Raw genomic sequence first — 892,395 nt, forward strand, 5'->3', positions numbered from 1 at the left:
AATAGACCAAATGAAAAGCCCCAGCTAGTCTCGGGCTGAGATGACCAGGAGTTGGATATAGCGACTTGTGGTACTGAGCCTAGAGGACTTGAAGAAAGGGGACACAGAGGGTGGGAGGCAGGGCCCAGCACACTCCCCACACCACCTTCCTAGGATACCCACAGCTGCTGGCCCAGGCAGCAAGATCCCAGAGGCTGAGCCCAGAGCAGTCCCACTCCTGGGCCCCGTGGCTGTGCCGGATCATCCTTTTAGGCAATTACTCCAAGAGTAGCTGTGAAAAGAGCACTTAACTCCCAGACTTCTTTGTTCAATCTTCTGAATAAGTCACATTTGAATGGCACACTTATTAACGGTGACATAATAGAGGCTATCCAAGTTAGATACTGGCATAATCAAAAACTGCTCCAAGGACGTCCACTCGTCCTGTAAATGTGGAACAAAGTAAAGATGGTCTGATCCCATAGCTTCCCCCTGTGGCTCTAAGCAGTTGCATTTTGCTTTGGGTGTTTCAGGGGAAGGTTTTGTTTTTGTTTTTTGTTTGTTTGTTTTGTTTTGTTTTGTTTTGTTTCAGACAGAGTCTCGCTCTGTCACCCAGGCTGGAGTGCAATGGCGCAATCTCGGGTCACTGCAACCTCCGCCTCCTGGGTTCAAGCGATTCTCCTGCCTCAGCCTTATGAGTAGTTGGGATTACAGGCACCCACCACCATACCCAGCTAATTTTTGTATTTTTAGTAGAGATGGTGTTTCACCATGTTGGTCAGGCTGGTCTCAAACTCCTGACCTCAGGTGATCCACCCACCTCGGCCTCCCAAAGTGCTGGGATTACAGGCATGAGCCACTGCCCCCGGCCCCAGGGGAAGGTTTTTAAAGCCACTCAGGAAGCACTTGGGTGAACCTGAGGGCTGGGATGTTAAGGCGGCAGTGTCTGCCTTCTGTGGCCCTGTGGTCCCCCACCCATCTGTGTACTCCAGCATCTTTAACACCCTTGTGATGCCCACACCTCCAGACATAGTCTGGGGCAGAATTGCTGTGAACTTGACCTTCCTAACCTTTCTGTCTGGAGCCTTTATTCCTCTATAGCCCCTCCCTCAAGCTTCTGCCCAGTGGGACCCTGATAGACCAGCAGGAATGCCTGGGTGGCATAATTTCAGGACAACATGTTCAGAACTTTTTTTTCTTTTCTTTTTCTTTTCTTTTTTTAGAGACAAGGTCTCGCACTGTCCCCCAAGCTGGAGTCCAGTGGCACAATCATAGCTCACTGCAGCCTTGACCTCCTGGGCTCAAGAAATCCTCCCATCTCGGCCTCTCAAGTAGCTGGGATTACAGGCATGCATCACCCCACCCAGCTAATTTTTTTTAAAGTTTTTCATAGAAATAGAGGTCTCCCTATGCTTCCCAGGCTGATCTGCAACTCCTGACCTCAAGCAATTCTCTCGCCTCCTCCTCCCAAAGTGCTGAGGCTACAGGTGTGAGCCCCTGTGCTTGAGCCTGTGGTTAAAATTTAATGAGGGCTTTCACTCTGAAGGTGACCACCTTCTGACTCCCTCCCCAGGCAGGAGGCAGACATCAAGTCTCCTTTCCCGCTGGGAGCTTAGTGGCACTCCCAGCACAGTGTGGCACCTTTGTTAGGAAATGGCTGAGTTTCATCTTTCCCAGCTCCACCTGCGTATGGAACTTTTCCAAGTGAAAGCTCCTGCCATGGAGCTGATTAGATTGAGTTGATTTAGAACGGCAAACCGGATTAGGCTGCTCATGGCTCCCCCTGGCTCTGGGATGGACACTTGTTAAGTGGGCCCCGGCTGCTTTCCGTCAGCTGCTTTTTAAAAAGTCAATCTGATGTTGCTTTCTGTTCAGCCACGTGTCCTGAATTAGAGAACGCTTGGCGTGGCTCTCCAGCTGCCAGGCTGTCCCTCTACTCACTCATCAAAGCTCCCCTGCTTCCCAAACCCACTCCTTCTGTGCAAGGAGTCCTGTCACCCAACTGGAATCCTTCTAAACTGCTTCCCAAAATGCCATGGGTGCAAACAGTGGCAGAATCAGAGCTCCTGTAATCAGGCAGCTCCCAGCAGAAGGAATTGGTGCTTCACGGACATCGCTAGCTTAATTAATGGACTCTATGTTGTAATTTATTATCAAACAGCAATTAAACAGATAAAATAGGCACTGAGGAGGGTAATTTCCTGTCTTGCAGCATGTGTTTGTCAACAAGATGTTCCCGGCCACTCAGAGAGCCTTGCTTGCTCGGAAATGTCTTGTCGCCTCAGTTTTGGCTGGTTACTAATTAGAATTAGACAAACATCCGCTTCTTTTTGGAAGCCTGAGTTTTATTTAAAAATAGAATGTCAAAGCCAGGCGCATTGGCTCACGCCTGTAATCCCAGCACTTTGGGAGGCCAAGGCGGATGGATCACTTCCGGTCAGGAGTTTGAGACTAGCCTGGCCAACATGGTGAAACCTCGTCTCTACTAAAAATACGAAAATTAGCCAGGCGTGGTGGCGGGCACCTGTAATCCCAGCTACTCCGGGAGGCTGAGGCAGGAGAATCACTTGAACTCAGGAGGCGGAGGTTGCAGTGAGCCGAGACCATGCCACTGCACTCCAGCCTGGGCAACAGAGCAAGACTCCGTCTCAGAAAAAAAAAAAAAAAAGCCATCAAGGATGCAGTAGCAGCCTTAGTGTTGGCTTGAACACATTTGGAGCAGAAGTTCTTGTCTAAGGAGACCCACAGACCCCCGGTTCTACCAGGCTGTTGCCCTTCTGCGCCCAGGCCTAGGGTGGGTCCCCAAGCTGGAGCAACCACAATGAAACCAGGACACTTTGGCTGCCGTGCACGGAGTGCACCCTTCTCTGCCAGGCCCTTCTTTTTGTGCCTCTCCAGACAGCTGGTCAACCTTCTCCAGTCACAGCTGCTGATTTCTCCAGAAGGGCAAAGGAGCTATCAGGAAGAAAGAGGGGGCTAGGGGTAGTGCTGACCCCAGGGACCCACTGTGGCATCTTTCTTAGCCCTAAACTCCCTCGATGGCTCTGCATCTGCTCTCTCGGGTCACTGCAGCTAACCCGCAGCCCAGGGTTTGACAGTGCGGCATACAATGGACTGTGGCCCCAGAGCCGCGTGTTCCAGCCCCTGCCTAGGGACAGCTCTGAACACTCTGGGCCAGGGCTGGGCTGGCGTTAAAGAACAAAAATGCTGGCAATAAGACCCATATCTGTTTCTGGTGACATGTTTAATCCTTCCAACTACTCTGTCTGGTAAATAGTAACCTCCTCCCATCCCCCCTACTTTATTTTTTATTTGAGATAGGGTCTTGTTCTGTCACCCAGGCTGGAGTACAGTGGTGCAATCATAGCTCATTGCAGCCTCAAACTCCTGGGTTCAAGCGATCCTCCTGCTTCAGCTTCCAGAGTAACTGGGACTACTGGTATGAACCACCATGCCCAGCTAATTTTTCAATTTTTTTGTAAAGATGGGTCTCACTATGTTGCCCAAGCTGGTCTCAAACTCCTGACCTCAAGCTATCCTCCCACCTCGGCCTCCCAGAGTGCTAGGATTATGGATGTGAGCCACCTTGCCTGGCACCACCTGCTTTTTTTTTTTTTTTTAAATTAATGAGAACATGGAGATTCAGATAGGGCAAAGCCAACTGTCAAACGAATGTCCCACATCTTTTGGTCTTGGGTACTCTGCTCTGCATCTGGTGAATTCTGGAGAGCACCTCATATCCTTGAACCCTTCAGTGTTCTCCAGGCCACAGCAAAAGACAGTGGAAAGACTCAAAGGAAGCAGAGAGGAATGGAAGTGAAAGCCCAGGTGCAGAGGCTGGAATCACGAGGCACATTTCAGGAAAGAATCACACAGTTGGCAGAAGCAGGTGGTTCAGGGCGGCCCAAAAGGGACAGAGTATGGAGATCCTCCAGTGCTGGGATCAAGGGCTGGGGCTTCTACTCAGCATCTCAGGTGCGGTCCACTGACGCAGTGAACCCTCTGGTGACTTATTGTTACTGCCTCTTCCAAAGTCCAACCCCCGACCTAGTGGAGATGGGGCCTAGGATTCCACATGGTAACAAGCATTGACAGGTGCTTTTCTTTTTCAGTCCACAACTATTTATTGAGCATCTATTTTGAGAGCTTGTTTGGAGGTTCTAGCAGGGGAGCGCAGATACTCGTATACCCTTGACCAAAGACTGGTCTTCCTCTACTGGGGATGATCATCCTCTTCAACCAAGCATGCAGTTTCAGGAGGGATGCACGTGGAGGGGTGAGGGAAAAGGGACACCCACCTAGCCAGCCAGATTAGCTGAATCAACCCTGGCGATCAACGGGGTGACAGATGTTGCAGCCAGATCACCCTCACATCCGACTGAGCATCTATTTTGGATAAGGCTATGTGTTAGGCCACATAGGTGGTGATCATATGTCCCTGTCTGCCCAGGACGGGCCCTGTTTAGGCCTAGTGTCCCAGTTTACTTTTTTTTTAATTTATAACACTATCTTAGTTTTTATATAATTGAGGTTCTTGGGGTTTTTTTGGGGTTTTTTTTTGTTTTTTTTGTTTTTCATTTTTAAGGCAATATTTACTCTTTCTTTTTTTTTTGTTTTTGTGTTTGTTTTTTTTTTCAGACGGAGTCTCGCTCTGTCACCCAGGCTGGAGTGCAGTGGCGCAATCTTGGCTCACTGCAACCTCCGCCTCCTGCATTCAAGCGATTCTCCTGCCTCAGCCTCCCGAGTAGCTGAGATTACAGGCACCTGCCACCACACCTGGTTAATTGTTATATTTTTAGTAGAGATGGGGTTTCACCATGTTAGCCAGGCTGGTCTTCAACTCCTGACCTCAGGTGATCCACCTGCCTCGGCCTCCCAAAGTTCTGGGATTACAGGCGTAAGCCACTGTGCCCGGCCTATTTACTCTTTATAATGTATAATTTTGCAGGTTTTAGCAAGCACATATGATCAAGTAATCACACCATAATCAAGATACAGAGCAGTTCAATATTCCCCTGAACCTCTTGTGTAGTTCACTCCTCCCTCTGCCCACATATACTTTTTAAAAAGATTTATTTTGTTTAGAGACAGGATCTCACTCTGTCACCCAGGCTGGAGCACAATGGTGCCAACAGAGCTCACTGTGGCCTTGAACTCCTGGGCTCAAGCAATCTTGCTGCCTTAGCCTCCTGAGTAGCTGGGATTACAGTCACACACCACCATACCAGGCTATTTTTTTTTTAACTTTAGTAGAGATAGGGATCTCACTGTGTTGCCCTGGCTGGTCCCAAACTCCTGGGCTCAAGTGATCCGCCCACCGCTGCCTCCCAAAGTGCTGGGATTATAGGTATAAGCCAGTGCACCCAGCCATCCACATACTTTTATACACATCACAATCACTTTTGAGGACCATAGTTGAGGGAGTGTTCATAGAAGTTGCCCGTGCACCTGCACGTGTTCAAACCTAACACGTTCCTGCAGATTCTGATGCAGCTTTGTCCCCGAGCTGAGACTCACTGCCCCTCCACAGCCCATACCATGGACAAGGTGTGACTAGCAGGGTCCGCAAAAATGGCCCTGGAGACTTCAGCAGGCACTCTTTGAAACAGCTACTGGCTGTAATGAGATGTTCGTAAGGCGAGGTGTGCACTATGGGAAGGAATTGAGGGTGGGAGTCACTGTTGGAAGGTGTCAAGCTCTGTTCCCAGGACCTTTCTGATTCAGTAGACTCAGGGGAGGGCATTAGCGACCTCTCCTCTGTGTGTCCTCCCTGTCAATACATTTTCCTCCTTTCTCCGTCCTTTTCCGAGAGACTCACATTTCTTCTCTCAGTTAATTCATCACCAAAATGACAGATGAGATTCTTTTATCCTGTAATTAAATTCAATCTGATCTTGGACTCATTCTCTGATGGCTTCATCTTTTAAGCGATACATCATCCAAACACCTTGTCATTATGATGCATTGTGCCAATAAGGCACCCGTGCCCTGCTGGCGTGACAGGGCTCTGGCGAGCTATTAGCATGTAGGAGGCACCCCTGGTCGTCGTCGGAAAACACAGAAGTGAGTGACACCCAGCAGCCTCTTGGCTTCCAGATGCTATCATGTAAGTGTCGGAGCTCAGGCAATGCAGCCTTTGAGAACACATTGAAGTTTCGCCCAAGAAAAGATGGCTTTGGTCCAGAAAACAGGCCTGAGATTCTGGGAATATGCCCCTCCCATTTGATAAGAAGCAAACTTGGTCATCCCTTTCCATCTGCGAGAACCCAATTCCTAGAAATCACCATGGGGTTCAAATCAGGGGATCCGTAGACCTTCTGGAAAACAGAGTTGGGGGACTGAAGGCAGATACTTTTTTAAAATTTTTTATTAATTAATTATATATTTCATGACAGGGTCTTGCTCTGTGACCCAGGCTGCAGCGCGGTGGTGCAATCATAGCTCACTGCAACCTCAGTCTCCCAGACTACAGGTGCACACCACCATGCCTAGCTAATTTTTTTGTATTATTTGTACAGATGGGGTCTTGCTATGTTGCCCAAGCTGGTCTCAAATTCCTAGGCTCGAGTGATTCTCCCCCCTCAGCCTCCCAAAGTGCTGGGATTACAAGTGTCAGCCACTGCACCAGACCCAGATACTTTTGATGCTGAGAAAACCTGCTGCACGCCCAAATGGGAGATGAAACAGAAACAGGAGAGGAAATGCTGATGGTGTTCTGTGTATCTGAAATTCGACACCACAGAGGTTCTGAACCACTTATTTTCATTTTCCATTTTCAATCTCTTATGCCATATTTTTTAAAACCTCTCCTTTTGCATTCCAATGCAACACATAAATTCGTCTTACCTCGTTGCATGCAGATAGTGAGAATATTAACAGCCTTTTTTGTTGTTGTTGCTCTTCTGACTCATCTTCTCTCAAAATATTCAAAATGTTTCTGATTTTATTACTTCAGGTTGTTAGTTGCTGCCTCCCGGGCCCTGCCTCCATCAGCCTGTGTGTACACCCCTTGCAGCCACCCTCTTTGCAGACCTCCATGCAATGCAGTTTTACATGCTTTCTGCTTGCTGAGATTTTCCCCAAGGCTTTGGGGGACCCAAGCCTCTTTCTCTGCCATCTGCTTTGCTTCTCTTTTCTATTTCCAACCCCCGATTCCGTTTTTCTAATTATCCCTGAGAAGTGACTCTCGTAGTCCACATACAGAGCACAGGAAGGCTTGAGTTCCTAAATATTTCCTGCTGATATATCACCTAAGTTTATGAAATATTCTAAATATTCTGTTGTGTCCTTTCAACAATATTCACAACATCTTCATCAGGAGTAGATTCTTTCTCAAGAGACCATTATCTTTGCTTATCCATTAAGAAACAACTCTATATCTGTTCCTGTTTGATCACAAGATTGCAGCAATCCCATCCCATCAGTTGCAGAAGTAAAGGCACATGTACAGGCATACCTTGTCTCATCGCGTTTCAGTTTATGGTACTTTGTAGATATTGCATTTTTTCACTGATTGAAGGGTTGTGGCAACATGATACCAAGCAAGTCTATGGGTGCCATTTTTCTAACAGCACCTGCTCTCTTCCTGTCGCTGTGTCACATTTTGGTAATTCTTGCAATATTTCAAACTTTTTCATTAGTATTATATCTGTTATGGTGGTTTGTGATCAGTATCTTTGATGTTACTATTGTAATTATTCGGGGCACTATGAGCTGCACCCAGACAGGACCGCAAACATAAACCATAAATGTTGTGTGTCTTTGACGGCTCCACCGTCGGGCCATTCTCCTACCTCTCTCCCAATTCTTGGGCCTCTCTATTCCCTGAGACACAGAAATGTTGAAATTCAGCCAATTAACAGCCCTATAATGGCCTCTAAAAGCTTTAGTGAGGAAGACAAGTCACAAGCCAAATAAGGCTAAAAGCTAGGCCTCTTATGCCAAATAATTTGCCAAGTTATGAATGCAAAGGAAAAGTTATTGAAGGAAATTGAACATGCTACTCCAGTGAACACATGAATGCTAAGAAAGCAAAACAGCCTCATTGCTCATAGGGAGTCAGTTTTAGTGGTTAGAAGACCAATCCAGCCACAACATTCCCTTAAGCCAAAAGCCTAATGCAGAACAAGGGCCTAGCTCTCTTCAGTTCTATGAAGGCTGAAAGAAGTGAGGAAGCTGCAGAAGAAAAGTTTGAAGGTAGCAGAGGTTGACTTGAGGTTTAAGGAAAGAAGCCGTCTCTGTAACATAAAGGTGCAAGGCGAAGCGGCAAGTGCTGATGGAGAAGCTGCAGCAAGTTCTCCAGAAGATCTAGCTGAACTCATTGCTGAAGGTGTCTACACTCAACAACAGATTTTCAACATAGACAGAACAGCCTTCTATTAGAAGAAGGTGCCATCTAGGACTTTCCCACCTAGAGAGGAGAAGTCCATGCCTGGCTTCAAAGCCTCAAAGGACAGCCTGACTCTCTTGTGAGAGGCGAATGCAGCTGGTGAATTTAAGTTGAAGTTAAAGCTCATTTACCATTTTGAACATCCTAGGGCCCTTAAGAATGATGCTAAATCTACTCTGCATGTGCCCTAGAAATGGAACAACAAAGCTTGGATATCAGTGCATCTGTTTACAGCATGGTTTACTGAATATCTTTTTTTTTTTCTTTTTTTTTGAGACAGAGTCTCACTCTGTCGCTAGGCTGGAGTGCAGTGGCGCAGTCTCAGCTCACTGCAACCTCCGACTCCTAGGTTCAAGCGATTCTTCTGCCTCAGCCGCCCGAGTAGCTGGGACTACAGGTGGGCGCCACCATGCCCAGCTAATTTTTGTATTTTTAGTAGAGATGGGGTTTCACCGTGTTGGCCAGGATGGTCTCAATCTCTTGACTTCATGATCCACCCTCCTTGGCCTCCCAAAGTGCTGGGATTACAGGCATGAGCCACCGTGCCTGGCCGGTTTGCTGATTATCTTAAGCCCACTGTCCAGACCCACTTCTCAGAAAAAAAAATGATTCCTTTCACAATATCACTGCTCATTGATAATGGTCACCCAGGAGCTCTGATGGATATGTACCAAAAGATGAATGTTGTTCTCATGCCTGATAACACAACATCCATTCTGCAGCCCATGGATGAAGGAGTAATTTTGACCTTCAAGTCTTATTTAAGAAATTCATTTTGTAAGGCTGTAGCTGCCATAGATAGTGATTCCTCTGATGGGTCTTGGCAAAGTCCATGGAAAGCTTTTGGGGAAGAATTTACCATTTTAGATACCAGTAAGCATGTTTGTGATTCATGGCAGACCAAAATAGCAACATGAACAGGAGTGGGGAAGAAGTGGATTCCAACCCTCGTGGATGACTTTGAGGGTTTCAAGGCTTCAGTGGAGGAAGGGACTGCAGATGTGGTGGAAACAGCAAGGGAACTAGAACCAAAAGGGAGCCCGTAGACGGGACTGAATTGCTACAATCTCATGATCAAACATGAACAGACAAAGAGTTGTTTCTTCACGGATAAGCAAAGACAGCGGTCTCTTGAGATGGAATCTACTCCTGATGAGGATGTTGTGAATACTGTTGAAATGACACAAGAGAATATTTAGAATATTCCATAAACCTAGGTGATATATCAGCAGCAGGGTTTGAGAAGATTGGCTCCAATTTTGAAAGAAATTCTACTGTGGGTAAAATGCTATTAACCAGCATTGGATGCTACAGCAAAATATTTCATGGAAGGGAGAGAGTCAATTAATGCAGCAAACTTTGATATTGTCTTATTTTAAGAAATTGCCACAGTCACCTCAACATTCAGCAGCCACCACCCCGCCACCCTGATCAGTCAGCAGCCATAACATCAAGCCGTGACCCTCCATTAGCAAAAAGATTACAGCTTACTGAAGGCTCAGATGAGCACTAGTATTTTTAGCAATGAAGTATTTTTAAATTAAGCTATGCACATTTTTAAAAGTCATGCTCTTGCACACTTAATAGTCTACAGTATAGTGTAAACATAACTTTTTATGCACTGGGAAACCAATATATTTGTGTGACTTGCCTTTTTATTGCAATATTCGCTATATTACAGTGGTCTGCAACTGAACCTGCAATATCTCAAGATATGCCTGTATTTGATTTTGCCTGAGGAAGACTCAGGGTTAAGCAGGAATTACTGTACTATTTCTTTCCTGCCAGAATGGATTGATGAGCTATTCTTTCCAGGAAATCACGATGACAGACATAAATTGTTTTCCAGTGGAGATTGTGAGTTGAGACTTTTGTGTCTTCCGAGAAGTTTAGCTGACTTTTCTCCAGGCACAAAAAGTCATTCAGGCAGGTTTTGTGTTCATGTTAGGGCTTGGAATAAGGAACTCAGATTGAACAATAGAGTGGCAGCCATGTCACCAACTGAGCCTTTCTTCCTTGCCCAGGGATATTAAATTCCACAGCCAAATGAGTGAAAGTCACTTCTGCTCCTCTTTTTTTTATTCTTTTCTTTCTTTCTTTCCTTTCTTTCTTTCCTTCCTTCCTTCCTTCCTTCCTTCCTTCCTTCCTTCCTTCCTCCCTTCCTCCCTTCCTCTCTTTCTCTCTTTCTTTCTTTTTTTGAAACAGAGTCTCTCTCTGTCACCCAGGCTGGAGTGCAGTGCCACAGTCAGAGCTCACTGTAGCCTCGACCTCCTGGATTCAAGCAATCCTCCCACCTCTGTCTCCCAAGTAGCTGGACCACAGCCGCACACCACCATGCTTGGCTAATTTTTAAATTTTTTATAGAGATGGGGTCTCGCTATGTTGCCTCGCTGTGTTGACCAAGCTGGTCTCAAACTCCTGGCCTCCCGCAATCCTCCTGCCTCAGCCTCCCAAAGTGCTGGGATTTATAGGTGTGAGTCTGTGTGCCTGGCCCTTCTTTTTTACCAAAGGCACAACAGCATTTCACAGAGTTTGAAAAACACAAATTTAAATCATCCATGGTCCTGCCACCCTACAACAACTATTATTATTACTGAAGGTTACTTTTGGCTTTTCTTTTTTTCAAAGAAATATATTGATTTGTTAGGCTGTCTTTATATCACTGAATTAAAAAGGAAACAACGTCACTGTTTCTGAAGGACAAAGAGGGAGACGTAAAGCCTCCTGGTGGAATGTATTTAGTGCCTTACTCTTTATGCTAGGAGGCTCAGCAGAGCAATGCAGAACTTCACAGTAGCCTCATCCCTGACTGCTTGATTCACAGAGCTTTGATTTCTCCTTGGAACAGTAGTATCTGTTGAATGATTATTTTCAGTAAGTTCATAGTGAGATATATACACACACATACACATACACATAAAACTAGCTACATAATTTTATTATACACACACAGCGTATGTATATAAGTACTTTTTAATTCTTTTATTTTTATTCTATTTTTTTTTTCTTTTTGAGATGGAGTCTCACTCTGGCACCCAAGCTGGAGTGCAGTGGAGTGATCTCAGCTCACTGCAACCTCCACCTCCCAGGTTCAAGTGATTCTTCTGCCTCAGCCTCCAGAGTAACTGGGATTATGGGTGCCTGCCACCACACCCAGCTAATTTTTGTATTTTTGGTAGAGATGGGGTTTCATCATGTTGGCCAGGCTGGTCTCGAACTCCTGACCTCAAGTGATCCGCCCACCTCGGCCTCCCAAAGTGCATGAGCCACCGCACCCAGCCATAAGTACATATTTGTTATAGTACATACTTAGAAAGATACCTATATACTAGTGTTAGTATTCAGTGGAAGTGGATCATCATAAAGTTCTTCATCCTTGTTGTCTTCACATACTATAAGTATATAGGTATATATTTAAGTATATACTATAATATAAATAGTGTGTATATATAGTGTGTGTGTATATAGATCTGTATATACATATATGTGTATATAGATCTATATACACATATATGTACATATATGTGTATACACACACACACACACACACACACACACACACACACACACACACATATATATATGGAGACAGGACCAAAACAATGCAATGTGGGATCCCAGGTTGGATTCTGGGAAGAAAATCCATGTTTGTGGTTTTGATTTGCATGTCCCTTCAATGATAGACTGGATTAAAAAAATGTGGTACATATACATCATGGAATACTTTACAGACATAAAAAAGAATGGAATCTTGTCCTTTGCAGGGACATGGATGGAGCTTGAGGCCATTATCCTTAGCAAAGTAACACAGAAACAGAAAACCAAATAACTTCTCTCTTATAAGTAGGATCTGAATTATGAGAACACATGGACACATAGAGGGGAATAACACACACTGGGGCCTATTGGGTGATGAAATAAGCTGTACAACAAACCCCCATCACACAAGTTTACCTACATAACAAACCTGCATATGTACCCCTGCACTTTAAAAAAAGTTAAAAAAAAAAAAAAAGAATCTATAGGAAAGAAAATAAGTTCTTGGTAAAGCTGGAGCAAGACCCCAGTTATTCAATTGGGTGAGGTTGGGGAAGCTAATATCCACATTTGCTTCTCATTATTTTATTTAATCTCTATATTAGTCCATTTTCATGCTGCTGATAAAGTCATACCTAAGACTGGGCAATTTACAAAACAAGGAGGTTTAATGGAATCACAGTTCCACGTGGCTGGGGAGGCCTCACAATCATGGTGGAAGGTGAGAGTGACGTCTTACATGGTGGCAGACAAGAGAAGAGAACTTGTGCAGGGAAACTCCCGTTTATAAAACCATCAGATCTTGTGAGACTTATTCACTATCTTGAGAATAGCACAGGAAAGACCCACCTCCATGTTTCAATTACCTCCCATTTGGTCCCTCCCACAAAACATTAGAATTGTGGGAGCTACAATTCCAGATGAGATTTGGGTGGGGACAGAGCCAAACTGTATCAATCTCCATAAATGCCCTATGATGTAATCTATAATTATCCCAATTTTCAATTTTTTTTTTTTGAGATGGAGTCTCACTCTGTCACTCAGGCTGCAGTGCAGCTGCACAATCTCGGCTCACTGCAGCCTCTGCCACCCAGGTTCAGCCTCCCAAGTAGCTCTGATTACAGATGTGCACCACCGTGTTCAGTTAATGTTTGTATTTTTAGTAGAGACGGGGTTTCACCATGTTGGCCAGGCTGGTCTCAAACTTCCGACCTCAAGTGATTCGCCCGCCTCGGCCTCCCAAAGTGCTGGGATTACAGGCATGAGCCACGGTGCCTGGCCATTATCCCCATTTTAAAAAATGAGGAAACAGAGTCCCATAGGGCTAAAGTAATTGGCCCAGGGCCATAAAATCATTAAGTAGCAGAGCCTGGATTTCTTAAGCAGGCCCCAGAGTCCAAGTCCTTAACCATTATACTCTCCTGTCTCTCTAATGACACGGCAAGGTCAGAAATGCTGCTCTAGTTGGCAAGTGAAGAAAGTGAGCTTGTTGAGCCATGGTACAGAAAGCCAGTGCTTGCTAGCATGTCCACACTGAAACAGGATACAGCCCTCCCTTCCCATTTCACCTATAGAGACAAAAAAGAAATTCATGTTATCAGCGGTCTGTCCTGTTGAGAAATAAAGTCTTTGCTTCCTTAACCAATTCAGCAGTCAAAGGTGTGCTCTGAAGATGTGCTTAGGAATATTCTCCTGATCCCCTAGAAGTTGGAGTGGACTATGCATTTCCTCTCTCACCCAGCTCTTCCAGCTCTCATCCTGGTGCCCCACACCAAGAGAGGCCCCGGGTCTCTCCACAGGTCATGTGGGCCAGACCCTGCCTCCATCAGAACAGCTCTGATCTATCCACTCCTAGAACTGTCTCTGCGGAAAAATCAGCCTGAGGTTTTTGTGGCACAAAGATGTATCTCCATTCATTCCAAGTAGCAAATGCATTTTCTGGAAACATAATGCTTGAATCCAGCATGATGAGTCATATGGCAGAAGAAGCCAGCGGAGGAAGGGCCTTTGGGCCTTTGGGACCATCCCAGCCCCCAGGAGCTGGCCCTCTCTGTAGGAACCATCTGGTTCCATAGCATGCTTTCTAAGCTCCTGTATATATTTTTAAATCAACTATATGGAAGCGTAAGGTAAATAAATACACTGCATCTATTTAAAGTGTGCAGTCTGATGAGTTTTGCCAGGTGTGTGCACCTGTGAAGCTGCCCTTGAAATCAAGATTCAGAACATTGCCATCTCCCTCAACGATTTCTCGTGCTCCTTTTCTAACCCCAGCTCTCAGGCAGCCACCACTTGCCCACTGTGAGACATTTATTTTCTATATTCAGTTTGGGATTGGGCATTTGGAATTTTCCAAAGGCAGCATCCTCTGTAGATGTCTACAGGCCCATAGAGACAGACCATCTTCTCAGGCCTGTATCCTCTATGCCTGGGACTGGGTCCTTGCTCTCAGGACAGCCTAGAGGGGCTCCTATCCACTGCTGGGCTGCCTCTTTCTTTGCTTGGCCCAGCTTCCCAAACACCCAGGATAATAAAGGAGAAACTGTCAACTTCAAGAATATGCACATGTACTTGCAGTCATAAGAAACCATTCTTCTGGGCTTTACCAAGCAATAAATAAATTTACTCCAAAGCAGATCTGAATTAATGGAATATATCTCTCTGTCTCTTGAGTAGAAGCTGGGAAACCTGAAATTTTCTTTTTGGTGTTTTTTTGTTTTAGAGATAGGATCTTGCTCTGTCACCTAGGCTGGAATGCAGTGGTGCAGTCATAGTTCACTGCAGCCTTAAGTTCCTGGGCTCAAGGGATCCTCCTGCCTCAGCCTCCCGAGTAGCTGGGACTACAAGCATGTGCCACCATGCCCAGCTAGTTTATTTTATTTTATTTTTATAGAGACAGTGTTTCACTATGTTACCCAGGCTGGTCTTGAACTCCTAGCCTCAAGTGATCCTCCTGCCTCACCCTCCCAAAGTGCTGGGATTACAGGTGTGAGCCCCTGTGCCCAGCCAAGAAACCTACATTTTACATTTAGCCATTGTTTTCTACACTGACTGCCGGATTTTAAAATCAAGAGAAAGTCCTTTAATAGGAAAGCAATTGCAAGCCATGTTTTTATTGATAATCTGATGGATTTTGCTGTGTTCTGGAGTCATTCTGCAATTATTTATCTGGTTTTTGTTTATCTGGCTATAACCTGCGTATTCTAGTTTCCCTTCAAGGCTGTTAAATTTGGGTTAATAGTTGTATGTGTCTCTTAGATCATCTCAAATGGAAAATTCTTTTCCCCTAAATGAGAATTAATTGTATTTGAGCTCAGAGGGTTTTTTCCTAATGCATTAGGGTGTGGATAATGACGTTCATTTCTCCTCATGAGCCCAGGAGCCAGATAGAGTAATCCCATTCACTTCCAAAGACATTTATAGAGCATTTTATTTTTGCAAGATACTTTTGTTGGTCCTTATGCTGGATAAAAATGGGTAGAATGCTGCTAAAAATAACAATAAAAAAAACCTATAGCAAAGAAATACACATTTATAAAATACGAGATTATGTAAGTTGGAAGAATCATATCTGGGTGGGGCCTATATGGAGCCAGTGGAGACAGGGTGGGGCTAGGGAGAGAATATCCTGCATATACAAGGAAGGCAGGCTGGACGGTTGGCTGTTGTTGAGAAACCTCATATAATCTATCAGACTAAGCCAGAAAAGCAAGAGTTATGCCTGAAAAGGTAAGTTGGACCATAGAGTAAAAAGTCATGGTGGAAAGTTTATTCTTAAATTGGTGGACCATGGGAGCAATGGAAGATTGAGGCAAGGAATGGTATGATTATAACCTGCAGGACTGGGTAGGGTAGATGGGAACTGCGAGGGTCTGGAGGCAAGAGAACCAGTGATAAAGATCTGTCTTTATCTGCATCTGTCTCAGAATAGTAAGAATATTCGGGTCTCAGAATAGTCTGGAATTTTGGGAGGAAATATTTAGAGGCAGGAATCAGAGGACGTGCAAATTTGTGGATGAAAAGGATGAGGGAGGGGAAGGGCGCAAAGTTGATTCAAGTGAGCAAGTTTAGAACTAGGGGACTCTGGGTGCATAACAGGGAGCTAATTGTCTATTGGCCCCACACTGCAGGAATGAGAGTCACAAGTTTCAGGCAGTCGTAAACTCAGAGAAGAATGCATTACCCATCCTTCTCCTCCCACTAGCAGGATTACCTTGGCAACAGTGAGCATCATCATACCAAGATGATAAGAGTTCACAGATAGTGGCTTGGCCATAATTTGGTGAATGAGCATCACAGTAATGAAATAGCTTTCAGTAGTAGAGTACATTAGATACTTTGAAGGGTCTCCCTGCTGTCATATAGACAGATTCTAGATAAACTATAACAAACATTATTTAGATTTTTTTTCTAGGCTCATAAGAAAGTGGTTGTATCAGCCGGGAGTGGTGGCTCATGCCTATAATCCCAGCACTTTGGGAGGCCTAGTCAGGCAGATCACCTGAGGTCAGGAGTTCAAGACCAGCCTGGCCAACGTGGTAAAACCCTGTCTCTACTAAAAGTACAAACATTAGCCAGGCGTGGTGGTGGGTGCTTGTAATCCCAGCTACTCAGGAGGCTGAGGCAGGAGAATTGCTTGAATCTGGGAGGCAGAGGTTACAGTGAGCCATGATCATGCCACTGCACTCCAGCATGCGCAAGAAGAGGGAGACTCTGTCTCAAAAAAAAAAAAAGAAAGAAAGAAAGTGGTTATTATCAGTGAGGTTTTGCTGCATAACAAATTATCCCAAGACATTTTCAGATAAACTAAATCTGACAGTGTGTCTGTCCTATGACAGACAATCACCAAAGGAACTTCTAAATAATGTACTTTAGGAAAAAGGAAAATGACTGCAGAAGGATGTCTTGAGGCAAGAATGAATTATAAGCAAAGAAATTTATAAACACATAAATCTATGCAAACATTTATTGCACAAAATCATAAGAATAATGTCTAATTTGGGGAACAAGGGAGATATAACCAAAATACTGAACCGTTAGAAGGAAGTGATCGGATTTGGTATCCTAATGTCTTTGAATTTTATTGAGGGGAAGCAGATGTTAAGATATTTTATAAAATTAGATTTTGCAAAGTGGTCCATGGTTAAATTTCAAGAGTAAACAATAAAATAATAGAAATGGAGTGTGATTTTTAAATCTGTAGAGGGGAACAATGAAATCTGATAACATTTCAACAAATCAACCAAACGCAACTAATCCAAGCAAAGGCAAGTAGAGGAGAAAGAAGGAAACAGAGGAACCTGGACAAACAGAAAGTACAAAGAGAGATGGTAGAAATAAGTACAAATATGTCATTAATTACAATGAATGTGAATGGATTTAACTCTCCAGTTAAAAGACAGAGATTGCCACCTTAAATTTTTAAAACTCCAGCTGTATTCCATTTTCAAGAGACACATAAAAACCTGAGGATAGCACCGGGCACAGTGGCTCACACCTGTAATCCCAGCACTTCGGGAGGCCAAGGGGGGCAGATTGCCAGACCTCAGTTCAAGACCAGCCTGGGCAACACGGTGAAATCCCGTCTCTACTAAAATACAAAAAATTAGCTGGGCGTGGCAGCATGCACCTGTAATCCCAGCTACATGGAAGGCTGAGGCAGGAGAATTGCTTGAACCTGGGAGGTGGAGGTTGTAGTGAGCCAAGATCATGCCACTGCACGCCAGCCTAGGCAACAGAGCAAGACTCCATCTCAAAAAAAAAAAAAATGGCCAGGCTCAGTGGCTCACCCCTGTAATCCTAGCACTTCTAGAGGCCAAGGCGGGTGGATCACGAGGTCAAGAGATCGAGACCATCTGGCCAACATGGTGAAACCCCGTCTCTACTACAAGTACAAAAATTAGCCTGGCATGGTGGCGCGCCTGTAGTCCCAGCTACTCCGGAGTCTGAGGCAGGAGAATTGCTTGAACCTGGGAGGCAGAGGTTGCAGTGAGCCGAGATTGCGCCACTGCACTCCAGCCTGGGTGACAGAGCCAGACTCCGTCTCAAAAAAACAAAAAAAAAAACAAAGACAACAACAACAACAAAAACCCTCAGGAGAGTGAAATGTTGAATTTAAAAGATGGAAAGGGTTATGTCAGGCAAATTCTAAAGAGCAGAAAGCTGGGGTAACCTCGTTAATATCAAACAAACTAGCCTGTAAAACAAAATGCGTTATTAAAGATGAATGCGGCCTGGACACAGTGGCTTGTGCCTGTAATCCCAACACTTTGAGAGGCAGAAATGGGAGAATCATTTGAGCCTAGGAGTTTGAGGCCAGCCTGGGAAAAATAGTGAGACCCTGTCTCTATGATTTTTTTTTTTTTAAATAACCAGGTGTTGTGCATGCATCTGTAGTCCCAGCTACTTGGGAGGCTGAGGCAGGAGGATCATGTGTGTGCAGGAGTTGGAGGCTGCAATGAACTATGATCACTTTACTGCACTGCAGCCTGAGTGACAGAGTGAGACCCCTGTCTCAGAAAAAAAATAATAAGGTGAAGTGTGTCAGCGTATGATGATAAAAGATTCTGTTTTCCAGTAAGATAGAATAATTATTGGCCAGGCACAGTGGCTCACGCCTGTAATCCCAGCAGTTTGGGAGGCCAAGGCAGGCAGATCACTTGAGGCTAGGAGTTCAAGACCAGCATGGCCAACATAGCGAAAACCCATGTCTACTAAAAATACACACACACATACTCACAAAAAAACTAGCCAGGCACAGTGGTGCACACCTGTAGTCCCAGATACTCAGGAGGCTAAGGCCCAAGAATCACTTGAGCCCAGGTGGCAGAGGTTGCAGTGAGCCGAGATCGCACCACTGCACTACAGTTGGGGCGACATAGTGAGACTCTTTCTCAAAAAAAAAAAGAAGAATTCTTAACTACTTAACTTGTATGAATTCTCAAATCTGTCTTCTTCTAACCTTCACTGTCACACTTGAGTTCAGACCTTCATCCACCCCTCTACTTCCATCCTCATTGCAGTTCATTCTCCACTCAACAGTGTGGTCAGCCTAAAATTCAGATGGCTCTTGATGAGAAAGCCTTGATTCCTGAGCTTGATGGACTCCATCTAGTGGAGTCTCACCTGCACTAGACCCAGCTCCCCAACCTCTGTACTCCATCATGGTGAAAGCTATGCTTGGGTTCTCCAAAACACCGCATTTCCTCTGGTCTCCAGGCCTTTAAACAGCTGCTCCCTATTCCTGGTCTGATCTGTTTTTCTCTTACTTGCCTAGTTGGCTGACTCCATCAGGGCTTGACTTCAATGCCTTCTCCTCTGGGAAGCCTTCTTTGACCTTCCTCTTTTGGATGGGGACCCATCCTATTCTGCTTTTATGAATCCACCATGTATTTCCTACCAATATTTCACATTTTATCATTGCCTTTTTACTTGCCTGCCTCCAATGAGTAAGCTGTGAACACCTCGAAAGCAAGCACTGTGTCATTCATTCATGATGTCAACAAATATTTATCAAGCACCTACTATATGCCAGGCATTCTTCTAAGAGCTAGAGATAGAGCAGTGAAAAAAAGTTAAGCAAACACACCCCTGCCTTCATGCCACTCTCCTTCTAGCCAAGGGAGCCAAACAACAAACTGGGTAGGTAAGGAAAATAGATGGCTTAATAGAAGATAATAGAAGTTGCAGAGAAGTAAAGCAAGGAGAAAGATAGGGAGTAAGGGGTGGACGTGAAATTTTAAATAAGATGATCAAGGGAAAGTCTCAGCAAGAATATGACATTGCATATTGGCCAGTCACAGTGGCTCACGCCTGTAATCCCAGCACTTTGGGAGGCCGAGGTGGGCAGATCACCTGAGGTCAGAAGTTCGAGACCAGCCTGGCCAACCTGGTGAAAACTCGTCTCTACTAAAAATACAAAAATTAGCTGGGCATGGTGGCAGGCGCCTGTAATCCCAGCTACTGTGGAGGCTAAGGCAGGAGAATCACTTGAACCCGGGAGGCGGAGGTTGCAGTGAGCCAAGATTGCACCATTGTACTCCAGCCTGGACAACAGAGTGAGACTCCATCTCAAAAAAAGAGAAAAAAAAGAATATGACATTTAAGCAGAAACTTGAAAGAGGTGAGAGAGTGAGCCATTCAGACGTCTGGAGGAGGCACTCTTGGGTGTCTACCCAAAGGAAAAGGAGTCATCCTATCAAAAAGATGCCTGCACTTGTATGTTCATCACAGCACTATCCATGATAAAAAGTCATGGAATTAACCTAAGTGCCCATCAAGAGTGGATGGGATAAAGAAAATATGGTATATATATATATATATATATATATATATATATATATATATGTCATGGAACACTATGCAACCATAAAAAAGAATGAAATCATATCCTTTACGGCAACATAGATGTAGCTGGAGGCCATTATCCTAAGTGAATTAACAAAGGAACAGAAAACCTAATACCACATGTTCTCACTTATAAGTGGGAGCTAAACATTGGACATAGAAATGGAAACAATAGACACTGTGGACTACCAGAGTAAAGAGAGAGGGAGGAGGGTAAGGGTTGAAAAGTGGCTACTGGGCACTATGTTTACTATTTGGGTGGTGGGTTCAGAAGAAGCCCAAACCTCAGCATTATGCAATATATCCATGTAACAAATATTTACACGTACCCCCCTGAATCTAAAATTTTTAAAAATATAAAAAGAAAGATAGCTAAAGGAAGAGTATTCAAGAGAGAAGGAACAGCCAGTGCAAAGGCTCTGAGCAGGAGCAGGCATGGACGGTTCACAGATCAGCAGACAGGCCCATGCGGCTGGATTAAATAAGATGATCAAGGAAAAGTCTCAGCAAAAAAATACGACATTTGGCTGGAAGTTCTGGAAGCTCAGAAAGCTATTATTGTATTGCAAGACCCATCGCAAGGATCTTGGACTTTTATTTTGGGTGAAATAGGAAGCCTCCAGAAGATTTTCAGCAGAGAGATGGCACACCCTGACTCCAATGTAAAGTAACATGATTTTAAATAATATAGTATTTTTAAAGCAGTTACTCTGGATGGTGTGTTGATAAAAAAAAAAAACTGAGGGAGGCAAGGAGGGGGAACTGAGGAACCAGTTAGGAGGCCATCACACTAACCTTACCAAGAAAGGAAGGTGGCTTAGAACAGGGAGGTAGCTGTGGAGGTGAAATCTGGGTATGATTTGCTAATGGATTGAATATGGTGGATCAGAGAAAGGAGTAAGTAAGGTGTTTGGCCTAAGCAACTGTAAGGATGGAGTTATCATTACCAAGAAGGAACAGATGCTGGATGAGTGTATGGGTGATGGTGGTTACACAAGAGAATGAGTTCAGTTGGGTCATCTAAATTTAAAATGCTTATTAGACATCCAAGTGGTATGTCAAGTAGGGAGCTGGATATACAAAGTTGGAATTGAGGGAAATTTTTGGTTTGGAGATAGAAGTTTCAAACAGCCAAATTAGCATGTAGATTCTATTGAAAGTGCTGAGGATGGAAAACTCTCCAAGAAAGTGACTACATGTAGGAGAAGTTATATCAACTGTACTCAGCACAGCACCTGGGGGCAATTGAAGAAAAAGCAATTGAAGTTTATAATTTATAGATCCTGGTTTATTAAGCTGTTCTTGCCTTGTTTTAAAGAGATACCTGAGACTGGGTAATTTATAAAGAAAAGAGGTTTATTTGTCTTATGACTGTACAACATCTGCTCAGCTTCTGGTGAGGCCTCAGGGAGCTTTTGCCCATGGCGAAAGGTGAAGCAGGAGCACGCACATCAATGGGCAAGAGTGGGAAAAAGAGAGTGAGGTGAGAAGGTCCTAGACTTCTAAACAACCAGATCTTGCATTAACTAACTAAGCAAGAACTCATTTATCACCAAGGGGATGGTGCCTAAACCATTCATAAGGAATATGGCCCCAAGATACAGTTACCTCCCATCAGACCCCATCTCCAACACCACCAATCACATTTCAACATGATATTTGGAGGAGACAAACATTCAAACCACATCACCTGATCACCTTTAAAAGAGCAATTTCAATAAAGTAACGATGGCAGAAGTTAGGTTGCAAGGCATTAAAGGTATAAGAGAGAGGAAATTCAAATTAAGAGATAAGTAGAGCTGTGGCTAGAGACATACAGATCTGGTTGTATTTGTAGCTTGATTGAAGAAATGAAAGAAAGGAGTGAATAATGGCTTAGGGTACCTACAGAGTGGGGAGAGGGTCAGAGACCGAAGGAAATGAGAGTGAAGGAAGACAGGTTTTTGAAAAGTAAGGGAGACAACTTTTCAACAAAATGGAAAGTAATATTCTCTGAAGGCAGTAAGGGCCCAGGACACCAGGATAGGAGATTGAGGAGGAAGAACACATTTTTAAAAATCCAGACTCTGGCAGGGATTGGAGGGGTGTTGGCTGACAGAGAGTCACATGAGGCAAATGAAAAGATGAGAAGGGCCCAGGCAAAGTTGGAACACACGTCTCCAGTGGGTGTGGTCAGTTGGCACCTGTCCCTGGCTCTGTGAAAGCAAAGACCAAGGAGACTCATAAACCTGCAGTTCAGAGTGACCACAAGGTACCTGGATGGTTGGTGTGATCACAGAGGTGTATTAAACACACTACTTGCACTGGCAATGAACATTCTGAAAAGGGAATTAAGAGAACAAAACCATTTACAATAGCATCAAAAAGGATTAAATGCTTAGGAATAAATTTAGCCAAAAAAATGCAAGACATGTACACTGAAAATGAGAAAACATTATTGAAAGAAATTAAAGATCTAAGTAAAAAAGATATCCTCTGTTCATGGATTAGAGGACTTAAGAGTGTTAAGATGGCAATTCTTCCTAAATTGATCTAGAGATTCAATGCAATCCCTATCAAAATGCCAACTGCCTTTTTTTTTTTTTGCAGAAATGGAAAAGCTAATCCTAAAATACATATGAAATTCAAGGGACACAAAATAGCCAGAACAGTATTGAAAAAGAACAAAGTTGCAAGACTCACACTTCCCAGTTCTAAGACTTACTACACAGCTATAATAATCAAAGCAGTATAATATGGCACAAAGGTAGACATGGAGATCAAAGGAATCACATTTAGAGTCTAGAAACAAACCCTCACATTTATAGTCCATTGATTTTTGACAAGAGTGACAAGACAATTCAATAGGGAAAGAATAGTCTTTTCAGCAATGGTGCCAGGACACAGATATTCACATGAAAAAGAGTGAATTTGGACCCCGACCTTGTACTATATAGAAAAAAAATTCAAAGGGCATCAAAGACCTAAATATAAGAGATGAAACTATAAAATTCTTAGAAAACATAGGGGTAAATCTTCATGGCCTTGGATTTCGCAATGGTTTCTTAGAGATGACTTCAAAAACACAAATAACCAAAGAAAAAAACAGCTTCTTTGTATTTTACCAAAAATGAAAACTTTCATGCTTCAAAGGACATTATCAAGCATATGAAAAACAACCCACAGAATGGGAGAAAATATTTGTAAATCATATGTCAGAAAAATGTCTTGGTATCCAGAATATGTAAAGAGCTCTTATAACTCAAAAATAAGAAGACAACCCTTTTTTTAATGGTCAGAAGATTTGAATAGACTTCTTTTTCAAAGAAGATATAAAATGGTCAATAAGCAAATGAAAATATGCTCAACATCTTTAGTCATTAGAGAAATGCAAATTAAAACCACAGTGGCCACTTCACACTCCTACTAGGATGACTAGAATCAAAAAAAGCAGACAATAACATGAGTTGGCCAGGATGTGGAGAAATTGAAACCCTGGTTCATTGCTGGTGGGAGTGTAAAATGCTACAGCTGCTTTGGAAAATAATTTGGCAGTTCCTTAGAAAGTTAAACATAGAGTTACCATATGGCCTAAGGATGAGTAATTCTACTCCTAGGTGTATACCTCAGAGAATTGAAAACATATGTTCATATGAAAATTGTACATGAATATCCATAGCAGCATTGTTCATAATAGCCAAAAAATGGAAGCAACCCAAATGTCCATCAGCTTGAAAATGAATAAACAAAATGGTCAAAATGAGGAGACCACACCTTGAAGAGACACATTAAAGCAGCACGTACATCCAGTTGCTCCAAAGACCTGAAAGGAGAGGTCGGGGGCTGGAAGACATTGTGCAGGACAGAGAATCACACTGAAGCCTAGGAAAGTTGAAGCCAGAACATTCTAGAGGAAGGCCAATCAGTAGCATCTCCAGGCAGAGAAACACACCTAGACAAAGACTTAGAGGCAGGAAAGCCTATTGAATGTGCAGAGGACAGGAAGAAGAGACCCTCAAGGAAGGAGCATGAGGGATGAGGAGTCATAGTAGGTAGACAACACCACAAAAGCTCCTGGTTCAGGACTGGGGCAAACTTTGGACATTTGGTTGACAGCAGATCCAGGGGTTCACTACCCGCCTGCCTCATGGTAGAAAAGCAGGTGTGAGATCTGTTTGCCTAACCCTAGCCCCATCATCCTTCAGACCACAGTACTGGCTTCTAACTTGCTCAGAAAAGGATGCAAGTATTGGTCCCTTGGCCAGACCAGCAGAACCTATGCACATGACCCAGTATTTTCAGTGAGATAAACACCTTCCCCTGGAAAGGAAATCCCACTCGGACCCTCCTCGTCTGCCCCAGCCTGCCCTGCATGCCTGCATGGCTTAGGACTGCCATGTGGCCTCTGTAGGTCCTGGCATTCTAGGTCTCATTGTTTCACTCCCTAACAGACCTCAGAAAGGAGAACGTCTAACTCCCAGTGGCATTTAGCTTCCCTCTTTAAATATCTGGGTCACAGATATGCTCAGTTAATTAATGTTCTTAGTGCTGCTCATCTGCCTGCTGGATAATAGATTGATTCATAATTTCAGTAAGCAGCTGTGTATATCTTTCCCTGAACATAAAGGCAGCTTGCTGTCATTCATCACTTTGCATTTGGAGAATTTAAATATATTCAGGCAGACATTGTTTAGGGAGGGGGAGGGAGGGCTTCTGATTTTCTTACCATTTTGCCTCTAACAATTACTTTGATTTGGAACTAATTGGGGTTTAAAGCACACGTTAACCACATCTCTCTCAAGGGCACTTAATAAACTCCCTGTCCCTTGTTCTAGGAGAGCAGCCAGGCCCTCCTTTTGGGATCAGAGCCAAGAGCTTCTGAGTACCTTTCACCAAGAAATGAGAACCCCATGCAGAGAATCTTATCTGCCAGAAAAGAGCCACTCCTGTCGCTGAGCAGAGCGACTTATTTCATTCCTGGGCAGAATATGCTCAAGCTTTCTGGAGGAGGTGGGGTTCTCCTGGCAATCTGGGAGGGGGCTCTTCTGCTGCTCAGCTGCTGGGCCATGGCAGCCAACCATCAGGTATTCGGTGACCAAAAGAAAGCAGCCAGCACCCAGCCAGGTGACCAGATGTCTTCATGCCTCAGTTTCCTCATCTATAAAATGCAAAGAAGTGAAAATTGCATTACTTATTCTCTTTACAATGGTTAGAAATGATGCAGAGTGTTGTTGTTTTTTTTAATTTATTAGGCAACAGCTGTGTAGATGTGGCTGCCTTTTTAAATGATGCCATTCACCACAGTTATGTGCTCAACCCCAAACACGTTTTGAGCACTTTGTCTGTGATTTGCTCCTAGTAAGGAAGGAAATTAATTAGGCACAGCCCCTCCCTCTCAGGAGTGTGAAAGATGGGTGAATGCATTTTTTTTATTTTGGAATATGATTCTTAATATAATTTTCCTTCCCCAGGAGAGTGAAGGCAGCAGAGGTGAGGCTACTAGCCTAGTACAGGCCCTGTTGTGGGAAGGTTGCCAGGCAACACCTTCCCTGTATCAGTCAGGAATTGCTGCATAACAACTACCCCAAAACGTAGTGGCTTAAATCAGTATGCATTTTTTATTGCTCACGAGTCTACAGGTCAGCTGGATGGTTCTCTGATCTGGACTAGGCTTGGCTGATCTAGGCTGGATTCATTCCTGCATCTCCTATCAGCAGCTCCCTATCCAGGTTGGCCTCATCCATTTGGTTAACTGGTGGTTAACTAGCAATTGGTTGGGCCACATGACTCATCCTCAAACAGACCAGCCTGGGCTTACTGTTCCAAGAGACTGAAAGGATTCATACAAGGCTAAAAGTCTAGTCTAGGAACAGGCACAGCCTCACTTCTGCTGCATTCCATTGGCCAAAGCAAGTCACAGGGCCAACCAATATTCAAGGGATGAGGGAACAGACTTCATTTCTTGATGGAAATTGCTTCAAAGCCATCTTGTCATGGGTATATAGAAGGAATAGTGGAGGATGTGGTCAGTTTTGCAACCTACCACAATCATCCAGCATTTGTTGTTGTATGTAGAGCATAAAGCAAGTACTAGGATTATGTTGCCCACTTAACGATATTTTTGCTCTGCTCTTTCGTTATTATAAATTCTGTTGCAATAAATACCCTACCCATGAATTTTTGTTTGCAATTCTGATTATTTCCTTCTGATAGAGTGTATTAGTCCAGTCTCATGCTGTTAATAAAGACATACCCAAGACTGGGTAGTTTATAAAGAAAAAGAGGTTTTAATGGACTCATAGTTCTACATGGCTGAGGAGGCCTCGCAATCATGTTGGAAGGTGAGGGAGGAGCAAAGGGATGCCTTATGTGGCGGCAGGCAAGAGAGCATGTGCAGGGGAACTGTCCTTTATAAAACCAGCAGATCTCATGAGACTTATTATCATGAGAACAGCATGGGAAAAACCTCCCTTCATGAATCAATTACCTCCCACCGGGTCCCTCCCACAACACATGAGGATTATGGGAACTACAATCCAAGATGAGATTTGGGTGGGGACACAGCCAAACCATATCATGGAGTTCTACAAATGGATTCTTTTTAATTTCTATTTTGATTCAGGGGAGTACATATATAGGTTTTTAACAAGGGTATATTGCATGATGCTGAGGTTTGGGGTATGCTTGAAATCATCACCCAGGTAGTAAGCATAATACCCAATAGGTAGTTTTTCAGCTCTTGCCTTCCTTTCTCCCTCCTTTTGGCATTCCCAGTGTCTGTAGTTTCCGTCTTTATGTCCATGAATACCCAATATTTAGCTCCCATTCACAAGCGAGAACATACAGTATTTGGTCTTCTGATTCTGCGTTAATTCTCTTAGGATAATGGCCTCCAGCTGCATCCATGTTGCTACAAAAGACATGATGCTGTTCTTTTTCATGGCTGTATTGTATTCCATGGTGTATAGGTACCACATTTTCTTCATCCAATTCACCATTTATGGGCACGTGGGTTGATTGCATACCTTTGCTATTGTGAATAGTGCTGCAATGAACATGTAAGTGCATGTGTCTTTTTGGTAGAATTATGTCTTTTCCTTTGGGTAGATACCCAGTAATAGGATTGCAGGTCAAACAGTAGTTCTACTTTTAGTTCTTTGATAAGTCCCCAAACTTCTTTCCACAACAGATGAACTAATTTACATTCCCACCGACAGTGTATAAGTATGCCTTCTTCTCTGCAGCCTCATCAACCTCTGTTATTTTTTGACTTTTTAATAATAGCCATTCTTGCTGGTGAGAGATAGTATCTCATTGTGGTTTTGATTTGCATGTGTCTGATGATTAATGATGATGAGCATTTTTTCACATGTTTGTTGACCACTTGTATGTCTTCTTATGAGAAGTGTCTGTTCATGTCTTTTGTGCATAAAAGTGGATTAATTGAATCAAAGGCCATGAACATTTTAAAAGCACAAAGTATATATTTAGAAATCTCCTTTTTGAAAGGTTGTAGTAATCTACCCTCCCTCCAGCCCAATAGTGAGAGGGCCCATCTTAGACTTAAGTCACCAAAATGTGGTGAATAATCGGTTGCCCAGGCTGGAGTGCAGTGGCACGATCTCTGCTCACTGCAACCTGCACACCCCCAGGTTCAAGCAATTCTCCTGCCTCAGCCTCCTGAATAGCTTGGATTATAGTTGCTCACCACCACACCTGGCTGATTTTTGTAGTTTTAGAAGAGACGGAGTTTGGCCATGTTGGTCAGGCTGGTCTCGAACTCCTGGCTTCAAGTGATCTGCCTGCCTCAGCCTCCCAAAGTGCTGGGATCACCGGCATGAGCCACTGAGCCTGGCCTAATCTCTTTTGTAAAACGTGGTATCTCATTATTTTAGATTTTTGTTTCTTTTCCTACCTATGAGATTGAGTACTGTTTAATGTCTGTTTCTTCTTCAGTGAATGGCTTCTTTGAGCCTTTTGCAGCAGGGTAGATTTCGTCAATCCCCCTTTGTAAGTGGGGAGGAAATGGAGACTCAGGTTACTTGTTCAAGGTGGCCCAGCCAGCTGAAAGTAGAGCCATTTAGAAACTAGACATCCAGCTTCTTCATCTATTCCTTCTCCCCGACGTTGCTGAACAGAAGACTGGGTCCTAAAACATTGACTGACGATATGCTTAGATAAAAGATCAGGGCCGGGCACGGTGGCTCATGCCTGTAATCCTAGCACTTTCAGAAGCCGAGGCGGGCAGATCACGAGGTCAGGAGTTCGAGACCAGCCTGACCAACATGGTGAAACTCCACCTCTACTAAAAATACAAAAATTAGCCGAGCGTAGTGGTGCGCGCCTGTAATCCCACGTACTCAGGAGGCTGAGGCAGGAGAATTGCTTGTACCTGGGAAGCGGAGGTTGCAGTGGGCTGAGATCGTGCCATTGCCCTCCAGGCAGGGCAATAGAGTGAGACTCCGTCTCAAAAAAAGGAAAAAAGATCAGAGAGTCACCCTGGGGACTCTGTACCCAGGCTCAGAAGCCCGGAGCAGGGCTGTCCTGTGAGGTGAGCATATGGTCTGAGTGACAGGCTGGGATGGTGGCCAGGACTGCAGTATTGACAAACAGCAGGAGTGAAGCCGGGAGACCTGAGCCCCGCTTCCTCCCATGTCTCACTCCTGCCTCCCGCTTCCATTCCCCTGCTGCTCTGGTCTCTCGACAGCTTGCCCGCTACACCAAGGAAGGCTTCCTGCACTTGGGTGCCCTGGGGACCACCACGCTCCTCCCTGACACCCGCTGCCTGGTGGACAACTCCAAGAGTCGGCTGCCCCAGCTCCTGGACTGCGACAAGGTCAAGAGCAGCCTGTACAAGCGCTGGAACTTCATCCAGGTGAGTGCTGTATGGACAGGGCCAGCGCCCAGAGTAGCTGCAAGAGGCTGCAGACCACAGAGGGGAATCCTGCTTCCCCAGGGGTCCCCAGCAAAGAGCGACCCCGAACCCAGGTCTCCCTGCCCCGGGCCGGGCTTGTGTACCCAAAGCACTTCTGGGGGCAGCTGTGGAGTTTCTGCATGGAGTAGCATTTCTGATTCCTACATCAGTGGCAGGCTGGTTGAGCTCTGATCAATCCTGAGATAGGAGTGAGGGGGGACATCCTTGAAATCTACTAAGTACCCACAGCCAGTGGGGTTGAGACCATCAGACCAAGAATATCCCAGGAAACTCAACATCCTGACCCCATCCCCCACTAATCCTCCTCACCTGATTCAGATACTCCAACTGGGTGAAGCTTATTTAGTTTCTGACTTCAGGGTCCCCAGAGGAGGTCCTCATGCTTCCCTGCCCCAGTCCCATGCAAAGATTTTGGTGGAATTGATTCTCTGCAAGAAGCTATGTGCCAGGCGCCATGATAGTTGAGCCTCTCTCTCTTTCTCTCTCCTATTGCGCTCTCTCTCTCTCTCCCTCTCCCTCTCTCTCCCTCTCTCTCCCTCTCTCTCCCTCTCTCCCTCTCTCCCTCTCTCTGCCTCTCTCTCCCTTTCTCTCTTTTTCTTCTCTGTCTTGTCTCTCCTCTATCTCCTGTCTTCTCTCTGTTCCTCTCCTCTCTTCTTTTTTCTCTCTCTCCCCTTTGTCTTTCTCTTTTTCTCTCTCCTCTCTCTGTTTCTCTCTTCTCTCCTCTCTCTCTTCCCTCTTTTTCTACCCTTCCTCCCTTTCTTTGTCTTCTCTTTGTCTCTTTCTCCTTCCTGTCTCTTTCTCTTCTGTCTCTCTCTATCTTCTCTGTTTCTCCTCTCTTCCCTCTTTCTTTCTCTCGTCTTTCTCTGTCTTCTCTTTGCCTCTTTCTCTGTCTCTCTCGTTCTCTTCTCTCTTTTTCTTTTTCTCTTTGTCATTTTCTCTCTCCTGTCTCTCTTTCTCCTCTCTATATCTCTCGCTCTCTCTCTCTCCTCTCTCTCTTCTTCTGTCTTCTCGATTTTGCCCCCTCCCAGAACGGAGCCATCATGAACAAGGGCACGGGACGCTGCCTGGAGGTGGAGAACCGGGGCCTGGCTGGCATCGACCTCATCCTCCGCAGCTGCACAGGTCAGAGGTGGACCATCAAGAACTCCATCAAGTAGAGGGAGGGAGCTGGGGCACTGGAGCCTGGCCCCCAGGACATGGATGCTCCCTCCAACATCTGGACAAGCCGCCCTGGCGGAGAGACAGCAACGGGCCGGCAGGTGCTCGATGGGCCCCCCAGGGCTTCTCCAGGGCAGCACAGGGACCCCGGATGAAAACTCTGTCCCCTCTTAGGCATTCAGCTGCCCACAAGTTTCCTGCACCCTGGAAAAGCCCCACACCCTTTCTCTGGGAAACCGAGAGCTGTCTTCTGCAGCCTCTGATGTGGACCTGGTACTGAGGAGCAAGACTGTCCAGTTCTCCTCCACATCTCCCATCCCAGAATCAGGATCTGAGACTGGCAGGGTCCCCTCCTGTGTCTCATCTCTTGCAGCAGCAGCTGCTGAACTCCAGCCATCAACACAGTGGGAGGCAGCGGGGGCTTCAGCCATGTCCTAGCTCCCCACCCTAAAAGGAGGCAGCAAGGACCGGGCACTATTTCCTCCGAGGTTACTTCTACCCAGATGACACCTGCCTGTTCACGCCCAAAGGCAGCCACTGCCCCTAACCCTTCCCACCAGGGTAGCTTTGGGCACTGCAGCTCTGGACTTTTCTGGCCCCTCCTGAGATGACCTGATGGAGCTGATGCTTTCTCTCCTAATCACCTGGGCACTAGGCTCTTATCAGTGTACTTGGGCCAGCTCTGCTGCCTGTGTCTAGAGGAAGCCAGAGACAGAAATAGGCTAAGCCTGCAGTAGGAGCTCAGCTGCAAGGGCCCCGCAGGATGGAGCTGGGTCAAGGACCAGGGAGCCCGGAGGCTGCCACCGGGGAGCAGCAGCGGTCCTCCATCCAGAACCTAAGGGCTGAAGCAAAGGCTGCCAGGACCCTCGAAGATGCTTTTGGCTCACCTCATTTCACCCCACGCTCTGCTGGCTGGCAGAGGAGAAGGCAGTCGTTTCCTCTCTGAAGAGTATTAATTTTTTTTCGATTGCCCTCTGGTTAGGGTGCACATATAAATCAGAGTTAATATATGAACGCGTGTGCATGCATGAGCGTGTGTGTGCCTGCGTGCTGTGCGTGGCAGGGTGTGTGTGTGTGTGTGTCCGGCTGTGCGTTCTCGAGTGTGTGACGATGCTGACCTAGCTGTGTGGCCTTGGGCTTGCTGCTTCATTACTCACCTGGATGGGGACGAGGGATGAGAAGGGTGTGGGTTTGGCCCCATGTCACTGGCCGGAAGGATGTGTTTCAGCCCTGCCCTGTGGGGTGCCCCCGATGGGAGGGTGTCCCATCTCCCAGTCCCCATCTCTTTTTCCCCACACTGTCCCTGGCCAAGCCCTGCCCAGAGCTGAACCCTGTAGCTGCCCCCTTGCCCTGTGTGGGATTCACAGTGTCTCATTTGGTGACATCTTACTGGTGATATCTCCTCACCCCATCTCCGACCTTGTGGAATAAATACATGTTAGCACTTCCCAGAGCGGCCTCCTTTGTGTCTTGATTTCTCCAGAACTGTGGGGAGGGGAGTGATGGAGACATAGGGGTGAGCTTCTTTGACTTTGAGGGTTTAGTGTTATTTATTTATCTATTTATTTGAGATGGAGTCTTGCTCTGTGGCCCAGGCTGGAGTGCAGTGGTGTAGTCATGACCCACTGCAGCTTCAAACTCCTGGGCTCAAATGATCCTCCCACCTCAGCCTCCTGAGTAACTGAGACTACAGGTACACATCACCGTGCCTGGCTAATTTTTTAAAAAAGATTTTTGTAGAGATGGAATCTTGCTATGTTGCCCAGGCTGGGCCTGAACTCCTTGCCTCAAGAGATCTTCCCACCTTCACCTCTCAAACTGCTGGGATTTCAGGTGTGAGCCACTGCATCCAGCTAATTTTTTAAAAAATTGTAGAGAGGGATCTTGCCCAGATTCGTTTCAAACTCCTGGCCTCAGGCAATCCTTTCACCTCAGCCTTCTGAGTAACTGGAACCACAGGCACAGGCCACTAGACCTGGCTGATTTTTGAGAAACAGGTTATTGCTATGTTCCCCACGCTGGTCTTGAATTCCTGGCCTCAAGTGATCCTCCTAGTGCAGAGGATCTGCACTAGTGCAGTTCAAGACTAGCCCCTCAAAGTGCAGAGATTACAGGTGTGAGTCAGTGCACCAGGTCTGGGTTTGCTCTTAGTAAAGGCAAAAGGCCCCCGCACACTGGGGCTGACTAAGACAATGCCGGTCTACCCTCGCACTTGCCTTTTCCCCCTCACAGCAGGACAGAACTGGACACCTGACCCTCGCTTACTAACCCTTTTGTGTCCCAGGTTAGGAACATCAAGTTGGCACAGAAAGCTGTAAGGAAGGGGAGACTTACCATGGGACTTGGCCCTTCCTGCCACCGTCCAGAAAATTCCACCTTTTTTTTTTTTCGCTCTTCTCATCCAGGCTGGAGTACAGTGGCGCAATCTCCGCTCACTGCAACCTCTGCCTCCCAGGTTCAAGTGATTCTCCTGCCCCAGCCTCCTGAGTAGGTGGGATTACAGGCGTCTGCCACCACACCTATTTTTTTTTTTATTTTTATTTTTTTTAAGAGACGGGGTTTCACCATGTTGGCCAGGCTGGTCTGGAACTCCTGACCTCAAGTGATCCTCCGCCTCGGCCTCCCGAAGTGCTGAAGTTACAGGCATGAGCTACCACATCTGGCACCCCCCCTTTTTTAGGGCCACACAGTGGCAGGACAAGATGGCTCACTTTGCTTATGTGGCGTGGGGGATGCTGGCTCAGGACCCCTGGGAGACTCTGGTACCAGCACATGTGCTCTGAGCTCTGAACCTTGGTTACAAGGTCCAGTAGCCTGGAGGTGCTGTTCACATCAGCACCATGTGTCAGCAGCTTCCCCCTATGGGATCAGGATACCTGGGGAGACTGCTCAGATCATGAGGTCAGCATCCCAGGGCAACACCCTCTTGACCCCATGGGGTCCCATCTGGGCCTGATGGCACTGGGAGTGGCCATGGACCAAGGGAGTGAAGAAGAATTAACGAAGCAAGAGAGAGAAGCAGGACCCTGGTGGGAGGAAAGGATCTGTCCTAAGTCCTTTGGGAGAATTTAAAAGCTCTGGATGGCCCGGCATGGTGGCTCACGCCTGTAATCCTAGCACTTTGGGAGGCTGAGGCGGGTGAATCACTTGAGGTCAGGAGTTCAAGACCAGCCTGGCCAACATGGTGAAACCCCATCTTTACTAAAAATACAAAAATTAGCCAGGCGTGGTAGCGTGACCCTGTAATCCCAGCTACTCGGGAGGTTGAGGCAGGAGAATTGCTTGAACCCAGGAGGCGAAGGTTGCAATGAGCCGAGATGGTGCCACTGCACTCCAGCCTGGGCAACGGGGCAAGATTCCATCTCGAAAAAAATAAATTAAATAAAATAAAAGTTCTGGAGATCCGTAGGAGTTCGAGACCAGCCTGGACAACATGGAGAAACCCCATCTCTGCTAAAATATACAAAAATCAGCTGGGTGTGGTGGCAGGCACCTATAATCCCAGCTACTCAGGAGGCTGAGGCAGGAGAATCTCTTGAGCCCAGGAGGCGGAGGTTGCAGTGAGCTGAGATTGCACCACTGCTCTCCAGCCTGGACGACAGAGCGAGACTCTGTCTCAAAAACAAAAACAAGGCCGGGCGCCATGGCTTATGCCTGTAATCCCAGCACTTTGGGAGGCCAAGGCGGATCAGGAGGTCAAGAGATAGAGATCATCCTGGCCAACATGGTGAAACCCCGTCTGTACTAAAAAAAATACAAAAATTAGCTGGGCATGGTGGCATGTGCCTTTTGTCCCAGCTACTTGGGAGGCTGAGGCAGGAGAATCGCTTGAACCAGAGAGGCAGATGTTGCAGTGAGCTGAGATCACGTCACTGTGCTCCAGCCTGGGTGACAGAGTGAGGCTCCATCTCAAAAACAAAACAAAACAAAACAAAACAAAACAGAAGAAAACAAAAAGGTTCTGGAGACCCCATATCTCTGCACAGGGATGGCCAGGGCAGCAAACTCCAAGCCTTGGGCTGAAGGGAAATCTCACACTCCTTCATTATGTCAGCCATTGGTGTCATCTATAGTTTGAGAAGGGACAGATCCGTTTCCTGATCTGAGCACCCTCCATGGTCCCCTCTGCCGTGGGGGAGAATGCAGGACAGGACAGGAGGCTGGGCTCTGGCTATGTCACCCTCCTGCCCTGCCCAGCCCCTTCCCCTCACACCAGGGCTCCTGCCCTCCCCTAGCTGTGACCATTTCTTTCTCTTTCCTCTAATTTTTTTTTCCACTCAATGTATATGGCAAAAAACAAAAAAACAAAAAAAAAAATGTTGCAGATGGTAGTCCTGGTAAATGCTCAAGCTGTCAAAGCCAATGCTTTTGAATCTCTGTTATTTCAGGCATCTCACATGTTTTCTTTCTGGTTAGATGGATGCTGGGGGCTAGAGAAGGAGAAGAATTGGAAAAGATAGAACCAGCACACTGGGGGCCAGACGCTGCCCTTATAAGCCACTCCAAGCCTTTTTATGTGAGTTTCTGAAGCCATTTTTTTCATCTGATATTTTTTCTACCATCCTTGAAAAACAACCCGGTTTCATAAAGTGAGGGAGGCCCCTGGGCAGAGCAGGTCACTCGCCCAGGGCTGCAGTGAGTAGGTTATCATTGACTGACGTGCTATTTCTCCTCCTTCCTCTTTGCCAGTGCTTTTCTGGGAAGGGCGGGGGTCACAGCCAGCCAGGAAAAGGCTTGCAAAGGGCTTGGAGCCTGTGTAGGGAACTAGGCAGTTCATGAAGCCTTCCCAGGCTTCAACAAGCCCAGTGGCTGAAGCCAGGAGCCCAGTCCCTGCTGAGTGTCAGGGTGTCAGCCTCATGTTTCCATCTGAGCTCCCTGTACCTGCCGATGATCAGTTCCTGATGTCCCACAATCATGAATCTCTGAGTGTCTTGGCTTCCCTGTTTTTTCACTTCTCAGATAAGTCTCATTAGACCCAAGTTTGGGGATCACTGCTCAACCCCAAAGTGCAGAGGTGCATTTCAGTTCTGTTCAACAAATATATTTGGACACCTCTGTGGTTTGCTCCTTTTGATTTCTTTTTTTTCTTTCTTTCTTTTTTCTTTTTTTTTTTTTTTTGAGACGAAGTCTTGCTCCGTCCAGCCCAGGCTGGAGTGCAGTGGCACGATCTTGGCACACGGAGACCTCCACCTCCCGGGCTCAAGCGATTCTCCTGCCTCAGCCTCCCAAGTAGCTGGGATTACAGGCACCTGACACCACGCCAGTCTAATTTTTGTATTTTTGGTAGAGACGGGGTTTCACCACATTGGCTGGTCTCAAAACTCCTGACCTCAAGTGATCCGCCTGACTCAGCCTCCCAAATGCTGAGATTCCAGGCATGAGCCACTGCACCTGGCCCTTATGATTTCTTGGAAAAGGAAAGGAGAGAGAGAGGAAAGGAGGAAGGGAGGAGACTGAGCTAAAATGCATTAAGTGCAAGGCACTGTGATGAAGAGAGAAGTAGCATGGCTTTTGCCCTTGGAAGCTCCTATTTAAGAGAAGAAAACAGATACAATATATTGGGCTTCCACCCTGTAGCCCAAGCAATCATGAAATGGGGTCTATGCCTATTGGCATGAATAGGGCTCCAGGCATACTAGAAAATTCCAGTGTTCTTTCCCCCAAAGAGGCCCCAGCCGATGGATGGACCTCACACATGTGGCTTCCAGCTTGCCCTCCTCTGCTGGGTATTGATACAGCCTCCCAATACTGATTAGCCAAAAACAAGGAACCAAGAACGGAAACAAGTAGAGCCGGACAGGGATCAATCGATGATGCTGTGGATGGTTCCAGAAGACAGGATACTGTCCAGCCTCACCAGAGATTATTATCATCCTTAATACATGGTTGATGGGCTCATATTCCTCCAGGAACACAATCGCATCTTACCCACTCCCCTAGTGGATGCCCGCCTACCTGTCCAAGTAATCAGTCAGTATCTGCTTGATAAACTCTAGAGACAGGTTGTTCTAAGGCAGGAAAACTCTTTCTAACAGTGAGCGAAGCATGATCTGAATCTCAAGAACGTCTTCCCACTGCCCCTCCCTCTGGAGGCTGAAGACAAGACTAATCTTTGTCACCAGATGAGATTTAAACCTACAGTGAGGGCTGGACATGGCAGCTCACACCTGTAATCCCAGTGCTTCCGGAGGACAAGGCGGGAGGATGCTTGAGGCCACGACTTTGAGACCAGACTAGGCAAAATAGACCTCTGGCCGGGTGTGGTGGTCATGCCTATAATCCCAGCTCCTTGGGAGGCCAAGGAGGCTTGATCACCTGACGTCAGGAGTTCGAGATCAGTCTGGGCAACATGGTGAAACCCCGTCTCTACTAAAAATACAAAAAAATTAGCTGGGCATGGTGGCACACGCCTATAATTCCAGTTACTCAGAGGCTGAGGCAGAAGAATCTCTTGAACCTGGGAGGTGGAGTGTTGCAGTGAGCCGAGATTGCACCACTGCACTCCAGCCTGGGTGACAATGGGAGACAGAGCAAGACTGTCTCAAGAAAAAAACAAAACAACACAATACTAACAACAACAAAACCCGAATAATGAGATCTTGTCTCTACAAAACAAAAAATTTAAAAACTACCCGGGTTGCAGTGAGCTGTGATTACATCACCACACTCCAGCCTGGGCATCAGAATGAGACCCCTGTCTCTAAAACACAAAAAAAATTTAAGCTACAGGATGCCCCAAAGTCAATGGGCCCCTTTAAGCTTGCACACGGCTGCCATAACTATAAGGAAAACAGCCTCTATTCCGTGGGCAGCACCTTGATCAGCGGATAGAATTCATTTCTGCCATCTGGAGAAATGGTTAACTTTCTTGGCTAGAGAAGCCATATGCCATTTCCTGCAGGATGGGGTGTATAATGTTGACAATTTTAATCCAGTGTGTCCTTTTCTTCTTCTTTTTTTCTTTTTCTTTTTTTTAGAAGCAGTGTCTTGTTCTGTCACCCAGACTGTAGTGCAGTGGTACAATCATAGCTCACTGCAGACTTGAACTCCAAGGCTCAAACGATCCTTCTACCTCAGCCTCCCAGGTAGCTGAGGCTACAGGTGCACATACTGATACAGGAGTTAAGAAGAAATTACTTAGGCAGATAGTAAGGGCAAAGAAGTCCTTGGTAATGTTTTCCTTTTAATAAAAAGCAACCCGCAAATGATTTTCCTTTCTAACAAAGAGCAGCCTGTGAAATCAAGCTTCAGACAGAGAAAAGCAAGCTGGAAGCTTGCGCTGGTGAATGCTGGCAGCTGTGCTAATAGGATAAGGCTACCTGGGAGTCAGCATGTCCAACACGGTGGCTCCATCTTCCCTTCTCTTTGTCAAATCATGTGGACAGTAAGAGGAAGACAATATGGCACCAGCCAGGCAAAGACCCCATTTGCATAATAAGGTTAGAATGGGGTGACCAGCCTCTCCCGCGCACTATGTAAGCATCACACCTGGCTGAACCAATCTATGGGCCTTATGGAAATCAGACACCATCTCCTCAAGCCTGCCTATAAAATCAGGTGCAGTCCAAGGGCCGGATTTTCTTTTTCAGGAACCCCTCTCTCTCACAAGGGAGAGACCTGTTCTCCTTTCTCTTTCTTTTGCCTATTAACCCTCTGCTCCTAAACTCACTCCTCCTGTGTGTCTGGTCTGTGTCCTTAATCTTCTTGGTGTGAGACAATGAACCCTGGGTATTCACCCCAGACAACGACGCCACTTCAATACTGCCATACCCGGCTATTTTTTTTTCTTTTGTAGAGATGAGATCTCACTATGTCACCCAGGCTGGTAGTATTTCTTAAGTAGAGTAATAAGTGGCATCCTTCTAAAGAAAAAAACTCTCACAGACCCTCAGGGCTGACCTAATTTATTTTTTACTATAGTGTTTCTCAAATATGTGTAAACATAAAATGGCTTCTACTCATAGGTCTATTGCAGCTATAAAATAAGAATAAATTTACAAGTCGATATGAACAAACCAACAAATTAGATAAAATTTCAGTTAACAGTATTCATTTAACCTGGTGGCACTGTCACTTACTGAAATGGAATCATTGCTGCTTCAGATGTGAATGTGGCACCAACTGAGCCAGCAGAGGTTCTTCTGTGCCTCGTGATAACCTGATTCTCCCACTAGTTTCCTGTATTCTGAAGTATTTTGGAAATGTTTACTCACACTTCATTCATTCACCCCCTATTTATTGAGCACGTACTTTCTCTCTAGGGTGTAGTAAATTAGTAAGCAAAGAGGATAGAAATCCTGCTCTCTGGGAATTTATATTCTAGCAGCTTTCCTGAGCAACAAACACATTTCTATTAAAATCTCCACCCTCAGCCAGGCACAGTGGCTCACGTTTGTAATCCCAGCACTTTGGGAGGCCAAGGTGAGTGGATCACCTGAGGTCAGGAGTTCAAGACCAGCCTGGCCAACATGGTGAAACCCCATTTCTACTAAAAATAGAAAAGTTAGCTAGGCGTGATGGTGAGGACCTGTAATCCCAGCTATTTGGAAGGCTGAGGTGGAGGTTGCAATGAGCTGAGACTGTGCCACTGCACTCCAGCCTGGGCAACAAGAGTGAAACTCCGTCTCGACAAAAAAACAAAAACAACAACAAAAAGAAAACCACCACTCTCTTCTTCTTTTACACCACTCTCTTCTCTTTTTTATGACAATTCCCGTAGAACAGCTTAGCCCCAGGGCTGTTGGCACACAAACACATGAACTAAAGCCACATTCAGTACTCACCTGGGCCATCCAGGTAATGCAGAAGATGCTCATATTAATTTTTTTTTTTTTTGAGACAGGGTCTCACTCTGCCATCCAGGCTGGAGGACAGTGGCATGATCTAAGCTCACTGCAACCTCTGCCTCCCGGGTTCAAGCGATTCTCCTGCCTCAGTCTCCTGAGTAGCTGGGGCTACAGGCGTGTGCCACCACAGCTGGCTAATTTTTGTATTTTTAATAGAGATGGCGTTTCACCATGTTGGCCAGGCTGGTCTTAAACTCCTGACCGCAAGTGAATGGCCCATCTCGGCCTCCCAAAGTGCTGGGATTACAGGGGTGAGCTACTGCACCTGACCTAATTTTCTGATAATCACCAAAATAAAGACAAAAAAGCTTTGAAAATCTTACAGACATCTTGTACATGCAAAAGTCAGAGGCTGCCTAGATGCCTGCAAATCCCTAGTTGGAGAAGCACAGCTTGAGTCACTTTCCATTACACACACGTCCTTTTATCTTGTTGAGGAGTTTGCTAAGGAGGTGCTACCAACAAACCAACTGCAGCTCTTATCTCTAAGAGAAAAAAATACCCGCAGAGTGGGTGTTTCTACCTCTTGCTTTTCTTCCTATCTTACCTTGTGGGGAAAAGAACTGTCTTAGTCCATTTGAGTTGCTACTATGGAAAACCTGAGGCTGGGTGCTTTTATAAAGAAGTGAGGTTTATTTGGCTTATGGTTCTGCTGGCTGCACAAGAAGCATGGTGCCAGCATCTGGTCTGGTTAAGGCTGTGGGCTGCTTCCACTCATGGGGGAAGGTGAAAGGGAGCTGATGCGTGCAGAGATCACCTTGTGAGAGAGAGAGAAGGCAAGAGAGAGAGGAGGAGGTTCTAGGCTCTTTTAAACCACCACAGGAGTACATACAGCAAGAACTCACTCATTACCCAAGCCAGGACCAAAACACCTCCCAACCGGGCTCCACTTCCAACACTGGGGATCACATTTCAACACGAGATTTGGAGGAGGCAAATATCCAGACTGTATCAAGAACAAAATCTCACAGTTTGCTGGGTAGGACATTGGAAAGCATGGTCAGAGTGAGGTATAGGGATACTTGGTGGACTTCATCAATATCGATTGTACTAATCTTTTTCCTGAATACATAGTTCATTGGTAGCTAATATTATACCTGCTCCTCCAGTCCTGAGAGTCTGGGCTCTCCTTCACTGTGCCACTTGGAAAGGCAGAAAAAGTAAAGCTTTTGGTGGGACTGTTGCAATAGGCCCTGGGCAACAGCATGAGCTTTGGGTATTGAGATTTCTACAGAGGCCTGTGGCACAGCCTCTGGTTAGTTATGAAGCAGAGCACTTGTAATCCCACCATGCAGATAACAAAAAAAGGAAGATATAGGCTGCTCAGTTTTTCAATTATTCCCCAGATATTTTGCCCTTGAAAATACACAAAGAATGAAATCTCCAGTCCTAGGAGACCAAGGCACCAAACCAAACTTCTGGTGCCAGAGGCTACACCCCTTGATTTCTTTTCCTCGATACAAGCTGCAACCTCTTTGATTCAGAATTTGTGATACTTGAGTTTAAAATATGCCATACATTTGCTCATATGAATAAGGCTCAGAAAATGAAAAATTTAAACAAAAAGCTATTTACCTGTGTGTCTTCTCAGTGCTTCAGAGGCCCCCGTTAGGATGGATCCTACCTGTCTGCTATTTGTACCCACTTCATTGAAGAGTGCCCTCTGCCTGGGGCTCACGTGGGAACTAGAGGAAAGTTCTGATTCAGGTGTACCCTGAGACTGCACTGATACTACCACTGTTTTATAATTCAGATTCCCTTTGCCCCCAAAATCTCAGACCCAACCTACTATAAACGTGCCCAAATTAATGGGGTTCTAAATACTTATCAAAGCCATTACCATAATTTTATTTTATTTTATTTTATTTTTCAGAGATGGGGTCTTGCTCTGTTGCCCAGGCTAGAGTGCAATGGTGCAATCATAGCTCACTGCAGCCTTAAACTGCTGGGATCAAGCAATCCTCCTGCCTTAGCCTTTGGAGCAGCTGGGACTACAGGCACACACCACCGTGCCTCAATAATTTTTAAATTTTTCATGGAGACAGGGTCTTACCATGCTGTCCAGATTGATCTTGAACTCCTGGCTTCAAGCGATCCTCCTGTCTCAGCCTCCCAAAGTGTTGGGATTACAGGCCTGAGCCACCATGCCCAACCTCACAATTCATTTAGAGGGTAGAATCAGGCACTGGCCCCTGGAAAGAAGCTGTTTTTCTTTCTGGAGAGTTTGCATGAGGTTCTAATCAGTAACCAGGTGAAGGCACAGTGACAAAGCAAAGGAAACTTGCAAGAGGCTGGGAAGAAAGAAAACCAGAGACTCCCGATCCTCATCCGCCCTGCCAGCCTCCAGAGACTGAGGCAGGAGGATCGCTTGAGCCCAGGAGGTCAAGGCTGCAGTGAGCTATGGTCACACCACTGTACTCCAGCCTGGGCCACAGAGCAACACCCTGTGGATTAGTCTGTTCTCACACTGCTATGAAGAACCTGTATGCAGCCATCCATGACGACCTTCCATGCTCCAGTGCATGTGACAATATCCCAGAGGTGTCATCCGAACTCGTGCCTCACTCTTGACTGCTGTGAGATAAGTATGAGTGATGACAGCTTCTTGGAAGAAAGCCCCTCGATCTCCACGGAGGACATAGCCACTGCTTTCCACTGGTGTCCTGGGAAGAACTTGCTGTAGTGTGTTATTGTTTTGCTTCATTTTAAGATGTCTGCTTTTTAAAAGAATTTCCCAGAGGGGTGAAGAGGTTGAGCACCAGAGGCCAGATGTGGGGGAAGGTGACTATTTCTCTCAAATACAGGGAAGGCTTTTGGTTTTGTTTGGGATTGTTTTGTTCGTTTTGTTTTGTTTTTATTGCTTTGCCTGGATTTATCTTGTGGGTACGCTGGTTTGTTTATCAGGCTGCTGTTAACTGCATTGCCAGGGATATTTTCTGATAGGGTAGATTCAAGCATGCTGCCCAGTGAGGAGGGCAGAAAAGGATCATTGTCACTGTTAACCATAAGTACCACAATGATTTGAGCACTTCCTATGTGCCAGGCACTGTGCAAAGGTTTTTTTTTTTTTTTTGAAACAGAGTTTTGCTCTGTCACCCAGGCTGGAGTGCAATGGTGTGATCTCGGCTCACTGCAACCTCTGCCTCCTGGGTTCAAGCGATTCTCCTGCCTCAGCCTCCCGAGTACCTGGGACTACAGGCGCTTACCACCACACTCGGCTAATTTTTTTTTTTTTTTTTTTTTGTATTTTTAGTAGAGACGGGGTTTCACCATGTTGGCCAGGATGGTTTCCATCTCTTGACCTTGTGATCCGCCTGCCTCGGCCTCCCAAAGTGCTGGGATTACAGGCGTGAGCCACCGCGCCCAGCCTGCAGAGTTTTTTATAGGCACCTTCTTTTCATCCTCCCAGCAGGCTTATGGGCAGGTGCTATCATTTTCTCTTTATAGATGGTGACACTGAAACTCAGGGAGATTAATAACCAGTCTCGATATCACATGGTCTGTACCTGGCAGGTTTGGGTTTCAGACCTCCGTCTGTCTCACTCAGATCTCTTGTTCTGGGCTGGGCATGGTGGCTCATGCCTGTTATCCCAGCACTTTGGGAGGCCAAGGCAAAAAGGTCACTTGAGGCCAGGAGTTCAAAAACAGACTGGGCAACATAGCAAGACCCTGTCTTTACCGTAAAGAAAAATCTCTTGTTCGGTACCACTAGGCTATACTGCCTGCCATGTGGCTTTGCTCTGCTCTCCCTGTTCTAACATGAAAACCTTAGATGAGAGAGGAGGAGGGCAGGGAGGATCTGCAGGAATATGTCTAGATACATTGGTGTGGAACCTTAAATGCTAAAGGAGCAGAGATTCATTGTGTGTGTGTGTGTGTGTGTGTGTGTGTACGTGCGCACGCATGCACACATGCACTCAGGCCCTGGGAGGAGCTTCATTCCAAAGAAAAAAACAACTGCTTTACAACAGCCAAGTGCTGCCTCAACCTCCAACCTCCTGTCACACTTCTGCGTCTGTCTTTCACCTTAAAGGGCCAAAAACTGTGCACTTTAAGGATTCTCAAAGAGTGACGAGTTCTCCCTGAAATAGCTCAGAGAGTCCTCAGCAGGCTGAGAAAATAGTCTGACTTACGTGAGATTCGAAAGTTTTTTGGTAAATTGCAAAATAATGAAAAAGTTCATTCAAGAAAAAATGATAGTTCAGGTAAGTAATAATGGAAATAAAATAGCATCAATAATCCTACCACGCAGAGAGATTTCAACTACGGTTTCACGTCATTCTGAACCTCCTTTCCCACTAAGACTTGCATGTAGATGCATACAACCTCATATACATATATGATACGCAACAGGGTCAGGACACAATTACATTTAATGGAATAACTTTAAGTTCCTGCATTTTCATTGTAAAAGCCAGCTGTATTAGTCCAGGCACGGTGGCTCACGCCTGTAATCCCAGCACTTTGGGAGGCCGAGGCGGGCAGATCACGAGGTCAGGAGATGGAAACTATCCTGGCAAACACAGTGAAACCCCATCTCTACTAAAAATACAAAAAATTAGCCAGGCGTGGTGGCGGGGGCCTGTAGTCCCAGCAACTCGGGAGGCTGAGGCAGGAGAATGGGGTGAACCCAGGAGGTGGAGCTTGCAGTGAGCCGAAATCACGCCACTGCACTCCAGCCTGGGCGACAGAGCAAGACTCCGTCTCAAAAAAAAAAAAAAAAAAAAAAAACCAGCTGTACTAATGCAAACTAGAGGATCTGGGGCTGAGCGAGCATCTGATATAAAATGAGATGGGCTTTATTTAAGTTGCATCAATGAGTCAGCAGTTTCCATAAGAAGCCTATGGGGTCTTAGGGTAGAAAATCCAGGATGAAGTCCTGGTGTGTGGCTCATGTGTGTAGTTCTAGCACCTCTAGAGGCCAAGGTGGGAGGATCACTTGAGGCCAGGAGTTTGAGGCAACATAGCGAGACCCTGTCTCTACAAAAAATTTAAAAATTAACCAGGCATGGTGGCACATGCCATATAGTCCCAGGTACTGCAGAGACTGAGGCAGGAGGATTGCTTGAGCCCAGGAGTTCAAGGCTACAATGAGCTATGATCACACCACCGCACTCCAGCCTGGGCAACAGAGCAAGACCCTGTGAATTAGTCCGTTCTCACACTGCTATAAAGAACTACCCGAGACTGGGTAATTTATGAAGCAAAGATATTGACTCACAGATCCACAGGCTGTACAGGAAGCATGGTTGGGAGGCCTCAGGAAACTTACAATCACGGTGGAAGGTGAAGGAAAAGCAGGCACGTCTTTCCACGACTGGAGCAGGAAAGAGAGAGAGAGAGTGAAGGCGGAAGTGCCACACACTTTTAAACAACTAGATCTTGTGAGAACTCACTCAGTATCATGAGAACAGCAAGGGGGAAATCTGCCCCCGTGATCCAATCACCTCCCACCAGCTTCTTCCCCCAACATTGAGAATTACAATTCAACATGAGATTTGGGTGGGGACACAGAGCCAAACCATATCACCCTGTCTCAAAAATAAGAAGAAGAAGAAAAGAAAAGAAAATCCAGGAGGCACCTCAAAGTCTACTCAAAGGGGAACAGCTGGGGTGTTAATGAGCCTGGAAGTCACATCTTAACAATGAAGAAATCAAGAACCAAGTGCGTTGGGCTGGGGGGAATCTGACTTGGGCAGATCATCATCAATGCTTTGAACAATCAGTGGGCCATGGTAAGGGTGTGTGTGCAGATGAGAACATCATTGGGAAATGATATGAATTTGTTCTTTATGACCTAGAGAATGGGAATGGGACCAAATGGATGGAAGCCAGGCGAAGGTTTTGACTCAATGAAAGAACCTGCTTTCTAACAGAGCCATGCTCCCAAAGCTGGGATGGAGGTTTCAGGAGGGAGGGAGCCCTGTGTGCCTGGAGAGGTTCAAGCCTTGACTGTTACTGCTAGTCCCATGCCTACATGACCCCACTGTTCTTAGGTGACCCTTCTGATGGCTCCCTGTCCCAGCATCCAAGTGCTGATAACAATGTGAGCTGTGTGCTCAGGTGACAGAAATGGGTGTCCAAGAGCCGCCTTTTCATGGGAGCAGCAGCTCGGAGATGAAAGCTGTATTTGCTACATGTCACTTGTAGAGAGGAGAACCAGACTTGACAGTTCAAAGTTTATTTAACTGGATGACTCTCAAAGGGGAAAAGAAAACACACTATTTATTTTAAAAAAATACTTAATATTTAATCATGGGCAAAGTCAAATGTGCCTTCCTAAATTTTTTGTTTCAAGAAAATGCAACAGGCATATTTTAGGTCTAGCAGATGGAGAAGAAATGATCATAGACTCTTGGCTGTTTCAAAATTTCTTATTGAGAAGAAGCAAATCTCATATATAGAAGATTTCCAAATAAATTATGTAGTTACTTTATGTAAAGGAGGGGGAACACAGCTCTTCACTCCTTAAGTGTGGGCTGCGCATAGTGACTTTCTTCCTAAGAATGCCCTATGGAAAGGTAGAAAAAAAGGTTTACCACAGAGAAAGCTGACAAACGCTGTGTTAGCCAGGTGATCAAAGTCAACATCAGCTGTCAAAAATCTTGTCCATAACGTCCCCTTGATGTGATGTGATGAAAATTGTACTTCCCCTCTGCAATCTTCCTCCCAAAAAAACCATAACTACAGTTTAATCATGAGAGAAACATCAGACAAATTACAATACAGGGGCACCCTACAAGATATCTGACCAGTACTCCTTAAAACATCAAGGTCATTAAAAACAAGAAAAGCTTGAGAAAATGTCGCCTCTTAACCAAGAGGCACCTACGGAGACATGACAAATAAATGTCATATAGTATCCTGAATGGGATTTGGAACTGAAGAAAAGGATATAAGGATAAAAGTCACGGAAATCTGAATAAACAACAGGCTTCAGTTAATAACGATGTATCATTCAGCCTGGCAACATGGTGAAACCCTGTCTCTACTAAAAATGCAAAAATTAGCTGGGCGTGGTGGCTTGTGCCTGTAATTCCAGCTACTTGGGAGGCTGAGGCAGGAGAATCGCTTGAACCCGGGAGGTGGAGGTTGCAGTGAGCTGAGATTGCACCACTGCACTCTAGCCTGGATGACAGAGTGAGACTCGGTCTCAAAAAAAAAACAAAAGGATTTATCAATATTGGTTTATTAATTCTAACAAATATATCTAACTCGTGTAAGATTTTTATGATAGGGGAAGGTTGTGTGTGTGGTGGCGGGGGGTAAATTATGAGAACTCTTTGTACGATCTCACTCAATTTTTCTGTAAATCTAAAACTGTTCTAAAATAAAGTCTAATACTAATTTTAAAAAACATTCCATGGGCATTGTCTCATGCAATCATCTCAGGCAGCCTTGGCGAATTCTGGATGCCTGGATCTGAGAAGTGGTCATCCATTTGCCCAAGAGATATCACTGCCATTTTCTAACACTGGGCCATTATTAGCTATAACAAGGGAGCCGGTGGCCTTGGGGTGTTCTTCTCAGCAGAGCCATAAAAGTGCAGTGATACAGACACTTTAGTCAATACCATTAATAGCTATTACAGAAAAGCCAATTGGGACTTGGATCTGTGGGAATCCATCTTTCTGCTCCCTTAGAGAATAAGAGGATGTGTCAGAGACTGCTGGCTGCCTACCCAAGTTCCCCTTCTTCTTGGGTTAGATAACTCTACCCCATATTGCTGTGTTCCGCAATGCATGCAGCTGGAAAACCACAGTTCCTGGCCTCCCTTGCAGACAGGGGTGGCCAATGAGAGGTAAGTGGATGTCATTGGGTTGAATTATGGGAATGCTTTTTAAAGAGGATAATTCAGCTGGGTGATACACCCTTTGGCCCTTGCCTTCTCTTTTTACTGCTGCCTGGAAGACAGACATAATGGCTGGAGCTGAAGCAACCATCTTGCAAACTATTTTACAAAGATAAAAGTGGCTTTGAAACAGTGCAGTAGAAATATCAAGGCTGGGCCTGGCACAGTGGCTTATGCCTGTAATCCCAGCACTTTGGCAGGCCGAGGCGGGAGGATCACAAGGTCAGGAGATCAAGACCATCCTGGCTAACATGGTGAAACCCCGTCTCTACTAAAAATACAAAAAATTAGCCAGGTGTGGTGGTGGGCGCCTGTAGTCCCAGCTACTTGGGAGGCTGAGGCAGGAGAATGGCATGAACCCAGGAGGCGGAGCTTGCAGTGAGCCGAGATCACACCACTGCACTCCAGCCTGGGCGACAGAGCAAGACTCCATCTCAACAAAAAGAAAAAAACAAAAGAAATATCAAGGCTCCTGATGAAGCTACCATACTAACTCTGGCGTGCCTACTTAAGAGTTTCTTTACAAGAGAGAAAAACAAAGTGGAAAATGAACCTTTGATTTATGCCACAGTCATCTGGATTTCTTCATATGCCATTGAACATCATCTTTACTGCTCCAGGAGCAGATTTCTGCTGATTCAGAAACAGTGTAGTCTAAAATTCGGGTACAATGGTTTGACCTGAAGATGAAGATGTAGTGTTGGGTGGGAACATTCCAGAGTGCAGAATTTTGTAGGTGAGTTAGAAATAAATCAACCACTGCCCCACACAAAAGCCACTCACTGAAGCAGACCAAACACTCTGTCGAATCTACAGCCTGAGTAGAAGCAGGCCAGAGGAGAGAAGATTCTCCCAGGCTGTGGTTAGGCAGCATGAGGACACATGGGCCAGGTATGAGATGAAAAAAGGATTGGGAGGCTGAGGTAGGTGGATCACAAAGTTGGGAGTTTGAGAACAGCCTGGCCAACATGGTGAAACCCCGTCTTTACTAAAAAAAATATGAAAAATTAGCCGGACATGGTGGCAGGTGCCTGTAATCCCAGCTACTTGGGAGGCTGAGGCAGGAGAATCGCTTGAACCCAGGAGGCGGAGGTTGCAGTGAGCCAAGATCGTGCCATTGCACTCCAGCCCAGGCAACAGTGCAAGACTCCATCTCAAAAAAAAAAAAAAAAAAAGAAAAGAAAAGTAAAAAGGAAAGAACTTCTCAGTAGACTTCTCAGTAGACAAGTCCCTGACAATTTCAGAAGTGACATGGAGACAAAGAGCCCAGGTAGGGCCAGACTCCCTAGGGCCAATATATAGAGTAGTTTGAGGCTAGGCGTATACTATGCATTCTAAGATTGGAGCCACCATCAGTAGATATAGCTCTCAATCTCCTTAGAAAGTAAGTGGAAACGTGATATAATTTTCCCCAAGAGAGGCCAGGCACAGTGGCTCATGCTTGTAATCTCAGCACTTTGGGAGGTCTAGGTGGGCAGATCACTTGAGGTCAGGAGTTTGAGACCAGCCTGGCCAACATGGTGAAACCTTATTGCTACTAAAAATACAAAAAAATTAGCCGGTGATGTGTGCCTATTATCTCAGCTACTTGGGAGACTGAGGCAGGAGAATCACTTCAACCTGGGAGGTGAAGGTTGCAGTGAGCTGAGATCTCACCACTGCACTCCAGCCTGGATGACAGAGCAAGACTCCATCCCTAAAAAGTATATAATAATAATAATAACTTTCCCCAAAAGACTGTGAGTAGATATCATAGGTAGCTCTTTGGGGCTGCGCTTTTGTGGGAGTGAGTTTGCCTTGACCACGCTCCCTTTCCCCTTCTGGGCTGGATGCAGAAAACAACAGGGCCTTAGGGGATGGTAGAGCCATAAGGGGGAAGGAATGTAAGTCCCTAAATATCTGCAGGAAAGAGACCCTCCTCATTGACCTGAATACCGAACCAGGATTGTTTTGTTGAGCCATTTCATGTCTGGGGTTATTTGTTGCTGCACTTTAGCCTGCTCTAGCTATAACACAACATCTTTTACATATTGTGTTAGCTATCTATTTCTGCATAATAAATTCTCCCAAAATCCAATGACTTAAAACAACAGCACTTATCACCTCATAGTCTCTGGGGGTCGTCTCCTCAAGGCAGCTTTGGGGAGCCCTTTGTTTCAAGGGCTCTCCCAGGCTGCAATTAAGATGTCGGGTACAGCTAGAGACATTTCAAAACTCAGCTGGGGGAAGATTCCTTTCCAAGATTCACGATTGTTGGGATGATTCAGTTGGCCTGAGAGCCTCTGTTCTTTACTGGCTGTTGGCCAGAGGCCAGAGGCCTGAGTTCCTCACCATGTGGGCCTCTTTGTAGGGCAGCTCATGACAGTACAGTTTCATCAAAGCACGCGAGCAAGGAGCACCCGTGAGAAGAGCTGGCCTAATAGAAATCAATTTTGTGTATCCAAATATGAGAAGTGAAATCCCATACTTTTGCCATAATCTTTCTGCTAGAAGTGAGTCTCTCAGTTTGGCCCATCACAAAGGGAGGGGATTATAGAGGGGTGTGAATAGCAAGAGGCAGCAATCGCTGGGAGCCATTTCAAAAGCTGTCTACAGGCAGGGCAGGATGACTCACGCCTGGATGACTCACGCCTGTAATCCCAGCACTTTGGGAGGCCAAGGTGGGCAGATTGTTTGAACTCAGTAGTTTGAGACCAGCCTGGACAACATAGTGAGACCTTGTCTCTACAAAAAATGCAAAAAATTAGCCAGGTGTGGTGGTGTATGCCTGTGGTCCCAGCTACTTGGGAGGCTGAGGTTGGAGGACTGCTTGAGTCCAGGGAGTCCAGGCTGCAGTGAACCATGATAGCACCACTGCAGTCCAGCCTGGGTGACAGAGCAAGACCATCTCAAAAAACAAACAAACTAAAACAAACCAAAAACCCCACACTGTCTTCCACACAAGTCTCACAAGACCCCTGTTTAGATACAAGATTTAATCTAATTTGGAGAGACCCATTTAAACAAGGAAGCAGACCCAGAGAGGTTCGGTACCTTATCCCAGGTGACTCGGGTCATTGGTGGTAGATGGAGAATGTTCTGTGAGATGCTAGCACCTGTGGATTTGCACACCACCACCCACAATGCAGGCTGCACTGTGCCCTGTGGCGAGGCTGCCTGGAGGAGGAGTCGCAAAAGGGCCTGCAGTATTCGAATACGGAAGCAATGATAAAAGAGGCTGCCCACCCACTGCAATCCCTGCGGATTCCCGGGTTTTATGAGCTGCAGAGCTGGCCTCCAGCCTCAGAGAGCTGCAGGCTTAGGAGAAAATCATGAGAGAGAGAGAGAGAGAGAGAGAGAGAGAGAGAGAGAGTGTGTGTGTGTGTGTGTGTAACAGAGAGAGGGAGAGGGAAAAGGAGTAAGAGAGAGGCAGAAAGGGACAGGAGAGATGAAAAGAGATAAAGAGACACAGAAAAACAAGTACAGAGTGACAAGAAGAAATAAACAGGGAATTCGACAGAAAAATAGAGACGAGAGAAATATTTAGAGAGAAAGCCAAAGAGAGAGGAAAGAAGGGAAGAAGGAAGGAAAGATAAAAGAGGAGGGAAAGAAGGATAAAAAGCAAGAAAAGGGAGAAGGAGAAAGAAAAGAAAGGAGGGAGGGAGGGAGGAAAGTAGGAAGGAAAGAGGGAAGAAAAATGAAGGAGGGAAGGAGGGAGGGAGACGAGGAAGGAGGGAGGGAAGGAAGGAGGAAAGGAGGGAGGGAAGGAAGGGAGGAAGGAGGGAGGGAAGGAAGGGAGGAAGGGAGGGAGGGAAGGAAGGGAGGAAGGGAGGGAGGGAAGGGAGGGAGGGAAGGAAGGGAGGAAGGGAGGAAGGGAGGGAGGGAGAGGGAGACGCAGGGAGTGCCAGTCTCGCAAGGGAGGCGTGCGGGCTGGCTCTCTCTGCACCTGCAGGCGCACCGCCCCCGCTGGAAATCTGAAGGGCATTCTGGTCGTGGCTTCCCCCTAATGTCCTACCACCTGTTGAAGGGAATGCAAATTTTAAGGTATACAGCGACAGCAAGCTGTGCAGCGGCATGGGCTGCCCGAGGCCAGGTCTGGCCGGGGTAAGCCGTGTGTTTGGAGCACCCCAGGCCCACCTGAGGAGCGAGGCGCCCTGAGCAGGCGTCTGCGGGGAGCGGCCGCAGGCTCCTTGGACGTCCCGCGCGGGAGCTCAGCCGGGGAAGCCGGGCTCTGAAGACCGATGCTCTGGCGCCCCCTGCTTGCGCCTGGCCTTGATTCCGCTGCTTCCTTTCCTCTGAAATGAAGGCGAGCAGGAGGGTTGTGAGGCTTCAGTGATTTCTTCCCGGGCGGAGCAGTGATGCGGGTGGGGATGAGGGGTGGTCAGAGGAGACCAGAGCTGGCGAACACGTTCCCTTCTATGCCCTGGCCTGTGCTGCGACGCATGGTACCAGCCCTGGGTTGGCCTTGTACCTCCAGGCATTTGGGGGCCTTCCAGAGGCAGGAGGATAGCTTGAAACCAGGAGTTCCAGATCAGCCTGGGCAAAATAGCGAGACCCCATCTCTAAAAAAAAAAAAGAATTATCTGGACATGTTGGCCCACCTGTAGTCCCAGCTACCTGGGAGGCCAAAGTGAAAAAATGCATCACTATAAAAAAAAATCTAGGGTTTAACACTGTAAAATTTTATTAGTCCGTTCTCACACTGCTATAAAGATACTACCCAAGAGGCAGGAGGATCGCTTGAGCCCAGGAGTTCGAGGCTGCTGTGAGCTATGATGGCGCCACTGCACTCCAGCCTGTGAGACAAAGTGAGAACTTGTATCTTTTCAAAAAAAGAAAGAAAGAAAGAATATAAATAAATAAATAATGTATACTTTATTAGGACTATGTGTACTTTTGATTAATGCATTAAATAGACTATAAGTGATGGGTCTAATCGCTATAATTTCAAAGTTGTATGAGCATCAATGTTATTACAAGATTTCTGCAGCACCTGTAATTTGACAAAAAAATCTGTGATTTCTGTTGGTGACAAAAGGTCAGGTTCTTTTTTGTCTACAGTGGTTTGTTGTTTACATTCATAATTAAAGGAAATGTTATCTTTCATTTAGAGGTAAAGGAAACAAAGGGAATCATTTTCCCATCCAAGCTTACAGATTCCCTGAATCCTACACATGAGGCCCTGATGAGTCTATGAGCTTGTTAAGAAGCTGCAGAGGGCTGGGCACCATGGCTCATGCCTATAATCCCAGAGCTTTGGGAGACCAAGGTGGGAGGATCACATGAGGCCAGGAGTTTGAGACCAGCCTGGGCAACACAGTGAGACCTCATCTCTATTTTTATTTTTATTTTTTGTGATGGAGTCTTGCTCTGTCGCCCAGGCTGGAGTGCAGTCGTGTGACCTTGGCTCACTGCAGCCTCCGCCTCCTGGGTTCAAGCGATTCTCCTACCTCAGCCTCCTGAGTAGCTGGGATTACAAGTGTGCGCCACCATGCCTGGCTAACTTTTGAATTTTTAGTAGAGATGGGGTTTCACCATGTTGGTCAGGCTGGTCTCGAACTCCTGACCTTGGGATCCGCCCGCCTTGGCCTCCCAAAGTGCTGGGATTATAGGTGTGAGCCACCGTGCCCGGCCTTTATTTTTAAAAAATAAATAAAATTTTAAAAATAAAAAAAGAAGCCACCAAGGAAGCGTTCTTGCTCAGATCTTACCTTGCTAGGGCACAGCAAGATGTCAGACACCATCCTCAGAGGTGAAACCCCCAAAAGTATTAAAGGCGGGTAGCAGTTCAAAGTATGGATCCCCTGGTCACTAAGAATAGTAACAGTAATGCATTTTTAAAGAATAGCAACCAAAATGTCTTGCGTGCTGGATACCATGCAAGGGACTCCATCTCATTCCATCTGTCCACCCCAGACCTCTTAACCAGCCCAGGTAACCTGACAATATCCCAGGCTAATTTCCTGGGTTATCACAGCCAGCTTTCATACCTGGGTCCCTGGAGGGGGCTCAGGTCAGAAGAGGTTATGAGAGCCTGTTTGTCACCTCTGATGTGCTCCAGAGTGATTCAGCCATGCCCTGGGGAAACCTCTGCAGAGGGCTTTCTAGACTCTGTCCTGATAACAGACCCCCCCCCCCCCCATTTTGTCTTTGCTTTCAGCTTTCTTGATTCTAAGCTTCAAATTTTGCCATATACTGGGTCAAAGATACCTGCCTGGGCCAGGCACAGTGCCTCCTGCCTGTAATCCTGACACTTTGGGAGGCAGAGGTGGGAGGATCACTTGAGGCCAGGCATTCAAGACCAGCTTGGGCAACATAGCAAGATTCCATCTCTACAAAAATAAAAAAATTAGCTGGGCATAGTGGCATACACTTGTAGTCCCAGCTACTCCGGAGGCTGCGGCGGGAGGAGTTCGAGGCTGCAGTGAGCTAGGATTGTACCAACGCACTGTAACCTGGGCAACAGAGTGATATTCTGTCTCAGTAAGTAAATAAATAAAATAAAATAAATGCCCACCTCTATGGTCATATCCTTCAGATACAACAGATCAAGTCTTTGGGTTGCAGAGCAAGGATCAACTCTTGTGGTTATAACAAGAGCGCTGAGGTCATGAGCCATCCAGGAGCTAGTTAACTCTGCCCATCAAGACACTCAAGCAAAGGCCAATCCTGGTGGCCCACATCCCAAAGGCAAGCGTGAGCAGGGAAACCCTAATCTGCATACAATTGCTCTTATGACAGGGCTGTGTGCTTCAGCAAAACTCTAAGTTTAAATATGGCATTCAAGGCCCCATGGACACCATAGAGAGGAATCCAGAGACAAGCCACCGAGTAGAAGAGATTTGTGCATTAAAATCTTCTTGCCAATAAAGTCCTGCCTGGGTCTATGACAGTTTCCCATCGCCTAGGTTTCTGAAGCGAGCACTGCAGCAGTGCCATCTAGTGGGCAAAAGGCAAAGTGTCACAATTGAGAGGATCCTCTAAGAGGAAACAGAAGTTGTGGAATTCAGGGGCAAGGACACGGTTGACCTAGACTCAGCTTGACTGGACTTTAGACGGGCTTCTTGACTCTCACCCCGACCTCCCTTCTCTTCTACCATTAACTTGAAAAAACACTGCCAGGCATGGGGGGTGCGTACCTGGAGTCCCAGCTATTCAGGTAGCTGAGGCGATGAGACAGGAGGATCGCTTGAGCCCAGCAACCACAGATGACCCAATCACAGAAAAAAAATTTGCAAACTCAGGAACAACTCAATGTACTTGGCACATCCCACCGAGCAACCTTACCCCCAACATCCTCCACGACTTTTGCACTAGGGCACCCCAGTGCTTATGCTTAGAAACCCTCCAGCCCATGGTGTCAGCAGAGTCAGGGTTAGCTTCCGCTATCATCTTGAATAACATCTTCCTTACTGGCGTAACTCTGACTGATGCAAATTTTCTTCGACATAGCTTTTCTGAAGACCCACCCTAGAGCTTGAGGTCCACTCCCACACCCCTAGGATGCTTCAGAAGCAACAGAGTTCCCCTTCTCCTATCCATAAGACAGACCTTCTGCCTACACCCCCTGCTCTCCCAGGCTACCCCTGCCTCCCCCCACTCCCCTACTGCCCCAACTCAGGCCCATGGTACAGAAGTTAGAAGTTTACAAAGTCAGGAACACAGCTGCCCTGGGAGAAGGTTTCATTGCCTGGGTTCTCACTGATTTTTTTTTTTTCCTTTTTCTTTTTAAAGTTTTCTTCTGGCCAGGCGCGGTGGTTCATGCCTGTAATCCCAGCACTTAGGGAGGCTGAGGCGGGTGGATCACCTGAGGTCAGGAGTTTGAGATCAGCCTGACCAACATAGTGAAACCCCGTCTCTACTAAAAATACAAAAATTAGCTGGGTGTGGTGGTGGGCACCTGTAATCCCAGCTACTCGGGAGGCTGAGGCAGGAGAATTGCTTGAACCCAAAAGGCGGAGGTTGCAGTGAGCCGAGATGGTGCCATTGCACTCTAGCCTGGATGACTCAGTTGCAATCTAAAAAAAACAAAAACAAAAACAAAACAAAACAAAACAAACAAACAAAAAAACCCTATCTTCTCTGTTATTCATGGGATTCCCGGTAAAAGGAGGGTAGTCAAGTGTTGAGGCCATTCCCACATCAATGACTATAAAGGTTTCTCAATACACTCAGAGGTTGCTATTCTGAAATGCAGGCAGTAGGGCCAAAGACTTTCTGTGTCCTAGGACCACCACCCACCAGCTCACTTAAAAAACATCTAAGCGACATCAGGTTTCATGGTCCCCGGTCTCACTTGTCAATCCGAAAACTTCTGAAGTTTAGGTAGCTGGAAGTTGTATTAAGAGCCATCTCTAGAGGTCAAGTACAGTGGCTCATGCCTGTAATCCCAGTGCTTTGGGAGGCCAAGGCAGGAGGATCACTTGAGCTCAGGAGTTTGAGGCTGCAGTGAGCTATGATTGCACCACTGCACTCCAGCTTAGGCAACAGAGGGAAACCCTGCCTCTAAAAAAGAATTTAAAATGTTTAAACATAAAATAAATTTTTAAAAAAGCAAATTTGGGGCCGGGCGCACTGGCTCACGCCCTGTAATCCCAGCACTTTGGGAGGCTGAGGCAGGTGGATCACGAGGTCAGGAGATTGAGACCATCCTGGCTAACACGGTGAAACCCCGTCTCTACTAAAAATACAAAAAAAATTAGCCGGGCATGGTGGTGGGCGCCTATAGTCCCAGTTACTCGGGAGACTGAAGCAGGAGAATGGCATGAACCCGGGAGGTGGAGCTTGCAGTAAGCTGAGATCGCGCCACTGCACTCCAGCCTGGGTGACAGAGTGAAGACTCCATCTCAAAAAAAAAAAATAAAAATAAAAAATAAAGCAAATTTGGTTAGTTAATTCAAAGTTCAAACTTCTCTCTCAACTTTTCAAACATAACCATATATAGTCTCTTGACAGCAGGAGGCAGTGTCTCTGGCATGTCTGTTATCCTCAGGGTCACTGCTGGCCTCTCTTAAGATGTCCATCATCCTGTGCCCTGTGGATGGTCTCAGAGAGCAATTGTGAGTTGTGCTGGCATCAACCTTTGTTAACGAGGGGCACCCATAGTGGATGGCCACCTTGTCCTGTCCCCAGGTTTTTTCTATGTCATTGTTCCCTTCGCTGATTCCAGGTCCTTACAGTGGTGCTGGCAGAAACTTCCAGGCCCTGCACAGGCCATGAGGAACTGAAAGCCTCACTTGCCCCCCGGGGCCGGGCCTCTATTTCCACAGTCCTCTGGCTGCCACACATCTGCATAGGACATTCTGCAAGGAACCTATTTTCCCACTAAATTCCAAAGCCCTCTCTCTGTTTCAGCTTCCACTTCTATCTTTCCACCTTTCTTCTTTCCCGCCTTCTCCAAATCTCTCCTCCACAATTCCCTAGTTGAAAGGTGAAAGGGAGCTGTCATTTCTCTGGGGAGAACAGGACCTCTTTGATATCAAAACCTCCCAACACCAGCAGCCACAGTGAATGTCTATATTCAGACCACCCAGCAGGGCTCTTGCTGTTGTAAAGAGAGGCAACTGGAATTCAGAAACTCTTTGCTCTGCCAACAAAAGCCTACAACAGTGAGTTTCCTATCGGCTCAGAAAAGTATTGTTTGAAACACAGAACTAAATGAGAATGCTTTATCCTGGGCTACATACACCCCCTCTTGGAAGCAGTGAGTCCTGTCGTTGAATAGGTGAGGGACAGACTTGGCCCAGCTGAGAATTAGGGATAACTGATGTTAAAGTGAACTAAATATGGCCTGAAAAGGACTCTGTGCTTCTATATTTGAGTCTTTGTGGTTGAACCATAACCTAACTTAATAGGCAGACAAGATTGAAAACCTAACAGGAATATGCACCTGTAACAACAGCTGAGTCTCGGCCAATTCCAGTGGCCATACTTCAACCAGTCATGAGCTGCTGAGTGTCCAAACTCTGTTCAAATAAGGCAAATGCCGAGCTGGATGTAACCAATTTAGCTGTTTCTGAACCTCACTTCCGATTTCTGTATGTCACTTTTCTTTTTTAGTCTATAAATTTCTTGTGACCATGAGGCATCCCTGGAGTCTCTCTGACTCTGCTGTGATTCTGGGGGCTGCCTGATTCACAAATCATTTTCTTTCTTTTTTTTTTTTTTCTCAATTAAACTTTCTTAAATTTAATTTGTCTGGAGTTTTCTTTTAACACTGGGAATGAAAATACATTGGTTTATTATTTAAGAAAATGTGATCCTTTGTTAAAATTTTGCACGTATGTCCATTTTAGGAAAAGAGAAAGTACATAGCTTTCATCAAATTTGCAGAATATCGCATTATGGAAATGTTAAGACCAGCTGTTTGTAGACCTCTATCTGGCTAGTCTTGGACAGTATAATTTGCCTTATGCTATTTTAGGAAGCACATTACTGTTTCAATACATAAAAATTAATTGTGATTACTTTGTTGCATGTTGGCATCTCCCAGCATCTTTCTGTGACAGACAGGGCTGTATTATTGCCTGGATTGTACAGAAGAGAAAGTCAAAACACAAATTTTCTCATTTTGATCCAGCAGCTAGTGCTGTTGGCCAACTTTAAGGAAGCCCTAGGCAGGGTGTGGTGGCTCACGCTTGTAATCCCAGCACTTTGGGAGGCCGAGGTGGGTGGACTACTGGAGGTCAGGAGTTCAAGACCAGCCTGGCCAACATGGTGAAACCCCATCTCTACTAAAAATACAAAATTAGACAGGTGTGGTGGTGTACACCTGTAATCCCAGCTACCCTGGAGGCTGAGGCAGCAGACTCGCTTGAACCTGGGAGGCAGAGATTGCAGTGAGCCGAGATCGCACCATTGAGCTCCAGCTTGGTAACAAGAGTGAAACTCTGCCTAAAAAGAAAAAAAGAAAAAAAAAGCCCTCACAATTTAGATGGCAAAAGGGCCTTGGAGATTATCTATCTTTGCCAAGCCTGTTGGTTTTCAGGGGAGGAAGTTAAGCTAAAACAACAACAACAACAAAAACCAAGAAAGGTCTCATCTCCTCCATCCCCATCAGTATTGGTACAGAAACAAAATTAAACGGTCTGGTAGTCGAGGAAATGGAACAGCAACAATTTTGAAGATGGGGACAGAGAAATCAATGATGTCCCATCTTAGAAACTGAAAAACCTCTCGCCAGTTCCTTCATCTGAAACTGTTATTGTTAGCAAAACCATCGCTGTCAAGATCAGGGGTTGAGAGGAAACATCAGATTGGGAGCTGGAGGTGGTTAAAAGTAACATTAAGTATATATTTTAAAACACAGCTAATAAAAATTCTATAAAGCATCTCTTCTCAAAACAATTCAAATTCCTCAGTAATAAAAACTTCCCCTTGTAGATAATGATTTTCCTGAATCACTATCTTAAATTGTTCAGGAAATGCCAACAGGCGTCATGATTCTCCATGTTTGGTTAAGGCAGAGTAAAACAGTGTTTTCTTGTTTGTTTGTCTTTAAATATTTGTAACAGTCCCTGCCAGCTTGAAAGTTAATATCTTTTCAATTACATTCTCCTTTTTTCCTCCCTCCCCTCCCTCCCTCCCTCCCTCCCTCCCTCCCTCCCTTCCTTCCTTCCTTCCTTCCTTCCTTCCTTCTTTTCCACACCTCCTTTCTCTTCTTCCCCATGACTCTCTCCTAAATGCTATGAATGAAAATGTGGCCTATTTATCATTCACTGCAGTATGTAAATTCATATCGCTGGGTTTGGTCTTGTAACCACAGATTCAGAGATTGTCATAGAGTAAAGCTCTCTCCATGCCCATTCCTAGTCTTTCCAGAAAGCTTTTTTCTTGAATGTTTTTCTTTATGGGCACTCAACTGAACTGTCTACAGCTTTTTTTAAAAATCAAAATTTAAAAAATAATTTTTAGCTTTTATTTTAGATTCAGGGGGTACATGTACAGGTTTGTTACTAAGGCATATTACATGATGCTGAGGTTTGGGGTACAAATGATATCACCACCCAGATACTGAGCATAGTACCCAATAGTTGGTTTTTCAACCCTTGTTTCCCTCCCTCCCTCCCCCTCTAGTAGTCCCCAGTGTCTATTGTTGCCATTGTTACATCCATAAGTACCCAACATTTAACTCCCACTTACAAGAGAACATACAGTTTAGCTCCCACTTGTAAGAGAACTTATAAGAGTAGCTCCCACTTATAAGGGAACATGCAGTATTTGGTTTTCTCTTCCTGCATTAATTCACTTAGGATAATGGCCTCCAGCTGCATCCACGTGACTGCAAAAGATATTAATTTGTTCTTCTTTATGGCTGTGTAGTATTCCATTATGGTGTATATGTACCACATTTTTTTAATCCAATCCATCACTGATGAGCAACTAGGTAGATTCCGTGTCTTTGCTATTGTGAATAGTGCTGTGGTAAACATACCAGTGCAGGTGTCTTTTTGGTAGAATGATTTATTTTCTTTTGACTATATACACAGTAATGGGATTGCTGAGTCAAACGGTGGTTCAGTTTCAAGTTCTTTGAGAAATGCCCAAACTGCTTTCCACAGTGGCTGAACTAATTTACATTCCCATCAGCAGTGTAGAAGCATACGTTTTTCTTTGAAGCCTCGCTAGCGTCTGTGATTTTCTGACTTTTTAATAATGGCCATTTTGACTGGTGTGAGATGGTATTTCATGGTAGTTTTGATTTCCATTTCTCTGATGATTAGTGATGTTGAGCATCTTTTCATGTGTTTTTTAGCCACTTGTATGTCTTCTTTTGGGAAGTATCTGTTCATGTATTTTACCTTTTTTTTTTTTTTTTTTTTTTTTTTTTTTTTTTTTTTCAGAATCTCGCTCTGTCTCCCAGGCTAGAGTGCAGTGGCGTGATCTTGGCTCACTGCAACCTCTGTCTCCCGGGTTCAAGCAATTCTCCTGCCTCGGCCTCCTGAGTAGCTGGGACTAAACGCATGTGCCACCATGCCCAGCTAATTTTTTTGTATTTTTAGTGGAGCCGGGGTTTCACCATGTTGGTCAGACTCATCTTGAACTCCTGACCTCAAATGATCTGCCTGCCTTGGCCTCCCAAAGTGCTGGGATTATAGGTGTGAGCCACTGTTCCCCACCACGTTTACATCTTTGATCCGCCTTGAGTTAATTTTTATATATGGTAAAAGGTAGGGGTCCAGTTTCATTTTTCTGTATATGGCTATCCAGCTATCCAGCACAATTTATTGAATAGGGAGTCCTTTTCCTATTGCTTATTTCTGTTGACTCTGTCAAAAATCAGATGGCTGTAGGTGTGTGGCTTTATTTCTGAGTTCTCTATTCTGTTCCATTGGTCTATGTGTCTGTTTCTGTACTAGTACCATGCTGTTTTGGTTACTGTAGCCTCATAGTTAAGTTTGAAGTCAGGTAATGTGATTTTTCTGGCTTTGTTCTTTTTTCTTAGGATTGCTTTGGCTATTAGGGCTCTTTTTTTGGTTCCATATGAATTATTTTACAATTGTTTTTTCTAGTTCTGTGAAAAATGATGTTGGTACTTTGATAGGAACAGTGCTGAATCTATAAAATGCTTTGAACAGTATGACTATTTTAATGATTTTGATTCTCCTAATCCATGAGCGTGGAATGTTTTTCCTTTGTTTGTGTCATCTATGATCTATTTCAGCAGTGTTTATAATTCACCTTTCACCTCCTTGGTTAGATGTACTCTTAGGTATTTGTGTGTGTGGGTGTGGCTATTGTAAATGAGATTCTGTTCTCCATTTGGCTCTCAGCTAGAATGCTACTGGGGTATAAAAATACTACTGAATTTTGTACATTGATTTTATATCATGAAACTTTACTGAAGTCGTTTATTTGTTCTAGGAGTCTTTTGGCTTTCAAAGAGTCTTTAGAGTTTTCTAGGTATAGAATCATATTATCGGCAAAGAGAGATAACTTGGCTTCTTCTTTTCCTATGTGGATGACTTTTATTTCTTTCTCTTGCCTGACTGCTCTGGCTAGGACTTGCAAAAATGAAATAATAATAATAACAAAATTAGTTTGAGCATAAAACCAAGTTGTTTCAAAACTCCGGGTGGGCATTTATACACATACCATGTGCCCACAAAAATTAAGGATTAAAAACAGAAGAAAAAGAATAAAATTTAACAGTGGTGTGGTGTGGGGGCTGGGGGGAACTCCCGGTGGGGAAGGCTTGCCAGTGTCTCTTACTTGGCTTGTAACCTAGGCAGTCATTCCCTTGCTAGAAGTAAACAGTCATTCTTTCCTTTATAATGTGGTATGGTTTGGCTGTGTCCCCACCCAAATCTCATCTTGAATTTTAGCTCCCATAATTCCCACGTGTTGTGGGAGGGACCCGGTGGGAGATCACTGAATCATGGGGGTGGTTTCCCCCACACTGTTCTCCTGATAGTGAATGAATCTCATGAGATCTGATGGTTTTATAAAGAGTTTCCCCTTTTCCTTGGCTCTCTCATTCTATCTCCTGCCTGCCGCCATGTAAGACATGCCCTTCATCTTCTGCCATGATTATGAGGCCTCCCCAGCCATGAGGAACTGTGAGACCATTAAATCTCTGTTTCCTTATAAATTACCCAGCCTCGGATATGCCTTTATCAGCATCGTGAAAACGGACAAGTACGTAATGCCTAACTGTGTGCTTGCTTAGGGTTTTGAAAACTCCAAGAACTAGCCTCAAAATAAAACCCAGGCTGTGAAAGGTCCACCCCTAGAAAAATGCTGAGGAGTTCATCTTCAATCTTGCTGCAGTCTAGCTGATACCAGCTGGGCCACCAGATGGCCCATTACTCAAGATAATCACTGGAAAAAGACATGCTGACTCGCATGTAGGCAACTTCTATGCAAAGTTTGCCTAACTGTCTCCTTTTAAAACCTCTTCAGCCAGCCCAAGAAAGGGGAGACGGCCTTTGCAATGCAAGTCTGCCATCCCCTTAGGTTATCGGCTCCCGAATAAACCTGCTTTTCCTCCCAACACTTGCCTCTCAAGTTTTGGCTTTGAAGCAGTTAGTAGCTGAATCTGAATCAGTTACAGGCTCATGGAGTCACCAGCAGATTTCGTTGTTGAACCTGGGGAGCTCTTAAAAATTTAGATTCCTGGAGACTCACTCCAGCCCTATTAAACCAGAACCTTCCAAGCCTGGGCACCTTTGCTTTCTTCAAGTTCTGCTGGTAACACCTATGCAACTATCCTAGCATAAGCTAATAAGAACCAGGCCTGATGTGGCGGCTCACACCTTTCGTCCCAGCACTTTGGGAGGCTGAGGCAGGTGGACCTGAGATAAGGAGTTTGGGATTAGCCTGGCCAACATGGAGAAACCCTGTCCCTAATAAAAATACAAAAATTAGCCAGGCATGGAGGCACACGACTGTAATTCCAGCTACTCAGGAGGCTGAAGTGGGAGAATAGCTTGAACCTGGGAGGCAGAGGTTGCAGTAAGCTGAGATGGCACCAGGCACTCCAGCCTGGGCAACAGGGAAAAAAAAAAGAACCAATGAGAAGTAATACTATTTTGGGTGGAGATAGTTCTAGGAGTGTGTAAATTGTGTGGGCATAAGTGCTGTGCAAGGTAGGGGTGGGACAAGAGCAAGTGCATTTTCCTTTGTCCTCCAACTTGGCTACTTAGGCAATCTCCCTGCTTGCAATGATTTTGGTCTGGCTTTGGTGGCATACATAACAGGGCATGTCCTTGACCCTCGAAGCCTTAATCTCTAGTCAGCATGAAGCACAGCATCTTGACAGCAGATGTATTAGTTTAGCTTTCCAGTGAAACAGAACAAATGAAATGGATGGATGGATGGATGGATATGTCTGTGAAAGGATTGTATATACAAAGCAGCCCACAAATGCCAAAAAAGCAAGGAAACCAAAAAATGAGGCAGACAAATTCAGTTTGTTGGTATTGCGTGATTTATTAAGAGAGCTTACAAACAGGCCAGGTGTAGTGGGTCACACCTGTAATCCCAGCACTTTGGGAGGCCAAGGTGGGCAGATCACCTGAGGTCAGGAGTTTGAGACCAGCTTGAGCAACATGGTGAAACCTGTCTCTACTAAAAATGCAAAAATTAGCCTGGCATGGTGATGCGAGCCTGTAATCCCAGCTACTCAGGAGGCTGAGGCAGGAGAATTGCTTGAGCTTGGGAGATGGAGGTTGCAGTGAGCCAAGATTGTGCCACTGCACTCCAGCCTGGGTGATAAAGCGAGACTCTGTCTCAAAAAAAAAAAAAAAAAAGAGAGAGAGAGCGAGCTTACAAACAGAAGCATAGCCTTGAGTGGCTGCAAGACAGGTAGGTCTCTGCACTGCAATCTCCTAGACCCAGGACTTATATTTTGGGAAAAAAAGCATATGTGCTCTGGAAGGAATGTTCAAATGGCTATGGGCATCACAGCCTATAATTTCTGCAACAACAAGGGTTGCCTTGGAGGAAACTTACAATGAATAGGTGTTCCTAAATAAAAAGCTATACATTACTTAGACATTTTGGAGTCATTCCAACTTGGGGTTAGTCAGAAGTTACATGACAGACTAACATTTAAGATAAAGTGATTCTTGTCCCAATAGATAGATAGATACATAGACTTACTATAATAAATTGGAGGCTCATGTGAGTATGGAGGCTGAGAAGTCCAAGATCTGCCATTAGCAAGCTGGAGACCCAGGAGGGCCAATGATGTAGCCTCAGTCCAAATTCAAAGGCCTGAGAATCAGGAGGGTCAATGATGTAACTTTCAGTCCAGATCTGACCCTGGAGGCAAGAGAAGACTGATGTCCCAACTCAAAGGCAGTCAGGAAGAAAGAGAGAATCATTTCTTACTTATCCTTTTATTCTATTCATTCCTTCAATGAATTGGATAACGTCCACCCCACTGGGGAGAGCCATCTATTTTTCTGAGTCTAGTGATTAAAATGTTAAGTGATATGGTTTGGCTGTGTCCCCACCCAAATCTCATCTTGAACTGTAGTTCCTATAATCCTCACGTGTCATGGGAGGGACCTGGTGGGAAGTAATTGAATCATGGGAGCGGTTACCTTCATGCTCTTCTCACAATAGTGAAAAAGTCTCATGAGATCTGCTGGTTTTATAAAGGGGAGTTCCCCTGCACAGGCTCTCTTGCCTGCCACCATGTAAGACATGCATTTGTTCCTCCTTTGCCTTCCGCTATGATTGTGAGGCCTCCCCAGCCATGTGGAACTGTGAGCCCATTCAACGTCTTTCCTTTATCAATTACCCAGTCTAGGATATGTCTTTATTAGAGCATGAAAATGGACTAATACATTAAGCTTATCAAAAAAACACCTTTACAGACACACCTGGAAATAATGTTTAACCAACTATCTGGGCACCCCATGGCCCAGTCGAGTTGACACCTAACATTAATCATCATATCAGGTATAGATTCCTACATTTATAGCTTATTGGAGGCCAATTACTCCAATGCTGTTCTTACCACCTGGTCCATACTTCTTTGATGACAATGAGAAAGCCCTTCTCTTTTCAAGTGCTTTGTAAAACTATTAGGCATACTATAGAGTGAGAAGGATCATCAGTTTTATTAACCTCATAAAGCAGTGTTTTGGTGGTCCCCAAGATTACCCTTGGGCTCAATGATGGACTCCTAAGATGCAGAAAAATGGTTACACTCACAGTTATGGCTTATTCAATGAAATGTTACAGACTAGAATCAGCAAAGGGAAAAGGTGGAGAAGACAGAGCCCAAGAGAAACCAGGCACACACTTCCGGTTTTCTTCTCCCCATGTAGTCACATGGACAATGCTGATTTTCCCAGCAATGATGTATGATGACATGTATGAAGTATTGCCAACCCAGGAAGCTCACCTGAACCTTGAGACCCCAAATTTCTATTACAGATTACACAGGCACAAAACACCCACCTGACCGACCTTAGCTGTTCTGCTTCCACCACCCCACCCACCAGAAATCAAGTGGATACTGCATGGTCTAGGGCCCCAGGCAAACAAAAACTGGCATTCATCGCAAATCATGTTGTTTGCATAAACTAAACAGCATGGCCCATGTTCTCAGGTTGACAAAGACACTCTTATCAGACAGGAGATCCAAAGACTCAAAGGTTATCACCCAGGAACCGGTCAAAAGCCAGTCCTGAAGACCTTTGGAAAGTTCAAGGTTTGGGGCAACTCAAACATGGTGACAGGCAGGCAGGCAGGGCAAGAATTACTATCAACATCCAGCACAAAGGGAGACAGATTGAAATACGCATGTTGTCACAAGGGAAGACAATTGCAGCAATGAGACAAGAAGTGGGGTTTCCTACTGCCAGATCAATACTCTTGCATGCCAGAGGGGTACAATTTAAGACAGAAAAAGTGTGTGAGGAAGGGATTGAGTGAGATGAGCAGTTCCAGCCCCCTCCCTGGGGTGGCATGGGGATCTTGCTGACAGAAGAATTGAACAATAGGCAGCATCCTGGCTGTTAGAGATGTCCTGGGTGGTGATTAGCAGAGCCAGGGAACAGAGAGCTCCAACCTGCAGCCTGGGAAAAGAGGATTATTTATTTGGTTAATGGGACTTTGACTTCTAAGCTTGGGAAGCTCATGGGCATTAGAAGTTTCATCATTTAAGTTAAGACTGAGATGACCTTAAGGGTTTGGTTTCTAGTTCTAGGAAAACCAAGGCACAGGGAGGCTTCCCCCTATGGCAGCTGCCCAACAAGGCTGGATGGGAAGGGGAGATTTACTAGAGTGGTCCAGGCATGGTGGTGGAATTGCATGGCCCAGAGGTTGGCAGAGGTCATAAAGCCCCCTGCACTGTTGGCCAATATGCCTTGAAGTGCTTCTGCGAGGAAGAGCATGACTCTAGCATTGAAGTGAGGAAAAATGCTAAAGGAACATATCTATGCTGAGAGCCTCTGGTTGGCAACCACCCACACCAGCCACCTTCACCTATCATATTCCATCCTTGGGTGCTTTGCTGGAGCTTTTGGTGCTGTGCTCAGAAATGTACCTGGTGTTGCTGGGTGCAGTGGCTCATGCCTGTAATCCCAGCACTTTGGGAGGCTGAGGCGGGCGGATCACCTGAGGTCAGGAGTTCGAGACCAGCCTGACCAATATGGTGAAACCCCGTCTCTACTAAAAATACAAAAATTAGCCGGGCATGGTGGCAGGCGCCTGTAGTTCCAGCTACTGGGGAGGCTGAGACAGGAGAATTGCTTGAACCCGGGAGGTGGAGGTTGCAGTGAGCCGAGATCGTGCCACTGCACTCCAGCCCGGGCGACAGAGCAAGACTCCATCTCAAAAAAAAAAAAAAGAAAGAAAGAAATGTACCTGGTGTCTTAGTGCTGGCACTTTCCTGCAGGCAGATCTGCATCCATTCCTTGGGAGCAAAGATCCAGAGGTGCTAACGGAGTCTCTGCCTCTCACAGCCAGCCTCCCAGGGCACCTGGCATTGCACAACTCATGTTTATTCCCTTATGTGATTTAATCACTTAGTCCTTGTCTATTAGGGTTTCCAGCGTCTGTAGGCTTCACTAGTGCTTTCGTGGAAGTTGAGGGAGGGTGGTATGGAAAGTGCTTGAGGGAGATCCACCCTCTCAAGGTTCTTCAGAATCTAGCTTTGAGTGGCTTATATTGTTCTCATTTGATTCCCTGTGCTACCGGACAATGAAATGTGGCTGGTGCAAAGGTATTTAAAAGATTAAGGAAAGTCGTTCTAATTTTTTTCATCATTTAGGTACCGCTGGTACTCAAAATCCCACAGATAACTTGGAAGTTTTCCAAGTGTGGTCCCAGGAGCTGCAACATCAGAACTGCTACAAGACTACTAGTGGCACAGGCCCACTGCACAGTAACAGACCAATTACATGGAGACAGCAGAGTTTGCAGCAGAGAAAGAGTTTAATGAGTGCAGAGCAGCCAAGTGAGGAGACAGGAAGAACCCTCAAATTCATCTCCCCAAGGAGTTCTGGGCTTGGGATTTTAAGGGAACCATGGAAGGCAAGGGGCTGGAGAATTGGGGTTGTTGACTGGCCAAGGAAAGGGGGAATATTATCATCAGGATGTGGGAACTTCATTCTTTGGTGAGTCGGCTCCTTGTGGAGTCCTTCAGACCAGCTGATATCAGTAGTTTTACTGGTATGCAGGACCTGAAAGAGTATCTCAGAGGGAAAACTTAACATTTCACAAAGCTTAAGTTGTTATCTGTAGAGCAGTTAGGGGGAACTATAATCTTATGACAGGAAACAGCTATGAAGAAGCAGGTCAGAGAGCAAGCTGCCCTAGTGATGAACACTGAATGTGCTGCAACCTTGGTTTATCTTCATTTCTTCCCTGACTAATTTTACAAAGTTTATAGGGAGGGTTTCAGAGTAACCTGGAAACATGTTAGAAATGCAAATTCTCAGACTCCACCTTAGACCCACTGAATCTGAGACACTGGAGTGAGCTCAGCCATCTGTGTTTTTGCTTGTTTTTGTTTTGTTTTTTAGTGACAAGTTTTCATCCTACCACCCAGGCTAGAGTGCAGTGGTACAATCATACTTCACTGCAGCCTCCAAATCCTAGGCTTAAGTGATCCTCCAGCCTCAGCTTCCCAAGTAGTTGGGAATACAGGTACACATCACCACACCTGAATAATTTCTTATTTTTGTAGAGGTGAGTTTTCGCTGTGTTACTCAGGCTGGTCTCAAATCCTGGCCTCAAGGAGTCCTCCTGCCTCGGCCTCCCAAAGCACTGGGATTACAGGTGTGAGCCACCACACCTGGCCTCAATCTGTTTTAACAAGCCTTGTAGGTGATGAGGATGCACTCAGCTTTGAAAACCACTGAGGTTGCAATTTAGCCTTTTTGAGGAAGCATCCCCCTAGGGCTTTCTTTGAGTGTCCAAATCCCTTAGATGAAGGCAGAGATCAAATCAGTAGGGGACTGAGTGTTCATTAAGAGAGAGAGTGATATCGGGAGCCTGGAAGCAGGCAACAACCACAGTTTCTTACATACCCTAACAGGTAACAAGCTCATTCACATGCTGTCACTGAGTCTTCATAATGTGGCACTTTAATGATGTAAGCAAGCCAGGAGCTTTGAGCTTCCTCTACCAGGTAAGGACGCTAAGACCAGACAGAAAGACAGGCTAAGGCTAGGGTTTGGGGACAGGCAGAACCTGGGTTCACCTCAGCCATGGAGGTTTGCTTGGAGAAGAAATAGGCAGGATTCAGTCAGAATGGCGATCATTAAAAAGTCAAGGCCAGGTGCGGTGGCTCACGCCGGTAATCCCATCGCTTTGGGAGGCCGAGGCAGGCAGATCATGAGGCCAGGAGTTTGAGACTAGTCTGGCCAACATAGTGAAACCCCATCTCTACTAAAAACACAAATAATTAGCCGGGTGTGGTGGTGTGCACCTGTAATCTCAGCTACTTGGGAGGCTGAGGCAGGAGAATCGTGTGAGCCGGAGAGGAGGAGGTTGCAGTCAGCTGAGATCACGCCATTTTACTCCAGCCCAGGCAACAGTACCAGTACCAGGTTCCATTTCAAAAAAAAAAAAAAGTCAAACAACAGATGCTGGGGAGGCTGTGGAGAAATAGAAACACTTATCACTGTTGGTGGGAGTGTAAATTAGTTCAACCATTGTGGAAGGCAGTGTAGCAATTCCTCAAGGATCTAGAGCCAGAAATACCATTTGATCCAGCAATCCCATTACTGAGCATACACCCAAAGGAATATAAATCATTCTATTATAAAGATACATGCACACATATGTTTATTGCAGCACAATTCACAATAGCAAAGACATGGAACCAACCCAAATGCCCATCAATGATAGACTGGATAAAGAAAACGTGGTACATATACACACCACGGAATACTACAGAGCCATAAAAAGGAACAAGATCATGTCATTTGCAGGGACATGGATGAAGCTAGATGCCATCATCCTCAGCAAAGTAACGCAGAAACAGAAAAGCAAACGCTGCATGTTCTCACTCATAAGTGGGAGCTGAACAATGAGAACACATGGACACAGGGAGGGGAACACCACACACTGGGCCCTGTCAGGGGTGGGGGCGAGGGAGGGGAGAACATCAGAACAAATAGCTAATACATGCTGGGCTTATTACCTAGGTGATGGGTTGGTAGGTGCAGCAAACCACCATGGCGTACTATGTAACAAACCTGCACGTTTTGCACAAGTATCCCGGAATTTAAAGCAAAATAAAATTAAAAAAAAAGAAATAGGAAGAATGGTATTTCTAGGGCAGTTACAGTGGGCAGTGTTGGATGGCGGAGGGCGTGGCCCTGTCCTTGGTACACACGGGTGTGAGGGCACAAGGGTACATTCTACGATGCTGGCTGTAGCAGAGGCTAGTCAAGGTCACCTTTCTCTTTTTAAATTTTGTTTTATTTTATTTTAGACTCAGGGGCAACATGTGCAGGTTCGTTACTTGGATATATTGTATCGTAGTGAGATGCAAAGGTTACCTTTCTTTGCTTTTGGCTGCAAAATTATTAAAGCAGTTCCCTGTAGTCATACCTGTTGCCTCAGCCGACCTCACTCTACCTGGAATTCTGATTTTTTTTTTTTCCAAAAGGAAAAATGTTCAATGTTATTTTATTAAATGCAAAATATAAAACGTTTCGCAGCACAGGGTCCAAGGAAGTGCAATACAACAGCAAAATGCAATGGCCGCAGCAGCTCAGTGATGGGCCGAGACTCGTCCCGTGTGGCGGAGATGCTGGCATCCCCCCTGTGGCTCTAAGCGCTGAGCTTGGCGGCGGGGACCTGGCGGCCCCGGCTCGGGACAGGCACGTGTGGGGAGCCGGCGAGTTGGAGAGCATTTTGACGCTAGAGGGCGCTCGGTGCCCGGCGAGGGAGGTGGTCCAGGCCGGCGGGGGAGCGCGCGCCTCTGCACTTGCACCCAGCTCTCAGCTGCCTCCTGCCCTGTCTGCTCCCCAGCTCAGGACACTGTGGTCAAAGCAATAGGAGTGGCGGTGCCTGGGCCGCTCCGAACCTAGGTCACCTGCTGGAGGAGGGAGAGGTCGCCTGCTGCTCTGCAGGAGGGCTTCGGGCAGCAAGGTGAGCTGGGCTGGCTCCAGCGCCTCCTCCTCCTTGTAGCCCTCCCTGTTACACCCCGGGCATTTCTTGCAGGCTCTCTGCCAACGCATAAGACACCTGGGAGAACTGGGAGTTCATCCGCGGGGCCTGATGTGTCCAGGCTGTTGGTGTGGAAAGGAGTCTGTGCCAACAGACACCCAGGGTCACTGCCACCCCGGAAGCTGCTCTCACCCTTCCGAGGACCGGGAAAGCAAGTGTCCAGCAATGGGGAGCCTCTCCATTAGCCCGGCGGCCTCCTTGACTGCCAATAAGCAAGCCTGAGAGGTAGTGCCAGCAGAGGAACCGTTCAGGGGGCGGGGGGTGCACCTCAAGCTAGGCCAGTCCTGAGAACGGGCAGCTGTGTTAGCCAGGGCAAGTCACCCATCTTTCTGCAGTTCAGACCTCACATGCAAAGTCTTAATTTTAGGATAGGATTTTCTAGATTGCTAGGGAAAAATATCTATGAAAATAAAGCCGATCTAGGGAGACAAGGGAAAGAAGAAATAAAAAAAGCAAGGGAGAAGTGGGAGGGGAGGAAGGGGGGAGAAATGGAGGATGTCTCTGTCAAAAATCTAACTTTTGTCAAGATCATCATCCCTGGACCCTCTCCTTAGTGCCAACCACTGGCATTTTAAATTTTGTTTATGTTAGAAATGGGGTCTTGCCGTGTTGCCCAGGCCGGACTTGAACTCCCAGGCTCAAGCAATCCCGGTACCTTAGCCTCCCTAGTAGCTGGGACTACAGGTGCACACCACCATCCCCAGCTTCTTTCTTTCTCTTTTCCTTCCTTCCTTCCTTCCTTCCTTCCTTTCCTTTCCTTTCCTTCTCTTTCTTTTTCTTTTCTTCTCTTTCCTTCTCTTTTCTTTCTATTCTTTCTTTATTTTCATTTTCTTTTCTTTCTTTCCTTTCTCTTTTTCTTTCTCTCCCTTTCTTTTTCTGTCCCTTTCTCCCCCTTTCCTCTCTCTCTCTCTCACTGTCTTCTTTCTTCTCTTTCTTTTCTTTCTTTCTTTCTTTTTCCTTCTTTCTTCTTTCTTTCTCTTTCTTTCTTCTTTCTTTCATTTTCTTTCCTTTCTCTCTTTCTTTCTTGATGGGGTCTTGCCATGTTACCCACTGCCCAGACAGGATTCAAACTCCTGGACTGAAGGAATCACCCTGCCTTAGCCAGCAGAGTAGCTGAGATTCAGACGCACATCACCACAGCAGACAACTACTGGCCTTTGAATGCCTGGTCTTGCCCCCACATGCCTCACGCCTGCCCCTCTCCTCTACTTAATTCCTCTCTATTCTCCTTCTTCTACACCGTTCTCGGAGCTTCTAGAGGAAGCCTTGATGGAAGAAGCAGCAGCCTTCCAGCTTGGCCTCTGCCACAGATGCCCCAGGGTGCATCTGTCTCCAGGCCTCAGTTTCCTCATCTGCTAAAAAGCCTTCTGTGACTTCTAAGTCCTTTTCTGCTCTGACATTTCAAATAGCCAAACAGTCCAGGCTCTCAAATTTCCCTAGCTCAAACATTGAAACTGCCTGGGGAGCCTTAAAATATTATGGCCTGGGCACTTTCCTCCCCCTCCTCATTGAGAGGTAATCGGTTTGCGGTGGAGCATTGCAGCAGTATTTTTAAAAAGTTCCCCAGATGATTCAAATGTGCTGCCAGGGTTAGGAACCTCTGGCATCAAATTCCTGCTCTGAACGATTTGCATGTTCCTAGGAGACCCCTGGAAACCGTGAATTTCCCCACTCAGCTCATCTGTGATGATGGAATAGCAGGCAGGGACAAAGATTTGGGGTGGTATTTTCGGACAGCCCCCTCAAAGGCTTGTGGGTCCCTTGAAACCCTCTGCAGCCCTAGGTAGACAATAGGCATTAGAAGGAGAGGAGGGGGCTTCTCTCTCTTTCCCTGTCTCTATGCCCCTTACTTCGACCACTTCCTGCCGGCTTCTCCCCTCCCCTCCTCTCCCTCCTCCCAATCTGGCAGCTTCCACCATCTGGAATAGCTTTCCTGCCTCAGCCTTTCTCCCTAGATTCTGTGTTCTCTTTCATTCTCCTCTCTCTCTCTCTTTCTGAGACAGGGTCTCACTCTGTCACCCAGGCTGAAGTTCAGTGGTGCAGTCTCGGCTCACTGCAACCTCTGCCTCCTGGGATCAAGCGATCCTCCCATTTCAGCCTCCCGAGTGGCTGGAACTACAGGCATGCACCACCACGCCCAGATAATTTCTTGTATTTTTAGTAGAGGCCGGGTTTCACCATGTTGCCAAGGCTGGTCTTGAACTCCTGAGCTCAAGTGATCTGCCTGTCTTGACCTCCCAAAGTGCTGGGATTACAGGCATGAGCCACTGTGCCCAGCAACTTCCACATTCTCTTGAGACCCTTCCTTCTCCAGGATACGTTCCTTCTCCTTCTCTCAGTCCTCAGCCTGAAGTGGCAACCAGAACCCCACAGCTAAGCCCTGTGGGGTGATGGGTCCCACAAAGGGGAAAATCCCTCACGAGGACATTCCAGGGCCCATGCATGGAGCAAACACATCAGCATCTTCATTGCCTGGGCTGAAGCCGGACTCAGACTCATTCTGGGAACTGTGAGATTCTGCAGCTGTCTGGAGGCTGGGAGGGGAAATTGTACACTGTGGGTAAGAGGCAGGGCCAGGGCTTGGGGACCTGGTTCCTGTCCTAGTTCTGCCATTAACTACTTGGTGCATAACCTTGAGCTCAGTACTTCTCTCTGGGTGATATGGTTTGGCTGTGTCCCCACCCAAATCTCATCTTGAATTGTAGCTCCCATAATCCCCATGTGATGCAGGAGGGACCTGGTGAGAGGTAATTAAATCATGCTCTTCTTGTGATAGTAAATAAATCTCACAGGATCTGATGGTTTCATAAAGGGGAGTTCTCCTGCACATGCTCTTTTTGCCTACCACCATGTAAGACATGCCTTTGCTCCTCCTTCATCTTCCTCCATGATTGTGATTTTTTTACTGGGTAAAAATCTAGGTGGATACTTTGTTCTCAGTCTTTTAAAGAAATTGTGCCACTATTTTCTCGACTGATTCCTGATGTCTTTAGTCATTCTTTTCTCTGGTTCTTTGTGTATAACGTCTTTTTATTTTATTTTATTTTTTTGAGACAGAGTCTTGCTCTGTCACCCAGGCTGGAGTGCAGTGGTGCGATCTCAGCTCACTGCAGCCTCCACCTCCTGGGTTCAAGCAATTCTCTTGCCTCAGCCTCTTGAGTAGCTGGGACTACAGGCGCATGCCACCATGCCCAGCTAGTTTTTGTATTTTTAGTAGAGATGAGGTTTTGCCACATTGGCCAGGCTGGTCTTGAACTACTGACCTCAGGTGATCTGCCCACCTCGGCCTCCCAAAGTGCTGAGATTACAGGCGTGAGCCACCACACCTGGCCTATAATGTCTTTTTCCCCCCTGGATCTTGAATTTTTTTTATCTTTATTGCTTGATTTAAGCTACTTAGTGCAAAATCCTTCATGTTTCTTGTGTTTAGGATTCGCTGAGCTTCTTGAATCTATGGTTTATAGTTTTCATCAAATTTGGAAAAGTTTCAGCAACTGTTTCTCCCCAGATTTACTTAGGTACAATTGACAAATAAAAATTGTACACATTGAAGTATACAATGTGATGTTTGATATATGTAGATATTGTAAAATGATCACCACAATCAAGCTAATAGACATATTCATCACCTCATATAGTTTTTGTGTGTGTGTGTGAGAACACTTAAGACTTATTTACTCTTTCAGCAAACTTCCAGTGTACAATCCAGTGTTATTAACTAGAGTCAACATGCTAACCACTAGTTCTCCAGAATCTGTTCATCCTGCATAGTGAAACTTTGTACCCTTTGACCTATATCTCCCTATTTCCCCTGACACACAGCCCCTGGCAACCACCATTCTACTCTCTGCTTTTATCAGTTTGACTCTTTTAGATTCCACATATAAGTGAGATCATATAGCATTTTTCTTTCTGTGTCTGGCTTATTTCACTTAATATAATGTTTTCCAGGTTCATTCATGTTATCACTAATGCCAGGCTTCCATTCTTTTGTAAGGCAGAGCAATATTTCATTGTGTATGTACTGCACATTTTATCCATTCATCCATCAGTGGACACTCATTTTGTTTCCATATTTTGGATATTGTTAATAATGCTGCAGTGAACATAGGAGTGAAGATATCTCTGTGAGACACTGATTTCATTTCCTCTGGATATATACCCAGAAGTGCTGGATCATATGGTTACTATGTTTTTAGTTTTTTGAGGCGTCTCCATACTGTTTTCCATAATGGCTGGACTAATTTACATTCTCACCAACATTGTGCAAGGGTACCTTTTTCCCCACATACTTGCCAACACTTGTTGTTTTGCTTTTGAAAATAACCAGTCTAACAGGTATGAGGTCATATCTTGATATGATTTGGCCACGTCCCCACACAAATCTCATCTTGAACTGTAGCTCCCATAATTCCCACGTATTGTGGGAGGGATCCAGTGCGAGGTAATCGAATCATGGGGGTGGTTTCCCCCATGCTGTTCTCGAGGTAGTGAATAAGTCTCATGAGATCTGACGACTTTATAAAGGGTTTCCCCTTTCACTTGGCTCTCATTCTCTCTCCTGCCTACTACCATGTAAGACGTGCCTTTTGCCCTCCACCATGATTGTGAGGCCTCCCCAGCCACCTGGAACTGTAAGTCTATTAAACCTCTTTTTCTTTATACATTACCCAGTCTTGGGAATGTCTTTATCAGCAGTGTGAAAATGGACTAATACATATCTCATTGTAGTTTTTATTTATATTTATCTGATGATTAGTGATATTGAGCACATTTACATATACCTGTTGGCCATTTGTATGTCTTCTTTGGAGAAATGTTTATTTAGGTCTTTGTCCTTTAAAAAACGAGGTTATTTTGGATTTTTCTTTGGTTTGGTGAGGTTTTCTGTCTTTGGCTATTGAATTATTTGAGTTCCTTATATATTTTGGATATTAACCCATAAACAGGGGTATGTTATGCAAATATTTTGTCCCAATCCACAGGTTGTCTCTTCCCTCTGTTGATTGTTTCCTTTGCTGTGCAGAAGCTTTTTAGTTTGATGTAGTCCCATTTGTCTATTTTTGCTTTTGTTGCCTGTGCTTTGAGGGTCATATCCAAAAATCATTGCCCAGGCCAGTGTCATGGAGCTATTTGTTTATGTTTTTCTTCAAGTAGTTTTAAAGTTTTAGGTCTCATATTCAAGTCTTTAATTGATTTAATCGATTTTGAGTTGATTTTCATATGTATTGTGATATGAGGGTCTAATTTCATTCTGCATGTGAAAATTCCATTTTCTCAATGCCACGTATTGAAAACTGTCCTTTACTCACTGTGTGTTTTGGGCACCTTTGTTGAAAATTAATTGATTATAAATGTATAGGCTTATATCTGGGCTCTCTGTTTTGTTTCATTGGTTATTGCATCTATTTTTATGGCAGTGCCATGCTATTTTGATTAGTAAAGCTTTGTAATATATTTTGAAATCAGGTAGTATGATGCTTTCAGCTTTTTTTCCCTCAAGATTGTTTTAGTTTATTTGGGTCTTTTGTAGTTCTAAACAAATTTTAGAATTAATTTTTTATTTCTGCAAAATATTTCATTGGAATTTTGATGGGGATTACATGGACTCTGTAGAGCACCTTGGGTAGTATGGACATTTTCACAATATTAATTCTTCCAGTGCATGTACAAAGGATGGCTTTCCATTTATTTCTGCCTTCTTCAATTTCTTTCATAAATGTCATACATAGTTTCTGGTGCATAGATCTTTCACTTCATTGGTTAAATTTATTCCTTAATATTGTATTGTTTTTGATACTATTGTAAATGGAAAGTTTAACATTTCTTTTTCTAGGTAGTTTGTTCTTAGTGTATGGAAACACAACTGATTTTTGCATGTAAATTTTGAATCCTGCAACTTTACTAAATTTGCTTATTTGTTCTAAGAGGTTTGTGGTGGCGTATCTAGGTTTTCTATATGTGAGATTATGTCGTCTGCAAAAATACCATTTTACTTTTCTCTCCATGATTCAGATACCTTTTATATCTTTTCTTACTTAATTGCTCAGGCTAGAACTTACAATACCATGTTGAACAAAAGTGGTAAGGTGGGAATCCTTGTCTTGTTACTGATGTTAGAGGGAAAGCCTTCAATATTCACCATTGAGGATGATATTATCTGTGGGTTCATCATATATGGGCTTTACTACATTGAGGTACATTCCTTCTGTACCTAATTTATAGAGAAGTTTTTTTTTTACCATTAAAAAATGTCAAATTTTGTCAATTTTTTTTTTTGCCAGTATTGAGATAATGATCTGATTTTTTTTTTTTTTTTTTGACAGAGTCTTGCTCTGTCACCCAGGCTGGAGTGCAGTGGTGCGATCTTGGCTCACTGCAACCTCTGCCTCCCAGGTTCAAGCAATTCTCCTGCCCCAGCCTCCCAAGTAGCTGGGACTACAGGCACGACCCACCATGCCAGGCTAATTTTTTGTATTTTTAGTAAAGATGGGGTTTCACAGTGTTAGCCAGGATGGTCTTGATCTCCTGACCTCATGATCCACCTGCCTCGGCCTCCCAAAGTGCTGGGATTACAGGCGTGGGGTGATCTGATTTTTATTCTTCATTCTGTTAATGGGCATATCTTAGTACTGATTTATATATGTTGAATCACCCTTGCATGCCAGGAATATATCCCATTTCATTGTGGTGTATGATCTTTTTGATGTGTTATTGAGTTCAGATGGCTAGTATTTTGTTGAGGATTTTGACTGTAATTTTCTTTTCTTATAGTGTTCTTTCTGGTTTTGGTATCAGGGTAATACTGGCCTTATAAAATGAATTTATAAGTGTCGCCTCATCTTCAATTTGTTGAAAGAATTTGAAAAGGGTTGACATTAATTCTGTTTTAAATGTTTGGTAGAATTCACAAGTGAATCCATCTGACTGTGCTTTTCTTTTTTGAGATATTCTGATGACTGATTCAATCTCCTTATTCATTATTGGTCTGCCTTCTATTTCTTTATGATTCAGTCTTTGTAGGTTGTATGTTTTTAAGAGTTTATCTATTTCTTCTAGGTTATGCAATTTGTTGGTGTATAATTATTTATAGTAGTCTCTTATAATCCTTTGTATTACTGTGGCATAAGTTGTAGTGTCTCTTCTCTCAATTATAATTTTCTTTTTTTTGAGCTGGAGTCTTGCTCTGTCATCCAGGCTGGAGTGGAGTGGTGTGACCTCAGCTCACTGCAACCTCTGCTTCCTGGGTTCAAACAACCTCTGCCTCCTGGGTTCAAGCAATTCTCCTTCTCTTGCCTCAGCCTCCTGAGTACCTGGGATTACAAGTGCCTGGCACCATGCCTAGCTATTTTTTTTTTTTGTATCTTTTAGTAGAGACGGGATTTCATCATGTTGGCCAGGCTGGCTTCGAACTCCTGACCTCGAGTGATCCACCCACCTTGGCCTCCCAAAGTGCTAGGATTATAGGCGTGAACCACGGTGCCTGGCCTCATTTCTAATTGTTAAATTTGTGTTTTCTCTCTTTTTCTTTGATAATTCTAATTAAAATTTGCCAGTTTTGTTTTACCTTTTGTTTTTTAAAAAAATGACTTTTTATTTTTATTAAACTTTTGTTCTTCTAGTCTCTGTTTCATTTATTGCTGCTTTAATTTTTATTTCCTTCCTTCTGCTGACTTCGGGCTTACTATGTTCTTAGTTTTCTAATTACTTGAGATTTAAATTTGTGTATTTTAGAGCTTTCTTTTTCTCACATAGGTGTTTATCACGATAAACTCCCCTCTTCAAACTTATTTTGCTACATCCCATAAGTTGGCATGTTGTGTTTCAATTTTCATTTGTCTAAAAGTATTCTTTGATTTACCCTTTGCTTTCTTCTTTAACCTATTTGTTGTCCTGGAACATATTTGTGAAAATTCAAACTTTTCTCTTGACATTGACTTTTAGTTTCATATCAAAAAAGATAGTTGATATCAGCTTTTATTCTAGAGTTTAAAGTGATTTACACACCGCCATTAAAGTAGTAGAGTATTCTGAATTAACTATAGACTTACCTTTACCAGTGGGTTTTATATTTTCTTATGTTTTCATGTTACTAGTTAGCTTTTTTTAGTTTCAACTTGAAGAACTCCCTTTAACATTATTTTGTAAGGCAGATACAGTGGCAATTAACTTCCTCACCTTTGATTTGTCTGGGAAAGTATCTCTCTTTCATTTCTGAAGTAAAACGTTGTTGGGTATAGTATTCTTAGTTGACAGGTTTTTTTTTTTTTTTTCTTTTCAGCACTTTAAAATGTTATCCCACTCTCTCCAAGCCTGCAATATTTCTGCTGAGAAATTCACTAATAGCCTTATGGAGGTTCTCCTTCTATGTGATCAGTTCCTTTTCTCTTGCTGGCTACTTTCAAAATTCTGTCTTTAACTTTTGATCATTTAATTATAATGTGCCTCAGTAAATATTATTTGTGTTGATATAGTTTGGCAGCTTTGAACTTCATGAACCTAAATGTCTATATCCCTCTCAAGATTTGGGAAGTGTTCAGTCACTATTTCTTTAAATAAGTTTTCTGCCCCTACCTCTTCTTCTTAGGTTTCTGCAATATATATATATATATTATAAAAAATATATATAATATAAAATATATATATTATATAGGTTTGCTTGATGGTGTCTCATAAATCTCATAGGCTCACAGGCTTTCCCCATCCTTTTTTTTTTTTTTGAGATGGAGTCTCACTCTGTTGCCCAGGCTGGAGTGCAGTGGCACAATCTTGGCTCACAGCAAGCTCTGCCTCCCGGGTTCACGCCATTCTCCTGCCTCAGCCTCCCGAGTAGCTGGGACTACAGGTGCCCACCACGCCCAGCTAATTTTTTGTATTTTTTTAAGTAGAGAAGGGGTTTCATCGTGGTCTCAATCTTCTGACCTCGTGATCCACCTGCCTCAGCCTCCCAAAGTGCGGGATTACAGGTGTGAGCCACTGCGCCTGGCCTCCCCATTCTTTTTTATTCTTTTTTTCTTTTGTCATCTCTGACCGAATAATCTCAAATGATCTGGCTTTGAATTCATGATTTCTTTCTTTTACTTGGTGGAATCTGCTGTCGAAGCTCTCTATTGCATTTTTCATTTCTCCTATTGTATTCTTCCCCTCCAGATTTTGTGTTTGGTTCTCTTTAATAATTTCTATCTTTTGTTGAACTTCTTATTTTGTTTATGTATTGATTTCCTGATTTCATTGAGTTGTTTTTTTGTAGCTCACTGAGCCCTTTGAAACAATTATTTTCAATTCTTTGTCAAACTGTTTTGAGATATCCATTTCTATAGGGTCAGTTAATGGAGTATTATTGAGTTTCTTTGGTGATGTTTTCGTTCACTGATTTTTCACGTTTCTTGAAGTCTTGCATTGCTGTATTCACATGTGAAGAAGCAGTGACCTCATCCAGTCTTTACTGACTGGTTTTAGAAGAGAAAGACCTTCACCAGTCAGCCCAACTAGCAATTCGGGGGTCTCTCAGACATTTTCATTGATACACTCTAGTTCTCTTGTTCTCTCTTGAGGAGAAGGTCTTAGGATTTTATGCCTTCTTTTGATTATGCAAAGGCAGGCTGGGTGCTGAGAGTGTCCTGTTTATTTTTCCCAGGGCAGTTCTCTAAAGTATGCAAGGTTAAATGCCTTTTCCCAATCTAGCAGGGCTGAGACAGCTGTCTGTCTGTGCTTGTGCATGACCTGCAGATGCTTGAGTGTGCTATCAGTGGGAATGCACTCAGGGTATCAGCTGTGGGAAAAGAGGGGCACGCAGAATACTGGGTGAGTGCATAAGTTAGTTGGGGAAATCTCCAGGTGCCATGTCCTAACTACATTCATGGGTAGGCCTCTTTCTGGAGAAGAATGTGAGGTAGTTAGTAGAAACAACAGCCTTTTGTTGAGTTCTGTGTCCCAGATGGTTTGAGCCCCTGTCTCTTATTGTTGCTTTTATCTGGTCCCAGATTATTCAGCTGTGCCAATCCGCTTCGTGTTCTGGATGAGAAAAAAAGAAGTGGACCTCTTGGACAGCATCCCACATGGTTGGGGAAAACAGGCACTCACTATGCTTTCACTTTCCCCTGTGGGAGAAACTACAGGCCAAGGAGTTCTCTTGGCACTGAGTTGTGCTGCTTTGGGGGTGTGGTGACATGAGTAAAGTGAAATTGTTCTTCTTACCCTTTTCAGTGCATCTATTTTCAGATTTTTTGCTCCAGTGAGGTGCTGGGACCTCTCTGCTGGACTCCCAGGCTCTCACAAATGGACTCTTATCTGTGGGTGGTTGTCAAAATCAGTGTTCCTGTGGGTGAATGAGTGCTGAAAACTCCTAGTCTGCCATCATGCTTGTGTCACTCCCCCTCACCTTTTTTTTTTTTTAAAGACATTACTTTAGAGCAGTTTTAAGTTCACAGCAAAATTGACTGAAAGGTACGAAGATTTTCTATTTATCCCCTGCCCTCACACATGCACAGACTTTCCCATTATCAGCATCCCTAACAGAGTGACATATTTCTTTTTTTTTTTTTTTTTTTTGAGACGGAGTCTCTCTCTGTCGCCCAGGCTGGAGTGCAGTGGCGCGATCTTGGCTCACTGCAAGCTCTGCCTCCTGGGTTCACACCATTCTCCTGCCTCAGCCTCTCCAAGTAGCTGGGACTACAGGCACCCACCACCACGCCCGGCTAATTTTTTTGTGTGTATTTTTAGTAGAGACGGGGTTTCACCGTGGTCTCGATCTCCTGACCTCGTGATCCGTCCGCCTCGGCCTCCCAAAGTGCAGAGTGACATATTTCTTATACCTGATGAACTTACATGGACACATCGTTATCACCCAAAGTCCACAGCATATATGAGGCTTCATTCTTTGTGTTGTATAATCTATGGTTTTGGATATTTGCCCTAAAAACCCTCTATGCCTTCCCTATTCATTGCTATCTTCCCTTTAACTCATGGCAACTACTGATCTTTTTATGGTTTCCATAGTTTTGCCTTTTTTAGAATGTCATATAATTGGAATAATACAGTAAATAGTCTTTCCAGTTTTGCTTCTTTCATTTACTGTAGTAATATGCACTTGAGGTTTCTTCATATCTTTTTATGGCTGCTAACTCATTCTTTTTAATACTGAATAATATTCCATTGCCTAGATGTACCACAGTTTATTTATTCGCTCACCTATTGAAGGAGATCTTGGCTGCTTCCATGTCTTTCCAACTATGAATGAAGCTGCTATAAACCCCCATATGCAGGTTTTTGGGTGGACATAAGTTTACACCTCCTTTGGTTAAATTCCAAGGAACAAGATTCCTGAATCATATGGCAAGAAAATGTTTAGTTTGTAAAAAACTGCCTAACTGTCTTCCAAAGTGGTTGTACCATTTTACATTCCTACCAGCAATGAATGAAAATTTCTTTGCTTCACATTCTTGATGTTGTCAATATTCTGGATTGGAGCTGTTCTTATAGGTTAGTGGTATCTCATTATTTTAATTTGCATTTCCATGATGAAATATGATGTGAACATCTTTTCATATCCTTATTTTCCATCTGTATATTTGCTTTGGGGAGGTATCTTTTAAGGTATTTGTCTCTTTTTTAATTGGGTTGTTTGTTTTTTTATTGTTGCATTTAAGAATTCTTTGTATGCTTTGAATGATAGTCCTTTATTAAATATGTCTTTTGCAAATATTTTCTTCCAGTCTGTGACTTTTTTCATTCTTTTGACAGCGCCTTTCACAGAGTATAAATTTTAATTTTAATGAAGTTCAGCTTATCACTTCTTTCTTTTATGGATTGTGCCTTTGATATTGTATGTAAAAAGTCACTGCTAAACCCAAGGTCATCTAGATTTTCTCATACGCTATCTCCTAGGAATTTTATAGTTTTGTCTTTCACATTTAGGCCTGTGATCCATTTGGAGTTAGTTTTTGTGAATGGTACAAAGTCTGTGACTAGATTCTTTTTTGTTGTTGTTTTTGCATGTAGGCATCCTGTTGTTCTAGCACCACTTGCTGAAAGACTATTTTTTCCTCCATGTTATTGTTTTTGCTCCTTTTTAAAAGAAAAGTTGACTATATTTATGAGTCTATTTATGAGCTCTCTATTCTGTTCTACGGATCTATTTGTCTTTTCTTTAATTAATACCATACAATCTTGATCACTGTAGTGAGGTACTACCAGTCCCCTAATTTTTCTCAATTCATAATGTGGTGGCCACTATGAGTCTTTTGCTTCTTCATAATAAATTGTAAAACCAGTTTGTCAATATCACAACATAATTTGCTGTGATTTTGATTGGAATTGCACTGATGCTATAGATCAAGTTGGGAAGAACCGACATCTTGACAGTATTTAATCTTTATCTATGAACATGGAATGGCTCTCCATTTATTTAGCTATTATTTGATTTCTTTCATTAGAGTGTTGTAGTTTTCCTCACATTGATCCTGTACATACTTTGCTATATGTATTCCTAAGTATATTATTTTGCGGGTAAAAATGAAAGTGGCATTGTGTTTTTAATTCCAGTTTCCACTTGTTTATTGCTAGTATATAGGAAAGTGATTGATTTTTGTATATTAATCTTGTATCCTGCAACCTTGCTATAATCATTTATTAGCTCCAAGAGTTGTTTTTGTCAGTTATTTCATATTTTCTTCTCAGACTATCATGTCATCTGTGAATAAAGACAGTTTCATTTCTTTCTTACCAATCAGTGTACCTTTTCTTTTATTTCCTTTTTATGTTTTATTGCATTAGGTAGGACTTGTAGTATGATGTTGAAAAGCAGTGGTGGGAAGGGGTATCCTTGCCTTGTTCTTGATCTTAGTGGGAAAGCCTCATATGTCTCACTAGTAAGTATGATGTTAGATGTAGGTGTTTTGTAGGTAGTATTTATCACATTGAGGAAATTCCTTTTTATTTCTAGTTTACTGAGAGTTTTTATCATGAATAGGTATTGGATTTTGTCAAATGCTTTCTCTGCATCTACTGATACAAATGTAATTTTCTTTTTTTTAATATTTAAAATGTAGTTTATTTAAACACTATAAATAGAGCCTATAGTAAAAATATTTTATTTAATAATAATAAACTAACTATGGATTTTATTGCTATCTATGAAACTAGAACTAATAGTTATTGTAATCCTCCCTCCCCCACCCAAAAACCCCATATACTTTTCTCTCAAAAATAAGTCCTGTTGTGAGGCTGAGGATCTGGTGGATGTTGAGAAATTAGAAATGCTTTGACCACACTGGGTCTCCTAATAGCTGGCCATGTACAGGAACAGGTCTTCAGCTATAGGTGAAAGGTAATTTATTCTCCTGGTTTGATTTACTTTGGTTTATTGTTATTGTTTTATAATTTAAACTTTCATTTTAGGTTCAGGAGGTACACGTGCCGGTTTGTTACATGGGTATATCTCATGAACCTAATGTCTGGGGTATGAACGAATCTATCACCCAGGTAGTGAGCATAGTACCCAATAGGTAGATTTTCAGCCCTGTTCCCCTCCGGTAGTCCCCAGTATCTACCCAATGTGTGGCTCCTACTTATAATTGAGAACAAGTGGTGTTTGGTTTTCTGTTCCTGCATTAATTCACTTAGGATGATGGCCTCCAGCTGCATCCATGTGGCTACAAAGGACATAATTTCATTCTTTAATGCAGCATAGTATTCCATGATGTGTGTGTGTATTTATATATATATATATATATATATGTGTGTGTATATATATATATATGTGTGTATATATATATATATATCACATTTTCTTTATCCAATCCACCACTGATGGGCACCTAGGTTCATTCTATGTCTTTGCTATCGTGAATAGTGCTGTGATGAACATATGGATGCAGATGTCTTTTTGGTAGAATGATTTATTTTCCTTTAGGTATACACCCAGTAATGGGATTGCTGGGTTGAATGGTAGTTCATTTTAAAATATTTGAGAAATCTACAAAGTGCTTTCCACAGTGGCTGAAGCAATTTACCTTCCCACCAATAAAAATTAGCTTTTCTCTGCAACCTTGCCAACATCTGTTATATTTTAACTTTTCCTTCTTTAGAAAGTGATGTGATGGATTACATTAGTTGATTTTTCAAATACTGAGCCAGCCTTGTGTAACTTGGATAAATTCCACTTGATTGTGGTACATAATTATGTTTACACATTGGTGGATTACATTGGCTAATTCTTTAGAGAATTTCTGCATCTATATTTATGAAAGTTATGAGTTGGTCATTTTTTTCTTGTAATATCTTTGTTTTGCTTTGATATTAGGGTGATGCTGGCCTCATAGAATGAGTTAGGAAGTATTCCCTCTGCTTCAGCCTTCTGAAAGAGATTGCAGAGAATTGTTATAATTTTTGCCTTAAATATTGGTAGAACTAACCAGTAAACAAACCCATCTCAGTCTTGTCCATTTCCTCTATGCTGTTATTTTCACAAATTACATCTTTATATTTTATATGCCCATTTAACATAGATTTATAATTCTTGCTTCTTTGAGTTGTCTTTTTGGTCAGACAGAAAAAAGAGTTACAAACAAAACATCCATTTATATTGACTTTAGTTTTGCTCGATGTAAAATTTTGGTTCACAGTGTTTTATTTCCTTTCAGCATGTTGAATATGTCATCCTAACAGCTTTTGACCTTCTTGGTTTCTGATGAGAAATTAGCTGTTAGGCCCAAGCCTGTGTTTCTCAGATGAGGTAAAGGAGAGAACAGTGGATATCTCTAGGATAGAGAGCCTCTGATTCCCCCAAAACCACAGACATGGGTAGTAAAGGAAAGAAAAGGGCACTTATTATGTGAGAAAGGAAAGATGTAGGCTGTTCTATTTTAAGCTGGCTGTGGACTCCCCATTGGTTGTAGCTTGGCAGAATTACTATGGTTCAAAAGGTAGCATGTAAGTTAATCATCCGTTGAATTTCTTCAGTTTTTTCAGTCTTTCTGGTTCTGTGGTTATCAGAAATTTTTTTCTCAACTTTTATCTTTGGTTTCCAGTGTCAAATTTTGTCCCTCTATTTGTACATATTCATGATTATTTTAATGGAAACATAGGAAAGAAAAATAATACATAATAAGAGTATAATGAAGCATTTTCATATATATATATATATTTTTTTTTTTTTTTTTTTTTTTTTTTTGAGACGGAGTCTCATTCTGTCACCCAGGCTGGAGTGCAGTGGTGCCATCTCGGCTCACTGCAAGTTCCACCTCCCAGGTTCGTGCCATTCTCCTGCCTCAGCCTCCTGAGTAGCTGGGACTACAGGTGCCTGCCACCACACCCGGATAATTTTTTGTATTTTTAGTAGACACGGGGTTTCACTGTGTCAGCCAGGATGGTCTCGATCTCCTGACCTCATGCTCTGCCTGCCTCGGCCTCCCAAAGTGCTGGGATTATAGGCGTGAGCCACCATGCCTGGCCTGAAGCATTATATTTTAACTTCATTTATTTATTTACAGACAGGGTTTTGCTCTGTCACTCAGGCTGGCGTGCAGTGGTACAATCACAGCTCATTACAGGCCTTAACACCTGGGCTCAAGCAAACCTCCTGCCCAGCCTCCCAAATAAATGGAACTACAGGTGCACACCACCATGCCCAGCTAATTATAAAGAACTTGTTTTGCAGAGATGGTGCCTTGCTATGTTGCGCAGGCTGGTCTTGAATTCCTAGCCTCAAGCAATCCTCTCACCTTGGCTTTCCATAGCACTGGTATCACAGGTATAAGCCACCATGCCAAACCTGCTTATGTCTTCTTGAATGGCTTTTACACTACAAATACATGATAAAGTAAGGAAAAGCATAGAGAAAATTACTACTGATGGAAAAATAGAAGATGGTTCCTGAGAATAGTTGTCCCTCTTTGCTTCATGGAGTGGCAGACAAGAATGGGCCAGGTTCTAATCCCTTTGGGTATATACATCTCTGTGGTTCTGCTAAAATATATTTGGAAACTAATCAAGTTGTGTTGTAAGGGTCTCTCCTATTTCACATCAGTTTTTACACTAAAGGTTTCTGTCCTGACAAGTGAGTATAAACTGATTCTCAGGTCTTTCAATATGGTGACAGGTGTTAATATGCAGTTACACTTGGAAAATGGCTCAATGCTAAGACACTTTCATAAAAATTCTGAAGCCTCCAAGCTTGCTGAGAGAAGGCAGGGGCAGTGGTTTTGCCAAAGTGATTCAACTGAAGACATTTTGCTTTTATTTTTAATTTTTTAAATTTCCTCCAGTAAAGGAGTTCAAAGCATATTTTATTCAGAAAGCCAAGCAAAGAAAATTCCCTCCAATGACATGGATATTCGATTTTATACTTCTCAGGCAAGATAAACTATTCTTTGGTGGGGGCTGATGCTAAAACTCTTGCCAACATTCTATTTGGGTTTAATAGGATAGATTACCTTAAAGCTTCCTAGAGTCAAAATAAGCAACCAGCAGAGATTGCTGAAGACAGAGATATAAGGTCTCCCAGAAATCTTAGAGGAAACTCAAGTTAAGGAGCAAAACCACATGAGTTCAACTTGATTTCAACTCTCACATTTCCTGGAAATCGTGCATGAAAACCCAGGTTTGGCAATAAATCTGTTAAATAATTGAGCTGAGGTCAAGATGAGCAATGTGTGTGGTGGGGCAGAGGAGGTTGTGGCTGAGAGTGCAAGTGACCACATCGCTTGGGTGTGCACATTATTAAAGGGCCTTACAGGAGTTCAAGGCCAGCCTGGGCAACATAGCAAGACCCTACCTCTTAAAAAAAAAAAAAGAGTGTGATTTTTGTTTTTCTTTTCTTTTTTTTTTTTGAGACGGAGTCTCGCTCTGTCACCCAGGCTGGAGTGCAGTGGCGCGATCTCGGCTCACTGCAAACTCCGCCTCCCGGGTTCACGCCATTCTCCTGCCTCAGCCTCTCCGAGTAGCTGGGACTACAGGTGCCCGCCACGGCGCCCAGCTAATTTTTTTTTTTTTTGTATTTTTAGTAGAGATGGGGTTTCACCGTGGTCTTGATGTCCTGACCTCGTGATCTACCCGCCTCGGCCTCCCAAAGTGCTGGGGTTACAAGCGTGAGCCACCGCGCCCAGCCTTGTTTTTCTTTTCTTTCTTTCTTTCTTTTTTTTTTTTTTTTTGAGACGGAGTCTTGCTCTATCGCCAGGCTGGACTGCAGTGGCAATCTTGGTCACTGCAACCTCCGACTCCCAGGTTCAAGTGATTCTCTTGCCTCAGCCTCCCGAGTAGCTGGGATTACAGGCGTGTGCCACCACACCCAGCTAATTTTTGTATTTTTAGTAGAGACGGGGTTTCACCATGTTGGCCAAGATGGTCTCAATCTCCTGACCTTGTGATCCACCCGCTTTGGCCTCCCAAAGTGCTGGGATGTTTTTCTTTTTTTAATTAGCCAGGGGTGATGGCATGTGTCTGTACTCCCAGAGCTCTGGGAGGGTAAGGCAGGAGGACCGCTTGAGGTCAAGAGCTGAAGGCCAGCCTGAGCAGTACAGTGAGACCTCATCTGTACAAAAATAAAATAAACGTAAATTAGCCAGGCATGCTGGTGGGTCTTAAAGTCTCTAGTTTTAGCTACTTGGGAGGCTGATGCAGGAAGATCACTTGAGCCCAAGAGTTCCAGGCTGCAGTGAGCTATGATTATGCCACTGCACTCCAGCCTGGGGGACTGAGTGAGACCCCAACTCTGAAAATGAAATAAATGTATAGAAAGAAAAAGTGGCCTTGAAAGGAATCATACTGAACTGAGTGGAGCAATGTTCTTGGAATGGAGTTTTGATCCCACGGCCACTACTGCTGTTTATTTGAACCTTGGAAACTGCTACAGAGTTTCTCCTTAAATTCTTTGGGAAATCAGTGGATACAAAGGAAACGATGGCAAAATCAGCAGTGGGATTTCTTTTAATACGGGCAATTGAGGCACTGTGATTTTTCTTTCTTTTCTTTTCTTTTTTTCTGAGACAGAGTTTCACTCCGTTGCCCAGGCTGGAGTGCAGTGGCTATAATCTCTGCTCACTGCAACCTCTGCCTTCTGGGCTCAAGCGATTCTCCCACCTCAGCTTCCCGAGTAGCTGGGATTACAGGTGCACACCACCACACCTGGCTAATTTTTGTATTTTTAGTAGAGATGGAGTTTTGCTGTGTTACCCAGGCTGGTCTTGAACTCCTGACCTCAGGTGATGTGCCCGCTTTGGCCTCTTAAAGTGCTTGGGATTACAGGCGTGAGCCACTGTGCCCAGTCGGCTGTGATTTTTCTCCATGGCACTAGCTAGTTTACCCTCTCAGGGACGGCTTTGATTTTATTCCCGCCTTCCAGCCTGCCATTGGCATGAAACTCCCTCACGTGCCCAGTTCCTGTAGAGCCAGGCTGATGCTGGGTCTAAATGATATCAGAGAGTGTGAAGGAAACTGAGCAATTTTCTTGAACACTGGGTGAGTCTAAGGTTTGAACAGTGGCAAATACCCAAGACAGGCTGTAGTTTTCTCTTTGGTCAGGAGGTAGAGAGGGAAGGAAGAAGTGGATGAGAGGTTTGAATACAGACTTCTCTGTATGGGTGCCTTATTCTCCAGTTTATAGAAGGGCAGACAGACTTATGGCTTGCTTTTCTGCAGCAAAAGCCATACAGCCCAGATCTCTCTAGTTGCCCATCTGATATTACCAGGGTGCCCTAAAGGCATGACTGAAACCAAATGCAATATCCTCCACCTCTCCTGAAATCAGAAGCCTGGAAGCCTGCCAATAGCCCCAAGTAGCCTGGATGTTATACCTGAGTCGCTGTCTCCTTCAAGACAGGAGAATCACCAGGGCCCAGGGGATCTCCTTCCTCAATTTCTCTTGGGTCCGCCCTGTTCTGTATAACTCACCCTCACTTTCTGTGTTTAGGCCACCCACATATTCCCCCTGGATCAATGCAAAGTCCTCATAACTAGTCTCAGCCAAGTGTGCCAAGCCTTTGGGCCTTTGCACACACCGATCCCTCTGTCTCGAATACACTGTCCCCACAGTTCCTGATTAACTTTTTTTTTTTTTTTGAGACGGAGTCTCGCTCTTTCGCCCAGGCTAGAGTATAGTGGCCAGATCTCTGCTCACTGCAAGCTCCGCCTCCCGGGTTTACGCCATTCTCCTGCCTCAGCCTCCCGAGTAGCTGGGACTACAGGCGCCCACCACCACACCTGGCTAATTTTTTGTGTTTTTAGTAGAGACAGGGTTTCACTGTGTTGGCCAGGATGGTCTTGATCTCCTGACCTCGTGATCCACCCGCCTCAGCCTCCCAAAGTGCTGGGATTACAGGCGTGAGCCACCGTGCCCGGCCTCAGTGTTTTTGTTTTTGAGACAGAGTTTTGTTCTTGTCCCCTAGGCTGGAGTGCAGTGGTGTAATCTCGGCTCACTGCAACCTCCGCCTCCCAGGTTCGAGCAGTTATCCTGCCTCAGCCTCCCCGGTAGCTGGGATTAGAGGCCCCCACCACCATGCCTGGATAATTTTGTATTTTCAGTAGAGATGTGGTTTCGCCATGTTGTCCAGGCTGGTCTCAAACTCCTGACCTCAGGGGATCCACCAGCCTCGGCCTCCCAAAGTGCTGGGATTACAGACTTGAGCCACCGCATCTGGCTCCTGATTAACTTCTTTTCCTGGAAGCTTTCCTGCCCCTCCAAGAATCCTCATACAAAAAGTACAGATGGGATCTGTCTGTGAAGGTGAATTTTATGCATCAACCTGACCACGCCACAGGATGCTGAGATTAAACATGTTTTCTGGATATAAGGGTACTTCCAGATGACACCAACATTTCAATTGGTGGACTGAGTAAGGCAGATTACCCTTCCTAATGTAAGTGGGCATCATCCAATTCATTGAGAGTCTGAACAGAACCTAAAGGTGGAAAAGGAGGAATTTGCCCTTTTTCTTCCTGCCTGCTGAGCTGGGATGTCTCATCTCATCTTCCCCTGCCCTTGGACTGAGATTTACACCATCAGCTCTCCTGGTTCTCAGCCCTTCAGACTCAGAATGGAATTGATACCACGGGCTTTCCTGGATCTCCAGCTTGCAGGGAGCAGATCATGGGATTTCTCAGCTTCCTAAATTGCGTGAGCCAATTTCTCATGATCACTCTCCTTTCTCTGGGGAACCCTGACTACTATAGCATCAATTTCAGGAATAGAGTTACATTCAGAGAGGGAGAGGAAGTGAGAAAGCTAGACTAAGCTGGGGCATTAGCAGCTTCTCTAAGGTTTTCTTTCTTTTCTTTTTTTTTTTTTTGATGGAGTCTCACTCTGTCACCCAGGCTGGAGTGCAGTGGCGCGATCTTGGCTCACCGCAACCTCCGCCTCCCAGGTTCAAGCAATTCTCATGCCTCCGCCTCTGGAGTAGCTAGGATTACAGGTGCATGCCACCACGCCCAGCTAATATTTTATATTTTTGGTAGAGACAGGGTTTCGCCATTTTTCCCAGGCTGGTCTCCAACTCCTGGCCTCAAGTGATCTGCCTGCCTGAGCCTCCCAAAGTGCTGGAGTTACAGGCATGAGCCACCATGCCCGGCCTTTAAAGAAGTTTTATTTCTTGAAAAAGAAATAGAGCCTGGTGCGGTGGCTCTTGCTTGTAATCCCAGCACTTTGGGAGGCTGGGGCGGAAAGATGGCTTGAGGCCAGGAGTTGAGGACATGCCTGGGCAATATAGCAAGACTCTGTTCCTACAAAAAAAACCAAAATATTAGCTGAACATGGTGGAGCATGCCTGTAGTCCAAACTACTTGGGCGGCTGAGATGGGAGAATTGCTTGAGCCTGGGAGGTAGGGGCTGCAGTGAGCTATGATTATGCCATTGCACTCCAGCCTGGACAATAGAGTAAGTCCCTGTCTCTTAAAAACAAAAGAAGAAAGAAAAGAAAGAGATAGGGATAAAAATTCAGAAGGAGAGAATGAGAGAGAGAGAGAGATCTCTGTTAAATGTGGGTGATAAGAATGCTGCTGTTATTTTATGTGTGTTTGAAATATTTCATAATTAAAAATAAAACTTTTAAAATGAGCAATGCTCCCTCTCTTTTACTGCTCTAATCTTGTGTGATGAATCCTTCCATAGGGACTTCTGAACCTGGGCTATTACTTTAGGTTTTCTTGAGTGTTCTTTCTACGAAAATGTAAACTGCCTGTGGGTTGTTTGTGTACCTCCCACATCCTATCAGTGCCTGGCAGACGCTTGCTGGTGACTCTAATGAATCTCTGTCTGCTGTGTGGTGAAGGCTGGGGCTACTGGGTGGTGTTGGCAGTTGGCAGATGCGTGTGGAAACCTGCAGAGGGGAGAGAGGAGGAAGTTCTGTAGGGAATTTGGCAGAATCCATCTGGATTAGTCCATTTTCACACTGGTGATAGAGACATACCTGAGACTGGGTAATTTATAAAGAAAAATAGGTTTAATCGAATCATAGTTCCACGTGGCTGGGGAGGCCTCACAATCATGGCAGAAGGTGAAAGTCACGTCTTATATGGTGGCAGACAAGAGAGAATGAGAACCAAGCAAAAAGGGAAACCCTTTATAAATCCATCAGATCTTGTGAGACTTACTCACTACCATGAGAACAGTATGGGGGAAACCCATGATTCATTTATCTCCCACTGGGTCCCTCCCACAACACAAAGGAATTATGGGAGCTGCAATTCAAGATGAGATTTGGCTGGGGACACAGTTAAACCCTATCACTGTCTATCCCAGCCCAGGGGGGTGATGTATTGAGGCTGTGAAGACCTTGGATCCAGCCAGGGGGACTGATGCTGTGGTTCTCAGGGAAGGTGACTGGCTTGTCTCTTGGCCAGAGGAGAGCCCAACTCCATAGCACCAGATGCTGGCTGAAAGTGCCCTCCGGAACTAGATGAAGAGGCTGAAGATCACCTCCCAAACCAGCTTATCAGAGAGGATAAGGAATTCCTGGACAGGCCAGAGAAACTAAAACAAACATATAAACACAGAGCATCCCTGATTTTGACAAAGGCATGAGACGCAGGGGAAGGAGGATGGGAGGTGGGGGAATTTTTATATTTTAAAAATAAAATATAAAATACACTTTTATATTTATAAAGCACCGTTCCAGAGAGGAGAGATGGGAAAGCACAAGAATTCTGCACCCCCAGACAATTTGTATATCTGAGCCATGCGATGTCATTTGGTTTGTTCAATTACTTCTTTAGCAAATGTTTTCTGAGCACCTACTATGTGCTGGGCACAGTGTTAGATGCTGGGAATAAAGTGATGTGCAAAATAAGCTGTCGTGTGGCTAAGGAAGATTACTTCAGCCACAGAGCTGAGGCCATTTGTCCATCCAAGGTCACAGATGAAATGGAGTCTGTGCACAACCTCTCTCCACCCCACACAGCATGACCCCATGTCCTCCCTTATGTGACAGCACAATAGACACCTCCGGTGCCCCCTAATCCTTAAACATTCTGTATTTTTTTTTTGAGATGGAGTCTCACTGTGTCACCCAGGCTGGAGTGCAATAGTGCGATGTCAGCTCACTACAACCTCTGCTGCCTGGGTTCAAGCGATTCTCCTGCCTCAGCCTCCCAAGTAGCTGGGATTACAGGCGCCCGCCACCATGCCCGGCTAATTTTTGTATTTTTAGTAGAGACAGGGTTTCACCATGTTGGCCAGGCTGGTCTCGAACTCCTGACCCAGTGATCCACCTGCCTCGGCCTCCCAAAGTGCTGGAATTACAGGCATGAGCCATCGCACCTGGCCCCACATTCTGTTTCCTGGACTGGACACTTCATCCTCAGAGGAGAAGGCTAGTGGAGGGACCAGAGGCTGGCACTGAAGAGACGCCAACCAAGAAGAAGCTATTCCATGGGGTTATCGGTGCATAGAGCCTTGTACAGAGGGAGGATCAAATGCGCAAACCATTCCATGTGGTTCCTGTACGTCAGAGGTTCAAATACATGGAGGGTCAGGTTGGGTTCTCTATTCCAGAAGGCTGGGAAGAGTAGAGGCTGAAGGAGACACATACTGAGCCCTTCTCTGGGATGGTGCACTCATGCCTTGCCTGACACTGCCTTCTGGAATGCAGGACTTCCTGCCCAAGACACCCGGGGAATAGCAGGGCTCTGCCAGCTGCCCCATCACAACTCGAGGTTCACATATGCACAGGAAGCTCAGCATCTCCATCCCTCCACCTCCTGGGGAATCTTGCTGCTTTTCCTTTCCTTATCGAAGCTGCTGTTTGGGACTTTTTTTTTTTCCCGATGGGGCCTTTGTCTATCACCCAAGCTGGAGGGCAGTGGTGTGATCATAGCTCATTACAGCCTCAAACTCCTGGGCTCAAGCAATTCTCTTGCCTCAGCTTCTCAAGTAGCTGGGACTATAGGGGTGTACCACTACAACTCTATTTATTTATTATTTATTTATTTATTTATTTATTATTTAGATGGAGTTTGCTCTGTCACCCAGGCTGGAGTAGAGTGGCGCGATCTTGGCTCACTGTAACCTCTACCTCCCAGGTTCAACTGATTCTCCTGCCTCAACCTCCCGAGTAGCTGGGACTACAGGCGTAAGCCACCACCCCTATTTTTTATTTTTTGAAGACAGGGTCTCACTATGTTGGCCAGGCTGGTCTGGAACTCCTGACCTCAAGCAATCGTCCCACCTCGGCCTCCTAAAATGTTGGGGTTACAGGCATATGCCACCACGCCAGGCTATGCCTCCTTTCTGATGATCCTTCACGGCTTTCTCAAAAGATCCCCACCAGGCAGGCTTTCCTCTGACATTCATATTCAGTAGGTTTGAGGTGAGCTCTAGGCATCTTTACATGTATAAGGTACCTGGTGATTCTTATAATAATTGCAATTATGTATTGATCTCAATGTCCATCACTGTGAAAAAGTGTTACTGAGACAATGGTCCTTAAACCGGAGGGGGCATCAGAATTATCAGGGGCTTGTGGTTTTCGGCATCTCCAGAGTTTCTGAGTGCATAGGCTGTGATGTGGCCTGAGAAGATTAATTTCTAACACATTCCAGGTTCTGCTTCCCTGGAAAGCACACGAGTCAGAAAGAGTAGGAGGAACTAACTGCCCTAGTTCTTCACTCTGTGCAGTTAGAATCACCAGGTGAGCATCTAAAATCCCTGAGGTCAAGGCTGCATCCCAGAACAATGAAGTTACCCAGAACAATGGAATATTTGGGGGCGGGGCCAAGACAGTGTCAGATTTTATTTATTTATTTTATTTTATTATTTTAGAGAAAGAGTCTCATTCCATTATCCAGGCTGAAGTGTGGTGCTGCCATCACAGCTCACTACAGCCTGGAACTCCTGGGCTCAGAGATCCTCCTGCCTCAGCCTCCTGAGTAGCTGGGACTACAGATGCCCGCCACCACGCCTGGTTAATTTTTGTATTTTTAGTAGAGACAGGGTTTCACCATGTCGGCCAGGATGGTCACGATCTCTTGACCTCATGATCTGCCCGCCTTGGCCTCCCAAAATGCTGGGATTACAGGCGTGAGCCACCGCACCCGGCCTACTATTTTTAAAACATTTTTGGAGGAGGGCGGAGGTCTTGCTGTATTGTGCAGGCTGATCTTGAACTCCTGGGCTCAAGTGATCTTTCTGCCTCAGCATCCCAGAGTGCTACGATTACAGGCATGAGAAACTGCACCTGGCCAACAGTGATATTTTTTAAAAGCTTCCCAGGCAACTGTCATGTGTAAGCATGGTTGAGAACCACTGCCTGGGAGAGGTCTTTGAAGCTCAGCTAACTTCGAGCTACCCTGAAAGCAGAGAAGAAAGATGGGGAAAGAGTGAGAAGCTGAGGTCCCAAGAGCCAAAGCTGGGCTATGAACCCCAGAGAATCTGAGACAGCATGTCATCTTAATATGGCTCTGGAGATTCCTGGTGGTTGGTACCTGCGTCTGTCTTCTTGGTCTTAGGAAACTCAGAAATGAGAGCAGGGTTCTTGCCTGGTGCAGGCAGCTGGGTCCGAGCACAGCTGCAGGATGGATTACCAAAGACCACTGAAACCAAAGGAGCCCTCTGGCCACACACTGACCTATGCTTGGGATGTGGAGCATTGCCCCAGGTGCAGAGAACCAGGAGCTACAGATGTGTACCTGGGAGGCTAGAACATAGCTGTTTCCTCTGCTCAGGGTATGGCCTGGTGATTGAAACCTGGGTGTCCTGGGCCGGGTACGGTGGCTCATGCCTGTAATCCCAGCACTTTGGGAGGCCGAGGTGGGTGGATCACCTGAGGTCAGGAGTTCGAGACCAGCCTGGGCAACGTGGTGAAACCCCTGTCTCTACGAAAAATACAAAAAAATTAGCCAGGCAGTGGTGGTGTGCGCCTGTAATCCCAGCTACTGGGGAGGCTGAGGCACAAGAATCACTTGAACCCAGGAAGCGGAGATTGCAGTGAGCTGAGATCACGCCACTGCACTCTAGCCTGGGAGACAGAGCAAGACTCCGTCTTAAAAAAAAAAAAAAAAAAGAAAGAAAGAAAAGGAAAAGAAACCCAGATGTTCTGTGTCCTAAAACCAGGGAGTACAGGACGGAACTTGGCCTCAGGTCTGCGGCAGCCAAGGCACCAATCCTTTATCACTCAAACCAAAGCTCCTTGCTACAGGTAGACCTTCTGGATTCAGCAGAGAATCCACGGGCACAGCTTTCTAACTGCGAATGTGGCTGAACCACAAACCTTTATGTGAAAGAAAAGCCTTTGAATTTCATTTCGCTACGAAATCATGGAAAAATTTTGGCCAGGCGTGGTGGCTCACATCTGTAATCCCAGCACTTTGGGAGGCTGAGGCAGATGGATCACCTGAGGTCGGGAGTTCCAGACCAGCCTGCCCGACATGGAGAAACCCTGTCTCTACTAAAAATACAAAATTAGCCGGGCGTGGTGGTGCGTGCCTGTAATCCCAGCTAGTCGGGAGGCTGAGGCAGGAGAATAGCTTGAACCCGGGAGGCGGAGGTTGCAGTGAGCTGAGATCGTGCCATTGCACTCCAGCCTGGGCAACAAGACTGAAACTCCATCTAAAATAAAATAAAATAAAAATTTCAATGGGACTGAAAGTTAGGTTCACATCTTAAGGGAGAATTTTGTCTTTCTTTGGACATTATCCAGTTTGGGCCCACATTGGACAATGAGTCTTTGGGGTTCATTGTCCTCATCTCAGTGTGTCAGGGCTCAGAGACTGAGTTCTGTGGTCAGTGCTCTGGTGAGCAGTTTGTTACACAGGAAAACTCCTGGGTTGAGTTGCCCGGAAAAAAGAATATTCTTAACTAGGTGCTAGATTATAACAACAAAAATGAAAAACGGCAGATCAGAGAGGATAACCTCTAAGTCATCATCTCGCTGGAATTTTCCAGAGGCCCCTTTAATGGAGTGAAAAGCATAAAGGGTGCTTTATGCCTGAAACATTCTATTTTTAGGATTTTTAAAACAATAACAGATGCTCAGTGAATTCACCTCATAAGCGACCCCTGAGAAGGTATATAAAATGGAATATTTAAAACAGGGTGCCCGAGAGGACCCTGGAAGATCCAACCCAATTGGAAATTCAGTTTTTTGGCTAAAAACAAGGCATCTGGAAAAATGTGAGATAACATTTTTGAGAAGTGAAAAAAATATGAGATGCTTCATGGTTCTTGGAAACAGGAGGCCGAGTTCTGGTCCAAATTTGGGCAGTGAACCCATAGTCACAGCTAGTCGGGAGGCTGAGGTGGGAAGATCACTGGAACCCAGGAGTTTGACACCAGTCTGGGCAATAAGAGTGAGACCCTGTCTCTGCCAAAAATTAAAAATAAAAATAAGCTGGGTGCTATGGGACAAGCCTGGAGTCCCAGCTATTCAGAAGGCCAAGGCAGGAGGATCACTTGAGCCCAGGAGCTCAATACCAGCCTGGGCAACATACTGAGACCCCATCTCTAAAAAAAATTTTTTAAATTAGCCATTCATAATGGTGCCCACCTGTAGTTTCAGCTACCTAGGAAGCTGAGGTGGGAGGATCACTTTAACCCAGGTGTTCGAGGCTGCAGTGAGCTATGATTACACCACTGTACTCCAGCCTGGGTGACAGAGGGAGACCCTGTCTCTAAAAAAAGGAAAGAAAAGAAATTTTGGGCATGATCTCAGCTAGTGCCCTTAATCAAGTCACTTAACTTTGTCATACCCTGCGTTTCCTTATTTAAGGAAATAGGTGTCTTTTTCTATTTCCAAGAAGCTCAGATAACATTAAAAATTCCAAAAGCTTAAGTAAAAGCTATGCAATGCCTTAACGTAACGTCGAGAAGAATTTGGCAAACAGAATCCCAAAAGGATGACACCATTAGCTTGGGTGTCTGCAAAGTTTTAAAAATTATAATGTCTGCTCCCTAGCCAGAAGACACTTCATAATTCTCACCATATGTTCCACAGTCCACTTGCTTGCCCTAACGCCAGTCATCTCTCTTTAGAATCCCAGCAGACAGCAAGATCCCAAGGCCGCTTTCTCACCTGTGGCTTCTTGGTGATGCCAGGCTGTCATTGAACAGACCTGGTTGCCCTTTGGGGTCCCAGGGATGAGTCTCCTGACCCATTTGTAAATCAAACCACACATAATGAATGGAATCTCTCGTCAAAAGAAAAAAAAACTTTTATTTTTTCTATTGCATAAATAATGGTAAATTAGACTCTTTTTATACAGATTATATATTTACAGACAAGTTCGGTTAAAGAAAACATCTGGTAAATATGGCAGTTTTCCTTTATACACTAAGATAACATATTAATAATATATACTTCATTTGATCGGTAAGTTGCATGCTAAGTTAATTTATATTAATATGTACATTTTATATAAAGATTCTTTTTTGACTAGTCTGCTGACTTTCTCATCACTTAATAGCAGAAATCATCAACTAATACTGAATGAGAGAAAATAGGATGCTAATGAGGTAAATGGGAAGATGGTGGTTGATGAGTTCCGTCTTAGTGGCTTATTCTGGATATGAGAGCTGCCAAGCTCCAGTCGTCCTGGCCATGATCAATCCCCAGCTGTGCTTCTATTTACACCCAACATATTGGGGGCAATATACAAAATACAGTCATTTACTACTGTGCTTTGAGAGACAACTCATGTCCCAAGTCTAATGACCGCTATGATCACAGCGACCCCTCCTCCCCACCCAACAGTTGACAGTTCACCAACCCAATGCCTGGACAGACTTTCTGAGTCTAATTTTTTTCCAAAGTCATTGTTTTTGGTTAGTCCTTGGAGAAATAGCTTCTTCCTGGATTCAGAACTGGGGAAGAAAATCAGACCCCACTAAGAAGCCGCTCGAGGACCCCTGAAAGCTGATTTTGAGCTAAGAAAGAGAAAATATGCTTTAATTTTCCTTGGAGAGAGTTGAGAGCCACTGGCTTGTGCAACTCTCCACCAGGAGCTGAGAGGATCCTTTCTTGGCCAATCTAGGTCTTTCCCAGGGAGAACAACAGGGCTTGTTAGAAAAACAATTACTGGGATGTCAGTCTACTTTAGGAAGAGGAAAAAGAACAAGAATTTAGGGTTTTATGTTGCCTGGGGCAGAAGGGCTAGAGACTTGTGGATCCTGCAGCTGCTCTCTTCCTGCCCTCTCTCCCTGGTCATGGGTGGGTCACATCAAAAGCAGGCACCGCTCAGCACTCAGCATCCCTCATTAGCCATTTAAAGGGCTATCGCAGGTAGCCGGTCCCCCGGGACTGTTAATCTAATTCCTCACAATCACCAGAGATCAAGACTCTCTTCTTTCTGCGGTATTAGGAATAATTACAAGCTACTATCAACATATACTGGAAGTGCTGTTATAGTGGCCAGGAAAAAAAAAAAAAGCAAAGAAAGAAATAACTAGAAATTGTGCTCTTTATTCAGTAGCTTTCAGTAAGGCTTTCTCAAATGGAGAAATAAGCATCTCTTCTTGGAATCTGCCACTGTTTCCTCCAACTTTCTTCTGAATTCTGATTCACGTGACTTTTGGGGAGGTGACTGACTCCCTTTATTTTTACACTTGCCAAGACAAAGACAGAAAGCTCATCTTTGATGTTCCCTCGAGTCAGCAAGTCCTTAGGGAATAAACAAAACCTCTTGCCTGCAAGCTGTGACACATTTGACATACACCAATTTGCATTGTTTCATTTACAGACAGCGGACACCAAAAGAGAGACTTTATCACAACTGCCTCTTGGGACTTATGTTCAAAAAGGAGCTCCCAGTTCCTAGTGCAATTCATGGGTGAAATCCAGACCCTCTCAGTAGGGAGCATTCACTCCATCTTGGTTCAGACAAAACAGATGGGAGGGCTTGTCTGGTTTACTTTCCCTCTGGCTTTAGAGAAACCTGAAGCCAGGGAGGAATGTCACTCAACATAACCTAGATAGTGGGTGGAAGAGTCCTAGCTCCTGGGCTTTCTCCAACTGGTAGTACCGACCACACTTTGAGTTCTTTCTTCTGCCCTCCTGGCCTCAGTTTAACAGGTCTGAGCGCCCTGAGAGAGGCATTCTGGGCTTGACAGATGTCAGCATCCTTCCAGGAATGGCGAGCTACCAGCCTGCTCTTGAAATTCACAGAGCCTTTCGTGTGGATCAGACTGATGGGCAGCCCCATGACAATGCCCTGCATGTTTCCAAAGTAGGCCAGCGATCCGGAGAAGACCTTCAGAGGACAGCATCTGCAGCCCTTTAAGAACTTTGTCTCCCTCAGGTCCAGGGATGGAGCAATATCACAGTTGCACCTTGCATTCCCTGGAATATTCCTTCCTAATTAGCCTGCTCTTCTATCCCACTGGAAAATTCCAGCCTCTGCATCCTTTCCACTTGCACAATAACTTCTAACAGTGCGAGAAACTAGTTTGAAAGCCAACCCATCACACCTGAGGAAAAGAGATGGGTGAGTCTATGCCCGGCACGGGGGGTGTGCTCAACTGATGAACTACCCTAAGGTCAGGGTAGGGGCAGGTGGCCAGGCAAGCTTTTCCACTTTCAGAGGACTGTCTTGTGGGTGGGACTGGAAAAAACCTCATTCTTTGTGATATATTTCCAGTCAACAGAATAAAATTAATTTTGCCTTGGAGACATTTTCAACAGTATTGTCATGTCTCTTGAGACCCTATGAAGAGTCCCAAATGAATATGAAGGAGAAACCACAGCTGTCAAAATGACCATATGCATTAGCAATGACCATAGGATACTAAGAGGAATGCTTGGCTTGTTGGTGTAATTGATCTCATTCCTCCAAACCAATCACAGAGGTTGGATATTTGTTTCCTCCAAATTTCATGTTGATCTCCAATGTTGGAGGTGGGGCCTGCTGGGAGATATTTGGGTCATAGGGACAGATTCCTCATGAATGACTTGGTGCCCTCCCTGTAGTAATGAGCGAATTCTTACTTTATTAGTTCATGCAATTGCTGGTTGTTAAGAAAAGGAGACTGGCACCTCTTCTCCTCTCTCTTGCTCCTGTTCTTGCTGTGTGACGTGCCTGCTCCCCCTTCACCTTCCACCATGAGTCAAAGCTTTCTGAGGTCTCACCAGAAGCCAAGCAGATGTTGATACCTTGCTCAAACAGCCTGCAGAACTTCGAGCCAAATAAACCTCTTTTCTTTATAAATTACCCAGTGTTAAGGTATTCCTTTATAGCAATGCAAAACGGACTAACATACATCTGTTTATGGCAGGGCCAAAAAATTGAGGACAGTCCCCTGTATGAAGTGAAGCTGAACAGTTGTGACACTGAAATTATTATGGAGACCGGGTCGGTAAGAGGCAGCCCAAATTCTCCTCTATGTTGCCGTCACTTTAAATAATTTAAATTGAAAAGTCTTAGCTGGTGAATAATGCTTCTTTTTTAAAATTATTTTTTGAGATGAAGTTTTGCTCTGTTGCCCAGGCTGGAGTGCAGTGGCACGATCTCAGCTCCCTGCAGCCTCTGCCTCCAGGGTTCAAGTGATTCTCCCACCTCAGCCTCCACAGTAGCTAGGATTACAGGTGCCCAACACCATGCTCAGCTAATTTTTGTATTTTTTTTTAGTAGAGATGGGGTTTCACCATGTTGGCCAGGCTGGTCTTGAACTCCTGATCTCAAATGATCCACCTGCCTTGGCCTCCCAAAGTGCTGGGATTATAGGTGTGAGCCACCGCACCTGGTCCCTAATGCTTCTTTCCTATTTCAGATAGATTCTCCCCTTCTGGGGCAGTTGAGCAATCAGGTTGTGGAGGGAAGATGGCTATGGTAAGGCCTTTAGGTTACAGACTCTTAGCTCCATGGGGATCACTGAAGAGGCCAATAAGAATGTTCTGATTTGAGGTCTTTTAAGACAGATGTTCTTCAGGAGTTGCAGCTCTGCAGACCTCCTGGTTATACAACCGGGATGTGCGACGTGCTGAAGTCTAAAAGTTTAATCTCAGTTCACCTGTATCATCACGGTGATATAGGAAAAGGGGCCCTTCCTAGCAGGGGAATTCCAGACCCTCCCTGTATCTTGGTGAAATGGTGAAAAATGTAATGACTATGGGCCTTTGGAGAAATAGTGTTGCAAAACGACCCAGTAGGGTTTGAGACCTGCAGTTAGGAGGAGCAGAGCTTAGCAGCTTCTGCCAGGAAGGAGAGCAAGGACACAGTAAACACGGATCCCAGGACATGTGACCACACGTGGCCAGGCCAGCCCAGACCAGGGAGCTGTCCTGGGTGGTTGCATCCTGCATTTTCTGTCCATGCCCTCACAGGGCCTCAGGGAAACTGCTAGATTTAGGTGAAGAGCAACGTGCAAAACTGTCTTTGATTCGTGACCTGAGTCTGGACTTAAGCCGAGTAGGAGGCATTTGGAATAAAAGGTAAACTTTTCTCTCTCAGTTCTGAAACATATCGCTTTATGATTCTACGAATGGGATGTTGGGAGGGGCACTATTGTCAAAAGCAGCTGTCCATTTTTCATAGGCTCTTTTGGATAACTGCAAGATCGTAGACCATTTGTCAAGTGAAATTTGAGACAGGGCAGGTATCGAGAAAGGAGACTCATAAGACACATCTTGTTCTCTGCAAATAAAACACCCAGACATTTCTGAAACCACTGGGTTTGCCTAAGACCACATGTAAACCTCAGTTCACCAAAGTTCACACGTCTGGCTTGCGGGAGTGTGTTCGACAGGCAAACTGATACTTTTAAAGATTGGAGGCTTAAAATCTTGTTTGCCTTCCAAGATGATATTTCTGCCTATTTACCTAGATTAAGGGGTCCTGGCTCTGGACCCTGGGAGAAGGGGCTGGGAGTAGGGATGGGGAGATAGCAGGGCTTATAGGTAGCTCCTGTTCTCCTGAGTAAATAGAAGGACAAGTTCAAATGCAAGACAAAAAGGCAGAGAAACCACCCAGATTCTTTAAGGGTAACTGCCTCTCCCGGCAGGATACAGATGCAGAGAGTCAGGTTGCACTCAGGCTGAATTGGAGTGTTCTTTAAGAAAATGTTCCCTATTTTTGTGTGCCTTGGCAAACTCAGGGTGGAATGCAAGGGTTGCCATGGTAATATCCCTTTTTTTTTTTTTTTGTCGGATCAGTCACGTGGGACCCATGCACATTCTGGAAGCCACTGCTAATAGTCCCAATGCTAGATTCTGTCTCGGGGCTTTGTGGGTATCTGGAAAGGTGGGGCACAGCTTCCTTGGGGATCAAGGGGGTCAGGGTCCATTTCCCCTTCTCTCCCAAGGAAAATGCCTTCTTGCTCATCACTTGTGTTTCCGGTGGGGGCGGCGGGGGGTACCTGCTCTTGCAGCAAGAATGAGCCAACCTGTGTTTGTCAATCACTCAGCCTCTGCACAGTTGGGCAGCCAAGGTCACTGGTTCCTAAGTCTGGAGGACAGAGTGAGGGGTGGGCTCTTCCCTCTCAATTCCTGCGGATGTCACCTCCAGCTGGGGCTACATGGCATCCCTTGGGCATGGGAGACCAGGACCTTCTGGAACCTTCAGCCATGAGCTTCATAGCCATCATGATGGGGACACTGACTGGCATGGGGCCCTGGCACAAAATTTGTGTGAACAGGGCTGGGAGTTGGCTGCCTGACAAGGAAGCCTTCCCTATGCCCAAGACAAACTGTCCAAGCAAAGCAGCCAGGGTGCAAGTCACCGGGACAAATTCTGAGCTCTGGAAGTCTAAGGAATGCCGCTAGCTCAGGGCCATCTCCACACACTGTGCCCTTCAGTCCCTGGGTGCCTCGTTGGGGGTTACCACAGTGGGAAGTTAACTCCTAGGCTGTCAGAAAGAATTCTGGGTCTTCCTTCTTGCCATCTCTCTCTAGCAGTCTGCAGAGGAATGCATTCTCCTAGATTTTCCCCTGGGGAGGGTGGGCTTGCTTCCAGGTCACTGGGAGCAAGAAGGTCACCATCAAGAAAGGAATCCTACAGCCTTTGTGGAAAACAGAATGATGGTGCCTCTCCAGAACTCCTTTTCCTCCCTATTCCTGCACAGTGGCTAATCTCTCTGCCAATGAAATCGAACCCTCACCTCTTGAAGGGTCTCTGTTCTCCAGCAGGAGGCAGAAGAACTCGCAGAAAAGCCGCCTTCAAAGAAGTACTCATTTTCTGCCCTGAAGACCAGCCTCAGCTGCAGCATTTCAGTCCCCTCTCATGGGGGAGGGGGCTTTGAAGAATCATCCCTGGGGTTTCTACCCAGTCTACTTAGGGTCCTGCACACCTATGGATGTGGTTTGGTGGTTCGGGGGTCAGAGAAAGACAGGAAAGCATATCTCTTCAAAATCTGCTATGCCCTACCATCCAAGTCCAGTTGGGAGAGGGCAAACTGCCCCGGGCAGAGATTAAGGATGAAGTTGTTCGATGTGTTTATATTCTGCATTTGGACCTGTTCTAGTTGAGAATTCCAATCCTAAGGGGACAGTGGTGAGTCAGCCAACGGGAGCGGCAGAAGGGGCAGGCATGCAGTGTGCAGGCAGCAAGGCAGGTAAGGGGGAAAGGCAGGTTGCTGCCTCCTTGGTCTGGCCTTGCTGGGCTGAACTCCAGGAAGTTTTGAGAGGGACCTGCGATCCCCCAGGCTCTTGGGAGCTTACATCTGCTCCCTCCTCCATATTATGGCTGAAACCTTAGTTTTACTTGTGCTCATCAGAATATTCACACTCTCCCACCGAGGGAAAGTGTCTACAGCTGCCCCCAGGCTGTTGCCAGTAGCACTTGCAGAGGTGAATGAGAAAACTCTCATCGGAGACCTTGGGTGCTCCAAGTCTGAGAAGGCAGTAGGGAGATAGCTGAGCGGGAAGACAGGGAGGGAGATCAGGCACACACAACGCACCAAAAAAACCTACCCACTGCATTGAGACAAGAAAGCTTCTGGTGGCTCGCTACTAGAAGAAAGGGGGGAAGCATGTAGTTTTAGGATGTAATCAAAAGAAGTAGGAGCAAGGTAATTCCATTACAAAATAAAGACCTGAGCTTGGAAAAGTACAAAGGGAACTATTACATCTAGAGATTACTGGCTAATCTGACTACACAAGCTTGAATTCATAGTAGTGGCTGACATCTAGGAAAAGTCAGGAAATTACAGACTTGGAATGGTGTTGAAAACAGATCCTTGGATTCAATTCCCTTCCCCAACGAAAGTATTCTGCAGGCAGGAGTAAATTACCTGTTCTGTTGGCTAAACTCATAAACATCTTTTCCCCCTACCTCCTGAAAATGAGTCAGTTGCAGAATCTGAAGGCCAGAAGATCTTATGTAAAATACAGTCATTTGATCTCTCCATCTTTCCATTTTGGATTGCATTTCTCTTTTTATCTGGGGAAGACTAACAGCAAACTCCAAGGTAAGGGAAAGGTAAGATGCACAAGGACCTTAACTTACAAAGGTCATCCGGCATAGAGACGTGGTGGGTCTCCATGACTCCAGATGGCTGGGTGTGGGTGTCAAAACCTCACCGCCAGTCTCAGTCCCCTCCCCCCTCAACCTGCCTCACCCCTGCCCCAAAGAAGCAGGGATGAGTGTGGGAGGGAGGACAAGCTTATATTAGGTGTAAGCGATTAGGGAAGAATGACATCACACACGAAGAAGCCAAATATATATATCTGTCTATGTTATAGAGATGCCCACGATTATGCTTCTTTTTTTCTCTAATGGCAGCACAGGTGGCAAAGCTGGGAGAAAGGCTCTCTGCAGGTTCCAAAATGCTGGTGCGGGATGGGCTCTAGGAACAGAAAGCCAAGTGCCGACGGAAACTGAGAGCACCCCAGCTCTACCAATGGCAGTCCTCTAGAAAAGGCAGTAAGAACGGAAGCGGTGAGGGGTGCAGCTGAAGACCACCAGGGGCTGCACCCCACTTAATGGCTTTCCCCTCATGCCTTGGGGGGGTCTCCACTGGGTGGAGGAAGGAAGCCAGGGTGGGATGGAAAGCCCCCTCTTCTGTGGCAACCCTGAAGTCAGCCTCTTGGAACTGAGGGTTGACCTCAGCAGAGAGTCTCCTGTTGACCCTTGGGTTGAAAGAATGGGGAGTGGAGGTGACTGTGTGTTCATGCCTCTCTCTTGCTCTCACCATTATACCTGGATGGCCGCTGGAATTCCGAGATGAAGATGAAGTTTTTCTCTAGAGTTATGACTGATGGTTGAAGCAATAATTCGGAAATCCTGGCTATTTATTGCATTAGAAAACAAAACCATTAAAGCACTGAAGACAGCCCTTTAGTGTCCCTGCCAAGGAGATGAAGCTGAAGTGCAACCCCAGTTGCACTCAACCTTGGGTTCTTTACTGAATGGTTCCATTGTCCGCATCCATCCATAGTCCATAGGTCCATGTCTGCTGTGTGGAGGAAGAGTCTGCCTGCACGGCATGCACATGCGCGGTGAGCTGCAACACAGTGTGGCTGGCGGGAGGCTGCTACTCCATGCCGCTCCGGAGTATCTGGTTGGCTGCAATCAGCATGACACTGATGATGAAGGCCATAGCAAAGGCGCATATGAGGCTCTTCCGGACGCAGGTCTGTCTGTTCTGCTTCTGGGAATGCACTGGTGGTGGGAGGAGCAGGTGTGGGAGGAGGGAAGAGGGGTTGGGAGAAGACAGAAGAGAAAAATAACACAGTGAGATATGTTGCAACTCTTCCTCAACAGGCCAGCAGTGAGTCCTATAGGATGAGACTGGTCAAATCAAGTTGACAGGCACTTATGGGACCACTGCCATGGAGACTGCATAATACAAAATGCCTTCTGATGTAAGATATGAAATGAGAAAACTTCTATAACAAGAACCATGATGGATGTGATGATCAGAGTAAGGCCTAAATTTTCTGATAGAATAGAGCCAGAGTGACTTTCAGAGCCAGGAAATATGAGACATTCCAGGGTGAGTTTCATAAAAGACATCATCCAGTGACTGCTGTATCCATTTCTGCAGCTGATACGAACAGAGCAGAAGTTCAGATGCGTCCCTACACCTCTGTGATCAGCTGGGTGCAAGTTACCTTTCCTGGACGTTTTCTTGGGTTTTGCTAGTTAAATCACCGTAAGTGACTTCTTGCATTATTTCAGACATACACATAGTGGTTCTACACTGGGGTTGTTGGACAAGCAGCATCCCCATTACCGAGAGCTTTTTTTTTTTTCTTTTTTTTTTTTAGAGACAGTGTCTTGCTCTGTCTCCCAGGCTAGAGTGCAGTGGTACTATTGTAGCTCACTGCAGCCTTAACCTCCTGGGCTCAAGCTGTCCTCCCACTTCAGCCTCCTGAGTAGCTGGAACTACAAGTATGTGCCACCGTGCCTATTTTTTTTTTGTTTTTTTGATAAGGAGTCTCTCTCTGTCTTCCAGGCTGGAGTGCAGTGGCAGGATCTTGGCTCACTGCAAGCTCTGCCTCCCAGGTTCACGCCATTCTCCTGTCTCAGCCTCCCGAGTAGCTGGGACTAGGCTAATTTTTTGTATTTTTAGTAGAGATGGGGTTTCACCATGTTAGCCAGGATGATCTCGATCTCCTGACCTCGTGATCTGCCTGCCTTGGCCTCCCAAAGTGCTGGGATTACAGGCGTGAGCCACCGTGCCCAGCTGACTAATTTTTTTAATTTTCATTTTTGTAGAGATGGGGTCTTGCTATGTTGCCCAGTATAATCTCGAACTCCTGAGCTCAAGCCACCCTCCTGCCTCTGCCTCCCAAAGTGTTGGGATTACAGGCATGAGCCACTGTGCTTGGCCACTGGGAGGTTTTTGAAAATGCAGATTCTTGGCTGGGTTTGGTGGCTCTCACACCTGTAATTCCAGCATTTTGGCAGGCTGGGGTGGGTGGATCACCTGAGGTCAGGAGTTTGAGACCAGCCTGGCCAACACAGTGAAACCCCATCTCTACTAAAAACACAAAAATTAGCCGGGCGTGGTGGTGCGTGCCTGTAATTCCAGCTGCTCAGGAGGCTGAGGCAGGAGAATTGCTTGAACCCAGGTGATGGAGGTTGCAGTGAGCTGAGATCGCACCACTGCACTCCAGCCTGGGTGACAGAGCAAGACTCTGTCTCAAAAAAACATGCAGATGCTTGTCCAGCCCCCACCCCAGATCTGCTGAATCAGAGGCTTTGGGAGTGGGGGTCCCCATCTGTGTTTAACAAGCCCTCTGTGAGGTCATGGATGCTGCTGAAGTTGGGGAAGTGGGGACTGCTTGCTCTGGGCAGCTCCAATGTGAAGACGGGGAGGCACCAAACTCTCTTAGACATGCCAGAGGCAGGGTGTCCTGCCTCCAGATACCATGGCCCCATGGGGTTGACTTTGGGTCTAGGGGTTTCGTTCTCTTAATCGTTCTGTTGTGCCAGGTCTTGCACTTTCATTTTTATAATGCCCGTGAGAAACCATGTATAAGTCTCAATCAAAAGGCATGAATTAGCAGATATTGATATGGGCCAGAAACAGATAAATGGAAATAATAAGAAAAAGCATTAGCCTGTAATTGTAGCACTTTGGGAGGTCAAGGCAGGAGGATTGCTTGAAGCCAGGAGTTTGAGACCAGCCTGGGTAACATAGGAAGACCCCGTCCCTACAAAAAATAATAAAAAAAAATTTAGCTGGGTGTCGTGGTGCATGCCTATGGCCTCAGCTAGTTGGGAGGCTGAGGCAGAAGGATCACTTGAGCCCAAGAGCTCCGGGCTGTGGTGAGCTATGGTCACATCACTGTATTCCAGCCTGAGCCACAGAGGAGTGAGACCCTGCAGGAGAGAAAGAGAGAGAGAGAAAGAAGAAAGAAAGAAAGAAGAAAGAGAAAGAAAAAGAAAGAATCAAAGAAAGAGAAAAAAAGAAAGAAAGAAAGGAAGGAGAAAGAAAGAAAGGAAGGAGCAAGAAAGCAAGCAAGCAACAAAGAAATGAAGGAAGGAAGGAGAAAGAAAGAGAAAGAAAGAAAGAGAAAGAAAGAAAGGAAGGAAGAAAGAAAGAAAGGAAGGAAGAAAGGAAGAAAGAAAGAAAGAAAGAAAGAAAGACAAAAGCAAGCAAGCGGGCTTTGATGAAGTGCATCAAGGATCCCAGGCACTGCATTACCTAAGGGAAACTGGGTGGATGTCGGAATGTCTTTCCCATCTCCTCCTCCTTTTCCTCTACACTTTCTCTCTTGCCCTCTGTCCTGCAGTGGTGCGCGGTTCCCCAGTTAGCTTAGAGGAGACATCTGTGCCCTGGTGGTAGGCAGGAAGCCACCTACTCCAGAGCAACTGGCTGAAACAGCAGCACGGGCGCCAGCTGCGAGTTTGATACAAATGAGATTCTCGGCCCTATTCCAGAATTACTGAATCAGACCTCTGGGTTGGAGGTTGAGAATTTGTGTTTTAATAAGCTCTCCAGGCAATTAAGCAATTGCTAGACACCCACTCCGGAGTTTCTGATTCAGTAGGCCTGGAGTAGGATGGAGCTGCTGGGGCAGGAGGGGTGTGTGTGTGTGTGTGTGTGTATGTGTTGTTGGGGATGTTAAATCAGGGGTGTTGAAGAAGATGGCTCTTTACATTCAGCTGTTAAAGAAGACTGCGTAGCAAAAGAAAAAGGTCAAGGTGGTGTCCACACGCCTTTAAAGAATATAAAAATCACTCAAGCTCAACTACCTCTCTCCTTTGATGTTAAGTGGCTCATCCAAATTCCTGGTAATATTAATAACAGGGAAGAAGTAGGAAGCTGGCCATATTTCCAAAGGCAAACAGAACTTTCTCCAAGAGAAAGGGTCCCAAGGGCTTGTCAAAGGATCTCTAAAAATGGCATTGATCTTTTTTATGGCTGTGTAGTATTCCATGGTGTTTATGTACCACATTTTCTTGATCCAATCTACCACTGATCGCCATTTAGGTTGATTCCATGTCTTTGCTATTGTGAATAGTGCAATGAACATACACATGCATGTGTCTTTATGGTAGAACAATTTATGTTCCTTTGGATAGATACCCAATAATGGGATTGCTGGATCGAATGGTAGTTCTGTTTCTAGCTCTTTGAGGAATTGCCACACTGCTTTCTACATCCTTTACAGGAATATTAATGGTGCTAGAGGCCATGATCCTTGGCAAACTAACACAGGAAGAGAAAATCAAATACTGCATGTTCTCACTTATAAGTGGGAGCTGAATGATCAGAACACATGGATGCAAAGAGGGGAAACACAGACACTGGAGGCCTACTTGAGGATGGAGGGTGGGAGGAGGGAGAGGAGCAGAAAAAAATCACTATTGGGTTCTAGGCTTAGTGCCTGGGTGATGAAATAATCAGTACAACAAACGCCCATGACACGAGTTTACCTACAGAACAAACCTGCACATGTATCCCTGAACCGAAACTAAAAGTTAAAAAAATGGCATTGAGGCTGGGCGCGGTGGCTCATGCCCGTAATCCCAGCACTTTGGGAGGCCGAGGCGGGAGGATCACGAGGTCAGGAGATAGAGACCATCCTGGCTAACACGGTGAAACTCTGTCTCTACTAAAAAATAGAAAAAATTAGCCGAGTGTGTTGGCAGGCGCCTGCAGTCCCAGCTACTGGGGAGGCTGAGGCAGGAGAATGGCGTGAACCCAGGAGGCAGAGCTTGCAGTGAGCCAAGATTGTGCCACTGCACTCCAGCCTGGGCGACAGCGAGACTCCGTCTCAAAAAAAAGAAAAAAAAAATGGCATTGAGCAGGAAGGTTTCTCCAGAAAGCCAGGCTTCAAGAAAATGCACTTCAAACGCTGGGTGTGGTGGACAGAGCTGCGACCTGGCACTAATTCACGCGTTTCCTGATAATTATTGAAGATTATCATGCATTTGCATTGTACTATATGTTTGTATATTTATTTACTCTTGCCTCTTGCTGTCTATTATTTAGAAGTCTGTAATAGAAGACTATATATAGGTCAGCCTGGGATAAACGGTAAGTCTAAGATCTGACTTACAGTGACCCCAGTGAGCCAGCCGCAGCCCCCAGCGCCCTCACCAGTATGATACTTGTGAATTATTTCGCCATTGTCTCTTAGGTCTCATCTTGTTATCTTTATTCCTTCTGAATCCACTGATTTCTGCTTCCCTGGGGTGATTTAAAGTATCTGCGGCTCAGCTTTCTTCTTGCCGATTCAAGCTTCCACCTTTTGGCTGCTACGAATAATGCTGTTTAGGTGTGGGTCTCAGAATCTTACAAGTTCTCACCAAGAGGAAGGCAATATCCTTAGGGTAGAGATGGGCTTTATCCCATCAGTAGGCAAATGTACAAAGATACCAAGTCCCAGGAAGGAAAAAGGAGGTGGCATTTAAGAAGGAAAGGGCCGAAGAAGAAAATAAGACGAGAATGTGGAAGTAGCATATCCTAACGCTTTCTGGCTAATTTATTCTGAGCAGCTTCTTCGCCTGGAAATGTTTCCGAAGGCAGCCCTTTTCCATTCCATCTTGAGGGCCCACGAAAGCTTCAGGAAGAGAAACATTGCATGACTGGGCTGAGGCAGAAGGTTTTTGCTGAAGCCCTTCTTTGTGAAGGTCAACCAGGAAACAAGGTTACCAGCAACAGGATTATCCCCGAGGAGAGTGGGGCCGCAACTTTGATCTAAAAATCTGTCCAAGCAGTAGGAAGGGAGAGATAAGGACTGAGCAATCGCCTGGAGAATTCACCAATGTCTTATAAGCGGAGAGTAGCAGAGCCGGGTGCGGTGGCTCATGCCTGTAATCCCAGACTTTGGGAGGCTGAGGCGGGTGGATCACCTGAGGTCAGGAGTTCGAGACCAGCTTGGCCAACGTAGTGAAACCCTGTCTCTACTAAAAATACAAAAAGTTAGCTGGGCATGGTGGTGGGCACCTGTAATACCAGCTACTAGGGAGGCTGAGGCAGGAGAATTGCTTGAACCCAAGAGGCGGAGGTTGCAGTGAGCTGAAATTGTGCCACTGCACTGCAGCCTGGGCAACAAGAGCGAAACTCCATCTCAAAAAAAAAAAAAAAGCGGAGAGGAGTTTCTAGATCATTAATGGATCGTAGCACCTCTGAAACAGACCTTAATCTGAGTCAGTACCCTGTGCTTTGATGAGAATCATTTTACACCACATTCTGACATCATCATAAATTGTGTGGCTAAGCAAAGAGGAATGACTTCGGAGCCAGACCAAAATCTGGATCATGATTCTCTGTGTGACCTTGAGCAAGCAAATTTCCCTAGGCCTCAATTTTCTCATCTATAAAATGGGATAATAAGATCTATCTTTGTTGGGCTGGGTGTGGTGGCTCACACCTGTAATCCCAGCACTTTGGGAGGTTGAGGTGGGTGGATCACCTGAGGTTAGGAGTTTGAGACCAGCCTGGCCAACATGGCGAAACCCCATCTCTACTAAAAATACACAAAAATATTAACTGAGCATGGTGTTGTGTGCCTGTAATCCCAGCTACTCGGGAGGCTGAGGCAGGAGAATCACTTGAACCCAGGAGGCAGAGGTTGATCACGCTATTGCACTCTAGCCTGGGCCACAGAGCAAGATTCTGTCTAAAAAAAACCAAAAAACCAAAAAAAAGATCTACCTCCTTGCGGAAATTATGCATATAGGAAGGAACTGGAAAATTGTTTGTGCCCAATGAATGCAAGCTCCCTTGTACAAACCTTTTAAATGCTCCTATTTCCTTATTGAACACCAGCCTCAGTGGGCTGGGTACTGTGTTAACTGCTTTTTTTGTTTTATGTGCAGAGGTTGCATAGTGGCAGATATCACGTGTGATGGGTGTGTCATCTTCATTTATTGCGTGAGGAGCCTGAATTCCAATAAGTGAAGTTCAAGGTCATTTGGGAAATGGCAGAGGTGGGATTTCAGCTGAGGGCTTACTGTAATGCCCAGGTTCAAAACTTGTGTACAAATTCTTCTTGGTCTCCTGCATAGCAATAAACAGGTCCAAAGAAAATGCACTTCAAACATCAGGTGTGGTGGACAGAACTGCAACCTGGCACTAATTTATGCATTTACTGGTAATTATTGAAGGTTATCATACATTTGCATTGTGCTATATTTTTGCATATTTATTTACTCTTGCTGTCTATTATTTAGAAGTCTATAATAGAAGACTATAGGTCAGTCTGGGAAAAACTGTGAGTCCAAGATCTGACTTCTTCCCCTAATTGCCACTCAGGAGCCCTGGACAAGTGAAGGAACTTCTTCGAGCATCAGTTTCTCTCTCTGTAAAAAGGAGCTAATAATTGCTCTGCTCATCTCAAGAATTATTTCAAAGATCAAAGAGCTAATCAAAGTGAAAGCTACATCCAACTGTAAATTGCCAGCGAAATACAAAATTTCATTCTTGCATCCCCTGAGGACAGGAGGAAACTCCTGCTGGTTTTTCATCCTATTCCCTGCAGCCTACAGCACGAGGCTGAGACTACCTCAGATGCTCCCAAATCTTTGTTTTCATCTCTTCCTTCATCAAGTCATTCAGAACTGCAGCTAGACTCACCTTTCCCTGCACGGTTCCTGCAAAGGCCCCCGCTGATGGGAGAAGCCTGTTCCAGCCCCTAAGCTTAGCACATAAGACCATAGCTCACTCTCCCCCACTTCCTGGCTCTGTTCCAGCCTTGGCCACCTCTGTTCCAGCCAAGCAGGTCTCCTCATTTTCTTCAGTGTAGATCAGTGGTGGCTTTGATCTTGCCTCTTTTTCTTTTCTTTTCTTTTTTTCTTTTTTGTGATGGAGTCTCACTCTTGCCAGGCTGGAGTGCAATGGCACCATACTGGCTCACTGCAACCTCCAACTCCCTAGCGATTCTCCTGCTTCAGCCTCCCGAGTAGTGGGGAGGGGATTACAGGCACACACCACCACACTCAGCTAATTTTTGTATTTTTAGTAGAGACGGGGTTTCACCATTTTGGCCAGGATGGTCTCGATCTCTCGACCTTGTGGTCCATCCACCTTGGCCTCCCAAAGTGCTGGGATTACAGACGTGAGCCACCATGCATGCCCGGCCATCTTCCCCCTTTGGGGCCTAGCCCAAACTTTTCTTTCCTCTGAGGTTTCTTCTGAACACCCTGCTCTATAAAAAGGGCCTGCTCCTTGTATTTATTTGTTGTAATGATCTAGCTTTCAATATTCATTTTTAATTAAGATATAGTTCACATACCATAAATTGGCCCTTGTTCTAAAATTATGTCCAATTCAGCAGCGTTTAACACATTCGCAAAAGTGTGCAACCATCCCACTACCTAATTCCAGAGCATTTTATCACCCTAAAAAGAAATCTCAGGCACATTAACAGTCACTGCTCATTCCGCTCACTCTACAGCCCCAGGCAAACACTAATCTACTGTCTGTCTCTAAGGATTTGCCTACTCTGAATCTTTCAAATAAATACGATCACACAGTAGGTGACCTTTCGTGTCTGGCTTCTTTTAGCATGATTTTTCAAGGTTCCTCCAGCTGTATGTAGCATTTACCAGTACTTCATTCTTTTTTTTCTTTTTTTTTTTTTTTGAGACAGAGTCTTGCTCTGTCACCCAGGCTGGAGTGCAGTGGCACCATCTCGGCTCACTGCAAGCTCCGCCTCCCGGGTTCACGCCATTCTCCTGCCTCAGCCTCCCGAGTAGCTGGGACTACAGGCGCCCGCCACCACACCCAGCTAATTTTTTGCATTTTTTTTTAGTAGAGATGAGATTTCACCATGTTAGCCAGGGTGGTCTCGATCTCTTGACCTCGTGATCCACCTGCCTTGGCCTCCCAAAGTGCTGGGATTACAGGTGTGAGCCACCGCACCTGGCCATTTCATTCCTTTTTATGACTGGATAATATTTTATTGTATGAATATATCACACTTTGTTTATCCATTCTTAAGCTATAAACATTTGGGTTCCTCCTGCCTTTTGGGTACTATGAGTCATGCCGCTATGAACATCCATGCACATGTTTACATGTCAACATATGTCTTAAATTCTCTTGGGTGCAAACCTAGAAGTTGAATTACTGGGTTATATAGTAACTCTTTCTTTCTTTCTTTCTTTCTTTCTTTCTTTCTTTCTTTCTTTCTTTCTTTCTTTCCTTTCTTTCTTTTTTCTTTCTTTCTTCTTTCTTTTTCTTTCTTTCTTCTTTCTCTCTCTCTCTCTCTCTTTCTTTCATTTTTGAGATGGAGTCTCACACTGTCGCCAGGGCTGGTGTGCAGTGGCATGTTCTCGGCTCACTGCAACCTCTGCCTCCCAAATTCAAGTGATTCTCCTGCCTCAGCCTCCCGAGTAGCTAAGATTACAGGTTCCCGCCACCACGCCCGGCTAATTTTTTGTATTTTTAGTAGAGATGGGTTCCACTATGTTGGCCAGCCTGATCTCAAACTCCTGACCTCATGATCCACCTGCCTCTGCCTCCCAAAGTGCTGAGATTACAGGCATGAGCCACCGCATCCAGCCTATGTTTCATTTTTTCAAGGAACTGACCTTTTGGGGTCTTACTGAATATGTCATGCTGCTGGTAATTCTTATCTATCTTCCCATTAAACCTTGGGCTCTTTTTCAGCACAGTCCTTGGCACAGTGGAAGCTCAGAAAGTATTTGGGAATGAAACGTGAGTTGAGGAGGCTGCGGCGGGAGGACACAAAGGCAGTTTCCTGTTTTCCTGCAAGCTTGTTCACAGGCTCCATGCATGACAGACTGGTGGCTGCCTCAGTGAGACCTGGGTGTGCAAGCTCTAGCAACAGACTGACTGTTTCTTTCCCTCTCTTATTTTAACAGCCATTCACACTGCTCCACTCGGCAAATGACAGGCAGTGGTTCTTGGCTTCTCTCCTGGAGACGGTCATCTGCAGAGATTCTGCCACTCATCAGCCTGTGGCCCTGGAGACAACAGGTTCATAATCCCTCTGCCTTCAATCTCCACATTTGGGAGCTGGGCTGCACGTTTTCAGAGACACTGTCTTCCAAATGAGGCAAATCAGAGCCATGAAAATTCTGATTCCTTGCTCCGCGACAGACCAACAGAAGTCATATTATTTCTGGCAGGGAGCTGGGGGTGCAGGGATGCTAAAAAACAAAACAGTAGCAATCTCAACTCAGGTGATTCTTAGAATAACCAGAGCCACCAGGCCTGGGAGCTATTTTTGCTCTGTGATCCTTCCAGTTCTGATATTTTATGATTCTATGAAATTGGCTATTTATGCATCCTAAAATGGAACTAATTAAGAGCTTTTCAAAGAGAATTTTGTATACACCAATGATATCAGAAATGCCCAGGCACCCAAAACTCAAAGGAAGAGCTGGAGGATGCGGCTTCTATGGAATAAGAGTGAGGCTGGTATGTTTCATGATGCTTTTAAGAGGAAGATACGTCATGCTGACTTGTGAGGCTGGGAGCTGCTCCCTTCTCCCCTACAAAATCTCATGCCCCGCATCTCAGGTTTGCTAGACCCCAGACAGCTCTGTTTTGCTTTGAGGGTCTTACAATGGACCCTCGTGCAGTAGCCAGGCATTGTTTTTGTCTCTCTGAAAGCCCTACCCCCTGTTCTAATAACAAAATTCATCTTTTGTGCTTTGGACCTGCACCACTCCATCTAGTGGAACTTAGTCCCTGACTTCACCTTTTCCACCATTGCAAAGCAGGTTGGCCAGGTGTCATACCCAAAGACTGTTCTGCAGTAGGCACCTGAGTTAAACAGGTTGGATTGGAGCTCCTTTTTGGATGAAGACAGATACTGAGAGAGAAAATCTTGAGACCTTGTGAAGAGAGAGTCTGCCCAAGAACGGAGCTAACAGGGAGTTAAAAAGGACAGAGAGAGGGAGAGGCAGAGAGCAGGCAAGAGAGAGAGAGAGAGAGAGAGAGAGAGATGTTGCTTGAGCTCTTTGAGTCCAGGCCACCCAAAGTTCATGCACTTGACTTCCCGCATTATTTGAGCCAGTGCTTTTTAGTTTAAAAGAATCTTGGTTGGCTTTCTTTTATTTGCAACCCACACTATATTTTATTTATTTATTTATTTATTTTTTAGAAACTGGGTTTCACTATGTCTCCCGGGGAGAGCAGTGGCATGATCATAGCTCACTGCAGCCTTGATCTCTTGGGCTCAAGCAATCCTCCTGTCTCAGTCTCCTGAATAGCTGGGACTGCACCATGCTTGGCTAATTTTTTAAAAAACTTTTTGTAAACATGGGTCTCACTATGCTGCCCAGGCTGGTCTCGAACTCCTGGGCTCAAGTGATCCTCCCACCTTTGCCTCCCAAAGTGTTTGGATTACAGGTGTGAGCCACCATGCCTGGCTGGTAAGAGTCTTTTTTTTTTTTTTCTCAGATGGGGTTTTGCTCTGTCACCCAGGCTTGAGTGCAGTGGTGTGATCTCAGCACTGCAACCTCTGCCTCCAGGGTTCAAGCAATTCTCCTGCCTCAGCCCTCCAAGTAGCTGGGATTACAGGCATGCACCACCATGACTGACTAGCTTTTTTTTGTATTTTTAGTAGAGATGGGGTTTCACCACGTTGGCCAGCCTGGTCTCAAACTCCTGACGTCGTGATCCACCCGCCTTGGCCTCCCAAAGTATTGGGATTACAGGCATGAGCCACCACGCGCGGCTGAGAGTCTTGATGAATATCCTTGATACCCCCAATGTGGGCAGTGATTCGACTCTGGGAATGAATGTATCAACAGCAAGGCTCCCACCCCCTGCATTTGGTTCCCGCTCCATGAAGACATGGGGCTCCAGCAGCAGCACATACTCAGCAATGTCTCCAGGTAAAAAAAATAACTAGAAGAAGATAACTGGGGCTAGGGACTGGTTAGCCTTGCCTTTCATTCATTCACTTCCAGTGCTTACTAATATGTTGAGTTTTGTACTGAATATTGTCATGGATGACGTTGTTTAATCCTCAAAACAACTGTATGAGGAAGATTGTATCACGATTCCCCGTTCACAGATGGAGAAAATGAGGCCCTCAATATTTACTCAAGTGCCTCACTCAAGTGAGCACATGCTGGGGAAGGATTTTAAGCCAGGCTCGTCCTGGGTGCAGACCTGGAGCTCTTAACCAGTTCTGTTTTAGTGTATTTGTACAAAACAGCTCTCTGGGTCTTTATTTATTTATTTATTTAGTTTTTGAGACAGAGTCTCACTCTGTTGCCCAGGCTGGAGTGCAATGGTGCGATCTCAGCTCACTGCAACCTCCGCCTCTTGGGTTCAAGCAATTCTCCTGCCTCAGCCTCCCAAGTAGCCGTGATTACAGGTGCCCGCCACCACACCCAGCTAATTTTTGTTGTTTTTTTTTTTGTATTTTTAGTAGAGACGGGGTTTCACCATGTTGGTCAGGCTGGTCTCAAACTCCTGACCTCAAGTGATCCACCGGCCTCAACCTCCCAAAGTGCTGGGACTATAGGCATGAGCCGCCGTGTCCAGCTGGGTCTCTATTTTCTGTTTCAGAATCTCATTGCTTCCTACAGGTTTGCTGTGAAGGGTCCCCAAACAGAAGAAAAATTCCTTTTTGTCTGAAGTCCCAAATCTCTTTGAAAACTGTCCTCTGTCTCACCACTGGCTACCGACCTCAGCTCCTTAACCTCATATGTCTACCCAAGGAGAAAGGTTTTATTTCAGGAAATTCACAGCACAGGAGAACTGCGAACAGATGGTGTTGATGACATATTGTGCCCTTTTCATTTAGATGGGCATGAGAGAACCATCGTGCATGGCCAGGTGATGGGGCAGGTCTCCCCATCCAGGTGTGAACTTGATGGCCCGACAGGAACGCTGTGACTTCAGCCGGGAAGACTGAGCTGGGAAGCTTGGATTTGGCTGCAAAATTCCTTCTGACCTTCCACTGAGCCCAGAAGTTTCTGTATCTAAATATGACCATCATCATCCAGCCTTTACCAGCATTCCCAGGGTCACACAGCTAGTTGGCACAGAATCCACACCTCTTCCCCAGGGGGCTTCCTGGGGCTGCCTGGCCTGTGTCACCATCCTCAGCACTTGTTTCTTTTGTCCATCATATGGAAGCGCTGAGTGATTCAGAGCAGCTCTGTCTTGTCTTTCACAGAAACTATTTATTCCCCAGTTGGTGATTTCGCTTTACTTGCCTCTCCCGTGCCTGTTGTCAGAATGTCTAGAAAAATCTGACAGCTGGTATTCCATTTAGGGACAACACTTGGGGGATGTGTCTTGAGAGGGCGTGCACACAGATCTTGCTGCGCTTCTACTCAACTTCCAAATATATATAATATGCTTTCGTCGGCGATGAAATGGAAAATGACTATGGGTGATGAAGCACCGTTTCGTATGAAGACTTAGAAATCCCTAAGCCCAGGTAAATTACCCAGGGTGACCAATGAAGAGGCCAGGGCCGGGCATTGACAGGTAGACCCGTTAAAATTATTTTTCTTTTGTTTTGACTCAGCAATTTTTTTAAAAAATTTAAGTTCCATGATACATGTGCAGAATGTGCAGGTTTGTTACATAGGTAAACGTGTGCCATGGTGGTTTGCTGTACCTATCAACCCATTACCTAGGTATTCAGCCCCGTATGCATTAGCTATTTATCCTGATGCTCTCCCTCCCATTGCCCCCTGACAGGCCCTGGTGTGTGTTGTTCCCCTCCCTGTGTCCATGTGTTCTCATTGTTCAACTCCCACTTATGAGTGAGAACATGCGGTGTTTGGTTTCCTGTTCCTGTGTTAGTTTGCTGAGGATGGTGGCTTCCAGCTTCATCCATGCCCCTGCAAAAGACATGATCTCATTCCTTTTTATGGCTGCATAGTATTCCATGGTGTATATGTACCACATTTTCTTTATCCAGTTAAAATTCTTTTTATAAAAACATTGAGACAGGGTTTCGCTCTGTCACCCAGGCTGGAGTGAAGTGGCACGATTGTGGCTTACTGCAGCCTCAACCTCCCAGGCTCAAGTGATCCTCCCACCTCAGCCTCCTGAGTAGCTGGGACTACAGGTGCCTGCCACCATGCCTGGTTAAGTATGTATGTATGTATGTATGTATGTATGTATGTATGTGTCTGTCTGTCTGTCCGTCTATCTATCTATCTATCTATCTATCTATCTATCTATCTATCTATCTAATCTATCTATCTATCTATCTATCATCTATCATCTATCTATCTATCGAGACAGGGTTTTGCCATGTTGCCCAGGTTGCAGGTTAAAATTCTTAGCCACTATTTGACTTGGGAAAAATGACTTCACTTTGTGGAGCCTCAGTTTCCTCATCTGCACAAAAATGGTAACAGAACTTGTCTTTCAGGGCCATGCAGAGGGGTCAGTGCAATGCGTTCATATTAGGTTGGTGCAAAAGTAATTGCAATTTTTGCCGTTAAAACACTTGCCACTGCTGGGCACAGTGGCTCACATCTATAATCCCAGCACTTTGGGAGGCCGAGGTGAGTGGATCACCTGAGGTCAGGAGTTTGAGACCAGCTTGGCCAACATGGTGAAACCCCATCCCTACTAAAAATACAAAAATTAGCTGGGCGTGGTGGTGCGTGCCTATAATCCCAGCTACTCAGGAGGCTGAGGCATGAGAATTGCTTGAACCCAGGAGGTGGAGGTTGCAGGGAGTTGAGATCATATCACTTCACTCCAGCCCAGGCGACAGAGCAAGACTGTGTCCAAACAAAAAAAAATTGCCATTCCTTTTAATGGCAAAAACCGCAATTACTTGTGCACTAACCTAATAAATGACCAGCACTTGGCAGGCATGTGTGACAGTTCCCTTCCACCCTCTTCCTCCTGGACTGCATCCATATGGATTAAACAGTAAACATCCTGGAAGCAAGCACTATCAACCTTAATAGATAGTATGATGTGTCATGGGAGCATTTAATAAGAATCTGGTGACGAGCAAATAGATGATTCAACCACAAAGACCACTAAATTCCATAGATGCCAGCAACTGGAACCAAATAATAAGATATAAATTCGTCTCAGTGTCATTGAGCTTATGATCTCTAAAACCAAGAATGTCTGGTGCCTAAAATGGGTGGAACTGAGGCAAAATATCTTTAAGAACTCCTTTATTCAGCATGAATGGTGAATGGGCACTATCAGTAGACACATACTTAAGTGTCCAACCTGTTATGGGGACATGGGCTTGGTAAGTTCTTTATTCAGAGTTGGGGTCTTGCTCTGTTGCCCAGGCTGAAGTGCACTGGTGCAATCATAGCTCACTGCAGCCTTGAACCCCTGGGCTCAAGTGATCCCTCCACCTCAGCCTCCCAAATAGCTGAGACTACAGGCATGTGCCACCATGCTCAGCTAATTTAAACATTTTTCTTTTTGTAAGGAAGAGGTCTTGCTATGTTGCCAGGCTATGGTAATTTTTCCAAAAAATTAGGACGCAAAGATTGACAAGTAACAAAAAAGTATATCAAGCTGGGCATGGGGGCTCACGCCTGTAATCCCAGCACTTTCGGAGGCCAAGGATGGGGAATCACTTGAGGTCAGGAGTTTGAGACCAGCCTGGCCAACATGGTGAAACCTCGTCTCTACTAAAAATACAAAAATTAGCTGGGCATGGTGGCACATGCCTGTAATTCCAGTAGCTCAGGAGGCTGAGGCAGGAGAATTGCTTTAACCCAGGAGGCAGAGGTTGCAGTGAGCCAAGACCGTGCCATTGCACTGGGCAACAAGAGCGAAACTCCGTATCAAAAAACATATATAAATAGAATAAAAAATAAAAAATATATAAATAGAATAAAAAATAAAAGGATGCTAATGGCATCCTCAAGTCTTCCCATTAATTTCTAATCGAGTCCTTGTCCCTCGTGCTGCCCACAGCAGCATTTTGAAATCTTTTCCACACTCCAGATCTCAGTCCTACCTCCAACTCTGCTAAGCTCCCAGCCCTCTGATGTGGGATTTTTAAAATTCCATCTCTGCCACAAATGTGTTTCTTTGCCTGTCTCCTAGTTTCTGGTGAAGAGGCAGATGTGCTGTTCCACCTTCTGATGACAAAGACCTTCCTAATTGGTGTGATTACCTGTTTGATCTAATGAGAGCAGCAGGAAACAACTTCCTAGGGATGAGGGGTGGGTTAGCAAGAGTAGAGAAGACCTGAGTGGGGGCTCTGGGGCTGAGGGAAGAGGCCCAGCCCATTCCTTTCCCTCTCATTGGTCATGTGGGGTTGTGAGGAGGATTCAGTTTAATGAGAAAAGAATTTCATCACTTGGAAGAAATAAAGGAAACCACCTTGGCCCTTCACAGTTAGGTGCTAGATTGATCAAGACTTGGGATGGAGGGAGCAGACAGAGTGAGTCAGGGATCTGAGATTGAACTGTTCTGCCCCTGTGAACCTTAGCAAATTAATCAAGGAAGAAGGGCAGGAGAGAAACAAAAATAAACCAAATTTGCCACACACTCAGTATTGATCGTGAGGCCAGCTTGTTTTCCAACTTGCTTCCTCATAGGCGTTTGCAGCCTATTGCCCCAGAATCACATAGACCCTATTATAAGATTATAGTTCTTTATAATATAATGATTTATATTCCTTTGGGAATATACCTAGTAATGGGATTTCTGGGTCAAATGATATTTCTGCTCCTAGATCTTTGAGGAATTGCCACACCGTCTTCTGACAGACTGGATAAAGAAAATGTGGTATATACACACCATGGAATACTATGCAGCCATAAAAAGGAACAAGATCATGTCCTTGCAGGGACATGGATGGAGCTAGAAGCCAATCATCCTCAGCAAAGTAATACGGGAACAGAAAACCAAACGCTGCATGTTCTCACTCATAAGTGGGAGCTGAACAATGAGAACACATGTTGGGGAGAGGGGGATGGGGAGGAGAGCATCAGGAAAAATAGCTAATGCATGCTGGCTTAATGCCTAGGTAATGGGTTGATAGGTGCTGCAAATCACCATGGCACACATTTAAATGTAACAAACCTGCATGTCCTCCACATGTACCCCAGAACTTAAAAATTAAAATTAAAATTAATGAAAAAGAAAGCCAGGCACGGCCAGGCATGGTGACTCACACCTGTAATCCCAGCACTTTGGGAGGCTGAGATGGGCGGATCACAAGGTCAGGAGATCAAGACCATCCTGGCTAACATGGTGAAACCCTGTCTCTACTAAAAACACAAAAAATTAGTCAGGCGTGGTGGCAGGTGCCTGTAGTCCCAGCTACTTGGGAGGCTGAGGCAGGAGAATGGTGTGAACCCGGGAGCGGGGCTTGCAGTGAGCCAAGATTGCGCCACTGCACTCCAGCCTGGGTGACAGAGCGAGACTCCGTCTCAAAAAAAAAAAAGAAAGCCAGGTGCACATGCACACATACACACACACACACACACACACACACGATTATAGATCCCCCTTTTTTTTTTTGAGATGGAGTTTTCACTCTTGTTGCCCAGGCTGGAGTGCAATGGCGCGGTCTTGGCATAGTGCAACCTCCGCCTCCTGGGCTCAAGCAATTCTCCTGTCTCAGCCTCCCAAGCAGCTGGGATTCCAGGCGCATGCCACCACCCCAGGCTAATTTTTGTATTTTTAGTAGAGACGGGGTTTCATCATATTGGTCAGGCTGGTCTCGAACTCCTGACCTCAGTTTATCCACCCACCTTGGCCTCCCAAAGGGCTGGGATTACAGGCGTGAGCCACTATAATTCCTTTTAATTGCCCTATTGATAACAAGTTGAACAGTATAAAACATTAAGTTTTCCCTTTGAGATATTCTTTAGGTTCTGCATATCAATGAGACTACTGATGCCAGCTGGTCTGAAGGACCCCACAGGGAGCTGACTTACCAAAGAATGCAGTTTCCCCATCCTGATGGCTTCATCAAATCAACAACCCCAATTTTTCAATCTCTTGCCCTCCACAATCCCCTTAAAAACCCTAGCTCAACACTCCTCAGGGAATGGATTTGAGATTTCTTCCTGTCTCCTTGCTCAGCTACCCTACTGTCATTAAACTGTTTCTCTGCTGCAAACCCTGCTGTCTCAGTGTATTGGTCTATTACTGAACAGCGGGCATAAGAACCTGGTGGTCCTGTAACAGGACGTCAGCAAGGGCATGGTTGGCGTGGCTGGACAAGGCATGCAGCTTAGGCTAAGGGCAAAAGAGGATAGGGAGGAGCTGACAGTTTGGGAGAGATGGGGAGGCCCCAAAGGGCTCAAGGCTGGGAGGAGGAGAGGGAGATTTAGGAGGTGGAAGCAATGTAACTGTGCGATCAGGTCTTGATAGAAGAAGGGAAAGGTTCAAAATGCCAACAGGCCCCCGTTTGTGGATATGGGAGCAACACGGAAGCGAAGGGTCTAAGGTGAGCCACAGGGTCTCAGACAAACTCCTCTAGTCCTAGGAGGCTGAGCAGGTAGACTCAGGAACTCAGTATTCTCTTCCTAGACACCTCTGCCCAAAATGCAACCAGAGAGGCTCTTTCTTGCATGTGGAAAGGCCTGTGAGCATTAAATATATTCAGCCATGACTTTGATCACGCTTGAAAAATTCTTAAACCTAAACACAAATCAATGAGCTTGTGTCTGGGGGACAAACAACCCTGACATAATGTTTTTACAAAGTTTCTCTGAGATAAAAATATGCAAAAGGGATTATGTAATGAAGGTCCCAGAGGTCATACAAGAATGCAACGTGCAAATTACAAAATAACAGCTTTTTAAAATGAAATAAGACAATGAATTTTAAATCACTTAGTGCAGTGCCTGGACTAACAGGCTCACACCTGTAATCCCAGCACTTTGGGAGGCTGAGGAGGGGGAATCACTTGAGGTCAGGAATTCAAGACCAGCCTGGCTAACACGGTAAAACCCCACCTCTACTAAAAATACAAAAATTAGGCCGAGCGTGATGGCTCACGCCTGTAATCTCAGCATTTTGGGAGGCCGTGGCGGGCGGATCACGAGGTCAGGAGATTGAGACCATCCTTGCTAACACAGTGAAACCCCATCTCTACTAAAAATACGAAAATTAGCCGGGCATGGGGGCGGGCACCTGTAGTCCCAGCTACTGGGGAGGCTGAGGCAGGAAGATTGCTTGAACCCGGGAAGCAGAGGTTGCAGTGAGCCGAGATTGCGCCACTGCACTCCAGCCTGGGTGACACCGTGAGACTCTGTCTCAAAAACAAACAAAACAAAACAAAACAAAAATATTACTATAGTTATTAGTTAGGTAATGGTTAGGTACCTAAACATGGTTAGATAATACCATAATTATTACCATAATTATTAGTTATGATATTAATTATTATGGTAATAATTATTACCATAATGGTTAATTAATGTTAAGCCACTTAGTGCAGTGCCTGGGCTAATAGTTATTAATGGCAATTAACAATGGTAATAATTATTAGTCCAGGCACTGCACTGACTTAAAATTATTAATTAACCATTATGGTAATAATCATTAATAAACATTAATAATTATTTTATAACAACAAGCATTAATAATTATTAATAAACATAATTATTAATACTTGCATTATGGTTATTAATAAATATTATAATTGCTATTAATGATCATTCATTATATATTAATCATATTACATTAATTAAAATAAGCTATTGACAAATCATTAAAGCAAATCCAGCAAGGCTTCTACTTGGTAGCCCCTTTGTCAGGCATTTATTTTATTAATGTATAAGGCTTTGAGAAATAAAAAGGCCTTACTTCGAATTTAGATTATTTCCCAGTATAGCCTGACCTTTCCCAAATTACTAAGATCTATGACATTTCCCTGAACAAAACACTGATCCACCAACAAAGGCTGTTGTGGAAAATGAGATGATACCCAAAAATACCCTTCTCCACCCATCTCAAGAGTGCTCACTAGCAGTAGAGGGCTTGAGCCCCACACGCTTTCATTGTGTGGGGCTCACATTGTCTGTCAGCCCCGAGCGAGATGGATTGGGAAGGCCAGGTCTGCTGTTTTCCCAAGTTTCAGTTCCCAATCCCTTCGCTCCTCACCCCTCCTCACCCTCGCATGTCCTGCTGGAAATGGCCTCGGCTGTGACCACCCCATCCTGCCCTTATAAGATCAGTGTGACTCACACTCCGAATACAGTCATTGATGCCATCACCCCATTGTCACAGCAAGGAGACCAAGGCAGCTTCAGGACCACAGGTGGGTTTTGTTTGATGCACATGGCTGTTTTGCAGTGTTTAAATTTGAGTGACTTCAGAAGAGATCATCGCTCTCTGCTTTGCAACAGTCTCCACTACTCCCTCTCTCCCACTGTTTGCAACCTTGGAGTATAGGCCATCTCCTGTTCCCTCCTGTCCTGGCCTTTAATGCTGGCTCCATGATGCAGCAATTCAGCCAAGACAGGGCTGATGGGAGCCTGGGTTTGCATGGACAGTTCTGGTGCCTGGGACCAGCTCAGCTCCAAGCACACTAGCCTCCCTCCATAGCACTCACTGGCTCTAAGGGAGACAGCTACGAGACCAGGCAAGCAAGCATATCCTTCTGGTGTCTATGTGACAGCTTCCCAACTATGTATACTGACTTATTTAAATGTTCAAAAAAAAGAAAAGAAAAGAAAAAAAAATTTGACCTCCTTAAGAAATGTCAGAATTGAACAGAAAAGTCGCTGATAGCCTGCTATATGATGTTTTAATGTAATTAAAAATTTTTTTTCTATACATCAGGGCTATTAAAGCCACTCTGATTTTCAAAGTTGGAAAGAAGGATTAAATCCTTTAGCTTCTCAGAATTCTCTACTGATTAGGAGATTCAGTAGGCTCTCTTTTTTCTTTAAATTTGTTTTCATGAATAAAAAAAAAAACCTCTCATGGGTCTCTTTTTTGGCCTCCAGAGAACTTTATTTCTTCTGTAACTACTTGGTTAAGTTCATCAAAGGACTCTGTCCCTTTTTTTTTTCTTTTTTTTGGCCAGTGCATTTGGGAACATAGAGGTCATCCATTCCTAAGAATTCTGCGAAGTAGGTGTAATTATCCTGATGTTTATAGGTGAGGAAACACAGAGAAGGTCCATCCTTTGCCCAAGGCCACACAACGGACTCGACCCAAGTTTGCCGGACAGCCAAAATAGGCTCTTTGCACTGCTCCGTGCAGCCACAACAAGAAAAAGCAAACAGCACAAAACCACACATCCAATCACACGCAGACCTCAGAGAGCCTTGAAAGAAAGGACAGGGTCAATGGAGATTCTGCAAAAAATGCAGAATCTGGAGGAAAAAGATGGGGAAAATGAAACCCACCGCATCTTAGCAAAAAAGATCTTTAACCTCAGTCCTGGATTTTTGGCTTCAGTACAAGGCCACATCAGCCCAGGAGCCTGTGTGTAAACACATTTTTCATATAGAGAGCGTGGTGCATTGGCATGTCCCGGACCGGGGAGGGGACAGCAGCAGGGGCACCTACCTCCTTCGAACTCTGTTTGGCAGTTCCCCGAGGTCTCGTTCAGGCTTTCTTCCTCATTGATAATGATGTTCTCAATGTCCTTCATCGTTAGGTGGTCTCGGAAGGCATGATAGAGAATGTGCTTCAACTCTTCCAGAGTTATTCTTTGCATGTCAAACTGTGGAGATAAAGAGTAGTGAGATGGTCAGAAACATGTGGAGATGGGAAGTCGGCTTGGGCCATGACAGGCAAGACCCACAGCTGCTCTGCAGAAACTTGTCTCAGCGTTTCAGGATATCAGGTGAACAGTGTTCCATCCTGTTCAGCTCCAAGTATACTCGCGACCTTGCAGGGACTTACTGGGATGATAGAGAGTGGAACATATTCCCTTCACTTTAGATTCTTGGAGGAAAAAAAATGCCACCCGCCAGTCTGGTTTCCTATTCACCTAGCCATCTGCTGTCAACCCTACGTACCTTGTGTATTTTAAAATGGTGAAACCCCTTATATAATGCATACGTCTCTAAAAATTTTATAATTTACCAACACTCTGGCAATTCCCATATTGGTTTAAGTATGTATCTTTTTTTTTTGTTTGTTTGTTTGTTTTTTTTGAGATGGAAACTTGCTCTTTCGTCCAGGCTGGAGTGCAGCTGCGAGATCTCAGTTCCATGCAACCTCTGCCTCCCGGGTTCAAGTGATTCTCCTGCCTCAGCCTCCGTAGTAGCTGGAATTACAGGCGCCCACCACCACGCCTGGCTAATTTTTTTGTATTCTTAGTAGAGACAGGGTTTCACCATGTTGGCCATGCTGGTTTTGAACTCCTGACCTCAAGTGATCCGCCCACCTCAGCCTCCCAAAGTGCTAGGATTACAGGCCTGAGCCACCGCGCCTGGCCTAATTATGTATCGTTTAAAAAAAATTTAGAGACAGGGTCTTGCCCTGTCACCCAGGCTGGAGTCCAGTGGTGTGATCATAGCTCCCTGCAGCCTTGAACTCCTGGGCTGAAGCCATCCTCCTGCCTCAGCCTCCCAAGTAGCTGGGATTACAGGCATGAGCCACTGCGCCCATCTAACATTTATAATTTTTTGTAGGGACAAGGTCTTGCTATGTTTCCCAGGCTGGTCTCGAACTCCTGGCCTCAAGTACTCCTCCTGCCTTGGCCTCCTGAAAGTGCTGGGATTACAGGTGTAAGCCACTGTGGCTGGCCATGAATCTTGTTCTAACAAGACAAAAACACAAGGTCAAAGTCATGCTCATGAAGAAAAGCTGCTGAAGGAGAGGTGCAGAATTCCTGATTACACCCTGCTGCTCCCCGAGAGAGGATTGTACTTTTCCACTCCATTTATATTAGCTTTGGTAGCGTCACCTTCTTTTTTCTTTTTCCCGAGATGGAGTCTCGCTCCCATCTTGCAGGCTGGAGTGCAGTGGCGCGATCTCGGCTCACTGCAATCTCTACCTCCCGGGTTCAAGCAATTCTCCTTCCTCAGCCTCCCGAGTAGCTGGGATTACAGGTGTGCACCACCACGCCCAGATAATTTTTGTATTTTTAGTAGAGATGGGGTTTCGTCATGTTGGCCAAGCTGGTCTCGATCTCCTGACCTCAGGTGATCCACCCGCCTCGGCCTCCCACAGTGCTGGGATTATAGGCGTGAGCCACTGTGCCTGGCCGGTAGTGTCACTTTCCTGCCAATGCAATGTGAGTAGAAGTCACATCTACCACATCTAATTCACAGCTTTACGAATCATTGTGTGGTTCTAACATTTGTTCTTTCCCTCTGCTATGAGAATTACATGCCCCAGATAGAGACTGTTCCTTCGGGCTGGGTCTCAGAATGAGGATAAAGTGGGAAACACCTACAGCTGAATGACAATGGACAGCTCACGTCAGGAATACCGTGTGTTGTTATGAACCATTGAGATTTGGGGCTTGTTTGCTACTGCACTGTAACTTAGACCATTGTTGGTCTATGTCACAAATAGAGAAATTGGTACATAAAACTAAGAGGCTACCATAACCAAAATTCTAAAATACAATGTACTGGTTCCAGAGCCAGGCAGTGAAAAATGAGAAAACCATGACTGGAGGCTGGAAAGGCACAGATCCCTGTTATACCATAGCAAAACATTTGGTGAAACTGTTGCCTGTGATACCTTGGAGGACAGGTAGATACTGAATCCGAGTCCTGTGGCTTTAGGTAAAAAGTCTGTGAAACAGAATGCCGTGATTCACAATTGAAATTAGTTGCATCCAACAGAGCACTATAAGAAAGAGATGAGCTCAGGAAAGAACTGGTTGATTTGCAAGCCAAAATTAAAAACAACTCAGAAATTCCTGGTGTTGCAGCATTGAAAGAAGCAATTGTTTCTTTTTTTTCTCGTAATGATGTGTTATCTTCCTATCCCCACATTTCTCAAAGCCCCCTTTCTATTTCTAGTTCTATTTTTTTAGAGACAAGGTCTTGCTCTGTGGTCCAGGCTGATTTGCTGTGGTGTGATCATAGCTCACTGCAACTTCAAACTTCTGGGCTCAAGTGATCCTCCTGCCTCATCCTCCTGAGTAGTTAGGATGACAGACATGCACCACCATGTCCAGCTATTTTATTCATTATTATTATTATTATTATTATTTGAGATGGAGTCTCGCTCTGTCACCCAGGCTGTAGTACAGTGGTGCAATCTTGGCTCACTGCAACCTCCACCTCCCGAGTTCAAATGATCCTCCTGTCTCATCCTCCCAAGAAGCTGGGATTACAGGCACACACCACCACACCCAGCTAATTTTTGTATTTTTTGTAGAGACAGGGTCTCGCTATGTTGCCCGCCTCAGACTCCCAAGAAGCTGGGATTATAGGCGTGTGCCACCACACCTGGCTAATTTTTGTATTTTTAGTGGAGACAGGGTTTCACCATGTTGGCCAGGCTGGTCTCGAACTCCTGGCCTCAAGCAATACTCTGGCTTCAGCCTCCCAAAGTGCTGAGATTATAGGCACTGCACCAGGAGCAATTGTTTCTCATCTCCAACTAGTAAGAGATAAATAAATGCTTTAAGTAATAATACAGCCCTATTAAAACAAATCAATGCCTCTTTAAAAAATCTCTGAATGTGTTAAGTGACTCTCCTAGGAAGCCTGTTATTAAGTTTAGAGAGAGGTATGTCTCAAAAATAATTGTGGATGTGTTTATTAGCATAAACTGATTGGAGCCAGATAAAAATATAACTAAGTCCTTGAGAGCTATACTGGCCAAGAGCCAACAATCTTGGATTAAAAGACACTATAACTGTTCCAAACTTTAAAAGATCTTTGGGGCCAGGCGCGGTGGCTCACGCCTGTAATCCCAGCACTTTGGGAGGCCAAGGCGGGTGGATCATGAGGTGGGGAGGTCGAGACCATCCTGACTAACTCGGTGAAACCCCGTCTCTACTAAAAATACAAAAAATTAGCCGGGCGTGGTGGCGGGTGCCTGTAGTCCCAGCCACTTGGGAGGCTGAGGCAGGAGAATGGTGTGAACACGGGAGGCGGAGCTTGCAGTGAGCCGAGATCACGCCACTGCACTCCATCTGGGCAACAGAGCGAGACTCCGTCTCAAAAAAAAAAAAAAAAAAAAAATTTGAGCTTCCCAACCTATGGGCCCAAGCAATTATGAGGATAAGCTACACAGGTCCCAGGAAGGGTGTATTGCCCAATGCCCTCATAGAATAAGTACAAGAATAGTGGAAAAGGACAGCTCTCCTGGGAATCTTGGAGAACAATGTCATCCAGGGTCACTTCTAGGAAGCAGAAGCATCTAATTGAAGGAAAATTCCTCACCCCAAGGTTTTTGTCCAACAGAGTTTCAGAACTGCTCTGAGTCTCTGACCGCTATGGGTATCCCATGTTTTGCTTTCCAGATGGGAATGTTTTTGGTGGTTGGCCTGACCCTGGCCCACCACCATATGTCAAGTGTGTGTTTGTGTCGGGCGAGGGTGAGAGGTAATTTGTCTTTTTAGTTTTTATGTTTCCAGACCAAGAAGAGCCACAACCAGATTTTATAAGCATCATGAGATTCTAGAGCTTGAGTCTGGTGTTATAACTGGATGGGACTTTTGGGGAGTCTCCCTTGGGGAGGGGAGGAGTATATTTTGCAGCTGAAGAGAGGGAAATGAATATCGATGAGCAAGAGTGTGGACTGTAACAGGGTCTATAATTGAGCCTTGAAAAATATGGGTTTGAACTGTGTGGGTCCACTCATATGTGGATTTCCTTCTCCCTCTGCCACTCCTGAGACAGCAAGACCAATCCCTCCTCTTCCTCCTCCTCCTCCACCTACTCAAGGTGAAGACCATGAGGATGAAGACCTTTATGATGATCCATTTCCAGTTAATGAACTGACTTCCTCCTCTTTATGATTTTCATAATAGTATTTTCTTCTCCCTAGCTTACTTTATTGTAAGAACGCAGTGTACAATACATATAACATACAACATATGAGTTAATCAACTTTTTTTTTTTTTTGAGAGGGAGTCTCGCTCTGTCCCCCACGCTGGAGTGCAGTGACGCAATCTTGGCTCACTGCAATCCCCGCCTCCCAGGTTCACGCCATTCTCCTGCCTCAGCCTCCCGAGTGGCTGGGACTACAGGTGCCTGCCACCACACCCAGCTGTGCCCCCTCATCTCTGCTTTGCCTAAGGGTCTACTGTATTTGTTTCCCCTTGTAGGAGAGGATGATATCTCTGTGCCTGTTGATGTCAAGCTTTGGCCAATCAACTGAGAGCGAAAGTGATAGCAGAAAAGTATGAAAGTCCAAGGAGAAGCTTCAAAGCCATTGTGTTTTCTGCCATTTCCCTTTCTCTTCTTTCACATAACATTTACCAAAGAGGGGCTGCTGCTTCATTCTAGGTTCTGGAATGACCTAGGAATTCAACCTGAGCAGATCCTCAACCACCCCACAAAGGATGCGGGATCTGAGTGAGAAATAAATGCTTGCTGCTAACTGCTAAGACTCTGTGGTTTCTGCAGTGTAACTTAAGGATGAACACAAAACTCAGTGTTTTCAGTTACTCTGCACCATGAGGAAGGAAAGTTTTAGACTCTTTTTTCCCTCCCTCCCCCCCTTCCTTCCTTCCTTTCCTTCCTTCCTTCCTTCCTTCCATTCCCTTCCTGCTTCTTTCCCTCCTTCCATTCCCTCCCTCCTTCTTTCCCTCCCTCTCTCTCCCCCTCCCCCTTTCCTCCCCTCCTGCCTTCCCTTCCTTTCTTCCTCCCTCCCTCCCTCCCTCCCTCCCTCCTTCCTTCCTTCCCTACTTCCTCTCTCTTTTACTTTCTTGTTTCTTGATTTGTCACCCAGGCTGGAGTGCAGTAGCAGGATCATAGCTTACCGCAGCCTCAAACTCCTGGGCTCAAGCAATCTTCTAGCTGGAACTACAGGTGCGTAACACCAGACATGGCTAACTTTTTTTTTTTTTGAATTTTCTTTTTCTTTAGAGAGAAAGTCTTGCTATGCTGCCCAAGCTGGTCTCAAACTCCTGGCCTCAAGCCATCCTCCTGCCTTGCTTGCTTGTTAAACAATTCGTACCTTGCTTTAACTGTGCACCTCTGTTCTAACAAATTAAATTAGGATATTGAATCTTGCTGTAAAATCTAAATGATTCAAGTTCAAAGCCATTTATACACTTCAGAGCAACTGAAGGGGAGGTGTAAAATGAACTTGTTTTCTGCATTAGAGTTTAACGATCCTAGACAGGAATTTTGACATACACTCAGGGAAAACTCATGGGACCCTGTCTCTTTATATTGGGTAAGGGAGCAAGGCATTGTTCATTTGGCTTTGGGGAGAAGCCTGGCAGAATGCATGAAGAGGATGATTTACAGATGAGAACACCAAGACCCCCTGCCATGATCAGAGATGAAGAGTGGCAAGATCAAGGTCAAAAAGACTCAGAAAATGAGTAACCACTTCCTAACACTTGAAGAGTGTGGTGCCTGGAAAACCTCTAACCTGTTGAGAGGTTGCTGTCATTCAGAAATCAGGCCAAAAGATTGGTCAGGAGCAATGAGAAGAGAAGGAAAGATACAGACTCTAAAATCTATAGTTTTGGGCCAGGTGTGGTGGCTCACGCCTGTAATCCCAGCACTTTGGGAGGCTGAGGTGGGCGGATCACAAGGTCAGGAGTTCGAGACTAGCCTGACCAACATGGTGAAACCCCGTCTCTACTAAAAATACAAAAATTAGCCAGGCGTGGTGACACCCGCCTGTAATCCCAGCTACTCAGGAGGCTGAGGCAGGAGAATCACGTGAACCTGGGAGGCGGAGACTGCAGTGTGCCAAGATTGCACCACTGTACTCTAGCCTGGGCGACAGAGTGAGACTCTGTCTCAAAAAAAAAAAAAAAATCTATAGTTTTGGAGATCTGGGTCATGTTTTAGTATTAGGGTATATATTTAGTATTAGGACATCTAAACAAAATAAGTTGAGTAGCATTCCATATGTCTCCTATATTGTCAATATCTTTCAAAAGTTTGAAAAAAATCACTGTAAAACAATGTGGACCCCATGCCAACAAGCCTTTCTTCCGTGATTGTCGATCCATTTTACTTTTCAATTTTTCTTTAGTCAATTTTGGAATGTTGTAGTTTTTAGGAAAACCAGACAGAAAATTTTCATTATTATTAGTATGCAACTATGGACCCCAGTCCTGCAATTTTAAATTCCTCCCAATCATTATTACATCCCATTTCTCCTTTTATTGGTTTCTCTCTTCTAGTTGGTTTTCGTCACCTTTTTCTGTTTTTAATGGATCATAGAGAAGAGAATGTGGCCCATACAGCTATTTTTGGAAACCTAAGGAATTTTCCACCATAGTAGAATCTCTGTAAGGTCAGTTATACAAATATATTTACATTTATTTATATTTATTTATTTATTTATTTTGAGATGGAGTCTCGCTCTGCAGCCCAGGCTGGAGTGCAGTGGCACAATCTTGGCTCACTACAACCTCCACCCCCCAGGTTCAAGTGATTCTTCTGCCTCAGCCTTCCAAGTAGCTGGGATTACAGGCACCCACCACCACGCCCAGCTAATTTTTGTATTTTTAGTAGAGATGGGGTTTCACCATATTGGCCAGGATGGTCTCGATCTCCTGACCTTGTGATCCACCCGCCTTGGCCTCCCAAAGTGCTAGGATCACAGGTGTGAGCCACCGCACCCGGCCATATTTATATTTATTAATTACATTACGTAACCTTATAGTTATAATCTTTTTCTATAAACTTACTTTTTTTTTTTTGGACTATTGGAGTCAAGGACCCTGAGTAGCATATTGAAATCTGTGAAGAAAACTTGTTCTCCATAAATTATTCTTACAGTTCAAATATTTGTTAAATGAGGCTATTCTTTAGTGCAAAAAGATTTATATACTAATCCAACAAATGGTTATTAGGAATGACTCTGCCAGATACTGTGACGGGAATACAAAAGTGAACAAGACATAAATCCTGTTCTTGAAACCAAGCAAATGAGTCATTTGAATTCAATGTGGTACGTGCTGTGGGAGGGAAGCCAGGATGTCTTGGCAGCACCTGGTGGGGGGTGAAGGGTGGGTCAGAGAGGGCTTTCTGGAGAACATGCCTACTATCAAAGACCTAAAGGAAAAAGAGGCTGACTTTGCCAGGTGAGTGAGGGGAGGGTGGGAAAAGGATAAGGAGGGAAGAGGAGAAGGTCAGGTAGGGCAGGGGGGCAGCCGTACCAAGGCACAGAGTTGCAAAAGCTTGACACATTCATTGACTGACAATATGTTGAGTTCTTCTGAGCCTTCGAGTAGCCAGGAGAAGGTGGGAAGGAATGAGGTGGGGGATACGGGTGGGGCACTAGTCAGTAAAGGCCTTGTATGATATGGTGAAAAGCTTAATTGTTTTTTGTTTGTTTTCATTTTTTAATTCTTATTCATTTTGTAGAGATGGGGGTCTCACTATATTGCCCAGGCTGGACTTGAATTCCTGTGCTCAAGTGATCCTACTGCCTCAACTTCCCCAAATGCTGAGATTACAGGCACTTGCCACCATGACCAGTTTATTTTATTTATTTATTAATTTTTTTGAGCTGGAGTCTTACTCTGTCACCCAGGCTGGAGTGCAGTGGTGCAGTCTGAGCTCACTGCAACCTCCACCTCCTGGGTTCAAGTGATTCTCCTGCCTCAGCCTCCCGAGTAGCTGGTATTACAGGTGTGCGCCACCATGTCTTGCTAATTTTTGTATTTTCAGTAGAGACGGGGTTCCACCATATTGACCAGGCTGGTCTCGAACTCCTAACCTCATGATTCACACCTGCCTCAGCCTCCCAAAGTGCTGGGATTACAGGCATGAGCCACAGCACCCAGCCAACCAGTTTATTTTTAAAAAATATTTTCGTAAAGACAGGGTCTTGCTATGTTGCCCAGGCTGGTCTCAAACTCCCAGGCTCAAGCAATCCTACCACTTCAGCCTCCTGAGTAGCTGGGACTACAGAGATGCACCACCACTTGTTTTTATTTATTTATTTTTATTGTGGTAAAATATAATAACTAAAAGTTTACTATTTTATTCTTTTTTTTTTTTTTGAGACAGGATTTCACTCTTGCTCCCCAGGCTGGAGTGCAGTGGCATGATCTTGGCTCACTGCAACCTCCACCTTCTGGTTTCAAGCGATTCTCCTGCCTCAGCCTCCTGAGTAGTTGAGATTACAGGCACCTGCCACCAAGCCCAGCTAATTCTTGTATTTTTAGTAGAGACAGGGTTTCACCATGTTGGCCAGGCTGGTCTCGAACTCCCGACCTCAAGTGATCTGCCCGCCTTGGCCTCCCAAAGTGTTGGGATTGCAGGTGTGAGCTACCGTGCCCGGCCTATTTTATTCATTTTAAGTGTACAGTTCTGTGGCATTAAGTACTTTCACATTTTCATACAACCACCACCATTATTTCTCTCCAGAAGTCCTTCGTCTTCCCAGACTGAAACTTTGTACACTATTAATTATTAATTATCATTAATTATCATTAAACACTATCTCCCCATTCCTCCCTCACTGCAAACCCAACAACCACCATTCTATTTTATTTTCTCTGTGTCTTTGACTTTTTTAGGTACCTTATATAAGTGGAATCATATGATATTCGTCTTTTTGTGATTGGTTTATTTCACTTAGATAACGCCCTCAAGGTTCATCCATGTTGTGTCATGTGTCAGAATTCCCTTCCTTTTTAAGGCTGGATCATTTTCTGTAAACCCAAAATAGAATTCTAAGCCCCACAACCATCTGAATGGACCCCGCTTCTCAGCCAAGGGCATTCCAAAGTTAACCTGAAAAATGACTGTAGGCTATGATGGGAAGGAAGAATTGAACATGACTCATTATACCCTCCTCCCTTTTGGAATTCAGGCCCAAATATTAAAGTTAATTAATGTTTCAATTAACTAACATTAAAACAGAGTAAGACTGATAGAACAAGGAACACTTACAATCTATTCTCTCTGCAGCCGGCAACCTGGAGGCTTCATTTGCACAATAAAACCTTGGTCTCTACAACTCCTTATCATAAGCCAGACATTCCTTTCTACTGATTCCAAGTCTTTAGATAATACCTCAACCAACTGCCAATCAGAACCCACCAATGACTGATCCACCTATAACCTGGAAGCTCCCCACCCACTAACCTCCAGATGCCTTTTTGGACTGAACCAATATACATCTTACATGTATTAATTTACATCTTACATCTCCCTAGAATGTATAAAACTCAGGTGTAGCCTGACCACCTTGAGCACATATTCTCATATTCTATGACCTCCTGAAGGCTGTGTCATAGGCCATTGGTCATTCGTATTTGGCTTAGAATGAATATCTTCACATATTGTTCAGAGCCTGAGTCTTTTCATTGGCCATTCCATCGTATGGACATACCACATTCACAATAGACACAAAGTAGAAGCAGCCCAAGTGTCTGCTACGGATGCATGCAGAAGTACAAATATCTGTTCCAGTCACTGCTTTCAGGGTATATACCTAGAAGCAGAATTGTTGAATTATATGGTAATTCTATGTTTTTTTCAGGAACAGAGCTTGGTTTTATCTGTTGGGTATCTTTGAGTTGTATTTTTATCCACTAAAACATTTTCATCAGAGAAATTACTTGATCAGGTTTGAGCTTGAGAAAAATTACCCTTTGCTGATACAATGGTCCCAACAACCAGAGAGGAGGCTATTGAAGTGACAGATTCTGAGACTGAAGTAGGCTATGGAGATAGAGAAAATTTAAGAGCTGTGTAAACGAGCGGTTGATAAGACTTGATGGATCACCGTGTGTGGCGTGTGATGGAGAATGGGCCATCCAGGAAGACACCTGGGTTTTACGTTCAGCTGAATGGATAGGCTTAGAAAGAAAGGCTACACGTTAAATTCTGGATGCATTCTTTGAATATTCCTGAGGGACAGCCGGGTAGAACAGCCTAGGATGCAGTAGAATGTATAGATACAGATTTAGCATTCATTTGCATACAGATGATGATAAAGTCATCAGAAAGGATGACACCACCGGAGAAGAGTGTGTGGGGTATGAAAACCCCGAGGGATGCATTCAGAAGACATCAAGATGAACAGGTGGGTGGCCCTCGTTACTGAATGCATAGTGTGACTTTTATCATTGTATTAGTCCGTTTTCATATTCTTCTAATGAAGACATACCCGAGACTGGGTAATTTATGAAGAAGAGGTTTAATGGACTCACCATTCCACATGGCTGGGGAGGGCTCACAATCATGGTGGAAGATGAAAGGCATGTCTTACATGGCAGTGGGCAAAAAAGAATGAGAATCAAGCAAAAGGGGGAAACGCTTCATAAAATCATTAGATCTCATGAGACTTACTCACTACCACCAGAACAGTATGGGGGAAACTGCCTCCATGATTCAATTATCTCCCACTCACTAGGTCCCTCCTACAACACGCGGGAACTATGGGAGCCACAATTCAAGATGAGATTTGTGTGGGGACACAGCCAAACCATACCAATCATATATACAATCATTATACACAATATGAATATTTTAATATTAAAAAATATTTCAGTGCTCTGCTAATGTCTTTTGGAAAAAATCTATTTTTATATAAGTACAGCTGTGCTTATTTCCTTGGGTGTGAATTCTGCTAAATGTTTCTCTTTTTTTTTTTTGAGTCAGGGTCTCGCTGTGTCACCCAGGCTGGAGTGGTGCAGTGGTGTGAATGTGGCTTACTGCAGCCTTGACCTCCTGGGCTCAAGAAATTCTCCCACCTCAGCCTCCTGAATAGCTGGGACTACAGCTAATTTTTGTATTTTTTGTAGAGACATGGTCTGGCCATGTTGGCCCAGGCTGGTCTTGAACTCCTGAGCTCAACTGATCTGCCTGCCTCAGCCTCCCAAAGTTCTGTGACCACAGGTGTGAGCTACCACACCTGGCCTTTCTTTTGGTTTTTAAACTTTTTAACGTTATATTTTAGAGGTCTGTCTCTTACAAGGAGGCTAGAATTGGATTCTAAAGACATCTAATTTGAGATTCTTTGCTTTCCAATGGTAGAGTCTAATTCCATTTTTACATATTGTTATAAACATATTTGGCTGTACTTTTGTTATTTTATTTCCTGCTTCTGGTTGAGACGGCATTTCGCTCTTGTTGCCCAGGCTGGAGTGCAATGGCGCGATCTCGGCTCACCACAACCTCCACCTCCCGGGTTCAAGTGATTCTCCAGCCTCAGCCTCCCAAGTAGCTGGGATTACAGGCATGCGCCATCATGCCCGGCTAATTTTGTATTTTTAGTAGAGACGGGATTTCTCCATGTTGGTCAGGCTGGTCTCGAACTCCCGACCTCAGGTGATCTGCCCACCTCGGCCTCCCAAAGTGCTGGGATTGCAGGTGTGGGTCACTGTGCCCGGCCCGCTTCTGGTTCTTATGGTTTGTTTTCTCTTTTACATAAGAAACCTGTGGACATTTTAGTTTTGGTTATACTGCTGGACGTTTTTCCATTTGTGGAATGCATGACTTAAGCCACCATTTCTTAAATTATCAAATTCAAGAAACTAAATTGCATCCTGTCATTTTTTCTTGTATGTAATAAGAAGATTCATAGACCTTTTATTTTCCTACCTCTTGCCTCACGCTTTTCAGTCTTTGTAAGTTGAATCTGAGATTTACGATGACACATTTTCTACTATTTGCATCTTTTTCTAGAATAGTATTTGGAGTCTGCATTTAATTTTGTAACAAACTTTATAACAGCTCCTGCTACTTCATTATATTTAATTGACTCCAATGCTTACTTCCATTTTTTAATAACTGTCCCTACCCTAAGTGCCTAATTGTCATCCAAATATCTGCTAGAGAACATTTAAAACTATTTGACAGTGAAACATTTGTGAATATTACATTTTCTGCATTCTTAGAATTCTGATACCTTTCTCCCCTTCTCTCATGACAGACAATTTATTTTGACATAAAATTCTAGAATCATACAAATCTCCCCCTCAAAGTTGTTGAAGCTTCTTCAGTTTCTTCTCTCTCTGTCCCTCTGTTTGTTTTTTTTTTTTTTTTTTTTTTTTTTTAGAGACATGGTCTCACTCTGTGGCCCAGGCTGGAGTGCAGTAGTAAGATCAGAGCTCACTGTAGCCTTGACCTCCTGGGATAAAGCGATCCTCCTGTGTAGCTGGGATTACAGGTGCATGTCAACAGGCCTGGATAAATTTTTATATTTTTTGTAGAGACGGGATGTGTCTGTTCTCACGCTGCAAATAAAGACATACCCAACCTTGGGTAATTTATAAAGAAACAGATGCTTGGACCAGGAGCAGTGGCTCACACCTGTAATCCCAGCACTTTGGGTGGCCGAGGCAGGCGGATCACAAGGTCAGGAGTTCGAGACCAGCCTGGTCAATATGGTGAAACCCCGTCTCTACTAAAAATACAAAAATTATCTGGGCGTGGTGGCGGGTGCCTGTAGTCCCACCTACTTGGGAGACTGAGGCAGAAGAATCGCTTGAACCCGGGAGGCGGAGGTTGCAGTGAGCCGAGATTGCACCACTGCACTCCAGCCTGGATGACAGAGTGAGATTCCATCTCAAAAAATAAAAATAAAAAAAAAGAAAAAAAAAGAAAAGAAAAAGAGAAAAGAAAAGGAAAAAGAGGCTTAATGGACTCACAGTTCCACATGGCTGGGGAGGCCTCACAATCGTGGCAGAAGACGAAGGAAGAACAAAGGGACTTCTTATATGGTGGCAGGTAAGAGAGAGAACTTGTGCAAAGGGACTCATCTTTATAAATCCATCAGATTGTGTGAGACTTATCCACCAGCATGAGAACAATACAGGAAAGACCCACCTTCATGATCCAATAACCTCCCATCAGCTCCCTCCCATGACACGTGGGAATTGTGGGAGCTACAATTCAAGATGAGATTTGGGTGGGGACACAGCCACACTATATCATGGGTGTCTCATTATGTTACCCAGGCTGATCTCAAACTCCTGGACTCAAGCAATCCTCCTGCCCAGGTGCCAGGCCCCTCTGTTTAGTGTGGGGAAAGAGCCAAGAGGTTGGATAATGTATGCAGAATACATGTTTTCTGAATGAATCTTCTATTTGCTCCACAGCCCAGTCTTTCCTGCCTGTTTCCCCTTCCTCAATCATTGTCCCCCCAAAATCCAGGAGAAGGCCAGGAGGAGCACTCTCTGCAGGTGGACTTCTCATGTTCAGCTTCTCTATCGTGTCGCATGGAAAGAGCAGACGAACTGAACTTGTTTTCCTGCTGTGATAGGAACCTCAGGGGTGCCTGAGTCCCCAGTGAAATCTGAATTCCCGATAAGATGAAATGCCAGGCTGCCAAAAGGCCAGAGCTCGCTGCTGACTGCCAGCTGCCTTGTGAGGCCTTTGCTGCATTTTTCGTCCCTGACTCATACTGGGACCTGCCCAGCTGGGGGCCAACATCTTTCCTGCCCAGATTTGTGAGCGAGTCCAATCTCATGTCAACTTTCACTGAATGTCTGGAATGAATTTGATGACACAGTTCTTTCTCCTCTGAAGAAAAAGACAGGCAGAATAAACTCCAAAATATTTCACACCTCTATTCCTTTCTCTGCCCATCTGCAAAAGGCATTTTCCTGCCGAGAGAGAGCTGCCTGGACGATCAATGGGTCAGAACTTCTTGACCACGGAGGAGAATTCATTGCAGTTCACCACAATAGTAACTCCTGTTGTCTGGGGTATCCTGATGGGATCTTGCCCAGCTGGAGTCCTACCTACACAGTTGAGTGATCTCACCCATTTATCTTGGTACACAGTATAAAAATACAGTCATGTTTTAAGCCTGCCTTGAGCGCCAACGTGACCAGGCCAAGCGAGGTCAGTAGATCTGCATAACTTCCTTCCAGAGCCTTCTCCTTCCTCCTTGGTCCCCACACTGCAAACAATGCAGCCTCTTCTATCAAATAAGCAGACCCCCTTCCTAAAGGGTGGGTCCAACCATCAACCTCCCAGGGGGGTCCAGATGTGAAGGGCAGGAGACACCAATGTAACCAGAAAGACGTCTAGAGTCTGATTGGTATGGTTTGGCTGTGTCCCCACCCAAATCTCATCTTGAATTGTAGTTCCCATAATTCCCGTGTGTTGTGGGAGGGACCCGGTGGGAGATAACTGAATCATGGGGGTGGTTTCCCTCATACTGTTCTCATGGTAGTGAATAAGTCTCAAGAGATCTGATAGTTTTATAACGGGTTTCCCCCTTTTGCTTGTCTCTCATTTTTTTTTGCCTGAATGCAGAGTGTGGCTTTTATCATCATATTAGTCCGTTTTCATGTTCTTCTAATGAAGACATACCTGAGACTGGGTAATTTACAAAGAAGAGGTTTAATGGACTCACAGTTCCACATGGCTGAGGAGGCCTCTGAGATTTTTCCCTATATGTGGAATTAAACAGCAGGACTGAAATGAGAGATATCCTGAGACAGACTCCTCCCTGCCAAGAACAAAGAGACAGATGTACCTTGGACAAGACCACGTGGGAAGATGAGTAGTTTGGGCAAAGAAATGGAAGACTGGTAAAGGTAAATTGAGAAAATGCAACATTCAAAGCAGAAAACAGGCCTGGGCATGGTGGCTCACGTTTGTAATCCCATCACTTTGGGAGGCCGAGGCAGGCTGATCTCTTGAGATCAGGAGTTCGAGACCAGCCTGGCCAACACAGTGAAACCCTGTTTCTACTAAAAATACAAAAATTAGCAAGGCGTGGTGGCAGGCTCCTGTGATCCCAGCTACTTGGGAGGCTGAGGCAAGAGAATCACTTGAACGTGGATGGTGGAGGTTGCAGTGAGCCAAGACTGTACCACTGCACTCCAGCCTGGGGGACAGAGCGAGACTCTGTCTCAAAAAAAAAAAAAAAAAAAAAAAAAAACCTGCAGAAAACAAACAAACAACAAAAAACCCCAAACAGTAGGTGCCAGACTATGGATAAATCCATTCGGACTCCTGCATATCTTGCCTCATTGGTATAGAGAGACAGGAGGACAGAGAGAAAAGTGACTCCCGGCCTTCTTTGGCCCCGCAAGGAATCAGCTCAAGGGAGCAAGGGGATGGGGCCAGGGCACGTGACTAAGCCTCTGCAGTTGACTCCCAGAATGCACTGGTGGCTTAGAAAAAGATGAAAATGCCCAGTAACACCCAAACGAAGATTGAGCACCTATTGACTCCCACAGTCTAGAAGAAATTTTCCACTAACAGCAAGATCTATGGAGCAGACATGTGACGCAGACATCGTGGCTGACTTTGAAAAGCTTTGCTCTCCGAAAAAGAGCACAAGATCACTCTGAGTGAAGCCAGGACGGTGCTCTGACCTGCCCTTGAATACCTCGGGCTGGGGTGTCCCCAGTCTTTGCTCCTGAAGCAGCTCCGACCCCAACCCTAGCCTCTTGTACCAGCAGTCCTCTCTTCGCTCCTCTTCAAAGGCAATCAACCACAGACCAGGTTGGAGGGGACCTTGATGTGGCCTTGCTGCGTGCCTGCCCAGCATCGGATGAAGTGAGGTGTGAATCTGTTGTTCCCACCTCTGATCTCATTTCCTACAGGTGTCGCCCAATGTGGGGTCTCATCATTGCAACCTCTGCCTCCCAGGCTCCAGCATGCAACCTCTGCCTCCCAGGCTCCAGCAATCCCCAGTCTCAGCCTCCACAGTAGCTGGGACTACAGGTGCATGCCACCATGTCCACGCAATTTTTGTATTTTTTATAGAGATGGGTGGTCTTGCTATGTTGCCCAGGCTGGTCTCCAACTAGGTTGCTATGGTGCCTAGAGATGTCTATTTCTTATAAAGCACAGCCCTGAACACAAGTCAACATCAATAAGGGCTCAGATGAAGAAATTCATCTCTTGCAGTCCGGAGGAAATGCTGGCCGGATGCACGTAGGGATAGGGTGCAGCTGGAGTCCAGGTCACGTAGACCATCTGTGGCTTTTGCCTTGTCACAGAGCCTGGGCTCTGTGGAAGATGGTATTCCCCTACATCATGAGTGAGAGGAGGCTGCATTTCAACTTGGTGTGTCACTTAAATGAAGACCTGTGAATACAGACAAGTTGTCTGGGAGCTGAGCCTGTTGGTGGGTCCTCTGGTGGCAAATCTGAGAAGGGATGGCCACAGGATTGGGCTATCTGGATGCCAAGTGTCTGGTCCCCACCTAGGCTGTCTGATGGCAGGTCAGACAGGCTAGATGCAGGGAGAGCTTCCTCTGAGCCAGGAGCACAGCAGACGTGGCCTCATTTAAGTCTCATGGAGGAAGCAAAGGCTACATGATGCCTATTTTACAGATAAATGCAGTGGAGTTCAAAGAGGTTAAATAACATAGTCAAAGATAAGAAACAAAAGAGTGAGGCCGGGTGTTGTGGGAAGTCAGGGACCCCAAACAGAGGGACTGGATGAAGCCATGGCAGAAGAACGTGGATTGTGAAGATTTCATGGACATTTATTAGTTCCCCAAATTAATACTTTTGTAATTTCTTATGCCTGTCTTTATTGCAATCTCTAAACATAAATTGTAAAGATTTCATGGACACTTATCACTTCCCCAACAATACCCTTGTGATTTCCTATGCCTGTCTTTACTTTAATCTCTTAATCCTGTAAGCTGAGGAGGATGTATATTGCCTCAGGACCCTGTAATAATTGCATTAACTGCACAAATTGTACAGCATGTGTGTTTGAGCAATATTAAATGTGGGCACCTTGAAAAAAGAACAGGATAACAGCAATTGTTCAGGGAATAAGAGAGATAACCTTAAACTCTGACTGCTGGTGAGCCGGGTGGAACAGAGCCATATTTCTCTTCTTTCAAAAGCAAATGGGAGAAACATCGCTGAATTCTTTTTCTCAGCATGGAACATCCCTGAGAAAGAGAATGCACACCTGGGGGTGGGTCTCCGAACCGGCCACCCCTGGGCGTGGCCTGTCTCTTATGGTCGAGGCTGCAGGGGTGAAATAGACCCCAGTCTCCCATAGCGCTCCCAGGCTTATTAGGAAGAGGAAATTCCCACCTAATAAATTTTGGTCAGACTGGTTGGTCTCAAAACCCTGTCTCCTGACAAGATATTATCAATGACAATGGTGCCCGAAACTTCATTAGCAATTTTTTTTTTTTTTTTTTTTTTTTTGAGACAGAGTCTCGCTCTGTCGCCCAGGCTGGAGTGCAGTGGCGCAATCTCGGCTCACTGCAAGCTGCGCCTCCCAGGTTCACGCCATTCTCCTGCCTCAGCCTCTCCGAGTAGCTGGGACTACAGGCGCCCGCCACCACGCCCGGCTAATTTTTTGTATTTTTTTTAATAGAGACGGGGTTTCACCGTGGTCTCGATCTCCTGACCTCATGATCCGCCTGCCTCGGCCTCCCAAAGTGCTGGGATTACAAGGGTGAGCCACCGCATTGCCTCGGTCCTGTGATCTCGCCCTGCCTCCACTTGCCTTGTGATATTCTACTACCCTGTTAAGTACTTGATGTCTGTCACCCACACCTGTTCGCACACTCCCTCCCCTTTTGAAAATCTCCAATAAAAACTTGCTGGTTTTTGCTGCTTTTGGGGCATCACAGAACCTACCGACATGGGATGTCTCCCCTGGATGCCCAGCTTTAAAATGTCTCTCTTTTGTACTCTGTCCCTTTATTTCTCAAGCAGGCCGAAGCTTAGGAAAAATAGAAAAGAACCTATGTGAATATCCGGGCAGATTCCCCGATAGCCGGGCATGGTGGCTCATGCCTGTAATTCCAGCACTTGGGGAGGCTGAGGTGGGCAGATCACTTGAGGTCGGGAGTTTGAGACCAGCCTGGCCAACATGGTGAAACCCCATCTCTACTAAAAATACAAAAAATTAGCTGGGCATGGTGGGGGGTGCCTGTAGTCCCAGCTACTCAGGAGGCTGAGGCAGGAGAATCACTTGAACCTGGGAGGTGGAGGCTGCAGTGAGCCGAGATTGCACCACTGCACTCCAGCCTGGGTGACAGAGTGAGACTCCATCTTAAAAAATAAAAATAAATAAATAAATAAATAAATAAATAAGGACTCCATGGAAAGTCACATTGAGAAGGTGACATTTGAGGAGGAACATAGAGGAGGCAAGGGTGGATCCATGTGGATATTTGGGGGAAGGACATTCCAGGTACAGGGACCAGCAAGAGCAAAGACCATGAGGCTAGAACCTGCTCTGTGTGCTGGGGCTGGAAGGGAGACGAGGGCACGTGTTTCCACAATGAATATGCATCACTGGAAGAGCCAGATAAATGTTTCTCCTTTTAAAATGGAGATAATCACCATGCTGAAGTGCATTTCCTCAGGTAAAATTATAGGTATGGTTTTGGAGGACAGGTCAAAGGAGAAGCCCATTAGTAACTGTCTTCTCCCGATTTCCACCACTATCCTGACGGGAGCCTTGGCCCCAAATAATAATTCACTGGTGTCTCAGCCCTTCACGCCGGCTTGATCTGACCTGCTGGAGTGCAGAATGTGTGAGAACTCCATGGAATAGAGTTCATTCTGCCCTCAAAGAAATGGTTTTGTGATAACCCAGTTGGTGGCCCCAAAGATATCCATATCTTAATCCCGAGAACCTATAAATGGGTTACCTTACATGGTAAAAGGGCCTTACAGGTGCAAAGATTCACCTGGATTATGCAGATAGACCCTGTGAAAGGAAAATACCTTGGGACCCCAAAATTACCGAGCTAAAGGGAAAATTCAAGCTTGGAACTGGTCAGGGCAAATCTGCCTCCTGTTCTATTTTGGAAAGACTTATCAGAAAAAAGAATGCAACCATCTGTCTCTCATCTTCCGGTGACCTGGAAGCCCCCTCCCTGTTTTGAGTTGTCCCTGCCTTTCTGAACAGAACCAATGAACTTCTTACACATATATATATATATATGTAAGATATATATATATATATATATATGTAAGATATATATATATATATATGTAAGATATATATATATATGTAAGATATATATATATGTAAGATATATATATATATATGTAAGATATATATATATATATGTAAGATATATATATGTGTGTGTGTGTGTGTAATTTGGGGTTTTGTGTGTTTTTTTTAGATGGAATCTCGCTCTGTTGCCCAGGCTGGTGTGCAGTGGCGTGATCTCGACTCACGGCAACCTCCGCCTTCCAGGTTCAGGTGATTCTCCTGCCTCAGCCTCCCAGGTAGCTGGGATTATAGGCACACACCACCACATCCAGCTAATTTTTGTATTTTTAGTAGAGACGGGGTTTCCCCATGTTGGCCAGGCTGGTCTTGAACTCCTGACCTCAGGTGATCCTCCCATCTCGGCCTCCCAAAGTGCTGGGATTATAGGTGTGAGCCACCGCGCCCAGCCACATATATTGATTGATATCTCACCTCCTTAAAGTGTATAAAACCAAGCTGGGCCCCAACCACCTTGGGCACATGTCAGGACTTCCGGAAGCTGTGTCACAGGTGCGCGTCCTTAATCTCGGCAAAATAAACTTTCTAAATTAACTGAGACCTGTCTCAAATCAGGGTTCACAACCCTAAATGTAATCATGTAAGACTGGGGGAGAAAGAGATTTCACTAAAGAGGAAAAGGCCCTGTGGGGAAGGAAGAAGGCCCTGTGGGGAGAGAAGATGGGGCAAGCGGCCACCCACTTTGTCACCAAACGCCACCAAAGGGCAAAGAAATGAATTCTTCCCTTGGGGCCTCCAGGAAGACACCTTGGTGTCAGCCCAAGGGAATTGATTACAGACTTCTGACTTCCAGAAACGTAGAATACATTCGTGTTGCTTTAAGCCACAAAGTGTATGATAATTTGTTATAAGAGCAACAGAGAATGAATAGAGATTTATTTTGGTTGTTGTCTGTAAAGTAAAGGGCTTTTATGTCAAGAGCTCAGTCTGTCTGGAAGTAACTCATCATCAGAAATCTGGACACAGGGTAGGCTGTGGTTTGCTAGTAGTGGCCGCACAGCTATTGGACTGCCTGGTTCGGGCCCTGAGGGTAAGCTGTGAATAGCCTCTAGAGTGAAGTGGAATGCAGATGGAGTTCTCAACAGGGAGCCCGCTCTATTCAATACCTGAGAGCTGTTTGCAGTCTGCACTGTCTGGGGATGATGAAATGGGAAATAAACAGGGCAAAGGAAAAATATTCATATCCTCACAGCACTCCTGAGAATAAACAACAGAGAAAATCCCCCATTGCACATCGAAGAGGATGTGCCAGTGTTCTCAAGTGGTTCATTTTATGTGAGACAAACAAGCATGTATTACAGATGTAATTACATGTATTACAGATCTGAGTGAAGATGAAGACTTACTGAAAAAGCCATTGTCTGTCTGTCTCTCTCTCGCTCTCTGTCTTTTTCTATGTGTGTATGTGTGCACGAGTAAGTTCCTTTTTTTTTTTCTTTTTTGGAGATGGAGTTTCGCTCTTGTTGCCCAGGCTGGGGTGCAATGGCACAATCCTGGCTCACTGCAACCTCTGCCTCCCAGGTTCAAGCGATTCTCCTGCCTCAGCCTCCTGAATGGCTGGAATTACAGGTGCCCACCACCATGTCTGGCTAATTTTTGTATTTTTAGTAAAGATGGGGTTTCACTATGTTGTCCAGGCTGGTCTTGAACTCCTGACCTCAAGTGATCCACCTGCCTCAGCCTCCCAAAGTGTTGGGATTACAAGTGTGAGCTGCCATGCCCGGCCATTGAATAAGTTCTTAGTAGGAATAAACTGAGAAAAAGTCTGTGAACTTGGTTCTTGCTCAGATACCATCACATAGGGGCTGTGTGACTCACTGAAAGTTACTAAACTTCTCTGTTCCTTAGCTTCTCTGTGAAAAATAGAGATGAAGTTATTTATAACATGTGGTTGTTATGTGGATAGAACTCTTTTTATTCCCAAATCACACATCTTCATTTTGCTGTGGCCCACACATAAAAAGTTAAGGAGAAACAAAGTCATTCAGTTATCGCAGAGGTAAGAACTCATTGACGCCCTGATTCCCCATCCAAAGCTCCTTCGTGTCACTTTTATTGGCAGCTGCAGCTGTTCCAGAAAATAAAATGAATCAGCTAAATTCTCTGCCTCCTCATGCACATAATCGTTTTTGAGCCAGGGTCTTGCTCTGTCACCCAGGCTGCAGTGCAGTGGCACAATCTTGGCTCACTGCAGTGTCTGCCTTGTGGGTTCAAGCGATTCTCCTGCCTCAGCCTCCTGAGTAGCTGTGATTACAGGCGCGCGCCACTGCACCAGGCAAATTTTTTGTATTTTTAGTAGAGATGGGGTTTCACCATCTCGGCCAGGCTGATCTTGAACTCCTGACCTCATGATCCACCTGCCTCGGCCTTCCAAAGTGCTGGGATTACAGGCCTGGGCCACCGCGCCTGGTCCTATTCTCTTTATCATTAGGATTATCTATTAAATGAATGAGGAAACAGATTCCAAGTCATTAAATGACCTGCTTCAGGGTATGCAACCCTGGCTCAAAATAATTAATTAATTAAAAGAATAATATGAATAGCAATAATATCATAAGAATAACCATAATAATGAAACTCCCTTATCCACCTTATAGAGGTTTTCGTGAGGATCAAATAAAGTAAGAGGCTGGGTGTTGTGGTTCACATCTGTAAGCCCAGCACTTTGGTAGGAGGAGGTGGGCGGATCACTTGAGCTCAGGAGTTCGAGACTAGCCTGGGCAACATGGCAAAACCCTGTCTCCACAAAAAAATACAAAAACGAGCCGGTGCAGTGTGGCGGCACGCGCCTGTAGTCGCAGCTACCCGGGAAGCTGAGTCAGAAGAATCGCATGAGCCCGGGAGGTGGAGCTTGCAGTGAGCCGAGATCGCTCCATTGCACTCCAGTGTGGGTGAAGGGAGTGAAACTCTGCCTCAAAAAAAAAAACTAAATAAATAAGTAAATAAGAAATGTAAATTTTCTTCCATAAAAAATGCAAAGTAATACAAATATAAGACATACTGTTGATAGGCCCGTTAATGATGTGATGCCAATTTCATCTCTGTATTTAGGCTCAGAATGTCCATCTCTGCTCCAGGCGGGAGGCTGATGTTGCCCAATTCATAATTCTCCCTGAGAATGGTGAAATTTAAGTTCCTCGTGGCTAAAACACTCCTGCTTTTTTTTGTTCTCATTTAAAGAATGTCATGCAGGCTTTTAGGCTTCCCTCGACAGCTTGCATCTGGCATTCAGCAAAGCAAGAGGATGAGATGTCACTGCTATGATTTGTCTCGTTCTGGACAGTTCCTTTTACCACACTAATGACTCCAGGCAAGTAATTCTTACTGAATATCTTCAGATAGAGAAGAAAGCCATTTCTGATGGGGTTTTGAAGGGGAGGGAAAAAGAGTCAAACAGCAACAAATTGCAATCTAAATAAGGAAATGCATTTTTGCTTGTGCTGAGCAAATGAATGAAGTGTGGATTTACCTTGATTCTGTATGCAGGGACTGTGACTTTTGTAGATATGGGCACTTATTCAGAAACAAGGTCCCAGAAGCCAAGGTGACTACTGAAAACCCTTCAATGACTCTTAGTTCTTTCATCATCGAGTCCAAGTTCTGAAACCCTGCTCCTAAGTGGTTCCTTTTTTGTTTTTTGAGACAGTCTTGCTCTGTCGCCCAGGCTGGAGTGCAGTGGCACAATCTCAGCTCACTGCAACCTCCGCCTCCCAGGCTTAGGCGATCCTCCCACCTCAGCCACCTGAGTAGCTGAGACTACAGGCCTGCACTATCATGCCAGGCTAATTTTTTTTTTTTTTTGGTAAAGAAGGGGTTTTGCCATTTTGGCCAGGCTGGTCTCGAACTCCTGAGCTCAGGTGATCCACCCGCATTGGCCTCCCAAAGTGCTGGGATTACGGGCATGAGCCGCCATGCTCGCCCACTTGCAAGCGTTTCTATAATATCATCCAGCCTTGTCATTGTGTCCTGCCCGCGACGTCTTGATCCTCCGTATGCCAACTGTTCTACTTAGTGGCTGCTCTATGCAACAGGCTTTCTTTCATCCATGGGTTTTTGCCTAGTCTTTCTGTCTGGAACACCATTCTCTGACATGTCCTCCTCCAAACTGATTCCTCCTTTAGGCCTCAACTTCTCTGACATTTTCTGGCAAGCCTTCTAGAGTTCTGGGGGTTGGATGTGTTTTCTCTTACATGTGATCCATGTTATTCTATACAACCTTAATAGAGCACTTGCAACAGTGTGTGAGAATCACCTGCTGACATTTTTCTTCTGTCCATTAGACTGTGAATTCCTATGGGATAGCGACCATGCCCTGTTGGTGGTTTTATCTCCATACTACTTAGCACACGTGAGCCCTAGATCAATATTTGTTGAATACAAGGATGAGTGCACATTGTCCTAAGAAACGGGTAAAACAACCAATGCTTGGAGGAAAATCCTCACTTATGAAGAAAAATATGTGGCAAATGGAGACGCTCAACAAAATAAGCCATGATTCCATAGAAGCATTAAAGCAAGGAGAGGGGTGGAATAAAATCTAGTGACAGCCATGAGACTTAAGGAATGGAAAATGCAGGATATAACATGGATAAAGAAGAATAAAGACCAAATAGAGGATGAAGAATCAGAAGACCAGGCGAGGCACAGTGGTGAATGCCTGGAATCCCAGCACTTTGGGAAGCCAAAGCAGGAGGACTGCTTGAAGCCAGACATTTGGGAACAGACTGAGTACCATAGCAAGATCCTATTTCTACACCCCTGTGCCCCTCTAAAAAGAATTAGCTGGGTTTAGTGGTACAGACCTGTCATACCAGCTACTTGGGAAGCTGAGGTGGGAGGATCACTTGAGCCCAGGATTTCAAGGCTGAGCTATGATTGTGCTACTGTACTCCAGCCTGGGCAGCAAAGTGAGATCCTGTCTCTTAAAAAACAAAAAAAATCTTAAAAGTTAAATTGGCCCGGTGCAGTGGTTCATGCCTGTAATCCCAACACTTTGGGAGGCCGAGGCAGGTGGATCACAAGGTCAAGAGATTGAGACCATCCTGGTCAACACGGTGAAATCTCATCTCTACTAAAAATACAAAAATTAGCTGGGCGTGGTAGTGCGTGCCTATAGTCCCAGCTACTCGGGAGGCCGAGGCAGGAGAGTCGCCTGAACCTGGGAGGCAAAGGTTGCAGTGAGCCGAGATCACGCCACTGCACTCCAGTCTGGTGACAGAGCAAGACTCCATCTCAGAAAACAAAAACAAAAACAAAAACAAAAAACAAACCAGTTAAATTAAATTACATAAATGACACAGAGGAAAAAGGAAGTGGCCACCTGTTATCTCAGTCTCCATTTTAAAGGTAATTACGATCCACCCTAAAAAAAAAAAAAAAAATCAGAAGACTTAAGTCAAATTGAGCCCAGGCTGAGTGGAGAGTAGAAAAGAAATACGTATATAGAAGTGGTTGAGAGGAACAGCAAGGTAAGGAATGTATCCCTTTCATGCCGTACAAATATTAGCATCAATTGTTAAAAACACTGGGAAAACTAAGCTATTATGTTCTGAGATGGAAAAGTGAAACTAAGGGGGTTATTATGATTTTTTCTTAGAAGCCCAAAATACTTAGAATATCCTTGCACCAACTTTAGTTCCCAGGGGAAGCCCTGTGCAATTTGGAGACCTCCTCTTTCTTCCAGGAAACAACCAGACAGGATTCCAAGGTTAGGCCCGGGGCCCTCTGTTCATTAACCAGATGACAAATGCAGACTGCGTTTAAGCCGTAGTCACTGGGGCACATATACGGTATATGGGAATGTGGTACAGGACTCTGTTTTAGCTTTTTCATTTCTTTGAGACAGTGTCTTACTCTGTCACCCAGGCTGCAGTACAGTGGCTTGTTCACAGCTCACTGCAGCCTCAAACTCCTGGGCTCAGGCAATCCTCCCACCTCAGCCTTTCGAGTAGCTGGGACTACGGGTGCACATCACCATGCCCAGGTAATTTTAAAAAAAATTTTCATAGGGATGAGGTCTCACTATGTTGTCTAGGCTGGTCTCAAACTCCTGGCTTCAAGGGATCCTCCTGCCTTGGTCTCCCAATGTGCTGGGATTACAGGAATGAGCCACTGTGCCCAGCCAAGACTTTGTTTTCATAACCAGCTCACAAACAGGGCACTTGCCTAAGCCGCTGGCCTTTTGTTTTGGTAACTGATCACAAAGGTAACATGGCTGAGCTTATAATCCTCCGGTAACCAGAACACTAATATGGCACTTGGATAAGTCACATTTCCTTCTGTTTGTCTTACCAAATCATACATAAGGCATGCGGTTAGGAATTACAACCCTCTGTTTTAGTAACCACAGGGAAACATGGCGGCACAGGGGTAAGTGGTAGAAATATCTATTACATTTAGGAACCATATCACAAACTTAGCCTGTGTTTAAGCCGTAGCCTCTCCCTTTTAATAAACAGATCACAAATATGGCAAGTGGCATTGCCTCTCAGATCACAAATTGAGCACACAGCTAAGCTGTGCAATGTGACATTTGTTAGATTCAATTATACTTCCTGGCCTCATCTTTTTAAATTTATTTGTTGCTTATGAAATTTTAATTAGCTAAAGAAAAACAAACACTTTATAGAAACAAGGTAACAGAGGCCATAAAGCACATAAACCACCGGCCCTGTAGAAGCACTTAAAAACAGAGGTAGAGATCACATCCAGGAAGTCAGGGAGTCAAGGCAGAGAAAACCGTAGAAGAAACACACTGACCCCACTAGAGCTGGCACTGTGAGGGCATCTGAGCAGCCACGGGGTAGACCAAGGACCTTTCCTTGTGAAGCTCTTTTGTCATCGTGAATCATCATATTTGGGGACAGCTGGGAGTTATAATTTGGAATACTGCAAAGCAAATATGTACTTCTCTCACTTTGGGGTGTATTCCTGCCCGTCGGTGTTAGACTCGGCCAGATGACTTGCCTTGGGCAATGAGGTGTTAGCAGCTGTGGAATGAGCAGAGGCAATCGGTCACGACCTCTTGCACCAAAGACATCTCAATGAGAAAAACTTGCCTTGAGTTTCTGCTGCCTGGACCCAGAATGAATACATGAGACAGACCTGACCCAACTTCCTCTAGAAGCAGAGCCTCCCAGCTGAGCCCAGCCTAGATCAACCGGGTCTCCGCCCCCCTGCAGATCCCGGAACATCAGGGTCAGTGCTTCTTGTGATATGTCACTGAATTTGGGGGTGGCTGCAACCTCATTGTGCAACATTAACTGTTACCCTTGCAATTTCCAAGGGCAAGAGTAACAACATGATGGGGGCAGGGAGCAGCTGCAGGGAAAAGGCTGCACAGGTGGACCTGGATCTGGAGTGGAGGTCAGGTCCAATGAGTAAAAGGGAGGAAAAGACCTCGCATCTCTGCAGTGGTGTTGACTCCAGGTTCAGTAGCTTTCACCTTCACAGAGAAATAGCCACGCAGAAATGAACCGCCCTTAAGGGACTTATCTGTATTCCATGCTCTCTGCACATTCAGGGAACTGTTTCTGGCTCACTGAGACTCATTCTATTTTATGGCAAATCCTGTCCCATTATTTCTCTTTCTCTTTTTTTTTTTTTTTTCCTGAGACAGAGTTCTGTCACCCAGGCTGGAGTGCAGTGGCGGATCTCGGCTCACTGCGACCTCCGCCTCCCAGGTTCAAGTGATTCTTGTGCCTCAGCCTCCTGATTAGCTGGGATTACAGGTGCCCACCACTACGTCCAGCTAATTTTTGTATTTTTAGTAGAGATGGGCTTTCACTGTGTTGGCCAGGTTGGTCTCAAACTCCCAACCTCAAGTAATCTGCCCACCTTGGCCTCCTAAAATGCTGGGGTTACAGGCATGAGCCACCAGTGCCCAGCCAGAAAATTGTTATTTCTAAACAAGAGCCACTGGCCAGGCAAGGTGGCTCATGCCTGTAATCCCAGCACTTTGGGAGGCCGAGGCTGACGAATCATTTAACGTCAGGAGTTCGAGTTCCGCCTGGCCAACATGGCGAAACCCTGTCTCTACTAAAATTACAAAAGTTAGCCGGGCATGGTAGCATGGGCCTGTAATCCCAGCTACTCAGGAGGCTGAGGCACGAGAATCGCTTGAATCCAGAAGGCAGAGGTTGCAGTGAGCTGAGATCACGCCACTGCACTCCAGCCCGGATGACAGAGCGAAACTCCATCTCAAAAAAAAAGCCAAAAAAAAAAAAAAAAAAAAAAAAGCCACAAAGTTAGCTCTCTAGATCTGTTGGGCTTATTGTTAACTAGGTAACACAATTTAATAGATATCTAGCCTTAGACGTACCTTGATGGCTGATGTGTCTGAAATGCAAGAATAAAGAAAACATTGTGCAAACATCTTGGCATAAAACGTGAATTAACTATAAGGGAAGAAAACCCTTCTGGGACAATCCTTGGATACAACAGAGAGAGTCCAGGACACAATGCAGAGATATCACTGAGTTTTTAGGGCAAAGGGCTTTTACTTAAGAATTTGACACCTAGGAAGGTTATGATCCATCTACAAGGCAACAGAATATAAATCATTTATCTGAGAGCTCAAAAAGCATAAAATCTATCACCCTTCCTAAAGAAATACTGAAAGTGCACATCGGCCCACTGAGACATGAATCAAAATAAGGGGCTCAAGAATGGGGGTAAAACAGGGTCTTAAGGTTCTGTTTCTGAGAACTGAAACCATCCACGTCTAAAATTTAATTTAAAATAAAGGCCTTAAACACAGCTATAGAACAAAATGGAAATGATGTGGTGATGGGTTGAAAGGGAAGATGTAGTATGAAAAACCAATAATTTTACCACAATAAATTGGATCTAAATCCCATATTACATAAGCAAAGATCAAAACGCCAGAACAGGAGGGATGAAAAGGAGGGGGGTGGGGGAAGTACTAATTCTATTATTTAAATGGGGGCAGAGTTCTTATTTAATTACACTGATTAGTAAATGTTAAGTGGTAGTTGTGGTAACAGGCATATTTATCATGTTTCATATTTTAATGGACATGGCTTTAGAGGCTGTATAAAATTGCCATGTATTTTTCCAGATTTTATTCTGTGGAAAAGAGTTCCAGGAAGTAAAACGCTCTTCAAAAAAAGGAAAAACTCTTCCACGGTTAATATGAATGGAAATGCAGCATATGATTTCCCCAACCGGAAATGAAAAAATGAAAAATGCCTGTTAGTATAAATCTTTTTAAGCAGGCTCATAGTTAAGAGATCATTTTTAAAGTCTAGTGTTTGCCAGTAATTAAAGCAGGAAAATCTTTTCTCATGGACTATTGTGGTAAACATTTGGCATTGTCCTCTAACATCCATTCTGTCCCAGATGAGCATGTGACCCAATTTTGACCAAAGAGATACTCTTTGATGCCTGCTTTATAGAGACAGGGTCTCAGTCTATCCCCCGGGCTGGAGTGCAGTGGCACAATCATAGCTTGAGCCCAGTCTTGAACTCCTGGGCTCAAGAGATCCTTTTGTCTCAGCCTCCTGAGTAGCTGGGGCTACAGGCATGTACCACCACACCTGTGATATGGTTTGGCTGTGTCCCCACCCAATTCTCATCTTGAATTGTAGTTCCCATAATCCCTACGTGTTGTGGAAGGAGCCCAGTGGGAGGTAATTGAATCATGGGGGAGGTTACCCCCATTCTGTGGTTCTGGTGATAGTGAGTGAGTTCTCAGGGCATCTGATGGTTTTATAAGGTGCTTTTCCCTCTTTTGCTTGCCACTTCTCTTTGCTGTAGCCATGTGAAGAAGGACATGTTTTCTTCTCCTTCTGCCATGATTGTATGTTTCCTGGGGCCTCCCCCGCCATACTGAACTGTGAGTCAATTAAACCTCTTTCCTTTATAAATTACCCAGTCTTGGGTATGTCTTTACCAGCAGCATGAGAACTGACTAATACAACCTGCCTGATTTTTAAAATTTTCTTTAGAGATAGGGTCTCACCATGTTGCTCAGGCTGGTCTCAAACTCCTGGCATCAAGCAATCTTCCCCCCTTGACCTTCTAAAGTGCTGGGATTGCAGACATGAGTCACTGAACCTGGCCCATTTTATCATTCTTGAGAGAGAGAGAAAGGGAGACCCATAAAAGAGATACTCCCTCTTTAAACTCTAGGTACCTTCATGTCTAGATGTGATGTCTGGAACTGCTGTAACCATCTGGTAACCATCATGAAAATGACACTTTTGGGCCAGGTGCTCATGCCTGTAATTCCAGCACTTTGGGAGTTGAGGCAGGCACATCACTTGAGGTCAGGAGTTCAAGACCAGCCAGGCCAACATGGTGAAACCCCGGCTCTACTATAAATACAAAAAGCAGCTCGGCATGGTGGCACACACCTGTAATCCAAGCTAGTCAGGAGGCTGAGGCAGGAGATTCGCTTGAACCCAGGAGGTGGCAGTTATAGTGAGCCGAGATCGCACCACTGCACTCCAGCCTGGGTGACAGAGTGAAGCTAAGAAAATGATACTTTTCTGGTTATCACTGCCGTATAACAGCTTAACCATTTTATGGATTCTGTGGGTCAGGGAAGACTCAAATGCTGGATTGGATTATCTGCATGAAGCCTTGTTCACGGTGCCAGAGCTGGAAGGAGTCTGAGACCAGGAGTGCCAACTCAGCCCCTCTCCATGGCCTCTCTAAATGGCTCAGCTTCTTCCTAGCATGGAAGCCTCAGGCTGGCTGGACTTCTTATGGTGGCATCTCAAGGCTCTAATTACAAATTATCCGGGAAACAAGACAGATACTGCATTCCCTTCCCTGACCTAGCATCACTCTTGTTGCATTCTCTGGGTTACAAAAATGTCACGTGCCCACCCAGATTCAAAGGGTGGGAAGGTGGACCCCTCTCTCTATGGAGGGCTGCCCAGGTCGCATGCAGTGCCACGGCTGTCTTTGGAGAATGCAATCTGCATGGAAGTCAGCACTAAGGCAGGGAGAGGGGGCTCAAAGAATCTGGGTTACTGTTGGGCCACAGATTCAACCAACCCTGAAGTTTTCCCTGACTCTGTTTTTCTGTTTTCTGAGATATTTTCCTATCCTTTAAGCCATTTAGAATTGGTGTGTTTTGTTTTTGTTTTTGTTTTTGACTTGTTGCAAAAGCGTTCTAACAGAAGCAAACAGGCCACGGGCAGTGGCTCACACCTGTAATCCCAACACTTTGGGAGGCTGAAGTGGGAGGACTGCTTGAGCACAGGAGTTCAATGCTGCAATGAACTACGGCTGCATCATGGCACCCCAGCCTGGGTGACATCACAAGACTCCTGTCTCCACAAAAAATTTAAAAATTAGCCGAGCATGGTGGTGTGCACCCGTAGTCCCAGCTACTTGGGAAGCTGAGTCGGGAGGATCGTTTGAGCCCAGGAGTTTAAAGCTGCAATGAGCTATGATTGCACCATGGCACTCCAGCATGGGTGACAGAGTAAGATGCTCTCTCTCTTGAAAAAAAAAAAAAAAAAAAGAAAGAAAGAAAGAAAAAGAAACAAACCCCTTCTTAACATCCTGCAGGGCCAAGTGTATGGAGGAAATTGTCCAGACAGTGCCTCTCTTTAGACATTAAAGTCAGAGAGACCTGTGACTGCATGGCTGGGCTCTCTTAGGCATTGATTGAACCGCTCAGAGCAAAACCTCAGTTTCTTTATATATAAAATGGGGATAATAATACTAATGAATAGGACAGTTGTGAAGCTGAAATGAAGCAACACTTATAAAATTTTTATTGTTGGCACAGAGGAAACAGTCAATAAATGGTAGCCTTCGTTAGCACTGCTTGACCGTGACTATTTCATGGTAATATATGATAGCATTTTGGAGGGAAAACCACATTTTGGATATATCCTTTCTATATTTTACTAAGATATGTGTGTGTGTGTTTTAAGAAGGTATTGAAGTCATTTTCCCTTCTTTTTTGAAAAAAAAAAAATACCCTTTTAAAGGTGAAGAGTCAGGGAAGCATCTGTTATGGAATGATAGCCTAGAGCTCTTCATTATCTTAGTGGAGACGTTTTGCAAACAACCAGAAATCCTTCCAAATTGAGTTAGGCAACAAACAGAGGCTACGTTGGAAGGACAAAAAGAAGTGCCATAGAATCCTAGGAGAGGAGATGAAGGATGCAACGATGGTTCTCCAAGGGTAACAAGGGTAGCTGTGTTCCATAGGATCATTGAAAGTAGAATGCATGACCCTCCCCAGACTCTCACCCCGGGAAGGCAGGCTGCTGCCTCTCTGCCCTCCCTCTCTCTGGGACTGTAAGACCCTCAGCTCTTTCTTCTTCTCTGTTCATGTGGCAGGAAGAAGCCTGCATGACTGTATGATGGTTCCGTCCGTTCATGCCTGCAAAGACTGGATGGAATCATCATGGGCCAATTCCAACAAGATCAACAAATCTCAAAGCAGTATGGAGATTTCCCAGAGCATTCAAAACAGAACTACCACTCAGCCCAGCAATCTTATTTTTACTGGATATCTACACAAAGGAAAATAAATCATTCTACCAAAGACACCCACACTTGTATGTTCATTGCAGCACTATTCACAACAGCAAAGACATGGAATCAATCTAGGTGCCCATCAATGGTGGACTGGATAAAGAAAATGTGGTAGATATACACTGTGGAATACTATGCAGCCATAAAAAGAGTGCAGTCATGGCTTCTGCAGCCACATGGATGCAGCTGGAGGTCATTATTTTAAGTGAATTAACCCAGAAACAGAAAACCAAACGTTGCATGTTCTCAATTAAGTGGGAGCTAAACATTGGGTCCATATGGACATAAAAATGCCAGCAACAAACACTAGGGACTACTAGGTTAGGGACAGAGGGAGGGGGACAAGGGATTAAAGACTACCTATTGAGTATTATGTTCACCATTTGGGTGTTGGGTTCAATAGATACCCAAACCCCAGCATTGTACAATATATCCATGTAACAAACCTGTACATGTACTTCCTGAATCTAAAAAAGAAAAAAAAAAGACAAAAACAAATCTCTAGCCCTTCTTGGTCAAGTGTCTGTGCCAGTTTGCTACTGATTAGGAGAGAGAGATGTATGGCTCATATCTCACATAGGGAGGCTGGAGATAGCTAGATACTAGGCAGCAACTCACATGTCTGCCTCTGTCCTAAAAACAGTCTAGTCCCGAGCAAACTCTTTGACAAGCAGGATTCACCCAATGTGACAATGGAGAATTGCAGCTTGAGTGTGTGTCCTCGAATGACTGAAGCAAGCAATACCATCCCGCCTTGCAGGAGCATAAAAGTGAGGACCCTGCTGTGTCCCAAAAGCTTACTCCGATTCACTGGATGCTCCTCCCAAATTTCTCCCTGATGTTGATCACTGCCATTTTGTCTGGTTCTTAGAGACAGAATCCATTCTCACCTAAGATCAAGGGATGAGTCTGAGCTGTTGGGATTTTGCCCCTGTGGCTTAGCTGATTTCTTCCCGGGATTCTGGCAGCAGGGTTGGTGGCACAAGAGCAAGACATCCACGTTTACAGTCAATTCTGAATTAAGAAAACCTCAGCGCAGCCTGGAATCCAGCCAGAGAAATACACCGGTACATTAGCTTCTCTGCTTCCATTTGCAACGTTCACCGATGCCTGCAAGCTGTGCTTGTTAGAGCACTTTGATAACATGCTAATGCACTTAGTAAGGCAAAAATAAATAACAGGGCCTCTTTGAGCTTGCCTGGCTTTGAACCCCGTAACTATTGGTACTTCCGTAAGTAATTATTCCCAAAAACTTACAGGTCCGTTCCTGTACCCTCAGCACTGCCTAACTTCGGGGTTATACCTCCTGTAACTACATTTAGACTGTAACATAACTACATTAGACTATCATATTGCATTTTATCCTAACAATACTCTAAATACTTTACATGACTGTAAATCTGATTTACAAGGATTCTTGGAAAATCAGTGAAGGAAAATCCTAGACCTCCAGCATTCCAGGGTAGTGAGAGGTTATTTCATTTTTTCTCTGCTAGGCATTAACTAATAAAGGAAGAGATGTGAGGATGGGTATTGGATGGCCTCCAAATAAGAAATGTAGGTGAAACACATAATTGATAGAAGCTGGATCCACCATAATTTCTATATCTTCTCATTCTCCCTAAGACGACGCTTCTCCTTTCCCCTCTTTAAATGTCTTTCCCATGGTTCCTGAAGACCTCTTAGAAGCTGGGTTGGCCCATGAATGCAATGGAGCACCACCCTGAATTCACAAACAAAGAACGAACCAGCCAACTACATCAATGCACTCATTGCAACTAAGAGTAAAAAATTTTAGGCCAGGCATGGGGCCTCATGTCTGTAATCCTAGCACCTTGGGAGGCTGAAGGGGCTGAACTGCTTGAGCTCAGGACTTCAAGACTAGCCTAGGCAACATAGTGAGACTCTATTTCTAAAAAAAAAATTTAGAAAAATAGCCAGGCATGGTAGTGTGCAACTGGAGTCGCAGCTACTTGAAAGGCTGTAGCAGGAAGATTGCTTGAGCCCAGGAAACTGAGGCTGCAGTGAGCTATGATTGTACCACTGCACCCCAGCCTGGGTGACAGAGCAAGCCCCTGTCTCTAACAAACAAACAAACAAAACCAGAGAGCTAAGCTAAGTTCCTCAGGGCAAAGCTAACCCTCAGTTTCCTCACTTGTAAAATGGGACTAGAATGGATCTAATACATTATACTTATACCATACTTATTATGCTCATGGGCACGCATGAGGTATGCTAAATGCCAGAAGCCACGAGCCCTCTATAAATGTTAATTTCCTCCCCTGTGTCCTCTTTCTTCTCTGACAGTGACTGAAATCTGCACACAGATGGCGTTAGAGATTCTACATAGTGTGCTTGATTTTCTGGGAGAGGAAGTGGAGCAACAGCATCAGAGAAGCAGCTAAATGCACGTTACTCAGGAATTGATCTCGGCGACTTTTTGGTTGATTTGATGCACTGGGCATTCTGGCATTTATAGAGATGGACCCTGGAGTTGGGACAGTCATGTCACTTGCACAAGGAGCACACTGCAATATGATTTTCCTTTCTCCATAGAGCAGGCTACAAAGACAGGAGGGCTGATTGTCACAGGGTGGCAAAGCTATCTTTGTGAAGCCTGATTCTTGGGAATTCCTTTTATGATGGTTATCTGTACCATCCCATCAGATGCCCCTGCCATCACCCCAGCTGATATCTGCTCCTCCTAGAAATAGCTTTGAGCAAGGCCCAATTTTTTCTGATTTAATCTTACCTGCCTCCTTTTAATGACTCAAAAATGTGTTGCTACAGGATAAAACCAAAGTTCTAAGTTTATGTGACACTCACCCTGGAAAAACAACAGCTTTATGCATAGCCAGTTTCTTGAGCACAAATTTGGTATCAAGCATTACAATATCCTTAAGCAGATAAATAACAAATGGGGAAATAATTTAGTCATTTCAATTGGAACAAATTCCCAAAATATCTTCTTGTTATCACTTTCATGAATCAGACTCCAGAGTTCTTAGGGAACATATCACAATAACTAATTAAAGCTTTTAAGATGATGGAAAGGAATTAACATTAAATGGGTTGGACCAAAAGAGGGAACTGTAACACTTAGTGGAAAGGGCAGAAGAGAAAAGGAAGAAATCCTGGCTAAACTAAGAAATGACTGTGAAATGGACTCACCCCTGAGGCAAATGTCCAAAGCAGGGAAGAAATCACATCTTCTACTGAATTCCGCCTTAACCTAAGGATCTGTAATTTATTGGAAACATCATGTGTTTTAAATGGAAACAACATACTCCTCCATCTGAGTTCTTTAATGTCTTATTTTTTAAAATTTTTTACATTTTTTGAGACAGAACCTTGCTCTGTTGCCCAGGCTGGAGTACAGTGGCACGATCTTGGCTCACTGCAACCTCTGCCACCCAGGTTCAAGCAGTACCTCAGCCTGCCAACTAGCTGGGATTACAGGCATGTGCCACCACACCAGGCTAATTTTTCTATTTTTAGTACAGACAGGGTTTCACCATATTGGCCAGGCTGGTCTCGAACTCCTGACCTCAAGTGATCCTCCTGCCTCGGCCTCCCAAAGTGCTGGAATTACAGGTGTGAGCCACTGCACCTGGCAGAATGTGTCTTACTTGTTCAATTTCACCTGGTTCCTGTCTCTTGATAAAACAAGCTAAGTCCGAAAAACCATGTCAGGTGAGAATTTCATATGGAACATCAACACTGACGAATTCCATTCATCTTTCCAATTTGGCAAACACTCTGCCAGAAAGCAGGAACTGAGGAGGAGGCCTAGGCAGGATTTCCTTCATGCCTGTGTTTAGTTTAGGTGTGGTCTGTGTGTTTCAATAACTCACCCACCTCCACTTCTAGAGGCTGGCTCTAAGGCCAACAGCTCCTGGCAGCTCGGCTTTGTTCATGGCCCAAGCCCTGGTCTCTCCTCTTCCACTTTGCCCTCTGCTGTTCGGCCTCATTGCAAGGGTCCTGACTTCCTGCTTTATGATTTTCTGCCTCTAGCCCTTTCCCCATAGCCCTGAACCCTAATACAGAAGTTCATCAGCATGGCTGGGGAACTTGTTAGAAATAGATACACTCAGGCCCCGTCCAGAGACTCTGGGGTGGCACCCGGCACCCAGAATCCAGGTGATTCTGGTCATCACTTATAGGGCTGACCTGGGATTTCCTGCTGGGTTAAGATTAACACTCTCAGCTGGGCGTAGTGGCTCATGCCTGTATCCCAGCACTTTGGGAGGCTGAGGCAGGTGGATCACTTGAGGTCAGGAGTTTGAGACCAGCTTGGCCAACATGGTGAAACCCCATCTTTACTAAAAATACAAAAATTAGCTGGGCATGGGATGCACACCTGTAATCCCAACTAGTCGGGAGGCTGAGGCAGGAGAATCACTTGAACCTGGGAGGTGGAGGTTGCAGTGAGCCGAGATTCCACTACTGCACTCCAGCCTGGGGGACAGAGTGAAACTCAGTGTCAAAAAAAAAAAAAAAAAAAAGATTAACACTCTCCTCCTGGATTTCATCTTCTTCTGCCCACTTTGCATAACAAAACCACACCAAAGGAGGGTTGAACATCCAACACCTGACTGACTGCAGCATTTAGGATACACCAACAAAGAATCGCCCTGTGAGGCGAAAGACATTTCTCATTGAATATATATTGATGCCAAGGTTTGGGAAAGCTGAAACCCCTTAAGTGATGTAATTTTTGCCATTCTGATTCTCTTATTTTACAGAGATCAACAGAGACTTGGGAGATGCCAGGCAGAGGTTATAGCCAGGCTAAGGTGCTGTCCATGGTCATGAAATAATGACACAGATTCTTCAGGAGGAAGAAAGGAGCCCGCAGTTTTCTGCTGAGCAGGAAATGCACCAAACACTGCTCTTGGGAAGCTGTACTAGTTGGGTTCCCCAGAGAAACAGAACTAATAGGATAAAAATATGTGTGTGTGTATGTGTGCATGTGTGTGTGTATAGACAGATATAGATATGCATATATATTAATATATATATATTAAGCTTTTTGTTTCCCCCCATTTACAGTGCTATTCTTTACTTCTACAGAGTATTCCTCCTTCTATTGTGCAGAAATTTTCTGTGCAATATTCTGTGGGGTTTTATTTATCTACCTGTCTACTTGGAGGATATATATATAGCCTACTAGGGATAGTAGTAAACAAAATCCATGCATATATGTATATATATGTATACAAATGTATATATGTGTATATATATATGAGCAATATATACATAAATATGTGTATATACTTATATTGTGTGTATATATAATATATACATATATATTACATATACACATTATATATATATACACACATATATAATATTGCTTATGTGATTATGGAGGCTGATAAGCCCCAGGATCTGAAGGGTGAGGTGACAAGCTAGAGACCCAGGAGAGCTGATGGTGTAGTTCCAGCCCAAAGGGTGGCAGGCTCAAGATCAGGAAGAGCCCATGTTTCAGTCTCTTCTCTTAGTGAATTCCCTTTAAAGGGAGAGGAAGCCTGAAGGCAGGTGATATGGTTTGGCTGTGTCCCCCACTCAAATCTCATCTTGAATTGTAGCTCCCATAACTCCCATGTATTGTGGGAGGGACCTGGTGGGAGATAATTGAATCATGGGGGTGGTTTCCCCACACTATTCTCGTGGTAGTAAATAAGTCTCATGAGACCTGATGGTTATATAAAGGGTTTCCCAGCTGGGTGCAGTGATGGTTATATAAAGGGTTTCCTAGCTGGGTGCAGTGGCTCACGCTTGTAATCCTAGCAGTTTGGGAGGCCAAGGTGGGTGTATCACCTGAGGTCAGGAGTTCAAGACCAGCCTGGCCAACATAGTGAAACTCCATGTCTACTAAAAAAAAAAAATTAGCCAGGTGTGGTGGTGCATGCCTGTCATCCCAGCTACTCAGGAGGCTGAGGCAGAAGAATCTCTTGAACCCAGGTGGCGGAGGTTGCAGTGAGCTGAGATTGCACCACTGCAAACCAGCCTGGGCAACAGAGTGAGACTCTGTTGAAAAAAAGAAAAAAAAGGAAGAAGAAGAAGAAAGAAGAAGAAGAAGACGAAGACGACAAAGACGACGACGACGAAGATGAAGACAAAGACGAAGATGAAGAAGAAGAAGAAGAAGGAGTTTCCCTTTTTGCTTGGCTCTCTCATTCTGTCTTGCCACCACCATGTAAGAAGTGCCTTTTTTCTTCTGCCATGATTGTGAGGCCTCCCCAGCCACCTGGAACTGTGAGTCCATTAAATCTCTTTTTCTTTATAAATTACCCAGTCTTAGGTATGTCTTTATCAGCAGCATGAAAAGGGACTAATACAGTCAGAAAACACTGATGTCCCAGTTGGAAGGCAGTCAGGCAAGGGGAGTTCTCTCTTGCCCAGGGAAGGGCCAGTCAGTCTTTTTGTTCTATTCAGGCCTTCCGGTGACTGCATGAGGCCCACCCAGATTAGAAAGGACAAGCTGTGTTACTCAGTCTATTGATGTAAATATTAATCTCATCCAAAAACACCCTCACAGCAATACCCACAATAGTATTAGACCAAATGTCTGGGCACCCTGTGGTCTAGTCAAGGTGACACATAAAATTCACCATTGCAGAAGTGAAACTGGTTTTAAGAAAGCACCATAGGAGAATGGTACTTCGGGAATGCCAATTTTAAAGAATTGTAAAGAACTGTTCAGACTGTGTCAGATTAGCCAGATGTGAGCAACACTCCCACAGTCAGAAGATGGGATGATAAAGTATCCCCCTCAGAAGTGCATCACATCTGTGCTTGCTAATCAAATTTGATGCTCACACCCATATTTATACTGAATGGCCCCTTCTGTTCAAGAACCAAGTTTGGAATTCTGTTGACATCCAGAACACCAAAGAGGAAGACCAAGAAGCACTAGCCATTCTGTGTCCTGGTATTTGTAAACTAGGGTAGACCTTTCTTCTCTGAAGGATAAACAGGAAAATAAAACCCCGTAGAATATTGCAAAGAAAATGTCTGTACTGTAAAAGGAGGGATACTCTGTAGACGTACAGAATAACACTAAAAAGGGGTTACTACAGAAAAAAAGCTTAAAAGCCATCTGTTTTGTATTCACAATGAAACACACACACACACACGCATACACACAAACATTATTATCTATGAAACAAGAGCTATGATAATTGAAGACTGGGATAGAATTTTTTTAAGTTGAGAAAAAAAGGGAATTCAAGAAAAGAAAAAATTTAATAATATTAAAACATAATAGAAAAAATGACATTGCAAGTTATAAAGTCCAATATTGATGATGCTAAAACTCTAACTCAGGTTACAGAAAACAAACTTGGAAAGCTCATCAATCAACTATTCGGTTTACCCTTGGGTTGTCCACCTTTTCTTTTTAAATTTTTACTCCTTTTATATATTTTGCATGCTAATCTTTTGTTTATTGTGAATGCTGCAGACATTTTCTCCTGGTCTGTAGTTTCTTTTTTAATTTTTTATGGTGGCTTTCCCCATGCGGGGGTTTTTAAATTTGCATTTAGTCAAAGCTGTTTGTTTTTTCCTTCTGGCTACGGGTGTCTTAAGGTGTTTAACTCAATGGTATAAATATAGTCCACTCTTTTTACATCTAACCATTTTAGAATTCTTACGTGTGTTTAATCTATGTGTAGCTTATTTTTAAAAGTGCTGCCGGGTGAGCATATAGCTTTTTTACATCTCCAATAGATAGGCAGTTGCCCCAATTGTATTGAATATCCCATCCTTAGCCCAAGTGATTTAGCACAAGTTTCACGCTAAATTCCCATGTAGACCTGGGCATATATATGGACTCCCAGTCTATTCCATTGATCTAGACTCTATTCTATTTATGGCTAGTACTGCATAGGTGTATGTGTGTATTGATATTTGGTAATTCTTTGTTCTTTTTCAATCTTGGATCTTCCTACCTATTTTTTTTTTTTGCCACATGTATTTTAGGATCAATTTAGCGATTCCGTGAGAATCTTGTTAGGATTTGTTTAACTTTATTTGTAATCAGGGAAATGCAACTTAAAACTACGGGATGCTATTTTAAATCTATCTAGTTGGCAAAACATTCACATTTGATGGTATTGAGGGTTGGAGAGAATTTAGTAAGAAAAGGTCTTCTATATTGTTATAGTAACTTTTTTTTTTAAAGACAGGATGTTATTCAGTTGCCCAGGCTGGAATACAGTGGTGCAATCATAGCTTACTGCATCCTCGAACTCCTAGGCTCAATGGATCCTCCCACCTCAGCCTCCTAAGTGATTGGGGCTATAGGCGCACACCACCACACCTCTGTCATTGTTTTGTAGAGATGGGGTCTATGATGCTCACGTTAGTCTCAGACTCCTAGCCTCAAGCAATCCTCCCGCCCAGGCCTTCCAAAGCGCTGGGATTACAGAATCAAGCCACTGCACTCAGCCCGTACTAGCAACTTTTAAAAGTGACAGGACAATGTCTATTAAAGCTGAAAATGTGCATGGCCTACAACTTGGCAATTCTGCTTCCTGGAATCTCTCCTAGAAAAATCCTCACACCTGTGTGCATGGAGATAAGAACACATATGTTGCCTGAAGGATTCTTGTGAAAGGAAAAAGTACTGGAATCAAGTGTCCATCATAAGAAAAACTAAGGAAAATATCCTTACATGGAATCTATGCCATATATCAAGAGATCTGAGTGCTTAATATACTGACATACTGTTTTTGTTGTTGGTTTTTCTTGGAGATGGAGTCTTGCTCTGTCACCCAGGCTGGAGTGCAGTGGCGCATTCTCGGCTCGCTGCAACCTCCGCCTCCCGGGTTCAAGAGGTTCTCCTGCCTCAGCCTCAAGAGTAGCTGGGATTACACGCGCATACTACCACACCCAGCTCATTTTTGTATTTTTTTTAGTAGAGATGGGATTTTGCCATGTTGTCCATGCTAGTCTCCAACTCCTGACCTCAGATGATTCACCTGCCTTGGCCTCCCAAAGCGCTGGGATTACAGGCATGGGCCACTGCGCCGGCCTGACATTCTCTTGAGTGAAATGAAAAGCAAGAATGCTAAATGTCTATGATATTATTTGTGGAAAAAGAAAAAATCACACAACAAAATAGTGTATTTTTTGTAGGGGGGAGGTTATAGATTCTGGAAGGATCTATACTAAAGTAATAACAGTGGCTAGTTAGCTCTGCAGAGTTGAATATTTGGCAGGCAGATAGTGGTAATGAGGTGAATGCACACAGAACAATACAATTAGCTCTTAAAAGCATAGATTAGTGAATAAAATAAAGAACAGAATAAAATATATGTTACAAATATTGTTTATTACTATCCCTAGGCAGAAAGTAGTGGTTGATACATAGTGAGTACTCAATACATATTTGAAAAATGAATGAAAAAACAGAATACCATTTATGTACATTAAGTACGCATGCAATATTGGCCTGGTGCAGTCACTCATGCTCTAATCCCAAAGAATTGGGAGACTAAGGTGGGAGGATTGCTTGAAGTCAGGAGGTCAAGACCAGCCTGGGCAACATAGCCAGACCTCTTTTCTATAAAAGTTAAAAAATGGATTAGCTAAGCATGGTGGTGCACACCTGTAGTCCTAGCTACTTGGGAGGCTAAGGTGTGAAGGTTGCGTGAACCCAAGTTACAGTGAGCTGTGACTGCATCAATGCACTCCAGCCTGGGTGACACAGAGAGACCTTGTCTCAAACACACACACACACACACACACACACACGCACACACAGACGCATGCACACACATCACACATATACAGCTGGGTGCAGTAGGAGGCCGAGATGACCACTTGAGGTAAGGAGTTCCAGATCAATCTGGTCAACATGCCAAAACCCCATCACTACTAAAAAAAAACCCACAAAAATTAGCCAGGCATGGTGGTGGGTGCTTGTGATCCCAGCTATTTGGGAGGCTGAGGCACCAGAATTGCTTGAATCTAGGAGGCAGAGGTTGCAGTGAGCTTTGATCATGTCACTGCACTCCAGCCTAGGTAACAGGCAAGGCCGTGTCTCAAAAAAAGAAAAAAAAAGCATACAGATATACATATATATGAATATATACACACGCATATATATATTCACTGAAAGCAAAAATGCAAATTTTGCACCAACAGCCACACATTAAAATCCTCTGGATAATTGCCCATAGGAATAGAGGTGGAATAGGAGTGGGAAACAGAGAGAAAAGGAAATAAACAAATGAGCAAACAAGTAAGTAAGAGAGAGGCTTTGCATGGATCTAAGATGGTGTCCTACCCTAAATGGAGAAATATAATAGATGCAACTCTCTGCCCCGATACAGAAAAGTGCACAAACAAATGTGTCTGTGAACTGACAAGAAAGGAAGAAAACTCCAGAGGGCAGACATTAAGAACAAGCAGTTAATCAAGGGAGAGCTCAGAGCTGGCTTTTTTCCTGAGAGGATCTGCCCAAGCCTGGTGCCTGGAAGCTGTGGTTTAATGACCCTGCAGAACCCGAAGACAGGAGGCAGAGTCTATGGACCACACAAGAGGAGGATCTAAAAGAGGTTCTGCAAGAAGGCGCAATCCTCAGAGCCAGGTGGAATGGTTTCGATATTTATCCATGTCATTAGAACATGATTAGTTCATTCCATTTTGTCATCGAACAGCATTTCATTGCACACGTTCACCACAATTTTACCTGTTCTCTGGTTGGTTGACATTTGGTTGTGTCTAGTTTGTGGCTATTACGATCAAGACTCCATGAACAATCTTGTACACATTATTTTACGGACATATGTTTTCACTTCTCTTGGGAAAATACCTAGGAGAAGAATGTTTGGGTTGAAGAACAAGTATGTATTTAGCTTTATAAGAAACTGCTGACTGGGCACAGTGACTCACACCTATAATCCTAGCACTTCCGGGAGCTCAGTGGGGAAGACAGATTGAGCTCAAGAGTTTGAGACCAGCCTGGGCATTATAGTGAGACTCTGTCTCTACAAAAAAAAAAAAAAAAAATTAAATCTTAGCTGGGTATGGTAGCATGTGCCTGTGGTTCCAGCCACTCAGTAGGCTGAAGTGGGAGAATCCCTTGAGCTCAGGAGTTTGAGGCTGCAGTGAACCATGATCGCACCACTGCACTTCAGCCTGGGTGACAGAGCAAGAGACTCTGCCTCAAAAAAAAAAAAAAAAAAAAAAAATACAGAAACTGCCAAACAGTTTTCCAAAGTGATCGTAACATTTTACACTCCTCTCAGTAATGTCTGAGAATCTCATTTACTCCACATCCTTGCCAACGTTTGGTATTTTCAGTCTTTTCGGCTTAACTTTTTTTCTGGGCAAGAAGTGGGTAACTCACGGCTGTTTTAATTTGTAATTTATCTAAGAGAAATGATGTTGTACATCTTTATATTGATTGTGCTTATTAGCCATTTGTATATTTTCTCTTGTGAAATAACTAGATGTTGAGCACAACCTTTACAAGATTGTTTGTCTTTTATAGTATTGAGTTGTGAGACTTTTAAAATATATTTAATATATTCTGCTTACGACTCTTTTCTCAGATAGATACGTTGAAAATATTTTTTTCCTAATCTGTGCCTTGCCTTTTCCTATTCTTAGTGGTTCCTGTTAGAGAGCTGAAGTTTAAACACTTATTATTATTATTTGCTTTTTTTTTTGAGATGGCATCTAACTCTGTCACCCAGGCTGGAGTGCAGTGGTGCAGTCATAGCTCACTGCAGCTTCTAATTTCTGGGCTCAAGCAATCCTCCTGCCTGGGCCTCCCAAAGTGCTGGGATTACAGGCATGAGCCACTGCACTCAGTCTAAAAAGTTATTTTTAAAATTGGATTTAAAAATTTGAAAATATTTTCTAAAATTTTATTTATATAATTGGCAATTAAAAATTGTATATATTATTATTTATGGCATCTAATGTGATGTTTTGATATATGTATATATGTATACATTATGCAATGGCTAAATCAATCTATTTAACATATACATTATCTCATATGCTTATCAGTTTTTGTGATGAGAACATTTAAAATCTCTCAGCAATTTTAAAGTATACAATATATCTTTATTGAGAGTCTTCACAATGTATGATAGATCTTTTGAAATTATTTTTCCTGTTTAACTGAAATCTTCTGTCATTCTGAAATTTCAATTTTTTTTTTTAATTTGAGACAGGGTCTCGCTCTGTCAGCCAGGCTGGAGTGCAGTGGCACGATCTCAGCTCACTGCAACCTCTGCCTCCCAGGCTCAAGCAATTCTCCTGCCTCAGCCTCCCGAGTAGCTGGGATTACAGGCGTGTGCAACCACACCCGGCTAGTTTTTGTATTTTTAGTAGAGACGGGGTTTCACCATGTTGGCCAGGCTGGTCTCGAACTCCTGACCTCAGGTAATCCACCAGCCTCGGCCTCCCAAAGTGCTGGGATTACAGGTGTGAGCAACAGCGCCCAGCCTGAAGTTTTAAATTTTGATTAAGTCCATGAGTCCATTTTTTAATGGTTTGTGATTTTCATGTTCTGTCCAGGAAAATTTGTCTACCTCCAATTGTGAAGATACTCTGTTTTCTTCCACAATCCACATATTTCTATGCTCTTTGGACTATGATCAGCCTAAACTAATTTGTGTGTGTGTGTGTGTAGGGTTTGAGGTAGAGGCCAAACAGACGGTAGAATTTTAACTTAAATTTGTATCCTTGATATTTGCTTTAAAAAGTCTTTACACAACATGGGCTAGAAGAAAACACCCCAAACCATTGACAGTGTGTGTTTCTGAAAATGAATGGAGAGAAAGAAACAGGCTGGGCGCGGTGGCTCATGCTTGTAATCCTAGCACTTTGGGAGGCCAAGGCGGGTGGATCACCTGAGGTCGGGAGTTCCAGACCAGTCTGGCCAACATGGTGAAACCCTGTCTTTACTAAAAATACAAAAATTAGCCGGGCATGGTGGCAGGTGCCTGTAATCCCAGTTACTCAGGAGGCTGAGGCAGGAGAATCTCTTGAACCTGAGAGGCAGAGGTTGCAGTGAGCTAAGAGCATGCCACTGCACTCTGGCCTCAGTGACAGAGCAAGACTCCGTCTCAAAAAACAACAGGAAAAGAAAGACAGACAGACAGACAGAAAGAGAGAGAGAGAGAGAGAGAAAGAAAGAAAGAAAGAAAGAGAAAGAAAGAAAAGAAAAGAAACTGAAACGGCACATAAAAGAGGTATCAATGAAATCAGGAATGTGCTATTTATTTTAAGAGGAAAGAAAAGGTCAGAAGCAATTATAGCAAGTTGGTGATGTTTGTTCATTCTGCATTGTGGTTACATCCATGTTTGTTGTAAGGACCCTGTTCTTTTTCCTATTTCAAATAATTTTCCTAAGTAAAACCAAGAAAAAGTGTACACTACAAAGTAGCAATAAAAAGTTACTTTGAAGATTGGCAGTTTCATGCTAGACAGTGCAATTAGATGCAGTTGAAGTTGCCAAACTCTCTCGAAAGATCACAGAAATTTTCAGATTTGGAGAAGCCACATAGCTGATTCATTCACCGTGAATGTCTGTCACTCAGTGGGTTATAACTGTCAGAAGCTTCGGGCTCATTTCCCAAGAAAAGCTATATAATGTGAAGCCAAGCTTAATTCAATTAAACAAAGAAAATAAATCACGGCTTCCCTTAAACATTAAGAAGCAGAAAATCTCACAGTTCTTTGATATATCTCAAAATTATGCTGCAATTCAAAACGACGCTAACACTGTCCGGACAAGGGCTATGAATTGTGAAAAGCTCTGTGCTATTCTGAGGTTCTGTGTAAAGAACTGCCGATGGCTGAAAGCGATTTAGAACATGCTTCATACTAACTGTGAACACAGCTTAAACTCAAACTTTGAGCTAATAAAGAAGAAAGGGATATGGAATTGTACGCATCAATGCATGCTAAGGTGAATTGAAAATAAATATGCATCCTAGGGTGGTTCTCCAAGTGTGGTCTATGGGCTGGCAGCATCACCCGATTGCTGATTATAGATGCAAACTTGCAGGTCTCAAGCCTGACTTACTAAACCAAGGGGAGTAGCTCAGGAGTCCGTGTTTTGTGAAGCTTCCCAGGGGATGCTTTGGCTGATGCTGGACAATGACTGCTTTAGTGGAAATGTGACATTCAGTTTTAGACATACAGCACCCAAATTTCCTTTCTATATTGGGCAGCTTCATCTTAGGAGCCTTGGTAAGTATCCCCCACCTGAACTGAGAAGCCCAAAAGGCCATAAATGTCACCATCCCCCATGCAACTGAGATTTGGGCATGTGACCCAGGCTTGGCCATTCAAATGCAGCACCCCAGCCTTTCAATCTGGAGCTACGGCTGCAAAGAAGTTTTTTTGGAGGTTCCATCTGACCTTAGGCAGCACCAAAAGTGTTGTGGTCCCTAGTGGGCACTCTCAGTCCCCCAGTGGCAGCGAGGATCTTGCTGTAGCTGTTGGTGATGGCGTTTGGACTGTGGTGCTGGCTACCCTATACCTCACTTATTTCCTGCGCCTTCTCCAAGCCTGACCCACCAGCCTTCCTAGCAACTCTGTGAGCTACCCAGTGCTTTAGAATACAGTTCTTTTCAGCTTAAATTGGCCAGAGTTGATTTCTGTAGTGAGCATTAAGAGTCCTGACTACATGTGCATTGAATGCAGTGCTTTTTCATTTATTTTATTTTGGTTTTGCTCCAAAGGCACTTTTTCAACTGACATTATGTGTGTGTGCGTGCACATTATACACACACACACACATATATATATACACATTGAGACAGGGTCTCCATGTATGTATGTATTTTGTATATGTAGATATGTACATATTTGAGAGTTTCAAATATATATTTGAATATATTAAAGATATGCATGTATATATGAGAGTTTTCATATATATATATTTCGAACTCTCAAATATATACATGCATATATACATATACACAGCCCTTGCCTAGGGTGATACATATGTAAATATACATATATATTTATAAATATACACATAAATATATTTAAACTCCTGAGCTGTTCAATCTGCAATCCTTCATTAATTTTAATGTAAATATTTTGTATGTATATATTTTGAGACAGGGTCTTACTCTGTGGCCCAGGCTGGAGTGCAGTGGTACAATCACAGCTCACTGGAGTCTTGACCTCCAGAGCTCAAGCAATCCTTCTGCCACAGCCTCTCCAGTAGCTGAGACTACAGGTGTGCACCACCACATCTGGTTAATATCTTTGATGATATATTTTAAAGTCAAAGATATTTTTAGAATTTAAAGACATTACTTATTACATGTATGTATATATATGAACATATACATCTGAATGTGGAGGTCAAATATCTGGAAAAAAATAGGTCATACTGTTTAATTGCTTCATTTTCCATTGTTCTGTATTTTTATATTTGTTTTCCCAAGAATATACATGTATGCCCAAATAAAAAATAGTAACTGTGGATGGGTGTGGTGGCTTATGCCTATAATCCCAGCACTTTGGGAAGCTGAGGTGGGCAGATCACTTGAGGTCAGGAGTTCAAGACCAGGCTGGCCAATGTGGTGAAACCCCATCTCTACTAAAAATACAAAAATTAGCTGGGTTTGGTGGCACATGCCTATAATCCCAGCTACTCAGGAGGCTGAGGTGGAAGGGTTGCTTGAACCTGGGAGGCAGAGGTTGCAGTGAGCCGAGATCGTGCCATTGCACTCCAGCCTGGGTGACAGAGTGAGACTTTGTCTCAAAAATAAAATAAAATGAAATAATAACTGTAGACAACCTCATGGTGTGTATGTGTATGTGTGTGTGTGTGTGTGTGTGTGTGGTGCAAACTAAATTTGTCCAGGCCTAAGTGTAGAAACTACGTGTTATTCAAATGGACCATGCTTCTTTTAAAAAAGAATCAGAAATGCAAACAAAGATGTAGGTCAAAAATATCTATCACAATTATTTGTAATTAATACAAAGGACATGAGTTAAATAATCTCACAAATGGGTTAAGTGGATTTTGGTGTCTCCATATTCTGGAATCTTATATGGCTATTAAATATTAGATTTTTGAAGAAAGGTTCATTCTGCATCTTCCCGCCTCTGGCACTGTCATATTGCTCAGAGTTAAGAATTCAATATAGGGAATGTGTCAGACCCTTGTGAAGTGGGAATTAACCCTGTGAGTCAAAGGAGTTTAAATGGAGGGGCTGAAAGTGCTGTCAGGGCTCTCACCCATTTTGGCTGAGAACTGCTGCCTTGGGCATCTCAAAGGATTGCTGCTTTAGAAAATCATCAGGGGGAGGTTTACCCACATCCATCCTTCATCCTGTCTCCAGCCAACTGGCTGTCTCACCGACTCCTCTTCCCTCTCCTCCCCCTGTTCTCTTGGTGGAGTTGCCCACACTCACTTAATCAGGCCAGCACTGAGGCTGCAGAGTTTGGCACTGGCCAATCGCCCCAGGCAAGGGCTCTGTGATCCTTCATTAATTTTAGTGTAAATTGTTTCATTTACTCCTTCCATGGGAGAGGGGCCAAGGACCAAGGTATCTTAAACCAAGATGTCTGATGAAGATATAAAACAATAATTAGAAAAGGAAAAAGGCATAATGAGAAATAGCTGAGTTCCTCATAGTTCAGAGACTCCAAAGAGCACATCACATTCCTGGGAACGCTGCATATTCTGTATTTCTATTATCCAGGAAATGGGCCAAAGAATTGCAGGATCCTGGCACTTAAGAAATCAGGTGATGATAAAAATGTTACAAAAGATGTGCAAAAGGCAAATAAATCTCAGGACCCCTGATATGGTTTGGCTGTGTCCCCACCCAAACGTTGCACTGTAGTTCCCATAATCCTCACGTGTCCTGGGAGGGACCCTGTGGGATGTAACTGAATCATGGAGGTGGTTACCTCTATGCTGTTCTCATGACAGTGAGTTCTCATGAAATAGGATGGTTTCGTAAGTGGCTTTCCCCCCACTTCACTCATTCTTCTCCTTCCTGTCGTCATGTGAAGAAGGACGTGTTTGCTTTATCTCCTGCCATGACTGTAAGTTTCCTGAGGCCTCCCCAGCCATGCTCAACTGTGAGTCAATTAAACCTCTTTCCTTTATAAATCACCCAATCTCGGGCATGTCTTTATTAGCAGTGTGAGAACAGACTAATGCAACCCCCACATCACTAAGTCAAAGGGAAGAGTTGAGCTGGGAACTGTGTCAGGCAAACCTGCCTCCCATTCTGTTCCTACACAAGATAGCTACAAAGATTAAAAAAAAAAAAAAAAAAGCTACAGACCTCCCTCATAATTTGCCCAGAAGGAAAATGGACAAAGGACAGACACAACTCAAATTCATCCTTCTGCTTATGTGAGACAAATATATATCTGATTGCTTCCCCTGCCCTATTATTTCACTAAGCCAGACCAAGAGATAAGTGACTCTCCTCTCACATGTAAATTGTGTATTCAGCAAAAGGCCAATCAGAGATTCAAAAGAATGAATCTACCTATGACCTGGAAGCCCCCTTCCCACCTCAAGTTGTCTTGCCTTTCCCTACCTAACCAATGTACATTTTACATATATTGATTGATGTCTCGTGTCTCCCTAAAATGTATAAAACCAAGCTGTGCCCTGACCACCTTGGGCACATGTCATCATCAGGACCTGCGGAGGCTGTGTCATGGGCACGTCCTTAACCTTGGCAAGATAAACTTTCTAAATTGACTGAGACCTGTCTCGGAATTTTGAGTTCACAGATGTAAACTGAGCAAGTTCAGAGTAGAAGAGTACCTCTGCTAGGTAATCATTTTTTTGTCTTTTTTCTTTTTTTGTGTTTTTTTGTTTGTTTGTTTTTAGAGACAGAGTTTTGCTCTATCCCCCAGGCTGGAGTGCAGTGGCATGATCTCGGCTCACTGCAACCTCTGCCTCCTGGGTTCAGGCAATTCTCAGGCCTCAGCCTCCCAAGTAGCTGGGATTACAGGCATGCACCACCACATCTGGCTAACTTTTGTATTTTCAGTAGAGACGGGGTTTCATCATCTTGGTCAGGCTGGTCTCGAACTCCTGACCTCAAGCAATCTGCCCGCCTCAGCCTCACAAAGTGCTGGGATTACAGCCACTGTGGGGCATCATTTTTTATTTGTCTGTTGACCTCCGGACACCAAGTCAGGCCATTCTTCATGTTGATGTGTTTCTATCACTCCATGCCGTCTTTGAAAGGACGAGTATGGGTTGTTCCCGACAGAGGCCTCTAGGAACTTCGATTTCTCCTTCAACCTCCAGTTGACATCATGACCCTTGGCTATATGAGTTTGAGACTGTAAGTGTGGACTCCTATATCCAGGTACACTCCAAATTCGTTTGATCTCCTGTCACCTCTGCTCATTCCAAACTTGAAAGAATCTACAGCAATGAAGGATATCAAACCATAAACTAAATAAAAAGTTGCCCTTCCTGGCAATGTGGCCCTGCTGCATGGTGTATATGATAAGCTGTAGGATGGAAAATCCATCATTGTTAGTTCTTTTTAACTGAGCCCATGTGGACATGGTGTCAGAGGCGTGTGAACCAGAGTGACTCCATCTTGAATAGGGGCTGGGTAAAATAAGGCTGAGACCTACTGGGCTGCATTCCCAGGAGATTAGGTATTCTTAGCCTCCAGATGTGTATGATTAAGGGAACAGACTGATAACATTTACTAAACAGAGCCGGACTCAGGAATGTCCTGAGAACCCCATAGCTTGAGAACAGGAGCATTCCTAGTCTTGCTTTAAAGATAATAATATCAATTCTTGCAAATATAGTAATTAAGAAAATGAACGCTTTATCACAAACCCTTGTAGTAGAGCATATCTCCCATGATATTTTTGTTACCCTGTATAAACAAGCATTGTACCTAGGGTGGGTGCATTCCTCCTTTTGGGAAAGCCCTGCTCTGCCTTTATTGAGCATTCTTTCTTTTCTTTTTTTGAGAAGAAGTCTCGCTCTGTCACCCAGGTTGGTGATCTCAGTTCACTGCAACCTCCGCCTCCTGGGTTTAAGCGATTCTCCTGCCTCAGCCTCCTGAGTAGCTGGGACTGCAGGCACGAGCCACTATGCCCAGCTAATTTTTGTATTTTTAGTAGAAATGGGGTTTCACCATGCTGGCCAGGCTGGTTTTGAACTGTTGACCTCGTGATCCCCCTGCCTTGGCCTCCCAAAGTGCTGGGATTACAAGCATGAGCCACCGCACCCAGCCTTGAGCATTCTTTTATTCCTTTACTTTCTTAATAAACTTTCTTTCACTTTACTCTATGGACTTGCCCTGAATTCTTTCTTGGGCAAGATCCAAGAACCCTCTCTTGAGGGCTGAATCAGGACCTTTTTTCGGTAATAACAACACTAATAGTTATGACATTCCCCATAAAAAATGACATGACGTTGTTACATAGCAAAGAAACACCAGGTCAACGTCACATTGCAAGCCTTTAAGGCCACCTACCACTGCCAGGAGAAGTTGAAAGTAAAACACAGAAAACAGGCAGCGAGGAAGAGTCTTCAGAGTAAACTTCCAGGGAGCACTCTGCCAAGAATGATTAATGCCTGAATCCTCCCTGGGTGGTGCTCCTCTCACCAAAGCTACAGAGAGCATTTGCTGAAGGGACATTTATAGGCAGAGGATGATCCCACGGAGAACCCTCTGTGATCAGGAGACCAACAATGACAAAGGGAACCATCTAGTTCAAAGTAGCCCACCTTATTAACTTAACACGTGTGGATCTTCAAAGAGGACCATTTAGGTCAGATACAGAGAGGCAGAACAAGGAATGAAGAGAAGACTCTCCTTCCTCATTTCTCCAAGAGATGCATGGAGACATGCATGCTTAACACTGACCCCTGAATGCCATTTTGCATGCATAAAGCAAACTTGTGTGGTGTGGTGTGGGGAGTGTGTGTGTTATGCTTATGCAAGTATAAGCTAACCGATAAACATTAATTGAGCATTTACTTGTTTTGGGCACCAAACTGAGTATGCAAAAAAGAGAGATACCTTCCCTGACTTCAAGAAATGTATTACTCTACCCCTCATTTCAAATTGGTCTCTTCACTTAATTTTCTTGTCCTTACAAAATCTCTTTTTTAATCCCTTCTGGTGTTATTTAATAGTGTCAGGGGAAACTCAGATCTGGATTCCACCCTCAGAAAGATCTCATAGGTTATCAAATCTGTGTTCAAGAGTAATGTCCAAGCAAGATGTGGCGGCTCACGCCTGTAATCCCAACACGTTGGGTGGCCGAGGCAAGGGGATCCGTTGAGACCAGGAATTCGAGACCAGGAATTCAAAGCCAGCATGGTAACATAGTGAGACCCTGTGTCTACAAAAAAAAAAAAAATTACAAAAATTAGCCAGGCTTTGTGGTGTGCACCTATATAGTCCCAGCTACTCGGGAGACTGAGATGGGAGGATTGCTGGACCCTGAGAGGTTGAAGCTGCAGTGAGCCCAGATCACACCACTGCACTCCAGCATGGGTGAAAGAGTGAAACTCTATCAAACAACAAAAACAAAAACAAAAAACAAAAACAAAAAAACAAAAACCAGAGAGAGAGAGAGTAATGTCCAAAACATGTTGATTGGGTTTCCTGCTTTAAGGACTTTAGCCTGGTGTAGACCTTTTCAGGTCCTTTTCAGTTTCCTTAGAGAATTCCAGGGCTGCCCATCTACTGAGATGAAAATCCTTGACCATCCAAGACAGGCAGAAGCAGGGAATGGGAAGCTTCACCTTAAGCTGCTAGCTTGTGAGCTGTGCCTGGTTCCTCAAAGGTTAGCAACTAACTTTCTCTAAGACGTGGCCATCTGATCTTTCCTTGACCTTTTTGGGCTGGACAGAGAATCCTGAGCCTAATTCTCAGGAACAACTAGCATCTCATAAATCTGCAAAGGTACCTGCTGTAAGCAGCTTGGGATTCAGGTTTACTCCACTTTGAAAAATCTAGGATGTGGCTGAAATAAGATCAGCACATGCTGGAGGTGCTTGCCTGTGCTGTTAAGGCCCAAGAATGCTGATAGGGTTTGGCTATGTCCCTACCCAAATCTCATCTTGAATTGTAGCTCCCATAATTCCCACGTGTCATAGGAGGGACCCAGTGGAAGGTAACTAATCATGGAGACAGGTCTTTCCTGTGCTGTTCTCGTGATAGTGAGTAAGTCTCACGAGATCTGATGGTTTTATAAAAGGGGCCCCTGCACACGCCCTCTTGCCTGCTGCCATGTAAGACGTGAGTTTGCTTCTCCTTTGCCTTCTGCCATAATCGTGAGGCCTCCCCAGTCATGTGGAACTGAGTCTATTACACCTCTTTCCTTTATGAATTACCCAGTCTCAGGTATGTCTTTATTAGCAGCATGAGAACAGTTTAATACACATGCTGAGTTAGAATGGAAAGACAAAACTACTCCTGTAATTGCTAGGAAGATTCAAGCAATCTTGATAAGCTCACATCTTTAGATACATTATCGTGACCAGGATTTAAATTCCCAGATTTTGTTCAGTGTTTCTTCTAAGTAAGGCACTATGGTTACTTACTATTCCAGTGGATCAGCTCAAGATGACAATCTACTAATGGGCAGAAATTCAGGAGACAGGGCACCCTCCAGTTCCAGCAAGTGGACAGAGAAGAGGAAATCCCATGTAATGACAAGATAATCCAAGTTAGTTGAATGTGGCATGAACGAACTTCAATAGGGGAACTATTATGAAACAACAATGGCTGGGCGTGGTGGCTCACGCCTATAATCCCAGCACTTTGGGAGGCCGAAATGAGTGTATCACTTGAGGCCAGGAGTTTGAGACCAGCCTGGGCAACATAGGGAGACCCCTGTATCTACAAAAATAAAAAACATTAGCCAGGCATAGTGGTGAACACCTGCGTCCCAGCTACTTGGGAGGCTGAGGTGGGGAGATTGCTTGGGCCTGGGAGATGGAGGCTGCAGTGAGCCATGATTGCACCACTGCATTCCAGCCTGGGCAACTGAGTGAGACCCTCTCTCTCTCAGAAAAAAAGGCCGGGCACAGTGGCTCACATCTGTAATCCCAGCACTTTGGGAGGCCAAGGCAGGCGGATCACCCGAGGTGAAGAGTTCGAGACCAGCCTGGACAATGTGGTGAAACCTCCTCTCTACTAAAAATACAAAAATTAGCAGGGAGTGGTCGCACACGCCTGTAGTCCCAGCTACTCCAGAGGCTGAGGCAGGAGAATTGCCTCAACCTGGGAGGCAGGGATTGTGGTGAGCCGAGTTCAGGCCACTGCACTCCAGCCTGGGCAACAGAACTAGACTCCATCTCAAAAAAAAAAAGAAGTAAGAAAGAAAGAAATAACAACACAACACCCATACAAGCAACTAGCTTGATGCCATAGAAAACACACTGCAAAACAACGGAATTACTATTGGGAGGGCTCCACGCAGGAGTCTGTCTACACAACTGACTGTAAGATTAAGAAGTATAAGGCCAGCAATCATGGCACCTGCAGCAATCCTCTAGCCTGTCTGCATCTCTTCCCCGTGTTCTCATGAAGACTGGGAAGTTGACATTCCATCCTGACTGATGATTCCTCAATCTGTTTCCAGCTCTCTCTCTTTCTTGAGCTCCATGCATGCATAACTAACTGTGAATTCTCCACTGGATGTCTGCATCGAGCAGGAATCTAAAAGTTAGCATGGCCCAAGTTGAGCTCTTTAATTCCACTTCTACTAATTACTAAAGTCAAAGTCCTATTCCCCTATTCTCTGCAAAGCATCCAGTTAGCTTTGTTCTTTACAGAATCTCTACTGAGGTTAGTGATTTTTAATGTTTAAATATGATCCTCCCTCCCTGATTACAATTCTTCAAATAGCTTCTTATTGCAAATAGAATATATATATATCTATATATTTCCTTCCCTCTGTGGTAGATAGAATTTTAAGATAATCTCCAATTATCCACAGTCTTCTATAACCTCCTTCACTTGAGGATGGGATATCACTCCTATGATTAGCTTAAAAATCAGTTGACTTTGAGTTGATGGAAATGGATAGTACACTGGGTGGGCCTGCCCTAATCAGGTGAGGTCTGTGAACCGGGCTCTGGTTGGCCTGGAAGAAAGCAAATGTGCACGCTGTGAAATACCTGTGTGGGCCACCCAGCAAGGATTCATAGGCAGCCTCTAATTGCTAAGAGTAGTTCCTGGCCCAAAGCTAGTACAAAACAGGGACTTCCATCCTGGAGCCACAAGGAACTGAATTCTGATCACAAATTAGAATGAACTTGGACTAGAATCCTGAGCTCCAAAAAAGCATCCCAGTGTTGCTGACACCTTGACTGCAGCCTTCAAATAGCTTCTCAGACAGAGAACCCACCTAAGCCTCCTGACCCATGGAGACTGAGAAATGATATATTTATGCTGTTTTAAATCACTAAGTTTGTGGCAATCTATTATACAACAATAGAAAATAAATGCACCGGCCAGGTGCAGTAGCTCATGCCTGTAATCCCAGAAATTTGGGAGGCCAAGGCAGGGGGATCACTTGAGGTCAGGAGTTTGAGACCAGCCTGGCCAACATGGTGAAATTCTGTCTCTACAAAAAATATATAAATTACCCAGGCATGGTGGAACACACCTGTAGTACTAGTTAATTGGGAAGCTGAGGTGGGAGAATCTCTTGAGCCTGGGCGGTGAATCGTTGTAAGCCGAGATCACACCACTGCACTCCAGCCTGGATGGCAGAGTGAGACCCTGTCTCAAAAAACGGGGGAAAAGAAAAGAAAAAAAAAGAAAGCAAGCAAGACAGAAAGCAAGAAATAAAGCAAGCAAGCAAGAAAATAAATGCACCAATAAAATCTGATTTTTGATATGGTTTGGCTCTGTGTCCCTGCCCAATTATCATGGTGAACTGTAATCCCTAGTGTTGAAGGTGGGGTCTGGAGGAGATGATTGGATCGTGGGGGTGGTTTCTCATGGTTTAACATCATCTCCTTGGTGCTGCCCTGGCAAGAGTGAGTTACTCCAAGATCTGATTGTTTAACAATGTGTGACACCTCCCTCCTCTCTCTCTTCCTCCTGCTCTGGCCATATAAGAAGCGCTTGCTTCCCCTTCGCCTTCCACCATGATTGTAAGTTTCCTGAGGGCTCCCCAGAAGTTGATGCTGCCCTGCTTCCCGTACAGCCTGCAGAACCATGAGCCAATGAAACCTCTTTTCTTTATAAATTACCCAGTCCCAGGTATTTCTTTATAGCAATGTTAGAACAGACTAATACAGTTCTCAAAGCCTTATCTGGTTCTTCCCTGCCTCCTTGGCTTTATTTGCTATTAATCTTCCCCTTCACTCATCATGGAGCATTAAAACATAGCTTTGTCACAACAGCTGACCTTGGAGGGGGTTGTTAATTGGGAGGACACATGGTGGCTTCGGGGGTATTGGCAATATTTCACATCTCATCTAGGTGCTGTTTAGTCAAGGGTATTGAGTTTATTTATAGTTAAAATTCATTTAACTATACATTTGGATTTGTGCATTTTTATTTATGTATTATACATTAGAGTCAATAAAAAGTTTAAAGTTAGTCTTGCAGAATAATATTTAATGATGTGACAAATGCTCCTAAGTTAATATTTATGTGAAAAAAGTCAAATAAAAATTACCAATTTTAGAAAGAGTAGCAAATAAAACACAAAAGTAAACGAATAGCAGCTTTCTGAGAAATGCAAAAATTGTTTAATACCAGGCAAATTTTTTTTCTTTTTTTGGAGACAAGAGTCTTGCTGTGTCACCCAGGCTGGAGTGCAGTGGCATGATCTCGGCTCACTGCAAGCTCTGCCTCCCGGGTTCACGCCATTCTCCTGCCTCAGCCTCCTGAGTAGCTGGGACTACAGGCATGTGCCACCACACCCGGCTATTTTTTTTTTGTATTTTTAGTGGAGACAGGGTTTCACCATGTTAGCCAGGATGGTCTAGATCTCCTCACCTTGTGATCTACCCACCTCAGCCTCCCAAAGTGCTCGGATTACAGGCATGAGCCACCGTGCCCAGCCAATACCAGGCAAATTTTTATGTTTATTATATATTATACATGCAATATTAATTATATATTTATTATCTGTTCCATATGCTATATTATGTATATTATGCAATATACATATTATATATGTAATAAATCTTATAGACGTTTCCCCATTTTTGCTGTTTGTTTTACACGGAACTGTAAAGTAGCATATGATCCATATGTTATTGGTAAAAAACATATGGATCATTGACAGATATTGGAAAGAGATGTTATAAAATGCAATATTTGGTTTTGAATTGTAAGCCTTTTAGCAAGCTAATAATGGAATGAATGGAGTACTCCACATGCTTGAGAATATTTAACTGAAACTACCAGTCAACATCCTACCGAACCCCCAAACCTAGAGGTGGTCCAGGTAAACTCAGGGGATGACACAGGATGCTTTTCAACTTCAAAATAATTTAGCATGATTCTAGAATTTCAAACCAATATAGTAGAGATGTGAAATAGGGGGGAAAAGGTCTGTTATTTGAAAAAGGAGAAAATTTGGCAGATAATTTGTCTACTAGAAAATCTAAGGGGGCAGGCTGAGTGTGGTGGCTTACACCTGTAATCCCGGCACTTTGGGTGGCCGAGGCGGGTGAATCACTTGAGGTCAGGAGTTCGAGATCAGTCTGGCCAACATAGCAAAACCCCCGTCTCTACTAAAAACACAAAAATTAGCCAGGGGTGGTGGTGCATGCCTGTAATCCCAGCTACTCAGGAGGCGGAGGTGGGGGAATTGCTTGAATCTGGGAGGCAGAGGTTGCAGTGAGCCAAGATTACACCACTGCACTCCAGCCTGGGTGACAGAGCGAGACTCTGTCTCAAAAAAAAAACAAAAAAAAAACTAAGGACACTGACAGTAGCATTACTCAAATTGATAGAGTATGATCTGGAATGGAAATAAACATAAAAATCAACAGCTATCTTATACACCATCTGTCAGGAAATATGAGGGAAAAAAGAGGCCAGTCACAATAGCATATAAACTATGAAATACATCAAAATGTCCTTAGGGGAATAACAGGAACATCAACCCACCTTAATCTGACCACATGTAGGTTTGAATGCATTTGGTGGTGTGTTGTGGGAGAGATGGGGACTGCCTTTTTACTTATTTATTTATTTTGAGACGGAGTCTAGCTCTGTCTCCAGGCTGGAGTGCAGTGGTGCAATCTCGGCTTATTGCAACCTCCACCTCCCGGATTCAAGTGATTCTCCTGTCTCAGCCTCCCAAGTAGCTGGGATTACAGGGACGCGCCACCATGCCCAGCTGATTTGGGTATTTTTAGTAGAGACGAGGTTTCACCATGTCAGCCAGGATGGTCTCGATCTTCTGACCTTGTGATGTGCCCACTTTGGCCTCCCAAAGTGCTGGGATCACAGGTGTGAGCTACTGTGCCCAACTGGGGACTGCCTTTTAGAATACTCCTTTTGTTCATTTGTTTGGTTTTCTTTTTAACCATCAAAGACCCATAGTATTTGTTGACAGCTGTGTCAGGGCTGTGAGAGTGAACAGAGCCATGCCAAAGGCAGGCTTGCTGGTTACCGGTAGCTGAAGGCTTCTCTGACTCAGCTCTTACTGATTTATGAGGACTATTTACATATTTACATATTAAAAACAGTCCACTTATGTTTTTAAACATCCATGATAGACATATCTCCTTTTTCATTATTTATTTTAATGTACAGTCTTTTCATGTATAAAAGTATTCTTTTTTTGTTTTCAAATCTATTACTATTTATTTTTTGCTTTATTTATGCTTTCACATATTTATGCTTACAAAGTCTATCCCCATCCTAGAATCAGTATAATTCGGAAGAGGGGCAATGTATTAGCCTGTTCTCGCATGGCTATAAAGAAGTACCTGAGACTGGGTAATTTATAAAGGGAAGAGGTTTCATTGGCTCACAGTTCCAAGGGCTATATAGGAAGCATGGAGGCTTCTGCTTCTGGAGAGGCTGCAGAAAGCTTCCAATCATGGCAGAAGGCAAAGGGCAAGTGAGACGTCTCACATGGCAGGAACAGCAAGAGGGGAGGAGGTGCTACACACTTTTTTTTTTTTTTTTTTTTTTGAGACAGAGTTTTGCTCTGTCACCCAGGCTGGAGTGCAGTGGCGCTATCTTGGCTCACTGCAATCTCCGCCTCCCGGGTTCAAGCAATTCTCCTGCCTCCGCCTCCTAAGTAGCTAGGATTACAGATGTCCACCACCACACCCGGCTAATTTTTGTAGTTTTAGTAGAGACAGGGTTTCGCCATGTTAGCCGGGTTGGTCTTGAACTCCTGACCTCAGGTTATCTACCTGCCTCAGCCTCCCAAAGTGCTGGGACTTATAAGAACTCACTCACTCACTATCTCAGGACTAGCACCAAGGAGATGGGGCTAAAGCATTCATGAAGGGCCACCCCCATGATCCAATCACCTCCCCCCAGGTCCTACCTCCAACATTGGGGATGATAATTCAACGTGAGATTTGCTCGAGGACACAGATTGAAACCATATCTGGGAAGGATCTGTTTGCCCTATTAATAGTAAAAGAGGATATAAAGTGATAAGAGTTCAATCACTGTGTTTGTAGCCTAAGAATAGAGGTTCCTGTTGAAATATACGCTGACTCCAGGAAGGAGACCAGGAGAGGCTGGCTCAGCTGACCAAACTGTCATCTGACTCATTTCCTCTTAGCTTCCACGGTCTCCTTTTTAAGAACAAGTTGGGTGAGGTAGCTATGTTCACTTTAACAACCTCAGTGAGTCACTACCACAATGGGGGCAGGGACATCTCCTAAAATGGGAGATGAGAAACTCTCCCGTAAGGGTCTATATATACAGCTGCTGGAGATCTGTATAGCACAGAATACATTCAACTTTTTCAAGACCTGGAAAAAACACTCTTTCTTTTTTTTTTGAGATGGAGTTTCACTCTTGTTGCCCAAGCTGGAGTGCAATGGCACGATATCAGCTCATTGCAATCTCCGCCTCCCAGGTTCCAGGGATTCTCCTGCCTCAGCCTCCCGAGTAGCTGGGATTACAAGCATGCACCACTATGCCTGGCTAATTTTTTGTATTTTTAGTAGAAATGGGGTTTCACCATATTAGCCAGGCTGGTCTCGAACTCCTGACCTCAGGTGATCTGCCTGCCTCGGCCTCCCAAAGTGTTGGGATTACAGGCTTGAGCCACTGCGCCTGGCCAAACACTCCTTTAAATACTGGCTTATGGTCAACTTTCAGCCTTGGTTTCTAATAATGTTAATTTGCCCTTTGTTCTTCATGTAAAACCTAACAGGTAATCAGTATTTTTTAATGTGAATTTGAAGTCTAGAGTGGGCAAACAGTACTACTCTGCCATCCTCTTAACCTGGGATTAATTTCATTCTTGGAACACAGTGTGTATATCTGAATATTCATGAAGTAGTACGTTTTGCACTCTACTCTTCGGGTTGATCAGGTTGTTTGAAGGAGAAAATGGAATCATGTAATACAGTTGGAAGATGCCCCAGAAAGGTGAGACTGCAGGTTGCTGCAGGATCACATTTTGGGAGTAGAGCAGAGGGGTCACCACCTCCTTGGGGTGGGCCTCAGCTTTGCAGACCAGATTCCTCAGGTTTCCTGGAATTACCAAAACCAAGACACCAACCCAGGTGGGCACTGATTAGCACATCGCAGGAAATCCCCAACGGCTGTAGTTACCTCTGGGGAGAAAAGGAACGATGAGGAGAGAGGATGGGCTTTACCTGCACCTATAATATTTTATTTGTTAAAAAACAAAGAGTACATGGCGCGGTGGCTGACGCCTGTAATCCCAGGACTTTGGGAGTCCGAGGTGGGCCGATCACCTGAGGTCAGGAGTTTGAGACCAACCTGGCCAACATGGTGAAACCCCGTCTCTACTAAGAATACAGAAATTAGCTAGGCATGGTGGCATGTGCCTGTAATCTCAGCTACTAGGGAGGCTGAGGCAGGAGAATTCCTTGAACCTGGGAGGTGGAGGTTGCAGTGAGCCAAGATGGCACCATTGCACTCCAGCTGGGCAACAACAGAGAAACTCCGTCTCAAAAAAAAAAAGAGTGCTCTAAAGCAAATATAGCAACATGTTAACACCTGTTCATTTGGGTTGTTTGTAAATTATTTTTTATACCTGTCTGTATGTTTGAAATGACTGATAATTGAATATTAATTTTTAAGAGAAAAGGCTAAAAAGAAATATATTACAATTAGTGGCTGTCTTTGAATAGTAGAATTTTTTTTCCCTCCTTCCAAGTTTTCAATATTTTCCAAAATTTTGATATTGAGTCTTTGCTACTTTTATAATTAGGAGAACAACAAGCTCCATTTGAAATAGGCATATAACCAATCAACTGAGATCAATAGAAACGTACTGAGGAGGAAAATGGATCAAGGATGATGCTGATAAAATGGCAAATGACGAAGCATAAAATGTGGTTAAGTCTCATTACTTTATATTTTACTTATTCTGAATTAATTAGTGGGCAGTTGGGTTGGCCTTGCATGATTGGTGGAGAGAAAAGACTGCTTAGCACTAGGTGGAATTCTATTTTTTAATGCTTATTCTATTCTGGAGTTCCACCATACACTTCCTATAGGCAAGGGACGTGTTTTCTACATATTCAGTTTCTCCTTCCGTTTTGGGGATTTCTGGGCCCTCAACTGTCTGACAACACGCACCTGTTGAAGGAATGATTAAACAAAAAAAAAGAAAAAGAAAAAAGGTAAGCAAAATTGCGGGGAGGCAGCGAGATTCTCAATCTACTTAAGAGAACAAACTCTTTTAATAGCTGTTAGCTCATTAAGTGTTGAAATGTAAATATAGTAGCTAATTAAGTACAGTTTTATTTATCCATTTTAGCAAGACCCAGCTGAACATAAATTATACAGGGTACATTTTTAATGAATAAAAGAGCTTTAAAAAAAACCTATGTTTTCGCTAACACTGGCTGACCTCTTTTTCCAATTAGCGTGAATTATCATCAAGCCTCATTTCCCTGGTATCTGTAGCCTGTAGGTCTTTCTCAAACAAAAACTGGACACAACCAGCCCTCTACCTACTCCAGACCTGCACCCACACAGCTGAATGTGACTGGGAAAAAGCATCAAGTTGCCACCTCCAGGCCAGGCACCATGGCTCATTCCTGTAATCCCAGTGCTTTGGGAGGCTGAGTCAGGAGGATCACTTGAGGCCAGGAAAGTTTGTGACCAGCTTGGATAACCGAGTGAGACCCCATCTCTACAAAAAATAAAAACTCCTTGCTGTTCCTGGACTGCCTCCTGCCTGTCCCCACTCCCACCGCCAGATGGCTCCTCCTCAGGACATCTGCACCTTCTGTTCCCACTCCCAGAATGCTCTTCCATCATTTACTCTTCCCTGGTTTCCCATGAATCGCTCTCCTCTGGTTTCCCATCACTCACTCTCCTATGTTTTTTTTTCAAATATCACCTTTTCAGAGACATTCTCAGATTTATGTAAATGTCAGCTCCCCTGTTCCCCACATGCCTGTTGTCCTTCCCAGATCTGCTTTTTACCATAGTATATTTCATCTTCTACCATAGTCTCGATCAGGACCATCCACAGAACTTTCTGCCATGATGGAAATGATCATTCTGTACTGTGCAACATGGTAGCCACTAGCTACATGTGTCTACTAGGCACTTGAAAATGGCTAACACAACAAGATAACTTAACTTTTAATGTTATTTAGTTTTAATGAATTCAAGTTCAGTTTAAATAATCATATGTAGCTCAGGGCTACTGTGTTGGACATAGTAGGTCTATCATTGATTTGTCCCCCTGATAGTTTATTCTGAGGTTGGTTGTTTGCACATTTGATCTTCCTGAAAATAATACCCATGATTGACTTATTCCCATCACTAGCATGCACCCTCCATGATGGCAGATGTTTTTCCTGCACCTGACACATAGGTGTTCAGTAACTGACTCAATGCCCTTTACCTCAAGTTTATCATTTTAAGAGCCAAAGTGTTTTCATTCTCTAAACATTTTCAGAAATTATTCTAAGCTCTGCAGAATCTGTCCTTATTTTAACTTAGTGCCAGAATGTATTGTTTCCTTGCAATTTCAATGTCGCTTTTCTGTACATAACTTGTTATGTTGTAATAAATTGTGTCCTCAGAGACGGTTAATGTCATTCCTTCAACAACTGCACAGATTGCTGGGTTTTTATTGTCTACTAAATGACTGTTTATCATTAACTTTTTCTTGTGTCTGTCTCTACTATATGTTTCATTTACTTTTCTTTCTTTCTTTTTTTTTTTTTTTTGAGATAGAGTCTCACTCTGTTGCCCAGGCTGGAGTGCAGGGGTGTGATCTCAGGTCACTGCAACCTCTGCCTCCCAGGTTCAAGTGATTCTCCTACCTCAGCCTCCTGAGGAGCTGGGACTACAGGCATGTGCCACCATGCCCAGCTAATTTTAGTATTTTTAGTAGAGACAGGGTTTCACCATGTTGGCCAGGTTGACCTCGAACTCCTGAGCTCAAGCGATCGATCCTCCCTCCTCAACCTCCCAAAGTGCTGAGATTACAGGCGTGAGCCACGGTGCCCGGCCATGCTTTATTTTTCCATGGAAATGACTGGCTAAGGTTTGAAGGTACTTCCATTCTCCCACATAGTTAAAGACATAAAGTTTGTGACAATTTTTTTTTTTTTTTTTTTTGAGATGGAGTCTCACCCTGTCACCCAGGCTGGAGTGCAGTGGCGCGATCTTGGCTCACTGCAGCCTTTGCCTCCCAGATTCAAGCGATTCTCCTGCCTCAGCCTCTTGACTAGCTAGGATTATAGGCACCCACCACCACGCCCAGCTAACTTTTGTATTTTTAGTAGAGACAGGGTTTCACCACGTTGGCCAGCCAGGCAGGTCTTGAACTACTGACCTCAGGTAATCTGCCTGTCTCAGCCTCCCAAAGTGGTGGGATTACAGGTGTGAGCCACCACGCCCAGATGACAATTTTTTTTTTGGACACATTCATGGTCTGTTCAGAGAGACTGGTTGCCTATACATACAGTCATCATGAAAATAATATCAGAGATAATAAAGAAGGCAGTTACTGCTATTTCCCTTTATAAACTGGACCACGAAAATAAAAGGTTTGAAACCTAAAGCCTCAAATTGAGCTAGACTTAAAACCCAGTGTTTTCCTCTGAGTCCGATGTTCTCATCTAACCCGGTTCTTCTCAAAAGTGTAGTCCATAAACCATTTATTAAAAATCATCTGCTTTCGACTCAAAGTTGCTCAAGAAAAAAATAAAAATAAAAACAAAAATATCACCTGCAGTGCTTGTTTAAAACAAGCATCCCTGGGCTACCCACCAGACCTACGTGGGCAGAATCTTGGGGCCAGGCCCCAAAAAGCTGTAGTTTTAATGCACTGCAGAGTTTGAGACCCACTGTGCTAAGTTTACTTTCTGAAGAGAAATATAATACTACTTGAGCTTTTATTCTATAGGGGAAAAATGACACTATTTTCACTGGCTCCCAAATCATAAACTTGTAACAACTATGCTGTGGCAAACCAAATGAGAATTCTAAGCCTTGATATATACATTCAACTAACCTGACCATTAAGTAGAGATATGATCAGTAAAAATGTATTTCAGTATAGATTATAGGTCAAAAAATACTTCTAGATTTGGCCAGGTGCAGTGGTTCATGCCTGTAATCCCAGCACTTTGGGAGGCTGAGGCAGGTGGATCACTTGAGGTCGGGAGTTTGAGAACAGCCCAGCCAACATGGTGACATCCCATCTCGACTAAAAATACAAAAATTAGCTGGGCGTGGTGGTGGGTGCCTGTAGTACCAGCTGTTTGGAAGGCTGAGATATGAGAATCGCTTGAACCTGGGAGGCAGAGGTTACAGTGAGCCAAGATCTTACCACTGCACTCCAGCCTGATTGACAGTGAGACTCCATCTCAAAAAAAAACCAACCAAAAAAACAAACAAAAAAAAACTAGATTCCTTCACTGTGTCTTAGGAACAGAAAGATTCATCCATCAAGTATTAAGACCTAAGAGGATACCATTGCTACAATGTAGGGCTAATCTCAGAAAATCTAAAAGGTGATTATTCTATCCAATAAAGAAGGTCATTTGCAGCAAGAGCAAATGCACGTGTCCTTTTGCTAGGTTCACATTCTTCATTCTCTAGTTTGGGTTCCAGAGCACGGAATGACTTTGTGATTTAAAGCCACAGTTGCTGCACGGACTGGGACTGGCTTTGAATATTAGTGTTGTGTATCCTCACCAGCCACTACAGTAATTGGGTCTAGAATACAAGAGAACAACTCTATTTTTCTGTGATTCCCTGGAGCTAGTTCTGGCAAGAAGAGATTCTGGCAGAGCTTTTGCTTCTGCAGTTATTTCAGAGACTTCGCGTGAGACAAGACAGGTCTAGGGCAAACAAGGGTACAAAGGGGAGGCCAACGAGAGAAACGGCCAGAGTGGGAACTCAGGAGCTGAGTCCGGCAGGGCCGAGCACATAGTTGGGAGGGCTTTGTGTGTCTTGGGGTGGGTAAAGGATCAGTAAAACGGCTGGGTACTGTGATTCATGCCTGTAATCCCAGCACTTTGGGAGGCCGAGGTGGGCGGATCACTTGAGGTCACGAGTTCAAGACGAGCCTGGCCAACATGGCAAAACCCCGTCTCTACTAAAAATACAAAAATTAGCTGGGTGTGGTGGTGCATGCCTGTAATCCTGGCTCCTCAGGGGGCTGAGGCACGAGAATCACTTGAGCCTGGGAGGCAGAGGTTGCAGTGAGCTGAGATCACACCACTGCACTCCAGCCTGGGTAAAGGAGATTCTGTCTCGAAAAAAAAAAAAAAAAAAAAAAGGAATCAGTAAGATGAGCTCCCTAGTGAATGGTGTCACCAGCTGTGTCAGCAGATGGGCAAATGCAAGGAGCCATGCAGGAGACCAGAGACCTGACAGAACTGGGACAAACCACCCTGAAGTGTGGGTCACATCCAAGTTTGCCACCGGATACCAGGGATCGGTTTACAGGGAAACCTGGATTTCTGGGCAGGAACTGCATTCCAGGAAAGCCCTGGGGTGAAGAGCAGTAAATCATTTTGCAGATTGGGAAAACATGGTAGAATGCCAACTTCTGATGGCACTGTGTGTGCTAAACTGTGATATAATGAAGCCAGTAATTGAGGGTCTGGGTCATGGGGCATAGTCATCAGTTATGAGTCTGTGGCAGGGGGTCATGGCAGGAAGCCAGACCCTAGGACCCTGATACTGGGGACTGTGGTAGAATAATATGCCCCAGATCCTCTGCTCAGCCATCATCTACCATCAGGAGCTATGTATCTGGAGAATAGGTAAGAAGCCACCTGTCACCATCTTTCTAAAGTGAAAAAGAGGTGGGGTAAGGGGGCCCAGCTAGGTTCTTATACTACACACTAGACAGACTCAAATTCCAGGAACTCCATATTGGTCTCTGTTATTAGGAGACTCCATGGGGAGAACGAGGTCTGTTGGCACTTTTGTTATTTCCTGCTCAGTCCACCATGGTGAGAAAAAGGTAGTGCTCACAGACCATGGTCAGTAGCAAAGTGTCCCTGACCATGAGCACAAGCTCAAGGGCAGTGGTCAGGAGGACACCTCACCCCAACCTCCATAGAAACCTATTTATCAGATGAGAAGTTTGGGGCATTTGGCCAAGAAACCACACAAGTGACTCCCTCTGCTTCATGGTAGGTTATGTTTTGACAGTTAACAGGGAAAGAAAAAAAAATAGCCTTGCTATGGTGTGAAAATGGTTTGTTTCCACCAAAAGTCATGTTAGAATTTGATTCCTAAAGTAATGGTGTTGAGAGGTAGTAGAACCTTTAAGAGACGTTTGGGTCATGAGGGCGCCATCATGAAGGGCATATGCCACTTTGGGACACTGGGTTAGTTCTTGTGGGAGTGAGTGAGTTCTTGCTCTTGCAGGACTGCATTAGTTGCCTTGAGAGTGGGTTGTTATAAAGCAAGGTCACTCCTCGTGTGTTGGCCCTTTCACATGCACTCACTTGCACTTTTCTACCATGTTACAAAACTTTGTGCCAGAAGCTGCCACCAAGCCTTTGGACTTCCCAGCCTCCAGAACCATGAGCCAAATAAACTTTTCTTGATAAATTATCCAGTCTCAGCTATTGTGTTACAGCAACAGAAAACAGACTAGGACAAGTCTTTTTATAAAAAATTCCATAAATGAGGGTATAGAACTGACTTTTATTAATTCTTTGTGATACATATTACAACAACCCTCTGTGCAAAGCATATACAATGATCTCTTACTTGGTAAGGGGGGAGAATGTGATTTAGAGAGGAAGAACCCTTGATGTCCTCCCCTTCACTCCAACTAACCTAAATGTATCTACGTAACATTTTTAGAAAAACACAGTAAAAGTTCAGTAAGTGTTAGCCATTTTTCTTACCCAAAGTTGCCAAGTTTGCAAGTGGCAGAATGAATATTGGGACCCAGACTTCTCTGAGACAGAAACTCAGGCTTTGACCTACCACATTATTACTGTTATCAATGATTACCTTTTATTTGTCATTTGGTTTAGTTGGGATGGTAAAAGATGAAAAGCTCCAACAATTAGGTGTGCAGGCATTTGTGTTTTAGCTTATCAGACTTATGTTGTGTTATACCCTAGCCCCACAGGTTTAGATAACTTACCTAAGCAATCAATTAGAACTCTTGTTTCTTTGTTTTTGTTTTTTAAAGAAAACTGATGAAACAGGAAAATTGATCATGACAGTAATTTCTGTTTCTTCTTGCTACAGAATAAGAGCAAAACATTAAAGAAAAAAATATAAACATCAATAGATGCTGGAAAGACATTTGGTAAAAATCAACAGCCATTTGTAATAAAAATCTTAATTAAAATAGGGCTAGAAGGAAACCACTTAAATGTATTAAAGACCACCAAGCCCAATAGTAAATGTTATTCTAAATGTTGAAAAAGTAAAGCTGTTTTGAATTGGGTCAGGAACTAGACCAGTGCATTTGCTTTTGCTATTATTTTTCCACATTGTTTGCAGGTTCTAGTGAATGCAGCAAAACAAAAGAGAGTATAAACATAGAAAAAAAGAAAATTATCTTCTTATTAAAAATGTCACTGCAAAAAATTACAAACCACTTGAATAAAGAAGATAATTTAATAAAGTGGCTACATATAAGATAAATATTTAGTTTATGTGATAGCTTTTTTCTCTAATCTGGTAATAAAAATCTAGAAATAGAATAGAAAAAGTACTTAGCTCAATATAATGAGACCTCAAACTATAAATTATTTATGAATACATTTGGCGAGAAAGTCAGAAGACCTTTATAAAAAAAAAAATCAAATTGATGGAGAAATAAAAAGACATTTTGTATTCTCAGATATAAACACTTAATGTCACAAAAATGCCAGTTATCCTAATGTTAATATATAATTTATTGCAATGCCCCACTGGAACCACAGACTGTTTTAATGGAATGGAATTTATGTTCATTTGAAAGAACAAATAAATGCCCATGAATAGACAAGAAAGTTTGAAATAAAACACTGATGAGGGGCATTGATTTTATGAGACAGTCAATATACAAGCATCTAATAGAAATCCATTTTGCCATAGTGGTTGTCAAGTGTCAGCATGCATCAGAATTTGCTGGGGGACTTGTTAAAACACGGAAGACCAGGCCTCACCCAGAATTTCTGTTTCAGTAGGTCTGGAGTGGAGCCCAAGATTTTGCATTTCTAACAAGTTCCCAGGTGACGCTGATGGTGGCTGCTGGCTAAGGAATACTCTCAAATCAATATAGTGTTGACCAAAAAGAAGACAAACCAGTAGACTAGACTAGAAAAGTCAGGAATTAGCCCAGTATAAGTAAGTATTTAAGAACTGACAAAGGATGTCCATGAGGTGCCACTGGGTAAGAAAAGTTAGATGTATAAAAGTTTGTATAATGTGGGCCAGGCACAGCGGTGCATGCCTGTAATCCCAGCTATTCGGGAGGTGGAGGCAGGAGAATTGCTTGAACCCAGGAGGCAGAGATTGCAGTGACCCGAGATCATGCCATTGCACTCCAGCCTGGGCAACAAAGTGAGACCCTGTCTCAAAAAAAAAAAAAAAAAAAAACAAACTGTACAATGTGGTTTCAAAGGAAATGCAAAATTAGTTTCTCATGGACCATCTGGGCCCTATGAGACAGCTGGTACAGGGCTGTCTGAAGGACGACTTAAGAGGGAACATCAGACCAGACCCCAGTGCAAAGGAGCTACAGGTATGACAGAATCCCTAGAAGCTGGAGGAGAAGGAAGTGAACAGCTGAACTGGAAGTGGATTTTACCTGACATGAACACCACAGGTGAGTGATATTGACCAATGTACAGTGTGGGATGTCCTTGAAAACACAAAAATGCCCACAAAATGTGAGAAAGAGGTGGCTTTAACCATCTGCCATGTCCAGACAGCTGAGACACTAGATCATCACAATAGTAATGATTACAACTGTGCCAGTCAAAAGGAATGGCCCCTGCTGTCCTTCCCTCCACGCCAAGCCTGAATTCCTGGTGACCCAGAGACCACAGCTGTGGAGCTCCAAGAGGAGCAGAAGAATCAGGTGAGAAGAGAGAACGAAATCAACCAAGCCCCTTCCCACAACCTGGGTCAGGGATGGGGTGCTGGGACAGTGACTTCCAATGGAACTTGCAGTTTCGACGATGGCATGTTAACGAGTGAACTGAGGACTTACGGGACCTCAAGTGACCATAGCACAGAACATTTTTATTGTCTAAGAGTGAGTAGAAAAATCTGCCTGTGTTTTTACCTGATGGCAGAGAAAGAATAAAACTAAGGGACATGGAGAGACAAAAACAGAGTTGCTTTACTCCAAGAGTGTATTTCTTCAATTTAAGAGTTACATAAGATCATAAAATATTTAAATGAATTGCCATTGAAAAACAACTGAGATGTGTTTCTTTCTCCCCATTAGAAGATGATTATCTCTGTCCTCTGAGTAGGGAACTCCAGATTTTGGGGGCTACTAAGAGCTGTAAAGTTTCAACACCCTAGATAGAATGATCTGGCACCCAGAAGATAAGCCTACTGACATCTCCCTCCAAAAGATTTTGTGCAAGAGGCGAAGGCTTGTTTAAAGGAGGGGAGATAAACTCTTGCTGAGAGTGGAAAGGCAGAAATGGTCTCCTGTGAGGTGGAGGCTTCCCTTCCAGAGGCTGAGAAAGAGCAGAGGTTGTGGGGTTTCTGAAAGTTGTAGAGGCCTGTTCCCTCCTGTTTTTACTTCCCCAGGTGGGCTGAATGCAGGATAGCTGTCTGGCAGACCAGTTTTTTCTCAGGCTTAGAGACTAAATGGAAAAGATACTCTGAAAAGCTCCAGGGTCCAAGGGATGGCAGAGAGGAAAACTACCAGCATCTTTCTACAGCAAAGGGCAAGAGGATAACCACGGCAACTTGCACAGAAGGACCAAAAGGACCCTCCTGGGCTCCAGGTACCACTCTGATGCTTACATGCCTCACAGAGATGGAAAGAGGCTCCTCAAACATGACTGAGAAGGAATTTCTCACCATTGTGGTGAGGGAGATTGTGAGCTAGATTAACTCTGAATTAATAAGCCACTCTGGAACACAAAATATTTGGAGTATATATCCATCTATGCTCTGGACAGACATCTAGGTACTGTAAGCCAAATCCTTGAAAAAACAGAGGTTAGGCTGGGCATGGTGGCTCATGCCTGTAATCCCAGCAACTTTTGGAGGCTGAGGCAGGAAGATCATTAAAGCCCGGGAGTTTGAGGCTATAGTGAGCTATGATTGTGCCACGACCCTCCAGCCTGGGTGATGGAGCAGGATACTGTCTCCAAGAAACAAAAACAAAAACAAAAATGGAGGTTAGAGATTTTCACATTCCGAAACAATTGCTCAAGGTTGATTAGTTTGATCCTTCAATTGAGCTATCAACCTAAAGTGAAAGAGGGAAAGAAATTAACTTGACACAGTGCTAATTTTCCATGTGATAGCATTCTCCTAGGATTGAAGCTATGTCCTCTTCCAGCTTGCATTTTGCTTCAGGAAGACTATAATTACAACATCACTACCTCTTGCATGAACTTTCCCTTGCTCTCTGTGGCTGTGTGTCTCAGGCTGCCCTCGAAATCCAAGAATTGCCCAAGGCTTAGCCCACCTCTACTGGCTTTCTTCCCTTCCCCGTCTTGCCTTTTCTTTCCCCCTTCTCTTTTCTTCTATGTTTAGGGGATCCTATCTGGTTCTACATTGATGACCTTTGCATTTATTTCTTTAATAAAATCTCTCCCCCAAATTCTAGACTTTTATATACAACTGCTTACAAAACATCTCCATTTGGGCATCTAAGGACCATTTCAAACTTAAGTTCAAAATGTAATTCTTAAGCCCTCTCCCTCTCTAAAAACAGAAAAATAAATAAATTAAATAACTAACAATAAAATCCCCAGACTCTTCCCTCCTTTCGTATTTCAGTAATGGGAATTCCACAGTTGCTCAAGTTACTTGCTATTTGCTAGGAGTTATCTTCCCTACCACTTTCCCTCACATTCCTTCCATCTAGTTGTGATGGTGAATATTGAGTGCCAACTTGATTGGATTGAAGGATACAAAGTATTATTCCTGGCTGTGTCTGTGAGGATGTTGCCAAAGGAGATTAACATCTGAGTCAGTGGACTGGGAGAGGCAGATCCACCCTCAATCTGGGTGGGCACCATCTAATCAGCTACCTGCACAGCTAGAATGAAGCAGGTAGAAGGACATGGAAAGACTTGACCTGCTGAGTCTTCCGGTCTTCATCTTTCTCCAGTGCTGGATGCTTCCTGCCCTTGAACATCAGACTCCCAAGTCTTCAGCTTTTGGACTCTTGGACTTACACCAGTGGTTTGCCAGGGGCTCTCGGGCCTTTTGGCCACAGACTGAAGGCTGCACTGTTGACTTCTCTACTTTTGAGGTTTTGGGACTGGGACTGGTTTCCTTGCTCTTCCACTTACAGATGGCCTATTGTGGGACTTCACCTTGTGATCGTCAATTCTCCTTAACAAGCTCCCCTTCATATATACTTCTATCCTATTAGTTCTGTCCCTCTAGAAAACCCCAGCACATACCCTAGTTTATCAGCAAGTTCTATGGTCTTCACCTTTGAAATAGCCCAGTCCTGACACCTTCTCACTGTCCCATCATCACTTCTCTCTAACTGGTCTCCATTCCCCAACTTCTCCCTCTCTGGGTTATCTTCTACCCAGGAGCCACAATGTTGATATAAACATGCAAATTGGATCACGGCTGTCCTTTGCTCCAAATGTTTCCAAGGCATTGATTCACGCTCCAATTAGAGCTCAACAGCCTTACCTAGGGTAAGGCTCTGCAAGGCTATCCCGGGCTCTCCATGATTTGACCTTTGTATCCCAGTGCTGCTATTCCAAATTACCACACACTTAGTGGCTCACAACACAAATTTATTCTTTTATAGTTTTGGAGGCTATAGCTGAGCACAGTGGCTCATGCCTGTAATCCCAGAACTTTGGGAGATGTAGGTGGGAGGATTGCTTGAGGCCAGGAGTTTGAGGTCAGCCTAAGCAATGTAGCAATATCCTATATTTACAAAAAAAGAAAAAAAATTAGCCACGCGTGATGGTGTATGCCTGTAGTCCCAGCTACTTGGGAGGCTAGGGTAGGAGGATCACTTGAGCCCAGGAGTTAGAGGCTACAGTGAACCGATTGTGCTACTGGACTCCAGCCTGACAGAGTGGGACCCTGTCTCTTAAAAAAAAAAAATTGGAGATTAGAGATATAAAATCAAGGCATCGGCAGGGTCATGTTCCTTCTGGAGGCTCTAAGGCAGAATCCATTTCTTTGCTTCCTTCAGCATCTTGAGGCTGCCTGCATCCCTTGACTCATGGGCCCATCCCTCTATCTTCAAAGCCAGCAGTGTTTCATCTCCTGTCCTCTCTGACCTCTGCTTTTGTCCTCATGTCTTCTCCCTATCTACCTGGCCCTCCTGCCTTCCTCTTATGAAGACCCTTGTGATTACACTGGGGCCACTTGGGTAATCCAGGAGAATCTCTCCTTCTCAAGGCCTTTAATCACATTGGCAAATTTCCTCTACTGTGTAAGACAGCATAGTCTCAGGTCCAGGGGTTAGGACATGGACATCTTTGAAGGGCCATGATTCAGCCCACCACACCTGCTTAAATTACCTCTAACCTTGTCTCTGAATACCTGCGTTAGCACTGTGGCTTTAGCCACACTGGCCATCTTGCAAATCCTGGATACATGAAGTTTGTTCTAGATAACTGCTGTCCTCTCAGAGAGGCCTTTCCCTTTGCATCCAATCTAGAATAGTCCTCCCCCAATACTTTGTTCCCTTGTCCTACTTAAAAAAAAAAACTTTTTAAGAGATGGGGTCTTGCTATGTTGCCCAGGCTGGAGTACAGTGGCACAATCATAGCTCACTTCAGCCTCCAACTCCTGGGCTCAAGTGATCCTCCTGCCTCAGCCTCCAGAGTAACTGGGACAATGGGCATGCCACCATGCCCTTCTAATTTGTGTGTGTGTGTGTGTGTGTGTGTGTGTGTTTTTGTTTTGTAAAGACAGTGTCTCACTATGTTGCCCAGGCTGGTCTCAAACTACTGGCTTCAAGCAATCCCTCCACCTCCACCTCCAAAGTTTCTGGGATTACAGGCATGAGCCACCACACCCAGCCTCATCTTACTTTACCTTTGATAGCACTTATTATTGACCTACTATATATTTATTTGTGCATTTTCCCTCTATCACATGAAATACTATGAGGATAGTGAGATATACATCTATAGCTATATATCTATACTAATCTATCCATCTATACACATATACACACATGCACACACACACATTTTGTTTGTTCACTGTCGTGTCATCAGTATCTAGAAGAGTTTGTGGTACAAAATAGGTACTCAGAAGTATTTGGTGCTGTATAAATAACTGAATGAACAATTATTCATTATTCTAGCTTTGGAAGGCCTAGGTGTGAGGATCGCTTGAGGCTAGGGGTTTGAGACCAGCCTAAACAACGTAACGAGATCCCATCTTTACAAAAACCAAAAATGGTGGGGGATGTCTTCAGAGCCTCAGAACTCAGTAGCATTTTAAGTTCCTAAGTTGTAAGTCACTCTGTTTCTCTTCTTCCCGCTTCTTGTTAGGAACGTAATGAGCAGGAAGTAATAATGAGCAGGAATAAGGAGTTAGGAACGTAATGAGCAGGAAGTGTGGAGGAGAAGGGCAACTCCAACTTGCATGCTAATCCACCATACTGACTCATGGTTAACCCTGTTCCTGGAATGCCTCTAAGACTTCCAGTGTATCTACTGTTCCTTGTGTAAGAGCAGGTGCTTACTGTAAATCCCGCTCTTAGGTCAAACAACCTTGATGTGATCATATTTCACTTACCTTAACCATCCCTTCTGAATTGTCCTTTCCCTGCGGTATATAATCCCTGGGTCTTGAGGGTGTTGGCATGAGATTTACCATCTTGTTTCACCGCTGCCCAAGACACACACATGGCTTCTATTTATATGTCTCCATTAAATGTTTCTTCCTGAGAAACTGGATACATCAGCCTCCTTCTTTCTTTCTTTTTTTTGAAATGCAGTCTCTCTGTCACCAGGCTGGAGTGAAGTGGCGTGATCTCGGCTCACTGCAATCTCCGCCTCCCAGGTTCAAGTGATTCTCCTGCCTCAGCCTCCCGAGTAGCTGGGACTACAGGTATGCGCCACCACATGCAGCTAATTTTTTGTATTTTTAATAAAGATGAGGTTTCACCATGTTGGCCAGGATGGTCTTGATCTCCTGACCTCATGATCTGTCCCCCTCGGCCTCCTAAAGTGCTGGGATTACAGGTGTGAGCCACTGCGCCTGGGCATATCAGCCTCTTTTGTTAGCCTCTCAGCTTCCTGGGACTTTTGGGGATGGGTTTGCATAGACCCGCCCACCTCGAAACATATGCCTTAAGCAACCTCCACATGCAGTTCTTGAGGAGGTCCAGAATCTTGTGGGGTGTAAGCTGCCTGCTTCCCTTCCCTCCATCAAAACACTGGACAGGGCGGACACATCATCCTATCTGAATACTATGAAAATCAATGGAATGCGAAACCTAACAGAAGCCACAGACCCTGAGGCTGGGGGCGATGATCACTGAACCATGAGGTCACCATGTTCCAGCTTGGGCCAGATCAATCTCTCGGTGGTGGTGACGGTTTACACTGGGAACAGTCACCTTTTAAAAATAATACTGAGGACTAAACTCTGATTCTTTTAAATCTTGCCCAAATTCCTAGTTAAGGGGTCTGGGGATTCATGCCCTACAAATCATAAATTCTAATCAGATGGGTTTTATTTAACCTTATATATCGTGATTTACTTTCCAACCCGACTCTGGCATAACATTACAAGACAAGGAATCAAAATATTTTACCCCGAAACCTGTTTCTTTGCCATATTTTGAAATGGTCCTGCAAAGTTGTTCTTTGTGGGGGAAAATCTGCATCTATAATAATCTCTATCAATGTAGCTAGATCTTTTTCTTCCAGACCCTCCCAATCCTAAAAAGACTAACTAAAATTTGAATAGGAAACCTTGTCATCTATTGTCTCTAAGGGCAGCCACTGTGAGACTTCAAAAGAACTTTGGTCTCCACAATCTTTATCTTAACCTGAACATTCCCTTTCTATCAATTCCCGGTCTTTAGACAAACTCAACCAATTGTCAACCAGAAAATGTTAAAATTTCACCTATAGCCTGGAAGCTCCCTGCCCCCTCTGCTTTGAGTTGTCCCGCCTTTCTGGACCAAACCAATGTTATTTCTTTTTTCTTTTTTTTGAGACGGAGTCTCGCTCTGTCGCCCAGGCTGGCGTGCAGTGGCGTGATCTCGGTTCACTGCAAGCTCCGCCTCCCTGGTTCACACCATTCTCCTGCCTCAGACTCCCGAGTAGCTGGGACTACAGGCGCCCGCTACCACGCCCAGCTAATTTTTTTGTATTTTTAGTAGAGACAGGGTTTCACCGTGTTAGCCAGGATGGTCGCGATTTCCTGACCTTGTGATCCACCTGCTTTGGCCTCCCAAAGTGCTGGGATTACAGGCATGAGTCACCGTGCCCAGCCATCAATGTTATTTCTTAAATGTATTTGATTGATGTCTCCTGCCCCTCTAAAATGTATAAAACAAAGCTGCACCTGGACCACCTTGGGCAGATGTTCTCAGGACCTCCTGAAGGCCGTGTTCACTCATACTTGGCTCAGAATAAATCTCTTAAAATATTTTACAGAGTTCAACTCTTTTCATCCACAATATTGTCTTTCTTTTGGGAGTGAGTTCTGTAGGGACAGAATGAGCAAACAGAGAAGTGCTGAGATTAGCACATAATTTACAAACCAAACAAACAAACAAGAGTGAGACGCACTGACCACGAGCAGACAGATTTGCCAAATGTTTCTGACTATTACACATCCCCGGCTCTCTCTTCCTGCGGTTCTATTTTCATCCTTTCCCCTCTTTGGGGAGAAATTCACAGGAGTCTTGCAAACCTTGCTGTACAGCCTGCAAATCAGGAAGGAACCACAAAAGTAACAAATTCATTTCCGTAGTAACAGGCTCAGGACCATCCCGGCTGCCAGAACGATGAGCCGATTTAATTCCTTCCCAGAAAACATGTCCACAATTTTAACATGTGAATGGCAGAAAAAAGTTAATCTGAGGGGTCTAGAGAAGATAGCTGGCTGAAAAATTCAGGGTGGGTTCCAAGACCCAGCAAAGAATCCAGCACACTGTTAACACAAATCCGCAAGTAAGTTGTAAGTTTTCTCTGCTTTGAAAGGAGTGATTCATCATTTCACAGTGACCTACAAAGCCCTTGCCCCACTGCCGCAAGGCAAACGTCTCCTTTGAAAACTTCATTGTTAAATCCAGCAGGGTCCTTAGGACAGCTCAAAGTCACAGCAGCCCCAGTTGGAATAGGCTGGCCTGAAGTGCCCTGGAAGGGATTTTTGGCAGATCCTGCCTTTCCCTTCAGCGTCCAAGGCTTCAGCCACTGCCACGCCCCCTTAGCATGTCACGTCTTTGTGTTGAAAGGAATCAGGATGAAGCTTCATGTGCTCTTTCATTCATGCAAGAAGTCTGCAGTCAATTATTGCAAGCCTTCTGGCTGGGTGCGGTGGCTCACGCCTGTAATCTCAGCACTTTGGGAGGCCAAGACGGGCAGATCACCTGAGGTCAGGAGTTTGAGACCAGCCTGGCTAACATGATGAAATCCTGTCTCTACTAGAAACACAAAAATTAGCCAGGCTTGGTGGTGGGCGCCTGTAATCCCAGCTACTCGAGAGGCTGAGGCACAAGAATCACTTGAATCTGGGAGGCGGAGGTTGTAGTGAGCAGAGATCGCACCACTGCACTCCAGCCTGGATGACAAAAGTGAGACTCCGTCTCAAAAACATAAAAAATAAAAAATAAAAAATAAATATTGCATGCCTTCTATGTTACGGGGTAGCATTCTGCAATGAGGATCCAAGCTGAGAAACGGTGTTTGCTACTGAAGAATTCACATTCTACTGGGGCACAGAGACATGCCCTGAAACCATAAAAATGGGGGCATAGCAAAACAGGATTAGGTACAAAGTGCCGTGAGAACTTAGGGGAGAGAGTGCCTACCTTAGTTGAAGGAACCATGAGCTGTATCGTAGAGAGTGAGTGAGATTTTGCTAAGGGAAAGTTCTGAACGGAGGAAATTCTAAACAATGTTGCAAATGTGTGAAGGTGTAAGAAGGATGGCACGGTTGGGGAGCATCAAGGGATTTTGTGCGGTAGGGGTGGGGGTGTCAGGAGGAGATTTGTGAGGCTGGCAAGACGGATACAGTTCTGCCCATCAGGATCTTGAAACTCTACTCAAGTGTTTGGGCTTGATCTGTAAAGCCAAGTGCACCAGACACACATCATGGATGGTTTTAGCTGGCAAGTCCATAATTACGTTTTTGTTTTTGAGATGGAGTTTCGCTCTTGTTGCCTAGGCTGGCGTGCAATGGTGCAATCTCAGCTCACTGCAACCTCCACTTCCTGGGTTCAAGCAATTCTCCTGCCTCAGCCTCCCAAGTAGCTGGATTTACAGGCATGCATCACCACACCCAGCTAATTTGGATTTTTAGTAGAGATGGGGTTTCTCCATGTTGCTCAGGCTGGTCTCGAACCCCCCACCTCAGGTGATCCACCTGCCTCGGCCTCCCAAAGTGCTGGGATTACAGGCATGAGCCACTGTGCCTGGCCCACGATTATGTTTATAGTTTTGGAAAAGAGCTCCGGTAGCAAGAGGGAGATTAGAGCGGGGGTCTCTGCAAAATTCAAAGCAAGAGGGAATCAAGGTATGAACTGAGGTAGCCACAGTGCAGGAGAGAGGAGGCAATGCGAGGAAAACGTGCTCAGGGATTTAGAGTTAGCAGAGTCTGGCGAAGGCTGGAGATGGAGGGTGAGAAGGAGGAGAGCAGGTGGACAAGGCTTACCTTGAATTACACAGTGAATGCTGCTACCGAGAATGTGTGTGCAACATGTGTTGCAATAAGTGATGGCAGAATGGGTGGTGCAGGCTTGGAGGGCGTGATTCCTTCAACGTGGGACCCGTGGAGTTTGATGTGTCTGTAGGGCAACCGGTGGATACGTGCATTAAACTTGGAACCACGGCACTGAAGTGTTGAATTGAGTCTGGGCGTAGAAACAGAGCTGTGAGGATCATAGGGAAGTCTGGGATAAAAGCATAGGCTGGAATAAGACCTCCCAGAGTTTGGGGGCAATGTAATGTAAGAAGAGGGCTAAGGAGTAGGGTCTGGGGAACAAAAATGCTTAAGATGCCGGAAGAAGAAGAGAAGGCTGAGAGAGAACGGTCAAACAATTTTGGCTAACTGGGAACAAAAAGCATCTGAAAAACCAACGGGCTGCTAATGGGCATGGGTTTATTTTGGGGGGAGACGAAAATGTTCTAAAATCGACTGTAGGGATGACTGCAGAACTCTATGAATATACTGAAAACCGCTGACTTGTGCACTAAAAATGGGGGATTGTATGGTTTGTGGATTGTATCTCAATGAAGCCATTATCGAGAGACAGAGTGAGAGAAAGAGAGAGAAAGGCATTTTTTCTAAAAAAAGCAAAAAAGCAAAAAAGCAAAAAACAAAAAACAAAAACAATGAATACCTATGTCCAATACAGCCAAAGGTCAGTAAAGAAAGGGCTAAAAAGTAGTCTTTGATGTTGCTAATTAGGACACTAGTGTTGATCTCAGGGAAGGAGGCATCAATAAAGTGAAAGGAACAGAAACCATATGGCAATAGGTTGGGTGAGAAGGGAGTTAGTTGTTTCTAGGGTAGGTCGATGGTTAACAAGTTCATAGGCAGAGTTCGGGGCTGGTAGTGAGGAAGTGGAAAGGAGGTGGTGGCAAGAGGGGTGATGTGATGGGGCCTATGCCTAGAGGAGAAAGGGGAGGAGGGCAGGGGACCCAGAGCTTGGGGTGGGGTGCATTGGGAAGAAGGAGACACCATGATGCCACTGAGTTCGGCAAATGAGGCAAAAGAATGAACAATGTTCACCTTCGCTGTTCCCTTTTGTTCATAATGTAGGAATCCAGGCCACTGCTGAGGAGGAGGGAAGCCGCAGTGTGGTCGGGAGATCAGGAAAGGTAGGAACAACTTGGGGGACCAGCTACACAGAATAGAGAAAGTACAGGCAGGGGACAGGTGCAGAAACTGCACCACAGTGCCCAGGACCCAGGTGTGATGTGAGATCAGGTGTCTTAGTTCCTTCTGGCTGCTACAACAAAATATCATAAACTGGGTAGATTCTAAACAACTGACATTTACTTCTCACAGCTCTGGAGGCTGGGAAGTCCATGATCAAGGCATCAGCAGATTTGGTGTCTGATGACCTGGTTCCTAGATGGCACCTTCTTCCTGCGTCCTCATGTGGTGGAAGGCGAGCTCCCTTGGGGCTCTTTTATTTATTTTGAGAAACATAACATTTTAATAGATGAAATAAATACTCCAGTACATGCAAGGTAAAAACTTGACATTGGGGGAAAAAAATCACTCTACAGTATAAATTAAAAAATAAAACACATGCTCACAGTAGCTTCCCTCCATTTGCAAATCACTGGGGCTGTTTTATAAAAACACCAGTCTCATTCATGAGGACTCCATGTTCACGACCTAACCACCTCCCAAAAGGCCCCGCCTCCAAATACCATGACCTTGAAGGAGGTTAGGGTCTCAACCTATGAATAAGGGGGGACACAGACATTCCGACCCCACACCATGGATTTGTGATTGTGTTGAAAAGAATTTGAGTCACTTGGCTGGGCACGGTGGCTCAAGCCTGTAATCCCAGCACTTTGGGAGGCTGAGGTGGGCAGATCACCTGAGGTCAGGAGTTTAAGACCAGCCTGGCCAACATGGCGAAACCCTGTCTCTACTAAAAATACAAAACTTAGCCATACGTGGTGGCGTGTGCCTGTAATCCTAGCTACTCTGGAGGCTGAGGCAGGAGAATCATTTGAACCTGGGAGGCAGAGGGTGCAGTGTGCCGAGATCACACCACTGCACTCCAGCCTGGGTGACAGATCTAGACTCAGTCTCAGAAAAGAAAAAAAAAAGAGTCACTTCAGAGTGTAAATTCTAAGAGAAACACAACAGTGGCTGATTTTGAGGTTATTTGAGTTGAATCCCATTCCATTCCCTGAATGAGAGGGATGAGAATGAGAACAGAGCTTTTATTTATTTATTTTTTTTGGAGACAGGGTCTATGTCACCCAGGCTGAAGTGCAGTGGCACAATCATAGCTCTCTGCAGCCTCAAACTCCTGGGCTCAGGCGATCCTCCAACCTCAGCCTCCCAAGTGGCTCAGACTACAGGTGTGCTACTGCACCCAGCTGAGAACAGAATTTTTAGGAACAGAACCCAAGATGGGCACATCAGCCATGACAAATGGTGCCTTGGAAGTTTCTATGCTCTGGAGCCACTACTTGTTTATAAGGGGTGGGAATGGTCCATGTTCTGCCTTCTCCAACCAGATTATGACATAGAACACTCATCTTCCCTTCCCTCCTTTCCACACAGTTCCTGGGCTTCTGATTCCCTCTCTCTCTCCATACTGTGTTCCTCCTTTGTTCTAGCAATACTTTGTTAAAGTCTTTAAAGACCTTTCATTACAGTAGCAACGCATGCTCATATAAAATAGAAAAAATTAAGAAGAAAAAAATTATCCATAATATTTTATCTAGACATAACTACAGATAGTATTTGGTGTATCTCTTTCCAACATCTTTCTGTGCACCTATAACTACATATATAGGTATATATTATATATATATATATATAAAACATGCACCTATGTTTTAACATTGTTAAGGTCAAATGTGCAATTTTGTTTTCTAGCTTTTTTTTTTTTTTTTGAGATGGTGTCTCACTCTGTTGCCCAGACTGGAGTGCAGTGGTGCAGTTATGGCTCACTGCAGCCTGAACCTCCCCAGGTTCAGATGATCCTCCCACTTCAGCCTCTTGAGTAGCTGAGACTACAGGCAGGCACCACCACACCTAGCTCATTTTTGTATGTTTGGTAGAGACAGGGCTTTGTTATTTTGCTCAGCCTAGTTGCGAACTCCTGGGCTCAAGCGATCCACCCACCTCAGCCTCCCAAAGTGCTGGGATTACAGGTGTGAGCTACCATGCCTGGCCTTGTTTCCTAACTTTCAACCTAAATGTCTACCCTTTAATAGCCTTCTCCTAGTTATTAAATCTAATTGTAAACACAATTTTCATGGCTGTATAGTATTCCACATACAGATATACTGTAACACAGGAACATTCTTGTGTTCTTAGTTTGTTTCGATTTTTATTTTATTAAAAATGCGACAAAAGCAAAGGAACTCTAATTTTTGTCCACAGCTCTTGCTTCCTAGTAATAGAATTATTAGTTCAAGTCACCATGGATATTTCAAAGATTCTTGATACCTGCTTCCCAATTGCTTTTCAGAAGGCTCATTATTCTTCTGGACTTACTTGATGCAAGTCATGTTTAAGGGAGCCCTGTTCCAACTTCCATGGTGCTTTCTCCAGAAGCTGCCTATCAAACTGGTTAAGAGCAGGGACTCTGGAGCAAAATTATTTATCCTAGACTCCCACCTCTGCCACAGCTGTTGTCTTTGGGGAAGCTACTTGGCTTCTTGGTGCCTCCATTTTCCCATCAATAAAATGAGAGGATAATGACAGTGCCTATTGCATAGGGTTCTTAAGAGAACTAAAAGTATCAGAATCTGTAAAGTGCTTTCCTAGCATATAAGAAGTGCTATATGCCGGGCGTGATGGCTCACGCCTGTAATCCCAGCACTTTGGGAAGCCAAAGTGGGCAGATCACTTGAAGTCAGGAGTTCGAGACCAGCCTGGCTAACATGGCGAAGCCCCGTCTCTACTAAAAATACAAAAATTAGCCAGGCATGGTGGTGCCCACCTGTAATCTCTGCTACTCAGGAGAATCGCTTGAGCCTGGGAGGCAGAGGTTTCAGTGAGCCAAGATCATGCTATTGCAATCCTGGATGACAGAGTGAAACTCCATTTCCCAAAAAGAAAAAAAAAATCCAAATTCTTTTTTATAATTATCATAGATATTTTTCCTGGTTTCTTGTGTGACTTTCAATTTCATGTATGCTGGGCTTTGACAGCAGAGTAAACAGAGGTGTTTACAAAGCCCTCCTCATTCACAGACTTGAGAAATATCTACTTCTGTCTCCTTTCACGTTTTGTATGCTCTGAGTTTTTTATGTTTCTAATAGAGAATTAAGAAAACAGCTAACTCTCTAACTATTAAATGACGTGAGAACCACGTCATTTTTTTTTTTTGGAGACAAATTTATTTTTGTTTGCAGGTCCTAGCTTTTAGGAAGCTTAAAATGATCATTGAGGTGTGATGTGTCCAAGTAAATTACAACTTGCAAGGCTTTGAAATTGACTCTGAAAAGCCAATAAAAAGGTTCTGTTTAATAACTCTTTTTTTTCATTTTCTTTTCCTGGTTCATTACGTTAGATACCACCGTTAACAGCCCACAATTTCTCAATAAGCTATCTTATCCTGGTGGTTCACCACTGGGAAGATCCTGCACCCTCAGGGGACATTTAGCAATGTCTGGAGATATTTTTGGTTGTTTACAACTTGGCTGGGCAAGGGGCGGGGGAGACTCTACTGGCATTTAGTGGGTAGAGGCCAGGGATGCTGCTAAACACCCTATGATGTACAAGAAGGCCTCCCACTACAAAGAATTGTCTGGCCCAAAATGTCAATGATGCTGAGGTGGAGAAACCCTGTTTTAAACTGAAGTGTACAATCTAGTTGAAATAAGGTGTTTCTGGCCAGGCGTGGTGGCTCATGCCTGTAATCCCAGCACTTTGGGGGGCCGAGGCGAGAGGAGCGGATCACTTGAGCCCAGGAATTGAGACCAGCCTGGCCAACATGGCAAAATCCTGTCTCTACTAAAAATACAAAAATTAGCTGGGTGTGGTGGTGCACACATGTAATCCCAGCTACTTGGGAGGCTGAGGATGGAGATTCACTTGAACCTGAGAGGTAGAGGTTGCAGTGAGCCGAGATTGCATCACTGCACTCTAGCCTGGGCAACAGAGCAAGACTCGGTCTTGAATACAAAGAAAAAAAAAAAAGATTAAGGTGCTTCTGCAAACTCTGAGGCTATTCTCGGGATGTCAAGAAGAAAATACCGTGAGATGAACCATTAAGGTTTCCTCCGAGCCTCTTTGGTTCTGCTCATTGCAAGATTTGGGCCTCTCTGGGAATACAGGAGCTGACATGAAGGCTAAGGAAGTAATAGTGGCCCAAAGATCATCTCTTAGGGATCTGTTTATGTTTTCTCTGTGAATCAGGCTTGTACTCCTTCCCATGATGCCGCCCACCTAGACATCACACAAGTTGATAAAATCTCCCAGGATTTAAAAAGCTTGGCTGAGACTAGTTTTTTATATTCTGTCAACGTTCTTCAGGACTCAAACTCCTATAAGCTACTGAAACTGGGTTCTGATGCCTCGTGCCTGATATCCTAGCATAGCCAGAGCCCTACTTGTGGAGTAACCCTTAGTGATTTTTAGTGCTTCCTTAGTCAGATCTGATGTCTTTATTTATAAACGGGTTTAATTCTGGACTTATTATACTGTTGATTTCACTGATTTAAATACGATAACTTTATACTATGTTTTAATATCCCATTGGCCAAATCTCACTTATTCCCTCTATCGCCACTCAACCAGAAAGACAGGATCTTGCTCTGTTGCCTAGGCTGGAGTGCAGTGGCATGATCATGCCAACCAGGCTCCCACCTCAGCCTTCTGAATTGCTGGGACTACAGGCACACACTGCTATGCCTAGCTAATTTTTAAATTTTTTTTTGTAAAGACGGAGTCTCGTTATGCTGCCCAGGTTGTTCTCAAACTCCTGGCCTCAAGTGATCCTCCCACCTCGACCTCCCAGAGTAGTGGGATTACAGGCATGAGCCACCGTGCCCAGCTCAATCAATTATTTTCTTCACGGTCTTCAGTTTGTATTCTGTATTCCAGATGAGATTAGAATATATCTGCCATTTCAATAAAAGTTCCATTGGAATTTTGATTCAGAGCACAATGATCTATGCATTAATCTGAAGGAAATAAAAGAAAAACCCGTATCTTTATTTATTTTGCTTTCTGAGAGCATGATATGTTTTTTCACTTAATCAACTCTTAGTTTAGTTTTCAGTAGTTTAATTTGTATCAATTCTGTATATTTCTTATTAAGGTTATTCCTGTGTGCTTTATATTTTTGTTGTTACTAGAAATGAAGTCTTTTTCCATGTTTCTGACTGGTTATTGGTAAGAAAAACAGACTCTGTAATGTTTGTGTTGCATTCAGCTATCTTGAATTTCATTTTCTTTTTTTGGAGACAGGGTCTTGCTCTACTGCCCAGTCTGGAGTGCAGTGGTGCGGTCTTGGCTCACTGCACCCTCTGCCCCCTGGGCTCAAGCGATCCTCTCATCTCAGCCTCCCCAGTAGCTGAGACCACAAGGGTACATTACCACGTCCAGCTAATATTTGTATTTTCTGTACACATGAGGTTTTCCTATGTTGCCCAGGCTGGTCTCAAACTCCTGGACTCAAGCAATCCACTTTCCTTGACCTCCCAAAATGTTGGGATTACAGACATGAACCATTGTGCCCAGCCTTGAATTTCATTTTCAATTTGTGTGTAATTTTGAGTGATTCTCTTGACAATTTTCTCTCTTTTCTTTTCTTTTTTCGAGACAGAGTCTCGCTCTGTTGCTCAGGCTGGAGTGCAGTGGCGTGATAACCTTATCTCATTTTAATTGTTCCTCTTGTTTTGATTTCATAGACTTGTCTACAACTTTCAGAAAATGTTAAATAAGATGATCATAGTTCTCATTCATTCGGCAAGAATGACATGACTCATTTTGTTTCTGCTTTTGGCAGAAGCACCTCTCATGTATCACCTTTGGCTGGGCTGACTTTCCCCACTCCCTGGTGAAATTTCCAATTCTCTATCATGGGGTCTAAATTCTGATATAAATATTACATTCATGCCAGGTGCCCAACAAAATTCTCTGTAAGAGTTATGATAGAATGACAAGGTAATATACAGAAGAACAAAAATGACCTTTTAAGGAAGAAATCTGAGAAGAAAAATGACACCTTCTAGAGATGTACCTACTGAGGCATGGATTCCTTCCAGTCATTCATTAGAGTTCGTGCTTGACTCTAGCTGAGAATGAAAGTAATGTGGAACTACCACTTTTAATGGCAAAAACCGCAGTGACTTTTACACCAATCTAATAGTTCCATCCCATCATTACCTTAGATTCTAAACTAATAGGAGGGATGCTCCAAATGTCAATTGTTAATAAATTTGGAACCACACTGGCCACAGAAGTATCTCAATGTGCTTATTTCCTGCAAATAATGATCTCAGTAGGCTCCCTAAAATAGGAGTGGGCTGCCCTGTATAGCACCTGCTGTGCCCAGAAACCAACTGAATTCTACAAAGGGCAGCAATTATTCTGAAAATGACACTCGCAATACCTTTCCATTTTAATGATATATGCTTTAATTTTTTTTAACGGTCTATTCATTTGCAGTTGTTGCCCAAATGTGAGGAGGGATGTGACTTGATTGGTAATGTCACATTTCTTTGCAGGGCACCAAGCCTCATACATAATACAAATATCTGACAATCCGTGACTACATAAACTCGACAATTGAGGGCTGATTTGTCACCAAATATCATCTCTCTTTACTAATTCAGTGTGTCTCTAGAGAACTTCTTTCTTTCTTACAAGCTCAGCACTTCCTCATGTTTAATAAAAGATTAGGTTTCCCAAAAAATAGCTGAGCAGGTTAAAATGGAATCATGCTTACAAGTCCTGATGCAACAGTTCCCAGTTTCTCACTAAAATACTTGCAAAAGAACAAAAAACAATAAACACCGAAATTAGACGAGAATCTTATAGGAATTCACAATGAAAGGCCTGTGATGCTGGATTCACAGATAGGATAGGAGGCCTTGTGTAGGTCCATCAAGCTTCCTGCTCTTGAGTATGAAAGGAAGGAGGACCAGGCTTTGAGAAACCCTCAGTGTGTGTCCGTCTCACATGGGCCCTGAGAGCCTCAGACTGAACCAACAGCAAAGCTGGGCACACGTCTTTGTTTGAGGCAGCCAGAGAGCTCTTAGCTCCTCTCCACCTCCACTCTCATTTTAACTTCTTTCCCTGTCCATATGGAGCTGCAGTTCCCTGATAGCATTCTGCTCCCAAACAGAAGAGAATGGTGAGTTTCCTGGGAGGAGGGTTCTCTCCTGCAGAGCACTGCATGTTTGCCAAGGAGGAAAAAGAAATGCGCTGTGGCAGAGGTTTTCCCTATATTCTAACATTTTTGTGTTTCAACGAGCCAGGAAACAAGGCTATGAGAAGACCCCCATCTCAGTCTAGCAGAACCTTATTGGAGGGTCATTTGCTAAAAACAAAGCAAAACAAAAATCCCTGGAAACTTGCAGGAAATGTGTTCATCCACCAACACAAAAGAAAGCTTAATGTACCTACACAAGGCCTCCTATAATATCTGTGAGTCCAGCATCACAGGCCTTTCGTCGTGAATTCCTGTAAGATTCTCATTTAATTTTGGTGTTCATTGTTTTTTGTTATTTCAAAAGTATTTTAGTGAGAATTTGGGAACTGTTGCACCAGGACTTGTAAGCATAATTTCATTTTAACCTGCTCAGCTATTTCTTGGAAATGTAATCTTTTATTAAACATTATTAAGTGCTGAGCTTGTAAGAGATAAAGAAGGGGGATTCTACGAAAGGGCCGGTTGGAAGAACCAAGCACTTGCTGTTCTGTTGGTAAACACCAGCTCAGCACACATTTCTTCCTGTCCAAGGATAAAAGAATAGAAAACAAAAATTTCACCTTGAGCCTCTGGAAACACAAGGTAAAGGGAAGATAACTGTGACTGCTCAGATTAAATATACCATCTTTGAAATTTATTTTCTAACGAAAAGGAAGGAAATTGAGCATTTCCTTCTTCTTATTAACAGGATGCAGAAAGATCCTGCAATTGGAAATGAAGAGAGGGGCTGGGGGAAGATAATATCATCCCAGGCCTCAAAATATTTCTGTTAGTGTTCAAATCTAGTATCCCACAAATAATAAAAAATAGTGTGGCCTATGAAGAGACAACACATTATGAACCCAAACCAGCAAAAACAGCAGAGAACAGAAACAGACTTGGAGGGACTTCCAATATTGAGGCTATCAGACACAGACTGTAAAGCAATGTGGTTTACAATGTTCATGGAAGAAAAAAACAAGCTTGAGAATGTTGCCAATCTAGCCAAGGAGTAGTGTTGGGGGAAAAAAAAAGAGAGAGAGAGACAGAGGGAGGGAGAGAGAGAGAGAATGTTGGCAATCAATTGGAAACCATCAGAAAGAACACAGACATTGCAAATAAAGAAAAATAGCAGTCGGATCATCTGAGGTCAGGAGTTCAAGACCAGCTTGGCCAACATGGTGAAACCCCGTCTCTACTAAAAATACAAAAATTAGTCGGGCATGGTGGCACTTGCCTGTAGTCCCAACTACTCAGGAGGCTGAGACAGGAGAATCGCTTGAACCCAGGAGGCGGAGGTTGCAGTGAGCCGAGATCACATTACTGCACTCCAGCTTGGGCGACAGAGTGAGACTCCATCCAAAAAACAAAAAAAAAAAAAAAAAAAAGAAAGAAAGAAAGAAAAGAAAATATCCCAAAATTTAAAACTCAATAGTTGGGTGTAACAGCAGATTGGACATGGCTGATAAAAGGATTTAGGAACTGAAATGTAGGTCAAAAGGAATATTCCTGAGTGATACCAGTAGAGGACAGAGAGTATAAGAGACATAAAGCACATTATGAGAAGATCTGACATAAGGCTTATTCCAGAGTTTCATAAGGAGAGGAGATAGAGAATGAGGCAGAAGCAGTGTGTGGGGGCTTAAAGGCTAAAATATGCAAGCCATGGTTTGAAGAAGCCCAACAAAGCCCAAAGAAGACACATAAAATGAAATCCACAACTGGACACGTCATAGAAAAACTGAAAAATGCAAAGACACAGCGAAAACCTCCAAAGAGGCCACAGAAAAAAATAAGAAGTTACCCTTAAAGAAGCAATAGAGAGACTGATGGCTGACAGATTGCCCTCAAGAAATAACAACAGATAGAGACGACTCATCTCAACAACAACGGATACAAGAAGACACTGGAATAATATCAGCTCATTTGAATGAGAAAGTGACTGCTTGCTTAGAAATTTATTCCAGAAATAAGGGGCATAGCTTAGAAATTAGAAGACAAAACTACAGTTATTGAACTGTATAGAATCATATATCCATAGAATCTAAGAGACTCAGGTTCAATAGCGTGAATAAAATTCGGCAAAACCCAATGGCTTCTGTAAGCCAAAATACTAAAATCTAAAGAAAAATTCCACTCACCATAAATACACAACTTCTTTCTCTCTCTCCCTCCCTCCCTCCCAGGCCCCTGCAGAGACATCTTCTTTTTTTTTTTCGAGACGGAGTTTCAGTCGTCGCCCAGGCTGGAGTGTAATGGCGCGATCTCGGCTCACTGCAACCTCTGCCTCCTAGGTTCAAGCGATTCTCCTGTCTCAGCCTCCCCAGCAGCTGGGATTACAGGCATGTGCCATCATGCCCGGTGAATTCTGTATTTTTAGTAGAGACGGAGTTTCTCCATGTTGGTCAGGCTGGTCTCGAACTGCCAACCCCAGGTGATACGCCCACCTCGGCCTCCCAAAGTGCTGGGATTACAGGCGTGAGCCACCGTGCCCGGCTGAGACACCTTCTATAAAATGCCAAGAAATAATACTAACAAGAAATTTATGGGATGCTTATGAAAAACACTGAGCATCACCACTGAAATTTATAAAGGAAAAATAAATATTTAGACAGCCATTTCATGTTCCTGAATGGCAACAGCCTATATCTTAAAGGTCCTTAAAGTAATTTAATAAACATCTCGATGATATTTATTTTGGAATTAGAAAAAAAATCACTCTAAAGTTCATAGGAATAAATAAACAGGAAAGAATAATGTGAGAGGGCCAGGTCTCCAGATATTAAAGCATATAACATACTTCAGAATAATTGATACCATGTCGTAACAACAAAATGTCACCATATGGATGCATGGCATAGAATATGTCCATACATATATTAGGCACATTAAGACACTTGATTCTCTGGAAAAAAATCAGGTGAAATTCTCATCACAAAAATAAATGTAAGCTCTAGAAGGACTGAAGAATTTAATGTTACTAAATCAACTATAAGCCATAAAATTTAGAAGAATAGGCAACTATTTAACTCATCACTGTAAGGGCAAAACCTTTTAAATCACAAAACCCATGGAGTAAATAAAATAAAAACTTGCTAGACTTGTCTACTTTAAATTTTTTAAACTTTATCATGTCAAAAATAGGAGAACGAAGGTGAAAATACAAAGGAAAACTTGCAAAACAGTTTCCATAATTGTGACAGACAAATTTTTAACATCCTGAATATTATGGCTTTTATGGATCAGTAAGAAAAGCAGTTAAGGTCACAGAAAAGAAAATGCAAATAACTATGGTTATTTTTTTAAATGGCTAATTTAAGACAAAGATGTACACTTTCAGCACTCCTATTCAACACGGTACTGGAAGTCTTAGCCCAGAGCAATCTAGCAAGAGAAAGAAAGACACTCAAACTGGAAAAGACAAAGTCAAATTATCTCTGTTTGCTGATGATATGATCTTATACCTAGAAAACTACCTAAAGACTCTGCCAAAAGACTCCTAGATTTGATAAATGAATTCCGTAAGGTTTCAGGATACAAAGTCAATGTAGAAGAATTAGTAGCATTTCTACACACCACTAACAATCAGGCTGAGAGCCAAATCAAGAAGTCATCCCATTAAGGCAGGTAGTTAGTGAAGGAATGGGGCACGATTACTTGCAGGTGGCTAAGGGCAAAACAAATGGTGCCAAAGAGGTTAGCACAAGGACCCCAGTCAGTAACAGATGTTCCAGAAAGGGGCTAGGGCAGATGTCTGTGGTCACCTGTGGTTGGCAACTTCCTTGCTGAAGGAGGAACGACTGTTGGAGGGAAAGTCCCAAAGGCTGAGCATGCATACTAGCAAAGGACTGTGTCTTTATGCTGCATTTTCCTCATCATAATAGTAAAAAACACACCCCTGGGTGGAGATTTAAAATGCTAATGAGACATCCGATGTAAGTACTAGCATGTGTAATAACTGTGCATGTGGGCCCAAGAGACCATCCATAACATGCTGAGCAACAATGTCCATTCCAGCCCTTTCATGAATAATCATGTAAGACTCCCATAAAAGGAGTTTCCCCAGTGCCAGTCAGCACTGTCTCATTCTTGAGCAGCCCACTCTGACCCAGCTATCAGAGTGTACTTTTGCTTTGCAATAAACTTCTTTGCCTACTCTTACTTTGGATTTGCTCTCAAATTCTTTTGGGTGGTGAAGTCAAGACCCTGAACCAGTCCTCTGATAACATTAAACTACAAAAATAATAAGAATAAAATACCTAGAAATGCATTTAACAAAGGAGATGGAAGATCCTTACAAGACAAACACTAATAAAAGAAATTTGAGATAACATGAACAAATAGAAAAATATTCCATGCTCATGGATCGAAAGAATCTGTATCATTAGAATGCTGCCCAAAGCAATCCAGATTCAATACAATCCCTATCAAAGTACTAATATCATTTTTCACAGAATTAAGAAAAAACAATCCTAAAATTCATATGGAACCAAAAAAAAAAAAAAAAAAAAAACAGAGCCAGAATAGCCAAAGCAATTCTAAGTAAAACGAACAAAGCTGGAGGCATCAACATTACCTAACTTCAAATTATACTACAAGGCTGCAGTAACCAAAACAGAATGGTACTGGTATAAAAATAGATACAGAGACCAATGGAACAGAATAGAGAACCCAGAAATAAAGTAACATACCTAATGCCAACTGATCTTTGACAAAGTCAACAAAAACATATACTGGGGAAGGGACACCCTATTCAATAAACGGTTCTGGAAAAACTGGAGAGCCATATGCAGAAGAATGAAATGACCCTCTCTCTCACCATATACAAAAATTAACTCAAGATAGATTAAAGACTTAAATATAAGACCCAAAACTATTTAAATACTAGAAGAGAACCTTCAAAAACCTCATCTGGACATTGGCTTTGGCAAAGAATTCATGACTAAGACCTCAAATGCAAATGCAACAAAAACAAAAACCAACAAACGGGACAATGGGACTTAATTATTACTAAAGAGCTTTTGCACAGCAAAAGAAATAATCAACAGAGTGAACAGGCAGCCTGAAGAATGGGAGAAAATATCTGCAAACTCTGCATCCAACAAAGGCCTAATATCCAGAATCTACAGGGAACTCAAACAACTCAACAAAAAGATAACAAGTAACCCCATTAAAAAGTGAGCAAAGGACATGAGCAGGCTAAGGCAGGAGAATGGTGTGAACCTGAGAGGCGGAGCTTGCAGTGAGCCGAGATCGCGCCACTGTACTCCAGCCTGGGTGACAGTGCAAGACTCCGTCTCAAAACAAACAAACAAACAAAAAAACATATAAATGGCCAAAACTCTTATGGAAAAAAATGTTCAACATCACTAATCATCAGAGAAATGCAAATTATAACTACAATGAGATACTATCGTACACCAGAGTAGCTATTATTAGTAATAAATAATAACAGTAAAAAATAACAGGTATTGGAGAGGATGTGAAGAAAAGCGAATAGGTGGATAGACCAATGGGACAGAATAGAGAACCCAAAAATAAAGCAACATACCTAAAGTCAACTGAGCTTTGACTGTTGGTGGGAATCTAAATTCATACAACTTTTATGGAAAACAGTATGGAGATTTATCAAATAACTAAAAATAGAACTACCATTCAATCCAGCAATCCTACTACTGGGTATCTACCCAAAGGAAAATAAATCATTATACCAAAAGATATGTATAAGTTACATTCTTGTATGTTTATTGCAGCACTATTCACAATAGCAAAGTAGAATTCATAAAGAAGTATTGCATAAGGAAAATGTGCTGTATATATACTATGGAATACTACTCAGCCATAAAAAAGAATCAAATAATGTCTTTTACAGCCATATGGGTGGAACTGGAGGCCATTATCCTAAGTGAAATAACTCAGAAAGTCAAATACTACATGTTCTAATTTATAAGTAAGAGCTAAATAATGTGTACACATGGATATAGAGAGTAGAATTGCAGACATTGGAAGCTTGGAAGGGTAGGAGGGTGAGAGGAAGGTGAGGGATGAAAAATTACTTAATGGGTATAATACACACTCTTCAGGTGCTTGCTACACTAAAAAGCTCAGACTTCACCACTATACAATAAAACTGCACTTTTACCCTCTAGATCTATAATAACATATTTAAAAAGGGCTAACTTAAATGAGAAACCATTTTTTGAAATCCAATTGGCAAGATTTAAAATAAATTCTAGTGTTTAAAGTTGCAGGCATCACATTACCTAACTTCAAAAAAATACTATGAAGCTATAGTAAACAAAGCAGTATGGTATTGGCATAAAAACAGACACACAGACCCAAGGAACAGAATAAAAAGCCCCGAAATAAATCCACATATTTACAGCAAACTGATTTTTGACAAGGGTGCCAAGAACACACAATGGGGAAAGAATAGTCTCTTCAATGAATGGTGTTGGGAAAACTGGATATCTAAATGCAGAACAAAATTAGAACTTTATCTCAAATCTTACACAAAAATCAACTCAGAACGGATTAGAGACTTCAGTGTAAGACCCAAAACTATGAAATTACTATATGAAAACCTAAGTGAAAATCTTCATGACATTGGGCTGGGCAAAGATTCTTTTGGGTAAGACTTCAAAAGCATAGGCAACAAAAGGAAAAATAGACAAATGGGATTATATCAAACTAAAAAGTTTTCTACAGGAAAGGAAACAACAGAGTGACGGGACAACCTACAGAATGGAGGAAAATATTTGCAAAGTATGCATCTGATAAGGGGTTAATATCCAAAATATATAAGGAATTTAACTCCATTGGAAGAAAACAAATAACTGGATTCAAAAATAGGCAAAAGACCTGAATAGATGATTTTTTCAAAACAAGACATTTTTTCAAAATAAGACAACAGGTATATGAAAAAATGCTCAACATCCCTTATCATCAGTGACATGCAAATCAAAACTGTAATGAGGTATCATCTCACCCCAGTGAGAATGGCTATGATCAAAAGGACGAAAGATAACCAATGTTGGGAAGATGGGGAAAAAAAGGAAATCCTTATAAACTGTTTGTGGGAATGTACATTAGTGCAGCCATTATGGCAAACATTATGGAGGTTCCTCAAAAAACTAAAAATACATCTGCCCTAAGATCCAGCAATCCCACTACTCGGTACATGTCTAGAGGAAATGAAATCAGTACATTGAAGAGAATCTGCACTCCCATGTTTGTTACAGCAGTATTCACAATTGCCAAAATATGGAATTAATCTGTCTATCAAAGGATGAATGGGTAAAGAAAATGTGGTATCCATTCCCAATGGAATACTATTCAGCCATGAAAAAGAATAAAATCTTGTTATTTGCAACAACATGGATGGAACTGGAGGACACTGTCAAGGGAAATAAGCCAGGCATAGAAAGACAAACACCAAATAATCTCACTTACATGTGAAATCTAAAAATGTTTATCTCATAGAAGTTGAGAATAGAATGGTGGTTATCAGAGACTGGAGTGGGTAGTGGGGAGAAGGAGATGGGGAGATACTGGTGAAAGAACACATAATTACAGTTTGAAAGGAGAAATGTATGTATACTTCAAAACATTACGTTGCACATGGTAAATACATACAATGTTACCTGTCACTTTTTTTTTAATGTAAAAATGAAAAGAGTTCACATTTCTGTGGAATGTGTAACAATATACATTTATGGTTTTGGCTTAGAATTATATTTTGTTGTTTTTGTTCTTAATTTCTTTCTTTCTTTGATTTATTTATTGAGACAGAGTCTTGCTTTTTCTCCCAGGCTGGAGTGCAGTGGTGCGATCTCAGCTCACTGCAACCTCTGCCTCCCCGGTTCAAGCAATTCTTCTGCCTCAGGCTCCTGAGTAGTTGGGATTACAGGTGTCTGTGACCATGCCCAGCTAATTTTTGTATTTTCAGTAGAGACGGGGTTTTAACATGTTGGCCAGGCTGGTCTCGGAACTCCTGAATTTGGGTGATCCGCCTGCCTCAGGCAGATTACAGGTGTGAGCCATCGTGCCTGGCCTATTTATTTATTTTTTAAAATTATATTTCAATAGCTTTTGGGGTACAAGTGGCTTTTTGTTATATGGATGAATTATACAGTGGTGAATTCTGAGACTTCAGTGTACCCATCACCTGAGTAGTGTACATTGTACCTAATGTGTAGTTTTTTTTTTTTTTTTTATATCTAGCCCCCCTCCTACCCTCTGAAGTCTCTACCGTCCATTATATCACTCGACTCAGGATTATATTAACTTTTTTGCCTTCTGTCATAATGTAGTCCAAAAAGATCAGGCTTTTTTGGACATTCTATGGAACATCTCATTGATCCTCTACGTCAGTAGCATGCTAAGCTTACTGAGCTGGATAAGCAAGAAATGGATTAGTCCCCTGGAGACCTTGGCAAGACATATGCACTCCACAGAGTGGGAGATAAACTCTCTAAAGATTCCAGGGCCTGATATGTCAGTAAAATGTTTAGGAATCCAGTCACCAGAGGTACCTGGAATATTTCCTCTAAAGTGAAAAATGCATCATTATAAAAAAAATCTAGAGTTTAACACTGTGAAATTGTATTAGTCTGTTCTCACACTGCTATAAAGACACTCCCGAAGACTGGGTAATTTATAAAGGAAAGAAGTTTAATTGACTCACAGTTCCACATGGCTGGGGAGGCCTCAGGAAACTTACAATTATGGCGGAGGTGAAGGAGAAGCAAGCACCTTTTTCATGTGGTGGCAAGAGAGAGAAGAGGAAGCAAAAGAGGAACTTGCCAAACACTTATAAAACCATCCGATCTCAAGAGAACGAACTCACTATCACAAGAACGGCATGTGGGAAATTGACCCCATGATTGAGTCACCTCCCACCAAGTTCCCCCCTCAGTATCTGGGGATTACAATTCAAGATGAGATGTGGGTATGGACACAAGCCTAACCATATAACAAATGGACACTCCCAATCATTGCTGGAAGCAGTGTGCTTGGTGCCATCTTTCTGGCATGCTCTGGTGATCACTCCTATAAATGTGAGATGTTGTGGAATCTGGCAGCAGCTGTGCGGAACTTTTCATTTTCCAGGCTTTGGGAAGTGCAATTTAGAGGTAGACCACGTATTTCCCGGGCCACGAGCCAGCAGGCAGTGAGGAGGAGCTTAGATATTGATCCAGAGACTCTGAATGGGTGGGGAGACGCAGGTGGAATTCAGAATTTAGGGAGGAATATAGGAGTCACTAGAGTTGCAAAGCCCAGGGCAATAGGGACAGGGAAAAGGTCAGAAACCTTGGTTAGAAGCCAGGCAGAAAGCTTGGACGGGCACATTCATTGACAAAAATGGAGCAGGCATGACAGACCAGGCACTGAGTATCACTGATGGTGGTACCACTTGTTACTGATGGTGACAAGCTTGATGTAGTCAAGCACCAACAAGCTTACACTGTAGCAGGGCAAATTGGACAACCAGATTTTAAAAACCAAGCAAATGAGCAAACTTCAAAATAATGCAAGTTTTCATGAGAATGATGAAGGAAATAGATCTGGCATCCAGACAGAGTTAGGGCAGGGACCCTCATTTCCAGAACAAAACAGAAAGCGAGGAGGTAAGACTGGCAGCAGCCAAGGGTTTTGCAGTTGGGTTGCCCAAGTGGCAAATAGGTTCACGATGTCTGTTTTTGCAAAATTAAAAACAAAAAGGCTGCATGTAATGTTCAGGTCTGCAGCTCTGTTTTACGCATCTGGGCATCTAGATGAGGAGGTTTCCCCACCCAGTTCAGGTGACAGAGGCAGGGGGCGGGGCCTGGTGCCATCCTGCCTTTTTGCAGCTTGCTTGCATCCACCCTGGGCCAGGCGCAGCTGACTGAACATGGGGGAGCCATTCTCTGGGTGTGGTTTGTGTGTGCTTCCTCTGGCCTTTTCAGCTTTGGATAATTGAACATTTAAGTGATTGTTCCACTTCATAAAGTATGGTCCAGGGAGGCACTGTGCAAATTGCTAAATCAATTTACTTTTAAACAGAAATGAGGTTTAAACACACACACACACACACACACACACACACACACAACAAAGGCTTGATGTGTGCCATTGCAAGGGTCTCCAGAATGCTGCACTGCTCTCCCTGTGAAGTCAATATTACGCATTCCTGGGCTGCAAACCAGAAGGACAAATTGGGGGCAATGTGCACAGCCACATTATTTTTCTCGTTTGCAAAGGTCAGTGATTCTCCATGCATCAACTATGAAGCACACCACACAGCACCTCAGCATCAGCAGAATAAAGCTGTGAGTCAGAACCGGGTTTGGAGCTAGAAAAAGACCTGGACTCCAATTTCAGTCCTTCCCCTCTGTGATTTTGGAGCAAACTATTTAACTTCTGGGCCCTCAAGTCTCTTCACGGTTTAAAAGCGATAATACCTACTTTGCTAGTTCTTGCTGAGAATTAAATGACTTCATAATAACAATAGTTGCCAACCTGTATGGAGCACTTATTATGTTCCAAGAACAATGCATAGGGCCCTATCTGTGAATTCTCAGATGTAGATATCCTTAGGAGATGAAAACAATTCAATTCCCATTATGCAGCTGGTATTTGTAATGTGCAGAACACACACTTCTAGTTCTTCCACCGGCCTATAAAATGACTTGTCATGCGCTTATTTTGTATTCAAACGTGTTAGATTTGATGATACCCTGTCTCCAGGGACAAAGGATTAACAAAAAATGTATATGCGTATGCCTGTGTGCGCGTGGACATGGGGGCAACGTTGAAACAACTGCTCTTTTGAATCAGAAATGCTTCCTATACCAGATTATTGTGGATTTTAGGTCTAGCTTTCAGGTTATTGCTCCCATCATTTTTACTTGGTTCTGTCACCCTTCAGACAAATGATTTTTTTCTAGGCTTCTCACTTCACACCTTCAGTGAGCTCAGATAAAATCCTGTTTTCTCTGTCTAACCTCCTGAACCCTTTGGTGGCCCCCTTTGTCTCAGGCCGCCACCCAAAATCATCCAATTTTTGGTCCTCGTCTCTCAAAAATCTGAACTCCGGGTATTGCAAAACTTGACTTTTCCCCTATGCTTATACCATATACTTCTTTTTAAAATCATGGGCTTTTAAAACAATTTTGGAATTATTTTTCTTCCAATTTAGGCTCAATTGCAAAACCTGGAGTTTGGTCAAGGAAAGCTACTTTCAATGCCAAGTGAAGACAGAACATAAATCACAAAGTTAACATCGAAAGGTTTCTGAGAAGCCTGGAGAAAGATCAAACCTAAAGGTGACCCTGGAAGTCTGGCTGGGAATAGAAGATAACAATTCTTTTCTTTCATTTCCAAAGTTTGCTGATCTATGAGAAAAGTAGGTATCTTTAAAGGACACGGAAATGCACCAAAAAAATAAACACAACAATGCATAACTAGCTGTTTTAATTCAAAACCCTCTCTCCTGTGCCTGACATGGTATCTCTACCATATCCTCCAAAAAGTAAGGACAGGCAAGGACGGAAGTGTCCTCCTTACTGTGAAAGGGAACTGAGGTAGAGCCTCCTACGGTGGTCAATTCACTAACAGCTTAAGCTGGACAAAGCCAAGTCAATGTGTCCACCCCCAGTTCCAGTGAGTCAACTTGGTCCGTTGATTCAGGGCATATCAGGGTGTGACCTTCTATCCAGGGATGTCCTTTCAGGGATCCAGCAATGTCTAATTGGGCACTTCGATGTTTGTTCATGTTTCATTTCTGGAAATATAACCTTAATGACTTCTCTGTGACATTTTATTGATTGACTGATTGATTGACAGGCAGACAAGGTCTTGCTCTGTTGCCCAGGCTGGAGTGCAGTGGTGCAGTCATAGCTGACTGCAGCCTTAACCTCCTAGGCTCAAGCGATCTTCCCACCTCAGTCTCCTGAGTAGCTGGGACAACAGGCAGGCACCAACACGCCCAGCTGATTTTTATTTTTTAGAGGTAGGGTCTTGCTGTGTTGCCCAGGTTGGCCTTGAACTTCTAGGCTCAACTGATCCTTTCACCTTGGCCTCCAGAAGTGCTGGTATTACAGGCATGAGCCACTGTGCCCAGTCTGTATGATGTTTAATTTTGAGTTTCTCATTGCGGCAAGTCATCTTTATTTGTCAAACGTAATTTCCTTGAGATAAAATCAGGTATGCAAGGATTCACATATGTTTCTCATGCAAGCACACCATTTATTCCTCCTTATACAAACACTTACTGGTTAAAAAAAAAGCAGACTGCTAATAAAGGCTTTCTGTACTTCACATGGATTCCAATGGATTGGAAGCCAATGAGCCTTGGAATATTAGATTATTATTACCCAATAATAATATCCTAAGTCTGGGCATCTCAGATTCAGAGAATGAAGTTAGGCAGACACTCATCTGAACAAGTCTGGTGTACAATGACAGGCTTCCATACCTTTTTGTCATATTTGTGGTGTTTCAAGTTGCATGGCAGATTTCTCCCCAAGTTAGGGGACATTTGGCATCACTTGGTTTCCATTCTCTGAATACTCTATAGAACATTGTACAAAGGGGATGCATTTGTCAGGACTGTTGAGTTATGCCATTGGTTCTAACTACCCCGAAGTCTCAGGTGATATAACCCCTTAGAGACCCAGTGTAGTAGTCAGTTCTCACATTGCTGCAAAGATACTACCTAAGACTGGGTAATTTATAAAGGAAAGAAGTTTAATGGACTCACAGTTCAGCATGGCTGGGGAGGCCTCCCAATCATGGTGTAAGGTAAAGGAGAAGCAAAGGCACATCTTACAAGGCAGCAGGCAAGAGAGCTTGTGCAAGGGAACTCCCATTTATAAAACCATCGGATCTCATGAGACTTAGTCACTATCACAAGAACAGTATGACTCAGTTATCTCCACCTGGCCCCACCCTTGACACATGGGAATTATTACAATTCAAGGTGAGATTTGGATGGGGACACAGCCAAACTGTATCACCCAGGAAGACAGAGATTTCATCATCTTATGATGCTGCCATGTCAACGCCAGACCTGAGAGTTTGCCATGGTGGGGAAAGATATGGAGAACCACACAGCAGCTCTTAAAGGCTTCCATCCCCAAACCAACCCACATCACTTCTGCCCAAGTTTCATTAGCCAAATCAAGCCATACATCTACATCTAACTTCCAAAGATTGGGGAGGACATTCCTCTTACATGCCAGAAGGCGAGGAGATCAGGAAATATTGGTGAACACCAGTAATGTCTATGCACTGAACGTTTGTTGGTTCTGGCTGTCCTGCATCAGCACCTAACAGACAGATGACCCAAGCTGGGCCAACTGCACCCTCTCTCCAGGGTGTCAAAGCCACTAAAGCCATGTTCATTTACCTGCAATACCAAGAAACTAACTGAGTCTAGAGATGAAAGTCTCTCTAGAGACTTTTTTTCTTGAGTAGAGTTATGTAAGAACAGAGAAAAAAAGGGCTCACTCATTCTAGCAGATTCTAGCAGCCTCATCTTGCTAATCCTGTCAGTTAATTTCCTCTTGTCCAGTCCTCCTGAAGCTACCCTTGTTTCCTGCACCCTTTTTTCTCAGCTTGTTTCTTGAACTGTCCTATGAACCTGAGCACTACCAGTACCCTCCCAATGTGTCGCTTTTGTGCTTAGTATAAGACTCAGTTTCTGTTATTTGTGCCAAACATTTTCCCAAACAGAAGGCAAAAGCCAAAAAGAAAATAAACGCCCAACAGAAGCAATTTGCGAGGTGCTCTGAGATATACACACAGGTATGAACTTGTAGGGGGAGGTAGGAAAATTGGGTTCCTGTCTCAGGTCTGTCACCTGTCTTGCTGTGTGAACTTCAACAGACCCCCAAATTCATCTGCAAAATGAAAGTCTGGGACTAGTTAATCTTCAAAGTCCTTACTGGCGCCAGCAGACAATGACTGTGCCATTTTGGGATTGCTGAAACAAGCACAAACCCTGTATTTTGGTAGCTGATTGAAACCCAAGCCAGGCCCCACACTTTGACAAATAACCTGTCAAGTCTCCACATTGGCTGAGAATCACATTAGCCTAGGAAATCACGGATTGCTTATATTTTACATTTCAAATGTGCAGAGATCTTGGCATCGATCTGAGGGTATGCCATCACCCTGGGGATTCGTTTCAGCAGCAGGGCTGGTATTCAGTGCAAGCAACCATGCTCAGTACTCATCGGATGCCTATTTACCGTGTAGTATGTCCTTTAGTTTGTTTGAGACCAGTTGGGGTCCTTTATTTGCCCATCAGCTTAGTACCCGAGAGGCAGAAGGACCTGACATTTCCAGAACATTGTGATATACTAATATCAATAAAAGTAAATTATTATTATAAAACCTCAGCTCTCCATCTCTGATTAGAACATCAGGAGCTGGGCAGAGAGAAAAGTCCTAAGTATGTCTGTGCAGGTGGGTGTACAGATGAAAAATGAGATGACTTTCCCTGTGAATAAGTTTCACCTCTGATTAAAATTCTGCCTAGAATGAAAGGGTGATGTGCTAAGATATGAATGACTCACTAAATCAGAAGGGCCTCTCTGTACACATTCTTCTTCCTGCCTTTAGCTGCAATAAACTCTCTCTCATTCTTACATTGATAAAAATGGAGGTTTTCAGGATATCCTGCCCTGATAAAGTAACGATGAAGATGAGTTTCCATCAGGAGCATGGGTGATCCTCGTCTTTCATACACATGAAGGGGCTTCACCAAATCCCAGAACACCACGGTCAGGGGAATTTCAGGGGTCATTGATTGCATAGGCTATGGTCAGGGGGCAGTCTCTGCTTGTGGATTATTTTTTCCTCTCTGCAAAGCTAACTGGGTGAAACGGGCTCAATCCTAAGATCTGGATCTCTTCACTCCAGGACTAAGTAGGACTGCACTTTAAAGCGGACCTCAGTGAACGTTAGTCTTCTGGGTGAGATGAGAAGAGAAAGGCTTAAGTGGCCGGCCAAACAGAAGGGAGGTCCAGCTGCCTAGTGATTTCAGAAGATCCTGACAAGCTATGTCTTATGGAACCTGAGACTTTCTGCTGCGCCAGAGCCCTTGTTCAGTTCCCTCAGCAAATTCTCAGTGGTCCCAGTTGATGATAACAGACACAGTGCCGTGCCAAACCAAAGTTCCTGGCAATTGGAAGATGTAGTTGCTCTAGGATGGATCTCAAGTGTTTCCAATGCAGTTTTCCTGTTGAACACAGTTGCAAATGTCATAACTTGCAGCAACTTAAAAACACAGAAACTGGCCACACACAATTCGTGCATGTTTGTGTTTAGTACCAGAAATGTGGCTTGGAACTTTTCCGTCTTTAATACAAGGTAGGGAATTTTTAAAACAATCCACTGCTTCCAGCTTTGGCTCTTTCTCAGGTAGGACTCACCCAGTAGATATAACTGAGTTCCCACTGAACTTGGCAGTAGAGAGCGAACCCAGGAATTTGGCAGGAAGTAAGTTATGTCCGCACAACCTGAGAAGCTACACGTCCGACTCAGGATGCCATGGGCTTGGGGGTTGGGATTATTCTCCAGATCCCAGGAATCCGTGTCCAATGATTCCGTTATGGCCTGAACTATTGGATCTGGCAGCCCTGAGTTTGGTTTTCAGTATTCGGTTCCAGGGCATTCACTTGTAAAAACAATCCACAAATGAGATTCTCAGACTCAGCAGTTTCTGCCGCTACCGACTTGACGGACTGAGCCAGGGCTGTGATTGAGCCAGAATTCCTTGGAGGGGAAGCTTGGGGTGCTAAGCTGATTGCGAAGCAGCGGAGGCTGAGAAGAGCATCCAGGATAAGCACTTGCAGGTGATGAGCTGCAAGTGTTTATCTACTTCGTCAACTTTAATAGGAAAAGAGCAAGACCAGGATGTGCATGATCCACTCAGGGTTACCTTGTCTCATCTGGTTGCAGCTGACGACTTTCACCAGAAAGAGGAAGAGTGAAAAGTAAAAAGAGAAATGAGGAGCTGGCCAGGCCAGGGCGTGGAAGGTGACTCTAGCAGTAAGTCACTTCCACTGTGCATTAGGTGAGTTCTCTGCACTTTGCCACAGAAAGCCTTATAGCCACTCTTAGGATGCTATGAGCTGGCTTCTGAAACCTCCTTTAGTGGCGAATTCTTCAAAAGATCAGAGGGGCAGCAACCCCCTGGGGATAATATTTCAGCCGAGGAGATGAACATTGTAGGTACTAACTACAGAATTCAGGGCCAGGCTTCTCTTTATGTATAAGAAAGAAGGATGTTGGTGGCAAAAGCCTTCCCACTCCCATAGTACGATACAAGTTGCAAAAGGTTTTATTGTTTTTTAAAATGTACTTAATGTTTTAGAGACAGGCTCTCCCTCTGTTGTCCAGGCTGGAATGCAGTGTTGCAATCGTAGCTCACTGCAGCCTCAGACTCCCGGGCTCAAGTGATCCTCCTGCCTCAGCCTCCTGAGTAGCTTGGACTACAGGCATGCACTATCACACCCAGCTAAGGCATACAGCACCTGGTATTCACAGGTGGTCTCCCATCCATGCACTAACCAGGTCTGACCCTGCTTAGCTTCTGAGATCAGAAAAGATCAGTCGTGTTCACAGTGGTACATCTGCAGATGCTACAAAAGGTTTTAATACACATTATCCATTCGAGCTTTATCACAAGCCTGTACAAGGTGTGAGTTAGGAATCATTGCCCCTGGTTTACGATGACAGAAATGAAGGACTGATGTTAAGTAGCCAGCCCAAGTTTCTGAGCTGGTAAGCAGCAGAACTGAAATTCTTTAATTGTTCACACCATTTCTCCAAAAAACCAAAGGTTTTGTTTTTTAACTCTTAAATTCAGGGGTAAAAGCACAGGTTTGTTACATAGGTAAGCTTGTGTCATGGGAGTTTGTTGTACAGATTATTTCATCACCCAGATATTAAACCTAGTACCCATTAGTTATTTTTCCTGATCCACTCCCTCCTCTTAACCTCCAGCCTCTGAAAGGCCCCAGTGTGTATTGTTCCCCACTATGTGTCCACGTGTTCTCATCATTTAGCTCCCACTTGTAAGTGAGAACATGCAGTATTTGGTTTTCTGTTCCTGTGTTAGTTTGTTAAGGATAATTGGCCTCCAGCTCCATCCTTGTCCTTGCAAAGGACATGATCTCGTCCTTTTCATGGCTGCATAGTATTCCATGGTGGATATGTACCACATTTTCTTAATCCAGTCTGTCATTGATGAACATTTAGATTGATTCTGTGTCTTGGCTATCATGAATAGTGCTGCAGTGAATAAATTCATGCATGTGTCTTTATAATAGAATGATTTATATTCTTTTGGGTATATATCCAGTAATAGGATTACTGGGTCAAATGCTATTTCTGTCTTTAGGTCTTTGGGGAATCACCACACTGTCTCCCACAATGATTGAACTAATTTATACTCCCACCAAGAGTATAAATATCCCTTTTACTACACAAACTTGCCAGCATCTTTTATTTTTTGACTTTTTAGTAATAGCCATTCTGACTGGTGTGAGATGGTGTCTCATTGTGGTTTTGATTTGCTTTTCTCTAATGATCAGTGATGTTGAGCTTTTTTTTCCTATGATTGTTGGCCGCATGTATGCCTTCTCTTGAAAAGCGTCTGTTCATGTCCTTTGCCCACTTTTTTATTACGCATCTGACAAAAGTCTAATAGCTAGTATCTATAAGGAACTTAAGTTTACAAGAAAAAACTTAGTTTACAAGAAAAAAAATAAAGTTTGCAAATTGCTTTTAACTCTTACTGAAGGATACATACCCTACAACTAAACAATGGTGGCAACAGGACGCTGGTACACAAACACTTCCTGTGTTTTGTTTAAGGCAACATCACAAAGGGATTAGTCTCTCCACTGCCCTGGGTCTCTCCAGGTCAACGTTCAAGAAGCCTAAATTTTCTCCTTTTGCAACCTTAATTCTCTATTATAGGCCTAATCTCACCCCCTTAGGGGGCCAAGGTCTTCAGTGCAACAAAAGCCCAAGAGAGGATTAACTCTCAACCACACTTGTAATGACTGCCTTAGAAATGAGAAAAGCAATGAGGCCATCTCAGTGGGACTTTCTTTTGAAGAGAGGTGAATCAATTAAGTTTCCGACAACCCCTTTCTTCTTTCTCACTTCTTCCTCTTGAAGCAATCACATCAGGCTCTGAAACCAAATGTCTAGGAATGAAGACATGGCCTGCTGATGTCAAGCAACTATGTATTAAAATACCAATCTAGACCGGGCACGGTGCCTCACACCTGTAATCCCAGCACTTTGGGAGGCCAAGGTGGGGAGATCACAACGTCAAGAGATGGAGACCATCCTGGCCAACATGGTGAAACCTCGCCTCTACTAAAAATACAAAAAAATTAGTTGGGCGTGGTGGTGCATGCCTGTAGTTCCTGCTACTCAGGAGGCTGAGGTAGGAGAATCACTTGAACAGGGGAGGCGGAGGTTGCAGTGAGCCAAGATTGCGGCATTGCACTCCAGCCTGGCAATAGAGCGAGACTCCGTCTCAAAACAAAAAACAAGCAAAAAAACAAAACCCAATCTGCCCGAAAGGTAGAGCAGGGCCCTGAGGATAAGGAACTACCTTTAGTGGACCCAGCTTGCAATTTCTTGAGAAAGAAAACCCATCCCTCCAACCCATTCTCCCAATTCCCAGGATTAGGGGGCACCACTGTCACTGCAAATCTGCAGCAACGTGTGTCTAGTAGCTAAAATGTCACAACCCAAGCCCCACCATTTCTGGAAATGAATTAGAGCAACAGGGCAATAAGACAATAGCATTCTTCCTCCCTGTCCTGTCCCTCCACTTCCACCTCCAGTCCAGCAAATCTTAAAATAGTGAATTTCCCTAGAAATCAATGGTAAGGATTATTTGTTTTTAATGTGGGATGCGACACTTGAGCGAAGATTGGAGGTGGCTTCTAGAAACACAAAGGGATGTTCCCATCAAGGTTGCCTAGGATAGTAGTATAAGAAAGAGGATCTTGAGTATATACTAGCGATTTAAACGTATCTGTTAGTCAATCAAACATTCTTAGTACAGGAAGAGAGAGAAGACTTGGGAGGTAAAATGTAGACTCCTTCCTCAGAGAAGATGGTGAATCAATCGCCTAAAACCAAGCAGAGGACAGGTTTGATACAAATGTGAATTTTTTTGAATGAAGGGAAGAGTCAGGCAAAGAGTGGGCAGAGGAGAAGAAAGGCATCAATGATTTTCTGGATAAAGAAAATGTGGTACATATACACCATAGAATACTATGCAACCATAAAAAGGAATGAGATCATGTCGTTGGCAGGAACTTGGATGGAGCTGGAGGCCATTATCCTCAGCAAACTAATGCAGGAACAGAAAACCAAATACCACATGTTCCCACTTATAAGTGGGAGCTGAATGATAAGAACACTTGGACACAGGGAGGGGAACAACACACACTGGGCACCTGTGCTGGGGGAGGAGGAAAAACATCAGGAAGAATAGCTAATGGATGCTGGGATGATCTGTGCAGCAAACCACCATGGCAGACGTTTACCTGTGTAACGAACTGCACATCCTGCACATATACCCTGGAACTTAAAATATAAGTTGAAGAAGCAAGAAAAAAAAAAGTCTTGGGATATAAGTAGCATAGGTTCTGAACATCCACTGAGTTTCTCTCCCTAGGCCACAGACAGTCCTCTGACGTGGTACCATCATGTTATCTCAGGACAGCTGGGGTTTTTATCAGACTGTGAGGGCTTTCCACAGGGAGTTAGGGACAAAAGGTCCCATTTTCCACCTTATAGCTCGCAGAGAAGACAAACACCAACATATTTCTTCTAAAGATAATGGATTTAACAGCCTAAGAAATGGTAATGAGCTAGTTGAGAAGGTGCTTTTCTGATATGTGGAAACCTTGAGCTCAGAGCAGCAAAAGCACAGTGCTGCTTCTTCCAGGAGATTTCACTGGAATTGTCTCATGGCCCATTGATACATTTGGAAGTGCCATCAAAGGCTGAGGAACTTTCAGAAACCCCAGGATGAGGCAGGTTGCCAGAGGTCAAAGGGTGGTAGAAATAGGGAGATAGATGTTGGTCAAAAGGTACAAATGTTCAGTCGCAAGACAAATATATTCTAGAGGTCTAATGTACAGAATGGCGATTATTGTTAATAACACTATTATATAATTGAAACTTGATGAGAGCAGATTGTTAAGTATCCTCGCCCTACATGCATACAAAATGGTAACTATAAATGGTGATGAATATGCTAATTAATTGATTACTGTATTAGTCCATTCTCACACTGCTATAAAGAAATACCTGAGACTGGGTAATTTCTAAATAAAAGAGGTTTAGTTGGCTCACAGTTCTGCATGGCTGGGGAGGCCTCAGGAAACTTTAAATCACGGTGGAAGGCACCTCTTCACAGGGCAGCAGAAGAGAGAATGAGTGCAAGTGGGGGGAGGAAATGCCAGATGCTTAAAAAACCAGCGGATCATGAGACTCATTCATTTTTATGAGAACAGCATGGGGACAATTCAATCACCTCCACCTGGTCCCACGTGCGGGACGTGTGGGGATTATTAAAATTCAAGGTAAGATTTAGGTGGGGGACACAGAGCCAAACCGTATCAATTGTGATTATTCTTACACAGAGTATGTGTATATCAAATCATCACGTTGTACACCTTGAATATGCACAATTTTTATTTGTTAACTATGTCTCAGTGAAACTGGAAAAAGAAACTTCAGATATGAAAATCCAGACTCAGGACCAAATGCGTTTAGGGTCGATGGCATGCATTATAAAATGATTCTCTTCAATTTTTTATTTTACTCCAATTTCCTCATCTATAAAATGTGGATAATAACCCCTGACTTGCCTAGAAGATAGGAATTGCATAAGGATCAAATTAAATCATGCACAAATGAGTGCTTTGTAAAACACACAGCCATACTTGCTTATCACCATTCTTATGAACATTAAAGCACTGTACACACATGTGTGCTGCCTGGCTGAATTACTTTCATGAGGACCTGAGAACAAAGTGTCTCTTGCCATCTTTATCCACCTGAAGACTTTCAAAAAGAGTCGTGAGGCGGGTTATTAACAAAATTGCTTCCTTTGAAACAATGCATCTGTGTGAATCAGGATTTCTCAATAATAAGCTGATCTAAGACTGAAATTCAGCAAATATGCTAATAGCTCTGGGCCTCAACTTATTCCAACTGTAAAATGGGAACAATAACTCAGCCCTTGTAGCGTTTCTGATGATTTAGGAGGTGGGGTACGTAGACTGCTTTCCTACTGGGAGAACTGAGGCATGCCAAGGTTTTTGCTTGTTTGTTTTTGCATACAAGCACAAGAATGAGAAAATCTGGAGGGAGAAATTGTTGGCACTAGGCCTGAAATTCTTGAAGACAGTGTGGGAAGCAAAGACCCCCTTCACCTTCTCAGGCACAAAATGCATGTTCCCAGAAGGAAGAAGGTCAACCTAAAGCAGCCTAGACCAAGGATATTTGCTGAGAGTCACTAGGGAAAGGTCATTCCTACTGTCCAAAAAATACTTAATCCAGCCCCCAGCTCCTTGGAATTCTATCCATCTCTTCAAACCACATTCAAGTCTTCCTTTGTGAGACACTCCCAGACCTCCTCATTTGGAATTTCCATTGTTTTCCTAGTTCTACTTTCTTTGGTTGCATTACATAACATGCTTATAGTTTGCCATATTTTATTATTCGTAGGCATCTTGAATTAATCTTTTTAAGAGACTTTGGAGAGCAAGGAGCATGTATTTTTCATCTTTATGTCCCTTATACTGCTCCATAATGATGTCTGTTTTTGAGTGAAATGTGTTTGAAACGCTCACCTCATCATTCATTTAAAGCCAATTCTATAAATAAGCAATGAGGGCTCTCTTTGCCATCACCACCTAATGCCCAATGCTGCCACGCTTCTTAACAGGCATCTTGTCTTCAGACTGGCCCCCCAGATTCATCATCTTTAAATGCCATTTTAAAATTCCTTATTCAAATTTCCCACTCAAAATCTTTTAAAGGCTTCACACTGCCTACATGATAAGGTACAAACGTCAAAGCCTTGAATGTAAGACTATCCACCCGCTGGCATCAATCCAGCTATTTAAACTCATTTAACCCACATATTCCCAAAGCAGTAGGCTGACTTCATTCATTCATTCATTCATTCGGTTGTGCATTCATTCAGCATGGATTGAATGTCCCAGTCATTTTCACAGTCATTGTGTTAGGTGGTAGGGATATCTATAGAAAAAGACACAATCCCTGATCTCAATGCAGTTATCATCCACTGAGTTGGCAAGAAGTAAAGAGAATATTACAATTGTAAGTGATAATAGCTATAGCAGAACAATGTACAAGAGACACTGTGAGTATGGAAAAGCTGGGGCCCAAACTGGCCTAAGGGAGTCAGGGGAGTGTTAGTAAAAGAAGAACCAAAGGAAGACTGGTTTTCCAGGAAGACACTATGGTGGAGTGAAGACAGTGCATTTGAAACAGAGAGAAAATAATATGCCCCCCACACATACACACACACACAAAACCCTACAATGATGCTACGAGAATCTGTTATAAAGCTACCAGTGGTTCGGGAGGACCTAGTTGAAGCTGACATCAAACTAAAAGAGATTTCTTGTGTCTGTAAGTGGTATTTATTATCTAATGCCAGTATTTCCCGACGTGTTCCTGAGCCTCATTCTGAGAGGCACAGTAAGTAGCTCACCATGATGGAAAGAAAAAAAATCATTCTGTGGTCATAAAATGTCTGCAGAGTAAACACATGCTTTTCTCCTTCTTGGGAAGGTACAATGTTCAAAAGCATATGAAAGCTTCTGCTAAGTCTTGCAATAAAACAAGCTGTTTAAAATGTTGCAGACATGTTTATCTAAAGAGTATCATGCCACTATGTACTTCCTGCAGAATGAGATCCAAGGAAGAGTTTTGGAAACACTGGTCTGTATCTGTACCCTGCTCTTTAGATGCACCTGTACTGGCCTGTAAATAGTTTATGAAGGCACAGGCTTCAAGGACAAACACACTTGGTTTTAAATCTTGTCTGCATCACTTAGTTACTGTTCGATCTTGGACAAATTAATTTTTTTTTTTGGGGGATGGAGTCTTGCTCTGTCACCTAGGCTGGAGTGTAGTGGCACGATCTCGGCTCACTGCAAGCTCTGCCTCCCAGATTCACACCATTCTCTCGCCTCAGCCTCCCGAGTAGCTGAGACTACAGGCGCCCACCACCACACCCAGCTAATTTTTTTGTATTTTTAGTAGAGATGGGGTTTTACCGTGTTAGCCAGGATGGTCTTGATCTCCTGACCTCATGATCCGACCGCCTCAGCCTCCCAAAGTACTGGGATTACAGGCGTGAGCCACAGCACCAGGCCGACAAATTAGTTTTTTGATGAACAGTTTCCTCATTTGTAAAATGGGCATAATATGTACTTTCTCCATGTGTAGTTTTATTGAGCACATATGCCTGACACATACCTGATTAAATATTTTCTTTTCATTATTAGTGGCAAACATATAAGCTGAACTAGGTATAAGAACCTTGCGGCAATTTCTCAAGGATCTAGAACTAGAAATACCATTTGACCCAGCAATCCCATTACCCAAAAGATTATAAATCATTCTACTATAAATACACATGCATACGTATGTTTATTGTGGCACTGTTCACAACAGCAAAGACTTGGAACCAACCCAAATGCCTATCAGTGATAGACTGGATAAAGAAAATGTGGCACATATACACCATGGAATGCTATGCAGCCATAAAAAAGGATGAGTTCGTGTCCTTTGCAGGGATATGGATGAAGCTGGAAACCATCATTCTAGCAAACCAACACAAGAACAGAAGACCAAACACCACATATCCTCACTCATAAATGGGAGTTGAACAATGAGAACACATGGACAGAGGGAGAGATACATCAGACACCAGGGCCTGTTGGGGAGTGGGGGTCTAGGGAAGGGAGAGCATTAGGAGAAATACCTAATGTAGATGACAGATTGATGGGTGCAGCAAACCACCATGGCACGTGTATACCTACGTAACAAACCTGCACGTTCTGCAACATGTACCCCAAGACTTAAAGTATAATAATAAAAAAAGAACCTTGTAAGTAAGTTATATGGATTTGCTCCTCTTTTAGCATTCTAGTAGAATTTCTTTCCAATGGCTCACCAGTGATTCTTACTTACTGATACTTAAACCTTGGCACAAAAGGATTCCCTGAACTATTGCAATTATATAAATGAGAAGAGAAAGAAGACAAAAAACCACCGTAATACATATATTATCAGGATGGACTGATTTTCCTAAGTGAGGTGCCATAATATTCAGAATAACCCCAATAACCCCAATGTCCCTTAGTGGTTGAAAAATAAACTATATAAAAAAGAAATATCTACCATATTAGGATTAAAATTATGGCATTTAGTGTGGAAGAAATCTTAATCTGCAGATTTTTAAAAGTAGGTGAGGAGGTGCTCTCTTCCATGTCTAGCCTGGGACACATAATCTGTCCTTGGTCCTTGGCTTTGAAAACCCTTTCTCACTGTGCCCCTGGAACCATCCCCCCCGCCACCATCCTACCCCCTTCCCAAACACATCCTGGCCAACTCAACTCAACCATTATTTTCTTCATAAAGTTGTCCTTGACTTCCCAGGTTGAGGCAGGTAACAACCTTTGGTTCCCATAGCCTCTTGCGCACACATTTCCATTAGGCAACAATGAGTGCGTTCTTACTGAGTGGACGTTATGGCCAGGGGCCTGGAGATGCAATTGTTGGCCAAACAGAGGTGGGCCTGCCCTCAGGGAGCTTACTGTCTGACGCAGGCAGCACACACCAAACAGATAAACAGGTGAGTCAGGTATGGTCACAAATGGAGACAAGCACTATGAGCAAATAAAGGAGATGTTATAATTGAAAGTAAAATGGATTCTCTTTTAACTATTTATCTTGTCTCTTCGGCAGGCTATGAAGGATTTGAGTGTTATGTCTGGCTCACATTTGCATAACTTGGCATGGCAATGTGCCTGTATACATTGAGCATGCATTAACTGCCTCATCAATAAATGAAAGAATGAATGAATTCGACGACAAAGCTGAGACACATAGGACTAGCCTACAGTGACAACTAGTTAGTGACAGTTTAAAGTCCTCTTCATTTAAAGTGAGTATATTTATTTATATTTATACATAAATATATTAATAAAATATATAAATACGCAACATATAATAGACATATTATCTATATATAATAGACATAATATATTGTCTATAAATATATAATAGACATAATATATTATCTATAAATATATAATAGACATACTGTATATAATATATAAACATATAATAAATATATTAATATAACTATATAAATATATAAATATATGTATGCATATATTTGTATATTCATATACAAGCATATACAATGTGTGCTTATAGATATATAAGATATATACATATATGTATCTATGTATCTATCATACTATACTATACATACTATACTATACTATACTATACTATACTATACTATACTATACTATACTATACTATACTATAGTATACTATTACTATACAGCCAGCACATCCAAACAACCTCTTAATATCCAGGCCTAAGAAATGGGTAATTTTGGGTACTCAACAAAATTTATTTTTGGCCCAGCCCTGGCTGCTATTCTCTGTTGGTAAACAAGTGAGTAGCTTCAAAGTGGACTTTACACCACGCAACGTAAAGAAGGCACCCTTTATGCTCATCTGTTCTTTCTGACAGAAAAAGCCTACAGCCAACCTCAGAACGATTACTTCTGTGCTCTGCTGATGCTGGCTTTCATTTGGCTGTTTGGTTCTGTCAGGCCCTATAAAAACACAGATATAAACAACGGCTTCAAAGGAGAACTAGCTAGCTTGAAGGAAGAATGCATTTTATTTGGGAAATGGTGGCTCCCCTATGCACTTGTGATTAAAGGGGGAAGAAAACATTTGTGATTCATCCAATTAACCTCAATAGTATGTCATTCAAGCAAGGTCCAGACAGGAGTCTCACTCTATTATTCCAAATCTTTCATTAAACCAGTTCCATCTGCAGCTGGCACTTTCCTGTTTTCCCGGTGCATTCTTGTGATTACCTAATTTAAATAAAGAGCTAGTTTATTGTTTTTCCTGGGTGCCAGGAAGATTTAGAGCAATGACCTGGATCAGGGATAACATTCTCATGTAATTTTCAGAATCTACAAAAAGTTAGAAAGTACACTTAAGGATGCTCATATCCTTCCTGGAGACAACTAGACACAGAGGCATATTTTTTTTTCTTTTAGAGCATCACAATAGACCACAGTGTCCCCTCCCTGTGGCCCCCACTAACATTTGATTTTTAAAACGTCACCCATGTTAGCATGGCCTTTGAAGGCTCTGCAACCAGAAGTTTGCAGTTCAAGATTAGGATTTCAGGGCTGGGCATGGTGGCTCACACTTGTAATCCCAGCACTTTGGGAGGCCAGTGTGGGTGGATCACTTGAGGTCAGGAGTTCAAGACCATCCTGGCCAACATGGTGAAACCCCGTCTGTACTAAAAATACAAAAATTAGCCAGGCATGGTGGCGGCCACCTGTAATCCCAGCTACTCGTGGGGCTGAGGCAGGAGAATCGCTTGAACCCAGGAGGCGAAGGTTGCAGTGAGCCGAGATCGTGCCATTTCACCCCAGCCTGGGCAACAAGAGTGAAACTCTGTCTCAAAAAAAAAAAAAAAAAAAAGATTAGGATTTCAGGTATTTTTGCAGTGGCTGGTAGAACCCGCCTCTGCACTTCAGACCAGCATTTTCCAGATATAGAATATAATTCCTTGGTAAGAGGTACAAAATTAACCTTTAAAATTTTAATATAATACTTAATATATACAAAAGAATGTTTATATATAATACTTTCAAGGCAATGATGCATAATAAATAAAACACCTATGAACTTCCTTATCCATCTTAAGAACCAGAACACACCCAATACTACTGAAGTTATAGATGGGGTCTTTCCAATCCATACTATCTCAGATAAAATAATATCTGAGCTTTGTGTTCCTAATTTCTTGTTTTTAAATAGCTCTACCTTAATCTGTTTTTCTCTGTGTTCTTTTTTTTTTTTTTTTTTACTCTATCTGCCTTCACGATATCTCTTTACCTTTGGTTTTCAATGGTTTGACTATGATGCTATCTTCAAAAAATACAATGCTCATTACACATAAGAGTCTGAAAACAGTATTCTCCTCATTTTTTTCTCTCCAATCTTTTGTTCTATTGTTGTCAATCATTTAACTTTGACATGTGCTACAAATACATTATGTCTTAAAACTATTAATTGCTTTAAGTAATTGCTTTAAAGGATCAATTATTTTTAGGGTGAATCAATAGAAATGGATTTAAAATGAAATCAACCTTTAGATTTACAATGAAATAAATTTGGCCGGGTGCAGTGGCTCATGCCTTTAATCCCAGCACTTTGGGAGGCCGAGGTGGGCAGACTACTTGAGGTCAGGAGTTTGAGACCAGCCTGACCAACATGGTGAAACCTTGTCTCTACTAAAAATACAAAAATTAGCTGGGCATGGTGGCACATGCTTGTAATCCTAGCTACTCGGGAAGCTGAAGAAGGAGGATCTCTTGAACCCAGAAGGTGGAGGTTGCGGTGAGCTGAGATTGTGCCACTGTACTCCAACCTGGGCAACAGAGTGAGACTCTGAGAGAGACAGAGCGAGAGAGAGAGAGAGAGAAAAGAAGAAAGAAAGATTGATTTATATTGACTTGCCTTTCAACTATTCCTAGAAATTCTCATTCTTTATGAAGATGTAAGTTTCTCCCATTATCGTAATTGTTTTAAGAATGTCCTTCACTAGTTTTTATAGTAAAGGTCTGCTGGTAATGTGTTATCAAAGCCCCCCTCCTCCTATTTTTTGGTTTTTTTGGTTGTTGTTTGGTCTGGAAAGTCATTATTTGTCTTTAGTTTTAAAAACTATTTTCCTTTAATTTAAAAAATAATTCCTTTTAAAAATATTTTCCTTTAATTTTAAAAATATAGACTTCTGGGTTGACAGATTGGGTTTGCATCAGTTATCCATTTATTGCCTCTCAGCTCTGAATGCACCTTCCAATACAGGCTGTGTGAGAAACAATGTAATCCCTTTGAGCATTTCTCCTTTAAAGTCAGCATGATATTGAGCTTTCTTGGTAGAGGGTGCTGAAGCCAAACTGGAGAAAGAGGCGTTCTGCAATTCCTGGTGTCATCCAAGAGGGGTCAGTGGTGTAGTTTGTTGTTGTTGTTTGAAATGGAGTCTCTCTGTGTCGCCCAGGCTGGAGTGCAATGGCGTGATCTCAGCTCACTGCAACCTCTGCCTCCCAGGTTTAAGTGATTCTCCTGCCTCAGCTTCCCAAGTAGCTGGGATTACAGGCACCTGCCGCCACGCCTGGCTAAGGTGGTGTAGTTTTGAGGACAACTGTCACAACTCAGATAGTGGTCCCTCTGTGGCCTTGAAGCCTCAGTTTGGCAATAATCTTTCTGCAGCCCTCTCAACACAGAAGCTAACTCCCCACATGCTCGGGCTCTCTAAGCAAGCTTCCTCCTCTCCCCAACCCCTCAATCGCCACAGCCTGCGCAAAGCTCTATGTGTCCCCGATGAGCAATTTGCAAGTCTCCAGATACCCAAGCTTGCCCCTTCAGCACTGAAAGCCTTTGGCCCCTGCCATCACCCAGATTCCCACTGTATGCTGCTTCACAGCCGGACTCCAGAAAGTTACCTATTGTTTGCCCAGCAACTCCAGACCAGATCTTTTCTGGTCAAACCAATGAGCTTCTCCACTACCCAGTCATCGGAACATACCATCTCCAATAGGCCTATTGGATAGCAAACCCTATCTATGCTTGTTCTGCCGATCAGACCCACTCTGTTACAGGGTTCTCTGAGCATCTTGGATCTGTGATTTGATGTCTTACATTATTTTTAGATAGTGCTCTGCTATTATCTCTTCAAGTAGATCGTCTGTCCCTATCTCTTTCTAATCCTTCTGGCATTCCAATTGTACAAATTTCAGACTATCTGGTATTAGCCTGTTGATCTTGGATGCTCTGTTTTTTAAAAAATTTATTCTTTTTACCTCTTTGTGTTTCATTTGGTCAATTTCTGTTGATTCACCTTTAAGTTCATAAATTTTTTCCTTGGCTGTGTTAAGTCCACTGATAAGTCCATCAAAGTCATTTTTCATCTCTGTTATTGTATTTCTTATTTCTAAGATTTTCATTAGACTCTTTCTTATAACTTCTCTCTGTGGAAATTCTCCACCATGCATATTGCCTACTTTTTCCATGAGAGCCTTTAATATGTTAATCATAGCTATTTTAAATTTCCCAAGAGTTCCAACGTCTTTGTCATCTTTGAGTCTGGTTCTGTTGATTACTTTGACTCTTGACAGTGAATTGTTCCGTCTTGCATTTTTATATGTCTTGTAACTTTTTATTGTACATGAACACTGTGAGGTATGATAGTAGAGAATAAAGTAAATAGTACTTTTGCTTGGTCTGCCAACATAAAGAAGAGTCTACTGGAATTGATCTGGGTTTAGTTTTTGTTGTTGTTATGCTTACCTTCAGTGTACCACCAGTCTCAAATTTTTTGTATGTGTTTTTTTTGAGACAGAGTCTCACTCTGTTGCCCAGGCTGGAGTGCAGTGGTGCCATCTTGGCTCACTGCAACCTCTGCCTCCTGGACTCAAGTGATTCTCCTGCCTCAGCCTCCTGAGTAGCTGAGACTACAGGTGTGCACCAGCACACCTGGCTAATTTTTATATTTTCAGTACAGATGAGGTTTCACCATGTTGGCCAGGCTGGTCTCGAACTACTGACCTCAGGTGATCCACCCGCCTCAGCCTCCCAAAGTGCTGAGATTACAAGCATGAGCCACTGTGCCCAGCCTCAAATGTTTTTAATGTAATCTAGTTCTTTGGATAGGGTATGTGTTGCATGAAAGCTGTTTCTAATATTCCTGTTTAACCCTTAGCTTTTGTCTTTCTCTGTGTGTCTGTACCTCAGAGAAGGTCCCTTTTTTATGCTCTTCCTCTTCTCTCAGTGATAGATTGCTACTGTTACTTGATGCCTGCTGGTCTAGTAGTGGTGTATAGGAGAAGACAGGTCTCTGTTTTCCTAGTCCATCCTTGGTCTTAGGAAGGCCCTGTGTCCCTAAGTCTTGCAGATCAGGCTTTCTCTGTAATTCTGATCTTCCTCCCTGTAGCAGCCAAATGATGTCTTGAATCTTTGGTGGCCCTGTTGAATGGGAGAGTTTCTTGCTCTTTCCCCAGTGGTAGGAGATCTTTAATGGCCTGGGTCCAACACCCAGGAATGGAAGACTTTTCCCTTTTCTTTCTGCTTCCTTGCTGCAATGGTCTTTACCTGTGTCCTAGTGACCACAAGGTTTGCTACCCTTCTCCAGCATCCTAAGGCTATTGATCCTTAGAGGAACAACCTTGGTGAGACCCTTGGTGAGAATCTGTGCTTTGCCACAGAAGTGACACTCATCTCCTCTCCGTCTTCAATATGGAGGAAGGCTTTCTCTCACCTCCTGCCCCATCACCAATCTTTCTTGTGAGTGCACAACAGAGGTCCCTGGAGAAGACCCTGTAAGTGGGTGTAAGCCTATGTTCTCATGCAAGTCCACCCCACAACTTCAGAAATGTGTTTAAAAACTTTACTGAATGATTCTCTCCCACTGTATGGCACCTGGCCTCTCGTCCTCCTTGGTCTCCCATAGATGACTCAATGGTTGTGTCCAATCTATCCTTGGGAATGCCTATCTTTCCACTGACTTCAGGCCACCTAATTGCCCTGGGGCTTCAATTCTCTGAGAGGTTTGCCATTACTTTTAATGGCAAAAAAAAAAAAAAAAAAAGGCTGTGCATGTTTTGTACAGACACAATTTTTCCCCCGAATATTTTTGATCCACGGTTATTTGAATCCATGGATGCAGAACCCGTGGATACAGAATGCCATTACTTTTAATGGCAAAAAACACAATTACTTTTGCACCAATGCAATAGTTCACATACCATATCTTTCACTTAAAGTATACAAGTCAATGGTTTTTTGTATAGTCACAGAGTTACGCCATCATCACAACAACGGATTCTACAACTGATCCTAGAACACTTTTATCGCCGCAAAAAGAAATATTCTAGGCCTGGCGCAGTGGCTCACGCCTATAATATCACCATTTTGGGAGGCTGAGGTGGGCAGATCACTTGAGGTCAGGAGCTCCAGACCAGCCAATATGGCGAAACCCTGTCTCTACTAAAAATTAAAAAAAAAAAAAAAAAAAAAAAAAAAAAATTCTTGATTTTCACCTACCCGCCCCCGACCCAAACTCGCCAGCAATCCCTGCTGCTCTCCCACCAGGGACCCACTTCCCTGCTTTCTGATTCAATGGATTCACTGATTTTGGATGTGTCATGTAAATGGAATTATATGATATGTGACCTTTTGTGTCTGGCTACTTCCACTTAGCATAATGGTTTATTCACATTGTAGCATGTAACAGAATTTCATTTTTTAAGATTTATTTTTCCAACTTCTAAGTTCAAGGGTACATGTGCAGGATGTGCAGGTTTGTTACATAGTTAAACATGTGCCATGGTGGTTTGCCTCACAGATCATCCCATCACCTATTCAGCCCAGAATCCATTAGCTATTCTTCCTGAAGCCCTCCCTCCTCCCACTCCCCACCCTCTAACAGGCCCCAGTGTGTGTTGCTCCTCCTGATGTATCCATGTGTTCTCATCATTCAGCTCCCACTTACAAGTGAGAACATGCAGTAGTTGTATTTGGTTTTCTGTTCTTGCGTTAGTTTGCTGAGGATAATGGCTTCCAGCTCCATCCATGCCTCTGCAAAGGACATGATCTCATTCCTTTTTATGGCTGCATTGTATTCCATGGTGTATATGTACCACATTTTCTTTATCCAGTCTATCACTGATGGGCATGTAGGTTGATTCCATGTCCTTGCTATTGTGAATCATTTCATTTCTTTTTATTGATAAATAATATTCCATTGTATGGATATGCCACTTTTGTTTATTCATCAGCTGAAGGACATTTGGATTATGTCCACTTTTTGGCTATTGTGAACAATGCAGCTATGAATATTCTTTTATATGGTTTTCGTGGATGTATGTTTTTATTTCTCAGTATTACCCAGGAGTGGAATTGATGGAGTATATGGTAATTGTTCAGCTGTTTGAGGGATGCCAGACTGTCTTCCAAATTGGCTGCACAATTTGCATTCACAGCAGCAATGGAAGAGGGTTCCAATTTTTTCCACATCCTTTTTAGTACAGTTGTCTTTCGGTATCTGTGGGGATTGGTTTCAGGACATCTCATGGACACCAAAATCCACGGATGCTCAAGTATCTTATATAAAATGATGTCGTATTTGCATATAACCGACGCACATGTTCCTGTACACTTTAAATCATCTCTAGATTACTTATAATACCTAATGCAATGTAAATGCTATGTAAATAGTTGTTGTATTGTTTAGGGAATAGTGACTAAAGAAAAAAATCTGTACATGTTCTGGACAGACACAATTTTTTTCCCAGAATATTTTTGATCTATAGTTATTTGAATCCACAGATGCAGAACCCACGGATACAGAGTGCCAACTGTACTTACTGGTATCTTTTTCAATATAGTCATCCTAGCAGGATGGTGTGGTGACTCATTATGGCTTTGATTTGCATTTCCTTAAAGACATAATGTCGAACACCTTTTCATGTGATTATTGGCCTTTTGTATATCTTCTTCAGAAACCTCTCTTTTTTAGATCGTTTGTCCATCCTTTCTGTGTGTTGTCTTTCTATCATTGAGTTGAAAGAGTTTATACATTCTAGACACAAGTCCTTTATAAAGCTATATGATTTGCAAATATATGCACCCCATGGTGTGAGTCGTCTTTTTAGTTTCTTGATGGTGTCTTTTTTTATTTTTAATACATTTTTTAATTTTGATGAAGTCCAATTTGCCTATTTTATCTTTGGTCCCTTGTGCTTTATGAATATTTGCTCCTATATTTACTTCTAAGAGTTTTAACGTTTCAGATCTGGAATTTAGGTCTTTGATCCATTTTGAGTTAATTGTTGTATTTGGTGGTGTAACGAAGCGGTCCAACTCCATTCTCTCGTGTGTGTATATTCTGGTGTCCCAGTTCCAGAAACTCTTCTGCGCTTCTCACATGCTGTTTTCTGGGTCTCGAAACTCCTTCCCTTCTCTTCTCCATCTTTAAAATGCTTAATTGCTTTTCAAGTTCAGCATAACTCATGCCAAAGTCTTCTCTGACTTCTTTGTCTAATTTAGATGTCCCTTTTGGTACTTTTATAACACTGTACATGCTTCTAGACAGAGGTCTGCAAACTTTTTTTCTGGCAAAGTGACAGATTACAAATATTTTAGGCTTTGTGTGCCAGAAGGATAAATCAAGGAAACTGTAGAGGTAGTTAATAAGAGAGAAAACAAATTTCCAAAAATACCTGTATTGATGAAATTAACAAATAACAACAGAGGTTTTTCTTTTTGAAATGTGGGTACACGAATGAGAAAAATTGAATTCTTTTTTTAGAGGGGATAACATTTTGCTTAATTGGGATTTAAAGTTAGTTCTTCCTATCATCAAATTGGTAGCATATGTTCATCTGTGAAAACCATTCTTCCTTTTTTTTGTTTGAGATGGAGTCTCACTCTGTCACCCAGGCTGGAGTGTAGTGGAGCGATCTCGGCTCACTGCAACCTCCGTGTCCCGGCTTCAAGTGATTCTCTTGCCTCAGCCTCTGGAGTAGCTGGGATTACAGTCATGTGCCACAACACCCGGTTAATTTTTGTATTTTTAATAGAGACGGTGTTTCACCATGTTGTCCAGGCTGTTCTTGAACTCCTGAGCTCAAGTGATCCGCCCACTTTGGCCTCCCAAAGTGCTGGAATTACAAGTGTGAGCCACTGCGCTCAGCTGAAAATCATGGTTTTCTTGGGCCCTACGAAAACAGGTGGTGAGTTAGATTTGGCTAATGGACTGTAATTTCCTGACATGGTAGTAGGTCAGCAGTTCTAACCCTTTTTTTCAAAGCCGTTGCTACTGAGGGATACAGTGCAATCCCAATCATAATTGTGGATGGTGAGACAGGGATTCTCTTTGAGGAGGGTGATGACAGGAGGCTTACGGTGGCAGGAATTATACATTAGCTTAATCAATAATCATTCTTCTGATTTGTCTTCCCAAAGCGTAGAGGAGCCCAAAACTCATTTCTTAGACTTCTTTGCAGCAAGGGGTCTGCCAGCCCAGCACACTTTACATCAAACCTTGATTTGGAAGTGAGACACGTGAGCAGAGAATCAGGGCACTTGGCATGCAGTTTGCCAGTGTGAATGATGACACTGCTGGTGTGATTCTGGATCTGGCAATTAAGGTGGTAGCTTCTGGATTCAGCAAATGGCTCACTGAATCACCAGCTTCTCTGTTGTGCCACCGGAGGTAGCCACCTTGGAGTCCCAGGTTGTCAGTGTGCTTTGGAGAGTGGTTCTGGGAAGCTAAGACTTTCCAACAATGCCGTGACCCAAGACCCCTAATACATGTTTTATTTATTTATTTCATTTCTCTGTCACCCAGGCTGGAGTACAGTGGCAAGATCATAGCTCACTGCAACCCCCAACTCTTGTGCTCAAACAATCTTCCCACCTCAGCCTCCTGAGTAGCTAGGACCACAGGCACACACCACCAAGCCTGGCTAATTTTTTTTGTATTTTTAGTAGAAACAGGGTTTCACTTTGTTAGCCAGGCTGGTCTTGAACTCCTGGTCTGAAGTGATCCCCCTGCCTTGGCCGCAAAGTGCTGCGGTTACAAGCATGAGCTATCGTGCCTGGTGATAAAATGTTTTAAACTACATTAACTTGAATCTTTTGTCTACAATCTGACTACAAGAAGTATATGTGCCGGGCGAGGTGGCTCATGCCTGTAATCCCAGCACTTTGGGAGGCCGAGGCGGGCGGATCACGACGTCAAGAGATTGAGACCATCCTGGCTAACAAGGTGAAACCCTGTCTCTACTAAAAATACAAAAAAAATTAGCCAGGCGTGGTGGTGGGAGCCTGTAGTCCCAGCTACTCGGGGGGCTGAAGCAGGAGAATGGCGTGAACCCGGGAGGCGGAGCTTACAGTGAGCCGAGATCACGCCACTGCACTCCAGCCTGGGCAACAGAGCAAGACTCCGTCTTAAAAAAAAAAAAAAAAAGAAGTATATGTTAGAATCTAGGGACATATGGGAAGATTTTTATTCTGATACACTTCTCCCCATTCATAATCACTACTTTTGACAATTCCAGATAGTGCGCATGTCACATTGATGTAGCAGTTAAGAAGAAACTACTTAGGCAGATAGTGAAGGTACAGGAGTCCTTGGTAAGGTTTCCCTTTTTAACGAAAAGCAGCCCCCAAATCATATTCTAATAAAGAGCAGCCTGCAAAATCGAGCTACAGACATAGACACGCAAGCTAGAAGCTTGCACGGGTGAATGCTGTCAAGAAAAAAGCTACCTGGGACTAGGCATGTCCAAAATGGTGGCCCCATCTTCCCTCCTCTTTGCCAGCCGTGTGTACAGTAAGAAGACAAGATGGCGCCAGTCAAGTGGGAAATCCATTTGCGTAATAAGATTAGGGTGAGGTGGCCAGGCTTCCCGGTGTGGTATGTAAATGTCACACCTGATGGAACCAATCTGTGGGTTCTAGGTAAATCAGACACTGCCTCCTCAAGCCTGCTTATAAAATCTGGTGAACTCTGCTGCCAGCTGGTCTTTCCTTTCAGAAGCCCCTCTCACTAGAGACGGAGCTATTCTCCTTTCTCTTTCTTTTGCCTATTAAACCTCCACTCCTAAACTCCTCATGTGTGTCCATGTCCTAAATTTTCTTGGTGCAAGATGATGAGCCCTGGGTATTTATCCTGGACAACCACACAACTGCAACATCATAAAAGAAATCGTTGCTTTGCTTAACAGCCATCAGGTCACAATTTTTTGTGAGCAGGCGCTTTGTCTTATTCACCTCTGAATCCTTGGTGCCAGGCAGTCAGTAGAAGCTTAACAAAATGGGCATTTCTAGGTTTTTATGTTCTAGAATTAATTCTCTATATAAATCTTAGTTTATCTCCCAGTGAGAATGTAAGTTATTTTATGCAGAGACACTTTAAAATAAGGTATTCTAAGTCACACAGTTCTGCTGTGCGAGGTTCAGAGCAGTATTGATAATTACTGGCCTTCAAAGGGTCAAGGGATTATCAACACCAGGACCAGGCAGGTGATGTGAGTGAGTGACATGGGATGATGCAACACAAAAGGGGTGGCAAGGATCAAGGAAACCCCAAATGTATGTATGTGCAAAGGAAGCAGCTTCAATTGGGGGCTGCCATATGGGAATGTAGGTTCACTCTTTACAGAACAGGCGATCTGAGTTTTTGCATTGAATTTCCCTTTTTGAAAATGCTGATATCAATTTTTTTTTTAAATGTGACTTGTATTTGCCAGACAAAAGAAGGCTGCAGGCTGGAACTGGCTCATGCAACTTCTAGCTAAAATAGTTCTCCCGACACCTCAAAAGATTGTGAATTCTCAAAGAAAGATAATATTCAATGAGAATTGTTCTTTCTTAGATCCTATATCTGAAGGTGTACTGTTAAGTGGAATAAAGAAAACTGTGGAAGATTGTTAGTACTTATGGGATGTGTGAAGTCACTGGTATAGTCACTGATTATCTTAGTCTATTTTGCATTGTATAAGGAATACCTGAGGCTGGGTAATTTATAAAGAAAAGAGGTTTGCTTGGCTCATGGTTCTGCAGGATGTACAAGCATGGTGCCAGCATCTGCTTGGCTTCTGGTGAGACCTCAGAAAGCTTTTACTCATGGTAGAAGGCAAAGGGGGAACAGGTGTGCCACGTGACAAGAGAGGGAGCAAGAGAGATGCCAGGCTCTTTTTAAACAACCAGCTCTTGCATGAACTAATAGAATGAGAACTCAGTCATTACTGCAGGAAGGGCACCAAGCCATTCATGAGGGATCTGCCCCCATGACCCAAACACTTCCCACCAGGCCCCACCTCCAACACTGAGGGTTGTATTAGTCTGTTCTCATGTTGCTAATAAAGACATACCCCAAACTGGGTAATTTATAAAGAAAAAGAGGTTTAATGGACTCCCACTTCCACATGGCTGGGGAGACCTCTCAATCACGGTGGAAGGCAAGGAGGAGCAAGTCACATCTTACATGGTGGCAGAGAAGAGAGAGAACTTGTGCAGGGGAACTCCTGTTTATAAAACCATCAGATCTTGTGGCACTTATTCACTAACACGAGAACAGCACAGGAAAGACCCACCCCCATGATTCAATTACCTCCCACCAGGTCCTTCCCACAACACATGGGAATTATGGGAGCTATAATTCAAGATGAGATTTGGGTGGGCAAACAACCAAACCATATCAGGGTCACTTTTCCACATGAGATTTGGAGGGGACACACATCCAAACTGTAGCACTGGTGTAGATGTTGTTGTCTCAGGATCCAGAGTAGATGAAAAATCTTGAGGGGTCCAGGCCAAGGCAATGATGAGGCTTTACTGAAGACGAACTAGATAGAAGGCTGCTAACATTGGTGTGAATCTGGCAAAGGAGTTGTTTCAGCTGTTCCCAGACCAGAGAGCAAGCAGGGTGCAGGATAGCAGTGGGTTAAACAAGTGAAAGAAGGAAAAAGTGCTTCTGGCCCTAGGAAGGAAAAAGTGGGAGGTCTTTCTGCCAGGAATGGGACTGTCTGCAGAGTGAATCAGCAGTGGTAGATGAATTCATTAAAAGGCATCCCTCTAGGCCACGTGCGGTGTTTCAATCCCAGCACTTTGGGAGGCCGAGGTGGGCGGATCACCTGAGGTCAGGAGTTCGAGACCAGCCTGGCCAACATGGTGAAACCCGATCTCTACTACAAACACCAAATTAGCCGGGCATGATGGCGCATGCCTGTAATCCCAGCTACTCTGGAGGCTGAGGCAAGAGAATTGCTTGAACCCGGGAGGCAGAAGTTGTGGTGAGCAGAGATCGCACCCCTGCACTCCAGCCTGGGCAACAAGAGCAAAACTCCATCTCAAAAAACAGAAACAAAAACCAAAAAACATCCCTCCTCCTCCTGTACTGCCAGGGCACTGCTTTTCATTTTTCATCTTTCAGCTGTGAGTGAAATGAAGACACCCATGTGCCCAATGGTAACTGAGGTTGTGGGATGCTTGACTACAAAATGCAATCTACAGGTTCCATGTACCTTCTGCAGCTTTTGCTTTTAGCTAAAGCTTTTTCTGTAACCTCATTTTGACAGTGCAGGCAAGGAGGGAGTGTTGACCTGTCAGTGTAGTAGAGACTCCCAGGTGTGCTGGGTGAAGTTGTGCAGCACATTTGGGATGTTCTTAAAATAATACCCTGGAAGTTCTTCTCAGCATGACCAGAAGCCATGTCAGAACTCTAATGGCATCACCTGCTGAGTTAGAAAAAAGTTTCCAGAAACCACAAGTTTAATTTCATAATAAACAGCTTCTCAGGGCCTCTTCGGCATGGCTACATAAATCTGACTGCTTAAAAATAGATGAGTGGACCGGGCATGGTGGCTCACGCCTGCAATCCCAGCACTTTGGGAGGCTGAGATGGGTGGATCACGAGGTCAGGAGATCGAGACCATCCTGGCTAACACGGTGAAACCCCATCTCTACTAAAAATACAAAAAATTAGCCGGGCGTAGTGGCAGGTGGCTGGGCGTCTGAGAGAGACACCGTCTCAAAAAAAAAAAAAAAAAAAAATAGATGAGCCCTATAGAGCCTTGCTTCACTCCTCTGGCATTGTACACCAAGCTGGAAGGACCACTGATGATACTGGAACCATCTTCTAGGCCCCTAGGAAATTCTGGGGGAGGTCAACATGGTCACTGAGCTCTAGGGCGTGAAGATTCCACGTGCCTGGTATGGGGCTGCGGCAAAGGCTGGAAGGTGGGTATTTGGGTCCCGTCTGCTGAACTGCCCTTGTTTCTAAGGTATTCTTCCTCAGCCCCTGTTATCTACCCTCCTGAAAGCTTTTTTCAATTTGATCCCCACTTCCAAACTCCATTAGTGATATGGTCTGGCTCTGTGTCCCCACCCAAACCTCATCTTGAATTGCAGCTCCCATAATTCCCATGTGTTATCAGAGAGCCTGGAGGGAGACAATTTGAACCACGGAGGCAGTTTCCCCCATGCTGTTCTCGTGGTAGTGAGTAAGTCTCACGAGATCTGATGGTTTTATCAGAGGTTTCTGCTTTTGTATCTCCCTCATTTTCTCTTGCTGCCGCCATATAAGAAGTGCCTTTCACCTCCAGCCATGATTCTGAGGCCTCCCCAGCCATGTGGAACTGTAAGTCCAATTAAACCTCTTTTTCTTCCCAGTCTCAGGTATGTCTGTATCCACAGCATGAAAATGGACTAATACAATTAGGCAGCTCTTTAAATATCTATCTTTCTAATCTATATATCACACATAGGAAACCTTGTCTCTACTAAAAATACAAAAGTAGATGGGCATGGTGGTGCATGCCTGTAATCCCAGCTACTTGAGAGGCTGAGACAGGAGACTTGCTTGAACCCGGGAGGCAGAGGTTGCAGTGAGCTGAGATCGTACCATTGCACTGCAGCCTGGGCAACAAGAGTGAAACTTTGTCTCAAAACAAAACAACAACAAAAAAACCCATACATATTTATATGTGTATGTATCTAGATATACACACACATATAAATATGTGTATATGTATTTACATATACAGACACACATATAAATATATATGTATAATATATGTATATGCATGTAATATATGTGTATAGATGTATAATTTCATGTGTATATATGCAGGTATATATGTATAAAACTTGCCCTGTGGACCACACAGGAGTCCAGTGGTGCAATCATAGCTTACTGAAGCCTCACATTCCTAGGCTCAAGGAATCCTCCCACCTCAGCCTCTTAAGCTGTTAGGGCTACAAGTGTGTACCATTACATCCAGCTAATTTTAAAATGCTTTTTGTAGAGACAGGGTCTCGCTGTGTTGCCAGGCTGATCTCAAACTCCTGGACTCAAGCAATCCTCCCACCTCAGCCTCCCAAACTGATGGGATTACAGGCATGAGCCACTGAGCCTGCCAACTCTTTAAATATTTGAAGGCTGTAGCCGTACCTTCTTCCTACCTGGCCTGCTTTAAGGAAAAAAAAAAAAAAAAAAGCAATCTGTGTTCCATCACCCAGCACCCAAGTGAAATGCAGCCTGTGCTTTCACCAATCTGACTGCCCTTTTTCAGAACCACATCATTTTTATCTCTGTCTCTATTTATTCAACACAGATTTATGCAGCACTCAGGGAGGTCCCTTGGGAAGGTTAGGGAAAGACTGACGTTTTAGGCAACATCTGGGTTGGGGCTTGTAGAAAGAGAAAGAGTTTACCAGACAAAGAATGGGTAATGTTCCCAAGAGTATCAGAGAGATTCGCACAGAGATAATCAGGAAATATCATATAGATGGGGGCTGCATTCTTCCCTGGGGTGGAACTTTCATTCCATAGCCATCATTTCCAGATAGGGACACATAGCTGTGCCTACCCTGCCCAGAAAGAGAGTGAGAAAGTTGTGACACAATGATGACAGAGACTTTTTTTTGCTTATTTGGTGCTCTATCCCCAGTGACTGAAATCATACCTGGAACACAGAAGGTGCTCAAAAAACATTGGGTAAATAAATCAACAAATGAATAACGTGAAGTCAGTAGGAAGATCAGGGAAAGGTCAGTTAATGGGGCTTCCAAGAGATTCCCATAAAGGACATTATAGCCATAATGTGTGTCTGAGAGTGGCGGGGGGTTGAAGAAGAACTGAGAGGAGCATTATAAAAATGTACACAGGGCCGGGTACGGTGGCTCACGCCTGTAATCCCAGCACTCTGGGAGGCCGAGGCGGGAAGATCACGAGGTCAAGAGTTTGAGACCAGCCTGGCCAACATGGTGAAACCCCGTTTCTACTAAAAATACAAAAATTAGTGGGGCGTGGTGGTGGGCACCTGTAATCCCAGCTACTCGGGAGCCTGAGGCAGGAGAATCGCTTGAAACCGGAAGGCAGAGGTTGCAGTGAGCCAAGATCGCGCCACTGCACTCCAGCCTGGGCGACAGAACGAAACTCTGTCTCAAAAAACAAACAAACGAACAAAAAAACCATAGACAGACCCCACAGACTCACTGAGAACCCAGAGCGCCATGGTGGGATAGCAGGAGGGGGCCGTGAGGCTTGCAAGAGCAGGAGACGGACAAACACCTGCACTAAATCAATGCTTGTCAATGCTTTCATCATCAATTCAATGCATTCAGTCATCAGGATGATTGAATGATTGAACGAATGAATGAATGAATCTAAAATGGAATGCTGGAAGAAAACAAGACACAAGGAAACCAAAGCTTTTCAGCAATGTTCTAATAAAAGAATAAGATGGCAGACTAAAGACAGCATGCATTTTAAGCTTCTTGCAACACAAATGGTAGGCAAGGGAAAATCAGGCCAGGAATTAGGAATATTAGCTTATATCTTTTGTGATACTGGATACTACTTATTCCGTGTTTAACATGTGCCAAAGTTGATGCTAGGTGTCAGGGATACAGCAGTGACCACAGTCTCAATACACTCAATGTGTATGGATGTAGCCGGGCGTGGTGGCTCATGCCTGTAATCCCAGCAGTTTGGGAGGCCGAGGTAGATGGGTCACTTGATCCTAGGAGTTCCAGACCAGCTGGGCAACATAGTGAAACCCCACCTCTACTAAAAATACAAAAAAAAAAAAAAGTTGGCCAGGCGTCGTGGCGGGCACCTGCAATCACAGCTACTCGGGAGGCTGAGGCAGGAGAACCACTTGAACCTGGGAGGCAGAGGTTCCAGCAAGCCGAGATCGTGCCATTGCACTTCAGCCTGGGTGACAGAGCAAGACGCTGTCTCAAAAAAAAAAAAAAAAGTTTATGGATGGTAGTTATGATAATCCTCTCCACCCCACATTCCCTAGACAGGAAAATGAGGCAAGAAACAAAGGTAATTTGCCCACATACACTGCTAGGAAGTGGTGGAGCTGGGCTTGGGATTCACACTGTGATCTGAGACATCTCCTTACATCAACTAAGACAGACCCTAACATTAAGGACACAAAGGATACCTAGGGGTAGAGGTCAGGGCCTGGCTGGCATGGCACATTTCTAAATTCCTCAGGCTACTAGGAAATCCATACTCTTGCCAAACTCCCTAACAATGGGAGCTACCAGGGAAGTTATCAGCTGATTTACAACCCAGACCATGTCAACTCCAATGGACAGAATTCTGATATGCCTTACAAACAACATAAGCAACTGTGGACCTTAAGCCAGTTTCAGCCAGCTTATGGAGCCTGCACAAAAACTGTGTGTCCTCCTAAACCTTTGTTGTTGTTGCTGTTGTTTTGCAGTTTTGCCTCTCTTCAAGGGTATATCCCTTCAAGGGTCTCAACTGGAAACCTGGATGTTCACCAGGGTTCTTCCTTTTTTCCAGGCTCTGATCTCCACTTTTTTTCTCCTCAGCACTGTGAGACTGACAAAAATCTCTGCTTAATTTTTTATCTTTTAAGCACCTAGAAACAAAGATGTATTGAACTTGTATTTTACAGTTTATGAGTTGGTGAATGCCTTGAGGTGAAATTTCATGCAATCCGTTCTTCTGGGATGGAGCCCTTCAAGTTCAGGCTGACTTACTAGCCACTAACTCCAAGCCTGTAGACTCATCCCAGTGAGTACCACGATCTCAATGCCACTGCTTTCTCTTCTACCTTTATACTTGTTACAGCAAATTTCCTGAGTAAAATGCTGTGGAAAACATCCGGCTTATATCAATGCACTCTTCTCTTCTCTCTGACTTTTTGGACCCTCAAGTCTTAGTTGTCTTGTTTACTTTCCAATACCATGAAATGAAACAGTTGTTTTGTTGTTTGCTATTCAGTTTTTATAGTTCTTCTTCTGTTTTTTTTTTTTTCAGAGTGGGCCTCAATCTGTCACCCAGGCTGGGGTGGTGTAGTGGCGTGATCTCAGCTCACTGCAACCCCCACCTCCAGGGCTCAAGCGATCCTCCCACCTCAGCCTCTCGAGTAGCTGAAACCACAGACACGGACCACCACACCCAGCTAATTTCTTGTAATTTTGGTAGAGACAGGATTTTGCCATGGTGCCCAGGCTGATCTCAAACTCCTGAGCTAGGCAATCCACTTGCCTCAGCCTCCCAAAGTGCTGAGATAACAGGCGTGAGCCACTGCACCCAGCCTACAGTTCTTCGTTATAGAAGTTTAGTTTTATACAAATTACTCCACTATATCCAGTCGATGTCCAAGGAAATTATTTTCCAAACAAGACTCCAAGGTTTAATAAAAGCCCCCCAAAATCAGTGGATATAATTATATCAATATTATGAATTTCTGGCCAGGCGTGATGGCTCACGACTGTAATCTCAGCACTTTGGGAGGCCAAGGTGGGCGCATCACCTGAGATCAAGAGTTCAAAACCTGCCTGGCCAACATGGTGAAAACCCGTCTCTACTAAAAAATACAAAAATTAGATGGGTGTGGTGGCAGGTGCCTGTAATCCCAGCTACTTGGGAGGTTGAGGCAGGGAAAATTGCTTGAACCTGGGAGGCAGAGGTTGCAGTGAGCCTAGATCACGCCACTCCACTCTAGCCTAGGTGACAGAGTGAGACTGCATCTTGAAAAAAAAAAAGAATTTCCATTCAACAAGGACACCATAAATGAAGTTAACTGATGGGGGGCAGACTGAGAGGCAATATTTGAAACCTCTAAAATTGATACTACCTAGATAACAAGACAGCAGACCCAGTGTAAAAAATGAACAAAAGATATGAATAAGAAATTCACAGAAAGGTAAACCCAACAGCCTCCAGGTTTATGAAGAGAGGTTCAGTTTCATTTGTGCTTAGAGAAATGCAAATGAAAAACACCAGTGGTATACACTCAACAGCCATCAAATTGGTAAAAATTATAAAGTCAGATAAATGTTGATGAGAAATTAGAGAAAAAATAATCTTTTGTGCTGCTGAGAAGAGGGTTAGTATCACCATGCCAGAAATCAATCTAACGGGCAGTGTGTACTTTATATGCCAGCAATCCCATTCCAAATGATATATTCTAGAGAAATTCACACAGGTATGTAAGGGGCCATGAGTGAGAATGTTTATTAGAATGTTTGGGGATTAGGGATTGGGAGACATTCTGACTGCCCCTTGTTAGGGACATAAAAGAGTCAACTGGGCCAGGCACGGTGGCTCACGCCTGTAATCCCAGCACTTTGGGAGGCCGAGGTGGGCAGATCATCTGAGGTCAGGAGTTCCAGACCAGCCTGGCCAACATGGTGAAATCCTGTCTCTACTAAATATACAAAAAGTAGCCGGGCGTGGTGGTGCACACCTGTAGTCCCAGCTACTCGGAGGCTGAGGCAGAAGAATTGCTTGAACCCAGGAGGCCAAGGTTGCAGTGAGCCCAGATCACATCATTGCACTCCAGCCTCGGAGACAGAGCAAGTCTCTGTCTCAAAAACAAAAAACAAAAAACAAAACAGTCAACTGACTCTGCCAGACCGCCACGCCGCCGTCATGGACACCCGCCATGTGCAGCCTATCAAGCTGGCCAGGGTCACCAAGGTCCTGGGCAGGACCGGCTCTCAGGGACACTGCACGCAGGTGCGCGTGGAATTTATGGACAACACAAGCCGCTCCAGCATCCGCAATGTAAAAGGCCCCATGTGTGAGGGGGACGTGTTCACCCTGTTGGAGTCAGAGCGAGAGGCCTGGAAGTTGCGCTGAGCTTGGCTGCTCGCTGGGTGTTGGATGTGGGGTTCGACCACTTCGCTGGTGGGAATGGTGTGCCACGATCTACTCCTTTAATTTATTTTTTGCCCACCACACGGGAATTGAGATGTGCCTTTAAAGCATTTGTGCTTCAAATTAAAAAGAAAGAGTAAGCTGAGATGGATGGATGTGATGGAATGCTCTGTGGCGATCCATCAACTAGTGATATCTTTAGCAGGTGATTAGATCTTAAAAGCATCATGTAGAATGAAGAAAGTATGATATAGAAGGATATCTGTAGTATGAAAGGAAAATATCTTGGGCCCCCAATATCACTAAGGAAAACTGCTTAGGGCAAACCTGCCTCCCATTTTATTCAAAGTCACCCCTCTGCCCACTGAGACAGACCCATATCTGATTTGCCTCCTTTGGAAGGGCTAATCAGAAACTCAAAAGAATGTAACCATTTGTGTATCACCTATCTGTGACCTGGAAGTCCCTTCCCCAGTTCCAATCTTCCGCCTTTGATTCAAGTTGTCCCACCTTTCCAGACAGAACCAATGTACTTCTTACATATATTGATTGATGTCTCATGTCTCCCTAAATGGATAAAAGCAAGCTATGCCCCAACCACCTTGGGCACATGTCGCCAGGACCTCCTGAGGCTGTGTCACGGGCACATCCTCAACCTTGGCAAAATAAACTTTCTAAATTAACTGAGACCCATCTCACATTTTCTGGTTTCACAGTAGTTGCACAATAACATTCAAATACATTTTAAAACACGCACACAAAACAACAGTATATTTTAAAATATAGAGTAGATACAGTACTGCAGAGTGATAGAGCTCAGGTTTTATGTAGCCTGGATTCGAGTCCTCACGCTGCCATATGCTAAATGGGTGATCTTGGGAAAATTACTTCACGTATCCATGCCTCTGTTTCCTCTTCTGTTAAATGGGAACAACAAAAGAATTTTTCTTTCTTTTTTTGAGACAGGATCTCGCTCTGTCACCCAGGCTGGAGCATAGTGGCACGATATCAGCTCACGGCAACCTCTGCCTCTGGGGTTCAAGTGATTCTTGTGCCTCAGCCTCCTGAGTAGCTGAGACTACAGGCATGTGTTATAATTTTTTTATTTTTAATAGAGACGGGGCTTCACCATGTTGTCCAGGCTGGTCTCAAACTCATGAACTCAGGTGATCCACCTACCTCAGACTCCCAAAGTGTTGGGATTACAGGAGTGAGCCACCATGCCAGGCCAAAACAATGTTTCTCATAGTGCTGTTGGGAGGATGAAAGAAGATAATGTGTATAAAAGTGCTTGGAACAGGACCTTGGAAAATTAAATCGGAGTTGGCAATAATATTTATTTTCAAAGACATCTATGTACAGGCAGGATGAAAATGGGGAGTGACCATGGAGATAAAGAAAAAATAATAAAATAACGCAACAGGGTGTCTTTCATGGGCTTATGGTAAGGGTGTGTCCTGAATTGACAGGAATAATGAACTCAAGTTTTGGAACCTGACATTCCCCAAATCTGCAAGAGTTAAGCCTGAAACAAACAGACCAAAGCCCCAGGTTATGAATCTAGTCACTGCTGAGCAGTGAGCTTTTGCCAGCTTCCTTCTGAGAAGGAGCTCAGTGGTTTATGATGTTTTTGTGGTGTTAAACAATGCTGCTAGGCCGGGTGCAGTGGCTCATGCCTGTAATCCGAGCACTTTGGGAGGCCGAGGCAGGCGGATCACTTGAGCCCAGGAGTTCAAGATCAACCTGGACAACATAGTGGGACCCCATCTCTATTTTAAAAAATAAAAAATAAGAAAACAATGGCTGGGTGCAGTGGCTCACACCTGTAATCCCAGCATTTTGGGAGGCCGAGGCGGGTGGATCATCTGAGGTCAGAGGTTTGAAACCAACCTGGCCAACATGGTGAAACCCTGTCTTTACTAAAAATGCAAAATTAGCCGGGCATGGTGGCACATGCCTGTAATCTCAGCTACTTGGGAGGCTGAGGCAGGAGAATCGCTTGAACCTGGGAGGCAGAGGTTGCAGTGAGCCGAAATCGTGCCATTGCACTCCAGCCTGGGCAACAAGAGTAAAACTCCATACCCCCCCCAACAAAAAAAAAAAAGAAAACATTTCTGATTGAATTTATGTAATAATTTACCTATTGTGTCTAAGCTGTTCTTTAAAAAACTAATTGCTATCAAAATGCTTAATGAGTCAATTACTAATTACAAATCAGTGAATTAATTAATATGTCCCAAGTCAAGAATCTGTTATGTTTACAAACAATTGCTACCCTCTGTCTAATCTTTGAATTTGTGCTCATGAAGAAATTGGCTACCAATGTGGTACCAGTCTCCCAGCATCCTTGAAAAAGAGTTAGGAGGTAGGGGAAAACACATGTACCTCTGTCCCTAGAGGTGACTACACTGAAATCTACCTAAGCGATATAGTTTCGATGTTTGTACCCTCCAAATCTCATATTGAAATGTGATCCCCAGTACTGGAGGTGGGGTCTGGTGGGAGGGGCATGGGTCATAGGGGCGGATCCCTCATGAATGTCTTGAGGCCCTCCCCACAGTAATAAGTAGGTTCTCCCCCTATTAGCTCAAAGGAGAGCTGGCTGTTTAAAAGAGCATGGCATCTCTTGCTTTCTCTCTCACCATGTGATGTACCTGTTCCCCCTTCCCTTCCACCACGAATAAAAGCTTCCCAAGGCCTTACCAGAAGCCAATCAGAAGTGGGTGCCATGATTCTTGTACAGCCTGCAGGAACCAGGAGCCAAGTAAACCTCTTTTCTTTCTAAATGACCTAGTTTTGGGTATTCCTTTATAATAACACAAAATGGACTAAGACATTAAGTCAACAAGATACACAAAATAACGCAGTTAAGTACCAACACAAGGCACAACCCAATGAGAATGAAATAGGCATTGCAGAGTGCCAGTGCTTGACAGCAGGGCTCCCCAACCCCCGGGCCATGGACCAGCACCAGTCTGTGGCCTGTTAGGAACCAGGCTACACAGCAGGAGGTGAGTGGCAGGTGAGCAAGCATTGCCGCCTGAACTCAACCTCCTGTCAGATCAGCAGCAGCGTTAGATTGTCATAGGTGCTCAAACCCTATTGTAAACTGCACACGCGAGGGATCTAGGTTATGCACTCCTTGTGAGAATCTAATGCCTGATCATCTGTCACAGTCTCCCATCACCCCCAAATGAGACCATCTAGCTGCAGGAAAACAGGCTCAGGGCTTCCACTGATTCTACATGATGGTGTGTTGTATAATTATTTCACTATATATTACAATGTAATAATAATAGAAATAAAGTACATAATAAATGTAATGTGGCTGCATTATCTGGAAACCATCCCTCCTCACCGGTCTGTGGAAAAACTGTCTTCCACAAAACTGGTCCCTGGTGCCAAAAAGGTTGGGGACCACTGCTCCAGAGTTCAGAGAAGTTAGAGCAGAGACGACTTGGGCAGGCTTCTGAAGGACTTCCCCATGAATGGAATTCTGCCCAGGAGAGGCATGGGGTGAGGGCCACTTTAGGGACTGTATTTGGTGGAAGCTCAAATGCAGACTTTGTGGATTAGCTAGGCAATTCAAGTTCCAAAAGGATTTTTTGAAATTGTGGATCTTAGGGAAATGGTAGATGTTGGGCTCATTTTGTTTTAATTAGCTGAAGAACACAACAAGAAAAAAAGTTTCTCCAAAGGAGGGAAATCAGAATATCTTCATACATTTCTATTTTTGTCTGTTTCCCAAGACCTTGAGTAAAAAAATCTAATTCTTATAAAAATAGTGACAATGATAATGGTAGCTTGAATTTATGTTGCCTTACATCTAGTGGGTTCCATTTTTTTTTTCTTTTTTCTTTTTTTTTTTTTTTTTTTTGAGACAGGGTCTTGCTCTGTCACCCAGGCTGGAGTGCAGTGGTGCAATCATAGCTCACCACAGCCTTGACCTCCTGGGCTCAAGTGATCCTCCTGCCTCAGCCTCTCGAGCGGCTAGGACGACAGGTGCACGCCAACAGACTCAGCTGATTTCTTTTTAATAGACAAAGTCTTGCTGTGTTGCCTAGGCCAGTCTTGAACTCCTGGGCTCAAGCAATCCTCCTGCGTTGGCCTCTGAAAATGCTCGGATTACAGGTGTGAGCCACCGTGCCTAGACAGCCAAGAATGTTACATACACATACATCATTTCCCCACATCTGTCATGAGGCAAGCATGACAAGGCCATTTTTCCTCGAGATGGAAAATAAACTGTAAGGCACTGGATGGTACCTGACATGGTCTAGAATCAGGATTTCCTGACTTTGAATTCGGTGCTGTGAGGGATGGCAAGGAAACTGCTGTTTTTCAGTCACCTGAAACCTTAGGTGAGTTGCTGTGTTGCCTAGGCTTGTCATGAACTCCAGGGCTCAAGCAATCTTCCTACCTTGACCCAAAGTGCTGGGATTATAGGCATGAACCACCATGCAGGAGCCACGTTTGGTGGGAGTTGTGTTTTTTTGTTTTAGTTTGTTTTTTTGAGACAGAGTCTCGCTCTGCCACCCAGGCTGGAGTGCAGTGGCACGATTTCGGCTCACTGTAACCTCTGACTCCCAGGTTCAAGCCATTCTCGTGGCACAGCCTCCTGAGTAGCTAGGATTACAGGCACCCACCACCACGCCTGGCTAATTTTTGTATTTTTAGTAGAGACAGGGTTTCACCATGTTGCCCAGGCTGGTCTCAAACTCCTGACCTCAGGCGATCTGCCCACCTCAGCCTCCCAAACTGCTGAGATTACAGGCTTGAGCCACCACGCCTGGCCAGTGGGAGTTTTACGTACATTATCTCAGGCAATGCAATCACATCATGAACTAAGGCAATTTTACAGAAATGGACAGAGAATCAGAGGGCATCTTTCAGTTTGAGTTAAAATCCAGTACAATGAAGGTATGATACTGATAGTGAGAATGAGATCAGACATGGAAGCTGGAGCCTCTCTTGACACACCCTTTTCCTATGCTATGGTATGTCTTGAATTTCTGAAAATATCACTGGGCTTAAAAGTGAAGAAAATTATACTGGAAATTTTTTCTTCTTCTAAAAATCTCCACATAAATGGGTCACCTTGAAATACTGTTCTCATAATGCAGTTACGATTTTTTAGAAATTGCTGCCGGGCATGGAGGCTCACACCTGTAATCCCAGCACTTTGGGAGCCCCAGGCAGGTGGATCACCTGAGGTCAGGAGTTCAAGACCAGCCTGGCCAACATGGTGAAACCCTATCTCTATTAAAAATACAAAATTAGACGGTTGTGGTGGTGGCTACCTGTAATCCCAGCTACTCGGGAGGCTGAGGCAGGAGCACTGCTTGAACCTAGGAGGCAGAGGCTGCAGTGAGCCAAGATTGGGCCACTGCACTCCAGCCTGGGCAAGAGAGAGAGGCCCCATCTCAAAAAATAAATAAATAAAATAAAATTAAAATTGCAAGATGTAAACCACTCCTAACCATTCCAATTTACCTCTTTTGTGACTTGTGATATTACCAATATCTTACTGTTGAGACAAAGTTAGCTTTTCCCAATGACCCTTGGCAGTTTCTAGAACCCACTACTGTAGCCACTTTTTTTTGTTTTTTAAGAGAGAGTCTTGCTCTGTCGCCCAGACTGTAGTGCAGTGGTGCAATCTCAGCTCACTGTAACCTCTGCCTCACGGGTTCAAGAGATTCTCCTGCCTCAGCTTCCCAAGTGGCTGGAATTACAGGCACACACCACCACACCCGGCTAATTTTTATATTTTTAGTAGAGACAGGGTTTCACCATATTGGCCAGGCTGGTCTTGAACTCCTGACCTCAAACCTCAAGTGATCTACCTGTCTTGGCCTCCCAAAGTGCTGAAATTACAAGCTAGAGCCACTGAGCCTGGCTGACACATCTTATACCTTATCTGCTCCCTAAATACCTCTGAATCTCCCCATCCTCAGGTTTGGGCTAAAGTAACCCCTCTTCCAAGGAAAGGTACCTGGTCACCCACAGGATTCTTGTCTTCCTCTCTAGGACTGGTTTATAAGGAAGAAAGAACGTGGTAGATAAGTGGATGAGTTTAAGAGATCTATTCCCAAAGCAAAAAGACACCTGAACCCATGAGAAGAAGGCCAAAGGAGTTACCAACAACAGAGACAAGAAACGCTGTATAAACAGCCACTTCTTAAGAAAGATGTGAGGGCCGGGCACAGTGGCTAACACCTGTAATCCAAGCACTTTGAGAGGCTGAGGCAGGCTGATCACTTGAGGTCAGGAGTTCGAGACCAGCCTGGCCAACATGGTAAAGCCCCATCTCTACTAAAAATAACAAAAATTAGCTGGGTGTGGTGGTGGGCACCTGTAATCCCAGCTACTCAGGAGGCTGAGAAGGAGAATTGCTTGAACCCAGGAGGCAGAGGTTGCAGTGAGCTGGTTGCACTGCACTCTAGCCTGGGCGACAGAGCAAGATGCCGTCTGAAAAAAAGAAAAAAAGAAAAAAGAAAAGATGTGGACGTGCTTTTTTCTTCTCTTTTCTGGGGAGGTAGGTATGTAGGAAGATCCACGGAGGGGCAGTGCATTTTTGGGGGACTGATGCCCAGATTTTGTTCAGGTGATAATTATGCTGCCAGACTTCTCATCGAAAGGGCGATGGTGCATGCAGGGAAAGGGTACCTTGAGCCAGCACCCCTGAGGAAGATGTTTGTATTATGAGGACTCAGCAATCGGTCCGGGGAAGGTGTGGATGTCAGCAGAGAAGGAGCTGCACTGCCACAAGGACTCTGTTCTGAGTGGGAGGAAGAGGACCACATAGTCTCTTCCCTTGCCCAGGCAGCAAAGGTCCCTTTTTGATCAGCAAATCAAATCAGCAAATAAAAGCTGATTTGATGGATCTTCTAAATGCTCAGTCTATTACTCCCATGACCCAAGGAAGCCATGGCTTTCTTTTTTTTTTTTTTTATCTTTTATTTATTTATTTATTTATTTTTTTGAGACGGAGTCTCGCTCTGTCACCCAGGCTGGAGTGCAGTGGCGCGATCTCGGCTCACTGCAAGCTCCGTCTCCCGGGTTCCCGCCATTCTCCTGCCTCAGCCTCTCCCAGTAGCTGGGACTACAGGCGCCCGCCACCGCGCCCGGCTAATTTTTTTTTTTTTTTTTTATTATACTTTAGGTTTTTAGGGTACAGGTGCACAATGTGCAGGTTTGTTACATATGTATCCATGTGCCATGTTGATTTCCTGCACCCATTAACTCTTCATTTAACATTAGGTATATCTCCTAATGCTGTCCCTCCCCCCTCCCCCCACCCCACAACAGTCCCTGGAATGTGATGTTCCCCTTCCTGTATCCATGAGTTCTCATTGTTCAATTCCCACCTATGAGTGAGAACATGCGGTGTTTGGTTTTTTGTCCTTGCGATAGTTTACTGAGAATGATGTTTTCCAGTTTCATCCATATCCCTACAAAGGACACGAACTCATCATTTTTTATGGCTGCATAGTATTCCATGGTGTATATGTGCCACATTTTCCTAAGAGAGAGTCATCATACATGTGACACTGAGCTCCATTAGAATTTGGTTTCAGGCCGGGCACTATTGGCTTATGCCTGTAATCCCAGGACTTTGGGAGGCTGAGGCGGGCGGATCACGAGGTCAGGAATTCCAGACCAGCCTGGCCAACATGGTGAGATCCCCGTCGCTACTAAAAATAAAAAATTACCCAGGCATGGTGGTGCATGCCTGTAATCCTAGCTACTTGGGAGGCTAAGGCAAGAGAATCTCTTGAACCCAGGAGGTAGAGGTTGCAGTGAGCCAAGATCATGCCACTGCACTCCAGCCTGGGTGACAGAGAGACTGTCTCAAAAAAAAAAAAAAAAAAGAATTTGTTTTCAGCCAGGTGCAATGGCTCATGCCTGCAATCCCAATGTTTTGGGAGGCCAAGATGGGATGACTGCTTGAACCCAGGAGTTCCACACCAGCCTGGGCAACATAGTGAGACCCTATCTCTACAAAAAAAAATTTAAAAAATAGCCAGGCATGGTGGCATGTACCTGTAGTCTCAGTTACTTGGGAGGCTGAGGTGGGAGCATCACTTGAGCCCAGGAGTTCCAGGCTGCAGTGAGCTGTGATGGCACCACTGCACGCCAGCCTGAGTAACACAGCAAGACTCTGTCTCTTAAAAGAAAAAAAAAGGCCGGGAGCAAAGAAGAAAACAGGCGGGGCGCGGTGGCTCAAGCCTGTAATCCCAGCACTTTGGGAGGCCGAGGCGGGCAGATCACGAGGTCAGGAGATCAAGATCATCCTGGCTAACACGGTGAAACCCCGTCTCTACTAAAAATACAAAAAATTAGCCGGGCGTGTTGGCGGGCACCTGTAGTCCCAGCTACTCGGGAGGCTGAGGCAGGAGAATGGTGTGAACCCGGGAGGCAGAGCTTGCAGTGAGGCGAGATCGCGCCACTGCACTCCAGCCTGGGGGACAGAGCAAGACTCCGTCTCAAAAAAAAAAAAAAAAAAAAAGAATTTGTTTTCCATGCTGTCAGTTTGTCATTATGACAGTGTGGTCTGGACTGAAGGACTGGCCATAAATATTGTGGACATTCAGAGGAAGGAAGTGAATCCCTGACAGGCTGTGAGGCAGGACAATAGGGTTTGGAGACAGAGAACATAAGGACTTCCTAGAGCTAAATCAAATGGAAACACTTCAGCTATGACAGGAAATATTCTTTCCATTTACACAGGATGTAAGTCAAGTAAATGACTGTAACTTTACTTCATCCTCTTCATTTACATAAGGCGTATACCAAGTAACCAATGGAAACCTCGAGAGGGTTTTTTGTTTGTTTGAGATGGAGTCTCGCTCTGTTGCCCAGCCTGGACTGCAGTGGTGTGATCTCAGCTCACTGCAACCTCTCCCTCTGAGGTTCAAGCGATTCTCCTGCCTCAGCCTCCTGAGTAGCTGGGATTACAGGCATGCATCACTGTGCCTGGCTAATTTTTGTTTGTAGTAGAGATGGGGTTTCACCACGTTGGCCAGGCTGGTCTCGAACTCCTGACCTCAAGTGATTCACCCACCCTGGCCTCCCGAAGTGGTGAGCTTACAGGTGTGAGCCACCAAACCCAGCCTTAGAGGCTATTTAAACCCCAAAAAATTCTGTAACAGGACTCTTGAGCCCCTATGCCTGGGCCTGCTCCCAATCTGTGGAGTGTACTTTCTTTCTTTCTTTTTTTTTTTTTTGAGATGGAGTCTCGCTTTGTCGCCCAGGCTGGAGTGCAGTGGCACGATCTCGGCTCACTGCAAGCTCCGTCTCCCGGGTTCACGCCATTCTCCTGCCTCAGCCTCCCGAGTAGCTGGGACTACAGGCACCTGCCACCACGCCTGGCTAATTTTTTTGTATTCTTAGTAGAGACGGGGTTTCACTGTGTTAGCAAGGATGGTCTCGATCTCCTGACCTCGTGATCTGCCCAGCTCAGCCTCCCAAAGTGTTGGGATTACAGGTATGAGCCATCGCACCCGGCCACTTTCATTTTTAATACATCTCTGCTTTTGTTGCTTCATTCTTTCCTTGCTTCATTTGTGCGTTTTGTCCAATTCCTTGTTCGAGATGCCAAGAACCTGGACACCCTCCCCCAGTAACACCTGGAGAGTGAGCCCGTTATGGGAGGAGAACTGCTCACAGTTGTTTTAGCCACAGCACAAGTGTGGGCAGGGAGGAAAGGGGTCTTTCATGTAATCTGTTCCAACTCCATCATTTTACAGGTGAGGACACTGAGACAGAGGGACTCATTCAAGGTCACCCATAGATACATGGAAGGGTTGAGAATAGGATCTAGGTCTCCGACAATCACTACCATGCATTTTGGGATATTGCAGAGTACTTGCCAAAAAACCCAGGCATCATCTTTGATTCTGCGTCTTCCTTCAACACCCCATCCCTACGACCAATCCATCACCACGGTCCTCTTAAAGACTTGCAAGCACAGCCTAAATTGATCCTCTCCCCACCACTCTGGCCCAAATCAGCTCATACTGGGTTACTCCCTGACCCAGAGGAGTCAAGTCCTTCTTTTGTCCCTAACACCCCCGATCCACAGAGCCACCCGAGTCAGACTTTGAAACTGTAAATCCAGTCGGAACATACCTGTTTAAACTTCAAGCTACTTCAGACCACATAGGAAATCACATCCAGACTCATACCTGACCAGCCCTGCCCACTGCACATCTGGCACCAGCCAGCCTCCCTCAGTCTGCTCCAGCCAGACTGGCCCTCTTAATGCTCTGGGAACATGCTAAGCTGCTCCCACCTTAGGACTTTGTATCTGCTGTTCCTTCTGCACAGAATGCCATTCCCAGAGTTCTTCATAAAGCCGGCTCCACCTTGTCATTCCTTTCCTAGCCATTTCACCCTCTCTGAGAAGCCTGCCCTAACCAGTCATTCCTGAGTAGGCCCCCGTCTATCCCCGTTTTATTTCTACCATAACACTTATTCATAAATGACATTTCCTTGTTTGTTTGTTCATGTATTGTCTGTCTCCCCCTCTGTCTCTCTCATTCACGGCCAGTGCCTGAAACCTGCTGGGCACATAGTAGGCTCTTAGTAAATATCAGTTTAACTACTCAGTCAAAAGATGACAGCATAGCTGCCTCTAGGGCACAACACCCTTTTCTTTTTATATGGCATAAGGGACTTTGATCAAAGAGCTCTCTAGCACCATGTAGTCTCCAGAAAACACTCTCAGTAAAGAAATGCTTTTACTTCCAGTAAAGAATAACAGAAACGGCCGGGTGCATGGCTCATGCCTGTAATCCCAGCACTTTGGGAGGCCAAAACAGCTGCATCACCTGTGGTCAGGAGTTCAAGACTAGCCTGGCCAACATGGTGAAACCCCGTCTCTACTAAAAATACAAAAATTAGCTGGGCATGATGGTGCGTGCCTATAATCCCAGCTACTTGGGAGGATGAGGTTGCAGTGAGTCGAAATCAAGCCACTGCACCCCAGCCTGGGCGACAGAGCAGTACTCCATCTCAAAAACAAACAAACAAACAAAAACAAAACAAAACAACAAAAAAACGAATAACAGAAACAAGTTTTTCCAGCTTCTGCAAGAACTCAGTGAGGAGTCTGGTCTGTTACAGCATCTCTAAATATACTTTTCGGATTGGCAGATGTCACATACCCTACTAAGACAAAACTGATCACAGCCAGAAACCTGGTATCTATGGCTCACTGGCTGGTTCTGATTGGCTCACCCTGAGCCAGGATTTGAAATCAAAGTCTTTGACTTTGAAATTAATGCAAGCGACTTGCAGAATGGTGCATCTTCTTATGTCTTGTGCTTTTTCTGTGCTCTAGTTTGTCAAACTGCTGCAGCCTTTTTTTTTTTTCTATATCCCTCCTGGGAGGCAGACCCAACCAATCCATCACTTGCCCAAACCAACAGATGCGGCTGCTGATGGTGGAGGGAGAACCAGGCAGGACCACCCCAGGACATGAGTGAGTCTGCTTTCTGGGACATCTTCAAGAGAAACAGTTGCTAGCTGAAGTATGAAAAACGAAGAGTCTGCCCAGCAGCTTCCTTCTTGCATCTCTATCAAATCACTGATCTGTTGAATTGGATATTCGACCTGCAACTGCTAAATTGAAGATACCACAGGTCACCTGGCAGGATCTTCCTAAATTATGAAACTTTCATGCTCAGGGTCCTCCCATTCCTGGCTCCACCCTGACGCCTCAACAGTGGCTCAGTGGCTCCCAGTCATTTCTTCCTTTGCCAAGTGCACCCCCCTCACCTCCTTGCCTGAGGAAGATGTTGGTATTAATATGATAATGACTCCACAGTTAGTCCAGGGAAGGCGTGCATGTCAGCAGAGAAGGAGCTGCTCCACCACAAGGACTTGGCTCTGGGTGAGGGGAAGAGGCCCACATAGGCTTGTCACTTGGCCAGGCGGCAATGCTTCCTTTTTGAGGCTAGTGGCAAATGAAAGCCGATTTGATGGGTCCTCCAAACGCTCAATCTCTGCATCACTTCCGTGACCCAAGGAAGCCAAGGCTGCATTACTTCCATGACCCAAGAAAGCTGGTGTAGATCACTAGTGATCTCAACTCATTCCTGGACTATTACAGGTACAGCCGTACCAATGCCCCAGGTGCTGGGCTGTCCCCCCTTGCACAGTCTGCTAGATTCTTCTTTCTAAAACCAAGTTCCACCATGCTCTCATCAGCTTGGCCACTGTAGGATCCCTGCATCCTTCCTGCCTTCACATTCAAAGCTCATCAAGACCTGTCCAGCTTCTTCTAATCCCCAGAAAGTCTTCTTTAATTCCTCTAGTGGGAGAAAGCGTCTTCATCTTTAGCTTGTCATAAATGCCTTTTGCATGGCTTTTGTGACTCAGTCCTCCATAATTTATTTACTTTTTGGAGATAAGGTCTTGCCCTGTCATCCAGTTTAGAGTGCAGTGGCGTGACCACAGCTCACTACAGCCTCAAACTCCTGGGCTCAAGCAATCTTCCTTCCTCAGCCTCTTGAGTAGCTGGGACTACAGGCACGCACCACTACACCTAGCTGATATTTTTAATTTTTTGCAGGAACAGGGTCTCGTTATGTTGCCCAGAGTGGTCTTGAACTCCTGGCCTCAAGCAAGCCTTCCACTTCGGCCTCCCAAGTAGCTGGGAATACAGGCATGAGCCACCACAGCTGCCTTAGTCCTCCACACTTTATCTTAATCTGTTGGTGCCCGTGACTTCTCTCCTCCATCCTGTTCTTCATCTTAGTACTTTCCACATGGCCTTGTTCCCTGAACTATTTAAGTAGATGCGATCAACACACACTTGTGGTAAAAGAATGGATTTATCATCTTAAATGACCACTCCAGGCCACTAAAATTGCTGTATCGTTGGCAGGAGAAAGATATAGTTACCTCTTTTTCTCCTTTATATATTGTCAAGGCTTTGGAGAAAAGCCAATTTCTTGCTTTGATATATATATTCTCTTTCTGGTGTTTTCCGCATTCTAAGGTGCTTTCACGCCTATTACGGCATTTTATCTTCACAATAGCTCTTTTGAGATGTGTGTAGAAGTGTTTTGAATAATTGTTGATAAAGTTTCCTGAGAAATAAATATTTACTGAGTGCCATTTATGTGTTAGGCACTGTGCTGGGAGTGGGGACCCAAGGGCCGGCAGGGCTTTGCAGAGACTGACAAGCAGAGGACCAATTTCCATCTCATGGGGCAGATGCCCTGATGGGGCTGGGCTGACGTTTCTACAGGGGAACATAGGAGGCACCTGTCTCCTGGGGAGTGAGGGAGGCAGCTAGGATATGTCTTCATAGACAGGGAGAGCTAGCCAGGCAAGGTGGGGCAGTGTGGACAAAAAAACACGATCTCGGTCTCTCAAAGGAAAGAGAACCTGAGAATCTGGCTTACTGGAACAACTGCAATGAATTCACTATTGCTAGAGAATCAGGGGTAAAAGCTGGGCACATTGGCCCACGCCTGTAATCCCAGCACTTTGGGAGGCTGAGGCGGGAGAACTGCTTGAGGCTAGGAATTTGAGGCCAACGTGGGCAACACAGCAAGACATCACCTCTATGAGAAATTTAAAAATGGGGCCAAGCACTGTGGCTCATGCCTGTAATTACAGCACTTTAGGAGGCTGAGGGGCCAATCATGTGAGGTCAGGTGTTCAAGACCAGCCTGGCTAACAGCTTGAAACCCCGTCTCTACTAAAAATACAAAAAAATTAGCTGGGCGTGTTGGCACACACCTGTATTCCCAGCTGCTAGGGAGGCTGAGGGAGGAGAAACATTTGAAACAGGGGGACGGAGGTTGCAGTGAGCCGAGATCGTGCCACTGCACTCCAGCCTGGGCAATAGAGCGGGACTCCATCTCAAAAACTTAAAATTTAAAAAAATTAAAAAATAAAAATAAAAATTAGCTGGGCATAGTGGTGTGCACCTGTAGTCCCAGCTTCTCAGGAGGCTGAGGCAGGAGGATCGCATGACCCTGGGAGGCCATGGCTGCAGTGAGCTGTGATCATGCCACTGTACTCCAGCTTGGGTGACAGAGTAAGACCCCATCTCAAACATTAAAAAGATACGGATTGAGAATTGACTGCTGGATTTAGCAACATGGTGGTCATCAGTGACCTCCACTAGAGCTGTTTTGTTTTATGGAATGGTAAGAATGAAAATCCAGACAGAGTAGATTCAGGAGTCAATGAGAGAAGAGAATTGGCAGCAGTGAGTATAGACTATTATTTGGGGGGTTGATTCAGAGCAGAGAAGAGGAGTGAGGTTTAACTCTTCTCTACAGGGGAACAAACAGTTTCATTTGACTATTATTATTTGTTTTACCCACATCTTACAAGGCGTGGAATGTTGTTTTTTAGGATGACGGTTGTCTAAGTATGTTTATATCTGTATTAGTCCCTTCTCATACTGCTAACAAAGATATACCCAAGTCTGGGTAATTTGTAATGGAAAGAGGTTTAATGGATTCACAGTCCCACATGGCTGGGGAGACCTCACAGTCATGGCAGAAGACGAAGGAAAAGCAAAGGGACATCCTACATGGCGGCAGGCAGGAGAGAGTGAGAGCCAAGCAAAACAGAAAACCCCTGATAAAACCACCAGATCTTGTGAGACTTATTCACTACCACGAGAACCGTATGGAGGAAACTGCCCCCATGGTTCAGTGATCTCCCACCAGGTCCCTCCCACAACACGTGGGAATTATGGGAGCTACAATTCAAGATGAGATTTGGGTGGGGACACAGCCAAACTGTATCAGTATTCTAATGGGAATGACACCGCGGAGAGGTTGAAAAGCTGATGAACTTTTTACACACGTTTCTTTATTTCAATCTCTAAATGCTCTTTGAGGTCAACATGACCCCTACTCCATAAGTGAGAACTGCAGGAATCAGTGAATTTAGAGATTCCACACTTAGTCAATGGCACAGCAGGGGTTCAAATCCAGGTCTGTTGAACCCCCAAATGAACGCTTTCTCCACTGGTCGAAGTGGAAAATATTACAGAACATACTGCATTGCTTTCCTTAGATTAAAAAACTAATCAACATGGAGGTAATATAGGGCACAGACCTTAAGTTTTGAGCGTGCCCTGGTTCAATAAGCCCCTGATGTTCTGGAACTCAGGAGATCCGTCCCGGAAGGAGTCAGATTCCAACATGACCTGACTATGATGCACTTATTTCAGACCAAGCAGACAGACAACCTCCTCTGGGAGGAAAGTCAGAAGTAGAATGTACTCTAAGAGGGCTTGAGGGCTGAAGATTGAAAAGCCGCTGTTCAGTCTGGCACCTGGGTGATACCTGGTGATCTCAGAGCCGGCAGTTTCACTGAAAGTCCCCAACCGAGATAGTATAGACTGGGCCATCTATGTTGTGGATTTTTTTTTTTTTTTTTTGAGATGGAGTCTCACTCTGTCACCCCAGGCTGGAGAGCAATGGTGCTACCTCAGCTCACTGCAACCTCTGCCTCCTGGGTTCAAGCAATTCTCCTGCCTCAGCCTCCCAAGTAGCTAGGATTACAGACATGTGCCACCATGTCCAGCTAATTTTTGTATTTTTAGTAGAGACAGAGTATCATCACGTTGGCCAGGCTGGTCTCGAACTCCTGACCTCAAGCGATCCTCACTCCTCAGCCTCCCAAAGTGCCGAGATTATAGGCTTGAGCCACTGTGCCCAGCCCGTTCTGGAATTTTAATAGCAGAAAGGAACTTTGTTTCCTTTTGTGATGAGGGGGATGATCGAGGGCACATACGTATGCTGTAGGGGAGGATTGGGAGCTACAGAAAGACTGCAGATATGAGTGCCCAGAAATTTTACTATTGGACATTACTTCAATTTAAAGTATTTTTTTAATTATTATTATTTTTGTTTAGATAACCTTTTTTTTTTTTTTTTACAGAGGTAGGGTCTTGCTATGTTGCCCAGGCTGATCTCAAACTCCTGGCCCCAAGTTACCCTCCAGACTCAGCCTCCCACAGTGCTGGGATTACAGGGGCTGACTGTGTCCAGTCCCAACTTAAAAGTTTTGATTGTATGTAGCAGTGTAGGCACACAGCAAGCCAGGAGCATTTACATTTTATTTTATTATTTTATTTTATTTTTTGAGACAGAGTCTCACTGTCACCCAAGTTGGAGTGCAGTGGCACAATCTCAGCTCGCTGCAATCTCTGCCTCCCAGGTTCAAGCGATTCTTCTGCCTCAGCCTCCTGAGAATCTGGAATTACAGGCACCCACCATCATGCCTGGCTAATTTATGTATTTTTAGTGGAGGTGAGGTTTCACCACGTCGGCCAGGCTGGTCTCAAAACTTGAGACCTCAGGTGATCCACCCACCTCGGCCTCCCAAAGTGCTGGAATTACAGGCGTGAGCCACCGTGCCCAGCCCTATACTTTATTTTTTTGATAGTCAATTCCTGCATCTCCCTTCACGGGAGCTTTATGAATTGGTGGGGAGGTGGTGAAAGTGAAATGAGACACCAAGAGAAGCTCTGAAATTAATCATCTTGTTTCTATCTCAGCCGAAGACATGGTCTGGATGCTGAAGTAATCAAGCAGCCACTCTCAGCTTTGATGGACAATTCACTTTCATTTTCTGTGAGAGAATTTTGATTTACTTCTTTCAGAAAGATTGACAGGAGGTAGGTGGGACTGTGACTTTTTAATTTTTGGTTAAATCTAATATTTTTCTTGACTGTAAGAATTTATCATTAATGATTCTGGAAAGACAAAAAAGTGATGAAATCTGATACAAAAGCCTAAAAGGGAAAATAAAAAGGTTTAAAAAAATAAAACAAAGACATTCTTTTTGTAGTAAGAAACTCAGAGATGAAATATTTCACTCCGCAAAAAATCAAACCCTAATAAAGACACCACTCTCAAACCTTGACACTCTTTCTCTACCCCATTACGATCTGTCGCCTGTACTGATCACTGCAAACCTAAAATACCTTCCTCAATGTACAAATGGCAAACCTCTTAAGTAACTTCAGTTCTCAGACAGATTAATGCAATTTTCCAGTGAGTTAGACAGAAATGAAGTGAGTTGATTCTCTGGATTTTTTGTTTTGTTTTTGAAGGAGGAGAAGAAACTAGGAATGTTCTTATTTTAAGACTGAAAAATTTAGGCTGGGTGCTGTGGCTCACACCTCGCACTAAGAAAGTGCAGGTTTCTGCTGGGCATGGTGGCTCACGCTTCTAATCCCAGCACTTTGGGAGGCCGAAGCAGGCAGATCACCTGGGGTCAGGAGTTCGAGACCAACCTGGCCAACATGATGAAACCCCGTCTCTATTAAAAATACAAAAATTAGCAGGGCGTGGTGGCACGCACCTGTAATCCCAGCCACTTGGGAGGCTGAGGCAGGAGAATCTCTTGAACCTGGGAGGCAGAAGTTGCAGTGAGCCCAGATTGTGCCATTGCACTCCAGCCTGGGCGACAAGAGTGAAACTCCATCTCAAAAACAAAAACAAAAAAAAAAAGAAAAAGAAAAAGAAAGTGCAGTAATTACCAATCTCTTACATGATATATTCCATCATGGTGAAGTCCGGGATTTTAATGAACCTATCATCTTAATAGCGTACATTGTACCCAACAGATAGTTTTTCAAATCTCACCTCCCTCCCAACCTCTCCCTTTATGGAGCCCCCAGTATCTCTTGTTCCCCTGTTTGTCAGGTTTCTTGCCCTGTTCTCATACCGGTCTTGTTAAAATGAGCTTATTATTAGTTTGATCCATTCTCTGTCTCATGCGACTCCTGGCTTCCTCCAGTTCCCTGTCTTCACTGTAACACACAACAGACAACTCAGGGAGGCCCCTTTGTGTAGTCTTCCTATCTGTCAAAGACCTTATTGGTCCTTGACAAAGCACCAACAGACTACCAAGTTTGCCCAGGCACATGTGGTATATACAGTTCCTGGGAGAAGGGGAAGCTCATTTTCCTTTCCTCAAAAGGACTTGCCTCTCCACCCATCTTAGGAAAGTTTTCCAAATATATAAAAACAACAAAGTCTGGATTCTCCAATCCTATGTTTGCGATCTCCAAGAAAGAACAGAACACACTTCTGGACAACTCGCCCAACCTTCAGAGCTGATCACAATGGTGCTAGCCATATTATGTAGTCTCTTCTGTTAGATTTCGTGTTAGCTTGTCGTTCAAAACCAGGCAGAAAGGCAGCTCCTCCTGCACCGTGAGATCTGACCCATCACTGCTACCTTAACAGACTGAGTCTCCCACCCAGCCTCACAACAGACATTGTCCAGAGTTCTTTCTTGACTGACAGATCAGACCCTCAGATCACTTTCCAACATGTTGCCTAACTTCTCCGAGTGGCTTTCCTTATGACAGGAGACCTGGAGTATCAGGCTTTCACATGCCGGTACTTTGGGTCACTTGTTAGTTATAAAAGATAGGCATAGGCTGCTCAATTAAAGCAAGAATGTTCTGGAAGCTGTGGCACTATCAAAGGCTAGAAGAGAAAGCAAACTGAATGGCGTGTCCCTCTCCTTTTCATCAGATTTAGTAGCAGCGAAGTACCTGTCAAGGTAGGCAGTGATGGGTCAGGTCTCATGGTTCAGGAGGAGCTTCCTTTCTGCCTGGTCTTAAATGACAAGCTAACATGAAATTTAATATCCACATAATGTGACTAGCACCATTGTGATCAGTTCTGAAGGTTGGACAAGTTGTCCAGAAGTGTGTTCTGTTCTTTCTTAGAGATCGCAAGCATAGGATTGGAGAATCCAGACTTTGTTGTTTTTATATATTCGGAAAACTTTCCTAAGATGGGTGGAAAGTCCTTTTGAGGAAAGGAAAGTTGGTTTCCCCTTCTCCCAGGAACATCTACCAAAACGACTATGTTCCTTTCCCAGAGCATAGAGCATAGGGGTATACCAGTTCTCCTGATGAGGTGAGATGATACAGATAGAAGAGACTTGGAGTTCAGGACATCTCTACATATTCCAGGGTTTTGACTTTTTACCCTTCCAGCTTTTTTTTTTTTTTTTAAGTGGGGGAAGGGTATGTGTGGTGAATACTTTCAGCAAAGGTGAGAGATGATGGTCACCCACTCCCAACTCCATCAGCACAAGAGGACAGTGGTCAGACTCCATGGTGCTCATAGGACCAGAATCTATTTCTAGTTCTATTCTCTTTCAATTCCTGGGCAAACCAAATGTGATGTCTCTTCACAGTTATATTCTTTTTTAAAAATGCATATTTAGGTGGGGCGCAGTGGCTCAGGCCTGTAATCCCAGCACTTTGGGAGGCTGAGGCAGGCAGATCATCTGAGGTCAGGAGTTCGAGATCAGTCTGGTCAACATGGTGAAATCCCGTCTCTACTAAAAATACAAAAATTAGCCAGGCGTGGTGGTGGGTGCCTGTAATCTCAGCTGCTCTAGAGGCTGAGGCAGGAGAATCACTTGAACCCAGGAGGCGGAGGTTGCAGTGAGCCAGGACGGCACCACTGCACTCCAGCCTGGGCAACTGAGAGAGACTCCGTCTCAAATAAAATAAAATAAAATAAAATAACTAATAAAATAAAAGCATATTTAGAGGATACAAATGCAGGTTTCTTACATGTATATATTGCATCATGAACCCATCATCTGGACAGTGTACACTGTACCCAATAGGGAATTTTTCAAATCTCACTTCCGTCCCAGCCTCTCCCTTTATGGAGTCCCCAGTATCTATCATTCCCTCTGTATGTCCATCCGTACCCATTTGTTTAGCTCTCATTTATAAGTAAGAACATGCGGTATTTGACTTTCTGTTTCTGAGCTATTTCACTGAGGACAGTAGCTTCCACTTCCATCCAAGTTGCTGCAAAAGATATGATTTCATTCTTTTTTATGGCTCAGTAGTATTCCATGGTGTCTATGTGCCACATTTTCTTTATCCATTCCTCCACTGATGGATATTTAGGTTGATTCCATATCTTTGCTATTGTGAATAGTGCTGCAACAAACATACCAGTGCAAGTATCTTTTTGATATAATGATTTCTTTCCTGGTATTGGGATTGCTGGATTGAATGGCAGTTCTAATTTTAGATCTTTGTTAATAGTTATATTCTTCCACTCAACCTCCATGCAGGTGCAAACTCCTACACCATTATCTGGTCGTGATATTAAGACTTTTTATTTTATTCTAATTTAATTTTTTTTTGAGACAGAGTCTCACTCTGTTGCCCAGGTGGAGTGCAGTGGCTCAATCTCAGCTCACTGCAACCTCCACCTCCCAGGTTCAAGCGATTCTCCTGCCTCAGCCTCCTGAGTAGCTGGGATCACAGGCTTGTGCCACCACACCCGGCTAATTTTTATACTTTTAGTAGAGATGGGGTTTCACCATGTTTCCCAGGCTGGTCTTGAACTCCTGACCTCAGGTGATCTGTTTGCCTTGGCCTCCCAAAGTGCTGGAATTACAGGCATGAGCCACTGCTCATAAGACTTATTATCTTAAATGAATTTCACATAATCAGCAAAGTTACTATCATTGTCAGTCCAATGAGTCCATACCTATAATACATAAGGTATCTGAAAGATTACTTCTCATTCATTTATTCACAATGCCAGGAACTGCGCCAGATACTGGGTATACAATAGCAAACAAGACACACAAGGAATCCAACTGAGCTTACATAACCCTCTTCTAAAGACAGATATTTACATCCTAATAGAAATTTCCCTACCAAATGTATTTATACATAGAACCCAGTTCTGTTTCAGTGTTAGCACATGAGATCTAGCTGATGAAAATGTTACCTGTATTTCTCCCTTGGGAGTCAGCCCCATAGACCAGTAATTACCAATCTCTTTTCTGCCATAAAACCCATAATAGATTACGTTCACATGTGTACTGTACTCCCATGGGTACTGTTACATGAAATTTGCAAACTTCTTTCTCTCATTACTAAAACAAACAAAAAGGAGTAAGAAAATGTGTGTGGGCAATTCTCCATTTGCCGTCTCCACAAGCCATTCCCTGCACCTCTCTGCCCTGGGCCCTTGGAAACTGATCTCTGTAGATTGCATCTCCTAGACAAACTTGCTGCTAGCTTCTGTTTGGGTGAGGCCAGTTCAGACAATGGCAAGAAATCCAAGGGCAGCAGAAGAGAGAGGGCAGGGTCCTCTTCCCCTGCATACTTTCTGACAAAACTCTGCTACTCTGGCAGTAGCTATGTCTCTTCATAAGCCCATTTCCCGCCACGTGGGAGGTTCCAGTAACCCTTTCCCTTCAGCCCTTGGAGTGGGAACATTTTCCAGCTATTGTAGCCTCAGGGAGCCTCATTATATCTTGTTTGTTCCTTTCACCTGCCTATCCTATGTCCATCATCTCTTCATTTGTATCTGTGTATTCCGTTTTCTCATAAAACAAGATGCAAGTGAAAGATAGGAAAGTTATTATAAGAATAACCTTGTGGCCAGGCACAATGGCTCACACCTGCAATCCCAGGATTTTGAGAGGCCAAGGCTGGAGGATCACTTGAGGCCAGCAGTTCGAGACCAGCCTGGGCAACATAGCAAGACCCTATCTCTAAAAAAAAAAAAGTTTAAAAAATCAGTCATGCCTGGTGGCATGCACCTGTTGTTCCAGCTACTTGAGAGGCTGAGGCAGGAGGATCACTTGAGCCCAGGAGTTTGAGGCTGCACTGAGCTGTGATGGCACCACTGCACTGCAGCCTGGGTGAAAGAGAGAGACCCAGCCTCCAAGAAATTAATTAATGTGAGTAGAAGCTAATTACCTGTAACAAATACCGATACTGAGTCCATGCTGGGAACTGCTGGCAAAAGCCATGCCATATTTGAGCCCTCTGCATTTGCTACCGTTTGAACGGACATTCTGGACTACATAGAGAGTGAATATTTCCCCTCATCTCAACCTTTCACACTGGTGAGCTCAGGAGGCTAGAAAGTGTGAGACTGACTAAGAAGATTTCAAATTCTCCTAGAAACCTTTCATCATCCAATACTTTTTAAAATTCCACTTTGGGTGCGGTAAGGAGATTTCTCTTCCACATCTTTTCTACAAATTGCTGAAAGCTTTAAATCAGTTTTATCTATAGTATGTCACAGCAAATGTGGGTCTTTTTTCCTTCTAGTGCCTGATCTGTCAGGAATTGCCAGGCAAAAAGAAAAAAGACAGTCCCTGGTGAGATGAACAAAGTAACAAGGAAAAATGAAATCAGAAGAGATCAGCGGGATCTCATCAATTCAATGCTTACTCAAATTCTAGTAACCTTGAAAGATTCAAGTATAATAAATTCTCACATAAGGATCTGAGTTTGGCCTTCAAATACTACAAAGAGGACAGGTTTAAACATAGGTATCCAAGATTTGAAACTGGTATTTAAGTTTTGGAATCTCAGTTACCAGGTAAACCTGGAAAGTTTACTCTTGCTAGTGTCACAAATTAGGGTCACCTGTACTAAACAGTAAGCTCTAAGAAACTTTATTATTATTATTATTATTATTATTACTTTTGAGACAGAGTCTCGCTCTGTCACCCAGTCTAGAGTGTGGTGGTGCGATCTCAGCTCACTGCAACCTCCGACTCCCTGGATCAAGCAATTCTCCTGCCTCGGCCTCCAGAGTAGCTGGGATTACAGGCGCGTGCCACCACACCCAGCTAATTTTTGTATTTTTAGTAGAGACAGGGTTTTACCATGTTGACCATGTTGGCCAGGATGGTCTTGATCTCCTGACCTCATGATCCACACACCTCGGCCTCCCAAAGTGCTGGGATTACAGGTGTGAGCCACCGTGCCCAGCCCACATGGCTAATGTTTGTATTTTTAGTAGAGACGGGGTTTTGCCATGTTGGCCAGCCTGGTCTCGAACTCCTGACCTCAAATGATCCGCCCACCTTGGCCTCCTAAAGTGCTGGGATTACAGGTGTGAGCCACCGTGCCCAGCCTAGGAAACTTTTTCTCTTCTTTTTTTCATATCCTCTCTCCTTCATCCCCAAATTCCACTTTTTTTTCCCCTTATCCCCTTGGTCACCACTTTACATGTTTTATATGTAATATTTACATATGTACTATAATAGTGGATTACATTTATGAGCACTTATTCTGTATTTTAAATGCTACACTTACATTAACTCATCAAACCTGGGTAGCAATGCAATGAGATTATTACCATTTTGCAAATGGGAAAACAGGAACAAAAATTAAGTAACTCACCTAACAAAAGAGGTAAATAGTGGAGCTGGGATTAGGACCTATGAAGTTTGGCTGAAGAATTCATATTCTTATCCCCTCTGATACACTGCCCCCAAAATATGTGTTGTTTTCAATGTCCATGTATTTTAACATAAATGTCTCCTGCTATGAATCACATTCTGTTTCTTTTTTGACTAAAGAGAACATTGTTAAGGTTTATCCACATTGCTATGTATGTACATCTGGATTGTTGCTAAGTATGTCATATGATACACTTTGGCTTACGCATTCCCCTAGGGATGGACACTGAAATGGGAGTGTCCCCTTATCCCCCCTCGCAGGAGGTGCGACAGGGTCACTGTGACTCACTTCTTTGCTGTCCTGCTGCTCAAACTCCTAAGGAAGCATGCAGACGGGCAGGTGCAGAGGTCGTGGGGAGCACTTTTGGGCTCCGACCTCACAGCAGTGTCTAAGGGTGTTTACAGCTCCTGAAGCCTAGGTGGGCGTGTGTTACAGTGTGCTCTTTCAGCTTTGCCGTCTGCAGACAGCTTGTGTTCATGAGCTCAATTAGACCCTCTGCTTATCGCAAGGACAGAGGGCTTTCTATATCCTGGGTTCTTGCCCTAGTGTACTAGAAAACTTGGATCACATGTGGGCTTGGAGAATGAGTGTAAGGTTTTATTGAGTGGTGGAGACAGCTCTCAGCAAGATCATTAATATCATTTTCAAAAGAACAACCGGCTGGGTGCAGTGGCTCACGCCGAGATCGCGCCACTGCACTCCAGCCTGGCAACAGAGCAAGACTCTGTCTCCAAAAAAAAAAAAAAGAACAACCCTTTATTTCATTCCAAAGTATAGATATATTTAACGTATTGAACACTTCATTAAAAATGCATGCCTGTTTCCCTCTGTATAAATGATAAGTCTGGGCTTTGCAAGAAATGTTGGGAATGAGATGGGCTTTGGGTATGAGTCTTCCAATACTGACCAATGTAATGTTCTATCAGTCCATGAAGAAATCTGTAAGAAATAGATGGTTTCACTGACTTGGGTTGAGCTCAGAATCAGCACCTTAAAAACACTGCCAGACTTTGAGTTAGTAGAGACTGTTTTTGAGGATTCAGGGGAAAATAAGAATGTTTTCTGGCTCACGTTTTATTTTTAACTTTTTAATTTTGGAGACATGGTCTCACTCTGTCGCCCAGGCTAGAGTGCAGTGGTACCATCGTAGCTCACTGCAGCCTCTACCTCTTGTGTTCAAGTCATCCTCCTGCCTCCACCTTCCAAGTAGCTGAGAATACAGGCACATGCCACCCCACCCAGCTAAACTTTTTATTATTCTTTATAGAAACAGAGTCTTGTTATGTTGCCCAGGCTGGTCTCAAACTCCCGGGCTCAGGTGATCTTCCCGCCTCAGCCTCCTAAAGTACTGGGATGACAGGTGTGAGCCACCATGCCCAGCCTCACTTTTTAAAAAGTATCCCTTTAATTGTTTAGATACTAAGATACTACTTTTGGAAAAGCACAGTCTTTAGTGTGAGTCCTAGAAAGAAGGTGCCAACCTTCTGTAAGGAAAACTAAAAGCTTCCTCTCACTTGCAGATGACGTAATTTTATACTCATGAGCCAGGAGTGACTTTAATAGGCATCTCATTCATTCTACAAAGAAGGGCTTCAGAACTGCTATTTGAAAAACAGTTAACAACAAACAAACATTAAAGGCACTTAAATGGTGTATAGCTAAATTCCTACATAGGGACTTACCTTATTCATTTAAAAGAAATCCATTTTTCAACTGATACGGTATATACACAACCAAAAGATATATTGTTGAAAGTTCAAAGTTAGGCATATGGTAGTGACCACTTAAAATATTTCACAATTTAAAATTATTGCAGCTATGTTCTGGGGCATAAAAAGATGCCCCAGTATCACTCAATTGAGTGATCCCTAAACAATTTACAAAGATAACTTAGTATTTAAAAGCCTACAGGATCTTTCTTGGTCTTCTTCCTGTAGAAAAGGACAGTAGCACTGCTTCTTAGAGCTTTTCACTGTTGAAATATGGAGTTCTGCAAAACCATCAACACCACACTTCTGCCCTCCAAGTACTACCAGGGAGTATAATCTTGCATTCAATCTACACAATACTCAATAAAAAAAAATCAGTTGAGACAATTTCTATTTTGCAGGTTAACCTGAAGGATATGCAGTCTGTCTATGCTCCTGTGCAAGACCAGATAACAAATAGTTCTGGTGCTCCTTGTAGCTTCTATCCCAACAATTCAACTCTACAGTCAACTCCATTGTCATAAAGCAAGCAGCCATGGACAATACAAATTAGTGTGGCTGTGTTGCAGTAAAACTTTACTTGCAAAATAGGTGGCAAGCTGGACATGGCCTGTGAACCTTGGTCTGTGGAATCCTGCCCTAGGTCAATGGTTGATATGGTTTGGATCTGTGTCCCCACCCAAGTCTCATGTTCAATTTTAATCCTCAATGATGGAGGTGGGGTGGTGGGAGGTGGTTGGATCATGTGGGTGGACTTCTTATGAATGATTTAGCACCATCCTTCTGGTACTGTCCTCTTGATAGTGAGTGAGTTCTCATGAGATCTGGTCATTTAAAAGTGTGTGGCACCTCCCTCCTCTCTCTCTCTCTCCTGCTCCTGGCTCCTGCCATGTACGATGCACCTGCTTCCTCTTCGCCTTCTGCCATTATTGTAAGTTTCCTGAGGCTTTTTCAGAAGCCCAGCAGTTCCAGCATCATGCTTCCCGTACAGCCTGCAGAATCATGAGCTAATTAAACCTCTCTTCTTTATACATTACCCAGTCTCAGGTATTTACAGCAATACAAGAACAGACAAATACCATGGTTCTTAACATTTCGGGGAGCAAGTGGTGGTCACTGCCCCCATTGAAAGCCTAAAGAAAATTATAGTTCTTCTCTTCCAAAAAATTTAAAGCTAGATTAATTTTACATGCAACTTTATAAGTTGTAAATCCCCCCAAATGAAGAGGCTTTCTCCAGACACTCTAAAATTTATCATTGAATTCTGTCAGAACAACAGAAAGATATGTCCTTGGTTCAGCTTCCCCAACAGAAGCTGTTTCTGGAATATTCTTTGCCATGATGTCATTGGTTTTTATTGAGAACTGTTTAGGAAACATATCTTTGAAACCCATTCACTTGTTTATTCCAATAATGTAGTAGATAAACAGTTCAAAATGGAAACAACTTAAATATTAAACCTAAAACTATAAAATGTATAGAAGAAAACAGAGAAAGCCTTTATCTAGGCAAAGATTTCTTAGATAAGATATATAAAGCATGAATAATGAAGAAGAAAAATAGCAAACTGAACTTCACAATAACTGAAAACTTCTATTTTCAAAAATCACTGTTAAGATAATGAACACACAAGATATAATATGGCAGAAAATATCGCAAAACAAATACCTGTTAAAGAAACTTGACTAGTTGTGATGACTCATGCCTGTAATCCTAGGGCCTTGGGAAACCAAGTCAGGATGGCTTGAACTCAGGAGTTCCAGACCAGCCTGGGCAACACAGTAAGACCTTGTCTCTACTAAAAATCAAACAAATTAACTGAGCTCAGTAGTGCATGCCTGTAGTCCCAGTTACTCAGGAGGCTGAGGTGGAAAAATCGCTTGAGCCTGAGTCAAGGCTGCAGTGACCCGTGATCGTGTCACTGCACTCCAGCCTGGGCGACAGAGTGAGACCCTGTCTCAAAAAAAAAAAAAAAAGAAAAGAAAAAGAAAAGTCTGTGCCCAGAAAATAAAGAATATAAAGAACGTTCAAACTCAATAATAAGAAAGCAATCAATACAATTTAAAAAGGGGAAGATTTGAGCACACATATTACTAAAGAATTTACCAAAGTAAATGAAAGCAAATAAAAACCACAATGAGACACTACTGTAGTAGTGTCTAAAGAGGCTAAAATTTAAAAGAGAACAAAAAACGCTAAGAATATCTATTGCTAGCAAAGATGTAAAGCAACTGGAACTCTCAATATTGCTGGTAGGAATTAAAAATGGTATCACCACTTTGGAAAACATTTTGGCATCTCTGTATAAAGTTAAACATACATTTCCCATTTTATTCAGTAATCCCACACCTAGGTATTTACTTGAGAGAAATGAAAATATATGCCCACACAAATGCCTGTACATGAATATTTATAGCGACTCTATTCATAGTTACTCCAAACTGGAAACAAGTCAAATGCCTACTAACTAGTAAGGGATAAATGCACAGAGTGTAAGCTCTGGTAGGACACTCCTGAACAAAAAAAAGAAATAGACTCGTAATACACACATCCACACTGATGAATCTTGAAAGCATTATACTGAATGAAAAGAAGCCAGGCCAAAAGGTTATATACTGTTTCATTCTATTTCTGTGGCATTTTGAAAAATGCAAAACTACAAGAAGTGAGATCAGACCAGCAGTTCCTAGGGGCTGGGACTAGGGCTACTGACTCCAAAGGTACATGAGGCCTTCTTTGGAGTGATAGAAATATTCTCTTTTATTTTTGAGATGAAGTCTTGCTCTGTCTCCCAGGCTGGAGTGCAATGGTGCAATGCTGGCTCACTGCAACCTCCGCCTCCCGGGTTCCAGCAATTCTCATGCCTCAGTCTCCCAAGAGGCTGGGATTACAGGTTTCACCATGCTGCCCAGGCTGGTATTGAACTCCTGACCTCAAGCGATCCGCCCATCTCCACCTCCTAAAGTGCTGGGATTACAGGTGTGAGCCACCGTGCTGGGACCCAGGGTGATGGAAATATTCTCTATCTTTAACATAGTGACAGTTACATGAGAGCATACATTTTATCAAAATTCATAGAACTGGCTGGCTGTGGTGGCTCACACCTGTAATCCCAGCACTTTGGGAGGCTGAGGTGAGAGGATCGCTTGAGTCCAGGAGTTCAAGACCAGCCTAGGCAACATAGCAAGACCACACCTCTACAATTTTTTTTTGTAATTGGCCAGTTACTGTGGCACTCGCCTGTAGTCCCAGCTACTTGGGAGGCTAAGGCAGGGGGATTGCTTGAGCCCAGGAGGTTGAGGCTGCAGTGAGCTATGATTGTACCAATACATTCCAGTCTGGGTGATAGAGCGAGGCTCTATCTCAAAAGCAAAAAAAAAATAAAAATAAAAATAAAAAAATAAATCATAGAACTTCACACCCAAAGGATGAATTTTGGAAATTATATCTCCAAATACTTATTCAGTCTCCCCTTCATGTGGAGTCAAAGAAGAACTGTTTCAGCACCAGAAATGGTTAAACAACACTTTCTTGAGTACTGGAGTTGTTTTTATCTTTTGCAGCCTGTGAACCCTGTTTAACTAATTAGTGTTACCCTTTACCCGGGCTCTTAGCAAGCAGGACACTGGGAGTCTGACATGCATTCTGGGTATTAACCTCCTCAGCATCATCTTACTTTCCTACTTTAATTTGCCTTTTGTCCTGATTTCTTTCTGACAAACTGTTTTATCTTAATGTGGTCTAGATACTTGTCAGAGACTAAGTATTTTTTTAATCAAGGTACATATCTGAATAAATACATAAATAAATCATGACGGTGTCTCCTCCTGAACATATTAATAAACGTTCAAGCCATAAAAACATAATTCATTAAGGCTTACTATCATGCAGAATCTACCATGCTTTATTCAATTTGGGATGTTTCTTTTTATGAGGAATAAGGATCTGAACATAGCATTATCAGGAAAAGGTAAACAGGATGGTACTTAGGGAACAGGGGAACAGGGAAGTTTATCCTGGAGAAGAGAAAGAGAAAGACAGTGAAAACACAAAATCTGTCTTTAAATATTTCATGAGTTGTCAGGTAGAAGGGAAGTAAATTAATTCTGACTTGTCCCACTGAATTAGGTGTGGGGCCAATGGGTGCAGGCTATTGTAGGACCATTTGGAGAAATCCTTTTTTTTTTTTGAGACAGGGTCTCACTCTGTCACCCAGGCTGGAGTGCAGTGGTACGATCTTGGCTCACTGCAACCTCTGTCTCCTGGGCTCAAGTGATCCTCCCACCTCAGCCTTCCAAGTAGCTGAGACAACAAGCTCATGCCACCACTCCCAGCTAATTTTTTGATTTTTGGTAGAGACAGGGTCTCACCACGTTGCCTAGACTGGTCTCGAACTCTTGGACTCAACTGATCCTCCTGCTTGGCCTCCGAAAGTGCTGGGATTACAGGCATGAACCACCACGCCCGGCCCAGGAACCCATTCCTAGTGGGGCACAGGACAGATGCAATGTACTGTCTGAGAAAAGACAGAGTTTCTAGGCAGTGGTTATCACACTATACACAGGTTGGATAGTCACTTGAGAAGGATCTCCTATAAAGACTGATTTAGATAAATGATTGCTTCCTTCCAATCCCAAGACTTAATAGTTACTTAATCCCGTGAGAAAACAGTACCCTTCCGATATGAAACTAACTTATTTTGACTAAGCAAACACCCTCATTTTCTTACTTATCAACTTATGTTATTATATTAAGTTATATCACAATCCCAGCATATTTGAACAAGTAGCAATGAAAAGGCTATACCAAGAAGATGTTCTTATACTCATTTTAGGCTTTGGCCGTTAAGAAATCCAATGCAAAATTGCAACTAGGCTTTTTGGGACTTGTATTTGCAAAATATACCTTTTTTTGTGCAGCCAGCTGCCCTTTTACGCCCTCCAGAAATAGAAAGGCAATACAACATTCTCTGAATGGAAGTTAAAAGTGATTTCCCACTTCGTCCCCGCGCTTTAACACTTAGGCAATAAAGCTCATGACATTTTCAATAAGGAGCAGAGAGGGGAAGTGCTCCTTATTCACAAAAGGGCTCAAGTCATCACCATCCCAGCATTTTCCTATTTGACAAGGCCCAGTTACTGCCAAATGGCAAGACCTACAATTTAAAAACCACTTCGATCAGCACCAGGGATCTGAGGCTGATAGGTTCAGCAAAATTGAGAGCCAATTTCAGGCTGGCTTGAACACCCAGATTCCAAGGCTGTGCGGGTTCACTCGGCATTCTCAGTGGAGGCAAGAAAGACCCTGAAGGCATCTTAGGTGTGATTATGACACTAGGAACTAGTAAAGGAAAGAGCAAAAGCAATACTGCAGTATGACTGAGAATTACAGGCACACAGCTACAAAAGAGGACTGGTAAATAGGGAGTAATGAGTGTGTCTGCTGGAAGGCATGCTACAAAAGAGGCCAAAGAAAGGAGATGAGGCCGGGTGCGGTGGCTCATGCCTCTAATCCCAGCACTTTGGGAGGCCAAGGCGGGCAAATCACCTGACGTCAGGAGTTCAAGACCAGCCTGGCCAACATGGTGAAACCCCGTCTCTACTAAAAATACAAAAAATTAGCTGGGCATGGTGGCAGGTGCCTGTAATCCCAGCTACTCGGGAGGCTGAGGCAGGAGAATCGCTTGAACCCGGGAGGTGGAAGTTGAAGTGAGCCGAGATTGTGCCACTGCACTCCAGCCTGGGCAACAAGAGCGAAATTCCGCCTCAAAAAAAAAAAAAAAAAAAAAAAAAAACAGCAACAAAAACAAAAAATCTGAATATTTACGGAGCCCCTTGTATGTGCTAAGTACAAAACTAAGTATTCTATATGCATTATCTCATTTGACTGTCACATCTGCAAGAAACAAGGTCATATTATTATTCTCATTATACAGGTGAAGAAATACAGGGCCGTGTATGATGGCTTACACCTGTAATCTCACCATTTTGAGGCCAAGGCATGTGGATCGCTTGAGCCCAGGACTTTGAGAACAGCCTGGGCAACATGGTAAAACCCTGTATCTACAAAAAAGTAAAAAATTAGCCAAGTATGATAGTGTACACCTCTGGTCCCAGCTACTCAGGAGGCTGAGATGGGAGGATCACCAGAGCCCAGGAGGTTGAGGCTGCATTGAGCTGTGATTGCTCACAGCTCCATTCATAGTCACTCCAAACTGGAACCCCTGAACTCCAGCCTGGGCAACAGAGTGAGACCCTGTCTCAAAAAAAAAAAAAAAAAAGAAAGAAAGAATGAAAGAAATACACACTCAGAGTTCACGCTATTTGCCCAAGTTCAACCCAACTAAAAAGAGGTGAATACGGATTTAGTACCCACAAATAGACCAGCAAATGAATACACAATACCCTCCAGACATCTGGACCCTGATAGGTTTAAATTTCCATCTCTCTCTGAAACCTTCAGTCTTCTAGGGGTCCACAGGCCCAAAGCTTAATGATGACATTCAATTCGTTCTGAACACCCCACAGGATTTTTCAATAGTGGGCGTTTGCATTTTGTTGCACGCTCAGAGAGAAGAAACATTATGTATATCTGACTCGAAAATTGCGTGGGCCAAAAGACTTCTGGTTATAGAATGGTGGCCTTTGTGAGAAATGATCCTTTGGAGGTCTGATCCATTTTTTGTTTTAGTTTATATCTGAAAGGAGAATATTTTTACCTTCTCTTTTATGTTCATCTGCTAAGAGAGAGTGCAATACTTCCACACACGCAGAAGGAACAGACCTAAAGTGGGATAATTTGGCCAAAGGTGTATCCTCTTTTCCTTTGGTATTTTGTCGCAAGTGATAAATGATGTCAGACAAAGCTGTCAGATGAGATTTAGATGGTGTGCAGAGAGACAGCAATCAATTTCCAACTTAGGAAATTTAATGGATTTTAATGAGCCACTCTCTGTTGATTACCATGCAGCTTTCAGCTTCGTGCGTGCTTCATTCACACGTGTGCTTGGCAGTGATTGATGGACCGTTAAACTCCCCTAATTTGATTCCTGTATAGCAATCAAGGCTGTCTCAGCTGTAACCAGGAGAAGCTGATGTTGAGACCTGCAAGGCGTGTGGGCAGAGTGTGATCTCTTGCCATCTTTTGTTTGTTTCCCATATTTTGCAGCTTGGAACAGTCACCTGATGTTCACTCATGAAAAGAGGGACAGTTCTGTCAACATTGAGTCCCAGGAATTGTCAGGCAGGTGAGAGAATTGTCCTCCAAAGCCCTCACACCATCCCCTAACTGGAGGGTGGGTTCTTTGAGGGTAAACGCTGATCTATTCCAGTTGATGGTCTCATAACAGCAACACAAGTAGGTGCTCTCTCACTATTTTTGAAAAAATAATCCTGCACTACTTAACAGGCACATTCCCTGAAAACTGAATTTTTTTTCCCCTTTTTTTAAGACACTGTCTCACTCTGTTGCCCTGGCTGGAGTGCAGTGGCACGATCTTGGCTCACTGCAACCTCTGCCTCCCAGGTTCAAGCTATTCTCCTGCCTCAGCCTCCCGAGTAGCTGGGATTACGTGTGTGCACCATCACGCCCAGCTAATTTTTTATTTTTAGTAGAGACAAGGTTTTGCCATGTTGGCCAGGCTGGTCTCGAACTCCTAACCTCAGGTGTTCCATCCGTCTCGGCCTCCCAAAGTGCTGGGATTAGAGGTGTGAGCCACCTCGCCCAGCCTGAATTCTGGTTTGAGTATTCCTTGCTCCTGATGTTCGCACCATAGAAATAATGGCTAAGCCAGAAGATATGTATCTGTGAGCCAATATACGGCTATCTCACTGCGTGGTGGGAGCAGAAATGCATCTTCTCCTTGCTTAAGATGAGGCTTTTAAAACCAGAGACATGTTTATGAACTGTAAACCCTCATCAAGAATTTTAGATTTGGCACATTTAAGATGTATGATAATGTGATGAGGGGAGGGCCTAAGTCTTCATCTCCATTATCACTGAAAATGAGCTCCCTGGGCAAACAAAGAGTAAATAAAATGACAGAGCTATGTTTAAGTGACTTAGGTAAAAAGAAAACTGCCAGAGACTTTGGCGTTTTAATTGAGGGTATAAAAGGATGCTCTAATTATCAATGCATCTCTGAGCTTCCATTTAAAAATACTTTTTAAAAGTAGCAGTTAGTTTCAATTACCTTCGATATACAAAAATGTGGCGATGTGCTGTAATAAAGCTGCATTTCTTCAAAATGTCTAAATAATGAGATATCTCTAAGTAGTCCAGGCTGGCCTTCCCTGCATAGTCTGAATTGATATAGTAAGCAAAATGATGATCTTTATTAACTTGGATCATCCTTGCAATAAAGACACGGCTTGGCCGGGCATGGTGGTTCACGCCTGTAATCCCAGCACTTTGGGAGGCCGAGGCAGGTGGATCATCTGAGGTCAGGAGTTCGAGACCAGCCTGGCCAACATGGCAAAACCCCGTGTTTACTAAAACTACAAAACTTAGCCAGGCGTGGTGGCGTGTGCCTGTGATCCCAGCTACTCAGGAGATTGAGGCAGGAGAATTGCTTGAACCCGGGAGGTGAGCTGAATCATGCCACTGCACTCCAGCTTGGGTGACAGAGCAAGACTCCATCTCAAAAAAAAAAAAAAAAAGGAAAAGAAAAGAAAAAGAAAAAAAAAACCACACAGCTTATACTGCTATCTAGTCTTTTTTAGAAAAGAATACACAGGCTAGGTGCCTGTTCCATCACCCCTTGAGGTGTTTTCTTCTGCTACGATGCTTACTGACCATTCTGCCCTTGAAGGTTCTGGGAAGAATACAGTGGATTATAGTGACAATCTGTGACCTGGATGAATTGACAAGCATAAGTGGGCAGGTACCGGCAAGTTCTAGGGAACAAACCATCCACAGAGACGTCTGTGACTTGGAAAGTGCAGCCACAGATGTTCTTTTCCCCTGGCCCTGCTGTCAGTTGGAACAAACTTTCTGGCACTCTGGGAAGGAAGATGGTCACCACCTGGCCCACGGCTCTGCAGCTCTGAGGTTGGACTGGTGCAATTCCGCTCGGATTCGCAATTAGGTTGGAAGCCAGCACAGGCTCCATTTGGGCAATCGTTGTGGGGGCTGAGATGAAGGCCCCTGAGATGTTTTCCTCTCTGTTCTCATTAACCTTCTGTCTGGGGAAAGAAGGTCCTGTCCTTATGCCAGGAACCGACAGCAGGGCGGCACATCAGTCACCAAATCCCACCCAGCCAGCTGGGGCTTTCACCAAATCCAATTAATCACTGGCTGCGTTTCTTCTCATCAGCAAGAAGGCTGCTGTGCAGGGACAGATACTCTTCTCTGGGCAAACCCATCCCAGCAAACAAGCCCAGAGACAGGTCCTGCAACAGAGGCACATTTAGGGAGGGATGTGACCCCGTGCTAGCCTCTCGTTCCACCAATTTGACATTCACTCCTCTGGTGGGTGGCATCTGTGTCCTCAGTCATAAAAAACAATAAAGTTTAAATCCAATGGCAGAATCAATATTTGTAGTCTCTATCCCATCCACTACCTCCCTTGTTAATTTTCCTGGCACAATCCATATCCAATATCTTCCATGTGCTTCATGGAACATACCTGTGCTCTTTTATTTTTATTTTTATAATTTTTAAAGAAGGGGGTCTTGTTCTGTTGCCCGGGCTAGGGTGTAGCAATGCAATCATAGCTCACTGCAGCCTCCAACTCCTGGGCTCAGGCAATCCTCCTGCCTCACCCTCCACAGTAGCTGGGACTACAGACATGCACCACCACAACCAGCTAATTTTTTATTTTTATTTTTCTAGAGATAAGATCTCACTTTGTGACCCAGGCTGGTCTTGATTTCTGGCCTCAAGCGATCCTCTTGCCTCAGCTTCCCTAAGTGCTGGGATGATAGGCGTGAGCCACCACATCCGGCCTCTTTATTTCGTTTTTTAATGAGATCATACCAATAATTATTTTTAACCATGAAGACCCATGCCCCTTAATCCTCCCTCTATGCACTAACTTTCACTCTCTTGCTCTTCCACCGTCTTTTCATGATACCAGTTTCAGTACAAAACACACTAGGTTAGGTTGGTGCCAAAGTAATGGCAGCTTTTGCCTAATGTTACTTTTGATGGCAAAAACTGCAATTACTTTTGCACCAACCTAATAGTATCACCAGCTATATTAAGACTTTTAAAATTTGAGATCTCAAGTACACTCTAATTATGCCAGACTCCGATCTCCACAAGAGACAATTTCTAACCATTCGCACCAGACTGAGAGGATTCTCAAGACAAACATTTATTTCCGGTCACTGGTCTTGGGTCCACCATTGACTTTATTTGAACAATGATTTTGGTCAAGAACCAAAGAGCTTCAGAGGGTAAAACACATGGGGGTAGATCACAAGGCTGGCCATCTGGTCATGGCAATGACTGAAAGGTGACGAATCTTGTAACATCCCCAAGCAGGGTGGACTGAGAACCACAGAGAAAGGCAAATATGGTAGCTGGACGTGACCTTCCAGGGACCCTTCCTTTGTGGAGCTAGGTCATGGGGATGGTCTTGGGCCACACATTCCCAGCACTGAGCTTGGGCTCCTTCTCCCAGAGATTCTCCCTCCCCAAATGCAGAAATGGGAGCAGCCTGTGTCCTGGAGCATAGATGGCCTCTACAGACTCCTGCAGGGAACCCTAGCCTAGGTTCTGTCCAGAGACAGGAGCGCTGGGCGTAGGGAGGGCTGAGATGTTCCCAGAGATGGGAAATGAACTAGGTCCTCCCTTTGATCCTTATCCTATTGAAAACGGATAGGCTGCGTGAGAGGCTGCGTGCAGTGACTCACGCTGAAACTGTGCCCCCAAAGAGTTAAAAGAAACCAAGGGCAAATGGAAATTGAGTCTGCAGGATGGCAGATAGATAAAGAAACAACCGGCTGAAACTCCCCCTGCTTATGATATAAAAGAACTGACTGAAATCGATCGGAACCAAGATGGCTGGCTGGAGTTTGCACAGAAGGAGCCTGCTGATGTCACAACCTGAATTTCCCCTGCCTGTTTCAGACTAACTCCCCCTGCAATTTGCACGTGCAACCCATGAGCTAACATGAAGAGATAACTGCACACGCCCAAGGACTTTCCAGACCACCTCTTTCTTTCCAGCAATCACCTAATCTCAAAATCCACCCCAAACCTTTTCTAATAAAAATACTGCCTTGAAGCCAACACACACAGACGAATTTGATCTTGACACTTCTGTCTGCTTATGAGTTGACTTTCCATATAAAGCTTTTCTTTTCTAAAAAACCTGATGTCATAGAATTGATTTCGGTCAAAAACTGAAATCAATTCTAGTGCATTGGGCACCAAGCCCCTTTTGCTTGATAACAATGTCTCTAATCTCAGTGCTTTGGGAGGCCAAGGGAGGAGTCTGAAACCAGCCTCAGCAACAGAGCAAGACCCTATCTCTACCAAGAAAAAGAAAAAAATCAGCTGGCATAGGGGCATGCACCTGTATAGTCCCAGGAACTTGGGAGGCTGAGGTGGGAGAATCACTTAAGCCAAGGAGTTCAAGGCTGCAGTGAGCTTTGATGGCACCACTGCACTCCAGTCTAGGCAACACAGCAAGACTCAGTTTCAAAAATTTTAAATAAATAAATAAAAATGAAAACGTGAGCTTGATGAGAGTTTAGACCAGACAGTGTTGCACCTGCTTCCTCTCATCAGATTTTACAATCAGGGGGGCTGGTACCTGGAGTTCAGCCAAATAGGTCTGTCTCATGGGCTATGGACACCTGCTGGGAGCTTACCTGAGACACGTATGTCTTCACAATGCTTGCAAAAAGCAATGCAAAGAGCCAGGTGTGGTGGCTCACACCTGTAATCCCAGCACTTTGAGAGACCGAGGCGGGTGGATCACCTGAGGTCAGGAGTTCAAGAACAGCCTGGCCAACATGGTGAAACCCGATCTCTACTAAATATATAAAAATTAACCGTGCATGGTGGCAGGCGCCTGTAATCCCAGCTACTCTGGAGGTTGAGGAAGGAGAATCACTTGAACCTGGGAAGCGGAGGTTGCAGTGAGCTGAGATTGTGCCACTGCACTCCAGCCTGGGAGACAGAGTGAGACTCTGTCTAAAAAAAAAAAAAGCAATGCAAAGAAAACCAAAATCATCCCTCTTCATGCCCACCAGCTCCTGAAGCAAAAGCAGACTAACACACATCTTAGCAGCTGCCAAAGACATGTGTCCAAGCAAAGTGTAGCCTCAAGATCTGCATTCCTTTCTTACGTCTGGAAGCTTCTCCACTAGAAGAGTCTTGGTGGGAATTTGAGCCACTTCTGAGAATAAACCCTCAAACAAGTCAGCTTCTATACCTAAGGATCGTCCAACCAGATGCATGCAATCAGGATGCTGAATCTTGAGCCAGTATTGCAAAAACTGAGGCACTCTAGAGAATTCTTTATGGTGCTGGCAGAAGAACAGTAGCAGCCTTAGCACTGAGGGCAGGGGCAGCGCCAGCTGTGGCTCCAGGTGTTGTCACAAGACCAATTGTTGACAGGCCTTTGCCTGGTCCTACTGCCTCCCATTGTGCATATAGAGAGAGACCAAACTTCCCTGAGTTGACTGCAGTTTATTCCCAGAGTCATAGGCAACACTAGAGATCCATCCTCCATCTCTGGTGACTATTATGCTTTCACTATATCCTATCACTGTAATACATTTATGCACATGATGGAACTGCAGAAGAGACTTATTGAGCAACTGTTTGTTGGGAGCCAGTTCTCTGTGGATCTCTTACATTTCTGCATGTCTTACAAGCACAGGCACCAAATGCTTTTGTTCAGTATTGTCTTTTCAAGGATGTTTGCACAGAGAACAGCCTTTGGAGATACAGTGTCTCCCTCCAGAGAAAGTGCAAATTTAATTACTGCCCAGTATGGTAGAGATGATGTGTCCCTCCAGGACTGAGGTCAGGCAAGCCTACTGCTGCTTAGCTAAGGGGTCCTCCCCTATAATTTTATGCAGATGACACTGTGTCCTCTGAGCATCACTCTATGGTAGTGGTCCCCAACCTTTTTGGCACCAGGGACTGGTTTCATGGAAGACAATTTTTCCAAGGACTGGGGAGAGGGGATGGTTTTGGGGATGATTCAAGCACATTACATTTATTGTGCACTTTACTTCTATTATTATTAGACTGTAGTATATAATGAAACAATTATATCTCATCATAATGTAAAATCAGTGGGAGCCCTGGGCTTGTTTTCCTGTAACTAGACAGTCTCATCTGGGGGTGATGGGAGACAGTGACAGATCATCAGGCATTAGATTCTCATAAGGACTGTGCAACCTAGATCCCTCGCATGTGCAGTTCACAATAGGGTTTATGTTTCTATGAGAATCTAATGCTGCCACTGATCTGACAGCTCCTGTGGAGCTCAGGCAGGAATGAGAGTGATAGGGAGCGGCTGTAAATATAGATGAATCTTCACTGGCTCAACCGCCTCTCACCTCTTGGTGGGCAGACTGCTTCCTAACAGGTCATGGACCATTACTGCTCCACAGCCCGGGGGTTGGGGACCCCTGCTCTATGGGAACTGGGGCTCAGGGGACCAACTGAAAATAACGATACTCTGCCTACTGCTAATGGCTTGAGGAATAAAGTTCTTTGTATAATTTAGGTGTCTCATGTCTTCTGCTAGCATCCAGAAAACCATGGCAGGTCACTGGTTAGCGTGCAAGTAGCATAAAGTCTCAGACACATCAGGATTCTTCTTCTTTTTTTTTTTTTTTTTTTTTTTTTTTTTGAGACAGAGTCTTACTCTGTTGCCCAGGCTGGAGTGCAGTGGTACGATCTCTGCTCACCGCAACCTTTACCTCCCAGGTTCAAGGGATTCTTCTGCCTCAGCCTCCTGCGTAGCGGGGATTACAGGTGTGCACCACCATGTCCAGTTAGTTTTTGTATTTTTAGGGGAGACAGGGTTTTACCATGTTGGCCAGGCTGGTCTCAAACTCCTGACCTCAGGTGATTCTCCTGTCTTGGACTCCCACAAGTGCTGGGATTACAGGTGTGAGCCACCGTGCCCAGCCAACACATCAGAATTCTTGACACCACTTTACAACGGCATAGTGTTCCTCAAGGGATATATAAATGAAATACTTTAAATGGTTCTTATCCTCAAGTAACTCAGGATCTAGCAGCAGTGCACCAGTCCAGTGGGCGACAGAAGGGCCTGCTCTGAGCACCACTTCCAAGCCCTCTGCAACATAAATAAGGGAAAGGAAAGACACTGTCCATCTAAAGAACAAAGTCATCATTTCTATAGGCCAAAAATGGAACCCAAATGTAATGCAGAAAATTGCCCTAAAACTGAAGGCCTGCTGACTTCGGGTACAGAAACAGAGAGAGGTAGCGGGGTGCTCCTCCCCTCCTGTGGAAAGATGTCTAAAATTGCCCCCTACAAAATGAGACACCTGGGCTCAGCTCACTCCTTGAAAGCAGGTGCTGAGAGCAGGCTCCTCGACCACAGGGTTCTTTCCAACCCTGGGGCTGACATGGAGCTGATCTTAAGAGGGCCACAAGAAGCAGAAAAACCACACACCAGGACGCCGGCCACACTGCCTCTGGCTCCCTGGCTAAGACTACAGGAGTCTACAGTGGGAATGTGGACGCCGGGAATCATTCACCGCGGTGCTATGATAGATATTAGTTTTTGTCCATGGTTCCTGGTTCATAACTCCCTTTGCCCTCATTACAATGTTTTGTTATAATATTTAGGGTGTTAGATATTAGGAACAAGTCTCAGGAGACAGAATCTCTGATTTTCCCCTGTCCTCCTTTCATCTGCCCAAAGGCAGGACTCTAATCTTCCCCCACCTTTCTGATTGTGGGTCTTAAGACCTTTTCCAGAGAGGGTCCTCCCCTATACCCTGGGGGACAAAATGCTGACATCATGAGGCTTCCATAAAAACCCAAGAGGGGCGGGGCACGGTGGTTCACGCCTGTAATCCCAGCACTTTGGGAGGCTGAGGTGGGAGGATCACCTGAGGTCAAGAGTTCGAGACCAGCATGGTGAAACCCCGCCTCTACTAAAAATACAAAAATTAGCCAGGCACACCTGTAGTCCCACCTACTCAGGAGGATGAGGCACAAGAATTACTTGAACCTGGGAGGCGGAGGAGGTTGCAGTGAGCAGAGATCACACCACTGCACTACAGCTTGAGTGACAGAGCGAGACCCTGTCTCAAACAAAAAAACAAAAAAAACCCAAGAGGACAGGGTTCAGTTTGGGGAGCTTCTGGATAGCTGAACACGTGGAAGTTCCTGGAGGGTGGAACTACCTACCTCTCTCTACGTAGATAGTGTCAGAATGGAATTGAAAGACTCCTGGCTTGTGTCTGCTGCTTGGTGTGGGAGGAAAAACCCTGCGCATCTGGTCACAGAAGTCTTCTTCCGTGTTGACAGTTGTGGTGGTGGTGGTATGAGAGTCAAAGAAAAACACAGTTGAAGAGTTTTTCTGAAACACTCACCCTTTTCCTGCAATAGGAAGCACTGCAGGCTCCCAGCTCATCCCAGCCAGGCAGGCTGCCTGCTTCCCTCGCCTTGCCTTTGGTGTTTTCTCACTTTTTAGTTGACTTCTAGCTTTCTTTCTTAGGTGATCTATTCAGTATGTGATTATTGACTGGCTGTTTTGGTTCTTCTTTGTGAAGGAGGTGAGTACCAGATGCCTCTGGTCAGCCAACTTCACGTGAAGCCCCTCTGTCTCCCTGCCTCTGTGATGTTATCAGGGTCACCCAAAAAAATCAAGAAAAAATGAAGGTGGCGGTGGCCACAGAGATGCTGAATAATTAATTTTGAATTTTATTAAAACATTTTAAAAGATATTAAAATGCAAGGGTCGGCCGGGCACAGTGGCTCACACCTGTAATCCCAGCAATTTGGGAGGCAGAGGTGGATGGATCACCTGAGTTCAGGAGTTCCAGACCAGCCTGGCCAACATGGTGAAACCCCATCTCTACTAAAAATACAAAATTAGCCAGGCATGGTGGCACGTGCCTGTAATCCCAGCTACTCCAGAGGCTGAGGCAGGAGAATCACTTGAACTGGGGAGGCAGAGGTTGCAGTGAGTCAAGATCACGCCATTGCACTCCAGCCTGGGCCACAGGAGTGAAACTCTGTCTCAAAACAAAACAAAAAACAAATGCAAGGGTAACCTCTAAATTAACAGAAATGCAATTTATAGCTTCCAAACCAAGGAAGTGAAATAGGAGTTAAGAAGAAATGATTTGGGCAGATAGTGAGGGTAAGGAAGTCCTCAGTAAAGTTTTCCTTTCAATGGAAAGCAGCCCCCAAATCATTTCCTTTTCTAACAAATAGCAGCCTATAAAATTGAGCTGCAGACATAGAAAGGCAGGCCAGAAGCTTACACGAGTGAATGCCGGCAGCTGTACCAGTAGGAAAGGGGCCACCTGGGACTAAGCATGTCCAACATGGCGGCTCCATCTTCCCTTCTCTTTCCCAACCATGTGCGCAGGAAGGAGCAGACAACCTGGTGCGGGCCAAGTGAAAGGCCATTTGCATAGTAAGATTAGGGTGGGGCAGCCAGCTTCCCCTCACACTATGTAAACATCACACCTGGTCCAACCAATCTGTGGGCCCTACGTAAATCAGGCACCACCTCCTCAAGCCTGTCTATAAAATCCAGTGCAGTCTGCTGCTGGCTGGGAGTCCCACTCAGGCACCCTCTCTCTTGAGAAGAGCAAGCTATTCTCCTTTCTCTTTCTTTTGCCTATTAAACCTCCACTCTTCAACTCACTTCTCGTGTGTGTCTGTGTCCTTGATTTCCTCGGCATGAGGCATGAACCTCAGATATTTACCTCAGACAATGATGCCAATTCAGAAGGAAACAAAATGAGAAGAGGGTTAATCTACTCAATAGGTAAAGAATGCAACCTATCCAATGATACAGAAAACACAAAATAAGGATAGTACAAATGAGTCCAACAGTGTCTCTATTCACACATACACACACCCACATATGTGCACATACATACACACAGAGGAAGTGGATTACACTTATCTCTTTAAAGACAAAGACTATCTGATTGGATGCTTTTTTTTTTCTTTTTTTGAGACGGAATTTTGCGAGTGTTGCCGAAGCAAGAGTGCAATGGTGTGATCTTGGCTCACTGCAGCCTCTGCCTCCTGGGTCCAAGCAATTCTCCTGCCTCAGCCTCCTGAGTAGCTGGGATTACAGGCGCCCACCACCATGCCTGGCTAATTTTTGTATTTTTAGTAGAGACAGCGTTTCGCCATGTTGGCCAGGCTGGTCTTGCACTCCCGACCTCAGGCCACCTCGGCCTCCCAAAGTGCTGGGATTACAGGCATGAGCCACCACACCCAGCTGATTGGATACTTTTAAATCCAGCTATATGCTACTTACAAAGACAAACCCAAGTAAAAACACACAGAAATGTTGAAAATAAATATAATCAAACTATATTAAAGGAGACATTAACAAATTATGATTAAAAAAAAGAGGAGATGATAACCACACCAAAAGATAATAGTTTGTAAAGACTAATAACATAGATGGACCTCTAGCTAATCTAAAAAAAAATTATATAAACTCTTAAGTGTAAATAATTAATCAAAAGAATACTCTCTTGCAAAAGAGGAAAGAAAACATGATGGCTATCTAGCTAGTGAGGTTAATTCAGGTGAAACAGCACAGATCAGCCAAATAAACACTCTTTCTCTTTGCATAGTGGAGGGTGGAAGAGAGAGAGTGGGAGGGGGAATAGGCAGAAGTGTCAAATGATTGGGACCCTTTGACCATTTAAATGAGAAGGCCAAGAAAGTAGTAGGAATCCAGCCAAGTAGAATTAAATGCTTGATCAAGGTCACAAGGTGTGTAAGCCACTTCTGGTTGCTTTAGAATCAGAATCTACTCATCTCATGAAATAAACGGTAATTTGAAAACAGATGTAGTGGATCATCCTTCAAAGTCACAATAACCAAAATAGCAAGAATGATGTTATCCAGGGGAAGAATTTGAGTGACGTATAGAGGGGTTAACTTGCCCCCAGGCACTGGAGAGAACATTTGGACCAGGCTGACTGGTTCCAGCCTCCAGTGACTCATGAACATGTGGAGGTGCTTATTCTCTCCCTCTTCAATCCTGCCCCACCATGTGAACATCACTGGAGGAGTATGGGAGACCCATGGCAGGGGCTGGTACCCTTTCGGAGAGATATGGGAGACCCATGGCAGGAGTTGGGTCTTGCCACCCAAGGCCATCCCAGACCAGCTGCAGAGTAAATGCAGCTGACAGCAGTAACTTTAGCATACCCTTAGAGTAACCCTGTATGGCAAACATATCTGAATGACTCTGGCTAAGCTTATGTAGGAAATGAACCATGGAGTTGCAGATTCATGCAATTACATAACCACACATGGTTGGCTGTTTTTCTCATTCATTACTGCCCAGATTCTTCTACTTGGCAAAAATGGAAGTTCTTTCTCTCTCCTGGGGACATGGCAAGTTGGCTTGAGTTTGGAGCCATCCAGGCAGACTGTAGCTTGAGTTATTTCTCTGCCTGCTACTGCCCAGGAGCACTGAGTTACTCCAAGTAAGAGTACAACAATGAATCAAAACAAAGAAGAAAAAGACACACCGCCAAATTGAAAAACTTGGCAAAGACGATCAACAGGCAAGCTACAAAAGAGAGAACCCAACTGGCCAATAAAGATGGGGAAATGTTCAGCCTCTCTGAGGTTAAAAGCAGAGCAAATTGAAATGACTATGAAATACCATTTCACACTCTGCAAATTGGCAAAGATTAAGTTACCAAGGATGCAGGTAAGTGGGAGTTTTTATAAAGTATTGGTGAGATTGTGCATTGAAACAAAGTTCTTTAGAAAGCAACGCAGCAGGCTGAGTGCAGTAGTTCATGCCTGTAATCCCATTAGTTTAGGAAGCCGAGGTGGAAGGATTGCATGAGCCCAGGAGTTGAAGACCAGCTTGGGCAACATAGCAAGACACCATCTCTACTTTAAAAACAAAGAGAGAGCAACTTACCAATTCTTAATGGAACTAAAGATATGTATTCCCAATAACACAGTCCTAAAGAAACTCATGCCGTACAGGTAGTTTTCTTTCTTTCTTTTTCTTTCTTTTTTTTTTTTTTTTTGAGATGGAGTATTGCTGTATTGCCCAGGCTGGAGTGCAATGGCTCAGTATCAGCTCACTGTAACCCCTGCCTCCCAGGTTCAAGTGATTCTCCTTCCTCAGCCTCCCGAGTAGCTGGGATTACAGGCACCTGCCACTATGCCCTGCTAATTTTTGTACTTTTGGTAGAGACGGAATTTCTCTATGTTGGCCAGGCTGGTCTCGAACTCCTGATCTCAGATGATCCGCCCACCTTGGCCTCCCAAAGTGCTGGGATTACAGGTGTGAGCCACTGTACCCGGCCAGTAGTTAAGATTTCAATAGCAGCATGACTTGTAATAATAAAAATTTGGAAGCAATCTAAATGATCCATGGTATGAGACTGGATGTATTGACGATGGTATAATGAAATATTCTGCAGCATTTAAAATAATCTATATTGACACACATCAACATGGATAAATCTTTCTTTTTTTTTTTTTGAGACAGAGTCTTGCTCTGCACCTAGGCTGGAGTGCAGTGGCACTATCTCAGCTCACTGCAACCTCCTCCTCCCTGGTTCAAGCGATTCTCCTGCCTCAGCCTCCTGAGCAGCTGGGACTACAGGCATGTGCCACCACGCCCAACTAATTTTTGTATTTTTAGTAGAGATGGGGTTTCACCATGTTGATCATGCTGGTCTCTAATTCCTGATCTCAGGTGATCCACCTACCTTGGCCTCCCAAAGTGTGAAGATTACAGGTGTGAGCCACTGCACCTGGCCAGATAAATCTTAAAAAGCATCTTGATGCTTAAAAATATAAACCCAGCTCATTGCAGTCTTACACCACTTAGATAAAATTATACAAGATATTCTCAACATGCACAGTGTGGGTGAACAGAAACTGGCTGAGCAGAATAAAGGTCTTGATCTTCAGCTGCAGACATCACCTTTCATTGATGCCTTTTATGTAAAGCACATTACTGTTTACACTACATACCTACATAGTAAAAACAGAAAAATGTGGTTAGAAAAGATAAAAGCCAATGTGGTCCAGTGGGAAAAAGAGAAGAACTTAAAACCGGGAAGAAAGCTAAGAGGACACAGATCTACAATATTTCACCTCTTTAGAAACTCTAAAGCAAATGCTGCATAGTTTAACATTTGTTCAGTACAGGTGATTTGTTATATAACACGGTGTTTCTTATATTTGCTCTGTACTTTGTTGTAGGAGTAAAATATTTAATTCTTAAAAGTCTTGTGGGGCCAGGCATGATGGCTCATGCCTGTAATCCCAGCACTTTGGGAGACCGAGGCGGGCAGATCACTTGAGACCAGGGGTTTGAGACAAGCCTGGCCAACATAACGAAAACCCGTCTCTATTGAAATTACAAAAATTAGCCGGGCAGTAGTACATGCCTGTAATCCCAGCTACTCGGGAGGTGGAGGCAGAAGAATCACCTGAATCTGGGAGGCAGAGGTTGCAGCGAGCCGAGATCCCTCTGCTGCACTTCAGCCTGGGTGACAGAGCGAAGCTTTGTGTCAAAAAAAAAAAAAGTATCCTCCACACACAAGTCACAGGCCTGCCAGAGTTTTCACCTAGCGACAGTGACATTCCTCTGATGGGATACATTTTAAAGGGGCAACAGAAGGGCAAAAGTAAAAGTTGTGCTTTGATTATGTCACGAGTTATGCTTATTCAGCGTCTGTGAACACTAGGAACCACTGGCTTCAGGACAGGGGCCCATGTGCTATTGCGTAAGTCCATGCAGGAGGCTGTGAGGACACAGGAGCAGGACCCCCAGGGGTGGGCCGGGCAGTCTGCTTCCCCAGCGAGCCCTGACTCCTAAGCAGCCTGTGAACGCATGATGGGGGCATTGGCTTCAGGGAAGAGAGCAGAAAGGGAGGAGCCCATGGGCACAGTTGGAAGAGCCACTGGGAAAGTGTGGAGGTGTGAGGAGATGTGTTGGGACCGGAGTAATTTGGGAGGTTTTCAGGGTAGGCTTGTGAAAGTGTTATGTAACCCCCATGAGAGGGGACTGGGCTTCGGAGGCAGATCATGCAGGGTTTCGGAATTTGGACTGTCCTGAGGGAGAAGTGGAGTCTTTGAAAGATTTTGAGCAGAGGCTTGACCTTGAAGGATCATCCAGTTCAGTCTCTTGCCTGCAGGCAGATAGATGTCTAAATCTTTCCGGATAGCAGGCTCGTCTCTTTTTTATTGTCTCTAAGGACAGGCTCTAGAGTCTCCATCCTTTATCTTTTTTAGTGTTGGGCACATATAGTTGGGAGTGGAGAAGGTGACTGCACAGGGCAGGACAGATGGGGAAGGGAATGAGACCTCACTCCTGGAATCCAGTGGGTCCAGGGACACAGGCTGGAGAGCAGTGGGGGAAGGGAGGCCACGTCAGGCAGCAGGGCACAGAGTGCCCAGGTATGACAACAGGCGTCAGCAAACAGTCTGCAGCAGGAGAAAATGTCTGATGACAACGTCTGATGACAACGACAAGGATGGCCATCTTCGTCATCATCATCATCACAGCAGACACTGATACAGTACTTGTCATGTGTCAGGAAGTGTTTAATGCTTTACACAGTTCCATCAACCCTAGGAGGTGCGTAAATCATATCCCCACTTTAAAGATGAAGGAAATGAAGCAAAAATAAGGAGAAGAAGTTGACTGTGCTTCCACAGCTTGTAAGGGGCAGATCTGGCACTCAGAAGCAGCCAGTTGGCTCCAGCATCTATGAGCCTAACCACAACACCATATTGTGTCTCCAAAGGTGTGTGCGCGCATCCTGCCAGGCACAGAAACTGTGGCAGAGGAGGCTCTCAGGAAGGCATAGCCAGTGCCCCAAGCCCCGAGTCACGTGGAATAGACTCAGAGAGCATACTCAGTGGTTTCTTTCTACATCCTTTCTCCGACACATGGCTGAATTAGTGGAAATTCCTCCCAGATACAAGCCTGTGGTCAACTTTTATCTTCAGTTCACAGTTGGCACTGACTATATTTCAAATTTATTTCTGTGTGTATTCTTCTGGGAAATTAGGAGAAGTCTCCACATACGAGGCGCTAAAAGCAGGGCCCTAGCTATGAGAATGAGATCCAGGCACAGACGCTGACCTGGGCCATCGATCAGAGCTGGTTCACAGGAAGTCTAATGCTTGCTGTTTCCATGTAGAGCATTGGGAATAGGAGGGAGGGGACTGGACACACAGTGAGTGACAGTGTGTCCAGCATCTCAGACGTGGTCTCCCACTGCATCCTCACAATGACCTTGTCATGCAGACATTCCTATGAGAGCTAAGGAAGCAGGCTCAGAGGGGCATAGTAACAGGCTCACAGTCCCACAGCAAACAAGAGGCACAGCTGGGACTAAGGTTATTTGCCTCAAACCCTGTGCTTTTTTCTATTACTCCTCACTGGGAATTTTGCAAGTATCACCCAACTGCATGCTGGCCCAGAGTCAAACCAGATTTCCTTGCTAATTTCCCAGAAGAATATACAAAGAAATAAAAAAGATAGTGCCGACTGTGAACTATAGATAAGAGATGACTGGCTGGGCACAGTGGCTCATACCTGTACTCCCAACACTTTGGGATGCTGAGGCGGGTGGATCACCTGAGGTCACGAGTTCGAGAGGAGCCTGGCCAACATGGTGAAACCCTGTCTCTACGAAAAACACAAAAATTAGCTGGGCGTGGTGGCATGTGCCTGTAGTCCCAGCTACTTGGGAGACTGAGGCAGGAGAATTGCCTGAAGCCAGGAGGCAGAGGTTTGCAGTGAGCAGAGGTCACATCACTGTACTCCAGCCTGGGTGACGGAGTGAGATTCCATCTATTGAAAAAAAAAAAAAAAGATGATCACAAGGCCAATATCTGGGAGGAATTTCCACTAATTCAGCTATGTGTCTAATTCAGCTGTGTGTCTGAGAAACGATGTAGAAAGAAACCACCAAGTACACTATCTGAGCCACAAGAAGACAAACAGCCCCAAAGAAATTGGGAAACCAGGATAGATAACCTTTCCACTTTGCGACAAATCCCAGGATACTGGGAAAATATGGATCCAGGGCGAGCGGGTAGAGGGGAGTTAGCATAATACTTTTGAAAAGGAAATGAAGGAAAATAAACATTATCCTGATTAGAGGAGAAAAACAACTCCAAAAATCACTGTTAGCAAACAAAGATGGTGCTTTCACACAGCTTAGTGTCTTAAAAAAAAATCCAGGCACACTATGGAACAGAAGCAGGAGGAGAAGAAATTGAAAAGGGGATGAAGCCAAAAGGGATTCAAGAAAGACAGAAGAGGATGTTAGGAAAATAAAAAACCAAGAGCAAAATGAAAATTACGTTGTAGGTTGTGTAGGCTTTGAAATCAGGGTGACTCCATCTTGAATAGGGGCTGGATAAAATGAGGCTGAGACCTACTGGGCTGCATTCCCAGGAGGTTAAGGCATTCTAAGTCACAGGATGAGATTGGAGTTTGGCACAAAATACAAGTCACAAAGATGTCGCTGATAAAGCAGGATGCCATGAAGAAGCTGGCCAAAACCCACTAAAACCAAAATGGCGATGAAAGTGACCCCTGGTCGTCCTCACTGCTCATCATATGCTAATTATAATAGATGAGCAGACTAAACGACACTCCCACCAGCACCATGACAGTTTACAAATGCCATAGCAATGTCATATGGCCTAAAAACGGGAGGAACCCTCGGTTCCAGGAATTGCCCACCCCTTTCCTGGAAAACTCTTGAATAATCCATCCCTCGTTTAGCATATAACCAACAAATAACTGTAAGAATACTCAGTGGAGCAGCCCATGCCACTGCTCTGCCTGTGGTGTAGCCATTCTTGTATTCATTTACTTTCTTTTTTTCTTCTTTCTGTTGCCCAGGCTGGAGTCCAGTGGCATAATCTCATCTCACTATAACCTCTGCCTCCCAGGTTCAAGCAATCCTCCTGCCTCAGCCTCCTGAGTAGCTGTGATTACAGGCATGCACCACCACACCCAGCTAAGTTTTGTATTTTTAGTAGAGATGGGGTTTCACCATGTTGGCCAGGCTGATCTCAAACTCCTGACCTCAAGTGATCCACCAGTCTTGGCCTCCCAAAGTGATGGGATTACAGGCGTGAGACACCATGCCCAGCCTATTCCTTTACTTTCTTAATAACATTCTTTTACTTTATTAATAAACTTGCTCTTACTTTACTCTAAGGACTTGCACCAAATTCTTTCTTGTGCGAGGTCCAAGAACCGTCTCTTTGGGGTCTGGATTGGGACCCGTTTCTGGTAACAGTTTCATACAGCACAACATACACTCCAGAAATCAAGGAGTACTAATGCACAGGACCAACATTAGAATCTCTCTGAATTCAGATGGAAAACGTATGAAACAGTGAGGGCGGGTGGACAAATATGAAGGAAGAGAACAGAAGTAAGAATTCGATGTGTTGCACAGGAGAAAACCATAAGGCTGAATAAGAACAAAATGAGAGCATAAGCAAGAATTAAAAAAGGAAATAATAGGCCGGGCAAGGTGGCTCACACCTGTAATCCCAGCAATTTGGGAGGCCAAGGCAGGCAGATCATCTGCAGTCTGGAGTTTGAGACCAGCTTGCCTAACATGGTGAAACCCCATCTCTACTAAAAATACAAAAATTAGCCAGGTGTGGTGGCGGGTTCCTGTAATCCCAGCTACTCGGGAGGCTGAGGCAGGAGGATCACTTGAACCCAGGAGACAGAGGTTTCGATGAGCTAAGATCATGCTACTGCACTGCAGTCTGGGCAACAGAGTGAGATTCCATCTCAAAAAAAAAAAAAAAAAAAAAAAAAAGAATAGCAGAAAACTGCACTAGATGGAAGGCCTGTGTCTACATTTAGAAGGATGTAGAGTGGAAGACGGAGGTGCAGAGGCCCAGGAAGACATCACCAGCATCTGTTGCCACCTTGACTGATCTCACCCTCTGAGATCCAGGCAAAGTAATAAAGATGAACCATTCTGACCAATCTATAACATGATTTTAAACAAATAAGAAAACAAAATCATAAGCACCAGCCAGGTTGTACAAAACAGATTCTCTACAAGGAATATAATCAAGCCAAGTTCAAACTTATTTTCTACAAAGAACAAGAAAACAAGGGACAGATACTTAAAAGTAGTTCCAGTGAGGCATTCTGCCTACAATTTTACTTAGAGGAAGGTTGTGGCTGGTGCCATTTGTGGTATGGCCAGAAGCCACTCACTTCCCCTCTTCCTTTCTTGAAAAAAAAAAAAAAAAAAAAAAAAAAAAAAAAAAACACACACACACACACACAAAAACACAAAAAACTGATTTGATTTGATAATAATGAGTTTCAAAAATAAGTGATTCAAAATCTAAGCTGTTGGAACTTTAAAATACTTTGACTCTTAAGGGCATGTGATTATGGGTAATCAGTCACATAAACAGGCAGCTGTAACCTAGGCAGCTATAACCTTTGTTTGTATGATTATAGATTATTCTTCTTCCTTACCTGTTAATACATTGTTTTAGAAATTGTAAATGATGAAAGCACACCAGGGAAGACCCCTTCTCTGTTCACTGTTTATCTTCATTAGATTAACTTCCCACTTACCTTTCTAACACAAAGACATTATGACTATCACATTGTCGAAGATGGAATGTTAAATACACTCTTTTAAATTGGAACGGAAATGAAAACAAGCTGCATAGAGAAGAAAATAAACTGTAACTAACTAAATTGCTGTAGCTCATAAATTAGCCTTGTATAAGAAAATGTTATAATTCTACTAAATTCCTTTGTTTACTGCCTATATAAGCAAGACTTTCATATTTTTTTTACTATTATTTTTCCTAGAGACAGAGCCTCATTGTTGCCCAGGCTGGGGTGCAGCGGTGCAATCATGGCTCACTGCAGCCTCAAACTCCTTGGCTTGAGCCATCCTCTCACCTCAGCCTCCTGAGTAGCTGGGACTACAGGTGCACATCACCATGCCCAGCTAAGTTTTAAACTTTGTTTGTAGAGATGGGGTCTCCCTACGTTGCCCAGGTTCGTCTCAAACTCCTGGCTTCAGGCAATCCTCCAGCCTTGACCTTCCAAAGCAATGGGATTATATGTGTAAGCCATCGCACCCGGCAAAGACCTTAACTTTTTTTTTTTTTTGAGATGGAGTCTCACTCTTTTGCCGAGGCAGGAGTGCAGTGTCGTGATCTTGGCTCACTGCAAGCTCCGCCTCCCGGGTTCAGGCCATTCTCCTGCCTCAGCCTCCCGAGTAGCTGGGACTACAGGCGCCCGCCACCACGCCTGGCTAATTTTTTGTATTTTTAGTAGAGACAGGGCTTCACTGTGTTAACCAGGATGGTCTCGATCTCCTGACCTCATGATCCGCCCACCTCGGCCTCCCAAAGTGCTGGGATTATAGGCGTGAGCTACCGCACCCATCCCAAAGACCTTAACTTTTAACTTGAGAGCACTGACCCCATTTCTCTGGAGTTTGTGTTTCCTGAATGGCTACTCTTAGCTTTGGGCTGCAATAAACTCTATACTTAATCATATTTTCTAAATCTCGTTACTTAAGGTTGACAGACTCCAGCCCCAAGAGTGGATCATAGAAGATCTAAGCCAATCACGATCACGGGCCTCTTTTCCCATTTTCTCAGCTTCTCTTGCTGCTAAGAGTAGGCATACCATTCTGATCTTGCTGATAAAACTTACAGGGAAAAGCTGCTAGGAGATTTCTGAGAAAGAGTTCCCTTCGCTCACAAGAAAGAGAACCATTGGAGAAAAAAGGCTTTTTTTGCTACCACCCCCACCCCATTCCAAATATAGTTCTGGTGTCTGAGGCTGTAGCAGCCCTTTTGTAGCCAGAAGGCCACATGGATGAGGATGTACTTCCTACAGGCTGAGGATGTAGAGTGGAAGATGGAGGTGCAGAGGCTCAGGAAGACATTACCAGCCTCTGTTGCCACCTTGACTGCCCATTTTTGTTAGGTCCGTGTCTTTAGTATTTAAGTAATTGTCAGGTTCTCTTTTAGATATAAGTAAGTGCTCACTTATATCTCTTAGTGGATGGTGTATGCCTGTAGTCCTAGCTACTTGGGAGGCTGAGGTGGGAGGATCACTCAAGCCAAGGAGTTTGAGGCTGCAGTGAGCTATGATTGCACTGCTGCACCCTAGCCTGGGCAACAATGAGGCTTTTGTTTTTTTTTTTTTTTTTGACATGGAGTCTCACTCTGTCGCCCAGTCTGGAGTGCAGTTGTGCAATCTCGGCTCACTGCAACCTCTGCCTCCCGGGTTCAAGCGATTCTCCTGCCTCAGCCTCCTGAGTAGCTGGGATTACAGGTGTGTGTCAACACACCCAGCTAATTTTTGTATTTTTAGTAGAGATGGGGTTTCATCATGTTGGACAGGCTGGTCTCGAACTCCTGGGCTCAAGTAATCCACCTGCCTTCGCCTCCCAAAGTGCTGGGATTACAGGGGTGAGCCACTGTGCCCAGCCTGAGGATATAAATGTTAACAGGAAAAGCACACCACACAAAAATTCCATCATCATCATTTTATCACTTGAGACATGATACGCTAAACAAAATTAAACAACCTTCTCAAATGAAGGCCTTAATTAAACTAATGTACATTATGAACCTGTAAGAGATGAACTGATATGAAGCATTTTTACTACAAAAAATGTTGAATTATAAGACTGAAATTTAAATGTTGTGACCCCAAACTCTATATTCAGTCCTATTTTAATTTTATTCATAAAGTTAATAGAATAATATTTTCGGATCTGCAAAGGCCTGGAAAAATATGTCTCTTGAGTAATACCCAACCCCTACTATGAAAATTTTTAAGAAATGTTTAAATTTTTAAAAATGTTATGAGAGATTTATTATAATTGACAATTCAGATATAAGAAATTTAAAGTACAAAGGAATGACAGTGTAAATAAAAACTGTTTACAGATAGTAAAATTGGGCCAGATACGGTGGCTTATGCCTATAATCCCAGCACTTTGGGAGACTGAAGCAGGCGGATCACCTGAGGTCAGGAGTTCAAAGCCAGCCTGGCCAACATGGCAAAACTCTGTCTCTACTAAAAATACAAAACTTAGCTGGGCATGGTGGTGGGCACCTGTAAGCCCAGCTACTTGGGAGGCTGAGGCAGGAGAATCGTTTGAACCTGGGAGGCAGAGGTTGCCGTGAGCCGAGATCGTGCCACTGCACTCCAGCCTGGGCGACAGAGTGAGACTTCATCTCAAAAAAAAAAAAAAAAAAAAATAGATAGTAAAATTGAAGTGGTGTTGTTTGTCTGGAGTAATACATGAGATTCGTTGCCTCATACTAAGGAAATTAAGGATACCAACACACCAGAGTGAGGTTAAGAGCAGAAGTTTAATAAGCGAAAGAAAGAGGAGAGCCCTCTGTGCAGAGAGGGGTCCTGGAGAAAGATGGGTTTCCCGTTCTGTGGTGAAATGCAGGTTTCATAGAGGAGTTGCGGAGGCGGTGTCTGATTTACATATGGGACAAAAGATTGGTTGGACCAGGTGTGCCGTCTGCATAGCTCACAAAGAACCTGGCTGCCCCTTCCTAATTTTTTTTTTTTTTTTTTTGAGATGGAGTCTGGCTCTGTCCCCCAGGCTGGAGTGCAGTGGCACGATCTCGGCTCACTACAAGCTCTGCCTCCTGGGTTCACGCCATTCTCCTGCCTCGGCCTCCTGAGTAGCTGGGACTACAGGTGCCCACCACCACGCCCGGCTAATTTTTTATATTTTTAGTAGAGACGGGGTTTCACGTGTTAGCCAGGATGGTCTCGATCTCCTGACCTCATGATCCGCCCACCTCGGCCTCCCAAAGTGCTGGGATTACAGGCGTGAACCACCGCGCCTGGCCACCCCTTCCTAATTTTTTATTACACACATGGGTTCTCTATCTGGCCGGGGCCATGTTGCCTGGTCCTTATTGTACACGTGATGAAGACAGAAGGGAAGACCGAGCCTCCGTGCTGAACACACCTGGCTTCCAGGTAGCCCTCCTTTATTAGCACAGCTGCCATCATTCACCCGTGCAAGCTTTAGCCTGCTTATTTATGTTTGCAGCTAGATGTTTTTAGGCTGCTCTTTGTTAGAAAAGAAATTATTTTGGGGCTGCTTTTTGTTAAAAGGGAAGCCTTGCTGAGAATTCCTTTAGCCTCACTATCTGCCTAAGTAATTTCTTTCTAGCTCCTGTACCAAAATTAACTGTTGTAAATATGATACAAAACTAAACACAAGGCCGGGTGCCATGGCTCACGCCTGTAATCCTAGCACTTTGAGAGGCCGAGGTGGGTGAATCACCTGAGGTCAGGAGTTTGAGACCAGCCTGGCCAACATGGTGAAACCCCGTTTCTACTAAAAATACAAAAATTAGCTGGGTGTGGTGGCACACACCTGCAATTCCAGCCACTCAGGAGGCTGAGGCAGGAGAATCACTTGAACTTAGGAGGCAGAGGTTGCAATGAGCTGAGATCGTGTTACTACACTCCAGCCTGGGTGACAAGAGCAAAACTCCATCTCAAAAAAACAAAAACAAAAACAAAAAGCCAAACACAAAGACCAAAATATGATGGAAAAAGAATATTTAATGGTTAAAACCCAGCTACTCGGGAGGCTGAGGCAGGAGAATCGTTTGAATCCAGGAGGTCGAGGTTGCAGTGAGCCGAGACTGCGCCACTGCACTCCAGCCTAGGTGACAGAGTGAGAGTCCATCTCAAAAACAAAAACAAAAACAAAAAAACGGTTTAATGATAATGGGACTTCTGGTCCAGAGAAGATGGAAGATGATGTGGACTCATTTCTCTCTGCTAAAGGCAATAATAAACCGGAAATAATGTAAGAGGTAATCAAAGGACAGCTCCCAATGGTGCTAAGAGGGAGGTAAACTAGGCAAACTAGGAAGAGGGAGTCTGAGGACCTGGCTCTGGAGGAACTAGACAGAAGCAGGATGTCTTATATTCCCCCACCCAACAAAAGAAGGCAATCAAGAGCTGATGTTTCCTGTCCCCCACATAGCAACAGAAGCGAGCCCAAGTAGGCTCGTTTTTCTCCAAGATTGAACTGAAGTCCCTCACACAGCCCCAGACAAACCCACATGATAGGCAAGGAGGATCTACTGGAACACCACTAACAGTAAAAAGCTAAGGGAGGTGCTTTCCTTCCCTGGCAGGCCTGAAATCTCCCTCTCCCACCAAAATGTAACATGGCAGCCCCAGCAAGGTGGATCTCCACCAAAACAAACAGCCTGATCCTGGTGGTTGAATCCACTATACTGTACTTGTGGTTGAATCCACCACACTGTTGCCCAGAGATTGGAGGCAACAGTATAGTGGATTCAACCACAAGTGCCTGGCCTGGGGAATGCTCTCTGTACCCCACAGCAGAGGAGAATCTCGTCATAAAAAACACTTGGCTTAGGAAGCTTCCTTGTTCCTGCCTGAGAATCTCCTCCCACAAAGAGACACACCTGCCATCTTGGCCTAAGAAAATCTTTTCTGCCCTGTCAAGCAGCACCAGGAGGAACCAGTGGGACCCCAGCAGCCCTGTATAAACCAGGCTGGCTAATATAGCACCATAAAGGCTCTGCAGACAAGTTCTCATTGCAACCACAGTCCGCAAAGTATACCAGAATCTAAACCTAAATAGGGTGACTAAACCTAAACATGACTAAATCTAAACAAGGTAACTGCCTACTAAAATAAAATATTTAAATAGAACCCAGAGTCCACTAAGCTACTAGATGAAGTATCTGTGATAATAATGGAAAATCACTCATCCCATCAAGAACCAAGAAACTCACAACTTGAATGAGAAAAGACACTTAACTGACATCAATACCGAGATGAGTCAGACATTGAAATCATCCACAAAGGATTTTAAAGAAACCATCATGCCCCAGTGAGTGTTGTTCCCCTCCCTTTGTCCATGTGTTCTAATTGTTCAGCTCCCACTTATAAGTAAGAACATGCGGTGTTTGGTTTTTTGTACCTTAGTTAGCTAGCTGAGGATAATGGCTTCCAGCTGCATCTATGTCCCTGCAAAGGACATGATCTCATTCCATTTTATGGCTGCATAGTATTCTATGGTGTATATGTACCACTTTTTCCAGTCTGTCAGTGGGGCAAGAGGGAGGGAGAGCATCAGGATAAATAGCTAATGCATGCAGGGCTTATTACCCTAGATGATGGGTTGATATAGCCACCATGGCACATGTTTACCTGTGTAACAAAGCTGCACTGTCCTGCACATGTATCCTTAAAATAAAATTAAATTAAATTTAAAAAAGAAGCCATCATGATGTTTCAAGAATCAACTAAAAGTCTGCTGAAACAAATGAAACATAAGAAAATCTCAAGAAGTAAATAAGAGTTATACAAAAGAACCAGCTAGGCTTGGTGGCTCACATCTATAACCCCAGCACTTTGGGGAGGCCAAGGTGGGAGGATTGCTTAAGGCCAAGAGTTCAAGACCAGCCTGGAAAACACAGTGAGACTCTATTTCTACAAAAACAAATTTAAATTAGCTGGTTGTGGTGGCACGCACTAATAGTCCCAGCTACTCATGCGAGTGACTGAGGCAGGAGGATGGCTTGAGCCCAGGATTTGGGGGTTGCAGTGTACTATGATTGCAACCACTGCTCTCCAGCCTGGGCTACAGAGCAAGATCCTGGCTCTAAAAAAAAAAAAGAAGAAGAAAGAAAGAATCAAATGGAACCAAATGGAAATTACAAAACTGAAAAAAATCAAAATGTACTGGATAGGAGAGTAGAGGACAGATGACAGATGTCAAAATCAGTGATTGTGAAGACAGATCAATAAAATTCACTCATTATGAACACCAGAAAGAAAATAGATGAAATGATATTAGCAGATCCTCAGGCGCAATTAAAAAATTCAACGTTCATGAGAGTCCCAGAAGGAGAGGAGACATGAAATGGTGCTAAAGAGTATTTAAAGAAGTAATAGCCAAAAATTTCCAAATTTAGTGAAAAGCACAAATCAAAGATGCAACAAGCTGATGAAACCTCATACAGAAAAAATCCAAATAAGTCTATGCAAAAACATGTTACAATTGAACTTCTGATAACTAAAAACTCAGAAAATTTCTAGAAAGCATCCAGAAAGAAATGATGCACTACTTATAGGCAAAAAATAATTCAAATGACAACAATGTCCCCATCTGAAATCATGGAGGCCAGAAGTAAGTGGCACAACATTCTTCAAGTTCTGAAAAATAAAAAGAATTTTTATTTATGAATTTAATTTTATTATTTATTTAGTTTTGAGATGGAGTTTCGCTCTTGTCCCCCTGGCTGGAGTGCAATGGCATGATCTCAGCTCACTGCAAACTCTGCCTCCAGGGTTCAAGTGACTCTTGTGCCTCAGCCTCCCAAGTAGCTGGAATTACAGGTGCGCACCACTGTGCTTGGCTTATTTTTGTATTTTTAGTAAAGATGGGGTTTCACCATCTTGGCCAGGCTGGTCTGAAACTCCTGACCTCCCCAGGTGCCTCCACCTGCCTCGGCCTCCCAAAGTGCTGGGATTATAGTCATGAGCCACAGTGCCTGGCCCATCTATGAATTTTACATCTGGCAAAATTATTCTCTAGAAATGAGGGGAAATAAAAACATTCTTGGATAAAGAAAAACCAAAAAATTTACCATGATCAGATTTACCCTTAAAAACTGCCCTAAAAGAAGTTCTTCAAACAGAAAAGAAATGGGAAGAGAATCAAGCTGGGGGCATCAAGGAGGAAGAAATAAGAGAAACAGTAGCAATCTGGGTAGATACAATAGACTATCCTTTTCTTTCTAAGTTGTGTAAATTATATTTAATGATTGAGACACAAATTATAACAACCTCTTATACTCGAGACAATGATATTTAAGAGCAGGGAAGGTAATGGTTCTAAAAGGAAATGCGGTTTTCATGTTCCACTTGAAGAGGCAAAATGTCGATACCAGTGAAGTGTGATGTCACAGAGCAACCACTACAAAAACTATACAAAGAGATATACTTTTTTTTTTTTTTTTTTTTTTGAAACAGTCACGCTCCGTTCCCCAGGCTGGAGTGCAGTGGCATGATCTTGGCTCACTGCAACCTCCACCTCCCCAGTTCAAGCAATTATCATGCCTCAGCCTCCCAAGTAGCGTACACCATCATACCCAGCTAATTTTTGTATTTTTAGTAGAGATGAGGTTTCACCATGTTGCCCAGGCTGATCTTGAACTCCTGGACTCAAGCAATTACCTGCCTTGGTCTCCCAAAGTGCTGGGATTACAGGTGTGAGCCCTGCACCCAGCCAAAGAGATATACTTTAAAATGCAATGAAAAAATCAAGATGGAATCTTAAAAGCTGTTCAAGTACCCTACATGAAAAGAAAAACAGAGGAACAAGAATCCAAGCAACCGAACAGAAAAAAATTAATAAAATGGTAGACTTACATAGATAATTAACTTAAATGTAAATGGTCTAAATACACCAATAAAAAAACAGATTGGCAAAGTGGACAGAGACACAATCCAATTTTATGCTGTTTACAAGAAACTGACTTCAAATTCAACAACATAGGCAGAATGGAAAATTATATAACCTGAAAATATTAATTTTAAGAAGCAGCAGTGGCTACATCAATACCAATAAAGTCAACTTCAGAGCAAAGAAAATTACTATTTAATAGAAGCAAAGAGGGACATTATATAATAGTCAAAGGATCAGTGCACCAGGATGATATGCAATCTTAAATATGGACACATCAAAAAGCTTCACAGTACATGAAGCAAAAACAGAGTTAACAGGAAAAACAGACAAATCCACAATTATAGTTGGAACAGCCTCCTCTCAGCAAAGGACAGAACAGCCTCCTCTCAGCAAAAAAACAGAACTACTAGGGAGAACAATCAGTATGTATACAGAGAACTACATAGCAGAATCAACCAGCAGGGTCTAACTGATATACACAGAACACTCCATCCAACAGCAGCATATGCATTTTTTTTCTTTTTTGAGTTGGAATCTCACTCTGTCACCCAGACTGGAGTGCAGTGGCACAATCTTGGCTCACTGCAACCTCTGCATTCTGGGTTCAAGTGACTCTCCTGCCTCAGCCTCCCAAGTAGCTGGGATTATAGGCATGCACCACCACACCCTGATAATTTTTCTATTTTTAGTAGAGACAGGTTTTGCCATGTTGGCCAGGCTGGTCTCAAACTTCTGACCTCAAGTGATCCACCAGCCTCAGCCTCCCAAAGTGCTGAGATTACAGGCATGAGACACCGTGCCCAGCCATATGCATTTTTTTAAATGACTATGGAACATTCACCAAGACAGATAATATAAAGGCTATAAAACAAACCACAAAGATATAAATAACTGAAATCACACAGAATTCAGTTATCTGGCCATAATGAAATCAAACTAGAAACTAGCAACAGAAAGACACCAGGAAAACCTCTAAATACCTGGAAAATTAACAACACGCTGCTAAACTCAAGGTTCAAAGAAGTCTCAAAGTAAATAAAAATACAGAGAACTGAAAGAAAGTGAGTGTGGAATGTCAATCAATAATCGAAGTTCCTATCTCAAGAAACTAAAAAAAGAACAATGCAAGATGAAAAACTACAAAGCAGGCAGAAAGAAGCAAATAGTACGCTAAGAGCAGAAAACAATGAAATTGGATATAGAAAAATAAGAGAAAAATCAATGAAACAAAAGCATATTTAAAAAAAGAATAAAACTGACACACCTCTAGCAAGAGTGACAGAAAATAGCTAGAGAAAACACAAATCACCAATATCAGAAATGAAACAGGGAATATTATTATATATCCTGCAACCATTAAAAAGAGAATAGGGGAATACTATGAATAACTTTACACTCATAAATTCAACAACTTAGAAGAACTGGACCAATTCCTGGAAAACCACAAACCCCTAAAACAGATGAAATAGATAATTTGAATGATGCTACAACCATTAAAGAAATTGATTTCATAATTTAAAAGCTTTTGAAAAAAAGAAAAAATCTCCGAGCCTAAATAGTTTCACTGGAAAATTCTACCATTTAAATATGAATTAAAAACCATTTTATACCATCTCTCCCATAAACAGTTTTACACAACTCCCCACAAAAATAAAAGAAATAGGAACACTTACTAACTCATTTTACAAGGCCTCATAACAAACCAGACAGCACAAAACAAACAAACAAACAAACAAAAACTGCAGACCATATCTCTCATGAACTTAGAGGTAAGAACCCTAACAAAATACTAGCAAACTGAATCCAGTAATGTATAAAAAGAATCATACACCATGACTGTTACAGTAGGTAGGCAGACATCAGCAGGGCAGGAGAGGGTTCCCCTCTCGACCAGGAATGTCAGACGACCATCAGGTGATGGGCAGGTAGTTGTTAAGTTGTCTCTCTAGAATAGTAATTGGTCATAGCCAGCACCAGGGAAAGGCAGTCTCCCAATAGGTAGAAAAACCTGAAGCAGGTGATCAACTTCTCAATAAGATCTTAGGAGCTGGGCGAATGGACTCACGTATATGCACTAAGTAACTGTAACTGGTTGTAGCCAGCATCAGGGAAAGGCAGTCTCTAAACAGGTAGAAAAACCTGAAACTGGTGATCAGCTTCTCAATAAGATCTCAGGAGTTGAGTGAATGGGCTGGCATATGTGCACTAAGTGGCAAAGTGGCAGACTTTAACAGGTACATGACCTTCTAGGAACATCCAACTCAAGAGAGCATGAGTGCAACTCCAGTACACACACTGCATACACATGTGGCCTCTCCTAGGTGCTGGCAGGCCACTGTGCATGTGGACAGCCCACCCCAAGGGGAGAATAAGAGGAGAAGGGACACAAGACCCCAGAAGTATGCCAACATATAAAACCGTAAGTCAAAAGTCAAACCATGCACTTGATAGCTCACACTGCCCACTTGGCCACCTTCCAAGTGTACTTTACTTCCTTTTGTTCCTGTTCTAAAGCTGTTTAATAAACTTTCACTCATGCCTTAAAATTTGCCTCAATCTCTCACTCTGCCTTATGCCCCTTGGTTGAATTCTTTCTTCTGAGAAGGCAAGAATTGTGGTTGCTGCAGACCCATCCAGATTGGCCACTGGTAACACGACAAAGTCAGATTCATATCAGGTAAGCATGCCTGGTTCAACAGCCAAAAATCAATCAATTTAGTCATATTTAACATTTTAAAAGTCAATCAACATAATCCACCATATCAACAAACTAAAGAAGAAAATCATATAACCGTATCAAGTGAAACGGAAAAAACATCTGACAAAATCCAACACCATTCGTAATAAAAAAACTTTCAGAAATTTAAGATGAGAAGAATTAACTGAACTTGGTAAAGAACAACTACAAAAATTCTACAGCTAATGTGAAGGACTGAAAAAATTGAGTGCTTTCCCTATAAGATTGGGAATGAGCCAAGAATATTTACTCCCACCACGGCTAGTTAACATCATACAGATGCTCCTTGAATTATGATGGGATTTGATCCTGATAAACCATTGTAAATTGCAAATAAGGTTAAGTGGAAAATGCATTTAATGCATTTAATATACTGAACATCCTAGTTTAGCCTAACCTACCTTAAACATACTCAGAACATTTATGATAGCATACAGTTGGGCAAAAATCATCTAACACAAGGCCTATTTTATAATAAAATGTTGACCATCTCACGTAATTTATTAAATACTATATTGAAAGCAAAAAAACAAAGTAGATATATGGGTAATTGAAGTACAGTTTCTAGTGAATACATATCACTTTTGCATCATCATAAAGTTGAAAAATTGTAAGTTGAACCACCATAAGTCAGGGAATGTTTGTACCAGAAATGCCATCCAGCTCAATAAGATAAGAAAAATAAAATAAAAGGTATACAGATTGGAAAAGAAGGAATTAAATTGTCTTTATTTGAAGATGACGTCAACTTTGATGTAGAAAATCCCAAGAAAGCTAGGCAAACGAATCCCTCCCTAGAACAACTAAGTGAGATCAGCAAGGTTACAAGACACTATTATATTCAGCCTTTAAAAAAAGGAAATCCTGTTATCTGTGACAATATGGATGAACTTGGAGGATATTATGCTAAATGAAAAATAAACCAGGCAAGCACTCCATGATCTCACTTATATGTAGAATCTAAAAAAGCTGAAATCACAGAAACAGAGAATAAAATTATGGTTATCAGGGACTGAGGAGTTGTGAGGTGGGAAGATATTGATGAAAGGATACACAATTTCAATTATGCAGTAGGAGAAAGTTCAGGAGATCTATTACATAATATGGTGGCTATAGCTAACAGTCTATTGTATACTTGAAATTCCTAAGAGATTAGATTTTAAATGATCTCAGTAAGTATGTGAAGTAATTGATATGTTAATTAGCTTGATTTAGCCATTCCACAATGTATACAGATATCAAAACATCACGTACACCATAAATCTATACAATTTTTATTTGCCTATTTGAAAAATTAATAAAATTTAAAAAGATTAACACAAAAAATCACATTTCTATTTACTAACAATAAACATGTTACATTCACTCCAAAGAAGATGAAATACTTAGGTATACCCTTGTCAAGACAAGCACAGGATCTTTATTCTTAAAATTACAAATGTGGGTGAAAGAAATCAGTGACTTAATGAAAGGAGAGACATATTGCTTTCATGGACTAGAACAGGTGTCTCCAACTCCCAGGCCATGGACCAGTACCAGATAGCAAGAGGTGAGCGGTGGTTAGGAACTGGACTGCACAGCAGAGGGTGAATGGCAGGCCAGCGAGAGAAGCTTCATCTGTGTTTACAGCTGCTTCCCATCGCTCGCATTACTCCCTGAGCTCTGCCTCCTGTCAGATCAGCAGTAACATTAGATTCTCACAGGAGTGTGAATGCTATTGTGAACTACACATGTGAGGGATCTAGGTTGTATGCTCCTTAGGAGAATCTAATACCTGATGATCTGTCACTGTCTCCCATCACCCTTAGATGGGACTGTCTAGTTGCAGGAAAACAAGCTCAGGGTTCCCACTGATTCCACATTATGGTGAGTTGTATAATTATTTCATTATACATTACAATGTAATAATAATAGAAATAAAGTGCATAATCAATGTGATGTGCTTGAATGATCCCAAAACCATCCCCCACCTTGGCCATGGAAAAATTGTCTTCCAGGAAACCAGTCTCTGGTGCCAGAAAGGTTGATGATGCTATTCCTAGACCACTGGACTAGAAGACTCAACATAATAAAGATGCCAATTCTCCCAAGTTGACTTATAGGTTTAAGGCAATTCTTATCAATATCCTGGTGAATTTTAGTAGGCACAGACAAGCTTATTCTATAATTTACATGGAAATACACAGATCTTAGAAGAGCTAAAACAATCTTGACAGGAAAGAATAAAGTACAAGAATTCACTTAACTGATATTAAGTCTTACTATATAGTTACAGTAATCAAAATAGTGTAGAATTGGCAGCAGAACAGACACATGGATCAACGAAACAGAACAGAGAACCCAGAAATAGACCCACATAAATATGCCCAATTGATTTTTAGCAAAGTCATCTAAGTAATTAAATGGAGAAAGGACAGCCCTTTCAACAAATGATGCCCGAGTAAGTGGATATTTATAGGTAAGAAAATGAATCTTGACTTAAAGGTGTGAACCTTATCCAAAAATTAACTAAATTCTGGATCATGGACTTAAATGTAAAACATAAAACTATAAAACTTTTAGAAGAAAAAAATAGGAGAAAATCTTGAGTATCTAGGGCTAGGCACAGTTCTTAGACTTGACACCAAAATCACAGTCCATAGTGGGAAAAATCGAAAAGCCAGACCACATCAAAATTAAAAGCTTTTGTTCTTCCAAAGGTTATAAGAAGAGAATAAAAAGATAAACACACTACACACTTGCAGAAGACATTTGCGAACAACATCTCTGACCAAGGAGTAGTATACAAAATATATAAAGAATTCTCAAAACTCAAGAGCAAAACAAAACAAAAACAAAAACAACTAACCAATTTGCAAACAACGTATCTGACCAAGGAGTAGTATACAAAATAGATAAAGACCTCAAAACTCAAGAGCAAAACAAAACAAAACAAAACAAAACAAAAAACAAAAACAACTAACCAATTAGAATATGGGCAAAAGACATCAACAGATATTTCACAGAAGAGGACACACAGATGGTAAATGATCACTGTTAAAGATTAGCCATCAGAGAAATGCAAAATCACAGTTGAGAGACCACTCCACACCTACCAGAATGGCTAAAATATAAAACAGTGACATACCAAAGCTGGTGAGAATTGGAAAAACTGAATCACCACTCATACATTGCTGGTGAGAATGTAAAATGTTACCATCACTGTGGAAAAAAAACAGCAGTTTCTTACAAAACAAAACATGCAGTTATGATACTACCCTGCAAGTGCATTTGAGCTCTTTTATCCTGGAGAAATGAAAACATGTTTACACAAAAACCTGCATACAAATGGTCGCAGCAGCTTTATTCATAAAAGCCAAAAACTTGAGACAGCCTAGGTGTCCATCAACATGTGAGTGGGTTAAATAAGTTTCATACCATGAAATAGTCATCCTGTAAAATACTACTCAGCAGTAAAAAGAAGCAAACTTTTTTTTCTTTTTTTTTCGTTTTTGAGACGGGGTCTCTCTCTTTCACCCAGGCTGGAGTTCAGAGGCGTGGTCACGGCTCACTACAGCCTGGAACTCCCAGGCTGAAGCCACCCTCCCATCTCAGCTTCCCAGGTAGCTGGGACTACAGGCACACGCCACCATGCCCAGCTAACTTACGCATTTTTTTTTTATAGAGATGGGGTTTCCACCATGTTGCCCAGGCTGTTCTCAAACTCCTGGGCTCAAGCAATCTTCCCACCTTAGCCTCCCAAGTGGTAGGCTTATGGGCATGAGCAACCCACGCCTGGCCCAGAGCAAATTATTGATACAACAATTTGAATGAATCTCAAGCATATTATGATGGAAGAAAAACGCCCACTCCAAAATTACATAGTATATGACTCCATTTTTATATACAATTTTTGCAATGGCAAAATTGTAGACTTTTTAGAAAACCAAGACCTAGTTGACAGAGTTAGGGGTGGGGGTGGGGATGTGGAGATGTTGTCATTAAAGGGCAACAGGGGTGATGGAATTGTTCAATAGCTTGATTGTGGTGGTAGACACAGAAACCTACACACGTGATAAAACTGTATAGAAGTCAACACACTTTCACATGTGAATACAAGCAAAACTGGGGAACTCTGAAGACTACTAGCAGTTTGTATCAATATTAAAATCTCAGTTATGATATTGTATTATGGTTTTGGAAAATGTTACCATTAGGAGAAAATTGGGTGGAGCGTACATGGGATCTTTCTGAATGATTTCCTACAACTGCATGTGAGTCTACAGCCATTTCAATAACTTAAAAAAAATCCAGCTTGCATAGTGCCAGATTAATTTAACAGACAGTGAGAAGTAAATGGGGAAAGTAAATATAAGCCAAATTTTCTTCCAGGAAAAGTAAGAGGTTAGTTTTTCCTTTGAACTTAATATTCAGACAAATATAATTTTAAATACATATTTCATGAAGGTAAAGAAAATCAGTAAAAGGCTTTTAACAAGAAGAGCTATTGTTCTATTCAATTTAGGAGACAAAATATACAAAACAATCAATAGAACAAAAGATGGAAAGTAAAATAGATTAAAAGCAAAAAGAATAATATGGGGCCACTGAACTGTGAACAAGCAATAGTTATAACAGGATTGCCAATGGATTAAACCACTCTATTAAAAGACAAATTCTCTCAGACCGGCTTATAAAAATGATTCTGACACCATCATTTTTATAAAGAGACAGACATCTAAAAAAGTAGACTTTTTTAAACAAAAAGGATGAATGAGGTTATACCCAGTCAGAACAAATAAAGAGACAATGAGATGAGGTTAGTATTAATATTAGAAAAGGAGGATTCAAGACAAAAATAATGGATGGACCACAAAGGCTATTTGTAGGTATAAATGGTAATCATGGATGCATAATGGAAATGCCATATATTAATTTAATGAACAGTGGTACTTCCAATATAAAGCTCATGTCTGTTCCTTACACACCATCTCGGCTCCTCCAACCCTAGTCTGAGCCATCCGCATGCCTCCAAGACTCCTAAAATAACTTCATAACTGGGTCCCCATTTCCATTCTAGCCCCTACACTCCTTCACACAGCAACCAATGATGTACTTTGCATACAAATTAAATCATTCCACTCAAGTTCTTAAAACACTCCAGTGAGAACTGCTTGTACATGAAATCATATCCAAACCCCACACCTTGATGAGATGAGAGCCAGTTCTTCCTCACGTGTCAATTCACCCTTTCTTAATGGCAACCAAAGCCTCAATTTTTAAAATTCTTGGACCAGGACTGTTCGGAATAAAGATGACATTTCCCAGCTTCCCTTGCTGCCACGTATGGCCACGTGACTGACTTCCACCAGCCACGTGACTGACATCTGGCCAGGGAACATAAGTAGAAGTGATGTTTGCAACTTCTTAAGGACTTGTGTCCAGGTGAAGTGGCTTGCGCCTGCAATCCCTGCACTTTGGTAGGCTGAAGCAGGCAGATCACCTGAGGTCAAGAGTTCAAGGCTAGCCTGGCAAACATGGAGAAACCCTGTCTCTACTAAACATACAAAAATTAGCTGGGTATGGTGGTAGGCACCTGTAGTCCCAGCTACTTGGGAGGCTGAAGCAGGAGAATCACTTGAACCCAGGAGGCAGAGATTGCAACGAGCCTGGATCGCATCACTGCACTCTAGCCTGGGCAAGAGAGCGAGACTCTGTCTCAAAACACAAAACAAAACGAACAAAACAACTTAATATTATCTGAAATTTCCTTATTCATTATCCATTTATTTAATGCCTATCTTTCTCCTACCTCTTATACTAAAATGTAAATTCCATGAGTGCGAGAACCTTGTTTATTGATCACCACAACATCTGTGCTCTATCCAAGAGAGTTTTTAAAAATTATTTTATTAAAAAACAAAAGAGATGGGGTTTTGCTATGTTACCCAGGCTAGTCTTGAGCTCCTGGCCTCAAGCGATCCTACTGCCTGGGCCTCCCAAAGTGCTGGGATTATAGCCATCTGTCACTGGGCCCAACCTCAAAAGACTTTCAATAAGCCTCTGTTGAATGAATGAATGAATCAATCACAGAATGGCTGGCAATATCAAATACACACAGACACACACAAAGAGAAAGTGTCAGAAACAGTATTGAGACAAATGTTAACACCATCAGTCTAAGCCAGTGAGTAGATAAAAAATAAATGAGGACATTCATGATTTTAATGTAATTTTTAGTGGAAAGGGGTCATGGATCAATAGCTCTATTTCTTATAAATTGTGCAAGCAATCTATTCAATTACCATATTACGTTTGCAGAAATCAAACACACATTGAGACACAATAAATGGATACAATAAGTAGTATGAAGATATTATATATCTGACATTCTATGATTATTATGCAAAAAAATGAGAAATCAGTAACAAGTATTTAAACAAGGTATTCAGTAATATTCTCCCAAATAACTACTGAGTGAATGAAAATATTATCTACAATTATAGACCATATAAATAACTGATCCCAATACATATAAAAATCTCCAGAATGGTGACAAAGCTATACGAAGAAGAAAATTTATATCTAAATTATTTCATTAATAAAAAGAAAAAACTAAATAAAATAATTTACACAAATTATTATTATAAATGATAATAAATGATCAGAACAAGAAGAAAGCAAGAGAAAGGAAATGAAGAGAAAAGCTGAAAATACTAGAATGAAAACAGAGAAAAAAGGATTATTCATTAAATAGAAGCATAGATTTTCCCCAAAATCACTAAAATAGACAATCATCTGGCATATCAAATTAACAAAAAATGAGAAAAACAAAAATTATAATTAAGAGAAGCTAAAACAATGGTATGAGAATACTTTAAAATTTTTTTTTTTTTTTTTTTGAGACAGAGTTTCACTCTTTTGCCCAGGCTGGGATGAAGCAGTGTGATCTCGGCTCACTGCAACCTCCACCTCCCGGGTTCAAGTGATTCTCCTGCCTCAGCCTCCTATGTAGCTAGGATTACAGATGCCTGCCACCACGCCCATCTAACTTTTGTATTTTTAGTGGAGACCGGGTTTCGCCATGTTGGCCAGGCTGGTCTCAAAATACTCACCTCAGGTGATGCACCCACCTCCGCCTCCCAATGTGCTAGGATTACAGGTGTGAGCCACTGCGCCAGCCTCAAATAAATTTTTAAACAATGTTATATGTAAGTAAATGCTATTAAACTAAGTAATTTTGAGGAATTGGTAACCTGAAGATAATATAAGTTTCCAAAATAGACTGAAGAACAATTAACTTCTAATGTTTATCAAATAATCATCTCCAAAAATGAAAACAAACAAAAAAGCAGTTTATGAACTAGCAAGCCTAAAGTCAAAGTCATAAATCAATTCCATACTGTATAGAATTTATTATAGATCACAGAAAATAACAGAAAGCAAACAAATGATTTCATCATGCTAGGTTAACTATGTTTCAAGAACTAACAATGACACTTGTAATTTTGTATAAACTATAGGGAACTTTTATTTATAAATATGAATGAAAAACTAAAAATTAATGGCAAATCAGGCCGGGCACGGTGGCTCACGCTTGTAATCCTAGCATTTTGGGAAGCTGAGGCGGGCGGATCACGAAGTCAGGAGATCGAGACCACGGTGAAACCCCGTCTCTACTAAAAATACAAAAAATTAGCCGGGTGTGGTGGCAGGCGCCTGTAGTCCCAGCTACTCGGAGAGGCTGAGGCAGGAGAATGGCGTGAACCCGGGAGGCGGAGCTTGCAGTGAGCCGAGATTGTGCCACTGCACTCCAGCCTGGGCGACAGAGCGAGACTCCGTCTCAAAAAAAAAAAAAAAAAATTAATGGCAAATCAAATTCAAAACTTACACTACAAATTCAAATTGCATTAAGAAAATGGCCTACCATGACAACTAATATTAACCCTAAGAATACAAAAATGATTTAATAATAGGAAATTTATTATCACATGGTATCCAAACAAGAATAATCACATGATTCTATTACTAGAGATTCAAAGGCCATTTGAGAAAAAGCTATCATATATTCATGGTTTTAAAAAACTGTTAGTAAGTTAGATATGGTTTGGCTTTGTCCCCACCCAAATCTCATCTTGAATTGAAGCTCCCATCATTCCCACGTGTCGTGGGAGGGACCATCCCTGGGGGAGATCATTGAATCATAGGGGTGGTTCCTCCATACTGTTCTCATGATAGTGAACAAGTCTCACAAGATCTGATGGTTTTATAACGGGTTTCCCTTTCATTTGGCTCCCATTCTTTCTTGTCTGCCACCATGTAAGACATGGCTTTCACCTTCCACCATGATTGTGAGGCCTCCCCAGCCACGTGGAACTGTAAGTCCATTAAACCTCTTTTACTTTATAAATTACCCAGTCTTGGGTATGTCTTTAGCAGCAGTGTGAAAACAAACTAATACAGTAAGTAAGAGGTTAATTTCATAAAATCAACTATCACCCTTACAGTTTATTAGTAATAACTAGGTTTCAGTCAATACAAATGGGATAAAATATACACTGCCAAAAAGAAGGTAACAAAATTACTGCAATTTGTAGACAAAGTCATTGCAGGGATAAATAGTCTAAGAAAATCACTGCAAAAATCCATGACTGCTGTTTGTGTTTTCCCAAAATTCATATACTGAAATCCTAACCCCCATTGTGATGGTATTAGGAATTGGGCCCTTTGGGAGATGATTAGATCATGAAGGTAGAGACTCATAAAAAGAATTAATCCCCTTATCCCAAGGGATGAAGGGATAAAAGGACCCAAGGAAATCAGTTGACACTGCAATCTGGGAGAGGGCCTTCACCAGAACCTTCTAGAACTGAAAGCAATGCATTTCTGTTGTTTATAAGCTACCTGGTCTGTAGTATTTAGTTACTGCAGCCTAAACCACCTAGACTTTTGCTAATGAGAGAATTCAGTAAGGCAGCCAGATGAAGCCCAAAATTGCAAAGTCATTTTCCACCATACTGGCAGAAAGGGGTTAGAAACATTTAATGAAAAATTAAAATCAGGCTCAGTGGCTCACATCTGTAATCTCAGCACTTTGGGAGGCCGAGGTGGGTGAATCACCTGCGTTCAGGAGTTCAAGACCAGCCTGACCAATATGGTGAAACTCCATCTCTACTAAAAATACAAAAATTAGCAAACATGTGGTGGCACGTGTCTGTAATCCCAGCTACTCAGGAAGCTGAGGTGGAAAAATCGTTTGAACCCGGGAGGCAGAGGTTGCAGTGAGCCAAGATCGCGTCACTGCACTCTAGCCACAAAGGAGACGCTGTCAAAAAAAAAAAAAAAAGAAAAAGGAAAAAGAAAAATTAGCCAGGCGCAGTGGCTAATGCCTGTAATCCCAGCACTTTGGGAGGCTGAGGTGGGCAGATCATGGGGTCAAGAGATCAAGACCATCCTGGCCAACACGGTGAAACCCTGTGTCTTCTAAAAATACAAAAATTAGCTGGGCATGGTGGCACGCACCTGTAGTCCCAGCTACTTGGGAGGCTGAGGCAGGAGAATTGCTTGAACCCGGGAGGCGGAGGCTGCAGTGAGCCGAGGCATGGCGCCAGTGCACTCCAGCCTGGCAACAGAGCGAGACTCCATCAAAAAAAAAAAAAAAAAGAAGAAAATTAAAATCCTATTCACCATGGCAAATACAGGAAAAAACATTAAAAACAAAAAAACAGACAGCAGTACCTCAACAAGACGTGTAAGGCCTGCTCCCCAGTGTCTGTCTGGGAGGGGGTCAGGAGTGTGGGGATCAGGGCCCGCTGATCAGAGAGTCAGGTGGCTGTAGCCACCTCCCTGGTCTCTTGGCTGCACCCTTGAACCTCAGAACTCTATCCTGTGAGTCAAGAGCATTGGAGCCGTGGTCAGAGGCTCCTCCAGGACACCATCCCTGAAGCACAGGAAGACCCTTGTTCCTTCTCCTGAACCTACCTTTGGTTACTTCTTGTTTGGGGTTTGAAGTGATTTACCTGACTGTCCCCAAGAAGCCCCCATCAGCTTCCACGCCTGTCTTGCTCCTTTCTCTGCTTCCTCTGAAATTTAACAAGTTCAGGGCCAAGATTCTACCTCTGATAGCATCCATCCTAATCATCTTTCCTTTCCCTCCTGTTTGCTTCATTGAGAGACAGTCTCACTCTGACACCCAGGCTAGAGTGCAGTGGCACTAGCTCACTGCAGCCTCGAACTCCTGAGCTCAAGTGATCCTCCCACCTCAGCCTCCCAAGTAGCTGGGACCACAGGTATGCACCACTAGACCCAGCTAATTTTTAGTGTTTTTTTTTTCTAGAGACAGGGTCTCTGTATGGTGCCCAGGCTGGTCTTGAACTCTTGAACTCAAGCAGTTCTCAGTCTCTGAAAGTGCTGGGATTACAGGCATGAGCCACCATACTCAGCCCATTTAGATAACTTTCAATGAAAATTCTGCACCTTCCTGGGCGTCTATAGTTCACATCATACCCTATGGGTTAAACACTTGAGGATAAGTAGATTGAATTAAAAAAATACTTTTAAATATAATTTGGGAAGGTTCTGTGGAATAGAGATATGAAACCACTGGTGCCAGGACTTTCCTCATAATGTGACCAGTGATTTTTCTCCTATCCCCACCTACAGCCACTGGTCAGCTCATCTCAGCTACAGACTGAAGTACCAGCCATGAGGTTATTTTGAAGGGATTTTTAAAAATTACTTTTAATCGGCCGGGCACAGTGGCTCGCATCTATAATCCCAGCACTTTGGGAGGCCGAGGCAGGCGGATCATGAGGTCAAGAGATCGAGACCATCCTGGCCAACATGGTGAAATACTATCTCTACTAAAAATGTAAAAATTAGCTGGGTGTGGTGGTGGGTATCTGTAGTCCCAGCTACTCAGGAGGCTGAGGCAGGAGAATCACTTGACCCAGGAGGCGGAGGTTGCAGTGAGCTGAGATCGTGCCACTGCACTCCAGCCTGGCAACAAAGCGAGACTCTGTCTCAAAAAACAAAACAAAACAAATTACATTTAATCAATTTATTTTTTGTGATCATAAAATCGTTTCAGACTTTTTCCCAAAATATGAGTTTTCAGCATATTAACTGGACCTAAGGCTGATACGTGGAGAGCAGCATCAGTGACAGTCCTGCCTTGGGCCTCCTGCAGCCTCTGCAGCAGAGGGTCATACAGCGGCTTTGGGTGACAGCTGCCACTCAGTGGTTGCCAGCGAGTTCCTTTCCTCCTGGCAGCTGGCAGCTGCATCACTTTTGATTTTAGGCTTTATTTGTTGATTGATTGATTTTGAGACAGAGTCCCGCTCCATCACCCAGGCTGGAGTGCAAGGGCGTGATCTCGGTTCACTGTAACCTCCGCCTCCTGGGTTCAGGCGATTCTCCTGTCTCAGCCTCCTGAGTTGCTGGGATTACAGGTGCACGCCACCAGGCCTGGCTAATTTTTTTTGTATTTTTAGTAGAGACGGGGTTTCACCATGTTAGTCAGGATGGTCTCTAACTCCTGACCTCAGGTGATCCACCTGCCTCGGCCTCCCAAAGTACTGGGATTACAGGCGTGAGCCACCATGCCCAGCCGGCTTTTATACTCTTATATCAACTTTGTGCTCCGTTTACCATAACTATGGGCATGTGAACTAGAAACGCTTTAAATTCCAATCACTTCTCCCCTTTTTGTTTTTGCCACTGAAAACAATTCTTGGATAACATAATTTTGCTAATTTGAAATTTTTTTTTTTTTTGAGACAGGATCTGGCTGTCACCCCAGCTGAAGTGCAGTGACTCGATCATGGCTCACTGTAGCCTCAACTTTCTGGGCTCAAGTGATCCTCCTGCCTCAACCTTCCCAGTAGTTGGGACCACAGATGCATGTCACCACACCCAGCTAATTTTTTTATTTTTGGTAGAGACCAAGTCTCACCATGTCGCCCAGGCTCCTGTGAAACTCCTGGGCTCAAGAGATCCTCCTGCCTCAGCCTCCCAAAGTGTTGGAATTACAGACATGAGCTACCACGCCCCGACTAATTTGAGATTTTGCTAACTTTACTGAATAATAACAGAATAGACCATATAGCCTAATACAAACAAGTATAAAGAAAAAACTACATTCACTTTTGTGCCAGTCAAAATAAGTACAATCAGAATTTTTTCCATTTTTTTCTCTCTGACTATAAATGGATGCATAATAGATGAATATAAATGGGCATATAATAGATGTAGATGGTAATGTAATTATACTGTAAATTCCATCTCTATCTTGGCTTTTCCATTTAGTATAAAGTGAAAATATTATTTCTAACAATTATATAATATTTTATCTTTATAATTGCATTTTCCGACATCTCTGACTGATTTTATGTGATAGATTACTAAATGTAGAATTATTTTAAATCACCGGGTTTGAACATATTTTAAATTATACGGCTTTAAAAATTATGGCTAAGTATCACCAAATAGTTTTCTGAAAAGTTGTACAATTTACAAATGTACATTTCTACAAAGAAATTGTAAATACATTTCTTTCTATTTACATTTCTATCAGTGTTATATGAGTTGGCCCCCCCCTTTTTTTTTTTTTTTTTTTTTTTAGATAGAGTTTCACTCTGTCACCTAGGCTGGAGTACAGTAGCTTGGTCTCGGCTCACTGCAGCCTCTGCCCCCGGGCTCCAGTGATTCCCCTGCCTCCGCCTCCCAAGTAGCTGGGACTACAGATGTGCGCCACCACGCCCAGCTGATTTTTGTATTTTTAGTAGAGACACGGTTCACCATGTTGGCCAGGCTGGTCTCAAACTCCTGACCTCAGGCGATCCGCCCACCTCAGCTTCCCAAAGTGCTGGAATTACAGGTGTGAGCCACTGCACCCAGCCGAGTTTGCCTATTTTATCTTGCTCTTGACAACTTTTGAGTACTACATGACTTATTTTCCATTCTGAGAAGACAACGGTTAACCAATCCCTGTTTTAATTAACATTTCTAAGATTTCTGGTGAGGTCAAGCTGTTTTAATGTTTATTTCAAATGTCTATCAGTTGTCTATTGCTCTTTATCCCATTTATTGTCAAGAGGTTTCACATAGCTTTAGAAATGTTCTGTACGTGTGCTTTATTCTATAAATTGCCATATTTTTGCCAGTTTGTTAGCTTTTTTGTTTGTTTGCTTTTTGAGACAGGGTCTCGCTCTGTTGTCTAGGCTGGAGTGCAGTGGCATGATCATGGCTCCCTGCAGCCTCGACCTCCCAGGCTAAATTGATCCTCCCACCTCAGCCTCCCTAGTACCTGGGACTACAGGCATGCACCACCATGTCTGGCTAATTTTTGTATTTGTTTGTAGAGTCAGGATCTTGCTTTGTTACCCAGGCTGGTCTCAAACTCCTGGGCTGAAGCGATCCTCTGCCTCAGTCTCCCAAAGTGCTGGGATTACAGGCGTGAGACACTGCGTCCAGCCTTTGTTAGCTTTTTAAATATTCTTATAATTTAATAGCATAAGTTAGCAGTATTATTTGATTGTTCCATTGCCTCCAATGCTTCGAAAATTATTTCCTACTTAGAAATTAGCTACATATTGATAGGTAATTTCTCCACCTTTTCAAAACAGTTTAAAACTATAGTGTTAAATAGACTAAAGATCAATTACACTTATGAATAAGGGTAACTAAAAGAAAAACCCAAATTACCAAGCCTGGAAGGAAGCCAGGTTCAGAACCAGATCAGTAAACGTAACTCGCTGCCTTGTCCCAAATGTCAGGCTCATTAAAATTCTGTGACTAAGTGACTCTCAAACTCAAGCCAGCGTCGACATCACCTGGAGGGCTTATAGAAACAGATTGCTGGGCCACAGGCCTGGAGTTTCTGATTCAACAGGTCAGTATTGAATATTCAATTCAATAGGTGGGGCCCAGGAGTTTGCATTTCTTTTTTTTTTTTTTTTTCTTTTTGAGACGGGGTCTCACTCTGTCGCCCAGGCTGGAATGAAGTGGTGCAATCACGGCTCACTGCAGCCTCAACTGCCTGGATTCCGGCGATGTCCTCACCTCAGCCTCCAGAATAACTGAGACTACAGGCATGTGCCAGCACGCCAGGCTAATTTTTTAAATTGTTATTTCTAGAGATGGGGTTTTGCTATGTTGCCCATACTGGTCTTGAACCCCTGTGCTCAAGAGAGCCTCCCACCTCTGCCTATTAAAGTGCTGGGATTATAGGTGTGAGTCACTTGCCGGGCCAGAATTCCCGTTTCTAACAAGTTCCAGGTATTACTAATGCTGCTGGTCCAGGAACCACACTTTGAGAACCACTGTTGACATGAATGCTTCCCATATTCCATTTTTCCACACTTGGTAAGATCCCTGTGGGGACTGAAGGCTTGCTGTCAGTCTAGCAGGCCTTGATATAGACATCACTGCTGAAAACTATTAAGGTTCCATTAGATGATTAAGAATGGAAGAGAGGCCGGGCACAGTGGCTCACGCCTGTAATCCCAGCACTTTGGGAGGCTGAGGCCAGCAGATCACCTGAGGTCAGGAGTTCCAGACCAGCCTGGCCAACACGGTGAAACCCCATCTCTAATAAAAACACAAAAATTAGCTGGGCATGGTGGTGGGCATCTGTAATCCCAGCTACTTGGGAGGCCGAGGCAGGAGAATTGCTTGAACCCGGGAGGTGGAGGTTGCAGTGAGCTGAGATTGCACCCCTGCACTTCAGCCTGGGCAACAGAGTGAGGCTCCATCTCGAAAAAAAAAAAAAAAAAAGTCACTGTCAATGGTTGAATATATTTCCTTCCAGTCTTTTTATGCATAACAGATTTGGAGTCACATTGTATTGTAGCTTTTTGTATGTAATATTTCCTTCACATGTCACAACCATGAAATGCAAATGCTCTCAACTGTCCATGGGTCAAGAATCTTAATTTTATTATTATTATTTTTTGAGACAATCTCCCTCTGTTGACCAGGCAGAAGTACAGTGGCATGATTATAGCTCACTGTAGCCTCAACCTCCTGGCCTCAGGCAATCCTGCCTCAGCCTCTCGAGTAGCTGGAACTGCAGGTATGTACCACCACGCCTGGCTAATTTTTAAATTTTTTGTACAGAAGGCATGTCACTCATTGCCTAGGCTGCTCTTAAACTCCTGCCTTGGCCTCCTAAAGTGCTGGGATTATAGGCATGAGCCACTGTGCCAGGCCTAAAGTCAATAATTTTAAAACCAAACCGCCTGCCTATCTCTGCCATCAACCTGGGACCAGCTTATAAAATGCCCCAGACAAAAGCCTGGGTCCTGGGCTGGGAAGAACTAAGTTTTGGATCAGAACCTGAGACAGAGATCAAGATTCCTGGACCAGGCTGGGCACGGTTGCTCATGCCTGTAATCCCAACACTTTGGGAAGCCAAGGTGACTACACGATCACTTGAGGCCAGGAGCTCAAGACCAGCCCGGCCAAAGTGGCAAAACCCCGTGTTTACTAAAAATACAAAAAAAAAAAAAAAAAGCTGGGTATGGTGGCACACACCTGTAGTCCCAGTTACTTGGGAGGCTGAAGTGTGAGAATCACTTGAACCCCGGAGGTGGAGGCTGCAGTGAGCCAAGATGGTGCCACTGCACTCCTGCCTAGGCAACAGAGAGAGATTCTGTCTCAAAAATTAAAAAAAAAAAAAAAAGAGTCCAGGACCAAAGCAGAAATGGAAAGCCACAGGAGACATGAGACCACAGCAAGAACTGGGATGGAGAGACAAGAGGTAAGCCTTTCCGGAAAGGTTTCCGGGGCAGGTATTTTACTCCACCTGCTGCATATTCTCCCACCAGATGAGTGAGGATTGGACAGCAGCAGACCTATGATTTATAACCAGGGAAAGGCAAAGCAAGTCAGAGTGGCAAACAGACTTTGATGCCTACCAAATTGGGGAACGAGTGCCCTATGCACTTTCAGGCTAGAGTAACTTACAGTGTCTTGCACATTGCACACAGCTGTGGGATAAACAAGCTGTTCTGAAGACCAGCTTGTGGAATGGCTCCCTGGACTTCGTATTTCCCAAAAGTCCTGAGCATGCAAAAAGACCAGGGAGCTATTACGGGCTTCTTGTCTCCCGAGCTTTAGCCCCGGACTTATTCCAACATGACCAGCACCATCCAATGAGCAGATCTATTGGCTCACAAACTATGAATGTTTCATTTCTTAAAACAGAAACTCTAAATTAGTGAAGTCTTCATGAATAAGGTTTGATTGTGAATAAGATAAAAATGTAAGCAAAGGAACCCAGTTCTACATGAGATGTTTTCGGCATCACTCTGGCTGAGGTGTTCTTGAACCTCACGGTGGCAAAAGTAAGACACACAAACAGCTCAGCTCTCCTCACCAAGTGCAGGACTCATTTCTCTGTTTCTTCAGAGGGAAAAGAGTTTAACAGAAGTGTTGGCTGGCCCCTGGGACCGGCAGACCTGTTTAATCTCCCATGATCCTTTCACGTATGCTCTCTATAGCTTGCTGTCTGCAAACTCACGGCAGAACACTGTTGCACGGGGCTTGAGGTCAAGCAGGAGAAAATGAAAAAGGCTGCTGGGGTGAATTCATGAAAACACCATGATAAAATAGCAGGGCTCTTTCCTCTGCCACTTGGGGACATCTACTGTATCATAAGCCTCTTATTCTTGGATACAAGTAGGCATATGATGTGTGGCGTAAATAAATGGTGGAAAAGCAGGGATCCTGAGGACCATGCTTGATGTCTCGACAGTTGCAATTAACCTGCAGCATTGAGCAGGAAGGCTACCCCCCAGTCCCTAGTCTCAGCCCCGCTCAGTCCCTTCCTTCCCTCCTCTCCTCTCTGCCATTCCTATATACCATATCCTAAGGCTGACTCCAAACACAGTTTCACATTTCCTCAGCAAATATACCACTGCAATAACAGCAAACACACAGAAGCTTGATGAACGAAGACTAAGAACACAATCAAAGCTTTACAAGTTATGCATAGGAAAGCGGTTCTGAACTGGCTGCCAAGAGTCTCACACCCAGAGGGCTGAGCGTATGCTGGGAGGACTAGAGACCCTGGGGTATGACTCTCAGACCATGGGAAGGAAGCTGCATTTGTAGCCAACTATATTCCCCCTTCACTGATAACCAATTTCCTGCAAAGAGCCAGGGGCTCATAACTTTTGCGACTAGTGCCAACCAATAAATAGTTGTTTTTGCTGAATCCCATTTGATTTTATTCTACCCTTGGCAGTATAGGCTAGAACACCAGTAAGGAAAGCACTGGAAAAAAATTATTTTATTTATTTGTTTGTTTATTTTTGAGACAGGGTCTTGCTCTGTCACCCAGGCTGGAGTGCAGTGGCTCGATCTCAGCTCACTGCAACCTCCACCTCCCAGGATCAGATGATTCTCATGCTTCAGCCTCCTGAGGAGCTGAGATTACAGGCGACTACCACCATATCCAATTCATTTTTTTTTTTTTTTTTTTATTTTTTCAGTAGAGATGAGGTTTCACCATGTTGGCCAGGCTGGTCTCAAACTCCCGGCCTCAAGTGATCTGCCCACCTTGGCCTCCCTAAGTGCTGGGTACAGGCATAAGCCACCCTGTCTGGCCTGGAAAAAAGGATTTTATTAGGAAAAGGCACCTAGTGCTTGATAGGATTGCTTCTCAGTGATACAGATAATAGCCTTGGTTATAGGTCTCCTCTAAGGTAGGAAGAAACCTAAGCCTGGGGAAAACGGAAGGCTTGGGGCAGCAATGTCAGATCAGAAGTTGAAGTCCAATGACAGGATCTTTACCCTTTATGGTAGCTAGCCTCCAAAGCAATCCACAATGGCTCCTGTCTCCTGGCATTCACCAGAAGGCTGTTCTCTCCCACACTGAATAGGGATGACTTGTGTAATCAAGAGAATATTGTAGAAATGATGGTGTCCAACTTGATAGCTAGGGCATAAAAGATATCATTGCTCTTGCCTAGCACTGTCCTGGATCACTGGCTTTGAGGGAAACTGGCTGCCATGTCAGGAGGACACTCAAGCAGCATTGTGGCGAGGTCCATGCAGTAGGGACCTGAGGGCTCCTGTCAACCACCAGCAGCACCTTGCCAGCCAGGTGAGTGAGCCACCAGGAAGCACATCTTCCAGTTCAGTCAAGCCCAAGGCTAGTCACAGCTCCAGCCAGCATCTTGGCTGCAACTGGGATTAGAGACCCTGAGCTAGAACCACCCAGCTTAGCTAGCTTTCAAATTCCCAACCCACAGAAACTAAGTGAGATAGAAAATATTTAGTGTTGTTTTCTGTCCCTAGATTTTGGTGTAATGTATTATGCAGCCACAGATCACAAATATATACCCTTCTAGAAGTGGTCTCAGGTCTGTTTCCATGGAAAACTGACTTTGTCACTGGTAGGAAGCCTTGCTAGAGTCTCTTAAGTAGGATGGTCTTCTTTCAAGAATATCAGTACCTCCTAAGATCAGTATCTTCTGCCTGGATATCTGGAGGTGAAAAGCTACCTTTCTTATTTTTTATTTTTATTTTTTTGAGACGGGGTCTCACTCTGTCACCCAGGATGGAGTGCAGTGGCACAATCACAGCTCTCTGCAGACTCAAACTCCTGGCTTCAAGCGATCCTCCTGCCTCAGCTCCAGAATAGCTAGGACTACAGTGGCACACCACCATGCCCAGCTAATTTTTCAATTTGCTTATAGAGACAGGGTCTCACTGTGTTGGGAAAGCAACCTTTCTGCTTCTTTTTTGTACATTATCTTCAACTACTTCAAGGAAGGAAACACACACATGTATATATATATATATATGTGCACACACACACATGCACACTCTCAGCTTTCTTCTAAACCTGAAAAACCACTCAAGCACTGGGAGCCTGAACTCTTTTCCAGAAACAAGCCAATGCTGTAGAAGTTTTAAGTACCACTTTTTCACGCTGTCTCTGAAGGGGCAGGCAGTCACAGGGGGAAGAGGGGGAGGCTGATTACTGAGAACTGATGGATGTTTTTGTTCTTGCTTGCTAGTCGTAAAATTCTGAGCTGGGTGAGCACTAGCAGGAGAGGAAAGCCACAGCCACTAAGTCTGTGCCTTCCAGCATTGATTTAAATATTTCAAGATGGAATTTTCCCCTTTTACTCTCCTTTCTCCAGCCTATCTTTTCACCCTGAGTGTGGAAGAAAATCTTGAGTAAGACAAAATCATGGAGACTTTGTGAGCATTAAAGCATGTCTGAATTATGCTACAGGCAGTCCATATATTGTAAGAGAAATATTTCCTTGCAGTGTACATGCTCTACTGTGATAAACCTGGAAGACAGGAGGAGTAGGAGTGTAGATTAAGTAGCCATAGCTCCTTCCCATCCAGATGAGGGCCAGAAAGAAGAATGCTTAGAGATTACAAGGCCCTGGAACATCCTCCTAGGCTGGAGTGGGCCCTAAGGATGGAGGTAAAGAGTAGAAAGCATTCAGGGGCTCAGGTGCCATGGCTCACTCCTGTAAACTCAGCACTTCAGGCAGGAAGATTGCTTGAGGCTAGGAGTTTGAGACCAGCCTGGGCAACATAGCAAGATACCATCTCTATCAAAAAACACACAAAAAAATAGCAGGGGATGGTGGCTTGCACCTGTGGTCCCAGCCACTTGGAAGGCTGAAGTGGGAGGATCACTTGAGCCCAGGAGTTCAAGGCTGCAGTGAGCTATGGTTGCATCACTACACTCCAGCCTGGGTGACGGAATGAAATCCTGTCTCTAAAATACACATAAAACAAACAAACAAAAAGGCATTCAGGAGAATAGATGGAGAATGAGAGAAAGAAGAAGGAGAAACACCCAGGGGAGAAGCAACTCACCAAGGCCCATCAGAGTGGACCTCCATGGGCCGAAAGATGGCCAGATGGGAAACAATGATCCTTCATCTTCTGAACTCTGGGGTCATTTCTTATTTCCACCAGGGGACTCTACCTATTGGTCCCTGCAAGTGTCAAGTCATAACTGAAGGTTCCATGAGCACTACAATTTTCTCCTTGCATGGTAAGTAGGGTCCTGGAGATCTTCCAGATTCTAACATCAGTTCAGGGAGATGGCATTTTCCTATCAGCAGTGGGGGGTTCATGAGCCCCGGTCTCACTCTCCCCTGACCCTGGATGTCCTCTGGGACCAGGTCCCATCTCTCTGCTCATCCTCATTTATGCACCTTCCCTCGGTGAGCTCATCCTTGCCTATAATTTTACCCACCAGCTCTCATGAATCTCAATCCGGTGTTCCAGCCCCAACTGATTTCAGCTGTGCATAGACTTTCTCCCTTTACTTGGCTGCTTGACCCTCACCTTCCACTCAGCATGTCCAATTGAGGATTCAACCCCACAAGACTTCTCTGTTGCTCCATGATCTGACCCCTGCCAATAACAGCAAGTTGGGAACTCTGGCGTCAGCCTCACCTCTTCTCTTTCTTCAGGCCCTAAATCCATTCTGCCAGTGGGTCTTGAGGTCTTGCCCTTCAAACGGTATCTTAGTCATGGTCAATGACTTCCCCATGCCAACCCCTTTTCAAACTCTCATCATGGCGCCTGAAATGCCCCCTTTTCTTTCTTTGCATTTAATTCTACCCATATTTCAAGGTTCAAAGCAAGTGTCACATTCCCTAAATTCTTTTCTGACCCTTCAAGACTGTATTTTCCTCCTTTCTTGCCCTTCCATTCATCTATTGAAACAAATAGTTATTGAGGGCTTGCTGTGTACAGCATGCACAGAGTGAGCTACAACTCTGAAGCCCTGTGCTTCAAGGAGTTACAGTCCAGTGACCATCACACTAATTAATCACTTGTTTGTTTTCTCTCTCTTAATTGTGTTTCCCTAGCCAAATTATTATTTTTGTTTGTTTGAGACAGGGTCTTGCTCTGTTGCCCACGCTAGAGTGCAGTGGTGTGATCATAGCTCACTGCAGCTTTGAACTCCTGGGCTCAAGCGATCTTCCTGCCTCAGCCTCAAGAGTAGCTGGGACTACAGGCATGTGCCATCACATTTGGCTAATTTTAAAAATTGTTTGCAGAGACGGGATCTCGCTATGTTACCCAAGCTGGTCTTGAACTCTTGGCCTTAAGCGATCCTCCTGTCTTGGCCTCCCAAAGCGCTGGAACTACAGGCATGAGCCACCAAATTTGACTTCCCCAGCCAAATTCTGAAATAGCTAGGTCTGAGTCTTAAATGCCTTTTGTAAAACCCACAAACACTGATAGATTATAGCGTACATAAGTTCTTACTAAATACTTGTTGGTTCTATGCAAGATGGGTACCTGAATAAGACTAGAAAGACACACCAACTGCAACCCTTATTTAGGTTAGAGAAATCTCTTGGTGAAGGGAAAAACCAGCATTAGGAAATTAAAAAAAAGAAAAATCATGCTGTGTCTGAATGGCGTTTTACGTGTCTAACCAGTAATTTAATTTAATTTGACAGACAACTTACGTGATTCAAATTTTTTAAAATAATGATTGATAACCGACTCCCTAAATTTTATAATCATAAAATAATTGTCACATTTTAAGAGTAGAGAACTAATATAAAAATGATTTCATTATACTTTAATAATTACAGTGTTAGATGTTTGGAATTTCCTAAGAGATTTTACAAGATAGAAACAGGAGCTAATTGAGAAGCACTGAATACACATTCTTAGACAAAACCATTCTCTCTCATTAAGTGCAAGGATGTCGACGGGATCCAAATGTACCAGGCAACCATGCCATTCTCTCAGCAAAGATATCCCGGAACTGGGGTCAAAGACAGAACCAGTTCAGATAATATCAGTGTGCCCCTTTGAAGCGTCCCCAGGAAAAAAACTTTTGTGAATGTGCAGTAGAATAATTTCATTTTTCCCAAATGCAAAAAGAAATTGCTATGAGAAAAAAATGGGGAGATATTTCACTCCTCCAAACCCTAAAAAAGGAGTAGTTTTGATTCTTTGTTCGGGAACATATGTCGCTCAGCCCAGAAGAGATCTTCATGTGCCAAAAAGAAGCTCAAGAATTCAGTCAAAAGTTAGTCTCAGACATATTTACTGTCAAACTTAGTCTGAAAAAAAATTCTTACTCACCTGCCAGAATATGCTGTCTATCGTGTTTCCAAGAAAACCATCACGACCTTCTGAAGACACCAGTTTGGGGCCAAGAATTGTCATGAATTCATCAAAATCCACCTGGCCATCCCCTGCAAGGAGAAGATGTAAATATGAGTTACAAACAAGCTGAACTTGACCTACCGTATCCGATGCAATAAACACCTCTATGCTTTTCTTCTTGGCATGACCTCCATCAATGAAGAAGAGCTGGTAACATCACTTAAAACTGTTCAATGTTCTTCAATGACTGAAAGTACCACAAGAAACTGGCAATCATTAGTACATCCAGCACCACATATTCCTAAACATTTGACAGTATTTCTAGCTAAATGTCCAACCATCACTTCCCACTTAACATGGCTATACCTCACCCCTGCTTCTCCTTTTACTCCAAATTGCCCAGTTGTACATGGAAGTGGCAGCTTCACCCCATCTCTTCCACCATCCTTGTCACCCACATATACATGTAGTCATCAAGCCTTCTTGATTTCACCTCTTAAGTATCTGTGGTTGCTGTATCTTCCTCATTACTCAATGGCTAGTTCTCTTTTCAACGACGAAGGTGAGAAAATCCTTCTAAGAATTAATGTTCCTAGCAACGATTCTGTTACGAGTAGCACGGCTTTTACACTTACCTTCACAGTCTCTTCTATGCAGTTCTGAGTTTAATTCCCGAAGACCAAATCTGATCATGCTTTCTATATTTGAACAGCACTTTTTTTTTGTTTTTGAGATGGTGTCTTGCTCTGTTGCCCAGGCTGGAGTGCAACGGCATGATCTCGGCTCACTGCAACCTCCGCCTCCTGGGTTCAAGTGATTCTCAGGCCTCAGCCTCCAGAGTAGCTGGGATTATAGGAGCAAGCCACCAAGCCCGGCTAATTTTTGTATTTTTAGTAGAGACGGGGTTTCACCATGTTGCCCAGGCTGGCCTCAAACTCCTGACCTCAAGTGATCCGCCTGCCTCGGCCTCCCAAAGTGCTGGGGTTACAGGAGTGAGCCACCACATCCGGCCTGAACAGCACCTTTGACTGAAAATAGGGATACCACCTCAGCATAGCGTTCGAGCCTCACTATCTCTTTTGCATCCATTTGTCCCCAACCTTTGCATAAAATACAAGCTCCTTCACACCTCTGTGTGCATGTGTATGCCTATCCCTCTGTTCGGGATCCCTTCCCTCACTTCTCTATCTGGTGAATTCTCTTTCTCTAAGACAGAGCTGAAATGTCATGTTCTCTTTTTGTTTTGTTCCTGATCTCATTAGGCAGAACTGGTCGAACGTTTTTTCTGTCTCTCCTACTAACTCCATGTGTACCTACTGTAGAATTTAAAACCATGTATCCCGGCCAGGCGTGGTGGCTCATGCCTGTAATCCCAGCACTTTGGAAGGCCGAGGTGGGTGGATCACCTGAGGTCAGGAGTTCGAGACCAGCCTGACCAACATGGTGAAACCCTGTCTCTACCAAAAGTACAAAATTAGCTGGGTGTGGTGGTCCACGCCTGTAATCCCAGCTACTTGGGAGCCTGAGGCAGGAGAATGGCTTGAATCTGGGAGGCGGAGGTTGCAGTGAGCCAAGATCGCACCACTGCACTCCGGCCTGGGCAGTAAGAGCAAGACTCCATCTCAAAAAAAAAAAAAAAAAAAAAACAATAAAATAAAATAAAATCTTATATCCCAGTCACTGATTTGCATGCCTATCTCACAAGCAAAAGATTGTGAGTTCTGCAAGGTCAAGGACTTGGTCTGAAACATCTTTGTATATTGAACACCAAAGCAGGCGTTCAGTATGTACTTGTACAATGAATGAATGATGTCTCTTGCTCGTTCGTTCTTTGTTCAGTTCAGCATCTGTTGGATCTTTCATGCTAGAGCTGACAGTAACCAGAAGGTGGATTTGAGCCAACTCAACAGACAAAAGCAAACCTTCAAGGCATTGCTGGATCCTCCAGGAGTCATCGGTGTAGCATTCTGCACCCTTTCAACTGCTCAAAAGGGCAACTCCATCAAAAGTTCACCACATCCCTATCTTGGCTGCAGCCAGCACAGACGGCCAGGTGTCTGCACACAAGAGTTTGTCCAAATGCCCACACATAAATCAATGCCCTCTCAGAGTGCATTCACCTTCAAAGAATATCCATTCAAAACCTATTTCACAACGCCAAGCAGATGTGAGCATCAAGATGCCAATAATTCAGAACAGATTGTCCAGGAACAGATTGTCCAGGAACAGATCCCAGCAGAGGGAAAACTTCCTAAAGGATTAGAGAGGCGTGGCAAGTCAACGAGAAAGGGAGGATTTAACCACCAAATGACGAGGGGCAGTCAGTGGCTTCTGGAGAAGAAATCAATTTATCTCATCATTCAACAAGATAAATCTAAAATTTCACTCTTGCTGGTAATCATAAGAAAGCTAATTCAAGCAACGAGTTACCATCTTGCCTTCAAAATTATCAAATACTTCCAAAAGCACACTAGCCGATGCTGCCAGAAATACACAGAGATCACCTCTATAATGCATTCCTGGTGTACTTGTCCCAGATATAGACAGGAAGTACCAATCAAGATTCTGTAAAGTGCTGTTTCCTTTGGATCTAACAATGCACTTAACAAAATAGAGGGGGGCTGGGTGAGGTGGCTCACACCTGTAATCCCAGCACTTTGGGAGGCCAAGGCGGGCGGATCACAAGGTCAGGAGTTTGCGACCAGCCTGGCCAACATGGTGAAACCCCATCTCTACTAAAAATACAAAAATCAGCTGGGCCTGGTGGCAGGCACCTGTAATCCCAGCTATTCGGGAGGCTGAGGCAGAAGAATTGCTGAACCCAGGAGGCAGAGGTTGCAGTGAGCCGAGGTAAGACCACTGCACTCCAGCCTGGGCGACAGAGCAAGACTTTGCCTGACAAAAGAAAAAAAAATAGAGAGGGGGTCTTGCTATGTTGCCCAGGCTGGTCTTAATCTCCTGGGCTCAAGTGATCCTCCTTCCTCAGCCTCCCAAAGTGCTGGGATTACAGGCATGAGCCACCATACCTGACCTTAATAACTTCATTTTTAAAGAAAAAACAAAACAACATTTATCTTGAATATAGAACAAGATATTTGCCTACAGATAGATACTGAACCAGTATTTGTAAAAGTGAAAAGTAGAAAGCTAGAGGGAAAGGAGAATGGCCCAGTCTACCTAGAATTTGACACCTCTGAAAGCTAACTCCATGTGGCTCCAACGTCTCAGATAGACATGCCTGTTACATGTGTGCAGTAACTCTCTGCTCACCCCAAATCACCTCCACTGGTCACAGGTGGGGCTGGATGGCCAAACAGTCTCGAACTAAACTATGCATTCTCAAGAGAGACAGTATCACCCACAATGGGGTGAAAATGGATTCTTAAGGAACAAAATAACATTAGCCAATGTCAGATATTACAATGGCTTGCAGCTCTTCTAGGGCTACAGTACATAATACACAGTGTATCTGTACAAAATTTCAAGGGGGTGGGAAAACTAGAAAAATGCATATCTGAAAAGGCTCTTGGGGGGTGCTTATTTAAAAAAAGAGGAGGAAGGTTGAGAAGCACTGGCCTAGCAGATGCCCCAAGTACTGTGGTTCTTTTTCCCAGGTACTCCCTCTGGAATGTTGGTCTATCAGCAGTGGGCATCATCTCACTATAGAGGCTTAGAAGCTCAAGGACATGGATCTATTTCTGCAAAGACGTCATGAGGGCCGGGTGCAGTGGCTTATGCCTGTAATCCTAGCACTTTGGGAGGCCGAGGAGGGTGAATAACTTAAGGCCAGGAGTTTGAGACCAGCTTGGGTAACATGGTGAAAACCCATCTCTACTAAAAATACAAAAATTAGCCAGGTGTGGTGGTGGGCACCTGTAGTCCCAGCTACGTGGGATGCAGAGGCAGGAAAACCACCTGAGCCTGGGAGGTGGAGGTTGCAGTGAGCCAAGATGGCACCACTGCACTCCAGCCTGGGTTGACAGAGTGAGACCCTGTCTCAAAACAAACAAACAAACAAAACACAAAAAACAAATAAACAAAAAAACACATGAGACCTGATCTAAGATATGCCCACCAGGTTGGGCCACTTACGCTCCTGACCGTGATATAATGGGCACCATTCTCTCCCACTTGGGAACCTCATAGTTTATGGGATGTGGCAAAACCCGTGCTTGCCAGCACCAGGAGAACGAGGCTGTCTTTGAACAGTGCACCTTCAAGGTAGCAAAAGGAGCAGGACCACCCACCTCTCTGAAACCTCGCCTCAGGGTGCAGGGAGCGCAGCAGTTTGGAACTGGTGCATTTCACAGGTCCACATGGAGCTCTGGGCCAAATCATCACAGTACCAGGCAGTGCTCACAGATGGTGCACTTGGACTACAGACCAAAAGCTGACAAGCAGAAACGATGCTTCTGAAACACATCTTGGTCCTGGCAAAGGGAGCAGCTCATTTGCTATTCCAAATTGTTGGCCAGAGAAGAAGCGATGGGGAAGGGCACTCAGGATCCTATGGGCAGGGCCAACTATGGCGTGGAGTACACGCGACTTGGCAGAAGAGGTCCAGATCATGGAAATATTTGCTTCTAGTCATTTCGGAGAGGACATTTGGAATCCCAGATTGGCCGATATATATTTTTTGCTTGTGATACTGTGATTTATAATAAGAAATGCATATTGGCCAGGCGCAGTGGCTCATGCCTATAATCCCAACACTTTGGGAGGCCAAGATGGGTGGGTCACTTGAGGTCAGGAGTTTGAGACCAGCCTGGCCAACATGGTGAAACCCCATGTCTACCAAAAATACAAAGATTAGCTGGGTGTGGTGGTGCACACCTGTAATCCCAGCTACTTGGTAGGCTGAGGCAGGAGAATCACTTAAGTCTGGGAGGTGGAGGTTGCAGTGAGCTGAGATCATGCCACTGGCCTCCAGCCTGGGTGAAAGAGCAAGACTCCCTCAAATATATACATACAGATAGATAGACAGATATAGATATAGAAATCTTTGTCTCTGTTTCCTGGTACACAGCTCATAAAACACTGATAATTCCCTAAGTAATAGGGGTACAAAGAGCATCTTTTGTTCTAATATTTGGACTTTTTTTTTTGAGACAGAGTCTCACTCTGCTGCCCAGGCTGGAGTGCAGTGGTGCGATCTCGGCTCACTGCAAGCTCCACCTCCTGGGTTCATGCCATTCTCCTGCCTCAGCCTCCCAAGTAGCTGGGACTACAGGCACCCGCCACCACGTCCAGCTGATTTTTTGTATTTTTGGTAGAGACGGGGTTTCACTGTATTAGCCAGGATGGTCTCGATCTTCTGACCTCATCGTCTGCCCGCCTCGGCCTCCCAAAGTGCTGGGATTACAGGCGTGAGCCACTGCACCCGGCCAATATTTGGTCTTTGACCCCAGTTCCTGGCCAGAACTCCTAAATCCTTTGGAATTTCCTGGGTGATAGGAATGTCTTTTGTTCTAATGAAGCACTCCTTGGTGGGCTTCCAGTGAGAGATGATCACCAGAAACACCAAACCATGATTAGAACCTTGGAAATTGCAGTGCCATCTCCCCAACCTCCAGAGAGGAAAGAGGAGCTGAAGATTGGGTTCATAATCAATCATGCATACATGATGAAACCTGGATAAAAATCCCTAATGTATGAGGTTCAGAGAGTTTTCAGGTTGGTGAACGCATGGAGATGCTGGGAGGATGGAGCTCTCAGAGAGGGCGTGGAAGCTGCATGTACCACTCCCATTACCTTACATCTCTCTGGCTTTCCCTGAGTTGTATTCTTTTCTAATAAATGGGTAATAATTAGTAAAGTGCTTTCCTGAGTTCTGTGAACTGCTCTAGTAAATGAATGAACCCAACGAGGGAACCTCTGATTTGTCATCAGAAGCACAGGTGGCCACGTGGACTTTGAAATGGTGTCGTAAGTGGGAGCAATCTTGTGGGACTGAGCCCTTCACCTGAGGGACCTAATGCAAATGGCAATTGTCTAAACAGGTGCTCCTCAAATAATGCTAACTCCAGGTAGATAGTAACAGATAGTAACAGAATTCAATTTAATTGTAGGACATCTAGTCCAGTGTTTGCAGATAATTGGGGAATTGCTTGGTGAGGGAGAAAAACCCACACTTTGGTATATTTGGTCTTGAGCATGAGAGTATCGGGAAAACAGTCTTCTTTTCTCTTACACTCTCTGTGTTACTCACTGAGCAAAGGGGGATGTCTCCAGGACCATGGTTGGAGGAATAATCAGGGCAGGTCCCCCATATGTCTAGCTGTCTCCTGGTATTTCTCAGCTCTGGTTCCTAAGTATGTAAGGACATAGCACATTTTATGCAGACCTTCAGTAAATGAAGACTCTTCCCACTAATCTACAATTCTATACCAACCCTACTGGTAACATAAAGGTTCTATTCAGATTCTGACTACAGAAATGACCTCTTTACCAGATTTTAATTTAACAGACAAACAGGGCTGGGAATACTCCCCCAAAAGTTATCAGCATTGTACCCAGAAGTCTGATCCATATGCCCCCACACCCTCAATCTTAGGGGAATGGAGACAAATAGAATCTCAGAGGTAGGTTTTACACTATGTCCCTAAAAACCATTCCCAAGCTGCAGGCTGAAGCAAGGTCCAGGAAACCTGATAATCATAATAATATCTAATATTTACTGGGCACACACAATGCGGTGGACATGGTTTTTTAAAATACCCACATGATTTATTTTTTTTTTTTCTTAGAAACAGGGTCTTGCTCTGTTACCTAGGCTGGAGTGCAGTGGTGCCATCATAGCTCACTGCAGCCCCAAACTCCTGGGCTAAAGTGATCCTCCCGCCTCAGCTTCTGGAGTACCTGGAACTACAGGAGCATGCCACCACACTTGGCCAATCTTTTAAAATTTTTTCAGAGACGAGGTCTTGCTATGTTGCCCAGGCTGGCCTCAAGCAATCTACCTGCCACAGCCTCCCAAAGTGCTGGGACATATACTAATTCATTTATGTCTTCCTGCTGCCCATTTGACAAATGAGAAAACTGAGGCTCAAAGAGGTTCAGTAGCTTGCAGAAGCTTATGCAGGGAGTAGAGCCGAGATTCCAGCCCCAGCACTCTGCCTGTGCCTTTTGTGACCTTTCAAAACATCACTCACTGACATGGTCTGTCTGCATCACTGTCTCCTGATCCCGGCCTTTCTTACTAAGGGAGTGCTATGGCGACCAGGTACACAGAGTCAAACTGAAATCTAAATGGCTCCCTGTGGTCTAGCTCTTGCATCTCAGGTCAGCCACCAGAGGCCATTCTTCATCATTTCAGAGAGTGATAATAAGTAATAGGAACTACTTATTTAACACTTGCTATGTGCCAGGCACTGAGCTCAGGGTTTTACATGTATTCCCTTGTTGAATTCCATGCCAACACTATAAATAGGTTCTCCCCTTCCACATTTTATCAATGAGAAAACTTAGAAAAAAAGAGGTTAAAAATAACTATATCAAGGCCATGCAGCTACCATGAGGCAGAGTGGGGGGCTCAGCTCAGAATCTTAGTTGTTTTGTTTTCTGTTTTTCTAGAGACAGGATCTCACTCTGTCACCCAGAAGTGCAGTGGTGCAATCATAGCTCACTGCAGCTTTGAACTCCTGGGTAGAGTGATCCTCCCACCTCGGCCTCACGAGTAGCTAGGACCACACTTATGTGTCACCACGCCTGGCTAATTCTTTTTTTTTTTTTTTTTTGAGACAGAGACTCGCTCTGTCATCCAGGCTGAAGCGCAATGGCACAATCTTGGCTGATCGCAACTTCTGCCTTCTGGGTTCAAGCAATTCTCCTGCCTCAGCCTCCCGAGTAGCTGTGATTACAGGCACCCACCACCATGACCGGCTCATTCTTGTATTTTTAGTAGAGACAGGGTTTCGCCATGTTGGCCAGGCTGGTCTCAAACTCCTGACTTCAGGTGATCCGTCCGCCCTCCTCGGCCTCCCAAAGTGCTGGGATTACAGGCGTGAGCTACCACACCTCGCTCCTGGCTTTTTTTTTTTTTGAGACAGAATCTCACTCTGTCACCCAGGCTGGAGTGCAGTGGCGCGATCTCAGCTCACTGCAAGCTCCGCCTCCAGGGTTCACGTCATTCTCCTGCCTCAGCCTCCCAAGTAGCTGGGACTACAGGCACCCACCATTGTGCCTGGCTAATTTTTTGTATTTTTAGTAGAGACGGGGTTTCACTGTGGTCTCGATCTCCTGACCTCGTGATCTGCCCACGTCAGCCTCCCAAAGTGCTGGGATTACAGGCATGAGCCACCGCGCCCAGCCGCTCCTGCCTAATTTTTAAATTTTTTGTAGATACAGGGTCTCAGTATGTTGCCCAGGCTAGTCTTGAACTCCTGGCCTCAAGTGATCCTCCCACCTCAGCCTCCCAAAGCACTGGGATTGCAAACATGATCCACTGCACCTGACCAGAACCCTGGTATTAACCCCCATATTGTACTGCCTTCCCTTGATATCAGAGACCCCAGCTCTTGGTCCTGGCATAGGATTACAGGATCTCAAACTCTTTTCAAAGCTTGAGAGTTATAGTGTGTTTTCCTATCTGGGCGTTTAGGAAGGAAGTTAGTGGGAAATTGGGAGAGATGGCTATCAGGAGCTTTAATGCAAATGGCAAAACAGATGCTCCTCAAATCGCCTCTTTGTCTGCAGTCAGCATCTTAGTAATTCTCTATGGGTGCTCCTTTCCCAGGGAGGGGATCCAGGTCATTCACACAGAACCCTGCACACATCTGAAGCCTCTTCCACCAGAAAAGAATTGGTCTGATGAACAAAACCTGCTCAGGCCCTGCAGGGTCCCATCAAACTGCCATTACGGAATCACATGCCCCCAAAAGACAGTGGTGACTCTCTTTCCAGATCCACAACCTTTCATGGAATGCAAGAGGTCCTAAAAGCAAAAGCTTTGATTAAATTCTTTTATGACTCTTGAATGAGCAAGTAGCTGCAGAAAGAAAGAATGTAATTCACTCTGACCAGGCCTCATTTTCCCTTCTCTAGCTTCCAAATATCATGATCCACTTAGCAAGAAGGACAGAAAGCTAACCTGCCAAGGACTGCGTCTCGTGGTTTCCCACTGCTATGTGAGTCAAAGTAATGAACTTGAACTAGGGCAGGAAGCTGCAGGAGTGCCAAGACTGTACAACATTCATTAAGACCAACCAGCCGAAATTCTCATAAGGAGGTAAAATAATCCTAAAAAAAATCACTGCAAAATAAAAGGGAGGAGAAGAATATATAGGAAAAGTGGGTGGGCTTCAAAGGGTAACAAGGAGACAAGAAAAAATGTCTATCTGAGACTCCATTCAAATTAGTTGACGAAATCTCCAAAGCATAAGGCGCAGCTTAGCTTCCAGGGGCTTGCAATCCATTACCCAAGGCAGAATGAAGGGAGTGCTGTAATTGACCTAAAAGCGTTGTGCTAAGGCAGGACAAAGTCAGGAACGCAGGGTCCAGACAGGCCATTCTCCATGATTTTGCAGTGAGCCTTTAAAAGAGGGAAGGATTCTACTGAATTGCAAAGGGAGATAAGCTGAGTGGCCTGAGCAATGGTGAGGATGCTAGGAAGGAGGGAAGGTGACCGACCACCCTTCATGCTGGATAGAGGATCCCCATAGGAAGAGAGTAGGACAAGCTGGGCCCAGGTCAAGGCAGGCTGAGGGGCTCATCTTCGATGCAGAGTCAGTAGAACCTGCCCAGGCTTGGGTATGTGAGTGCCAGAACTTTGCTCACCAAAGATCAATCTGGGGACAGTATGAAGGTTGGACTGGGTGGGGTACAGCTGACTGGGGAAGGGGTCTTAGTTAAGACAATATTAGCCAGTGTGGAGGATGGGGCTTGGAGAAGACTGGATACAAGAAAAGGGCATTTCAGATGGAACTGACGAGACATGGCAACTGACTGGAAGGGCAGGAAGGCTAAGAGGCAAGAGTGATGCTGAGGTGTCTGGTCTGCGACACCAAAGGGACCATGAAACTAATTAGGAACAACAAAGAAGTCAGGAGGAGGACGTACTGGGGAAATGCTGGTTTTGAGGTGCAGGCAAGATGGTGTCAGAGAGTGCCTGACAGCTAAGAAATGTGGATTTAAAAGTCTCCAGGATGTGCCCGGGAACGGTGGCTCACGCCTGTAATCTCAACACTTTGGGAGGCCGATCAGACAGATCACTTGTGGCTAGGAGTTTGAGACCAGCCTGGCCAAGACGGCAAACCCCATCTCTACTAAAACAGACAAATTAGCCAGGCGTGGTGGTTCATGGCTGTAATTCCAGCTATTCAGGAGGCTGAGGCATGAGAATCGCTTGAACCTGGGAGGCGGAGATTGTGGTGAGCTGTGATCATGCCACTGCACTTCAGCCTGGGTGACAGAATGACAGAGTGAGACTCTGTCTAAAAAAAAAAAGTCGGCCGGGCGTGGTGGCTCACGCTTGTAATCCCAGCACTTTGGGAGGCCGAGGCGGGCGGATCACGAGGTCAGGAGATCGAGACCACGGTGAAACCCCGTCTCTACTAAAAATACAAAAAATTAGCCGGGCGTGGTGGCGGGCGCCTGTAGTCCCAGCTACTCGGAGAGGCTGAGGCAGGAGAATGGCGTGAACCCGGGAGGCGGAGCTTGCAGTGAGCCGAGATTGCGCCACTGCACTCCAGCCTGGGCGACAGAGCGAGACTCCGTCTCAAAAAAAAAAAAAAAAAAAAAAAAAAAAAAGTCTCCAGGATCTATAGGAAGATCCCTAAGATCTTCAAGATAGCTTCTCAAGTTGAAGAAGCAAGGTATAGAACTGTATTTTAGTATGCTACAATTTGGTTAAAAAAATGGGGAGGTCAAGGAGAATATATAGTCTGATTTCTCTGCATAAGTATTTATATAAAAATATCCAGACATGTACCCACTCCCCAAAAACTAATAATAGCAATTTATTCATCAGCACGTCTGGCAGGTGGGGCATAGGAATAGTAGAGCATGTTCTCATGACAGCTCCTTTTTTTTTCTTTTAGTAAAATATACATAATATAAAATTTACCATCACAACCATTTTTAGGTGTGCAGGTCTAGTATTAAATGCATTCATAATGTTGTGTAACCATTACCACCACAATCCATCCTCTGAATTCTTTTCTTCTCGCAAAACTGAAACCCCCACCCATGAAACCATAGCTCCTCATTCCCCCTACCCTCCAGCCCCTGATGGCCACCATTCTACTTTCTCTCTCAGATTTTGACTACTCCAAGTATCTCATGCAAGTAGAATCAAGTCCTTTTTGTGTCTGGCTTATTTCATGCATAAAGTCCTCAAGGTTCATCCATGTCATAGCATATGCCAGCATTTCCTTCCTTTTTTAGACTAATAAGGAGGAACTTACTTCTGTCATTTTCCTATTTGTTTCCACATGCCTTAAGGCTTTTGGTCCCTCATTTCCTGCATTGCTGTCTTCTTTTGTGTGTAGTTGATCTTTTTGTAGTGAAATATTTAAATTCCTTTCTCACTTCCTTTTTGTGTATATTTTATATCTATTTTCTTTGTAGTTACCATGGGGATTACATTTAATATACTAAAGTTATACACTCTAATTTGGATTTATACCAGCTTAACTGCAATAACATACAAAAATACTACTCCTTTACATTTCCATTCCCACTCCTTTCAATTGTTGATGTCACAAAATTACCTCTTTATACATTACATGGCCAAAACCACAAACTAGTAATTTTTGAAAATGCATTAATGTCTTAAATTATGTAGAAAACAAAATATAGTTACAAACCAATGTTACAATAATATTAGCTTTTATAATTGCCCACACAATTGCACCTTTATTGTGATCTTTATTGCTTCATACAGCTTCAAGTTACTGTCTAGTGTCCATAAATTTCAGCCTGAAGGACTCCCCTTAGCATCTGTTGCAGGGCAAGTCTAGTCATAACAAACTCCCTCAGATTTTGTTTATCTAAGAATGTCTTAATTTCTCCCTCACCTTTGAAGGACAGTTTTGCTGGATATTGGATTCTTGATTGACAGGTATTTTTTTCTTTTATCATTTTCAATATATCAGCCCACTGCCTTCTGGCATCCAAAGTTTCTGGTGAGAAACATGCTGACAATCTTATTGATAATCTCATATGTGATGAGACACCCCTCTCTGACGGCTACAAAGATTCTCTCTGTCTTTGTCTTTTGAAAGTTGATAATGTGTCTTGCTGTGGGTCTCTTTGAGTTCACCTTACCTGGATATTATCAATCTCCTTGAATGTTTATATTAATATTTTTCATCAAATTTAGGAAGTTTTCAACAATTCTTTCTTCAAATATTCCCTCTGCTCCCTCCTCTATCTTCTCTTCCTCCGGGACTCCCACAATAGGTCAATTGGTCCACTTGATGGTGTCCCACAGATTCCTTAGGTTTTGTTCACGTTCCTTCAATCGTTTTTCTTTCATTTCCCCAGTCTTGGTAATTTCCTTTTCCTATCTTCAAGTTTACTGATTCTTCCTTCTGCCTGTTTGAACCCCTCTAGTGAATTTTTCATTTCCATTATTATACTTTTTGGCTTTAGAATTTCTCTTATGTTTTATTTTATGTTTTCTATCTCTTTACTGATATTTCAACTTACTTCAAAATTATTTTCTTGACTTTCTCAATGTCTTTCTTTATTCTTTGTGTATTAGATCTGCTATCAGGTCCTTTTCAGGAACAGCTTGTTTATTTTTTTTTCTTTGAATGGGCCATTCTTTCTTGTTTCTTTTATGCTTTGTGTTTTTTTTGCTGAAAACTGGACATGTTAATGTAATAAGTGGTATCTCTGGAAATCAGATTCTCCCCTCTCCCAAGGATTTATTTTTTGTTATTATTTTTGTCATTTTTTATTTGTTTTCATTTACTTGTATTGTTTTAATTTTTGTTTACTGTTTTGGTTGTCGCCCAGGCTGGAGTGCAGTGGTGTGATCACAGCTCACTGTACACTCAAACTCCTGGCCTCAAGCCATCCTCCCAAAGTGCTAGGAGCTAGGACTATAGGTGTGAGCCACCCTGCCTAGCCTTAAGTATCTTTTCATAATTTTTTTTTTTGAGGCTGAGTCTCACGCTGTCACCCAGGCTAGAGTGCAGTGGTGCAATCTCGGCTCACTGCAAGCTCCACCTCCTGGGTTCACGCCATTCTCCTGCCTCAGCCTCCCGAGTAGCTGGGACCACAGGTGCCCGCTACCACCCCAATTAATTTTTTTGTATTTTTAGTAGAGACAGGGTTTCACTGGGTTAGCCAGGATGGTCTCGATCTCCTGCCCTTGTGATCTACCTGCCTCGGCCTCCCAAAGTGCTGGGATTACAGGCCTGAGCCACTGCGCCCAGCCTCTTTTCATAATTTTTGATATTTGAACCATATCATTTATTACCTGTTTAAAAAATAAATAAAACGTAAAGACTAAACAATGAATTCAGTTGTTTGTATCCAGCCAGATGAACTCATCAAGGTACACAGGAAGGAAAACACTGCAATAATCAGTGACGAGAACACAGATCCCTGATATTTGGAGGACAGGATGTTTTTATTTAACCTAGTTCTTGGAAACTGTGTGCAAGCTACTCCTGGAATGCATACACAGCTTCCTGAAACACTAGTACAGGGTTGTGGGTGGGGAATGGGGAGCTGCCTTTACCCCACCCCCAAAGTTTCTCCTGGAAGTTTCAAGCCTCCATGGACTCCAGAATTGCATCAGCATGGCAAAAACTGCAATTACTTTTGCACCAACCTAGTATCTTATTTTTTTTTTCTTTTTTGAGATAGGGCCTTGTTCTGTCACCCAGGCTGGAGTGCAGTAGTGTGATCACAGCTCACTGTAACTTTGAACTCCTGACCTCAAGCCACCCTCCCACCTCAGCCTCCCAGAGTGCTAGTGTCAGAGGTGTTTGAACCAGAACAACTCCATCTTGAATAGGAGCTGGGTAAAATAGGCTGAACCCTCTGTGCTGCATTTCCATATGGTTAGGCATTCTAAGTCACAGGATGAAATAGGAGGTCGGCACAAGATACAGGTCATAAAGACCTTGCTGATAAAACAGACTGCAATAAAGAAACCAGCCAAAGCCCACCAAAACCAAGATGGCAATGAGAGTGACCTCTGGTCCTCCTCACTGCTACACTCCCACCAGCGCCATGACAGTTTACAAATGCCATGGCAACATCAAGAAGTTACCCTATGCGGTCTAAAAAGGGGAGGCATAAATAATCCACCCCTGGTTTAGTATATCATCAAGAAATAACCATAAAAATGGGCAACCAGCAGCCCTCATGGCTGCTCTGCTTATGGAGTAGCCGTTCTTTTATTCCTTTACTTTCCTAATAAACTTGCTTTCACTTTACTGTATGGACTCCCCCACAATCTTTCTTGCGTGAGATCCAAGAACCATCTCTTGGGGTCTGGATCAGGACCCCTCTCCTGTAACACTAGGAGCTAGAACTACAGGTGTAAGCCACCCTGCCTAGCCTTAAATATCTTTTCACAATTTTTGATATTTGAACCATATGACTTATTACCTGTTCAAAAAGTAAATAAAATTTAAAAATTAAATGGTGAATTCAGTTGTTTGTATCTAGCCAGACGAACTCATCAAGAGCAAAGGAAGGAAAGGAGCAAGGCAAGAAAGAGAAGAGGAATAAGCAAAGGGCTTGAGGAGCAGCTATGTAGGTGGCGTGTTGGATGGGCTAGGCTCCATAGGATGCAAGCAAAAACACTTTGCTCTTTCTCACAACTCCCTGTTCAAGCTTCCCTATCTCATATCTTTACCTGGAAAGAGCACTGGGCTGGTCCCATTGCTTTGTTATAGACTCTTAAGGAATCAAAGTCATCCAGTAACTTTTAGATAATAAAAGATCCCGTGCAGGCTACTAATCACATAACTACAGACTTCCCTCCTTTGAAAGAAAACATCTTCCCTCTTTTGACTTGGGCTTGACCCAGGCTAGTAAACCTAGAGTGGGGAAGAGGAATAGATCAGGGTCTCCCCCACCACCACCACTCTTATTGAGTCCACCTCCTTCCACACTGTGCAGCTGTGGTTTCTAGCCACCATAGGTGGATAGGCTTAGAAGGAGGAGTAAGGGAAAAGGGGCCCAGGCCTCTCCCCCTTTTGGCTACTGAAAATGTCCTCCCCAAACCTCTGGGCTTCTGAAGGTCTCTCCCTCCTCTGGGGCAACATTAGCACTCTAGGAGGTCCTCAAGACACCCCCAAGCAGGCTCCTCCATTGCCCCATGTGTCACTAAGATGGCAGCTCTTCCAAAGGCAGCCCTCTCCTGCTCTGCTTGGTTACTAAACTCTACAGCAGCTCCAGCCCCAGCCCAGGCCTTTACACTTTTTGCAGGTTGCTGAAACATAAGCTGCCTGTATGTTTTATACTGCAGCAATCACAAGTCAATCTCTACAAATGGCTCTTAGGAAACACCTTTAGCTCAGATTGAATGAGAAAACACCCCTTCCTCACCCTGAGAAAGTTAGGAAAAAATTCAACTATTTCCCAAGGAAATTCTTTTGCCTAATCCTTTAATGTCAACCTCTTAAAAAACGTTAATGAGGCTGGGCATGGGTGGTTCATGCTTGTAATCTCAGCACTTTCGGAGGCTGAGGCAGGAGGATCCCTTGAGCCCAGGAGTTTCAGATTTGCCTGGGCAACATAGTGAGAGCTCATCCCTACAAAAATTACAATAAAAAAAAAATAGCCAGCCGTGAAGGTGTGTGCTTTTAGTCCCAGCTACTCAGAAGGCTGAGACAGGAAGATCACTTGATCCTGGGAAGTCGTGGCTGTAGTGAGCTATGATCATGCCACTGCACCCAGGTCTGGGCAACAGAGCAAGACCCTGTCTCAAAAAATAAATTAATTAAATACAGTTGAATTAAATTTAAAAAGTGTTATGGACTGAATTGGGTCCCATCAAAGTTCATAGGTTAATTCCCAATATGGTTATATTTGGAGACAGGGCCTTTAAAGAAGAAATTAAGGTTAAATTGTCTCATAACTATGGAGCCCTAATCCATATGCACACATGCACAGAGAAAATGTCCAAGTGAGGACACTGAGAAAACGTGGCCATGTGCCAACCGAGGAGAGAGGCCTCAGTAGAAACCAACCCAACCAGCACCTTGAGGTTGGGCTTCCAGCCTTCAGAACTACAAAAAAATAAACAAATCTCTGCTGATGAAGCCACCAGGTCTGTGGTATCTTGGTGTAGCAGCCCAAGCACACTGATACATAAAGATAGGGAAGAACAATGGGATAATGGCAGCAGAGCTGATGCCATCTTAATTGGGGGTGGTCTAGCATGTACTTCTAGGAGGAAAACTTGGCATCTACTGTATTATTCTTCAGCTTTAGGGCCTAAAATTGAGGCAACAGAGTGCCCTTTTGATATCCTATTGCACTCTATGTAAGAGGCGGGAAACAAAGGACAATGGGAACAAAATAGTCTGAGAAGAGAACCGAGAGAGGCAGGTGCCTGAGAGATCAAGGGAGACCTCCAATCAAGGGCAGGTGGTTAGTCTCTAGTAATGTTCAATGCCACAGAGGGCCAAGTAGGATGAAGACTGAGCAAGGGACATTGTGGGGCTGATTACTGGAGTGAGGGGATGGGGGTGAGATATGTTTTGGCTGTGTCCCAACCCAATTTTTTTTTTTTCTTTTTGAGACAGCATCTGGCTCTGTTGCCCAGGCTAGAGTGCAGTGGTACAGTCTCGGCTCACTGCAACCTCTGCCTCCTGGGTTCAAGCAATTCTCCTGCCTCAGCCTCCCAAGTAGCTGAGATAACAGGTGCACACCACCACACTCAGCTAATTTTTGTATTTTTAGTAAAAACAGGATTTCATCATGTTGGCCAGGCTGGTCTCGAACTCCTGACCTCAGGCGATCTGCCCATCTCAGCCTCCCAAAGTGCTGGGATTACAGGTGTGAGCCACCACACCTGGCACAAATCTCATCTTGAATTGTAGCTCCTGTAATTCCCACATGTCATGGGAGGGACCCAGTGGGAGGTAATTGGATTATGGGGGTGGTCCCTTTCTTGTGCTGCTCTCAAGACAGTGAATAAGTCTCATGAGATCTGATGGTCTGATAAAGGGGAGTACCCCCACACATAGCCTCTCCTTCTTTGCCTGCCACCATGTAAGACGTGACTTTGCTCCTCCTTGCCTTCTGCCATGATTGTGAGGCCTCCCCAGCCATGTGGAACTATGAGTCCATTAAAGCTATTTCCTTTATAAATTATCTAGTCTCGGGTATGTCTTTATTAGCAGCATGAGAACAGACTAATACAGAGTAGCAAGGTGGCAAAAACCATGTTCTTGTCCTGACAGCAGCACCAGAATTTTTATAGAAGGGACTTAGGAGTAGCAACTTGGTTTGAGGGGGACTGCAGGCTTTCAGATGGGTTATGCATTGGAGGTATCTCACGTTAGGTGGGTGGGCCATGTGTTGGAGGGACTGCCAAGACCCCTTACCACGTTCAATAGTTTGGTACAAGTCCTCCCAAGACTGAGCATACAGCTGTATGTGTAGCTATAACTTATTATGGAGAAAGAATACAACACGCAATCTTCTAAAGGATCCAGAGTGTGGGGCAAAATCTGGAGGAAACCAGGCTCAAGATTTCAGAATCCTCTCCCAGTGGCATCCACAGGACATGCTTCACTCCCCTAACAACGAGTAGCAGCAATAGATGTGAAATGCTGCTCACCAGAAAAGTTCATTGGAGAATGAATGTCCAAGGTTTTCACTGGGAGCTGGTCATGCAGGCCCTCTCTGCCTGGCATGTACTCAAATTCAAGACTCTCAAACAGGGGCAGGAGCAGTGGATCACACGTATAATCCCAGTACTCTGGGAGGCTGTGGCTGCAGGATTGCTTGAGGCGAGCAGGTTGAGTTGAGGCTGCAGTGAACTCTGATTATGTCACTGCACTCCAGCCTGGGCAACAGAGTGAGACTTCAACTCTTAAAAATAAATAAATAAGACTCCCAAAAGGAAAATGGGTGCTTAGCATAAACCATATTGTTTGAACAAACAGTTTGGCCATGATGAACCACTCTTAAAAGTTTTAGGAATGGTGGGACCCCTCCAAAACTCCAATTTTCCAGAAATCAGCTAAGGGCCAACTTGCAAGTGTGCCATCCTAAGGATATCTTGCTAGGCCAACACTTCTGCACACACCCCCACTCTCACTCTCAGTTCCTGAGTCATTCAGCCAAGGCCACAAAAATTTATAGAAACAAACATTTCGACCTAGAGCAGGAATAGATGCATGGCTTCTCGTGGTTCAGAGGCCCTAATATAGATCTTGCAGCTGCTGGTGACACAAGGAAGGGTCCTTCCAGATCTGGGATGTTTAACTCTGTGCAGTGCAAGGGTGCTGCTGTTATTCTGAAAGAACTAGCACAGTCTCGTCATTCTCTTGCTTCTGTTCATGGAATTTTACATTCAGCAGGCTCTCCTAGTTCCTGAACTACCTTATCCTCACACAGCTGGTCAAAGTAAAACAAAGGTCGGGACAACCCAGAGAGGTTCATTGCCTTCAGCAGTCCAGAACCCCCAGGAAGCCCATTTCCCAGGGGAGCAGAACAACGAGCACAAAGTTTTTATATGTATTACATAATGCAGAACAATAAACATAGGAAAAAATGCTTTTATGCACACTTTACATTAGAATGAAAAATATCAGTTAACCATAGCAGAGTAGGAAAATCAAGCCAGGCATGGTGGCTCATGCCTATAATCCCAACACTTTGGGAGGCTGAGCTGGGAGGATCGCTTGAGGCCAGGAGTTTGAAACCAGCTTGGACAACACAGCCAAACCCCATCTTTACAAAAAATCAAAAAAACTCAGCCAGGCGTGATGGCATTATGCTTTGGTCCCAGCCACTCTGGAGGTCGAGGCAGAAGGATCGCTTGAGCTCAGGAGTTTGAGGCTGCAGTGAGCTATGATTGTGCCACTGCACTCCATCTGGACAACAGAGTGAGACACTGTCTCTTAAATAAAAAAGAGGTAATGGGGTTGTATTAGTTCGTTTCCATGCTGCTGATAAAGACACACATGAGACTGGGCAATTTACAAAAGAAAGAAGTTTAATTGGACTTACAGTTCCACATGGCTGGAGATGCCTCACAATCATGGCGGAAGGCAAAGGAGGAGCAAGTTACATGGATGCTGGCAGGCAAAGGAGAGAGCTTGTGCAGAGGAACACCTCTTTATAAAACCATCAGATCTCATGAGACTTATTCGCTATCACAAGAACAGCACAGGAAAGTCCCCCCACCCCCACCATGATTCAATTACCTCCCACCAGGTCCCTCCCACAACACGCGGGAGTTCAAGATGAGATTTGGGTGGGGACACAACAGAACCATATCGGGGTGAATATGAGAGTTGGGGTAGGCTGATGGCACTTCCTAGTGCTGCTATTGTCCCCTCTCTTCTCTCCTCCAAAGAGCAGAACAGCAGGAGCAAATCAGATTGGGTTGGCTCCCAGGATGTGCTATAAGTTTGTGCTCAGAGATGAAGCCCATTTCTGGTCATGTTTCTCATCTATGTGGTAGGTTCATCCAGAGCCGGCCTCCTCAGAGTAGGCCAAGCCACCTCACCCCTGTCTTCTTTTCTGCATGGGGAGATGGGGGGTGAGCAAGGCAGATATAAAGGGGGACTTTATTTCCCATTCCAACTTCTCCTATACACACACCTCCCTCAGGGATCCATATGGAAGAGAAATTATACATGCAAGACAGAAACAGGCCTCTCAATTGCATCAAACCTCACTTTCTATCTACTCCGATGGTTGCAGGGTATTTTTTAACCTTCAGAGAATAATTTCCGCTTAAAACTTTTTTTTTTTTTTTTTTGGCAGAGACTTGCTCTGTCACCCAGGCTAGAATGCAGTGGTACAATCACAGTTCATTGCAGGCTCAAACTCCTGGGTTCAAGCAAACCTCCTGCTTCAGGTTCCTGAGTAGCCAGGACCACAGGTGTGCACCACCATGCTTGGTAAATTATTTATTTATTTAATTATTTGGAGAGATGGGGTCTCGCTATGTTTCCTAGGCCAATCTCCAACTCCTGGCCTCAAGCAATCCTCCCACCTCAGCCTCCCAAAGCAACGCGATTAGAGGCGTGAGCCACTGCACCCAGCCACAGCCTAAAAACTTCTGATCTGAAATATGTTAGGCATTTTGAGAATATGGATGCAATGACTGCAGAATAATCTTGACTTCAGGATTAAGAGGCACGGAAATACCAATTTCTGATGTGTTTTTGCTCAACTTCTCATGGAAGTCTCCATGAAACTAGAAAAAGACACAAAGTGACACCGGTCCTAGAAGCTGAAGATAGTCATCCATTTGAACAAATCTGGGGAAACGTACACTCACCATGGCTCCAGTGAAGCGGATGGAGAAATACAGCTGGTGGTCTCTGCAGGCACTACTAGAAAGCACCTGACAGGAAAGGGTAGGAAGAGGCAGCATGTGCTGCCTGCTCCAAGCTGGGAGGAGACCCAGGTCTGCAAAATCCAGGCACCCAGACAACCAGCTCCTGACTATGTGTGCTTGGATTACTAGGAAGTCTGGCATCTTGTCCCGCTTCCCTTTTATCCATTTCCTCGCCCTTCCTGGTGCCTCTGTTTTGATCTTGAGTTGCAGGAACAACCCCAGCATATTACATGGGGAGAAGTTTCAGCACCTGCAAGTAATGCAGTGAGTGGGAGCCACAGGCGGCTCCCTCCACAGGCTCCAGTTTCTTCCTTTTCTTTTTTTGGAGACAGGGTCTCTCTCTGTTGCCCAGGCTGGAGTGCAGTGACACAATCATAGCTGACTGCAGCTTCCAATTCCAAGGCTAAGGCAATTCTCCTGCCTCAGCCTCCTAAGTAGCTGGGACTACAGGCACAAAACACCATGCCTGATTCATTTTTTAATTTTTTCGTAGAGAGACCGGGCGCGGTGGCTCACACCTGTAATCCCAACACTTTGGGAGGCAGAGGTGGGTGGATCACCTGAGGTCAGGACTTTGAGACCAGCCTGGCCAACATGGTGAAACCCTGTCTCTACTAAAAATACAAAAATTAGCTGGGTGTGGTGGCAGGTGGCTGTAATCCTAGCTACTCGGGAGGCTGAGGCAGAAGAATCACTCGAACCCCAGAGGCAGAGGTTGCAGTGAACTGAGATCGCACCATTGCACTCCAGCCTGGGCAACAGTGAGACTCCCTCTCAAAAAAAAAAAAGGATTGAAAACTAAGGCTAGGTACAGTAGCTCACCCCTATAATCCCAGCACTTTGGGAGGCTGAGGCAGGAGAATTGCTTCAGCCCAGGAGTTCGAGACCAGCCTGGACAACCTAGCAAAACCCTGTCTCTATAAGAAATACAAAAATTAGCTGGGCATGGTGGCATGTGCCGATAGTCACAGGTACTCAGCTGAGGTGGGAGCCTCAGGCTCCAGTTTCCTTCTTTTTTTGGAGACAAGGTCTCTCTCTGTTGCCCAGGCCGGAGGGCAGTGGCACAATCATAGCTCACTGCAGTTTCCAGTTCCGAGGCTAAGGCAATTCTCCTGCCTCAACCTCCTGAATAGCTGAGACTACAGGCACACACCACCATGCCTGATTCATTTTTTAATTTTTTTGTAGAGAGGCTGGGTGTGGTGGTTCATGCCTGTAATCTTAACACTTTGGGAGGCGGAGGCGGGTGGATCACCTGAGGTCAGGAGTTTGAGACCAGCCTGGCCAACATGGTGAAACCTCGTCTCTACTAAAAATACAAAAATTAGCTGGGTGTTGGCAGGTGCCTGTAATCCCAGCTACTCGGGAGGCTGAGGCAGAAGAATCACTTGAATCCGGGAGGTGGAGGCTGCAGTGAGCCGAGATTGTGCCATTGCACTCCAGCCTGGGCATCAGGGCAAGACTCCCTCTCAAAAAAAAAAAAAAAGAGGATTGAAAACTAAGGCCAGGTGCAGTAGCTCACGCCTATAATCCCAGCACTTTGGGAGGCTGAGAATTGCATGAGCTCAGGAGTTTGAGAACAGCCTGGGCAACCTAGCAAAACCCTATCTCTACAAGAAATACAAAAATCTAGCAAAACCCTGTCTCTACAAGAAATACAAAAATTAGCTGGGCACGGTGGCACGTACCTATAGTCACAGGTACTCAGAAAGCTGAGGTGAGAGAATCACCTGAGCCCACGGAAGTCAAGGCTACAGTGAGCCAAGATTGTGCCGTTACACTCTAGCCTGGACAACAGAGTGAAACTCTGTCTCAAAAAAATAAATAAATAAAAATGAAAACTAGCGGGAAAATGTAAGGTTTAATCCAGCAGAGAAGGGAAGCACTGCCCTTTAATGTACAAAAACAAAATTAACTCCTCCAAATTATTCACTATCAGAGAGAGAAGAAAGGTTAAGAAACACCTGCTTTGTGTTAGATATGGCCAATGAAAGCCTTCCACAAACAAGAGTTTGTCCACAAATAGACATACGAAGACGAAAAGACAAGAGGCTGAAACAAGAGTGGAAGGAGGCTGAGAGTCTTGGCTACCTGTAATTTCAGCACTTTGGGAGATCGAGGTGAGAGGTTGGGAGTTTGAGACCAGCCTGGACAACACAGCAAGACCCCATCTCTACAAAACAAATAAAAAATTAGCTGGGTGTGGTGGTGAGTGCCTGTAGTCCCAGCTACTTGGGAGGCTGAGGCAAGAGGATTGCTTGAGTCCAGGACTTAGAGACTGCACTGAGCTATGATCACACCACTGCACTGCAGTCAGTGTCTCAATAAGATGAAACAAACAAACAAACAAAAAAATAGAGCCTGGCTTCAGTGAGGAGAACAAACAAGAACAATGAAAATGCACCAGCAAAGTCAAAGCCTACCTGGGATGCGTTAGCAGGGAACTGCAACTTCTAACTCATGTCAATAAATATTTACCCAAACCCATGACGTGGCAGCCATTGTGCTCGGCCTTGGGGATACTGCAGTGAACAGGGGGCACGTGGGCACTGCCCTCTAGGAAATTAGAGTTCAGCTGGGAGCAGAGACAACCAAGGACTCACAAGGGTGTGAGTGTTAAAAAGAGGAAAGTGCTGCAGAAGGAAAATGCAGGGAAATTGGATATTGTCTGGGACACTGGTCTCCATGATGTGAGCAAAGTAAGAGATGCTCATAAGCATCTAACACAGTGTGGGCAGAGATATCGGAGGCTTCATTCATTCATATAGCTGCTGCTTCTTTTTTTTTTTTTTTTTTTTTTGAGACAGAGTCTTGCTCAGTCACCCAGGCTGGAGTGCAGTGGCATGATCTTGGCTCACTGCAACCTCCGCCTCCCAGGTTCAAGCGATTCCCCTGCCTCAACCTCCCAAGTAGCTGGGAGTACAGGTGTGTGCCACCACACCCGGCTAATTTTTGTATTTTAGTAGAGACTGGGTTTCACCCTGTTGGCCAGGTGGGACTTGAACTCTTGAGCTCAAGTGATCCACCCGCCTCAGCCTCCCAAAATGCTGGGATTATAGGCATGAGCCACCACACCCAGCCCATATCTCTTCTTAATCATCCTTTTCAATTTGTTTTTTGGGTATGCGTTATAAGGGCCGCCACGTATGAGTAGAGCAGCGCCTGCATGTGACATGATAAAGAAATAACAGCGAAGGGGTAGAAATAACAGGGAAGGGGTAGGACACAGGACTTGGGAAGGGAAGAAAGAGAAGCCATTGTGTAATGGAAAAGTTGAAATCTGCATGATATGAACTTTTTACTTATACACTTAGACTTCGTATACTCCTCTGTTATGTTACTTAAAATAGCATATTAGTATATTAATTTTATAGAGGGAAATAAAAGTGCATTTCGGAAAATGTAATTTCCTTCCTTTTCCTCCCCCCCTCCCTGCCTTCCCTCCTTGTCTGCCTCCCCTTCTTCCTCCTTCCCTTTCCTTCCTTTCTTCTCTGCCTCCCTCCTTCCTTTCCTCCCTTCCTTCCTTCTCTGCCTTTTTTCCTCCCTTCCTTCCTTCCTCCTTCCTTTTTTCCTTCCTTCCTTCTCTTTCTCGCTGTGTTGCCCAGGCTGGAGTGCAGTGCTGTGCCATGATTATGGCCCTCTGTAGCCGCCTCAACCTTCTGGGCCCAAGCAATCCTCCCACTTCAGCCTCCCAAGTAGCTAGAACTACAGGTGCACACCACCATGCCCAGCTACTTTTATTTTTTTGTAGAGACAGGGTCTATGTTGCTCAGGCTGCTCTAGAACTTCCAGGTTTAAGCAATCCTCCTGCCTTGGCCTCCCAAAGTGCTAGGATTATCGGTGTGAGCCACCATGCCCAGCCAGAAAATATGATATCATATTACCGTGGGGGGGGGGGGCGGCGGCAGGAGGAGAACAATTCCAAAAGCATAATAAATAGCAACAGCCACAGCACAGATAATCACATCAATAACCTACAGCCCCAACCTAGTCTAGACAGGGAAAATAAAAAAGAAGTAAAATGATGAGAGAGAAAGATAACATATGAAACACAGAAATTAGAAACTTGAACTTTACAAGAGAGAAAGACAAAAGGATCCGAGAATACTACAAGGTATAGTAATGAGACATTTTTTTCTGAGCTAAGAAAGGGAAGACTTTCATGTGCTATCAATCAATAGCAGATCAAATAAGCAAATATTAATAACATCACTCACTGTGATGAACTATAGGGCAGGCACATTGTTAAGCTATTTTACTTCTTATGATAGCAATGAAAAGTAGGATTTATTTATTTATTTAGAGATGAAATTTCACTCTTGTTGCCCAGTCTGGAGTGCAGTGGCACCATCTTGGCTCACTGCAACCCCTGCCTCCCAGGTTCAAGCGATTCTCCTGCCTCAGCCTCCTGAGTAGCTGGGATTACAGGCATGCGCCACCATGCCCGGCTATTTTTTGTGTTTTTAGTAGAGATGGGGTTTCACCCGTTGGTCGGGCTGGTCTCGAACTCCTGACCTCAGGTGAGCCACCTGCCTCGGTCTCCCAAAGTGCTGGGATTACAGGCGTGAGCACCCGCGCCAAGCCTATTATTATTTTTTTTTTTTGAGATGCAGTCTCACTCTGTCACCCAAGATAGAGTGCAGTGGTGCAATCTTGGCTCACTGCAACCTCTGCCTCCCAAGTTGAAGTGATTCTTCTGCCTCAGCGTCCTGAGTAGCTGGGACTAGAGGCTCGCACCACCACTCCTGGATATACTTTTTTTTTTTGTATGTTTAGTAGAGACGGGGTTTCACCATGTTGGTCAGGCTGGTCTTGAACTCCTGACCACAAATTATCCTCCTGCCTCAGTCTCCCAAAGTGCTGGGATTTCAGGCGTGAGCCCCCTCGCCCGGCCAAAGGGAGGCATTAAGTGATGTCCCGGTTTTAATAAGGCATAAGGGAGGTTCAGATATTAGGTGACCTCTATAAGATTATGCCACTAATTGTAATAAAATTCAGATTTGAACCCTGATTTACCTTCTGTCTAAAACATTCTTTTCTTTCCATTATGCCATGTTGTCTTTCAAGATGAGAATTTCAGCAGTACAACTGCAATTACTAGATTATTAGCCATACACACAGAAAATAAGAGGTAATATACAGAATGCTGTAGTAAAAAAAGACTACCTCTTAAAACATTCATGAAACATTTATAAAAACAGGATTATATGGTAGATCACAAAAAAATCAACTAATTTTTCAAAGCTGAAATAAGCAGACCTCATTCTCCTACTCAAACTCAAAGAAACTAGGATTTAATATTAATAGTATACATTCAAGCAGAGAGCCCTAGATCACTCTGAAATGGAAAACACCCTCCTGATCAATGAAGAATACAAAATGCAAGATATCTTTTAAAGAAAATGATAGTGAAAAAATTACATAACTGAAATATGGAGGTATTCATCAAAGTTGTTCTCAGAGGTAAATTCATAGCATTAAAATAATTTCATTATTTTGGGCGGGATTTGGTGGCTCATGCCTGTAATCCCAGCACTTTGGGAGGCCAAGGTGGGAGGTTAATTTGAGGTCAGGAGTTCGAGACCAGCCAGGCCAACATGGTGAAACCTCGTTTCAACTAAAAAAATACAAAAATTAGCCAAACATGGTGTAATCCCAGTTACTTGGGGGGCTGAGACAGGAGAATCGCGTGAACCCGGGAGGTGGAGGCTGCAGTGAGCCAAGGTTGTGCCACTGCATTCCAGCCTGGGTGACAGAGCAAGACTCCACCACAATAAATAAATAAATAAATAAATAAATAAATAAATAAATAAATAAATATTTTATTTGGAAAGGAAAAAATAACACATTTTTTAAAACTTTAGAAAAGTTAGACTTAAAGGAAATGGGGTAATGATATAATTAGGGTGATGGTAGAATTAGTTATTTGGGAAATTCACAAATAGATATGATATGCATTGTATCAAAAAAGAGAATTATTTGAGAAAACTATAAAATATATGAATGATTGACAAATCTAATCCAGAAACAAGAAAATATAATTACAACTGAGAAAAGCTATGCAGCCACAAATATAGAAGAGATAAAAATTCTGAAATACTGTACTTTGTATAACCAAAAGCTAATCCATTTTAAATTTTTTGTGAAACTAGTGACTTTATTTTAAAAAGATTCATTAGTATTGATTTAAGAAAATGCAGAAAAACAATGAAATCAGATTTCTAAAACTGATAAACTATTTTTTAAAAATACCTGAAAAGCTTCTCAAATTAGGAAAAATTATATCTGAGTTTTTTCCTGTTGTTGAGAAATAGACACTCCTCATGTTATATTAACTGTTCCAGGATGAAGAAAAAGTGGAAAAGTTAATATAACTCTCATACAAAAATACACAAAAGAAAACCAACCAACACATCTCACATGCAAAAACTCTAAAGCTGGAACTGGAAAATCTAATTTAAAATATGCTCCAAACATAGCTGACCATGGCCAAGTACAGATCATTCCAGAACTTGAGTACAATTTAATACTAGAAAAATCAATCCATATATGAAATCAAATCAATAGACACAATAAAAAGTGTGGTGATCTCTATGGAAGCTGCAAACAGTGCTGGGGAAAATACAAGATTCCTTCAGGACTTTTTAGAACAAAGACAAGAATAATCCTTTCTCGACAAAGTAAGAGTGATCTATCTCAAGGCAGAAGCATATTCTCCTACACCAGAGGAATTTCCATTAAAATAAGCAATGCCCCAGGGATGCTCGCTATCGCTTTTATTCAATGTTGTTCTCCGTGTTCTGGCCAATATTATGACTTGAGATACAAGTGAGAAAGACGACTAAAGGAATTCATGAGACAAGGTGATCACTATTCAGGGGATGGTATGATTGTCTATCCAGAAAAAAAGAAATGACTCCATTGTAATTCTGGGAATTTACTAACAGTGGCTGGGTCCTTGACAAACATTTAAAAAATCAATCGTTTCCTTGTGTGGCAGCAATAATCATTTAGAAAACAGAGCAAATGCGGAGTTAAGGGGCTGTGAGTATACAACTGCAAGAACTCCTGACCTGCTGTCCCGGCAAGTCGCCTCTGCAGTGGACACCGGCCAGGGCAGGCAGGTCTCTGGAGGGAAGGTAGAGAGAAGATACAGAGGATCTGCGCCTTCCCCAGGAAGCGCCCCGAGAAAGGGCCACACCTGTTTACTCCAGCAGGCTCTGGGGGGATTGGGGCTTGGGGGTGATGGTCTTGACCTCACTGACTACTGACCACCCAAAGAAAATCTACTCTATAGCCCGTGTCTCCTGCTCCTGGGTGAGATGTCCCCTAAAGAGAGGGGGCTTCCTCCTTGACCTCAGGAAGGAGGCACACTTGTTTCAGGTCAGGCGAACAAGAAAACCTCCGGGCTTCCCCTAACCTGTTGGTGTGCCTTTGCACTGACTTGGCAGAGAAGGCGGATGGAAATCTACAGCCAGGCAGAGAAATGACAACTCACTTCGGTCTCAGAAATGACAACTCACCCTGTCTCAGTGACCAGAGACAGGGTGACTCAATGAGTCTTTGAAGCACTTGGTTCCCACTGACTACAACTAAAGAAAGACGACATAGGTAAGAACTTAGAGGGTGGCCAGGTGCGGTGGCTCACGCCTGTAATCCCAGCACTTTGGGAGGCCAAGGCCAGGTACGGTGGCTCACGCCTGTAATCCCAGCACTTTGGGAGGCCAAGGCCAGGTACGGTGGCTCACGCCTGTAATCCCAGCACTTTGGGAGGCCAAGGCCAGGTACGGTGGCTCACACCTGTAATCCCAGCACTTTGGGAGGCCGAGGCAGGAGGATCACCTGAGGATAGGAGTTCAAGACCAGCTTGGCCAATATGGTGAAACCCAGTCTCTACTAAAAATACAAAAATTGGCCAGATGTGGTGGCGGGAGCCTGTAATCCCAGCTACTCAGGAGGCTGAGGCAGGCGAATCGCTTGAGCCTGGGAGGTGGGGTTTGCAGTGAGCCAAGATCTCACCACTGCACTCCAGCCTGGGTGACACAGCGAGACTCTGTCTCAAAAACAAACAAACAAACAAAAGGAATATGTGTTCCCAAAGAGTGGAATCAAAGTACACCAAAGACTCCCAGAAACTAAAAAGCATGATTTTCAAAATATGCAGATTCATAGACACTCTGAAATTACCGGCTGGTTATGTGTTAGGAACTGAGACAGTGGCCTGGAACCACTGCACAGAACAACCCAGAGTATATACCCAGTAATGGGAGTGCTGGGTTGAATGGCAGTTCTGTTTTTAGCTCTTTGAGGAATCACCGCACTGCCTTTCACAAGGGCTGAACTGATTTACACTCCCACCAACAGTATATGAGTGTTCCCTTTACTCCCCAACCTTACCAGCATGTGTCATTTTTTTTTAGATCTATGTAGCAACTTTGGTTTTCTTTTGCAACCTTTATCAAAGTTTATTTTTTTGATTTTATTTTTCCATAAGTTATTGGGGTACAGGTGGTGTTTGATTACATGAGTAAGCTTTTTAGAGATTTGTGAGATCATGGTGTACCCATCACCCGAGCAGTATATACTGCACCATATTTGTTGTCTTTTAACCCTCGCCCCCCTCCCACCCTTCCTCCCAGGTCCCCAAAGTCCATCATTCTTATGCCATTGCGTCCTCATAGCTTAGCTCTTACATACCAGGAAAACATACGATGTTTGGTTTTCCATTCCTGAGTTACTTCACTTAGAATAATAGTCTCTAATCTCATCTAGGTCATTGCAAATGCTGTTAATTCATTCCTTTTTATGGCTGAGTAGTATTCCATCGTATATATTGATATATATCACAGTTTCTTTATCCACTTATTGATTGATGGGCATTTGGGTCGGTGCCATGATTTTGCTATTGAGAATTGTGCTGCTATAAACACGCATGTGCAAGTATCTTTTTCGTATAATGACTTCTTTTCTTCTGGGTAGATACCCAGTAGTGGGACTGCTGGATCAAATGGTAGTTCTACTTTTAGTTCTTTGAGGAATCTCCACACTGTTTTCCATAGCGGCTATACTAGTTTACATTCCCACCCGCAGTGTAGTTATTTTTGACTTTTTCATAGTAGCCATTCTTACTGGTGTGAGATGATATCCCATTGTGGTTTTGATTTACATTTTTCTAACGGTCAGTGATACTGAGCTTTTTCTATATGCTCACTGGCTGCATGTATGTACATATATATATATGAATACTATGCAGCCATAAAAAAGAATGAGATCATGTCTTTTGCAGGAACATGAATGGAGCTGGAAGCTATTATCCTTAGCAAACTAATGCAGGAATAGAAAACGAAATACTGCATGTTCTTACTTATAAGTGGGAGCTAAATGATGAGAACACATGGATGCAAAGAGGGGAACAACAGATACTGGGGCCTACTTGAAGGTGAAGGAGGGACAGTACCCCAAATGACTATTGGGTACTAGGCTTAGTACATGGGTGACAAAATAATCTGCACGACAAACCCCTGTGATAGGAGTTTCCCTATTATAACAAACCCGCACATGTGCTCCGGAACCTAAAATAAAAATCAAACAAAACAAAACAAAACACACAGAGCTAGAGATTGGGAGGTAAAAGCTGAGAGACCTGGAGACTAAGATCCCTGAGGTCTAACCTGATGAGGACAGGAATTCTAAAGAAAGAACAAAAGAACAGATGGAAGAGAAATGCTGTTCATGATCGCTGACATCCACAGAGCATTTTTTATCTGCCAGGCATCACAGTACATGAGTTAACTCATTTAATCCTCACACCACACTAAGGAGGTAGATATTATTACTATTTCATGTCCTAAATCAGGAAGTCGAAATCAGAAGAGCTTATGCTCAATTTGCACGGGCCAGGCCTGGGGCTGGTTGGGGCAGGGTGAGGTGGGGGTTCTGAATTCAGCAGTCTAATTCCAGAGTCCATCATTTTAACCAAGCTGGTAAAGATTAACAGAGGCTGATTAAACAAATAATAGAAAAAGTAACCCCAATGCAAATAAAGACATATATAGCCAGGAAATTAAAACTTAGAAAAGTTAAACATAAATACGGTAATAGGGGTAATGACAGAATTAGGGGAATGGCAGAATTAGTTAACTGGGAAATACACAAATAGATATGGTAATCACCGTAGCAAAAACAGAGGATTCTTTGAGAAAACTATAAAACATATGAATAATTAACAAATCTAACCCAGAAAGATTCAAATAAAATTGCAATGGAGAAAAACTATGTAGCAACAAATACACAGGAGATAAAAATTATTAAATACTGTACTTTATATAACTGAAAGCAAATACATTTTAAAACTTTTGTGAAATGAGTAATTTTATTGAAAAATCACTAGTTTATGACATTTAGCACCAAGCTCAGCGTCTCACACCTGTAATACTAATGCTCTGGGGGGCCGAGGCGGGAGGATTACTTGAGGCTAGGAGTTTGAAACTGGCTTAGGCAACATAGTAAGACCTCATTTCCACAAAAAATAAAAAAATAAAAAAAAATTAGCCAGTCTTGGTGGCACACACCCATAGAGCCCACTACTCAGGAGGCTGAGGCAGGAGGATTCCTTGAGCTCAGCAGCTGAGGCTGCAGTGAGCTATGATCACACCACCGCAATCCAGCCTGGGCAACAGAGCAAGACCCTGTCTCAATTAAAAAAAAAAAAATGACATTTAGGACCCATATGAAGAAACCTATACAACTTCAGTGACATATTTTTAAAGCCTTTAAAAGAAAACATAAAAGAATACCATGTTTTCTGGTAGAAGGATTATACCTTCTACCAAGTATAATCTAACAATTTTTATTCTTCTTAAATTAATGGATATGTTTAATGCAATTTCAGGATAAATCCCTATGGAATTTTTTTGAAAATGTCCCAATGAATTGGTCATTTGGAAGAATGAGCAGGAAAGAAAACCTCTAAAAGTAATTAAGGACAGTAATGCTATATCTAGTAATAAAATCTATTATAAAACTACAATAAAAAAGTACTGATGAAGGCTAAGTAGGAGATAAACAAAACAGGGCAATTCAGAAATAAGCCCTAGTAAATAAAGATAATAAACAGAAATAATCGAATAGAAAAAAGGAGGCTTAGTTAACAAATGGTGCTGAAAAGACAGGTTAAGAATTTGAAAGGAAAAATCGATTTTATTCTTCACTTGGCATTTTACTCTAGAACATAAATTAGAGGATAAAAAATTAGAGAAATATATAGGTAAAATGAACAAAATCCTATCTAAACTTAAAATCAATAAAGGAATGACAAAAAAATAAAGATTCACAGACTTGCGAACATACTCTGCATGTTAAAAACATCAGGGACTAAATTAAATATTTAGCAATAATCTAGGAAAACTCTAAGCAATGAATATGGCAAAAGAATAGCATTCTTCAAATACGAAGAAATTCATTAAAAGATGAATACTAAAAGATAAAAACAGATAATCCACAAAAGACAAATACAAATATTAAACATGTAGAAAATGTTCAACTTCAATAATATGAAAATAAATGCAAATTAAAGCAATAGTGAGCTAGCATTTTCCACATCCCCAATATGCAATGTTATTTCATTTTTGTTGTTGTTTTGTTTTAAAAACAAGGTCTCACTCTGTCGCCTAGGCCGGAGTGCAGTGGTGTGATCATAGATCATTACAGCCTCAAATTTCTGGCCTCAAGCGCCCCTCCTGCCTCAGCCTCCCCAGTAGCTGGGATTACAAGCACATGCCACCAAGCCCAGCTGTTTTTAAAAAATTTTTGTGGAGATGGGATCTCACTATGTTGCCTAGACTGGTCTTGAACCCCTGGCCTGAAGTAATCCTCCCAGTTTGGCCTCCCAAAATGCTGGTATTACAAGCTTGAGCTGTGGAGCCTGGCCAGATTTTATTTTTAAGTGAAAATACTGAGAGTGCACAGTTTGCTGAGTCTTCTCACTAATACTGATGGTAACAGACATGGGTATGGACTTTCTGGATACTAATTTGGCAATGGTATTTAGATAAAAAGTTCCTTCTTAATGTTCTTTTTTTATTTTTTTTGATTCAGTAATTCCTTTTCTGGAATCTGTCCCAATGAGGTGTTCAGAAATTTGGACAAACATTTCTGCATCATGCTGTTTATCATAACATTATTTGTAACAGTGAAAAATGGAAAAGAATAAGGAATATAAATAGGAAATGAAAAATCAACCCACGGCCCAGAAATAACATACGTGTATTTTCTCTGCATTTTCTTCTAAGCAAATAAACAAAATAATTAAAATTATGTTTTCCAGTCCTTTTTACTTGATATTGTATTGTGAAGATTACAAGTTATTAAAACTCTTTACAATAATGAGTGTAAAAGGCTTATTGGGGAAAAGAAAAACCTCTTCATAATAAAATTAGTTGTATGACATCTTACAGAAAGCCATAGATTTCTCCATTGATCCCCTAATTTGGTGTGGTCTTATTGTTTCTGTATTGGCATGAAATATGTTTGTAATAGAACAGGAAGTTGTTTCTCTTTTTCATGCCTTCAAGGGTCTACATGAAAGCGTTCTTGAGGGGTAATGGTTCTGGCAAGCGAATACTGCAGCTGAATGCTGATAATTTCCTCTATGGAACACGTAGCATGGTTTTCTAAGTTGTGCAGAAGTTAAGATGTCACTTGGCACCAGCCCATATTATCCAGAATGTTATACAACCACCATCCGGATCATTTCACGCAAAATTAGAATTGTATAGAAAATTGCTCTTCTGGGGCCCCACCACTATATCACATATTGAATAATCAAGCCACGTTAAATACCTATATGTGCTACCAGTCTTACCAGATGAGACGTGGATGATCGTAAGTGCAATTGTTTCACCTTCAGAAATTAATTTGTTTGAGTAAAAAGTGGGAGTAAATATTTCTTAGTGGCTGCTGGGGGTTGCTAGAAGCTGCAACAAGCTGGAATCTTTTTTTTTTTTTTTTTTTTTTTTTTTTGAGACGGAGTCTTGCACTGTCGCCCAGGCTGAAGTGCAGTGGTGCCATCTCTCACTGCAATCTCCACCTCCCGAGTTCAAGAGATTCTCCTGCCTCAGCCTCCCAAGTAGCTGGGATTACAGGAGCCCACCACCGCATCCAGCTATTTTTTTGTGTTTTTAGTAGAGATGGGGTTTCACCATGTTGGTCAGGCTGATCTCGAACTCCTGACCTCAGGTGATCTGCCCGCCTCGGCCTCCCAAAGTGCTGGGATTACAGGCATAACCGACCACGCCCAGCCAACAAGCTAGAATCCTTAGGGAATACCCAAGAATGTCTGTCCACACCCTGGGCAGAGGGCCAAGGGGGCAGGACTTTGGAAGATGGTAAGCTCTGAACTGAAATAGTGGAGAAGAATAACTTCACAAAGCTCTCTATGAAAAATATTCCTTTGCCCCATATAGATCATAGACACTGGGGATGCTGAGTTGCAATGCAGTGCAAAAGGACAGTGATGTGCAAAAGAAGCCATGGTATTCTGCATTAAAAAAACAAAAGTCGCAAACGAAGAACGCTGTCTGGCTTTAAAACCCAGCTGTCAACAGGGGTAAGTGTAATCACTTTGACATGTTTCCATTTTGTTGAAGATTCAAGGTTTTAAACTTGGACTTAAACCTAAATGTTATGCTTCCTGGATTGTGAATATCCAATTTCATTTATATTTTTAAACTAAAACTTGAGAAATGGATTAAACAGTTGAAAACTTCTGGGATTCACAAGAGATGTACAGAATATATTCCTTTTAAATGGTCACTTTCAAAAACCTTTATCAAGGAAAATTAACAAACCACTCTTAGGAATGTCATTCCATCTATGGTCTTCAAAATCTTTCTCCATCTTTCCAAGATCTAGACCTCCTAAAAATAGGTCAGAGGGATTATTTTTTCCTGCCACTTACCTGGTCTTCATTAGCAATGGTATGACAGGGATGGTATATAAAGGAAATGCTCAAATGACAACAGTAGGGATGAAGATTTCTTCAATAACCCATGTCAAGAAAATATGGGCAGATTGAAGCAAACCCTGACAATCCCTAATACTTAGGAACTCCCAACCCTCATTCTTGCCTTGGCAAAAGTTTTCTGAAAAAAAAGCCAGTAAGTCCATACTTCAGGCTAAATTTAAAGGAAACTACTTGGAAATTACTTTGCTCTGAAATCTTGTTAGAAGCACAGTATTTCCAAAAAGAAATTGAACTATAATAGGTTTCAGAGCTTAGCTTTCAAGGTTGCAAATGACTGTCAATTGTGAACTCAGGGTACCCACAGCAAAAGACTCATGACAGCGGATATCCCTATTTCTGGTGAGTCCCTGCAGCATTCACTCAGTATTTTATAATCCCAGTCCTCCTGTAATTTCCCATAACTTAGTTATAGTGACCTCATTTATGATAAAACATTCAATTAACCACTTAGGTTGAAAAGAAACTGTGAAAAATTTCTGAGAGTTTCTGATGATGGGTAGAGGAAGCAACATTCTACCCTGCTTCTTTCCACTGCTGGCAGCTATGGAACATGCAGAGAACGGAGGGAACAGCTATTTGGGGATTCTGAGAAGTAAGTCGTAGTAGCAGGTGATTTGGAGAAGAAGACCTGAATTTAAAGTACCACCAAACCAGCAAAGAGTTTGCTACAGTTTTTCCTCGAGTACCCCCAGCTAGATGCAATGCTAAAGACCCCTGGCAGTGGGCATTGATGTGGATGGCGAGAGCTCCAGGAAGCCTCTAGTTCTGGCTTGAGGGGTAGGAAAAGGGTCTCTAACATTCAGAGAAAGTGAGGGAAATACTTCCTGCCTTTTCATTTCACCATTCCTTCATGCCTCAACCCATGGTAACCTGTAAGTGCTTACATGCGCTGAAGGAGAACCTTTCCTTCTAATCAGTGGAACCATCGTCTCGAGTAGGAACAAATGCCTGATGCCTTCTTCTCTTTCTGTTCTCTTGTAGCTTGGATTAGGAAGCTGGTACAGCCAAGGAAAGTATGCATAAGAGTAGGACAAATAAAGCCTCAGCTTGCTGGACATAGGAATGAAAAGGAGAGTCCTAAAGAAATGGTAGTACCAAGGAGGTCTTGGAGAGTGAAGAGGTTGGCAAAGCTACCCCGTCATTTTGTGTATGAAATCCTGGGCTCACCTGTTAAGTTGTTCATGCCTGTCTAACCCTAAACAGCATTCCCTAGACTCTGAAAACTAGAAAACATGTGAGATGGTTTGGATATTATTTGTCCCCTTCAAATCTCATGTTGGAATGTGAGCCCCAATGTTGAACTTGGGGCCTGTGGGAGATGTTGGACCATGGTGATAGATCCTTCATAAATGGCTTGGTGCCCTCCCCACTGTGATGCATGGTAGTGAGTCATGCAAGATCTGGCTGTTTAGAAGAGTCTGGGATCTCCCCCTCCTCTCTTGCTCCCTCTCTTGCTTTGTGACACACCAGCTGTCCTTCCCTTCCGCCATGACTGAAAGCTTCCTGAGGCCTCCCCAGAAGCTGAGCAGATGTGGGTGCCATGCTTCTTGTACAGCCTGCAGAACTGTGAGCCAAATAAACCTGTTTTCTTTATAAATTACTCAGTTTCAGGTATTTCTTGTTAGCAAGGCAAACTCCTCTATAGCAACAACTAACTCAACGGGACAAAGTACTACACAGCTCCCAGAACAGCCCATGGGTGGAGCACGAGCAGAACAGATCTGAAGAGCCTTGCAAAGCCTTGGAAAACTGAACAGACAACAATCCAAAGAAAGCTGGTCAGAATTTTCAGCCTACACCCAACCAACTCAATCTGCCTGCTCAAACAAAAATATCAACATTCTCTGGAGGATTTAAAGAAGAGCCAGGGTCTCATATCATAATATTCAAACTGTCCAGACTATAATACAAAATTAATCAGCACATGAAGCAGCAGGAAAATTTGACTTGTATAAGAAAACACAATCACCAGACGCTACTGACACAGTTGTTGGAATTATCTGAAAAAGATGTTAATGAAACCATTAACACTGTGTTCTTTTTATATCATTTATTTCTTTTTTGAGAGGTTTTTATCTTTTTCTATCTTTCCACTCCTCTCATTTGCAAATCCTCTTGAGAGGAATGGGAAAATAGAAAGTCTTGACAAAGAAATACATGATATAAACAAGACAACAATGAAAATTTCAGAACTAAAGAAATAAAAACAGTAACAGCTAAGAAGCTCTATAGAGGGGCTCAATGTAGAAATGGAGGTGAAAGAAGAGCTAGTGAATTTGAAGATAGATCAATAAAAAGTGTGAGTCTTTCTCCTCTTCTTCTGTGATTAATGTTCCTACTATCAGAGTCACAAAAGGAGATGAGAAAGGCTGTAGAGAAGAAAAAATATTTAAAGAAATAATAGCCAAAAACTGTCTAAATTTCTCAATAGAAATAAACCGGCTGGGCATGGTGGCTCACGCCTGTAATCCCAGCACTTTGGGAGGCTGAGACAGGCGGATCATGAGGTCAGGAGATCGAGACCATCCTGGCTAACACAGTGAAACCCCATCTCTACTAAAAATACAAAAAATTAGCCGGGCGTGGTGGCGGGCACCTGTAGTCCCAGCTGCTTGGGAGGCTGAGACAGGAGAATGGTGTGAACCCGGGAGGTGGAGCTTGCAGTGAGCCGAGATTGTGCCACTGCACTCCAGCCTGGGCAACAGAGAGAGACTCTGTCTCAAAAAAATAAATAAATAAAAATAAATAAATAAACCAACAGATTCACCAAGCTCCTAAAGCCCCAAATGGGATAAATCTAAAATAATACATCCTCAGACATATCATAATCAAATTGCTGAAGAAGACAAAGAAAAACATCCTGCAATCAGACAGAAAAAAATGATGCATTACCAACAGAAAGCAATGATTCCAATGACTATAGATTTCTCATTATAAAACATTGAGACCAGAAGGAAGTGGAACAACATTGTTAAAGAGGCAAGAGATAAAAACCATCAACCCAGAATTCTACATCCAGTGGAAACAAGAATGCAGTCAAAATGAGGACATTTTCCAATGAAGAAAAGTAAAGAAATTCATTGTCAGCACACCTGCTCTAAAAAAAATTTTAAAGGATGTTCTCTAAAAAGAAATAAAATGATATCAGGGCTGGGCACAGTGGCTCACGCCGGTAATCACAGCACTTTGGCCAAGGTGGGTGGATCACTTGAGGTCAGGAGTTTTAGACCAGCCTGGCCAACATGGTGAAACCTCATCTCTACTAAAAAACACAAAAATTAGCTGGGTGTGGTGGTGTATGCCTGTAGTCCCAGCTACTTGGGAACCTGAGGCAGGAGAAATCTCTTGAACCAGGGAGGTGGAGGTTGCAGTGAGCCAAGATCATGCCACTGCACTCAAGCCTGGGTGACAGAGTGAGACTCCATCTCAAAAAAAAAAGAAAAGAAAAAAGAAAAAGAAATAAAATGATACTAGAAAGGAACTTAGAACATAAGAAATGGCAAATATATGGGTAAATATGAGATTATTCTTACCCTGTTTGGTTCTTTAAAAATGTTCTATGGTTGAAAACAGAAATTTTAACATTGTCTGGTGTGGTTTTCAATGTAGGTTGATATAATATCTAAACCTTTAGCAAGAATGACAAAGGAAATGGATCGATTCTTCAGATAATACAAAACTTAACAACGAAGAAAGACACATCCTAAATAGTCCTATTAAACAAATTGCATTCATAGTTTAAAACTCTCCAAAAAAGAAATCTTGAGGCCCAGATGGCTTCCTTGGCAAATTCTACCAAAACATTTAAAGAATTTTTTTTCTTTATGGATAAATAATGCTAATTCTACACAATCCCTTCCAGAAAATAAAAGTGGAAGGAACACATCTCAGTTTATTTGATAAGGCTAACATTGTCCTAATACCAAAACCAAAGACATTACAAGAAAAAACAAACAAAAAAACACCTAGAGTCCAATATCTCTCATGAACTTAAGACACAAAGACATAACATAAGATTTTCTTTGGTGTCAAAACCTGATCAAGTAAAGGATCAAGCTGTTCTTGAGCTGTATCTTGAATGTGTTGACTTGTACATGTATATGAATCTACATGTGTTAAAATTCACAGAACAGTACACCCCCAAATGTCAATTGTATGTTAATTCAAAATTTAAATTTTAAATATAAAAATGTTTTAGGGCCATAACTCTCAGATTGCATTAAGAAGCCAGTTTCAACATCTGCAAAGCCATACAATAATCTTTCAAAATGGTATGACACGCAATGCCATAAGTCTCTTGGGAAAGTTTTCCTCTCTCTTAAAAGGGGACAGCCCTGGCTTTACATATTGTCCTGTGAAGATGCAATATGTAGCAGCCATCCTGTATCCACAGGGAGAAGCCAAGAGAACTGCAGAGTTACTGAGCTAGATAGAGGCCTGGCATCTTGAGTGGCTGCATTCACCAGCCAAGAGCTCATCTTATCTCCAGACTTGCCATGAGAGCCAACAAAACCAAATCATTCCATGTACTGGCAGCTGAAAAAAGCATAATTTGGATAGTATACCTGAAAATATATTTGAATTACTTTATACAGGTTGAGTATCCCTAATCCTAAAATCTGAAATCAGAAATGCTAAACATTCTGAAACATTTTGAGTGACAACCTGACGTGGAAAGGAAATGCTCATTGGGGCATTTCAGATTTTGGATTTTGGGATTGTGGATGCCCAATCAGTAAGTATAATACAAATATTCTCAAATCCACACCCCCACCCCCAAAATAAAATCCAAAATCCAAACACTTCTGGTCCCAGGAATTTCAGATAAAGAATACTCAACCTGAATAGCTTTTATGGATGAATTGGACATATGCCTTCTTGTAATAGCAAATTTAAAAACTTCTTTTTCTGACCAGGCACGGTGGCTCATGCCTGTAATCCCAGCACTTTGGGAGGCCAAGGCAGGCGGATCACCTGAGGTTAGGAGTTCGAGACCAGCCTGACCAACATGGTGAAACCCCGTCTCTACTAAAAATACAAAAATTAGCCAGGCATGGTGGTGTGCTCCTGTAATCCCATCTACTCAGGAGGCTGAGGCAGGAGAATCACTTGAACCCAGGGGGCAGAGGTTGCAGTGAGCCGAGATCGTGCCACTGCACTCCAGTCTGGGCGACAGAGTGAGACTCTATCTCAAAAATAATAATAATAATAATTAATTAAAAATAAGTAAAAATAAAAATGAAAACTTGTTTTTCTCTATGAAGATTCTATGACCCCTAAAGGTGCAATTGAACTTTCTGAGTAGAAAATTACTCAAAATCAATTAAGGTAATGCAAAACTAATCACTTTTGGCAGGTACTCTTAGTTAGCCAGATGGACAATTCTAAACAGCTCTGTTAGATTCGGTAGCTGATCCAGTTAGGTGGGGAAGGGTTTTGTAGCCAGCAAATCCTGACAAGCTATCCTGATATAACCCCAGTAAAAATCATGTATTTTGCAACAACTATTATTTTAACATAGATGGGGATGGTTGTTAAATCCTGACATAGAATCTTCTAAGTCAAGGTCATCTCTTTCATGATCCATGATGCAAGACTCCTAGCCTTCCAGATTTCTGATTTTGGATTTTTTGATTAGGGATGCATAACCAGTAAGTATAATACATAAATTCCAAAATCCATCCCCCCTCAAAAATCCAAAATACTTCTGGTCCCAGGCATTTCAGATAAGGGACACTCAACCTGCATAGCTTTTATGGATGTACTGGTGCTTGCTCAGGCATTTAAGCTGATCCTAGGCTGATCTTTTAAAAAAAAAAATCTGAGCTCTGTTATTATGTGGCTCTAGGACCACTTCTGTGCAGAAACACAGCTGCAGTGCACTTGGGCACAGACAGACATCAGGCTATTTGTAAAACATATTAATATTTTGAAATATTAATATATGTAAAATATATTTATATGTTAATATTAATATATGTAAAATATATTTATATGTTAAAATATTAATATTTTAATGACCTTTGTCACCTAGACATTTGAAATCTAACAAAATATGGGCTACCTTTAAATCAACAACGCATCATGGCCAGCAATCTCAACTATTAGTTTTACTGTTTGTTCATACTACAGCCCAATCTGTTGACTGCTGGAAGTTTTAGTAGCCACATAACTCTACTTTGCATCAAACTCTTGCCTTCACAGCAGTGGCTTCCCCGCCGCCCCGCCCCCCACCCCCGCCCCAGCTGGTCCTTGTTATAGTTTTGAGAGCCACCCCAGAAACAGATTCATTCTTCTTTTGCGTGACAACCCTTCAAGTATCAAGTGGCAACCTAAACTGTTTAAAGACAACTACCATATCTTCACCTATTCTTCTCTATAAAGCAAGCATTCCCAATCCCATCTCGGATTTATTACAGAACGTATTCTGGAGTCCCACTGAGATCCCCGTTCTTGCCTCCAAATGTCCTCTGTGGGATCTCAAGGTGAGGAAAGCAGGACTGAACCCCACGCTTCATCTGTGTGGAAGTCAGGAGTTCAAGACGAGCCTGGCCAATGTGGTGAAACCCCATCTCCACTAAAAATAAAAAAATTAGCCAGGCGTAGAGGCGGGTGCCTGTAATCCCAGCTACTCAGGAGGCTGAGGCAGGAGAATCGCTTGAACTTGGGAGGCAGAGGTTGCAGTGAGCCAAGATCACACCATTGCACTCCAGCCTGGGCAACAAGAGCGAAACTCCATCTCAAAAAAAAAAAAAAGAAAGAAAAAAACAGCAAGGATAGAAGGATAATTACTTATCTTGATATGATGCAATACCTCTAACAGTGCAGCCTCCAAGTAAAATTCGCATCATTGATAGTCCCATCATTCTGTGGATCCACATCCAAGCTCAAGTCTGTCACCTGCACCCGTGCTGGACACTGGTCCTGCTCTTGCCACACTTTTCTCCTCTTGTTTTTGTATAGTTGATTGTTTGGATGCAAATGCAGGATCTTTCAATTGTTTCTGCTAAATCTCATCGTGTTGGATTCAGCCTAATTGTCTCAGCCTGTCAAGACCTTTTTGGATCTTAATTCCATCAGGCACTGGCTTCAGGGAAGCACTGCTAAAATTTTTCAACACAATAAAGTGGGGGACAGAGCCCTGGGGCATGTTACTGGGAGTCTTCCTTTGGGCATAATTATTCATCCAGTCCTAATTCTACCTAATTGCAGTAGCATCCAGCTCATACTTTTCTATCTTAACCACACACATACTAAATTCGTCAATGTAAACTTGTCAAATGCTTTGGTGACATCCAGATTCACTCTGTCTAAGGCACTCATTTTCCTTTTTTTCAGTACTTTTTTTTTCAATAAAAGTGAATGTTTCCAGAAACCAACTGTCCCTTTCTGCTTACTGCTTTATAACCAAATGCAACCATACGTGCTTCGATCTGCCTTTGTAGACAGCTACTATATGTATGACTCTTTTTGAAGAGACAGGGTCTCTTTCTGTTAATCAGGCTGGAGTACAGTGGCGCCATCATGGCTCACTGCAGCCTTGAACTCCTTGACTCAAGTGATCCTCCTGCCTCAGCCTCTGAGTAGCTGAGACTGCAGGCGTGCTACTTTATTTATTTTTTTTTTTGAGACAGAGTCTCACTCTGTTGCCCAAGCTGGAATACAGTGGCACGACCTTGGCTCACTGCAACCTCTGCCTCCTGGGCTCCAGATATTCTCTCGCCTCAGCCTCCGCAGCAGCTGGGATTACAGGCACGTGCCACCATGTCCAACTAATTTTTTTTTTTTGTATTTTAGTAGAGATGGGGTTTTACCATGTTGCCCAGGGTGGTTTTGAACTCCTGAGCTCAGGCATTCCACCCACCTCGGCCTCTCAAAGTGGTGGGATTACAGGTGTGAGCCACCACATCTGGCTGGAACTATAATTCTTAAGTACTTACTCCCCAAGTAAGATGGGTCTGAAATCAAAGGAGAGGCTTCTTCCATGTTTTGGTCAAGTGACGCAGAGATGGGAAAATAGAGGCAGAAATTTAGGTAGAGCCTGACATCTACAGAGCCAAAATAGGTTTCTCCATACCTTTTCTTAGACACAAGGTCTCTCTCTGTCACCCAGGCTGGAGCGCAGTGGTGTGATCATGGCTCACTGCAGCCTCTACCTTCCAGGCTCAAGCCATCCTCCTGCATCAGCCTCCAGGGCAACTGGGACTACAGATGCTGTATTACCATGCCCAGCCAATTTTTTCTATTATTATTTTTAATACAGACGAGGTTTTGCTATGTTGCCCAGGCTGGTCTCAAACTCCTGGCCTCAAATGATCCTCCTGCCTCAGCCTCCGGAAGTGTTGGAATTACAGGCATGAGCCACCACTCTCGGCCACTCCATAATTTTTCTATGACTCTCTCAAGCCTCCAGAGCACTCTGGAAAGCAGTATCTTATAAAGAAAAATAAAAAAAAAATATCAGCTATCTCTCAATAAAAAGTTATAGGGGAATCTGTCAATAAGTTACAACCAATCGCTATGCTAAGGAGGAGTCCAGTGAGCTGACTGCTGATCCACCGAATGGCATGCCTCTGTCATGTACCTGGGCAGCGGCACTTAGTATGCTTGGGTCCCGGGTCCAGCAAGGGCTGACCTCAGACCACCTTCTGCTGTCCTCTTCATCTGCATTTGGTGGCAGATACAGACCAGGAAGGAGTCACAGGCAAGGAAAGTCAGCTAATTCTACACGGCCTTGCAACTTTGCAGAATGTTTTAATTTTTCAAAGTTATTCCCTCTGTATCTGCTTCTGTGTGCTTTGTATCTTAGTCATTATTTACAAGTCTGGCTTGGCTACCAGATAATGAGGTAAACTAAACTAATTCAGCAATCTCATTATCACCAACCAATTTGTGCCCACGTGTTCATTATAAATATCATCCTCAATTAAAGCTTAAATAATCAATCTTGGCTAAAACCAACAACGATGGGGCAGGGTGAGGGGAGAGCAATTTCCCTACTTTTTAAATGCAAGCACCTCCACCAGCAAAAGATTTTAAAATATACATGACATTCATTTATTCGCAAATTATATACATACACTATTTACTCATCAAATATTAACAGAGATCAATTCTTAATTTTAGATGAGAAATAGATATGAGAAGGTTCTAATATTTTCTTTTTATACCCCAATGGATTTTTCCCACAACCCTTTAACTACACGCACACCACTTTGAATCCCAGTGGTATCAACCATGATAAGTTAAACAAATCCTGGATTGTAATCACGGCTTATTGACCTAAACCAAGTCCTTCCTCCTCTTTGGGCCTCTTTTTTTGGGCCTCCTGTTTTGTTTGGTTGTTTGAGACAGAGTCTTACTCTGTTACCCAAGCTGAAGTGCAGTGGTGAGATCTCACTGCAACCTCCACTTCATGGGTTCAAGCAATTCTCCTGTCTCAGCCTCAGGTAGCTAGGATAACAGATGCCCGCCACCATGCCCAGCTAATTTTTAAATTATTTTTAGTAGACATGGGGTTTCACCACGTTAGCCAGGCTGGTCTTGAACTCCTGGCCTCCAGTGATCTGCCTGCCTTGGCCTCCCAAAGTGTTGGGATTACAGGCGTGAGCCACTGCACTGGGCCTGGGCCTCATTTTGCATATTTTTTTGTTGGATTAATAATACTCATTTAGCTACCTCACACAAGATGGTTAAGGAAAAAATCTCCCAAAAGGTTAAACCATCATATAGATGCAAAATAATGCTATTTTTATTATTGTGATTATCTTATTGATTGGGGACGGTGGAAAAGCTGGAGGAAATAGGTACACTGAAAATATTTGGAAGCAGATGCAGACTGATTCTAAGTTGCAGGAGAGTTCAGAACTGCTTTTGAGTATGCTGAACATCGCTTTCCCATCAAGAACAATTTGACTGGTCAACCAGAGGAGCAAATGCCAGTGCACACAGAGAGGGCAAGTGACACTGCGGAGTGGCTGGAGACGTCCGTGCGGAATCGCAGACTTCAGGAGAACCGCTGCAACTGTCAGAACTCTGACCTCAGGATGAGATGTCACAGCCAGGTAATGGGACCCTGCTGCTCAGGCAGACACCTGTCAGGGACCAACCTAATGGGACATTGGCCTTGGTGGATGAGTGTAATGAGGTGACATCTTGGATTAGTTTCCTGAGGCAGGTGCAGCCAAGTATCACCCACCTAGTGGCTTAAAAAAACAAAACATGACCTAAATGAATGATCTCACAGTTCTGGAGGCCAGAAGTCTGAAATCAGTATCACTGGGGCCAAATCTAAAGCACTCCTTCTGGAGGCTCTAGGGAGCATCCATTCCTTGCCTCTGCCGGCTTGTGGTGTCTCCAGTACCCTTTGGTTTGTGGCTACACCACTCCAATCTCTGCTCCATCTTCACAAGGCCTTCTTTTCTCTGTGTGTCAAATCTCCCTGTGCCTCCCTTGCAGAGGGATACATGTGATGGCAATTAGAACCCACCCAGATTATCCAGGATAATCTCTCCCCAAATCCTTAACTTACTAAGGACTGCAAAACCTCTTTTCCAAATAAAGTAACGTTTACAAGTTCAAAGAGGGAGAGCTTGATATCTTTGGGAGGCCATTTTTCAGCCTACCATACCCCTCCCCAATCTCCCTCTATCTTGAGATACTAGGATTCTATGGTTTATGCATAAGCAACAGTATTTTGTACAAATAAAGTGTTACATAAGTGGCATAATGAGTGCAAAAGCAGTCAGAAAAGGGAGGGAGAGCCCAACTATAACCTCTTGGGGATGTCCTGAGTTCCTCACCAGGAGTGTCCCTTCCCAAGAACAATATCTGTCCCCAACCTCTATGGGGCACAGAAGAGAGAGAGTCCCAGAGCCTGAGAGTCTCCAGGCAACTCCCTCTAGCCTTGATCCATCCTATTCTCTCTTCTACCTAATATTTTCTAACTGATTTAGGAAAAATCCTTGTCACTGCAAAGAAAACAGCCTCTCTGTCAAAACTAGTTTGGTCAGTCAACTATAACAACACATATGAAAAGGGAGGGCAGAGGAAGGTGAAATGCCTTTGGGAATGCAGAATCATTATGGCATTCTCATCTTTCTCTCTCCCAAAACGTAAAAACTTGCACTGGAAGAAAAGTTGCACCAAGTCCTCGCTTTTACATTGCTTCCTCAGGAGCACAAGGCAGAATATATGAGGTATGTCCTGAGTCAGAGAATTTGTCCAACTGCTGCAGGTCCATGAGGCTCTGTCTAGCCCAGCATTCTGTTGTTTACGGAAACCTCAGAGACTCAGCTAGGTTCTCCTTCCTGATGGCAACCTCAAATATTAAATGTATTCCACCTGCTCTTCATAATTATTGGTGATTCATGAATCTGCTTGGACCCTTTTGGAATTTATTTATTTCTCCCACTTCTTTCTTCTTCAAGGGATATGAAGAGTTCCCTGAGTTTATTGTGGCTCTATGAATTAGGATTTAATTTTGTATCCAAAACTTCTTATTGAAGGCAAAAGGGACCACAAGGTATCAATTTCCAAATCTGACATATGATTCTGGGCGAATGCCCTGTAGTCACAACATTGTAGATTTTAATCTCGTCCCCCTGTGAGACTTTGCCACTTCAGTCTGAAGGGACCAAACTTTGCAGTTTTTATAAGGTCTCCTCCCCTGTCTATAATTCAATTTCTTAAGTCCTATTGAACATTTGGTTCATGAGGCCTGCTGTGAAATAAAATAGAAGAGCTTCCAATGCAAAGGCTTAATTGAGTTCACCCAGAAAATCAAAACAAAACTGGATGGAGAAGATGGCAAAGCAGAGAGCACTAGGAATCTGTCTCCCCACCTGGGCAACGATCACGCTGGCAGAATTTGTCCTGTGTGATTATTTTGAAACTCCAGGCTATTGAAGGCTTGCAACTTCCAGAGGAAGGGTTGGTTGGTAAATTGCAGTTAATTTCCATCAATTTCAGCTCTTAGCACAGTAGCTGCTACCCATCCCCTACTCCCAATCCCACGGCAGGGAGCTGTGCACATGTTCCTGGAGCAGCTTGCATGCAGCCAGCAGGAATCAGGTTGGGCAAAAAAGCACCCTGTCCTCCAAATATAGGGGTTCTGTGCTCTGACCAGAGAGGTGTAGACAAAGAGGCAGGGGCCACTGTTGCTACACCTCCGCCCATTGTATAAACTCCACCCCACCCCCAACCCTGCCTTGCAGCTGAAATGATTTCCAGAGGATTTAGAGTCAGCACTATTTTCCCCCCTTTCATTTTTCTCTTTCCGTCTTTTGGAAGTCAGACATCAAAGACTAAGATATTCAAAAGCAATCACACATACAGGAGAAATAAGAAAAAAATAATCATGCATATCCATGAAAAGGTGCAGGCTCAGAAAAGACCTGAGAAGACCTTACATTTACACCTCAAACTGACCATTGGCCCAAAGACAGCCTATGACAATTAAAATACAAACAAACAACAAAAAAAACAAATGCTGGAGAATGGGGAGAATTGAATTTCCAGAGGTACTACATTATTAGCTTCAAATGTCCAGTTTTCTAACAAAAAGTCACAAGACATACAAAGAAACAGGAAAGTATGGTCCATTCAAAGGAAAAAATAATAAATCAACAAAAATTGTCTTTCAAAAAGACCTACTGGTGGAATTAATAGACAAATACTTTAAAACAACTGTTTTAAACATGCTCAAAGAAGGAAGACATAGAGAAAGTCAAGAAAACAATGCTATAAAGAAGATGGGTGATTTGAGCAGGCAGAAGGAAAAAAAGATCAGTGAACTTGAAGCTAGCTTAAAGAAAATTATCACTTCTTCAGAGCAGAAGGAAAAAAAGATTGAAGAAAAGCAAACAGAACATAAAGTACGTGTGGGACACCATCAAGTGGACCAACATACACATGGAAACATGAGAAAGAGAAAAGGGTAGGGGAATATCTGAAGATATAATGGCTGGAAACTCCCCCAATCTGATGAAAGATATTAGTATCAACATCCAAGAAGCTCAATGAACTTCATCTAAGATGAACTCAAAGAGACCCACATCAAGACATACTATAGTCAAACGTTCAAAAGACAAAGAGAAAATCTTGAAAGTGGTGAGACAGAAGCGTATTTCCACACAAATTCCCCAATATGAGTATGAGCAGATTTCTCACCAAAAACTTTAGAGGCCAGAAGGCAGTGGGCTGATAGAGCCAATGTGCTAAAAGAAAAAAAGCCTGTCAACCAAGAATCCAACATCCAGCAAAACTGTCCTTCAAAAGTGAGGGAGAAATTAAGACATTCCTAAACAAAAGCTGAGGCAGTTTGTTATCACTAGACTTGCCCTGCAACAGATACTAAAGGGAGTCCTTCAGGGTGAAATTTAAGGACACTAGACAGTAACTTGAAGCTATATGAAGAAATAAAGATCACAAAAAAAGATTCAATTATGTGGGCAATTATAAAATCTAGTATTATTGTAACATTGGTTTGTAACTCTACATTTTGTTTTCTACACAATTTAAGAGGTTAATAATTTTTTAAAAGAAATTATCAATTTATAGTTTTGCCCATATAAAGAGGTAATTTTGTGACATCAACAAGTAAAAGAAGTGGGGATGAAGTTATAAAGCAGCATTTTTTATATGCTATTGGAGTTAAGCTGGTATAAATCCAAATTAGAATGTATAACTTTAGTATATTAAATGTAATCCCCATGGTAACTACAAAGAAAATAGACATAAAATATATACAAAAGGGAAATGAGAAAGTAATTTAAATATTTCACTACAAAAAGATCACTACACACAAAAGAAGACAGCAATTCAGGAAATGATGGACAAAAAGCTTTAAGGCACATGGGAAACAAATAGGTGAATGACAGAAGTAATTACCTACTTATCAGTCAATCTAAAAAAGGAAGGAAATTCTGACATGTGCTACAATATGGGAGAAACTTGAGGATTTTATAAGTGAAATAAGCCAGTCATAAAAAGACAAATATTGCATGATTCCACTTATATGAGATACTTATAGAGTAGTCAAATGCATAGAGACAGAAAGTGTCTATGGTTGACAGGAACTGGGGGGAAGGGAGAATGGGGTTATTGCTTAATGAGTACAGTTTCAATTTTCCAAAAAGAAAAACGTTACGAAGATGGACAGTAGTGATGCTTATTAAACAATATTTACTTGCTTATTTCCACTGAACTATACACTTCAAAATGGTTACAATGATAAAATGTATATTATTTTACACAATAAAAAAATGGGAAACAAAAACAGATGTAGCGCCTCCAATAAGATCTGCTTTTCTTCTGCTTTTCTGTGGCTTCAAAAACCTATGATTTCAGACTACAAGTTTACTTATTAAACACCAGCCTGGAGAAAAAGGGGAGGGGAATAATAAAAGTGTTTATCTGTGTGGAATTAGGGCTGCATTTAGTCTGTCTTTCTTCCTCTCTCTTTCTTTCTCTTTCTTTCCTTTCTTTCTCTTTTTTTCTTTCTTTCTCTCTCTTCTTTCTTTCTTTCTTTGTCTCTCTCTCTCTCTTTCTTTCTCTCTCTTTCCTTCCTGTCCCTCCCCTCCCCTCCCCTCCCCTCCCGTCTCCTCTCTTTCCTTTCCTTTCCTTCCTTTTCGGGACAGGATCTCATTCTGTCACCCAGGCTGGAGTGCAGCGGCACAAACATGGCTCACTGCAGTTTCAACTTTCTGGACCCAAGTGATCCTCTCACCTCAACCTCCTGAGTAGCTGGGACTACCTGTGTATGCCACCATGCCTGGCTAATTTTTTAATTATTTTCTAGAAATGAGGTCTTGCCATGTTGTCCAGGTCAGTCTTGAATTCCCCAGCTCAAGCAATCCTCCTGCCTTGGCCTCACAAAGTGCTGGGATTACAGGGAAAAGCGACCGTGCCTGGCCTGGTCCTTCTTTCAATAAATATTTGATCAGCACCTACTAGGTGCAAGGAGTCGATTAAGAACTGGGGAGAATCAAGTGTCAGGTCCCTGCCCTGAAGAAACTAACCATCGCATAGCGGGTTAAAACATGAACACAACTACTGTATTGGTCTTTCTAGATCAGACAGTCAAAACCAGCCGTCGGTTGATTGAGGAAGTGAACCAGTGAGGAGATATAAAAGATCATGTTGTGGGTTCAGAGAAGAAAAATATCATATTGGACCCATGAGCGAAAATGTTCCCAGAGAGAAGATGCAGTGTGACGTAGGTCTCAGAGGAAACACAGTGCCCTAGTCTTAGGGGCAGGACCTCTCAGGGCCACCTCAATGACTCTTTGCGACCAGTTCCCCTCTGCCAATAACAGATGAGCAAATATACCTTTTTGTTTTTTGACACAGAGTCTCGCTCTGTCAACCAGGCTAGAGTGCAGTGGTGCAATCTTGGCTCACTGCAACCTCTGCCTCCCAGGTTCAAGCGATTCTCCTGCCTCAGCCTCCTGAGTAGCTGGGATTACAGGCCCCCACCACCACTCCAGGCTAATTTTTGTATTTTTAGTGGAGACGGGGTTTTGCCATGTTGGCCAGGCTGGTCTCGAACTCCTGACCTCAGAAGATCCGTCCACCTCGGCCTCCCAAAGTGTTGGGATTACAGGCTTGAGCCGCTGCACCTGGCCCCAAATTTACCCCTTTTACAAGAAACCTGGCGTCAGATTCAGTGCCCTGACAACCTACTTGCCACGCCCACAAACATTCACTTACTCCACTAATCAACAAATACTCATGAGATGTCTACCATGTGTAGGACATTAGGCTGGGAGCCTGGGGAGCCAAACATAAATCGGAGTAGATCATACTTGGAAGAAGTTAATAGTCTCATGAGATAAGATGTATAAATAAACAGAAGTCAAAAACTTATTAATTAAACGGTATGAAAATGAAGAATGGAAGCATTACTTCCAGCCACATTGGAGACCCAGGAGAGCTGATGGTGCCATTCCAGTCCAAAAGTCTCAGGAGGGTTGAGGCCCAAGAAAAGCCAAGATTTCAGCTTGCATCCAAAGTCAAGAAAAGACTGAGGTCCCAGCTCAAGCAGTCAGGCAGGAGGAGCTCTCTCTAAGTCAGGGGACGGTCAGCCCTTTGTTCGATTCAGATCTTCAACTGATAAGATGAGGCCCACCCACTAGTGGGAAGATAATCTGCTTTACACAATCTACCTATTTAACTGTTAATCTCATCCTAAAGCACCCTCACAGCAACATCTAGAATAATGCTTGACCAAACATCTGGGAACCCTGTGGCCCAGTCAAGTTGACACATAAGATTAATCGCCTCAAGCAGGAATAAAGAAAATCAGGCTGAAAGTTAAAATGCATAGGCTGGAACATCTCACCTTTTAGTTCAGCTGAAACAAAGCCTCTATCTTTAGACAATTTTGGAGCTTACCTAGTTTACTGTAGTTTTCTGTCTACTGGTTGAGCCTGTGCGTTACTCTACAGCCTACCCTGAAGGGTGACGGCTACAGAGAAAGTGCTCAGTAAACACTTGGTGGGAAATTAGCGCTCCTCTTCCAGCCTGTGTTGACGAGCTTTGTCCCTGTCTTGGCCTGGGTGACAATGCTCAAGCCCAACCCTGGCCCTGCTCAGCTCCATCCCTGCACCAATGTATTCAGATTCCCTGTGACACTGGTGGCTTCTCACTGTCAAGTTTGCTCCTTTTGTCTGATAGTTGCATCCAGACCCCTGCCCTATCTTCAAAGCCCTCAGGCCATGGGAGGTTAGGTTTCAACAAATAGAGACATCTGGGTGTCAGGGGAAGCTAAATAGCAGAGAGAACAAATGTGCTGGGGAGGAAGGGTAAAAGTTCTCAAGGATCTAAGAACAGATGTCTCTCTGGGGTACAGTGCATAGGCACTCACGGGCATGGGGGAGAGGGGGTGTCACGAGGAGAGGAAGGATGAAGCCCAGGACGGATGAGGCCAATTCATTTATTCCATAAATACTCCTTGAGCACCTATGAAATGCCCAGCTCTGTCCTAGACTAATAGAGAAGCAAGCTCAGTGAAAATCTTCAGGGGTGCAAAGCTCACAGTGGCCGAGGACTTCATTTCAAAATGTGAAACTGCAACAGCCAAAAAGAGCTAATGCATGCTGGCCTTAATACCTAGATGATGGGTTGCTAGGTGCAGCAAACCACCATGGCACATGTTTACCTAGGTAACAAACCTGCACATCCTGCACATGTACCCCTGAACTTAAAAAATTAAAAATTAAAAAAAAAAAAAAAAAGCAGGCCAGGTGCAGTGGCTCACTCCTGTAATCGCAGCACTTTGGGAGGCCCAGGCGAGCAGATCACTTGAGGTCAGGAGTTCGAGACCAGCCTGACCAACGTGGAGAAACCCCGTCTCTACTAAAAATACAAAATTAGCCAGGTGTGATGGCGCATGCCTGTAATCCCAGCTACTTGGGAGGCTGAGGCAGGAGAATTGCTTGAACCCGAGAGGCGAAGTTTGCGGTGAGCCGAGATTACGCCATTGCACTCTAGCCTGGGGAACAAGAGTGAAACTCCATCTAAAAAAAAAAAAAAAGAAAAGCGAACACATTTCTTCCTGCTGTCTGTCCAGTTGACACCCACTTCTCCAGAATGAAAACAGCAGTGGGTAGCCACTCCTCAGAGGCTATCTCCTATCCCTTGGAAAATTCTCATTTGCAAATCTGAAACCAATTCCAGATTGGGTGAAATGAAAGGAGCTTTGAGAAGGTTACTGGATTGGGCCAGGATACTAGGCCAGCAAGGAACAGAAACAAATTGAAAACATATCTTTCTAAGTGTCTCCAGTATCCTTTCTCTTTCTTTTACCTTTTTTTTTTTTTTTTTTTTTTACCTCTGCCTCCCAGGTTCAAGCCATTCTCCTGCCTCAGCCTTCTGAGTAGCTGGGATTACAGGCGCACGCCATCACGCCCAGCTAATTTTTTTATTTTTAGTAGAGACAGGGTTTCTCCATGTTGGCCAGGCTGGTCTTGAACTTCTGACCTCAAGTGATCTGCCCGCCTCGGCCTCCCAAAGTGCTAGGATTACAGGCGTGAGCCACTGTGCCCAGCTCTTTTCTCTCTTTTTTATTCTCTTCCTTTTTCCAACCCCTGTCTCTCTTCAAAGGAGTCTTGTTTTCCCTGGACAAAATCTATAGGGATGTGTGTATATGTGTTTGCAAACCAGGATCTCACACAGATAGGTGTGTGTCCAAGGGGACAAATGACACTGGTGAAATAAGACCACACCCATTGTGTTTGCATTTGATCATCGTGCTCCCAGGGACAAGAAAGGCAGTCAGCAAACCAAAGCCATCACTTTGCAGACTATTTTCCAGCAAGATGCTTTCCTTCCTTTCTATGCCAGGTACCTGATAATTGTCACTTACAGACTGTTGGAAACATCGAGGCTCCTCCTGCCCCCTGAAATTCTCCTCACCTGTCAAACGCTGAGAGAGGAGCACAAGGCTTCTAGACAGTTTCCAAAATGAAGTTGTGCTGGGCCCACAGGTCTATGTCTGGAAGGTACAGTTGCCATGGCAATCCCGGCTAATGACTAGGTATGTAAATGAGGGAAGAATCTATTCATCATTTGCCAGTTGCTCTAAGTGTTTGCCCTTTTGGGAGCTTAGGGGAGTGAGGAGTAGTGTGTTAGAAAAGCATATGTTTGGTAAAATTTTTGGATAAATGTTTGCTTTCAGAGCTCCCCATGAGAAATGATTATTTTGGGTGGTATCCTCATAGAGTGGTTTATTCTGCAGCTACCCCGAGAAGGGAATGAGGATTAAGCAAAAACACATGCGACAATCCCACCTGTACTCTGGGTCCCTCTGGGAAAACTGGAGCCATCACTTCTATCACAAGCAGTGGGTTTTTGGTCTTCTTGGGTAGTTGGGAGTCTTAAGTAAGGCCTCAGAGACTCGCAAGCTGTCCCTGACAGCAGATGAGCAGTATCTGACTTCTCCTCCCCTGATTCCTAATTAAAATGCCCATGAAAACCCATAAACAGACAAAAACTGGCAACAGTAACTGATACTGGAGACAACCAAACACTGAAGCCCAGATTGCCAGATTGTCGAGCAACTCTACTGCCCAGGAGAGGAACTGAGAAGAAGGGCCCCTCCGCCTTCTGAGTAAGAACACTGTCAGGGAGGGCCGGGCGCAGTGGCTTGTGCCTGTAATCTCCGCACTTTGGGAGGCCAAGGTGGGCAGACCACCTGAGGTTAGGAGATGGAGACCAGCCTGGCCAACATGATGAAACCCCACTCTACTAAAAATACAAAAATGAGCTGGGCCTGGTGGCAGGCGCCTGTAATCCCAGCTACTTGGGAGGCTGAGGCAGGAGAATTGCTTGAACCTGGGAGATGGAGGTTGCCAAGATCACGCCATTGAACTCCAGCCTGGGTGGTAAGAGACTCCGTCTCAAAAAACAAAACAAACAAACAAAAAACTGCCAGGGACACGAAGATGAGAAAGGAAGCTGACCGTCGGTACTCGAAGTCCGTCCTGTTGAGCGCTTGCTTTACTCAGCCGCTGCAGTTTCGCATTTTGAAATGAGGTCGTTAACGAAATGCCAGACTCTGTTCTAGGCTAATAGAGAACCAAGCTCAGTGAATTCTTCAAGGATGCAAAGCTCACAATGGCTGAGGACCTTCAAGAATGCAAAGCCGAGTAAAGCAAAGACATCATTGTTCAGATCATCCTGGAAGACCTCGGGCAATCGACTTAATTTCTGAGTGCTTCCGTGTTCTCATCTGGAAATGAGAACAATAAAAGAACCTACTTCCTAGGGTTACTGTGTGGATAACATCAAGTTAAGATATGTAAGAAGAGTCTATTGCCACTACAATATAAATTCCGTATAAAACCAAGGTGTTAATTTGACCAGATCTTCCTGACCTGCTTGCTTTTGGCCACTTGCTTTTTGTTATTTTTGTTACTTTTCCTTTTGCCACGTAGCTCATGGCCATGCAGCTATTAAGTTGGTGCAAGAGTAATTGGTGTTTGCCATTTTGTAAGTAATGGCAAAAACTGCAATTACTCTTGCACCAACCGAATAAATGCTGAAGCTTAATGAAGGTTAAGTGAAGACTGGCTACTGTATAGGTCATTCCTACATTTCTAGGTCACCATGGTCATAGTTGCTTCTATTGTTTTTTAGAAACTTGGGCCAGCTCCTGACCAGTTCAGACTCACTGAGACCACTGGCCCTTCAGCTAGGCCTGTACAAGTGCCCAAGAGGTTGCCTTTTGTCTTTTCTTTTTTTCTTTTCTTTTTTTTTTTTGAGACGAGGCCTCACTCCGTTGCCCAGGCTGGAGTGCTGTGGCGTGATCTCGGCTCACTGCAGCCTCTGCCTCCTGGGTTCAAATGATTCTCCTGCCTCAGCCTCTCGAGTAGCTGGGATTACAGGCAGGCACCACCATGCCCAGCTAATTTTTGTATTTTTAGTAGAGATGGGGTTTTGCCATGTTGGCCAGGCTGGTCTCGAACTCCTAACCTCAGGTGTTCTGCCCGCCTCGGTCTCCCAAAGTGCTGGGATTACAGGCGTAAGCCACCGCACCTGGCCCAAGAGGTTGCCTTTTGACATCAGTGGGTGAAAAACCCCACCCTCAGTTCATACTAATGCCACATTTACTGTACACGTCCTACGAAACGCCATGAACCCAACTACACCTGTGCAGAATGAACCTGTTACTTCATTTTTTTTCCCCACCACTAATCACTTTTCCCTATGCCTTAAACACCCCACTTCCTAACTCACAAATAATCCTTTAGCCTTATCTTTGGGGGAGTGGATTTGAGAGCTGGTCTCCTGCCTCCTTTCTCCGTGCCCTTGCAAATAAATCTTTTCTCTTTTGCAAAACCCGTGACACAGGGATTGATTTACTGCGTGCAGGCAAAACAGACCCGGACCTGGCAGGTAACACACAGAGGCAGGGATTTTGTTTGTTTCATTTGTGGATCTGTGCCAAGTGCCTGGAATGGCACATAGAGGGTGTTCAACTAATGCCTGTGGAATGAACAAGCTGGTTGTTAATTGTGAATGTGGGGTGTAGAGGGTGGAAGCAGGATAAGAGAGTCCCTAGTGTACTGTGCCCTGGGGTATTTGACAGAAAAGGAAAGCTGTCAGCACAAGAATGAGGAAGTGCCTGCTGAACAAGGTGTGCTAGGAGGGGTGGGTTTCCACATAGACTCCGGGCAGGGAGGCTCCACGCACCCTGTATGCTCTAATAGGTCAGAGAACTGGGCAGAGGTACCTGGAACGGGAAAGATGCCTGCTAAAATCAGCAAACCACTCTCTTACTAGCCCAGGGGGGAGCTGATGGCTGTTCTCAGCAGGTTTGAGATCGTATTAGTGTGTGTATTACAGAGAAAGGATACCGGAGACAATTAGGTGCATTTTCAACTTGTCCCTGTTTGTTGCTGGTCTAGTATCCTGGCCCAATCCAGTGACCTTCTCAAAGCCCCCTTCGCCTAATCGGGAATTGGTTTCAGATTTGTAAATGAGAACTTTCCGAGGGACAGCTGAGAACAATGCACCTACCCTCACTTTTGACAATTGATCAGGTCAGGCCTGGAAATTTGTTCCTCATTTAAGGACTGATGTAGAGCAGTGAGAGGGTCCTATCCGCAGCGTGTGTGAAGGATTTTGCTACGGAAAAAACCATCTTCAGAAACAGCATACTCTTGACACAAACTGTACCACAGAAATCAAAAGAAACACAGTAGAAAGGGTCTAGGTTATGTTAGCAGAAACTTCTAGGAAACATGAACTGTGAAAGACAAGCCTAAAGAAACTAGAGGAAATTCAATTACGGTTAGAATTGCAGAAAGTCACAAGACCCTATCTCCCTCACCCCAACAATGAGAACAGCTGGCATAAGACACAAAATCATAGTTTTGCTTTTTTGTTTTTGTTTTGTTTTGTTTTGGTGTGTGTGTTTTTTTTCTTTGAGACAGAATCTTGCTCTGTTGCCCAAATGCAATCATAGCTCACTACAGCCTCCAACTCCTGGGATCAAGCAATCCCTCCTTCCTCAACCTCCCGAGTAGCTGGGACTACAGGTGTGCACCACCATGCCCAGCTAGCTTTTTTATCTTTCTGTAGAGACGAGGTCTCACCAGGTTGTCCAGGCTGGTCTTGAATTCCTAGACTCAAGTGATCATCCTGCCTCAGCCTCCTAAAGTGCTGGGATTACAGGTGTGAGCCCTGCTAAGAAACCTACTGAGAACAGCCGTCAGCTCCTCCCTGGACTAGCCAGAACTCATCCAGATGGCTTCCTAATTGAAGCGGGCATCTCTTCTACCCCACATACCTCTGCCGAGCCAGCTTTATCTTTCTAATCCATCAAAGAGCTAAGAAATAAAGAAATCTGAAAGAGATAAATTCTGCAAAGTGATGAGTCCTTCCTAGGAGAGAAGAGGCTCCCAAAGGTTTTCATTCATGGTAGACATGGGCTTCAGGAGGAGGCTGCCTAACCTAGAACAAACTTTTTTTTTTTCTTTTGAGACAGAGTCTTGCTCTGTTGCCCAGGCTGGAGTGCAGTGGTACAATCTCGGCTCACTGCAACCTCTGCCTCCTGGATTCAAGTGATTCGCCAGCCTCAGCCTCCTGAGTAGCTGGGATTACAGGCATGTGCTACCAGGCTGGCTAATTTTTGGATTTTTAGTAGAGACAGGGTTTCACCACGTTGGCCAGGCTTGTCTCGAACTCCTGACCTCAGGTGATCTGCCCACCCCACCCTCCTAAAGTGCTGGGATTACAGGTGTGAGCCACCTCGCCCCGCCGGAACAAACTTTTAACAGCTGCTATGACAGATTGACATTCCAAAAAGCCCCAGCTGAAGAGCACGCTGTACCCACCACTACTTTAGTCCTTAGACCTTAACTGGGTGCAGGCAGTTAGTACGGTGAAGGTTGGATGGGGCAGGAGAGCTGAGGGAAATCCCTCTGAGACCCTCCCTCCATGACTGAGGTCCTTCCTGCACCTGCTCTTTGAGGACTAGAAACAGAATGGAAGGAGACCTCCTGAAAACCCAGAAAACCATGGTGGAACTGGACAGAAAAAGACAGTGAGCAAAAAGTCAGCATGGTTCAGAAAGCTTGGCAGCTCTACTATAAAGCATAAAGACGTCTGCGGAGTCTTCTCATTCCTCCCATCACAAGCTCTGCAAAACAGAAAGTCCTAATGCTACCCTCGAAATCTTTGAAGTTGCTGTGAACCAACTTCAACTAAACCTGTAACAGAACTCCTATCCAACTCAACTACAGATTACATTGCGTGAAAGCCTGACTCTAGTGCCTGGCAGGAGGGTCCTGCCATTCTTTGGTGTGTAGATTTTATTTATTTTAGACTTGCAGGGTTTTTTTACATGCAGTATCTGGCATTTGATCAGGAATTATTAGAAGATGCAAGAAAGCATGCCAGGTATGGTGGCTCATGCCTATAATCCCAGCACTTTGGGAGACTGAGGAGGGCAGTCACCTGAGGTCAGGAGTTCGAGACCAGCCTGGCCAAGTTGGCGAAACCCTGTCTCTACTAAAAATACAAAAATTAGCCAGGTGTGGTGGCGGGCGCATGTAATCCCAGCTACTTGGGAGACTGAGGTGGGAGAATCACTTGAGCCTGGGAGGTGGAGGTTGCAGTGAGCCGAGATCGCACCACTGCACTCCAGCCTGAGAAAGAGACATGGAGACATGTCCAAAAAAAGATGCAAGAAAGTGTGACTGATATGCAAGAGAAAATTTCACAGAAGCAGACTTAGAAGATGGTCCAGATGTTGTAATGATCAGAATTTAAAATAAGTATGATAAATGTGCCAAAGATCTCATGGTGAAATAGAAAATGTGAACAAATTGGGGGTTTGAGCAGAGATATGGAAATTATTTGAAAAGAAATAGTGAGACCCCCATCTCTACAAAAATTGTGTTTAAAAATCAGCCAGGTGAGGTGGCATGTGCCTGTAATCCTAGTGCTTTCTAAGGCCGAGACAGGAGGATCACTTGAGCCCAGGAGCTTGAGGCTGCATCGAGCTATGATCATGCCACTACACTTCAGCCTGGGTGGCTGAGCAAGACCTCATCTCTAAAAAAAATAAAAACAGGCCAGGCGCGGTGGCTCACGCTTGTAATCCCAGCACTTTGGGAGGCCGAGGCGGGAGGATCACAAGGTCAGGAGATCGAGACCACGGTGAAACTCTGTCTCTACTAAAAATACAACAAATTAGCTGGGCGTGGTGGCAGGCGCCTGTAGTCCCAGCTACTCGGAGAGGCTGAGGCAGGAGAATGGCGTGAACCCGGGAGGCGGAGCTTGCAGTGAGCCGAGATCGCGCCATTGCACTCCAGCCTGGGTGACAGAGCGAGACTCTGTCTCACAAAACAAAACAAAACAGATTACACTTAGAATAACTAAAACTTGTACAAGGCAAACCAAACCTCAACTTCTACCACACTCCACATATGAAAACTAATTTCTCATGGCTCACAGACCTAAAAGTAAAAGCTAAAACCATAAATCTTCCAGAAGAAAATGTAGTAAAATATTTTTTTCTTCTTTTATTTTTTTTCTGGAATGCAGTGGGCTGATCTTGGCTCACTGCAACCTCCGCCTCCCAGGTTCAAGCAATTCTCCTGCCTCAGCCTCCCAAGTAGCTGGGATTACAGGCACCCACCACCACACCTAGCTCATTTTTTTTGTATTTTTAGTAGAGATGGGGTTTCACCATGTTGGCCAGGCTGGTCTCAAACTTCTGACCTCAAGTGATCCACCTGCCTCGGCCTCCCAATGTGCTGGGATTACAATATTTTTATAACATTGATGCAGGCAGAGATTTTTTTTGACAGGAACCAAAGAGTACTGAACATGAAAGAAAAAAGTGATAAACTGGATTTAATCAAAGTTTCAAATGTCAGCTCATCAAAAGATACTACAGTAGTTCCCCCTCACCTGTGGTTTCACTTCTGCGGCTTCAGTTACCCCTTGGTTAACTGGTCAACTGCGGTTGGAAAATATTAAATGGAAAACTCCAGATATAAACAATTCGTAAGTCTTCAACTGCACACTGTTCTAAGAAGTGTGATAAAATCTCATGCCATCCCACTCCAACTTGCCAGAGACGTGAATCACTCCTTTGTCCAGCATATCCAAGCTGTCCATACTACCTGCCCGTTAGTCACTGCTGCCATCTACTTTTGACATTGTCATGGCTCCACGATGACTAGGATCACCTGAAGCACATGTTCTTCTTTCTGACTTATGGTCAGAAGGTCAATAGCAGCCAAACGCTATGTCATTATGCCCACGCCATTCACCTCCATCTCATCACACAGGCATGTTATCATCTGACATTATCACAAGAAGAACATGGCGGCTCGAGCTTGTGATCCCAGCACTTTGGGAGGCTGAAGTGCGAGGATTGCTTGAGACCAGGAGTTTGAGACCAACCTGGGCAACATGCAAGACCCCATCTCTACAAATTTTTAAAAAATATTTTACAAGGGGGAGTACTGTATGATAAGATATGTTGACAGAAAGGGAAATCACATTCACATACTTTTTTTAGAGTATATTGTTAAGATTTTATCATTAGTTATTGTAATCTCTTACTGCACCTAATTTATAAATTTAACTTTATTATGTATATTATAATTATGTATAGGAGAAAGCATAGTATATACAGGGTTTGGTACTAGTACAGTTTAAGGCATCTACTGAAGGTCATGGGGCATATGCCCCTTGGATAAGGAGGGTTATATATTAAGAAATGAAATGTAAGCCACAGAGTGGGAAAAAATTATTTGTCAAGGGATTACCTAGGGTAATAGAAATGTTTTATACTTTATATTGGAGTATGCATTTTACTGCTGTTTATAATTGTCAAAATTCATCAAACTGAACTCAAGAGCTTTACGTTTTATAGTATTTGAATTATGTCTCACTTAAAAAGTAAAAAATCAGGTGGTACAGGCTGAGATGAAAAGGAGGCTGAAGAAAACAAAGAAAAAATACAACAAACTAGAATAACTCCTAGCAGAATTAAAATCCACAATGTAAATCTTCCCTCCAAAAACTGACCTAATACCACTATTAATCAAGACAGTGATATAATTCTCTGGATAAAAATAGATGTATAAGGAAAATCATCTGAAAGTCAGGTTAAGAAAAAAGAGATAAAACAAAAATATATAGTTAGAAATCTCAAAGATGATATATTTACAGAATTAAAGGACATTAAAATATAAAAGAATGGCAAGTATACATTTATGTTAATACATATGAAATCCAAAAGGAATTAGTGATTTCTGAAATGAATAGATAATTGGATCCACTAAAGAAAATGATCACTTGTGTAAATTAATGAACATGACATAAACTAAATATCATTAAAGAACTGCCCTAAACTGTTTTAAGTTTTATGTGATTTCACAGAAATATGTGTTCAAATACTCAAAAATGGTTATTATGTAACCTTTTCCAGTGCAAAAAAGATGGAAAAGTCCCAAATATCCTATACATTTCACCTAACTCTGGTATTAAAAACCTGAAAATGGAAAGAAAATGAAATGGATCAATTATTATTATTATTAATACTATTATTTATTTTTTGAGAGGAGTCTCATTCTGTCGCCCAGGCTGGAGTACAATGGCACAACCTTGGCTCACTGCAACCTCTGCCTCTGGAGTTCAAGCGATTCTCCCACCTCTGCCTCCCAAGTAGCTGGGACTACTGGTCTGCGCCACCACGCCTGGCTATGTTGTATTTTTTGGTAGAGATGAGGTTTCAGCATGTTGGTCAGGCTGGTCTCAAACTCCTGACCTCAAGTGATCCGCCTGCCTCAGCCTCCCAAAGTGTTGGGATTACAGGCGTGAGCCACTGCACCCAGCCCAATTATTTTTATGGATATATTTGCAAAACCTAAATTAAAAAATAAAACAATAGTGAAACTTAACAGGATATATAGAGAGAAGCTCAGCTAAAGAGAAGTAATCCATAAACAGTAGCAGTTTTTTGATTATTGTAAATTCAATTAAATAAGGGTCAAATAATAAAAGTCATATAATAAAAAGACCTGATTTCATCATGAAGTCAAATAATAAAAACTACAGGATTATCTCAATAGATGTCAAAAAGTTACTCAAAGTTGTTACTGATTTAAAAAGATAAAAAAGGTAAGCCACAAGTAAGATATTACCCTAACCATAATAAATAATGTCCATCTCAGACAACAATTGATGTAATTTTCAAGTTTAAACTCAGAACTCTGGGGACCAGTACCATTAAAGTCAGAAACAAAAGAGTGTCTGAAATAACAATTATTACTATTGTTTTGATCTAAAAGTTCCACCCACTGAAATAAGGCAGAAATGAAAAATAAGAAGTACCTCTCATAGCACAGACCCAGAACCTCAGGGAGCACTTTGTTACTACAAGAAATGCCTCTGGGAGGCCGAGGGGGGTGGATCACGAGGTCAGGAGTTCGAGAGGAGCCTGGCCAACATGGTGAAACCCCGTCTCTACTAAAAGTACAAAAATTAGCCGGGCATGCTGGTGTGCTCCTATAATCCCAGCTACTCGGGAGGCTGAGGCAGCCACCACCAATCAATCGTCTGACTCAGCAACTGCCCAGCTCTAAAACAGATCCACTAGAGGGTGAGAAAAGTATCTAGTTTATGTCCTCGACAACACTGAAAAGACGTCACATCAACCAGATTAGAAAAGGGACAAGAGATAATTCCACAGAGAGGAGAAAGCATTGTTACAAAAATGAAATCCAGTCATCAGTAGACTAGTCACTGGAAAACCTCCAAGTAGTGAAGCAGAAAATATATGTATGAGAATATAAAAGGCTGAGGAAAAACACAGAGAAAGAACAGCTATGAGGGGTATTGGAAGGCCACAGCCCAGGATCTAAGCTGTGGATAAGGCTAGTAAGATCGAAATATACGAAGCAAAAGCAGAAAACAAAAAAGGGTTGAACAAATGTTTTCCAGAAAGAAAACTCGGTCTAAAAATTGAGAGTGTAAGCTGGGCGTGATGGTGCATGCCTGTAATCCCAGCACTTAGGGAGGCCCAGGCAGGCCGATCACCTGAGGTCAGGAGCTGGAGACCAGCCTGGCCAACATGTTGAAACCCCATCTCTACTAAGAATACAAAAATTAGCCAGGCATGGTGACGCACGCCTGTAATCCGAGCTACTCGGGAGGCTGAGGCACAAGAATCACTTGAACCCAGGAGGTGGAGTTTGCATTCAGCCAAGATCACACCACTGCATTCCAGCCTGGGAGACAGGGTGAGACTTCATCTCAAGAAAAAAAAAAAAAAGAAAGAAGGAAGGAAGGAAGGGAAGGAAGGAAAGGAAGGGGAGGAAGGAACAGAAGTCAGAGAGGTACGAGAAGGAAGGGAAGGAAGGAAGGAAGGTGGTTATAGCCCAAGAATTTTATATCTAACCCAGTTGTTTATGTGTGTTAAGATATTCTCAGATTTGTGTGAATATGTGTGAAAGATATTCTCAGATTTATAATACTAAGAGGATTAATGCTTGAAGTAAACTTCCTGGAAAAAAAAAAACAATGAAATTTGGGGAAGTTTATGCCAGAACAAATATGTATTAATTAAAAATAAGAAACAGAAAACGAGTTAAGTATGGCTGGGAGTAAGACAGTTAAATATACAGATAAGTGTTTCTAATATTATTATAAAACTGATATTTTTTAAATTGAAAATAATAAAAGTTGTAAAAAATGAGAGGAACATATTTACAACCACCATACATTAAAATTAACAAAGAACAGAAAAGAGAAAGAGATTAACATTTAATTTCTTACCGTCCATAAAAAAGGTATTATTCATTTGTAACTGATGTTAGCTGTTAGAGATAAGCTCACAAAAAACTTCACGGCCATCACTAAAGAGAGTAAAAGTAAGATATCTACCTTCCACACAGTTGAGTGGATAATATAAAAAAGAAAAACACAACCATAGTTACAAAAGTATAACTTTGTAGTAGGTACACAGGAGAACCCCCACAAAACAAAATGACAGAATTAAGACTCAGCCTTAATGTGAAATAAATATAAAAGGCTAAGTGTACCAATAAAAAGGCTCTCAGAATAATTAAAAATTACAACATAATCACATATATTGGGTAAAAGTTTCACCCCTAACAAAATCACAGAAAAAGGTAGGGCATCGTGTACCATATTCCCGGAAGGAGAAGAAACTGAATAATTGTGAACGGTCCCAGTGACCACTGCACATAACGATAAATGTTATAATCAAACACAAGCAAAAAGGTTATGTGGCAAAGATCAACAGGACTCAAAAACATAACTCAAAAGCATTTAAAGAACATTTGCACTGATAAAAGGTGAAATCCACTATGAGGGCAAAGCATTGAAAATTAAAATAAAAACTGTTTGAAGTAAATCCAGGAAGTAACATAACATCAATACATCACAATAATTTATCATGGACAAAATAACCAAAAATAGGGCTACAGGGCACATGGGTAATGTGAAGATAACTTCTTTGCACATACAAAAAGCCTTGTGGCATAGAGCCAATACCTTGATAAAAGTTCATCTTATTCTTGGTTACAGAGAAAAATCTTAGCAAATATCAGGATATACTTACTTTGCATAATACAATGAAAATAGAAAATCGGCTCACACCTGTAATCCCAGCACTTTGGGAGGCCAAGGTGGGCAGATCACTTGAGGTCAGGAGTTCGAGACTAGCCCGGCCAACACGGTGAAATCCCATGTCTACTTAAAAAAGTACAAAAATTAGCCAGACGTGGTGGTGTATGCCTGTAGTCCCAGCTACTTGGGAGGCTGAGGCAGGAGAATTGCTTGAACCTGGGAGGCGGAGGTTGTAGTGAGCTGAGATCGTGCCACTGCACTCCAGTTTGGGTGACAGAGCTCCATCCAAAAAAGAAGAAAAGTAAAATGTAAACTAGAAATTTAAAAATCCCAGTGACTCAGAAGTTAAATTGTAAGGTAGTTTTCTATAAAATTTATGAAGTAGCAGAGGGAATTTTAAAAATACAATAAAATATTATAATGAAAACATCAAAACCATCTATCAAAACTTGAGATATTACTGAGACTTTTCTCAGTGTCCAATTTCCCATCCTAGTTGCCTTAATAATATATTATAATTATTATTATTAAGTATATTATATATTATAATCAATATTATATTAATTATAATATAATATTGATTATAATATATAATATACTTAATAATAATTATTATTATAATCATAATTATTATATTTAGTTATAATTATAATTAAATGTATTATAATTATAATTAATAATATATTAATAAATAATGAAGAATTTAAATAAGTAATCTATTGAAGTAGCTAGAAATGGTAACAAATACACAACAACAACCCACAAAAACATCAATTCCCTTATCTGCACTTTCGTGTTTACAACAGCAATATTCACAATAGCTAAGATATGGAATCTATCCAAGTGTCCATCAATGGATGAATGGATTTTTAAAAATGTGGCACATTTACACAGTGGAATATTAGCCATAAAAGGAAGGAAATCCTTTTACTTGCAACAACATGGGTTGAACTGGAGGACACTATGTTAAGTGAAATAAGCCAAGTGCAGAAAGACAAATACCTCATGTTCTCGCTGATCTATGGTAGCTTAAAAAAAAATGAACTCATGGAGAAAGAGAGTAGAACGATGGTTATAGGGGCTGGGATGGGTAGTGGGTGTGGGGGATAAAAAGAGATAGCTAATGGGTATAAAAATACAGTTATTTAGAAGGAATGAGACCTAGTGTTCAGGAGCACAATACGGTGATTATTATTAACAGTAATTTATTGGCCGGGGTCGGTGGCTCATGCCTGTAATCCCAGCATTTTGGGAGGCAGAGGGTGGGCGGATCACCTGAGGTCCGGAATTTGAGACCAGACTGGCCAACATGGTGAGACTCTGTTTCTACTAAAAATACAAAAATTAGCCGGGCCTGGTGGTGCACACCTGTAATCCTAGCTACTTGGGAGGCTGAGGCAGGAGAATCGCTGGAACTGGTAGGCAGAGGTAGCAGTGAGTCAAGATCTCACCATTGCACTCCAGCCTAGGCGACACAGTGAGACTCCGTCTCAGACAGACAAATAAACACCCCAGTAATTTATTGTATATTTCAAAATAACTAAAAGAGTGCAACTGCTATGTTCCTAACATAAAGAAATCATGAACACTTTAGGCGACAGATACCTGAATTACCCTGATTTGATCATTACACATCGTATGCTTGTATCAAAATATCACATGTACCCCATAAATATGTATAACTAATGTATATCCATAATAAATAAAAATTAAAAACTAGAAAAATTAATTCTCTATAAGGGAACTGAGGAATGAAAATAGAATGGTAGAATATTCCCTTATTGCTGGTCTGTATAGGTAGGGTCGCAGACTCTAAAGCCTAGAGACCAAGCCAGTTCAGCAAAAGGGGAGTAGGCAGGCATAAAACACGAATGAATAGTGGAGACTGTGGCAGATGCCCTACCCAGAGGGGATGGCCACTCAACTCCACCAAATTACTGCAATGAAGGAATGCAGGTCTAGTCTTGCCAAATTCTCCAATATTTGAACAGGAGAAATGTATATTTTTAATGTGAGATTTTCTGCTTTATAAAATGGCGTACGGCCAAATATAACATGGCTATGAGCTGTACTTGGCTGGTAGTCTGTAAGTATGCAACTTCTGATTTAGACTATTGACTTCAGCTTGAACCAATTTCAATAATTTACATTTTTCCAGAAAGATCTCCATTTCATGTAGATATTCAAGTGCATTAATATGAAACTGTATCAAGTATTCTTTTTAAAAATCTCCCATATTTACCTTTCATATCTAGTTTATTTTAGTGGTAATGCTTTCCTTCTTAATTAAATATGCTATCTTTGTGAATTTGTTGCTTTTCTTTTCCAAAGAATCAGTGCTTGGATCTGTTCATGAGATTGAAAAGTTTTTGGTTTTTAATTTTTAAATTTCCAGGTGAGTGGGATTCTTATTCAAACTTTTGTTACTAATTTCTGGTTTATTGTACTGTAGTCAAAGAATGTGCCTATATTACTTGTTCTTTGCGATTTAATTAGGTTGTCTTTGTAGCCTAATACATAGTCATGTTTTAATGTTCCAGAATCACTTAAAAAGTAAGCTATTCTCTTTTTAAGGCTACAAAATTTATATCACATACACACACACACACGCACACACACTAATATACACACATTCCGTGTCATTCAAATTCTGTTACTTCGTTTTATTCATTTGATCAAAGGGAAAGGAATGTGTAAAGTCTCCCAAAATAATTGCGTTTCGCCCCTCTTCATGGTACTTCTAAGAACTTGCCCCGCAATAAAACTTTTGCAATGAATATGGGTATTCTAGTAAAAAAAAAAAAAAAAAAAAAAAAGGAGAAGCCTAAAATTCTAAAGTTATCATTAGTGTTGTTTTACCAAATATTCCCACTTCGTTCCCTTCTGGGCATATAGTTGGGTTGTACTCCTCAACACCCTTTGATAATAATCATGGTCACGTGACTTGCTTTAGCCAGTGAAATGTGAATAGAAGTGACAAAACCCTGAAGAATCACTGTGTGATTCCCCGGGTCTCTTTTCCCTGCCTTAGCTAACACGGAAGGAGAGATGGGCTGGAGTCACTTTCTGCCAGAACTCTTGAGTGAGGATGACATGGAGGAAAGACCCAACCAACTCACAGTGACACACAGTCTGAGTGACAGCTTTAATTTTGTGGTTTTAAGCCACTGCTATTTGGGGGTATATTTATTGCTGCAGCATAACTTAGCCTATCTTTACTGAAACAGCTCTGAAAACAAAGTAGGCAGCCTGCAAAGGGGAAAAAAAATGGGTAACCAATCAATATATTTAAAAAATTCTTCCTCTCACATACTAGTTAAAGCAAAATAAATTGCCACTTTTCACCATCATGTTACTAATGATTTTTAAAAATTATAATACTCAATATTGGTCAAAATGTTCTAAGACAGGCATTCTCATACATTCCTATTGGCAAACACTGACTAGGAAAATGTTACTTAGCATGAAGAATTTTAGCAACTTCCTATATTTCACATAATAATCTCACTTCTAGGAATCCAGCACGGTTTCTGCATTGAAGATGGCACCGTACATTTGTACCAGGGAGAAAACAAATTTCCAAAGTGGGATTCCGAGATTGGTTTGCTTGCCTCTAACCTTAAATGAAGTGCTGACCTCTTTGCCCACCAAAAAGGGGATACTAGTATCTACCGCATGCATTAGCACTATGATTAATCAATTGTCATCTGCGGTTTCTTGGGATACAATAATTATTGAAAGTAAGGCTTTGGAAGACCTAAGTGGCTCCAAGATTTGACCTTCATGGTAACGATGATGACTACCAGGACTGCCAGCTGGGATGGCTGCTTCTGAACACCCTTGCGAGAACAAACAAGCTCAGACCTTTAAACTCCCAGCTCAAGTCACAGAGAACTAGATTGCTTATATGGTGGTCCTAAAATAATCACTTATTTCTTATAACCTTGAAGGGAAGATGCCAAATTTAACTGTGTGCTCTGTAGAATTGTAAGTTGAAATCACAGTCTCATCAAATCTCTTATGTGAAATTTCGGGTCCTGATGGAAAAGGAGTGGGACCTGAGATTCAGAACAGGAATTTTTAGGTGGATTTAGAAAACTGATTCCCGAAGTCTCCCTTACGTCCTCTCTTACAGCTTAGACAAGATCAACTAGAAGACCATGAAGACCTGTAATAAACACAACTAAGGCAGCTGCCTTGATAGGGGATGCCTATTTCTTCAAAGTCTACCCCTACCAGGTTTGTCTCTAAGCCCATGGCTAGAATTAGATTGGCATATCCCAAGAGGAAACATTCTAGGTCTGATGTGAATGAACAGAGAATTGCAATCAGCTTACATCTGGGGAATAGGTGTAACAATGGACTCTAGGTGTTAAATCAAAGAAGATAGACTGTAATATTGGATGAGGCTGCTCTTATTGAAATAGGTGCACATATCAGAATGGCGCGATCTCAGCTCACTGCAACCTCTGCCTCCCAGGTTCAAGTGATTCTCCTGCCTCCGCTTCCCGAGTAGCTGGGATTACAGGCACACACCACAATGCCCAGCTAATTTTGTATTTTTAGTAGAGATGAGGTTTTTCCCTGTTGGTCAGGCTGGTCTCGAACTCCTGACCTCAGGTGATCTGCCTACCTCAGCCTCCCAAAGTACTGGGATTACAGGCGTGAGCCACCATGCCTGGCCCAGAATTTTTTTTTAATATATTGGCTTGAAGAGCTAGAAGGGACTCAAACAGTCTAGTTAGTCATTGGCTGAAACTTGAATTCAACATGGTCAGTGTTAATAAGATGGAGATGGCATACCTTCCTGGGCATGCTGTAGAAGACAGACTTGCTTAGGGAGATAGGAATGTTGGAGAGGAACAGTCATGATCATCCACTACCATTCCATGTCCCAAGCAAGTCTGAAGAATTCTCCCTTCACCAAACAATGAGAAACCTGAAGACTGTCTTCAATTCACATCCTCTGCTCTCATACAAGGATATTTTCGGGAGTGGCTACGGTCTTTCACCCAAAGGTAACCTCATGAGAACCCCATGTTTCTAGAGACTATTTTGGAAAGCAATTGGAAGCCAAAACATTCACATATAGGTTTGAAATACCAAGGTATTTATGACTCAGGGGAGTGTGCGTGTGTGTGTGTGTGTGTGTCACAGTTTCGATGTCCTGTTGTCACCCTCAGTGACCTATATCCACTAAAATTACAAAAAGAATACTGTATCTAAAAGCTATCTGGTTAAGATCTTAGAGTCATATGGCTCTTACTAGTGGCATGACCTGTGCAAGTTTCTAGAAATCTCAGTACTTCATTTTTCTCATCCACAAAATGAGAATCATAATAGTTAGCACCTATGGCCTTTCTGAGGACTAAGTAAGTTAATAAATAAAGTGCTTAGAACAGTCTTTGGCCCATGATGAAAACTCTGCATGCATTAGCTAGTATTATTGTTATCCCGGGTTACTATTGGGGTCCTGGTGAGCATTACATAAGTGTTATTTATCATTAATTACCCAGTTAAAACTTGCCACAGTAAGATCAAAAGCACACAAGCCATAATTCACTAACACAGAGTGAAATACAAAAGAGTTTAATGCTAATTATGCTTATTCACAAATGCAAGCATTTGCAGAGACATTTTTCTTTAGTTGTTTTTCACCAACACTAGTGGCTTTGTGAATTACGTCGTTTGTAAACTTACAAATCTCCAGGCACTGAGTTCCCTGCAGGAGACTAGGGAGGGGCTTCACTCCCTAGAGAGACCCTCAAAGAAGGAAACATAATTGGGTTTGCTTTCCATTTGTCAAAGTGTGCCTCAGACTAGGGTATCTCCAATTTCAATGTGTATATGAAACGTGGGAATCTTGGTAAAAGGAAAATTCTGGGCCAAGCCTGGTAGCTCACACCAGTAACCCAAGCACTTTGGGAGGCCAAGGTGGGAGACTGCTTGAGGCCAGGAGTTCTACACCAGGCTGGGCAACATAGCAAAACTTCATTGCTACAAATAACAAAAAACAAAAACTAGCCAGGCGTGGTGACGACGCATGCCTGTAGTCCCAGCGACTCGGGAGGCTGAGGCAGGAGGATGGCTTGAGCCCAGGAGGCAAGGCTGCAGTGAGCTATGATGACACCGCTGCATTCCAGCCTGGGCAACAGAGCGAGACCTTGTCTCTAAAAGATAGATAGATAGATAGATAGATGGAAAATTCTGATTCAGCAAGTCAGGGGTAGGGCCTGAGTTGGAGCATCTTAAACATGCTTCCAAGTGATGCTGACTCTGCCTGTCCCTGGACCACACATGGAGGAGAGAGGACACCAGGTCTCTGCACATGCAAGCACTTTGAGGGCCACCTGCATTCAGTCACCTTAGGGGTGACTGAACCCCTAAGGACAGACTTTACTTCCTTCATCAGGTTCCCAAAGGAAAAACTCCTCATCACCTCGCATTTATCTTCCACTCAGACCTTCTTGTTCCTGCAAATATCCACAAGCTCGATGACTTCTCTGTAGCCAAAGAGTTTTCTTTTAACAAGTGTGCCCCCTGCCCAATTGTGTCAGTGGACAGATTGCTGCACAATAACCTGATGTGACTGTTAAAGGATCAGGCTCATGGCCGGGCATGATGGCTAACACCTGTAATCCCAGCCCTTTGGGAGACCGAGGAGGGCCCTTGAGCTGCCGAGAACACTTCCTGGTTCGATTGTTTCAGGAAAACATTTGCAAAGCTAGCTGGATTCACCCCAGATGACCTAGTAGTGTGGTTGTGGAGAAACAGGAAAAGTTTTACACTGTTGGTGGGACTGTAAACTAGTTCAACCATTGTGGAAGACAGTGTGGCGATTCCGCAAGGATCTAGAACCAGAAATACCATTTGACCCAGCAATCCCATTACTGGGTATACACCCAAAGGATTATAAATCATGCTGCTATAAAGACACATACACACCTATGTTTATTGTGGCACTATTCACAATAGCAAAGACCTGGAACCAACCCAAATGTCCATCAATGATAGACTGGATTAAGAAAATGTGGCACACATACACCATGGAATACTATGCAGCCATAAAAAAGGATGAGTTCATGTCCTTCACAGGGACATGGATAAAGCTGGAAACCATCATTCTCAGCAAACTAACACAAGGACAGAAAATCAAACACCGCATGTTCTCACTCATAGGTGGGAACTGAACAATGAGAACACTTGCACACAGGAAGGGGAATATCACACACCGGGGCCTGTCGTGGGGTGGGGGGAGAGGGGAGGGATAGCATTAGGAGATATACCTCATGTAAATGATGAGTTAATAGGTGCAGCACACCAACATGGCACATGTACACATATGTAACAAACCTGCACGTTGTGTACATGTACCCTAGAACTTAAAGTGTAAAAAAAAAAACACACTGAAAATGCAGAAATCAGTCAAATATATCCCTTAGGTCTTGAGGATACCAAGCCTTTATTCCCCAGTGAATGATGCAGGAAGCTCTGAGATCACCCAAACAGCTGCTGTGGGGACCACAGAGCTAAGGGGAACACATAGGGTGTAGCACAGCCCACAGTGACATCAAGAAGCCATTCTTCTCAACCTGCTTCTATAATTCAGCTTTGGCTGGGTGTGGTGGCTCAAGCCTGTAATCCCAGCACTTTGGGAAGCGGAGGTGGGAGAATCACTTGAAGCCAGAAGTTCAAGACAGCCTGGGCAACAAAGTGAGACCCCCCGTGTCTATCAAAAAAAAAAAAAAACTTAAACAGAATATTTGGAGACAATTTTTTGAGTGAGTATTTTTTTTTCTTTTATATATATATTTTTGAGACAGAGTCTCGCTAGGACACCCAGGCTGGAGTGCAATGGCACAATCTCGGCTCACCACAACCTCTGACTCCCAGGTTCAAGCAATTCTCCTGCCTCAACCTGCTGAGCAGCTGGGATTACAGGTGCCTGCCACATGCCCAGCTAATTTTTGTATTTTTAGTAGAGATGGGGTTTCACCATATTGGCCAGACCGGTCTCAAACTCCTGACCTCAAGTGATCCACCCGCCTCGGCCTCACAAAGTGCTGGGATTACAGGCGTGAGCTGCCACGCCCGGCCTTTGAGTGACTGTTTTGTCAACCAATCCAAGGATGACACAGAACTAATACGATGCACATGAAGGAAGTCGATTCCTGACATGCAAAGGACACCTTGGGAATTGGGCTTAAAGATCTCAAGGAGCCTGGTGGAAAAGAGCTGCAGGCTTCCAGAATCAGGGCTGATGGAGAGATCCTGCCCCCCAAAAAAAGGCATCCAGGAAAGGTGAATCTTGGTCCCCAACTGGTGCTTGGTAAAAGTCACCTTAGCTGCAGAGGCTGATGAAAGAGAAATGGAACAGTGACCACAAGAGAACAAAGAACTGAGTTAAAGTTCCAAGAAATAACTTTTGCAGTGATGAGCCAAAGAGGAGACCCCAGGCACTGGGCAGAAGTTTGGGCTTTTTGTTTCTTTAACTCTGAATAGTTCAGGCTGTGCCCAGTGGCTCACATCTGTAATCCCACCACTTTGCGAGGCTAAGGCGGGAGGATCCCTTGAGGCCAGGAACTTGAGACCAACCTGGGCAACAGAGACTTTGTCTCTGCAAAGAGTAATAAAAAATTTAGCTGGGTGGGGTTGCACAAGCCTGTAGTCCCAGCCATTTGGGAGGCTGAGGTGGGAGGATAGCTTGAAACCAGGAGTTTGAGGCTGCACTGGGCAATGATTGCATACTACTGCACTCCAGCTTGGGTAACAGAGTAAGACCCTGTCTCTATAAAGAATAAAATAAAATCAAATAACTCTGAGCAGTTCAGCCCATTTGGCACACACATGTGCATGCAGGCATGCGCGCATGCACACACACACACACACACACACACACACACACACACACACAGCCGGTCCCACCACTGAGGGCAAACTGGCTCCAGGCCAGGTGAGCAATCCCAGACCTTCCTGCCTGCCTTCCATTCTGCCCCCTGGAAATGTCTGGTTGGATCCGTGTCCAGGAAATCCAGGCGAGATCCCTAATCCAGGGAGATGACTGTTTCATGTGCAGCCGGCAAGGCACCCCGCCTCCTAAGGAGCCACCTAATGAAAACCTCATGTGTCAACTTGAGTTGCACAGACAAACCCAGGCGAATTCCAGCTGGGCCTCTTGCTGAAGGTATGACCTCACTGTCGGGCAAAGCGGCAGGGACCCCAGAGAAAGAAGATTGGTGTGTGGGCCAGACCTGCTTCTAACCACAGCCAGATGGAGGCACCACTGCCATCCCACTTGCCCGATATGGACCAGGAAGTATGGTCATCCTACAGCGAAGAATCCTAAGCTTTGCCCCAAACACTCCTTTTTTTTTTTTCTTTTTTTTTTTTGGCATCATCCACATACTAGTTTGGTGTGATTACTTTTGCATCAACCTAATAAAAATCGCTGCCTTTCCACATGTTCCACACCAAAGAGAAACTTAATTAGTAGGCTCGAATCTCTGGAGGATTCCCAGTTACAGAAACGAGGAAGGAAGGATATAATTAGAACCTTTTTTTTTTTTTTTCTTAACAGAACAACTCAAAAGTCCCCACTAAGAGAAGGACAATTAAATGCAGTCATTCCATCCATAACCAGAACCTGGTACCTGAGAAGTTTCACTCATTGGCAAAGTGAAATTTGCAAAATACCTTCAAGACATGCACTTCAACCTCAGACCGGGCATTTTTCATTTAGCTCTTTTCACACTTAGGGACTGTACAAATTTTTGTGGCGGCAATACCTGTAATCTACACTGCTGCGTTATTTTCATGAATTTTGTACTAAATCTTTTGTAGGCAACAAAACAAAACTTCAAGGAAGCTGAGCTTCAAAAATAAATAAATGTGCTTTTACCTGATGGGTCACCGTGAAATAGTTGATGACTTGGGTTTTTGTTAAAGGAACAAACAGAAATTTGCTGCAAGATTTGCTCAGAAGTTCTGCTTTCAGTGTTGGTAGCTAAGTATGATGAGTTGCAAATAAATTGGTGAAACTTGTAGTCTCTTAAACCGCATTCCAGATGCCTGAGCCCTGATGAGCTCTTTGAACACTATCATCACATAAAGCCCCAAGGGACTCCAAGCTCTCATGAAATCAGGGAGGATTTGCAATAATCTAAAATTTCCCCACAAGCTGGGGTCCAATGAGAGAATATACAAACAAGCATGAACCTGGGGCCGAAGACGCTTAAATCTTTTTTAATTTTTTTGCTTTTTTTTTTTTTTTTTTTTTTTTTTTTAGAGATAAGGGTCTAGCTCTGTTACCCGGGCTGGAGTGCAGTGGTGCAATCATAGCTTACTGCAGTCTTGAACTCCTAGGCTCCAGCAATCCTCTTGCATCAGCCTCAACAATCCTCCTGCCTCAGCCTCCCAAGTAGCTGGGATTACAGACGTGTACCACTATGCCCAGCTAATTTTTTCTGTTTTTGCAGAGATGGGTTCTCACTATGTTGCCCAGACTGGTCTCAAATTCCTGGCCTTAAGCAGTCATCCTACCTTGGCCTCCCAAAGTGCTGGGATTACAAAATGTTGGCCACGGTACCCAGCAAGATCCTTAAATCTTATAGGAATAACTCTCCCACAATTATAAGAATAACTTCTGGGCCAGGAGCAGTGGCTCAAGCCTGTAATCCCAGCACTTTGAGAGGCCGAGACAGGCAGATCATGAGGTCAGGAGATCGAGACCATCCTGGCTAACACGGTGAAACCCCCATCTCTACTGAAAATACAAAGAAAACTAGCCGGGCGTGGTGGCGGGTGCCTGTAGTCCCAGCTACTTGGGAGGCTGAGGCAGGAGAATGGTGTGAACCTGGGAGGTGGAGCTTGCAGTGAGCCAAGATCACGCCACTGCACTCCAGCCTGGGCAACAGAGCGAGACTCCATCTCAAAAAAAAAAAAAAAAAAAAAAGAATAACTTCTGGACATAACTAGGAATAACACTCCACAAGAAAAATGAGCCCAGCCTATGTGTAAAGAAGTTGCTAATTCCATTCACATTTAGTCCATTTGACTAGGATTTTTGTTTGTTTGTTTTGTTTGTTTTTTGAGACGGGGTATTGCTTTGTCGCCCAGGCTGGAGTGCAGTGGCGCGATCTCAGCTCACTGCAACCTCCGCCTCCTGGGTTCAAGTGATTCTCGTGCCTTAGCCTCCCGAGTAGCTGAGATTACAGGCACGTGGTACCATGCCTGGCTAATTGTTTTGTATTTTTAGTAGAGACGGGATTTCACTATGTTGGTGAGGCTGGTCTCGAACTCCTGACCTCAGATGATCTGCCCGCCTCAGCCTCCGATAACAGGTGCAATTGACTAGGTTTTATTACAAGAGTTGTGTGAGCAGAATCAAAGACCCAAAGCCTTCTTAGTTCCAGAAACAGAGGTATAGATTAAGACTCTTCTTATTTCAAGGAGGAAACTTTTTTTCCTGCAAATGTATCTCTGAAATAATGATGGAAGTCACTGGAAGTGAGATCTTGCTGTAAAAGGTGTGCTTTGCTCCAGCTTTTCAGAATATCTCTAAAATATAAAGCAAGGTCAAATCAGGCCTACAAAGACATGGTGAGTCACCATCAATCAGAATTGGGAGAACAAGCCGAGAACCGCTCATACAACTGAATACCCTGGATAAAACATCTCTATCCTGAACCAGAAAATAAATGTCTACAGCTGCACTTGGCGGTTGTCCCTAGGGTCCATTCACCATATGGTCACCCTTATTATCATCCTCCCAACAAGTCCGGCAAGATAACAGGCTAGAACCACGCTCTTGCAACTGGCCTGCAGGCCAAGCAAACATCTCCTTATCATAACCTTGGTCTGTTCTTCTAAAGAGACTTCCTGCCCATCTCCTCTGTCCTTGCTTCTTGGTGTATATCTAATGCTCAACCTGGGCATGCCAAAAGCCCAGTCCTCTGGTGCCCAATGCCTAGAATTAAGCTGCTTTTCAGAGGGCAAGGGTGTGTGTTAACAAAACAAAACAAAACAAAGAGGCCTCCTTCCTGGACCTTATCTAAGGCAGGATCTAGCTGGTTTGGGATAAAACCTAGGGTTTTAGAGTAAGGAAGAAACTTAAAGATTATCAGATGCAGTCATTTTTCAAAGCTTATTTTATTTTATTTTTAAGACGGGAGTTTCGCTCTTTGTCACCCAGGCTGGAGTACAATGGCACGATCTTGGCTCACCGCAACCTCCGCCTCCTGTGCCTGGTCCATTTTTCAAAGCTTTTTAAACATTATGAGGGCTGGGTGCGGTGGCTCACGCCTGTAATCCCAGCACTTTGGGAGGCTGAGGCAGGCAGATCACTTGAGCTCAGGAGTTCCAGACCAGCCTGGCTAACATGGTGAAACCCTATCTCTACTAAAAATACAAAAATTAGCTGGGCATGGTGGCATACGTCTGTAACCCCACCTACTTGGGAGGCTGAGACAGGAGAATTGTTTCAATCTGGGAGATGGAGGTTGCAGTGAGCCAAGATCATGCCACTGCACTCCAGCCTGGGCGTAAGACAGAGTGAGACTCTGTTGCAAATTTAAAAAACACTACAAGGTTGTATTCTTTCCAGTGAGGTTGTATGCAGAAACTCAGTAAATAGAAAATAGACATAAAACAAGCTGGTATGTCCATACAGTGGAATAGGAATATGGCCCTCAAAAGAAATGAAGTCATGATAAATTCTACAACACAGGTGAACCTTGGAAACACTATAGTAAGTGCAAGAAGTTACTCACAAAGGAAGGTAAATTATATGATTCCATTAATAGAAAATGTCCAGCAGAAGCAACTATAGAGACAGAAAATAGAGAAGTGCTTGTGTAGGGCTTGGGGAAATATGGGGATTGAGAGGTTATGGCAAAGAGGTACAAGGTTTTGTCTGGGTGTGGTGGCTCACATCTGTAATTCCAGCATTTTGGGAGGCCGAGGCGGGCGGATCACAAGGTCAAGAGATCAAGACCATCCTGGCCACCATGGTGAAATACCATCTCTACTAAAAATGTAAAAATTAGCTGGGTGTGGTGGTGGGCACCTATAGTCCCAGCTACTCAGAAGGCTGAGGGAGGAGAATCACTTGACCCGGGAGGCGGAGGTTGCAATGAGCTGAGATCGTGCCACTGCACACTCCAGCCTGGTGACAGAGTGAGACTCCAACAAAAAAAAAAAAAAAAAGGAGGTGCAAGGTTTCTTTTTGGAGCAATGAAAATGTTCTAAAATCGACCGTGGTATGCACTGCACAAATCTCTGAATCTAGCCTGGCCTGGCTGACCTGGCAGAACCCCTATATACTCCTCTCCTGGATAAGCCCACCAATCACCTGGATATTGAGACCATCGACACCCTGGCAGACGCCATCATTGAGTTTGAGGGTGGTATGAAGCTAGTCAGCTATGACTCTGGACTCATTCAGCAAGTGAGGTCCCGGCTAGGTGTGAGGTACAGCAGGAGTGTCTAGGTGGTTGGGTGGAGCAGTCATGGCATATGAAGGGGCGTAGTACTTGCTTACTGAATTAAGACAAGAGACTCAGGGTGTAGACACAAGCGGCGAGGACCAGATCTTACGGCTCTACTTATGGGGCTACTTTGAAAGTCTTAAATGAAACATTTCATTTCTTCAGTAGCTACTTGGAGATGTTAACCAACTTAGGATTGCTGAGCCAAATGGGGCAGAGAGTTGGGTAGAAAACAGCGTACTTTTGCTACTGGTCCCAAGATTCTTCAATCCAAAAACAGGATTCTACTAAGAAGGGCGTGGACTCGACAGGGGGCTGCCACAGTCACTGGAGTATAAGCTGCAGGTCATTTCTCTGAAGCTTTGGAGAGGATGGAAGTTGGGGGAAAAAAAAAGGAGGCTGAGTGAAGCCTCTGAACAGATCTGGACAATGGGAACATCCAGACAGAAGGAATGACAATGGGAATGACACGGCAGCTCCATCTTAGAAGGCCCAAAGCCTGTGGGTTATGGTGTCCTTGGGATAGACTATCCCAAAGAACTTAGAGGCAGTGAGGCAGTGTGCAGGATACGGGCTTGCGGGGTAGGGCAGGAAGATAATGCCGTTTTCTTCCTTAGAATCCCCTTCCATCAGTCTGCTGGGCAAGAATGGGGACAGTGACTGGGCCAGGATTAAGTCTAGGATTTGTTTTCCAGGTTGCCTAGGAAATGTGTGTCTGTGGGAAGCAGAGAATCACTGAATGGCCTGGAGACACCCTGGCCAACAGGGAACACCTCAAGTCCAAGCTGGTGGATGAGAATCCCCAGCTCACCAGAAGGACGTACGACACATGAGCCCTCTAGTCTTGGGTTAGGACCTCCTTCTGGAGACCAACAGCTGCTACCCGTTGACCAGTCTCTCAGACAACGTAAAAAAGTGGTTGCCTAGGGCTTGCAGGGACAGGGGGATTGGGAGGTGATGGCTAAGAGACGTGGGATTCCTTTTTGGAGTGATGAAGATGTCCTTTTATTTTCCTTCAACTTTTATTTTAAGTTCTGGGGTCTGTGTGCAGGATGTGCAGGTTTGTTACACAGGTAAACGTGTGCCATGGTGGTTTGCTGCACAGATCAACCCATCACCTTGGTATTAAGCCCAGCACCCATTAGCTATTCTTCCCAATGCTCTCCCTCCCCACCCCCAACAGGCCCCAGTGTGTGTTGCTCCCCCCTGTGTTCATGTGTTCTCATCATTCAACTCCCACTTACAAGTGAGAAAAAGCACAGGTATCTTGGAACCTAAAATAATATACAATTTAGGCTGGGTGCACTGGCTCACACCTGTAATCCCAGCACTTTGGGAGGCCGAGGTGGGCAGATCTCGAGATCGGGAGATCGAGACCATTCTGACCAACCCGGTGAAACTCCACCTCTACTAAAAACACAAAAATTAGTCGGTTGTGGTGGTGTCTGCCTGTAGTCCCAGCTACTCTGGAGGCTGAGGCAGGAGAATCGCTTGAACCTGGGAGGCGGAGGTTGCAGTGAGTGGAGATCACGTCACTGCACTCCAGCCTGGGTGACAGAGTGAGACTCCATCTCTAAAATAAATAAATAAATAAATAAACTACAAATAAAAAATAAAAATTACATTAAAATAAGATAAAAATGTTAAAATAGACCTGTCATGAAAAAAAAAAAAAAGGTGAGAACATGTGGTGCTTGGCTTTCCGTTCCTGCATTAGTTTGCTGAGGATAATGGCTTCCAATTAAAATCCATTGTGTCATTGGTTTTACAAATCTGTGACTCTTGTCTGGCTACACTGGGGCTACACTTCAGCACTGCTGCAGCACTGCTCCCCTGGCCCCTCCTCTGCCCCTCCACCTGCCTTAGCTGCACTCTTAACTACATCGGGACAGTTACCTGTCTGTTTCATGTCCTCCTTCCAGTGACATTTGCCCATGTCTGGACTTGACTGGCTGTTCCCTGCAGCCTCTTGCTGGTGAGCTTTTCCTGAGAGTGATGCAGCCAGAGACACTGAGGGTTAGCCCAGGAGCCCAAGGCCAGGCTCCAGCCCATACAGGAGCTTAGGATTCTTGTTCGAGGGGTTTTGGTGATGTTGGAGGAACATTCTCCAACTCACTGCCCCCATTCCTTTTTGCTTCTAGCTTGGAGCTCTGGACCAAGACCCTGGTCTTGGTCAATTTTTAAATAATTTCTCAACAATGTAACTTGTAGATCTGTGTGACATCTACAAAGCATCCAACAAAGAAAGAGGAAACAAACAAACAAAACCCTGCGAATCCACTAAGCACCACTGAATTGTGCACTTTAAATGTGTGAATTTTAGAGTATGTGAATTCTATCTCAATAAAGCTGTTATTTAGAAGAAGAGGAGGAGGAAGTGGGGAGGGAGAAGACGAAGAGGAGGAAGAAGAAGAAGGGAGGGAGAGAGTGAGGGAGGGAGGAGGAGGAGGGGGGAGGGAGAGGGGGATAGGGATGCGGATGATGGAGGCGGGAGCGGGGAGGGAAAGAAAAAAGAAGATGCTGTAACTGCTCCACCAGCCAGGCCTCTTTCCTCACCCCATCCTATAGTGGCCCTGAAACCATCTCTACAGGGCCCTGGAACTCTATGGGAAGTTACTGAAAAAGCCTATTCTACTCCAAGTTTCTGCTTCTCAAATGTAAACCAAGTCTTTGGACTTAAAAGCGCAAGGCCCTGCATAAACCGAAGGTCTCACTGATGAGACCAGGGCATGTCTCGGGGGAGAAGCTGCTTGTCCGGGTCTTACCGTCCATGTCCAAGCGCTGCATGATGATGGCCAGCTCCACCTCGCTTGGCATGTACCCCAAAGAGCGCATGGCCATGCCCAGCTCCTGCTTGGAGATGAAGCCGTTCCCATCCCGGTCCAGAACCCGAAAGGCCTCTCGGATTTCTACAATGGGAAAGCAAAGAAAGTCCAGTGGTCACATGGCTGACTTTACTGCACTGCAGTTACTGGAGATTGTCTACTGAGAACTCCTAACTGCTTTACAAACAATGATTTGTTAAAACTCTTTAATCAGATAAAAGGGAGGACAGAAGAAGAACATAAGAAAAGAAATGAAGAAAAGAAAAAGGAAAGAGAAAAATGGAAATGGAAGGGAGGAGAGGAGAAGGGAAAATGAGAAAGGAAGAGAAAGAAAAGAAAAGGGAGAAAGGGAGAGAGAAAAAGAGGAAGGTGGAAGGGAGAGTGGAAGAGAGGAATGGAGGGAGGAAAAAAGAGAAAGAAAGAAGAGAGGAAGGGAGGGGGGGAAAAAGGGAAGGAGGAAGGGAGAAAGGAAGGAAGAAAGTGAGGGAGGGAGGAAGGAAGGGAGAGAGAGAGGAAGGGAGGGAGGGAGGAGCGAAGGAAGGAGGAAGGAAGGAAGGAAAAAAGGAAAGAAGAAAGAAAAAGGAAGGAAGGAGAGAAGAAAGAAACGCAGGCAGACAAAAGAAGGAAAAAAGAAAGAAAAAGAAAGGGAGAAAGAAAAAGAGACAGAAAAAAGAAAGGAAAGGAAGAAAGAAAGAAAGAAGAAAAAGAAAAAGAAAGAAAGGAAAGAAAGAAAGAAAGAAAGAAAGAAAGAAAGAAAGAAAGAAAGAAAGAAAGAAAGAAAGAGACAGAAAGAAAGAAAGAGAGAGGAAGGGAGGGATGGAGGGAGGAAGGAGGCAGCTCGACCTGAGCATCCTCCAACTCTGTAGGAGGCACACAATTAGATGTTGGTCCCAGCAGAGAATCATGTTAACCAAAGACACTTTCTGAGCAAAATAAGGATTTGGTTTCAGCTGTGAGGAGAAAGCTGCCTCTTAACTGTAGTCTTCAGGAGGAAAGGAGAATGCAGTTCCCCTCTGCAGGCATATTTCAGATCCCTGCTGCTGTAGGAGCTGTGCAGAAAGCTCTTTCAGCCTCATAGGAGGAGAAGAGTTAAGTATCTGGCTGTTTTTATCTCATTCTCCTAATTTACAGGTGTTTTGTAGATATAAACAACCTCAGGTCAATAAGAGCATCATGAAAACTCAAAAGATGCCTTTAATCACTTTGCCCCTGGGCTAGCAGAGAACTTGACTCTGCTGTCGGTAAGGGCTGTTTCACTTGGCAGGCAATCTCCCCTCCTCTTTCCCTAAACCAGAGTTGCTCTAAATTCCACCCAGAGTCCCCTTCTCCAGAGCCACTGCAGCTGTCAGTCCTGGATTGGATCTACAACACAAGGAAGTGGAGGTCACAGTGTGAAGATGAAAGGTTCATTAATTGTTTCTGAGTACACCAGACCTAGAGCAGCTTTGACTTTTCATCAATAAACCCAGTGCAAGCCCAGATATGTCAGTTGCCATTATTCACCATGCCACGCAACTAGTATTGACTTTCTATCACGTGAGAAGCACAGTATTAATAAACAACGGAAAAATAAAAATGATCCACCAGGCATTGGGGTTCTCCCACTCAGCTGGACTCTACTCAGGATGGTAAGATGCATGCAGAAACTTTCTATCACTCTTCAAATGCATACAAGCCCCTTGGCTCTGACTCATTTACTTACTACCTCACTGAATATCTGACCATGCCCTAGCATGATCATTACCACAAACTTGGTGATTTAAGACAATAGAAATCTATTCTCTCACAGTCTGGAGGCCAGAATTCCAAAATCAGCATCATTAGATCACAATCATGATGCCAGCAGAGCTATGCTCCCCGTGAAGGCTCTAAAGGAAAATCCATTTGTCTCTTCCAGCTGCCGGAGGCTGCCAGCATTCCTTGGCTTGCAGCCCCATCACTCCAATCTCCACCTTCTCCTCTTCTGTCTGTAAATCTCCCTCTGCCCTGCTCTTATAAGGACACCTGTGTTTGCATTTAGGGACCACTCAGATAATCCAAGATAATCTTCCCATCTCAAGATTCTTAACTTCATCACATCTTCAAAGACTTTTCTGTAAGGTAACATTTATAAATCTCAGAGATTAGGATTTGATATCTTTGGGGGCTGCTTTTCAGATTGCTACACTATTGCATCCAGTGCTTTTGCCTGAAACATCTTGCCTTCTTCTTTCCCTGCCCAAAATTATATCCATCCTTCAAGGTCAAGTGTGGATGCCAAAGTGACTCCATCTTGGATGCTAATCTGCCATGTTGACTTCTGACAAACTCTAATTCTGAGAATGCCTCCCAGATTTCTATTTTATCTACTGTTCCTTGTGTAAGACCTTGTTCTTACCATACATCCTGCCCTTAGGCAGACTCCTGCCTTTCCCTACAATTGTCCTGTACATTCCTTCCCTATGGTATATAAGTCCTGGGTCTGGTAGGTGATGGCCGGGAGGTTCCACCATCTTGTCTCGCCACCCCACAAGACACAGACATAGCCTAAGTCCCTATTAAATGTTTCTTTCTGAGAAGCTAGATATATCAGCCTCTTTTTTCAGCCTCTCAGCTTCCTTGGACTTTGGGAGTAAGTTTGCATGGACTTGCCCATTGCAAAACACCAAACCAGGGGTCATGGATTCCACAAAACTGTCTTTGCTCACCATAGCCAAGTTATCTCCCTTTCTGCTGACTGTTCACAGCAAGTCATTCATTCCTTTCTTGTGACATCCGGCATACTCCATCTAGAAATACTATGATTGGCTTCTTTCTGAGCGGTAAGCACCTCCTACCCTTCTTTCATCTTAGTGTGTTCCCCGCCCACACTGTAGGAGGCGCTAGACAGATAGCTGTTCATGATGAGTCTGAATGGATAAGGATCATATATTAGTAGTAAATTCATTATCAATACTAATCCAGCATGCCGAATTCTTTCTGGGACGAATTGTGGGCTCCAGCAGAGATAAGACCAGCCTGTGCACCAGGACCCTAGGCTCCTAGCCAGGCGTATTAGCTAATTAGGTCTGTGGCCAAACACTGGAGGCCTCAGTTTGTTCATGCGTAAAATGAGCTGTGCTGGCTGCAAGGATCCCTCAGGTCCTCCAGCCCTTCTTTATGTGGATCTGTGGACATCGTTAGTTTATGTGAAGAACAGGAAGCCTGTGTTCTCTTACATACCCTATTAATCTGCTGTTCAATGACCTCCTCCCCTTTCCATCAATGGTATAGAAACAAATTTTAGTCCAACCCAAATTCTGAATCAAGGCGTTTGTCTGCATTTTGAGCTTTTCCCATTGATGAAATATGCCCAAGGTTACCTAAAACAGCCATATGTTTTCCTACCAAGTCCCGACTGGCCTGGAAGGAGCTTGGAGCCACTACTCAGCTTGAGGTCATGGCGCACTGTGCTCAAGGACACTGGGGTGGAGGACATGGCCTCATGTGGCCTGAGCTCAGATCCCCAATTGCCAAGGATGGGAGGACGCAGAGGCCAGGCCTCCCAACGTGAGAGTCAGCCCATGAGGCAGCCAGCACGAAGCGCCAGCTCTGCCCTGCAAGCTGATGCAGGCTCCCCCTCAGCCTCAATTTCCCCATCTGAAAAAATGGGTTAGGTGTGATGTCCTTCCAGCCTCTATTGCAGGGTTTCACATTGGGGCCAGGACATACAATGCAACAGTAGGAAATGTGAGAGGATGACAAGGTCTGCAGCTGCAGTCACTGGATAGCCAGTTGTAAGCTAAGTTTTGCTTTTAGTTCTCCGGAAGGCTCCTTCCCAAGGCATCATCTCCACTTCCCATTCTTTCTGACTCAATCCTGAACTCTCTGGGTTACTGATATGGCTGGACAGGGTGGGTCCCTTCCATTGACAGGCCTTTGTTCCTATGGTCTTCCTGTATGCCCTAGACCTTACGGGTAAGCATCAACCTACATCCTTACACTGGATGACACCCCAGCGGGCCCTAGCTGGGGGTGTCTGAGAACATGGCCTGGAAATGAGGACCTGGACAGCCGAGCCTTTGGACCTCCGAGTTGCTCTACCTTTGGGGCTACTGGATTTAGCAAGTCAGATCATAGACGGAGGTCACTCCAGAGCTTCCCTCCTCTAAAGGGAACTGTTCCTTCAAAGCCTTGAATGCCTGTGGCTTACTCTGTAGTCTGTAGCAAGGCTGGCCTCCCCCAACCAAGCCCAGGACAGGGCAGGCTACACATCAGCTCAGGGTTCTATTTTCTGTGGCATGCAGGTAAGTAAGACAAAGCTGTCCTTCTTTATTCTCTATTTGCATAGGGAGCTCCTGGCTCCCATGTAGAGAATTCGTGTGTGTGTCTGTGTGAGTGTGTCTGTCTGTCTGCAGAAGCAGACAAACCTCACTAACTTCTTTTTTTTTTTTTTTTTTTTCAAAATAGCAGAAAGAGGAAAAAAAATACAAAACCAGAAATCCATAAATAGGCACCTCTGGAGATTTAATGTTTCTAGGGTAAGGAAAGCCCAGGCGAACCAGAGGCTTATTAGAAAGAAATGGGTCTTGCAGTCTGGGAGAGACATGTGATGTGTGCCTCATTTTATTTTTAATAGCAGAACAGAGTGTGAAAAATATGCCCGTAAAACCCACAGAGACATTGGAACAGGCAGGATCCCTCTGGCTCTAGGAGGACGGCTCCCAGCGTTGAGTGGGCTTTGGCCACTTTCCAATCCTTGGGAACTGGGGACCACAGACCAAGTTTTCAAGAACAGTCAGTAATGTTGTGTGCTTTTCACTGAAACGTACTCCTTCTTCGGCCTAAAGTCTCTGGTGCGTCAGGGCTACGTGAGCACGCTGTATCTTTGGTCTTTAATTAAACTTTACTCCTCCATCTCATGCAACACGTGCACGTTAGACACTAGTATGCCAATTTTAACCACCTCCAAGATGTCTTTGTGGGCCACAGAAATGCTGTCTGCAATGGTGATAGGAACCTGTCCAACTGTCATTGTGTGGTGTATGAAAGGACACGTGGCAAGACGCATCGTCTGAAAGGACTCCAGTCTCCGCGCGCATATGGAATCGCCCAAAATCAAAGTCGGCGTTCCCACAGGGATCTCAGCCCCTCCTCCTAAAGGGAAGCAGAGAGTCTTGAGCCAAGCAAGGACTTGGAAAGAAATCATCCTGTTATTCAGCCCAAGAGATTTACTTCTCATTATGCTGGTAACTTTTTTTTTTTTTTCCTGAGACAGTCTTGCTCTGTTGTCTAGGCTGAAGTGCAGTGGCACCATGATAGCTCACTGCAGCCTTAGCTACTGGGCTCAAGGGATCCTCCTGCCTTGGCCTCTTGAGTACACACCACCATGCTCGACTAATTTTTTATTTTTAATTTTTTGTAAAGACAAAAATTACTGTGTTGCCTAGACTGATCTCGAACTCCCAGCCTCAAGCAGTCCCTCTGCCTCAGCCTCCCAAAGTACTGGGATTACAGGCATGAGCTGGTAACTCTTTTTTCTTTTCTTTCTTTTTTTTTTTTGTTGTTGGAGATGGGGTCTCCCTCTGTCACCCAGGCTAGAGTGCAGTGGCATGAGCTTGGCTCACTGCAACCTCCACCTCCCCGGTTCAAGCGATTTTCCTGCCTCAGCCTCATGAGTAGCTGGGATTACAGGCGCCCACCACCACGATGGCTAATTTTTTGTATTTTTAGTAGAGACGGTGTTTCACTATGTCGGCTGGGCTGGTCTTGAACTCCTGACCTCAGGTGATCCACCAGCCTCAGCCTCCCAAAGTGCTGAGATAACAGGCATGAGCCACCGTGCCAGGCTCTCTTTTCTCTTAAAAAAATGTCTGCATTGGGACCTAGTGCCCTCTGACAATCAGGCCTCAGCTCCGTGATGCTTCCTAATAACACAGCCAATTCCAGGCAGGAACAACGGCAAAAGCACAGCTATCGCAGGGAGCAGACTCATTTCTCAGGCATCAGATAAAGTCCAGACACCAGCCAGCATCGATATTAGTTGGCTGATATTCTAGCTTTGAAGAATCAGGTGAAATTTACAGTACTAATTTGCCACCTCAAATTGGTAATGAAGAACAACAATTTACCCTACCTCAGTATGTGTACAATGCAAAATCTGCTTATTCTTCACAGAACTATATCTTCAGGAAGAATGTGGGTCTTCATTGCATAAAGTGATGGCTTTATTAACAAAGAAGATGCATTGTGAGGCTACATGGCATTGAGACATAGCAAAACTGGAGAAAGATGTGGTTCAGCGAGGCTAGGCAAGGCAGTTATTTAAAAGCAATGGAAATGCGCAGGAAAATGTAAGATACAAACTTAGAGTTATTTATGCAAAGCAAGAAATTGGGCAGGGACTGAGCCTATGACAAAGAGATTTAGAAAGGTTTTCACCTTCTCTAAGAAAGGCAAAAAATGAATATTTACGGATGATTAATAAGCCATTCATTCTGCAAAGAGTTGCTGTTTACTTATGTGTCAGGGGCTGTGCTAGGATAGGTAAGTAGCAAAAGAAACCTTCCAGGCTGCAAGAAATCTGTATTACAGTTGAAGAGACAGAGAGGTGACCAGATGTTCATAAGCAAGAATGACAAGTGCATATTCACAATAGCAAAGACTTGGAATCAACCCAAATGTCCAACAACGATAGACTGGATTAAGAAAATGTGGCACATATACACCATGGAATACTATGCAGCCATAAAAAATGATGAGTTCATGTCCTTTGTAGGGACATGGATGAAACTGGAAATCATCATTCTCAGTAAACTATCGCAAGGACAAAAAACCAAACACCGCATGTTCTCACTCATAGGTGGGAATTGAACAATGAGAACACATGGACACAGGAAGGGGAACATCACACTCGGGGACTGTTGTGGGGTGGGAGGAAGGGGGAGGGATAGCATTAGGAGATACACCTAATGCTAAATGATGAGTTAATGGGTGCAGCACACCAACATGGCACATGGATACATATGTAACAAACCTGCACATTGTGCACATGTACCCTAAAACTAAAAGTACAATTATAAAAAAATAGATTAAAAAATAAAATTAAAAAAAAATAAGAATGACAAGTGCTATAATACAAGTCTACACAAAATCCCACGAAGGTTGAGATGTTGAAGGGACAACTCTGAGGAAGGGCTGTTGGGGTTACGCTTGAATCTTTTAAATCTCAAGTCTATCAAGAGAAGGGTAAACAGGCAGGGGTGGGAAAATGTGGCAAGACACGGGCATGTCTACAATTCTGGCTGCCCGGTGGGTGGAGAAACAAGAAACACTGAGAGATGAGAGTGGAGAATTGCACTAGGGCAATGCTATAGTTTGGATGTTTTTTCCCCAAAATCTCATGTTGAAATTTGATTCCTTCCCTTATAATTTAGGACCATACGATCAGATGAAATCTTGATCTCCAATGTTGGAGGTGGAGCCTAATGGGAGGCCTGTGAGCCATGGGGGGCAGATCCTTCATGAACAGATCAATACTCTCTCTGGGAGGAGGGGGAGGGGTTGCGTGAGTCCTCAATTAGTTCCTGCAAGAGTTAGTTAAAAGAAAAGAACCTGGCACCTTCCTCTCTCTCTTGCTTCCTCTCTTACCGTGGGATCTTTGCACACACTGGCTCCCCTTTGCCTTTCTCCACGGGTGGAAGCATCCTGAGGTCCTCACCAGCAGCCAAGCAATTGCTGGTGCCATGCTTCTTATACAGTCTGCAAACCATGAGCCAAATATATATTTTCTATATAAATTATCTAGCTTCAGGTTTTCCTTTATAGCAACGCAAAACAGACTACGACAGGCAATATTGCAATGGGCCTTCAGAGCCATCTGGGCTGTACCCCGCAGGCCAGGGGTTGGCAAAGGGTGGCCTGTACCCAAGCCTAGCTCACCACCTTCTTTCACAAATAAAGTTTTATTGGAACACAACCACGCTCATTTGTTTCTATATGTCTCCACTGGTTGTCTATCGTCACCTGTTTTTGTGCTACACCAGCAGAATGGAATAATTGTGACAGGAACTGTGTGGCCCACAAAGACTAAAATGTTTATACTCCGGACTTTTCTTTTTAAAGTGTGTGACCCTTTCATGTAGGCCACAGGGAGCTCCCAGTGGTTTTAAAATATATTTTTTTAAGGGTGAGATTTTTAGACCGAGAGCTCAGGCATCAGGGTGGCTACGGCTGGAGTGACACGAGGTAAGAGGCTGTCACAGAGTCTAAGGGGAAGATGAGGAGCTCAGAGCTAAGCCAGCATGGTGGCAGAAGACACTGTGGAAAGAAGGTTTGAGAGACTTTTCAGAGATAGAGTGGATGGTGCTCAAGGAGAGCTCAGATGTCGGGAAGAGGGATGATTTGAAAGACAATGCTGGAGGGCCGGACACAGCGGCTCACGCCTGTAATCCCAGCATTTTGGGAGGCTGAGGTGGGTGGATCACTTGAGGTCAGGAGTTTGAGTCTAGCTTGGCCAACATGGTAAAACCCAAGAAAGAAGTAAAGTAAAAGTAAAAGTAAAAATAAAAGTTGAAGGGAAGGGAAGGCAACATTGTAGTTTACCTGATGGCATTAACAACAAACAATTCAGGAGGGACTGCAGGCTGTCTTGGAGGGAAGTGAGGTTTGGCCACACTGAGGACAGATGTCTGAGTGATACCCTGGTGATTGCTTCTAGCGAGCAGCTGCAAATATTTGGCAAGAGTTTGGAGACAGGTGATGCTGAAAATATGACAAGAATGGAAAATGGGGATAGAATGATGATCGCTGCATAGAAAATGCTGGTTTAATCCCAGTGAGGGCTTTAGTGCGAACGAGTTCTAATTTAATTATAACCTATCAGTCTGCAAATAACGACCAATTGACTTCAGAAATTAGGAAACATAGAGGTGAAAGGGACAGAGCTCTGAAGACGGAGGGAAGTGTGCTAGAAAAAGGAGGCTGGGGCCAGGCATGGCAGCTCATGCCTGTAATCCCCACACTTCGGGAGGCCAAGGTGGGCAGATCACCTGAGGTCAGGAGTTTGAGACCAGCCTAGCCAACATGACGAAACCCCGTCTCTACTAAAAATACAAAAATTTGCTGGGCGCAGTGGCACATGCCTGTAATCCCAGCTACTCGGGAGGCTGAGACAGGAGAATCACTTGAACCTGGGAGGCAGGGGCTGCAGTGAGCCAAGATCATACCATTGCACTCCAGCCTGGGCAACAAGAGAAAAAGGAGGCTGGGCATGCAACAGGAGCTCAGAAATGTTCCCATTTTTAGTAATGTGGGACATTATGGACATTACATTATATATGGACTTAATACTATATATATAGTATAATAATATAGTATAATACAAATATATAGTATAATGTCCATGTCCCACATTATATACTGTATAGTATATATTATACATAATATACAATTATATATATTAATAATGTATAGTATATAATATATACAATATATAATATAGAGTGTATAATAATAACATGGGCCACAGAAACAAGCCACTTAGATGGAGGGGTGGATACACTGCTGCTTTGTATAACTCACTTTTTTTTTAGCACCATCATCTCCACCTGGATTTTTTTTTTTTTACTTTTTCATGGAAAGATCTATTTTAATTTATTTTTTAATATTTTTAATTAAGGTCAAAAATATAATTTACCATCTTTGCCACTGCTAAGTGTTCAGTTCAGTAATGATAAATAGATTATACATATACATTCTTTTTTTTTTTTCTTTTTTTTAAGACAGAGTGACTGTCGCCCAGGCTGGAGCACAGTGGTGCGATCTCGACTCACTGCAACCTCCATCTCCTGGGTTCAAGCAATTCTCATGCCTCAGTCTCCTAAGTAGCTGGGATCACAGGTGTGCGCCACCACACCTGGCTAATTTTTGTATTTTTAGTAGAGCCGGGTTTCGCCATGTTGGCCAGGGTGGTCTCAAACTCCTGGCCTTGTGATCTGCATGCCTCGGCCTCCCAGAGTGCTAGGATTACAGGCGTGAGCCACCACGCCCGGCCATATACATTCTTTTTTATTTCCATCCCCCACCTTCTCTCCCCTCCTTCCTTACCTCTGGTAACCAGCAACCTACTCTCTAGTTTCATGAGATCCTCTTTTTTTAGCTCCCATATATGAATGAGAACATGCAAAATTTTTCTTTCTGTGCTTTACTTATTTCACTTAACATAACGACCTCCAGTTCCATCCACGGTGCTGCAAACGACAGGATCTCAACCTTTTTTATGGCTGAATAACAGTCCATTGTGTATATGGACTACAACCTAGTTTTTATTTTTTCTGGGCACATTTTTTAAAAGGGATTGTGACTCCTTAGGTGATTTGCTATTTGAGGTGTGACTGCATCTATTTCAATAAATACTCATTGAATGTGCGTCTACTGCAGGCTCAGACTTGAGAAGAAGGCTCAAGTGAGACATGGCAGAGGCACGCCTGAGCCGAGCCCAGTCCTGAAGGCACTTCCTGCTTTTGTTTGTTGAAATGGAATCTTATTTCACAGAGCATTTTAGGCAGTTTCAAGGACTTATAAATCAGACTAGCCTGGACAACATTGCAAGACTCTGTCCCTGTTTTTTTAAAAAAGGCTTAAAATATACCTAAGGGAAAAACATGCACAGGAGTTGGAGGACAGAAAGATGAAACAGAAATCTCTGAGGAAATATACAAGGAGGAGGTGAGATTTAGAGGCTGAGAGAGGCTGAGGCTTGGAGGAAGCACGGCAGAGAGGCCCTTCAAAGAGGGCACAACAGGGTAGGGAAGCAGGAGGGGACTGAGCTGGGGCTTTGGGCTTCTCCTGGGTGGCGCCATCCAAAAGGGCACAGCTAGCACTAGCAGCCAGCCATACCTTCAAGTTAGCTGCAAGTATTAACCTGGAACTAGTCACTGCATCTGTGCTGTAAGATGAGAAACCGATTTACAGGACTCCTGTAAATCGGTAAATTCCCCAGCCCAGATTCACCTTGGCCAGCTACCACCCAGCTGTTGACCAAAAGAGCCAAACTCTGTAAAATATTTAAAGAGGTTTATTTTGAGCCAGTATGAATGACCATGGCTCGGGTACAGTCTCAAGAGGCCCTGAGAAAGTGCCCAAGGTGGTCAAGTTATAGTTTAATTTTACACATTTTAGGGAGATAGGAATTATAAGCAAAGACATAAATTAATACATGGAAGGGGAGCATTAATTCAGCCAGATATCTTCAAGTGGGGGTGCTTACAGGTCATGGGGGATTAAAAGATTTTCTGAGGCTGAATGTAGTGGCTCATGCCTGTAATCCCAGCACTTTGGGAGGCCAAGACAGGAGGATCATTTGAGACCAGGAATTTAAGACTAACCTGGGCAACATAGTGAAGACCCCACTCCTACAAAAAATTAAAAACCAAATTAACCAGGTGTATTGGTGCACACCTGTAGTCCCAGCTACTAAGGAGGCTGAGATGGGAGAATTGCTTGAACCCAAGAGTTTGAAGCTAAAGTGAGCTATGATCATACCACACTTAAGAAGTCAGAAGAAAGGAATGCTTGAGTTAAAATAAGGGGACTGTCGAAGCCAAGGTTTTTGTCATGTAGATGAAGTCTCATAGATGGCAGCCCTCAGAGAGCATGTGATGCTATACTGGTCAGGCTGGATTTGGTATTTTATTACCTTAAGACACTGTTTGGTCAGTCTTACGATCTGCATTTTAATCTTAATGCTGGTCAGTTATGCCTAAACTCTGAAAAGGAAGGGATATAACAAGGTGTGTCTGACTTCCCTTCCCATCATGGCCAGAATTCAGTTTTTCAGGGTGCTCGGGGGTCCCCTTGGCCCAAACTGGGGTCTGTTCAGTTGGTTGGGGGCCTAGGATTTTATTTTTGGTTTACATTGCTTAAGAATGAGTCACTGTTGGCCAGACATGGTGGCTCCCACCTGTAATCTCAGCACTTTGGAGGGCCAAGCTGGGCAGATCACTTGAGGTCAGGAGTTTGAGACCAGCCTGGCCAACATGGTGAAACTCCATCTTTACTAAAAATACAAAAATTAGCCAGGCCTGGTGGTGGGTGCCTGTAATCCCAGATACTCAGGAGGCTAAAGCAGGAGAATTGCTTGAACCCAGGAGGTGGAGGTTTCAGTGAGCCAAGATCGCGCCACTGTACTCCAGCCTGGGCAACAGTGAGAGACACCATCTCAAAAAACAAAAAAAAAAAAGAATCACTGTTGACCCTGGAACCAGGCAGGAGGCAGTGTTGGGGAAAAAGATGCACAGGCCCAGTGCTCAGGGCTGGTGGGTCATTGATAGGATGAAGCTACTGTGCATCTCAGATGTCCCCACATGCCACACTCCTGGCCTTTCTCATTACCTTATGGCCAAAACCACGTTTTTAAAATTAAAACATGAATCTGACTCCTTCCCTAGCTATCATTCTGAAAGAAGGGCATTTTTGTAACTTATTAATTGGTGAAATTATACCAACAAAGACTATCTCAGGTTATGAAAAATAAGAATTTCTTTCATGGCCAAAATCACATCTTTAATGGAAAAATTAAGTCAACTCCTTCCCTAGCTAGCATTCTGAAAGCAGAGCATTTTGGTAACTTTATGAGGTGGTGAAATTCTACTGACTAACTAAAGAATCTCAGGTCATGAAAAGTAATTTCTTTCTTAAGCTAGAATGGCACAAGATAGTCAGAAAGCTAGAGGCATTTCTAAGGGTTTAAGAACTAGAGCATAAAGTTAATCTGTCCCCAAACGTTACACCTGGACAGATTAAGCTGAATCGATTTTAGCATGCCAGGTAGGTTAAAGCTAATGGAAAATTCTTCAACAGTGAAAGAACAAAGCAAATTAGAACAGAAACAAACAAGGAAAGCCCATCCCAGCCAGAGACACTGAATGCTCCAGGCAGGGCCAAAAGGAAAATGAGTGGATGAGATTTAAATATGTATGAGAGTGATAATCACTGGAGGGTTTCCATACAAAATGACAAATGACAAAATTCTTAGGGCTGACCCCTCTGGGAAGACGACGAGTCAAGTCAGAAGGAAGGGATCTCGCATTGCTGGAACACATCAGTTCCATTTGTCTGGAATGGTTCTAGACTCCCCTGCTAGGTCATCAATGGCTGCAACTCCAGAGGATCAACAAGGCAACTGCTCCTCCAAAAAAGCATGAAAAATTGTTCAGAATGGGTTTTAAAAATCAAAAGACAGATTTCAAGCAGTACCTATGTTGTGATCTTATTTTAGTAAAATAAAAATGATATATATTTTGGAAGACTGCAAGAATAGACATCAAAATATTAACAGTGAACTTTCTGTGTGGTGAGATTACAGCTGATGTTTATTTTCTTTGCTCATTGGTATTTTCAAAGTCTCTATTGTAAACTTGCTGTATTAGTCAATTTTCACACTGCTGATAAAGACATACCCAAGATTGAGCAATTTACAAAAGAAAGAGGTTTAATGGACTTACAGTTCCACATGGCTGGGGAGGCCTCACAATCATGGTAGAAGGTGAAAGCCATGTCTTACATGGTGGCAGAAAAGAGAAGAGAGAGGACTTGTGCAGGGAAACTCTCCATTTAAAAACTGTCAGATCTCATGAGGCACATTAACTATCACGAGAACAGCACAGGAAAGACCTGACCCCATATGATTCATTAACCTCCCACTTGGTCCCTCCCATAACACATCGGAATTCAAGATGAGATTTGAGTGAGGACAAAACCAAACCATATCACTTGCGTTATATGTTAAAAGAAAGGAAAAAAACAAAAAACAGAGCTAAGCTTACATAGGATATTGTATTAGTCTGTTTTTACACTGCTGATAAAGACATACCCAAGACTGGGTAATATATAAAGAAAAAGAGGTTTAATGGACTCACAGATCTACACGGCTGGGGAGGCCTTACAGTCACGGTGGAAGGTGAAAGGCGTGTCTTACATGGTGGCGGCAGACAAGAGAGAACTTGTGTAGGCAAACTCCCCTTTATAAAGCCATCAAATCTTGTGAGACTTGTTCACCACCATGAGAAGAGCATGGGAAAGACCCATCCTATGATTCAATTACTTCTCACCAGGTCCCTCCCATGACACGTGGGAATTGTTGGAGCTAAAATTCAAGATGAGATTTGGGTGAGGACACAGCCAAATCATATGAGATATGCTACATTTTCCAGATTACATGTAGTTTTTAAAAAGTAATTTCAACTTTTACTTTAGATTCAAGGGGTACATGTGCAGGTTCATTTCATGGGTATATTGTGTGATGCTGAGGCTTGGGGCAAGAATGACGCTGTCACCCAGGTAGTGAGCATAGAGTCTAACAGGTAATTTTCTAGCCCTTGCCCCCCAGTAGTCCCCAGTGTCTGTTGTTCCCATCTTTATGTCCAACACATATTTTTCAATGAAAAATGTCCCCAAAATGTATATAGAAAAAAAAATTATATTTCACTGGTCAGCAATAACCATTACTAACATATTAGCACATTTCATTCCATAATTTTTAATATGCAAATGTTCTTAATTCAACTAGGATCATGCTCTCTATAAAGCTTTGTATCATTTTTTTCACTTAACACACTCAATTTTCAATCTTCCATATTGGTAACTAGTCTGCAAAACAGCATTTTTGATGGTTGATTAGTATTCCATCCTATGGCCATAGCAAAATTGATTTCACCAAACTCCTACTGTGGGATATTTAGGTAATTCCCAATTTTACATAATGTTGCAATGGAAATCTTTGTACACAAATTGTCATGTATTTTCATGGCCATGTCCTCAAGATGACTTCCTAGGAATGGAATCACTGGGTCCAAGGGCAGGGACACTTTTCAGGCACTTAACACACATTGCCAAGTTGCCCTCAAAAAGGCAGTATCAATTACACCACCCTCTGCTTCCCATCAATTTCAGGCACAGAAATATAGTCCCCTTGGAAACACACCTTTCATCCAACTATCTCTTAGGTTTTAGTTCTTGACGTTCAAGATCCAGAGGATTACAAGGCTATGCTTCAAGGAAAAGGAGGCAATTCAGATTATGTCTGAAAAAGGCCTGCAGGGTGATCATGGGATAGTGAGTGAACCCCACATGCAGCACAGGGCCTGGCCCAAAGGAGGTCCCCAAGAAAGACACAACAGCATCCGAATCCAGGTGAGGGGGCCAGGACTCAGTGAGGGGAAAAGGGCTCCCCTGAAAAGGGAGAAGGAGAGGTTTGAGTGGGGAGAAAGCTACTCTCCTAACTCGAGGGCCAGGACTGTTTTGGGGGTGGAACACTTTATATTATATACATATTATCTATTATATATCTATATTATATATAATTATAGGTTATATATTATCTATTATATATCTATATTTTATATAATTATAGATTATAGATTATCTATTATATATCTATATTATAACATATATGAATTATGCATTATATATAAAATCTATATTATATATAATTTATATATGAATTAGATATTATATATAAAATCTATATTATAGATAATTATATATTATGTATTATATATAATTCTATATTATGTATTATATAGCTATATAATATGTTATTATAATACATATTATCTATTATATATCTGTATTATATAATTAATATATAAATTATATATTATATAATTTATAAATTAAATATATAATTATATATAAATTAAATATTATGTAATTAATATATACATTATATATTATACAATTATGTAATATGATATATAAATTATGTATTATATAATATGTTATATAATATGTACTATGTATAACATGATATATAAATTATGTTATATAATTATATATAGTATAGATATATAATATAGGTACATAATTATATGTTATTTATAATATATAAAAATCAAAAATCAACACGGACATGAGTCCTTCAGCTTCCTCCTGGACTCTGAGCCAGGTCACTGTCTCTTTAGAGGAAATATGATATGATTTGCGTGTGTGCACATGTGTTCTGGAATAGTTGGCTTGCTCTTGTGATTGGCTTAGGATTACATTTCTGGGTAGACAGCATTATCTATCTACCCAGAAACATGTTTGATTATTATAGACATCAAATGTGTATTATAATAAAAATGTTTTGATTATTATAAAGGTTTTATCATGACTATAAATAAGCATATTATAATGTGTTTTGATTATTGTAAACATGGTTGATTATTATAAACCTGTTTATCATTATATCTATTATATAATTATATAATATTAATTATCAATTATATATAACATATATTACATGTAATATATAATAGTTTGTTCTACAGAAAGATCGACCTTTTCCCATGTTCCAGCAAACTCCACAGCAGCAGGAGAGAAGCCTGGCACCCCCTCCACAAAATAGTCATTCGTCACACAGCCACAGGCATCTTCTCAGGGAAAATTAAACCAACTGCCTGCCAAAGACAGAAAGTAGGAACTGCATCATTTGGCCCATACGGCAATATTGGATGTGTCTGCAAGTGGCAAATTGAGTGGAATGTATCCGTGAACAACATGGTAATAATCAATACAGTTAATTTGTCATTAGATCACACTGTTCCTAAGCTGCAAACGTTAATATACGGAGATTAGAGACTCCTTGGCATCTGAGGAAACAAAATCATTTTGTGGATTTAGCATAGATATACAGGCCAGAAGAACAAAATCCAAGTTCCAGGAAGAAACTAGAGAAAAAGTGAATGGAGAGAAGGGAGCAGCTCTCTCAGGCATGGCACCACCTCCCCTGCCCCCAGGGTCTTGGGAATCCTTTCAAGAAGCTAAGTTTGGCTGGGCATGGTGACTCACACCTGTAATCCCAGTGCTTTGGGAGGCCAAGGTGCGAGGATGACTTGAGGCCAGGAGTTCAAGACTAGCCTGGGCAACATAGCCAGACCCCATCTCTATGAGAAATTTAAAAAATTACTCGGACATGGTGGCACATGCCTAAAGTCCAAGCTACTGGGGCGACTGAGGTGGGGGGATCACTTGAGCCCAGAAGTTTGAGGCTGCAGTGAACTGTGATCATGCCACTGCACTCAGCCTGGATGACAGAGCAAGACACCGCCTCTGAGAAACAAACAAACAAACAAACAAAGCTAAGTTTATCTTCGGATCATTCAATTCAACTCAATTCAACAAATATTTCTTAGGCACCTATTACATGTCAGGCAGCATTCTAGGTGCTCGGACCAGGTCCCAGGACACCAAGGTATAAATAGCAACAAGACATCTAAGCAGTGCTAAAGAAAATAATTGTTCAATGATACTTGTGAAAGCACAGTAAGAGAGCCTTTAATTACCACCACTGCAATAGCTATAAAGACCATGGCAATAGGATTTAGATATGGTCGAGAGAGATTGGGCTCAACTCTGAATACTGCATAGCCAAGGGGGAATTTAGAGCCAGGGAGCGGGCTAGGGGTCACAGCTATTTACCACTGTTGCAGTGACCCCAATAGAACAAGAGGACAGTGATGGTCACACATTCGCTTGACTTCTCACTCCTAATTCATCCATTTTGTAGTGTCTTAGACCAAGACAGCTCAGGTGCCTACAACAGGGTCCAAAGACTTCTAGCCGCTTGCTAGAAGTGAGCAGAAAGCTTTTTGCTTGTGTAGCTCAGCCCATGAAACAAAAAATTCTCCTAAAGCCATCTGTCAATTAACTCATGGCACTGAGGTGTGGAACAAAATGACAAATGGTGGGAGTTGGAGGAACTGGTTCTAATCTAGACAAGAACTCCTCTTCTGTTGTGTGATTTTCTTCCCATTTTAACTCACATCAACCTTGTCCTTCCTGTCATCACGTGCAAGGGCACACGTAAAAACCGAGCCATGTCTTGTTTCTAATTTGCTTGCAAATATGAGAGGCCCTGGAATCGCTATCTGTAAAAACGTGGCCAGAGAGAATGCGAGACGACTTGAGGGTAAACTGTGGAAAGGACTGAGACTGGCTCACGGAAGCCCAGGGGAAGCCCAGGGGACAGCTCCCCTCTGCAGCTCATCAAATGCCTGCACACCAGCACTCCCATTTGTTCTCTGCCACATTATTTCTCAGTCCATTTGGCCTTCCTGATAATTGATAAAGGGCTGACTATGAAGGAAATTGTTCTCCACTGCAGGATGCATAAATATCCCATTATCAATAGGAAGCAATTTACTTGCTTAAAATTGCCGACTCTCTCATTTTGTTTTAACACACAGTTTCTCTATTGAAGTAAGTCTACACCTTTGAAAAGGCTATCTCCAAAGCCTCGCACTGCCTCCGGCTTGAAAAATAAATCTGAAATCAGCTGAGGCAGAATGACCTCATCCCAGCCCTCTGATATTAAAAGGGCAGCTCAGAAAAGTGGAAAAATTGCTTTAGGAATTCTATCTACCAGAAATGTAATCCTAAGCAAGTTACAAGACAGTAGGCCAACTATTTCAGAACACACGTGCACACACACACACAAATCATTCCGTATTTCCCCTAAAGAGACAGCGACCTGGCTCAGAGTCCAGGAGGCAGCTGAGTGGCTCATGTCCGTGTGGATGTGGGGATTCTGAAGGTAAATAGTATGGTAAAGGTAACATTGCAATCTACTGGAGAAAACAGGAAGTACTCAATACATAGACTACAATGAACAGTTAAGAACTTGGAAAAAATTAAGTTACAACTGTGCATCACACCATAGACCCAAATTCACCTTTGGAAAATTAAAAAGTAGAGGGAATTAAAACAATAATAATTACATGACACTTCGGGAGGCCAACGCAGGAGAATCCCTTTGAGGCCAGGAGTTTGAGACCAGCTTGGGTAACACAGCCAGACCCCATTTCTAGAAACAATTTTAAAAATTAACTGGGCATACACCAGGCACGTAACTGTGTGCCTGTAGTCTCAGCTACTTGGGAGGCTGAGGTGGGAAGACTGCTTAAGCACAGAAGTTTGAGGTTGCAGTGAGGTATGACCCTACCACTGCACTCCAGCCTGGGAGACAGAGCAAGAACCTTTCTCTAAATAGTAGTAATAATATAATTAGATGACAAAAGATCTTCGTAAACAAGAATTGAAGGCAGATTGATATATCAAAAAAAAAAGACACAAAGAAAAAAAAAACCATGAAGACAAAAAGACAACCTGAAGAAAAAAAAACAAATGAACTGACCTACAGCAGACAATGAAATAGTCTTTGATATGTGAAAAGTTTTACCAGAATGTCCCACCAGAGCAATGCAAAAGACAAACAGCTTTTCCCCAAAAGGAAAAACACAGATATGCAAAAATTACATAAAAAAATTACAACTCATTATTAAGTTTTTTTAAATCATGGTATTTTTTTACTATTAATTTTCTAGTTCAAGTGAGTATCACCATAATATACCATGGTTTTTGTTTCGCTTTGTTATTTTGTTTTGAGTCAGAGTCTCACTTTGTCACCTGGGCTGGTGTGCAATGGTGCAACCTTGGCTCACTGCAACCTCTGCCTCCCAGGTTCAAGCGATTCCTGTGCCTCAGCCTCCTACATAGCTGGGACTACTCCCAGCTAATCTGTGTATTTTTTTGGTAGAGACAGGGTTTCATCATGTTGGCCAGGCTGTTCTCAAACTCTTGGCCTCAAGTGATCCGCCCGCCTCAGCCTCCCAAAATGCTGGGATTACAGGCGTGAGCCGCCATGCCCAGCCCACCATCTTTTATCTATCAGATGCATATGCAGCCAATAAATACTTGCTGATTGTCTCCTATGTGCCAGGCACTGTTCTAGGAGCAGGATATGGCAGTGAACAAAGCAAGGATCCCTGGCCTGCATGCTTGCCATCCACTTGGGGAAGACAGACGATGGGCACTTTGTAAAGTAAATAACATGGTGTATAGGAAAGTGATAAATGCTACAGAAATTTTTTTTTTAAAAATAGAAGAGTAAAGTAGACAGTGGTACAGAATTATAGGGTGGGCTAAGGAACAGGTTAGTGTTTTAAAATTTTATTTAAACAGTTTTTGGGGAACAGGTGCGTTTTTGTTACATGGATAAGTTATTTAGTGGTGATTTCTGAGATCTTTGGTGCACCTGTCACCCAAGCAGTGTACACTGTACTCAATATGTAGTCTTTTACCCCTCCTGCCCCCACCTTCCTGTCCTCCCCAAGTCCCAAGTCCACTGTATCATTCTTTGTTGTTTTTGAGACGGAGACTCACCCTGTCACCCAGGCTGGAGTGCAGTGGCGCGATCTCAGCTCCTCCGCCTCCTGGGTTCAAGTGATTCTCTTCCCTCAGCCTCCCAAGTAGGGATTATAGGCGCGCGCCACCACGCCCAGCTAATTTTTTGTATCTTTAGTAGAGATGAGGTTTCACCATGTTGGCCAGGCTGGCCTCAAACTCCTGACCTCGTGATCCGCCCACCTCGGCCTCCTGAAGTGCTGGGATTACAAGCCTGAGCCACCGCGCCCGGCTCACTGTATCATTCTTATGCCTCTGCATCCTCATAGCTTAGCTCCCACTTATAAGTGAGAACATATGATGTTTGGTTTTCCATCCCTGAGTTGCTTCACTTAGAATAATGGTCTCCAACTCCATCAAAGTTGCTGCAAAGGCCATTATTTCATTCCATTTTATGGCTGAGTATTATTCCATGGTGTATATATACCACATTTTCTTTATCCACTCATTGGTTGATTGGCATTTAGGTTGGTTCCATAATTTTGCAATTGTGACTTCTGCTGCTAAAATTTCTTCCAGTTCCTGACTCTAGCAACTGGAAGAAAGATCCACAAGGCTTGTTTGCTGCTATAAACATGTGTGCGCATGTGTCTTTCTCATACAATGACTTCTTTTCCTTTGGTAGGTACTTCTTTTCCTTTGGATAGATACCCAAAAGAAAAGTGGTGATTTCTGAGATTCTGGTGCACCCGTCAACTGAGCAATGTATACTGTACCCAGTTTGTAGTCTTTTACCCCTCACCCCTCCCACCCGCCTTTCTCCTGAATCCCCAAAGTCCATTATATCATGTTTATGCCTTTGCATCCTCATAGCTTAGCTCCCACTTAGAAGTGAGAACATATGATATTTGGTTTTCCATTCCTGAGTTGCTTTACTTAGAATAATGGTCTCCAGCTCCATCCAATTTGCTGCAAAGGCCATTATTTCATTCTCTTTTATGGCTGGGAGGGTGGGAGGGGTTGAGGGATGAAAGACTGTAATACATATTGGGTGCAATGTACACTGCTGGGGTGACAGGCGCACCAAAGTCTTAGAACTCACCCATAAAGAATTAAATCACCACTAAAGAATTTATCCATGTAACCCAAAACCACCTGTTCCGCAAGAACTATTGAAATAAATATATAAATAAAATTTTAAAAAATCGTAACCTGTTCCTTGGGCCTCCAAGGGTAAAAACCCAAAGGAAAGGAAGTAGTGTATTTAAGTGGTACCATTCCATCCAGCAATCATTCCATCCAGTAGATTGCTGGATGGAACGGTACCATTTAAATACAGAGGTTAGGGCATTGAGGGGACATTTGAGCAAAGACTTGAGGTAAGGGTGGTAGCCATGGGCTGTCTAGAGAAGAGTGTTCCAGACAGAGGAAACAGTCAGTGATAAATCCCTAGGTAGATGTGTGCCTGACGTATTGGAGGAACAGCAAGGATATGGAGTCACTGGGCTGGGGTGGAGTGAGTGAGGCAGGGAGAGAAAAATAGGTGAGAAGACCCAAGAAGGAATGGGTGGGAAGGCAGATTATGCACATTTTGTGTTTTTACTGTGAATGAGGTGGGAGCTCTGGCAGGTTACAGAGCAGAGGAGTCACGGGATCTGACTTGTGTATTAAAAAGATGCCTCTGGCTACTGGAATATCCTGAGAGCAGAGAGAGGCTGCTTCTGTGGTCCAGGGGACAGAGGATGACAGCAGCGGAGGAGGGAAAAGTGGTCCATGTATATACATGGGTTTTAAGGTACAGCCAGCAGTGCATTCTGTAAACTGGGGCGTGGGATGAAAGAAAAGGAGAGACATCAGGAGGGCTCCAAGGTTTCTGACTCCAGCAACTGGAAGAAAAATCCAGAAGGCTTGTTTGATGATGTGCCTGGTATGGTGTAAGGTGATGGCAACATTTGCACCGTGCTGGTGGGAGTGTAAATTGGTACAATTGAACAGTAAGTAGCAAGAGCCTTAAAAAATACAGAACTTGTTTGATGAGAGCAAATCTTAAATGGACATTTTTGAGATAACTAGAGAAATTTAATTATGAGAAATATGCTGATTTCAGCTAGAGAGACTGATGTGTTTATAAATGAAATGATATGATATATGGGTTTTGCTTCACAATATTCCGTGAAAAAAAATGGTGGGGGCAGGAGTGATCGATGAAATACAATCGGTAAAATGTTGAAAACTGTTGAAACTCAGTCTTTGGGTATGTTTGACAATATTGATAATAAAAATATTTCTTAAGTGTGCATGCCCTGGACCCAGCAAATCCATTGTAGGAATTTATCCTAAAAAATAAGAGATACATATTAAAAGATATTTATTACAGCCTCATTTGTAATACTGAAAATAGGAAACCACAAGCAATAGGCGATTAGCTAAATAAATAATATGAAGCCATTTAGCTGAAAAATAGTAGAAAGATTAGAGATTGGTCTGTATGCATGCAGAAATTAAGTATATAACAAGAGTGACACTTCAAATAATGGGGAAAGATGAATCCAAAAAATAATGGGAGGACAACTAAGTAGACATCTGGAAAAAAATAAGAATGAAACTGCACTCCACAGTTTATATCAAAATGCATCCCAAAATAATCAAAGATTAAGTATATTAAAACAAACTCATAATTGTTATTACAAAAACATGAGAATTTTAAAATAATTTTAAGAGTGAATAAGGGAGGAAACACAAACCAAAAGCCATAAAATAAAAGACCAGTAAGTTCTACATAAATCTTAAAACAGGCCAGGCGCAGTGGCTCACGCCTGTAATCCCAGCGCTTTGGAAGGCTGAGGTGGGCAGATCACCTGAGGTCAGGAGTTTGAGACCAGCCTGCCCAACATGGTGAAGCCCCATCTCTACTAAAAATACAAAAAGTTAGCCAGGTGTGGTAGCGGGCATCTATAATCCCAGCTACTCAGGAGGCTGAGGCAGGACAATCACTTGAACCCAGGATGCAGAGGTTGCAGTGAGCCGAGATCAGGCCACTGGGCTTCAGCCTGGGGAACAAGAGCGAAACTGTCTCAAAAAAGAAAAAAAAAAAGCTTAAAACGTTTATCAGGGCAAAAATCAAGATAAGCTAAGTGAAAAATCAGAAACAAAGTAAAAATATTTGCACTTTATGTTACAAAAGAGGAGCTAATCTCCCTCACATTAAAAAATTTATATATACAGGATCAATAAGAAAAAAGGCCAACAAGCCAAAATAAAAATGGTCAAAGAACAAGCAGACAGTTTCCAAGGCCAGGATTACATATGGCTTTTAAACATATAACACCAAGTTCAGCCCAACTCATAATCAGAGAAATGCAAATTAAAAGTACATTTATATACTTATATTTCACCTGGAAGGCAGATAAAGATCAAATGGTTTGATAATACACAGTGTGGATAAGACTGTGTGAAAACAGGCCCTCTCAAACATTAGTGATGGGAGTGTGTGTTACTATAAACTCTTTGATGTGCAATTTGGCAGTTTATACTTGTTATAAATGCATACTTTAACTCAATGATTCCACCTCTGGAAATGTATTATTCAGGCATACACACACATAGAATAATATATGAACCAGGCTAGTGGCTGTAATATTGTGTGGTGTGTGTGTATGTTATAGACAGATAGATAAATTTTAAAGATCATATTTAATGATACTAAGGAATTATTGTTACACCTGTTAGGAGTGATATTGGTTTTGTGGGGTTTCTTAAGTCCTCATATTTTTGGAGATATATGCTAAAATAATTACAGACGAAATGATATAATGTCTGGGATTTGCTTTTAAATAATATAGGAAGAAGGAGGGTTGGTAGATGGGAGTGTAAATAAAAATGCTTGGTTCAAGTTAAAGCTTAGTGATGGCCCCCTTAGCATTCATGACACTCAAATTTTCCATAATAAAACCTCAAATATTAAAAAGCTCAGAATCAACTCAAATAGCCATTAATAGAAAAGTTAAATAAACTATGATACACCCAAACAATGGAAGAGTATTGCTATGGTTTGGATATGGCTCATGTTTTGTCTCCTCCAAACCTCATGTTGAAATTTTATCCCCAGTGTGTCAATACTGGAAGATGGGGCCTGGTGGAAGGGGTCTGGATCATGAGGGCAGATCCCTCATGAATAGATTAATGCCCTCCCTCAGGGGTGAGTGAGTTCTTGCTTTATTAGTTCTCTCAACAGCTGGTTGTTAAACAGAACCTGGCACCAACACTCCCCCACCCCCCACCCCCCACCCCCCACCAGGCTTCCTCTCTCACCATGTGATCTCTTTGCACACGTCCACTCCCCTTCTGCTTCTTGCCCTGATTTGACACAGCCTGAGGCTCTCACCAGAGGTAGATGCCCAATTTTGAACTTTACAGCCACCAGAATCATGAGCCATATAAACCTGTTTTCTTTATAAGCTACCCAGTCTCAGGTATTTTGCTACAGCAACACAAAATGGACTAAGGCAAGTACACAGCTGTTAAAAAACTAAGCGTATTTTATATCCTGATGGGGAATGACCTGCAAGATGTATTGTTAAATGAAGAAGCCAGATGCAAACAGTGTGCATCAAATGTTTACCATTTACTTATGAAAAAAAAGAAGAAAGACTAGACCAACGTGCTTGTAAGATGTGTCAGTGGTACAGCGGAGAGCATAGCTGCCTTCCAATATGCTTGTAAATATTAGGTTGGTGCAAAAGTAATGGTGGTTTTTGCCATTAAAAGTATTGGCAAAACCGCAATTGCTTTTGCACCAACCTAACGTGTAGCGTACGTCTGGATAATACATAAGAAACAGATATTCCTGATTGCCTCTGCAGAGGGAAACCAGGTGATGGTGATAAGATGGAGGAGGGATAGGTGTTATGAGGGACACTTTCAGTATATGCTTTTCTACCTGTTGAAATTTGTACCATTAATGCATTATCTATCCAAACAAGTAAAATTTGTGATTGTAAAAATACACACTAAATCATTAACAGTGGTTATTGCTGAAGGATGGGACTGTGGGTGATTCTTATTATTTTCCCAATATTCTACAAAGCACATATTTTTCTTAGGTAATTTGAATAAACAGAAGGTTATTTTTGAAGAGGCAAAAATCAGGAAATGACTTAATCAAAGAGCTTGTCTCAATCATCAAACAGAAGGTAATCCACTAATTCCCAGTTACAGGACATTGCCACAGCCCTCTTCCTTTGAGAATCATACCTCTTGGTGTACTAAGTATCCATGGGTCATCAGAGACGGCATAGGTAAGGACATGATGCTGAGTGAGATCTGTTTCTGCCCTTAAAACACTCGTGAAGGGGCAGAGTGGAGAGAGGCAGAAAAGCCAGCAGGCCATTACAGCATGAGGAGATAAGTACTATAATATCCATAACTGAAGAAATCTGAAGAGGGAGGTGGGAGAGGGTCATGGGAGGAAACTGATTTTTCAGCAGGGATGTACAAGATCCTTAAAGATGAATGGTAATTGGATTCAAGATGCTATGGTGATGATTACGTTTAGTGTCAATGATAAAATGGTTGACTCCATTCATTAATTGACCTCCCCTGATGATTCAGCACTGAAACGCTGCCTAATAATTTGCATGGTCCTCCAGTGGGGAGCTGAGCTAAATTTACTTATTGCTGCTCCTCATGCTTTTAAACTTTTACCAGGTATCAGAACAAAAATCTTGCTCCATTCCCAGATTTCGGTTACTATTCTAAGTGAATTCAATACCCGAACTGCTTCTCTAACAGCTTTACCTCCACTCCATTCAAGAAACCCAACACATGGGCACATTCTGGATCTTGCCCTGACTTAACATTGTTCACACTGTAAAATTTTTAACTCTAAAATTTCACTCTCATCCCATGACCTCATATTTGCCCAACTCTGCCACTCCCACCATCTACTCATCAACAATCCAAGACTTTGACTCTTCAGCATTTCTCTGGATTGTCAGCCTTCATTGCCCCTTCCCACTCAACCCAACTACAGAAGTTAACTGGAACCACTCTCTTTCCAAAACCCTAACTCCATTACCTCCTAGCTCTCTGTTCTGTGCCTCTAAGGAGCCTTTCCACTGCTGTGGCCAGACACAATTGTTTCCCCATCCCACATGATTGTCATTCAAGATCTGCATTATCCTCTTCAAACCCTCAATCCCATTTCCCAAATCCATCCCCAAACTCTCAGTGAATAATGAAGTCCTCCAGTCACCCAAGGTACATGCAATATACATTTATCGATATACACAAATAACTCAACCTACACAAATACATATTGATCACTATAGCTCTATAGATGCCCCCTCAAGTTATGATAAGGTTATGTCTCAGTAAGCCCATTATAAGTTGAAAACATCACAAGTCCAAAATGCATTTAATACACTTAACCTACTGAACATCATCACTTAGTCTAGCCTCTCTTAAACATGCTTAGAACACTTCCATCAGCCTACCGTTGGGCAAAACCATCTAACATAAGGCCAATTTTATAATAAAGTGTTGAATATCTCATGTAATTTCTGCAATACTGTACTGAAAGTGAAAAACAGAATAGTTCTATGGGTACCCAAAGTATGGTTTCTACTGTGTGTGTGTCACTCTCACACCATCATGAAGTCAAAAATTCGTAAGTCAAGCCATTGGGGACCATTTGAAGTTAGTTTGTTTTCATTACTACAGAACATTCCATCTCCAGTTAATTGATATACAGGTTGCTGAAAAAAATTATATGAAGGATGCCACCACAATAAACATATGTTTGCATCTTGCACAGGCAGTGTTTCTCTCCAGCAGCTGCACAGCCAGTCTACCAGGTGAGGGCCCAGAAAAAATTATATCAACATATGCTGAATTTACACTTGTGTGCTATTGGAGTGTGTTAACTCCATTTCTGACAATATTGTATGTCCCCAGCTAATAAAATGAGGGTATTAGCATGCGAGAGGGCTCTCTCCAAGACAATGTAGCCCATCAGAAAAGTTAAAGTAGGCGTCCGCAACCCCTAGGCTACAGACCAATTTCGGTCTGTAGCCTGTTAGGAACTGGGCTGCAGAGCAGGAGGTGAGCAGTGGGCGATTGAGCATTACTGCCTGAGCTCCATCTCCTATCAGATCAGCAGCAGCATTAGATTCTTATAGGAGCAGGTACCCTATTGCGAACTGCACAAGCTAGGGATCTAGGTTGGGCACTCTTTATGAGAATCTAATGCCTGATGATCTGAGGTGGAACAGTTTCATCTTGAAACCATCCACCCCCAACTATCCATGGAAAAAATGGTCTTCCATGACACCGGACCCTGGTGCCAAAAAGGGTGGGGACCACTGAGTTCAAGCATTAAGTTCATTTGATGGACACTATGCAATGACTAAAAATAATGCTTAGACTCCTAATGACACGAGAAATGTGCATAATTTATTGTCAAGTGGAAATACAGAGTCATGTGACCATCACTTTGAATAATGAGATTATGCCAAAAGGATTTAAGAACCAGCTTGAAGAGGCTACTACTATATTAAAATAAACAATAACAGCAGTAGCTTATAATCTGTTGAATAAAATAGGAATTGAAGAGTCCATACTGATATGAATGAATGAATGAATGAATGAGGATAAGACAAGGCTCTTACTTACAGAATAATGCCAAAAAATGTTGCAAAGATGGTGGACTTAGAAAAACCATTGTATGATTATCATATGGTTACATATGGTAACCACCTTAGTAATAACTGATTCAGGCAAAAATCACTAATGGACACTAAACCTAGTGGGTAAAAGTTTGACGATTATGGATATTCACATAGTTTCAAAGTATTTTCCCACCGAATACTAATTACAAAGGGGGAAAGAGCCACTTTAGAGTGGAAAAGCCTAGCAGACTCCACCTGAATTCAATGATCAAAGTCAACATGACCAGTAATGGGTCAAATCACCCCTAATATCACCTGATTGGGTGCCAGAACAAGGACACATCATTATCACTTCTGTGATATTTCTGCAAAAGCTGCATAACTTAATATAACTATGAAGGAACATCAGACAAATCCAAAATGAGGAATATGTTACAAAATAACCGGCCTGTAACCTTAAAAAATATCCAAGTGGTGAAAGTGAAAAGCTAAATGCTACGGTTTGAGTATGTTCTCTTCAAAATTCTTCAAAATTCATGCTGAAACTTAATCCCCGTTGTGGTGGTATTAAAAGGCATTAAAAGGCCTTTGGGGAAGTGGTTAAGTGATGAGGGCTCTGCCCTCATGAATGGATTAGTGCCTTCTGAGAAGGCTGGAGGGACCTAGCTTAGGCCCTTTTTGCTCTTCTGTTCTTCTGCCATATGAGGACATGGCATTCCTTCCCTCCAGAGAATGCAGCAACAGTGCGCCATCTTAGAAGCAGAGAACAGCCCTTGCCAGACACCATTCCTGCTGGCACCTTGATCTTAGACTTCTCAGCTTCCAGAATTGTGGGAAATAAATTTCTGTTCTTTATAAATTACCCAGTAATCCAAGGTATTTTGTTATAGCAGCTCCAAAGGATTGAGACACTAAACAAAACACAAAACCTAAGGAACCTTTTCAGATTGGAGAAAACAGAAGAGACATCACAGATGGATGCTAAATTCAGACATACCTCAAAGATATTGCAGGTTTGGTTCTGGACTACCACCATAAGGCAAGTCACACCAATTTCTTGGTTTCCCAGTGCATATAAAAGTTAAGTTTACATTATACTTTTGTCTATTAAGTGTGCAGTAGCATTATATCTTTAAAAATGTACTTACTTTTATTTAAACATTTTATTGCTAAAATATATGAACAATCATCTGAGCATTCAGCAGTTCATAATCTTTCACTGGTAGAAGGTCTTGTCTAAATGCTGATGGCTGCTGACTGATCAAGGTGGTGGTTGCTGAAGGTTGAGGTGCCTGTGGCAATTTCTTAAAATAAGACAACAATGAATTTGGCTGCATAGATGGACTCATTTCATAAAAAATTAATCTGTAGCATGCAATGCTGTTTGACAGCATTCTACCCACAGTAGAACTTATTTCAGAATTGGAGTCAATCCTTTTAAGCCTTGCCGCTGTTTTATTATGTAAAGAATATGCTGACGGAATATTCTATAATGTTCACAATGCCATTTCAACAATGTTTACAAAGCATCTTTACCAGGAGTAGATTCTATTTCAAGAAACTACTTTCTTAGCTCATCCATAAGAAGCAACTCCGCATCCATTCAAGTTTGATCATGAGATTGCAGAAATTCAGTTCCATCTTTAGGATCCACTTTTAACTCTCCTTCTCTTGCTATTTCCACCACATCTGCAGTGACTTCCTCCACTGAAGTCTTGAACCCCTCAACATCATCCATGAGGGCTGGAACCTACTTCTTCCAAACTCCTGTTAAATGTTGATATTTTAGCTTCCTCCCATGAATCATAAATGTTCTTAATGGTATTGAGAACAGTGAATCCTTTCCAGAAGGCTTTAAATTTACTTTGCCCAGATCTATCAGAGGAATCATTATGTATGGCAGCTATAGCCTTACGAAATGCGTTTCTTAAATAATAAGACTTGAAAGTTTAAATTTTAACTCCTTGATGTATGGGCTGCAGAACAGATGTTGTGTTAGAAGGCATGAAAACAACATTCATCTCCTTGTACATCTCCATCAGAGCTCTTGCGTGACCGGGTGCATTGTCAATGAGCAGGAATATTTTGAAAGGAGTCTTTTCTTCTGAGCAGTATTTCTCAACAGTGAACTTAAAATATTCAATAAACCATGCTATAAACAGATGTGCTGTCATTCAGGCTTTGTTGTTTCATGTCTAGAGCATAGGCAGAATAGATTTACTATCATTCTGAAGGTTAAGATTTGGGGGATGGTAAATGAACACTGGCTTCAGTTTACAGTCACCAGCTGGATTGGCCCCTCACAAGGGTCAGCCTATCCTTTGCAGTTTTGAAGACAGGCATTGACTTCTCCTCCCCAGCTATGAAAGTCCTAGATGGCATCTTATTCCAATAGAAGGTTGTTTTAGGCTGGGTGCAGTGGCTCATGCCTGTAATCCCAGCACTTTGGGAGGCCGAGGTGGGTGGATCACCTGATGTCAGGAGTTCAAGACCAGCCTGGTCAACATGGTAAAACCCCATCTCTACTAAAACTACAAAAATAAGCTGGGCGTGGTGGTAGATGCCTGTAATCCCAGCTACTCAGGAGGCTAAGGCAGGAAGAATTGCTTGAATCCAGGAGGGCAGAGGTTGCAGTGAGCCAAGATTGTACCACTGCACTCCAGCCTGGGCAACAGAGCAAGACTCTGTCTCTTAAAAAACAAAAACAAAAAAAACAAAAAACAAACAAAAAAAAGACTGGCTTTTCTGCATTGAAAAATCTGTTGTTGAGTGTAGCCACCTTCATCAATTTTCTTAACTGCATCTTCTTGATAACTTGCTGCAGCTTCTACATGAGGACTTGTTGCTTCACCTTGTACTTTTATATTATGGAGATGACTTCTTAAACCTCATGAACCAACCTTTGCTAGTGTCAAACGTTTTTTCTGCAGCTTCCTTTCCCCTCTCAGCCTTCATAGAATTGAAAAGAGTTGGGGCCTTGCTCACTCTGGATTAGGTTTTGGCTTAAGGGAATGTTGTGGCTGGTTTAATCTTCTATCCAGACCTCTAAAACTTTCTCCATATGAGCAATAAGGCTGCTTTGCTTTCTTATCATTTGTATATCCACTAGAGTGGCACTTTTGATTTCCTTCAGGTACTTTTCCTTTGCATTCGCAACTTGGCTAACTCTCTGGCTCAGGAGGCTAGCTTTCAGCTTATCTCAGCTTTTGTCATGCCTTCCTCACTATGCTTAATCATTTCCAGTTTTTGATTTAAAGTGAGAGACATGAAACTCTTTCTTTCACTTGAACACTTAGAGGCCATTGTAGCATTACTAATGGCCTAATTTTGATGTTATTGTATCTCAGGGAATAGGGATCCCCAAGGAGAGGGAGACAAATAGGAAAGGGCTGGTCGGTGGAGCAGTCAGAACACACACAACATTTATTAAGTTCACCATTTTATATAGATGTAGTTTGTGGCCTCAAAATAATCACAATAGTAACATCAAAGATCACTGATCACAATGTAAGAATTAAAGAAAGAGGAAAGAAACATGAAATGTGGCTCAACAGTTAAGGACAGGTTTATTTTAGAGAAAACAAACCTGAGAGGGGCTTCTGGCCAAGTTAGGTCAGAGAGCCCTTCTCTCTTACAGACTAAGGATATTTAAGGGTTTTGGAAAGGGGGCTTGTCATAGGTTTGGAATGTTTCTATGTGAAGGAAAGTTTATTGCAGGGTTGGAATGTCTCTGGTCGGAGGGGAGGCTATCTCGGGGTTGGTATGTTTCTGGTCAGAGAGGGGTTTATCTTAGGGTTGGGGATGTTTCTAGTTATGCTGACATTAGCCATTAGGCTGATGTTTTGGTGCTGGATTTAGGTGGTTTTTAAAGAGAACTTACAACGGTGGTGTTTTGTTCAAGATGGCGATGCTCCTGCTCTGTCACACAGATCATCCTAACAGATATAATAATGAAAGCAAATAATGAAAAAGATTGAAATACTTGTGGGAATCACCAAAATGTGACCCAGAGGCACGAAGTGAGCACATGCTCTTGGAAAAATGATACTGACAGACTTGCCCAACCACGGGGTTACCACAAACCTTTAATTTGTAAAAAACAAACAAAACAAAGCCAAACAAAACAAAACAAAACAAACACAGTATCTGCAAGGTGAATAAAGTCAAGTATAAAATGTGGTATGCCAGTATGATCCTGGATTGAATGATTTAGCTGTAAAAGAAATTATTTGGATAACTGGGGAAATCTGAACAGTCTGTGGATTAGGTGGTGGTATATGATGTTAAGTTTTCTTATTCTGATGTTTATAGTATGCTTATGCTATAGCATCTTTGTGAAAAATATACTCTAGCATATTCAACAGTGGAGGACATCATGCCTGCTGCTTACTGTAAAAAAGTTTAGAAAAAAACAAATTTTAGTATAAATGATATAAATATAGCATATCTATTTGAGAGAGAGAGAATGATACGGAAATGTGCTCAAATGTCTACAATCAGGAAATCTGGGTGAAAGATATATAGGATTTCTTTGTACTGTTCATGCAACTTTCTGCTATTTTTGAAATTATTTAAAGTAAAATAGTAAAACAAAAATAGACTATGGGATGGCAACTTAATTATATCCGTGTGGTGAAATATTACACACATTCAAAAACCACATTTAGTAAGTGACATGAGCAAATACATTTTCTTAAGAAATCAGTATATAAAACTATATGTGTAATATGGCTTAACCTGTGAAAACATGTGCCTAAGGGAAAAAGACATAAAGGAAATATATGACATGTAAAGATGGAATTATCATCAAATGATGCTAATTCTAGATGATCATGGGAAGTTCTTGTATTTTTATTTTGGATTTTTTTTTTTAAATAAACGTCTCCAGGTGTCTGGCTCTTTTAAGAAGAATAAAATGTTATTCTACAAAATGAAACCAACAATGAGTAAACTGAAGGCTTGAATACAAGTGTTCTCTCCTTGCTGGGGAGTATTTTCCTGACGCCATCTGAAGCCTCAGGGTGGAAATCTTATTTCACAAAATTCAAAGCTTCTGTTCTTACACCTGATTCCTCAGGAAACTCTTTTCTCCTGCTTGTATTAACCAATTCAGCCGTGAGGAGCAAAGGAGACGGGGACTCTGCCCTTAGCTGGGCTCTGAAGGTGCGTATTTTAGCACCGGCTGAGAACTGAGTTAGCTAATCTTCAAAGAGGCTGCCTGCTATCCCATTCAACAACATAAAAAGCAATTTGTTTAGGGGGAGAAAAACCATTTCAACATGAAAATTGGTTTCACGACAATATCCCTGATAAAACGGCACATGAAAGAACCATTGGCTGGCCTCTCTCCCCGGGTCCCCCCACATCCCCCCACCCTTACCCTTTCTTTTGCAACTGTCACCATAATGGAAAAGGAAGTTATCTCGATGGAAAAACATGCTGGAACACATTTTACTTCTGGAGTAATGGACCAGGACTGCCCACGCATTCAATGAAAAACAAAATATTTGGTCATTCTGCTCCTTCTACCCAAATGCATTCTAAAGCTTGCAATGCCATCATCCAGCGTTCAACCTCAAAAATTCATCCTTGACTCCTTCCCTTCTTGTTGATGGTACCTCCAGCATCCAGAGTGGTGTGTCAAAGACATCACGTCTAATCACGCTTCACTTCAGCTTCAAATTTCTCACTGGTTCCCATTCACTCATTCATTCAACAAGCAGGTTGCTATTCCACACCAGGCCAGAGCCCATGGACATCAGGTAAGGTCAGATCCATCCCCTCTTTGATGTCCCAGGCGCTTCCAGAACTGGGCCATGTACACCTTCTAAGCACCTCAGCCCCATGCCTACCATCTTCTAAGCACCTCAGCCACGCCCACCCTCTTCTACCCACCTCAGCCACGCTCACCCTCTTCTGCCCACCTCCACCGTGCCCACCCTGGGTCTTCTACTCACCTCAGCCACGCCCACCCTCTTCTAAGCACCTCAGCCACGCCCACCCTCTTCTACCAACTTCAGCCACACCCACCCTCTTCTACCCACCTCAGCCATGCCCATCCTCTTCTAAGCACCTTGGCCATGCCCACCCCCTCAGCCATGCCCACCCTCCTCTACCCACATCAGCCATGCCCCTTTCTAAGCACCTCAGTCAAGTCCACCCTCTTCTAAGCCTCTCATCCATGCCCACCTTCTTCTAAGCACCTCGGCCACGTCCACCCTCTTCTAAGCTCCTCAGCCATGCCCATCCTCTTCTAAGCTCCTTGGTCACCTCCACCCTCTAGGCACCTCAGTGCTCTGCCCCTCCTTAACCCACCCTAGAGAGCTGATGGCTGTATTTGGAGCAGGCCTTCACTTTCAGGACTATATACTATGTTGCTACTTCTCTTATCTCTTTGCAAATGATAAATACCTATTTATTCTTTCAGATTTACTGAGTCAGGTCTCCTACTAAGCCCTCTTAGGAAGAGGGAGAAGAGGCCCCTCTCCTCTGTTATCTCGTTGGAATATTTCACCACTGTTGGGGGAGGTCAGGAAAGCATGCTCAGAAGTGTCCTGTAATCTCAGCAATTTGGGAGATTGAGATGGGAGGATTGCTTCAGGCCAGGAGTTTGAAACCAGCCTGGGCAACAAAGTAACACCCTGTCTCTGCAATAAATTTAAAAATTAGCTGGGAGTGGTGCTGAACACTTGTAGTCCCAGCTACTAGGGAGACTGAGGCAGGAGCATCACTTGAGCCCAGGAGTTCAAGGCTGCAGTGAGTCATGATTGCACCACCTCAGTCCAGCCTGGGTGACAGAGTGAGACCTTGTCTCAAAATAAGAGAGAGAGAGACAGAGAGAAGAGAGGAAGAGAGAAAGGGAGAAAGGGAGAAGGAAGGAAGGAAGGAAGGAAGGAAGGAAGGAAGGAAGGAAGGAAGGAAGGAAGGGAGAGAGGAAGGAAAGAAGGAAGGAAGGAAGGAAGGAAGGAAGGAAGGAAGGAAGGAAGGATCAAAGAAGGGAAGGAAGGAAGAAAGCAGCTGGAACCAGAGTCCCACCTCCTTCTGCTGCTCCTGTGGACCTGCCCAGACAATTTTAGCACACGCAGCTCTACAGCGAGACCCACTCAGAGGAAATCTTGCTGAAAGTATTTCCCTCTCCCTCCCATCAAAGGAAGACAAGAGCAGAGGCCCCCTCGGGAATTACACCCCAACCTTGGCAGGCAGGGTGTGGCCAGTCTGGGCCTATCTGGCCTATGTCTGTTGAATGGCAGAATAAATGAATGAACAGAGGCAACCCTGGTTGGCTCTTGAGTGGTGTCAGCTAGTCCTGTACCCAGATACTGGGGTGGCCTCGGCAGGGCCCTGGAACCAAATGGGTGTTTAAGACAACCTCCTATCGGAGCCCATCAACTTCCAGGACAGGAGAGAACATGTCACTGCCTCTCTCATGCACAGTCCTGGGGGAAGCTGGCAAGTACATCAGGGCTGTGCCTGCCTGCCCAGCCCAGGGCGCTGGGGCTTTGCTCTGCAGTCCTGTGGCAGCTGGTCCCCCACCTGGGAGGAGGAAGACAGCCCCATTCTGAATGTCTCTAAAAGAGAAGGTAGAAGATACTAGCCTCCCAGTGTGGACCATGGCAGACTCAGGCTATAGCAACTCCACGGGCTGAGCATGAACTGGTGCTGCGTCGCCCCTCAACCCAAGGCCAAAGTCACTGGCTCCAGCCTCTCTGCCTCCTGAGAAGAGTAGCAACAATTATCCAATAGAAAAATTAATCTCACTGGATGCAGTAGCTCATGCCTGTAATTCCAGCAATTTGGGAGGCTGAGGTGGGAGGATCGCTTGAGCCCAGGAGGTTGCAGTGAGCCATGATTGCACCACTGTACTCCAGCCTAAGTGAGAGGGCACGATCCTGTCTTAAAAAAAGAAAATAAAAAGAAAAAAAAGGCCAGGCGCAGTGGCTCATGCCTGCAATCCTAGCACTTTGGGAGGCTGAAGCAAGTGGATCACCTGAGGTCAGGAGTTCAAGACCAGCCCCGGCAACGTGGTGAAACCCAGTCTGTACAAAAATACAAAAACTACCTGGGCGTGGTGACACTTTGAAACCACTGACCCTTCGGCTGAGCCTATGCATGTGCCCCAAAACAACCTTTTGTGTCTGAGGGCTCAAAACTCCACTTTCAGATGATGCTAACATCACAATTTTTTTTTTTCAAGAAGAGTTTCGATCTTGTCACTCAGGTAAGAGAGCAATGGTGTGATCTCAGCTCACTGCAACCTCCGTCTCCTGGGTTCAAGCGATTCTCCTGCTTCAGCCTCCCAAGGAGCTACGATTACAGGCATGCATCACCACGCCTGGCTAATTTTTGTATTTTTACTAGAGACAGAGTTTTGCCATGTTGGTCAGGCTGGTCTCAAACTCCTGACCTCAGGTGATCCTCCCACCTCGGCCTCCCAAAGTGCTGGGATTACAGGTGTGAGTCACTGTGCTGGGCCAACATCACCATTTTCTACAGATGGGCCCTATGACAAAACATGAGGCTTGATTACACCTGCACAGTGATATGTTTTGGATGCTTGTCCCGTCCACATTTCAGATTGAAATATGATCCGCGGGGCAGTTCCAAGATGGCTGAATAGGAAGAGCTCCAGTCTACAGCTCCCAGCGTGAGCGACGCAGAAGACGGGTGATTTCTGCATTTCCAACTGAGGTACTGGTTCATCTCACTGGGGAGTGCCAAACAATGGGTGCAGGACAGTGGGTGCAGTGCACCGAGCATGAGCCAAAGCAGGGCAAGGCATTGCCTGACCCGGGAAGCGCAAGGGGTCAGGGAATTCCCTTTCCTAGCCAAGGGAACGGGGGACAAACGGCACCTGGAAAATCGGGTCACTCCCACCCTAATACTGTGCTTTTCTGACGGTCTTTGCAAACAGCACACCAGGAGATTATATTCCGTGCCTGGCTCAGAGGGTCCTACACCCATGGAGCCTCACTCATTGCTAGCACAGCAGTCTGAGATCTAACTACAATGCGGCAGCGAGGCTGGGGGAGACGCACTTGCCATTGCTGAGGCTTGAGTAGGTAAACAAAGTGGCCCGGAAGCTCGAACTGGGTGGATCCCACTGCAGCTCAAGGAGGCCTGCCTGCCTCTGTAGACTCCACCTCTGGGGGCAGGGCATAGCTGAACAAAAGGCAGCAGAAACTTCTTCAGACTTAAATGTTCCAGTCTGACATCTTGGAAGAGAGTAGTGGTTCTCCCAGCACGGAGCTTGAGATCTGAGAATGGACAGACTGCCTCCTCAAGTGGGTCTTTGACCCCCTAGTAGCCTAACTGGGAGGCACCCCCCAGTAGGGGCAGACTGACACCTCACACGGCCAGGTATCCCTCTGAGACAAAACTTACAGAGGATTGATCAGGCAGCAACATTTGCTTTCACCAATATTCGCTGTTCTGCAGCCTCCGCTGCTGATACCCAGGCAAACAAGGTCTGGAGGGGACCTCCAGCAAACACCAACTGACCTGCAGCTGAGGGTCCTGCCTGTTAGAAGGAAAACTAACAAACAGAAAGGACATGCACACCAAAACACCATCTGTACATCACCATCATCAAAGCCCAAAGGTAGATAAAGCCACAAAGATGGGGAAAAAACAGAGCAGAAAAACTGAAAATTCTAAAAATCAAAGTGCCTCTCCTCCTCCAAAGGAACGCAGCTCCTCACCAGCAACAGAACAAAGCTGGATGGAGAATGACTTTGACGAGTTGAGAGAAGAAGGCTACATACGATCAAACTTCTCCGAGCTAAAGGAGGAAGTTAGAACCCAACGCAAAGAAGTTAAAAACCTTGAAAAAAGATTAGACGAATAGCTAACTAGAATAACCAATGCAGAGAAGTCCTTAAAGGACCTGATGGAGCTGAAAACCATGGCACAAGAACCACATGATTAATGCACAAGCTTCGGTAGCTGATTCGATCAACTGGAAGAAAGGGTATCAGTGAAGGAAGATCAAATGAATGAAATGAAGAGAGAAGAGAAGTTTAGAGAAAAAAGAATAAAAAGAAATGAACAAAGCCTCCAAGAAATATGGGACTATGTGAAAAGACCAAATCTACATCTGATTGGTGTACCTGAAAGTGACGGGGAGAATGGAACCAAGTTGGAAAACACTCTGCAGGATATTATCCAGGAGAACTTCCCCAATCTAGCAAGGCAGGCCAACATTCAAATTCAGGAAATACAGAGAACACCACAAAGATACTCCTCCAGAAGAGCAACTCCAAGACACATAATTGTCAGATTCACCAAAGTTGAAATGAAGGAAAAAATGTTAAGGGCAGCCAGAGTGAAAGGTCGGGTTACCCACAAAGGGAAGCCCATCAGACTAACAGCTGATCTCTCGGCAGAAACTCTACAAGCCAGAAGAGAGCGGGGGCCAATATTCAACATTCTTAAAGAAAGAATTTTCAACCTGGAATTTCATATCCAGCCAAACTAAGACTCATAAGTGAAGAAGAAATAAAATACTTTACAGACAAGCAAATGCTGAGAGATTTTGTCACCACCAGGCCTGCCCTACAAGAGCTCCTGAAGGAAGCACTAAACATGGAAAGGAACAACTGGTACCAGCCACTACAAAAACATGCCAAATTGTAAAGACCATCGAGGCTAGGAAGAAACTGCATCAACTAACGAGCAAAATAACCAGCTAACATCATAATGACAGGATCAAATTCACACATAACAATATTAACCTTAAATGTAAATGGACTAAATGCTCCAATTAAAAGACACAGACGGGCAAATTGGATAAAGAGTCAAGACTCATCAGTGTGCTGTATTCAGGAAACCCATCTCATGTGCAGGGACACACACAGGCTCAAAATAAAGGGATGGAGGAAGATCTACCAAGCAAATGGAAAAGAAAAAAGGCAGGGGTTGCAATCCTAGTCTCTGATAAAACATACTTTAAACCAACAAAGATTAAAAGAGACAAAGAAGGCCATTACATAATGGCAAAGGGATCAATTCAACAAGAAGAGCTAACTATCTTAAATATATATGCACCCAATACAGGAGCACCCAGATTCATAAAGCAAGTCCTTAGAGACCTACAAAGAGACTTAGACTCCCACACAATAATAATGGGAGAATTTAACACCCACTGTCAACATTAGACAGATCAATGAGACAGAAAGTTAACAAGGATATCCAGGAATTGAACTCAGCTCTGCACCAAGCAGACCTAATAGACATCTACAGAATTCTCCACCCCAAATCAGCAGAATATACATTCTTCTCAGCACCACACTGCACTTACTCCAAAATTGACCACATAGTTGGAAGTAAAGCACTCCTCAGCAAATGTGAAAGAACAGAAATTATAACAAACTGTCTCTCAGACCACAGTGCAATCAAACTAGAACTCAGGATTAAGAAACTCACTCAAAACCACTCAACTACATGGAAACTGAACAACCTGCTCCTGAATGACTACTGGGTTCATAATGAAATGAAGGCAGAAATAAAGATGTTCTTTGAAACCAACAAGAACAAAGACACAACATACCAGAATCTCTGGGACACATTTAAAGCAGCGTGTAGAGAGAAATTTATAGCTAAATGCCCACAAGAGAAAGCAGGAAAGTTCTAGAAATGACACCCTAACATCACAATTAAAAGAACTAGAGAAGCAAGAGCAAACACATTCAAAAGCTAGCAGAAGGCAAGAAATAACTAAGATCAGAGCAGAACTGAAGGAGACAGAGACACAAAAAACCTTTCAAAAAATCAATGAATCCAGGAGCTGGTTTTTTGAAAAGATCAACAAAATTGATAGACCACTAGCAAGACTAATAAAGAAGAAAAGAGAGAAGAATCAAATAGATGCAATAAAAAATGATAAAGGGGATATCACCACCGATCCCACAGAAATATAAACTACCATCAGAGAATACTATAAACACCTCTACACAAATAAACTAGAAAATCTAGAAGAAATGGATAAATTCCTCAACACATACACTCTCCCAAGACTAAACCAGGAAGAAGTTGAATCTCTGAATAGACCAGTAACAGGCTCTGAAATTGAGGCAATAATTACTAGCTACCAACCAAAAAAAGTCCAGGACCAGACAGATTCACAGCCGAATTCTACCAGAGGTATAAGGAAGAGCTGGTACCATTCCTTCTGAAACTATTCCAATCGATAGAAAAAGAGGGAATCCTCCCCTAACTCATTTTATGAGGCCAGCATCATCCTGATACCAAAGCCTGGCAGAGACACAACAAAAAAAGAGAATTTTAGACCAATATCCTTGATGAACATCGATGCAAAAATCCTCAATAAAATACTGGCAAACCAAATCCAGCAGCATATCAAAAAACTTATCCACCATGATCAAGTGGGCTTCATCCCTGGGATGCAAGGCTGGTTCAACATACGCAAATCAATAAACGTAATCCAGCATATAAACAGAACCAACGACAAAAACCACATGATTATCTCAATAGATGCAGAAAAGGCCTTTGACAAAATTCAACAGCCCTTCATGCTAAAAACTCTTAATAAATTAGGTATTGATGGGACGTATCTCAAAATAATAAGAGCTATCTATGACAAACCAACAGCCAATATCATACTGAATGGGCAAAAACTGGAAGCATTCCCTTTGAAAACTGGCACAAGACAAGGATGCCCTCTCTCACCACTCCTATTCAACACAGTGTTGGAAGTTCCAGCCAGGGCAATCAGGCAGGAGAAAGAAATAAAGGGTATTCAATTAGGAAAAGAGGAAGTCAAATTGTGTCTCTTTGCAGATGACATGATTGTATATCTAGAAAATCCCATTGTCTCAGCCCAAAATCTCCTTAAGCTGATAAGCAACTTCAGCAAAGTCCCAGGATACAAAATCAATGTGCAAAAATCACAAGCATTCTTATACACCAGTAACAGACAAACAGAGAGCCAAATCATGAGTGAACTCCCATTCACAATTGCTTCAAAGAGAATAAAATACCTAGGAATCCAACTTACAAGGGATGTGAAGGACCTCTTCAAGGAGAACTACAAACCACTGCTCAATGAAATAAAAGAGGATACAAACACATGGAAGAACATTCCATGCTCATGGATAGGAAGAATCAATATCGTGAAAATGGCCATACTGCCCAAGGTAATTTATAGATTCAATGCCATCCCCATCAAGCTATCAATGACTTTCTTCACAGAATTGGAAAAAACTACTTTAAAGTTCATATGGCACCAAAAAAGAGCCCGCATTGCCAAGTCAAGCCTAAGCCAAAAGAACAAAGCTGGAGGCATCATGCTACCTGACTTCAAACTATACTACAAGGCTACAGTAACCAAAACAGTATGGTACTGGTACCAAAACAGAGATATAAACCAATGGAACAGAACAGAGCCCTCAGAAATAATAGCACACATCTACAACTATCTGATCTCTGACAAACCTGACAAAAACAAGAAACAGGGAAGGATTCCCTATTTAACAAATGGTGCTGGGAAAACTGGCTAGCCATATGTAGAAAGCTGAAACTGGATCCCTTCCTTACACCTTATACAAAAATTAATTCAAGATGGATTAAAGACTTATATGTTAGACCTAAAACCATAAAAACCCTAGAAGAAAACCTAGGCAATACCATTCAGGACATAGGCGTGGGCAAGGACTTCATGTCTAAAACACCAAAAGCAATGGCAACAAAAGCCAAAATTGACAAATGGGATCTAATTAAACTAAAGAGCTTCTGCACAGCAAAAGAAACTACCATCAGAGTGAACAGGCAACCTACAGAATGGGAGAATTTTTGCAATCTACTCATCTGACAAAGGGCTAATATCCAGAATCTACAAAGAACTCAAACAAATTTACAAGAAAAACACAACCCCATCAACAAGTGGGCAAAGGATATGAACAGACACTTCTCAAAAGAAGACATTTATGCAGCCAACAGACACATGAAAAAAATGCTCATCATCACTGGCCATCAGAGAAATGCAAATCAAAACCACAATGAGACAGCATCTCACACTAGTTAGAATGGCAATCATTAAAAAGTCAGGAAACAACAGGTGTTGGAAAGGATGTGGAGAAATAGGAACACTTTTTACACTGTTGGTGGGACTGTAAACTGGTTCAACCATTGTGGAAGACAGTGTGGCGATTCCTCAGGGATCTACAACTAGAAATACCATTTGACCCAGCCATCTCATTACTGGATATATACCCAAAGGACTATAAATCATGCTGCTATAAAGACACATGCACACGTATGTTTATTGCAGCACTATTCACAATAGCAAAGACCTGGAACCAACCCAAATGTCCAACAATGATAGACTGGATTAAGAAAATGTGGCACATATACACCATGGAATACTATGCAGCCATAGGAAATGATGAGTTCATGTCCTTTGTAGGGACATGGATGAAGCTGGAAACCATCATTCTCAGTAAACTATCGCAAGGACAAAAAACCAAACTCTGGATGTTCTCACTCATAGGTGGGAATTGAACAATGAGAACACATGGACACAGGAAGGGGAACATCACACTCTGGGGCCTGTTGTGGGGTGGGGGGAGGGGGGAGGGATAGCATTAGGAGATACACCTAATGTCAATGACGAGTTAATGGGTGCAGCACACCAACATGGCACATGTATACATAACAAACCTGCACGTTGTGCACATGTACCCTAGAACTTAAAGTATAATAATAAAAAAAAAATTTTAAAAAAAAACCAACCAACCAACCAACCAAACAACAGAAAAAAAAAAAAAAAGAAATATGATCCGCAGTGTTGGGGCTGGGGCTTGGTAGAAGATGTTTGGATCATGAATGGATTGGTGCCCATCCCACAGTAATGAGCTCACATCAAATCTGGTTGTTTAAAAAAAAAAAGTCTGGGCCAGGTGCAGTGGCTCACACTTGTAATCCCAACACTTTGGGAGGCCAAGGTGGGAGGATCACTTGAGCCCAGGAATTCAAGGCCAGCCTAGGCAACATAGCAAGACCCCACCTCTACAAAAAAGTAAAAAAAAAAGAAAGAAAGGAAGACAGCGAGAGAGAAAGAGAGAGAGAGAGAGAGAAAGAAAGAAAGAAAGAAAGAAAGAAAGAAAGAAAGAAAGAAAGAAAAGAAAGAAAAGAAAGAAAGAAAGAAAGAAAGAAAGAAAGAAAGAGAAAGAAAGAAAGAAAAATAGCCAGCTCTGGTGCCTATAGTCCCAGCTACTACTTGCAAGGTTGAGGTAGGAAGATTGCTTGAGCCCAGGAGTTTGGGTCTGCAGTGAGCCATCATTGTGCCACTGCACTCCTCCTTGCTGCCTGGATGACAATGTGAGGACCTGTCTTAAAGAAAAGAAAAAAGAGGCTGAGCATGGTGGCTCACACCTGTAATCCCAGCACTTTGGGAGGCTGAGGCAGGTGGATCACCTGAGGTCAGGTGTTCGAGACCAGCCACACCAACATGGCGAAACCCCATCTCTATTAAAAATACAAAAATTAGCCAGCAATGGTGACAGGCACCTGTAATCCCAGTCACTCAGGAGGCTGAGGCAGGAGAATCCCTGGAACCCAGAGACGGAGGTTGCAGTGAGCCAAGATCATACCACTGCACTCCAGGCTGGGCAACAGAGTGAGACTCCATGAAAAAAAAAAAAAGAAAAAAAGAAGGAAGGGAGGAAAGAAGGAAGGAAGGAAGGAAGGAAGGGAGGGAGGGAGGGAGGGAGGGAGGAAGGAAGGAAGGAAGGAAGGAAGGAAGGAAGGAAGGAAGGAAATAATAATTAAAATGAGCCTAGCATCTCCTGCTCTTTCTCTTGTTCCCTCTCTTGCTCTGTGATATGCTGGTTTCCCTTCACTTTCTGCCATAAGTATAAACTTCCTGAGGCCTCTCCAGAAGCAGATACTGACACTGTGCTTCCTGTACAGCCTGCAGAACCATGAGCCAAATAAACCTCTATTCTCAGCCAGGCACAGTGGCTCACATCTGTAATCCCAGCACTTTGGGTGGCCGAGGTGGGTGGATCACTTGAGAGGTCAGGAATACAAGACCAGCCCGGCCAACGTGGTAAAACCCCATCTCTACTAAAAATACTAAAATTAGCTGGGCGTGGTGGCAGTCACCTATAATCCCACCTACTAGAGAAGCTGAGGCAGGAGAATCACTTGAACCTAGAGGTGGAGGACGCAGTGAGCTAAGATCACGCCACTGCACTCCAGGCTGGGTGACAGAGTGAGACTGTGTCTCAAAAATAAGTAAATTAAAATTAAAATTAAAAAACCCCTCTGTTCTCTATAAATTACCCAGCCTCAGATATTTCTTTATAGCAACACAAAAACAGATTAACACACACAGAAACCCTGATTAGCTCACCTTTCCCACCCTCCCCTCACCCTTCCCCACACTGTAGACCATGCTGCCTTCTATCCCATAATATTCCCATTCCCTATTTTCAGGGAGGCAGATTTGAGATTTGTTCTCCTATCTCCTCACACAGCACTGCATTGTGAAATCTTTTCTCTTTTGCAAAAACTCATTACCACAGTGACTGGCTTCTTGCACATGGGCAGAAAGGACCTGGTCACTAACAGGCACTGCTATAGGAGTTACCAGGACGGGCTGGGCACGGTGGCTCATGCCTGTAATCCCAGCACTTTGAGACACGGAGGCGGGCAGATCACCTGAGGTCAGGAGTTCAAGACCAGCCTGGCCAACATGGTGAAACTCTGTCTCTACTAAAAATACACACACACACACACACACACAAAATTAGCCAGGCATGGTGGCAGGTGCCTATAATCCAAGCTACTCAGGAGGCTGAGGGCAGGAGAATCGGTTGAACCCAGGAGGCAAGAGGTTGCAATGAGCCGAGATCATGCCACACTACACTCCAGCCTGGGCAACAAAACTCCATCCCCCCGCCAAAAAAAAGATAAACGTTACCAGGACAGACAGTAGCCGCTTCGGTTGAGCAGAAGATCTTCGCGAATCTTTTACATATGCAAGATAGAGCCCAAGTTCCAATTTGCTTGAGGGGGCCTAAATTATTTGAATCAATAAATCAAGGAAACTGAATTATAAAATACTTTGTATGCTTTAGGAATGGATCCAGTGCCTGGGATAGAGGATTGAAGAAGCCAGGCAAGGTCCCTGTTCTCCCAAAACTTATGTTCTAGGAGGTTTACTCACAAGTAAACAAGAACAATGTTTCAGATGGCAGCAAGTGCTATAAAAAAAACATTGATAAAGCAGGCAGTGTGCTGAGATGACCGGGAGGGTAAGAGGCTCTCCCTTGAGATAAACATCAGGGCTGAGACTCATATAGAAAAGGGAGCCAGCCACGTGGAATGGAGTGGCAGAGCTGCCTAGGCAGGGAATGACCAATGCAAAGATCTTGAGAGGGTGAGCTTGATATCGACAGAGCAGAGAGAACACGAGAAGGGCTGAGAAAGGCTACATTGGGCCTCTCCACCTACCAGCCATATATACTCTTGGGCAAGTTTCTTCCTTCTGTGTGTCTCAGTTTTTTCATTTGTAAAATGGGAATGTTACTAACATCAACCGCGTTAACTTGTAAGGACTCAGTAATGTAAAACATGTAAAGTGTGCTTGTCCAGCATAGAGTAGATGCTCAATAACTATTTGCTGTGATGATATGATGATAATGATGATGATGATGATGACATTGTTGTCATGAGCCTGCACTGTGAGGCTGTTGTTCACAATGATAAAAGCCTTAGGCACTATCTGCCAGCTGGCCATATCATCACCCTTGGCCCTCACACTGCCTTCCCGTCCTTGCCATCTCCCTGGTTGGATTCTCACAAGCTCATCGTTGCCTGTAAGATGACCCTGTATCCATTTGTTAGGGCTGCCATAACAAAGGACCGCAGGCCAGGTGGCTTCAACAATAGAAGTCTATTGTCTCACTGTTCTGGGGGCTAGAATTTGTCATCAAGGTTATCTGTAGGGTTGGTGCCCTCCAAGGGCCTTGGGCAAGAATCTGTTTCATGCCTCTCTCCGCTCGCTTCTTGGAGTCTGCTGGCAATCTTTAGTGCTGCTTGGCTTGTAGACCTCTGCCTTCATCTTCACACAATCTTCTAATGTTCTTCCTGTGTGTGTCTCTGTCCCAATTTCCCCTTTTATAAGGACACTAGTATTAGACTAGAACCATCCTAATAGTCTCATTTTACCTCTATTATCTCAGTAGAGATCCTATCTCTAAATGAGGCCACATTCTGATGTACTTGAGGGTTGGGGTGCCAACATATTATTTTTTGGGAGGACACAATTCAACCCCATCATAGACCCACGCGTCACATTCAGGAGTCTATCATCAGTGCTGCCTCCCACTTGGGGGACCCTTTCCAATGCGTTACCTTCTCCCACATCCTGCTCTCAGCCAGGGAACATTCTGAACGTGCCTGCAAGACTAACCAGCTACCTTCCACCCATGTGCCTGCCCAGCAGGTATCATTTTTGTTGTTGTTGTTAGAGACAGGGTCTCACTCCGTGGTGTAGGCTGGAGTTCAGTAGCACAGTCATCGCTCACTGCAGCCTTGAACTCCTGAGCTCAAGAGATCCTTTCATCTCAGCCTCCCGGGCAGCTGGGACCACAGGTGCACATCACCACATCTGGCTATTTTTATTTTTTATTTTTATTCTTTTCTTTTTTTTTTTTTTTCGAGACAGAATCTCACTCTGTCACCCAGGCAGTGGCGTGATTTCGGCTCACTGTAACCTCCATCTCCTGAGTTCAAGTGATTCTCCTGCCTCAGCCTCCCGAGTAGCTTGGATTACAGGCACCCACTACCGCCCAACTAAGTTTTGTATTTTAGTAGAGATGGGGTTTCACCATGTTGGCCAGGCTGGTCTCGAATGCCTGACCTCAAGTGAGCCGCCTGCCTTGGCCTCCCGAAGTGCTGGGAATACAGATGTGAGCCACCATCCCTGGTCCATACATTCTTTCCAAACCCAAAGCTATGAGGAGATTTCCTAGGTCTCTGCCTCCCCTATGGGGAGACCAGGTTCTCTGTGAAAACAAAACAAAACAGGATGTTCTGTTTATGCCAAGATGACTGTGGCTTCAAGGCCTTCACTCTCACATCTGCGCCCATTTCTGTTGGTGTCTGATTTCCTGTGAGAGCCCTAGACAGCCACGATCTTCACACAGCTGGAGTTTGCATGGTGCGAGAGAGCAACACATGGAAGAGATGTTTCTAGGGCTTCTGCAGTCCATTAGCATCTGGTGACTAGTGACAAGGTTTGATACAACTGTCTATCTGCCAGGAACCACAGGTCTCAGCAGTCCAGAAGCCCAGCAATAGGAACAACACTGAGGAATCCACGGTTATGGTCCTAGAAGCACAAACTCGAGATGTTTCCCAGCCAAAGCTGTTGCACATTGCCCTCCAGGAAAATTCAGGTCCTCAGACTTCAACTCCCAGCTACCAGCTGAGAGAGAGGCACCATAGAGATTAGAGTTTTTCCTAGTTTTTCTTAGGTTCTAAACGTGACAGGAAGCATACCCCAGGCTACAGACTTGTTCCTCTAGGCTGTACAAAATCTGATTCAGGTCTTTCCAAGCTGGGAAAGGTTATCTGAGGTTACTCCATGGGGGAGAAGAATAAACAACTCCAAATAAGGCACTGTTTGTCCCCAGACTGTTCCTGGCCAGTTGGACAAACACACACCAATACACAGCTGTTTTGTCAGTATCTGAGCTATGTCCCTTTCATGGCTGGGTATCAATCAAAGCAACCACTAGAACAGGGTAGAACCTCAGTGTTCACACTGGGCTCCCCCGGCTACCAGAATCAAGCCACTTTTCCTATAAATCAGTCACAAATAGTGAATGTTAAGACTGGCACTTCTTGCTTAGAGACCCAAATTCTGTTCCAAGAAGAGTATTTAAGGATCTTCCTCTAGCACTCTTGAGCTGCAGCAATCTTACCTGCCAGGGGACATTATTACAGCGAGATCACACCTAAGCGTGGGCTGCTCCACCAAAAAATATGCCCACTGTTCCACTAGGAGAGATCCTGCCTCTCTCTGCCCTTGGGGAACCTCTAGGGCAGACGTGGTGGCAGGATCTTGGTCAGAAATTGTCTGCCTGCTGACAGTACTGGATTTCTAGAAAGTTGCCAGCCAGGTGCATTGGCTCACTCCCGTAATCCCAGCACTTTGGGAGGTCGAGGAGGGAGGACTGCTTGAGGCAAGGAGTTCAAGTCCAGCCTGGGTAATATAAAGAGATCTTGTCTCTACAAAATTTAAAAAAAAAAATAGCCAAGGATGGTGGTATGTGCCTACAGTCCCAGCTACTCAGGAGGCTGAAGCAGGAGGATCACTTGAGCCCAGGAGTTCAAGGCTGCAGTGAGCCATGATTCGTCACTGCACCCTAGTCTGGCCAAGAGAGTGAGAACCTGTCTCTAAAAAAATAAAAAGAAAAAAGAAAAAGAAAGTTGTTAGAAAAAGGCCCTCTCTGAGTAAGGGGAGATCTGTAGGGCTCCCTGGCCTTTCATCCCAGGACATCCACTGGGTAGTTTCCGCCACTGGGCACTTGAAGGATGCTTTGAAGCACTCTGCCTGGTATCAGCCTGGGAGCTGGTCCTGGCTAACCTGGGCTTTGGTGGTTACAATGATTTTTCAGTGTGCCCAGCGCTCTTGACATGAGACGTTCATGTTTCCAAGGCAGCCTGAACCACTAACAATTTGCATTCCGGTGCAGTGGAGTAGACATTGGCCCAGAGTAACTTCTCTGTGAATTGGACACTAGGAGGGAGGTCTCCAAGACTGGGTCCCATGATGAGATGTCCCTGCAATGGTGTTGGAAGCGTCCCTTTTACCAGGAAAGCCTCAGGCTAGATCACAGAAGGCTGGGGTTGGGAAAATAGAAATGGCTTCAACTCCTAGAAAGATGAAATAATGACCTAGGGCCAGACAAACTGCTTCTTTTACTAAGGAGGGTAGTACAATTAAAAAAGAAAAATAGGGGCATACTACGGGATTATTGACACCTTGTCCAGCGTCATGCAAAATGCCTTGGCCAAGCCAAACTTGAACTTGAACTTAACTCTCAAAGCTCGCCATCTACATGTCTGACGAGTGGCCCAGAATTCATTTGCCATCAGTGAAGGACTGGCCAAACATGCTTGATGAAAAATCCTCAAATATCCCGAAGTAGCCTCTGAAGCTCTGGATTATAGAAGCAGAAGGTAAACTCACACGGGTACCGTCTTGAGGATACTTACGTGTTAGCAATGTCTCTACACACCACTCTTATTTGCAAAGGGCACTGAACACCCCAGATGTAAATGGCCTGAGAAACATTTACCCCCCTTTTGCCCTGATATAACCATAGAGGGCCTCTGTGTCTCCCTCTATTAAAACTCAGATGTTGAAGTCCTGACCTCCAGTAGGGCTTTTAAGGAGGTTATGGGGTTAACTAAGGTCCTAGGGTAAGGCTTAATCCAATAAGGCTGGTGTCCTTATAAGAAGAGGAACAGAGCCAGGCCCAGTGTCTCCTGTCTGTAATCCCAATGCTTTGGGAGGCTGAAGAGAAAAGAGGATTACTTGAGCCCAGGAGTTGGAGACCAACTCAACATAATGAGAGCAATATAATGAGATCCTGTCTCTACAAATTTTTTTCTTTAAATTAGCTGGGCATGGTGGTGTGTGCTTTTAGTCCCAGCTACTCGGGAGGCTGAGGTGGGAAGATTGCTTGAGCCCAGGAGTTGGAGGTTGCAGTGAGCTATGTACCACTGCACTCCAGTTTGGACAACAGAGCATGATCACGTCTCTAAAGAAAATAATGATAATTAATTAATTTTAAAAAGAAAAGGAAGAGACACCAGGGATCTCACTCTCTCTGTCTGCATGCTCAGAGGGAAGGACATTTGAGGGCACTGTGAGAAACTGACCATCTGCAAGCCAGAAAGAGAGGCTTCACCAGAAACCAATCTTGCCAACACCTTGGACTTCCAGCCTCCAGAACAGTTAGAAAATATGTGTTGTTTAACAAGGTCAGGAGATTGAGACCATCCTGGCTAACATAGTGAAATCCTATCTCTACTAAAAATACAAAAAATTAGCCGAGCATGGTGGCAGGTGCCTGTAGTCCCAGCTACTTGGGAGGCTGAGGAAGGAGAATGGCGTGAACCCAGGAAGTGGAGGTTGCAGTGAGCTGAGACCGCGCCACTGCACTCCAGCCTGGGCAACAGAGTGAGACTCTGTCAAAAGAAAAGAAAAAAAAGAAAAAAGAAAAGAAAAGAAAAGAGAAAAAGAAAAAGTGTGTTAAGCCACCCATTCTGTGATACTTCGTTAAGGCAGCCTGAGCAGACGAATAGAACTTTATTTGGGTTTCAAAAAGCTCTATTCGTCTGCTCAGTCACTCAAAAAGTGAGTGATCCTATTTGGCCAGACAGAGACTCTTTGTACTAGGGAGGGCTGTAATGCCAACCTAGGGGCAATATATTAGTTTCCCATTTCTGCTGTAACAAATTACCCTAACTCTATGGCTTAAAACCACACAAATTTATTATCCTATAGCTCTGGATGTCAGAGGTCCAAAGTGAGTCTTATGGAGCTAAAATCAAGGTGGTAGCTGGGATGGTTTCCTCTGGAGGCTCAGCAAAGAATCTATTCCTTGCCTCTTCCAGCTCCCAGACCCCAACCATGGCTCCCTCCTCCACCTTCAATGCCAGCTGAATAGCATTTTCTCCTCTCTCTAACCTCCTGCCTCGCTCTTATAAGGACCCTTGCGGTTATGTTAAACCCACTCAGATACTCCAGGAGAATCTCTTAATCACATCTGCAAAAGTCCCTTTTGCCATATAAGGTAACATATTCAGAGGTTCCAAGGTTAGGACATGAACATCTTTGCAGGGGCCATCATTCAGCTAACACAGGTAACTAGTGGTCCAAAATCACCCAATGAGATTCTCTAGAACAGGACAAACCAAGGAGAACCTGGAAGGTCATCAGGGTCCAGCAATGGGCTTCCATGTTTAAGCAAAAAGAATGGCATGGGCCTAACAAATAATGGAAGATTGTTTTCCTAAGGAAACCAAGGAATAGAAGGATTATAGACAAAACTGCTTGCATAGGACAGGACCAGCTGCTCAGAGAGGAGTCCTGAACACAGAATGCTGGGAAGAGCCCCCTGTATCTTCAGACCATGGTGCAAAGAAGCACTCTCTAGCAGCATCTGCCCAAATGTGGGCAGCCTGATGGAGAGTAGGCAGTCAGGCCCACAACACTAGGACCCAAGCCACAAAGCTTGGCTAATGCTCATATTGACTGGCCTGGAGGCAAGACTCCATCACTGTCCCTGTGCGTGGAAGCCAGCACAGAGCCATCCCTCGGGGAAGGGCACCATGAGTCCCCATGTCACCACCGTAGCAACCTACAGGCAGAGCTTGGTGCAGTTCAAGCTGGGCATCCCAACACATTGGGCCATGCTCACCACCATCCAGACATAAGTGCCCTACTGGGGCAAAGTGTTCTGTTTGTATCATAATTTCCTCACTCTAAGGGATGCACCTCCCATGGTGGGAGTGCTCTGGGGGACAGAGATGCAGAAGCCACCAGTTCCTTCTAAAGCTGCTTCGGGATGATGGGGCTGAACATCACAACCCCACCTGCAAAAACCTCAGTCACAGACTTCAAATCACAAAGCACTTCATGCACTTGTAAGTCTCTGTGAGTGGTGATGCTGGGTGTTGAGAGGACGCCAGGATTATCACCAAGACATGACCTCTGTCTACAGAGAGCTGTAATCGCCATGTATGAGACAGATGTTCACGAGATGACATAAACACCAGTCAAATTGATGGAAGTATAAAACAATGTACTAATTTATTAACAAATACCAGCAGAATGTACAAACAAATCGGTTGAGCCCATCTGTCCTAGTGGGAGATCTTGACTGATGACATGGGAACTACTGGTCAGAGCTCATTCATTCATTCATTCATTTACCCATTTGGCAAATATTTGTTGAATGCGTTGCGTGCCAAGTACTGCACAAAACAAAGATATGCAAAGATGAATAGACATGGTCCGTGTCCTCAAAAACTCCTGATCTAGGAAGATAGACAACTATCTTAAAATACATTGGCTGGGTGCAGTGGCTCACACCTATAATCCCAACGCTTTAAGAGGCCATGACAGAAGGAGCACTTGAACCCAGGAGTTTCAGACCAACCTGTGCTATGGGAGGACTCAGGGGTTTCCAACAATGCCTAGTGAGAGAAAGGTCCAGAAAGTTTCCCAGTGAAGGTGACATTTCCACTGAAATGTGCTTCCAGAAAAGGACTTAATCACGTAAAGTGAGAAACGAAAAGAGTTTTAGGAAGACAGAGGGGAAAAAAAAAACGGTGTATTTTTGAAAAACTGAAGAAAGTTCCAGAAAACTGGAGAAGAGGAGGAAGGAGAAGTGGAAATGGAGGGACAGACCATTTCAATTGGCTTTCCAATTTCCAGAAGATACGAATTCACCTCAGGGGCAAAGGAAAGCCATTTGAAAGTTAGTTAGTTTGTTTGTTTGTTTGTTTTTGAAAGAGTTTCGCTCTTGTTGCCCAGGCAGGAGTGCAGTGGCACAATTTTGGCTCACTGCAACCTCTGCCTCCCCCGTTCAAGCGATTCTCCAGCCTCAGCCTCCAGAGCAGCTGGGATTACAGGCACCCGCCACCATGCCTGGCTAATATTTTGTATTTTTAGTAAAGACAGGGTTTCACAATGTTGGCCAGGCTGGTCTCGAACTCCTCACCCTCAGGTGATCCACCCATCTCGGCCTCCCAAAGTGCTGTGATTACAGGTGTGAGCCACTGCACCCAGCCCATTTGAAGGTTTTAAGAGAGAATTCACAGAATCAGATTTACCTTTCACTCATTCAGCCAGCCAAGACATATTTAGTAAGTACCTTTGACGTGAGAGGCCCTGCTCTAGGGGATAAAAGCAGGAACAGAACAGACAAGGTCTCTTCCCTCATGTAGTTTACATTATCATGAGGGATGCTGACAATAAATAACTAAGCACATAAATTAATATGATAATTAAACACTTTGGAAACATCCCCCTGGCAGCAGCAATGTGGGGAGAATGGATTGAAAGGAAGCAAGACCAGAAACAAAGAGAAAGAGTAGGAGGCCCTGGCCGTAGTCCAGACAGGAGATGAGTTTGCATGAGGCACATCATATTGAATGCCTCCCCCAAAATATTCCTTCCCCACTCCACCTCTCCAACCCAACCTTTATCCTGGCCAGCAGAACCTGCTTCCCACACCAACAGCTGAAAATGCCAGAAACTTACTTTCACAGACTTGTTATCTACAGCGTGGAGAAGTGACCCAATCATGGCCACTGAGACCTGAGAGTAAGGCTACAGAGGGGCCTCGTGGGTAGGCTTTCCTTCCCCGTAAAGAGTGACATGACACAGCAAGACACGTCCCTCTTCTTTGCTTGATGTGTTTGTATCTGCAAGTCGTGCTGAGAACTGTTGCTGGCATCTTGTGATGCTAAGGACTGAGGCATTAAGGGTAGTGGAATGAGTAGTTTGAAAGTACCCGAGTCTTGATACCATTTTTGACTCACTAAATCAGCCCTGTAGCTGCCCTATCTCTTACCCCTTATTATGTGAGATTTATTTGTTTGTTTATTTTTGAGACGGAGTCTCGCTCTGTCACCCAGACTCGAGTGCAGTGGTGCAATGCCGTGGTGCAATCTCGGCTCACTGCAACCTCTGCCTCCCAGGTTCAAGCAATTCTCCTGCCTCAGCCTCCTGAATAGCTGGGATTACAGGCATGAGCCACTATGCCCAGCTAATTTTTGTATTTTTAGTAGAGATGGGGTTTCTCCATGTTGGCCAGGCTGGTCTCAAACTCCTGACCTCAGATTTCCACCCGCCTCAACCTCTCAAAGTGCTGGGATTACAGGCCTGAGCCACTGAGCCTGGCTGTTATTATGTGAGATTTTTAAAGAAACAAACAAAAAGCCTCTCACTGATGAAGCCACTTTTGGTTGGGTATTCTGTTTATCACAATCAATAATGGCTTCAGTGATATGCTGTGCAATGCTAGGATACTTGCGGCAGAGATTTAAAGAACTAGAGCCTGGGCAATATAGCAAGACCCCATCTCAAAATCATTTTTTAAAAATTAGCCAGGCATGTGGTATGTCCCTGTAATCCAGCTACTTCGGAGGCTGAGGCAGGGAGGATCACTTGAACCCAAAAGGCTGAGGCTGCAGAGAACTATGACCACACCACTGTACTCCAGCCTGGGCAACAGAGCAAGACCCTGTCTCTAAAATAAAATAACACATCTAGGCATAGTGGCTTATGCCTGTAATCCCAGCACTTTGGGAGGCCAAGGCAGGTGGATCACCTGAGGTCAGGAGTTTGAGACCCACCTGGCCAAAATGGTAAAACCCCACCTCTACTAAAAAATACAAAAATTAGCCGGGTGTGATGGTGGGCGCCTGTGATCCCAGTTACTAGGGAGGCTGAGGCAGGAGGATGGCTTGAACCTGGGAGGCGAAGGTTGCAGTGAACCAAGATCACGCCACTGCACTCCAGCCTGGGTGGCAGAGTGAGACTTCATTTTAAAAAAATAAAATAAAATAAAAAGTGGGTAGGTGCAAAAAATATTTAGAAAGAAGAATTGACAGAGCTGGGTGATTATCACTGAAGGTGAAAGAAATAGATATCTCTGAAGTCTGTGACCAGCAGCCCAACGGATAGACCATTAATCACTGTGTCAGGCAACACAGAAAGAAGAGCAGATGTGGACAACTTGGAGGTTCCCTTGTGACTTCCAAAGTGAAGGCAGGTGCGAACAGACAGAAAGGCAAGGGCTGGTCTGGGCAACCAACCCAAACAAGTCCAACTGGTATTCCCCTATCCTGTAGGTCTGCACAATAAGTTACGTAGTAACACAGAGAATCACATGGTTATTCTACTGAGATGCTAGGGAGAGATTAGATCGCCATAAAATATGACTCCCTGATGAGTTCTCATGATGCCCACAGGAAAGAAGAGACATCCGTCATAATCATCAGCATTAAAGAACACTTTATTTGTTTTCTTTTTAGTTTTTCTTTTTTTTGTTTTAAACAGAGTCTCGCTCTGCCGCCCAGGCTGGAGTGCAGTAGTGCGATCTAGTGCCACTGCAACCTCCAGCTCCCAGGTTCAAGCGATTCTCCTGCCTCAGCCACCCGAGTAGCTGGGATTACAGGCATGCGCCACCATGCCCAGCTAACTTTTGCATTTTTGGTAGAGATGGGGTTTCACCATGTTGGCCAGGCTGGTCTCAAACTCTTGACCTCAAGTGATCTGCCCACCTCAATCCCTCAAAGTGCTGGGATTACAGGCATGAGCCACCATGCCCAGCCAGAACACTTTATTTTTATGCAACACTAAAGTAAGCCTCTAACACTTAGTATTTGCACAACATGGACATTTGTGGATCCATCGCCAACTCTGATAAATAACAGTGGGTTCATGAATTCAAAGCTCTGCTATAATAAGGAGCTACTCATTATCTCAGCTTATCTTAGAATCTCAGCTCCCTCCAGCCTGAGATTCTGAGGCCTGGGAGGGGCACTCTGCTGATGGCAAGCCCCTGCATGGAGAAAGGCTACCAGCACGATGGCTGCTGCAGCACTGTCCCCAAGCTAGCCCTGCAACCATTCCCAACATCTTCCTTCCATACTTGATGGAAAGCTAAGAGAAGTCAAATACTCACTTCCCAGCCTCCTTTGTTTGAAGGGATAACCACGGAACTCAATCTTGGTCAATGAAACCTAACCAAGTTAAACAGAAGCTGGCAGGGAGCTTCTGGGATACCTTGTGCTTTTCTGATGAAAAGGGCAGACAGAGCTGGTCCCTCCATGTCCCTTCTCCCTCCCCCTTCTACAGAGTCAGGTCACCATGGCAGGAGCTTCAACAGCCATTTTGTGACCATGAGGAGAAACGCAAACTAACTAACTCAATAAATAAAAGGATGACATAAGGAGGATTCCCTGCCTTCACTTGGGAAATCTCAAGGGAATCTCCAAATTGTCCACATCTTTCTGTATTCCCTGACACGGTGATTAATGGTCTACCTGTTGAGCTGGAGGTCACGGACTTCAGAAATATCTACCTCTTTCACTTTCAGTGATAATCACCCAGCCCTGTCAATTCTCCTTTCTAAAGAAGAATAAGGTGGAGAACGATGGAAAGAGGCCTAAATGGTGTCATGAATCAGTTGAATCCAAGGTAGTGACTTTCTGCCCCAGATTTCTCATATAAAAACAATGACAAAAAAATTCTATTTGCTTAAGGCACTTGATTTGTTTACTTACAGCTAAATATATCCTAAATTATCTAGAATTTGGTACCTAAAATGGTGGCTGGAGGCAATAGACCCTAAAATGTGGAACTCTCTGCCTGAAGGAGGTAGAATGCTGGGCAAAGAAGACTCAACTATTCTGAGCTAGAAAGTTGGCGATTCTTGTACCGCATGTTCTCACTTATAAGTGGGAGCTGAATGATGAGAAGACAGGGACACAGGGAGGGGAGCAACACACACGGAGGCCTGTAGGGGGCAGTGGCGGGTGGGAAGAGGGAGAGCATCCGGAAGAATAGCTGATGGATGCTGGGCTTAATATCTAGGTGCAGCAAACCACCATAACACATGCTCACCTATGTAACAAACCTGCATATCCTGCACATGTAGCCCTGAGCTTAAAACAAAACTTGAAGAAAAAAAGAAAAAAAGTTGGTGATTCTTGTTAACGTCATGGAGGCACATCTAGGAACTGAATGATATAATATTTTATATATATATATATATTAGGATTTTGGTATATGTCAGTTCCTTCTAGAAGTTTTCAACAACATTCTATAAGAGAGAGACAAACTCAGATTAGAGGTAACTGATGTTACAGCAGAGAAAGAATAAATTACATCTTTGCTACTAGAGGCTCTCTCTGCCTTCCACTTGGAAACAAAATTCACTGAGAGTCACAATCTATTACCTTGAGTCTTAAGAGCCAATTTCTGTGCCCTAAGGTAAATATATAAAAGCAGTTGGCAGAAAGTATTGGTTTCAGTAATGGCAGAGTAGCTTTTATCAGACTAACCTTCCTACAGATAACAGCAATAAATTCTAAACAAAATATGGAAAATAAATATGTGAAGGCATAGGATGGTGGCCAAAAGCAGATAGAAAGTGAAGGTGACCAGAATCTTCAGGGTTAAAAAAAAAAGAGGATATATGGGCCAGGCATGGTGGCTCATGGCTGTGGTCCTGGCACTTTGGGAGGCCAAGGTGGGCAGATCACTTGAGGACAGGAGTTCGAGATCAGCCTGGGCAACACGGTGAAACCCCATTTCTACTAAAAATACAAAAATAATTAGCCAGGCATGGTGGTGCATGCCTGTAATCCCAGCTACTCAGGAGACTGAGGCGAAAGAATCACTTGAGCCTGGGAGGCAGAGATTGCAGCGAGCCAAGATCACGCCACTATACTCCACCTTGGGAAACAGAACAAGACTCTGTCTCAAAACAAAAAAACAAAAACAAACAAAAGAGGATACATTCATGTTTATATGGCTTTTCTTCTGAAGGTACTCCTCTGTATGAGCCATGAGGTGGTTAGAACTTAAGGATAACTTAAAGTCTTAATGGATCGAGGTGTCAGATACAAAGTTTGGGGCTAACAGAAGAGTTAAAAATAGAAAGGAAATATTCCAGAAAGGAGAGAGCTGCACAGGGCAAAGCCTTTCAAATCCACAGCTGACCTCTGAACTTCTCAGGCACAGGAGCACAAGGGGACAGAATTGCCAGAATGCTGAAAGTGCTGAGCAGAGATTTCAGCTGCCGCCCTCCATAGAGGCTGGAGAGACAGAGTTTGGGGTTCAAATCTTGTCAAATTACAGAGATTGGTAAAACGTTTGGAATTTCAATTGAAACTAGAAGGGCTAGTCCCTTGAAATAAAAACTAAGTCTCAAAACTGAGGGGTTCGTCCTAGAATCAAGGACAAAATTGAAAAATGCCATAAAAGAGCATAAAAACAAACTTCTATAAAGTCAAGGTGATTGGAAGATAACTGCTTTTGAGAATAAAAACAACATTATTCAAGAAAAAGAGCATAATCAAGATTCTTTACAAGGCATTATCCACAATGTACTAAAACAAAAAAAATTATTGGAGATGAAAAAAAATAAACAGAAAAACATGTCACATAGTGGAAAACACAGTCAACAGAAACAGACCCCAAGATGACTCAATATTGAAATTGGCAGATAAGGACTTTAAAAGAGCAATTAAAATGAAGTTTAAAGACTCAGAGGAAAATATGTCCTAATAGGTGACTAGATGGAGAACCTCTGCAGAGAAACAAAAACTATTACAATGAACCGAATAAAAATTCTAGAACTAAACAGTACAATATCAGTAATAAAAAGTTCACTGCATGGGCTTAACAGAAGATTAGAGATGGCAGAAGAATCAATGAATTTGAAGACAGATCAATAGAAATCATCCAATCTGAAGAACAGAAAGAAAAAGATACAGAAAAATATTGATAGAGATTCAGTGACCTGTGAGACAACGAGAGATTTGACATACATTAATGAAAATCCAAAAGGGAAGACAACATAAAAGAAGAAATATTTGAATATATAACAAGTGAAGATTTCCCAGGCTTCCTGATGAATCCATGATCAGACTACCACAAACAAGATAAAGGCAAAAAGAAGAAAGAAAGAAAAAATGTAAAGAAAGGAGATAAAAGATCAAGAAAGAAGAAACCTATACACATCAAAGAGACAGAAAAAATGGAGTAGGATGGACTCTAATCCAACAACTGGTATCCTTTTAAGAAGATGGCCATATGGACCAGGTGCAGTGGCTCACGCCTGTAATCCCAGCACTTAGGGAGGCCAAGGTGGGCAGGCCACCTGAGGTGAGGAGTTCAAGACTAGCTTGGCCAACATGGCAAAACCTCATCTCTACTAAAAATACAAAAATTAGCCAGGCATGGTGGCACATGCTTATAATCCTAGCCACTCTGGAGGCTGAGGCAGAGGAATCACTTGAACCTGGAAGCCAAGATCACGCCATTGCACTCCAGCCTGCGTGACAAGAGCACAACTATGTCAAAAAAAAAAAAAGACGACGACGACAGAGACACATAGGAAGAATGCCATGTGATAATAAGGGCAGAAATTGGAATTATACTCTTATATGCCAATGAATGGCAAAGATTGCTGAAAACCACTAGAAGACAGAAAGAGGCAAGAAAATAGAACGTTCTCCCTACAGGTTTTAGAGGAACCACAGCCCAGCTGACATCTTCATTTCGAACATCCATCCTCTAGAACTGTGAGAAAATAAACTGACACTGTTTTAAGCCATTCAGTTCATAGTACACTTTGTGATGGCAGCCCAGAAACATGGTTACATGAGTATATACATTTTTTGTGTATTTGTTTCAGAGATAGGGTCTCCCTCTGTCACCCAGGCTGGAGGGCAGTGGCATGATCATGGTTCATTGTAACCTTGAATTTCTCCTCCCACCTCAGCCTCCTGAGTAGCTAGGAATACAGGTGCGTACCACCATGCCTGGCTAACTTTTTAATTTGGATTTTTTTTAGGGTTTTTGTTTGTTTTTTGTAGAGACAGGGTCTCGCTATGCTGCCCAAACTGACCTCAGACTCCTGGCCTCAAGGGATCCTCCTGGCTCAGTCTTCCAAAGTCCTGGGATTACAGGCATAAGCCACTGCACCCAGCCAAGTATATACTTTTAAGTGGTTGCATAGGCATATACATTTACCAAATCCATCAAATTGTGCACCAAAGGCCTATGCATTTCACTGCTTCTAAATTGTAAATTTTAAAGTGTAAACAACGAAGCAGATGTTTTACCAAGATATAAGATTAAAGACCCTGGTGGCAAAGAACAAGGTTCAGCATGGTATCTGCCCACCAGAACCCAGAACCTACTGTTTCAAATTTCTTCAAGGCAACTGCCCATACATTTAGGTGTAAGAAGGATGGTAGAAACTAGAAGTGGTGGCCAGGCATGGTGACTGGCTTCTGTAATCTCAGCACTTTGAGAGGCCGAGGCGGGCAGATCACTTGAGGTCATGAGTTTGAGAACAGCCTGGCCAACATGGTGAAACTGCATTCCTACTAAAAATACAATAAATTAACCAGGCATGGTGGTGCATGCCTCTAATCCCAGCACCCCAGCTACTCAAGAGGCTGAGACAGGAGAATCACTTAAACCCAGGAGGCAGAGGATGCAGCAAGTTGAGATCACACCACTGCACTCCAGCCTGGCCAATAAGGCCAAACTCTGTCTCCCACAACAACAAACAAACAAACAAACAAACAAAAGCGAAAATGGGAAGGGAAAAGAATTATCAAATTTTAAAAATGGAGCCTAAATAATATCTTTATCCATGATACTAGCATTTAAAATTGCCCAGAAATAAATAACACTTTAGCCATGAGGGCCATCTCCTTGTGGAAGGTTGAGTGTATACTAGATAAAATGCAGGGAAGAAGGAAATGAATTGTGTTTGTAATGCCAGGTAGCCAGGTTAAACAATTTATATGCATTGCATTGCATTTTATCAATTCAGATGGAAACCCCTGAACCATGATGTTGCCAAGAAACTGTACCAGTAGGCATGTTAGGATCAACGAAATATGTGGGGCTGCTACCCAAATTGTGTAATAGACCTTTTTAGGTGGCTGACCCAGCAATTTTCCGAACCTCCTTCTCCTTTCTCATGCTTTGCTACAGAGGCTAGAAAACTAAACATTTACTGTTCCAGCCTCACTTGCAGTGAGCACTAGCCATGTATTACAGTCCTGGCTAATAAAAACATTAGAAGAAAGGTTATATTTTCAAACAAAGAGTGTCTCAGGAGGTGAAGGTGTTTTGCCCTGGTTCAAGTTTCTGTTTTTGTTTGTTTGTTTGTTTTTGAGACAGGTTCTCGCTGTTACCCAAGCTGGAGTACAGTGGCATGATCATAGCTCACTGCAGCCTGTAACTCCTAGGCTCAAGCAATCCTCCTACTTCAGCCTCTGGAGTATCTGGGACTACAAGTATGAGCCATCATGCCTATCACGGTCTTGCCGTGTCTTGCAACGGTGTTGCCCAGGCTGGTCTTGAACTTCTGGTCTCAAGTGATCCTTCCACCTCAGCCCCCTCAAAGTGCTGGGATCACAGGCATGAGCCAACACACCAAGGTGAAACTTCTTATTAAGTGAGCAATCATTGTCTTTGTGACAAGCCACTGTTCAATATTTCTATTACTTGCTACAAAATGCATTCCTAATTGATAAAACTAACAACTGTCTCCCTCCTACCTAAGAGTCCTAACAAATAAGAGCAAAAGATGGGAAACAGAGTGGAGTGGCAAACGGATTATGTAAATATACCAAGCATTCTTCGAAGGCTATGAATAGATCAGAGTTTACTTGTTGGCTACCTCTAGCGTAAAAACACCAAGGTAGGCCAGGTGCGGTGGTGGCTTATGCCAGTAATCCCAGCACTTTGGGAGGCCGAGGTGGGTGGATCATTTGAGGCCAGGAGTTCAAGATCAGCTTGGGCAACATGGTGAAACCCCATCTCTACTACAAATACAAAAATTAGCCTGGCATGGTGGTGGCATGCACCTGTAGTCTCAGCTACTTTGGACGCTGAGGAATTAGAATTGCTTAAACTGGGAAGGTGAAGGTTGTAGTGAGCTGAGATCATGCCACTGCACTTCAGCCTTGGTGACACAGCAAGACCCTGTCTCAAGGGAAAAAAGAAAAAAAAAGAAAAGAAAATACCAAGGCAAAAATAAAGCAGTTAATAATAAAAGAAGGGGAAGAAGTAAAATAAGAATTGTTAACATTCATTGATGGCTTTCTAGGTTCTAAGTAATTTACATGCATTGTGTTATTAATTCAGATGGAAACCCTTGCACCGCGATGCTGCTGAGAAACAATACCAGTAGGCATGTTGGGTCAACCAAGTATGTGGGGCTGCTACCCAAACTGTGTAAAGAGAAAACAGTAGTAGACTGAGAATCAGTAGACTAACATTCTAGTTTCTTTTTTGTCGTTGGTTTTGTTTTTGTTTTTTTGAGACAGCGTCTTTCTCTATCGCCCAGCTTGGAATACAGTAGTGCGGTCTAGGCTCACTACAACCTCTGCCTCCCAGGTTCAAGCAATTCTGCTGCCTCAGCCTCCCCAGTAGCTGGGACTACAGGAGCCCACCACCATGCTCAGCTAATTTTTGTAATTTTAGTAGAGACGAGGTTTCACCATGTTGGCCAGGCTGGTCTTGAACTCCTGACCTCAAGTGATCCACCCTCCTCAGCCTCCCAAAGTGTTGGGATTACAGGCATGAGCCACCGTGCCCAGCTATGTTCTACTCTTCACACTGCTAGTCACATGCTCTGTGAATTTGAAGAATCACTTAATATCTCTGAGATGGTTTTTCTTCCCTTAAAGACAGATGTTGGAGAAAATTATTTGTAGGGTGCACTTGACATCAAACATCCTAATTTCCAACCTATTTAGTTTGGCTGAAGTAATTTGGCTGGATTTGTAACAATTCATGGAATATTTATGAAACATCACAGTCATGTCAAGAGAGCGACAGCAATTGATTATCCCAAGCTCCAAAGACTTGGCAGAAATAGTCAAAGCAGGATACAGAAGATAGAATTCTGCTAATAAAGATAACTTCCTAAGCACTCTCAACAAGCTTATACAATAGCTGTGAACTTAATAAAGGAATTATTGCCTGGGCAAGATGTGAATTTGTTGTCAAATGTATGCAATCTATGTTAATGGCCAGAAACTATGTTTAACTGACTCAGGGATAGAGTGATGGCTTGTTTTGGGTTGTCTCTTAATAGCAAAATTTCCCTTCAAAATTATTTCTCCCCTGAAGCTAGCATTAAAATTCATTTACATTTTCTCAACACATACTTAATTTTTGCAAACAGGCAAAAAAAAAAAAAAAGAAAATAAACAACTTGGGAAGAGGATCTTAGTTTGAAATATTCACATAGACAATCTAAAGATCTATAATCTGTAGGGTGGAGAATCAAAGGTTGATTATTTGTGAACTAGACTGTGAATAAATTTTTTTAAAAGTTATTCAGGATGCAGAAAATTGCATGGATACGTATTTATGTTTGGCATCAGTAGTAAAGTTACATTTTCTAATGAATCTACAGCTCAGGGCTTTAAAATGTGGATCTTTTAAAATGCACCAAGCAAAATTCCAAGCATTACAAGAAATGTTTTATTTATAATGTTTGTGTGAAGCTAGACATGGCACCCATCTGTCTCTTCCAATATATTTTCACAACTGGATTTATAGACTGTAACTAAAAAAGTAAAAGAGACAGTGTTCTGACTCCTGTGCAGTCTAATTCAGTCTATTATCATAATTTTATTTGTTATAAGCTGTCAATACAATTTGTCATACTACCCTTCCTCTGCCAGTTTCATGGCAGTTAAGTTTTGTGTCCCCTTTCTGAGAAATACTTCAAGGATGCCTGCTTATTCCTTTTTTTTTTGAGATGGAGTTTCACTCTTGTCAACCAGGCTGCAGTGCAGTGATGACATTGCGGCTCATTGCAACCTCCGCCTCCCAGGTTCAAGCGATTCTCCTGCCTCAGCCTCCCGAGTAGCTGGGATTACAGGTGCCCCCCAACACGCTCAGCTAATTTTTGTATTTTTAGTAGAGATGGGATTTTACCATGTTGACTAGGCTGGTCTCAAACTCCTGACCTCAGGTGATCCGCCCACCTTGGCCTCCCAAAGTGCTGGGACTTCAGGCACGAGCCACCACATCTAGCCCTATTTATTTCTTTATCACCTTCTTCCCTACATTTACGCATACTTGATGTGGCAGGAGATAAATAAGTATTGAATGAAGGACCAGAACTCTCACTGCACCATATAAAAAGAACTTAAAAGAGAAAAAAAAAGCTCCAAAAAAGTAAAATTTTTCATGCACTCTCCTTGGCCCTCACTTGCCTCTTGTTTTTATCTTTTTGCTTTGTTAGTTTTTATGGTTTTGTTTTTGGTTTGGAGACAGAGTCTCACTCTGTCACCCAGGTTGGAGTACAGCGGTGTGATCATACCTCACTGCAGCCTCGAGCTCCTGGGCTCAAGTGATTCTCCTGTCTCAGCTTCCCAAGTAGCTAGGACTACAGGTGCATGCCACCACACCCAGCTGATTTCTTTATTATTATTATTTTTTTTTTTCAGATACAGTCTTTCTGTGTTGCCCAGGCTGGTCCTGAATTCCTAGCCTCAGGTGATTTTTTTGCCTCAGCCTCTCAAAGTGCTGGGGTTACAGGCTTGAGCCACCGCGCAGCCTTGCCTCTTGCTTATACCCTCATTCTCCCTCTAAGGCTTTAATTTTTATTGTTATTCTCTTTTTCTTTTTTCTTTTTTTTTTTTTTCCCAAGACATAGTCTCACTGTGTCACCCAGGCTGGAGTACAATCGCACGATCTCGGCTCACTGCAACTTCCACCTCCCGGGTTCAAGCAATTCTCCCTGCCTCAGCCTCCCCAGTAGCTAGGATTACAGGTGCCTAGCACCACACCCGGCTAGTTTTTGTATTTTTTTAGTAGAGACAGGGTTTTGCCATGTTGGCCAGGCTGGTCTTGAACTCCTGACCTCAGGTGATCCACCTGCCTTGGCCTCCCAAAGTGCTGGGAATTACAGGCATGAGACACCTCACCCAGCCAATTTTTATTGTTATTTTTTTAGAGACAGGATCACACTCTGTCACCCAGGCTGGAGTGCAATGGTGTACAATCATAGCTCACTGCAGCCTGGAACTCCTAGGCTCAAGCAATCCTCCCTCCCAAGTAACTAGGACATGCCTCAGCTAATTATTTTTTCTTTTTACATTTTGTAGAGACAGGATCTTGCTATGTTGTCCAGGCTGATCTCAAGCTCCTAGCCTCATGTGATCCTGCTCAACCCTTCAAGTGGCTGGGACTACAGGTGTGTGCCATTGTGCCTGGCTACCTCTCTCTTTCTTTTGCTGGCATTTAGTTCTACTCTCTTGTCTATTTACGGCCTTAATGACTCTGATGCTACTTTAGAAAGCATTTCCTATTCATTTTTAGCAATCGCCATTCAGTCTTCGATTGTGACAAGGTCCTCTGTAAGCCAACCAGATGAGCAGCAGCTGCAACCACTTGCAAAACAATCTTCAAAAAGATAAAAAAGAAGTGAATGACCATTTTTACATAACTTGGTTAAAGTCGCAGGAATTTCAACCTGGATGTTAGGGCCAGTGGCATTGCCCCTACCTTCTTCCAGAGAACAGAGAACATCGGGCACACACATAAACAGAGTGCTACATCCTAAGCTCCAAGATGGGGTTCCTGAGTCATTCTCTGCCTAATTTAGGTCATCTGTCATTGTCATGTCTTTGTATCAAAGTTTCAAAACAACTAAGAAACCAGATTTTTTTAGCAAAGTCATTCAGAGAGACCAGCTAATTGCTATATTCCACCACAGATTTGAGATGAATTGAATTAAGCACTAGAAACTCATATTTGTGGGTACTTTTAAACAGGATGCTGAACAATGAATATGATTTCACAGAGTCAGACAGGCATGGTGGCTCACGCCTGTAATTCCAGCAATTTGGGAGGCCAAGGCAGGTGGATTGCGTGAGTCCAGGAGTTTTTAAGACCAGCGTGGGCAACATGGCAAGACTCTGTGTTACAAAATATACAAAAATTAGCTGGGCATGGTGGTGTATGCCTGTAATCCCAACTACTCGGGGGGCTGAGGTGGGAGGATAGCTTAAGCCCTTGAGAGTTCGAGGTTGCAGTGAGCCAGATTGCACTACTGCACTCCAGCCTGGGTGACAGAGTGAGATTCAGTCTCAAAACAAAACAAAAAAAAGATTTCACAGAGTCAAAATTAGGTATTGGCTGGTTTAAACTTTTCATCCCTAAAAGATAAGCTGACTTCCAGTCAAATCCAACTTGAAAGCCAAGGACTTGGGTATTAACTAGAGCTCTACACCTCCAAATAATCAGTCTTTTAAAATACATTCCTAAAATGTGTAGCCAGGCGTGGTGGTACACACCTATAATTCCAGCATCTTGACAGGCTCAGAGAGGAGGACTGTTGAGGCAGGAGTTTGAGACCAGCCTGGCCAACATAGTGAGACCCCATTTTTCTTAAAAAAATAAAAATTAAAAATTCCTAAAATGCATGGTGACTGATATAGAAATGATCTGTAATAAATGGCTGACAAATGAACAAATAAATCAATGAAGGAAAAACATCTGAAAACCTGTATTATTTAGCCTCATATGTTCTCAGTACAAACTTGTTCACCTGCAAAAAAAGAGGCCCACATCCAGGACTAAAACGTGAAGTAGGAGAGCAGAGAAAAAAAAGAGATTTTTGAACATCTTTGTACTAGGTCCTGTTCATTTATTTTTAGCTGGAAAACAATACTGTGGGATCCTCCTCATTTTACGTATTATTATATTTATTTTAGAGATCAGTAAACTAAGGATCACAGCATTTAAATATTGAAATAGTAATAATGTTTACCATTTACACACACACACAGATCCACACACACACCCATCTTTGAATCTTACAACCTTTCAAGTAATGTGTCACCATCCCATTTTAAAGGCAAAGAAACTGGGGTCCAGAAAGATCACAGGTCATGTAGCGATCAAGTAGCACAGCCAGAACCATGATGAGAACTGATGGGAGCAGGAAACATCCCAGCAACATCTCTATCTGCTGGTCCTTTTGCAATTATCTCTTTTTGCCATTGTCACAAACAGGCTCATCAACAAAAGAGTAATCCACCAGGGAACAGACCCATGGGGTCCAGCCTGATTGTGACTAAGCAAGAGCCATGGAACCTGTGGAAAAGTTGAACCAAACAGTCTGAGTTTTTAACAGCCATTGTTCAGACTCCCTGTCCACTCTTAGTTTTTCAAGGCTTTTCAAGAGTAAAAATGAAGTCATCCTTGCCTGAGAAGATGCCATAAAGATGCATGAGATGTCCACCAGGGAGTGCTTTGCTACCTTCTCAGTCACATTCAGACCATTTGTCCCTCCTTCACAGCAACCAGTGATGGAGAAGACTTAGAGCCAGAAGGCTCACTAGTCAGTCTTGCCTAGCCCTGATACTTTGTGTTCAAGAGTGAAATGGACCAAAAAGCAGACAAAGCAATGATAAGAAAAGAAAACTCCAGACCGATAACTAGTGAACAAAGATGCCGAAATCCTTATTACAGTATTAGCAAATTAAACCAGTAATCTACAGAAATATATCAAAAGGCATATAACACATCATGACTACGTAGGGTTTATTCCAGGAATGCAAGCCTGGTTCAACATTTTTTTAAAAAGAGATAATTCACTACCTCAACTGAGTAAGTTGAAAATACTTATGACTATTTCAATGACTGTAGAAAAAAGTACTTGACAAAATTTAACAACTATTCATGGTATAATCTCTCAGCAAATTAGAAATAGTGGGTAATTTCCTCAGTCTGATAAAATCCGTTATATATGAAAGACCTGTATCTCATATCATCCTTGACAGTGAAAGACTGAAGACTTCCCCCCTAAAATTCGGGACAAAGCACAAAGCAAAGATGTCCACTGTTACCATTTCTATTTACCACTGTACTGTAGGTCTTAGCCATTGCAATAAGGCAAGAAAAAAAAGAGATAAATATCTCTTTCTTTAAAAGATCTTAAAATAAGTAAAATGATCCCTTATTTGCAGATGAATGTTTGTATAGAAATTTACAAGATATCTACAAAAACAATTTCTAAAAGGAATAAATAAACTTAACAAGGTCATAGGATACAAGGTTTATATGAAAAAAATTGCTGTATTTCTATATAGGAGAACAAAAATGAAGCTATAAAAATCAATTCCATCTGCAGTAGTATTGAAAAAAGAAAAATAAAGTACATATGAATAAAACTAATCAAAAATTATACAAAATCTCAAAGATGAAAGTTATAATTTAACATTATTTGGGCCTTAAGGAAGACCTAAATGAATATATATATCATGTTTATGGGTTAAAATATTCCATATTGTTAAGAGATTAATTTCCCCAATTGATTACAGAGTTAATGCAATTACTATCAAAATTGAACCAGACTTATGCAGACATTGACAATTTGGATTCTAAAATTTACATACAAAGGTTAAATGCTATAAAAAGCCAAAGCAATGGTTTACAAGAACAAAGTTAAAGGACTTAACTGCAGCTGATCTCAAGACTTATTTTGAAGGCCCAGTCAAAAGGACAGACTTCTAGATAATGGAACAGAATACAGAGTCAAGAAATAGAGATACATATAAATGGATATTTTACAAAGGTGCTAAGGTAATTCAGTGGCAAAAGAAAGGTGGTTTTGTTTGTTTTTAATAAATGATGCTGGAATGCCTAAATATCCACATGAGAAAAAAATAAACAATCATTTTTTCATCTTGTATGTAAAAATGAACTCAAAATTGATAACAGATCTAAATAGAAAAACAAAAACTATAAAACATTGGGAACAAAAGACAAGAGAAATCTCTGTGACCATGAAATAAAGATTATCTAGATAGCACACAAAAAGTATGAATCATAACACAAAATACTGATACATCTAACTTTATAAAAAATAAAAATGTCTGGTCTTTAAAGGCTACTGTTGAGAAAATACAAAGGCAAACCACAGACTGCGAGAATATATTTGCAACATGCATGCAAACAAAGGACTTCTATCTAGTATATATAAAGAATTTATATAGCTAAAAAATACAAGAGGCTTCAAAAATGAAGAAATACAAATAGCCAATAAACACAGGAAAAGATACATATCATTAGTCATCTGGAAAACGCAAATAGAAACAACAATTATATACCACCACACTACAGCAGAATGGTTAAAATTAGACATAGTATCAGGATTGGCAAGGATGTGGAGCAACTGGAACTCTCATACACCAATGGTGGGAGTGCAAAACAGTACAACTACTTTGAAACACAGTTTGGCAATTTCTTAAAAAGTCAAATATCCATCTATCATGCAACCCACCCATTCCACTCTTAGCTATTTACCCAAGAGAAATGGAAACATATGTCCACAGAAAGATTTGTATAAAAACATTCAAAGAAGCTTTCTTACATTTTTGACTATTACTTATAATAGTCAAAAACTAGCTAAACAAAAAACACAAACGTCCATCAACAGGTGGATGGAGAAACAAATTGTGGAATAACCACACAATACGGTATCACCCAACAATAAAAAACAAACTACAGATACATAACAACACAGATGAATCTCAAAATAATATGCTAAGAGAAAGAAGCCAGACACAAGAGTATATACTGTCTTATCACATTTCTATAAAATTTCAGAAAACAAAAACTGAACTGAGTGATAGAATGCGCATAAGTTTGGGACAGGAAGGTGAGAGCATGGAGGAAGGAATGAATTGCAAGGACTATCATGGAATTTTGGGGTGTGATGGAAATCTTTGGTCTCTTTATTGGGTGGTAGTATTATAGGCATATACTTAGTCAAAATTCAACAAATTGCACACTTTAAATATGTGCAGTGTATTGTATGTAAGCTATACCTCAATATAATCATTTTTTTTTGAGACAGAGTCTCGCTCTGTCACCCAGGCTGGAGTGCAGTGGTGCAATCTTGGCTCACTGCAAGCTCTGCCTCCCAGGTTCACGCCATTCTCCTGCCTCAGCCTCCAGAGTAGCTGAGACTACAGGCGCCTGCCACCACACCCAGCTAATTTTTTGTATTTTTAGTAGAGACAGGGTTTCACTGTGTTAGTCAGGATGGTCTCAATCTCCTGACCTCATGATCTGCCCGCCTCGGCCTCCCAAAGTGCTGGGATTACAGGAGTGAGCCAAATCATGTTTTAAATAAGAATAAACCAGAGCAAAGTCAGAATACAGTAAGTGGGGTAAGAAAGCATGCAATCTGAGACACAAGTGAAGATTCTTGAGGAGCATCACGACTGTCCTCAGATGTCCATCAGATACAAGAGTCAGCTTCTGGACAACCTCACTGCAAGGACCAGAACACACTGGTGGAATTTGGAGATGGCAAACTTCATCTGAGGATAGAGAACAATTTCCTAACCAGAAGAATAATCCACAGCTAAAACTGGCTGCCACGCTGGAGAGGGTATTCCTTGGTAGTGGAGGTATTCATGGAGAAGTAGGCAGACCAGGGCTTTGGAGGAACTTCGTGAGAACAAACACCACCACTTTAAGTTCCAGCTCCCTTTCTAACCTCATGCGTTTCAAGGAAATTACTTCGCTTCTAACAACAAGCAGCCTGAAAGAACAGACAGTAAATCACAAATAAAACAGCTCAGGCACAGAGGAAGAGGGAAAGTCTCTTAGGTAACCACCAAATTTCACACTCATACAATGGGCCCCAGTAAAACAGTGGGCCCTAAGAAGCATATTCCTTTCCCCTTAAGTGCACTAAAAAAAAAAAAAAAAAAAAAAAAAAAAACCAACAACAAATGCAAACTCAGAGGGTATGCCTGCAACTGCAAAAAATGTATGGGAACAGACACAAAACTCTCCCTCCCAGATAAGCAAGACAAAGAGACACAGAAACATTCAGAGTCTGTGATAAGCTCTTCCACCCTGAACCCTTAAAAACTCTTAATCTGTAAGAGAGAGCACCTCTGACCTAGCTTGGCCAGAAGCTCCTCTCAGGTTTATTCTCCAAAATAAACCTGTCTTTGACCGTTAAGCTACTTTTCGTGTTTCTTTCCGCTTTCTTTAATTCTTACAGACAGACCAGGGCTTTGGAAGAACTTTGTGGGAAAGGTAAGGCCCCTCCAACCTGAAGGTGCTAGAATTCTGCAAGACTAGGCATTCCCTGCTGTTTGCTGTTGGCATATGATGGAGTTTGGATGTTTGTCCCCTCCAAATCTCTTGTTGAAATATGATTCCCAGTGTTGGAGGTGAGGCCTGCTTGGAGGTGTTTGGGTCATGGGGGCGGATCCCTCATGAATGTCTTAGTGCTGGCCTTGATAATGAGATCTGGTTATTAAAAAGTCTGTGGCACCTCCTCCCTCTCTCTCTTTCTCCCACTCACGCCATGTAACATGCTGGCTCCTCATCACCTTCCCACCATGATTGGAAGCTTTCTGAGGCCTCATCAGAAGCAGATGCAGGCATCGTGCTTCATCTACAGCCTGTAGAACCATAAGCCAATTAAACTTCTTTATAAATTACCAATCTTCAGGTCTTTCTTCCTAGTGATGCAGGAACAGCCTACTACAGCATAGGAAAGCCCAAAGTTCAATAGAGTCTCCCTTTCCCAGACAATTTTCTCTAAAGAAAATTAAAACGTCAGGATGGAAATGAAGAGGAATTTTCCACCCTGTCTATTTGGTGCCAGATCCCCTTCTTTCTGTTGGCCCAAGAACACTTACACTGAAGATGGATGAATTTTAGGCTTGCTCCCTTCCAAAACCTCATCCTGTAATGACTAATTAGTCTGAAGTTAGCACAAACAGTAGCGGCTGAGTGGAAACACCTATTTTAATTTCTGGTGTGCTGGCTCCCAAAGCCATCCTCGTATTACATCTAAGTCATAGCCTTCGTCTCCTGCTGAAACGGTGAGGAGGAGGCATGTGTGGGTGTAATCCTTAAACGTGATGACAAACCAGTTGAGCTACAAGAGCTCATTCACTCATTCATTTGTGCATTCATTCAATGAGCACATGAGCATTCTGATGCACCAGAACACTGTCTCCCCTGCTTGGACTGTGTAGCCCCTTCTTATTGTTATTTCAAGTGCTTACCCTGACTTAGAGAGGAGGACACTTGGAGGAGGAGGAGACAGATTTAAGGAAGGTAAACAGAAATAAGACATCCTGGGCTATGTCATGACTCTTAAGCAGGCCTGGCCAGAGGGTCTATGTGAGACTGATCAACAGCTCAGGGTTTTTGTTAATTAATTTTTGATTATTCTCAAAGAGCTCAGGGTTCTTATTTTCTACACCAAGCTTTATATTACAATAGGACATTTGGGCCGGGCAATGTGGTTCATGCCTGTAATCCCAGCACTTGGGGAGGCTGAGAAGGGCAGATCACATGAAGTCAGGAGTTCGAGACCAGCCTGGCCAACATGGTGAAACCTCATCTCTACTAAAAATACAAAAATTAGCCGGGCGTGGTGGTGCATGCCTGTAATCCCAGCTACTTGGGAGGCTGAGGCAGGAGGATCACTTGAACCTGGGAGGCAGAAGCTGCAGTGAGCTGAGATTGCACCACTTCACTCCAGCCTGGGCGACAGACAAAGACTCCATCTTAAAAAAAAAAAAAAAAAAAAAAAAAAAAGGACATTTGGTGGCGATTTGGCCCTTCTGAAGAGTCATTCCACAGGGCTCCAGGGACAATGGCAACGAAGCTATTTGCTCTTTCTTATTTCCCTTCTAGCATTCTCCTTTGTAACATGTTCGTGTCCCTTAGCACCTCCACCCAGTGCTGATCCAGGGCAACAAAAAAAGAACTCACTCTAGTCCAACCACCTGTTTTCCAGCCAAGTGCTCTTGCCCAAAGAGCCAAGGCAGAAGCTCATTTGGTAGAAGTTGAATCTGAGGCCTTTTATTACCATTAATCTAACCTGCCCCAATTTGAAAGGATGAGGAAGATGTGTTTGCATTCAGCTCAAATCACATCCTGAAAAATGGGGAAAAAAATTCGTAAGCAATTCAGAAGGAGAATAAGGCCCAATGTGTATTGCATAAAGGAATAAAACTCTGAACAATAGTGCTGTCAGAAACAGGAAGGAAGACCTCTTTCCACAAATCCAGATGAGACTAATTCAGCATGGAGAATTATTTCAGCTTCACATTAAAGGGAAATTCTGAGAAAGAAAAGGCAATGGGAAGTGTAACTGTTGAAAAAGGCTGCACTTGTGCAAGAGGTCGAAGGCAGTAACATCCAATACATAATCACTGTGATTGCTAACTTAAAAATGGGTTCTTTGGGCCAAGTGCAGTGGCTCACGCCTGTAATCCCAGCACTTTGGGAGGCCGAGGTAGGTGAATCACGAGGTCAGGAGCTCGAGACCAGCCTGACCAACATGGTGAAACCCTCTCTACTGAAAAGACAAAAATTAGCCAGGCGTGGTGGCGGGCACCTGTAATCCCAGCTACTCAGGAGACTGAGGCAGGAGAATCGCTTGAACTCGGAAGGCGGAGGTTGCAGTGAGCCGGGATCGCACTATTGCACTCCAGCCCAGGTGACAGAGAGAGACTCCAGGTCAAAAAAAGAAAGAAAGAAAGAAAAGGTTATTTGACAAACTCCCGCTTTATTTTTCACTTGGGTAACGTTTTTATGCATATCATAGATGTCTATTTCAATTAGGGACTATAAACGTCATTTTGTCAGATTTAGACTCCATTGAAAAACAGCAAATTTTGAAATGCTTTGTTCTTGTATTTTATATCAAGTTTATTTGAAAAAGTCTGAAGTCTGGGTTTTCCATGTTTTCAGTATTTTTGGTCTTTAGGCATCATGGCTTACTTTAAAAGGCTAACCCCCAGTAACATTTGGTTTCCTTTGTAACAAGCGAGATATTAAATGAAAACTGGTGATTTTTTTGGACTAAAATTAGCAAAAGTAAAACTTAGATATTTTCTCACATGCAAGCAACTTTTTGGTTGAACTCATATCTCACACTAATTGGGTGAAAAGTTGATCTGAATTAGAGATGCTTTAAATTCAGTATTATGCCTTCCAAGGGCATTCAGTAACAAAAGGAAGTAGATAAGAAAAACATTCTATTTATACATCTAACCAGGACAGCTCTAAGAGGCTAAATAAGTTTCACGGGTAATTAACATCATTTGCATGAGGACTAATATGCTTGAGATTAAAAGTTCTTTTTTAAATGTCAAACAATTTTTTTGACTGTTCCCATCTTGACTTAGAGTAATGGCTAGCGCTGGCAAATACATCTGCCCCCAAAGACCAAACAGGTTAAGGCAAGTGTCACTAAACACTTACGTCTGCACCGGAGTTTCCATCAGCCAAAACCAGCAAGTTTTCTCTAATGGAGAATCTTGTCTCATTATACACTGGCAGATTATTTAACTTATCATCATGAAAATTAAAACTGAAGAAGAAAATAATAAATATATATATGAATATATGCACGTGTGTACATATATAACTTCATATATCCACCTAATTTTCAAACTTGCTCAAAATGACAGATAATAACTAAATGAATCGCCATATAACCATAACTCAGATTCAACAATTAGCAATATTTTGCCACATTTGCTTCATCTTTTTCCCTTTCTTGCTAAAATATTTTAAAGCACTTCTCAGACGTCATGTCATTTCATCCCTATGCACTGCAATGCACATCTATTAAAAAAAAATTTTCCTATGTAAAAAAGTTATATACTGACTCATATTAACAAAAGACATATACTGTTCCCATATTAACAAAAGACTTGAGTCTATAATCCCATAATCACTGTTCTCAGGATGAAAAAAATCTCATCCATGATCCCACCTCCCTAATTGTCTCACAAAGGTCATTTTACATGATCTGTCCATATCCGGATACAAACAAGGCACACGTTGCTTGTCTCTAACGTGCCCCACCCTCCCCAGCTTCTCATTCTTTTCAAGTCATTGACTTGTCACAGAAACCATGTCAGCTGTCCTGAAGACTGTCCCACAATCCAGAAGCCCTTGGGGTATCATTTAGTTTGTTTCTCTGTCCCTCATATTTCTTGTAAATGGAAGCTGGCCCTAGAGCTTTGAATAGATTCATATTCAGCTTTTCATGAAGACAACTTCATATGGGATGCTGTGAGTTTCAGGTTGTACTAGGACCCCACCCTACCTAGATATGCAACTATAGTGACAACTAGCAGGTTCAGGGGGTGACAGCCCAAAATGTGCATTGTCAAGTTCTCCATAAACCTTTCATCTCATGGTTTCTTTCATCACAGAGCCTTGCTTGATGCAAACACCGTATTTCATTCTTGGCGGCAAACTGGTGATTTCCAAGTGCAATAATTTCTTCCACAATTATTCATTGACATTTTCATACGGAAGGTGTCCTTTTTTTTTTTTTAAATCAACTTGGGCTATCCGGTTACTGTTACTTGGGCTATCTGAAATACTGTTTATGCTTTTTTTCCTGTTTTTTTAGAGACAGGATCTCACAGTGTGGGTCATGCTAGAGTGCAGTGGTACCATCATAGCTCACTGCAATCTCAAACTCCCAGGCTCAAGTGAACCTCCAGCCTCAGCCTCCCACATAGCTGAAGGCTACCACCTACCACCTACCATGCCTGGCTTGTTTATGCTTTTTAAATGCCAATCTTTGGAGTAAAAATTTGGTACCTGGCCAAGCATGGTGGCTCACACCTATAATCCAAGCACTTTGGGAGGCCGAGGAGGGCGGATCACCTGAGGTCAGGCATTCAAGACCAGCCTGGCCAACATGGTGAAACCCCATCTCTTCTAAAAATACAAAAATTAGCTGGATGTGGTGCAGGTGCCTGTAATCCCAGCTACTTGGGAGGCTGGGGCAGGAGAATCACTTGAACCCGGGAGGCGGAAGTTGCAGTGAGCCGAGATCACGCCACTGCACTCCAGCCTGGGCAACAGAGCGAAACTCCATCTCAAAAAAAAAAAAGATTTGGTACCCCATAAGCTTTTACCCCTACCATGTTAAAGTACCATGGAAATAAGTCTATGTATGTATGTATTGTTAGAAACACATTAGAATATATATAACATATAAAATGTATATTATAAACATATAGTTTATAGTATATATTCCAAATATACAATATATAAAATATGTAAAATGTTTATGTACGTTATATGAATATATTTTTAATGTGTTGCTACCAATTGCATTTATTATTTCTTTTACTGCTTAAACCATTCCACTGAGTGGCCTCCAGTTCTTACATAACCTATTAGTCTTTGGACTTAGCACACACTGCCTAGCTCATAGTAAGAACTTCAATAACTTTTTTTTTTTTTTGAGGCAGAGTCTTACTCCGTCGCCCAGGCTGGAGTGCTATGGCATGGTCTCGGCTCACTGCAACCTCTGCCCCCAGGTTCAAGCGATTCTCCTCCTTCAGCCTCCTGAGTAGCTGGGATTACAGATGTGAGCCACCATGCGGGCCAATTTTTCTATTTTTAGTAGAGTCATGGTTTCACCATGTTGGCCAGGCTGGTCTCGAACTCCTGACCTCGTGATCCATCCATCTTGGCCTCCCAAAGTGCTGGGATTACCGGCATGATCCACCACACCCAGCCTACTTCGATAACTTTTCTCTATTACTATATGAAAGCGAAACTTACTTCCACATAACAATGACCATAAGAACACAAGTATTCAGCCTATTCAACATATCTCTATCATGAGCATTTACTGGGTCCATACTATGTACCAGCACTATCCAAAGTAACTGGATTACAAAGACAGGTATAGCATGTTCAGTGATTATGGGATTACAGACTCGAGCAGCTGTTTATAAACACAGCATTCTAGCGCACCTGCACTTCAGGGTTAGGTGAGAAGTTGGTTATGAATCATTTATAGCCTGCCTTAGAGAAGAGTAGGGATAATTGCAAATGACAGGCTTCTTAAAGAAATAAATAAGAAGAGATTCAAGGTGAGCCCTACAGTGTCGCTGGTCTCAGTATATCTCAATATTCAGAAAACCAGGGAGCAAACACAGCTGGATCGCTCAGCATTGCACACTGCAGAGTGTCCTGTATCTGTGCATCATTGATCAAGTGTGTCATGCTCTGAAAAAAAAAAAAAGCTGGTCTAGGAAGAGCAATGTGTTACCAGACAACTATAACACAGTGGGATGTGTTCTCACAATGCCATCAGAATAGCGATGAGCATGTGGTTGAAAAAAATCTGTAGGAAGGGAAATATCAGTTGGGCTTTTAAAAAATGACTGAAATTCATTTTTCCAGATGCAGTAGTTCAAACCTGTAATCCAACCACTTTAGGAGGCTGAGGAGGGCAGATTACTTGAGGCCAGGAGTTCGAGACCAGCCTCGGCAACATGGTGAAACCCTGTCTCTACAAAAAATACAAAAATTAGTTAGATGTCGTGGCGCACACCTGTAGTCCCAGCTACTTGGGAGGTTGAGGCGGGAGAATGGCTTGAACCTGGGAGGTGGAGGTTGCAGTGAACCGAGACCATGCCACTGCACTCTAGCCTGAATTACAGAGTGAACTCTGTCTCCAACAAAACAAAAAATGAAAAAAAAAAAAAGACTAAAATTATACCAACGTTGTAAAACAAACAAACAAAAAAACAGAAAAGACGTTCTAGATAGGGAGACTAGCTTCTGCAAAGGCACAAAGTTGTGACAATTATATGGACAACAGTGACAGGTTTTGTGTGGCTGGAAGACAGTATACTTGAGAGGTAGCAGAGGAAGGTTGAACAGGACCAGGTGGTAAAGGCATTGAATGCTACGAAAAGGAGTCTACGTGTTGTCATTACACCGAAAGGAACCATCCAGTTGTCAAGCAAGAGTAATATGGTCAGCTCTATGGGGCTTTTTTGTTTGTTTTTGGGGTGTTTGTTGTTTGTTTGTTTGTTTGTTTTTGAGACAGAGCCTCACTCTATCACCCAGGCTGGAATGCAGTGGCGATCTCGGCTCACTGCAACCTCCGCCTCCCTGGTTCAAGCGATTTTCATGCCTCAGTCTCCCAAGTAGCTGGAATTACAGGCGTGCGCCACCACGCCCAGCTAATTTTTTGTATTTTTAGTAGAGACGGGGTTTCATCACATTGGCCAGGCTGGAGATCTATGTTTTTTAAAAGATAACAGAAGAAGGCAAGGAGGGGGAGAGGGTAGATGGACCAAAAGAGAGAAAAAGTCAAAACAAAAAGATGAGTTAGAAATCTACAGTGGCCCAGATGAAAAATTATGAGAGTCTAGAAGTATCCCTTAAACCTGCCAGGTAGAAAAAAAGGAGGCAGAAATTCATTCGAAAAGCTTCACCTTTTCAAAAGGTGAAATTTACAGGACTTGGTGACTGCCAGAAGTCATGAAGAAGAGGAATGAAGGATGACTCTGAGGTTTCTGAGTGTAAACAGGAAGTCGCTGAAATGCAATTCCATTTGCTAACTAGCCAAATCACAGTGCAAATTGATTAAGAATTAATACATGACGGAATGTATTTGCAAAACAGGCAAGTTGCAAAAGACATCTCGGAGAAATAAACTCATCAGGATTTCCATTTTAAAAACACATGCAGGGCAACTCACATTTATAGCCTGTCCATTTTTAAATGTTAATGTTCTCTGGGAAGTAAATTATGAACGTCCAGTATGCCAGGATGCCGTCCTTAGCGTCAAAGATGAGTCCCAAATTTGAGGTATAGGTTGCCTAGCAACTAAAGTACCCTCGAACAGAGAAAAACTGACTTTTTTTTTTTCTAGTAAAGTCGCTTCATGGATCCAAAGCAGGAGGAGGGGGAAATGATCATTAAAAATTGACCATATGACGACAGTCCAGTTAAAGAAAATTGAATTTACTCAATCAGCAGGGGGCATCCCACCTTCTCCAAGACCTTTGCTAAAGTTCTCCGTACAGGTTATTTCCCATCCTTGACTAATCTCAGCAAATGATAATCTGTCCTTCCTCTAAACTCTTACTTCACTGGGATGACCCTGGAGGCACAGCCTGGCATGATGGTTAATTTTTCAATCATCGTCTTCAAATACATTGACATATCTGGAGCCATTATCTTTCACGTCATTTATTGACTGTGGACCTGGACAGCCTAAGTTTGAATCATGACTCCAGCCCTTACTACCTCTGTGGCCTTGAGCAATTGTGTAATGCCTCCATGCCTCAGTTTCCCCATCTTTAAATGCAGGCAGTAATACTACCCTCTCTCATGTTGTAAGCATTCTATATGCAATACACGAATTTATATTTTCATGAGTTTCTATTTTTATGTGTATAATTTATGTGAGCAGTATAGCAGTTAACATAGTTAAGGTGCTTGACACAGTTCTGGCACATAGGAAGCACTCAGTAGTGATTGGCTCTGATTAGTATTACATCATGTTACCTTGTATCCTCTGTCGTAGCTGGAAAGGTAAACATATAGCATTTATTGTAAAAGTGATAGGTGATTTTCTGGTTCTTTTTCCACTGCTTCCTACTTTAATGTTCCACTTTGCAGGAAAACACTAGAATTTATCTCAGAGCTCCGAAGGGGCCTCAGGAATTATCTGAGTATTCTGCAGGTACTTAGGGAGGAATCAGCCCAACCAAGACAGCCTTACTCTGTCACCCAGGCTGGAATGCAGTGGTGCAATCACAGCTCACTGCAGCCTTGAACCCCTGAGCTCAAGTGATCCCCCATCTCAGCCTCTTGAGTAGCTGGGACTACAGGTGCACATCACCAAGCCTGGCTAATTTTTATTTTATTTTGTTTTTGTAGAGAAGAAGGTCTCACTGTGTTGTCCAGGCTGGTCTCAAATTCCTGGGCTCAAACTATCATCCTGCCTTGGCCTCCCAAAGTGCTGGGATTACAGGCTTGAGCTACCACACCCAGCTGAGGCATCTCTGTTGAATTAGTGTGAGAAATTTGCAATTTGTGTGCAGTTGGCTTGAAGGTCCTTCCTCTGGGCCAATCAGCTCACCCAAAGAGTCCAAGCGTAGAGTTTTATCTCTGGAAAAACGTACATGGGAAAGAGATCCCATCTCTTTCCCATGTGCATCCCATAAAAGGGAGATGGGATCTCTTTCCCATGTGCATCCCATAAAAGGAAGGAGCATTTGCTGGGAGATGTTGAAGGCAGCCTCAAGAAGAAAGGAAAAGAAAAAGTGGAATGAGCTTGTAACAAACAGGTAGGTGGAGACAAACCAGAGACAGACCTGAAAACACAGATTGCTCAGGAAGCTTTCCTAGACAGGCCCTGGGATTCGCAGAGGAAGGCACAGAACTTCCCTTCTCAAGGCCAGCAAACCAGGTTGTGGTAAGCAGAGTAATGGCCCTCCAAAGATGTCCATGTCTATGAATACGTCACCTTATATGACAAATGGGACTTTGCAGGTGTGATCAAGTTAAGGATTTTGAGATAGAGGGTGATATGGTTTGGGTCTGTGTCCCCACCCAAATCTCACCTTGAATTGTACAACCATAATTCCCACGTGTTGTGGGAGGGACCCAGTGGGAACTAATTGAATCATGGGGGCGGTTTTCCTCACGCTGTTCTTGTGGTAGTGAGTAAGTCTCACAAGATCTGATGGTTTTATCAGGGGGTTCCACTTTTGCGTCTTCCTCGTTCTCTCTTTGCCTGCTGTCTAGCATGGAAGACACGATTTGCTCCTCTTTGCCTTCCCCCATGATTGTGAGGCTTTCCCAGCCATGTGGAACTGTAAGTTCAATTAAACCTCTTTCTCTTGTAAATTGCCCAGTCTCAGGTGTGTCTTTATCAGCAGCATGAAAACAAACTAATGCAGAGGGATTATCCTGAATTATGTGGGTGGGTACAATGTCATTACAAGAGTCCCTGCTAAGAGGAAGGCAGGAGGGTGAGAGAAGGAGAGGTGAGGGCAAAAGCATAGCCACAGTGAGGCATGGCCATGAGCCATGGAGTGCTGGTCACCTCCAAAAGCAGGAAAAGGCAAGGAAAGGATTCTCCACTACAGCTTCCAGAAGGAATGCAGCCTTGCTGCCCCACCCATCACTTCTGACTTTCAGAACTAGAAGATAATGAATTCCTGTTGTTTTAAGCCACTCAAATGGTGATTGTGGTTACAGCAGCAATAGGAACCGAATGGACAGGTGGGAAAAGGGAGGAGTCTGGGAGAAAATCCACGTGCCCTCCCTCAGATAGGCAAGGAGAAGACAGCAAGAGTGGAAGTGGCAAAGCAAACAAATTAGTGCCTATATCAGCATTTTCCTTTAAATTTTTTTAAACTGTAGATTCGGGGCCGGGTGCGGTGGCTCACGCTTGTAATCCCAGCACTTTGGGAGGCCGAGGCGGGCGGATCACGAGGTCAGGAGATCGAGACCACGGTGAAACCCCGTCTCTACTAAAAATACAAAAAAATTAGCTGGGCGTGGTGGCGGGCGCCTGTAGTCCCAGCTACTCGGAGAGGCTGAGGCAGGAGAATGGCGTGAACCCAGGAGGCGCAGCTTGCAGTGAGCCGAGATTGCGCCACTGCACTCCAGCCTGGGCGACAGAGCGAGACTCCGTCTCAAAAAAAAAAAAAAACCGTGGATTCGGGAGTACATGTGCAGGTTTGTTACCTGACGACATCGCATGATGCTGAGATTTGGTGAACTGAACCCCTTACACAAGCAGTGAACACAGGACCCAACAGGTAGTTTTTCAGCCCTTGCCTCCTTCCTCCTTCCCCACTCTGGTAGTCTCCAGAGTACCCAATGTTTAGCTCTCACTTACAAGTGAGAACATCCAGTATTTGGTTTTCTGTTTCTGTGTTACTTAGGATAATGGCCTCCAGGTGCATTTGTGTGGCTGCAAAGGACATGATTTTGTCTTTTTTATAGTTGTGTAGTATTCCATGGCGTACATGTACCACCTTTTCTTTATGCAGTCCACCATTGATGGACACCTGTGTTAATTCTCTGACTTTGCTATTGTGAATAGTGCTGCCATAAACATATGAGTGCAGAACTTTTTTTTTTTTTGATAGAATGATTTCTTTTCCTTTGTTATATCAGCATTTTCTAAACTGTTCTGTAGTATGATATTATGAGTCCCCAGAAACCGACAGGGCAAGTAGGGGAGTTCAGAAGAAGATGAAAGTGGAACCAATTTGACAATCTGAGACTGATGGGAATTTGGTAAAAGAATATGATTGCTTTAGCCAGTTAAAAGTTGCAAGAAAGGCATTATCATTATTATTATTGTAACCATTACTATTATTATGACTCTTCTGTTTTTTTGTGGGAAAAACAGGTGAGATTTGAAATGGATGAAAAAGATTGCTGGGTGTCTTGTCTGACACATTTTTCCAGGTTATCTCAGCCTTTCATCCTATTACATAATCTGTAAGTGGTAGAAAACTACTAAGAATGCAAGGAATTCTTGTCCATAGAGATGCAGATTAGTAGCATCTGGTGGAATGCAACCGTTGTCTAGGACCGATGATCTAAGACGGGTACAGGTCCATAGCCTGTTAGGAACCGGGCCACACAGCAGGAGGTGAGGGAACATTACCTCCTGAGCTCTGCCTCCTGTAAGATCAGTGGTGGCATTAGATTCTCATAGGAGCATAAGCCCTTTTGTGAACTGCACATGCGAGGGATCTAGGTTGCGTGCTCCTTATGAGAATCTAATCCCTAATGATCCAAGGTGGAATAGTTTTATCCCAAAACTATCCCCACCTCAAGTCCATGGAAAAATTGTCTTCCATGAAACTGGTCCCTGCTGCCAAAAGGGTTGGAGGCTGCTGGTCTAGGTGATAGACCCATTTTGCACTCACTTGTAAATCCATGTCAGCATTCGCTCTTTTCGTGTATACGTGTGATTCTTAGTCTTTTCCTTGGAACAAGTCATGTCACCTTACTGGCTCAGTGAATGCCCTATATAAAATTTGTGATATATGTTCATCCTATATCCGTATGGGAGTCACAATTTCTCATTTTCAAAAATTTATCCTGCAGGAAATGCAAATCAAAACCACAATGCAATACCACCTTACTCCCACAAGAATGGCCATTATCAGAAAATCAAAAAATAATAGATGTTGGTGTGGATGTGGTGAAAAGGAAACACTTCTACACTGCTGGTGGGAACGTAAACTAGTACGGCCACTATGGAAAACAGTGGGGAGATTTCTTAAAGAATTGAAAGTAGAACTACCATTTGATCCAGCAATCTCCCTGCTGGGCATCTGCTCAGAGGAAAAGAAATCATTATACAAAAAGGATACCGGCACACGCATGTTTATGGCAGCACGATTTGCAGTTACAAAAATGTGGAACCAGCCCAAATGCCCATCAATCAATGAATGGATAAAGAAACTGAAATATATATACATGTACATACATGTACATATATACACACACATATATGTACATGTATATATATCTGTTTATATATTTTTATATATATTCTTTATATACATATATATGTGATGGAATACCACTCAGCCATAAAAAGGAATAAATTAATAGCATTTGCAGCAACATGGATGGAATTGGACACTACTAGTCTAAGTGAAGTAACTCAGGAATGGAAAACCAAACATCGTATGTTCTCACTCATAAGTGGGAGCTAAGCTATGAGGATTCAAAGGCATAAGAATGATACAATGAACTCTGGGGACTTGGGGGAAAGGGTGGGAGGGGGGTGAGGAATAAAAGATTACAAATTGGGTTCAGTGTACACTGCTCAGGTGATGGGTGCACCAAAATCCCACAGATCACCACTAAAGAACTTACTCATGTAACCAAATACCATCCATTCCCCAAAAATGTATGGAAATAGAAAATTTAAAAATAATAATCATATAAATTAAAAAGAAAACCCATCCTGCAATATTTTATTAGGATACAGCAGTTGTGTAGCTAATATAGCCTGAAAGCGTGTGTGTCCGTCTTTCTCCCACCTTCTCGGGAGCTGACTCAGGTACCACAGTGATGCAGCAAGACCAGGTACCCGAGAGGTATCCCCAGACCCCCACTCCCTACACTGCACACACACAAAGCTCTCCCCATCTTGGTCTAAGAGAGACAACTAAGCATTCCTCCTACCAGGACTCTCCCTGCCTTCAGAACTGTGGCTCCTCCAGTGAGGAAAAAGAAAAGACAGAAGCAGAAAGAACTGCAAAGTGGACCTTTAGATGCTGCTACCCAAAATCAGAGCCAAAATTAAGAGAATCTTAACCCCCGCAAAATTATCCAGGTTAAAAATATACATGAGCTTCAGAAAGGGTGAACATAGTCATGGCTGAGAATCGTTGTGGATTATCATGATAGGAAATTGACATGCTTATGGGTGTTCTGTCCTTTGGGGTTGATGTCAGGGAGCCAAGTGGTTGCACTATTTCTGCTGTGTGTCAACATTTCTAAAGTAATATTCGTGTATTGTTTGGAGAGCGGACGTTTTTTGCTTCACTCCTACTTTTACAGAAAAGAATTTTGTTTCTCAAGCGACAAAACATTTGGTCTCTGGTATCAAAGAGGACTTAATTATATTAGAATTATAAAGCTTTAGTTAGGAATAAGTGTTGGACATTATTAAATCAAGTTACTGCAGGCTGGGCATGGTGGCTCACGCCTGTAATCCCAGTACTTTGGGAGGCCAAGACTAGTAGTCTCCAACTCCATTCCATCACTTGAGGCCATGAGTTTGAGACCAGTCTGGCTGTTATGGTGAAACTCCGTCTCTACTAAAGATATAAAAATTAGCATGGTGGCCTGCACCTATAATCCCAGCTACTCTGGAGGCTGAGGCAGGAGAATCACTTGAATCCGGGAGGCAGAGGGTGCCATGAGCCAAGATCCTGCCACTGTACTCCAGCCTAGGCGACAGCGCCAGACTTTGTCTCAAAAAAAAAAAAATTTATTATGTATGGAGATGATTTTTCATCTTTTCCTTAAACTAGTCATACAATGTACCATGCTAATGAATTCCTTCCCTAGCTTCTCTACTGGGGCGTGGGATACAATACTTTGAATGCATATAGCCGAATTCTGTCTGCTAGTAGATTATTTTAGACTTTTGTGCCTATATCAGCATTTTTTACTGTCCAGCAAGATGTTAGTGTGTACCAATGTTTAAAAAAGGGTTTATTCTCCAACTTGAGAAGTAAATGGTGGGTAAACAAACAAACAAAACAAAACAAAACAAATTGCCGGGTGCAGTGGCTCATGCCTGTAATCCCAGCCCTTTGGGAGGCCCAAGTGGGCAGATCACCTAAGGTCAGGAATTCGAGATCAGCCTGGCCCACATGGCGAAACCACATCTCTACTAAAAGCATAAAAATTAGCTGGGCACGGTGGCACATCCAGCTACTTAGGAGGCTAAGCCAGGAGAATCGCTTGAACCCAGGAGGGAGAGGTTGCAGTGAGCCAAGCCGAGATTGCACCACTGGACTCCAGCCTGGGTGACAGAGCAAGACTCCGTCTCAAATAACACCACGAAAAAGCTTCAGCAGGTCTCTGCTGCATGAGCACTGAGAAGCTGTAACCAGCTGATGTGCATTGTAAATTTCAAGATAAGGGAAGTGACAGCAGCATTTCCCAAACTTATTTGACTGTGGACCTTTCCCCCGGCACATCTATTCATATTTCCCAGCACACCATTCTGCAAATCACCAGTTTCCAAATGCTAGTTAATGAAAAAGTGAGTCTTGTTTATTTCTGAAATACCTTTATTGAGGTTTGAGTTCAAGATCATGATTGCCTAGAACAAATTTAATACATTAATGTGTGCATGTTTTAGAACAATTATCTTTTTAATACAAGAGTCCTTTGAGTCCTTTGTACCTTGAATATTTGAAAGACTTAGCTGTCATTTTATCAGATGCCTCCTGGGAGAGGTTAGCATCGGATACATTTTGTAAATTCTTTCTCAGTCCCAACTTGCTCTGCCCTATTCAAGTGCCTACATCTGTACATCAATTTTTTTTTTCAGTTAAAAAACGTGTTTATTTAAAGCTCAAAACCTGATTGGCATTCAATGGTATGTTTTCATGTTTACATTTCCTTCATAGCTATTGTCAAATACACATTCCCATTTCTAATTCTGTTATATCTTTGGCATTCATTCATTGACCAAGAAACTCAAAGCGACTATTGTACAGCAGGAACCAGGCATGAAAAATGGCCAAGACGTAGTTACTGCTTTTGTGCAAGTCATGGTCTAGTGTGAGAGACAGATGCGCCAACAAATAATTACAATGCACTGTAATGAAGGATGGAATAAAGTCATGCAAGCAGGCTGGGAAGACAAGAAGAATGCGATTGACAGCCTCGACGAATTGGCAACTTCAAAGCCTTTGGATCCTACAAGATGAATAGAGAACAACATAGCAATTTAGGCGGAAGCTACAGACTGTGTAAGAGGAAAGAGAAATGAAGAATGGCAGAGGAGGCCAGGCATGGTGGCTCACGACTGTAATTTCCACACTTCGGGAGGGCGAGGCAGGTGGATCACTTGAGGTCAGGGGTTTGAGACCAGCCTGGCCAACATAGTGAAACCCCATCTGTAGTAAAAATACAAAAATTAGCTGGGTGTGGTGGCACATGCCTATAATCTCAACTACATGGGAGGCTGAAGCAGGAGAATCACGGGTACCCAGGCGGCAGAGGCAAGACTCTGTCTCAAAAAAAAAAAAGAATGGCAGAGGAAGAAAGGAGGAAAAGTGTACAGAGAGAACATGGAATGGAGCAAAGCAGGACGTGAGGCTGGTCAAATCAGGTTGAACCACAGGTTTGAGTATGTGTTAGGTTCCCAGGGCTGCCATTACAAATTCCCACAGACCTAGTGGCTTAAAACGACACAAATTCATTATCTGACTGTTCTAGAAGTCAAAGTCTGAAATGGGTTTCATTATCTGGCTGTTCTAGAAGTTGAAGTCTGAAGTGGGTTTCGCTGAATGAAATCAAGGTGTCAGCAGAGCCGCAAGCTCCCCACTAGGAAAGCACCTGTTTCCTTGCCGTTTCTATTAGGTTGGTGCAAAAGTAACTGCATTTTTTGCCATTACCTTTAATGGCAAAAACCTTCAATGGCAATTACCTTTAATGGCAAAAACCACAGTTACTTTTGCACCAATCTGAGAGCTTCCAGAGTGCACCTGAATTTCTTGGTGTATGGCCCCTTCCTCCACATTCAAAGCCAGTCGTGTTGCATCTTCTCTTTCCTCTGACCTCTGCAGAAGGTCGAACATCACAGAGCATTATTTACATAAACCTAGATGGTCTAGCCCACCACACGCCTAGGCTAGACAGTATATGCTATTGCTCCTTAGGGTAAAACCTGTACAACATGTTACTGGACTGAATACTGTGGGCAACTGTAACGCAATGGTAAGCATCTGTGTCTCTCTGCTTCCATCATCACGTTTCCTTCTCTCACTCTGCTCCTCCTGCCTCGGTCTTAGAAGACTTGTCAAAACACAGTAATATACTCACAGGTTCTGTTCTGAGAATTAGGACGTGGGAATCTGTGGATGGGGCGGGCATTGTTCTGTCAATCTGCCTAGAGTCTGGATTTTATACCGCAGGCAATAAGGAGTAGTGAAAGATGTTTATGCAGGAAAGTTATCACGATGGATTGTGATAGGAACTCTGACAGGAATGCAAAGAACAGCCTGAAGCAGGGACAGACTGGTTTTAGGACCTGCTAAAATACCCTAGGCAACATTGGGAGATCTCATTTCTACCAAAAACTTTTAAAAAAATTTGCCAGGGCCAGGAACAGTGGCTCACGCCTGTAATCCCAGCACTCTGGGATGCTGAAGCAGGTGGGGAATCACTTGAGGTCAGGAGTTCGAGACCAGTCTGGCCAACATGGCAAAATCCCATCTCTGCTAAAAATACAAAAGTTAGCTGGGAGTGGTAGCAGCATATGCCTCTAGTCCCAGCTACTCAGGAGGCTGAAGCAGGAGAACTGCTTGAACACAGGAAGCAGAGGTTGCAGTGAAGCAAGATTGTGCCACTACACTCCAGCCTGGGCGACAGAGTGAGACTCCATCTCAAAAAAAAAAAAAAAAAAAAATAGCCAGGTGTGGTGGTGCACAACTGTGGTCCCAGCTACTTGGGAAGCTGAGGTAGGAGGATTGTTTAAGCCTGGGAGATCGAGCCCGCAGTGAGCCATGATTGTACCACTGTACTCCAGCCTGGGCAACAGAGAAGGGTAGAAGAAGACTCAGACATTTCTGTAGAAAATTAAGCCATTATCCAAGCTTGAAAATAATAAAGAATTCACTAGGGAACCCATCAGGTCCAGATGTCATTGTAGGAAGACACAGACGTGCATCACTTAACAATGGGGACACGTCCTGAGAAATGTGTCATTAGGGGATTTTGTGGTCATGCAAATATCATAGTCTACTTACAGAAACCTAGATGGCCTAGCCCACTGCACATCTAGGCTAGATGGTATATGCTATTGCTCCTAGGTTACAAACCTGTTCAACATGCTAATGGACTGAATACTGTAGGCAATTGTAGCACAGTGGTAAGCATCTATGTATCTCAATATATCTAAACATACAAAAGGTTCAGTAAAAATATTCTATCAGTCAATGGGTGGATAAAGAAATTGTCTATACTATTCAGCCATAAAAAGGAACAAAATAATGGCATTCGCAGCAACCTGGATGGAATTGAAGACCATTATTCTAAGTGAAGCGACACAGGGATGGAAAATGATACATTGTACGTTCTCACTCGTAAGTGAAAGCTAAGCTATGAGGATGCAAACGCATAAGAATAATACAATAGACTGAGGACTTGGGGGAAAGGGTGGGAGGGGGTGAGAGATAAGACTACACATTGGGTACACTGTACACTGCTCAGGTGATGGGTGCACCAAAATCTCAGAAATCACCACTCAAGAACGTACTCATCTAACCAAAACCCACCTGTTCCCCAAAAATCTATTGAAATAAATAAATAAAAAGTATTATAACCTTGCAGAACCACCATTGTTTATGCAGTCCATCCCTAACTAAAATGTCATTACGCAGTGTACAACAGCATCTCTTTGACTGGGTAGACGGTTATGCCATTAATCAAGGCTAAAACTCAGTGCAGTGTGGTAGCTCATGCCTGTAATCCCAGCACTTTGGGAGGCCGAGGCAGGTGGATCATCTGAGTTCAGGAGTTGGAGGTCAGCCTGGCCAACATGGTGAAACCCTGTGTCTTCTAAAAATACAAAAATTAAGCCAGGTGTGGTGGTGCATGCTTGTAATCCCAGCTACTCGGGAAGCTGAGGCAGGAGAATCACTTTAGCCTGCGAGAGGGAGGTTGCAGTGAGCCAGGATTTCACCACTGCACTTCAGCCTGGGTGACAGAGTAAGACCCTGTCTAAAACAAAAACAAAAACAAAAACAGGTTTTGGCAGAAGGGGATCTCCTAACTGGCCTCTTGCCTCTTTTTTTTTTTTTTTTTGACAGTCTTGCTGTGTCACCAGGCTGGAGGGCAGTGGCACAATCTCGGCTCACTGCAACCTCCGCCTCCTTGGTTCAAGCGATTCTCCTGCGCCTCGGCCTCCCAAGTAGCTGGGACTACAGGTGCCAGCCACCACGCCCAGCTGATTTTTGTATTTTTAGCAGAGACGGGGTTTCACCATGTTGGCCAGGCTGGTCTCAATCTCTTAACCTCATGATCCACCTGTCTTGGCCTCCCAAAGTACTGGGATTACAGGCATGAGCCTCTTGCCTTTTATTCCTCCCCTGTATTCTGTCCTCCACAATTCTTCCTCACTCTTCCATGGTCCCATATGGTTTAGGTTAAGATCAACTCCTCATTCTAATATACAAGACACTTTATGGTCTGACCCGTCCCCCTGTCTCCAGCTGTATTCCTTGCCTCTCATCCCATCCTCAATCCTCAACATCAGCAAGGTCAAGTCACTTTACAGTTCCTGTTGCATGAAGCAGCACATTGCCAAGTGCCTTCATGCATCAGCTCAGACTGACACCACTGCCTGAAGCGTCTGTTTTACAGACACTCTACTCCACTCACCTAATATCTGTGCAGACACATTCATCTTTTGAGCCCTTGCTCCTCTGTGCATTCTTTGATATCCCTGCCAGATGGAATAACCACTGTCTTCTCCTACCAGTGGACAGGTATGGGCTTCCATTATTTAAATTCAGGCACATTTGTAAGTGCCTAACTTTCCCACAGCTGGAAAATAAGTACTCTGAAGTCAAGAACAATCTCTCTCTTCTTTTAAACGACTAGATCTTGCTCTGCCATGCTGGCTGGAGTGCGGTGATGCAGTAATAGCTCACTGCAGCCTCCACTTCCTTTGCTCAAGCTATCCTCCTGCTTCAGCCTCCTGAGTAGCTGGGACTATAGGCAAGTGCTACCATTCCTGGCTAATTTTTAAAAAGTTTTTTTGTAGGGATGGGGTCTTACTATGTTGTCCAGGCTGCTCTCTGACTCCTGGCCTCAGGCGATCCTCCTAACTTAGCCTCCCAAAACACTGGGATTACAGGCATGAGCCATTGTGCCCGGCCAAGAACAATACCTTATTCATCAACCCATTCTTGGTGGCTAACACAGCACTTAACATTTTCTAGCTTCTAAATAAATGTTTGGTGAAGGAATTAATAAATCAGTGGAGAAAGATGAAAAATAAAATGAAGTCATTAGAAGTTACAAGATGTCATATTTAGTCCACGAATTGAAAAATGGATAAACAAAATATTGGTATATATATTCAATGGAATATGATTCAGCCATAAAAAGAAATGAAGTACTGATACATGCTACAACATGAAGGAAACTTGAAAACATTACACTCAATGAAAGAATATTTGATATTATTCCATTTATATGAAATGTCCAAAATAAGCAAACAGAGAGAGACAGAAAGTAGATTTGTGGCTGCCTAGGGTTGGGAGATACGGCGAGATTGGAGGAGTGAATGCTAAGGGGTATTAAGTTTCTTTTTCTTTTTCTTTTCTTTTTTTTTTTTTTAGGCAGGGTCTCGCTTTGTCACCCAGGCTCCAGTGGAGTGCAGTGTGAGATCTCGGCTCACTGTGACCTCTGCCTCCTGGGCTCAAGCGGTTCTCCTGCCTCAGCCCTCCAGGTAGCTGGGACTACAGGCACACACCACCATGCCTGGGTAATTTTTTGTATTTTTGATAGAGAAGTGGTTTCGCCACGTTGCCCAGGCTGGTCTCGAACTCCTGAGCTCAAGCAACCCACCCTCTTTGGCCTCCCAAAGTGCTAGAATTACAGGCATGAGCCACCGCTCCTGGACTTGAGTTTCTTTATGGAGTGACAAAAATGTTCTAAAAGTAATTACGCTGACACACAGCTACGCGATTGTACAAAAAGTCATGGAATTGCACACATTAAATGGGTGAATTGTATAGTATGTGAACAGCTCAATCAAGCTGTTACCAAAAAAGAAAAAGATGTCATATTTAGATTCAAATATAATTCTTTACTGAAGAAAAAGAAAGAACTAGAGAAACACACTGGGAGATAGGCCCAACTGATGGTGGCCATTTATCCAAGGCAGCAGGGAGAAACTGGAATGCAAATACACGTTCACATATATTAAATTCTTCCTATGTGCTTGCCACTATATCAAACACCTTACCTATGTAATTATTTCATCCCCATGAGTTAGACATTTTTATTCCTGTTTACAGATGAGAAAACTGGGTCATTTGCCCAGCAGCACACAGTTAGTATCATGAAACCAGGACTTGAACCCAAGACAACTAGCTCCAAAATCCACACTCTTGACTTCTTGGCTTTGCTTATGAACTTGGAGCGTATGTTAAGATTTTTCCTTTTTTGTTTCTTTAAATGAGGGATAGTCTTTGAAAAACTCTCTAGAGGAATGAGTTTATTTTCTTTAAGAATGGATGCACTTAAAACTATGAAATTTTACCTCTGGGTAATTTTGAGTGAATTTGGCCAGAAGTCATTTGCATTGCCCTAAATTTTTTTTTTTTTTTTTTTGAGACAGAGTCTCACTCTGTCACCCAGACTGGAGTGCAGTGGCATGATCACTGCAATCTCTAGCTCACTGCAACCTCTGCCTCCCAGGTTCAAGTGATTCTTCTGCCTCAGCCCCCTGAGTAGCTGGGATTACAGGCGCACACCACCACGCATGGCTAATTTTTGTATTTTTAGTAGAGACGGGGTTTTGCCATGTTGGTCAGGCTGGTCTCGAACTCCTGACCTCGTGATCCACCTGCCTTGGCTCCCCCAAAGTGCTGGGATTACAGGCATGAGCCACCACACCTGGCCGGTTTGCTTCTTCAGACTGGTGTTACATTATGGCCAAAGAATGTGGCCTGGCTGGACATAGTGGCTCATGCCTGTAATCGAGCACTTAGGGAGGCTGAGGTGGAAGGATGGCTTGAAGCCAGGAGTTCAAGACCAGCCTGGACAACAATGTGAGATCTTGCCTCTGCAAAAAAAATGAAAAAATAAAAATAAAAAATAAAGATAGAAAATTAGCCAGGCAAGATGGTGCACACCTGCAGTTTTGGCTACCTGGGAGGCTGAGGCTGGAGGATCACTTGAGCCCAGGAGTTCAACACTGCAGTGAGGTATGATCATGCCACTGCACTCTAGCCTGGACAATACAGAAAGATGCTGTCTCTGAAAAACAGATAAATACAAATTAAAAATAAATAAAAATAAATGTAAAAAAGAACGTGGCCTGCAGAGTTTCTGCATTGAGGGATTTAAGACACTTCTCTTTGTGGTCTAATCTGAATCAGGTTTTGTAAAACTGCAGAACTCCTGAAAAAAAAGGTTCATTCCCTCTTTGGAGGGGTAGTGCCTAGCGCTCCCTGATATATTAAATATAAGACTTTCATAAAAGGAAATTCCAATTTCTTCTTAAATTATTTTAAAAATAGAATGGCCCTCTCAATAGTTAAATGTTTAATGCAAGCAACATGCTTAGAAGGTAGAGGAGGAAGACTACGTCTGAGTAATTCAAAAAGCCAGAAAGAGCTCAGTCATTTGTAATCAGATATTTCAATACTTGCAAGGCTTTTTACTTTGGCGTGATGAATGGCCATAAAAAACTATACACCTCCATGTAAAAGACGTTGGCTTCCTCTGCTCTTTACACAATCAATTTGACATTTGAATTTTGGCAAAGGATGGCAGGTACCTTGCTTTATTTATTACCTGAGATTAGATAAAAACATCACTGTTATCAAGTCATACCAGGCTTCTTCCTAAAATCATGTGCAATTTTTCAAGTAAGGATCACTTTGTCCTGATATCGAAGTCTCCCAAACAGGATTTCCAAGTATGTTATACATAGAAGCCACATTCTCCTCCCTCCCTCCCTTCTCTTTCCCGTCTGCTATAACCACCCCCCACCCTTTAAAATAACCCACTCCCAGCAATTCTGCCTTCTACCAACTGTGACATTTATAGCATGGGACCAACCTCAAAAACAAAACGGGATTACTAAAGCATTCGTCATCAAAACCGGGCCAGAAAAGAGAAGCGCTCTCAGGCACCAACTCTGTCACTTTGCACACTATATGATCAATACTGAAAGGCAGATGGGTGCCCTAGGACCTCAGGCTTGCTTTCATTTGGGATGGGAAGATTTTTAACACTGGGGAAAGGCTAAGAGGGCTACAGCCAGAGAAAGGCACTTGAGGAGGTCATCAAGCTCTCACTAATCCCTGTAGTTATCTCTGTGCTCTCAAAGGCACCCTTAAGAAAGGATCTGTCCAGAACCATCTGAAGAATGAGTAGAGGTTTAAAATGGTAAATTCTGGCTGGGCGCAGTGGCTCATGCCTGTAATCCCAGCACGTTGCGGGGCAGAGGCAGGCAGATCACTTGAGGTCAGCAGTTCGAGATCAGATTGGCCAACATGGTGAAAGCCCATCTCTACTAAAAATACAAAAACTAGCTGGGCGTGGTGGTGGGCGCCTGTAATCCAAGCTACTCAGGAGGCGGAGGCAGGAGAATTGTTTGAACCTGAGAGGCGAAGGTTGCAGAGAGCTGAGACTGTGCCACTGCACTCCAGCCTGGATGACAGAGCAAGACCCTGTCTCAAACAACACAACAATCAACCAATCAATCAATAAATAAGTTCTAATGCCCACTCTCCCAGTTTCCCATGAAAGGCTAAAATCCAAAAATACAGAACCTCAGCTCTCTCTCCAAAACTAAGCCAATGGTCAAACCACAGCCTAAATCTAGAAGCAACTGGCCAAGCCCAGTGGCTCACACCTGTAATCCCAGTGCTTTGGCAGGCTGAGCTGGGGGGCATTGCTTGAGACCAGGAGTTCGAGACCAGGAGTTCAAGACCAGCTTGGGCAACATAGTGAGACCCCATCTCTACAAACAATTAAAAAGTTAGCCATAGTGGTGCCCCTCTGTAATCCCAGCTATTCAGGAGGCTGAGGCAGAAGAATCACTTGAGCCCAGGAGTTCGAGCCTGCGCAACATAGCAAGACGCTATCTCTACAAAATAATTTAAAACTTAGCCAGGCGTGGTGGTACAAACCTGTAGTCCTAGCTACTTGGGAGGATCTCTGGAGCCCAGGAGGTCAAGATCACAGCTGAAGTGAGCTGTGATTGCGCCACTGTACTCCAGCCTGGGAGACAGAATCCCAACAAACAAAACAACAACAACAACAACAAAATCCACAACTGAGCCAAAGGTCAAACTATAGCCTAACTCTAGATGGAATCCCTATACCACAGCCCAAACTATAAGGCTTGTCCTGGTTCTACCTCATGAAACAATGACAGGCAGCCTGCAAGGTTAGCAGAATTCTCAGGCGACCTCTACTATGCCCCCTTCAATCTTCAAATAAGAAATGGATTTTGCAGCTTCTATGGCACTCTGCAATTCCCCTTATCCTACCGCCTCTCCACTATATCTCACCTTTCCTCATAAATGTTGATGTCCTGACAAATCAACTCAAAAAAAGCCAAATTAATATGAAATTGGGGAGAGCGGAGGGAGTGGCAGTGACACATTTTTCAGACAGCATGTATGGTGACATGATGGTGAAGAGCCCAGTCTCTGAAGTCAGACAGCCAAGGGTGAATCCCAGCATTACCACCTGCTAGCTGTGCAACGATGGGCAAATACCTTAACCTCTCCAAGCCTCCTCCTCTCTGTGAACTAGAAATGTTAATAGTGCCTACCTTATATTCTAAAACATGTGAAGTCCTTGGAAGAATGCTTAACCATAGTGAGCACTCAGTTTATTATTTCTAGGTTTCAAGCACCTTACAAATAGCGGCTCATATTATTTCATTTAATCATCCCAAAGATGCTTTGAGCTCCACTGTGTGGATGAACAAACTGAGACTTAGAGTAGCTCCATAACTAGCTCAAGATAGTGGAGCTGGTGGGGTGGAGCTGGGGCTTCAGTTGAGATCTGCCATCAAAGCCCAAGTTCTACCCACGCACCACGCTATGCCCCTGGGGGATGCAGCCTCCGTGAAAAAAAAACTACACACGGAGAAAAAGAAAACACCAACCCTGGCAGCAGCAAACAATGATGATGGCTGTTTTTCAAGTGCTCTGTTGGTTTAAAGCAAGGAAGAACCAGACAGTGGGAAAAGAACAGGATGTCACATGTCAAAGCTGTAGCTATATTATACACTGGGTTTGTGAATTTGTTTCTCCCTGAGGAAAGCAACTTGGACATTTCTCAAAGAGCTAAAATTGGAATTATCATTCCATCCAGCAATCTCATTACTGGGATGTACCCAAAGGAAAATAAATCATTCTACCAAAAAGACACCTGTTACTCACATGTTTATTGCAGCACTATTCACAATAGCAAAGACATGGAATCAACCTAGGTGCCCATCAACAGTGGATTGGATAATGTAGTATATATACACCATGAAATACTATGCAGCTGTAAAAAAGAATGAAATCATGTCCTTTGCAGGCAACATGAGTGCAGCTGGAGGCCATTATCCTAAGTGAATTAACTCAGGAACAGAAAACCAAATGCTGCATAGGAACAGAAAACCAAATGCTGCATATTCTCACTTGTAAGTGAGAGCTAAATATTAGGTACTCACAGACACAAAGATGGGAACAAGAAATACTGGAGACTACTGGAGGAGTTGGGGGAAGGGTTGAAAAACTATTGTGTGGGGCATGGTGGCTCACGTCTGTAATCTCAGCACTTTGGGAGGCCGAGGCGGGTGGATCACGAGGTCAGACATTCAAGACCAGCCTGGCCAAAATAGTGAAACCCCGTCTCTATTTAAAATATACAAAACTTAGCCAGGCGTGGTGGTGCACACCTATAATCCCAGCTACTCGGGAGGCTGAGGCAGGAGGATCACTTGAACCTGGTAGGCAAAGCCTGCACTGAGCCGAGACTATGCCACTGCACTCCAGCCTGGGTGACCAAGTGAGACTCCATTTCAAAAAAAAAAAAAGAAAGAAAAAGAAAAACTATTTATTGGGTACTATGCTCACTACCTGGGTGACAGATCAATCGTACCTCAAACCTCAGCATCATGAATACATCCATGTAACAAACATACCCATGTACCCCCTTGAATCTGATTTTTTTTAAAAATGCAGTAACTGTAGTAAGTGAAAGCCAGCTAGAACCTGGAACCTAAATTTGGAACATCATACATCAAACTCCCCTCTAGCCTTAGAAGTGGAACTCACCATACATCACCCAAGAGGACAGAAGACGCAGCCTGGAGCAACCCACACTCCCTATCTGTTGGCAAGAACTACGTCTGGACAGACCTTGCTTTGAAATAAAGCGGGAAACTGACATGGAGATGTGTAAAACCCTTTCAGAACCATATCCCAAAGTCTCAGTGGGAGGCACAAGCCTCAAAACAATTCAAGGACACGCGGACTTCATGAAATGTGAGTAAAAGTCTATAGTGAGAGAACCTCCTAAAGGAAAAATGAAATGGAAGGAGATAAAAAGGGATACATGTAACATAAGATTTGCAAGAAATCAAAAAGCATTTAAATATCCACATGGAGATATTTATCAGCAAGACTGATACCACAGGAAAATCAAATCAGTGATATTAAGAATACACTTGAGAAGTTCTCCAAGAATGTAAAGGAAAAGGATAAAAGAATGAAAGTAATGAGAATGATAGCTCTGTGAAATCCAATTTTAAAACTCCAATATAAATATAATAAATTTTTCAGAATAGAGTAGAACAAAAACAACAAACTAATGAAAAAAAGAAATAGAAAACATCTTTTCTTGACCTTTAGAAAAATCATGTTCTATAAAAAGAGGTCCTCACATAGACATATCCTGGCAGAATATGTATTGAAATGCTGGAAAACTTTAAACCATTCCAGGATCTGAGAAACGTACTTAGAACTGAATGAAAATCAGACTGACCCTGGCTTTTCCTCTGTGATAGGAAGTTCAGGAAAACACCAGAATACCATCTACACAGTTGAGGGGAAGGGTTAGAAACCCAAGGAGTAACCAGAAACTTTGAAAACACACTTGTGTAGTCTGACATCTGTGAAAATAACATGCTTGGCTGTTTTTGCTTTGAGAGTACATATCACCAATAAGCAGCTTAAGAAAAATACCACCTTAGTTCCACCATTATAGAAGACAGCATGGCGATTCCTCAAGGATCTAGAACCAGAAATACTATTTGACCCAGCATACCCAAAGGATTATAAATCATTCTACTATAAAAACACGTGCACACATATGTTTACTGCAGCACTATTTACAATAGCAAAGACTTGGAACCAACCCAAATGCCCATTGATGATAAACTGGATAAAGAAAATGTGGCACACATACACAATGGAATACTATGCAGCCATAAAAAAGAATGAGTTCATGTCCTTTGCAGGGACATGGATAAAACTGGAAACCATCATTCTCAGCCAACTAACACAGGAACAGAAAACCAAACACCACATATTCTCACTCGTAAGTGGGAGTTGAACAATGAGAACACATGGACACAGGGAGGGGAACACCACACACCAGGGCCTGTCGGCAGGTGAGGGCAAGGGGAGGGAGAGCATCAGGACAAATACCTAATGCATGCGGGGCTTAAAACCTAGATCATGGGTTGATGGGTGCAGCAAACCACCATGGCATATGTATACCTATGTAACAAACCTGCACATTCTGCACATGTATCCCAGAACTTAAAGTAAAATAAATAAAAAAAAAACCTTAAATTTACATGAAACAATGAGTAGGTCACAGGTCATGCTATTTGTGGGTTTTCCTTAAAAAATTTAGTTCCCAAACTCTGGCAGGTTTGGGGTGGGTTAAGGACTGTCAGGATGTTTCTGGGGACCTGCAATACTTCCCCTGGTAACTCTCCTTCTCCCTGGTTTCTGCCAACTTCCAGAAACCAGGAACTGTGCTCCCTGGATCACGTCTTGACTACTACAGTCCACGCCAAGTTTTCCAACCAGTTAAAACAATCCCTGGTGCTTCTCTGTTTCACTCTAATTAGCAAGGGCTAAATTATGTACACTGCTGGATGCTGTATGAAAATTAATACAAAGAGCTTTATTCCTCCCTCCCAAACAGGGTAACATCATTTAAAAGGTGTCTTTGTTGCCAAGTAATTTGAGGTCTGATTTTTCTGTTTCTTTATTATTTAATAACTTTTTTTTTTCTAAGTGCAAAAGTCATACTAGCCCAATGCAGAAGATATAGAAAAGCCAAGGGGTAAAATATACCCATTATCCCAATTACTAAAGAAAAACATTGTTAACTTTCGTTATGTTCTTGCAGCATTTCCTATGCATAGCCTTCATATAAGAGGCCTTTTTTTTTGAGACGGAGTCTCACTCTGTCGCCCAGGCTGGAGTGCAGCGGCACCATCTCAGCTCACTGCAAGCTCCACATCCCAGGTCCATGACATTCTCCTGCCTTAGCCTCCCGAGTGGCTGGGATTACAGGCACCTGTCACCACGCCTGGCTAAATTTTTTTTTTTTTTTTTTTTTTTTTAGAGAGGGGGTTTCACCATATTAGCCAGGATGGTCTGCATCTCCTGACCTCGTGATCCACCCACCTCAGCCTCCCAAAGTGCTGGGATTACAGGCATGAGCCACCGCGCCCAGCCAAGGCCAAGAGGACTCTTTTTTAATGTTAATTGTATTCAACTATACACAGTTTGTTGTTGCCTTTGTTTATAATGTATCAAATTCCCATGTGAAAAAAAAAATCTCCAACAATATTATTTTCAATGGCCATATTGCATTCCAGTCCATGAATAATTGACTCATAATTAACACAACCAACCCCTGATCATTGAATTTTTTAACATTATAGAAATTATACTACACATTATACAATGTACTATGTAATGTGGCAATTAAAAATTTAGTTCATGAGGTAAAATTTCCTGAGATCAAATCACTTTTCCACCATTTATTAGTCATGCAATGTTGGGCAAATTAAACAATCTGTGCCTGTTTCTTCATGAGCATAATGGGAATTACAACAGTACTTAACTCACAGAGCTGTGTGGATTAAATGAATTATACATGTAAAGACTTTAGGACACTCCCTGCAACATGGTAAACAGCACATATTTAGCTTGTTTCCAGTTCTTTGCTACAGTGTGGAATGAGCATCCTTCTACATGTAGTTTTTTAAACTAATACAATTATTTTCAATATAAAATTCTTAAAAATGAAATTGCTGGGTCCCAAGGTAATTCACATTTTTAAACTGCTATACATGTTGTCTAAATTCCATACCAAAAAATTCTACAATTTTATAATCCCAACAATAAAGAATGAAAATGCTCATTTTCACACAGCATTGCCAACACTGGATATCTACTTTTTCTGTCCAACTCTGCTAAGATAGTGGATAGAAATTTACATTTTGTTGCTTTATTTTCCATTTCTATTACTAAAAGGTGGTGATTCTTCTCTGTAGGCTTATTGATCAATTTGATTTTTTTTTCCTTTTGTGCAAAACCTGTTCACATTCTTTCCCCAGTTTTTCTTTTTGTTTCTATTTTTGCTTTTCTTTTGTTTTGTTTTTGAGACAGAGTCTTGCTCTGTCACCCAGGTTGGAGTGCAGTGGTGTGATCTCAGCTCACTGCAACCTCCACCTCCCAGGCTCAAGTGTCTTCTGCCTCAGCCTCCCTAGTAGCTGGGATTACAGGCATGTACCAACACACATGGCTAATTTTTTGTATTTTTAGTAGAGACAGGGTTTCACCATGTTAACCAGGCTGGTCTCTAACTCCTGACCTCAAGTTGATCCACCCGCCTTGGCCTTTCAAACTGCTGAGATTACAGGCATGAGCCACCACACCCAGCCTTTCCCCAGTTTTTGTCAGAAGTATTTTTCTCCTGATTGCCAAAAGAAATATATATATATATATTCAGGATAAACATTTATAATATATATTGGAAATATTTTATCTCTATTTGTCAGGCTTGTTTATAATGTTTTGTTTTTTAATGCTTTAAATTTTATAACATCAAAGTTACCAATTTTTCCTTTATACCTTATGACTTTGGGGTTAAACTTGAAAAAGCATTCCCAAATTCAAGTTTATATGTATTTAACCTACAGTGCAATCTCTAACAGTTCTTTGTGATTTCATATTTTATATTTAACTCTTTAATCCAAATTCAATTAATTGTATGTTTTAGTATAAAGAAAGAACCCAACAATTATCTTCCCAAATATTAATACATTTTCCCAACCATGTTTACTGAATCCTTTTCTCACTGATTTTGGATTTTAGCCATATACTAGCCAAATAAACTCAAATATATCACCAGCTTCTCCACTGTGCTTTACCGGTCCCCCTGCTTTAATAGCAGCACCACTTTTCATTATTAGAGTATTTAAAGTGAATCCTCAATATCTGGAAGATCAAGGGCTCACTCACCATTTTGTTTTTGTTTTTTGAATAACTTAATGGGCTCTTCAGACGAAGACATTTATTCTTCAGACGAATTTTAGAATCATTTTGTCACATTTATTCTTCAGACGAATTTTAGAATCATTTTGTCACATTCCCCAAAAAATGTTCAGTAGGAATTTTGTTATTGTTATATTTGAAATGCAGCATCTGTCATTGGATTTGTTTTGGCCTCTTCTTCGAAAATATAAATGGTCCCTCTGTTGGATCTTTGCTGTCTGTTCTCTGTACTTATGACGTCTCAAATAACTTTTAGTTTCTTGTCCTCATCCTGTACATTCTAGAGCTTCTCTCAAACTCCTCTTCCTTATGACTGCATAAATTCACTGTAATATTACTTCTGCCTCTTACTGCTTCTAACACTATATGTGACTTGCAATTGCATGATTTGCTTCTTCTACTCTTTGAAATTTTGCCAAATTCATTTTCATCTTAGTCAGTGCCTTATCCTATAAGCTTATCTTTTTTTGTATTTTGCTCTTTTGTTTTAGAGTCTGTTTCCCTTTATTGTGTTTATTCTTTTATTTATTTCTTTTCTTGTTTCATTGCCTAAAATCCCTTAAGACTAGAACAGATGCAGGCTAAAATTTGTTTTTGTTTTCCAAGAAAAAAATCTTTTTTTAACTATGCCCTTTCTTTACTTCTTGAAGAATATGTTTATCTCCTTTCACATTGCAGATTTGTTTATATATCCCATATTGAAGATTTGGTTTTTCCTGCTTATTCAGCCTTTAATAAGAATGGATTTATCCCTTGATGAGATTCATCCCACCTGGCCACCTGGAAGCTGGGACAGCTGCAACATGGGAATCTCATTGAATGAGCTAGGTCCCTGTATTTTTATAAGAACCAAAGACTAGTAATCTTCCCAAATATAGACATTATCTGTCACTGAGCTCCTCTTTTTATCTTTGCTGTAAAGCTGTTGAAACAGTCTCTATATCATCTCTAACATAAATGATAAAATATCAACTATTACAATTTGCCAAAAAGAAAAAGATGCTAATGAACTACTCAAAATGTTGGTAAAATCTGCATTTCATGACATGACTAGCAAGGGCTCATTTGAGCTGGTCTTTCTATATTTATGCATCCTCCCACTCTCTCCCCGATTCACTAGGCTCCAACCACTCTGGCCCTCTGTCTCTTTGTCGGGGGGAGGGAAAAACTTATTCTTACCTTGAGTTTTGGGTTGAAGGGAATGCTCTGCCGCTGGATCTTCCCATGGCAAACAACTTTTTGTTTTTCAAGTCTCCTTTCAAATGTCCCTCCCTTGCACACCTTCATTGGCCAACTCCTATGTGGTTCCCAACCTGCCAGCCTGTTTTATTTTCTTGAGAGCACTTACAAGTAGCTAAATTCAGCCAGTTTGTTTATTTAGTAGTAGTAGTAGTAGTAGTAGTAGTAGTAGTAGTAGTAGTCGTAGTCGTAGTAGTAGTATTTGAGACAGAGTCTCGCTCTGTCACTCAGGCTGGAGTGCAGTGGCGCAATCTCGGCTCACTGCAAGATCCGCCTCCTGGTAGTGCTGGGATTACAGGCATGAGCCACCATACCCGTCCTGCTTACTTTCTTATATGAGTGTCTCCCCTGCCAAAAATATAAGCCTTGTAAGAAGGACATTCTCTGTTTTTACATTGCTATAACCCCATAATTGAGAACAGTTTCGTATAATTAACAGACACACAATGCATGTTTGTTAAGTGGATAATGGTTATTATATATGACAGGTGGAAGTCTGGGCGACTTTTATTTTTCTCTTCTTATTATTCTTTATTCTCATATTTTGCAATGCATATATATTACTTTTATAGTAAAAAAGTACATTTTAAGACAAAAAAATCTATACAAATTTATCTATAGTATTGGTTTTCAAAGTTTTTAACAGCAAATCTGTTTTACGAAATCTCTGTGAAACTCCAGTACAACAGACATAAAGGCAGTATTTTCTTATCAATGTATTGTTAAACTCAGATCATGACAGTTGCCTCTTATACAATCAACCAATAAAACAAAGAGGCTTTTTAAATGAAAAATTTACATTTTAAATTGAGAAATAGGGAGGAAAGTTTTTATTTAATAAAAGCCTCAGATGGCATTCACTTATTTTAATTTAGCTATTTAATATTGAGGAAAATCCTGATTCACATAGATGGGTAGCTGCAAATGTAGCAGTTTTAATAAGTCACCTGGTTTTATGATATTCTTACATTGAATAGGACTTACAAGAGAAAAGTTATTTTTAAGTTTACACAATCACAAGTCAATCAAGCTACACAAATTTTCACACCGGTGGTTTCTAATAAGTTTGGTTTCTAATACATTTGGGTATCATTTTTATCATAGCTCTAAATAGAGCAGAATGTATTTAAAATACTAAATATGAATAAAACACTTGCACAACCACTCAAGCATGCCCATGGAAGACTGCAGTTGCATGGATGATATTTTGAAAACCACAGGGATATGCCTGCTACTACAACAGTTTAACACTTCATAGGCAGAGAAAAAAAGAGTCAAAAAATACACCAATATGTTAACAGTGGTTCCACCTGGGTGGCAGAATGCCTGGAGACTTTTATTCCTTCTTCTTGCTTTTCCGTATTTTCCAGGGACTTTTTTTAATGGATGTATATTAATTTGTAATGGGAAAACAACTATTTTTTAAAAAGCCAGAAGCCATGCTTGATACGCAGGAATGTCACAAATGTAATGTTGAGCTAAAGAGGCCAGACACAATAGACCATTTTGTTACTTTTACCTAAAATGCAAAAGCAGGAGAAGTGAATACACAGTGTTAGAAGTAAAGGTAGTGGCTGCTCTCCAGGAAGGCTGGGGATTTGAAAGGCATCACATCACCACTTCCAGGGCTCAGAAATTCAGGTCACGTTCTGTTTTTCTTTCTTCCTCCCTCCCTCCCTCCCTTTCCTTCCTTCCCTCTCTCATTTCTCCTTCCCATCTTCCTTCCATCCTGTCCTCTCCTTCCCTCCTTTCTTGTGTCATTTCTCTCTTCCTTTTTTATTCCTTCTTTCTCTCCCTCTTTCATTCCTTTCCCCCTTCTCCCTTGACTTCTTCCTTCCCTCCTTCCCTCTTTCCTTCCCTCCTTCTCTCCTTCCTTCCTTCCATCCTTTCTTCCTCCCTTCCTCCCATCCCTTCTCCCTTCCTTCCTTCTCTGCTCCCTTGCTTTTTTCCCTTCCCTTTCTTCCTTACCTCCCTCTCTCCATCCTCCCTTCCTCCCTGTCTCCCTCCCTTTCTCTTTGCAAACAATCAGTGGTTTTTTAGTATATTCAGACACTTGCATCACCAGTCAATATTAGAACATTTTCACCACCTCAAAAAAAAAGAAAACAAAAAATCCTCTACACTTTGACTATCAGGCTCTTTATTCCCCAGCCCTAAGCAGCCATTACTCTACCAGCTGTCTCTATAGACTTGTCTATTCTGGGCATTTCATAGAAATGGAATCCTATATGGCCTTTTGTCTCTGGATTCTCTCTAAAGCAAGCATGTTTTCAAGGCTCAGGTTCTGTTCCTTGACCAAGGGGCTGGTCACCCCACTTGGCGAAAATTCTCTGAGCTGTACAAGATCCTTGATACATTTTTCTGTACCTATGGGATACTTCAATCAAAAGTTCTAGATAATAAAAATTAAAGTCAAAAGAGGGTGTTCCACCAGCATCCCCTGAAGCCCTCGTTTCTGAAGGTGGTCCTCCCCTCTCTACCTTTCCAGGCCCTTCCCAGGCTTCCCACCACCTATCCCCTTTCGTCCTATTGAGAAGGACAACTGCAGGGACACAGTTTGCTTTTCTCCTCATCTTCCATCTCCCCCTTCCAGCCGTCCACCTCCTGCCTCCTACCAGGCTGCTGGGGCTTCTCCAGAACGGCCTCCCCTTGGGGCATGCCTGCAGTTCCATTCTTGTTCTTCCCCACCCCAACCTAATCAAGCTTCTCTTTGGTGTACTCCATCCTTCGGGAATCTTGGTGAATGTGAAGAATGAATTATTTTGTGCTAAGATTTTGTGCTGTCAGAGTAATCTTTCTAAAGTGAACATTTAGGCTGGGTGTGGTGGCTCAAACCTGTAACCCCAGCACTTTGGGAGGCTGTATTGGTTCGTTTTCATACTGCTGTGAAGAACTGCCCAAGACTGGTAATTTATAAAGGAAAGAGGCTTCATTGCCTCACAGTTCAGCTTGGCTGGGGAGGCCTCGGGAAACTTACAATCATGGGGGAAGGTGGAGGGGGAGCAGGCACCTTATTCACAAAGAGGCAGGAAGGAGAATGACACAGGAGCAACTACCGAACACTTAAAAAACCAGCAGATCTCGTAAGAACTCACTATCACAAGAAAGGTATGGAGGAAACCACCCTCATGCTTCAATTATTTAATACCTCCACCTGGTCTCTCCCTTGACACGTGGTGATTATGGGGATTACAATGCAAGATGAGATTCTGGGTAGGGACACAGCCAAACCGTATCAGATGCTGAGGTGGGGGGGGGGGATCCCTTGAGCCCAGGAGTTCAAGACCAGCCTGGGCAAGATGATGAGCCCCTGTCTCTACAAAAAAATGTCAAAAAAATTAGCTGGGCATGGTGGTACAAGCTTGTGGTCCCAGCTACTTGGGAGGCTGAGGCAGGAGGATGCTTTAGCCCAGGAGTTCAAGGCTGTGGTGAGCTATGATTGTGCCACTGCACTCCAGCCTGGGTGACAGAGCAAGACCCTGTCTCTAAAAAAATAAATAAAATGAAGTGAAATGAAAATTTGATTGTGACACCCCCAATGAAATCATTCAAAGGGTTCGTATTGCCAACAAAATTAACTTAGGCTCCCTATAGCCTAATTCTCCAGGCTGGCCCCAACCTGACCCTTTCTCACCTCTCCAGACCTCAGTCTCTGCACCTCTTTTCCCTTCCTCTCCAGGCTCCAGAGAAGCTAGGCCAGGTAGAGTTCCTCAAACCCATTACTCTGTTGCACACACCACTGCTTTTGCTGTAACTCTTCCTTCTGCCTAAAACACCTTTCCCGCCCATTCCCTTCCTATTAACTATGTGTGACTCAGCTAAAATACATACTGCTGACTCTCAGGTGGAGCTCCATTTTGCCTTTTATTTCAGCAAGAAAGGAGAGACCATATGCAAAGCATCTGTCCTGTGTCTCCTGACTTTGGGCAAATGAACTTACTCCTATCGTAGTTCAGTGTACCCATCTGTAAAATGATGATGATCCAAGAAACGACTCGATAGGTCTGTAGCAAGAATTAAATTAGATAACACACCTACAGCATGAAAAACAAGGCCCAGTACATCACAAATGTTCGATGAATGTTAGCTATCGCTGCAAAATATCATTGCACGTGCTTGTTCCTATTGACGGTCCCTGCTGCTAAAACAGGAGTCCCTGAGCTCTGGCTTATTCATCTAACTTGCCAGCAGATGAGGTGACAGCCGGTGATGGGGTCAGGCCTGGGTTTGAATTAACGTTCTTCCACCTATTAGCTGGGCCAGTTTCTACATCTCTCAAATGGAAATATGATAGTGTTGTGCAGAGGATTAAAGGTGATGATGACAGAGAGCTCTTGGCACGTTTTCTGGCCCACATGAAAAGCACAATAAACTGTTTCATGTAAGACTTAAGACCTGACTCGTAATAGATACTTGATGAATAACCGTTTTTTATGGCTCCTAGATATCTGATTATTTTCCACTTCAAATCCGTGTTTCCTTTGCTCTTAAATACCAGAGAGGGGCCAGGTGTGGTGACTCATGCCTGTAATCCCAGCACTTTGGGAGGCCAAGGTGGGCAGATCACGAGGTCAGGAGATGGCAACCATCCTGGCTAACACAGTGAAACCCATCTCTACTAAAAATACAAAAAATTAGCCAGGTATGGTGGCAGGCACCTGTAATCCCAGCTACTCGGGAGGCTGAGGCAGAGGAATCGCCTGAACCCGCGAGGTGGAGGTTGCAGTGAGCCGAGATTGCGCCACTGCACTCCAGCCTGGGCAACAGAGCGAGACTCCGTCCCAAAAAAAAAAATACCAGAGAGGGGATGAATCTACCCAATAGATACGACATGGGAGAACTGAAGGACTATGACTAAGGAGAGCCGCAGCCCCCATTGAAACTATTCCAAAATATCTTCATCTTCAATCATGCATTGGGGGTACCACAGAAGAAGACCTATCTTAATATTCAGATATTTCTAGACCTGGCATAGTAGCTCACGCCTGCAATCCCAGTGCTTTAGGAGGCTGATAGGAGGATTGCTTGAGGCCAGGAACTCAAGACCAGTAGGGGCAGCAAAGCGAGACTCCATCACTACAAAGAATAGAAAATGAGCCAGGCCTGGTGGCACACACCTGTAGTCCCAGCTACTCAGGAAGCTGAGGCTGGAGGATCACTTGAACCCAAGAGTTGGAGGCCTCAATGAGTTATGATTATACCACTGCACTCCAGCCTGGGCAACACAGCAAGACTCTGACTCCTAAGAGAACATAAAAATTTAAAAAAAGATATTTCTAAATAACCAGTCTATCAACCAGTCAACAGTGATGACGCAAAATACCTTAACACAAAACTGCTTGTAGGCCACCTTCCACATGGAGAAAACTCTTAAGAGAAACTTTTTATTGTGGAGTCCACAAAACAAAAACACTCGAGAAAGCCTCGCTCTCAGGACCCTCCTTGCTGTGGACTCTGCCCTCATTTCACAGGGCTTGTGATCAACCTGCTGATGAATTTCTGCTCAGAATGAAAATCACTCTGAAGACGTGGGTCCGTTCTGGCAGTAACCCTGCTACCACTAAGACGCATTCCATCCTGCCTCTTATAATTGCTAATGCATCGCGTGTCCTAATTCAAAATAACTAAACATTTGTTCAGACATTGTCCTTGTTCTCCACTCTAGCAAGTTGTCCAGGACGGTCCACTCTGGCCTCAAAGTCAGAGAGAGCAAGTGGCAGTTCTTGGACATCAAGGAATTTTCTGAATTATTTGTTGTGTGTCTTAACCTGGGTTCCCTAAACAAAGAAGCCTCAGGCAAAACTTTATGGGTCAAAGAAGGCAAATCTACAGAAGCAGAAAATAAGATTAGTGGTTGCCTGGGGCTGGGAGTGAGAACGGGAAATGACTGCAAATGGGCTTGAGGAGTGTTTTTGGGGTGATGGAAATCTACTCAAATTGGATTTCGGTGAGGGATGCGCATTGCTGTAGATTTTATGGTATGTAAATGATACTTAATAAATTACACTTCAATAAAGCTGTTGGGGGAAGAAGAAAAGTGTATGAGCTAATGTTTATTTGGGGAATAGCATTGCAGAAAGGCAAGAGTGATGGTATAGGGTTGAGTTGGGGACGGGGGGATGGCAGCTCTGAGAAGTGTTGCCACAAGGCTCTGTGACCAGCTGTGTCTACTCAACAATGCACTCCACTCCAGCGCTGTGTGCTCCACACAGGGAGGGAGAAGGATGCACCCACCACCCTCAGGTCCCCCTGCATTATTGGGTTATGCTTGAGCCCAGAGAGCTCTGTAGCTTCTTGCATTTCAGGGGCAACCTTAAAGTGAGAGACCAGGGCTACGAGGCAAAGGTGCCGTTGTGGCATTTGCTCAGCAAGCTGAGGGTGGAGTAGAGACCCCTGCAGTGAGCCCTTGGTCTAGGCAGGGGGTACCCAACACGACAGCCACAGGAGGAGCACAGGCCTCGCTAGCTCCATCCCAGCAAGTGCACAAATCTGGGCAGATTCCCCAGCTCAACCCTGTCCACTATGCAATGAACAATGCACAAACAGTTTGGTGACAAGGTGTGTAGCACCATAACTATTGACTAGTTAATGTGCTACCTTCTTTATAAATATTTGCATATTAGGCTGGGTGCAGTGGCTCACGCCTGTAATCCCAGCACTTTGGGAGGCCTAGGCAGACAGATTGCCTGAGGCCAGGAGTTTGACACCAGCTTGGCTAACATGATGAAACCCCGTCTCTACTAAAAATACAAGAATTAGCTGGGTGTGGTGGCACATGCCTGTAGTCCCAGCTACTTGGGGGGCTGAGGCAGGAGAATCACTTCAACCGGGAGGTGGAGGTTGCAGTGAGCCAAGATCGCTCCACTGCACTCCAGCCTGGGCGACAGAGCGGGACTCCATCTCAAAAAAAAGAAAAGAAAGAAAGAAAAAAGAAATATTTGCATATTAAGATAGGTCTTTTGAGGACTTTGAGGCTGCAGTGTGCTATGATTGCACCACTGCACTCCAGCCTGGGTGACAGAGCGAAATCTTGTCTCAAGAAAAAGAAAAAAAAAATAGGTCTTCTACATCAGGGGTCCCCAACCACCAGGCAGTGGCCTATTAGGAGCCGAGCTGCACAGCAGGTGGTGAGTGAGTGGTGCAGAAGTGAAGCTTCGTATCTGTATTTACAGCCACTCCCTGTCGCTCGAATTCCTGCCTGAGCTCCACCTCCTGTCAGATCAGTGACAGCATTAGATTCTCATAGGAGCACAAACCCTATTGTGAACTGTGCATGCACGGGATCTAGGTTGCACGCTCCTTATGAGAATCTAATGCCTGATGATCTGTCACTGTCTCCCATCACCCCCAGATGGGACTATTTAGTTGCAGGAAAACAAGCTCAGGGCTCCCACTGATTCTACATGATGGTGAGTTGTATAATTATTTCACTATATATCAAAATGTAATCATAATAGAAATAAATTGCACAATAAATGCAATGCACATGAATCATCCTGAAACCATCCCGCATCTCCCACTGCTCCGTAGGAGAAAGTGTCTTCCATGAAACCAGTCCCTGGTGCCAAAAGGGCTGGGGACCACTGGTCTACGTGCTAACATCAATGCATGATTGAAGCTGAGGATTGCAGATGTGGCTACATCACCACACCATGTCACCTCTCCAGAAGCCTGACCCAGGCAGAAATGCAAACTTGCCTCACCACCTCTGTTGAACATTAAAGACAAAGGAGAGGCCAGAGGCAGTGGCTCACGCCTGTAATCCCAGCACTTTGGGAGGCTGAGGTGGGCAGATCACCTGAGGTCAGGAGTTCGAGACCAGCCTGGTCAACACGGTGAAACCCTGTCTCTACCAAAAATACAAAAATTAGCCGGGTGTGGTGGCGCACACCTGTAATCCCAGCTACTCAGGAGGCTGAGGCAGGAGAATCGCTTGAACCCAAAAGGCAGAGGTTGCAGTGAGCCGAGATCACGCCACTGCACTCTAGCCTGGGTGACAAGAGCGAAACTCCTGCTCAAAAAGAAAAGCAAAGGAGAAAAAAGGCAGTGAAGTCCCAATTTTAATCATTTCTATCCCATAATATGGCAAAAGATCTGAAATCAAGACAGCTCCACACGGAGCTACTTCCTTTGTACAGCAGCTGTGGATGGACCCAGCTAGGATCTCCCTGAGAAAAAGAATTCCCTGCTGCAAGAGGCCTTCCAGATTCACTCAGTGTTGAGCCACAGCCACGCCCTCCCCAGGCAGCCCCCAGCCAGTGACTGGGCTAGCCATGGGACTTGGTCCTGGCCATTTCTACCCAACACAAGATTCCTCTAATGGGCAGTCTTTGCTGCAGAGGTGAGCATGGGTCGGACCAAGGCTTTGTCAGATCTGCATGGGAGTCTGAGACTACTCCTGTTCAGTTCTACTTCCAGGCCGTTCACTTTCACAGCCATTATTATAATACTTCCTCCCTCCCCACCAATAAACCTTGCGCACTTGATCTCAACATCTGCCTCCAGAAAGACCCAACTAACAAACTTGTTGACCTTAAATATCACTGGGGCTGGGCGGAGTAGCTCACATCTATAATCTTAATGCATTAGGAGGCTGATGGGGGAAGATTGCTTGAGGCCAGGAGTTCGAGACCAGCTTGGGCAATACAGTGAGACTCTGACTCTACAAAAAAAAAAAAAAAATTAACATAACTGAGCGTGGTGGTGTGCACCTGTAGTCCCAGATACTCGGGAGGCCTAAGCAGGAGGATCACTGGAGCCCAGAAGTTTGAGCTATGATTGTACCACTGCACTCCAGCCTGGATGACACAAGACCCTATGTCTAAAAAAAAAACACTAAAGATAAATAAATACATATATCTTTCATAGGTCCGGGGATTAGGAGGTGGCATCTTTGGAGAAGCCATAATTCTGCGTATCATAGGGCGCATCCCAAGTGGAAAGTACCCTGACCCTAGGGGGGTGGAGAAGAGTCAGTGTGGGGCCAGTGGCTCTCTAAGCTCTTGTCACCTTCTGTCCCCTTCACCTGCCTCCTCACTCCTGAGGTCTAGACATAGTGAACAGTTACTGAACCAGATACACCTCTGATCCCAAAATAAAGCAGGGAACAGTGAAGCTGATTGGTCCCCTGAGCTCTTTCTCCAAAAGAGACAACTTCACAGCATTGTTTTTTGGTGGGGGAGACAGGGTCTTGCTCTGTCACCCAGGCTGGAGTGCAGTAGCACAATCACAGCTTATGGCAGACTCAACTTCTCCACCTAAAGTGATCCTCCTGCCTCAGCCTCCTGAGTAGCTGGGAGTACAGGCACATGCCACCACACCCACTGATTTTTTTAAGAGACGGGGTCTTGCTATGTTGCCCAGACTGGTCTCAAACTCCTGAGCTCAAGTGATCCTCCCACCTCCCAAAGTGCTGGGATTACAGGTGTGAACCATTACATCCGGCCTTCAGTATTTTTAAACCCATGTGTGAATGTGACAAGATGTTGGAGGCAATAGAGAGAATACAAGAAAGAATTAAGAAAAGTGCCTTTTTGAAGGTTTGCTTCCCCACGGACCAAGGTGCAGGTGTTGTCCCACCCCCAAACTCCCCCTAAGGGCTCTAGTCTCTGCTGTAGGACATGGCTAAATGGACAAGAGGGTTCCTGGAGACCAAGCATACCCCGGCCGCTCCCCTGTCCTAGGCAGCACAGCACTGTGCCCCAGTGAGTAACAGGACTCAGGAGCCTCCTCGGGTGGAGGCAGGTCTGGGCCTGGGCATCTTGCCTCCTGGAGTATGACTAACACCAGCCCCAAACATTATTATAGAAAACAACTCTATAAAGCCCTGGTCCACGCCAATAAAGCTCTCTCCCTGGCCCTGACATCACCGCTTCTATAGCAACCAGTTGCTCTTCAAAGAGCAAAGTGTGGGAGACTGCAAAATAGAGTCAAAACTGAAGACACCAAGTCACGCCCCAGATGAAGAAATGGGCCAGAAAGCTATATCAGAGTTCAGAGGTCGTCATCAGAGAAGGTCTAGGGGAAGGAGGAGGATTTCACAGGCATCTCTAGGGTCCAAACCAGAAAGACCCAACTGACAAACTTGGTGACCTTAAATATCACTGGGGCTGGGTGTGGTGGCTCACACCTATAATCCTAATGCTATGGGAGGCTTAGGTGGGAGGATTGCTTGAGGCCAGAAGTTCGAGATCAGCTTGGGCAATATAGCAAGATCCCCCACCTCTACAAAAAAAATTTTTTTTTTTTTTTTTTTTTTTTTTGAGACGGAGTCCCGCTCTTTCACCCAGGCTGGAGTGCAGTGGCACTATCTCGGCTCACTGCAAGCTCCGCCTCCCAGGTTCACACCATCCTCCTGCCTCAGCCTCCCGAGGAGCTGGGACTACAGGTGCCTGCCACCACACCCAGCTAGTTTTTTGTATTTTTAGTAGAGATGCGGTTTCACCATGTTAGCCAGGATGGTCTCAATCTCCTGACCTCGTGATCCGCCTGCCTTGGCCTCCCAAAGTGCTGGGATTACAGGCGTGAGCCACCGCGCTCGGCCAAAATTTCTTTTAAATAACTGTGCAGGCCAGGCGCAGTGGCTCATGCTTGCAATCCCAGCACTTTGAGAGGACGAGGCGGGTGGATCACAAGGTCAGGAGATCGAACCCATCCTGGCTAACATGGTGAAACCCCATCTCTATTAAAAATACAAAAAATTATCTGGGCATGGTGGCATGCATCTGTAGTCCTAGCTACTCAGGAAGCTAAGGCAGAAGAATCACTTGAACCCAGCAGGAGGAGGTTGCAGTGAGCTGAGATCGTGCCACTGCACTGCAGCCTGGGCAAAAGAGCAAGACTCCATCTCAAAAAATAAAATAAAATAACTGTGCGTTGTTGCTTTGGTGTCCCAAAGCAACAATGAAGTGCCCAGCTCAGTAGCCTGTTGTTATTGTGATTTGTTGGTTTTTCTGTTGTGTGGGGTGAGGAATTGAGTGAGAATCTCCAACCTGACCATGTAGAGGACGCCATGCTTGAAGAAGTTTCCAAAACCGAAACATCACTTCGCTTTAGTATACAATGTCTAGGTAAACATAATTGTCCTTCAAAGAAGAGAAACCCATTAATCCACTCAAGGGGAACCCTGGGAGAGTAGGAACTGGGTGGTCATTAAATCCTTCTTATGGACGTTAATGTATGTGACCCTATAAAACAATGACTGGTAAAGCACTATGTCCAACATCGATTTTCCTCTGAAGGAGAAGTGCCTCATTATCCATTCTATAGCACTTAGGCTATCTTCATCTAATCTGATCTGGCCCGCAGGTAAAAAGTCAGGAGTTCAGGAAGGGGCTGGGTAGGAGAGATGCAAATTGTGTAGTCCCAAGAGCGACAGAGTGCAGGGAACTGCAGATGCCATGAGAAGCACACCCCTGAAACAGGAAACTACACCCTACCTGAATTACCCCACTCTTGACTCTGACAACTAACAACATGCATTTTTTGGGAATATGTATTCATTAAATAAGCACTCAGCCATTCTATTTCTCAATTACCTCTGGTGACCCTAAGATCTGACCATGAGCATAGAAGAGGAAAAATTCTTCCCTAGTGACAGCCAGCTGTAACTGAGTCAAATGCCCTTCATTTTTTCTTCATTTTCTTAAGAGACAGGGTCTTGCTCTGTCGCCCAAGGCTGGAGTGCAGTGGCACGATCATATCTCACTGTAACCTTGAAATTCTGGGCTAAAGTGATCCTCCAACTTCACCCTAATGAACAGCTAGGACTACAGGTGCATTCCACCACAACTGGCTAATTTTTCTTTTTATTTTTTGTAGAGATGCAGTCTTGCTGTGTTGCCCAGGCTGATCTCAAACTCCTGGCTTCAAGTGATCCTCCTGCCCCAGCCTCTCAAAGTGCTGGGATTACAGGCATGAGCCACTGCACCTAGTAAGATGCTCTTCATTTAAGAGTCAACTGAATTTCAGAATCAATCAGAGGTGCAACATGTAGTACTCCTTGATACAATTTCCCATTAAAATCCACGAAGATACACATGCGCGCGCACACACACACGTGCACACACTCTTGCACACACATGCATACACATGCACACATGCAATGCATACACACACACACACAGAGGCAGCAGAATAGGAAACTGCATATAACAGAATTTCCTATGCAAATGGGAGACATTTCAACGGCTGAACTGTCAATAGGGTCAGTTCCTGGAACGAACAAGAGCTACCTTCTAAACCAGAACTGCATCGATGATATCAAAGGATGCAGAAAAACACATTGATTAGCCTCCTCATAAAAAAAAATTCAACCTCACTAGTAGTCAAAGTAAAACAAAACTCCAGTCTTATTTGAAGCTACCAAATTGGCAACAATTTCTTTTTTTTTTTTTTTTTTTTTTTTTTGAGACGGAGTCTTGCTCTGTCGCCCAGGCTGGAGTGCAGTGGCGCAATCTCGGCTCACTGCAAGCTCCGCCTCCCGGGTTCACGCCATTCTCCTGCCTCAGCCTCTCCGAGTAGCTGGGACTACAGGCGTCCGCCATCACGCCCGGCTAATTTTTTGTATTTTTTTTAGTAGAGACGGGGTTTCACCTTGGTCTCGATCTCCTGACCTCGTGATCCGCCCACCTCGGCCTCCCAAAGTGCTGGGATTACAAGCGTGAGCCACCGCGCCCGGCCGGCAACAATTTCTAAAAACATAAACATGATGTTGGCGAAAGGGTAGTGAAAGGGGAGTATTTTTCACACATGGTTAGTAGGAGTGGAAACAGAACTGACCTATCAGGGAAGTAACTGGACAATCTGTTATAAGAGCCCCGAAAACGTGGAGACACGATGCCCCAGTGTTTTCATTTGCACAAGTCTGGGCTTTTTTTTTTTTTTTTTGAGTCAGGGTATCTATCTGTTGCCCAGGCTGGAGTGCAGTGGCGTGATCTCGGCTCACCGCAAGCTCCGCCTCCCGGGTTCAAGCAACTCTCCTGCCTCAGCCTCCCAAGTAGTTGGGATTACAGGCGCCCACCATCATGCCTGGCTAATTTTTTTGTGTTAGGTTGCAGCTTTAAAAAACAATCACAAAGACAAGCAAACATTTGTTTTTCCATAGTTCACTACAGCACTACTTAGGACCGGGAAAAACTGGAAATAAAGCTCAGTGGCTGAGGCTGGACACAGTGGCTCATGCCTGTAATCGCAGTACTTTGGAAGGTGGGGAGGGCGGATCACCTGAGGTCAGGAGTTTGAGACCAGCCTGGCCAACATGGTGAAACCCCATCTCTACTAAAAATACAAAAAAATTAGCCTGGTGTGGTGGCGCATGGTGTCTGTAATCCCAGCTACTCAGGAGGCTGAGGCAGGAGAATCACTTGAACCCGTGAGGCGGAGGTTGCAGTGAACCAAGATCGCACCAGCATACTCCAGCCTGGGGAACAGAACGAGACTCTTATCTACAAAAAAAAAAGAAAAAAAAAAGCTGGGTGGCTGACAACAGGAGAAAGACTAAGTAAATGAAGGGGAAGGCGTTTCTCCAGTAGCTGGTGTTGTCAGAGTGAGTTCTCCTCCACTTAGACCTGCCATTAACCCGTGCCTGCCCCACTAAGCAGAACCTGACCCAAATCATCTTCCTGCGTCTCCTGCTCAGTCCTGCAGTGAATCCAACCAGGGCGAGGAGTTTATTTTCTGAATGTAATAAGAATTATGTAACCTGGAGCGAAATATCCAAGGAGAAATGAAGATAGGAAGCAACATGAGGAAGTAGGCTATTGAGTTGGCCCATACATTTTATTTACTTAAGATTTCTACCTTTACGTTCTTCTGAAAGCCTAGATTTCCCCCTGTAAAACTAAACTCACCCAAAGGCAGAAAAGAAAATAAGAATGGAGGTGGGGAAGGGAGAAAAGGGGAAGAAAAATAGTTGCCACCAGCCACCAGACAGGAATGTAATTATTATAACCGAGGACTGAATTCAGCAATACAATTCATGACAGCTTCAGCAACACAGGAAACGCTTGGGTAATAAAGTCCTTCTTGTCTAATTGTTAAAAAACAAAAGAATGGTTCTGTTGGAGAGATTGATTATTATCCAGTGTGGAAATAAAATAGGGATTTCATGCTTCTGTCATACATGGTTTTTTGTTTTGTTGAGACAGGGTCTTGCTCTGTTGCCCTGGCTGGAGTGCAGTGGTGCAATCATAGCTCACTGCAGCCTCAGATTCCTAGACTCAGGCAGTCTTCTGCCTCAGCCTCCTGAGAAGATGGGAATACAGGTGCACACCACTATGCCCAGCTAATTTTTTAAATTTTTTGTAGAGATGTGGTTTTGCTATGTTACCCATGCTAATTTCAAACTCCTGGCCTCAGGTGATCCTTCCACCTCAGAGACAGAAATGCAATGGGCCAAGCACTCTCTGAGCCTCCTCTGATGTGAGGACTCATGCCTTGCACCTTCTCAGTGCTCACGTATCTCTTCTATTAAACAGAAAGCCCTCAGAGGGCAGGAACTGTCTGAGTGCACTTCTCATCCCTGTGCCTTCTCTCTCTTTTTGCGAGGGGGATGCAGTCTCGCTCTGTTGCCCAGGATGGAGTGCAATGGTGTGATCTTGGCTCACTGCACCCTCCGCCTCCTGGGTTCAAGCGATTCTCCTGCCTCAGCCTCCCAAGTAGCTGGGATTACAGGCACACACCACCACACCCAGCTAATTTTTGTATTCCTTTGGAGTTCCTCAACTGTGCTTTTAGGCAGGAGGTGTAGGATGGGATTAAGAAGGCACAGGGAGCTGGGCGTGGTGGCTCACACCTGTAATCCCAGCACTTTGGGAGGCCAAGGCAGGCAGATCATTTGGGCTCCGGTGTTTGAGACCAGGCTGGCCAACATGGTGAAACCCCATCTCTACTAAAAATGCAGAAATTAGCCAGGTGTGGCGGCACAAGCCTGTAGTCCCAGCTACTTGGGAGGCTGAGGCAGGAGAATCACTTAAACCTGGGAGGCAGAGATTGCAGTTAGCCGAGACCGCGCCCCTGAGCTCCAGTCTGGGTAATAGAGCATCTCAAAAAAAGAAAGAAAGAAAAAAGGAAAGAAGGTTTAATTGGCTAGCAATTCTGGAGCCTATACTGGAAGTGCGGTGCTGGCATCTGCTTGGCTTCTGGCCAGGCCTCAGGAAACTTGCAATCATGGCAGAAGGCAAAGGGGAAAGCTGGTATGTCACACGGCAAAAGCAGGAGCAAGAGAGAGGGGGGATACCACACACTTTTAAACTACCAGATCTCATGAGAACTCACTCACTGTCATAAGGACAGTACCAAGGAGGATGGTGCTAAACCATCCACAAGAAGTTTGCCCCCATGATCCAATCACATCCTACCAGGCTCCCCTCCAACACTGGGGATTACAATTGAACATGAGATTTGGGTGGGGAGCACAGATCCAAACCGTATCAAGTGCCTCGTTTGGAGGAGTCAGTGCTGGTTTCTCACCCACCTCTCAGGATCTTGCTTGACACAATCAGAGACCCCCCATGGCCAGAAATCACAGGCTAAAAAGGGAGAAGGCCAAGCGTGGTGGCTCATACCTATAATCCCAGTGCTTTAGGAGGCCAAAGTGCAAGGATTGCTTAAGCCCAGGAGTTCAAGACCAGCCTGAGCAACATAGTGAGATCCTATCTTGATCAAAAAATGTACAGATTAATCAGGCACGGTGGTGGGCACCTATAGTCCCAGCTACTCAGGAGGTTGAGGCAGGAGGATCGCTTGAGCCCAGGAGTTAAGAGGCTGCAGTGAGCTATGATTGCACCACTGCAATCCAGTCTGGGCGACAAAGCAAGATCTTGTCTCTAAAAATCAATGAAAAAAGAAAAGGAGAGGGTAGCCCCTGCTTAGGGTTAGCTGCAGGCTCCCGGTAAAGGGGTTGGCACTGGGACCCAGGCAACGGGGTGGTGGCAACAAAACGTAATCAGAATCATGGGCTTTCCTTGCTGCTATTTAATGGGCAGTTGTCAGGCAGAGGAGAAGAGGGGTTCCCATTCTCCTGACAACAGAGCTGAGCTTAATCTGAAATTGAGGATGGAGCTGGGCACATGGGAGAAATAAAATCTCCCAGGAGAATTAAAGTCCGAAGGAATGACTTCCAAGTCACTGGATGAGGGAAAATACAAAGGAAACATCATCTCTAAACCAAAAACAGGGCCAAACCAGCATGAGGAAACCGCGCTCCTTCAGCTTCTAACTAGTATGGAAGGTGATTCATTTTCTGATGGATATTGCTTACAGGGTAAAAAAGGAACCAAGTGGCTTCTCTCAATACTAGTGAACTGGAGGAAGACCCAGCAGCCACTGCTTAAAAAGAGCAGCACATTCCCTGCACTTTCCCTGAACTTGGTCTCTCATAGGCCTAATGTGGTCCCTCACAGACCCCCACAAAAGGAAGTCATTACGAAAAGCAGAACTACCAAAAAAAATTGTTCTACCCAATTGTTCTACTGAAAAGTCACCCACACTAGCATGTTTATTGAAGCACTATTCACGGTAGCAAGGACATGAAATCCACACAGATGCCTATCAACAGTGGATTGGATAAAGAAAATGTGGTGCATAGAAACCATGGAATACCATGCAGCCATAAAAAAGAAGGAAATCGTGTCCTCCGCAGCAACATGGAAGCAGCCCAGGCTATCATCCTAAGCGAGTTAATGCAGAAACAGAAAACCAAATACTGCATGTTCTGACGTATATATGGAGCTTAAGTATTGGGTACACACAGACATAAAGATGGGAACAACAGACACTGGGGACTACTAGAGGGAGGATGCAGGGAGGAGGGCAAGGGTTAAAAAGCTACCTATTGGGTGCTATGCTCATTACCTGGGTGACAGGATCAATCGTACCCCAATATCACACAATATACCCTTGTAATATATACTCATTATCACACAATATACCCTTGTAACAAACCGGCATATGTACCCCCTTGAATCTAAAATAAAAGTTGAAATTATTTTTTAAATTAAAAAATAAAATCTTCTAGGAGAATTAAAATTGGAAGAAATTATTTTTTCATTCACTAGAGGAGGTAAAACGCAAAGGAAACATCATCTATATACCAAAGACAGGGCAAAGCCAGCACAAGGAAATAGCATTCCTTCAGTTCCTAAGTCATATGGAAGGCAAATTTTTCTTTGGATGGATATTACAGGGTCAAAAACGAAACAAGTGACGTCTTTTAATGCTGTTACTCACGTTCGGAATTAAAACCCGTGAACTAAAGGAAGACCCAGCATTGCTGTTTAAAAAGAGCAGGATATGGCTGGACATGGTGGCTCTCGTCTGTAATCTCAGCACTTTGGGAGGCCAAGGTGAGTGAATCACTTTAGATCAGGAGTTCGAGACCAGCCTCACCAACATGGTGTAACCTGTCTTTACTAAAAATACAAAATTAGTCAGGCGTGGTGGCCAGCACCTGTAATCCCAGCTACTTGGGAGGCTGAGACACGAGAATCGCTTGAACCTGGGAGGTGGAGGTTGCAGTGAGCCGAGATCGCACCACTGCACTCCAGCCTGGGCAATACCATGAGACCCTGTCAAAAAATAAACAAAAAAAAGAGCAGGATAAGGCCGGGCGCAGTGGCTCACGCCTGTAATCCCAGCACTTTGGGAGGTGGAGGAGGGTGGATCACGAGGTCAGGCGATCGAGGCCATCCTGGCTAACACGGTGAAACCCTGTCTCTACTAAATATACAAAAAAAAAAGTAGCCCAGCGTAGTGGCAGGTGCCTGGAGTCCCAGCTACTTGGGAGGCTGAGGCAGGAGAATGGCGTGAACCCAAGAGGCGGAGCTTGCAGTGAGCAGAGATCACGCCACTTCACTCCAGCCTGGGTGACACAGAGAGACTCCGTCTCAAAAAAAAGCAAAAAACAAAAAACACAAAAGAGGATATTGCAGCATTTTCCCTGCACTTGGTCTCTTATAGGCCCAATGTGGTGCCTCACAGGCCTCCAGGAACGAAGTCATTTTACCAAAAGAGGCCGGGCTTGGCTTTCACGTCTCTTCCTCAGGGAAGCTTCCTTCACTGAGCACCAGGTTCCTGTGAGACAGCAGGACAAACCTTAGCAGGGTGTCTTCCTGTGTGTCCCCAATTCTGTAAGCACCCTGTTTCGGTTCTTTTTCCAACTGACTCGATCCTTAAGTGCCAATTACCATTCCGCAGCACGGGGGTGGGGCAATGATACCCCAAAAAGGGCCACTTACAAAGAAGTGAGCAGGGCTTTCCGCCGTGTTGGTCAAGCTTCAAAAGGAGTGGCCGATCGGGAAAAGAGGTCATTTTCAGTTTTCTGTGCCAAAGACAAGCGGCTCGACGGGAAGATCACACAGAGCTCAGTCTCTGAAGACTGATAATTCCACGTGTATTCTATTTTAAAGTGAAGCCCTCGGCGCTACCTTGATGATTTTGTAGAATTTACACTGAAAGGGCATAAAATGTCACGCCATCTTGTGTGTTCCTCACTTCCATGTGCTCTTTGCAAGAAAATCAAACTCGGCTGTTTCTGAGCTCCTAGCGAGTACCCACAATGTCTGAGGCTTACAATTTGAACTGTGCATATCTTCTGCAAGGCAAAAGGGTGCAGGGAAAGAAATAGCAGTGGATCAGGCCTGTAATCCCAGCACTTTGGGAGGCCGAGGCGGGCACATCATGAGGTCAAGAGATCAAAACCATCCTGGTCAACATGGCGAAACTCCGTCTCTACTAAAAATACAAAAATTAGCCGGGTGTGGTGGTGCACGCCTGTAGTCCCAGCTACTTTGGAGGCTGAGGCAGGAGAATCACTTGAACCCGGGAGGCAGGGGTTGCAGTGAGCCGAGATTGCGCTACTACACTCCAGCCTGGCGACAGAGCAAGACTCCATCCAAAAAAAAAAAAATTAGCCGGTCGTGGTGGTGCATGCTACTAAGAAGGCTGAGGCAGGAGAATCGCTTGAACCTGGGAGATGGAGGTTGCAGTGAGCTAAGATCACAGTATTGCACTCCAACCTGGGTGACAAGAGTGAAAATCCGTCTCAAAATAATAATTAAAAAAAGAAAGAAAGAAATAGCAATGGAAAACTGTTCATGCCACCGAGATGCTTCTCTGAACCATGATTTCCCCAACTGCAAAATGAGGTTAACTCTGCCTACCTGGCAGGGGTGACATAATGACCCAATGCATAGTCTAGCCCATAGGAGTACTTGCTCTTCCCCTCTTTGGGCCTCAGTTTCCTCATCTATAAAGCTGCAAGGAAGGGTCAAGAAAGTAGGCAACTTCGTAAGATGACCCAGCTTCAACACCCTACATTGTTAGGACTTCCTCTAAGACATATGACTGAAGGTCAGCTTTCGCTATCCCAGTGCTTTCAAGGGTTACATGGACAGGATAAAAGTTATGATCCCCAAACACATCTTTCTACACTGTAGAGATAAGAAAGAGGGCTGACATTATCCTAGGCAAACTAATGCAGAAACAAAATCAAATACCGCACGTTCTCATTTACAGATGAGAGCATTGGGTTCACATGGACAGGAAAATGGGAACCGTAAGGCCAGCCACGGTGGCTCACACCTGTAATTCCAGCACTTTGGGAGGCCGAGGATATTCCAGCATTCCAGAGGTGGGCAGACGCCTTGAGGTCAGGAGTTCGAGACCAGCCTGGCCAACATGGTGACACCCATCTCTACTAAAAATAAAAAATAAAAAAAAAAAAAAAAACTTTTTAGCCTAGATAACAATTGAGTAAATAATGAATTTCAAAAAAAAATTAGCCAGGCATGGTGGTGCACGTCTATAGTTCCAGCTACCTGGGAGGTGAGGCAGGAGAATGACTTGAACCTGGAAGACAGAGACTGCAGTGAGCTGAGATTGCACCACTGCACTCCAGCCGGGGCCACAGAATGAGACTCCATCTCAAAAACAAGACAGAAAAGAAAAGATGGGAACAACAGACATTGGGGAAACAGGGATGGACGGCAAGGGTTGAAAAACTACCTGTTGGGTACTGTGCTCGCTACCTGGGTGACAGGTTCAATCATATCCCAAACTTCAGCATCATGCAATATACCTTTGTAACAAATCTGCACATATACCCTCTCAATCTAAAATTAAAAGCTAAAAAAAAAAAAAAAAAACAAGGGCAGCCAGGAGTGGTGGCCCACGTCTGTAATCTCAGAACTTTGAGAGGCCAAGGTAGGCAGATCACTAGAGGTCAGGAGTTCGAGACCAGCCTGGCCAATATGACAAAACCCTGTCTCTACTAAAAATACAAAAGTTAGCTGGACGTGGTGGCAGGTGCCTGTAATCCCAGCTACTCGGGAGGCTGAGGCAGGAGAATTGCTTGAACCCAGGAGGTAAAGACTGCAGTGAGCCGAGATGGCACCACTGCACTCCAGCCTGGGTGACAGAGAAAGACTCTGTCTCAAAAAAAAAAAAAAAAAAAAAAAAAGATGGTGGGAACAATAGACATTGGGTTGTGGGGGGTGGGCAAGGGTTGAAAAACTACCTGTTGGGTACTATGCTCACTACCTGAGTGACAGGTTCAATCACATCCCAAGCTTCAGCATCATGCAATATACCTTTGCAACAAATCTGCACAAGTACCCTCTGAATCTAAAATAAAAAGTTAAAAAAAAGGAGAATCACTCGAACCCGGGAGGCAGGGGTTGCAGTAAGCCGAGATTGTGCCACTGCACTCTGAATCATTATGAAGATGAGAAATGCAGAGGCACCAGAAACCCAGGAGAGCATTCCCCAGGCTATACTGTAGACACCATCCCGAAAGTCTTCCACCAGCTAGCAAGTACTCTGTCCCAGGACCCGTGCCTTCTCCAAGCGACTTCCAGCTCCACGATCCCTACTCTCATTTCTGCTAAGCTCCTCCAATGTCGGAGTTCAGGTTCACGGCAAAGCAGAACGGTTCTGAACAGGTATGGGAATATCGAACCAAGCCCTGCTGTCTGTGGCTATCAATGCAGCTCTTCTTTCTTTGTCGTGGGAACTTCCATCCACACACAGCTGCTTAATGGGGACTGGGCTTGTCAATGAGATGCCTGTGATCCCAATGTCTGTTTCTCTCATCTAAATAGGTTGGTCAAAGAGAGAATGTAGTGTTTCCAGGGACTAGAAGACTTACCTTAACCTTCCCTTCACCCAACATTCTGTCCTCTGCGTGCCTAGAATGCACGTAACTCCACTCCTGAGCTTAGCATATCACAAATGTCTGGCTTCCCCACTGGGCTGAGAGCTCCTCACCAGGTCTCTCTGGGGTGATAAAATGTGTTCTAAAACTGAATCACAGTGATGTGTGCACAGCTCTGTAAGATTATGAAAAATCATTGAACTGTACACTTAATGCAGGTAATTTGATGGTATATAAACTATTACTCAATAAAGTTATTTTTAAAAATAGTCCAGCATTCATTGGTGTGTGGCTGCGGGAAAATTACTCTCTGAGCCTCAGTGTCCTCATCTGTAAACTGGGACAACAATAACTGATGTTGTACAATAGTCGCGAGGTTTAAGTAAAGGTGACGATGGAAAGAAAGTGCTTAATGCCAATCAGACGTAGGTTTGGTCTTTTCACATAGTCCCAAATTTCTTGGAGGCTTTGTTCGTTTCTTTTTATTCTTTTTTCTCAAAAATGATGAGTTCATGTCCTTTGTAGGGACATGGATGAAACTGGAAAACATCATTCTCAGTAAACTATCGCAAGGACAAAAAACCAAACACCGCATGTTCTCACTCATAGGTGGGAATTGAACAATGAGAACTCATGGACACAGGAAGGGGAACATCACACTCCGGGGACTGTTGTGGGGTGGGGGGAGGGGGGAGGGACAGCATTAGGAGATATACCTAATGCTAAATGACGAGTTAATGGGTGCAGCAAAACAACCTGGCACATGGATACATATGTAACAAACCTGCACATTGTGCACATGTACCCTAAAACCTAAAGTATAATAAAAAAAAAAAAAAAAGAAAGTGCTTAATGCAGGGCCTGGAATATAGCAAGCACTCCACAAGTGTTGGCTTCCTTATTTATTTATTAATTTATTTATTTGAGACAGGGTCTTGCTCTGTAGTCCAGGCTGGAATGCACTGGTGTGATCATTGCTCACTGCAGCCTCAACCTCCTGGGTTTACATGATCCTCCCACCTCAGCCTCCTCAATAGCTGGGACTACAAGCACATGCCACCATGCCTGGCAATTTTTTTTTTATTTGTAGAGATGTTGCGGGTGGGCAGGGAATCTCGCTATGTTGTCCAGGCTGGTCTTGAACTCCTGGGCTCAAGTGATCCTCCTGAAGTGCTAGAATTATAAGTATGGGCCACCACATCCAGCCCATTTTTTTATTATTATTATTTGTCCAGCACTAAAGATACAATCAGGGAAAAAGGAAAAACTAACATGGAAGAAAGGCTGGGTGCTGTGGGAGGCAGAAAAAAGCCTCTCCAAAGATGACCATGTCCTGGTCCCCAGAACTTGTGAATCTGTTACCTCGGATGACAAAGGGACTTTGCAGATGTGATTAAAAAGAGATCTTGAGATGGTAATATTGTCCTGTTTTATCTGGGTGAGCCCAATGTAATCACAAAGGCTCTTAGAAAGATGGAAGAGGAAGGCCGAGCGTGGTGGCTCATGCCTGTAATCCCAGCACTTGGGAGGCTGAGGCAAGAGGATCGCTTACCATTTGACCCGGCAATCCCATTACTGGGTATATACCCAAAGGATTATAAATCATTCTACTATAAAGACACATGCACACGTGTTTATTACAGCACTATTTACAATGGGAAAGACTTGGAACCAACCCAAATGCCCATCAATGATAGACTGGATAAAGAAAATATGGTACATATACACCATGGAATACTATGCAGCCATAAAAAAGAATGAGTTCATATCCTTTGCAGGGATATGGATGAAGCTGGAAGCCATCATTCTCAGCAAACTAACACAGGAACAGAAAACCAAACACCGCACATTCTCACCCATAAGTGGGAGCTGAACAATGAGAACACATGGACACAGGGAAGGGAACATCACACACCGGGGCCTGTCGGGGGGTGGGGGGCAAGGGGAAGGAGAGCATTAGGACAAATACATAATGCATTTGCAGGGCTTAAAACCTAGATGACAGGGGCTGGGCACGGTGGCTCACTCCTGTAATCTCGGCACTTTGGGAGGCCGAGGCGGGCGGATCATGAGGTCAGGAGATCGAGACCATCCTAGCTAACAGGGTGAAACCCCGTCTCTACTAAAAATACAAAAAATTAGCCGGGTGTGGTGGCGGGCGCCTGTAGTCCCAGCTACTCAGGAGGCTGAGGCAGGGGAATGGTGTGAACCTGGGAGGCAGAGCTTGCAGTGAGCCAAGATTGCACCACTGCACTCCGGCCTGGGCAACAGAGCAAGACTCTGTCTCAAAAAGAAAAAAAAAACAAACAAAACCTAGATGACAGGTTGATACGTGCAGCAAACCACCATGGCACATGTATACCTAGGTAACAAACCTGCACGTTCTGCACATGTATCCCAGAACTTAAAGTAAAATTTAAAAAATATTTTTAAAAAAGATCAGCCTGGGCAACAGGGCAAAACTCTGTCTCTACAATAGATACTTAAAAAAAAAAAAAAAAAAATTAGCTGGGTGTGGTAGCACACACCTGTAGTTACACCTACTTGGGAGGCTGAAGTGGGAGGATCACCTGAGCCCAGGTAGGTCAAGGCTGCAGTGAGCCATGATCACGCCACTGCACCCCAGCAAAAGAGTGAGGCCCTGTCTTGAGAAAAAAAAAAAAAAGATGGAAGAGGACAGTAGGAGAGTCAGAGAGATCTGAAGATGCTCCACTGCTGCCTTTGAAGATGTAAGAGGGGATATGAGCTAAGGAATGCAGGCAGCCTCTACAGAAGTTGGACAAAGCAAGGAAACAGATTCTCCCCCAGCATCTCCAGAGGAATGTAGCCCTGATAATATCCCTATTTTATCCCAGTAAGACGCATTTCAAACTCCGACCTCCAGAACTGAAAGATAATAAATTGGTATTCTATTAAGCTGCTAAGTTAGCGGTAATTGGTTACAGCAACCACAGAAAACTAACATAGGCACAGTCGTTTCCCATCACCCACAGCGTCACTTTCTGAAGTTTCAGTTACCTGAGTTCAACTACACTCCAAAAATATCAGATGGAAAATTCCAGAAATAAAAAATTCATCAGTTTTCACGTGCATGCCATTCCAAGGGAGCGTGATGAAATCTTACACCATCCCAAACTGCCCCGCCTGGGGGCATGAATCGTGCCTTTGTGTAGCCTAGCCACACTGTCTACACTACCAGTCTGTCAGTCACTCAGTAGCTGACTCAGCTATCAGATCGACTGCTGCAGTACATGCTATTTTTTTAAATTTTTATTTTAAGTTCTGGTGTACATGCGCAGGATGTGCAGGTTTGTTACATCGGTAAATGTGCGCTATGGTGGTTTGCTGTGTCTATCAATCCGCCACCTAGGTATTAAGCCCAGCAGGCATTAGCTGTTTTTCCTAATGCTCTCCCTCCCCCAACGCCCCTGTCCAACAGGCCCCAGTGTATGCTGTTCCCTTTCCTGTGTCCATGTGTTCTCATTGTTCAGCTTCCACTTACAAGTGAGAACATGCAGTGTTTGGTTTTCTGTTCCTGCGTTAGACTGCTGAGGATAACGGCTTCCAGCTCCAACCATGTCTCTGCAAAGGACAGGATCTTATTCTTTTTTATGGCTTCATAGTATTCCACAGTATATGTACCACATTTTCTTTATCTAGTCTATCACTGATGGGCATTTGGGTTGATGCCATGTCTTTGCTGTTGTGAATAGTACTGCAATGAACATACACGTGCATGTATCTTTATAACAGAATGATATTTTGTTGTTATTGTTGTTAGTCTCTTACTGTGCATAATTTATAAATGAAACTTCCTCATAGGTAGGTACCTATAGGAAAAGAAGTACTAGGTACAGAGTTCAGTGCTATCCGTGATTTCAGGCATCCACTGGGGGTCTTGGAACTCCTCCCTTGCTGATAACCCCTCCCTTACTGTACCATGCCGTGGAACACCTGGGCTGTCAGGGTAACAGTAGACTTTAAGGAAATGAGTGATCAACTAGAGCTAAATTTTTTGTAAAATCAATTTGTTTAGCAGCATGTAAGATGCACTGGGGGGCAGGAAAGAGGCAGCAAGTATCAGAAAAGATGCTGTTGTCTTGGACAAGACAGTACATTGATAAGGAGACTGATAGGTGTGAAATATGTGTTGGGATATTGGATGCATAAAACATATGCGACTTGGAGATCCCCTGCAGGCTGGGGCCAAAGGAGAAGGGTCAGAGAAGACAAAAGGCTGGCTCTTGGGAATCACAGTGACACCATTCTAGGGGTCAGAAGAAACTGCCTCAGCAGGGGGAGCAGAGAGGAGGTAGGAGCACACATCAGCTCCGGCAAGGGGTTTAGATTTGGGGCCAAGAGCTTAGAATTGCAGTCAGAACTAAAGATCCCATTGCAGAACCCTAATCACAGAGGTGAAGGCCAAAAGTAATCCAGGTCCAGGAAGAGGACAACTAATGGAACAACTGCATTGTACATGATAATACTATTTACAATAGCCAAGCATTGGAGAGAAACAAAAATCCAAAAAATAAGAGATGGTTAAATAAGTTATTGTAACTTCATGCAACGGACTCATAGAAAGCTTTCAAAAAAAATTTTTTTAATTTATTTTTTGAGATGGAACCTCACTCTGTCGCCCAGGCTGTAGTGCAGTGGCACCATCTTGGCTCACTACAACCTCCGCTTCCCAGGTACAAGCGATTCTCCTGCCTCAGCCTCCCAAACAGCTGGGATTACAAGCACCTGCCACCAGGCCCAGATAATTATTATATTTTTAGTAGAGACAGGGTTTCGCCATGTTGGCCAGGCTGGTCTCAAACTCCTGGCCTTGGGTGATCTGCCCATCTCGGCCTCCCAAAGTGCTGCGATTACAGGCATGAGCCACCACACCTGGCTTAAAAAATATTTTTTAAAGAATAGTTAATGGTTTAGGAAACGTGATACATTGAAATTTTTTTAATATAACATAAAAAGCCAAATTTCTTTACAAGACTGGAAGGAAACAACAGACTTTAACACTATCTAAATTGGGTGTGATGATAGTGACACTTTCTTCTTCATAATTTGCTATATTTTAAATTTAGCATAAATTAGCATGTTTAGCATGTAACATGTTTAGCATGTTTCCATAACATGGAAACACGGTTTTCAATACTATATACGCATATAATTTTATCGTACCTGTTTAAAAGGCTTTGGCTTTATTAAGTTCTTTCTCTGTTGATGAAAAAGTTTAGTTCCTTTATTTTGGTCACAAGGGGCTGTTTTTCATCACTATTTTTACTGTTTGACTTCTTGATACAATAAAGATCATTCTGTAAAAAGGAAAACAAAAGAAGGCACTGTGGAGAAAGGCATGGAGGAGATCTTTTGAGTAATGGACCCATTGCAGGGTTGGAAGAAGGAAAAAAAGCAACCCCAAGGACAGAATAAGAGCCAAAGGAGAAGATGGCCTCGGGGAGTTGCCTGTGACCTTCAGTGGGATGGAGAGTTAACGGGCTAAGGAGAGAAGAGAAGGCAGTGTTCACAAAGAGGTGTTTCCTTCAAGAGATAGAAAAAGGCTGGGTGCAATGGCTCATGCCTGGAATCCCAATAACTCAGGAGGCCAAGGCAGGAGGATCACTTGAGGCCAGGAGTTTGAGACCAGCATGGGCAACATAGTGAGACCCCATTTCTACAAAAAAACAGAAACATTAGCCAGGAGCGGTGGTGAGCACCTAAAATGTCAGCTACTCGGGGGCTGAGGCAGGAGGATTGTTTGAGCCCAGGAGTTGCAGGGTGCGGTGAGCTATGGTCACACCACTGGGCAACAGAGCAAGGCCCTTTCTTTTAAAAACTGAATTCGGCCAGGCGTGGTGACTCACACCTGTAATCCCAGCACTTTGAAAGGTCGAGGCAGGCGGATCACCTGAGGTCAGGAGTTTGAGACCAGCCTGGGCAACACAGCAAAACCACATTTCTACTAAAAATATGAAAATTAACCAGGCACAGTGGCGCATACCTGTAGTCCCAGCTACTCAGGAGGCTGAGACAGGAGAATCGCTTGAGCCTGGGAGGTAGAGGTTGCAGTGAGTCGAAATCACGCCATTATACTCCAGCCTGGGCAACGGAGCAAGATGTTGTCTCAAAATAAATAAATAAATAACTAAACAAACAAACTAAATTAAATTAAGCTAGAAAGAGATAGAAAGAAAGAGGAAACATAACAATAGAAAGAGACGCTGATGTTTACAAGGGAACAGTAAGGTTGAGAAGAGTTTGCCATGGACAGCTTCAGTCTTTTACCACAAAGATAGAGGCATTTTTTGCAGGGAATTACACGGTAAAGCAGGATTAGAACCTTACAGAGCACAGAGAAAAGCTGCGATCTCTGCTTTGGATGTCAACAAGAGAAGACAAGAAACTTCCCCGGGAGCCCAGCCAAGATTAGACTCTGCCTAGATTCCTCCAGCCAGCAAAGTACCTCCCACAGTCTAGCACATATGAGGCCATTAGTCAGGGTGGCCTCTGACATCTCCTGAATGTTGTTGGCTTTGTTATTTGTTATTTGAAGTCTACTTGTCTCTTTTTCTTTTTTTTTTTTGAGACGGAGTCTCACTCTGTCACCCAGGTTGGATGGCACCAACTCTGCTCACTGCAACCTCCGCCTCCTAGGTTCAAGTCATTCTCCTGCCTCAGCCTCCCAAGTAGCTGGAATTACAAGTGTGCGCCACCACACCCAGCTAACTTTTGTATTTTAGTAGAGATGGGGTTTTACTATGTTAGCCAGGCTGGTCTCAAACTCCTGACCGCAAGTGATCCACCTGCCTTGGCCTCCCAAAGTGGTAGGATTACAGGCGTGAGCCACCGTGTCTAGACATGAAGCCCACTTGTCTTATCTTCCCAACTTCTGGAGAACAGAGGCTATCTCTAATTTAATTTTGCATATGCTCCAGATGCTGGATTTCAGTAGATATCCCCTAAGTACTTAATTATGGGTGAAAAGCAATGGAAGAGAAGGAATAATAGCAAATGCTTCTGGTCGCTATTGCTATAATTTCCCAACATATTGGTTAAAACTTGCTTTAAAGAAACACAACAGATAAAAACATAAAACAGGCCTGGTGCAGTGGCTCATGCCTGTAATCCCAGCACTTTGGGAGGCCAAGGTGAGAGAAATCACTTCTGGAAGTTCAGAAGTTTGAGACCACCCTGAGCAACATAGCAAGACCTTGTCTCTGCAAAAATAAAAATAAAAATTATCCAGTCATGGTAGCATGCTCCTGTAGTCCCACCTACTAGGGAGGCTGAGGTGGGAGGATCACTTGAGCCCAGGAGTTGGAGGCCACAGTGAGCTAGGATCACATCACCGCATTTCAGCCTGGGCGACACAGTGAAACTCTGTCTCAAAAATAAATACATAAATAAGTAAGAAAAGTAAATTAATAATTTTTCAAAAAGTTCAAGCAGATCAATTAAAGTGTGTCCACATCTTATAGAATTCCTTTAACTGCTGCGTTAGTATTGTCCTGGGTGCATTTTAAAAAGAATTTGCTACAGGGAAATCTACATTGAAGGCAACTCCTAAAGAAATAGCTCCACAGTGTAAAAATCATTTAACGCTAGCACAGACAGGCTTGCAAATGAAATCCTTCACAGCCCCAGCAGAAAGAGTCCCACACACTGTGCTGTGAAGCAGAGAAGGATGTCAAAGCAGCCCTTGTTGATAAGACTGTAAAGGGCTCAGAATTCCACTCCGGGGACCTGGCACATTTCTAAACGTGTGGGAAAACTCTCCAGCATCCCCCACCCCCGCGCCCCTAACCTTGGACTCCATGACATCTCTCCCTCTGCTGTCTTATGCTGTTATTAAGCCTGTCAATCAAATCTTTGCCCCATCACCCCTTGGCCATGTAACCCTGGAAGGCCAAGTTAAAATCACTGTCCCTTTGATTCTCACCCACCCAGTGCCCCATCCTTATACACCTCTACTTGCACCCTCTGCAAAGCAAATACCCCAAGCTCCAAGGTAACATAGAACTGCTACCTGACCAAGAACCAGCCCTGGAGTCCAAATAACCTGATTTCACATTCTGGGCCAGGCACAGTGGCTCACACCTGTAATCCCAGCTCTTAGGGAGGCAGAGGCGGGAGGATAGTTTGAGCCCAGGAGTTCGAGACCTGCTTGGACAATATAATGAGACCCCATTCTCCACAAAAAAAAAAGAAAAAAGAAAAAGAACCTGATTTCACATTCCAGTCCAATTTCTTACAAGTTGCAAACCCTCAGAAAAAATCACCTAATTATTGGGATAGTGACCATCCCAACCTTAAAGGGTTGTTAGGCACGCAACGTCTCTCACTTACGTAAAGGCTCATTAAGGTTGGGTATTATCATTAAGTGCTTAAAGAAGAGTTGATTTGGCTTGTAAGGCTGAAAGAAAACATATAAAATACTCAAAGTCAAAATTCTCACTGTTCAGAGCCACTCATCAAGCCCACCTGCCCTCCGAATCAACTGCAGAAGAAACCAATAAAATGGGATGGTCTCTCATCAAGGAAGTTCTACTGACAACAGTCAATATGGAGGCTCAAATATGTTCATTAAACCAGGAAATTAGTGAGAAAAACCTGCCCATAGAGATAGTAGCAAAGACACAAGGAGAAACTCAAGTCCTGCCATTCATCGGCATGCATGAAAAAGTTCAGGGTTGCAGAATTTTTTACCTCTTGCATCGTGGTGGAAAATGCCAGTCTCATCATAAAAATCAAATTATCCCTACAATATCTGATAATTAATGGTTGGATTATCTGAACCAAATGACATCCCAGAGCAAACTGTGCTAACTGTTGGGAGGAGGAAATAAATGTGTCATTGATTTTCAGCTTTAATGATATAGTACAGGTATTTGTGACTATCTGTCACGTGGAAAAGACTCAAGACATGTTCGTTATTATTTTATAACCAATGTTCATGGTCTTTGGCCAAGGGATAGATTTATGTCCTAGGACACCTCCCCATACTGGGAGTCTGCAGAATTTAATTGATGTGCTGAAGGAGCCTGCAGTGGAAGGTGAAGTCTGACCTAGTTGGGAAATTCTTTTTTTCTTTTTTTTTTTTTTTTTTGAGATGGAGTTTCCCTCTTGTTGCCCAAGTTGGAATGCAATGGTGCAATCTCGGCTCACTGCAACCTCTGCCTCCCGGGTTCAAGCAATTGTCCTGCTTCAGCCTCCCGAGTAGCTGAGATTACAGGCATGTGCCACCACAACTGGCTAATTTTCTATTTTTAGTAGAGACAGCATTTCACCATGTTGGCCAGGCTGGTCTCAAACTCCTGACCTCAGGTGATGTGCCCCGCTCGGCCTCCCAAAGTGCTAGGATTACAGGCATGAGCCACTAGACCCGGCCCTGGGGAATTCTTATTATACTGGTAAGAGAAGATCAAATGGATTTGAGGCATCACTAAACTGCAACATCACAAACATCTGCTGCTCTGAGTCCCACCTCCATGGCCAGAAGCTGAAATTGGGAGGTCCTTATTCCAGATAAGGGAGACAGGGAGAGAGGACAGGGCCAAAGAAGTAGACTGCACCTGTCACTGAGCAGAGGACTAGAGAGAGCAGCAGACCAGGAGAGGCAGAGACAGGCACAGAAGCCACAGCGAGGACCAGGAGACAGAAGCAGAAAAATGCATTAGACGAAGGAGAGTCTTCACTGCCTGTTAGAGCATTTCAGGTTGGCTTTTTTAGGTTCTTGGGGCTGAGTCCTGGAAGGGCTGGTTTCACTCACGAACCATCAGCCCTTAGCTGAGTCCTCTCTCTCTTAGGAGTTCCCCAAAATGACCAACACAAAAGCAAGACAGAGAGGAACGCTTCCTTCTTCTAGCCCCTTCACAAATCCAGAGTTTCTCTGGCTACTCACGAGGAAATCTATAAGGTAAGATTGCAGACATCAAGGGAATGAGGAATGTTTAACAAGGAGTGCCCCGGAAATGTTACCATGGAAAACGGAAGTGCCTGCAACATCATGGTTCTTTCTGCCTGGCACTGTTGGCAGCAAACGCATAAAGGACAAGGCTTTTGCCAAGTTGATGTATGTGTCAATCTAGCATCTTAAAGGACTCCAAAAACAAAGGTGGCGTTCAGAAGCTTGTGAAGGGAATGACCCACAAAACAAGGAAGCCCTACAGAAGACAGCCGGGTTCACCAAAGCTCCAGGTGAGAGCTAATTGTTGAGGGTCTGCAGGTGTTCACCTTGGGAAACATTGAAATTGTTGCTCAGGAATAATACTCTTAAATGAAAAATTCACAAAAGGAAATCAGTATTCTATGACAGTTATAAGAGCACATCAAAATTAAGTTTTAACATTTCCATTTTTTCTTTGATTTTTAAATTTTAACTGGAGTCTTCTCCATCCAGAGAAACAAATGTCTATGAGAATGAGTTGCAAAGAGACTGAGCTGCTGGCTTTATTCCCTAGAAATTCATGGTAAAATGAATTTATTTCCTAGAAATTTATTGAATGAATTATTTAATGAGTATAAATTATTTAATGAATTTTTTATTTAATGAATTTATTCCCTAGCAACACTTTATTCCCTAGAAATTCATGGTATAATGAGTGTCTGATATGGTTTGGCTGTGTCCCCACCCAAATCTCATCTTGAACTGTAGTTCCTGTAATCGCTACGTGTCATGGGAGGGACCCAGTGGGAGGTAATTGAATCACAGGGGTGGCTAGCTCCATGTTGTTCTCATGATAGTGAGTGAGTTCTCACAAGTTCTGATGGTTTTTTAAGGGGTTTTTCCCTTCTTTGCTCTGCACCTCTATTTGCTGCCGCCATGTGAAGAAGGGCATGTTTGCTTCCCCTTCCACCATGATTGTGTTTCCTGAGACCTCCTCAGCCCTGTAGAACTGTAAGTCAATTAAACCTCTTTCCTTTGTAAATTACCCAGTCTCAGGTATGTCTTTATTAGCAGCATGCAAACAGGCTAATACAATGTCATAGAAAAAAAAAAAGATTGTGACAAGACAGAGACCCAGACCTCTCATGATCAGACATCCCCCACTAATGTGGACAAGGCTAGGAAGCAGGAGAGAGGGCCCTCAGACTCTTGCCCCACACTGAACAGCCTGAGTCTTCACACTTATCTGTGCCTTTACAGCCAGTAAGATGTTGCACTCCGTGATTTCTAAAATACCTCCTGGTGCTTTCCATTCAAATATTCTGTGATGGCTGGGAAGAGTGGCTCATGCCTGTAATCCCAACAATTTGGGAGGCCAAGACAGGAGGATCACTAGAGGCCAGGAGCTTGAGACCAGCCTGGGAAGCACACCAAGACCCCACCTTTCCAAAAAAATAAATAAACTAGCCAGGAGTGGTGGCACATCCTTGTATTCTCAGCTACTCAGGAGGCTGAAGCAGGAGGATCTCTTAAGCTCAGGAGTGAGGCCTATAATAAGCTATGATCGCACCAGCGCACTACAGCCTGGACAACAGAACAAGACCTTGTCCCTAAAAATAAATAAATAAACCAAAGATTCTGTGACGCTCTGCTGTCTTAGCTTCTAAACCCTCCTGACGTGCAGAGATTTTTGTTTATTTCTATTGTATTCTGCAGATCTGACACAATAGAAATATCAACATATAATAAAAGTTTAGTATACTCCTGTATTTAAATGTAAACAGCAAAATCTTTCTAAATTCTCTGGGTATAACTTTTCTAAGGTGTTAATTTCCTAAATCCCCAAGGTGCATGGGTTTGTAGATCAAGTTAACTCAACAGAATAACATGGGATGCTACAGAAAAAAAAGATGCAGATTTTCTAAAGACACAGAATGCCCAGCCTCTGCCAGGCAGCTCCTACATGTGCCCTCGATCGCAACAGGGTTCAGAAGAGAGAATGTGCACCACTTAGTACACAAAGCACAGCTTCGACTGTGCATTCCCTTACTAAAACCAACAGAACCACTGTCAAAGTGCCTCTCCTCCTGAAAGTAGGATAGTCTTGTACATTGCAGGCCAGCAGAGACAACACAAGCCAAGGACGGAAGGGCCTGAGGATTTCTATTCGACCATGCTGAAACCAAGCTTTAAGTTTAAATATAAGTGACATTCTTACAACCAGCTCATTTTGCTGGGTAAATAACTAAACAATCCTGGAGAGAATCCTAGCCTCAAGTTCTATCTGTAATGACTTGAGACTAATGTTTTGAACACAGACTCCAGGAGTGTGGGGGCTACTTTGGGAAGTCTCATAGGATCTACCAGTCCTATAGTTCTCGAAATACTTGGGGAAATTTCTTTGTTTTTAAATAAAGATGGGGTCTTGCTTTGTAGCCCAAGCTGGAGCGCAGTAGAGTGATCATAGCTCACTGCACCCTTGAATTCCTGGGCTCAAGCTATCCTCCCACCTCAGCCTTCTGAGTATCTGGGACTATAAGGACGTGTCACCATGCCAGGCTAGTTTTTTAACTTTTTGTAGAGTTGGAGTCTTGCTCTGTTGTCCAGGCTGATCTTGAACTCCTGACCTCAAGCAATCCTCCAGCCTTGGCCTCCCAAAGTGCTGGTGTTACAGGTATGAGCTGCTGCGCCTGGGGAAGATTTGCTGAATAGCTTCCAAAGCCAGTGTCTAGGGAACACAGATCAACTTGTTACTGCGTGTTCATGTAAACATTATTGCCAGTTTGATCAATCAACTGCTCCACATGATTTGACTCTAAATTGTCATTCTCTGTTGCTAAAACTACCCTCATCTTCATTAGAGAGAGATTCGTTACTGCTAAGTTTATTCCTGAGGATGTCTCAAGGGCCTATAGTCAGCTAGCAAAGAAATCCAGTCATTCACTGAGTGTGGGCAGCGCTCTTGGAGAAAGAATCACTAATGTGTAGGGTCCATCACTTCCACTGGTCTGAACTATGTTTCCGAGTGACCTATACAAATCAGAGTGTATCATGCTTTCCTGCTGTTCTCTCTACCTGGAAGGCCAGTCCCATGCCTGTTTACACTGGACAAATATTTGGTTTTTAAAGGCATTATTGGGCCTTCTGGAACCTTCCTTGAGTGCTCCCGGCCACCTCCTCTAAAAGCATTACTTACTCCCTGCATTATCAGAGTCTATATCTGCCCCTCTCCATAGACTGGAGTGGAATCAAACTATCTTTGAACCATTTCAATTCCAATCTAGCATTTACTACATTCTCTGGCACATGGTAGATTCTTAGTTAATATTTGTTGAATTTGAATAGTTTTAGTTCAAGTAATTTGGCTTGAGATTCATTCATGTTAGAGTCTGCTTTGCACAATGAAAGTATTCACCATTCAACAGGCATTTATTGGTCACTAAACTTATGCTAGCCATGGACTAGGGGAAGGGAGAGTCGTTTCTTGGTGTCTTTTCTCAGACTTGTGCACTGCATTTTTTGGGTGTCTTTATTTTGTTCTGTTTTTAATAATTTTTAAAAGTCAAGAATGGTACGAGCACATTCTGTTTTCCCCACACACATTTACTTAAACAAAAAAGTTTCAGGCCAGGCACAGTGGCTCACACCTGTAATCCCAGCACTTTTGGAGGCCAAGGCGGGCAGATCATCTGAGGTCGAGAATTTGGGACCAGCCTGACCAACATAGAGAAACCCCATCTCCACAAAAAATACAAAATTAGCCGGGGGTGGTGGCGCATGCCTGTAATCCCAGCTACTTGGGAGGCTGAGGCAGGAGAATTGCTTGAATACAGGAGGCGGAGGTTGCAGTGAGCCGAGATCACACCATTGCACTCTAGCCTGGGCAACAAAAGCGAAACTCCGTCTCAAAAAAAAAAAAAAAAAAAAAGGTTCAAATATATCTGACGCAACACACTCATGTCTAAAACGACAGATACCCTAACTCAGCCATGCCTTTTTAGTTTGTCTCCAAACAAAAGCAGCCCATGCTATCTGAAAAGTATAGGCCACTAGGATGAAAGTTTATGCATTTAAAATCTCTCCCTCTTTTTAACCATTTAAGCTTTTGAGTATACAGTTCAGTGGCATTAAGTACATTTTCATTATTGGGCAACCACCACCATCCATCCTCAGGACTTTTTCATTATCCCAAAGTGAAACTCTACCTATTAAATAACTCTGCACTTGTTAAACAACCCTATTCCTCCTCTTCTCAGCCCTGGCAACCACCCTTCTACTTTCTATGAATTTAGCTATTCTAGGGACCTCATAGAAATGGAATCATACAGTAGTTGTCCTTCCGTGTCTGGCTTATTTCACTTACCATGCTATCTTCAAGGTGCACCCACGCTGTACTGTGTGTCAGTCACAGTGTGTCAGGAAGGAATTTCCTTCCTTTTTAAGGCTGAATAATATTCCATTCAATGGGTATACCACATTCTTTCCACCTTTTGGCTATTGTGAATAATGCTGCTATGAACATAGATGTGCATTTATCTGTTTCAGTCCCTGCTTTCCACCCTTTGGGGTATAAGCATGAAATTGATGGATAATATGGTAACTTTATGTTTGTGTTTAAAAATCTCAAATTATTTTTAACCTTTGGGAGTAAGAACGACTCATTATTTTTTGTACACGGTTGGGAAAATAAAATCCACTCCAGTGGAGGATCTGGAAATGTCAGGTTTTTACCTACTCATAAACAATTCAAAAAAAGTAGATGATCATACCTTCAGGGACTCCTAAAAGCATTGGCAAAATATGGTTGAAATACTAAAATTAAAGCCAGGTGCAGTGGCTCAAACATGTAATCCTAACACTTTAGGAGGCTGAGGTGGGCAGATCACTTGAGGTCAGGAGTTCGAGACCAGCCTGTCCAACATGGTGAAACCCCATTTCTGCTAAAAATACAAAAATTATACGGGCATGGTGGCATGCGCCAGTAATCCCAGCTACTCAGGAGGCTGAGGCAGGAGAATTGCTTCAACCTGGGAGGCAGAGGTTGCAGTAAGCCAATATCACACCACTGCACTTCAGCCTGGGTGACAGAGCAAGAATCCAACTCAAAAATAAAATTAAAATTAAAAAATAAAAATTAACTGGCTTTCAATTATTGCCAGAAAAATAATACTAAAGTTAGCAAAGACATTTGATATTATAGATATGGATGTAGATATTCCCAAAACCCAATTTCACTCAATGATCTGAACCTAACCAGTAATCCAGATAAAGGGAAGTGATGTGGAGTGAATGCTTGAAACCCTAATTCCCAATGGGATGATATTTGGAAGTGGGACCTTTGAGAGGTAATTAGGTTTAGATGAGGTCATGAGGGAGGAGCCCCCGTGATGGTATCAGTGCCCTTATTAGGAAAAGAAAGGACTGAGCTCTCTCTCCATGTGAGGACACAGCAAGAAGGCGGCCATCTGCAAACCAGGAAGAGCCTTCAAGAACTGAATCAGCCGCCATCTTTATTCTAGACTACCTAGCCCTTTAGAACTATGAGAAACAAACTTTTGTTATTTAAGCCACCCAATTTATGGCATTTCTATAGCAGCCCAAACTGACTATGATAAGAAGTAATCTTGATTATTTTCCTATTCCCAACTGTCTAACGTTTGTTCGTTTTTTAAATCAGTGAGCTTCTTTTGGTGCTAAGTGCTGACCTGGCAAACCTTAGCTGCATCCGGGGATGCAGTGTGGGGGACTCAGAGAAACAGCCCCAGGCACAAGAAGGTGGAAAGAGCACATGAACCAGCGCTCCCCACTCCTCTGCCCCTGCCCCCAGCACTCACTGTCAGGACTTAGTGGTTCTCCTGTCTGGAGTGAGTGACCTTAGACAAAACCTCTGGCCCTTCTGAGCCAATCAAGCTGCTAGAGTCATCTAATGAGATTCTGAATGTGGACAGCAAAGTGGGCCATAGAACTGTGAGTCCTCACTGGCCGGAAGTAAAGAACTCATTCTACCTAAGTGAATTTCTCTACCTAACTAAAGTCCAGAGACAAGGTCCACTTAGTAAGTTTGAATGGAAATAACTGCTGAAACATATGACATACTTCTGTTCCTTCTTTTTAGTCTTTATTTGCTAGCTCAAGGTCTCCATGAATGCCAACTGTTCTACCTCTATCTACTGTACAATGGTCTTTCCAGGAGCTACTGTCAAGTCTGTATATTGAATTCTCCCATCCTGTTGAATGGAATGAGGACTTTTCTGAAGGCTAAATCTCCTTGCTCAAGACCATACACATAGAAGGTACAATGCATGGGCTGACCCTGCAAGGAACTGCAGAAAAGAACCTAAAGTTATGTTTTTGAAGAAATCTCTGATTTTAGGCACAGAGACCTCAACTTTTTCATCACTGCAGTCCCAGTGCCTGGCATATAGTAGATGTTCAGGAAACCTTTACTATATTCCAATAAAACAATAGGGTAAAGATCCATCGAACTCTGATTATTTCAGAATTCTGGGTATTTGGTTTCTCTTATTTCAATGCAAAGCTATTCAACAAGTCCACAAACACCGTATTAAGTCCCTACAATGTACAAGACTGTTGTAAACAGGATTGAAAAATCAGCATGCTCCTGCTCTCTAGGATATAATCTAGTAGAGGAACTAAAATACAGAAACAAGAAAAATGAAAAGTTCTACAATTTATTATTGGGATATAAATGAGGAATAAACCAAGTTAAAGCACGGAGAATGAATTCCTTTTTTTTTTTAATCAGATTTCTCAGGTTGAAGAGAATGAATTTCATCTAGCTGTAGGGTGATTTTAGAAGGTTCCATAAAGAATGTGGCAATTAAAATGAGGGTTGAGTAGGAACTCAGCAGGTGAAGAACAAGCAGAAAGGGCTTCCCAGACAGAGAAAATATATTTATAAGTAGCTTGCAGGCAGAAAAATGTGGTTTTATGGCACTACCAATGGATAGAATGAATGACTATTCCCTTTCTCAACTCCAGAGTTAGCAATAACTTACATAACTTGGCGCTTAACTTCAGAGAGAGAGGAAAAGCAAATTCCAATTACCTAAATTGTACCAAATACTAAGATGGCGCTACCCTCTGACTCCCTCTGACTTTTATTCCAACTCCTCTAAATCGTGGTGTGGAGAGATGGATGAAATCACCAGGCATCCTACATCTCACATGAGGAAAACAGAACAGGACATTATTCAGCATCCTCATCACCTTGCTCCATCCCAAAACATCGTCGGTGATGAGTTCTCTTGGTGGAAAATACTCAAATGAGGTGATGTAGACAGAACAATCACCGCTTCAGGTGCTATGTGGGGTTTTCCCTCCTCCCTCTGAACTGTTCAAGCTTTCATGAATCATCTGCGCAGGCAGCCCAGCCCAGCCCTGGTAGGACAATACCATCTTAGCCACCGATTCCTAGGCACCAGCAACGTGCTGACTTCTTCTGCAACCCTATGTGCAGTACTGTGATGTGACTCATTTTAAAGCTGTGTAAAGCGGGGCCGGGCACAGTGGCTCATGCCTATAATCCCAGCACTTTGGGAGGCTGAGGTGGGCAGAGCACCTGAGGTCAGGAGTTCGAGACCAGCCTGACCAACGTGGTGAAACCCCCGTCTCTACTAAAAATACAAAATTAGCCCGGCATGGTGGTGGGCACCTGTAATCCCAGCTACTCAGGAGGCTGAAGCATGAGAATCACTTGACCTGGGAGGCAGAGGTTGCAGTGAGCCAAGATTGCACCACTGCACTCCAGCCTGGGCAACAAGAATGAAACTCCATCTCTAAATAAATAAATAAAGTTGAGTAAAGCAAGATCAGAGACAGAATTCACTTCCCAGACATCACACCATTGGCTAGAGGCAAAGCTGGGATTTTCATCCAGGTATCTGTGACTCCAAAGCCCGTGGTCTTTCTTGGCTAGGCTGATGCCTCAGCAAAACTCAAAAGACCAGTTCTTCTTTCAACAGCGACTGTGCACCAGTGTTCTGCTAGCCACCATTTCTAGATGTGCTTCCGTTCCACCAGCAAAGAAATGTAGCTGGCCACAAGGTCTCACTGCCCTGGCAGCAATGCTTACACTGCAAGGCATCCTCCACATTTTTGAATTGAAAAAAGGTCACTATGAAACAAAACTCAGACCTAAGATGTACCCAGCCTTCTTTCTTTTCTCCCTATGGGATTCCCTCTCTCTTCTCTAGTTCCAGAGTGCCCTCTTATCTGACAAAAGTAATTTCCAGACATTTTATTATGGTAACATCTTTCCAGTTCCACTTCCTGTCTGGGTCTTGGGATGAAGGAATCAACTCCTTATGCAATGGGACCTCTGGATCATCAAACCCTTACCTCAGAAACACCCCCTTTCCTCTTTCAGATAGACCTGAGGTTTCTTTCTTTGGCAGACGATAAAAGCTCTCATTTCAAAATTAGGGACTGGCCTTAAAATGCTGACACCATTGTGAGGGGTGAGGGCTCCTGCAGACAGCTCTGGACTGACTCCAACTCAGAAGACTCGGGCTCTGTGGTCTAAGGGACACACAGTGGCTTGGCGATGTCCCTTGGAGAGTGGTGTCCTCCCTGGGAAGCCCCAGGAGCTGCCCTGTCCTGCCCCCAGTGTCACTTGCCAGGCTAACTTTCAGTAACTCTATAATTCCATGATCAAAACTCATCCAAGGTATAAATTACTATTACCAGATTCTCTTTTGAGAGAATGTTTTGATAAGAAAGTGATGAAAAAAAGGAGAATAATACTAAATGCCTCAAAGTGGACAGGAGAAAAAAAGACATAGAATAAGGACACGGTCCTTTGACCATCTTCTTGTTTTGCCCAGGACTATCCCATGCCCCATCCTCACAGTTAGGGCAATGATCCTCATTCCCACCAGAACAATTTTTTTTTTTTTTGAGACAGAGTTTCGCTCTTCTTGCCCAGGCTGGAGTGCAATGGTGCAATCTCGGCTCATCGCAACCTCCCCCTCCCAGGTTCTCATGCCTCAGCCTCCCAAGTAGCTGGAATCACAGGCATGTGCCACCATGCCCGGCTAATTTCATGTTTTTAGTAGAGACAGGGTTTCTCCATGTTGGTCAAGCTAGTCTCGAACTCCCGACCTCAGGTGATCTGCCCGCCTCGGCCTCCCAAAGTGCTGGGATTACAGGCAAGAACCACCGCGCCCGGCTGGCCCTACCAGAACAATTTCTATATAATCATACACAGCCCAGTGGATGCCCTATGGCCATCTTCCTCTACTCACCCTATCCCCACCCAGATAGTCATGGAGAAAGCCACAAGGTATTTCATGAACTTCGTGGGTCCTTGGGCTGGCAAGCGTTTTCAACAGACCATTTTTTTTTGAGACGGAGTCTCGCTCTGTCACCCAGGTTGGAGTGCAGTGGTGCCATCTCGGCTCACTGCAACCTCCGCCTTCTGGTTCACACCATTCTCCTACCTCACCCTCCGGAATAGCTGGGACTACAGGCACCTGCCACCACGCCCAGCTAATTTTTTGTATTTTTAGTACAGACGAGGTTTCACTGTGTTAGCCAGGATGGTCTCAATCTCCTGACCTGGTGATCTGCCCGGCTCGGCCTCCCAAAGTGCTGGGATTACAGGCATGAGCCACCGTGCCCGGCCTCAATAGGCCATTTTCTTATTAAAGATGAATTATGATTATCATGCCCACTTTACAGAAGTGGTAACATAGTCCCCTGGTAGACATCTGTATTTGTTTCCTGTGGTTGCTGCAACCAATGATCACAAAGTTAGTGGCTTAGAACTATGCAAATGTGGCCAGGCATGGTGGCTCATGCCTGGAATCCCAACACTTTGAGAAGCCAAGGCAACAGGATCGCTTGAGGCCTGGAGTTGGAGATGACTAGCCTGGGCAATATAGCAAGACCCCATCTCTACAAAAAATTTAAAAATTAGCCAGGCATGGTAGGTGATGCATGCCTGTAGTCCCAGCTACTTGGAAGGCTGAGACAAGAGGATGGCTTGAGCAGGGAGTTCCAGGTTACAGTGAGCTACAATCACACTACTGCACTCCAGCCGGAGCAACAGAGTGAGGCTCTGTCTTTAAACAACAACAAAGAAAACACAAATGTATTATTTTATAGTTCTGGAAGTCAGAAGTCCTGAAGTCAAGATACTGGGAGGGCTGTATTCCTTCTGGAGGCTCTAGTGGATAATTTATTTGCCTTTTTTTTTTTTTTTTAGATGGAGTTTTGCTCTTGTCACCCAGGCTGGAGTGCAATGGCACGATCTTGGCTCACTGCAACTTCCACCTCCCGGGTTCAAACAATTGTCCTGCCTCAGCCTCCCAAGTAGCTGGGATTACAGTGCTCACCACCACACCCAGCTATTTTTGTATTTTTAGTAGCAATGGGGTTTCACCATGTTAGCCTGGCTGGTCTAGAACTCCACCCACCTTGGCCTCCCAAAGGGCTGGGATTACAGTCGTGAACCACCACGCCCAGCCTCTTTGCCTTTTCTCACTTCCAGAGGTTGCCTGCATTCCTTGGCTCATGGCCCCTTCCACCATCTTCAAAGTCAGCAATGCAGCAACTCCCAGCCAATCTCTCTCTGTTTCTCCTTCTTTCTCTCTTCCTTTCTCTGTCCTCTTCTATCATCACACGGCTTTCTGACTCTGAACCTCCAGCCTCCCTCTTATAAGGACACTTATCATTACATTACTATTCCCACCCAGATAACCCCAAATAATCTCTCTATCTCAACATCCTAATGTAGCCACATCTGCAATGTACTTTTTGCCATATAAAGTAACATATTCACAAGTGTCAGGAATTAGGACATGCACATCTTTAGGGGGATATCTTTGGGGGCACATCTTTCGAGGGACATTGTTCAGCCAACCACAATATCTATTAAATTTCAATCTAAATTTTTTTTTCAAAAATATAATCTCAATCCCATTTTGAGAATCAGGATAGTCTATAATCGATCATGTTTTGTTGCTATGGGAAACATTTCAAAAGGACATTTTAAGTTTTAGAATGTTCCAAGATAAAAGAAAAAGGCTTAAAAGAAGTATTTTTAATCAAGAAGACAAAAGGAAAGCGAGGCAAATTAATTTTAAGAATCACGTAAGCAGTGATGGATCATGAATTCCTTCATTAAAGAAACACTGAAAAATCACATGGGTTGTGCTAAAAAGCAACTAGACATCGCAGAGTTCCGACTGAGCTGATTAGACACAGACATGCAGATTCATCATTCTGCCCTGAGTGAGGACAAGCTCAGGCCACCCCTGCCTGGCTCAGTATCACTGATGAAAAAAATTAGATTCACCAGCCCCTCCACTCCAGCCATGAGCAACAGAGGTGTCATCTTCCTGTACAAAGCACCAGACACCTGCCCATACACAGCTCATGAAACCATCATCGCAACACCACCAGGAAGCCAGGCAAGCATTTCCACCCTCCTGTGTCAGGTCAAGAAATCAGGGCTCAAGGAAGTCAAGAGACTTGCCCAAGATCACATGTTTAATGGCTGGTGGAGGCAGGACTGGCCCAGGCAAGAAGGCACACTTTTCCCCCAGATTTATCCACAGGATCTTCAACAAGAAATAGACCTTCAGCAGGGCACGGTGGCTCATGCCTGTAATCCCAGCACTTTGGGAGGCTGAGGCAGGCAGATCACTTGAGGTCATGAGTTCGAGACCAGCCTTGCCAACATGGCTAAAGCCTGTCTCTACAAAAAATACAAAAATTAACTGGGTGTGGTGGCGGGCACCTGTAATCCCAGCTACTTGGGAGGCTGAGGCAGGAGAATCGCTTGAACCCAGGAAGTGGAGGTTGCAGTGAGCCAAGATCACACCACTGCACTCCAGCCTGGGTGACAGAGTGAGACCCTATCTCAAAACAAACCAAAAAGAGAGAGAGAGAGAGAGAGAGAGAAATAGACCCTCAGTGAACCATGCTGATCCTGCTAAGACCTCTCCTTCAACTCAGATGGGCTCTTTCACAATTCCACAATTCCCTGCAGTCTTCATTCCAAATCTTTACTATCCTTCTTCACCCAACACCACTCTTTCTCAGACAGTCCCTCCCCAAACTTATCTGAAAAATTCGATCTTAATGCAGTGTTCATCTTTTCTAGCCACTGGCTCCTCCCCTTAAAAATAAGACTGGGATCTAAATAAGATGATTAGGAGAGGCTGAACTGTGAGAGGTTCAAACAAGGAGCCTGGAAGTAAGACAGCCTGGGTCTGCCACCTGGCTTTGCCTTGCTAGCTGTGTGACCTTGAGGCAGTCACTTAACCTCTCTGTGCCTTAGCATTCTCATTTGGAAATCAGAATAATGACAGCATAGGACCTGGCAGAGCAGTTGCGAATACTGAATGTGAGTGACGTCAGGCACATGGATAGCCTGGCTCCTGCACCCGTACTCTTAACCACTCACATGTGGTACAGACTCATTTTGGGGGCCATCTGACATATAGTTCAGATGTTTGTCCCCTCCAAAACTCATGTTGAAATGTGATCCCCGGTGTTGGAGGTGGGGTCTGGTGGGAAGTGTTTGGGTCATGGGGCAGATCCCTCCTGAATGGTTTGGTGCCCTCCCTGCGGTAATGAGTTCTTGCTCTATTAGTTCATGTGGAGCTGGTTGTTTAAAAGAGGCTGGCGTCTCGCTTACTCCCCCTCTTGCAATGTGATGCCACTCCCTTTCCTCTTCCCACCATGAGTAAAAGCTCCCTGAGGCCTCACCAGAAGTCAAGCAGATGCAGGCCCCACGCTCGTACAGCCTGCAGAACCATGAGCCAAATAACCCTTTTCTTCGTAAATTACCCAGTCTCAGGTATCCCTATACAGCAATGCAAAACGATCTCATACACCATCCTTTTCCAACCTCTGTGAGGTTAAGGGCCTGGCTTTCCTTTATCCTTGGCTGTTGGGCAGGGTCTCTCTGGTCACCCCAATGTTCCCCCTGCTCCATCCCACTAAAGACATAGAGACCAGACCAATCATCTTGGAGCTGAGGCTGCATCATTTCAAGCTCAGAAAACTTCCAAGATCCCCCAGCTACCTCCCTACTACAAGTCCCACCTTTTGACCTGGTCCCCTAAGCCCCCAGACCTAACCAGCCCTTCAATCCTGCTTCTGATGTGCCCACCTCTCACCTTCCACTCTGGTCAAAGCCCGACAGCCTCCAAGGCCCAGCACACACCAAACTTCCACATCACAGGATTTTTTTCATTCTGCCCTTTATTATACTATCTATCCCAATTGTTCTCATCCTTCAGGGCCCATCTCAAGTGCCTCCCTCTGCTGGAAGCCTTGTCTGAGCAGTTACACCAGGACATTCTTTCTCTTTCCTCTGAACTACTTTTATTTTTCCTTTTTTCTTGAAATGGAGTTGCTCTGTTGCCCAGGCCAGAGTGCAGTGGTGTGATCACAGCTCACTGCAGCCTCAACCTCCCTGGACTTAAGCTATCCTCCCACCTCAGCCTTCCAAGTAGCTAAGATTGTAGGTACACATCACCATGCCCGGCTCATTTTGTTTATTTTTTGTAGAGACAAGGCCTCACTCCGTTGTCCAGGCTAGTCTCAAACTTCTGGGCTCAAGCAATCCTCCTGCCTCAGCCTCCAAAGTGCTAGGATTACAGGCATAAGCCACCATGCCACAGCTTATTTTCTGTAGTGTTTATGGCATCTAACAGATTACATGAATATGGGTGAGTTGTGGTGATGGAAAGGTTCTGTATATTAACTGTATCAATGTCAATATCCTAGTTGTAATATAGTGCCACAGATTTGCAAGACGTTACCCCGGGGGACACTGGAAAAGGGTGTAGGCACCTTCCTGCATTATTTCTTACAATTGCATGTGACTCTACACACATCTCACAATAGGAAGTTTAATTTTAAAAATATAGATTAAGAATTATTCATAATTAATTAATCAATAATTAAGGTTATTCAGCACCCAATTTTGCCACACACCACACAAGATATTTTACTTATATAAATCTTAATGCTTCCCCAAAGTCCAGACTGTTTTGTAATGGCCTATTCAGAATCTCCACCTGGATAGCTAATAAATATTGGACTCAACACGTTCAATACGGAGCTCCTGGACTTTCTTTCTCCCTTCTCAGTTAATCTCACCTCTATTCTTCTAGTTAATTGAGCCAACAATCTTGCTAGTCATCCCTCACTTCTCTCTTCCTCCTGCACTCCACACCTACCCCATCAGCAAATCTTGGTAAATCCACCTTTGAAATAGATCCAGAATCTGTCCAAGCATGGTGACTCATGCCTATATTCCCAGCACTTTAGGGAGGCCAAGGCAGGCAGATCAGTTGAGCTCAGGGGTTTGAAACCAACCTGGGCAACATGGCGAGACCTCTTCTCTACTAAAAATACAATAAAAAATTAGCCGTGTGTGGTGGTCCCAGCTACTACTCAGGAGGCTGAGGTGGGAGGACTGCTTGAGCCCAGGGTGGGTGGAGGTTGCAGTGAGCTGTGACCACACCACTGCACTCCAGCCTGAATGACAGAGCAAGACCCTGTCTTCAAAAAAAAAAAAAAAAAAAGAAAGAGAGAAAGAGGAAGGAAGGAACGAAGGGAGGGAGGGAGGGAGGCAGGGAGGGAGATCCAGAATCCCACTGCTCCTTCCAACCTCCAGGGTCACCTCCCTAGTCCTAGCCACCACTATATCTTGTCTGGATTATTACAAAGCCTCCACGCTACTCCTACTCCTGTTCCTGTTTATTTTATTTTCTATAATTCTTATAATATAATATACTATGCCTCCTGCCAGAAGAGCAGAAGCTCTATGGAAATTCTACTTTGCTTATTGCTGCATCCTGGAGCTTAAAACCATGCCTGAAACATTATAGGCACTCAATCAACATTTGTGAATGAATGAGCAAATCAATGAATATTATGCCTTCGGTATTTAAAAAACTTCACGAAGTTACTTATTGTCTCATTTTTGCAAGTAGGGAAACTGAGGTTTAGAGAAGGTCAAGGCTCTGGAAGGGATGAGAGTTGAAGTTCCCCTATCCTGGAACTGACATTCTATCCACCCTGTTCTACCTGGACTTAGTCTCTTGGCTGGGACCTCAGAGGCTGGACCTGTGTCTGATTGATCATTTTGGTTTTCAGCATCTGGGAATACTGCTTAGATATTGCAGAGATGCAATAAAAACTTGAAGAATGAATGCAAATGTTTGATCATTTTATGAAAATGTACCAAATTCAGTTATGAGTTTATTTCTCATTTATTTATTACCTCTATGGAACTGCTGCCTTCATCCTTACAACTTTCTTCTGTGAGTCAAGGTGTGATTCTAAGATAACAATTCCCATTTGTGTGAGTTTGTTTTAAGGACTGCTATAAAGACATACCTGAGACTGGGTAATTTATAAAGGAAAGTAGTTTAATTGACTCACAGTTCTGCATGGCTGAGGGGGCCTCAGGAAACTTACAATCATGGCTGAAGTTGAAAGGGAAACAAGCACATTTTACCATGGCGAAGCAGGAGAAACAGAGCATGTGCAGGACAAACTGTCATTTATAAAACCATCAGATCTCATGAGAATTCACTGTCATAAGAACAGCACGGGGGAACTGCCCCCATGATCCAATCATCTCCCACCAGGTCTCTCCCTGGACGTGTGGGGATTACAATTCAAGATGAGATTTGGGTGGGGACACAAAGCCAAACCATATCGCCTTTTTTTTTTAGACAAAGTCTCACTCTGTTGCCCAGGCTGGAGTGCAGTAGCCGGATCCCAGTCACTGCAACCTCCACCTCGCAGGTTCAAGCGATTCTCCTGCCTCCGCCTCCAGAGTAGCTGGGACTACAGGGGTCTGCCACCACACTTGGTTAATTTTTATATTTTTAATAGAGATGGGGTTTCACCATGTTGGCTAGGCTGGCCTCGAACTCCTGGCCTCAAGTGATCTGCCCGCCTCAGCCTACCAAAGTGCTGAGATCACAGGCATGAGCAACTGTGCCCAGCCTCATATCCCCACTTTACCAGGAGGCAAACTGAGGCTCCATTTCTGCTCTTCTTGGTGGCTCTGACCATTGGGTAGCACTGCCTGTCAGCAAACTAGACCAACTACTGCACAGAATACACAGGAACCTTTCTCAGTGCTGCGCTATCTCTCTTGTGTAGTGCACTATAGAATCTCGTGATGAAGTCTTTCCTGCTGGATTTCCTTAGGCTGGCAATGAACAATTTTATAGCTACCTTCTCTACAGATGCCCTCGTTTTGTTGCACAGAATTTGCTCAGGACTGCATCAAATTTGGGGAGAATGCAGAGAACATGATTGTTTGAGTGTACTTGATTTGTCTCTGCCTGGTAATTTGTTAAGGCCATGAAGGAACAACGTGATGCATGAGTCCTCTGCCTGGATCCATCGTCTGCTGTCCCCACTCATCAGCCTCCCAAGTGACTTGTAGCTATCTCGAGCACACACACACAGAGCCACTGTCTCTATGAAGACAAATGTGTTTTACCGTGAGAGGGCAATGCTTTAGGGCAAAAAACACATTATAATCAAAAACAGTGATCAGAGGCTCAGAGGGCACTTCCTCACTCCATTTTTTTGTTTTTTTGCTGAGGGGACAGAATCTGTTTATGAGCTCTTAGTCATAACATGCAGCATAAGTCAACCTGAAACCATTAGCACTTACCTTCACGTCTTAGCTCACTTACATAAATATTCTTCCCCACCCCCCCCCCACCCCCCCGGAGACAGAGTCTTGCTTGCCCTGTCGCCCTGACTGGAGTGCAGTGGTGCCATCTCGGCTCACTGCAACCTCTGCCTCCCAGGTTCAAGCAATTCTCCTGCCTCAGCCTCCCAAGAAGCTGGGATTACAAGCTTGCGCCACCACTCCTGGTTAATTATTTTTTATTTATTTATTTGTGTGTGTGTGTGTGTTTTTAGTAGAGATGGGGTTTCTCCATGTTGGTCAGGCTGGTCTTGAACTCTTGACCTCATGATCCACCCACCTTGGCCTCTCAAAGTGCTGGAATTACAGGCATAAGCCACCATGCCCAGCCTTTCTTTTCTTTTCTTTTCTTTTTTGAGGCGGAATCTCTCTCTGTCACCCAGCCTGGAGTGCAGTGGCACGATCTCAGCTCACTGCAACCTCTGCCTCCCGGGCTCAAGCGATTCTCATGCTTCAGCTTCCCCAGTAGGTGGGATTACAGGTGCCCACCACCACACCCGGCTAATTCTGTTTGTTTGTTTGCTTATATTTTTAGTAGAGACAGGGTTTCACCATGTTAGCCAGGCTGGTCTTGAACTCCTGATCTGGTGATCCACCTCAGCCTCCCAAAGTGCTGGGATTACAGGGGTGAGCCACCACACCCAGCCTTTTTTTTTCTTTATTATTATTATTATTATTATTATTATTATTATTATTATTTTGAGATGGAATCTCACTCTGTCACCCAGGCTGGAGTGCAGTGGCATGATCTCGGCTCACTGCAACCTCTGCTTCCTGGGTTCAAGCAATTCTCATGCTTCAGCTTCCCGAGTAGCTGGGACTACAGTGCCCCTATCAAGCTTGGCTAATATTTTTGTATTCTTAGTAGAAACAGGGTTTTGCCACGTAGGCCAGCCTGGTCTTGAACTCCTGACCTCAAGTGACCCACTGGCCTTAGCCTCCCAAAGTGCTGGGATTACAGCTGTGAGCCACCACGCCCAGCCTAGCTCACTTAAATAATTTTTTTTTTTTTGAGACAAAGTCTCGCCCTGTCGCCCAGGCTGGAGTGCAGTGGCACAATCTCAGCTCACTGCAACCTCTGTCTCCTGGGTTCAAGCCACTCTCCTGCCTCAGCCTCCTGAGTAGCTGGGATTACAGATGCACACCACCACACTGGCTAATTTTTGTATTTTTAGTAGAAATGGGGTTTCACCATGTTGGTCAGGCTGGTCTCAAACTCCTGACCTCGTGATCCACCCGCCTCAGCCTCCCAAGGTGCTGGGATTACAGGCGTGAGCCACCGTGCCCGGCCTAAATAAATATTCTTTAAGGAGAGATATACTGAAGCGATGGGCACTTTTCAAGATTTCACAACTTGTGGGGACATTATTAGTGTCCTATTAGATGGTGGGCTTTTTTGCCCCTCCACTTCAAGAAATTCCATCTCGAAGAATTCTTGCCTGGCCTGAGACAGTGGCTCACACCTATGATGCCAGCTCCTTAGGAGGCCTACGTGGGAGGGTCGCTTGAGGTCAGGAGTCTGAGACAAGCCTCAGCAATAGAGTTACACCTCATCTCTACAAAAAGTTTTAAAAATTAGCCGGGTGTGGTGGCATGTGCCTGTGGTCCCAGCTACTTGGGAGGCTGAGGTAGGAGGATCATTTGAGCCCAGGAGTTCAAGGCTGCTGTGAACTATGATCATGCCGCTGCACTCCAGCCTGGGTGAAGAGCAAGACCCCATCTCTAAAAAAGAAAAAAGAAGCACATGCACACACACATACACATACACACACTTCTAAAAAAGATGACCAAAATTCTGGATTCACAGATAAGACTTGGTTTTTCCCTTTCACATTAAAATATCCTTCACACTTTCCAGTGTTGTTCAATCAATTCTTTTTTTTTTTTTTTCAAATTTGAGACCGGGTTTTGCTCTGTCACCCAAGCTGGAACACAATGGCACCATCGTAGCTCACTGCAGCCTCAAACTCCTGGGCTCAAGCAATCCTCCTGCCTCAGCCTTCCAAAGTGCTTGGATTACAGGCATGCATGACCATGCCTGACCCTATTAACTCATTTTTAATTGGACAGACTGGGAAAAGATAAAGGAAATTCATTATTGCTCTATTCCCTTACTCCTTCCCCCTGACATGCCAAGCAATAGTACTAATAACTCAGCTATTGCCAAGTACCCTGCCATGTGCCAGGCATCATGCCACATCCTCCTCCCAGGAGGTGGGTGATTATATTCCCCACTGTATTAGCTCATTTTCACACTGCTATAAAGATACTACCCAAGACTGGGTAATTTATAAAGAAAATAGGTTTAATTGACTCACACTTCCACATGGCTGGGGAGGCCTCAAGAAACTTACAATCATGGCAGAAAGGGAAGCAAGGCATCTTACATGGCGGCAAGAGAGACAGCACGCGCAGGGGAAACAGCCACTTATAAAACCATCAAATCTCGTGAGAACTCACTATCATGAGAACAGCATGGGGGAATCCGCCCCCATGATCCAATCACCTCCCACCAGGTCCCTCGCTAGACACGTGCATATTGCAATTTGGATTACAATTGTTGAGGTTTGGGTGGGGATACAGCCAAACCATATCACCCCATTTGACAGATGAGGACACTGAGATGTGTGACTGTTTAAAACCTGCCCAAGGGAAATGAAAATTAAAACCACAATGAGATGCCACCTTACTCTTGTAAGAATGGCCACAATGTTAAAAATAAAAAAATAATAGATGTTGGCATGGTTGTGGTGAAAAGGGAACACTTCCACACTGTTGGTGAGAATGTAAACTAGTACAACCACTATGGAAAACCGTGTGGAGATTCCTTAAAGAACTAAAAGTAGATCTACCAATCGATCCAGCAATCTCACTATGGGGTTCCTACCCAAAGGAAAAGAAGTCATTCTATGAAAAAGACACATGCACACACGTTTATAGCAGCACAGTTCGCAATTGCAAAAATGTGGAGTCGACCTCAATGCCCATCAACCAACAAGTGGATAAAGAAAATGTAGTATATGTGCACCATGGAATACTACTCAGCCATAAAAAGGAATGGAACAATGGCCTTTGCAGTAGCTTAGATGGAGTTGGAGGCCATTATTTTAAGTGAAGTAACTCAGGAAGGGAAAATCAAATATTGTATTTTCTCATTTATAAGTGGGAGCTAAGCTACGAGGATGCAAATGCCTAAGAATGATATAATGAACTCTGGGGACTCAAGGGGGAAGAGTGGGAGGGGAGTGAGGGATAAAAGACTACATATTGAGAATGGTGCACTCTGCTTGGGTGATGGGTGCAACAAAATCTCAGATATCACCACTGAAGAACTTACCCATGTAACCAAAACCCACTTGTACCTCAAAAACTATTGAAATGAAATTTTTTTTAAAAACTTGCCCAAGAGCACAGAGATCATAAACAGAACATCCAGGATTTGAACCAAGTTCAGTGAGATTTCGCAATCCCTGGAATTTGCTCCTTCACTGGCAAGAAGTCAAGCTCCTTATCCATGGGGCAGCCCTAATTATAGGCAGGCAATCTTTGATTTCCTGCAGTCTCTTTACGGTTCCATTTAGCAGAGGGAACTACAGCATGTTTCTATGATACCCTGAAAAAGAGATTTGTGTGGCCAGGAGCCAGAGTGAACTTCCTTTAAAATCGGAGACAGCTACTGGGTTAAGACCAGTTTCTGATTCAAACAAGCAGTTTGAAAGAGAAGAACTCTACCAATCAATAACCCAAGGGCACTGTCAATCAATAAACCAGATTCACTGAACACAAACAGGTGACTTTTTGAACTCAATGTGTTCATCTTTCTGATAGGGGATCTTGGCTTTCAGAATACTATGGAAAACTAGGGGACTAAGCATGGCATGTTAAACACAGCCAAAAGATATGAAGAAGCCGGCCAGGCGCGGTGGCTCACGCCTGTCATCGCAGCACTTTGAGAGGCCGAGGTGGGCAGATCACCCAAGGTCAGGAGTTCGAGATGAGCCTGGCCAACATGGTGAAACCCTGTCTCTACTAAAAATACAAAAATTAGCTGGGTGCGGTGGTGGGCACCTGTAATCCCAGCACTTTGGGAGGCCGAGGTGGGCAGATCACCCAAGGTCAGGAGTTCCAGACCAGCCTGGCCAACATGGTGAAACCCTGTCTCCACTAAAAATTAAAAAAAAAAAAGAAAGAAAATTAGCCAGGCACGGTGGCACACACCTATAATTCCAGTTACTAGGAAGGCTGAGGCAGGAGAATTGCTTGAACCTGGGAGGCGGAGGTTGCAGTGAGCCAAGATCACATCACTGCACTCCAGCCTGGGCGACAGAGTGAGACTCCATTTCAATTAAAAAAATATATATATATATATCAAAAAAATATATGAAGAAACTTAGTTGGAGAAGCAGTGACTCCCAGTTCTCCAGCCACCACTGACTGCCTTGTGATCAAGCATGATTAAGACTGCTGGGCCTTGGGGATGGGTCTTTGGCCGTCTTCTCATTATCATCACTTTAGTATAATGAAGACTCCAAAATCTGTGTATCTGGGATAAACACTTTGAGTCCCAGAAGTCAATATGCAGGAACCCACTGGACATCTCCAGTAAGATGACCTTCAGTTCTCATCACCATCCCACCCTATCCCGACTCCCTGTCCCTGGTCTCAGCAGTTGTCACCACCTGTACCTCGTTACCTAGTTAAGCAGCCACACACCTCACTCCTCACCCCCACATCCATATCTCATCAAGATGAATTACAGTAGAGACAATTTAACATGGTAGTTAATTAAGAGCATGGGCTTTGGAGTCCGATTAAGCTGAGCGGGAATCCCACTCCCACCAATTATGAGTTGTGTGACTTGGGCAAGTGACTTAATCCCTTCCACATTAATTTCTCTCATCTGTATAATGGGGATACCAATGCCTCCCAGTTATTGCAAACATCAAATAGAATAACATAAACGCAACAAGGGTCTGTATTTTTAAATTCCCATGCCAACTTCTCCCCAACTCATTGCTCCTTCCTCAGTCTAAGCCCTTTCCTTTCTCCCTTAACTACGCAAAAGGGTTTCTGGTTGTTGCCCCAGCCTCAAGGCCCACTTCTCTCAAATCCATTCTGCAAACCACAACCAATGCAACCTTTTAAAATGCAAAAAGGATCTCATCAGCAAGCATCAATATACCTTGTCCAGTCTTCCCACCAAAACCAAAACACTCCAGTGCTTTGGGAGGCCAAGGTGGGAGGACAGCTTGAAGCCTTGGGTTTGAGACCAACCTGGACAACATAGTGAGATCCCATCTCTATAAAAAAATGTAAAAATTAGCCGAGTGTGATGGCACACACCTGTAGTTCTAGAGGCCAGGCGTTTGAGGCTGCAATGAGCTATGATTGCACCACTGCACTCCAGCCTGGGAGACACAGCAAGACTCTGTTTCCAGAAAAAATAAAATAAAAAACAAAGCAAAACAAAGTAAAAGCCTTGTGCAGTGATAAGAATAAGAGAAGTCCAGTTCATGAAGTGTGGATTAGCAATTGACATTACCCTTTTTGTTGAACTCCTTTGACAAACTCCTTTTGTTGAACTCCATATGACAAAACTTACAGATCTGTCTTCTCTCCAGAAAAAATCATCACTACTCATAAACACACACAATATTGTTAAGCTCCACAGGTGCACAGACCCCAGGTTAAAAACTTCAGACTTAGGCTGCTAGGCTGATCAGCCACAGTCGTGGAGATTCAAAATTTGAAACATTTTTCTTAACTTGCTTACTGAGGATCTTCAAAATCTGGCAAGAGACTTCAGCAGCAGCTCAGGGCACTTTTCCCAGAAAGAGTGGCACCTCTGAAGGGATCTTAAAGGGAGTAGCACAAAACCATGATCAATCACGCACCTGAAACCCTCAAGTTTTACACCCCCAGTGGGTGCTGGCTAAGCCATTGCACTTGGCTATCTGAGGAGCACCCCCCACAGATATAAGAAACACTAAGTTCTCAGATGTGTCTCCATGGCACCCTTTTTCCCACTTCCCCCCACCACAGCACCAGATGGCAGAGAAGCAAGCTCTCCAAAGTCCCTTACAAATGGCACAGGGGTACCAGACCAAAAATGTTATGATCTATCACAATGAGACACGGTGCTTCTAGGCTCAGAGATGTTAAATTGCCACGTAGATGGTTGAGGTCTGCAACATACCCTGAGGCTCATTCCACTGGATACGAGCAGAGTAACAGCAGCAAAGCCCACATCAACTGGCACCAGCTTAAAAACTATCAGTAGGCTGGGCGCGGTGGCTCTCGCCTGTAATCCCAGCACTTTGAGAGGCCGAGGAGGGTAGATCACCTGAGGTCAGGAGTTCGAGACCAGCTGGGCCAACATGGTGAAACCCATCTCTACTAAAAATACAAAAATTCGCCGGGCGTGGTGGCACGCACCTGTGATCTCAGCTACTCAGGAGGCTGAGGCAGGAGAATTGTTTGAACCTGGGAGGCAGAGGTTGCAGTGAGCCGAGATCACGCCACTGCACTCCAGCCTGGGTGACAGAGCAAGACTCTGTCTCAAAAAAACAAAAACAAGAACCAAAACACAAAAAATCTATCTGTACACATAAGCATGTAAATGGTGGCACACTCCTGAGGCCAGCATCACCTGCAGTCCTGAAACCATTTATTTCAGCAGCTTTTTTTTTTTCCTTAGGGTATCACTCTGTTGCCAAGGCTAGAGTGCAGTGGCTGGAGTGCGATCATAGCTCACTGCAGCCTCCAAGTCCTGGGCTTATGCTATCCTCCTGCCTCAGCATCACAAATAGCTGGGACTACAGGTGTGCACATCACGCTTGGGTAATTTTTTCAATGATTTTCTGTAGAGATGGGATCTTCCTATGTTGCCCAGGCAAGTCTCAAATTCCTGGGCTCAAGCAATCCTCCTGCCTCGGCCTCCAGAAGTGCTGGGATTATAGGCATGAATCACCACACGCAGCCTATTTTAGCAGCTTTACAGGAAAAAACAACACCACCACATACTTTTTTCACCATCACCATAACACTTCAGTGTAACAAACAAACTCTTAATATTGAAGTTGATGAGTAGAGTTTGGAAGCAAACATTGAAACAAAAATGGCCTTGAATTTTAACCAGATGAGGTTAGGGAAACCGCAAGAGGAGTGAGAATAATCAGGGAAAAGGAACACTCCTGAAAATAGGCATGCTAACACCCACCACCATCCAAATCAATGAGGATAGCCATTGCGATACAAAGTGCTGAGGTTGAGGTGGGGGAGTAGGAAAGTTATCCTTATGTGCTTAGAGCTAAGACACAAAGAATCACAATGGGTTGTCCAGATTCTTCCATTTATTGACAGGCCTCTCCAGTTAGAGGCATTCACATTGTGAAGTGGGCCTGTCCTGGCAGAACAATTGCATTGGACCCGGTCCAGTGTTTTGCTTCTCTAAAGAGCTACTGTTTGCCCCAGTGTTGGGGTGGTGGTCCTTTGTCTGGGTTTGTTCCATCATAATTAGAAGCATCATCATAACAATAACAACAATTACTATTCCTGCTATTGTTCCCATACTGTGTGTATTTGGCATGCAGTCAGTGCCCAACAGATAGGAACAATAATAGGAATAGTAATTCCTCACTTTGCATGTATTATCTCTTATTATCCACATGGTACAGGTGAGAAAATCAAAACTTGTGGGGTGGTGAAGTAAGTCAAACGCCATGCATCCTCAACCATGCTTTTTTATTTTATTTTATTTTTTTTTTTTTTTAAGCAGGGACTCACTCTGTCATCCAAGCTGGAGTTCAATGACATGATCGTGGCTCTCTGCAGCCTCAAATTCCTGGGCTCACACAATCCTTCTCCCTCAGCTTCCTGGGTAACTTGGACTATAGGTACCCACCACCATGCCTGGCTAACTTTTTAATTTTTTGTACAGGCTGCTTGCCCAGCCTGTGCTATGTTGCCCACTATGTTGCCCAGGCTGGTCTTGAACTCCTGGCCTCAAGCAATCCTCCCTCCTCCGCCTCCCACAGTGTTGGGATTACAGGCGCGAGCCACCATGCCCAGCCTAATGAGCTCATTTTTTGACAAAGTTCTCTTATCAGAGGAACTAGTGTTCATTTATTCAACAAGTATTTTTGAGCAGTCACTATGTGCCTATCATTTCACTGTGTTTGTTCCCAGGGATAAGCATGATATATTTAGGCACTGCCTCAAGGATGAAACAAATTCCCCCCAAATTAATGTCCTCCTGCAGGCTTCAAGGATCTAGGCCATCCAGCCTTCCTTGTTGACTCCCCTCCTTTTACACCTTGCTGAACTGCTTTGCATAAATATTAAGTGAAATTGATGGGAGGCCATTGGTTTAGACTGAGCTCCTGCACGCGGCCCAATAAACCAAACCAAAATGGAGTCCCTCATGCTAAAAGTTCCACACGACCGAGCCAAAACTAAGTGGTTTATATGACCTTCTGAGAAGTCAGGAGACTGAGAGCTGGTAGCCAAATCCCTAAGCAAGCCCGTTTTAGTCAGCATGAGAAGGAAGTCCCTCTGCTCTAACCTTTACAAGGAAAAGTCACTCTGAAACAATCAATCTGCTTTTTTTGTTTTCTGTTTCTGCTTTCCTCAGCCCTTTTCTGTCTATAAAACCAAACTTTTCTGCTCAGCTCATAAGAACACTCACTTTATAGAATGAGGTGTTGCCCAACTCCAGAATTGAATATAAAAGCCAGTTAAGATCTTTGAACAAAATATATCTTCAAAAAAGGACAAACCTCCAACACTTTAAAATTATAGATGTCTGTAGATCCTAATCTGCTACAACACTTCCTGCTCAAAAATAATAAGCAGAATTCTTTTTTTTGAGACAGGGTCTCACTCTGTTGCCCTGGCTGGAGTGCAGTGGTGTGATCATAGCTCACTGCATCCTGGAAGCTGGAACTCTTGGACTCAAGCAATTCTCCAGCCTCAGCCTCCTGAGTATCCAGGACCACAGGTATGCAGCACCACACCCAGCTAATTTTTTGTGGTTGTTGTTAACAACTTTTAAGTTTAGGGGTACATGTGCAGGTTTGTTCCATAGGTAAACTTGTGTCATAGTGGTTTGCTGTACAGGCTTATTTTGTCACCCAGGTATTAATCCTAGTACCCATTAGTTATTTTTTCCTGATCCTCTCCCTCCTCCTACCTGCCCTCCACCATCTGATAGGCCCCAGTGTGTGCTGTTCCCCTCTGTGTGACCATGTGTTCTCATCATTTAGCTCCGGATTACAAGTGAGAACATGCAGTATTTGGTTTCCTGTTCCTGCATTAGTTTGCTAAGGATAATGGCCTTCAGCTCCATCCATGTACCTGCTGGCTAATTTTTGTAGTATTTGTAGAGACAGGGTTTTGTCTTGAACTCCTAGCCTCCAGTTATCCTCCTGCCTCACCTCCCAAAGTGCTGGGACAACAGGCATGAGCCACCATGCCCAACCTAAACCAGGAAGTTTTTGAGTCATTTGTTACACAGTAATAGGGCAATACAGGTCTGGATGTAAATTCAACACTCTTCCTTCTTGAGAAGTAAATATTAATGACCATGTTGATAGAGCAAATTTGTATTTTAAATGGGTGTGTCCTAACTCATCACCTGCGATGAGTGGAGCAACGTTTAGATGCCCTGGATGCCACTGTGAAGAGAGAAGACCACTGGAGTCATTGCTGCTAGAACATGTTGCTAATATCACATTCTTGAGTAGTCCCAGGGAACAGCTGAACCTGCTGTTGGCCAATTACTGCAAGGAGAAATAACTCAGTGTCAGTGAAGCCAACATCGGAATGATGGGTTTTGGCAAACTCCCTTCAGCATCCAGATGGATAATATTCAACAACTCTACTCAACAGGTTAACTCATTTAGTTACCTGGGGAAGCATGATGGGGCTTAACTACCTTACTAGATCTATTACGATGTATTTCTGTTGAAAGTGAAAGGTTCCCCAGGAACAAGATAAAGGTGATTTTATGATTGAGATAAACACTTGGTTACTCCTGTTCCTCAAATAGCTCAAGTCAAAGCCATGCTTTAAGATGCAGCAGGTTCTTTCGCATAACAAGATACCACCCTCTGCTTGGTATCTCATGCAGGGTTCTTAGAAATAAGAACCCAGGAAACATTTTCTAAAACCAGTATTTAGACAACCTGTTGGGAAGGCTTTCTAAACTACAAAGGCTGGGCACAGTGGCTCATACCTCTAATCCCAGCATTTTGGGAGGCCAAGGAGGGAGGATCATTTGAGCCTAGGAGTTCCAGACCAGCCTCGGAAACATAGTGACGCCCTATCTCTCCAAAAATAAAAATCAAAACAAAATTAGCCAGGTGTAATGGCACGCACCTGTGCCATTGGGAGGCTGAGGTGGGAGGATCACTTGAACCTGAGACGTTAAAGCCACAGTGAGCAGTGAAGGCACCACCGCGCTCCAGCCTGGACAACAGACCAAGATCCTATCTCAGAAAAAAAAAACAAAAAAAAACTAAACTACAATGTACCCCCATCTCCTTGCATCTAGAAAGTCTAGTATGAGCACCTCTTTCCTCATTGAAAATCACCATCGTGATAGGTTACTATTACTAGAAGAAATATGTTTTGAAAAAGTCCACAGGAATTTGATAGTGAGGTAAGGTTGAAAGCCACCAATGTGTCTGAAATAATACAAAATACTTGTATATTAGATAATTTGAATATGGAGCAAAGAGTTTCTGTTTAAAATATAGTTGAGAAAACCATTCTTCCAATAGACACTTTAAGGCCATCATTGGAATCAGGTAACTGGTGTTTAACTTTTTGCCTCAACCAATTGGAAATTTGCAGCGAATGTCATGCACATTCCGAGCCAATGTGTTCCTTTAAGGAGCCGTCATATTTTTTTCCTTCCTCCCTGTGTGTGGATTTCTATTTTCTATTTCTATTCTGACAGCCTTTGCAGTTGTGTTTTTTCTTTTATCTTATGTCTTGATCACTTCTGGAAACAGGCAGAATATAAATTACAAATTAATAGCACGAAGCTGGAGGGGAAGGTAGGTACTCGGGTTTCTTTCTTGGCCACAGCTATCAAAATGCATTTTCAGAACAACATGCGGGAAACTACTAGAAGACTTAGCAAGTGCCCCTTTAAGGAATGGGCCCTTGGAAGCAGCTACCATCAGAGAAATCCCTGCTCTGCCCTGCTAACAAAGCCTCACAACTCTCCACAAAAGATCTCTCTCTCAAGGCTCAAAGGGCAGGTCAAGCCTCCAGGAGGAAGGTACCTAGGCAGATAAAAGACGTTAAGTTGTAAAGCTAATTCCCAGCTCAGGGCAGAGCTGTATATCTGACACTCCCCCTCTTATTGGGATGATGATGTGGCTCATTCATTGCGTAGGTTTTAGGCTTCCTCTGGAGGAGAGAACTTTAAGCCATCAGATAAGAGTTGTGAGCTTCTCTTCTTGTAACAAGAATGTTTCTGCCTCCTTCAAACCTCCTCTTAGAAAGCCTGTAGAGAGAAATGTCTCCAAAAAAGGCAAGCTGAGTTTGCCTCTGGGATCCTGAAATCAACCAGCAAAAGCAAGGGAGAAAACAGTAGGGGACGGGGGTACCTTCATTACAAGAAAACGTAGGATGGGCCAGACGGGTGGCAGGTGGAGAGGGCCCTCCAGAGCTTACTGCACAGAAACCAGCCCCCCTCCTGGCATAAAGTCATGCTCATGGCCAGCCTTTCCTGGGCTGCAGGACACCTCTCCTCTCAGTAAGGAGCACTCTGGGCTCACACAGAGCTTTAAAAAGATCTCTCCACCCACTGAAATTTGATTAATCAGCCAAGTGCTCACCCATGTGTCACAATGGTGGCAGAGATATATGTGATGGTGACATGACGGGTACAAGGGAAGCACACAGGATCTCATCTCACAAGGAGCAGGATTCAGTACATAAAAGTGAATGGCATGGGCTGTGCAGCCAGGTGGCAGTTTGAATCCCAGGTCCAACAGATGCTGGTTATGTGACCTTGGACAAGGTTATTTAACTTCTGGATTTTTCGCATTTGCAAAAATGTAGTTAGTAACAGTACCTAGGCCGGGTGTGTTGACTCACATCTGTAATCCCAGCACTTTGGCAGGCTGAGGAAGGTGGATTGCTTGAGACCAGGAGTTTGAGATCAGCCTGGGCAACATAGCAAGACCTTGTCTTTGCTAAAAATTTAAAAATTAGCTAGGCATGGTATTCTGCACTTGTAGCCTCACCTACTGAGGAGGCTGAGATGGGAGGATTGCTTGAGCCCAGAAGTTTGAGGCTGCAGTGAGCTATGATCGTGCCACTGCACTCCAGCCTGGGCAACAGAATGACAGCCTGTCTTTAAAATTTTAAAAATAAATAAATAAAAATTAAAATAATAGTACATGTATAATAGGATGATTGAAAGGGTTAAATGAGTTAATCCACATAAACCACTTTGAACAGTGCCTAGCACATAGTAAGCACTGAATAAGCTTTAGCTGTGATGACGATTATGATGATGACAACAGTGACAATATCGAAACTAAAAAGTCGAATGAATAGGTAGGGATTTCCCAGGCAGACAAAGAATATGTCTGGCCCAAGAAGCTTAAACCAAAGCGGAGAAGGAGGAGGGAGCTCAAGGCAGCAGGGGATCGTGTGGAGGGTAAGCAGGGAGTTGAAGCAGACAAAAAAAAGAAGGGATTCAGCCACACAGGACTTCATACGCTTTGTCACCAAGTCTAGATACCGGTAACATGGCTGTAGGCTGTAGAGAGCTATTCAAGAATGATAAGCAGAAGTGAAATGTTAAAAGGTAAAGTGCCATAATGGTTGACAATTTTAACTAATTCAGGTAAACAAAATAAAATTAAATTAATTGTAACAGGCTGAGCATGGTGGCTCATGCCTGTAATCCCAGCACTTTGGGAGGACGAGGCAGGCAGATCCCTCGAGCCCAGGCATTCAAGACCAACATGGGCAACATGGCAAACCCTGTCTCTACAAAAAACACAAAAATTATCCAGGCGTGGTGACGTGCACCTATAGTCCTAGCTACTTGAGAGGCTGAGGCAAGAGAATCACTTCAGCCCAGAAGGTGGAGGATAAAGTAAGCTGAGATCACACCACTGCACTCCAGCCTGGGCAACAGAGCAAGACCCTGCCCCCCCGCCCCCCCCCCCACCACACACACACAACTAATTGTAACAGACTTCTGGGTATGACAAAGAAACTTGTGCAAGAATAACCCTCCCACCATGTGCCATAAGCCAGGCACAATAAAACTGAACCAAATATATGAGGCAACTGTTTTCAGGCAAATGACAACAGGCAGCACAAGATTACAATTTCAAAGAGAAGGGAAATTCACATGGCAAGCCCCATGCTCAACCTGGCTCTCTGCCTGGGGACAATTTGCCAACCATAATTCATGTAGTAGCTGCAGGAACTAGAATCCGCAGGGTAGGACAGGAGAGAGAAGAACACTATGCAGAGGGAACATCAGAAGCCCGTGTGTGGGTTCCCCATGCACATATGGTTAAAGCCTATGTTATCCAGATGCAAGGTGAGATTTTATTTTATTTTATTATACTTTTAAGTTCTAGGGTACGTGTGCACAACATGTAGGTTTGTTACATATGTATACATGTGCCATGTTGGTGTGCTGCACCCATTAACTTGTCATTTAACATTAGGTATATCTCCTAACGCTATCCCTCCTCCCTCCCCGCACTCCACAACAGGCCCCAGTGAGTGATGTTCCTCTTCCTGTGTCCATGTGTTCTCATTGTTCAATTCCCACCTATGAGTGAGAACATGCAAGGTGAGATTTTAAATAAGACTTACGAGGAAGCAGCTGCTATGAGGTTGAGAACAGAAAACAAATACTATAACTGAAGCAGCAGATAGTGGAAAAACCTCATTAGTACTCCAGGCATCCAGCTAAGACACTAGAAAGACCACCTTTTAAGAGATGGTCAGTTTCCTCTGATTTGCCTTAACAAAGCATAAAAATAAACCTACACAAATTTAAGATGGTCAGCCAGTAATTGAATTACCTACTAGAACAAAAATCAGCACTCTTCAGAGAAAGATAACACATAATCACTCTAACATAGGATTCACAATGTTCAGTCTACAGTCAAATATTCACAGGCATGCAAAGAAAAAAGAAAATCTGACCACAGTCCTTTTAAAAAGTCCATAAAAACCAATCCCAGGATGGCCTAGAGCCTTGATGTTGGATTTAGCACATACAACTTTAAAGAGCTATTATAAACATGGGAAAGTGTATTCAGAGAATTAAAGAAAACTATTGTCTTAATGATTAAACAGATAGGGTATCTCACCAAAGAAATGGAAACTATAAAAAAGAACCAAATGAAAATTCTAGATATGAAAAAAAATTGTGTGTTTCCGTGTGTGTGTGTGTGTGTGTATGTGTATGTATGTGTGTGTGTGTTGAGAGAGAAAAAAAAACCCTAAATGCTGAAAAACGTTAAAAAGTAAGCCAGGCACAATGGATCATGCCTATAATCCCAACTACTTAGGAGGCTGAGGCAGGAGGATCACTTGAGCCCAGGAGATCAAGACTACAGTGAATTCTGATGGCACCACTACACTCACCAGGGTGACCATGCAAGACCCTGCCTCAAAAAACTAAATAAATAAATTCTAAATAAATGAAGGATATACAGATATTCACTTTTACTTTCCAAAAACCTCTGTGGATTTGAATTTTTTAAGACTAAAGAAATATTTTTTAAAATGTATTTTTATTTGTATATATACAAAAAAAGTAGATAAAAGTTTTAATAAGCCAAGGCTGGGTGTGGTGGCTCATGCCTGTAATCCCAGCACTTTGGGAGACTGAGGTGGGAGGACTACATGAGCCCTAGAGTTCACGACCAGCCTGGGCAACATAGTGAGACCCCATCTCTAAAAAAATTTTTTTTTAATTTAGCAGGTGTGGTGACACACACCTGTAGTCCCAGCACCTTGGGAGGCTGAGGCAGGAGGATGGCCTGAGATGAGGAGATCAATGCTACAGTGAGCCATGTTTGTGCCACTGCACTCCAGCCTGGGCAACAGAGCAAGACACTGTCTTAAAAACAAACAAGAAAAGAAGTTATAAGCCAAGGAATAAACTAACTAAGTGTGCATTTGAGTAGCATCCCTCCAATGGTATCGAACTGAACTGACACGTGGGTAGATCATAGATGAAATCCAGTAAGATCAGCTCCAGTGAATGCTGTTGTCTAGGAAGTGGAAACCTGACCCAAGGCAATACCAATGTGATCAGAGAGGAAAGAAGAGTTACAGAATATGAAGAGAGGTCAAGCTATATGGGACTAACGACTGTATGTAAGGACCAAGAGATAACAAGGATGATTCCTAGATGACTGCTGTGGCTGACTGGCAATATAATTTTCTGGGAAAAATCCCAGAGGAGGCGCAGTTTTCAAGAATAAAGAAAATCCATTTCGGCTTTAGATATTTGGAGTTTAAGGCACTTGTGAGACACCTGCACAGGACTACAGGTACTAGGTCTAAAATCCAAGAGGGAGGCAGGACTGCAGATATATATCTTGAGGTCATCAGAATGTAGATGCCTGGACAGATGGCAACAAAACCCAACCCCAGGAGTCAAGAGTGTGCCTCATATTTCTTTAATCTTTTTTAAAAATTTCAAATCTAGAGAGGTTTAGGAATGCATGGCGAATATCTTCCATTCTTTTTTATAATATTTCTTTTTGTTTTCTTTTTTCTGAGGGAGTGCCGTGGCATGATCATAGCTCACTGCAGCCTTGACTTCCTAGGCTCAAGCAATCCTCCCTCCTCAGCCTCATGAGTAGGTAGGATTGTAAGCATGAGCCACTGTGCCTGCCTTTAAAAAAAAACAAAACAAAACAAAACAAAAAAAACATTTTTCAGCAGGCAGGGGATGAGGGGTACACAATGAATGCAGAGATGACAAATACATAGAAAAGAGGAAGGAGGGGATCTAGGTAATGACATGGGTACCAAGGCAGTGATGGACTGCAAAAACTAAGGCATGAGCAACAGTGCCAGATGCTGCAGAAAGTCCTGAATAAACATTAAAAGTCATCTAGGCCAGTCATGGTGATTCACACCTATAATCCCAGCACTTTGGAGGCTGAGGCAGGCAGATCACCTGAGGTCAGGAATTCAAGACTAGCCTGGCCAACATGGTGAAACCCCATTTCTACTAAAAATACAAAATTTAGGCGGGCGTGACGGTGGGCACCTGTAATCCCAGCTACTCGGGAGGCTGAGGCAGAAGAATCGCTTGAACCCAGGAGGCAGAGGTTGCAGTGAGCTGAGATCGTGCCACCGCACTCCACCCTGGGTGACACATCGAGATTCTGGCGCAAAAAAAAAAAAAAAAAAAAAAAAAAAAAGCATCTACAGGAGGCAAATAGGGGCTCCTAGAGAAACTGAGCTGCAGGAGAGCAGTGACTCTGGAATAGTCAAAGTGACACTGGTCAACTACTAAAATGGAACCCCAGGTTCAAAGGATGGCAGTCTGGAATGTCTATTCCATACTCAAAATACCCCCTATGATATACAGAAGAGTATATCAGTATAAATATTAATTTTGAGGCCAGGTGTGTTGGCTCACGCCTGTAATTTCAGCACTTTGGGAGGCCGAGGCAAGTGGACCACCTGAGGTCAGGAGTTCGAGACCAACCTGACCAACATGGCAAAAACCCATCTCTACTAAAAATACAAAAATTAGCTGGGCGTGGTGGTGCACGCCTGTAGTCCCAGCTATTTGGGAGGCTAAAGCTGGAGGATTGCTTGAACCCAGGAGGTGGAGGCTGCAGTGAGCCAAAATCGCACCACTGCACTCCAGCCTAGGCGACAGAGCCAAACTCTGTCTCAAGAAAAAAAAAAAAGAAAAGAAAGAAAAAGAAATATTAATTTTGAAACATGCACACATGTGAGAGGCTGGGAATTTTTGCTAATTGCCCCACCAATGAAATTGGAGAGACACAATTTCCACCCACACTTGGAACTACAGTGGCACATAAGGAAGATTGACTCACCACAATACATTGACAGCACATCATGCAGTCACTCCCTACTTCACAGCAACTGTTTTCCATGGGAATCTATTCCTCAACCCAAACCCACTTCAGCAGCACCCTTTTTTAAGCTCATTCGGGGAACACAACTTAACTGCAGCCATGGGTTGGTATGTCCCATCCTCGGTTATCTATACAGCATAGGTGAAAGCCAAAATGTTCCTAGGGATGACCAAATGTACAAGAGTAGTTTGGGAATGGGAAGGAGAGAAGGAGAGGGGAAGAACAAACAACAGAGATGGAGAATTCTGTGGCATAGGGAGCAAAGACAGCAGGAACAACCATCGAGACCCCCGCCTCTGCCCAGAGCCATGGGCTACATGAATGTCTTCTGGAAACTGGAGATGGCATGCATATCAATCTCTCACCAGTCTAAGGATAAGAAGGGTTAGGCCGGGCACGGTGGCTCACACCTGTAATCCCAACACTTTGGGAGGCCAAGGTGGGCAGATCACAAGGTCAGGAGTTCGAGACCAGCCTGACTACCCCGTCTCTACTAAAAATACAAAAATTCACCAGTCGTGGTGGTGCACGCCTGTAATCCCAGCTACTCAGGAGGCTGAGGCAGGAGAATCGCTTGAACCCAGGAGGCAGAGGTTGCAGTGAGCCAAGATTGCACCACTGCACTCCAGTCTGGGCGACAGAGCAAGCTCCATCTCAAAAAAAAAAAAAGGGGGGGTGGGGGTGGGTGGGGAATATTATCTCAGGTTTGGGATAAAGTGAAGAAGGCAAGATTCTTTTTCTTTCTTTTTTTTCCCTAGAGACAAGGTCTTTCTTTGTCACCACAGCTCAAGTGCAAGTGCAGTGGTACAATCATAGCTTACAGTAGCCTTAAACTCCTGGGCTCAGGCGATCCTCCCACCTCAGCCTCCCAAGTGGCAGGGACTACAGGCATGCACCACCATGTCCCGCTAATTTTTTGTAGAAACAGGGTCTCCCTATGTTGCCCAGGCTGGTCTCCAACTCCTAGGCTCAAGTGATCTTCCTGCCTCAGCCTCCCAAAGTGCTGGGATTACAGGCATGAGCCATTGTGCCTGGCCAAAGGTAGACTCCTTACAAACCTTGTTTACTGACAAATACTGAGCCTACAAAAAAACTTCATAATGTTGAGTTACAAAGCATAATAGAAAAAAGCAATATAAATTATACAAAAAAAGGTGCATGCGAAAGAAAGGTACCATCATCTGGAAGACTTGGAGAAAAAGACTTTTATTATGAATACATATATAAATAACTTATGACCAGAAACAGAAGAGATTTTCACAAACTGGAAAATAGCTAATAGCTATTTCCTAATAGCTCCGAACTGGAAACAACCCAAATATCAATTGAAAATAAAATAGGAAAATAAATTAAGATACATTTATATACAATGGAACATTATATATTAAAGAAAACAGGTAAACTTCAGATGGAGGTGAATTTAGTTTAAGATTAAGATAGCATTACAAGGCCAAGCACAGGGTCTCACAGCTGTAATTCCAGCACTTTGGGAGGCCAAGGTGGGTAGATCACTTAAGGTCAGGAGTTCAGTACCAGCCTGGCCAACATGGTGAAACCCTGTCTCTACTAAAAACACAAAAATTAGTCAGGCGTGGCGGCACGTGCCTGTAATCCTAGCTACTTGGGAGGCTGAGGCAGGAGAATAGCTTGAACCTGGGAGGTGGAGGTTGTAGTGAGCAAAGATCACGCCATTGCACTCCAGCCTGGGTGACAGAGTGAGACTGTCTCAAAAAAAAAAAAAAAAAGTATCACGAGATTATTCCATAAATAACATTAAGAAAACTATTCTTCAACAATCATACTGCATATATCTAATAGAATTCCATATAATGCACTCTAAAAGTGTAAGATATTGCTAATAAATCTGGTATATGCATAAACTTCCTGGATAGATGTAAGCTCCTTGGAAAGAGGCAATGAATATTATGCTTATTTGATTTTCCTCTACTACCTAGAAGGCATTTCCTCCTCCACCTAGTAAACATCTGTTTAATGAATGAATAAAAATGGATGAATGAATGAATGTCTCCATCAATCCACCTTCACTGAGTTTGGCTGGGTGATTCCCAACTTTAATCTGATCATTTTGATGCAGCTTTGCATGTTTCCCTCCTGAGCTTTGTGTAAAGAGAAGAAATAGGGACTTCCCAGAAGGGAATTGCAGCTGAAAATGACCTGCATGGCAAGTGGTCCTTTTCATGCCTGTTTTCTGAGGATAACCATTCATGAAGTGCACACCTTTGGCCCTTACACTGGAGGAAAGGGATTTTCCATCATTGGTGATAAACACGAACAGGTGGGGAAACGTGTAGCCATTCACAAGCAGAAGGCTGCAGTTGCTACAGGGTGGGGAGCTAGACAGCAGATAAGAATAGCACCCAACTAATGCCTATGCTCAAGGCAGCCAGACCACAAAGGATGCTGCGATGTCCATCAGTGTCCAACACATCAACTCCCAGCGCAGCACCACCTGTCCTCTGAGGGTAAATGAGTGCCCCCAACCAGCAGAACTTTAGGGTCACCTTGCCGTGAAGCAGCCCGAGAGAACAGCAAGCAAACTATGCCCTGGAAACTGGCTTCCCCAAGACCAATCCATAGTCATCTGAATTGATTCAAGCCAGTTGGTTTCCAGACCCTGCATGCCTGCTCTAAACTCAGAACACATCTGCACTGTCCTGCCCGGAGCCCCGAGATGCTTGTAATAAACCAAGAGCAGTCATAACTCAGTGTTCACCTTGGCAAAAACTAAATAAATAAGTAGAGTGAATCTTCCGTCAGAAAATAAATGGCCCTTCCCCAGGCTGAGAACCTGGATTACCCTCCTGAAGGACAAACACAGCATCTTCACCAGCCAATCTCGGGCCTTTATAAAGCCCCCACTTCACTCAATAAACTACCCCAAGGCTGCCAATGTTCAGGCTGCCAGCCTGGGCTTGGAGGGCTCTTAGAATTACTCCCGCTAATCTACATACTGAAAAAGTGCATTTCAGTCCTTCTCAAGCTGCCTTTGCCTGATTAAAATAGCAAGTTTACATGCTTTTCTGTTTGTCCAAGAAAGTGGAGGGCATTTCAGCAGGGCACCCAAGTAGGGAGGGGAGGGTTGACATCCAGCCAGCAGCCCTCTTGAAAAGCCATGCACCCCCACAGTGGCCCTGAACAGTTGCCTTAGCAGAGCTTGAATTTAACAGTGAAAAAAGCCATTGCGCTGAGAAGTCACAGAGAAATCATCTCCTAATCATTCATGGCGAAGTTGGGAAGGAGGAAGAGGGGAGAATATGGAAAGCCACAGATGATTCCAAACTCCATTTGGTTAGTGATTTTTAACCTCTTAAAGAATTGCCCAAAACATATAGATAGTGTTGCCCAGTTCTCAGCCAGGGCCACTCAGTGGGTCCTGCATGCATGGGGGACTCCCAGTCCCTCCTGCTGATGACTGAGCCTGGAGTATCTACTCAAATAAACACAAGCAAGCGAACACCCACCCCACATTAATGCACCACCTGCCCTAATGTCCATTCACAGTGAAAACTCCCATAGGTAGGAAAAGCCTGGGCCTCACTTCACCTCCCAAACACACCTGATATGAGCTGAATGTTTGGGTCCCCCCAAAATGCATATGTGGAAACCTAACCACCAACGTGATGTCATTAAGAAGTGAGGTCTTTCAGGAGGTGATTAGGAGGGAACAGCCCTCATGAATGGGATTAGTGCCTGCTATGGTTTGAATGTCCCTTCCAAACCTCACATTGACATTTAATTGGCATTATGACAGTGCTAAGAGGTGGGATGGTTAAGACGTGATTGGACTATGAAAGATCTGCCCTCATGAATGGATTAATGTCATTATCTCAGGGGGGAGTTCATTATCCAGAGCGTGGACTATTATGAAAGTGAGTTTAGTCCTCTCTTGCTCTCGTTCTTACCCTCTGTCACCTTTCCACCTTCTGTCATGGGATGAAACAGCATGAAGGCCCTCACCAGATACCAGTGCTATGCACTGGGACTTCCCAGTCTTCAGAACCATCAGCCAAATATACTTCTTCTCTGTTATCAATTACCCAGAATGTACTATGTTGTTATAGCAACACAAAGCAGACTAAGACAGTGCCCTTATATACTCAAGGCCCAAAAGAACTTATTCACTCTCTCCACCATATGAGGACACAGCAAGAAAGTGACACCTATGAATCAGAAAGTGGCCTTCCCCAGACATCAAATCTGCTTGCACCTTGATCTTAGACTTCCAAGCCTCCCAAACTGTGGGAAATAAATTTCTGTTCTTTATGAGCCACCTAGTCTATGGTGTTTTGTTACAGCAGCCTGAACAGACCAAGACACCACCCAAGGGCAGCCTTAGCCTGATTTGTGGTCGCCTGTATGGGCTCACTTTGGAGGAGGTCAGAGCTCAATTTCCTGCTTCTGTGTCCTGCACCAGCACACCTTTTGCTCAACTGAAGACCAGAAGATGTAAGGGTTCCTGCTCTCCTCTCAGGCCACCAGTCTTTGTCCAGACCACAGTGAGCAGCCGCTATCCCTAGGAATCTTGACTCTGCCCCCATCACTCCACTTCTTCAAACATCCCCCAGACTCTCCTTGGACCCAGCCCACCGGGGCCACATCCTCTCCTGCCTCCCTGCTTATTCACGTAAATAAGCAAGCATTTAAATAAGCACACAAGCAAAATGGATGAGAGAAGGAGAAGCTATTCAATGGCCTCTCCTCTTCACCTCCCTCACCTCCTGCCTGTTGTGAAGCAAGTTTGGCTTCACTGTCTCAGAGCCAAATGTCCTCCCCATCTTCCTTCTGGGAGAAATGAGGCTCCCTAATGTGCACATACAAAGCACACTGATTTGAACCATTACACTTAAAAGCAAATATGTGGGCCATCTGGGGTAATTCTGACTTCTCTACTTGAGAAAGTAAATTTAAACTTTGTGCTTTAAAATGGTATTATTACAAACAACAAAGTATTCAAAAACACCAGGGAAAACTGATTCTGGTTTGACCTCAGCCAATGTAGTACCTAGGTAAAAACATCAGGCCAAATCAACCAAATTCTCTATTCCAGGGGGGAAAAAAAACAAAACTTGTTTTTCCTATTTTTAATTTTTTTTAATTAGAGGATTGGTTTATCCAAGATACAATGAGACACAGTCCTAGGATGAATTTAGTCATCATGTTCCCAGGTTTATGTCCACCCCTAACCCCTGCCTTGAGCACCCAGGGCTGTACTGTGTTACAAAGAAACAGAGGCAATTAAAATAATTGCTATCCACTGTCACCTAGACAGAGCTTCCAGATGATTCTGATCTGGGCAGGATTCAAAGCACCATGGCCAGAAGTCAAGAGACAGCCATTAACAGGGCTTAAACCTCCCCTGCAGATGGACTCCATTGTCAGTGACAACACAGAAACAAGACAATTTCATTGGTGATAAAGACTCCAGAAATTGGATAACACATTTTAAGTTCCAGTCAACATCCAAGGAAACCGAAATATCCACCATAGATTGTTCAGGCTATCAGGTCTGTCCCGCACACACACACACAAAAGTCACTTGGGCAAAATTTTGTCTCTGAACTCTTTCCCATCATGCCATGGTTACACTTGGCCGCAACTGCCAAGGAGTGGCCAAAGTCCAGGGCTTTCAGCTGAGCTTCACAATAGCCACAAACACCTCCCTGGGAGGGGGGGCCAACCCCCCAAACAGGGTAGGCTCCTTACCATCGAGCTCCTCCACGGAGATGTTAGCCAGCTGTTCGCTGTCACTGCCAGCAGAGAGCGATCGGTTGAGGTAATTCCCCTTGTACAACAAGCCGGCGGTCACATGGTGGAACGGCATCTTTTCCCTGCCCAAGAGAGAACAGGGGAGGGGAAAAGAAAGACATCATCATTCATCCTTCCTTTCCTTTTTTAAAGGACCATCTGATTTTCAGATGGCCAGTATCATTTTAAAAATAGCAATAATATTTCTAGTGGGAAAGTCAGGATATTTCCAGGGTCCCAATGACCTGAGCAATTTCCAAAAGAACTCAGGTTCTTCCCATTCCTTCACTGTACATCTTACTTCATTTTCCCCATTTAATTATGAATTTGAACGATGTTGTCCTTGTTAATCATGGCACACCACATCACCATCAAACTATCTCTTTATGCAAATGGCAATATCCTTGACTCCTTTCCTTGGCCCAATAAATTCTCACTTGATGCTTGTAAGGAAGGGCTGAGAATCCCAGAAGTGTCGGGATGCCCAAGGACTAAACGTCTAGATGTCTTGTCTGTGATCAAGCAGAGATCCAAATGTCTCACTTCTCCCAGATAATACAGGCGTTGCACTCACACGGCACTCGAAACAGGTAGGAAATGCCCAAGCTCTAAGTACATGCAATGCTCTGCATCTCAAGAAGCGGCTGCCAAATCTGGTTGAGATGCAGATGCTGCTTACATGAGTGGTGTGTGAGCACACACATTCTGAAATGCTAATCACACCTGCCCTGCTGGAAACAGGAGTGACGCCTTTAGGTGTCCCACAATGAAGCTACTTCCAGCACTCTCACACAAAGTTAAAGCATCCTTCTAGACCAACAGAAAAAAGCTCCTGAACCCAGATGGTCATCGATGGGGCTTAGAAGTTTCCACTAATGCAACGCTGACTGGAGGCTCCAGGCTAGGGAAAAAGAGATGTGAGATAAAAGGACAGCAAAAACAATGGAAGAGAATGGAAGAATGAGCAGACACGAAAGAGGAAAGGCAGATGGGAAGATTATCTTCTCCAAAGCAGAAAGAGCATAGCTCCTGGCCCAACTTGTCTAATGATGTTCTCCGTGACTTTGAACAAGACGCCGAATGCTTCACATTCTGCTTCCCCATCTAGCAAAGGGGACTAAGAGGATGGATAAACCTCTGAGCAGAATTAGGGCCAACAGGCAGGAAGCACAGGGAGTCAATCACAAGGAGTGGGTAGAGAACATCTTTGTATCAGAGCTTCTGGAAGGTGAACTGGGCAGCACTCAACCTGTGAAACCCCTGAAAATTAAAAGGTTTAACCAGGAACATAAAGCCAGTTAGTGACAGAAGTTGTTCTAGAACTCCAGCATCCTACATGCTATTTCCATTAAGCAGCCCCAGCTAAGTGCCAGACATTTCCACCCGGATGTCAAACCCTCATTTCAAACTCAAAATGTCTAAAAATGAATTAATTATCTTCCCACAAAGTAGGCTACACTTCCTGGTTTCTCTATTTCTATCAAAGGTGCTTTTCGCTCATCACAACTGGGACAACTCTCCCAAATGCTCGGGGCCCCAAAAAGTAAAACAGACACATGGCTGAGGCAAGAGCCAACTGTCAGCTTGCAACCCATCCCCTCGCCCTTAACTCTTTCCATATCTAACAGCATGTACATCCACAGGACAATTGCAAATAGCAGGGATGCTGATTACAAAGGGTATATGCATTTGCTAATTATAAGAGGTACATCTTCAGCTAGTTACAAGTCAGATGTTTCCACATCTATCCTTATATTTAAACAAAATACAAGAATCTTTCTCTAGAAGAACACTTCAATGACCACCTTCTTTTTTCTCCAAGTTAATTTTCAGACCAAAAAGCTTTAAAAGGGAGAATCGCATGTGTGAATTAGGACTACTCTATCTTTTCCTTAAGGCCAATCCTGATTTCTTGGGACTGCGTGTCACGGTCATTTGAGTACGGACTGATACCCACTGCCATAATGTAAATGTCTCCCCAAAATTTTGTGTGTCAGAAACTTAATCCCCAATGCAACAGTGTTGAGAGGTGGGACCTTTAAGAGGTGATTAGGTCATGAGGTCAGAATTAATGCTGTTATTGCAGACATAGGTTACCTATCACAAGAGTGAGTTCCTGATAAAAGGATGAGTTCAGTTGGGTGCGGCGGCTCACGCCTGTAATTCCAGCACTTTGGGAGACCTAGGCAGGTGGATCACCTGAGGTCAGGAGTTCGAGACCAGCCTGGCCAACATGGTGAAACCCCATCTCTACTAAAAATACAAAAAATTAGCTGGGCATGGTAGTGCACACCTGTAATCCCAGCTACTCAGGAGACTGAGGCAGGAGAATTGCTTGAACCCAGGAGGCAGAGGTTGCAGTGAGCTGAAACCATGCCATTGCTCTCCAGCCTGGGCAACAAGAGTGTCTTTAAAAAAAAAAAAGAAAAAACATGAATTCGGCCCCTTTCCCTTCTCTGTCTCTTTCATTCTCTCTCTAACACTCATGCTCTCTTCCTCTTCTGCTACAGGACGACACAGCAAGGCAGCCCCTGAAAGATGTAGGACCCTTGCCTTGGACTTCCCAGCCTACAGAGCTGTAAGAAACCAATCTTTGCTCTTTGTAAACAACTCAGTCTCAGGTATTCTGTTATAGCAGCACAAAACAGACTGAGACATCCATGGTCCAGAAAATGAGACGTCAACCCTGGCTAACACTTCTTATGTGATTTCAACTTCACCCTCAGCACCAGTCCCACACGCAGTGAGCCTCACCAGCTGTTATCTTAACATGTTTAAGTCTTCATAAACATGGGAAGACACCTGCTCTGATATTACCTAATTTGTTAGCTAAGCCTCACTAGATGAGCCTCACCAGCTGCTATCTTAACCAATGTTTAAGTCTTCACAAGCATGGAAAGACACCTGCTCTGTTCTTATCTAATTTGCTTCTTGGAACAAGACCCAATAAGGTCGGTACAAAAAGCATTCCTTCCATTCCACCATGCATCACTCTAGTTTCTCAGCATTTTATAAATATCTTCCTCTTGTCACCTTTTACCTGGTTGTCTGCAGCTTTGGATTCACTACACAAATTTTTACAGTCACAATAAGGATATTATACTCAAGCAAGCATCTCCAACCCACGCCCCAGTTCAGCCACAGAATAAATGTTGAGTACTTTGCAGAGAAAACTGGTCACAACTGAATCTCACTTGATATACCAACATAATTTGCTTCTGAAAAAAAAAAGGCAGCTTACAAAATTAGGTACACATTCAGTTCATTTAGTCTCTGCAATCCAAAAGCTCAAAGTCTAGCGGGGAAGAAACCATGTGCAATGGAACCATCCATATAGATATATACAGTCATGTTCAAGAAAGGGAAGAACATTATCCTAAGTAAGCTAAAAACAGCTGCTGCAATTAAGGACTAAATTTCACTCCAAGCTGCCTAGGGAAACCCAAGCTTTAAGATTCTCTCCTTGGCTAAGGGAAGAGAAATATCCAAGTTCAAGCAAAGATAAACCTTGTCCTGAAACTAAAACTTGAAGATGGATCCTTCTATAGAGGGCAACAAACAAAAATAAATAAATATTTTCAACAGCAGTTTCACTCACTGTGAAATATTTAAGCGACTGTCATGAAAACAATCTTTCTGGATTTTATGTAAGCCAGTGATATGGTCTAAATGAATGTGTCCCCCAATAATTCATACACCGGAATCTAAGACTCTAATGTGATAGTATTAAGAGATGGAGCCTTTAGAAGCTGATTAGGTCCATGAGGGCTCCTCCCTCACTGATGGGATTAATACCCTTATAAAAGGGCTGGAAGGAACTAGCAAGGCCCTTTTGTCTTTCTGCCTTCCACCATGTGAAAATGCAGCAATAAGGCAGCATCTTGGAAGCAGACAGCAGCCCTCACCAGACACAAAATCTATAGGTATCTCGATCTTGGACTTTCCAACACACAGAACTGTAGGCAATGAATGTCTGTTGTTTATAAATTAGCTAGTCTAAGGTATTTGTTACAGCAGTAGAAACTAAGGCAGAGTGGTTTCATGGTTAAGAATTGGCTGGGTGCGGTGGCTCATGCCTGTAAACTCAGCACTTTGGGAGGTTAAGGCAGGCAGATCACCCAAGGTCAGGAGTTGGAGACCAGCCTGGACAACATGGTGAAACCCCGTCTCTACTAAAAATACAAATATTAGCCAGGCGTAGTGGTGGGTGCCTATAATCCCAGCTCTACTTGGGAGGCTGAGGCACGAGGATCACTTGAACCCGGGAGTAGAGGTTGCAATGAGCCAAGATCGTGCCACTGCACTCCAGCCTGGGTGATAGAGGGAGACTCCATCTCAAAAAAAAAAAAAAAAAAAAAAAAGAATCAGCACTTTCTAGTCAAAAATAGTGTTAGACTTGAATCCTACCTCTGCCCTTATCAGCCAGGTAAATAAGTTGCTTGACCTCTGTAAGCCTGTCTCCTCTTCTGTAAAACTAGGGTTTTAATACATACTGAAGAGAATAGTACTGTTGTAAATATTAAAGAAGATAAACAGCCAGGCATGGTGGCTCATATCTGTAATCCCAGCACTTTGGGAGGCCAAGGCGGGATGATCACTTGATGTCAGGATTTCCAGACCAGCCTGGGCAACAGAGCAAGACCCTGTCTCTTCACACAGACCAAAAAAAAAAAAAATTAATTAGCTGGGCATGGTGGCACACACATGTAGTCATAGCTATTTGGGAAGCTGAAGTGGGAGGATCATTTGAGCACAGTAATTTGAGACTTCAGAGAGCTATGATCACACCACTGTACTCCAGCCTGAGTGACAGAGCAAGACTCTGACACTAAAAAGATATGGAAAGCACTGTACTTAGCACCAGGCATCTGCTCAGTATCACCAGTAATTATTTGCTAAGGATTATATGAAGCAGGATGCAGGGGCAATAAGAAGTCATGAATGAATTAGATTGATGCCTCGATTACATGCTGGATTACAAAGGAGGGTCAGTGAGACCTGACAAAGGGCAAGCTTCAGGCAGAGGCTGGCATGTAAACCACTGTGCTGAGGGATCAGGTGTGAGCAGCAAAGCACCAGCAGGTTCCAGTGCTGAATGGTGTCAGCATGCAGAAGGGGCTACTTGAACGGAAAGTGCCAGAGCCAAGCAAGAGTCCATTTCCTGGGTGCCAGGAAGGCTGGCTAAATGGTCATAGCAAAGAAAAGATCTTGAAAGGTTAAAACCAAAAGGGATGGTTCCTATTAATGGGGTCAAGGAACTGGTACATTTCTTGACAGAGTAATATACTGAATAGGACATGTATGGTGGCTAACACCTGTAATCTCAGCATTTTGGGAGGCTGATGCTGGAAGATCACTTGAGGCTAGGAGTTCAAGACCAGTCTGGGCAACATGGTGAGACTGTCTCCCCAGAGAAAAATTTTTAAAATTAGTCGGGCATGGTGGTACATGCCTGTAGACCCTGCTACTTAGGAGGCTGAGGTAGGAAGATCACTTGAGCCCAGGAGTTTGAGGCTGCAGTGAACTGTGATCTTGCCACTGCCATCCAGCCTGGGCAACAGAGGGAGACCTTATCTCTAAAAAAATTAATTAATTAAATAAACTAAAGAGCCTCATTCACATTCACTTGAAATGACTCCCTTTTGTGATGGTCAGTTTTATGTGTCAACTTGACTGGGCCGTGGGTTGCCCAGATATTTGGTTGAACATCATTCTGGATGTGTCTGTGAGGTTGTTGCTGGATTCGTTTAACTTTTGAATTGGTAGCCTGAGAGTAAAGCAGATTCTCCTCCCCAGTGTGGGTGGGTCTCATCCAATAGTGAATAGAATGAATAGGACTACATGGAATGAACACACTAAGAAAGAATTTGTTCTTCCAACTGTCTTCAAGCTGGAACATCAGTCTTATTCTGCCCTTGAACTCAGACTTGGACTGGAGCTTTTCATTATCTGATTCTCAGGTCTTGAAACCAGACTGGAACTATACTGTCAGCTCTCTTGGGTCTTCAGCTTGCTGACAACAGACTGTGGAATTTTCAGAGTCTGTAACTGCATGAGGTAATTCCTTATGATAAATCTCTTTAAAGTTATACAGATAGATAGATAGATAGATAGATAGATAGATAGATAGATAGATAGATAGATAGATAGATAATAGATAGATAATAGAAGATAGGTAGATACATAGATAGATGATAGATAGATAGATAGATAGATAGATAGATAGATAGATAGATAGATAGATAGATTGTTTCTTTGGAGAACCCACATTAATATACCTTTCTTTTTTTCCCTCTACAGTACCAAAGACCCAGGCACATTATAGTAGGGTAGTAGTAGTATTCTGAGCAAAGCCCTGAGTGTTCTGCAGGGCTTCTAAAGCAGTGCTACTCAAAGTGTGGTCTATAGACCCCTGCCAATTGCACACCATTTGTTGCTGGTCTGCAATGAGATAAGCACAAGAATTGAGAGAAAGCATTGAAATAGCAATTTAGAGCATTGCCCCAACTTCTAAGCACATGACCAGTGGACTTGATTTTTGTATATTTTTGCTTCTTTTATTTTTCCTGGTAATTCTTTCTTACTGTATTTTTTTAAAATATCAGTCTACAAATGACTGAAACTAAAAAAAAATTAACACTGGTCCTTCCTCACAAATAGTTTGAGAAGCACAGCTCTAAAGTATTTAATTTATGTTGTATAGATTTTTGGTAATGAATCACAGAGAGAGCAAGAAAAACATCTGGAGAAATGCATCTTAACTTGTCCCTGAAACTTTTTCAAAGAGCTTAAGATTTCTTAAAAGTCTTAGATGGACTTTTGAAAGAAGCTGAAAGACTTCAATTGATTCCTGAGCTCTCTACAGACTGCTGGAGAAGTACAAGGCATCTCTTGCAGACTTGACAGCAATCCGTGTCCTCCAATTACCAGACATATAAGGGGCGATATTGATCTTGCATGCTAAAGGTTAAAAAGCCTAACCAGCCCTGATACAGCCTTTGCCAAATTCCTGTAAAAATAACCACGAAAGCACACCAAAATAATGATATTCTCAACAACATCAATGCAAGGGTATGGAAGAAGCTTTCATAAAATCAGTACAGTTAGGATTAGAATGATGAATAATCGGTGGTGCAGCCTTGAAGTCAGAGACAGAATAGAGTCAGATAGTACAGGGATAAGAAGGGATTGTTACCTACCCAAATTCTCTTCTATTTCAGGGACTTGGGGATGACCAACCATAACAGCAGGCAATCACCCTTCTGACTGGAATTGCTTTATTAAAGCAGCCAAGGTCAAATCCCACCACCGACCCTTCCACCACTGTGAAGCAGCAACTTTTTTCCTCTAGCTATTCATGGATCATAACTCCCAGTATGCAATGTGGCTAGGAATGGAAGGTCTGAGACATGGACCCTGCACATGAAGATGAGAAATTAGCTGCAAGGCACAGGTGTTGGTGAGAAGGATCCCAGGAGTAACGACTTATGGGGATTATGATTTTTCATGCATTGCTTCTGATTAAGGAAAAACTGCAGAAGGCCTCAAATAACCCAGAAATATATATCTCTTCCTCTCAGTCCAACAGCTACCTGGTGGGGACAGGAAGATCTCATCTTACTCCAGCAAAGATGTTCTCAACAAAGGCCAGCTAGACCCCGGACATTTGGCTAAGCGCTTATAAAACAGTTTTGTTCCCTTGTTAAAATCCTGCAGGGGCATGCCAGTTGGCAAACACTTGGTTTGGACAGATCTCAAATCAGACAAGAATGAGTAAGCAAAAACACTAACGTAGTGGTCTGTGTAAAAGTTCTGCATCATTAGAGAAGGAAGAACTTTCAAGAAGTAGTAGAGCAAAAGCCTATTGCCAACAATGATATAATACGAGAAAGGACAATTTTACAAACTTTAACAAGGTGTCTATGACATAGGAATGCAAATTCATAAAGAAATATCAGAGTGAGAAGAAGAAATATCAAGACAAAAAGAAAAGGCAATAAGCTGAGAGGTAAGCCAGTTTGGAAAAGGTGCAAGCATTTGCAAACAAAGGAGAAATCCAAAAACAGTAGCAGAATGAAAATCTGCATTAAAGGCAATGAAGAATATTTCAAAGAAACAGAAATTTTGGCAAATAACAGAATGCACCCATGTACCCACCACCCAGATTTAGTATTTTGCCTTCTTTGCTTATTTTTTTAAAGAAATAACGTATTATACTGAAACCCTTACCACCTACTCTGTTCTTTCACTTCCCTCCCTCCACAGTGACAACTCTATTATCCTTCCTGTCCATGCTTTTAAATTTGTCCACATTTTGATGTAACTACATAGAATATATTGTATTATTGCTGTGTCTATCTTTAAATTTACTTAATATTACACCATCCATATGCTTTTGCAACCTGCATGGTTCACTCTATATTGGATTTCTGAGATCTAGCTAAATCCATACACATACAACTAGTTAATTATTATTTTTTTTTTTTGAGACTGAGTCTTGCTCTGTTGCCCAGGCTGGAGTGCAGTGGCGCGATCTTGGCTCACTGCAAGCTCCGACTCCCAGGTTCACGCCATTCTCCTGCCTCAGCCTCCCGAGTAGCTGGGACTACAGGTGCCCGCCACCACGCATGGCTAATTTTTTGTATTTTTAGTAGAGATGAGGTTTCACCATGTTAGCCAGGATGGTCTCGATCTCCTGACCTTGTGATCCACCCGCCTCGGCCTTCCAAAGTGCTGGGATTACAGGCGTGAGCCACCGCGCCCGGCCTAATTAATTTTTAACTGCTCAACAGTTTTCCATTGTATAAATACCCAAACATATAAATTACACAATTGATGGAAAAGTGTGCTGCAATAAATACCCCTATGTGTGTCTCTTCATATATATTTGCAGGAATTTCTCTGAACTGCATACCTAGATAAAATACTACCTGGTTGTTGAGTATGCAAATCTTTACCTTTATTGGATTTAGTGAAATTGCACTCCAAAGTGATTGGGTTATTTATTGGTATATAATAGTTATTTATTGGTATATAATAAATTACCCCTGAACTTTGTGGCTTAAAATAAATATTTATTATCTCAGGTTCTGTGGGTCAGAATCAGGAGCTGCTTAGCTGGGTGGTTCTGGCTCAAGGAGTCTCCTCTGATTGGGGTCAAGACACTGACTGGGGCCACCATCATCAGACGGCCTGACCGGGGCTGGAGGATCCATTTCCAAGATGGCGCACTCACATAGCTCTTTGTTAATATGAGTTGGGAGCACTCACATGGCTCCCAACATGATGCCACTAAACATGGATTTGGAAAGAGATGTTCATAAAAGGTCTCACGTTCTTGTGGGTCTCTCCATAGGGCTGCTCAAGTGTTCTTATGACATGGGAGCTGGATCACCCCAAACAAGTGATCGAAGACATGGGGGCAGGGGCTCTTATGACTTGGTCTTGGAAATCACACACCATCACTTCTGCCACACTGTTTTCATTATAACTGTGTCACTGAATACAGCCAACACTTAGGGGGAAAGTAATTAGACTCCACCTTTTGAAAAATGGAGTATCAGATAATTTTTAGATGTATTTTAAAACCACCTTAGTGATTGTGACAATTTACAGATTCACCATTAGTCTAGGAGTGTGTCAATTTCCCCGATAGCCTTGCCAAAACTTGGTATTAGCAGACTGTTTCATTTTTAATTGGATTTCCTTCACTGCTAGCTTAAGCATCTTTTTATACGGCTTTTGCTTATTCAATTTCTTCTACTACAAGTGTGCTTTTCATCTTACGTATTGGATTGTTTATAATTTTTGCACTGCTTTGTCCTTCTATGTTATTGTCCAGTGTCTAATTTCAATCTTATTTTTCACCCCTTCTCCCCAAAAATTAGTCAGAATTATTGTTTCTTACAACCGATGCTTATCTAAACTTTGCCACAAATTTGCCAATTTTCTGCTCATCATTGATTCTTCTGGGCTACTCTTTTGTTCCAGATTCAATTTATTTTTCAATGAAGTGTAAATGTAAGTAAGGGGCTATAAATGGCAAGCTTTCTAAGTCTTTGTCTTAAAAAGTCTTTAACTTCATTTGAATTATGAAGGTTAACCTAGTAGAGAATTATAAATTAATGATTTCCTTAGCACTTAGAAAACGTTTTGTTGCTGATGAGAAATCTATAGGTATACTTGCTGTTCACCTATTCATACTCATTCTGGACAATTCTAAGTCATTATGTTTTCAGATACAGGTGCCCTCAAAATCTCTTTATTCTCTTTTTGGTAAGCTCTTATTAGATGTACGTTGGACCTCTTTGTTCAAGCTGGATTCTCTTGATTGGTTAACCCAAAAGTTATTCATAGTTCACCCGACTGAGGAAGCTGGGAAGCCAATAACTATTTTCCAGACTTTCTTGCTACTAAGGCTCTGGATTAAAGTTAGTTCTAATATTCAAAAGCTCTCCCACAAAATTTGCAATAGAGACATGAGGTGAAGGCAGTGGTATACTGGTAAATGTTTAGCACTCAGTCTCAAAAAGAAACACTCTTGATGTGTAGTATTTTCCATTTTCATGGCGTAAATATTCCCACAAGGGCCAATTCCAAGCTCCCAACATGGTGCCACTAAACATGGATTTGGAAAGAGATGTGCAGCAGTATACCAGCATACCACCATGCAGTATCTCTGCCACACAGACACAATAGACTAAATTAACCACAAGATCACAAATAATAGTAAAATGTAGCAAAATGATTAGGAAGTGATGAATTTTAAATATTTATTACCTTGATTTTTTAATTTATTTCATTGTAAGTTTATATTCCATTTTTAAGAATGAATGCATAGGCTGAGTGTGGTGGCTGACACCTGTAATCCCAGCACTTTGGGATGCCAAGCTGGGAGCCAGGAGTTCAAGACCAGCCTGGGCAACACAGCAAGACCTCATCTCTACAAAAAATAAAACAATTAGCCAGGTATGGTGGTATGTGCCTGTAGTCCTAGCTACTCGGGAGGCTGAGGTTGGAGGATCGCTTGAGCCCAGAAGTTCAAGGCTGCAGTGAGCTATGATTAAACCCCTGTACTCCAGCCTGGGTAACAGAGAATGAGACCCTGTCTCAAAAAAAAAAAAAGGATACATTTAATAATCACATCACAAAATCCCTTAAAATTTAAAAGTGGGCTCTCACAAGCCAGTATGAGCTTATGAGCTAGCTCCAGCAGGTCACTGGCTGTTTCCTTGCCATGTTTTGACTTTCTACTGAAAAGAAGACATGAAAACATGACATTTTCCTGCAGCAACATTCCATTGTTCACTCTCCAGTTTCCTGGCTGTGACAAAGCAGTTATGATGGTGGCAGCAATGGCTTCTGAATCCCCAGATCACAGCTCTAGGGGACCATTCTCCAAAAGTGCGGAAGTCAAGAGAATGTTACAGGGACAACATACTGCAGTGGCAGCCTCCGTGGTAGCAACTCTCCTGAAGAGTTGACTTTGAATTATTCTGGAAGTCATTCTGGACAACCACCTAAAATCCACTCCTTCAACCCTTGAACAGTTATGTAAGCATCAAATCCCTTATATTAAATCCCCTCCTGCTTAAAATACCCAGAGTGGTTACTGGTTCTTGAATTAAGTCTTGACTGATACATCATAGTATTGTCCATGTTCCTTAAACTCTTTTTAATTGTTCACATTTTTACCTCTCTGTGTATCTTAGAAGTAATCTCCTCAAATTATTTGCAAATTTGTACTTTCTCTTTTCAGTTTTTACTGAATTGTGGTTGAACCTGTCTACTGAATTTTTCATTTAAATGACTATATTTTCCATTTCCAGTTTACCTTGATTCTTTTATAAACACACCTCTTATTTTTCACTGAGTATGAATCTTTCATTGATTCCTATACTTTCTTTCACCTTTTAACCATTTATTTTTTATTTTTTTGAGACAGAGGTCTCACTGCCGCCCAGGCTGTAGTGTAGTGATGCAATCTGGGTTCACTGCAACCTCTGCCTCCTGGGTTCAAGCAATTCTCCTGCCTCAGCATCCCAAGTAGCTGGGGTTACAGGTGTGCACCACCATGCCTGGATAATTTTTGTATTTTTAGTAGAGACGGTATTTCACCATGTTGGCCAGGCTGGTCTCGAACTCCTGCCTCAAGTGATCTGCCCACCTTAGCATCCCAAAATGCTGGGATTACAGGTGTGAGCCACCGTGCCTGGCCCTTTTAACCATTTCTAACGGACTTATTTCATATTTTTCTTCAGAATGTCATTTTATAATTTCCATTTCTGAAGGCACTAATCCTCTTTTTGTACTACTCTGATTTTCCCAGTGACGAACTGTTTCCCAGTATGGCCTGTCATTTGTTGACGGGAGGAACCCCAGCAGCCTTTGCAACAGGTGACACTTTTCCCACTGGAGTTCGAAGTTCACAGAGAACCCCGTCCATCACACAGGGCATCTCACCAGTTCAGAACCAGTCATTACATTAATTCCTTAACTTAGAAGCTTGCACCACACAGGTAGTGTACATTTGGACTGCACATCCCCTGGAACACTGGCTTAGAGTTTTGATTTGTCACTGTAGCCATTCTCTTTTGCAGCCATTGATCTCAGAAGAAAGCATCACTGCTACTTTGCTGGGCCAGTGGGGAGACTGAGTCTAGCTCCCACCTGTAAGTGAAAACTGTAACCTCCACCTCCAGGGTTCAAGTGATTCTCCTGCCTCAGCCTCCCAAGTAGCTGGGATGACAGGCATGCACCACCATGCCTGGCTAATTTTTGTATTTTTGGTAAAGACAACAGGATTTTCTCATGTTGGCCAGGCTGGTCTCAAACTCCTGACCTCAAGTGATCCACCTGCCTTGGCCTCCCAAAGTGCTGGGATTACAGGCATGAGCCACTGAGCCCGACCATATGTTGAAATTCTTATTGCCAATGTGATGGTATTAGCAGATAGGGCCACTGCACTCCAGCCTGGGTGACAGAGCAATACTCCATCTCAAAAAAAAAAAAGAATTTCAACATATGACTTTTGGGGAAACACAAACATTTAGTCCATGAATAGTAAGTTGCTACTAGGTTGTGCAAGAGTAATTGCAGTTATTGCCATTACTCTTGCACCAACGATTACTTTTTGCCATTACTTTTAATGGCAAAAACAGCAATTACTCTTGCACCAACCTAGTATAACAGAATATGTGGCTTAAACAACAAACATTTATTTCTCATGGTTCTCAAGCCTGGAAGGCCAAAATCAGGGTGCCAGCTTGATCAAATTCTTGATGAAGACCCTCTTCCTGGTCTACAGGTGGCCCTCTTCTCATTGTGTCCCCATGAGGTGGACAACAGAGAGAGCTCTGGTCTCTTTGTCCCCTTATAAGGGGACATTCATGAAGATTCCACCTCATTAGTGAATGAGGCCTCCACCTCCCACTCATTAGCAGATAGGGCCTTTGAGAGGTGATTGGGTCACTATATCATGACCCAATCACCTCTCAAAGGCCCTATCTGCTAATACCATCACATTGGCAATAAGAATTTCAACATATAGTCGGGTGCAGTGGCTCATGCCTGTAATCCCAGCACTTTGGGAGGCCAAGGCAGGTGGATCACTTGAGGTCAGGAATTCGAGACCAGCCTGGCCAACATGGTGATATCCTGTCTCTACCAAAAATACAAAAATTAGCCAGGCATGGTGGCGCATGCCTGTCATCCCAGTTACTTGGGAGGCTGAGGCAAGAGAATCACTTGAACCTGGGAAGTGGAGGTTACAGTGAGCCAAGATCGCATCACTGCACTCCAGCCTGGGTGACAGAGCAATACTCTGTCTCAAAAAAATAAAAAAGAATTTCAACATATGACTTTTGGAGAAACACAAACATTTAGTCCATGAATTCCAGGGGGCTGGGAAACCGGAGTCTCGTTTCCCACTTCCTGCCTGTGCCAGTCCAAGACCACATCTTTTGTCTCTGCATGAACATTAAAACCCCATCACCAGAGCTTTCTGGAGAGCAGGGAGGTTCCTGTTGTTCAGTAGCGCCCACTCCTATGCTTACCTCCCTGGGCTCTGAGTTTCCCCTTCCTTCCTTTCTTTCTAACTAACTGATTTTATTCGTCAGAGCTTAGCCAGGAAAACAGAGCCTGTATCAGTCAGTTCAACAGAGGATTTAAAACAGCTATCTACCAAGTTGTTGGAAGGGTGGAAAAGCCAAACAGAAATACTTAGCAGAGATTAGAGATGGCAGCAACGTATTCCCACCCCTAGTCTGGAAGGACGCAGGGAGAGGGTGGTACTATCAGAACCTCAAAGTTGAGTTTCCTAAAAGGATCTAGCACCGTGGTAGGGGCTGCCCAGTAGGAACTAAAAGGAGAGATGGAAAGGCTTTGCTCTGCCAAGATTCAAAGCAAGAACCACTAAAAAGAGACAGCCACTGCTGGAGACAATTATCAAAAGCAGATCGAGATGGGGAAAAATACCCCAGCCTCTCTTTCCCGCCTTTTCATTTCCTGCTGGTGTCTCCTTTTGGCCAAATCAGTCAGCAGCCTATTGCCAGGGAATATGGAAATGTAGTTTGCAAACATCAAGCCCTACCATGCAGGGTAGCAGGAGAAAAAGGCAGATAAATTCGTAAGAAAGCAGGCAGATGACCAGCAGAGCGACACATTTAATTTTTTTTTTTCTATTTTATTCTGCATTTCTATGTTGATAGCAGAAAAAGCACCCATGTTAGCTTAGGACACTGACAGAGATAGATCTCCAGGTGACGTTTTTGAACTTCAAAGATAAGGAAAAATGCTCTGAGCATTCAGGTAGAAAATACAGGTTACTGGCCAGGCGCGGTGGCTCACACCTGTAATCCCAGCACTTTGGGAGGCCAAGGCAGGCAGATCACTCAAGATCAGGAGTTTGAGACCAGCCAGGCCAAAAGGGCAAAACCCCGCCTCTCCTTAAAAATACAAAAATTAGCCAGGCATCATGGTGCGCACCTGTAATCCCAGCTACTCGGGAGGCTGAGGCAGGAGGATCACTTGAACCTGGGAGGCGGAGGCTGTGGTGAGCCAAGACCACACCACTGCACTCCAGCCTGGGCGACAGAGCATAACCACAAAAAAACAAAATTAGATTCAGTTTCCTTCAAAATAATAATGGCTTCTGAAGATTCCTCCAGAAGCAGCCACAAAAACAACACTATCTCCACCTCCTGCCACCTTGAATGGGTCACTTAAATTAAAGTAAGTAGAGGAGTTTATGAAGTAAATCATGAGGAAATATTTTAAGTCAAACGTAATAGAAAACAAAGTTCTCACTTCAAACAATTCAAACTAAAAAATACTGAAGTACAGTGAAGTCCAAGTGAAAGATGATGAAGGTCATTTTATGTTTGAGGGTAAAATTCAAAATGATAGCATATTAGTCATAAACTTCTATGTACCATATCATAGCACTGTAAAGTAAAAATAATTTAAATATAAAGAAAAACTGGCTGGGCACAGTGGCTCACACTCATAATCCCCACACTTTGGGAGGTTGAGGCAGGGGGATAACTTGAGGCCAGGAGTTCGAGACCAGCCTGGGCAACACAGCGCAACCTCATCTCTACGAAAAATTTAGAAACAGCCTGGTGTGGTGGTGCACACCTGTAGTCTCAGCTACTTGGGAGACTGAGGTGGGAGGATCGTTTAAGCCCAAGCAGTCAAGGCTGCAGTGAGCATGATGTTGCCACTGCACTCCAGCTGGGACGACAAAGCAAGACTGTCTCTAAAAAAGTAATTAATAAATAAATACAGATTTTTAAAAATTGTTGAAGTCTTTAAAGATACCCTCTAAGCCTCTGGTAAATTACCTGGACAAAAAATAAAAACAAAAAGGATATGACAAAAGTGGGTATTAGACTATGAAGGCTAATTTAATGTGTGCGTTTCTGTGTGTGTGTGTCCCCCAGAGATCCGTCAAATTATCAAATATAAGACCACAGAGCAAACTTCAGCATAGGTATTTAAAAAGTTGGTCTACCACAGTTGAATATAAGTAGAGACAATAATAAAAGTCAATACTTTCAGTGTATACTGCTCAAGTGATGGGTGCACCCAAATCTCACAAATCACCACTAAAGAATTTATGTAACCAAACACCACCTCTTCCCTAAAAACCTATGGAAATAAAATTTTTTTAAAATAAAATAGAAGCCAAAATTGAAAATTTTATTATATTCCCCTAAATATTTCCTAGGTCAATGTTTAAATTAAAGTTATAATTACGGGCTATCTTTAAAGTAATGAAAATGGAAACAACACTTATTTTTAAAAATAACAAAAACAATACTTGTTTTATAAAATCACAGAGTGTAGCAAAGGAACATTCAGAAAAAAAGTTTTGTTATTTAAGTGCTCTCTTTATCTTAAAGAGGAAAAAAAACTAAGTCCTCAATGCTAACTTCTTAGTTAAAAAATAACAACAAAATAAATAAAGAAAATAGAAAAAAAAGGAAATAATGAAAGCAGTGAATTAGAAAACAGGTAATTTGAAAGAGCTCCAAAACAAAAGCAATAAACAACAAATCTCTGACGAGTTTATTAAAACAAATATAGAAAGCATAAATAGATAACATCCTGAAATATGGGAATTCTACATGCAACTCCAGACTAATAAATTTTAAGACACTGGTTAAATAACTTTGCTCTCAAGATATAGATATTGAATTTTTTTAGTGAAAACAAGATGATTTAATATTATTCACACTTATTGAAAACCTTGACATAACACTTTGTCATACAGTAATTTGAAGATCTGGTTTTGGGTTGAGTTTATTTCCAGACTTTATTTTCATGTCTGCCATAACCAAAACTACACCTCCGTAAGAGACACAGATCCACATGGAAGAAAAATGTCATTGGCAGTATTTACGAAGTCATAATATTCATTCTTCAATTCCATCTGACAAGCATGCCAAGGTTTTTGCTGACATTTGGCTAGTAAAGTTTCATCTTCCCTAACGTCAACGGATGATTTTGCAAACTGAAAGCAGTTGCACTTTCATATTTTTAACAAATGAGTCTGAAACTCCCCTGATCTCTTCATTTGGAAGTTTCTCACACAGTTGACCAAGTTCTGTTTCCAGATTTTTGAACTTTACAGAGTAGAGTTTGTAGATAGTGCACTCACCATCTCTTTATTTTTTTAGCTACGAAATCACATAATAGTTGAAACATTTCCAAAAACATCTATTTTCAAAAATATTCTTTCCACAGCATAGGGTTCCTTTGAGAAGCAGTGATTTCCTCAATCTTTGTTAAAATGTCATCTTTACCTGTGTATGGCCAACAACATCCCGCCATCTCAGAAAAGACCAGAAAATGTGGATCATTTGACTGTTTATGACAGAAAGCGTGCAACTCTTATTTGTGTTTGACAATTCATTTAAGAACTTTGCCCCGAAATAAGCAGCACACTTTATTGTGGCACAAAAGCCACCTGCAGCCATCTTCCATCTCATTTCAAAGATGTAGGCCAGTGAGAGTCAATAGAGATCTACATTTTAAATTGTCTTTTGGAAGTTTGTTAATCGTTTTGGCCAACTTCTGTCCAATCTGATGAACTCCTCAGTGTTGTAACTCATAGAGTAACTAATGAAGGGCTCCTTTTGGGAGCAAAGGAAATGTCAGCTTCATCACTGTCTTGGGGCCCACTTGGGCCTGTTAGATCAGCAAGATCAAAAGCTGAGGTTTCTTGGTGGACGTTTTGTAAAGCCTCTTGCCTATTATCTATAAGTCTAGTTGAAGCAAATTAATATAATCTGTAAATCCCTGATATTGTTTGGCTGCATCCCCACCCAAATCTCATCTTGAATTCCCACGTTGTGGGAGGGGCCTGGTGAGAGGTGATTGAATTATGGGGGCCGATATTTCCCGCACTGTTCTTGTGATAGTGAATGAGTCTCAAGAGATCTGATGGTTTAAGAACAAAAGGGGGAGGGGAGTGAGCAGAGTTTCCCTGCACAAACTCTCTTTTTGTCTGCTGCCATCCACGTAAGACGTGACTTGCTCCTCCTTGCTTTCCTCCATGATTCTGAGGCCACCCCAGCCATGTACAACTGTAAGTCCAATTAAACCTCTTTCTTTTGTAAATTGCCCAGTCTCTGGTATGTCTTTATCAGCAGCTTGAAAACGGGCTAATACAATCCCCCTAACCAGGCACTTCTGTCACAAGTCACTGGAAAGTACCACAATACCTCCCAGTGTGAGATGTTCTCCTTTTCCAAAACAACACTTCACACCAGAACAGAGGGCATATGGGCAATTGAAGGCATCAGTGTCATTCTCTACTCTAGATAATTTCCTCCTTTTATTCTTACACTCCAAAAAAACACCTTACATGCCCTCCCCTTTGAAAATCAGGCAGAGACATTACCATGAAACAAGGAAAAAGACAAGAAGCCCATTATGTCCACTATTAAATAACACTATCCTAGAAATTCTCTTAATGCAGTAAGGCATGAACAAAATAAGAGACTATTTAAGAGGAGAAAACTAAAAAATAAAAATGAAAAGCCTAGAGTGAAATACATGTAAATATTTAACTTGTCTTTCATAGTTAAGAGACATTCTGAGTTTAAGTAAAACAAAAGAAATTACAAAGGAAAAGATGAATAGCCTTGCCAGTATAAAAATAAAAACTTCTAAACATTATAAACAGCATAAATAAAGGTAATAGGCAAACAGGGAACGCAAAGAGTATATGACCAGACAATTCACAAAACTGGAAAGACAAAGAACTAATAAAGTATGCAAAAACAATAGTCGATCTCACAAGTAACCAAACAAATACAATTTTTTAAGAGATGCTCTTATCTGCTTTTTTTAAAAAAAAAAAAAAAATAAAAAAAAAAAAAGACCTTGGGGTCTTGCTGTGTTGCCCAGAATGGTTTCACACTCCTGCGTTCAAGAGATCCTCCTGCCTCGACCTCCCAAAGTGCTAGAATTACAGGCCTGAGCCACCATGCCTGACCATGTTATCTGCTTTTTCAATGGGGGAGGGTTTTTGTTTCTAGCTTTTGTTTTGTTTTGTTTTGTTTGTTGTTTTCTGAGACAGAGTCTTGCTCTGTCACCCAGGCTGGAGTGCAGTGGACTCACTGCACGATCTCGGCTCACTGCAATCTCCACCTCCCGGGTTTAAGCATTCTCCTGCCTCAACCTCTGAAGTAACTGGGATTACAGGCGCACGCCACCATGCCCAGCTAATTTTTTGTATTTTTAGCAGAGATAGGGTTTCACCATGTTGGTCAGGCTGGTCTCGAACTCCTGACCTCATGATCCGCCCACCCCATCCTCACAAAGTGCTGGGATTACAGGCATGAGCCACCGTGCCCAGCCCTTTTTTAAGTTGTTTTTAACATACTGGTGAGAATGTAATGGGACTGATACTTCATAGCAACTGAAACAACAGTTCAGAGAAAGTAATTTGGCCATTTTGCATCACAAGTCTGAAAAAAATAGTTCTGGCCCTTTGACCCTGTAAATCTATCTTCTTTTTAAGTCTGTCCTGAGATGTAACCAAAGATTTGTGTATCAAGAAAAGGCATTGCGTTGTATTTTTAATGAACAACAACAACAAAAAAAGATGAAAACAAGAAAAAAGTTAAAAGTACAGAAATCAATTAGCAAAGTACATTCAATATCAGAGTATGCTGTGGATCAATGATGCTTACTAAAATTTTAATGACATCCAAAATCTTTATATCACTAACTCTAAAAAGTATTTCAACTGAGAAAACTGAACACACTTCTGTCTCCTAAAATTCTATTACAATCATGGTATGGGGAACAAAATGGAATAAATGCATAAATGCAGATGTATATATTTAAGCATAAATTGTATTTATTTAATTATATTTATAGCAGGTCACGGTGGCTAATGCCTGTAATCCCAGCACTTTGGGAGGCCAAGGGGGTCAGATCACTTGAGGTCAGGAGTTCGAGACCAGCCTGGCCAACATGGCGAAACCCCGTCTCTACCAAAAACACAAAAATTAGCTGGGCATGGTGGCATGCACCTGTAATCCCAGCTACTCTGGAGGCTGAGGCAGGAGAATCATTTGAACCCCCAAGGTTGGAGGTTGCAGTGAGCAGAGATCGCGCCAACACACTCCAGCCCGGGTGACAGAGTGAGACTCTGTCTCAAATAAATAAATAAATACGTAAATAAGCATAGAATATCGGGGAAAGACCGTCACTGGCCCAAAAACTTTGGCAGATCCCTGGAGGGCAGGATGAATTCATCCATCTTTACAGATGTAATTGGGCAGATGGAAGCCAAGCTGAAAGCATGCAAACTGGAAAGAAAGTGGTGGAGGGAGAAGCGCTGAGAGCACACAGAGTATAGTCCCAGTCCGCAGGTGCTAAGATCTGGACTGGAGACAAGGTGGACCAGGGGTGACTGATTTAAGTCCTTCACTTAGATCAGCTTGCTGAGTTTCCCACCCCTAGAAACAGATCCTCTTAAAAGCAAGCAGGCCGGGTGCAGTGGCTCACACCTGTAATCCCACCACTTTGGGAGGCCGAGGCAGGTGTATCACTTGAGGTCAGGAGTTCGAGACCAGCCTAGCCAACATGGTGAAACCCTGTCTCTACTAAAAATACAAAAATTAGCCTGGCCTGGTGGTGTGCGCCTGTAGTCCCAGCTACTCCGGAGGCTGAGACAGAAGAATCGCTCTAAACCTGGAGGCAGAGGTTGCAGTGTGCTGAGATCACGCCACTGTACTCCAGTCTGGGCGACAGAGCAAAGACTTTGTCTCAAAAAAAAGCAAGCAGTGATCTGCCTGAGAAGTAGATCTGAGGTTGATCCCCCAAAGTAAGGCCTTCGTCCCCCCGCATTTACATGGGGCATCCTGTTCACCCCTTCCCAGTCTTGAACTCTACGATGAAGCCTGCTGGTCAACATGCCCCACTGCTATAAAAGGGTTTGCAGCCATTGGTCTCATTCAGAGAGAAAGGCTGCTACTAAAACCTGCCTCTTATCACAGCCCATCACGTTCAGAAACGCCAGGAATGGCAATGACCAAACAAAGATTGCCAGACACTTCAAGAAAACCAGTGTCACCCACAAGCAGGACAGAAAAGGTGACCCCAGACGCAGCAAGGATGATTCTGGAAAAGAGAAGAGACCTTGGAAGAATTTTAATGTAATGCTTCAGGGAGAGCTGAGAGGCTGCTAAAAAAACAGTCTGAGATGAGGAATTTAAGAAAGTTTAAAAAACTGATGAAATAGGAGAGAAAATTCAAATTGTATACACAGTGAATTACTGCAGATGCATTTCAGAACAAGAGAACAGAGACCACGGAGAGGAAATAATACAAGAGAAATTCCCAGAGCGGATGAGATGAAGCTCGAGACTGAAAATGCCTGTCAGCTGCTATATGGGATAAATGAAAAGACCCACAAAGAGCCAAACCTCATAAAATTTCAGAACATCAGAATTAAAGAAAGCACCTAAAGCCCTAGAGGAAGGAACAGACAACGTTTTAATGAATGGCCATCATGCTGACATTAAACTGCACATCAGCATCATCAGACATGAGATGACACTGGAGCAAGTGGTCTGGACATCACAGGAAAAACTAATTTACACCCAGTCACAATCCAATTAAGACAGGGGCTTAGAAAGTTTACAATTTGGCTGGGCGTGGTGGCTCAGGCCTGTAATCCCAGTACTTTGGGAGGCCCAGGCATTCCAGAACAGCCAGCATATCAAGCCCCCATCTCTACAAAAAATACGAAAACAGTCTGAGCGCAGTGGCTCACACCTGTAATCCCAGCACTTTGGGAGGCCAAGGCGGGTGGATCAGTTGAGGTCAGGAGTTCATGACCAGCCTGGCCAACATGGTGAAACCTCATCTCTATAAAAAAACACAAAAAATTAGCCAGGCGTGATGGTGTGCACCTGTAGTCCCAGCTAATCCAGAGACTGAGGCACAAGAACTGCTTGAGCCCAGGAAGCGGCAGATGTTGCAGTGAGCCGAGATCGTGCCACTGCACTCCGGCCTTGGAGACAGTGTGAGACTCGGTCTCAAAAAAAAAAAGAAAAGAAAAAAGAAAAGAATATGGGCCTCGTGACATGCATCTGTAGTCCCAGTTACCAGAGAGACTGAGGCAGAAGGATCCCTTGGGCCCAGGTGTTCAGGAGTTCAAGGCTGCAGTGAGCTACGATTGTGCCATTGCATTCTAACCTGGTGACAGAGCAAGACACTGTCTCAAAAAAAAAGAAAAGGAAGTTTACAATTCATAGACATCACCTAAAAAGCATCGCTCAGTGAATTATTTCAGCAACATGCAAAAGGAATCCAAGAAATAAGAGAAAATGAGATCTAATTCATGAGATGGATTCTAACAATGAGGTGAGAGCCCAGAAGACCACAGTGGAGGCAGGTGTTGTAAATCAGTGCCAAGGAGGACAGGAAGAAGTAAACTTCCAGCATCAGTGCGTTAAAGAAACTGCATACCAGGTGGGCAGATCACCTGAGGTCGGGAGTTCAAGACCAACCTGACCAACATGGAGAAACCCTGTCTCTACTAAAAATACAGGCCAGGCGTAGTGAGGCATGCCTGTAATCCCAGCTACTTGGGAGGCTGAGACAGGACAATCGCTTGAACCCGGGGGGCAGAGGTTGCGGTGAGCCAAGATCACCCCATTGCACTGCAGCCTGGGCAACAAGAGCGAAACTCCGTCTCAAAAAAAAAGAAAAAGAAAAAGAAAAAAAAAGAAACTGCATACACTTAGTGAGAAGAAGCAGCCAGCATCAATATCAAATATTAAATAAATACATAGAAAGTAGACTCGCCCTCCCTCCTTCACTCTTTTTTCCAATTTATTTATCCTTTTCTCTTATAAATGTTACAGCACTAGGTGGGGTGTGCTGGCTCACATCTGTAATCCCAACACTTTGGGAGGCCAAGGCAGGAGGATCCCTTGAGCCCAGGAGATGAAGACTTAGTGAGCTATGATCACGCCACTGTACTCCCATCTGGGTGACACAGCAAGACTCTGTCTCGAGAAAATAAAAAGTAAATGTCAAGGGATTACCTATATCATATTTGTTTCTGCAGTGAGTAATTATTTACATAATCATAGTAATCATATTCACAAAATCTTTGGTTTTGAATTTGAAATTAATAGGAGAATCATGGAAATTTCAGATAGAGAACAAATGTAAGTGCTGCCACTCTAAGAGTCAGTAATACAGAAGACAAGTTGCAAAAAAGAAGAAATGAAGAGGTGCTAAGCCCTCCCCCCAAACCACCGTCTTTCAGACTGGGAGGTCCAAAGGTATGGTTTCAAGTTAATAAAGAAAGACTTAAGTTTATGAGCTAAAGCAATAAAGCTATTCAATTCAGATTGGAAAAATAAAAATGTGACTGGCAGAGACTGGGATGGGAAAGGGGAAAGACTCTATGTTCTTCCTGTCTTTCAAAGGAGAGGATGGAGAGATCCCATTTCAAGTGGATGCTCAAAACCACGTAAAGTTGGGCACAGTGGCTCATGCCTGTAATCCCAGCACTTCGGGAGGCCAAGGTGTTCGGGGGCCAGGAAGGGGGGATTGCTTGAGCCCAGGAGTTCCAGGCCAGCCTGGGCAAAAATAGCAAGACTCCATCTCTACAAAATTAAAATGAATTTTTTAAAAAATCAAGTAAGCACTTTACTTGGAGTGATTTCATCCACCAGAATCACTGAGACGAAAAATGGCTTAAAATGCTTGCCTCTGACATGGGGGGGTATAGCTGCCAGCGTCTTTTTTACGTCTATCTACTTATATTGTTTTTTTATTATCCTATGCTTACATTACTTTTATTAGGTCAGGCCATAAAATCCTATGTAGGGCATAATCACAACTATATAAATACAATTACCTGGCCTACCTAGCCACATACATATATATTTATATAGATATATAAAGTTCTTCAAAGGATATAAACCAAAATGTAAATACTAGTTATTGCTGAGTGATGAACTTACTGTCATTGTATACTTAGTTGTTTAACCTCTCCACACTTAGTGCCACGGGTCTATTTCATTTTTACAGCTAGAGAGAAATTTAAATGATTTTACAAATGAAAGAGCCTGGCTGGAATTTCCTTCACGTGGGAGTAAGGCCCCAGGAAGCCCTCAGACAGGACCAAGACTGTCCCATGGCCACGGCTAGAGTGACCTGCAGCCTCACATGTGACCTGCTGTCTGCAGCCCAGGCCTCCAAAGAGAGAAAGCCTGGGTCGGAGCCCTTTAAGGGCCCGTGTTAACAACTGGCTGTGTCAGCCAGGACAAACATGTGCCTCCCATCCCAATTTTGATTTTGATTGGGACTGGCCCCCAGAGAATTGCGGAGGATTGCAAACCTTCAGGTAATTAGATGAACACTCCTGCTGGAAGAAATTCTGTACCAGCTTCACAAGGATGCCGGTGCTGGCCTGCCGACAGTAATGCTTTTGGAAGATGATTTCGAGTTGTTCTTTCTGAAAGTAATTACAAAAAAAGTTCCATTGCTTGTTAAGGCTCCTTCTTAAGGCTGTTTTGATCTCTTTTAATTAATAAGTTGAATATGGAAGGATTTAATTGTGATGAATTTCTATGTAACTTCCTTCAAGATCCCCACGTAAAGTGGTCCTGCTAAGTCCACCATACACTTCTAGCTGCTCAGACACCTGTATCAAACTGAAAGCCTTAGACAGCTTTCTGCAAAGTTTGAGAGAATCCTGCTGGCTGAGTCCTCTCCCAAGACGGTGAGAGGTCAGGGATTATTTGATATATGGGAAATAACTGCACACTGTACCCAACATTGATTGTTGAGAGTTCTCTAGAACAGCACTTTTAAGACTTTAGTAGCTTAGTTTGCTCAGGTTACTGTAACAAAAGACTACAGACTGGGTGGCTTAAACAACAGAAATTAATTTTCTCATAGCCTGAAGGCTGGAAGTCTAAGATCAAGAGGTCAACATAGTCAGGTTCTGATAAGGGCTCTCTTCCTGGCTTACAAACAGCCACCTTCTTGCTCTGTCCTCACATGGTGGGAGGCAGACAGAGCAAGCTCTCTGGTATCTCTACTTAAAGGGCACTAAATTCCATCATGAGGGACCAACCCTCAAGACATCATGTAAACCTAATTACCTCCTGAAGACTAAAGTTATCTTGCCCAAATTCCTATCTAAGGGGTCTAGGGAGTCATGCCCTACAAACCATAATACTCATCAGATGGGTTTTATTTAACCTTGTATATCATGACTTACTTTCCAACCTGACGCTGGCATAACATGACAAGACAAGGAAGAAAATCAAAAAATTTTACCCCAAAACATGTTTCTTTGCCATATTTTGAAATGGTCCTGCAAAGCTGTTCTTTGTCGGGGAAAATGTGCATCTGTAAAGAATCTCTATTCACATAGCTAGATCTTTTTCTTTCAGGCCCTCCCAATCCTGAAGAGATTAAGTAAGAGTCTAGCAATTTTTTAAAGGTCTGAATAGAAAACATTTGTCATCTATCTATCTGTCTCTAAGGGCAGCCACTATAAGACTTCAGAAGAACCTTGGTCTCCACAGTCTTTTATCTTAACCTAAACATTTCCTTTCTATGGATCCCAGGTTTTTAGACAAACTCAGCTAATTGTCAATCAGAAGATGTTTAAATTTATGGTGTACTTGGTTTCTCCAGTCACCCACCTGGCCTTCCAATCTGTGCTTTCCTTCTTTTCTTTTCCTACTGTTCTAAAGCTTTTAAATAAACTCTCACTCCTGCTCTAAAAAAAAAAAAAAAAAAAAAAAAAAAAAAAAAAAAGAAAAAGAAAAAAGAAAATGTTTAAATTTACCTATAGCCTGGAAGCCCCCATTTTGAGTTATCCCCTCTTTCTGGACCAAACTATTATATTTCTTAAATGTATTTGATTGATGTCTCATCCCTCCCTAAAATGTCTAAAACTAAGCTGTGCCCCGACCACCGTGGGCACCTGTTCTCAGGACCTCTTGAGGGCTGTGTCTCGGGCCATGGTCACTCCTATTTGGCTCAGAATAAATCTTTTCAGATATTTTACAGTGTCTGACTCTTTTCGTTGACACTCCCAAAACCCCATCTCCAGATAGCATCACATGGAAGAGAGGAAGAGCCTCAACATGTGAATTTGGGGTTGGGGGACACAGTTCAGTCCACAGCACTAACCAGGTTGACAGCAAATATGATTGAAGACAGACAAAGTCAGGCAGGGGCCCTAGCCAGACTTCTGTTTTTGGTTTTTGCTTTTTGTAATTTTTTTTTAAACTCAAATTAGCCCTATCTCAGCAGAAGAGGCTTTTAAGAGATTCAAGCTGAAAGGTACAGGACCTCTGGAGATTAGCTTCATTTTGGCCAATTAACATAAAATGAATAGCATGTAAATTAGTTCATTCAATCCATCATTCAGATGGAAAGCCGTTTGAAACTTACGTGTTATTTTTGAGTTGACAGCGTGAGAATGTTCGGAAGTAAGACTACAGCACTGAGGACAAAGATTGCATTATTTTTTCCTGAGGTTTCTTCTCATTCTGCCATAAAACCGAGGGCATGCCCTACGAAGGCTGAAGCCCGTCTGGCCGCAAGAGAGGTCAGTTCATTCATTCGGTCGCTCGTGCAGTGGGCATTTAACACATCTAATGGGCTGTGATCCCTGGATGGTATCACAGCAAAAGTCACAGCCTGTGTCCTCGCAAAGCTTGCAGAATAGCTGTGATATGATATTATCTGGGCAATGCGACTGCCTGAGAGCTACGCATATTCAAAGACAGCAGAGTGGGGACTAGAAGCAACCTCCTGGCTGAGCCTCTGGTGCAGGTGCCATGGGGAGGTGACGCTGGTCACAGACTTCCCAATGCAGACCCAGACACTAGTGCCCTGCAGAGAGCAGCCGGCAACAGGGATGTCACCAGCAGGACACAAGATCATCCCAACAGCCGGGCAGAGGACAATGAATGAAAGACGGCTGTTGCCTCAGGACATCTGCTGGCAAGAGGAGGGTCCCAGATGACAAGAGAAGCGAAAGGCAGAGACAAAAAAAAAAAAATGAACACAACCTAACCCAAGAGGGTGAGTTCACCAGAAGGACATTTCGTGAGTCCTCTCACTCACTAACCTTCACAAAGACATGGTGATGGACAGAAATCTGCTACAAGAAATCAGAGCTTTTCTTTGCTCAAGATGTATAATAAACAAAACGACAGAAATCCACAAACTAGGGCTGGGTGCAGTGGCTCACACCTGTAATCCCAGGACTTTGGAAGGCCGAGGCAGGTGGACTGCTTGAGGTCAGGAGTTTGAGGCCATCCTGGCCAACATGGCAAAACCTCACCTCTACTAAAAGTACAAAAATTAGCCAGGCATGGTGGTACACACCTGTAATTTCAGCTACTTGGGAGGCCAAGGCACAAAGATCATTTGAACCAGGGAGAAGGAGGTTGCAGTGGGCTGAGGTCGCACCACTGCACTCCAGCCTGGGCCACAGAGTGAGACTCTGAGAGAGAGAGAGAGAGAAAGGGAAGGAAGGAAGGAAGGAAGGAAGGAAGGAAGGAAGGAAGGAAGGAAGGAAGGAAGGAAGGAGAAGAGAAGAGAAGAGAAGAGAAGAGAAGAGAAGAGAAGAGAAGAGAAGAGAAGAGAAGAGAAGAGATCCACAAAGTACCATCAAACCTTGAGCTGCTTGGATGCAATGCCCTCCCAGTGTCAAGCCCAATGTCAGATGTAGAAGGAATATTTGAAAATGTTTGCTGAATGCACGAATGAATAAATGAATGAATGATATGAGGGATCCAGTCCCCCTGGGAACTGCAATGAAAACATTGCAGATGACATAAAATGATCAGTCCCCCAGAGCTACCATCCTCCCATGTCCTTCTGATGAACTCACCCTCTTGGGTTAGGTTGTCTTCATTTTTTTTGGTCTCTGCCTTTTGCTTCTCCTGTCAGCTGGGACCCCCCTCTCAGTTCCTTCCCAGAACAAAACACAACCTCGAAGTCAGTGGGGGCAGAACAATAAAAACTTGGGTGAAGAACTTTCATGGAGTCAACGATTCTAGAAGCTTCCCTGGGGATCATTCCCATCTGGCACGTAAGCAAGTACCAAAGGAAAATTTTGCATGAAATTTCATGCAGCTAACTCATGCATGAAAATAGTAAACATTTTTAGAGGGCTCACCATGTGCTAGGCAATTCTAGGCAATGTTAAGTAATGCCTCAGTTATACCTTATCCTCATTTTATAGATGGGGAAATGGAGCACAGGCCAATTAAATAACTGGTTCAAAACTGCAGAGTTAGTAAGTGGTAGACCAGGCAGTTTAGCTCCAGAGGCAACAGCTTGCACAAGCTCTATAGCCTGCCTTTTCCATTTTCTCACCTATGCCAGGAACCCGGAGGGAGGCTCTACGGGAGGGAGACTATTCAGAACTCATCCTGAGCCAGATGGAGAAGACACAACTAAAGGCATTCATTTATCCTAGAAATCCATGCCGGTCCTGTTCATCTTTCTGAAGTCACATTCTGAACCAGGGCCTCCACTCTTTGAAACATACACATCACTCTGTGTGCAAATAAATCCACTGACACCCAAGAAGGGACTCAAAAGGGTCCCAAGGAACTCAGGAATGGACCCCTCTCTTCTGATGGAGCACACGTCCCATGCAAGGTCCTGTGGCCCAGAAACACAGCCGTAGCAGGTGTCAAATGTGCTACAGAAAAGAATAGGGGAGGGGGGCTCACATGGGTTACAAGGGACTCAAGGAACGGCAACGTGCATGACCAAGGGAGGGAAGCCACCTTCAAGAGCCCTTGGCGGAGGGCATGGGAGGGAAGCTGATGAATCAGAAGTGGCAAGCAGGGAAGGGCAGGGAGAGGCAAAACAAGCACAAGTGCAAGGTCCCCCGCTGTGCACTGTCGTCTCCTCTCCCACAGCCGGCCAAGAAAGACAGCGCTGGACAACTTCCCACACTCTGCTCCAAGCCAAAGAGGTCCAAAAGCCAACCTCATTTAGTCATCTTCTCTCTACTCTCTCCTGAAATGACCTTCCTTCATCACCAGGTCCAGGGAGATCTGCTGACTTTGAATGAGAAACTTTACCTGCGCTTCCCACTTCAAGGCTATCCAGGGCCAGGGGCAAGCCTGGACAAACTCCGATGCCCTCCAAGAGGCCCCTGCCAGCATTCTCTTCCCTGAGCACTGCGCCCTGTCACACTGGTCCGCCAGCATCCCCCAGGGATGCCCCCACACTGCCCTCCATGTCTTCATTGTCTGACTACTCATGGCTACTAGCTGACTGTTACAACGTCCTGCTCAAGGACTTGCTCAGGAAGGAGGATTTCTGCAACCCTTAAGTCTCTAGATATACAAAGAGAGGCGGCCTAGTAGATTGGTCTGGTTTTCAAGCCAAAAAGCCCCCTGACCCAGTCCTGGGTCTGAAAAACCCTAGACAGTGCAATGCTTCTCTGTCTTAGTATTGCCATGGATCAAATGGGAGTTGTAAGGTATCTACCTCATTGAGCCATTGTGAGGGTTAATCGATGTGATCCAGAAGATACTTATCACAGAGGCTGATATGTAGTCAGAAGATAATGCATCCAGCTCTTGGCATTCGAGACACTACCTAATAACAATGACTGCTTAATAACAATGGCAATGGCCTAGATGCAGCAGTGCTAGTATCAGTAGACAAGGAACAGAGGGCAGAACAAAAGGAATCTTGGCTTCTGTGGTTATAATATTGACATCACCCTAGTGCCGTTTAGACAATACCTTGGGTAGTGCCAGCTCTCAGCCATGTGCTGGCATGGTGTGGCGGTGGACACTTGATGCATCTGGTGACATCTACATCAAAACGTAAGAGCAGGACAGGCATAGTTGCTCATGCCTATAATCCCAGCACTTTGGGAGGCCGAGATAAGTGGATTACCTGAGGCCGGGAGTTCGAGACCAGCCTGGTCAACATGGTGAAACCCTATCTCTACTAAAAATACAAAAATAGCCGGGCGTGGTGGTGGGCACCTGTAACCCCAACAACTCAGAAGGCTGAGGCAGGAGAATCGCTTGAACCCGGGAGGTGGAGGCTGCAGTGAGCCAAGATCACACCACTGCACTCCAGCCTGGCGACAGAGCAAGACTCTGTCTCAAAAAAAAAAAAATGGAGAAAATATATATATACAGTGGATCCTTAAATAACATGACATTGAATGGCACAGGTCTGCTTACGCATGGATTTTTTTCAAAAGTTACAGCAAATGTGCCTTTCTCTCCTGCCTCCCTTCCCACCTCCTCCACCTCTTCCGACTCTGCCACCCCTTGGGGAACAAGACCAACCCCTCCTCCTCCTCTTCAGTCTACTCAATGCAAAGATGATGACGATGAAGACCTCTATAATGACCCACTTCCATTTAATGAATAGTAATAAATAGATTTTCTCTTCTATATGGTTTCCTTAATAACATTTTCTTTTACCAAAAACTTTTCATTTACTTTACTGTAAGAACACAATATATAATACATCAAATACACAAAATATGTGTTAATTACCTGTTTATATTATTGGTAAGGCTTCCAGTCAACAGTAAAAGCTATTAGTAGTTAAGTTTTGGGGGGTGTCAAAAGTTATGTGAATTTTTTACTGTGCAGAGGATCAACACCCCAACTTTGCACTGTGGAAGGATCAACTGTGTTTCTTTTTTTTCTTTTTTTTTTTTGAGACAAGGTCTCACTCTGTTGCCCAGGCTACAGTCCAGTGGCTCGATCTCGACTCACTGCAGCCTCGACCTCCCAGGCTCAAGCAATCCTCCCACCTCAGCCTCCCAAGTAGCTGGGACTACTGGCACATGCCACCACACCCGGCTAAATTTTTTTTTTTTTTTTTTTTTTTTTTTTGTAGAGATGAGGTTTTGCCATGTTGCCCAGGCTGGTCTCGAACTCCTGAGCTCAAGCGATCCACCTGCCTCAGCCTCCTGAAGTGCTGAGATTACAGGCATGAGCCACCACCACGCCTGGCCATCACCTGTATTTCAAGCAGAGTAAGGTGAAACCCTAAGTGAAGGGTTTGAATGCCACAGCAAGGCTCAGACTTTGAAGAAAAATAGGAATGATCCAAAGAAACAAGAAAGATCCAAGAAATGAGCATAGAAGAGTGATGGGAAAGACGGAAGAGGAAAACAACAGTGGCTTCCAAGACCCAGTGGCAGAAGCAACCTGCCACAGGCGCCATTTCCAGCTGAGTAAGATCCACATCCCCAAAGGATACTGTCAACATTTCTGGACATTGCTAAAAGCCACCTGCCCTAGACTACAAGAAGCATTCTGGTTTCAACAAGTCACTCCCAGGCTGGGCACAGTGGCTCACACCTGTAATCCCAGCACTTTGGGAGGCTGAGGCCAGAGTATCACTTGAGGTCAGGAGTTCGAGACCAGCCTAGCCAACACGGTGAAACCCCGTCTCTACTAAAAATACAAAAATCAGCAGGGTGTAGTGGTGCGTATCTTAATTCCAGCTACTTGGGAGGCTGAGGCAGGAGAATCACTTGAATCTAGCAGGCAGAGGTTGAAGTGAGCCATTGCAATCCAGCCTGGACAACAGAGTGAGACTTCATTTCAGAAAAAAAAAAAAAAAAAAAGCAAGTCACTTCCCTGTAATATTTTGGATTTTGTTGTTCACCTCATGTTATACCTATAAGCCGTGTGCCCCAGGACAGACAGCACTGGGCCACTTTGCAGTTGAGGCGGCAGCAAATTGGGTTGCAGGTGAGCCATGTATACCAAGAGATCCTCGTGCTAGATTTTTTTTCTTTTGCAAATTTAAAATGTTTAAATTTGGAAAAGATGCCTGAGGTTTAGAAAGGACAAGTAAGTCAAAGAAAGAAGGACAATGGCATCATTTAAAAGGAAAACAAACGGTTATGACAAGTTGGAAGATTTGGGACAACTGGAAAAATAGTGACCATAAAGATCATGAATATTTTCCTATTGAAAAAAATATGGATAATTTTAAAATAGAAGAGAATAAGGGAACATTTGCCCTAATATAATTTTTTTTTTGAGATACAGTCTCATTCTGTTGCCCAGACTGGAGCGCAGTGGTGCAATCTCAGCTCACTGCAACCTCCACCTCCCGGGTTCAAATGATTCTCTTGCCTCAGCCTCCCAAGTAGCTGGGACTACAGGCATGTGCCACCACACCCGCTAATTTTTGTGTTTTTAGTAGAGACAGGGTTTCACCATGTTGGCCAGGCTGGTCTTGAACTCCTGACCTCAGGTGATCCGCCCACGTCAGCCTCCCAAAGTGCTGGGATTACAGGCATGAGCCACTGCACCTGTCCAATCATAAACTTTAAAGTTACTAAAATTAAACCAGGGAGCACTGGAAAAAGAATGGATGGGAGAATGGATAAGAAACAAAAGATTTAGAGGTCAACCCAGATGAGTATGGTAATTCGGTACATAACAAAAACGACATTTCTAAATCAGTGAATGGATTATTTAGTAAGTATTATTGGGAAAACTGAAAAACATTTGGAAAAAAATAACAATAAAGTTATATCCCTATATCCTACCATAGCCAAATTAATACTGGTTGTATTAAGAAAAAAAAAATTCTTTGAGACAGAGTATCACTGTGTCACCCAGGGTGAAATGGAGTCATACAATCTCAGCTCACTGCAGCCTATGGCCCCAGGGCTCAAGCAACAGCTCCCAACTCAGCCTCTGGAGTAGCTGGGACTACAAGTGCGCACCACCATGCCTGGCTCATTTTTTTGTATTTTTTGTAGAGATAAGGTCTCACTGTGTTGCCCAGGCTGGTCTCAAACTCCTGCGCTCAAGCGATCCTCCCACCTTGGCCTCCTAAAGTGCTGGGATTACATGTGTGAGGCACCATGGCCAGCCTGGATTAAAAAATTTGATGATGGGACTATACATTAGACTTCTGGCTAATAACTGGCAAGCTGAACTCGTTCATTTTCCCTTCTTTACCTCAACACTGCTAAAATAGGAATAAAGAACAGAGAGGCAAGGGAGATACTCCCCTGTAAACCACAAGGAAACAGAGGAAGGGAAGGGAGAGATTTCAAAGGAGATGTGGAAGGCACAAAGAAGAGGGACTGGTAACCACAGGGTGGACAAATTCTGTGCCTATTGTGGGTCTACACCAGGAATGAGCCAGACAACAGGCTTCAGACCCTGAGAGCCACAGGGGACACTGGGGAGTAGCTGATGGCACAGGAGGCCAGGATCAAGGGCAGACACCCCGTCCCTCACCCATGGAGTCAGCACATTGCCCCATGCCTGTGTTCCTGGAAGCCTGCAGGCCAGCCTTGGCAGCAATGTGTAAGAGGACACACCAGGCCCAGCACAGGGCTGGAGTGAGGTGTCGGTCGACTGAGCGCAAGGAGGGGGAGCCAGTCTGTGCACAGAATCAGGGGGCCCTCTGCCACCATCCTCCGCCCTGATGGCAGAATTCCAGCAGCTGAGCCTATGCCTAATTCCTGCTTTCCAGCACACCTTCCTAGGGCAGCAAGGGACAGCCATTTTGTGTAAAGAGCCATTTAATACTATTTGATTTCTAAGCTGTGTGCAATACACTATGTTAACATATATACACATACTTTTTTTTTTTTTTTTGAGAAGGAGTCTCATTCTGTCACCCAGGCTGGAGTGCAGTGACACAATTTTGGCTCACTGCAATCTCTGCCTCCCAAGTTCAAGTGATTCTCCTACCTCAGCCTCCCGAGTAGCTGGAAATACAGGTGCCCACCACCACACCTGGCTAATTTTTGTATTTTTAGTAGAGACAGGGTTTCACCATGGCTCGAACTCCTGACCTCCAGTGATCTGCCCCCCTTGGCTGCCCAAAGTGCTGGGATTACAGGTGTGAGCCACCGTGCCCAGCCATATTTTTTAATTTTTAAAAGAATGCAGAGGTAAGTATTTGTGTAATCTCAGGGATGGGGAAGAATTTTCTAAACATGATTCCAAAACTTAAATATTTAAAAAGAAATAATAAAACATTTTGTTAAAAACAAAACAAAACAAAAAACTCTAGGCTGGGCACAGTGGCTCACACCTGTAATCCCAGCACTTTGGGAGGCCAAGGCTAGAGGATCACTTGAGGCCAGATTTCAAGACCAGCCTGGGCAACACAGTGAGACCCATCTCTACAAAAAAAAAAAAATTAATTAGCTGGACATGATGGCACATACCTGTGGTCCCAGCTACTTGGCAGGCTGAGGCAGGAGGATCACTTAAGCCCAGGGGTTCAAGGTAGCAGTGAGCTACGATCGCACCACTGCACCCCAGCCTCGGTGACAGAGTGAGACCTTGTAACTATAAAAATAATTTTTAATAATAAACACTAAGTTAAAAGTAATACTAAAGAAATAAAGGGATAAAGAGCAAACACAGAAAATTTAGCAACATGTAATAAAGGCTACTATTCTTTCCACTACAATTCTTTAAAAAACATTTTTTAAAAATCCTTGATTAATCAACAGACATAAAACATCAATGTGCAATTCACAAAAGGAAAAATCAAACAGCGAATAAGTATATGAAAACAAAACATATGCGCTCGCTTATAATCTCAGAAATCCAAGCTAAAACACCAACACAAAACCATTTTAGCTGTCAAATTTGGAAAAACAGAGGCCAAGGCGGGAAGATCACTTGAGTCCGGGCGTTCAGGACCAGCCTGGAAAACACAGCAAGATCCTGTCTCTACAAAAATAAAAAAAATTAGATCGTGTGGTGGTAGGTGCCTGTAGTCCCAGCTACTCAGGAGGCTGAGAAGGGAGGATTGCCTCAGCCCAGGAGTTCGAGGCTACAGTGAGCCATGACCACACCACTGTACTCCAGCCTGTGTGACACAGTGAGACCTTGTCTCTAAAAAAAAAAAAAAATTCAAAAAACAATGCCAATAGCAGACATTGGTGAGGATGTATAGAAGTAAGTCCTCTTTTCATTGCTGCTGGAAATGAAAATAGGGAAAAGCTTGAAGAAAGGTCTCCAAATTGTGGACCTGATAATTCCTCTTCTAAGAATTTGTCTGGCCGGGCATGAATCATGCCTGTAATCCCAGCACTTTGGGAGGCTGAGGCAGGAGGATCACTTGAGGTCAGGAGTTCAAGACCAGCCTGACCAACATGGTGAAACCCCATCTCTACTAAAAAAAAATACAAAACTAGCCAGGCATGGTGGCAGGCACCTGTAATTCCAGCTCCTCAGGAGGCTGAGGCAGGAGAATCGCTTGAACCCAGGAGGTGGAGTTTGCAGTGAGCTGAGATTGCACCACTGCACTCCAGCCTGGGTGACAGATTATGTCTTTAAAAAGAAAAAAAAGGAATTTGTCTTAAAAAAAACACTTACAGATGTGCAATATTTTTCAATAGTGAAATCGAAAACAACACGTGGCACACCCATTTGTGGACTATGATGAAGTCATTGAAAATGTTGAAGTGGGAGAATATGTAATATTAGGTTGGAGCAAAAGTAATTACGGTTTTTGCCATTGAAAGTAATGGCAAGAACCACAATTACTTTTGCACCAACTTAATAACATAGAAACATTCACAGGATATTAAGTGAAAAAACAGTTCATTTAGGAATGGACGCTGCAACCCCTTCAGATAATAAAGAGGGGAACACAGAGTAAAGACACACAGCATCCACACAAATGCAGACTCTGGGACATTTTAGCCTGAAACTGTCATCAATGATAACCTCTGGGGTCAGTGGGATTACAAGTAAATCTAATTTTCTTCTATTTGCTTATCTTTAAAAGTTTAACCACAAATCTTTTACTTATGCACTTAAAAGAATATTTTAGGCCGGGGGCAGTGGCTCATGCCTGAAACCCCAGCATTTTGGGAGGCCAAGGTGGGAGGACGGGAGGATTGCTTGAGTCCAGGAGTTCAAGACCAGCCTGTAACAGCATAGTGAGACTCTGTTTCTACAAAAAATTTAGAACTCAGCTGTGCATCGTGTCACATGCGTGTAGTCCCAGCTATTCTGGAGGCTGAGGCAGGAGGATCACTTGAGCTCAGGAGTTCAAGGCTGCAGTCAACTATGATGGCACCACTGCACTCCAGCCTGGGCGACACAGCAAGACTGCCTGCCTCTCAAAAGAAAAAGAAACAAATAAAGGAAAGGAAAGAAAAGGAAGAAGGAAGGAAAGGAGAGGAGGAGGGAAGAGAGAGAGAAAGAGACAAAGAGAGAAAGAAAGAAAAAGAAAAGAAGAAAGAAAGAAAGAAGGAAGGAAAGAAAGAAAGAAAGAAAGAAAGAAAGAAAGAAAGAAAGAAAAAAAGAAAAAAAGAAAGAAAGAAAGAGAGGGAGGGAGAATGGGAGGGAAGGAGGAAGAGAGAGAGAAAGAAAGGGAAGGAGAAGGCAGGGAAGAAGGGAGCAGGGGAGGGAGGGAAGGAGGGAGGGAGGGAGGAAGGGAGGAAGAAAGAGAAGAGAAGGAAGGAAGGAAGGAAGGACGGACGGAAGGGAGGGAGGGAGGGAAGGAAGGAAAGGAAGGAAAAGAAGGAAAAGAACGAAAGGAAGGAAAGTGTTTCCAAATGAGAAAGCAAAAACGAGACAGCAGCAGTTTTCTCCTAGGGAAATCCCTGTTAGGTTGGTGAGTCTTACAAGCCATCATCCCACAGGAGGATTTATTCCTAAACATTTCTACAATGAAGGATGAGAGGATCTAATGTTGCGTTTGGTACCACAGCTGTTCCCACAACTCTGTCTGCTCTGCCTGGCTGGCCCCACCAGAGAACTGATGACAGCCAGCATCTGGTAGGATGGGACGGCTGGGCTGCAAACACTGGAGACGGAACTGTGACCACAGGGCGAACTGGGCAGCTGCCATTCAGAGAAGACCCTGTGTGGCACCTGGACAGACCTGGCCTAGCAAGTCCCCCCCCGACTCAGAAAGGAGTGCTAGGCTGAGAGGAAAGAAAGGGCTGAGGTTAGGGATTTGAGGAGAGCATTACTTCTAGTCTTTCTAAGAAAAAGGACTCAATGCCTCCCTCCATGAGACACCAGCATACCAGCCCAGAATTGGAGGCTCCAGCGCTGGTAAACACAGGGAATCCAAAGAACATCCTCGCAACAGATGAAAAAGTAAAGACACGCGTGAACTGGAAATACAGAAAAAAAGAATGTCAAACCACCCCACCCTTTAGGAAAAATATTTTACTCTGTGCAATAGATCAAATTCTACTTCCCAGTGATTTGCAAAACAGTATGGGACCTGAGTGCTATTTCTGATTGAGCTTCTATGGCTGCTCACAGGGACCCTTTTTCTCTGGTCTCACCTCCCTCTGTCAATAACCTGATCTGGAAATTTCACTCAAATTCATAACGGGCATCCCTATTTCCAAGGACCCTACAACAGTGAATTATTTGGTTTCAATGCAAATGATACTCAAGTCTTTTACATCTGTTCAGATATTCTTAAAGGTTCCCATTAAGAAACACTTTGATTTTACGTTATCTTCTCTTCTGCTAATTCTGTGAAGAATTCAAGGGACTGAAAGAAGTCGCTCATTTAACACACTTTCATTCTTCTCCTACTACCAACCTCTCCAATAGTGTCTCAACTATTATCTCCCACTTACTCTGGAGCAAAAAATCACAGAGCAAGGGACAGAAGACCAGGATTCCTTGCAGGAAGAACCACCTTGCAAACAAATACAAGCTTATTCTTTCCACATTGGTGTCCAGGAGTTATGATAACAGAGGATCAAATGCACAGCTAGCTCTCCACAGTATAGTTAGTCCTCCAATTAAACTTCATTTTTCTTCTTTGTTGTTGTTTTTGTTTTTATGATTATACTTTAGGTTTTAGGGTACATGTGCACAATGTGCAGGTTTGTTACATATGTATCCACGTGCCCTGTTGGTTTGCTGCACCCATTAACTCGTCATTTAGCATTAGGTATATCTCCTAATGCTGTCCCTCCCCCCTCCCCCCAACCCACAACAGTCCCTGGAGTGTGATGTTTCCCTTCCTGTGTCCATGAGTTCTCATTGTTCAATTCCCACCTATGAGTGAGAACATGCGGTGTTTGGTTTTTTGTCCTTGCGATAGTTTACTGAGAATGATGTTTTCCAGTTTCATCCATGTCCCCCCAAAGGACATGAACTCATCATTTTTTATGGCTGCATAGTATTCCACGGTGTATATGTGCCACATTTTCTTAATCCAGTCTATCGTTGTTGGACATTTGAGTTGGTTCCAAGTCTTTGCTATTGTGAATAGTGCTGCAACAAACATATGTGTGCATGTGTCTTTATAGCAGACATGAACAGACACTTCTCAAAAGAAGACATTTATGCAGCCAAAAAACACATGAAAAAATGCTCATCATCACTGGCCATCAGAGAAATGCAAATCAAAACCACAATGAGATACCATCTCACACCACTTAGAATGGTGATCATTAAAAAGTCAGGAAACAACAGGTGCTGGAGAGGATGTGGAAAAATGAGAACACTTTTACACTGTTGGTGGGACTGTAAACTAGTTCAACCATTGTGGAAGTCAGTGTGGCGATTCCTCAGGGATCTAGAACTAGAAATACCATTTGACCCAGACATCCCATTACTGGGTATATACCCAAAGGACTATAAATCATGCTGCTATAAACTTCATTTTTCTTTTGAGACAGTGTCTTGCTCTATTACCCAAGCTGGAGTGCAGTGGTGTGATCATAGCTCACTGCAGCCTCGAACTCCTGGGTTCAAGCAATCCTCCTGCCTCAGTCTCCTGAGTAGCTAGAACTACAGGCATGCACCACCATGTGTAGCTAATTTTTTTTTTTTTTCTATAGAGACAGGGTCTTGCCATGCTGCCCAGACTAGTCTCAAACTCTTGGACTCAAGCGATCCTCCCACCTCAGCCTCTGGAGTAGCTGGGATTTCAGGCATGTGTCAGAATGGCTATTATTAAAAAGTCAAAAGAAAAAAAAAGATGCTGGCAAGGATGTGGAGAAAAAGAATGTTTATACACTGTTAGTCTATTAATGCGAATGCAAATGAGCACAACCTCTATGGAAAACAATATGAAGATTTCTCAAAGAACTGAAAAGAGAACTACATTTGATCCAACAATCCCACTATTGGGTATCTACCCAAAGGAAAAGAAATCATTTTATCAAAAAGAGATCTGCACTCATATGTTTATCCAAGCACTATTCACAACAGTAAAGATAAAGAATCAACTTAAGTGTCCATCAATCGAGGACTGGATAAAGAAAATGTGGTATAGACATATACATTCTATATTATTTCGTTTTCACACTGCTGATAAACACATATCTGAGACTGGACAATTTACAAAAGAAAGAGGTTCCACAGACTCACAGTTCCACATGGCTGGGGAGGCCTCACAATCATGGCTGAGGGCAAGGAGGAGCAAGTCACATCTTACGTAAACGTTGGCAGGCAAAGACAGAGAGCTTGTGCAGGGAAACTCCCTCTTTTAAAACCAAGAGATCTTGTGAGACTTATTCCTTATCATGAGAACAGCATGGAAAAGATTCAATTACCCCCATGATTCAGTTACCTCCCACTGGGTCCCTCCCACAACACGTGGGGATTCAAGATGAGATTTGGGTGGGGACACAGCCAAACCATATCATATACACATACACACAATGGAATACTACTTAGCTGTGAAAAAGAATGCAGCAGCACCATAGATGGAACAGGAGGCTGTTATCTTTAAGTGAAATAAGTCAGAGTACTATTTGGTTTCCAAGCTATGCGCAATATACTATGTTAACAAATACATACACTTTTTAATTTTTAAAAGAACACAGAGGTAAATCTGTGGTGAGGCGGGGGTGAGGTGTCCACTGAAGGCAAGCGGGGTGGGCCTTGGGAGCTAAATAATGTGTACACACGGACATAGAGAGTGGGAACATAGATACTGGAGACTCAGAAAGGTAGGAGGGTGGGAGGGGATGAGAGATGAGAAATTACTTAATGGATACAATGTACACTATTTGGGCGATGGTTACACTGACAGCCCAGACTTCACCACTAGACACAGCCTGGCCAACATGGTGAAATCCAGACTCTACTAAAAATACAAAAACAAATTAGCCGGGGGGCGTGAGACAGGAGAATCACTTGAACCCAGGAGGCAGAGGTTGCAGTGAGCTGAGATCGCACCATTGCACTCCAGCCTGGACGACAGATGGAGATGACACAGCGAGACTCCATTTCATAAAAAAACAAAGAGCAGACTGTGGTCCTCTAAAAATCAGGCTGTAATACCAGGCAAGCAAGCAGAGAGGGAGGGCCAAGATCAAGCCAAGCTGCTGACCAGGGCAGCGAGCAGGGGCTAGGACCCCAGCCTACGACCTTGCAAAACGGTAGAGCAATCCAGTACCATTCAGGCAAGGATAAGTCGCAGGAAATCCAGTCCAGTGAGTCGAGCCTGAAGTTCGGGAGGACTCGGGGAGCTCTATCTGTTCCCCAGGTGCACATGCTCCAGGAGTGGCTCTTATTGGGGAAGCAAGAATGAGGTAACAAGTTTCAGGATGGAAGCAGAAAAGAGCCACAGTCCTGGAACCTAGGACGACATAAGCAGAGAAGTACTCTGCAGACACTTGTACAAGTTGAGCAATTAGAATTACAGAGGCAGCTGGAAGTGGTGGCTCACGCCTGTAATCCCAACACTTTGGGAGGCCGAGGCGGCCGGATCAATTGAGGTCAGGAGTTCAAGACCAGCCTGGCCAACATGGCAAAACCCCATCTCTACTAAAAATACAAAAATTACCCAAGCGTGGTGGCATGCACCTATAATTCCAGCTACTCGGGAGCCTGAGGCAGGAGAATTGCTTGAGACAGGGAGGCGGAGGTTGCAGTGAGCTGAGATCACACCACTGCACTCTAGCCTGGGCAACAGAGCGAGATTCCATCTCAAAAAAAAAAAAAATCACAGAGGCAGCCTAACCTAGCAGGTTAAGAGCATGGCTTTTAAAGTCATGAGTCCAACCTCACTAGTCCATAGCTGTGTGACTTTCAACCAGGTATTTAACTTCTCTGGGTTTAGGTGCCCTCATCCATAAAAATGTTATTGAAAGGATTAAATGAGTTAACCTATGCCAAGTACTTAGAAAGCAGCACTTATATAACCATAAGCTATAATTATGCTGCCTCAATCTTTATGCTCACTTTCAGGTGCCCCCTAAGACTTCACCTATTCAATTTAAACACTTGATCTTCTAGGACATAATGCACACACTCTGAAAAAGCACTGTCTATTTGAGTCCTTGAGTTTCACATTTATTGTCTTCATCTCAAGGCAGCTCACAAAGGGCCGGGCAGGAAACCGTCCCTTTCAACACTGACATGCTGAGACAGGTGACTTGGGTTGAGAAAGAAGGAAAAAAGGATCCAATGAAATACAACTTATTAGTCATCACGCGCTGAGCACATCACGCCTGGGTGATAAATGCCAAGAGCATCAATTATGAACTATTCTCACAACAAGCTGAACATATTCACCACGACACCAAGAAATCTATAGGTTACAAGTGTTCTCTATGGGTTTCAACGACAGGAGACAGTATTTTGGGCGAAAATCGTAAATGTAATTGTTTTGCGTGAAGTGGGGCAGCCTACATCAGCGTCCCACCTGGAAACAAGCTGTTGAACATCTGTCAAGGTGTCAACTCCAACTGCAGAAGCAAAGAATTTCATTAAGCTTCTGTGTAGTTAACTAAAGTTGGTGAGATGCCTGGAGGGAGGGGACGGAAAATCACAGGTATAATTAACTGTGACATCGCTGGAGTCACAGGTGCCTTTAACGTGACTATACCCGCAGTCTTTCTGGATAGCTCTGTCTCCTGATTCTCCCGTACCAAGAACAGCACAAAGTGTCATCTCTCTTGGCATCTTCCTGCCACGTCTGTCCTCCTGAGCAGACCTCCTGTTCTAGCGGTCTGTGACTCTAAGCAAATCACCCTGGGTCCCAGCTTCCTCCACCACAAAACACAGTGGTTTAGACCAGCTATCCCCAACATTTTTGGCACCGAGGACCAGTTTCGTGGAAGACAATTTTTCCCATGGACCGGGGGCAGGAGGGGATGGTTTGGGGATGATTCAAGCACATTCCATTTATTGTGCACTTTATTTATATTATTATTAGACTGTAATATATAATGAAATGATTCTACAACTTACATGATTCTACTCATGTGGAATCAATGGGAGCCCTGAGCTTATTTTTCTGCAAGTAGATGGTCCCATCTGGGGGTGATGGGAGGCAGTGACAGATCATCAGGCATTAGACTCTCATAAGGAGCACGCAACCTAGATCCCTCGCATGCACAGTTCACAATAGGGTTCCTATGAGAATCTAACGCTGCCACTGATCTGACAGGAGGCGGAGCTCAGGTGGTAATGTGAGCAATGGGATGCAGCTGTAAATACAGAAGCAGCATCGCTCCCTTGCCCACCTCTCACCTCCTGCTGTGTAGCCTGGTTCCTAACAGGCCATGGACCAGTCAGTACCCATCCATGGCCAAGGGGTTGGGGATCCCTTGTTTAGACTAGATAATTCCTAAGTTCCTTTCCATTTCCCCAAGCCTCCAATTCTGACTCTATAAATTCTGACCAGGAGTAAATAAGCCAGGCACAGAAAGACAAACTTTGCATGTTCCCACCTATTTGTGGGAACTAAAAATTAAAACAATTGAACTCATGGAGATAGAGAGTAGAAGGATGGTTTGCAGAGGCTGGGAAGGGTAGTGGGGGAATGTGGGGGATGTGGGGATGGTTAATGGGTAGAAAGAATGAATAAGACCCTAGTACTTGCTAGCACAACAGGATAACTATTAGTCAAAAATAATTTAATTTTAAATTTAAAAATAACTAAAAGTATAATTGGATTGTTCATAACACAAGGGATAAATGTTTGAGGGGATGGATACCCCACTTACCCTGACATCATTATTATGCATTGCATGCCTGTATCAAAATATCTCATGTACCCTATAAATATGTACCCACAAAAATCAAAAAATTTTTTAAATAAATAAATAACCTGGTGGAGTGGGAACAGAAAAAGGAGAGGAGATGGGAAGGGAGGAGAGGGGAAAGGAGGGGAGGGGAGGGGAGGGGAGGGGAGGGGAGGGGAGGGGAAGGCAGGCAAAAAAAAATTTGTAATTCAAACCACAAAAAAAAAAAAAAAAAAAAAAAAATTCCTGACCAGGGACAGGAGAATGTGCTAAATCTTGAAGGATAAATAAGTTTCATCCTGACAACTGGTTCTGAGAGGGACCCTGTAGAGAGGACTTGGAGTGTGCTGTGAGCCTTTGCAGTGAGTCTGTCTTGTTCTGAGGGGTGGGAAAGGCAGGAACCCAGTCCTTTGTTCTCTTAACCCTGCTCTGGATGAACCCACGCTACCAGGCATCTCATGAAAAGGCAGTGATTCTGGAAGCCCTTCATGTAAAGCTAAGGATGTCAGGAAAATGCTTCTCTTAACTAGCATCTTGGTAGTCCCACTGTGGTCCACCCTATAGCAGTGGTGGCTGCAGCTTGTTAGAAATGCCTGGCTCCACGGGCGATTGCCTGAGACCAGCCTGGCCAACATGGTGAAATCCCGCCTCTACTAAAAATATTTTAAAAATCAGCCAGGCATGGTGGCACGCGCCTGTAATCCCAGCTACTCAGGAGGACAAGGCAGGGGAATAGCTTGAACCTGCGAGGCAGAGGTTGCAGTGAGCTGAGATCACACCACTGCACTCCAGCCTGGGAGACAGAACGAGACTCCATCTCAAAAAGAAAAGAAAAGAAAAAGAAAAAGAAAGAAAGAAAAGAGGGGCCAGGTGCGGTGGCTCACGCCTGTAATCCCAGCACTTTGGGAGGCCGAGGCGGGCAGATCACGAGGTCAGGAGATCAAGACCATCCTGGCTAACATGGTGAAACCCCGTCTATACTAAAAATACAAAAAAAAAAATTAGCCAGGCGAGTGGCAGGCGCCTGTAGTCCCAGCTACTCGGGAGACTGAGGCAGGAGAATGGCGTGAACCTGGAAGGCGGAGCTTGCAGTGAGCCGAGATTGCGCCACTGCACTCCAGCCTGGGTGACAGAGCCAGACTCCATCAAAAAAAAGAAAGGAAAGAAAGGAAAGAAAGGAAAGGAAGGAAGGAAGGAAGGAAGGAAGGAAGGAAGGAAGGAAGGAAGGAAGGAAGGAAGGAAGGAAGGAGATGCCTTCCCCAAACTCAACAATCATAATTTGCAGTTTTGGCTGAGCACGATGGCTCATGCCTGTAATCCCAGCACTTTGGGAGGCTGAGGTGGGCGGACCGCTTGAGTCCAAGACTTTGAGATCAGCCTGGGAAACATAGCGAAACCCCATCTCTACAAAAACACAAAAATTAGCCAGGTGCCATGGCACATGTCTATAGTCCCAGCTACTCGGGAGGCTGAGGCAGGAAGATCACTTAAGCCCAAGAGGTTGAGGCTGTGCTATTACACTCCAGCCTGGGTAACAGAGTGAGACTCTGGGTTTTTTGTTGTTGTTGTTGTTTTAAATTCAGTTCAACAAGATCCCCTGGTTGGCACATCCCTTGGAGAAATGGTGTCCAAGGGCCCTGGTTCGCAAAGTTGGCTGTACAGTGGAATCACCACCGCCTCCCAGGCCCCAGGAGACTCCTGGGATGTGATTAGAACATTGGAACTTGTTTAAGCCTCCCCAGAGAATTTTAATGTGCAAAGATGGCCGAATAGGAACAGCTCCGGTCTCCAGCTCCCAGCCCCAGCGACACAGAAGACGGGTGATTTCTGCATTTCTGCTTGAGGTACTGGTTTCATCTCACTAGGGAGTGCCTAACAGTGGGTGCAGGACAGTCGGTGAAGCGCACTGTGCGCGAGCCGAAGCAGGGCGAGGCATTGACTCACTCGGGAAGCGCAAGGGGTCAGGGAGTTCCCTTTCCTAGTCAAAGAAAGGGGAAGCAGACGGCACCTGGAATATCGGGTCAGTCCCACCCTAACTGCGCTTTTCCAACGGGCCTGGAAAACGGCACACTAGGAGATTGTGTCCCGCACCTGGCTCGGAGGGTCCTATGCCCACGGAGTCTCGCTAATTGCTAGCACAGCAGTCTGAGATCAAGCTGCGAGGCGGCAGCGAGGCTGGGGGAGGGGCGCCCGCCATTGCCCAGGCTTGCTTAGGTAAACAAAGCAGCCAGGAAGCTCGAACTGGGTGGAGCCCACCACAGCTCAAGGAGGCCTGCCTGCCTCTGTAGGCTCCACCTCTGGGGGCAGGGCACAGACAAACAAAAACTCTGCAAGAACTTCCACAGACTTAAATGTCCCTGTCTGACTGACAGCTTTGAAGAGAGTAGTGGTTCTCCCAGCACGCAGCTGGAGATCTGAGAACGGTCAGACTGCCTCCTAAAGTGGGTCCCTCACCCCTGAGCAGCCTAACTGGGAGGCACCCCCCCAGTAGGGACAGACTGACACCTCATTCAACCCGGTATTTCTCTGAGACAAAACTTTCAGAGGAACTATCAGACAGCTGAATTTGTGGTCTCACGAAAATCCGCTGTTCTGCAGCCACCGCTGCTGACACCCAGCCAAACAAGGTCTGGAGTGCACCTCTAGTAAACTCCAACAGACCTGCAGCTGAGGGTCCTGTCTGGTAGAAGGAAAACTAACAAACAGAAAGGACATCCACACCAAAAACCCATCTGTACATCACCATCATCAAAGACAAAAAGTAGATAAAACCACAAAGATGGGGAAAAAACAGACCAAAAAAACTGGAAACTCTAAAAAACAGAGCACCTCTCCTCCTCCAAAGGAACGCAGTTCCTCACCAGCAAGGGAACAAAGCTGGATGGAGGATGACTTTGATGAGTTGAGAGAAGAAGGCTTCAGACGATCAAACTACTCTGAGCTACGAGAGGAAATTCAAAACAACAGCAAAGAAGTTAAAAACTTTGAGAAAAAATTAGAAGAATGGATAACTAGAATAACCAATGGAGAGAAAGGCTTCAAGGAGCCGATGGAGCTGAAAGCCAAGTTTCGAGAACTACGCGAAGATTGCAGAAGCCTCAGTAGCAGATGTGATCAACTGGAAGAAAGGGTATCGCTGATGGAAGATGAAATGAATGAAATGAAGAGAGAAGGGAAGTTTAGAGAAAAAAGGATAAAAAGAAATGAACAAAGCCTCCAAGAAATTTGGGACTATGTGAAAAGACCAAACCTACATCTGATTGGTGTACCTGAAAATGATGGGGAGAATGGAACGAAGTTGGAAAACACTCTGCAAGATATTATCCAGGAGAACTTCCCCAATCTAGCAAGGCAGGCCAGCATTCAGATTCAGGAAATACAGAGAACCCACAAAGATACTCCTCGAGAAGGGCAACTCCAAGACACATTATTGTCAGATTCACCAAAGTTGAAATGAAAGAAAAAATGTTAAGGGCAGCCAGAGAGAAAGGTCGGGCTACCCACAAAGGGAAGCCCATCAGACTAACAGCTGATCTCTCAGCAGAAACTCTACAAGCCAGAAGAGAGTGGGGGCCGATATTCAACATTCTTAAAGAAAAGAATTTTCAACCCAGAATCTCCTATCCCGCCAAACTAAGCTTCATAAGTGAAGGAGAAATAAAACACTTTACAGACAAGCAAACGCTGAGTGATTTTGTCACCACCAGGCCTGCCCTAAAAGAGCTCCTGAAGGAAGCACTAAACATGGAAAGGAACAACCGGTACCAGCCACTGCAAAAACATGCCAAATTGTAAAGACCATCGAGACTAGGAAGAAACTATAGCAACTAACGAGCAAAATAACCAACTAACATCATAATGACAGGATCAGATTCACACATAACAATATTAACGTTAAATGTAAATGGGCTAAATGCTCCAATCAAAAGACACAGACTGGCAAACTGGATAAGGAGTCAGGACCCATCAGTGTGCTGTATTCAGGAAACCCATCTCACGTGCAGAGACACACATAGACTCAAAATAAAGGGATGGAGGAAGATCTATCAAGCAACTGGAAAACAAAAAAAGGCAGGGGTTGCAATCCTAGTCTCTGATAAAATAGACTTTAAACCAACAAAGATCAAAAGAGACAAAGAAGGCCATTACATAATGGTAAAGGGATCAATTCATCAAGAAGAGCTAACTATCCTAAATATATATGCACCCAACACAGGAGCACCCAGATTCATAAAGCAAGTCCTGAGTGACCTACAAAGGGACTTAAACTCCCACACAATAATAATGGGAGATTTTAACACCCCACTGTCAGCATTAGACAGATCAACGAGACAGAAAGTTAAAAGGATATCCAGGAATTGAACTCAGCTCTACATAAAGTGGACCTAATAGACATCTACAGAACTCTCCACCCCAAGTCAACAGAATATACATTTTTTTCAGCACCACACCACACCTATTCCAAAATTGACCACATAGTTGGAAGTAAAGCTCTCCTCAGCAAATGTAAAAGAACAGAAATTATAACAAACTGTCTCTCAGACCACAGTGCAATCAAACTAGAACTCAGGATTAAGAAACTCACTCAAAACCGCTCTACTACATGGAAACTGAACAACCTGCTCCTGAATGACTATTGGGTACATAATGAAATGAAGGCAGAAATAAAGATGTTCTTTGAAACCAACGAGAACAAAGACACAACATACCAGAATCTCTGGGACACATTTAAAGCAGTGTGTAGAGGGAAATTTATAGCACTAAATGCTCACAAGAGAAAGCAGGAAAGATCCAAAATTGACTCCCTAACATCACAATTAAAAGAACTAGAAAAGCAAGAGCAAACCATTCAAAAGCTAGCAGAAGGCTAGAAATAACTAAAATCAGAGCAGAACTGAAGGAAATAGAGACACAAAAAACCCTTCAAAAAATTAATGAATCCAGGAGCTGGTTTTTTGAAAAGATCAACAAAATTGATGGACCGCTAGCAAGACTAATAAAGAAGAAAAGAGAGAAGAATCAAATAGATGCAATAAAAAACGAAAAAGGGGATATCACCACCGATCCCACAGAAATACAATCTACCATCAGAGAATACTACAAACACCTCTATGCAAATAAACTAGAAAATCTAGAAGAAATGGATAAATTCCTCGACAAATACACCCTCCCAAGACTAAACCAGGAAGAAGTTGAATCTCTGAATAGACCAATAACAGGTTCTGAAATTGTGGCAATAATCAATAGCTTACCAACCAAAAAGAGTCCAGGACCTGATGGATTCACAGCCGAATTCTACCAGAGGTACAAGGAGGAACTGGTACCATTCCTTCTGAAACTATTCCAATCGATAGAAAAAGAGGGAATCCTCCCTAACACATTTTATGAAGCCAGCATCGTCCTGATACCAAAACCTGGCAGAGACATAACCAAAAAAGAGAATTTCAGACCAATATCCTTGATGAACATTGATGCAAAAATCCTCAATAAAATACTGGCAAACCAAATCCAGCAGCACATCAAAAAGCTTATCCACCATGATCAAGTGGGCTTCATCCCTGGGATGCAAGGCTGGTTCAACATACGCAAATCAATAAATGTAATCCAACATATAAACAGAACCAAAGACAAAAACCACATGATTATCTCAATAGATGCAGAAAAGGCCTTTGACAAAATTCAACAACCCTTCATGCTAAAAACTCTCATAAATTAGGTATTGATGGGACGTATCTCAAAATAATAAGAGCTATCTACGACAAACCCACAGCCAATATCATACTGAATGGGCAAAAACTGGAAGCATTCCCTCTGAAAACTGGCACAAGACAGGGATGCCCTCTCTCACCGCTCCTGTTCAACATAGTGCTGGAAGTTCTGGCCAGAGCAATCAGGCAGGAGAAGGAAATAAAAGGTATTCAATTAGGAAAAGAGGAAGTCAAATTGTCCCTGTTTGCAGATGACATGATTGTATATCTAGAAAACCCCATTGTCTCAGCCCAAAATCTCCTTAAGCTGATTAGCAACTTCAGCGAAGTCTCAGGATACAAAATTAATGTACAAAAATCACAAGCATTCTTGTACACCAATAACAGACAAACAGAGAGCCAAATCATGAGTGAACTCCCATTCACAATTGCTTCAAAGAGAATAAAATACCTAGGAATCCAACTTACAAGGGATGTGAAGGACCTCTTCAAGGAGAACTACAAACCACTGCTCAATGAAATAAAAGAGGATACAAACAAATGGAAGAACATTCCATGCTCATGGGTTGGAAGAATCAATATCGTGAAAATGGCCATACTGCCCAAGGTAATTTATAGATTCAATGCCATCCCCATCAAGCTACCAATGACTTTCTTCACAGAATTGGAAAAAACTACTTTAAAGTTCATATGGACCAAAAAAGAGCCCGCATCGCCAAGTCAATCCTAAGCCAAAAGAACAAAGCTGGAGGCATCACGCTACCTGACTTTAAACTATACTACAAGGCTACAGTAACCAAAACAGCATGGTACTGGTACCACAACAGAGACATAGATCAATGGAACAGAACAGAGCCCTCAGAAATGATGCCCATAGCTACAACTATCTGATCTTTGACAAACCTGACAAAAACAAGAAATGGGGAAAGGATTCCCTATTTAATAAATGGTGCTGGGAAAACTGGCTAGCCATATGTAGAAAGCTGCAACTGGATCCCTTCCTTACACCTTATACAAAAATTAATTCAAGATGGATTAAAGACTTATATGTTAGACCTAAAACCATTAAAATCCTACAAGAAAACCTAGGCAATACCATTCAGGACATAGGCATGGGCAAGGACTTCATGTCTAAAACACCAAAAGCAATGGCAACAAAAGCCAAAATCGACAAATGGGATCTCATTAAACTAAAGAGCTTCTGCACAGCAAAAGAAACTATCATCAGAATGAACAGGCCACCTACAGAATGGGAGAAAATTTTTGCAACCTACTCATCTGACAAAGGGCTAATATCCAGAATCTATAATGAACTCAAACAAATTTACAAGAAAAAAACAAACAACCCCATCAAAAAGTGGGCAGAGGACATGAACAGACACTTCTCAAAAGAAGACATTTATGCAGCCAGAAAACACATGAAGAAATGCTCATCATCACTGGCCATCAGAGAAATGCAAATCAAAACCACAGTGAGATACCATCTCACACCAGTTAGAATGGCCATCATTAAAAAATCAGGAAACAACAGGTGCTGGAGAGGATGTGGAGAAACAGGAACACTTTTACACTGTTGGTGGGACTGTAAACTAGTTCAACCATTGTGGAAGTCAGTGTGGCGATTCCTCAGGGATCTCGAACTAGAAATACCATTTGACCCAGCCATCCCATTACTGGGTATATACCCAAAGGACTATAAATCATGCTGCTATAAAGACACATGCACACGTATGTTTATTGCGGCACTATTCACAATAGCAAAGAGCTGGAACCAACCCAAATGTCCAACAACGATAGACTGGATTAAGAAAATGTGGCACATATACACCATGGAATACTATGCAGCCATAAAAAATGATGAGTTCGTGTCCTTTGTAGGGACATGGATGAAACTGGAAAACATCATTCTCAGTAAACTATCGCAAGGACGAAAAACCAAACACCGCATGTTCTCACTCATAGGTGGGAATTGAACAATGAGAACTCATGGACACAGGAAGGGGAACATCACACTCCGGGGACTGTTGTGGGGTGGGGGGAGGGGGGAGGGACAGCATTAGGAGATACACCTAATGCTAAATGACGAGTTAATGGGTGCAGGAAATCAACATGGCACATGGATACATATGTAACAAACCTGCACATTGTGCACATGTACCCTAAAACCCTAAAGTATAAAAAAAAAAAAAAAAAAATTTCTAAATAAAAAAAAAAAAAAAAAAAAAGAATTTTAATGTGCAACAAAGTTTGAGAACCACTGAATTAAAATCTCTGCTTCAGATTCTAGCACTCAAATCCAAGGTCTGGAGGGATTTCACCTCCTCCAGAAAGGTCTGTTTCCTGAAGAAGCATCACTGATAACCATCCTTTTCCAAGACCACTGCAGGGTGTCATCCCATCTCTGGAGTTATCATTTATGATGGGGTCACTGTCCCAATCATACCTGCCTCTTGCAGTTACTTTCCCTCCTAATATTATTCCCCAGTAACCTCCAAAATCTTTCCCTAGCAGTGGAAAGCTCATTTTCAGCTCCAGCTCTCTTTTTCTCTCCTTTTTAATGATGTGATTTTTTTTTTTTTTTAAGACAGAGTCTCACTCTGTTGCCTAGGCTGGAGTGCAATGGGACAGTCACAGCTAACTGCAACCTCTGCCTCCCAGGTTCAAGTGATTCTCCTGCCTCAGCCTCTCAAGTAGCTGGAACTACAGATGCGTACCACCATGCTCAGCTAACTTTTGTATTTTTTTGGTAGAGACAAGGTTTAAACCATGTTGGCCAGGCTGGTCTCGAACTCCTGACCTCAAGTGATCCACCCACTCCCAAAGAGTTGGGATTACAGGCATGAGCCACTGCTCCCAGTCTCAATGATGTGATTTTTCCCCGTTGCCTGCTACCCTCTGAGGGTTCCAGGGAGTTCTGTGCTGGGTTTTTGGAAGCTCAACAGAAGCATTTATCTCTTTGGGTGTCGAGAATTAGAGAATTTCAGTGTTTATTTAAAGATTGCTGGGTGCAGTGGCTCCTACCTGTAATCCCAGCACTTTGAGAGGCCAAGGCAGGAGGACTGCTTAAGGGCAAGAGTTCAAGACCAGCCTGGGCAACATGGTGAAACCCCGTCTCTACAAAAAATTTTAAAAAGTAACTGTGCTTGGTGGCTAACTTTGGTCCCAGCTACTCAGGAAGCTGAGGTGGGAGGATCATTTGAGCCCAGGAAGTTGAGGCTGCAGAGAGCCATGATTGTGAGACTGCACTCCAGTCTGGGTGACAGAGACTCTGTCTCTGAATAAATAAATGAAAATAATGCTTCCTGGGTGCAGTGGCTCATGCCTGTAATCCCAGCACTTTGGGAGGCCGAGGTGGGTGGATCACCTGAGGTCAAGAGTTCGAGACCAGCCTGGCCAACATAGGAAAACCCTGTCTCTACTAAAAATACAAAACTGAGCCGGGCGTGGTGGTGAGCACCAATAATCCCAGCTTGGGAGGCTGAGGCACAAGAATCACTTGAACCTGGGAGGCAGAGGTTACAGTGAGCCAAGAGTACACCATTGCACTCCAGCCTGGGCAACCAGGGCGAAATTCTGTCTCAAAAATAAATAAATAAAACAAGAGTGAAACTCTGCCTCAAAAATAAATAAATAAAACAAGAGTGAAACTGTCTCAAAAATAAATAAAATAAAATAAAAATAATGCAGGAACCAAGTCAGTTAGTTGCCTAGGTAACTAACTTGAGGCTTGGGTCTTGGCAGGAAAAGCAAACCACCCATCTTAGCTGAGGGCAGATGATCTATTGGTGACCTGCTCCCACCAAGTGACTCATGAAGGGAACGGATTGATGGCAACCCACAAAACAGGCTTGAAAATGCAGTAACGTCGCAGAGCCCTCTCTGCCGCTTGACATCTGCGCAAAAAATGTGATTTAACTGTTTTTTGGTGGGCTTTTGTAGAAGACAGGGTCTTGTTCTGTCACCCAGGCTGGAATGCAGTGGCACAATCTCGGCTCACTGCAACCTCTACCACTGCAACCTCCGCCTCCGGGTTCAAGCAATTCTCCTGCCTCAGCCTCCTGAGTGACCGGGATTACTGGTGCCCGCCACCACGCCTGGCTAAACTTTGTATTTTTTAGTAGAGACATGGTTTCGCCATGTTGGCCAGGCTGGTCTCAAACTCCTGGCCTCACGTGGTCCGCCTGCCTGGGCCTCCCAAAGTGCTGGGATTACAGGTGTGAGCCATCGTGCCTGGCCTTGATTTAACTATTGAAAGTGGTTTCACAAACTCAGATCCTGATCCGCCTTGCATAAAGGTTGCTTGTCTTGGATAGGCAGAGAGGATGAAGGCTTTATCTAGTGGGTTACATACCTCTGGGTTTCCAAGTACTAAACTGTGACCCTGTGCAACACCTTTGTGACCTGGCTACATCTCTGTTTCTTCATCTGTAGAATGGGAGAAATAAAGCAGATGACACCTACTAAGCATTAAGCTAGTTGCCTGCTGAGATGGAATATGTGTTTATGTGTATGCATATAAAATGAATCATCAACCACAGATCAGATTAAAAAGCAGAGCAACTGGTTTTCCGAACCAGCAGTAGGAATGCTGGAGGCTGAGACGCCACATCAGTGTTCAGTACAGATGTTTGAGGTTTTCTTACCAGGCTATAAAAATGTTTACACAGTAATTAGGCCTGTTATCAGTACACAAACAGATTACACTTTGCAGAATGAATGAACGGCTCAAAAACCCTCTCGGTTTTCATGAGGTTCGGAGCATTTTCCTGATTCTTGGGTTTACGAAAATAAATTCGGTTTCCAATAACACGGAGCCACGACTGAGTGTAGAGGAAAGGGCTCTGGGGTGTGAAATGAACTCTGTTTGACAGCGCACATGTCACTCAGTCTCTCTGATTGAGTCTCCCCATCTGTCAAATGAGCTAACCAAGGTTCCTCTCCTCCTTTAAATTCCATGGTTCTATTACTTTGCAGTCAATGTCTTCTAAACACATATTCATTCTTTTCACCACAAAAAGATATGTTTAATTAATGATTTTTAAGGCAGTAATTCTGCTGAATCACATAATGAGACTCCAATCCAACACTATTCAGTCATATTGGGACTGAATTTGTGGCAGTTAATTCCTGACACTGAAGCCCCCAAGCCCAGTCTGTAGGATGAGACCACAAGGTCGACTTGGGCTTTATGTGAACATCCAGCTCTTCCAGAACACATCAATGGTTCTGAGTAACACTTGATTGAGGCTGGGTGCAATGGGTCATGCCTGTAATCCCAGCACTTTGGGAAGCTGAGGCGGGAGAATCACTTGAGGTCAGGAGTTTGACACCAGCCTGGCCAGTATGGTGAAACCCGTCTCTACTAAAAATACGGAAATTAGGTGTGGTGACACGCGCCTTTAGTCCCAGCTACTCAGGAGGCTGAGGCAGGGGAATCGCTTGAATCCAGCAGGCGAAGGTTGCAGTGAGCTGAGATCACGGCACTGCACTCCAGCCTGGGCAACAGAGCAAGACTCTGTCTAATAAATAAATAAATAAATAAATATAAATAAACACTTCATTGAATTTTTTCTTTTCCTGTTTTCAAAGAATAATACTTAGTTGTAACAAATATGACACCAAAATAATTAGCCAAACTGTCGAATTTGCACTTCTAAAATTTTCCCATTGCCTAACTTTTGATAATGAAAAAGTGCAAGCGATTTGTAATCGTGATACAAACTTTTGGGATCCAATACAAAAGCAATAATGCTTAAATGTTCAGAAATAAGCTTTTAATGATTTAATTGCTGCATTCTTCATAAGTATAAATTATGCTTTCAGTAACACTCTGAATACTAAAAAGGCAAGGTTCAGTTCTTCCTAGTTATGTGTTCAAATTTCCTAGTAATTTGTTTCAAAGGGGAAAAAAAAGGTCATCTTGGTTTCAACCTCTATGAGAAGGAACTTGGAGAGTAATTTAGAAGCAAGGTAACTTCTTACAGCAATACCCCAAATTCAGCAAAATTTAGATGTATGTATTTGAAATGCATAGAAAAAATCTAACAATATATGTACTTGAGATGTTAATGGTATTGAGAATGAGAGTGAAGAAAGATGCCTTCCATGTTCTATGTAACATTTCTGTATAGCTTTTAATTTCTTTTTTAAAAAGATTGTTTACTTTCACCGCTAAAAAATGTCTTAAGCACAAAACAGAGCCACTCACTGGGCACCTTGTCAAAACATGTAATATTGTTTGGCTGTGTCCCCACCCAAATCTTACCTTGAATTGCAATAATCCCCATGTGTCAAGGGTGGGGACAGGTGGAGATAATTGAATCATGGAGGCGGTTTCCCCCATACTGTTCTCATGGTAGTGAATAAGTCTCATGAGATTTCATGGTTTTACAAATGGGAGCTCCCCTACACAAGCTCTTTCCTGCCATCATGGAAGACATCCTCTTGCTCTTCCTTCATCTTCTGCCGTGATTGTGAGGCCCCCCCAGGCACGTGGTACTACTGTGAGTGCATTAAACCTCTTTCCTTTATAAATTACCCAGTCTCAGGTATGTCTTTATTAGCAGTGTGAGAACAGACTAATACAATGAGCATCCTTTGTTTTCTCCCAACCAGAACGGTGGGTTTTTGAGATTAAAACTCCCAAAATAAGATGGTAGGGGAAAGTGTTTAGTACATATAGTCTCCCAACGTTCTATTCAAGGCATTGGTGATCATCGGTGTCTACATTTCATTTATTTACTTTCGTTGAGACAGAGTCTCACTCTGTCGCCCAGGCTGGAGTGCAGTGGCACAATCTCAGCTCACTGCAACCTCTGCCTCCTGGGTTCAAGCAATTCTCCTGCCTCGGCCTCCCAAGGAGCTGGTTTTACAGGCACCCACCACCATGCCCAGCTAGTTTTTTATATTTTTAGTAGAGACGGGGTTTCGCCAGGTTGGCCAGGCTGGTCTTGAACTCCTGACCTCAGCTGATCCAACCATCTCGGCCTCCCAAAGTGCTGGGATCACAGGTGTGAGCCAACGTGCCCAGCCTGGTGTCTACATTTTAAAACAAACATTTTTCCTATTATAAATGTGTGCTCATTTGCAAAACCATAAAATCATTCATAATGCCAACAACTTTGGACAAGCGTTGTTAACATTTTTGATCCATTTATTTCCATTGTTCTTCTGTACCACGTTTTTAAACAAAAACTGAAATCATACTATGATTGCAGTTTTATTTGTATCCACACTTAACTGGTACATTAGAAATCACCAAATTAAGGTCACCAAAGCATTTTCTCTCCATCTGTTACTCTTAAACACTACATTTTATTTTACACTCTGATGGATACTCACTTTATAGTACCACGGTAGTGCAAGCAGAATGGACAGCTGGAGACAGGATGATCTTTGGAAAATACAGACTAAGTCATATCATTCACCTGTTTAAAACCCCTCAGTGGCTTCTACTGAACTCAGTATCAAACCCAAACTCCACAGGGTGACCCTATATGAGCTAGCAAGCTAGCCCCCATCTCTCTGAACTCGTCTCCTGCCACACCAGTCTCCTTCCTTCTCCTCTGATGAGCCCAGTTAACTCCTGCTTTGAGACTTTTGCACTGGCTGTTCCCACACCCTGGAAGTTCTTCTGCAGATATCTCCCCACCTTATCCCTTCATGTCATTCTGGTGTCAGCCTAAATAGAGCTCATCAGTGAGACCTTTCTTGGTTGGGTGCGGTGGCTCACGCCTGTAATCCCAGCACTTTGGGAGACCGATGCAGATGGATCACTTGAGGTCAGGAGTTTGAGACCAGCCTGGCCAACATGGTGAGACCCCGTCTCTACTAAAAATACACAAATCAGCTGGGCGTGGTGCCGCGCACCTGTAATTCCAGCTATTCAGGAGACTGAGGCAGGAGAATCTCTCAAACCCGGGAGGCAGAGCTTACAGTGAGCCGAGATCGCACTACTGTACTCCAGCCTGGGCGACAGAGCGAGACTCCGTCTCAGAAAATAAATAAATATAAATAAGTAAATAAAAATAAAAATAAAAAAGTTAAAAAATTAGGTCGGGCGCAGTGGCTTATGCCCATAAACCCAGCACTTTGGGAGGCTGAGGCAGGCGGATAACCTGAGGTCAGGAGTTCAAGACCACCCTGGCCCAACATGGTGAAACCCATCTCTACTAGAAATACAAAATTTATCTGGATGTGGTGGCGGGCGCCTGTAATCCCAGCTACTCAGGACGCTGAGGCAGGAGAATTGCTTGAACCTGGGAGGCGGAGGTTGCAGTGAGTTGAGATCACGCCACTGCACTCCAGCCTGGGTGACACAGTGAGACTCCATCTCAAAAAATAATAATACAAAAATTAGCTGGGTGTGGTGGTACATGCCTGTAATCCTAGCTGCCCAGGAGGCTACAGCAGAAGAATCACTTGAATCCGGGAGGCAGAGGCTGCAGGGAGCCAAGATCGCACCACTGCACTCCAGCCTGGGCAACAGAGCAAGACTGTCTCAAAAAAAAAAAAGAGAGAGAGACCTTTGTTGGCCATCCAATCTGAAGTAGCCCTTGCATCTGTCTCAATTATATCCTCCAATTTTATTTCTGTATTTTTTATTGTGTCTTACACCACTAGACTATAAGGGTACCATCTCTGTCTGACGAATTCATCATTTTCCCCAGTACCTGAACCAGAGATGCTCAATACATTCTGGGTGGATGAATGAAAGCATTTTCAAAGAATCCAGATTTGTGGTGCATGAGATAAAGTAACTTACTTAAATAGGTCTTATTCACAGCAGCACAGTCCCTTAATGAGGCTTTTTAAAATAGATTGTCACCCTCTCTGATAGCCTGGTCATGGAGAGCAGCCCACAGCCCTGCCAGTGGGAAAGCCAACTAGTTATTTAGTCTTGCTCGGACTTCAATTTTGCTTCTCCACCCTGTTACCTAAACCAGAAACCCAATGGTGACACCTTCCCTTTCTCCCACTTCCCCACCAATTAATCCTGCCAATTTTCCCTCCTATGGAAGACAAGCTCAACATCGCTGTCACTGACTTTTAGCAGAATCATTCCAGTTTCCTTTCAGAAAACAATCTCTCCCGGCCGGGCACGGTGGCTCATACCTGTAATCTCAGCACTTTGGGAGGCCGAAGCAGGTACATTACCTGAAGTCAGGAGTTCGAGACCAGCCTGGCCAATTTGGTGAAACCCCATCTCTACTAAAAATACAAAAATTAGCCAGGCATGGTGGTGGGAGCCCATAATCCCAGCTACTCAAGAGGCTGGGGCAGAAGAATCGCCTGAACCCAGGAGGCAGAGGTTGCAGTGAGCCAAGATCACGCCACTGCACTCCAGCCTGGGCAACAGAGCGAGACTCCATCAAAAAAGAAAAGAAAAAGTAAAAGGAAAAGAAGAAAGAAAACAGTCTCTCCCAATCCCAGTGACTTTTCAGAAACCTACCCCTAGATACAGGGACCCAAAACTATGCCAATCAGATATGTCCTCTGAGCATCTTGAATGCAGCAGAATGATACAGTAACAATAATGGAGGACAGGTGAGCCCAAAATTGGGGCTTAGCCTGGGAGGTTCTTGGCTTTGCCCAGGAAAGAATTCAAGGGCAAGCCAGGGGTATGAGACAGCAGCTTTTTTTTTCTAACGGTCACAGACTATCTATTTATTTATTTACTTATTCATTTTATTGGTTTTTTTCCAACTGTTACCTTATTTTTTTTCCAACTTTTATCTTAAGTTCAGGGGTACATGTGCAGGATGTGCAGGTTTGTTACACAGGTAAATGTGTACCATGGTGGTACAGATCATCCTATCACCCAGGTATTAAGCCCAGAATCCATTAGCTATTCTTCCTGATGCTCTTCCTCCTCCCACCCTCCACCCTCTAACAGGCCCCAGTGTGTGTTTGTGTGTCCCCACGTGGCCGTATGTTCTCATCACTTAGGTTCCACTTATAAGTGAGAACATACGGTATTTTTCAGTTCCTGCATTTGCTAACGATAATGGCCTCCAGCTCCATCCATGTCCCTGCAAAGGACATGAACTCATCATTTTTTATGGCTGCATAGTATTCCATGGTGTATATGTACCACGTTTTCTTTATCCAGTCTATCACTGATGGGCATGTAAGATTGATTCCATGTCTTTGCTATTGTCAGTGGGAGACAGCAACTTTTATTGAAGCAGCAGTGTACAGCAGCAGCAGAGATACTCCTTGTAGAGCAGGGCTATTCCCTGGGCAATGTGTGCAAGGTAGCACCCCAGAAGCAGTGCTGCAGTCATATGTACACCCACTTTTAGTTACAGGCAAATTAAGGACAGTTTATGCAGAAATTTCTAGAAATAGGATGGTAACTTCTGGGTGGTTGGGTCATTGCCATGGAAAGGGGTGATAACATCTCGTTGTTGCCATGGCAATGGTAAACTGACATGGCACATGTGTGGGTGTGTCTTATGGAGAGCTGCTTCCACCCCAGCCCTGTTTTAGCTGGTCCTCAATTTGGTCCAGCTACTTGGACCAAATTGAGCCCCACCTCCAAAGTTGAGTCCCACCTCCTACCTCAATAATAATAGAAAAGGTTGGTGATTATTTACTTCCATAGCATCCCCTGGGAGAGACCACAAGTCAATTCCTGCCACTGAGATCCCCTGGACTGCCTAATGCCTGACTATTCCATGCCTGGTTCTTCAGGGATGCTCTTAATCCTGTGAGTTTCCATCAATATTCCTAATGCGATCTTTGTTGACGTTGTCAGCCAGACTCAGTTTCTGTTGCTTGCAACCCAAGGATCCTAACTGACAACTCTCCTGTTTGCCAAATCCATCCCATCTTCTCCATCCTCCCTACCATGGCCTCATCAGCCTTGCCTGGCTTTCAGAGCCAGCTTCCTCCCTGGTATCCATGTTTCTGGTCTTCTCAGTGCCAAATCCATTCACCATGAAGTCTCCAGCCAAATCTGACCATGCCACCCTAATGGAGAAAAGCTGAGTCCCTGGTCCCGACCGAAGCCCCGCATCTATCATTCTGGTCACTTCTTTTGCACCTCCCTGTCTCAACCTTTAAGCACCAATAACTCCAAACTACCAGCTGCTTCCTCATATTCTCCACATGTGTTCTAATTTCTCAGCCTTTCCCACCCTTTCCTCTGCACCAGAATACCCATGAAAAGCTAACCACGTCCTAATCATCCTTTAAACTAAGCTCAGACATCACCTCCACCATTGCCTAGCTACCATCCATCTCTGCTCACAAATGTTCAACCCTAACACATGGTCTGCCCTCCCCACTAATCTGTGAATTTTTTGATGACAGGCACTGTGTCATCTTCATCTATCTATCCGTACCACATAACAGGCACTGAATAAATGTTCATTGAATGTTAAATGATTAAAAACATAATTCACATTGAAAAACCCCAGGTTGGATGCAACAATGGTGTTTTCCTTTTCCTCCTTCCGAACCACATTTGGAATTAGCCTCGAATTGCGCGTTCTGAGAAATCTGCCAATGCTTTGCTAATCTTGAAGGACGGTTTCATAGCTTAAGAGTCAGAACTCACACTGTTTTAACAAGCATCAGAGGCTGTTGCTGGTTGCACTGCTTAATGGTTCTCAATCGTGAAAGGACATTTCAGACACTCTGACTACACCAGCTGAAGCCCCAAGTGAAGCCTATACCAATATGGGTACAGAAAGGAAATATGCAAAAAAAAAAAAAAAAAAATGCTTATCATCAATCATCAAACCAGTCTGGGCTCAAACCAGTACAGGCACACGTGACAAGGAAAGGGCTTTGCTATGGGATTCTCCTTCCACCCTAGACCAACCGCACAAGACACAGCTCCTCCTGTGCCTCAGTTTCCTCACCAGGAATGAGGAATGAGCTGCTGACCTAGATTCACTCAACGAACACAGGGCACCCACTCTGTGTCTGACTCTAAACAAATTACTGCAGGTCAAAGGTTCCCAAAATACTTTTCCTATCCTAAGGAAGCAGTGTGGAAAGTGCCCCACACATAGGATCGAAACCCAGCCTGTAGCCTCAAACCGTTACTCTGCTTCTGATCTGCAAGCTTCACAGCCCCAGGAAAAGTGATTTCACTTCCCTTTGCATCAGTTTCCAAACAGGAAAAATGAGGATGACATGAGCTCAAAGGTGTGAAAGGGTCTGGCACACAAGTAGGGTCTCAGAAATCTGAATTAAGAGGGTCTCCAAAGGCATTAAATGTCCAAAGTTATCAATTGGAATTTCTCTCGTAATGAGAACGAGTGCCCCCTTCTGACAACCAGCGAACACTGCATAGGTTGTCAGTACAAGAATGTGGTTAAAAGACACCACTGCACACACCACAACAGGAGGAACGACCAGCCACAGATATCCCACCCCGGCTGGTGACCCTCAAGAGACCAGCTGCTATGAAAAAAGAAATTTCTAAATGCGACCCCAGCCCTGCCCAGTATTTATGAAGGGATCAGAAGCTACCCACTGGAGAGAGAAATGTCAAACTCAACAATGAACAGTTGTCATCCACCCCTCAACCTGTACCCCGCCTCCCCTTACAGAGGAAAGGGCATCATGTGTGTCAGTCAAGTCTTGCCCATCGTTTCTCAACAGAAGCAGCTGAATTAAATTATTTTCTTTCTAAAAAGCCCTTATCCGGCACCCTAGCCGAAGGCCTGATTACTGGCAATAGTTGCTTTCAGAGTTCAGGGAAAGGTGACATCTTGGTGAACAATTCTAAGAGGATTTAGCTCTCCTCCAATAAAATATCGTGAGGATTGGATTTCCAAAGAGTTTTGTTTTCATTACTCCACTTGGATACACCCAGTAACCAACTTCACCATCGTAGAACAGCTTCTCAGTAAACAGCTCCGTGCAGCTATTGCCATGAAAAACCCACACTACTGCAGTGAACTCAACAAACAGAGCCACTCCACTGGTCTTCCACCAGGGCAGGCTACTCTGGAAACACAGCTCAGGGCATCCTTGGGGCTTTGGTAGAAGACCCCACCGATTGCCTGGGGAACTAGCAAAGTTATGCAGTTCCTGGAACCCCGGAACGGGCGTGGTGACAGAACCACAAGGCCGAGAGGTCTGAGGTGACACCTGGACATCAGTACAGGTAGCAGATAAAAATCAAGACTCAACATTCTTCTTCTTCCAACACCTCCTCCCACCCCACAAAAAATGAAAGAAAACCACGAACAAGCCAAGAAGGAGAGCTGGAATGGGGCTTCTATGAAAAACACGTCCTGTTCTAGCCTCAAAACAATTTCACACCAAATGGCTTTAAATTCCTTTCCAAAGCTCTGATGCCCGAATTGAAAAATAATTTCCCTTTTTGAGCAAAAGTCAGCAGTTAAAGAAGCAGAACCTGAAAACCCTAGGAGCTCATGAGTTCTCCTATGTGCACAAATGTTGCGTGTGTCTGAACACACGCAGCGCAGAAATCTACCCATTCTTTCTGGGAAGGTCATCCCAACTCTGTCACAGAGGCTACTGTGGGTCACTCTAGAATGTAGTTATTATCACCACTAAACAGACTTCCCAGCCACACACAGCCGGCGCTAAGCTGCTATTCCCTGAGCCCAAGTAAGTCTCCTTTTTTGCAGAAAACCGGCTCAGGGCCTGGGGATGGCTGGCGCCCCAGTCTTGGCACTCAGGGAACTGCAGGCACCGCTTTACCCAGAAGCTAAGGGCTTCGACCCAAATGGAAGAAAGGCGCCTTTCTCACACAAGCCTCATCCAAGAAAAAAGAGAACTGGGAAACGATGGTGGGCTGGTGGCCCGGGCGCACGTGGCCCAAGGCTAGGACGCAAGCCGATCCCCTCGGTGCACGCTCTGTACCCCCAGCCCGTCGGGATGGGGCGTCCCCCGCTCGCCCTCGCCCCCAGGGCGGCCCAGAACTACCTGCTGCTGCCTAGGCGCCCTCGGACCAAGTCTCGGGAAGTTCACTCCGCGTCGCGCTAGTCCGGGGAGACTAAGAACCCAGGTAAACCCAGACTGTCCGGGGAAGACGGAGCCCACCCCCGCCTGGGCGCCAGACCCATCCAGCTGCTTGGAGCTCAGAGACTAGGTCCCAGCCGGACTGCAGAGGCCTCTCTGGTTACCCCTTGCATCCTGGCGCCCCCGAACTCGGGGTGGGTGGCGGCGAGGAGCGTGCGCCCAGAAAGGCAAGCAGTCAGCGCTAAGGGCCGGAGGTGGAGAGAACCCTGCCTCCCGCCTCCCCCGATCGCCATGACTCTGGCTTCCCGAAGAGACCTGGTTGCCGCCGGGCGCTCCCACCTGGGCTGCGGTGCGGCTCCGGGTCCCCTGCCCTCCCTCCCCACCGCGCGGGCGCCTGCAGCCGGGGGCGCACAACCTGGTGTCCACTGGCGCCTGGGGGCTAAAAGAGCAGCTCCCAGCCTCCAGCCCGCACGGTGCCGGGACAGCCGAGTCCGCCGCGGCCCTTCCCTAGCCCCACGCCCCCAGGCAGGCCGCCAGGAGCCAGCTCCACCGAAGGCAAGGTGGCCGGCACGGCCCCCAGCCCGCGCGGTGGGTGCCCCAGTGCCGGAGCCAACAGGTACGGGAGGCGCTGTCTGCCAATCGTCTGCCCACTCCGAGCACGGGGGCCCGCGACAGCCCGGGGGTTTGGACACCCTAGAAAGGAGCGAGAACCGAGGAAAGAGGAAAAGAGAGGGAGCGCGCGGGTGAGCCGGGGAGCCGGTGGCGGCACTCACCTCTCGCTGGGCCGGGGCTCCGCAGCCCGGCAGCCGAGGCGCCTCCGCACCGCGCGGGGGGCTTCCTCCGAGGCCCGCAGGGAGGGGGCGGTGCGGAATGGAGGCGCCGAGCGGGCAGCGCTCAGCCTCTCGCTCACACCCCCAGCCGGCAGCCGCGTCCCCGTGCCGGCATCCTCGCTGCCGCCGGCTCCCTCGGCGCCCCCGGGCCGCTCCCCACGCGCGCGCCGGGACCTGCACGAGCCCCCTCGTCGACTCGGAGCGCGATCTAGGCGCGTGCCTCCCTGTCCTTGTCCTCTGCTCCCGTCTGGAGACGTGTGCCCCGCACCCCCTGCACCGCGCGCTCCTCTACCCCTCCCGCTCCCGCTGGCCGCGCGGGTTCAGCCCATGTGCGCGGCTGCCTCGCTGCGCCCCGGAGCCCAGTGGCCGAGGCCCCGCCGGAGTTGCGCGCCCTAGAAACTCCATGCAGCTCCGGCCTCCTCCCTAGCTCCTCCCCAGCGGATCCCCCGGGGCCTTGCGGCCGCCAGCACCACGGTCCTCGCTCTGCCGGCGCCCGCGTTCAGGAGCCGGGCTTCTGGGCTCGCCTCGGCCGCCTGCGCCCCGGCTCCTCCGAGGGTCGGGGAGCCCCCACCCCCAACCTCCGCCTCTCCAATGGCTCCCTCGGTTTCCAGGCAGCGCAACCTGAGGAACGCCTAGGCGCGCGCGCACTCACACTCGCGCGCACACACACACACACACACGCATGCACATGCACGGCACACACAGACAGACACGCGCGGGGCGAGCAGGCGCTTGGCAGACGGTGCTCCTTCCTTCCCAAAGAGGCTGCCCACGTTAACTCCGGCAAACTGCTGCTTCTCAGCACAGGACAACTCACCCTAGCGCCCGCCGCCTTCACTACTTCATCCCAGGTGCCCACACCCTAGATCCACGATTACACCTGAGCCCAAGGGGAAGGCGGGGCGCCGAGGTGGAGGGGCCGAGGGGACCAGCATTCTGCGTGACCGCCCCTGGAGACATCCAAGGAGGCACGGCTGCCGCGGGGCATCGCCCACCCACCAGGGATCCCACTCCTCCAGGGCCTGAGAACATGTGGTGTGGCCCCCACTTCTTCCAAGGTCATAGGATGGATCCAATGGGAGGGAGAGGGCGCTTGGGCACAGGTGTGAGTTACAAATTCGCAGACTGTCTGCAACCTGCCCATGCGCTGACCTCTACTGAGTCTACGCCCAGACAGACCCCTCTCTCCCCTGCCCCGGGTCTCAAGGGCAACGCATGTGCTTGGAGTCAGCAGTCACCTTTCCCAGTCCCCACCTGTCTGCCTCCCAAGAACTGACGGAATACACAGTGCAACCAAGGTTTGTCTTGGCAAGAAAAAGAAAGAAAGCAGCAAGGTGGGTCTCACTGTCCCGTAGACAGATTAGACGCTTGCCAGTTCCTTTCTGCTGCCCCCAAGGTTGTGCCAATAAAGTAACAACAAACCTGGCTGCAGCAGGCTAGTCCTTCCTTACAGCACCGTCTTCTCCCGGGTCCCCAGTTTCTTGTCCCCTCTTGGTGGCAGAAAGACTGCTCACCAGCTCAGATGTCTCCAATTCCCAGAACCAGAGAAAAGATACATGTGAAAATTTTCACACCAATCAGGAACAAAAGCAGGCAATGCTGCTCTAAGCCTCTCATCCAAACAACTCAGCAATCACCTCTCCACTGTTTGGTTCAACTGCCAGGGAAGTTTGGGCATTTTTTTTTTTTTTGTCAGCCAACAGCACAATCGTGTGTGTGTGTGTGTGTGTGTGTGTGTGTCTCACCTGGGTGTGGTTTCAGAGTCCCTGAAGCACTCATTGTGGGTGCCACGCTTTTGGCATTTAGCATTTCCTAACCTGTATTATTACTATCTTGTAGAGACCCTACTTCCCGAGTAATCTTTTTTAAATATGTTTTTGTTATTTTTATAGGTACATGGTAGGTGTACATATTTATGAGGTACATGAGATGTTTTGTTACAGGCATGCAATGTGAAATAAGCTCATCATGGAGAACAGGGTAGCATTCCCTCAAGCATTTATCCTTTGAGTTACAAACAATCCAATTACACTCTTTAAGTTGTTGTAAAATATATGAGTTATTGACTATAGTCAGCGTTGTGCTACCAAATAATAGGTCTTATTCATTCTTTCTAACTTTTTTTTTTTTTAACCTATTAACCATCCCTACTTACCCAACCTCCTCACCCCCTACCCAGCCCCCTTCACCCTTCCCAACCTCTGGTAACCACTGGTAGATTCTCTATGTCCATGAGTTCAATTGTTTTGATTTTTAGATCCCATAAATAAGTGAAAACATGTGATGTTTGTCTTTCTGTGCCTGGTTTATTTTACTTAACATAATGATCTCCACTTCCATCCATGTAGTTACAAATGACTGGATCTCATTCTTTTTTATGGCTGAATAGTGCTCCATTGTGTACGTGTCGCACATTTTCTTTATTCATTTGTTGATGGACACATGGGTTGCTTTCAAATCTTAACTATTATAAACAGTGCTGCAACAAACATCAGAATGCAGATACCTCTTCGATATACTAATTTCTTTTCTTTGGGGTATACACTCAGCAGTGGGATTGCTGGATCATACGCTCCCTAGCAATCTTATAACTAAGATGTAACAGGCACCACTCTTAAGGACTTGCTGGTTACCCCTCCCCTACCCCAGCATGAAAACACAGAAAAATCTTGAGTTCCTTCAAAGAAACTCCAGGTACCTAGCTAGCCCTGAGCAGTAAACCAGCAACTTGATAAGCCAGATGGTAATTTTAGCTTAAAACAATAGCCAAGGAAGTTAAGAGTCAGGAAATGTTTTTGTTCCCTGTATCAGTCTGTTCTCATGCTGCTAATAAAGACATACCCAAGACTGAGTAATTTACAAAGGAAAGAGGTTTAATGGACTCACAGTTCCACATGGCTGGGGAGGCCTCACAATCATGGCAGAAGGTAAAGGAGAAGCAAAAGCACATCTTACATGGCAGCAAGCAAGAGAGCTTGTGCAGGGGGAACTCCCATTGATAAAATCATCAGGTCTCGTGAGACTTATTCACTATCATGACAGCAGTATGGGGGAGACCTGTGCCCATGATTCAATTTCCTCCCAACAGATCCCTCTCACAACACATGGGAATTATGGGAGCTACAAGTCAAGATGAGATTTGGGTGGGGACACAGTCAAACCATATCATTCCCTATAGAATCTAAACATAACATCTTATGTGTATGTCCTTGAGTTGTTTTTCAGAAACGTGGACCCCCATTAAACTGATCGACTAGCACACAGACCTCAGATAAGAGGGAATTGAGGACTAAACTCTAACTGTGGTTCTTGTTCTAAATTTCTTCCTGAAGGGTCTGGAGGAAGCCACATCTACAGGCCGGAGTGAACATTCTGCAAACCCCGTATTTTTAGACAAAGCTTTACCTCCTTAACTAATCACAAATCAGAAAATCTTTGAACTCACCTATGACATTTGTAGAGATGGGATCTCCCTATGTTGCCCAGGCTGGTCTCAAACTTCTGGCCTCAAGTAATCCTCCCACCCCCACCTTCCAAAGTATTGGGATTACTAGTCCCAATGTGAGCCCATGTGGGCCTCTGCTCCCAGATGTCTGCTTTTTTAAGTCAAACCGAATGTAGAGCTTTCATGGATTGATTTATGGCTTTGCCTGTAGCCTCTGCCTCCCACCTTTAAAAATCCTTCCCTGTAAGCCAACTGGGTGGTTGGGACTTAAGCATGAGCTGCCTGATTCTTCTTGGTTGGTGCCTTGCAAATAAATGCCTTCCTTTCTCCTGCTGCAAAACCTTGATATGGATAGCTGGTCTTACTGCGCTGGGTGAGCAGCCCAGTTCCATTCAATAACATGACATGCTTGAGCCACTGGTTGAGTTTTATGTACCTAGTTCAGAGATGCACACAGAAGGTGATATGGTTTGGCTGTGTCCCCTCCCAAATCACATATTGAATTGTATTCCCATATTTCCCACATGTTGTGGGAGGGACCTGGTGGAAGATAATTGAACCATGGGGGCGGTTTCTCCCAATCTGTTTTCATGGTAGTGAATAAGTCTCACGAGATCTGATGGTTTTATAAGGGGAAACCCCTTTCACTTGACACTCTCGCTCTGTCTCGTCTGCTGCCATGTGAGATGTGTCTGTGCCTTTGGCCTTCCACCATGATTGTGAGGCCTCCCCAGCCATGTGGAACTGTGAGTCCATTAAATCTCTTTCTTTTGTAAATTACCCAGTCTCAGGTATGTCTTTATCACCAATGTGAAAACGAATTAATACAGAAGGTATTATATTTACAGGGGTTTCCACAATGGGTCACAGGCAGATGAATAGAGTTGACAGGATCTCCATAAGATCTTTCCCTTTGATCCCTTAGTTTGGATGAATGCTGCATCATCTAACAATCTGTTGCCTCTGTAAGCAATTATTCTGACACTTTCTAGATGGCAACCAGGTCACCAAAATGCCTTGGTAGGGCCAAGCACAGTGGCTGAAGCCTATAATCCCAGCACTTTGGGAGGCCGAGGAGGGTGGATCCCTTGAGGTCAGGGGTTCAAAACCAGCCTGGCCAACATGGTGAAACCCCACCTCCACTAAAAATACAAAAATTAGCTAGGCCTGGTGGCGGATGCCTGTAATCCCAGCTACTTTGGAGGCTGAGGCACGAGAATCGCTTGAACCTGGGAGGCAGAGGTTGCAGTCAGCCGAGATTGTGCCACTGCACTCCGGTCTGGGCAAGAGAGTGAGACTCAGTCTCAAAAAAACAAACAAAAAAAGAACAGACACACAAACAAATGCCTTGGTAAGTGTAGATACACACATGAAGTTCCTGGTAAAATGTGGGGGCCTCCCACATAACCAGAGTGGGAAACATTTGGCCAAAGCCATCATTCTGCCCTCCCTTCCTGCCTGCATAAATTTGGGCAAGTTGTTTATTCTCTCTAAATCTCATTGCCCTCATCTAAAAAATGGGGATAATTAAAGTATCTATTCCATAAGGTTGTTGAGAAAATTAAATGTGACCATGTGAAATAGCAGTTCACTCAGTTAACCTGGCTCCAGGCATAGAGTAAGCTTTCAATAAATGTTGGCTGTTGTTACAAGTGAATAGTCAACACAAACACATATCAAAGACCTTACTTTGGGAGGAAAAAAAAAAAATCAAGGCTCTCTTGCCTTAGGACACAGGTCAGTGAGCCTCAGAACTAGAGAAGGCTAGGCAGTGGCTCACACTTGTAATACCGATACTTCGGAAGGTCTAGGTGGGAGGATTACTAGAGGTTGGGAGTTTGAGACCAGGCTGGGCAACATAGGGAAACCTCATCTCTACAAAAAATGATTTGCAAAATTAGCCAGGTGTGGTGGCATGTGCCTGTAGTCTTAGCTACTCAGGAGGCTAAGGCAGAGGATCCTTTGAGCCCAGGAGTTCCAGATTACAGTGAACTATGGTCACACCACTGCACTCCAACTTGGGTGAAAGAGCAAGACTCTGTCTCAAAAAAAAAAAAAAATCAGAAACACAAATAACTAGAGAAGCTGGATGGCAGACTTCTGCAGCTTCTTGGTCTTCTCCAGCTATGACCATTTTGAGACCTCTATGTTAAGGTGGTTGCAGGTTTACAGGCCCTGGCACTTTTGCTCCAACTTTTATTCAATAGACGTGGTCAAAATGTGTCAGCTCCTTCTTATGAAAATACCAAAGAAAATCTTTTACCAATTACCGGGATGGAGGCTAAACTCAACATGGAACAAAATGAACAGGAAGGACTTCTCCTTATCGTGCATTTGTAGCTGGATTTAGCATAAGTTCTCTCTCCAACCTAGAATAGTACAGCCCTCCAGGAAATAGTGAGGAGTCTATTTCAACTTCCTTCTACCACCTGCCTCTAGCTTTGGGATTCAGAGTTACACAAATCAAGACACCGAGACAAGTGCTGCCTTACCAGTGATAATCCTCTGGTAAATATCCCCTTCCTTTATCTTCTTTTATTTTACCATCAGTAAATATATCTACTTCAAGTGCCCAAGACACCCAAGGGTAGAGGGTGATGAAAAGATTCATTCACTCTGAGTAGAAATAGGTAGAAGTAGAAAAAAAAAAATCATTCAAGAAATATATGTTGGAAGGTAAAATTTTTCATGTCTTCCATCAAAGTATGGAATCCAGGATTCACTAAATTCTTTACAACACACATTCTCTCCTGTGTGGCTAGGGGTTTGCCACAAACTTTGCAGTGGTTTGCTTTGCAGTAACCGATAGCCAGGACAAAATTTGGTATCTGGAAGGAGAGTGCTGCTGTAACAATAACTTAAAATATTGGCTTTGGGATTGAGCAATGGGAAAAAGCTATAACTGCCTCGAAAGACTATTAATGAGAGTTGCAAGGACCTTTGGAAAACTCTTGGAGGAAACATGAGGGGCACAGAAAGTGCTTATTGGAAGCTGGAGAAGAGAACACCTGAGTCACGTCCCAGCAGAACAGTTAGCAAAATTGCTGCCTGTCAATAGTCAGCTGGGTGCGGTAGCTCATGCCTGTAATCCCAGCACTTAGCAAGGCCGAGGTGGGTGGATCACTTGAAGTCAGGAGTTTGAGACTAGCCTGGTCAACATGGTGAAACTCCGTTTCTAGTGTAAATATAAAAAATTAGCCAGGCGTGGTGGCACATGCCTATAATCCCAGCTATTAGGAAGGCTGAGGCAGGAGAATTGCCTGAACCCAGGAGGCAGAGGTTGCAATGAGCTGAGATCAGCCACTGCACTCCAGCATGGGTGACAGAGCGAGACTGTCTCAAAAAAAAAAAAAAAAATCAATATAACCGATGGCAAGGATACTTAATGACCTCATGGATCTGACTAGGGTGATTTCCAAGTGGAAAAATAGAAAATGCCAGCTGGATTTTTCCAGATGCCTATGAGAAAAGGTAAGCAGAGACAGGTTAATTGAAGAAGAAGCTATTCCAGTTTTTTAGCAGAATTGAGACGGAATAGCAAGGAACCAGGGTTTGCTGAGTTAGAAAGGGTTACTGTTTCTCCTGCTGGGTTAGAAAGGACTACTGTTTCTCATTGTGGTGTCTCCAGGCAAAACCTTTCAAATCTAGGGCGGTAAAATCTGGTTTCTGGGAAAGATGGACTCAAGGATGGGGCTGTAAGATCCCTTGTTAAGGCCTCAGACATATTTAAGGGGATGCCCAAAAGGGCTTCTACATGTCTTAAAGACACTGTGCCTCACTCAGCAGCTTTGCAGGAGACTAAAGATAAAGAAAGGTCTATTTTTTTATTTTTTAATTTCATTTATTTACGCATTTATTTAGAGACAGAGTCTCACTCTGTTATCCAGGCTTGAGTGCAGTGGCGTGATTTCAGAGAGGAAAAGAGAGACAGGGAGAAAAAGAGAGGTTCCGGGCCTGTCTACTCAAGCCCCTGCTGTGAGCATCTTCCCAGAGGAGGCTACAGATTCTGCTGGAGAGAGACAAGCCACCCCCACCATGGGCTATCTGAATTCCCAATCCACAGAATCATAAGAGGCAGTCATAAATTTTTGTGTTAAGCAACTTCGTTTTGGGATGAATTTTTGTTATGCAGCAATAAATAACCAGAAAAATTTAATTTACTAAATTAGAAAGATGTCAAAAAATACGTTGTAAAGTGAAAAAAGTTAATGGCAAAATAACATGTATGGTGACACTTTTGAAAAAGAAAACTTTGCATATGGGATCCATGCACACATATGTGCACAGAATATAATTCCAATGCTTTCTGTTAACTAACTCTGGAGAACAAGTATTGAGGGGATAAATATATATGTATTTATTTATATATTATATTTATATGTAAATATGTATTTATGTATTTTATGTATAAATATATAAATTTAAATATATATTTATATTTATATATTTTTATTTATATAAATATATATTTTATTTATGTATATAAATATTTACATATTTTTATTTATATATGCTTACTATATAAATGGCTTTTTATAAATGGAATGTAAATGGCTTTTTGCTTTTTGAAAAAATTTTCAAAACGTATATTAACCAGCCAAAAAAATGAAATCTAGGTTAAATATTATACATTAAAAAATATAAGTATATATAATATAGCATATATTTATATCATATATAAATGTATATGTGAACATATATTTATTCATATATGAATTATTTTATGTGGTATTTATATTTATATATAAATATTTATAAAAATAATGATGTATAATACATTATATGATATAATTATAATATAATGGCATATGTTATATATTATATCATATGTACTGTTATATTCATGCATAGTATGTTATGTATAATTATATCATACATATTATATAATTATATATCATACATATTATGTAATTATAATTATGTTACACAAAATTACATAATATATGTATTAGATACTATTATATAATGCCAAAAGAAAACAACATCTTAGAGATCTTAAGAGCATCACAGGCATAGAAGGAAAAGGAAACCTTGGAAAGTGGAGGCATCACTGTGCTCCATTGTCCCCTTAAAGGCATTCATTCACCTGTGTTTGAAACTGCACATGGTGAATGGTTAAAAAAAAAAAATAGCAAGAGAAGGAAAGAAAGAGAGAAAGAAAGAAGAAAGTGGAAGGAGGGAAAGAGAAGGAAGGAAGGAAGGAAGGGAGAAAGAAAAAAGGAAAAGAAAAGAAGGAAGGAAGGAGAAATAAAAAAGGAAAAGAAAAGAAAAGGAAGGAAGGAAAGAAAGAAGGGAAAGAAAGGAAGGAGGGAAAGAGAGAAAGACAAAAGAAAGAGAGGGAAGGGAAGGGAGCGAGGGAGAGAGGAAGGGAGGAAGGAAGGGAGGAAGGGAGGGAAGGAGGAAGGAAGGAAGGAGGGAGGGAGGGAACGCAAGGAAAGGAAGAAAAAGCAACGACGAAGGAACCAAGCAGCAGGAAGGATAATTCTTGGGAAATTGGAGTCTATAACCTCCCCAGGAGGAGGGGCACTGATAAACACCCCAGGGTTTCAGTTGAGGCTTTTGAAATACTACATGCATTAAGATTAAGGGCAAACCAAAAGCCTTTGGAGAATCAAGTTCAGCCTTAAATTATCTCAATAATTGATTAGCCAAAAATGATCTTTATGTACCCTGAATGCCTGCCGGATGACAAGTTAAATCTCTCTGAGGAGAGAGAACAAATGTATAGCCACTATAATTTTTTAAAAATAACGTGGCATTTAATCAAAAATCAACAGGCATGTCCGGAAAAAGAACCGAATTAAGAAAAAATAAAGAGAAACAACAGACAATAGGAAAATCAAACATAGGAAATTCAGATACTGGATTTATATAAAACAGACATTAAAACAATTGTATAGATGTTTAAGAAAATGAATGACAAGATAAATTCACCAGTGAATAGCTAAAGTCTATTTATTTATTCTTAATTTCCTTCTGATTCAATAATTTAACTTTTACCTTTTATTAAAGTGATCCATAATTGTTAAAGGTCAAATGGTAATTTGTTATGCAGAAATAGAATTTAAAAATAAACATCAAACAGTTCTAAAAGGTCAATTGTGCAAAATGGTGTTCTCTCTTTCCTCCTCCTCTATTCCTTTTTCCCAAAGATAACCACTTTCAACTAGTCAGTTACCTCTTTGGATAATTATATCCATATTTCTAAATAAGTGATTTTTTAAAAATACTTATTTTCTTTTCCGATTAAAACACCTAACTGAAGGATGAAGATGTAATACTCTTACTTGTTTCTCCAATCCACACACATACATTCTGTCCTGATTCTCCCATATATAACTTTTAATTTGGTCTCTATTCAGTTAAAATTTATTTATTACTTATTTATTTATTTGAGACTAAATCTCAACTCTGTCACCCAGGCTGGAGTCCAGTGGCACGATCTCGGCTCACTGCAACCTCCACCTCCCAGGTTCAAGCGATTCTCCTGCCTCAGCCTCCCAAGTAGCTGGGGTTACAGGTGCCTGCCACCACGCCCGGTTAATTTTGTGTACTTTTAGTAGAGATTGGGCTTCACATATTGGACAGGCTGGTCTCGAACTCCTGACCTCAAGTGATCCACCCGCCTTGGCCTCCCAAAGTGTGGGATTATGGGTGTGAGCCACGGCGCCTGGCCAAAATTTGTTTATTTTTAACACAGAATAAAGTAGCAATTCTGGAACCCACCAAAAAATAAATAAAATGCACTCAGTAGATGTGGTTAAAGCAAATTGGACACAGTAGAAGAGATTAGTGAACTTTAAAGAGGTCAGTAAAAAATATCCTGCTAATGTGTGAGAAGGAAAGGTGGGAATAGAGAAAAGAGAGTAAGAGAGAATTAGAGCACAGTGAATCGTCAAACATGTAACTAAAGTCTGCAAAGGAAAGGGGAGAAAGAACAGGGTGGATACAATGCTGGCTGAGAATTTTCCAAAACCAATAAAGACATTAAGCCACAGATTCAGGAAGTCCTATAAACTCCAAATAGGATACGTGCAATGAAATCCACATGAAAGCAGTCATCATTACACTTCTAAAACCCAAAGACAATTTTTTTCTTTTTTTTTTTTTTTTTCAGACGGGGTTACGCTCTTTTTGCCCAGGCTGGAGTGCAATGCCGTGATCTCAGCTCACTGCAGCCTCTGCCTCCCGGGTTCAAGCGATTCTCCTACCTCAGCCTCCTGAGTAGCTGGGATTACAGGCATCCACCACCATGCCTGGCTAATTTTGTATTTTTAGTAGAGACAGGGTTTCTCCATGTTGGTCAGGCTGGTCTCGAACTCCCGACCTCAGGTGATCCGCCAGCCTCGGCCTCCCAAAGTGCTGGGATTACAAGCGTGAACCACCATGTCCGGCCAAGACAAAATAGTAAAAGCAGCCAGGCCCACTCTCCTTCACACACACATACACCTTTCAAAGAACAATTTGCCGGACAGACGACTTGTTAACAAATGTAATAAAAGCTAGTACAACTTACAATCATTGGTATCATCTTTGGTGCACTAAAAGAAAATAGCTATCCACTAAATTCTGAACGCAGTGAACATGCCCACTAAAAAGAAAAGGGAGCAATTTTTGCTTCTATGTTACTAGGTTGGTGCAAAAGTAATTGCAGTTTTTGCCATTGAAAGTAATGGCGGTAGGGCGAGGTGGCTCATGCCTATAATCCCAGCACTTTGAGAGGCCGAGGAGGGTGGATCACTTGAGAGGTCAGGAGATCAAGACCAGCTTGGCCAACATGGTGAGACCCTGTCTCTACTAAAAATGCAAAAATTATCTGGGCATGGTAGCAGGTGCCTGTAATCCCAGCTACTTGGGAGGCTGAGGCAAGAAAATTGCTTGAACCTAGGAGGTGAAGGTTGCAGTGAGCTGAGATCACTCCAGCCTGGACGACAGAGCGAGATTCTGCCTCAAAGAAAAAAAAGAAAGTAATGGCAAAAACCTCAATTATGTTTGCATCAACATAGTAAGTTAGCTTCCTTCCCACTATTAACAATCAGAAACTAAACAAACGTACAATTAAGTGTTTTCTGTAATTGGACAGCAGATACTACAGGGCTGTGATCCATGTGAGAAGAGGAACAAATTACATGTGTCCTGCAACTGCCCAGCTTTCTACCTGGAGATAGTTTCTGTATCACTGTAGAGGAAAAGAAAGCCAAACAGAACACAGGGGTCTCACTAAATTGAGGGATCAGAGTTCACGAAGGCTTAGGTAGCTAGATTTTGGGGGGCAGAGAACTGGACAGGAGAAGGCTACACAGATAAAAAGGTGGAAATTTTTCGTAAGGATTTAAGTTCCTAGCTGACAACTAAGATGTGCATAAAAAGACAAATCCCATGCCGCTAGCCAGAGAACAGTTAGTGGAGAGTTGTTAAGTCGAACAATTTCTAGATGTAAGAAAGAACTGGAAAATAGGCAAGTTCTGATGATCCTGAGTAAGAAAACTCATTGAACACCCGGCGGGTACAATACAGCCCATATGGATTGCCCCTTCCTGGTTGCAGGAATAAACTAGCTCTAGAATAACAGCTATTTAAGACTTGACCTAACAAAGCTTAAAAGCAAACATCAAATGGATCAAGGTGATTCCCAAGTTACTAATCCAATGCCTAGCAAAGAAACTTCAAAGCTCTTCAAAGGACAAAAACAAAATTCAGAAACTCAACAACATAACACCCACAGTGTCCATGGAAACAGAAGGAAAAATAACAATGGTGATGGAATCTGCAGAAAGGGGCTTTCGAGCAGCTATTAGAAATATGTTCAAGGATTTAAAGGAAATTGTGAACAATAAAGGAAGGCATGCAAACTAAAAAAAGAAGCAAATAAAATTGTAGTGCTGAAAAATGTATATTTAATGTGAAAAAGCTATTTGAGGGCTTAACATAACGTTAGGTATTGTAGAAAAATAAGTGAGTTTGAAAAAACAGAAACTGAAGCAGAGAAAGAATGCTGGCTAAAAAAATCTTAAAAATCCTTGATGGCAGGTGGGACAATATCAAGCTACCTAACTATATGTTCGATTTTAATACCTAAAGCAAGAGAAAAAGAGAGACTCTCTGTACACGTGCATGCTTGTGTGTGTGTGTGTGTGTCTGTGTGTGTGTGTGTGTGTGTGTGGAGACGGTTAAACAGAAAAAAGTATTTGAATAAATAGTGGCTAATATTTCCCAATTTGATAAAAGCCTAAATATACAGCCCCACATGACAGAATTTACTGCAAGAAAGATAAATACAAAAAATACACACCAAGGTACCTTATAATCAAATTGCTGAAAACCAATGATAAAGAGAAAAATCTTAAAGTATCCAGAAAAAAAAAAAACATTATATCAGGAGAACAAAGAGAAAATCTAATACTAACTTCTTTTAAGAAACAATACAAACCAAAAGACAATGGAACAACATTTTTAATGTGCTGAAATTGAAAACAAAAACAAAAATACTGAGAATTGTCATCATGGTTTCGACTTGCATGTCTCTAACAATTAGTGATGCTGAGCTTATTTTCAAATGCTTATTGGCCATGTATATGTCTTCTTTTGAAAACTGCCTGTTTGTGTCCTTTGCCCACTTTGTTATGGGGTTGTCTGCTTTTTGCTTGTTAATTTAAGCACCTTATAGATTCTGGATATTAGCCCTTTGACAGATGCATATTTTACAAATATTTTCTCCCATTCTGTTGGTTGTTGTTTACTTTGTTAGTTTCTTTTCCTTTGCAGATGCTGTTGAGTTGAATTAGGTCCCATTTGTCAATATTTGTTTTTGTTATTGCTTTTGGCATCTTTGTCATGAAATCTTTGTCAGGATCTACGTCCAGAACGGTATCTTCTAGGTTTCCTTAAAGGGTTTTTATAGGCCCATAAACCCTTTAGGTTTTATGTTTAAGCCTTCAATCCATCTAGAATTGATTTTTGCATATGTTGAAAGGAAGGGGTCTAGTTTCAATCTACTGCATTGGCTAGCCAGTTATGCCAGTAATATTTATTGAAAAGGGACTCCTTCCACTGTGGAAAGCAGTTTGGAGATTACTCAAAGAACTCAGAACAGAACAAGCACTTTACCCAGCAATCCACCGGCTATATACCCAAAGGAGTATGAATTGTTCTACCATAAAGTCCTTTGCACTCGTGTTCATCACAGCACTATTCACAATAGTAAAGATATGGAATGAACCTAAGTACCCAGCAATGCTAGACCGGATAAAGAAAACGTGGCACATACACAACATGGACTACTACTCAGCCACGAAAAAGAATGAGATCATGTCTTTCGGGCAACAAGGATAGCGCTGGAGGCCATTATCCTAAGCAATTTAATGCAGAACAGAAAACCAAATACTGCATGTTTTCACTTATAAGTGGGAGCTAAACATTGAATACACCTGGACACAAGGAAGAGAACAACAGACACCAGAGCCTATTTGAGGGTGGAGCAGGAGGAGGTTGAGTATCAGAAAACTACCTATCAGATACTATGCTTATTACCTGAGCAATGAAATAATCTGTACACTAAATCCCTGCAAGACTCAATTTACCTATATAACAAACTTGCACATGTACCCCTGAAACAAAAGTAAAAGTTAAAATAAATAAATAAATAAATAAAATACTGAGAATTTCCTAATCAGCAAAAATATTCTCGGAATTTAAAGGTGATGGCTGGGCGAGGTGGCTCACACCTGTAATCACGGCACTTTCAGAGGCCAAGGTGGGTGGATCACCTAAGGTCAGGAGTTCAAGACCAGCCTGACCAACATGGTGAAACCCCTGTCTCTACTAAAACCACAAAAATTAGCTGGGTGTGGTGGCAGGCGCCTGTAATCCCAGCTACTCGGGAGGCTGAAGCAGGAGAATCACTTAAACCTGGGAGGTGGAGGTTGCAGTGAGCCGAGATCATGCCATTGCACTGGGTGACAAAGTGAGACTCTGTCTCAAAAAAATAAACAAACAAATAAATAAATAACTAATAAATTTTTTAATTTTAAAAAATAAAGGTGAAATAAAGAGCTTTCCAGATAAACAAACAGTAAAATAATTTATAGGCCAGGCACAGTGGTTCATGCCTGTAATCCTAGCCCTTTGGGAGGCTGAGGCAGGAGGATCACTTGAGCCCAAGAGTTCAAGACCAGCCTTGACAACCCAGCAAGACCCTGTCACTATTCAAGAATTTATAGCCATCAGGCTGAAGTAAATGAAAACAGAAACTTAGGAATGATAAGTCCTGGGAATGGAAAATATGTGAATAAAAATAAAAAGTTTGTCATTATTTTTAACTTTCTTTAAAAGGTAGTTTACTGTTTAAGACAAAAATATTACCCAATGCATTTATGGGATTTATAAGACATGTATAAGTAAAACATATATGACAGCTACAGCACAAAGGGAGTAAGGAAATGGAAATATACTATTAAAAGGCAGTCAATTTATCCATGAAGTGGTATAATATCATTTGATATCAGACTGTTATATTTGAAGGTGCATTGTTAAACCCCAGAGCACGAAGAGATACAGCAAAGAAGCCGAGAGTAAATACAATATTTGAAAAATAATCAATACCAAAAAAGTCATGAAAAGGGAAAAATGAACAAAGAACAGATGAAACAGAAAAGAAATAGCAAGACGGTACATTTAAACCTAAATATATTGTGAATTGCATTTAAAGAGTGTGAACCATTACCAAATTTGGCCATATTAAATTTATACAGCACTATATTAACATAATCTTTTCAAGTGCCTTTGGAATGTTCATAAAAGATAGACTGTATCTTGTGCCACAAAATAATTCTCAGTACTTTGGTATTTTAAGCCAGGTGTGGTGGCTCATGCCTGTAATCCCAGCACTTTGGGAAGCCAAGGCAGGCAGATCACTTGAGGTCAGGCAGGAGAATTGCTTGAACCCAGGAGGTGGAGGTTGCAGTGAGCTGGGATTGCACCACTGCGCTTCAGCCTGGGTGACACAGCGAGACTCCGTCTCAAAAACTACAACAACAACAACAACAAAAAAAACACTTTGAGATTTTAAAGTTATCCCATCTCTACTAAAAATACCAAAATTAGCCAGGCGTGGTGGCGCATGCCTGTAGTCCCAGCTACTTGGGAGGCTGAGGCAGGAGAATGGCTTCAACCTGGGAGGCAGAGGTTGCAGCGAGCTACTATCGTGCCATTGCACTCCAGCCTGGGTGACAGGGTGAGACTCTGTCTCAATAAAAAAATAAATAAATAAAAAAAAAACTTTGAGATTTTAAAGTTATCAAAATCATACAGAAAACATTCTATAACCACAACGGAATTAAATTAGAAATCAGTAATAAGAAGACACCTTAAAAATTCCCCAAGATTTTACAAGTAAAAAACAGTTTTGCATAATGCATATGTCAAAGAATAATCACAAAGGAGGTTTAAAATTATTTTAACTAAATGAAACGAAAGCACAAGGTATTGAAATTGGTGAGATCAGCTAAAACAGTGCTTACAAGGAAAATTACAGCTTAAAATGTTTACTTTACAAAAAGATGAAAGGTTTAAAGCCAATGTTTTAAGATTCTAACTTAAAAAGCTAAAAAGAGAAGAGCAAATTAAATTGAAAGAAAATAGAAGAAAGGAAAAAGGATAGGGAAATCAAATTTAAAAATGGACAGAAAAATGAAATAAAATGTCATAAATTAATAAATCTGTAGCTAACTTGATTTGAAAATATGGCAAAAACACAAAGTACCAAGATCAGGAATCACTATAGATCCTAACAATATAAAAAAGAATAACAAGGGAATACTATAAAGCAACATTATAACAAAAAATTGACAATTTAAACAAAAGAGAAAAATTTTTTAAAAACACAAATTACCAAAATAGACCCAAGGAGATATAAAAAATCTGAATATTCCTATATCTTTTAAAGAAACTGAATTCATAATTAACCTCCTATGCCCTCAAATCATAAACAAATTCCTCTGTGCCCAGATGGTTTCTCTGGTGAATTCTAATGTTTAATGAAGAGCTAATACCAATTTCATAAAATGCTTTCTTAAAATAGAGAGCGGGAACACAGCTCAACTCATTTTATGAGGCTACTGTCTGTTATCAAAATCAAATACAGGCAATACCAAAACAGAAAATGAAAATAAATGCAAAAAAAAAGTCTTAACATATATTAGCAAACTAAATCCAGCAATATATAAAAAGGATAAGACATCTTGACAAGGTGGAGTTTTTTTAAGTCATACAAAATTAGTCTAAATCTTAAATTCTAAAAGATGAATCAATTTAATTTATCCTATTTATAGAAGAAAAAATTACAATCCTAATGCATTCATGAAGAGTATTTGACAAAATTCAACCCCTATTCTCCATGAAAACTTAGAAAATTAGGAATAAAAGGGAACTTTTTCATCCTGCTAAGAGATACTACAAAAAAACCTACAGCTAACATCACACAAAATGGTTAAAAACTGAATGCTTTCCCTGTGAAATCAGGAAAAGGGCTTCTATTGAACATTTGTTGGAGGCTCCAGCCAGTGAAATAAGTCAATAAAAAGACAGAAAATGCATCCCAATTGGTAAGTAAGAAGTAAAATTGTTTTTATTGAAAAGCAACATGATTGTGTACATTAAAAAATAAGGGTATTTGAATGAAAAAGTGACCTTAACAAGGTCACGGAATACAAGGTCAATGCCAACAATAAACAACTGAAAAATGAAATTTTAAAAATAGTTCCATTCAGTCTGGGTGTAGTGGCTCACACCTGTAATCCCAGCACTTTGGGAGGCCAAAGTGGGCGGACCACCTGAAGTCTGGAGTTCCAGACCAGCCTGGCCAACATGGTGAAACCCCATCTCTACTAAAAATACAAAAATTAGCCAGGCGTGGTAGTGGGCCCCTCTAATCCCAGCTACTTGGGAGGCTGAGGCAAGAGAATCACTTGAACCCAAGAGGTGGAGGTTGCAGTGAACCGAAATCGTGCCACTGCACTCCAGCCTGGGTGACAGAGTGAGACTCCATCTCAAAAAAAGTCCCATTCACAATAATATCAAAACCATGAAATATTATGGATAAGTTTAACAAAATAAGTGTAAGTTCTGTATACTAAAAACCTCAAAACATTGCTGAGAGAGATTAAAGAAGACCAAAAATAAATGGAGACCTATACCATGTTAATGGATTAGAGGTTTGATAATTTTAAGATGTCAATTCTCTCCAAATTGATCTACAGGTTCAGCCATCATCAATATCCTAACAAAATGTTTTGCAAAATTTGACAAGCTGGTTTAAAAATTTATATATGTATGCAAAGGACATAGAATAGCCAAAACAATTTTTTCAGAGAAGTTGGAAAGACTTTCTTTCCAACCGATTTCAAGACTTAACTATAAAGCTAATCAAGAGAGTGTGGTTTTGGCACAAGGATAGATGTATAGAGCAAAGGAACAGAACTGATTAGGAACAGACTCACACGTGTGTGACCAATGAGTTTTTCACAAAGGTGCCAAATTAATTCAAATTAATTAATTTAATGAGGATAGTCTTTTCATCCAGTTGTGCTGGAATAACTGGATATTCACATGGAAATAAATGAACTTTGATACTTTATTTACCCTATAGGCAAAGATTAACTCAGAATGGATCGTAGACCTAAATGTAAAAGGTAAAGCCACAAAACTTTTAAAGAAACCCAGGAGAAAATTTTTGAGAACTTGGGTAAGCAAAAATTTTTTTTCTCTCTTTTTTCTTTTAATTTCCCTTGAGACAGGGTCTCGCTTTGTCGCCAAAGCTGGAGTGCAGTGGCACAATCACAGCACACTGCATCCTCCACCTCCCGGGCTCAAGCCATCCTCTCAGCCCCAGAATAGCTGGGACTACAGGCTCGTGCCACCATGCCCGGCTAATTTTTGTATTTTTTATAGAGACAGAGTCTCACCATTTGCCCAGGCTGTTCTCAAACTTCCATGCTCAAGTGATCGGCCCACCTCGGCCTCCCAAAGTGCTGGGATTACAGGCGTGAGCCACCGTGCTCAGCCAAAAACTGCTTAACGAGGATACAAAAGGCACAAATTGGCCGGCCGCTGTGGCTCACGCCTATAATCTCAGCACTTTGAGGCCGAAGCAGGCAGATCACTTGAGGCCAGGAGTTCAAGACCAGCCTGGCCAACATGGTGAAAACCCATCTCTACTAAAAATACAAAAATTAGCTAGGCATGGTGGCGCATGCCTGTAATCCCAGCTACTCGGGAGGCTGAGACAGGAGAATCACTTCAACCCAGGAGACAGAGGTGGCAGTGAGCCAGGATTGCACCACTGCACTCCAGCCTGGGCAACAGAGTGAGATTATCTCAAAAACAAAATGGAACAAAAACAAAACAAAACAACAGAAAGCCCAAGTCATAAAAGAAAAATTTGATCATTTTGATTTCATCAAATTTTAAATCTTATGCTCCTGAAAAATTCATTTTTGAAAAAATGAATAGACAAGTCACAGGCAGGCAAAAATTATTCATAATACATATCCATTATTTCATTCTTATGAAATTCTAGAACAGAAAAAAACAATCTGTAGTGACAGAAATTAAATCGGTGGATTCCTGGGGCTGAGTGGTTGACTCCAACAGAGTACAAGGGAATAGTTTAGGTTGAAGGAAATGTTTATGTCTTAATTATGGTGATGGTTACAAAGGTTTATACGTTTTGTCAAAACTCATCAAAGTGTACATTTTAAATGGGTGCATTTTATTATATGTAAATTATCCTCAATAAAGTTGATTTGAAAAGAAAGAAGAAAGTGAAGCCTTAAAAAAAATTATGGTTGTACAAAAGGAAGATAAATGTTTGAGGTGACTGATTTGCTAGTTACTCTGATTTGATCATTACACATTGTATACATGTATCAAAATATTACACTGTACCCCATAAATATGCACAATTATTATGTGTTCATTTAAAATGATAATTTAAAAGTTAAAGATTGTGGTTAAAATTTTGTAAAAGGAAAGAATTGCTATAGTGAGCTATTCAGACAGAAAAAAATATGGTTTCAAATGGAGGAACAGAGATGAAAGAGTAAGGAGCACTGGAAACAGCAAATATGTAGATAAATCTGAATAACTATTGTATTTTAATCTAATAATAATAAATGTTAATAATGTTTGGTAGTTTCTTAAATCCACAAAGAAATAAAATACATGAAAACAACTGCACAAAATGTAGGAATGGGGTAGACAGAGTTAAAGTGTTCTAAGATCCTTGCAACTTTAGATACAACTTGTATTAAAGTAATAAATGTACTCATTTAGGATATATACCAGTGGGTCAAGGATACACACTGTGGTCTCTAGGGATATCACTAAAATAATAATAAAAGAATCTAAAACTAACAAGGAGGACTAAAGTTGTATAATAAGTGCCAATCTCCCTGGAAGATGTAACATTTCAAAAATTGGATACACCTAATAATATAAGCTCAAAATATATAAAGCAAAACTTACAGAATTAAAAGCAATTATTATTGTGTATTATTAGCTCAATCTGACTGACATAGTAAATAATCAAAGAACTAGAATGTAAATTACAACATAAGAGAAGACAATCAAAATATATTAGCTAAAAACTGTAAGTTAGGAAAATGAGTATATTATTTAGTCTGGGCATGTTGAAACAGATCTGATCAAACATAGCTGCTTCAGGGGGAGTGAGAAAGCTTAGAGCAATATATTAGTGCTTGTCAACATATGTCTTGCTCTAAAACCAACACTTCTAAGCTTTGGTTTTGCTTTTTTTTGTTTTGTTTAGTTTTTAATTCAGGGCAAGAAGTGGAGACCTCCAGGAAAGATGATGGTGTAAGTGGACATTTTTAAAACCTCCTCCCTGAAACCTACAAAAACCAACAAAGGAACTAATGATTAAAATGAAAACCAAACTGAAACTTAGAGACAGCCTTAACCTTGCCCTACAAATGCCAAAGAATACTTGCCAGATACAACACAACTTGAACCAAAATGAAATATGATGCTGCAGTTTGGCCACAATTCCTGCGCTTCGGAACCAACGCAGTGCTGTGGGCCCCAGAGCCTTGCTAATACATTCCCCCACCCCAAGCTGAGATCTGGCGATGTGGTTGGACTCAGAATGAGAAAGGTTCCTCCTGCACCACAGATCAGCTCCAGCGGAGAGGCCTCGTGGGACCAGGTACTGCCAGTGTTAATGAGTCCCAGCTTTTTTATGGTGAAACAAAGGGATTCAATTGGAAATAAAGCAAATTTCTTATCAAAGAAGAAAATTAAAGGTAGAGAAAAGTGTGTGCTGATACCACCCCCACCCCATCCCTAATCAAATCTCAGGGCTGCCTTGATCTCACCGTAAGCATCATGAATGAGGTTTTTGAATGCTTTTAAATACACAAATGAGACTCACGTCAAATCAACGGAATCAGAATATACAAAAGTGAGGCCCACACAGTAGTTGAAAAAACTCCCCATTATGAGATAACATGTTTAGCCTAATCAATAGGTAAAATTTAAAAATATTTATAACAACCCAATGTTGGCAGAGGTATAAAGAAATAAACATCTTTATAGGAATTCTGAAGAAAATGGTCATGGGGTAAAAAACTTTTTTCTTTTATTACATATATATGTATATATATATATACACACATATATACATATATGTACACACATATATACACATATATATATACATATATATACACACATATATATATATACACATATATATATATATATTTTTTTTTTTTTGAGATGGAGTCCCCAGCTCCCAGGCTCAAGGGATTCTCTTGCCTCAGCCTCCCGAGTAGCTAGGATTACTGGCACACACCGCCATGCCTGGCTAATTTTTTTGTATTTTTAGTAGAGACGGGGTTTTGTATTTAAGAGGCAGAATCTCACTGTCTCCCAGGCTGGAGTGCAATGATGCAATCATAACTCACTGCAGCCTCAAACTCCTGTGCTCAAGTGATCCTCCCACCTCAGCATCCCAATGTGCGGGGGTTGTAGGTGTGCACCACCATGCCCAGCTAATTTTTTAACCGTTTTCTAGAGACAGTGTCTCACTATGTTGCCCAGGCACTGGTCTCAAACGCCTGGCCTCATGTGATCCTTGAGCCTTGGCCTCCCAAAGTGCTGGGATTATAGGTGTGAGCCACTACCACGCCTAGCCTTGGATCACAAATTTTCACGTGGAGTGATATCCACTAGTGTAACACTCTGGATCTCTCTGTATTTCCTCACTCACTTCTCTGTTTAGTAAATGGAGACAGGAAAAGGACTGTTAGATACAATCCTCTTGTTCTCTCTCCTCGGCTCTCCCTTCCCGCACAGAGCACTGTCTGACTTTGACCTTGCACTTAGCCATCACTCCCTGTGGCTGACCAGGTGGTACATGTCCTAATTCTGGGTGCAATATACCAGAGCTGGCACTGTGATCCCCGTCAACCTGACCCCAACTTTGGAGAGAGAAGAAAAGTGCAATCTGTGAATTCCCCTCAAGCCCATCGGGGCAAAGTCAACAAAGATAGATGTAAAAATAACATTGGCAACCAGGCACGGCGGCTCACACCTGTAATTCCAGCACTTTGGGAGGCAGAGGCAAGCAGATCACGAGGTTAGGAGTTCGAGACCAGCCTGGCTAACATGGTGAAACCCCGTCTCTACTAAAAATACAAAAATTAGCTGGGCATGGTGGTGGGCACCGATAATCCCAGCTACTAGGGAGGCTGAGGCAGGAGAATCGTTTGAACCCAGGAGACGGAGGTTGCAGTGAGCTGCGATCATGTCACTGCACGCCAGCCTGGGTGACAAGGTGAGACTGTATCTCAAAAAAAAAAAAATTACATTGGCTGCTACCGACGCCACAAACCTGCCACCTCATCACAGTGCATCCTGTTTTTTTCTTCCCCATGAAGAGGCCCTGCACCTCTTCCTGCCAAAGGCCAGGCCCTCCGCTGTGCTTCCTAGGATCCTGTTCCTCTCCATTTTCTAGGAACCCTGCACTAGATCTCATACCTTTTATCTGTAGATTTTAGTTTGCTAATTAGCATAACCCTCTATTTTAGAAGCCAGACCATGTCAGAGTCATTCTTGGCACCTTCCTCCTCCCCGACCGCGTTCTCAATCCATCTCTGAGTCCCATCACATGGTTCAATATTCCAATGTGAAAAACAATACTCAATAACACATCTCCCTCCATTTCGTCTTCCAGATCCTCCGATCTCCTCCTACAGGGCAAGCATTGTAACTTTCTTGCGTTTCTTTTCCAGAGACATTTTACATATATCTACTGCTTCTTTATACAAATGCTAACACACTGTACACATTGTTCTCTTTCTTTTTCACTTGACAAGGTACTATTTTTAGGTCACATGTACATATAGTGAGTTATAGGATATGCGGGCACCACGTGCCTCCTGATATGACACAGTGAGAAGATAACAACACATGTACGTACTATTCCTGACAAAAACGAATAACCTGATTCCAATCATGAGAAAACCTCATACAAACTCAAGTGGAGGAACCTTGTGAAAGTTGACCTGGATTAGGGCCGGGCGAGGTGGCTCACGCCTGTAATCCCAGCACTTTGGGAGGCTGAGGCGAGCGGATCACAAGGTCAAGACCATCCTGCTGAACACGGTGAAACCCCGTCTCTAACAAAAATACAAAAAAATTAGCCGGACGTGGTGGCGGGCGCCTGTAATCCCAGCTACTCAGGAGGCTGAGACAGGAGAATGGCATGAACCCAGGAGGCGGAGCTTGCAGTGAGCCGAAATCACACCACTGCACTCCAGCTTGGGTGACAGAGTGAGAGTCCATCTCAAAAAAAAAAAAAAAGAAAGTTGACCTGGATTCTGCAAAAATGTGAATGTCCCAATACACATAAAAAGAAGCTAAGAAATTCTTACAGCTTAAAGACTTGGCGGCGAAATACAATGTCCAACTCATGGTCGAATCTTGGTTTTAAGACAAACTATAAAGGATATTACTGCAACAAACTAGGAAATTTGATTTTGGCCTGCATTTAACTTTATTAGTGTTAAGCTTCCTAGATACGATAAGTATATTGTGGTCACGTAGGAAAATGTAATTGTCTTTGGGAAATATGTGATAAATATTTAATGGTGAAGTCTGTTGTGATGTTTTCCGTTTATTTCTACCTAATATTCAAATGGTTCAAGAGAGAGTGGAGAAAGGAAAAGAAGAAACAAATGTGCAGGATATACGGCTGTTTTGGGTACTATTTTTACGATCTGTCTCTAGTTTTGAAATTTTTTTATTTAAAAAAATCAAAGAGAGAATGAAGACATCATGCATGTTTATAGACGCATAGAAAAAATGGGTTTCATAAAAGCCAAACTGGCAACATTGGAGGTCAATCACCTTGGAGGGGTGGAAAGAAACGATAGCCTTAGATAGAGAAATAACTCCTATAACACTTTTTCTTTTCTATTTTTTCTTTTTTAATGATACTTTAAGTTCTAGGGTACATGTGCACAACGTGCAGATTTGTTACATATGTATACATGGCACATGTATACATATGTAACATGTAACAAACCTGCACGTTGTGCACATGTACCCTAGAACTTAAAAGTATAATTTCGAGACAGAGTCTCCCTCTGTCACCCAGGCCGAAGTGCAATGGCATCATCTCAGCTCACTGCAACCATCGCCTCCCGGATTCAAGCAGTTCTCCTGCCTCAGCTTCCTAAGTAGCTGAGATTACAGGCGCACACCACCATGCCGGGTTAATTTCTGTATTTTTTATTAGAGGCAGGGTTTCATCATGTTGGCCAGGCTGGTCTCGAACTCCTGACCTCAAGTGATCTGCCTGCCTTGGGCTCCAAAAGTGCTGGGATTACAAGCGTGAGCCACCACGCCCGGCCTAACATTTCTTATTCTATTTCATTCTGCCTTGTTGGCATTTGTTGCAATGAGAATGTACTACTTTTCATTTTTTGTACCAAAAAAATAAGCTTACATTTTGTAATTTAAATTCTCCACAGGTTATTCATGCACAAATCAAGATGAAGCATCAAATATCTCCAAATATCCCCAACTCTCCAGGTCCATGCCTGGAGACCCCTGGATTTCCCCAGATCCAAAGGCCAAGCCTCCAGAGCCTTGGTCCCTAGGGCTGGATGCTAAGTATTTTGAATAAATACTATAAAATCCATTAATAAGTAAAATTGATGTTAAATAAAAATGAGTTCAGACCAGGCGTGATGATGTGCGCCTGTAGTCCCAGCTACTCAGGAGGCTGAGGCAGGAGGATCGCTTGAACCCAGGAGTTTGAGACTACAGTGAGCTATGATGGCACCACTGCACTCCAGCCTGGGTGTCAGAGCAAGTTCCTGTCTCTAAAAAACAAACGAAACAAAGAATTCATCTTTAACTCCAGAGATTAATTTGTACATGTAAATGTTTTATAAAAGTTTACCATAATATCATACACTGGACCAAATGATACCACATTTACATTCGCATGATCGCATCATTTACCAGAAGTTTACCAGGTTACCACACTCTGGACTAAGGAAATGCCAACTGAGTAGTGGGGGAGAATGAGGAGAAAGAAGTGAAAAGAATTGAAAGGAATAATCTGTTTCTTGATCTTTCAGAGCAAAGGTTCAATAGAAACTATTTGATTTCAAGGTAAGTTTAAGGGAAAAACATCAGCTTAAGCACGTAAAGTTATAAATTAGTGGACATTACACATGTAATATCCATTACAAATCACCAAAGAGAAAAAAGATTTTAAGATCATATGACATTTTTTTCTTATGCAGTTTTATTCATAAATTAATTATTTTAATGCGAGTTCTAGATATCTATACTCAGAACAGGATAAAACCAGGAGAGAAAATTTCTTCATTATCTTGATAAATAGCATGTATTGTGTAACCATAGTGCCATTTCTTCCTTGGACAGGTTTCTGTCATTAACAGAATACAATATGTAACAGTTTCTTAATTATGTTAATTTTGAGGTCCAAATGAATAAAATATTCATGTCCAGGGTTAGCACAATTAAACATGTTCACAGCTTCATTCGTTGCTAACTGTGGAAGCATTATGGATCTTATGTCTGGATCTTATGTCTACCAATTTGATGACTTTTGATAAGTGATACGCCCACATGGCCACCTCCCAGTGAAGACAGAGAAGATTTCCACCACGTACAGTCACAAGAGTTTTGTAGCTTACATATTTCTCAAGTCTGTTGACTTCTCTCCATAGCCAACAGAGCACTCTAACTCTCCGTCCTCTCTCTACCAGCTTCTCTGGTGGCTTACTAGGCATCGCCCTAGGAGGGTGATCTCAAAGCCTCATCTGGTCTGGGTACCACGCTATCTATAAAATACACTTCCTTCACTTCCTTTTGCTCTCCAGGTAAAGATGCAAATTCTTTCATGGATAATGATTCTCCATGGTGGCCTGGTTCCAGGGACCTCTCATCTCACACTCTTTTTAACCGTGAGTTCTCTCCACCCCTCCACACAGCTGGCTGTCCTTCCGTCCTGCCTGTGTGCCCAGTCCCTGCCACCCCCAGGATATTCCTCTGTGGCCCGTTGTCCTGGGGACTCTCCCCCTCCTGCAGCCTTTCTTCCTCTCTTCAGGGAAGAAATCGTACTCATCCTCTTGATCCCAGCCCAGCCATCACCTCCTCGGGCCAGCATCCATTTCTTGGTGTCTGCCCCGAGCAGCTCATATACATTTACCATGTTCTGGTAAATGAAGCAGACTTCAAATACGCAGAATCCTGGTTCTGTGTTTGCCCTGACACCTGTCCCGTCACAGGCCAGCAGCCTGGCCCAGATATTACTTCATTGCAGGCAATTATAGGCAAGGTAGAAGCACCTGGTTTTAAGGATGTTCTTTTTTTTAATTTAACTTTTAAGTTCAGAGGGTATATGTGAAGATTCGTTACACAGGCAAACTTATGTCACGGGGGTCTGTCGTACAGATTATTTCATCACCCAGGTATCAAGCCCAGTACCCATTAGTTATTTTTGCTGATCCTCTCTCCCTCCTCCCACCCTTCACCCTCTGATAGGCCCCAGTGTGTGTTGTTTCCTTCCGTGAGATTATATGACACATTATTTTATTTTATTTTTGAGACAAAGTCTCGCTCTGTCGCCCAGGCTGGAGTGCAGTGGCACAATCTCAGCTCACTGCAACCCCCGCCTCCTGGGTTCGAGTGATTCGCGATTCTCCTGCCTCAGCCTCCCTAGTAGCTGGGATTACAGGCAGGCACGAACATGCCCAGCTAATTTTTGTATTTTCAGTAGAGAAGGGTTTTCACCACGTTGGCCAGGCTGGTCTCAAACCCCTGACCTCAGGTGATCTGCCTGTCTCAGCCTCCCAAAGTGTTGGGATTACAGACATGAGCCACAGTGCCCGGCACAAAATGTTTTTTTTAATTCAAAATTGCAGTAAAAAAAAAAAAATACTTGATCTATAATGGAGAAAATTTGAAAATTCTTCTAAGAGACATGAAAGGACACCTGAATAGAAGAAAACTTCAGTACAGAAGCATACCTTATTACCAGATAAGAAAAGACTTTTGTAAAGATGTCAAATCTCTCTAAATTAATTTCAAAATTCTAGGCAATCACAACAGAAATCCCAGTGAGATTTAGATTAGAATTTGATCAAACAATTCTAAAACTTGTCTGTAAGATTCAATATTTACAGAGTCAAAATAATTAATGGGAAGAACTAGCTCTACCTGAGCTTAAATACACCATAAATCTATAGGAATTACAACTATAGATGTATCTATAATTGTCATACTAATTCTGGAGAATAAAAATAATGTTTATGATTTAGTATTTGTCTCTACACCTCCCTTTGAAATGTAAGCTTCATAAGGAAAGGAGTTTTGTCTCTCTTTTTTAACCAATATAGCACAAATTCTTAGAAAAGTGCCTGGCAAAGTATTTGTTGGGTAAATAGATGAACAAAACACAGAATTATATTCTCAGTACAGAAATAGACAAACATAGATCCTCAGGAATTCTGAATATTGATAACGTGTATTTCAAATTAGAAAAGAAACAACAGTAAGAGGTAAGTGAGGTATGGGTGTGTTAATTAGCTTGATTTAATCATCCCACGTTATATTCATATATCAAAACATCACACTGTGCCCCATAAATGTATAAAATTATGATTTGTTATTCAAAACTAGTATTAGTATTCGAGATCAGCCTTGCCAACATAGTGAAACCTCATCTCTACTAAAAATACAAAAATTAGCCGGGCGTGGTGGCACACACCTGCAATCCCAGCACTTTGGGAGGCCAAGGCAGGCGGATCACCTGAGGTCAGGAGTTTGAGATCAGCCTGGCCAACATGGTGAAACCCAGTCTCTACTAAAAATATAAAAATTAGCTGGGCGTGGTGGCACACACCTGCAATCCCAGCATTTTGGGAGGCCAAGGCAGGTGGATCACCTGAGGTCAGGAGTTCGAGATCAGCCTGGCCAACATGGTGAAACCCAGTCTCTACTAAAAATACAAAAATTAGCCAGGCCTGGTGGCACATGCCTGTAATCCCAGCTACTTGGGAGGCTGAGGCAGGAGAATCGCCTGAACCCAAGAGGGTTCAGCAAGACCCCATCTTTACAAAATTACATATATATGAGATAAAAAGTTGTGCCACTGCACTCCAGCCTGGGTGACAGATTGAGACCTTGTCTCAAAAGAAGAAAAAAATAATAATTATATCTTCAGTATATACAGAACTTATACATCAGTGGGAAAAAACAACAATAAATAACTAGCAAAGTACATAAAATGAGAAATACAGTTTCTAAACAATGTGTATTTATTTATTTTTTGAATAGGGTCTGGCTCTTGTCACCCAGGCTGGAGTGCAGTGGTGTAGCCTCAACCTCCTGGGCCCAAGCGATCCTCCTACCTTAGACTCCTATGTAGCTGGGACTATAGATGCATGCCACCACTCCCTGCAAATTTTTTAAATTTTTTTGTTGACACAGGGTCTTGCTATGTTGCCCAGGCTGGTCCCAACTTCTGAGCCCAAGGGATCATCCCACATCAGCCTCCCAAAGTGCTGGGATTACACGTGTGAGCCACTATGCCTGACCCAAAAGGTGAGTAAGATCACGAATAATCAAAGAAATATTATCTAATGCAAATATGTGAAATTATTCTACCATATTGGCAAAGCTTAAAAATATAGGGAAAATTCAGTGTGAGTGAGAGTGTATGAAAATGTACCCTCTCGCTCAGTTGGTAAAATTCTAAATTATACTTCATCATTTCAAGAAGAAAATTGGACAAGTATCAAAATTTTAAATGCACATGGGCATACCCTTGGATTCACTAAATCCAATTCTAAGTATTTATCCTAAAATGATAATCAGTCAATTGCATAAAGGCATGTTTATAAGGATGTGGAATAAAGCATTGCTCACATTATGAAAAATGAGAAGCACAGGAAATGTCTATTGATGAGTGACTAAAGTATGGTACATTCCTATAATGAATACTTGTTTTTTATCTTTTTTGTTTTATTTTTTAATATTTTATTTTATTTTATTTATTTTATTTATTTTTGAGACGGAGTCCCACTCTTTCACCCAGGCTGGAGTGCAGTGGCGCCATCTCGGCTCAATACAACCTCCACCTCCCAGGTTCATTGATTCTCCTGCCTCAGCCTCCCAAGTAGCCAGGATTACAGGTGCACACCACCATGACCAGCTAATTTTTATATTTTTAGTAGAGATGGGGTTTCACCATGTTGGCCAAGCTGGTCTCAAACTCCTGACCTCAGGTGATCCACCTGCCTCGGCCTCCCAAAGTGCTGGCATTACAGGCATGAGCTACAGTGCCTGATCTATTTTTTTTTCTTTTCAAAAATTTCAATAGCTATTGGGGTACAAGTGATTTTTGGCTGCATGGATGAATTCTGTACTGCTGAATTCTGAGATTTTAGTGCACCAGTCATCTGAGCAATGTACCTAATTGTACCTAATATGTAGTTTTTTAGCCCTGGCCCCCCTTCCATCCTCCCACTTCTGAGTCTCTAAAGTTCACATATAATGAATATTATTAATTGACATGAAAAAAGTCTCACTTGTTTAATGACTAAAGCAAGTTTCGAAATAGTTTGTCCATTATGATAAGCATTTATTCAAAGCTGCATCTAAATTGCATGTATATGACCCGGCAGTTTCTTTCTCAGGGATATAACCAACAAAAAAAAGGTGTTGACATGTTCACAAAATACATGCACTAGAATATTTATAGCAGCACTATCCAGAATAGCCCCAAGCTGGAAACCACACAAAAGCCCATCAACAATAAAATGGATAAATAAATTATGATATATTCACACAAAGGGAAAGAATATACCACAACAATAGTGAATAAATGACAACCTCCTACAACCATATGGATGAACCTCACAAATATAATGTTGAGTCAAAGACGACAGATAAGGCAGAAAGCATGCTTCATGATTATATTTTAATAAAAAAAAAAACAGGCAAAAGTAACCTATGTCATTAGAAGTCAGGATACCAGCTAACTTGGGTTGGTGGAAGCAGGTTGGGACTAGAAGCAGATACAATGATAGCATCTGGGGTCACATCTGTAATCTAAACACTTTGGGAGGCTGAGGCAGGAGGATTGCTTGAGGCCAGGAGTTCGAGAATAACCTGGGCAACACAGTGAAGCCCTGTCTCTACAAAAATAAAAAATTAGCTGGGCATGTTGGCATGTACCTGTACTCCCAGCTACTCACTCAGAAGGCTGAGGTAGGAGGATTGCTTCAGCCCCTGGGCAACAAAGTGAGCTCCTGTCTCTGCAAAAATAAATTAAAAAATTAACAGCGTGGTGGTGCATGCCTGTGATCCCAGCTACTTGGAAGGCTGAGACAGGAGGATGGCTTGGGCACAGTATTTCAAGGTTACAGAAGCCTATGATTGCACTGCTGCACTCCAGCCTGGGTGGGAGAGCGAGACCCTCTCTCTACAAATAAAAATAAAAATAAAAATTAGCCAGGTTTGGTGGCACACGCCTGTAGTCCAAGCTATTCAGGAGGCTGAGGCAAGAGGATCGCTTGAGCCCAGGAGTTCGAGGCTGGAAGAAGCTCCGACTGCACCATTGCGCTCCAGCCCAGGTGACAGAGCAAGACCTCGTCTCTTAAAAATACATATATAGGCCAGGTGCTGTGGCTCACACCTGTAATCACAACACTTTGGGAGGCTGAGGCGGGTGGATCACCAGGCCAGGAGATTGAGACCATCCTGGCTAACACAGTAAAACCCCGTCTCTACTAAAAATACAAAAAAATTAGCTGGGCATAGTGGCAGGCGCCTATAGTTCCAGCTACTTGGGAGGATGAGGCAGAAGAATGGCATGAACCTGGGAGGCAGAGCTTGCAGTGAGCCGAGATTGTGCCACTGCACTCCAGCATGGGCAACAAAGCGAGACTCTATCTCAAAAAAATATGTATCTATATCTGTATCTATGTGTGTTTCTATATATATGTGTATATATATGTATCTATGTGTATATATATATATGTGTGTGTATATATATCTGTGTGTATATATATATATCTAGGATGCTGGTAATGTTCTGTTAACTGTTAACTGATTGAGTGCTGGTAACGTAGACATACTCAGTTTGTGGAAAGCTGTACACTTGTGATTTGTGCACTTTTTACCTATATACATGAAGAGTATACATGCACAGAAAGCACATAAGATGGCAGGAAGGATGTCGGCAGAAATATTAATATTGGTGCCATATAGAAATGGGATTCTGCATGACTTTGGCTTCTTTTTGTGTGTTTATATCATTCAAATTTTACCAACTGAGTGTGTGATAATGGTAAGTTTATGTACAAGAAAATACAAAGGAGGAATGAAAGTAAGTCTACTGAACATTCCACTCAAGAAATTAGAAAAATCATCAAAAATGAAAATGGAAAATGAATAAAGTAATAAAGATATGAGCTATAAAACCATCAGATCATACGGAGGTCGTCTGAAAGTGACTGATACACTTTCTCCCAAATGACCATTAAAGAACTCATGAATTTATACAAGACGACAAAGTGAAAAATGACACTTCAACCATAAGCCAAAGCCAAAGTCCTAGGGAAATTTCTCCTGATTTCACCATCACGGAATGGTTTGAAACCTCCCTCCGTTTTTTTTTTTTTTTTTTTTTTTGAGACAGAATCTCACTCTGTTGCCCAGGCTGGAGTGCAGTGGCACTATCTCAGTTCACTGCAACCTCCACCTACTGGGTTCAAGCGATTCTCCTGCCTCAGCCTCCCCAATAGCTGGGATTACAGGCACCCGCCACCACGCCCAGCTAATTTTTGTATTTTTAGTAGAGATGGGGTTTCACCATGTTGGCCAAGCTGATCTCGAACTCATAACCTCAAGTGATCTGCCCACCTCTGCCTCCTAAAGTGCTGTAATTACAGGCATGAGCCACTGCGCCCAGCCTGAAAACTCATTTTAAAAACAGATGTATTGAAATCTTATTGACACACAATAAGGTTCATGTAAAGTGTACAATTTGTAAGTTGATAAGTGTAAAGTGTACAATTTGTAAGTTGGTAAGTTTTACACCTGTATACACCTGTGAAATCGTCACCACAATCAAGAAAGTAAACATGTACATTACCCAAAATGTTACATGTATTTGTTGTTGTTGTTTGTTTTTGAGGTGGAGTTTCACTCTGGTTGCCCAGGCTGGAGTGCAGTGGTAATCCCTGCTCACCTCAGCCTCCGCCTCCCAGGTTCAAGCAATTCTCCTGCCTCGGCCTCCCAAGTAGCTGGGATTACAGGCATGTGCCACCACACCTGGCTAATTTTGTGTTTTTAGTAGAGACGGGGTTTCTCCATGTTGGCCAGGCTGGTCTTGAACTCCTGACCTCAGGTGATCCGCCCACCTCGGCCTCCCAAAGTGCTGGGATTACAGGTGTAATCCCTCCCTTCCATTTCCTCGTTCTCTCCTTTCACTCATAGGAATTACCATAGTTTGCATTTTCTAGAACTTTATAGAAGTAGAACTGTGCTATATGTACTTTTGTTGCCTGGCTTCTTTATCTCATGCAGCATAACTTTTCTGAAATTCATCCATGCTGTGTCTAACAATGGTTTTCTGAATCATATTCCATTGTATGAATACACCACAATTTGTTAATCCACTAACCTACTGATAGACATTTAACATGCTTTCAGTTTCTGACTATCACAAATAAAGCTACAATTAGTAGTCATGTCTGAGTCTTTCTATGAATATATGCTTTTATTTATTTTGGTTAAATACCTAGAAGCGTAATGTACATCACACAAAAAAGTATGTGTGTTATTTTTAAAACTGCCAAACACTGTTAATACAAAATAGTTGTACCATTTTACATTCCCACCAGCCATGCATGAGAGTTCCAATGACTCCACGTTGTCACCAAAACTTAGTATAGTCATTTTAACTTCAGACATTTTAATAGGTATGTAATGACATCTCATTGTAGTTCTCATTTATTTCCCTAATGATCAATGATGTTGAGTATCTTCTCAGATGCTTATTTGCCATCTGTATATCTTTTTTGCTGTGTATATTTTACCTATTTTTTTGTCTTGTGCTCATATCTTTTACCCATCTTTAAATTGGTAGTCTGTTTCCTTATTATTAAATTTCAAAAGCTCTTCATATTTTTAGATATAAGTCCTTTATAAGACATGTGATTAACTTTGGGAGGCCGAGGCGGGCGGATCATGAGGTCAGGAGATGGAGACCGTCCTGGCTAACACGGTAAAACCCTGTCACTACTAAAAATACAAAAAATTAGCCGGGTGTGGTGGCACATGCCTGCAGTCCCAGCTACTTGGGAAGCTGAGGCAGGAGAATGGCGTGAACCCAGGAGGCAGAGGTTGCAGTGAGCCGAGATCACACCACTGCACTCCAGCTTGGGTGACAGAGCGAGACTCCGTCTCAGAAAAAAAAAGTAAAATTAATATATGCAATTGACAAATTTTTTTTTTCTGAGTTCATGGCTTGTCTTTTCATTCTCTTAACAGTATCTTTCAAAGAGAGAGCTCTTGGCTGGGCATGGGCTTATGCCTATAATCCCAGCACTTTGGGAGGCCAAGGCAGCGGATTACTTGAGGTCAGGAGTTTGAGACCAGCCAGGCCAACATGGTGAAACCCCATCGCTACTAAAAATACAAAAAAATTAGCTGGATATGGTGGCATGTGCCTGTAATTCCAGCCACTCGAGGGGCTGAGGCATAAGAATCACTTGAACCTGGGAGGTGGAGGTTGCAGTAAGCCAAGATCACCCCACAGAACTCCAGCCTCGGCGACAGACCAAAATTAAGTCTCAAACAACAACAACAACAACAACAAAAAACAAAACAAACAAAAAAAAAAAACAAAGAGAGGGCTCTTAATGTTGATAAAGTCTGGTATACTAATTTGTTCTCTTATTAATAATGCTTTTGGTGTCCTATTTTTAAAATATTTGCCTAACCTAGGGTTGCAAAGGTTTTCTTCTGTATTTCCTTCCAGAATTTTTATGATATCATGCTTTACATTTAAGTGTATGATCCATTTTGAATTAAGTTTTGTGAGATCTAAGGATTGAAGTATGTATGTTTGCATGTATGCATATGATATGGTCCGGCTGTGTCCCTACCCAAATCTCATCTTGAATTGTAGTTCCCGTAATCCCCTAAACATGTTGTGGAAGGGACCAGGTGGGAGATTATTAAATCATGGGAGCACTTACCCTCATGCTGTTCCCATGATAGTGAGTTCTCAAGAGATCTGATCGTTTTATAAAAGGATTTTCCCCCTTTTGCTTGGCACTTCTCCTTCCTGCCATCATGTGAAGAAGGACGTGTTTGCTTCCCCTCCCACAATGATTATGTTTCCTGAGGCCTCCCCAGCCATGTGGAACTGTGAGTCAGTTGACCTCTTTACTTTATAAATTACCCAGTCTTGGGCAGTTCTTTATAACAGCATAAGAAATAGACTAATGTAGCATGTATGCATGCATGTATGTGTATGTATTATGCATGCGTGTATTCCATATGGATAACTAGTAGTTTCACCAGGTTTCATTGATAAAACTATGCTTTCTCCACTGAATTGCCTTTGCATCTTAGTCCAGGAATCAATTCAGTAGTCTTCCATTTCTGGGTAAGATAAAGTAAGCATGTTCCACCCTTGCTCTCCCCATGAATGCAGCAATAAAATCAGGGCAGAATGCATGGAGCAGCTATTCAAGGACTCTGAACATATACACTAACAGGCAGATCGGGAAAGATGATGAAAATTCACTAAACAACCAAACTGGTAGTGAGTTTCCCATTTCCTCCTTCTGGCATTTCTGGGACTGAATTCAATATCGCCTGAAAGTTGAACGTAGGTATTAGCAAAACGGGGAATGCTCCAGGAGACACCTCTCATTCTGGCTTGATGAAAGGATACATGGTTTCCTAAGCAGTCATGGCAGTGGGGACAGTAGGAACCTCAAACTCTGAGGAAGGAGAGCCTTACTCTCCAATAAGATACTATGTGGTCCCAAAAGGATGGGAAAAATTTCTGTTGCTTTTTCTGTGTTTCTGCCCTCTGTTTGCTTGGCCCCAACACAACTGTAGTTGCAGAAAGCATGCAGCAGATTGGGGTTACTAAAGCTGCAACTTTCTAGCTGGAGGGCCAACAAAGGGAAATGGAAAGTACTGATAAGATCATGGATAGGGAAAAGTTCGCTAAAGTAACTGCTTTGTTTATAAATATTTGGGCTCAATTTCATATGAGAATATTGATTCAATCCTAATCAATCTATAAAGTTTGAGAACTGAACAATGGAGTAGACAATAGCTTTGGTGCCAAACTAGTCACTGGTGTCACACACACGGGACAGATCTGAATAGCAATGCAAAAGCTTTGGAAATTAACTGAAATTGGAACCATAACCAACATAAAATTGGTCAGAACTTGAGGCCTGGATCCAACCAGACTGATCGCCTACTAAAACCAAAAAAATTCTACATTATCCATGACCCTGAATCACATAACAAAATACTCAAAATGTCAAGGATACAACTCTAAATTCCCAAAATACAATGAACCAAGAAAATCCAAATGTTTGGGTGAAGGTAACCAACACATGGGGTGCCAAAATGACATGGATGTTGGAATTATCTGGCAAAAAGGTAGCTACCATAAAATGCTCCAAAAAGCAATGGAGAACACTTTTGAAAAGAACAGGAAAACAGAAAGTCTCAGCAAAAAAGTAGAATATACGAAGAATGACCATGTGGAAAGTTTAGAACTTAAAAATACAATAACCAAAACTTAAAAAACACACTTAACCAGCTTTGCATGACATAACCAAAGAGCCAGAGAATCTGAAGATAGACCTATAGAAATCATGCAATCTGAACAACACAGGAAAAAAAAGAAAGTTTGGGGAAAAAACGTGCACAGAGCCTCAGGGGCCTGTGGAAAAATTCCAGTACTATTTGTGTAATTAGAGTCCCAAAGGACAGAAAAAATATACAATGCAGAAAAATTACTTTAAGACATGATGGTTGAAAACTTTTCAAATTTTGCAAAATGCAGACAGTCTCCAAATTAAAATGGTCTGACTTAGGATTTTTTGACTTTACAATGATGCAAAATCAATACTCCGTCAACAGAAACCATACTTTCGGTACCCATACAACCATTCTGTTTTTCACTTTCAGGACAGTATTCAATAAACTACATGAGATATTCAACACTTTATTATAAAATAGGCTTGTGTTAGGTGATTTTTCCCAACTATAGGCTAATGTAAGTTTTCTGAAGATGTTTTAGGTAAACTAGGCTAAGTTATGATGTTTGGTAGGTTAGGTGTATTAAATGCATTTTCAACCTAAAGATCCTTTCAACTTACGGTTGGTTTATCAGGATGTAACTCCATCATAAGTCAAGGAGCATCTGTATGTAAATCTATGGATTCAGTAAGCTCATAGAATCAGAAACAGAGAAAGTCTCAAGAAACTCACATGAAGACACACCATAAACTGATGAGAACTAAGATAAAGAAAAACATCTTGAAGGTAAACAGAAAAATGATGCATTGCTTGTAGAAAAGCAATGATTCACAGAACTGTGGATTTCTCACGTGGAATCATGAAGGCCAGATGGAAGTGGAAAAATATTTTCAAAGTGCTGAAAGAAAAGAATGTTAAACCAAGAATTCTATATCCAGTGGAAATATCCTTTAGGAATGAAGGTGAAATAAAGACATTCTCACATGCAAGAAAACAAAGACAATTTCTTGCCAGTGGACCTGCTCTAAAACAATTGCTAAACGAGGTTTTTCAGACAGAAGGTGAATGATACAGAAAGGAAACCTGAAACCTTGGGGAATGAAGAAAAACAACATAAAAGGAAATATCTAGGTGAATGTAACAGACTATTCTTCTGTTGAAATGTTTAGCAAGCCGGGTACAGTGGCTCACGCCTATAATCCCAGCACTTTGGGAGGCCAAGGCAGACAGATCACCTGAGGTCAGGAGTTCAAGCCCAGCCTGGCCAACATGGCAAAACCCCGTCTCTACTAAAAATACAAAAGTTAACTGGGTTTGGTGGCAGACGCCTGTAATCTCAGCTACTCGGAAGGCTGAGGTAGGAGAATAGCTTGAACCTGGGAGGCAGAGGTTGCAGTGAGCCAAGATCGTGCCACAGCACTCCAGCCTGGGTGACAGAGAGACACTCTGTCTCCAAAAAAAAAAAAAAAAAAAAGAAAACTAGAAATACAAAGGCACATTCTCAACCTTATAAAGGACATCTGCACCAAACTTTAAACAAACTTAGAGCTAGCATAATTTTAATGATGAAAGATGAGTGCTTTACCCCTAAGATCAGGAACAAGGAAATGGTATCCCCTTTCCAATTATATCCAAAATTGTTCTGGAGATTCATGCCCGTGCAATAAATTTCTTCATGTATCACCTTCTCCTAAGCATGAGGTTATTTAATGTTTTGTTTGAAATTATTACCACATATTTTGTTCAAATGAAAACCTGTAAATAGCTCAACCTCTGAATTTCAATTTTACCTGAATACTACTGGGATCATCTGTAAACACTGTGATTTTTATACACTCAAGGGCTTTTTACATATAAATATGGATCTAATTTTCCCTGTGTGTTAAAAAATCTATCAATAAAAATTAGTTATTTATACTTACAAAAAAACTTGAAAAATATAAAAAAGGCATCCAGATTGGAAAAAAAGTAAGATTGTCTTTATTTACAGATGACATGGTAGTTGTATTAATTTGTTATTGCTGCATAAAAATTACCACCATCAGTGGCTTAAACACCCACTGTCTCATAGTTTCCTTAGGGCAAAAGTCTTGGTGTGGCCCAGCTGGGCTCTTTTCTCAGGGTCTCAAAAAGCTGAAATAAAAATGTTCAGTAAGCTCTATTCTCATCTGGAGCCTTGACCAGAAAAAAACAATCTGCTTTCAATGTGGTGGCTCACACCTGTAATCCCAGCACTTTGGGAGGCCAAGGCAGGAAGATTGCTTGAGCCCAGAAGTTTGAGAACAGCCTGGGCAACATAGTAAGACCCTGGCTCTGCAAAACAATAAAACAGATTAGTCGAGTGTGGTGGTGCACACCTGTAGTCCCAGCTACTCAGGAGGCTGAGGTGGGGAGAATTACTTGAGCTCTGGAGGTCAAGGCTGCAGTAAACTGTGACTCCGTCACTGTACTCCAGCCTGGCAAAATAGCAAAACCCTGCCTCCAAGAAAAAAAAAAAAATGGAAAAGGAAAAAATAAAAGAATCTGCTTTCAAAGCATAATATAAAATTAAGCATATATAAAAATATAGACTTTAAACATTTTGAGACAGGGTCTTGCTATATTGCCCAGGCTGGTCTTGAACTCCTGGCCTCAAGCAATCCTCCTGCCTTGACCTCCCAAAGCACTGGGATTACAGGCATGAGTCACTGTGCCTGGTCTAAAATATATAATTTTATTTATTTTAAAGTATATAATTCAGTGTTTGTTAGTGTATTTACCATATTGTCTAACTATTACAACTATCTGATACTAGAACATTTCCACCACCCCAAACAGAAACCTCATTCTTCCCATTTTCCCCTTCTCCCCATCCCAACCACTTATCTACATTTCATCTTGATGGGTTTGCCTATTCTGGATATATCTTATAATTAGAATCATACCATATACAGCCTTCTGTGTCCAGTTTCTTTGCCTAGCATAATGTTTTTAAGGTTTAGCCATGTATGTATTTTATTCCTTTAATTGGCTGGTTAATATCCACTTTATGGATATACCATCTTTTGTTTATCCATTCATCAGTTGATGGACATTTGGGTTGTATTCAATTTTTAACTACTGTCAATAATTCTGCTACAAGCATTTATATACAAGTTTTTGTGTGAACATGTGTTTTCAATTCTTTTGTGTATGTATCTAGGCGTGGAATTGCTGGATCCTATGGTAACTCCATGTTTACCCTTTGAGGAATGCCAAGTTGTTTTCCAAAGTGACATCATTTTACACTACAATGCAAAAGGTTTACAATGTCTCCACATCCTTTCTGAAACTTCTTGTTGCTGTTGTTATCACCAACCTACTGGGTTTTGATCTTATTGTGGTTTTGATTTGTATTTCTCTAATGACTGACGACTTTGAGCATCTTTCATGTGCTTACTGACTACTTGTGTATCTTCTTTGGAGAAATATCTACTCTAATTATCTGTCCTTTTTTAATTTAGCTGTTTGTCTTTTTTTGAATTGTGCAAGTTCTTTATATTCTCTACATTTGACCATTATAATGTACTTTACTTGCAAATATTTTATCCCATTCTGTGGGTTATCTTTTCACTTTCTTGATGGTGTCCTTTGATTCACATGTTTTAGATTTTGATGAAATCCAATTTATCTATTTCTTATTTTGTTGCTTGGACTTTCTGATTCACATTTACGAAATTGCTGCCTAACCCACGTCATGAGATTTACACCTGTTTCCCTCTAACAATTTTATAGCTTTAGCTCTGGCATTTGAAGTTAATTTTTGTATATGTTATGAGGTAGGTATCCAACTTTGTTTTTTTGCATGTGGACATTCAGTTGTCTCAACATTATTTGTTGAAAAGACTGTTCTTTCCTCCATTGAATGACCTTGGCACCCTTGTCAAAAATCAATTGACCAAAATGTATAGGTTTTCTTTTTGGATTCTCAATTCTACTCCATAGCATGTATTTTTATACTTATGCCAGTGCCACACTGCTTTGACTACTGTAGCCTTGTAGTAAGTTTTGAAATCAGAAAGTGAGTCCTCCAACATTTTTCTCCTTTTTAAGATTGTTTGTCTAGTCATGGTTCCCTGAATTTCCATATGAATATTAAGATTAGCTTATTTTTGCACAAAGGGCAGTTAGAATTTTGACAGCAGTTGCATTGAGTCTGCAGGTCAATTTGGGGAATCTTGTCTTTAGTTTTTTTAGACATATTTTCCTTTAGCTTTTTTTTTTTTTTTTTTTTTTTTTTTTTTTTTTGAGACGGAGTCTTGCTCTGTCGCCCAGGCTGGAGTGCAGTGGCGCAGTCTCGGCTCACTGCAAGCTCTGCCTCCCAGGTTCATGACATTCTCCTGCCTCAGCCTCTCCGAGTAGCTGGGACTACAGGCGCCCGCCACCACGCCCGGCTGATTTTTTGTATTTTTAGTAGAGACGGGGTTTCACTGTGGTCTCGATCTCCTGACCTCGTGATCCGCCCGCCTCGGCCTCCCAAAGTGCTGGGATTACAAGCGTGAGCCACCGCGCCCGGCCCCTTTAGCTTTTTAAACATTTTATACATAGCTGATTAAAGTCTTTGTCTAGTAAGTCCACATCTGGGCTTCCTCAAGGGTAATTTCTGTTGATCGCTTTTTTACTCTTTGGGTAATATGGGCCACATTTTCTTGTGTGTGTTTTCCTTTTTTGCATGTATTGTAATTTTTTATTGAATGCTGAACATTTTGACTATTATAAAGGAATAATTATGGAAATTAGATCTCCCTTGCCTAGGGGTTTGTTGCTGATGCTTATTTTAGTTATTGTTTAGCAACTTCTCTGAACTAATTTTGTAAAGTTTGTATTATTTGTCATATGTGGGCATTGACAACTTTGTTCAGTTAGCTTAGTGGTTAGCTAATGAGCAGACTGAAATTTCCTTAAACTTACGAAACCCCAAATTTCCCAGTCTTTCCCAGAAGAGCTCTGTAAGTTTCTCCAACACTCAGCCAAGAAGTTGACAAGTGTGACATAGTCTTCACTTTCAACCTGCCTAGAAGCTGAAGGTCAGCCAGAGGTGAGCACTTAGGGCCTCCTCAGGTCATTCCTGGGCATACTCACAGCTCTGGGAATGAGTGTTAACTTCTAAATTCCCAGGAATATATTGGAGCTTTTCAAAGCCTGCCCCTCCCCCTGCCCCCATTTCCCCCAAAGCATTTTATTTCCCAGCCATTCCTCCTAAACTTTTTGATTAGTCTGTTGTTTGCTTCAACCGTTATCCATTGGCTTAAGCAGCAGGAACTAAGTCATTTGCCTGCAAATGTTTTCATCTAACAACCACTGGTAGTGGTTTCAGCACTGGGTGATTTCCAAGTTAGATGAGAAAAAGTCAAGCGTTTTGAGCTATTTTTTTTCAAGGGAGCCATCAGACAAGCTAAAACAAATACTTACATTTTTTTGTGAATGAGGTTTATTCTGTTACCAGTACTGGACATGTGCGCTATCATTTCAAGGCTATCACTTATCTGGGGAGCAGAGAATAGGGAAAATTAACATTCCACAAAGCTTGTTGTTCTCACCAAAATTCAGCCATTTTTCTTGAATAAGTGCTTCCTGGGTTGCTGCAAGCTTTTGACTAGTTTCCAGAGTTCCAACAAGTTGATTCTGACGATTTTTTCAGGATTTTTTAATAGCTTTTATGGAAACAAAATTTTAGAGTTCCTGATCTGCCATTTTCACTGATGTCATCTCTAGTTAATCACTTCAAGTAGAATGTAAAAATCTTACCAGCACATAAGTCCTTTTATTCTCTTCTTTTATATTGTAGTTGTCTTATACATTACTTCCATATACCTTAGAATCTCCATTAGCTAATGTTATAATCTTTACTTCCATCTGTCAAACGTGTTTTTTTTTTTGAGACGGAATCTCAAAATACAAATATAAAATTTTTTTTGTATTTTTAGTAGAGACAGAGTCTCACCACGTTGGCCAGGCTGGTCTTGAACTCCTGACCCCAAGTGATCTGCCTGCCTCCACCTCCCAAAGTGCTGCGATTACAAGCATGAGCCACTGCACCCGGCATGTATTCCTAGTTTTCTGAAAGTTTTTCTTTTTCAGTCAGGAATGAATGTTGGATTTTGTTAAATGCTTTTTCGGCATCTAACAAGATGATCATGTGGGTTTCCTTAGTCTGTTATGGTGAAGTATGTTGTTTGATTTTAGAATGTTAAACCAACTTTCCATTTCTGAGATAAACTTACACTTGGTTGTGTCAGATTATCCTTTTTATATAATATTTTTTCATTTGTCAAAATTTTGTAAAGAATATTTGTGGCTGTGTTCATAAGTTTTTGTATGTTTTTTAGAGAAAGAGTCTTGCTCTGTCACACAAACTGGATTACAGTGGTGTGATCACAGCTCACTGCAACCTCTAACTCCTGGGCTCAAGCGATCCTCCCACCACAGCCTCCCAAAGTGCTGGGATTAGGGGTGTGAACCACCACACCCGGCCAGTTTATTCTCATTTTCTCTGATAATACAATAATTTTTAAAAGATACATTAAAGGGTTAAACCCTAAGTATATCCAATTAATGGCAATGGTAATAGCTAACAGTTACAGGGTGCATACCAGACACTAGACTAAATGCTCTTCATGAATTATCTCAATTAATACAACAGATATACCAAAAAAGTCACTCAACCTCTACAAGCAGCACTACACTATTCATTACATCGTTTCAAAATTCCAACTGACTATGGCTGGCAATTTGAAGCAATTAACAGCCATTCCCTGGTCTGGTCACAGTGTTCATGACCCAGGTCAAATTTCACCTTGAAAACTCTTGCAAACACGTTCACAAAAATGTCCAACAGAGACAGGACACTCTTAAAGAGGAGTTTTCTTCACACTACTTGAAAGCATCCCTTATTTATTGCATGTTTCTCATTTATTTCAGTCATATTTTAGCATTCTATCTGTGTAATCTATCCATCCATCCACCCCTAAGCAGCAGTGTAGCTGGTTCATCTCTTAATATGACTCTGATGTTAGGACTTAAAGCCTGCAGGGACCTGAAAATGACATGGCCACCTCCCAGGTGCATGAGAATATTTTTGGAGACTGATGGCATCACGTGCAACCTTCTCCCACTCACTCAACTTCACTCAACTTCTCTGTTTCAATTCACTACAACTCTTTACCATGCAAGAAACCAAGTATGCCTGTCGGTCTATGCTGTAGAAGGAGAAGTGTTATAAATAGGGTATTTGCTACTGAAACATAATATGTGAAGAGCAGTGTAGATAGTTACAAACAGTGCACGTTGTTTTTTATTCATTTGATGAATTCTCCAACAGTCAGGAAATCCAATAGTCAGACAAAGGAAGATCCCACTTAGGTTCCACAGCCCTATGCCAGCTGGATACCAGTCAAACCCCACAAATCAGCAAATGCCAAGCTTCAATGAAAATGAAAAAGTAAATATGGGGCCTACAAGAAGACACTGCAACATGTAGGAAGGAAAACATTGTCCCAAGTCTCAAAGAAAGAGCCTATTCCATCTGAAGAAACACAAGTAGGCTGGGTGCAGTGGCTCACACCTATAATCCCAACACTTTGGGAGGATCATTTGAAGCCAGGAGTTCCAGACCTGCCTGGCCAACATAGCAAGACCCCGTCTCTACAAAAAATATAAAAATTAGCCGGGCATGGTGGTGCGCATCTGTAGTTCCAGCTGCTTAGGAGGCTGAGGCAGGAGGATCGCTTGAGCCCATGACTTCTCATTTACCTGGGAGGTGACCGTGTTTGTTTTCAGTTCCCTGCAAGCTTCATGTCCTAGCATCAGAGTCATATTAAGAGACAAACCAGCTAGACGGCTGCTCAGTGGGTGAGTGGATGGATGGATGGATAGAATAGATAGATTAGATTAGATTAGATTAGATTAGATTAGATTAGATAGACAGACAGACAGACAGACAGATGATACAGCTAAAGTTCGCTTGAGCCCTGAGCCTCACCCAAGGCTGCAGTGAGCTATAAAGCCATGGCACTCCAGTCTCGGCAACAGAGCAAGACTCTATCTCAAAAAAAAAAAAAGAAACAAGTAAATTTTAGAAACCATGTCGATGGGGTCACCCTAAAAGGATGCAGGAAGACATGGCCTTTGTGAGACTGGGGCAGATCGCTGCAAAGACAGCACAGCATAGTGACAGGGAAGCCACAAACAAGAAAATAAGGAGAGAGGAATGAAACATCCAGCAGCTGAATAAAAATGCACATCAGAGGCAATAAAGACTAGATGTTTTCCTGAAAAATAAACCAAAGTTTTGATATAAGAGAGAAACTAGAAGAGCTCTCCCAGAATGCAGACGGAAAGCACAAAAATATAAACATGTTGATAAATGTGTATTAAATTATGCAGAGCAAAGAATGAAGACGCGACCTAAGAATTATAGGTGTTCCTTGCTTTTACACTGTTGGTGAGAGTGTAAATTAGTTCAACCATTGTGGAAGACAGTGTGGTGATTCCTCAAGGATCAAGAACCAGAAATACCATTTGACCCGGCAATCCTATTACTGGGTATGTACCCAAAGGATTATAAATCACTCTACTATAAAGATACATGCATACGTATGTTTATTGCAGCACTATTAACATTAGCAAAGAGTTGGAACCAACCCAAATGCCCATGAATGGTAGACTGGATAAAGAAAATGTGGCACATATATACCATGAATACTATGCAGCCATAAAAAAGAATGAGTTCACGTCCTTTGCAGGGGCATGGTTGAGCTGGAAGCCATCATTTTCAGCAAACTAACACAGGAACAGAAAACCAAACACCCTGTGTTCTCACTCATAAGTGGGAGCTGAATAATGAAAACACATGGAAACAGGGAGGGGAACATCACATACCAGGGCCTGTCAGGGGCATGGGGGCAAGGGGAGGGACAGCATTAGGACAAACACCTAATGCATGCAGGGCTTAAAACCTAGATGACGGGCTGATAGGTAGAGCAAACCACCATGGCACATGTATACCTATGTAACAAACTTGCACATTGTGCACATGTATCGTAGAACTTAAAAGTAAAATTTTCAAAAAAGAATTATAGATGCTCCAAGATATAAGCCAAACCCATAGAAGAGAGACAATCCTAAGAAAAATGCATAACTTTTTTTCTGAACTGATCAAATTAAGTATGTAGTTCAAAGTGGATCACAACTTGGTGAAATCAATGAGAGGAGACTCACAGGTAATAGTAACATTTTTGAAATGTATGGGTGAAGGGGATAAAATCACTGCAATGTACAAGCAAAACAAAACAAAAATGGAAGCCCCTTGGATGGACCCTAAGAGGAATCAAAGCTACAAGTGTTGGAAACAAGTCCTTCAGCTGATGGCAGCACTGTCCGTGGGCATTTCCAGCTGTGACCCAGCAATGGCTATATCCAGGGAGATCAGCAATAGGAATTTTTCTATCAGTGCAAGACGTTCATGGGAGAGGGCCGTCTTAATGATGAACGATGAGAAAGGGAGAAAAATGACAGCCATCCGGCAAGAAATAAAGAGAATCTGGGCGCGCAGACATGTGAGAAACACCTCTGCAGAGTCTGGGAGGCTTAAATTCCCAGAGTGAGTGACAGACTGTCAGAAAAAATGCTTCCTGGTGACTGTTATTAGAATTGCATTTTTTATTTCAATTTTTTTTAGATTTAAGGGTATATGTGCAGGTTTGTTACATGGGTATATTGTATAATGCTGAGGTTTGTGGTACAATTTTATCCATCACCCACATAGTGAGCATAGTACCCAATAGGTAGTTTCTCAACCCTTCCCCACCTCCCTCCCTTCCTCCTCTAGTAGTCCCCAGTGTCTGTGGTTTTAGTCTTTTATGTACATGTGTACCCAATGTTTAGCTCCCACTTACAAATGAGAACATGCAGTATTTGGATTTCTGTTTCTGCGTTAGTTCACTTAGGATGATAGTCTCCAGCTGCACCCATGTTGCTGCAAACGACAAGATTTCATTTTTTTTTTCTTTGAGATGGAGTCTCGCTCTGTTGCCAGGCAGAGTGCAGTGGGGCGATCTTGGCTCACTGCAACCTCCATCTCCTGGGTTCAAGCAATTCTGCTGCCTCAGCCTCCCAAATAGCTGGGACTACAGGTACACACCACTATGCCCAGCTAATTTTTGTATTTTTGTAGACACGGGGTTTTCATATTGGCCAGGATAGTCTCCATCTCTTGACCTCATGATCCACCCTCCTCGGCCTCCCAAAGTGCTGGGATTACAGGCATGAGCCACCATGCCCAGCCAGGATTTCGTCCTTTTTTATGGCTGCCTAGTATTCCATGGTGTATGTGTACCACATTTTCTTTATCCAAATCCACCGCTGATGAGCAGCTAGGTTGATTCCATGTCTTTGCTATTGTGAATAGTGCTGCAATGAACATAAGAGTGTATGTGTCTTCCTGGCAGAACAATTTATTTTCCCTTGGGTCTATATTCTGCAATGAGACTGCTGGGTGAAAGGACACTTCTGCTTTTAGTTCTTTGAGAAATCTCCAAACTGCTTTCCACAGTGGTTGAACTAATTTACATTCCCACCAACAGTATATGAGCGTTCCCTTTTCTCTGCAGCCTCATCAACATCTGTTATTTTTTGACTTTTTAACTAGTGTGAGGTGGTATCTCATTGTGGTTTTGATTTGCCTCTCTCTGGTGGTTAGTGATGTGGAGCATTTTTTCATGTTTGTTGGCTGCCTGCATGTCTAGGATGTGATCCCCAGAGAGCAGGCCCTATGGGATGCTGTCTTCACTTCTGTCCCTAGCAGCTGGCGCAGATGGTCCTTGCATAACTGCAAGTATAGGACCCCATCCTACCTCCAAGGAATTGTTCTGGGAAGGGACAGAGCAGGGAGTCTTTACAATGAGAAGAAAAGTCCTGTCTGAAAATTTTTTCCTGCCCAATAGAGAGAATAAGCAATGATTTCACAGCTTATTTTCCAATCCATAGTGCAGCTAAGGGTGGAGGCATACAGGAGTTGGCCCTGTTGTCCCATTAGCATCACAATAATCCCCCTTTTTAAAATTTTACTTTAAGTTCTGGGATACCTGTGCAGAACATGCAGGTTTGTTACATAGGGATACCTGTTGACCCAGCAATCCCATTACTGGGCATATACCCAAAGAATTATAAATCATTCTACGATAAAGACACATGCACCCGTATGTTTATTGTAGCACTATTTACAATAGCAAAGACTTGGAACCAACCCAAATGCCCATCAATAATAATCCCCATTTCTTATGCATAAATGCATTCCTGGATATGACTTGGAGGAAGAAGGCGGCCAAATGCTTTCTCCATTACGGGCAGGGGACATTTTTGCAGATTATGTTGCCTTTAATAAAACAGTTTTTTTCCATCGTGTGGACTTACATAAAACTGTCTCTGAGAAGTATAACTTTTCCTTGGGAGGTGAGTGAATGTCTGCAAGTGTGTGCATATTCTCTCCAAGATCTACTCCTGGGGGATCAGAAGAACACAGAATAAAAAAGGTTATGTTGATTTCAACAAATGCTGCTGGAACAACTGAATGATCATACACGAAGAAATGAACCTTAAAAAAATAAACAGAGGAAGAAAATGAACCTAAATATAGAACTTATACCTTTTTATTAATTTGGGTTAATGAAAACTAATTCAAAAATGGGGCTTGGTGTTGTGTGCCTGTAATCCCAGCTACTCAAGAGGCTGACGGGGAGGACTGCTTGAGCCTGGGAGTTCGACGCTGCAGTATGCTATGGTGCACCTGTCATCAACTACTGCACTCCAGCCTGGGCAACACAGTGAGACCCCATCTCAAGAAAAAAAAAAAGAAAAAGCAAAATGTATCATAGGCCTTAATGCAAAACACAAAACTATAAAATGTCTAGAAGAAAATATAGAAAGTAGAGATGACCTTGTGTTTGGTGGTGAGCTTTCAGATAAAACACCAAAAGCATGATCCATGAAAGAAAAAAAATTACTAGTTTGGACATTATTAATATTTAAAAATACACTTTTAAGAGAATGAAAAGATGAACCACAGATTGGGAGAAAAATATTTGAAGAACGCATATCTGATAAAGGACTTGTAGTCAAAATATACCAAGAAGTCTTAAAACTCAAAAATGAAAAAAACAAAGAATCTCATGGGAAAAGTGGTCAAAAGATTTGAACATACTCCTTAGTAAGAAAAAATATACAGATGGCAAGTAAACATACGAAAAGATGCTCAACATCGTTCGTCATAGAGAATTGAAAATTAAAACAAGATACCACTACACACGCATTAGAATGACTAGAACATGTTTTAAAAGACAACAGTAACTGCTAGCAAAAATGTGCAGCAACAAGAACTTTCTTCCATGATGATGGGAATACAAAATGGTACATATCACTTTGGGAGACAATTTAGAAGTTTCTTACAAGGCTAAACATAATCTTATCACATGATTCAGCAATCATGGTCTCAGGTATTTACTCAACTAATTTGAAAACATTATGTCCACACAAAAATCTACATGCAAATGTTTATAGCAGCTTTATTCAGAATCACAGAAAGGTGGAAGCAATTAAGGTGTCCTTTAATAAGTGAATGGATAATAAGCAAACTGTGGCGCATCTATGAAATGGAATATTATTCAGTTATAAAAAGAAATGCCATATTGATATGGTTTGGCTTAATGTCCCCACCCAAATCTCATCTCTAATTCTCATCCCCAGGTGTCAAAGGAAAATGGAATATTATTCAGTTATAAAAAAGAAATGCCGTATTGATACGGTTTGGCTCTGTGTCCCCATCCGAATCTCATCTGGAATTCTTATCCCCAGGTGTCAAGGGAGGAACCTGGTGGGGATGACTGGATCATGGGGGTGGTTTCCCCCATGCTGTTCTTCTGATAGTGACTGAGTTCTCACAAGACCCAATGGTTTAAAAGTGTGTGGCAGCTTCCCCATCACACGCTCTCTCTCCTGCTGCCATGTGAAGAAGGTCCTTGCTTCCCCTTCACCTTTCCACCATGACTGTAAGTTTCCTGAGGCCTCCCTGACCATGCAGAATTGTGAATCAATTTAACCTTTTTTATTTATACATTACCCAGTCTTGGGTAGTTCTTCATAGCAGTGTAAAAACAACTTATACAAATTATCAAACCACAAAGACATGGATTGATCTTAAATGCATATATGTAAGAGAAGGCAGTTTGAAAAGGCTACCTATTGTATGCTTCCAATCACACAACATTCTGGAAAAGGCAAAACTATCAGGGATAAAGGGAAAGGTTGCAGAGGTGAAGCAGACAGCATTTTTCAGGGCAGTGAAACTATTTTGCATGGAACTGTAATTGTGGATACATGACAATATGTATTTGTCAAAACCCACTGAACTTTGGCACAAAGAATGAATCTTAATGCATGCAAATTTTAAAAAATGATCTAGGAGGTCCATGGAATCCCAGGATGGAATACAGAATGTGACAAATCAATCTGTATTACAAATGGTATGACACAAACTCACTGAAGCGGTTAGGAGAAAAGTGCTGACTTAAGTAACATTGGAAATGGCTGAATTCTAGAAAACTCACTGCAAAGGAACTATACATAAGCGTTTTAGTTGATAAGGTTGTCTCCTATGAGTGAATTGGTTAACAATTCTGATATTACTGTACATGTAAACTAGACCTGAACAATTAAGCAAATAAATGGTGGATGGTGGGAGCCAGATTGCAGTATTGAAGTGGGGGTTTCCAATAAACAAGGGGAGAATTCTAGGATGACCATGTAATAATAGATTACAGTTGGAGACATCAGTGTAAACCTATGTGTTGTTAGTGTTTTTTAGAGATGGGGTATCACTCTTTCACCCAATCTGGAGTACAGTGCAGCTGTACTCAACTGCAACCTTGAACTCCTGGGGCTCAAGAGATCTTCCTACCTCAGCATTCTGAGTAGCTAGGGCTACAGGGGCATGCCACCACACCTAGCTAATTAAAAAAAAAATTAAGGGGTCTTGTCACCTTGCCCTGGCTGGCCTTAACCCCATGTTTAGTTCAATATAGATACAGATAGTTACATATAGAAGTAAGTATAGATATGTGTACATACATGGATTAGTATATATACATAAATTTCATTATTCTGTCAGCTGAGGGAACCTAGAAGTAACAATGCCCCAGTAGCAATACACAAGATGAGCCTGGAGCATCTTTTAGTGCCAGAAAGAAAGTTCTCAAAACACATGGGGCAACAGTTCCCAATGGTTAAGAGTGCAACAGTTTGAGCAATAAAAGAAAAAAAGTATTGGATCATAACCCAAAGTGTAAAATAAATATCCATAAGTCCATACTTATGAAAATACATGATCAAACTAAGGAAGGAAGGGAGGAAGGGAGGGAAGGAAGGAAGGAAGAAGGGAAGGAAGGAAGAAGGGAAGGGAAGGGAAGGGGGGAAGGGGGGAAGGGGGGAAGGGGGGAAGGGGGGGGGGAAGGGGGGAAGGGAGGAAGGGGGAAGGGAGGAATCTCCCATACAGAAGACTTCCAAGTAATTTATAGGTAATCTGCTCTCATGGAGCAGGAGCTTGACTCGTTTCTTAAGTGTAGTCTATGCAGTGACTTTCTCTCAAAGGATACAGTATGGAAAGAGGGAAAAGTTGTAACTTCACAGTAGAGAAACCTGACAAACACACTCCCTCCGCTGGGTGATCAAGGTCAACATCAACCGTGATAATCATGTTGCTAGTGAAAGCCTTTGATACGACGTGATGAAAATGGCCCTTCCCCTCTGTGATCTTCCTCCCCTAAACCCATCACCCCAGTCTAATCATGAAAAAACCGTCAGATGAATCCCAATTGAGAGACAGTCTACAATATACCTACCCAATACTTTTCAAAGCTGTCAGGGTCATCGAAAATAAGAAAAGTCTGAGAAACTGTCACAGCCAAGGGGAACTAAAGAGACAGGACAAGTAAATGGACCACTGCCAGGCACAGAAGGACAAACACCACATGATCTCACCCACATGTCATCTGAAAAGGTTGATCTCATAGAAGTTGAAAGTAGAACAGAAGTTACCAGGTGTTGGGGAGAATTGGGGGATGGGGGTAGGGAGAGGCTGGTCAGTCGGTATAGTCACAGTGAGATGAGAGGAATAAGTTCTGTGTTCTATTGCACGGTAGGGTGACTGTAATTAACAATAATATGTTGTATATTTCCAAAGAGTTATTAGAGGTTGGTGCAAAAGTAATTGTGGGTTTTGCCACTGACTTTTAATGGTGAAACGCACAATTGCTTTTGCACCAACCTAGTAAAGAAAGGACTTTTTAAAATGTTCTTCCAACAAAGAAATGATAAATGTTTGAAGTGATGAATATGCTAATTACCCTGATTTGATCAATACACAATCCACAAATGTGTAACATTACGCTGTAACCCATAAATATGACAGTTATTATGTCCATTAAAAAAATAAAATAAAATTTTTCAAGAAGGGGCACGTCCTTCCATCTTCCCACGAGGTACTTCCTACCTCTTGTCCTGCCTGGACACGGTCTCAGGAGTCTTGCAGAGCAAGAAAAATGAAAAAAAAGAAACAAACAAACAAACAAAGGTACCGTTATATCCTATAATGAGATCCAAGGACAGAAAAAGGACATTAAGTAAAAACCCAAGGAAATTTGCATAAATCATGAGCCTTAATGAATAATAATGTATCAAAGTGGTTCATTAACCGCAGCACACGTACCACACTTAAGTAAAATGCTAATGGGCAATACTGCGTGTTGGGGATATGGGCACTCTGTGCTATCTTTGCAATGTTTCTGCAAATCCAAAACTGTTCTAAAAAAAAAAGTTTATTTTTAAAAAATTTAGTCTCATATCGTCTCCCCCATCTGTGCCCTCTCCCTAAAAGATGGCCGAAAAATGTGTAGAGAAAGAAAATCACGGCTTAAGCATCCTGCGTGCTGATCCCACATACGTGACCACAGACACCTGTTGGTCTCCAGGGGGATGTGTCTTGTCACCCGGTCGCAGGTGTGCACTGGCTGGCCAACAATCCTGAAGTTCAGAACTGGTGCATTTGGGCTCCTCCTAGTTGGTGCAATGCTTTCAGGATTCCTGGCATCTGGGCTTCCTCTCAGCTGTGTGTGGCTGCAGATCACTGGGTCTCTATTTTGCCCTCTCTCTAGACCTGGCCCAGCAGGCTACATACATCCTCTGTTCTGGAAACACCCTGGCATCCAGCGCTTCCTTCAGTTACCACAAAGCTATTGAGTGAGACTCAGGAAAGCTACCTTGTTGCGCTCTCTACTCATTTAACTAGACTTGCAAGCAGCATTTTGAGCAAGTGCTCTGTCCGATAGGCTCCCAAGGTCTCCATGGAGGGGCAAGGCAGGAGCCCCTGTCCCTGGTATTCACATCAAACACCCCCTGGGGACCAATCCCAGAGAGAAGGATGCAGGAATTCTTCTAGTTCTCCTGCCTCTTTCTCATTTTGCCCTTGTCTTCTCCAACTTTTGATCAGAAAGTAGAAGTTTCCTTTACTTCTGTTTCATAGCCTCCTTCTTTCTGGCTCCATCCTCAAAATTAAGCCTTAAAAGTATCCGAGGCATCTTCTTTACATTAGGAAAAGAATTTTTAAGCCTTAAAAGTGTCAGAAGCATCTTCTTTACACTAGGAAAAGAATTCCAAAATCTGAGTCTTCCCTGTTAGGCTTTAATTTTGCAAGCTTTCGCTGCCCGTGAAGCATGGTTTTAAAGCATAATGTCTCCTTAAGAAGTCAAATGACTGTTGTTGTCTTGCCCTGGGGTAAAAAGTCTCTTGACTTAAGCTCAGTTGCAATCAAATACCAATGGGCCAGGCTTGGTGGCTTGTGCCTGTAAACCCAGCACTTTGGGAGGCTGAGGCAAGTGGATCACCTGAGGTCAGCAGTTCAAGACTAGCCTGGCCAACATGGTGAAACCCTGTCTCTACTAAAAATACAAAATTAGCTGGGCATGGTGGTGCATGCCTGTAATCCCAGCTACTCGGGAGGCTGAGGCAGGAGAATTCCTTGAACCCGGGAGGCAGAGGTTGCGGTGAGCCAAGATCACGCCACTGCAGCCATTGCACTCCAGCCTGCGCAACAAGAGCAAAACCCCACCTAAAAAAAAAAAAAAAAAAAAAAAAAAAAAAGAAGAAGAAAGAAAAAAAAAGAAAGGGGAGAATTAACAAGCACTAGTTTGGTATTTGCCAAAATATTATTCCCATGGCTTACTGCTGGGGTAGTATGATGAGTTCTATGGGCTGGCTGGGTGGGACACCAGGTTGGCTAAGGAGGGGTGGGACCTTTGCCCTGGGAAGACCTGAAAAAAGAAGCACTGGCTCTGAAAAATAAGAGGGATTGGGGCCAGGCACGGTGACTCACCCCTGTAATCCCAATCCCGGCACTTTGGGAGGCCGAGGCAGGTGAATCATGAGCTCAGGAGGAGTTCGAGACCAGCCTGGCCAACGTCGTGAAACACCACCTCTACTAAAAATACAAAAAAATTAGCGGGGCATGGTGACGGGCACCTGTAATCCCAGCTACTCAGGAGGCTGAGGCAGGAGAATCGCTTGAACCTGGGAGGCAGAGGTTGTAGTGAGCCGAGATCACGCCACTGCACTCTATCCTGCGTGACAGTGCGAGACTCCGTCTAAAAAAAAAATAAAAATAAAAATAAAAGAGAGATTGGCTGCCCTGAGACAGTGACACGTGGCTGAGAAACTCACCAGCCAGGGGGCCCAAGAATAGAATTCAAGAGGTCCACAAATTTGGACGGAAAAGAATACACCTTTATTTCCATTATCCTATAAATGAAATCTAGCATTTTCTTCAATTAGGAATGCAAGCCACAAGGCACTGTGGAATTAGCAATGCCTGTGATTATGCCACTAATATTTTACTATCATGTTCCCACTGTCCCAATTACTTTGAAATGTTGTTTATGCTTACCATAACAGCACTTCAAAATTATGATTATTATATCTACCAATAGCCCTTATTATTTAATGCATCAACAAAGAAGCACATGTGTTATTATATCAACACATTTGTTCTGTTTAGTATTTTTGATATCATATTTATAATACATTTCCCTTTGTTGTTACCTCAAGTATTCTGTTTTATGCATTTAGAAACATAATTCACAGGCTTCACCAGACTGCCAAAGGGATCCATGCACCAAAAGTACCCTTAAAATATATTTTTTTCTGACTCGAAGGTTTCTTTGTACATTGTAATTTTTCCTGACATTGAAATTCTCCAGTTACTCCCAAGCCTTCGGTAAAATCTGATTTATATACATCTGCTGTGTGTTAATGGGCTTGCGGAGAATTGAGAGAGGATGGAGTAAAACAAATTTCATCCTCCCTACCCACCTCCCAACCCCAGAGGCTGGTGACTTGGTAGCAGCCTCATATTGAAAGAAGGTGGTAGACCCAGAGTCCCAGATGCAGACCTAAAGTGAAGCTGCAGAGGGCTAAGATGGTACCAAGCCCAGTTAGGTTAGGAAAAATGTTAAGAGATAAACACTCTACAAACCTAATAATGATCAGAGGTATCCATAGGATCCTCAGATTGCTGGAAGACATCTTATCTTGACTTCCCCTAGAATCCTACTTTTCCATTTCACCCAGCAAGAAACCAGAAGATCCCAAAGAGGTGCACTGCTAGGACCAGGTAGCAAAAGAACCCAGCATGATGAAGAAGAAGTGTGGTAGTTTTAAAATATGGCCCCTGATATAGTTTGGCTGTGTCCCCACCCAAATCCCATCTTGAATTGTAGCTCCCATAATTCCCACATACTGTGGGAGAGACCCAGTGGGAGATAATTGAATCATGGAGGGGATTTCCCTCATACTGTTCTCATGGTAGTGAGTAAGTCTCAAGAGATCTGATGGTTTTATAAATGGGAGTTCCCCTGCACAAGTTTGTGGGGTTTTTTGTTTTTTGTTTTTGTTTTTGCCTGCCACCATGTAAGACATGCCTTTCACCTTCCACCATGATTGTGAGCCGTGCGCCCCCAGCCACATGGAACTGAGTCCATGAAACCTCTTTTGCTGTATAAATTACCCAGTCTCAGGTATGTCTTTATCAGCAGCATGAAAACAGACTAATACAGTCCCCAAATTCATTCAGCCTCCTTCTATTGAGATGTAGTGTCTACGCACGCCTCCACTCCCTGAATCTAAGAGGATTTGCACTGCTTTGACCCCTAGAGTATGGCAGAAGCAATAGCTTGCAAGGTTAAGTCCTAAAAGGCCAACCGGGTTCCATCTGTTTCTCTTGGAAGGCTCACTGAGATGCTCTTTTAGGATCCTCTTCTTACAACCCAGATACCAAGCTGTCAGAACACAAGCCACATGGCAAAGCCATATGTAGATGCTCCCAGCTGAGCTAGTCCTTCAGCCATCCCATCCAAGGCACCTGACATGGAAGTGATCAAATGATGTCAGGCCCCAGCCATCTGCGTTTTTCCAACAGAGGTACCAGACATCCCGGAGAAGAGACAAGCTGTCTCTACTGAATTCCTGACCTCGAGATTCCACAAGCGCAGGATGGTTGTTGGTTTATCCCCCCGAGTTTGGGGCGGTTTATTACAAACCAATAGTAACTGGATTAAGAGACAAGAAGTTCAGGAAGAGGCTCCTGTGACGGCCACATGGTTCATGGATGGAGAGCTGAACGGTGCTGATGGGAGAGACTGGGGAAGGGGCACATAGCGCAACAGGACTGAAGATCGACTTGTGTCTCTACAGTGCCCTTTGCACTGTGATGAGTAGAAATGACTAGTGCCCAGAGTAGCACTGTTTCATATGGTCTTCTGCTAACAGCAAGGCTATTTAGGGCATGAACTCTATTGACTAATCCTCTCCCCTACCCCAGTTTCTCAATAGGAGCAAAATCCTCAAATTAAAATTTGATACAGGTCAATGCAGTGGCACATGTCTGTAATCCCAGCAGTTTGGGAAGCCAAGGTGGCAGGATCGCTTGAGGCCAGGAGAGTTCAAGACCAGCCTGGGCAACATAGAAAGACCCTATTTAAATTAAAAAAGATCTTGTTTAATTTTTAAAAAATTAACTAGCCAGGCATGCTGGCATGTACCTGCTGTCCCAGCTACTTTGGAGGCTGAGGTGGGAGAACTGTTTGAGCCCAGAAGTTCAAGGCTGCAATGAGCTATGATCTCACCACTACACTCCAGCCTGGGCAATACAGCAAGACCCTGTTTCTTGAAAAAAAAATTAGTACAAACACCAGGAGTGTGTTAGATGAATTCAGTCTCTCAGTGATTCCAATTTTTTCCATGAAAGGGCTTCTAATGAAGGAGAATTACAGGGTCATAGCCCAAAACAGCCCAGCCACAAGCAAAAACCATCTTTAAAGTCCAATATTTTTGTCTTAAAAACTAACATTCTACACCATAACATATGAAGTATGTTTTTAATAGTACAATGTCTTAAATTACCTGTCATGAGGTAAGAAGGACATTGCATGAACATGTACTCTGTTTATCATCAAATGTCAGATGTACTCTGTCCCACAGCTGGGCCCCCCCAGGCAAATGCCAAAAGAATAGGTATACAGAATTCTGATGCACCAAAGCCCTTTTGAAGGAATCAGGTGCCTAGGGGTCGGCCATTTAGCTTATTGACCACAGAGTTTTTTTGTTTTTGTTTTTGTTTTTCTATTTTGAGACAGAGTCTCGCTCTGTCACCCAGGCTGCACTGCAGTGGCACAAGCTCAGCTCACTGCAATCTCCACTTCCTGGGCCCAAGCGATCCTTCTGCCTCAGCCTCCCGAGTAGCTGGGATTACAGGCATGGGCCACCGTGCCTGGCCTCGGAGCACTCTTAAATATTTATCAGCATTGATATTATTCATCAAGTTGTGGCATGTTTTATTAAAAGAATCACATAGGAAGTAAACGGATCCTGCATGAACAGAAGATTTCCAAGAGATGGGGTCAGCAAATCTCCAGGAAGGTGAAAAAATGATCAAAATTTCTTAGCTAAGATCACTGGGTAATATGTACAGTGGAGTGCAGAATTTACACTTTGTGCATATAGAATTTTTTTTATCATGACGACACTTCTCTTGATCCTGCACCCTCTCACTTCCTCAAGGACATGACTCCATTAATGGTCGCCCTCAAGCACTTCCTGTCGCCTCCTTCCCCTCCACTCTGGTGTCCTCGTCCTCAAAAGCCCTTCCCTTAGGTGAATTGGTATGGTAATTCTGGAGAGCAATTTGGCAAAACCTAGCAGAAGAAAAAATGTACATGTTTTGACCCAGATGTTTCACTTCTAGAAAATGTGTCTTTAGCTATGCTTGCACAAGTTCATAAGGATAAATGTTGCTCATACACAGATGCTCTTTGAAGCATTGCCTGTGAGAACAAAAACAGAGCATGACCTGAACAGACATCATTACGGGACTGGTCCAGTACATTGCAGTACAATAGAAAAGGATGCTGGTAATAAACTGTGGAGTGAAAAAAAAAGTTGCATAGCAATGTGATCACATTCATAATAATAAGCTGCACATTTTGATGTATATATGCTTATTTAATCGGAGTATATGGCGCAACTTCAGGAGTACTACTTTTTTTTTTTTTGAGACACAGTCTCACTATGTTGCCCAGGCTGAAGTGCAGTGGTGCAATCATAGCTCACTGCAGCCTTAAATTCCTGGGATCAAGCAATCCTGCCACCTCAGCCTGCTGCGTAGCTGAGACTACAAGGGTACCACCATGCCCGATTGTTTTATTTTATTTTATTTTTTGTAGAGATGGCAGTCTCACTAGATTACCTGGGCTGGTATCAAACTACTGGACTCAAGTGATCCTCCCATCTCAGCCTCCCAAGTGCTGGGATTACAGGCGTGAGCCACCGTGCCCAGCCTACATTCTATTCTTGTCTTATAAGTGAATGAATGGTACACACGGGAACTGCACATCTGCGTGAGTGCCCCTAGGAACACCCTGAGCTTGCATGTATCCTAACACAGACTCTATGGTAAGTACTAACCTGCCTCCGCAAGACCCTGTAAACTGCATGAGGAAAGGGATTATTATTCACCTTTTTATCTCCAACACGTAGCACAGTGCCTGGCACACCAATGGCACTTGAATAAATAAGGGTGTGAGCATTCATGGGCCCCAGAATATGTCAGTTATCTATTATTTGCATTGATCTAAGAACTAGGCATGTCTCCAGGAGAGAAAATAAACAGTAGGTGGTTTCCATACACACACACACACACACACACACACACACAGACACAGACACACACATATCCAGCGTTCCAAGCTCAAAATCTATTTGGGAAAACTGAGATAAACCATTTTCTTGGCTGCACAGCATCACTAAGATTTTAATTTGCATTGATATTCTCCAAGAGGCAGATATACTACGGAGTATCATCCGAATTTTACTGACCATTAAGCATCTTTAGAGGAATCTTTATTTACATTGATGTTCTGAGGATCATGCATCTGTAACAGGCTGCATTAGAAGAATCACAAAGGAAGTCAATGGATCCCAGGTGAAAGTCAGATTGCCAAGAGGTAGGGTCCAAGAATCTCCAGGAGGGTGAAAGAGTGATGAAAAGTTTCTTACGTAAGATCATTTGAAACTCCCACTGAATGGCGAAAACCGAGAAGGAAAAGATTTGGTCAATGGAACAAGAGTGAGCAAAGCATGCTTGTTGAGCTGACAGCAGGGTGGCAAAAATCCTCCCCTGGGGACTTCTGGGACCCTGGCAGGGATGTCAGGGAAGAAGCCCAGCGATCAGAATTCCAGGTGCTTCCTGAAAAGTTTCTGATTTAGGAGGTAGGGGCTCCAAATATATATATTTTAACTCACCAGATACATTTTGATGTTGAGCTAAATTTTGAACTGGCCATTGCTTGACATCGCTCCTTCTGCTCTGACACTAGCTCTTGTTCCCTCCAGAATCTGATCAGTAAACTGATGGGAGCAGAGGCTACATTACGTGAGGCGAGATTAAGAAGAAGTGAGGCTGGGCACAGTGGCTCAAGCCTGTAATCCCAGCACTTGGGAGGCCAAGGCATGCAGATCACTCGAGGTCAGGAGTTCGAGACCAGCCGGGTCAACATGGTGAAACTCTGTCTCTACTAAAAAAAAAAAAAAAAAAAAATAGCTGGGTTTGGTGGCGGGCCCCTGTAATCCCAGCTACTCGGGATGCTAAGGCAGGAGAATCGCTTGGACCTGGGAGACAGAAGTTGTGGTGAGCCAAGATCATGCCACTGCACTCTAGCTTGGGTGACAAAAGGAGACTTTGTCTCAAAAAAAAAAAAAAAAAGAAGGAAACCAAAAGTGGATAAGTAGAGCAATGTATACAATTTTTCTTGGGGGAAGAAAGAAGACATTGGTGAATAGGATGCAGGAGGTATAACTGATGGAATAAGGTCTCTAAAGACAGTGTGGCAGGGAAGAGATACCTGAGCACATGTGGCAGGTGGTCCTTGGACTTGAGAAAGGACCATCCTCTACTATAATGGGCAGGGAGGGGCAAAGACAGAGCTGAATATAGAAAAGGTGACAGGGTGGGCAGGGAGTTGAAGATGTTTCTGCCTGGGGTCTTAAATTGTGAGTGAGAAGGTGATACCATTCTTAAGACAAGTGAGTCGGGGTTGAAATAGTCATGGAGACCTGATCACTAGAACCATGACTCACACTGAGGACTTCGTTGAGGTTGAAGGTTAGAAGTATAAAGGATCATCCATCTGTGTCCCATATCCTTGTAGAATCTTTTAGTAGTAGTAGTAAAAGTAGTAGTAGGAGTAGTAAGACAGGATCTGTCTGTCTTGCCCAGGCTGGAGTGCTGTGGCATGATCATAATTCACTGCAGCCTCCAACTCCTGGGCTCAAGCAATCCTCCCCCCTCAGCCTCCCAAGTGGCTAGGACTACAGGCATGCACCACTGTGCCTGGTTAATTTTTTTTAGTTTTGCAGAGATGGGGTCTCAACTATGTTGCCCAGGCTGGTCTCGAGCTCCTGGCCTCAAGCAATTCTCCTGCCTCAGCCATCCAAAGTGCTTGGATTACAAGCATAAGCCATCATCCTCAACCCACGTAGGATTTTACCCTGGAGCACTCCACACACTGAAGCAGATTTAACAATGGAAAACAGCTGTCAAGGAGGATGCCACAGAGAGGCAGGTTGCAGTGTAAGCACCCAGAGGGTCCACATTCTAGAGAATGACGAGATCAAGATTAAGGCCACAGGAGTGAAAGTCAAGAGGATAGAAGGTCATAGGAGTTGAAGTTGAGGCAACAAGAGGTGAGAATGTTGCCTGGTCATCCCCATGCTCGTTCATCTCCCTGGTACGATCAGGACTTGCGGCAGATACAAGAATGAACAAGCTGCTAGGGAATTCCAGGAGTGGAGAGGTGACTAGAAGAAAAGCAGGTGATAGCAATGAAGGAGAGGGAGTCAAGGAATGTGTTCCTCAATGGAGCAGAGATTTTTACACAATGGTTAGGAACAAGCATATGAAGGTCTACCAGTAGCCTCTTCAAGTGAAGGATCTCACTGCTCCTCTTAGGGGGTCTTGGAGGGCAACCATTCTCCCAAATATGTACACACACACACACACCTTGCTCCAACCAAAGTGGGTCCTCTAAGTATTAGCATTCCCCTTAAGATTTATTTTAGAAAAGCTTTTATGAGCAAAACAAAAAAAAAAATTAAACACCATTGATCATGCCTAGCCCTTCCATTATAAGCCAAGGATGAGCTTGATGAAGGTACCTACTGCTGCATCCTGCTAGCGTGCCACATGAGGTACACTCTCCCCTAAGACACAGCTCCTGGATGATGCATCCTTTTAGGGCCGATGAGTTCGGCACCGCTAAGTCCAGAAGAGCCAAGCATTGTGGGGAAGAAGGACCACTGGCCAGAGAAGGACCATGATGGAAGCCCTTGGACACCTGTTAGGGACAGGGAAGAGAGGCAAGAAGAGGAGAAACAAAGATGGCAAGCAAAGAGGAGTCCAGCTGATGATTCCAATCTAGCAAGGAAGAGCAGCTCAGCATCCAGGCAACAAAGGCTGAGTTCCTTCAGCCTCTCACTGTGCAGGACCTTCCGTCACAAGGAAGTTTACGGGTCTTGTTTATGTGTAGACTTTTTATAAGCTATTCAGAGCAGGGGTGGGAGGGAAAACTAGAGAGAAAAGTTCCCTTTGAATTTCCATTGCTTTCAGAGTCAGCAATTTAATGAGTCATGCATTCTAAATCCTTGCTTTGTCTACACGTTTTCATTTCAAAATACGAGAAAACATTTTGTTTGGAACATGAGTTATTTTTAAATCATATATCAATAGTGCACATCCATTTCTCCCCACATGAATAAAAAAGCTTCCTTTGGATTGGGCTGGAGCCACACCATAGTGGTAGGGTTATTTAGCTGGCATTTGTTGAAGCTACCTAGGCATCACTCTAGTCCCTGGAGTCTGTCTTCTAGGTGGCATCACAGATGAGTCAGCTCTAGACCTGGTCCAAAGAGCTCCCGATCTCATAGTCTGGACAAAAAGTAAAGAAGTGAAGGATTTCACTGCTCCTCTTAGGGGTCCCCATTATCCCAAATACATACACACACACCTTGCTCCAACCAAAGTGGGTCCTCCTCCTGAGTATTAGCATTCCCCATATGACTTATTTAAGAAAAGTTTCTATAAACAAAACAAAAAAATTAAAACACCAATGATCACGCCCAACCCTTCCATTATAAGCCAAAGATGAGCTCAAGACCACACAGTGAATTGAGGGAGGTACCCACTGCTTCCTCCTGCTAGAGTCCTTTCAGACCTCCATGCCAAGGAGTCACCTTGACAGGCTAGAAAAAAGGTCAGGGCTTCCTTGCTTCACTCCCTTGTGAGCACTTTGAGAAAAACGAGTAGAAGAGAAAGAGGTCACCAACTACAGGTCACCTCCTGCAGATGCATTGAGAGAAGCATGTTGACACCTTAGCAAAGACAGGAGCAGACAATCTAGGATCTTCTTCTGCAGTGATGTAGACTGACAAACGGGAGGACAATGTGCTGCAGGGCTAGCTGGCTGTGGGAAGGGTGGTGTCCTACCCTCTCCAGTACCCAGCCGGTTTTGTCTAACCTATTCTTTTTTTTTTTTTTTTTTTTAGACAGAGTCTCACTCTGTCGCCAGGCTGGAGTACAGTGGCGTGATCTTGGCTCACTGCAACATCCGCCTCCCAGGTTCAAGCAATTCTCCTGCCTCAGCCTCCCAAGTAGCTGGGACTACAGGCACACACCACCACCCCCAGCTAATTTTTGTATTTTCAGTAGAGATAGGGCTTCACCATGTTGGCCAGGATGGTCTCCATCTCTTGACCTCGTGATCCACCCACCTCGGCCTCCCAAAGTGCTGGGATTACAGGCATGAGCCACCGTGCCTGGCCTAACCTATTGCTTTTGTTCCACAAGTCACCGTTCACTAATTTGGGTCTTATAGGGATCAACTTCTTAAAAAGCTTCAACTTAAAGCCTTAATAGCAAATACTTTCCCAGCACTTCATGGAGAGTCAACTAACTCCAAGAATAAGACATACATCTAATAGCTCAAAGAACTGGAGTGATATAGCTTGGCTATTTGTCCCCTCCAAATCTCATGTTGGAATGTGATCCCGTGTTGGAGATGGGGCCTAGTGGGAGGTGTCTGGGTCATGCGGCCGGATGCCTCATGAATGCCTTGGCGCCCTTCCTGTGATAATGAGTGAGTTCTCACTCTGTTAGTTCATGCAAGAGCTTGTTGTTTAAAAGAGCCTGGCATCTCTCTTGTTCCCTCTCTCTCCATGTGACATGCCTGCTCCGCCTTTGCCTTCCACTATGATTGGAACCTTCCTGAGGCCCTCAGCAGAAGCAAATTAGGCCACGCTTCTTGTACAGTCTGCAGAACCATGAGCCAAATAAATCTTTTTTTAATCAATTACCCAATCTCAGGTATTCCTTTATAGCAGCACAAAAAGGACTAATACATAGGAGTGAGGAGGCACCCCACTTCTCTAGTCATTCCCCTCCCCATCTTCTGTCCACCCATTTATAGTGGCAGCATCTGCGTTCATACATCTGACCCTCTTCTCTTGGGCACTACTGATTTGATCTGGAGTGGACAGCAATGAGCTTGTTTCCCAGGGGATTTGGAATTGAGACCACACTGATTCCTCCATTTGATCACTGTCAAATGGGTAGCTGTTTGACAGGGATCATCTTCATATGGACAGAGAAACCCAAGAGACTCAGCTGCCTCAGATTTTCCACATCCTTCTAGGTCCTTGATGATGAGCTAAATTTTGAACTGGCCATTGCTTGGCATCGCTCCTCTGCTCTGACACTAGCTCTTGTTCCCTCCAGAATCTGATCAGTAAACTGATGGGAGCAGAGGCTACATTACATGAGGCGAAATTAAGAAGGAATCAAGGCCAGGCATGGCGGTTCAAGCCTATAATCCCAGCACTTTGGGAGGCCAAGGCAAGTGTATCACTTGAGGTCAGGGATTTGAGACAAGCCTGGTCAACATGGTGAAACCCCGTCTCTACTAAAAATACAAAAATTAGCTGGGTTTGGTGGCGGCGACCTGTAATCCCAGAGCTGCACCTCTGGCCTTAGATTCCATGAGACCCACCCTCTGCCCACTCCCATGGAAATCTCCCTAACATGTTTCCCTTTTTACTTTTGAGAAATCTCCTGGACTTCTGTCCCTTGCAACCAGTACGGCTCCAGGAGGTGTGAAAGTGATCTGGAGACAGAAGACGACACATCAAGAAGACTCCTCTCTGCTTTCTAACTTTGCCTGCCCTGCCCACACTGTGCATAACCACTCAGGCCGCCACAGCTAGGAAATAGTGGTGGCTCTTTTTTGAGCATGCTTTGGGGTCAGAGGAGGCCCCTGGTGCCCCTGTTTTTGCTAAGGTGTCAACATGCTTCTTTCAATGCACCTGGAGAAGAAGACCTGTATATGGGGACCGCATTCTCTTCTACTCCTGTCTCTCAAGGGTCTCACAATACCCAGGCAGTGCTTTATCTGAAGGAGGTTCCCAACCAAAGAACTGAAGGGCAGGAGGCAATGCGCTCTGAGAAATGACATTACTGCTGAACCTAATGGGAGAACACGTTCCAGATGGGCTGTGTTCTCACTCCCCTCCACGTCCAACTCCCTGGAGCCAAGACCTTGACCTACGGCCCCACCTAATCCCCTGCTTTTTGGCTTTCTCTCTCTCAGCCCACTGCACAAAGAAATCTCTGAGGAATGTGTGGATCCGTCCCCAAGGAAGGAATAACAAAAACAAAAACATGTTCACTGCGTGTGTGTGCATGCACGCGCACAAATGTGTGATTGGAACAAGCCAGGAGGTGTAGAGACCCTTAGCCCCAGGGTCTAAAGGGAGTTCACGTTCAGCCCCAAAGGAGAAGCACACGCCTTGGGAGAAACTGACTCCTTGGGTCATCACTGTCCCCCAGAGACAGGTGACACTAAACTGCCTAATTCAGGCCGCTCGCAACTCTGGCCAAAAAATTCCAAATTCCCAAAATGCAGGAACAAAATGAGGAAACATTTTTAATGTGACAGTGTTGAGCAAAAAGATTTGTCTGTTTGCTGTGTGATATCCTCAGGATCTACAGAGGCAGGCAAATACCCCTTTCCTCCGTCACACCAGCTTTCTGTAAGGCAGCCCTCCTAGGACTTACCAAAATGTTTCTCTTACTCAATTCTTACCTCCTTTTCTCAACATGCCCCACCCCCTTTCCAGGGGAAGTGCTCAACATCCTTTCATTTATCCTAGGCTGGTGAAAGTCCAACCATGCCTGCCTTTAGTGGGAGGTCCTCTCCTGGAAGGGATGAGCTGGGATGGGGAGACCATCCCAAGATGATCTCTGACTCTAGCCAACCTTCCTTGCTCTGAGCCTGCCCTTCAGCATTTGTCATTTCCAGCTTTACATTGTCCTATTCCAGATGCTTCCTCAGAGGCTAAGACAGTGGCTTCCCCAGTAGGTGAGCGTTCCCTTGGCGAGGGGTCTCATCAGCTCCTGCCCTTGACTTCTCAAATGTCAAGTTGCGTTGGAGAAGGTTCTGAACAGTCTTGTAGCCTGTTCCTGGGTCCCACAGCCTAGCCCCCTGCTCATGGGAGAAACTGCTGAACATCAGGTGCTCTAGTCACCAAAAATACATCCACTTCCTTTCCTTCCTCACAAGCGTAACTCTAAACTCACTGTCCCTACCATATCCACTTTCAGCCGCCACTGGAAGCTGGTGGTTAGAGCTGGAGATCCCATTCTGAACAGCCTTAGGGAGACAATTTCAGGACGTAGCGGTTTATAGGACTCACCACAGACCAATTCCTTGATGCCAGCATCACACAGATCAAAATTGTGTTCTATCTCAAACCACACCCAGAGCTGAAATTCCTCTTGAGTTTGTATAGCCATGAGGGTCTCCGAGGAAAAGAAAAAGAGCAAGATCAAAAACCCAGGGAGGCCTGTGGCTTGGTAGCACAGAAAACTCCTCACCGTGAACTGACCGCATCAATGACCAGAGAGAGACAGGGTAATCTAGTGGTTAGGAACATAATTTTTTGGGGGGATGGGGTGAGATTCAGGGAGACTTGGGTAGGAATCCCAGGTTTGCCTTCGGCTGTGATCTCAGTCAAGCTGCCTAATGTTTGTGTTACTTTCCTCCTGTCAAAGTGAGATTAACAACACCCTTAGGAAATTACTTGAGAATTGATTGAAATTGTCTATGCAAAGCTCCCATTTTTATGCTAGTGCATAGTCCACACTCTGTAAGTTGTATTTGTCATTGTTCACCTGAAAACAGGCATGTCCCTCCCCAAGAGTCCGTCTGCAAACCCACCCCTTCATCCCATCCACACATCTCAAATAGGCTCAAGAAAGGGAATAGAATCTCTGTACCCAGCCGGGACAGCTTTCCCAGGTGTCCATTTCATAGATTCTCCTCTCCAGCCTAGACACGCAGCAGCAACAAAGGCTCCTGGACCCCGCGCCACCCCCTACCTGAGGGCTGCCAAACAATCTAGATCCTGGGGTTTGGGGGAAGAAGACTTGCCAGGTGGGGAAGTCGGGGGCCTGGCTTCTCGGCGGCTCCTCTCCCCCTCCGAGGGCTCCTCCGTCCCCCTTTTTCTCATTCTCGGGCTTCCCCTCTCCGGGTTGCTCTGGCAGCCGCATCGGGGGTCCAGGGCGATGTTCTCAGAGAGATTTAGGAGCACATCAAAGGAACGTCAGCGAAGGCACTGAGACTCTGAAAGGAGTTGACAGAAACTTACAGCCTGCACAGTGCTGGGCGATTATTTTTCTCAAAGCCGGCCGCCTAAATAATTCACACCCTCCCTTCCGTGTTTACACAGGACAATGGTAGAAACACAATCCTGGCACAAGAAATATAATTACAGTTGTGACAGATGTTTAGTTATTAATAAGGCCTCAAATGTCACCAGAGGGTATTGCACAACAAGCCAATAATGCGCTTTTGGAGCCAACCTTAATATTTACAGGTATTTTTCCATTCGTACCCCCATGGGCATTGCTGGAGTATGAGCAGTGTGGAGAGAGCTATAGCCGCGAACGTGATTGCAACTTGCAAGGAAGCAAAACACCTTGCCAGCATCATTTGTTTCCTTGCTGCTGACACCAGGAAAGCCACAGAAACAAAATGGGGGACTGAGCTGGAAATCGCCATCTAACAGTGAAGGACTCTGGCCAAGCCTCCCGAACTTAGTCATGCTGTCACAATCCCAGGGCAATACCCTCCTAACTTCCTCAAAGCAAACAGCATCCAAGATGGCATCCCATTACCAGCTCCAGGGCAGACTTGCAGCCCATGCATATGGAATCTCTAGGTCCACTTGATGTCACCAAGTGGCAACATCCTCTTTCTACCTCTCTCTGATATCTAGTTACCACCTACTTGTCCCTTACAACTCAGCTCAGGTGTCCACTCTTCTGAAAAGTTTCCCTTGACCTGGTCCTCTCCCTTGGTTGGGTTAAGGCACCCCTCGTCTCTGCCTACTTCTACTGACATTTGTCCACAATCTCCATCCCCTCCTCCCAACATTGTGTTGAGAAAAACCCCAGGCAGGGAAGAGCTCAGATGCTCACTGTGTGGCATTTAGGCCCAGGCAGGGACAACCTTAAAATAATTGGTGCTCAATGAATATGTATTGAGCACACATTTAATCAACGTCAGTTCTCTTTGGTTCCACTGAAGTTAAAAACAAACAGTAATAAACACAAACGAAGATTCTCTTGAGATGTGAAGTTCAGAGAGTGTAAATGGAAGACATTGGTGATGAAACCAACAAAGCCCCGGCCACCATGGATCAGGGCCCCATCTGAGAAAGCTGTGCCCATAAGGATGTCTGCACATTGCAGCAGGCAATGGCTTCTCGCAGCAACACACAGATGAGTCTCCATTTCTCACTGCTTGGCCCCTGAACGTTGTATCCTGGGAAGTCCCTCTGCCTTCTTTCTACTCTCTCGATTCTGGGGAGAGGTGCATGCCCATGCCTGGAAAGTGGTCTCCTGTCAAAGTCAGCTCTTAGGAGATCAGGCTCAGAAAATGACTGTAGAAAGCAGGAAGAAGGCTTGAAGAGCTGTATATGGATGGTGGACATTATTGTTGTAGGTTGTTGTAAATCTGCACACAAAGATTTACAGATTTTCACACCCAGTGAAAGTTAGCCTCATTCGGCTCAAATGAAACAGGCTCAGGCCCAAAGCCCTGTGCATAACTCATCAGCCACTGGGGTGAATGAATGAAGGACAGACACATAAACCAACTGGATGCTTTGTAATTTCCACCTGGACCAAAAACCGCCATGGTTTTAGCTCAGAGCTGGACCAGATGGTGTCTGGGTGCCCCTGACCTCTGAGATCTCTGGTTCCCCGACGGTTGTGGGAAGGAATTGAGCCCTCCATCCCACAGGAATGATGAGATAGGACAGGAAGGGTGTTTTGTCCTGTGATTACGCTGGAACTTTCCAAAGGCTGGGATCTCAAAGACACCTTAAAGAAAGTAAGTGTCTCAAAGCAAGAAGCCATGTCTCACCAAACAGCACATGTGCAATGCATCCATGCAACAGCACTTGGCCTCAAATACATACATGCACACACACGCACACACACACAACAGCACTGGTCTTCAGATGTGTGCTCACACACCAGCCTTATGATACTCATAGCCTAGGCATGATCTTAGACCCATCTAGCATGGCTTGGGAGGCCTCAGGAAACTTACAATTATGGCGGAAGGCAAAGGAAAAACAGGCATGTCTTCACACGCCTATTTCCTGAGACATATGCCCAGGAGCACTCACCCCCACACCCACATGGCTCCCACGCAACTTCACACAGCTGCACACTCTGTCCCCAGCAGCACACACCCGTACACCGCTCTTACACATGCCTATGACTCACATTCACACACACTACAACGCCCACTTCCCCACACACGCGGCACATGCCGAAACTCTTGGAGACTTCTCTAGTTAGCTCGTTAAGTTAAACAGGAGAAACAAGTGTGTCATTACAGTAGAAACGCAAAAAAAAAAAAAAAAAAAAAAAAGACTTTATTTTCAGATATGCTTTTAGTTGCCATGGCAGTCCCCAGCACCATGGAAGTTGTGATTGGTGGTAAGTGCATATTTCAAAAAGCAGTAATTAGCTCTCCATATGCAAAAACTTCTGAATATGGTGAGTCTCTTCTCTTGTCAGCTCCCCCCAGGCAGTGTGGACATCAGAGCAGGGCACCCAGATAAGAGCTGCCGGGAGCTCTCTGCAAGGATGTTCCAAGCTGATGGTCGCCAGGCTTCTAAGCCCAATACACTTAATGACTTGGAACCTGCCCACAGCTCAACAGGCGCACGGCACTGAAGGTGGCAGCTCCCCGTAAGGAACAATCGCTCTTGCTGCTCAGCCGGCCTCTGGTGCCCTCACTGCAGCACTCGGGATGTGCCAGAGAAACACAAAACCAGGGGACCCAAAATGGAGCTGAGCTGGCTCCCGTAGCCAGAAGCCATCTCTCCAGAATTCCCCTCTCCCAGTCACAGCTGCCTGCTGGCCTAACGGGGGAAGCCAAACTGCCCTGCACAAGCCGGACTGACCACCCTTGGCCAACTAATGAAGCACCCCACGTTGGCATCTGCACAGCAGACAGACCTCCATCTTCCCCCAATTTAACTGGAAGCTTCTCCAAGACACAGGCACCTCCTGAGTCCTCACAGCCTTATGCATCTTGGGACCCAAGGTGCATTTCCCAATGAGGTTCCTTGTCCCCAAATTAACCGGTTACCTCATTTCCTGATGCGATTCCTAAGGGCGATTAATTTCCAGAATTTGTCCTCTAAAGTCCATTTGCTAATTGCCTTTACAATCATCATCTGAAAGGTCAGCCGGAAGGAGCTGGATTTTTGAGCCCCAGTCTTGAAGTTAGAGCTTTGGGCTAATTCCTAGACCCACATGAGGGTCGTCGTCAGCTTTTTTTTTTTTTTTTTTAGACGGAGTCTTGTTCTGTCTCCCAGGCTGGAGTGCAGTGGCATGATCCCTGCTCACTGCAGTCTCTGCCTCCCAGGTTCAAGCCAGTCTCCTACCTCAGCCTCCCGAGTAACTGGGATTACAGGTGCACACCACCAGACCTGGCTAATTTTTATATTTTTAGTAGAGACGGGTTTCACCATGTTGGCCAGGCTGGTCTTGAACTTCTGACCTCAAGTGATCCTCCTGCCTCAGCTTCCCAAAGTGCTGGGATTACGGACATGAGCCACCACGCCCAGCCCCTTGACAGCTTTTCATTCCAATAGGTGACCTTCCTTTAGCACTGAAAATGTCCCTGGAACACAGGCCAGTCACTCTTTTAGGGCTCAGACCAGTAGGAGGCACTCTTAATCCACCCAAAAAGTGATGTAGCCCTGAGTCTACCCTTTGAGTGCTCTATCACCTGCATCACTTTTATCAACCCATAATATGCAGAGAATGGTGGAGTAATATTGTTAAGAACATCGCTAATCAAATTAGACCATGCAGTTCAAATCCTGGCTGTGCCACTTAGGAGCTGTGTGACCTTGGGTAAGTGACTTAACCTCTCTGGGCTTCGGTTTCCTCATCTGCAAAATGAACCTGATAATAACACCTACCTTTTAAAGTTATTGTAAAGTGTTAGGCACACAGCAGATGCTACATATGCTAGCCACTTGATATGGTTTAGATTTGTGTCCCCACCCAAATCTCATGTCAAATTATAATCCCCAATGTTGGAGGTGGGGCCTGGTAACAGATGACTGGATCACGGAGGAGTATTTTTACCACTTTCATGCTGTTCTTGTGATAAGAGTTCTCATGAGATCTGGTTGTTTGCAAGTGTGTGGTGCTTCCCTCCTCTCTTTTCCTCCTGCTCTGGCCATGTGAAGACATGCCTGTTTCCCCTTGGCCTTCCACCATAATTGTAAGTTTCCTGAGGCCTCCCCAGCCATGCTTCCTGTATAGCCTACAGAACCGTGAGCCCATTAAACCCCTTTTGTTTGTAAATTACCCAGTCTCAAGGATTTCTTTACAGCAGTGCAGTAACAGACTAATACACTATCACTCTCCATTTTTTTCTTTTTGCACTAATAGAGACTGAGCTCCTTCTTTGCACAGATGGGCGCTGGACTGGACACAGGTTCGGATGGAGGTGGGACATGTAGAAGTGAATCCACCACAGATATGGCCTCATGGAGCTCAGAGTCAAGCTGGGAACTCAGACGCAAACACACGGAACAGGGGAAAACTGAAACACACGGAACAGGGGAAAACTGTCTCTGCTCCTTCAGTCTGAAGGATCAGTTTGTTCCTAAGGGTATCCAAGAAGGGAGACTTTGATTCTCCCCCTCTGTGGCACTAGGTATGGAGTGTGTGGCATTTAGGACCAGGCAGGAGCAACCTTGAAATAATTGGTGTTCAATAAACATGTACTGAACACACATTTAATCAATGTTAGTTCCCTTTGGTTCCATACTGACGTTAAAAACAAACCGGTAGGCCTGGCATGGCAGCTCACATCTGTAATCCCAGCACTTTGGGAGGCCAAGGGCGGGTGGATCACCCAAGGTCAGGAGTTTGAGCCCAGCCTGGCCAACGTGGTGAAACCCCATCTCTATTTAAAAAAACAAAAATTAGCAGTGCGTGGTGGCTCACGCTTGTAGTCCCAGCTACTCAGGAGGGTGAGGCACGAGAGAGAATCACTTGAACCCGGGAGGTGGAGGTTGCAGTGAGCTGAGATCACGCCACTGCACTCCAGCCTGGGCAACAGACTCGGTCTCAGAAAAAAATTAAACACACACAAGCACACACACACAGAGATAATAAAGACAAAGACTCTCTAGAGATGTGAAGCTCAGAGAGTGTAACTGGAATATGTTGGTGACAAAACCAACAAGGCCCTGGTCATCATGGATAATTTTTTGTATAAATTTATGGGACACAAGCGCAATTTTGTTACATGCAAGGAATGCATAGTGGTCATCATGACCACTAATTATGATCTTTTCCTTTTTTTTTTTTTTTGAGACAGGGTTGCATTCTGTCACCCAGGTTGGAGTGCAGTGGTGCAATCATAGCTCCCTGCAGCCTCGACCTCCCAGGCTCAAGTGATCCTCCCACCTCCAGCCCCCTCAGTAGCTGGAACTACAGGCGGGCACCATCACTCCTGGCTAATTTTTGTATTTTTTGTAGAGATGCAGTTTCACCATGTTGCCCAGGTTGGTCTCAAACTCCTGGGCTCAAGTAATCTACCCACCTCAGCCTCCCAGAGTGCTGGGATTGCAGGTGTGAGCCAGCACACCTGGCCCCAAGTATACTTTTTTGGGGCGGGGGGCGTGGCGGTGGAACGGAGTCTTGCTCTGTGGCCCAAACTAGAGTGCAGTGGCATGATCTCAGCTTACTGCAACTTCTGCCTCCCAGGTTCAAGCGATTCTCCTGACTCAGCCTCCTAACTGGGATTACAGGCACCCGCCACCGCTCCTGGCTAATTTTTGCATTTTTAGTAGAGACAGCGTTTCATCATCTTGGCCAGGCTGGTCTCGAACTCCTGACCTCATAATCTGCCCGCCTCGGCCTCCCAAAGTGCTGGGATTACAGGCAGAAGCCACTACACCCGGCCCAGTGTACTCTTAAATGGACCTCTGTGCTTGGAACCCAGGCACCAGATTGGTTGCTGAAGGTCACAGAGGCTGAAATGATGAGGTTGGCCAGTCCTCTCAGACTGTATCCATATACCTCCCTTCCTCTGAGGCTGGCACAGAGTATACTCTTAAATCCATCTCTGTGCCAGCCTCTGAAGAAGGAAGCATATGGATACAGCCTGAGTGGACTGGCCAACCTCATTATTTCAGTGTCTGTGGCCTTGAGCAACCAATCTGGTACATGGGTTACAAGCAGACTCAGCACACCAAAGTCTTTCATGGATTTGATCCCTTTTGAAGTGTCTAAAATTCCAATCACTGGGAGCAAGATTGAGCTGAAAATCTAATGTTTGTGAATGGAGGGGGATGAGCCTGCATTGTTTATGGGAATAAATAATTCATAAGCATGGGTTAAATGATTTTATTTAGCCTCTGGGAGCCCCATGGAACAGTGGTTCCCAGGCTGTTACTCGAAGACCCAGTTCAAAGAATCACCAAGGAACGCTCCCTCCCTTTTAACCACGTTGGGCATCAAGTTAGTCTTTTGCATCTTGTGGTCTCTGCTAGATTTTACAATTCTTGAGAGCCACATTATAATCATAATTTTTTCCCTCTAATGCTCGATAATAGTTTTGCCCGTGGTCCTTTCCTCTAAAACCCTGCAAAGATGCACGATATTTAACCCACAACAAGAATTTATTTTTGTTATAACTGATTCTTTTTTGAAGATATCTTTTGGATAAAATGTTGCATAGTGCGTGTCATGCCATATGGTGTGTAATGGGGTATGAGTTGCTGACAAAAAAGAGGACGGGGCCGAGTGTGAGCTCCAGCCTGCCCCAAAACTAAGCCCTGCATTTGCTGGAACATGGGAGCCTGGAGCTCTTAAATACGAAACAGGTTGTCAGATCAACTCAGCTGCTTATGAGCAATGAAGTCTCATCATTGCACTTGTGTCTACTGACTCTGTAAAGGTGATTGTTGGCCATCATTTTTAATATCTTACTACTAAGATGTATTCAAAGGCACAAAAAAGAAATCTAAAACTGCTGATCTAGGACGTAGAAAATGTCCATGGAATTCCTTGAAAGATGCAAAAGCGAAATCCTTCTATGTGATGTAAAATCAAACTTGTTTTCTTCCTATCTCTGCACAAAACCAATTAGGTATCATCATGGAAATAAAATATATACACAGGCAAAGCCAAAATTCTAAGTCCACATCTGAAAACTGAAATTAGCTTTTCAAATCACCTCCATACAATTTTTCTGCAAGTGAGACTTCTCAGGAGCCCTAATGTCCCTTCATGTCCTGGCTTAGATTCGCATAAGCAAAACATCCTAAACCCTGGTTCTTCAAAATGAAAACCAAGACCCTATGAAAGGCTCACAACGATCAAATTAACATTGAAAATCAGAGTAAAATAGGGAACTATATATATTTCCTGAACATAAATACACACACCTCCATATCAGCTCACAAGCCAGCACCCTACTTCTTACTTTCCAGGAAGCACTAGAAACTTTATTGCTAAAATCAGAAAAAATACAAGGATGTTCACTATCTCTGCTACTATTAACACTGTATTGTAGGCATTAACCAACATAATTAGACAAACAATTAGAGGCGTAAGATGGGAAAAGAAATAAAATAAAGTTATTTGAAAGTGATATGATTATATGTCTAGAAAATCCCAAAGAATTCATGAAAAAAACTATTACAAATAATAGGTGAATTTAGTAAAGCATTAGAATAAGACCAACATACAGAACTTAACAGATGTGTAGAAACAGAAGATAATGTATGGGCAGAGCTTATTTATAAGAGCAAACAAAAGTCTTACAGATTTGAAAAAAAACTGTCAAAAGGAAAAAGCAAAGCAATTCCTTAAAATAGAAAATGAACTGAAACATGCAAACACAACTGTATTTCAAGTTAATGGCTTAACTACAGAGAAAATCGTTCTTTTCAAGTTACTTTAGAATATAATATTTTGACTGAGCTTTTTCCAAGTGAGACTAGTCTCAGGACAAAAAGAACCACAAAGAAATCATACCTAAGAGATTCATGTAACATCATTAGGAATCAAGATTTTCTATGTTAAAGAGCTGTAAATATAACAATTTTAAGGTTAAGTAAAAACTCTGAAATCTAGTTTGAATAAAAATATCACTGTGAACTCATAATTTATTTTTGTCTTTAAAAAAATGTGGACTTATCAGTTGCGTCACTGAAAAGACGTCAAGGTAATAAAACTCAGGCAATGAGCACTCAAATTGTAGTCTCGAAATACCATTTCCGGCTAAGTAATCAGTTCCCTGACAGGAAATACGAAGTCTTGTCAGGCCTAAAAGGGGATAAGCTCTCAATGATGCCAAATGACAGAGAAACCAACTGGAAGACACAGTCAATCACCAAATATGGTACAACTCATTATCCTGAAAATTCACATGAATGTAATTGCTAAGGCATAAAGTAATTACTCTTTTAAAGTAATAAATAAGAAAAGAACTAAAGAATTGTCCTGCCTTTTCTATACAGATTATATTACAAGATAACCAAATAGTTGATGAAGCAACTCTCTTTTACAGAGGAATCATAAACCGATAAAGAAAAAAATCAGATTAAAACACCACCATAATCTGGAGCTTGTCTCCAGACTATGAAAGTACCCAGATGGCTCCCAACCTAGCCCAGCCAGGACCCAGCCGTCACCTGTACGCAGCTGAGCCCACCACGCCCATTAGCTTCTGTGCCCACCTGTGTGCGCAATTTATTCCTTCTGCTGGGTTCTTGGTCTCGCTGACTTTTAAGTATAAAGCCGTAGACCTCGCGGTGAGTGTTACAGCTCTTAAAGGTGGCGCGTCCAGAATTGTTTGTTCCTCCCGGTGGGTTTGTGGTCTTGCTGACTTCAAGAATGAAGCTGCAGACCTTCGCGGTGAGTGTTAAAGGTTGCGCGGACCGAAAGAGTGAGCAGCGAAAGATTATGAATCGCAAAAGAACACAACGCCCACACGGCAGAACGGGACCCCAGCTGAGCTCCCCTGCTGGCGCGGGTGGCCAGCTTCTATTCCCTTATATGGCCCTGCCCGTGTCCTGCTGATTGGTCCATTTTACAGAGTGCTGACTGGTCCATTTTACAGAGTGCTGATTGGTCCATTTTACAGAGTGCTGATTGGTCCATTTTACGGAGTGCTGATTGCTCCATTTTACAGAGTGCTGATTGGTCCATTTTTACAGAATGCTGACTGGTGCATTTACAATCCTCTAGCTAGACACAGAGCACCAATTGGTGCATTTACAATCCTCCAGTTTGACAGAAAAGTTCTCCAAGTCCCCATTGACCCAGAAGCCCAGCTGGCTTCACCTGTCACACCCAGGGGCAGCTGCTGGAGGAGCAGCCCCAGCCCTTGTCCCCTCATCCTGCCCCCATGGAACCTGCTTTGGGAAAAACAAACTGGAACAATAAAAATGCCCCACATTCCAAATCAAGCCCTTGTCAAAGTCCCTTGCCTTCAGCCCAGGAAGTTTCTAGAAGCAGTCAAGCCACAGGACAGAGAAATATCTGGTGGCCCAGCTCTCCCTGGAGAATCCATCTCCCACCTCCACAAGGAAGCACCCAGACCATGGAGGCCACAGCCCCAGGCCTGGCTTTCATGGTAGGATAATATTTAGGGTCACCCTCTTACTCCTGGGGCAGCTGGTCTAGCTCCGAGAAGGTTCCCTGATGGCTGTGCTGGCTCACGCTAAGCCTACCTGGAGTAGGCCAGTGGCTGGTGGCCACCTTCAGACCTGGGCTCACCCCGGGGGTTTGCACTGATGGGCCCCCTGGCAGAGATCACAGAGGCAGGTTCTGTTAGACACATGCACACACATACACTCTTACATGTATGCTCACTTACACACTTACACATACACTCATATACACACTGACACTTGTGCCCACCCAGTCACACACTCATACACACATATACACTCACACACAGCACACATACACACATATACATTCACACACACCACACACACACTCATGCACACACACACCACATGTACACACACACATATTCATACACATACTATCATACACTCACATCCACACATACATTTACATACACTCATCCACACACATCCACACACACCCACGAATATACACACTCATACATGCACACCACACATGCACATTCTTACACACACGTACACTCACATAGACTCACATACCACACATGGACACACGTGCATACTCACACCACACGTGCTCACATAAGGACACAAACTCACACATACACACTCGCAGATACACTCATAAACACACGCACACTCACAAGCTCATACATGCATGCACTCATATGCATACCACACACTCACACTCATACATATACACACTAACACATGCACACACTCATACACATATACACTCACACTACACATGCATATAGACTCAGTTATGCACACACAGTGCATAAACATGCACACACACTCACACATATACATTCACACTCACACTACACATACACATATACACTACACTTATGCACATTCATGCACAGCACATATGCACACACATACACATAACAAACACACTACACATACACACACACCCCTCGCAAACATTCCCACTTATGCATTCACATGCATGGCACATACACACACAAACATGCACACACATCACACACACTCATGTATACACACATACATGCACACACACTCTCTTACATACATACACACGCACACCGCACTCTCACACACGCACCCTCACATATACTCCCCCTTCCTTCTGTTTCCATGATGTCTGCTGTCTCCAAGGCTTTCCGTTTTTGAGTCCACTGCTACAATTAAAATACTCCTGAGAGCAATTAAGCTTTGGCAGCTAATAACTTAATTACCCACTAACACCGTATCTTCCCATCACCCTCGCCAAGCAGGAGCAGTGAGGTATGAGGCGGATTCACTCATTGGTGGCAGACTGTGGGAAGATCCAGGATCCTGGAGTTTGGCGGGAAGCTCAAGAGACCCATGGGGGAGCCAGAGGCCCATGGGCCTCCTTGAGTCCTAGGGCCGAATCCTTCATTCTGTGCACCCACTACAGAGCAGTGTCCTTAACCAGGGCTTAAAATTGTCTACTAACATGAAGAGTGACCTACAAAAGAAACTGACCTAATCAACCCCTGGTTCACAATTGGGTAGAGTGAGACAGATAGGCTGAGTGGCTTCCCATGGTCACACAGCTTCTCTTGCAGGCCAGAGGCCTTCTCGATGCCAGACCAGGGGTCCTGGGTTGGGTGGTGGCAAGACCCTCACACCAGCCTCCCTGAACTCACTCCCCACTCCACCCTAACTAGCATGGCAGCACAGAACTTCCCAGAGACGTTACAGAACAGCAAAGACTGGAAGTCCAGTGTTGGCCCCCAATCTGGATAATTCAAGCAAATGTTTGAAGGAAGGATGTCCTGAATTTGCCATAAGCTATATTTCTCCTAGGACGACTGAGAAGCAGTATCTGTAGAAGTGGGAACATGAGCTCTGTACCCCTCTCTGTTGCCAAGTTCATCCATTTCATGGAAATGGTTTCTTTTCATTTTTGTGACATGCTTGGATGGCCCGAGACTCCACTGGTTATTTAATTTCCCTTCCCAGCACCCAAATATACGTCCTGAATTCCAGATATGCTATGGAGTGAATTGTGTCCCTCCTCCAAATCCTTACATTGAAGCCCTCAACCCCAATGTGACTATATCTGAAGACAGGGGTTTGGGGAAGTCATTTTAAATGAGGTTTTAAGGGTGAGACCCTAATCCAATTGGACTGTGGCTTTATAAGAAGAGGAAGAGAGGGATCTCTATCTCTGCCATGTGAGGACACAGCAAGAAGGCAGCTGTCTGCAAGCCAGGAAAGGAGTATTCCCTAGAACCTGACCATGCTGGCACTTTGATCTTGGACTTCCAGCCTCCAGAGCTGTGAGAAAATAACAGCTGTTAAGCTGTAGTTTAAGCTCCCCACTCGCCAGTCTATGGTATTTTGCTATGGCAGCCTGAGCAGACTACTACAAGGTACCTAGATCTTTCTCCCTGTGGGAGCACCAGGGTCTAATTCATACTATTGTGTCATCCACTCCAGATGCACCTGTGTTTTCTCCTTCTTGTAAAACGGGGCATGCCAGCTCCAATGCCTACAGGGACCGGCAGTCATGCCAAGAGGCAAAGACCACGAGGAAGTGGCTCCCTTTGCGCAAAGCGGTAGCCACGACTCATCACCCATCCATTGTTGCTATGAGTGAGTATGGCCCGGCATTGCCAGATGTCATGATTTAAAGAGGAGCTGGAAATCCCGATTGTTAATAAATCAGCTGATTTTTTAAATACTGGCAACGACTTCTAAGTTTCAAAACACTTTGGGAGAAAACCATAACAAAGACACAAGTAAACAAGAAGAAACAACAACAAACCTGTTTGTGGGCTGAACCGGGCCTGTGAGCCACCAACTCACAATCTCAGTTTAGTTGATCCTCCTGGGAAAATGCTGGAAGCCTGAGCGGTGACTAAGACAGCAGGGTCCCAGGCAGTGGGCAGAGGCCTGTGAGGGTACAGGGGGTGCGGAGGGCATAGAACTGCGCTACTGGACGGTGACTCCGCCTGCAGGTGCCACCAGGCTCCTTCACCTAGGGCTTCCTTTGGCCAGTGCCCACCCAGGTGCCTGAGTCTGATCTGTTCCCAGGGACCAGGATCTCACATCTAGAGGCAGCACAAAAACAACAGCCCCAGCCCTGGGCTCCATTTCTTTTGAGGTTGTGGGTCTGCTTCTGCAGCTGACCACCAATGCTTGTACCGTTCCCTTCGCCCTACCCTTGACATTTACCAATCTCCACCTGTGATGTTGAGGTAGGAGGCAGGACTTGACTCCAGACCAGACTGAAGACTGGCTAAAATAGGGAAGAGGCCCTGGAAGCACCTCTCCGTGAGACACGCCCACCAGTGCCATGACAGTTTACCATTGCCATGGCAACACCCAGAAGTTACCACCCCTCTTCTAAAAATTTCTGAATAGCCTGCCCCTTAATTTGCATATAATTAGAAGTGGGTGTAAATATGACTGCAGCACTGCGCCTGAGCTGCTGCTCTCCACACACTGCCTATGGGGTAGCCCTGCTCTGCAGGAGTAGTCACGGAGCTGTAATGCTGCTACCTCAATAAAGCTGTTTTCTTCTGCCACTGGCTCAGCCTTAAATTGTTTCCTGAGTGAAGCCGGGAACCCGGCTGGGCACGGTGTCTCATGCCTGTAATCCCAGCACTTTGCGAGGCTGAGGCAGGTGGATCACCTAAGGTCAGGAGTTCGAGACCAGCCTGGCCAACATGGTGAAACCCTGTCTCTACTAAAAATGCAAAACTTAGCTGAGCATGGTGGTGTGTGCCTGTAGTCCCAGCTACTCAAGAGACTGAGGCAAGAGAATCACTTGAACCCGGGAGGCAGAGGTTGCAGTGAGCCGAGATCACGTCACTGCACTCCAGCCTGGGTGGCCAAGTGAGACTCCGTCTCAAAAAAAAAAAAAAAAACAAATAACAAAAAGAATCTTCCCAGGCTTCATCCCAATTTGGGGACCCACCTCCCCTGCATCAATGTCAGCATCTGTCAGCTGAGGGTCGAGCTGCACTGGGCTGGGCTGGGCTAGGCCAGGAGGCAGAGAAGTGCAGGGCACAAAGAGGCCACAGAGAGCTGAGACCAAGTCTTTGGTCCAGGGCAAGTCAGTGGGGAAAGGCGTGCTTCGCCAAGGCACGCTTCAGGTCTCCAGGTCAGCTGCCAGATGGAGGCTCAGCTTCCCTGGGATTCCCACAGAGCCTGAGTCTTCATCCAGGCCCAGAAACCTGGAGATATGCTCAATGAGTACAGTCGGAGGGCAGTCCCAGCCATGATCTGGAGGCCAAGGATAATAAGACAACAAGGGTTTGAGAAGCACCACTGCTGTTTGGTGCCCTCGCCTCCTGAGGGAGGACATGAGTGAGATGCCCCGTGCAATGGGATTGGCAGAGACCTTGGGCAGACCCCTGACTGCTCAGAAGGTTGCGATCTCTGGCCATCAGCCTGCCAAAAACATCCTGCCTCCCCCACTCCGCCTTTCCATCCCAAATGACAAAAAGATTAAGCACCAGCCAACAAAATCAGGTTGCAGGAACCACAACCAGTTTGTGTGGATTTGCCTGAGCCAGGGTGGGAGGAAGTAAATTAGAACCTAAACCAAAGGAGACAAAGAAATCAGTTGCAAGCCTGGGGTGGCTTTCTACTTCTGTCCCCGCTACCGTGGGCTCTTGCCACATGGTTCTTGGTTACCAGCCAGCATGCTTTACCAGCACTGGTTCCTAAGTGACTGTTTAATCATGCATTGTGTGTTTGAATGTATTCATTATATTTTAATATGATTATGTTCAATCCAATAGACTGAAACTGATTTGTCCAGATGTAAAATTATTTTCTAAATGCTTATAATTCTTGGCGGCAGAGTTGGCAGAGGCTTTGAGAAAGAAGAGGAGTCCATTAGCTCTTCATGTTCATTAGTCATGGTTGTGGGAGCCTCATCGGTGGGTTCGAGGTAATCCCTGCAGTGCTACCCTGGGACACCCTGGCCTTAAACATGATCACAGGGACCTTGTGTTTTGAGCCCCACGCAGGGAATCACTGGGTCTCTAAGTTTCATCTGGAGCTCCTCCCTCTGCTGAGCTGTTTTTTCCTATTCCTCTTTTTGTTTGTTTGTTTTAAGGGTTTTAAAATGTCCAACTTTAATTTAGATTCAGAAGGTACATGTGCCGGTTGGTTAAATGGATATATTGTGTGATGCTGAGGTTTGGGGTAAAAACATTCCCATCACCCAGGTAGCAAGCATAGTACCCAATAGGTAGTGTTTCAACCTTTACCCCCCTCTCTCTCTTCCCTCTCTAGTAGCCCCCAGTGTCTGCTCTTCCCATCTTGATGTCCACATGTACCCAATGTTTCTCTCCCACTTATAAGTGAGAACATGCAGTATTTGGTTTTCTGTTCCTGCATTAATCTGCTTAGGATAATGGCCTCCAGCTGCATCTGTGTTGTTGCAAAGGACATGATCTCATTCTTTTTCATGACTGTGTAGTATTCCATGCTGTATATGGACCACATTTTCTTTATCCAATCCACCACTGATGGGCACCTACGTTGATTCCATGTCTTTGCTCTTGTGAATAATGCTGCAATGAACATACAAGTGCAGGTGTCTTTTTGGTAGAACAAATTATTTTCCTTTGGGTTTGGGAAGGGGCTCTGCCCAGGGTAACTGTCGCACTGCACCCTCCAGGGCTCTGGAAGACAGTAGTCCCCAGATTTACCACAGTATCCCCAGTACCTCAGCCATATATTCGCCACTTCTGGACAGTCGTCCTCTGTAGCTTCCCCTCCGGCTCACATAGGGCTCCTGGAGTTTACCAGAGCTTTCCACAGAGATTCTTAGTCTTTTGCTCGGCCCCATCTGGATGGGTCTCCCTGTAGTTCAAGCTCTTATGTCACTGGGTGATGTGGCGTACACCTATAACCCCAGCCCTTGAGAGGGCAAGGTGGGAGGATTGCTTGAGGCCAGGAGTTTGAGGCCAGCCTGAGCAACATGGTGAGACCCTGTCTCTACCAAAAAATCTTTTTAAAAATTAGCCAGGCATGGTGGTGCATGCCTGTTATCCCAGCTACTTGGGGCACTGCGGCGGGAGGATTGCTTGAGCCCAGGAGGTTGAGGCTGCAGTGAACTACGATCATGCCACTGCACTCCAGCCTGGGTGACAAAGCAAGACTCCAAGTAATCACTTCGTTTTTTGGTTTGGCGGACCTCTACCCATTGAAAAGCCTAGAAGTAGATTCCCAGAAACACCAAGCAGCCAAGAAGATGGATGCCCATCCCAGTGGGTGCAAAGTTGAGCTGGACAACACATGAATGCCATGCTGACAACACCCTGCCACTGCTCAAAGCATCACAGTTCTCACCCTACTGCTCCAAAATTCTGTGTTGCACATGATAATTGTGCAAATGGTCTAAAATGGATTGTGATCACCACAATCCATTTTAGACCATTTTCATCATTCCCAAAAGGAACCTCATATCCACTGGCAGAGTCACTCCCTAATCCTTCTTTGGGAAGGAAGATTCCTCAGGTCTTCCTTCTTTGATAACCCATGGAATCTTGGGGCGGGGCATTTGGCTGCCATATTTTCCTTAGGATTCATGTTTGGATTGGCTGAGGTAATCCCCTAAGGCTGGGTTTGGCAGGCACTGATTTGCCCTTCTTGGCTTTGACTGCATGAATACGGGTGTCCCAGAAACCCCACTTCTCCCAGTTGGCCTTAGAGTCATCCTGATATAGAATGGCTGGGCTCCTGGCTAAACCCCACCCTCAAGCCTGGAGCCTCGGCCCTAAGTGGAAACAGCTGGCCCAATTTTTCTGCCCAAATGATTGCATTATTGGCCTGCCACACCCCTATCCTGTGCTCATAAAGAGAAAAGAGCAACACAAGTGGCTGACTGGCAAGGATGCAAGTGGCTGAGCGGTGAGCAGAAGAGAAGCAACAACTGAGCATTGGAGACTACAGGTACATGCAGCTAAATTCAGACGTGTGGTTTTGGAGGGGAGCCCAGCCAGACATGGCTGAGCTTCAGGGAAAAGATCACCTTCTCCCCACACCATCCCCTTTCCAGCTCCCTCTCCACCAAGAGCCACTTCCGCTGTTCAATAAAGTCTTCTGCATTCATCGCCTTTCACACAGTTCATGTGACCTGATTCTTCCTGGACACTGAACAAGAACTCGGGTGTCAAAAAGGACAGGTGCAGAAGACTGTCACCCTGACCCTTCATGGAGCCGTTAACACTTAGCAATCCACAATCTGCAGGCTGAGTGAAATGAGCCACTTCAGTTCCTTCCCACGAAGGGGCAAGTTAGATGCTCAATTTAACCCTAACCCTAACTCCCACCCTAACACTCAACCTTGGGTTGTATGAAGACATGACTAGAAAGAAACTTGGAAAAAGAAGGACAGAGGTAGCCAGACTCATAAGATTGAGGCACTATCTAAAGTGGTCCATCCTGCCTTGGCTGGTGCCCAGCATGAAATAACTACATGACCTGGCTTTAAACCCCACAGGCAACGCTTCCTCTTACAACCCCAAACAGGTGCAGATTTTGCTGAGTAGATGCTGGCTGGGAGGTTTCACTCACTTCAGAGTGAAATCTGAATCCAGGGCTCCCCTTAAGGAGGGAAGCAGGGCTACACAGAGAGGGAGAGGAGCTGGCATTCACCTGGGCACCTGGTTCAGGTCATGAGAAATCACCTTTTTAAAAAATTCCCCCAAAGGCAACAGTGCCTCTGCAGAAGACAGGTTTACCAGGCCTGCTCCAGGCTGATCTGGATGCATCTTTTTTTTTTTTTTTTTTTTTTTTTTTGAGACGGAGCCTTGCTCTGTCGCCCAGGCTGGAATGCAGTGGTGAGATCTCAGCTCACTGCAAGCTCCGCCTCCCGGGTTCACGCCATTCTCCTCCCTCAACCTCCCGAGTAGCTGGGACTACAGGTGCCCACCACTATGCCCAGCTAATTTTTTGTGTTTTTAGTGGAGACAGGGTTTCACTGTGTTAGCCAGGATGGTCTCAATCTCCTGACCTCGTGATCTACCTGCCTCAGCCTCCCGAAGTGCTGGGATTACAGGCATGAGCCACCACTCCTGGCCTGGATGCATCTTAAACATGCATCTGCAAGGGTCTTATTCATATAATAACTTTTTTCCTTTTGGGTAAATACCCAAATTTCCCAATTTCCAGGGAGTTCTGGGTATAGAAACCCGGGCAGGTTCTTACTGCACTTTCCTTTGCGCTCAGAGTGAGCATTGTCTGGGAACTTTCCTAAGATCGGATTCCTTTTTTTAAAAAAATGGTAATGTATTTCAATAGTTTTTAGGGTACAGGTGGTTTTTGGTTATATGGATGAGTTCTTTAGTGGTGATTTTTGAGATTTAGTGCACCCGTCACACACTGTACCCAAGATGTCTTTTATCCGTCACTCCACTCCCAACCTCTCCCCACCCTGAGTCCCCACAGTCCATTAGATCACTCTGTATGTTTTTCTATCCTCGTAGCTTAGCTATGAGTGAAATAACTCAGGAATGGAAAACCAAAAGAATAACTCTTATTCTTCACCTTAACGTAAATCCTCACCTTTTCCGAATTGTTTTTCTCTCTCTTCATCAACCTTTCTGCTTTTAACATCTTATCTTCTTGGCTTTATCTTTTACATGAACTCTCATGGTGTCATTTTGTCTTTATTTTATCTTATAACATTCATCATATTTCAGATTATAATATTTCATTTTATCCCACTTTTTTTTTTTTTGAGACGAAGTCTTGCTCTGTCACCCAGGCTGGTGTGCAGTGGCACAATCTCAGCTCACTGCAACCTCCGCCTCACGGGTTCAAGCGATTCTCCCGCCTCAGCCTCCCAAGTAACTGGGACTGCAGGCACATGCCACCACACCCAGCTAATTTTTTTGTAATTTTTAGTAGAGACAGGGTTTCACCATGTTGGCCAGGCTGGTCTCGATCTCCTGACCTCATGATCTGCCAGCCTTGGTCTCCCAATATCCCATTTATTAATGAGAATATATGGCATTTGGTTTTCCATTCCTGAGTGACTTCACTTAGGATAATGGCCTCCAGTTCCAACCAACTTGCTGCAAAAGACATTATTTCATTCCTTTTCATGGCTGAGTAGTATTCCATGGTGTATATATATATATACCACATTTTCTTTACCCACTTGTGGATCGACCGGTACTTAGGCTGGTTCCACATCTTGCAATTGTGAATTGTGCTGCTATAAACATACATCTGCAAGTGTCTTTTTCATATAATGACTTCTTTTCTTTTGGGTAAATACCCAGTAGTGGGATTGCTGGATTGAATGGTAGTTCTACTTTTAGTTCTTTAAGGAATCTCCATACTGTTTTCCATAGTGGCTGTACTAGTTTACATTCCCACTAGCAGTGTAGAAGTGTTTCCTTTTCACCACATCAACGCCAACGTCTATTGTTTTTTGACTTTTTAATTATGACCATTCTTGCAGGAGTAAGGTGTTATCACATTGTGGTTTTGATTTGCATTTCCCCGATAATTAGTGATGTTGAGATTCTTGAGTAACCACAAGCCCCCCGGCTGTTTATTTTGATGAAATCTTTTCAAGGTAGCAGCAGCGGCTGATAAAGTTGCAGGGTCCCCAGCATCCTTTAATTCTTCTTGCTGAGTGACACCATCCTCTGCAGAGGGGAGGCTTAGTTTAGGATACTCTAAGAACCAGTTACAAAGCCACTTCCCTCGTCCTCCGCAAGTGCTTCCAGCTGACTTCTTAAAATATTCCCTCCCAGTGAGATTCCATTTATATAAATTATCATTTACCTGTTTCATTCTTATTCTTCATCCTTCATGTAAATCCTCACCTTTTCCTAATTGTTTCTCTCTCTTCGTCAACCTTTCTGTTTTAACATCTTATCTTCTTGGCTTTGTCTCTTACATGAACTCTCATGGTGTCAGTTTGTCTTTATCTTATCAGATTCATCTTATTTCAGATTAAAAGATTTCATTTTGGCTGGGCGCATCGGCTCATGCCTGTAATCCCAGCACTTTGGGAGGCCGAGGCAGGCAGATCACTTGAGGTCAGCAGTTTGATACCAGCCTGGCCAACATGGCGAAACCTCATCTCTAATAAAAATACAAAAATTAGCCAGGCGTGGTCCCAGCTACTCAGGAGCTAAGACACGAGAATCGTTTGAACCCAGGAGATGGAGGTTGCAGTGAGCCGAGATCATGCCACACTCTAGCCTGGGCAACAGAATGAGACTCCATCTCAAAAAAAAAGAAAAAAAAAGAAAAAGAAAATATTTCATTTTATCTTATCAGTTTCACCTAATCTTAATTTTTAGTGGATGGAATTATTCAGAACTTGTACTATTGTATTTTTCTTTTGTCTTTATTCCTTCTGATTTTTCCTTCAATTTCAAGTTTTAATTTTCCTACTTTATACAAGTCCTGTATCACTGGACAAATGCGCTTCTCTTAATTCCCTTCTTTCCTCTTTCCTTGTTTATCTTGCTTTTCTGAGTAGCACAGAAAGCCTAGCACCAGGGCAGGGACAAGCAGAGGGGCAGGGCAGGAGGTTTTCCTCCTTCACAGATGTCCTTAAAGATGTTTCTCCTCCAAACAGACCTCCAGACCATCCAAGGCTGGCTTTCCAGATGACCTCACCCCCAGGAGACCCAGAGATACCAGCCCTGGGACACTGCACTAATAATTACCTTGCTACATGTAACACACCTGCTCTAAGAAAAGGGCCTGGCATCTGATGCCCCACACCACCTGGGCATGTTCAAAGATGATAATCCAGTCTCTCTGGAAAATACTTGCATCTGGCCAGGCACAGTGGCTCACACCTGTAATCTCAGCCACTCGGGAGGCTGAGGATGGAGGATGGCTTGAGCCCAGGAGGTAGAGGCTGCAGTGAGCTGTGATCATGCCACCAAACTCCAGCCTGGGTGACAGAGCAAGACCTTGTCTCAAAAAAAAAAGAGAGGGAGAAAGAAATAAAGAAAAAAGAAAAGAAAGAAAGAAGGAAGGGAGGGAGGAAGGGGGAGAAGGAAGGGAGGGAGGGAGGGAGGGATGGAGGGAGGGAGGGAGGGAAAGAAAGAAAAGAAAGAAAAAGGAAGGAAGGAAGGAAGGGAATACTATGCAGCCATAAAAAATGATGAGTTCATGTCCTTTGTAGGGACATGGATGAAACTGGAAACCATCATTCTCAGTAAACTATCGCAAGGACAAAAAAACCAAACACCGCATGTTCTCACTCATAGGTGGGAATTGAACAATGAGAACTCATGGACACAGGAAGGGGAATATCTCACTGCGGGGACTGTTGTGGGGTGGGGGGAGGGGGGAGGGACAGCATTAGGAGATATACCTAATGCTAAATGACGAGTTAATGGGTGCAGCAAAACAACATGGCACATGGATACATATGTAACAAACCTGCACATTGTGCACATGTACCCTAAAACCTAAAGTATAATAATAAAAAAAAAAGAAGGAAGGAAGGAGGGAGGGAGGAATGGAAGGAAGGAAGGAAGGAAAAGAAAGAAAGAAAATACATGCACTTAAATTTGTACCTTACTGCCAGCTTGGGGCAGGGACCCAGGCTTCCTATCCCTTAGCAGGAGCCAGAGTGCCCTGAAGAGCCCCCTGGGAAAGGCAACAGAGAAAGGCCAACCCTGCCCTCCGTCTCAGGTGTCCAGTTCTCAATGGAGCCCCCTTGTTTTGTTGGGTAGGAAAATTCTTCCCCCAGGCAGCCCTCCAGGCTTCCTTCCTCCATCAGCAAGTTATGAGGCCTTCCAGTTACTTCCAATACAATCTTAAGGCAGAGGACCGGCTTGAGTTGAATCATAACATCTGGGGCTTTTACATTTTAAAATTTTAAAGTTTAAACTTTCTAGAACTGGGGACTAAAATGTGTAGTGCCCTAACATAATGGCACTTTTGGATTGTAAAAATGAATTTTAGGCACACTAAACCCACCCAGCATTTCAGGACCATCTCATCCCCCAAACCATGCACCTTGCAAAATATGAATCTGGTGTAAAAAAAGATTGTTTATTTCCATCCTTTTAATTTTCTTTCTTAATTTATTTTTATTTTTTTAGAGAACAAGTCTGACTGTATCACCCAAGCTGGAATGCAGTGGTGTGCTCATAGCTCACTGCAGCCTCAAACTTCTGAACTTGAGAGATCCTTCAACCTTAGCCTCCCCAGTAGCTGGGACTACAGATGCATGCCACCACTCCCGTATAATTTTTTTTATTTTTTGTAGGGATGGGATTTTGCTGTACTGACCAGACTGCTTTTAAACCCCTAGCCTCAAGAGATCCTCTTGCCTCAACCTCCTGAGTAGCTTCCTTTTTTATTCTCCGCCTTGATAAGTTGGGGCCCATCCTAGATGAATGGCAAGATTCACAGGACTCACTCAAGTGGGTGTAAGGCTGGGCCCATCTCTAAGGTTTCTCTCCTGAGCCTGAGGATGCTACACAGTGATATAATCAATCCACAAGCTCTAGGACTCGTTGGCACGATTTCCACCATTGGCATCCATGTTGCTAAAGGACCTAAGGACCTTAGAGAGGGGTAGGGTTTGTTTTTGCGGGGCGTGTGGGGTTGTTTTTTTGAGACAGAGTCTCACTCTGTTGCCCAGGCTGGAGTGCAATGGCACGATCTCGGCTCACTGCAACCTCCACCTTCCTGGTTCAAGTGATTCTCCTGCCTCAGCCTCCCAAGTACCTGGGATTACAGGCACGTGCAAACACACCCAGCTAATTTTTGTACTTTTAGTAGAGACAAGGTTTCACCATGTTGGCCAGGCTGATCTCGAACTCCTGACCTCAAGTGATCCACCCACCTCAGCCTCCCAAAGTGCAGGGATTACAGGCATGAGCCACCGTGCCCAGCCTCCTGCCCAGTTACTACCAGGAGCCCTCTAGTCCCACGTGCCCATGGCTGAGGCCACGCTCCCAATCAGTGCCATGCCTCATTACTCATGAGTTCCAGCACAGCTCCAGTCCATCCACGACTGTCTGAATTTATTCCCATCCTGATGGGTTGGCCATTCTTAATTATGGAAAGTAGTATACCTCATCGCTACTATTGCAGCTAATGTTGATTGACAGCTCCTTAGTGCCACATTCTGTTGAGCATGCAACAGGCCATTCACTCATTACCATCTCATCTGAGTCTCACAGCCATCCTGTGAAGTAGGAGGTGTTTGTATTCCTGCTAATAGATGATGTTAAGGGAGCTATAAAGCTTGCAGAATTTGACTTTGCAGATTCTTAAGATTGCAGATTTGAATCCAGGCCTCTCTGCACACAGAGTACCACGTCTAAGCTGCCACTCTGTCCCTTAGGGAGATGGCTACCTGTTGGCTTTGGGAAAGAGATTCCAATAATTACAACCGAACGCCTCCTCATCCCAGGGTGCCCTCGGAGGGAGCCAAAGACACAAGGAACCACAGCTAAGAGGAAGCAAAATGCCTCAGGGTGAAAGTGAGCTGCTGCCTCTGATTGAGGGGCATTTCTGATGGGGTGTGCTGGCACCTAGACTTAGGCCAGGAAACCAGGAGGGATTTCTGCCATTGTCTTCCAGAAAGTGAAGAATGCATTGTCTAGACTTGAGTCCACTTACCCCAGGGACTCTGTAGATGAGCCTCATCTGGATGAAGGACCAGAAGAAGGTGAGGGGCCCAGGCCCAGCCCAGCCCAAGGCAGCTGGCCCATCTAATGCCTGCAAGTGCTCTACTGATATGGTTTGGCTGTGTGTCTCCATCCAAATCTCATTTTAAATTGTAATCCCTAGGTGTTGAGGGAGAGACCTGGTAGGAGGTGACTGGATCATGGGGGCAGTTTCTCCCATGCTGTTCTCATGATCATGAGTGAGTTCTCACCAGATCTGATGGTTTTATAAGTATTTAGAAGTTCCTCCTTTGTTCACTCTTCTCCTTCCTGCTGCCATGTGAAAAAGGACATGTTTGCTTCCCCTTTCGCCATGATTGTAAGTTTCCTGAGGCCTCCTCAGCTATGTGGAACGTGAGTCAATTCAACCTCTTTCCTTTATAAATTACACAGTCTCAGGCATTATCTTTAAACCAGTGTGAAAATGAACTAATACATCTACTGTAGCTGAAAAATCATGAGCCTGAATATCCCAGGCCAGGCATCACGAAATTGATAGACAGGGCCAGGCAGGGCTGTTCTGCTGTAACCACTGGGCTGTATTTATCCCCCTGAGGAGTGGTCTCTTCCTAGAGTGGTCTCTAGGAAGCATTTCTATCAACCTCACTTGAGTCTTTGGTTCTGGGGACAGTGACCAGCTATGGCTTGCATTGACCACTGACGTTTGCTGTTCATATAGACTCAACAGCGTGTGGCGATGCTCATTGCCCATGGTGGGCCTGTCTGTGTGATGGCATTCTTACCCAAGCCCCTGTCTTCCCCCTCCCACAGGAGCCCCCCACTGGCCTTCTTGCCTATTCTCTGCAGAATCAGAGCAATCTTTATTTTTAAAGTGATGAGGTCTCACTCTGTCACCCAGGCTAGAGTGCAGTGGTGTGATCATGGCTCACTGCGGCCTCAACTTCCTGGGCTCAAGTGATCCTCCCACCTCAGCCTCCCAAGTAGCTGGGATGGTAGGCACACATCACCATGCCTGGCTAATTTTTAAAAATTATTTGTAGAGATGGGGCCTTGCCGGGCTGGTCTCAAACTCCTGGCCTCAAGCCATCCTCCCACCTTGGCCTCCCAAAGTGCTGGGATTATAGGTGTGAGCCATCTCACCCAGCAACTACCTTGCCCTTTGAGAACCAAAAGAAGAAACCAAATTTTCCTTAGCTCAACTAGGGCCATTTCTCCAATTGTTTCATCAGCAAGGAGCTGGTTATTGAGCTGTCCAGGCCTCTCAAGCAGCACAGAAATGAGATGAGGGCATTTTCCTGCTGCTCCACTCTGTGTGGAGTTGGAGGATGACTCCAACTCTTTGCAGAGAAAGATACTCTTTAGGCACCTTGGGATGAAGGGGACTTGATTCCAATGTCCTTTTGTTTTCTTCTTTAGAAACGGGGTCTTGCTCTGTCATCCAGGCTGGAGTACAGTGGCACAATCATCACTTCTGAGTAGCTGGGATTACAGGTGCGTGCCACCACACGTGGCAATTTTTTTTATTTTTATTTTTTTTTTTTGTAGAGACAGGGTCTTGAACTCCTGGCCTCAAGCAATCCTCCCACCTTGGCCTCCCAAAGTGCAGGGGTTACAGGCAGGAGCCACAGCGCTGGGCTGCAGAGTGATCTTTTAAATGAGCAAAACAGATCACATCACTGTCTTGCTTAAAGTTCTCTCAGTGATAGATCATTCTATGTAGAATAAAATCTCAATGACCGTCGCGTGGTCCAGCTGCTGCCTGCATCTCTGTCTTCCTTCTGTCTTGTCCCCACTGCCTAACCCCTGCCTCTCCAGCAGCCTAGCTCCTTCTTGCCTGAACATTTTTACACCTGATATTCCCTCTGGGGTGCTCCTGCCCCACCACACAAATGTGGCTTTCCCATGTCATCCCAGCCTCAGCTCAATGTCCCTTCTGCATTCATTTGAAGTGACCCTCCACAGACACACTCCAGACACTCCCTGCCATGCTGTTTTCCATTATAGCATTGATCACTATGGGGAATGATCATATCTGTTCGCTTACTTACTTGCTAAGTTTTAGAGTTCTTCTCATAATCACAGAGTAGCTCATATATGACCAGCTCTCCTACAAATAGTAATCATAAATTCTAGACCATATACAAAAGACAATGCTCAAAAGGCACTGGGAAGTGGCCCAAAGCAGGAAGAAACTGAAAGGGAGGCGATTTTTGGAAGTGAGGCACAGATTGATTTTGTTGTTGTTGTTTTTATTTTATTTTATTTTATTTGAGACAGTCTTGCTCTGTGGTCCAGGCTGGAGTGCAGTGGCCTGATCTCAGCTCACTGCAGCCTCAACCTCCTGGGCTCAAGTAATCCTCCTGCCTCAGCCTCCCAAGCTGCTGGAACTACAGACGCATGCCACCACGTCCAGCTAATTTTTGTATTTTTTGTAGAGACAGGGTATCACCATGTTGCCCAGGCTGGTCTCGAACTCCGGTATTCAAGTAATCCACCCACACTGGCTTCCCAAAGTGCTGGGATTACAGGTGTGAGCCGCCATGCCCAGCCCAAATTTTCGGTTTTTATTGCTTTCACCTGCAAATAGTCCCCAGTCAGCACTGCTGCTGGCGTGAGGCCAGAAACCTGAAGTCTTACTATCAAGAAATCAGAAGAGACTTTTCAGGATGACACCAGCAGCTAGAAAACTAGAAGGATGGCCTGGCACAGTGGCTCATGCCTGTAATACCAGCACTTCGAGAGGCCAAGGCGGGCAGATTGCTTGAGTCCAGGAGTTCAAGACTAGCCTGGCCAACATGGCGAAACCCCATCTGTTTGAAAAAAACAAATGCTAGAGGGACCTATCAGAAAAGAGAGAATCACAGAAGGGGAACCCACATTTTGAGAGTGGCTCTATCAAACCTCTGGTTGACTCCCTAACTACACATACACACAGGGCAGACTCCAAGCGACCCAGCTCAGCCTAAGAGAACCAAATAGACATTTCAGCTGCTGTCCAGCCGGGCTAACTTCCTACTAAAACAAAAACTGACAAATAAATCAATATTCTTCAGATGTGCCCAACAGAACCCAGAGTCTGCCCAACAGATCATTCACAAAGTCCAAGGTAGAATGCAAAATTACTACACATACCATAAACAGGAAAGTAGAATCCATCTTCAAGAGGAAAGTCAATCAATGGACACCAACCTCAAGTGGATTCAGATATTGACATTAGCTCAAGGTCCTAAAAGAAAATATTAGCTAAGTTTTCATTATTTGTGTTTCACCCCTAGACTATGAGTCCCGTCAGAGCAGGACCTTACTGGTTTTATTCCTTGCAATATCTCCAGCACCTAGAATAGCAAATGGCTCGTAGAAAATATCCCCCCAAAATGAATGTGGCATAATGTGGGATTTTCCCCTCATTTTCTACCTTTGGGACTTGAGGCCCCTCCTAGATGAACAGAATGCTGACAAAGAACAAAATCATCACCGTTCTCTTTTCAACGGAGGGCATGGTTTTATGGTCGTGAATTAGTAGCAGCTGTTGTAGACAAATGGCTTTGATCTAAGATTACTGCCACAAAGAAAGCACGTAGAATAGCTATTCTGAAACTCAATGTCATCATTTAAAAAAAAACCTCTCACATTCTTCATGATTTAACTCCCTTAGAATATCTCTCTATATATATTACATAAATATATATAACAATTATATGTAATTATATATGTCTGTGTGTGTATATATATACACATCTATATGTATATGTGTGTGTGTGTAAATATATATATATATATATATATTTGAGATGGAGTCTCGCTCTGTCACCCAGGCTGGAGTGCAATGGCGTGATCTCGGCTCACTGCAACCTCTGCCCCACCGGGTTCAAGTGATTCTCCTGCCTCTGCCTCTGGAGTAGCTGGGATTACAGGCACCTGCCACCATGCCCAGCTAATTCTTTGTCCTTTTAGTAGAGATGGGGTTTCACCTTGTTGGCCAGGCTGGTCTCGAACTCCTGATCTCAGGTGATCTGCCCACCTTGGTCTCCCAAAGTGCTGGGATTACAGGTGTGAGCCACCGCCCGGCCTGTAATTATATATTTTAACAAATATATGTAATTATTATAGATTTATATATAATCATATATCTATACATAGATAATGTATATTTATACATAATAATTATATATTTATGATTATATTTACATATAATTATAAATTTATAGAAAATATATATTTATCTATAATAATTATATATTTGTATCTATAATAATTATACATATTTTAACAGACATAATAATTATATATATATATAAATTCTAAGACCTAGGTATTTAATTTGTGGTCAATTTATAACAGGATACACCAGGAAATTACGATGTTTAAGGTTAAACATAAAATTTTACAGGGAGGTTAATTACTGAGGTGGCTGTTTAGGTCACCCTGCTTTAAGTGTTTTCTGGATAAACGTTTTTCTACCAGGGTCAACGCTTGGGATGTTGTTACACCCTTTGCCTGGACTTCACATGGGACCCTAAATATTCCCCTCAAGGGGTTTCTCAGCCTGCTCACACACAGGGGAATGTCAATATTTAACCACCTGTAGGGCGCATGCACTGACCAATCAAAATGGAGGTGAGCCAAGCACCAACCAATCAGAAGCGATGCCAGCTCTAATGAGCCGGTCTGACTGTACCTGCGCTCTGCATGGTATCCTGTTCCGGAAGGTGTCCTGGTCACCTGTTCCCTGTTCCTAAGAGGATTTCAGTGCCACCTCCGGCTCTACCAACTGTTAAAGCATATGGGGTTGCACTCAACCAGCAGCCCAAGGCAACTGCCCTCCAAGTTTTTGTCAAGGAGAATTATCTTAAAATTCCTCGCCCAGTGCTCACAGTGTTGGGAAAATAACTACCCATGGAGTGAAGCCAAGCTATTTTTTTTTTTTTTTTGAGATGGAGTCTTGGCTCACTGCAACCTCCGCCTCCCGGATTCAAGCGATTCTCCTACCTCAGTCCCTCGAGTAGCTGGGATTACAGGCCTGTGCCACCACACCCGGCTAATTTTTGTATTTTCAGTAAAAACGGGGTTCCACCATATTGGCCAGGCTCGTCTCGAACTCCTGACCTCAAATGATCCACCAGCCTCAGCCTCCCAAAGTGATGGGATTACAGGCATAAGCCACTGAGCCGGGCACCAATCTATTTTTCTCAACCACTAATAAAGCTATTATTAGTAGTGGGGTCCCTTTTCTTCAGGTAAAATATTATGAGGAACTCTAACATGAAAATTACAAAAAACTGAGGGTTTAGGGGAAACAGAACCCTCCTGATCTCTGCACCCCCATCCTTTGCCATTCCCCCAGTACACACGCACACATGTGTACACCCACATGCACACACGCACGCACAACTTAACACTGCAGCAGCCTCTGTTGCCACTCTGTGGAATCACTTGCCATAGAGAATGACTTGGAGGGAAGGCAGCCCACCATAGGTAATCTAAGATCTAAGTCAGATTAAGTCAGGTGCAGTGGCTCATGCCTATAACCCCAGCACTTTGGGGGGCCAAGGCTGGAAGATCGTTTGAGGCCAAGAGTTCGAGACCAGCCTGGGTAGCATAGTGAGAGAGACCTCATCTCTACAGAATATTTAAAAATTAGTGAGTGTGGTCATGCGTGCCTGTAGTCCCAGCTACTTGGTAGGCTGAGGTCAGAGGATCTTTGGAGTCCAGGAGTTCAAGACTGCAGGGAGCCATGATCATGCTATTACACTACTCCAGCTGGGGCAAGAGAGTGAGACCTCATCTCCAAAAAAAATAAATAAATAAATAAGCCAGACTATCAGAGAATGTTTTGGGACAGCTCTACCTCCCTAACTACCTCCTAATCTTGAGAAATATTACAAGAGGAGGCAGCCAGTTCTATTAAACTCCTTGCCATCATAAACTGTGAGACTGTTCGGGACACTATTATTGCATTATACCATGTCTTCCCTTTGAGGATTGATATGATGTGGCTGTGTCCCCACCCAAATCTCATCTTGAATTTTAGCTCCCATAATCCTCATGTGTCGTGGGAGGGACCCAGTGGGAGGTAACTGAATCATGGGGGTGGGTTTTCCTGTGCTGTTCTCGTCATAGTAAGTGAGTCTCATGAGACCTGATGGTTCTATAAAGGGCAGGTCTCCTGCCTACACTCTCTTGCCTGCCACCATGTAAGACGTGCCTTTTTTCCTCCTTCATCTTCTGCCATGGTTGTGAAGCCTCCCCAGCCATGTGGAACTGTGAGTTCATTAAACCTCTTTTTCTTTATAAATTACCCAGCCTTGGGTATGTCTTTATTAGCAGCATGAGAACAGACTAATACAAGGACCCATGGGCAATATTCTCTCTGCCTCCGGGAACAGAAATAGCCGTGCGTCTCCTGAGCAGCTGGCTTGCTTTCATCACATAGATGCTGGGTCTGTAACAAGGGACTGTTTCCCTCTCCGTGGTGGCTGAAAGAAAGCTCGGGGCCACCTCAGACTTTTGTCTCCAGTAAATGCACAGGATCTGATGTCATGAATTTTGTGTCCTAACTTCATTCCTGGCTCCATCCTTGCCTTCCCGGCCTGCTTTTCCCTTTGTCTTGTTTTCATTGTCTATTTATTTTTTCATTTAATTATGTCCTATAATTGGATACTCATCTTTGCAAATCACCTTGCAACCTTTCTGGAACAAGGTGGAGAGTATATAAATGGATCCTAAATGTTGGGTTTCTGCAGTGCACCAGGGCTCTCTTGAAGTTGGCTACTTTATGACATGCTTCAGCAAGCACCAGCTCTCACATCAGCAATTTCACTGTCTTTTAAAACCAGGAAATCACTCTGCCTGGGCAAAAAGATGGTGCTGGTAAACTAACTAGATTTCACTGCATTACATATTCATGTAATCGCGTTATCTTCTAGATAGCACATCAAGGAGAGGCGGGAAAAGAACAAGGCCATGGCTCTGTTTGAACCCAACATTTGTTACTCTTTCTACACACCCTATGGACTATCTTTAGGCTCAAGGGCAGAAAAGGAAGATTCAGGGTGTTGGACAATCTCATTGGAGCTTGGGTATCTTCAATTTCTGCTGATATAATTCCATTTTCCTCTGAATCACTGACTACAAGGGGGAAAGGAACCTGCCCCTTGGAGCAATCTTTGAGATATTGATCGCCCTCCAGCAGCCCCCTGACCAGGTAGCAGCCTAAAGTGTCCCCGGGACAGAAAAATAGATTAACTGCCATCCAAACAAGAGAACACATCCACAAGACAGCAGGAATTCAACCAAGTGGTCTCCTCCCAACTCTTAGCATGCATCAGCTGTGCTATATAAACAGGAACAAAAAAGAAACTGGTTAGAAGAAACAGGGGACTAAAAAACCCAAGAGCTCTCCCACACGGGCCCTGAGTTTTTCAGTTCACCATGGATCCCACAGATTATGCCAAGGCTGGGAGTCCCTCCAAGATCAGGAAGCAATGCCCTGCTACCCCATCCTGGGTGCTTGCAGCTCCTAAGTGGAAATCCACGGAAACCCCAAGAGAAACACCCGAGCACAGTAGCAGAGACTCCAGAAAACTCTCAGCTTTGGCATTTGGGAAACATTCTGAGCTCTGCTTCCCTACTTCTTCTCAAGCAGAAGCGTCTCAGGCTTCAGGTGAATTTACAATCCAGCTGGGTCTTAGGGTAGCAAGAAGGACCCAGGGCTAGTAAACCAATGTGGATGCTGCTATCAGCTCAAAGGTAGGTCTTTTGGGCTCTGATTCAAAATGTACATTGGAGGCAGGGCACAGTGGATCATTCCTGCAATCCCAGAGCTTTGGGAGGCCAAGGTCGCTTGAGGCCAGGTTTTCCCGACCAGCCCGGGCAACATAACAAGGCCCCACTTCTGCAAATAATAATAATAGTTAGCCAGGCAGGGTGGTGGCACACACCTGTAGTCTCAGCTACTCGGGAAGCTGAGGCAGAGGATCACTTGAGCCCAGGAGTTCAAAGCTGCAGTAAGCTATGATCATGCCACTGCCCTCCAGCCTGGGTGAAAAAGTGAGACCCTGTTCCTGAAAGAAAAAAAAACTGCATATTGGATTTGCACAAATCACTTCCTGTTTTCTAGTCTACTCTCTGCTTTCCAACTCACCCCCAAATCAAGGAAGAGTGCTTAAAGTTAACAAATAGGAAAATAACATTTCTGTTTTTTAGGATAAAAATAATTTACAGGCCAGGCACAGTGGCCCATGCCTGTAATCCCAGCACTTTGGGAGGCCAAGGTGGGTGGATCACTTGAGGTCAGGAGTTTCAGACCAGCCTGGCCAACATGATGAAACCCCGTCTCTACTAAAATACCAAAAAAAAAAAAAAAAAATAGCTGGGTGTAATGGTGGGTACTTGTAACCACAGCTACTCGGGAGGCTGAGGCAAGAGAATCACTTGAACCCAGGAGGCAGAGGTTGCAGTGAGCCAAGATCGTGCCACTGCACTCCAGCCTGGTGACAGTGCAAGACTCCATCAGAAGAAGAAGAGGAAGAGGAAGAGGAAGAAGAAGCAGAAGAAGCAGAAGCAGATGCAGAAGCAGCAGAAGCAGAAGCAGAAGAAGCAGAGGCAGCAGAAGCAGAAGAATTAGAAGCAGAAGCAGAAGCAGCAGCAGCAGCAGAAGCAGAAGCAGCAGCAGAAGGAGAAGCAGAAGCAGCAGAAGCAGCAGAAGGAGAAGGAGAAGGAGAAAGAAGGAGAAGGAGAAGGAGGAGGAGGAGAAGAAGAGGAAGAAGAAGAAGAAGAAAGAAGAAGAAGAGGAAGAAGAAGAAGAAAAGAAGAAGAAAGAAGAAGAAGAAGAAGAAAAGAAGAAGAAGAAGAAGAAGAAGAAGAAGAAGAAGAAGAAGAAGAAGAAGAAGAAGAAGAAGAAGAAGAAGAAGAAGAAGAAGAAGAAATTTACAAAGAATGATAGAATTAGTTACTGGAAACATCTTTCCAGGGACAGAGGCAGCAAGGTGAGCTCTCTTAGCTGTAAGACCATGGAGGGCTCCCTTCATCCTAAGGACTAAGGACTAAAAGCATGTCTCCCTGTCTCTGAAAATGAGTAAACATCATCCCCCAACTCCCCACAGAGCAGAATAGCATTAAAAACTTTCTTGCTACATTTCTGCACTTCATGGGAGGACTGGAGAGTCAATAACCAATTCCTTGCTGATGAAGCAATCCGGAAACAGCCTACCTGAGCTAAGGAAAATTTGGCTTCTTCTTTGGGTTTTCAAAAGGCAGGGTAGGGGCCACGCATGGTGGCTCAAACCTGTAATCCCAGCATTTTGGAAGGCCAAGGTGGAAGGATTACTTGAGGCTAGGGGTGTGAAACCAGCCTGAGCAACATAGCAAGACCCTGTATCTACAAAAAATTGTTTTTTTAAAAAAATTAGCTGGATATGGTAGCATATGCCTGTAGTCCTAGCTATTCAGAAGGCTGAGGTGGGAGGATCACTTGAGCCTAGGAATTCAAGGCTGCAGTGAGCCATGATTGCACCATTGCACTCCAGCCTGGGCAATGGAGCCAAATCCAGTCTCTAAGGGAAAAAAAAGAAAAAAGAAAGAAAAGAAAGGAGAGGAGAGGAGAGGAGAAGAGAGGAGAGGAGAGGAGAGGAGAGGAGAGGAGAGGAGAGGAGAGGAGAGGAGAGGAGAGGAGAGGAGAGGAGAGGAGAGGAAAAAGAGAAGTAGGAAACAGGCCAGCAGAGAGAGCAGATGAGAATGTGGTGGAAGCTCATCTACAATAGCTTTCCTGGGCTCAAACATTCTGTCTGAAGACTAGAGAGGGTGAGTAACTGTGCCTCCTAAGTGTAAACACTGGAGAAACGCAAGGCCCCATTCATCCACGCCTCCCTCGGCCTGTGGGGGCCTCCTGGAAGTGGACAGATGGGTTTCCTTCCCCTGGGACCACAATTGCAGCCCCAGAGAGCCTCAGGCAGCACAGGAGCGAGGCAGCAGCCAACGCGGAGAGGCCAGCAGCGCTCTGTGAATTTGTGAATGTGCTGTCCCATTTAGGGCTCTCTGGAGAATTCCAGGAGCCAACCCTCAGCCTCTGTTTGACAGAGCCACTTTTCATCTTCTCTGGCTTCGGTACAAGCAAATGCACACAGGCGAAAATCAGTTAATAACTATGCACATTTTCTAATAAATTTTAACAATTTAAGAGTGTGGTACAGCTTTATTATAGTTTTTATTTCACTACACTAATTCAGCGCATAATATCCTGCCAGAGACACAGAATTCACTTGACATATGCTCTGAGTGCCAAGATAATGGAATAAGCTCAAGAGGAACCTTGAGTCTCACCCAGCTGGGTGCTCCCCATTCCCTTGGGGAGTGACAAAGGGGTGCTGGCCTCAGAGTGGCTGCAAGGGAAATGTGAGCTATGAGATGCCCCCCAGCCTGGGTCTAAATGGCCAGCTTCCCTGTGATTCTCTTTCTATGGAAGGCAGAAAGATGTAAAAGCACAGACCGTGCTGTATTTAATGACGGCCTGGTTCCTGGGATTAGTCCCAGGGCTCAGCCTGCTACATTGCTGATATGGTTTGGCTGTGTCCCCACCCAAGTCTCATCTTGAATTGTAGCCATAATCCCCACGTGTCGTGGGAGGGACCCAATGGGAGGTAATTGTATCACGGGGGTGGTTTCCCCCGTACTGTTCTCATGATAGTGACTAAGTCTCACGAGGTCAGATGGTTTTATAAGGGGGAGTTTCCCTGCACAAATTCTCTCTTGTCTGCCGCCATGTAAGATGTACCTTGGGCCTTTCAGCTTCCATGCTTGTGAGGCCTCTCCAGCCACGTGGAACTGTGAGTCCATTAAGCGTCTTTTTCTTTATAAATTACCCAGTCTCGGGTATGTCTTTATCAGCAACATGAGAACAGACTAATACAACTGCATTCCTTAAGTCTCTTGGTGACTAGGAGGTGAGATGGTGTTGATCTTCTTGGGCCTGACAGCTGGCCACCTACACCTCATTCAGGCCTGACCCAAGGGAAATGAGATCAGGTCAGAGAAGATGCTTGCTTCTAGGGGCCCCAGTCTAGCTGTTCTCACTCCCTCCCTGCCTGCTCTGGGCACACCCCCTCTTAAATAATGTTCTCCAAGTGTGGGCCCAAACAAGCAGCCTCAGCGTCACGTGGGAAAGCTGTTGATGCTGCAAATTCTCAGCCTCTTCCCAGCCCTACTGAATCAGAAATTCAGAAGGGGTGGGGCCCAAAAAGTCTGCCTTGACAAAACCTCTAGATGAGCCTGGGCAACACAGCAAGGGCTTGTCTCTACAGAAAATAAAAAATTAGCCAAACGTGGTGGCACACGCCTGTAGTCCCAGCTGCTTGGGAGGCTAAGCAGGAAGGCTTGAGCCGCTTAAGCCAAGGAGGTCAAGTCTGCAGTGAGCTGTGATTGCATCACTGCACTCCAGCCTGGTGACCGGATGAGACCCTGTCTCAAAAAAAAAAAAGGAACCTCTAGATGATTTTGGTGCTTGCTGAAATTTTAGAAACACTCAAGTTTTAAACAGAGATTAGGAGGGAGAGTTTTGAAAATGCCTGGAACTAGGGAGTTCTGGAAATACAGTCAAGTAGTCTGGCGATCTGGGGTTTAGTTCTGCTGTTCTCTCTACCTTTCCAGGAAATCATAGGCCTCAGTTTTTTCATTTGGAAAATAAGAACACAGGCTGGACACTCACTAAGGGCCCTGGCAGTCCTGACATTCTAGGACTGATGGCTGAAATTGACAGATTACAGACAGTGCCCCTTTCACTAGAGAGAAGCCTGAATGGGTCAAGTTCGGCTGCTAAGGGCTGTTTTAGCTTCAAAACAAAGGAGAACAACGGCAAGGAGAAGGGTCTGTCACCAGGAAAAGTTAAAGAAGGTGAGAAACCCAGTTGTGTGGAGTGTGTGTCTGTGTGTGTGTGTGTCCACAGCATGCAAATTTATCTTTTTAGGTCTTTACTTGCTTTAACTATTTTTTCTCTCCTCTTTATCTTTTGCCTTTCTTTCTTTTTCTTTCTCTTTCTCTCTTTCTTTCCTTTCTTTCTTTCCCTTTATCTTTCCTTCCTCCCTCCCTCCCTCTCTCTTTCTTTCCTTCCTTCTTTCCTTCCTCCCTCCCACCCTTCCTTCCTCTTTCCTTCCTTCTTTCCTTCCTCCCTCCCACCCTTCCTTCCTTTCTTTCCTTCCTCCCTTCCTTCCTTCTTTCCTTCCTACCTTCCTTCCTTCTTTCCTTCCTTTATCCCTCCCTTCCATCCTCCCTTCCTTCCTTCTTTCTTTTCTTCCTTCCTTCTTTTTTCCTTCCTTCTTTTTTTCCTTCCTTCCTCCCTCCCTCCCTCCTTCCCTCACTCACTCCCTCCCTCCTTCCCTCACTCCCTCCCTCCCTCCTTCCCTTCCCTTCCCTCTCTCCCTTCCTTCCCTCTCTCCCTTCCTTCCTTCCTTTTCTTCCTTCCTTCTTTCTTTCCTTCCTTCCTTCTTTCTTTCCTTCCTTCCTCCCTCCCTCCTTCCCTCTCTCCCTTCCTTCCTTCCTTCTTTCCCCCTTCCCTTCTCTTTCTTTCTTTTTGAGATAGAGTCTCACTCTGTTGCCCAGGTTGGAGTGCAGTGGTGCAATCATGGCTCACTGCAGCCTTGACCCCTAAGCTCCAATGATCCTCCCACCTCAGCCTCCCAAGCAGCTGGTTCTATAGGCATGCACCACCACACCCAGCTAATTTGTTTTTCTTTTTATTTCTTGTAGAGATGAGGTCTCGCTATGGTGCCAGGCTGTTCTAAACCCCTGGCCTCAAGCAATCCTCCTGCCTCAGCCTCCTCAGTAGCTGGTTCTCCAGGCGTGCACCACTATCCCTGGCTCATTATTTTTATTTTTATTTTTTGTAGAGATGGAGTCTCACTATGTTGCCCAGGCTGGCCTTGAACTCATAGGCTCAAGCCATCCTCCCACCTCAGCCTCGCAGAGTGTTGAGACTACAGAAGTGAGCCACGGCACCCAGCCTTGCCTGTATTTCTTGACTACCTATTTCTCCAAAAACATGATTAAGTCTCCCTCATTCTATTGAGAAATAAACAAAATCCTTCCTTATGTTTTGCAAGGTCTTCTACCTGCCATCTTTTCTCTCCTTCCCATGAGAATAGACCATCTCAAAATAGTAGCCACCACGTAGAGACATCACAGCAAATCTCTTTATTCCTTCCTTGACCTCCTCCCTCAATCTGGCTTCTACCTCCATCACTCCAGGAACCTGGCTGGCTGCCCCCCACTTTCTAACTCCGAGGGACACTTCCAGGCCTTATGTTGCTTCATCTCGTTGGCATTTAACACTCCATCCTCTCCTGATTCTACCTTCTGACTGCCCCTGGTTGGGCTTCAAGCGATGCCAAATAGCTGCCACTCTTCGCCTTAGCTTATAAGTTTATATTTTATGTTTCATTACACACACATAAATTTGCATGCTATCCAAAGTATGTTATGGAAATAGACAAGGTACAGGCCACGTAAGTTTTCAACATTCCTTAAAGGAAACCTCAGAAGAAAATACAGTTGACCCTCAAATCCTGTGGGGGTTAGGGGTGCTGCTCCCCCTACCCCATGCCGTTGAAAATCTGCATACAACTTTTTCTTTTTTTCTGGAGACAGCATATCACTCTGTTGCTAAGGCTGGAGTGCAGTGGCGCCATCGTAGCTCACTGCAGCCTCCTGGGCTCAAGTGATCCTCCCTCCTTAGCCTCCCGAGGAGCTGTAACTACAGGCACACACCATCATAACTAGTTAATTTTTTAAATTATTTCTAGAAATGAGGTTTCACCATGTTGCCCAGGCTGGTATCAAACCCCTGAACTCATGCAATCCTCCTACCTCAGCCACCCAAAGTCTTGGGATTATGGGCATGAGCCACTATGCCCAGTCACGTATGACTTTTGAATCTCCAAAAACTTGACTGCTAATAGCCTACTGTTGACTGGAAGCCTTACTGATAATGTAAACAGTTGATTAACACATATGTTGTGTGTTACATGTAATGTATTCTGTGTTCTTACAATAAAGTAAGCTAAAGAAGAGGAAATGTTATTAAAATATCATGAAGAAGAAAAAATATATTGACTATTCATTAAATGGAAGTGGATCATCATAAAGGTCTTTTTCCTTGTCGTTTATTCTTTTGTTTTTGAGAGGGAGTCTGGCTTTGTTGCCCAGGCTGGAGTGCAACGGTGCAGTCTCAGCTCACTGCAACCTCCGCCTCCTGGGTTCAAGCAATTCTCTGCCTCAGCCTCCTGAGTAGCTGGGATTACAGGTGCCCACCACCATGCATGCCTGGTTAATTTTTTTGTATTTGTAGTAGAGACGGGGTTTCACCATCTTGGCCAGGCTGGTCTTGGACTCCTGACCTCATGATCCACGCGCCTCAGCCTCCCAAAGTGCTGGGATTACAGGCATGAGCCACCGCGCCGGGCCTCTCTTTCTCTTTTTCACATTGAGGAGGCTGAGGAGGAGGAAGAAAAAGAGGGGTTGGTCTTTCTGTCTCAGGGGTGGTAGAGGCAGAAAGAGATCCATGTATAAGTGGCCCCTTACAGTTCCAACCCAAATTATTCAAGGATCAGCTGTATTCTTTTAGAATTAAATGCCGGAAAGCTTTGGTTTTCCTTAAGGAACTAGCATATCATCTCACGTACAACAAAACTCAGAAAGCAATTCCCAAAACAGTTTAAAACAGACAAATGGTTAATGTCAGTCCCTGGAGAGAGACCCAACTGGAAATTATCACAGGGGTGGCACTAGGGTGCAGACCATGTCCTATTTCTTGGTCTGGGTCCTGGTTAGGTAGCACCCAGAATACCCAAAACCCAAAGATGTATTGACCTATACAGTGATGATCTCAGAGCATTGGTAAATTTTTTTAAGAAATCCCCATTTTCTGTTTTCTGACCAGAAAGTTCTGATCAGATTAGAGGCTCAATTATATTCTTATACAGTTTTATGACCAGCCAGGCACAGGGGCTCATGTCTGTAATCTCTATACTTTGGGAGGCCAAAGTGGGAGGATCACTCGAGGCCAGAAGTTTAAGACCAGCCTGGACAACATAGTGAGATTTTGTCTCTCAAAAATAAAATAAAATAGAATCTGGCCAGACACAGTGGCTCAAGCCTGTAATCCCAGCACTTTGGAAGGCTGAGGCAGGCGGATCACTTGAGGCCAGGAGTTCAAGATCAGCCTGGTCAATATGAGGAAACCCCATCTCTACTAAAAATACAAAACTTAGCTGGGTGTGGTGGCTTATGCCTGTAATCGCAGCTACTCTGGAGGCTGAAACAGGAGAATCGCTTGAACCCGGGAGGCAGAGGTTGCAGTGAGCTGAGATTGCACCACTGCACTCCAGCCTCAGCAACAGAGCGAGACTCTGTCTCAAAAACAAACAATAATAATAATACCATGGAATCTTATGACCTTTATTTCCACATTCTGTTTTTTGTACTGATCTTGCTCCTCTGTTCTAAATTGTATTTTAGAATACAAATACAAATTTTTTGGTACAAAATTTTTTATGTTTAGTTTATGATCATCTATTCTATATTTCACTATAAATACATGTCAAAAAATGCTATCCAAAATGCTTTATGGAAGTAGACAAGGTGTAAATAAATATTCTTTCAAGTAGGGTAAAATCTGTCTTTTGTTTCCATGTTCTTTACTCCTGGTATGCAGCAGTTGTTTGATTAATGCCAAAAGAAATAAAAGTTTATCTGTGAAGAAAAAGAGAACAAGAGAGCAAAAGCTAAAGGAGTCGGTAGGAGCTAAGGGAAGGTTCTTTTTAAGATGAGAAAGATCTGAGCAGACCTACAGGGAGGTGGGAAGAAGCCAGGAGAAAGGAATAAATTAAAAATTAGGAGAATGAGGGCCAGGCACGGTGACTCATGCCTGTAATCCCAGCACTTTGGGAGGCCAAGATAGGAGGATCACCTGAGTTTAGGAGTTTGAGACCAGCCTGACCAACAGAATGAAACCCCGTCTCTACTAAAAATATAAAAATTAGTCAGGCATGGTGGCATGTGCCTATAATCCCAGCTACTTGGGAGACTGAGGCAGGAAAATCTCTTGAACCCTGGAGGCGGAGTTTGCAGTGAGCCAGGATTGCACCATTGCACTCCAGCCTGAGCAACAGAGTGAGACTCCATCTCAAAACAAAAATTGGGAGGATGAGCTATGAGTCTTGTTCCCAGGAGAGACGAGGATGTAGAATGTACAAACGGGGCGAATCGTCTTGAAAGAGGAAGAAGGAAGACACCTCCTTCTCAATCTCCTGGTTTGGGTTTCTGGTCATCTTTTTAACCTGTAAATAGCTGTGATGCCTCAGAACTCAGTTCTTCGTCTCTTCCATCTCCCGATGATCTCATCTGAGATGGCTTTAAATACCATCTGTACTCTGATGATTCCCAAGGCTGTCTCCAGCCCAAATCTCTCCCGTGAACCCAGGACTGCCCACTCAACATCTCCACCGGGAGCCTCAACAGACGTCTCCAATTTAACATGAGAAACACCCGACTCCTGCTCTCCTCCCAAACCTGCTCCACCCACAGCTGTCCCCGTCTCAGGCCAAGGAAGCTTGAGTCATCCTCCACTCATCTCACACAACTCTCCAACCCATCAACACATCCCATTGCCTCCATCCTGAAAAAAAACAAAAAGTTCAGAACCCTAGCACTTGGCAGACCTCCACTGGTACCCCACTGGCCAGCCACCATCACCTCTCACCTTGATTAAATGTTCACCCCCTAGCTGACCTTTCTGCTCCCACCTTGGCCACCCACAATCTTTCCTCAACACAGCAGTGAGGAGGATCATTTAAAAATGTTTCGCCTCTTCTCAGAGCCCAGCGCTGGCTCCTGCCTCACTCAAAGCAAAAGCCAAAGTTCTTACAACGCCTCCAAGAGTTTTCATTCTGCTGCCACCTTTATTTATTCAGGATTGCGTTTTATTTAGGATTGCACTTTCTTAAAGGCTGCACTTATTTAGTATTGTACTTTATTTAGGGTTGCAGTTATTTAGGATTGGACTTTATTAAGGGTTGCACTTATTCAGGATTGCACTTTATTCAGGATTGCAATTATTTAGGATTGCACTTTATTAAGGGTTGCACTTAGGATTGCACTGTATGTAGGGTTGCACTTGTTTAGGATTGCACTCTATGTAGGGTTGCACTTATTTAGGATTGCACTCTATGTAGGGTTGCACTTGTTTAGGATTGCATTTTATTAAGGGTTGCAATTATTTGGGTCTGGACTTTATTAAGAGTTGCGCTTATTTAGGATTGCACTTTATGTAGGGTTGCACTTGTTTAAGATTGCACTTTATTAAGGGTTGCACTTGTTTAGGATTGCACTTTATGTAGGGTTGCACTTATTTAGGATTGCATTTTATTAAGGGTTGCAATTATTTAGGATTGCACTCTATGTAGGGTTGCACTTATTTAGGATTGCATTTTATTAAGGGTTGCAATTATTTGGGTCTGGACTTTATTAAGAGTTGCGCTTATTTAGGATTGCTCTTTATGTAGGGTTGCACTTATTTAGGATTGCATTTTATTAAGGGTTGCGCTTATTTAGGATTGCATTTTATTAAGGGTTGCAATTATTTAGGATTGCACTCTATGTAGGGTTGCACTTATTTAGGATTGCATTTTATTAAGGGTTGCGCTTATTTAGGATTGCACTTTATGTAGGGTTGCACTTGTTTAGGATTGCACTTTGTTAAGGGTTATGCTTATTTAGGATTGAGCATTATTAAGGGTTGCACACACACACCCATGCCTCATCACTGTCTCAGGACCTCATCCTCCTCCTCGGCTGTATTTCTCTCCAGAGCGTGTGTCACCGTGTGACGTGCTATGTACAATTTACCTTTCATGGCTTATTTTTTTGTCTTCTTCACTGCCTGCAAGTTCTGCAAGAGCAGGGGATTTTGTGTGTTGTGTTCACCGCTGCATCCAGGTGCATAGGACACAGTTTGGTAAAGGATCGATGCTCAGTGCGTATTTGTTCCATTCAATTTTCCCAAGTGATTCCGTTGCTTAAAATCCTTCAGTGACTCCATCTCCTTCAAAATGAAGTCCCCTCCTTTCACGCACCCAGGGTCCTTTAGGATCTAACCCCTGTCTCCTCTCCGGCTTCTTCTTTTATCACATTGCCTCCCATAATGGTCAGACAGATTTGCTGCCACTCCCTCGAGTGTTGCTTTCACCTCTGTTCTTTGCATGTGTAATTTCTTCAGCCTAGGATGATACTTCATAGCCACCTCTGTCGGGACTCAGTTTGGGGATCATCTACTTGAAAGAAGCCTTTCCCAAGGCCAAGATCATCATCCTCCCATGATCCACTAGACTCGTGCCTCACGTATCCTATGACACACACTATTTACCCCCATCCCTTTACTTGAGAATAGGGGGCAGCTAATCTCACGTGGGTTCCTCCAACCCCTAGCTAGAGAGACCCTCTGCAAATGTTAGGTGGTGATATTCACTTTTATGATCATGATTATCTTTGATCAATTTTTTTATTTTTTTGAGACAGAGTTTCTCCCTTGTTGCCCAGGCTGGAGTGCAGTGGTGCGATCTCTGCTCACTGCAACCTCCGGGAGGTGGAGGATGCAGTGAGCAGAGACCATGCCACTGCACTCCAGCCTGGGTGACAGAGTGAGACTCTGTCTCAAAAACTAAATTAATTAATTTTAAAAAATTATTAAATCAATGACTCTCCCCAGTAGGTATTAAGTGTCTCCACACAAATCAACTTACTCTTTTTTAATGGATTGATATATTGATAGACTCGTACTACGCACCAGAATAGCAGTTGAAGCTCCTCTTTCCATTCAGAGCGGTTCTCCCCTTTCAGAGCCTCTTCTCTTCTTCAAAGCATGGAAAAGAGGAAGTAGCACATGAAGAGGGAAGGCTGCTAGCAATCAGAACGGCTCCCAGGGCATTCCTGCAGTCCGCAGGCACCCGGTACAGGTTCCAGTGCAGGAGACATTTTTTTAATTACAGTTCAAATTTCCCCACAAATGGATCTATCTTAATCCAAATTTATTACAGTCACAGGCTCTTTGATCTAACTGGCTCAGCTGTACTTCTTAAGTAAACTGAGTGAGAATTGGTTTTGCTTAGTCATTAAAAACCACCTATGTTGAAGGTTAAGTGTCCACAGACCGGCGTGTATTCATTCAATAAACTTTTATGTTGTTTCCACATCATGCCAGCCCCTTTGCTAGCTTTTGGGAGAGATAGAGTGACAGGGAGGAGGCCATCCCTGCCCTCAGAAAAGGCACAGTCCAACAGTCAGTACAGGAGTCGCTATAACTATTTAAACAGTCCAATCCTTTGTGTTAATGTTGACTTAAGGCAGTTGCAACTGAAAGAAGAGATACTCCTTTGTACCAGCTACATACACAGACTTCAGCTAAATGACTCCATTTAATCCTGACAATGCTACCATGTTACAGACAGAGAAACTGACGCCCACCTGATGAGATATCAGTAGCCCAGGCTATGTGCTCTTGTGTGGTGAAGCTGAGACTCCAATGAAGGTCTGTTGGTCCCCAAAGTTCATGCCTTTCCTACCACCCTATAAGCTGAGAGCCCACCACGGCCATTAAAGAAACGTCAGTGGAACACAGAACTACACAAAGTTGCCAGATCTAAACTCCATTGGGACCTGTTTACAGCTTCTTGAAAGCCAGCAGCCATCAGTGAATTAAACACACACACACACACACACACACACCCCATTAAGTTGAAAAGAAAATTTGACACAAAAGAACAGTCTACTTAATTACTTATTGTTAATGGGCCCCAGCTGGTACAAAAACACAGTTAGTGACATCTATTTCAAGCCTCTCTTGGCTTCCCCTAGAAAGTGGAAGAAAGGTGTTGACCTTTGGGCCACCAGGCAACAGAAGAAGAGGTGCCTATAGCTGTGTGGATGAACCTTCTCCACTGAATGGTCTGTGAGCTCAAGGAACTCACCCGGCTAACCATAGCCTCAGTCCACATCTATCCTCAGCTCCAGGAGAGAACCTGACCCTCACAGACGAGCTGAGAGCACGACCTTTAAAAAGGACCTCAAACCTCCAAAGCCACCCTCCCCGAAGACTCCTCCCTTTAACCAGCACGACCAAGGCCTCCATGCTGAGTTTCTGCTTGCAGGAAACATCTCTCCCGGGGTTACTTCTTTAGAATCTTTAAATCAACCACACAGATCCACCAATGGGCATGGGGATAAGAATTCATTCCATCAAGAGCTTCACTCATAAGCTCTGAATGGTCTCTCCTAAACCAGAGAGTTTCTGCCACAGCGGAGAGTTTAATGATTCTGATCATACAAAAGGCATTGCACCCCCAGTGTCTGGGAAGCAGACAGGCTGACTTCCGGGACATTCACCCAGAGAAAGTGCCCATCCTTGGCTGGGGGATTGCAAAGAGATTTAGCTGCAAACGCAGTAACTACCGTTCATGGTAAAGGTTCAGGACTCTGCAGGCAATCACTTTGGGGGAAAATCCCTACTCACGTGAGCTGTGTTTTGGCTCAGATCCCTCTCAAGACTTGAACGGGGATGTCAACCATTCAGCGTGTTTTAAAGCCCCTGGAAAATTCAGTAAAAACACTTTCCCTCCCAAGCTCCTCTCCCAGGTGGGGAATTGGAAGTCCTTAGAACCCTGCTCCCAAGCCACAAGAACCCATGCCCCCGGGACCCCCAGAGACGACTGTCACTCAGGCCAATGAAAATGCCTCCCTCTGCCCAAGTCTGACTTTCAGGGATGTCTGTGAAGTCGTGTCAAGCTGATGGAAAGGAAATCTTTCCTTTGGGTATGACTCAGAAAGAGCATTTCACCCAGAAGTCACCCCGTGAGGGTCAAAAACAAATCAATGAAGGATTTGCAGATAGATGTTCTCTGAGCCCAAGTACAATTTACACAATGCAATGTACAAAGAAGATAAATCTACTCCTTCTCTCTGCCAGGCTAGAACAGATTCCTGAATCAAAACAACTCTTTGCCACAGAACCTGAGACTCGGCTAGAAGTGAGTTTCCTCAAAAGGCACAAGGGACAGGGTTAGGAATTCCTGAAGTCATACAGCAAGCATTTGAAAGGAGCAGCATTCAGAGAGTAAAGAGCAGCCTTCAGAGAGTAAAGACGAGGGGAGAATGAGGGCAGGGGCGGGGAGGGAGGACAGGTGTCGGCAAGATGTTCCTCCGGGACGACTTACAGGGAAAGTTGTATGGAATGAGTTTTCCAATAACATAGGAGCACAGCCACACAGCCATGTTCTGACTGAGTGGCAGGGCACCGGTTTGACAGGCAAGTCAAGTCAGGGTTATGCCCTTTTCATTATCTCCAAGGGGAAGGGACCCGGCCGGGAGGAAATGGTTTTGCATGAGCCACAGCTGAAAGAAGCGTGTCTCCCCACTCCTCCAAACCACTTTGACAGCTGGGTGAAGCTAGGGCCAAAACAAACATGCCAAGAGCCACCGCCACCTCCAGATCTCCCTACCCCTCCCCTTCCTCCGAAACCCATCAAAACTTGATTCTGTCTCAACTAAACACAAGCTGGGAAATTGGAGAGGAGGAAGAGGGGAAGAGGAAAAGCAGAAGGGGGAAGGCAGGCAGCATCCATGCAGTCAGTTATATCATTGATTTAGAGCCACACAAGCTTCAGAGTGTCATCGGCAAGGGTCATACCTCCTGCTGATCTCGGGGGAAATTCTCCAGGATCCATGGCTGGGAGTTAAGGAGAATCTCTAAGCCATCAGGAAGGAGCAGGGCACTGCAGCTCCTCAGAATGATGGACCGGGGCGAGCTTTAATTAACAGGGTCTGATGCCTCTTCTTTTTTGGTAACTGAGCAGATTTAAAGGGCTAGAGTCCCAATTTGAAGGGTGCCAGTGCTGCTGCCGTGGCTGCTGCCGTGTCTGCTCTGGCTGCTGCTCCGGCTGCTGGGAAAGCTTCCTGCAGCCCTCTCACTCCAGCATGAAAACGGGGCTGGGAAGGTGGAAAAGTGCAGCCAGAAACACCGGAGTCTCTCGGGCTGCATGGTTTGAATCAGAACCACAGGGCTGTGGACCCGGGCACTGCCTACCCTAGGAAGTACCAAGATCCTGCTCGCTGTCTTCCAGACCGAGGCAAAGAGCTGGGCTCCATGGAGGCAGAGGGCATCGGAGACACCCTCTTCAGACAGGGGGCTGCATGGGACTCTGCCTGGGGAAAGTGGGAAACCTGGTCTGTACTGTGTGTTCCCCTCCTGAGAGCACTGCCACTTATGTAAGCTGCATGCACACACACCTGCCCATGTACACACACACCTGCCATGCACACACCCATGCCTGCCTATTATACATACATACCTGCTCATGCACAAACATGCCTGCCCATACATGTACACACAGCTGCCCATGTACACACACATGCCTGCCTGTGTATATGCATACACATTCCTATGTACACACATACCCACCCATGTACACACACATTCCTGCCCATGCACACACACATGCCTGCCCATGAACACACACACACACACGCCTGCCCATGTAGACACATACACACACGCTTGCCCATGTACACACACACACATGCCTGCCTAGGTATACACATGCCTGCCCATGCACACACACATGCCTGTCCACGAACACACACACACACACACACACACACACACACATGCCTGCTCAGGTACACACATGCCTGCTCATGCACACACACACACATGCCTGCCCATATCACACACACACACCTGCCCCGGTACACACATGTCTGCCCGTGCACACATAGATGCCTGTTCATGCACACACATCTTCCCATGCACACACACCTACTTGCCCACTTTTCCAGACATGTGTCTACAGCCAGCTAGACACACTGCCTGCATATTACAGGCAGATCACCAAGAGAAATAGTTGTGACACAGAGCATGACCAGGAGAGGAACACAGAAAGGTAGCCACAGGGATGAGGGGAAGTGCAAACCTGTGTTGGGAGTTCCTGGCATCTCCAGCTGCCTTTGATAGAGCACGAATCTGTGTCAAGGACAGTTCCTGTGTCAGGGGTAGAGGGTCAGCCTCAGAGACCCCCTTCCCATGCCGCCTCTTTTCACTAGCCCCTGCTTGAGCAGCTGCTCGTCCCTTTGTGAGCCTGTCTTGGCTAAGACCTCCACGCCTCATCCTCACAATAGCTCATTGCACTTGGCATCCCATACTATGGAGTCAGTTTTTCAGAGATATTTCTTTAGTCAATATGGTGGCACCTTGCATGATCTTTTTTTTTTTCTTTTTTTTTGACGGAGTCTTACTCTGTTGCCCAGGCTGGAGTGCTGTGGCATGGTCTCGGCTCACTGCAACCTCCACCTCCTGAGTTCAAGCAGTTTTCCTGCCTTGGCCTCCTGAGTAGCTGGGACTACAGGTGTGCGCCACCATGCTCGGCTAATTTTTTGTATTTTTAGTAGAGACAGGGTTTCACCGTGTTGGCCAGGCTGGTCTCGAACTCCTGACCTCATGATCTGCCCACCTCAGCCTCCCAAAGTGCTGGGATTACAGGCGTGAGCCACTGCACCCGGCCACATGATCTTTTTAATGCCATTTTCCCCTCATAAGCACGTGAAATAAATCCAGCCAGTTGGTGCTCAGAAGCCAGAGGTCTCCAGGGTACATGCCTTGGAGTGAGTGTCAGGGGTGTCCAGGAGGGAGCTGGGCTGTGGTGTCAGAGTGAACCCCAGATCCCATCTCAGCTCTACTAAGAGCATGCATTTGACCCCCTTCCCCTTTTGAGCCTGGGTTTATAATTTAAAAATTAGACAGGGTTGAACTAAGCCAGTAATGCTCTTAACAGAAAGGGAAAGGAAGGAAGGGGATATATGGACTTTTAGAAAGCTTGTCAATTATCTCAGCACCAAGGTTGACCAAATCTTGGCAGATGGGGACGGCGCACTGCAGAGGGCATGCCCTAAAAATCTTGAGAAAATCTGTGCAGGATCATCTCTAAGGACCTCAGAGTCCGTGAGGGACGGAGCAGGAGGCCACAATCTCCCAGATCCTAGCCACTTCTCTAAGAAATGGATCCTGCACTGGGCCAGCTCAGACTGGCAATGTCAGAAAGAGTAGGCTTTCAGCAAAATCCCTGAGCCTCCCCAGCAAACCTCCCTCTGTGCCCACTTTACCCCTCCCTGGCTCACACCCTCAGATGCCCACAGCCCTCACCCCCACTGGCCGCAAAATCTTTGTCAGCAAAGAATGTGCTGTCAGGCCGGGTGCGGTGGCTCACGCCTATAATCCCAGCACTTTGAGAGGCCAAGGTGGGAGGATCACGAGGTCAGGAGATCGAGACCATCCTGGCTAACATGGTGAAACCCCGTCTCTACTAAAAAAAAAACGCAAAAAAATTAGCCGGGCGTGGTGGCGGGCGCCTGTAGTCCCAGCTACTTGGGAGGCTGAGGCAGGAGAATGGTGTGAACCTGGGAGATGGAGCTTGCAGTGAGCCGGCATCACGCCACCACACTCCAGCCTGGGCAACAGAGCAAGACACCGTCTCAAAAAAAAAAAAAAAAAAGAATATTCAGTCAGCTATTTAGGCTGGACACTGTGGCTCACACCTGTAATCCCAACGCTTTGGGTGGCTGATGAGGGAGGATCCCTTGGGGCCAAGAGTTTGGGGCCAGGAGTTTGAAGCCAGGCTGGGCAACATAGCAAGATCCCATCTTTACAAAAAATTTAAAAGCTAGCTGAACATGTTTGTGCATACCTATAGCCTCAGCTACTTGGGAGGCTAAGGCAGGAGGATCACTTGATCCCAGGAGTTCAAGGTTACCGTGAGCCATGATGGTGCCACTGTACTCCAGCCTGGGCAACAGAGTAAGCTCTTGTCTTTAAAAATAAAAATAAGAATCTGCCATCACCCATTCAGACATCAGTTACATGCAATTTCTTGTCCTCCATTTTCCGAGGAGATTTGCATATTGCATCTTCTCTTCTCCTTAAAGAAAGGTGTGGGAAATAATGAGGTTGTAAGTGGGGGATGTACACCTGGCATAAACAGTGTCCACAGACTCCCAGAGCCCCCTGACTCCCAGCACCCAGTGGGCCATCTCCAAGTAAAGTGGACTCAGGTCAACAGAGGATGGCACAGCACAGATGGCCAACAAGGACCACATGACAAGGAATTGTCTGGAGGGGAGTTCCAAACACTGTTACTACTACGTCCTCTTCAAGTCTTTGGGTCTCTTTCTGCTTTTTAATTAATAAAATCAAGCCCCGGCCAGGCGTGGTGGCTCACGCCTGTAATCCCAGCACTTTGGGAGGCTGAGGCAGGCAGATCACTTGAGGCCAAGAGTTTGAGACCAGCCTGCACAACATGGCAAAACTCCATCTCTACTAAAAATACAAAAATTAGCTGGGCATGGTGGTGCATGCCTGTAATCCCAGCTACTCGGGAGGCTGAGGCAGAGATCACACCACTGCACTCCAGCCTGGGCTACAGAGTGAGACTCTGTTTCAAAATAAAAATAAAATAAAGCCCTAAATTTTTTTGAGGTTGAAGGATCCTCGCATGGGGCAGGAGCAGTGGCCTCAACTCTGCCCTTTCTCCAGTCCCTTAGAGTTCTCTCAATCACGTCCCCATAGTTGCCACCATGACAGCCTTGTGGAAGCTCTGTGCCCCAGGATGCTGCAGTTCACATCTTGCCCCAGCTTTCTCCATAGTTCCTCAGAACATAACTCAGACCAGGCAGAAGAAGGAGGAGGAGGAGGAGAAAGGAGAAGGAGAAGAAGGAGAAGCAGAAGAAGGAGAAGGAGAAGGAGAAGGTGGAGGAGGAGGAGGAGGAAGAGGAGGAGAAGAAGGAGGAGAAGGAGGAGGAGGAGGAGAGGAGAGGAGAGGAGAGGAGAGGAGAGGAGAGGAGGAAGAAGGAGGAGGGGGAAGAAAAAGAAGAGGAGGAGGAAGAAGAGAAAAAGAAGAAGACGAAAAGAAGAAAGAAGAAGGAGGAGGAGGAGGTGTGGGGGCAGGGGAGTAGGAGGAGGAGTTGGGGAAGGGGGAGCAGGAGGAGGAGAAGAGAAGCTGCAGCTGGTAACCTGCCCAAAGACAAGAATTCAACTCCCCTGGGGCCCCTAGGGTCCTGTGGGCTGGTAAGATGTCCACAGCATCCACCACCAGGGAGTACTCTCATGTCTACCCTGACTTCTCAACCTCCAAACAGGAGAAACCAAAACCCAGAGAGAAAGAGGCGGTCCCTCAATTCCTGCCTAAGGTTCACCATTGGCACCCCTTTGGCCCACAAGATGATCTGCCCCGTCCCCAGTGATTGACAAGTCATGGACAAATGAGAAGCTCCACTTTGTTTATTCCTGGCACATCCTTGTGTTATGTATTTGTCATTTATTACACCAAATTAACCTATCAAGAAAAAAAATATTCCAAATCTAATTTAAGATGTGGTGAATTTAAAAAAAAAAAATCAGGGGCAACTAAGAAACTGTATTTTGGGGCTGGGCGCAGTGGCTCATGCCTGTAATTCTAGCACTTCAGGAGGCTGAGATGGGAAGATCATTTGAGCCCAGGAGTTCAAGGCCAGCCTGGGCAACAAAGTGATACCCCCATCTCTATTTACAATAAATTTTTTAAAGGAAAAAAAAACTTCACTTTGGGAGAATTGAATGGAATATGCCAGCACAGCAAAGGACTATGGATAATTTACATATTAACATTCTACTTGTTGTCTGGTTATGTTAGGTGTGTTAGGTAAATGTTAATATGTTTTATGAATATTTTGGAACTTGGATGGGGGAGGTTATTAGAGAACTGGAGGGCTTTAATTCAGCTCTCAACTCACTCCTTATGGGGTCTCTGCTCTGATCTCATTCCCATCTGCAGGAATGGTACAGTTTGGATATTTGTCCCCTCCAAATCTCATGTTGAAATGTGACCCTCAGTGTTTGAGGTGGGGCCTGGAGTAAGGTGTTTGGGTTATAGGGGTGGATCCCTCATGGATGGCTTGGCACCCTCCTTGCAATAATGAGTGGATTCTCACTCTATTAGTTAACAAGAGATTTGATTGTTAAAAAAGAGCCTGGGCTGGGTGCCGTGGCTCGTGCCTGTAATCCCAGCACTTTGGGAGGCTGAGGCAGGTGGATCACAAGGTCAGAAGATCAAGACCACCCTGGCTAACACAGTGAAACCCTGTGTCTACTAAAAATACAAAATATTAGCCGGGCATGGCAGCAGGTGCCTGTAGTGCCAGCTACTCAGGAGGCTGAGGCAGGAGGATGGAGTGAACCTGAGAGGCGGAGCTTGCAGTGAGCCGAGATCACACCACTGCACTCCAGCCTGGGTGACAGAGTGAGACTCTAAAAAAAACAAACAAACAAAACAAACAAACAAAAAGAGCCTGGCACCTTCCTCCTCCTTCTCTCTGTCTTCCTCCCTCTCACCACGTGATGCCTGCTCCCCCTTCACCTTCTGCCATGAGTAGAAGCTTCCTGACACCTCACCAGAAGCAGATGTTTGCGTCATGTTTCTTGTACAGTCTGTGGAACTGTCAGCCAAATAAACCTCTTTTCTTTATAAGTGACCATCCTCAGGTATTCCTTTATAGCAGTGCAAAACAGACTAATTCAAGGAGCTTAGCTTTATTGAACCTCTAAGAGATAAGCTTATCAGAATAGAATCCAGGAGGCCTAATGTCTGTTTAAGGTGGGAGTGATTTTTGTGGAGCTTCAAAATTGGCCTGTATGTAAATCTGGTTTTGTGCTGGTTACTTCCCATTGCCCCTCAGCTCCAGGATACCCACAGAGACTCTGCAATGTGGGGGCCAGGCTCTCCAGACCACAATTACTAGTGCTCCTACCTGCTGGCTTCCTGTTAGATTCAGTCAAAGGAGGACTCAGGAGATGGGAAGGCAAGGAGGAAGGAAAGCAGCAGAGTTGGCTCAAGCCTCCAGCAAGCTTTGGTGCTGCTGATGTCAGCCTCACCGCACCCCTCAGTGGTCCAGCCCTTCCTAAGCCAAGCAAACCACATCTTCCTTTTCTTTCCCTCAGCCCTAGTGGTAGTAGTAACGCAGGGCAGGTGAACCCCAAAATTGGGGCTTTGGCTGGGAAGTTTCTTGGCTTCACTCAGGAAAGAATTCAAGAGCAAGCTGATGGCAGAAAAAAACAGCTTTATTGAGGGGGCAGTGTTACAGCTCCATGACTGCTCCTGCAGGACAGGGCTACCCCACAGACAGTGTGTGGAGAGTAGCAGCTTAGGGGCAATGCTGCACTCATATTTATATGCACCTTTAATTACATGCAAATTAAGGGGCAGGCTATTCAGAAGTTTCTAGAAAAGGGTAGTAACTTCTGGGTCATTGCCCTGGAATGGGGTGGTAACTTCTGGATATTGCCATGGCAATGGTAAACTGTCATGGTGCTGTGGGCATGTCTTATGGAAAAATGCTTTAGGTGCCTCTTCCCTGTTTTAGCCAGTCTTCAATCTGGTCCACAGTCAAGTCCCACCTCCTATCTCATTAGCTACTCTTGCAATTACAAATCTCTGGGTTTTTTCAGCTCTCCAGTTCCTGTGCAACGAATCATCTGTATGAAATGCCATCTGTTTGAAACATCTCATATGGATTTTGTTTTCCTGACCGGACAAGAATTTTCCTTGGAGATCCCAAATTGGAGTGTTCTCATAGCCATGGTGCAGCCCTAATCTGAACAGCTGGGCACAGATAATGCACTTTGGAGTATAAATGTCAACATGGAAACATGAAAGGAATTATAAGAGAGAGTGAAGTTTTAAGATCATTCCTTAAGTTGGAGCCCATTGGCACGTCCTTGTATTACATATTTGTCATTTATTAAACCACATTAGTATATCAAGAAGAAATAATATTCCAAGTCTAATTTTAGATGTAGTGAATTCACAACCAAAAATATATATATATATATTCATGGGCAACTAAGAAACTTTGCTTTGGGAGAATTAAATGGAATACCAGCACAGCTTGTTATCTAATTGTGTTAGGTGTGTTAGGTAAATGTCCGTATATTTTACTAATATTTTTAGAACTTGGTTAGTGTAGGTTGTTAGGGAACTGGAAGGCCTTAATTCAGCTCTCAATTCATCATCTGTGGGATCTCTGCTCTGAGAACCATGCAAAGAATAGAGGAGCCCCAGGCGGTGCCTGGAGAAGCTGCCCTAGGCTAGGAGGTCTAAGAGATGACTCTGGTGTCTCCACTGGGAGGAGGGAGACCATCGGGGTGATGAGACCTGGAGAGCAGGCTTGATCAGACACCCACCAGACACAGAGAGAGAGGGCAGCTGAAAGAGGCCAGCTTCAGGTAATGAACACCCTGTCCCACAGGTACACTGGTACAGTGGGACAGTCCCACTGGGCTGTCTGCCAAAAGACAGGAAGCTCAATAAAGTGACTGGCTGTAAATGGCAATGAACTTTCTGACCACAGACACCAGACCCTGCCACTAATCCAGGTGCCAGCTCAGATCAGGGATTCACAAGTTCTCCTCCTTATAGAAAGTGATTGGCAGAAAGGCAAAAGCCCAGAGAACAAAACAGAAGTATTCCTTCATTACAGGAAGGAACAAAAATGTGGGGAGAGGAAGAAAAATGTCTTTGCAACACGTCAGATCATCGTCCTACCTCTCTCCACTCTTCCAGCGCACCACATCAAATGTGATTTATTTGTGCTATCTTAGAAATCCGGTCCTCAGCTGTCTCCTCCTCTCCGTTCCCACTGCTGCTGGCTTCAGTTAAGCCCCATTGATGTCTTCTCTGGTCTCTTTTTTCTTTTTTTTTTTTTTTTTTTTGAGATGGAGTTTCGCTCTTATTGCCCAGGCTGGAGTGCAATTACACGATATCCGCTCACTGCAAACCCCACCTCCCGGGTTCAAGCGATTCTCCTGCGTTAGCCTCCTGAGTAGCTGGGATTACAGGCATGCCCCACCACGCCCAGCTAATTTTGTATTTTTGGTAGAGACGGGGTTTCTCCATGTTGGTCAGGCTGGTCTCAAACTCCCGACCTCAGGTGATCCACCCACCTCGGCCTCCCAAAGTGCTGGGATTATAGGTGTGAGCCACTGCGCCTGACCTCTGCTCTTTTACAAGAAATTTCTGGCTGGGCATGGTGGAGTGCACTTGTAGTCTCAGCTACTGTGGAGGCTGAGGCCGGAAGATCACTTGAGCCCAGGAGTTTGAAGCTGCAGTGAGCTATGATCGCACCACTGTGCTCCAGCCTGGTAACAGAGAAAGACCCTGTTTCTAAATACAACATATGTATATATATATATGTGTGTGTGTGTGTGTATGTGTATATATGTGTGTGTGTGTGTATGTGTATATATGTGTGTATATATATAATACATACGCACACACACACACACACACACATATATATATTCTCAATGAATTCCCTACCTCCATTTATTCACAAATCATACCCCACATCCTATGACTCAGTGACAAATGAGGGAGATAAAGCCCTCTTGGAGCTCAGGAGCCGGCAGGAAAGACAAACTTCAAACAATTGCAAAGAAGGACAAGTGTCTAAAGCAAGAAATGTACAGTACAGCCCCTGGTTCTCATCGTGAGGACTGAGTTACTCCAGGGACATGGAGGAGGCTCCTGAGATGGGTGTTGGTGATATTGGAACCTGGAAGATCATAGGTATTGATGAGGTGAAGTGGGAGAGATTGCTCCTGACCCACAGAATGAGCTCCAAGGCTCCCAAGCTGCAAGTAAGGGGGAAAAGCCAACATCGATCAAGGGGAGAGACCAGTCCAGGTCAGGCAGGAGAAATAAGCAAGAGACATTCATAAGGCTGTGAACTTGACAGTGAAGGAGAGGGGAAGCCACTATAGGACTAAGCTGTGTCTTAACATGGTGAGGTCACGCCTGTAATCCCAGCACTTTGGGACGCCAGGCAGGCAGATCACAAGGTCAAGAGATCGAGACCATCCTGGCCAACAAGGCGAAACCCCGTCTCTACTAAAAATACAAAAATTAGCTGGGCATGGTGGCACGCGCATGTAGTTCCAGCTACTCGGGAGGATGAGGCAAGAGAATCGCTTGAACCCAGGAGGCAGAGGTTGCAGTGAGCCGAGATCATGCCACTGCACTCCAGCCTGGCGACAGAGCGACATTCAGTCTCAAAAAAAAAAAAAGAGATGTACCATTGTAAGAGAGATCCTTCATGGCAGGGCTCCGTGGGTCGCACCTATAATCCCAGCAGTTTGGGGAGTCGAGGTGGGAGGATCACTCGAGGCCAAGAGTTCTAGACCAGCCTGGACAACATAGTAAGACCCTGTCTCTATAAAAATAAATAAATAGATAAATAAATAAATAAGCCAGGCATGGTGGTGCATGCCTGTCATCCCAACTACTGAGAAGGCTGAGGCAAGAAGCTTGATAGAGCCCAGAAGTTCAAGACTGCAGTGAACTATGACTGCACCACTGCACTCAAGCCCATGAGACAGAATGAGACCCTGTCTCCAAAATAATAATAAATATATAAAAGATCCCTCAGCCAGTCACGGTGGCTCATGCCTGTAGTCCCAGCACTTTGGAAGGCCAAGGCTGGCAGACTGCTTGAGCCCAAGAACTCAAGACAAGCCTGGGCAACATGGTAAAACCCCATCTCTACAAAAAGTTAGCCAGGAGTGGTGGCGTGCACCTGTAGTCCCAGCTACTTGGGAGGCTGAGGCAGGAGAGGCACCTGAGGCCAGGAAGTTGAGATTGCAGTGAGTCACGATTGTTCCACTGTACTCCAGCCTAGGAGACTGGAGTGAGACCCTGTCTAAAAAAATAAAAATAAATAAAAAGATAAAAAAATCCCTCAACCATATGGCATATCTAAGGGATCTGTCATACAGCCCAAGTAGGTAATGAGGGAAACTTGAACAAGGGTATACAATTGATGCATAATTGGTTCAGTCTTTTTTTTTTTCTTTTTCTTTTTTTTTTTTTTTTTTTTTTTTTTTTTGAGACAGAGTTTCCTTCTTGTTGCCCAGGCTGGAGTGCAGTGACACAATCTCAGTTCACTGCAACCTCCACCTCCCAGGTTCAAGCGATTCTCCTGTCTCAGCCTCCTGAGTAGCTGGGATTACAAGCGTGTGCCACCACACTCAGCTAATTTTTTGTATTTTTAGTAGAGATGTGGTTTCACCATATTGGCCAGTCTGGTCTCAAACTCCTGACCTCAGGTGATCCGCAGCTTAATCTTTTTAACATGCAAAACATTTGTTTCTCATAGTTTTTGGAATAAAAATCAAACTCCACAATCTGCCTTAAATGCCCTTTCATAAGCTGCTGGCACCAAATGACAATTCACCACCTTCATCTCCTTCCAGCTCCCGCTGAAAGTACATGGTCTCCAGCTACATGAAACCACTCACAACTCCCAGAAGAGGTCAGCTGTACATACCTTGGGGACTTAGTGAGTGCTGGTCCTCCAGCCTGGAATGCCCTTACTTGCTGCCCTAGTGAACTCCTACATATCCATCAAGGCCCTACTCAGATGTCACATTCTCTGGGAAACCTTATCCCCAGGATCACCTTCCCTCTTCCTCCTCCTTCTCCCAGGGAGAGAGGGGTACCTATTCCCCTGAAACAGTCACCACACTGCATAGCCATTCATCCCTCCACAGGACTGTCCCCCACTCTTTCAAGGTGGTGTCCCTCCATAAGTGGGAAGTGGCCCTTACCTTCTTATTCTTTTTTTTTTTTTTTTTTGAGACAGGCTCTCACTCTGTCACCCAGGCTGCAGTGCAGAGGTGCAATCATAGCTCACTGCAGCCTCGACCTCTCAGGCTCAAGTGATCCTCCCACCTCAGCTCCTGAGTTGCTGAGACAACAAGCATGCACCACCACGTCTCGATAATTTTTATATTTTTTGTAGAGATAGGGTTTTGTCATGTTGCCCGGGCTGGTCTCAAATTCCTGGGCTCAAGCAATCTTCCCCACCTTGGCTTCCCAAAATCCTGGGGTTACAGGCATGAGCCACTGCACCCAGCCACCTTCCTATTCTTAGTGCCTGGTACAGAGTGGCCTCACAACAAATTCTGGTTAAAATGAAAATTGGTTTTATAAATATATATATTTAATATATTAATATATAAATATATAATATATTTTATTTAATATATTATATATTAATATATATTAATATAAAATATATTTATTTAATATATTGTATATTAATATATAATATATTTTATTTAATATATTATATAATATATTTATTTAATATATTATATAATATAATATATTTTATTTAACATATTATATTATATAATATATTTTATTTAACATATTATATAATATAATATATTTTATTTAACATATTATATAATATATTTTATTTAACATATTATATAATACATAATATATTGTATTTAATATATAATATAATATTTAATATATTATATATAATTTTTTATATTCGTATATAAATATATATATATTTGTTTGTTTTGGTTTTTTGGGGTTTTTTGTTTGTTTGTTTGTTTGTTTTTGTTTTGAGACAGAGTCTTACTCTGTTGCCCAGGCTGGAGTGCAGTGGCACAATCTCAGCTCACTGCAACCTCTGTTTCCTGGGTTCAAGCGATTCTCCTGCCTCAGCCTCCTGAGTAGCTGGAATTATGGGCATGTGCCACCACTCCTGGCTAAATTTTGTATTTTTAGTAGAGACGGCGTTTCACCATGTTGGCCAGGCTGGTCTCAAACTCCTGACCTCAGGTGATCCGCCTGCCTCAGCCTCCCAAAGTGCTGGGATTACAGGCATGAGCCACCGTGCCTGGTCATATATTTCTATATTAACATGCGAAGTGAGCTTAGCTCCCTGATGTAAAATGGGCGATTTTTCAACCTCACACCTGTGAAATTCTAATAAAATGCCAACAATCTGTAGCCACTAATGGCCTGTAATCAAGGGACAGTCTGTCCAATAAGTAAATAGTTGTCTTATTTGTTAGAGTAATACACAAGTTATGATTATTAATTTTTCTCATTTTCCTGACATTGTCAAAATTTTCTAGAGTTGTTTCACTGCATCTCTGCCTGCAGAAGCAAGCTAAGCTGGGCATGGTGGTGCAGGTCTTATAGTCCTAGCTACTCAGGAGGCTGAGGCAGGAGGATCCCTTGAGCCCAGGAAGTCGAGGCTGCAGTGAGCTATGATGGTGCCACTGCACTCCAGCCTGGGCAACAGGGTGAAACCCTGTCTCAAAAAAAAAAAAAAAAAGGAGGCTAGACCAACCTAAATGTGGAAATAAAATGCCTCAGATGCAACTAGCCCTCCACTCTTGCTCAAGAGTTGCTGCATCGAAGGAAATGTATATTTCCCAATTTAAAGAAAAGGCAACCCAACATGACACAGCTTCCATGTGTATGGAATACAGGCGTGCAAGATACCAAGCCACCAGCTTCCAATAGCACCAAAGTCCAGTCTCCAACCTACAGCCTTCTCTGATTGTATGAGTCCATTTTGCATTGCTGTTAATACAAAGGCATACTTGGGGATTGGTAATTTATAAACAAAGGGGGTTTATTTGGTTCACGGTTCTGCAGGCTGTATAAGAAGCATGGAGCCAACGTCTGCATCTGGGAAGGCCTCAGAAAGCTTCCAATCATGGTGGAAGGAAAAGAGGAGCCAGCATCACATGGCAAGAGAGGGAGGCCTTTAAACCAGACCCTTTAAACAACCACATCTCACAGGAACTAATAGAGTGAAATCTCACTCATTACCACAGGGACGGCACCAAGCCATCCATGAGGGATCCGCCCCCATGACCCACACATTTCCCACCAGGCCCCACCTCCAACACTGGGGATCACATTCAGCATGAGATTCAGAGGGGAAAATCATACAAAAGATGTCACTTATGAAGGTGGAAAGACATCCACTTCATTCTACAGGTGGTAAAATGGAGATGAAAATGAAGTCCTTGGCAGGGCGTGGTGGCTCAAGCCTGTAATCCCAGCACCACAGGAGGCTGAGACGGATGGATAACCTGAGGTCAGGAGTTCGAGACCAGCCTGGCCAAACTGATGAAACCCCATCTCTACCGAAAATACAAAAATTAGCCAGGTGTGGTGGCAGGCACCTGTAGTCCCAGCTACTCAGGAGGCTGAGGCAAAAGAATCTCTTGAACCCTGGAGGTGGAGGTTGCAATGAGCCGAGATCACACGACTGCACAGCAGCCTGGGCAACAGAGTGAGACTCAGTCTCAAAAAAAAAGAGAATGAAGTCCTTACTGCCCCGTGAGATTTCTGTGAGTGCATGGGATAAATTGTATACATCTCGAGTGAAGTCTCCCCTTGAGCACCAGGTCTAATTTCCTGTTGCTCAGCCCTTGTGTCCCATTCTCTGACCTATTGTGGTCAGCTCTGTGGCCACATTTACTCAGTGGATGTGGCTTTGGGAGGTGCCCCCTATAGAGGTTTTGCTTCCCCCCATGGCAGGACAGAGAGCTTTTCCTTCTTGAATCACCCTGAGTCTGGGTTCAGCTCCATGGCTCTGAAGTTCAAGGTTTCGAAGGATTTGCAAATAGCAGAAACAGCACGTTCCAACCATTCCTGATTCATTTCTGTCTCCAGCTTCCCCTCTCCTTCCTCCTTCCTTCTCTCCATCCCATTCCCTAGGCTGGGAGGTGGCACACCTATGCCATAGAATGTCTCATGAGGGGGCATGACAGATTCGAAACATGAACCGGACCCATGAAGGGTACAACAGTCAAAAAATAACACATCAGTGAGACTGTGGGGAAAAGGGAACAATTATACACTGTTGGTGGAAATGCAAATTAGTTCAGTCCCTGTGGGAAACAGCATGGAGGTTTCTCAAAGAACTAAAACAGAACTACCACCAAACCCAATCCCATTGCTGGCTGTCTACCCTGGAAAATAAATTGTTCTACTAAAAAGACACCTGCACTTATATGTTCATTGCAACACTATGCACCATAGCAAAGACATGGAATGAACCCAGTTGCCCGTCAGTGGTGAATCAGATAAAGAAAATGTGGTATATATACACCATGGAATGCTACACAGCCATAAAAAAGAATGAAATCATGTCCTTTGCAGCCACATGGATGCAGCTGGAGGCTATTATCCCAAGCAAATTAATGCAGAAACAGACAACCAAAAACTGCATGTTCTGACTTATAAGTGGAAGCTAAACAGTGGGTATATGTGGACACAAAGATGGGAACAATGGACCCTGGGGACTAAAGAGGGGAGCGGTTTGCTACTCTAGCAACAAACCTGCACACATATCCCTGGATCTAAAATTAAAATTCATATGGGTAGGGCGTGGTGGCTCATGCCTGTAATCCCAGCACTTTGGGAGGCCGAGGGCGGTGGATCACTGGAAGCCAGAAGTTCGAGACCAGCCTGGCCAACATGGCGAAACCCCATCTCTACTAAAAACACAAAAATTAGCCCAGCATGGTGGCACACACCTGTAATCCCAGCTACTAGGGAGGCGGAGGCAGGAGAATTGCTTGAGCCCGGGAGGTGGAGGTTGCACTGAGCCAAGATTGCGCCACCGCACTCCAGCCTGGATGACAGAGAGAGACTTCCTCTCGAAAAGAAAGAAAGAAAAATTTAAAAAAAGGACATCACTTTGCACTTTGGAGTTTCTTAGGACTTTAGGAGTTGTATGCCAGGAAACTGGTCAAAGACCAAATATATGTTTCACTACATCACACCTTCACTGTGGGCCCTTTATTTCATTTATTTATTTATTTATTTATTTATTTATTTAAGACAGAGTCTCGCTCTGTCACTCAGGCTGGAGTGCAATAGTGCAATTGTAGCTCACTGGAGCCTCAAACTCCTAGGCTGCTCAAGCAATACCTCCTGCTTCGGCCTCCTGAGTAGCTGGGACTACAGGTGTGCACCACCATGCCCAGCTTATTTTTCTATTTTTTTGTAGAGCCAGCATCCCGCCATGTTGCCCAGGCTGGTCTCAAACTCCTGGGCTCCCACTGTCTTCCCACCTCAGCCTCCCAAAGTGCTAGAATCACAGGCATGAGCCACCGCAACCAGCTTGTCCCTGTATCTTTAGTCAAGGCTGGTGTGCGGCGCCTGCTGGGAATGACTGATGAGGTCGAGCAGTAAGGAGAAAATCCCACAATACCGTCGCGGAGGTCGCAGTCCAAATGGGCTGGGGGGACAATGACCAGCAGTAAAAGGAGTGCAGCTCACAGCGGGACTGGACAGCAGGGAGGAGCTTGCCCCACGCAGGTTCACCTGCCAGGTGGGAGATTCAGGGGCGGATGTGAGATGCACTCCCTTTTTCCCCAGAATTCTAGAGAACGGTGTCTATGGAAGAGGAGAGATTTACACATGGGTTACACCCCGGGGTTCAACCATGATTGTGCCACTGCCTGCCCGAACTTGCCGGGCACATCCTTTCCTCTAACCAGACCACACCGCCTCCACCAGAAAGTCTTCCTCCTCTCTCAACTGCCCAGATTCTACCATCCACTTAGTTCTACTCAAGTCCCACGTCTTCCATCAACGAACATTACTATAGCAACAATCATGTGTACTGTTCAGCACCTGGCACATGCACTAGATGAGGTGCATTTAATCCTCACCTCCATGCTGTGGGGTTAGGTACTATAATCTCCAGTTTTCAGGTGTGGAAACTGAGGCTCACAGAGCCAGAATGGTTTGCATATTTATTTATTTATTTATTTATTGAGACAGGGTCTTGCTCTGTCGCCCAGGCTGGGGTGCAGTGGCACGATCTTGGCTCACTGCAACCTCCACCTCCCGGGTTCAAGTGATTCTCCTGCCTCATCCTCCCCAATAGCTGGGATTACAGGCGCCTGCCACCATGCCCAGCTAAGTTTTGTATTTTTAGTAGTGATGGGGTCTCACCAGGTACTTTTAGAAGAGATGGGGTTTCACCAGGCTGGTCTCAAACTCCTGACCGCCTCGGTCTCCCAAAGTGTTGGGATTATAAGCATCAGCCACCGCACCTGGCCTGGTTTGCATTTTGAATATCTGCATTTTTCTAGGAGTTCAGGAAGCACCATCCACACAGAATACAGTGGTACTCCCCCCAACATTGGAGTTTTGCAATGTGGAGATCTGCCTACTTTATTTTATTTAATTTTTTTGAGTCAGTGTCTCACTCTGTCTCCCAGATTGGAGTGCAGCAGTGCAATCACAGCCCACTGCAACTTCAAACTCCTGAGCTCAAGCAACCCTCCCACCTTAGCCTCCCATGTGGCTGAGACCACAGGCAAGCACCACCACCACTGGCAAATTTTTAAATTTTTTTGTATAGATGGGGTCTTGCTCTGTTGCCCAGTCCGGTCTCAAACTCCTGGTCTCAAGCAATCCTCCCACCTCAGCCTCCCAAAGTGTGGAGATTACAGGCATGAGCCACCTTTCTTGGCCTGGCCTGGATACTTAAAGGAATGGGTTTCTTAGAAGCAGGAGGATCACTTGAAGCCAGGAGTTCAAAATCAGGCTGAACAACAAAGTGAGAGAAAGAAGGAAGGAAGGAAGGAAGGAAGGAAGGAAGGAAGGAAGGAAGGAAGGAAGGGCAGGGAAGAAAGAGAGAGACAGAGAAAGAAAGAAAGAAGAAAGAAAAAAAAGAAAGAAAGAAAGAACGAAAGAAAGAGGAAAGAGAAAGAAGAAAGAAAGAAAGAAAAGAAAGAAAGAAAGAAAGAAAGAAAGAAAGAAAGAAAGAAAGAAAGAAAGAAAGAAGGAAAGAACGAACGAGGGAGAGAGAAAGAGAGAGACATTTTAATTAACTGAGTATAGTGGCATGCACCTGTAGCCCCAGCTACTCAGGAGGCTGAGGCAGGAAGATTGGTCAAGCACAGGAGTTCAAGGCTGCAGTGAGCTATGACGGTGCCACTGCACTCCAGCCTGGGTAACAAAGCAAAACCCTGCCTCTTAAAAAGAAGAGAAAAGGGTTTCTCCCTTCATGTGGAACTAGACCTCGCTATCTCTGAGTATCAATACTGACCTGACTTCAAAACCTGTGTTAATATTTTCTTCGATGCCTCTGGATAATAAAAATTCATATTCCAATGGTGACCAAATGTCCATATTAGCCACCTGCATCCCAAGGGAACCCACCGCTAGCTCCTCCCTTCATGCCAATCCCACACATTCCTCTTCTCTCTGTTCCGTGTGGTCAAGGTCCCTCCAAGCCCTGCAGTTAACCCTTTCTCAGAGTTGCTAAGCCCACCTGAGATCATACATTGAACCTGCAAGAGCAAAGCCCACTGCAGACTCTAAAATTAACAGCTGCCCCAAGTAACAGTGACTGGAGCAGCTCCAGCTTTGGGAAGTTAGTAAGGTTAGAGCAATATTCCCAACCACAAGAGGAACTGGCACTGATAAGTTGGCTAATGGGTCTCACTTGGATCCTTCAGTTCTAGTCCTGGGGATAGACACCATCCATAGCAAAGGTGTTGAAACCAGAAACCACCAGTGCCCTTTGTCCCAGAATGGGACCTGACCCAACCTAAGACTCTCCCAGACAGAAATCAGAGGCAGTGTCACCTATGTCAAACCTCATGGCATTCCAAGAACCTCCATGTCCTCTTGATGTCTCCAACTGTACCCAGGCCCAGCCTCGGGGTCCCAGAGGAACACCCACTGTTATGCTCTGTCCAGCTCAGACTTCAGAGTCCAGGCCACCAAGCCCAAATGTCCTGGACACCGCACCGGATGATATCTCAAATGCCTCTCTCTGCTCTCTCCAGAACTTGAGTAAGAGGAAAGAATCCAGAGGTCAGGGTACAGGTGGACACACTCCTGGATAACTTTACTTGCTCTTCATGGCTCTGGGCAGACATCACCTCATCCAAGAAGTTGTCCTTCATGCCCAAGGTTAGCTCCCTGTGATCGCAAAGCATCATGCACCTCCCATACATATTTATCACTTCAGATTGTAAATTTCCAGTGCTCTGTCTGCTCCCAAATGCATGCTAGGTTGTGTGCTTTTGAGCTTCTGGGCTCTGTCTTCCTTGCCCCTATAGTAGGCTCTAGCAGTGACCTGCATCTGCCAATATCCTGGATACGCTCAACTCCAAACTAGGCTTTAAGACGTGGCCTGTGTGTGTTTGTATCAGGGCTAACATCTTTTCCACTCGAACCCACCCCTGATTGCTGCAGCCAGGAGAAATGAGCAGTGGAAATTGACTACAGAGCTCTCCAAGGCCAGACCAATAGGAGAGGGTTTTATAATGTCACAGTCAAAATTGGAAAAGAGACAAGACACTCTTCCATCATAATAAAGTCCTAACATTATGCTAGCAGGAAGACATGAATCATATACATGGATCATTGAGGTCTGCGGGTAGGAGATCAACACTTGCAGTATAAAATGCCTGGTTTGTTGTTTAAAACAGTTTGGAATGATCAAAGAGAAACAGAAAGGAAAATCAAGCTGCCACCCAGAGTGCAGAATCCTCACCCTTCTCTCCTCAGCCTTCCAGGCTCCAGGTCTCCCCTGACTCTGTGTGACAGTAAAATGAATGGGGACACCGATACGGAAGAGGGTGTGGGACACCCCCACCACGAGACAATCCTGGACTTGGGAAGGGAGAAAAGCAAATCAGAGTAGAACAAAGATGAGAAACAGGATCCAAGGGGGAGATCTGGCCAGCCAAGAGAATATATGCTTCTGCTTGTGGATACCCTAAAGCTCTGCACAGAAGCCCATGCTTGGAAGGATGCAAGGGTTTGAGCTGTTTAGGTGGAGGTCACAGTGCCCACTCCACCTCCATTGCCCATTCCAGCTCTGTATAGTTTAGATTCTATCACAGCGACCTGAACAGGAGAACAGACCCAACAGACTTTTCTTGAGATGTGTGGTGTGTGTGTGTGTGTACACACACACACAGGTGTGAACAGAAAATTACCTGGCAAAGAGAAGGAACTGGTTGTCCCTTCCCAGGTCACTAGCAGGCACCCAAGACAACTGTGGCGGTAAGTAGACCCCTGGAGAAAGACCCCCAGCCACAGTCTAGTGTGTCAGGGGAACCAAGAGATCATCAGGTATTTACAACATAAAGTAGAAAATGCTATGTAGGGTCGCCAGGCACAGTGGCTCACACCTGTAATCCCAGCACTTTGGGAGGCTGAGGAGGGCTAATCACTTAAGGTCAGGAGTTTGAGACCAGCCTGGCCAAAGTGGCGAAATCCTGTCTCTACCAAAAATACAAAATGTAGCCGGCGTGCTGGTGGGCACTTGTAATCCCGCTACTTGGGAGGCTGAGGCAGGAGAATTGCTTGAATCCAGGAGGCAGAGGTTGCAGTGAGCCAAGATCGTGCCACTGCACACCAGCCTGGGCAACAGAGTGAGACTCGGGAAAGAAAGAAAGAGAGAAAAAGAAAACGAAGGAAGGAAGGGAAGGAAGGGAAAGAAGGAAAGGAAGGGAAAGAAGGGAGGAAGGGAAAGAAGGAAAGGAAGAGAGGAAGGAAGGAAGAGAAGGAAGGGAAAGAAGGAAAGGAAGGGAAAGAAGGGAAGGAAGGGAAAGAAGGAAAGGAAGAGAGGAAGAAAGGAAGAAAGAAAAAGAAAGGAAGAAAGAAAAAGAAAGGAAAGAAAGAAAGAAAGAAAGGAAAGAAAGAAAGAAAGGAAAGAAAGAAAGAAAGAAAAAGAAAGAAAGAAAGAAGAAAGAAAAGAAAGAAAGAAAGAAAGAAAGAAAGAAGAAAGAAAGAAGAAAGAAAATTATAGGTAGGAAGTGAAGGATGTTTTGAAGGCAGAGGAAGGTCACTTAGGGCATAGGAAGGCTTCCTGGAGGAGGTGATGTCAGTGTTGAGCTCTGAGGATCAAAGAGAAGTTAATCAGAAGCCTGTTACTGGACTAGCACCCTCCATTACCCCCAGAGAACAGCGGCAGGCCCTGCAGCAGGTCTAAGATACAAGGGGACCAGCGCTGGGTCACGCACACATAGGTGTCTGAGACAGCCTATGACCAATGTGAGTCCCCAGAGCTCTCAGGCCCTCTCATTTACCTGCATTCCTGGGCAGTTCCAAGCCCTTTCCCTGGGGCTGCCAAAGAGGTCCCCAATCGCGCTGGTGGGGCTGAGAAGGTGGTTTGCAGTGTCCTCACGGCAGGGGATCCCACACCAGAGCAGCCCTGGCCCGTCCTTGGAGCCCACTGAAGGCCTGCCAGACCCCAGCTAGGCTGTCAGCTCGGACTGTAAGAGGAATGAGTGTTGCAAGCTCCCTGGAGCTCGGCCAGGACTCCTGGGCCAGCCAGCCAGGTGGAGGAGGAGCCAGAGAGAGCCTTATAAAACCTCCAAGATCGGATTAACTCCCAGGGAGCCGTGGAGGCAGCTGGCTGGTGGCGGTCTCTAGGTCCATGGCAGAGCCCCACCCGGGTTGGTGGGGGTCCACCTCCCTCACTCTAGCCCTCTGGAATGCTCTGGTTAACTTTGACTTGCTGCTTCAATCAGAGCTGTCCGTCCATACCCCCACCCCAGCAATACACCCTAAGTAGAGTCCTCTGCTATACAACTATTGTCTTGCTTGCATCTTTTTAAAAAATATATTTTTATGAAGCTAAAATTCACATGATGAAATTGACCATCTTAAAGTGAATAACTTAGTGCATTTAGTACATCCACCTCTACCTGGTTGCAAAACATTGCATCGCCACAAAAGGAAACCCTCGACCCATCAGGCAGTTACTTCCCGTTCTCCTCTACCCCTAGCTCTGACAACCGCCAATTTGTATTATATCTCTCTGGATTTACCTATATTCTGGATAGTTCTGTAAATGGAATCGTATAGTATGTTTTGTGCATAGCTTCTTTCACCTAGCATGTTTTCAAGGTCCATCCATGTTGTTCATTCCTTTTTATGATCCCATAATAGTCCATTGTATGTAAACATTACAATTTGTTTATCCAGTCTTCCATTGATGGACATTTGGGTTATGTCTGCCTTTTAGCCATTATGAATAGTACTGCTATGAATGTTTCTGTACATGTATTTATTTGAGTACTTGTTTTCAGTTCTTTGGGGCATATTCCTAAGAGGGGAATTGCTAGATCATATGGTAATTCTGTGTTCAACTTTTTTTTTTTTTTTTTGAGACAGGGTCCCACTCTGTCACACAGGCTGGAGTGCAGAGGTGTGATCTCGGCTCACTGCAACCTCCACCTCCTGGGCTCAAGCAATCCTCCCACAACAGCCTACTGAGTAGGCGGGACTACAGGCATGTGCCAACACTCCTGGTTAATTTTTGTATTTTTTGTAGAGATGGAGTTTCGCTATGTTGCCCAGGCTAGTCTCGAACTCCTGAGCTCAAGTGATCTGCCAGCCTCAGCCTCCTAAAGTGCTGGCATTAAAGGCATGAACCACCCTGCCTGGCCTGTGTTCAGCTTTGTGAGGCACAACCAAACTGTTTTCCACAATGGTTGAACCATTTTCCACTCCCACCTGCAATGTACAATGGGTTCCAATTTCTCTACATTCTTGCCAACACTTAAATTTTTTTTAAGAGCCATCATAGCAGCTATGAAGTCATATCTCATTGGGGTTTTCATTTGCATTTCTTAATGACTAATGGCACTGAGCATCTGTTCATGTGCTTGTTGATAATTTTTATATCTTCTTTGGGGAAATGCCTGTTCAAATCCTTTGCCCAGTTTTAAATTCAGTTGTCTTTTTGTTGTTGAGTTGTAAGAGTTTTTAAAATATATTCTGTATACTAGACTCTTATCAGATATATGATTTGCAATTCTTTTCCCATTTTGTGGGTTGCCTTTTCACTTCCTTGACAATGACCTTCAATGCCCCAAAGTTTTTAACTTTGATGGAGACAAATGTTTCTATTTTTCTTCTGTTACATGTGCTTTTGGTGTCATATCTAAGAACCCACTGGTTCATGAAACCCTGGTCATGAATATTTACCCCTATATTTTCTTCTAAGGGTTTAATGGGTTTTAGTTCTTAGCTTAGGTCTTAAATCCTTTTGGAGTTTTCTTGTTTGCTTGTTTGTTTAATGTAGTATGGGGTAGGTATACAACTTCATTCTTTTTCATGTGAATATCCAGTTGTCCCAGCACCATTTGTTAAAAAGACTGTCCTTTCCCTATTTCATGGTCTTGGCACCCTTGTCAAAAATCAGTTGGCCATAGATGTATGGGTTTATTTTATTTTATTATTTTATTTTTGAAGCAAGGTCTCACTCTATCACCCAGGCTGGAGAGCAGTGTTGCAATCTCGGCTCACTGCAACCTCCACCTCCTGGGTTCAAGCAATTTTCGTACCTCAGCCTCCTGAGCACCTGGGATTACAGGCACACGCCACCAGGTCCAGCTCATTGTTTTGTATTTGTAGTAGAGACAGGGTTTCACCATGTTGGCCATGCTGGTCTCGAACTCCTGACCTCAAATGATCCACCCACGTCGGCCTCCCAAATTGCTGGGATTGCAGGCATGAGCCACCGCACCCAGCTGGTTTATTTCTGAACTCTCAAATCTATCCCATTGATAAAACTATCTATCCTATGCCAGTACCACACTGTTTCAATTAGTATAGCTTTATAGTAGATTGTGAAATCATTTTTCTCACTCTTGCCTGAACCCAATCAAGAGTAGGTGACTCGAATCAGTTCTCCTTTTCCTAACTGGGTGCCTCATAAGCAGCCTCCTAAATCTCAGCTGTCCCTTGAAATTGTGGCTTCACGTCCTAATTCTGAAGTCAGCATAGAAGGGGAGATGGGGCAGCATAGAGCCTGCAGAGCCAGTGAATTACTCCCTTCAGTTTCCCATAAAATGAGGGGGCATAACGCAGCGAAAAGAACATAGGCACGTGTGAGACACTAGACATGTGACTGAACCATTTTACATTCTCACCAGCCACGTACAATGCTCTGAACATGGTAGGCCACTCTGAAGCCTACCAACTATATCGTCTTTAGCAACTTATCCTCTCTGACCCCTCAGCTTTGTCATGTGGAAAATGGGTTATTGTGAGAATTACATATGTGCAATAATGCGCATAGAGCCCAGATGAAGTCAGGTGTGGTGGCTCATACCTGTAATCCCAGCTACTCAGGATGCTGAGGCAGGAGGATCTTGTGAGTCCAGGAGTTCAAGACCAGCCTGGGCAAGATAGCAAGACCCCCGACTCTACAAAAAAAAATTAAAGCCTGGATGTACCCCCAGTAATGTACGTCTGGCCAACAAATAGCATAAAATGGCACTGTGAGATGATCATGGAAATGTGTGATTATCCTGACTACTCCAAGAGCAGAAATATAATTCCCCTGGAAATGTGTGAAATGGGAATAGATTTCTTGTTTTTCATCAGTCACAGGCACATGCAGACCTAAGCCAGGCAGTAGAAGAGAAAATTTGTCTTTTCTATGTCCTTACTTTCTTTGCAGTAAAATGAATTCCTTGGTAAAATATAAAATTAAAATTAAACACTAAAATAAAATAATAAAATGTGTCATATGTTATGTGGCATACCATAAAGACCAATAAGGCTTTCTCTAAGTCCACAAATAGTGTTGCTGGCAGAACACGTGAGCAGGGGAAGCAAACCCATATCCAGAATTAGTATATTTCAGTGACAGCCAGTCACTGTCTTCTCCCTGATGGAAGGGAGAAATTCTCCCGACATAGGTTAGGTGGTCAGAGAAGCTAAGTGTTAACAAGCAAGACAGTTGTCCCCCACGTGGGGCATCATAATGAGATCCTTTGTTTGTTTGTTTGTTTTATTTTTGAGGCAGAGTCTTGCTCTGTGGCCCAGGCTGGAGTGCAGTGGCGCAATCTTGGCTCACTGCAGCCTTGAACTCCCGGGTCAAGCAATCCTCCCCCCTCAGCCTCCCAAGTAGCTAGAACTACAGGCAAGCACCACCACACTGGCTAATATTTTTTTTTTTGCAGAGATGGGGTCTTGCTATCTTGCCCAGGCTGGTCTCAATCAATCATCCAGCATTTCTATTAAAGGAACAGGCAAGTTGGAGCTTATAGGGTTTCCTAACTGGCCCCCAGAATTCCTTTTCATGAGGCATTTCTAGATGCTCAAGGATACCCCTAGGTTGAAACAGGTGTATTTCATTGAGATCTCCTTTGGGGAGAAGGCACGTGAAGGGCCTGAAACCCACTGGCGCTGCCTGGTGAATGGCCTGAACCAGGTACTAAAGAGAGGCTACCCAGTGTCAATGGGTCCTCAGCCATGCACCTCCCCTGGGGGAACACACTTTCTCTGTCACTGGGCACAGGCTGCTCTGTGCTGGTGCTGGAGCAAGGTGTCTCTGCACCACCCTCACCAAAGTGGTGTCCATGGGGTTCTTGCCTCTGTGGGTCACTTGCTTCCAAACTGAAATGTATGCAGGTCCATGGGACCGGGCAGAGCCTCAATCACATGCCTGCCTTCAGCTGCAAGGGTGATGGGGAGAGCTTATTCCTGAGCTTTATTTTGGGGAGGAGCTGGCCCATCAAGCGGGAAATTCTCCCAACATCGGTTAGGTGAGCAGAGGAGCTAAGTGTTAACAAGCAAGACAGTTGTCCATCACGTGGGGCGTCACAATGGGGTCCTTTTTTTTTTTTTTTTGAGGCAGAGTCTTGCTCTGTGGCCCAGGCTGGAGTGTAGTGGCGTGATTATAGTTCACTGTAGCCTTAAACTCCTGGGTCAAGCAATCCTCCTGCCTTAGTCTCCCAAGTATCTGGAACTACAGGCAACCACTATGACACATAATATTTTTATGTTTTGTAGAGATGGGGTCTTGCTATGTTGCCCAGGCTGGTCTCAAACCCCTGGCCTCAAGAAATCCTCCCACCTCGACCTCCCAAAGTGCTGGGATTATAGATGTGAGCCACTGCGCTCAGCCAAGGAGGTCCTGTGAAGGCTTGGTAAACAGAATGCTGCTCCTTTGCTTCCAAATCCACCACAGTGAAGGCAGGAACATGGATATTGAAAAGGGAGAATGCCACTTTCTCAGCCATAGTCACCAAAACCTTCCCACCTGCAGCATCTCCGTTCCTGAGCCTGGCATTTGCAAGGCAATACATCCTTGTTGAGCAAGTGGATGAATGCATGATCAATGGAGAAAATGTAGACACACCTTAGTTGCCCCCAGCACAATATCTGCCATGCCTGGGATCAAGCCCCATGACCCCAACACATTCCCAACATGTCCCAACACTTCTCATTCTCACCTGCCCCCACCCATTGGCCAGATCTGAAAGATGGAGCTTTTGCTGTGTTTCCAATTCTGCAATGAAAGGTGTGTCTCAAGGCCTGGCACAGTGGCTCACACCTGTAGTCCCAGCACTTTGAGAGGCCAAGGTGGGAGGATCACCTGAGGTCAGGAGTTCAAGACCAGCGTGACCAATATGGCGAACCCCTGTCTCTACTAAAAATACAAAATTAGCTGGGCGTGGTGGCTGGCACCTGTAGTCTCAGCTACTCAAGGGGCTGAGGCAGGAGAATTGCTTGAATCCGGAGGCAGAGGTTGCAGTGAGCCTAGATCACACCACTACACTCCAGCCTGAGCAACAGAGGGAGACAGACTCCATCAAAAAAGAAAAAAGAAAGGTGTGTCACTCAGCCCAAACACCTTGCTATCCCTCCCACAAGGGACAGAGCCTGCTCACTTTATCCCGTGGACATTGGCCAGGATTTGGTTTAAGTTCTTCCTTCAACAGATTTACATCTAGAAATATAGGGCAAGGGGTGGGAGGCAGATATGCTTCTGCTGCCAGTCTAACCTTGAAATGACCTGCTGCAGAGAAGCCCTCTGTCCTGTACCATCTACTGGGTCAGCTCCCCTGTTTTTGAGGCTGTGCGACCTGTTCTTTTTGTTTTTGTTAAGAGATGGGGATCTCACTATGTTGCCTAGGCTGGTCTCGAACTCCTGGATTCAAGCGATCCACCCACTTCCGCCTCCCAAAGTGCTGGGATTATAAACATGAGCCACCGCGCCCGGCCCAGCCTGTTCTTGCTACTCTTCACCCTCAATCAAAGCTGCCAAGGTCTCAGGGTGCCCATCTGATCTGTGATACTCCCTTCAATCCTCATGACAACCTTTCCATCTTAGGTTCCCCTCATCCCCTCCCAGCTTTGCTTCCCAAGCCCGATACTGAAATGAAAAAATCGCTCCAGTCTTTCCAGTTCCATAACTCGCTCTTCAAAGAGATTTTTGGCTGATATCACCATCGAAGTATAATTTTCAGAAAATTAATAACATGGTTCTCATGTAAATGTAAAATGAACACATGCCAAAGATTTATTTAACGTATTAATGAAATAATTAAGAGAGTTGGGTAAAGCAATTTCAAAAGTGAATAAGTAAAGCTGGTTCAAAAAGCATTTGAGGGCTGGGTGCGGTGGCTCATGCCTGTAATCCCAGCACTTTGGGAGGCCAAGATGGGCGGATCACCTGAGGTCAGGAGTTCAAGACCAGCCTGGCCAACATGGCGAAACCCCATCTCTACTAAAAATACAAAAAATTAGCCAGGCATGGTGGCAGGCACCTATAATCCCAGCTACTCGGGAGGCTAGGAGAATTGCTTGAACCCAGAAGGCGGAGGTTGCAATGAGCTGAGATCACACCACTGCCCTCCAGCCTGGGCAACAAATGGAGACTTGTCTCAAAAAAAAAAAAAAAAAAAAAAAAGAAAGTAAAAAGACAAAAAAAGAAAGTGAATAAGTATAGCCAATTCAAAAAGCATTTGAGGAACTGAGTATTTACAGGTTTTTGAAAACAAAATTGTTAGAATAAAGTTGCTAGGTTGGATACAAAACTAGTTAGTGTCCTTACAGGGCAATAAGATCATAACATTTGGAAATATCACTTCTACCAGACAGAAATCAATTGCATTTCCACCGGGAAAACATTCATCAAGTTAACATGTAACTCCACAATGGCTAGGCTTTTAATCAATAGTGAATTAAACAAAGGTACACTCCTCTATATTTAAATAATCCAGGGGGGCTTGCTGAACAATGCTCCTGTGTGGCATTGAAAGAAGACATTGTTCTTTCTCTGTATTATTTCTTACCTTTTATTAACTCCTTGGACACATAGTGAAACCAAGCTCTCAAGGAAATGTCACTAAGAGATGGACCTGCATGCAGTGTTTAAAATCCTGCAGGGACCAAGTGCAGAGGCTCACACCTGTAATCCCAGCACTTTGGGAGGCTGAGGTGGGAGGATCGCTTGAACCCAAGAGTCCAAGACCAGCCTGGGCAACATAGTCAAGCCCTGTCTGTGCATGAAATACAAAAATTAACCAGGTGTGATGGGAATCCCTGTGGTCCCAGCTACTCAGGAGGCTGAGGCCAGAGGATCGCTTGAGCTGGGAAGGTTGAGGATGCAGTGAGCCGTGACTGCACCACTGCACTCTAGCCTGGGCGACAAGAGCAAGACCTTGTCTCAAAAAAAAAAAAAAAAAATACGGCAGAGACCCTTCATTGCTCCCTAAAACGATAAAACCCAACTCTTGGGCAGGACATATAAAGCCCTGTATGAGTTGAGACCATCTCCCTCCTGCCTCTTGCCACTTCTGCACGTGTGCCCAGCACACGGGGCTGTGCAGTCCCTAAACACACTGGCCTCTTCCGTCATTGACTTTGCCCAGGCTTCATTATCCCCCTGAACCTGAAACACCCTCCCCACAATCGTTCTTCTGGATTACTTCTGTGCTTACTTCATGACATGTCCCAGGCAGTACTTTGTCTCCCCCAAGCCTGGGGAATCAAACCCTCCCAAGACAGTATCTAAACATAGCAATTATGGCATTCTTCCCAATGACTGGGTTCTTAACATGTACCGGGCTTTGTCCTGAATCATGTATGGGTCTTTTCCAATGGAAACCTTTCAGCAAAGATTGAACAAAGATAACGTTATCTCATTTTCCTTATAAAGAAAGTGAAGTGGCCGGGCGCAGTGGCTCAAGCCTGTAATCCCAGCACTTTGGGAGGTAGAGGCAGGCAGATCACGAGGTCAGGACCATCCTGGCTAACATGGTGAAACCCCATCTCTACTAAAAATACAAAAAATTAGCCGGGCGTGGTGGCGGGTGCCTGTAGTCCCAGCTATTCAGGAGGTTGAGGCAAGAGAATTACTTGAACCCAGGAGGCAGAGGTTGCAGTGAGCCAAGATCGCACCACTGCACTCCAGCCTGGGCGACAGAACGAGACTCCATCTCAAAAAAAAAAAAAAAAAAAGAAAGAAAGAAAAAAGAAAGTAAAGTTCAGAGAAATGAAGTAGCTTTCCAAAAATCACACAGCCAGAAAGTGGCCAAGGCAGGACTGGAACACAGATCTTTCTGATGCATAACTTTATTTGTTCCTCTACCCTAGAGAGATTTACTTTTCACACTGCTCTGTGCAGATTTTCATGAGCCCCCGAGGAAATGAATTTCATGGCATATGCCTTTTGCACAGATTGCTCAAGATTATCTGAAAATTTAGACAAGTTTGGCTCCAAAGAAGAAATATTAGGCATGTTGTAGAAGAGCATTGCCCAAATCTCATTTCTAATTGTAGCTCCCATAATTCCCATGTGTCATGGGAGGAACCCGGTGGGAGGTAATTGAATCATAGGGGCTGGTTTTTCTTGTGCTGTTCTCTTGATAATGAATAAGTCTCACGAGATCTGATGGTTTTATAAAGGGAGAGCTCCCCTGCACACGCTCTCTCTCCCTCTCTCTCTCTCTTTTTTTTTTTTTTTTTTTTTTTTTGAGACAGAGTCTCACCCTGTCACCCAGGCTGGAGTGCAGTGGTGCAATCTCATCTCACTGCAGCCTCTGCCTCCCAGGTTCAAGTGATTCTCCTGCCTCAGCCTCCCAAGTAGCTGGTATTACAGGCATGCACCACCATACCCAGCTAATTTTTGTATTTTTAGTAGACACGGGGACTCACCATGTTGGCCAGGCTGGTCTGGAACTCCTGACCTCGTGATCTGCCTGCCTTAGCCTCCCAAAGTGCTGGGATTACAGGTGTGAGCCACCATGCCTGACAGCACATGCTCTCTTACATGCTGCCACGTAAGATGTGCCTTTGCTTCTCCTTTGCCTTCCTTTGCTTTCTGCCATGATTTTGAGGCCTCCCCAGCCATGCTAAACTGTGAGTCCATTAAACCTCTTTCCTTTATAAATTACCCAGTCTTGGGTATGTCTTTATTAGCAGCATGAGAACAGACTAATACAAGCGTTTAGTGTGTAAATGGTTGATAACCCCTGGGAATTCTGGGGTAACCTCCATTGGCAAAGCCTAGCCTATGAGCATAGTGCAGTGATGTGAGTCACTTCCTGACTGAGACCTCTCAGGACCTCCAAAATAGTGGAATTCTACTGGACATACCCACATCATATCTCAACCCAAGCCTGCTAGCTTCCTGGGGCCTTTGTACAACCAACCCCCTCAGCCTTCAAATGCTATCAGCCTGTAGCATTCAGGGGTGCTTTTCCAGCTTCTCTTTGAACTATGCATTCATTCATGCATTCCACACAATGATACTGAACACCTACCACGTGCCAGGCACTGTACAAGGTGCTGGAGGGGGCAGAGGTTAGCAAATCAGACAGGGGCAGAGTCCCCTGCTGGAGATCATGTTCTATTGCAGGTAAAAAGCAACAGGGAATGCATGCATAAATGTGAAACCACAGTGTTAAGGAAAGTGCTATGAAGAAAAGGTGCATCGCCAGGCGCGGTGGCTCATGCCTGTAATATCAGCACTTTGGGAGGCCAAGGCAGGTGGATCATTTGAGGTCAGGAGTTTGAGACCAGCCTGGCCCACATGGTGAAACACCGTCTCTACTAAAAATACAAAAATTAGCTGGGTGTGGTGGCACGCACCTGTAATTCCAGCTACTTGGGAAGTTGAGGCAGGAGAACTGCATGAACCCAGGTGGCAGAGGTTGCAGTGAGCTGGGATTGTGCCAATGCACTCTAGCCTGGGTGACAGAGCAAGACTCTGTCTCAACAATAACAACAAAAAAAAGAAAAAGAAAAGAAGAAAGAAAGAAAGAAAGAAGAAAGAAAGAAAGAAAGAAAGAAAGAAAGAAAGAAGAAAGAAAGAAAGAAAGAAAGAAAGAAAGGAAGAAAGAAAGAAAGAAAGAAAGAAAGAAAGAAAGAAAGAAAGAAAAAAGAAAGAAAGGTGCATGTCCTGAGAACATGGAAGAGAAAGGAGCTATTGAGCTGAGATCTGATGAGTAGAATTGTATTAGGGGAACAAAGAACGAGTTGAAGGTGAGGGACAGAGAGGAGGCATGTGAGGCACCCAATAAACAGGAGAGTTAAAGGAGATCTAACTGATATTGCTCAGAGCCGCCACCTTCTCCTTACCCCTTTTTTAATTTTTATTTTTGTTTTTTTGTTTTCGAGACTCTGTCACCCAGGCTGGGGTGCAGTGGCATGATCATAGCTCACTACAGCTTTGAACTCCTGGGCTCAAGCAATCCTCCTACCTCAGCTTCCTGAGTAGCTGGGACTACAGAAGAGCAACACCACATTCAGCTAACGTTTTGTTGTTGTTTTTGTAGAAACGGTGTCTTGCTTTGTTGCCCAGGCTGGTCTTGAACTCCTGGCTTCAAGCAATACTCCCACTTTGGCTTCCCAAAGTGCTAAGTCTACAGGCACGTGCCACAATGCCTGGATAATTTTTTCATTGTATTTTATAGAGACGAGGTCTCACTACATTCCCTAGGCTGGTCTCGAACTCCTAGCCTAAGCAATCCTCCTGCCTCAGACTCTCCTTCTCTTTTCATTGCCTTGCCAAGAGTCACCTTTGTGTCCATTGGGTTCTCCCAGGAATACTTGCCTTTATTCTCCAAAATCTCCTCTATCTAATCTCCTTTGTTTCAGTTGCATTCATATCACGCTTTTCTGACATCCCTACCTTACCCATTATTGACTAAGCTGCATTAAGACAGGAACCATGTGGTATTCATCTTCATATCTTCAGAGCCTAGCACGTTGCCTGGATCAGAATAAGCATGTAATACATGAATGAATGAAAATGGATGATGATGCCAGGGCTCATGCCTGTAATTCCAATACTTTGGGAGGCTAAGTAGGGAGGATCGCTTGAGGCTAGAAGTTCAGGACCAGTGGGCAACGTAGCAAGACCTTGTCGCTACAAAAATATATATATTTTTATAAATATATATGTTATATATTTTATATATATTGTCACCATGATATTTATATATATTTTATATGTAAATATTTATATTTAATATATTAAATATTTTTATTTATATTTATTTATATTATTTTTATTTATATAAATATTTATATTATATATACTTATATATAATATATAATATATAAACCTTATATATAAATATATATATGTTTTCTTAATTAGATGGGTGTGGTGATATGTTCCTGTAGTCCCAGCTGCTTGGGAGGCTGAAACAGGAGGATTCTTTGACCCCAGGAGGTCGAGGCTGCAGTAAGCTATGATCACACCACTGCACTCCAGCCTGGGTGACCAGGACATGCCACAGACATCCCAGTCTTCCTGGAATATTTATCCCAATGAGGATATGAAGCCCAGAGAAGGCCCCTGAGATCTCAGGGCCTAGTAAGGGGTGTCAGTCTGCACATGATTGCTTCCTCTGCTGCCTCCATGTCCTGACACCCTGGTATGCAGAAATGAACTGTGAATGTATCATAAATAACTGGGTACCCAAAATAAAGTCAACATTTGCAAACAATGTGATTAAAATAATAAATTATAGGGCATATACTGTAGTTTTAATTTGCATGTCCCGAAAAACTAATGTATTGATTATTTCTTCACAGGTTTATTTGCCATGCATATGAACCACTTCTTTTTTTTTTTTTTTTTTTTTGAGATGAAGTCTCGCTCTGTCACCAAGGCTGGAGTGCATTGGTGCGATCTCAGCTCACTGCAACCTCCACCTCCCAGGTTCAAGTGATTCTTCTGCCTCAGCCTCCCGAGTAGCTGGGACTACAGGCGCTTGCCACCACACCTGGCTAATTTTTGTATTTTTAGTAGAGATGGGGTTCCACCATGTTAGCCAGGCTGGTCTCGATCTCCTGACCTCGTGATCCACCCACCTCAGCCTCCCAAAGTGCTGAGATTACAGGCGTGAGCCACTGCGCCGGGACCATGAACCACTTCTTGGTTGAAGTGTGTGTACATATATTTTATCTATTTTAATGGGTTGTTTGTTTTCTTATTATCAAGTTTGGAAAGTTCTTTATATATTCTGGATTCAAGACTTCTATAACAAGATTTACAAGTTATTTCCCACAAATATATTTCTATGCCTTGTCTTTTCATTCCCTTAACAGCATCCTATAGACAGATGATTTTTTTTATTTTGATGAACTCTAATATGTCTATTTGTAGTTTTTTTGTCATGCTTTTTTTTAAAGAAATTATGCTTAAATAAGGTCACAAAGGTTTTCTCTTATGTTTTCTTCTAGAAATGTTATAGTTTTAGGTTTTACATATGGATATTCAATTGTTATAGCACAATTTTTTTTTTTGAGATGGAGTCCTGCTCTGTCACCCAGGCTAGATTGCAACGGCGTGATCTTGGCTCACTGCAACCTCCATCTCCTGGTTCAAGTGATTCTCCTACCTCAGCCTCCTGAGTAGCTAGGACTACAGGCACATGCCACCATGCCCAGTTAATTTTTGTATTTTTGTAGAGACGGGGTTTCGTCATGTTGGCCAGGCTGGTCTGGAACTCCTGACCTCAGGTGATTCACCCATCTTGGCTTCCCAAAGTGCTGGGATAACAGGCATGAGCCACTGTGCCTGGCCTACAGCACAATTTATTGACTAGACTAGCCTCTCTCCACTCAATTGACTCTGCATCTTTGTTGAAAATTAATTGCCCATATAAGTGTGGGTATATTTCTGAACTTCCTATTCCATTCCATTGTCACTTTTGTCTACTTTTATGCCAATAATACCTTAACTTAATTGCTGTAGCTTTATAATAATTCTTGAAATCAGGTAGCATTAATTTTCCAATTTTATGTTTTTCCTTCCAGTATGGATGCCTTTCATTTCTTGTTCTTACTTTTTGGCACTGGCCAAGAATCTCCAGTGCAATATTAAATAGAATGGTGAGAGTGCTCCTTAAGGGGAAACACAGATGTTCTTTATCAGACTGAGAACATTACCTTCTATTCCTAGTTTTCTGAGAGTACTTGTCAGGAATCAATGAAGGGTTTTGAGAAATGTTTTACTGTGTCTATTGAGAGTGGATTACATTGGTTGATTTTCAAATATTAAACCAACCCTTCATTCTTGGGATAAAAGTTTTTAATCTTTCATCTTCTTTATATTTATATATTGTTAAATTTGATTTCCTGAAAATTTGTTTAGAATTTTTGCATTTATATACATGCAGGATATTGGACTGTCCCTTTTTTCTTCTTTTTCTTATCATGTCTTTGCCTTGTTTTGGTATTAGAGTAATGAGTTGGGAAATACTCTCTCCCTTTCCATTTTCTAGGAGAGTTTGTGTGGTATTGGTATTGGTATTTTTTCTTCATTAATTCAGAATTCCGTAGAATTCAGAATTCATCATCTGAATCAGTAGAATTCAGAATTCATCAGTGAAGCTGTTTAGGCTTGGAATTTTCTTTCTGTGAATGTTTTAAACTACAAATTCAATTTCTTCACTAGACATAGGGTTTTTCAGATTATTGATTTCTCTTTAAGTGAACTTTGATAGCTTACATCTTCCAAAGAATTTGTCTGTTTCGTTTACATTGTCAAATTCATTGGCCAAAAAAAAAATTGTTCATCATATTTTTTATAATTCACTTACTGTATATGGAATCTCTAATGATGTCACCTCTCTCATTCCTGATATTGGTAATGTGTATCCTGATAAATCTGGCTAGATGTCTATCAATTTTTCTTATCTTTTTTTGTTGTTGTTTTTTGAGAGTCTCACTCTGTTGCGCAGGCTGGAGTACAGTGGTGTGATCTCGGCTGCCTGCAACCTCTGCTTCCCTGGTTCAAGTGATTCTCCTGCCTCAGCCTCCTGAGTAGCTGGAATTACAGGCGCAGGCCACCAGGCATGGCTAATTTTTGTTTTTCTGGTAGCGACGGGTTTTGCCATGTTGTCCAGGCTGTTCTCAAACTCCTGACCTCAAGTGATCCGCCTGCATCGGCTCCCAAAGTGCTGGGATTACAGGCTGAAGCCACCGTGCCCGGCCTAATTTTTGTATTTTTAGTAGAGACAGGGTTTCTTCATGTTGGCCAGGCCGGCCTGGAACTCCTGAACTCAAAGTAATCTGCCAGCCTAGGCTTCCCAAAGTGCTGGGATTATAAGCGTGAGCCACCATGCCTAGCTGATTTCACCAATCTTGTTAAAGAACAAACTTTTGATTTTATTGATATTCTCTATTGCTTTTCTGTTTTCTATTTCGTTGATTTTTCATTCTGATCTTATTATTCCTATTTTTAAAAACTCATTTTGGGTTTATTTTGCTCTTCATTTTCTAGTGTCTCAAGGTGGAAGCTTAGGTTATTTAAGAACTTTCTTCTCTAATATACTTGTTAGTGCTGTAAATGTCTAAATACTGCTTTCATGGCATGCAACACATTTTGATGCGTTGTATTTTGATTTTCATTCAATTCTCAGTGCTCTCTAATTCCACTTTTGATTTCTTCATTAACCCATGGGTTTTTTAAAAGTGTGTTATTTGATTTCCACGTATTTGGGAATTTTCAGGAAACTTTTCTGTTATTGATTTAGAATTTAACTTGATGTCTAATTTAACTTCATTTTGGTCATAGGACATTTATTATTTGTATACTTTGACATTTGAGACTTGTATGTTCTATAAATATCATTTACATAACTTGGTTGATAGTGTTTTTCACATCTTTATTGTCTTTATTGATTTTCTGTCTACTTGTTTTCTCAAATATTGACACAGAGGTATTAAAATATTCAATTATAATTGTGAATTTGTCTATTTCTCCTTTCAATTATATCAGTTTCTGCTTTCAGGTATTTCGAAGCTCTGTTATTAGGAACATAAACATTTAGAATTATTGATTAATCAACATCTTTATTATTGTGAAATCAACTTTTTTAATGTCTGGAAATATTCTTGATTCTGAAATCTACTTAGTCTGATATTAATAGAGCCATTCAACTTCATTTTCATTTGTGTTAACATCATTTGCTTCTGACCTGTTTGGATTTTTATGTTTAAAGTCTGATTCTTATAGGCAATATATAAAGGGTTCTTGCTTTTTTATCCAAACTGAAATTCTTTGCCTTTTTATTAGAGTGTTTAGACCATTTCTGTTTAGTGTAGTTATGATATAATGAGGTCTAAGCCTATCATGATAATATTTGTTTTCTATTTGTTCCATCTGTTCTTTGGTCACTTTTTCCTCTGTTTCTAGCTTCTTTTGAATGAATTGAATTTTTTCTTTTATTCCATTTAATCCCCCTTTGTTGGCTTTGTTTTGCTATTTTAGTGGCTGATCAGGGTTATAGAATATATCTTTATGGCAGTCTACCTTCAAATGATATTATACCATTTGATATATAAGAACATTATAATAGTATTCTTCAATTTCTCCACTCCTAACCTTTGCACTATTGTTGTCATATACAATAGTGACATATTGGATTTCCATATGTTATAAATCCAATACTCCATTGTTCATATTTTTATATAAAAAGTCATATATATATAAAAGTCATATATATATAAAATATATATATTTTATATAAAAAGTCAATATCTTTTAAAGAGATTTAAATAATAAGAAAAACATATATATATATATACTTATGTAGTTACCATTCCCAGTACTCTTCATTCCTTTGTGTAAATCTATATTGCCTTCTGGTCTCATTTTCTTTCTTCCTGAAAAAATTTCTTAAACACTTCATTTATTGCAGATATGCTTTTTGATTAATTCTTTCAATTTTCTGGGTCCAAAGAACTCTTTCTTTCAATTTCATTTTTGAAAGATATCCTTGCTGAACATTGACTTCTAGTGTAAAGGGTTTTTTTGTTTGTTTGTTTACTTGTTTAATATTTTAGAGATGTTCCATTGTCATTTTACTTACTTTGTTCCTTGCAAGAAAGCCACTGTCATTCTTATCTTTTTTTATATATATAACATGTCTGATTTTCCTCTGGCTGCGTTTACGTTTTTTTTATTTTATCACTGGTTTTGAGTAGTTTGATTATTACATGCTTTGGTGTCGTTCTTATTTTCCCCAATGTTTTTTGTGGGGTTTTTTTTGTTTGTTTGTTTGTTTTTTGTTTGGTTGGGTTGGGTTGGGTTGGGTTTTTTGTTTTGTTTTTTTTGGGTTTTTTTTGGTTGTTTTTTTTTTTGAGACAAAGGCTTGCTCTGTCACCCAAGCTGGAGTGCAGTGGTGCGATCTCAGCTCACTGCAACCTCCATCTCCCAGGTTTAAGTGATTCTCCTGCCTTAGCCTCCCGAGTAGCTGGGACTACAGGCACCTGCCACAATGCCCAGCTAATTTTTGTATTTTTAGTAGAGACGGAGTTTCACCATGTTGGCCAGGCTGGTCTTGAACTCCCGACCTCAGGTGATCCGCCTGCCTTGGCCTCCCCAAGTGCTGGGATTACAGGCGTGAGCCACCACACCAGGCCCTCCCCTGATGTTTCTTGTGCCTTGGGTTTATTGAGATATTTAGATCTGTGAGTTTATAGTTTTCATCAAATTTCTAAATTTTCAGCCATTATGTATTCAAATATTTTTTCTGCAATCCCTTCTCTCCTTTGCAGATTCCAATTACACATTTATTCAGCTGCTTGAAGTTGTCTAAACAATTCACTGATAGTCTGTTCCTTGTTTTCTCTCTTTTCTCTCGGTAGTTCATTTTGGATAATTATCTTCAAGTTCATTAATCTTTTATTCTGAAAGGTTTGATTTGTTATTAACATTTTCCTGTCTATTGTCTCAGACATTGTGGGTTTCATTTCTGAAAGTTTGGTTTAAAATTTTTTTTTGAGATAGAGTCTCACCCTGTTGCCCAGGCTGGAGTGCAATGACACAATCTTGGCTCACTGCAAATTTTTTATTACAGTCCCCATGTCTTTTCTTCACTTTTGAACATATGTAATACAATTACAATACTTGTTTTAACGTCCTATCTGCTCATTCTGACACCATCGTCAGTTCTGGGGTGGTTTTTATAATTGATTTTTCTTCTCATTATGGGTCATGTTTTTCTGCATCTTTGCATGCCTGGTAATTTTAGATTGGATGTGAGTTCACGTTGTGAATTTTACCTTGTTGGAAGCTGGCTATTTTTAAATTTTTGTAAGTATTCTTGATTTTTTTCTGGGACACAACTATTTAGAAATAGTTTATCCATTTGGGTCTTGATTTTAAGATTTATTAGGTGGGACTAGACCTGTGATTAATCTAGAGTTAATTATTCTCCTGTTGAGGAAAGACCTGTGAACTCTACCTTCTGTCCCATGAATTGTGAGGTTTTGTATTCTGGCTGGTGGGAACAGGCACTATTCCCAGTCCTGTGTCAGTGTCAAGCATCATTACCGCTAATCCTTTCAGGTCTTTCCGCTCCCCACCCCCTGCCCCCGCGTAGTTTCCTGACTTCCATGCACTAATCAATATCCGGCTGAATAGTAGAGGGTCGCCCTCTGATATCTCAGGATTCCTCTGTGTAGCTTGCTTCTGTCTGGTGCTTAGTCCTTTGAATTCTAGCCACCTTCATCTCCCCAGAATGTCAGCTATCTCTTTTCGACTCAAGAAGGCTTCCTGGCTCTTCTCGGGTTTCCCATTCCCACAACACTGCCTGGGTATTCTCAGGGGAGTAAGCTGAGCAATTGCAGGGCTTGCCTCATTTCTTTTTCATCTCATTTCATCTCTTAAGGATAATGGTCCCTTCTTCTCTGATATCCAGCATTTTGCAACTGGTTTTTATTGTTTTTTACATATTTTATCCTTTTTGTGTGTGTCCAAGCCTATCTGGGAACTCTGATCTCTGTTCTTTTATCTTGACCAAAAGTGAAAATTCTACACTTTCTTGAATGGGAGAGAAATAGGTGGCCTTATACTTGGCTTGGCAGACAGACAAATAATGCACAGCCTTTCTTATCTATGCCAACATTTTTGATGTACTATCAATAGTTGGAAGTCTGAGCAACATAGTGAGGCCTTATCTCCAAAAAAAAATTTTTTTTAACTACCTAGGCATGGTAGCATGTGCCTGTAGTCCTAGCTGCTTGGGAGGCTGAAGAGAGAAGATGGGTTGAGCCCAGGATATTAAGGCTGCAGTGAGCTATGATTGCACCACTGTACCCCAGCCTGGGCAACAGAGCAAGACTCTTAAGCATTAACTCAAGGACTAATACCGTGCCAGGGATGGTGATTCACACCTATAATCCCAACACTTTGGGAGGCCAAAGTGGGAGGATCACTTGAGCCCAAGTGTTTAAGATCAGCCTGGGCAACATAGCAAGACCCTGTCTCTACAAAAAAAATTTTTTTTAATCACAGAATTTAGAAAGTTTTTACTATTTTAATTTAATCATTTTTTAAATCCATGCATAAATTTCATTTTAAAGTAAGGAATTGGATGAAGAAAGTTTAAGTGGTTCTTTCTACATACACATTTGTGCATAAGCTAGATTGATCTGTGGCCATTTCGCTTAATAGAAAGTTAACTGTGGCTGGGCATGGTGGCTCACATCTGTAATCCCAGCACTTTGGGAGGCCTAGGCAGGCAGATCACCTGCGGTCAGGAGTTCAAGACAAGCCTGGCCAACATGGTGAAACCCCATCTCTATTAAAAATACAAAAATTAGCCAGGCGTGGTGGCATGCACCTGTAATCCCAGCTACTCGAGAGGCTGAGGCAGGAGAATCACTTGAACCTGGGAGGTGGAGGTTGCAGTGAGCGAAGATCGCACCACTGCACTCCAGCCAGTTTGCAACAAGAGCGAATGTCTGTCTCAAAAAAAAAAAAAGTTAACTGTTACTGAACTAAATGTAGATATACAGTCATGTGTTGCTTAACAGTGAGCGTATGTTCTTTTTTATTTTTATTTTTGGAGGTGGAGTCTCACTCTGTCACCATTGTTAGGCTATTTCATCATTATATGAACATCACAGAACATACTTACAGATACCTAGATGATATAGCCTGCTATACGCCTAGGGTAGATGATACAGCCTATTGCTCCAAGCTACAAACCTGTACAGCATGTGACTGTACTGAATACTTCTGGCAACGGTAAAACAGTAAGTATTTATGTATCTAAACATATCTAAGCATAGAAAAGATAAGTAAAAATACAATATTATAATTTTATGGGACCACCTTTGTGTATGTAGTCTGTCATTGACAGAAAAGTTATTATGCAACATGTGACTTAATGAACTTCTCAGTAAAAAGGCTGCAGTAATAATATATATAAACCTGAAAATCATCTATATTATACCCTTTTTTACAATACAATAACTTTTTTTTTTTGAGATGGAGCCTTGTTCTGTCGCCCAGGCTGGAGTACAGCGGCACAATCTCGGCTCACTGCAACCTCCGTCTCCTGGGTTCAAGCAATTCTCCTGCCTCAGCCTCCTGAGTAGCTGGGATTACAGGTGCATGCCACCACACCTGGTTAATTTTTTACATTTTTGGTAGAGACTGAGCTTTACCATGTTGGCCAGGCTTGTCTCGAACTCCTGACCTCAAGTGATCCACCTGCCTTGGCCTCCCAAAGTGCTAGGATTACGGGAGTGAGCCTCCGAGCCCAGCCACAATACAGTAAGATTTAGTTGTACTACCTCTTCACTTGTATGTAGGTCTCAAAAAGTGTTTTTGAAAAATTTAAAGCTTTAAAATTTTCTGTTAAAGCATTTATATTTTCTCCAATTTCTTCATTCATTCAATAAATACTCACTGATTACCTACTATATGGTAGCTAGTAGATTTCTTATAAAACATCAAATTTAATTATTTTCATCAGGTACTTTAGTTATAAAGTTATAGAATGCAACTGGGGCAACATTTATTTCGCTTCCATACAAAATTTTAATGGATTCAGAATCTGGCCACATTCAGGGGAGTATTCTTATTATGTATCATGTGTGTTTCATGCTTTATAATCATCATCAATGTGGATGTATCTCTCCTTCCTCTTCTTTCTTTCTGGAGATAGGGTCTTGTTCTGTTGCCCTGGCTGGAGTACAGTGGTGTGATCATAGCTCACTGCAGCTTCAAACTCTTTGGGCTCAAGTGATCTCCTGCCTCAGCCTCCTGTCTACTTCATCTTTGATATGGGTGAGGGATGAACAAGGATCTATGGGGCTAAACAGTTGACGAGAATGGTGTGAAAACAGACAAGGTGAGTAGACCTCAGAAGAGGACCAAAATAGGGGGTTGTAAAAGTTTAACACATGTGAAAAAGTCTGGGACGCGAAGCTGCTTGTGGGTGTTGAGACCAGGAAAGAAAACTCCCCAGTTGGGGAATGAGAAAATAGACAGGTGGCCAGGTGCGGTGTCTCATGCCTGTAATCCCAGCACTTTGGGAGACTGAGATGGGAGGATCACCTGAGGTCAGGAGTTTGAGACCAGACTAGCCAACATGGTGAAACCCCGTCTCTACTGAAAATACAAAAATTAGCCGGGTGTGGTGGCAGGTGCCTGTAATCCCAGCTACTTGGGAGGCTGAAGCAGAAGAATCGCTTGAACCCAGGAGGCAGAGGTTGCAGTGAGCCAAGATGGCCCCACTGCACTCCAGCCTGAGCAACAGAGCAAGAGAAAGAGAAAGAAAGAAAGGAAAGAAAGGAAAGAAGAAAGAAAGGAAAGAAAGAAAGAAAAAGAAAGAAAGAAAGAAAGAAAGAAAGAAAGAAAGAAAGAAAAGAAAGAGAAAGAAAAAAGAAAGAAAGGAAGAAAAAGAAGAAAGAAAGAAAGAAAGAAGAAAGAAAGAAAGAAAGAAAGAAGAAAGAAAGAAAGAAGAAAGAAAGAAAGAAAGAAAGAAAGAAAGGGAAAGAAAGGAAAGAAAGAAAGAAAGAAAGAGAAAAGAGAGGGAGGGAGGGAGAAAGAGAGACAGAAAGAGAGAGAGAGAAAGAGAGAAAAAGAAAAAGAGAAGAAAGAAAGAGAGGAAAGAAAGAAAGAAAAGAAAGAAAGAAAGAAAGAAGGAGGGAGGGAGGGAGAAAGAGAGAGAGAAAGAGAGAAAGAGAAAAAGAAAGAAAGAAGAATAAAGAGAGAAAGAGGAAAGAAGAAAGAAAGAAAGAAAAGAAAGAAAGAAAGAAAGAAAGAAAGAAAGAAAGAAAGAAAGAAAGAAAGAAAGACAGACAAAGGAAAGAAGGAAGGAAGGAAGGAAGGAAGGAAGGAAGGAAGGAAGGAAGGAAGGAAGGGAGGGAGGGAGGGAGGGAAGGAAGGAAAGAAGAAAATAGAGAGGTGCCTCGTGAGCAGTTTTAACCTGAGGGCAAGGACAAATACCATGCCGGGCATGGTGGCTCACACCTATGATCCCAACACTTTGGGAGGCCAAGGTGAATCACTTGAGCCCAGGTGTTAAAGACCAGCCTGGGAGGATCACTTGAGCTCAAGTGTTTAAGACCGTCCTGGACAACATAACAGGACCCTATCTCTCCGTCCTGGACAACATAACAGGACCCTATCTCTAAAAAAAAAAATTTTTTTAATTAGCCAGGCGTGGTAGCACGTGCCTGTAGTTTCAGCTACTTGGGAAGCTGAGGTAGGAGGATTGCTTGAGCCCAGGAAGTTGAGGCTGCAGTGAGCCATGACTGCACCACTGCACTCCAGCCTGGGCAACAGAGCAAGACCCTGTCTCAAAAGAATAAAAAAATAAAATAAAAATAAGAATAAGTTTTAAAAAGGACTAATACTTTGGGAATTGCTAGAGGTTAGGGGGCCTAAAGTTCACTCTCCCTTTCTTTCAGCATTCCAGCTGATAAGAGAGCACTCAGTGAGTGGCCAAATGGATACCAGAGAATCATTGTTATTAATGGGCCACAGAGTACCTGCTAACCCCAAAGAGTAGGGCTCTCTGCTAAACTATATTGGAGCATGTGCCTTGGACCAGACATCTGATGTGTCTCCTGTTACCCTGCCAGCTTCAGGAAGAATCATAGGCCTGCCTCATGTACCCATTCACTTTTTTTTTTAGATATAGGATCTCACTCTTGCCCAGGCAAGTACAGTGGTGCAATCATAACTCACTGCAGCTTTAATCTCCTCGGATCAACCCATCCTCCCTCTTCAGCCTCCCAAAAAGCTGGGACTATAGGCACATAGCACCATGCCCAGGTAATCTTTTTATTTTTTGTGGAGATAGGGCCTCACTATGTTGCCCAGGCTTCCAGTTATTTCTTAAAAACTGATCCTTATTCTGACCCTGGTGAGCTTACTCATGGAAGCTGGAAGTGTAGGAGAGCTTACGGACGCCTTATCAACCATGAGACAGTCAAGATAGATATGGTAAAATATATTTTTCTTCTAAACTCAACCCCCAGTTATGTGGTTCAAGGATTATTGGGCCCTGTGAGTCCATCCGCCAACCCTCCACCCATGTGAAGAAGTATTGAAACCATGGGAACAGAAGTGAAGCTTTTCCCTCCAATACTCCTCCTCCAGGCCACAGATTCAGAAGTCCATCTCCTCTTTGGAAACAGGCAGAACAAGGGAAAATCATTCTGCCTTGACCAAAAAGAATCACGATAGCTTTTCTGAATTCAATTCAACATATACTTGCTGAGTGCCTGTGATCCCAGCCCTCCTGGCACAGTCTTATCTGTAAATATTCTCAGCAGAAGTAAGAACGCAGAATTGGAGCTTTTCTTATCTTTTACTTATATTTTCTTAGTATGATTTTTCTGGTAGCTTAAGTCTGATGCCCCATGAAGTGTGAGGGATCAAGCCCAGGACAGTCTCATCTCGAAAAAGAGTGTCACTCTATTAAAGTGACTGAATCCCATTGAGCTTGTTCACCAGCTGGAACCGCAGAACTCAATGTTGTTTCTTGACTGTTTGCCTCAAGAGGAACCTCTTGAAAGAGCCTTTATTTCATGTTCCTAGAACCTGGAAGCAGCAAAAAGAAAGGAGTGGGTATGAAGGTGGGCAATTGCACCCGCTAAAGCCAAGGCTTTGTATGAAGATAAGAAGGAAAGACACCATGGTGGAGGGAGTGGGTCCCATGGTAGCCCCAACCTTCAGCCCCCTGTGACCAGGCAAGAGACAGTTGCTGCACCATCTTCCTCATAGCAGAGTGTAGCTGCACTCAAAGACTTCCTTATCGCTCCCCAATTCCAGGGCTGCTGGGACATGTACACCAATGCCTTTCTCATACATTTCAGGTACCAGGAAGTCCACATATGGCTGGATCCTCATATGAGGCCAAGTCTCCTGGCTCCTAGCCAGGGCTTTCTAGACAGCCTAGTGGAGACCATTCCGGATAGAGATTACTTTCTTTGGTGTCTTTGCTGTCTTAGGCAAAGGAATTGCAAGTAAAGCTTGAAGAGATTAAGGCTAAAGAAGTAAATGGGAAGAAATAGAGACCATGGCTTCTCCTTGGCAAATAGAGGAAGACCTTCCACGTTAGTAGAGTTCAAAAAAATCCTCCAGAAATGATCATCTGTAGTGTGAATTTCCACATCAATCTAACCCCCAAGGGCTTAGGGATTCCAGCAAGTAGAAGACCTTTAGAAAATGCTTATACAGTATGATCTCAATTATGCAATTAAAAAATAAAACAAAATAAACAAAAAAACTGTGTGGACAAAAAGACTGGCAGAAAATACTATAAAATATTGAGAGAGATGGTTATATAGAGCAATGACTCTGGAGTCAGGCAGACACTGACTTTCATCTCCTCTGCCATTTACCCACTGTGCTGCCGTGGCCATGTTGTCTAACTTCTCTGAACCTCAATTTCCTCCTCTACAGTAGGAATAATAGCACCTACCTCAAAGTGTTTGATATGGTTTAACTCTGTGTCCCCACCCAAATCTCATGTTGAGTTGTGATCTTCAGTGTTGGAGGAAGGGCCTGGTGGGAGACGACTGGATCATGGGGGCAGATTTCCCCCTTGCTGTTCTCCTGATCGTGAGTGAGTTCTCACGAGATCTGGTTGTTTTAAAGTGTGTAGTACTTCCCTTTTGCACTTTCTCTCCTGTCGCCATGTGAAGATGTGCTTGCTTCCCCTTCACCCTTCCACCATGATTGTAAGCTTCCTGAGGCCTCCCAGCCATGCTTCCTGTACAGCTTGCAGAACTGTGAGTCAATTAAAGCTCTTTTCTTCATAAATTACTCAGTCTCAGGTAGTTCTTTAGGCAGTGTGAGAATGGACTAATACAGTGTTGTGAAAATTGCATTATATAATGTATGTAATGCCTGGTGCTTAAAATGATGCTCAAAAATTGGCAGTTGCCCAGTTGCAGTGGCTCATGTCTGTAATTCTAGCACTTCAGGAGACTGAGGCGGGAAGATCAGTTGAGGCCAGGCCTTCGAGAGCAGCCTGGGCAACAGAGCAAGATCCTGTTCCTGCAAAAAGTTAAAAAACTAGCCAAGTATGGTGGTGTGCACCTGTAGTCCTAGCTACTCAAGAAGCTGAGGCAGGAGAATTGCTTAAGCCCAGAAGGTTGAGGTTGCAGTGAACTATGATTGCACCACTGCACCCCAGCCTAGGCAGCATGGCAAGACTCTGTCTCAAAAAGAAAAAAAAATGGTGTTCTGCAGCTTGGCAAGGGTTCTTTTCTTTCAGATTCATTCCATGAGGTGCTTCACTGAGGCCTTCAGGACTGCTGTGTGCAAACAAAGCCCATTTCTTCAGGACAAGCCTCTGTCCTGTGCAATTAGCTGCAATGGGGAGGTAGTGGGGAAATGAAAACTCAGAGTAGAGAGGAAGACCACTGCTCACAACTGCACTTTTATCCTCTCATTAAGTGACCAGAGGCCCTGAAAGAACACACCAACGGTCATTTTTTGCACAAGTAGCAAACACTGAGACACTGTTCCAAACAGCAAGGTAATTCAAGATGCCATAAGTTATGTCTTCTTGTTGCAAATATTACATAACAGGTAGAATTTTCCCTTTAACTAAGATATAGGGCAAACTATGGAGGCCAAACAAGGGACTCCAGGTCTCAAAGGCGGTTTCTCCAATGCCCTCATCATGCTCCCAATCTCATCTCTACCCTCGGGCTCAAAGGATCAGGCACCTAGGCTGGGCCTCAGCTTTTCAAATTACAGCTACTGCAAACAACAGAGGTAGCCAACAGGTAAGACACAAACAGAAATGTGCCACCTTGGCCTTCAGTGGGTGAACTACATTTGTTCTCAAGAGTGTAAGCCAATAGCTCATTGAATTTAAAACTGAGAATGACCTTAAAGGTCTAAGCCTTGGTTTCCCATATAAGACTCAATCTATTGACATACCCAAGGTCAGAGAGTTAGTGGCGTGATCTTGGTAAATTCAACTAGCAAAGCCAGGTCTAGAAGCCAAGCCTAACTGCCAGCCAAAGATGCTTCCTCTAAAGATGGATTTTACTTTGTCCCACATTGCTGGATTGATTGGTTCCACCCTTTGGGAGGTGCTTACTACAGGCGCTGTTGTGCAAGTTGGAGGAATGCAGATCTTGGATGCAAGTTGAGTGAGAATTGGAAGCAAGGCCTTGCCACCTGTGTAGTCCTGCGGCTGCTGTTTCTCACAGCCACAAGCTGTCACAGACCTCCAGCTAATGCCAGCAGGGCTGTGGGGGCACCATGCCAACCTCTGGGTCAGCCTTCATGGCTCTAATAGTTGGACTAGTGATTAGAATGAAAGTACCCACTCTTATCTGGACCTGGTCATTATCTGTGAATGGGGACAACAGATGAGCCCCTCACAGCACCATGGCAACGATCAGAAAATACACTGGCTGCCGAGCGCCGGAACAGTTGTGTTCCTACAATGCATCCCTGCTGGCACATGCTATCCAGGACGTATGGACAATGGTATGTTCGATCCTCAGAAAATTATCGTCTCCATCACAGATGACTAACACTTTTGCAGAGACTAAATCACAAGGACAACAAGATAAATGTAAAAATGTAGCTGAACACAAGTATTCTTTTTTACAGCTTTGAGATAGAATTCACCCATTGAAAGTATGCAGTCCAGTGGTTTTTAGAATACTCACAGAATGGCAACTATCACCACAACCTAATTTTAAAACATTTTCATCACCCCCAAAAGAAACTCCACACCCTTTAGCTGATATTCCCCAGTCTCCTGCCATCTCCCCGGGTCTCCCACCATCTCTAGGCAGCCACTAATCTCTGTCTCTATAGATTTGCTTATTCCAGACATTTCACAGAAATAGTATCATACAATATGTAGTCTTTTATGACTGGCCTCTTTCATTTAGCATAATGTTTTCAAGGTTTGTCCATGTGATCAATTATTCTTTTTTTTTTTTTCCTTTGAGACAAAGACTGACTCTGTTACCTGAGCTGGAGTGCAGTGGTGCAATCTCGGCTCACTGCAGCCTCCGCCTCCCAAGTTCAAGTGATTCTCCTGACTCAGCCTCCCAAGTACCTAGGACTACAGGCATGCACCACCACTCCCAGCTAATGTTTGTATTTTTAGTAGAGACAGGGCTTCACCATGTTGGCCAAGCTGGTCTCGAACTCCTGACCTCAGGTGATCCACCCGCCTCAGCTTCCCAAATTGCTGGGATTACAGGCGTGAGCCACTACGCCCGGCCTGATTAATTATTCTTATCATAACTCTTACAGCATCTTTTCTAGATCTTGAAGCCCTTCTGAAATGTCCTCAAACATTTTGGTTACTATTGGAAATCAGAAGGAAAACAAATTCTATTTACCCAAGCTTTTAGTGTGCTAGTGCAGGTGGCATTGTGTTATTGCTGAGATAAGGTCAATCAATTTATTTATCTGTATCAACAGCCACTAAATCCTTGGCTTAAGAAATATTTAGTCGTGCTTTGTGGGTGTAGTTTTCTCATCATGTATAAGTCTAGGGCTTGTGGCAAGAAGCAATTATTCCCAAAATAACACACTTTGGAAGACTGACACTGGAGAATCGCTTGAGACTAGGAGTTCCAGACCAGCCTGTGCAACATAGAGAGAGCTCGTCTCTACAAAAAAATGAAAAAATAAGCTGGGCATGGCGGTGCATGCCTGTAGGCTCAGCTGCTCAGGAGGCTGATGCAGGAGAATCGCTAAGCCCAGGGGTTCAAGGCTGATGTGAGCCATGATTGCGCCACTGAACTCCAGCCTGGACAACAGAGAGAGACCTTGTCTCTAAAAAACAGGCCTGTGGAACTTGGAACAACTCCCTCTTTCACCTGATGGATGTTCATGCATTCGGGGGATGCACAACACTGCCCTCTGCTGGACAGTGTTCCAGGAAGACCAAAAAAGTCAGAAGAATGCACCAAAGTCAGAAATGGCACCAAAGGTCCAGAGGACCTGCTAGCAAGCGTACCTTTATTTGTTCACTAATCAAAGAACATTTAAAGGGCACCCACACCGTGCCAGGCACTGTCCTGGTAGTAACGCAAAGATAGGCAGTGACTATTGCCCTCCAAGTGCTCCTTGTTAGAGAAGTTCTTTTTGACGCAACCTGGGACACCTCCCCACCTGCGGGAATTCCCTGGACCTGAACATTGCCCAGAACACATGTCTCTGGTACCACATCAAAGGCAACACAGGCCGGGTGCGTTGGCCCATGCCTGTAGCCCCAGCACCGTGGGAGGTCAACACTGATTGCTTGATGCCAGTCTGGGCAATATAGTGAGACCCTATCTCTACAAAAAAAAAAAAAAAAAAAAGATTTTAATTACCCAGGCATAGTTGAGCACACCTGCAATCCCAGCTAATCGGGAGGCTGAGGAGGGAAGATCGCTGGAGCTCAGGACTTCGAGGCTGCAGCGAGCTATGATTGTGCCACTGCACTCCAGCCTGGGGGACAGAAAAAGACCCTGTCTCAAAAATAATAATAATAATAATAATAATAATAATAAGATTGTTCCTCTCCATATGGTCCTCCCCAAGGGCTGTGTGAGTGCCCTTATGGCATGATGGCTGGCTTCCCCAAAATAACACCTGTAAGCTGCAATGCCTGCATGACCGGTCTTGGAAATCACCCCCCATTACTTCCACTTTCTTCTGTGGGCCACACAGCCAGCTCAATCCAATGAGGGAGGGACCCACACAAGTGCATGAATCCTAGGAGGCATGAATCATCAAGGGCCATCTTGGAGTCTGACCATTGCATGATGATTCCAGTTTTCTTCCATTTTCCATTTCCATTTGAAGGTCAAAATCCAGATTCCTAACTGTTGTTTGAATCCACCCTTTAAATTTCTGCCAGGTGTTCATCCAATCTCTACCCAAATCCTCCTTGGGCAAGAGTCCAAGGTCCTCCAGCTCTGACTGGTCTGTCCTCAGATGGCACTGACTCTTGGAGATCTCCTACGCAGGCTGGGTCAGTTCCTCCTCAAGTGAGTCCTTCAGATAGTTAAAAATAGCAACCACGGTCCTTCAATAAATATTGATTGAGACCTACTCTGCACCCAGCCCACTGTGCTAGCTGCTAGGGACATTGCAGGGAACAAGGCACAGTCTTTGTCCCAAGAGCTCATTTTGGTTTGGCATCCCTTGCTCCATTCAAGCAGGTCCATGCCACACCCCATGAGCAAAAGACCCCAAAGCCTGACCTTAAAGAAAACCCCTCTCTGTTAGTCAAGGCTCTTCTGGTAGCAAATAACAGAGAACAAAACTCAAATGGCCTAAAGAAAACAGAAAAGTGTGGACAAACAGTGGGCTGTAAAGTTGCTTGGAATCTGAGGCAAATCGTTATTGCTTCTGAAATACAATTGAAAAGATGTGAAGCTGATGGATAGAAAGCCACAGAATTTTTAATATTACTCTGATATCTAGCATCCTTCCTGAACTTCTATTTTTATTAAAATTGCTTCTATAGATTCTTTCAGATTTGTATATCATGGGCAGATAATTCCATTTCTGTTTCTTCCATTCCAATTTGTTTTTGTTTTCAGTTTTTTTGTTTTGTTTTGTTTTGTTTTTGATGGAGTCTTGCTCTGTTGCCCAGGCTAAGGTGCAGTGGCACAATATTGGCTCACTGCAACCTGCACCTCCCAGGTTCAAGAGATTCTCCTGCCTCAGTCTCCCAAGTAGCTGGGACTATAGGCATGCACCACCATGCCCAGCTAATTTTTTTGTATTTTTATTAGAAACAGTGTTTTGCCATGTTGGCCAGGCTGATCTTGAACTCCTGACCTCAGGTGATCCACCCGCCTAGGCCTCCCAAAGTGCTGGGATTACAGGCATGAGCCACCATGCCCGGCCTCATTCCAGTTCTTATACCTTTTCCTTTTTGCTTATTTTTGCACTTGTTAAGACCTCCAGTATAATGGAGAAAGGAAGTAATGATAGTACACATCACTACTTTATTTTTAAATACCTTTTTCTTCTAGTTCTGATAATGGCAGGATAGTTTGTATCAGAAAAAACCATCTGTTGATAACAACTGTAAACAATGGACAAAATATTAAAACAACTATATCATGTCCTTGGAGAGTAGCCAAAGCCAGGCAGAAATTAGGGAACTATAAGCCTTGGAAAAATGGAAGCACATGATGTGAGATTCAAGTTTAACCAGCTTTTCTTCTGAAAGCACTCTTCAATTTGTTTGGGGCCTAGGGACTAGAATTCAATCAAAAAGCAAACAGTTGGGTTGGGTGTGGTGGCTCACCCCTGTAATCCCAGCACTTTAGGACACTGGAGTGAGAGGATTGTTTAAGATCTGGGCAACAAAGCAAGACCTCATCTCTACAAAAAATTTTAAAAATTAGCCAGGTGTGGTGGTGTGCACCTGTAGTCCCAGCAACTCAAGAGGCTGAGCTGGGAGGATTCCTTAAGCCCAGGAAGTTGAGGCTGCAGTGAGCTGTGATCGCACCACTGTATTTCAGCCTGGGCAACAGAGCAGGACTTATTAAGCTAAAGTTTTATTAGGGCTTATAGTCTTATGAGGCCAAAGAGTCACAGGTGAGAATTTGGAGCTGCCAGAGAACTGGAACTGAGAGACAAGGAATATGGAAAAGGAAGGAGCCACAAAATCCTTATATAAGTACGCTCTCAAATCCTTGGCTGAATTTTAACGTCTGTGCATGGAGGAAAGATTCCAATGAGCCCAGAGGAAAGGAATAGCTGAAAGGGAAAAAAAGCTGAGCAGAGATTTTAGCAGCTGCTCAGTGCTATTAATAGAATGACAGACTTGGCCAGGCACAGTGGCTTATGCCTGTAATCCTAGCACTTTGGGAGGCCAAGGCAGGTGGATCACCTGAGGTCAGGAGTTCAAGACCAGCCTGGACAACATGGTGAAACCTCGTCTCTACTAAAAATACAAAAACTAGCCAGATGTGGTGGCATGCACCTGTAATCCCAGCTACTCAGGAGTCTGAGGCAGAAGAATCGCTTGAACCCTGGAGGCGGAGGTTGCAGTGAGCTGAGATCATGCCACTGCACTCCAGCCTGGGTGACAGAGCAAGATCCTGTCTCAGAAAAAAAAAAAAAAAAAAGGAATGGCAATGACCAACTTTAGAGTTAAAATCTCACCAACTTAAAGGGGTTTGATAAATACTTCAAGATTTTTAATGAGTCCTCAAAGGGCCATGCCCTGAGATTAGGAAGCACATGCTAGGGTTAAGAGCTACACCCTAGAAATGAGCAAAATCAAAATAGACCCATGAAACAAAGCTTTCAACTAAACTTCTGGGTGATCTGCCAGTGGGTCCACTGGATCTGCTAGAACAGAATTTAACACTCTTCAGAGGAAGATAACACAATGCAGAGTTTCTGCAATGTATCATCCATAAGCTGTTATACAATAAAAAAATTACCAGACACGTGAAGAAATAACAAAATGTGATGACTAATAAACAGTGGGAAAAAAGCAGTTAATAAATAGTATCCCACAGGCAACCCATGTGTTGGTATTAAGAGAAAAGGACTTTAAGATAATTGATAACTATATGTTAAAGTTTTACAGAAGAGAAATTGGATGTAATGGATAAAGAGACAGAGAATCTCAGAAAAGATGTGGAAACTCTCAAAAAGTACCAAGAAGAAATCTTAGAACTGAAAAACACAATATGAGAAATTTTTAAAAACCATTGCACAAGATTTGTAGAAAATTGGATATGGGGGATGGAGGAAGAAAAGTTATTGATTTAAAGACAGATAAATAGATAAATTATCCAAAATTAATCCAATGTATAAAAAAAGGTGAAAGCCTCAATAGCAAGTAATACCAAATAGATCCATAATACCAAACCTCCCTAATGTATATTTGCCATCTCAGGAGGAGGGAATAGAATTGAGAATTTTTAAAATTTCAATAAATATTGGCCAAAATTTCTCCAACTTTGGTTATAAACATCAAATCCTATTTATAAGAGCCTTAACAGGCCTCCACAAAATTAGTTAAAAAAAAACATACCTAGCCACATCATAGAAAAAAAACAAAAATAAATAGAAAATCTCAAAAGCAGTCAGGCAAAAAAGACACATTACATACAAGGAAGCAATAATAAAAATAATAGCCAACTTTGTACTCAATAAGTGGAGGCTGGAAGACAAGGAAATTACATCTTTAAAGTATAAAAAGGAAAAACTGTCAACTTAGAAGTTTATGTCCAGTAAAACTATTCTTCAAAAATGAATGCAAAGAAAACAAGAGATTTTTAGATAAATTCAGTTGAGATCATTTTTTGCCAGCAGATCTTTACCACAAGAAGTGCTAAAAGAAATGTTTTAGGCTGAAGGGAAATAATATTATTTGGAAAATGAATACTACAAGTTATTAATTAATAGTTGATTGATTCATGAGTTTTCTTTTCATCACAAATGCAAAATATTATGAACTAATTCCTCATTATGATAAATAAAGCACTAATTTAGGTACTATTTTTTGAATGTTTTAATATAAATGTTCTTATGAATTATTCATATACTTATTTTGCAAAATATCAGTTTAAGTTGACTCATACACAGACGCATACACAAATAATTGTTCCTTGAAAAAAGGAACAATACTATTATAAAAAGGAATGAGTAGTATTGAGATGGTTAATATTTGGGCAAATATTAAATAATAATTGTCTATAAGGAATAATTTTTTTTTTGAGACAGAGTCTCACTCTGTCACCCAAGCTGGAGTGCAGTGGCGCAATCTTGGCTCACTGCAACCTCCACCTTCTGGGTTCAAGTGATTCTCCTGCCTCAGCCCCCCTAGTAGCTGGGATTACAGGAACCTGCCACCACACCCAGCTAATTTTTGTATTTTTAGTAGAGATGAGGTTTCACCATGTTGGCCAAGCTGGTCGCAAACTCCTGACTTGAAGTGATCCACCCACCTCGGCCTCCCAAAGTGCTGGAATTACAGGCATGAGCCACCATACCCGGTCAGCTGAAAGAAATCTTTTAGGCTAGAGAGGAATAATATTATTTGGAAAAGGAACACTACAAATTATTAATTAATAATTGATTGATTCATGAGTTTTGTTTTCATCACAAATGCAAAATGTTATTATGAACTCATTCCTCATTATGATACACAAATAAAGCAATAATTTAGGTACTGTTCTTCTGAATGTTTTAATATAAACATTCTATAAATTATTCATATCATTATTTTGCAAAAAATCAGTTTAAGATAAACTGACTCACATGCAGACTCATATGCAAATAATTGTTCCTTGGAAAAAGGAAAAATACTGTCACGAAAAGGAATGAGTAGTATTGGAGATGGTTAATATTTGGGCAAATAGAAAAGAATCTGTGAAAAATTATTTTTTAAGAATTTGCCATTAATTATAATTTTTGCTGCATACTTCCAGCTAAAACTTTCTTTCTTTCTCTCTTTTTTTTTTTTTGAGACAGGATCTCACTCTGTTGCCCAGGCTGAAATACAGTGGCATGATCTTGGCTCACTGCAACCTCTGCCTCCCAGGCTCAAGCAATTCTTCTGCCTCAGCCTCCCTAGTAGCTGGGATTACAGGCGTGCACCACCACACTGGGCTAATTTTTGAATTTTTTAGTAGAGAGAGGGTTTCACCATGTTGGCCAGGCTGATCTCAAACTCCTGACCTTAGGCCATTCACCCGCCCCAGCCTCCCAAAGTGCTGGGATTACAGATGTGAGCCACCGCGCCCAGCCTCAGCTAAAACTTTCTATGTGTCTCTTTTGTGGGCCTCAAGAACTTCTGTTCTTTCCTTCTTTTTTTTTTTTTTTTTTGTTTTTTTTTTTTTTTGAGACAGTCTCACTCTGTCACCCAGGCTGGAGTGCAGTGTCACGATCTCGGCTCACTACAACCTCTGCCTCCCAGGTTCAAGCAATTCTCCTGCCTCAGCCTCCCGAGTAGCTGGGACTGCAGGCATGCACCACCACATTGGGCTAATTTTTGTATTTTTTGTAGAGACAGGGTTTCACCATGTTGGCCAGGCTGGTCTCAAACTCCTGACCTCAAGTGATCCACCCGCCTCAGCTTCCCAAAGTGCTGGGATTACAGGCGTGAGCCACCACCCCCAGCTTTCTCTTTCCTTCTTTATCATCCCCTCTCCACTGTTTATATAACCTGCCCAATTCCTGTGATTATTGAGATTCATTTATTTAATAAGTAACATTTTGTTTCTTAAAATCTAAAAAAAATACCCAAAACTGATATGAAAACATACACTCAAAATTCTGAGTGATGAGGCACTAATGTTATTATCTTATTCTTTGTGCATTTCTATTTTTAATTTTTTTGTTTACAATGTCCAGCTACTTCCATTCCAGATTTACTGTGTATGAATCAATTTATCTTAAATTGATTTTTTGCAAAATAATTATATGAATAATGTATAAGAATGTTTACATAAAATCATTCAAAAGAACAGTACCTAAATTGTTGAATTATTGATTTATCATAATAAGGAATTAGTTAATAATAAAATTTTGCATTTTTAATGAGAATAAAACTCATTAATTAATAAACTTTTCCAGGATTCTTCTCTTTTGTTGCCTGCTGAAGACAATTCTGTCTTTCCTCTCTTCCCACATCTTCCAAGAAGAGCTTTAGTGATACAAAATCAGGAGAATGGGTAGAAAGACACCAGAATTGGAGATAAAATACTCAGAGATAAGTTGGGGTAACAAGTGAATAATAGTTTCAAGGATGAGTGGCTTCAGAGTAGCTAGACATATAAGAAAACCACAGAGGAGTCTAGGTGTGGTGGTTCAAGCTTATAATCCTAGCACTTTGGGAGGCCGACGTGGAAGGATCACTTGAGACCAGGAGTTCAAAACTAGCCTGGGCAACACAGTTAGGCCGCATCTCTATTGAAAAAAAAAAAAAAAAAAAAGACAAAGAAGAAGAAAGAGGAAGAAGAAGAAGAAAAAAGAGGAAGAGGAAAAAGGAGAAGAAGGAGGAGGAGGAAGAAGGAAGGAGGGAAGAGGGAAGGAAGGAAGGAAGGAAGGAAGGAAGGAAGGAAGGAAGGAAAAGGAAAGGAAGGAGGGAGGGAGGGAGGAGAAGAAAGAACATTCTAAGAACCATGGCTAGGAGTTATGAATTGAATGGATTATAATATTCTTGGCTGGGCACAGTGGCTCACTACTGTAATCCCAGCACTTTGGGAGGCCAAGGCAGGCAGATCATGAAGTCAGGAGTTAGAGACCAGCATGACCAATATGGTGAAACCCCACCTGTACTAAAAATATAAAAATTAGCCGGGTGTGGCGGCGGGTGCCTGTTGTCCCAGCTACTTGGGAGGCTGCAGCAGGAGAATCGCTTGAAACCAGGAGGTGGAAGTTGCAGTGAGCTGAGATCATGCCACTGCACTCCAGCCTGGGCAACACAGCGAGATTTCGTCTCAAAAAAAAAAAATATATATATATATATATATATGTAAATATATATATATATGTAAATATATATATATATATGTAAATATATATATATGTAAATATATATATGTAAATATATATACACACATACATACATATATATATTCTTTAAATGATCTAAGTAAACATTAGAATGACTTTTTAATTATTATTGTTTCTTTGCCAGTGCTAAGGGCCTCAAGATTTATTTGAGTTACATGTTCATAACTGAACATTTATGAAGTAATTGAAATTTTTTTTCCTGCTGCCATATTAGAAGAAACCTTAAAACCTTAGGAGGGACAAGGTCAGAATATTACATTTTGCTGAATTGCTTGTGGGGCGGGGAGGAATTATTTCATTTAAATACAGTGACAGTAGAAAGGATTGGCTTTAAAATCTTCAAATTTTTTTAATTGAATTCTGAAAATATAATTTTTTAAACATCTGAAGACTTTGACCTGTCTTTCAAAGTGTGACATCTTCTCCAACTTTACTACAATATATTACATATATATATAATGTATATTATATATAAATATAATTCAGAAACCTTACCATGTCTCTATTAACTAGTGTTACAGGCATTTAAAAATTTTAAATAGATTTCCCCATCTGCCATTCTCACAAAGTAATCACTTTCACCATATTTTAGCTTCGCAGGTACAAGTATTTACCTTCACATTATAGAATTTTCTATTTAAACTACTATTTCTTGATTTGTCAGTTTTAGGTATTAACTATTGACTTCCTAATATGGAAGATGAACATTCAACTTTCTTATACCCCTTCCCTCATCCTCCCAATATAGTTACAATTTTTGGTTAAATCCATATTCAGTGCCTATGTAAATATTCATGGCTGAGTGGCACACTAGGAAAACAATTTCTCTCTTATATGGCATTTTATTTTCCTTGGAGTTCATAATTGTCTCATTTTTTTCCTTTGCTTGTTTTCTATAACTGTAAAAAAAAATTGCAGGCCGGGTGCAGTGGCTCACACCTGTAATCCCAGCACTTTGGGAAGCCAAAGGAGGCAGATTGCTTGAGGTCAGGAGTTCGAGACCAGCCTGGCCAACATGGCAAAACCCCATCTCTACTAAAAACACAAAAATTAGCCAGGCGTGGTGGCCTGTACCTATAATCCCAGTTATTCAGGAGGCTGAGGCAGGAGAATCGCTTGAACCTGGGAAGCGGTGGTTGCAGTGAGCTGAGATCGTGCCACTGCACTCCAGCCTGGGTGACAGAGTGAGACTCCGTCTCAAAAAAAGAAAAAAAAAGTGTATAATTGTAAACCTCTGGCTATGAGTTGTTCTACGTGTCAAATGGGAACAGGGGCTGGGACGCTGGCACTATTCAGGATGATCATTTTTACTTAATTCCCCTATTTCCATTGCAGTGCCCTGACCCTCACCTGCGTCCAATGTTCCTAAGCCAAACTCCATGTAGATTAAGCCCTTCAGAGAGGACTCCTTCAATGCTGTGCCATCAGGGGCAGTCACTGAAGTGGTGGTGCTCTCGGGGGTATTTGGGGGTCCAGTTGCTTCTCATAGGATTTCCACCAATCCTATTTTGCACTCAAGCTATCTTGCACTTTCAGAAATACCTGCAGCCTTCCGGGGTTCAGACATGCAGCTCAGCTTGCTTTTCACTTTTCCCTTCTGCAAGCTTGAGTTTCTCTTTTCTCCAATTTGCTATTCATCCCATGTCTATTTTCTTCTTATTTCCAGCTCCCCAGATTTTGGTTTCTAGCCTAACTTTTCCTGAAAACCGAGGAAGCCAGTACCAGTAACCTTCTCTCAGTCTGTTTTCCTAATCTATTAGACAAAACAGCCATGATCTCCTCTCCAGCACCTGGACTCAAATCCCAAAGCACCCTTGGTTTATATACATCCTTGCAGCCTCTGTTTGCTACCGAGATCTCTGAGGGCACTCTGGCCAGAGAGGAGGATCTGCAGGAAATGCTAATGCTTGCCCTACACTGTCAGTCAAGGCGAGAACGCCTTGGTTTTTAATGGCTCCCAGGGAATTTCACAGAAACATAGTTTATTCATCTTTTTTATGACTGCCCCTATTTTCAAGAGCTGTAGCAACAAATCACCCCATAGAGGAGTGTGGGTGGGAGGAAGGGAGAGAGAGGAAAATAACAAAGAGAAAAGGGAACAAGACAAACTGCTCTATCCCGCTTTCATGCACATCCCCCTGTCCCGAAGTTGGGAGACTCACATCACAGTGACCACAGTGGAGGCTCAGGCTGCGAATCCCGCCGCATAAAGGTTAAGATGACAAAGGCAAACGGATTGCTGTGCCCGGCTTCATAGGTAATAAATCCCATGTGTCTTTCATCCTTCCCACCCTCTCCCCGGTGAGTCTATTTCCATGATGAAATACCATTCCACAAGCCCAGCTGGCTGATGGATTATGAAACATACAAGACTAGCTCCGGTGAGCTCTTTGAAGTGGATTGAAACACGGGCTTTGTAAAAATGGATGTCATCCAGGCTCCCTGTTTCAAGGTTGGCAGCATAATTTTCTTTCTTAAGTGTAGGTCTCTACTTGGTACTGCAGATGGCTTTACCTCGGCCTGAACATGAATTACAGGCTCCCTCCAGGGTAACTCACAGCTCTCTCATTTCCTCTACCTCTTCCCACACACACAGGGGTGAGGGGAGAGGCTGGCCCCATAGCCCTGAAGTCATGGAAAGAGAGGGAGCGGCTAGGCCATTCACCCCAGGCCATCCCAACCTGGATATACAGGGAAAAGGCTCACAAAGCTTTTGAAAAAGGAAAAGAATAATAAAGAGGTAGTAGTTGGGAGCTGAGAATGGGGATGAAGGCCAATGCCTTCCAGATCTGTGGTCTTCTGGGGCATTAGAAGTCAGTATTCTGGGCTGGGCGCGGTGGTTCATGCCTGTAATCCCGGCACTTTGGGAGGCCAAGACGGGTGGATCACCTGAGGTCAGGAGTTTGAGACCAGCCTGACCAACATGGCAAAACTCTGTCTCTACTAAAAATACAAAATTAGCCGGGTGTGGTGGTGCATGCCTGTAATCCCAGCTACCAGGGAGGCTGAGGCAGGAGAATCACTTGAACCTGGGAGGTTGCAGTGAGCCGAGACTGCTCCATTGCACTCCAGCCTGGGCAACAAGAGCAAAACTCCATCTCAAAAAAACAAAAAAGTCAGTATTCTGGCTGGGTGCGGTGGCTCACGCCTTTAATTCCAGCACTTTGGGAGGCTGAGGTAGAAGGACTATTTAAGGTCAGGAGTTCAAGACCAGCCTGGATAACATACCAAGACCTCGTCTCTACTTTTAAAAAATGTTTTAATTAGCCGGGTGTGGTGGCTTGCACCTGTAGTCCCAGCTACTCAGAAGGCTGAACCAGGAGGATGGCTTGAGTCTGAGAGTTGCAGGCTACAGTGAGCTATGATCATGCTACTGCACTTCAACCTGGGCAACAGAGTGAGACCCTGTCTCACCAGTTACCAGTCTCTGCTGATGGCTGTGTAAGGATCCTAGAGGCGTGGGGGTGGGCCTCCCCTCTATCAGCCATTCTGGGGCTCCCTCCCTTCCCAAGCTGCCTTCTAGAGGTCTCCCTGGGAGCCAGAGGTACCACAGGCAAACCTGGAGAAACAGAAAGAGGCTGGCATGAAGTTAACCTCAGTTTTGTCAAGCTCCCAAAGAATGTGTTCCACCTGTACCAAGCTAACAGTGTACCAAGAGCCTCTGAGATACACCCAAAAACACATCCAGGATTCTTAGCACAAGACAGTGCCTCAATACCACATTCCAAAAGATTCCGTCTTTCCCATGTGTCCACCAGGAAATGATTTAAAATTGCATTAAACTGGATGGACTCGGTGGCTTACATCTGTAATCCCAGCAATCTGAGAGGCTGAGGCAGGAAGACTGCTTGAACCCTGGAGTTCCAGACAGCATTGGAAGCACAGCAAGACCCTGTCTCTACAAAAAATAAAAACAAAAGGATAAAACAAAAAAGTTGCATTAAACCGTTGCTCAGAATCACAACTTTTTTTTTTTTTTTGGTTTAAAAAATCAGCTTACAACTAATTAATGGGAGTGCAAAAGGAAAGAGAAGACAAACTTCGTACTGCTAATCTAAGAAAAATTGCAAATATAGCAGCATGTGGTGGCTCACGCCTGTAATCCCAGCACTTTGGGAGGTTGAGGCAGAAGGACTATTTGAGGTCAGAAGTTCAAGACCAGCCTAGCCAACGTGGCAAAACCCCGTCTCTACTAAAAATACAAAACAATTAGCCAGGCGTTGTGGTGCACAGCTGTAATCCCAGCTACTTGGGAGGCTGAGGCAGGAGAATCGCTTGAACCCGGGAGGCAGAGGTTGCAGTGAGCCAAGATCATGCCACTGCATTCCAGCCTGGGAGAGAGAGTCTCGAGGTAGAGGCTGCAGTGAGCCAAGATCACATCACTGCATTCCAGCCTGGGAGACAGTGTGAGACTCCATCTCAAAAAAAAAAAAAAAAAAAAAAAGCAAATATAGCAGATAGCCAGCTGCATGAACAATGTATCCAGGTGCAGCTCTCCAAAACACAGCATGCGCCAATAGCAATCTCTCACTGATGGAGCTAAAGACTAAACCGCAAAGTCATTAGGATTGAGGTGTGCCCTGGACACGTCTCACCTGTTTAATGGTATTGAATAAGTGGACAAAAAAATAAGTACAGAATAGAAGAAATGAGCAGCATAATAATTTAAAGGACACAGGCCTCATGAATATGCATTGAACTTTATGCCTAATGACAGCAAACTGGTCTTCTCAAGCACACATGGGAAATTCACAGGAATTGATCATATTTTAGGTCACAAGGAAAATATCCGTAAATGACAGTAAATTTCATGTGGAAAAATAAGCATCCCAAAATAGCCAGGAACCCAGTACAAAATGAAAACCACGAAGGGGACCCAGCGTGGGGGTTCACGCCTGTAATCCCAGCACTTTGGGAGGCCGAGGCAGGAAGATTGCTTGAGGCCAGGAGTTTGAGTCCAGCCTGGGCAACATAAAAAGACCTCGTCTCTACAATAAAAAAAATTGCCAGGTGTGACGGCATGTGCCTGTAGTCTCAGCTACTCAAAAGGCTGGGGCAGGAGGATCCGTTGAGTGCAGGAAGTTGAGGCTGGAGTGAGCTATGATTCTACTTGCAGCACTGCACTCCAAACTGGGCAATAGAGCAAGACTGTCTCCCAACAAAAACCCATGAGAGACAACTAGCCCTATTAGATAATACTACAAAGCTTTGATAAAATAGTGTGGTATTGGTACATGAATAGACAGGCAGGTCAATGGAATAGAATAGAACATCCAGAAACAGATTCAAGTACATATCAGATTGTATTTTATTTACTCTTTTTTTTTTTTAATAGGACTCTGTCACCCAGGCTGGAGTGCACTGGCACAATCTCAGCTCACTGCAACCTCTGCCTCCTGGGTTCAAATGAGAGGCTCATGCCTCAGTCTCCCAATTAGCGGCATGCCACCACGTCTGGCTAATTTTTTTGTATTTTTAGTAGAGACGGGGTTTCACCATGTTGGCCAGGCTTGTCTCAAATTCCTGGCCTCAAGTGATCCACCAGCCTCAGCCTCTCAAAGTGCTAGGATTGCAGGCTTGAGCCACCGCACCCAGCCAGTAATTTTAGTATATGATAAAGGTGACATCTCAAATCACTGGGACAAAAATGAACTTTTAAAATCAATTGTGCTAGAATAACTGGTTAGCTACTTTTTAAAAGATAACATTAGATCCATACTTCATACCATTTACAAAAATAAATTCCCAATGGATCAGGGATTTAGTTTTAACCTGTCTAGCTCCATTTAAAAAGCTTGTTGGTATTTTTCATTGGGATTGTATTGAATTTTTAAATTTGTGAGGGTGTATACATATATATCCATGTTAAGAAAGTGTTCAGTTCAGGTACAGTGGCTCACACCTATAATCCCAGCACTTCAAGGAGGTCAAGGCAGGAGGATCACTTGAGCCCAGGAGTTTGAGACCAACTTGGACAACATAGTAAGACTCAGTCTCTGCAAAAAACTTTTTAAAATTAGCTGGGCATGGTGGCATACACCTGTTGTCCCAGCTACTCGAAGGGCTGAGGTGGGAGGATCACTTGAGCCCAGGAGGTTGAGGCTGCAATGAGCCATAATTGTATTACAGCACTCCAGCCTGAGCAGCAGAGCAAGACCCTGTCTCAAAAAAAAAAAAAAAAAACATCCATCAGTTTCTATTTTCTTGAGTGTATTTATTAGGAAAGGCTGTTAAATGTTATTGAAAGTATTTCCAGCACCTATGGAGACAGTCATATGATATATCCTCTTCTATTTCTTAATGTGGAGTATTTCGTGTGGATTTTAAATACTGAATTTGTATTCAGTTTTTGACTACAAATTTCTGGAATCTGTATTCAAATTTGTATTCCTGGAATAAATCATGCTTGGTCATGATGTATCATTTTCTTAATGTAGTATTGAATTCCATCTGCAAGTATTTTATAGAAAGTATTTAAATAAATATTCATAAGTAACACAGGTATATAATTTTCTTATTTGTACTGTCTTTAGCATGTTTTGATGTCAATGTTATACTTGCTTCATATGATTAATTAGAAAAGTGAAGGGAAAAACAGACAAATGACAAATGTGTTACCTAAATGCATCTTTCTCTTTCTAGAATGCCTAATAGAAGGATATTGAACTTCCTAGATGGCCTTGTTAGATGTGAAATGCATCTCATGTTTTTAATTCTCTCATTCCTTGCTTTTCTTGGCAGACTGTTTTAGTTCTATGTTCTTATTACATCTCCTCTAGTTTCTCTGATGCTATTAATTAGAATTATATAATTTCTCCTTGCATTCAATTATTTATTTCTTCTGGGTTTTCATGTTCTATTTATTCATTTTGATCCTTGTCTTTTATGCTATTGATTTTCTTCAAATATGTAGAGATTCTTAATAGTCATTAACATTTATAAAGAAAGGACTGGGTTGCTTGATCAAGGAAGCTGATCTCGCTTCTCCAGGCATGGGTTGCAACAATCTATAAGTAAAAAGAAGGCCTTGAGCAAGGAAGTGATATGGTTCCACTTACTTCCTAAAAAGTTCACTGGGATTGCGCTGTAGAAAAGTCCATTTTCTGGGCAAAGATGAAAAATGAAAGCCAGGTAGCAATCTGACATACATGTTCTTTTCATGTTTTGTTTTGCTGTTTTGAGATGGACTCCTGCTATGTCGCCCAGGCTGGAGTGCAGTGGCGTGATCTTGGCTCACTGCAACCTCTGCTTCCTGGGTTCAAGCAATTCTCCTGCCTCAGCCTCTCAGGTAGCTGGGATTACAGACACACATCACCACACCTGGCGGTGGGGTTTCACCATGTTGGCCAGGCTGGTCTCAAACTCCTGACCTCAGGTGATCTGCCCACATCAGCCTCCCAAAGTGGTGCAGTTACATACATGAACCACCATGCCTGGCTTTATCCAGTCTGTCATTGATGGTCATTTGTGTTGACTCCATGTCTTTGCTATTGTGAATACCCAGTAAGGGGATTGCTGGATAATTTCACATTCTTGAAAAACCCTTTCCAAGTGTTTTGTGAACTGCTCTGCTCTGGACTGGTTTCCCTTCCCCCGCCGATGCACAGTTGTCAGTGTGGGACCTCCCAGAACCATCTTCTGCAGAGTCTTTTCTCCTCTCCTGTGGGATCCTCTGTTTCCTGGGTCCCATAGCTTCCTGCTTCTTGATTTTCTCCCCTATTTTGTTGAAGTGCATTCTCTGGTAGCACCTTAAAAGAGGGTGAATGAGCCTGTACTTTAAAAACGTTGCGGACAGGTGCAGTGGCTCATGCCTGTAATCCTAGCACTTCGGGAGGCCAAGGCGGGAGGGTCATGAGGTCAGGATATTGAGGTGATCCTGGCCAACATGGTGAAACCCATCTCTACTAAAATACAAAAAAAAAATTAGCTGGGCTTGGTGGCACACGCCTGTACTCCCAGCTACTCGGGAGACTGAGGCAGGGGAATTGCTTGAACCCGGGAGGTGGAGGTTGCAGTGACCCGAGATCGTGGCACTGCCCTCCAGCCTGGCGACAGAGGGAGACTCCGTCTCAAAAAAAAAAAAAGAGAGAAAGAAAGAAAAGAAAAGTTGCATGTCTGAAAATATTTTTATTATCCTCTCACTTTAATTGGCTGCTTATGAAAAGCATGATCACTATTTTACAGTGTTGTGGAAGTTGTGACTCATGCTAAAAGGCTTGAGACAGGTGCGGTGGCTGACGCCTGTAATCCCAGCACTTTGGGAGGCCGAGGTGGGCAGATCACCTGAGGCTAGGAATTCAAGCCTGGCCAACATGGTGAAACCCTATCTCTGCTAAAAATACAAAAAATGAATTGGGTGTGGTGGCAGGCACCTGTAATCCCAGCTACTCAGGAGTCTGAGGCGAGAGAATTGCTTGAGCCCAGGAGGCGGAGATTGCAGTGAGCCAAGATCACTCCACCGTACTCCAGCCTGGGTGACAGAGCAAGACTCCATCTAAAGATAAATAAATAAATAAAAAAGGCTTGACACAGATTCAAAATATATACCAGGAGTAGATAAAATAATAAACAGTTGCACCTATTATTGTATATCTTTAACCCATTTCCCGTCTGCCCCAAGAATACTACATGGAAGTGAACTGCACTTTTTTTTTTCTAAATGGTGAATGGATTAAATTCCAATGAAACACTCTTTAGAAATTAAAAATAACAAAATTCTGTCATTTGTGGCATCATGGATGAGCTTGGAGGACACTGTGTTAAGTGAAATAATCCAGGCACAGAAAGACAAATCCTGCACGGTCTCACTCCTATGTGGAAGCTAAAATAGTTGATCTCATAAAGTAAAGAGTATAATAGGGGTTACTAGAGGCTAGAAAGGGTGGGAGGAAGGAGGGATGGCCAAAGGTTGGTTAATGGATATGAAAGTACAGCAAAATAGAAGGAATAAGTGTTCTACAGCCCTATGGGTGACTATAATTATTTTATTGTATTTTATTTTATTATTTTATTTTATTTTATTTTATTTTATTTTATTTTATTTTATTTTTGAGACAGGGTCTGACTCTGTCACCCAGGCTGGAGTACAGTGGCACAATCTCGGCTCACTGCAGCCTCGAACTCCCAGGCTCAAGCGATCCTCCCACCTCAGACTCCCAAGTAGCTGGGACCACAGAAGCACGCCACCACGCCCCGCTAACTGTTTGTATTTTTTTGTAGAGATGGAGTTTTGCCATGTTGCCCAGGCTGGCCTCAAACTCCTGAGCTCAGGCAATCCGCCCACCTCAGCCTCCCAAAGTGCTGGGATTACAGGCATGAGCCACATTGCCCAGCCAGATGACTATAATTAAAACTATTTATTGTATATTTTCAAATAGCTTGAAGAGTGGATTTTGAATGTTCCCAACACCAAGAAATGGTAACTCTTTGAGGTGATGGACATGCTAATTACCCCGATTTCAGCATTATACATTGTGTGCATATATTGAAACGTCACCCAGTGCCCCATAAATACATGCAGTTATGTATCAAGTTTTAAAATTTTGTTTAAAGTCCAAGTATGTCAAAATAAATCTTGCTACAAAATTCTGTTGGGAGTTAGGGACTGAATTGTGTTCCCCCAAAATCCATATGTTGAAACTCTAACTCCCAATGTGACTTTATTTAGAGATAGAGCCTTTAAGGAGGTAATTAAGATTAAATGAGGTTATATAAGAATGAAGCCTAATCTCACAGTGCTGGTGCCCTTATAAAAAGAGGAAGAGGGCCGGGTGTGGTGGCTCACGCCTGTAATCCCAGCACTTTGGGAGGCTGAGGCGGGCAGATCACGAGGTCAGGAGTTCAAGACCAGCCAGGCCAGCATGGTGAAACCCTGTCTCTACTAAAAATACAAAAAATTAGCCAGGCATGGTGGCGTGTGCCTGTAGTCTCAGCTACTTGGGAGGCTGAGGCAGGAGAATTGCTTGGACCTGGCAGGCAGAGGTTGCAGCAAGCCGAGATCATGCCACTGTACTCCAGCCTGGGCAACAGAGTGAGACCCCATCTCAAAAAAAATTAAAAAGAGGGAGGCCAGGCATGGTGGCTCATTCCTGTAATCCCAGCACTTTGGGAGGCTGAGATGGGAGGATCACTGGAGCCCAGAAGTTCCAGACCAGCCTGGACAACATAGCAAGACGCCAACTGAACAAAAATTTTTTAAAAATTATCTGGGCATGATGGCACACCCCTGTGGTCACAGCTGCTCAGGAAGCTGAGGTGGGAGCATCACTTTGAGCTCAGGAGTTGGAGGCTGCAGTGAACTATGATCGTGTCACTGCACTCCAGCCTGGGCAACAGGGCAAGACCCTGTCTCAAAAACAAAAAAAAAAAGAGGAAGAGACACCAGATCTCTCTCTGTCTCTCTCCACTCACAGAGGAAAGGCCATATGGAGATACAGTGAGAAAGTCACCTTTGCAAGTCAAGGAAAGAAGCCTCGGGAGAAACTAATCTTGTGGGCCCCCTTGATCTTGGATTTCCAGCCCTCAGAACTTTGAGAAAACAAATGTCTATTGTTTAAGCCATCGAGTCTGTGGTATGTTAGTATGGCAGCCCAAGCAAACTAATACAGGAAACATTTTCACTTTCGAAGGCATTGTTCTATTTTCTCCCAGTAACCACTTTTACTATAGAAAAATCCACAGCCAGTTTTTTTTTCTCTCTCTCTCTCTGAAAATCTCTAGGATCTTATTTTTACCTTCCCACATTCCAAAATTTCACAGTGAAAGGGCGGCCTTCCCTACCCACCCATCTAAAATGGCCACTCCCTTCTTGCCATTTTTTAGCTCATTTTCCTGCTTAATTTTACTTGTTTTTTTGTTGTTGTCATTGTTGTTGTTTCTTGTTTTTGAAATGGAGTCTTGCTCTGTGGCCCAGGCTTGAGTGCAGTGGCACAGTCTCAACTCACTGCAACCTCCCTCTCCCGAGTTCAAGCGATTCTCCTGCCTCAGCCTCCCAAGTAGCTGGGATTACAGGCGCCCACCAACACACCTGGCTAATTTTTGTATTTTTAGTAGAGATGGGGTTTCACCATGTTGGCCAGGCTATCTCGAACTCCTGACCTCAAGTGATTTGCCCGCCTTGGCCTTCCAAAGTGCTGGGATTAGAGGCGTGAGCCATCACGCCCAGCCTAATTTTATCTTGTTGAGTTTTGTCTCCTTGGCTAGTCTGTGTCTTCCATGAGGGTGAGAACTTTGGTCTGCTTTTTAGCTGCTGTATTTCCACAGCTGAACCAATGCCTGCTACAGAGCCAGGGCTCAGTGAGCACCTGTAGCTAGAGAAACAGACAAAGGGTGATGGCATGGGTCTATTTCCACGTATCTTCAGTTATGGAAAATGTTCTGGAATTGTTTCTTTTATGATATACACCTTTATTTTTCTCTGTGCTTTATCTCCAGAACTTCCACTGTTTGTTTGTTTGTTTGTTTGGAGACTGAGTCTCACCCAGGCTGGAGTGCAATGGCACAATCTTGGCTCACTGTGATCTCCACATCCCAAGTTCAAGTGATTCTCCTGCCTCAGCCTCCCAAGTAGCTGGGACTACAGGCATGCGCCACCACACCTGGCTAATTTTTGTATTTTTAGTAGAGACGGGGCCAGGCTGGTCTCGAACTCCCGACCTCAGGTGATCCATCCTCCTTGGCCTCCCAAAGTGCTGGGATTCAAGCAGGAGCCACCGCACCAGGCCCTAACTTCCATTGTTTGGATGCTGGCCCTCTTCAAGTTGTTCTTGAATTTTTTTTATCTTTTCTCTCTTAATTTTCATCTCTTTTTGCTCGACTTTATGGGAAATTTCTTCAATTTTATCTTCCAAACATTCTATTGAGTTTTATATTTCTTCTATGAGGCTTTTAATTTATTTCTTCTATCATGCTTTTGATTTTCCGGGAGGTCCTTTCTATTCTACGAGTGCGGCTGTTTTTATTTAAGAGCATCCTGTTTTGGTCTTTTTTATGAACGTATTATTCTCTCTTCTTTCTCTGAGATTATTAATGATCGTTCGTTTCAAAAAGTTGTATTTTCCCTGAGTTATCTCTGTTTCCTCCCAGGTGGGTTGCTGTTTGTTTGCATCATAATTTTTCATGTTACAGCATTTTCGTACCCATCTGACTTTCCTTGATTTTCTAGTCATGTTTAGCACTTAGGGGCTAAGAAGCCATCTGAAATCTATTAACCCGGCCTGGCACGGTGGCTCACCCCTGTAATCCAAGCACTTTGGGAGGCCGAGGCAGGTGGATCACGAGGTCAGGAGTTCAAGACCAGCCTGGCCAAGATGGTAAAACTCCGTCTGTACTAAAAATACAAAAGTTAGCCAGGTGCCATGGCAAGTGCCTATAATCCCAGCTACTCGAGAGGCTGAGGCAGGAGAATTGCTTGAACCCGGGGGAAGGAGGTTGCAGTGAGCCAAGATTGTGCCACTGCACTTCAGCCTGGGTGAGAAAGTGAGACTGTGCCTCAAAAAAAAATATATATATATATATATGTGTGTGTGTATATATGTGTGTGTGTTTATATATGTGCATGTGTGTGTTTATATATGTGCATGTGTGTGTGTTTATATATATATATGTGTGTGTGTGTATATATGTGTGTGTGTTATATATGTGATGTGTGTGTGTGTGTATATATATGTGTGTTATATATGTGTGTGTGTATATATGTGTGTGTGTGTGTTTATATATGTGCATGTGTGTGTGTGTATATATATGTGTATATATGTGTGTGTGTGTGTTTATATATGTGCATGTGTGTGTGTGTATATATATGTGTGTATATGTGTGTGTGTGTGTTTATATATGTGCATGTGTGTGTATATGTGTGTGTGTGTTTATATATGTGTGTGCATGTGTGTGTGTGTGTGTATATATGTGTGTGTGTGTGTATATATATATGTGTGTGTATATATATGTGTGTGTGTGTGTGTGTGTGTGTGTATATATATATATTAACCCTTAGACTATGGCCTTGAATGGAAGGTGGCCTGACTGGGTCATTTCACTGGAAATCCCCTTGTGGAAAGACCCTTAAGTCTTTTTCCTGGGCTGGTCAGGATCATTGGCAGAAGGTCATCTGCAATAGTTTAGAAACAGAAGAGGGCTGGGGTGGATCACTGCTCTCAGAACATAAATGCGAGGCCAGGCGCGGTGGCTCGTGCCTGTAATTCCAGCACTTTGGGAGGCTGAGGCGGGCTGATCACCTGAGGTCAGGAGTTTGAGACCAGCCTAGCCAGCATAGCGAAAACCCATCTCTAATAAAAATACAAAAAATTAGCTGGGCGTGGTGGTGGGCGCTTGTAATCCCAGCTACTCGGGGGGCTGAAGCAGGAGAACTGCTTAAACCTGGGAGGTGGAGGTTGCAATGAGCCGAGGTCGCGCCACTGCACTCCAGCGTGGGTGACAGAGCAAGACTGCATCTCAAAATAAATTAATTAATTAAAATTAAAAATAAAAGAACTTAAATGCTTGTTTTCTTTCTTTCTTTCTTTTTTTTAGACAGAGCTTTGCTCTTTAGCTCAGCCTGGAGTGTAGTGGTGCCATCTCAGCTCACTGCAACCTCCACCTTCTGGTTTCAAGTAATTCTCCTGCCTCAGCCTCCTGAGTAGCTGGGATTACAGGTGCCCACCAACATGCCCAGCTAATTTTTGTATTTTTAGTAGAAACGGGGTTTCACCATGTTGGCCAGGCTGGTCTCGAACTCCCGACCTCGTGATCTGCCTGCCTCAGCTTCTCAAGGTGCTGGGGTTACAGGCGTGAGCCACCGCACCCGGCCTGCTTGTTTTATTTCTATGCAGCTTACCTGCCTTCAGATGGGCTAGTGTCCTCCACCCTCCACAACTTACACCCACTTTTCAGGTAATGCACCTCTAGTCTTCTGCAGGGTGGAGGAAGGAAGTTGTGAGATGTGCAGAGTGGGAGTCAGGAACTGAGTGTCCACTGACTTTATAATTTTTTTAATTGTAATTTTGACATAATTTTAGACTTCATATGGAAGTTACTAAAGTAAGTAGTGGATATTGACAAATTATAATTGTGATATGGTTTGGCTGTGTCCCCACCCAAATCTCATCTTGAATTGTAGCTCCCATAATTCCCACGTGTTGTAGGAGAAACCCAGTGGGAGATAATTGGATTATGGGGGGTGGGAGGTTTCCCCCATACAGTTCTCATGGTAGTGAGTAAGTCTCACAAGATCTGATGGGTTTTGTTTTTTTTTTTTTTGAGACAGAGATTTGCTCTTGTTGCAAACTGGCTGGATTGCAATGGCGCGATCTTGGCTCACTGCAACCTCCGCTTCCCAGGTTAAAGCTATTCTCCTGCCTCAGTCTCCTGAGTAGCTGAGATTACAGGCATGCACCACCACATCCAGCTAATTTTTGTGTATTTTTAGTAGAGATGGGGTTTTACCATGTTGGCCAGGCTGGTCTCAAACTCCTGACCTCAAGTGATCTGCCCACCTTGGCCTCCCAAAGTGCTGGGATTACAGGCGTGAGCACCACACCTGGCCTATATGGGCAAAACTTTCTAAGTATGAATAATGAAAGGAAGTAGAAATAAAACATTAGAAGACTAATTTTTTTTGTTTTTAATAAAGTTCCTATTTTGGAATAATTTTAGATTTTCATAAAAGTTGCAGAGATAGTACAGAGAGTTCCCATATGCCCCTCACCCATTCCCCTCAATGTTGTCATTTTACATTACCATGGTAACTTCATCAAAACTGAGAAATCAACATTAGTGTGTTACTATTAACCAAATTCCACACTTTATCCCAGTTTCCCCAAATTTGTTGCTAATGCCCCTTTTCTGTTCAAGATCTAACATATCCAACCCAAGACATATTGCATTTAGAAGAGTTATATTTCGACTGTATAAAAATTATTTAATTACTTATTTGAAAATGCAAAAACAAAATAAGGGCAGGGCGCGGTGGCTCATGCCTGTAATTCCAGCACTTTGGGAGGCCGAGGCAGGTGGATCAACTGAGGTCAGGAGTTCGAGACCAGCCTGGCAAACATGGCAAAACCCCGTCTCTGCTAAAAATACAAAAATTAGCTGGGTGTGGTGGCACATGCCTGTAATCCCAGCTACTCAGGAGGCTGAGACAGAAGAATCGCTTGAACCTGGGAGGCGGAGGTTGCAGTGAGCTGAGATTGCACCATTGCACTCCAGCCTGGGTGACAGAGCGAGACTCTGTCTCAAAAAAAAAATAAATAAAATAAGAAACTAACAAACTGACAAAAAATAATAATAATTCTAGGGAACGTAAAGATCAACAGCCTAAATCAATTAGTTCTTAAAAACCAACATGTAAAATGCTAACCCACCCATAGAAAAAATAGGCAAAGGACATGAATAGATAACTCAAAATGTAAGAAATTTTATTAATGGGCTAATGAACATAAAGGACTTTGGGCCTTTACTAGTCATCAAAGCTTTATTTAACCTATCACACTGGCAATGATTTTAAAAATAATACTAGTCAGATGTCATTAGACAGGTCCCCTCATACACTGATGGGGAGAGTATGTTACACAATTGTTCTGAAAAACCTTAAAAATGCAGCCTCTTGCACCCCTAATCCATGTCTAATGCATGTCAGATTTCTTGGCGTGTTTTTTGTTGTTGTTGTTGTTTTCAAGACAGAGTCTCGCTCTGTTGCCCAGGCTGGAGTGCAGTGGCTCCATCTCGGCTCACTGCAACACCTGCCTCCCGGGTTCAAGTGATTCTCCTGCCTCAATCTCCTGAGTAGCTGGGATTATAGGTGCACACCACCACGCCCGGCTAATTTTTGTATTTTTGTAGAGATGGGGTTTTACCATGTTGGCCAGGCTGGTCTTGAACTCCTGACCTCAGGTGATCTGCCCGCCTCGGCCTCCCAAAGCGCTGGGATTACAGGCATGAGCCACCATGCCTGGCCCTTGGCATGTATTAAAATTCAGATTCCCAGGCTCTACCACCCAGAGATTCACCTTTGGCAGATCTGAGATGAGGCTCTGGAGTTTGGCCACATTCAGGAATTAATCAGAATGTTGGGGCAAAAGTGGCTGAGCGCATGGCCACCAATCATCCATGTGACACCCCAACTTTCTTGCCTGTTTCTACAGCCACTGGGGACACCCCACTAGTGCCTCCATCTCCCCTTGTTTGGCTTCCCCAAATTAAAAGAGAACACAGGAAGGAAAGACAACATGAGAAGAAAAGAGAAAATGGGAAATTTACATTTAAAAGAGAAAAGTCAGAAATAATCTAGATATTCACCAATAGGCAGATGTTAGATATATTTTATATGTATCTCGTGCAGTCATCAAAAATAGGTTTCGAAGGAACGTCTGCTGGCATAAAAAAATCTCATAATAAATTTAAGTGGAAAATATGGACTAAAAATTATCATTCCAATTTTTTAAGAGTTAAAAAGTATATGTTCATGTAGGCATAGAAAGTCTAAGCATAGTTATCTCCAGGTAATTGAATTTACTGACGTTTTTGTGTTTTTCCATATCGCCTAAATATTCTACAAAAATATAACTTTAAAAACACTGAATATTTCCTTTTAACAAGTTCTAATTTCTGCATAACTTCCATGTGGCTTATGGGACTGGAAATATGTTTTTCTGGTTCAGTATCACGCTTTTGGTCCCAGTGTTCCTGTCTTTCGGGAGCCTGCCTGCTGTGCAAATGATTAAGTACATAGATTTTATTTTGAACCAAAAAGAAAATGTTTTTGAAAGTTCTTAGGAGATCAATCCAGAAGAACTGAACTAATTCTCCAAAAAAGAGACTTCAGGGACCATCTGCGTTCAGTGGGCTCTTTCTCTCTTTCTTTCTCCCATGTCTCAGTCTTGGAACAAAGCTCAAAGCCAAGCCTGGCAGAGTAACCAGTTGACTTGTATGGTGGGGAAAAGAATAAGCAGTGTCAAGGACACCCAGGGAATGGCAGGGAGGAATTTTTCGGAGCAATGAACAAGAGGAAGCAGGAGCTGGACCTCAGCGGGCCATCTGAGGACAACTGCTCTCCCAGGAATGGGGCTGGGCTGGACTCAGTCTTTGCGACAACCTGGAAAAGAGATTTTGCCATACAATACTTAAAGAGACATAAAGAACCTTAAAGACACATAAAGAGCCTTTACAGGACAATTCAGGCAGTGACTGCAAAACCTACACTCCATATTCAAGGAAGCTTCTGTGTATATGTGGTAATAGTTGCTGGTTCTTTATATCAGTGTTGCTCAAAGTGGCCTGCCGACCAATATGAGAAACCATTAGAATCTTCTGGGTGGGGGACAGGCGTGGTGGCTCATGCTGTAATCCCAGCACTTTGGGAGGCCCAGGCGGGTAGATCACTTGAGGTCAGAAGTTTGAGACCAGCCTGGCCAACATGGCAAAAACCCATCTCTACTAAAAATACAAAAATTAGCCAGGTATGATGGTGCATGCCTGTAGTCCCAGCTACTCAGGAGACTGAAGCAGGAGAATCGCTTGAACCCAGGAGGTGGAGGTTGCAGTGAGTCGATCGTGGATCATGCCACTGCACTCCAGCCTGGGTAAGAGAGAGACTCGGTCTAAAAAATAATAATAGTTTTTAAAAAAGGGGGGTGGGGCTGGTGGCTCACACCTATAATCCCATCACTTTGGGAGGCCGAGGCAGGCAGATCACAAGGTCAGGAATTTGAGACCAGCCTGCCCAACATGGTGAAACCCCGTCTCTACTAAAAATACAAAAAATTAACTAGGCATGGTGGCAGGTGCCTGTAATCCCAGCTACTCAGGATGCTGAGGCAGGAGAATCGCTTGAATCCGGGAGGCGGAGGTTGCAGTGAGCCAAGATCGCACCCCTGCACTCCAGCCTGGGCAACAAGAATGAAACTCTATCTCAAAAAAAAGAAAAAAAGAATCTTCTGGTGGTGCGAGTTCAAAATGCCGAACTCCAGAACCTCATCTCAGATCTACCAAAGGTGCATCTCCAGGTGGTGGAGCCTGGGAATCTGAATTTTAATACACACCAAGAAATCTGACATGCATTAGACACCAAGAATCATTTCTCCACATTCTGCTATTGTTCATCAATGGAGGAAAATAGGCAAAGCTAATCAGATATGTAGAGAATTTTATTTTTTCATGCATGACTCAGTACAAATGTATAGTCACTACCATATGTCAGGCAATGAGTCTAGTCCTGTTAGTTCATACTATAGGAGAACATTGCATATCTGCTCATAGTTTGGAGCCATTAGCTTTGCTTGGGGAGGTTGTATTGGTGAAGATGTATTCAGCTGCAAGTTATGGAATATCCAATGAAAAGCAGCCTTAAATTACAGATATTTAATTGTCTATTAAATTAAAAAGTACAGCTGGATAGGGTTCTGGATTTGGTGAGCAGATCAACAGCAAGGCTCTAGCCTCTTACTACCACCCTGCTTGCCATCCTCAGCAAGCTGCCAGAGTGGAGAAGATGTCACCTCCTTTGTCCTAGACATAGTATTTCTTTTAATTCAGCCTGAAGTCACACTGGCACTTTTTTCTTTTTTGGCAGCCACATCAACTCCAACTCATTTGGAGTTAACTAGTATTCTTAGTTTTTTTTAACATGTTGCTGCTGCTAAGCCACTTCCCACTGACATGTATTTTCCACAGATTTTGCTTTATTTTGCTGTGTTGTTTTTGAGAGGTAACCATTTCCCTTGCATGGCAGCTTTGCAGAAAGGGAATCACTCTCCTGCAAAGGTGCACAAACTACAATCCAGTACAAATCCATCCTGTTCAGCCACAAGGCTTGGTTCTCAAGCTCCCGATTATGCCACAAAGGAGGAAGTGCTTCTTCAGCTATGAGCTCTTGCGTGGCAAATCCTATAGATATTAATCCCAGCCTCCTGATTACGCCAGGGCAGGTGCTGATTCCCATTCCCCCCAAACACACATCTCAAGCTGGTAGGATGGGGCTGAACCCAAGATTCTGTCATGTCATATGGTTATTTTACCTTCTGACTACATACAGTGCCTGCTGGGACCTAGTGTTTTTCTTTTTTTTTTTTTTTGAGACAGAATCTCATTCTGTTCCCCAGGCTGGAGTGCAGTGGCATGATCTCCACTCACTGCAACCTCTGCCTCCCAGTTTCAAGCAATTCTCCTGCCTCAGCCTCCCAAGTAGCTGGGACTACAGGTGGCACCACCATACCAGGCTAATTTTTGTATTTTTAGTAGAGACAGGGTTTCACTATGTTGGCCAGGCTGGTCTCGAGCTCCTAACCTCAGGTGATCCACATGCCTCAGCCTCCCAAAGTGCTGGGATTACAGGCATAAGCCACCACCCACAGCCCCTGATGTTGTTCTTATCATGCAGCTTGAAAGTCCCTCAGCTTGACAGTGTGGGGAAATGAAGGCAAACCAGCATACAGGAAAGGAGAGAGCTATACAGAGAGAGAACCCCAGAAAGCCTGATATGGTTTGGTTGTGTCCCCACCCAAATCTCATCTTGAATTGTAGCTCCCGTAATTCCCATGTTTGTGGGAGGGACCCTGTGGGAGGTAATTGAATCATGGGGGCAAGTCTTTCCCCGCTGTTCTCGTGATAGTGAATAAGTCTCATGAGATCTGATGGTGTTCCCCCACTCAAGCTCTCTTGCCTGTCACCCCATAACACATGGCTTTATTCCTCCTTCACCTTCTGCCATGATTGTGGAACTGTGAGTCAATTAAACCTCTTTCCTTTATAAATTACCCAACCTTGGGTATGTCTTTATTAGCAGCGTGAGAACAGACTAATACAGAGCCAAAGAAAATTTCCCTGGAGAATTCACCCAAATATTGATTAGCACATCAGCGTGATGAAAAGTGCCTAAGGCCAGGGGAGAAAAGCTGTCTGAAAGAATTAGATTGAACAGTGCCCAGCACTAACATAGGGCCTAGAAGGATGTTTGTTCCCATTAATCAGGCTGGAAAAAATTCATAATGCATGAGGCACTGGGTAGAGTATTAGGACAGGTCACACCACTCTTGTTCCACCTAAGAAATCGTTGTGTTTTTTTGGAAACAGAGTCTCACTCTGTCCCATAACCTTGGATCACTACAACCTCAGCCTCCCAGGTTCAAGCGATTCCCCTGCCTCAGCCTCCCAAGTAGCTGGGATTACAGATGCCTGCCACCACACCTGGCTAATTTTTGTTTTTTTGTATTTTTGGTGGGTTTTTTCTGTTTTTTGTTTTGTTTTGTTTTGTTTGAGACAGAGTCTTACTCTGTGGCCAGGCTGAAGTGCAGGAGGTTCTCACCACAACCTCTGCCTCCTGAGTTCAAGCAATTCCCCTGCCTCAGCCTCCTGAGTAACTGGGACTACAGGCACCTGCCACCACGCTCAGCTAATTTTTGTATTTTTAGTAGAGACATGTTGGCAAGGATGGTCTCGATCTCTTGACCTTGTGATCCGCCTGCCTCAGCCTCCCAAAGTGCTGGGATTACAGGTGTGAGCCACTGCGTCCAGCCTAATTTTAATATTTTTAGTAGAGATGGGGTTTTGCCATGTTGCCCAGGCTGGTCTCAAACTCCTGACCTCAAGCAATCCACCCGCCTTGGCCTCCCGAAGTACTGGGATTACAGGTGTGAGCCACTGTGTCCAGCCCCACCTAACAAATCTTAAAAGCAAGGATCAAAATGTTTCCAAGTTACTTAACTGTATTCCACAAGAAATGTCATGAATATAGGATTACAAAAAATCCGACATTCAGGCCAGGCACGGTGGCTCACACCTGTAATCCCAGCACTTTGGGAGGCCCAGGTGGGTGAATCACGAGGTCAGGAGATCGAGACCATCCTGGCTAACATGGTGAAACTCCGTCTCTACTAAAAATACAAAAAATTAGCCAGGCGTGGTGGCAGGCGCTTGTAGTCCCAGCTACTTGGGAGGCTGAGGCAGGAGAATGGCGTCAACCTGGAAGGCAGAGCTTGCAATGAGCCAAGATCTTATCACTGCACTCCAGCCTGGGCAACAGAGCGAGACTCTATCTCAAAAAAAAAAAAAAAAACCCGGCATTCAGTAAGATAAAATGTACAATGTCTTGCAGCCAATCAAAGAATAGAAAGCTTGCAAAGAAGCAGGAAAACAGAACCCATCATGAGAAGAAAAGCCAATCAATTGAAAATGACCCAGAACTGACAAATATATTCAAATTAGCAGATGGGGCATTAAAATATTTGTTATAATTATATTCTTTTTTTGTTTGTTGTTGTTGTTGTTTCTGAGACAGAGTCTTGCTCTGTCTCCCAGGCTGGAGTGCAGTGGCACGATCTCAGCTCCCTGCAGACTCCACTTCTCAGGTTCAAGCAATTCTCCTGCCTCAGCCTCCTAAATAGCTGGGACTACAGGTGCCCCACCATACTCAGTTAATTTTTCTATTTTCAGTAGAGAAGGGGTTTTGCCATGTTGGTCAGGCTGGTCTCAAACTCCTGGTCCCAAGTGATCCACCTGCTTCGGTCTCCCAAAGTGCTGAGATTACAGGCAAGAGCCACCAAGCCTGGCCTTTTTTCCTTTTTTTGAGACAGGGTCTCACTCTGTTACCCAGGCTGGAGTGCAGTGGCATGATCATGGCTCACTGCAACCTCCACCTCCCTGGGCTCAAGCAATCCTCCCACTTCAGCCCCATAAGTAGCTGGGACTACAGTGGGACTACAGGTACATGCCACCACATCTGGTTATTTTTTGTATTATTTTGTAGACACACGGTCTCGCCCCATTACCCAGGCTGGTCTTGAACCCCTGGCCTCAAGTGATCCACCTGCCTGAGCCTCCCAAAGTGCTGGGAATACAGGCATGAGCCGCCGTGCCCGGCCTATATTCTTTAAGTTCAAAATGTTAAGTAGAGACATGGGAGATATTTTTTTAAGACTCTAGAGATGAAAACTGCAATGTTTAAGATGAAAAATACAACAGATGAGATTAATGGCAGATTAAACATGGCAGAAGAAAAGAGCAGTACATACACTTGAAGATTTAGCAAGAGAAATTATCCAAAATAAAACACACAGATTAAAAAAAAGAATTTAAAAAAGCTAAGAGCCCGGGCATGGTGGCTCATGCCTGTAATCCCAGCACTTTGGGTGGCTGAGGCAGGTGGATCACCTGAGGTCAGGAGATTGAGACCAGCCTGGCCAACATGGTGAAACCCCATCTCTACTAAAAGTACAAAAATTAGCCGGGTGTGGTGGTGTGTGCCTATAATCCCAGCTACCCGGGAGGCTGAGGCAGGAGAATTGCTTGAACCTGAGAGGCGGAGGTTGCAGTGAGCCGAGATTGTGCCACTGCACTCCAGCCTGGGTGACAGCGAAACTCCATCTCAAAAAAACAAACATGAGGCCGGGCGCGGTGGCTCACGGCTGTAATCCCAGCACTTTGGGAGGCCAAGGCGGGCAGATCACGAGGTCAGGAGATTGAGACCATCCTGGCTAACATGGTGAAACCCCATCTCTACTAAAAATACAAAAAAATTAGCCGGGCGTGGTGGCGGGCACCTGTAGTCCCAGCTACTTGGGAGGCTGAGGCAGGAGAATTGCTTGAACCCGGGAGGCAGAGCTTGCAATGAGCTGAGATCTTATCACTGCACTCCAGCCTAGGTGACAGAGTGAAACTCTGTCTCAAAAAAAACAAAAACAAAAACAAAAAAAATCTGAAAACAATGTATTGTGAAGTTTACAGCATATGTAAAAGTAAAATATAGGGCAGCAATCACATCAAAGTTGAGGGAGGAGAAATGAAAGTACACTATTGAAAGGTTCTTATCCTCTGTGTGAAGTTGTATAATGTCGCTTGATGTATTCAATAAACCCTGAAGCAACACTAGAACTTTATTAAAGTTTTAGAGCTAATGAGTCAATGAAGGAGGCCAAAATAGGATTATTCAAAAATACTCATTAGGCCAAAAGAAGGCAGAAAAAATGAAAAAAATAAAAGGAACAAAGAGTGAATAAGACAGATAGACAACACATAGCAATAGTATAGATATAAACCTAACTAAATTATCACATTAAATGTAAATTGCTCTAAGCTGGGTTTGTTGGCTCAGGCCTGTAATTCCAACATTTTGGGAGGCCAAGGCAGGCAGATCACTTGAGGTCAGGAGTCCAAGACCAGCCTGGGAAACATAGTGAAACCCTGTGTTTACTAAAAATACAAAAATTAGCTGGGTGTGGTTGTGCACGCCTGTAATCCCAGCTACTCAGGTGGCTGAGGCAGGAGAATAGCTTGAACCAGGAAGGCAGAGGTTGCAGTGAGCCAAGATTGCACCACTGTACTCTAGCCTGAGCCACAGAGCAAGACTACATCTCAAAAAATAAATAAATAAATAAATTGCTCTAAATATCTCAAAAGGCAGAAGAAGTTAGACTGGTTAAAAAGAAATCAAAACCTAAAAAAAAAAAAAAAAAAAAAAAGACCTAATGATATGCTGCTATTAAATTGTAATTAAATATGGATAAATGAAGAGATATACATTTTTTAAATAAGCAATTTGAAAATGTTGTATCATATAACAGTAGCAAAAAAAATCTAAAATGGCTCTATTAATATTGGCAAAGTAGATTTCAGAGCGAAGATTACCAAGAAGGTCACATTATGATAAAAAGATCAATTAAGCAAGAGGACATAGCAATTCTTTTTTTTGAGGCAGAGTCTCGCTCTGTCTCCCAGGCTGGAGTGCAGTGGCACAATCTTGGCTCACTGCAACCTCCACCTCCTGGGTTCAAGCGATTCTTCTGCCTCAGCCTCCCAAGTAGCTGAGACTACAGGCACGTGTTACCATGCCCGGCTTATTTTTGTATTTTTAGTAGAGACAGGGTTTCACCACATTGGCCAGGCTGATCTCAAACTCCTGACCTTGTGATCCACCTGCCTCAGCCTCCCAAAATGCTAGGATTACAGGTGTGAGCCACTGTGCCCAATCAACATAGCAATTCTTAAATGAGAATATACCTAATCACAGAGCTTTAAAATACATGAGCAAAAACTGAGAGGTCACAAAGAGAAATCAGCAAATCCACAATTACAGTCAGAAAATTCCATGCCCTTTCTCTTAGTAGGTGATAGAATAAGCAGACAGAAAATCAACAAAGACATAGTAGAGTTGAACAATGTTAATTTAATCTGATTGGCATTTGTAGACCACATCATCCAATAATAGCAGACTGCATATTATTTTCAGGTGCACAGAGAACATTTATTGAGATAGACCATACTATGGGCCATAAAAACACATCACAATAAATTAGAGGGACTGAAGTCATGAGGAGAAGATATCAGAAATAAGTGAGGTTATATTACTACATATTCAACAGATATTACAAAGATAATAAAGAAATAACAACTTCATGCTTATAAATGCAATCACCTAGATCAAATGGACAAATTCCTTGAAAATCACAAAGCTCACTCAGGAAAAATTGAGAACATGAACAGTTTATATCAAAAAAATTAAATTTGTAGTTTAAAAACTTTACACAAAGAAACTGCTAGGCCCAGGTGGCTTTTCTGTTGAATTCTACAGAAATTTAATGAAGAAATAAAACCAGTTCTACTCAATCTCAACCAGAAAATTTAACAAGAGGGACTAATTGTCAACTCATTCTATGAATTCAGCATTACTTTAATACCAAAACTATACAAAGACACTAAAAGAAAATAAAACACAGCTCAGTATTTCCCATGAATATAGATGAAAAAATTTTTAACAAAGTTAAGAAAATTGTGTGATATAAAAAGGATATATTATGACCCAGTGAAGTTTAGCCCAGGAATGCAGGGTTGGTTTAACATTTGAAAGCCAATCAGTGGAAGTTACCATATTTACAGACTAAAAAAGAAAAAACATACTATCATCCCAAAAGATGCAGAAAAGCATGTGAACAATTCTAATGTCTATTCTTGATAAAAAGTCACAGCAAATTAGGACTAGAAGGAAACTTCCTCCACCTGACCAAGAGTATTTACAAAATACCGGTAGTATTTTGCCTCTAGTATTGTATTTAAGAAATCTTTGTCTAACTCAAGGTCACAGAGGTTTTTCTCCTTATTTTCTCTTAGAGGTTTTATAGTTTTAGGTTTTATATTTAGGTCTCTGATCCATTTTGAATTAATTTTTACATATAGGGCTAGGTATGGATCAAACTCCACGTTCCTTTCTCTTTCTCTCTTTCGCTCACCACCTCTGCATATAAATATCCAATTGCCCCAGCATCGCTTGTTGAAGAAGCCAGGCCCCCCATCCCCTGGCAAAAAGAAAAAAAACAAGAGTACATACTGTATGATTGATTCCATTGAAATGAGGTGATAAGGTGATAGCGGGAGGTGTGATCTGACTGGATCCTGCCATGGGGTGATGCCAGGGATTCATCTGATTGGATCCTGACATGTGATGTCCATTTCTTAATTCAATCCTCATTCCTTGGGCCAGGCACTTAGGTTCTGCTCATGGTTGCACAGTTGGTTCATCTGGGCATGCTCAGATTATGTGACCTTTAACCCGGAGGTACATGGCAACTGAAAACTCTCCATTTTATTACACAAAGTTGAATTGAATTGGGCTGTTTTGGTGGTTACAGCATGTCCTGGTCCTGGTCCTGGTATGGAGAACATAGAGTCAGTTAAAACTGCTCACTAAGCTTCTGTTCCCTCTTCTCCAAACCCATATACCAGTTGCTTCCATCATTATCTGTAAAACTCCAGAAAATGCAAACTAATCTTTAGTGGCAGAAAGCAGATCACTGGATAGGGCAGGGGAGGGGGAATGAAAGGAAGAATTATAAAGGAACACAAAGAAATTTCAGTGGTGGGGGTGATGGACCTGTCCACTATCTTGATTAGGGTGATAGTTTCATGAGTGTATACATATGTCAAATGTATCACTTTGTATTTTAAATATGTGCAATTTATTATAGGCCAGTTATATCTCAATAAATTCATTGGTAACAACAACAAAGTTCTCAGTCCAAAGGCTGGGATCCTCTCCTGGAGTCTGAAGTACTCAGCAAGCCACTTGGCTGTTAGTAAGTGGCTTCTTTCTGCATTGAGACATGAGAGAAGTTGTTGCTTGATTGGTGCAGAGTTCTGTGGCTTCCAAATAGGCTGCCCATCATGTTCTCAAAGTGGAGGAAGTGAGAGACCTGCTCAGAAAACCTAGGCTCCTGGTATTGCCTTAGACCCAATAAGCAGAATGTGCCAGAAATCCGAAAGATTTGAGCCTTTGTCACACAGATAATGATGGAAGCAACTGGTATATGGGTTTGGAGAAGAGGGAACAGAAGCTTAGTGAGCAGTTTTAACTGACTCTATGTTCCCCATACCAGGACCAGGACCAGGACATGCTGTAACCACCAGAACAGCCCAATTCAATTCAACTTTGTGTAATAAAATGGAGAGTTTTCAGTTGCCATGTACCTCCGGGTTAAAGGTCACATAATCTGAGCATGCCCAGATGAACCAACTGTGCAACCATGAGCAGAACCTAAGTGCCTGGCCCAAGGAATGAGGACTGAATTAAGAAATGGACATCACATGTCAGGATCCAATCAGATGAATCCCTGGCATCACCCCATGGCAGGATCCAGTCAGATCACACTTCCCGTTATCACCTTATCACCTCATTTCAAGATCCAATCTGATCACACCTCATTACCCTATGCTTATAAAACCTGCCCCAGCTCTCAGCTCAGGGAGACAGATCTGAACGTTTCTTCCTATGTCCTTACCAGTCAACTTGCTTTTCTTTCCTCAAAAGCTTGTATGGTATTGGCCACTCTGCACATTGGGAAACAAGCCCATTCATTGCCCAGTAACAATGGAAACTACTGGAAAAGATTATTTCAAATCTTCAGTGATTTCATCTCTGTAAAGGTGTGCTCCCCTGAGTGTGGTAAGGTCCTCATCACTAGAAGTATTCAGTTATGAACTGGACAACCATCTGGTTAGGATTCTTTAGAAATAATTGAAACACTGGTTGGGTGTTTCTGGGATTTTGAAAATCTTTTCGAGCCGTTTAAATCTTTACTTTTCTACTTAAAACCTCCACATGTTTGTGTGTGTGTGGCTACTCACGTGGAGGAAGGAGAATTTGCCTCTGAATTAATCCTCCCTTGAGCCTCATCCATATCTGATTTTTTTTTTTTTTTTTTTTTTTTTTGAGATGGAGTCTTGCTCTGTCACCCAGGCTGGAGTGCAGCGGTACGATCTTGGCTCACTGCAAACTCTGCCTTCCGGGTTCAAGTGATTCTCCTGCCTCAGCCTCCTGAGTAGCTGGGATCACAGGTGTGCACCACCACACCTGGCTAATTTTTGTATTTTTAGTAGAGATGGGGTTTTACCATGTTGGCCAGGCTGGTCTTGATCCCCTAACCTCAGGTGATACACTTGCCTCAGCCTCCCAGAGTGCTGGGATTACAGGCATGAGCCACCGCGCCCAGCCCCATATCTGATTTAGAGGAGAGATGAGATTCTAGACTTCAGACGTTTGAGTTGATGCTACAATGATTTATTAGTTTGGTGCAAAAGTAATTGCGGTTTATGCCATTGAAAATAATAGCAAAATCCGCAATTATTTTTGCACCAACCTATAAGACTTTTGGGGCTATTAGGACGGAAGGAATGTATCTTGTACATCTATTTCCTAATATGATAGTGGGCTTTTGGGAGACAATCACTGATTCACCAGAGCAACTTCCAGTCCTGCAAGCTCCATTCATGGCAAGTGCCCTAGACAGGTGTACCATTCTGATCTTTTTTTCTTTCTTTCTTTTTTGAGACCAGGTCTCACTCTGTCACCCAGGCTGAGTACAGTGACATAATCACGGCTCACTGCAGCCTCAGCCTCCCAGGTTCAAGTGATCCTCCCACCTTGGCCTCCTCAGTAGCTGGGACTACAGGTATGCACAAACACGCCCAGCTAATGTTTTTTTATTTTTATTTTTTTTTTGTAGAAACAAGGTCTCACTGTGTTGCCTAGGCTGATCTCAAACTCCTAGGTATCTCAAAGTGCTGGGATTACAAGCATGAGCCACCATGCCTGGCCCATTTTAGTCTTTTATACCAAATTTTTACTGGACATTTTCTACGTTTTGTTTTTTGTTTTTTTTTGTTTGTTTTGTTTTGGTTTGGTTTTTGTTTTTTGAGAGAGAGTTTTGCTCTTGTTGCCCAGGCTGGTGTGCAATGGTGTGATCTTGACTCACTGCAACCTCTGCCTCCCCAGTCCAAGTGATTCTCCTGCCTCAGCCTCCTGAGTAGCTGGGATTACAGGTGCCCGCCACCATGCCCAGCTAATTTTTGTATTTTTAGTAGAGACAGGGTTTCGCCATGTTGGCCAGGCTGGTCTCAAACTCCCGACTTCAGATCCACCTGCCTCAGACTCCCAAAGCACTGGGATTACAGATGTGAGCCACCACACCCGGCCTGAATCTTCTCTTTTAAAATATCCAGGTATATCTCTTTAGTGGAACAAAAGCAATAACCCAAACCAAGACTTCCATGTAAGAAGGGAAGAATGAGAGATGCCAGCCCCTGGCAGAGACATGGACTGTTTGCACTGGTTTCAATTTAACAACCTCAGAGCACACGTGATTCATCAGAATGCTGGGGGCTGGCCAGGTGCCGTGGCTGATACTTGTAATCCCAACACTTTGGGTGGCCGAGGTGGGAGGATCATTTGAGGCCAGGAGTTCAAGGCCAGCCTAGGTTAACAAAGCGAGACCCCATGTCTACAAAAAATATAAAATAAAACATAAATTAGCCAGGGGTAGTGGCGTGCACCTGTAGTCCCAGCTACTTGGAAGGCTGGAGGCAGGAGGATTGCTTGAAGCCAGGAATTGGAGGTTGCAGTTAACCATGATTGTGCCACGGCACTCCAGCCTGGGTGACAGAGTGAGACCTTGTCTTTAAAAAATTTTAAAAATAGCCGGGCGTGGTGGCTCACACCTGTAATCCCAGCACTTTGGGAGGCCGAGGTGGGTGGATCACAAGGTCAGGAGATCAAGACCATCCTGGCTAACACAGTGAAACCCCGTCTCTACTGAAAATACAAAAAATTAACTGGGCGTGGTGGCAGGTACCTGTAGTCCCAGCTACTTGGGAGGCTGAGGCAGGAGAATAGTGTGAACCCAGGAGGCCGAGCTTGCAGTGAGCCAAGATCATGCCACTGCACTCCAGCCTGGGCGACAGAGCGAGACTCCATCTCAAAAAAAAAAAAAAATTTAAAAAATAACTTTTGCTGGGTTTTGATGTCTGTCATGTCTCCTCACGTGCCATTGGCCACGGTAAGTCAAAAAGCCATCCCTTACACCAATCAGATGAGAAGAAAGTACACCACATTCTAGGGGAGGCGGCAGGGATGGCACAAGTGATTAGTCCAGAGGGGGGCAGTGAATATTTGGGACAAATTATCTAAACTGCACTACTGCAGGTCGGGCATGGTGGCTCACACCTGTAATCCCAGCCCTTTGGGAGGCCGAGGCAGGAGGCTCACCCGAGGTCAGGAGTTCAAGACCAGCCTGGCCAACATGGCAAAACCTCGTCTCTACTACAAATACAAAAATTAACCAGGCATGGTGGTGAGCGCCTATAAACCCAGCTACCCGGGAGGCTGAGGCAGGAGAATTGCTGGAACCTGGAAGGCAAAGGCTGCAATGAGCCAAGATCAAGCCACTCCACTCCAGCTTGGGCAACAGAGCAAGACTCCATCTCAAAAAATAAATAAATATATAGCCAGGTATGGTGATGCAACCCTGTAATCCCAGCTACTCAGGAGGCTGAGGCAAGAAAATCACTTGAATCCAAGAGGCGGAGGTTGCAGTGAGGTGAGATCGCACCACTGTACTCCGGCCTGGGTGACAGAGTGAGACCCTGTCTCAAAAAAATAAAAATAAAAATAAGCTACACTACTGCAGATCCCGGGGAGCCTTAGACATTTGAAAGGGGGGCCCTGGTCTGCTGACATCACATCACAGACAAAAATATCAAAGATACAAAAAATATTTTGAATCCGCTGGAAGAAAGCTGTGATATAGATATTATGACTCATTCCAAAATGTTCTCGTGGCAGATTAGTATACCTTAAAAGGATAAATCAATCCTGCTCAAACTCAGAAAACCATTTAGGGCCTTTCAAAACCAAAAGAGGTGCCAAGGCATTTTGAAAGAGGCCATTAGTGAGAGACATGGCAAGTTACCTCTGACTTATTAAAAAAGCAAATGATTTCATAAATGAGCCCATTACAAAGTATTCATGAGATATTAGAGCTCTGAGAACTGGCTGAATAGGAGGGAAGGGAGGATAATTAGGGCAGTTAGAAATCTGTTATTTTGGGAGTTTGCCAAAGGAAATAATTTCTACATTTGTTCTTGGGCAGATAGTTATGATGGCTTTGCAGAGGGCCTAAGTGACAAATCTGGCACTGAAAAAAAAAAACGGTAGTGATGACACCATCCCTGACTCAGGGACTCACATCTGGGTCGGGGAAGGGAAGCAAATATTTACACCAGTAAACCGCAATACCATGTGCTATGATAATACCAGAAATATGGGCCAGGTGCAGTGGCTCATGCCTGGAATCTCAGCTCTTTGGGAGGCCAAGGTGAGAGGATCGGTTGAGGCCTGGAGTCCAAGATCAGCCTGGGCAACATAGCAAGGCCCCCATCTCTACAAAAGCCTACAAAAATTAGCTGGATGTGGTGGTGTTCACCTGCAGTCCCAGTTACTCTGGAGGCTGAGGTGGGAGGATCGCTTGAGCCCAGGAATTGGAGGCTGCAGTGAGCTATGATGGCACCACTGCATTCCAGCTTGGGTGACAGAGTGAGATCCTTTCTCTATTAAAAAAAAAAAAAGAAAGAAGAAAAAGGCCAGGTGCGGTGGCTCATACATGTAATCCCGGCACTTTGGGAGGCCAAGGCAGGCGGATCAAGAGGTCAGGAGATTGAGATCATCCTGGCCAACACGGTGAAACCCTGTCTCTACTAAAAGTAAAAAAAATTAGCCAGGCATAGTGGTGCGTGCCTATAATCCCAGCTACTCAGGATGCTGAGGCAGGAGAATCGCTTGAACCTGGGAGGCAGAGGTTGCAGTGAGCCGAGATCAACCCACTGCACTCCAGCCTAGACAACAGAGTGAGACTCCGTCTCAAAAAGAAAAAAAAAAAAAAAGGCGGGTCACTCTGGCTGCAGGGAGGGTGTGGGAGGCTGAATATGATCCCCCCAAACACCCAGGTCCTAATCCTGGAAACCTGTGAATGCCACCTTACATTGCCAAAAGGGTTTTGCAGATGTGAGTACATTAGGGATCTTGAGATGGAGCAATCATCCCGGATTATCTGGCTGGGCCCAAAGTAATCACACATGTCCTTACGAGAGGGGGGTAGAGAGAGATTCCATGACAGTAGAGGAAGGAGCGGACGTGACAGTGCCTGCAGAGAGATTTGAGGATGCTTTGCTGCTGGCTGTGAGGACAGAGGACGGGGCCCAGAGTTAAGGAGTGCAGCTCTAGAAACCAGAAAGGCAAAGAAATGGATTCTCCTCTGGACCTGCTAGAAGGAGCATGGCCCTGAAATATCTTGATTTGAGCCCTGGGAAACCACTTCCAACTTCTGACCTTCAGAAGGGTAAGAGGACAAATTTGTGTTTTTTGTCTTTTGTTTTTCTTTGTTTTGTTATGTTTTGTTTTTTCTGAGACAGTCTCACTCTGTCACCCAGGCTGGAGTGAAGTGGCGCGATCTCAGCTCACTGCAACCTCCGCCTCCCAGATTCAAGCAATTCTCCTGCCTCAGCCTCTCAAGTAGCTGGGATTACAGGCGCCCACCACCACGCCTGGCTAATTTTTGTATTTTTAGTAGAGATGGGGTTTCACCATGTTGCCTGGCTGGTCTCAAACTCCTGACCTCAGGTGATCCACCAGCCTCGACCTCCCAAAGTGCTGGGATTACAGGCATGAGACTCTGTGCCCGGCCAAATTTTTGTTTTGTTTTTGTTTGATTTTTGTCTTTTGTTTGAGACAGAGTTTCACTCTTGTCGCCCAGGCTAGAGTGCAATGGTGAGATCTTGTATCACTGCAACCTCTGCCTCCCGGGTTCAAGCGATTCTCCTGCCTCAGCCTGCCAAGTAGCTGGGACTACAGGTGCCCACCACAATACCCAGCTAATTTTTGTATTTTTAGCAGAGATGGGGTTTCACCACGTTGCCCAGGCTGGCCTCCGACTCCTGGCCTCAGGCGATCTGCCCACATCAGTCTCCCAAATTGCTGGGATTATAGGCATGAGCCATCGCTGCCAGCCAAAAACATGGATTTTTATCCACCTCGTGTTGCATCATTTTACATGTCTATTTTGGTGAATGTTTTAGCGTACACTAGTAAAAAGTTGATGCATATGATGTATAAATACACATACATGTCCTTGGGAATGCCTCCTAGAATTTGTTTGTTTGTTTTGTGATAGGGGTGCATGATCAATAAACATGCAGAGGCCCCGGCTTAGAGGCAGGAAGAGGGACAGCAAGGCCTGCCGAGACCCAGACAGAGGAGCTGGGGGCTTGACCTGAAGGGGCGGCAGCAGCTGTCACAGACAAGTTTACCCTATCAGATCTGCTGAGCATGAGGAGCCCGTGGGCGTCTACAGCAGTTGAACAAACAGGTTTGTGGTTCAGATGGGAAACGGGCTGGGAATATCCATTTGAGAGTGATCAGGGCCAGGTGCAGTGGCTCACACCAGTAATCCCAACACTTTGGGAGGCCGAGGAGGGCAGATAGATCACTTGAGGTCAGGAGTGACCACCCTGGCCAACATGGTGAAACTCCATTTCTACTAAAATACAAATACTAAAATACAAAAATTAGCTGGGTGTGGTGGTGCGTGCCTGTAATCCCAGCTACTCGGGAGGCTGAGGCCCGAGAATCGCTCAAACCCAGGAGGTGGAGGCTGCAGTGAGCTGAGCTTGCGCCACTGCAGTCCAGCCTGGGTGACAGTGCAAGTCTCCCTCTCAAAAAAAAAAGGCGGGGTGGGGGTGATAAATGCTACATTCATTATAAACACACCCTTTATTTTATTTGTAGTCATGTTTGTGTCTGTTTCTCTGTGTGTCTGTATAGCATTTTCTTATTTTCCAGTAAAATTAAATGAAGACTTATTAGCTTTAGTAAACAGAGCACAAATAAATGAGTGTGCAGGGATGAGAGGCTGTTTTAATGAAAAAGGTTTTCGTCCTTCCTTTCATCCCCCCTCTGCCCACTGCAGCCAGCACTGAGCTTCTACCTCCCACGGTCACCTCTGTAATATGGTGAATGACATCAGCGCCCCTTCTTCCTGGAACAATAGGCTGACTCTCTTGGAGGGGACACTGGGAAGAGTGGGACAGGATGCAATGGCCAAAGAAATGGCCAATTTGAGATTCTGAGTCATAAATTGTCATAATTAGAAGGCAGACAGAGTGTGTGGCTGTTGCTGTATTTGCTGCCTGTTCTCTGTAAAAAGCTTCGGGAATTAAAATAATAGGCTTTTAAAAGAAGCACCACGCGGGGATTTACTTAATGGCCTGCACATGGAGCATTTGCCGCAGACAGACCCAGACAGACCGGTGGTCAGATTCAAATGTCAGCTCCAGCACTGGTCCCCACCCCTCAACCAGGGCAAAGAAGCAAATAGGGAACCCTCATTATTCACTAGAACAGGCTAGCAAAGAGTCCCCAGGAATCTGCCTGCAAGGGTTAAGGAATTAGGGTGACCTATTAAAGAAGTACAGCTTTGCAATGACAAAGTAAATCACTTGGCTGGGTGTGGTGGCCCACACCTGTAATCCCAGGTCTTTGGGAGGCCAAGGTGGGTGGATCACGTGAGGTCAGGAGTTCGAGATCAGCCTGGCCAAGATGGTGAAACCCTGTCTCTACTAAAAATACAAAAATTAGCCTGGCATGTTGGCGTGAGACTGTAATCCCAGCTACTCAGGAGGCTGAGGAACCTGGGAGGCAGAGGCTGCAGTGAGTCAAGATCACGCCACTGCAATCCAGCCTGGAAGACAAAGCGAGACTCCATCCCCCAAAAAATAAAAATAAAAATAAAAGAGTCCCAGGGAATCTACAAAGTAAAAGTAAATTGCTTGGTCAACGCATTGGCTCAGGCCTGTAATCCCAGTGCTTTGAGAGGCCAAGGTTAGAGGATCAACTAAAGCTAGGAGTCGAGACCAGCCTGGGGAACACAGCAAGACCCCAGCTCCACCAAAAGAAAAAAAGTCAATTACTCAAGGGCAATTACAAAGTACCCAATCCTAACCATCCATCTGTGACAGCAGGGCCTGGCAAAGACAAGGCCTTGGCGGGAGGTGGGAAGGCTCAGGAAGGAGAGAAACGGCTGAGGGAAGGGACATTTCCTACTCTGCAAATCAGACTTCTCCATGACATCAGGAGATCCCTGTGGGGTCAGCCACACTCAGCATTCTTCATCTGCAAGAGCCAACCCTGGCTCAGCTTATCACAAGATCAGCATTTCATATTTGGGTATCCCGAGAAGAGGAAGAAAAAGACGGCAGGCTGGAGGGTGGGGGTGGGGGTAATGTCAAACCTTCCTGCCTCTTAGGCCCACATGCAAATCCCCACTAAACAATCCAAGTCCTTTGACAGGCCCTGTGGTTGATCTTGCCAACCCGGTTTTCTAAGGAGTCACGCTGGGTGACCCATCTCCTCTTGGCCACCCAGGGGACTTCCCCCCAGGGCATTAAAAAGTGCAAGTGAGGCCGGGTGCAGTGGCTCATGCCTGTAATCCTAGCTCTTTGGGAGGCTGAAGCAGGTGGATCACCTGAGGTCAGGAGTTCGAGACCAGCCCGGCCAACATGGTGAAACCCCGTCTCTGCTAAAAATTCAAAATTAGCCAGATGTGGCAGCGCCTGTAATCCCAGCCACTCGGGAGGCTGAGGCAGTAGAATTGCTTGAACCCAGGAGGTGGAGGTTGCAGTGAGCCGAGATCACACCATTGCACTCCAGCCTGGGCAACAAGAGTGAAATTCCATCTCAAAAAAAAAAAAGTGCAAGTGAGCTCCACCTCTGAGCTGCATTCCTGCCTTCCCGCCAACTTTCCATACCTGTCACTTGTAGAATGAACCTTTGGAAGAAGAAAGAATAGAAGGGGCTGTCTTCTTGTCTTCTCATTGGTCTAAAAAGTCTTTGCCCAATAGTCCTTGGCCTAGGGTGTTAGCCACTGAAGCCGAGCCTCCCCTTCCTTCTGTCAACAGAAGCCTGATTCTGCTCAGGCAGCAGGTGGAGTTCCAAACAACTTCCAGGTGGAGGATTTTTTGAGCTCAGGAATTCAAGATCAGCCTGGGCACCACAGTGAGACCCCATCTCTACAAAAAATAAAAACTGAGCCAGGCATGGCAGCACACATCTGTGGTCCCAACTACTTGGGAGGCTGAAGTGGGAGGATCATTTGAGCCTAGGAAGTCAAGGCTGGAGTGAGTGAGCTAGGATCACACCACTGCACTCCAGCCTGGGCAACAGAGTGAGATCCTGTCTGAAAAAAAAAAAAAAAAAAAAAAAGGAGCCTGCAGTGTTGCTGACATTTCTTTCTTTCTTTCTTTTTGAGATGGAGTTTCACTCTTTTGCCCAGGCTGGAGTGCAGTGGCGTGATCTTGGCTCACTGTAACCTCTGCCTTCCAGGTTCGAGTGATTCTCCTGCCTCAGCCTCCTGAGTAGCTGGGATCACAGGCACCCACTACTAATTTTTGTATTTTTAGTAGAGATGGGGGTTTCTCCATGTTGGCCAGGCTGGTCTCGAACTCCTGACCTCGTGATCTGCCCACCTCAGCCTCCCAAAGTGTTGGGATTACAGGCATGAGCCACTGCACCCGGCCCGTTGCTGACATTTCTAAACAGAGAAGCAAATGCAGAACAACCACCTCAGACTGGTCACCGTGTGAGAGGGTTCAATGTCTTTCGTGCTTAAGCCACTGTTGACGTGGGGTTGTTACTTGTAGCCAAATGCACACGCCAAGACCTTTGTGGTCTCCATCGGTGTCGACTTGTCAGTGAGGGGGTGCACTCACTGAGTCCCCAGACTGACGGTTTCACCTATGCCTCCTGGATCAGCCTTTTTTTTTTTTTTTTTTGGCAAGAGATAACACAATTTATTTAAATATATTCCAACTCAAGATGAAGGCAAGCGGTTTACCTAGAAAGGTTTACATATTTTAGCTATAGTTTTTCATTGAACCATTTTTTTGAAATGCCATTCTTTTCATTCATGCTTCTTTTATTCTCTCTCTTTAGAAGTTCACAGTGTTATATAAGTAAAAAACAAGACAGATAGAAACCACCCTAAACATGTGGCTTTATGTACATAAAAAATTCAATAATGTTGCCATAACCCCTAATACAGTGCTGAATCAGCCTGCTTTAAGAAGCAGGTGGTGGCAGGTCTCAGCGTTGCAGAGCCCCAGCATTTAGGTCCGTGTACTCGATTCACAGTAAGGCAAACATTGACACATCAGCACTCAGGAGCAGAGAAAGATACATTCGATTTGGCCAAAGCAAGAGGGCGGGAGACCTGAACTTTCACGTCCGACTAACCTGAACTCTCACATAACTGGGGGCTTTCATGAGTGAGGTGGGTATCTGGGAGGTGACATCCCCAATGATAACACTGTCTGCACCCCTCGGTCAAACTTCTGGATGCCATTAGGGAGGTCTGCATGACCTAAAGATCATTGTTCTTTATAAGAAAGACAAGTTCATTAATCATGCATGCAGCCCCTGGGGGTCAGGATATAAAATTTATCAATGATTAGTGACTCCCCTCTACTGAAATGACTATGAAAGGAATCAGGCACAAAGCAAGAAAAGAACAAAGAAAAAGGAAAATAAGTAAAACCAACACCTTATTTTTTTTTGTTTGTTGGTTTGTTTTATTACACTTTAAGTTCTCGGGTACATGTGCACAACAGGCAGGTTTGTTACATACGTATACATGTGCCGTGTTGGTGTGCTGCACCCATTAACTCGTCATTTACATTAGGTATATCTCCTAATGCTATCCCTCCCCACTCCCCCAGTTCCACAACAGGCCCCGGGGTGTGATGTTCCCCACCTTGTGTCCAAGTGGGAAGTGAACAACGTTTTTTGTTTGTTTGTTTGTTTTTGACACAGAGTTTCTCTCTTGTCGCCCAGGCTAGAATGCAATGGCGTGATCTTGGGTCACTGCAACCTCCACCTCCTGGGTTCAAGCAATTCTCCTGTCTCAGCTTCCTGAGTAGCTGGGATTACAGGCATCCACCACCAAGCCCGGCTAATTTTTGTATTTTTAGTAGAGACGGGGTTTCATCATGTTGGCCAGGCTGGTCTCGAACTCCTGGCCTCAGGTATCAGCCCGCCTCAGCCTCCCAAAGTGCTGGGATTACAGGCATGAGCCACTGCGCCCAGCCACCTTATGATTTTTATAACACAGGCTCGGTTGCAACAGTACTCAGACTCTGGAATGGCACTGGGAGGAACCGGACATCGTGGCAAGGCTAGCTGAGTCTGCTGGCAGGGACAGCACCCTAGGACTTGGGGTTCCAAATAGAACGTTAGTGAGAGGTTGCCACGGTGGACCAAAGACATCCTGGCCTGAAGTTTCAATTAGTTTCCTGAATCCCCATAGCAAGGTAGAAACATTGGCTGACCCAGGGAAGTGGGGAGATTCAGGCCCTTTTCTTTCTTTTTTTCCTTTTGAGATAGAGTCTTGCTCTGTCACCCAGGCTGGAGTGCAATGGCACGATCTCAGCTCACTGCAACCTCTGCCTCCCAGGTTCAAGCAATTCTCCTGCCTCAGCCTCCCAAGTAGCTGGGACTACAGGCGCATGCTGTTGTGCCTGGCTAATTTTTTGTATTTTTAGTAGAGACGGGGTTTCACCATAACCAGGATGGTCTCAATCTCCTGACCTCGTGATCTGCCCGCCTCGGCCTCCCAAAGTGCTGGGGTTACAGACGTGAGCCACCACTTCTGGCTGACTCAGGCTCTTTTCTATGGAGCTAGCCAGGGACCAATGGGACAGCCCCCAAGACAGCCCTCAGCAGGTGCACAGGCGATAAGAATGTTGCGGAAGTGGCAGCTGCCCCGTGGCTGGCATGGGGTCAGCCTCTGTATCTGAGGCACACACTGATGCATGTTGTGACTTGAAGGGTCTCAGGAGCCCACTCCACCCCTAAGAAGTGCCCCACATAGGACAGTGTAGTGGCTCATGCCTGTAGTCCCAACACTTTGGGAGGCTGAGGCAAGAGGATCGCTGGAGGTCAGGAAATCAAGACCAGCCTGGACAGCATGGCAAGACTTCATCTCTATGAAAATTTTTCAAAATTAGCCTGGCATGGTAGCACACACATGTAGTCTCAGCTACTCAGGAGGCCAAGGTGGGAGAATTGCTTCAGCCCAGGAGTTTGAGGCTGCAATAACTTAAGATCACGCATACCACTGCACTCTAGCCTAGGAGACAGACCAAAACCCAAGGAGGGGAGGGGAGGGGAGGGGAGGGGAGGGGAGGGGAGGGGAGGGGAGGGGAGGGGAGGGAGAAGGAAAAAAAAAAGAGGGGGAGTCCCTAACCTGAAATTCCAGCACTAACAAATTATTTGATTTTAGACAATGGTCTCTTTCTGTGTCCCCTTTAAACTCTAAGTCCCCACAAAGGAACAGCATAATGAGTGTTCCTTTCCCTTGGAAGATTTGCATGCAAGAGAAGTCACCAGAAAGCTGAAGGGAAAAGACAGGGCAAGGTCCCCAAACCTTTTCTGGAAAGGGCTGTGTGGTCTCTGGCCCACTATTCACTCTCTGCCACCACAGCATGAAAACAACCACAGACAATTCACAAATAAATGAGTGTGACAGTGTTCCAAAAAGTCTTTAGTTATAGACACTGAAATCAATTTCATGTGATTTTCACATGTCGGGAAATATTATGTTTCTAATTTTTTTCCAACCATTTAAACATGTAAAGGCAATTCTTGGCTCACAGTCACAAGGAAATAGGTTGCAGGATGAATCTGAATCATAGATGATAATTTACCAATCCCTAGGATAGAAACACGCCTGTAATCCCAACACTTTGAAAGGCTGAGGTGGGAGGATCACTTGAGACCAGGAGTTTAAGACCAGCCTAGGCAACACAGCGAGATCTCATCTGTAGAAAAAAATTTAACAATTAAAATTAGTTGGGCATGATGACCTGTGCCTGTGGTCCCAGATGCTTGGGAGGCTGAGGCAGGAGGATTGCTTGAGCCCAGGAAGTCAAAGCTTCAGTGAGCTATGATTGTGCCACTGCACTCCAGCCTGGCTAATGGAACAAGACCCTGTCTCGATTAAAAAAAAAAAGGAGAAGAAGAAAGAGAGAGAGACAGGAAGGAAGGCAGAAAGAAAAGGAAGGGAGGGAGGCAGGAAGGAGAGGAGGGAGGGAAGGAAGGAAGGAAGGAAGGAAGGAAGGAAGGAAGGAAGGAAGGAAGGAAGGAAGGAAGGAGAGAAAGTAATGTGGAGCAGAATGATCATTTATCTAATACTAGGATAATCTTTTTATTTTTTTTTCTTTTTTTGAGATGGAGTCTTCCTCTGTTGCCAGGCTGGAGTACAGCGGTATGATCTTGGCTCACTGCAACCTCCGCCTCCCGGGTTCAAGTGATTCCCTTGCTTCAGCCTCCCGAGTAGCTGGGACTATAGGCGCACGCCACCACGCCGGGCTAATTTTTTGTATTTTAGTAGAGATAAGGTTTCACCATGTTGGACAGGATGTTCTCGATCTCCTGAGCTCATGATCCACCCGCCTCGGCCTCCCAAAGTGCTGGGATTACAGGCGTGAGTGATAATAGGATAATCTTATTATAGGGGGCATAGACTCTTGGCTTCCTGAAGTTTCACCAAAAATCACTGACTTGAGGCAGTTTGATTAACAGGAGAAAAGACACACAAATGTATTTAACATGTATACAGGGGAGCCTTCAAAAGGAAGGAGTTACAGAAACTTAAATACCATCCTGATGCCACAGTAGAAAATGCAGACTCAGCCAGGCTTAGTGGCTCATGCCTGTAATCCCAGCACTTTGGGAGGCCAAGGCAGGTGGATCACCTGAGGTCCAGAGTTCAAGACCAGCCTGGCCAACATGGTGAAACCCCCATCTCTACTAAAAATACAAAAATTAGCTGGGCGTGGTAATCCCAGTGGGCGCCTGTAATCCCAGCTACTCAGGAGGCTGAGGCAGGAGATTGCTTGAACCCGGCTGTAGTGAGCCAAGATAGCACCATTGCACTCTAGCCTCGACGACAGAGCAAGACTCCATGTCAAAAAAAAAAAAAAAAAAAATACACACGCAAATTTTCCCCAAAAGACAGCTTTGCAAGATCCCCACATCTCCCCCGACAACCTTTTTTAGAGGCAGGGTCTTGCTGTGTTGCCCAGGCTGCTGTGCTGTGGCACGATCATCATTCACCACAGCCTCAAACTCCTGGGCTCAAGTGATCCTCCCACCTCAGCCTTCCAAATAGCTGGGACCACAGGCACGTGATACCACACCCAGCTAATTTTTTAATTTTCTTTTTTAATAGAGATGGGATCTCACTTTTTGTCCAGGCTGATGTGGAACTCCTGGCCTCAAGTGATCCTCCCACCTTGGCCTCCCAAAGTGCTGGGATTACAAGTGAGAGCCACTGTGCCCAGCCTAGGCTACTTCTGCTTACTGGCCAAACAGCAGCCGTTTCAAAAGATGTGAAAATATATATTTTGGGGTAAAATATGTTCATTTCCTTCACTGTTAAAGGCTTTGAAAAGCTCCAGCTGGGGTTGGCTGCCTGGGGAAGGAAACTCATCAGTCCCACAGAGGTGGGAGAGGCGCTGATTTTGCCCGGCCTTGGTGCTCTGGCTCTGAGTCAGCTATTTAATGAGCTCCCTCGAGCTGACCCCGAGCACAGCAGGAAGGTGTGAACACTCCCTCCCAAGAGAGTGGAAAGGTGGAGGGAGTTTTGTCACCTGCTGCAGGCTCCAGCTGCTCCCAGGGGTAATGGCCTGGGTGGCATTCACACCCCCACGTAGCTGTGGGCAGGAAACTCACAGCCAGGCTGCTGGGACGAGAAGAGCCATGTGACGGCTTGAAGTGAAAGGGAGCCAGAGGGATGTCTTTGGAGAGATGAGAAGAGACACACTAAAGCAGAATTCGCAAGGAATTATTTTCTTCCTCCTTCCAGACTCAGCAGGATGGAGGGAAAGTCTCACTGCAGACAGGGACACAGTCAGATGACGTGGCAGTCAGGCAGCATTGCTGATGATGAGCTATTGTATTAGTCAAGACTTTATTGCAGGCGATAAAACCCACTTCCAATACACCCAAGTGAAAAAGAAGGTGATTTGTGTTTCCCATAACTGGGGTTTATAGGGGCAAAGCTGTGCTCTGGAATGATTGAGACCTGACAGGATGTGGGCTCCATCTCCAGATCAGCCTCTGCACACAGTCAGTGTGGACAAAAAGAGTCACACTGTAAAATATTTGAAGAGATTTATTCTGAGCCAAATATGAGTGACCATGGCCCATGATACAGCCTCAGGAGATTCTGAGACAAGTGCCCAAGGTGTTAGGCAACAGCTTGGTTTTATACATGTTAGGGAGACACAAGACATCAGTCAATACATGCAAGGAGTACCTTGGTTCAACCTGGAAACGTGGGACAACCTGAAGCAGGGGAAGCCGGGGAGGGGGGTGGGGGGATTTGAGGTCATAGGTGGATTCAAAGATTTTCTGATGGGCAATTGGTTGAAAGAGTTAAGTTATTATCTAAAGACCTGGAATCAATAGAAGGGAGATCTTTGATTTTTCCCAATATTGAACCCAGACAAGAGGTTGTAGAGACCAAGGATCTTATTATGTACATGAAGCTTCCGGGTAGCAGGCCTCAGAGATAATGGATTGTAAATGTTTCTTATCAGCCTTAATAAGGTGCCGGAGGCCAGGTGCAGTGGCTTGTGCCTGTAATCCCAGCACTTTGGGAGGATGAGGTGGGCGGATCACGAGGTCAAGAGATCGAGGCCATCTTGGCCAACATGGTGAAAACCCATCTCTACTAAAAATACCAAACTGAGCTGGGCATGATGGCACGCATCTGTAGTCCCAGCTACTCAGGAGGCTGACGCAGGAGAATTGCTTGAACCCAGGAGGTGGAGGTTGCAGTGAGCCAAGATCGCACCACTGCACTCCAACCTGGTGACAGAGCGAGACTCCGACTCAAAAAAAAAAAAAAAAAATGGTGCCAGACTCTTAGTTAATTCTCTCCTGGATCAGGGAAAAGACCTGGGAAGGGAAGGGGATTCGCCACAGAATGTAGATTTTCCCCACAAGAGACAGCTTTGCAGGGCCATTTCAAAATATGTCGAAGAAATATATTTTACGGTAAAATACTTCAATTTCTTTTGGGGCCTGCTATCTGTCATGTGACGCTATACTAGAGTCATGTTGGAATGTGATATCTTACTGCTCCAAAAAGTCTGTTTTGTCAGTCTTAAGATCTGTTTTAATGGTTAATGCAGGTCAGCTGTGTCGGAATTCAAAGGGCTGAGAGTATAATGAGGTATGCCCACTTCCATCAAGACCTGAACTAGATTTTCAGGTTTACTTTGGAAAGCCTTTTGCCAAGGGCTGGTGGGGGAGGGTGGTCCATCAGTCAGTTGGGGGGCTTAGAATTTTATTTTTGGTTTATACCAGGGATAAGGGAATGGGCAGTTCTGACCTTTCATCCTTACATTGTGTGTCCAAAGAGGAAATGAAGCCCCTTTTTTCAGGGTGATTTGCAGAAATCCAGGTAGGTCCTCCAGTTGGTGCAGTGTGGGTCCTGCACACATCCAGACCATCGCCATCTCCAGGGGGCAGCTATAGCAGCTGACCCAAGTCACAGGGATGTGGCCAATCTCAGGGCCACCACAGGGTAGGGAGGCTGAGCCCCCCAGTTTCAGTGAGTGAGTGTATCCCACAAAAAGGGACACCATTGTAGGCTGAACAAAACAAATGCCCCGCACAGCACCCCATCCCTCCCACTGTAATTCTGAAGGACATGACTGCCCTCCAAATGAAGAATCCCCAAGTGGAATGAGCACAACATCTCCACTACTCTAAGAACAGCCAAAATAGGCAGTGAAGCTTGGCTTTCAGGAAGCGTTGCATTCATTCAGAGTGGACGTGCTGATGGAGATGGGAGAAAACTCAAAAGGGGGTGGTGGTTATTGTCAAAAACAAAAGGCATTTTAAAAACTCTGGATATGCTCTTTCTACCCCTAGGCCTTAAATGGCCTTTCCTGTCTTCTTCATCTGGGAATCTCCTATGCATCTGTTAAGACACTGCTCAAGGCCCGGTGCAGTGGCTCACACCTGTAATCCCAGCACTCTGGGAGGCCAAGGTGGGCAGATCACCTGAGGTCAGGAGTTCAAGACCAGCCTGGCCAACATGGTGAAACCCCACCTCTACGAAAATATACAAAAATTAGCTCGGTGTGGTGGTGGGCACCTGTAATCCCAGCTACTCGGGAGGCTGAGGCAGGAGAATCACTTGAGCCTGGAATGCCAAGGTTGCAGTGAGCCAAGATTGCACCACCGCACTCCAGTGTGGGTGATAGAGCAAGACTCTGTCTCAAAAAAAAAAAAAAAAAAAAGACATTGCTCAACCGTCACCTCCTCTGTGAAGCCTGCCTTGGTTCTCCAAGACAAAGCTGGTATCTCATTGCTGCCCCAGATTCCAAGAGCAGTTTGCATTTACTTCACTGGTGTTTGTTTCTTGTTTGTTTGTTCGTTTGTTTGAGACAGGGTCTCACTCTGTGAGTGAGGCTGGAGTGCAATGGCACCATCTCAGCTCACTGCAACCTCCACCTCCTGGATTCAAGCAATCCTCATGTCTCAGCCTTCTGAGTAGCTGGGGTTACAGGCACTCACCACCACACCCGGCTAATTTTTGTATTTTTAGTAGAGATGGAGTTTCGCCATGTTGGCTAGGCTGGCCTCGAACACCTAACTTCAAGTGATCTGCCTCCCAGAGTGCTAGGATTACAGGCATGAGCCACCATGCCTGGCCTCCTCACTGGTTTTTAATCTCTGGCTCATGGGTACTGCCTCTCTCCTGGGTATTTCACTATGTGAAGTTTTTCTTCCAGCACCCCAAGCAGAAACCTAACCCTCAGCAGGTGTTCCTGACTGGTTTGGTGGGTGGTTAAACTACACAGCAAGATGTATATTTCCTGTGACAGATGGTGTTATTTACCACGTGGTTTTCTTCTAATAGAACCCACCTCCCATAATAGAGGCTGTAAATTCCACCAACTTCTGCTCCCAGCCTCCCTTACAAATGGAGGTTGACAAGGGACTCATTTATGGTGAATAAGACTTAAGAAGTCTCCAAGGGGCTTTTCTCCCTCCTTGATATAAAGAGCACCTCAAAAGAGAGAAACTCTCTTGCCTGTCCTCTTCCTTCCTGTCTCTGAACACAACTGTGAGAGAATGTGATGCCTGGAGCTGCAGCAGTGATCTTGAGATGATGAGGCAACAGCTGTGGTGGCCATCTTGAGACCATGAGGCAACAGCCTGGAGACAAAAGCCAACATGTTCAAAATGATGCAGTAGAAAGGTTGGAAGTGGGTCTTTGATTATTCATCCTTAGATTCAAGGTGAGTAATATACTTCCATATTGCTTCAAAGAGAAAATAGAAACCTCTATTGTTTAAAGGCATTTTTAGTTAGCAATTCCATTACTGGAACCAGAGAGCATGCTAACTGACATATGCTTTCTCACCCATGGCAGCAGTTAGGGACTCCACAGTACAAACATCTTTTCCCACCTAGCACCAGTTTAGAAAAAGGAGGGCCAAAAACCACCTCAAAAATTAAAATTATGGCTGGGAGCAGTGGCTCATGCCTGTAATCCCAGCACTTTGGGAGGCCGAGTCAGCTAGATAACTTCTGATCAGGGGTTCAAGACCAGCCTGGCCAACATGGTGAAACCTTGTCTTTACTAAAAATACAAAAATTAGCCGGGCACAGTGGTGTGCATCTGTAATCCCAGCTACTCAGGAGGTTGAGGTAGAAGAATTGCTTGAACCCAGGAGATGGAGATTGCAGTGAGCTGCGATCACACCATTGCACTCCAGCCTGGGCAACAAAGTGAGCTATGATCATGTCTCAAAAAACATATATATATATATATATATATAAATTACGGGCCATGTGTTACGGCTCATACCTGTAATCCCAATGCTTTTGGATGTTGAGGCTGGAAAATTGCTTGAGGCTAGGAGTTTGAGACCTGCCTGGGCAACATAAGACCCTATCTCTACCAAAAAATATTTAATAATTTAAAAAATTAAAATTATGAAGGTATTGTCCTTGTTTTGTTTCCAACTATCAATTTATGTGAAGTTAAACACAAAGTGAATAATGATGTTCTGTGGCTTGAGCATAAACTCAAAGCTCAGACCTCCTGGTTGGTCACCTGAGTACCTGTCTAAGTCACCTATCTATTCAGGCTTTCCCCTCATGTTTTTGTTTTGTTTTGTTTTGTTTTGTTTTTTTGAGATGGGGTCTCGCTCTGTTGCCCAGGCTGGAGTGCAGTGGCATGATCTCAGCTCACTGCAACCTCCACCTCCCAGGTTCAAGTGATTCTCCTGCCTCAGCCTCCCAAGTAGCTGGGATTACAGGTGCCTGCCACCATGCCTGGCTAATTTTTGTATTTTTAGTAGAGATGGGATTTCGCCATGTTGGCCACACTGGTCTCGAACTCCTGAGCTCAAGTAATCCGCCCGCCTTGGCCTCCCAAAGTGCTGGGATTACAGGCATGAGCCACATGACCTCCCCTCATGTTTGTGAAGCATCATGCCCCTCCCCAACCCTCTGACCCTGAAGATGGCACCATGAATAAGGATTCTGTGCCACAAGGGTAATATTTCACTCAGTAATTTACTCAAAGGCTATGAATTATGCAAATATGCTGAAAAGCTATGTGCTGAGTTGCCCTAGGCGAAAAAAAAAATCAAGGCAAATATGTACTTTAACCATCAAGCCAATGCAATAATCTGAATGTTAATTGCAAATCACAACTCAAAAGTTTGAGTTCAGAAGCTAAGCAGGAGCTGGTCAGGTGGATGGAGGTAGGGATGGGTATTATAGACTGAAACAGTGAGCGGTGGGGAACAGCCGAATGTCCTCAGGCTGAAAGCTATTTCACAGAACTCAGGAGTGAAATGTGTCAGAACAAGAGGTTGGAGCATGTGGAGCCAGCCAACACGCTGAGGAGTTTGCACTTGCCCATGGGCTTGAAGGAGACATTGGAGGGTTTAGGTGGAAGAGACATGGTCAAACAAGCATTTTAAAAGCCAGGTGCAGTGGCACACACCTTTAATACTAGCACTGTGGGAGGCCAAGGCAGGAGGACCGCTTGAGGCAGGACTTCAAGACCAGCCTGGACAACACAGAGAGACCCCAGTTCTACAAAAAAAATTGGCTCATGCCTGTAATCACAGCACTTTGGGAGGCCAAGGTGGGCGGATCACGAGGTCAGGAGTTCAAGACCAACCTGACCAACATGGTGAACCCCGTTTCTATTAAAAATACAAAAATGTGTTGGGCGTGGTGGCACACGCCTGTAATTCCAGCTACTCGGGAGGCTGAGGCAGGAGAATCGCTTGAACCTGGGAGGTGGAGGTTGCAGTCAGCTGAGATCACCCCACCGCACTCCAGCCTGGGCAACAGAGCAAGACTCCATCTCAAAACAAACAAACAAAAAAATTAGTCAAGCACAGTGGCATGTGCCTGTAATCCTTGTTACTCTGGAGGCTGAGGTGGAAGTATCGCTTGAGCTCAGGAGTTTGAGGCTACAGTGAGCTATGATCATGCTTCGGAAATCCAGACTGGGTGGCAGATCCAGTTTCTAAAAAACAAAACGACCAAAACCACACATTTGTGCATTCTAGAATCATCACTCTGGAAGCTATCTGGTGGCTGGACAGAACAGAGGGAGATGGAATTTGGGTTTAGTCATAGAGTTATAGTTTGTTTTGGGATTTTTTTGTTGTTGTGTGTTTGTTTTTTGAAACAGGATCTTGCTCTGTCACCCAGACTGGAGTGCAGTGACACAATCACAGCTCACTGTAGCCTCAAACTCCTGGGCTCAAGTGATCCTCCCACCTCTGCCTCCTGAGTGTCTGGGACTACAGGCATGTGCCACCATGCCTTGCTAACTTTTTAACTTTTTGTAGAGACAGGGTTTTGCCATGTTGCCCAGGATGGTCTCGAACTCCTGGCCTCTAGCAATCCTCCTGCCTTGGCCTCCCAAAGTGCTTAGATTACAGGCATGAGCCACTGCGCCTGGCTAAGTTATAGTTCTCACCAGTGTCTGCCATTTAAACCCTGAATCTAAAGGGTATGGGTCATGCACAGTGCCTGACATATAGGAAGGAGGAAGGGCTCAATAAATAGCCACCGTTATTATTTCTGTGATTATGTGTCCACCACCATCATCTGCAGAATGATGGCCAGATAAAACATATCAGCTAGAGGAGTAACTCAGCTGATACTGCAACCTCCACCTCCTGGGTTCAAGTGATTCTCCTGCCTCAGCCTCCTGAGTAGCTGGGATTACAGGCACCTGTCATGATGCCCAGTTAATTTTTTGTATTTTTGTAGAGACAGGGTTTCACCATGTTGGCCAAGTTGGTCTTGAACTCCTGACAAGTAATCCACCCACCTCAGCCTCCCAAAGTACTGAGATTACAGGCGTGAGCCACTGTGCCTGGCTGGCTGATACTGTTTCTATCAGCAACACCTAACACCACCAACCCCAATGACATGCCACACACACTTGCTGACAACCTGCTATGGCAGCCTTTCAACTGCGCCTTCATGCTCCATGTAGGCCCCTGTCTTTCACCACTCCACATTCTACCTGATTCACTAGGGCCTCACTTTTCATACTGAAGCTGGCTGTGTTATAGAGGAAGTGCTGTCTTCTTGTCCCTTGGGTAGGGTCTAGGTCAGAGATAAGTCACAGGACCCCAAGTCCCTAGGAAGAAATGTTTCAGGGGCCATGGGGGCCTTTCACCAGGAATTACCATTCTGTGTGTGGCAAACAAATGGTGAGAGTTCCCAGACCATTCTGTACCCCTGCAGACATCACAAATCGATCACTGCACTCTTTCCTGCTAAACCAGATGTGCCTGAATGTCCTCCCCAACACGGTGCCCAGGCAATCATTATTAACAGGTTTAAGTGAGCACATGCTTTACTAGGTGCCTTAGTCTGTTTATGCTGCCATAACAGGATACTTGAGACTGAGTGATTTATAATGAACAGAAATTTCTCATTCTACAGGCTGGGAAGTCCAAGATCAAGGTGCTGGCATTTTGCCAAGGCCTTCTTGCTGTGTCACCACATCCATGGCTGAAGGTAGAAGGGTCAAGAGAGGGTGAGAAGCTGGGCACGGTGGTTCACGCCTGTAATCCCAGCACTTTGGTTCACACCTGTAATCCCAGCACTTTGGGAGGCCAAGGTGGGTGGATTACTTGAGCTCAGGAGTTCAAGACCAGCCTGGGCAATATGGTGAAACCCTGTCTCCACCAAAAATACAAAAAAAAAATTAGCCAGTCATGGTGGCGTGCAACTGTAGTCCCAGCTACTCAGGAGGCTGAGGTGGGAGGATTACTAAGCCCGTGAGGAGGAGGCTGCAGTGAGTCGACATTGTACCACTGCACTCCAGCCTGGGAAACAGAGTGCAACCCTATCTCAAAAAAAAAAAAAAAAAAAAAAAGGAGAGAGGGTGAGAGAGAGAAAGTAAAAGAGAGCTGAACTCGCCCTTTTATAACAAACCCACTCTAGCGATAACAACATTAATCCATTCACTGCACCCTCATGGCCTAATTGTCACAAGACAGACTCCAAAATTGGGGTTCATCTTGGAAGGCCACACGGATTTTTGGCTTTGTGCAGGAAGGAATTCAAGAGCGAGCCGATAGAGTGAAGTGAAAGCAAGTTTATTAAGAAAGTAAAGGAGGCCGGGCACGGTGGCTCACGCTTGTAATCCCAGCACTTTGGGAGGCCGAGGCGGGCAGATCACGAGGTCAGGAGATCGAGACCACGGTGAAACGCCGTCTCTACTAAAAATACAAAAAATTAGCCGGGTGTGGTGGCGGGCGTCTGTAGTCCCAGCTACTCGGAGAGGCTGAGGCAGGAGAATGGCGTGAACCCGGGAGGTGGAGGTTGCAGTGAGCCGAGATCGCACCACTGCACTCCAGCCTGGGTGACAGAGCGAGACTCCGTCTCAAAAAAAAAAAAAAAAAGAAAGTAAAGGAAGAAAACGGTAGCTACTCCATAGGCAGAGCAGCCCTGAGGGCTTCTGGTTGGCTATTTTTATGGTTATTTCTTGATCATATGCTAAACAATGGGTGGATTATTCATGAGTTTTCCAGGAAAAGAGGCAGGGAATTCCCAGAACTGAGAGTTCCTCTCACTTTCAGACCATGTGAGATAACTTTTGGATGCTCCCACGGCATTTGTAAATTGTCCTGGCGCTGGTGGGGGTCTCCTTTGGTATGCTAATATATTATAATTAATGCGTAAAGAGCAGCGAGGATGACCAGAAGTTGCTATCATCGCCATCTTGGTTTGGGTTGGCTTTTTTTTTTTTTTCCCAAGACAAGCTCTTGCTTGCTCTGTCGCCCAGGCTGGAGTGTAGTGACGTAACTACAGATGACTGCAGCCTAGACCACCTGGGCTCAAGCAATCCTCCTGCCTCGGCCTCCCAAGTAGCTGGGACTACAGGCACATGCCACCACACCCGGCTAATTTTTTGAATTTTTAGTAGAGGTGAGGTCTTGCTATGTTGCCCAGGCTGGGCTTGAACTTCTGAGCTTAAGCAATCCTCCAAGTTTGGCCTACCAAAGTGCTGGGATTACAGGCATGAGCCACCATACCTGGTCTTGGCAAACTTCTTTACTGCACCCTGTTTTATCAGCAGTCTTTGTGATCTGTGTCTTGTGAAACCAGTCCTGGTGAACTCCTATCTCATAATCACGTCTCATTAGGCCCACCTACCAATACTATTGCATTGGGGATTAAGTTCCCACCACATGCTCTTTGGGGGATACTTTTTTTTTTTGAGATGGTGTCTTGCTGTGACATCCAGGCTGGAGTGCAATGGCACAACCTTGGATCACTGCAAACTCTGCCTCCCGTTTTCAAGTGATTCTCCTGCCTCAGCCTCCTGAGTAGCTGGGACTACAGACATGCACCACCAAGCCCAGCTAATTTTTGTATTTTTAATAGAGACGGGGTTTCACCATGTTGGCCAGGCTGGCCTGCCTTGGCCTCCCACAGTGCTTGGATTCCAGGCATGAACTGCGATGCCCAGCCTGGGGGATACTTTCAAACCATAGCAGGGCTCTTACCCCCTATGCTCATGTTTTCCCACTCCACTGCTCTGGAGTGAATTAGATTATGCTGACACTCCTGGGCCCTCCTCTCTATCCCCTCCTTAAGAGAGGAAGAGGCTTCATAGTGGTGAGAATGGCATTTCCTAGTCCCCACCTGATATGGTTTGAATCTGTGTCTCCACCCAAATCTCATGTTGAAATGTAATCCCTGATGCTGGAGGTGGGTCCTGGTGGGGAGGTGATTGGACCATGGGGGTAGTTTCTCATGGTTTAGTACCATCCCCCCTTGGTACTATACAGTAAGTTAGTTCTCACAAGATGTGGTTGTTTAAAAGTGTGAGGCACCTCCCCTGTCTCTTTTCCTCCTGCTCCTGCCATGTAAGACGTGCCTCTCCTTCCTCTTCGCCTTCTGCCACGATTGTAAGTTTCCCGAGGCCTCCTCAGCCATGCTTCCTATACAGTCTGCAGAACCAGGAGCCAATTAAACCTCTTCCCTTTAAAAATTACCCAGTCTCAGGTATGTCTTTATAGCAATGTGAGAACAGACCAATACACTACCTGAGCAAGGGTTAATGTGTTGGCAGACAGCCCAAGCCTTCTAACTTACCGAGTCACAGGCACAAAGGAACTGCAGGCTCCTCCCTGCAGGTGATTAGAGGGACCTTCTTCCATCAGCACACACACAAATCTTGCAGGGGAAGGGAGGCCCCAGTTGATTGAAAAAACTTATTTTGACTTTTCAACAGTCCAAGTTATTTCATCCAACCTCTCCTAAGCCAATAATCAGAGTATAAATTTCTAGTAGTCCTCAGTGAGAGACAATTAATTAGCTACCCAATTAATTAGCTTCCTCAATAAGGGGGGAGGCAAAGACATTAACAGAGGCTTCAGTGTCTTTGATAAGTGTTTGCAAGTAGAAGAAGCCCAGAGAATTGCAGAACGTTTGCCTGCTGCGATTTTTCTTTTTTTTTTTTTTTTTTGAGACAGTCTCGCTCTGTCGCCCAGGCTGGAGTGCAGTGGCGCGATCTCAGCTCGCTGCAAGCTCCGCCTCCCAGGTTCACGCCATTCTCCTGTCTCAGCCTCCCAAGTAGCTGGGACTACAGGTGCCTGCCACCATGCCCGGCTAATTTTTTGTATTTTTATTAGAGACGGGGTTTCACTGTGTTAGCCAGGATGGTCTTGATCTCCTGACCTCATGATTCGCCCACCTTGGCCACCCAAAGTGCTGGGATTATAGGCGTGAGCCACTGTGCCTGGCCTGCGATTTTTTTTTTTACAAAGATGCGCTGTCTTTGTTCCCCCAGAAATGTGTCGTTTCCCTGGCAGTCAGATGCATCCCTACCTCCCTTAGACAAAGGTCTGTGATCACTTTCTTTAACATGAAGGCCAGAGTTCCTGAAATCAGTGAGAAATTCTAAACACACCAGGATGCCTTCCAAACAGGCGGGCTTTTTGTTCTCCAGAAAATGCAATGAATTTAAAACATTGTACCAACCATCTTCAAAACCTAGTCATGAAAGTAACATACTTTATTACATTAAATGAAATTAAATCAGTAGAGGACAAATGCCCTAAGCAGGCTAATGGCCAACATGATTAGTCACTGCTAACTTGCATGAAATCAATAGTAACCAAGAGGAGTTCATCAGTTTGCATTGAAATAAAACTTGAAAGAAGAATCTAGCATACTGGAAGAACAACGAAAAAGATTAAATAATCTTTTAGCTGGGAAAAATATGTTGTTTTGAATATTTTGAGTATATTTTAACTTCAACGATAAGCTTAATTCCAATTTCAGGATATTGTTTAAGGAAAAGCTTAGAAGTGTACTCCACAAAGAATTAAGAAACACATGTCCTCATAACTTTTATTATGTTCTTTTGATTAAAATAACACATATTCATTCCTATATGCTCCTTCATGTTACAAATGATTTTTACATCATGAAGATGATGCTATTCTGTGTTTTGTATTCTATGTTTCAAACTTAGCATTATACTTCATAAACATCTTCTGTGATTAAAACTTCTCCAAAAATTTTCACTAGCTGCTGGCGTTCCACTGAAAGTGTCATCAATGACCCCATCAAACGATATTTTTCTGTCATCCTCCCAGAATTCACTTCTCATTGGCGTCTGGTCCTGTCAATTTGTCTTTTTTTTTGTTTTTTGAGATGGAGTCTTGCTCTGTCACCCAGGCTGGAGTGCAGTGGCACGATCTCAGCTCACTGCAACCTCCACCTCCTAGGCTCAAGCGATTCTCCTGCCTCAGCCTCCCAAGTAGCTGGGACTACAGGTGTGTGCCACCACCTCCAGCTAATTTTTTGTATTGTTAGCAGAGACATGGTTTCACCATGTTAGCTAGGCCAGGCTCAAACTCCTGGCCTCAAGTGATCTGCCTGCCTCGGCCTCCCAAAGTGCTGGGATAACAGATATGAGCCACCATGCCTGGCTAATTAGTCTTTTTGTGATCCACTCTTCCCACTGGATTTCTGTGACTCCACGGCCTGGTGTCTCCCCTAAAACTGCCTCTGCAAAAAATTGTACCAGTAAGGAAATTACGACAGTGAAAGATTGGATCTCACCAATCCCCATCTTGCCTTCAACATCCAAACCGCCTTTAATCATATCTGGGCTTGGGCCAAGCAAACTTTGGGAGACATTTAGTTTATAGTTTAAATGATAATATCCCTTCTCCAAAATTCAACCGCTTTCGTAAAGCTAATGAGAGACCACCAGGCTAGGATGAGAAGAGCCTGAATTCTGCTGAGATGTAGACATAAACGATTACCAGCCATTATTCCAGAGGTCACAAGATTTGCAACCCCCCAATAACTCCTACAGATAACATCACTATTACAGAAACTAAGATTGGCCTTTTGAGATAAGGTTTCAGGTTTGTGCATTTCTGACAACCAGTGGCTCCACTTGGACCTGCCAAATTCCCTCTGGCCCCACCCAGAAGTGAACTCAGCAGACAAGGACCATTTTTCACACCCCTACGATTGCATCCCCAACCAATTAGCAGCACCCCTACCCTAGCCCCCTGCCCACCAAATTATCATCACCTCTGAATTTTCAGGGAGACCAAGTCGAGTAATAATAAAACTCCAGTCTCTCATTCAGCTGGCTGTATGTGAAGTAAGCTCTTTCTCTGTTGCAATTGCCCTGTCTTGGTAAGTCAGCTCTCTCTGGACAGCCAGCAAAATGAACTAATTGCACATGGTCTCTACCCGATGTAGACTCGCCTCCTCTGTTGGAGCTCATCAAGGCTGGGTCTCTCCTGTTCTCATTTTATTCTCTCTCCTTAGGTGACCTCAGCCCTCCTCCAGGCTTCGATTATAACTTACAGGATGGTGATTCACACATGTCAGTTTCCACCCCAGACCCCTCCAGACATGTCCATCTGCCTGCTGTGTTGACTTTTCCCTTGGGAGTCTTGAGGCAGCTCCAAGCTTACTGACCAGAAATGAACTCAAGCTCTCCCCCAAGCCTGGTCCTCTTCCAGGATCAGCCAGCCTGAAAGATGGCACTGTCATCCACCCTGTTCTCAGGCCTGCCACCCAGGAGTCATCGTTAGCCCCATCTAATTGTTGGAGGCATTTGAACCACAGCAACTCCATCTTGAGTAGGGGATGGGTAAAATGAGGCTGAGAGCTGCCAGGCTGCATTCCCAGACAGCCAAGGCATTCTTAGCCACAGGATGAGATAGGAGGTTGGCACAAGATACAGGTCATAAAGACGTTACTGATAAAACAGTTTGCAGTAAAGAAGCTGGCCAAAACCCACTAAAACCAAGATGGCAACGAGAGTGACCTCTGGTCGTCCTCACTGCTACCCTCCCACCAGCACCATGACAGTTTACAAATGCCATGGAAATGTCAGAAAGTTACCCTATAGGGTCTAAAAAGGGGAGGCATGAATAATCTACCCCTTGTTTAGCATATCATGAAGAAATAACCATAAAAATGGGCAACCAGCAGTCCTCAGGGATGCTCTGCCTATGGAGTAGCCATTCTTTTGTTCCTTTACTCTCTTAATAAACTTGCTTTCACTTTACTCTATGGACTCGCCCTGAATTCTTTCTTGTGCAAGATCCAAGAACCCTCTCTTGGGTTCTGGATCAGGACCCCTTTCCTGTAACATAATCAATTTGGTGCCAAATGCATGAAGTATTATCTTCTAGGTCTCTCAAATAATCCACCGTTCTCCATCCAGGAGAGTGTCACCAGGGCTGGCACAGATGGTTGCGTACTGCAGAAAGGTCACCACCCAAGCCATTACCTCTCACCTGTTCCATGAAAATACCAACTCATCTCCTTCCCTTTTGGCCTCTCCAAGCCATATTCCAACCCACAGCTAAAATGATCTCATTAAAATGCAAATCTAATTTTGTTGTTCCTTTGCACAATTGCTCTGAGGGAGAGGTCTGGTCTCCATCTCCCTGAGTCATCACCCATTATGTGTCCCTGGTGTCCCTGTGTGGCCTGGCTCTTTCCTTCACTTTCCACATCATCCTTCAGCGCCAGCCACTGTGGCCTTCCTGCAGCTGCCCAGGTGTGCCGTGCTCCAGTATTAGTCCATTTTCATGCTGCTGATAAAGAGATACCTGAAACTGGGTAATTTATAAAGAAAAAGAGGTTTAATGGACTCACAGATCCTTGTGGCTGGGGAGGCCTCACAATCATGGTGGAAGGCAAAAGGCATGTCTTACATGGCGGCAGACAAGAGAGTATGTGAGAGCCAAGCAAAAGGGGAAACCCCTTTTAAAACCATCAGATCTCGTGAGACTTATTCACTACCATGAGGACAGTATGGGAGAAACAGCCCCCATGATTCAATTACCTCCCATTGGGTCCCTCCCTAAATATGTGGGAATTATGGGAGCTATCATTCAAGATGAGATTTGGGTGGGGACACAGCCAAACCATATCAGCCCCCACCCCCTACCCCAGGAATTGGAAGAATTCTTCTTTTAGACACCAGCACAATCAGGGCACACCCCCTCCCACATCTCTGACTCCATCTCTCCAATGACACAATCACCCAGAGACTGTCCCTGTCTTCTGTGGCTCTTACCATCACTTGTGTTTGATGTATAATATTTATTTCTGTGGATCTTTGTCGTTGATGAATGTCTGGCACATCATAATGATAAGAAATATCCTTTCTTTTTCCTATCCTCCTTTCTTTTACTTATCAATAAATCCCCTGTAACTAGAACAAAATTGGTATTCAGTAAACATCTGTTGAATGACTTGAATTATCTAGACAATAGGGTGTACTGTAATGATTTTGCCATGCTTTCCAGAAATATTAAATGCCTCCTGTATTTCATTTATTTATTTATTTATTTATTTGAGACGGAGTTTCGCTCTTGTTGCCCAGGCTGGAGTGCAGTGGTGTGATCTCGGATCACTGCAACCTCCATCTCCCAGGTTAAAGTGATTCTTCTGCCTCAGCCTCCCAAGTAGCTGGGATTACAGATGTGCACCACCACATCTGGTTAATTTCGCATTTTTAGTGGAGACGGGGTTTCACCAAGTTGGCCAGGCTGATCTCAAACTCCTGACCTCAGGTGATCCACCCACCTTGACCTCCCAAAATGCTGGGATTACATTCATGAGCCACCATGCCCATTGGCCTACTGCATTTTACATTAAGGTTTCCTGGGTTTTGCTATTATTAAATGCTTTAATAATTGTAAGATACAATGAATTTCTCTTCAAAGGTTCAGACTGTTAACTTCCTTCTTCTTTGTTCTCAAACCTAACTTTCTTTCTCTCCATGCCTCCTTGCGCCTAGTTACTGTAAACAACTTTTCCGTCAGCTTTAATCAATAACTCGCATCTGTTCCCTTGGTTACTCACTCTGCACCCATTCCACCCTTTGAAACCACACATCCCACCATTGTAACTCACATGCCCCTTCCCCCCTCCTTATTTGGGAAAACTATTCACAAATAGCCAATTGAGTCACTTTAGATTGTGTGGTCCAACCCCAGCCCATGGAGGAGTAACACAGAGGTAGGGATTGCGTTAAGAACAAAAAAACCCTGCTTTCCTTTGTTCCCTGTGCTCTTGCGATCATGATTGACACAGGCAGCACCCTTCTGCAGAACTAAGGTGCCTTGCTGAGAAAACTTTTGCCTGAGTGAGTACTGGTTTCCCTTTGTGGCACCAAGCATTTATTTCTAACATAAATATCTTTAAATATAATTTTTTTTGGCCGGGCGTGGTGGCTCACACCTGTAATCCCAGCACTTTGGGAGGCCAAGGCAGGTGGATCATGAGGTCAAGAGATCAAGATCATTCTGGCCAACATGATGAAACCCCATCTCTACTAAAAATACAAAAATTAGCTGGGTGTGGTAGCGTGCACCTGTAGGCCCAGCTACTCAGGAGGCTGATGCAGGAGAATCACTTGAACCTGGGAGGTGGAGGTTGCAGTGAGCTGAGATCATGCCACTGCACTCCAGCCTGGGCGACAGAGTGAGACTGCAACTCAAAAAAAAAAAATGGTTTGGTGAGCTAGGGATAAGGGTGGCTAGGCAGTGGGTGCTTGCTGCCAACTGGTGGGTGAAAGAGAAAATCCTAGGGAGCTTGGCCAGGCGCAGTGGCTCATGCCTGTAATCCCAGCACTTTGGGAGGCCAAGGCAGGAGGATCATGAGGTCAGGAGATCGAGACCAGCCTGCTTAACATGGTGAAACCCTGTCTCTACTAAAACTACAAAAAATTAGCCGGGTGTGGTGGTGGGTGCCTGTAATCCCAGCTACTCAGGAGGCTGAGGCAGTAGAATGGCATGAACCTGGGAGGCGGAGCTTGCAGTGAGTGAAGATCACACCACTGCACTGTAGCCTGGGCGACAGAGCAAAACTGTGTCTCAAAAAAAAAAAAAAAAAAAAAAAAAAAAAAAAAAAAAATCCTAGGGAGCTGAAGCTATCTTCTTGTGCTGAGTCACTTCTGGGTGTGGCCACAGGAGCAGCTGGCAGGTCCAGGCAGAGCCAGGTGTCGAAAAGATATCTCAAAAGGTCAATCTTAGATTCTACAATAATGATGTTACCTGCAGGAGTAATTGGAGAAATTGCATATCTTGTGACCTCCAGAATAATGGCTGGCAATTGTTAATATTTACAGATAGTAGAAATCAGCCTTCTCTGTCCTCCTCGCCTGATGGTCTCTCATTAGCTTTACGAAGGCAGTTGAGTTTGGGGAAGAGCTATTATCATTTAAACTATAAACTAAATGTCTCCCAAAGTCAGCCCAGTCTAATCCCAAGAATAATTAAGGCAGCTTGAAGGCTAAAGTCAAGAGGGGGGTTGGCTAGATCAGATCTCCCCTGCTGCCATAATTTTCTTGCTGATACAATTTTTGCAAAGGTGGTTTCAATTTGATGAATAAAATATTCTTCCAATTTGCATTTCCTTGGAGAAAGTGAACAGTTCATATTTTGTAGCCATCTGTATATCCTCACTAGTAACACTTTATGTCCCATGTCCTTTGTTCATTCAGCCAGTCAAGTCTTAACATTTTTTAAATTCAACTATATGAGGTTTTTGAGGATTTGTCTATCACACTTCATACAAATTATTTCTCCCAATCTTTGCCTTTTGAGTTTATGTGATGTTTGATATATCAGATGCTTAAACATATTCTACAGTCAAGGATTTTTCGACTTTTCCTTTATGAGTTCTTACGTTGGCTTTAGACCAACAATGGTTCTGAAAGTGTGGTCTCTGGGCTAGCAGCATTAGCAGCATCTAATGAAACCACCTTTGCAAAATTATGACTGAGACAGTGAAAGAGATCTAACTTAAACTGACTCCATCTTGCTTGCTGTCCTTGTTCATTCCTGGGCATAGGCTGAACTAACTTTGGGAGAAACTTGGTTTATAGCTTAAACAAAGATGGTAACAGCCCTTTCCCAAAGCAAAACTCTTCTTGCCTGAGGACTAGAATGCCTTTGTAGGACTAACATTAACCACAACATTAGATATTATGGTTTAGGAGTCATGCAGCTGGAGGCTACAAGATTCTGACCCTCCCTAAATTGCTCCTAAGATCAGTGCTCCAGATATTTTGCAGACCCTGCACTTGATGGATCAGCTGGTGCCACCCAGATTGATAAACTGGCTCATCTGATCTTGTGGTTCCCACCCAGGAACTGACTGAGCACAACAAGACAGCTCCAACTCCCTGTAATGTCATCTCTGACCAATCAGCACTCCTGGCTCACTGGCTTCCCCCCACCCAACAAGTTGTCTTTAAAAACTCTGCTCCCCAAATGCTCTGGGAGACTGATTTAATAATAAAACTCCAGTCTCCCGCATAGCCGGCTCTGTGTGAATTACTCTTTCTCTATTGCAATTCCCCTGTCTTGATGAATTGGCTCTGTCTAGGCAGTGGACAAGGTGAACCCCTTAGGCGGTTACACTAGGAGCCTTTTAGAAATGCAAATTCTACTCACTGAAGACCTATGATATCAGGATATCAGATACTCTGGGGCTGACCCCAGTAATCTGTATTAACAAGTTCTCCAGGAGATTCTGATGCAAAGGAAAGTTGTGGAAGCCACTAGTCAAGAAACAGCTTCCTTACATAAGCTTTCTTCTGAGCATTTTGTTTCTCCTGATTCCTTTTGGTGTATAATAGAACTAAATGATGTTTTCCTCCCAAACCCCCACCAATTTAGGATGCTTCCTTTATCTTAAGTTTTATAAACATTCAGATTTGCCTCTGTGCTTTCATTCTTTTTTAACAGCTTTATTGAGATAAAATTCGCATACCATAAGATTCACCCATTTAAAGTATACAACAGTTCGGGTAGCTGGGCATGGTGGCTCATGCATGTAATCCCAGCACTTTGGGGGGCTGAGGAGGGTGGATCACTTGAGGTCAGGAGTTCAAGACCAGCCTGGCCAACATGGTGAAACCCTGCCTCTACTAAAAATACAAAAATTAGCCAGGTGTGGTGGCGCATGCCTATAGTCCCAGCTACTCAGGAGGCTGAGTCATGAGAATCGTTTGAACCTGGGAGGTGGAAGTTGTAGTGAGCCAGATCTTGCCACTGCACTCCAGCCTGGGTGACAGAGCCAGACTCCATCTCAAAAAAAAAAAAAAGTGTACACAACAGTTTGGGGACTTTCAGTATATTCAGACTCGTGCCAACATCACAGTGTTCCCACATTCTGATTTTAGTCATTTGCATCTTCTCTTTTGTTCCTGGTGAGTCTAACTAAAGGGTTGCTAATTTTGTTGATCTTTTCAAAGAACTAACTTACTATTTCACAGATTTTTCTCTATTGTTTCCTTTTCTGTATTTCATTTATTTCCACTCGAATGTTTATTATTTTCTTCATTCTGTTTGCATTGGGTTTTATTTGCTCTTCTTTCTCTAGTTTCTTAAGGTAGAATGTTAGGTTATTGATTTGAAATATATCTTCTTTTCAATGTAAGCATTAACTATAAATGTCCCTCTAAGCACTGATTTAGTAGTATTCCATAAATTTTGGTGTTTTTATTTTCATCCATCTCAAAGTATTTCCTACTTTCCCTGGATGATCTTTTTTGACCCGTTGATTCTTTAGGATTTTTTAAAATGTTTACATATTTGTGAATTTCTTAAATTTTTTTCTGTGGTTTCTAATTTCACCCCATTGGTTGCAGAACATAACTTGTATATTTTCAATCCTTTTAAATTTACTGAGACTTATTTTATGGTCTAACATATAGTCTATCCTGGAATGTTCCATGTGCCCTTGAGAATAATATATTGCTAGATGGAGTGTTCTGTTATGTCTATTAGGTGGAGTTAGTTTATAGTGTTACCCAGGTCTTCCATTTCTTGCTGGTCTTCTGATTAGTCCTTCTATCTATTATTGGAAGTGGGGTATGTAAGTCTCTATTATTGTGGTCTTTCTTGTATACATTCTGTCAGGTTTTGCTTTATATATTTTGGGGCTCTATTATTAGGTGCATGTATGTTTATAATCATTATATCTTTCTAGTAAATTGGTCCTCTTATCATTATAAAATGTCCTTTGTTTTTAGTAGCAATTTTATCTTAAAGTCTCTACATATTTTTTTCACACCTGTAATCCCAGCACTTTGGGAACCCGAGGTGGGTGGATCACAAAGTCAGGAGTTTGAGACCAGCCTGGCCAAGATGGTGAAACCCTGTCTCTACTAAAAATACAAAAATTGGCCAGGCGTGGTGGCATGCACCTGTAATTCCAGCTACTTGGGAGGCTGAGGCAGGAGAATTGCTTGAACCCGGGAGGTGGTGGTTGCAGTGAGCCAAGATCGTGCCACTGCACTCTAGCCTGGGTGACAGAATGAGACTCCATCTCAAAAAAAAAAAAGTCTCTACATATTTTTAATATTGCTATAGCCACTCCAGCTCTCTTCTGGTTACTGCTTTCATGGGATATCTTTTTCCCTCCTTTAACTTTCCACCTATTTGCCTTTGAATCTGAAGTGTGTCTCTTATAGACAGCATATAGTTGGATTTTTAAACAATTTTATTGTCTTTTTAAAATTTTAGATTCAGTGGGTACATGTGCAGGTTTGTTACAGGGGTATACAGCATGACCCTCAGGTTTGAGGTATGATTAAACCCATCACCCAAGTAGTGAGCATAGTACTCAACAGGTTTTTTTCAACCCTTGCTTCCCTTCCTCCCTCCCCCATTTTGTTTTGTGGTCCCCAGGGTCTATTGTCCCCATATTTATGCCCATTTGTACCAGTGAAAACAATGCAGTTATTGGTTTTGTCTCTGCATCATTTCACTGAGTAATGGCCTCCAGCTTCATTCATGTTGCTGCAAAGGACATGATTCCATTCTTTTTTTATGGCTATGGGGTATTCCATGGTATACATGTGCCACATTTTTTCTTTTTTCTTTTCTTTTTTTTTTTTTTTTGAGACAGACTTTTGCTCTTGTCACCCAGGCTGGAGTGCAGTGGCATGACCTCAGCCTACTGCAATCTCCCCGTCCTGGGTTCAAGCAATTTTCCGCCTCAGCCTCCTGAGTAGCTGGGATTACAGGTGCCTATCACCATGCCCGGCGAATTTTTGTATTTTTAGTAGAGACAGGGTTTTACCATGTTGGCCAGGTGGTCTTGAACTCCTGACCTCAGGTGATCCACCCACCTCAGCCTCCCAAAGTGCTGGGATTACAGACATGAGCCACCATGTCTGGTCACCACATTTTCTTTATCCAATCCACTGTTGATGGGCATCTAGGCTAATTCCATGTGGTTTGCTATGGCAAATAGTGCTCCAATGAACATAGTTAATCCATTCTTCCATCTCTGTCTTTTGATTGGGGTGTTTAATCCATCCACATAGTACAGTTACCTATAAGGTAGAAGTAATGTCTGCAATTTTTGCTACTTTTTTTAAATGTCTTATGATTATGCTGTTCTATTCCTCCATTACTGTCATCTTTTGTATTCAACAGATATTTTCCATTGTATCTTTTAAAATTCCTTTGTTATTTCCTTTACCATATGTATTTTAAATGTATTCTCTTAGTGGTTAGCCTGGGGATTACAATGAACATCTTAAAACAATCTCTTTTGGATTCATATCCACTTAATTTCAATAGTGGCAGTCAAGAGTCACTCCAATATACCTTTATTCTCTCCTCACTCCCTTGTGCTATTATTATCATACAAATTACATCTCTATGTATTATAAACCCATCAACACAGTTTTATAATTATTGCTTTAGGCAGCTGTCCTTTAAAACAGAAAAGTTACAAACAAAACTGTTTATATTGTCTTTCACCATACCTACATAGTTACCCTTACCTCTGCTCTTTATTTCTTCATCTGGATGCAAGCTAATGTCTGGTGTTCTGGTCAGGTGCAGTGGCTTATGCCTGTAATCCCAGCACTTTGGGAAGCCGAGTCAGGTGGATCACCTGAGGTCAGCAGTTTGAGACCAGCCTGGCCAACATGCCGAAACCCTATCTGTACTAAAAATACAAAAATTAGCCGGGCGTGGTGGCGCGTGCCTGTAATCCCACCTACTCAGGAGGCTGAGGCAGGAGAATCGCTTGAACCCAGTAGGCGGAGGTTGCAGTGAGCCAAGGTCGCGCCACTGCACCCCAGCCTGGGTGAAAGAGCGAGACTCTGTCTCAAAAAAAAAAAAAAAAAAAAATCTGGTGTCCTTTCATTAAAGCCTAAAAAAACTCCCTTTAGTACTTCTTTTGGGAAGATCTGCTAATGACAAATTCTTTCTTTGTTTATCTGGCAATGTCTTCATTTCTCCATTAATTCTGAAAAAGGGTTTAACTAGATAGAAAATTTTTGGCTAACCATCTATTTCATCCTATCTTCTGGCCTCCATGTTTTCTGCTGAGAAGTCAACTGCTAATTTTTACTGAAGTTCAGTGGTTTATTTTGATAGACGATTTTCAATTTGTGGTGAAATTCCGGCTTATTATCAGAATTCTAAAATTGGTTTATTTTAGTTGTATTGCGCATATTTTCATTGTTTTAGAGGGAGAGAGAGTTCACTGAGGCCCCCACTCTGACAATTTGGAACTGATCTCGTTTCATTTTAATTATTTAGGTAGCATATTTTAACATCTTATAAACCAACTTTCACTTAATAGTTAATTTTTCTAAAATTTCTTAACTATTGTCTGTTTGGCTAATTTTTCAGTTGAATGTTAGAATCATTTGCTTAAGCTCCAAAAAGAAATTCCGATAGAATTTGGGATGTTATTTTGCAAACAGATCACCTTCTTAGAACATTCAGGTTTCCCATTCTCTCCCACTTTTATACTGTTCAGCAAACTTACTGAATGTTTTCATGTACATTGCATTGTATTTTCCTTAGACATTTCAAATGTTCTGTTGTGACTGTGAACTGGGCTTAAAGTGCTGTTATCTTAAATATGAATCAATACATCAATATTTTCTGGGATGAAAGAAAAACACTCATTTATGTATCTAAAGTTAATGGAATCAGAGGCCGGGAGTGGTGGCTCACGCCTATAATCCCAGCACTGTGGGAGGCCGAGGCAGGCGGATCACGAGGTCAGGAGATTGAGACCATCCTGGCTAACACGGTGAAACCCTGTCTCTACTAAAAATACAAAAAATTAGCCAGGCATGGTGGCGGGCGCCTGTGGTCCCAGCTACTCGGGAGGCTGAGGCAGGAAAATGGCGTGAACCTGGGAGGCGGAGCTTGCAGTGAGCTGAGATCGTGCCATTGCACTCCAGCCTGGGTGACAGAGCGAGACTCTGTCTCAAAAAAAAAAAAAAGTTAATGGAATCAGGAGGGTTCATTCTGTAGGTAAGAGGTTTGCTTTTTTTTTTTCCTTTGAAACAATAAAATATCTTTGTTCAATTTAAATCTTGAGGCCACGCATGGTGGCTCACACTTGTAATCATAGCACTTTGGGAGGCTGAGGTGGGCAGATCACTTGAGGTCGGGAGTTTGAGACCAGCCTGGCCAACACGGTGAGACCCCCATCTCTACTAAAAATACAAAAATTCACCAGGCATGGTGACTTGTGCCTGAAATCCCAGCTAATCAGGAGGCTGAGGCAGAGAATCACTTGAACCTGGGATGCAGAGGTTGCAGTGAGCTGAGATCACACCACTGCACTCCAGCCTGGGCGGCAAAGCGAGACTGTCTCAAAAAAAAAAAAAAAAATCTTAAGCAGGACTTCAATTCATAAAAAAGAAAAGCATACCTGTGTGGTTGAAAAGAGGTTGAGGAGTAGCACAAAGTCCTGCATGCTCTGCCTCCTTCCTCGCTCCTTAGGGCAGTCTCCGAGGTGCTTTCCAACAACTGGATGCTGTTAACTCTCCTGTATAAGAGCCCATCTGTGGGCTCCTTAGCATAAGCTCTTACTTTCTAACACTTCATCGTACTTGAAAGACTTTTTCCATCTCTCTTCAACGACCACTAACACATCTGTGTGTCAGTGAGACCCTGCTTCACTGACTTAGACCACCTGGCCCTGTCTGTTGCATTAAGTCAGCAGAACAGGGGACTGAACAGAAGCTGAAAGATGTGGTGGGGACCAGGCATGGTGGTTCACACCTATAATCCCAGTGCTTTGGGAGTCTAAGACAGTAGAATTGCTTGAGGCCAGGAGTTCAAGACCAGATTGGGTAACACAGCAAGACCCCATCTCTACAAAAAATTGAAAAATTAGGTGTGGTGGCATGTGCTGGTGGTCCCAGCTACTCAAGAGACTGAGGTGGGAGGATTGCTTGAGCCCAGGAGTTTGAGGCTGCAGTTAGCAGTGATTGCACTGCTGCACTCCAGCCTGGGTGACAGAGTGAGACCCCATCTGTTAAATTTAAATTAAAGAAAATTTAAAAACAAAAAATGTTCTTAAAGACCTGGTGACTTGGGCCAGTCGCAATGGCTCACACCTATAATCCCAGCACTTTGGGAGGTCGAGGTGGGTGGATCGCTTGAGGTCAGGAGTTCGAGACCAGCCTGGCCAACATAGTGAAACCCCATCTCTACTAAAAATACAAAAATCAGCCGGGCATGGTGGCGCATGCCTATAGTCCCAGCTACTCAGGAGGCTGAGGCAGGAGAATCACTTGAACCTGAAGGCGGAGGTTGCAGTGAGCCAAGATCGCACCACTGTACTCCAGCCTGGGCAACAGACTGAAACTCCATCTTAAAAAAAAGACCCGGTGACTTCAAGAAAGATAACACTTCTGTGCTACTTTGTCACTATCCCATCTGTGACATAATTTTATATATATATTTGGTATTTAGTCTCTGTCCTCGGTACCTGGCACAAAGCTCTTGAAACCCTTGTAATCTCCTGAGTGCACCCAGCACGGGTGCATCTTTTATCCTCATATTTGCTTTTTGACGCAGCTCCTGCCATCGAGCTCCAAATCTCTTGGAATGTCCTGGGTTACAGGATCATCTTTTGTTCTAATGAAGTGGGCTTGTTTTTGGTGGGCTCCTGGATGGAGGCTGGCCACCAGAAGGACCAACATGATTAGAAGATTGGAACTTTCAGCCCCACCCCTGATCTGCTGGGGTGCCTACATGATGAAGCTTCCATAACAACCACAAACTATGGCACATAGGGAACTTCCAGACTGGTAAATACGTCAACATGCTGGGAGGGTGGCACAGCTCAACTCCCCAGGGACAGAAGCTTCTGTGCCCAGGATCTTCCCAGACCTTGCCCTCTGTATCTTTTCATCTGCCTGTTCATTTGTATCCTTTGACATATCCTAATAAGTTGGGCGCGGTGGCTCAAGCCTGTAATCCCAGCACTTTGGAAGGCTGAGGCAGGCGGATCACTTGAGGTCAGGAGTTCAAGACCAGCCTGACCAACATGGTGAAATCCTGTCTGTACTAAAAATACAAAAATTAGCCAGGCGTGGTGGTTCATGCCTGTAATCCCAGCTACTTGGGAGGCTGAGACACAAGAATCGCTTGAACCCAGGAGGCAGAGGTTGTATTGAGCTGAGATTGTACCACTGCACTCCAGCCTAGACAATGGAGCAAGACTGTCTCAAAAAAAAAAAAAAAAATCCTAATAAATCAGCAATAGTAAGTGAATTGTTTTCTTGGGTTCTGTGGGCTACTCTAGCAAATTACTGAACCTAAGAATGGGGTTCCTCTGATTTATAGAAGAAGCAGCTCTGATTTATAGCCACATCAGACAGAAGCTGTGGGTAACCTGGGGACCTCCTACCTGCAGCTGGTGTCTGAAGTGAGGGGCAGTCTTGTGGGACTGAGGTTGTTTTTTGTTTTTTTTTGGTTTTTTTTTGAGATGGAGTCTTGCTCTGTCACCCAGGCTGGAGTGCAGTGATGCAATCTCAGTTCACTGCAACCTCCGCCTCTCAGGTTCAAGCCGTTCTCCTGCCTCAGCCTCCTGAGTAGCTGGGATTACAGGCGCGCATCACCAAGTCTGGCTAATTTTGGTAATTTTAGTAGAGGCAGGATTTCACCATGTTGGTCAGGCTGGTCTCGAACTCCTGACCTCAGGTAATCCACCTGCCACAGCCTCCCAAAGTGCTGAGATTACAGGCGTGAGCCACGGTGCCCGCCTTGGGACTGAGCTCTTAACTCAGGCAGTGTTTGTTAATTCATTAGCATCACAATTGAACTGAACAGTAGGATGCCTGGCTGGTGTCAGCGAATTGATTGGTGTAGCAAAAAGCCCCCAAAATTTGGTGTCAGAAGTGAATGATTGAGTGGTGTAAGTACAGAGAGAAAAACGATTGGTCTTTCCTGTATTCACTGATCCATGTAACAATACAGAAAAGTATTTTGATTCTACCATTTAGAAATAAGTATGGTGGGGGTGGGTGCAGTGGCTCCCAGCTGTAATCCCAGCACTATGGGAGGCCGAGGCAGGCGGATCACAAGGTCAGGAGTTTGAGACCAGCCTGGCCAATATGGTGAAACCCCGTCTCTACTAAAAATGCAAAAATTAGCCAGGCGTGGTGGCAGGTGCCTGTAGTCCCAGCTACTCAGGAGACTGAGGCAGGAGAATCACTTGAACCTAGGAGGTGGAGGTTGCAGTGAGCCGCGATCACGCCACCGCACTCCAGCCTGGGTGACAGAGCAAGACTCCATCTCAAAAAAAAAAAAAAAAAAGAAAAGATAAATAAGTATGTGGCCAGGCGTGGTGGCTCATGCCTGTAATCCTAGCCACTATGGGAGGTTGAGGCGGGAGGATCTCTCAAGTTCAGGAGTTCAAGACCAGCCTGGGCAACATAGTGAGACCCTGTGTCTACAAAAAACATCAAAAAAGTTTAGCTGAGCTTGTGTATGCCTGCAGTCCCAGCTATGCAGGAGGCTGAGGTGGGAGGACTGCTTGGGCCCAGGAGATTGAGGCTGCAGTGAGCCGTGACTGTGCTACTGCACTCTGGCTTCAGCAACAGAGCAAGACCCTGTTGCCAAAAAAAAAAAAGGAAAAAAAAAAGGTGTCCAGTT

At 43.7% G+C, this 892,395-nt stretch overlaps 2 protein-coding genes, 1 long non-coding RNA gene and 1 pseudogene across 8 annotated transcripts in view; 2 read left to right on the forward strand and 2 right to left on the reverse strand.

Moving 5' to 3' along the window:
* Positions 1–31,776, forward strand: part of GALNT17 (polypeptide N-acetylgalactosaminyltransferase 17) — a 585,735-nt gene extending 553,959 nt beyond the window's left edge. The window contains exons 10-11 of the mRNA XM_030795950.1: positions 28,938–29,105; positions 30,194–31,776. Of these exons, the coding sequence (XP_030651810.1) occupies positions 28,938–29,105; positions 30,194–30,322 (297 nt within the window). The 3' untranslated portion in view covers positions 30,323–31,776. The remainder of the gene's footprint in view (positions 1–28,937; positions 29,106–30,193) is intronic.
* A 67,226-nt stretch (positions 31,777–99,002) lies between these two features.
* CALN1 (calneuron 1) lies at positions 99,003–769,985 on the reverse strand. 6 transcript variants are annotated; one of them, XM_030796753.1, is made up of 8 exons: positions 731,834–731,846; positions 730,881–730,884; positions 724,681–724,872; positions 595,211–595,335; positions 422,842–422,985; positions 342,433–342,545; positions 126,874–127,030; positions 99,003–106,151 (listed from the first exon to the last, which is right to left on the reverse strand). In XM_030796753.1, the coding sequence occupies exons 3-8, from the start codon at positions 724,797–724,799 to the stop codon at positions 106,024–106,026; spliced, it is 786 nt and encodes a 261-aa protein (XP_030652613.1). In that variant the 5' UTR covers positions 724,800–724,872; positions 730,881–730,884; positions 731,834–731,846; the 3' UTR covers positions 99,003–106,023. The 6 variants fall into 6 exon arrangements, with proteins under 6 accessions (XP_030652613.1, XP_030652612.1, XP_030652616.1 ...); XM_030796752.1 differs by lacking the exons at positions 730,881–730,884; positions 731,834–731,846 and adding an exon at positions 769,778–769,985; XM_030796756.1 differs by lacking the exons at positions 724,681–724,872; positions 730,881–730,884; positions 731,834–731,846 and adding an exon at positions 769,778–769,887.
* LOC115830925 lies at positions 258,719–259,526 on the forward strand (annotated as a pseudogene).
* Positions 369,730–371,388, reverse strand: LOC115830926. Its single transcript, XR_004026477.1, has 2 exons — positions 371,313–371,388; positions 369,730–370,217 (listed from the first exon to the last, which is right to left on the reverse strand). It is a non-coding gene; the product is annotated as an uncharacterized LOC115830926 (long non-coding RNA).
* Positions 769,986–892,395: the final 122,410 nt, after the last annotated feature.

The sequence above is a fragment of the Nomascus leucogenys genome, chromosome 17 (genome assembly GCF_006542625.1).
Source record: "Nomascus leucogenys isolate Asia chromosome 17, Asia_NLE_v1, whole genome shotgun sequence".
NCBI lineage: Eukaryota > Metazoa > Chordata > Mammalia > Primates > Hylobatidae > Nomascus > Nomascus leucogenys.

Excerpts from the sequence above, each read along its gene's own strand:
- CALN1 (XM_030796752.1), bottom strand. The coding sequence starts at position 724,799 with ATGCGGCTGCCAGAGCAACCCGGAGAGGGGAAGCCCGAGAATGAGAAA. Across the intron at positions 422,986-595,210 it reads CTCCGTGGAGGAGCTCGATG|AAATCCGAGAGGCCTTTCGG; the intron begins GTAAGGAGCCTA and ends TTCCCATTGTAG. Across the intron at positions 106,152-126,873 it reads CCAAACAGAGTTCGAAGGAG|TGCATTCCCAGAAGCAGAAC; the intron begins GTAGGTGCCCCT and ends TCCCACCACCAG.